General features: G+C 39.7%; 4 protein-coding genes, 1 long non-coding RNA gene and 1 pseudogene across 33 annotated transcripts; 2 read left to right on the plus strand and 4 right to left on the minus strand.

The window, feature by feature from the left end:
- Positions 1-161,955: 161,955 nt before the first annotated feature.
- On the minus strand, positions 161,956-165,657 carry LOC148114175 (uncharacterized; annotated as a pseudogene).
- A 261,777-nt stretch (positions 165,658-427,434) lies between these two features.
- On the minus strand, positions 427,435-956,989 carry SUGCT (succinyl-CoA:glutarate-CoA transferase). Of its 28 annotated transcripts, none has more exons than XR_015733898.1 (17): positions 956,013-956,989; positions 951,373-951,424; positions 949,707-949,780; positions 945,807-945,892; positions 945,507-945,557; positions 927,728-927,848; positions 917,596-917,687; positions 892,940-893,083; positions 871,246-871,341; positions 735,082-735,153; positions 731,985-732,082; positions 728,009-728,111; positions 519,192-519,255; positions 514,221-514,257; positions 502,891-502,984; positions 441,012-441,152; positions 427,435-428,482 (listed from the first exon to the last, which is right to left on the minus strand). XR_015733898.1 is itself a non-coding variant. In XM_034415366.2 (16 exons), the coding sequence occupies exons 1-16, from the start codon at positions 956,209-956,211 to the stop codon at positions 428,471-428,473; spliced, it is 1,395 nt and encodes a 464-aa protein (XP_034271257.1). In that variant the 5' UTR covers positions 956,212-956,989; the 3' UTR covers positions 427,435-428,470. The 28 variants fall into 28 exon arrangements, 21 of the variants coding, with proteins under 21 accessions (XP_034271257.1, XP_060542122.1, XP_060542118.1 ...); XR_015733900.1 differs by having other exon boundaries at positions 514,221-514,262; XR_015733901.1 differs by lacking the exons at positions 441,012-441,152; positions 502,891-502,984 and adding an exon at positions 640,217-640,287 and having other exon boundaries at positions 514,221-514,262.
- On the minus strand, positions 532,791-538,562 carry LOC148114176 (uncharacterized). Its single transcript, XM_087892425.1, has one exon. It carries the CDS (start codon positions 534,192-534,194, stop codon positions 532,791-532,793), a length of 1,404 nt encoding a protein of 467 aa, XP_087748551.1. The 5' UTR covers positions 534,195-538,562.
- On the plus strand, positions 630,863-651,061 carry LOC148114177 (uncharacterized). Its single transcript, XR_015733905.1, has 3 exons — positions 630,863-639,113; positions 646,527-647,571; positions 650,050-651,061. It is a non-coding gene; the product is annotated as an uncharacterized LOC148114177 (long non-coding RNA).
- Positions 956,990-957,245: 256 nt separating the features above from the next.
- On the plus strand, positions 957,246-971,865 carry MPLKIP (M-phase specific PLK1 interacting protein). The gene is made up of 2 exons (XM_034416026.3): positions 957,246-957,602; positions 971,320-971,865. The coding sequence occupies exons 1-2, from the start codon at positions 957,246-957,248 to the stop codon at positions 971,524-971,526; spliced, it is 564 nt and encodes a 187-aa protein (XP_034271917.3). The 3' UTR covers positions 971,527-971,865.
- A 26,969-nt stretch (positions 971,866-998,834) lies between these two features.
- CDK13 (cyclin dependent kinase 13) lies at positions 998,835-1,069,462 on the minus strand. Of its 2 annotated transcripts, none has more exons than XM_034415092.3 (14): positions 1,066,261-1,069,462; positions 1,053,862-1,054,470; positions 1,053,317-1,053,487; positions 1,049,123-1,049,262; positions 1,047,181-1,047,351; positions 1,027,390-1,027,579; positions 1,025,155-1,025,211; positions 1,014,616-1,014,717; positions 1,010,593-1,010,670; positions 1,009,982-1,010,098; positions 1,007,892-1,008,023; positions 1,006,492-1,006,691; positions 1,002,489-1,003,082; positions 998,835-1,001,504 (listed from the first exon to the last, which is right to left on the minus strand). In XM_034415092.3, the coding sequence occupies exons 1-14, from the start codon at positions 1,067,481-1,067,483 to the stop codon at positions 1,000,645-1,000,647; spliced, it is 4,644 nt and encodes a 1,547-aa protein (XP_034270983.2). In that variant the 5' UTR covers positions 1,067,484-1,069,462; the 3' UTR covers positions 998,835-1,000,644. The 2 variants fall into 2 exon arrangements, with proteins under 2 accessions (XP_034270983.2, XP_034270912.2); XM_034415021.3 differs by having other exon boundaries at positions 1,053,862-1,054,473.
- Positions 1,069,463-1,074,857: the final 5,395 nt, after the last annotated feature.

The following is a 1,074,857-nucleotide window of genomic DNA, read 5'->3' on the forward strand; positions in this document are numbered from 1 at the left end:
AAGTTCGTGCCAGCTGCTTCTCAGCAGCCGGACCTTTCTTGGCAAGAGAACAAAGGGAAGAGTGTGTGAAGGAATGTGGGTGGAGTACATGCGCAGTTTAGCTTACTGATAAGGATTCTTGGCAAGCTACGCAAAGTCTGATAGTCCAGAAATAATGAGCTCAGCTGGTAAATACAAAAACATAGTGACAATCCCCTTCTTTTGCCAGTTGAGCGAATATCAGGTACATCATCAAATAAGGCACATCTTCTTACGCAGATACTCGTGTTGAGCTGCTGGAAGTGGTTTGTTAAGCATATCAGCAATCTGATCATGTGTAGATACATACTGCATTTTAACAAAACCTTTTTTCACTAAATGTTTTATGTTTTGATAACAGATGTCAATGTGTCTGGACCTAGAACCTGTGAAATGTGATTCAGAAATATAAACCATCGATTCATTGTCTTCCATCACGGAGATCGGTCGGATCGGGTGTGTCCAGATATCTGTGACTAAAGCATCAAACCAAGTTAGAGAATTACATGCATCTGAAACACAAGCATATTCAGCTTCAGTAGATGAACAAGAAACAAAATTCTGTTTACACACTTGCCAATAAACAGGACATCCATTTAAGAACATCATATAACCTGAAGTACTTTTACGTGATTTCTTATCACTTGCCCAATCAGAATCTGCATAACAACATAATTCTGCATAATCAGTATGTGTTGGTTCTAACAATAATTTCATGTGTTTAGTGTATTTTAGGTATCTCAATAATTTCTTAACGCATGTCCAATGAAACTGTTTTGCCTTACCTACATGTCGAGATAAGAGATTAACACTAAATTCAATGTCGGGTCTGGTCCAACTACTAATGTACAACAGTGACCCAATAACTGAACGATAAAGTGTTTGATCCTCAAACTCAGGACTTGCTTCTTGTGTCAAGTTGTGAAAATCTGTTTGCATGGGGGTCTTTGTTGTGTTAGCATCCTTCATGTTGCAATGATGCAAAATTTGTTCAATTTTATCCTCTTGTGAAAGACTAAACCCCTTCTGTGTTTTTTCAATCTGAACACCTAAATAAGTGCTAATATGACCCAATGATTTCAATGTGAAGTATCTCTGCAAAGCTTTGGCAAAAATTTCACTCATTTGCTTATTTGGACCAATATAAACAATATCATCAACATAAACAAAACTATCTCATATGCATTGTTAGATCTTTTTGTGAACACGCACTCATCAGTTTCGGACTTAATGAAGCTCATTGAATTTAGTTTGTCAGTAAGACATACAGTAAGTACCACATTAAACCAGACTGTTTCAGACCATAAAGACTTTTGTTTAGAAACCAGGTATCCCCTTCTTGCTGTCGGAATCCTGGAGGACTTCTCACATAGATCTCTTCATCTAGGTCTGCATGTAGATAAGCTGTGTCAACATCGAACTGGAAAACTTCTAAACCAAGAATAGTTGCAGTTGCTAAAGCAATTTTTACACTCTCAGTTCTGACTGTCGGTGAATAAGTATTTGTGTAGTCCTCAGGATAACGTTGAGCGAAACCCTGAGCTACACTGGCCTTGTACAGTGACTCACCATTTGGCTTCTTTTTGATTCTGTAGACCCATCGAGTGTCAATGACCTTTTTGTTTCTGGAGGTTTTGCAGGTGTAAACACTCTAAGTTTCTGTAGACTGTCCATTTCAACCTGCATTGCATCATACCATTTGTCTTGCTCTGAATCAGGAAGCTGCTTGATTTATTGAAATTATCAGGTGGAAGTGTAACATTGCAAATCAAAGGCAAGGGTGCTTTTGTCAGTTGCCAAGAATATCATTGTGGAGGGATCCCTTTTGTGGCCCTCTTGGAACATCTTGGCACAACAGTCCAGTCTTCTTCTGCTTCGTCCTCGTCCTCACATTCGTCGCTAGCGTCAGCATCCGTGGCTTGCGAAGATGGAACATCGGGTTGAGAAGAACCAGTGGAATCTTTTTTTTTTTTTTTATTGAAAAGGTTTTCAAATACAAATTTTTCCCCCTTTTCCCCCCCCTCCCCCCCTCCCTAACCCCCCCTCCCCACCCTTCCCCCCCTGTGACTTCTTCGTAACAAAAAAAAACCCTAATTCATAACAGATTACTTACTCCCTCCTCAAAATACTGACCTTTACTTACTAAAAGTATTATAAATCCCCCTTTATCCATACATTTCAGAAAAGAAGAAGAGAAAAAAAACAAAAAACAAACAAACACATTATACTATAACTATTATAAAATAACTTCTAATTTAGCATAATAGTGTTTTATATCTATACATTATTGCAACAATTCAAAACCACCTTCCACTTTAAAACTATACGATAAGTCCTACTTTAATAACATTTCAAAGCGGGCTCCCCATAAAATCTAATTTAACATTTATTCCACTCTATCCATTTCCTCCACTCCCCTAAATGTATCACTTAAAAATCCCTTTTCTTAAACTAATCAGTCTGTAGCTAGCTTATTCACCCACTGTCTTACAAATTTACCATACACAACAATTCTTGATATCTTTAATTCACTGCCCACACTACTTAAAAATATATATATATATATATTCCATTATATCTAAATAAAAAAAGAAAAGACAATAACTTTAAATTTATAGTCCATATAATATCTTCTTGAAGTCTTTCCACTGGATTGTTAAAACCAACATCCATAATAGGGTAACATAGCTTGCTGATGCAACAGTTTATTCAAGATCTCCAATCATATCTGCCCCCATCAGTAGTAAACATCTTCTTATATATATAAAAGTAAAAACAACCACCCGAGTGACATTATAATTATATTCCATATAATAATAATTGTGGGTTTCATCAGGATTATTAATTTCCATCATCGTATTGGGTAACAACCCGATCTTCTGCATGTCCCAATGTGATTCTCTTGCCTTATAATTCAAGATAATTATAATATATTTATCAACACAAAAAGAAGTTTCAAAGTAGATAATTCAAAACCATCAATTTGAGGCTCTTTCCATGTCCCAAAATTACGGCAATGCAGAGATCTGCCACTATCCTCAGGATGATATTGACCAATATGTCGCCTCCTCTATGTTTTCACATAATCATTCATATTTTAAAATCACTGGCTTCACTGTTGCTTGGGTTAGAAATTTCTATTTTTGTACAACCTATTTCTTTTTTTGTTTTCTTTTTGTGGGTTTGACTTCCATCCTAATTTTTTGTGTCTCGCATTTCTTTTTTATCCCTTGTATATCCTCTAATTGGTTTCCATGCTTGTCCTTGCCTTGATAAGTCATCACATTAAAATCAAGAACCAGTGGAATCTTGATCATCAATCTGCGTAGCATCAGCAGTATCATCTCTAGGAAAATAAACTCCAGGATCATTGGAATGAATCCTGGACCAGTCAACATCTTCCTCAAAATTAGCAGATTGGGAAATCACAATTACATGTTTAGAGTCAATAAATTTGCTCCATTTTGAATTATCATCAATACCCATAAATCTCAGTCTTTTTGCTGCTGGACCTCCTTTTCTTCTTTGAGCTAAGGGAATGTTCACCATAGGATATGAACCAAAAATATGGATGTTTTTAAGATCAGGCTTGTAGCCATACAACATGAAGAAAGGAGTCTGATTCATTACACTGCTCCAAGTACGGTTGACAATGTAATTTGCATATTTTATAGCTTCACCCCAGTATATCATATCAAGGTTGGCGTCTTCTAGGAGACAACACATCATGGTTTGCAGTACCCCTCTGTTGTGTGCCGGTGTGTAAGGCGCTGACATCTGATGAAGAATTCCATTCTTACGCATCCATCCTGGAAATGCTGAGACATGAACTCGGCACCACGATCACTCTGGATTCTGGCGATGCGAACTTGGTGTTGGGTAGAAACAAGGGCTGCAAAGTCTTTAAAGATCTGAAAAGTCTCAGAATTTTCTTTCATAGAATATACATATCCATACCTAGAGTAATTATCAACAATTGTTAGAAAATATTTTCTACCACCAAATGATGGCGGAAAAGGACCAACTATGTCAGTGTGAACCAAATCAAAAATGCATGTTGACAGGCATGTAGCGCGTTTGGGAATGGCTGCTGCTTTGGATTTGGCCTTTTTGCAGACAGCACAATCCAAAAACACCTTACACCCCTTTAGATCCAAACCTTTTGCAAACTCCGGCATCTTCCTAAGAACACAGAAACTGGCATGCCCCAATCTTCTATGCCATTCATGGATACACCTGGAATGCAAAGGTTTACCAGTTAGTGAATTCTCAACATTAACAGTTTTATGAGGAACCTCAGGCTTGCTCTGAGCAACCTGTTTCCCAATTTTCTTTTTGTTGGCTTTAGGAGCCTTTGGAGCAGCAACAGGATCTCTCACTGGAGCATCTCTCTCTGGGCCTGTGCTCTCTCTTTTTGGAGTTTGTATACTTGCCTGTGTTTGAGGTTTAGGCTTTGGCTTTAAGTAATAAACACCGCCAATTAATATGGTTTCAGCAACAATATCTCCATCTTTAACTATGTAACTTGCTTTTTCAAGGTGGTGAACCTGGAATTTTAATGCTCTAGACAAGTGACACTGATTAAGCAAATTACTGGTTGCTGTTGGTATGTAATAAACATCAGGAATAAATTCATCGAGCTCTTCAACATAAATAGTTCCTTTTCCTTTGACCTGACAAGGATGATTGGAAAAAGAATAAAGTTCACGTAGTTCAGGTTCAGGTTCGTGCATCTTTGTGAAAAGTTTTTTTCTGTAGGTAACATGCAATGCTGCACCACTGTCCAAAGTCCACAGGAGTCATCTGTCGTACTCTGGTTGAGGTTGTGGATCATTGGTTAAAGCCAATGTGGTGAGTGAAACTTGTGGATCACGCCGGGGACCGCGATGACCTTGTCTACCGCCTCTGCCTCTGCCTCTGGAGTCTGTTCCTCTGGGCTGGTACATGATGGGAGCTGTAACTCGTTGGGGACAATCCCGGGTGGCATGTCCCACACGATCACAGATGTAGCATCTTGGCATCCTTGGAGCATAGGTCCTTCCTCGGAAGGGGCACCTAGCTGGAGCTCTTGATGTGGGTGGTCCTCTCAAATGTGGCATGGCTAACATAAGTGCTTCTTCTTCAATTAAAAATCTGCATACATTGTCCACTGTGCATTGAGCAATAGGGACTTGGTTAATCTTTGCAATGGCATTTTTCCATTCATAGTTCAAAGAATTAATAATAATGCTGATCATTTGAATATCTTCAATATTATAGCCTCTTTCTCTTAATTCTTTTCTCAGTCCTTTCAGTTTGGTCAAATGTCCTCCAATTTGTTCACCAGGTTTCAATCTCAAACCATGGAATTGAAACATAAGCAAACATGAAGATTCAATTGAAACAGGCCTGTAGCAATTTTCCAATTGGGCCCAAATTTGTTGGGCTGTTGCATCAGGTGAAAATGTAACCTGCAGTTCAGTATCCATGGACATCAATAATGTTGTGCAAGCTTTATTTTCTAAATCCCTTATTGCAGGAGACCATGGCTGAGCAGGGGGGTTAAAAATCATACAGTGAGTACCTTCTCTACGAAGTAACAATCCAATCTCCCTGACCCAGGCCTTGTAATTCTGTCCTGACATCTTTAATTTTGACTCACCAGCCAGTGGAGCAAGAGAAAGTGTCTGTTGAGGAATGTGCATTTGAGGTGCTGGCTGTGGAAGTGAAGGCACTTGTTGCACTGGAGGTGGACCAGGAGCTGGCCCTGGTTGTACAGCTGGAGGCACGTGTGCATGCATTTGTGGCTGCTGTGGCATTTGAGCTGCAATATTGACATGGCCTGCGGGAGACTCAGTCATTTGCCTTTGCTGCATTAAGCTTTGTTGTGTTCCATCTAAAAGGACACCAGCACCACCAGGGGGTGCTTGAGTTTGGGCCTGTGGAGACACTTGTTGCATTGCAGCTTTCTCTAGTAAATTACTTTCGCCAGCAGATGGTGCTGCACCTTTAGTTTCGGGCAGCTCAGCTCTTTCTGCTCTCATGGCATTTGTAATTTGATAATAGGAGTGATCATCATGTGACAAATGTGACATGTGCACAGCTGTCTGTTCTGATTGGCCTGACACAAAATCCACCAGGGGGAGTGTCTTTGGCTCCAAAGAGGAAGGAGCCAAAATGGCGCTTTTATAGATTTTGAAGTCACGAGATTCTCCCTTATCTTGCTCAAGCATAGATAAAGCCATTTTTGCCTGGGATAGCTCATGTTCATAAAACTTTATATGGTTATGATAGGCTTTTATAGTTTGCTCATCCAGGGCGAGCTGAGAACTTCGAGGAGAATAATGAATTATTTCTCTCTCTGCGTGGGGGTGAAAATGCTCGGCCGTTTGTGAGTGCTTTGGCCTTGCACCAAGCATTACAAAATCAGAAGGCTCTGGGAGGACTGTTTGAGAGCATGCATATTCAGAAGGAGATGCTACTGACCTCAATTGTAGCACGTTATCTTCAAAAGTAGTTTCTCTCTTATCTCTCTCCTGATGCCTTTTTAAGAGCATTTGGTCTGTTTCTTCTCCCACGGCTTCCATGGCTTCTAGTTCCAGGCATGTGGCTGTAGCAAGGGGCTGGAAATTTGAAATCCTCCTTTCTGCCTCTTCTTCGTAGGAGAGGTTGAAATCATTAATAGGGAATGGTCTGAGTTTCAGTTTTCCCTTTTTCTTCTGTTTCAGCATCTTAGCAGATAATTAGTTAGCGTTCCTCGGTCGCAAAATAAATATCTGTCTAATTAGCCTAGAGGTCTTATCAAAGTAACGAGCGAGGAAAAAAGCCATAATTTCAACCATCCTCTGGCTACCAGATGTCAGGGCGCTGATTAATCCTATTCTGCCTTTGGGATAATCGCACCTTGATTACGAGAGGTGGATCGAGACTTTTCCTTGCAAGTATACTTTAAGAAAACAAAACCCGAAGATATTTCTTCTAAGAAAACTCATTTATTTGTTATAAAGAAAATAAAACATCTAACTGATCTAATTGGTTACATTTTGAAATAAAGTTCGTGCCAGCTGCTTCTCAGCAGCCGGACCTTTCTTGGCAAGAGAACAAAGGGAAGAGCGTGTGAAGGAATGTGGGTGGAGTACATGCGTAGTTTAGCTTACTGATAAGGATTCTTGGCAAGCTACGGAAAGTCTGATAGTCCAGAAATAATGAGCTCAGCTGGTAAATACAAAAACGCAGTGACAATCCCCAATCCCAGGGACACTGGCTGAAACTGCGGTTTCACCCTCCTACTGATTGCAGTAAGAAAACATGTATGGAATGTAGCTTCAGTTAGGGAAATCAATCAGCTCTATCAGTTCTCCCTCCCTCCTGCTCATGGCAACTTGAAAGCTTTGCAAGTTGACACTTAGTTCTAGTCATCATCCGCAGACAAACGGGGTGATGGAATGAATGATCTCAGTTCTGGAACAGTACCTCTGCTGTTTTATTAATTACCAGCATGACAACTGGATCAAACTACTGCGTTTTGCAGAAGTAGCCTATAATAATGCAGTTCATGCTAGCACAGGTTTTACCCCTTTCAGAGTAGCCACAGGGCAAGAATTTAATGCTATGCCTGAGTTACTCTCACATGAACCAGATATACCCTCCTTGAAACAGTGGATCAATCATTTGCAAACCATTTGGCCAGTGGTCCACAAAGCCTTGAATGAAACCAAGGCTGCCTATAAAGCACAAGCAGACAAGAAATGAACTGAACCTAAGCTTATAAAGTAGGGGACAAAGTTTAATTTTCCACCAAGTTTCTAAAATCTTTGCAGCAGTCTAAAAAGTTGGGTCCTAAATATATTGGGCCTTTTCCCATAGTTTGTATCATTAACCCTGTCATAATAGAATTACCACTCCCTAAGTAATTACAGCAAGTCCACCCCGTTTTCCATTGAAGCCTGAAATAACCTCTGATCTTCCTCTGGCTATTATCCCTGTTCCGCCACCTATTATGGTAGAGGGTGAACAACATTTTGAGGTTCAGGAATTTCTTGACTCTAGGAAATCCCATGGCTTGGAAACACGTCCTCTTCCCACACAATGAATGGGTTCACAAAAAACATGTGCATGCCCCTAAATTAGTATGTATATTTCATCAATTGTATCCTGACAAACCTCATTGATTTTATGTTTCCTTTGTCACCCCTTCCTTCTTTTGTTTTCTTTCAAGTGGACTTCCATTTTTCTAATGGGAGGGCATGTCAGGTCCCAGATATTTTTACAGGGATGCTGACATTTTGGTGGGAGGAAGTGGGGGAGGAATGGAGTGGTCTGTATATGAAGTTTCTGTTTCCAGTTTCTGTTTCTTTTTCTTGTGCTAATTTCTATATGAAGTTTCTGTTTCTGTTTTTTGCATTACTGTGTTAATTTCTATATGAAGTCTCTGTTTCTGTTTCCCTGCAATGGTGTAGTGTGGGAGGAGTTTGGTTAGCATTGCTTTAAATAGCTGGTTGTAAGTGAGAAGCTTCCATTCTTGCCTAGATCTCTTGTTATCACAAACTTTCCAATAAGAGCTCCTTTTGGAACAACTGCAGTTTCAAGAGTCCTGCTTTCTTGGGAAGATTGGAGAGATAAGACCTTATAGCGAGCCTATTGTTAGGAAATGGCCGTTGCCTAACTAGTTGGCCAGGCAATATATATATATATATATATATATATATATATATATATATATATATATATATATATATATATACACATTGTATGTTTGTAATATGAAATTGTATTATGTAGCTTTAAGAATATTGCTGAGTCATTCTGCATGCTGATTGGATAAGCTCTGTAGCCAATCTATTTAAGGAGAGCTTTATTGTGGTTAGTTGTGAACACTACACCATATTTTTACCTGCTACTATGTTGTAACTATTTTTGATATCTCTAAATGGTCATTGTTTGATCATGGGTTATTTATTAATGCTTCCTGATATTTATTGAACTGTTTTTATATTGTTCCTGAATGTTCCTTGTATTTTTCTACAAACTGGTAAGAAGATTTTCTATCCCTGGATTGATCTTGTATTGCACTTTATATGGCTAAGACTGGGATTGTTAAATGACTATGATTTCGCTTTACCCTCTAAGTAAAGTAATATAAAACCAGTTTGTCTGCATGTTATTCACAATTACTCTCAAAACCATTTCCGTGCGTAAAAACCTCTGATGGTACTCTGGTTTATGAACCATGACTCTGGTGGTGACACAACAATATCCTTAATATTGGTTATGGGCCCAGAGCCAACAGAGTTACCCAGAGCCAACACAGAGTTACCCAGTATTATATAGAGCACTGAGAGTTGATGTGAATGATATTGTGGTTTATACGGACAGCTGTGTTTGGTATTTGTAATCCAAGTGAAGATGGCACAAGAACAGTCACCCAGTATATTCATGATAACCCGGTTGGATGGAACAAACTATGTTTCCTGGTCTATGAAATGCAACCTGCTTTTGTGTAGGGAAGGACATGGGATATAGTTAATAATCCACCGGACGTATTTTATTTATTTATTTATTTTATTATATTTCTATACCGCCCTTCTCCTGCGGGACTCAGGGCGGTGTACAGCCAGGATAAAACATACCATATAAAATTTAAAAACATTTTAAAAAACAATTAAATAATTTTGGCCCGAATTTAAAACAACCCAATTAAAACCGAAATTCGATTAAAAAACTGAGAGGATGGGATCAAGCCAGTCCAGTTAGATGGAACAAGTGTGTCTTCAGGGCCTGACGAAAAGTCTGGATATCGTGCGTATCTCAGGGGGCAGGTCATTCCAGAGGGCAGGTGCTGCCACAGAGAAGGGTCTCCCCCTGGGGGTCACCAGCTGGCACTGCCTGGCTGATGGCACCCTGAGGAGGCCCTCTCTGTATGAGCGAACCGGTCGGTGGGAGGCTATTGGCGGCAGAAGGCGGTCTCGCAAATACCCGGGCCCTAAGCCATGGAGCGCTTTAAAGGTGGCTACCAACACCTTGAAGCGCACCCGGAAGACCACAGGAAGCCAGTGCAGCTCGTGCAGGAGAGGTATTATATGTGAGTGCCCCGTCGCTCCCATAATCCCCCGCGTGGCCGCATTCTGGACCAACTGCAGCCTCCAGGTGCACCCCAAGGGGAGCCCCATGTAGTAGTCCAGGCGGGAAGTGACAAGTGCTTGAGTGACCGTGCATAGGGAGTCCCAATCCAGAAAGAGACGCAACTGGCATATCAGGCGAACCTGATAAAAAGCCCCCCTGGCCACGGCCGTCATATGTTCTTCTAAAGACAGCTGTGCATCCAGGAGGACGCCTAAGTTGCAAGCCCTCTCCGTGGGGGCCAGTGATTCGCCCCCAATAGCCAGCGATGGCACCAGCTGGGTATATCGGGACACTGGACTCCACAGCCACTCGGTCTTGGAAGGGTTGAGTCAGAGCCTGTTTCTCCCCATCCAGGCCCGCACGGCCTCCAGGCACTGGGACATCATTTCAAGGGCATCGTTGGGGTGGCCTGGGTGGAGATGTACAGCTGAGTGTCGTCAACGTACTGATGGAACTCCACCCCAAAGCCATGGATGATCTCGCCCAGTGGCTTCACATAAATGTTGAACAGAAGGGGCGAGAGGACCGACCCTTGTGGCACTCCACAAACCAGGCGCCTCGGGGTCGACCGCTGCCCCCCTGTCAACACAGATTGCGACCGGTCAGAGAGGTAGGAGGAGAACCACCGCAGAATGGTGCCCCCCACCACCAGCACCTTCAACTGGTGCAACATGATACCATGGTTGATGGTATCAAAAGCCGCTGAGAGATTTAACAGGACCAGGATAGAGGAGCAACCCCTATCCCGAGCCCTCCAGAGATCATCCACCAACGTGACCAATGCCGTTTCCGTGCTGTGCCCAGGCCGGAAACCGGACTGGACCGGGTCCAGATAGACAGCTTCATCCAGGTACGGGGGAAGCTGCCGCACCACCACACTCTCAACAACCTTCGCAACGAAGCGAAGGTTGGAGACTGGATGATAGTTAGCCAAAATAGCCAGATCCAGGGAGGGCTTCTTGAGGAGGGGCCTCACCACCGCTTCTTTCAAAGCGGCCGGCAGGACCCCCTCACTCAGAGAAGCGTTAACAATCCCCTGGAGCCAGCCTTGTGTAACCTCCCAGGAAGCCAGTACCAACCAGGAGGGGCACGGGTCCAATAAACATGTGGTCGTGTTCAGCTGTCCCAGGATCCTGTCCACATCCTCAGGAGCAACAGGATCAAACTCCTCCCAGATAACACTCTCAAGACCTGCCTCAGTCATCCTGTCCGGACTTACCCAGTCAGAGGCCAGACCTTCCCGAATCTGAGCGATCTTGTCATACAGATACTGCACAAAGTCCTCAGCTCGACCCTGCAAGGGATCATCCCACGCTTCCAGATGGAGGAGGGAGCAGGTCACCCTAAACAGGGCAGCTGTGCGGTTATCTGATGATGCAATAAGGGTGGCAAAATAGCTAGATTTCGCCGCTTTTATCGCCACTAGGTAGGTCTTAATATGAGACCTCACCAGTGTTCGGTCGGATTCGGAGCGGCTGGTCCTCCAACTACTCTACAGGCATCTTTTCCGGCGCTTCATCTCCCTCAGCTCCTCAGAGAACCAAGGAGCTAGGTGAGTTTGGTGCCGGGTCAGAGGCCGCAAAGGCATGACGCGGTACAAAGCCCCGGCGGCCGCACTATCCCAGGCGGCCACCAGGTTTTCAGCCAAGTCATGAGCCAGAGTCTCAGGAAATGGCCCAAGCTCCATCTGGAACCTATCAGGATCCATCAGGCGCCTGGGGCAGAACCACCTGGTCAGTCCCACCTCCCTGCAGCGAGGTGCAGCGGTTAGAAAGTCCAGTCGAAGAAGCGAGTGGTCAGATCATGACAAGGGTTCGATGACTATATCCCCTATATCGAGGCCACTCAACCACTGACCAGAGACAAAAATCAAGTCCAGAGTGTGTCCGCCTATGTGAGTAGGGTCATGAATTAACTGAGTAAGGTCCATGGCCGTCATGGAAGCCATGAACTCTCGAGCCACCTCAGACGTTTCACCGATAGATGACAGGTTGAAATCCCCCATGACTAAAAGTCTGGGGGTACTAACCGCCACCTCGGCTATGACGTTGAGCAGCTCGGGCAGGGCCGTTGCCACATGGCAGGGAGCCAGGTACACGATCAACAAGCCCATCTGTATTCCACGGCCCCACTTCACAAAAAGGGACTCACATCCGGCTAACTGTGGAACAGTGGTCTCCCTCGGATCAAGACCTTCCTTTATAATAACCGCCACGCCCACTGCCCTGCCCTGGGCTCTTGGCTGATGGAATGTACGGAAGCCTGATGGCCACATATCTACGAGGGGGACTCCCCCCTCCTGGCCCAACCAGGTCTCCGTAATACCTGCCAGGTCCGCTCGCCCCTCTTGAATAAGATCACAAATGAGGGGGGCTTTATATACCATGGACCTGGCATTGCACAACAGCAGCCGAAAGCTCGGGCCCTGAGAGACTGAACAGCCTGGGGTGCGAGAAGGGCTATGGGGTCTGGGGCGCACCACCAAAGATAGCGAGTGCATGTAACTCGCTATGTATGTAACTGCATGGAATCCAGATGATGATGAAGATGAGAAGAAATTAGCCAAATTTCACTGGGAAAATGAACGAGCTCTTTGTATAATTGGACTGACACTGAGTGACTAGCAGCTAGTTCATATTTGTGGTGAAGATTCTGCTGCTAGGTGTTGGAGCAATTTGAAGAGAATTTATATTTGTGATAGTGTGAGTGCTCACATACATCTTACACATAAACTGTTTAAACACCGTCTTCTTAAAGGAGGAGATATGTTAGCTCATTTGGAGTTTATGTCAAGAACTTTTCTTTTTCTTTTTTTTTTAAGATTTTATTAACGATAAACAAACATACATATGCAAACATACACACATAAAAACAAACTATACATAAACAAACTAAAATCAAGTCATGCAACTTGAGCTTTGTGAATGGAGCTACATCAGTAATTTGTATATCCATATATCTATATATCTATTTATATATATATATCCTTCATTAAATAATGATATTTATGTAGTGATATTAATTTTGGTTCCTCATTTTTGTGTCCTTGAGTGGTATTCCCTTATTTCATCTTCTTTTTCTCTAACCAATCGTACCATTTTTGCCAAATCAAATAGTAATCTGAGTCTTCTTTTTCTTGAATTTCTTTGGTAAGTCTGTCCATCTCCGCACGTTCCAATGTTTTTTGTATTGTTCGCTCTTCTGATGGCGTGTCTTCCAATTTCCACATTTTTGTGAAAGTAATTCTGGCTGCTGTAAGAATGTGTATTATCAGATATTGTATTTCTTTTTTGTAATCTTTTGTCAATATTCCTAATAAGTAAGTTTCTGGTCTAAGAGGCACTTTCTGTGTAGTAATTTCTTCCAGTTGTTTTTGGATCATTTTCCAGAATGTTTTAACCTTTGGGCATGACCACCACATGTGGTAATAGGTCCCTTTGTGTGTTTTACATTTCCAACAGTTCTGTGTGGTGTTTGGGAACATCTTTGCCAGACGTGCAGGGGGGAGGTGCCACCTGTAGAACATCTTGTATGTGTTTTCTTTGTAAGGTACGGACATTGTCAATTTGGTGTTTACTTTCCATATTCTCTCCCAATTTTCTAATTTGATATTGTATCCAAAATTCTTGGCCCACGTAATCATATTTTCCTTCACTACTTCTTCCTCTAATTTGTATTTTAATAAATAATTATATATTTTGGTTATTAATTTATCATCAGATTGCAGTATAATTTTGTCTAATTCATTCCATTCTTTTTGGATTCCAAATTTTTCCCTATCCATTTTATATCTTGATTTTATCTGTAGGTACACCACCAATCAATGTCTGTACCTTGCTGTCTGAGCTCTTCTCTTGATTTCATTTCTCCTTTTGTATTCAATAATTCATCATATGTTTTCATTTTATCTATATCCATTGTATTCGGGTAAATTTGGACTTCCATGGTTGATATCCATCTTGGGATTTTATCGTAATGTTTTCTCCTTATTTCCGTCCAGATTTTTGCCAATGCATCTCTAATATAATGTCTCCTAAAATGTTCATGTTGCCTGGGTTTTTCCTCCCATAAGAATGCATGCCATCCTTTTAAGAGATTGAATTCTTCTAATGCTAACATGCGTTTATTTTTGAGTGTTATCCAGTCCTTTATCCAAGTTAATGCTGTTGCATTATAGTAAGTTAGCCAGTCAGGTAATCCTAGACCACCCCTCTCTCTGGTATCTTGCAGATGTTTCAATTTAATCCTAGCTCTCTTTCCTTGCCATATGTATTTTAAGATCATTTTGTCAAGGTCTTTGAAATATGATTTTCCTGGATTTATTGGTATTGTTCTAAATAAATATAATATTTTTGGTAGGACTGTCATTTTAATTGATGCGATTTTACCTAAAAATGATAGTCTCAGTTTAGTCCATACCTCTAAGTCCTTTTGAATTTGTTTGGCCAGTTTGTTGTAATTATCTTCTTTAAGAGTTGAAACTTTATTGGTGAGCCAAATTCCAAGGTATTTTATTTTGGTTGTTGTTTGTATTTCTAAAGTCTCTTCTAATTCTTTCTCCTGTGTTTTCGTCAAATTTTTAGTTAATAATTTTGTTTTCTGTCTATTAATTTTCAGTCCTGCCACTTCACTATATTATTCTATTTTCCTTAATAGTTTTATTCCTGATTGTTTTGGGCGTTCTAAAATGAATACTACATCGTTGGCAAACGCTTGTAATTTGTACTCTTGGTTTTTTATTCTTAATCCTCTTATATCCTTATCATTCCTAATTTCGTTCAACAATGTTTCCAATGCTAATATAAATAATATAGGGATAGAGGACATCCTTGTCTCACCCCCTTAGATATTTTGAATTGGTCTGTTGTCTCTCCGTTTATCCATATTTTCGCAAATTGATTGGAGTATATTGTTTTAATCATATTTAAAAATTTGTCGCCTGTTCCCATTTTTTCTAATTGTAATATTAAGAATGTCCAATTAAGGTTATCAAACACCTTTTGTGCATCGAGGAAGAGTAAGGCCATTTGTTCATCTGATTTTTGCTCGTAATATTCCAGAACTTCAATTATTGTTCTTGTATTGTTTTTTATCTGTCTGTTTGGAATGAATCCATTTTGATCTGGGTGGATATAATCAACAATAAGATTCTTCATTCTCTGTGCCATAATTGATGTAAATAGTTTATAGTCGATGTTCAGAAGCGATATGGGTCTGTAATTTTTAATTTGGATGAAGTCTGAATCTTCCTTGGGTATCAGTGTGATAATCGTCTCTATCCATGATTTCGGGATTTTGGCTTCTAGAATTGCTTCATTCAGGACCAGTAGTAAGATGTTATCTATTGACTGATTTTCTATTTTGTAAAATTCCGCCGGAATGCCGTCTGGGACCTGGTGTTTTATTGTTATTCTGTTTCTTCCTTGCTTCAATTAACTCTAACATTGATATTGGTCTGTTCAGTAGATCTCTTTGGATTTCATTTATTTCTTGAATATTAGGTTTATTTATATATTCCTTAACTTTCTCTATGTGGATTCCTTTCTGTGTGTATAATTCCTGATAAAAAGTCTTAGCAATTCGTTTCTTTTCCTCATTCGTATGTGCATTTGCCCTTGTTCATCTTGTAATTGATATATTAGTCTTTTTTCCTTTTCTTTCTTTAATTTATAGGCCAACCACCTATGATTATTGGTATATTCAAATTGGTTTTGTTTTGTCATTTTAATTTTCCTTGCTATTTCTGTTGTTGTTATTAAATTTATTTCATGTTTAATGAAGTTTATTTTTTTGTTTAACCTCTTTTCTATTAGGATTTTTCTGTAATTCTGATTCATGTTTCTCAAGATCTATCAATAAATTATTTCTTCTTTGCTGCTTCTCTCTATTTTTCTTTGCTTTGTAGGAGACTGTTAATCCTCTTATATATGCTTTTGTGGTGTCCCATAAAACTTGCAGTGATGTTTGTTCATTCTTGTTTATTTGAAAAAATATGTCCATCTCTTTCTTTATCATTTCAATGTATTTCTTATCATTGATGATCTCTCTGTCCATCATCCATCTTCCTCTTTTTTGTGGCCTTTCCAAACTATCATTATAGGACTATGGTCTGCCCATACATTTGGTGTAATTTCAATCTCTTTGATGTTCTCTCTTAACTCTGTGGTCATCCAGGCCATGTCTAGCCTGGACCAGGATTGGTGGGGATTCGAATAGTAGGTATATTGTTTTTTAGTTTTATTCAATTCCCTCCAAGCGTCTTTCAATTGAAATCCTTGGGTCATGTCTTTAAAAGTATTGGGGAGTGTCTTCTTCCTGGATTTATTTTTTTTATTACTTTGATAGTCATAATCTATATCTACAATTGCGTTGTAATCCCCTACCATACATATGTGTTCGTAATCCAATTCTTTGATTTTTTTGTGTATTTTTTTGAAGTATTCTTTTTGGTTCCTGTTTGGTGCGTAGATTGATATTAGCAGTATATTTTGGGCTTCCTTCTTGATGTCTATCATTAATATCCTGCCATCTCCATCTGCATAAATTTGTTTTGCTTGGATACGGTTTTTGATGTATACTGCGATACCTCTTTTTTTTTATCTGATAATGAGGTGAATAATGTACCTAATCTTCTGTTTTCTAATAACTGTTGATGGTGTTTTTTAATGTGTACTTCTTGTAAGTTAATAATGTCTATGTCTAATTTTTGTAGTTTTTTAAAAATATGTGTTCTTTTAGTTGGTAGATTGAGTCCGTTTATGTTGATTGAAATCAATTTCATTTCTTGTCCCATTTTTCCTTACTTATCTGTATGTCAATCTAAGTTTGCCTTTGTTCCTTGTTATCATTTGGGTTTTCCCCCTGGCCCCTTCTCTCTCCATCTTCTCCCTCTCGGTACGTTTCTTCTCTTCCTGTTCTTTTTTCGTTTCCTCTGTCGGGTGTTCTTGGTTCGTATTTTCCGAATCATGCCTAGTTTCCTGTTCTTCCTCTAATGTAAAGTGAGTGTCGAAGAATTCTTGTGCCTTTTTTATCGTATCAATTTTGTATTTCTTGTCTTCCCAGGATACTAGAATCCCTTCCGGCACCAACCAACGAAACATTATTTTATGTTGATTCAATAGAGCTGTTAAGAATTTATAATTTTTTCTGTGCTCTCTTATTTGTCTTGGGATCTGTTTTAGGGTGATTATTTCCTTTCCTTTATAACAAATCTTTTCCTCTCTCATTAGTGTGTAGATCTCTTCCTTTACTGTTTTACGTGCGAATCTGACATGGATCTCTTTAGGTAATTTGTTCCTATGGGTGTAATTCGTATGGACCCTGTATATTTCATCGATTTCCCTACTGATCTCATTTTTCTCTTTTTGGGTGGCCTCCGCTAATATACTCATCATCAGATCTCTTAAGACTTCTCCCTTAGTTTCCACAATATTTTGAAATCGTAAAAAGAATGATGCCTTTTCTAATTCCAGATGGGTAATTGACTCTTTTAATTCCCTGTTTAATTCCATTTGATTTTGTTCCATATTATCAATCTTTTTGTCCGCTAGGTCCATTTTTGTTTCTATATTTTGGATCCGTTCTTCATTTTTGCAATGGTTTGTTGGATTCTCTCGATCTTGTCGTCCATTTTTTTTAATGTTATCGTTTATTTGTCCTATGTTCAATTTTAATTCCTAGTGGTTCTTCTTCATCTCTTCATGATTGTTCGCTATTGTTTCCTGTGTCTTATTCATCCCCTCCTGGATCATAGCTAGTATTGATTGTATTTTTTGTATATTAAGTGCCGTGGAAACTTTTTCTTTGTCTGAGGTTAACATCGTGTCTATAGTTTTTTGTTATGCTGGGGAAGTTAGTGTAGATGTCTGATTTGGTCTTAATTTTCCCCCTGTTTTAGTTATTGTTATTGAGGGTGTTGTCATCTTCATTTTTTGTTTTACTATTTCCCAGATTTTCATACACTATCTTGAATGAGAGAGTAAATTACTATGTTGTTGTGCAGTATTTAGTTTATATAATTCTGACGTTGATAATTTCACTTAAAATATCGTTATATCAGGATCGGGTTAGTCAATTGAGAGAGGGCAGGGAGAAAATACAGTATTCAGCAATTCATTCCTCTGTTATTATTCCTATACAGTATAATATCTATATATCAATTATAAAGCAATAAATCATGTTTTATATTCTTTATGTTAATTAATTACTATTAAGATTATTACAATTTTCTATAGGCAGTCTAAAGTCTTCTACTAAGTTATTCTACGATTCCTAACTTTAAATTCCTAATCAATAATTAAAGTTTACTGTAAGCAGTCTAAAATATTCTACTAACTTATTACACAATTACCTGGATTTACTATAACAATAAATCAATTCATTAATTCATTAATATATATTGTATCAACTTCAAATATTTTAGTTATCTTTAAACAAAATTAAACAAAATTAAATAAATGTTAAATATATTCTAAATTTAACTTATAAGGTAGATAAAATAGCTAATTACATATATTAATGGCTAATTACATATATTTTTAAGGATTTAATATCCTTAAGATATCTTGAAAATTCTTTAATATGTCACCTTCAGACCAATCAAAAATACTTCCTTCTCTTTCTTTCTTCATTTCTCAGTCCATCAATTTTCACTCCAATTTTAATAGTTTTAATGCAGTAAACTCAAGTAAGTCCGTGTATCAATTTCCTCTGGTTTCTAAATAGTAAGTTCTGTCTTTTTTGCCAGAGAGTCAATGTGTCGTTTTAATATCTTGTTACAGAGTCTCATGTCTGTGGTTAAGCTTGTTGCTGTTGCTGCTTGCGAAGTGAAAGTTTTTCTGCTGTAAAACCTCAGTCCGCCATTCGCTGTTGTTCCTCTATTCCTTTCCCACTGCAACAATCTTTAACACTTTAAGTTCTTTGGTTTTCACTTTCTGCAAATATTCTGTAGATAATCCTTTTCTCTACCAAGTCAAAAAATATTGTTTTAAAATTTGTAATCCACCGCTTACTTGAAATCCTTTTTCGCTGTCACTCGCTGCTTCCGCCTGTCAAATCTGCGTTGTCACTATGGATTTTGAGTTCCGCTCCACTCACTATCTCTCGCCGCTTGCCTGATCTTGCCGCCGCTTTTGGGAGTTTTATTGTTGCCTGTTTCTTTTATTTCTTATAATTATACTTTTGTTATTCTGCTATTTTAGTCCTTACCGATGTTTCTTTTTTTAAATCTTCGCTTCCACACTTATCGGTTGATAGCGCTCCGGCTAGCCAAAATGGCTGGTTTTTTCCCAGCTGGATTTAGGGAGCTTACTCTGAACCTTCGGGGTGATTGCTGTCACTCCAAGGTCCTTGAGAATCCCCCTTTTTCTATCGACCTCTCCATAGTCAATAGTGCTGCAAGAACAGCTTCCAATCAGGAATTTTGGAACTCCAGGGATGGAGCATCATTCCCCTCATTCCTTCCATGCTGACGTCACCGCCGGAAGTCCATGACAAGAACTTTTCAAGAGCTACATGAGAAGGAACTTATTTTTTTTCAGAGTTGCAACAGGTTTACATTATTTTTTCTTCTTTGGATGAAAGTTACAATGACTATGGTTCTTCACTGGAGGTTTTGACCAGAGATGAACTAACATTGACTGGCATAACCGGAAGATTGTTGGAAGAGTCAAGAAGAAGGAAAGACAGAGAACAACTGAGAGTGAAACAACCACAGGAAGAAAAATTGTCTTCAACTGCCTATATTCTAAAAAAATGTTTTTCTTGTGGGGCTAAGGGGCATATAGTTAAATATTGTACTAAAGGAAATAAAATGACTGTTGGTGATCCAAAGAGAACCAAAAAGAATGCTAATTTAGCTATATTGAGTTCAACAAATGTTAACCATGATTTGTGGGTAGTTGATAGTGGTGTATCACAATCCATCACTAGAAATAGAGAAAGGTTTCTTAAACTGAATGATAGCAAACAACATGTTACATTAGCCAATGGTTGGAGATTGAAAGTAGCTGGGGTAGGTATTGCACATTGTTCATTTATTGACGAACAATTATCAATGTTGTACATACCTAGACTGAAATTTAACTTATTATCAGTTAAATCACTATTACAGGTTGGATTTGTAGTAACATTTAGAGAAGATAGATGATTAATTGAAAAAAATGGAAAATGTGTTACTGCAATGTTAGAAAATGATTTATTTGTATTAAGAGATAACCCAGCATTAGTGGCTAAACTAACTCTGTTTATGACAATAAGAAACCACACGATGAATGTATCCATTTACTTCATCGAAGATTAGGACATATGAATTTCAAGGTATTGAAAAAGACAGTAGAGTTATCTGAAGGGATAAAATTAAAACCATGTACTAAATATCTGAACTGTAATGCCTGTAATCAGGAGAAAAGCAAAATAGCCCCAGCAAACCGAATCAATGGGTTTAAGACCAAAAGACCATTAGAAGTGGTGTTTGCAGCTCTAATTGGACTTAAACGGGGGAGCCTGCTGTATACTACGCATTGTTGATCATTTCTCTAGATATGGTTTCTGTTATTTGATGAAAACAAAATCTGAAACATTTTAGCGTATTAACAACTGGCTAAGATTTGTTGAGAAGAAGCAGAGACACAAAGTAGTTTGCTTGGTAACAGACAACAGTACCGAGTTTACTAATCTAAGGTTAGAGAATATGTTGCAGGAGGCAGATATTGAGCATAAACGTTCTGCCCCGTATGGACCACAGCACAACGCTTATGTAGAACGTAGAGATCAAACACTGCAAGCTATGGCTAGAGCTATGTTAGCAGATTCTAGTTTGCCAGAAACCTTATGGGGTGAAGCCATCATGTGTGCCAACCATGTTTTAAACAACGTTGTTAATTCATCTACTGGAGAATTACCATTTAAACTATGGCATGGTAGAAAACCTAATCTTAGTTATTTGCATACTTTGGTGCTCTTGCTTGGATTCACATTCCCTCTCCAATAAGACGGAAGGGACAACAGAGAGCTAGAAAAATGTTTTTTGTTGGATATGAATCAAACCACTGATTGTTTAGATTCTGGTTGCCAGGAACCATTAGCATTTATTGTAGTGCTAGTGCAAAATTCCTGGAGCATGTCGGTTGGGATAAGCTAGAGCAAGCTGATTACAGAAATGATGATAATGTTATTATTGGAAATCAAATATTCAGTGATACCCCTGATGAGGATATAGGTAATGTAGAGTCTACTGTATAAAAGAAGAAGATGAAGGAGGTTTAGGGGACGAGACTGATGAAATACCAGATATGAGTCCTGTATTGCCTAGGAGATCTACTCAGGTAAGACATCCACCCAATAGATATCAAGCAAGCGTGGTTTGTCCTGTAAATGTAGAACCTTCCAATTTTGATAATATCAAGATGTATCCTGAAAAGGATCAAATGGCATGGAAGGAGGCTATGAATAGAGAACTCAAGTCTTTAAAAGAGTTAGATGTATACGAAAATGTTCAGTTACCACCAGGAGAAAGGTTGATTGGTTGTAAATGGATCTATAAGTTAAAGACAGGTATTGATGGAAATGTAACCCATAAAGCTTGTTTAGTCGTTCAAGGTTTCGCACAGTCTGAAAGAGACTATGATGAGGTTTTTGCTCCCAGTTTAAGAGCAACCACATTAAGAGCAATGCTCGTGTGGGTAGCAAGGAATGATTATAAAATTACTCATATAGATGTTGAGACAGCATATTTGCATGCACCTTTACATCACAACAGTTGTATGAAGAAGCCATTAGGTGTAAGAACGGATGAGCGAACCGATTGCTGGAAATTAAAAAAGAGCCTTTATGGTTTGAAGCAATCAGGGTTTGAATGGAATAGGTGTATTGTGAAAGAGCTGAATGTTATGGGGTTTATAGATGGTGTAGCAGATAAATATCTCTTTAAACAGGAGAAAGATGGTTTAATATCATTTTTGCTCTTGTTTACAGATGATATCGCTATAGTAACAAAGACTGAAAAGGAAGCAATAGAAGTTATTGAGTTGTTACAGGATAAGTTTAGAATATGAAATCTAGGTAATATAAAGTATTATTTAAGTCTTGTTGTTATAAGAACTGCTAGAGGATATAAACTGTCTCAATCTAGCAAGATTAGCCAAATGTTAAAGCGCTATAATATGGAGTCATGTAAGCCAGCAAAAACTCCTATGGATCAGGATTTCAAACATGGAGATATACAAAGTCCTGTATTCAGCAAAGAGATTTATCAATCTTTGATAGGAAGTCTATCATATATCAGTAATTGGTTGAGGCCAGATATTTCCTATCGTGTTAATCAATTAGCAAGATATAATGCAGAACCAACAGAGAGGCATTGGCAAGCTGCAAAGCAGATATTAAAATACTTGAAGTTAACAATGCATTATGCATTATATTTGGAACCTAACTGTGATCTTATACTGTCTGCATATGCTGATGCTAGTTTCACTACTGATTTATCTACCAGAAAATCTACATCAGGTATTGCGATAATGTTAGGGAATTCATTAATTGGATGGAAATCGATTGGGCAGAAGCATATTAGTCTATCCACCATGGAGGCGGAATTTTCTTGTTTGTCATTAATGTGCACAATCCTAATATATTATAAACAGCTAATGATAGATATTGGCTTAACTATAGATTATCCAATTGTAGTTTTTGAGGACAACCAAGCCGCTATAAAAATGGCAACTAATTTGGCGATGAAGACGAGGTCTAAATATACTGACATTCGATATTTGAATGTACGGCAGAGTATACAGAGCAATATGATAAAATTGGAATATTGTATGTCAGAGAACAATATTGCTGACAATTTTACTAAAGCGCAGGGTGTGATCAAACATAGGACATGTTGTGAGAGTTATGGGTTGAGATATATATTGTCCTATCCAAGGGGGAGTATGTTAGGAAATGGTCAATGCCTAACTAGTTGGCCAGGCAATATATAAGCCAACATTGTATGTTTGTAATATGAAATTGTATTATGTAGCTTTAAGAATATTGCTGAGTCATTCTGCATGCTGATTGGATAAGCTCTGTAGCCAATCTATTTAAGGAGAGCTTTATTGTGGTTAGTTGTGAACACTACACCATATTTTTACCTGCTACTATGTTATAACTATTTTTGATATCTCTAAATGGTCATTGTTTGATCATGGGTTATTTATTAATGCTTCCTGATATTTATTGAACTGTTTTTATATTGTTCCTGAATGTTCCTTGTATTTTTCTACAAACTGGTAAGAAGATTTTCTATCCCTGGATTGATCTTGTATTGCACTTTATATGGCTAAGACTGGGATTGGTAAATGACTATGATTTCGCTTTACCCTCTAAGTAAAGTAATATAAAATCAGTTTGTCTGCATATTATTCACAATTACTCTCAATTACTGTTTCCGTGCGTAAAAACTTCTGATGGTACTCTGGTTTATGAACCATGACTCTGGTGGTGACACAACAATATCCTTAACATCTATTGAAAGTATTTAAAGCAGATAGGCCAAAATTGGAGCAAGATTTTGCCATTTTTAATATGAAAAATTGCTGGCTCACCCGCCCCTCGCCTACCACTATTTATTGGCAATAAATAGTAGTGTGGAGGGGCGGGGCAAGGCGAGCCAGCAATTTAACAAACGGTTCGGCCGAACCCCCTAGAACCAGCAGAATCCCACCACTGGCTATAGGGCGGCCCTTTGAAGCCCCGCAGCAAGAATTTAAACAGTTTTTTTTCCTCTAGCCATCAGCTGGGACTCAGGAGGCAGCAATAGATTGGGAGTGGGCGGGGTAAGCGAACGGCCAGTGATCCAACAGAGCAGAGAGTGAGGGTGAGTGAAGGTGTGTGGGGGGGGGAAGAGAGGGCTTTGGCGACCCCTGTGAAATGGCCGTTCAACCCCCAAAGGGGTCATGACCCCCAGGTTGAGAATTGCTGCTATGTAACATATTGATCTTGAATGGTATGATAGAAATCTCACTTCAAAAAATAACAAAAACAATACAGTAGATGTGACAAAACAAAAATTAAAATTTAATCTTCTATAAATGTTAATTAAACATTATAATAGTGTTAATAGCTTACTCCTCATGAAATCAGTAATTATTTTTTAAAAAATCACTGACAATTTTTAAGTCTACGGTGAATCACATCTAACTAGATAAGGGTGGGGGGATTATAACACCTTGGATCTTTTGATTTTTCATTCCTGCTTTTAATATTCTATTCATAAATAGTGTAGGTCAGAAAGAGTGCCAGTGAGGGCTAGAGGATGCATAAAAGGTGCTGCACAAGTCACAGAAGGTACATGTGTGGCAGCACAGGTCAGGGAAGATATGCATGATGGCCGCACAAATCAGGGGAACATGACGGGGATTTGATATGCTAGGAAAGATGTCCTGGAATTCCTTCTTCCCTTCCCTTCCCTTCCCTTCCCTTCCCTTCCCTTCCCTTCCATTCCATTCCATTCCATTCCATTCCATTCCATTCCCTGCTGGCAGATAAATGGTTTCTGCTAGCTGTGTGGGTGGGAAGGGGAGAACAAACTATCATGGAACTTTGAAAAAGATTGAAAAAGAAGATGCAGCAGCAGTCCAACAGCCCAGCAACAGCTAGTTGGCTTTTTTTTTTATTTATTGAAAAGTTTTACAAAGAAAACTCCCCCCAGTTCCCTCCCCACTACCCCCACACCCCTTCCCCCCTCCCATCCCCCTCCCCCCAGACTTCCCAGAGCAAAATACATTATTGTGTTAATAATCATATGCTAAATTAACCTAACTATTCTTAAACTGCCAAATCCCCCCCGAAACCTTAACTCCACTATTGATAACATAATACTTCTAAAGATTAACATTCATTCATAAACTATTTGATATTTTCTTGTCTGATACTTATTTTGAATATAATCAATCCATCTTCTCCATTCCAATATGTATCTTTCTTGTGTATAGTCCTTCAAATATGCTGAAATTTTCGCCATTTCTGCTAAATTCGCTACTTTCAGTGTCCATTCTTCAATAGTAGGCGAAGAGTCCTTCTTCCAATATTGCGCTACCAACAGTCTAGCTGCTGATATTAAGTTCAAAATCAGTTTAGTCTCTAATACTGTACAATCCGTCGTTATACCCAATAAAAACAATTGAGGAGTAAATTTCAACCTTTTTTTCAAAATGTTCTGCATCACCCACCAAATTTTTATCTAAAATGCCTTGATTTTCTTACAAGTCCACCATATATGATAATAGGTTGCATCCTCAGATTCACATCTCCAACATTTAGCTTGTAAGTTTGGATACATACATGATAATTTTTTAGGATCTAAGTGCCATCTATAAAACATTTTATAAAAATTCTCTCTCAAATTTTGTGCTTGTGTAAATTTAACATTTCTGACCCAAATCTTTTCCTATGTTTCCATCATCACTGGTTCCTGAAAGTTTTGTGCCCATTTTATCATGCAATCCTTAACCAATTCCTTTTCTGAATCTATTTCCAATAAAGCATTATACAACCTTTTAATATGCATCGGACTTTGATCTCTAATCTGTTTCACCAGATTTTCCTCATTTTGCATAACACCAATTTTTTGATCTTCCCTCCATCTAGCTTGAAGCTGACCGTACTGAAACCAAGTATAAATTATCCCTTCTTCTTTTAATACATCTAAAGATTTCAATTGCAGTTTGCCCCTTTCCAAAAGAAGAAGCTCTTTATAAGTAATCACCTCTGTTTTTTGCTCTATCTTTATATTTTCTATTGCATGTCTGGGATTTGCCCATATGGGTATCTTATAATTTAACTTATATTGATACTTTTTCCAAACCCAACAACGCATTTCTAAGTATATGACCCTTAAACACTTTATCCACTTTTTTTTCATATAACAGATAAGCATGCCATCCATATAACAAATCATAGCCTTCTATGTTTAACATTCTTTCTTCAGTTAAATTAAACCAATCGCTAATTTGTGATAAAACAGCTGCTTCATAGTACAATCTTAAGTTAGGCATTTTAAGACCTCCTCTCTCACGTACATCCTGTATAATTTTGAGTTTCACTCTTGGTTTCTTCCCACCCAGATAAAAATATTAACCCCTTTCTGCCATTCCATTAAATTTCCGTCTTTCTTAAGCACTGGTATCATTTGAAACAAAAATAAAAACCTAGGTAATACATTCATTTTAATTGCTGCTATCCTTCCTAGTAATGATAGTTGTAGCTTTTTCCAATTTTCCATTTTTTTCTGTACTTTTTGCCAAAGAACTTCATAATTATTTTTAAACAATTTCGTGTTTGAAGCTGCAATATATACTCCTAAATACTTAACCTTTTTAACTATTTCAAACCCCGTTATTCTCCCTAAATCTTCTCTTTGAGATATGGACATATTTTTAATTATCATCTTTGTCTTGTGTTGATTTACTTTAAATCCAGATACTTTACCATATTGACCTATTATGTCCAACATATATGGAGCCATTTCTATAGGTTGAGATAAAGTAACAACCAGGTCATCTGCAAACGCGCTTAATCTATAATCCTGCTGTCTAATTACAATTCCTTTTATTTTATCAGAGTCACGTATCTTATTCAACAAAACTTCTAAAGTTAAAATAAACAACAATGGCGACAAAGGACAATCCTGCCTTGTACCTTTCTCAATTTTAAAAACATTTGTTAAGCCTCCATTAACTATTATTTGTGCTGTTTGTTCCTGATATATTGCTCTAATTGAATGTAGTAAAATACTAAAATGCATTTTTTCTATTATCTTAAACAGAAATTGCCAGTTCAATCGATCAAATGCTTTCTCTGCATCCAAAAATATGAACGCTGCAGGGACCTGGTTGTTTTTTTCCAAATATTCCAATAAGTTTATAATTTGTCTGACATTATATTTCATTTGCCTCCCTTTTATAAAACCTGATTGATCATTGTGAATTGTTTGTTGCATAACTGGCATTAGTCTATTCGCTAATATCTTAGCAAAAACTTTATAATCAGTGTTCAAAAGTGAAATTGGCCTAAAATTTTCAGGTTTGGTACAATTTTGATCTTCCTTCGGGATCAGTGAAATAAAAGCTGTTCTCCAAGAGGGTAGAACTCCTCCCCCTAATTGAATTTTACAAAATAGAGCTCTAAGCGGTTCTACCATTTCAAACTGTAAATTCTTATAATAAACAACTGTTAATCCATCTGTTCCCGGAGCTTTCCCTGTTTTTAACTGCTTAATTGCAGCAATAATCTCCTCAGAAGTTATTGGTTGATTCAATCCTTCCCTCTGTTCCAACATTAATTCAGGAATATTCCCTTCTTTTAAGTATCTATCTATATCTATACCTTGTATTGAATCATTAGCATATAACTTTGTATAAAATTCTAAGAAAGCCTTTTTGATCATATTCTGTTGGTAAACCTCCTTACCTCTAAATTCTATCTTACTAATGACTCGTGATTTCTGTTTTTTCCTCAACATATAGGCCAACCACCTACCTGGTTTATTGGCATTACAAAATGTATTGTGTTTAGCATATTGTAAGCTAGTTGCCACCTGATCAGCCATTAACATATTAAATTGCCCTCGTAGTATATTTATTGTTTCTTTTACTTTCTTATCTCCTGGATTAAGTATAAGTAATTGTTCTTTCTTTTTTATTTCTTCCTCTATCTCTTTCCGCTTCTTTTGTTGTTTTAGTCTATGTTTATTATTCATATGTATTAACGTACCCCTCATATAAGCCTTACTAGTATCCCAAACCATTTCCATAGAAGTACCCTTATACATATTAATAGCAAAAAATTCTTTCATTTGTTTTTTAAGCTCTTTCACATTTTCTTCATATCTAAATAAATTTTCATTTAGCCTCCAAGACCTCCTTTCCCCCATCTCCTGTTCAAATTCCACCCAAACCGGACTATGATCAGTTAGAGTTCTTGGACATATCTTCATCTTCTTCACCCTAGAAATAAAATCATTTGTGGTTGGTATAAAATCAATCCTGGAGAAGGATTGATGTCTATCAGAAAAAAAGGTAAAGTCTCTTTCCTCCACGTTACGTTCTCTCCAAATATCTCTCAGTTCTATATCTTCCATCATATCAAAAAAGGATTTAGGTAATTTTGCATGAGTTGAGATCTTTGATAAACTTTTTTTTATCTTTCTGTGTATCTATTACTCCATTCCAGTCACCCATTAATATAAAAGATTTATAATCCCATTGTATTATTTTAGTATGTAAAAATTTATAAAACTTGTCTTGTTGCTGATTAGGGGCATTTATTCCAATTAAAAGCATTTTTCCAGTCTGTGTTAATAATTCAATTGCAATATATCTTCCTTGATCATCTGCCTCAATTAAATTAGCTGATAGTCCTTTCTTTACATATATGACTAACCCATTTTTCTTCTCTGGCACTGATGCCACAAAGTGTGTACCTAATCTTGAATTTATCAAATATTTTTGATCTAATAATCTAATATGAGTTTCTTGCAGACAAATAACATCATTGTTAAATTGTTTCAAGTAATGAAATACTTTCTTTCTTTTTTGTGGTGAGTTTAGGCCATTAACATTCCAAGATAGGAATTTAGTTGCCATCTTTAGCCTTTCAAAGCAGCATGAGCATCTTACTCTTCGGCCTACCCCCCCCCCCACTGCTTCTGTTTTTTGAACTTCTTGAGATAGATCTTGAGATAGTTGCATTTTTAATTGTTGTTCTTGAAGTTTATAAGTTGATGGGTCAGTCGTTGTTCTTTTGGCTCTCCCTTCTTAGATGGTTCCAGAGTTGGTGGTAAGCCCCCAAGATCCAGGTCTTCTTCCATGGTGATTCCTCCAGCTGCAACTTCAGCATAAGTTTGTATCTGCTTTCCATCTTTTTCTTGTTGTATCATCTCCATTTTCTTTCTACCCCCCCTCCCCGGTAAGGATGGGTATCTAGCCTTTAAAACATTGACATAAAAATCTTTTGCCTTCCAAACTGTGTTTAACCGGTATCTTTCTCCATTATAAGTCCCATCTGTATGCCACTTGTTGGTTTCTCAGCTCATTTACCAAAAAACCAAAGTCCTTTCTACTTCTCAACATTTTTGGAGGGATCTCTTTCAGAACCACCACTTTTTGCCCAGCCACCTGAACCTTATTCTTGTAAGAAGCTTGTAAAAGCTGGTTGTAAAATAAATCACCACATCTCTTGGCAGCTGTCTTTGTCTTGCCAGCCAGGAATTAACCCTATAGATTTTATCAATTGGGCTTGCCACATCTTCTGGTCTTTCTTTAATTATCTCTGCAATAGCTTCAGCACAAATATCCTTTAGATTTTCTTTGCTGTTTTCTTTCAGGCCTCTCAATCTCAAGGCAAATTCCATAGATCTGTATTGTAGCATTACCAATTCATCATCCACTCTCTCTGTTTTAGTCATGATATCTCCCATTTTGCTTTCCAAATTTAAATTGGCTTCGTTAATTTCTTCCACTCTCTCCTCCACCTGAATAACAAGTTTTGACAATCCTGATACTGCAAAACAATATCATCTCTTATTTCATCATGCTTTTTTGCAACAACTTCTTTAATTGACTTTATATCCTCCTCAACTTTCTTTAATTTCCCTTCCACCATTACTGTTAGGTTATTCATTGCTGTAGCTTGATTATTCATGGCTTCTTTCATAAATTCTTTAAGAGCATTAAGAGCAGCCTCCTGACTCTGTGAATCAGCCGGAAGTTGTGCTTTCTGTGTCACCACTGACACAACTGGAGAACCTTCCCCTCCTTTAACAACTCCTGGCTTAACTTGTTTAGAAGCCATCTTTTTTTTTCTTTTAAAAAGATCTCTTTTTTTCCTTTCAAAGCCACAAAGTCCCTTGAACAACTTTAAAAAGCTTGTAATTTATAGTCTCTAATTTATCAGGCAAAATAGTCTTTTCTCCACAAGCTCTCAATTCCCAGCAGCTTAAATCTATTCTCACAGAAAGTTCTCAATAAGCACTTTCGTTTCTGACTTTCACTTTCAAAACCATAACTAAGATGCCATCTTCAGCCTCCAGCTCAAAGAAATTCAATTTGAAACAAAGTAAGTCTGGAGTTAAGCTCTGTTACTTTTAAGGCTTGTTCTCCTGTTTCCGCTCTGCCTGCACTTGTAATCAATCAAACTCACTTTTGACAGCAGGATTGGTTGTGGCTTCTAGCTCTGTTTACACAGAGTTGTTCTGGATTTGGAGCTTCTTGGCAGGCTGACTGGGGAGCTCTCACCCTCCAAGCCTCTGGAATTATTCCAGAGGACTTTCGGGGAGCTCTACTCTCACCCGCTGGCTCTCCTCTCCTTCTTTTCCTGAAGGGGAGGTTTTTCAGCTGCCAGACAGCCGATTTGCGCTGTCAAAGCGGCTATTATGAAGTCACGGGGCTGGCAGTCTAAGGAGACCGTCCACGAAGCCTGCGGTACCAACCGGAAGTCAACAGCTAGTTGGCTTTGATGCACTATTTAACCTAGATAAAGGTCATTATGACAAGAGTTTTAGTAGTATGTAGATTTGTTACTGGAGCCCAATTTATGCAAGTAAGGAATGAAAAAGTATGCTCTATCACAGGGGTGTCAAACTCATGGTCCGCAGGCAGGATGCATCACATGATGACGCCAAGACGATACGAGTTTAACACCCCTGCTCTACCACCTTCAAATCCCAGATAATATAAATAAGAAAGATACTACCGGTTTACCTACCTGATAAAGGAAATGGGAAAATAAAAAAGTGAGTTCATATAAGGAGGAATGAGATCTATTATTTCTTTTATGAAATGAAGAAGAAACCAAAATATTTTTATTTCTTTTTAAATAAATGAAGTGACCATCTTATGCACTGAGGAATAGACAGTGGAAGTTTAAAACATCCCATAAAAGGATATTGGCCACAAGTCCTCAACTTCTACTTTTATATCTGCTAATATCCAATGAAACTGTTTACAGTCGGCTCTGTTTGCATTTTAGAAAGTAAAAACCTGAATTACAGCCCGAGCATGTGCCTTTTGCTTGAGTGAATTTCTGCTATGTCCTGTCTTGGTTACACTTACCCTGGCAATTGTTTTCCACAAAGCTTCATATACTTTTCCAATAGAGCAGAAGAGAAAAGGCTTTAAAGTCATGACATCTCATTTGAAGAAAGAGGATGGTGTGACACTTTATATTTCTTTCCTAAAAGTTTACCTGTGATTTACTTGATTAAACATCCTGACAGCAAAAAGAAATCCAACTCTTTCAAAGCAGTGAGTTGAATAGAATGGCACACATTGTTCTGTTATCTCTTATTTGAAAACAAGGAAGGGAAGGGAAAGGAAGGGAAGGGAAGGGAAGGGAAGGAAAGGGAAGGGAAGGGAAGGGAAGGGAAGGGAAGGGAAGGGAAGGGAAGGGAAGGAGGGCTGGGGAGGAATCTGCCATTCAATCTTTCCTTGTTCTTTATCTTCCAACCTCTATTTCCAGAACAAAAGCTAAGAAATTACACTAAAACAAAAGATAACAAATAGACAGAGGTTCTGTGATGAAAACCTAGAGACATTAATTATCAACTGCAAACCATACTATTCGCCTCATGAATTTTCCTCATTTCTTCTAATTGCTTTTTATGTCCCACCACAAGCCTGTGTAAACAAGGCATTATGAACTCTAGCTGATCAAATTATGGAGGCTGAAGCCAAATACCCTGATTCACTGGCCATTATTTTGGGAGATCTAAACAAGGCAAACTTAAGGAAAGAGCTACCAAAATACTTTCAGCATGTCAATTATCCCGCTAGAGGGAAGAATACTTTAGACCAGGGGTGGGCAAATGTGGCTCTTTTAGAACCTGTGGACTTCAACTCCCAGAATTCCTGAGACAGCCAAGCTGGAAAAAGAGCCACATTTGACCCCTGCTTTAGACTATTGCTACACAACACTAAAAGATGCTTATTGGTCCTTACCATGAGCAGCTGTGAGACACTCTGACCATTGCATGATTCATCTTGTACCTGCTTACAGGCAAAGACTTAAAATCACAAAACCAACAATTAAATCAGTGAAGACCTGGATGGAGGAGGCAAAGTTAAAGCTACAGGCCTGTCTTGACTGCACTGATTGAAATGTTTTTGAAAGTACCTCTGCAGACTTTGATGAACTCACAGAGACTGTAACATCATACGTCAGCATCTGTGAAGACCTAGGTGTACCCACCAGGAAATTGCAAATATACAGTAACTGTTGTTACTGGCTCACAGCTACCTGTGCATGCTCTAGGGGCTCGCTGGTGAGGCCGATGAGGGAACGGAGGACTTTGGGAACGCTGGAGGCCGATTTAACGATCTTGGGCCCCATGTTCAGCATGCCGGCGGTTCGGATGAGCCATCCCCCGGCGGGATCGGCTCATGGATGGCAGAGCTGTGATGAGGATTGCGATCGGAGCGCCGTGAGGAGGGCGGCGGTGGCCTCCAGGATGACTCAGCAGCTGAGATGTCCCGGAGATCAGGCGATTACTCTGCGGCCCGGAGGCTCTCAGGCCGCATCAAATGGACACTTAGCCCAGACCTGAGGATTGGGGGGTGTATGGTCCAGCTGCTGCTGAGGTTTAAAATCCCCCCCAAATGGATCTGGACCTGGGAAGAGCGTGGCAGAGTCTGCCTGAGAAGACGGGTAGGACTTTGGGGTAGAATTGGCCCAGAAAAGCTAAAGGAGGTGATAGAAGGGGATTGATGAATAGCCAGCTGGTCTCCCCATTGGATTCACTCCCCCCCCATGTGAAACAGCCTTCCCCTGTGACTGCCTGGACTCTGTGTGGTCGGGTAATTTTTTCCATCACCTCTGACTCTGGGACTTTACTATCACCCTCTTTGAACTTAGTGTCGTTTGATCTCTATCTCCTTGTTGCTGCTGTTTGTTTCAGCCCTGCCTTCCGATTACCGCCTTCTAGCCTGGGCGTGGGGGAAGGGAGATTGCAGGTTTGGAAGGACAAACTGAGAGTCCTGGACAATGACTGCTGCTCCATCTGCAGGAAAAGAGTTGAATTCTGCTGGCCTTATGTCTTCCAGCCGCTGTCAGAGAATGGCTGTGGCCATTTGCTTGCACTGCAGCTATCTGACCTGGACGCCCCATTACTGTGAGAGAGTGAGAGACTCCAGTTTTGCCCAGATCCAACCGTATTGCTATCTCGCACCTCTAGGACCATCGCTGACACCCAGAGTTACTCTGCCTTACTTCGTCATACTTATATGGCTTACACCTCGGTGGATCTGCTCACACCGTGAGATGCCCCCCTCTCGCAGTGATGACCTTCCACTTTATCAAAGGCCTACCTTAAGGACGGGCTTTGGAGCCCCGAGAGGTGGCATGTTTTAAAGCGGGGATTGAGGGGTTTTTTAATTAGGGCTTTTAATAATGTTTTAAGGGGAACTGGGAGGGCGACCAAGGGGAATGGGTGGGTAATCCACCAAGGTCGGGGCTGAGCCCGGCACGGGGTAATGTTTGGAGGCTATCTTAATGAGGGATGTACCATCAGCACGGTGGATGGGAGGGGCAGATATGGCGGGAGCAGGGGACCATATCATGTGTCAGGGGTGCACACTTGCTACTTGAGAGCAATTGCGCGCCCCGGTCCCCAAGGCTCCTGTCGGATACTAGGTGGCACAGTTACTCAGGACCTGGGCCTCCGGCTGATGCTGTGCAATGCCAGGTCCATGGTAAATAAGGCCCCCCTTATTTACAATCTTATTCAAGAGGGGGGAGCGGACCTGGCGGGTATTACAGAGACCTGGTTGGGCCCGGAGGGAGGGGTCCCTCTGGTTGAGATGTGCCCACCAGGCTTCAGAGCATTCCATCAGCCGAGGGCCCAGGGGAGGGGTGGGGGGTGGCGGTTATTATTAAAGAAGGTTTTGGTCCAAGGAAGACCACTGTGTCACAGATTGCCGGATGTGAGTCCCTCTTTGTAAGATGGGGTCATGGGGTTCAGATGGGCTTGCTGCTTATGTACCTGGCTCCCTGCTGCATAGCAATGGCCCTGCCCGAGCTACTCGACATGATAGCCACGGTGGCAGTTGATACACCCAGGCTTATGGTCATGGGTGATTTCAACTTGCCGTCTGCTGGTGAAACGTCGGAGATGGCTCAGGAGTTCATGGCTTCCATGACGGCCATGGACCTGACCCAGTTGTTCATGGCCCCATTCACGGGGAGGGGGAGGCACACTCTGGACTTGATTTTTGTCTCTGGCCAGTGGTTGAGTGGTCTTATTATAGGGGATATAGACATGAAACCCTTGTCATGGTCAGATCACTCACTCCTTCGTCTGGACCTTCGAACCGCTACACCCAACCGCAGGGAGGCAGAGCCAATTAGGTGGGTCTGCCCCAGGCGCCTGATGAATCCTGATAGGTTCCAGATGGAGCTTGGGCCATTTCCTGAAGATCTGGCACACGACTCGGCCGAGGACCTGGTGGCTGCCTGGAATCCGGCGGCTGGTGGGGCCTTGGATAGAGTTGTGCCTTTGCAGTCTCTGACCCAGTGTCAATCCCTCACGGCTCCTTGGTTCACCGAGGAGCTGAGGGAGATGAAACGCTGGAAAAGATGCCTAGAGAGCAGTTGGAGGGCCAGTCTCGCTGAATCTGACCGAACACTGGTAAGGTCGCATATTAAGACCTACTTAGTGGCGATAAAAGCGGCAAAGTTTAATTACTTTTCCGCTCTTATTGCATCATCAGAGAATCGTCCAGCCGCCCTGTTCAGGGTGACGTGCTCCCTGCTCCACCCGGGAGCACGGGAGGACCCCTTGGAAGGCAGTGCCGAGGATTTCAGACAATATCTGTATGATAAAATCACTCAGATCTGGGAGGATTTGGACTCTGACTGGGTAGATTCGGGCAGGGTGGCGAGGAATAGTCTTGAGAACATTATCTGGGAAGAGTTTGACTCTGTGTCCCCTGATGACGTGGACAGGATTCTGGGGAGACTTCGTGCGGCCACATGTTTACTGGATCCGTGTCCCTCCTGGTTAGTACTGGCTTCCCAGGAGGCTACACGAGGCTGGCTCCAGGGAATTATTAACGCTTCGTTGAGTGAGGGTTACTTCCCCACGGCCTTGAAAAAGGCAGTGGTGAGGCCTCTCCTCAAGAAGCCTTCCCTGGACCCGGCAGTATTAGCCAACTATTGTCCTGTCTCCAACCTTTGCTTTGTGGCGAAGGTTGTCGAGAGTGTGGTCGCACGACAGTTTCTGCAGTACCTGGAGGAAACGTCTTATCTAGATCCATTCCAGTTGGGTTTCAGGCCCGGGCATAGCACAGAAACGGCATTGGTCGCGTTGGTAGATTATCTCTGGAGGGCTCGGGACAGGGGTTGCTCCTCTGTTCTGGCCCTGTTAGACCTCTCAGCGGCTTTTGATACCATCGACCATGGTATCATGCTGCACCGGTTGGAAGAGTTGGGGATGGGGGGCACCGTTTTATGGTGGTTCTCCTCCTTTCTCTCAGACCGGTCGCAGTTCGCGTTGGCAGGGGGGCAGAGTTCGACCTCGAGGCCTCTTATATGTGGAGTGCCTCAGGGGCCGGTCCTCTCGCCCCTTCTGTTCAACATTTATGTGAAGCCGCTGGGCGAGATCATCCGTGGCTTTGGGGTGAAGTACCATCAGTACGCTGATGACACCCAGCTGTACATCTCCACCCCAGGCCACCCCAACAATGACCTTGAAGTGATGTCCCAGTGCCTGGAGGCTGTGCAGATCTGGATGGGGAGGAACAGGCTCAAGCTCAACCCTTCCAAGACTGAGTGGCTGTGGTTCCCGGCATCCCGATATAGTCAGATGACTTCATCTCTGACTATTGGGGGCAAGTCTGCCGCAGAGAGGGTGTGCAATCTGGGAGTCCTCCTGGATACGCAGCTGTCCTTGGAGGAACATCTGACGGCTGTAGCCAGGGGGACCTTCTGTCAGGTTCACCTGATTCACCAGTTGCGGCCCTTTCTTGATCGGGATTCCCTGTGCACAGTCACTCATGCCCTTGTCACCTCTCGCCTGGACTACTGCAACACTGTCTACATGGGGCTCCCCTTGAAGAGCACCCGGAGGCTCCAACTGGTCCAGAATGCGGCCGCGCGGGTAGTCACGGGAGGCGCATCGTGCTCCCATACAACACCTCTCCTGCGTGAGCTGCACTGGCTCCCAGTGGTCTTCCAGGTGTGCTTCAAGGTGTTGGTGATTACCTTTAAAGCGCTCCATGGCATAGGACCTAGTTATCTTCGAGACTGCCTGCTGCTACCGACGGCCTCCCATCGACCTGTGCGCTCCCACAGAGAGGGCCTCCTCGGGGTGCCATCAGCCAAACAATGTAGGCTGGTGACCCCCAGGGGGAGGGCCTTCTCTGTGGGGGCACCTTCCCTCTGTAATCAGCTGCCCCCAGAGATAAGGAGAATCCAAGACCTCGGTGCCTTCCGCTGTGCCCTTAAAACCTTCTTTTTCCAGCAAGCCGGGCTGGCCTAACACTTTTAAAAATGTTTTTAATTGTTTGTTATTGTTTTTAATCATGGGGCTAAATTTATATATATCTTTTTAATTGTAGTTTAATGTTTGTAGTTTATGCTTTTACTTGGCTTTTCACCGCCCTGAGTCCTCAGGGAGAAGGGCGGTATACAAATTTATAAATAAATAAATAAATAAATAAATAAATAAATAAATAAATAAATAAATAAATAAATAAATAAAGTAACTGTTGTTACCTTGGTTCACAGCTAAACTTGAGCAGCTAAATTGTTCCAAAGAGGAAGCCTACAAAAAAGGTGATAAAATGCAGTACAATCAGGCCAGAAATGTATTAACAAGGGAGATCAGAGCAGCAAAAAGAAGCTACTTTGAAAATTATTATTATTATTAAATCCCACTCTCCACCATCCCATAGAGAAGCCATGTTCATTAGTAAACTTAAAAAACAACCTGCATTTAAACGTTATTATCTATTACTTTACTTTCATTGGAGTAAAAAAAAAAATCCAACCACAAGTCGCTATTCTTGTTTTCTTGGCTCCCTGAGCATATTAGTTAACTGTTGCGTCCTCTCAGTGTTTGGGTATGAAGCCTGGGATGGGCAAGTATTATTATTTTTATTATTAGTTATTCATCCTGCCTTATATATATTTTGGTTAATTATGGCCACAAACATACTTATACTCCAAAGTTCATATGTATATGCTTTATTTTAAGCTCTGCATCTTACATCAAACCCAATCTACATTCTTTTGTATGATAGAAGTTGTGCTTTTGCTTTAAAAAGCAGTTAGCTTTTATTTTAATTTAATATCCTAAAATAAAACAGTGTCATATATTGGTTCAGTACAACTGACAGATGACCTGAACATGTTTTACTGCAGGTTTGAAAGGAAACTACAGCCACCTATCTCCACAACCCCCATCTTAGACACACCAACAACAGCCAAAACTCCTACAACTGACCCCATCCCATTGGGTTCACAACCCCTAGTGATCACAGAAAAGGAAGTGCAAGACCTATTTCACAGACAAAAGCCAGGAAAAGCTCCAGGCCCAGACAAGATAACTCCTTCTTGCTTAAAAGTCTGTGCTGACCAATTGGCCCCCATCTTCACCCATATCTTCAATAAATCACTAGAGATGTGCTATGTTCTTTCTTGCGTCTACTATCATCCCAGTGCCGAAGAAGCCCACCGTCAAGGATCTGAATGACTAGAGACCAGTTGCTGTAACATCTGTAGTCATGAAAACCTTTGAAAAGCTAGTGCTGTCCCACTTGAAAACCATCACGGATCCGCTGTTAGACCCCTTGCAATTTGCATACCGAGCAAATAGATTGACAGATGATGCTGTTAATATGGCTCTGCACTACATCCTACAACATCTTGAATCTTCAAAGACTCAAAGAGACTTAAGGGTCCTCTTTGTAGACTTTAGTTCAGCATTCAATACCATCATTCCAGACACACTTCTAACTAAGCTAAACCAGCTACAGGTACCCAAACACACTTGCAAGTGGATCATAAGCTTCCTAAGAAACAGGAAGCAGCAGGTAAAGCTAAGCAGAATCGAATCAGATACCTGTACAATTAGCACAGGGCCTGCCCCCAAGGCTGTGTACTCTCCCCACTTCTCTCTGTATATCAATTACTGCATCTCTAATAATCCATCTGTTAAACTACTGAAGTTCACAGATGACACAACAGTGATCGGTCTCATTCGAGACAATGATGAATCCACATACAGATGGTAGATTGAACAACTAGCCTCGTGGTGTGACCGGAACAATCTGGAACTGAACACACTCAAAACTGTAGAAATGATGGTAGACTTTAGGAGAAACCCTTCCATACTTCCATCTCTCACAATACTAGACAACACAGTATCAACAGTAGAGATCTTCAAATTTCTAGGTTCTACCATATCGCAAGATCTAAAATGGACAGCTAACATCAAAAACGTCATCAAAAAAGCACAACAAAGAATGTTCTTTCTGTGCCAATTCAGAAAGCTCAAACTGCCCAAGGAGCTGCTGATCCAGTTCTACAAAGGAATTATTGAGTCTGTCATCTGCACATCTATAACTATCTGGTTTGGCTCTGCAATCCAATAAGACAGACACAGACTTCAGAGGATAATTAGAACTGCAGAAAAAACAATTGCTACCAACCTGCCTTCCATTGAGGACCTGTATACAGCACGAGTCAAAAAGAGGGCTGTGAAAATATTTACAGATCCCTCACATCCTGGACATAAACTGTTTCAACTCCTAACCTCAAAACGACGCTATAGAGCACTGCACACCAGAACTAGACACAAGAACATTTTTTTCCCGAATGCCATCACTCTTCTAAACAAATAATTCCCTCAACACTGTCAAACTATTTACTAAGTCTGCACTACTATTAATCTTCTCATTGTTCCCACCACCCATCTCCTTCCACTTATGATTGTATGACTGTAATTTTGTTGCTTGTATCCTTACGATTTATATTGATATTGTTTCCTGATTGCTTATTTGTATCCTATGACTATCATTAAGTGTTGTACCTTATGATTCTTGATGAACGTATCTTTTATGTACATTGAGAGCATATGCATCAAGACAAATTCCTTGTGTGCCCAATCACACTTGGCCAATAAAAAATTCTGTTCTGTTCTGTTCTGTTCTGTTCTATTCTATTCTCTATTTCCAGAACAAAAGCTAAGAAATTACATTAAAACAAAAGATAACAAATAGACAGAGGTTGAAATTGGCCAATGTGGTAGCCCATTCTTTTCATAATAAATACAAGATCCCTTCTTCTGTGTGCCTAAGGAGGCCAGTTAAATAAATGGAAAACCCCCAGAAGTTCAGAATAATGCCTTACTATAAAGCACCCCCTTTTGGCCAGCCAGCTAATTACAGTTTCCAATAATTCCTAGTGGGTGGGTTTGGTTTCCGAGGGGAACAAATATATAAAGATAATCATTTGGTAAATGTAACTCTGTTGCAACCTTTAATTGTTGTACTTCAAATAAACTCTCTCAAATAAATTTGCCTCTGCTCCAAATGACTTGCCTTATATATTTCTTGGATGATCTGGATTCAAACCCAGGAAAGGGAAAGAAAGAAAGAAAGAAAGAAAGAAAGAAAGAAAGAAAGAAAGAAAGAAAGAAAGAAAGAAAGAAAAAGGAAGGAAGGAAGGAAGGAAGGAAGGAAGGAAGGAAGGAAGAAAGAAAGAAAGAAAGAAAAAGAAAGGAAGGAAGGAAGGAAGGAAGGAAGGAAGGAAGGAAGGAGAGAGGGACGGAGGGAGGGAGGGAAGGAAGGAAGAGAAAGAAAGAAAGAAAGAAAGAAAGAAAGAAAGAAAGAAAGAAAGAAAGAGGGAGGGAGGGAGGGAGGGAGGGAGGGAGGGACTCTGCCTCAAGCTAATGCCATGCAGAGGTCCTAGGAGTATAAGTTGTAGAATTTTCCACCCATGGTGGCTAGTCATGCTGCCTGATCATTCTAATTAATTATAATCCTAACACTGATTTATAAAAAAAACCCTAGCTCTTGCTTCTTCTGCTCCAAACTGTATATAGTAAATTCAACAACATCTGATCTCTCACTCTTTGTGGACATCTGCCTACTATTACAAAAATGTCAAGCTAAAACTGCTGATCTTCTACATCTCACTTGTGGCTCTGAAAAGGATTTATAATTGAATTTATTTGCTATTATTAATGAGAGAATGGCAAAGCTTCAAAGGAACCTGCTTCAAAGCAAGAAATCAAAACAAGTGGTTTTTGAAGTGCTATAGATCAATGCCAATCTGCTTGTCATGCCAGGAATCACAACTAATAAATATATCAAGGGTAAGTCAATATTATTCATCAATTTCTTCCCATACCTAACATATCTGAAAAACAAGGCTCTTTTAAATATTTTATTAATATGTAACCTTTAAGTTGAGATAGAACATCTTCCATAATGCTTAAATCAATGGGATGTGTGCTGTAACTTATACTTACAAATATAGTAACTAAAGGGTTACTGTATTGATTTTTCTGCATTCCAGCTATTTTTGCCACAAAAGAGAGACAGGGAAAAATTTCAAAAATATTTTGTGGTAAATTATCTGAATATATCTAGCCAAAACTAACAACATTTTTATTCTTTATGATTTATTGTTTTTAATGAAAAAGTAAAATGAATAAGTTTCAATAAATACTTTGATGATAGATATTCTATGGTACACATAATAATGTCAGCTAACAAATATTATTTAATTTCAAATAAATGACAATGTAGTTCTTACATTGTTAACTATTAAGTTCAGTGGATTTAGTCTGAAATTTTATGTTAGTATCTATACCCATGCAACACTAATATCACCAAACTTTCAGCCTTTCACAATCAGGTTTGTATGATAGAGACTATTTGGGAGGAGGCAATCAAATCTTTAATTCTTGCACTTGCAGTTGGATTTCTGAAGACAACAATGGTAGACTAATGATGGCTCTGCTTTTGCATAGCTAACAACTGTGGTGGAAGAAGAAGCTGGTGAATGAATCATCTTCTTGGAACTTCTCCCTAGATAAAGGAGAGAACAAGGATCAGCCACAGGGTTGCTCCATGTAAAATCTCAAATCTAGAAAGAGTACAGAGCAAAAAAGATGATTAGGGGACTAGAGACTAAAATATATAAAGAACAGTTGCTGGAATTAGGTATGTTTAATCTAATGAAAAGAAGGATGAGGGGTGACATGATAGCAGTGTTCCAATATCTCAGAGGTTGCCACAAAGAAGTGGGAGTCAAACTAACTTCCAAAGCACCTGAATCCCAATTTCTATAGGCTGTTAAGGACTAGACCAGGCAAAATGGACTCCAACTCAACCCTAGCATGATGGACTGGCGGTGGGTATTTGAAACCCCTGGAGGTTCTTCCATCTTTAGTTATAGATGGGGTTGCATTACCCTACACAGACTCAGTGCACAATCATGAAGGATCATCTTTTTCCAAGAGTCTCTACCTGTCAAATTAGCTCAAGTAGAATGGGAAGGCTGCAGATCCTATCAGCCAAAAAGGGTTGGCTGGTGAGGACTAGAATATGGACTTTTTTCTACAGTGGCCCCTGCTCTATGGAATAAGATGAAAAAAAAATCTATGTTCCTCAGTGGGTCACTGAATGTGTTAAAGGTTCCATTTCCTGGTATAAGATGAGAAAAAAATCTATGTTCCTCAGTGGGTCACTGAATGTGTTAAGGGTCCCATTTCCTGGCTGTATTGCTAACTGGCCAGGAATCTCAGCTGCTATGTATAATTATTTTGGATGTTTTGTTCTTTATTGTTTTAAAATGTTTTTAGTGTTTAAATTGTAATATATTTTTTTAATTGAAAGCCACTCAGAGTCATTGACTCAGATGGGAAGCTATAGAAATTAAGTGAATAAATAAATAAACAAACAAACAAACAAACAAAAAATAAACAAACAGCCCATCTTTCCCCAACCTTCTGTTTTCTTTAAGAAAATAGTTGTTGCCAATGCTGCCAACTTCTTCTGAGGAAAATCTGTTAGTGTTCTAATTATATTTAGCAAGTTTCTTCCTAAGTATAAATTAAATATCACCCCAATTCAAAAATGATGAGAAAGAGAAACAAGAAAAGCTATTTCGTTTTTAATGTTGATTTTAATAACTGATTTAGTCAGACAGACATCACCATGAAGACTAAATCTTACAATGATTAGATGTTTAGAGATCAGCACTACTCAGATTACAGGGAGGGAGGGAGGGGTGGAGGGAGAGAGGGAGGGAGGTTTTGTAAATTCATACCCTGGATTTTAGAATATTTGTTTTATAATAACCTTAATTTATTGAATCAATCGTGACTTACTGGTGATTTATTCCTGTTCTTTCAACCACTTTCCACTGCTAAACATACCAATGCCCTTATCGCTATTTCACTTAAAGTGAAATCCAAGCCAAAAATAATAATGGTGAGGTATACTCGGACTTCCGGTCTGGAGTCGCGGCACCCCAGTCGGGGAAAGAGCGGACTCTAATGAGCCTGCGAAAACCCCGACTGATAAACCACTGTCCGATTGGTCTTCGGACCAACCCTCATCTTGCAGGGATGGAGGGTGAAGAGGAGTGCCTCGGTGTGCCAAGAGGAAGAGGCAAGTTCCTCAGAGGCCAGAGGGAATCCTTGAAGGCAGTGGTGGTGGTAGGCAGCCATGGCGGCTGCCACAAAGCCGCGGCAGACTGGGACACAAGATCGTGCAGGAGGGAAGAAGAAGAAAGAGTGAGTATCTCGAAGCCGGGTGAGTGACACCAACCCAGGCAAAACAACATTTATTTGGATTTAAAAAAAAATAATAAGACCCCAAACTTTAAACAGCGGCTACAGATCTGTGGGGCTTGAAGATTAAAAGGGAACAAAAAAATGGAAATAAAGATCCAAAACAGACTTTGCTTTAGTAAATTTGGCTTGGAAGAATTGGCTTTTAATAACTTAGAAAATTGACTTTTCTTTTATTTGGAATGGATTGGAGAAATATCTCTTTGGGAGTTTACACCTTTGAAAGCTAACGAACCTAATGAAGAAAGACAGGCAGATGGCTACATAATTGCCATGGAGTCTGCGGTGACTAAGCAGGAGAGTGGATTGAAGAGATTTCCCTTTCTGTTCAGAAAAGAAACATCTTAAATGGCTTTTTACCTTGGATTACTTTGAAATTAACATTAAATCTATGGATTTTGGAGATCCTTATTCTGTCCTGGATGGTTTCAAGAAGAAAGAAGGAATATTTTGGACATTTGACAATGGAAATTAACAAGCTTAGCAAAAAAAAAAATTAGGTGTGGCATAGGAACAAAAGACAGGAAGTTGATGCATCACACATGGAACAGTCATTATAAAAGCATTAAAGGGACATACAGAATTTTTCAATTTGAACAGATGAACTTTGAAATGGAACATTTATGGACAGATAGAAAAAAGAAGAAAAGGAGGAAATACAGTAGATAAATTTAAATGTAACTAAACTGAAATGTAAAGTTTAAAAGTCTAAAGGTATATATGATTTTTGGATAAAAACAGGAGGGTTTTTTGAGTAATAAAAATAGAAAATAAGAGATGGCAACAAAAATAGAGGATGATATATAGGTGGTTAAAAACAATAAAGAAGAATATATATTAATGTGAGACAACTTTAAGAAAATTTACTGTCTGATATAATATGTTTTAATTTTAATTTGCAAACAAATGCTAGATTGGTGATTACGCTTGACTAAGCTTTTATTGAACAAACTATAAGATACACAGATTTTAGCAACAAATTGTGATTTAATTTAATATATGCTGAAAATGATTATTATTATGAAATATATTGAGAATTAATTTGAAAGAGCATGCTGGAAAACTGGCATAAAATAGATAATTATATTGTAAGGGAAAGTTAAAATAAGAGGGATGGATACCAACTAGATAAGAGTTTGAGACTCGAAGGAAATACGTTGGAAACTAGTTAAAATGCTGGAAATCAGCCAAACAATTACAGGAGCCCTGGAGGAGACTATGTTGGAAATCAGCCAAACATAACCTGGAAATCAGCCAATAAAATGCTGGAAATCAACCAAGCAAATAGAAGGAGAGTTGGAGAAGACTATGTTGGAAATCAGCCAAACAATGGAGGGAGTTTAGGAGTAGACTATGCTGGAAATCAGCCAAACACAATATGCTGCAAATCAGCCAATAATGGTGGTAGGCTCGGAGGAGACTATGCTGAAATTAGCCAAAAATAGTTGGTGCTCTGGAGGGGACTATGCTGGGAATCAGCCAAACAATAGAGGGAGGTATGGAAGAAAATATGCTGGAAATTAGTTTTAAAAAAATATGTTTTTGTGATAAATCTGTGTAACATGAAAAGTATAATAGATGATAAGTGGGATAAAACCAAAGATAAATTGATAAAGTTTAAGATATTAAGATTCGAGGAAAAGGGTCAAGAGATTAAGAATTAGATACAACTTAGTTTTATAAAGTGTAATAAAAATGGAGTTGTATTAAATTTGAAATTAAGATTTATGGTGATAAAATTGTAAGGTAAATAATTAGAATAAGAGGTAAGAATATTATTAAAAATTATTTTGACACTGATGGCAAAAGATACAAGGTGAAGAAGAACAAGATATAATCAGGATTGATATATAGATATAAAAATGAGCGAAAGTTAATTTGAAATTAAAATGGTATTGATATAATGGATTTGTTTAGATGAAGATGCTAGAATTTATGTTAAAATTTGTTCTTTTATGTTTTGAATTTTTATTTGTAAAAGATGTAAATTGTGAATGGAGCTTGTTAAAGGAATGTAAGCGTGGTAACCATCTATGACCGGATCGAGACTCTGTTCTTGAAAGTTATATTTTATGTTTAAGTTTGAAAAAAAAATAAAAAAAATATTTACAAAATAATAATAATAATGGTGAGGTATACTCATAAGTATTTGAAGGCAAGTCAGTGAGTTTTCACAAAATAGCATAGATATATTTGTATTATAGAACATATTAGGTATCTTCTATTATTCTAGTATTCCTGACACTAATTGTTAGTAAAAGACTGTTTTACTCTTAATGATCAAGGAGGACATGAAATACTTGGGCATCACCCGTGAAGATGCCCTGGATTGACCCAAATGGAGATAGCTTTGCCAACAAGCAAATAGCTTGGGAATTACTCTAGGAAGAAGTAGAATGAAGAATGGCAGTTTGTGTACTTCATCTCATAACTTTCATAAAATAAAGACTGCAAACTTACAACTGTTTTAATAAAGGGTAATATAGTTAGCAGCTGTGCAGAGAATGCCTTAACAAAAATGCACTCTCTCTCTATAGCTAACAGTAACATCAGACACACTTATGTGGGTCAAATCCATTAAATTTTTGTTGGCTGGCATGAAGACATCACAACAAATTATGCACAATGAGAACAGCTATTCAAATTCTATGCATTCTATGCATTCATAAAATAAAAAATGAGAACCAAAATGTTCAGGCTCTGAATTCTGCAGAAATAATACTATTTATGATAACAACAATGAATCAATTGTCATCCTGATTAACAAGGAGTATGCCTAGTGCTATGGCTTCTGGAGATTAATCAATCAATGGATTACAGAGGGAGGAGGAAGAGGAGGAGGAGGAGAATTAAATTCTTATATACAAGCAAGCAAAGTAAAAGTATTTGTAAAAATATACATCGGGAAACTGGAATCTAAACATTGTTGTAAAGATGAATTGTTAGAAAATTTTGAAAATTTGTTATTCTGATAGCTGATGCTTTCAAGAAGAAATAATTTTGCATTAAATTAAATTAAATGCATTAAATGAATCCCCATAAACCAGTTAATAAATCCTTTGGAATGTTTAATTTATTGTAAATTATAAAAATCATTGAAGAAAGGAATAGAAAAAAACTATTGAATAAATAAATGGACAAAATATACTTTTTCTCTCTAATATGGACAAATGTTTTTTAATTAAGAGATTTCACCCAAATAACTGATAATATTTTCCACTGATTGCTTTAAACAGATTAAAATAAATATCTAATTATCAAGCGATTAAATTGCTGGTATAAATATTTGGATAGCTATCCTTTAAACTACTTTAAAACTAAAGACTTGCGGAGCGGTGAAAAATATTGATTTTGTGAGTAGGGTGTAACAAGTTATTATATTTAGTAAAGTTTCAGATTTGAATTTTCAGATAACTGTAACAATGTTTTGATTCTTTAACATCTCATAAAATGATGTCTTTTCTATGTTAATATATACTGCTCAAAAAAATAAAGGGAACACAAGCAGAAGATATCCGAGATCTGAATGAATGAAATAGTCTTATTAAATACTTTGTTCTTTACATACAGTAGTTTATACACTGCTCAAACAACTAAAGGGAACACAAAACTACTATATGTAACGAACAAAGTATTTAATAAGGCTATTTCATTCATTCATTCATCTCGGATGTCTTCTGCTTGTGTTCCCTTTATTTTTTTTGAGCAGTGTATAAACAAAATATAAACAATTTTCTTCAATTTATTCACCTCCCAGAGTGGTTTGAGATGGACAGCTATACAAACCAAATAAACATACAAAATAAATTACAAACAAGCATTATAGACAAAAACAAGTATTATGAAGATGATGAAATCAAAGATTCAGCTGGCATGAAACAGTTCTAAATATAGAAGTTGTAGAAGGAATTGACTATCAAACAAGATGGAAGCCCCACCCCTTTTAAGCAATGTCAATCTCATTCTCACAAATGTCTTCTTGACTTTTTGATACTTCTCCCACAAAGGTGACCTATTACAAAATAATGCTGCAATGATAATAGCAAAATAACAAATGATTTAAAATCAGGGAACAAAATTTCTGTGATCAAAATTATGTGACATCATGAGGAACAAAAACATTCGCTATCGCTAAGAGAGGCATGGACAGTGTCATGGCGAGACAACGTGTTCTTCGGGGGCTCCTGGAGAACCATTGACATCACAGCTGTTCAGGGGTCTTAATTGACCAAAGCCATCTCGTAGGGACGATGAACAAGAGAAGCACAGACTGATTAACACAGGGAGATCGCAAACTCCCTGGTTAGTCAGAAGAAGCTTCTTGAACCGGATGTCTAAGAAAACAGCCATATGAGCTGCTAAGAAGCTGGGGCGGTCACAACAGAATGGAGAAAGCAAAGACAGAGTGCATCATCTGGGTGAGAACCTGGCTTTAGTGATAAAAGTTTCTTTTCATACCCACTTGAAACTATTATAGAGTGGAAAAGTGGCAAAAAGTGAGGAGGGAGAGTCGGTGTGTATCAACTCTCCACTTCCAGTATTAGGGCGGCAAGGAAAGTGAAAGTCCAAAGGGGAAAAATTTTTTTTTCAATGAATTAAAAAAAAGTGATTGGCAATTGACTTAAAAGAGCAGATTTAAAATCAAAGAGGAGATAGAAAATCGATTGAGTATTTTTTAAAAAAAGATGGAATGATTATAAATGAATCTGAAGTGAATAGAAATGGTTTAAAAGAATTGAAGTTTGAAACTGTTTAGGCTTGTTGATTGAAATATACTGCAGTGCCATCTAGTGACAGAAGAGAAAAGACTTTAAAGTGACTATAAGACTTAAAGTTGACCTTGACAGTGCTGGCTTGACTGATAAGAAAACAGATGTTTAAGAGAGAAGGAGACATACCAGAAAGAAGAGATTGGAGTGCTGACTTTGTTTTTACTTTTTGAACTTTTTTTTTAAAAAAACTTTTTATTTGCTTTCTTGAGCTCTTTGAAGTATTTTGTTTTGGAACTGTTGTTTTGGATCCCCCCCTCTTTTTTGTTTACTAGTGGTTAGTGGGAACAATGTGTGGATAAGATTTTTGGACCTAGTTTGTTTGTTTGTTTGTTTTTCTCTCTCTCTGCTTGAGTGAAAAAAGAAATATTGGTGGTTTGTTTAGAACTTGGATTAGGGCAAGAAGAGCCTGAAGAAGGATAACTGTTCATTAATTTTTATTGTTTCATTATTTTATTATTATTTTATTTTTCATTTATTTTTTCATTACTTTTTGTTTGCTTTTGTTTGTTTTTCTTTTCATCCTCAGAGTTTGTTCTACTTTTTTCTGTTTTCTATCTGATTGGTAGTATTTTTGGCATTTCTTTTTTGGGGGATGATTGGATTTTTTTTTCTTTCTCTTATTTTTTTTTATTTTTTTCTAATCCACCCAACCATAGTGGATTATAAATTGGGTGCATACAACTTGAAGAGATGAAGAAATTTACAGTACATTTGCATTCAGCAGCGAGTCCCTCCATGACAGAAACACAACAAGCATCAGTGATGATAGATTTAAAAAATCTCATACAGACACTTCATGATGATTTGAAAGAGGATTTAAAAGAAATGAAGGAGATGATTGGGAAAAATGAAGAAAGAATTCAAAAAGTAGAGGAAAAAGTGAATTTAACAGGAAAAAAAGTGGAAGAACTAGAGGAAAAATTGACATCGGTGGACAAAAATCAAGAGAGAACAATTATTTCCTTAGAGATAGATCATTCAGATTATTATCTAAGATTTTAAAATATAGAGGAAGAGAAAGGGGAAAATTTGCCAGATGTGATGGCAGAGATGTTGGCAGAAGGGATGGAAGAACCCAAGGAGAAGATATTAAATGAGATTGATGACGTATTTAGAGTACATACAAGGTATGCAATGAGAAATAAGTTACCGAGAAAAGTTCATGTAAGATTTACAAAGAAAGCGATAAAAACAGAGATACTACAAATAACAAGAAACACCACAATGAAATATAAAGATAAAGAGATAGTAGTATTGAGACAAATATCCAGAAGAGTTAGAGATTTGAGGAAAGAATATCATTTCCTAACAAAACTTCTAATTACAAAAGGAGTGAGTTTCAGGTGACTATTACCAGAAGGAATATTGGTGACATGGCAAGAACAAAGACATAGATTAGATTCTATTGAAAATGCAAAATTATTTTATGAGCAATTTTGGGGACCTTTAGATGATGGAAAATTGGGAGAAGCAAGAGAGACTGGATACCAAGAGGAAACTGTAGAAGAGAAAGAAGAAAGGACAAAAGAATGGGAAGAAGGAGCAATAAGAGAAGGAGCAAGAGCAAAACATGCAAAAGAATAAAAAGAGACAAGAGCGACAAGATTGAAAATTAGTAATAACTAAAATATGGAAGAAGAACTAAAAGCAATATCAATAAATGTAAATGGATTTAATTCGGCAACAAAAGGGAATAGAATCTTAAGCAAATTAAATAAATTAAAGATGGACATTATATGCTTACAAGAAGTACATATTACAAAACAACACACAAAATTATTAGAATACTCAAAATTAGAGGTTTTATTTACCTCATTGATACAACAAAGCAAAATAGGAGTAGTTTTATACATTAAAGAAAAATTAGAACCTAAGCCAATATTTGTGGATGAAGAAGGATTTTGATGGTGAAAGTAAGGATAAACTTAAAACAAATATTTTTGGTAGCGTTATATGCACAAACAATAAACAAGAAGAACTCTCTGGGAAGTTACACAGAAAAGTACTAGAACTGGATTATGAAAATATATGTATAATGAGTGACTTCAATGTTGTAATAGATGCTGCCTTAAACTATAAAATGACAAAAATAAATAAGAAATCCAGAAAAACACTTTCGAAGACTTTCTTTACAGTGATAGAGGAATTAAGTATACAAGATGTATGGAGAAATAGTCACTTGAAGGAAAAACAATATACCTTTTATTCAAACAGACACATGTCATGGTCGAGGATAGATGTGATATGGATGTCAATAGATTTAATAAATAATGTACAAGAAGTAAACATTGAAACAAATATTTGGGTGGATCATAACCCAATTATAATAACATGGAAAGGACAAAAGAAAAAGCCTAGATGGACTTTGAACCAAACAATTTTAAATGAAAAAGAATTTCAACAATTTATGGAAAAGGAACTAAAGTTTTTTTTAAATAAACAAAAAAGAGGATACATGACTCCAGAATGTATGGGATACAATGAAAGCATATATTAGAGTCCTGGCAATAACATATTTCGGAAAAAAAGAATAAAAAGAGAAGACAAACACAGAAGAAATTGGAAGAGGGGTATGAGAGGTTAGGGAAGGAATTACAAAAGGATACACAAAATAATAAAGTTAAAAAACAAATGGAACTGAAAAAACATGAAATAAACCTAAGTGAACAAGAATTTTTGGGATGTAAATTAAGATCAGTTAAACAGAACTTTTTTGAAAATGCAAATAAGCCAGGTAGATGGTTGGCATATAAAATGAAAAAAGAAAAGGAGAGAAAATTAATCAACCAGCTACAAGATGAAAAAGGAAATGTATGTTATAGAAATGAAGAAAAGAACAAAATAATTCAAAATTACTATGAGAGACTATATAATCAAGAGATGATACCTGACGGGAAGATAAAACAATTTTTAGAAAAATCTGATCTACCTAAAATACCTGAACAATATAAGGAAGCATTAGAAGAAAGAATAACGATGATGGAATTAACAGAAGCGATCAAAAAACAAAAAAAAATGGGAAAACACCAGGCCCAGATGGATTACCAGCAGATAGAAGGAATTGAAAGGGAAATAAGAAATAGAAGAACAAGGGATTGAGCTGGACTGGTATACTCATATGCAAATGCAAACAAGATATTAAAAGATGCTAAATTATACATTTTATCTAAAAATGACAGAACTGGATAAGATACTCACAGGAACAGATGAAAAAATAATTTAAAAATATATATAATCACTTACTTAGTATTGAATTAGAAGAAGAGCAGGTAAAAGAAACAATGATAGCTTGGACAAAAAAATTTGGATATTCAATTGAGTTAGATAAATGGCAGCAGCTATGGGAAAGGAATTATAAATTAACAATGTCCACAGCATATAAGGAGAATCAATATAAAATGTTTTATAGATGGCACATGCCACCTGAAAAATGGCAAAAATGTTTAAAAATAAATCAGCTAAATGTTAGAAATGCCATCAGATAGCAAGATCATATTATCATATGTGATGGACGTGTTCAGAAGCGAGAAATTATTGGATTAAAATTAAAACATGGTTAAAAGAAATAATACAACAACAGATAGATTTAAAATCTGAACTATTCCTATTGCGTATCTTACCAGAGAAATTTAGTAAAGAAAATATATATTTGATTATACATGTAATAACTGCAGCGAGGATAGTATTTGTGCAAAGATGAAAAGCAGAAAGAATCCCTACAGAGGGGGAAGTAATTAAAAAAATATTGGCTTGTGCAGAAATGAATAGATTGACTTTGATATAGGGGCAATTTTACCATTGGTTAGAGAAGAGATATATATAGGGCAATGTTGTAATGAAATAAGTGAAGAAGAAAGAGGAGAATAAATGTATTAAGAGAAAAGCAAGAAATGTGGGAGAAATGTTACAATAAATGAAATGATAAATATTAAGAAATGATAAATATTGGAGGAGTAAGAAAAAGACACAAAAGATATACTCAGATGATACACTGAATGATTGATTATGTATTGTATGTTTGCTTGTCTATAAATTTAAAAAAACTTTAAAAAAACATTCGCTGTCCAAAGAAATAAATGAAGATGAAGCTAATCAGAAAATAATTTGCATCATGTAGTTTCCAACCTTTTAGGTGCCCTCATGCAACACATATTGCAATAACCTCTAAGTGAGGTAATTACAAAAGACATTCTTGAAACAACTTCTTCTGTCTACAATAGTGTTGCTCATATTTGGTAATTTTAAGATGTGTGAATTTCAAGATGGTTAACTGGGAGATTCTGGAAGATGAAGTCCAGATATTTTAAAGTTGCCAAGTTTGAGAAATGCTAGTCTATAGGAAATATGCAACTACACACCAGCCAAAGCAGGCTGGCAACAATAGCTGATCTTCCAAAAAAAATATTAACTTTTTTTAGGTAAGAAAAATTTACCTAATAATGTCAATGTAGAATTTCCCTTTTTACAGTTATGTACAGTATACTGGATTGTTGATTTCATAAAGTTGCTTACCATAACTATATGGTCTCTTTGTAGACTTCTTTTTTTGGCCCAGTGGTGGATTATATCTTTTGGTTTGATGTTCATCACTTCCTGTGCATAATATTTCTTTTTCAGTTGGTTAGAAAGTCCTTTTTTCAACATAGTCATTTTTCTCTTCAGCAGAATTTCTGGGAATGGAACTTTGGAGTATTTATTCATTAAAACTGAAGCCTATAAATAGACTCCCACCCACAGGGACAGCAATCTGGTGGTCTGGATGACAACATTTTAATGGCTGGCTAAATGATAAGTATAGCACCACAGACTGACATGAGGAATGTTATCTTGCAACAGTCCAGCCATTTCCTGTAGTATCTAAAGTAACCAGTTAGACTTTAAATCATTGCACAGGCATGCTTCTTTTAATTAAAAGCATGGTATGATTTCAATATGTTGCTTTCATTTTTTTAATGCAAAGACCCAAAACCAGAACATCCTTCATAAAGACAGAAGAGTCTTGCTTGTGACTAATATTTTTGGATCTTTCTAGTTATTTGTTACTTCACTTTGGGTCATGGGCATATATCAAGCATAATGTTTCACTGCCACAGTAGAGTGATCAAGATGATTTTATTTTGCTGAACATATCTAAATATTGTTTAATTGAGAACATTTTGTGAGCTAGCTAATCTAGATGTGTTAATGTATTTAATCTGTTTTTTGGATTTATTATACTTGTGGCTTTTTTGCTGCAAAATTTAATGAGGGTGAAGGTTCATTCTCCAACTTTGTGGATTGGTTTCCAAATGTTTCATTACCAGGCTAGGAAACATCTTCAGAAGTGTCAGTGTTCATCTGTCCAGGGACAGCACTGACCCTCAACCAACCCATGAAAGCACCCCCATCAGCACTTCACCTCCCAATGACCCTCACCTGATGTAATTTACCCATCACAAGACTTCCACTGATGACTCATACCTGACCCATCACAAGACCCATTACAAAACCCTCACTTTATACATCCACACCTGACTTATTACAAGACCTGCTGATCACACAAAGTCCTTATAAACAGAAGAACACTGATGTCACCTAAACTCTGCTGAAGATATTAGCTAGCTTGGTAAGGAAATGTTCAGAAACTAACTCACAAGCTTGGAGAATGAACCTTCAACCTCATCCTATACCGAAGCTACAGATATTCACCACTAGTGCAAATCTACATTGGCATGTAACACTTAAAATTGCCTACCACTGGGATACTTTTGCTGTGAGATGATCGTTAATCTGTGAACATCTACACTTCCCCCATGAATATAAATTTTTAATTACAAATATCAAACTGATGAAAATCCATTGTAATTCCAATTGACTTAAGTTTAAGTCACTCGTTCTAGCTTGTCTTCATGGAATAATATCTTTTTCTTCTTTGGAATGTTTGTCAAGTAGTTATAAACTTTTCTTTTTCTCAAGGACTTTTCAACTTTGTAAATATCCTTGAGAAAAAAATCCCAAACTTGTCCTTTTAAAAGTTACGAATTTACTTGGAGCTCTTCTTTTAATTGTGTTTGGAGGCTTCTATTTAATCCATCATATTGGTGTCAGGTTTATATTCCAAAATTACAGTTGATTCCTCTGCATTGTCAGCTACTTGTGAAATTGCCTCCGTGAATTGGGAACTTTCTATACATATTTGCATCTCTGAAGTAGTTTGAGTAGTCTTTTTAACACCCTAGGAGCATAGCTGTTCTATGAACTAATGGGTTTTATTTCAAGATTTTTCAAATGTCTTTAATAATTTGCTCCTCCATCTTCTTAACTTCCTCTTTAGTCAAAGAGTAGCTTTTTTTTTGTAAGTCACTTAAGAATTGCTGACCAATCAAAATCATAAAAATCAGAAACTTTTAGTTTTAGCAGATCAAGCTACAAATTACTAAAAATAATAAACTAGAACCACAACTTTCTGCCCTTATAATTCTCCATCAATTTTTTAAAGATAGTCCACACGTCTTTATTTTAGCTTGCCTTATCAGCCTTCTTCCATGTTATTTAACAAGAAGAAACTCCCAAAATGGCACAGATCTTTAAAAATGAATAACAGGCAGTAGCTAAAGACAGCCTGTTTTAGCCTAATAAAGATAAATAGTCCTTAAAAATGATTAAGAAATTAAAGGCACAACTTACTGTCTATTTGAAAAATACATTCCCAAATACCTGCTTCTTCAACCATGAACTGATTGTAGCCCCTCCCCTGCTTTTGGCATATAAATTGCTTTGAAGCACAACTCCTGAAGCTACTTGCAGATCTTTTGCTATATTGGAAGATCTTGACAGTTAATTCTGGGACTTTCCCTAACCTAAGAAAGTCATGAACTAAAGGAATACTGGTTCCTTCTGTTTATAGTTGAAGAAGCTACATTCCAGGGAAAAACCCCTCAGGGATCCTTCCCTGGGCATGTAGTCAATTGGCCATCTTTTCACCAGATGTCACTGAACATCATTATTGAAAAATATTACAATATATAAATAAACTGAATGATAATATATCAACTAGATGCTGTATTATAATGCCCACGAGGGGCTAGTCAAAATTTTCAAAACTATAGAGAATTCTTTAAATGCCTTATTTCATATCATATTTTGTGTTGACTATCTCTCTATCTCTCTCCAGCCATTAAAACTAAGAGAATCAGAGACATTAAAAAAAATCTAGCCATCATAGATAGCATTTCCCTACAGAAGATGCTTCATTATTCTTACCACCTTGGTTTTATAACAATGCCACAGATCTTGTATCAGTGGATGATTTGAAAAGTACCAGCGAAAGCAGAATGAAGGCAAACCATACATTCTCCCCTTACCATCTACAGTGCTCAGTACAAGTATTGAAAACCATAAGAAGAATGTCATATATATTATGATTACAGTTCATATTCCAACCATGTCAGAAATGCTTTTCAACAGTGACATTGCACAGATAGAGATATGTGACATGGCCTTCAATAAGAAATATAGGTGAGAGAAAACCCACTTTATATTATAATACAGTAGAAAGTAAAGACTCATGCAACACAAATTTGATTTCTAGAACCACATGTCCATGTAAACCCTCCTGCTAGGGACTACTTGGACAAGTTCAATTGTTTTCAAATTGTCAGTCTAAATTATAACGTAAGATGTTGAATGATTTTCTGTCTAAATATTAATCCAGTCTGGCCCTATACTTTGGATTTTGGGGATCATCCAGTCAGCTTTACGCTGCCCTGTTAGGGAATGTCAAATTTTTCAACTTTCAATTTCCAAACATTAGGGTGCTCAAAGGTTGTGACATACCTTGGGGTCTGTAAAGATATTTTGGTTACTTTAATATAATTTAGATGTGCTTGGTAAGTAACTACATAAATATCATAATTTTTTAACATGTTGTTTGTTTCATTTCACAGGTTCAGCTGTCTTTCTTTTTTTCTTAAATGTTATTTTGTCTGAGAGTGTTAATACTGCTGGCCTCATTTCCCGTGAGTGTGATAACTGATCTGTAATGGCTTCTAAAAAAAGAACAAAACTGGAAACATTCATAAAATGAGCAACCTAATTGGAACTGGCAGATACTTGTTGCTGTCTGAATTCCCAACACTATGAGACATGTTCATATGGCCTACTGTTAAGAGAACAAAGTAGTGATGATGCTAGAAACTATCCAGCAGCCAGTCTTGCAAGAGACATATAGCCAAAAGTGCTTGAACAATGGGAATGAGCAAACAGTTGTTTTTGTGACCCCTGTTGTAAATTCACGAGTGACAATCTTGAACAAAATCCAAGAGATCTGGGATCAAGCAAAAAATATATCTCTTGGCAGAGAAAAGTAAATGTCAAAGAGACTTTCACTGTGAAACTTGACAATTGTTTGACATCCTCAACTGCAAGTGTCAAGTTGTTCTGTGTGCCAAATTTGGCTGCCCTGCTGGCCGAAAAAAAGAAGCTCACATTAACTGTACCTGCCCTAAGGAGACAAAGATATCAGTGAAGGAATTTGCTTTCATTAAAGGTCAGAGAGACAAGATTTGTTCTTTTCGATCACACTAGATTGATTTGCCAGATGTGCCTGAGCAGAAACAGTGTCAATAAGCAAAAGTGGCAAGACAAGGAGAGACAAAGACTCACTAAATATAAGCAGAGAAGTATTCCAGACATTTCAATACTGACAAATGAAGTAATTATCTCTTATGATGAAAATGAAGGACAGACAGCTGATGATGAAGAAGAATGTGATGGAAGTTATGAAGAGGCCTTAGACCAAACACACATGCCCTTTATTTCAAAAGAAAAGCCAGATTACAATAAATTAGAAATAACAAATGTCGCTATGCAGAGCATAAGATATGATGTTGGTCTATGTGCCATTTACACAGCCACCTTCATAGATGTTGGCTTGATCACCAAAGAAGACAAGAGACTTGAGGTTGATCGCAATAAAATCAAGAGAGCCCAGGAAAAAATTATGAAGTCCCTAGATCAAGAATTTGATGAGTTCGGTAAAAAGAGCAAACTAGAATACATCTTCTTTGATGGCTGTATAGATGCAACTAAAGTCATGCTGAAAACAAACAATTCAGGCCGGCAATTTCCCAGTACCATATAAAGAACATTATTCTGTGTGCAGTGAGCCAGGTGGAAAATATATTTATTATTTCGCTCCAGAGAAAGACTCAAAAACAGGAAAACCTGCTCAAGTGTTTGCAAATAATCTGGTGTATGTCTGGTCTGAAGGTGTATATGAGCCATCTTTGACGTGCAAACTGACTACAGCGGAAATAAAGAAGTTCATTGACAAACCAATGCAAGAACCACAGGTGCTCTGCCATGCCCAATCAATAGAGAGATGCATGAAACAGAAGCAGCAAGTAGAGTATATACATATGAAAAATGTGAGGGTTATATCAGAGGCCATGAAACAAATCAGCAGCTGATATCAAAGAACAAATCAAAACAAGTCTTAAAGTAACTCACTTAAACATTTTTGTAACTTAGAGAATTGCTTTCTGATGTTAGTTTATATTTGTGTGGATTTTTTTACTAAGCTAGATAAGATTCATGCAGAAAAAAACCTTCAATTTTTGTAACAGAAGGTGTAATTTTGAGAAGATAAAGTTAACAGTATTTGGGTTACAAGAGACTTTGGTGGGGTATATGATCAGATATGGATTTACCATACCAAGCTAAACATTGTGTAATGGCAAAAATAACAGCAGATTTGAATTCTTTGTGTAAAAACATATATTTTTAGAACCCCTAGCTGAAAAAAATTGCAAAAATTAATTCTTTGTCCCATTAAATGACACACTCTATGCCCTGTGATTTGAATCTACATTCTACTAAAACGCTCATGTTTATATTTTTATTTGCTTATACCCTCAAATTAAACCCAAAAAAAATCTACGTTATATCACAACAATTTTTGAAGGAAGGTACCTAAAATCCATTAATTTAAAGAATGCATTAAAAATAAAATAAAATCCAGGACTCATTACTCCTCTGGGATTAAAATTCCACAATGTTCAGTCTAGTTTTATTTGCAAAGTTGTGACTGTGAAACATCCACACAATCATGCAAAATCAATGGGAAGCTGGCAGAAAGTTGTAAGTTGCTCCTGCTCCAACTACTTTCTTACCTGCTTTGGATTATTCTATCTGTTTACCACTACATTTTTTTTTTGATATATAGTGTTCTTTGATTATCAGAGACTTGAGATAGAGGTTAAAAAATGTCAGCCTAAAATTTAAGGTTGATGCTGGTGACATCAGGCTGCAGTACGTTTCTCTCAAAAGATGATCTGATGGATTATAAATTGTCTAGTTCATTCTATGCCTATAATGTCACTGTTTTTGTAAATTTGTGTTAAATTAGTACTTTATACCAAGGTATGAAAACAATCTATGTTACAGAATTTTGGCAAGATCAAAGAAGCACAACTACCTAGCAAAATAATGGAATGGAAAGAACTAACTGGCAAAAATACAGAGACTTGGAATAGGAAGGAAGGTGAAAGTACTTAAATGTTTGAGATGTTTAGGATATTTTTACAGATGTGATCATCAAAATCCTTGTCATTAAAACCCATTACTGAAAAATTCTGAACTGAATATGATGCTAGAATTATGCTAAATTCAATATCCTATAGCAAGCTTGAAAGAAATCTTTAGTTGAAAACTGTTCAATAGTTTCAGATTTCTCTGCATTCTGTTCATACTTTCATCCCAAAAAACCTGAAAATAATTGAAGTAAGTTTGAAACAAAGTATATCAGCTTTGAGAATAAGCTTGAAAATCACTGAGAACAAGAAGAAAAAGCTCTATTGATGTTTCTGTCCTCCTGGCTTTTCATTTCTACACTGCTTGCTAATTTTTTCCTTGTTGATTGAAGGACAAGATTTATATCTTACACTTTCTTCTGGAAATTAATGCAGGATGCAGAATGCTTCCTCCTTTTATTTCCCCAGACAATTAACCCTTTTAATTGTAGTTAGACCAAAGACACCTAATGAATGTTAACTTCTGATTTACTTCATTTCTGGTTCCTAAAACTATTAGTAAAGTTGATGAAGAAAGCAGATACAATAATGCATTTTGATATTCCTACAGTACTGTGTTTCAAGTTTGGTTGTGTTAGGAAACTTAGCCCCATCTTTCTGAAGTTTAATATCTTTCAGGAGTCTCCAGAGCCTGGGAGACATTTGCACTTCGGATAGCCTTCTGTTCATTCCTTGACATTTATTTGGGGATAATATTTACACTCAGATGCACAGTATGGAGCAAGCTGTTAGAAGCTTTTCCATTCACAAATCCTTTTCAGGTACTATAAAAATGGGAATATTCTATTGATAAGCAATATTTCTCTACCCATGTTATCCTCCATATATTGAAATTAGCTCAAGAAACAGCCTAATCAAGCCAGGACCATTCTTAATCCAACTTAATATCTGCATGAGGAATAGGATTTGGAGAAAAAAATTGGTTGACTTTAATATAATCTAGCATAGGGAAAAACAGAATGGGAATAATTTGTAAAAAAGAAAATTGAGGCAATTATGTGGGAATAAGCATTTCAAAGTTCTTAGAAATCAACTAGGGGGCTTGAATTTCACTCTTTAAAATGTTTTTTATTTAGTTGCCTAGATTTAATTGACCAGAATGTGATTCAATTTGGAATGAAAGTAAATCTATAAGAAGAGAACAGACATATCAGAATCAACTTTCAGGGAGTAAAAAAGGGATTGGGCAAACATGCATTTTTAAGGAATTATAGCACTCCAACTTCACCTGGCTTTCTACCATCAACCAAAATCCTATAAAAGCTCTTACTGGCTGTGTATTTTTAAGAGCAACTCAATCATGATGGAATGAAAATTTACCTATTTCCAGTTGAACACTTTGTTAAAAAGAAATAAGTGTTGACTTTTTAATATAATTTAAATTAGAACACTTCAATATTTTACAAATATAAGACCACTGCCCCCCCCCAATCAGCAAAATAGCTGATAATATCAATCCAGCTCTAATTATAAGATGCCTTGAAAGAAAGAAAAATACAACCTTGCCATTAGACATAGCAGTTATTAAAATGGCAGGACTTATCTAATTTATTTATTTTATTTTTATTAAATTTTTATGCTACCCATCTTCCTTATAAGATGACTCTTACCTCCATCTGCAAGGTTTATCAGTAAGAAGTAAGTAAAAAGAAATGGTATGGAATGTGGAGGAGGATAGAGAAGAGATAGATAAAAATATATTCATGTTATAAAAAGTGCAGTAGAAGCAACAATACTTTTAAGCATATGCTTGTTTATAAAATGCATTTTCAGTAATAAATCTGAGGAGTCCCTGAATCTGTTCCCAGGATTCAACCTCAATTTCTTCCATTTGAGAAGTTTAATTTAAAATTGGGAAAAAAAACAGGGATGTCTGTAGAATATGGGGCTCTGTTAGAATGATAAAGCTGTATTACACCATCATGAAGCAAGCTCCACTTCTTTGGAATACATATATGATATCCTTATGTATAGATCTAAGGGCTGAGTTTGTGCCATGACAGCATGATGCTGCTTATATCTCTAACCCCTGCTCCCTGACTATCCCCATGAATACCTCTGGGAGAAAGCCATTGACAATGGTACCATAGAGCTGAATTCTGGAAACAGATTGAGGGGCCCTTCATACTTCTGATATCATACATTTTTAAAAATGAGCAGAATGCTGCTATGTGACAAGAGGCAGGCAAAAAGGAGAGGGATGCATAGGCAAAGAAAATGATACGTCGCAATTAAGAAACTGGATCATTGGACTTGATCCCTGTCATGTCTAAAAGGACCCATCAACTGCTGGAGTTAATAATAGAAATCAGAAACATTTAATTGTGTACTATATTTAATATTTATCTTATCTAATATTACAAATAAATCCCAATATAATTCCTGCTCCCTTTCAATATGGTACTATGAAGCCTAAAAATGGCCTCTCGTCTACAAATTTGTAAGTTCTGCTTCAATTACTATAGTCATTGTTAGAGACATCACAGGTTGGTGATTCAATCACTTACATATTATTCATTTTCTATGACTATCATTAAGTGTTATACCTTATGATCCTTGACGAATGTATCTTTTCTTTTATGTACTCCGAGAGCATATGCAACAAGACAAATTCCTTGTGTGTCCAATCACACTTGGCCAATAAAGAATTCTATTCTATTCTATTCTATTCTATTCTATTCTATTCTATTCTATTCTATTCTATTCTATTCTATTCTATTCTATTCTATTCAGTCCCTTTCAAGTCAACATGTTATTCACATCTTTCTCATACTCAATTCTGAGCAGATATCATCCTTACCAATTTGTGCTGCTTCTAAAATCCTGTCTCTGGCTATTTCCAGTCTGAGATTCTATATTCCTGATTTTATAGGCTAATATAGCTGGTGAGAATTTTTGATTTTAAAAAAACCAGTTCCAGTCTTTATTTTGGCAGAAAGTAATATTCTGCAAACACATTGATGGGAATCCTAGGACACAGTTTGAATTTGTCTCATTAGTTATCCTACATGCATTGCACATTTTCATGTTAAAGTTTAGATACTTTTTTATGTAAGCAAAAGTTAATATACTGAGGCATGGGAAAAATGTGGTCAGAAATATTTTATGTTGTTTCTTTTTTCAGATATAACATGTTGACTTTAACTCCCAACGATACTAACGTAGCCAAAAGGTACAAATAAATCCAAAAGCAACAATGAATAAGAAGAAATAAAAAAGTGGATTTTATACAAGCATTTTTATACTGAATTATATTGACATCTTGTTTACTACATTTACATCATTCCTTCCTCAAAGGAGCCTCAACTCTCTTGCAGAGCCTTTCTTTTGCTTTACAACAATTCTACAGAACTGTAGATTCAGAGATTATGAGGAAAGAGGGAGAAAGGTTTTGAATCTGGATGTGCCTAATCACATCATGCTGATCAGTGGTAGGATTCAATTTTTCTTCCTACCGGTTCTGTGGGCATGGCTAGTTAGGGGGGTGTCATGTGACTGAATGGGCATGGCCAACTTGATGTCACTCACACCCATGGTCACTCAGTCACATGACCCCACCAAGCCACACCTACAGAAAAAGGTAGGAAAAACATTTGAATTTCTACCTATCTACCTATTTTCTGCCCAGGCCTGGCCTAATCTGTCAAAGGCCTCCTCCTGCATGCCACCCCACCCTCCCTTCACCAGTTGCATATGTTGCTCCATTTTCCCTCCTTTAGCGACCCTGGCCCTAGCCCTGCTTCCTCCCCCACCACTGCCTCTTTCTTCAGGCTGCTTACCTTCCTCCCATGGTGGCTGTTCTGGACTCCGGAAGGCAAGCTGACCTCCAGTAGCTTTCGGTGGCCTCCAGCCAGCCGCTGCTGCCAGGAAGCGGCTGGCAAAGAGGCGGGGGCTGGGAGGCTTCTCGTAGTCACATCGAAAAAGAGAGCTTGCGAGAAGCCTCCCAGGAGGTTCCTCCACTTGGACTTGCCCAGGAAATCCCTCCAATGCAGCAGGCAATGGGATGTGTGTGCACGGCCAGCATGAAGAACAAGGCAGTAACAGCAGCGGCTTTTTCAGCAACTTCCAGTAGTTTTCGGCGGCATGTGGCCAGCCTCCACCACAGGTGCAAAGCAGCTCTCGCTTTGTCCTCTTGTTGCCAAGTACTCAAATTAGGTCTGAAGAGGAAAGGTAATTTATGATAGCCAGAAGTGCTTTACATGCCTTAAAGCACTCATTCCAGGACCATCACAATTTTGAACAATTGTTTGACTGGTTGTAAGACAAGAATTCTCTGTATTTCTTTCACTGTTATATGATTATTTGAACTTAAAATATAATATGTAATACAGTCAGGTCCAGAAATAGCGACACAGCGACACAATTCTAACATCTTTGGCTCTATACACCACCACAATGGAGTTGGAATGAAACAAACACAATGTGCGTTAACTGCAGACTGTCAGCTTTAATTTGAGGGTATGTACATCCAACTCAGGTGAACGGTGTAGGACTTACAGCAGTTTGCATATGTGCCTCCCACTTGTTAAGGGACCAAAGGTAATGGGACAATTGACTTCTCAGCTGTTCCATGGCCAGGTGTGTGATATTCCCTCATTACCCCAATTACAATGTGCAGATAAAAGGCCCAGAGTTCATTTCAAGTGTGCTATTTGCATTGGGAATCTGTTACTGTCAACTCTCAAGATGAGATCCAAAGAGCTGTCACTATCAGTGAAGCAAGCCATCATTAGGCTGAAGAAACAAAACAAACCCATCAGAGAGATAGCAAGAACATTAGATGTGGCCAAAACAACTGTTTGGAACATTCTCAAAAAGAAGGAATGCACCGGTGAGCTCAGCAACACCAAAAGACCTGGGAGACCACGGAAAACAACTGTGGTGGATGACCGAAGAATTCTTTCCCTGGTGAAGAAAACACCCTTCACAACAGTTGGCCAGATCAAGAGCACTCTCCAGAAGGTAGGTGTATGTTAAGGTGACCAGATTTTAACATTGGTAAAGAGGGACATTGTGGGCGTGGCTTATTTTGTGGGCGTGGCCAGCTGGTCATGTGACTGGGTGGGCGTGGCTAGCTGGTCATGTGACTGGGTGGGCGTGGCTAGCTGGTCATGTGACCGGGTGGCCATGGCTATGTGTATAGGGTAAGGTGAACAGATTTTAACATTGGTAAGAAGGACACCATTGTGGGCGTGACTTATTGTGTGGGCGTGGCTTGGAGGCCATGTGACTGGGTGGGCGTGGCTAGCTGGTCATGTGACCGGGTGGCCATGGCTATGTGTATAGGGACTACTCAGAGGGCTGAAAAGTCATTTCTGACAGGTCCTCACACTTTTGACTGGTCCTCACACTTATGACCATCCTCACATTTATGCCCGTGCAGTATTCTTAACAACCATGTCACTCATTTCACAACTGCTTCTCTTCACCATGGTGACAAGATAGGGCAAAAACGTAAAATGTGAGGACAGTTGTAAGTTCGAGGACTGGTCAAAAGTGTGAGGACCAATCAAAAATAACTTTTTCAGCCCTCTGAGTAGTCCATATGCACAAAAGGACTAACCAGAGGGCTGAAAAAAGTCATTTCTGACAGGTCCTCGCACTTTTGACTGGTCCTCACACTTATGACCATCCTCATATTTATGTCCATGCAGCATTCTTAACAACCATGTCACTCATTTCACAACTGCTTCTCTTCACCATGGTGACAAGATAGGGCAAAAACGTAAAATGTGAGGACAGTCGTAAGTTCGAGGACTGGTCAAAAGTGTGAACTCCAGTCAAAAATAACTTTTTCAGCCGTCTGAGTAGTCCATATGCACAAAAGGACTAACCAGAGGGCTGAAAAAAGTCATTTCTGACAGGTCCTCGCACTTTTGACTGGTCCTCACACTTATGACCATCCTCACATTTATGCCCGTGCAGCATTCTTAACAACCATGTCACTCATTTCACAACTGCTTCTCTTCACCATGATGACAAGATAGGGCAAAAATGTAAAATGTGAGGACAGTCATAAATTCGAGGACTGGTCAAAAGTGTGAGGACCAGTCAAAAATAACTTTTTCAGCCCTCTGAGTAGTCCATATGCCCAAAAGGACTAACCAGAGGGCTGAAAAAAGTCATTTCTGACAGGTCCTCGCACTTTTGACTGGTCCTCACACTTATGACCATCCTCACATTTATGCCCGTGCAGCATTCTTAACAACCATGTCACTCATTTCACAACTGCTTCTCTTCACCATGATGACAAGATAGGGCAAAAATGTAAAATGTGAGGACAGTCATAAATTCAAGGACTGGTCAAAAGTGTGAGGACCAGTCAAAAATAACTTTTTCAGCCATCTAAGTAGTCCATATGCATTAAAGGATACAGCAATAGAGAGGGATGAAGGAATGGAAATTAGAGTAGGAGTGAGGGTAAGAGAGGGAGGAAGAGAGGAGGAGAAGGAGAAAGGAAGAGGAAGTAGGGAGGAGAAAAAGAGGGTGGGGGGAAGAGAAAGTAAGAAGGAAAGAAAAGAGAGTGGTGGTAGGTTTGAGGAGAAAGATTGCTGTACAATAAAAAAGATGAAAGGGAAGAAAGCCAACCCCAAGCAAATATAAAGATATTAAGATTAAGAATGAATTGTTAAACTTTAAAGAATAAAAGAGAACAAATATGAATAAATAGCAATAATTAGAAACACACATACAAACATACAATGTATTTTCTTTGAACAGAATATTTGGCCGGTTCACAAATTTAAACAGCGTTTAATCATTTCAATTAAATTTACAATTTCTATATTTCCTTTTTGCCATATTTATTCCTCATCTATTTTTTTAAAAAAACAATATTACCCTTCATCCTCATCTCTAATCTTAATCAAATTCAATTTTTCCCTTCTATTCTATATTATACCCCTTCCCATTGTCATCTATTTTTATATCCATCCTCACATTGGTTAATTATGTAATTATGTAATACAGTTGTTTAATACAAATTCAACATTTTAATATAAATCAATTAGTTATATAACTATCTTCTTTGTATATTAATCAATATGAACATGAATATTCCAATTATTTCCATGCAATCCAATTTCTTACAAATCAATTAATTATATTTACCAATAATAATAAACCAAATAATTTCCCCCATATATTCCTCCAAACCACAACTTAACCATTTCTGCTTTCAACACAATATACAATTATTAATAGTATCTCAATTATTACAATTCCCTAGTTAAATAGAGCTTTTTTTCTTTTGTGTTTTAAAATCTTGAACTCTCCTCTTTTGCCCAAAATTTCCCATTGTTTGCAGTTTTGTACCTACCTTTTTTGGTGAGGAAAAAGAAAAAGAAATCTCTCTCTGCCTCATTTTGTCACGTTGCAGCTTTACTTTCGCTTTCGCCTTTGTTTTCAGCATAGCTAGGGGGAAAAAAATCTGCTCCAGGAACTTTTTGCAGCTTTTTGCAGCTTTTTGCAGCTAATTAACCTAGCGGAAGCTGTTAACAGGGGCTGTTTTTTCTACTTTTGCAGGCATGGGTCTATTCATTTTTTTTTAACACTGATCAGCTGTAGGTCGGCCCTTTGAAGCCCTGCAGCAAGAGTTTAAAGAGTTTTTTTTCCCTCTAGCCATCAGCAGGGATTCAGGAGGCAGCCGGGACTCAGGAGGCAGAATGAAAAATCGGGACTTTTTTAAAACGCCGCGGGACGCGGGACAAATTGCTCAAAAGCGGGACTGTCCCGCCAAAAGCGGGACGTCTGGTCACCTTAGTGTATGTGCGTCAAAGTCAACAATCAAGAGAAGACTTCACCAGAGTGAATATAGAGGGTTCACCACAAGATGTAAACCATTGGTGAGCCTCAAAAACAGGAAGGCCAGATTAGAGTTTGCCAAACAACATCTAACAAAGCCTTCACAGTTCTGGAACAAGATCCTATGGACAGATGAGACCAAGATCAACTTGTACCAGAGTGATGGGAAGAGAAGAGGATAGAGAAGGAAAGGAACTGCTCATGATCCTAAGCATACCACCTCATCAGTGAAGCATGGTGGTGGCAGTGTCATGGCGTGGACATTTATGGCTGCCAATGGAACTGGTTCTCTTGTATTTATTGATGATGTGACTGCTGACAAAAGCAGCAGGATGAATTCTGAAGTGTTTCAGGCAATATTATCTGCTCACATTCAGCCAAATGCTGCAGAACTCATTGGACGGCGCTTCACAGTGCAGATGGACACTGACCCAAAGCATACTGCAAAAGCAACCAAAGAGTTTTTGAAGGGACAGAAGTGGAATGTTATGCAATGGCCAAGTCAATCACCTGACCTGAATCCCATTGAGCATGCATTTCACTTGCTGAAGACAAAAATGAAGGGAAAATGTCCCAAGAACAAGCAGGAACTGAAGACAGTTGCAGTAGAAGCCTGGCAGAATATCACCAGGGATGAAACCCAGCGTCTGGTGATATCTATGCGTTCCAGACTTCAGACTGTGATTGACTGCAAAGAATTTGCAACCAAGTATTAAGAAGGGAAAGTTTGATTTATGATTATTATTCTGTCCCATTACCTTTGGTCCCTTAACAAGTGGGAGGCACATATGCAAACTGCTGTAAATCCTACACCGTTCACCTGAGTTGGATGTACATACCCTCAAATTAAAGCTGACAGTCTGCAGTTAAAGCACATTGTATTTGTTTCATTCCAACTCCATTGTGGTGGCGTATAGAGCCAAAGATGTTAGAATTGTGTCGATGTCCCAATATTTCTGGACCTGACTGTAAGAGATACATTTGTTAATTTAAAAATAATCTAGTTTGATAAAATAATTTTCTTTTATGATCACTCCAAATACCATGCTTAAGTATTTTTAGTCAGTGGAGGTTGATGATGGTTGGTTGGTGGGTTGGTTGGTTGGTTCGTTGTTTGGTTGGATGGATGGATGGATGGATGGATGGATGGATGGATGGACAGACAGAAAGGCAGATAGACAGCAGTTGATTTTTCACTCATTGGGAAATTGAAAGTTACTGTATATCCTGTTTCATTCAGGAGTTCAAGAAACTGAACCAGCACAACCTCTATATGGAGTGGAATAATGTTTAGGTTACAGGATAGCTCTGTTTCCATCCAGATTTTTAAGAAAGAGTTCTAAATGACATGTTATTCCAAAGGCAGTAGAGTAGACTGCTTAGAATCAGGCCTATTGTTATTGAAACTAAGAATCCAGTTCCTAGTGGATTGAAACTGATGCGGCCTCACCTTTTAATACTGGAAACTGAAGGTAGAAAGGAAAATGCTACAGAATGCACATTTCCCCCATCAATTAAGTAGGAGAAATGCTACCCTAAATCAAAAGAGACAAATAGGAACAAGATCAGGTAAGAATCTGCAAATGTAATATCCAGAATCTAGATAGTTAGGACTTCCCAGTGAGGGAAGTCACTGGGAAGTGACCAATATTTTGAGAAATATTTAAAAAGGCAGAATATTATATTTCCCTAAAGGAGAAACATGTTTCTAAAGACAGAAACTCAGAACTTCAGCTCCCGGCCCACCCCCCCAGCAGATATTTGGTGCCCATTAAGAAGGACTGGGCCAGCCTATCTACAAAACAAAAGACGTTCAGCTCCAGGTTGATGGGATTATCCTTCAGGGCAAAGTCATTCAGCCACAATAAGAATTGCCAACAAGTCCCTTCATTGCATCAGCAAGCTTCAACCAAGTTTGACTCAAACAGCCTACAAAGTTGTGCGCGAAGCAGACTCACAGAACCGGTAGCAGACTTCAGAGGATTTCACTGCTGCCTGAATAGGACTTTTAGGCTTCTACCCTTGGCCGTGTCTGCTTCTCCACCAGGTCCTGCGTCCACACATTAACCTCTAACTTTTCTCCTCGGCTGGCCCGCCTCCAGCTGTTCACCCTGGCCAATGGGCCATGGCCCCTCCATCCCATGCGCTTTGGCATGGTCCATTCGCCAAGCATGGTCCAAGCTTTTGTCTTGGGCGTTTGGTGCCTGGGACAGTTAGCCTCCAGCCAATTGCTGGCAGCCAGAAGCCAAGGTGTGATTGATTGTGGGATCTGGGGGGGTTTGGGGGAAGTGCTGCAGCCAAATGGCCTCAGGTGCTTGTTAGGAGAAGGAAGGGGAGGGGTGGAAGCTCCCCTGTACCTGATTGTGCCTCCCTGACACCGAATAGGCAGTGTTTGTTGCTGCAACTGCTGCCCAGGTTTGGTTGGAAGGGAAGAGTGGGGTGGTGGTGGTAAGTAAGCCAGCTTCATCCAAAGGAGTGTTTGTTTCGGGTGGGTATCCTAGCCCTAATAAGATAGAGGGAAGGAGGAAGGAAAGGGAGAGAGAGAGAGAGAAAGAGAGAAGAGAAAGAAAGAAAGAAAGAGAGAGAGAGAGAGAGAGGGAGAAAGAAAGAAAGAAAGAAAGAAAGAAAGAAAGAAAGAAAGAAAGAAAAGAAATAAAGATGGAATGGAAAGTGAATGAGATATGGAGGGAGGGAGGGATGAAGGGAGGGAGGGAGGGACTGAGGGAGAGAAAAAGGAGAGGAAGGAAGGACCACAAATCCTGGCATTAGATGCTGCTTCAGAAGATGCTTTGAAACAGCACAGCAATTCAGGGCTGGAAGGGACATCAGAGGTCATGTAGTCCAACCCCCTGCTCCAGCGAGAGGCCTTATATCTGTGATGGCGAACCTATGGCACTCGTGCCAGAAGTGGCACTCAGAGCCCTCTCTGCTGGCATGCACGCCATCACCCCAGGTCAGATCTCTGTGGCGTTTTTTTGTGAGCTTCTGTTTCCCTGCAAACGACAAAACAGTAGCTCATGAAAGAAAAAGATCTTACCTCTTGCAATGCTGCCAGTGTTGGGATGCCCCACCTCCCACCAGCCAGCTGGTCTTTGGGTCTCTGCTGCGCATGTGAGCATGTCTGCGCATGCATGCCTGCATATCCATGCCTGCGCACGTTTGTGCATGCCTTGCGCATTTGCATTCCATGCATGTCCGTACATGCACACATTCACGCATGTCAGCAAATGTGCATGTTCACATGCGCACCTTTCAGTTGGGCATGCACGAACGCATAGTTTGGGCATTTGGTGTCTAAAAGGTTCGCCATCACTGCCTTATATCATCTGAGTTATTTTGGTGCCTCTATCAGAGAGGAAAATTCCCAGAAAAGGAGTTTACTAGGACAAGGCAGAAGAAGGCAGAGATAGTCCTCGATTTACGACCATAATTTAGCCCAAAATGTTGGTTGCTAAGTAAGAGTGTTGTTAAAATGAGTTTTGACACATTTTACTCAATCCATCCTCCATGAGTGGATGTCAATCACTATGGACCAGATTCAGAATTTGAGAGCAAAGGCCTGCCGGATTACCCATGATTGACACACTCATAAAGGAAGGGTAAGAGTATCCCTTGATTTACTGTATGTCCACCATTGAGCCTCGAATCTCCATTGCTAAGCAAGACAGCTGTTCAGTGAGCTTTCACCCACTTTACAACCTTTCTTGCCACTGTTGTTAAGCGAATAGTTGCAGCTCTTAAGTAAGTCACATGGTCGTTAAGTGAATTTGGCTTCCCCGTGGACTTCGTTGGTCAGGTCACAAAAGGAATCGTGTGACTACGGGACACTGAGACCATCATAAGTAAGAGTCAGTTGCCAAGCATCCGAATTTGGATCATCTGACAATGGGGATGCTGCAATGGTCGTTAAGTGTGAAAAACAGTCACAAATCCCTTTTTCCAGTGCTGTTGTAACTTGAATGATCACTAAGTGAGTCACATAGTTGCTAAGTAAATCTGGCTTCCCCAAATCTCCGTTCAGCTGTTCAGTGAGCTTGGACCCATTTTACGAGCTTTCTTGCCACCACAGTTAAGTGGCATTGTTTAAGTCAGTCAGATGATGGTTAAGCGAAGCTGGCTCCTCCAGTGACTTTACTTGTCAGACTCTCGCAAAAGGGAGATCACGTGACCACAGGATGCTGCGACCATCATAAATGTGTGTCAGTTGCTACACATCCAACTGTAAACCATGTGACCCTTGGGAAACTGAAATGGTCATAAGTGTGAAAAATGGCCATCAGTGGCATTGCAACTTTGAATAGTCACTATATGATACGGTCATAAGTTGAGGATTATCTGTACTGTTTTCCAATTTGACAGCAATCCTTGACTTACGACCGTCATGACCAGCCTTCACTGATGTCAATGTCGTATAATACCTAAGATGGCTGGGTGGGGTGGAGCGGAGCAACAGCCCAACTGCAGGATCAGGTGTGGGGTGGGGAGGGAGCAGAATATTAGTTTATTTGATTATTTTCTTCGTCTGAAAAGGGGACTGTTTTATCTCCCCACCCTCAAAGTTTCCATTTTGTCTGTATATCTTGATATCAAGATATGCAAATTGAGGTTCCTATGGAAGACTTTGAGCTATATGCAATGAGGGAGGTTTGAAGACCGAAAGGAAATTCCTTTGTAGCACCTTTTTTTTTTTTTTTTTTTGCCTGGGGCATTTACGTTGCTCTGGCTTTCATTTGTTCCCCTTTGCTGTTTCAAAGCATCTTCTGAAGCTGGGTCTAGTGCCAGGGTTTGTGGTTCTTCCTTCCTCTCCTTTTTCTCTCTCTCCATATCTCATTCACTTTTCCTTCCTTCCTTCCTTCCTTCCTTCCTTCCTTCCTTCCTTCCTTCCTTCCTTCCTTCCTTCCTTTCTTTCTTTCTTTCTTTCTTTCTTTCTTTCTTTCTTTCTGAAGTGTGTGGGACGGAGGGGCCATGGCCTATTGGCCAGGGCCAACAGTTAGGGGCAGGCCAGCTGAGGAGAAAGGGTAGGAGCCTAAAAGTCCTAGATCCAATAAGACTAGTTCATTGAAATGAAAGACTATGAAAATGATGTGATAGGGGAAATGACCATACTTTTATTTTCCGCTATTCCATACATACTATGATAGACCTCCTAATAAAAATGTTTGCAAGAACTATGAAAAACTTTTATAAATGCTACTTATCCCATGCCAACTACTGCCAGCAGCCACTGATTTGTACATACAACAAGTGGTGGGATTCAATTTTTTTAACAACCGGTTCTGTGGGTGTGGCTTATTGGGGGTGTGGCTTGGTGGTCATGTGACCGGGTGAGCGTGGCTAGCTGATCATGTGACCAGGTGGGCATGGCTAGCTGGTCATGTGACCGGTGGGCGTGGCTATCTGCATAGAGACTACAGAGGGCTGAAAAAAGTCATTTCTGACTGGTCCTCTCACTTTTGACCGGTCCTCGCACTTATGACCATCCTCACATTTATGCCCGTTGCTGCATTCTTAACAACCATGTCACTCATTTCACAACTGCTTCTCTTCATCATGGTGACAAGATAGGGCAAAAACGTAAAATGTGAGAACAGTCGTAAGTTCGAGGACTGGTCAAAAGTGTGAGGACCAGTCAAAAATAACTTTTTCAGCCCTCTGAGTAGTCCATATGCACAAAAGGACTACCCAGAGGGCTGAAAAAAGTGATTTCTGACAGGTCCTCGCACTTTTGACGGGTCTTCGCACTTATGACTGGTCATCATTTATGCCCATTGTAGCATTCTTAACAACTGTGTCACTCATTTCACAACTGCTTCTCTTCACCATGGTGACATGATAGGGCAAAAACATAAAATGTGAGGACACTCGTAAGTTCAAGGACTGGTCAAAAGTGTGAGGACCAGTCAGAAATAATTTTTTCAACTCTCTGAGTAGTCCATATGCATAAAAGGATACAGCAATAGAGAGGGATGAAGGAAGGGAAGGGAAATTAGAGTAGGAGTGAGGGTAAGAGAGGGAGGAAGAGAGGAGGAGAAGGAGAAAGGAAGAGGAAGTAGGGAGGAGAAGAAGAAGGGGAGGAAGAGAAAGTAAGAAGGAAAGAAAAGAGAGAGGTGGTAGGTTTGAGGAGAAAGATTGCTGTACAATAAAAAAGATAAAAGGGAAGAAAGCCAACCCCAAACAAATATAAAGATATTAAGATAAAGAATGAATTGTTAAACTTTAAAGAATAAAAGAGAACAAATATGAATAAATAACAATAATTAGAAACACACATACAAACATACAATGTATTTTTTTTGAACAGAGTATTAGGCCGGTTCACAAATTTAAACAGTGTTTAGTCATTTCAATTAAATTTACAATTTCTATATTTCCTTTTTGCCATATTTATTCCTCATCTATTTTTGTAAAAAACCAATATTATCCTTCATCTTCATCTCTAATCTTAATCAAATTCATTTTTTCCCTTCTATTCTATATTATACCCCTTCCCATTGTCATCTATTTTTATATCCATCCTCACATTGGTTAATTATATAATATTACAGTTGTTTAATATAAATTCAACATTTTAATATAAATCAATTAGTTATATAACTACCTTTTTTGTATATTAATCAATATGAACATGAATATTCCAATTATTTCCATGCAATCAATTTCTTACAAATCAATTAATTATATTTACCAATAATAATAAACCAAATAATTTCCCCCATATATTCCTCCAAACCACAACTTAACCATTTCTGCTTTCAACACAATATACAATTAATAGTATCTCAATTATTACAATTCCCTAGTTAAATAGAGCTTTTTTTCTTTTGTGTTTTAAAATCTTGAACTCTCCTCTTTTCCCCTAAATTTCCCATTGTTTGCACCTACCTTTTTTGGTGAGGAAAAAGAAAAGAAATCTGCCTGCCTAATTTTCCAACGTTGCAACAACAGCAAAGCCAACAGCCTGCTTTACTTTCTGTTTCGTTTTTTTTTAAATTTTTGATTTATATGCCGCCCTTCTCCGAAGACTCAGGGCGGCTTACAATGTGCTCAGCAATAGCCTTCATCCTTTTGTATATTTATACAAAGTCAGCTTATTGCCCCCACAAACTGAGTCCTCATTTCACCTACCTTAGAAAGGATGGAAGGCTGAGTCAACCTTGAGCCTTGGCGAGATTCGAACCCTGCAGTAATTGCAGGCAGCTGGTCTTAATAACCAGCTTAATAACAGGGTGCCTTAAACCCCTGTACTACCAAGGTTTTTCACCATAGATAGGGGAAAAAAAATCAGCACTCTTTGCAAGCAAGCAGCAGAGCCCTGAGCAAAACAGCTGAGAGCAAATCAGCTGAGAGTCGGGAGCCGATCTAAGCAAGGGCTAATTAGCCTATGCTGAAGCTCCGCGGGCCAATAAAATTACAAAAAAACACCAAACCCTTTGTTAAATTACTGGCTCGCCCACCCCTCGCCCACCACTATTTATTGGCAATAAATAGTGGTGCGGAGGGGCGGGGCAAGGGACGGGGCAAGCCAGCAATTTAACAAAGGGTTCGGCCAAACCCCCTAGAACTGGCAGAATCCCACCACTGCATACAACCCAGCTTCCTCAGTTGTTACACTATTTAGCAAGAACATCATTTCTACATTATTGCTCTATAGTAAAAACTTTAATTTCCAGCAAATCATCTCACAGGCAACCATCACACTGAAGTCTGTGCTGAATAGTTGTGTTAAAAGTTCTTTGAGATTTTTTGGGGGGGGGGTCATTTAATCATTAAAAGAAAGCACAGAAGAAGCTAATCATATTTGGATATTAGGAACTGTTAGTTTCCCTCTTAAAACCCACACCACATCTTCCACAATTCACATGCCATAGTTTCTACAATTTACATCTTAGATTATTTTTTTTAATTTTATTGAACTTCTATACCACCCTTCTTCCAAAGGACTCAGGGCGGTGTACAGCCATATTAAAACACATATAAACCACAAAATTTAAGAACAATTTAAAAACAAATATATAAAATTTGGCCCACGAAATTAAAAACTAACAAACACCCAATTTAAAAATTCCTATTAGGCCAGCCCAGCTTGTTGGAATAAAAGAGTCTTCAGGGCGCGGCGAAAGGTACGCAGGTCAGGGATCATATGAACCTCTAGGGGCAGCTCATTCCAGAGGGCTGGTGCCCCCACAGAGAAGGCTCTCCCCCTGGGTGTCGCCAGTCAACATTGTTCGGCTGACAGCACCCTGAGGAGCCCTTCTCTGTGGGAGTGTATTGGCCGGTGGGAGGCTATTAGCGGCAGAAGGCGATCTCGTATATACCCCGGTCCTAAGCCATGGAATGCTTTAAAGGTGGTAATCAACACCTTGAATCGCACCTGGAAGACCACCAGGAGCCAGTGCAGCTTGCGCAGGAGAGGTCTTACATGGCTGTGCCATGTCGCCCCCATAATGCGCGGCCGCATTCTGGACCAGTTGGAGCCTCCAAGTGCTCTTCAAGGGGAGCCCCATGTAGAGAGTGTTACAGTAGTCCAGACAGGACGTGACGAGGGCATGAGTGACTGTGCGCAGGGCATCCCGGTCCAGAAAGGGACGCAATTGGCGTATCAGGCGAACCTGATAAAATGCTCCCCTGGCCACGTCTGTCATATGATCTTCCAAAGACAGTCGTGCATCCAGGAGAACACCCAAGTTGCGAGCCCTCTCTGAGGGGGCCAAGATCTCGCCCCCAATAGTCAGCGATGGAACCAGTTGACTATATCGGGACACCGAGAGCCATAGCCATTGGTCTTGGAATGGTTGAGTCTGAGCTTATTTCTCCCCATCCAGATCTGCACGGCCTCCAGGCACCAGGACATCACATCACGGGGTGAAGATGTACAGCTGGGTGTCGTCAGCGTACTGGTGGAACTTCAGCCCGAAACCATGGATGATCTCACCCAGCGGCTTCACATAAATGTTGAACAGAAGGGGCGAGAGGACTGACTCTTGCTGCACCCCACAAACAAGGCGCCTCGAGGTCGACCTCTGTCCCCCTGCCAACACAAACTGCATACGGTCAGAGAGGAAGGAGGAGAACCACTGCAAAATGGTGCCCCCCACTCCCAACCCTTCCAATCGTCGCAGCATGATACCATGGTCGATGGTATCAAAAGCCGCTGAGCGGTCTAATAGTACCAGGACAGAGGAACAGCCCCTGTCCCGAGCCCTCCAGAGATCATCAACCAATAGAGAATTAATTTGACCATATTTGGTTCTAAATACCAAAAAATTCTCCTGCTTCACAACTTTTGGAAAAGATCATGGCTTATCCTAGTATCTAGAATGTTTCATACCAAGCTTTAAAAAAAGATTTTCACTAGGATTTGAAGTACAATTTCTATTTCCAATGTCATTTTTCCCATGTGTGTTGTGCTGGGCTGGTGATATTGGATTTAAAGTATCTCTGTTCTACTGATTATGACTAAGAAACCATAATGTATTCAAAACTTCAAGAATGAAATCATTCTTTCTCAGAGCTATTTTAAGCAAGGTGCTTTTCCAATGTCAGATGCATGCCAAAAAAAGAAGGTAGCTTTTCTAAAAAAAGGAAAAAAAAACAGTTCTAGCGATCTCAGTAGCCACTTTTCTGATGCAAAGAATTCTTTGATTTATTTCAGAACCTATCAAATCCCAGGATAAAGAAGAGAACTGAATTTTATGCAAACATTGTTCCTTTTGTAGAAAGAGAAATGGCTGTAATAGAGCAACATTCTCTTCCAGGCATATCCCTTTGAAAATAAAACAGTTGACAAATTTGTTAGAACTAGCAATTAACAACTGACTATTAATGTCCCGAGGCAAGATTAACCTAGTATTTCACACAGTATTTTAAACAAAAACATGACTCAGTCAAATATTTTAACAGCTTTACATATTTCTGTAATTAGAACATATTTCTAATTTCTAATGTGGGGTAGTGGTTAAGGTTTTGTGCAAGAAATGGAGAGATTATTGTCATTCGTGGAAATCTCTGGGTGAATTTGAACCAGTCACTCATTCTGAATCAATTTATATCACAGGGGTGGAGAAAATTAGAGGAGGGAATATAAGCATGAGTTCCTAAAGGAAAAGTAGGATATAGGTCTAATAAATAAATAAATAAATAAAAGGACCATGAAATGAATATATTTTTGGGAAGTTTATTAAAAGAGAAAACAATAAAGAAGGAAATGTTTGTGTGTTTACATACATGCATGCATGTGTATATACTTTAAAATCCAAAACATGACCAAAGATCCCCTGAGCATTCAGAATTCAGCATTTAAGAACAGAAAATCATTTTAATGAAAACATTAAGAGTCCATGCTTCTTTCACACTTCAATAATTAACACAACATTTGTGCTACCAAATGAAGAAAAAGCAACTCCTCTTCATACCCATGGAAGACATACTTTTACTTTCTAAGTAGCACTTTTCAAAACCTTTTCAGGTTTTACAAGTTTAGGCAAATAAAAAGTTAGGATCTGGATTCACATGCAATACTAAAATATGACTTTCTGCAGAGGTAGCTAATTACAAGGGATTAATGCTGTTATTTATTCCTTCTCTGGCAATTTAATATGTGCAAAAAAAAGTTTTTAAATTTTTTTTAAAGTTTTTAAAAGTTAAAAAATATTAAGAAAAAATGATCTTGGGCAGCCTATATTCTACATTCATTTTAGACCTGTCTTTAGATATATTTACCTATCATAGGCAATCTCAAATAACTCCAATTTAGTGGTATGTCTGAATGTAACCTATGTTTAATTTGAGTTATGGTTTGCTGAAACAAACCAGTTTCTTAAACTACAACATGAAGTTGATTAAGCTTAACCATCATATACAGATGTTATGTAACTGGAAAAAGATTTTATATATATAGGGATTACACAATATATGGACAAAATGAATCTTTTGCATTGAAACTGCTATATAGAAATGAGCCAGACTGATCCTAGATTAGTATAAAACGGGGCTGGGCAGTTTGTGGTATAATGTGTTTTGGAAACAAGATCTCTAGGAACTTTTGTGAGTCCATAACATTAAGCAATAACATGGTTCATTTGCTGTGGATTGCATGAAATGTGAATATAACAGTCATATTTTGCTAATCCAGGTTTAGCATTTACCGTGTTGAATGAATCTAATAAGATTTAGAAGAGAGAAAGGTTGAGATATATCATTTTGTGGCCTGATGGTATTAGATCATCTATAAGGACTTTTCCACAATAATTTGCACAGGTTTATTTCGTTATTTTTATACTGAATTGAACTGTCATGAAAGTGCACATAGAGTACAGGTCATATATCTGTCTTTATGAAATTCCATTTAAATATATCAATCCTGGAAATAATATTAAGAATCATGAAGTTATGGGACAAGCCGATGGGTGCTATGGATGTCTCAATTTACATACAAAAAGGGCACATAACACATACCTACTAGTCTACAGAGGTGGACTCAGCAAGTCAGCAACTTTTAAAAACTCTGTTCAGATATCTAACTCTCAAACAAGAGTTAGTGAGAGGCCAAAATAAAAATGATACTAAACATGACATTAAGGATGACTCTATGCATGCCTTCTTCTTGTGCTGAAGCCTGAATTAGGAAGTTTTGTTATGAGTTTTTCTGCTAAAGAAAAAAAAGATACTTTAAAGAACAAACAAGATGTGTTTAACATGATGTCAAGTTGGCCTGGTATGCAGAAAAGCAGCAAATAAAAATATGACCACACAAAGGATGATTACAGGGCTTAGAGTGCAAGTTTTCAGGGTAAGGCAGTCATTTGCAGAGGTTAGATAAAACCTGGTAAACTTCAAATTAAATCAACAGGTGATTTATGACTGCTTCTATTTTGATCTTCTAAACTTTAGGTTCCCTAAGATACAAAGAAAAGAGAAGGAGTTGAATGTACTACTTCCAAAACTTCTCAGGTGAAGTAATATCAGAAAATGCTACCTTAATATCCTCCTAAATGTACATCTGATCACTATCAAATAACACAATCTAATTCTGAAATAAACAATTTGGTCTACTGCTTTAAAAAATTAAGTTGGTCTTGTATCTTTTCTTATCTCCCTAGTGATAGCAACTCAAGTATCATGAGCAAGAACTTGAGAGGCAAATGACTTTTCAGCCATTATCTCTGCTTTGAGGTGACTGCTAATTTTCTTATTTTTTTTTTCAGTGGTTAAGTCAAATGACATTGCTCCTAATTAAGCTAGGTTACTTCAACACCATTGGATAGTCATTTTTAGAAAACTACTGTGATGTGTATATGTCAGGAAATTTTATACAACTGTCTCATCCTAAGATAGATCATATCTGTTCTGTTTCCCTAACAATAAAACAATATGATGTGAAGCTAATATAGAAAAGACATATGGATTTAAGAGTGAAGATCTAGGTTTCTACCTCCTTAGCTAAACAGCCCCATGACAACATTAGAAAGTAAATATAAAAAGAACACTAGGTTGGAAATCTAAAACCGATACAATGCACTTATATTTTTTTAGCATTTTCCCCCCCGGAGATAAAATGTTTCTGGAGCTATAATAAAAACAAAAACCAACTTTCATGTTTGTCATATTGGGGTCCAGTCCTCCCAATATGTGGAAATTATATGTGTGAAGTGTCCTTGCATAGAAAATATACTTCATTCTATTTGAGTGCTATTTCAGATGTAAAATAAATCTATGTATTAGCTATCTGTCATGTATTAGCCACCAACACAGTGCTGACATATAGATAACAATGACTGTATACTCCTCAAGGATGTTGGCTTTTCCCATGAAATCCTGGTTGTGGTAGGGTACATCTGAACATGATGGTGTCAAATCTTCACTGAAAGCTTATCTATTTGGTAGGTTCTGGAAGCATACAGGCAGAGGAAATCATCTAGTGAGGGTGACTACTATAAGACAGTTCACAGAGAGATTCTGTTGGGGAGGAGAAAATGAGACAGAAGGTTGAACTTTCATGCTACAACAGCTCATATTATGACTATGTTGGAAGAGGTGGGCTATAATTGGCAGCTGTTGAATTTAAGAGATCGTGAGGAGAAAACCTTTTTCTTCATTTACCACATGATGAACTTTGAAAATAAGGACATCGCTTAAATAATAACATTTCATAAATCATTATTTCCACTCCCCACCTAACCATTAGCAACAATATTAAGAGTAAAACATGATATAATTAAACTGTCTTCATGTAAAAGTTTAAGATAAAATTAAGCACACATTTTCATAGCCCTCTTTATACCATCATTTGGAGCCACATGTTGAGAAACAGCTGCTCAGAAACTCTACAGTGGCTTTGTGACCCTTTCAATATCATTGATGCTTACTTCTAAAGATAATTTTGTCAGAACAACCCCTTACATCAGGGCTGTCAAACTCCTGGCCCATGGGCCAGATGCATCACATGCTGGCCATGCCCACGTCCGGTTTAGCAAAGGGGGAAAAAAGTCCTGATATGTCATGTGACGCCGCCGTAATGATGTGAGCTTAATACCCCTGCCTTACATCTTTAAAAAATTGTGGTTATTTCATGTCTCTAACAGGCAGATCCAACGGATCACTTTGTTTCTCAAAAGAGGTATGAAGTTCCTTTGTTCAGGCCTTTTCTCAAACTGTATGTTTACTTTTTTTATTTAACTGTATTTATTTATTAATTTGTTGGTTTAGGTACTTTACATTAAACTGGTTTAACCATCTTAATTTTTACTGATCTTCTCTTTTTTATAGTATTCATAGTAATGGGTTTAAATTCCTTTGATTTTTGATCAATTCTTTCACCCGGTCAAAGACTCTGCACAGGGCTATTTTTGATTTTTTTTAAAAAACCTTCACAAAGATGAACAATTTTATTGCTATCAGAAGTTCGTTATATTTGGTAGATGCTACTACACAAATATTTGGCACTGCAGCCAGATGGACTCTATAGGGTTGAGTACGATCAGCAGGGCAATACTTCAAAAAAATAGTATCTTGAAAATAGTTTGGTAGCCATTTCTAATCCATCAGTGCAAGCATATATGTAACAAGAACTAGAGAATATAGTACAAATGAAAAGGAATGGAAAAATGAAAAACCAGGACTAGTAAATTTGGTTCTACAACAACATGAAGTTTTTTTTAATTCTAATCTGATAAAATATAATGCTTCATACAGTATAACTAAGTGGATCCATTCAGTATTCCTTTTATTACTAAAACAGGGCCTTATTGTGAGGGAACAACCTCCAGAACTGATGCTAATATACATTGTAAAATAGAATGTTTGGAATTGGAATATTACATATTACATGACCAATAAAGGCCAGAGTTGCTAATGGATGAAGCTTTTGTGGAGAAACTAAGAAAAATTAGCTATCTGACATAGACCATCTATAAACTTTCTGGACTTTCAATGGACCATATGGCCTCCAAATGGCCTTTCAAATTAGCTTTTCATGACTAGACAAAGTAATAAATTATAGTTTATTTTTATTTAACACATTCCCTCTACTGTGCTTTACAAACTGATTAATCTGGCCAACATTGGAAATAAAAAATGTGAATATTTTTTTTCCTTTGGCAACAGCTAGAACAATTTGCAAGGTTTTTTATTTTAAAGCATGTTCAAAAGCATTTTCATATCTCAATCTATTTCTGAAATGCAGCTCCAAACATTGGCCTCTTTAGCAGATGCAAATATTTGTCAGTAGCTTTCCAGTTTTGCAAATAGATAATCAGTTCTTGAAAAGAACACACCCAAATCAAAGGATTGGCTATTCCTCCTTCAGGTGACCCGGCCCGCCTTAGTCCTTCTCTCCTTTCTTGATGGCTCTTTAATAGTAGGCATGGATGATGTGATGCCACCGTGACGACGTGAGTTTGACACCCCTGAGATAGATGAAACCAGATGGTTCTCCCTTCCTGTTTCATAGCAACTGCTATGGAAGATCCAAAGTGGCATAGAATAAAATATGTCCTTCATCCTGGGAGTTATTGCTATTGGAAGTTCACTATTGGAAGGACAGAATTTGGATGGGGGAATTTCAGATGGAATTTGCAGAGCGAGTTATATGAACATCTTTTGTTTCTACCCAATTCTCCAGTCCAGGATAGCATTTCCAGTGAACATTCCTTTCTGCATCTAGAAACCACAATATATTCCAATTCATATTCGTCTTCCCCATTCACTCTTGAATTGATGAACAATAAAATACTCTTCACTGAAGTGGGTGATTCAGATTGAAGACCACTGGGGTTTGAGGGCCAATAAACTTTAAGTACAGACCAGCAGGAAGAAAACAAAAACTAAGTGGAAAAGCAATCAGTTCCTCACCACTGTCTTGGTAGTGTTTTGCCTATGCAAGAGGAATTTAGCAGCAATCATAGAGGAAAGATAAGAATTAGCTTGTTGGAAACCATCCATATGACCTCTGATGTACACATCTACCATCAGCTAGGGTTGTGTCACCTACTGGAAGGTGTTCTGCTTCAAAATTGTGGTAAGAGGAAATAATCAAGGAATACCACTGTGGGAGAAAGTATTCAGTAATTTCTTCTGTGAGCCGGTGAATTCTTTGTTTAAAAAAACAAGTAAAAAAGGGGAAAGGGGGAAAAAATGAGTCCACTTCTTCTGATGTGGGGCCTATGCCTTCTGCAGGTGCTCCAAATTCACAAAATTTTCTCATGCATCTACAGTATTGGTTACTTCCTCCAAGAAATGCCCCCTTGTTGGAATGTCTTTTTAAAGCCAGAGATTTTTATTTAAAATATAGTTACTTTCAGCCAAGAGAAGATATTAAACGGAAAGAAGGAAGATTTACTCTATACTGACAAATCCATTTCTTACACAAACAAATGCTTACAGAAACAAATGACAACCTGGAATCAAAATGTAGATACACAACATGACATTACTCATAGCCTAACATTCAGAAAGCAAATACAGTTGCTATTTTAAAAAATCATTGGAAGTGATCCAATGTAGTTCCAAATTTTGAAAAAGTAAATGAAAAAATCTGAAATGTTTCTAATTGTGATTTACAACCAGCAAACATGATAGGTTTCCAAGCACCATGATATGTAGTGAATATGTGTTATAGGTTGATGACATGAAGTCCTGCAGAACATACAAATCCTGTATGTTAGACAGTCCCACCAAGATATTTGGGTGGGAAAAAGTTCCCTGAATATTTCACCCACTAACTTTTATTCTGGTGATAATTGCCACTGTATAATTAATAAAAAATTATTCAGACATTCCAGCTTTCCAGGATTTTTGAAAAATATGGTACAATGGTTCTGAGATAACCTCTGCCAGCTCCTTCAAATCTCTGGAATGAAATCTATCAGGTCCTGGTGATTTATATTCATCAAGATCAGATAGGTGTATGCTAACTATTTTCTTGCTTATTTTAATTTGAATTTCTAGTCTGTCTTTTACAGTTATGTTTTTGGTAAGTTGGGCTAGAGTTTCTTTTTGTGTAAAGACTGATGCAAAGAATGAATTAAGCAGCTCTGCTTTATCTCTACTGCCTATTACTTCTGTGCCATCTTCTCTCTTAAGTGGACCAACTGTTTCCTTGAGTTTTTCTTGTTATTTATATGTTGAAAGAAACTTTTTAAAAATTATCTTTGACTTTTGTTGCAAGTCTTTGTTCATTATGAGTCTTTGCTTTCCTGATTTCATCTTTGCAGATTTGGGCTATTTGCTGATACCCTGCCTTAGTTATGCCTTTCCATTTTTTTATACTTGTCCTTTTTGGCTTTCAGTTTATCAGAGAGTTCTTTGTGTAACCAGGCTGGTTTTTTTCTTTTTCAGTGGTATTGTGCTAGTCTGGGCTTTTATGATCATATTTTTCAGAATTTCCCTTACTTCTTGAATTGTTTTCCACTTTAGAAATTTCATCCAGGGAATTTTTCTTAAAATCTCTCTGAGTTTGTTAAAATCAGCTCTTTTGATGATTAAGATACTGGCTGGATTATATTCTATTGCTTGTATTTGCATTATACTGAATTCCAATATGATGTGGTCACTCTCACCCAAAGTTCCAGCAACTTTAACTCCCTCTATCACTTCTCTATTTAGTAAGAATTAGGTCCAGTATAGGTTTTCCTCTAGTTCCCTCCTCTACCTTTTGGATGACAAAGTTGACAGCTAGGATGGTTAGGAATCTGCTTAATCTTCCACATGGTGTAGAGTTTGTCTCCCAGTTGATACCAAGGCAGTTAAAGTCTCCCATTACTACTGTGGCATATTTCCTACATACATTTGTTAATTGTTTAGCAAAAAGCTCATCTATTTCTTCTGCTTGGTTGGGTGGCCTATAGTACTGTATATGCCTATAGCAAAGTCATTCTTTTTTCCTTTTATATTGATCTATATGGATTCTACAAGGCTTTCATCCTTGGTTTTGAGGACCAAGGATGTGTGGTTATCCCAGAAGTAGTGGATACATTGGGATTAAGACTCAGGTAGTTGAGGGTGCCCGTAGCTTTCTGCCAACTGCATGGAACTGTGGGGAGACTCTGGCACATTTCATAACAGAGCCAGGGAATTACAGATGGGGAATCACCGGAAAACCTTGAGTTTCATCCTGGCTCCAGGGATGGAAAGATCCCCTTCGGCTAGGGCTGGCATGACTCCAGACATGGAAACCTTATGTAAATTGGAAACAAAGACTTTTAAAAATCCAACGGGTGAACAAGGTGGAGAGAGCCCCCCCAAAAAATTGGATGCCCAGGACCCAGAGACAGGAGGGAACTGGCCATGGAACCCACCATAGGGAGAACCCTAAGATCCCTAGTGAATATTGGATCTGAGAAAAGCCTTTAGCAAGAAGGGATCCGACATGCTACTGTCCCACCAAACCACAGACTGCTCCATTGAGATCCTCCCTGGAACCAAACTACTAAAACTCAAATTGTATTCCATGATGTCCCACAAGCTGGAAGAACTCTGCACATGGGCAAAAACAGTGCAAATTTATCCAGCCAGCCAGACCCCAAGTAGCCACTCCGGTCTTATTTTGGAAGAAAAAGGATGGATCTCTTCATTTATGCATTGTGTCAGGCCTGGAAGCCATTTTTTTTTTGCATTGGATCTTCAGGCCTGCCACATTTACTACTGTGGGAAACTGGGAGGGGGTATTGTATGGAGCAATGGTGATATATAGTCATAATACATTCCTTTCTCAGAGAGTCAAGGACATCCTGCCCTGCACCTGGAGGGCTGGAACCGGGAGGCACCTCCAGTTGGGATGGTTGTTGAGGAATTTGCAGAGCAACCCTTGAGTAGCAAGGGTGTGTACATGAAAGCGATTGAGAGTAGTTAGGAAATAACACAGCCAACATATATATATATATTGAATTGTGTTTACTTTCAGGAAATAGTAATAAGGCACAGTCCAATAAACAGTCCAGGTCATTCACATATAAAGTAATAGATGGTTAAACAATAGTCCAGGGATAATCCAATAACAAAGTCTTCTTACCAGTCGTTGTTGTCATACACGATAAAAAGTTCTTCGATATTTGCAAATAGTAGCAAACACCGAAAGCAGCAAAGATATTAGCAAAGAGAAGCAAAGAGAAACAAAGCATGTTTCTAGCTACCTCTTAAAGACATTGGCTACAGAGCTAACCAATCAGGACACAGTATGATGCAATACAGCAATACAGCAGTCTTAAAGCTATATTGATGGTTTATATATTGCCAACCCAACAAGTTAGGTAAAATCATTTCCTAACATTCTCCCCTTGGGTAAGATGATGTATAATACCTTACATTCTTAAACCATAGTTCTCACAACATGCTTTGTGCTTAATTGCACCCTGAGCCTTTGTGAAATGATCTGCAATATTGTGTTCAGTCATGCAGTACTCTACCTGAATCAATTTACTTTTTACAGTCTAAATATCACAAATCAGTATGCTTAGACCGTGTTCTTACAGCTAAATTAGTAGCCATATTGATTGCAGATTGATTATCTTCGTACACTATAAACATATCATTCACATTTAATCCTATATCAATTAACAATTGTTTATAATATATTAATCCAGTACACATCAAGGATAAACATGAAAATTCGGTTTCCATAGTTGACAAACTAATATGCTTTTGCCTAATAGATTTCCATCCTATCAAAACATTAGCCAACATTACCATTATACCTGATGTTGATTTATGAGTAAGTAGATCAGTTGCAAAACTTGCATCAGCATATGCCGTTAAAACTAAGTCACTACTAGGCTCCAAATATAACAAATAATAAATCGTTTGCTTCAGATATCTAAGTATTTCTTAGCAGCTTGCCAGTGCTGTTCAATAGGTTCAGCATTATATCTAGCCAGTTGGTTCACACTATAAGATATATCTGGCCTAGACCAATTACTCAAATATGATAGACTGCCTATTAAGGATTGATATATTTCCTTATTGAATACAGGGCTTTGAATATTAATATGTTTAAAATCCTGACTCATTGGTGTTTTAGTAGACTTACAGAGTTCCATATTGTAATGTTTCAGTAATTGGCTTATTTTCTTGGCTTGCGAAAGTTTGTAACCTTTACTAGTTTTAACTATATCAAGTCCTAGATAATGCTTAATTTCTCCCAAATTTCTAATTCTGAACTTATTTTGTAACATAGAAACAATTTTGGTTGCTTCTTGTTCAGATTTTGTTATAAGTGCTATGTCATCAGTAAATAGCAATAATAAAGAAATTAAACCATCTTTCTCTTTCTTTCTTTTTTTTTAAAAAAAGTTTTACAAAAAAGAATTTTTTTTTTACAAATATTTCCCCCTCCCCCTCCCTTCCTTACTCCCCCCAGCCCCCCCTGAACTTCCCAGAACAAAATACAGGGTATAACAATTAACAATCATATGCTAAACTAGGCTAACTAACTATGGATTCCTATCCCCCCCTTAATACTTTAACTCCCCTTTTACTTAACTAAATATAAATACTCTTAATTTTTCTATTCATTCATAAGCTATTTGACACCTTTTAGTCCGATATTTGTTTTGAATATAATCAATCCATCTTCTCCATTCTGATATATATCTTTCTTGTGAATGATCTTTCAAATATGCTGAAATTTTCGCCATTTCTGCCAAATTCGCTACTTTTAATGTCCATTCTTCAATAGTAGGCAAATCTTCCTTCTTCCAATATTGCGCCAACAAAAGTCTAGCTGCAGTTATTAAATTTAAAATCAATTTAGTCTCTATAACTGTACAATCTGTGATTATGCCTAGCAAAAACAATTGTGGAGTAAACTTTATCTTCTTTTTAAGAATATTTTGGATAATCCACCATATTTTAATCCAAAATGCTTTAACTTTTTTACAAGTCCACCATATATGATAATAAGTGGCATCATCACAATCACATCTCCAACACTTAGATTGCAAATTCGGATACATACAAGCCAACTTTTTAGGATCTAAATGCCATCTATAGAACATTTTATAAAAATTTTCTCTTAAATTTTGTGCTTGCGTAAATTTTACATTTCTAACCCATATTTTTTCCCAAGTTTCCATCATTATTGGTTCCTGAATGTTTTGTGCCCATTTTATCATACAATCCTTAACTAATTCCGTTTCTGAATCTGTTTCTATCAATATATTATATAATCTTTTTATATGCATTTGACCTTGATCTCTAATTTGTTTTACCAAGTTTTCCTCGTTCTGCATGATACCAATTCTCTGATCTTCTTTCCATCTAGCTAGCAACTGTCCATACTGAAACCAAGTTTGAATTATTCTTTCTTCTTTTAATGTGTTTAAAGATTTTAACTGCAATATACCCCCTTCCATTTTAAGAAGCTCTTTATAGGTAATCACCTCTTGCTTTTGTTCTACACTTATATTGTCTATCGCATGTCTGGGTATTGCCCATATAGGTATCTTATAATTTAAGTTATATTGATACTTTTTCCAAACTCGTAATAAGGCATTCCTTAGTATATGGCTTTTAAAGGTCTTATCCACCTTTTTATCATATAATAAATAAACATGCCAGCCATATAACAAATCATATCCTTCAATATTCAATATTCTTTTTTCTGTTGAATTAATCCAGTCATTAATTATTGTTAGGACAGCTGCTTCATAGTATAATCTTAGATTAGGCATTTTAAAACCTCCTCTTTCACATATATCTTGCATTATTTTTAACTTTATTCTCAGTCTTTTCCCTGCCCAAACAACATTATTAATACCCTTCTGCCATTCCCTCAAATTTTCATCTTTCTTGAGTATTGGTATCATTTGAAACAAAAATAAAAACCTAGGTAACACATTCATTTTTTATTGCTACTATTCTTCCCAACAGAGATAATTGTAGTTTTCCCCAATTCTCCATCTCTTTCTGTATTTTATGCCATAACAATTCATAATTATTTTTATATAATTTTACATTTGAAGCTATAATATATACCCCTAAATATTTAACCTTTTTTACTATTTCAAATCCTGTTAATCTTTCAAGTTCTTCTTTTTGCTTTACGGTCATATTTTTAGTTATTATCTTTGTTTTTTGTTTATTTATTTTAAATCCAGACATTTGTCCATATTGGGTAATTAAATCCATTAAACCTGTAACTGATTGTACTGGTTGAGTTAAAGTAACAACCAAGTCATCCACGAATGCTCTTAATCTATAATCATGATGTCTAATTTTAATTCCCTTTATTTTGGTGTGGCCACAGAGAGTCATCTGGCTGCGGTCTTTATCTTCCATCAAAGAAGAGGGGTTGGAGGGGGATGACGGCTCCGGCGGTAGTGTGAACGGCCATGGGGCGATGCCCCCTCCTCCCCTCCCCCCCACACTCAAAGCAACAGAGCCAAGGCGGTGCTGGCGATGGAGGCCAGTTGGCGGCGCTGGTTGCCCCCCCCCAGATGCATCTGTTATGGTGCTGGGGGGGTGACACTGGCACCGGTGATGGCGTCTGCCGCAGAATGCTGCAATGGTAGTCTGCTGAGAGTGAAGAGGAGAAGCTGAGGTGAGGAGGCCTGGACTTATAGATCGGCAGAGGAAGAGATGTTACCCTCCTCTGGGGATACTGTTCCCCCTCCCTCTCCCTGCCCCCCCACCCCCCTTTTTTATGGGGGGAGGGGTTTACGAACCGCTACACTCTGGACACTTTGGACCCCCCCACACCATGTTCCACTCACGCCCTCGCTGGCAGGAGAGACTGAGCACCATTTGAAAGAACTGAGGGATTTTCTGTATCCCAACGGGGAGGATAGAACACTGTTCCTGTTAACTTCTTGTAACGGGACCGGCCGTCGTGAGAGGATGGTTGGCTATTAGCCTCCGTTGGAGAAAAAGAACATTGGACCTTCTCCCTGTCGTGAGAGGACAGTGGAGTCCAGCTCTATAAATGGACATTTTGTGACCTTTATGCTCAGTTATCCCTTTGGACTATGATAGACTCCCGGACTGGCCTTTCTTTCCCATCTTTGGTTCAGTTGATGCTCCAAAAAGCCGACCTTCTCGCGCTGCGAGACTCCCCCCTCTCGCAAACCTGGCCCTCCACATTATCGAGGGCCTATCTTGATGACGGGCTTTGGAACCCCGAGAGATGGCATGTAGCGAAGAGGGGGTTGAGGGGTTTTTTAGCTAAATTTTAAAAGAAAATTTTAAGGGGACCTGGGAGGGAGGGAGGGGGTTGTAAAAGCGGACCTGGGGGGTCCAGATAGCGACTGAGCGAGATGATGGGTTGATTAGTTGCGGCAGGAGGGTTGTGAAAGGAAATTTAACCGGGGAGCAGGGGGACGACAGGAAGGGCTGTGAAATTGAAATAATGAGTGGGAGGGGCAGGTATGACAGACGCAGGGGGTCATATCAAGTGTCGGGGGTGCGCATATGCTGTTTACGAGCGATTGCGCACTCCGGCCCCCAATGCGTGACTCATGTCCTGGGTTGTGTAGAGTCTCAGGCCCAGGGTCTGCGGCTGATGTTGTGTAATGCCAGGTCGGTGGTTAATAAAGCCCCCCTCATTTGTGATCTTATTTTGGAGGGGGGTGCGGACCTGGCAGGTATTACGGAGACCTGGTTGGGCCAGGAGAGGGGGGCCCTCATTGAGATGTGCCCATCAGGTTTCCATGCATTTCATCAGCCAAGGGCCCAGGGGAGGGGTGGGGGAGTGGCGGTGATTATTAGGGAAAGTCTTTGTCTGAGGGAGACCACTGTTCCTCAGATAGCCGGATGTGAGTCCCTTTGTGTGAAGTGGGGCCGTGGGGTGCAGATGGATTTGCTGACTATGTACCTGGCTCCCTGCCACGTGGCAGTGACCCTGCCCGAGCTACTCGACGTCATTGCTGGGGTGGCGGTTGATACCCCCAGACTTATCGTCATGGGGGATTTCAACCTTCCATCCGCGGGTGAGGCGTCAGAGGCGGCTCGGGAGTTCATGGCTTCCATGACGGCCATGGACCTGACCCAGTTAGTTCAAGGCCCAACTCACATAGGGGACACACTCTGCACTTGATTTTTGTCTCTGGTCAGTGGTTGAATGATCTTGGTAGAGGGGACCTAGATATTAAACCCTTGTCATGGACAGATCATTCGCTCCTCCAACTAGACTTTCCTACCGCCTTCCCCCACCGCAGGGAGATGGAACCAACTAGATGGTTCCGTCCCAGGCGCCTGATGGACCCTGAAAGGTTCCTGACGGAGCTTGGGCCGTTCCCTGAGACCCTAACACATGACTCAACTGAAGAGGTGGTGGCCGCCTGGGAAAGGGCGGCTGCTGGAGCTTTGGACCGTGTCGTGCCTTTGCGGCCTCTGACCCGATGCCAATCTCAATTGGCTCCTTGGTTCTCTGAGGAGCTGAGAGAGATGAAGCGTTGGAAAAGACACCTAGAGAGCATTTGGAGGACTAGTCAATCCGATTCCGACCGGACACAGGTGAGGTCTTATATCAAGACCTACCTAGTGGCGATAAAAGCGGCAAAATCTAACCATTTTTCCGCTCTTATCGCATCTGCAGAGAGCCGCCCAGCCGCCTTGTTTAGGGTGACCCACTCCCTTCAGGGGGGAGTGCGGGAAGATCCCTTGCAGGGTCGTGCTGAGGATTTTGTGCAATTCCTGCACCATAAAGTCGCTCGGATTCAGGATGGCTTGGACTCCGACTGGATGAGTCCACGGGAGGAGACGAGGGCAGGTCTTGAGAATGTTATCTGGGAGGAGTTTGATCCTGTGACTCCCGAGGATGTGGACAGGGTTCTGGGTAAGATTAGTGCCGCCATGTGTTTATTGGACCCGTGTCCCTCCTGGTTGGTGCTGGCCTCCTGGGAGGTTACACGAGGCTGGCTCCAGGGGTTTATAAGTGCTTCTCTGAGTGAGGGTGCCTTTCCTGCTGCCTTGAAAGAGGCGGTAGTGAGGCCCCTCCTCAAGAAGCCTTCCCTGGACCCGGCTGAATTAGCCAACTATCGTCCAGTCTCCAACCTCCGTTTTGTGGCGAAGGTTGTTGAGAGCGTGGTGGCACGACAACTTCCCCGGCACCTGGATGAAGCTATCTATCTGGACCCGTACCAGTCGGGCTTCAGGCAGGGGTACAGCACAGAAACGGCATTGGTCGCATTGGTGGATGATCTCTGGAGGGCTCGGGACAGGGGTTGCTCCTCTGTCCTAGTCCTATTAGATCTCTCAGCAGCTTTTGATACCATCGACCATGGTATCATGCTGCAGCGGTTGAGGGGGTTAGGAATAGGGGGCACTGTTTTGCGGTGGTTCTCCTCCTTCCTCTCCGACCGCTCACAGTTTGTGTTGGCAGTGGGACAGAAGTCGACCTCGAGGCGTCTCGCATGGGGAGTGCCGCAAGGGTCGGTCCTCTCGCCCCTCCTGTTCAACATTTATGTGAAGCCGCTGGGTGAGATCATCCGTGGTTTTGGGGTGAAGTGTCATCTGTATGCTGATGATACTCAGCTGTACATCTCCACCCCAGACCACCCCAACGATGCCCTTGATGTGATGTCCCACTGCCTGGAGGCCGTGCGGGCCTGGATGGGGAGGAACAGGCTCAGACTCAACCCTTCCAAGACCGAGTGGCTGTGGCTTCTGGCGCCCCGATATAATCAGCAGGTGCCATCGCTGACTATTGGGGGTGAATCTTTGCCCCCCACAGAGAGGGCTCGCAATCTGGGTGTCCTCCTGGATGCACGGCTGTCTTTAGAAGAGCATATGGCCAGGGGGGCCTTTTATCAGGTTCGCCTGATTCGCCAGTTGCAGCCCTTTCTGGATCGGGATGCCCTGCGCACGGTCACTCACGCCCTTGTCACCTCCCGGCTGGACTATTGTAATGCTCTCTACATGGGGCTCCCCTTGAAGAGCACTCGGAGGCTCCAACTGGTCCAGAATGCGGCTGCGCAGGTGGTTATGGATGCAACTCGTTGCGCCCACGTGACACCCCTCCTGCGCGAGCTGCACTGGCTCCCAGTGGTCTTCCGGGTGCGATTCAAGGTGTTGGTCATCACCTTTAAAGCGCTCCATGGCATAGGACCCGGGTACCTTCGAGACCGACTTCTGCCACCAATAGCCTCCCACCGACCAGTCCGCTCCCACAGAGAGGGTCTCCTCAGGGTGCCATCGGCCAAGTTATGTCGGCTGGCGACACCCAGGGGTAGGGCCTTCTCTGTGGGAGCCCCAGCCCTGTGGAATGAACTGCCCCCGGAAATACGTAAGATCTCCGACCTCCAGGTGTTTCGCTGCGCACTAAAGACCCTGTTGTTCCACCAGGCTGGGCTATTAACATAATGATTTTAAATTGGGGTATTTTAAATTTCTGGGATTTTAATTGGAGCCTAATTATTTAATGATTTTAAATTTTAATTGTTGTTTTGTTCTGTGTTTTTAATAGGCTGTACACTGCCCTGAGTCCTTCGGGAGAAGGGCGGTATAGAAATAAAATTATTATCATTATTATTATTATTATTATTATTATTATTATTATTATTATTATTATTATTATTATTATTATTATATTTGACCCTCGTATTTTATTCAATAAAGGTTCCAAAGTTAAAATAAACAATAATGGTGATAAAGGGCATCCTTGTCTTGTTCCTTTTTCAATTTTAAAGGTTTCTGTTAAACCACCATTAATTATTATTTGTGCTGTTTGTCTCTGATATATTGCCCTAATAGATTGTGTAAAGTATTCTCCAAACTGCATCTTTTCTATTATTTTCAATAAAAATTGCCAATTCAATCGATCAAATGCCTTCTCTGCATCCAAAAAGATAAGCGCTGCAGGGACTTGGTTGTTCCTTTCCAAATATTCCAATAAGTTTACAATTTGTCTTACATTACATTTCATTTGTCTCCCATTTATAAATCCAGATTCGTCATTATGAATCATTTGTTGCATAATTACCATTAACCTATTTGCTAATATTTTAGCAAAATCTCATAATCAGTATTTAAAAGCGATATTGGCCTATAATTCTTAGGTTGACTATGATCTTGGTCCTCGTTTGGAATCAGTGAAATAAAAGCTGTTCTCCAGGAAGGGGGTACATCTCCTCCGGCTTGAATCTTACAAAATAGTTCCTTAAGCGGTTCTACCATTTCTAACTGCAAATTTTTATAATAAACAGCTATCAGTCCATCTGTGCCTGGAGCTTTACCCCCCCTTTAACTATTTAATTGCTAAAATAATTTCCTCCGAAGTTATTGGTTGGTTCAGTCCTTCACTTTGCTCTGGTGTAATTACGGGAATATTCTCCTCCTGTAAATATCTGTCTATGTCTTTGCCTTGAATTGTATCACTAGCATATAACTTTATATAGAATTCTAAAAAAGCTTTTTTAATCATATTTTGTTGATATACCTCTTTATCTTTGTATTCTATTTTTTCTATAGTACATAGCTTTTGTTTTTTCCTTAACAAGTAAGCTAACCATCTACCTGGTTTATTTGCATTACAAAAAGTATTATGTTTAGCATATTGTAAATTAGTTGCCACTTGATCTGCCATCAACATATTAAACTGCCCTCACAACAAAGTTATTGTTTCCTTTATTTTCTTATCTGTTGGATTCAATATAAATGCCTGCTCTTTCTTTTTTATTTCCTCTTCTAAATCCCTCCGTTTCTTTTCTTGTCTACATCTATATTTATTATTCAAATGTATTAAGGTTCCTCTCATATATGCTTTACTTGCATCCCAAACCATTTCCATAGGTGTACCCTTGTGCATATTCATAACAAAAAATTCTTTCATTTGTTTTTTACATTCTTTCACATTTCCCTTATGTCTAAAAAAAATTTCATTTAGCCTCCAAGACCTTCTAGCTCCCTTTTCCTGCTCTAATTCCATCCACACCGGGCTATGATCAGATAAAATTCTTGAACATATCTTCGTCTTCTTTACCCTAGAAAAGAAATCATTAGTGATTAATATAAAATCATTCCTAGAAAAGGATTGATGTCTATCAGAAAAAAAAGTAAATTCCTTTTCTTCCACGTTTCTTTCCCACCAGATATCTCTCAACTCCATATCATCCATCATATGAAAAAAAGATTTGGGCAATCTTGCACGATTTTGGGTATTTTTTTTTATTGAAAAGTTTTATAAGAAATACAAACAATTTTCTCCCCCCACCCTTTCCCCCTCCCCACATAATAGAAAATGTACATTTTCTTATACATGATAAATCCTACATATACATGTTTCCCTTAAAGAAAGCATTAAAATAAGACATTTTAATTACATTTGGAGTTGCTCTTCTTCTCTTTCTTCCCTCATTCCACAACAAACCTTCTCCTCCTCCTTTCTTTCCCTTCCCTCCCTCCTCTTCTCTCCTACTTTCTCCTTCCTCCTCTCCTGCCTCATCCTACTTCCTTTTCCTTTCCCCCACTTCTCTCTTCTTCCCCCCTTCTCACCTTCACTCCTACTCCTGTCCCCTTCCCTTCCTCCTCTCCTTTCTTCCATTCCTCTCCCTCCATCTCCTCTTCCTACCCACTCCTCCTCTCTCCTTTCTAACTTCTTAGCTGTGAAATATTCTCCTCCTTTAGTATCTGAGCAACTCCTGTATTCTAATCGTAAATACTTTCTTCTGTTAAAACATTTCTCTATTCACCACTTTTTTCCCACCCCAACCCTTATCCCACCCTGCCCAACCCCACCCCCGACTTCCCAGAGCAAAAACAGGGTATAGCATCTACAAACATATGCTAAAATAAACTAACTAATTATAAAGTTCAAAACTCCCACACGTTCTTTAACTCCCCTTGCTCCAATTCATCAACCTCCCTTTTATAAATTCTCAAGACCAATTAAATTAAATTCATTCTTCCTAGTTATAAAAAAAACTTTTTCTTGATGTATAATCCAATACTTTAGCAGTATTACAAGCAGTAAAAATCATGAATAAATTTCATTTCCTTACCCTCAAACATCATTCTTTTTGAACATTACTCCCTAATAAAATTCTGAATTTAATATTTTATCTCTTATAAAGCTTTTAAAATAATATAATCTTATGTTAAACATTTTAAAAATCTCTTAATACCATTAAAACACTTATTTACCAAATATAAATTTCAAAATCTGCAGGAGGATATCTTTCAAATTTTCAATTAATCATTTTAATACCTCTAACTTTTTAGAAAGCAGCCCTTTTACTATCCAAAACTAATTATCATTTTGTAATAGAATTCTAAATTTAACATTAATCCTCTTTGCTTCAAAAAGTTGGGCATCTTGAAAACTTACACAATTTTTCTTATATATCTTTTAAAATAATATAATCTTATGTTAAACATTTTAAAAATCTCTTAATACTATTAAAACACATATTTGCCAAATGCAAGTTTCAAAATCTACAGGATGATATCTTTCTTAATCTTCTGTTCTTCTCTTCTTTCTATATTTTTTCCAATCCTTTTTTTTAATAAATTCTTTCAAGATTCCCCCCAATTTTATTTTTGAAAATTTTAAAATGTTGATTTGAGGTTGATGTTTCTGAAATACTCGCTCTCTTCTTGAGGTCATGTTTTCTAATTTGAAATCCCCATTTCGACTCTTCTTGCTTGTATAATCATTCAATCCATTCCTTTGTCCATATAGCCAAAATTTGTTGCCATAAAGATTGTCAGCTTGCAATAAAGAGTCTATTTGTTGCTTTTCTATCAATTGAATGGAAACGTCCGCCAAAACCTTTATTTCAACTGTGCCAGCCTGCCTTTCAATCCTGACATCCTTTTGATCTTCCAAAAGCAAACTCCTCTGAGTAATTTCCTGCTGCCCTTCCAACAACTGCTTATGTTTTTCTGAGCTGTTTTTTGAAAAAGCTCTTTCAATTGTATCCAAAAGAGCAGAATTAAAAGAGTCTAAAAGTTCTTGAAAAACCTGAACAGTCACCGCTTGAGAATTTGCTGATTCACCCTGCTGCCCCTCCAACAACTGCTTATGATTTTCCAAGCTGTTTTTTGAAAAAGTTCTTTCAATTGTATCCAAAAGAGCAGAATTAAGAGTCTAAAAGTTCTTGAAAAACCTGAACAGTCACCGCTTGAGAATTTGCTGATTCACCAGCCCTGATGTCAGCCATATTTCAGCCACTTTGTATTCATCCAGCTATCAGGATGACAATTCCAACTATTTTCCACACAGTATAGAAGCAAAATTTTAATTAAAATCAGTACCAAATTCTTTTCCTGGACGCTTCCACTTTAAAACTTTCTCTTAAGGTGTAATCCAGTAGCTGTATCACTGTTGCAAACGTTAACAAGCGTTAACAAGCACTTTCCCTTGTAGCTTCCTCCTCCCACTCTCAGGCACCCTTTTCTGCATTTTAAAACGGAGTTAAAGTGTTACTTGCAATTTTTCCTTTTTTTCCTCCTGATTTGCTCTGTCTGCAATCAAAGTAAAGATGTTAAAAGTCCCCCCAGTTGTTTTCAGCAGATTTTGGTCGCGGTTTCTAGCTCCGCCTTAGTGGAGTCGTCCCTGGTCCGAAGCAGCTTGACAGGCTTCAATAGGGAGCCCACACCCTTCACGCTCCAGGATTTCTCCTGGCGCACTTGGGGGGCACTACCCCTGCCCGTCGGCACTTCTCTCTCCCCTTTGCCCGGGGAGAGGGTTTTTTGCTGCAAGACAGCTGTTTTTCGGCTGTTCTGGCAGCATTTACGGTGCTGGGGATCGGGCGCTCATGAAAGGGCGTCAGCGAAGCTCGCGGAGCCAAACCGAAAGTCAAAATTTTGGGTATTTTGAAGTAATCCTTTTTTGTCCTTTTGGGTATCCAATACTCCATTCCAATCACCCATTAATATGCACGATTTATAATCCCATTGTATTATTTTGGTATGGAAAAGCTTATAAAATTTTTCTTGCTGTTGATTGGGAGCGTATACTCCAATTAAAAGTGTTTTCTTCCATTCTATTAGAAATTCAATTGCAATATATCTTTCTTGAGCATCTGCCTCAATTAATTTGGCTGTTAAATCTATCTTTAGGTATAACTATATACCTTTAGGTATAACTATACCATTTTTCTTCTCTGGAGCAGATGCAACAAAATGTGTCCCCAATCTTGAATTTATCAAATATTTTTGATCTGTCACTCTAATATGTGTTTCTTGTAGACAAATTACATCGTTTTTAAACTATTTCGAATAATGAAATATCTTCTTTCTCTTTTGTGGTTAATTTAAACCATTGAGATTCTTTTGTGGTTAATTTAAACCATTGAGATTCCAAGTCAAAAATTTAGTTACCATTCTTGGCACCTTGAAGCTTTAAGAGTGCCAGCTGAAGATCTTCCTGCACCTTTCTCTTCAGCCTTGCTCCTCCCACTGCTTGTGGCTGTTTACTTTCCTTCTGTCCCTATATTGCCAGCTCTTCTTTTCTTCTTCTCATTTCCTGAGATGGTGGGCATCCAGCCTTTAATACATTAGTATAAAAATCTCTTGCCTTCCAAATTGTGTTAAGACGATGCCTTTCTCCTATATAATTCACCACCAGTCCAGCTGGAACATCCCATCTAAACTGAATCTGTCAATTTCTAAGTTCATCCACCAAAAAAGCAAACTCCTTTCTGCTTCTCAACATTTTTGGGGGATTTCTTTCAGCACTAAAACCTCTTGTCCTTGCCATTATTTTTATAGAAGGTTTGTAAAATTTCATTTCGGGTCCTCCTTGTTGTAAAGTAAATCACAATGTCTCTTGGCAATTGATTCTGTCTAGCAAACCAGGAATTAACACGATATATTTTGTCAATTTGCAATGAGAGATCTGTTTGTTGCTCCCCAGTTATCTTTGCAAAAGCCTCTGCAAAGATCTCTCTCAAGTTCTCTCGATTGTGCTCTCTCAGACTCTCAGGGAAAACTCCATTGCTCTATATTGTAACATCACCACTTCATCATCTGCCCTATCCACCTTGGTCTGAACTTCATCCATTTTATTTTCCAAATTCAAATTAGACTGATTAATTTCTTCTACTCCAACAATTCAATGTGTTTTGCCAGACCCTGAAATGCCATTACTATATCTTCTCTTATTTCCTTATTCCAAGTTTGAATGACCTTTTTAATTTCAGCCATCTCTTCAGACACTCCCTTAATTTTCCCCTCTAAAAAAGAAGTTTGTTGCTTCAAAGTCTCTTGCAGAGATTCCTGTAAAACTTCCAAAGTTAATATTTGTGGGTTTGAAGTAGACAGAGATTGTAATTTTGATGGTTGTGCTGGTGATTCTCCAGCACTTTTAAAGCCAGATTTTATTTGCTTAGAAGCCATTTTTGGCTTTCAATTTATACTTCTTACAGCAACCAAATCAGTAAGTCTAAATATTTTTAAATCTTTTGTAAGTATTATAGTTTATTTAAAGTCCAAACTGTAATCTTTCCACTTTAAAGCTTTCTTTCTTTGGTGTAGAATCCAATAATCTTAAACAGCCTTAGAAGCACTAATGATGTTAACAATTACTTTCACTATAACTTTCACTTTCATGCCCTGTTACAGTTCAGGTGCCATTTTTCCTTTCATTTTTAGAAGTCTTAAAAGGAAGAAATATAGATACAGAGTTAAAGTTCAGTACTTGCAGTTGCTAGGACTCCTGTTTTTGTTCTGCCTGCTTTGAGATTATTTTGAATCTGAATGTTCATTGCAGGGTGGTCATGGCGTCTTGTTCTTCTTAAAGCAGAGAAGTCCTGGATTCAGAGCTCAGTCGGGCTATCAGGGAGCTCTCATCTTCCAAGCCCCAGAATTACTCCTAGGGCTTTTGGGGAGCTCTACCTTTGTCCGGCTGCTCACCTTCCTCTCTTCTCCCGAGGGGAAGGTTTCCAAACCGCCAGACAGCTGATTTGCGCTGTTTTAGCGGTTTTAACAAAATCGCGGGGCTGACGATCCAAAAGGAGCGTCTGTCAGTGCCTGCGGTGCCACCGGAAGTCCCTTTCTCTTTCTTGAACAAACATGGATCAGCTATATTAGCTACAGAACCCATATCAACCAACCTATTAACAATACATTTGTTCCACTCATAACCAGACTGCTTTAAGCCATAAAGACTTTTCTTCAGTCTCCAACAATCAGTCTTCCCATCAGTATTCAAACCTAGTGGTTTCTTCATATAGATTGTATGTTGTAATGGTGCATGCAGATATGCAGTTTCAACATCTATATGGTTTATCCTATAACTATTCTTAGTTGCCCACACTAATGCTGCTTGCAAAGTAGTCGCCCTCAGACTCGGTGCAAACATTTCATCATAGTCCTTATCTGACTGAGCAAATCCTTGAGCAACTAATCTTGCCTTACGGGTAACAGTCCCATCTACACCAGTTTTTAGTTTATAAACCCACTTGCAACCAATTGCATGCTCAGCTGGTGGTAGCTTAACGTTCTCATACACATTTAACTCCTTTAATGATGTCAGCTCTTTGTCCATCGCTTTCTTCCAAGTGACTTGATCTTTTTCAGGATACAGTTGAATTTCATTAAAGTTAGATGGCTCTATGTTCATCTGACATACCATACTGGCTTGATACCTATCAGGTGGACATTTCTCTCTAGTTGAACGTCTAGATAACACAGGACTTCGTATAGGTATTTCCTCTTCTACCTCCCCTATAACCTCTTCCTCTTTTATAATCACTTCCTCCTTTACAGTAATAGAAGGTTCAATTATCTCATTATCAGGGTTATCATTAAACAATTGAGTATCCACAATAACACTATCATTAACCTTGTCGGATTCCTGCTCAAGCTTACTCCAACTAACATGTTCCAGGAACTTAGCACTAGCACTGCAGTACACACTAGTGGTACCTGGCGCCCAAAATCTATATGACCTGTGGCTGGATTCATAACCAACAAAAAACAGCTTCTTTGCTCTATGTTGCCCCTTTCACCTCAATTGTGAAGGAATATGAGCCCATGCTGGGGCTCCAAATGTATGCCAATAACTCAATTCTGGTCTTCTACCATGCCAACGTGTGAATTTATTATTATTTATTTATTAATCAAATTTCTATACCGCCCTACTCCCGAAGGACTCAGGGCGGTGAACAGCCAAGATAAAATACAGATAATACAAATATTAAAAAAAAACCTTAAAATTATTAAATATTCGGCCGAAACACAGATTAAAACACCCAATTTATAAAATCACGAATTAAAAAAATTTAAAAATTTAAAAGATGGGAGTTAGGCCAGGCCAGGTAATGGTAATTCACCAGTTGTTGAATTAACTACGTTGTTCAATATATGGTTAGCACATATTATTGCCTCACCCCAAAGTGTCTCAGGCAAACCAGAATCAGATAACATGGTTCGAGCCATAGCCTGCAACGTTTGCTCTCTGTGTTCAATATATGCATTATGTTGCGGTCTATAAGGGGCAGAATGCTTGTGTTCAATGCCAGCTTTCTGTAACATAGTTACAAATCTGTTATTAGTAAACTCGGTACCATTGTCAGTTACCAGGCAAAGAACCTTGTGTTTCTCTTTCCTCTCAGCAAACCTCAGCCAGTTTGAAAAATGCTGAAATGTCTCTGCTTTAGTTTTCATAAGGTAATAGAAACCATAATGGGAAAAATGGTCTATTATGCTCAATATATAACAGGCTCCTCCTAAACTAGGTTTTTTAGGACCAATGATATCTGCAAACACTACCTCTAAAGGTTCATTGGTTGTAAACCCATTAACTCTGTTTGCAGGAGTTACCTTACTCTTTTCTTGGCTATAAGCATTGCAGTTTAAATAATTTTTACAAGGTTTTAGTTTTATCCCTTCAGATAATTCTACAGTTTTCTTTAATGTTTTAAAGTTTACATGTCCCAAACGCCTATGAAGCAAATGAATACATTCATCATGTGGCTTCGTGTTATCATAAACTGAGTTAGCATTAGCCATGATTAATGGATCATCATTCAGAACAAACAAGTAATTCTCTAACTTTGCAGTAACACTTGTACCATCTTTTTCTATCAAACATTTATCTCCCCTAAATGTTACTACAAACCCAGCTTTTAACAATGCTTTCACAGATAGCAGGTTAAATTTTAGTTTAGGTACATACAACATAAGTAAATGCTCATTTATACATGAACAATATGCAGTACCTTCTCCAGATACTTTCATTTTCCATCCATTTGTTAATGATACATGTTGTTTACTCTTGGTCATTTTAACAAATCTCTCTTTACTATTAGTTATAGACTGCGATGCTCCACTGTCAACTACACACAAATCATGGTTTACAGTTGTAGTTGAGCTGGATATTGCTAAACTAACATCCTTTTTAGCTCTCTGTTGACTACCAGTATCCAGTTTCTTGCCCTTTTTACAGAATCTAGCTATATGACCCTTAGCCCCACAAGAAAAACATTTTCTAACAGTATAGGCAGTTGAAGACAGTTTTTCTTCCTGTGGTTGTCTCTTTTTCAGTTGGTCTTTATCTTGCCTTCTTCTGGACTCTTCTAACAATCTTCCAGTTATGCCGGACAATGTCAGTTCATCTCTGGTCAAGACTTCCAGTGAAGATAAATAGTCATCATAACTTTCATCCAAAGAGGAAAGAATGATATAAACCTGATGAAGTTCTGAGAAAATCAGCTTCTTTTCATGTGGCTCTTGTAAAGTTCCTTTCATAAACTCCAGATGAGCTAACATATCTCCACCTTTCAGAAGACGAGCTCTAAACAGTTTAAGTGTAAGATGTATGTGTGCACCCACACTATCACTAACATAAATCCTCTTCAAAGTGTCCCAACACTTGGCAGCAGACACAAATATGGACTAGTTGCTGGTCACTCAGTATCAGTCCGATTATACAAAGAGCCATTTCATTATCCCGGTTAAATTTGGCTATTTTCTTTGCATCTTCCTCGTCTGCTGGATTCCAAGCAGTTACATCTGGTGGATCATGAACTACAGCCCATAGTCCTTCTTTACGCAGAAGTAGACTGCACTTCATAGACCAGGAAACATAGTTTGTTTCATCCGACCGGGTTATTAGATATATGCTGGTTGACTGTTCTTGTGCCATCTTCACTTGGACAATAAACCACAAAAACAGCTGTCTGGATATGGTACTGTGTATTCACACTAACTCTCAGTATCCTGGGCCTATAACCAATGTTGAGGAATTTGCAGAGCAACCCTTGAGTAGCAAGGGTATGCACACGAAAGCGATTGAGTGTAGTTAGGAAATAACACAGCCAACACAGAGATACACTGAGTTGTGTTTACTTTCAGGAAATAGTAATAAGGCACAGTCCAATAAATAGTCCAGGTCATTCACATATAAAGCAGTAGATGGTTAAACAATAGTCCAGGAATAATCCAATAACAAAATCAGCAATACAGCAGTCTTAAAGCTATATTGATGGTTTATATATTGCCAACCCAACAAGTTAGGTAAAATCATTTCCTAACAATGGTGCTTTGATTAGACCATGTGATGGACATATGGGTGCTGGGTAGGGATTTGGACTTTCCTTTGGGTGGGGAAAACCTGGAAGCTTTCAGGTTCGGGTTTTTCCAGATATGCCGATATGACATCTCTAATAAAGTGGAACTTTGAGGAATTTCAAGCCTCAGAGTCTTTTTTCGTTGGGGGTGTTACTTGGAACACTGATATTAACTCAAATCTCCTTTAAAATTCAACCAGCTCCCCAGATTTCAGGGTGCTGTCCGAGGTGTTGAGCCCCGAACATTGACCTGAAACCAGGTGGCATGAAGACTCAGGGAAGATGGAGAAAAACAAAGTGGCCATGGAGGGAGCTACAGGGCTGGTTCAGCAAGTTATGTCGAGACCACCCCTTCCCAAGGTGGGTGGAAGCAGAGGAGGCCGCAGAAAGGAAATGCCTGCTGGTGCCTGGCTGAAGAGCTGGTACCTGAGCAAGCCACGCAACCAGATCTAACCCTGTGGGGCAAAGCTGCGGGAGCTGCGCCACTCCAGGAGATGATGACCGGGATATGCTGTCAGAACTGCGGATATGTGGAAGCAGAGTGGACCAGATCCTAACCCTCAAGTGGAGGTTACTGGGACAAGTGTGCTGCAAGCACTTCCGAGAATGGGGATTCCCACCCCCATCATGCAGCCAGTCACTAGCCAGCCAACCAGAGCAGTTCGGCCAACTCAGCATGGGCAGCACCGCTCAACCCCTTGGGACCAAACCACCCAGATGGACCCTGGCTCAGCCTACGTTCACCTTCCCAAGCTAGGAAACCGCAGTACCACTGAGTGGAGCGTTTACCTCCTTTCACTCAGTGTGGAGCAGGTCGTTCCATAGCCTCATGCATCAGACCCGATCTACTGGAGTGACAGCCACCATGGGGATGGGAGTGGTGCAGCAACAAGGCTCACTGAACCAGCCCAGCATGGTGCTGCAGGGGGCTGCAACTGGGGTTACTGGGACCAAGCACTCCACCCCTCCAGCAGACCAGATCCCTACCGGATGGCATTTTACCCCAGCCAGGGGTGGGTACAATATCAGTGGATGCCTGCCCTGATCCTGAAGCTTGCACCCATCCATAAACCAGTGCAGTTCCAGCCACTGGTCCTGGGGCTCCAGCCAGTACCAGCCCAACCACAACTGCAGCTCCAGCAATCAGTCATGGCCCCACATCAGATTCCAGTCCAGCAGCCAGTGCCAGCCCAGCAGCCTGCGCCAGCTCAGCAACTGGCCCCACCAGCTGCTCCCTCTCTGCAGTTCAGGGTGACATTTGACAAACCCTAGGAAGGCTAGCCTACATCATTTATTTATTTATTTATTTATTTATTTATTTGTTTGTTTGTTTGTTTGTTTGTTTGTTTGTTTATTAAATTTATATACCGCCCTATTCCTGAGGGACTCAGGGCGGTGAACAACGAATGATAAAAATACATGTAATACAAATGTTAAAAAACCAATTAAAATATACTAAACACTCTGGTCCTAGATAATTCAAGACATCCCAGTTTAAAATAAAATCAAAAGCAATATAAAGGGAAAGTTAGGCCAGGCCGGCCTGCTGAAACAGGAATGTTTTGAGGGCACGGCGGAAAGTGCGCAGATCCGGAATCCTCTGTATCTCTGTGGGGAGCTCGTTCCAGATGGTGGGTGCCCTCACAGAAAAGGCTCTCCCCCTGGGGGCCGCCAGTCGACACTGTTTGGCTGACGGCACCCTGAGAAGCCCCTCTCTATGGGAGCGAATTGAATCTGGGCTTACACCAACCAATATGGGAATCAATACCCATTGGACAGGGAATTGATTTCAGTTATTGCAGATGGCATGAACAAGAGAGAAGTGGCAGAGTGGATAGCAGAATTTTATGATGAGGAAGGATGATGCTGATGAATTTGTCCAACTACTCCGAGGCCGGTTAGAGGACATGGCCCATAGAGTAGAAGCTGAGGCCCACGGAAGCAAGCCGGCTGGCCTCCCAAGGAACTAATTTGGGAGTTTCGAAGACTGGGCAGGAAACTGAGGGACTGGCCGGAATGCCTCCTCATCCACCATTTCAAGGAGGCCCTCGACCCAGACCTTAGACAAGCTAGAGGGGCACCAGAATGCATACAGGCATGGTACAGCACAGCACAGCCGGATGGATCTGGAAAGCTACCTCCCCATAGAAAGCCAATTGCAGAGAAACCAATGAGAAGACCCTTGGTTCACCAAACCCCGGTGAAACCTCCCTAAATGCCACCGCCCACACCATCCCGAACTATCAAATGCTACCAGTGTGGTCAACATGGCCACTGGGCTTTCGAACACTTGGCTCCAGCTCCGGTCTCTCAAGCCCGGACTCCAGCCACACCCTGGGTAAGGAGGATCCCACAGAAACTGCTTGATAAAGGAAAAATTGCCAAGCAGGCTGTGGAGGTTCCACTCCTTCCCAATGAAGTTGAGGGAACTGCAGCCAAGGAAACCCCTCCAGTCTCAGCTGAAGAAAGCAGCGGTGATGACAACTCAATGGTAAGTGAAGCAATCCACCCCTTTACTATCAAAATCCAGATAGTAGTGCCAGAAATGGGGGCCCAAGGGGAAGTAAAAGCTGTCATAGACACTGGCTGCACCAGATTCCTAATCAGCCTCCCCAAGTCAAATAGCTAGACATACACACGAGGCCCCTAGTGCCCCCCATCCACTTTGGACAGGTCAATGGGACACTAATCAGCGGAGGCCCTGCCACACTAGTCATGAAACCTGTCAGACTAGAAATGGGCCGTCACGAGAACTCATCCAATTCGTCATAGCTCCAAAAATGACTGAATCAATTATACTACAGCTCACATGGCTAGACCACTATTGCCCATAAAACCTGACTGGTGCCAAAATGCCACAAATCCCAACAGCACCAGCAAACCCGAAACCGCAGTCCCCGCCACAGATGGACTGCCCAGCAGCCCACAGGTGCCAAGAGAATACCGAGACCTATCAGGAGTCTTTATCAAAGAAGATTGCAACTTCCTTCCCCCTCACTGCTCTACAGATTGTGCAATCAAATTTGTGCTGGGAGCCAAGCTGCCAAAGCCAAAGATGTACTCCATGACTCCCAAAGAAATGGAGGATTTGAGAAAGTACATCAATGCCAACTTAGCACAGGGCTTCATCCAGCCTGCAAAATCCAGATTGGCTGCCCCAGTACTATTTAAAGAAAAAAAAAGATGGGGATGAGACTTTGTGTTGATTTTCGTAAAATTAATGCCATGTGAATGGAGAACACCTACCCCCTCCCCCTTATGAAGGACACTTAGCTAAGGACAAGGTGCTCACCAAACTGGACTTGAGAGAAGCCTACTACCGCATCAGAATCAGAAAAAGAGATGAATGGAAGACAGCCTTTAACTGTTCGCTTGGCAGTTTTCAATTCAAAGTCATGCCGTTCAATCTGCAAGGGGCCCCAGCAGTTTTCATGCAATTAATCAATGAAATGCTACATGAGCACTTATAGTTTAACGGGGTGACATTCTCATATTCAGAAAAACCCTCGAGGAGCATGTAAAGCTAGTGTGGCAAGTGCTGAAAAACTCCTTGCCGCAAAGCTCTACGCCGAGCTGTCAAAATATGAATTCCATCAAACCTCCATTGATTACCTAGGCTACCGAATACTCAGTAGTGGAGGGGTGGAAATGGACCCAGGAGAAGTGAAAGCGGTGCTAGACTGGCAGCCTTCACATACCCGCAAAAAGCTTCAAAGCTTCCTGGGATTTGCAAATTTTTACAGGCAATTGATACCAGTGTTCGCAGAAGTTGCCCTACCCCTAACAGAACTGTTAAAAATGGAGTCTCCTCCTGCGACACCACAGCCAAGCCAAGCTCTTGCCTGGTCAATGGACTGTCAAAAAGCCTTTGAGAAATTAAAATGGCTCTTTGCTGAGGAATGATCCTCCAGCATCCGGACCCAGAACGACAGTTCATCATCCGAGCAGAAGCCAGCGATGTGACCATGGCAGCCGTGCTCCTACAGAAGGGCCCACATGGACAACTCCTACCCTGTGTCTATGTGTCCAAGAAGTTCACCAAAAGGAGGTGGGCCATTTGGGAGAAAGAAGCCTACACCATCCGCTGGGCCATCCTTTCCTGGAGACATTTCTTTTTTTTATTTTGAGGTAAGGTTTTTTATTTTTAAACATACATCAATATCATCAATATCATTGCAACGACAGTGTGGAGTCTGAGTGTCATTCATTTTGATACAAAACCAATATTAATACAAATAAAAGTTGCTACATTAGTCAAACTTACAAACATGGTCTAATGTTATATTTATATCAGCACATATTTCTTCATTTTTCAATTATTCAATATTTGCTACATCCTTCTAACATTATAACATTATTCTTGGGCATATCTAATAACATCCTTTTTCAAAAATCTAATCTTAACCTCTAACATTCACTTTAAATGTGTTATGTAAAAATATGTATAACAATATTCCCCCTGTTTCTAATTTCTTACTCTATTCTAATTCTCAGTACAACCAAACTTTTTTTTAAAGATCCTTTCTATCCATCATCTCTCACCCTGTTGGAAGTTTCACTTCTTCTCTTTTTAACTTGCCTCCCATACTCCTCCCTTGGGTCCTCATCTACATCTTTCATTTTCAACCTGACCATTATTTCCATCTGCACTATTTTTTGCAGTCTACCCACAGGTCTGCCAAATCCTCTGTCTTTTTTCTAAAAATATTTTTTGATTTATTGAATTCCTTTTTTCTAACACCTAATATATATTCTCCCAATTTTATTTCACCCAACTTTATTATCTCCTCTTTCTTTTTTCCTTGTTCTATTTGTTGTGTGGTCTGTTCTATCTCATCCTCTAAGCTTCCAGTTATCTCCCGTTTCCTGGATTTTATTATCTTGATTCATTATTCCTTGTTGCACATTTTCACTCTTTCCAGTTATGTCACGTAGTAAATCCTTTATCTCCCTGAAGTTCCCCATCATAGCGTCATAAATGTTTTGGAGTAACAACATAGTTTCTTTTTAAAGTGCCTCCGATTCTTCCTGAAGAGGAACAATCGGAGCCTTGTCTTAAAAAGTCCATATAATATTCAGTGTTCTGTCATAATCTGTCACCACTCTAGAGTCTATTCTTTTTGACTTCCCAAAGCCAGCAGATTACTAAATCTTAACATTGTTCATCAGGAGATACAATAGTTATGGTTCTTTATATCCCACAGTTAGTCAATAGGTTCCATTTATACAGTCCAGGGGCTTTTCCAAATAACTCTTTAATCCACTCTTTAAATTGCTAATTAGTTCCAGTATTCAAAGTCATTCTATTAGATATTCTCTAGGTTTTCAAGGTTGATCCTCTAATAACCATAAAGTAGATAAATAGATAATATAGCAGACCTCCAAGTGTTCTTCCTCTCTTATCAAAATTTTCCTTCCGTCTTCCGGTTGTCTTTGAGGCTCCATCCCCTGTGCTAAATTCTTTCTGCTTGTGGGCTCCAGAGAGAGCCAAAGCCGCCCTGTAGGGATGGTGAAGCAAAGAGGGGCACCCTGTGAGGTCAAGGAGATTCACAGCTCTCCTGTGACCCCAGGTTTTTTTTCTATTTCCCTCTCAGTCATGGTGAGAAGAGGCAGTCTAAAGATGGCTGCCACAAAGCTGGGATAACCGATGACCAACTAAGACGAGTGCTGGAGTAAAGTAGGTGAGCTGTTCTAGAACTGAGGGAGATGATTTTTTTTTTTTGCTTTAAATTTAACCCCAAGAAACAATTCAGAACTATTTTCCCAGAACGATGTGTTAAAGTGGTGCCCAAGCATTTTGAAGCATTCTGAGGAAATATCTAACTGGAAATGAAGGCACTGGAGAGTAAAATAATAGACTTTGGAATAAAGTCTACTGGACTTTATTGGACTCTTAAATTGGACTCTTAAAGTGGAATGATGTGCTACTGGGAAGGTATTTAAAATGCTGGAATTATTTACTTACAAAACTTATTCTGCTTTTCTAAGCATTTTAAAACTAAAATAATGATCGATTAGTAAACTGAAATCTAAGTGGAGAGTGCCACCTGCTGATGAAAGGAAAAATTGCAAGGAATTTGGGAATACCTATAAGAAGGGTATTCCCAAATAATGGCTCAGTGGCTAAGACACTGAGCTTGTTGATCAAAAGGTCAGCAGTTCAGTGGTTCAAATCCCTAGTACCATGTAATGGGGTGAGCTCCCGTTACTTGTCCCAGTTTCTGCCAACCTAGCAGTTCGAAAGCATGTAAAAAATGCAAGTAGAAAAATAGGGAAGGTAATAGTGTGCCTTTGGTGTTTAGTCATGCCAGCCACATGACTACAGAGATGTCTTCAGACAGCGCTGTCTCTTTGGCTTTGAAATGGAGATTAGCACCACCCCCTAGAGTTGGGAATGACTAACACATATGTCAAGGGGAACCTTTACCTTTACCTTATATGAAGGACAGTAACGATAACCATTGAATTATTTTTCCTACCCCATGACTTCTGGAGATTCAAACAAGGAATTGAGTAAGTCATATAATTAAAGAGACACCTGAGTGCTATACTAGAAGATTAAATAGTCCTAGAGGAGATAACCTCTGGGACTATTTAAATGGAACTGATTGTTTTCCTAAGGGACATAAAGAATTGGGACTAGTGTGCTCCTTGAAGGGTAACTTAAGGACTGAATAAATAGATCTTGAACTTCTGGATAAAAGTTGAATTTTTTAAAAAAACTAAAAACCAAATAAGGCACTTAATAAGGATGAAATGAGTGGAATCCTGATGGAGATGGAGTTATTCTTTCAAAATACAAAAGACATCATGGAGAAAGGATTTAAGGAGACTATGGAACAAATGGAAAATATCATATGAGAGATAATGAGTAAAGACCAAGACACCCAGGAAAAGGAGGAGTCAACAGAACAAATGAAGAAGGATGAAGGAGACAAAGAAGAGACAACAATGAAAATAATGGTGATTGATGAATTAAACCAGGGGGAAAATATACAAAGAGAGTTGGAAGTTATGTTTGAAAGGGAGATAGAAATAATAGAAACTAGATATTGGAAGAGGGCAGAGGGGGGAGGAATATCTAGACTGAACATCCAAGAAACAGGATTACTCTTTAACAGAGTTAAAGATTTAAGAGAGGAATTTGGCTCTCAAGGCAAGTCAAAAAAAAGCATAGCAATTAAAGAATTGAAGCAGGCAAGAGATGATGGATAGATGGGTATTTTCTTCTTTTTACTGTTGGTTTGATTTGTTTTACACTTCCCCTCTCTTTTCTTGAAGCATAGCAATTAAAATATTGAAGCAGGCAAGAGACAATGGATGGATGATTTCTTTTTTGTTGTTCTGATTTGCCTTCCCTTCTCTCTCTCTCTCTTCTCTTTCTTTTTGGTAGGTGACATGATTAGTAGTTAGATAGGAAAGAAAGATAAAGTTGTTTAACAAAGGGTGACATGATTAAGAGCTAGAATAAGTGATAGAAATAAGAGAAGGGGGAATATTAGTGTGTTAAGGATATTGTTGTGTTAACCAACCAGCAGAGCGTAGAGCACAGGGAAATGGTGCTGAGAGCGATGAATAAAATACATACAAACTGGTTTATCAAACTTTTTACTTTATAGTGAAAAACAATCTCATAATCTTTAATTAATCCAAGTCTTTGCCAGTCAAATCAGTCCAGTGATACAAAAGTCTTCTTACCATACAAAAGAGCAGTAGGTAATAAATAGCAGCTCGTACGCACTGGTAATAGATCACGATGGTAGCATATCCACCCATGATGATAGCATCTCCACACACAATGGTAGCATATCCACACACAATGGTAGCATATCATCAATGACTACATTTCAGCTCACTTCTTAAATACAGTTACAAAAGAGCTTATCCAATCAGGATACAATGATTCAGCATTACAATGACTCAGCATTACAATGACTTAACAGTACTTTTTAAAGTCATAGAATACATATTCATGTTACAGTCATAGAACACATATATTGTCCATATATTGCCTGGACAACCTGTTAGGCTTACACCATATCCTAACGTTCTCCCCTTTGGACAGGCCAATATATATCAGTTCATATTCTCAAGCCATAGCTTTCTCAACACATCTTATGTTTGATTGCACCCCGCACTTTGATGAAATTATCGGCAATATTATTTTCGGACATACAATATTCCAGCTGGACCATATCGCTTTGAATACTCTGGCGAACATTTAAATAACGAATATCAGTATACTTAGACTTTGTCTTAACCGCTAAATTGGTCACCATTTTTATAGCAGCTTGGTTATCTTCATAAATTATGATTGGATAATCTACCTTCAAGCCGACGTCCATCATTAGTTGTTTATAATAAGTCAGATCAGTACATACTAGTGACAAACATGAGAATTCTGCTTCCATAGTAGATAGACTAATATGTTTCTGTTGTATTGATTTCCATCCGATTAGACAGTTATCTAACATTATCACAATACCTGATGTAGACTTTCTGGTGGTCAAATCAGTAGTGAAACTGGCATCAGCATATGCGCTCAGTATTAGATCACAGTTAGGTTCTAAATATAATGCATAATGCATTGTCATATTTAAATATCTCAATATCCGCTTTGCAGCCTGCCAATGCCTATCTGTTGGCTCTGCATTATATCTAGCTAATTGGTTTACGCTATATGAAATATTAGGTCTCGACCAATTGCTGATATATGATAGACTTCCTATTAGGGATTGATAGATCTCCTTGCTAAATCCAGGACTTTGGATTTCTCCATGTTGAAAATCCTGTGCCATAGGCATTTTAGCTGACTTACATAGCTCCATACTATAGCATTTCAACATCTGACTTATCTTGCTAGACTGAGACAGTTTATATCCTCTAGCTGTTTGAACAATATCAAGGCCCAAATAATGTCTAATATGACCTAGATTCCCGATCTTGAATTTATCTTGCAACTTTCTAATAATCTCCATTGCTTCTTGATCAGTCTTAGTTACTATTGCTATATCATCAGTAAATAATAGCAAAAATGATATTAAACCATTATTCTCTCTTTTAAAGAGATATTTGTCTGCTACACCTTCCTGAACTCCAATATTATTAAGCTCTTTAACTATACACTGGTTCCATTCAAACCCTGATTGTCTTAAACCATAAAGGCTTCTTTTTAATTTCCAACAATCAGTTTGATTATTTGTTTTAACTCCTAACGGCTTTCTCATATAAATGGTATGTCATAACAGAGCATGCAAGTATGCTGTCTCCACATCTATATGGTTAATTATATACTTATTCTTTGCCGCCCACACTAACATTCTTCTTAACGTGCTTGCTCTCAAACTCAGAGCAAATACCTCATCAAAATCTTTTTCAGTTTGAGCAAAACCGTGAGCTACAAGGCAAGCTTTATGGGTTACAGTCCCGTCTATACCTTTCTTTAATTTATACACCCATCTACAACCAATCAATTTCTCCCCAGGTGGTAATTTAACATTTTCATAAACTCCTAATTCAGTTAATGAGTTGATTTCTTTACTCATTGCCTCCTTCCATGCATTTTGCTCCTTTTCAGGATACATCCTGATGTCCTCATAATTTGAAGATTCTATGTTAACCTGACAAACTACGGTTGCTTTATACCTATCAGGTGGGTGTCTTTCCCTATTAGATATCCTAGGCAATACAGGACTCATTGCAGGTATTTTCTCCCCTAAACCTACTTCCTGTTCTTCATCCTTAATAGAGACCTCTACATTTTCTATATCCTCATCAGGGGTATCGTTGAACATTTGATGCTCAATACTAACATTATTGTTATCCTGTCTGTAATCTGCATGCTCAAGTTTCTCCCATCCTTTGTGCTCCAGAAATTTTGCATTTGCACTACAGTAAACACTAGTAGTTCCTGGTGCCCAAAATCTAAAGGACCGATGATTTGAGTCATAGCCAACAAAAAACATTTTTCTGGCTCTCTGTTGCTCCTTCCTCCTCACATTAGATGGAATATGTACCCAAGCGGGGGCTCCAAATGTGTGCAAGTAACTAAGATTTGGTTTCCTCCCATTCCATAATGTAAATAGTATTTCACCCGTAGATGAATGTACAATGTTATTTAACACATGGTTAGCACACATAACAGCCTCACCCCATAAGGTTTCAGGCAAACCAGAATCTGCCAACATTGTTCTAGTCATGGCTTGTAATGTTTGACCCCTTCTTTCAACATAAGCGTTGTGTTGTGGTCTATACGGTGCAGATAGTTTATGCTGTATTCCTGCCTCTTGCAAAAATTCTCTAACCTTTGGTTAGTGAATTCTGTGCCATTATCAGTTACTAAGCACATTACTTTAAACTTCTGTTTCCTTTCTACAAATCGCAGCCAGTTATTTATATGCTGGAATGTTTCACATTTCGTTTTCATTAGATAACAGAATCCGTATCTAGAGTAATGGTCTACTATGCTTAAGATATAGCAGGCTCCTCCTATACTGGGTTTTTTGGGTCCAAATCTACAAACACTACCTCTAATGGCTTTTTGGGTTTAAAACCATTGATACGATTTTCTGGGGTTACCCTGCTTTTTTGCTGACTACAGGCATTACAATTCAAATACTTACTACATGATTGTAGTTTTATCCCTTCAGATAACTGAACTGTTTTCTTTAACATCCTGCAATTTATATGCCCTAGTCTCCGATGCAACAGATGAATACATTCATCATGTGTTTATCATTCCTATAAACTGATTTAGAATTAGCCACTAATGCTGGGTTTTCACATAAAATGAATAAATCATTTTCTAATGTTGTAGTAACAACATTTCCATCTTTCTCAATTAAACACTTATCATTTTTAAATGTTACTGTAAACCCAACTTGCACTAAAGATTTAACAGATAGCAAATTAAATTTTAACCCAGGAATGTATAACATTGGCAACAGTTCATTACTAAATGACCAAGGTGCAACACCCTCTCCAGCTACCTTAACCTTCCAACCATTGGCTAATTTAACATGTTGGTTACTCTTCTTCAATTCCACAAAAAATTTTCTATTCCTAGTAATAGATTGAGAAGCACCACTATCAACAACCCATCAATCCTGGTTAACTTTAGTAGTTGAACTGGATATAGCTAAATTACAACCCTTTTTGGTTCTATTATTGTCCCCAACAGACAATTTCTTCTTCGTACAATACTTAGCTATATTCCCTTTAGCCCCACAAGCAAAACATCGTTTCACAAAATAAGCAGTTGAATACATTTTTAAAAAAATTAAATTTAAATTTCAAATTTAAATTAAAGCAAAAAGAAAGAAAGAAAGAAAGGAAGGAAGGAAGGAAGGAAGGAAGGAAGGAAGGATGGATGGATTATATAAACTTGTTGTAGTTCCGAGAAAACAAGTTCCTTTTCATGCAGCTCCTGGAAAATTCTGGTCATGGATTCCAAATGAGCCATCATATCTCCTCCTTTAAGAAGATGAGGTCTAAACAATTTCCGTGTGAGATATATATGAGCACCCACACTGTCACGAACATATAGTCTCTTCAACTTGGTCCAACACCTAGCAGCAGATTCCTCGCCATGAATATGGACAAGCTGCTGGTCATTCAGTGTCAGTCCAATTATGCAAAGAGCTCATTCATTGTCTCTGTTAAACTTGGCTAATTTCTTTGCATCTTCATCATCATCAGGATTCCATGCTGTTACATCCAGTGGATTATTAACTAGGTCCCATAGTCCTTCTCTACGCAAAAGTAGATTACATTTGGTAGACCAGGGTACATAGTTTGTTCCATCCAACCAGGTTATCATGGAAATATTCGATGCCTGCTCTTGTGCCATCTTCACTTGGATTATATATCACAAACACAGTTTTCTGTTTTATTCACTTTAACTCTCAGTTCACTATATATGGTAGCTCTGTTTAGCTCTGAGCAATCCTAGTTAGTTATGGTTGGCTCTGGGCCCATAACCAAAGGGTGACATGATTAAGAGCTAGAATAAGTGATAGAAATAAGAGAAGGGAGAATATTAGTGTGTTAAGGATATTGTTGTGTTAACCAACCAGCAGAGCATAGAGCACAGGGAAATGGTGCTGAGAGCGATGAATAAAATACATACAAACTGGTTTATCAAACTTTTTACTTTATAGTGAAAAACAATCTCATAATCTTTAATCAATCCAAGTCTTTGCCAGTCAAATCAGTCCAGTGATACAAAAGTCTTCTTACCAAACAAAAGAGCAGTAGGTAATAAATTGCAGCACATACACGCTGTTAACAGATCACGATGGTAGCATATCCACCCACGATGATAGCATCTCCACACATGATGGTAGCATATCCACACACGATGGTAGCATATCATCAATGACTACATTTCAGCTCACTTCTTAAATACAGTTACAAAAGAGCTTATCCAATCAGGATACAATGACTCAGCATTACAATGACTCAGCATTACAATGACTTAACAGTACTTCTTAAAGTCATAGAATACATATTCATGTTACAGTCATAGAACACATATATTGTCCATATATTGCCTGGACAATCTGTTAGGCTTACACCATATCCTAACATAGTGTATACATTTTTATACAACAAAATGAAAGTAATAACAAGAGAAAATGTGGAATGATTGAATAATGATAGATTGTAACATAATATAAATGTGTATTATTATTAGAAATACATAGTTAATAGAATGTAATAATTATGATTAACTTTATTAATTTTATTTGCATTAGAATGTATGACAATCGGGGGCCACACTGTTCATGCATTAATTTGAGATATTTATAAAAAATATCTCAAAAAAACTTAAAATTTTCCAAGGTTGCTTTATTGTTTTAGGAGTATGGCATAGTATATATCCATTCACCAATAGATGGCACCTTCAGTTTAAAAATCAACATTAAAAATCCACTTTAAAACTATTCTGCAAGTTATTTATTTCAAATTGATTCAAGCAAAATATCCAATAAACAGTCAGATGTCCAGCAATTTAAAATGTCTATTCAAAGTCATGCCAATAAAGATTTATACATCCAGTCTTTTCATATTTTATAACTTTTACTTATTTCCTGTTAGGGTGCAGTTTCTCTCTGCCTCTCTTTAATCGCTGCTTACAAACATTCCAGAGAGCCTCTTTTCCTGGATTAATTTTCTCTTTGGGTCAAATCCTAAACAAAAATTAAAATTCACCTCAACCAACTTCAATCAATGTCCACTTATACTGCTCCAGCTGTCTTAGTTTCTTCGGCTGTCCCTGCTTCACGGTTGCCATAATCACCACTTCATCTTCATCTTCGGCAGAGAGTGAAGAAACCCTGGGTCTAGCAGGAGAGCCACTACTCTCCACGACCTGCAGGATGCCCCCCCTTGTGAGTCACCCCTACGGGTGACTTTAGGCCCTTGGGGGGGGTCCTCCAATGAAAAGGATTCGGTGTAGGGATGCGGAGCCACGCTTCACTGTGTCGATCTCACAGCGATGTCACCAGAATTGTCCCCTGGAGACATTTCCTGGAAGGAGGAAAAGTGCCCTTCGAGGTCTGGACTGATCACAAAAACCTCGACGCTCTAAAAAAAAAACAACCCAGAAAACTATCTCCCAAATAAATCCACTGGGCACAATATTTCAGACAATTCAAATTTGAACTGAAGTACATCCCGGTGGGAAAATGTCTGCTAGCTGATGCCCTATCGAGAAAACTCCAATTTGATAGCCACAGGGAAGAAGTCATCCATGCCATCATTCCCCTCTTGCAGTCAGCCGCCCAAGTCACCACCAGGGGCCAAGCCAGGCAACAACCCAACCCTGGGTGGGACAAACTGATAGCGGCACTGAAAACGGCACTTCTTACTGACCCATAGCTCATAGATAATAGAGACATCTTGACCATGAGAGATGGACTGGCTTGGAAAGGATCAAAACTGTTTGTACCTACCAATTTAAGACTGGAAGTGCTACGGCGCAGCCACAATTCTCGATTAGCCAGCCATTTCAGGTTCTTGAAAACCCTACATCTAGCCAGGAGGCAATTTTGGTTGCCAAAAATGAATGGTGATGTAGAAGACTATGTGAAAATCTATGCCACTTGTGCTGCCATGAACATGAGACCAGGGAAACCCCCTGGGCTCCTCTAGAAAAGTAGCTAGCCCCAGGAGACCTTGGGAGATTGCAATGGAGCTCCCAGAGAGTGGGGGAAATACAGTCATTTGGAAGTAATCGACTTGTTTTCAAAACAAGCCCACTTCACAGTCTGTTCGGGATTGCAATCAGCAAAAAAACTGGTGAAGATATTCATCAAACAGATTTACTGATTGCACGAAATATCCCACCGGATCATCTCAGATCAAGGAGTCCAATTTACAGCTAAATTTTGGAGAGAGTTCCTGAGATTGGTCAGATCCACACAAGGACTTAGTTCAACTAAGAGTATGAACGGAGCTGCAGAATGAGCAAACGCAATGGTGGAACAATATATAAGATGCTATGTGGATTACCAACAGGAGAACTGGGCAGACCTGCTGCCATTTGAAAAAGTGGCTTACAACAACACTGTGCACAGTAGCACCAGATTAACCCCCTTCCAGGTCACCAGCAGCATGGATTTTTGTACCCATGCTCAACTGCCAGAGAACTGCCCACTCTTCCATGACCGAATGGATGGTGTTGCAGAAGAAGGGCTGGGAGAATACTAAAAAAGTGCTAGTGGAAGTTGCTGAGGCATACAAAAAGCAAGCAGACAAACACTGATCTCTTTAAACTCCTTTCCATGTGGGAGATCGGGTTTATCTAATAACTAAATACATATGACTAAAGCTGCCTAGTAAAAAGCTGGTACCTACGTTTTTAGGTCCATTCCCAATAGTGAAAGTAATTAATCCAGTGACAGTTCATCTTAACCTCCCCCTATTCTAGGGAAAGTGCATCCTGTTTTCCTCTATAGTTTGCTGAAGCCAGTCATAGGGTCCAGATTAAGACCGCAGGCTCAACCACCTCCCAATCTATGGTCATGCAAGGAGAAACCCATTATGAAGTTAAAAAGATTTTAGACTCTAGGTTATATAGAGGTAGATTGCAGTATTTAGTGCATTGGAAAGGGTACCCTTTGTCTGAGGCTACTTGGGTTAAAAGCTGGGATGTGGAAGCAGACAGACTAGTAAAACAATTCCATGATAAATACCCTGATAAGCCAAAGGGTCCCCCTGGGGGGGAGAGGTGATTAATATGTTGAATTAACCCCCTGTGTTACTCTCACTGCAGGACATGATCCTGCAATCAGGGAGGGGGCGCTCTGTCAGGCCTGGAAGCCATCTTTTGCATTGGATCTTCAGGCCTACCACATTTACTACTGTGGGAAACTGGGAGGGGGGATTGTATGAAGCATGGGTGATATATAGACATAGTAACATTCATTTCTCAGAATGTCAAGGACATCTTGCCCTGCACCTGGAGGGCTAGAACTGGGAGGCATCTCCAGTTGGGATGGTGCCTTGATTGGACCATGTGATGGACATGTGGGTGCTGGGCAGAGACTTGGACTTTCCTTTGGGTAGGGAAAACCTGGAAGCTTTCAGATTTGGGTTTTCCCAGATGTGCCAATATGACATTTCTAATAAAATGGAACTTTGAGGAATTTCAAGCCTAGGAGTCTTTTTTTGTTGGTGGTGTTACTTGGAACCTTGACATATTGACTACCATGGGCTAAATGGTCTGTGCATGGAAAACATGTTCCCACTACCACTAATGAAGGACATGCTGGCCCATCTATCTAAGGGCAAGATCTTCACCAAACTGGACTTACAAGAAGCCTATTATCATGTCAGGATTAAGGAGGGGGACAAATGGAAAAGTATGAGCACATGAAGCTCGTACAGGCAGTGTTGAAAAGGCTGCAAGCCGCAGAATTATAAACTAAACTTGCAAAATGCGAGTTTCATCAAGATAAAATTGACTATTTCAGCTTGCATTAATCTTGCATGGCAGAGTGGAATTGGATCTGGAGAAAGTGGAAGTAGTATTGTGGTGCCTCCCCTCACACTAGGAAGCAATTCCAAAGCTTCCTAGGGTTTGCAAACTTGTACCAATTCATCCCTCTTCACCCAGATCACCCTACCCATTATTAACTTGCTAAAGACTAAGAGAGAGGGTAAACCCTAGCTAATCACTAAGATGGACTGTGGACCAAGTGGCATTTGAAAAATTCAAACAGCTGTTTGCAGTGGAACCAATGTTAAAGCACCCTGATCCAAATGCCTGTTTTGGGATTCAGACAGATGATGTGATGTGGCAGTAGAGGCAGTGAGGATGCAAGAAAAATCCCAGGGAATCCTTCAACCCTGTGCCTATACTTCTAAAAAAATTGATTGAAATGGAGGTGGGAAAAGGAGGGGAAAATGAGGCTTATGCAGTCCAATGGGCACTACTAACTTGACGGCATTTCTTAGAGGAGTCAAAAAAAACCTTTTGAAGTCTAGACGGACCATAAGAATTTAGAAGCCCTAAAAATATAACGTACCGTATTTTCCGGCGTATAAGACGACTGGGCGTATAAGACGACCCCCAAATTTTTCTGTTAAAATATAGGGTTTGGGCTATACTCGCCGTATAAGACTACCCCTCTTCCAACGCGCACCAAATAAAAATTAAAAAAACATCAGCTGGCTCACCCACAATGTAAAAGCAGCTGTGCTAGACCCAAAATGGCCCCTGAAACAAGCAGGAACCTCACACAGCCACAAAAAGCCACAAAAAACAACTTTCACACTTTACACACACACAACACAACACAACACAACTGGCTCATCCACAATGTAAAAGCAGCTGTGCTAGACCCAAAATGGCCCCTGCAACAAGCAGGAACCTCACACAGCCACAAAAAGCCCAAAAACCCAACTTTCACACTTTACACACACAAAATTCCACATACAGCTCTGTGAGATTTTGTGTGTTTGTGTAGTTAGAGTGAAACACTACAGAAACACACTAAATCTCAGAAAGCTGCACAAATTTTATTTTATTTTATTTTATTTTTATTTTTATATGAAAGCTAAATTTAAAACTTCCTAAACTTTAAATGGCTAGGTCTAAAAAAGAACAACTAAAAAAAAACCCAATTAACTATTTTTTTTTTAAAGATCCCAAAGGGGAAAAAAACTTACCCAATAGAACAGGGGTCTCCAACCTTGGCAACTTTAAGACTTGTAGACTTCAACTCCCAGAATTCCTCAGCCAGCTTTGTTTTGCTGGCTGAGGAATTCTGGGAGTTGAAGTCCACAACTCCCTGCCTGCTTGATTGCAGGCAGGGAGTTGCTTGCTGATGGAATGGATTCAGGCAAGCGAAGCAAGGCAAGCAGCTAAGGCAGTGGTTCTCAACCTTCCTAATGCCGCGACCCTTTAATACAGTTCCTCATGTTGTGGTGACCCCCAACGATAAAGTTATTCCTAAAACCATCAAAAATATGTGTTTTCCGATGGTCTTAGGCCAGGGGTCCCCAACCTTTTGGACCTCAGGGACCACCAACTTCATAATTTTAAATTTTGCGGACCACTAATACGAATCCAGTGCACCGCTTGTTGAAGCACCTGGACTCCCAGTACGGGATGGGGTCCTTCAGGCACTCTCCCTCCTGTCTGTCTCTCTCTCTCTGTCTCCCACTCTTTCTCTCTCATTCTCTCTTTCTCTCTCTCTCATTTTCGCTCTCTCTCTCTCCCTCTCTTTCTTTCTCTCCCACTCTTTCTCATTCTCTCTTTCTCTCTCCCCCTCTCTCATTCTCTTTCTCTCTCCCCCTCTCTCATTCTTTCTTTTCCCCACTCTTTCTCTCTCTCCCCCCTCATTCTCTTTCTCCCCCCTCTTTCTCATTTTCTCTCTCTCTCATTCTCTCTCTGATTCTTTGATTCTCTTTGATTCTCTGTCTCTTTCTCTGTCTCTCATTCTCTCTTTCTCTCTCTCTCTCTGATTCTCTGTCTCTGTCTCTCTCTCTGATTCTCTCTGTCTCTGTCTCTTTCTTTCATTCTCTTTCATTCTGTCTTTCTCTCTCTTTCTCTCTCTCTCTCTGATTCTCTGTCTCTTTCTCTGTCTCTCATTCTCTCTTTCTCACTCTGATTCTCTCTGTCTCTGTCTCTTTCTCTCATTCTCTTTCATTCTGTCTTTCTCTCTCTCTCTCTGATTCTCTGTCTCTTTCTCTGTCTCTCATTCTCTCTTTCTCACTCTGATTCTCTCTGTCTCTGTCTCTTTCTCTCATTCTCTTTCATTCTGTCTTTCTCTCTCTTTCTCTCTCTCTCTGATTCTCTGTCTCTTTCTCTGTCTCTCATTCTCTCTTTCTCACTCTGATTCTCTCTGTCTCTGTCTCTTTCTCTCATTCTCTTTCATTCTGTCTTTCTCTCTCTTTCTCTCTCTGTCTCACTCTGATTCTCTCTCTCTCATTCTCTCTCTGATTCTTTGATTCTCTTTGATTCTGTCTCTTTCTCTGTCTCTCATTCTCTCTCTCTCACTCTTTCTCTCTGATTCTCTCTGTCTCTTTCTCTCATTCTCTTTCATTCTGTCTTTCTCTCTCTTTCTCTCTCTGTCTCACTCTGATTCTCTCTCTCTCATTCTCTCTTTCATTCTTTGTCTCTTTCTCTCTGTGTCTCATTCTGATTCTCTCTCTTTCTCTCTCATTCTCTCTCTCTCTCATCTCATGGGCCAGCCAGTGTCTTGGGGCTGAGAGGAAGTCAAGCATCTCCCTGAGAGACTGAGGGCCGAAAGAAGTGTGGGAGCGAAGCACTACTTGAACTTGTGCGGCATGAGCATTCGCCTTGGTATATTTGCGCCAGCCGATGGCCAAGGCAGCCCTCATCTGTCTGCTGAAAGTGCAGCATCAGGATTCTGCCTTGCTATATTTGCGGCGCAAGGCAGCCTTTGTTTCCTGTTGCTTGGGACTCAGAGCGGTAAATAGCGTCTGATCTGGAGAGCAGCTGGATTTTGCTCTCTAATCCGGATGCCAGATCGGCCCCCTGCAAACTCTCGTCTCTCGAGGAGCGCTCCCTGAAGTGGGGCTGGAAACTTTGGTTGGACTGCTCGAGAGAGGAGAGCTTGCAGGGGGGCGATCTGATGTCTGCAATGGAGAGCGGCATCCGGCTTTTTCTCTCCGCTGTAAGAGCGCTGTAAGAGCGCCAGCCCTCATCTCCTAATGCTTGGGACTCAGAGCGGTAAATGGTGACTGGTCCGGGGAGCAGCTGGATTTTGCAGTCCCAAGCATTAGGAGATGAGGGCTGCCACTCTTACAGCGCTCTTACAGCAGAGAGAAAAAGCCGGGTGCCGCTCTCCATTGCAGACATCAGATCGCCCCCCCTGCAAGCTCTCCTCTCTCAAGCAGTCCAACCAAAGTTTCCAGCCCCGCTTCAGGGAGCGCTCCTCGAGTTTGCAGGGGGCTGATTTGGCATCTGGATTAGAGAGCAAAATCCAGCTGCTCTCCGGACCAGTCACCATTTACCACTCCGAGTCCCAAGCATTAGGAGATGAGGGCTGCCGCTCTTACAGCGCTCTTACAGCGGAGAGAAAAAGCCGGATGCCGCTCTCCATTGCAGACATCAGATCGCCCCCCTGCAAGCTCTCCTCTCTCAAGCAGTCCAACCAAAGTTTCCAGCCCTGCTTCAGGGAGCGCTCCTCGAGAGACGAGAGTTTGCAGAGGGCCGATTTGGCATCCGGATTAGAGAGCAAAATCCAGCTGCTCTCCGGATCAGACACCATTTACCACTCTGAGTCCCAGGCAACAGAAGAGGAGGGCTGCCTTGCGCCACTCCTGACACAAATATACCAAGGCGGAATGCTGTTGCCGTACAAATGAAAGTAGTGCTTCACTCCCACAGCTTCCAGCCATCGCAAACGCCGCTTCTTCCCGCTTCTGCCGCCCCCTCCCCCACCGCCACAACAGCACCATTCATTCCGGATGGCGAGGGCTGCGCTCGTTTTTCTGTATTGCACCACCTGCAAAACCCCTGTGAAAGGGTTGTTTGACCCCCAACCACTGAGCTAAGGTAAGCAAGCCGGAGGGGGGAAAGTTTTTCCCTTCTCCGTGGCTCTAGCGGTCCCAGCTGAATTGCCTGATTAGCAGGCAAAGCTGGGATCGTCAGAGCTTAGATCGCCAGAGCCATTTAAGGCTCGTCAGAGTCTTTCGGGCTGGTCTGCCTGGTTACAGGAGAACGACATCCGGCGTATAAGACGACCCCCGACTTTTGAGAAGATTTTCATGTGTTAAAAAGTCGTCTTATACGCTGGAAAATACGGTAAGTTATCTCCCAAACAGGTTCACTAGGCACAATATTTCAATCATTTTAATTTCACTCTGCATTATGGGGGGAGGAGAAACTTTCTGGTAGACACCTTGTCCAGAGTGCCACAATACAATAGTGCCAAATCCAAAATAATCTGACCAGTCATTCCCCCAAAGCAGCTGGTCACTATGGTAACAACGAGAGCCCAGGGGAAAACAGCATCAAGTGTCCCCAATAAAATACTCAATAAATGTTGTGGCCCGCCAGCGGCCTGCGCGGATCGTGGCTGATCCGGATGACGAGGAGGCTGGTGTGGTATCGCACCAGAAGCCTGCGCAGCCGGCGCTCGCATCGGACAGCGAGGAGGCTGAAGAGGATGTGGTGCCAGAGGCAGAGACTCAGCCAGGGCCTTCAGAACCTCCAGAGGCTCCTTCAAGTGGAAATAGCGAAGTGGAGGAGCTTCTCCTCAATGCTTGAGCACGCAGGGCTGCCAAAAGGCAGGGGTGGCTACTCAGGAGGAGGAGGTCTCCTAGAGAGTAAGGCTTTAGGATAATTGGCCACTCCCTTAGCCTATTTAAGTCACACGTCATTAATAAGTTTCTTGCTAGAAACAACTTGTAGTTATCATCAGAGCATTTTTGGAAAAGTCTTATCTTGTTTTCTGGGCTGGTTGCCAACCTTTGCCGGACTTTGGTTTATTCTTGCTACTTAATAAATTTGATAAGGACCGTTGGTGTGTGTCAATATCCTCGGGATTCTGGAGCTGGGGCAGAACAATAAATTAAAAGCTGCCATGAAAGATGATAAATGGCTAGAAACCCACCAAGAAGAATGCACCATGAGGGATGGACTAGCCTGGGTAGGAGTAAAACTATATGCCCCAGCCAGTTTGCACAGCACCATCCTACAAAACTGCCATGATTCATGGGCAGCAGGACATTTTGGCTTTGTCAAAATGCTGCATTTGGTCAAGCAGCAGTTCTGGTGACCCAGTCTTAAAAAAGACATTGAAAGCTAAGTGGCTAGCTGCCCATCTGTGCCTCAGCAAAACAGGGACCAGGGAACCCATGGGGTTACTGCAGCCAGTAGCAAATCCTAAAATACCATGGAAGGAGATTTTCATGGACTTTAGTGGAGCTAGCAGGGAACACTGTAATTTGAATAGTTACAAACTTATTTTCCAAATAGGTGTATTTCATCCCCTTCCCAAAAATTCCATTGCACACACCCTAGCCAAACTCTTTGTTCAGCATGTTTATCAACTCCATGGAGTTTCTTTTTTAAAAAAAAATATTTTATTTTGATTAAAAGACAAAACAAAAACAGTAAACACAAATATGACAATACAATATATGCAACAAATAAACATATATCAAGTCTTACGACTTGTATTTTAGATATTCACATCAGTAAACTATATTCCTCTATATATACCTCTATACCTTTACATATATAACGATATCTTAAATTCCCTTTTTGATTTATTGTTTTCTTTTTTGGTACTTAGATCCTATCTAGCTTTTCCCTTTCTTTTTTCATGTACCTAGTTCTATTTTGTTTTCCTTTTCTCCAGCCAATCCTACCATCTTTGCCATACTAGATAATATTCAGTATCTTCTTTTTCCTTCATTTCTTTCGTAAGTTTATCCATCTCTGCGCATTCCATCACTTTTAAAATAATTTTATCTTCTGGTGGTGTATCTCCCGATTTCCAGCTCTGAGCAAAAATGATTCTTGCTGCTGTTAAAATATGGGTAATTAAGTACTGTATTTCTTTTTCATATTGGGTTGTAAATATTCCTAATTAATAGGTTTTTGGTTTCAGTGGGACTCCCTGACTTATGATTTCTTCTATTTGGTTTTTAACCATTTTCCAGAAATGTTTTGCTTTGTGGCAGGACCACCACATGTGGTAATATGTTCCTTTTTGTATTTTACATTCCCAGCAGTCTGGCAAAGTGTTGGGGAACATTCTCGCTAGGCACGCTGGAGGGAGGTGCCACCTGTAAAACATTTTATAGATTTTTTTTTATAGAATACAGACATTGTTGGTTTACTATTTACTTTTTTCCATTTATCCAATTCCATATTATAACCAAAAAAATTTGCCCATATAATCATGTTTTCCTTGACCACCTCCTCTTCTAATTTATAATTTAATAAATAGTTATAAATTTTGGTTATTAATTTGTCATTTGTTCCCAATAGAATTTTATCTAAATCATTTGGTTCTTTTTGAAATCCAAATTGTGTCAAGTCCATTTTATATCTAGATTTTATTTGTAAATACAGCCATCAATCAATGTCTGTACCCTGTTCTCTCAATTCTTCTCATGATCTTAGCTCTCCTTTACTGTTCAATAATTCTTTGTAAGTTCTCATTTTATTTATATCCATTGCATTGGGGTATATTTGTGCTTCCATCATTGAGAGCCATTCTGGAATTTTATCATAATGGTTTTTTCTAATCTTTGACCAGGTCTTTAAGAGTGCTTCTCTAATAATGTGTCTTCAGAAATATTCATGCTGTTTGTCTCTATCCTCCCATAAGAATGTGTGCCACCCTTTCAATAAGTCAAACCCTTCTATTGTCAGTATCTGTACGTTTTTAAGTTCTATCCAATCTTTTATCCAGATGAGTGATGTTGCTTTATGGTATAATTGCCAGTCTGGTAGTCCCAGTCCACCTTTTTCTCGTGTGTCCTGAAGATGTTTTAATTTAATGCCCTTTTCCAGTGGTGGGATTCTGCCGGTTCTAGGGGGTTCGGCCGAACCCTTTGTTAAATTGCTGGCTTGCCCTGCCCCTTGCCCCGCCCCTCTGCACCACTATTTATTGCCAATAAATAGTGGTGGGCGAGGGGCAGGCGAGCCAGCAATTTAACAAATGGTTTGGTGTTTTTTTGTAATTTTATTGGCCCGCGGAGCTTCAGCATAGGCTAATTAGCCCTTGCTTAGATCGGCTCCCGACTCTCAGCTGATTTGCTCTCAGCTGTTTTGCTCAGTGCTCTGCTGCTTGCTTGCAAAGAGTGCTGATTTTCTTCCCCCTAGCTATGCTGAAAAACAAAACAGAAAGTAAAGTAGGCTGTTGGCTTTGCTGTTGTTGCAACGGTGGAAAATTAGGCAAGCAGATTTCTTTTCTTTTTCCTCACCAAAAAAGGTAAAAAAGCTCTATTTAGGGAATTGTAATAATTGAGATACTATTAATTGTATACTGTGTTGCAAGCAGAAATGGTTAAGTTGTGGTTTGGAGCAATATATGGGGGAAATTATTTGGTTTATTATTATTGGTAAATATAATTAATTGATTTGTAAGAATTTGGATTGCATGGAAATAATTGGAATATTCATGTTCATATTGATTAATATACAAAAAAGGTAGTTATATAACTAATTGATTTATATTAAAATGTTGAATTTATATTAAACAACTGTAATATTATATAATTAACCAATGCGAGGATGGATATAAAAATAGATGACAATGGGAAGGGGTATAATATAGAATAGAAGGGAAAAATTGAATTTGATTAAGATTAGAGAGGAAGATGAAGGGTAATATTGGTTTTTTACAAAAATAGATGAGGAATAAATATGGCAAAAAGGAAATATAGAAATTATAAATTTAATTGAAATGACTAAACACTGTTTAAATTTGTGAACCGGCCAAATACTCTGTTCAAAAAAAATACATTGTATGTTTGTATGTGTGTTTCTAATTATTGTTATTTATTCATATTTGTTCTCTTTTATTCTTTAAAGTTTAACAATTCATTCTTTATCTTAATATCTTTATATATGTTTGGGGTTGGTTTTCTTCCCTTTCATCTTTTTTATTGTACAGCAATCTTTCTCCTCAAACCTACCACCTCTCTCTTTTCTTTCCTTCTTACTTTCTCTTCCTCCCCTTCTTCTCCTCCCTACTTCCTCTTCCTTTCTCCTTCTCCTCCTCTCTTCCTCCCTCTCTTACCCTCACTCCTACTCTAATTTCCCTTCCCTCCCTTCATCCCTCTCTATTGCTGTATCCTTTTATGCATATGGACTACTCAGAGGGCTGAAAAAATTATTTCTGACTGGTCCTCACACTTTTGACCAGTCCTCAAACTTACGACTGTCCTCACATTTTACGTTTTTGCCCTATCTTATCACCATGGTGAAGAGAAGCAGTTGTGAAATGAGTGACACAGTTGTTAAGAATGCTACAATGGGCATAAATGATGACCAGTCATAAGTGCGAAGACTGGTCAAAATTGTGAGGACCTGTCAGAAATCACTTTTTTCAGCCCTCTGGGTAGTCCTTTTGTGCATATGGACTACTCAGAGGGCTGAAAAAGTTATTTTTGACTGGTCCTCACACTTTTGACCAGTCCTCGAACTTACGACTGTCCTCACATTTTACGTTTTTGCCCTATCTTGTCACCATGGTGAAGAGAAGCAGTTGTGAAATGAGTGACATGGTTGTTAAGAATGCCGCAATGGGCATAAATGTGAGAATGGTGATAAGTGTGAGGACCAGTCAAAAGTGCGGGGACCAGTCAGAAATGACTTTTTTCAGCCCTCTGTAGTCCCTATGCAGATAGCCACGCCCATTGGTCACATGACGAGCTAGCCACGCCCACCTGGTCACATGACCACCAAGCCACACCCCCAACTAAGCCACACCCACAGAACTGGTTGTTAAAAAAATTGAATCCCACCACTGCCCTTTTCCCTTGTCAAATATAGTCTGCGATCATTTTATTGAAATCTTTGAAAAAGGCTCTTCCTGGGTTTATCAGAATTACTTGAAATAAATATATCCTTGGTAGTATATTCATCTTGATGGATGCGATCTTTCCTAAAAGTGATAAATGCAGTTTACTCCATATTTCTAGGTCTTTTTTTATCTGTGTCAGGGCATTGATTAATCCCATGTTTGGCTCTGGGACAAATCACCCTGATTTAATTAGAGGATGGATCGAGGCCTCTCCAAGTTGCAATATTCTGAAAAGAAACGCGAAGAAAAGTTCTCTAATAAAACTCATTTATTTGTTATAAAGAAAAAACACCTCACTAACTAAGAAAGATAAATTGTTTCATTTTGGCAAGCGAGGTCTCCTGCCGGTCCAGCTGGACCTCTCTGGCAGGAGAACAAAGGAAAAGTGTGTGAAGGAATGTGAAAGAATGTGGGTGGATGAACATGTGTAGAAGCTTTTGATAACAATTCTTGGCAAGGTACGGAAAGTCTGACAGTCCAGAAATAATTAGCTCAGCTGGTAAATAAAATAACGCAGTGACATTTCCCTTCTTTTGCCAGTTGAGCGAATATCAGTACATCATCAAATAAGGCACATCTTCTTACGCAGATACTCGTGTTGAGCTGCTGGGAGTGGTTTGTTGAGCATATCAGCAATTTGATCATGTGTAGATACATATTGCATTTTAACAAAACCTTTTTTCACTAAATGTTTTATGTTTTGATAATGGATGTCAATGTGTCTGGACCTAGAATCTGTAAAATGAGATTCAGAAATATAAACCACAGATTCATTGTCTTCCATCATGGTGATCGGTCGGATCAGGTGTGTCCAGATATCTGTGACTAAAGCATCAAACCAAGTTAGGGAATTACATGCATCTAAAACACAAGCATATTCAGCTTCAGTAGATGAACAAGAAACAAAATTCTGTTTACGTACTTGCCAATAAACAGGACATCGGTTTAAGAACATCATATAACCTGAAGTACTTTTGCGTGATTTCTTATCACTTGCCCAATCAGAATCTACATAACAACATAATTCTGCATAATCAGTATGTGTTGGTTCTAACAATAATTTCAAATGTTTAGTGTATTTTAGGTATCTCAATAATTTCTTAATACATGTCCAATGAAACTGTTTTGCCTTACCTACGTGTCGAGATAAAAGATTAACACTAAGTGCAATGTCGGGTCTGGTCCAACTACTAATGTATAACAGTGACCCAATGACTGAACGATAAAGTGTTTGATCCTCGAACTCAGGACTTGCTTCTTGTGTCAAGTTATGAAAATCTGTTTGCATGGGTGTCTTTGTTGTGTTAGCATCTTTCATGTTGCAATGATGCAAAATTTGTTCAATTTTATTTTCTTGTGAAAGACTAAACCCCTTCTGTGTCTTTTCAATCTGAACACCTAAATAAGTGCTAATATGACCCAATGATTGAATGTGAAGTATCTCTGCAAAGCTTTGGCAAAAATTTCACTCATTTGCTTATTTGGACCAATATAAACAATATCATCAACATAAACAAGAACTATCTCATATGCATTGTTAGATCTTTTTGTGAACACGCACTCATCAGTTTCGGACTTAATAAAGCCCATTGAATTTAGTTTGTCAATAAGACATAAATACCACATTAAACCAGATTGTTTCAGACCATAAAGACTTTTGTTTAGGAACCAGGTATCCCCTTCTTGCTGTCGGAATCCTGGAGGACTTCTCACGTAGATCTCTTCATCTAGGTCTGCATATAGATAAGCCGTGTCAACATCAAACTGGAAAACTTCTAAACCAAGGATAGTTGCAGTTGCTAAAGCAATTTTTACACTCTCAGTTCTGACCATCGGTGAGTAAGTATTTGTGTAGTCCTCAGGATAACATTGAGCGAAACCCTGAGCTACAAGTCTGGCTTTGTACAGTGACTCACCATTTGGTTTCTTTTTGATTCTATAGATCCATCGAATGCCAATGATCCTTTTGTTTGCTGGAGGTTTTGCAGGTGTAAATACTTTAAGTTTCTTTAGACTGTCCATTTCAACCTGCATTGCTTCATACCATTTGTCTTGCTCTGAATCAGGGAGCTGCTTGATTTGTGTTAAATTATCAGGTGGAAGTATAACATTGCAAATCAAAAGTAAGGGTGCTTTTGTCAGTTGCCAAGAATATTGTTGTGGAGGGATTCCTTTTGTGACCCTCTTGGAACGTCTCGGGACAACAGTCCAGTCTTCTTCTGCTTCGTACTCATCCTCACTTTCGTCGCTAGCATCAGCATCCATGGTTTGCGAAGACGGAACATCGGGTTGAGAAGAACCAGTGCAATCTTGATCATCAATCTGCGTAGCATCAGCAATATCATCTCTAGGAAAATAAACTCCAGGATCATTGGAATGAATCCTGGACCAGTCAATATCTTCCTCAAAATTAGCAGATTGGGAAATCACAATTACATGTTTAGAGTCAATAAATCTGCTCCATTTTGAGTTATCATCAATACCCATAAATCTCAGTCTCTTTGCTGCTGGACTTCCTTTTTTTCTTTGAGCTAAGGGAATGTTCACCATAGCGTATGAACCAAAAATATGGATGTTTTTAAGATCGGGCTTGTAGCCATACAACATGAAGAAAGGAGTCTGATTTGTTACACTGCTCCAAGTACGGTTGACAATGTAATTTGCATACTTTATAGCTTCACCCCAGTATATCATATCAAAGTTGGTGTCTTGTAGGAGACAATGCATCATGGTTTGCAGGACCTCTCCATTGTGAGCCGGTGTATCAGGGGGCGAAGTCTGATAAATAATTCCATTCTTACGCATCCAGTCCTGGAAACGCTGAGACATGAATTCAGCACCACGATCACTCTGGATTCTGGCGATGCGAACTTGGTGTTGGGTAGAAACAAGGGCTGCAAAGTCTTTAAAGATCTGAAAGGTCTCTGATTTTTCTTTCATAGGATATACATATCCATATCTAGAGTAATTATCAACAATTGTTAGAAAATATTTTCTACCACCAAATGATGGCGGGAAAGGACCAACTATGTCAGTGTGAACCAAATCAAAAATGCCTGTTGACAGGCGTGTAGCGTGTTTGGGAATGGCTGCTGCTTTTGATTTGGCCTTTTTGCATACAGCACAATCCAAAAACACCTTACACCCCTTTAGATCCAAACCTTTTGCAAACTCTGGCATCTTCCTAAGAACACGGAAACTGGCATGCCCCAATCTTCTATGCCATTTATGGATACACCTGGAATGCAAAGGTTTACCAATTAGTGAATTCTCAACATTAACAGTTTTATGAGGAACCTCAGGCTTGCTCTGAGCAACCTGTTTACCAATTATATTTTTGTTGGCTTTAGGAGCCTTAGGAATAGCAACAGGATCTCTCTCTGGAGCATCTCTCTCTGGGCCTGTGCTCTCCTTTTTTGGAGTTTGTATACTTGCCTGTGTTTGCGGTTTAGGCTTTGGCTTTAAATAATAAATACCACCAATTAATATGGTTCCAGCAACAATATCTCCATCTTTAACTATGTAACTTGCATTTTCAAGGTGGTGAACCTGGAATTTTAACATTCTAGACAGGTGACTCTGACTAAGCAAGTTACTGGTTGTTGTTGGTATTTAATAAACATCAGGAATGAATGCATCGAGCTCTTCAACATAAACAGTTCCTTTTCCTTTGACCTGACAAGGATGATTGGAAAAAGAATAAAGTTCACGTAGTTCAGGTTTAGGCTCGTGCATCTCTGTGAAAAGTTCCTTTCTGTAGGTAACATGCAATGCTGCACCACTGTCCAAAGTCCACAGGAGTCGTCTGTCATACTCAGGTTGAGGTTGTGGATCATTGGTTAAAGCTAATGTGGCGAGTGGAGTTTGTGGATCACGCCGGGGACCACGACTACCTTGTCTTCCGCCTCTGCCTCTGCCTCTGGAATCTGTTCCTCTGGGCTGGTACATGACGGGAGCTGGAACTTGTTGGGGACAATCCTGGGTGGCATGTCCCACACGATCACAGGTGTAGCATCTTGGCATCCTTGGAGCGTAGGTCCTTCCTCGGAAGGGGCACCTAGCTGGAGCTCTTGATGCGGGTGGTCCTCTCAAATGTGGTGTGGCCAACATGAATGCCTCTTCTTCAATTAAAAGTCTACAGACATTGTCCACTGTGCGTTGAGCAATTGGGACTTGGTTAATTTTTGCAACAGTATCTTTCCATTCATAATTCAAAGAGTTAATAATGATGCTGATCATTTGAATGTCTTCAATGTTATGGCCTCTTTCTCTCAATTCTGTTCTCAGACCTTTCAGTTTGGTCAAATGTCCTCCAATTTGTTCACTGGGTTTCAATCTCGAACCGTGGAGTTCAGACATGAATAAACATGAAGATTCAATTGAGATAGGCCTGTAGCAATTTTCCAATTCAGCCCAAATTTGTTGGGCTGTTGTATTTGGTGGAAAAGTGACCTGCAGTTCAGTATCCATGGACATCAATAATGTTGTGCGAGCCCTTATCTCTAAATCTCTTATTGCATAAGTCCAAGGTTGAGCAGGAGGATTAAAAACCATGCAGTGAGTGCCTTCTCTAAGAAGCAATAGTGTGATCTCGCTGACCCAGGCTTTGTAATTGTGTCCTGACATTTTTAGTTTTGACTCACCAGTTAGTGGAGAGACAGAAAATGCCTGGTAAGGAGCCTGCATTTGATATCCTGGCTGTGCTGGCAGAAATGCCTGTGGTATTTGCTGTGCCTGTTGTGGACCTAAAAATGGTCTTGGTTGTGCCATTGGAGGTGGGCACTTGTGGCTGGGGCACATATGCAAGCATTTGTAGCTGCTGGGGCACATATGGAATGTGCTGTATTCCAGTTGCTATTTGTGCTTGAGCTGCAATATTGGCGTGACCTGCTGGAGATGCAGTCATTTGCCTTTGCTGCCCTAAGCGTGGCTGTGTTCCATCTAAAAAGACACCATCACCACCAGGGGGTGTTGGAGTTTGAGCCCATGGAGACACTTGTGGCATTTCAGCTTGAATCTCTGAGTGAGTTAGAGACAGGTTTGCCAGGGTCTGCTGTAGTAATTTAAAGTGTTCATCTAAGCTCCTTTCTCTTTCAGCTTCCTGTAGTAAATTACTTTCGCCAGCAGATGGTGCTGCACCTTTAGCTTCAGGCAGCTTTGCAGTTACAAGAAATGACTGTGTGGCAGGTTTATATGTAACTTGATCAGGGAGACTTTCATGTGACGTATGCAGTGCTCTTTGCCTTAATTGGCCTGACACAGAATCCACCAGCGAGAGTGTCTTTGGCTCTGAGGAAGAAGACAATATGGCGCTTTTTGAAAATCTTAAGTCACGAGATTCTCCCTTATCTTGCTCAAGCATAGATATAGCCATTTTTGCCTGGGATAGCTCCTGTTCATAGAATTTTATACGGTTACGATAGGCTTTCATAGCCAGCTCATCCAGGGTGAGCTTAGAGCTTCGAGGAGAATAATGAATTGTTTCTCTCTCTGCATGGGAGTAATTTTGCTCGGCAGTTTGCTTTGGCCTTGCACCGAGCATTACAAATTCAGAATGTTCTGGGAGGACTTTTTGAGAGCATGCATATTCAGAAGAAGACGTCACTGACCTCAGTTCCAGTACGTTATCTTCAAAAGCAATTTCTCTGTTATCTCCCTTCGTTCCTTCTCCCACGGCTTCTTCTTGTTCCAGGCGTGTGGCTGTAGTAAGGGGCTGGAAATCTGAAAACCTCCTTTCTGCCACCTTCTCAGCAAAATACATTTTGTATTTGTTTTTCTTCTGTTTCGGCATCTTAGCAAAATAATTAGCGTACCTCAGTAGCTAAAAACTAATTGCCTATGCACTCTTATCAGAAATAACAAACAAGGAAAAAAGCCATAAATCAACCGTCCGAGGCTACCAGATGTCAGGGCATTGATTAATCCCATGTTTGGCTCTGGGACAAATCACCCTGATTTAATTAGAGGATGGATCGAGGCCTCTCCAAGTTGCAATATTCTGAAAAGAAACGCGAAGAAAAGTTCTCTAATAAAACTCATTTATTTGTTATAAAGAAAATAAAACACCTCACTAACTAAGAAAGATAAATTGTTACATTTTGGCAAGCGAGGTCTCCTGCCGGTCCAGCCGGACCTCTCTGGCAGGAGAACAAAGAAAAGTGTGTGAAGGAATGTGAAAGAATGTGGGTGGATGAACATGCGTAGTAGCTTTTGATAACAATTCTTGGCAAGGTACGGAAAGTCTGACAGTCCAGAAATAATTAGCTCAGCTGGTAAATAAAATAACGCAGTGACAATCTGTTTTGCCAATTTGTTGTAATTGTCTTCCTTAAGTGTTGATCCTTTGTTAGTGAGCCAGATTCCTAAATATTTTACTTTTTTAACTATTTGTATTCCTTTTTTTTCTTTTTCTTTTCCTTTATTTTATCTTATACACCCAACAAACATTAAATCTATAGCGGTCTACATCACAATGCGAGATATAACTATTTGTATTCCTAATTTGTCCTCTAATTCTTTTCCTTGTGCATTTGTGAGATTCTTCGTTATTATTTTTGTTTTTTGTTTAGTGATTTTAAGTCCAGCTACTTTCCCATATTGTTCTATTTTTGCCAACAATTTCGTTCCTGTTTGTGCTGGTTGTTCTATAATAAATACGATATCGTCGGCAAATGCTTGTAGTTTGTATTCCTCATTCTTGATTTTTAATCCTTTTATTTCTTTGTCCTTCCTAATTTCATTTAATAATATTTCTAATGACAATATAAACAGTAGAGGGGATTAGGGGGCATCCCTGTCTCACTCCTTTGGATATTTCAAATTGGTCCGTCATCTCTCCATTCATCCATACTTTTGCCGTCTGGGTGGAATAAATCCTCTTAATCATGTTTAGAAATTTGTCACCGAATCCCGTTGCTTCTAATTGTAATATAAAAAATTGCCAATTTAGATTGTCAAACGCTTTTTGCATGTCTAGAAAGAGTAGTGCCAATTGTTTGTCTGATTTTTGTTCATAGTATTTGAGGACATCAATTATTAATCTCGTGTTGTTTTTGATTTGTCTTCTTGGAATAAACGCATTCTGATCTGGGTGAATGTATTCTTTGATAATTTTTTTTAAATCTCTGTGTGATAATTAATGTGAATATTTATAATCTACATTTAGGAGTGATATTGGTCTGTAGTTTTTGATTTGTGAGGGGTCTGATTCTTCCTTGGGTATAAGTGTGATGGTTGCTTCAGTCCATGATTGGGGAATTTTGGCTTCTAAAAGTGCATCATTAAACATCTGTAATAAAATTTTATCCATTGGCTGTTGGCATGTTTTGTAAAATTCTGATGGTATACTCAAGCACTCGTCACTTCTCGTCTGGACTATTGTAACGCTCTCTACATGGGGCTCCCCTTGGGGTACACCCGGAGGCTCCAACTGGTGCAGAATGCGGCTGCGCGGGGGATTATGGGAGCGACGGGGCGCTCCCATGTGACTCCTCTCCTGCGCGAGCTGCATTGGCTTCCAGTGGACTTCCGGGTGCGCTTCAAGGTGTTGGTGATCACCTTTAAAGCGCTCCATGGCTTAGGACCAGGGTACTGACGGGACCGCCTTCTGCCACCAATAGCCTCCCACCGGCTGGTTCGCTCCCACAGAGAGGGCCTCCTCAGGGTGCCGTCGGCCAGACAATGCCGGCTGATGACCCCCAGGAGGAGAGCCTTCTCTGTGGTGGCACCTACCCTATGGAACAATCTACCCCCAGAGATACGAGTGATCTCCGACCTTCGGATTTTTCGTCGGGGCCTAAAAACTCATTTTTTCCAGTTAGCCGGTCTGTCTTGATTTTAGGGTTAGTTTTAAAATTTTAATATTGATTTTAATTGATAAGTTTTAAATTATGGGCCAAATTTATAAATTATTTTAACTTTATTTTTAACTGTGATGTTTTGTATAGATGTTTTTATCTTGGCTGTTCACCGCCCTGAGTCCGAAAGGAGAAGGGCGGTATAGAAATTTGAATAAAGTAAAGTAAAGTAAAGTATACCATCTGGTCCCAGGTTTTTATTGTTTTTCTGTTTTTTTCTTGCTTCTGTCAATTCGAACAGAGTAATCGGACTATTCAATAATTCTCTCTGGCTCTCTTTTAATTCTTGTATATTAATTTTACTTAAATATCTTTTGATATCTTCTTCTTGTAATTCTTCTTGTTTTTATAGACTCTGAAAAAAGTTCTTTGCTATTTGCTTTTTGTCTCCCTGTTTTGTTTGCATGTCCGAACTGATTTTGTTTTACCAGTTTGATTTTCCTTGCTATTTCTGTTGTTGTAATTAGATTTATTGTATCTTTTGTAAGGTTTATTCCTTCTTTAATTGTTTTACTGTGGGGCTCTTTTTGTAGGTCTGATTCATATATTTTTTTTTTGCAAAATATTTTTTTATTTTTTCCAACATAACACATAAAATACATCTCTTTCGAGAGTGAAGTCTCGATCCAGACATGAATAGTTACAATCACTTACATTTTGAAAAAGTTCCATTCACAATTTTCCATTATATCTATCAACATAGAAAAAAAATTAGTCATAAAACTCTAATATCTTAATCAGAACCATTCTACTATATCATCACCAATTTAATTTCCAGATACCTATTTAATTCATTATTATACTCATTTATAAATTCAATTATCTCTGGTTCTTTTCCAAGCTCTCCTCATTACACCTTTTAACATCAATATTAAAACATTAAAAAAAAAAAGAAAAAAAATCTAATCTTTTAGTCTAATTATTTACCTTACAATTTTTAACCACACATCTTAATTTCAACTTAGATACAGTTCTATTTTTTTATTCCAATTAATAAATCGAAATTCAGTCCATATTTCTTGATCTCTTGATCCCTTCATCAGATCTTTAAACTTTAAAGTTTTACCAATTTACCTTTAGTTTTACATATTTCATATTCTCAGATTTATCTCAAAATCCATATCCTCCTCCTTATCTCCTCCTATTATTGGCTGGTTTCCAGCATATTATTGTTTGGCTGATTAACAGCATATCCTCCTCCATACCTCCAGCTTTTGTTTGGCTGATTTCCAGCATACTTTATTTTGGCTGATTTCCAGCATACTTTATTTTGGCTGATTTCCAGCATAGTCACCTCCATACCTCCACCCTTTGTTGGCTAGTTTCCAACATATTGTATTTTGGCTGATTTCCAGCATAGTCACCTCCAAGCCTCCCACTATTATTTGGCTGATTTCCAGCATGTTTTGTCTTGGCTGATTTCCAGCATATTCTCCTCTGAGTCTCCTTCTCTTATTTGGCTGGTGTTACCAGCATATTTTCCTCCACGCCTACATCTGTTGTTTTAGCTATTTCATTTTATCTAATTCACATATTACATAAATTGCTTTTTCAATACCACAATTTGACTCAGTATAAATTTTAACAGATATCTTCTCATATATTTTCTCCTGGGTTATAAATTCCCTTTAAGATCATCTACTTCATATTTATTTTACATCTCAAAATTCATTTAAGCATTTAGAGCATTTAGAAAAATCATATTCTCATTCAATCATTTATAGTCTTATTTCATAACCAAATATATATGTTAATATAATCCAATTTAAAAGGAATGGAAGTAAGAGGTGGAAAAGAAAAGGAAAGGAAAACAAAAACAAAGAAGGAGAAAAGAGGGGAAGCAGAAATAGAGAAGTAAAAAAGAAAGCATCAAAAGGAGAAAGAAAATTAGAAATATAGCAAAGGGAAACAAACAAAAAAGATATAATACCTCATATCAATATTCCGATTTCAAATATACATTAAGCTTTACATTACCATTTTAGTCAAGCTATATTATTTTTCTTATCTTGCAACCTACTATAAGTCTTTTTCCAATCTGTCCAAAATTATTCTTTTTCAATTTCAATATTGTCAATGTTGAAAATTTTATAGAGTTTAATTCTTTTATATCATTCCATATATAATATCATCATCTCTTCTTTTAGTGCCACGCTTTTTTCCCCCTTTCCTTGCTGCGCTTGTTAATTCAGTTATAATTATTTCATTTTGTTTCTTTTTTCTTTCCATCAATAAAGCTTCCAATAGACAGATTGAATATCCCCCAAAATCAAAGCTCCTTATTTGTTGCCAGAGTAATCTAGTTAAAATAACAAGACACTTAGTTTCTCTTCTGAGCTGCTAGCAAGCAGTTACACTTTCACTTCTTCACAGTCTCCATCTTGTGTATTGCAAAGCTATCCGCTTGTCTTTTCCCTTTGTTTTAAAAAGTCCTGTTTATCGCCTCTTTCCTTTTTCTCTCTTTCAAGAATAATCCATTCTCGTTTAAAAAAGAAAAGTTTTCAAAGCTTATAAGAGCCTTGGTAGTACAGGGGTTTAAGGCACCCTGTTATTAAGCTGGTTATTAAGACCAGCTGCCTGCAATTACTGCAGGGTTCGAATCTCACCAAGGCTCAAGGTTGACTCAGCCTTCCATCCTTTCTAAGGTAGGTAAATTGAGGACCCAGTTGTGGGGGGAATAAGCTGACTTTGTATAAATATACAAAAGGATGAAGGCTATTGCTGAGCACATTGTAAGCCGCCCTGAGTCTTCGGAGAAGGGCGGCATATAAATCAAATTAAAAAATAAAATAAAATAACTTTCCAAAAAAGCAATCATTCCAAATTAGCAATAGAGTCCAAAATCCTTTGGTGGGTCTTTCCCTTTTAAAAAAGTATTTTGCAAATCTCTTGCCCCAATACATCGTAGCCGCTGATTAAGGCTGGGGCATACTTATCAATATCCACAGTTTAAGCGCTGTTCCCACCTGGGTTTGATCTTGCTTACCCGGCTTCCGAACACCTCACTCTCACTTTCCAATCTTCCTCCAGCACAGTGCTTTCTCCAGTTGGCCCGGCTTCAAGGCAGTCACCATGACTGCCGCTCCCCCGCCGTCAGCTCAGAGGGCTTCCTCCGGCCCCGAGGAACTTGCCCATTCCTCTCGGCCATCCAAGGGGTCCCTCTCTCTTCCCCTGTCTCAACAGGGCAGGGTAGGTCCGCAGACCTGCCGGCAGCAGTTCACCAGTTGGGGTTTCCGCGGGGCTCATAAGAGCTCCGCCATTTCCCTGACTGAATCGCCCAGCGCCAACCGGAAGTCCCCCTGATTCATATTTTTTAAGTTGTGTTAATAGATTGTCTCTTCTTTGTTGGATATCTTTATTTTTCTTTGCTTTATAGGCAATTGTTATGCCTCTTATATATGCTTTAGTTGTATCCCATAAATTTTGGAGTGAAGTTTGTTCTTTCATGTTAATTTGGAAGAATATATTCATTTCTTTCTCAATCATTTCTACATATTCTTTATCTTTTATAATTTCCTTATTCATCATCCATCTCTTTTGTCTCCTGTGTCCTTTCCATGTTACTATTATTGGGTTGTGATCTGCCCATGTATTTGCTGCTATTTCAATTTCTTTTATATCTTTCCTGAGTTCTGTGGTCATCCAGGTCATATCTATTCTGAACCATGACTGATGCGGGTTAGAGTAGAATGTATATTGTTTTTTGCTTTTATTCATTTTCCGCCATATATCCTGTAATTGCAGTTCCTGGGCCATATCTTTGAATGTGTCTGGGAGTGTTTTTTCCCTAGTTTTATTCTTCTTACTGCTCTGGTAGTCCTTTTCCATGTCTGTGATTGCATTGTAGTCTCCTATAATACATATATTTTCGTATTCTAGATCTTTGATTGTATTGTGTATTCTTTTGAAGTATTCATTTTGATATCCGTTTGGTGCGTATATCAATATTAGTAGTATATTTTTTGTTTCCATCTTAATTTCTACCATCAGGATCCTTCCATCATCGTCCATATATATTTGTTTTGCTTGTAGGTGTTTTTTAATGTATATTGCGATCCCCCTCTTTTTTTGTTCTGCTAGTGAAGTAAATAATGTTCCTAATCGTTTGTTTTTCTAATAATTTTTGATGTTGCTTTTTGATGTGGATTTCTTGCAGGTTTATGATATCTATATCTAATTTTTGTAAATTTTTGAATGTATGTGTTCTTTTAGTTGGTATGCTCAATCCACTTATATTAATTGAAATCAATCTTAACTCTTGTTCCATTCTTCTTTCTTATCTGTTCGTTGTCCTAAGCCTTCTTGTATTTCTTGTTATGATTTGTGTTTTTTCCCTCGCTCTCTCTCTTTCGATCTTCTCTCTTTCCAATCTTTTCTTTTCTTCTTGCTCTCTTTCCAATTCTTCTGTGATATGTTCCTGTGTTTTGTTGTCTGGTTCTGGTCTGGTTTCCTGTTCTGCTTCTAGTACAAAGTGCTGGTCAAAAAATTCTTGTGCTTTCTCTAAAGTGTCAATTTTGTATTTCTTATCAATCTCTCATTGTTTTGTAGATCTCTTCTTTTACGGTTTTTCTTGCGAATCTGATATGGACCCCCTTGGATAACTTATGCCTGTGGGCGTAGTTTCTGTGTACTCGATAAATCTCGTCCATCTCTCTTCTAATCTCTTCTTTCTCTTTCTGGGTGGCTTCCACTAGAATTCCCACCATCAATTCTCCTAAATCTTCCTCTTTATTTTCAGCTATATTTTGGAACCTGAGATAAAAAGATGCTTTTTCCATCTCAAGGTATGTAATTGAGTCTTCCAGTTCTTTATTTAATATTGCTTGATTTTACTCCATGTTGTCCATTTTCTTATCTGTTTGTTCCATTTTTGCCTCCATGTTCTGAATCCGTTGTTCATTTCTCAAGATATTCTGTTGTATTTTTTCAATCTTATCATCCATTTTTTTAATATTATCTTTTATTTCGCCCACATCTGTTTTCAATTCTTCGTGGTTCCTTCTGGTTTCTTCATGATTGTTTGCTATAGACTCTTGAGTTTTGTTCATACCTTCTTGAATCATAGCTAGAACTGATTGAATATTTTGTATGTTGAATGTGGAGGAGGTCTTTTCTTTCTCTGTAGTTAGCATTGTGTCAATTGTTTTTTGTTGCGCAGGTGAGGCTGTAAGTGTTATCTAATTGGAGGTTAACTTTTTGCTTGTCTTAGTTATGGATGTTGGAGCTGTTGTTGTCATTCTTATTTTTTGTTTCACACTTTCCCAAATTCTCATACGCTTATCTGTCCTATGAGGTCTTTGTATTTCTATTTCTATATTGCTATTTAACTTCTTTGATATATGTAGGTTGGGATAAAAGTCAATATGTGAAGTGTTCTAATTAATCTGTAATTAAATTAGTACTTTCCTATCACAGAATCACTATTTCTAAATGGTTTCTAGTATCGTTGTTCAGGGTTCTGTACAATTATTTCAATTTCCATTTTTCGATATTGTTATATAAGGGGTAGGAGAATCAGTTAGGGGGGTGAGGGAAAAATCTATTGTTTCAACAATTCATTAATTTGTTCTTATTATTCTTAACTGTATTACTAAATCAATATTTGGGGGAAATGAAGCGCCGGAAAAGATGCCTGGAGAGCGGTTGGAGGGCCAGTCTCGCTGAATCTGATCGAACACTGGTAAGATCGCATATTAAGGCCTACCTAGTGGCAATAAAGACGGCAAAGTTTAATTACTTTTCCGCCTCTATTGCGCCATCAGGGAATTGTCCGGCCGCCCTGTTTAGGGTGACCCGCTCCCTGCTCCATCCGGGAGTGCGGGAGGATCCCTTGGAAGGCAGGGCAGAGGATTTCAGACAATACCTGTATGACAAAATCGCTCAGATCCAGGGGGATTTGGACTCTGACTGGGTAGATCAGGGCAGGGTGAAGAGGAATAGTCTTGAGAATGTTACCTGGGAGGAGTTTGATGCTGTGACTCCTGATGATGTGGACAGGATTTTGGGGAGACTTAGTGTGGCCACATGTTTACTGGACCCGTGTCCCTCCTGGTTGGTACTGGCTTCCTGGGAGGTTACACGAGGCTGGCTTCAGGGTGTTATCAACACTTCGGTGAGGGAGGGTCACTTCCCCACTGCCTTGAAAGAGGCAGTGGTGAGGCCTCTGCTCAAGAAGCCGTCCCTGGATCTGGCAATATTGGCCAACTACCATCCTGTCTCCAACCTTCGCTTCATGGCAAAGGTTGTTGAGAGTGTGGTCGTGCGACAGTTTCCACAATTCCTGGAGGAAACATCTTATCTAGATCCATTCCAGTCGGGTTTCAGGTCTGGGCACAGCACGGAAACAGCATTGGTCGCGTTGGTTGATGATCTCTGGAGGGCTCGGGACAGGGGTTGCTCCTCTGTTCTGGTCCTGTTAGATCTCTCAGCGGCTTTTGATACCATCGACCATGGTATCATGCTGCACCGGCTGGAAGAGTTGGGGGTGGGAGGCACCGTGTTGCGGTGGTTCTCCTCCTTTCTCTCCGACCGGTCGCAGTTTGTGTTGGCAGGGGGGCAGAGGTCAACCTTGAGGCCTCTCATCTGTGGAGTGCCACAGGGATCGGTCCTCTTGCCCCTTCTGTTCAACATTTATGTGAAACCACTGGGCGAGATCATCCATGAATTCGGGGTGAGATACCACCAGTATGCTGATGACAGCCAACTGTACATCTCCACCCCAGGCCACCCCAATGATGCCCTTGAAGTGATGTCCCAGTGCCTGGAGGCTGTGCGGATCTGGATGGGGAGGAACAGGCTCAAGCTCAACCTTTCCAAGACTGAGTGGCTGTGGCTCCTGGCATCCCGATATAGTCAGTTGACTCCATCACTGACTATTGGGGGCGAGTCTTTGGCCCCCACAGAAAGGGCTCGCAATCTGGGAGTCCTTCTGGATATGCAGCTGTCCTTGGAGGAACATCTGACGGCTGTAACCAGAGGGACCTTTTGTCAGGTTCACCTGATTCACCAGTTGCGGCCCTTTCTTGATCGGGATTCCCTGTGCACAGTCACTCACGCCCTCGTCACCTCTCGCCTCGACTACTGCAATGCTCTCTACATGGGGCTCCCCTTGAAGAGCACCCTGAGGCTCCAACTGGAACCAGAACGCAGCAGAACTGCCAGAACGCAGCAGCGCGGGTAATGACGGGAACAGCATGACGCTCCCAAGTAACACCGCTCTTGTGTGAGCAGCACTGGCTCCTGGTGGTCTTCCGGGTGTGCTTCAAGGTGTTGGTCATCACCTTTAAAGCGCTCCATGGCATAGGGCCTAGCTATCTTCGAGACCGCCTGCTGCTACCGACGACCTCCCATCGACCTGTGCGCTCCCACAGGCACCTCAGGGTGCCATCAGCCAAACAATGTAGGCTGGTGACCCCAGGGGGAGGGCCTTCTCTGTGGGGGCATCTACCCTCTGGAATCAGTTGCCCCCAGAGATAAGGAGAATCCAAGACCTCAGTGCCTTCCGCCGTGCCCTTAAAACCCACTTTTTCCAGCAAGCCGGGCTGGCTTAAGAAGAAATTTTTAAATGTTTTAATTGGTTTGTGATTTTTAATTTTGGGGCCAAATTTATATATATTTTAATTGTTTTTTAATATTTGTATTTCATGTTCTTAATTCTGGCTGTACACCGCCCTGAGTCCTCAGGGAGAAGGGCGGTATATAAATTGGAAATAAACTAAAACTAAACTAATATTTAATATATGGATACTAAGACACACAGATATCAATATTTGCTCTAGGTTGTAAAATATGTATGATTACTCTAGATATATTAGAATAGTAAATATAAATAATCTAAGATTGTAACTTCTAAGCAGTATTAATATGCAATATCATTAATCAAGCATATGAATAGGTATGTTAAATATAGTCAGTATTCTATCAATCTATCAATATATCACTATATAAATCTTTATGGTCACTCTAAAAAGAAACAGGCTAAGATAATGTATCTTCAAATTGTGGGAAGGCGAGGGAAAAAACTTAAATTTCTAGCAATTCATTAGTTGATTCTTAAAGTACTTAATATAATTAATATAATTACCGTATTTTCCGGCGTGTAAGATGACTGGGCATATAAAACAACCACCGACTTTTCCTGTTAAAATATAGGGTTTGGGCTATACTCGCCATATAAGACTACCCCTCTTCCAACGCACACCAAATAAAAATTAAAAAACATCAACTGGCTCACCCACAATGTAAAAGCAGCTGTGCTAGACCCAAAATGACCCCTGCAACAAGCAGGAACCTCACACAGCCACAAAAAGCCCCAAAAAAACAACTTTCACACTTTACACACACAAAATTCCACATACAGCTTTGTGAGATTTTGTATGTTTGTGTAGTTTATTTATTTATTTATTATTTATTATTGTGATTTATATGCCGCCTTTCTCTCTAGGGACTCAAGGCGGCTTACAATATGACAAATTCCAATACAAATCATAATGAAATAAAATTAAAATCAGCAACCCTATTAAAAACAGTTTAAAATTATGACAATGTATCCCCAAACAGATCAGTTGAGTTGACGAAAGAGCCACGTCTTCAGCTCGTGACGGAAGGAAAGAAGGTTGGGGGCTATCCTGAGCTCGGTGGGCAATCCATTCCAGAGGGTCGGGGCTCCCACAGAGAATGCCCTCCTCCTGGGGGCCGTCAGCCGACATTGTTTGGCCAACGGCACCCTGAGGAGGCCGACTCTGTGAGAGTACACAGGACGGTGGGAGAGTGGCTGGAGATGGTCCTGCAAGTATCCCGGGCCTAAGCCATGAAGGGCTTTATAGGTAAGCACCAGCACCTTGAAATGTATCTGGAGCGCCACCAGCAGCCAGTGCAGCTCACGCAGGAGAGGTGTTACACGGGAATATCTAGACGCCGCTGTAACTACCCGCGCGGCTGCGTTCTGGACTAGCTGGAGCCTCTGGACGCATCCCAAGGGCAGCCCCATGTAGAGAGTGTTACAATAGTCCAACCTAGAGGTAACGAGGGCATGAGTGACCATGCCGAGGGCATCCTGGTCTAGAAAAGGGCCCAACTGGCGCACAAGATGTACCTGTGCGAAGGCCCCCTGGTTACGGCCATCAGATGATCCTCTAAGGATAGCCGAGAATCCAGGAGGACACCCAAGTTGCGGACCCTATCAGAGGGTGCAAGAGTTTCTCCCCCAATCATTAGAGATGGAACCTCCAGATCCCGGAATGCCGGCATCCACAGCCACTCAGTCTTGGAAGGGTTGAGTCTAAGTCTGTTCCTCCCCATCCAAACCTGCACCGCCTCCAGGCAGTGGGACATCACGGAAAGGGCATCCCTAGGGTGGTCCGGGGTGGAGATGTAAAGCTGGGTATCATCAGCATATTGATGATACCTCACCCCAAAACCACGAATGATCTCACCCAGCAGTTTCATGTAGATGTTAAAGAGCAGAGGGGAGAGAACCGATCCCTGAGGTACCCCACAAGTGAGAGGCCTCTGGGAGGATCCCTGACCCCCTGCCCAGACAAACTGCAGGCAACCAGAAAGATAGGAGGAGAACCACTGTAAAATAGTGCCTCCTAACCCCATCTCCCTGAGCCGCTGCAGCAGGATACCATGGTCGATGGTATCGAAAGCCGCTGAGAGGTCAAGAAGGACCAGGATGGAGGAACAACCCCCATCCCTGGCCCGCCAGAGATCATTTACTAGGGCAACCAATGCCATTTCCGTGCTGTGACCATGTCTGAAACCAGATTGGTAAGGATCGAGGTAGTCAGTTTCCTCCAGGAATTGAGGGAATTGCTGCGCCACCACGGACTCAACAACCTTTGCTAAAAAGCGAAGGTTGGAGACTGGACGGTAGTTGTTAAGAATGTCAGGGTCCAGGTTAGGCTTCTTAAGGAGGGGTCGAACCACCGCCTCTTTGAGTGCAGCGGGGAAGACCCCCTCCTTTAATGAAGCATTGACAACAGCCTGGATCCAGTCTCCAGTGTCTCTGGCTGCCGAAACTAGCCAGGAAGGACAAAGGTCCAATAAACACGTGGAGGACCCCAGCCTACCCATAATCCTGTCCATGTCATCCAGTGAAACAGGCTCAAACTCAACCCAGATGTTTCCACCAAGACTAGCCCCTGTCACCTCAACGGACTCTGTCCAGTCGGAGTCCTACCCTGTCCGAATCTGAGTGATTTTATCTTGCAGAAACTGTGCAAAATCCTCAGCACAGCCCTGCAAGGGGTCCTCCCTCGCTCCCTGATTAAGGAGGGAGCGGGTCACTCTAAACAGGGCTGCTGGGCAGTTTTCTGCAGATGCAATAAGAGTGGCAAAATAGTTACATTTCGCCACTTCCATCGCCACAAGATAAGACCTAATATGGATTCTTAGTTGTGTTCGGTCAGACTCGGATCGGGAGGATCTCCAACCACCCTCCAGGCATCTTTTCTGATGCCTGAGCTCTGCGGTGAACCAAGGAGCCGCCCGGGATCTGCGGTGGATCAGAGGCCGCAAAGGTGCTATTCGATCCAGGGCCCCCACCGCAGCCTGTTCCCAGGCTGCGACAAGGGCCTTGGATGAATCATGAGCTAAGGAGACGGGAAATGACCCAAGCTCCATCAAGAACCTTTCGGGTTCCATCAGGCGCCTGGGGCGGAACCATCTTACCGGTTCTGCACCCCTGCAACAGGGGATGGCAGTGGGAAAGTCAAGCCTAAGGAGGGAATGATCGGTCCATGACAGAGGGTCGATAAAGTCCCCTCCCCACAATCATTTATCCACCATCCAGAGAGAAAAATCAGGTCAAGTGTGTGTCCTCCAATGCGAGTTGGGCCCTGTACAATCTGAGTTAGGTCCATGGCCGTCAGAGAGGTCATGAACTCCCGCACCAACTCAGATGTCTCACCAGCCGACGGCAGGTTGAAATCTCTCACAACCACAAGGTTGGGTAGTTAGAGTGAAACACTACAGAAACACACTAAATCTCAGAAAGCTGCACAAATATTATTTTATTTTATTTTATTTTTATTTTTATATGAAAACTAAATTTAAAACTTCCTAAACTTTAAATGGCTAGGTCTAAAAAAGAACAACTAAAAAAAACCCCAATTAACTATTTTTTTTAAAGCTCCCAAAGGGGAAAAAAACTTACCCGATAGAGCAGGGGTCTCCAACCTTGGCAACTTTAAGACTTGTAGACTTCAACTCCCAGAATTCCTCAGCCAACTTTATTTTGCTGGCTGAGGAATTCTGGGAGTTGAAGTCCACAACTCCCTGCCTGTTGATTGCAGGCAGGGAGTTGCTTGCTGATGGAATGGATTCAGGCAAGCGAAGCAAGGCAAGCGTTGCGACTAGCAGCTAAGGTAAGCAAGCTCGAGGGGGAAAACTTTTTCCCTTTTACATGGCTCTGGCGATCCCAGCTGTGTTGCCTGATTAGCAGGCAACTCAGCTGGGATCGTCAGAGCTTGGATCGCCAGAGCCATGTAAAAGGAAAAACATTTTTTCCTTTTACATGGCTCTGGCGATCCCAGCTGCGTTGCCTGATTAGCAGGCAACTCAGCTGGGATCGTCAGAGCTTGGATCACAAGAGCCATGTAAAAGGAAAAAAGTTCCTTTTACATGGCTCTGGCGATCCTAGCTGAGTTGCCTGATTAGCAGGCAAAGCTGGGATTGTCAGAGCTTGGATCGCCAGAGCCATTTAAGGCTCGTCAGAGCCTTTCGGGCTGGTCTGCCTGGTTACAGGAGAACGACACCCGGCATATAAGACAACCCCCGACTTTTGAGAAGATATTCTTTTTTTCTTTTTTTTTGGAAAAAACAGTGAGAAGATTTTCATGTGTTAAAAAGTCGTCTTATACCCCAGAAAATACGATAATGCAATATAAGTAATCAATTTATCAGAATAACTACTAAGTAAATAAAGTAGTTAAATAACTATGACTAGATATTATTAAAATTGATATTTACCAATACTGATTATCAATCAATTATCCCATAGCAGTCTCTCAATATCTAAGTATCTAAGTAAATAAAGATAGTACTCAATTAATTATTTATATTTGCCACAGTAAAAAGTTATATCTCAAAGTTATATCTCAGATTTTAAATAAAGAGTAACAATCCAAACTTTCTCACTTGGTGATTTTTAGTAATCAATCAATGTCTCTATTTGAGTTAAGCAATTATATTTTATGCTGCGTTGCTTGGTGCTCGTTCTCTTTCCGCTTTGCAATCTTTCTTCACTCCTCCCAACAATCCAAAAAATTGGGCCCTAAATATGTGAGCCCTTTCCATATTACCAGAATCATAAATCCAGTCACAGTGCAGTTGGAACTTCCAAAAAGTTTGCGAAAGATCCACCCTGTGTTTCACTATAGTTGTTAAAACCAGAAATCACACCTCCCCTCCATCTGGTGCCCACAGCACCACCTGGGCCTATGATCATAAAGGGGGAGTAGCATTTTGAAATAAAAGAGATTAGACTCTAGAAAGCACAAGGGGAAAGTGCAATATCTGATTATGTGGAAACATTTCCCATCATCACAGTCTGAATGGGTAGATGGGTGTTCAGGCTGCTAAATTACTGTGAACCTTCCACCACAAATACCCACAAAAAGCCTGAATGTCTAAACTTCCCTGACCAATAATTACATTTCCTAATCCATTTTCTTTCTCCCCATTTTAGATAGATAGATAGATAGATAGATAGATAGATAGATAGATAGATAGATAGATAGATAGATAGGCAGGCAGGCAGGCAGGCAGGCAGGCAGGCAGAATTAGTAACGTACATGAGATTTAAATCTATTGCACAGTGTTCATCAATTTGGAATTTCTGTACCCTTATGGAACAAATGAACCTAGAGGATGAAAAGTAGGACAATAGCATTGATTTCCGTTGTTGTTTTTCTTCCATAAATTTGGAAAAGGTAAACTGAAAAGCTCATTTTTAATCTCTGTGGCAAGTGAAGAAATTTGTCTTCTAAAATTCTAATGTTCTGGTGCATTTGTTTCCAATTCACATTTGGAATGGAGAAAGGTTGGCTGTCACTTGACATAGCTACCTTTCATTTAAAGTCTGTGGATAAAAATAAAGAGAAAGCTATGGATGCAACATAGAAACACACAATATCTTTTGAAGGCTTAGTTTCTGCTTATATACAAAGGTTTCATATACCAGAACTCTTCTTTTTCTTACTGATAACTGGAAAATATCATAATTCATTTCAGAATTTTGGCTTTTATTTACTGTTGTAAAAATGACTATAATGAAAAATAAATTTCACTGTGTAAGTGCTGAGATGCATCCATCACTGGGTTTTACATATTATAAAATTCTTTTATAATTAAAAGTAAGAGCTATAGATGACAGACATCCATAACATCATACTGTAATTTTATAACCACTGCATGAATAAAAGTAGACCCTGTTTAACTAATACAGTGTTTTGTTCAGGGTGAACAAAACTCTTTGATTTTTGCTAAGTGAAAAAAAGTTTGCCTTCAATTTTACACTTAAGTATCCTATTTATTTGTGTTCTCATATTAACATAGATTAATTTTTATTTTCAGATTTAAAAGATAAAAGAATTGAAAATAACTTCTTGAATGCCTAAGATTGCATTTATGGGGTTCATCTTATAAGAATGTGCATTGATTTATGTGAAGATAGTTGTCTACTGTGATTGAGAGGTTATTTGAGTCATGTGGTAGCTTGGTGTCTGGATAATAATTCCCTGTCAGTCTGCACAAAACCAATCTACTCTTAGGATGAGGAAGGAAAACCACATTCTCCTAGAAAGATATGCTGAAATTGCACTTAAATCTATCAGATACTTGCCTCCACCTGTTCGCACCCACAGCTGACTAATATTCATTCTCAGGTAAAGAGAAATATTAGTTGGGGTAGAGCCATAGGAAAAATAAAATTCATCGTAACATCCTTTTCAGTGGGCACATATTGTGTTAATATTATTTAAAGGCATTTCTGCCTTTGTTCTTTTATTTCATTTTAAAAGATTAATTGCTTGGCTTCCCAATGGATAACTGTCTACTCAAGCCCACCCGGTCCTCTATTACACCAGAAAACAAACAAAATTTTAAACATGTATCTTAAATATTATTTATTTATGAACATCATTCTCCTTGCATATCTTTAGTCAGAAAAATGTGTACAAACAAAGTCAATTAAGAACTTTTTGAATTTGAATGATTGGCCAGGGCTACCAAAGCACTAAATAAGTGAATGCTATGCAAATACCTTCATTATTATTCCCACACAGTTTGTGCTTTAATCTTACCTATGAAGGAGTATTTCACAGTTCACCCACTTTTCTTGATATAAGCCACCATTTTTATGCCATTAAAAATCCTAAAATTTTCTGAACTGGATTCTTACTTTATCTACTAGCTAGGATTAATTCTTGTTTCAGCTAAATTACATCATATCTAGCAAATAATTACATTAATTTAATGTAATTAATTTGCTAGATATAATGTAACTAGCTGAAACAGGCATTAGTTAATTAATTAACTAGTTATTAGTTAATTAGTTCCTGTCAGGGCATTTATTAATCCCATGTTTGGCTCTGGGACTAATTACCCTGGTTTAGAGGAGGAGATGAATCGAGGCTTATTCCAAGTTTTCAATAATCTGAAAAGAAACGCGAAGGAAGGTTTCTAATTAAAACTCATTTATTTGTTATAAAGAAAATAAAACACCTCACTAACTAAGAAAAGTTAATTGCTACATTTTTGAAAATAATTCTTGCCGGCTATGTGAGCCGGACCTCTGGCAAGAGAACAAAGGAAAGAGTGTGTGAAGAGCAAGTGAAGGAATGTGGGTGGATGCGGAAACATGTAGCTTACTGATAAGAAGTTGGCAAAGCTACGGAGAGTCTGACAGTCCAGAAATAATGAGCTCAGCTGGTAAATAAAATAACGCAGTGACATTCCCCTTCTTTGCCAGTTGAGCGAATATCAGTACATCATCAAATAAGGCACATCTTCTTGCGCAGATACTCATGTTGAGCTGCTGGAAGTGGTTTGTTGAGCATATCAGCAATTTGATCATGTGTGGATACATATTGCATTTTGACAAAACCTTTTTTCACTAAATGTTTTATGTTTTGGTAACGAATGTCAATGTGTCTGGACCTAGAACCTGTGAAATGAGATTCAGAAATATAAACCATCGATTCATTGTCTTCCATCACGGTGATCGGTCGGATCGGGTGTGTACAGATATCTGTGACTAAAGCATCAAACCAAGTTAGAGAATTACATGCATCTGAAACACAAGCATATTCAGCTTCAGTAGATGAACAAGAAACAAAATTCTGTTTACGTACTTGCCAATAAACAGGACATCCATTTAAGAACATCATATAACCTGAAGTACTTTTGCGTGATTTCTTATCACTTGCCCAATCAGAATCTGCATAACAACATAATTCTGCATAATCAGTATGTGTTGGTTCTAACAATAACTTCATGTGTTTAGTGTATTTTAGGTATCTCAATAATTTCTTAATACATGTCCAGTGAAACTGTTTTGCCTTACCTACGTGTCGTGATAAGAGGTTAACACTAAGTGCAATGTCGGGTCTGGTCCAACTACTAATGTATAACAGTGACCCAATGACTGAACGATAAAGTGTTTGATCCTCGAACTCAGGACTTTCTTCTTGTGTCAAGTTGTGAAAATCTGTTTGCATGGGTGTCTTTGTTGTGTTAGCATCTTTCATGTTGCAATGATGCAAAACTTGTTCAATTTTATCTTCTTGTGAAAGACTAAACCCCTTCTGTGTTTTTTCGATCTGAACACCTAAATAAGTGCTAATATGACCTAATGATTTCAATGTGAAGTATCTCTGCAAAGCTTTGGCAAAAATTTCACTCATTTGCTTATTTGGACCAATATAAACAATATCATCAACATAAACAAGAACTATCTCATATGCATTGTTAGATCTTTTTGTGAACACGCACTCATCAGTTTCAGACTTAATAAAGCCCATTGAATTTAGTTTGTCAGTAAGACATAAGTACCACATTAAACCAGATTGTTTCAGACCATAGAGACTTTTGTTTAGGAACCAGGTATCCCCTTCTTGCTGTCGGAATCCTGGAGGACTTCTCACGTAGATCTCTTCATCTAGGTCTGCATGTAGATAAGCCGTGTCAACATCAAACTGGAAAACTTCTAAACCAAGGATAGTTGCAGTTGCTAAAGCAATTTTTACACTCTCAGTTCTGACTGTCGGTGAGTAAGTATTTGTGTAGTCCTCAGGATAACGTTGAGCGAAACCCTGAGCTACAAGTCTGGCCTTGTACAGTGACTCACCATTTGGTTTCTTTTTGATTCTGTAGACCCATCGAGTGCCAATGACCTTTTTGTTTGCTGGAGGTTTTGCAGGTGTAAATACTTTAAGTTTCTTTAGACTGTCCATTTCAACCTGCATTGCATCATACCATTTGTTTTGCTCTGAATCAGGGAGCTGCTTGATTTGTGTGAAATTATCAGGTGGAAGTGTAACATTGCAAATCAAAGGCAAGGGTGCTTTTGTCAGTTGCCAAGAATATCGTTGTGGAGGGATCCCTTTTGTGGCCCTCTTGGAACGTCTCGGGACAACTGTCCAGTCTTCTTCTTCTTCGTCCTCGTCCTCACTTTTGTCGCTAGCGTCAGCATCCGCGGCTTGCAAAGATGGAACATCGGGTTGAGAAGAATCAGTGGAATCTTGATCATCAATCTGCGTGGCATCAGCGGTATCATCTCTGGGAAAATAAACTCCAGGATCATTGGAATGAATCCTGGACCAGTCAATATCTTCTTCAAAATTAGCAGATTGGGAAATCACAATTGCATGTTTAGAGTCAATAAATTTGCTCCACTTTGAGTTATCATCAATACCCATAAATCTCAGTCTCTTTGCTGCTGGACCTCCTTTTCTTCTTTGAGCTAAGGGAATGTTCACCATAGCGTATGAACCAAAAATATGGATGTTTTTAAGATCGGGCTTGTAGCCATACAACATGAAGAAAGGAGTCTGATTTGTTACACTGCTCCAAGTACGATTTACAATGTAATTTGCATACTTGATAGCTTCATCCCAGTATATCTTATCAAGGTTGGCGTCTTCTAGGAGACAACGCATCATGGTTTGCAGTACCCCTTGTCTTCGTTCTGCGACTCCATTATGAGCCGGTGTGTAAGGCGCCAACGTCTGATGAATAATTCCATTCTTACGCATCCAGTCCTGGAAACGCTGAAACATGAATTCGGCACCACGATCACTCTGGATTTTGGCGATGTGAACTTGGTGTTGGGTAGAAACAAGGGTTGCAAAGTCTTTAAAGATCTGAAAAGTCTCTGATTTTTCTTTCATAGGATATACATATCCATATCTAGAGTAATTATCAACAATTGTTAGAAAATATTTTCTACCACCAAATGATGGCGGGAATGGACCAACTATGTCAATGTGAACCAAATCAAAAATGCGTGTTGACAGGCATGTGAACCAAATCAAAAATGCGTGTTGACAGGCGTGTAGCGTGTTTGGGAATGGCTGCTGCTTTGGATTTGGCCTTCTTGCATACAGCACAATCCAAAAACACCTTACACCCCTTTAGATCCAAACCTTTTGGCGAACTCCGGCATCTTCCTAAGAACACGGAAACTGGCATGCCCCAATCTTCTATGCCATTTGTGGATACACCTGGAATGCAAAGGTTTACCTGTTAGTGAATTCTCAACATTAACATTTCTATGCGGAACCTCAGGCTTGCTCTGAGCAACCTGTTTACCAATTCTATTTTTGTTGGCTTTAGGAGCCTTAGGAATAGCAACAGGATCTCTCTCTGGAGCATCTCTCTCTGGGCCTGTGCTCTGCCTTTTTGGAGTTTGCATACTTGCCTGTGTTTGTGGTTTAGGCTTTGGCTTTAAGTAATAAACACCACCAATTAATATGGTTTCAGCAACAATATCTCCATCTTTAACTATGTAACTTGCTTTTTCAAGGTGGTGAACTTGGAACTTTAACATTCTAGACAAGTGAAACTGACTAAGCAAATTACTGGTTGCTGTTGGTATGTAATAAACATCAGGAATGAATGCATCGAGCTCTTCAACATAAACAGTTCCTTTTCCTTTGACCTGACAAGGATGATTTGAAAAAGAATAAAGTTCACGTAGTTCTGGTTCAGGCTTGTGCATTTCTGTGAAAAGTTCCTTTCTGTAGGTAACATGCAATGCTGCACCACTGTCCAAAGTCCACAGGAGTCGTCTGTCATACTCTGGTTGAGGTTGTGGATCATTGGTTAAAGCCAACGTGGCGAGTGGAGTTTGTGGATCACGCCCGGGACCACGACGACCTTGTCTTCCGCCTCTGCCTCTGCCTCTGGAATCTGTTCCTCTGGGCTGGTACGTGACGGGAGCTGGAACTCGTTGGGGACAATCCCGGGTGGCATGTCCCACACGATTGCAGGTGTTGCATCTTGGCATCCTTGGAGCGTAGGTCCTTCCTCGGAAGGGGCACCTAGCTGGAGCTCTTGATGCGGGTGGTCCTCTCAAGTGTGGAATAGCTAGCATGAATGCCTCTTCTTCAATTAAAAGTCTACAGACATTGTCCACTGTGCGTTGAGCAATTGGGACTTGGTTAATTTTTGTAACAGCATCTTTCCATTCATAATTCAAAGAGTTAATAATGATGCTGATCATTTGAATATCTTCAATGTTATGGCCTCTTTCTCTCAATTCTGTTCTCAGACCTTTCAGTTTGGTCAAATGTCCTCCAATTTGTTCACCGGGTTTCAATCTCGAACCGTGGAGTTCAGACATGAGTAAACATGAAGATTCAATTGAGATAGGCCTGTAGCAATTTTCCAATTCAGCCCAAATTTGTCGGGCTGTTGTGTTTGGTGGAAACGTGACCTGCAGTTCAGTATCCATGGACATCAATAATGTTGTGCGAGCCCTTATCTCTAAATCTCTTATTGCAAAGTCCCATGGTTGAGCAGGTGGGTTAAATACCATAAAATGAGTGCCTTCTCTAAGAAGCAATAGTGTAATCTCACTGACCCAGGCTTTGTAATTATGTCCTGACATTTTTAGTTTTGACTCACCAGTTAGTGGAGAGACAGAAAATGCCTGGTAAGGAGCCTGCACTTGGTACGCTGGCTGTGCTGGCAGAAATGCCTGTGGTATTTGCTGTGCCTGTTGTGGACCTAAAAATGGTCTTGGTTGTGCCATTGGAAGTGGGCCAGGAGGTGGCCCTCTTTGCACTTGTGGCTGGGGCACATATGCAGGCATTTGTAGCTGCTGTGGCTGATGCACTGGAATCTGCTTTATTCCAGTTGGCATTTGTGCTTGACCTGCGATATTGGCATGACCTGCTGGAGATGCAATCATTTCCCTTTGCTGTGTTCCATCTAAAAGGACACCAACACCGCCAGGGGGTGTTTGAGTTTGGGCCTGTGGAAAGACTTGTGGCATTTCAGCTTCTTGTAGTAAATTACTTTTGCCAGCAGATGGCGCTGCACCTTTAGCTTCGGGCAGCTTTGCAGTTACAAGGAATGATTGCGTGGCAGGTTTATATGTAACTTGATCAGGGAGACTTTCATGTGACGTATGCAGTGCTCTTTGCCTTAATTGGCCTGACACAGGATCCACCAGGGGGAGTGTCTTTGGCTCTGAGCAAGAAGACAATATGGCGCTTTTTGAAAAATTTAAGTTATCTCCCATATAATGCTCAAGCATAGATATAGCCATTTTTGCTTGGGATAGCTGCTGTTCATAGAGTTTTATACGGTAGGCTTTCATGGCCATCTCACGCTGGGTGAGCTTAGAGCTTCGAGGAGAATAATGAATTGTTTCTCTCTCTGCGTGGGAGGAATTTTGCTCAGCAGTGCTTGCACCGAGCTTTACAAATTCAGAAGATTCTGGGGAGACTTTTTCAGAGCTTGGAAGATCAGAAGAAAATGTTACTGACCTCAGTCGTAAATCATCATCTTCAAAAACAGCTTCTGTCTTATCTGTCTCCATTTCTGTTCCCACGGCTTTTTCTTGTTCCAGGCGTGTGGCTGTAGTAAGGGGCTGGAAATCTGGAAACCTCCTTTCTGCCACCTTCTCAGCAAAATACATTTTGTATTTGTTTTTCTTCTGTTTCGGCATCTCAGCAATATAATTAGCGTACCTCAGTAGCTAAAAACTAATTGCCTATGCGCTCTTATCAGAAGTAACAAAACAAGGAAAAAGCCATAAATCAGACCATCCTCGTGCTACCAGAATGTCAGGGCATTTATTAATCCCATGTTTGGCTCTGGGACTAATTACCCTGGTTTAGAGGAGGAGATGAATCGAGGCTTATTCCAAGTTTGCAATAATCTGAAAAGAAACGCGAAGGAAGGTTTCTAATTAAAACTCATTTATTTGTTATAAAGAAAATAAAACACCTCACTAACTAAGAAAAGTTAATTGCTACATTTTTGAAAATAATTCTTGCCGGCTATGTGAGCCAGACCTCTGGCAAGAGAACAAAGGAAAGAGTGTGTGAAGAGCAAGTGAAGGAATGTGGGTGGATGCGGAAACACGTAGCTTACTGATAAGAAGTTGGCAAAGCTACGGAGAGTCTGACAGTCCAGAAATAATGAGCTCAGCTGGTAAATAAAATAACGCAGTGACAGTTCCACTACTGCCTATTTAATTAATTATGTTAGTTAATTAAGCAGCCACTAGTTAATTAAGCAGGCATCAGTTAAAAAGTTAATTAATGTAATTAATTTGAATATATTAATACATTAATTTAAACAACCATGTAAACTGGGGATGTCAAACTTGATTTCATTGAGGGCCGCATCAGGGTTATGTTTGATCTCAGGGGGCCAGGGTGGGCGTGGCCAGGGTGGGCATGGCCATCTTGATGTCACTCATGTCGGGGGTGCCTGTGGTGGCCCTAGCGCTCTGCCAATGAGAACAGGCTCCCGAGCTCCATTTTTGGCTGCAACGGCCTCCTGCAACCCTCTGCCAGCGAAAACAGAGCTCAGGAGGGCTGTACGCAGCTCTTCTGAGCTCCGTTTTCGCTGGCAGAACACAGCAAGTGGTCCTTTGCTATTTCCAGGGCGGCCCTGCGGGCCATATCGACTGTGGGTCGAATCTGGCCTGCGAACCTTGAGTTTGACACCCCTGATGTATGTTAACCATGTGAAGGATACATCTCTCACAGGCAGGACAACAAATCAAATCTTTATTATGGTTGTAGATCAGCATGAGGATGAGAAACAAACAATTAGTATGCCAGAAGAAAGCACTTGAATTTCCCATCTGGCAGAAGCAGATGAGTCCAAAATAAGAAAGAAGCCAGCAGCTCGATGGAGCTGCTAAATGCAAATGGACTGCTGAATCTAGTCCTGATGGGTTTGTTCTCCTTTGTTGTGCCATGCTATGTTGTGCCATGCTATGACCAGCTGTCTGCAAGGAGTATAAATCCTTCCATTCCCCTCCATCCAGTCAGAGCCAAAGAAGCTTGAGAAGATAAGAAGCGAAATGTCTTGTTGAGTGTTTCACTATTTCAACTGTGGCTGCCACCACCCACAAGCAGACAACTGTTCCACTAGCTACAGGGTCCAGTTGGATAAAATATAGACAACTGGTTGCAGTGTAGAGCCAAATTTTGGTGCCAGTACTCCTGATCCCACTCCCTGGATGATGGATTTTTGGTAATTGGGTAAGTCCAGGGCTGGAACTGAGGCTAGTGTACATATGATTTTTTCAAAGGTTTGGTCTACGGCTTTGGTCCATATGACTGTTTCATCCTTGGCTGTTAGTTGGATAAGAGGCTTTGCTAGTTCTCCAAAAGGGGATATCCATGGACAGCAAAACCCAAGGATCCCTAAGAGTACTCTATCTTGTCATTTTGTCCTGGGAGGTTTCAAACTCAGTATGGTCTTTATTCTTTCTGGGGCTAATTTGTGGATCCCTGGGCAAATGACATATCCCAAATAGGTCATCACTTGTTGGAGATACTGGAGTTTGGGATGCTTTATATCATCTCTCTGCCAAGAAATGGAGCATATGGAGGGTGTCAGTGTGGTAGTTTGCCTCAGACTCTGATGCTAGTAAGAGATCATCCACATATTGGATGAGAGCTGCCCACTTATGGGGCAAAACAATGGAGGATAGGTCAGCCTTCAGAATTTGTGGGAAAGGGTAGGGGATTCTGTATATCCCTGAGGAAGACGAATCCAAGTGTACTCTCAGTCCTCCCAGGTAAATGTGAATAGATATTGGGAGGCCAGGTCTACTGGGATGCTGAAAAAAAGCCACACATAGGTCAATCACTGTAAAATACTCGGCTGTTGCTGGGATTTCTGTGATAATGGTGGCAGGGTTGGGCACCACTGGAGCTCTCCGTATTACATAAGTGTTAATGAACCTCAAATTGTAAACAAAGCAATAAATGGGGTTTTCCTCTGCATCAGTCCATGGCTTCTTTATTGGGAAGATTAGAGTGTTACAAGGGGAGGTACATTTCCAGAGAACCCCCTGTGCCAGATACGCTTTTATTAATTTCCTAATTGGTTCAATTGCTTCTGCCTGAATTTTATATTGCAGTATGCATGGGGGTGGTTCTGCTTTAACTTGTATTTTAACTGGGGTAGCATTCTTAAAGAAGCCCACCTCTGTTGAGTCCCATCCCCATAATGATGGAGGCAGCTCTCACAGATCTGGATGCAATGGGTTTTCCTTGGCCATTTCATGGTAGAGAGACAGTGTATTTTCCTGCCTGAGATATCATAATGTGCTGTAATTACCTTGAACTTGCACATATCAAGGCTGCCTGGGAGCCTCCTAATACCAGTGGGAGTTGGGGTGTACTCTAGGGAACAGGGCTTTTGATGGGGATTGGGGCTTCAGGGGACCAATGGGGTTCCCTTTGCATCCTCTCCGAAAGCATCCTTCCTGTCCACAATTAAAGCAATGCCTATACCATGCCCCAGATTTCTCCTCCTCCTCTCACCATAGGCATCTTGATAGCTCACCTCTTGGCTGAAAGTTTGAATGTCTTTGATCATTTTGCATTATTGTAAACATTTCTAGGTATTCCCTTCTCTCAGCTCTCCTTTTCCTTTCCTTTCCCTGTCCTTTTATTATTCTTTTGTCTCTCTGTCTTTTTCCTTTAATTTTTCCCTTTGGTCATATACAAACTTGGCATTCCTGTGCAATTCTGATATTTTAAATTATAAACACCTTGTATCTTCCAGTTCCTAGAAATCATTAGCCTTGCTGCGGTCAACAAATTTATTATCAATTCTTTAGTCTCTTTTTTACATTTTATATCTTCCAATAGTGAGAGTAATGCTACCTTTGGTGCCTCTTCTACCTTTATTCGTACAATTTCTTCTATCTCCTTAAACACCATCTTCCACAATTTTTGCACAAATTTACAATCCCACCACATATGTAAATACGTTCCTTTTTCCCCACAACCTCTCCAACAGTTATCTGAATAGTGCTGATTCATATTGCTTAATCTAACCGGAGTTAAGTACCACCTCCATACCATTTTGTAGTAATTCTCTTTTATTCTTACTGACATATTTCTCAACACTCTTTGTTGCCAAATTCTGTCCCAACTCTGTTGCCCTATTTGTATCTTCAAATCAGTTTCCCATACCATCTTTCCTAAATTTCCCCTCTCCTCTTCCTCCAACAATATTTTATAGATTCCGCTCATTAAGCCTTTTATCCCTTTATTTTCTTCCTTTACAGTTTGATTTTTTTCAATTAATTCCTCAAACCTCGTTAACTCTCTACACTCTCCATTTTCTCTTATCCAATTTTTAGTCCATTGTTCCACTTGGCTATAATTTAACCAAGACAACGGTTTTCCTCCTAGAACCTCTTCCAATTCCCCACGTGTCCTCATTCCTCCTAACCATTCCCTTAATTTCATTTTATTTTTCTCTTTTAAAATTTCATTCACTTTATTCTTCAAATTCCCTGGGAACTTTTCCAAAATTACTACCGGTGATAATGGAGAGTTCTTCGGAAGCAATCTCCCTTTATATTTACTCCAAATTTCCCAATGAAACTTCAGGAGAGGATTGCTTATGCTCTCAGCCCATTTCTTTCCACCTTCCATAAAAAATATATTTTCCAACTTCCATTCTAATTTGGTTTTAATTTTAGATTTATCTTCCAACCATTCCAATTCCCCTATTCCTAAAATTGCCTCTATAACATGTCTAAGCCTGTTAGCGACATAATATAATTTAATATTTGGGAGTCCTAAACCCCCTTTTTTTGGCTTAGATACCACTTAATTTTATTTATTCTCGCTTTCTTATTCCCGTTACAATAATTGTTCAGTATATTCTGCCAATTCTTTAACTCTAATTCTGATATTTTTATTGGTAGTATCCTAAAAGCAAAATTGATCTTTGCTAAAATCTTCATTTTTACTAAGGCAATTCTTCCAAACCATGATAAATTCAACCTGTTATATTTATTCAAACTTTCCAAAATCTCCTTCTCTAAGCTGCCTAGATTTTCCTTTTCTAACTTCTCCAAATTTTTTGTAATTCTAACTCCCAGGTATTTAATATGATCTTTAATTCTCATTTCACTTTGCTTTCCTGCCCAATCCTTCTCTTCCCTATTAGTTTAATTAAACAGCATCAACTCAGATTTTGACCAATTTATTCTTAATTCAGTTATTTCTTCAAATTCTTTTAGATGCCATCCAATTCTTTCCATCTTATCCACTATATTCTTAACTGTTAACAATGTATCATCAGCAAACATATTTAGTTTTATTTTACCTATCCCTTCTATCTCCCCGTCATCTCTTAATGCATTGGCCAAAAGTTCCATAACCAATACAAATAGGACAGGTGAGAGTGGGCACCCTTGCCTTGTTCCTCTGGCGAGTTGTATCTTCTCTGTAACTCCATCATTCACTACCACTAAGACAGAGTTCCGAGAATATAATTGATCTATTACACCTTTAAATTTATTTCCAAACCCCATTCTGTCTATTATCATCTTTAATGCTTGCCAGCTCACACAATCGAAGGCCTTAAAGATATCTAACACTAATATCCCCACTTTAAGCTTTAGATTTTTGATCTCATGAATTACATTTAGCACTCTTCCAACCAAATTATGCATTTGACGGCCCATTACAAATCCACATTGATCTTCCCTTATATAATTACCTATAAAATTATTCATTCTTCTTGCTAAAATAGTTGAAAAAATTTTTGCATCTTGATTTATTAATGATATTGGTCTGTACAAGTCAGGGAGCGTCGGATCCTTATCTGGTTTAAGTATTAATATTATTAAGGACTGCTCCCATGATTCTGGAATCTTTTCCCCTTCTTATATTGCATTATACAGCTTTAATAATTTCGGTACTAATAATGTTTTAAATGTTTTATAGAATTCTGTTCCTAATCCGTCTACCCCAGGTGATTTACCCACCTTTAAACTTTCAATTAATTCTGCAATTTCCCTTTGCGATATCCTCCTTTTCATTAATTCTTGATGCTCCGTTTCCACACCCCTTTTTATATATTTCCCAATATAAGCTTCCATTCTATCCTTCTTAACCTCCTTACCCTTGTACAACTCTTGATAAAATTCCTGGAATATTTTTAACTTTCCTTTCATTGTACTACAATAATTCCCCAATTTATCTTTCACTATACCTATTGAATTTTTAGCTTTCTCCTTTTGTGTGAGCCTGGCAAGCATCGTAGAATTTTTATTGCTATTTTCAAAAAATTCTCTTTTCATGTATATTAAATTATTCAGAACTTCCTCTAAATTTTTATTCTCTAATTCTTTTTTTTTTAGCTTGTAATTCTATTAATTTCTGTTTATTTCTTGAATGCCAGTACTCTTTTTTCAATTTCTTAAGCTGTTCCTCTAAATTTTCCCGTAATGCAGTTTCTTGCCTTTTAACACTACAGGCTTCCCTAATACATATTCCCCGTGTCACCGCCTTCATGGTGTCCCACACCATTCTCGTTGCTATTTCTCCTTTTTCATTAATTTCCCATAATTCTGATATCTCCTTTTGCATTTTCTCAACCACTTTCTCATTTTTAAGAATCCTTGTAGTCACCTTCCATCTAACTGCTTCTCTATAGTCTTTTTTTACCATAAAGTCTAAACTAACCACCGCATGATCTGTTACTTTAATTACTCCCACTTCCATTCTACACAATTTAGTTGCCATATCCCTAGAAACGAAAACATAATCAATTCTAGAATAGGATTTATAGGTTGGGGAATAATATGTGAAACCGGGCTCCCCACCTTTAAGAAAATGCCACCCATCCACATAATCTTTTTCCTTTATTAATTTATTTAAAATGGTGATATTATTCCTCCTTTCAGCACTTGTGTGATTGGTCCTGTCCAATCTATTATTCATAACCATATTAAAATTTCCACCTAAAATGACATGTCCTTCTTTAAATTCTTCTATTACTTTAAACAATTCTAAAAAAAATTCTCTATGTCCCGCATTTGGGGCATAAACATTAACCAACGTATATTTTGTACTTTCAATTTGACCTTTAATCATAATAAATCTACCATGCCCATCTTTTTTTATACTTTCCATAATAAATCCAGTTCTTTTAGAAATCAGTATGGCCACCCCATTTTTTTTTTGAAGTCCCCAGTGACTTTTCATAATGGAGTGACCACTTCAAACGCACTTCATTTACTCCCTCCTTATCCTTATCCTGCAAGAAAATGATGTCAGATCTTTCCTTGTTTAACAATTGTTCAATTCTCCTCCTTTTCACTACTGCCCCCAAACCTTTGACATTGAGTGTTGTAATTCTTATAGTTTTATCCATATTCAGCACATACAAATTCTTTACGATCCCTTGTGCACTTTAACTTAAACCAACACATAAGAAAACACAAAACGACCTCAACTAAATAACTCTCATAATCTACCCCCCTTCCCCACCCCCCACCCCAAATCTCCCCAAACTCTTTCCCCCCCACTAAATCCCCAGTAGCCTAATGCTCCAGCCATTCCCTTAAAGGGGGGGGGAGATGAAGCCCACAGTCCAGAACCAGCAAGCCTTCTAGTATTAATATTTTACAGATTTATCATCTCAGTCTTGTCGATTTCACTTCCCACTTGCCGTGGCTCCTCTTCCTCCACCATTGGCACTTTTAGGAACAGCATCATCCTGCAATTCCAGCCCCAGACTTTTAAGTAGCTCAATGCCTTGCTCCAAAGAGGTAATCCTATATTGTTTCCCATCATACATAAACCTCATAAATACTGGGTATCCCCATGCGTACTTTATCTCCCTTCTCTTGAGCTCTTCGGTGATTGATTTAACGCTACACCTCCACTTAATTGTTTGATAACAAAGATCGTTATAAACTTGAACTGTAGATCCTTGAAACTTCAGCACAGCTAACGACCTCAGTTTCATCATCAGCTGCTCTTTTTTATAATAATTAGAAAATTTTACCAAAATGTCTCTGGGGCGAAATCCAGCTCTGAAAGCGCCCACTCTGTGGACGCATTCAATGTCCTCTTCTCCCGTGGCCAAATTAGGGATTATTTCTTTAAACCATCATGGGATCAATTTCCTCAAGTCCTCTCCTGTCATCTCTGGTAAATTTTGAATTCGTATTGATGATCTTCTGCTTTGATCTTCCAGAGAAATCAGCCTTTTCTCATGGTCATCAAACTCCAGAGAGTGCTTTTCTTCCAACTGCCTCATTTGTTTCTCCAATTGGTCAGTTTCCACTCTAAGAAGCTTAATCTGTTTATCATTATGACTAATATTTATAGCTAATTAGTCCATGCGCTTGTCAACTTTTTCTGCATAATCATCCATTCTTTTGAATATCGCTTCTTTAGTGCTAGTCAGCATTTCTCTGAGTTCATCGGCTGTTGCTGGCTGTGAGCCAGTTTTTGCCGCCATTATTGTTTCACTTTCTGAGCTCTCTTGCTCCGATTCACCCAGAGATTGTCTTTTTAATCGTGCCGCGGTGTGATTTGAAGGATGGATACGTTGCCACTTATATTTGCTAACACCTTTTTGTTTTTTCGGTGGCATAAATCTTCAAAGCCTGGGCAACAATCAAATAAACCTTCTGCTTCCAGCAGGTGTTTTTTTTTTCCCCCTGTTTTTCTTTTTTGTCCGTAATAAAACGGGCTGCTTAACCATGTGAGGTTGTAAAGTTATTAATCACTCCTTGAAGCTAGCTGCTGTCTAAAAACAATTCCAAACATTCTTCTGTGGCATTCCAACAACAGCAATTAAGCCCCACACTTTAAACACTCTTTATCGGTTTTTCACTGTCCCAAACAACTCTCTTTTTTCCTCTGCTGTTGGCCCAGATAATCATAAACAGACCTTCACAACTTTCTGTCCATTTAAGTTAGATGATAAATTTTATCGGCCCACTATTCTGGAGCCAGGAAAAACTCTTACCGGCTCATCAGGCTGTCAGGCTCCGCCCCCCAGCTTCTGATCTCATTGGCTGACTGGTCAACAAAGGCAGAAGTTAGGATCTGTTGATCTTTGGGATTCTGCACGTCTAGGTGGCATAGACTACCCCAGATTCTAGGAGACAAAGCCAAAAAGTATCAAGCATCTCTCTCCTGCTGCACCTTTGCTGAAATTCTGACCAGTTCAGTAGCTTTTGCCCTATTTCCTGTAAAGCCTCTAATAAGTTTTGTTTTGCCTGGTCATACTCATCCCAATGACTGGCCATATTGTAATTCCAGTTGAGTTGGTTTAGTGGCCAGGCAACTCTCACTAAGGCTACTTGCCCTGGTGTTATAATAATGGTTTGCCTGGCAATCTCCTCAGTCTTTTCAAACAGCTAAGAATTTCATCCTTTGTGAGGAAGATATGAAGCAGCTGCATCATATCACTCCACAAGGGATTATGGCTGTTTATGATCAATTGGAGGGTTCTAATTATGGTTTGGAGTCTGACTGAAAAGAAGGAGCATCCTTTTTCCATATTACAAGACAGAAGGGGGGAAGGGGATATGGGTAAGAACATATTCTGTGCTTGTCCCCACTCTGGAACAGACTTCTGTAGCAAGGAGGGCATAATCCAGGCTCCTGCATTGTCATCAATGCGGGATGGTATCTGTTTTTGATTGGGATCCATGATTATCATATGACTGGGGTTGTGCTGGATATGAAAGTTCAGCCCAACAATACCAGTATGGTATCTGGGAAGGTTTTAACCTGGGTCTTAGTGTCTTCAAAACCCTATATTCAAAAGTACCATGTCCTGGCCAGATTAGTCTTCCTTCCTCATCTTTGAGTGAAGTCCACTCCTTACATAATTGATATGCACACTTCTTCTTCATCCCCAACTGGATGGGTAGTTTTTCTCTGTCCCAGGCTTCCAGCATTCTCCCTAACAGAGACATCAGCAGGACCTTTGAATCAGACTTCCATATTTTCAGATGAAATCCTAAATTTACTCCTGCTATGGCACAATAGGACACCCTCCTTGAATTCCTGGTACCTCTCATCAAGGCAGATCTTTTGACCCTAGCCCTGGCAATGCAGTATTTCAGCCCTAGTTCCACCTGTAGATTTGAGACCAAAAGGATCTGGGAGGACTCTGGCTTCTTTTCACAGAGTACCGGCTGCTCCTGCCTTGGATAGACTTTGCACAGAGATGTTTCTTAGATCAATTGTCACCTTTTGAATCTCTCGTTTACCCCATTCCTTCTCACTCACATGAGCTTTTCTCCTCCTTACAGAAGGTCCCACACTCCAGTCAAACTGCTTTGCTTTCCAGAATCTGTAAGTCACTGTCTGGTGGGACTAGCAATGGATCTGGGTACAACTAGGAAAAGCATAGAGAAGGTGGGATCCAGCTATGACAGAAGGATCTTTCCTCTCTCTCTAAATCAATGCACTCCACACATTCCCCTTGACACTTCAGTAAAATTTGGCAGTACTCACCTTCTTTTTGAGTGGCTGTCAAGAGCCAACCCTCAAAAATCCCTTTATCACATTCTGTTCCAATTAGCAGGGTCTGGAGAATTCACCCACAGACAAGGAGTCTGCTGGAGTCCCTTTGTGGTTGCCAAATTATCAGGAAAAAATCTTGAATTTCAAGGCTGGGAGAAGCAGATGACACCAAAATGAAGAAGCCAGCACCTTGAAAAAAAGGTTTAATTGGCAAATACAAGTGACAGCAGCATTCAGTTCTGGGACAGCTGACTAACTTTTGCTGAGTACAAAGATTTTTATACTGTTTAGAGTGTTTCATAATTTTGAGGTTTGCATTTGTGTACATTTTATTATTTAATTTGTGTTGCATGATCTTTATTTGCTATGAAAAGATTTGTGATTTGTCTCAGGGTTGGGGGAGTGAAAATGTTAAGTGTCAGCTTCCTTGGTTTTAATTCCATCAAGTAGTTAGTTTCAGCCTGCTATCGTTTGTCTGTCTATTCAGCTATTGCTGTTAATACACCTTCTTCAAAGAATGGGAAGCCTTGAGTCATTGTTTCCACTTTTCTCAATGACTGAGGGAAGACTGAGTTCATGAATGAAACGTTTCCATTCATAAACTCAGTCTTACTCCAACTGTTTGCTTGCAACTATTTCCTAAAGAGTCCCGCTTTCCCAAGATGGGGCTCACCAGTGCTTACCTCCTCCTCAAGGTGGCGGCTGCTGTGCTCACTCTCCTTGGCCAAGTTGCTCATGGTGTGTACAGGAGGGCAAAGTGTGTGGATCAGAGGAAACCCATTCCCTCTCTATCCAAAGGGACCTGGCTTTGTAACCAAAGCATCATCAGTGATAGGATGGGAGACAACCAGTAGAGGTCAGGAGAAGGGGACAAGGCGATGGCGAAAGGGCAGCAGGGCTGCTGATGGCCATGTGCAAAGGCAGGACTTCCCTCAGACCCTCCCTCTCTCTCGTTATAATCTCCTTCCTTCCATCCTTCCTTCCTTCCTTCTCCCTTTTCTTCTTTTTCCTTCCCTCTTCATTTTCTTTTCTTTCTTCTTCCTTCCCCTCTTCTCTTCTTTTTCCTTCCTTGCTCTCTTCTCCCCTTTCCTTCTTTTTTCTTTGTCTTTCCTCTTTCCCTTTCTCCTTTCTTGTCCCTTCTTGGATGCTCAAATGCAAAAAGGAAAATATTTCTCAATGCCTCCTTGCCTTTTGATCAAATGCCAGTTTTGCTAGTAGTTTGTGGCCACTTAAAAGACTGACAACAAACCAGGCATAGTTTATCCCACACTTGCATTTCATATGGGGCGTCCACACAGTACAGCAAAACTGTCAAAATGGTGGCTGTGATAGTTGATCAGAGCTCCTCTATTTTTTTATGTGCAACACCTTTAGTGTTTAAGAACAGAGCTAAGTTAGTTGCTTTTCTATTAATACATAATACTTAAAAGCAATGGTGAAATTCAAAAATTTTCCCTACCAGTTCTGTGGGCATGGCTTGGTGGGCGTGGCTTGGTGTTCATGTGACCGGGAAAACCAACTATGACACTTTACACAAAAATAACATAAAAGCTACACAACTGACTCACACACAATGCAAAAGCAGCTGGACTTCGCACAAAATGGCCCCTGCAACAAGTAGGAACCTCACAGAGAGCTCAAGAACAAACTATCACACTTTACACAAAAATACCGGTTCAGGCAATAGGTAGTAAAAAATTGCTTTAGAAAGTAAAAAAAAAAAAAAGTTCCAAGGATCGCATGGCACAGCTGATTGTCACAGCTGATTGTCAGAACCTTTTTTTTATTTTTTTAAAGCATTTTTTTACTACCTATTGCCCATACTGGTAGTAAAAAATGCTTTAAAAAAGTTTTTAAAAAGTTCAGATGATCATCGTTGGAACTTTTTTTTTTACTTTTTAAAGCATTTTTTTACTACCGATTCAGTCAAACCAGTAGCATTTTCACTATTGGTTCAGGTGAACCTCCCAAAACTGGTAGCATTTCACCCCTGCTTAAAAGGGCTCTCCTGTAGGGACCCTGCAATGGTTTAATTCAGACTGGAAATATAGTAAAGGAAAATATTTTCCCCTCTCTGCTTTCTCCTGTTTTCCCTATGGAAATGTCTATTTGCAATATTCAAGGAGGAGATACTTTCCTAAGAGCTCACAATTCAAGAATACCAATGTTAACTTGGATTGCCAACAAAGTTCTGTGTGTGACAAAACAGAACACAACATTGCTTTTTTCTTTGAACTGGGGCATCTCCAACCAATTGCCTCTCTTTCCTTCCTTGCTCTTTCCCTCCCTCCCTCCTTCCCTGCCTCCTTCCTTCTCATTTCCTTCCTCCCTCCCTCCCTCCCTCCCTCCCCTGCTTTTTTTTAGTTCCGGGAGAGGCTCTGGGCAGAGCTGGCAACAGGCAGGCAGCAATGGGCAGAGGCTTCCCATTTTGACCCCTCCCCGTGTTGTTGCCTCTGTGCCTAAAGGGGTCTCTGCATCGCTCTCAGCTCTCCTCTCCCAGACCTGCACATATGTTTGTTTGTGCATGTGTGCATGCGTGCATGCATGAGTGTGTGGGGGGGGGGAAAGGGGGGATGTCTCACCCCTTGCAGCCCCAGGCCCTCAACAAACCTTCTGCAATGGCAGGCTGCAAACTAGTGAAAGCTGGTTTTTTGGAATGCTTGTTTCTTTTTCTCACCTATTATCACTTCAGTAGTGTGCTCAAGATACTGCGGACTGTACATCTCCCTCAACCTGTCACCAATCGCATTGCACCTTGTCACCCCAGGTCCCGCCCCCATCCCCTTGGAAAGCTGCAAGAAGCTCCCATCCAAGCTTCTCTTATCTTTCCTATTCTTTGCATCCCCAATGTCACAGCGCAGGGCTGCAAGGGAGAGACCCCCACATGCACGTGTGCACATGCACACGCATGCACACAAACACACACACACACACACAAACACCTGCGTAGATCTGGGAGATGTGAGCTGAGAGCCACACAGAGGCCCATCAGTCACAGAGGCAACTACAGGGGAAAAGAGTCAAAATGGGAAGCCTTTGCCCAGACCCTCTGTCAGTTTAAAAAAAAAACCCTGTGGAGCAGTGGCTTCCCTTTTTGTTCACCTTTCCCTCCATTGCCTCCATGCCTGGACTGACTCTACACTTGATGCCAAAAGAGCAATTCTTCTTCCACCCCACCTGCAATGCCAGAAGCCGCACACCACTGATCACCTGTTGCATTCCCCCACCACCCCCACAATTGCCTATCGTCCATCACACACTAGCAGGCAGCAGCACCATGATCCTAAAGGTTGCATTCTATCTCATTCCCAACTCCTTCCTTCCTTCCTCCGCACTCAGGGACAAGGAGAGTAGGAGAGATTGGCAGCACTGCTGTTATGTATGTATCTATTTTGTGCGGGAGATTTGAATGGTAGAATGTTTCTGATTGGTTAACGGTTATTTCAGAACTGTATATAAGGAGGGCTGTTGCCTGTTTGCTTTTGCTGAAGTGTCATCCTGAATTAAAGAGCTGTTGTCACTAGCTTGCTTGTGTCTCTCGTTATTCCCGCGCTACAACATTGGCAACGAAGGTGGGATTGAGGCAACAAGAAGCAAAACAAAAAGAGCTTTGAGTTTCAGCCAGGGTGACGAGCGGACTGCGGAGACATACTGCGATGTCTGCCTACATTCCGCCAAAACCTTTCGACCCGACCTGAGAAAAATGGGAGTCATATCTAACCAGGTTCTAGTGTTCCCTGGAAGCAAGTGAGATGCAGAGTCTCTCGGCAAATCGGAAAAGAGCTAGCTTCCTGAGCCACTGCGGGCCAGAAGTTTTTGAGATGGCCGAATCTCTCTGCGAACCTACACCGGTTCAGAGCCCACTACGCTCCTGTTCCTTCGAAGTTTGTACAATGCCACGAGTTATGGCAACGAGTACAAAAAGAAGGAGAACCAGTCAGCGCAAACACATGTGTTGCGAAAAGCCGCAACACATTGCGACTACCGGAATCTTGAAGACGCACTCCTAGAACAACTGATTTATGGCATTAAAGACACACGTTTACAGAGGCGTCTACTCGCAAAGCCAGATTTGACATTAGCCGGCCCACTTGATGAAGCAAGAGCACACGAAGTGTCCACTAAGGCTGCCGAAGCACTACAACGTCCACTGTTGGGTAAAGACGCCCCAAAGTCAACACCTGTTCACCAAGAGGAAGTGCGGACCAGCGCAGAAGAAGAGTCAGATGAGGACGTTTTCCACACTGACAAAAAGAAAAGCGAGCAAAATCGTCGCCGAGAAAACTGCTCAAGTTGTGGTGAAGCTCACGAGAGATAGTCCTGTAAATATCGAGACGCCGTTTGCAGGCGATGTGAAAAAAAGAGCCATTTGGCTAGAGTCTGTACAGCTCAATTCCCTAGAAATAACAAGTCATGTGACCACAACAACCAATCAGAACCGACACGTTCAACTCAGCCAACCAAAGATGGCGGTGTAAGAAAACGGCTCGAGAATCAAAGGCAAAACACCTACAGCATGAGAATCGGCCAAGCCAGCACGTCTGTAGAGGAAAAAGTCTACACCAGAGTAGAGATTGAAGGGAGACCATGCGACATGGAGATCGATACCGGGTCTGCCCTGTCAATCATGTCCTGGGCAACGCTTAAGTCACTTCTACCGAAGTTCCAGAGAAACCAGCTATCATGGCAATGAGTTCGCCTCCTCGACTACCAAGGAAACCGAGTTCCTGTGGAAGGCGTGGGCACGTTCCGGGTCACCTACGGTGAGTTCCGAAAGGAGCTTCCCCTGACGATCGTCAGCAAGTCGTTACCAAGCCTCCTGAGCCTAGTTTGGTTCCGAGCCCTCGGCATGGGCTTCACGGGTGTCCACAGTCTCGGCAGACCATCTCTAAAGGACAGCCTCCTGCACGAGTTACAGGACGTTTTTGGAGAGACGTAGGCAAATACGTGGGGACCCCTATTTTTTTCAACCTAGACCCTAACGTAGCCCAGATTAGGCTAAAGGCAAGACGAGTACTGTTTCGGATAAGCTTTTATTAACAAAGTTAAACTAACAAACAACGCTTATAAAGCGTCTTCAAAGGGAACACCCAGGAACCAGAAACACGTTATAGAGGCAAATAGAGATAAAGATTAAAAGCAACACAACCCCATAACATCTCCCCTTTTCTAATAACAGCAACACTTTCTACAAATTGAGTCTATCAGGGGGGCGTGAGCATCTACCACTCCGAGTAATGACCGGCTCTCTCATACCTGACTCTCTCACGCAGGCCGGATCTCTTCGCTCGCCATTTTCTGAAGCCTCGGATGTTTGGCTATCACCAGACGCACCAACTTGCTCAGGACTGTCATCAATGTCAGACGAGCATTCATTATTATTCTTAAGTAGGTTTAGTTTGGCAACTGGCTCTGACCCACCCACAGAATATGAGAAGTCTGGTTGCTCAGCCACACGCAAGTCTGGTTGCTCAGCCACATGCAAGTCCACATGGTTCTGCCGATATCGGGTTCCTCCAACCTCCACCAAATAGGAGCGAGGTGCCACTTGTTGTAAACAGGTACCCCTTTCCCAACGGCCAGTCCGATCTCCAGGCAGTGGTCTCATCCGAATTCATTCTCCCACCTTTAACTCTGGCAAGTCTCTTGCAGATCTATCATATTTGGCCTTTGCCACTTGTCTCTTCTGCCGTAGCCTTTCCGGGACCCCTTGTATCACCACGGGCTCAAGCAACTTATTTGCCACAGGTAAGGACGTCTTTAATCTCCGTAACATTAATCTTTGTGCTGGGCTACTGTCCATACCTTCAGTTGGAGTATTCCTCCAATGTAAAATAGCCTTCCATGGATCGCTACATTCGCCATGTGCTTTCCTACATAAGTTCTTAGCAATCTTTACAGCTGATTCAGCTTTTCCATTCACTTGCGGATGACGTGGCGATGAAGTAATATGATCAAACTCCCACTCAGCAGCAAATTTCTTGAATTGCAGACTTACAAATTGAGGACCATTATCAGTAATCACTACATTTGGTTGCCCGTAACGTGCAAACTGAGACTTACATCTCTTGGTGGTGGTCTCAGCTGACAGGTCTGGAAGGAGGTCAATTTCCCAATAATCCGAATAATGGTCCACTATTATCAAGTGCTCTTTCCCTGCATAATTAAACAAGTCCATACTAATGATCTGCCAGGGTCGGGATGGTATCTCGTGTGACATCATAGTTTCTTTCTGTTGCCGATATGCATATTCATTACACATGGTACAATTACTGACAAAATCCTTAATTTCGCCTCGCATATTCGGCCAGTACAATGTGTCACGGGCTTGTCTATAGCATGCCTCCCCACCAATATGGCTTGAATGGATGCGCAATAACATCTCCGGTCTCAATAACTTTGGCACTATAACTCTTGGACCCTTATACAGAATGCCATCTTGTATAGCGATCTCATCTCTGAAGGACCAGTATTCCCTTACAATCATGGGAACTGCCTCTTTCACATCTGGCCACCCACTCAGCACAATACTCTTTAGTGTCTGTAGGGCCACGTCAGCATCCGTATGTTGCCTCAACTGCTGTAACCGCTGATTCGTAACATTAAGATAATCTGCTTGGTTAATTTCAACAAAACATATTTGTTCCTGTCGCAGCCAACAAACCGTCTGATATTCATGTTCTCCTCCCGTAGCTGTCTGATCTACTGTGGCTCTACTCAGGGTATCGCTGATATACATTTCACGTCCTGGCTTAAAAACCACATCAAGATTATAATGCTGTAAACTGAGCATCATGCTTTGCAAACGCTTCGGGGCACACAGAAGAGGCTTTTTGAATATAGTTATTAACGGTTTGTGATCAGTTTCAACTGTAATTATATCTCTACCATAAAGGTAATAATGGAAACGCTGGCAAGCAAATACGATACTTAAATATTCTTTCTCGATCTGAGCATAGTTCTCGATCTGTGCTCTTCTGTAAGAGTTAAACTATGCTTATAAACATGAAGACATTCTGCGCCCATCAATCTTCTTAATGTGGCAGCTTGTACTGCTGCCGGCTTATCATTTAAGCCTGTCACCAAAGAGTAATCTTCAAACTCTACCCTAAAGTTTTCCCAATTAGTGCTAGAGTCCTCACTTACTCGCATGGGTTGCGGCAGTGGTATATTACCTGCCATGGTGCTATATTTCTTACTTCAAACGCTCAACTTTCAAGGCCGAACCACGTCTGACACCATGTTTCGGATAAGCTTTTATTAACAAAGTTAAACTAACAAACAACGCTTATAAAGCATCTTCAAAGGGAACACCCAGGAACCGGAAACACCTCATAGAGGCAAATAGAGATAAAGATTAAAAGCAACACAACCCCATAACAAGTACCATTTGCCTTAAAGCCAAAAATAGACGCAGAGCTTGACAAACTGATTAAACAAGGGGTGCTGGTCCTAGTAGACCATGCTAAGTGGGAGACCCCAATAGTCACACCAGTCAAGGCAGATGGGTCAATCAGAATCTGCACTGATTATAAATGCACGATCAATAAGGCGCTCCAACAGAGCACGTACCCAGTCCCGATCGTCCACCATTTGCTTCATTCCCTGGGCCCTGGCATGATATTTGCTAAATTAGACCTTGCACAGGCGTACCAGCAGCTGCCGGTAGATGACGCTACGGCAGAATCTCAGACTATAGTAATGCACAGAGGTGCGTTCAAATGCACTAGACTACAGTTTGGGGTTAGCATTGCACCAGGGCTTTTCCAAAGCACCATGGAGTGCCTATTACAAGGACTTCCCGGGGTTTTACCCTACTTTGACAACGTCCTCATTAGTGCCCAGAATGAGGCGCAGCTTGGAGAAAGAGTTAGGCGAGTGCTCACCAGATTTAGAGAAGCGGGACTAAAAGTCAAAAAGACTAAATGTAAAATTGCAGTACCGTCTGTAGAATTTCTGGGCTACCAAATTGACAGCATGGGTATACACCCCACAGAGAGCAAAGTAAGGGCAATCCAAAATGCACCCACACCAAAGTTGAAGGCCGAACTACAGGCATTTCTGGGACTTCTGAACTTTTATGCAATGTTCCTTAAGGACAAGGCTACCATTGCTGAGCCGTTACACAGATTGTTAGGAAAAAACGTTCCTTGGGTTTGGGGCAAGGCTGAAGTGGACGCATTTAAAGCTGTCAAAAACTTTTGTCGGAGGAGACTTCCGGTTTGCTGTTTGTCGCTGCCAGACATTCCTTTGGGATCGTCAGCTTCCATCGCCTGTCAGAGCCGCCTTCACAACGGAATGGCGGCTCGAAAAAACTCCGTTTCCATGAGGAAATGGAGATAGAGCCGGCAGGGGTGGGTAGAACTCTCTGCGGAGTCCCAAAAGTTTTTCCTTTACTTTTGGGACGGAGCGGATGAGATGCCCCGTATCCCCAGCCGCTGCTCCGGGCTTTGGGAGACCTCTGCTGATGCAGAGCCAGGCGTCAAAAGCAAGCCTGCAAATTTAACAGACTACTCAAAGAAAATGTGAGCTGGACCTGTAATACTGAATCGCAAGTATTTTACTGATTTTTTAAAAATTACTTAAGAGAGAGGAGGAAAAGAAGAGGAAAAAAAGCCTTTTAAAATGGCGTCGGCTGGAGGAGAGGCTGAAAGGGAAAGTCCTTCCATTTTCTATTACTACAATGTAGCGGAATAAATACCACTGGCTACATTTGTAGACAAAACTTCGCTCCTGTGTCTTTTTCTCTTTTTTTTCCCTTGGAGACTTGATATTGTTGTTGATTGGAAAGAAGTCTTTTTTTTTTCTTGCTTTTTTTTTAACAAAGCCTGCCTGGGCGGAAACATGGCACTGAGACTCATAAAGTCAGATAAACAAGAAGGGGGGGGGATTCCCCCACCAACAACTTAAAGGAACAAGTCTTAACTCTTCAGTCTCAGAAACCTGATTTTAATATAATAGAATTTTTTATAGAGGAGATTGAAAGAAGGGAGGAGATTGTGAATCAGCAACTTGAAAAATTTAAGCAGGAAATTAAAGAATTGGTGAAATCTAAGTTTGATTTTTTGGAGAAAAAATTCTCAAAAGTGGCTAATGGTTTTACAGAATTTATGATACAGTTGGACACAAACACTAATGTACTAGAGTCTAAAATGGAAGAAATTCAAGATAAATTGGACAATAGAATTCAAAAAATTGAAAATGATTTGACAAACACTCAGGATAATAGCTTAGAAGAAAAACCTTAAATGGATGCTGATCAAAAGTATGGTAATGCAGAAAATCTGCAACAGAAGATTGAAAAAGAGATTTTAATGGTACAATATAATTTCACAGAATATGCGATAAGATTAAGAGGTTTGCAGGAAAATAATAGAGATGATTTAAGGAAAATATCTTCTGAATTTCTAGCTGGGATTCTAAAGGTTCAACCTGACGAAGTGTTTTGTAGGATTGACAGAGTTTATCGAATCAACTCCTGGATTGCCAAGCAAAGGCAATTGCCTAGAGATGTGGTGATTTATTTTACAGATAAAGAAATTAGGAATAATATCGTGCAAAATTCCTTCAATTCTAATTTGCAATTGTATGGAAGAAAGATTTGGATTTACAAGGAACTCCCACCTAAGATATTGATGGAAAGGAAGAAATTTGGTTTTCTGGTGAATGAGTTAAAAAAGAGAAATATCCCATTCAGATGGGACGCCCCAGTTGGTATTATATTTAGATACCAAGGAGAAAGATATCAGCTAAATACTGTTGAAAGAGCGGAAGAATTTTATCAAAATAGGTTGAAAATGAACTTAACATCTTCAGGTATAATACAGGATAAGCAGAAGGAGCTGGAAATAAAGGTAAAATATCGAATTACAGAGACTGTACCAGATGAATTGCCTTTGGATTTATTGGATACCCCAGCTGGACTATCTACAAATTTGAGAGAAGTGTCATCTAATCTTAATGTGATGACTTATCAAGGCAAGGATAAGCATGGAAACCAATTAGGGGATATACAAGGGATAAAAAAGAAACATGAGATACAAAAACAAAACCAACAAGACCAATCTACAAAGCAGAATAAAAACCGACCAGATGCTACACAATTTGTAGAAAGGAAACCAGGATGGAAACCAAACCCACAAAAAGAAAAGAAAAAAAGAAATAGGTGGCATAAAAATAGAAATTTCTAAATCAGGCAACAGTGAAGCCAGTGACTTTAAAATATGAATGATTATGTGTAAACACAGAAGAGGCGACGTATTGGTTAATATCATCCTGAGGATTGTGGCAGATCTCTGCATGGCCGTAATCTGGGGACGTGAAACAAGCCTTAAACTGATGGATTTGAATTATCCATTTTGGAATTTCTTTTTGTGTTGATAAACATATTATATTATCTTGAATCACAAGGCAAGAGAATTATGCTGGGGCATGCAGAAGATCGGGTTGTTACCCACTACGATGATGGGAATTAATAATCCTGATGAAACCCACAATTATTACTATATGGAATATAATTATAATGTCACTCGGGTGGTTGTTTTTACTTTTATACATATAAGAAGATATTTACTACTGATGGGGGCAGATATGATTGAAGATCCTGAATAAACTGTTGCACCAGCAAGCTATGTTACCCGATTATGGATGTTGGTTCTACCAATCCAGTGGAAAGACCTCAAAGAAGATACTATATGGATTATAAATTTAAAGTCATTGTCTTTTCTTTTTTTTTATTTAGATATAATGGAAAATATAGACATATATTTTTAAGTAGTGTGGGCAGTGAATCAAAGATATTAAGAAATGTTGTGTATGGTAATTTTGCATGATAGTGGGTGAATAAGCCAGTTAGTAGATTGATTAGTCTAAGAAAAGGGATTTTTAAGTGATATATTTAGGGGAGTGGAGGAAATGGATAGAGTGGAATAAATGTTAAACTAGATTTTATGGGGAAGGCCGCTTTGAAATGTTATAGTAATATATATAGAAGATTAAATGTTAAAGTAGGACTTATCGTATAGTTTTAAAGTGGAGAAGTTATTCTATAATGTCATAGTATAATGTCTTTTTTTTTTCCCCTTTCTTTTCTCTTTTCTGAAATGTATGGATAAAGGGGGATGTTATAATATTAATAATATTTTTAGTAAGTAAGGGTCAATATCTAGAGGAGGGAGTAAGTAATCTGTTATGAATTAGGTTTTTTTTTTTGTTATGAAGAAGTCACAGGGGGGGATGGGTGGGGAGGGGGGGTTAGGGAGGGGGAGGGAGAGGGGGAAAAAGGGGGGGGAATTTGTATTTGAAAACTTTTTCAATAAAAAAAAAAACTTTTGTCGGAAGACAGTTTTCTAATTCAATACAATTCTGAATTGCAGCTTGTTCTTGTCTGCGATGCGTCCCCTTTTGGAGTGGGTGCTGCTTTGAGCCATAGACTACCGAATGGGTTAGAGGCACCCATTGCTTATTACTCTCACACCCTGTCCAGTGCAGAACAAAATTACAGCCAGCTGGACAGGGAAGCCTTAGCAGCTGTAGCGGGGGTCAAAAAATTTCATGAATATTTGTTTGGCCGGACTTTTGAACTAGTAACGGACCATCAGCCATTGTTGGGACTTTTGGCTGGCAACAAACCAACCCTGACCGCTCTTTCCCCCTGGATGACCAGGTGGTCTATTTTCCTGGCCGCTTATTCGTATCGACTAATCCACCGACCTGGCCGGACTCTGGGCCATGCTAACGCCCTCAGCCAATGCCTCTTGCCTGACTTGTTGGAAAACCCGATGCCGGAAGCCCCTGTCTTGTTGCTCAATGTCATATCCCTGGGGCCTCTCTCGTCTGGTGAGGTGGCAAGGGCATCTACCAAGGACAATGTTATTTGAACTGTTATGGGCTGGGTCATGAGAGGGTGGCCAACTAAGGTGGACTGTGGGGAGTTTCAAGTATTTTTTGCCAAAAAAGACGAATTGTCTATGCTTGGTGGTTGTTTATTGTGGGGCGATAGGGTGGTCATTCCCTCACGGTTGAGGCATCAGGTTTTAGAACTGCTACATGAGGGGCACCCTGGTATAGTCAGGATGAAGGGACTGGCACGAAATTATGTGTGGTGGCCTCAACTTGACCAGGACATCACGGAATGGGTTGGAAAATGCAGACCTTGCCAGGAATCCCAACCGGATCCCCCTGTAGCTCTCGTTAGAGAGTGGGAGAAGTCTAAGGGACCATGAGGGAGGATTCATATAGACTTCGCAGGGCCATTCCAGGGGCAGAATTTCCTAATAATTGTTGATGCTTTTTCCAAATGGTTGGAAATAGCCCTAATGCCGTCAACCACTTCCGAGACGGTAATCAAGGTTCTTAGGAAGCTATTCGCAACCCACGGGTTACCAGACACCCTGGTATCAGACAACAGGCCCCAATTCACGGTGACACAGTTTGAAAGCTACCTGGCCGAGTTAGGAATAAGGCACGCACTGTCAGCTCTGTTTCAACTGGCTTCTAATGGCCTTGCGGAGAGATTTGTAAGAACAACTAAAGAAGCTCTCTCCCGACTCGATGCGGGTGACTGGCAAGCCAGAATCGATCAATTTTTAACAATACAACATGCCACCCCGTGCACTGCCATGGGGCGCAGTCCAGCAGAAGGAGGGCTGTTGCCTGTGTGCTTTCGCTGAAGTCTCACCCTGAATTAAAGAGCTATTGTCACTAGCTTGCTTGTGCCTCTCGTTATTCCCGCGCTACAACAACTGCCAATGGCTGTGACTTTTCCATGTGGGGACGGGGTGGTCCCAGTGAAAGGGAGCTGCTAGGCCAGGCCGGCAAGCTGGGCATAGAGGTGCTGGTGTGGGTGTGGCACTGATCTACAACTTGGTGCAGCCATTTGGACTGGAACATCCTAAGAGCTTTGATAGTACAGTGGTTTAGTGCACCCTGTTATTAACACAGCTGCCTGCAATTTCTGCTGGTTCGTATCTCTCCAAGGCTCAAGGTTGACTCAGCCTTCCATCCTTTCTAAGGTAGGTGAAATGAGGACCCAGTTTGTGGAGGCAATAAGCTGACTGTATAAAATATACAAAAGAATGAAGGCTATTGCTTAATGCATTGTAAGCCGCCCTGAGTCTCCGGAGAAGGGCGGCATATAAATCAAATTAAAAAAAAAAAAACATGGTCAGCCTTAGATCTAACCCACACAGCCCCCTGGAGCCAGCAAGAGACAATCACAGCACCTCAGCCTCACCTTCTGGACATGCACACAGGAGGCAGCAAGCACTGGCATCCCAGATGAAAGGAAAGCACTCAGAACACAGTCAGCCTGCAAGGCAAGATGGTCCCCAGGGATGCCAGGCCCTGCACGCATTCACCATTTCCTCTGCATGCACCCAGGGGGCAAAGCAGGGGCAGCCCCTCACTGGCTCTAGGGCAGCTCCATGGATCTAAGGCTGACTGAGTTCCAGCCGGATGGCTGCCAACAAGATCAGTGCCCAACTGGGCCAGGGCTGAGGCACTGAGTGCTGGTCCTTCACTGTCTCCAAGGTAGCCCTACCTATATCACGGATCTGGTCTATGGGCGCTTGAGTTTAACATCCCTGCCTTAGCAGAATTACATCCACATAGAAGGATGCAGTGGGATACCCAAGTTTCCATTTTAGGCCTAATACTCTTCAATATCTTCATAAATAATCTAGATGAGGGAATGGGAACTCATCAAATTTGCAGATGACACCAAGCTGGCAGGAATAGCAAACACCCTAGATGATAGGCTCAAAATCCAAAAGGATCCTGACAATCTTGAACATTGGACCTTATCTAACAAAATGAAATACAATGTAGATAAAAAGTAAGGTTCTACACTTAGACAAGAAAAACCAGTTGTACAGGTATAGACTAGATCAAATTTAGCTCAATGTCAGGAACTGTGAGATGGATCGTGGAGTCCAAATGAACAATCACTTAAATGTGAGCCAACAGTATGCAGCAGCAACCAAAAAAGCCAATGCAATCCTAGGCTGCAATAATAGAGGGATAGAATCAAGATTACATGAAGAATTAGTACTGCTTAACAAAGCTTTAATACAGCCACACTTGGAATACTACATCCAATTTTGATCACCACAATATAGAAAAGATGCTGAGACTCTGAAAAGAGTACAAAGAGCAACAAAGATTATTAGGGGTCTAGAGATAAAACATATAAAGAACAGTTGCAGGATATGTCTACTCTGAAAAGAAGGATTGGGGGAGATATGATAGTCATGTTCTAATATCTGAGGAGCTTTCACAAAGAGGGGCAAAACTATTTTCCAAAGCATCAGAAGGCAAGAAAAGAACCAATGAATGGAAACTGATCAAGGAGAGGAGCAACCTAAAACTAAGGTGAAATTTCCAATGTAAAAAATTGTGGGTACCTCATCACTGGAGGCTTTCAAAAAAAGACTGAACAGCCATTTGTCTGAAATGGTATAGACCAGGGGTCTGCAACCCACAGCTCTGAAGCCACATGTGGCTCTTTCATCCCTCTGCTGTGACTCCCTGTTGCTCAAAATATGAGTCACAACCATCAATGTGCGACACCTGCCAGCATGTGATTTATTGAGCTTTTCAACCCATCGGGGTTTTTTTTCGGAGTTCAAAATTTTTTTGTTGCACAGAGAAACAAAAATTTGTTTTCTTTGTAGCAATTCATTGATTTCATAAATGCAACACACTATAGTTTTTTTATAGTGTAAAGGTAAAAAAATGATTTATGCAGTGTTATCTTCATTTTAGATGTCAAAAGGGTTTTGTGGCTCCCAGTTTTTTCTTTTCTTTTTCTTTTTTTTTTCAAAAAAGTTTTTATTTTTGTTTCTCATAACCATATTTACATATACAGTCATTAATCCACTATTTTTCATTCATCTTTTCTTTTAACTTTCATTTTTCATTTTTCATTATTCGGGGCTGCTCTTTTACTATTTACCCTTCTTTATTTTGCAACAACCTTTCTTTCTCTCCTCCCCTTCTCTTCCTTCCTCTATCTCTTCCTACCTTCTTCCTCTCCTTCTCTTTCCTACTTCCCCTTCCCTTCTCCCACTCCTCTCTTCTTCCCCCCATTCTAACCTTCTCTCCTCTTTCCCCTCCCTTTTCTTCCTTTCCTTTTCTCTTTCTTCTCTCTCTCCCTCTCCTCTCTTCTCCCTTCCTCTCTCTCTACTCCTTCCCCTCTCTCTTGTTGTTTCCCTTTTCAGTTCAATCTAGAATGGTATTCGAGCAGCCCCAATTTTCTATTTATCTCTATTCTCATTTCAATTTCTTATTTAATTAATAATTATATCTATTTCATCATTTGTGTACATTTTTACAATAATCTCACTTTTCCCTTTTTACTCCCCCTCCCCTTTATCTCTTTACCTATGCATCATCTGGGATTCTATTCTTCTGATTATTTTCTCCCATCTTTTCTCTATCTATTTTATCTCCATACCCTTATTTATATTTCCTTTCTAACCAATCATAAAAATTATCCCATGTCCTGAAATACATTGACTCCTCTTTATCTTTTATTCTCAATGTTAATCTATTCATTTCTGCACCGTCTAAAATTTTCTTTATAATTTCTCCTTCCAACGGAATTTTGTCTGCTTTCCAATTTTGTGCAAATACAATTCTAGCCACTGTTATTAAATGAATAATCAAATACCATATTTTTCGGAGTATAAAACAGACTTCCCCCCCCATAAAAGGGGGTGAAAATTTAGGTGTGTCTTATACACCAAATGTAGCCCTGCCCATCCACTGGCCCCCACCCTTTAGCCTCTGCCTCACAGCAGTTACCTCCTTGCAAGCAAACAGCAAGAAAAAACAGCTCCTTTCAGCTTCAGCACAGCCTAATTAGCACAAGTTGATTGGATTGGCCTCCCGACTCTCAGCTGATTTGCTCTTAGCTGTTTTGTGCAGGGCTCTGCTACTTGCTGCAAAGAGGTAAATTGCTGGAGCAGATTTTTTTTTTCCTTGTGCTAATCAAACTCTGCTGAAAACAAAAATGAAAGTAAAGCAGGGTGTTTGCTGCAACAAGGTAAAATTGCTCAGAGGCAGAGGGAGATTTCTTTTTGTTCTTTTCCTCACCCAAAAAAGTAGGTGCGTTTTATACTCTGGTGCATCTTATACTCCAAAAAATACGGTATGTATCTTCTTTATTATAATTCTCCAGTAAAATTCCCAATAAGAATATCTCTGGTTTTAACTTTATATGTTGCTGCAACATTCCCTCTAACCATGTCTGTATTTTCACCCAGTAATGTTTTGCTTCTTTACACAACCACCACATATGATAATATGATCACGGCAATTGATGACATTTTCAACACTTAGCTGATTTATCATTAAACATCTTAGCTAATCTTTCTGATGCATATGCCATCTATAAACATCTTATACAAATTTTCTTTATAAGCTGTTGCCATTGTTAGTTTATAGTTTCTTTCCCATAGTTGTTGCCATTTCTCCAGTTCTATAGTATATCCAAAATTTTTGCCCATGTTATTATTGTTTCTTTTACTTCTTCATCTTCTAGTCTAATCTGTAATAGATAATTATATAGTTTTTTAATCATTTTTTCATCTGTTCCTGTCAGTATTTCGTCCAGTTTGATTTCCCCAAGTTAAAACCATATTGTCTACGATCTGCTTCATATCTTGATTGTATTTGCAGTCTTGTATACCAATCTATCTCAATCCCTTGACTCTCTAGTTCTTGTTTTTATTTCAGTTCTCCCCGATCTGTCAAAATGGTATTTTGGGGGGGTGGCAGTTATCATTAAAGAGGGTCTTAGTCCGAGGGAGGCCACTGTTCCTCAGACGGCCGGATGTGAATCCCTCCTTGTGAAGTGGGGTCATGGGGTGCAGATGGGCCTGCTGGTTACGTACCTGGCTCCCTGCCACGTGGCAGCGGCCTTGCCTGAACTACTCAACGTTATAGCCGCGGTGACGATTGATACCCCTAGACTTATGGTCATGGGGGACTTCAACCTGCCATCCGTCGGTGAGGCATCTGAGGTGGCTCAGGAGTTCATGGCTTCCATGACGGCCATGGACCTGACCCAGTTAGTTCATGGCCCTACTCACACGGGGGGAAACACGCTGGACCTGGTTTTTGTCTCTGGTCAGTGGCTGAGTGGTCTCGAGATAGGGGATATAGCGATCGAGCCCTTGTCATGGTCAGATCACTCCCTCCTTCGCTTTGACCTTCGAACCGCCACACCCCGCTGCAGGGAGGCGGAACCGATGAGGTGGTTCCGCCCCAGGCGCCTGATGGACCCGGATAGGTTCCAGACGGAGCTTGGGCCATTTCCTGAGGCTCTGGCACACGGCTCGACTGAAGACCTAGTGGCTGTCTGGGATAGGGCAGCCGCTGGAGCTTTGGACTAGGTCGTGCCTTTGCGGCCTCTGACCCGGCGTCGATCTCACCTGGCTCCCTGGTTCACCGAGGAGCTGAGGGAGATGAAACGCCGGAAAAGACGCCTGGAGAGCAGTTGGAGGGCCAGCCGTTCTGAATCTGACCGAACACTGGTAAGGTCTCATATTAAGACCTACCTGGTGGCAATAAAAGCGGCAAAATGTAACTATTTTTCCGCTCTTATTGCGTCATCAGATAATCGCCCGGCCGCCCTGTTTAGGGTGACCCGCTCCCTGCTCCACCAGGAAGCGCGGAAGGACCCCTTGGAGGGTAGAGCCGAGGACTTTGTACAATATTTGTATGACAAAATCGCTCAGATTCGGGAAAATTTGGACTCTGACTGGGTAGATTCGGGAGGGAGGATGGAGGCAAGTCTTGAGAATATTATCTGGGAAGAGTTTGATTCTGTGACTCTGGAAAATGTGGACAAGATACTGGGCAGACTAAGCGCGGCCACATGTTTATTGGACCCTTGTCCCTCCTGGCTGGTGCTGGCCTCTCGGGAGGTTACACGAGGCTGGCTCCAGGGGTTTATAAATGCTTCCTTGAGAGAGGTGTCTTCCCTGCTGCCTTGAAGGAGGCGGTGGTGAGGCCTCTCCTCAAGAAGCCTTCTCTGGACCCAGCAGTGTTGGCTAATTACCGTCCAGTCTCCAACTTTCGCTTCATTGCGAAGGTTGTTGAGAGTGTGGTAGCGCGACAGCTTCCTCAGTACTTGGATGAATCGGCTTATCTAGATCCGTTCCAGTCGGGCTTCAGGCCTGGATACAGCACGGAAACGGCATTGGTCGCATTGGTAGATGATCTCTGGAGGGCCTGGGACAGGGGTTGCTCCTCTATCCTGGTCCTATTACACCTCTCAGCAGCTTTTGATACCATCGACCATGGTATCATGCTGCACCGGTTGGAAGAGTTAGGGGTGGGAGGCACCGTGTTGCGGTGGTTCTCCTCCTTTCTATCTGATCGGTCGCAGTCTGTGTTGACAGGGGGGCAGAGGTCGACCCCGAGGCCCCTTGTATGTGGGGTGCCACAGGGGTCGGTTCTCTCACCCCTTCTGTTCAACATTTATGTGAAGCCGCTGGGTGAGATCATCCGTGGTTTTGGGGTGAAGTATCATCAGTATGCTGATGATACTCAGCTATACATCTCCACCCCGGACCACCCCAATGATGCCCTTAAAGTGATGTCCCAGTGCCTGGAGGCTGTACGGATCTGGATGGGGAGGAACAGACTCAGGCTCAACCCATCCAAGACCGAGTGGCTGTGGTTTCCGACGTCCCGATATAGTCAATTGGTGCCATCACTGACTATTGGGGATGAGTCATTGCCCCCCACGGAGAGGGTTCGCAACTTAGGCGTCCTCTTGGACTCACGGCTGTCTTTAGAAGAACACTTGACGGCTGTGGCCGGGAGGTCTTTTTATCAGGTTTGCCTGATTCGCCAGTTGCGTCCCTTTCTGGATCGGGACTCATTAAAAACGGTCACTCATGCCCTCGTCACTTCACGCCTGGACTACTGTAATGCTCTCTACATGGGGCTCCCCTTGAAGAGCACCCGGAGGCTCCAGCTGGTCCAGAATGCGGCCGCGCGGGTAGTTATGGGAGCAGCATGGCGCTCCCATGTGGCTCCCCTCCTGCGCGAGCTGCACTGGCTCCCTGTGGTCTTCCGGGTGCGCTTCAAGGTCTTAGTTACCACCTTTAGAGCGCTCCATGGCTTAGGACCGGGGTACTTACGAGACCGCCTTCTGCCACCAATAGCCTCTCACCGCCCAGTACGCTCCCATAGAGAGGGGCTTCTCAGGGTGCTGTCAGCCAAACAATGTCGACTGGCGGCCCCCAGGGGGAGAGCATTTTCTGTGAGGGCACCCACCATCTGGAACGAGCTCCCCCCAGAGATACAGAAGATTCCGGATCTGCGCACTTTCCGCCGTGCCCTCAAAACATTCCTGTTTCAGCAGGCCGGCCTGGCCTAACTTTCCCTTTATATTGCTTTTTGATTTTATTTTAAACTGGGATGTCTTGAATTATCTAGGACCAGAATGTTTAGTATATTTTAATTGGTTTTTTATTATTAACGTTTGTATTACATGTATTTTTATCGTTCGCTGTTCACCGCCCTGAGTCCCTTAGGAATAGGGCGGTATATAAATTTAATAAATAATAATAATAATAATAATAATAATAATAATAATAATAATAATAATAAAATGTCCTCATACCTAACAATATTCCTCATATTTACAATGTTTGGATATGTCACCGCTTCTATTGTAGAAAGCCACATTGGTATGTTCAAATAATGTTTTTCTTTCACTCTCTCCCACACTGATAACAAGCCATTTCTTACATAATGTCTCTGGAAATATCCATGTATCCTTTGTTTCCCGCATCATAGAAAGGCATGCCAACCCAGTTGTAAATCATGATCCTCCAATGTCAATAGTCTTGCATTCCTCAATAAAATCCATTCTTTAATCCATGTTAACGCTGCCACTTGATAATACAGTTCCCAATTCGGTAGGCCAAATCCACCTCTAGTTCTTGCATCTTGCAGCATTTTTATGTTAATTCTTGCTCTTTTTCCTTGCTTTTTCCTTGCATATTTCCATGTTATTTTCTTCTGCTCTTCAAAGTATTTTTTCTCCAATTTTATTGGTATAGTTTGAAATAGAAATAATAGTTTTGGTAATACATTCATTTTTATTAATGCTATTCTTCCCATTAATGATAGTTGCAAGTTTCTCCATTTCTCCAGGTCTTTTCAATTTGTTTTTTCAGTTTATAATAATTATCTTCCTTGAATATTGTACATTTTGATGTCAAATGAAAACTCAAACATTTCACTTTCTTCACAATTTGGATGTCCAGTTTCTCCATTATCTCTCTTTTTTTATTTTCTCTCATATTTTTAACTAATATGTATAAACTCATTTAATAATTTCTTCAATCTTTCAGCCATAATTGATGCAAAAATCTTATAGTTCGCATTTAATAAGGATATTGATCTATAATTCTTTATTTGTTGCAGATCTGCCTCTTTTGGTATTAAAGTTATGTATGCCTCCATCCATGAGTCCAGAATTTTAGCTTTAGGTAATAGTTCATTGAATACTTGCATCATCACATTGCTTAATACATCTTGTAAGATGTATTTATATATCTCTGCTGGTAATCCATCTGGACCTGGTATCTTCCCATTTTTTTGTCTTTTAATTCCCTCCATTAATTCCATCACTGATATTCTTTCTTCTAACAGTTTTTTGAACTTTTGTGGAATTCTAGGCATTCCATTTTTTAAAAATACTGTTCTATCTCGTCTTCTGCCACTGTTTCTTGTTGGTACAGTCCATTATAATATTTCTCAATTATTCTCTTCTTTTCCTCAGTTTTATAACATACCTTTCCATCTTGATCTATTAATTGACTTATTAATTTCTTTTCTTTCTCTTTTTTCATTTTATATGCTAACCATCGTCCTGGTTTATTTGCATTTTCAAAGAAATTTTGCTTTGTAGCTTTCATTTTCCATTAAATTCATTTTATGCTTTTTCAGATCCATCAAATTTGTAATCTTTTTTGTCATGAGGGTTTTTTTTGCAACACCATCTCTAACCTCTTATATTCCTTCTCTAAGTTCTTTTGCATTTGCCTATTCTGTTTATTTCGTTTTCCTAAATATGTCATTGTCAATCCTCTAATATATGCTTTGCTGGTATCCCACACATTTTGTAAATATGTTTTCTTTTCTGTGGGTAATGGTCCAAATGGCTCTTTGAGTGTTTAAGGTTGCCAACCCCTGGTATAGACATTCCTGCCTTGAGCAGGGGGTTGGTCTAGATGACCTCCAAGGTCTCTTCCTACTCTGTTATTCTAGCTTCTTCTGAATATCATTATTGAAATGAAAGAGAGATGGAGTAGGCTCTTTGCAATATTTATGTAAGTCTGTAACACTTGTATAGCATTAATACCTAGGAGAAACTTGCTGAGATATTTCAGTCAGAATTTGATTATAGCCAGCATGCTTGAAATCCAGAAACCTGCTGCTGCTGTTCTTTTGTCACTACACTGGAATAAACTGAAATAGGATGTGGTGTTGGTGAGTCAGGAAGCCCCATGAATATCTGCACTAAAACCACACAAAATACATGGATGTTTTCATCTACTATATAACTTAATCTGTATTTTCATCTACTACATAACTTAATCTGAGAATGAAATGTTCACACTTCAACAGTATGAATATTAGCTATTTCTTTGAACTACTCATCACAGAATTTCTAACTAGGTGGACTCATGGCAAAGCCATTAGATGTCTCACTCCAAAAATGAAATATTTCATTTTCAACCTAATCTATAGGATTAGCTGAAAGAACCTTGCCCAAGACCAGAACTAGGCTTTATATGCAGGAGACTTAGGTTCAAGGCTCCATTATGTTCATGTCCAGACATATCAAAAGAACTCAAGGATGACTGAGAATCTAAAAATGTGGCTTTTCTAAAAATATTTGCTGCATTTCCCTACCATAGAATAGTAGGTATCACAAAGTCTCTTTGTGTGGTTTCTGTGCAGATATTAATGGGATTTCCTGTCTCATCAACACCATCTCCCATTTCAGTGTATTCCAGGATAACCTTGAACCCCGACCTTATGTTTCTTTTCTAGAGTGAGTCCTACCACTCTCTAAGTTTCTGGACAATGCTACCACTTAGAATACGTGTCAATACTTGACTATGTGTCAGATTGGTCTAACAAGTAACAACTTCAAATCTCAACCAACAAATGCTCTGTCTTGCACATTGGCAAAAAAAATTAAAACATAAAATACAAATTAGATGGACATGACCTTGTAGATGACCCTCACTCTGTCAAGGACCTTGGAATAGTCATTTATAAAGATCTAAGTGCCAGAGCCCACTGTAACAACATTGCCAAAAAGGCATTAAGAATTGTTAATCTAATCTTGCGTAGCTTCTTCTCTGGTAATATTGTACTACTAATTAGAGCATACAAAACATTTGCTAGACTAATTCTCGAATACAGGTCATCTATCTGGAACCCACACTGCATATCAGACATTAATACAATTGAAAGAGTCCAGAGATATTTCACAAGAAAAGTCCTCCATTCCTCTACCCGTAATAAAATACCTTATGCCACCAGACTTGAAATCTTGGCCTTAGACAACTTAGAACTACGCTGACTTTTGTCTGACATAAGCATATTACATAAAATTATCTGCCACAATGTCCTACCTGTAAATGACTAGTTCAGCTTCAACCACAACAATACACAAGCAAATAAGAGATAAAAAATTTATTTATTTATTTATTTGTTTGTTTATTTATGTAATTTATATGCCTCCCTTCTCCCGAAGGACTCAGGGTGGCTTACAAAGAACGGAACAAAAATTACATAAACATTAAAAATCCAATTAAAAATTGATTAAAATTATTTAAAATCACCCCTGCGGATCAGCCCATTTGATGAAAGAGCCACGTCTTCAATTCACGGCGAAAGGAGAGGAGGTCAGGGGCTGTCCTAAAGCTGATGGTTAGCCCGTTCCAGAGGGTCGGCGCTTCCACAGAGAATGCTCTCCCCCTAGGGGCCGCCAGCCGACATTGTCTGGCTGACGACACCTTGAGGAGACCCGTTCTATGGGAGCACACAGGACGATGGGAGGATGGCAGGAGATGATCCTGCAAGTACCCCCGGCTTAAGCCATGTAGGGCTTTATAGGTGAGCACCAGCACCTTGAAACGGACCCGAAGGACCACCGGTAGCCAGTGCAGCTCGCGCAGGAGAGGTGTCACACGGGAGTAACGAGAAGCCCTGTAACAACCCGTGCGGACGCCTTCTGGACTAGCTGTAGCCTCCGGGTGCATCCCAAGGGCAGCCCCATGTAGAGGGCATTACAGTAGTCCAACCGAGACGTAACAAGGGCGTGGCAAGGGCATCCCGGTCTAGGAAAGGGCGCAACTGGTGCACCAGGCGTACTTGTACGAAGGCCCCCCTAGTCACGGCCATCAAATGATCTTCTAAAGATATCCATGAATCCAGGAGGACACCCAGATTGCGAACCCTTTCTGAGGGAGTAAGAACCTCCCCTCCTATCACAAGTGATGGGACCTCTAGATCACGAGATGCCGATATCCACAGCCACTCAGTCTTGGATGGGTTGAGTCTGGGTCTGTTTCTTTCCATCTAGGCCCGTACCGCTTCCAGGCAGCGGGACATCACAGAAAGGGCATCCCCAGGGTGGTCTGGGGTGAAGATATAAAGCTGAGTATCATCAGCATATTGATGGTACTTCACCCCGAAACCACGATTGATCTCACCCAGTGGCTTCATATAGATGTTAAAGAGCAGGGGGGAGAGAACCAACCCCTGAGGCACCCCACGTGTGAGGGGCCTCGGGGTGGATCTCTCTCCCCCCGTCCATACAAACTACGAGCAGCCCGAGAGGTAGGAGGAGAACCACCGTAAAATGGTGCCTCCTATCCCCAACCCCCCGAGTCGCTGCAGTAGGATACCATGGTCGATGGTATCAAAAGCCGCTGAGAGGTCAAGAAGGACCAGGATGGGGGAGCGTCCCGGGCCCGCCAGAGATCATTCACTAGGGCGACCAATGCCGTTTCGGTGCTGTAGCCGCTCCTGAAACCCAATTGGTACGGGTCCAGGTAGTCAGTTTCCTCCAGGAACTGTGGGAGCTGCTGTGCCACAACGGACTCAACAACCTTCGCTATGAAGCGAAGGTTGGAGACTGGACAGTAGTTGTTAAGGGAGTCTGGATCAAGGGTAATCCGCTCCAAACTCGATTGCAGAAAATATGACTTCAGTAACAGAGTGGTCAATGCTTGGAATGCACTACCTGACTCTGTGGTTTCTTCCCCAAACCCCCAAAACTTTAACCTTAGACTGCCTTCTGTAGACCTCACCCCATTTCTAAGAGGTCTGTAAGGGGTATGCATAAGTGCACCAGCGTGCTTACAGTCCCTGTCCTAATGTTCCTTTTTACTCTTACTCTTTTCATCTACAGACAGACAGACACACAAACACATCTTCTTTCTTTTGTATTTTATTCTAATTAATTCTTCTGTATTCTACATGCTGGTCTATGACCGAATAAAGATTTGATAATGGCAGAGATCTCTATTTTCTTCTGATTTCCAGGCTATACAACCTCCTTTTGTTTTTTAGTGAAGGGGCAATACTTCTCCCTTTGCTTCAATATTCAGAAATTGTTCCTAATAAATAAGTGGGCTTTCAGCAGTTTAGTTTTCTGAGTTAACAGGCATCCAAGGGTTCCCTTCTCCATCCTCACATATACAGATACACATGTTAAGTGAAAACAGAAGGACCATTTAACACTTCAGAGAAACACTCAACACTTCAGTTAAAAGTCTGCTGTTCGTGCCAGGGGCATCTAATAACGATTAACTTCAGAAGTAGATTTTCTTCTTTTCCTCATCTGAACTTGAAACAAATTTTGCAATGTGTATTCAGAATATTTTATTACAGATTCTAAGTGAAATTAATTCCTTTACACTTATCAAAATATATTGCCTGTAACATTGCACCCTATAATTCCCTTATTCAAGTTTCCTAACAGAATACAAAACTCCCCACCCTGCACAAACACATATATACTATCTAAAATAGCCTTAATATACTGTATGTTTTAGGATTAATTTATATTTATTTTTTTCATATACCCAACAAGGTCAAGAAAAGAATACCTCAGTCATGGTAATCTTTTCTGCAGTAGGATAACTTCCACTCTGATTATGCAATATTTTCTCTCTTCCTTGGGAAACGTTTAGTCTTACTAATTTTTTTTTTTTTAAGTTTTGCTTGATAAAAAAAGTTTCAAATTCATTCTGAAACAAGAAGTAGCAATAACCAGGGATTTAAATAAAAATTAACTCCGTTGTTAACATCACTAAGTATTGAAAGTACTATGGTAAATTAAATAGCAGTAATTTGCAACCTAGGAAATAAAAGAAGCACTATATACTTCGATAGAAACTATGTTGAGAAAGAAATTTTTGCCAAGGAATAGAAACTATGCTATAACTTCTCTTACAAATATTTCTAACTGAATATTCAGAAAGAGTTGTACTTTTCATAGGAAGACATAAAATTCACATAATCTAATTGTAACATATTATACTATAGGGAGAAAATTCTTCCTGACCCACCTGGTAATCAGCTTGTATTCCGAAGCATAAAGATTAATAGAACTCCAGCAAAGTAAATGTAAATGCAGTTATCTTATATCAATTCTATAAATCAGAGGACCTCCTTTTTATTAACCTATGTCACATTGTAATAAAGTAAGTTAAAAGACTTCACCTTTCATATTCATTTTGCTCAGACACTCATCCTCACAGAATTAAAAACCATGTATTAGAAAAATAATAAATAGAACTGTGTATTTATTTTAATTATATAATCCAATTTTGAAACAAAGTAACAGGGCAAAAAACATCATATGGTGAATGGGCTAATTACTTGCAAGTAAACACCAAACCCACAAAATATGTATCAAACTTTCAATGGAACCAGTCTCTTTTACCAAATGCATATTTCATCATTAGAGGGTAACAATATAAACACATCTGATCCACAGACCCTATGCACTAGCCCATATTTACTTTAATTTTGCCACCCAAAACTGAAATATTTGGATTCAAATTGGTTTTAATTCCTGTTAACTCAAAATGTTAAGCAGTTGACAGCAAGTTCTGAGAAGCCCCTGAGAACATGCAATATGTCTGATCTATCAAGCAGGTCTCCCAATTTGATACTTAAAAAAAATCTGTAGTACATTGTGCTCTGTTAAGCTCCATCTGTAACTACAGATGTTCATTTTATTCCAGCTATTTAGCAGCCACCACTACCATCATAGCATTCGGTGGCAATACACTGCAGCTTCAACATAGGATGTACTGTATTTCAAATTCCAACTAGGAGAAATAATGCACATCTCTTGGAGCATCTGTGTCTGAATTTAAATGGGGGAGTGAAGCAAGTTCAGGATTTTTTTTCTGACAAGTCATTGGCAAATCATGGGTTGTCATCAAACCAATTCCACTTTTTTGCTCTCTGCCAGAAATACCACCTACATGCCTGATGGCAATTAGTCCTTTGGAGGTGCTAATGAATAAAAACAGCAGACAGTCTTCATAGGCCTCAAAAGAATATCCTGGTTCAGACACACCACATAAATATAAAACATCTCCCCTCCATCCCATGAGAACCATATAAATATAAAACATCTCCCCTCCATCCCATGCGCTCTCTCTCTCTCTCTCTCTCTCTCTCTCTCACACACACACACACACACACACACACACACACACACACCACATGAATTATGGATCTATCCAAACACTCAGCCTCCTACTGCTTTTTTCCACATGACAGGAACACCCACTTGCCTGGTGATGTTGAGGTGAGGGATGTTATCAGTCAAATAATAAAGTTTTTTTTTTTTTAAATGAATCATTAACTATTTTTCAATAACACTCTATGTGAACATTAATTTAGATCTACTGTCAACAGCATACATATTACCTATCATTGTTTTCACACCAGAACTATGAAAGTTCTGAAAGTGATTTCTTAAATCACCAAGGTAACCTCAGTGCAGCATGAGCTGCACTGGCTCCCGGTGGTCCTCCGGGTGCAATTCAAGGTGTTGGTGACCGCCTTTAGAGCGCTGCATGGCTTAGGGCCAGGATATTTACGGGACCGCCTTCTGTCACCAAGAGCCTCCCACCAGGCAGTACTACCAGGTGCTCCCACAGAGAGGGGCTCCTCCGGGTGCCGTCGGCCAAACAATGCGGACTGGTGGCCTCCAGGGGGAGACCTTTCTCTGTGGGAGCACCTGCTCTCTGGAACAAGCTCCTCCCGGAGATATGGACGATTCCAGACTTACGTACTTTCCATCGGGCCCTCAAAATCTTTTTATTTCATCAAGTCAGGCTGGCCTAATCTCTTCAATTGTGTATTTTCATTTGGATTTCTAATGGTGGATTTTAACTGTCAGGCCAAATTGTTTAATTCATTTTTAAATTGTTTTTATATTTTGTTTTTGATGTTTTTTACTTCTGGCTGTTCACTGCCCTGAGTCCTTCAGGAAAAGGGCAGTATATAAATTTAAATATTAAATTAAATTAAATTAAATTAAATTAAATTAAATTAAATTAAATTAAATTAAATTAAATTAAATTAAATTAAATTAAATTAAATTAAATTAAATTAAATTAAATTAAATTAAGGCTTTTCTTGAAGAGTTGCCTTCTTATTTAAATGTTTGGTATTGGTTGGTTTAAAATTGGAAGAATGCTAAATTAAGAATGACATACAAGTAGTCCTCAACTTATTATCACAATTTAGCCCAAAATTTTTGTTGCTAAGTGAGAAATTTGTTAATTGAGTTTTGCCCCATTTTATGACTTTCCTTGCCACGTTTGTTAAGTGAATCACAGTAATTGTTAAATTAGTAACACGGTTGTTAAGTGAATCTGGTTTCCCCATTGACTTTGCTTGTCAGAATGTCGCAAAAGGTGATTGCATGACCCTGAGACACTGCGACCATCATAAAACTGAGTTAGTTGTCAAGTATCTGAATGTAAATCACATGACCATGGGGATGCTGCAATGGTCATAAGTGTGAAAATGGTCATAAAACACTTTTTTCAGTACTATTGTAACTTCGAACTGCCACTAAAAGAATTTTGTAAGTCGAGGACAACCTGTAACAGGTGCATTTTTAATGTGATTTTTATATTTATGCTTGGTCAAGAACTAGAACATCTAAAGAGAAAATCCTTTCTCATGACATTTCTAGCCCAATTGCTATATATTTCAATATAACTGGCCTAAGAAACAGATGAAGGTTGCATCAAATATTTCTATTTTCCCTTTAACTAAATGGCATGGTATTACAATTTTTTATGGAGAAGTTAAGTAATCTTTTCCTCTTCTAAAAAAATCTGTTTAATTCTTTTATGTGAAACAATTGAATAACACCTTAAGACAAAATATCCATTTTTACTGTATAATAGTCTGATAAAAGAGAAGGACTAAAGTCATCAGTTTTATTCCTTCAAGCTACGTAGAATCAAGAAACAGACACACCTGGGATTTCAAGAATGCTCTTTATTATAATAGGATAGAGTAACTGATTAGTGAAAACAAGTCCAAAATCTTCCCTGTACTTTTCAAATACATACAACAAAAGTCCAAGATGGGCTCTGAGTCCCTTTCTCACATTTTTTTTATTTTCCATGGTTGAATTACCATTTCCCCTTTTCTCCTGTTTCTCAAAATCAGTCCTACAGCACTCTATACTGAGTTTTTAAGATGTATCATGTAGGTGCCATTGTTAATTACTTGTCACAAGTTTAAAAATCTCAATATTGATAAGAAAATTTCTTTATTCTCCTGCAATGTCTTTTTAAACCCTGGAATAATTAAGAATCTCTATGTCACGATCAAATATTATTTCAAGTCCATTGTTACATAACCCTCATCGTGTGAGGAAGAATGGACTTGAAATTCCACTGCTTCCAATAGAAATGCAAGGTGAACCTGAAGTGAAGAGATTCCTTGGCCAAAGCCAAACCATTTTACCCAAGATTCTGCATTCCTCCAGAAGTTCCATTAAAGGTGTCCCCCAGCTTCAGAATATTGTCCTCCAAATGCAAATGAAGAGAAGAAGGAAAGTGAGAGAATGTCAACTCCCCCTTAAATGTCAACTCAGACTAAAATTAAAACTGAGGCATATAGTAGCAAGAATAAAATAATAAATCAGCTACAGGATTATCTTTTAATGTATTTTTAACTTTGACACAATTCAAAATAACTTCACATACAATAATCACTGACTGACTCATCTTATTGTCCACATGGCTTCATTAAAAAAAAAAGCCCTCATTTTTAAATGATCAAAACATAACATTTTGTTGGAACATATGCCTTGTTTGCTTGAAGTGCCACATTTATTATTTCAAAGGCTTTAATTTTAAACAAACATGAGTAATAACCAATGGGCAGGAGAATGTGCTGAAGGTAAAGTCTGATGCATCGCTCAGTACAATGATATTATTCTGAGGCCATCTTCCCAACTTAATACTGATGCTTTTCCTGAAATTGATTAAAACTGGATGTTTGGTGAAATTGCCAACTGCCCAAATCAATGGTAAAAAGAAGTTCAAAATACTATTGTAATAGGGACTTATAAAATGTGCATTTCATTATTTTTTATGCTATGAATGGCAGCCTATGAACTTCCAAGAAAGATCCTTAAAGCTCTTCTCAGCACTTTTTATTTTCAGGTTTTCCCTCAAGGAAGTTCTAAGTAACTGGTTAAAAGATTTTCTGTATTCTACAAAAAAGTAGATACTTTGCCATAAGATTTGTTTTTAAAAAAATCCTTTTTTTCTCCCTCCTTCTTCCAAAAGTGTCACAAGTTACAGTGGTGCCCCAGTAATTAGCAGCTATTTAAATATAGTCTACTTATATATACTATACATATTAAAAATTGCCAGTTTAATAAGATTAGGTTCAATCAGCCAATTTATTATGCATTGTACCTTGCTTTGAGATAGCTGACTCACTTCAGACATAACTGTAAATGACCACTATATTCAATACACACTAATTTTGGCTTCCCAAAATTCCCCTTCTTTTACAATCTGCTCAACTTGAGCTGCCCTCTGGCAGGCACTAGTCTGTTCGACTCCGACATAATGAGATCAAACTTTTTATTCACCATGTTGATCAATTGACCAGATAGCTTTTCTGTTGATAATCTAAGAAATTAATTTTGCCACTTCAGAATAAAAATATGATTTCCTCCACCTCATTTGTTCTAAATCATTTTTTTCTCAAGAGATATTCTCATTTTATCAGTCATTTTGTTTGTATGTATTGCCTAAATGTTTTAATATAAACAAAAATACCTGCTGAGAGGATCTAGAAAACAAAATGATACAGTCAGTTTGAAGAAAGGTAAGGAACTTAGATTATTAATGTAATAAATTCCCCTATAACTGAACATATGTAAATATACAATACTGACTGCATACAATGATTTATTCTTACATCACAAACAGGAAGTAAAAATCATTGCAGTTAAGTAATAAGAAATGCTTTCATAAGCAGCTTCCAGTTTATTTCAAATAGAAGCAAGAGACATATACAATAACTCATGCCAATTGAACCTTCCACTGTTATAAAATTATATCAAGACTTCACTCCATTTTGTGTTATAGCCGCATTTTTGCAAATAGAGTAGTGCTTACTATTAATACAAAGATGTCTAAGAATACATCTTTATGGTTCTTATAAGCGAGACATCAACTTCTGTGCATGCACATACATGTGCTACAGACATTCCTGCTAGTAACTCCAATGATATCCAACTAAGTTCTGAATCTCTCCTAATAACTTTGCCAAAGTTGTGGAGGGGAAGCTTTCTGAATCACTGTGATTGGAACTCTTTTGATAAAGGATCTCCACAATTAAAAGGTCAACCAGTCAAAGATTTGACAATCTTCTTCTTCCTTTCCCCAATAGTGAAATGGAAGCAAGGCTACAATTTCTGCAGCGATAGGGCCTGTCTCTACAATTCTGTGAACTACTGAAATGTTCACAAAGTTTCCTGTTTCAACAAAAGACATTTCACAGAGATCATATTTTGCTTTGAACAAACCCAAATTTAGCAAGAACTAAACAACTCAGGGTTTGCCTGACTTTGATATAGATCTTTAGTTTGTATTATTCAATGTTTACATATTATCCAGCTGGAATACGAGATAGATATGTAGCTATATTTAACAACATAACACAACACAAACAAAATAAGCTATAACTTGCTCTTGCTTTCCATAATGTATATGTTGCATATATATTTGACATAAAGTATGTAACTATAATCATACATTTTATATCATATTTTTAAAAGAATCAAGGGTTCATTGGGTTGTGTGCATATCAAATAATCAAGATGTCTATACATGTGTGATCAAGCCCTATCCCTTTCTTATATATGTTTAATGTTTTTATCCCCTGCAGAGAGCCCAAAACAAAATGCTTGCAAATAATGGAAAAAACATAGATGCAATTTGAAAGATTGTTACAAGAAAATTCCAGAAATAAAGTCTTTATGATATGCAGGGACATGAAACATTGCATATTCTTAATAAACAAATACAATTATCTGCAAAACAAAGTTTATATGTTAAAAAAAAGTTTAACATATTTATATTTCATATTTTAATAATATTATTTTACCCCACCCATTCATATGGTTTTTTTAGCATATTACATGAAAACGTTATGTAATTAAAATTGAAAAACTAAATTGAACTAAAACTAAAATTGAAAACTATAATTGAATTGTAAAAAAATACAACTACTGTAATTATAATATCATTGCAATTACATAATTATAACAATTATATTTAATATTCAGCCTTGATTTATTAAATGATTATCAGCTGATATAAATTAAAAGAGAACCAGGTCATACACTTAGGCATGAATGCTATATTTTGACAGGTAAGTATCTTAACTATCAGCTTATTTTGAAGAGTTGTGCTAGTTTGAACAAATAAACAATTTTAAATAATCAAAAGATTCCCCTTATCTTTTATTAATCTAATGTTGACAGCATTTATTATTTATTATTATAATATGCTGTGAAAATTTGTTTTCTCACTTCTGCAATGTCTTTTTAAACCCTGGAATTATTAAGAATCTCTATGTCATGATCAAATATTATTTCAAGTCCATTCTTATATAACCCTCATCGTGTGAGAAAGAATGGACTTGAAATTCCATTGCTTCCAATAGAAATGCAAGGTGAATCTCTATAAAATGTTTTATAGGTGGCACTTGCCACTAGCCAGATTGGCAAGAATGTTCCCCGGCATGCCATCAACATGTTGGAAATGCAACCACCACAAAGGCACCTATTACCATATGTGGTGGACCTGCCCAATGGCGAAACAATATTGGCAAAGGATCAAAATACAAATAGAGGAAATAACACACCAAAAGATAGAACTAAGACCAGAAAGCTTCCTATTAGGCATAGTGAATGGATACTATGAAAAAGAAACAACCTATTTAATTATACATATGATAACAGCAGCACGAATACTATACGCGCAACACTGGAAGAGTACCGTATTTTCCGGCGTATAAGACGACTGGGCGTATAAGACGACCCCCAACTTTTCCTGTTAAAATATAGGGTTTGGGCTATACTCGCCATATAAGACTGCCCCTCTTCCAATGCACACCAAATAAAAATTAAAAAACATCAACTGGCTCACCTACAATGTAAAAGCAGCTGTGCTAGACCCAAAATGGCCCCTGTAACAAGCAGGAACCTCACACAGCCACAAAAAGCCCCCCCAAAAAACTTTCACACTCTAAACACACACAACACAACACAACTGGCTCAACCACAATGTAAAAGCAGCTGTGCTAGACCCAAAATGGCCCCTGCAACAAGCAGGAACCTCACACAGCCACAAAAAGTCCAAAAAACCAACTTTCACACTTTACACACACAAAATTCCACATACAGCTTTGTGAGATTTTGTGTGTTTGTGTAGTTGGAGTGAAACACTACAGAAACACACTAAATCTCAGAAAGGTGCACAAATATTATTTTATTTTATTTTATTTTTATTTTTATATGAAAGCTAAATTTAAAACTTCCTAAACTTTAAATGGCTAGGTCTAAAAAAGAACAACTAAAAAAACCCCAATTGACTATTTTTTTTAAAGCTCCCAAAGGGGAAAAAAACTTACCCAATAGAACAGGGGTCTCCAACCTTGGCAACTTTAAGACTTGTAGACTTCAACTCCCAGAATTCCTCAGCCAGCTTTGCTTTGCTGGCTGAGGAATTCTGGGAGTTGAAGTCCACAACTCCCTCCTTGCTTGATTGCAGGCAGGGAGTTGCTTGCTTGCCTGAATAGATTCAGGCAAGCAAAGCAAGGCAAGCGTTGCAACTAGCAGCTGAGGTAAGCAAGCTGGAGGAGGAAAACTTTTTCCCTTTTACATGGCTCTGGCCATCCCAGCTGAGTTGCAGGGAACTCAGCTGGGATCGTCAGAGCTGGGATCCTCAGAGTAAAAGGGAAAAAACTTTTTTCCTCTTACATGGTTTCTGGCGATCCTAGCTGAGTTGCAGGGAACTCAGCTGGGATCGTCAGAGCTGGGATCGTCAGAGCTGGGATCGTCAGAGTAAAAGGGAAAAAACTTTTTTCCTTTTACATGGTTTCTGGCGATCCCAGCTGAGTTGCAGGGAACTCAGCTGGGATCGTCAGAGTAAAAGGGAAAAAACTTTTTTCCTTTTACATGGTTTCTGGCGATCCCAGCTGAGTTGCAGGGAACTCAGCTGGGATTGTCAGAGCTGGGATCATCAGAGCTGGGATCGCCAGAGCCTTTCGGGCTGGTCTGCCTGGTTACAGGAAAACGACACCCGGCGTATAAGACGACCCCCGACTTTTGAGAAGATTTTCATGTGTTAAAAAGTCGTCTTATACGCCGGAAAATACGGTACTGATATACCAACACCAGATAAAGTAATCAATAAAATTATGGAATGTGCGGAATTAGATAGACTCACAAAGGAATTATAAAATAGGGAAGAACATGACTTTTACTTAGTATGGGAAAAGTGGTATAGTTGGTTGAAAGATAGGAAAGAGATGAAGCAATAGGAAGTATATAAAATGACCAAATATAATATGATGGAAACAAAGAACAGACATAGGTTAACAAAGATCAATATTAGATAGATAAAAGGGAATGACCAAATAAGGAAGAGTCAAAATACAAAGAGAAATGTATATTATAGTTGCGACAAACTGGACATGTATTGAAATGGATGTTTATATGTTTTTATGTTTTGTACGTTTCATTGTTCTGTTTAGTTTATACTTATAAATAAAAATTGGAGAAAAAAAAAAAGAAATGCAAGGTGAACTTGAAGTGAAGAGACTCCTTGGCCAAAGCCAAACCATTTTACCCAAGATTCAGCATTCCTCCAGAAGTTCCATTAAAGATGTCTCCCAGCTTCAGAATACTGTCCTCCAAATGCAAATGAAGAGAAGAAGGAAGGTGAGAGAAGGTGATTCTTGTCAGGGCATTCCCACCCTCTTACGTTTAACTTTAGTGGTGTAACAGATGGAATGCTTATGCTGCTTAAGGCAGGTGATCATGTTAGAAGACTCAATCACATGAAAACAGCCTCAGAATTTAAAAATTGAAATCACATGTTTTCCTATATTGTTATTCTAATAGTTGATACACTGGTTGATACCCATTTTCTCTTATGAAATGACTATGCAGGGTTGTTGCTTCACCAAAGCCATGAGACTGAGTTGATTTGTGACTAAATATGAGAAATGCCACCTTCTCAGAAAGCACCTTCTCTTCCTCAGATGTTTGCATACTTTGCAAAGAAGGCAATAGTGAAACTTTTTCTGTATTTTAAATATTCATGTTTTGGTTTAGGTAAAAGTTAAAAGAGCTGCAACTCACAACTGGGTAATTGTAATGCATTCCTTATGGGACTGCCATTAAACACCCTTCAGAAGCTACAGTTGGTCTAAAATGCACTTGCGTAGGCATTGTTAGGAGCATTAATTATGTTTGTGTGACCTCACAGCTTCACTCTAGCTTTTCTGTTAAAGTTTTGGTGACACATTGTTAAGATACATTCTTATGTAGTGAATAAACAGAATGGAGAACTTTATCTAAATTTCATTGGAGTGATTGCTCATGTAACATACATTGATATTGGAGTAAATTATAATAGCTATTTCTTAATACTTTGAAAACATTTAAGTTTAAAGTTTAAAATATCATTCATTTACATTTTACAGAGATTTTTTTTTTCACATACAATCTGTAAAGAAACGTAGTCCCCGTTGAATGACCATTTGTTCAGTGATTGTTCAAAATTATGATGACATTGAATGTAGTGACCAACTGTGCTCAAACTTTATGGTCTTGTGTTACCTGCTTGGTAACATGATTGCAATCAAAGAAACTGAATGAAAAAGTCCCTTCAAACTCTCTGTGCCAAAATCCTGCCTGGGGAGGGAAACTCTAATGCTGGGCTGGAGAAAAGAAGTTCAGATCAGGAAGTTGATTTGCACAGCACTAGAATTCCTTTCTGCTTCTACTTCTGTACATGGAGGTGTTGCAGAAAATCAAAGGACTCGGAATTCAAAATCAAGAGAAGCTTTATTTTAGCCAAAAGGTTGAGACAGAAAAGATATACATCTAACATCTGAACAACGTTCTGTTTAAGACACACATTCTTATAGTCTTCAAAAGCAGCAAAAACATGAAAATATGTGAAATCATTCCTATTGGCTAAGCCCCTTATTGCTGGCAGAAAAGCTGATTCATGCTGACCCAGGTGGTTTTTAGTTCTGCATTTTGACATGGAAGGAGAAAGTTAACTAACTCTGCGGTTTGACTTTTTGAACTCAGAAACTATCTCTTACAATAACAAGGTCGAGGGACCTTTAGAGATCATCCAAGCCAACCCCATATCATTTCATTCTTATATCCAAATCTCACTTTACATCCTACTTTACTTTCCCCTTTAAGACTCTATTTTATTTGGTTACAATTGAGTCTTACCTATTACAGAGCTTAAATCAGCAATGCAAGCATATAATATTTGGCATAACATAATCAATTCAGGATAAGGATATATAGTACTGAGAAGGAAAAAGACAAGTAATACATATGGAATGACTTTCAAATCTCATTCTCTGAAGGCACTTTCTCTAGTCACCCGGTTGAAAGTTGTACATATGTTCCTGCATCAGAAACTTCATCTTCATCAAAGAGATCGGAGCCAATCTTACGGTCAATAAGGCTTTCCATCAAAACCAACTCTTTCTCAAGCCTTATCTCCTTCACTGCTCTCATAGCTAGCTTTCTGAGCAGAGGTATTGGGCAAGGAATAAAGGCCAGGCCTGCCACGGTACATAACAACAGGAATAACATCTGTTTAATCCAGCCGGATCCAGGCAACCAAGAAAACCACATTTCTGTTGCTTGTAGCTTCTGACCCAAATTTGGATGCCCGGTCCTGCAAATCATTGGCAATCTCTCTGACCACACCTGACTTATTCATGTAGAAACAACAGTCTTCTCCCAGGAATACATACAAACCACCTTTCTCAGCTGTTAAAAGGTCTATGGCACACCGGTTTTGTAAGACCACTGCTGCCAAAGAATCTATTTGGTCTTGGACCTTAACCAAGGTCCCTGCAATTTGGTTCAGGCTTTCTTGGAACTCCTCTGACAATTGCCTAAACTGTATTATGGAGTGTGTCATTCCTCCTACACCTGTTCCAACTGCTATCCCTATCCCCAGGATTACTAATAGTGGGACTAAGAGCGGCACCCTTTTTTGAACATACCCCATGAGGGGGAGAGGGATAGTGTGCTCTCCACTGACAACACCTGTTTTGGGGAAAAAATGTACCAGAGTGCATGTTCCAGTCCAGTTTGTAGGTAAACACAAATACGCATTTTTCCCACATAAGAAGAAAACTCAATTTTTCTCTAACACATACCTAACACATTTTTCTCATTAGTCCAGACCCCCAAAGTCCCTGCCACTAGCATGCCAATCAGCGACTGCAATGGGACTTCTAGTGTAGGTTCCTTTTGCTTATCTCTGAGGATTGGACCTTCAAAAAGATAATGGGAGCTTGCATTTCCAGGGGAAAATAGGACACATAAGCCTGTGCTAGACCTAAGGGAGAGCCAGACTAGAAATTGGGGTGGCTGAAATGGCCTCGGGCACTTTTCCTGGGACATATTCCATCCTCCCCATTTTTTACTGGAGACATGTGGTGGTAGTGAGAAAGTGACCTTCTGTTGAAATAAGTGGTGGGCAGAAGGAGAAATACCACTAGTTAGTTTTACATCCATAAGCGTCACTCTAGGGTCAAGGTGTATTTCTGATGGACACTGTTCTCCCATCAGGGACCCTACAGGAATACCTGGTTCCTGATGTCATTTTACACACAAGGAGGGTGACCCTAGGATTTCCACACCAACTGCTATAGGGCCAGCAATTGGGAGGCAGCTCATCCCAGCCTTTTGAATGTGTTATAAAAGTCTCCTTGCAACTTGGCTACTGCCGCTTTGGTTCTCCACCTAACATCTTTCTCAAGGACTATTGTGGCCCTGGTCCTGACCCAAAGATCTGGCTCAACTGGAACAGCATTGTAAGATGAAGGACCAGCAGACAAACACAACCAGCATTTTTGACCTAGGACAGGGTCAGATTGATTAACTAGGCTTTGTCCCAATTCCAGTATTCTTATCATGTAGTTCCCTTTTTCAATTGTTGCAGGGGCCCGTTCTCCCTTTGTTCTTCCCCACTCTTTACCACGATTGTCAGACGCTTGTCATTAGGTCTTGGGGATGGCTTAGGTCCAGGGTACTGACCCCACCTATTGATGATATGTCATTGGCGAGAGTGGACCTGTTCCAAAGTGTCCACACCTTGTGACTTGGTCTTGCCCTGTTCTTTGGGGTTCTCAACTTCTCCGGATCCTTCCTCAAGGGCAAGGGAGGTCGCTCGGGTATTCTCACAACTTTGGGAACCACTGTTCAGGATGTTATCACTCATTAGGCCCTTTGCCAATAATAGCCAAAGCCACAAAAAACTCATAATTGTCCCCTACACAGAACCTATCCAATCACAATTCCCTTAATCTACAAAATCACCACATCAGGAAGAAGGTTAGGGTTATATGTGGCTTGGGAAAAGGCAATATCAGTCTTAGGTATCCCACAGAACCACCCCTTATTTGTTAAATATGATATCCACAGTCCTAGAGCTAGTGCAGCACCACAGAGAGCCCACTCCCAGGCTTTCTCAAACAGAAGTATCTCCAGGAGTTTCGTATTACTCTCTGTCACAGTCAATGATTCTAGGCTCAGCACCTGTCTTTCTGGGGAGAAAGCGATTCCAGCAGAATGAATATTCAATACAGCAAATCACAATAAGGGCAAGCACGCTCACTAAAGCAAGAGATAGTGTAGCTATGGCTATATATGTTCGACTTCCCATCCCCTGACAGGTGGTCAGGTTTCCTTATATATTTTACTTCTAACAAATGGAACGTTGTCCTCCAAATCTTCGGCCGTACGTGGAGGGTCAGCTTCTGGTGTGACGCCAGTAAGGCCTCTTCTGTCTCATATGTAGCCTGTCCATTGCCAGTAGGACAGTTATAGGGGGCACTTCCTCAAACATACCACTAGGGGTCGGGCCTGGTCCTGGTCTGCCTCCCAATACTCCTCAGCAGCTGGCTTAACTCGTGTCCAGTGAATCCAAGACTTGGATTCCAACACTTTTACTGCAAGTGGAGAACACATGACCACAGTATATGGGCCCTTCCATCTAGGCTTTAAATTTTCTCCTTTCCAGTGTTTTACCCATACTCTGTCTCCCACCTGAATATATGACTAGAGATGGTCAAAAACGGTGGGCTAAGGGACACACAGTATTGTTGGATTTCTTGTATTTGCTTATTTAATTCTCCCACCATCTGATTCACCCACATGATTCCTATCTGGCTTAGGTCTCCTATATGATTTTTCAAGTTAGCACTGATAACTGGGGGTCTCCCAAACATCATTTCAAAAGGAGATAATCTAATTCCCTTACATGGAGTGCACCTCACAGACCAAAGTGCTAGTGGTAATGCATCCACCCACTTAAGGTGAGTTTCAAGACACACCTTTGTCATCTTTTCCTTTATAGTCCTGTTCATCTTTTCAACGTGGCCTGCACTTTCTGGCCGTAGAGAACAATGAAGTCTCCAGTGGGTTCCTAAGGATTTTGCTAGTTTTTGGATTACTTGATGTACAAACTCAGGACCATTGTCTGATGATATGAATGAGGGAACTCCATATTGGGGCACAATTTCCTTGAGTAGGATTCTAGCCACTTCACGTGCCTGTTTTGTCTTGGTGGGAAAACATTCAGGCCATCCAGTATAATTGCATACCATGACTAACATTGCCTTATAGAGTCCACACTCGGGAATGACTGTGAAATCAACAACTAGTGAATCCATAGGATAATATCCCTTGGGCTGACTTCCAGGTGGGAGTCTAGGTCCCTGTTTTGAATTAACTTGAGCACATGTGTTACATCTCTCACTTGCATGGGCACATAGTGAGTGGAGGCGATTGATGTAAGTTATGCTTTGAAGAGCTTCTGCTAATGCAGTCTTGCCCATATGTGTTGTTGAATGAGAGTCTTTTACTACTGGCCAGGCTAAATTGGCGGGCACAAAAATTCTTCCGTTTGGGAGAACATACCACTCTCCCTGCTTATGTCCCTTCAAATCTACAGTTGCCTGGAGTTCCTCTGCTTTAGAATATCTGGAGCTAAGTCCCCTTGGCATTTCCAATGCTTCACAAGCTATCGTGTCAGGGTGGGCCTGATCCTCGGGTTGCCGACAGTTTTGCTTCTCTATCGGCGGCTCTGTTCCCTCTGGCTATTTCACTTTGCCCCTTCTGATGTCCCTTGCAATGCATCACCGCTACTGTCTTTGGCATCTTGACGGCGGCTATGAGTCTCTCGATTAGAAAGGGATGTTTAATTTCTTTTCCTGACGCTGTTAAGAGCCCTCTCTCCTTATAAACAGTGGAATGGACATGTAAAGTGAGGAAAGCATATTTAGAATCAGTCCAAATGTTTACACTTTCATTCTTTGTCCTTTCCTCCACTTTGTCTCTATTCACATAGACTTTACGTGCAATTTCCATTAATTGGCTCATGCTCATCCCTAAGGCGTCCTCTTGCTTCTGGAGTTTCCGCTTTATGTCCGGGGCACTCTGGGATATGAAGGCCATGGCTAACATGCGGGCATTGTCGGGATCTAGGGGATTGATTGGTGTGTATGTCTTATTAAGTCTCAACAAGCCTTTGAAAGAAAGCCTCGGAGCTTTCCTCAGTCTCTTGTATTACCAGGGAAGGCTTGGACATGTTTACTGGAGGTTTAGCAGCCTGTTCTAAACCTTGAAGATCAGTGCCTGATAATCTCGGAGGTAGACCATGTCATTATAGGGGTCCCACTGTGGGTCCCATCTTGGAAACCGTTGGTCTAATATAGCCTGGAGTTTCCCCCGTCCGTGGGTTTTAAAATTTTACCAATGGCATTACTTAATTTCTCTCTCTCTTCACCATTAAGGAGAGTGGTCATCAACTGTTCCAAGTCCTGCCAGGTAGGATTGTGAGTCTTTATAATGACTTTAAACAGGTCCACAGGTTGGAGGTTTAGCTGACAGTGGTCCATAATGTTGTTTCTAATTTAATAGGTCTGTTGTAGTAAACTGGACATACTGGAACAGAGGCTGAATCTCTGCCTGGCCCTGACCATCTATGATTCTTTGATCTATTTGATGAAGTGGGGCCAAGAACTGGCTTCTGGTTCAGGCAGCAATGGGAGAAGTCCACTGGGGGCGACAAAGGAGGGAATTTACAAGAAGCTCTTTCCAACTTAGGTGTCTCCCTCTGTTCCTCATGCCTTACTGCCTTTTGGACTTGGCTATTAGGTGTCTCCCACTGTTCCTCATGCCTTACTGCCCTTTGGACTTGGCTATTAGGTGTCTCCCTCTGTTCCTCATACCTTACTGCCTCTTGGACTTGGCTATTATCATTGTCAACATTTGGCTGTTGTCCTGGTTGATAAAGGGGGGCATATGGAGGGGGACTCTCCTTTTCATAAGGTGCAGTCTTTAAAATAGGTTTCTTTTCAGGATGACTCTTTCTGACCTGACATTTGGGATTTCCTCTCATTCAAGCCACGCAGACTCACATGACTTCTACTCTGCATTTGCGAAGCCAGTCAGGGTTCTGTTTTACTACCATTTGCCACTGGTCAATATATTGGTACTGGTCTGGGTGGCCACTTTTTGGGTCTGTTACGATCTGATGTACTTTTGAAATGATGTCAGGGTAAAAACTACCCTCAGGCTGCCATCCCACATTAAATGCTGGCCACTCATTTTCACAGAATTTCTTTAAGTCACCTGGATTGGCCTTGGAGTCTTCATAATCCCCATTGAAACCTTTCTTAAAATTATTCAACATAAATTGAAGAGGTGTTCGGGGAACACTTCCTCTGCCATCCATTTTTTAAGACACTGCTACTGACCTGCGGTGCCGGATGTTCCAACGGTCACCAACAGGAACTGCAATGGCTTAACCACTCACACAGTTTTAGAACCTCATTAGGACACACCGGTTCTGTTAGGAAGGGACGTTCCCAGACCCAGGGAGGTGATCAGGCCCCCTCTTCTACTCTCAAGGAGTGGGCCTACAATTCTCACAATACTTGCCTGCAGGCGTCTTCTTTTCTCAGCCGGCATTATTTATTGGCTTGTCTTGATCTCATCTAGTTCTTGGATCGGTCGGAGCCACTGAGTACCCAGTGGGGCCATCTGCCTCCTTCCAGAGAAAACTCTCAGTGGTGCCTGAAGGTTGGGCAAGACGGCCCCGCCTGGGCATCAGCTGGTCTGTGCCATCCTCAGCAAAATATCGCTCCAAGTCCTGCCGCAGGTTGCCAGAAATGTTGCAGAAAATCAAAGGACTTGGACTTCAAAATCAAGAGAAGCTTTATTTTAGCCAAAAGGTTGAGACAGAAAAGATATACATCTAACATCTGAACAACATTCTGTTTAAGACACGCATTCTTATAGTCTTCAAAAGCAGCAAAAACATGGAAATATGTGAAATCATTCCTATTGGCTAAGCCCCTTATTGCTGGCAGAAAAGCTGATTCATGCTGACCCAGGTGGTTTTTAGTTCTGCATTTTGACATGGAAAGAGAAAGTTAGCTAACTCTGCGGTTTGACTTTTTGAACTCAGAAACTGTCTCTTACAATAACTAGATTGAGGGACCTTTAGAGATCATCCAAGCCAACCCTGTATCATTTCACTCTTATATCCAAATCTCACTTTACGTCCTACTTTAGAGGGGAGTTGCCCGCTCCCCTTTGGCAGGCAACTCCTTTGCTCCATCTGCTTAATTCCATGTCTGCTTAATAACTTCAATGGAAAAAGCCAGGATTGCTGTTGTTGAGCAAATTGGCCACATAAGCATCTCGCTAAATGACCACAGTGACTTACAATCTAAATTCTATGCTCAACTGTAGTCATAACTTAAGAACTACCTGTACCTGCCTCGCACATATGAATACATTCTAAATTCTGAATTAAATACTAAACAGGTGTTCCATTTTTTTCTGAAAAGTTTATTATTTTATATTTAATGGAGCAAAGAAGTAAAACAAAAGAGTAAAATAGGAGAAAGGGCTATATTAGATATTCTGGAACTCAGAAACAATGTTCAGGTCCTCACAGAAGAAAAAGGCTATGAAAAAGGAAGAGTAAGTATCTGTTTGGAATAGAAGATAGGATGGTGGAGGCTTGAGAGAGCAAAGCTAGTGTGGTAGAATATGTGGAGTCACAGGAGGGGGGGCAGGGGTGGGTTCTAAAATATTTTACTACTGGTTCTGTGGATGTGGCTTATTTTGTGGGCGTGGCTTGGAGGTCATGTGACTGGGTGGGCGTGGCTAGCTGGTCATGTGTCCGGGTGGCCATGGCTATCTGTATAGGGACTACTCAGAGGGCTGAAAAAAGTCATTTCTGACAGGTCCTCGCACTTATGACCATCCTCATACTTATGCCCGTGCAGCATTCTTAACAACCATGTCACTCATTTCACAACTGCTTCTCTTCACCATGGTGACAAGATAGGGCAAAAAACGTAAAATGTGAGGACAGTCGTAAGTTTGAGGACTGGTCAAAAGTGCGAGGACCAGTCAAAAATAATTTTTTCAGCCCTCTGAGTAGTCCATATGCACAAAAGGACTACCCAGAGGGCTGAAAAAAGTGATTTCTGACAGGTCTTCGCACTTTTGACCAGTCCTCGCATTTATGACTGGTCATCATTTATGCCCATTGTAGCATTCTTAACAACCGTGTCACCCATTTCACAACTGCTTCTCTTTGTCAGGGTTTTGATCGATCCCATTTTTGGCTCTGGGATAATCTCACCATTAATTAGAGGATGGACCGTGGCTTTCTCCAAGTTGCAATATTCTAAAATAAAACCCGAAGAAGTATTCTCTAATAAAACTCTTTTATTTGTAAAAAGTAACAAAACACCTATCTATCTAATTAGCTACATTTTGGCAGTGTTCCTCTGCTGGACCATTCCTGGCAGAGAGAACAAAGGAAAGAGTAGTAATGAAGGAATTGGAATGTAGGACATGCGCAGTAAGAATACTGATAAGGAACTTGGCAAACTACAGTAGTCCAAAAATATGAAGCTCAGCTGGGAAATACAAGAACGCAGTGACAATCCCCTTCTTTGCCAATTGAGCGAAACATCAGCTACATCATCAAATAAGGCACATCTTCTTACGCAGATACTCGTGTTGAGCTGCTGGGAGTGGTTTGTTGAGCATATCAGCAATTTGATCATGTGTAGATACATACTGCATTTTAACAAAACCTTTTTTCACTAAATGTTTTATGTTTTGATAACGGATGTCAATGTGTCTGGACCTAGAACCTGTGAAATGAGATTCAGAAATATAAACCATCGATTCATTGTCTTCCATCATGGTGATCGGTCGGATCGGGTGTGTCCAGATATCTGTGACTAAAGCATCAAACCAAGTTAGGGAATTACATGCATCTGAAACACAAGCATATTCAGCTTCGGTAGATGAACAAGAAACAAAATTCTGTTTACGCACTTGCCAATAAACAGGACATCCATTTAAGAACATCATATAACCTGAAGTACTTTTATGTGATTTCTTATCACTTGCCCAATCAGAATCTGCATAACAACATAATTCTGCATAATCAGTATGTGTTGGTTCTAACAATAATTTCAAGTGTTTAGTGTATTTTAGGTATCTCAATAATTTCTTAATACATGTCCAATGAAACTGTTTTGCCTTACCTACGTGTCGAGATAAGAGATTAACACTAAGTGCAATGTCGGGTCTGGTCCAACTACTAATGTACAATAGTGACCCAATGATTGAACGATAAAGTGTTTGATCCTCAAACTCAGGACTTGCTTCTTGTGTCAAGTTATGAAAATCTGTTTGCATGGGTGTCTTTGTTGTGTTAGCATCCTTCATGTTGCAATGATGCAAAATTTGTTCAATTTTATCTTCTTGTGAAAGACTAAACCCCTTCTGTGTTTTTTCAATCTGAACACCTATATAAGTGCTAATATGACCTAATGATTTCAATGTGAAATATCTCTGCAAAGCTTTGGCAAAAATTTCACTCATTTGCTTATTTGGACCAATATAAACAATATCATCAACATAAACAAGAACTATCTCATATGCATTGTTAGATCTTTTTGTGAACACGCACTCATCAGTTTCGGACTTAATAAAGCCCATTGAATTTAATTTGTCAGTAAGACATAAATACCACATTAAAACAGATTGTTTCAGACCATAAAGACTTTTGTTTAGGAACCAGGTGTCCCCTTCTTGCTGTCGGAATCCTGGAGGACTTCTCACGTAGATCTCTTCATCTAGGTCTGCATGTAGATAAGCCGTGTCAACATCAAACTGGAAAACTTCTAAACCAAGGATAGTTGCAGTTGCTAAAGCAATTTTTACACTCTCAGTTCTGACTGTTGGTGCATAGGTATTTGTGTAGTCCTCAGGATAACGTTGAGCGAAACCCTGAGCTACAAGTCTGGCCTTGTACAGTGACTCACCATTTGGTTTCTTTTTGATTCTGTAGACCCATTGAGTGCCAATGACCTTTTTGTTTGCTGGAGGTTTTGCAGGTGTAAACACTTTAAGTTTCTTTAGACTGTCCATTTCAACCTGCATTGCATCATACCATTTGTCTTGCTCTGAATCAGGAAGCTGCTTGATTTGTGTGAAATTATCAGGTGGAAGTGTAACATTGCAAATCAAAGGCAAGGGTGTTTTTGTCAGTTGCCAAGAATATCGTTGTGGAGGGATTCCTTTTGTGGCCCTCTTTGAACGTCTCGGGACAACTGTCCAGTCTTCTTCTGCTTCATCCTCGTCCTCACATTCGTCGCTAGCATCAGCATCCACAGCTTGCGAAGATGGAACATCGGGTTGAGAAGAACCAGTGGAATCTTGATCATCAATCTGCGTGGCATGAGCAGTGTCATCTCTAGGAAAATAAACTCCAGGATCATTGGAATGAATCCTGGACCAGTCAATATCTTCCTCAAAATTAGCAGATTGGGAAATCACAATTACATGTTTAGAGTCAATAAATTTGCTCCATTTTGAATTATCATCAATGCCCATAAATCTCAGTCTTTTTGCTGCTGGACTTCCTTTTCTTCTTTGAGCTAAGGGAATGTTCACCATAGCATATGAACCAAAAATATGGATGTTTTTAAGATCGGGCTTGTAGTCATACAACATGAAGAAAGGAGTCTGATTTGTTACACTGCTCCAAGTACGGTTGACAATGTAATTTGCATATTTTATAGCTTCACCCCAGTATATCTTACCAAGGTTGGCGTCTTCTAGGAGACAACACATCATGGTTTGCAGTACCTCTCCGTTGTGAGCCAGTGTGTCAGGCGCTGACGTCTGATGAAGAATTCCATTCTTATGCATCCAGTCCTGGAAACGCTGAGACATGAACTCGGCACCACGATCACTCTGGATTCTGGCGATGCGAACTTGGTGTTGGGTAGAAACAAGGGCTGCAAAGTCTTTAAAGATCTGAAAGGTCTCAGATTTTTCTTTCATAGGATATACATATCCATATCTAGAGTAATTATCAACAATTGTTAGAAAATATTTTCTACCACCAAATGATGGCGGAAAAGGACCAACTATGTCAGTGTGAACCAAATCAAAAATGTGTGTTCACAGGCGTGTAGCGTGTTTGGGAATGGCTGCTGCTTTCGATTTGGCCTTTTTGCAGACAGCACAATCCAAAAACACCTTACACCCCTTTAGATCCAAACCTTTTGCGAACTCCGGCATCTTCCTAAGAACACGGAAACTGGCATGCCCCAATCTTCTATGCCATTTATGGATACACCTAGAATGCAAAGGTTTACCAGTTAGTGAATTCTCAACATTAACAGTTTTATGAGGAACCTCAGGCTTGCTCTGAGCAACCTGTTTACCAATTCTATTTTTGTTGGTTTTAGGACCCTTTGTAATAGCAACAGGATCTCTCTCTGGAGCATCTCTCTCTGGGCCTGTGCTCTGCCTTTTTAGAGTTTGTATACTTGCCTGTGTTTGTGGTTTAGGTTTTGGCTTTAAGTAATAAACACCACCAATTAATATGGTTTCAACAACAATATCTCCATCTTTAACTATGTAACTTGCTTTTTCAAGGTGGTGAATTTGGAATTTTAACATTCTAGACAAGTGACACTGACTAAGCAAATTACTGGTTGCTGTTGGTATGTAATAAACATCAGGAATGAATGCATCGAGCTCTTCAACATAAACAGTTCCTTTTTCTTTGACCTGACAAGGATGATTGGAAAAAGAGTAAGTTCAGGTTCAGGCTCGTGCATCTCTGTAAAAAGTTCCTTTCTGTAGGTAACATGCAATGCTGCACCACTGTCCAAAGTCCACAGGAGTTGTCTGTCGTACTCTGGTTGAAGTTGTGGATCATTGGTTAAAGCCAATGTGGCGAGTGGAGCTTGTGGATCACGCCAGGGACCATGACGACCTTGTCTTCTGCCTCTGCCTCTGCCTCTGTAGTCTGTTCCTCTGGGCTGGTACAAGACAGGAGCTGGAACTTGTTGGGGACAATCCCGGGTGGCATGTCCCACATGATTGCAGGTGTTGTACCTTGGCATCCTTGGAGCGTAGGCTCTTCCTCGGAAGGGGCGCCTAGCTGGAGCTCTTGATGCGGGTGATCCTCTCAAATGTGGCGTGGCCAACATGAATACCTCTTCTTCAATTAAAAGTCTACAGACATTGTCCACTGTGCGTTGAGCAATAGGGACTTGGTTAATTTTGGTAACAGCATCTTTCCATTCATAATTCAATGAGTTAATGATGATGCTGATCATTTGAATATCATCAATATTATGGCCTCTTTCTCTCAATTCTGTTCTGATTCCTTTCAGTTTGGTCAAATGCCCTCCAATTTGTTCACTGGATTTCAATCTCGAACTGTGGAGTTCAGACATGAGTAAACATGAAGATTCAATTGAGACAGGCCTGTAGCAATTTTCCAATTGAGCCCAAATTTGTCAGGCTGTTGTATTTGGTGGAAAAGTGACCTGCAGTTCAGTATCCATGGACATCAATAATGTTGTGCGAGCTCTAATCTCAAAGTCTCTTATTGCAAAAGTCCATGGCTGTCCAGGAGGATTAAAAATCATGCAGTGAGTGCCTTCTCTAAGAAGCAAGAGTGTAATCTCACTGACCCAGGCTTTATAATTATGTCCTGACATTTTTTTTTTTTAATTTGATTTATATGCCGCTTTTCTCCGGAGACTCAGGGCGTCTTACAATGCGTTAAGCAATAGCCTTCATTCTTTTGTATATTTTATACAAAGTCAGCTTATTGCCCCCACAAACTGGGTCCTCATTTCACCTACCTTAGAAAGGATGGAAGGCTGAGTCAACCTTGAGCCTTGGAGAGATTCGAACCAGCAGAAATTGCAGGCAGCTGTGTTAATAACAGGGTGCATTAAACCACTGTACTATCAAGGCTCTTTTTAGTTTTGACTCACCAGTTAGTGGAGAGACAGAAAATGCCTGGTAAGGAGCATGCATTTGGTATGCTGGCTGTGCTGGCAGAAATGCCTGTGGTATTTGCTGTGCCTGTTGTGGACCTAAAAATGGTCCTGGTTGTGCCATTGGAGGTGGACCAGGAGCTGGCCCTGTTTGCACTTGTGGCTGTGGCACATATGCAGGCATTTGTGGCTGCTGTTGCATTGGAATCTGCTGTATTCCAGCTGCCATTTGTGCTTGAGCTTGCCTTTGCTGCATTGAGGGTGGTTGTGTTCCATCTAAAAAGACACCAGCACCACTAGGTGGTGCTTGAGTTTGGGCCTGTGGAGACACTTGTGGGATTGCAGCCTGAATCTCTGAGTGAGTTAGAGACAGGTTTGCCAGGGTCTGCTGTAATAATTCAAAGTGCTCATCTTAGCTCCGTTCTCTTTCAGATTCCTGTAGTAAATTACTTTCGCCAGCAGATGGTACTGCACCTTTAGCTTCGGGCAGCCCAGTTACAAGAAATGACTGCGTGGCAGGTTTACATGTAACTTGATCAGGGAGACTTTTATGTGACGTGTGCACTGCTCTCTGTTCTGATTGGCCTGACACAAAATCCACCAGGGGGAGTGTCTTTGGCTCTGAGGAAGAAGGCAAGATGGCGCTTATAGAGGTTCTTAAGTCACGAGGCACTGTCCTATCTTGCTCAAGCATAAACAAATCCCTCTTAAACCGAGACAGTTGATTTTCATAATATTTTACATGCTCACGATAGGATTTGATGGCCATCTCACGCCGAGTGAGTTCAGGGCTTTGAGGAGGATAGTAAATTACTTCTCTTTCTATGTGGGAGGAAGAATGCTCGGCAGTTTGTGGAAACTTTCTTGGTCTAGCACCAAGCACATCATAATCTGAGGGCTCCGGGAGGATAGATTTATAGCATGCAAATTGAAAAGAAAAAGCTACCGACCTCAGTCGCAATTCATTATCTTCAAAAGCAGCTGTTCTGTTATCTCTCCCTTGACGTGTTTCTGAAAGCATTTTTTTGATCTTCCTCACCCATGGCCCCTTCTTGTTCAAGTTGCATGACTGTAGCAAGGGGCTGGAAATCTGAAAATCTCCTTTCTGCCTCCTCGTCAGCAAAATACATCTTGTATTTGTTTTTCTTCTTCTTCTTTGGCATTTTAGAGGATAGATTAATTAACGTTCCTCACTCGTAAAATCAATCATCTAGCTAATTAGCCTAGGCAGTCTTATCAGAAATAACAAGCAAGGAAAAAAACCATAATTTCAGCCGTCCGACTGCTACCAGGTGTCAGGGTTTTGATCGATCCCATTTTTGGCTCTGGGATAATCTCACCATTAATTAGAGGATGGACCATGGCTTTCTCCAAGTTGCAATATTCTGAAATAAAACCCGAAGAAGTATTCTCTAATAAAACTCTTTTATTTGTAAAAAATAACAAAACACCTATCTATCTAATTAGCTACATTTTGGCAGTGTTCCTCTGCCGGACCATTCCTGGCAGAGAGGAAAGGAAAGAGTAGTAATGAAGGAATTGGAATGTAGGACATTCGCAGTAAGAATACTGATAAGGAACTTGGCAAACTACAGTAAGTCTATTAGTCCAAAAATTATGAAGCTCAGCTGGGAAATACAAGAACGCAGTGACATTCTTCACTATGGTGACAAGATAGGGCGAAAAACGTAAAATGTGAGGACAATCGTAAGTTCGAAGACTGGTCAAAAGTGCAAGGACCAGTCAAAAATAACTTTTTCAGCCCTCTGAGTAATCCATATGCACAAAAGGATACAGCAATAGAGAGGGATGAAGGAAGGAGAAGAGAGGGAAGGAAGAGAAGGGAGGAAGGAAGGGAAGGGAAGGGAAATTAGAGTAGGAGTGAGGGTAAGAGAGGGAGGAAGAGAGGAGGAGAAGGAGAAAGGAAGAGGAAGTAGGGAGGAGAAGAAGAGGGGAGGAAGAGAAAGTAAGAAGGAAAGAAAAGAGAGAGGTGGTAGGTTTGAGGAGAAAGATTGCTGTACAATAAAAAAGATGAAAGGGAAGAAAGCCAACCCCAAACAAATATAAAGATATTAAGTTAAAGAATGAATTGTTAAACTTTAAAGAATAAAAGAGAACAAATATGAATAAATAGCAATAATTAGAAACACACATACAAACATACAATATTATTTTCTTTGAACAGAATATTTGGCCGGTTCACAAATTTAAACAGTGTTTAGTCATTTCAGTTAAATTTACAATTTCTATATTTCCTTTTTGCCATATTTATTCCTCATCTACTTTTTTAAAAAACCAATATTACACTTCATCCTCATCTCTAATCTTAATCAAATTCAATTTTTCCCTTCTATTCTATATTATACCCCTTCCCTATTGTCATCTATTTTTATATCCATCCTCACATTGGTTAATTATGTAATATTACAGTTGTTTAATACAAATTCAACATTCTAATATAAATCAATTAGTTATATAACTATCTTTTTTGTATATTAATCAATATGAACATGAATATTCCAATTATTTCCATGCAATCCAATTTCTTACAAATCCATTAATTATATTTACCAATAATAATAAACCAAATAATTTCCCCCATATATTCCTCCAAACCACAACTTAACCATTTCTGCTTTCAACACAGTATACAATTAATAGTATCTCAATTATTACAATTCCCTAAATAGAGCTTTTTTTCTTTTGTGTTTTAAAATCTTGAACTCTCCTCTTTTGCCATAAATATGCCATTGTTTGCACCTACCTTTTTTGGTGAGCAAAAAGAAAAAGAAATCTCTCCCTGCCTCATTTTGTTACTTGCAGCAGAGTCTGCTTTACTTTCAGTTTTGTTTTTTCCCTAGCATAGTTACTCATTTGTTTTCTTTTAACACTGATCAGCTGTAGAGCGGCCCTTTGAAGCCCTGTGGCAAGAGTTTAAACAGTTTTTTTCCCTCTAGCCATCAGCTGGGACTCAGGAGGCAGCAATAGATTGGGAGTGGGGCCAAATAAAGGGTAAGAATAATGTGGGGTGGGGGGGAGGGGCGGGGGGGAGAACCGGTTCAGTGACATCATATCGTCACCGCTACCGGCTCGCGGAACCGGTGCAAACCGGGAGCAACCCACCACTGGGAGCGGGGAAATCTTTCCCAAGAAGTGAGAAAACAAATCAGCCTGGAATTCTTGATGTGTGGGAAGAGGCCCAGAGTGAACTCTCCCTAACCTTTCACAGAATATATCTAATAGTTATACAGATTGTTTAGTAGGATTCCTGTTTATGTGCAAACAATAATTTTTAAAAAAACCTTCTCTGAATAAATTACTATGTTATTCTGGTAACTACTTGTCAAACTGGGTGTCAGATCTACTATCTTCAGCTTGGTGACTTCCTGGGATCCTGCCATCAAATACTAGGTGGAAGGAGACCAAATGAGTAATGAACATGTATGGGATAGAGTTGGGAAATATGGAGAGGGGATGAAAGTTTGACAGAGATCAGAGGTGCAAGAAACCAGCCTGTGCCAGTCTTCAAGGCCATGAAGCCTGAGAATGGAATGTGGATTGCTCCAAACATCCAAGTGATTCTCAAGACATCTATGCAGCTCACCATTGGCTGAAAACAAACTAGTCAAGGGGAGAGGGCCAGGATGAAGGGGAAAGGTTTGTAGCCTTTTGTGTGGGAACTTTACTGCTAGCCTGAGTTTACTACAACCAACAACCTTTAGTAAAGGAATCTATCACTTCAACCAAATGGAGTCAAGGGTCTTTCTTTCCTAAGGATTTGTTTGGGGCAGGCCTGACACTGAGTGTCTTTCTGGACTCCTAGCTTTGGCTTAGCAGATGGAGGCCATGGCTAGGAGGACCTTTATACAAGTAATGGTCCTTCCTGAACCAGGGGGCTTTACTCACAGACATACTTGTTCTTGACTTTCCTGGGTGGGAAACTGTGCTTTGTCAGTTCATTGAGCACAGGAGTCTCTTGTCTATGGAGATTTTCAATCATCCAGGTCATGGTTGTCACAAAGGTGCTTTTTTCAAGAGACAATTTGACTTTCTTGGTTCCCAGAAAGTCCAGTTGCCTCTTGAAAAAGCACCTTTGGGACAGGAGTCTCTTGCATTGCTTTGGAGTGGGCAAGGCACATGATTGCTCATTGATAATAAGTGGATCCTCCTTCCAATTTGTTTTAGTTTTCTCTCATGATAAAAGGAAGAATATATTTCCCTGGATGAGAAATGGAGAAACATGTTTTCTTAGAGGGAGACAGCAGCTCCCACCTTCCTTAATAGCCCACAGAAGATGTCAGCACTTAAGAGATAAAGAGATAGATAGCTATATTCATAGGCAAAAATTCCCTGCAGCAAGGTCTGAACAAAGACAGAATGGGATTAGCCCTCACTCAAACTGTTAATTTGTTAATTTGTCTCTTTAGCTCGGTATTTTGTAGTCCAAATATGCCTACCATTTTCTGGAGAGTTTAAATGATCTCTCTACTAAAGGGTTTCACATTATGAGAAAGAGTAACTTGGCTCCTGATAGTTATCCTTGTATTTTAACTATTTTAATTCCTCAATGTGGAATCTGGCAACCTGCCTGATTTGTAACTCTGGGTTGCAGGTATTGCTGAAGAAAAGAAAGGTATTCAGACAGAATGGTTTAGGTTTCCATGACGGCTGTGACTCATTGATCTTCAGTGTGTATTCCCCCATTTCTAATCCCCCATTTCTAATCTAATGACTGGTATTTAGGGCAGCTTTTTGCAAGCAAAGAAGCTTTTTGTATTTTTGTACAGATAATTCTTGATTTACAACAGTTCATTTAGTGACCATTCAAGGGCACTGAAAAAAGTGACTTATGACCATATTTCACACGACTGTTGCAGCATCCCACAGTCATGAGAAGTTGGGGGAGGCGAAGCACCCCTCAACATAAGTAACCAAGTTGACAGCCCACCCAGCCACGCCCAGCCATGCCCAGCCAGTCATTAGGGCAGAGAACCAGTTCTTAAAAATTTTGCAGCCCATCACTGCATGGAACTGCACTTGAAGTCTATTTGAAAACTTCAGCTGATACAGCATGCAATGGTCCAGCTCATTATGGGTACCTGGATGGTTCTAGTTAGTGAAAGGAATGATGATTCCAGTTGGCATGTGTATGTGTGTGTATTTCTTATTTTTTATTGGTAAGCAGCCTCAAAACTAGGACTAATCTATCAGTGTGATATATTATATCTATACTATTATGTTTACACTGTGAGCCACTGATATGTTATTTTTTTAAAAAAAAATGTGACAGGAACACTAAATAAACATTTGAATATTATTTAAAGAAATAATATCTTTATTCCTGAGTTGGAGAAAACATGTATTCAATTTGCAAATAACATAAAAATTTGTGAGATAAATAATACCAGAGTTTTGCAAGATTAAAAAAAATGCTTGAAAGTAATAGAATGGTATTGAACAGAAACACAAGTTTTTCAATGACAAAACAAAAAACAAATGTACAAGTACAGGATAGGAATTTTTTGCTTCATGCTAGTACCTATTAAGACAAATCGAAATATGTTGATTGCAAATTGAATGAATCAGCAATGTGATATGTTGCAAAAAAAATAAATTTGATTTCAGGATGCGTCAAAAAGAGTATTGTTTCCAAATATCAGGAAATTCAATATTGGGTCCCTGGTCCTCTCTGAGCTTGGTTGCTTTCTGGTAGATTTTTCATTACCAAAGTAGGTAACAGCATCACTGCTAGAAGGGAATCAGGTTTGCTCTTTGTTTATATATAAGTGGCTTAGCCTGTCAGTGTTAGTGGAAGTGTTCTTAGTTATACTTGGGCTTTGTTTATTGTCAACTTGTTTTCTCTGAGTTGGTTGTTCCTTGATTGGGGCATTATTTATTACTTGAATGTTGGTCTAGCATTAATCTTGGTGTGGATGTCTGCTTATTTGGGTGTTTATTGCTGCTGAGGAAGTGTTTTGATCTGTTGGGTTGGTCTAGGATGCTCACAGTTTGCCAGTTGAAACTATGACTAATACTCTCCATACTAATAAATCTAATACTAATAAATCTTAAGGATTTTCCATCATGTCTTATGACTGCTAGTTGGTGTTTATGGATGCGCTCTGCTAATCTTTGGCCTGTTTGCCCTACATAGTGGCTGTATGCTGTGGATAACTCCTGTTTCTCCTGGCCCCCAGGCTGCTGGGTATCTAAGTTTACTTAAGATGTTTTGGAAGGCTTTAGCTGGTTTGTGTACTATAGCATGATGATGCATGTTTTTAAGAGTATGTTGGTTGTTTCTGAGATGTTTTTGATGTATGGCAATGTTATTCTTTTCCCATATTGTGTTGATTGTGCTGTAGTGGTTTAAGCAGTCAAGCAGTTTTTGATAAAGTTAAGTGGGTATCCATTTTGTCTGAAGATGTTGCATAGATGATTTGTTTCCTTTTTCTGATGTTCAGGGTTTCTGCAGAGTGTTTATCCAAATGGTGTTCTTACCCAGCTTCTCTTGTAGGAGGTTGGGTTGTTACTTTAGTACTGGTTAGCATGGGTAGTTTAATGAAAAACTTGTGTTTCTAATTTGCCATCATTGCCTCTGCTGGTGAGAATATCCAGGAAGGATAGTGTGTTATGGTTTCTTCTTTCCTTGCAAATTTTATTCCTTTGAAGATGTTGATAGTTTTGTGTGCCTTTTCTAATTGTTCTTTTTTATGACAAAAGTGTTGTCTACATACATGCATGGGAGTGCTAAAATTTCCTGGCATTGCATTATGGTTTCTGCTGTGAGTCCTGAAAATAGTGATCCCATGGTGTTCCTCTGATTTGTTGGCATATTTGTCTGTCAAACTGAAAGTATTTAGTCAAGCAATTCAATTTTATTCTGCATTAATAAAACCCCTACCTTGAATAATTTGACCAATTTGAGCATCCTGTTTCAAAACAAATTGGAAGAATCTTAGGTTCAGTAAATGGCAATTCATATGTAGGGAAGGAGGAGGATATATTTGGATATAAAATGATTAAGAAAGAAATTGATAGCATTCTTCAAACACTTGGAAGTCAAAACCATGGTTCCAGAATACAGTTATGGAATAATATATTTAAAGACAGAAGGCAGATTCTTGTAATTATGCATAAAATGGCTAGAAATAACAGCAGTTCTATAGTGGAACTAATTAGCCAAAGAGGTAGTGGACTCTACTTATAAGTAAGCAGATGTTAAATTTAATTTTGATTTCCAGATTAAGCAGGACTAAGGACTAAAAACTAAGAAACTAAAGACTGAAAATTAAAAACTAAGGTTAGAGCAAGACTGAGAACTAAAAACTATCTAGGTCATTCTCTCTGAGCCCAACTCACCTCATAGGGTTGTTCTTGTGAGGGAGAAAGAGTATTAGATATATCGGTCATCTTTAACTATTAATAAAAATAGTAAAGGTGCAATCTAAAAAAAAAATCTAAAATGTAAGTGGTTTAAATGCCATTTTCCAATTCTATGAATAATTTCAGCCTTAAAAGAGCCCCAGGCAATTTTAATAGTGCCGTTCCCACCTTCTACATTCCAGCAGCAATGAGCAGAAGAAAATAATAGGAAAAACCCATGGAGCTGGATCTCATTACATTTTTAAGGCTCATGGACAATGCTATATCCAGGAAATTAATATTGTAGATAGGGCAATCTACTTATCAGCTAGTCGGACACTGCTGAAAGTGCATGAAGTACTGAAGCCTCCCCTGAATAACATTTTTCTTTCTCTTTCCAGGTATCCAGATCATGCATCCAATGGCTAGATGTAATTAAGAAGTAAATTCATATTACTTTCTTCCCCAATCCTGATTATTTAGAAACAATCAATTAAATTTAAATCTTAAAATTAAGCTCTTTCTTCCTGTTAAATAAATCATTATCTGATGAATGGTAAGATAAATATACAGGGTGTGATAAATATTGCTTTTAAGCCTTAGGAATGGAAATAGGAAGAGGAGGACAAGATGAACTGAAAGATTACTGTTGTTCAGTTGCTAAGTCATATCCAACTTTTCTTGACTCCCCTGTCCTCTATTCCCTCCCAGAGTTTGCCCAAATTCATGCTCATTGCATCAATGACACTATCTAAGTATCTCATCTTCTGCCATCTCCTTCTCCTTTTGCTTTCAATTTTCCCAACATCAAGGTCTTTTCCAATGAGCCCACTCTTCATTAAGTGGCCAAAATATTTGACTTCAGTTTCAGTATCTGTTCTATAAAAGAACAATCAGGGTTAATTTCCTTTAGTGTTGATTGAAGAGTCTTCTCTAGCATCAGAATTTGAAAGCATCAATTCTTTAGTGTTCAGCCTTCCTTATGGTCCATCTTTCATGCCATAGATTATTACTGGAAAAATCATAGCTTTGCCTATACAGACTGTTGTCAGTAAGGTGATGTCTCTACTTTTTAGTCTGCTGTCTAGGTTTCCTCCAAAGGAACAAGAGATGCTTGTTCCTTTGGAACAAGCATTTAATTTCATGGCTTCAGTAACTGTCTGCCGTGATCTTGGAGCCCAAGAAAATACAATTTGTCACTGCTTATATTTCTTCTCCTTCTCTTTGCCTTATATTTGCCAGGAAGTGATGGGACCAGAAGCCATGAGCTTAGTTTTTTGAAGTACTAGCCAATAGAGCCAGGCACTGGCCAATCAACCAGGCACTCTGGTAATAGACAACAAGAAGAAGACAGTGGTATTGATAAATGGCATAGTGCCAAGTGACAGCAACATCAGGAAGAAGGTATATGAGAAGCTGTAGAAGTATTAGAAACTGAAGGAGGAACTGAAGAGGATGTAACTGTGACTCCTAAACTGGGAGAATGGCTCCAACAGATTCTAAGAACATCAAAGCTTTCTGTCCAAAACAGGGCAGTGTTAGGAACAACTGAAAAGTTTATTTATTCAGTTTCTAAGCTGCATAACTCAACCAACTCTGGGTACCTTAGAATTCTGAAATTATAAAACAAAATCATTTAAAAAGCATTAAAACAATAATAACATCCACAAAATAAATATGTACAAATAGCTACTATGATGATTAATCAATTAATAGTAATGCTAAATAACAGGGCCCTTAACATATTCGAGCCCCCAGCTTAGTATATAGCCAAGTTTTTTTTTTTATTATTTATTTAAAAAGTTTTACAAATACATTTTCTCCCTAGTTTCCCCCCCCCAAGCCCCCCATACCCTCCCTAACCCTCCCCCTTTCCCCCCCTGGACTTCCACAATATAAAATCCTAATCAAAAAATACATTTTATAAAACTTAAACCCCTCCACCCCCTATATACTATTTATACCTTCATAAAGCTCTATTAATTTGTCCCTACATAATACATTCATTCAGCTAAAAGCTATCTGATATTTCTTAATTTGATATTTATTCTGCACATAATCTATCCACTTTTTCCACTCCCATACATAAGTCTCTTGAGTTCGGTCTTTTAAATATGCTGAAATCTTCGCCATCTCCGCAAAACTAGCCATCTTCAAAGTCCATTCTTCAATAGTGGGCATAGCTTCATTTTTCCAATATTGACCTATCAGTAATCTCGCTGCTGTCACCATATACAATATCAACTTTGTTTCGCCCAATGTAAAACCCTTAACTATACCCAATAAAAACAATTGTGGAGAAAACTGAAGTTTTTTCTTCAAAACATTTTGCATAACCCACCAAATTTTTATCCAAAAAGCCTTCACTTTCTTATCAGTCCACCACATATGGTAATATGTGGCATCTAAGCAATCACATCTCCAGCATTTTGGTTGAACATTAGGATACATACACGATAACTTCTTAGGATCTAGGTGCCACCTATAAAACATTTTATAAAAGTTTTCCCTCAAATTCTGCGACTGTGTGAATTTAACATTCTGGACCCATATTTTTTCCCATGTTTCCAACATCACTGGTTCTGCAAAATTTTGTGCCCACTTTATCATACAATCTTTAACCAATTCATTTTCCAAGTCCCTTTCTAACAAAACATTATAAACCCTCTTAATATGCATTGGACCTTTCTCTTTTATATGTCTAACAAATTCTTCTTCATGCATCATTATATCAGTTTTTTGATCTTCTTTCCATCTCAGTTGAAGTTGATTATACTGTAACTATATAGCCAAGTTTTTAAAGCTTTGAGAAAAGCCAAAAGGGTTGTGGGCATTCTAATCTCTGAGGGTAACATTCCAGAAAGCAGGGGCCACAGCAGAAAAAAATGGGATCTGCAACATGCCTGGTTGGATGGGTAGAGATCAGATGTGGTATTCAGCCAGGTACAGCCAGGGTTAGGGACTACTAAGCCAGCCAAGGCAACAAGGTCACTGTGGAGGATGACGGAAAAGGGAAGCCTCAGCCTGAAGGCTGTTGAGGTCTCCCCTACCCCAACTAGGGAAGAGGGAAGTCTGGCCCAAGAATCCCAGATATCGGTGGCCTAGGACACCGATGACGAAGGTGAAAATGACCCAATGATAAGTAAAGCTGTTCGCCCATTCACCATCTGGTCAAGAATAGTAACACCCAAGACAGGGGTACAGGGGGAAGTGGAAGCAATCATAGACACGCTGCACCTGCTGTCTGATCAATTACCCATAGTCCTAAAGTTGGGGATCAGGATGAAGACAATGACCCAACCCATATGATTTCAACAAATCAATGGATCACTGATAGTGGGAGCTCTGTCATGCTCACTGATCCTGTAAGGCTGGAAATGGGCTGACACTGGGAACTCATCCGCTTTGTGGTGGTGCCAAAAATGATGGAAGCAGTGATCCTAGGCCTGACAAGTGGGAGCTCACCATTTCCTGGGGAGACGGTTACAGGAAGCTAAAGCTGGGAATAGGCCCCAACCCCCTCGAAAGGTTGCTGAAAGAAGGGAGATCCAACGATAAAACAGCACCAAGCAAAGTCAGAGAGCACTGCCATCCAAGTTCTGCCTTCCCATGAACCTCAGATCCCTAGAGAATACCTATACCTGGCAGAAGTGTTCAGCGAGGAGGAATGTAACATGCTACCTCCCCACCACCCCACAGACTGAGATCATACCGGGGTGAAACTACCCAATCCAAAGATATACTCCATGACTCCAAAGGAGATGGGGGAGCTAAGAGAGTACATCAACACCAACCTGGCCTGCAGATTTATCCAATGTGCTAAATCTACAGTAGCTGCCCAAGCCCTCTTTAAAAAGAAAAAAGATGGGTCGATGAGGCTATGCGTAGACTTCAGAGAAATTAACACCATATGCATGGAGAACACCTACCCACTTCCCCTCATGAAGGACGTGTTGGCTTACCTGGTAAAGGGTAAGGTGTTCACACCAAATTGGATCTGTGAGAGGCGTACTACTGGGTGTGAATCAAAGAAGGGGATGAGTGGAAAACTGCATTCAACTGCCCTTTGGGGAGTTTCCAGTTCCTGCTTTTTGGCCTGCAAGGAGATCCGGGTGTGTTCGTGCAGCTAATAAATGAAGTGCTGCATGAGCATCTATATAAAGGAGTTATCATGTACTTAGATTACATTCTTATCTTCACGGAGACACTAGAGGAACATGTGAAGCTAGTTTGTCAGCTGCTGGAAAAACTCCTTGCAGCCAAGCTGTAAGTGAAGCTGTCGAAGTGCGAGTTCCATAAGATCTGCCTAGACTATCTGGGCTACCGAGTGTCAAGCAATAGCATGGAGATGGATCCGTCTAAAGTCAAAGCTGTTCTGGACTGGCAATCCCCACGGACATGGAAGCAGCTGCAGAGCTTCCTGGGATTCGCTAACTTCTACTGGCAATTCATCCCCTCCTTCGCTGAGATCACTCTACCCATCATCAAACTGCTAAAGACTGGGGGGGCACAACTATGGTGAGTCAACCCCTAAAGTGGACCTTAGAATGCCAGCAGGCATTTGAAGAATTGAAGCAGCTGTTTGCTAAGGAGCCAATCCTAAGACACCCTGATCTGGAATGGCCCTTCGTAATCCAAGCTGACACCAGCAATGCAGCCATTGCAGCAGTCCTCCTTCAGAGAAATACAGTGGGTAATTTACAATCCTGCATTCAAAAAACTGAGTGAGACTGAATGGAAGTGGGCAGTGTGGGAGAAAGAGACCTATGTGGTCTATTGGGCCCTGCTGACCTGGAGGCACTTCCTTGAGGGTAGTAGCATGCCTTTTGAGGTATAGACTGACCAAAAAAACCTAGATGCACTGAAAAAACCCCAAAAGCTCTCCCCAAAGCAGGTCCGCTGGGCACAATACTTCAAACGATTCAAGTTTGAGCTGAAGTACATCCCTGGGAGGGGGGGAACCTCCTAGCGGATACTTTATTGCACAAACCACAGTACCACTACCAGTAAATGTGAAATCTGCCATCCAATCTGCCTCACAAGCTATAACCAGGGGACAGGCTAAGCAAAGGAGAACCGCTGATGGAAGGGGGAGGATGAAAGTTGAAAGATGAGCTGCCAGCTGACCCATGGTATAATGATAAATACTAACCTTCAAAGATGGACTAGCCTGGAAGGGCTCTAAACTGTATGTGCTCAGCAGCTTGCGACTTCAAGTCCTCCAAAAGAGCCCTGATTTCAAGCAGGCAGGGCACTTTGGCTACTTGAAAACCTATATTTGGCCAGAAGGCAGTTTTAGTGGCTGAAGATGAAGGAGGACATTGAGGAGTATGTCAAGAGTTGTGCCATGTGTATGGCCATGAAGAAGAGTCTGGGGGAACTCCCCGGGCTGCTCCAGCAGGTGTCTGATCTGTCCCGACCTTGGGAAGAAATAGCCATGGATTTTATTGTTGAGCTTCCTGAGAGGGGGGCAGAGTATGGTTATTTGGACCATAATAGATTTGTTTTCTAAACAAGCCCATTTTATAGCTTGCCCAGGGCTCCTGCCAGCACAAAAGCTGGCTAATCTGTTTATAAAACATATCTATAGGTTGCATGGGTTTCTCCACAGGATCATCTCCAAAAGAGGGGTCCAATTCACCACTAAATTGGAGGGAGTTCATGAGTTCCATTGGGTCCTCACAGGGACTTAGTTCAGCATTTCATCTGAGCACTAATGGGGCCGCCCAACATGTGAACGCCATGGTGGTACAATATTTGAGGTGCTATGTCAACTATCAGCAAACAGATTGGGTGGAGCTACTGCCTTTCGCTGAGATAGCATACAACGTGGTGCACAGTAGTACTGGCCTGACTCCTTTCCAAGTCACCAGTGGCATGGAGTTTGTCCCCATGCCTGAGCTCTCCAGGGAGCCAGCCTCCTCCATGTCACTGGCAGAATGGATGGAGTCATTGAAAAAAGCGTGGGAAAATACAAAGCAAACTCTAAGGAAGGTGGCGGAAACCCATAAAGAGCAGGCCGACAAGCATTGGTCTCTCCAACCACAATATAAGGTGGGGGATAAGGTTTACTTATGACAAAGTACTTAAAGTTGAAACTAACTTTGAAGAAACTTGGTTCAAAGTTTTTGGACCATTCCCTATAGTGAAAGTAATCAACCCGATCACCATACAACTCAAACTCCCCAGGTTGCTAGGGAAAATGCATCCAGTTTTCCAAGTGAGTTCCCAAGTCCAACCAGCAGATAGGGCACCCCCCAAGCCTCTTGTAATCACGGTTCAAACACATTATGAGATAAAGAAGATTTAGACTCGAGGGGTCTATATAGGGGTAAGTTGCAGTATTGGTGCATTGGGATACCCCATTTCAGTGGCCACCTGGGTGAAGAGTTGGAAAGTGAATGCTTTCCATGACAAGTGAAGCAATTCCATGACAAGTACCCCCAAAAACTGAAGGGTCCTCCTGAGGGAGGGAGAGGGGGTTAGGGATAATGCTCAGCTAACTCCCTTATTCTCTGTCTCCCTTTGCAGGAACCCTCCTGGACAAGGTGATTTATTATTTTGGGAGAAAGTGAGACTTGATTTTATTGAGGTGGAAAGGCTGGGAAAACTCAGAGTTGGCTTTGCACCAGTTGATGCCACAATAATGTCTCCAAAATAAAAACTGTTCTTTGAGAATTTGCCTTGGAGTTCTGTTTTGAAATGGGGTCATTTCTTGGAACCCTGACAGTATCCTTCTGTAAATTGGTCATCAAGAGGGTGTGTTGGAGGAGCACCAGCGGACCATTGGTGGGGGAGGAGCTCTGGCAGAGGGCCAGTCGAGAATAAGTGCCCACAATGGGTCAGCTATGGTGAACAGGCCATGGTGGAGTAGGTACACCTGTGGTTAATTGTGGTTCCTGTGATTAATTGTCCCATTCCAGAGGAAGACCTACATCCCATTCAGAGGTGGGTTTCAGCAGGTTCTGAGCAGTTCTGGAGAACTGGTAATGGAAATTTTAGTAGTAAAAATTCTGACTGGCCCTGCCCCCATCTATTCTCTGCCTCCCGTCCCAGCTGATTGGAAGGAAATGGGGATTTTGCAGTAACCTTCCCCTGGAGTGGGGTGGGAATGGAGATTTTACAGTATCCTTCCCCTGCCATGCCCACCAACCCACATCCACCAAGCCACACCACGCCCACCAAGCCACGCCCACAGAACTGGTAGTAAAAAAAAATTGAAACTCACCACTGATCCCATTGGAATGAGAAGAGATACACTTCTCTGCACATAATCTTACTGGAAACATCTTTCAGTCTATCTCTCACTCAACATATATTCACCCTTATGTTACAAACTGAAAAGAGCCTTTGCAGCCAAGCTTTTGTAATTATACAGGATAATAAAATAGCTTCTGGTTTTCTTTAATCAAGCTTTATGAGCTATATTTTAATACCATTCAGTAATACCGCTGTACAAAATGTGTCTTATTGTTCCTATTACAAATAAGTCTTTATGTTGTAAATTCATATTATTGTATACCACAATTTGGCATATTAAGCCCAAACCATAACTTTATATCGTTTATTTCTTCTTGGACCAATAGATTACGTAGAAAAGAATAGTTGGCAGACTTTGAGTCATAAAACAACAGGATTATCTAGATTTTTCCACTGGGGCTATTCTCAGATAATTATTGTATCTAGCAGTCTTTATGATACAACATGTCAAAGGGAATACTGAGAATATGCCTGGAAGCCAAAGCTGAAAATAATGCTTTTCATAAACAGCATGAAAATCTAAAATCAACCTTATATTTACTGGAAGTATTGAAGTAGCTGATATTATTTGTTACAGAGATGTTTTTTTTAAAAAAAGAAAAAAGCTTAAAACTTGGCTATTTGGGCTAGAATAAGTGGGAGATCCTTTGTGGTCTGATTGGTCTGGTAACACTATTTTTTTTTCCAGAGAAGAGAATTAGCATATACAGGAACACTTTATTCTTCTTCATGTTCCAAAGCATCTTTTGCAGACTGAATCCAAAGCACTCTCAGTCCTGCTAAAGGATTATAGAAGTGAAAATTATTGCTTTTCAAGTTTTAGCACCTGAGATCTCCTGATCACTATCTTCCTCACTAGGGTGGGATATACTTATATTTAATCTACAGTAATTACATGTTTCTCATATACAATTTATATTATTTGTTATCTTCTAGATTTGTTTGGAAACACACTTTGGTTAAACTACAAGATAAATACTTTTTAAACAGCTTTCAGTGGAGAGGACACAAAATACATTAATTGATATCTCAGACAAAACTACTTTTTTGTTATGCAATTTTCAAAACAAAATTTTAAGTCTGACTTTGATATGTTTACCCTGTGAAGAACAGAACGTGCTTGTATGAAATATGACTCACTAAAACTCCCAGCTACTTTTGTATTCAAATTAGTAGGGCTCTAGTTTGGTTAAGATTTTTTCCTGTTTTTTTAAATAATATAACATTTTGTAACATTGTCTTGAGCAAAAATCAAGGAGTCTGGTGCAACATTTTACAATGCATTCATTCAATGCTCTAATTACTATTAATTTTATTTTATTAAATAATAGTAAAGACACAAGCTTTCATAAGCTACAGCTCACTTCATCAAATGTGAACTGCAACTTAGTGAGTGGATAAATTAACAAGATTGAAATTGGTTCCCATCTTCAAAAAAGGAAAAAAAAAATGGCTTCAGGAAACTACAGAATAACAGAGTTGGAAGGGACCTTGGATGTCTTCTAATTCAATCTAATTAAACCAGGGTGATTTTTCCCAGAGCCAAACATGGGATTAATCAATGCCCTGACATCTGGTAGCTCGGACGGTTGATTTATGGCTTTTTTCCTTGTTTTGTTATTTCTGATAAGAGCGCATAGGCAATTAGTTTTTAGCTACTGAGGTACGCTAATTATCTTTGCTAAGATGCCGAAACAGAAGAAAAAGGGAAAAATGAAGCACAGAGCTTTATCCTCTTTGGAAGAAGAACAGGAGATAGTAACGCCCTCAAGATTCCAGCCTCTTGCTACGGCTAAACAATTGGAACAAGAAGGTGCCATGGGTGAAGAAGATCTGAAAATGCTTTCCAAAACACATCAAAGGACAGATATCAGAACAGCTACTTTTGAAGATAATGAACTGCGACTGAGGTCGGTAGCTTTTTCTCAATTTGCATGCTATGAATCTATCCTACCAGAGCCCACAGATTACGATGTGCTTGGTGCTAGGCCAAGAAAGTTTCCACAAACGGCAAAGCTTTTTCACCCCCACGAAGAGAGAGAAGTAATTCATTATTCTCCTCAAAGCCTTGAGCTCACCCAGCGTGAGATGGCCATTAAATCCTACCGTGAACATGTAAAATATTATGAAAATGAACTTTTTCGATTTAAGAGAGATTTGTTTATGCTTGAGCAAGATAAGGAAGAATCCCGTGACTTAAATTTTTCAAAAAGCGCCATCTTGTCTTCTTCCTCAGAGCCAAAGACACTCCCCCTGGTGGATTCTGTGTCAGGCCAATTAAGGCAAAGAGCACTGCATACGTCACATGAAAGTCTCCCTGATCAAGTTACATGTAAACCTGCCATGCAGTCATTCCTTGTAACTGGGCTGCCCGAAGCTAAAGGTGCAGCACCATCTGCTGGCAAAAATAATTTACTACAGGAAGCTGAAAGAGAAAGGAGCTTAGATGAACATTTTAAATTACTACAGCAGACCCTGGCAAAACTGTCTCTAACTCACTCAGAGATTCAAGCTGAAATGCCACAAGTGTCTCCACGGGCTCAAACTCCAACACCCCCTGGTGGTGATGGTGTCTTTTTAGATGGAACACAGGCACGCTTTATGAAGCAAAGGCAAATCACTGCATCTCCAGCAGGTCATGCCAATATTGCAGCTCAAGCACAAATGCCTGCATATGTGCCCCAGCCACAAGTGCAAATAGGGCCACCTCCTGGCCCACCTCCAATGGCACAACCAAGACCATTTTTAGGTCCACAACAGGCACAGCAAATACCACAGGCATTTCTGCCTGCACAGCCAGCATATCAAGTGCAGGCTCCTTACCAGGCATTTTCTGTCTCTCCAGTAACTGGTGAGTCAAACCTAAAAATGTCAGGACACAATTACAAAGCTTGGGTCAGTGAGATTACACTATTGCTTCTTAGAGAAGGCACTCACTGTATGGTTTTTAACCCTCCTGGACATCCATGGGATTTTGCAATAAGAGATTTAGAGATTAGAGCCCGCACAACATTATTGATGTCCATGGATACTGAACTGCAGGTCATTTTTCCACCAAATGCAACAGCCCGACAAATTTGGGCTGAATTGGAAAATTGCTACAGACCTGTCTCAATTGAATCTTCATGTTTACTCATGACTGAACTCCACGGTTCGAGATTGAAACCCGGTGAACAAATTGGAAGACATTTGACCAAACTGAAAGGTCTGAGAACAGAATTGAGAGAAAGAGGCCATAACATTGAAGATATTCAAATGATCAGCATCATTATTAACTCTTTGAATTATGAATGGAAAGATGCTGTTACAAAAATTAACCAAGTCCCAATTGCTCAACGCACAGTGGACAATGTCTGTAGACTTTTAATTGAAGAAGAGGCATTCATGTTGGCCACGCCACACTTGAGAGGACCATCCGCATCAAGAGCTCCAGCTAGGGGACTTCCGCTTTGCTCTCTGTCGCTGCCAGACGGTCCCTCGGGACCGCCAGCCCCGTCACCTGTAAAGAGCCGCCTTTACATCTGAAAGGCGGCTCGAAAAACTCCATTTTCATAATGAAATGTGAGACAGAGCAGGTGAGGGCAGGTAGAGCTCTCTGCGAAGCCCCCAGAGTTTTTTTTTTACTCTTGGGGACGAAGCAGATGAGGCTCCCTATTTCCCTCGCCACCGCTCCAGGCTTTGGGAGACCTCTGCCTTTTTGCAGAGCCAGGCAACGAGAACAAGCCTTTTACAGAAAATTAACAGATTGTTTAATCGAAGAGGATGAGATCTGGACTTGGGACCCTAAATCGCAAGTATTTTCATTGACTTTATAAATGATATTGAAGAAAGGAAAAAAGAAATTTAAAATGGTGACTGCTGAGGCTTGAGAAGGGAAAGCTGAAAGAGAAAGTCCTTCTGTTTCAATAGTTTAACAAGCCACAAAGTAGCGGAATAAATACTGCTGGCTACAATTGAGAAGAAAAAGTTCTACTTTTATGTTTTTTTCTTCCTGGAGATCTGATATTGATCTTGTTTGGAAAGAAGCTTTCTTTTCTTAAAAAAGAATTCGTCTGTGTGGAAGGATGGCGTTTAAACTAACAAAGCCAGACAAACAAGCAGCGGGGGGGGGGATTCCCCCATTTACAAACTACGTGAACAAGTTTCAAACCTACAGACTCAGAAAAATGATTTTAACTTAATTGAATTTCTCTTGGAGGAGATGGTAAGAAGGGATGAGATTGTGAACCAGAATCTTGAAAAATTCAAGCAGGAAATTAAAGAATTGATACAATTAAAGTATGACAATTTGAAACAAAAGATTATAACAGTGGCTGATGCCTTTACAGAACTATTTATAAAGATGGATAATAATATTAAGTCATTAGAGTCTAAAATGGAGGAAGTTGATGACAAGATTTATAATTTGGATAATAAAATACAAAAAATTGAAAATGATTTGATAAATATTCAAGACAATAGCTCAGAAGAAAAATTTAAAATGGAAATTGATCATAAGACTTGCAATGTAGAAAATATAAAACAACGGATTGAAAAAGAAGTTTTAATGATGCAACACAGGTTCACAGAATTTGCGATCAGAATGAGAGGAGTACAGGAAAATAATAGGGATGATTTAAGGAAAATATCTGCTGAAATTCTGGCTGGGATTTTAAAGGTTCATCCTGAGGAAGTATTTTGCAGGATTGATAGAGTCTACAGAATAAATTCTTGGATTGCAAAGCAAAGGCAACTGCCTAGAGATGTGGTGATTTATTTTACAGACAAAGAAATAATAAATAATATTGTGCAAAAATCTTTTAATTCTACTTTACAACTGTATGGAAGAAAGATTTGGATATATAAAGAGCTACCGCCTAAGATGTTAGTAGATAGAAAGAAATTTGGTTTCCTGGTGACTGAGCTTAAAAAACAAAATATTTTATTTAGGTGGGATGTTCCAGTTGGTATAATATTGAGATATCAAGGAGAAAGATATCAATTAAATACTGTTGAAAAGGCGGAAGAATTTTATCATAAGATTTTGAAAATGAGTTCAACATCTTTATGCACAACACAAGATAAGCAGAAGGAGTTGGAAATAATGGAAAAATATCGAGCTACAGAGGTCTTTGTAGATGAATCGCCTTTGGTCCAGCAGCAAAGAGACTGAGATTTATGGGTATTGATGATAACTCAAAATGGAGCAGATTTATTGACTCTAAACATGCAATTGTGATTTCCCAATCTGCTAATTTTGAGGAAGATATTGACTGATCCAGGATTCATTCCAATGATCCTGGAGTTTATTTTCCCAGAGATAATACTGCTGATGCCACGCAGATTGATGATCAAGATTCCATTGATTCTTCTCAACCCGATGTTCCGTCTTTGCAAGCCGCGGATGCTGACGCTAGCGACGAAAGTGAGGACGAGGACGAAGAAGAAGAAGACTGGACAGTTGTCCCGAGACGTTCCAAGAGGGTCACAAAAGGGATCCCTCCGCAACGATATTCTTGGCAACTGACAAAAGCACCTTTCCCTTTGATTTGCAATGTTACACTTCCACCTGATAATTTCACACAAATCAAGCAGCTCCCTGATTCAGAGCAAGACAAATGGTATGATGCAATGCAGGCTGAAATGGACAGTCTAAAGAAACTTAAAGTGTTTACACCTGCAAAACCTCCAGCAAACAAAAAGGTCATTGGCACTCGATGGGTCTACAGAATCAAAAAGAAACCAAATGGTGAGTCATTGTACAAAGCCAGACTTGTAGCTCAGGGTTTCGCTCAACGTTATCCTGAGGACTACACAAATACTTACTCACCGACAGTCAGAACTGAGAGTGTAAAAATTGCTTTAGCAACTGCAACTATCCTTGGTTTAGAAGTTTTCCAGTTTGATGTTGACACGGCTTATCTACATGCAGACCTAGATGAAGAGATCTATGTGAGAAGTCCTCCAGGATTCCGACAGCAAGAAGGGGATACCTGGTTCCTAAACAAAACTCTTTATGGTCTGAAACAATCTGGTTTAATGTGGTATTTATGTCTTATTGACAAACTAAATTCAATGGGCTTTATTAAGTCCGAAACTGATGAGTGCATGTTCACAAAAAGATCTAACGATGCATATGAGATAGTTCTTGTTTATGTTGATGATATTGTTTATATTGGTCCAAATAAGCAAATGAGTGAAATTTTTGCCAAAGCTTTGCAGAGATACTTCACATTGAAATCATTAGGTCATATTAGCACTTATTTAGGTGTTCAGATTGAAAAAACACAGAAGGGGTTTAGTCTTTCACAAGAAGATAAAATTGAACAAATTTTGCATCATTGCAACATGAAAGATGCTAACACAACAAAGACACCCATGCAAACAGATTTTCATAACTTGACACAAGAAGCAAGTCCTGAGTTCGAGGATCAAACACTTTATCGTTCAGTCATTTGATCACTATTGTACATTAGTAGTTGGACCAGACCCGACATTGCACTTAGTGTTAATCTCTTATCACGACACGTAGGTAAGGCAAAACATTTTCATTGGACATGTATTAAGAAATTATTGAGATACCTAAAATACACTAAACACATGAAGTTATTGTTAGAACCAACACATACTGATTATGCAGAATTATGTTGTTATGCAGATTCTGATTGGGCAAGTGATAAGAAATCACGTAAAAGTACTTCAGGTTATATGATGTTCTTAAATGGATGTCCTGTTTATTGGCAAGTACGTAAACAGAATTTTGTTTCTTGTTCATCTACTGAAGCTGAATATGCTTGTGTTTCAGATGCAAGTAATTCTCTAACTTGGTTTGATGCTTTAGTCACAGATATCTGGACACACCCGATCAGACCGATCACCGTGATGGAAGACAATGAATCGGTGGTTTATATTTCTGAATCACATTTCACAGGTCCAGACACATTGACATCCGTTATCAAAATATAAAACATTTAGTGAAAAAAGGTTTTGTTAAAATGCAATATGTATCTACACATGATCAAATTGCTGATATGCTCAACAAACCACTCCCAGCAGCTCAACATGAGTATCTGCGTAAGAAGATGTGCCTTATTTGATGATGTACTGATATTCGCTCAACTGGCAAAAAAGGGGGAATGTCACTGCGTTGTTTTATTTGCCAGCTGAACTCATCATTTCTGGACTATCTGATTTCCGTACCTTGCCAAGAATTGTTATCAAAAGTTACTACGCATGTCCGCATTCTTTCACTTGCTTCACACACTCTCTTTCCTTTGTTCTCTTTCCAGAAAGGTCCGGCTGAGAAATAGCCGGCAAGAATTACTTTCAAAATGTAGCAATTAACTTTTCTTAGTTAGTGAGGTGTTTTATTTTCTTTATAACAAATAAATGAGTTTTATTAGGAAACTTTTCTTCGCGTTTCTTTTCAGAATATTGCAACAAGGAGGAGCCACGATCCATCCTCTAATTAAACCAGGGTGATTTTTCCCAGAGCCAAACATGGGATTAATCAATGCCCTGACACTGCTCAAGCAGGAAACCTATACCATTCCAGACAAATGGCTGTCCAGTCTCTTTTTAAAAGCTTCCAGTGATGGAGCACCCACAACTTGTAAAGGCAAGATGTTCATTTTTCTCATTGTCAGGAAATTTCTCCTTAGTTCTAAAGTTGCTTCTGTCCTTGATTAATTTTTATCCATTGCTTCTTGTCTTCTGTTGCTTTGGAAAATAGGCTGAACCACTCTTCTTTGTGGCAGCCCTTCAAATATTGGAACACTGCTATCATATCGCCCTTAGTCCTTTTTTCACTAGAATAGACAAACTCAATTCCTACAACCATTCTTCATATGTTTTAGCCTCCAGCTCCCTAATCATCTTTGTTGCTCTTCTCTGCACTCTTCACAGAATCTCATCTTTTTTTATATTGTGGTGATCCACAATGCAGTGGATGCAGTGATCCAAACGTGGTCTTACCAAGATCTTATAAAGCAGTACGGTTGAGTCCCGCTCCGGGGCTTGCCATACCTGGGAAGGGTGGTGGTGGTGGGAGGGCAGAAAGCCATTTCTTTCATCAGCTGGCAAGCGGAGAGCAAGAGAAGCTGCAGAGACACCCACTGGGACAGCGCCAACCAGCCACTCGTCAGCTGAGCCTTCTTTGGCGGAGGGACCATCGAGGCAGCACTGGAAAACTGTCCGACAGTGGCAGTGGGGAGCTCAAAGACCTGAAGAGTACCTAAAACAGAACCTTGGGGTACTCCACTGCTTACTTCCCTCCATATGGATGAAGTTCCATTAGGACTATACCTGTAGTGTGGATTATTTACGAATCCATCTGGTGATGATGCTATATATCCCACATTTTTCTAGCTTACCAAGAAGCAGGTTGTGATCAACTTTATCAAATACCTTACTAAAATCCATGTATACTATGTCAATAGCATTTCACTGGTCCACTAATTTAGTCACTTGTTAAAGAGTGAAGTAAGATTTGTTTGGCAGGATCTGTTTTTGACGAATCCATGTTGGCTTCTGCTTATAACTTTGCATGCTTCTTTATATTTCATATCTGTTGTTTTATTATCTTTTCCAAAATCTTCCAAGGTATTGATGTCAGGCTGATTGATCTATAGCTTCCTGGATCTGTTCCCCTCCCCCCTTTTTTAAGATGGGAACCACATCAACTCTTTTCCAGTCCTCTTAGTTCCCCAGTGCTCCAGGATCTTTGAAAGACAAGGTTCAACAGTGCTGAGATCATGTCTGCTAGCTCCTTCAGAACTGGAATCAGGGCCGGATTTAGATGAAAAGAGGCCCTAGGCTATTCCACTTATGAGGCCCTTTCACCTATAGTGAAAGTGTAATTTTAATTTTGCTAACAATTTGAATGTAGGCCCCTCTTGAACTTGAGGCCCTAGGCTGAAGCCTAGTTAGCCTATAGGAAAATCTGGCCCTGACTGGAATGTAATCCATTAGGTCAGTGGTGGGTTGCATTTGAATGTTTTCAAACTGCTAAGTTGTCAGGAGCTGGAATAAGGACAGGAACTCATCCCGTTGCATGGCACTCAAACCTGGCCTGTAGTCTTTCAAGCCAACAAGTCCAGTGTCTTACCCAGACCGCTCCATATTCTAGAGTATAATTCTCTAGAGAAATATATAAAGCTAGGAAATACATAAGGAAATAGGGCTGAGAATGACCAGAAGCAAGGGGAATAGATGTAACCAGTAATAATGGGAACACCATAGGAAGACTTAAGGCCCAGTCTGGGACCTATAATTTTCTAGAGAAATTCTTTCATTTTAAAGAAAATTATAACCTAATTGATATTATCAGAGTGGAACTGGTATGTATTTTGCATAAATATAAATTATCAGCTCATTTCCATTTTTTTCCATTATTAGTATTTGTTTCATGCCCAGTCATTCCAAGATTCCAAAAAATTGGTATACTCACTAGAAATAAATTATAAGGAAGTTCTAAGACAGGACAGAGATGTGCTGAAAAAGATGATCAGGAATAATGAAAGAAAACCACTATGGGATTCTGTACTTCTGAATCATCACTTAATGAACTAGAATTGCCTTTGCTGAAGCTAGAGCAATAGAATAAATAGATTGTTTGGAGTGCTATAGATTATGCCCAAAATTAGATACATTATAAATCATTAAAAATCAGATAATACTAGAATAATTTCATCTTACCTAGTGCCAGACTAATGCTATTTAAAAAGAGTATGGAAATTTTAAAATCATTCTTATAGCTTTCCAGTTCTATACTGCACATGAAGAAGCAATCCATCTTTTTAGACTCCCATTTAGCTGGGGAGTTTATACTGGACCAATTGATGATCATTTAGAGTTAAACAGTATAGCACATCAATTGCATACCAAAGATGTCAAGTTCAATTCCTCAAATATCCAAAGAAAGTTATGAGAGTCACTACACTCCTGCTCTCTGGAGCCAACTCAGGGCTAAGTTGACTAATGAAGCGAGTTGGGTAAAGCAGATTTTACTAAAGCAACATTAATATTCCTAATTTTGTCACTCTGTTTAATTCACACTTGTCTGCCCAGAATAATCTAGAAATTGTTTTTCTAAAAGGTGTTTGCCTTGTTGGCAAGTGTGTGCATCTTTGAAATAAGAGATTTGGGTTTTGATGAGTTGAAAGTGGAACTGGATTTCCTGTAAAAGTTAGGGCAGCCAAAAAAAAAAGAAGTCTTACAGTTGCTGTTTATCTCATGGCTGACCTCATCTGGGCTTGGAAGCTAAGCAAGATCAATCTGGATAATACTTCAGTGGAGAAACTTCAGGATATACCATGACTCTTGTTGCCCAAAAAATTACATGGCTATAACCATTAAATCACCAGAAGTTGAGCTCTGCTAAAAAAAGACTTTTAACTATTCAACTGTAACAATAGCTTCATATATTTAACTGTACATAGGCATGTACATCATTCCAAGAGATGTCATGGACAAAATTTAGATTTCTCTACTTGGTCTAGTTCTGCAAATGAAACACATATTCCATTTCCTATATGAAATGTAAAAACATTGGTATATTGTATTCTGAGAAGTTTATTCCAACTGCTAGAGAATGAATTCACTGTGTAGAGTTGCTTCCTCGGGAATAAATGTTCTATTTTCATACAATTTGTTTGTTTGTTTTCTTAAGAGAAATCAGACATCTGGTTTCAATATTCTAGTGTAATTTTTTGAAATGCTTTTATTACGTTACCCAATGTGAGTCTTCTACCACAATGAATTTGTAAAATTTGTGAAATGTACACAGATGTGCACATATGCATACACACACATAAAGTAATATTTCAGGTTTGACTACTATTAAAATAATCATTATTTGTATCTGAGAATTGTCATATTTACAACATTTTATGGAACAAGACTATCTTGGGATCTGTAACAATGATGTAAAGTGTGAACAGCATTCTAGATATTAGCCATGGTTTTTCCCAAGATACTCAGTCTTATGAACTCAAATGCATTTGTTGCTTTGGGAGAGGATCCTGATGCTAGTATGGGTCCCAATAAGTATACTTTCTATGCAAAGACCAAATGCTCCCTCCCAATACTGAAAATATAAATTCCTTCTTAACCATTGCTCAAAGGATCAAAAATAAAACTTTGAAGGTCTTTACCAAGTACAAACAGCGTAAACAGACTAAACCTTGAAAGTGACTATCCAGCCAAATTCACTGACCTATCTGGCTTCAGGATGAGTGTAGTTGATTATCTAATTTATCTAGGGACATTCTTCCTCGTGGTAGTGGAAGCCCTAGCCTATGTGAACACCAGTGACAGAGGTCAAGAATCTTATTGCCCAACTGAAAAGAGGGAAGACTCCAGAAGAAAACTTAATCCCTCTAGAGCAGTGATGGCTAACCTTTTTGCCATCGCGTGACAGGAGAGGGGCGGGCGGGGGAGGTTCGTGCGCATGCCCACACCCATAATTCTATGTGCCCTGCCCTGCGCATTCACGCACAGCCCCCCCCCTTCCTCCCCTTCTCCTGGCATGCAATGGCCCGGTAGCCCATTTTTCTTTCTCACCTGGCTCCAGAGACTCTCTATGCATCTGGGAAGGGCGAAAACAGCCTTTCCCACTCCCTCAGAGGCCCTCCAGAGGCCTGAAATGGCTCATTTCCCAACTCCCAGTTGGACAGGAAGTGATGTTTTTTGCTGTCCCCAGCCTCCAGAGCCTCTCCCTCGGAGAGGGAGCCTCTCCCTCGGAGCCTCTCCCTCCAAGGGAGTGGGAAAGGCTGTTTTCGCCCTTCACAGATGCATAGAGAGGATCTGGAGCCAGGTGAGAAAGAAAAACGGGCCTTCCCCACCTCCCCAGGCCCTCCTATTTCTCTACTTCTGGTGGGCCCAGAAAGCCCGAAAATCAGCTGGCCAGCACACGCATGCATGCCAGAGCTGAGCTGGTGTGCCCACTGATATGGCTACACGTGCCATCTGTGGCACATGTGCCATAGGATCGCCATCACAGTTCTAGAGCCATTAAAAGCAACTTGGACTACTCTTTTTACCTGAATTAATACCTATAGCTGAGAAAGGATTGGATGCTCACATTCACTGTCCCTATATGTAAAAAAGGGGGAAAGGATGATCCTGCCAATTATAGACCAATTAGCCTCAACAGAATTAGTAAATTACAAAGGAAGAAACAAAAAAAAAGTATTTACAGAGCAGCAAGCTGGATTTAAGGAAGGAGGATCCATTATTGACCAATGTTTAGTGCTTCACCATCTCATTAAAAAAAATACTCCCCCCACCACAGCACTACTTCCTTTTATGCTGCTTTTATAGGCTTTCAAGCAGTCTTTTTACTTTTCAATTGTTGTATTCAATTCCATAGTGGTCCATCTCCTCAACAAGAATTTTCATCCCAAATGAAACAAGAACTAGTAGAACAAGGGATTGTTATGGAGTGGTATATACAACTGCAAATACAATTGAGATATGAAAAAGATGCAAAGATATATGGTTTTTATTTGGAGATGACAGAATTGGATGAGATACTTACAGGAACAGATGAGAAAATGATTAAAAAATTCTATAGTTATTTACTTGGAGTTAAATTAGAAGAAGAACAAGTAAAAGAAACTATAGCATGGGCCAAAATTTTTGGATATACAATAGAATTAGATAAATGGCAGCAATTATGGAAAAGAAAATACAAATTAACAATGGCTACAGCATATAAAGACATTTATAAAAATGTTTTAAACATGTATAAAATGTTTTATAGATGGCACATGTCACTGGAAAGATTGACAAAAATGTTCAAAGATAAATCAACTAAATGTTGGAAATGCCACCAGACATTGGGATCATACTATCACATATGGTGGACATGTCCAGAAGTGAGAAATTATTGGGCAATAATTCAAATTTGGTTAGAGAAAATGATACAGCAACACACTGATCTTAAACCAGAGTTGTTACTATTGAGTACCTTACCAGAGAAATTTAGAAAAGAAAATACATATTTGATTATACATGTAATAACAGCAGCAAGAATGATATTTGCACAAAATTGGAAAGCAGAAAAAGTTCCTACAAAGGGAGAGCTAATTAAGAAAATATTAGAATGTGCAGAAATGAGTAGATTAACATTAGCAATTAGAGGGAAGGAAGCAATTAGAGGGAAGTATTACAACATACGGGGGCAATTTTATCAATGGATAGAGATTGAATATAGACAATAGACAATGTAAAAATAAAAAACATGGGGAAAATATGTTGTAATGCATTAAATTTAAATATAAGAAGAAAGATAAATATGTATTAAGAAAATGATGGTAAATGTTGAATATGATGACACAAAAAAATTTATACCCAGATGTTACATTGATTGATTAATGATGAATTGTTTGTTTAAAAATAAAAATAAAAAACTTATTTAAAGATTTTTCATCCCCCAAAATTATCTGGAAGTTAATCAAAAATTCTATTTTACTCTATGTAGATGATACAGCAATACTCTTAAGAATAGAGAAGAAAAGAACACTGGGCTGAAAAGAACACTGAGAACAGTAGTATAAGGAAGACCAGCTAAAGATCAACTACCAGAAAAATTATGGCATTTGCCAAAAAACCCAAGAACCACTCTTAGAGGATATGTGGCCACAGTACTAAATAGGTCTCCTGTTTCAAATTATCTGAGAGTAGTCCTACATTCTTCTAACAGTAGGGATCCTCATGCAACTACATTGCTGAAAATACTCAAAGGAGTTCATCTGCCATTCTTAAATTCCTCAAGATAAGATGTGGTACTACAGTTCTGCAACCCTCAAATTATATGAAGCCAAGCCAATAGCACAACTTCTTTATGATGCCCAGCTGGGCACCTTCTTTAACTTTGATCCTCTAGAACTTGTCTAGTTCAAATTTATAAATTCAGCCCTTCAAGCCCCAAAAGGTGTCTCAAATGCCATCTTGAGGCTACAAACAGATCTCATGAAAATAGAGTGTAGGTAACTATATTCCATTATTGGCTTAGGCTATCCTTTTTTCCTCTTGGCCTTGCCCTACTAATTATAAGGAATGATTTTCAGTCCAGATGGAATAAGGCAGTGACTACTAAAATCTCATCCTTGCAACTCTCTCCAAGTTTACTACTCAGCATTGGGTGTGATCAGGCCAATGAACTCATTAAACAGGATGTAGTGAACACAAACTGCCAATTGGAGCTAGCCAGATCCCCAGCCTTTACCACCAATGAAATCAACAGGTACTCTGCCTTCCCTAAGGCATTTAACAAAGTACTTAATTATTAAAGAGTCTTTACTTTGCCAGTGTCACATCCTCCCTTCAACTGTCCTTGAAGATAAAGGAAGATCCCTTACCCAGACATATAACGCCTTGTGATTCTGAACATGTAGGAACATGTATTTCTCCCATGCCTATAGTATAGAGACATTTGTATTAGCCTCATTTTATTAGTATTGTAAAAATACTCAGGTATACAGGACAATTTATACCTCTCTGCTGTTCTCAGATACCCTGCTACAACATGTGTTGAAAGATTTTGTGTTTAAAATGAATCCAAAGATAACCTGTGTCACAAATTAGTTATAATGAAAATTTAGACCATCACTATAGAGCAGTGGCCCCCAACCTTTTGGGCACCAGGGATCAGATCTGTGGAGAGAGATTTTCTGTGGATAGGAGGCGGCATGGTTTCACATGCTGCCTGCATCCCATGAATAGGGCTTTGCTTGTTTGCGCAGCCCAGTTTCTGGCATGCCATGGACCGGTGTCAATCTGCAGACCAGCGATTGGGGATCCCTACTATAGAATGTTATTTATTATGATACATTTAGTGTATGGATTTTAGACTCTTTTATTGTTATAATTTTATTTTTTAGATACTTTTTAGATTTTCTAGATATTTTTTAGCTTTTTATGTAATTTTTATTTTTGTAGTTTTTATTTTGCAGTTTTTAAATTCTTTTGTGCCCCATCCCCCTTATGCTGGTCTTTAATGATAATAAATTTGGTTGATTGATTGATCATATGTAAGATTGCAGTTGCAAGATTGCTAAAATACTTTTAAGTCAAGACTTTTCTGTTATTTTCAAAGAAATAATTGTACATATTCCAACAAGTATACATTATTGTCTCTGATAATTTTCTAGGATATGAGTCACACATAGCAAATATATTCTAAATGATGCAATAGTTATAAAAACCCTCAGGGCACCGCTTTGGGGCAACAGTAGCCACAAACCAGAGCTGTGATGCAATAGAAGATTTTGTTATGTTTCCTTTGCTTCATCCTGTTTTATATCAACTACTTTTCTGGAAAGATAGTGTATGGTGATTATTGGGGTCAGCAGGAGAGCACACATGAACCAAGAATATTAAATATATATGGAACCCAAATTACAAGGTTGTATCTGATTCTTTTTTGTCCATTTGTTATCTGACTGAGTGTCTGCCTGCCTGTCATGTCTATTCAATGTCGATTGAAATATATTATTGCCAGTGCATATGTTTATTTCTTTGGGTTGTTTGTCCCAAACACATGATTGCATGGTTCATTAACAGTTCTTTATTTTCCAAGAGAAAATATATCAGCAATTGTGAAATCTCTGAACAGTAATTCAGACTAGAAAGATATTTATGTTGAAAAATTAATTTGCCAACAGGTGAGACACATTACATTTTATTGTTCAGCCATTATGTATGTAAAATATATATCATTATTGTATCACTTCTTAGAAGGGTTATAGTAATTCAAAGTATTGCATTACTAAGACATAATGATTGAGATCCTGGATATTGTTGATTTGATACACATGTACAGAACCTGGAATAAAGGGAATCATGCAATAATATCATCATCATCATCAATTCAGAAAAGTTGATTGGGGAAACACTGATGCTACATTCACACCCACAGACACAGAGACACAGACACACACAGACATATAACCTTATAATAATACTGGCTAATACTGTATCAGAGTCAGTTTGGTCTAATAATTAGAGCATCAGGCTAGAAGCCAGGAGACTGTGACTTCCAGTCCTGCCTTAGGCATAAAAGCCAGTTGAGTGATCTTGGACCTGTCATTCTCTCTCAACCCAACTCATCTCACAGAGTTATTGTTGTGTAGAATGTACACAACATTATGTACATTCACTCTCCTGAATCATTTATTTAAAAAAAAAGTTGGGGTTAAAAAATCTATAATCTATCCCTGCAGTTATCTGGTATCTGGACGCAAAGTATATCTACAACCATGGCATAGTGCATGGCAATCTGAGGGAACATTTATCTCAATTGTTTCTCCCTGCATTATATATTTGGGAAGAGTGGGTATACTCCAGATCCCCTCAATTAAATTTTGCAACCTTCTGAATTGAGGAATATGTCACTTTGCTGCAGCCTTCACTCTCTGGAACAGCATCCCTACAGAGATTCAGATGACACTATCTCTATATTTATGGCTAGCTAAACTAATGAAGATGAAATTATGAAATTTATTTATACCAATTGGTTAATAATTATTATTTGCATTATTTGAGGGAAGATAGAAGAGGTAGTGTATAAATCTTACTGTAATTTGGACTATAAAAACTAGAGAGTATCTTCCAATATTATTCATGCTCAGGGATGTTGTTGATGGACTGGAAGAGTCAGGCATAAGATGAGCCACATGGTTCTCATGCAGTTACATATGATCCAGAATGACTTGTTTCAGTGAGTGAGTGACTGACTCAGAGTATGATTAGATGTGTAAATGGAGGAGATTAGGATCAGAATCAGCACACATCCCTCATTATTGTCCATATATGGGCAGTGATCCTGTCAGAGTTCTGAAGGGTAAAGCAACAGGATAACTCTTAGTTCTCCCTCCAGTGACAGGTTGGGGAGAGTACAGCAAAGGAAGATTGAACCACCTGGTTTGGTAATTGAAGGGGAGTATGCACTAGGCAAGGTGGGATATAGACTGTGGCTGTTATCAGTGAAGAACTAGAATTTGCTTTTGTGAGAAATATTCTTAGTGCATACTTTCCTCTAACAAGTTTCCACAATTTCAGGCTATGAAATTGCACGTGAGTTTCAGTAGAAAAAGCTGAGAATGTTGATTGATTTAAAAACACTTCCCAAAACAGTGGAAGATGCAAGTAAGTCAGGCCCTTAGAGCAGTGGTCCCCAACCTTTGCAGCTTGCTGACCTGATGGGGGGTGGAGAGAGGAATTGGGCAGCATGAACAATGGACTGGTCTGTATGTGTATGAATGCAAGATCGACTTGCACAAGTTGAGCTGTGTGCATATGGGCACGCGCACACTGACCCACTGCTCATGTAAGTCGAGCTGTGCATACATGTATGTATGCCCGCCTGCCACTCACACAACATGGTTCAAAATAGGCCATGGCCTGCTAGTGGGCCATGTCCCAGGGGTTGGGGAACCCTGCCTTAAAGTCATTAACACTTCAATGAGAAAATTTCATTTAAAGAACAAAGAGATATCATTGTTCCTACCTATTCTGCTTTGTTCAGACTACACCCAGAATATTGCTTCCAGTTCTGGACATTGCATATTCAGAAGGCATCTTAGAGTGCATCTAGGATAGAGAACCTGAATGGAAAAACATCCAAGAAACATCTGGTTTGCCTGGAAAAGAGACTGCAGGAGACATAATTATTGATTCCAAGTATCTGAAGAACAATCCTGTAAAAAGTATGGAAAAATTGTTCAAAGTCATTTTAGAAAAAAGGATCAAATTGAATGTAAATGGCAAGAAAATAGAATGCAGTTGAATATAAAGAAAAATTGTCTGGAAACAAAACAGTTTGACAGTGCCTCTAGAAAAATGGTGGACTATTTTTTACTGGATAGTTATGTCTCAGGGATGCTGTAGGACTAAGTATGTACACCATGCAGAGGAGTGAGAAATCTTGGAGCTCCAATATTTTTTTCCAAGCCTTATTTTCCATGACAATGTCCCGAATCCAAATTTTATGCAGAAATCATTTTGATTAGCTTAAAAACATTGATTTCTATATTTGGATATTATGTTTAAGTTTGATAAATTATTATCTGTAGCCAAGAACAAGTATTGACTCTGCAAGTCCTTCCTTGCCTCCCTCTTCATGTTTCACTTTCAGCATGTAATTCCAAGCTTGTTTTTAATAACAGTTCCATATTATAGCCTTGAGAATTCTGGTTTAAATAACCAGAGTAATAAGTAAACTTTTCTGGGTTCTTTAGAAGAATGTTCCTTTGCATATGCTACATATGTTCCAAATAAATATATTCCATTTGAACACTCCCAGATCCATCCTAGATCTTTCCCTCCAAAGCCACACCTGGGTGTATCCCTGTCAGTTATCCTAACATCTGTCCATAGGGTTTTTATTTTGTTTTGATTTAAGTTGAGCATGAACTTCTGACTGCCATCTGTGAACAATTTAAGGGAGCAATTACAGTATTATCTTACTGTTGCTGAAAGAAGAATAGTGTTTGTAAAGGACAAAATACTTGGTCACATGAATTTATTGAGAATGTAGCTGTATAGTTTAAAAAACTACACAAACACATTGAAATCATTCTAGTACTTTCAGCATTGCTGTTGAAACAATATATTAACATTTTTCAATACAAGTACATGTAAGATGAGTTTCCTAATACTAAATTGTCAGTGTTACTTAGTCACAAAACACAATATACTTAACAGATAGAGCAAATGAAGATCCACCATCTGCCTTGATGTGAAATCAGGCTTTGCCCTTTTCCAACTATCCTTCAACAGCCTTTCCATTGGGCCACCCATGGGCTCCACGAAAAACCCTGGCAATTCTTTGAGAAGCTTCAGTTCCAGCTGGTCTTGGTAAGTTCATTAATGCTTGACTGCATTAATCTTTAAAGAACTACAGTGCATCTGCACTGCAGCTGAGCATTTTTTTAACATTAAGAACTGATGCTTGAGTTTTTTCAATTTCCTATCCTTTAAATGTTGCATATTTTCAAATAATTAATCAACTAACTAAAAATAAAAATAAAAGTTAACTAACTGGCATTTCTTACCTATAGGATGATCTTCTTTTCAGGAACTCCCAGCCTATGAAATATCGTTTCATCAGGCATAAGATGTGCCCCTTCCTAATATTTAGAAAATGTGTAAGCATCTAGCTCTTTCAAATAATATTTGGGGACTGAGATGTGAGCAATGGCAAGTATTTGAAATAGTTAATGAGATGCTGATAAGATATAGTACTAAGTGAATTACAGATTGGCTGGAATATTTACATTTCACATTAATGACTATGACTTTTAAATTTTATTTTCATATTTCATATTTTTGCAGCTGAGTTAATGATTGCAGCACTTGAAATAAACTTAATTTATATTGTATTCAGCTTTGCTCGATTATAATAATAAAGCAACCACATGTCTAGTAAATCATGCAGGAAAAAGTTACTACATTGAACTAAACTTCATTTTGCTGACATGAAAGTTATGAAAAAAAACTTTAAAGTAACCTGACATTTATAAAATGTTTGTAATCATATTTTACTACAATTAAGCTACAATGAGTTTTCCTGGATATTCAATGGAGACAGAAGTTTTCCTTACACAGAGGGAGATGTGCCTCTGATTTTTGCATGTTCTTGTACATAATTCTGTAAGATCAATATTAGTATCTAGCTGCCAGGTGTGGTCATCAGGGATTTGGAAACTGGGGATCAGCTCTTTGCAGGTAATATCAAGATTTATTTTTCTTTTCCATCCTCAAGTGTGCTGGATTCCATAGGTTGTTCATGATGAGATCATGTTATGATCTGGATGAGGATTAATGAACTGAATCCAGAGAAATATGAGGGTTTGATGGCCACATGTATTTCCAATCAATTTGAGGGATCAATAGAACAGGGTGGGTGATTTTAGATCCTGCACTAACCTTGCATACTCGTGTTAGTGCAATGTTCTACCATATATGAATGATTTACAACCATTTAGTAAATGAGGACCAATTGATTGCCTACCACTTAGATTGCTGCAGCAGGGTCAGTGTAGAAATGCCAGTGAAAGAAATACAGAAACTAATAATGATGTTGTCTAGTCAGATAATAAAACATTTGCAAGCAAACAACGAAGCTCAGGGTACCAAGGACTTCACAATAAAAAAAATCCTGTGAGAATATTCTGGTGGGACCATATAACATTTATTTTGACTAAGATGTATGGTAACTGCTCCCAGTAGTTGCCTTTGTCAAATTCAGCATACCCATCATTCCAAATAAATCATAATATGGCTAATCTCTTCTCCCATATGTAGGAGCTACATTCTGCAAATAAGGAATTTTTATAGTTTCTGCTTGGAAATGTCCATTTCAAATTAACCAGAGAATAAGCTATTGAGTAGTGGCACCAATGTTTTGAAATTCCTTCCATCAGGCAGTTCAGTCAATCTCTTCTTTGTTACCTTTTAGGAGGATTCTTCTATTTTCATTTCTAAGCTTTCCCCTTACAGTAGTCATGCCTATTTTTCCATCTAATTTTAACCATTGACGACTTGTAGTTTTTGGTATATTAATTAGAAGTATATTTTATTGTTTATAATTTAGTGCCCTCATGTTATAATTACAGTTGTTTGTGATTTTAGATAGTGTTAGCATGGGAGTTATTTTTAAAAAATATGATTCTATGTTTGGTTTTGTTGTTATGTTTTATCATAAAATGCCATGGGGTAGTTCTGTGGCTGGGAATGTATGAAAAGAACTGTACCTTCAGTTAATCATAAATCCCAGAGTCTGATAAAAATACTTGGAAGAGCTGTAAAGCAGCCTTACAAATCTTTCTGTCATTAAGCATTGTTCTTAAAAAAAGGAACATCCAGGCCAGGGAATCTGTGTAAGAGCAAGTTTCTTATATCATAATGTGACAGTCCTAATGAACACAGTCAGTGGTTCTTCCATTACACAAACTGATGCTCGCCCAGTCTACCCCATTACCAGAGCTTTCATAACAATAGTATCTCCAACTTATGAATAAATTGGAAAATACTTAATATTTATGGGATCCAAGGCACAGTTGAATCCCAGATAACCCCCAACACAACACTGGAAAAAAAGCAACTGAGAGCAGTGAACCAGCACACAAGAAGAGAGGCTGTTGGAGGCAGCAACCAGGGGGTCACAATATATTCAGTAATTGCCTAGACCCATAATGGTGAACCTATGGCACATGTGCTGGAAATGGCATGCAGAGCCATCTCTCCAGGCATGCCAGCCATCACCCATTGCTCTTCTGTGTTCCCCTGCACATATGCGTGCAGGCCAGCTAGTCTTCACATGCGCGGGAGCACCGGAAACTGGAAGAGCAACTCCCTGGTGCACATACAAGCGCCAGAAAGCTGAGCTTCCGGTTTCATGATGGCCAGCTGGCCTTTGTGCGCGCATGTGCACCAGAAACTGGAAGACCAGATGACTGGCGCACATGCGCATGCTGGAAACCAGAAGCTCAGCTTCCTGGCACGCGCATGCATGTGAGGGAGCTGCTCTTCCGGTTTCCATAACTCCTGCACACATGAAGACCAGCTGGCTGGCAAGCATGTGTGCACCGGAACCCAGAAGAGCAATGGGCAACAGCTGGCATGCCTGGAAAGATGGCTCTGCATGCCACTTCTGGTATGCATGGCATAGTTTCACCATCATGGGTCTAGGCAATTACTAAATATATTGTGACCTGGAAGACAAACTCTGTAGTGAGTGGGAGATCAAACAGATTCCTAACCAACCTAGCCAACAATTTTGTCATCCAAAAGATAGAGGAGAGAACTAGAAGTAAAGCTATATTGGATCTAATTCTTACTAATAGAGAAGAAGTGATAGAGGGAGTTGAAGTTGCTGGAACCTTAAGTGAAAGTGACCACATCATATTGGAATTCAATATAATGCAAACACAAGCAACAGAAAATAATCCAACAAGCATCTTAAACTTTAAAGAGCTGATTTTAACAAGCTCAGAGAGAGCCTAGGAAAGAGTCCGTGGATGAAAATCCTAAAATGAAAAACAACTCAAGAAGCATGGGAAATTCTGAAAAATGTGATCATAAAAGCCCACTCCAGCACAATACAACTGAACAAGAAAAACAAGAAATTGAAGAAGAAACCAGAATGGCTACACAAAGATTTCTCTGACAAACTGAAATACAAATGGAAAGAGGGACACTTAATGAAGGCCGTTTATCAGCAGATAGCCAGAATATGTAAAGATGCAGTCAGGAAAGAAAGGCTCAGAATGAAAAAAGACTTGCAACAAAAATCAAAGATAATCTAAAAAGTTTATTTCAACATATTAATAACAAGAAAAAAGTTAAGGAAACAGTAATTCCACCAAAGAGGGAAGATGACAAGGAAGTAACAGGCAGTAGGGAGAAAGCAGAGCTGCTTAACTCATTCTTTGCATCAGTCTTCACGCAAAAAGAAATTATGTATCAAATGTACCAAAAAAACCTACTGTAAAATATAAACTAGAAATAAAATTAAAATAAGCAAGAAAATGGTAAGAGAACACGTATCTGACCTTGACTAATATAAATCACTGGGACCTGACAGATTATATCCCAGAATTCCGAAGGAGCTGGCAGATGTTATCTCAGAACCATTAAACCATATCTTTCAAAAATCCTGGAGCACCGGGGAAGTATCTCAGGATTGGGAAAGGGCTGATGTGGTTCCAATCTTCAAGAATGGGGAGAGAAACAGATCCAGAAAACTACAGACCAATCAGTCTAACCTCAATACCTGGGAAGATCCTGGAAAAGATAATCAAAAAATAAATCTGCTAACAACTAGAAGCAAATAAAGTTATAACTAGTAGCCAGCATAGGTTTGTTAAATCATGCCAAACCAATCGTACTAAACCAATCACTAAATTAGTAGATGAGCTATGCTGTGGACATATACTTAGATTTCAGTAAGGCATTTGACAAAGTAGACCACAACTTACTGCTTGGTCAACTAGAAAAATGTGGAATAAATAACATCACCACCAGATGGATTTGTAGCTGGCTGACAAACCATATTCAACAAGTAATCCTTAATGATAGTATATCCAGATGGAGAGAAGTAAATAGTGGGTACCACAAGGCTCCATCTTAGGCCCAATACTCTTCAATATCTTCATAAATGACTTAGATGAGGGAATAGAAGGGGACCTCATCAAATTTGCAGATGACACTAAACTGGCAGGAATAGGCAATACCCCAGAAGACAAGCTCAGGATCCAAAAAGATATTGACAAATTTGAACAATGGGCCCTATGCAACAAAATGAATTTTAATGTGAAGAAAAGCAAAGTTCTACATTTAGGCAGGAAAAATCAAAGGTATAAGAATAGGTTAGGTGAGATCTGGCTCAAAAAGAGTAAATGTGAGAGGGACCTTGAAGTCCTAGTGGATGATCACTTGAATATGAGCCAGCAGTGTGCAGCAACCACCAAAAAAGCTAATACAATCCTATGTTCTATAAACAGGAGCATCAAGAATCAAGATCATGTGAAGTATTAATACTGGTTTATAAAACCCTAGTAAGACCACACTTGGAATACAGGAACCGATTTTGGTCCCCATACTACAAAAAAGATGTTGAGACTTCAGAAAAAGTTCAGAAAAGAGCAATTAAGATGACCAAAGTTCCGGAGACTAAAACATATGAAGAACGGCTACAGGATTTGGGTTTACTAGTCTAAAGAAAAGAAGAATTAGGGGTAATATGATAGTAGTATTCCAGTATTTGAGGGGCTGCCACAAAGAAAAGGGGGTCAAATTGTTCTCCAAAGCACCAGAAGGCAGGATAAGAAATAATGGAAACTAATTGAAGAGAGAAGCAACCTGGAATTAAGGAGAAACTTCTTAACAGTGAGGACAATTAATCAGTGGAACAGCTTCCCTTCAGAAATCATGGGTGCTCCATTACTGGATGTTTTTAAGAACAGACTATTATTATCTGAAATGGTATGGGTTCTCCTGCTTGAGCACAGGGCTGGACTAGAAGACCTCCAAGGTCCCTTCCAGCTCATTCTATTCATACAAAAAAGAGGTTATTTTATCATTTCATCTATCCCCTAAACCTAAATAGAGCATGAAGAAGACAAAAAAGAAAAGATTAAGGAAAAGATTAAGGCACTATCTTCTATTCTACTGGTGTACACTATAGTGACTGTCATTCTTTTCTTAACACAAATACAGGTAGTGTTTGAGTTACGAATGTAATAGAGCCTGCCCATCCCATTCATAATCTGGGGATTTGTGGGAGTGAATCTCATACTTTGAACAGGATCATTCCCTCCTTTCACCCATGCATTCGCTAATCGAATGTGTGGTTCATTAAGTGCACATGGCGTATTTCAGGATAAGGAAGGCCATGGGGGCTTGTGATGAAACAGGCCATCTGCTTAAGACAATCCAAGATCTCCCCGACCCACTGAAATACCTCATGCTGTCCACAATTCCCCACCCAACCTGCCGTGCTGGGTCACTTACTGTGCAAAGATCTAGCAAGCTGTCTCCTCTCCAGCCTCTGAGTTGCGCACACCCCTCTGCAGTTTTTTAGTGTGTGCAGACCTTGCCTGGCACTTTGTCGGCCAAAATGCAGCTCCATTTAGGTGTCATGCCCCTGTCGGAGTCTGAATCTGCGGCAGATGAGCTGGAACAAGAACTGACAGCAAGTGAGAGGGCAGCTCCATTGGCCTTGGGGGAAACTGGGGAAGGGCAGAATCAGTCTAGGCAAGGCTGTTCAGAATTAGCAAGGCCTGCAGGCAGGAAGGAGAGACAGAGCTCAGATGAGGAGCAATAACTACCCTCTCCTAATGTAAGGGCTAGGAGAGTGCAGAGAAGGCGGGATCAATGCAGGCAGAGAAGGCCACATGCAAGGAAAGTGCCCGACCCAGCTTCACCAGGAACACCTGAGGAATGAGACTTAAGGAGATGCCATGGGGAGGTGCATTTGTTGGGAACAAACGCTGAGTTTCTAAAGTGTTGTGTGCCGACATTTGAATTTGCCAAGAGTCCTTGCATTCCTTGATGGCATTCTGGACTAATTATCTGGATCTTCTGCTCCCTGAACTCCTTGCTTGGCTCCTGTTTTGTCAAATACATTTGGGATTTATTGCCGCGCAGCCTGGGTGCAGACAGCGCTGGGCTGGACTAATTGCAGCCAGAAGCTACTTGAGATTTGAGTGGGGGTTTGTTCTCACTCTGCTTTAGGACTTGTCAGTAACATGGGAGCGTTTGGGGAGATTTGGAACAATAAGGGGCTGTTTGAACTGCCAGTTGTTTGTGTTATCTCTATGCCATGCTCTGTGCCATCACATTAGGCCTGTGCAGGCTTCACCCGGCCCTGTGCAGGCCTAAATGGAGCATCGGAGGGGCGCGCCCACCCTTACAAAACTGGCAAAGTGCAAGATGAATGCTGCAGAGCCTCTGGGACTGTTCATAAGGGTGAAGAACTACCATGATGCTGCAAGATTCATAGTTTTAGGAATTGTTTGTAAATACTAGGGAGAGCTGATCACGTAACTTCGAACATTTGCTAAGGGAATCTCATAACCTGTATGTATTTTTGTGGAATAATGTCTACCAGGAAAAAGTATGGTTTCTTAAAAGAGTCACCAAGGATATCTCCATTGAATCCAAAGCACTTTTCCCACTTCAGAATAACTAGATACTGAGTTTGAACGGTGATAGGTTTAGCTCTTATGATAACTATTCTTGGTAAGTAAAGATTAACCATTTGAACCTTCGCAATAGTTTAATAGCATGCTATTTTTTAGACAAAGTGTGGATTTGAGACACAGCTTTCCAGAGGCTTAAGAAACAAACTCATAAAACAATAAAGGAACAAGTGCCAAAAGCAGGAATTAAAAGGCTTCTATGAAGCTGATTATAATCTTTTTTTTTTCCATATAAAAAAGTGTTCTAAGCAAAGTGGCAAGCCCAAGCTGTAGAGACAACCTTTCCTTTATTCCCAGAAAAATTCCTTCATCCTTTTGCATTTCCCTTCTTTCATTCACCACCGCAGTCTAACCAAACCCTGTCTGGTACCTAGACTTTTTATTTGTTTTTGTTGAGAGGGGGTTGTTAAATTTACAGACATAATTTTAACTTTTGGGCACAATGACTTATCTGACAATTATAGTGAATCCTTCAAGATACTCAACCACAGGCTGTTGTTGCTCCTGTTTTAATGGAAATTCCTCAGAATTTTATTTGTTTAACTAATGCCAATTTCACAAGATGGGAACTTGCCAGCTCTGATTAAAACTGAAAATTAGTACTATATTTATTTAGTCTCTTTCCAAGTCATATGTTACGGTAGTAAATTAGTAGGTTCTTTCCCTCTGCCTTTGCCAATATCCACAGAAAGAAACAAAGCCAAAGTCTTCCTAGACATTTCCAGTGCTGATAAACTACTGCCTCATCACAAGATTTTTCAGTCCAGACTTATGAAGAAATGGGCACAGTTCCAGCTTCCTGCTAAGATGAACTAGTGCATGACCTTAAATGCACCACAGAGGTAGTATTTAAAGAAACAATGTGCTTTATTTATTCTCTAATTTCTTTTAAATTACTAGCACAGAAACAATAGTATCAGTATTCATTTGGGATATCTTGGGCTAGATCCAGACTTAGTCATGCTTAGGGTAGATTCCAGTGAAATTAATAGGATTTAAGGAATCATTAAAATCAATGGGTCTACTCTAAGTCCACATTTAGCCCATTGTTTCTTCCAAAAGTTATTTGTTTTATTTTACTAAATACACTGGTGGCCAAAGCAACAATTGTTGAGTTTGTGGTTAACAGCAGTATATTTTCAGCTGATCCCTGAGACTGTGATGAAATAATTGAGAGAAAAAAATGGAAGAGAAAATAAATTGATATATTTGACTGAGTTCTAACTTCATGCTAAAGTGACTGGGCTAATTTGCTTTTAGCTTAAAGAATTGAGTATAATTAGTCATTTAATTTGTTACCTATAGTTCATGGTTTAGCCTTATGGATAGCACTATATCTTGTAATCTGATTGTGGTTATAAAAGCCATGATTTTGTGTAGTATATAAATCTAATCACTAATTTCAATTAGAAAAAGAGTGCAACTATCTTAGTGATATGGTCAACACATGAACCCAGCAAAGACTGAAGGATATGGACAAGTACAGAATCTTATTTTTTTGCAGGAAAAAAATCCCAGTCTTAGATTTTGAAATATTCAATATTTTTTTAAAAAAAATAGAATCAGACAGGAAGTAAGGGGAAATAATTATGTCTCCAGAGTCCCTGGTTAGATTGCTAGTGGCAGATGGACAAAAATTTGACATGATAAGACACAAGTTCTTATTTTCACCTATCTTGTCTGTCCTGGAAAGCTTTCACTTTTCTATTCAGTTTTCAACTTTGAAGTAAGCAGCATTAGAATGCTGACAAAAAATAGATATTCAACACTATCTACTCCAAGGGACCCAACTTTAGAAAATATGCTTCTTAAAAGGAGTGAACTAGCATATACAGTAGTGTCCAAAATTGTGGAAACCTTTTGGGAAAAGTGTATTTTCTAAAACTAGCTAATAACACCACTTTTTTGGGGGGAAGTAGTAGCATAAAATTATATATCAATGGAAAGATAATTTAATCAAGAATGTAATGCAATAACTTTTATGAAGGATTTGTTATTAGAATAGCAGTTACAGAATAAAGAAGAAAAGTGAAACACGTAGAAAAAACAAGATATATAAAAATTATCACACCAGTTAATACTTAGTTGGGTAACCTTTAGCATGAATTACAGCCTTACAACGTCTTCCCATGGAATGAACCAAGTCTTTTACTTCTGCAACTGTTACAATGTGAAACCAAGATTGAATGATTGCTTCTATTACCTGGGTTTTATTGCTGGGTCGCTTCTGACTAACAAGTTTCTTTAGTCGGCTCCATAGATTTTCAATTGGGTTAGGGTCTGGGCTATTCCCAGGCCATTCCAGCAGTGGAATATGATTATCTTGAAACTCCAAAAAATTGGTGTTATTAGCCATCAAACCTCAAAAATACACTTTTCCCAAAAGGTTTCCACAATTTTGGCCACTACTGTAAGCATATGATGCAGTGGTTTTAAAAATGTTACTTTGGGAAAGAGAAATAACATTTACTTGTTGAAATCCAAAATACCATCATATGACTTCATCCATTACATTTAAAGAAATATATTTGTAACTACAGCACTAATAATTTGAAAGAAAAAAATGTTTGGAAGAACAAAGAAATGAGAATGACATCCTAGAAACTAGCTATGTGTAAGATTTTTCATTCTCATGATCTTTTCAATTTTTATCACTTTATCAAGAGCTCCTCCATTACAGACAAAGAAGAGAACAACAAATATAGCAGAGTTGTCATTCCACACATTGCAGAAATATTTGAAAAGCTCAGGAGGATTTTCAACTAACACAACAACTTCACAAGTGTATGGCACAACATAGGAGATCAAATCCATCAGGACAAGATTCAACGGTCCATATGCATTTGTAAGACAAAGGTCACTCTTTTGAAAACAGCAAAGTCCACATTTTGGGTAGAGAGAATCAGTGGTTTGAAAGAAAGGTAAAAGAATCCATCTATATTAGAACTGAACAGCCCTCTCTCAACAAGGAGGAGGGGGATAAGACACCACTTATCTCCTGTCTACAACACAGCCCTTTCAGAAGTTCCAAGAAGATTCCACAACCAATTGCATCTTGATTCAGGTGACTCGGAGGGCACAGATAAATCCCAAGTGGCCTCAACAGCTCTCAGGGATAGTGCTAACAACCAGATGACTGCAAAGAAATACAATCCTTCCAGCCCACCACCACCATCCTATCAGAACTTATCCTTCCATCATCAAAACTGATGAAACTTCTTGGACTAGAAGTGAAATGTTTTCTTCTTTTTCCTCAAAGAAAAAACATCCAGTTTGTTTTTTGAAAAAGTATCTTTGCGACAACTATGACCTGGATGACTGAGAATCTCCAAAGACATTTAAACACAAGGATACTTTTCTCCTTCATGCCATCACTCTGCTGAACAATTCTAGGCTGCATGAACAGAGGGAAAGAATCATGTGAAGTGTTAATACCACTTTATAATGCCCTGCTAAGACCACACTTGGAATATTGCATCCAGTTTTTTACAATGTAAAAAATATGTTGAGACTCTACAAAGAATGCAGAGAAGAGCAATAAATATGATTAGGGAACTGAAGGGTAAAACATATAAAAAACTGGAATTAGATATGTCTAGTTTAATGAAAAGACTAGGGGTGACACAATGGCAGTGTTCCAATATCTCAGGAGTTGCCACAAGGAAGAGGGAGTCAAGCTATTTTCCAAAACACCTGAAGGCAGGAAAAGAAGCAATGGATGGAAATTAATCAAGGAGAGAAGCCACCTAGAACTAAGGAGAAATTTCCTGACAGAATAATTAACTAGTGGAACAACTTGCTTCCAGAAGTTGTGAATGCTCCATTACTGGAAGTTTTAAAGAAGAGATTGGACAATCATTTATCTGAAATGGTATAGGGTTTCCTGCCTGAGCAGGGGATTGGATTAGAAGACTGCCAAGGTCCCTTCCAACTTTGTCATTCTGTTCTGTTCTGTTCTGTTCTGTTTTACTCTTATCTGTAAAGAAAAAATATTTTTTTTTTTAAGTATATGTGTGAGGGAATGAAACAAGGTTATGTACTTCTAAAGGAGATCTATGTATTTCCTACCTACAGGGATGTGAAATAGTGGAGCCAATCTGGCCACATACAGTAATAAAAGGTCCTGAGCCCTTACTCATATTTATTCAACCATACTGAGATAAATAGGAGTTGATTAAATTCTCAGGGTAAGATCTTTTATGACTAAGTGTATCACACCATGGCGAGTCACTGAAGAGACCAGATAGATAGTTCCACTCCATTCAAGGTAACCTTCCTCACATCATTCTGAATGAAAACATCCCTGTGGTCTTTTTTTAATAGCAGCTTTTCATTGATTTGGATTTAAAATATTCCTTATTGAATCATGCTTAGACTTTATCTTTCCTGGCATTTTTACATTACAGTAGTTTTAATACAGTTTTGGGGCATTTGTTTTTAAAAGCTTTATACAAAAAATATATCCAGTACTGTTATAAATATATAATGCATGTATATATTTACTATTAATAAAAGCCAAAGTGTTCATCACACTATTGTTCAGAGCTGGTCTAAATAAGAACATGAAGATATCAATTTTTGGTATTTAGCACATGCACAGTGTATAATAAATAGTGCTAAATAGTCACAATTGAAAAAGCATTGCCTATTAAACTCTCCATATCATACTATTATTATAGTAAAAATCTTAATTTTTTATTTGTTTATTTTTTAAATTGTTCCCTTAAATCGATTAACAAGCATTTTATTAGTAACAAAAAGCATATTCAGGTACCTGGAACTATAAAACTATACAGTATTGTACTTTTTGGCCTGTTTAAAACATTGTTTTATCAATTTTAGATATTATTACATGTAATGTATTTAGTAAATTTATTTATTGAATATTCAGATATTACTACATTTATTTGTAATTTATTGAAATGCTAATTGTTCCATTTTGTGCCTGAAAATCCAGACAATGACTGTCCAGTTTTGTTTTGTTTCCATCCAAGTGCATTTCAAATCCATCATGTTTGGTATTCTAAGTATGCCTCTGTGGTTTATTCATATGCTGTTTTAATTATTTTAGGTATCTCTTTCCTACTTCATGATGAAAAGTTTTACTGTCACTCAGATAAATTTATTTTATTTATGGATGATATATAATTAATGCTAAGGCATATATAAATGGTTAGTTATTGAGCTGAGACTTTGCTATCTAGTATGTTATCATCATTCATTTCATAAACTTTGCTTTGAATTATTGTGAAGCCTTGGTATATAAGGTTGTCTTTGCAGGTGATTCATTAGATTATTCAAGAGTATAACCAATGAAGGGCTATTATCACTGTGAAGAGCCTTTGTTTATCCTTTGTGATATCCTTTGTGATACTCTTACTCACCTTACTAGCCATGCAGTATTATGTCATTATGTTTTGTATAGTAAAAAAGGCACTTTTAGGACATAGACATAGATCAGATAAAATTCCCACACTCCATAAAGCTCTTTGAAAGCTACCAGGTAAGAGCATTATTCTTTCAAAAAGCCTTCCCTTTAATAAATGTGATTGGTATTTTTTAATCTATGTTTGTAGTTCTATCAGATAATTAATTGATTGATTAAAAAGGTTTAATTACCACATTTCATTACCTAAAATACTTTGAAGGACAAAGGCAATGTACAAACATTAACTTTAATCTTTTGCTTTTGAGGATGAAATCAAATATAGATGACTGCATTATCCAACTACATAATGAATCAATTTAGCTATAAATTTCTTCTTCTAGTCATTTCCATGAACCATTAAAGAAGCAGTTGGGGAAGCAGTTGAGGCATGTCGCTTCTAGACAAGTGGAAAATAGAGCAATAGCTGCTAAATTATCTGAGAATGCACAAGGTACTTTAACATGGTTTTCTGTTAAAGAAACCTGACTATCACACAATTAGATAGAGATACATGGACACAAAAATGCTTCTTAATATAACCTGTCACCTGTGAACATTCTAAGTAAACCTGCTGCAGACTAAATACCTGCAGAAATATTTCCACAGCATTACCACAGCTTGTTTAGAAGCCAGCAATTTTTTGTTATGTCTAGTAACGCTTGTTGGAGGACTTTTTGGCATTCATTTATTTTCTATATCTTTGGCATTGATCACACTTGATAGTTTGGATCTGAATGGATCCTGGAAACTCATAAGGTTGTGGAGCAAAATAAATCATGGAAGAGCCAGCTTGATCTTTCATTTGAGGTCATTGGTGGGTCAATGGACAACCATTGGCAGAATATGAGAATTAATAACAGTAAGTGACTGAGTGAGAGAGCGACTGAAACAGTGAAGATGCAATATACAAGGTAGGCTCCCCAACACTGAGAGTTTTATTTGCATCACTATACAATATCCCTCTCTGAAAAATACATATTTTAAAAATTAGAAGTATTAAGAATAAACATTTGCTTTGTTAAGTTTTCATATATAATAGTACCCATGGTGCAGGTTGGTTATTGTTGTCATTCTTGTTTTATTCATTGACCTGCTTTCCTTTCATAGAAATTATAACACAAATTTTGTTTCAGGAACATTTGGACAGGCAGTACTATAAATTACAAATGATTTTTTTCATGTCAATAAACATGCTGAGATCAAGTCCATAAACATCTCATCCAGAATGAGTTCAAATGATATAGAATGCTAGCACTAAAGCAAAAGGCATAAAGGAAGTCCAGCCAAGCTAGGAACATGTTATTTACTTGTTTTGTGGCTTATTCAAGACAAAGCTTCAGTTTCCTTATACTGAAGTAGCAACATACAGAGCCAAAAATGAATTCAGAATAACAGAATAATAGAGTTGGAAGGAACCTCAGTGGTCTTCTAGTCCAACCCCCTGTTCAAGCAGGAACCCTATACCAATAGCCCCCTATCTTTTGGGCACCAGGGACTGGTCCCATGGAGAAAGGTTTTCCCTGGAGGGGGCGTGATTTTGTGCGTTACCTGCATCACGCAAATGGGGCTTTCCTTGTTTGCGTGGCCCTGTCGCTGGCATGCCACAGACCAGTGCTGGTCCACAGACTGGGAATCTGCCCTATATCATTCCAGACAACTGGCTGTCCAGCACCCTCAACCTCTGGAGGTTAATCATTCCACTGGTTAATTGTTCTCACTGTTAAGCAATATTTCCTTAGTTCTAGGAGGCTTAGTTCATAATTCTTTTATGATGTAGTTACTTGATGTAGTTACCAAATAAAGCAAAGCAAAATAAATTGCATATTACTTACTGGATCTTCATGCAAAAAACATGCATTTCATGCATTTTCTACCAGGGGAGGGGATTACCCAGAAGAGGTTGAAAAAAAAGTCAAGGTGGCAGCTGTAGGGTGGGGATTTGATCAAGCAGATGATATTTTGATTCCTAAGAAACCTGCCACCCCCTGATTTATACAGTCAGAAAACCATTTGCCAGACAGAAAGGCTGTAAGATATAGTTATTCGTTACAGTTACATATTGTTACAATTTACAGAAATGTGTCAATGTAGAAATGCAAAAATGACACCAGACAGATATCAATAATCACAACATATTTGATCACTCAACTGTCTTATTGTATTAAAAGTCATACATGTTTTTAAAGTCTTTCTCTTATAAATTGTGGTCACCATAGAACTGTCTTCATTTAGATGCTTTATCTTATTAGACAAAACATCTAATAAGAATTGTATGAAGCCTGGGGAATATTTGCTTAGGAAAGAATGTCATTCTAAGAGTACTGTTTAAAATTTTCAATATTCAGCCATTTCAGCACATTAGTTAAAATTTCTACTAAGAGTTACACAAGGTTCCTAGAATATTTGTTGAAGTAACCTACATATATTTCTGTGGGAATTTTCCTGGACCCTTATCCAATGGTAATATTAATTTGTATCCATAGTATGAGTGGTAACTTTCACTTGATATTAAATTATTGGATCAAGGAACGGTACTGTGTTGTTGTTACTGTTATTAATGGTACAATGGCTATGAAGTGTGTGTCTGGATGAGTGTGGTGTGTAAATACATCTTCATATTTTGATCAACATAAATTTAAAAATGGTAAAATCTTAAAATCCCATTAAAATTGATAATATGCTATCCTTTTAGTATACTTTATGCCCACACATTACTTTTTATCAACATTTTGACTTTTTTTTTTTTTTATTTGATTTATATGCCGCCCTTCTCCGGAGACTCAGGGCGGCTTACAATGCGTTAAGCAATAGCCTTCATACTTTTGTATATTTATACAAAGTCAGCTTATTGCCCCCACAAACTGGGTCCTCATTTAACCTGCCTTAGAAAGGATGGAAGGCTGAGTCGACCTTGAGCCTGGTAAGATTCGAACCTGCAGAAATTGCAGGCAGCTGTGTTAATAACAGGGTGCATTAAACCACTGTACTACCAAGGCTCTTAAGAGTTAAGACCTAAACAGAAAACATCCAAATATAGAAATTAGGATTCAAAAGCATGAACCTTGTTCAGATTTATTTAGGATTTTGAGTGATGCACTTATATTGTAATTATTGATGTATATTTAATTTTTTTGCTTCTGTTGCTTTCTTGAGATGCAGTTGTAGTCTTTGCAAGTTGTAACAACGCATACTCATAATCCTCATGTTCAATAGTATCCACTGAGGGGATCCATAGTATCCACTGAGGGAATTTGCAAGATGGCAAGTGAACACTGTAATTTGAGTTCCCTCCTTTTAAACATGTGTCAACAGTGCACAAATGTAGAAAGGGGAAGTCCTTGGATTATAGCTACATACCTTTCCTGAGGGGGGTTTAGGCTTAAGAAAGTGGGAAATGCAATGAAAGTCAGTAAGATTATATAAGATTTTCTCCTCCCAGTTTCCCTACAATAGTCCTGAAATGTAGATTGGGATGAAGGAATGGCCAGTACTAAGCCACCCCTGAAACTGTCCAGCTAAAAATAAGACCTGAACCCAAATCTCTCAGTTCCCAGTTTCAACACTCTAATCTCTATACTACAGAAACCATGTCTTTGGACGAAACAATGCCTTTGGACGAAACAATTGAAATTTCTGATGGCAACTACTTATAAAGAAAACTTGTATAAAATGGTGTATAGATGGCATCTCCCTCCCGCTCAATTAGCCAAAATGTTTCCAGGACTCTCCCCAAATTGTTGGAAGTGTGGGGAGATAGGTACTTATTATCATGTATGGTGGACCTGTCCTAAGGCAATCGAATTTTGGAGATCTATACAGAGGTGGATATTAGAAATCACGGGATATAAATTACAATTGAAACGTGAATACTATCTATTAAATATTAGGCCAGATAAGATAGGCACGAATATATGGTGTTTGACTACATATATCACAACCGCAGCAAGAATATGTTTTGCTCAACATTAGAAGGGGAAAGACCTACCGGCTGAAGACCTGATTCTGGGGGAAATTATCGAATATGTGGAAGCTGACAGGTTAACAAAAATTTTGAGAGATCAAAAGGACTCCGTATATTTTCAGTGCTGGGACCAATGGTATACTTGGTTGAATAATAGAATAAAAAAAGGATAAGGTTAGTGTAGATTTTTTTTATTTATTTATTTGTATATCTTGACTGAAGTTAATATATTCTGTAAAGCTCCCATCGCGATCTGTGTGCGAATAAATATTTTGTTGTAAAGAAATAAATAAAAATTAAAAAAAATTAAAAAAAGAAAAGAAAAGAAACCATGCCCAGTTGGGTATTAATAAAAAAATCCTATATAATCTTATATGTTATAAAAGAATTCTATGATTTCAGAAAGACATACATATACACATAGAAAGGCACTCCTTCTAAAAGTTTCTAAAATGTAGAATGATGCTTTAGTAGCAGAACTAAGCAATCATTCTGTTTCTAGATCCTGCTTGTTACTTTCAAATGTACTGTACTTAACAACAGAATCATTCGGTCAAATTTTCACATTAATTTGGTCACCATCATAGTGATCACGAAGCCATATTTAAATATGTAAATAGCATTTTCAATATATGATTCTTTAAAAGGGTGGGAGTTTATTTCTATTTTATATATTATATTTTTAATTTGTATACCAGCTTCAAAGCTAAATTTGTTTTTGTTTATTCAAAATCAAATATGGAATAGAAGAAATTCTGTGGATAAATAAGTTTTGACATGCATATTCTTTTAGAAAGGTCAAGTCAGGTTTGATCTATAAAAATTGAGTCAGCTTTAATCAAACCAGAATCATAATTATCCAATTTCATGCCTTCTACAATTTTTTGTTGTTGTTATCCCTGGTAGAAAATATATCTTTTTTTCTCCTAGGACAGCAGTTCTCAACCTGGGGGTCGAACGGCCATTTCACAGGGGTCGCCAAAGCCCTCTCTCGCCCCCCCCCCACGCCTTCACTCACCCTTACTCTCTGCTCTGTTGGATCGCCGGCCGTTCCTTTACCCCGCCCACTCCTAATCTATTGCTGCCTCCTGAGTCCCAGCTGATGGCTAGAGGAAAAAAAACTGTTTAAATTCTTGCCGCGGGGCTTCAAAGGGCCGCCCTATAGCCAGGGGTGGGATTCTGCCGGTTCCGCCCCGCCCCTTGCCCCGCCCCTCCGCACCACTATTTATTGCCAATAAATAGTGGTAGGCGAGGGGCGGGCAAGCCAGCAATTTAACAAATAGTTCGGTGTTTTTTTGTAATTTTATTGGCCCGCGGAGCTTCAGCATAGGCTAATTAGCCCTTGATTAGATCGGTTCCCGATTCTCAGCTGTTTTGCTCAGGGCTTTGCTGCTTGCTGGAGCAGATTTTTTTTCCCCTAGCTATGCTGAAAAACGAAACTGAAAGTAAAGCAGGCTGTTGGCTTTGCTGTTGCTGCAACGTGGCAAAATGAGGCAGAGAGAGATTTCTTTTTCTTTTTCCTCACCAAAAAAGGTAGGTGCAAAACTGCAAACAATGGGAAATTTAGGGCAAAAGACGAGAGTTCAAGATTTTAAAACACAAAAGAAAAAAAGCTCTATTTAACTAGGGAATTGTAATAATTGAGATACTATTAATTGTATATTGTGTTGAAAGCAGAAATGGTTAAATTATGGTTTGGAGGAATATATGGGAGAAATTATTTGGTTTATTATTATTGGTAAATATAATTAATTGATTTGTAAGAAATTGGATTGCATGGAAATAATTGGAATATTCATGTTCATATTGATTAATATACAAAAAAGGTAATTATATAACTAATTGATTTATATTAAAATGTTGAATTTATATTAAACAACTATAATATTACATAATTAACCAATGTGAGGATGGATATAAAAATAGATGACAATGGGAAGGGGTATAATATAGAATAGAAGGGGAAAATTGAATTTGATTAAGATTAGAGATGAGGATTAAGGGTAATATTGGCTTTTTACAAAAATAGATGAGGAATAAATATGGCAAAAAGGAAATATAGAGATTGTAAATTTAATTGAAATGACTAAACACTGTTTAAATTTGTGAACCGGCCAAAAATTCTGTTCAAAGAAAATACATTGTATGTTTGTATGTGTGTTTCTAATTATTGTTATTTATTCATATTTGTTCTCTTTTATTCTTTAAAGTTTAACAATTCATTCTTTATCTTAATATCTTTATATTTGTTTGGGGTTGGCTTTCTTCCCTTTCATCTTTTTTATTGTACAGCAATCTTTCTCCTCAAACCTATAACCTCTCTCTTTTCTTTCCTTCTTACTTCCTCTTCCTCCCCCTCTTCTTCTCCTCCCTACTTCCTCTTCCTTTCTCCTTCTCCTCCTCTCTTCCTCCCTCTCTTACCCTCACTCCTACTCTAATTTCCCTTCCCTTCCTTCATCCTTCTCTATTGCTGTATCCTTTTATGCATATAGATTACTCAGAGGGCTGAAAAAGTTATTTTTGACTGGTCCTCGCACTTTTGACCAGTCCTCGAATTTACGACTATCCTCACATTTTACGTTTTTGCCCTATCTTGTCACCATGGTGAAGAGAAGCAGTTGTGAAATGAGTGACACGGTTGTTAAGAATGCTACAATGGGCATAAATGATGACCAGTCATAAGTTCAAAGACCAGTCAAAAGTGCGAGGACCTGTCAGAAATCACTTTTTTCAGCTCTCTGGGTAGTCCTTTTGTGCACATGGACTACTCAGAGGGCTGAAAAAGTTATTTTTGACTGGTCCTCGCACTTTTGACCAGATCTCGAATTTACAACTATCCTCACATTTTACGTTTTTTGCCCTATCTTATCACCATGGTGAAAAGAAGCAGTTGTGAAATGAGTGACATGGTTGTTAAGAATGCTGCACGGGCATAAATGTGAGGATGGTCATAAGTGTGAGGACCAGTCAAAAGTGCGAGGACCTGTCAGAAATGACTTTTTTCAGCCCTCTGAGTAGTCCCTAGACACATAGCCATGGCCACCCGGTCACATGACCAGCTAGCCACGCCCACCCAGTCACATGACCTCCAAGCCACACCCACAAAATAAGCCACGCCCACAGAACCGGTAGTAAAAAAATTTAGAACCCACCCCTGATTGGGGGTCACCACAACATGAGGAACTCTATTAAAGGGTCGCGGCATTAGGAAGGTTGAGAACCACTGTCCTAGGACATCTAGTTGATTTGATTTAATTATACCGGCCACACAAATTCAGAGGGCTCAGGTTTCAATAGTACCAATAATATAATGTTCTAAAGTCTTACAATTATATTATCATTAAACTTTACAAACTGCTTGCAATGTAATATTCTCCATGTTAAAGATGAAGGAGCACAGGCTGAGAGAAAACTACTTTTCTCAGAAGAACAAACTAGTTGTCATATTAAATATATTATAATGCTGAAGATTTATTTTAGAAAGCAGTAATAAACCAGATCAGGAGCATAGTGAATAGAGAAAGAAAAATATATTTTGTATTGTCACTTCTGATGTACTGTAGAATAATTACACCAAGTTCTATATCAGTTGAACAGGTTAAATGATCTGGCAGCTGTGTCCTGGACTACTTAAAGCATGCAAGGGCATCTTATGACGTACATGATGCAAATAGCTTCAACAGAAACCAAGTGATTCCACCAAAATCTGATGGCAATATAGCTGCATTTAAACTAGCCTAAAACTGGAAAAAAGAAACTTGGAAATAAGAGTGCAAGTCTATTCCACACAGAAGCACACCCTCTCCCAATAGCAAACTTGCCCCATCTGCAGATATTACCAAAAGATCTTGTGGAGCCAGTAAGACAGATGGGATGCTGAGTTTCCCCTGATTCTGGAAACATTGTCCATCACTCCAAATGATTTTCAAGAACATCCCATCTACATAAATCATATTGCAGTAGTCTAAGCAGGAAATTGTAATGGCAGTGATCTATCATGTGCACTTTTGGCCCAGAGGCAAATATATACTGATGAGCAACTGTTGCACTTCTATGATATAGACAATCATAGTACAGGTCAAGGATTCAGCGGGTGCAGAGATATATAAATGAAACTATTCCCTTTCCTCCTTTGACTAAATTTTAAGAGATCTGTAATTCAGTGTCTTGTAATCTAGTGAGTTCAGCGTAGAGTTTATTGGTGACTTCATAATTTATAGTTCAGTTTGGTAATCATTATGCAATGCCGGAAAGTACTAGGGTCATGACATACATAAATAGACTTTGCAAAATTTGTTATTGGGGGAGGGGTAATTCCAGGTGTCAATTATTCCATAGAATATTTCTATGTACTTCTCCTTCTAAATTCCACAGTCTTGTTGAATTTTTGATAATCAGGTTCTAATCCTAATTGATTATATTAAGCATGATTACCATTTTAGAAAGAAAATTCTTCTGAATAGCAGATCTAAGGAGCCCTGGAGGTGGCACCAACGGATGAAAAATATCTAGAAGATAAATAGTACTATTTGCCATGTGAATTTTAAATATACAAATATGTGTCAGAAAGCCTATTTAGAACCAATGAAACTCTACTTTCCATCAGAATTATGGTAAAATACTCATAAAAATACCTCCCTTTAGCCAATGATTATTTTACTCAGAATTTATTCATCAGAGCCAAATTTGAACTATGGCAGTAACCATTCTGGTATATTCGAAGCGCGGAAAAGAAGAGACGGGACTCCAGAACTTTTTTCCCTCTGTTTATTCAGGTCCTTGCAGAATACGAACTGCTGGCTCGGCAGCCACGTCTTGACTTTTAAAGCCGTTCAGTTTGCCAGCTGGCCACTAACAGCAGTCTTTTTCCCACCACGAATTTCATCCAATCTGCGGCAGTCATGCAAATTCCTATGTAGAGTACATCCGTACGTAACACCCCTCCCCTCTTAGTTGAATGATTGTCCAATCCGTGACCTATGTATGTCATAGGTAGGTGGATCGTCCTACTGGGCCTGCGCAGCTCATTTGTTCCTGGGACTTCAGCCGGCTTGATCGGCCCTGCTGCTGCTCCAGCTGGCTGAGATGGAACCTCCTGGAACTCTTCAATGTGCATGGTGGTTTCTGGCCTCCCTTCCCTGCTTCCTGGTCCTGGACTCCTCGGCGGACTTTTGCCTGACCCCGGTAAGTCCCCGATACTGACTCTCGGGCTTGAGTTTAGTGCATCAGGTGTGTTACTAGGAAGGGCTGGTGTGTTGTTATTGGTGTCTCCCAATTCTGGTGTGTATGTTCCCCGGGGCAGAGCCCCCAGCCTTGTGATTTGTGTCCTTTCCTTGTCATTTTCCCCCTCCCCAGATCTCAACCGTGATTCTCCCCACCTTGTCCGGAGTTGGTCAATGTGCCTCCTCCATATTTTACCATCCTCCAGCTCCAATTTATATGATTTGGACCCCGTAACTGCAACTACCCTAGCCTTTACCCACGTTGGGTGCCCTGCATAGTTATGGGCAAACACCAAGTCATCCACATTGAAGTCCCTTTCAGGTTTGGCCGAATATAGGGGGCGTCCAGGTGGTATTCTGGGTGTAATCGATCCAACCAGGACCGTAGTCTCCTGGCCATTAACATCTCTGCTGGGCTCCGGTGGGTGGCTGAACTGGGAGTTATATGTTGGGCGAGGAGGAACTTGTCAATTTTTTCTTGCCAATTCTTGGGGCAAGAGTCTCCTTGGTGAGTCTCACCATTTGTTCTGCTTGCCCGTTTCCCGCCGGACAAAAAGGTGCCACTAATGTATGCCTTATCTCCAGTTCAGCCAGGAATATTTCCATGGCCTTAGTTGTCAGCTGTGGCCCATTATCCAATACTAACACATCGGGTAATCTGTGTGTCACAAACATTCTCCTCAATGTTCGGATGGTAGCCTCCATTGTCATTGATGGCATTAAAGTCACTTCTAACCACTTGGAATATGCATCTATGATGATTAAAAATGTCTGTTCCCCCATGGGTCCCGCAAAGTCTATGTCTATCCATGACCACGGACCTTTGGGTGCTTCCCACTCCCTCGGGGTTGTGCGAGGGGGCGCTGGTCTTGTTTCCTGGCAGAGCATGCCTGTCACCACCATTCAGTAAGGTCTTTAGAAATCTGAGGCCACCAGAGGTAGCTCCAGGTGAGTGCCTTCATGCGTATGATCCCTGGATGCCCTGCATGCAATGTCTCTAGTACTTGTTGTCTCAAACTCTTTGGCACAATCACTCTCTCCCCACACAATAGACACCTTCTCATTGTGACAACTCCATCTTCTTATTTTCAAATGTTTTAAATTCCTCTCCCACCATTCCTTGTGGCCACCCCCTCAATACCCAGTTTAGAACTCTGGCTAGTGTGGCGTCCCTTCTGGTTTGATCTGCAATCTTGTTTGCACTGGTTGGGCTGGCTGGGTCAATGTCGATCAGGAGTACCTGTGTGGCTGGTGCCGGGTCTTCCACTAATTCCAGTGTTGGGCATCTGCTGAGGCCATCCACGTTGCTGATGCTGGTGCCTGGCCGATGAATTAGTTTGTAGTTGTAGCCGGTGAGAAAGATGGACCATCTCGTCATTTGGGATGCCATGAAGTTCGGGGTTTGCTTGTCTCCAGTGAGTAGTCCCAGTAGAGGTTTGTGGTCTGTGATTAGTTCGAAATGTCAGCCGTACAAGTATTCGTGGAAACGTTTGACCCCAGCCCCTATTGCTAGCGCTTCTTTGTCCAGCTGGCTGTAGTTCCTCTTGGCCAAGGACAACATTTTGGAGTAGAATGTTATGGGGGTTTCGGATCCATTAGATAATCGATGACTGAGAATGACTCCAACTCCAAAGGGGGAAGCAGTGCACGTTAGTAGCAGTGGAAGGGTTTCTGTGTATTGTATGAGGATGCTGTTTGAGGATAGGAGCTGTTTAATGGTGGTGAAAGTGTTGTCCTCACGTTGACCCCACTTCCAGGCGGTTGTCTTCCCGAGGAGTTTGTGAAGTGGTTCAGCAACGGTTGCCTTTTGCTTCAAGAAAATGCCATAAAAGTTCAATAACCCAAGGAAAGCTTGTAGTTCTGCTTTATTTGTGGGCATGGGGGCTTCTCTGATTGCCTTCACTTTGCTATTTGTGGGGTGTATGCCATTCTCATCAATGAGGTAGCCTAGGAATTCAATTTGCCTGACCCCAAACTTGCATTTTTCTTTCTTAATCATGAGGCCCCTCTCTTGGAATCTCTTTAGGATTTCTCTTACTCGGCTCATGAGTTGCTCCATTGTTTCCCCTGAAATTAACACATCATCAAAGTATGGAACAACTCCCGGAATGCCTTGCAGGAGCCACTCCATGAGGCTTTGAAAAAGCCCTGGGGCCACATTGACCCCAAAAGGCAGCCGGTTGCATTTGAAAGCCCCCCTGTGCGTCACAATAGTCTGTGCTTCCGCTGTTGCTGCATCCACTGTCAATTGTTGATATGCCTGTGCTAGGTCCAATTTTGCAAAAACCTTGCCATTTCCCAATGAATGCAGGAGGTGCTGCATCACGGGTACTGGATATGCACTCTGCTGCAATGCTTTGTTAAGCATGCACTTATAATCAGCGCATATCCTGATAGACCCATCCAGCTTAATTGGGGTCACAATTGGAGTCTGCCATATGGCATGGTCTATTGGCTAGAGTATTCCCTGAGCAATTAGATTATCTAATTGCTCATCTACTTTGAGTCTGAGAGCAAATGGCACCCATCAATGTTTAAGCCTTATTCAGTTTACCCTGGGGTCTAGGCTAAAGGTTATGGGTTTCCCGGTATATTTATCTAGGCTCCCATCGAACACGTCCCAAAATTCATCCAGCAGTTGATCCAGTTCATCTCCTTTGATTCTGTGCAGACCGGTGATGCCTAACCCCAGGGGTTTGAACCACTCTACCCCCAGCAGTGTGGGCCAATCACTTTCAACCACCATTAGTGTAAGATGGCCACTGAAGTCCCTGAAGGCGACTCTGACCTCTGCTCTTCCCAGGATGAGGATTGAATTTCCCTGGTAGTTGTTAAGGAATTCGCAGAGCAACCCTTGAGTAGCAAGGATGCATAAAAGCAATTGAGAGTAGTTACGAATAAGCCAACACACAGATACACTGAGTTGTGTTTACTTTCAGGAAATAGTAAGGCACAGTCCAATAAACAGTCCAGGTCATACACATATAAAGCAGTAGATAGTAAAACAATAGTCCAGAGATAATCCAATAACAAAGTCTTTTTACCAGTCGTTGTAGTCATTCACATTAACAGTTCTTCTGTATTTGTAAACAGTAGCATACAGAGATATCAGAGAGCAAAAACAGCAAAGAGCAGTAAAGAGCAGTAAAGAGAAACAACCCATGTTTCTAGCTCCCTCTTAAGGACATTGGCTAGACAGCTAACCAGTCAGGACACAGTATGATGCAATACAACAGTCTTAAAGCTATATTGATGGTTTATATATTGCCAACCCAACAAGTTAGGTAATAATCATTTCCTAACATTCTCCCCTTTGGGTAGGATGATATATAATATCTTACATCCTTAAACCATAGTTCTCACAACATGCTTTGTGCTTAATTGCACCCTGAGCCTTTGTGAAATGATCTGCAATATTGTGTTCAGTCATGTGATATTCCAACTGAATCAAGTTACTTTTTATACACTGTCTAACGTTAAATATCACAAATCAGTATTCTTAGACCATGTTCTTACAGCTAAATTAGTAGCCATATTGATTGCAGATTGATTGTTTTTGTAAACTATAAACGGATCATTCACATTTAATCCTATAACAATTAACAATTGTTTATAATATACTAATTCAAAGTTTATCAAGGATAAACATGAAAACTCGGCTTCCATAGTTGATAAACTAAGATGCTTTTGCCTAATAGATTTCCATCCTATCAAAGCATTACCCAACATTACCGCAATACCTGATGTTGATTTACGAGTAAATAGATCAGTTGCAAAACTTCATCAGCATATGCCGTTAATACTAGGTCACTACTAGGCTCTAAATATAATGAATAATAGATCGTTCGCTTCAGATACCTAAGTATTCACTTAGCAGCTTGCCAGTGCCATTCAGTAGGTTCAGCATTATATCTAGCCAGTTGGTTCACACTATAAGATTGGCCTAGACCAATTACTCAAATATGATAGACTGCCTATTACGGATTGATATATTTCCTTATCAAATACAGGACTTTGAATATTACTATGTTTAAAATCCTGACTCATTGGTGTTTTAGCAGGCTTATAGAGTTCCATGTTGTAACGTTTCAGCAATTGGCTAACTTTCTTGGCTTGCAAAATTTTGTAACCTTTACTAGTTTTAACTACAGGTGAAACTCGAAAAATTAGAATATCGTGCAAAAGTTCATTTATTTCAGTAATGCAACTTAAAAGGTGAAACTAATATATGAGATAGACTCATTACATGCAAAGCGAGATAATTCAAGCCTTGATTTGTCATAATTTTGATGATTATGACTTACAGCTCATGAAAACCCCAAATTCACAATCTCAGAAAATTAGAATATTACATGAAATCAATAAAACAAGGATTGTACATAGAACAATATTGGACCTCTGAAAAGTATAAGCATGCATATGTACTCAGTACATGGTTTGGGCCCCTTTTGCATCAATTACTGCCTCAATGTGGCGTGGCATGGATGGCTATCAGCCTGTGGCACTGCTGAGGTGTTATGGAAAACCAGGATGCTTCAATAGCGGCCTTCAGTTCTTCTGCACTGTTCGGTCTCATGTCTCTCATCTTTCTCTTGGCAATGCCCTATAGATTCTGTATGGGATTCAGGTCAGGCGAGTTTGCTGGCCAATCAAGCACAGTAATCCCATGGTCATTGAACCAGGTTTTGGTACTTTTGGCAGTGTGGGCAGGTGCCAAGTCCTGCTGGAAAATGAAGTCAGGATCCCCATAAAGCTCGTCTGCGGAAGGAAGCATGAAGTGTTCCAAAATCTCCTGGTAGGTGGCTGCGTTGACCCTGGACTTAATGAAGCACAGTGGACCAACACCAGCTGATGACATGGCTCTCCAAATCAACACAGACTGTGGAAACTTCACACTGGACTTCAAGCATCTTGCAGTGTGTGCCTCTCCATTCTTCCTCCAGACTCTGGGTCCTTGGTTTCCAAATGAGATGCAAAAGTTGCTCTCATCAGAAAAGAGGACTTTGGACCACCGAACAACAGACCAGTTCTTTTTGTCTTTAGCACAGGTAAGATGCTTCTGACATTGTTTGTTGTTCAGGAGCGGCTTGACAAGAGGAATACGACATTTGAAGCCCATGTCCTGGATCCGTCTGGTGGCTCTTGATGCACTGAGTCCAGCCTCAGTCCACTCCTTGTGAAAGTCTCCAACACTTTTGAATGGCCTTTTCCTGACAATCCTCTCCAGGCTGCGGTCATCCCTGCTGCTTGTGCACCTTTTTCTTCCACACTTTTCCCTTCCACATAACTTTCTATTAATGTGCTTTTATACAGCACTTTGGGAACATCCAACTTCTTTTGCAATTACCTATTCAGGCTTTCCCTCCTTATGAAGGGTGTCAATGATGGTTTTCTGCACATCTGTCAGGTCAGCAGTCTTTCCCATGATTGTGATTCCTACTGAACCAGACTGAGAGACCATTTAAAGCCTTTGCAGGTGTTATGGCTTAATTAGCTGATTAGAGTGGGATACTTTGAGCCTAGAATATTGAACCTTTTCACAATATTCTAATTTTCTGAGATTGTGAATTTGGAGTTTTCATGAGCTGTAAGCCATAATCATCAAAAGTATGACAAATCAAGGCTTGAACTATCTCACTTTGCATGTAATGAGTCTATCTCATATATTAGTTTCACCTTTTAAGTTGCATTACTGAAATAAATGAACTTTTGCACGATATTCTAATTTTTTGAGTTTCACCTGTATGTCAAGACCCAGATAATGCTTAATTTCTCCCAAATTTCTAATTCTGAACTTCTTTTGCAATACAGAAACAATTTCGGTTGCTTCATTCTCAGATTTAGTAATAAGTGCTATATCATCAGTGAATAGCAATAATAGAGAAACTAAACCATCTTTCTCTTTCTTAAACAAACATGGATCAGCTATACTAGCTACAAAATCCATAGCAACTAACTCATTAACAATACATTTATTCCACTCGTAATCTGACTGCTTTAAGCCATAAAGACTTTTCTTCAGTCTCCAGCAATCTGTCTTCCCATCAGTATTCAAACCTACTGGCTTCTTCATATAAATTGTATGTTGTAATGGCGCATGCAGATATGCAGTTTCAATATCTATATGATTTATCCTGTATTTATTCTTAGCTTCCCATACTAATGCTGCTCACAAAGTAGTCGCCCTCAGACTTGGTGCAAACGCTTCATCATAGTCCTTATCTGACTGAGCAAATCCTTGAGCAACTAACCTTGCCTTATGGGTAATAGTCTCATCTACACCAGTTTTTAGTTTATAAACCCACTTGCAACCAATTACATGCTCACCTGGTGGTAGCCTAACATTCTCATAAACATCTAACTCCTTCAATGATGTCAGCTCTTTGTCCATCGCTTTCTTCCAAGCTACCTGATCCTTTTCAGGATACAGTTTAATTTCATTAAAGTTAGAAGGCTCTATGTTCACCTGACATACTGGCTTGATACCTATCAGGTGGACGTTTATCTCGAGTTGAACATCTAGGTAACTCAGGACTCGCTATTGGTATTTCCTCTTCTACCTCCCCTATAACTTCCTTTTCCTTTACAGTAATAGAAGGTTCTTCCTCAAGAAGGAAGAACCTTCCTTCCTAACAGTAGTCATTCAGTCGTATTCATTGTGGCTTCAGCTATTTCCAGGGAAATCTTGGGTTTAGTTGCTTCAGGGTGGCCCAAGGCATTATGGTGAAGAATGATCCCGTGTCTAGTTCCATGTCACACGATCTTCCTTCTATGGTGAGCCTTATGTGGAATTTGTCTCCATTGCATGCGTCTGAGTGACCTGGTTGATGCCTCTGCACTCAGGGTACCTTTCTTTGCGGCAAAGGTCCCTGGGTTTCCCTGGCTTCCAGGAGTCCAGTGTGGCTTCGACTGGACTGGGACCAGTTGGGTCACTCTGCAGGCCTTTGCTATGTGCTCCTTCTTTTGGCAATGGCAGCAGATGACCTCTTTGAATCTGCATGCCGCTCGGATGTGAAATCCCATACATCCAGTGCAGCAAGGTGCCTCATGGTCATTTTCCCAGGGGCTTACCCGTTGGTCTGGGTAGACCCGATGGATGGCCTCGTTGGGGTCTTCCTCATCCTCACCTTCGGTGAACTCCGTCGGGACCTCGCTTTCTTGATGTGCATGGTGGACTCTGCTATTCCAGCGGATGTCAGCGGGGGAGTTGTCAGAGGATTCTGCGGGTTGGGCTTCTTCCATGGCAATCTTGAAATCCACTCCCCACCTCACCAGCAACTTCTTTTGGAGGTTGATGTCCCTCATGCCCAGTATGATGCGGTCCTTCATCATCTCTTCGGGATTTATGAATTCACACTTGGCCACTAGCTCTCTCATGCTGGCCACTAAATCATTGATGGTTTCTCCCTCTCTCTGGTGTCGGTGGTAGAATTTGTTCCTGCTGACCATGGGGATCGCCATCAGCACATAATGGTTGCAGAGTGTGCTCTGTAGGGTTGTCCAGAGATGGATTCTATGTCAGCCAGCGATACGAGCGTCTGGGCCATTTTGAATACCTTGGTTCTGCAGTAGGTCAGGAACAGAGCTCGCTTTGGGTTGTCAGGAAGGTCCTGATAGTTGTTCGTCTCCATGTACATTCTAAATCGGCACATGTATGTGTGCCATTCTTCCGATCGCGGGTCGAAGACTGCAGGGGCTTGCGATGGGTTGGCAGCCATTGTCCGGTTGGCCAATGCAGTGTCCTGCTGTGCAATGGCCGCGGTGCCATGCACAGTGGGGGTCAGTTCTTTGTCCTCCTTCTTCCTACAATCCCATCTTCATTGCCAGTGTTATGTTCAAAGCATGGGAAAGAAGACACGGGACTCCAGAACTTTTTCCCTTCGTTTATTCAGGTCCTTGCAGAATACCAACTGCTGGCTCGGCAGCTGTGGCTTGATTTTTAAAGCTGTTCAGCTTGCCAGCCGGCCACTAACAGCAGTTTATTTTTCCCGCCGCAAATTTCATCCAATCCGTGGTGGTCATGCAAATTCCTACGTACGTACATACGTAACACATTCATTATTTAATTCTGGAATTAGTAGGTTCACCTCTATCAATGTTACGTTTAACTAGATCTTCTTTACCTCCCCTATATTATATAATACCATTTTCCCTTATTGTGTACATATTATAATCCTGTCAGGTCATTATCCCATTTGGCTGGGCTAGTTTAGGATGATTGAGCACATATGAAGGGTAGAGGTTGAAGAAGTCTAGTTTAATGATGAAAGAACAGAAAAATCAAAGTGAATAAAATTTTTCTATAGCCCTATAATATACAATTTTGAAATTAAAGGTTAACCTCTGTTCATAGTGATGTTATTTTACAAATACTGAGTGGGAAGGAGAGAAATCAGTATAGTCTGAACCAATTACCAGAGAATGTAATATTTTTTTACAACAGTAGCAAATTCATCTAATAAGCACCCAAGGGGGTACTAAAATATTATTACTCTTCTTGCAAATTCCTTGCCAAAAATGACACAATTTTGAAACAGAAATGGGAAAAGAATGGGAATCAGGTTGAGGTTCAGTTAAACATTTCTGATAACTATAACTCCCTCTTTTCCCATATATGGTCTGGACATCTGTTTGTTGGACTAAGTTTAGCCACTACAACTGCAGTTCAGCCACCATCTTAGAAAATATATTCTATTACCAGACCCTGAAGAAATAACATGCATAATGTATATATGAGCTATAAATTCCAAATATGTTTCATAAAAAATTGTCAATACCTGTTAAATTATTGGGATTCAACTCAGGGAAGTAAAAAGGATGGATTCTTTTCCAAGGGAACATTAGAAAATTCACCACAAGAATATGAGCAAAGTTTAATGCTCAGCTGAAAAAACAGCTGTTTTTTCAAAAAACAAAGACAAAAGCAAATCAGCCAAAGATTCTGAGTTGGGAAGAAGTTAAAATGAAGAATATTTAGTTCCTTAATGCCCCTGTGTGAGGATAAAGGACAAGACATAGGGAATCTTATTTTGTAAAGATCTTTCAAATATTCTTGCCTTCTGCACATTTCTGGTTTACAAAATTAGATCTTCTCAAATGCCAGATTGTACAAGAAAGTAGTCCAGGTTTATGTAATATAATATAGTTACCTACTCAGATACCTGAAATTTCATTAAACCTCTCCAGAAGCTATTTGGTGACTTTGTGTTCATCTGTTAATGAAAACAGTAGTTACTGGTCGGTTTACACTGAATAAACAACAGAGAATTCAATGGCACCTTATCATATAGTACTTTTCCTTGGACAACATCTTTTACCCATCAGACTAAGTGTCTGCTCCCTTAGCTGTATGATGATACATGCAGATGCTTCTCCTTGTAAATGTTAAAACATACATTGACTCACTATTCTTTGGCCTGTTCTTTTTCTGGTTTTTGATACTCTTCTTAGTAATGCTGTTCTTCTGCAGGCAATAGTACTTGAAAATGCAATGACAAGTCTATTCTGCTATTACATTTTTGAGCCTCAGGTCATTAGTTCCTGTTTAGTAAAGAAAGCAATAACACAGAGTTAGATGATAGGAGGAGAAGGAGAAGAAATTATATCCTGCTTAAATAAATCCTGTCACAGAAAAGACAGAATTTGTCAAGTTATAACTCAGAAAAAAGCAATTAGCAGCTAGTATATCCTCTATACTAGCCAATATAAGTGATTATATTTGGCTAGAAGGAGGATAAAAAAACTTACAAAATAGCTAATATGCTCTGTACTGGTTAGTTTTGAAAATAAATGAAGGGGAAAGGTTTGAGATGTTTCCGAATGTGTATTAGTGTATTAGTGTCCACAGCAATTATGGTTCATGTCATGTCATGCATTTATTTCAAGAAAAGTGCTACTCTGTAAATATTTGATGCATTATCTCTCCCCCACCCCCACCCCCATCTTAGTTTACAAGCAACAACTGAGATTACTTCCCAGTTATGGCATGGCTATTTCTGTTGCCATAACATTATATCACAACACAACATCAGAATTGGAAGAAACCTTGGAGGTCTTCTAGTCTAACTCCCTGATCAAGCAGGAAATTGTACACCATTTCAGACAAATGTTTGTCCAATCTGTTCTTAAAAACCTCCAGAGATGGAGCATCCACAACTTCTGAAGGCAAGCTGTTCCACTGATTAATTGTTCTAACACTCAGGAGATTTCTCCTTGTTTCTAGGTTGGTTCTCTCCTTAATTAGTTTCTATCAATTGCTTCTTGACCTGTCTTCAGGTGCTTTGGAGAATAGATTGAGCCTCTCTTCTTTGTGGCAGCCCCTCAAATATCGGAACACTGCTATCATGTTACCACAGTCCTTCTTTTCATTAAATTAGACATACCCAATTCCTGCAATGTTCTTCATATGTTTTAGCCTTAATCATCTTAGTTGCTCTTTGCAGCACTATTTCTGCAGTCTCATCAACTTTTTTTGTATCATGGTGACCAAACCAGATGCAGTATTCCAAGCGCGATCTTACCAAGGCATTATAAAGTGGTATTAATACTTCACAAGATCTTAATTCTATCCCTCTGTCAATGCCACCTAAGATTATGTTGACTTTTTAGCAGCTGCAGCAACTGCGGATTCATATTTAAGTGATTGTCCACTAGGGTTCCATGATCCTCTCACAGTTACTAATTTTGAGCCGTGTACCACCTATTTTATACCTGTGTATTTGTTTTCCTTGCCTACAATATCCATGTAGAATATTACTTTTCTCACTATTTTCTTACTTTTCTCACTATTAAATTTCTTTTTTTTTAATAGTTTTTATTAATAATAAAAAGAAAAAAAACAAAACCAACATAGATACATTGAAACAACATACAAAACGAACACACATCAATTCAGTCCAATGACTGACTCTTAGAAGATATTACAACGGTGGGTTATTTTTCATATTTCTATTTGTATCAATATTTACAGTCACCTATTTACTTAATTATATATGTACATATATAATTGACTCCTTATTTACTTCTATGTATTTCTATTGAGTACTCGAAAATCATCTTTATATTCCTATTTTTGCCTCCAGCCAGTTGTACCATCTTTGCCATATTAAATAGTAATCAGTATCATCTTTCTCTTGTATTTCTTTTGTGAGCTTATCCAATTCTGCACATTCTGTAATTTTAGCTATTATTTTGTCTTCTGTGGGTAACTGTTCAGATTTCTAATGTTGGGCAAAGAGTATACGTGCTGCTGTGAGGATATGGATGATCAAATATTTTATTTCTTTGGTATATTGTGTTGTGATTATTCCCAATAAAAAGGTTTCTGGCCTCATTTCCAGTTTTTGTTTCGTGATTTCTTCAATCATTGTTTTAATTTGTTACCAGTATTGTTTTGCCCTTCGGCATAGCCACCAGAGATGATAATATGTCCCTTTCTGTGATTTACATTTCCAGCACATCGGAGATGTATTTGGGAACATCTTGGCTAGGCGCGCCGGTGGGAGGTGCCATCGGTAGAACATTTTGTAAAGGTTTTCCTTATAGGGTATAGACAATGTCATCTTGTAATTTATCTTCCACAGATTCTCCCACTTATCCAATTCAATAGTATGTCCTATATTTTTGGCCCATATTATCATATTCTCTTTGACAACCTCCTCTTCTAATTTGTATTTTAATAGGTACCTATAAATTTTGGTAATCATTTTCTCATCTGTACTTTGTAATATTTTATCCAATTCATTTGGTTCATTTTGAAATCCGAATTGTGCCCGATCAGTTTTATATCTTGATTCTATTTGCATGTATGGCCACCAATCAATGTCTATACCCTGATTTTGTAATTCTTGTCTTGTTTGTAATTCTCCTTCACTGTTCAGTATTTCTTTGTAAGTCCTCATTTTCTCTATATCCATGGCGTTGGGATATATTAGTGCTTCCATTGTCGATAGCCATCGTGGGATCTTAGTATAATGTTTCCTAATCTCTTGCCATGATTTATACGATGATTCTCTGATAATGTGTTGCTGAAAGTATCTGTGATGCTTGTCCTTTCCCTCCCACAGAAAGGCGTGCCATCCGCGTTGTAATTCAAAGCCCTCTAGTGATAGCATTCTTTTATTCTTAAGGTCTATCCAGTCCCTTATCCAGTTCAACGACGCTGCTTTATAGTATAACTCCCAGTCTGGTAGGCCTAAACCTCCTTTTTCCCGAATATCTTGCATACATTTTATTTTGATTCTAGCCCTTTTCCCATTCCAAATAAATTTTGTTATTATTTTATTAAGGTCCTTAAAAAAGTTCTTTCCTGGCCAGATTGGGGTTACTTGAAAGAGGTAGAGTAATCTAGGCAGTATATTCATTTTTATGGATGCAATTTTCCCTAGGAATGACAGTTGTAATTTGTTCCACATTTCCAGGTCTTTTCTAATTTGTTTCATTAATTTATTATAATTGTCTTCTCTAATTGTTATTGCTTTAGCAGTAAGCCAGATTCCTAGATATTTTATTCTCTTTACAATTTGTATTCCTAATTTGTCTTCTAGTATTGTCTCTTGTACCTTTGTCAAATTCTTTGTTAATATTTTAGTTTTTTGTTTGTTAATTTTAAGCCCTGCGACTCTTCCATATTCCTCTATCTTCGCTAGAAGTTTGGTTCCTATTATTTCCGGTTGCTCCATTATAAATACCACGTCGTCAGCGAAGGCTTGCAATTTGTACTCTTCTTTCCGTGTTCTCAAACCTTTTATTTCAGCATCTTTCCTGACTTCATTTAGTAATATTTCCAATGAAATTATGAACAATAGTGGGGATAAAGGGCAGCCCTGTCTCACACCCTTTTGTATATCCAGATTTTCAGTCATATCTCCATTAATCATAATTTTGGCCGTTTGGAGGGAATATACTCTTCTAATCATATGTAAAAATTTAGCACCAAAGTCCATAGTTTCTAGTTGCAATATGAGGAAGTTCCAATTTAGATTATCAAAGGCCTTTTGTGCGTCTAAGAAGATTAAGGCTACTTGTTTGTCAATTCTTTTCTCGTAATATTCCAAGACGTTGATAATTGTTCTTATGTTGTTTTTGATCTGTCTTCTTGGAACAAAACCGTTCTGATCTGTATGTATGTATTTATGAATAATTGTTTTCAGTCTTTGCGTTATAACCAACATGAAGAGTTTATAATCTACATTGAGCAGTGAGATCGGCCTATAATTTTTAACTTGTGTAGGGTCTGTGTCTTCTTTAGGGATGAGTGTAATAATGGTTTCAGTCCAGGATTTGGGAATTTCTGCTTCTAACAGTGCATCATTGAGGACTTGGAGTAACAGTTCATCGATTGCGTTTTGACAGTTTTTATAAAACTCCGTTGGTATTCCATCCGGGCCTGGGACCTTGTTGTTTTTTTGCTTTTTCCTTGCTTCCACCAGCTCAGACATCGTAATTGGTCTATTTAATGCTTCTCTGTGGGACTCCTCTAATTTTGTAATGTTTGTTTTACATAAGTATTCCTTAATGTCTTCATCCCGAATCTCTTCTTTCTTGTAAATGTTTTGAAAAAAATCTTTGACTATACGTTTTTTGTCTAGGTTGTTATGGTATATTTGTCCTGTTTCGTCCTGCAATTGAAATATTGTTCTCCTTTCTTTTTCTTTTTTCAATTTATACACTAACCAGCGCCCCGTTTTGTTTGCATGCTCAAAATGTTTCTGCTTTGCTAATTTGATTTTCTGTGCGATTTCTGTCTGGGTAATCAGATTGATTTTATGTTTGGTAAGGTTTAATTTTTCTTTTATTGTTTTGTCATGGGGCTCTAAATTTCATTTTGTGTTCAAGTCTGTCAAGATCTTTCTGTATCTTGAGCCTATCTTCTGGAGTGTTGGCTATTCCTGCTACCTTGGTGTTGTCTGCAATTTGATTAGTTCCCTTGTCTAAATCTATTGAACTATTGAAGAGTACTGGGCCTGAGACAGAGCTTGGGATACTCCAGTGCATACTTCCCTCTATGTAGATGCAGTTCCATTAAGAACTACATGTTGAGTGCAGTTGGTCAGCCACACTGGTGGTGATGCTGTGTACACCACATTTGTCTTATCTTATCAAGTAGTAGGTTGTAATATATTTTATCAAATGCCTTTGTTGTTGTTAGTGGCAAAGTTGTGTCTGACCCATCACGACCCCATGGACAACATTCCTCCAGGCCTTCCTATCCTTTACCATCCCCTGGAGTCCATTTAAGCTCACACTGACTGCTTCAGTGACTCCATCCAGCCACCTCATTCTCTGTTGTCCCCTTCTTCTTTTGCCCTCGATCGTTCCCAGCATTAGGTTCTTCTCCAGTGAGTCCTTCCTTCTCATTAGGTAACTAAAGCATCTGAGTTTCATCTTCAGGATCTGGCCTTATAAAGAGGAGTCAGGGTTGATCTCCTCTATGACTGACCAATTTGATCACCTTGCAGTCCAAGGGACTCACAGGAGTCTTCTCCAGCACCATAGTTCAAAGTCCTCAATTTTTTGGCACTCAGCCTTCCTTATGATCCAATTTTCACAGCCATACATTGCAACTGGGAAAACCATAGCCTTGACTATACACACTTTTGTTGGCAGGGTGATGTCTCTGCTTTTTAATTTGCTGTCTAAATTTGCCATAGCTTTCCTCTACAGGAGCAAGCGTCTTTTATTGGCTGCAGTCCTCATCTGTTGTGATCTTGGAACCCATGAAAATAAAATCTGTCACTACTTCCATTTCTTTCCCATCTATTTGCCAGGAATTGAGAGTGCCGGATGCCATGATCTTACTTTCCTTACTGTTGAGTTTCAAGCTAACTTTTGCACTCTCCTCCTTTACCCGCATCAAGAGGCTCTTTAGTTCCTCTTCACTTTCTGCTATTAGAGTAGTATCATCTGCATATCTGAGGTTGTTGATATTTCTCCCGACAATCTTAATTCCAACTTGTGATTCATCTAGCCCTGCAGATGATACCACCGTACTAGGTCTTATTACAGGAGGAGATGAATTAGCATACAGGGAAGAAGTCCAGAAGTTATCCACGTGGTGCTCAGTAAACATCTTGCATCTAAACAAAGCAAGACAAAGGAGATGGTGCTAGACTTCCAGAAGTAGAGAGAGAAACCTGCCCCACTCTACATCAAGGGAGGGGGCTGTGTGAGAGGGTCTCCTCTTTCAAATTCTTGGGAGTCCACCTTAGCCAAGATCTCACCTGGTAAAATAACACATTCCAGGTGGTCAGGAAGGCTCAACAGAGATTTCCTTAGGGTCATGCGGAAAAATCAAACGGAACAATGACTGATAGAAAGTATCCTCACATATTGTGTTACGGTATGGTATGCTGGTTTGACAGCCACATACAGAAAGGCATTACAGAGGGTGATGGGCACAACACAAAAAATCATGGGCTACCACCTGACCTCACTGGATGAAATCACCAGGACCCGCTGTCTTAGCAGAGTGAGGAAAATCCTCAGGGATGATTCACATCCTGGTCAGCACATCTTTACTTTCCTAACAACAAGTTTTAGTTTTTAGTTTTTAATTGTTATTAATTGTTTAGTTTTGATCTGTTAATGGGTTTTAATTCGCATTGTTTTAATTTGGGCCAAAGTATATAATTCTTTTAATTAATTTTAAATTTTGTATTGTTATGTATTTTAGTTCTGGCTGTGCACCGCCCTGAGTCCACTAGGAGAAGGGCGGTATATAAATTGAATAAATAAAAATAAAATAAATAACATTGGGTAGGAGATATAGAAGCATAGCCAGCTGAATAAATAGGCTGAAAAATAGCTTTTATCCATTTAGACTTCTGAATGCAACATAACATCACAATTAGGTTTAATATGATAGACTTGCAGGGCCAGCACTACCTGTCACATATTCATACCTGTATAACATAATATAATGATATATACATATATGTATATGGGAATGTGTGCTAGTTATTACTTATTTGGGTTTAGGGGTTTCTTTTTCTTTATTTATTGAGTTATTGAGATGTATTCGGTGTTTGGCAGGGCTACACCAAGGGAGGCTCATTCAATCTTATTGTACACATGTTGTGCATTGATAACAAAGGTTTGATTTAATTTGATTCTCATGATGTGCTCTACATATAAGTTAAATAGGCAGGGCAACAGTATACAGCCTTGCCAAACTTCTTTCCCAATTTTGAACCACTCAGTGTTCCATGTCCAGTTCTCACTGTTGCTTCTTGAGCTGCATATAGGTTTCTCAAAAGACAAATAAGATGGTCTAGTACTCCCACTTCTTTAAGAACATGCCACAATTTGTTGTCATCAATACAATCAAAGGCTTTAGCATAGTCAATGAAGCAAAAGTAGATGTTTTTCTGGAACTCCCTAACTTTCTCCATGATCCAGTGTATGCTGGCAATTTGATCACTAGTTTCTCTGCCTCTTCGAAATCCTGCCTATACTTCTGGTAGTTCTAGTGCTGGAGCCTAGCTTGTAGCATTTTGAGCATAACTTTGCTAGCATGTGAAATGGTGCAGTAGTTTGAACATTCTTTGGGATTGCCCTTCTTTGGAATTGGAATATAAACTGACCTTTTCCAATCCTGTGGCCACTGTTGATTTTTCCAGATTTGCTGGCAAATTGAGTATAGCACTTTTACTGCAACGTCTTTTAAGATTTTATCCCAGTCTCCCATAAGTCTCAGAAGAAACAACATAAAATGTCTGACAGGCCTGAAAGCGATGAATAGAGATTTCATCCCACCATGGCCATTTAACATCTTTCAACATAGGAAAAAACCCTGATTGCAAAAATATCACACATTTATACCACCATGAATTAAAAGAAATAAATATTTGACCTCTACAGGGAGGAGTCATAAAATATGGGTGTGTCTGGCTGAAGAGGTCCAAGAAGGCCGAAATAGTGCTATCCCAGTCTCCCATAAGTCTCAGAAGAAACAACATAAAATGTCTGACAGGCCTGAAAGCGATGAATAGAGATTTCATCCCACCATGGCCATTTAACATCTTTCAACATAGGAAAAAACCCTGATTGCAAAAATATCACACATTTATACCTATGAATTAAAAGATATATACATATACATACATACATACATACATACATACATACATACATACATACATACATACATATATATATATATATATATATATATATATATATATATATACACACACACACATACATACACACACACACACACACAACCCCACCTCCTCTTTTATTAGGCCTATTTATAAAAACCAACTATTTAAATCTCTCTAGTTCTATATTCTGTTAATGGCTTTCATCCCACCAAGTTTCCATAATGGCAACAATATCATATCTTCCTTCATGTACTTAGATTTCTAGTTCACCTTGTTTATTCCTTATGCTTTGTGCATTTGTATATAGATATTTGAGTCTTTTCTGACTCACCCTGTGTTCGTTTTCTACATTATCTGTTCTATGTCTGATCTTTATCACATGTTTGATTAGTGAACACAGTATGGCACACACTATCAAAAGCTTGATTTTTCTTAGCAGCAACCTTAATATTCTTAATCATACTAATATCTATGTTATAAACACTGACAACTCTATTTGTTTTGGATTGCTGGAGATAAAAATGTTCTCTGTCCCCATTATTCAGTTTAAACATTTTTCCAGATAACCCCCCAAATTTAATACTGAATAACTTAGTCCCTTTCTGTGATGGACGTAAACCACTTCTTTAGTACAACTTTTCATCAGACCAATTGCAAACATCAAGGCTAAAATCAAAACCTTCTGCTTTATACCACTCATTTAGCCACACATTGAATTCCACTATATGCTGGAGTTCAATATTTATATATAGGTAAAACTCTAAAAAAATAAGACTACAGCCTATTCTGCTAAATTCCTGTCCCAAGCTCTGGGAATCCTTCTGCACAGAAAGTGCATCTTTTTCAGGCAGATCATTAGTACCAAGATGTACAACAACATGAACATCACAATCCTTACTAGCATTCTTGTCTATCTTAACAATGCACTTTTTTTTTCTGCTGACAATATTACCAGGCAGATACCTGGTGATTCTTACTAATTCATCTATCCTGAGAATCACCACAAAAAAACAAAAAAAAAAACAAACCCTGCTTGTATCTGATGGTGTCCTATGTAAAGGGGGAGGGGATATCCTTTTAATAGTCTTAAAGCTTCACTATTTTGCTCAGCAAAGCTGATACCAATCAGAGCATAGAAAACACAAAGAAGCAGTGCAAGATGTGTGGAGAGACTCCGCCCACAGAATCACCAAGAATCAGACACGACTGAATGAATAATAGGGTTGCCAGGTGTCCACTATTTGAGCGGACAGTCCACTTTTTTCACATTATGTTCACTATTTTTTTTCACAAAATAGTGGACACTTTTTTTATTCAAAAGCTTTATGATAAAATGGTATGTAATCTAAAGCTGTACAGTCTAAGAGAATAAGGATAGGAGAATCGCGTTTTGTCTTTTTTTTCATAAGTTAAAATGAGACAAAGATCAAATGCTCATTGCAATAATCACATTTTACACAACAGCGCAAAAAATGCATTAAAGCAGTTATCTTTTGATATCAAAAATGTAGTGCTGAAGGTTTTTGCCAAATTTTTGAATTCTGCGAAGAAACGAGAAGAGTTGAAAGAGTTTTGCGAGTCAGAATTCTATGAAGTTTTGCGCCATATTCCAACACGTTGGTTAAGTTTGTTTAAAGCGGTCGAAAGACTTCTTTTAAACTGGATACCTCTAAAATCGTATTTTATTTCTTTTGGATCTGATGAGTGCCATAAGGTTATCTGGAAAATGAACTCGCAAAGGACGATGAACCAACAATTTCAGAATTGTATTTATATTTCACGCACTTCTTCATGTCAATAATGCAAGACACCCTACTGAAGCTGGAAAGCAAGAAAATTCTTGCATGTGATCTTCACGTTATCATGTGTAAGCTGCGTGATTCTTTGCAAAAAAAAATACGATGAGTAGTTTTTTGGAATGAAAGTTTTATTTGCCTTAAATAAAAAACATTTGCCTGAGAATGCCGTGCAAAAGTTCAAGAAAGAAGCCATCAACGTGTATCAAAGAGCCATTGCGTACCTAGAAAAGTGGTATAATTTCACCGATTCAGTATATGAGATGCTAAGTTGTTTCAATCTAATTGATCGCAATAATCCTCCAACTTTAGAAGAAATGACGAACATCTGGTTATTATCACCATGGCAAGAAGAACTTCCACCCAACACGCCCTTCGATGAAATTTCTGCCTTAGAAGAAGTTTATGTTCATCTGCAGGGCAATTCATCCCTTGATAAGTGGATATACTTTTTCAAGAAAGAGCCAGCTCCGAGTTTACTGAAACTGTTCCAGTATTGTGCACCAATTCCGGTATCAAATGCAAACATTGAACGAATTTTCAGCGTCATGGGAAATTTGTGGACTGACAAACGTAACCGACTGCTTGTATCAGTTCGAAGTGAACTTTGTATATTTTTTAATATTTCTCAATGTTGTACTGAAATTAAAGAATTATTCCTTAAATACAAAGAATTGATCAAAGCTGCGCAGTCAAATAAAAAATACACACGACAGCAAAGTAAAATGTAATGTAATATTTTACATATTATTATAATATATTTGATGTTTTGAATTTTAAGTAAAGTTTTGAAGTGATTATTTTAATACGTGTTAAAATGTTTGTAAGAAAATATATAATTTAATTGTAATTTTTTTTTATTTTTTTATTACTTAAACCCCCCCCCCCGCTTGTCCATTATTTTTTGGAAGCAGACCTGGCAACCCTAATGAATAAAAACATAATTTTGTTCCCAATTTACCTAGAAAGTAGTCACATTCCACGTTAAAACTAGCAGAATTTCACATGATGTGCAGATTGAACCTGCAACTTTCAAGTCCAAATATGACATTTAAACAAAAGCAATTAGTTTCGTAAATGTAAATGATAAAAACTGAAGGTCAGTTTGAACTGAAAATCAGATATGAATTTGAACAATGGCTTAAAATGTCATAGAAGGTCTTCTGCCTGCCTTTCTTTTAAGTGGAATCTTTATATTCCTAATATGATTCCCCCCAAAAAAATATTCAATAGCACTGTCAGTGCTACATCAGGACTTTCTAAGAGATTAATCAATCTTTCATTATTACAGCTGCTGACTGTTAAGAGCAACCTCAAATGCACCTCATCAAAGTGCATTTTCTTAATTATTGATCTTTGGTCTGCTAAGATTTGGATTCTCAGAGCTTTCAACAAAGGCCATCTCACACAGAGATTGCCACAGCAATTTCCTCTCACATAATCAACCTGTTTTACCTTGTGATGGGTTTGAGCAGCTCTCTACAAGACCTCTGCTGTTTGAGGAAGTGAGACTTGATGAATTCAGATATAAAGTTGTTTATATCTGTAGTCTGAGACACCCCAACTGCAAATCCCTGCATTCACCCATTGTTCTGCTCAAATACTTGCTGGATGAGAGAATATTGAAATTAATTTAGCCTTAATTTCCTCAGCAAATGATATCTAATTCAGGTTTAGCATGAGGGATTTCATTATTCAGCAAAAGGGAGAAAGTCTTTTTTTTTTTAATCCTGATAATCAGAACATATTATTTCTGTAACTATGCTAATTAATTATTACAAAATAGGAGCTTTTAAAGATCTGGATAGTCCCTATGTCACAATATGTCATTTTACCTATCGTCCTGTCATGGGAGGGAAGGAGAGAGAGACAGAGTGAGGGGAGGAAGGGAGGGAGGGAGGGACAGAGGGACAGAGGCAGACTGACTGACTGACTGACTATCTTTCTGGCTTGTACCATAAACAAGATTGTGCATCATGCTACCTAGCATGACTGATTAATTAAAGTACATCATCCTGATGACATAAAAATAGTTTGTGCAAAGGGAAACCTAGAGTCTGGAAAGACTGCAGGCAGCTCAGCTCAAAGACAGTTCACTGGCATTTCACATTTGTGACAACACCAGCAAGGAATCATAAGTAGATACTAATCAAGACTTGCTATTTGTGTGTTAATGAGTCACACTATGCCAAGATCATAACAACCAGATGTTCCAACTGACCCAGACAAGACTCTCAGACAGATCCCACGCGTTTCATGTGTCAGTTGTACCCATTCATAAAAACAACAACCTTTTCAAATATAATGCCTTGGGAACTCATAAGAGCATTGTGCAATTTGCAACCTTTTTTTCCAATGATTTTCTAGTCAATTTTTTTCTCTTTTTCTCTTTATTTAATATCCATAAAAATTACTGTTTTGTTAATGAAAACAGTCGGGCAGGAAATAATGTCTGTCAGTTAAAGGAAACAAAAAAATCCAAGTTGATTGTCTCAGAAAAAATAATATTATTCTGTGCTCTTCAAAGTATTACAGCTATAGAAACAACTGCTGGACCAAGTCAGACAGATGTTTTTCCCCTTTTTCCCCTACTCCCCCTCTCTTTGAAAGCAGTTTCTCAACAGCACAGCTGAAAAACCTTTATAAAAAAACATAGGCGTTGGAGGTGTCTGGGGCTGAAGACTACAGAAGTTTAAGCTGGCTCCCCCGTCAAAATTACAGCTGCATAAAAGATGGTACAGTGTATCAGCCCAGGGCTCAAAGGGACTTTTCCAGTTCTCATGAATGATGCAGGCAGATCCTGGGGGGAAAAAAACAGCTGTTCTCTGATTAGGTTCAACATTTTGGCTAAAGTCAACTGTCTTCCTGCTCTCTACTGCAATATTCAGAGCTATGGTTAGCAATTATTTTCCAGGGTACTGTGTCATTAAAACAGGATGATGCCTTGTTGATTGGCTGATTAGGTGAATAGATTGTAAAATATAAATTCTAACAAAGGGAAGAATACAAAGAGGAGGAGGAGGAGGAGGAGGAGGAGGAGGAGGAGGAGGAGGAGGAGGAGGAGGAGGAGGAGGAGGAGGTCAGAAAGGGAACACCTGGGCTACAAAGTAATAGTGATTTCCTCTGGAAGATCAAGGCACTTTGGAAATTGCTGTAAAGTAAACAGATTTTGTAGGAATTGGTACTCTACCAAAATCCTACAAAAACTGTTTCAGAAGAAATTATGTAGCCTTAAAGACTAGAATGGATGAATATAGATGGACCATGTTGAAAAATCCAATTGTGTTGGTCACTGCTTTCCACAGCCAATAGACCAGTGGTGAAATCCTAAAATTTTCCCTACTGCTTCTGTGGACATGCTTGGTGGGTGTAGCTTGGTGGTCATGTGAGTGGCTGATCATGGCCAACTCAATGTCACTCCCACCCAGTCACATGACCCCCCCCCAGCCACACACCCCCAGGTTTTGTGGCTCCCGGTGTTTTCTGTGGGAAATAGGTCATGTGACTGAGTGGGCATGGCCAACTTGATTGGTCTCACTCTTAGGAAATTTTTCCTTAGTCCAACTCATAATAAAATAGCACTGTTCCAATATTTTGAATAGAATAGAATATCAGAGTTGGAAAGGACCTTGGAGGTCTTCTAGTCCAACCCCCTGCTTAGGCAGGAAACCCTACACCACTTCAGACAAATGATTATCCAATCTCATCTTAAAACTTCTAGTGTTGGAGCATTTACTGGAGGCAAGTTGTTCCACTGATTAATTGTTCTATCAGGAAATTTGAGAGGCTTCTACAAAAATGAGGGAGTTAATCTATTTTCCAAAGCACCAAAAAGCACAAGAAATAATGAATGAAAACTAACCAAAGAGAGAAGCAACCTAGGACTAAGGAGAAATTTCCTAAGGGTGAGACCAATTAACCAATGGAATAGCTTGCCTTCAGAAGTTGTGGGTGCTCCATCACTAGAGGCTTTTAAAATAGTGAGGGAAGTACACCCCCAAAGAACAGTGCCAGGAACTAAAACAATGCAGAAAACTTAAAACAGCCATTCCCCCTTTTTAAAAAAATCAACCCCAAAGCAAATGCAGCAGCTGAGAGGGAAACTAAGAGCAGCTGCTCAGACTAATTGAAAGCCTGGGTGTGCTGCCAAAAGTCATTAACCCTTCCAACTCTATTATTCTATGTTCTCTATGTTTTAAATTGGGTGCTTCACAGCAGAAGCAATACAGCTGGCTGGACCACACATGCATTAAATTCACAACCTGTATGATCAAGCTGCATCATTGTCCCCTCCTGTATCTTTTCCCCCCAGGAAGAAACAAAAAGTAGCCAACACTGCAGCAGCTATAAAAGGTCTTGGGAAACTCCAGGGAGTATCAGCTGATCACAGAAGTGTTACTTAATACCCTTTATAATGAAAATGTTTCTAATCTTGTCCTTCTTCCTGAAGGGAAGAGGTTAATCCCATCCCTAGATGGGTGATTGATGATTTCCCTGCCCTAATCCTGTCAGTTTCTGTTGTTTATCAACTTGATTCAGCGTGTATGGCTGCATTCCAGGTGCAACTGTTAAGTGGAGCTATTAACTGAAGCGAGAGAGAGAGGGAAAAAAAACCTATTTTGCATTTTATTTTTAACAGGTTCCCCAAACTGCCTAAGCAATTTACCAACAGTTCAGGAGAACCAGTGAGAACCAGCTGAATTTCATCTGTGCAATAGATATGAGAACTCACTTCCAAATTATATATAGCATGTATATTAAGTTCCTCATGCCATCAAGACATTTGTAGTTTGAACTGCAATGTTCTCTTACTAAAAGAAATTGTTGTAGGAGAAAAGACAGAAACTAGGCCAAGCTCTTCGATACAGGAAAAAGTTTATTGTGCACGGTTCAAACAGTCCAAAGACAAGAAAAGGGTCTGAACAATGATGGCTGCTTTCAGCCAGATATTTATACAGTATAAAGGCAAAGTTATTACGAAGAATGAGACATTTCACACGTAGAGGTTACCCTTTAATCTATCTCTAGGAAAGACATAACAGCCCTTTTCCCACAGGCTCAGGTTCTCAGCTCCGGAGCTCAAGACATAATAAAAGAGGAGATAAGGGGCTCAAAGGCGCCTCAAGAGCAGTAAAGAGGACAGTAAGGGAAGCAATATTTCTTCTCTAGGATATACATGACATTTGGGGTGTAATAAACATTAAACAACAGGATGTATCTGTTTAGGGTCAGTTTGCCCTTTTGCAATTCTGTACCTATGTCAAATAACGTTTGCCATCTCAGCACCTTGGCACGGAAGAGGCACTTCTGTCTTGATCAAAGATTTGGATTTCTAATATTTGAGTTTTATCCCAATATCGAATCTTAACCTGGCTCATACCCCCCCCCCTTTTTGACTCATCTGTTTTATCCAGACGAGTCACACCATAGGTCCTCTTCCTGCTGGAGCCGTTTGTAATCCCACATAGCCATCACCTGAGCAGTTGTCTTACGTTCCACCAGCAAGGATAGACTTTTAGAAATAGTCTTAACAAACAGAGGTAAAATACATGGGAGAAAAATACATCCTGCAGCTATTAATCCCACCAGGCCAAAAATGGCCTGCAGGCCAGGTAACTTTGGCCACCATCCTGAAAACATATCCTGTAAATTAAGGCCTTTCCAAGTCTGGACTGGCACATGAGCTATTTTAACCATTTTGTCTGTTATTTCCTTAATAACTTTTCCGCTTTCATCAATTTCTATGCAGCAGTTACTCAAATTAAACTTTCCACATACCCCTCCTTCTTTGGCTAACAAGTAGTCTAAGGCTAATCTATTCTGCATAATATATGTCCTTGATTTGACACTTTCCCTAGCTAATTGAGTAAGACCTTTTACAGTTTCGTTGGTGATGATTTCGACCACAGCTTGCAGATGAATTAAACGGTTCAGAATATATATAGGGTCCGATAGCCATACATGCCATCTTCCGCCCATGTAGCTGGTCCATAAACCTCAATAATTCGCTCTGCAGGCCTGTTAGGCTAGGCATACCTCCTATCCTAACCCTTCTTATTGCAGATGTGTCTACATGTCTCCTTTGTCTTAAGTTCCCCACCTCATCATACACCGGGACACCTAAAACCTGTCGAGTTTTAAGGGGAAGCAAAAAGAGTCCTGGCCCAATTATTCCCAGGACACAAGCTCCACACCAATCCTTCGGTAGATACCCATATGCCTTCTTACCACAAATCCAGTACAATCCATCAGGAGCAAGCCATCCAAGGGTTTGATTATCCGGATCCCTTAAGAAGGCTAATCCGTTTACCTCAAACAGAGCCGTCTCATCAATACCCTCTGTGACATTACCTCCTGACCACCATGTGTTGCTTTCCCATTTTCCTGTGCATATGAGGTTTCCTACCTGTTTACAGCCAGTCTGAGTCCTCCTTTGGAAGCATACATTCCCTACCAAACTGGTGGTAAGTGTCCAGTCCCCATCTTTCCCCTGATTTATATGAAAGGTTACCCTTCTGTTCCATTTCTAATGCTTTGGAATAGTTCAATTCCTGGGCTTCCCATGGCCATTTTTCTCCCATGTTAGTTCCTCCACATACAAAACAATTTGATACATTCAGAGTGTGGGCTATGTCTTCTGCCAATTTGACAAAGGTATTTGTTACATAGCTAGGGATTTCGGGTATATTTAGCTTTTCCATTTTCAGATAATATAACTAGAACAATCCTTTCGTATCCTGTGTTGTCCTAGTAATCTTGGTAACATACCAGCTAAGGATTACAAGGGGATCTCTTCAATATCTATTACCAAATAATGTACTAACACCTCCTCTATAATTTTCACATCACACTCTACCTTACAGCTTATACATAAAACACAATCAATACAGTGAGTGCAACAACAACACTCACACCCACAATTACAAAACCAACACATTTAAAGAAAATCTCTTTTCTGTTCCTTTGCATCAAAAGGCAGCTTCCAGGGTGTCCTAAGCAGGGACTTCTTTCATCTGTAAGAGGTTCACACTCCGCAGCCGGTTGGGGAAATATAGGGACCATTAGGGATCGGAATGACTGAGAAATCAAATGGGCCCTGGTTGTCCACAAAACCATTGCTTATATCTGTAAAACACAATGATCAATAAAGCTACTACCCCAATTACTCTAAGTGCCCACACCCAATTTTCCTCCCACATGGATCCGCAATAATCTTCAATCTCTCGTCAGGATCCGAGTTCCGGACTAATTCAAGAGAACAGGTGCCCCATCCTCTTTTTAGCTTACAGCGGGTTACATCGGCAGATATACATCAAGGTAACCTATATATAAAATACAAAAGCTTTCTTTAAGCACATTCAAATGTCAGTTTTGTTGGATGTTGTTTGTCCACGGACACTTTCCGGCCGGTGTCAGCTGCTGCCTTGACTCGTGTCCGATGGATCCATGATTTTGATTCTGCAATCTTAATAGCAAGTGGAGAAGTCATAATAACAATAAAAGATTCCTTCCATCTTCCACTTGGTCCCCAGGTTTAAATAAGTGACATTAGTAAATCTAGGGGGTACTTGTTCCATCACATATCGTTGGAGTCTCTCAATTTGCTTATTAAGTTCTTGTACCATCTCCATATTCCACCCCCCCCTTTATGACCTAAATCAGGCCACCTATCATACATATTTACCTTATTTTACCATATTTACATATTTACACATCCAATATCTCACCCTTGTTTCTCCCTTGGCCCTTTCGAAAGCCCGTATCAATACCCATAATTCAGCCACCCGTGCACTATGTTCACCCCCCAGAGGACCGCTTTCCACCACTTTTTCATCATCCACAATAGCATATCCGGATATTCGCCTCTCATCTATATCATAACTTAACCCATCCGTATACCAATTAAGATGCACATTTGGCAACGGAATATCCGTTAAATCTGGTCGGGTGGAATAAACCTCCAATACCTGTAAACAATCATGCTCAGAAACAGACTCCGTAGGCAACAAAGTTGCTGGATTTAATCGGTTAGACACCACCAGACGCACCTGTGGATTCTCACTCATAATTGCCTGATATTCTGTCAACCTTTGCCCACTAATCCACAAATGTCCCTTAGTATCCAACACAGACTGCACCTCATGAGGGGAGTGCATGAGTATAGGACAAGAAAAAGTAAGTTTATTACAATTCTGAATCAATTGATTCAGAGAACTTGCAGCCAGCACCTTCAAACAGTGGGGCCAGCTTTTTGCCCCCCCCCCCACATCCAATTGTTTTGACAAATAAGCTCCAGATTTAGCCAACTTCCCAAAGGCTGGGTAAGTACCCAGCAATATTTCTATTAGTGTTTACGTACAAATTAAAAGGCAAGTTCGGTAAAGCCAGAGCTTTTTCTGTTTCCCCCCCCCCTTCCACTCAAGGAGTTCCACATTGGCTCCTTTGGTGGCTGCATACAAAGGTGCTGCCATCAAAGCAAAGTTAGGGATCCAATTATGGCAAAAGCTAGCTAATCCTAAAAAGCTTCTCAGTTGTCTTTTTGTTCAGGGTTCGGCCAGCATTAGGACCGCCCTTCTCCGCTCTGGTCCTAAAGCTCGACAACCCTTATATCGTATCCCAAATATTTAACTTTCCTTTTCACCAATTGAGCTTTCTTTCTTGATACCCAATAACCACACTCTAATAACAAATCTAGCATTATCGTGCATTCATCTTAGTATTATTCCAACATAAATCCTCTGTTAGTCCTGTTGATCCAAACATCATCAACATATTACAGTATTGTGTCTCCTGGTTGTTGAGGCACATAATACTGTAAGTCTCTAGCTACCGCTATTCCAAACAATGTGGGGGAGGTCTTAAATCCCTGAGGCAGCCAAGTCCCAGTATATTGCATTTTCGTTCCTGTATAAGGAGTCTCCCACTCAAAATGCAAACAGTGGCTGACTTACGGGGTGAATGGGAATTGTAAAGAATGCATCCCTAAATTAATAACAGAAAACCACTCAGCCCGGGGTGGAATTAAACTTAACAGGGTATATGGATTCAACATGGCCGGGTGTAAAGTTACCGTGCACCGGGCGATAAGACCCATCTGACTGTTTAATTGGGATAATTGGAGTATTCCAGGGGGACTAAATAGGCACCAAACCCCCCGCTTCTGAATCTCTGAATGTTTCATAAATAGCACAAATAGCTTCCCAGAAAATGGGACGCTGCCTTATACTCACAGACACCACTCCAGGTTTTAGTTCCACCACCACTGGAGGGTGGTGAGCTGCAAAACCCAGCAGGTTATCCTCAGGCACATCAAACAACCTCCACTTCTCCTCTTCTCTCTCTCTTCAACCTGTCTCCCTATCATCAACCTCCAAATCTCCTCCGGGGAATGCCTTATAGTCATTCTCTGACTATCTTCATCAAAAGAAATTGTTGCCCCTAATTTACTCAGCAGATCCCTGCCTAACAACGGAATAGGGCATTCAGGGATATACAAGAATTCATGCTGGATTTCAGCTCCCTTAAAATCACACATCTCTGGTTTCAAGACCTGCCACCCCCTGGACCTGAATTTTATGGGATCCGGGGGGGCTGCAATCTGCTTATTTACAACTAATCTTCCTGCTCCCATATCTACCAGAAACGTTCTGTACTGACCCCCTATTTTCATTGTAACCAATGGCTCAGGTGGGGGTTTTTCCAAGCCTGGTCCCCCTCAATCTGACCAAGTCATGTCTGCCAATCCAATACTTTCCGCTTTCTGCTGCCCTGCACCCTCTCCAAATCTTCTACCAATACCCCAACCTGAACTTGTCTATCCAACCTTCTACTCAAACCTCTCCTCTGTCCTCATTCTCCCCTTCTCCCAGAGAGCTGCCCACATATCCCTGACCCAAAATCCGCTCTTCTCATCCCTCTACTTCTCACTATCTGTCTTGGGCATTCCCTTTCCCCTTACACATTAATTAGGACCCAGGGGTAAATTCTGAGAAAAAACCCCTTGCATCCTACTTTGCAGTGCCCCTGCCAACAAACCAGCCTTTTTATTCATCCGTGCCTCCTGCTCTTTCTTCTCCACCTACAGCCCCCACAGCCTCCAAATCATCATCATCATCATCCCCCTCTCCCTCATTCTGACTGCTACCTCTAGGCGAATGACTCTCCTTGACTTTCGACTTTGCGCCAGGACCACTCATACGCCTCTGATTTCCTCCTCTGCTCCCTCCAGCAGCCCCCTTACTTTTCCTGCCTGCTCAGATACACATAACCCAACCGTTTCAGCCTGACATTGCAATAAATCCTCAGCCTTTTTCTGTTAGGGCTCTCACCCATTGATCAATATATTAAAATTGATCAGGATATTTATCCTGATTCACTACAATCACTCCCACAACCTATCCACTGTTTCTTCCCTTAACGATCCCTGAGGGGGGGGGTCAGCCCATCTCCCTTTATGGCCACACATGTCTACATAAAAATTTTAATCGATCCTTTGATCCTTTTGGATAGGAGGGGTTGCTAAAATAATTGTCAAAACCTTTTAACACTCATGCCAACGGAGTTTCTGGCATGCTCTGAACTCCTCCCCATCCTATCACACTGTCGCCAACTCGTAGCCCCGGAGCTCACGGTCACTAGCGAGAAATGCAACGGCTTAACCACCCACACAACCTGACATGGACTTCGTTAGGGTAGCCACCCCGAGTCCAAGGGAGTGATCAAATCCCTTCTTCTGCCTTCAAATGAGGCAGGTACAATTCCTTTACAATATACTCACTCAAAAACGCTCCCACTCTATAGATTCCTGGCCAGGAATTTGTTCAAACCACCTTTCCTGCACCGCAGGGTTCTTGGACTCGATCAGAGCACCGTCGGTCCCATAGGGGTATCGCTGCTGTTTCCCAGAGATGTATCCCCGTGGCGCCTGGAGAATGTTCAGGAGCGACTTCCCGATGGTCCCGAGGGGTCGAAATGGCCCTCAGCGAAATATCACCTCGCACCTAGTCCCGGCGGAGTCGCCAGCTGTTGTAGAAGAAAAGACAGAAACTAGGCCAAGCTCTTCGATGCAGGAAAAAGTTTATTGTGCACGGTTCAAACAGTCCAAAGACAAGAAAAGGGTCTGAACAATGATGGCTGCTTTCGGCCAGATATTTATACAGTATAAAGGCAAAGTTATTACGAAGAGTGAGACATTTCACACGCAGAGGTTACCCTTTAATCTATCTCTAGGAAAGACATAACAGCCCTTTTCCCACAGGCTCAGGTTCTCAGCTCCGGAGCTCAAGACATAATAAAAGAGGAGATAAGGGGCTCAAAGGCGCCTCAAGAGCAGTAAAGAGGACAGTAAGGGAAGCAATATTTCTTCTCTAGGATATACATGACATTTGGGGTGTAATAAACATTAAAGAACAGGATGTATCTGTTTAGGGTTAGTTTGCCCTTTTACAATTCTGTACCTACATCAAATACCATTTGCCATCTCAGCACCTTGGCACGGAAGAGGCACTTCTGTCTTGACCAAAGATTTGGATTTCTAATATTTGAGTTTTATCCCAATATCGAATCTTAGCCTGGCTCAAAATTATAATTATAGGAATAGTTATACTGTATTATGCTCCAATTTCCAGCCATTATCTTAGATAGCTTTATTTCCTTTCTCCACCAATTTTAATTGCCTAAACAAAACTAACATCCCCATGGGAAATGCTATATTTCTCAATCTATTTCAAATAATAGTTTGTCTTATACCAGTTTCTCAGAGAAAAGCATGTGTGTGCTTTATTTCCAAGGATAAATACTTTTCTTTAAAAAATCTTATTTTTATTTGAAAATATCAAATAATATTTTCAAGGCTATAAAGTAGGTTCTTTTCCTATTTTCTTTATTTAAAACGTATATGTGTAAATGGAAAATATGCCTGCCTCTTTTTTTTTTTTGAAAAATTTCTCACAAAAATTTGAAATGAAATCCCACATAGCAAATGTACATGCGGTTATCTTTCATGCAACTGAAGAATGTGACTTGGAAGACACCAGCTCTTCCAGTCATCCTGGAACCTCAAAATATATTGCTGGTCAGGTAACAACAGCTGAGGGAGTCCCTTAAAAGATGCATCACAAACCATTTGGATGACTGCTTTTTCCATTCCATTTGGACTGAATCTATAGTGTGTCCTGGTTCCTTATGTAGGAGCCACATGTTGAAGGTGAATAGCCTTCCAGTTCACAAATCATAACAGCTGAGCTGAGGTAATATGAAGATTGTAGAGTGAACTAGGAAATCTTGAGTTTGCATCTGTATCTCAGCTTTGATTTTACTTCTTAATCTCAGCCATAGCCTTTTCTGAATCTTGGCAAGAAAGAAAATGTACAGAGGCTGTAGATAATGTAGAGATGTCCCTCTTTCTTTCTTTTTCTCTTTCTTTTTCTCTTTCCTTCTTTCTCTCTCTCTCTCTTTCTCTCTTTCTTTTTCTTTCTTTCTAGCCCACCCCAGAGAATATTTATTTATTTATTTATTTATTTATTTATTTATTTATTTATTTATTTATTTATTTATTTATTGGTTCGATTTATATGCTGCCTTTTTCCGGAGACTCAGGGCGGCTTACAATGCATTAAGTAATTTATAAATTTAACTGACAGATTAAAAATATTCTTGGCATTTGATTTGACATTTGAATGCTGGTTTATCAGCTTCTCCACTGATTCTAGTATAAGAGTGTATAACCTCAGTCATAAAAGTGTCTCCAAGGCCTAGGTGCTTAGAATATTTAACTAAAAGTATGTAGATTTAATTTTTTATTTATTGGCTATTAAAATACAAACACTCAAGACAAGTTTGGAATTTGATAAAGTGATCTCTCAAGGAAATGGAAGAAGTAGTCTCTTTACTGCTATTAAGTATTTCTTTAGTCACAGAAACATTTTACATAGCTCTTAATGTATAAAAATATTCTTATCTAATTCTAGTATATTTTAGGCATATTAAAACATTGATCCACATAAAATATGAATGGAATTTTGCCAAGTTATTTTTCTTTTAATTCCAAACTACTATTTGTTCCTCCATTCACCCACTGTAGGCATCATCTAGATCCTATTCTCTTGTAGTCTATGTATGTAGTCAGGTATGAAAATGTACTTACCAGAAACACATTCTTTTATTTTCCTTAAGCTTGTATTATAATAATGGCAGAGTTTCTTAGATTCCAGGGCAAGCCCCACGGGATTTCTCTCCAGCCATTTTCTCCTGTCTCTGTTTAGCTTATATAAACTACATCCAGGCATTGCTAGAAGGTGGTGACGGTAGAAGTGATAGCAGAAGGTATACAGATGAACACTATCTTGACAATATCGTACTGCCAGAACAGCTCAAGAAACCGTTTTGATACAGGATTTGTGACAGAGCTCAGCTCTTTGATTTTGGGATTTATTGGGTGGTCCACTGCAAGCTAGAGGTTAAGGATCAAGAAAGAATTGCTGTTTTTCTTTGACTGTTATTGTGACAGACTGGCAGGTCCCCTGGAATGGATAATCTCATGGGATTGTGGCTCACTGGGCAAAACTTTGCTGCATATCAGCACAGGAAAGGTGGATAGAGGTTGAGATATAATGAAAAGTCATGAAAAAAGGCTAATGATGTTATCCTTTCATTTAATCTAAATAGAAATGAAGTCAAGCATTGTTTAGAATGAATGAAGATGAAATGAATTTGAATTGACCAATTATGGATTAAGGTATTATACTTTCATACCTCTGCCTTCATTTTCATTTGAAATTCCTTTATTTGTTGTTTTTCATAGCATTCTTTGTTCTAAGATTTGAACCAGTCTAAACTCTGCATTATAAATGCTTGTGGCAGATGGTGGTGGTGGAATGATGAGATTGAAGCAGTTCTGAGAAGGAGTAACAGGTTTATCTAATTTGTAGTAGAAAATCTCCCACTTATCTGTTCTTTCCCTGTTGCTACCTGCAGAGAGGGGCAGTCCAAGAAGACTGGCCACCTGAGACAAGAGAAGGTATTATCTGAATTGGTAACAGAACTGAATTAGCAGGTGGACTTTAATTTATCCTGAAAATACCATATTAATTTAGAGAGAGGTGGTAAAACTGTATGATGCATATATAGCATACAGTAGAATCTCTGCTCACAAATGCTTCTGACCAGGACCAAATTGGGTTCTGATCAAAAAATTCACAATTTTTTTTCCCACAGCCAATTTCTCCTTCTGCACCATTTTTTTTGTAAGCACCAAATTTCCAAAATTAGGTTCACGTCACAACCAAATTGGGTTGCAACCAAAGTTATGGAACGAATTATGGTCATGACCAAAGGTTCTACTGTATCACATTTCTAAGAGAGGAAGAATTGGTTTCTTCTTTGCTTTTCTTCCTTTGCATAGTTTTAATCGTACCTTTCATGGATTATTGCCTTGTCGTGGCAAAGGGGCTTGTGTAGCTCAATGAAGCTATGAGCTATGTCGTGCAGGGCCATCCAAGATGGACAGTTCATAGCAGAGACCTCTGACAAAACATGATCCACTGGAGAAGAATATGGCAACCCATTCCAGTATCTTTGCCATGAAAACCCCATGGACAGTACCAAAAGGCAAAAAGATATGATACAGGAAGATGAGTCCCTCAGGTTGGAAGGTGTACAATATGCTACTGGAGAAGAGCAGAGGCCTAGTACTAGTAGTGCCAGAAAGAATGAAGCGACTGGGCCAAAGCCAAGCTGTGGATGTATCTGGTGGGAAAAGAAAGTCCGATGCTGTAAAGATCTATTCTCCATAGGAACCTGGAATGTAAGATCCATGAATCAAGACAAGCTGCACGTGGTCAAACACAAGATAACAAGACTGAACATCGATATCTTAGGAATCAGCGAACTAAAATGGACAGGAATGAGTGAATTTAATTCAGATGACTGGGATACAATCCCCAAAATGACAAAATGATTTTAGTTCGAATCCAAGCCAAACCATTCAATATCACAGTAGTCCAAGTCTATGCCCCAACCACTGGTACTGAAGAGGATGAAATTGACTGGTTCTATGAAGCCCTATAGCACCTTATAGAATTAACACCAAAAAATGATATCCTTATCATCATGGGGGATTGGAATGCTAAAGTAGGAAGCCAAAAGATAACTGGAATAACAGGCAAGTTTGGCCTTGGAGTACAAAATGAAGCAGGGCATAGGCTGGTAGAATTTTGTCAAGAGAATATGATGTTCATAGCAAACACTCTTTTCCAACAACCCAAGAAACAACTCTACACATGGACATCACCAGACGGTCAACACAGAAATCAGATTGACTATGTGCTCTGCAGCCAAAGATGAAGAAGCTCTATACAGTCAGTAAAAACAAGACCAGGAGCTGACTGTGGCTCAGATCATGAGATCCTCGTGGCAAAATTTAGGGTTAATTGAAGTAGGGAAAAGCACTAGGCCACTCAGGTATGAACTAAATCATATCCCTGATGAATATACAGTAGAGGTGACAAATAGATTTAAGGAATTAGATTTGATAGACAGAGTGCCTGAAGAACTATGGACGGAGGTCTGCAATATTGTACAAGAGGTAGCAACTAAAACCATCCAAAAGAAAAAGAAATGCAAGAAAGTAAATTGGTTGTCTGAGGAAACTTTGCAAATAGCTGAAGAAAGAATGGAAGCAAAAGACAAGGGAGAAAGAGAAAAATACACCCAATTGAATGCAAAATTCCAGAGAACGGCTAAAAGAGATAAGAATGCCTTCTTGTCTTTTTTTTTTTTGGATGCCCAAAAAGCATTCGATAACCTTAATTGGAAGTTTATGATAGAACAAATTAAAACAATGAAATTCGGAATGAACTTCGAGAGAATGATAAAAACAATTTATAATCAGCAAAGGGCAAGAATAATAATAAACGGGGATATGACCAAAACATTCCAAATTAAGAAAGAGTAAGACAAGGGTGCCCACTATCACCACTACTATTCATCATAGCCTTGGAAATTTTGTTAAACAGGATCAGAAATAATAGTGAAATAAAAGGTCTAAAGATCAAGAGAGAGGAATATAAAATGCAGGCCTTTGCTGATGATGTAGCGCTGATCATGGAGGAACCATTAGAAATGGGCCAAAAAATTCTGGAGGAATTAGGAAGATATGGTGAGGTGTCTGGGTTTAAATTAAATAAAGCAAAAACTAAAATGTTGGTCAAAAAATTGACAGAAAGGCAAAAGGAAGAACTAGAAAAGACATCGGATTTACAAATTGTTAAAAAAATTAAATATTTAGAAATTTGGATAACATCAAGATTTTCAGCCCTGAAAGAGGATAATTACATACCTTTGATCAAAAAAATCAAACAGGATCTGGAAAGATGGGGGAATTTGCAGCTATCACTTTTGGGCAGGATAGCATCAATAAAGATGAATATCCTGCCCAAGCTATTATATTTATTCCAAACTGCACTGGTCACTCTAGATAATTTTTTTTTTTTGTAGAATTGAATAAAATCACCAGGAAATTTATATGGGGAGGGAAAAAACCTAGAATCTCACTTTGATCATTACAGGAGAATAGAAGTAGGGGAGGCTTTGGACTCCCAGCTTGGGAAATTTATTATAAAGTGGCCAATTTAGTTTGAATAAGGGAATGGGTTACCCTAGAGAATAAAAGAATTTTAACCCTGAAAGGGCATGACCTACAAAGAGGTTGGCATGCCTACTTATGGGACAAGAAAAAGAAGAAAAAAACATATTTCCACAGACACAAGATAAGGGCTACATTAATACAAACCTGGAGGGAATTAGACAAAAACAATATATGAAGATTCCGAATTGGCTTTCAACAATGGAAGCCATGATATACCCCAACATGCTAAAAAACAACAAAATGTTTAGGTACAAAGAGCTCTTAGATAGCTGTGGAAATCTTAAAACCAATTAATTATTAGAACAGGGCATCCACATCGACTGGTGGCCATATTTGCAGATTAAATCTAGCATCAAAAAGACAAGGAGGAATTTGGAATAGAGATGGGAATAAATGGATTTGATAAAGTATTGATAGGCCTGGAAAAAAGAATATTAGCCAGACTATATAGCTACCAATTAGAATATGATAGGGCAGAAGCGGTGGTAAAAGAGCAAATGATCATGTGGGCAAAAAATATAGGACACAATATAAATTTGGATGAGTGGGAAACAATTTGGAATAGAAATTATAAATTGACAAAAGCAGCATTATTCAAAGAAAACCAATACAAAATGCTATATAGGTGGCACCTAGCCCCTGCAAGATTAGCTAAAATTTACCCAAACATAAGCCCCAAATGCTGGAAGTGCGATCACTACCAGGGTACCTTCTTTCATATGTGGTGGTCATGCCCCAAAGCGATGAGGTATTGGAAAAAGATCCAAAATTGGATACAAGAAATAATTGAAGAAAAAATAGACTTGGCGCCCGAAATCTTTCTCCTGGGAGTACTAAAAAGGAAGTACAAGAAAAAAAAGAGATACTTAATTATACATATCACCACGGCAGATTAGCATACGTAAACAGTGGAAAGGAAAGGGAACACTACTGGAAGAACACACAATACAGAAAATCTTACAACGTGCAAAGATGAGCAAACTAACATATGAGATAAATGAGAAAGAGGATTTGGAATACTATATGGTGTGGGGACTTTGGTATAATTGTATGGAAGATCGCATAAAAGAGGGATAAGAGATAGTGTAAATATTAGCATAAATGGGTAAATTAGGAGACACTATAATAAAAGAATGTATCTAATCTGTATATAAACTACCACTGTCAAACCGATTTCACTTGTATTGTACTACAATGTAACTCAATAAAAATTTATAATAAAAAAAAAAGAATGCCTTCTTAAATGAACAATGCAAAGAAATAGAAGAAAACAATAGAATAGGAAGGACCAGAGATCTCTTCAAGAAAATTGGAGATATGAAGGGAACGTTTCATGCAAAGATGGGCATGATAAAGGACCAAAATGGCAGGGACTTAACAGAGGCAGAAGAGATTAAGAAGAAGTGGCAAAATTACACAGAAGAACTATACAAGAACGAGTTTAACGTCCTTGTTAACCATGATGGGGTGGTCACTGACCTCGAGCCAGACATCATAGAATGTGAAGTCAAATGGGCCTTAGGAAATCTGAGCAACAACAAAGCTAGTGGAGGTGACAGTATTCCAGTTGAGCTATTCAAAATCTTAAAAGACGATGCAGTAAAAGTGCTATACTCAATGTGCCAACAAATTTGGAAAGCTCAACAGTGGCCACAGGATTGGAAAAGATCAGTTTACATTCCAATTCCAAAGAAAGGCAATGCCAAAGAATATTCAAATTATCGCACCATTGCACTCATTTCACATGTTAGTAAAGTTATGCTTAAAATCCTACAAGCTAGGCTCCAGCAGTATGTGGATCAAGAACTACCAGAAGTATAGGCAGGATTTCGAAGAGGCAGAGTGATCAAATTGCCAGCATATGCTGGATCATGGAGAAAGCTAGAGAATTCCAGAAAAACATTTACTTCTGCAAAGCGATCAAATTGGTCAGTCCTAGAGGAGATCAACCCTGACTCCTCTTTAGAAGGCCAGATCCTGAAGCTCAAATACTTTGGCCACATAATGAGAAGGAAGGACTCACTGGAGAAGAGCCTAATGCTAGGAAAGATTGAGGGCAAAAGAAGAATGGGATGACAGAGAATGAGGTGGCTGGATGGAGTCACTGAAGCAGTAGGCATGAGCTTAAATGTACTCCAGAGGATGGTAGAGGACAGGAAGGCCTGGAGGAACGTTGTCTATGAGGTCACGATGGGTCAGACACGACTTCGCAACTAACAACAAAAAATTGTATTTTAATAATCTCTGCGTGGAGCTCATCATACAGCCAGACAAATTCCTGCACAAATATATATGGAAAGTGCATTTCTTGGAAAAAGAAAAGCTTATAACACATTCCTCAAGTCTGCTAAAAGCTCATCCACAATTTAAATTGGTAAAATGGGCAATTAAGACATTAGAATCAGTATTATTCCACAATAGAGGAAAAAAATGGCAAAAAGATCTATAGAACATATTTGTTAATAGTTATTCCGCTTTGAGGGAGATAAGTGGTTTTAGAAATATGAAATATAAACAAAAAAAACAATGTGAAGAAGCCAAATAAAAAATGCACTGTCAAGTAGGTAAATGTATGTAGCTTTATTGGATAAACCTCCACTGAAAAAGAATCTGTCATTTCCCCCAAAAAATTATGTGTGATAAAGCTGTCACTTTGGAAAGAGAATGTCCTAAATCATGATGCCTTGTAAATATATAATAATAATCAAATGCTTTGAATATGAGTAAATACTAATATATTTGTTCCTAATGGAGGCACAAAATTGTCTTCTTCCTATCCATTTTAGCTCATGCACATTGAGTAAACCACAGTTTTCTATTAAATTCAAGTTAGCTGTATGCATTTTCATATTTAATCACCACTTGAGGCAACTGAGCAATAAAAATCTTAAAAAATAATAAGTTACAGGAAAGTTACAAAGTAGAAAAATAGTCATATAAAACTAGAAAGATGCTGCCTTATAACTAAAGGCACCCCAAAATAACCACCCATTGAAGCATTAAATGAAAAATCTGAGAGCAATATCTACTGTTATTCTTTTAATAATTTTCTTTCAGCTAAAGAGAATACAGGCAAACTCTTTATAATGTATCTTAACACACATACATAAAATAAAATAAAGGGCCTGTATAAGGAAGAGATTGTTATGTCAACATTCATAAAGAATACACTACTTACTTTTGATTCTTGCCAATTTTAGGCAGGAAATTTGCTTCTGTTGGTTGATAGTTTGTCACTGAATTTCAGCACTGCAATCTTGGATGCTTGGGGAACCAAGACAGGGATGCATGCATAAAATCACTGGATTTCAATTCTACTTGTATTATGAATCTAAAAGAAAGGAAAATCCCTATTCATACTTGGTTCTTGAGAAACCAAGAAATGGCTCTAAATTTTTAACTTTGCAGGTTCCAAGTACTTCTTCCAAGTAGGAAGCCGGTTTATGTTGTTGCAATAGTGAAATAAATTTGGGAGTTCAGAACTAAAATCTTTTCCCATAAATGTTGTTATTTAACAAAAAAAGAAAAGTATTCCTCCTTTGTATCTAACAAATATAAGGATTTATATTTAGGCAATAAAAACCAATTGTACAGGTACAAACTAAGTGAAACTTGGCTTAATGTAAGTAATTGTGACAGGGATCTAGGAGTACAAGGGGACAATCACTTAAATATGAGCCAACAGTGTGTGGCAGCAGCCAAGAAACCAAAGCAATCCTGGGCTGCATTAATAAAGAGATAGAATCAAGTTCACATGAAATATCAGCACTATTTTACTAACACCACATTTGGAATACTGCATCCAGTTTTGGTCACCACAATATAAAAAAGATGTTGAGACTCTGGAAAAAGTACAGAGAAGAGCAACAAGGATGATTAGGGGGCTGGAGGCTAAAACATATGAAGAATGTTTTCAAGAATTGGGTATGTCTAGTCTAGTGTGATAGCAGTGTTCCAATATTTGAGGGGCTCCCACAGAGATGAAGGGATCAAACAATTTTCCAAAGCTCCAGAAGGCAAGACAAGAAACAATGATTGGAAACTATTCAAGGAAAGAAACAACATAGAACTAAGGAGAAATTTCCTAATAGTGGGAACAATCAACCAGAGGAATGTCTTGCCTTCAAAAGTTGTGAGTGTTCCATCACTGGAGGTTTTCAAGAAGAGACTGGACAGTCATTTGTCTGAAATAGCAATAGTACTTAGACTTATATACTACTTCACAGTGCTTTACAGCCCACTCTAAGCAGTTTGTTGTTGTTAGTTGCGAAGTCGGACAACTGATCATTGTCCCCCATGGACAACGTTCCTCCAGGCCTTCCTGTCCTCTACCATACCCTGGAGTCCATTTAATCTCATGCTGATTGCTTTAATGACTCCATCCAGCCACCTCATTCTCTGTCATCCCCTTTTTCTTTTGCCCTCAATCATTCCCAACATTAGGCTCTTCTCCAGTGAGTCCTTCTTCTCATTAGATGGCCAAAGTATTTGACTATGCGGCTTACAGAGACAGAATATTGCCTCCAACAATCTTGGTCCTCATTTTACTGACCTCGGAAGGATGGAAGGCTGTGAATTGGTGAAATTCAAACTGCCAACTTGCTGGCAGTCAGCAGAAGTAGCCTGGAGTACTGCATTCTAACCACTGCACCACCATAGCTCTTTAATGGTATAAGGTCTCTTGCTCAAGCAGGCGATTGAATTAGATGACCTCCAAATTCCCTTCCAACTCTATTATTCTACAATATCTATGTTATATATATACATGCATACATACATATATATGTAGATAGGTAGGTAGGTAGGTATAATTGCTCTTTCTTTGTAGATAAGTCTTGCCCATTTTGAGACTGATAGGCACAGGATGTATCTGCAGAAGCACTACATCTATGTTAATAGAGATATTTTGACAATTTGTCTCTTATTTTCAGTGTGCAATATTATGGAATAAAGTATGCCAAAGTCAGAGTGGGTAGATTCCACTACAGGTAGTCCTTGAGTAATGAATGTAACAGAGCCTACCCATTCCATTTCTAACCCGCGGATTTGTGGGAGTGAATCTCATATCTTGAATGGGATAACTCCCTCCTTTCGCAATGCATTTGCTAATCGAATGCACAATTTGTTAAGTCCACATGAGGTATTTCAGGGTGGGGAAGGCCATGGGGGGGCCTAGTAATGGAACCAAAGACCTGCTTAAGACCACCCAAGGCCTCACCAACCCACTGAAATACCTCATGCTCCCCAAATTGCTTTCCCTACCACCCAACCTGCCATGCCGGGTCACTTACCGTGCGGAGAGGTAGTAAACTGTCTCCTCTCCAGCCTCTTAGCTGCGCACACCCCTCTGCAGCTCCATTTTGGTGTGCACAGGCCTCATCAGGCTCTTTGCCAGCCAAAAACAGAGCTCCATTTAGGCCTATGCATGCCTCGCCCCTCCATTTTGGCCTTCGAAGTGTCGGGCAAGGCCTGCACAGGCGTAAATGGAGCTCTGTTTTGGCCGGCAAAGTGCAGGACGAATGTTGCAGAGCCTCTGTGGTTGTTTGTAAGGGCAAACAACTGCTGTGCTGCTGCAGGATTCGTACTTTCAGGACTTGTTCATAAACACTAGGTGGTGCTGATCATGTAACTTTAAATGTTGGTTAAGGGAACACTTGTAACCCTGGAATTACCTGTACATTGCCTACAACATTATTGGAAAATAAAAGAGAAGAATGGGTATTCCTATTGATCTCTATATACAGTTTTGACAAATCCAGATCCAATCATATTAGGACGTTATAGGGCAAATGAAAGAAAAGGCATAAAATCTTTACATTGACTAAGATAATAAGATAATGTAATTTCAAAAATGGTATCACCCAACTGCACAGGCGTTACAAGCACAAAAGCTGATTTCCTTTTCTGAAATATTGTCACTTCTACAATCACTGAGGATACTTCAGAAACAAAGGCTTTATTTCAGCTAGATAAAATTTAGAATACATGAATTTCCATAAAAGAATGAAAAGAATAACAAGAAAGCATAATGTAACAATGGAAAGACAAGCATGGAACATCTGTAAAACATATGTAAACAAAGAGCACAGGCTCTGGAATAAACATGTAATGTGGAAGCATCCAAAACTCCTTGCTTATTTCAACTAATCATAACATTGGCAGTTTAAAAATGTAAAATAATCTAGGAAATCATTTTTCTATTAAAACGCTTTCTATTAGAATTTGTTTTGCATTTTTTCCTGAGATTCAGAACAATCAACCAGTTATGTAGCCATCATAGACACATGGGAGCCACATATGTGAAGAACTGCAGAATTGTGTGATGAACTATATTTAGCTTGTTCATTTCAGTATCTTATTTTATTTATGCCCATTCCATTACATCTCCAAGCATTCTTTCTAGAATTCCAGTCTTTGGGTGGTTTGAAACAGCAACCTTTAAAAAATTCACATACTGTATATCAAGTATCAGGAAAAAAAATTTTCAGCTGATCTTAGTTAAAAACAAAGGCATTTTGGAATAATTTTCTCTTGTCTACTGTGGAAATGGAAATTGCCTAGATAATTTACATCATCATCATCATCATCATCATCATCATCATCATCATTATTATTATTATCATCATCTCTTTTATTCATTAAACATGAAACTTAGTCAACTGAACATTTAAAAATGCATCACAAATATCATTAACTGACGCTGATGGTTGATACAGGTTGCTGCCAGCATGACTCGATTTTTATCAAGTGACCGGCAGAAGAGGTGTTGGTTTCTTCTGAACTGGACATTTTCACAATATTGTTTTATTCGTCCTTCATATCTTTCAATTTTCTTTGCTGTTGCTAGTTCTTCCATAATTTCCATTATTGTTTTTTGCTCCAGGTTGTATTTTTTGCATAAACTATATTTCAGCTTTTCATTCTTTAGTTTTTCTTCTCTCAAGTATTTCAAATTGCTGAAATCTCCTCATAGTTTTTTTTTATTATTTTATTTTCAAGTTGAATTTTCCACTTTGGTGTTTCAATGAGTTTCTTTTTTGGCATTTTATAACCCAATTTTGCAGTTATAATGGCAGCTATGCTGTACATTAGTTGATTTGATTCACGCAGTATGCTGCATGGGATGGAAATTAAAATGTTGTTCATGGCACTTAGTAGATCTTTCAGGGGTGAAATTCAGCAGGTTCTGACAGGTTCTGGAGAACCAGTAGTGAAAATTTTGAGAAAACCAGCAAATACCACCTTTGGCTGGCACCAGAGTGAGGTGGGAATGGAGATTTTGCAGTATCCTTCCCCTGCCATGCCCACCAAACCATGCCAATCAAGCCACACCATGCCCACCAAGCCACGCCCACAGAACCAGTAGTAAACAAATTTGAATTCCACCACTGAGATCTTTCACTCGTTTGCTATGGCAAATGAATGGCAGGCAGTCTTTTTTTTGTGTTTTCTTTGATGTGGTTTTCAATCTTTTCTTTCTGCATTTTTGCTGGATCACTTAGCCCTACACTTTCAAGTTGTTGCACAGCAGGATCTTCATTCTGTATGTTGGTTTCTTCCACTGGTTGGTCAGTTTGTTCACATGTTGGAACAATTTCTTCAGCCTGTTCATCATTACTTCTTGTTTTCTTTATAGCCAATGTTTCTAGATGTTGCATTTCCACTGTCGGACCTGGAAGCCATCTTTTCACCTTTGACCCTTCAGGCCTGTCACAAATTTTACTGTGAGAAAATGGGAGGGGGGATTGTATGGGATGAAGATGATATGTAGTCAAAATAACATTCTTTCTAGAAAATCAAGGTAGTGGGGCCTGCAGCTGTGCTGAGAAGGGGTTAGTGTTGGTAGGGAGGAGGGCGATTCCATCAGTAAGTGGGTGGGAGGGGCAGATATAGTGGGAGCAGGGGGCCATATCGTGTTGTGGGGGCACGAATCTGCTGTCTTCAAGCGGTGGCGTGCTCCAGCCCCCAATGCTCTCCTCATTCCCTGGGTTGTCCAGAGCCTCAGAGCCCGAGCCTTAGGCTGATGCTGTGCAACGCCAGGTCTGTGGTCAACAAAGCCCCCCTCATTTGTGAGCTGATTCAGGAGGGGGGAGCGGACCTGGCAGGTATTACAGAGACCTGGTTGGGCCAGGAGGGGGTGGTCCCCCTTGATGTGCCCACCAGATTTCCATGCATTTCATCAGCTGAGGGCCCAGGGTAGGGGTGGGGGGGTGGCAGTCTTGATCCTAGGGAGGCCACTGTACCTCAGATAGCCAGATGTGAGTCTCTCCTTGTGAAGTGGGGTCATGGGATGCGGTGGGCTTGCTGATTACATACCTGGCTCCCTGCCACATGGCAGCGGCCCTGCCCGAGCTCATCAACGTAATAGCCGGGATGGCAGTTGATACCCCCAGGCTTTTGGTCATGGGGGATTTCAACCTGCCGTCCATCGGTGAAACATCTGAGGTGGCTCGGGAGTTCATGGCTTCCATGACAGCCATGGACCTGACCCAGTTAATTCATGGCCCTACCCACATGGGAGGACATACTCTGGACTTGATTTTTGTCTCTGGTCAGTGGTTGAATGGCCTAGATACAGGGGATATAGTCATCGAACCCTTGTCATGGTCAGACCATTCTCTCCTTAGGCTTGACTTTCTGACCACTACACCCCACCATAGGGAGACGGAACCGATTAGATGGTTCCGCCCCAGGGGCCTGATGGATCCTGATAGGTTCCAGATGGAGCTTGGGCCATTCCCTGAGACTCTGGCTCATGACTCGATTGAAGACCTGGTGGCTGCCTGGGATAGGACAGCCACTGGTGCTTTGGATCGGGTCGTGCCTTTGCGGCCTCTGACCCGGCGCCAAACCTGCCCAGCTCCTTGGTTCTCCGAGAAACTGAGGGAGATGAAGCGCCAGAAAAGACGCCTAGAGAGTGGTTGGAGGGCTAGTCATTCCAAATCCGACTGAACACTGGTGAGGTCTCATATTAAGACCTACTTAGTGGCGATAAAAGCGGCAAAGTGTAATTACTTTTCCGCTCTTATTGCGTCGGCAGATAACCGCCCAGCTGCCCTGTTTAGGGTGACCCGCTCCCTTCTCCACGGGAAGCTTCGGGAAGACCTCTTGCAAGGGCAAGCTGAGGATTTTGCGCAATATCTGCACAATAAAATCACTCAAATTCGGGAAGGCTTGGACTCTGACTGGGTAGGTTCAGGTGGGATGTCTGAGGCGGGTCTTGGGAATGTTATCTGGGATGAGTTTGACCCTGTGACTCCTGAGGACATGGACAGAATGCTGGGGAGGTTGAATGCAACCCCATGTTTATTGGACCCGTGTCCCTCCTGGCTGGTGCTGGCTATCCAGGAGGTTACACGAGGCTGGCTCCAGAGGATTATAAACGCTTCTTTGAGTGAAGGTTTCCTGCCTCCTGCCTTGAAAGAGGTGGTGGTGAGGCCCCTCCTCAAGAAGCCCTCTCTGGACCCAGCTGTTTTGGCAAACTACTGTCCAGTCTCTAACCTTCGCTTTGTGGCGAAGGTTGTTAAGAGTGTGGTGGCGCAACAGCTCCCGCAGTACCTGGATGAAACTGTCTATCTAGATCCATTCCAGTCTGGCTTCAGGCCTGGGTACAGCATGGAAACGGCATTGGTCGCATTGGTTGATGATCTCTGGAGGGCTCGGCACAGGGGCTGCTCCTCTGTTCTGGTCCTATTAGACCTCTCAGCGGCTTTTGATACCATCGACCATGGTATCATGCTGCGTTGGCTGGAGGGGTTGGGAGTGGGAGGCACCATTTTACGGTGGTTCTCCTCCTATCTCTCCGAGCGGTCGCAGCCTGTATTGGCAGGAGGGCAGAGGTCGACCTCAAGGCACCTTGTTTGTGGGGTGCCACAAGGGTCAGTCCTCTCGCCTCTCCTGTTCAACATTTATGTGAAGCCGCTGGGTGAGATCATCCATGGTTTTGGGGTGTGGTGCCATCTGTATGCTGATGACACTCAGCTGTCCATCTCCACCCCAGATCACCCCAATAATGCCCTTGAAGTGATGTCCCAGTGCCTGGAGGCTGTGCGGGTCTGGATGAGGAGGAACAGACTCTGACTCAACCCCTCCACGACCGAGTGGCTGTGGTTGCCGGCATCCCGATATAGCCAGCTGGTGCCATCGCTGGCTATTGGGGGTGAGTCATTGGCCCCCACGGAGAGGGCTCGTAACTTGGGTGTCCTCCTGGATGCACGGCTGTCTTTAGAAGAGCATTTGACAGCTGTGGCCAGGGGGCCTTTTATCAGGTTCGCCTGATACACCAGTTGCGCCCCTTTCTGGATCGGGACTCCTTATGCACGGTCACTCATGCCCTCATCACTTCCCGCCTAGACTACTGTAATGCTCTCTACATGGGGCTCCCCTTGAGGAGCACCCAGAGACTCCAACTGGTCCAGAATGCGGCTGCGCTGGTGATTGTGGGCGACATGGCGCTTCCATGTAACACCTCTCCTGCGTGAGCTGCACTGGCTTCCGGTGGTCTTCTGGGTGCGCTTCAGGGTATTGGTTCTCATCTTTAAAGCGCTCCATGGCTTAGGGCCTGGGTATCTACGAGACCACCTTCTGCCACCAATAACCTCCCACCGGCCAATACGCTCCCACAGAGAGGGTCTCCTCAGGGTGCCGTCAGTCAAACAATGTTGACTGGTGGCCCCTAGGGGGAGAGCCTTCTCTGTGGGGGCACCCGCCCTCTGAAACGAGCTACCCCCAGGGATACGACTGATCCCGGACCTCTGTACTTTCCGCCAGGCCCTGAAGACTTTTCTATTTCAGCAAGCCGGGCTGGCTTAAAATTTTTAACTGGTTAATTTTATGGGTAAGGGGTTTTAAATTGGGGAAGCCAAATTGATTTAATTATGTTTTAAATTATTTTAATTTTCATATTGTATGTATTTTAATCTTGGCTGTTCATCGCCCTGAGTCCTTCGGGAGAAGGGCGGTATAAAAATTTAATTAATAATAATAATAATAATAATAATAATAATAATAATAATAATAATAATAATAGAATGAGAGAATCTTCTATTCTAGAATATTCTAGAATATTGTTCTAGAATATTCTGAGAGAATATTCTATAATAATAGAATAATAGAATCTTCTGTTCCAGAGGGTACCTGATTGGTTCATGTAATGGACATGTGGGTGAAGGGCAAGGACTTGAACTTTCTTTTGGGTGAGGAAAATCGGGAAGCTCCCAGATGAGCCAATATGACATCTCTAATAAAAATTAGCTTGGAGGAAACTCAAGCCTCGGAGTTTGATTTCGTTGGGGGTGTTACTTGGAACCCTGACATCTGCATCTGTAAAAACTTTTATTATGGATGATGAAATGTCTGTGATCCATTAATCATTGTTCAGTTACATCACATACTTTCCTGGTATTTTTCCTTCCACGGTTGCATCATTTTTTTAAAAAATCCCCTGGCTGTTGGTTCTGCCTAGTAGTAACATTTTATGATTTCTCAATTTTCTTCAGTTGTCCAGGTTTTGCACTTTTATTCCAGTTGCTTTGCAGTTGCACACCATGGTTCCCCAATAGTAACAATTGAGCCCTGTAGCCCATTTTTCAACAGATGTCCAGGAGCCATATCATCTGACACAGCCCTTATTGACCCAGGCAATGACCAATCCGGTGTGGAATTTTGTTGATTTCTTCTACCATTGGTGATGGTAGGTGCCTGGGTTGGTTCATGGTGGCTAAACCACTACTGATCCATAGACCAGTAATCCTATAACCATAGCCATCCAGGCCCATCCATGGCAGCCCAACTGCCAGTTTGGTGTCAGGATCAGGTATGGGCTGACAGGATCAGGTATGGGCTGGCGGGAGGAGAGCAGCCCAACCACCCGTTTGGTGTCCAGAAGGCAGGATTATTATTAATATTATAAACTTTTATTCACCAAACATGAAACATAGTCAACTGAACATTTAAAAATGTATCACAAATGACTTCCGGTTGGCGCTGCGGGGACACAGACGGGGAAATGGTGAGCTCCGCTGAGCCCTGCCAAATCCCCTCTGCTAAGCTGCCGCCGATAGGTCTGCGGATCTCCCCTGTCTTGTAGGGACAGGGGGACAAGAAGGAATGCCTTGGGCGGCCGAGAGGAACAGGCGGGTTCCTCGGGGCCGGAGGCTTCTCCTTCACGCCGGCGGCAGTGGGATGGCAGCCATGGTGACCTGCCCTGAAACTGTGGCAACCGGGAACAAGGATTGTGCTGGAGGAAGAAGATGAAGAAAGAGCAAAAATCAAGAAGCCGGGTGAGTGACACCAACCCAGGCAAATGTACCTATTTGGAATTATTGGAAAATAAGACCCCAAAATTAAAAGCGGCTGTTGGACTGCGGGGCTTAAAGATTGAAAAGGAAAAAAAAATGGGTAAAAGACCCAAATTGAATTTTGTTGCAGTAAACTTAAACTGGATGATTTGGTATTAATAAATTTCTGAAATTTGACTGTGCCTTTAACTGGAGTGGAGAGGAGAAATGAATATTCCTGAGAATTAATGCCTCTAAAAGAAAATGAAGCTAATGAAGATAGAGATGGATGGCTACAAAATAGCAATGGACTCTGCAGTGATTAAACAGAGAAGTGGATTAAAGAAATTTCCCTTTCTGGGTGGAAAAGAAACATGTTAATTGGCTTTTTACCTTGGATTCCTTGAAATTAATATTGGATATAAGGATTTTGGAGATTCCTACTCTGTCCCAGATGATTTTAAGAAAGAAGAAAGAAAGAACATTTTGGATTTTAACAATGGAGACTGACAAAACTAGGTGTGGCGTAGTTAACAAAGACAGGAAGCTGATGCACTACGCTTGGATCAGACACTTTAAAAGTTTTAAAGGGACATACAGAAATTCTTTACTTTGAACTGATGAACCTTGAAATAGAGCACTTTGGACAGAGAAGAAAAGGAAGAAAAGGAAGAATTAAAGTGGATAAATTTAAATGTGACTAACTGAAATGTAAAGTTTAAAAGCCTATGTATATATGATAAAGTTTAAAAGCCTAGGTATATATGATTTTTGGATAAAAACAGGAAGGGTTGTGAAATAATAAAAATAGAAAATAAGAGGTGGCTATTAAAATAGTGAATGATATCAAGGGGATAAAAATAATAAAGAAGAATATATTTTGAGGCAGGGAAATTTTAAGAAAATGTACTGTTTGATGTAATACGTTTTAATTTTAATTTGCAAACTAATGTTAAACTGATGAATAAGGATTGATTGAACAAAATACAAGATACACAGATGCTAGTGATTAGTCTTGAATTAAGGTAATACAAGTTGGAAATGATGACTATTATGAAATATACTGAGATTTAAATTGAAAGAGCAGGATGGAAAAATGATATAAAACAGATAATTATATTACAGTTAAAATGTGTGGGATGGATACCAACTAGATAAGAGTTTGAGACTCGGTGGAAATACGTTGGAAATTAATTCAAAATGCTGGAAACAGCCAAACAAATAGGAGGAGAGTTGGAGGAGACTATGCTGGAAATCAGCCAAACAGTGGAGGGAGTTAAGGAGGAGACTATGCTGGAAATCAGCCCACAAAATGCTGGAAACAGTCAAACAAACAGGAGGAGAGTTGGAGGAGATTGAGGAACTATTCTAAAATCAACTAAATAGTTGGTGTTTTGGAGGGGATCAAGCTGAGAATTAATCAAATAGAACAAGCTGGAAGATAGTTAAATATTAGAGGGAGATATAGTGGAAAATATATTAGAAATTGGAGTAAATAAAATATGCCTTTGAGAGAAATCTGTGTAATATGTAAACTGGGAGAAAAAAAATCTAAGGTAAACTGATTTGAGGATAAGGGTCAAAGGATTAAAATTAGATAAAATGTTGTTTTATAAAATATAATAAAAATGGAGTGGTATTGAATTGAAACTAAGAATAAATGGTGATAAAATTGTAAGGTAAACACTTAACAAGAGGTTAGAATATTGTAAAAATTATTTTGATATGATTTGTATAAGATATAAGGTAAAGAAGAATAAAGATATGTTTAGAATTGTTAAGCAGATGTAAAAATGAGTGAAACTGAATTTGAAACTAATTTTGATAGATATAATGAATTTATATAGATGAAAATGTGAAATTTGAGGTAAAATTGGTTTTTTCTTAAGTTTTGAATTTCTTTTTTATCTTCTTTTTTTTTTCTTTTTTTGTTTATTTATAAAAGATGTAATGGAAATTGTGAATTGAGCTTGTGAAAGGAATGTAAGCGTGGTAACCATCTATGACCGGATCGAAATTTTTGCTCTTGAAAGTTATGTTTTTATGTTTAAATTTGAAAAAATAAATAATAAATATTTTTTTAAAAAATGTATCACAAATATTATTGACTGGCGCTGATGGTTGATACGGGTTGCTGCCAGCATCCTAGGTATCTACCAAGTACCTTCTTAAGATGTACGTTGTTCTGAGTAGTGCAGTTTTTTGCAGTTCCACTGGTGTTTTTGCAGGAAGTTGCAATTTCTTGATGTGTTTTTGTCAGAGTTTGTTGCAGAAATAATCAAATCCAGAAAGCACACACAGGTAAACTGATTCAGCAGGATTCATTAACTTACTTATATACATAACAACACATGAAGTAAATTTACAATACCAACAGCAGATTCTTCTAACATGATAGAGAGGAGAGATTGCTTTCAGTTCCAGCAGTTCAGAGCAGACAAGCCCAGACTTGTTTAGTTCTCAGCACAGATCCAGATCTGCAGAGCCATGCCCAGGCTCCTTCCAGTTTCAGTTTCCAGTTCAGCTCCCATTGGCTGATCTGTTGCCATGCCTATTCATTGGCTGACCTTGTTACTAGGTCTTCCCATTCATGAATATTCTGAGAGTTTTGTAAAATTCTTGGGCATGGTACCAAGTGCCCTGGTGAAAATGGGTATCACAGTTCCATGTTTCATCCATAACTGTGTAGTTTCGATGGCCAGGTTGCGATATTTCATGATTTTTTCCAGTTCTTTTTCTTCAACTCTGGCATCTCCTAGTACAGTGATATCAATAAACTGTATGCTTCGGCCCTCGACAACCGTGATGTCTGGCATGTTGTGTTCCAAATGATGATCCATCTGTTGGATGATGATGATGATGATGATGATGATGATGATGATGATGATGATAGTGCTACTTCTTTCTGTTTTAGCCCACCATAGTTCCATTTCCTTTTTTCCAATTAATCTACTGTAACTCTCATTTTGTTCTATCATTCCACTTTTATATTGACAAGGGAGGCCCAAGATTATTAACAATACATATTCTGTTTCTTTTATAATTCAAGATGCAAGATGTCAGGAATACAGTACATAGATTAATTTGCACATTTTCAATGGATTCCTAATTCCAGTAAAGATTTAGAATTTCATGAGAAAGAAAGCATAGAAGGAGTGGGCTGATCCCTTGTCTACACAATGTGGGTCTGGTTGCATTCATGCATTTAGGTATACTTTATCTAAACTTTAAATCATTAGAGAAAATATGGATTGCCACATTTAAAAAGAATGATGAAAAACAAAACCTACAGGACAGTGAGAATATCAGACATCATACTGATATGGCTGCTGAGTGCAACTGGGAATATTTCTGAGAAAAATTCAAGTGTGTAAAAACCTTGTCAGTACATTTTTTTACATGTTGCTCTCTGTGGTTTTGGAAGAATTACAAATGCTTGCAGTGATGACATTTTCATTAATGAGCTTCCACTTTGTTCATACAGGAAGATAAACCAGTTGTCTCCAGTAGAAGCATAAGAACATACACACATACAGCAGAGACCACTAGAAGTTTTCACCAGCTGCATATTGCGCTCAAGTTTATTTTTATAAGTATCTACTTTTGTTCAATAAAAATTACTGCTCATTAAATATCTATCTATTAAATATTAAATATCTATTAATATCCCACAGAGAGGGCCCACAACTTGGGTGTCCTCCTGGATTCACGGCTATCTTTAGAAGATCATTTGACAGCCGTGGCTAGGGTTCCTTTTATCAGGTTCGCCTGATCCGCCAGTTGCGTCCCTTTCTGGATCTGGACGCCTTGCACACGGTCACTCATGCCCTAGTTACCTCCCGTATGGACTACTGTAATGCTCTCTATATAGGGGTCCCCTTGAAAAGCACCTGGAGGCTCCAACTGGTCCAGAATGTAGCCGCACAGGTGATTATGGGCACAGCTCGTTATGCCCATGTAACACCTCTCGTTCGCGAGCTGCACTGGCTCCCAGAGGTCTTCCGGGTGCGATTCAAGGTGTTAGTTATCACCTTTAAAATGCTCCATGGCTTAGGACCTGGGTACCTACGAGACCATCTTTTGCCACCAATAGCCTCCCACCGACTAGTTCGTTCTCACAGGGAGGGACTACTCAGGGTACCGTCAGTCAAATTATGCCGACTGGCGACTCCCAGGGGGAGGGCCTTCTCTGTGAGGGCTCCAACCCTTTGGAATGAACTGCCCCCTGAGATACAAAATATCCCTGATCTCCGTGCTTTCCGCCGTGCCCTCAAAACCCTGATGTTCCAACAGGCGGGGCTAAACATATGAACATGTGAATGATTTTTTAAAATGTTATCTAATTCTGGGTTTTATTTAATTGACCAAACTAAGTAATAATTTTAATTAGCAATTTTATGATGTTTGTGTATCTATATTTTTCTTGAGTGTACACCACCTACGGGAGAAAGGCGGTATAGAAATATAATAATTAAATAAATAAATAAATCTATAGAACTACAACTTAAGTAGTATTCCAAATGCTCCATAATAGGTGAAGTGAAAATCCATTTTTTTCAAAGGGCACTACCTAGATCAACTGTTCAATACAATATAGAATAACAGACTTGGAAGGGACCTTGGAGATCTTCTAGTCCAACCCTCTGTACAAGCAAGAGACCCTATATCCATAATGGTGAACCTATGGCACATGTGCCTGAAGTAGTATGTGGAACCATGTTGCACAGCATCGTCCGTTCCTCCTCCGGGTTTCTGGCATGTACAGGTGAAACTCGAAAAATTAGAATATCGTGCAAAAGTTCATTTATTTCAGTAATGCAACTTAAAAGGTGAAACTAATATATGAGATAGACTCATTACATGCAAAGCGAGATACTTCAAGCCTTGATTTGTCATACTTTTGATGATTATGGCTTACAGCTCATGAAAACCCCAAATTCACAATCTCAGAAAATTAGAATATTACATGAAATCAATAAAACAAGGATTGTATATAGAACAACATTGGACTTCTGAAAAGTATAAGCATGCATATGTACCCAGTACTTGGTTTGGGCCCTTTTTGCATCAGTTACTGCCTCAATGCGGCATGGCATGGATGCTATCAGCCTGTGGCACTGCTGAGGTGTTATGGAAGACCAGGATGCTTCAATAGCGGCCTTCAGCTCTTCTGCATTGTTCGGTCTCATGTCTCTCATCTTTCTCTTGGCAATGCCCATAGATTCTCTATGGGGTTCAAGTCAGGCGAGTTTGCTGGCCAATCAAGCACAGTAATCCCATGGTCATTGAACCAGGTTTTGGTACTTTTGGCAATGTGGGCAGGTGCCAAGTCCTGCTGGAAAATGAAGTCAGCATCTCCATAAAGCTTGTCTGCAGAAGGAAGCATGAAGTGCTCCAAAATCTCCTGGTAGACGGCTGTGTTGACCCTGGACTTAATGAAGCACAGTGGACCAACACCAGCAGATGACATGGCTCCCCAAATCAACACAGATTGTGGAAACTTCACACTGGACTTCAAGCATCTTGCAGTGTGTGCCTCTTCATTCTTCCTCCAGACTCTGGGTCCTTGGTTTCCAAATGAGATGCAAAAGTTGCTCTCATCAGAAAAGAGGACTTTGGACCACTGAGCAACAGACAAGTTCTTTTTTTCTTTAGGTAAGATAAAGTAAGATGCTTCTGACATTGTTTGTTGTTCAGGAGCAGCTTGACAAGAGGAATACGACATTTGAAGCCCATGTCTAGAATCCGTCTGTGTGTGGTGGCTCTTGATGCACTGACTCCAGCCTCAGTCCACTCCTTGTGAAAGTCCCCAACACTTTTGAATGGCCTTTTCCTGACAATTCTCTCCAGGCTGCGGTCATCCCTGCTGCTTGTGCACCTTTTTCTTCCACACTTTTCCCTTCCACATAACTTTCTATTAATGTGCTTTGATACAGCACTTTGGGAACATCCAACTTCTTTTGCAATTACCTTTTGAGGCTTTCCCTCCTTATGGAGGGTGTCAATGATGGTTTTCTGCACAACTGTCAGGTCAGCAGTCTTTCCCATGATTGTGATTCCTGCTGAACCAGACTGAGAGGCTATTTAAAGGCTCAGGAACCCTTTGCAGGTGTTATGGCTTAATTAGCTGTTCAGGGTGGGATACTGTGAGCCTAGAATATTGAACCTTTTCACAATATTCTAATTTTCTGAGATTGTGAACTTGGGGTTTTCATGAACTGTAAGCCATAATCATCAAAAGTATGACAAATCAAGGCTTGAACTATCTTGCTTTGCATGTAATGAGTCTATCTTATATATTAATTTCACCTTTTAAGTTGCATTACTGAAATAAATGAACTTTTGCACGGTATTCTAATTTTTCAAGTTTCACCTGTATGTGCACATGATGTTCAGACTTTGTGTGTGTGGCAGTGCCAGAAACCAGAAGAGCTGGTCTTCTGTTTTCCGGTGTGAGTATGTGCGCCAGCCAGCTGATTCTCACCTGCGCATGTGTGGGAGTAACTGGAAGACTTGCTGGCCGGTGCGCATCTGCGCATCGTAAACCGAAGGTACATTTTCTGCATGCCCCCAGGGCAGCCCCTCTTCCTGGTCACAGGCCAGACAAGTGCGTACTGGCACTTAGTGCTGCACACTTGGTGCCGAAAAGGTTCACCATCACTGCCCTATACCATGATGGTGCAATGGTTAGAATGCAATACTGTAGGCTAAGTCACTGCTCACTACAGGAGTTTGATTTTGACCAGCTCAAAGGTTGACTCAGCCTTCCATCCTTCCAAAGTCAGTAAAATGATGACCCAGATTTTTGGGGGCAATATGCTAACATTGTAAACCGTTTAGAGCTGTAAAGCTGTAAAGCACTATGAAGCAGTATACAAGTCTAAGTACTATTGCTATTGCTTTGCCATTCCAGACAAATGGTTGTGCAATATTTTCTTAAAAGCCTCCAGTAATGGAGCAATTTTTGGAAGCAAGCCATTCCACTGGTAAATAAAAAAACTCACATTGTCTACAAATGAATGTCACTGAAACATATTTTACTATGAAGTATCGTGTGCATTTCCTTGTGTTGTGAAACATTTAAATTGGGAATTCACAAGGCAATACATGTGAGAACCAAGGCACATGTATAGAACCTGTAGATATTTTCATTCTTCTCATTAGCAAGCAAATAAATAGAAAACAAGGACATCTGATTTATTGTGAAAAAAGCTAAGGAGCTATTCCTACAAGAGGGAGTTCTATTTATAGTGCAATCAGTGACTCTGGACCACTCACAATTTCAAATTCCTTTGTTGCTTTCTCCTGGTCACTTGAAATGACTAGAAATGATTCTCTCTTAGGCAGGAGGGAGTTGCCTTATTCCTTGTTTTGGTAATGGCCAGATCTAATATCAGACTGTTTTGTTTTGATCATGTCAATACTAGTTCTATACATGAGAAGGGACACAGCTCCACCTCCCAGTCATTTGCTACATGTAAGATTTATGGATGCTGGGCTTTCTCCCAAAAAGTTTAGAAATCTGGAAAATTATCATTCTAAAGTATTAAGGAGCTTCTACCAAATATAAAGGATATTTAGAATAGTAAAGTGATGGCATTATTATATCTATCTTCTCTCTCATATGGAGGACTTATATTGAAAAGGAGGAGTAAACAATGTCACACATAATCTCTCAAAGTCAATGAAATTTCACAATTAAGCCTAACAAATACTTGAGTTTGAGGACTCTAGGAAATCCCAGGGCTTTAAACTAGATCAAGAAGTTTTTAAAAATTCTTTGAAACAGATGATGGCAAATCATTTCCATAATCCTGTGAAGAAAATTATATTGGTAGTTCCATAAAGCTGTCAAAAGTTGAATTGAACTTAGTTCAGAGAATCTTGAAATATTGGTGTGTGTGTGTGTGTGTGTGTATGTATGTTTGTGTGAGTATATATATAGCAAACAAAAACACACATAATGTCTTTTTCTATACAACACAATATAAATGTGTAGCTGGTCAAAATAACTAATATGGTCATTACTAACAACATTATGGGATATGGATATTGCAGATCTTTCCACTGCATCTGTATGGGAAATGGGGAGCACATATATGTTCTGAGAAATACATGATTTTTCATTTTTTATAATGAAAAAAAGTTCCAAGAATACAACAGAACAGTTGTAAAATTTTCAAGATGAGAAAAGGGTAGGAGGATAGGACTTTAATTTTCTATTGTGTTACCAAGAAATGATTGCTATTATACAATAAAAATGTCTTCCCATCAATTAAATTTCAGTGAACTTATCCTCCCTTCTTTTCCTTATTTATAAAATTCTTTATGTAGATCTAGCCTCCCAGAAAATATCTTGAAGTAATTCTTTATTCAACAGATCCCCAAAGAAGCAAAATTTTCTAACTCCGTTGACTGTATCATCTGATGAAAATTAAAGATTTTGTTTCCAAGTCCAGCAATTCAGGACATCTTCAAAAGCTGTGCCTTAAAACAAATACTTTTATTACATTATGTGTTTCAAGCAAGGTCACTGGCTAGTTATGTATTGTAACCCAGCTGCAGGAAATCTCTATGGCTAGATTGACCTAACAAGCACTTTTTTCCTTTCTTTCATTTCATGTTCTGCCAAGAACATATGGGGAAGTATTCTTGGATATCATATTTTACTTACACAGATAGAGGTAGCATTGGCAGTGACACAAGTTTCTTTCATTGCTTATTTTAAGTGTCTTCTGTAAGATGCTTCCAGAGCAGGGTTTGCTTCATTTTATATTGGATCAACTGTCCATCACTTTGTTGCTGCTCCCTCAAAGATATCATCTGGAAAGCTGCTGAAGCTATTTCCAAATTATGTCAGTTTCACCAGAAAGCTGAACATGAGGAAATGACTGAGACTTGGAATGCATTATAGTCTTATTTTGCATCTGAATTTATTTGCAAGGCAATATAGACCACGTCTTCAGGAACGAAAAAAGACATTTAAAATCAGAAAAGCATAATTTTAAAATGGAGATAAATACACTCTTACAAATGTGGATAGGATTTCATCCAGTTACATTATATACATTATCCAATCATTTACTTATCTCTAAGGGGTGCAAACAGACAGAATTCCATGAAGAAATCTTCATGGGAATTCCCACTTCTGTGTCCTCCAAATGCAGGCTGGACATTCCACCATTTCCCATGTTAACAAATAGTTCTTTAAAAGACATGAGGAATTTTTCAAAATCTTTATTTTTTCATGTTGTTAATTTTTTGAAGGTGGTTCTTTCCCTGAACATTTTTTAGCATTGTCACTTTGCTGTGGACAGGTAACCTCTCAATAGATAGTTCAAAAACAAAGAAACAAAGTTCCACTCAAAAAATGCAAGAAGTGAGGTCATATTTAGCCATGTGGAACAGTCAAAATTTATAGATATGGCTCATATTTAGAATTCAGTTCTTGAAAGCAGAAATGTGATGCCATATTATAAAAAGCAACATTTAGGGAATGTTTTTGAAATAAGCAGTTGACCTTTTCTGAATCTCAAAAGCCAAAAAAGGTGTCTGATTATTGCTGACCAGGGATGGAATTTCAGAACCCATATAATTCATTGTCCATCACTGTAAAAAAAAAAGTTGTGCCAAATACAGAAAAATAAGAATAAATTAAATGTATATGTGTTTTATTAAAATAATGTAACATAGCTCAGAAAATAGACACAGTACTTCATAAATTATTGATGATTCAAAGAGGTAGGTACCCTCTAGAGCAGTGATAGTGAATCTTTTCAGCAGTGACCAGACCAGAAAGTATGTTTGCACACGGATCAGCTCACGCATGCCTGAGCACCGGAAACTGAAGACCAGCTGACTGGTGCACATGAGCGTGCTGGAAACCAGAAGACCAGCTGGTGACGGCGTGCATGCCCACAGAGAGGGCTCTGCATGCCACCTCTGGCACACGTGCCATCGGTTCACCATCATGGCCCTAGAGACTGTTGGTTGCAGCTGATGGAAGAGGATATTCCATGATAATCAAGAGGCAGGAGTGGAACTCATGGTTTCCCAGTTTCTAGCCTTAACCATAACACCAAACTGGGTCTTTTCTACATATGGGTATGTGTATATATGATATATGCTTACAGGGGGTGGTGACATTTAGCCAGATTCGGCTAATATTTAAAAGTTTAGCAGGTTCGGACCTGGTTTATCTATGACCAAAAATAACATCCTAGGGCTGAAGATAGGAAGTTTTTAAAAAGCTATCTGTGAAGAAAAGAATGACAAACTACTTTGATACTGCTGCCACGAAATGTACTGTACATATGAGTGAGACAAGCCACCCTTTAAGAATTATTGCTTCTGGGTATTTAACAGTAAACAGATGAATAAAAATAGCACAAAGTTATAAAGGACAAAACAGCAGCAGGTGTATGTTGCCGACACATACAAATTGCGTATGAGAGAGCATATTTGGATTGCTGATTTCCTCCTTCAACAGTGAACACTGGCCATATCCTTGCATTTCTTAACTAAACTTTTCTGGAAAAAAGAATAGATCATATGAATAGCAAAATTCCCTTTTTGTGTCATTTGAGAAGTGATCAACAATACAAACTGTTGACGATTTGTCAAATTCTAGAAAATGCAAAGAAAATGGAATTGAAGGTGATAACAGTTCTATGAAAAATAACTCAAATGCCTTATGTGCTTTGAAAATTTCATAAACAATTTTACCCAATATAGCATAATAATAAATTATGAATTGTACAGTAGTGATTTGAATAAAGCTGGAATAACTACATTCTGGTAGTATCTTTTCTTGCAGAAATATCACATTTGAACCTATTTTCAAGGACTGCTTTTGTAACATGTCCAAACATAGTAACAGAGTAACATATTTTCTTCTAAGGTTTGCATTCTTTCTTGCATTATAATTATAATCCAACAGTGCCATCCACTGCATCTCTAAATCAGTTTTCTTTTTTAAAAAAAACTTTAATGGGATTTTATAACAACATATCTCTATAAATTCTATGTGGTATAGGGAAAATACTTTTCTAAGCAGCAAAAATAAACAAATTGTTATAAATAATTGAACAATACTCTCCAACCAACAACATTTTTTAAACTGAAGTCCATTGTTCAGTCTTCTGAATTTTCTATGCTTCAGAATTATATCCATTTACTATTAATTAAAGGAAGTAAACGTTAATATTCTGTTTTTATACTGAAAAGTACTTTTCCTGAACTGGTGTGTCGAAGTATTACAGAAATTTCTCTGGCTAATATGAGATTTTGGGAGGGGCCAGGGGAAAATCTTATTATCTTTTATCTTAAATCTTATTATTACATACATGCTCATTATGGTACTCAGGATAGAAGAAACTTATATAAAGTACAGAAAAAGAATAACAAATAGTACGCAAATGACAATAAAGGCATGACATGAGGAAGAAAAAGGAAAAACAGGCAATTCTAGTTTACATCGTATTGTTTACTGTATCTTTCCATAAATTTCTGTTTTAAAATAGAAACTCTCCTCACTTTTGTCACATCCTCATATTATTTCATACACCTGTTCTATTGTTTACATTTCTCACCTTTCTCTTTTTAAAAGTGATTCTATCTAACTATAATTTCTTAATGTTTCCTTCCTCTTGATCTTATTCAATCTTTTTCTTCTATTAGTTTTGCAGTGGGATCTTCATTCATTCGGTCTATATGATCAAACCATGTCTTCCTTTATAATGATTACTTGCTTTGGTATTTAATCTACATTCATTCATCCATTAATTGTTGATGCTTTATCCTTGTGTTGGTATCTGGACTTTTTTGGCACCTCTGTCCCATTGCTTTTTATTTGCTTTTATATTTCTCCTTACATACTCAACTCTCATTTCAATATTACAAAGTGGACAGAGGTTTAATTTTATCATTACAATAGATCACATGCAATCCATTATTTTCTCTAACTATTTACATTTTCTAATTTATGTTAACTTGCTTATAGTGCCAGCCATAAGAGGTGACAGAAAAGCAAGATGACAGCCACCATCACATAACTAAAGTTCCTCCCCTTTTTTTACATTAATGTGAAATATGCAAAAAAAGGGGCAGGAATTTAATCACATGAATTTATTGACTTCTTTGTAGCTTCCTTATGTATGCCTACTTGCAATTATTCATTTCATCTTTGAAATGAGCATCTGCTGCTCCTGTTATAAACAGACCTTATATATTTCAATCTTATCTTACTCATTGTGCAATGCATACCATCTATTCTTACACATGCTTTATTTCCCTTATATAACACTTTTTTCCTTTCAACTACTTACCTTTGATTTACACAATACACACACACATACACACACACACACAAAATATTCTATACTTCAAGTCTAATCATTTTGTAATATATTTTTCTTTAAATTGACAAACATACAATTATCCAAATTTCTTCTCACATTTATACATTTCTCAATTGCCTACTTAAGAACAAATATCTGTTCTGCATCTCCTGATCTCTGCTGAGGAAAAGACAAGCTAAATGGGTGTAATAGAATACATGGTGAGCATTAATCCCATCAATTTATTTCTGATATATTAGCATTATATGACAAGTATTATCCACCAAAGTTTTAATGATGGAACAATTACATACTTGCAACCATTTAGTAAATGCAATAACAAATTGTAAAATTCCAATATATTTACTGGAAAATATCAGTTAAAGATCTCTAGCTACATAACAGAAAAATCTCTGAAAAATCACTTCTGGTTGGCTCCGCAGGACTTCGCTGACGCTCCTCCGTGGGTGCCCGATCTCCGGTTCCGTAAAAGCCCCAGAACAGCCAAAAAACAGCTGACTGGGGCTTGAAAACCCTCTCCCCGGGCAAAGGGGAGAGAGAAGAGCCGGCAGGTGGAGGTAGAGCCCCCCAAGTGCCCTAGGAGAAATCTTGGGGCGCAAAGGGCGAGGGCTCCCTAGAAGTCTGCCAATCTGCTCCGGATCTGGGAAGACTCCGCTATTTAGCGGAGCTAGAAGCCGCAACCATCTCTGCTGACAACAAATGAGGGATTTTTAACATCTTTAATTGCTGCAGGCAGAACAAGCCAGGAGAAGTCAGACTGCAAGTATTTACACTTAACTCCAAAGTTTATAGCCTCCTTCGGAAGTAACAAGTTAGCAATTTGCAACAAAATGGCGATTGAAACTTGAAAGGGAGGGGCAGAGAAAGGGAAAGTTACAGAAAGTTTTGTTTCCCTGGTAGCCTCTTGCCTAGAAAGAACTGTGGTGTTGAGAGAAGGAGGATTTTAAACGTTAATTTACGATTGGGAAAATTCTTTGACTTCGATGAACTTTTCTTTTTGGCTTTTGAATAAAATACAATGATCAATTTAAACTGAAAATGGCCTCAAAATCTGTAAAGACCATTCCTATTAAAGGAACTGGGAGCGCTGGAAGCTCCCCAGCTCATACTCCTAGATTGCAAGCCTCTGCCCCTCTAACAGACCCACAGACTTTAACGTTTGAGATGATACAAGAAGCCCTACAAGCCACACAAAATAAAATTGCTACTGTGATTAATGAAAAAATTAATGAAACTAATGAAAAAATTAATGAAACTAATGAAAAAATACAGGCTGTTTCAGATGAGATTTTAATTCGGAATCAGCAAATCAGAGATGATATATTGTTGGCATTTAATTGTTTGGCAGGTGATATTGAAATGGTGGATGATAAAGTTGAAGAAATTAAGAAATCTACGGAAATTTTGGACAATAAATTGGAAGAGATTCACAGTAGACTTGAGAGAGCTGAAGTTGATGTAACCATGTTACAATATAGAAATATGGAATTTGCTTTAAGATTCAGAGGGGTGAAGGAGAATAAACAAGAGAACTTGAAAGAAATGATGTCAGAGGCATTGGCACAGTTGCTGGGGGAGACAAAAACTGAGCTGGGCTGGCAGATTATCATGTTAATTCTTGGGTAGCCAGACAGAAACACTTACCAAGAGATATTGTAATTATTTTACTACAAGGAGAGTATGCAATGAAATTTTACAGGCTACCTTTAAAAACAAGCTTCAGGTTGAAGGCCAGGAAGTGATGACAATGAAAGAAATCCCCCCCAAGATGCTCAGAGCTAGAAGGGAGTATGCTTTTCTGATGGATGAGCTGAAAAAACGTCAATTACAGTACAGATGGGAGGTCCCAGCCGGTTTAGTGGTGACATATTCTGGAGAGAGATATCGGCTTAATACAATATGGAAAGCAAGAGATTTTTACATCAATGTATTAAAGGCTGGGACACCCAAATCACCCAAATCACCAGAAGGAAAAAGAAAGAAGGAAGTAATGCAAGGAGAGAGAGAAGAGCTACTGACAGTAGTTCAGGGGGGAGTTTTGACTGGTCAAGAAGAACCACTACAAATTCAGATGGCTGTTCAAGATGTGGATTTAATTGATATATTTGCAGAACCGAAGGATCAAAGACAAACCAGAGCAGCAATACCTAAGTGTAAGGAGGAACTAAGACAGCAACAACAACAACAACAACAACAACAACAACAACAACAACTGCAGATAGCAACCCAAGAAACTACCAAAATAGAAGCTGTGGGAGGAGCAAGACCTAAAGGTCAAATGAGGCAAGATCATCAGAAATTGCTCCAGACGCTTCAGAGGCCCAGAGATGGGAACTAGATTTTTGATCTGGAATGTTAATGGTTTGAATTCTCCGCAGAAGAGAAGGAAAATATTTCACTATCTTAAACAATTTAAGAATGAAGTAATTTGTTTACAAGAGACTCATATTAGGATACAAGACCAAAAATATTTGATAAATGCAAAATTAGGTACACACTATGTTGCAGCAGCATCAGAGAAGAAAAATGGTATAGTTATATATGTGAAAAGAGACTTAATTGCAAAATTAGTTGAAGCGGACGAGCAAGGAAGATTTTTAGCGATTGAACTTTTAATAAAAGGAGAAAAAACACTTGTAATTGGAGTATATGCCCCGAACCAACAACAAGAAAAATTTTATAATTTACTACACTCAAAGTTGACACAATGGAGATATAAAACTTGTATCCTACTGGGGGATTGGAATGGTGTTTTGGATGTAAAAAAAGACAAGAAGGGACCTAAACAAAATGTTTTAACAAGAGCAAAATTGCCCAAACCGTTCTGGGAGATGATGGATGACTGGAGTTGAGGGATATTTGGCGTGAAAAAAACCCAGAAGAAAATGACTTTACTTTTTTCTCGGATAGACATCAATCTTTTTCAAAGATTGATTTTATATTAATTACTGATGATTTATTATTCAGGGTGAAGAACACGAAGATCTGCTCAGGAACATTGACAGACCATAGTCCATTCTGGATGGAATTGGAGTATGGGAAAGGGCCTAGGAGGTCCTGGAGGTTAAATGATAATTTGTTTAGATACGAAGAAAATATAAAAGAGTATAAAACGTTTATGAAAGAGTTTTTTGCTATGAATATGCAAAAGGGTACATCTATGGAAATGGTATGGGATGCAAGTAAAGTCTACATGCGAGGAATTTTGATATATTTGAATAATAAATATAGAAAGAAACAGGGGGCAAAAAGAAAAGAATTAGCAGAGGAGATTAATAAACAGGAACGGGCTTTAATAGCCACCCCAACAGATAAGAAAATTAAAGAGGCAATCAATTTATTGAAGGGTCAGTTTAATATGTTAATAGCAGATCAAGTGGCAACCAATTTACAATATACAAAACATAATACTTTTTGTAATGCCAATAAACCAGGCAGGTGGTTGGCATATTTGTTAAGGAAAAAGCAGAAAGCAAGGACAATAGAGAAAATAAAATACAAGGGAAAGGAGGTTTATGAGCAAGAATTGATTAAAAAAGCTTTTTTAGAGTTTTATTCAAGGCTGTATACTGGTGATAAAATTCAAGATATAGATATAGATAGATATCTGCAGAAAGAGAATATTTCTATAACTTCAAAAAAGCAGAGGGATAGCTTAAATCAATTGATAACTTCCGAGGAAATTATGTTTGCAATTAAGCAGTTGAAAGTGGGTAAGGCTCCTGGAACGGATGGTTTGACAGCTATTTATTATAAAAGTTTACAGGAGGAAATGGTGGAACCACTGAAGGAATTATTCAATAATATACAATAGGGAGGAGACGTACCTCCAACTTGGAAGACAGCATTTATTTCGCTGATCCCAAAAGAAGGGCAAGACTATACAGATCCTAAAAATTACAGAACGATTTCACTTTTAAATACAGACTATAAGATTTTTGCTAAAATTTTAGCAAACAGATTAATGACAGTTATGCAGCAAGTGATTCATCATGATCAAACTGGTTTTATAAATGGAAGACAAATGAAAAGTAATGTAAGGCAAATTGTTAATTTATTAGAGTATTTGAGAAGGAACAACCAGGTCCCCGCAGTGCTAGTTTTTTTGGATGCTGAAAAAGCTTTTGATAGATTGAATTGGCAATTTTTATTAAAATTAATAGAAAGGATGCAACTTGGAGAACATTTTATACAATCTATTAAGGCAATATATCAAAAACAAACAGTGCAAATAATAATTAATGGTGGTTTAACAGATAATTTTAATATAGAAAAAGGAACAAGGCAAGGCTGTCCTTTGTCTCCGTTATTGTTTATTTTGATGCTGGAAATTTTATTAAATAAAATACATGAGATTGATATAATAAAGGGAATTAGAATTAGACAGTTTGAATATAAGCTACGAGCATTTGCAGATGTTACCTTAGCCCAACCAGTGCAATCGATTACAGCCTTGATGGATGTAATCCGTTCATATGGACAAGTATCTGGTTTTAAAATAAATACAGCTAAAACAAAGATAATAGTTAAAAACATGGACAAAAGCCAGAAAGAAGAGATAGAAAGGTTAACAGGATTTGAAATAGTTAAGAAGGTTAAATATTTAGGGGTTTATATTATGACTGCAAATACGAAATTATATAAATATAATTATGAACCGTTATGGCAAAAAATACAGAAAGAGAGGGAAAATTGGAAGAAATTGCAACTGTCTTTGCTGGGTAGGATAGCCGCTGTAAAAATGAATATCTTACCAAGATTTTTATTTCTTTTTCAAATGATACCTATACTTAAAAAAGATGAAAATTTGAAGGAATGGCAGAAGGGTATAAACAAGTTTGTGTGGGCAGGGAAGAAACCACGAGTTAATCAAAAGATAATGCAAGACACCCGAGAAAGAGGTTGTCTTAAAATGCCCAATTTAAGACTGTATTATGAAGCTGCTACCCTCTCAGCAATTACAGTTTGGATAAATTTAACGGAGGAAAAGATATTGAATATTGAAGGATATGGTCTGGTCTACGGCTGGCATGCTTACTTATTGTATGACAAGAAAGTAGATAAGACTTTTAAAAGTCATATATTAAGAAATGCTCTACTGCGTGTCTGGAAAAAGTATAAATATAAACTAAAAGATAAGTTACCAATATGGACAGTACCCAGACACGCAATAGAGAATATAAATTTGGAGCAAAAGCAAGATAAGTTTACATATAATGAACTCCTTTATAAGGAAGGAGTTAGATTACAATTAAAATCTATGGAGCAATTAAGGGAAGAAGGACTTATTAAGACTTGGTTTCAATATGGTCAGCTGCAGACCAGATGGAGAGAGGATCAAAAATTGGTATTTTGCAGCAGGATAAAAATTTGATAAAGCAAATAAGAGATAAAGGTCAAATGCATATTAAAAGGTTGTATAATGTATTAGTGGAAATAGATTCGGAAACAGAGTTAGTCAAGGATTGTATGATAAAATGGGCACAAAATATAGGTGAACCAATAATGTTGGATACATGGGAAAAGATATGGGTCAGAAATGTAAGATTCACACAAGCTCAAAATTTAAGAGAGAACTTTTACAAAATGTTTTATAGATGGCATCTAGACCCAAAAAAATTAACCTGCATGTATCCAAATTTACAACCCAAGTGTTGGCAATGTGAATGTGAAGATGCTACATATTTTCATATATGGTGGACATGTAAAAAAATTAAGACTTTTTGGATAAAAATATGGTGGATTATTCAAAAATTTTTAAGGAAAAAAATTAAATTTACGCCACAGTTTTTTTTGTTGGAATAGTCACGGACTGTACTGTAATAGAGACCAAGTTGGTTTTGAATTTAATAACAGCTACCAGATTACTGGTGGCACAGTACTGGAAGAAGGAAGATCCACCTACTATTGAGGAATGGACTTTGACATCTGACAGAGATGGCAAAAATTTCATCATATCTTAAAGATCATTCGAATGAAAGATACATATCAGAATGGAGAAGATGGATTGATTATATACAAAAGAAGTATCCGAACAATAAGATTCATATAGCTTATGGATGAAATATTTTTAAGTAGTTTAAGTAGTTTTTGAGTTATAAGGAGTTAAAGATTTAGGGAGAATATGAATGCAATAATTTGTTAGCATATTTTAGCTTTATGTTTGTGAATGCTATACCCTGTGCCTGTTCTGGGAAGTCTAGGGAGAGGGGGGAAGGAAGGGAGGGGGAAAGGGTGGGGGGGAGAAAATGCTTGTATTTCTTATAAAACTTTTCAATAAAAAAAAAGAAAGAAAAATCTCTGAAAAAGTTTCCTTCTGCTTTAGAACTTATGATTTGCACCTTTCTATGGTTCCAAATATAATATGGCTATGTGATGTTTGAGCTTCTTATGAATCTCATAAGAGTGAATAGCTTCTATATTTGCATCCAAAAGCATATAAAACAAATTGGAATTGGTTTTTTTTTCAATTCAAAAACAATGTTAGTTATAGGACTGATCTTTCCCAAATACTGATTAGATTTATCTAATCATTGAATCGCTACCAACCTTGCATCAAATAAACATCTCTATGTGGGCCTTTCAGAATTATGGAATGAAGCAAATGGACAATCCACTAAAATAAATAAGCATTTCATCTAATCTATATATATATAAAAAAGAAATACCACTCACACATCATCACAAAATCTCTAGAACCATAAAGCCTACAAATTTGAAATTTGTCACATATGTTCCTCTTGACTTCTAGGTGCTCACTAAGAAAGGATTTTTTGAAATGACCGTCAGAGCATTAGTATTTCCTATATTATTATTAACACGCTCTGATGCTAAGGAGTTCTACTCCCCCTTCCCACCTGAAAAGAAATCTGTTCCAAATGCAAAACACAAGCAGAGGAGAGGAGTTTCCGTTTCAGTTTTACTTTCACAGCAGCAAGCAGGGGATAGGATGGGGAGGCTTCTGTGGGGCAAGGCTGAGGGAGAGAAGGGGATAGAATAGGGGAGACTTCTGTGGGGCAAGGCTGTGGGAGAGAAAGGGAGAGGAGAGGTCGATCGTAACTATTCATTAATTTTCAAGATGTAAGTGTTGATTTATCAAGCCCAATCACACAGTTTCGTAGCGGAGCATGGTTATTCAGTTAATAGTCTTATAAGTGTAATAAGTGATGGAAATTATCTTCCTATTTCAGTAACACAAGAAATATTGGACACATCTAATTTAATACTATGACACATCTATTAAAATTATTAAATGTCTGATGATCATAACTGTAATGTTTTATTTCACTCCAGGGAAGAGTGAAGGACATTACACCCTGTACTTTAAAACACAGGGGAGGGGGGGTTTCTTCCTTTGATCTGTTGAGGAGATTATTATTTCAACATCAAAGGAAGCAGTTGAAATTTGTATAATAATCTATTGGACCTTTGGGAACCAATCATTCCATGAGATCTAGGAAATTATTAGAGTTACTCAAGAAAGTGCAAGGCCACACAAATAAGGATGCATGCAACATAAAATGAAAGAGGGAATTTTTATATTGATGCTTTATGCAAATGACATGATCTGCTTCATGTTAGAAAAAAAATACAGAAACATATTTTACAGAAACCTGGTGAAATGTAAATTACCAGTGGGAAATGCAGATATATGTTTGGATCTAAGATCAGATAAATTGAGACAAAAGTAAGAGGAGATGAAGTTATCAAAATTGACAAACTAAAAACAATTAAAATCCTGTGTCCAGAGGGAATCCATGTAAGAGTCCTTGAAGAACTTAAAATATGATCCTTTCACAAAAATTTATTTATTTATTTTATTAAATTTCTATAACACCCTTCTCCCGAAGGACTCAGGGCGGTGAACAGCCAGAAGATAAAACGCAGAAATACAAAATTAAAAATAGATTAAAAACGAATTAAATAATTTGGCTGAATTTAAAATACCCCATAATTTAAACAGATTACAATTTGGGGATTAAAAAGGGGAGAAGATTTAGGCCAGGCCAGCTAGATGAAATAAAAAAGTTTTAAGCGCACGACGGAAGGTGCGCAGATCCGGGATCCTCCGTATCTCCGGGGGGAGCTCGTTCCAGATTGTAGGTGCCCCCACAGAGAAGGCTCTCCCCCTAGGGGCCACCAGTTGACATTGTTTGGCCGACAGCACCCGGAGGAGCCCCTCTCTATGGGAGCGTACTGACAACTACATATCTGCATCTGCCACCAAGGACAGGAAAATAACCAGCCCTAATTTTGAAAAGGGATCAAGGATTGATAAAGAGAATGATAGGCCAATTAAGCTAACATCTGTTCTGGGGAAAAGGTTGACTGTTTTATTAAAGCAACAATATTTAGAAGGAGGAAAGAAAGAAAGAAAGAAAGAAAGAAAGAAAGAAAGAAAGAAAGAAAGAAGGAAGGAAGGAAGGAAGGAAGGAAGGAAGGAAGGAAGGAAGGAAGGAAGGAAGGAAGGAAGGAAAGAAAGAAAGAAAGATGGAAAGAAAGAAAGAAAGAAAAGAAAGAGAAAGAAAGAAAGAAGGAAGGAAGGAAGGAAGGAAAGAAAGAAAGAAAGAAAGAAAGAAAGAAAGAAAGAAAGAAAGAAAGAAAGAAGGAAAGAGAGGGACAGAGGGACAGAGGGAGGGAGGGAGGGAGACACATTAGAAAGGTATTTAAAGTGAGATGGATAGGTCAGTATCAGGATTAGAAATTGCAGAGAAAGAACAACGGAGAATATTAAGAAAAATAATAAAATTTGAAACACTTATACAACACCGATGCCCTCTACAAAGGATATACTGTACAAACTCCAATTTAGATTTGCCACAGGAACAGGAAAAAAAACTGGATGATAAACTGAATGCAATTAAAAAAAGAACAGTGGGAAAGATTATGCATCAAATCCATAAAATTTACTTTAAACCAATAGTGCCCAACTTTTCCGTCTTTACGGACTGGCAGAGGGGGAGAGGCAGGGGTGAAATGCTCCCGGTTCGGACCGCATCGCCCGATCCAGTAGTGATGGAGGCGGGTGGTTCGGAGAAACGGTAGCAAAAATCCCTGCCCCTCCCATTGCCCAGCTGAGCTGCACAATCATCAAAGGCTTTTTTTTAATTTTTAAAAGCATTTTTTCTACAACCTCTTTGGCCGAAAAAATCTTTTAAAAGTTAAAAAAAAAGCCTCTGATGACCATGCGGCTCAGCTGGAATCATCAGAGGCTTTTAAAAGCATTTTTTCTACAATCTCTTCGGCCGAAGAGGTTATAGAAAAAATGTTTTTAAAGGGAAAAAAAGCCTCTGCTGATCAGGCAAGTCAGCTGGGATCGTCAGAGGCTTTAAAAAAAAAAGAAAGCCTCTGCCGATCAGGCAAGTCAGCTGGGATCGTCAGAGGCTTTAAAAGCATTTTTTTAAAGCTTTAAAAGCTTTAAAAACCTCAGCCAAAGAGGTTGTAGAAAAAATGATTTTAAAAGTAAAAAAAAAAGAAAAAAAGTTGGCCACGCCCTCTCAGTCATATTACACCCCCTCCAAGCCACGCCTACAGAACCAGTAGTAACAAATTTTACATTTCACCACTGGGAGAGGGGATGGTTCCGCATGAGCAAAAGGCGAGGGCACATGCGCAGCTCCATTTGCATGAGTGGCCCATCGCTCATGCAAGTGGAACTGCACATGTACACTCACCTGTCACTTCCATGGCCTGGTTCCCAACAGACTGCGGCCTGGTAGTGGACTGCGACCCAAGGGTTAGGGTCCCCTTGTTTTAAGCTATAGTCTAAAAGAAAATTAGTAAAAATATTTTACAGATAGTACACAACTCTCTCAATAATCTCCAAGAGATTATTGTAGTAATGTATTAGAAATGCCATGAAACAGAAATATGTAAAAAAAAAAAAAACCTCAAAAATATTTGAAAGATATTGATAGTATGATGCAAAACATTTTGGAAAAGAAGTTTGAAATGAAATCAAAACTTTTGTTAGGCATAATCTCAATAAAATTTTTTGTCCAATCTGTATTGTAAACAGTTAAACTATTTTGCATTGGTTTATCAATGCCACATCCAGCTTTTGATATAAAATTTAAGCAATCTTATATTTATCAATATTAGCATTTTAAAAATCATAGTCAATGATGGTATAGTTTTTTTTTCTTCAAAGGTTTATCTAAACATGATCATGTTATTGACAGTACTAATACTGACGGTAATTTATTACTTCCTGAATAATAGGCACTATGCCTTAAATATTAAGATTGCTGGGAAAAAACAAACTAAGGAGACTTTCATTCTCCACTACAGGCCTATGAATTTCCTAACTATACCTTATTGATCACTGCATTGTAACATAAAAGACTAATATAACAGCTTCATTCATTCCTGAATAGTAATGGTTTGCCCACGGTGATTTAGGAATAAGCCAATCCGAGAATTATCTCAGCCCTTCCCTCCCAGCCACTCTTTGTCGTGCCTGCTGCTCACCTTACCGGAGCAAGTAGTTTTCAAATAAAAAGAATGCTCACCTTGTGCAAATAAATAACAAACATCTTGACTTCAAGTTTGATGCATCTTGCAAAGAATTACTGCTCATTCTAGTTTCCTTTCCTATTAACAAGTGCATCTCAGATTGTAATTTGCTACAACCTCTCTTGTCTTTTGCATCATTCTATGGGAGATTATTCTGAAATGTTATCTGTGATGTTTGCAGCTTTACAAGTTTGTTTCCTCCAACCCTGTTTTCGCATGCAATTCTTACAAGTTATTTTGACACTCCTTCCTCCTTTTTAAACAAAGTAGTGGATAAGCTTCTCGCCTAGAAACCAAGAGATTCTGAGTTCTAGTCCCATTTTAGTCTGGAAAAAATGGCTGAGTGACCAGTGAGTCTCTCCCAGCCTAAGATACTTCTTAGATTGTGGTTGTTGGGAAATTAAGAGGAGGAAGGAATATTAGATATGTTTTCCACCTTGAGTTCCTTATAAAGTAATAAAGACAGGCTAAACATCTAACAAAATAAATTATTTGTGAGAATGATGTCCTTCCAAAGGAGAACGGGCGCTGACCGCCTTGTCATATGTTTTTACACTATGCATTTATTTCATTTTTATCCACTTCATTTTTCTCTACCTTTTGGTTTCTTCTTCAATGATGGCATAGCCTGTGAAATTCTTACCTGTCTCACATGCCAGGGTTATGTGGGAAAATAGCAGGTAAACAAATCCATGTGACCAACAGGCAATGGCAGCAGAAATAACTAAGCATCTACATTAAGGCAGAAAGATGGAGGCACCAGGGTGCAAAAAGCAGAGGATCTCAGGGAGAAGGAAGCTGAGACATCCACCCTTCATCAAACTGGCACAACCTAGTCAATTACACAAAGGTAGGATCCATGCCTCTTTTATATGTTCTTTCCATTGGAAATTTTGAGATTGATTCAAACGTACAGACCAGTACGCTCCCACAGAGAGGGACTCCTCAGGGCGCCATCAGCCAGGCAATGTTGGCTGGCAACCCCCAGGGGGAGGGCCTTCTCTGTGGCAGCACCTGCCCTCTGGAATGATTTGCCCCCAGAGATACAAAGAATACCAGATCTCCGGGCCTTTTGCTGTGCCCTAAAAACTTTTCTTTTCCATCAAGCAGGGCTGGCGTGAACCCACCCCCCCCCTTTTAGCTCTTTTTAGCTTTTTAAGTGTAAATTGGGTTTTAATTGGATTGTTTTAAATTGTGGGCCAAAGCTGTATAATTCTTTTAATTGATTTTAAATTTTGCATTGGTATGTTTTTTATCCTTGGCTGTGCACCGCCCTGAGTCCAATAGGAGAAGGGCGGTATATAAATTGAATAAATAATAATAAATAAACTGACAGTGCAAAAATTGCCCCAGCTCTACAATACTGGTGATCTTTTTAATGATTTTTCACTTTTTATTTAGAGAAGTGCTGACAGGACTTCTCTAAAAGTCCCTTTTTTCCATTTAATCAATTTTGCCAAACATCTCCCCACCTCCCAATAAAATACTGCTCACAACTCACAATAAAATAGCACAATAAAATAGCACTGTTCCAATATTTAAGGGGCTCCTACAAAAATGAGGGGGTCCATCTATTTTCCAAAGTTCCAAAAGGCACAACAAGAAACAATGGATGGAAACTAACCAAAGAGTGAAGCAGTGTACCTAGGACTAAGGAGAAATTTCCTAAGGGTAAGACCAGTGGTGGGATTCAATTTTTTTAACAACCGGTTCTGTGGGCGTGGCTTAGTTGGGGGTGTAGTTAGCTGGTCATATGACTGGGTGGGCGTGGCTAGCTGGTCATGTGACTGGGTGGGCGTGGCTAGCTGGTCATGTGGCCGGTGGGCGTGGCTATCTGTATAGGGACTACAGAGGGCTGAAAAAAGTCATTTCTGACTGGTCCTCGCACTTTTGACCAGTCCTCGCACTTATGACCATCCTCACATTTATGCCCGTTGCGGCATTCTTAACAACCGTGTCACTCATTTCACAACTGCTTCTCTTCATCATGGTGACAAGATAGGGCAAAAACGTAAAATGTGAGGACAGTCATAAGTTCGAGGACTGGTCAAAAGTGCGAGGACCAGTCAAAAATAACTTTTTCAGCCCTCTGAGTAGTCCATATGCATAAAAGGATACAGCAATAAAGAGGGATGAAGGAAGGGAAGGGAAATTAGAGTAGGAGTGAGGGTAAGAGAGGGAGGAAGAGAGGAGGAGAAGGAGAAAGGAAGAGGAAATAGGGAGGAGAAAAAGAGGGGGAGGAAGAGAAAGTAAGAAGGAAAAAAAAGAGAGAGGTGGTAGGTTTGAGGAGAAAGATTGCTGTACAATAAAAAAGATGAAAGGGAAGAAAGCCAACCCCAAACAAATATAAAGATATTAAGCTAAAGAATGAATTGTTAAACTTTAAAGAATAAAAGAGAACAAATATGAATAAATAACAATAATTAGAAACACACATACAAACATACAATGTATTTTCTTTGAACAGAGTATTTGGCCGGTTCACAAATTTAAACAGTGTTTAGTCATTTCAATTAAATTTACAATTTCTATATTTCCTTTTTGCCATATTTATTCCTCATCTATTTTTGTAAAAAAACAATATTACCCTTCATCCTCATCTCTAATATTAATCAAATTCAATTTTTCCCTTCTATTCTATATTATACCCCTTCCCATTGTCATCTATTTTTATATCCATCCTCACATTGGTTAATTATGTAATATTACAGTTGTTTAATATAAATTCAACATTTTAATATAAATCAATTAGTTATATAATTACCTTTTTTGTATATTAATCAATATGAACATGAATATTCCAATTATTTCCATGCAATCCAATTTCTTACAAATCAATTAATTATATTTACCAATAATAATAAACCAAATAATTTCCCCCATATATTCCTCCAAACCACAACTTAACCATTTCTGCTTTCAACACAATATACAATTAATAGTATCTCAATTATTACAATTCCCTAGTTAAATAGAGCTTTTTTTCTTTTGTGTTTTAAAATCTTGAACTCTCCTCTTTTTCCCTAAATTTCCCATTGTTTGCACCTACCTTTTTTGGTGAGGAAAAAGAAAAGAAATCTGCCTGCCTAATTTTCCAATGTTGCAGGAACAGCAAAGCTAACAGCCTGCTTTACTTTCAGTTTCGTTTTTCAGCATAGCTAGGGGAAAAAATCTGCTCCAGCAAGCAGCATCCCTGAGCAAAACAGCTGAGAGCAAATCAGCTGAGAGTTGGGAGCCGATCTAATCAAGGGCTAATTAGCCTATGCTGAAGCTCCGCGGGCCAATAAAATTACAAAAAAACACCGAACCGTTTGTTAAATTGCTGGCTCGCCCGCCCCTCGCCCACCACTATTTATTGGCAATAAATAGTGGTGTGGAGGGGCGGGGCAAGGGGCGGGGCAAGCCAGCAATTTAACAAAGGGTTCGGCCGAACCCCCTAGAACCAGCAGAATCCCACCACTGGGTAAGACCGATCAACCAAAGTAATAGTTGCTTTTAGACGTTGTGGGTGCTCCATCACTAGAGGCTTTCAAAAAGAGTGAGGGAAGTACACCCCAAAAGGACAGTGCCAGGAACCACTAAAACAATGCAGAAAACTTAAAACAGCTATTCCCCTTAAAAAAAAAAGTCAAAACCCCAAAGCAAAAGCACCAGCTGAGAGGGAAACTAAGAGGAGGGGCTCAGGCTAATTGAAAACCTGGGCATGCTGCCAAAAGCCATTAACCCTCCCAACTCTATTATTCTATGTCCTCTATGTTCTAAGTTAGGTGCTTCACAGGAGAAGCAATACAGCTAGCTGGACCATACATGCATTAAATTCAGGACCTGAATTGATAATGTATGATCAAACTGCGTCATTGTCCCTTCCTGTATCTTTTTTCCCCAGGAAGAAACAAAAAGTAGCCAACACTGCAGCAGCTATAAAAGGACTTGGGGAACTCCAGGGAGCATCAGCTGATCACAGAAGTGTTACTTAATACCCTTTATAATGAAAATGTTTCTAATCTTGTCCTTCTTCCTGAAGGGAAAAGGTTAATCCCATCCCTAGATGGGTGATTGATGGATTTCTGGGGTGTTTCCCTGCCCTAATCCTGTCAGTATCTGTTGTTCATTGACTTTATTCAAGGCGTGTGTCAGCTAAATTCCAGCTGCAACTAAGTAGCTTGTTAAGTGGTTCTTGGCTATCTGCCCAGAGCTATTAATTGAAGGGAGAGAGAAGGGGAAAAAACCTTCTTTGCACTTTATTTTCAGCTGGTTCCCTGAAAGGTACAAGCAGTTAGCAACAGTTCGGGTGAACTAGTGCAAAGCGGCTGAATCCCACCATTGGACAAGACCCAGGATCCAGATGTGTGATATGCATCTATTTCTTGATGCAAAAGTCTTTCAAGAATCTAAAAGGATAATAAAGTTTACTTGGCTTCAGAATGAAAAAATGCAACTGATTGTAAACAATTAACAAATTATAAAATTGTTACCATCATCATAAATGCCCACGATATTTTTGGTTGCTTCAAATTTTGGACCATACTTTTTATTTTCCTCAACTAAAATAATTTTACTATTTGACTCTGCAGCAACTTTCCTTTTCATCCATTACCATGTCTACCTTTCAAGTGCAAAGCCCATAGCTACTTAAATTGGATTTATAGCAGAGGAGTCAAACTCAAAGCCTGTGGGCCAGATCTAACCACAAGGTAGTTAGATCTGGCCCGTGGAGCTGCCCTAGAAACAGTAAAGACCACCCCATGGCACCTTGACCCAGCCCAGCCAACCAGGCACTGATCTGCAACCTAGTGGTAGAAATCTGGGCTGGACCATGGCCAGCCTTAGATCTGTGGCACTGTATCGGCCCCACCTCCTGGGCATGTGCAAAGGAGGTGGCAAGCGCACAGGGCCTGGCGTCCCTAGGGACTACATTCTGAATGCTTCCCTTTCACCCAGGATGCCAGCCCTCACTCATTCACCATCTCCTGTGTGCATGCACAGGGGGAGGGTCCAAGGTGCTGCTATGAATCTAAGGCTGGCCATAGTCCAGCCTGGATGACCACCCCCAGGTTGCAGATCAGTGCTGCACCCCCACCAGTGTCTTCATGCCCCACACTCCAGCCTTCTTCTTGTTCCACCCCACCCCCACATGGGAAAGCCACACTGCCAATCTCTCCCCCACCCTTTGTCCCTTCCTGAATGCAGAGGAAGGAAGGAGATGGGAAGGAGACGGAAAAGCACTGGCAGCAGGCACAGTCAGTGGTGGGGAGGCACATGATGCAAACCACCGATGTGCCTGCTCTATCCCAAGTGGCTGGAATGGGAAAGGCGGCTGCCTGGCAGATCCAGCAGGCTGAACCCCATGCCTCTCCTCTGCACCTCTGTTTCTGGCTACTGCTGCTTGGACGGCCAGTCCAATGGAGTGGGCTCTGGAGTTGTAGGTGTCATAGCTGGCTCTATAGGCAAAGTACAAGTCCTAGGTGTTTGTCTGAGCTATGTTTGGTTGAAGTTTGGACTGTTGAGATGATGCAATGAAGATGCTTGTGTTCTGAATGCATTCAAAAGAGAAAATGAAACTAGAACTCAGTTACTTACATTCAGAAGTTTTGGTGTCTGACATCAGTCTACAATGAAGGAACAGCTCTGTGTAATTATCAGGTTTCGTTAAAAATGATCTTGAATTATGCAACATGCAGAAGAGTGGTATAAAGAACAGTTTTTTGAATGCTTTCTCTCTTCCTTCCATTTTTAAAGCATCCAAATTCCCCTAGGAAAGAAAAGCCCATACCTATCTGCACAAAAGCTACAAAACCTAGTTTTGGAGAAATAGTTCCTTGTTCCCCCAAAATGTTGTAAAGAAAGGAACAAGGAAACACAAAAATAAAAATATTTTTGGCATTACCAGTATAGAATAGACTTTCTAGTCAATACTCTGCATTTCCACACATGCTTTTAATTATCCAATGTCAAATCATTTGACAGAAATAATCCAAAGAATTAAGCTTTGTTTGACTGCCTTGAAAACTCATTAAAAGCCCTCATACAAATGCAACAACATCATCACCTTTTCCAATTAATGCAAATGATGCTATAAATCTTTTGGAATGATCAAACAACTGAAAAATTATCAGGTTTCCATGAAGGATTTCCTAAGCATTCTCAAGTGCTTTAGGAAATCTGATTTTTCTCTAGAATGATCCGTATATGAAGGAAATACGGAAAGACTCTTGTTACTTGTGAAAAACAATCACTCAAGAAGATCAAGAACTAAAATTAAAGTAAAAGCCCAAAATATGGCAGAAGCAGGAAATATGCAAGGGAAATCATGTTAACAGTCATTAATTTAATTAAAATCAGACTTAAATAAATGTTAGTGTATTTATTTATTACTTAGGTCCATCTACTTTGTAGAAAACTGTTGTGAACTGTTGATCCAGTAGGTAAACTAGGATAGATAAGATCCAGATCCATTCCCTCTTTTGAAAATGGGGCATTCCAAGTGATTTTAAACCAATCTTTAGGTTTCACTAATTATTGGCTTTCTGGAAATTGACAAATACTGAAATTAAAAAATGAGAAGAGTAAAAGAAGATTAAAGACAATCATAAGAATAAAAAATTAAAAGTATGATACCGGCATCTCATATCTCATAGTAAGTCTATTAAGTCTTCCTGATTTCCAAGGGATTTAAGTCTACTGAATTTTCTCTGGATTCAACCCAATGTCTGTAGAGTTCAGACAGAATGGAAAGCAGTGGCCCAAGCATTTCTTAGACACATAGAAAACAGTTGGAAAATGTTTACAATAACTGAGATATTTTTATGTTTATAAAATCCTTTCTAGTTTCAAACATGCCATGGATTTCAACTGACAAAAAAGAGGGTAATTATTTCTGATGTGCTTCTCAGAGGAAGAGGGTATTATGCAGTGGTGGGATTCAAATTTTTTAACAACCAGTTCTGTGGGCATGGCTTTGTGGTCATGTGACTGGGTGGACGTGGCTTGATGGTCATGTGATTGGTATCAGCCTTGGAAGCCATATTAGGCCAGAAGCTTCAATGCTGCCACCTCCTCATGTGTGGGAAAGTAGGAGGGGGGATTTAGGAGAGGGGAATTAGTAGACATAATAGCATTCTTCCTATCGGTCAAGGTCAGGGCGATCCAGCATCTGGAGGAGGAGTGGTCAGGGGCTGGGTCAAGGTGGAACGGATATTGATTGGAGCATGTGATAGACTGGGGATAAAGGGGATGGTTTTGGGAGCTCTGAATTACTGAAGGAAAGCCTGGGCTTTTCAGATTCGGGATTTCCCAGATGTGCCAGTTTACCTATTCTAGAACTTTGGAAAATGCCTGCTTCCGCGTCTTTACTGGGAGTTGGGGGTTTTCTGGAATGCTGACATTTGGGTGGCCATGGCCAACTCAACATCACTCACGTCAAGGAGCTCCTTGCCTTGTCTCACCCTGCTTGCCTGGCCTCCTGAGCTCTTCTGGTCTTTGTCTATTAATTTGTTAACAGATTTTTAGCTCTATTATTCTCCACAATCTTCTGCGGAAACTCCTTGATGGCTGGCTGGAGAATTCTGGGAGTTAAAGTCCATACATCTTTCAGCTGAGAGACACTGATCTACCCGTTGGGTTCTATCTAGTGTGGTAAATCCCTGCTTCTATGGATCTAGTGCTTAGTGCCTGTTCTTGTGCTGTTATGATCAGTGCTGCCTTTTACACACACACCACTTCAGGAATAATTATAAAAATGATGATTTCTCACTCATTTCTTTACTAGTAGTGGAAACAAAATGAGCAGCCATAAATGTCACCTAAAATTGGAACCCTATATTTGGATTCTGATGCATTTTTATTGTTGTGAGTGCTTTTGCAAAACAGTGGCTGGGAAGACTTGCCACAGATAAGTTTACAAAGCACCTATTTCAAATAACATTTCTTAATTGTGTATTTTTGCTTGCCCTCTTATACTGTACCACAGTACAAGATTTGCATTTGGATTCAAATGCAAAAAATATATTTTGGAGAGCACAGAGAAAGGAATGCTGCATCTGTTTGCAATTCTTTAAGGCACCTGCATTTTTTTCCCCTGGGATTATGCAGTTTCCTGGGATTATGCAGCTGCCTTTCTTCCCCAGAAAAGGCCATATTTTGTTTAAAGAATTGCAAACTGTTAGATCAGGCGCAGGAAAAGAAGACACGACCAGCGTGGTCCATTCAGCACTTTTATTAAGTGCGAACAAGACTGGCAGCTGCGCTGCCGGAGCTCTCCTTTTAAGCGCTCCCGGCAAGTCGCACCGCCCCGAGACAGCATTTTGAATTTCCCGCCGGAGGATTAGCCAATCTCCGGCAGATGTCCTTATAAGGACATAATACCCCTCCCCTCCTAGTTAGTAAACTGTCCATCAATGTTAATTAGAGTCACGTAGTTGCGCAGGTACGCTGGACGTCTGGTAGTCCTGGTTGACCTGCGCAGTCCCAGTTGAGCTTTGCTGCCATCCAGGATAGGCGGAGCTCCTGTGTCTCCCGGTTCCCTCCCTGGAACCGGACCGGACTCAGCCGTTGAGTGTGCTGGCTTTGCCTCAGCACCTCCAGCCGGGCCTTGGACCTCCGTCCGCTGGCGATATTGGTCTTCTTCCTGACCTGGATGTTGAGTGTCTCGCTGATCAGTGGGGAGCTGCTGAACCGGGTAAGTCTCTGGTGTTTCCTTTCAGCTTGACAGCCTTCGAGATAGTTGGGTCCGGTTGGGTTCCCGATTCCCATTGCCGTTGTCGTGGATATTCTGGGTCTCATTGGTTCTTGGTTGTTTGCGGTCATTGTTATTGTTGGCCGACCTCGCCGGGGTGGTGCAGGACTCCCTCGCTTGGGTGGTGGAGGCCCTTCTCGCCGGGGTGGTGTCGGCCTACTTTGCCGGGATGGTGGTGACTGCCCTTGCCGGGGCATCGCGGGCCTGCCTCAACGGGGTGGTTGAGGTCTCTCTCACTGGGGTGGCGCAGGCCGACCTTGCCGGAGTGTTGCAGGACTCCCTCATCTGGGTATCCCCGGTCAACTGCCTTGTTGTGATGACGGTCTTCCTCACTGGGGGCTCGCCAGCCGGTCTCGTTGGGGTGTTGTGGTTCACCCCCTTCAGGATGTCACCGGTCTACTCCCAGGGAACACCGCTGGTTCTTCTCACTGGATCGTTGTCGGCCTACCTCGATGGGGTGTTGCAGGCCTGCCTCGTCGGGGTGTTGCAGGCCTACCTCATTGGGGGGGCCGCTGTCCTACCTCGCCAGGGTGTTGCAGGTCTACCTCGTCGGGTTGGTTTCGTCCCACTTCCCTCCACCTTTTCCGGAGCTGGTTGATGTGACATCTACAGACCTGTCCGTCTTCCAGCTCTACTCTGTAGGACTTTGGGCCGGTTATGCTTTCTATCTTCCCCTTCAGCCATTTTGGAGAGCCGTGAAAATTGAGAGCAAATACCGGATCTCCTATGGCGAAGGCGCGAAGTGGGCGGCTGGCGGTTGTTGGCACCTCTGAGTTGTACTGGGGTTGCAGTCGGTCCAGGGGCGACCTTAATCTTCTGCCCATCAATAGTTCTGCTGGGCTCTTTCGGGTGGTGGCATGCGGCGTGATGTGCTGGGTGAGGAGAAAGTTCTCGATTCTTTCTTGCCAGTCGCCCGTGCCCATCTTGGTGAGTGCCTCCTTGGTGAGCCTCACCATACTCTCCGCCTGTCCATTCCCAGCTGGTCTGTAGGGCGCTGAGAGAGCATGACAGATGCCCAGTCCAGCCAGGAACTCTCCCATGGGTTTGGACGTAAGTTGGGGTCCGTTGTCAGAAACTAAGACATCCGGCAGCCCGTGAGTTGTGAACAGCCACCGGAGTGCCCTTATCGTTGCTTCAGATGTGGTGGATGCCATGGAAACTACCTCTAGCCACTTTGAAAAAGCGTCCACAACTATCAAGAGATATTTCCCTTGCCTCGGGCCCGTGAAGTCAATATGGATCCTTGCCCAGGGGCTGCTTGGTGTCTCCCACTCCGACGGTTGGGCATGGGGAGGCACAGGACGTACCTCTTGGCACGGGTCACATCTGGAGACCCATTCTTCGACGTCCTTGTCCAGGGATGGCCACCAGACGTAACTCCGTGCCAGTCCCTTCATCTGCACGATGTTCGGGTGCCTGTTGTGGAAGGTTTCCAGCATCTTCTGTTGCAGGATGCTGGGAATCAGCACTCAGTCTCCCCATAGAAGGCAGCCTTTCAGAGTGGACAGCTCCTGCTGCTTCCTGATGAATGGGTTGAATTTCTCTGCCGTCTTCTCCATTGGCCAGCCCCGCAGGACTCATGATTTAACTTGTTTGAGGGTCGGTTCCTTTTGGGTTGAGCTGCCATGTCTGCAGAGGTTACTGAGCAATTTTTGTCATTGTCAATGTGGAAGAGCCTGAGTCTGGGGCCTGGGTCGTCCACTGGCTCTTTGGACAGGCATCTGCTTAAGGCATCTGCATTTCCTATGGACTTGCCGGGTTTGTGGACCAGTCTGTAGGAATACCCGGCTAGGAAGATCGCCCATCTCGTCATTCTGGGTGACATGAACATCGGAGTTGGTCTATTGCCTGCGAGTAGTCCCAGCAGAGGCTTGTGGTCCGTGATGATGGTGAAGCTTCTGCCTTAGAGGTACTCGTGGAAGTGCTTGGTGCCTGCGACGATGGCCAAGGCTTCCTTGTCCAGCTGGCTGTAGTTTCTTTCTGCGCTGGACATAGTCTTTGAGAAATAGGCGATAGGTGCCTCAGAGCCGTTCAGAAGTTCATGGCTGAGCACTGCTCCAACCCCGTAGGGTGATGCATCACAGATCAGCCTCAGGGGAAGTGTCTCATGGTACTGCATGAGTACGCTGTCCGAAGAGAGCAGTCTTTTTATGGCTCTGAATGCTGCTTCCTCTTCTTCCTCCCATTTCCAGGGAGTCACTTTCCCCAGCAGGCGATGGAGTTGTTCAGCAGTCATGGCTTTCTGTTTTAGGAAAACACTATAAAAGTTGAGTAATCCTAAGAAAGCCTGAAGCTCTGCTTTGTTTTTGGGGCTGGGAGCTTCATGAATGGCCTTAACTTTATTTTTGGTGGGGTGGATGCCTGTGCCATCAATGAGATAGCCCAGGAACTCGACCTCCTGGACTCCAATGATACACTTGTCTCTCCGGACTCTCAAACCTTTCTCCTTGAACTGCTGCAGGACAATCCTGAGCCGCTCAATTAGTTGGACTTTTGAGTCTCCGGAGATCAAGACATCATCGAAATACGGCACCACCCCTGGAATGCCTTGGAGAAGGTGTTCCATCATTGATTGGAAAATGCCTGGGGCTGCACTGACTCCAAATTGGAGGCGGTTACATTTAAATGCACCCCTATGGGTGACAATTGTTTGAGCCTCAGCCATTTTTTTGTCCACTGGCAGTTGCTGGTAAGCCTGGGCCAGGTCCAGTTTTGCTAATATTGACCCGCTCCAAAGTGAATGCAACAGATGTTGCACCACTGGAACTGGGTATGTGCTCTGCTGCAACATCTTATATATTGAACATTTATAGTCAGCGCAGATGCGCACAGATCCATCATGCTTCATTGGGGTCACAATGGGGGTCTCCCATGTCGCATGATCAATCAGTTCCAATATGCCCTGGGCAATTAGTTTGTCCAGCTGGGCATCTACCTTGGGCCACAAGGCGAATGGAACCCAGTGAGGCTTAAGTCTAATTGGTGTGATTGTTTTATCTAAATTGAACGAGATGGGTTTCCCCACAAATTTCCTCAGCTTACCATCAAAGACTTCCTTGAACTCTTCGATGATGTTGTCGAGCTCATCCTGGCGAATTTGATGGATCCCTCCAATTGAGAGCCCTATGGCTTGAACCACTCCACTCCTAGCAGGTTCGGGCGGCTGTGCTCTACGATGGTGATGGGCAGGTTGCCATGGAACTTGTGATAGGAAATTTGAAGAGAGGTTCTTCCTAGGACTCCTATGGGATTCCCTCCAAAATCCACGAGCCTCGATCGCAGGGGTTTCAGATCCTTCTTGCTGAAGCCGGGTTTCAATCGCTTCAGCTGATGCCAGTCCATTATGGAGTAGATCGATCCCGAATCTACCTCCATTGAGCATGGCATCCCTTCCACGTGCACGGTCACATGGAATTTGGTGGTGCTGTCATCGTTTGTGTGAGTGATGGTCATCTGATGGACTGCCCCGCTCCTGGAGAAATCGTCTTCACCGCATCTGGATTGGAAAGAGGACCATTTGGATGATCTTTGGTGATCTTTCCGAAATTCACGGTTCCAGTGCTTGGGCGGTTCTGGGACCGGCTCTGCAGCTCTGCAGGCCTCTGCGATGTGCCCCCTCTTCAGGCAGCGTCTGCAGGTGGCGTCTCTCCATCAGCAAGTGGCCCTTGCATGCAGCTGCCACAGCACTCTCCCTGGTCGCCTTTTGTGCGGTTCCCCGCCTTGGGGGTCTGGAGACGGCCATTTCCTCCTCAGACTCGGATGCAGCAGTGGAGTCATCAGTGGAGCTTTGGGGAGCCTTCTGGATCTTGTGGACCACTTTAGCCTTCATCATTGCGGCCGCCGCTTTTTCCAAAGTCTCCGCAGCCGTGGCTTCCTCGATGACTTCTTTTAGCGGTATCCTCTTTTGGCTCAGGAACTTCTTTTGTAGGGACACGTCCGTCATGCCAAATACGATTTGGCCTCTGATGGCATTGTCCACATTATCAAATTCGCAATTTGCTGCGATTTGGCATAGGGCTGCCAAAATCTTTGATGGGCTCTCCATCCTGCTGGTTCCCTTGGTGGAATGTGAAGCAGTTTGTGATTGGAGTCCCCATTGGGGCATAGTGCTCTTGTAGCACTTCTTGGAGATTGGCCCAAGACATTTCCTCAATGTCCCTTGGTGCCACGAGATCGATGGCCATCTCCAGCACTTTGGATTTGCAGTGAGCCAGAAACAGGGCTCTTTTGTGGTCATTGTTCAGGTCCTGGTAGTTGTTCCCCCTCAGGAACTGGCGAAATCGGACCATGTAGGACCTCCATTTCTCCTTCCCGGGGTTGAATGCAGCTAGCGAGACGAGCGCAGCTTGTGATGTTGCCATGGCTTCGGTGGCTTTGTCTTCATGACTTCAGCTCCTGCTTAGCTCTTTTTCTGGTGGCGGTGTGCCACAAGGTTGTCGCTGCGGTTCTTTGAATCCTTCATCGCCAGTGTTAGATCAGGCGCAGGAAAAGAAGACAAGACCAGCGTGGTCCATTCAGCACTTTTATTAAGTGCGAACAAGATTGGCGGCTGCGCTGCCGGAGCTTTCCTTTTAAGCACTCCCGGCAAGTCGCATTGCCCCGAGACAGCATTTTGAATTTCCCGCTGGAGGATTAGCCAATCCCCGGCGGATGTCCTTATAAGGACATAACACAAACAAATGCATCCCTGTCCACCATAGCAATGCACAGTCCTACACTTATAATTTTTCTGCTTTTTCAAGTGGACACACTTCTAAACAAAACACTGGCTGAAGATAGCTCTCTTTTTCACATTGCACGAAAGTTCAGAAATGGCTCAGTGAGTTAAGAATGACTGGCTTTGGGCCAGTCATTCCTTCTCTCAGCCCAGCCTACCTCACAGGACTGTGGTGGGGAAAATAGGAGGAGGAGGGATATTTGTAATGTTTGCTGCTTTGAATTACTTAAAAAAATAATGATGGAATATAAATAAAGAAATAAATGATTTTTCTGGAGGATGGTGTTTTGCTTTGTGGCAAGTCAGCTTCCCATTTTTTAAAAAGTTTAAACATATTTTGAAGAATATATAAATACAGGTGGAGTAGATAAATTGTCAAGCAACTAGCGAGGTATGTACAGGCATACATTGGCTCTCTAGATGGTACAAATGGGGACCCCAGGCCTCAGATAATTGGTAGAGCATATAGATCAGTCATTAAATCACCATTCTCTGTCTTCTGTTTTAATACCCGTTCTGCAAATTCAGAAAGCCTATCAAAATAGTCAACATGAACAGTTCGTAGGAAAAGTTATCACATGAGTTTATTTAAATAATTGGAAAATACAATACAAAGTAATTGTGTGGAAACAGGGTCCAATATTTTTATTTTCATTCTAAATTCTAAGGTAGCGCTAGGGATAATGCAAGAAGTGAACAGTAATTTCAGGTCCTCCAAATTTCCCATGCCCTACTTATTCCTTTCTTAATAGAATTTGTTTCTACTAAATAATAAAAGAAGTCTACTTATGTACTTATGCTATAAGTATGCAATTTAAAATTTTCTAGTTGTGGGAAATATGGGACATAACATTTGGATACCTTATGATCAAATTGGTTTTTGTATGCTTTTCCTTCTAGACAAAACTTCTGTCCCACAGGGTATCCTCTCCTCTAACACTGGCCAGGGAGGTGAACAGCTTCCTAACCAGGGGGGCAAGTGTCCTCCTAGCCAATGTGGCCATGCAGTTTCCCAGCCAGGCAGGTGAGCTTCTTCCTGGCTAATGTGGCCATGGAGCCTGCTGGCCAGGGGGGGAAACATTCTCCCAGCCAGCACAGCCATGCAGCTTCCCGGCCAGGCAGGCAAGCATCTTCCTGGCCAATGTGGCCATGTGGCTTCTTGGCCAGGGGGCAAGCTTCCTCCCAGCCAATGTGGCCAGGCAGCTTCCTGGCCAGGTGGGCAAGCAGCCTCCCAGCCAGGATGCTGGGAGCAGAGTGGTGGTGGGGGGGGGCAATGAAGTGCAATGGCAATGAAGTGATGGAGCGCAGTAGCTGAGGCAGTGTTGTGCCTGGAGATGCTGTCTTAGGTGGCTGGAGAGGCTCCTGAGGACATGCAATGTCACTGCATTTTTGTATTTACCAGATGAGCTCTTATTTTTGAACTTTCAGACTTATCGTAGCTTGCCAAGTTCTTATCAGTAAGCTAACTGCGCATGTCTACATTCTTTCACCTTCTTCTAACTTTTCTTTGTTCTCTGGCCAAGAGGTCCAGCCAGGAGAGGTGGCCGGGAAAGCTTTGCCAAGATGTAACTAATTAGACTAGTGAGATGTTTTATTTTCTTTATAACAAATTTTCATTTCATTTTCATTTTATTTAATTTGTATACCGCCCTACTCCCGAAGGACTCAGGGCGGTGAACAGGCATAGGATAAAACACATAGAATACAAAAATTTGTATTCTTGTATTCTATGTGTTTTATCCTATGCCTGTTCACCGCCCTGAGTCCTTCGGGGTTATTGGAAAAATATTGGAGTGCGCCGAAATGAACAAATTGACTTCAGAAATTAATGACAGAGAAGATTCAGAATTTTATAGCGTGTGGGACATGTGGTACGAATGGATGGGGGAAAGAAATAAAGAAGGTAATAGAGATTAAATATTAACTAATTAACAAAATCTATATGAATAGTATTATATTTAGTCTTAGAGAGTTGAGCACTATTATCTTTAAGTGTTTTGAAATTAAATCTAACTTCAAGAAACAATATCAATAAAAGACAAGTAATAATGCATGTAGATGTATATATGTATATAATTGCATCAATGAACCGAAAATGTACCGATTGTATCACTATATGTTATAATAAAAATCAAATTTAAAAAAAACACAAAAAAAAACACATAGAATACAAAAATTTAAGAGCAGAAGTAAAATCGAATAACAAATAAATGAGTTTTTCTTAGAAAACATATCTTCGTGTTTATTTTCTTAACGTATACTTCAAGGAAAGGTCACGATCCATTTCTCTAAATCAAGGTGCAATTACCCAAAAGCAGAATGGGATTAATTGCCACCCTGACACCTGATAGCAGAACGATGGTTGATTTATGGCTTTTTCCTTGCTTGTTACTTTTGATGATAAACACATAGGCAATTAGTTTTTAGCTACTGAGGTAAGCTAATTATTTTTTGCAAATATGCCGAAAAACGAAGAGGAGATAGAAAGGCAACTTTCAAGTTTCCAGCCCCTGGTCTCAGCCCCCCCGGCTAGAGGGAGTCATGGGAGTAGAAGAAACAGACAAAATGCTCTTACAAAGTCTTCAGGAGGAAGATAACGGAAGAGCTGTTTTTGAAGGTAATGTGCTACGACCGAGGTGGGTGACGCCCCCTTCCAATTATGCATGCTCTCAAACTATCGTCCTAGAACCTTCTGAATTTGAAACGCTTGGTGCAAGGCCAGAGTTTCTACAAGCTGCCGAACATTTTTACTCCCACGCAGAGAGAGAAATAATTTATTATTCTCCTTGCAGCTCTGAGCTCACCCTGAATGACCTAGCTGTAAAAAGCTATCATGATCAAATAAAAATTTTTGAATGTGAGCTATCCCAGGCAAAAATGGCTTTATCTGTGCTTGAGCAAGATAAGAGAGAGTCTCGTGCTTTTGAAATCTCTGAAAATGCCATTTTGTCTTCTTCTTCGGATCCAAAGACACACCCCCTGGTGGATTTTGTATCAGGCAAATCAGAACAGAGAGCTGTGCACACATCACATTTGTCACATGATCATCTCTAGTCTCAAATTACAAGTGCCACGAATGCAGAAAAATTATCTGAGCTGCCCGAAACTACAGGTGCAGCACCATCTGCTGGCAAAAGTATTTTACTAGAGAAAGCTGAAATGCATTGCAATTTGAGAGAGCAATTACAATTGTTGCAGCAGACTTTATCAGAGATGTCCTTAACTCACTCAGATATTCAGACTGCAATGCCACAAGTGTCTCCACAGGCTCAATCTTCAGCACCCCCTGGTGGTGCTGGTGTCCTTTTAGATGGAACACAACAACACTTAATGCAGCAAAGGCAAATGACTGCATCTCCAGCAGGCCATGTTAACATTGCAGCTCAAATGCAACAGCTCCAAGCTCAAGCACAAATAGCAGCTGGAGCACAGCAGATCCCAATGCAACAGCCTCAGCCACAGGTGCACGCACAAGTGCTGCCAGCCATGCAACCAGGACCATTTGTTGGTCCACAACAAGCACAGCAAATATCACAGGTATTTTTACCGGCACAGCCAGCATACCAAATGCATGTTCCTCACCAGGCATTTTCTGTTGCTCCACTAGCTAGTGAGTCGAAATTAAAGATGTCAGGACAAAATTATAAGGCCTGGGTCAGTGAGATTGGATTGTTACTTCGCAGAGAAGGTACTCACTGTATGGTTTTTAATCCTCCTGCTCAGCCATGGACTCCTGCAATAAGAGACTTAGACACTAAAGCTTGCACAACATTATTGATGTCCATGGATACTGAACTGCAGGTTACCTTTCCGCCTGATGCAACAGCCCAACAAATTTGGGTCCAATTGAAAAATTGCTACAGGCCTGTTTCAATTGAATCTTCATGTTTGCTCATGTCTGAGTTCCATGGTTCGAGATTGAAACCTGGTGAACAAATTGGAGGACATTTAACCAAACTGAAAGGAATCAGAAGAGAATTGAGAGAAAGAGGCTATCTTATTGATGATATTCAAATGATCAGCATTATTATTAACTCATTGAATTATGAATAGAAAGATGCCATTACAAAGATTAATCATGTACCTATTGCTCAACGCACAATGGACAATGTATGCAGACTTTTAATTGAAGAAGAAGCACTCATGTTAGCTACTCCACATTTGAGAGGACCACCCACATCAAGAGCTCCAGCGAGGCATCCTTTCCGAGGAAGGACCTATGTTCCAAGGATGCCAAGATGCTGCATCTGTAATCGTGTGGGACATGCCACCCGGGATTGTCCCCAATGAGTTCCAGCTCCCGTCTCATACCAGCCCAGAGGACTCCAGAGGCAGAGGCAGAGGCGGAAGACAAGGTTGTCGTGGTCCCAGGCATGATCCACAAACTCCACTCGCCAGATTGGCTTTAACCAACAATCCACAACCTCAACCAGAGTATGACAGACGACTCCTGTGGACTTTGGACAGTGTCACAGCGTTGCATGTTACTTACAGAAAAGAACCTTTCACAGAGATGCACAAGCCTGAACCTGAACTAGGTGAACTTTATTCTTTTTCAAATCATCCTTGTCAGGTCAAAGGAAAAGGAACTATTTATGTTGAAGAGCTCGATGCATTCATTCCTGATGTTTATTATATACCAACAGCAACTACTAATTTGCTTAGTCAGAGTCACTTGTCTAGAGCATTAAAGTTCTAGGTTCACCACCTTGAAAAAACAAGTTACATAGTTAAAAATGGAGATATTGTTGTTGAAACCATGTTAATTGGTGGTGTTTATTACTTAAAGCCAAAACCTAAATTGCAAACACAGGCAAGTATACAAACTCCAAAAGAGGAGAGCACAGGCCCAGAGAGAGATGTTCCAGAAAGAGATCCTGTTGCTACTCCAAAGGCTCCTAAAGCCAACAAAAAGAAAATTAGGAAACAGGTTGCTCAGAGCAAGCCTGGGGTTCCTCATAAAACTGTTAATGTTGAGAATTCACTAACTGGTAAACTTTTGCATTCCAGGTGTATCCATAAATGGCATAGAAGATTGGGGCATGCCAGTTTCCGTGTTCTTAGGAAGATGCTGGAGTTCACAAAAGGTTTGGATCTAAAGGGGTGTAAGGTGTTTTTGGATTGTGCTGTATGCAAAAAGGCCAAATCCAAAGCAGCAGCCATTCCCAAACGTGCTACACGCCTGTCAACACACATTTTTGATTTGGTTCACACTGACATAGTTGGTCCTTTTCTGCCAACACTTGGTGGTAGAAAATATTTTCTAACAATTGTTGATAATTATTCTAGATATAGATATGTATATCCTATGAAAGAAAAATCTGAGACCTTTCAGATCTTTAAAGATTTTGCAGCTCTTGTCTCTACCCAACACCAAGTTCGCATCACCAGAATCCAAAGTGATCGTGGTGCTGAATTCATGTCTCAGTGTTTCCAGGACTGGATGCATAAGAATGGAATTCTTCATCAGACGTTGACTCCTTACACACCGGCTCACAACAGAGTCGTAGAGAGATGACAAGGGGTACTGCAAACCATGATGTGTTGTCTCCTAGAAGACGCCAACCTTAGTATGCCATACTGGGGTGAAGCTATCAAATATGCAAATTACATTGTCAAGCGTACTTGGAGCAGTGTAATAAATCAGACTCCTTTCTTCATGTTGTATGGGTACAAGCCCGATCTCAAAAACCTCTGAACCTTTGGTTCATATGCTATGGTGAACATTCCCTTAGCTCAAAGAAGAAAAGGAGGTCCAGCAGCAAAGAGACTGAGATTCATGGACATTGATGATAATTCAAAATGGAGCAAATTCATTGACTCCAAACATGTAATTGTGATTTTCCAATCTGCTAATTTTGAGGAAGATGTTGACTGGTCCGGGATTCATTCCAATGATCCTGGAGTTTATTTTCCTAGAGATGATACTGCTGATGCTGCGCAGATTGATGATCAAAATTCCACTAGTTCTTCTCAACCCGATGTTCCATCTTCGCAAGCCGCAGATGCTGACTCTAGCAACGAATGTGAGGACGAGGACGAAGCAGAAGAAGACTGGACTGTTGTTCTGAGATGTTCCAAGAGGGCCACAAAAGGAATCCCTCCACAACGATATTCTTGGCAACTGACAAAAGCACCCTTGCCTTTGATTTGCAATGTTACATTTCCACCTGATACGTTCACGCAAATTAAACATCTTCCTGATTCAGAGCAAGACAAATGGTATGAGGCAATGCAGGTTGAAATGGACAGTCTAAAGAAACTTAAGGTGTTGACGCCTGCAAAATCTCCAGCAAACAAAAAGGTCATTGGCACTCGATGGGCCTACAGAATCAAAAAGAAGCCAAATGATGAGTCACTGTACAAGGCCAGACTTGTAGCTCAGGGTTTCACTCAACGTTATCCTGAGGACTACACAAATACCTACTCACTGACAGTCCGAACTGAGAGTGTAAAAATTGCTTTAGCAACTGCAACTATTCTTGGTTTAGAAGTTTTCCAGTTCGATGTTGACACGGCTTATCTACATGCTGACCTAGATGAAGAGATCTACGTGAGAGGTCCTCCAGGATTCCGACAGCAAGAAGGGGATACCTGGTTTCTAAACAAAAGTCTTTATGGTCTGAAACAGTCTGGTTTAATGTGGTACTTATGTCTTACTGACAAACTAAATTCAATGGACTTTATTAAGTCCGAAACTGATGAGTGCGTGTTCACAAAAAGATCTAACAATGCATATGAGATAGTTCTTGTTTATGTTGATGATATTGTTTATATTGGTCCAAATAAGAAAATGAGTGAAATTTTTGCCAAAGCTTTGCAGAGATATTTCACATTGAAATCATTGGGTCATATTAGCACTTATTTAGGTGTTCAGATTGAAAAAACACAGAAGGGGTTTAGTCTTTCACAAGAGGATAAAATTGAACAAATTTTGCATCATTGCAACATGAAGGATGTTAACACAACAAAGACACCCATGCAAACAGATTTTCACAACTTGACACATGAAGCAAGTCCTGAGTTCGAGGATCAAACACTTTATCGTTCAGTTATTGGGTCACTGTTGTACATTAGTAGTTGGACCAGACCCGACATTGCACTTAGTGTTAATCTCTTGTCTCGACACGTAGGTAAGGCAAAACAGTTTCATTGGACATGTGTTAAGAAATTATTGAAATACCTAAAACACACTAAACATATGAAGTTATTGTTAGAACCAACACATACTGATTATGCAGAATTATGTTGTTATGCAGATTCTGACTGGGCAAGTGATAAGAAATCACGTAAAAGTACTTCAGGTTATATGATGTTCTTAAATGGATGTCCTGTTTATTGGCAAGTGCGTAAACAGAATTTTGTTTCTTGTTCATCTACCGAAGCTGAATATGCTTGTGTTTCAGATGCATGTAATTCTCTAACATGGTTTGATGCTTTGGTCACAGATATATGGACACGTCCGATTCGACCGATCACAGTGATGGAAGACAATGAATTGGTGGTTTGTATTTCTGAATCACATTTCACAGGTTCTAGGTCCAGACACATTGACATCTGTTATCAAAACATAAAACAATTAGTGAAACAAGGTTTTGTTAAATTGCAGTATGTATCTACACATGATCAAATTGTGGATATGCTCAACATACCGTTCCAGCAGCTCAACACAAGTATCTGTGTAAGAAGATGTGCCTTATTTGATGATGTACTTGATATTCGCTTAACTGGCAAAAGAAGGGGTTGTCATTGCGTTTTTGTATTTACTAGATGAGCTCTTATTTTTGAACTTTCAGACTTACCGTAGCTTGCCAAGTTCTTATCAGTAAGCTAACTGTGCATGTCTACATTCTTTCACCTTCTTCTAACTTTTCTTTGTTCTCTGGCCAAGAGGTCCAGCCAGGAGAAGTGGCTGGGAAAGCTTTGTCAAGATGTAACTAATTAGACTAGTGAGATGTTTTATTTTCTTTATAACAAATAAATGAATTTTTCTTAGAAAACATATCTTCGCGTTTATTTTCTTAAAGGAAAGGTCACGATCCATTTCTCTAAATCAAGGTGCAATTACCCAAAATTGCCACCCTGACATGTAAAACCCTGCTTGAGCTACTTGAGAGTCCCAAAACTGCTGCAGCTGCCTCCAATTCCCAAGTGAGTCCCATTATCCAGGGCCAACGGGGCACAACCCCCTCAACCTCGACCAGCACCAGGAGCCCAGTCAAAGCCATTGTCGGACATATCAGCCTCATCCGAGGCAAGTGGCTGGGAGGAGCAGTCTGCCAAACTGCTCAAAAAGTTAGCTACTGGTTCAGTCAAACTGGTGCGAACTGGCTGAATCCCACCACTGGTATTATGAATCAGGGGTGATTGTCCCACAAGACTAAAAGGAAACAAGCATTGGTGAGAAATACAGTCAATTATGTCGCAATCCTGAAAGTCCAAATAAGCCATGCATGAGCTGGTGTGCAAACATCCTCCTAAGAAGCAACTTCTGGACCAAGAATGAAGAAGTTTGGCTTATTCCTAAGGCATTTCTCACTTCATAAACGCTATCCTATTAAAACACATTGGCCAGTGTAACATTAAAACCTATTTGATAGTAAGCTGACAAAACTTTATGGGAGAAATCTATTGATTATATTGCAGTAATAAAAGAGTCGCAAATCAGTGGGCCACCAAGAAAGAAACCATTTGATCATCACTAAAGCAAGACATCCCATAACTCTTCTGGAATGAGATCTGAAATAACAATGCCAAAATCTAATGGCCAACTGTGTTCAGTCTTCTGTAAAGAAGATATTTTTATTTCTATAACAAATGGCAAGTCTCATACTTATGACAACAATCCTTTCTCTCAGGGAAAGTATGTAAGTCAAATATTGTGGGTTTTGTCCTTTTGTACAAATATTGCGGGTTTTGTCCTTTTGTGCTTTGACAAATTCTTAAAGCAAGGCTTTGCAAACATTAGGCCATTTGGTGTACTTTTCCATAGCAGTTCATTTACCAAGAAATCTTATCATATCTGCCATGTATCCTTTGTTTTCAAATGGTTTCTGGATTGAATAATTTTGTGGATAAATATATAAACCACAATCAAGTAGGTTTTGTTAAAGGACGGTATATGTGTGATTTAGTTAGAAGAGTATTAAATGTTATTGATATTGCTGAGAATAATGGTGACAAGATAGGTATTCTTGCCTTGGATATTTTTAAAGCCTTTGATTCTATACAATGGGATACTATAAAAGAAATGATTTCTGCATTAGGATTTGGTAATAAATTTATTCATATTATTTCTAAATTGTATCAGAGGGGTACGGCAAGAGTGAAGGTAAATGGTACATTTACACAAGACATAAATTTGGAAGCAGGGACAAGACAGGGTTGTCCCCTGTCTCCGACCCTATTCTTATTAGCAATGGAATTTTTAACAACTTTGATTGAAGAGAATTCAGAATTAATAGGTTATAAAGGCATCAAAGTTAATTTATATGCAGATGACACTCTTGTCATTTTAAATAATATCACAAATGATATAAAAAGAGTTCAAATACATTTGGAAGAATTTGAAGATATGACTGGTTTGAAAGTAAATTGGGCAAAATCAGAATTATTAATGGAAATTGATAGGGAAAACAAAGAAAAATTACAAAATCAATTTGGAATTAGGATAAAGGATAATTTAAGATATTTAGGTATTATACTTTCACTTAAAATTAAAAATTTAAAGAAACTAAACTATGACATAGTAATAAAAGAAATTGAAGAGAAAATTGGGAAATATAAAAACTAAAGTTATCTTGGTTTGGTAGAGTAGCCTTATGTAAAATGATGTTACTTCCTAAATTTAACTTTTTATTCGAGATGCTTCCGATTTTTTTAACTGAGAAGGACATTGAAGTATATCAAAAAAAAATAGATAAATTTTGTAATGGAGATAAAAAACCAAGATTGATTAAGAAAATGTGGTATCAGAACCAAAAACAAGGTGGTTTAGGAATTCCAAAATTATTAAACTATTAGAGAGCATTTAATATAAGAACAGTAGTAAAAATTTTAAAAGGAGATGTTGAACTTTGGGGTTGTTTGGAAATGAAGGAAATAAAGAAGTTTGGTTACAAATGGTTTTTGGAAAATTTTAAAGGTAAGGTTAAAATTTGTAATTATTGGTTAAATAGTCTGACTAAAAATTGGGATAGAGTAGCAAAAAAATTAATATCAGACGTATTGTATTTAGGTAAATTGAAAGAGAATTGCCTAATGAAATTAAATAGTAACAGAGAGAGGATTATAATAGAAGAGAAAGTGGAAACAATTAGTGAATGGTTGAAATTTATAGAAAATGAAATGAGGAAAGAGGAAATTTATGGAAAATTAAACATTAATTGGTTTGAAAGAATTCAAATGAATAAATGGAATAGGAAATGTAAAGAAAGGAATGATGAGAGTAGAAAGGAAACGGAATTTGAAAATTTGACATCTCGAATAATAAAAGATGAAATTGGGCCAAAGGGATTAGTTAGCAAAATTTATAAAATTATTAACTTTTTTTTTTAATTTATTTATTTATTTGATTTATATGCCGCCCTTCTCCGGAGACTCAGGGTGGCTTACAATGCATTAAGCAATAGCCTTCATACTTTTGTATATTTATACAAAGTCAGCTTATTGCCCCCACAACTGGGTCCTCATTTCACCTACCTTAGAAAGGATGGAAGGCTGAGTCAACCTTGAGCCTTGGAGAGATTCGAACCAGCCGTAAATTGCAGGCAGCTGTGTTAATAACAGGGTGCTTAAACCACTGTACTATCAAGGCTCTTTGATAATAATTTGATAATAATAAATATAAATCAAAATAACTTTGATAATAATTCACAAATGGTAATGAAAGAGAATTGGGTAAAAGAACTGGGTATTGAAATTTCTAATCAAAATTGGAATATGAACTGGGTTAGCAGAATAATGAGGACATTATCAATAAGGATTAAAGAACATAATTATAAAGTTATTTGGAAGTGGTATTTGACCCCAATAAGACTTTTTCAAATGGATAATAAAGTGGATAAAATGTGTTGGAGATGTAAAGTGGAACTTGGGACATATGTTCATATGTGGTGTAAATGTAATGGGGTTGAACTTTTTTGGTCTAGGATAGAAAATGAAATATTTGAAGTGATTAAGAAGAGGGTCAAATTGAAATCGAAGCCATATTATTATTAATATTGAATGAAACAACATTAACAATTGGAGAAAGAGAATTGGTGAGGATTTTGGTTATAATGGGGAGAATTATAATTGCTAGATATTGGAAATTAAATGTTGACTTAAAATTAGAAGAATGGTATAATGAAACATGGAAATTTGCATTAAATGATAAATTGACTTGTGATATTAAAATTAGAAGTGGTATATACAAAGAGAATGTTTTTTGGAACACTTGGCAACCATTTGTGGACTTTGCACTTGGGAGATTGGATGAATCGGCGCCAGTACCTTATCAAAGAGATTTCTGGAAGAATTGAAGACTTTAATTTCCTAAAACTTCCTTTCCATTTGTATAGCACGTTGGGGGGAAATTTCTTTTTTTTTTCCCTTTACTATTGATTTTTGTATTGTTTTTCTTTTTTCTTTTTTCTGTTATTCTTTAACAATAAAAATACAATAAAAATATAAAAAAAAATAAATGGTTTCTGGAGAATATTGTGTGGCAGATGTGATTCAAAGATAACGTATTTTAGGATCATGGGCTGCACCATCAATTTACATGCTAGAAATGGATCTGTCATGTAGTAAACAAAAATCTGCTATCCAAGGAAGTTTATTCACCTTCATTTATTTCTTTAATGAATATTCCTGAGAAACATCTAAGAAACCAAATTCAGATGCCTTAGCATGGCTTTCTATATAAAAGCAACTAATCAAATCCTTTTCCTTCATCGTATAAAGAAGAAAACAAATTTAAAAATTAGTAATGAATAAAATGAAACAAACTGAAAGGCTAAGAAATGCAAATGCACTTTTCATCAGCTGAACCTTTATAAAATTTATATTACAGGCTGGTTTCATCCTTAATTTGGATTTTTTCCTCCATATCAACCTAAAATTTTTATCCCCCAACTCCAAAAATGACTATGGATGGCTTCAGGAAAAATAAAATCATAAATTCAAACAGCACAGTCATTCCAAGGAACCAAACAAAAAAGCAGGTATTTACAAAACACCCAATTTAAGGGAAGAGACATATTTTAGAGCTCATTTGGAGGTTAGTAGGGGAGTGACCAAATGCACCTCCTCTATTTTCATCTTATCTAGAGATAATCTTCAAATTCATGTTTCATAAATATCCTGAACCTGTCAAAGCTAGGAGCTACCTACCTTAAATCAAGCTCAACTCCTGGTGATCTCATGAAGATTTCACTGGAATTTTATTACCAACAATTTAGAAGTGGTTTGCCATTATAATGTTTTTAAACATATCCCTCTAGCCTACAACTATGGGAGTGTTTTGACAGATTCCTGTCCAAGTTCTAACGTGAGCCACCAGTACCACCTTTTTTTAATGTCTTTGCATCAATGTTGACTTCTGGCAACAAATCCCTTGCAGTTTTCTTTGGAAGTAGTTTGCTATTCCATCCTTTCTGGGGCTGAAGAAGAGTGACTGGCCCAAGATGACCCAGCAGGATTTGCGCCTAAGATGGGACTAGAACTCTCAGTTTAGAGCCTGATACCTTAATCACTACAACTAATTGATCCAACCTTACATAGCATTTTTCAAGCTAAAGTCTTTGTACCTGTAATTAGAAAACATAGTTATGTCCAGTGGTTTTTTTTTTAATAAAATGCTTTAAAGAAGCATCTGTATATGCAGGTTAAAAACTGTGTTACCAATGCAGTAAATGTCCAATGAAGGCAAGCAAATCCAATGATCTGGACTTGGAAGTTGTTGGGGTTTTTTATACAAAAAGCAGAAGCTAGTGATTAAATAATATTTTTCAGAAATATGTGCTTGTACTGCTTCCTTGAAGGAATGATATATTTATACATAAAATGTTATGAAGTTGAAGTATATAGCAGGAACTGTTCCTAAGCATGCTTTCTGCTTTATTTACTTTCCTTGATTGGGGTTTTGTGGTTTCAGGATGGAAAAGAAGACAAAAAGAAGAAAAAGAAGATTTAATGAGTTTATTCAATCTTTGGGTAAAAAATTGGACATAAACTACCAGTTCCCTCCAATCTGATTCTTCTATTTCCTTTATTGATCTAACTGACCACAGGAAAACTGTAAACTAAAGTTGGATTGAATAGTCGAAGTATGCTTTAGCATTGAAAAACTAAATGAGCTTAAATTAGTGCTGAAGTAAAAGCTGTCATCTTTTCATTTAAAAACTTTCATTTAAAATGTGGCTATCCAGCTGATGAATGCCCTTTTTTTAAACCCCAAGCCCTTAGTATAATTATACCTTATTATTATTCTGAACTGAGCTTTTTATTTTTTATGAGAACTCATGCTCTTGATTGGATTGTATAAAAAACTGTGAAGTCAATTGCAATCCAATGCCATGGATGCTTCTTTACTTTTCATGTTTCCAATAATATGATGAAAGAAAGAAAGAAAGAAAGAAAGAAAGAAAGAAAGAAAGAAAGGAAGGAAGGAAGGAAGGAAGGAAGGAAGGAAGGAAGGAAGGAAGGAAGGGCAGAATTCCTTGAATTATTTTATACATTTTGGAGAACCTTCCCCAAACAACTTGCTTAAAAGGACATTTTAAAAATACTTTACATTTATCTTTAAGTGTAGCATCTAAGATCCTCTTTGAAGCATTAGAACGAAGCAATAGACTGAGGGCTAAACTTCTACCCTTTCTGCATGAAAAAGATAGCACATAATGATGGAAAGGTTTAGCACATTTTCCCCTACATTTTAATGTAGTTTATGATTTATGTTCAAAATCCCAACCTAATAGTATAGTCAGATGAAACTTAGAGAAATAGATAATTCAGAAGCCATCTATATCACATTCAGGTTACTAAATATTTTTTGGAATTAATATAAGATCCTGCTTTAGGATAATTCCAAAGTTAATGTCACACATTTGTTTAAGCTAATTGACCCAGAGATAGATTCCATATGGTGACAACTTGAGATGTTATAAAAAATTATGAACAAAGTATATGTTTCATTCCTGCATTGAAAATGCCAGAGATGATCCTTTATATGAAGACAGTTATTCATTATATTAGAAAGGTGAATGAGATGTGCCACTGCTGAAACTTTAAAACAAAGAAAACATTAAAAAATTAAAAAGGTATTGGGGAAAGAGAAGAGGGTGAGGGGAAAACCAGAAAAAGATGTAAAAAAGAATTTAAATTGTTTTATTTATGCATACTTTCTTTTGTCAATTTTATTTCTGTACAAAGCATTCCATCTTCAATGGACAGCTTGGGCATTCACTCAGTGCATTAGGCAAATATTCAAACAATGTGTTAACTTCCTGCTTTGGAATTAAACATATTTTTGTGACCTTGCACAAGTAGGATTGCCTAAACTAAATGTGTGCCAACATTCCTCAAACCCGAATATCTGGAAATGGCAAGCACAAATAGAGCCACCCTATAAGAAACTAAGAAGAGGAAAAGGCTGCAATGTCTCATTCTTGTTGACAGTAAGCTTCAGTATTTTAAAAATATTTTTTTATTTAGTAGCTTGCCCTCCCCAGAATGAAAGAACCGAGTAGCAACAGGAGAAAGCACATCATTTTAAAGATGTGCTTTAAAAATAATTTCATATTTTATATGAAATAATTTCATGTTTTAAAAATGTAACATGTTTATGCATATATTGTTAGTCAACTTCTTCATGATAAAGTGCTATCTATAATCATTTTCTGAGCTGAAATAAAGAGAATATTGTAACTGGCACAGCAATTTTTCTATAAACCTATAAAAACTTTCTGAAAAATGGGAAATGGTAATTTAGAGACTTGTCTTTAGACTATGATTGAGAGCCATGTAGTGTCTAAAGAATACAGAATTGTAATCCTTGTAATCCCTTTAAAAAAAAAAGGTCCTTTCTGTTGGTCACTTTCTCTTAGCCTTAGATAATATCATCTCTCATCTATGCTGATGATTTGGCACTTAACGCTTAGGGAACTAACTTCAAGGAGGTGAAAGAAAAACTTTTTCTGGCTCTTAAGAGTATATCAGAATACTATAATATAAATGGACTAAAACCTAACCCATCCAAAACTGATGCCTGTGTAGACCAGACTTAGGCTCAATATCTAGGATACAGTGAGTCTGACACATTGTGAGATGACACATTGCCAGAGGTGGGTTTCAGCAGGTTCTGAACCAGTTCTGGAGAACCGGTAGCAGAAATTTTGAGTAGTTCGGAGAACCGGTAAATACCACCTCTGACTGGCCCCACCCCCATCTATTCTCTGCCTCCCGAGTCCCAGCTGATTGGGAGGAAATGGGGATTTTGCAATAACCTTCCCCTGGAGTGGGATGGGAATAGAGATTTTATAGTATCCTTCCCCTGCCACACCCACCAAGCCATGCCACGCCCACCAGACCATGCCACGCCCACTAAGCCACACCCACAGAACTGGTAGTAAAAAAATTTAAAACCCACCACTGCACGTTACCTTGGCATTACGCTGGACCAAACATTAACTTTTAAAATAAATTGTTGCAGTTTGAAGTAAAAGATCTCCACCTGAAATAATCTGCCCCGAAAGCTGATTGGAACTTTTTGGGGTGCCCACCCCATTTCTCTACTAATGGCTGCCCTTGCATTGTATTATTTGGTGGGAAAGTATGCCTGCCTTGTTTGGGGCCAGGCTGCACACTCTACACTGGTGGATAGGATACTTAGTACTTAATGATATGCGCCACATCATTACTGGATATCTTTGTCCCACCCCACTTCACAAACTACATATATATGGTGGGAATAGTTCCACCAAGTGTTATAAGGAGTGTGGCATAGGACATGGAATATAATAACATGTCATCCAGCACACCCATTACTTGACCAAGTATCATCTGCAAAAAGATTGAAATCAAGAAGTAGCTTTTCAGATTGCACCAAGGAGATTGTTAGTACACCTCAAACAGAATGATTTAAAAAATGGAAACTTCAAGTTAAACATCTTCATAATTGGATAAATCTTGCCTGGAGGTTTAGAGGAAGAGAGGACGGTTCAGAGATATTTAAATAAATTGCACTGTGGTTTGGCTAGAACTAAAAATGACATGGAAAAATGGGGGTTTCTCCCAGAGTACAAGAATATTTACTGTGAATGTGGCACTATTCAAACAACTGCCCATGTTTTACAGTGCCCCTTGAGACCAACATACACACAGAATGACTTGCTGCTCGGAAATACCCCTATTATCAATGTGGCCCGGCATTGAGCTAGAATTAAATACATTTATGATTTTATTAAAGTTTTTAATCTTTTTCAATTTAAATTAATAATGTTTCCTCTTTCTAATTCCTGAATTTTTGACATGAGATGAGAGCCTTAGATAATGCTAAGCCTTTTCCGCTTCTGAGCAACTGTGCTAAAAGATAAAGACTTTTCTTTTCTTTTCTTTTCCTTTCTTTTCTTCTCTTTTCCTTTCTTTTCTATTTTAGGCAATAGCTATCTTACATGCTATACATTGTTTTCCCCTCAACATTGATTCTTATTTACCAGAAGGATGTGAACTAAACACAGAAGGTTAGGGTGGATGTCAGAAAGCTTGATGAAGTTTTCAGGAGGAACCAAAATATTTGCACATAGAGAGAAAAATTCCGATTTGGGAGGAAAGTAGCTCAGTGAATAATGAACATGACTGATGAACAGAGAATGCTGATTGACTTTGGAGGTAATAAATTATTCCCAAAGCAGAATGAAATCTCTTTGGAAAGATCCATTTTTTCTCAAATCCTAAATAGGTATATTTCACATAGGATTTTTTATATATACAGTATATAAATCCCACTTATATACTTAAGTTTGACAGGTATTTAAAAATATGAGTTTCACCAGCTGCAGTATTTTAAATGCAAGCAGCCCACAGAAGCATAGTAAACATATGGTGGACCTTTGCATACAGTAATGCAACATAAAAAGAATGTGATAGTAGCATTATGTCCTTATTATTAGTTATGTGCTGACACCAAAGTATTTGATTTATGGACTTCTCTTGTTTAGTCATAACTGGCAGGAAGTCTAATTCTCAACAAAAGTGTGTTGAAAATTTATTATGGTTCAATTATTGTTCCATGACCTTGATTTATTATTTTTAATTTGTATAATTCTGTATAGTTTTCAATTTTTTAAAATGTGCATTATTTTAACTTTGGAAATGTGTATTTACTGTTATGCTGTACTTGGAGATTAGTATATTATATATAAATAAATTGAGAAAGATAGACAAAAAAGACAGAGATGATAGATGCAGCAAGATAACATATGTTTAAAAATGTATATTGCTGTTGAGGATGAGAGCCGAACGTTGTAGGGGCATTTGAAGGCAGCAGGAATTGGCAGGAAAAGAGCAGCAAGAGAGAATAAACTGAGACATTTAATAAAATAGACCAACTCCATGCAAATAACTATCCATCAGCAGACACATTATCTTTATCATCCAGTTTAGTATTGCATGTTCCCTAACATAGCCATAAATATTTTTAACATGCTGACTAGTATAAGACCATCTCAATAAACACAATTGAAACCAATAAATCTGTAACTGAAATTTTGGGATTAATATAAATTTAATTTAATAAATCTGCCACTTCCAAATAGTGCCTGCTTCTGTAGTACACCTCCTGTAGTATAGTACCACACAACCTCCACAACCTGTAGTCCATGTTGGATCAGCTGCTTCCCAAAGATAATCTACGGTAAGGTAAATGGTCTGAGCCATGATAGGGAAGGGTGTGATTTAGATAAAGTGAACTATAGAATATTTTAAACAAATATTGATTTGAGGTTGGTTACTGAATATGATGAGAGTAGTATACTTGGGAAGTAAAAGCATGAGTGAAAATAAATGAAATGATTAGATAGTAACTAAGATAAGAGCATGCAGTGTCTCACTGGCATAATATCCTTATGAATAGATGTGTAAGGAATGCTGGTGGTAATGGTAGGAGTGAACTGATTGGAGATGTGAGTGCATATTTACATTTATATCAAGTAATACCAAGTTGTTTTCTGAGTTTAAAATTACACTGTCTGTTTCATGTTGTATTTGACAGAACATGCAAAGTTTCCAAATCAGCATATGCAAAACAAGCAAACAAACAAAACAACATTTGCAGCATAGTAAGTTATATAGACTTACATGAGAAACTATATAATTTATTTTAGGAAGATTAAAGCATATCAGAAGAGGAAGAATATTCTTTATATCTGTTTTATTCTCCAGAATCAATTCATATTGTCCAAATTAATTGTGTACAGTGACAAAACAGCAATATTATATTATGCTGGTTATTAGTTATTTATATCCAACATTTTCTCTGAGAATTCAAAATAGTATATGAGGGTGTCCCCTAATTCTGTGTCCACAAAAAAACCTATGAGATTGGCTGATCCAAAATCATTTAGTGCTTTTGATGGTCTAGTAGGAATATGAATCTTGATTCTAGTATAAAAACAATTAGACTATGTTACATACATGAACTAAGGAACATATTATCTACTTCCTGTGTAATTATATAGAGTACTAATACACTGAACATTTGTAGCAATTCAAGTTTATTATTTTAACAATTGGGGAGAAAAAGGCAGGATTCCTCCATAAATGCTGCTCCAATTTAGCAGCATGGTTTGAGAAAGAGTTTCAAAAGCAAACACCAGTGGAGACATTTCCCTACAGAAAACACTCAGATGACGCATATTAAACCCCTTGAGAATGACTATCATCAGTTGATTTGATTTTACCTTGCAAGCCTTCTAGGGATCTGTACCAAGGCTATAATGGGATGAAAGATTCCCTATAATGCTGCATTGCAACTTAAAAGATTTCTGCCTAATTTTTTCACTGTGTCTACCTATTGAGGATACCCAAATAATATCAATTAAATGAAATAAATGGGTAAAACACTTTCTTGTTCTAATCAGCTGTAACAATCTCTATGGGGTCAGAGCAAGCAGAAATAGCAACACTCATACATACAAGGCATTCAGAATTACCTGAGTACTACAACCTTTGCTCAGATATTGTGCTATTGCCAGGATGTATAGATTTATATTGAAAATGAATATGCAAGATGAATGTGTTGGACTGTATGACTAAGTGGCAAAAAATGGAGGAGAACGACTCAATGGAGTAAAGGATTGAAATTCTCTTTGAGTTATAATTTGAAAGAAAAATTTTATAAGATGATGGGTGAGATCATCCAACACTATGAGATATCATCAGTATAAATCTCCATCTCTAATGATCCAAGCAATGCTATTCTCTTTCAGTGCCTGGAGGCTATAAGGTTCTGGATGGGGGACAACAGGCTTCAACTGAACCCAGGCAAGATGGAGAGAGTTGTGCATGCAAGGGACCTCTGATCCAGTTGTTTATCATGATTAACTCTGGATAGGGTTACACTAAATGGATCCAATGTGCAATTTGGGAATCCTCCTGGACTCATAACTCCTGCTCAAATAACAGGTGGAAATCATGGTTAGGAGGGCCTTTGTGTGACTGTTGTGCACCAATTGTACCCACCTGAATACTGAGGCCTTGTCCATGGTCACTCATGCTTTACTCATCTCTTGGCTAGATTACTGCAATACACTCTACATTAGGCTACCCTTGAAGAGTATTTGGAAGCTGTAGGTGTTACAGAATGCAGTGGCATGTATAATCCTCGGAGCTCCTTGAGTTGCACACATAACATTACTACTACACAAGCTGCAGTAAGGTATCTGAGTAACTGTTTCTCCCCAGTGGGACAAGCCTGCCCTACTTGCACCAGTAGAAGAGCCCTGCCAAGGAATTGAAGCAGGCAAGGTCAAGAAGAGCACTGCCAAGGAATTGAAGCAGGCAAGGTCAAAAAGAGCACTTTCTGCTAGGGCCTAATCTCTGTGGAACATTCTACCACTGGAGGTTAGAAGTGTCATTCCCTTTGGATCCTCTGGAAGAATATTAAAATGTGACTTTGCCAATTGGCCCTGAAGGGGAGCTCACAGGGAGATGATTGATGGGGTAAGATGACCTCATCCTTGTTGCATAATCTCTTAGTTCTCTTAGTTTTGGCTTTAATACAATTTTTAATAATATTTTAATCTGTATAAAATGTTGATGTTTTAATATTTTAGTTATATTTTACTTCTTTTATAATATGTATAACCACAAAACAAATTTGTAAGTTGTTCAATAAATAATGCAATTTGCCCTAAAATCATTCAGATCTGTGCAGTATCAATGTAAGAAGAAAATATCTAATGTCTTACTGTCCATGTACAAGTAACTGATATTTACTACAAATTCTTGGCAGTTCAGAAACAAATAAAAGCCATCCTTAAACATAGGATCAGTTATTGGGTCCAACTGTTCCTAGACCTTGCAATAGGACAAAGGGTGACTTTCTGGTTTAAAGACTTGTGATATTCCCACAGCTATGTACAAAATCTATTTTTCTTCATTTGTTCATCTCTAAAATCAATGTTTCTGACCTTCCAGGTCATGTTCCCATTATATTAGCTGAAATGAACTCATTGATCTCATGATGGAATGCTGACAAGTCTCAGGACCTAAGTCAAATTTTGGATGTTGATATTTCATTATTCCCCTCACCCTAACTCCTGAAAGCTTAAATTAATAAACAGTCCAAGATTCATATCATTATCAGTATAAATAACATATGATAATATTTCTCCTTTTGACATTAAAGTTAGGACGGGGAGGGAAGGGAGAGAGAAACAACTACTTTCAGTACTGTTTTAAACATCTGAAGATCATTTTGATTCATTTACTTTTATTTATTTATTTATTTATTTTATTTTATTTATTTTGCCAAGCATGTATTAGATAACAGATATAAGTATAAACATGATTTTGAATACATGAAATGGATACGAATAAAAGGGGACATTAGGACAGGGACAGTAGGCACATTGGTGCACTTATGCACAGTCTCAAGTGATAAATTTTAAACCTAATTTAAATTTCCTCTATTAATAAGGCTTTATAACCTCTAACACTATTCAATCAACTGTGAGATTTTTTTGGAGCTGCAGTATTATCTTAAATTTGCTTTTTCTATATTTTGATTGAAATTTTTATTCCTGTCTTTAATTAAGATGAATGTGCATTTTTTGCACTGCTATGGTGGATCTCAAGGAGGTGGTGCAAAACAGAGGGGCATGGAGAGTGCTGAGCCATAGAGTGGCTGAGGGTTAGACCAGACTGAATGGCTGACAACGATGATACATTTATTGATTACTATTCAGATACATTCCTTGTGGCCAACCTTAAGAGATACAAAATAATGTTTTTTTCGCCCAAAAGCTAATGTTTTCCCAAGATCAAATGCAACTTGAAAGATTAAATATTTAGCTATTTTTATTGTATGTATATATATATATATATATATATATATATATATATATATATATATATATATATATATATAATATAATTTTATTAAGGATTTTAATAGTAGGACTAGTACCATAGTAAAATCTAATACAAATTAAAAGGAAGAAATAAGGATTCAGAGAAGTAAAGGTGCAAAGGAAAAAAGCAGAAAATAAAAAGAAAAGAACTAAAGAAATAGAAAAATAAAAAAGTGACTTTCAATCTTCATCACAAATATGTAGAATTTTCATAACTCTTTTTCCCATTTTAGTTTACAACTTATGGTTTCTATATCCCATATCCCTTCTCTTATTTATAGATAAATCCATAAAGCATCATCTTTTCAGTGCCAATATCAACAGAAAGTGCACAAGGATTACCAGAAATGACATATCTTATCTTAACCTTAATCAAACAAACCAATGTTATATTTCTTCTATTCTACTTCTAACAGTCTTAACCTGTAGTTTATTCAAATAATGTTGTAGCATTTGATTCTTTTTAATTTTTTTCTTTGTCTCTTCATACAAGATTAATAAGCCTCTCTGGCAAATCCAATATAAAAACATTTCCTAGTTCACTCCCTCGGGTTATTATTTGCATTTCCCTTTTGGTTTTTAAAATATATCTGACTTATTTTGTATATCTAGTGAGAAATTCTTTTCCATATCATTCTCATAGGTTGTCATTTGTAAATCTAATTTCTACCATCTGCCATCTCTCTCGTCTTAAAATTTCAGTATTCAGTCTTCAGTATTTTCTATGTTACAATCTTTTGCATCATTTTACAAATTCCAGTTAATTAACTGTTAGTCAGGCTTGTGCATTTTTCTCCTTTAGCTATAATCATTAGTTTCCTCTAATGTCCGATTTTTAAAATTACTTATCCTTATTTTGTCTTCAAAAAGTCTAACCAAATCTATTTCCCACAAGAAAGTGTCTTAATAATTGACTTCCAGTTGATGTCGCAGCAGGAACAGCTAGAAAATAGCAGAGCTCTGATGGGTTCTGTGAAATGCAGCTGGCAACTGCTTGCTGGGAGATCCTATGGGGTCAAGCCACCCTGGAGGGGTGATGAAGGGGTGCTTCATCAATCATGAGGAAACCACAATTTTCTCATTGATCTGAAGAAAGCTCTCCCAAATGACAGTAGGGACAACAGCCATTTTGGTCAGTCACAAGCTTGTGCTGGAGTAGTGCATGGACAGAGCAATGAAATTGGGTGAGATAACTTCCACATTTTAGCCTAAAGATTTAACCCAAGTTAAAAATTGTAAAAAACAATCTCCAAATAGTAAGAAAGTAAGATGCAGCAGCCCTCAATGAAATTGAGTTTGACACCCCTTATCGAAAGGATTCTAACAGATTAAAAGTAGTTAACAAGCAATTTCAAATATGATTAGAAAAGAAAGTTTGCACAGTTAGTATCCTTTAAAAAGTCCAACCTTGATTGCGAGCAAAGTGATTATTCCTGTTGTTCTACAGTGCTTAAAAACCTATTTGGAACCACTGTCTTGATGTCTCCTCACACAGAGCAACTGCTCAGAATGCATATGGGTGTACTCCCATCCTCTCCTTGTCTGGAGAATATTCAGCCAGTCTACTTACTGAATCTTTATTCTTTGCCACAGTCATCAGCTGTGCTTTTCATGAAGCCATCTTCAATATATCATGTATTCCTCCAGAAGTCCAATTCTTAGCTATTATTTCAATTGTTAGCTTAAGTGTTTGTATACCTTATACCTCAATCTGCCATCACTTGACCCAAGTTTTCCTTTTGTTGAGCCTTCAAATATTGACTGAAAGTTAGCAATGGCAATACCTCTTCTGAATTTCTTTATTTCCCCACAGTTTAGCTATGTTAGGTTACTCACGTCACAAAAGCTTTGGGATATCTTATATGAGCCTCCAGATACCTCTAGCATCATGACAGTTTTATTACCTTTTCTCCTGTTGCCTACCTTTTAAACTTATTTCATTTTGGGGAGATCCAGTTTCTCTTTTAATATTTACTAATCTTTTTAAATTCTATTATAGTAAGACCTGCTGATAAAGGAATTCCTATGAATATGCATATACTTTTAACAGATCTATGCCTATGTAATAAAACTTGTCAGGGTGTTGCTGGAACCATGTGAAATATTGTAAAGAAGGATGCAAGATAGTTATCCCAAGGCACTGAAATGGCAATGAGAAAAGAAAGTAGTATAAGGACATTTCCTGTTTTAAGTATGATCTATCTAAACAAAAGTGTTCCTAAACTTTGGTTTATCTTTGACCCTGACTTCTGGCTTACCCAATAGCAACTAGTTCTTGGCTCCAGCTTAGATCAAGACACAGCATGGGGTGAATTCATGAAAGTACACAAATTGCAGATCATGGAGACCTTTAATGCCCTTTCAGTTTTGTCCTAGATTGTATCAGCAACCAAAACAGGAATGAAATATTCCCTGTGAGCCTTCCTGTCTACATCTGCAATTTCTGGAACACTGTCTTCAAGATAAGCAAATATCCAGCAGAATCTATCCTTGATTGCACCAAATCAATATAAAACCAGAATTGTTTTATACTGTTTTATACTATCTACAAATAGTGACATTTGAACAATTGTTGCAGTAATTAATAAATATATAAAATAATTGAGATAGTATAGACTTGGAAATTTTGGCATTATTCATAGATTCATTCATTTAAATTTACTCTTACTGCATCCACCATCCCAAATTACCAAATAATCAAAGCTCAATGTGAAAAATATTTATGGAGATTCTCAGTCATCCAGGTCATTCAGGTTGTCCCAAAGGTGCTTTTTTCAAGAGACAACTGTACTTTCTAGTTTTTCTTTGAAGACGTTTTGCTTCTCATCCAAGAAACTTCTTCAGCTCTGACTGGATGGTGGGGAATGGAAGGATTTATACTCTTTGCAGACAGCTGATCATAGCATGGCACAACATAGCATGGCACAACATAGGAGAACAAACCCATCAGGACTAGATTCAGCAGTCCATCTGCATTTAAAAGATAAAGGCCACTCTTTTAAAGACAACAAATCCACATTTTGAACAGAGAGGATCACTGGTTTGAAAGAGGGGTCAAAGAGGCCAGTTATGTCAAAATTGAACAGGCCCTCTCTCAACAGAGGGGGAGGATATGACATCATCTAACTCCAGTCTACAACACAGTCCTTTTAACAGTTCCAAGAAGGCTCCACACCCATTTGCACTACTCAGGTGACCCTGAGGACACAGATAAACCTCTAAGTGGCCTCAATGACTCTCTAAAAGGATGAAAATGAACAATTGTCTGCAAGGAGTATAAATTCTTCCATTCCCCACCATCCAGTCAGAGCTGAAGAAGTTTCTTGGATGAGAAGTGAAATGTCTTCAAAGAAAAACCAGAAAATCTAGTTGCCTCTTGAAAAAATTGCATCTTTGGGACTCAGTGTGAAAACAATGTCAAATAATATTGGTTTTACTACAGAATATAAAGTTTAGAAATGTCTATAAAATATATCATCCCAATTTATGGTTGCAGGAAAAGTGCAACTATTCCAGATTTTTCAGATAGATCTGTCATCTTTACCTGCTTTGAGATGCTCTTAAGTGCCAATGGTTGGCACTGAATGTGAAAAAAATGTGTATCCCACCACTTAATTATTCCTTTCTATAGTTTGGTTGCTTTCAGTCTGCTCACCTGAGAATTGTACAACAGCAAGGTATTATGGCTTGCCAGATATTGACATGAAAAATATACCAAAACTTTCAGTTTTTGTCATTCCAAACAAACAGCATGTTTTGAAAAGATCACTGCTGTTTTGCAGTCCATTTCTGGGACACTCTGCTGATGGACTGATTTTTTTTGCAAGAAAAGTAAAACAATCCAATAAAGATTAAGCAAATTGTTACAAACTATATAAGAATTTCAAGGTAATTAAAACATTTGAAAGATAATTTATATAATCAGTAATATTGATTGATCAATTATTTGCCATCAGAGCAGTGTTGGCTCTTAGCAACTTTAGAGATACATTTCATCCATGATGATCTATCTATAACCTGCTCTTAAAATCTTCTTATGGTGTAACCATTACCACTGTAACTGAGTCCATCCAACTTATTGATGGTCAACCTCTTATTCTTTTTCCTTTTCACCTTTTCTATCAATAGAACTTTCTCCAAGTAAAGATTTTAGACAATATTTCCAATATTGTTTGTGTATGGTCATTTGTGCTTCAAGGATTGATTTGCTTGATGATTCATTTTTTAAATTCTTTTTCTTTTCTTTTTTTGGTATTTTCAGGAATCTTCCCCAATATCAAAATTCAAAACCATCAATATTCATTCTATATTTCTTCTTTGAAGTCCAATTTTTCCTTTATAGAATGATATAGGGGATGTCATTGCTTGCACTACTAAGACCTTAATAATTAATATAAGCATTTACTCCGGATGGAAAATCCCTATATGAACAGAATGATATCAGTATAGCAGTGAACAAAGGAAAACACTGATCTTTCAATAATTGGATTTCCCCCCAACAATAATATAAAGCTAATAATAAGAAATTTTTGAAGCCAGATATTTTAAAAAATGAACTTCTCTTCATGGAATTTTTTTATTTATTTTAACTAGAAAACTATAATAATCCATCTGAAGTGGAGACCTCTTTAGATGTGCTTTTAATCTCTCCTCAAATATATATGTAAAAATAATCTGTCTATGGTAAACTATAGTTAGATACAGTTTGTCATATAGATTCTAGGAGGTTTTGTAGTGAAATAAAAACAATTAAAGAGATGCAAATCAAACCTTTATTAAGATAATAGATTAGCATTAAAAAAAATCCAATCAGACTATAATAGTGGAATCAGTTTGCAGGGATTTGACAAGATATTTTGCATGCTTTTCGACACACACAAAAGACCAAAATGTAACATAACTGAACCAATGTTTTGATTTTGCTCTTCTAAATTCATTAAAACTTCAATTTCAGCAGCAGAAGCAGTAGCAAAAAAAATTGTGCACAGTTTTAGTTTTTATTCTAAAACATCCAAACTCTCTTTATCCTGATTTACTATGGCAGAAGATAGTAAAATTAAAGTGCAATATAATAAAATACACAAACAAACATACAATGCATCTTTTCTGAACAGAATATTGGCCCGGTCTTAAATTTATACAGATTTTTGTTCATCTTTAACACAATTTTATATATTCAATTTTTCTCATATCATTTTTTCTAATTTTTTTTAAAGAAACAATATTACCCTTCATTTTAACTTCTCATCATATTGTAGTTCAATTTTCCCTTCCCCTCCTTAAAATTTGAACCCCTAAATTTAAATTCACATAACCTAGTATGATCCTCAATTATTTTCCTAAATTCTCTTATGCTAATCACCAATTTTTATAAACTATTCCAAATATTACAATTCAACATATTAGTAAGAACCATTTATATATATACCTTAACCCAAATGTTCTGACTACAATTTCATGTATTAAACTTCTTATTTCTGGATCGTATTTTCAGTTCTTAAACATCCCTACATTTTGTCATTTCTTCATATTGACTTAAATAGTTCATTGTTACCATTCTGTTACTTCATCAATTATTTATATTCTTATCTCTTATTTTAAAAGTAATCCATTTATCATAATTTAACTAATCAGTTAAACATATTTAATAAAAAATCAATTCAGTATCAATCTTACTCTAGTACCCCTAAATTTTAATTCATACAACATAATACAATTCCTAATTATTTTCTTAGTCTCTTGTTCCAATCTCAAATAATTTTTTCTTTATCAACTGTTCCAGATAATACACTTCAACATTTTTATAAAAACCAGTTAATTATATCTAATTAATTCATAATCCAGTATATTTCAGCTTTCTTTTCTTATTTAATTAAATTTCAAATATGTAACTGAGAATATTCCAGTTATTACAGACCCCTTCAGTGATTAAAAATATTCCAATTATTACATTCATCATACATCCATATAGTTTAAAATCACTTCATTAAAAATACAATTTCATCTTTCCTCTAGTATTCATTTCATTTATCCCATATTCCAGTTCCATTTCTTTCTCCCTTTCTATCTTTATATTTTATTTTATTTTTCTTTCTCCTTCTTTTCTTTTGTATTTTAAAATCCTGAACTATCTTTTCCCTTTTTCTTATCTTTCCACTGTTATTCCAATATAATCATTTTGTTTTTTAAGATCATAAACTCTTCTATTTGCTGTATCTTTCCCATCCTTTCCCCCCCTTTTTCCTTTTTCTTATGTTCTCACTGATAATCCCAGTGTAATCATTTAAGTTTCTTATATTCTTTCTGGTCCACCCTCTTTTCTTTCTTTGTTTCTTTCCTCTTTTTCTGTTTCTTCCATTGTTAATCCCAATCTAATTTTTAAAGTTCTCCTTTTTATTATTACTACCCACACAATCATTTAATTTTCCATAATCAATCTCCTTGTCTTTGTCTTCTTCTTTATTGTCAGTCTCTTTTTCTTGCTTCTCATTAGTTATTTCTTTGTCAGCTTGAATGTATCCTAAGTCAATTTTTTGGTCATCAGGTTTCAATTTTCCATGCAATATTGTAGTCATTTCCCTTATTTCCATTTTCAATGGTAAGTACGTCATTTTCATCATTTCCTTAAATTCCTGCACCATTTTGTTTTTTCTAGGTTAATATTATTCCAATTGAAGTTACATTGTAATCCTCTTTTGTTTTTTCTTCAAAGCCAAAACACTTGTGAACAAACAAAGTCTCCTTAAAAATTCTCACATGTTGTTCTTACTTTCAAAGTCCAAGTTTTTTTTCCAAAACAAAGATTCAGTGTTGTAATAATTTTCTTTCTCCTGAAGATGGCTCTCTACAATCCACTATTACAATCAACAAGCTTGAAAAGTATTCATTTTGTTTACAGTCTGCTTTAAACAGATTTTACTTCTTTATATGCACCAAATGAATTTAACATTCAGTCCAGATTTGCATAGTCCAAATTCCACGTTACCTTCCAGTTTAGTTTCAATTTAGAGTCATTAACCAGTCCTTTCTATTGCAGGTTTTTTTTTCATTCTTTAATCCTCGTCCCTTTAAAGTTCCCAGATTTAAAGAAGGATCTTTTCAGGTTATTAATTCTTCTAATTTATACTTTTAAAGTTCTCCAAATATTTAGATCCAAAAAAACAATTTTCTGATCAGGTTTTGTCATTTTGTAACTTCTGCCTTAATATTCTTCTTCTGTCCTTTCCCATGCCTATTAGCCACTGTTATAGCTCTAGGACTTTTACAATTATTTTGAAAATCCTCTTTTTTTTCTTTCTCCCTATAAGTTAGATGTCACTCACCCGGCATCAATATTCCACTCAATTCTCCTCTCCTGCACAGTGCTTGGTCCGGTTGCCCCAGCTTACTGGTGATCGTAATGCCCCCCCCCCCGCTGTAGAGTCAGAGAGAATTTCCTCTGACCTCCAAGGAACTTGCCTGTTCCTCTTGATCTTCCAAGGTGCCTCTCTTTATTCTCTGTCCCTACAGGACAGATCCAGTCCAAAGACCCCTCTGCAGTGGTTCGTCAGCCCGGATTTCGCAGAGCTCATTAGAGCCCACTAATCCCTGACTGTCTCGCCACGACGCTTCCGGTCGAAACCACCACAAACGGCAAACATGAACTATGAACTGGGTGCAGAAACAGAAACATGTAATTCATATAATTATTTAAGAATCTCTTTGGTTCCACCTAGTTTTGCATTTAGACTTTTATGGGATAACTGAAACTCCAGATTATATTCAACATTTAATTACTCACAGTTTGATTAATGAAATCAGGAATATAAGTAATCAAGTAATCCCAATGACAAAGAATAGCAGTTTGGGGTGAAAAATGAAGATACACAAAATATTTCATAGGTAATAATAATAATAATAATAATAATAATAATAATAATAATAATAACAACAACAACAACAATAATAATAATAATTCCTGATTCTGCCACTGAACAGGCAGTTAGGCCTCTTTCCTACCCCCCCATTCCTGATTCTGCCATTCAACAGGCAGTTAGGCCTCTTTCCTACCCCCCCCCCCATATTCCTGATTCTGCCACCCAACAGGCAGTTAGGCCTCTTTCCTACCCCCCCCCCCATTCCTGATTCTGCCATTTAACAGGCAGTTAGGCCTCTTTCCTACTCCCCCCCCAATTCCTGATTCTGCCACCCAACAGGCAGTTAGGCTTCTTTCCTAAACTCCCCCCCTCCATTCCTGATTCTGCCACTGAACAGGCAGTTAGGCCTTTTTCCTCCCCCCCCCCATTCCAACCCCAAGGGTGCCGCCTTGACATGGCGGGGGGCTTAACTGCTCCAATGAAGCTGAGAGCTGTGCTGACGGTAATGTAAACTACCAGCAGATCCAACCATGTCAGAGAGGTCTAAGCCGAGGAGCAGAACTGAGTGCACCCAACAACCCATGCAATGAATCATGGTGAAACACAACTGAACAAAGCCTATACCAGCTCAGTCATTGCCCGGGTTAACAAGGACCACGTCGGGTGTTGGGGAACCTGGGCATCCATCGACAAGTGGGCCACAGGCCACAGGTCCCATAGCTGAGCAACCAGGGCATGGGCCTGCAGAGCTACTGGAAGCTGAACAATCTCAGAAGCGGCAGAAATACACCATGTCAGAGAACCGCACAGTAATGAAATGCTACTACAAGGCAGAACCAGAAAAATGAGGCTATCAAAAAAGGATGTACAAATTATGGAAACAAGAATACCCAGACTCAAGGATAACTGAATTACGATTAGCCGATCAGCAACAATTCATCATTCAGAACAAAGTGCTCAGTTAAGTCAAACTTGAAGAAATATGGAAAAATTGTGAAACGGAAACACAGACTGCTGAACAGCAGTATGCAGAAGTGGCAGCAGAAAATACTCCAATAACATCTGGAGCAACTGAACAGTCTGAATTCGAAGAAAATGCAGATATTTTGCAAGATCAGAATCAGCAAGGGTCTGAAGTCATCATTGACACACCAGGAGTACTCAATGCGAGGCAGCAAGAACTGAAAGCTAAAATCTTGGCACATGCTGCAACAAATGCGGAAAGAAGAAGGCTTCCAACATTGAAGACTGTGCCTAGAAAACATTTGATGCCATTGATGATAGATGTGAGCTATGCACTTGCAGTAGTCCAGATAACATCAATTGAACAAACAAATCAGCTTGTCTACAGTACAGCAGTCATAGTAACAGAAGAACTGGGGATTCAACAGCCGCAGCCCCCTAGAAAATTGACTGGAAAACCACAGTGGAAAATCAGGTTGGAGCTGAAAATCAGGAGTCTGTGAGCAGATGCAAGCAACTTGAAGAATTTGCAGGAGAAAAAACTGAAGAACAGCAAGATCAGGAAACATCTGTTAAAAAAATACGGACTCAGCACAAAAAAAATTGTTGCAGCATTGGAAATTGTGAAGCAGCAGATAACAGTGACAGCAAGAAAAATTGAAAGATACGAAGCCAGAGTCATCCAGTACAAACAAAATCAATTGTTCCAATCAGACCAAAGACGGTTCTATCAGAGTCTGAATCAGACTGGGGATACGAAAATTGAAAAACCTGAGAAAATGGCAACTACTCAGTTTTGGAAAGACCTGTGGGAGACTGAGAAATGTTACAACAAAAATGCTGGGTGCATCAGAGATTTTGAGATGAAATTTTCCAAGAACAAAATGGACCAACTGAAAATAACTACTGAAATGATCAGCAACAGAGTGAAAAAAGTCAAGAACTGGATATCGCCTGGCAATGATCAACTGCATGGCTTTTGGCTCAAATACCTGACCAGCCTGCATGAAAAAATGGCCGAACAATTCAATGAGATGCTGCAGACAGGAAACATCAGTGAATGGTTAACAGCTGGAAAAACCTATTTGATACAGAAGGATCCAGCAAAAGGGGCAACACCTGCAAACTACAGGCCAATAATGGTATCTGGTATCAATACATGGTGTCTGCCAACCATGTTCAAGCTGCTGACTGGCATTATAGCTGACAGGATCCAGGACTACCTAGAAGCGGATAACATCTTGCCAGTAGAGCAGAAAGGAAACAAACAAGGAAGCAGAGGCACAAAGGATCAGCTCCTGATTGACAAACTGATTCTAGAGAACTGCAAAAGCCAAAAAACAAATCTGCATATAACTTGGATTGATTACAAGAAAGCATTTGATTCATTACCGCACAGCTGGATCATCAAGTGCCTGGATGTCATCGGAATATGCAAGTGCATTGATACTTTCATTGCAAATTTATTTATTTATTATTTATTAGTTTGATTTATATGCCGCCCTTCTCTGGAGACTCAGGGCGGCTTACAATGCTTTTTAAGCAATAGCCTTCATACTTTTGTATATACCTGCTTAGTAGGGCTTTTTGGCCTCCCCTAAGCGGTGTTTTACCTTAGAAAGGATGGAAGGCTAAGTCAACCTTGATCCTGCATTTTCAGCATTTAAGAGTTAGCTTACAGTATTAGACTGTAAAGATCTCAAATTATCTTGTAACTGTGTTGCTTGTGTGTGATGGAGCACCCACCAACTTCTGAAGGCAAGTTACTCCATTGGTTGATTGATCTCACTCTTAGGAAATTTCTCCTTAGTCCTAGGTTGCTTCTCTCTTTGGTTAGTTTCCATCCATTGTTTCTTGTCGTGCCTTTTGGTGCTTTGGAAAATAGTTTGACCTCCCTCATTTTTGTAGGAGTCCCTCAAATTTCCTGACAGAACAATTAAATCAGTGGAACAACTTGTCTCCAACACTGGAAGCTTTAAAGAAGAGATTGGATAATCATTTGTCTGAAAGGGTGTAGGGTTTCCTGACTAAGGAGGGGGTTGGACTAGAAGACCTCCAAGGTCCCTTCCAGCTCTGCTATTCTATTCTATTCTATTCTATTCTATTCTATTCTATTCTATTCTATTCTATTCTATTCTATTCTATTCTATTCTATCTCATTCCATTCCATTCCATTCCATTCCATTCCATTCCAATAGTACAGTGTTATTTTATTGTGCTATTTTATTGTGAGTTGGACTAAAGAGAAATTTCCTAAGGGTGAGACCAATCAAGTTGGCCACGGCCACCCAGTCACATGACCACTCAGCCACACCCACCCAGCCAGTCATTAGGGCAGAGAACCAGTTGTTAAATTATTTGAATCCTATCACTGCTTATTAAGGATTATTTTGTTAGCAATATGAATGATGAAATTTTATTTTTCTGCCATTATTTTATCCACAGATATCTGGCTAACAGCTCTGTTCAGAGCAGGAGGATAAAAGCTAAGAGTAAAGACAAAAGTCGATGCAGAAAGTTGTAAAATTGTATATATCTGTTGTTAGCACTGTATTTTAACATTTGGTGTGCGTGTGTTTTTGGTTTTTGGTTTTGTTTCTTGACTTCTTTTGCTATTGTGTGTTTGGTTTTAAAATGTAAAATACTCAATAAAAATTATCTTTAAAAAAACAAAAAACAGCTCTGTTCAGATGACTAGTGGGGACAATTAGGATGGGAGTGATATGGTTGAGTATCATCAATCGTGATATTCTTTTGGGTTGGCTTTAGAGATTTGGAGTGACAATATGATGTTGTGATTGTATTGCTTCTTTCTCTGAAACTGATTCTATCAGTGTTATGAGAGATAAGAGGACTAGCCTCATATCTTTGTTTTATGGGGTTCCTTGAGGCTTTACTCATTCTCTCTTTGCTCTTCTTTAATAATTACATGAAGCTACATACTTGTTGGCACAAGATTAAGTGGTGGTATCATTAGAAGACATGCAGCTTTACTTCTCTAACCTGTGCCAGATGTTGCACTACTTTCTAGTGTCTAGTTCAGTGATGGCTAACCTTTTCTGGACCAAGTGCCCAAAGCGCCCAAACCCCCGAAATGCATTGCGCACATGGCCCCGCACATCCGTGGCTTTGCACATCAGTGCAAAGAAATAAAGCTGAAAGGGAATATCATCTATGCAGTGATTACTTCAGATTCTCAGTTGATCCTGTTCAGTAACTTCATATAATTATAAAAATGAAGTCATACTGATAGAAATCTTCTGTTATTCTAGCAACTGGTGTCCCTCACCATCAAGTCCATTTCACATTAACAACACATGAATCTACCAGCTGATGAATGACCTTATAACATCACCCAGCATACACTCAGCAGAGATTTTCAGCCAGAACCACTTACCAGGAGCAATCTGATATATTATAACAATAAAAGTTCTAGGTTAAAAATCTAAGAACAATCTAGGAGAAAAGCTTCATTATAGAAACAATCCCTCCATACAGACCCTTCCAATTATATTTCTCAAAACATGTTTTTATCCTTTTCAGGGAAAAGAATACAGGCCAACACACAGGAAATGGCAGAAGCTACAAATAAACAAACAGCAATAAAAGAATGTCATGAGTTGCAAGTAGCTTAATTGAGAAAAGCAAATATGCAAGTCTTTCCAGGAATTCTAGTCAGACTCTGTATGTATTCTGGAAGCAAAGATGTTTTTAAAGATCAAAATGGGAATGAACAGGATAGAATAATTATTTTATTATTATTTACCTTGAATTACTAAAATAGGGGGGCTATGAATCCCCAAATTTAATAATAGAGTGAATGCCAAATGCTATAAAGGAAATCCAGAATGTTATGTAAATTAAAATGGTGGATTAGAATGATAGAATCCTGACTTGATAATATTGTGCCACTCAAGCACACATATAGATAATCTGACTAGATTTTTTATTATACTGTATAGTCTATTAATATAAATTTAAACATTCTGTTTGCAATACATGGCAGCAAAGGTAAGAATAAGAGCAAAACAAAAACAAAAACTCTCTCTCTCTCTCTGAAAATCCACAAAATAAGGTCTGAAACAAGACCATATATGATAGAGATAGAAACTTAAGAAAAAAAATGACATCAGAAAAAAGTACATTAAAGAACCTTGGATTGGGGCTACAGATGGATAAAAAAGAGAACCAGTTTATCTGATCTGCTTATGCTAAAACTTCATAAATTAGAGAAAGATATCTACAAAGTCTACATTTCTTAGTACATGATGGTTATATGTGTCTTTCTAGCCTCTCTCATCCCAATCCATTGGGTTAAAATTGCTTGCTTGTTTCCTTGCTTGATTGATCAAATTTATATATCACCCATCTCCTTATTAAAGTGAACTGATCTATTAAAAGGAACACTTTGACCATGTGACTCCTGAGGACGTGGACAGGATTTTGGGGAGATTTAACACTACCACATGTTTACTGGACCCGTGTCCCTCCTGGTTGGTACTGGCCTCCCGGGAGGTTACACGAGGCTAGTTTCAGGAGATTACCAATGCCTCATTGAGTGAGGGTGTCTTCCCAGCCGCCCTGAAAGAGGCGGTGGTGAGGCCCCTCCTCAAGAAGCCTTCCCTGGACCCGGCTGTATTAGCTAACTATCGTCCTGTCTCCAACCTCTGCTTCATGGCGAAGGTTGTTGAGAGTGTGGTGGCGGGACAACTTCCTCAATTCCTGGATGAAGCTGTCGATCTAGATCCGTGCCAGTCGGGCTTCAGGGCGGGTTACAGCATGGAAACGGCATTGATCGCATTGCTTGATGATCTCTGGAGGGCCCGGGACAGGGGTTGTTCCTCTGTCCTGGTCCTCTTAGATCTCTCAGCGGCTTTTGATACCATTGAACATGGTATCATGCTGCGTCGGCTGGAGGGCGTGGGAGTGAGGGGCACCGTGCTGTGGTGGTTCTCCTCCTTCCTCTCTGACCGCACGCAGTCTGTGTTGACAGGGGGGCAGAGGTCAACCTCGAGGTTCCTCACTTGTGGGGTGCCTCAGTCCTCTTGCCCCTTCTGTTTAACATTTATGTGAAGCCACTGGGTGAGATCATCCGTGTCTTTGGGGTGAAGTGTCAACTGTATGCCGATGACACGCAGTTGTACATTTCAACCCCAGGCCACCTCAATGATGCCCTTGATGTGATGTCCCACTGCCTGGAGGCCGTGCGGATCTGGATGGGGAAGAACAGGCTCAGGCTCAAGCCCTCCAAGACTGAGTGACTGTGGCTCCTGACGGCCCGATATAGCCAGCTAACACCATCGCTGGCTATTGGAGATGAGATCTTACGCCCCTCAGAGAGGGCTCGCAACTTGGGCATCCTCCTGGACTCACGGCTGTCTTTGGAAGATCATATGACGGCCATGGCCAGAGGGGCTTTCTATCAGGTTCGCCTGATCTCCCAGTTGTGTCCCTTTCTGGATTGGGACGCACTGCGCACAGTCGTTCACGCCCTCGTCACTTCCCAGCTGGACTATTGTAATGCTGTCTACATAGGGCTCCCCTTAAGGAGCACTTGGAGGCTCCAGCTGGTCCAGAATGCAGCCATGCAAGTAATAATGGGGGCAACTTGTCGCTCCCATGTAACACCCTTCTTGCGCGAGCTGCACTGGCTCCCGGTTGTCTTCTGGTTGCGTTTCAAGGTGTTGGTTACCACCTTTAAAGCGCTCCATGGCTTAGGACCTGGTTATCTACAGGACCGCATTCTGCCACCGATTGCCTCCCTCCGACCAATACGCTCCCACAGATAGGACCTCCTCAGGGTGCCATCAGCCAAACAATGTAGGCTGGCGACCCCCAGGGGGAGAGCCTTCTCTGTGGGGGCCCCAGCCCTATGGAATGAACTGCCCCTGGACATACGAAGGATCCCTGACAGTCGTGCCTTCCGTCATGCTCTGAAGACCCTATTATTCCAGCAAGCTGGTCTGACGGGATAAAGGATTTTAAATTGGGTTTTGGTAGGGGTTTTAAAATGATTTTAGTTGGGTGTTTTAAATTCGGCCAATGATTGAATTATTTTAATTAAGTTTTTAAATTTTTGTTGTATATTGTTTTTACCATGGCTGTTCACTGCCCTGAGTCCTTAGGGAGAAGGGCAGTATATAAATATAATAAACTAAACTAAACTAACTTTTAGTTATATGCACTTTTCTACTTCATAGAGTTGCTTTGAGGGTAAAATGGGATATGAAAACCATGAGATTCATCTAAGCTCCTTGAAAAAAATGTGTGAGTGGATAGAAAAGCAGCATTTGAATGTTGATTATAGCAACATTCAAAGATTTCCAAAATGAAAGCAGAATATTGCATTATGTCATTGCTACATAAAAAATAGCTTGACCTTTTGAGACAGATATATGAATTTATTAGATTTATTAAATAACTGTTATAAACAATATAGTTAATTTCTAATTCTAAGGAGATAGAATCATGAAACAATGTCCATTTTTCTAGGGTAAATGAAAGTTTGAAATAACATTAGTTATAACATCTGACAGAATTAAACCTTTGCACCATTTTATGGATTATAAAGCCAACTGTTTTCCTAATAAAGCCAACTGTGTTTCTAATTACAATACAAGAGTGGTGCCCCTCAGTCCTTCCATTGCTTAACAGACAAGACATAAAGGCACAATAATTACTGAAAAATTTGAGTGTGGCAGTGAAAGTGTTAAAAACATAACTAGTGGGAAGAAATCCCTGTGTAGCCCTTCTTCCCTTGGTCTCATAAGCACATGCTCATTTTGCTTAAAGGTTAATTTAGGAATGCTATATTTCAGGGGGTGGGGGGAGGAGCTGACGTCACGATAGAACGGATGGAGGATTCCTGGGCTCCAGGATCACCGCTGAAAGCCCCGTTGCCGGACAGTCCTCTTTGGACCTCACAGTCTTGTTTTGACTGTGATAGTGGAGGGCACATCTTGACAATCCCAGGGACACTGCAAAGTCCCTGGTTGATCCAGGAGAAGCCCTTTTTCTAGCAGCGGGGTGGCAGCCATAGTAGCTGCTGAAGTTGGGCCAGCTCCGGAAGAAGAATAGAAGAACAGTGAGTCGATGCGGTGAGAGACTTTTAATTTAAACTAATGCAAAGAACACCCTGAGATTGAAGTGGGAATTAAATTGGATTTAAAAGAAATCAAGGGGCGAAATTAAGCAGGAGTCATTTTCTATTTTTAATCCATTTACATCGGTGGAGCCTTAAATTTCTGTTTTGTTTTTGACCAGGACCGGATGGAAAAGGATTGATAGAACTGAGAGTTTAACATCTGTAAGCCTTCGTGCCTTATACTTGAAATATTTTTCTTTTTGGAGTTAATTTTTCTTTTGTCTTTTCTGAAGATCGTTCTAATTTTTCAATTTCCTTTTCACTGACAAAGAATTTTTGGAATATAATAGTGAAGGAGATAGGAGAGTGTGTAATACTGCCATCTACTAGATGGAAACTTTGTTATTTTTTCTTCTATTAAAGCAACAAGTTGAAACAATTGTATTATATTGTTGCTATAATCCAAGGACTCTGAACTTTCTTTGCTGGTAAGATTGTTGGAAGGACATCTGAGAGAGTTGGAACTATCTGTTTTGTTTATTCAGATGCTCTTCGGGAAACTATCAGAAGTAGAAGTCTGAGGTAAATGACAGAGACTTGTTAATGCTCAGGTAGAAGTACTGCAGAAGAAATTGAAATTCTCTTTTATTTTTTATTATTTTGTTTTTCTTATTGTTCCTGTTAAATGATAACTCTCTGTATACTTCCCCAATTTAAATATTCTTGATGGACTTTCCTTTCTTTGTTCTTATATAATCAAGTTGGATTAAGGTGTACAAGAGTGTGAAGATTGATTTTTGATTTGATTTTTTTTTCTCTAGTTGGCTATTTGGTCCTCTTCTTTTCCATTTTTATTTTTATTTTTATTTCTCCTTTTTTAATTTGACTTTTCTTCAGTGAATTTTTGTTACCAGTGGGATTAATTAAAAATTTTTCCTTTTTTTTTTTCCTTCCTCTCTCAAAGTGGATTAGGGTATTGAAGAACCTGAAGAATTGTTTATTTTCTCTTTTTCCCTTTTTTTTCTATATTTTTTACTTTCTCAGGCTTTTTCTTTCTTCTTGTTGGCCTTTGGTGACTTTTGGATAGAATGAGTAGAAAAGTAGTGACAGTTGGATCTGTTTCAACTACACCTGCCTCGTCACCACCTGGAGGACAGTGATCAATTCAGACAATGCTTCAGCAGGAGAAGGAGAAAGAAAAAGAGAAGGAGAAAGATGTAACACTACAGATGATTTTTCAAACAATTCAGAGGATGGAACAACAACTACTCAAGACAGATGAAAAAGTGGCGAGTACAAAACAAATGATGTTGAAACATAAAGAGAGAGTGCAAAAGCTCTAGAAAAATGAGGAGCAAAAAGGAAAAAATTAAAGACATAGATAGCAGATTGGGAGAAGTTGAACATGACAGAAGTGGATAAATTGGATGGGAGATGGACAAATCAGAATTTTATCTCAGATTTCAAAATGTAGAAGAAGAGAAAGGAGAGAATTTGGCAGAAATAATGATAGGAATGTTGGCTGAAGCACTAGAAATTACTAAGGAGAAGATGATGGATGATGTGGATGAGATATATCAAGTCTATACTAGGTATGCAATGAATAATAAGTTACCACAAGAAGTGGTAGCGCAGCAGACTAAAGCAGACTAAAGCACTGTTATTAACATCAGTTGCCTGCAATTACTGCAAGTTCAAATCTCACCAGGCTCAAGGTTGACTCAGCCTTCCATCCTTTCTAAGGTAGGTAAAATGAGGACCCAGATTGTGGGGGCAATAAGCTTTGTATAAAATATACAAAAAGTATGAAGGCTATTGCTTAATGCATTGTAAGCCGCCCTGAGTCTCCAGAGAAGGGTGGCATATAAATCAAATTTAAAAAAAAGATGACTGAGGAAATAAACTTAAAAGATGCATGGAGAGATAGAAATGGAAAAAACAGACAATATATTTTTATTCTGACAGACATTCATCTTGGTCTAGATTAGATATGATATGGACAACAATGGAATTGACTTTAAACATAGAACAAATTGAGATAGAAGCAAATACCTGGGCAGATCATAATCCAGTGACAGTGAAATGGAAAGGACAAAGGAGAAGATTTAGATGGACTTCAAATAATATTATATTAAAAGAAAAGGACTTTGTACAGAAAATGGAGAGAGAATTGGCTTTCTTTTTCAAGGAGAATAGGAAAGAAGATACTTCGACGCAAAATTTTGGGATACGATGAAAGCCTATGCTAGAGGTTTGATAATGGATTATACAAGGAAGAGAAATGCAAAGAAAAGACAAACATACAAAATATTGGAAGAGGATTATAAGAGATTTGAAAAAGAGCTTCAGAAATGTCCATATAAAAAGATGTTAAAGTGAAAATGGATACAATAAAACATAAAATGGATTTACTGGAGAAAGAAGAATTAGCTCAATAAATTAGAAGCACTAAACAGAATTATTTTGAGAATGCCAATAAACCAGGAAGATGGTTAGCATATAAATTGAAAAAAGAGAGAGAATCAAGAAAAATAATACAATTAATCGATAACCAAGGACAAAGTAAATTTGAAAATAAAGAGAAGAAAAAAATTATACAGGATTACTATAGACAACTCTGTGAGAAAGAAAAGATAGAGGAGGAAAATGTGACACGATATCTTCAAAATGCAAATTTACCTAGGATTCCTAAAGATATTGAGGAAATGTTAGAGGGAAACATAACGATGATGGAATTAACTGAAGCAATTAAGAAACAAAAGAATGGAAAGGCACCAGGGCCAGATGGTTTGCCAGCGGAATATTATAGGACATTGCAGGAATCTTTGAGTCTCCCACTACTAGAAGTTATGACTGAAGTTATGACAAAGAAGGAAATACCCAAGTCATGGTCTGAGGTATATATTACATTGATTCCGAAGGAGGATACAGACCCACAACAAATCAAAAATTACAGACCTATATCCCTGCTAAATTCAGATTATAAAATTTTTGCTTCAATATTGGCAGAAAGACTTAAAAGATATTTAAATAACTTTATACATTCAGATCAAAATGGGTTTCTGCCAAAAAGACAAATTAGAGACAATATGAGAATAATTCTGGACACTTTGGAATACTATGAAGCCCATCCAGAAAAGCAAATGGCTTTGATATTTTTAGATGCACAGAAAGCTTTTGATAAAGTAAATTGGCGTTTTATGTTGCTTCAAATGGAACAGATGGGCTTTGGCAGAAAATTCATTCAAGCAATAGAAGCTATATATTATAAACAAACGGCAAAAGTACTGATAAATGGAGAATTGACAGACTCTATTGAGATAAAAAAAGGTACTAGACAAGGTTGTCCATTGTCCCTTCTGTTGTTTATGTTAACTTTAGAAGTGCTAAATAGAAGTATAAGAGAAGAAAAAGACACAAAGGAATGAAAATTTGTAAAGAAGAATATAAATTGCAAGCATTTGCTGATGACCTGGTCTTCATTCTTGAAGATCCATTAACATCAATAACTACAATGATATATAAAATTGGAGAGTTTGGGAAAGTAGCTGGTTTGAAAATCAACAAAGAGAAAACAAAAATTTTGACCAAAAATATGTTGGTAAAGCAAAAAGAAGAATTGGCAGATATATCAAAAATGCAGGTTACAAATAAAGTTAAATATTTGGGGATATTCTTTACAGCAAGATGTAGCACACTTTAAGAACATAATTATAATAAACTTAAACAACAGATAGGGACAGATTTGGCGAAATGGGAAAACTTACAGCTTTCTTTGATTGGAAGGATATCAACTATTAAGATGAATATTTTGCCTAGAATTTTATATTTGTTCCAGACAATTCCAATTATACTGGGGAAAGACTTATTTGAAGAATTGAATAAAATGGTGTTAAAATATATTTGGCAAGGAAAGAAGGCGAGGATAAAATTAAAGTTGCTACAAGATGTTAGAATGAAAGGGGGTTTTGGCCTACCTAATTGGGAACTTTATTATCAAGCGACAAGTTTGATGTGGATTAAAGAATGGATAACATTAAGAAATACTAGATTATTGAATTTAGAAGGTCATGATTTGCTGATGGGGTGGCATGCTTTTTTATGGTATAAGGGAACAAAAATACAGGGATATTTTAGAAAACACCATATATGTGAGGCTTTGTTATTAAATTGGGAGAAGATTAAAAAAACAACACTATTTGGGCTTCCGGTTGGCACCGCCGGCATCGCGGACGGTCTTTTTGGACCACCAGCCCCGCGATTCCGTTGGAGCCGTTCTGACAGCGCTAATCAGCTGTCAGACGGCTTGAAAACCTCTCCTTCGGGAGAAGAAGGAGAGGAGAGCCAGTGGGCGAGGGTAGAGCTCCCCGGAAGCCCCTGGAGTAATTCCAGGGGCTTGGAGGGTGAGAGCTCCCCGGTCAGCCCACTGAAGCTCTGTTTAAACGGAGCCAGATGCCGGCGACCAACTCTGCTGTCAAAAAGAAGATTAATTGATTTCAAAAGCAGACAGAACAGAAGCAGGAGAACAAGCTTTTGCAAGTATGATGCTTAACTCCTGGGATACATTGTTTCTACTTGATTTTGCTGAGCTGGAGGTGGAAATGGCGTCTTCGTTGTGGGTGTAAAAGTGAAAGTTAGAAATGAAAGTGCTTGTTAACAGATTTGTGCTTAGAGACTGGATTTAAACTGCTAGGATTTGAGAGATGGGTGTAGAAAAGACTATCTTGCTTGATAAATTACAAATAAATCTGAGAAAGTTGTTCAAGAGTTTTTATGGCTGAGAAAAGAAAATTTCTTTTAAAATAATATGGCTTCCAAGCAAGGAGTTCCTGAAAGTGGTGGAGGCTCTCTAATGGTGTCAGAAATGACACAGAGAACTGAGTCACAGAGCCAGGAGGATTTTTTTAGAGACCTTACATAATTTATAAAGGAAGCCATGAATAACCAAATTGTAATTATTAATAACCTAACAGCAATCATAGAACAAAAATTTATAGAACCGGTGGAGGATATAAAAGCAACTGAGTATGTTTTTGAAGGAAAGCACAATGACAATGTAGGAGACATTTTGACCAAAACAGAGAAGCTGGAACTGGCTGGCTCTCAAGAATCTTCAAACTTTCTTCCTGCCCTTTTGGAATTAACTGACAGAACTTTTCAAAAATATAATTTGGAGCAGAAAGAAGAAGAAACTGACCAGCCCTACGAGGTTTCAGAGGAAGATTTGGCAGAGGCTTTCACACAATTAATTGAAATGCAATAACTGGACTTTCCTTTTCAAACTGATCAAGTTAATTCTTCGTTCTATGAACTGACTGATTATATAAGCAAGAAGAGTCGATATGGGGGCTCTAAATCAGAGGAAATGGTTCCAAGAAAGGGACAAGTTTTAAAGATACATCAACCCCCAGTTAAAATTCAAAACCTCCTCAAAATAAAAGTAGGAGGGAGGAAGAAAGACTGGAAAAAATATAGAAAGAAAGGAAGAATGGAAAATTAACTTTCTCTGGTCTAACTATTGATGTATTAATGATTAATTATAATGATTAAGTAAATGAATTAAGAGTTCAATTAATGATTAATTAAGGTTTAATTATTGTTGTATTAAGATTTTTAAAAATATTTGAATTTTGAGAACAAAAGTAGGAGTAAGAGTAACATGATTAAGTAAATGAACTAAGAATATGTTACAGATGTATTACGAGATTTTTAGGCTTTGAATGATCTATTAGTATTTGTTAATGGTTTTTAAAACTCTTAGGGCTAAAGGATTATATGTTATTTTGAGTTTAAAGGGAGGTTGATGAATAATCTGCAGAAGGGGAGTTAAGGGGTCTAGGGAGTTTTAAGTCTTGCATTAACTTAGCATATTTTAGCGTATGTTTGGTAAAATTTATACCCTGTTTTTCTTCTGGGAAGTTGGGGGAGGGGGTGGGAAGGGGGGGTTGAAGGTTGGGTTTACAAATGTTTAAATAGATAAGTGAAAATGTTATTTGTTTGAATTTAAAAAAATAATAAAAACTTTTTGTTCAAAAAAAAGAACACTATTTGAAAATTCCAGTCTGTGTATCAACGATTGAAGCATTTTCATATTCAGTAATATTTAGAAGAGAACAAACTGTTAGATATAGTGAATTAATGGATGGAAAGGGTGAACTTAAATCGAAGCAAGAACTGGAAGAACAAGGTTTTAAGATGGATTGGTTTTCTTATTTGCAAATACATTCTAGATATGAAGATTCTAAACAAGAAGGTTTTTATAATGTCTTGACTAATTTAGATAAGATTTTAATGGGGTTTGATGATTACGTAATTAAAAAATTGTATGGTTATTTATTAGAGGTAAAATTGGAAGAGGAACAAGTTAAAGAAACAATGATAGCATGGGAGAAAAATTTTGGTCATGGGATTGATCTAGAGAAATGGCAAAAATTGTGGTTGCAAAATTATAAAATGACAATGTCTACAGCATATAAGGAGAATTTGTATAAGATGTTTTACAGGTGGCATCTACCCCCGACGAGAATAGCCAGAATGTTCAAGAACAAATCAGAGAAATGTTGGAAATGTCATCAGACTCCAGGATCATATTATCATATGTGGTGGACATGTACAGAAGCTAAAAGATATTGGACTAAAATCCACACATGGTTCGAAAAAATGACAAAGAAACACATTGACTTTAAACCAGAGATATTTTTATTAGGGATTTTACCAGAAATGTATAACAAAGAACTGAGATATTTAATTGGGAATGTTTTAACAGCGACTAGAATTGTTTTTGCTAAAAATTGGAAAGGCAAGAAAATACCTAATGATGATAAAGTTATTAAGAAAATTATGGACTGTGCTGAAATGAGTAAACTGACATTTGAAATTAGGGAACATAAACAATATTAATTGATTTGGGATCTGTTTTATCAATGGCTAGACAATAAAGCATGGAGATGAAATATGAAATATGAAATTAATGTAATGATAAAATATATGAAGTGTTTTCTTATGTTAAATAAGAGTTAAATGAGTATAATAATATAAAGGGATATATAAAACTGTTAAATAAGAGAAATTAAATAATTGGTAATTTTGGATATGGAATTGTGCACAAAAGAATTTTAACCGATCGACACACTGTCTGTGATTGTATTTGAATGATGGTGGTTTTATGTTTTGTTTTTGTTTTAAATCTCAAAAAAATTTCAAAAAAAAAGGAATGCTGTATTTCCATATTTATTTGATATATCAAATATATAGCAGTGATTCTCATGTAAGGCTCAAGAAATCTTGGTTATTTACATATTGCAGAAAAACATAAGCATTTGGATGCTTTGCAGAGTAACATGACAGTAGAAACTTGCTCTACAAAGGATGTGTTGTACAGTCATTAACAACATAATGATTCTCACTTCTTTTTTCAGTAAACAATTTCTCAGCTTTACTTCACTTGTACTAAATGGTTCTAGGGCCTTTCTATCTTTAATTTAAAAACTTAAAACTAAATTGGATACCCTGACAAATGTGGGGGAGCTAATTTATTCAAAACTTGTTTGGTTTATTTGCACTTAATTCTAATTCATAATTCAGATTGTAAAATTATTTATTTCTCACATCCACATCCAGTCAAAACAAATATGAAAGTTTAGATGCCTTGTCTTTGTTTTTTTAAAAATCACTATTAATCACAACTAATACTCTGCAAATAGAATTTAATCTATTAAATTAGATTAATTTAAATAATATGAGAAATGAAAGGTATCATTGAATGGACATTATGAATATAAAACTTTAGTCTACCTTTATCTGATAGAACTGAAAGTGAGCAGCTGGGGAAGGCATAGGGCTATGTTATGTTTATCTCCTTCTAACTTTGAGAAATGTGCATTCATTTCTCTAGGTTGATTGAAAATTTTCTGAACCATGAAGGGCTAGACCTCTGCCTACTTTTACAGATTCTTCCAAAACATGTTTTCAAAAGTTCAAATGTCACAGATTAATAATAATGGACTATAAGGACATAATGTTGAGAATAAATCATGCTATCCAGTCATCTGATAAAAAACAGCAAATGAAATATTTGGAATGTTTATTCAAGGAGCACATGAAAAGCTGTGAGAGTTCAACCACTGAGTCACTTTCTGAGCTGGCGTTCTCCATTGGCACTACCATAATTCTACATCATTAGCAATAATCTTCCTTTTTTAAACTTTCTGCATGGTAAAAGTATGACATCTCTTCAGGATTGCAGCAATATCCTGAGTCATAGATCCCATATAAATTGGCTTCTTTCATATACTGTAGTCATTTAACAAGTGTCAATGAACAATCAGGATTGTGTTTGAGGCCTAATTTCTCATGCAGAGGAGCTGTATTTCTGGTTAAATTCCCAGTTGCTTGCACTTGGATTTGGTTGTGACATTGCTACAGAAAACAAATGCCTTCTTTTTGGATGAAAAATTAATTCCTAGGATGACTGCTGCCAGAGGAACGCCTGGAAACAAAGGAGGAGAGGTTAAGGGTAACCATGCATGGTCAAGCTGGCATACACCCCAGTCATTGCTCAGCATTCTTCAGTGATCACCATAGGGAAGCAAACAGCGGGGATGTAATATCATCAGTGTGAGGCAGCACTAACCATCCCAGCAAAGATTGCCTGGGCAAGAAGAGAACAAATCAACCTGGAAGGTTCTGCCAAATGGAACTGGATTAACACTTCATTGAAATCAGCTACCTTATATCTTTTTGCATCACATTAAGATGTGGGTCATGATCCAAGCCTGTCCACATTTGAGAGGTTTTCTCTTAATTGTTCTATTCTGCTGCTTGCTTCAATGAAACACACAATTTCTCCCACATTGTAAAGAAGAGATTTATAATGTCTATGGGTGCCCAGCTTTCTGTTTATTTCATCCCTGATCTAGGGACAGATCAGTGACAGAAGTAAGAAAATAGAAGTTAATATGAAAAGACAGAAAGAGCTAGGGATTCTTCAACAGCTCTAAAAAGGCAACACAATTGAATGTAGATTGCAGTAGAGCTGCCAGATCTGGACCTAGACCATTAGATGGCAGAGTTGAGTTTTAGAGTCTCTGCTGCCATCTAGTGGTTATCTGGATATTTGCACTCCAGAATTGATACGCTAATCACATTTGCTCTGTGACATTTTTAAATAGGTTTATATGCACCCCAATTTTTGTAATAAGTAAAATAAATTAATACACAATATTTTTAAAGACAAGGTTACATAATTTTAAAATATAACAGAATAACACAGTTGGAAGGGGCCCTGGAGCTCTCCAGTTCAAGCAGGAGACCCTATATCATTTCAAACAAATGGTTGTCAAATCTCTTCTTAAAAACTTCCAGTGTTGGAGCATCCATAATTTCTGGAGGTAAATCATTCCACTAATTGATTGTTCTAGCTGTTAGGAAATTATTTCTAGGTTCTTTCTTTAGTTAGTTTCCATCCATTGCTTCTTGTCCTGCCTTCAGGTGCTTTGGAGAATAGCTTGACTCCCTCTTCTTTGTGGCAGCCCCTGAGATATTGGAACACTGCTCTCATGTCACCCCCTGGTCCTTCTTTTCATTCAACTGTTCTTCATATGTTTTCGCCTCCAGTCCCCTAACCATCTTTGTTGTTCTTTTCTGCAAACTTTCTAGAGACTCAACATCTTTTTATATATTCCCAGTGTGGTTTTCCCAAGGCCACTTAAGATCCTACCTTGCTTTATTTGCTAACCCTTTTTCTCAATAAATGTTTCCTTTTGAAATAATGCTTTGATTGCTACAGCCCACTGCTGGTTCATATTAAAGAGATTGTCCCCTAGGACTCCAAGATCCCTATCGCAGTTACTACTAACTGGCTATATTATTACGATTTTTTTTATTATTGAATTATTATGATAAAATTGCATTATTATTATTTTTTGATACAATTTGATACAATTTAAGATAAATTGTAAGTGTACATAATAAAGAATGAAACCTGGAAAAAATTAATGTCAATTTTGTTGCTTACTTTTTGAATAATGAATCATCATCATCATGAATAATCAAAAATGGTGGTTTTTAAGCAACTTCAGACCCACTCCTTGGTTTAGGATTACTTTCAATAATTTTCTTCCCTGTTTATAAGTCGAAGCTACTATTTTGAGTGGTTTTTTTATGGTTACAGTAATGAGGCCAGTAGTAAAGCTAAGTAATTTAAGATTCTCAAATTCAGGGGGAAAAAAAACCATTTTAAATGGCCAAGTATATTACTTCTGTGATTAACCCCAAAACCAATATTTTTTTTCGCACATCTGCAGAGATATTCTGACAAGGTGCCATTTTGAATTTTAAATTCACTTTTTACTTATGCTTCTAATGGAAAAAAGGTAAAGCAGAAGCAGTCTCAGTTTATTCTGGCCTGCTGGCACTGGCCCACTTGTTCTTTGTCCCTGATCTCCCCATCATCTGCTGATCATCAGGTGTTCATTTGAGAGGAGCATAGTTTGAAGGATCTTAGAGTTTAACTCCCCCTTCCCAAGTGCATCTTGTCTGCACCAGAAAAAATTCCCACAGTCAGGATCTGGTTGGGATCTTTTCCTTTGTAAAGGGAATGTTAACTCTATTGATGGAATAGGTTACTATCTATTACTCAACTAACTCACAGGATGGTTGCACTGATAAATAAGTACCATAAGTGGACCTATGTACATTCCAAAGTGTTTCTAAAAAGAGGGAAAGAAAAAATGTAATAAATACAACACAGACTAAGTTAAACAACATTCCTCACAGATAATCCAGTTCAGCCAGTCGGAAAGCATCTATTCTGCAAAAGTGAATTTAAGCTGCAGAAAACAGCTTGTTTGAAGTGGTTTATATTGGACACATCTCAAGAACAATAACCATAAATATGCTCTACTGTAAATTTAAACTTACTCCACTAACAAAATTTTGAAGCGAAGAATTATAATAAAGAAATGTGGGGCAACAAAACTGACTATAAGTTTATGTATTTGAATAGCTACATGAAATAGAAAAGATATATAAAATGACAGCTTCCTTTGAATCTTTTTTATTGCTGAACTATCAGGCCAAAATGTCAATTTTAACATTCTTTTTTCCATCTCTCCTTTTGCAACTTTCCCATGAATCTAATTATGTGATCTCCATTCTACACTGTGTCTTATCTGGTTTTTCAAAATTGGTGTCGGCCAAGAGAAATATGATTGAAAAATAAAAAGATACTAATATTCCCATAACTACTGATCTAATAATAATAGAACTCCTTCATGTCAAGACACTCTTCTGATTTACACTTTTAAAAACCTAAATTCAAATATATCCAAAATAAGGCAACCTTTTCTCAGATGTTCCTTTCAGGAGCGAAAGGACAAGTTCAAAGACAAATGCAAGGATTTTTCAAGGGCTTCTTGAATTAGAAAAAGTGTTTAAAAGTTACAAAAATGAGCACTTTAATTAAACTCTTTGTATCTGGAAAAAAGAAAGAGGGAGAGAGGGAGAGAGAAGTTCTGCTTTTCCTAATAACATGCCTATTATTCATGATATTGGGTTTTTTTTATTGAAAAGTTTTACAAAAAACAAAAATTTTCTTCCCCCCCATATTCCCCCCACCCTTTCCCTCCCCTCATCCCACCCTCCCCCCCAGACTTCCCAGAGCAAAATACAAGGTGTTTCATTTAACAATCATAAGCTAGATTAACCTACTTACCCTTAGACTACTAACTCCCCCCCTGAAACCTTAACTCCACTATAGATAACAAAATACTTCTAATACTTAACGTTCATTCATAAGCTATTTGATATTTTCTTGTCTGATACTTATTTTGAATATAGTCAATCCATCTTCTCCATTCCGATACATATCTTTCTTGTGTATAGTCCTTCAAGTACGCTGAGATTTTCGCCATTTCTGCTAAGTTCGTTACTTTCAGTATCCACTCTTCAATAGTAGGCAAAGAGTCCTTCTTCCAATATTGTGCTACCAACAGCCTAGTTGCTGATATTAGATTCAAAATCAATTTAGTCTCTGATACTGTACAGTCCATAGTTATACCCAATGGGAACAATTGAGGAGTAAATTTCAACCTTCTTTTCAGAATATTCTGCATCACCCACCAAATTTTTATTCAAAATGCCTTGATTTTCTTACAGGTCCACCATATATGATAATAAGTTGCATCATTACATTCACATCTCCAACATTTAGCTTGCAAATTAGAGTACATACATGATAATTTTTTAGGATCTAAGTGCCATCTATAAAACATTTTATAAAAGTTCTCTCTCAAATTTTGTGCTTGCGTAAATTTAACATTTCTGACCCAAATCTTTTCCCAAATTTCCATCATCACTGGTTCCTGAAAGTTCTGTGCCCATTTTATCATGCAATATTTTAGTATGTAAAAATTTATAAAATTTGTCTTGTTGCTGATTAGGGGTATATATTCCAATAAAAAGCATTTTTCCAGTCTGTGTTAATAATTCAATTGCAATATATCTTCCTTGATCATCTGCCTCAATTAAATTAGCTGATAGTCCTTTCCTTACATATATGACTAGTCCATTTTTCTTCTCTGGCGCTGATGCCACAAAATGTGTACCTAATCTTGAATTTATCAAATATTTTGGTTCTGATAATCTGATATGTGTTTCTTGCAAGCAAATAATGTCATTGTTAAATTGTTTCAAGTAGTGAAATACTTTCTTTCTTTTTTGTGGTGAATTTAGGCCATTGACATTCCAAGATAGGAATTTAGTTGCCATCTTTAGCCTTTCGAAGCCTTGTGAGCATCAGCTGAAGCTCCTCCTCCACCTTACTCTTCGGCCTAGCCCCCCTCCCCCCACTGCTTCTGTTTTTTGAACTTCTTGAGATAAATCTTGAAATTGTTGCCTTTTTGATTGTTGTTCTTGAAGTTTATAAGTTGATCGAGTCAGTCGTTGTACTTTCTGCTCTCCCTTCTTAGGTGGTTCCAAAGTTGGGGGTAAGCCCCCAAGATCCAAATCTTCTTCCATAATAATTCCTCCAGCTGCAACTTCAGCATAGGTTTGTATCTGTTTTCCATCTTTTTCTTGTTGTAACATCTCCGTTTTCTCCCTTCCCCTCCCTGGTGAGGGTGGGTATCCAGCCTTTAAAACATTTACATAGAAATCTTTTGCCTTCCAGACTGTGTTTAACCGGTATCTTTCTCCATTATAAGTCACTATTAGACCAGTTGGAACGTCCCATCTGTATGCCACTTGTTGATTTCTTAGCTCATTTACCAGGAAGCCAAAGTCTTTTCTATTCTCAACATCTTTGGAGGAATCTCTTTCAAAACCACCACCTCTTGCCCAGCCACCTGAACTTTATTCTTGTAAGAAGCTTGTAAAATATCATTTCTGATCCTCCTAGTTGTGAAATAGACCACCACATCTCTTGGCAGCTGTCTTTGTTTTGCCAACCAGGAATTAACCCTGTAAATTTTATCAATTTGGCTTGCCACATCTTCTGGTCTTTCTTTAATTATCTCTGCCATAGCATCAGCACAAATATCTTTTAAGTTTTCTTTGCTATTTTCTTTCAGACCTCTCAATCTCAAAGCAAACTCCATGGATCTGTATTGTAACATTACCAATTCATCATCCACTTTCTCTGTTCGGGTCATGACGTCACCCATTTTGCTTTCCAAATTTAAATTGGCTTCATTAATTTCTTCAACTTTCCCATCAAGCTGGATAACAAGGTTTGACAATCCTGATACAGCATAAACAATATCATCTCTTATTTCATCGTGTTTTTCTGCAACCAGCTCCTTGATTGAACTGATATCCTCCTCAACTTTCTTTAATTTCCCTTCCACAAGTAGTGTTAGATTATTCATTGCTGTGGCTTGATTATTCATAGCTTCTTTCATTGCTATTGCTTGATTATCCATAACTTCTCTCATTGATGTTGCTTGATAATTCATGGCTTCTTTCATAAATTCTTTAAAATCATTAAGTGCAGCCTCCTGACTCTGAGTCTGAGTCTGTGGGTCAACCGGAAGTTGTGCTTTCTGTGTCACCACTGATACAACTGGAGAACCTCCCCCTCCTTTAACAACTCCTGGTTTCACTTGTCTAGAAGCCATTTTTCCCCCTCTTTTAAGGAGATCTTTGAAAGCCACAAAGTCTTTTAAACAACTTTAAAATGTTTGTAATTTATAGTCTCCAATTTATCAGGCAGGATAGTTTTTTCTTTGGTTTTCCACAAACTCTCACTTCCCAGCAGTTAATAAGCAGCTAGTCACTCTCCCAGCGCAAAGTTCTCAAGCACTTTCGTTTCTGGTTTTCACTTTCAAAACCATAACAAAGACGCCATCTTCAGCCTCCAGCTCAATGAAATTCAATTTGAAACAAAGTAACTTCGGAGTTAAGCTCTGTACTTTTAAAGCTTGTTCTCCTGTTTTCTGCTCTGCCTGCGTTTGTAATCAGTCAAACTCACTTTTGAAAGCAGAACCAGATCGCGGTTTCTTGCTCTGCTTTCGCAGAGTCGTCCTGGCTCCGGAGCTTCTTGGCGGGCTGGCTGGGGAGCTCTCACCCTCCAAGCCTCTGGAAATGTTCCAGAGGGCTTTCGAGGAGCTCTACTCTCGCCCACCGGCTCTCCTCTCCTTCTTTTCCCGAAGGAGAGTTTTTCAGCCGCCAGACAGCCGGTTTGTGCTGTCAAGCGGCTTTTACGAAGACGCAGGGCTGGCGGTCTTAAAAGACCATCCACGGAGCCTGCGGTGCCGACCAGAAGTCGATAATGTTATGTGTCTCAGAGTCACCTCAACCCATGAGATAGGTACCAAATAAATTTAATAATAAGAACTTGATAGGTTGATAAAATGCCAAATCCAGTCTAAGTATATGATTGTGTGACCAACCATTAGGGTTGCCAGGTCTGCTTCCAAAAAATAGCAGACAAGGTGGTGGGGGGGGTTAAGTAGTAAAAAAAAATTACAATTAAATTATATATTTTCTTAGAAACATTTTAACACATATTAAAATAATCACTTCAAAACTTTACTTAAAATTTAAAACATCAAATATATTATAATAATATGTAAAATATTAAATTACATTTTACTTTGCTGTCATGTGTATTTTTTATTTGACTGCGCAGCTTTGATCAATTCTTTGTGTTTAAGGAATAATTCTTTAATTTCAGTACAACATTGAGAAATATTAAAAAATATACAAAGTTCACTTCGAACTGATACAAGCAGTCGGTTACGTTTGTCAGTCCACAAATTTCCCATGACGCTGAAAATTCATTCAACGTTTGCATTTGATACCGGAATTGATGCACAATACTGGAACAGTTTCAGTAAACTCGGAGCTGGCTCTTTCTTGAAAAAGTACGTCCACTTATCAAGGGATGAATCGCCCTGCAGATGAACATAAACTTCTTCTAAGGCAGAAATTTCATCGAAGAGAGTGTTGGGTGGAAGTTCTTCTCGCCATGGTGATAATAACCAGATGTTCGTCATTTCTTCTAAAGTTGGAGGATTATTGTGATCAATTAGATTGAAACAACTTAGTGTCTCATATACTGAATCGGTGAAATTATACCACTTTTCTAGGTACGCAATGGCTCTTTGATACACGTTGATGGCTTCTTTCTTGAACTTTTGCACGGCATTCTCAGGCAAATGTTTTTTACGTAAAGCAAATAAAACTTTCATTCCAAAAAACTGCTCATCGTATTTTTTTTGCAAAGAATCACGCAGCTTACACATGATAATGTGAAGATCACATGCAAGAATTTTCTTGCTTTCCAGCTTCAGTAGGGTGTCTTGCATTATTGACATGAAGAAGTGCATGAAATATAAATACAATTCTGAAATTGTGGTTCATCGTCCTTTGCGAGTTCATTTTCCTGATCCGAAATAAGGTTCCAATAACCTTATGGCACTTATCAGATCCAAGAGAAATAAAATACGATTTTAGAGGTATCCAGTTTAAAAGAAGCCTTTCAACCACTTTAAACAAACTTAACCAACGTGTTGGAACATGGCGCAAAACTTCATGGAATTCTGACTCGCAAAACTCAAAAAATGATTTCAACTCTTCTCGTTTCTTCGCAGAATTCGAAAATTTGGCAAAAACCTTCAGCACTACATTTTTGATATCAAAAGATAACTGCTTTAATGCATTTTTGCACTGTTGTGTAAAATGTGATTATTGTAATGAGCATTCAATCTTTGTCTCATTCTAACTTATGAAAAAAAAGACAAAACGCAATTCTCCTATCCTTATTCTCTTAAACTGAACAGCTTTAGATTACTACCATTTCATCATAAAGTTTTTGAATAAAAAAAATGTCCACTATTTTGTGAAAAATAATAGTGAACATAATGTGAAAAAAGTGGACTGTCCGCTCAAATAGTGGACACCTGGCAACCCCATAATAAAGCCCCCCTCATCTATGATCTTATTTTGGAGGGGGGTGCAGACCTGGCAGGTATTACGGAGACCTGGTTGGGCCAAGAGGGGGGGGTCCCCCTCGTCGAGATGTGCCCACCAGGTTTCCATGCATTTCATCAGCCAAGGGCCCAGGGGAGGGGTGGGGAAGTGGCGGTGATCATTAGGGAGAGTCTCTGTCCGAGGGAGACCACTGTTCCTCAGATAGCCGGATGTGAGTCCCTTTGTGTGAAGTGGGGCCGTGGGGTGCAGATGGGTTTGCTGACTACGTACCTGGCTCCCTGCCACGTGGCAGCAACCCTGCCCAAGCTACTCGACGTCATTGCCGGGGTGGCGGTCGATATCCCCAGACTTATTGTCATGGGGGATTTCAACCTCCCATCCACGGGGGAGGCGTCAGAGGTGGCTCGGGAGTTCATGGCTTCCATGACGGCCTTGGACCTAACCCAGTTAGTTCAAGGCCCCACTCACATAGGGGGACACACTCTGGACTTGATTTTTATCTCTGGTCAGTGGTTGAATGATCTTGGTAGAGGGGACCTAGATATTAAACCCTTGTCATGGACAGATCATTCACTCCTTGAACTAGACTTTCCTACCGCCTGCCCCTGCCGCAGGGAGACGGAACCGGCCAGATGGTTCTGTCCCAGGCACCTGATGGATCCCGAAAGGTTCCTGACGGAGCTTGGGCCATTTCCTGAGACTCTAACACATGACTTGACTGAAGAGCTGGTGGCCGCCTGGGAAAGGGCGGCCGCTGGAGCTTTGGACCGCGTTGTGCCTTTGTGGCCTCTGACCTGATGCCGATCTCAATTAGCTCCTTGGTTCTCTGAGGAGCTGAGAGAGATGAAGCATCGGAAAAGACGCCTAGAGAGCATTTGGAGGACTAGTCAATCCGATTCCGATTGGACACAGGTGAGGTCTTATATCAAGACCTACCTAGTGGCGATAAAAGTGGCAAAATCTAACAATTTTTCCGCTGTTATCGCATCTGCAGAGAACCGCCCAGCCGCCCTGTTTAGGGTGACCCACTCCCTTCTTCGGAGGGGGAGTGCGGGAAGATCCCTTGCAGGGTCATGCTGAGGATTTTGTGCAATTCCTGCACGATAAAGTCGCTCGGATTCAGGATGGCTTGGACTCCGATTGGATGAGTCCATGGGAGGAGACCAGGGCAGGTCTTGAGAATGTTATCTGGGAGGAGTTTGATCCTGTGACTCCCGAGGATGTGGACAGGGTTCTGGGTAAGATTAGTGCCGCCACGTGCTTATTGGACCCGTGTCCCTCCTGGTTGGTACTGGCCTCCAGGGAGGTTACACGAGGCTGGCTCCAGGGGATTATAGGTGCTTCTCTGAGCGAGGGTGCCTTTCCTGCCACCTTGAAAGAGGCAGTAGTGAGGCCCCTCCTCAAGAAGCCTTCCCTGGACCCGGCTGAATTAGCCAACTATTGTCCAGTCTCCAACCTTCGTTTTGTGGCGAAGGTTGTTGAGAGTGTGGTGGCACGACAACTTCCCCAGCACCTGGATGAAGCTATCTATCTAGACCCGTACAGTCGGGCTTCAGGCAGGGGTACAGCACAGAAACGGCATTGGTCGCGTTGGTGGATGATCTCTGGAGGGTTCGGGACAGGGGTTGCTCCTCTGTCCTAGTCCTATTAGATCTCTCAGCGGCTTTTGATACCATCGACCATGGTATCATGCTGCAGTGGTTGAGAGGGTTAGGAATAGGGGGCACTGTTTTGCGGTGGTTCTCCTCCTTCCTCTCCGACCGCTCACAGTTTGTGTTGGCAGTGGGACAGAAGTCGACCTCGAGGCGTCTCGCATGGGGAGTGCCGCAAGGGTCGGTCCTCTCGCCCCTCCTGTTCAACATTTATGTGAAGCCGCTGGGTGACATCATCCGTGGTTTTGGGGTGAAGTGTCATCTGTATGCTGATGATACTCAGCTGTACATCTCCACCCCAGACCACCCCAACGATGCCCTTGATGTGATGTCTCTCTGCCTGGAGGCCATGCGGGTCTGGATGGGGAGGAACAGGCTCAGACTCAACCCCTCCAAGACCGAGTGGCTGTGGCTTCCGGTGCCCCGATATAGTCAGCAGGTGCCATCGCTGACTATTGGGGGTGAATCTTTGCCCCCCACGGAGAGGGCTCGCAATCTGGGTGTCCTCCTGGACGCACGGCTGTCTTTAGAAGAGCATATGACGGCCGTGGGCAGGGGGGCCTTTTATCAGGTTCGCCTGATCCGCCAGTTGCAGCCCTTTCTGGACCGGGACGCCCTGCGCACGGTCACTCATGCTCTTGTTACTTCCCGGTTGGACTATTGTAATGCTCTCTACATGGGGCTCCCCTTGAAGAGCCCTTGGAGGCTCCAACTGGTCCAGCATGTGGCCGCGCGGGCGGTTATGGGCGCAACTCGTTGTGCCCATGTGACACCCCTCCTGCGCGAGCTGCACTGGCTCCCAGTGGTCTTCCGGGTGCGATTCAAGGTGTTGGTTACCACCATTAAAGCGCTCCATGGCATAGGACCCGGGTACCTCCGAGACCGTCTCCTGCCACCAATAGCCTCCCACCGACCAGTTCACTCCCACAGAGAGGGTCTCCTCAGGGTGCCATCGGCCAAGTTATGTCAGCTGGCGACACCCAGGGGGAGGGCCTTCTCTGTGGGAGCCCCAGCCCTGTGGCACGAACTGCCCCCAGAAATACGTAAGATCTCCGACCTCTGGGTGTTTCGCTGCGCACTGAAGACCCTGTTGTTCCGCCAGGCCAGACTATCAACATAATAGTTTTAAATTGGGGTATTTAAATTTTTTGGGGTTTTAAATCTGAGCCAATTTATTTAATTATTTTAAATTTTAAATTGCTGTTTGTCTGTGTTTTTAAATAGGCTGTACACCACCCTGAGTCCTTCGGGAGAAGGGCGGTATAGAAATAAAATTATGATGATGATGATGATGATGATGATGATGATGATGATGATGATGATGTACTGTAATTACAAGTCTGTGGGATACTTACTTCCTCATGATACTATTCTTGCTTTCAAATTTTTCCAAAAGGTTTGAAAGACAGTTTTGTAATCAATTTTCATGAAGTACTGAGAAAAGAGAAAAAATATAGCATGAACCAATCACAAGCAGACTAATAGGACTGTGAATACAAAATATGGGTATCAAACTATTAAGCTATGGATTTGGTCATATTGTTTACTATATGTTACTGGAGAAGCCAAGCTTTTTTCTTCAGGAATTGAGAAATTGGCTGGCAAGATGTAAGATCTGGTGCCAGATAAACCTATGTGTAAAATTTATTCAAAAGGCTGAAAGCAGGGCAAATTAAAAACTCCCATGAATAAAAAAAACTGGATTATCTGCTTATGTAATAGCTGAATCAAACATTGGCCCAGCTGCCCAATACAAGCCATGCTGAGACTACCACAATCTAGAGTTGCTCTCAAATTGGCATAGAATCATTATGAATGAATAAAGCAGGTTACCAGGATCATGAAAGATAATTAATACCAACTTTTAGTGGCAGAAATATTTTTTCTTTAGCATAACTATGAACAGGTTATCTAGGCCTCATTTTGAAATGGAACAGTTTGCCTTCCATTAGAAGGAGAGGTGTCTTCCATTAGAAGATGTGTCTTTACTTTGAACAATTCAATAAAGGTATTTAAAAAAACAGCAGAAGTAGACCTTAAAGGGGTACAAAGCAAGAATCACACTGTTGCAACATCCCTTTCCAGTTTGCCTATTAAAAAACAGCAAGTCAGTGGTGGTATTCAAATTTTTTACTACCGGTTCTGTGGGCATGGCTTGGTGGGCGTGGCTTGGTGGTCATGTGACTGGGTGGGTGTGGCTTTGTGGTTGTGTGACTGGGTGGTGATGGCTTGATAGTCGTGTGACTGGGTGGTTGTGGTCAAATCGACATCACTTCTTTGCCCTAATGACCTACAAAAAGAAGATATACCAAAAGATAATTTATTATTTCATGCATTTAATACTTAAATAAGAATAAAGAAGTACACAAAACAATAAAAGAGGCACAAAAATACTTACATAAAAGTGTTATTTTTCGTTAACTTTAAGATGTTTCCACATTGATCTTTCATTGGCACTCTCCTCACTGGCACTTTTCTTTATCTTTACTTGAGCATCATTGGCTGTGTGATGATGTGCTCTCAGCTATTTTTTGACTGTAGGAATAGGGTCCCATTCTTTTAGAGGTAGGCCAATTACACTAATGGTCATCAGATTGGTTATGTTGGAAACAGGCGAGTTTGTTCTGAACATATATATGAATTTGGTTCAGTATTTAGCTCAGCTTGTACTCAAGTGAAGTAGCTATTCAAGAGTTAGTGGTATCATGGTTACAAAGCAACATATGGATTTATAACCAGAAATATTTTGTTGGGTATTTTAAAGGGAATACATATTTAACTTTACATGTGTTAACAGCTGCTAGAATTGTGTTTCCACAACAGTGGAAAAACAAAGATATGAAAATGAATAAAAAAAATACTAGAATGTGCAAAAATGAATAAATTAAGACTTAAAATTAAGGAGAAGGCTTCAAATACTTTTTAACGTGGGATTTGTTTTATCAATGACTAACTAACAGAAACAGAAGTTAGAAATCTAAAAGTGTAAAAGAAAACACCAATTATATAAGGAAAGTTCACTAAAATGGATAACAAAAATATTATTAGTATGTGATCATTATTAATGTGTAGAGAATCTCGAGAGCATACACCCCTGCCCCTGCCCAAAACTAGGACAGTGCCCAGAAAACACCAAAGAATAAAAAGAGTTTCCCCCCAAAAGACTGCAGATAAAACCAGTTTTTTCCCTAACCCTAAGGACAGGAAAGATAAAGCCACTGGAATAAAAACCATTAAGGCATCAATCACACTCATGCAGACACACAAAATCTCATGAAGCTGCACAAATTTCAAAATACAAAAGCAGCTATAGTATAGTATAGTAAAAAATGTATTTTTTATATTTCCTTAAAAAAAATTCCTAAAATCAATAAAATTTTCTTTAAAAAAACAATTATCACACTCACTATTTTTTTTAAGCATAAAAAATAGCAATGCACCCAAAATTAGGTGAAGGCACAAAACAGGCAGATAGATTCAATTACTCGCAGCAGGCCGGTGAGATGGATGCAGCCGTGGGATGCAGGCAAAGCAAGGCAGGCAGCTGCTCGGGATTCAGAAGGTAAGCTGGAGGCTGGGGGGACGGTGGGTTAGTTAGCCAGGACCACCTGGATGGAACTGAGGCAGCTTTGTCAGCCAGGTGAGCCCAGGGATGGTGGGGGGCCATGGCACACTTCAGCCGGGGGGGATAGCATGACTCACAGGCTTACCTGTAGGCAGGAGAAGGCAGCTCAGTTGGAGCACAAGCACTGCATGGGAAGGCAGCTTGGGCAGGCAACAACCGCAGAGCAGAGATTGTGCGCATGCGCGAGTGCCACACAACACTCTGCGGCAGGTCAGGTCACATGAGGAGTGGTGAGACAATTAGCTGGCCATGTGGCGAAGGCAACATATATAGGGCAGGGGTGGGCAGGGTGGATGGGGCAAGCGTCCGGCTGGGTGAGCGAGCGGGCGGGCAGGAGGGAGAGGGACCAGCCAAAGGTTTTATTTGCCGGTTCAGCAAACCAGTTAAAAGTTCTGCTACCGGTTCGCTCAAACTGGTCCGAACTGGCTGAATACCACCTCTGCAGCAAGTCTTACATTGCAATTAGTTGGGTTAGGCATGGCATGATGCTCAAGTTGTCACTTTAATGAATCCAGTGAATCCTGCAAAAGATTTTGATCAAAAGATTATTGGCCTTTGATAAAAACATGTACAATAGATCTGCATTCAAAATAATAAATAGCATTTTTATGTTTTTCATCATTGTCTTTGCAAGTGGAAGTGGGAAAAGACCCCTATTGAAAATAAATGTGTTCTGAGAAAAGATTAGCTCATATACATTTCCAAGTTCTTTTGAGAAACATGGATTTGAAGGTAATGTGTTTCTTATTTCCAGTCTCCCAAATGAAAAATTAGACTTCTCTTGAAGAAACAGCTACTCCTGTTTCATAAATGCCATGTAGAAATTGCAAGTAACTGTTGAGCAATTAGCTTTTTAAAAACAACAACAACAACAACAACCCTGTAGCACTGGATGATGCCCAAAGTAAAGTGAACATCAGTCGTAGTGAATATTTACCTCTCATCTTTAAATTTCTTGAAACTGGTTTCCCATAAACTCAGGCCATTTCCCCACTAGCAACTTCATAGCATTACCCAACCATTGTTGCAATGATGAAAAGCCTATCTTCATCACTATTGGCCTCCTGGGAAGCCCACGAGGCTGGCTCCAGGGAATTATAAGTGCTTCTTTGACTGGGGGTGCCTTTCCTGCCACCTTGAAAGAGGCGGTAGTGAGGCCCTTCCTCAAGAAGCCTTCCCTGGACCCGGCTGAATTAGCCAACTACCGTCCAGTCTCCAACCTTCGTTTTGTGGCAAAGGTTGTTGAGAGCGTGGTGGCACGACAGCTTCCCCGACACCTGGATGAAGCTATCTAGCTGGACCCGTGCCAGTCAGGCTTCAGGCAGGGGTACAGCACAGAAACGGCATTGGTCGTGTTGGTGGATGATCTCTGGAGGGCTCGGGACAGGGGTTGCTCCTCTGTCCTAGTCCTATTAGATCTCTCAGCGGCTTTTGATACCATCGACCATGGTATCATGCTGCAGCGGTTGAGGGGGTTAGGAATAGTGTAGAGACCACACACACAAAGGTTGAGGATGTATGTAGGGTAACTTTATTGTCTTACATAGTGACATTATATAGTTTGTTACTTTCAAGTTACAGTGTACTTGGCAGCATCTCATTGGCTACAGAATCTTCCAGGTAACTAGAGTCTTTGGTTAACAATTACTGCTTTGCTTAAGCACTTATAATGTTAGACTTTAATTAAAGTCTAATACACATATATCCCATTTCCTCTCCTCCTGTTCCTCTTGTTTACAGAATTAGGATCTTATCTTCTAATGTAATTTCCTGGTGCTTACGTGCAAGTAACCTTCCTTATCTGAGGTTTGCCATCCAAGATAGGAAAATCCCTGCACATATGCAGATTGCAGATTCCTACATGTCCTCTCTTTTTATTTAATTTTGAGGGAACAAAGATTTTTGAATATAACGCATTTGAGGAGGAGACAGAGAAAGAGGAGCAGGGAATACACTGAATGAAACAACAGCAAGCAACTAACATGACAATAAGCATAAAAAAACAACTGCTTAAGCCAGGTCAACCAGTCAAAAGAAAAGGAAATAGCATGAACATTATTCTAAAAATATGATTGAAGTTTAGCAAGTTCATCTTCAATGGTTTTGTTCAAAGAGTGAAAATGAACAGCACATCCATGACGCCAACAACTTTACAAAAATCTTCTTGTTGTGCTAACAAATAGTCAATAGCAAAACGTTATTGGAGCACATCCTGATTCAGGTCCTCAGTTTCATGTTGGAGATCACGAACAATAGCAGCAGTGGCATTAATTGATTTCTCCAGGCGACATGTTAAACCCAGGATAGAATGTCTATTTTCTTCAGCTATTATTCCAGGTAAGCCCCTAAGGTGATCATCCCAGTAATAGCTCCAGCCACAGCACAGCCAAAGGTATTGAGAGAGGACAGTTGTGTATCAATGATAACATCATCATTACATGTAGGACCTAATAGAGAACGTCATTGTCATGAAGAAGAAGAGAGAGCACCAATCTGCACAGGTAGGGAAAAGTAGCCAATAGCAGCACACTGATAGTTTTGAGGGTGTACATTGGTTGAATATTTGTCAAAAAAGAACCACATAGAAGCGTTAAAAATAGGAAAATTATCAGGATACATTTCAGGCACAATATTAGGTCCATACAAAGAAGAATTAAAGGTTCCCCAAAGCCAATAATAGTCAGTACAATAACTATAATTCCCTACTTTCAATAAAATATGTCAAGCCTTAGCATAATCATTCCAATTGTTAAGCCAAGTATGGCGAGCATAACAGCAAAAACGTAAGCCTCTAGTATATTGATTAATACAAAGATAACGCCAACGAACAGAATTAAGTTTACGATTAAGTTGTATGGATTGAGTATTATTCAAAGCAGTAACAACTAAGAGAAGACAAGAGAATACAAAAAAGAATTGTGACAGAATTAGCTGTAATAATAGCAAAAACAGCAGCAACTAGATTTTCAGGAGTTTGAGGTAGATCAGCTTGACTCAATTGTTGTTGAGCTTGGTATGTTGTGGCCTTCACTTGCTCCCATGTGATTGGCGAAGGTTGTTACTCAGGATTAGGAGCAAGACAATACTTTACTAGCGGTCTTGTCAGTGGTTCTATTGCATGAAAATGAACATTAACAGGAACATCTGAAAAAGAATCTACAAGAGTTAAATAATTCCAAGTAAATTGGCAGAGGTACCCCTAGGGTTGACCCCACTGGGGAACGGAATAGCTGACTGTTGGCAGGAGGGATATGCTCATACAATATTCTGAGCCTGTGCCAAAGGAATATGAAACTGTTTTGCCAAAGATTTTGCATTTTGATGAAAATATGAATGACTTTCCCATGGAGTAACAGATAACACATGCTGCTCCGTTGTCTGCAACAGCATTTCCTTCTGATAACATACCTGGGAAAGACTGATGACTCCTAATATGTACAATATAAATTTGATTCTTTCTAATTTGCAAAACTTGCTGTAATGTCAAAAAGAGAGACAGAAGATCATCATCCAAAGATAGTGTAACATATGCACTAGGGAAATTAAAAATCAGTTGACACACATACTGAAAATCAGAGATCAAATTAAAATCTGTTGAGAAAAAATGTGGAAAGCTAAAATAACAATAGACAATTCTGAACATTGAGAGAAAACTTTCCAGACGTCCTCATGAGGATCTTTGTAAGCAATCACTCTTCTCGTTCCTCCCCCATCAGAAAAACAAAGAGCTTGCGATAGCGGAGAAGGAAAACAATAGATGAATCATTAAGCAAATAAACCTAGGATCTGTAGACAGATGATATGAAATACAGCCTACATAGTCAATTAAAGCACACTAAAGAAATAAATTATTCTGAAAATAAAAGTTAAAGTCAGATTTTAAGATAGAAAGAAAGATACTTATTAAGTCAGTTCCATTTCTTCAACAGGCTTAAGTACGCCCCAAGGTTATAATTTCAGCAATAGCTTAAATAAAACTGTTGGAAAGAAAAAGAAGCCTTTCCCTTTAAGGAATGAAAAAGAAGCCTTTCCCTTTAAGGAATGAAAAAGAAGCCTTTCCCTTTAAGGATTGCTAGGAGGCAAAGCTTTCCCTTCTTGAATTCAAAACTCCCGGCTGGGAGATTGCTTCAAAATGATTGGAGGTCAGCTGCTTGAGACTGCAACATCAAATCTTTCCCCCACAGATTTACATGAATGGGGAGAATAACAGGCTTTAATTGAGCTGTGTATTTGCCATTTGGTGCTGCGTCGAGCTGTTTGAGATTAGAATCAATTTATTGTTTATAGGAAGACAGACAAGAAATAAATCAAGCACAGTGTTTCGAGGCTAGCCTGTTTAAACTGTAAGAATAACTCTTTTTTATATCCTAAAACATCTTTTGATTTTCTATGTGACCCTTTAAAGTCTGTTGAAATTCTTAATAAATAATTGTTTTATAGTCTACTCCGTTTTTCCTAGCCCTTTGTAGTTGTTCATTCCCTATAATTATTCAGCTTGCTATTTCTGTGTTTTTCTCCTTTCCTCATGTGTTAAAAATTCTGGTTACTTTAACTTGATTTCTTTTCCTTCTTTGGTGTTTGCTTTTCTTTCCTGTGTACCATATCTGTTTTAAATGTTGCTGGCCCCTGTAAATTTTTTCCTTCCTTTGTTGTGGAAAATAAGGTGGCTTCAGCCTCTTAATGGCCCATTGATAAAGGTGTGGCTGAAACTCTGCCTAAGTTTCTGCTTACTATTGAATTTCAACAAGGGTAAAACATATTTTTTAATGGTAATGAGGCAAATAAAGCCATTCAATACAATATACTTTTTGTTGTTCTAAAACTCCCAATATTTTTATGTAGTTTACTAGGAGGAAATATTAAGAAATAACTGACAATCTCTATGAGAGATTCAATCCACAAATTAGATACTCAAGATGTTATTAATTTTCTCAACTGTAGCACATACTACAGATGAAACTATAATTAAATCTCCTGGCTCTTTCTTTTTAGTCAATAATTCAAATAATGGATTAAGTAAATGCATAGGTAACAAAAAATATGAGCCAATCCAATTAATAGTACCCAGCAATTGTTTCAAATTTACTAAAGAAATAACTTTTGCTAACTTTAAATGAGGAAAAGCCGGAGCAGAAAGAAGATTGCAACGGTTTATGTCCTAAGTACAAATAAGAAACGTGCAGCTGTATTTATTCTGATGCAATTTACAATCCATAGACACATAAACCATTTTATATTTCAGAAAGCCAATTAAGTTATATTTTTTAACTCCAATTAAAATATCATCCATACGATGATATATCAAATAAGATGGAAATTTCTCACGAAATGGCTGAAGTGCATTGTCCACAAAATACTGGCACAAAGTAGAAGAATTAAGCATACCCTGTGGTAAAACACGCCAATGATATCATTTAGTTGGCATGCTATTATTAAAAACACCATACGGGGACAGTAGATAGTCACTTAAGGAGAAGAGCCATCATCCAAAATCAATTTTGTATTTAAAAAAGAAAGGAGGTCCCAACCCCAAATATTAGTATGAATAACAAAGGGCGAAAGGAAGTAATAGAGAGGATTAAGCAATAGAGGATCGATCAGGAAGAATTTGAAGAAGTTTTATTCACCCAAGCCTGAATAAAAAGAGTTCCAATATAATCAGAATCAATAACACCAGGGACACAAAGCACCCATTTTTATGAGAAGGTAGCAGGAGGAAGCACAGTCTGGGCAGGAATTGAAGCAAATTTTTCTTTATCCTGTGGTTGAAATGGAATAGTAAAGAAACAATCTTTTAAATCAACTGCCAACAATTGATAAAAATTAGGAATTAAATTAGGATTAGGAAGACCACATTGCAAAGGACCAACTAAACCAGAGGGAAGAGGGCCCTTAAATTGAGAAAGAATCAATTTAACTTCCAAAGGAAATTTAAATTCCACAGATTCCTGAGTTATTAAATCAAGCCCAGCATTACCTGCTGTGGCTGGAACTGCAGAAGAGAGACTAGGGGAGGAGACATGGCTATGGGGAAGGCACTCTTTTGTCCCCTCTACCAAGCCTCTCACAAAATTACCACTAATACCATAATCAGTGACAGCCTTTTCTCTTAAAATTTGATAAGGCAGTCCTTCCCATTCTGCAATCTGCTGTCCTGCCAATTGACCCTGGCCCTGATGATATTGTACAGGACATACAGACAACAATTCTGCGATTTCTTCCCCAGGCATGGAGGAATCCTGTTTACAGGATTTCACCATCTTCTGAAAAGAAGATTGAACAGCAGAGTCAGAAGGTTTAGTAATCTGACCTATGTCAGTAAGAGCTGAAAGAGGCAAATCACATATTCTGGAGAGGAAGGAGGACAGACAACAGCATTGGAATAACTTGGAGGTGAAGGAGTTAAAAGAGACAGTTCAGCAATTCCAAATTTTTCCACTGCATATCTACATAAATGCCATACCTGCAAAATCTCTACCTTAGCTCTTGGTTCAGCATGTAAAACTTTCCCAATTTTTTCCCAATCAGATAATCTTAAAGATCCCTTTTCTGGGTACCATAAATATTTATTTGCAATCTCCTGGACCAGCCTTAAGAGACTGCATTGTGGCACATCAATGTGATTTTTCTTAAGTAAATAGCTTAATTCTTCCGCATGCTTTCTTTGTTCCTCAGAAAGCGAGGAGCCCATACTTACAGAAACCTTTAGAAGGTTGAAGAAGCCACGAGGGCTGACGGTGCACCAGTCCTCGCCGGACGAAGTAGGGGTCCCTGTTCGGGCGCCACTTCTAGAGACCACACACACAAAGGTTGAGGATGTATGTGGGGGTAACTTTATTGTCTTACATAGTGACATTATATAGTTTGTTACTTTCAAGTTACAGTGGCAGCATCTCATTGGCTACAAAATCTTCCAGGTAACTAGAGTCTTTGGTTAACCATTACTGCTTTGCTTAAGCACTTATAACGTTAGACTTTAATTAAAGTCTAATACACATATATCCCATTTCCTCTCCTCCTGTTCCTCTTGTTTACAGAATTAGGGTCTTATCTTCTAATGTAATTTCCTGGTGCTTACGTGCAAGTAACCTTCCTTATCTGAGGTTTGCCATCCAAGATAGGAAAATCCCTGCACATATGCAGATTGCAGATTCCTACAGAATAGGGGACAAGGTTTGCGGTGGTTCTCCTCCTTCCTCTCCGACCGCTCGCAGTTTGTGTTGGCAGGGGGGCAGTGGTCGACCTCAAGGCACCTCACATGGGGAGTGCCGCAAGGGTCGGTCCTCTCGCCTCTTCTGTTGAACATTTATGTGAAGCCGCTGGGTGAGATCATCTGTGGTTTTGGGGTGAAGTGTCATCTGTACGCTGATGATACTCAGCTGTACATCTCCACCCCAGACCACCCCAACGATGCCCTTGATGTGATATCTTGCTGCCTGGAGGCCATGCAGATCTGGATGGGGAGGAACAGACTCAGACTCAACCCTTCCAAGACCGAGTGGCTGTGGCTTCCGGCGTCCCGATATAGTCAGCAGGTGCCATCGCTGACTATTGGGGGTGAATCTTTCCCCCCCACAGAGAGGGCTCACAATCTGGGCGTCCTCCTGGATGCACGGCTGTCTTAGAAGAGCATATGACGGCCGTGGCCAGGGGGGCCTTTTACCAGGTTCGCCTGATTCGCCAGTTGCAGCCCTTTCTGGACCGGGACGCCTTGTACATGGTTACTCATGCCCTTGTCACCTCCCAGCTGGACTATTGTAATGCTCTCTACATGGGGCTCCCCTTGAAGAGCACTCAGAGGCTCCAACTGGTCCAGAATGCGGCCACGCAGGTGGTTATGGGCGCAATTCGTTGTGCCCACATGACCTGCGCGAGCTGCACTGGCTCCCAGTGGTCTTCCGGGTGCAATTCAAGGTGTTGGTCACCTTAAAGCGCTCCATGGCATAGGACCTGGGTACCTTCGAGACTGACTTCTGCCACCAATAGTCTCCCACCGGCCAGTTCGCTCCCACAGAGAGGGTCTCCTCAGGGTGTCATTGGCCAAGTTATGTCAGCTGGCGACACTCAGGGGGAGGGCCTTCTCTGTGGGAGCCCCAGCCCTGTGGAATGAACTGCCCCCGGAAATATGTAAGATCTCTGACCTCCAGGTATTTCGCTGTGCTCTGAAGACCCTGTTGTTCCGCCAGGCCGGGCTATCAATGTAATAATTTTAAATTGGGGTAATTTAAATTTCTGGGGTTTTAAATTGAGCTGAATTTATTTAATAATTTTAAATTTTTAATTGATGTTTGTCTTGTGTTTTTAAATAGGCTGTACACCGGCCTGAGTCCTTCGGGAGAAGGGCGGTATAGAAATAAAATTATACTTATACTTATTTATACTATTATTTTGGCATGACAATGCTTGGATGACTCTAGAAAACACTGTAAATTGCTAAAGGGGAAATAACCTAAACCTCTCAGTTGCCTCTGAAACCCTTGTTACTGCTAGCTGCAAATCAGAATCTTATGTAGTTATAATTACAGATACAGAAGAGGGGGGAGTCAGAAAGTTTCAAAATGATCTTCCAGTTGATAAGGAAAATTGCATTCTGATCCTGTTTGCTTAGTAATTCAATTGCTCATAAAAAACTGTCCATATTGCTAAGGACAACTTGTTGAAATAGAATTCTTATAATCAGTAGCCCACCCTGCTAGTGAAAAGAAAATCATTAAAAACTATTCTTGCAACAGTTAGCAGTAGAAGGATGAGGAGTGACTGAAAAAAGGGTTTTTTTAATTATTAGTACACTCATTATTGGAGATTTCGTAGCAGCATCTGGATGACTTCAGATGAAAAAGCTACAGAAGCTAGGCTGAATAGTACTTGACTGTACAACATCATTCCTCCAGAAAAATCCCTCTAAAGACTGTGGGAGTTTTCTTCATCATTTTTTAAAATTCATAGTCACATTCATCAAACTCTGTTAGAAGACTGGCTAGTGCAGGGGTGTCAAACTCAATTGCATTGAAGGCCACATCAGAGTTGTCTTTGACCTTCGGGGGGGGGCTGGTGTGGGTGTGGTCTGGTGGGTGTGGCCAGATTGACATCACTCATGTCGGGGGCACCTGTGATGGTCAAGTGCTAAGGCAGGACTTCCCTCAGACCCTCCTCACTTTCATTATAATCTCCTTCCTTCTTCCCTTCCTTCCTTCCTTCCCCTCCCTCCCCTTCTTTATCCTTCCCTCTTCATTCTCCTTTCTTCTTCCTTTCTCTTTCCTTATTCTTCCTTCCTTGCTCTCTTCCCATGTTTCCTTCTTTTTCTTTTCTCTTTCCCTTTCTCCTTTCCTGTCCCTTCTTGCATGCTCAAATGCAAAATGGGAAACATTTCTCCTTTTGTTTTGCTAGCCCTCTGCCAGTGAAAACGGAGTTTGGGAGGGCTGTGCATGACCCCCCCCGGGCCCCATTTTTGGCCATGATGGCCTGTTGCAGCACTCTGCCAGTGAAAATGCGCAACCCCCCCCAGCTCCATTTTTGCTGGCAAAGGCACTGCAGGCTGATCCTTTGCTGTTTCCAGGATGGCCCCGTGGGCCAGATTTAAGCACCCCGCAGGCCAGATCCAGCCCATGGGTTTGAATTTGACACTCCTGGGCTAAAGAGTCATCTTCCCTGATCCATGATTATTTCACAATAGCAAAGGTAGTAGCAGCTGCTTAGCCCTATACTTAATATCCTATAAATATTGGACTTTTGTTCCATAATGATACAAACTTTGAGAGAATGTCACAATGGTGCTTTTCCAGGAGGCAACTGACTTCGTTTATCTTTGAAGATGTTTAGCTTCTTGTCCAAGAAACTTTCTCATAGTCACCTGAATAATGCTCCTGGGTAACCCAAGGACACAGATAAACCTCCAAGTGCTTCAACGACCCTCTAAAAGGATGCAAATGACCAGCTGTCTGCAAGGATATAAATCCTTCCATATCCTGTCAGACAGTGATGGGCTTCACATTTTTTAACAACCAGTTCTCTGTCCTAATGACTGGCTGGGTGGATGTAAGTGGGTAGTCATGTGACTGGGTGGGTGTGGCCAACTCAATGTTGCTTCTTTGCCTAAGAGATAGCCTATTCTTTTGCGCCCTCTGGACTAGAAAGCTGCTTCTAGACATTCATTTTAATAAGATTTTTAGAAACCCGCAGTTGAAAATTCTTCATGTCTCCATACCATGAAGATCCAATTTCATTTGGAATTTAATCCCAAAATGATTGTCCTTTTAATATTTCCCTTGATAGTTCTCCAAAATGCACCCACAAGAAGCCACATCTCTCTCTCTCTCTCTCTCTCTCTCTCTCTCACACACACACACACACACACACACACACACACACACACACACATAATTTAAGCAAATTCCCTTGTTTTGGAGACTTTAGAATCACAGGCTAGAAGGTACCTTGGAGGTCTTATAGTTCAAACTTCTGCTCAAGCCAGAAGACCTCATACATACACAAGTTCCCAGACATCCCGACTTTGGCTGCAAGAACTGCAGGCAACCTTCCCACCACACACTTCCTCCTCCCGCCTCTGCAGGCGGGAGGCCCAAGAGAAAGCGCCTGGTCTGGGCACACAGCCTTCCATGTAAAGCAAGAACTTATTGATCCGTCCTGAGGGTGAGCTCCACAGTGGCAGCGGCGGTGCTCTAGGTGGGCGGCCTTTGGGGGAGGAATTTTCTGTCAGGCCTCCCACCCATCAAGAAGTTGCTTGATCTCGCAACTTCTTATTGCAGCCCTTGTTGGAGCTGGGCATGCCTTGGGTGCTTGGGGTGATGCTCCATGTGCTCTCCGGGTTGGCAGTTGTTTCTCTCCACTGCTACTCTGGCTGGGAGAGCATCTTGTGCAGCACAGCGAAATTTAGCAGCCGTGAGCCACCGCTTTCCTGTAAGTCTCATCTGGAAAGTGCTGCAGCAGAGAGAAGCAGCCAGGTTGAATGCTGTTTCTCTCTGCCACAGGTCTGCAGCGCTTTCCAGAAGGGACTTACAGGACCCAAAGCTGCAGCTGCTGACATGGAGAGCACATGAAGCATCTCTGTGAGCAACTGAGGCATGCCCAGCACCAAGGGCCAGAAGAAGTGGCTGCAAGATCTGAGAGGTGCCTGAGATTCAACCCAGTTACTTCTCTCTGCTGCAGCGCTTTCTGGATGGGACTTCTTACAGGTAAGAACCTTATCCAAATCGCTTCGCTCCCCCTGTGCTCACACCATCCCCTACCCCTGCTGGGGTCCCCCTGTGTCTCTTTGACCCTTCAGGCCACAAGCTGAATAAATTGCTTCGGTCCAGAGGGGGTCATAGTTTGAGGCCAGAGAGGAGTATGCGGGGGGGGGATACAGGAGGAGGCCCATGGAAGGCCAGGTCTAGGGACTGGTGGGTCCCCTGACCTGAGGTGAAGGGCGAGTGTGCATCATGCAGGCAGAAGGATGGCAAGAGCCAGGCCCGAAAGGCAGCCGAGCCTTGCCATGTCCACCCGAGGCAGCCCTTCGGCCAACGTCTTACCTTCGTGGGCAGCTGAGGTGAGCAGAGGGGGCGAGGCACGGAGATCAGCTGGGCTGCATGACCAGCATGGTAGGCTGCAGCGAAGGCAGGCAAGCAGGCGAGGCATGGAGATCAGCTGGGCCACGTGGTCTGGGCAAGCAAGCCAGAGAGTAGCTGGGCACAGGCGTGACTCTAGCCACCAGCTAAAGCAGGCAAGGTGAGATAGGGTGGGGTGGGGCAGAGCGGGGCAGGGCCAGGCAGTGAAATGTCTTCAAAGAAAAAACAAGAAAGTTCTCCTGAAAAAGTACCTTTAGGACAACCATGACCTGGATGACTGAGAATCTCTACAGATTTTGAGAGAATGTCATATTGCTATATGACAAACATGTTCACCTTCATACAAGAAGCTTGTTAGTCACCTATTTTTGCATCACAAATGCCACAATAAAAACTCATAAGTTCTTTATAATGTAAAGCAGCCATATGTGAATTAACATAATCACCACCCTCTTGTTCTACTTTTTTACAGGTGAATTCTGTAAAGGTAAAAGTACAGGTGAATTTTTAATCCCATTGTGATGATCATAAAAAACTGAAGAGGGTCAGCAGCCATCATATCTAGTTGCATGAAACACATTTAAGGCTTTTGCTAAACACTTCTATGATTGATATAATGTTTTGTAAGACATTAGAAGATTTCAAAACGGGTTCTGGGCACAGGCCATTCAAAAAAGTATAAAACAGATAAACAACAAATTTCCTTCTTAAACACTAAAAAGGAATACACGAATAGTCTGAATATGAATGAGGATAAGAACACGAACTCTTAGATGGATGTGGAATATTACAAAATCATCTAAATAACAAAACATTTAAGTTTTAGCAAATTTATTATCCTCACTTTGGACTTGTAACCCTAGAAAAATGCTTGGTCATTGTAGATCTAGTTATATTATCTAATCTGAATGAGATCAAAAAACAGTTTCTAATGTTTATTTCATAGAGTAGTACAAATCAAGTTAACTCAGTCTCACAGAACCCAGTGATTTCTGGATTACTTGTTTTTTCAAGTATGTAATTCTTAAGCAATTCATATTAGTCTTCCTAACATTCTGCCTTTTTCCTTCTTCTTATTGCCAGGAATGGAATGAAATAACACTCAGATGAAATACATTAGCATTTTCCACATTTTCTTTAATGTTCTATCATGTTATTCAGCTAGTAATATGCCATTTTTGTAATATGTAAAACAATCAAATTGATCACTATAACAGCTGGTTGAGAAGTAATAGTGAATTCATCTTGTTTATGAAGTTTTGAATTTATCACAAGTAATAACTAACTTAATCAGTGTTCCCACTGTTCTTTGAGTAGATGATAGTGTTGCAAACATTTTGAAATACGTTTATTGTAAATTGTTGGGGGGTGGGGAAGAGATGGAAAATATTTTAAATGCTTTTAGTAATGTTTTGGCCAATTTCTGGAAGTCTTTCACAATATGGCAACTGAGAAAGTAATGCTCAGTTTCAGTAAATGGAAGGTTTGGAAAGTGTGGTTTTTGACATTTGGGACTGAGATAATTAGATTGGGCACATGTTACATAATCATCTGCAATCTGAGAATATATCACTTTTGTATGTCAATACCAATTTTTAAAATAATGTAATGCTTTCTTTGAGGTTAATTTTGCAGTGTTATTCTATACCATCTAAGGATTACAGCAGCGCTTGCAACTTTTTTTTCAAAAGCCAAGTCTTTGGTTTTTCTTTGTTGACTGTAAAATAGAAGTAAACATTTGATATTACAGTATATTTAAAAAGAAAAAAACCTACCATATATAAGGAGATGGCATGCTGCTTATTCAATACTATTTAATTAAGACAGATGCCCATGGCATATTCTTTTTCCAATTACATTTAAGTACATTCCATGTGGAGTCTTTGACAAGAATCTCATAATACTCCCTTCTATTAAAATATATCCCACATTATCTAGTGGGTTTTATGAATCATGAACTGATTTCTCAAGTTTTGAGTTACATTTATATATTTTTTTATTTCTCCTCTTCATTCTTACCTCATTTGCTTCTGCATATGCCAAGCCTTCATTACTAAGAAACTTCAACATAGCACATGTGATCTTCAGGTACCTTGAAGTAACCAAGTACTCAGGACCAACCTCAATTATCCGAGAAGGGAATTAAACTTTAGAAAGTTTAATCAGATATTCACCAGGGGTCAGATAAGTGACCTTTTACCTTACAGTTAAATTCTTGGCTTTTTTCAAAGGATGCTGATTTGGCTTGTTTGCAAGTTATGAAAAAAAAAAAGAAGTATAACCTCTTAGCTTGGAAATGGCAGCTACTATGGCTGCTAGGTTTGAATAGGAAAAATTAACAATTTGTAAACCATTCAAATTGTTCAAATAATGTTCAGAAAATAAATTCCAAGTCATTCTTACAGCTTTAATCAAGCTATGTTTTGCTTCTGGTGAAACTAGATAGAAAGTTCTTGCAATTCAAGCAACCTATGTGTATATATTACACATCTTTATTTTCAGCACAAATTGTGGATATCATGTTCGCAAGTGTGTTTTTAATAAATGTACTGAGCCAAATAAAAAAATTAAATCAGTAGGCCTGGGAAACTACTGAAAAGATACTTTCAGAAACCTTGACCTAAGCCAAAGATGGTTTATTTTCAGAGACTTTGAACAAAGCTGACTGTAATTTAAATATTTTTATTCTTGGAAATGAGGAAGAGGTGGCCTTCACTGAGTGAAATCATTATATCTATTTGTAAATATTATTTTGATAGAATAAGTTACTATAACTGCCAGTTAGGGAACAGATGATGTTATCTAAAAGTGACTTCCTAACATTCTTTCTTTCATTAATCTTGGCTGCTCTTCTTGAATTAAAGGTGAATTATATAATTGTACTTCCAACCCTGAAACCTATTTTTGCCCTGCTTATTCTTTCTGGCACTTGCTCCAAATGTTTGATAGCTCTAAATATTTCTCCATCAGAATTTCATAATGGATTTAGCATATGGACAAATGATTTACTCTGATACTAAGACTGCAACCGCACAAGTAAGTTATGTGTATATCCAAGCGCGTACACACACACACACAAACGAGAAGGGAAAAAACATTAGTAGGAAATCTAAAAATACAAGAGGATAACGATACACAATTTAAGCTAACAAAGAAAGCCCCTGCCACATAACTTCAAAGACAAGAGCAGTTCCATTTAACTTTAATTATATAATAATATTCTTGCTTTAATTTTTTTTCAGTAAAGCAACATATAATTGCGAAGTTCAAATCTAGCACAGAGGATGTTACTTGTTAAACTAGAAACAAAGTGACAGGCCACTTATGAGCAAGCCTGTTTCTGATCCTTTGAATGAAATATGGTCATTATTTGTTGAATGTCAGTTTGGGTTAGTTTTATTTAGTTTTGGGGAAAGAGAGCAATGGCTCATTTTAGTACATGCACACACAAAAAAAACCCCATGGAATCTTCTTATTCAGGATTTACGTTTGATCTAAATTATATGCCTGCAAGATTGAACAGTAATGCCCTCCTCCCACCCTCTGCTTTTGAAGAAATGCCATATTGCTTTGTATACAAAAAGTGGTTTTCCTTTCATGTATCGCGTGCTGTTAATTATGGTCTAGATTTTACTAGCTTTATTCATGCAATTAGTTGATCTTGGCATAGAAGCTAGATATTCTAAAATTCATCAATGTATTTCCAGGGAAGAACACTACCGAAAACATGGTGATGGGAAGACTGGGGTTTTTATTTTGCAATATCAGTATCCATGGTGTGCTTAAGAGTTATAACTTCTTGCTTTTTGTGATAGTCAGTTGATAGTCAGTTCCTTGGATGAAGAAAAGAAAATGAACTTCTTTATGTCTATCTTCAAGCCAGGCATAGAGTCCTGTCCTGCTGCTTTAACACTCTTGGATTTGTAGTTCCTGACTCCTCATTCTGTTGAGTTTGGAAGCTATGGAAATGTGTTTTCTCAGGCATCCTGAATAAGAAATTCAGTTCTTACTCTGATTACATTGTGACATTTAAATATATTAATTTGAAGCAAAATGAGTCAAACTTGATTTAGCTCAATAATTATAAAACTCACTAATAGTTATTACCCAGAATTTCAGCACATATCTTGTTTTGAGTAAATTTCAATATTTAACTTTTCTAATCCATAATGGGATGGTTCATCCTTTCTCCTTCCCTAATCTTCAGACTAGAGAAGTCTCAGATTTACTAAAATGTAAAAAAATATTAAATGAAGTTCATAAATTTAAAGAATGGTCATCCTTTCAGGAAGCACTAGACAAGGAACCTAGCATTGCTATAACTATGCAAAACCTTCTTCTAAATGTTAATATAAGACGATTGAGATATTTTGGCTGTTTTTTATATTCAGGAAGAAAAAACAAAGTTTCTTTTTCCCATTATTTTTATTCTTGTAACAGGAAAATCATAATTGTAACAAAAATTAGCTTTTAATTTTCATTTATTTGTTAAAAGAATTCCAAAAAGTATCTCAAATCAAGTAACTCCCAATGCCTGCAGATAGAATTATGTTTCTGGGAAAATGCTGCTGTGTATATTTTGAAAATTCACATACAATAAATTTAACAAAATATAAGAACTCTCCAGAATAAAATCACTAGCATTATTCATTCACTGTTTAATACATAGCTGATTAAATATGTTCTTGCAAACATAAAGATACTTAGCATTTTAACTTTTAAGTGCAATGCAGCTGCCATTTGATAGTAATGTGATAGAAACCAAATACTTAAAAGAGCAAATCTAGTAATCTGAATTTAAATACAATTTAACTTTATAAAAGCCTCTTTCACTGGGGCTCATGTAAGAAATTAGCAAGTTAATAAGGTTCCTATTTAAGATGAATAATGAAACTACCTATTTGCTGAATATTATAATTTTATGTTAAAATATTTTCAAAAGAAACTCTCCTTCAGCTATAACATTCAATTGTTAATTTCTTTAAATGTATTTTGAAAATCATCTGGCATTATTACAATTACAATAAATGTGAGATTACCTACAATTAAAACCTTTGGGGAGTGATGAGCCATACGGCGATAGTATCTGAATTTTACAAAAATATTTATTTCCTGATAGTAAATCAGATTTCTTAAAAAGTATGAAAGTTGATGCTTTTGTGACATATAAATTTCAGATGATTATAAAAATAATTTAATCATATTTCAATTAATAACACTGTGCAAAGTGAAGATATCCAATTTGATCCATGAAACCTTCACTCATATCAGCCATCGAAATCTAATCAATTCACTTGAATTCATGCTGAGCTATCACCTCAGCATCAAACAGATCCTGTATAACATCATCTTTATACCCCAATTTACTCTTCAATACATCCAGAGTATGCTGTCCAACCAGAGGTGGTGGTTTAGGATCTGACACTTCAAACTGGTTATACCTTACAGCTGGTCCTGTTGAAGAAAAAAAGAAAGAAATCTATTATTAATTTTGTGCATAATATCCTCTAGAACTGCTACAAAAAGTGCTTCTACTATAAACACTATTATTCAATATACGAAATAGATAATTAAAATGCAACATCCACCTAAAGGTATTTTTCTATTTCCTGGTTACTTTCAAGTCTGGCTTTTCTGCCTTTTCCAAAATATATGAGAAATGCTGCTGGAGTGGAGAAGGGTGAGAAAAAAGAGAAAAGAGAGCAGAGCAGCGCAGAGAGCGGAGATATGGTGGCTTATCATCGGCGGCGGCAGGCTCAGTCAGTGGAGCTCGGGGCGAGGGTTTTTTGAGACCTCCCTCACCCCTGGATAAGCCCAGAGGCATTGGCAGAGAAGATGAAGGTGAAGGAGGAAGAATGGCTTTGGGGCAACGAGTGGTGGCAGCCCGTTGAATTTCCACTAACCCACTCAGAAACTGAGAAGAGTATAAACGGGTCTTGGGATTGGAGAAGAGAGACCCCCCCTCGGAATATCCTGGCGGCTGCAGAGGACCTGGAGGCCTCCTGTGACATTTAATGGAGGCTGGGTCCGGAAGAACTGAGGAAAATAGAGCTGGTGGGCGACAGAGGTTTTTCCCTCGTATGGATACCAGCCCTTTTTCCCCTCCCCCTCCCGGGTACTGTGTCCGCCTAAATGGGCTCATTATTTGCCCTAACTGAGGGAGTTCTCTCTCTCCCCCCCACCTTTTCTTCCTCTTTTCCCTTCTTCCCCCTTCCTTCTTCCCCCCACCTTTTTTTTCATTGGGATTTACTCGGATGTGATCTTGAGTATAAGACTATGCCAAGGATTTTCCATCTTTGCCCCTGATGTGACTCACTGACTGACTGATAGACTGATAAACTCCTCCTCTGAGTCAGCCAATTGATGCAACTGTTGAGGGGTCCTCTATTACATCATGAGTCTCGTCTGTCGGAGAAGTTTTTTTTGATCTACGGCCCCCGGGGGCCCTGCCGTGAGAGGGCGGGCCGGAGGCCGTTCCCATTGGATGAGATAATCAGGACCCTCCTACCATCGTGGGAGGACAGTAGAGATACCAATAGTACACCAATGAACAAATGGCCGTGTTACATCTTTTGTGAAGTCCCCTGTTTCAGCTCCGTGCCTCCATCGCTGCATCTTGGGAGATGTACACGACAGCGGATCTTCTTGTGCTGCGAGATTCCCCCCTCTCGCAGATGTGGCCCTCCTCACTATCGAGGGCCCACCTCAAGGACGGGTTTTGGGACCCAGAGAAGTGGCATGTGAAAACTAGGGGATTGAGGGGTTTTCTATTGAAATTTTTAGTCAAACTTTTAAGGGGTCCCAGGGAGGGGGAGGGTCAGATTGGAATTTGGGCTGTGGGTATGGGGGATAACCCACAAGGGGGAGGGTCAGGTCTGGCAGTGAAACGCGGCATGGGGGGTGGGGGACCTGGGGTCGAGGGGGGGTTAGAGCTTGTCCTATCTGAACATCAGTACTGTAGGTGGGAGGGGTAGATATGGCGGGAGCAGGGGGCCATATCATGTTAGGGGAGTGTGCACTCGCTGTTTACGAGTGGTGGTGTGCTCCGGCCCCCAAGCTCTACTCACTCCTCAGGTTACATAGACCCTCAGGACCCAGGCCTCCGGCTGATGCTGTGCAATGCCAGGTCCATAGTAAACAAAGCCCCCCTCATTTGTGATCTTGTTCAGGAGGGGTGTGTGGACCTGGCAGGTGTTACGGAGACCTGGTTGGGCCAGGAGGTCGGGATTCCCCTCGTTGAAATGTGCCCGCCAGGTTTCCAAGCATTCCATCAGCCGAGGTCACAGGGGAGGGGCGGGGGGGTAGCGGTTATTATTAAAGAAGGTCTGAGACCGAGGGAGGCCACTGTTCCTCAGACGGCTGGCTGTGAATCCCTTTTTGTGAAATGGGGTCATGGGGTTCAGATGGGTTTGCTGATCATGTACCTGGCTCCCTGCCACATAGCAACAGCCCTGCCCGAGCTACTCAACGTCATCGCCGCGGTGGCGATTGATACCCCTAGGCTTATGGTCATGGGGGATTTCAACCTGCCGTCCATGGGTGAGACATCTGAGGTGGCTCGGGAGTTCATGGCTTCCATGACAGCTATGGACCTGACCCAGTTAATTCATGGCCCTACCCACATGGGGGGAAACACGCTGGATCTGGTTTTTGTCTCTGGACAGTGGTTGAGGGATCTTGAGATAGGGGATATAGTTACCGAACCCTTGTCATGGTCAGATCACTCTCTCCTTCATCTCGACCTTCGAACTGCTGCACCCCACCGCAGGGAGGCGGAGTCGGTAAGATGGTTCCACCCCAGGCGCCTGATGGAACCTGACAGATTCCAGGTGGAGCTTGGGCCATTTCCTGAGGCTCTGGCACATGCCTCGACTGGAGACCTAGTGGCCGCCTGGGATAGGGCGGCCGCTGGAGCTCTGGATCGGGTCCTGCCTTTGCAGCCTCTGACCCGGCGCCGATCTCAATTGGCTCCTTGGTTTACCGAGGAGCTGAGGGAGTTGAAGCACCGGAAAAGATGCCTAGAGAGTAGTTGGAGGGCCAGTCTTTCTGAATCTGACCGGACACTAGTAAAATCCCATATTAGGAATTACCTAGTGGCGATAAAAGCAGCGAAATGTAGTTATTTTGCTGCTCTTATTGCATCATCAGATAACCGCCTGGCCGCCCTCTTTAGGGTGATCCGCTCCCTGCTCCACCAGGAAGCGAGGGAGGACCCCTTGGAGGGTAGAGCCGAGGATTTTGTTCAGTATCCGTATGACAAAATCACTCAGATTCGGGAAGATTTGGACTCCAACTGGGTAGTCTCAGGGGGAGAGACTGGGGCAGGTCTTGAGAATGTTATCTGGGATGAGTTTGATCCTGTGACCCCCGAAGACGTGGACAGGATTCTGGGCAGACTGAATGTGACCACTTGTTTATTGGACCCATGTCCTTCCTGGTTAGTGCTGGCTTCCCAGGAACTGACACGAGGCTGGCTCCAGAGGATTATAAATGCTTCCTTGGGTGAGGGTGACTTTCCCACTGCCTTGAAAGAGGCAGTGGTGAGGCCTCTCCTCAAGAAGCCTTCCCTGGACCCGGCAATGTTGGTAAACTATCGTCCGGTCTCCAACCTTCGCTTTGTGGCGAAGGTTGTTGAGAGTGTGGTTGCGCAACAGCTCCCCCAGCACCTGGATGAAACGACGTGTATGGATTCATTCCAGTCGGGCTTCAGGCCCGGGTATAGCACGGAAACGGCATTGGTCGCATTGGTAGATGATCTCTGGAGGGCTCGGGACAGGGGGTGCTCCTCTGTCCTAGTCCTGTTAGATCTCTCAGCGGCTTTTGATACCATCGACCATGGTATCATGCTGCACCGGTTGGAAGTTAGGGGTGGGAGGCATTGTGTTGCACTGGTTCTCATCCTTTCTCTCTGACCGGTCACAGTCTGTGTTGACAGGGGGGCAGAGGTCAACCCCGAGGCCCCTCATATGCAGGGTGCCGCAAGGGTCGACCTTCTCGCCCCTCCTGTTCAACATTTATGTGAAGCCCCTGGGCGAGATCATCCGTGGTTTCGGGATGAAGTACCACCAGTATGCTGACGACACCCAGCTGTACATCTCCACCCCAGATCACCCCAACGATGCCCTTGAAGTTATGTCCCGGTGCCTGGAGGCCATGCAGATCTGGATGGGGAGTAATAGGCTCAGGCTCAACCTATCCAAGACCGAGTGGCTGTGGTTTCCGATGTCCCGATATAGTCAGTTGGTGCCATTACTGACTATTGGGGGTGAATCATTGGCCCCCACGGAGAGGGCGCGCAAATTGGGCGTCCTCCTGGATTCACGGCTGTCTTTAGAAGAGCACTTGACGGCCGTGACCAGGAGGATTTTTCATCAGGTTCGCCTGATTCGCCAGTTGCGTCCCTTTCTGGATCAGGACTCTTTATGCACGGTCACTCATGCCCTCGTCACCTCCTGCCTGGACTATTGTAACACTTTCTACATGGGGCTCCCCTTGAGGAGCACCCGGAGGCTCCAACTGGCGCAGAGTGCAGCCGCGCGGGTGGTAATGGGAGCGACATGGCGTTCCCATGTAACACCCCTCCTGTGCGAGCTGCACTGGCTCCCGGTGGTCTTCCAGGTGCACTTCAAGGTTTTAGTTACCACCTTTAAAGCGCTCCATGGCTCAGGACCTGGGTACTTGTGGCTATCACCAATAGCCTCCCACCGACCAGTACGCTCCCATAGAGAGGGGCTCCTCCGGGTGCCGTCAGCCAAACAATGCCGACTGGCGGCCCCCAGGGGGACAGCCTTCTCTGTGGGGGCACCTACAATCTGGAACGAGCTCCCCCCGGAGATACGGAGGATCCCGGATCTGTGCACCTTCCGCCGCACTCTAAAGACCTTTTTATTTCACCAGGCGGGCCTGGCTAATTTTCTCCCTCTTTTATAAAAGATTTTTAATTTTTAATATTTTTTAGTATTTTATATATTCAAATTTTAAAATTGGTTTTAAATTGATTGGGGTTTTAATTTGTCTGGGCCAAAACTATTTAATTTGATTTTAATTCCACTTTTTAAATTTTGTATGTATGTATTTTATTGTTTGGCTGTGCACCGCCCTGAGTCCTTCGGGAGTAGGGCGGTATAGAAATCAAATAAAATAAATAAATAAATAAATAAATAAAATGTAAACAAACTATGAGATACAAATGAGATACTTAGACTTACAGTATATACCACATCACAGTGCTCTACAGCCCCCTCTAAGTGGTTTACAGAGTCAGAATATTGTCCCCAACAATCTGGGTCCTCATTTTACTGACCTTGGAAGGATGGAAGGCTGAAATACATTTATTACCAGAATGTCTAATTTTATTCTTTATATTAGAAGATATCTTGTATAGAGTTTCCTACTTTCAACTGATTAAAAAGCCCTGAAATATATATAAAGATACAGCTAAAAATGAGACAACTTTCCAACAATGTCTATCCCATTGTTGAAAAATTTGCATTGTCAGGATGTGATTCTTAAAATTCTTATTTTTTTCCCCTTGTAACTCAAATTCATTGAGTCAGCTCTTGTCCTTAAAGCAATCAATTTTCCATGATAGTTGTTCTGTTGCACGTTCAACCTGCTCAGTTCTTTCAGCTTTATTTATATGCATTAGTATGGCTATTAAGCATAGATGTACTAAATCTCCATTGTTATACCATGCACCATGATTATTATACATTATAGCAAGAGGCATCATGAATAGGCGAATTTTACAGTATAGGAAAGGCCAGACTTTGTATTAGTTCTATCTTCATTTGCGATTGAAGAAACGTACATTAGGTCAGACGAGATGTTTCTCATGCACAGCATCTGCCTGCATGCTTGCTTTACATTATCTCTTCAGTTAAAACTGTTCTGAAATTAAACATTTATCTCATCAGAACATAAGCTGAATTCTTTGGTTTCACTAAATTTCCATTTTCTTGCTTGCAGAATAGAGGACTTGAATCCTGAGAGTATAGTGGAGGCTGATCTTTTCCAACTGCTCAGGATACTTTCCATAGTATGATGTCTCTCAAAAATATGGCATGATAAACTCACCCCGCATCCTCTTCAGAACAATGGAATCTGAACCTCTATTAATAAGAAGGTAAAACAGGCTATCACTTAATCTATTGACCAGACAATATCTTGGAAATTAGTTTTGTATTTACTATTTGAAACATGTATTTCCCCAGAAGATGAAATTGACTTTCAAATATTATTTCTCATGTTATTTTTACACCAGCTTTCCTCAGAGAAGAGCCCAGAGTTTTAAACAAAGTCAGCATAAGATGACCAACAATTTTTTAAACAATACATTCAATAATTCAAAATATATTATCCCACTTTGATAATGACTTAAAAATAGGACTGAGTTCTGCACAACTGCAACAACTTGATCATTTTCAGGATCCCATTGAAAGTCACGTTACAAAATCCAGTTTATTCCCAGTTCCGGCAATGAAACTGTTTTGATTGCATAGTAAGATTATCTGTTTTAGCACAAAAGTTGGGGGATTCAATCCTCTAGAGTCTTCTGGATCTCTTAGCAACTTCTGACATCATCAAATGTAATCCTTCTGTAAAGATTGTCTGAGATGGATGTGGATGGAAATTTTCTGCAATGGTTCTGTATTAATTTTTTTAAAAAAAAGATGCTGAAAGAATAAAACTAAAGAATTATTCCCCAATGTATATATGTATTATGACTTATCATGCAAGTTGTTAAGATATATACTCCGGATATTACTTCCTCAACAAGGTCTCAAAAGGGGATAAAATAAACAATTACACTTAGAATACCAGAATTGCCCCTGTAGCAGTTAACTCCATATCACTAACATTTTTTTAATTTTGTGCCATTTTGCTGCAATATTTCAGGCACAAATATATAAAAGTTGCAGGACACACTAAAACTTAAAATATTAAAAACAAAACAGTGGAAGCAACATTTTGTTATATAAGGTCATCAAAGGATGAAATGTCTATTTTGTTTTAAAACGACATAGTCTAGAAATTTTTATGCAGGATTTTTAAGATGAAAATGATGACAGACAAAAATGGAAATGTTCTCAGGTAGTCTTCTCTTGACTACCCAAAGGAAGTTCACATGAGTATTCATGTGAGCAGATGCATGCATACTCACTAAGTCTACTGTAGGGAGGAGGAGCAGGTAAATCTAATGATAATAGTAGAATTAGAACTGTGATTTATTACAGTTATTCTTGCCATCAAGTTTTTATTTAAAAAAAAAATATACATATCATTATATGGATGGTGTGGTGTTTGAGTATCATACATTTCAATACAGATAAACATATGCATAATTATTACATTCCATTTTCCTTATTCCATATTATTTACCTCTATCTTTTACACAAAATTTTTATTTTCATATAAATATTAACAAGTATGCAATAACATCTAAACCGATATGTTTTAACGTCCACCGCATTATCTTTCGTTATAATTTCAGTATTATACCCCTCAAGTAGAAAAAATATGAAATTGCCCTGTCTGTTTCCTTTTTCCTGTATACCATATTTCACCCAATTTTAGAACAATCCATCTCCTTTCCTCTTCTTTCTTCTCCTTCTCTTCCCTTCTCCCTTCTCTTTCTCTCTACTTCCCTCCTTCCTTCTCTTTTCCCTCCCCTTCCCTCTTTCCTTCTCCTCCCCTCCACTTCCCGATCTCCTTTCCCCTCTCTACCCTTACTCTTTCTCCCCTCCTCTCCTACTCCCTTCCACTCCCCTCCATTTCCCTCTTTCTTTTCGTTGTTGTATATAATATTCCCAATACCTACAGGATATGGTGTATTTTCCAATTAACATCTCTTTCAACTATAACTATACAACTTCTTAAAGTTACATTCAAAAATAAAAGAAACAGACTTAATCACTTAAATATGTGTTATTGATATTAATAATAATTATTATTATATCATCATAATATTGATTAATCATGTTAATAATTTTACACACATCATCATTCTAAGCATGTGTGTGTGTGTGTGTGTTTGTGTGTCTGTGTGCAACTACAATATTATTCTTTTAATACTAACATCCCTTCATTGATCAAACAGCATGCTGTCTGAATACCAGTGTCAGCGTTCCAGAAAACCCCCCAACTCCAAGTAAAGACTCTGAAGCAAGCATTTTTCAAAGTTCTATTTACTAGAACAAGTAAAGCACATCTGGGAAAACCCGAATCTGAGAGGTCTGGGTTTTCCCTCAGTAAATCAAACCCCCAAAACCATCCCCTCACTCCTCAGTCGATCACATGCACCAATCAACCACCGTCCCATCTCGAGACATCACTCCGACCACTCCTTCTCCAGATGCAGGATCACCCTGACCTTGACCGACAGGAAGAATGCTATTATGTCTACAGACAACCCCTCTACTAAATCTCCCTCCTACTTTCCCACACATGAGAAGGTGGCAGCATGGAAGCTTCCGGCCTAATATGACTTCCAAAGCTGACAACTGGTTTCTTACATCCTAACAATTCAAGCTTACCACCATTTTCATTTTTTGTGTCTATTTTTCATGTTTCTTTTCCTACCTTATTTGACTTTGTGCTACATTTCTTTACACCCTTCCATTCTAAACTTCCACTAATATTTTTCCCCCTTCACATTATTATATTCAAGAACATGATATTCTGTTTTGTTATTCATATTCCCATTATTTAACTTTTCCTCTCTGTATATTTTAAAGTTTGTTAATACACATAAATATATCTACTTTCACATTACCTACACAATAGTCATATTTTATACACTTTTAATAATACCATCATTCAACCTCTCATTTCCAATTAATAATGAATTCTAATTCATAATTTTCCAGTTTCATATCTATTTGTGGTAATGTTTATCCTAATATTTATTTATATTAAATACCAATTAATTGTCCAGCCTATATCATTCTAATATTAATACAATTATTAACATATATGTATATAATCATGACATATCTATAATTCTTTTTCTCCCCTTAACCATTATCTCTTATCCACATCCCATCCTTTATTCATACCTTTTTTTACTTGTCTCCCCTGTTTTCCTCTTAAGTCTTTTATTCCATCTACTTCGAAGTTTATATTCTGAATCCATAATTTATTTTTTTCTCCTTGCCCTATCTTTTCCCACTGTTTATTTTGAAAGCTTTCAGCCCTAAATCCTATTGTTTCCCTCCAGACCTCTTCCTATTCCTTCCATTTCTTTTAAAAATCTTTTAAAATGTTTTCGCCCTGTTTTTATTGATTTTAATAGTGTCTCCTCCTTGTTATCTTCCTTTTGCTGGTTTCTCAATTCTAATTCCTCTTCTGTTCCAGCTAATGATTTCATTCTTTCCTTCTTGTCCTGGTCTTTGCTCCTTATCTCTTGTATGCAATTTTCCTGTCTTCTATCTATACGATCAAATATTTCCACCATGTCCTTGTGTAATTCCAGGATAAAGTCCTTAATGTCCTTAATGTTTTGAATCATTAACTCCATTCTGTTTGAGTCTCCACAATCGTCAGTTCAGAAACCAAAGCTCCAAGTCAAATTTAAATGTCTCCTCAATGTTCAATCAAATCAGTTAGTTACTTCAGGGATACTCCACTCCTCAAGTCATTTTTGTATATCCAATAGTATTTAGGGGTCCCCAGACACAAATTCTTTTTTAATATTCTGGTCACCAATGGTTAGAAGGTAAATATGTATAGTTCAACATTTATTTCCCTTCATTTCGATATTTATTCCCAAGTTGCAAAAATTCGCTGTCATCAGCAGAAGGCGCTCTTTACTTCACTCTGCTACCTCTCTGCTTTTATTTTGACAAATCTAATTTATTTCTCTTGCTTAGTTTAATTTATAACTCCGTTACTTATGGCAAATTATTTGAAGAAAAGGTAGGTTTATAGTTCCAGCATCTTAATATGCCTTCTTAATATCAGGCCTTTTGTTTTGGGGATTCCATTTCCAACTTAATTTTCTTTTTAAACAAATATTTACTTCTTTAAATTTCCAATATGCTTTTTCATAATAGTAACAAATTGTTCTAAAAGGTATTCCCTTTAAATTTTTTGGGGTCCGGCTTCAGCTGTCAATCTTTTCTTACCCAGACGACATGACATTCATCATTTCTCTGCTCCTGCACCAATTTATGGTTTCTGGATGTTCCCCAGCTTCATGGCAGCCTTTTAACTGCTGCTGCTCCTAGTCTTTGGATGAGGGGGTTTTCCGAGTCAGGGAGGGGAGATGTGGCTCCCCTCAACCTGCAAGGAGGTCCCCCTTTGCTTCTCCCCCCCACAGGGTGGCTATGGCTTCAGATGAAGCCCTGACAGGGAGAACTTGGAATGGATCTGCAGAGGTCACGGATCCGCTTCTGAAGGCGCCAGAATTGTTATTGTTATTCTGAACTGATTTTATTCATTCATTCTTTAATGAGTCTGGCAACTAGAGAATGGGAAATTTGGAAGACACCACCAAAAAGAATTTTAAATATTAAATAAAAAAGCCTATTGCATTGGTCTCTGTAGATAGCAACAGTCTTCCTGTTTGGTTTCTTTCTTTCTTTCTTTCTTTCTTTCTTTCTTTCTTTCTTTCTTTCTTTCTTTCTTTCTTTCTTTCTTTCCTTCCTTCCTCCCTCCCTCCCTCCCTCCCTCCCCTCCCCCCCTTCCTCTTTTTTAGATGTGTTGTATTGCATTTTGATCAGTATGAAGCTATGGACAATACTGATGGAATGTATAAAAACTACTGTTTTACTTTTCTCAATGTTTCAAGTGAGAGCTAGCCAGGATGTGGGGGAAAAAAAAGAAAACATGGCTTCTGTCTACAGTATTCACTAAGCAATGGAAGCAATGAGCCACGGTGGCACACTGGTTAGAGTGCAGTACTTCAAGCTACTTCTGCTGCCTGCCGCCTGCCTGCAATTTGGCAATTCAAATCTCACCAGGCTCAAGGTTGATTCATCCTTCCATCCTTCCGAGGTGAGTAAAATTATTGGGGGCAATATGCTGACTCTGTAAACTGCTTAGAGAGGGCTGTAAAGCACTGTATAGTGATATATAAGTCTAAGTGCTATTGCTATTGCTCTAAAAGGCCCCTGTGCTAATTCCTGACAATATCCCACTCAAAAATAGATAAGGAACTATAACAATTTCTGGATACTTTCTTTACTGGCATTCAGGCCTATCACTTTGATGGGGAAAATCTTTCAGGTATATCTCTCAACAGTACTGCTTGTTTATATTCTTCCTCTGATGAAAATGATTTCCTACAAATAGTTTTGACTATTTAGAATTCTGTTGTTGTCATCTTTTTGTTCTACATGTAGAGAGTAAATGTACATACTAATAATATTCCTCTGCCCTAAGATCCAGTCTGCTAGGTTTTCTGGCTGAAATTATTGTTATAAGGAGATCTATCTAGTTCTCAGTAGCTGCAAATGAAAGGGTATCAATGGTTTAAAAGATTTTCCTATAAGTATGGAGAAAACCTGGATATGGAAATATAAAAAATTTGCTAGAAGAAAGCATTGTTCCGGAGTTCATCAAAGCACTACATATTCATACTAAAATATAAGATTAATATGGTTATCAGCACATTTACCTAAAAGTTGCACTGAACTAAGTAAGAGTTTCTTACTTCTAAGAAAACACATTTAAAATTCTACTACATGTTACCTAAAAAATTTCAAGAGTTTTTCAGAGCTTATAAATAAAGAAGGGATAACTGCTAAGTAAACATGGACAAATTGTTAGTTTTTAAGGTTAATGATAACAGTAAGATTATTAGATTGTAAGGCTAAAATAGTAGCAGCGGTAGTTTTAAAAAAAGCTCTTAAGCTGAGTTCAACTCCTGGTAATTGTATCCATGAAGTTTTCTTGGCAGAGTTAAGAAGAGGGGTGGGCGTCACTGGCTTCCTCTGATACATTTAGCTTTCCAGTCTAGCCAGCAACTCTGGAATTCCTAAGCAGTTTTATATCCAAATATTAATCAGAGCTGATCTAGCTTGGCTTCAAGTTCAGTCAAGTTTGGATAAGTGCTGCCACCTGCTGAGACAATTATAATGCTGCAAACTTAATTAATGTTAAATACCAGCACCTCTCTGATCTTGCCTGATCTCAAAAAGATTACATAGAATCAACCCATCACATCTGGCAATAGTGGTTCAGCTGGAAGTTGGAGGAATATATACATTTAAGAAGCCAAACATTGAAAATGAGTTGTAAAAGCTTTTCAGCACAACACTACTTGTGAAAGATTGACAAAATACAACTCAGTCCTCTACTGTGACAGACTGTGGGAAAATATGGGACAACGTATTTGAATGTTTATTTCAAAAGACAACTGCTGAGAGACATGAGAAAAGGTGATTCCTAAAGACACCCCCTCCCAATTAAGTCACTATAACCAAGACTGAGAAATTCCTCTTACAGTTAGTTTTCAAGATTCTGTATTTACATAAGCCAGAGGTGGGTTTCAGCAGGTTCTGACCAGTTCTTGAGAACTGGTAGCAAAAATTTTGAGTAGTTCAGAGAACCAGTAGTAAAAATTCTGACCGGCCCCGCCCCCGTCTATTCTCTACCTCCCAAGTCCCAGCTGATCGGGAGGAAATGGGGATTTTGCAGTATCCTTCCCCTGGAGTGGGGAGGGAATGGAGATTTTACAGTATCCTTCCCCTGGAGTGGTGGGAATGGAGATTTTACAGTATCCTTCCTCTGCCACGCCCACCAAGCCGCGCCCACCAAGCCATGCCCACAGAACCGGTAGTAAAAAAAATTGAAAACCAACACTGACATAAGCATATCAATATCAGTAATGGTTAAAGCTACCTTCTGTATTGTTCTCACCTTCTTGGTTTTGTCAACTATATATAGCTTGGCATCTCCTAGGTTCTGCTTCTCTGGCCTATAGATCTCCACTAAAAATATTCTCTTTTATATGTCCCAGACAGTGGTGGGTTTCACTTACCTTTGCTACCGGTTCACTTGCGGGTGCAACCTCGCTTCACTCGTGCATGCGCCACTTCTGAACCGGGGCGTACCCGTAGCAACCCACCACTGGTCCCAGTCATAAAGCTGGATGCCTCCTTCCTTTTTTTTATGTACCCATCTGAGAAAGGAAGCTTAGTTTTGAAGTGCTTGATTTATGAAATGAACTCATCAAGGATATAAACATAAAACAACAGATTAAAAATGAATATGTGGGGAAGAGGAAAAACATGGAATCAACTCAAAATTCTAGTGAGGAATTGCAAGAAGCCCCAATAATGTTATGCTTTACTCAGTTGGTAGAGCATATAATCTATCAACTTCACTTCTCCATATTTTTTTCAAAGATGATTATAAAACTTCAGTAGATGGATATAAGAAGTTACTTTTTTTTAAGAAAGGAAATTCTTAATGCAGCTAGTATTATTTTGCTGAAATGCTTTGTCTAGTTGAAATAAACAAATATATAAAAGCTCTGTAAATATGCCTTCACAGACATGCTCTTTACACAAAATATTACCCTGGACAATAGATTTTGCAAATGTCATAGGTCCAGCTTTGCAGACCATAGTTGATTCTATGACATGCAAGCATACTGTACAGATTATAGTGAATTTCCAGCTCAAGGAAATAACTGAAGAATGTCTTCTATTTATCTAATTGATCTTAAGACATAGTAATTGTTTTGCATTATTATGAAATCATATGTAGGAGGTTTCTATGGGAATTTAGCAGAAATTCCATGTTGAGCTGGGCTGAGTGTGCATGGCTAAGTATGGATGGCTGTGCCTTAACTTTGTACCCAATGCTACTTTAGCTGCTCTAGTGGAAACTCCTATTTGCACATGGGACAACTGAAATGCCATCACAAGATTGGGCTACCATTTGTCAAACCGCACTTTCTGCTGCTGCCTCCCATTTCAAGCAAGTATCTGTTTTATTTTAATTTTAAATTCTTTGAAGAATACTCAGCATTAGTATTTGAGCAGGAGTTAAGGGAGAGCAAATTCCACATTCCATATTCCTATTTACACAAATTTACAAACTGACAATTTGATCAATACAAATGCAGTATGAAGGCCAAGCAACTGTGTTGGCTTTCCATTGTCTGTTGCCAATGCTAATCATGTGATATTCAGCTCAGCAGAGCTGGGAAATATCAAAGCAATATGGAGTATCTCAGTTTCTTAAAACAGACAAGCAGCCTTTAGTTTATGTTGCATGGGTGTGTCTGTGTGAGTAAAGTAGAGCAGCCTGTATCTTAAACTATCATGGTTGTACTTTTCAATAGCCTGTATTAAAGATTTCTATTCTGTTTCAGGAAGGCCAATTTCTGTCCCACCCTCCAAACATCAGATCAGGAACCACTGATCTAATTCACAAGTGAAATAGAAGACTTGGTACACCCACGAAGAGGAATGAGACATAAGGCTAGGAAGTTTTCCAATCCCCCCACCTCACTTTTCTTACTTTTCCTGCCCCTCTATGAATTGTATGAAAGAGATGGGACTCCTCCAAGAAGACAACTAAAAAGTCTGAGGACATAAATTAGAATCAGATTGGAACCAGCCATGCATAAGCAATATTCCATTGCAAATGTGCACAGATCAATTTCATTAAAGCAATTCCACACTCTCCCTGGCTTTTTCCACCTTCTGATGTTTTGGACTAGTTCCTTTTTTGATTCCTTTTAACCGCTGGAGAAGAATGCTTTAACTTCCTTGGGTTAGCAGTTTTGAAATTCTAATAGTAAGCAGTAGGTGCCTTTTTTTTTAAAAAAAAAATACAATATTTCCATCATGAGTCTCTGGGAGATGAACAGTGTCTTCCTCTCAAATACTCCATAACCTTTTATCCTTTGCCATTGCACTTGTGGTTTTTGAATTTGACTATTCTTCCCCCTGCTTTCCATTATGTCTTTTTCCCTGCACTGCTTTCTACCTGTTGGCTAATGCATCTTCCTTTTGCTAGGATGGCTAGATTTAAGCTTTTATTTCTATAATGCTATAGTAAAAATGGTTAAATCCATTATCTTCAAGGATAGTACAAATATTTTTTTGCTTAAATAACAGACCTTCATGTTCTGTGAATGTAAACGATCCAAACAGCATTCTGGTTTTAGATTTTCCCCCTGCCATTCTCATAAAGGGCCATACTGCTTACCTTGTAATTGACTTACTTCAGGCCATTACTGTAGCCAATAATATGGACTGAGAATTGAGAAGGTCTAAATGCAATCTATTGATAACACAGGCTAAGTCATATATACAAAATGGAATCATTTAACAGAGCAATACTATTGCTGAAAGTTCTGCTATGTCTACTGCATTGTGCCTCTACACATCTGAAATGTTCCTATATATTTCAAAGACAACACAAAAATAAAAATAATAAGTCCAACATTTAAGAGAAATATCAACCTTAAGCCAAGTGCTTATAAAATAATTTAATTGGAAAATAATATATGAAAGAAGTGCTTGATCACAGATCAATATAGCTGCTACTTCAATGGCTTTAGATCCAAATTTAGATAAAAATTATTGATGGTACACTGAAAGATAACAGCATTGATTCATCAGAGCAATCATAATAACAAAAACTATATATACAAACACATGTACACACACACATTACTGAAATTACATTAGTAATCTGTTAAATCAAGAAGCTTGGAGTAATACATGGTCACTAATGTATGAAAGAATTATTAGCCTTCAGAATAAGCATTTTGTTCATTATTCTTCATCTAAAAATACATTGTGCAAAGGCTTCAGCTGCTGTATTATAATACAAAAGTCTGCAAACATTAAGTCTTTCCATCTCTATTTCAGAAATAATATTTTCTTATTATTTTCTAATTCCTAATTATTTTCTAATGACTCAAAATTTTTTAACTAAAAACCAGTTTGTATTTCAAAATCTAATACTTCTTTTTTAAAAAATATTTTTTAATTTTTTTTTCAAACATAAACAAAAAATATATCTTTTAAGAACAAAGTCTTGATCCGATCATAAATAGATACAATCGCTTACATTTTTTAACAAACTCCATTCAAAATTTCCTCATTGCATCTTTTAAAATTACAAATCAAAATGAAAATTTTTAACATAAATTCTAACATCTTAATTTAGGCCATACTATTATATCACCACAAATCTTAATTCCCAAATAAACTCCACTCATTTTTATATCCAAATATAAATAAAAGTTCATTCTAACTCTTTCCTAAATTTTCTCCATTACTTCTTTTAACATCAGTATCAAAACACAAATTTAAGAAATATTATAACCTCTTGATCTAAGTATTTACCTTACTATTTTATCACCACAAATCTTAATTTCCAATATATACAACTCTATTTTTATTTCAATTTATAAATCAAAATTCTATCTATATTTCTTAATGTCTGGAGCCATTTCATCCAGTCTTTAGATCTTAAACTTTGTCAATTTACACTTAATTTTCTTGAGCTTATCATCTATTACACATTTCATTTTACACAGAATAATCTCAAAATCGTTTCACTTCATTTTAATTGTCTTCCAACATATTCTTTTTCATCCCATATTAATTTGACTATTTTCCAATATATTCTCCTCTATATCTCCAGCTATTGTTTGGCTGATTTCCAGCAATTTTTATTTTAGCTGAATTTCAGCATACTCAGGTTGTTATTAGGGAAAGTCTCAGTCCTAGGGAGGTCACTGTTCCTCAGATAGGCGGGTGTGAGTCCCTCCTTCTGAAATGGGATCCTGGAGTCCAGTCGGGTCTGTTGGTTACGTACCTATCTCCCAGCTGCGTAGCCTCAGCCCTGCCCGCACTGCTAAATGTCCTGGCCGAATTGGTGGTTGAACTCCCCAACCTTCTGGTTGTGGGAGATTTCAATTTGCCATTGGCCGGGGAGACATTTGAGTCAGTCTGGGAGTTCATGGCCTCCATGACAGCCATGGACCTAACTCAGGTTGTACAGGGCCCAACTCATAAGGGAGGACACACACTTGACCTGGTTTTTCTCTCTGGACAGTGGATAAATGATTGTGGTAGGGGAAACTTGTCAACCTATCCCGTCATGGTCCGATCATTCCCTCCTCAGGCTGGACTTTCTCTCCATCATCCCCCGCCGCTGGGAGGCGGAACCAGTGAGATTGTTGCACCCCAGGCGCCTGATGGACCCGGAAGGGTTCCTGACGGAGCTTGGGCCTTTTCCCGCCTCCTTATCCCACGATTCGTCTGAGGCCCTGGTTGCGGCCTGGGAACAGGCCGCGGTGGGGGCCTTGGATCGAATTGTGCCTTTGCAGCCTCTGACCCGACGCAGATCCCGGGTGGCTCCCTGGTTTACCGCAGAGCTCAGGGAAATGAAGCGTCGGAGAAGACACCTGGAGAGCAGTTGGAGATCCTCCCGATCCGAATGTGACAGAACATAGTTAAGAACCCTGGTAGTACAGGGGTTTAAGGCACCCTGTTATTAAGCTGGTTATTAAGACCAGCTGCCTGCAATTACTGCAGGGTTCGAATCTCGCCAAGGCTCAAGGTTGACTCAGCCTTCCATCCTTTCTAAGGTAGGTGAAATGAGGACCCAGTTTGTGGGGGCAATAAGCTGACTTTGTATAAATATACAAAAGGATGAAGGCTATTGCTGAGCACATTGTAAGCCGCCCTGAGTCTTCGGAGAAGGGCGGCATATAAATCAAATTAAAAAAAAAAAAAGAACCCATATTAGGTCTTATCTTGTGGCAATGGAAGCGGCAAAGCGCCAATCATTGCATCTGCAAAAAATCACCCAGCCGCTCTGTTTAGAGTGACCCGCTCTCTCCTCAGTCATGGAGCGAGGGAGGACCCCTTGCAGAGCAGAGCTGAGGATTTTGTACAGTTTCTGCAAGATAAAATCACTCAGATTTGGACTGGGTTGGACTCTGACTGGGCAGAGTCTGACAAGTCGAAAGGGGCCTGTCCTGATGGTAACATCTGGGTTGAGTTTGAGCCTGTTTCAATGGATGGATGAAGTGAACAGGATCATGGGTCGACTGGGTGCCTCCACATGTTTATTGGACCCTTGTCCCTCCTGGCTCGTTTCTGCAGCCAGGGAGGTGACTGGAAGCTGGATTCAAGCGGTTGTCAATGCTTCCTTGAGGGAAGGGGTCTTCCCTGCCACACTCAAAGTGGTTCGTCCCCTCCTCAAGAAGCCCACTCTGGATCCAGACTCTCTTAAAAACTATCGTCCAGTCTCCAACCTTCGCTTTATAGCGAAGGTTGTTGAGTCTGTGGTGGCACAGCAGCTCCCACAATTCCTGGAGGAAACTGACTACCTAGACCCAAGTACCAATCAGGTTTCAGGCATGGTTACAGCATGGAAACGGCATTGGTTGCCCTAGTAAATGATCTCTGGCGGGCCAGGGATGGGGGTTGCTCCTCCATCCTGGTCCTTCTTGACCTCTCAGTGGCTTTCAATACCACTGACCATGGTATCTTACTGCAGCGACTCGGGGGGTTAGGGATGGGAGGCACCGTTTTACGGTGGTTCTCCTCCTACCTCTCGGGCCGCTTGCAGTTTGTGTGGATGCGGGGAGAGAGATTCACCCCAAGGCCCCTCACTTGTGCGGTGCCTCAGGGGTCAGTTCTCTCCCCTCTGTTTTTTTTTTTAATTTGATTTATATGCCGCCCTTCTCCAGAGACTCAGGGCTGCTTACAATGTGTTAAGCAATAGCTTTCATACTTTTGTATATTTATACAAAGTCAGCTTATTGCCCCCACAAACTGAGTCCTCAATTTACCTATCTTAGAAAGGATGGAAGGCTGAGTCAACCTTGAGCCTGGTGAGATTCGAACTTACAGTAATTGCAGACAGCTGGTGTTAATCACAATGCTATCAGTCTGCTGAGCCACCAGGCCTGTTATGTAGATGCTCTTTAACATCTACATGAAGCCGCTGGGTGAGATCATTCGTGGTTTTGGGGTGAGGTACCATCAATATGCTGATGACACTCAGCTTTACATCTCCACCCCGGTTCACCCTAGGGATGCCCTTTCTGTGATGTCCCACTGCCTGGAAGCGGTGCAGACCTGGATGGGAAGAAACAGACTCAGACTCAACCCATCCAAGACTGAGTGGCTGTGGATACCGGCATCTCCTGATCTAGTGGCCCTGTCACTAGTGATGGGAGGGGAGATCCTTACTCCCTCAGAAAGGGTCCGCAATCTGAAAGGACTTCCGGGTTGGCTCCGCAGCGCCATGGACGGTCTTTTTAGACCGCCGCCCCCGTGATCCCGTTGAGCCGTTCTGACAGCGCTAATCAGCTGTCAAACGGCTTGAAAATCTCCCCTTCGGGAAAAGAAGGGGAGGAGAGCAGGTGGGTGAGGGTAGAGCTCCCCGAAAACCCCTGGATTAATTCCAGGGGTTAGGAGGGCGAGAGCTCCCCGTTCAGCCCACTGAAGCTCCGGATCCGGGGGGACTCTGTTTTTTTTACAGAGCTAGGCGTTGCATCCAATTTCTGCTGTCAAACAGAAGATTAAATGATTTCAAAAAAGCAGGCGGAACAGAAGCAGGAGGACAAGCTTTTTGCAAGTATAATACTTAACTCAGGGGATTCAATGTTTCTAATTGGATTTTCTGAGCTGGAAGTAAAGATGGCGTTTCTTTGTTGCAATTTTAAAAGTGAAAGTTAGAAAGGAAAGTCTTTGCTAATAGACTTGTGCTCAGAGACTGGCTTTAAGTTGCTGGAATAGATTTTGAAGAGCTGTTTGGGAAAAGATTATTTTGTTTGGTGATTTATAAAGAAATTGCTGAAAGCTGCTCAAAAGGATGGCTCTGACTTTATGATTTTATGGTTGTGGGAAGAAAGAAAATCTTTTTAAAATAAAATGGCTTCCAAGAAAGGAGATCTTGAAAGTGCTGGAAGCTATTTGGAGGTGTCAGAAATGAAACAGTTGTCTGATTTACAGAGCTATAAGGATTTTGATGCAGAATTTACAGAATTTATAAAAGAAGCCATGAATAATCATACTGCAGCTATAAGTAATCAAATAGCAATTCTTAAAGGGATAACAACAGAAATGACTGAGGAGACAAAAACAAGTACGGAGCATGATGACAATTCAGGAGATATTCTGATTGCAGCAGAGAAGGTGGAAGAATCTTCTCAAGAATTTTCGAGCTTATTCTCTGCTCTTTTTGAAAAAATTGATAGAATCTTTCAAAATTACGACTTGGTTTGGAAAAAAATAGTAAATGACCAGACTTTCGAAGTTTCAGAAGATGAAGGAGATTTGCCAGTGGTATTTATACATTTAATAGAAAAGAAACAACTGAACTTTTTTTCACAAACTCTTGACAATCTTTGGTCCTACAGACGAAGGAATGAACTGATTTATATAAGTAAGAAGAGGCAATTTGGGGGCTCTAAATCAGAGGAAATTTTCTCAAAAAGGGGACAATCTTTGCAGTTACATCAACCTCAAATTAAAATGAAAAACCTCCTCAAAATAGAAGTAGGAGGGATGCAGAAAGACTGGAAAAAATATAAAAAGAAAGCAAGAATGGAAGATTAACCTTTCCTTTTGGCTTTGCAGTTGTTCTACTCATGGTTAAAAATGATTATGTTTTAGGTGTTATAACTACTGAGGGGGAAAAAGTATAAAGTTAAATATTGATTTTTAAATACGATGCATTAATGGTTGAATGTAAGATTAATCCTTTTTGGTTTTCTAGTTTATGTATTAATGGTTAATTATGTTGATGATTATCTTTTAAAATTTTGAAAGTTGGAGGGAGGAATAATGAAGGGGAAAAATTTAGAAACTTAAAAAATGTAGAAATTTAACTATTGAATATCTAAGGTTTATTTTTTGTTATGAGATTTCAAAATATCTGAACTTTGAGAAAAGTAGGAGGGGGAAAATGTTTTTGCAAATGAATTGAATACTTTATTGATATATTAAGAGAATTTTTAAGGTTTGAATGTTTAATATTTGTTAATGGTTTTAAAACTCTTAGAGTTATTGGATTATACGCTACTTTGAGTTTATAAAAAGGGAGGTTGATGAAATTGTAAAAGGGGAGTTAAGGGGTCTTGGGAGTTATTAAATCTTGCAGTTAGCTAGTTTATTTTAGCGAATGTTGGTGAAACCTATGCCCTGTTTTTGTTCTGGGAAGTCGGGGGTGGGGGGTGGTGAGGAGAGGTTGAAGATTGAGTTTACCAAGGATTGAATTTTTTTTTCTTGATGATAGTTTGAATGATTGTTTATATTGTATACTTGTTTGATCAGAAAATAAAAACTTTTTTATTTTAAAAAAAGAAAGGGTCCGCAATCTGGGGGTCCTCCTGAATTCACGGCTATCCCTAGAAGTTCATTTGACGGGGGGCGTTCGCACAGGTATGCCTTGTGCGCCAGTTGCGCCCTTTCCAAATTGGGATGCCCTTGCCACGGTCACTCATGCCCTTATTACGTCTCGGTTGGACTACTGTAACGCCCTCTACATGGGGCTGCCCTTGGGATGCACCCGGAGACTACAGTTAATTCAGAATGTGGCCGTGCGGGTTGTTATGGGGGCTTCTCGATACTCTCATGTGACACTTCTCCTGCGCAAGCTGCACTGGCTGCCGGTGGTTCTCCGGGTTTGTTTCAAGGTGCTGGTGCTCACCTATAAAGCCCTACATGGCTTAGGCCCAGGATATCTGCAGGATCATCTCCTGCCTTCCTCCCACCGTCCGGTGCGCTCACACAGAGTGGGCCTCCTCAGGGTGCCGTCAGCCAGACAATGTCGGCTGGCAGCCCCCAGGGGGAGGGCGTTCTCTGTGGGAGCGCCGACCCTCTGGAATGGGCTGCCCACCGGTCTCAGGATAGCCCCGGACCTCCTCTCCTTCTGCCGCGAATTGAAGACGTGGCTTTTCCACCAAATGGGTTGAATCCGTAGGGGTGACTTCAAACAATTTTAAATAAATTTTAATTGATTTTAATTTTAATTTTAAATTGATTTTAATCTGTTTATGTAATTCTTTGTTTTGTTTTGTAAGCCGCCCTGAGTCCTATGGGAGAAGGGCGGCATATAAATTGCATAAATTGCATAAATTGCATAAATAAATAAATAAATAAATAAATAAATAATCTACTCCATAACTCCAACTGTTGTTTGGCTGGTTTCCAGCATTTTTTGGGGGGCTGATTTTCAGCATATTTTATTTTGGCTGATTTCCAGCATATTCTCCTCCACATCTCCACCTCTTATTTGGCTGATACCCAGCATATCTTATTTTAAGTGTTTTCTTTTCAGTATATTTATCTATTATTTAATTATTTCCACATATACTCTTCCAGGGTGTTTCCCAACCTATTTCTTAATGTTGATCATTTCCAACATACATTAAATTCAATCACAATTTGTTACTTAAGTCTGTGTTTCTTATTTTATCATCCAATACTTCATTAAATTAAATTAAATTAAAACATGTTACATCAAACATATTCTCCACTTGTTCTCCCATAGTCTAATAAATTTTACGATTTAAAATTACAACATATTGCATCAGACATATTCTCCACTTATTCTCCCTTAGTCTAATAAATTTTCTTAAGTTTGTCTCATATTAATATATACTCTTATGCTTTTGTAAAATTATCGTTTTTAACCACCTTAACATCAAATTTCTATTTTAGTTACCTTCTTTTATTTTCCATCTTTATTTCTCCATAGACACCTCCTGCTTATATTTATTTTATTAAATTTCTATACCGCCCTTCTCCCGAAGGACTCACGGCGGTGAACAGCCAGAGGATAAAACACAGAGATACAAAATTTAAAATAGATTAAAACAAATTAAATAATTTAGGCTGAATTTTAAAATACCCCATAATTAAACAGATTAAAATTTGTGTTTAAAATTTAAATTTAAAAAAGGAGAAGATTTAGGCCAGGCCAGCTTGATGAAATAAAAATGTTTTAAGTGCGCGACGGAAGGTGCGAACATCCGGGATCCTCCGTATCTCCGGGGGGGAGCTCGTTCCATATCGTAGGTGCCCCCACAGAGAAGGCTCTCCCTCTAGGGGCCGCCAGTTGACATTGTTTGGCCGATGGCACCTGGAGGAGCCCCTCTCTATGGGAGCGTACTGACCAGTGGGAGGCTATTGGTGGTAGCAGGCGGTCCCGTAGATAACCAGGTCCTAAGCTATGGAGCGCTTTAAAGGTGGTAACCAAAACCTTGAAGCGCACCCGGAAGACGACCGGGAGCCAGTGCAGCTCGCGCAGGAGAGGTGTTACATGGGAGCTCCACGTTGCTCCCATCACCACCCGCGCGGCCACACTCTGCACCAGTTGGACCCTCCGAGTGCACCTCAAGGGGAGCCCCATGTAGAGAGTGTTACAATAGTCCAGACGAGAGGTGACAAGGGCATGAGTGACTGTGTGTAGGGAGTCCCGATCTAGAAAGGGATGCAACTGGCGGATCAGGCGAACCTGATGAAAAATCCTCCCGGTCACGGCGGTCAAGTGCTCTTCTAAAGACAGCCGTGAATGCAGGAGGACGCCCAAGTTGCGAGCCCTTTCCGTGGGGGCCAATGATTCGCCCCCAATAGTCAGCGATGGCACCAGCTGACTATATTGGGATGTCAGAAACCACAGCCACTCAGTCTTGGATGGGTTGAGCCTGAGCCTGTTCCTCCCCATCCAGATCTGCATGGCCTCCAGGCACCGGGACATCACTTCAAGGGCATCGTTGGGGTGGTCCGGGGTGGAGATGTACAGCTGGGTGTCGTCAGCGTACTGATGGTACTTCACCCCGAAACCACGGATGATCTCGCCCAGCAGCTTTACATAAATGTTGAACAAAAGGGGCGAGAGGATCGATTCCTGCGGCACCCCACATATGAGGGGCCTCGGGGTCGACCTCTGCCCCCCTATCAACACAGACTGCGACCGGTCGGAGAGAAAGGAGGAGAACCACCGTAGTACGGTGCCTCCCACCCCCAATTCTACCAACCGGTGCAGCATGATACCATGGTCGATGGTATCAAAAGCCGCTGAGAGATCTAACAGGACCAAGACAGAGGAGCAACCCCTATCCCGAGCCCTCCAGAGATCATCAACCAACGCGACCAATGCCGTTTCTGTGCTGTACCCAGGCCTGAAGCCTGACTGGAACGGATCTAGATACAACGTTTCATCCAGGTACTGGGGAAGCTGTCGCGCAACCACACTCTCAACAACCTTAGCAACGAAGTGAAGGTTGGAGACTGGACGATAATTAGCCAATACTGCCAGGTCCAGGGAAGGCTTCTTGAGGAGAGGCCTCACCACCTCCTCCTTCAAGGCGGCAGGGAAGGTACCCTCACCCAATGAAGCATTTATAATCCCCTGGAGCCAGCCTCGCATCACCTCCCGGGAAGCCAGTACACCTCCCGGGAAAGCCAGGAGGGACATGGGTCCAACAAACATGTGGTCGCATTCAGTCTACCCAGAATCCTGTCCACATCATCTGGGGTCACAGGATCAAAGTCATCCCAGATAACATTCTCAAGACCTGCCTCCGTCACCTTCGCTGGACCTACCCAGTCGGAGTCCAGACCTTCCCAAATCTGAGTGATTTTGTCATGCAGATATTGAACAAAGTCCTCGGCTCTTCCCTCCAAGGGGTCCTCCCACGCTTCCTGGTGGAGCAGGGAGCGGGTCACCCTAAACAGGGCAGCCGGGCAATTATCTGATGACACAATAAGAGCAGCAAAATGGGTACATTTTGCTGCTTTTATCGCCACTAGGTAATTCTTAATATGAGATCTTACCAGTGTCCGGTCTGATTCAGAAAGACTAGCCCTCCAACTACTCTCTAGGCGTCTTTTCTGGTGCTTCATCTCCCTCAGCTCCTCGGTAAACCAAGGAGCCAATTGAGATCGGCGCCGGGTCAGAGGCCGCAAAGGCACGACCCGATCCAGAGCTCCAGCGGCCACCCTATCCCAGGCAGCCACTAGGTTTCCAGTCATTTAAACATTTAAACATTACATTTTAAGTTTGTCTATTTTATTTCTTCATTTCCCTATCTGTCCATAAGTATTCCATTTCAAAATCAGTATATCCATGTTTGAAACTCTATATATCATTTTAATTCTATTGTAAATTCTGTTCCATGTAGAATCCATCAGTTTCCTTATTTTGTTCCTGCGCCACTTCTTTTGTCCCTGCGCCAGTTAGTTTCGATTTTATTAGTTCCATTATATTTCTTCTTTCTTTATAAAACCACCCATAGGCAGAATAGGAATCTCCAAAATCCAAAAAACCATAGTTATTTTCTAAGTAACAGAAAATAGCCAGGATAAATAGCCAGTCAAAATAGTTCTTTTTCAAGCAGAAGACACTTTCGCTTAGTCACAGCAATCTCCATTTTGTAGCAATTATGTAACCATCCGTTTGCCTTGCTTCATCTAACTTTTAAAGATGTTAAGTCCTTATTTGTCGCTTTTCTCTTTTTCCATAGATTGAATCTGTTCCAATTTGAAGGAAAACTCAGTTTTCTGATTTGTTAATAGCCAATTCGTCCAAAACAATCAGTACTAAAGTAAATTACTTAATGGGTCATTATCCCCTATTGTTACTTTACAAAATCTTCAAGCCCCGCAAATCTACAGCCGCTGTTTAAGGCTGGGGGTTTTATTAGTAAAAGTCCATAGTCTAACATTGTTTCTCGCCTGGGTTGGTGTCACTCACCTGGCTTCAAAGCACATCATTCTTTCTTTCTTCTTTCCTCCTGCACAATTCTTTCCTGGTTTGTCCCAGCTTCGTGGCAGCTGCCATGGCTGTTTCCCCCCGCCGCCAACTCAGAGGGTTCCCTCCAGCCTCCAAGGAACTTGCCTGTTCCTCTCGGCTGTCCGAGGTGCCCCTCTCCTTCCCCTGTCCCTACAAGATAGGTTCGGTCCAAAGACCCATCGGCGGCGGCTCGTCAGTCAGGGTTTTCGTGGGGCTCATCAGAGCCCACTATTTTCCTGACTGCATCGCTGGGACACCAAACCGGAAGTCCCAAAATCTAATACTTCTTGATATTGTTTCTAATGGAGGACAGTAATGCATGACCCAGAATTAACTATATCCATCTGAAAATTATTCTCAAGTCAAACAAGGGTATTTTTCAGCTTCAGCAATCACATCTGGTACAGGCAGCTGTGTCTATGGATGTGGCAAATCACATGCCACTATTTTCTGTATTGATTTGTTCCTGGATTCAATTGACTACAAATGGCCACAAATGAACACATGTTGTGGCATTGATACTAGTTGGAAGAGGTACAAGAAGTTCCTTCATTTTAAAAAACAAATGCTATATCAGAAAGAGTTTTAGCACTAACAAATCTATGACTAGTATGTTCCAAAGTCATAATGGTTAGGTTAGTCTCGCTCATCACTATCAACACATGTTTTTCATTATAGAAATCTTCTTTTGTGTTGTCAACGCCTCAGCTGTGCTTCTGTTTATTAATCCAGTGATGTCCTGACTGACATCAAAGAATAAATGGCACATTTTTATTACAGTCCAAAGTGATGTTTTTCCCATTTGACTTGATAAATCTAAGCAGTAGATGATTTGCAATTTCATTCTGAGTCTACATACTGTGTTCCCCCGAAAATAAGACAGGGTCTTATTTTCTTTTGACCCCCAAAATATGGCCTTATTATCAGGGGTCTTATTCCTGAAGCGGAATGGGGTGGCCAGTTCTTGCCTGCAGCATTGCCAGCGAGGATAAGGTCACAAAAAAATCCCCGAAGTTCTTGTGGGCAAATTGTGTGCAAAGGAGAACGCTCCACAGGGAGTGAAAAAGGCCAAGTGACGGCTTTCCTAATGAAGCCCTGCAAGAAAGGCGGCCACAACTGGAGGACTTGAAACTAGGTGCGACCGGAGTTACCTTTGCCCTCCTCCACTTCAGGATGCTTAGGGTGTTGGGGCAGCTTCCCTCCCCCACCCCTGGGATGCTGCTGGGGCTCCTTTCAATTTGGCTGCTGAGCTGTTCGATCAGCTTGTACCACAGCTATTTCGATGGTCTACTTTATCTGGAGATGTCCAATGGGACATTGTATCACTATTTCATGCCAGCCAACTCAGGGAAGTTGCTGGGGGATCTGGAAAACAAGTTTCGGCAGGGCCAGGAGCAAGAGAGCCACGAGGAGAGCCACCTCAATGACAACTTCCTGGGACTGCTGGTGCATGCGTGGGCCCTCCTCAAGGAGATGCTGACTATCTCGGCTGGCCTGTGGGACAAGTACAAACTGCTTGCGCTCACTATCCGGAGCCAAGGCACCCAACTCAGCCAGAGTATCTCAAGGGCTGAGTGGGAGCAGGTGCCTTGCTGGGCTTCAAGTGACCCTCTCTGCCATACACATACACACCCCAGTGGCCGGCCATGCTGCGGGACTCTTGCTGGCTGCGCTTCCCCATGGATGTACGGAAAGACATTCCCCCTCCTTCTCCCCACCCCCGGGTATGCATCTAAGTATTTGTGGGGGCTTATTTTCAGGGGGGCTTATTTTAGCACAAGTGCTTGAAACCCCAATTGGCCTTATTATCGGGACATGTGTTAGTTTCAGGAAAACATGGTATTGCTGTTCACAAAGTCAAAACCTCCATGCTTCTTTAAGATTCTTGACCATTTTAGAAAGACAACACAACAGAAGAAGATCAGACTCTAGGCCCAAAAATGACTTCTTGAAGATTGGTAGAATTGAAAACTTGCTCATATCTGGGAACTGTAATAAGGCCTAGGGAGAATTAAAAAAATTAATGAATACTAAACCCTCATCTGAAAAAGAAGTATGGTCTCTAGGGTTCTGACTACTCTACTTTCCAATTTTACCAATTTCACATTTTAATGGATAAATTTACTATTAATCTGCTTTGATAATCTACACAATCTCTGCTAGAACCAGTTCTACAATCAAAATCAACTTTTCCAGCATGGAACACATAACCCTTTCAATCTAGCCAAATGTGGAAGTTGGAGTAGTAATACTTCTAGAATACAAATTTATTCTTTCTCTTAATTGTTTCAATTAGTATCTTTCAATATGAACAATTACTTCTAGAAAATTCTCTCTGTGTGTTCATGTACATGCATGTATGTGTTTCTGTAAAAAATAATAACTTTAACTATATGAAAACACCTTTCTGCCCACAAGCGTATACAAATATTTAATATGTTTGAATATCTTCCTCTGATTGTGTTGATTCTCATGATGATTTCTGCACTTTATCACAAGATTTAATAATCACTTTTTACTTTTTAAAAATATATATATATTATTTATACCTTTTCCTTTGGTATACATAAAAACTCAATATTCACATTAACAGTGTGTTGTCTGGGTACAATTGATTTTGAGTAACAATAACCAAAATTTTAACGATGGTATTTATAACAATTATCATCAAAATATATTAATAATAATATTTGCGTATCCTTAATGATTCACCTTACCTTATTTAATTAAACATTCTTTTCAATTTTAAGTTTCTAACTTCTGCTTCTATTTTCTAGCCATTGATAAAATGTCTCCCATATTAAAAAATATTCTGTTTTGACTTCGTTTCCTCGTCTTCGGCAGCGGCGGTGCCTTTTGAAGCTCCGCCAGCCCCGCCGCTTGTAGAGCCGCTTCGTGACTAAGAAGCGGCTCGAAAACTTCAAAATCCCTAGGATTTTTGAAGAGAGATCGCAGGGCACAGGTTGAGCCCCTGCAACCCCCCCAGGGAATAGTTTCTGGGGAGGGAACAGGAGCGGCTCCCGTTTAACCTGCTGGAACTCTGGGCAGCGTGGGACAAGTCTGCTTTTGCAGCTGGCGAGTGTGGATTGCTGAACTCATCTTGCTTTGTCACAAAGTTTCTAAACTGTTACGAAGTTGCTTCGCTTGTAACAAGAGAAATAAGAGAGAAATTTCTCCTTTTTCAATATTGGACTTTGCTTTACTTTAGTTCTTATTTGATTAAATCTGGGGGACTTTTTCAGAAGTCTTTGTGGAGGTGGGAGAGGAAGAAGAACTTCCCTTTTTAGTAAAACCAGCCTACGTGGCAGGATGGCCTCAAAGAAGCAGGAAGCGAAGGCAACAGGAGGTGGATCTCCCACACATAAAACACAGCCTCCCCCTGCACAACAGACACAGACTCAGAAAAAAGATTTTGATGTGGGAGATTTAAAAGAATTTATTTCTAAAATTTTGGATGATAAATTTCAAAAATCTCAACAGGAGATAGATGACAAACTTCAAAAGTCACATCAGGAATTTATGCAGGAAATTAATGAAGTTAAAGATATGGTGAAACAGAATCAAAACAAGGTGACCAAAAAAATATCAGAAGTGGCGTCTGGCCTGGCAGAATTTATTATTAAAGTTGATTCTAAAGTTGAAGAATTTAAATCAGAAGTTAATGTTAAGATGAAAGATAATGATTATAAAATTGCTGATGTTGACAATAAAATGCAGAGAGTTGAACGAAATCGTGATGGTACAATTCAGGGCAATGGAGTTTGCAATACGGCTTTGAGGAATTCGAGAAGAGGATAGACAGGATTTGAGACAGGTTTGTTCTGAGGCTCTGGCTAAGATTTTAAAACTTAATCCTGATGTGGTTTTTCACAAAATAGATAAAATTTACAGAGTGAATTCTTGGGTGGCCAGACAAAGACAATTGCCCAGAGATGTGGTCATATATTTTACAGACAGAGAAATAAGAAATGACATCCTGCAAAAATCCTTTTATACCTCTGTGCAAGTGGGGGGCTCACAAATTGGAGTTTATAAAGAATTACCTCCTAAAATGTTGAAAACCAGAAAAGACTTTGGCTTTCTTGTTAAAGAATTGCAAAATCAATAGATACCATTTCGGTGGGACGCCCCAGTTGGTATAATTTTGAGATACAAGGGAGAAAGATATCATTTGAATACCGTGGAGAAGGCAGAGCACTTCTACACTACTACTCTTAAGGAAAGAACACCATCCCCACATACATCTACAGCTTTGGAGATTAAGGAGAGTGATGAGAAGCAACCTCAACGAGAATTGCAAGAACAGTCTAAGCAGGAACCAGAGGAAATGCAAGGCGCAGAAGGAGGTTTTCTGGATGAGCCTTTGCTGGAATCTTCTCCAATCTTGGACCCGGTTCGGATGATCGAAGTTAAGGATCAATGTATAACTCGAGCTCAATCTAAGTTACTTAAACAAAAGCAACAACAACAACAGGAAAGACAAGACAAGAAGGGAGCTAAGACTACTATACAAGAGACTGGAGCCATGGGGGGAGCGACTCCGAAGATTTTGGATGATATTCGGTTATTCTGCTCTTTGCTCCAGAAAGATGAAGATGACGCTTAAGTGTTTATCTTGGAATGTGAATGGGTTGAATTCAGCACAGAAAAGGAAGAAATTATTTACATATTTGAAACAATTTAATAATGATATAATTTGTCTACAAGAAACGCATATTACAGTTCAAGATCAAAAATACTTGATAAACTCCAAACTAGGAATACATTTTATATCTTCAACGTTGCAAAAAAAGAATGGTGTGGTTATCTATGTAAATAAGAAATTTACGGCTAAAGTTATAGAAACAGATGAAGATGGTAGGTTTGTAGCAATTGAATTACTTACAACATATGGCCAAATTCTTTTGATAGGAATTTATGCTCCCAACCAACAACAGGATTATTTCTATAAAATGTTACATACTAAAATACTACAATGGGATTATAGATCTATTTTAATCATGGGAGACTGGAATGGAGTAATAGACTCTAAATTAGACAAAAGGAGTTCAGCGAAATCTAGGATTAGGTTACCTCAGACCTTTTTTGATATGAAAGAAGATTTGGAACTAAAAGATATTTGGAGAATACATAACCCAAAAGAACTGGACTATACTTTTTTTTCAGATAGACATAGATCCTTCTCTAGGATTGATTTCATTTTGTTGTCAGATGATTTACTTGTCAAGACAAAAAGAACAAAGATTTTTCCAAGAACTTTGACTGACCATAGCCCAGTATGGATAGAAATTGAGATGGATAAGATTGAGAGACGTTCTTGGAGATTAAATGAGAACTTGTTCAGATATGAAAAAAACACAACAAAACTTAAAAAGCACTTGAAAGAATTTTTTGAAATAAATTTGAATAAAGGTACCCCAATAGAAATTGTGTGGGATGCAAGTAAAGCTTATATGAGAGGGGTGCTTATCTACATGAACTCTAAACATAGACTGATTGGACAAAAGAAAAGATCTGAATTGGAAATAGAAATAAAGAATAAAGAACAATTACTTATTAAAAATCCAACAGATGAAAGAATATGCGGTGCTATAAAACTTTTGAAAGATCAATTTCAAATGCTTATGGCGGAACAAGTTGCAACAAACATACAATATGCGAAGCACAATACATTTTGTAATGCTAATAAACCGGGCAGATGGTTGGCTTACACATTGAGGAAAAAACAGAGTATACGGACTATTGATAGTATTGATATTGGAGGGAAAGAAATTTTTCAACAAAAATTAATTAAAGAAGCTTTTGTGGACTATTATACCAAACTATACGCCAAAGAGGAGGTGCAGAATGGACTTATAGAAAAATATTTAAACGATAAAAGAGTTACAAAAATTACTGATCAACAAAAGGAAAGAATGAATTATCCTATAACAGAGGAGGAGATAATAGTAGCAATTAAACAGTTAAAAACAGCCAAAGCTCCTGGCACGGATGGTTTGACCGCAGTGTATTACAAAACTTTGCAAGCTGAAATGGTGGAACAACTTAGAGATTTATTTTGCAATATTCAACAAGGGGGTAAAATACCCCCATCATGGACAACAGCTTATATATCTTTGATACCAAAAGAACAAGTCGGTCCTAAAAAACCAGAGAATTACAGACCAATATCTCTTTTGAATACAGACTATAAAATCTATGCGAAAGTATTAGCCAACAGGTTGATGCCAGTAATCCAAAAGGTGATTCATGATGATCAAGCGGGATTTATCGAGGGCAGATACATGAAGGATAATGCAAGGCAAGTAATAGATTTATTGGAATATCTTGAGAAGAATAAACAGATTCCTGCAGTGCTGGTCTTTTTGGATGCAGAGAAGGCCTTTGATAGAGTGGATTGGAATTTTCTACTAAAGACTTTAAAAAAGATGGACTTTGGGGATCAATTTATACAGGCGATTTCAGCAATTTACCAAGAGCAAAAGGCACAGATCATTATTAATGGAAGTTTGACAACAGAGTTCAAAATTGAAAAAGGAACAAGACAGGGATGTCCGCTGTCCCCACTTTTATTTATTTTAACACTAGAAGTCTTGCTAAATACAATACGGGACTCTAATATCCTGAAAGGTATAATGATTAGGCAAGAGGATTACAGAATAAAGGCATTTGCAGATGATCTGGTTGTTACCCTATCACAGCCAATGGAATCAATAATCCTGATGAAGGACATTATACAAGACTATGGTAAAGTTTCAGGTTTTAGACTGAATTCAAAAAAGACTAAAATGATAGCTAAAAACATGACACAAGATCGTAAACATGAGCTTGAAAGGAGGGCAGGTTTTGAGACTGTACCTAAGGTAAAATATCTAGGAGTTCAGGTTGCAGAATCAAACATGAAATTGTTTCAAAATAACTATGAGGTGTTGTGGCGAGAGGTGCAGAAAGACATGGAGACTTGGAAAAAACTGCAGCTGTCTCTACTTGGAAGAATAGCAGCAGTTAAGATGAACATTTTGCCAAGATTTCTTTTTTTGTTTCAAATGATTCCGGTGCTTAAAGGTGATAAACAATTGAAAGTCTGGCAAACTGGACTCAATAAGTTTGTCTGGAACGAGAAAAAGCCGAGAGTGAAATTGAAAATTATGCAAGATGTTCCAGAAAGAGGAGGTCTTAAACTTCCAAACCTACAGTTATATTATGATGCAGCAGCTTTAACTTTAACAAGTGATTGGTTTGGAAGGAAAAAGACTGGAATATTGAATGCAGAAAGTTTTGATCTTGAATTTGGATGGTATGCTTACTTATTTTATGATGACAAAGTTGATAAAGTATTTAAAAGTCATATACTTAGAGACTCTTTGATGAAAGTTTGGAAGAAGCACCGACTCAAATGGGATTATAAAATACCGCTATGGCTGGATCTTGGTCATACTTTGTGGAATACAAATATAATGTCACTCGGGGGTTTTTTATACAAAGAGGTTCTTATTACAGATGCAGGCAGATGGCAGCTGAAGACATTGCAGACACTGTTGGACGAAGGGATTAATTTAACTTGGTTACAATATAATCAATTACAATTGAGATGGAAAGAGGACCAAAAAACTGGTATTACGTTGCACGAGGAAGAATTGGTTAGACATATAAAAGAGAAAGGTCCAATGCATATCAAAAGGCTTTATAATGTTTTGCTAGAAAGGGATTCAGAAACTGAATTAGTTAAAGATTGTATGATTAAGTGGGCACAAAATTTTGAAGAACCAGTGATGTTGGAAACATGGGAAAAAATTTGGGTTCAGAATGTTAAATTTACACAGTCGCAGAACCTGAGGGAAAAAAAGTCATCTGAATCAGACAAAAGATGTTGGGCAGGAGCACCCAATGTCTCATTAATAGCTACCAGACTTGTACATTAATAAAGTAAGAATATGTGCCAATACTGTGAATCAATAAAGCAAGGATTTTGAGGATAAAAGGAGTCCTGGATCAAGACTTGGAAGCTTCCATCTCTCTGGATAGTGCCTGGAAGCCTAGTTAAGAAGGTTTAGGTAAATATGGATGAGTATGTGTCAGCATATGGGAAACAGCAAATATGCATTGCAGTGGTAGGTTGTTCCCGGTTCGGACCGGTTCTATAGAAACGGTAGTAAAACTGGCGGGAGGCACCCATCATCATGGGTGATTTGCACATGCACAGAAGTTCTCGCTGTGAACCAGTAGTAAAGGTAAGTGGAACCTTGGTGCATTGTAACCAGTAAAGTTTTGCTGTCATTGGGTCTCCACAATTGTGATGCCTCAATTTTTAGTTGAAAGTGATTTGAATGTTTTCTGAATTATTTTCAAGCTGTTGATCAGAGTTGTCAAATCATGAGTCAAACCTGAGAGGTCATGTAGCACCCTCCAACCCTCTAATTTAGAAGAAAGACTTCAAAGAGGATTTGAGCTTCAGGTTCCTCACAGCCAACAAGCATGCAACCTGGGTTTGTTAGCAGAGCAAATATAGCCTTCCATTTCCTTTGTTCTCCTACTGTGTTTCCCCAAAAATAAGATGGGGTCTTATATTATTTTTGCTCCAAAAGACACATTATGGCTTATTCTTCAGTTAGGTCTTATTTTGGGGGAATAAAAATAGGGGAAAAAGGAATTTAAAAAGGAATTTTCTCTCAGATTTTAAGTATTTCTAAATTTGAATGAAAGCTCTAGTCACTGGCTGAAATTCCTCACTGATTTCTTCTGTAAAAAAAATCTAACAATGTTGTATGTAAATGTGAACATTTTAACATTACAAATAGGGACTTCTGTTTATGGATCTGTTTTCCTTATGCTCAGAATCAGGGCCAGAAAATTTCGAGAAAAAGAATGAAATCATAGAGCATAAGGCTAATATTTGAAATCTATTAAAAAATAATCCATAAAAAATAGAAATTGCTCTCTAATAAAGTACTGGAAAGATCTAGCTAAAGCAATCAATTCCACTATATTAATGGGAGAATTACAATGGAACTCCTATAATTGGAACAATAATAATTTAAAAAACTGGCACAAGAATAAAAGAAGGATCTAGCGCAGGCTCAAGAGAAGGGAACTTGATGCATTATTTCCGGAATAAAAATAAGAAAAAGATTTAATACGACATATGGAGGACAAAATTTGAAGACTTTGAAAATGGAAGGAAATATATGCTAGCAGGCGAGAAAATGAAGAAATAAGGAATACACGGCTAGAAGATTAAAACAATGTGTTTAAAAATGAAACAATGTATAGGTGGATAGTAATAATAAAAAGGAGGTTTTTATAGACAAATATGGATGAATAAAAATATGAGAAGAATATGACATAGATGTATAAAATTGAAATATTGATGGAAATTAAAATATAAGAGAAATTAAGCATGTTAAAAGAGATTTATAAATATATACAAAGATATATTTTAAGTAAAAACCATGTCTCAATGTTAAACTGTAAAAAAAAAGGATAATGATAAATATGATTAACTGAAATAAACAATGTATAGATGGATGGAAACAATCAAAAGAGGACCATTAATAGTAAAACTAACTATAATTATGCTGTGTTTAACAGCATAAAAAATAAAAATGATTATGCTGTGTTTAACAGCCAAAAAACAAAAAATGATTATGCTGTGTTTAACAGCCAAAAAATAAAAATGAGTATGCTGTGTTTAACAGCCAAAAAACAAAAATGGCTATGCTGTGTTTAACAGCCAAAAAAACAAAAATGATTATGCTGGGTAGGACAGCAAAACAAAGAGGATTTTGCTGGGAGTAACAGTAAAAATGAAATGATTATGATGGGTTTAACAACAAAGATAAAGATAATGATGCTAGGTTTAACAGTAAAAATAAAATGACTATGCTGGGATTAACAGCCAAAAAATAAAAATTATTATGCTGGGTAGGACAGCCAAAATAAGGTGGAGTATGTTCAGATTAACAGTAAAAATGAAATGAATAAGTTGGGTTTAATAACAGAAACTAAGATGATAATGTTGGATTCAACAGTAAAAATAAAATGATTATGCTGGAAATTATGTTTATGTTGGGAATAGTAAAAATGAAATGATTGTGTTAGGATTAATAGTAAAGTAATGAGGATGATTATATTGGGAGCAATAGTTAAAATATTGTTTAAATGCTTACAATAACTGTAATGATTTATATTGTTAAAACATATCCATTTAAGCAAAAAGAAAGAGAAAAATGGAATGATATTTGGTTAGGATTTAAGATTTAAGTAACGGGTTTTTGGGACAATGGCATAGTTAAATTGATAGAATTTAGGGAAATAACTGAGTAAAATATTAAGTTGTGTTAATTGAAAAATAAGATTTGTTAATGATTTGTATTAATTTGTGACCGGATCAATGCTTCGTTTTGGAAAAGATGTGTTTTATGTTTATGTTTTTTTTAAAAAAAAAAAGTTTTTCAAAAAAAAAAAGAGATTATTACATCATTATGTAAATAAATACTTTTAAAAAAATTAATTTTCTATAAATATTTAAAAAATATGAGTGCATAGAATTCTCTGGATTACCATCTCTTGCTATTAGGCTTTGAAAATATAAGATTTAACTCACCTGAGGAAGTGATTACAATTAGCAAAAAGCCTTTGCTCCCACATTTCACATACACCCTGAATTACATTTGTCCAGCTATCAATTGAACAAAGTAAGCTACATTATGTGCTGGTGCCATAGAAATATTTGAGAGGAAGTTTTATCCGCATTCTACAGGCTGAGAATCCCTCCTGAGCCAAAAAAACATCAAGGAAGCAAAATTCATGACTTTTCTTACATGATTTTGAGGAATCATTCTGAGGGGATGACTTCCTAATGTGGCTATGCTGCCTTCATTTACTACCAAATATTTATTTATTCATTTCATTTTAAATGAAAACCAGAGAGGGATGTTTCATCCAGGGTTATCCTGGTTTCATTTTTAAGGAAAGCTTTTTAAAGCCACTGAAGAGAGGAAAACGCAAATGTTTACAAGATATTCCTATACTAAGGTGACCAGATTTTAACATTGGAAAGAGGGACACCATTGTGGGCGTGGCTTATTTTGTGGGTATGGCTTGGAGGTCATGTGACTGGGTGGGCGTGGCTAGCTGGTCATGTGACCGGGTGACCATGGCTATGTGTATAGGGACTACTCAGAGGGCTGAAAAAAGTCATTTCTGACAGGTCCTTGCACTTTTGACTGGTCCTCACATTTATGACCATCCTCACATTTATGCCCGTGCAGCATTCTTAACAACCATGTCACTCATTTCACAACTGCTTCTCTTCACCTGGTGATAAGATAGGGCAAAAAACGTAAAATGTGAGGACAGTCGTAAGTTTGAGGACTGGTCAAAAGTGTGAGGACCAGTTAAAAATAACTTTTTCAGCCCTCTGAATAGTCCATATGCATAAAAGGATACAGCAATAGAGAGGATGAAGGGAAGAGAAATTAGAGTAGGAGTGAAGGTAAGAGAGGGAGGAAGAGAGGAGGAGAAGGAGAAAGGAAGAGGAAGTAGGGAGGAGAAGAAGAGGGTGGGGGGAAGAGAAACTAAAAAGGAAAGAAAAGAGAGAGGTGGTTTGAGGAGAAAGATTGCTGTACAATAAAAAAGATGAAAGGGAAGAAAGCCAACCCCAAAAATTTATATAAAGATATTAAGATAAATAATGAATTGTTAAACTTTAAAGAATAAAAGAGAACAAATATGAATAAATAGCAATAATTAGAAACACACATACGAACATACAATGTATTTTCTTTGAACAGAATATTTGGCTGGTTCACAAATTTAAACAGTGTTTAGTCATTTCAATTAAATTTACAATTTCTATATTTCCTTTTTGCCATATTTATTCCTCATCTATTTTTTTAAAAAAACCAATATTACCCTTCATCCTCATCTCTAATCTTAATCAAATTCAATTTTTCCCTTCTATTCTATATTATACCCCTTTCCATTGTCATCTATTTTTATATCCATCCTCACATTGATTAATTATGTAATTATGTAATACAGTTGTTTAATACAAATTCAACATTTTAATATAAATCAATTAGTTATATAACTATCTTTTTTGTATATGAATATGAACATGAATATTCCAATTATTTCCATGCAATCCAATTTCTTACAAATCAATTAATTATATTTACCAATAATAATAAACCAAATAATTTCCCCCATATATTCCTCCAAACCACAACTTAACCATTTCTGCTTTCAACACAATATACAATTAATAGTATCTCAATTATTACAATTCCCTAGTTAAATAGAGCTTTTTTTCTTTTGTGTTTTAAAATCTTGAACTCTCCTAAATTTCCCATTGCTTGCAGTTTTGCACCTACCTTTTTTGATGAGGAAAAAGAAAAAGAAATCTCTCTCTGCCTCATTTTGTCATGTTGCAGCAAAGACCCTGCTTTCGCTTTCGCTTTTTCAGCATAGCTAGGGAAAAAAAAATCTGCTCCAGGAACTCTTTACACCAGTGGTTCTTAACCTTCCTAATGCCGCGACCCTTTAATACAGTTCCTCATGTTGTGGTGACCCCCAACCAAGGGTGGGTTCTAAATTTTTTTACTACCGGTTCTGTGGGCGTGGCTTATTTTGTGGGTGTGGCTTGGAGGTCATGTGACTGGGTGAGCATGGCTAGCTGGTCATGTGACCAGGTAGCCATGGCTATATGTATAGGCTGAAAAAAGTCATTTCTGACAGGTCCTCGCACTTTTGACTGGTCCTCACACTTATGACCATCCTCACATTTATGCCTGTGCAGCATTCTTAACAACCATGTCACTCATTTCACAACTGCTTCTCTTCAACATGGTATAAGATAGGGCAAAAAACGTAAAATGTGAGGACAATCGTAAATTCGAGGACTGGTCAAAAGTGCGAGGACCAGTCAAAAATAACTTTTTCAGCCTCTGAGTAGTCCCTGTGCACAAAAGGACTACCCAGAGGGCTGAAAAATGTGATTTCTGACAAGTCCTCGCACTTTTGACCGGTCTTCGCAGTTATGACTGGTCATCATTTATGCCCATTGTACCATTCTTAACAACCGTGTCACTCATTTCACAACTGCTTCTTTTCACCATGGTGACAAGATAGCGCAAATACGTAAATTGTAAGGACAGTCGTAAGTTCGGGACTGGTCAAAAGTGCGAGGACCAGTCAAAAATAACTTTTTCAGCCCTCTGAGTAGTCCATATGCATAAAAGGATACAGCAATAGAGAGGGATGAAGGAAGGGAAGGGAAATTAGAGTAAGAGTGAAGGTAAGAGAGGGAGGAAGAGAGGAGGAGAAAGAGAAAGAAAGAGGAAGTAGGGAGAAGAAGAAGAGGGGGGAAGAGAAAGTAAGTAAGAAAGAAAAGACAGAGGTGGTAGGTTTGAGGAGAAAGATTGCTGTACAATAAAAAAGATGAAAGGGAAGAAAGCCAACCCCAAACAAATATTAAGATATTAAGATAAAGAATGAATTGTTAAACTTTAAAGAATAAAAGAGAATAAATAGCAATAAATAGCAATAATTAGAAACACATATACAAACATACAACGTATTTTCTTTGAACAGAGTATTTGGCCGGTTCACAAATTTAAACAGTTGTAGGAGGTTAGCACCCACCCCTTTCCTAGAAGAATGAAATATTTTGGGAAATATTAAAAAGGCAGAATATTATATTTCCCTACCTGGATGAGAAATGGAGAAGCATATTTTACAGACAAAGCAGCTCCCACCCTCCTGCCCCCCACCCTTTGTTAATGGGCCAGAGGCAAAAAGTCAATCCTTTGTCAAAGGACATTTGCAACACAATAGCAACAGAAACTAACACAATGGGCCCCATCAAGCCATGTGATCCTGTCCACCATTAAACCATCTTTCCAAGCAGTCTCCATGTTTCCAGTGTCTTTTTCCCCACTTGGAGCAGAACCCAGAAGGGTATTTCTTCCAACACAGTATTAAGTCATTTCAATTAAAGTTACAATTTCTATATTTCCTTTTTACTATATTTATTCCTCATCTATTTTTTTAAAAAAACAATATTACCCTTCATCCTAATCTCTAATCTTAATCAAATTCAATTTTTCCCTTCTATTCTATATTATACCCCTTCGCATTGTCATCTATTTTTATATCCATCCTCACATTGGTTAATTATGTAATACAGTGGTTTAATACAAATTCAACATTTTAATATAAATCAATTAGTTATATAACTATCTTTTTTGTATATTAATCAATATGAACATGAATATTCCAATTTCTTACAAATCAATTATATTTACCAATAATAATAAACCAAATAATTTCCCCCATATATTCCTCCAAACCACAACTTAACCAATTAATAGTATCTCAATTATTACAATTCCCTAGTTAAATAGAGCTTTTTTTCTTTTGTGTTTTAAAATCTTGGAACTCTCCTCTTTTGCCCTAAATTTCCCATTGTTTGCAGTTTGCACCTACCTTTTTTGGTGAGGAAAAAAAAAAAGAAATCTCTCTGCCTCATTTTGTCATGTTGCAGCCTGCTTACTTTCAATTTCGCTTTTTCAGGATAGCTAGAGGGAAAAAAATCTGCTCCAGGAATTTACCTCTTTGCAGCTAGCTCTTTGAAGCCCCATGGCAAGAATTTAAAGTTTTTTTTTCCCTCTAGCCATCAGCTGGGACTCTGGAGGCATTAATAGATTGGGAGTGGGCAGGGTAAGCGAACGGTGACCGGGCAATCCAACAGAGGCAGAGGGTGAGGGTGAGTGAAGGCGTGGGGGGGGGCAAGAGAGGGCTTTGGTGACCCCTGTGAAATGGCCATTCGACCCCCAAAGGGGTCGCGACCCCCAGGTTGAGAACCGCTGTTTTACACTGATCACCTGTAGGGAGGCCCTTTGAAGCCCCGCGGCAAGAGTTTAAACAGTTTTTTTCCCTCTAGCCATCAGCTGGGACTCAGGAGGCAGCCGGGACTCAGGAGGCAGAATGAAAAATTGGGACTTTTTTAAAACCCCGCGGGATGCGGGACAAATTGCTAAAAATTGGGACTGTCCCGCCAAAAGCGGGACGTCTGGTCACCTTATCCTATACTGACTTGAAGTTAGAACCAGGGAAATACTGAGTAGGAAAAGATCTGTTTCTTATTTCCACTTTTGCTGCAGATTTCTTTGTCACCTTAAGCAAATCATGTCTGCTCTGATTTAAGTAGTAGGAATCTTCAATTTTGCCACGAGATCATAAAATATTTTCCTCACTATGGATGCCAACTACAGTCTGTAACAAAATAGTATTGATTGGGATACTTTGGGATCTTTCTTCCTGCTTTCTCCAATCAAATACTGATACTATCTTCATTAAGGGTGATGATGTTTTAGCCACATATACAGTGCATGCATTCTGCAAAAATAAAGGGGAATTTCAGATTTGCTGCCTAGCAGGGTGGATTTGATTTAAATCAAACTGATTTAAATCACGATTTAAATCACTAGTCAGTAAGGCTTGATTTAAATCATAGTTTTCTACATAAAGACTAATTCTTGCTGGTATAACTTTAATATGCAAGCAGATGAAGATTTTTAGAATAACAACTTTTCATATTAGTTTTTTTATCCCCAGTTTAATAGGTTAATGATTCATATTTGGACAACTTTTCTGTTGTACTTAGGAAGGAGAAAAATAATCATTACCTTAATAATAACAATTTAAATAGATTTATTCAACTGAAACAATAACATTACAGCATATGTTATTTGCTTAAACAAACATCCATGTTTGTTAACTAATTTGGCTAAACAATATATATATATATTAAGAAACTTAGACTGTCAGCCTAGCCTACACATGAAAAACTTAAATACTGTCCTCTGTAGCTCACTTGTCATCTTCATCTTCTTCTTTGTTCATAATCTGGAAAAGAAAAACAAGCTTTCCTGCTTTATCGGGTCCCAAACGATTTCTCAATTTAGAATGAATGAGTCCAAAGGAAGAGAATATTCTTTCAACGCCTGCAGAAGAAGCTACTGCTGTTAAAAGTGAAATCATTACTTGAACAATCTCTAAATCTAAATGCTTAAGTGACTTCCACCAATTCATTGGTGTGACTTTCTTTAAAATATCTTCAGCAAACATATATTTCTTGAATGATTCCCCCTTAGCTTTGAAGTTTATTATAGTTGGCATTACAGATGGATGATTGCTGGATACCCATGTCATAGCTAACTCCTCTTCCTCAGCACTTAAGTTTTAACCCTGATACTGGATATTGACAATATTTGCCAAAAAATGAGCTGGAGACAGTACTTGTCCCATTTGTTTTTTTAATGCTTGTAATTTAATTCTGTCCATGTGTAGTTCTGTTTTTAAGTGTTCACTCAGTTCCTTCCAAATTTCAACAGCATCAGCGGCTTTTGATACCATCGACCATGGTATCATGCTACACCGGTTGGAAGAGTTGGGGGTGGGAGGCACCGTACTAAGGTGGTTCTCCTCCTTTCTCTCCGACCGGTCGCAGTCTGTGTTGACAGGGGGGCAGAGGTCGACCCCGAGGCCCCTCATATGTGGGGTGCCGCAGGGATCGGTCCTCTCGCCCCTTTTGTTCAACATTTATGTAAAGCCGCTGGGCGAGATCATCCGTGGTTTTGGGGTGAAGTACCATCAGTACGCGGATGACACCCAGCTGTACATCTCCACCCCGGACCACCCCAATGATGCCCTTGAAGTGATGTCCCAGTGCCTGGAGGCCGTACGGATCTGGATGGGGAGGAACAGGCTCAGGCTCAACCCATCCAAGACCGAGTGGCTGTGGTTTCCGATGTCCCGATATAGTCAGCTAGTGCCATCGCTGACTATTGGGGGCGAATCATTGGCCCCCACGGACAGGGCTCACAACCTGGGTGTCCTCCTGGATTCACGGCTGTCGTTAGAAGAGCATGTGACGGCCGTGTCCGGGAGGATTTTTCATCAGGTTCGCCTGATCCGCCAGTTGCGTCCCTATCTAGATCGGGACTCCCTACACACAGTCACTCATGCCCTCGTTACTTCTCGTCTGGACTACTGCAACGCTCTCTACATGGGGCTCCCCTTGAGGTGCACTCGGAGGCTCCAACTGGCGCAGAGTGCGGCCGCGCGGGTGGTGATGGGAGCGACATGGAGTTCCCATGTGACACCTCTCCTGCGCGAGCTGCACTGGCTCCCGGTGGTCTTCCGAGTGCGCTTCAAGGTTCTGGTTATCACCTTTAAAGCGCTCCATGGCTTAGGACCTGGTTATTTATGGGACCGCCTGCTACCACCAATAGCCTCCCACCGGCCAGTACGCTCCCATAGAGAGGGGCTCCTCCGGGTGCCGTCGGCCAAACAATGTCGGCTGTCGGCCCCTAGCGGGAGAGCCTTCTCTGTGGGGGCACCTACGATTTGGAACGAGCTCCCCCCGGAGATACGTAGGATCCCGGATCTGCGCACCTTCCGCCGCGCGCTTAAGACTTTTCTATTTTATCAAGCTGGCCTGGCCTAAATCTTCCCCCTTTTTAAATGTGGAAATTTTAAATTTTTAAATTTTAAATTCGTCTTATTTATAGGGGTATGGGTAAGGCGTTTTAAATTGGGGAGCCATTTTAGATTTAATTCTGTTTTAAACGTATTTTAATTGTTTATATTGTATGTTTTTTAATTTTGGCTGTTCACCGCCCCGAGTCCTTCGGGAGAGGGGGCGGTATAAAAATCTAATAAATAAATAAATAAAATAAATAAATCAGCAATAAAACAGCTATTTTTCTGTATTTTGTTTAAAGCTTCAGAGATGGGTTTCAGGATGCTCAGCATATGTTCAACATTTCTCTTAAGCCCAATGTTGAGGATTTTGGCCGTGACAGTGCCATTTATTTTATCTCGATTTTCTTCACAAACCGTCATCAGAATAGGCCAGTTCTTGATATACTGCTCAAAACAGTCTACCACAGAGTTCCATCTAACATCTTGAGGGAGCGTTAGCTTGGTTCCACCCATCCTTTTCAGAGCTGCTGCAGCAAAATGATTGTTACGGAAGTATTTAGCAATTTCAACAACATTAGTCTTTATTTCTGGAACACTTAAGTCTTTGGCTAAGAGGTGCAGCAAATGAGCACTGCAACCATATGTTATTAGCTTTGTATTCCCTTCCTGCTTTTCTAAATTTCTTCTCATCTTGGATACGTTTGCAGCATTGTCTGTGACCAAACTGCATACTAGACATTTGAATTTTTATTCACATGTTATTATAGCTTTTACTGCCATTTCTTGTAAGTATTCTGCTGTGTGTGCATTTCCTGACGGATCAATTGTTTGTGCAAGGAAGACTTTCCCTTCTTTTGTTGTTATACAAGCACATACAATAGGATCATTGTGGACATTACTCCACCCATCAATACTTAGGTTAACAATTCTACCCTCCAGAGCTGTTGCACATTGCTCCATTTCTCTGTCATACACTTTATCCAGCAGTTTCCCTGCAACATCTGCTCTGCTGGGTGGACTGTGTCCTGGTCTCTGTGACTGAACCATATTAATGAAATGTGGGTTCTCAGTCAGACGGAAAGAAGAGTTGGTTGCATAAACAAACTGGGCAATTTTTTCATCAATTAACTCTTTTTCTAATTTGCTAGTTTTTATCACAAACTTATCTATGGTGGTTCCAGGAGGGAAGGGTTTTTTTCTTTCTTTTAGGTCATAGTGATATGTGGCTGTGGGTGTCTGATGATGATGATGCTAATGAAGCACTATTCTGGATGGATAACTCTGAAACTGTAGAACAGGAGGATGGTGATCTTGAAGGTGAATTCCCCTAAACAAAAAAGTCAATGCTGTTATTTTATTGTTTATACAATTTCTGCTTATTGTACACAGCACTGCCCCAAAAGGAATATTTGCTTTTCTTCATAACTGTACCAAATGACAGTAACATGCAGTAATAATAAGAAAAATAATTTTGCTCAAACATGACAGTTCAAGGCAGTCTTTAGAAATATGATTTAATAAAAATGTTTACCAATCTGAAGATCCTGCCTGTTCAAATGTGTTTCTTTGGTCATCTTCATCACAGCACTTCTCATGATGTTGCCTCATTTGGGCCACCAGGCCTTGCATTTCTTTGTTGCAGTGTTTGCAGTTTGCATGCATGCCTGCCTTACCGATAGGTAAAGGAACTTCATTAAAATATTGCCAAACTGGGTCTCTTTTACGGCCTGCTGCCATTATAGGTTTTTTCCTCCAAGGAAAGAATGTGATAAACCTCAGGGCATACACACAAAAAGATCCAAAGACTTGTCTGTCTGTGGCTGTGCAGTATTGTGCTCAGAAAGTTTCACTTTCATATTGTACTGCTTGTCTGCTTGCTCCTTCCTCCTCACACTTAGTTTTACTTTCTTCTTGTGCAGATCTATTCCACTCCAAACACTCAGAAAAATATTGTTTCTATTCTATTCACTGAACTTCTTGAAACTTAGCACTGAAGGGGTTGATTCTGTATTCATAGGTTTGTAGAAGAATAGGATTAAGGTCTTTTTCTCAACTCTGTTCATTTATAACATTTTTGCTGTGAAGAAGAGGCATGTGATCTCTGCTGAGTCAAATTCAGTTTTGAGAACTGCAAAAGTAAACCAAGCATCTGTGATAATATCTTGTAGGCAGAGAAACTGCCCAATAATCTTACAAAAACCTCTGGAAGAGCATGACATTGTGAATGGATTAATGGAATTTATTTACCAAAAAAATTAAACATGTATAGCCTTATTCTACATAATTAAAAAAAACTAATCTTTATTTCATGATGGAATAACCTTTGGATGGTAATATATTTTCCTCAAAAAGCATTTTATTTAAAAAAATCCGATTTAAATCAAAAAAATCAGATTTTTTTGATTTTTTTTAAAAAAATCATTGATTTTTATCCACCCTGCTGCCTAGGCAAGGGAAGCTGCTATATATAAACAAGCAGCAAACCCCATGCTCACTGCACTGATGTTACCTAATTGAGTAATTTATTCATTTTTATTTATTTGTCTCCCATCTTATTTTTTACAAATAAGGTAGCAAACATATCTAATACAGGTAATTTTTGATTTACAACAGTGATTGTTCAAAGTTATAACAGCACTGAAAAAAAGTGACTTATGACCATTTTTCACACTTATGACCGTTGCAGTATTCTCATAGTCACATGATCAAAATTTGGATGTTTGGCAACTGACTCATATTTATGACAGTTGCACTTTTCCGGGGTCACATGATCACCTTTTGTAAATTCTTACAAGCAAAGTCAATGGGGAAGCCAGATTCACTTAACAACCATGTTGCTAGCATCTGCAGTGATTCATTTATCAAATTTGGCAAGAAAGGTCGTAAAATGGAGCAAAAGTCATTTAACAAATGTTCCACTTAGCAATAAAATTGTTGGGCTCAATTGTGGTCATAAATCAAGGACTACTTGTATACCTTCCTCTTATTTTTTCCACAACATCACTGTGAGGTAGTTGGGGTGTGAGACTGATCAAAGTTAACCATTTTGCTTTCATGGCAAAGGTAGGATTTGAACTAATAGTCTCCAGCTGCCTAGTCTGATGCTTTAACTAAACATTTTCAAGCAAACAACCAAGGTCAGAGATCACTAAGGACTTTATAACTGGATGATCCTTGGAAACACAATACTAGAACACGATTCACTGGCATTCCTATTCATTTTTCTTAGTGCTAATGACCACAATCACCTGTATTTTACCATTGTGTCTACAGCACTGTCTGTTCAAGCCACTGGACAAAATTTAATTGGCCACCATAATTACTATCAAGTGATTATCAACCTTCACTAAGAAACAAAATTAGAAAGGCTGTCTACATTATTTGAAGGGCAACTTCTAGAAATCACTCTGTTAAATATTTAGGAATCCTTGCATGAAGGAACAATTGCTTTGCTGATCAAACAAGATTGAAAATCCATCTAAAGGTATTTGTACTCATCTCTCAACCCAAATATTTGTAGTTTTGTAATTGAATCACAAATACAAACAATTATATTGCAGATTGAATGATGAAACATGAGAAGATAATAATCATAGTTGTTTATGACCACAATATCCCATCCATGCATACACACGCACACAGACAGCTTCAGAAACCCAACTCAAGCCATCTAACTTGAACTGATCTCTTGTATCAGGACTGAAACTTTATCTCCAGACTTCAAGTCCTCTTTCTGCCATGCTCAGGGCCAGTGGTGGAATTCAATTTTTTTACTACTGGTTCTGTGGGCGTGGCAGGGGAAGGACAATGCAAAATCTCCATTCTCACCCCACTCGGGGTCAGCCAGAGGTGGTATTTCCCGGGTTCTCCGAACTACTCAAAATTTCCGCTACCAGTTCTCCAGAACCTGTCAGAACCTGGTGAATTTCATCCCTGCTCAGGGCCCTTCTAACTAAAATATGCTCATATATGTACCTTTTGGCCACCAAAAAGTTGATCATCTTAGATTAAGTCCAGATTCTTTCCTAAAATGAATATTCAATGTGAAGCATAACCTCTGACTCCAGGCTATATTTCTTTCAAAAATATTTACAAAGAACTTATGCTATGCCTTTTGAATGAGTATTCTCTATCTCATTTGTGAACTGGCAACTTTCAGCTGGAACCCATGAGAATGAATTCTCTCTCTCCCCTAAATAAGAGAGGTAGGGGTGTGTGTGTGTGTGTGTGTGTGTGTGTGTGTGTGTGTACAAACACACATACACAAATGTGGTTGCATATACACTGTGTGCACAATTATTACGCAAGTGACTATTTTGACCTTATCATCATTTTTAATGCATATTTTCCATCTCCAAGCTGTATAAACTTGATTGCTAAAATATTCGGGCGTGATCACAGAATGATCAAACGTTTTGTTGCAAATAGTCAACAGGGTCACAAGAAACAAGAAGGCCATAATTTTTATGCAGGACAATGCTCCATTGCATGCATTGAAGTACTCCATTGCATGGCTAGCCAGTAAAGGCCTTAAAAATGAAAGAATAATGACATGGCCCAAGTGGTGGGATTCAGCCAGTTCGTACTGGTTCGGTAGAACTGATAGTTAATTTTTTGCTGAGTTCAATGAATCAGTTAGACATGTTCCGGAAAATGTTTCTTGTTTTCATTCAACTTCCTTCCAGGCAGGAAGAAAAAAATCTTCAAAAGTGCAAGAGAGGAGTGACAGAAACTTTCGATCATGTCACTCAGGTGAAAACTCTCGTAGTTTACAGCAGGTGATGGGGTGGGGCAAGGCCTGTGCATCAGGTGCAGCCCAGGGCCAAATGCTGGCAGAGCACCAGAAGATCGGGGAGGATGCTGAAGCGAGTGTGCCTCCTGTCTGCAGCATCCATACCAGCTACCCCTTCCCGGCCAGAGCTGGAATGCCACCGTGTTTAAGTGCCAGCCTTCCCTCCGGTGGGCCTGGGCAACTGCTGGAGAGAGATGGGCCTGTTTCAATGCCTGCAGATGCTCTCACTTCCTCCAAGCATTTCTTTGCCTACTTGATTTCATACCTATTTGCATATAGGGGTAATAGAACAACTGACAATGCTATGTCTCTTGTTGTCCATACTGTATTGAATCACTTGGAACAACAGGGGACATATGCAAGACTGTTATTTGTGGATTATAGCCCTACCTTTAACACCATTTTACCCAACAGGTTGTTTTTTAAAATGCCCAATTTGGGTATAAATCAGAGGATTTGTTTGTGGATAAGGGATTTTCTGACAGGTAGGCCACAGTCAGTAAGGATGGGATCTCACCATTCCTCTACTCTGATACTAAGCACAGGAGCCCCCCAGGGTTGTGTACTAAGCCTTTCCTTTATTCCTTGTACACACATGACTGCACCCCATTGTATAACACCAACGCAATTATTAAATTTGCGGATGACACAACAGTGGTGGGGCTCATTAATAAGAACAATGAGTCTGCTTACAGGAAGGAAGTACAAGGGCTGACATTGTGGTGTAATGAAAATAATCTCACACTTAACACCACAAAAACTAAATAATTTATAATTGACTTCAGGAAGAAGAGAGATGTACATCTACCATTGTATATAAATGGTGAGGAGGTGGAGAGGGTCGATAGTTTTAAATTTCTGGGCATTTATATCTCGGAGGACCTCTCATGGACTATGAATGCTAACATGCTTGTAAAGAAGGCACAGAAGAGGCTGTACTTCCTGAGAATGCTCAGGAAGATAAATCTATCTCAGCATCTACTTCTGTCCTACTATCGCAGCACCATTGAGAGTGTCCTGACATACGGCATTCTTGCATGGTATGGGAGTAGGTCTGTAGTGGACAAAAAAGCTCTACAGAGAATCATTAAAACTGCCCAGAATATCATCGGACTCCAGCTACCAGCCCTGGATGACATCTTCGAATCTCGCTGTTTGAGAAAGTTGCATAACATTCTCAGAGACTCTTTCCATCCTGCTTACAATCTTTCTGGACTGTTGCCTTCTGGCAGAAGATACAGAACAATTAAAACTTGGATCACATGTTTTCTGAATAGTTTTTATCCCAGAGTATAATTGCACTCAACAATGAACTAAAGGGCCACCATCAGTGAGCTGTTGGACAGTATTACTTGGTCTGTTGTGTGGATGTTTGGGTGGTTTAGGAGTGTAGAACTGTGGTGGGTGGGAGTGTGTTTGGGGATTGTTATGTGTGTTGGACCTGGTCTTTGGGTGTTAAGTGAATTTCATTGTATGGGTATACTGTGTATACCCATACAATGAAAATAAAGTTTTTCTTTCTTTCTTTCTTTCTTTCTTTCTTTCTTTCTTTCTTTCTTTCTTTCTTTCTTTCTTTCTTCCTTCCTTCTTTCTTTCTTTCTTTTCTTTCTCTCCCCCCCCTCTCTCTTTCTTTTCTTCCTTCCTTCCAGGTCTGTGGTGTTTCTCAGTCGCGTTTCTCGCTGTCATGTGGAGGGAAAGCAAAATTTGTAGGATTAAAAAAAAAAAAAGTTCAAGCAATCAATTCCAACACCTCATGAAAAAAAAAAAGATCTTGCAAAATTGGAATTGATTGATTGAACTTTCTTTTTTAGTCCCACAAACTTGTTTCCCTGAACATGATGGCGAGAAACGTGAAGGAGAAATGTGATGGACCTGGAAATCAGGTAGGCAAAGAAATGCTTGGGGGAAGTGAGGACATCTGAGTAGTGGTGGGTGGGTGGGGCAAGCTGTGCAGCACTGCACCATACTGCAAAGGAGAAACAGGCAACAGAACGGCCAGCGCAAGGGGAGGAGGCCGTTTTCCTCTTTCTTCTCCCTGCTCCTCCTTCTTTCCTCATGCCAGCCAATCCATTTCCCTTTTCTCCATTGCAGAGCAGCACCCAGGATCCATTCAATAGTGGTGTAGTGGTGATAATTTAACAGCCAGTTAACCCAGGGTCAGGTTGGCCTTTGCAGGAGGCTCATCCCCCATATGTGGCGGAGCTGGAGGACGGGGATGGAACCTCCCACGACAGCCAACCTGACCCTGGGTGAACCAGTTGTTAAATTATATGAATCCTACCACTGCATGACTCCCTTCCTCACCTGACCTAAACCATATTGAGAACTTGTGGGCCCTTCTTAAATGGGAGATTTACAGTGAAGAAAAACAGCACACCTCTCTGAACAGGTCTGGGAGGCTGTCATTGCTGCTGCACAAACAGTTAATCGTCAACATATCAAGAAACGGATAGTCTCCATGAATGGAAGGCTTATGACTATTATTGAAAAGAAGGGTGGCTATTTTGGTCACTGATTTTTTTGGAGGGAAATGTCAGAAATGTTTATTTGTAAATTTTGATGTGTTTGTTTATTATTCTCACTTTAACAGAAAATAAATGAGTGAAAATGGAAAATTTTCATTTTTCATTCTGTGGCATAATAACTGTGCACACTAGTAATTGCAATTGTGCGCACATAGATATTCTCCTAAGAAAGCCCAAACCTCACTTTTTCTTTCTTAAATATTCAGGTGTGCAGTTTCTTAACATTTTGGATTGACCAAGAGCACTGCAGTTGTTCAATAATAAAAATCAATCCTCAAAAGTACAACTAATAATTGTGCGCACAGTATATGTGTTTTACTCATATTGGTCACAGTTGAGAAAAAATGAAAAATAGTAATTTTCTAATGTCATGGTCATTCAAAATATTGCTTGGATGAAGAAAGAAATTTAAAAAATCAACACCACTGCACAAAATCATAAGCAGAACAGGATTTTTAAAATAACCGGAGTAAGAAATAGGAGAAAACAATTATTTTATTGTTGTATCAGAATGCCTCTGAAGGAGCTCTGCACAGATACTGCCATACTCTATGATAGCCACTTTTTCACAAGGACAAAGTCAGGGGTGAAATGCTACCTGTTCGGGCCGGTTCACCCAAACCGGTAGTAAAAATGCTACTAGTTTGCCCGAACCAGTAGTAAAAAAGATGCTTTAAAAAGTAAAAAAAAAGTTCAGATGATCAGTTGTGACAATCAGCTGTGCCACATGATAATGGGAACTTTTTTTTTTACTTTTTAAAGCATTTTTTTACTACCTATTGCTTGAATTTTTGTGTAAAGTGTGATCGTTTGTTTTTGAGCTCTCTGTGACTCTGTGAGGTTCCTGTTTGTTGCAGGGGCCATTTTGTGTGAAGTCCAGCTGCTTTTGCATTTTGTGTGAGTCAGTTGTGTAGCTTTTGTGTTATTTTTGTGTAAAGAGTGATAGTTGATTTTCCCGGTCACATGACTACTAAGCCATGCCCACCCAGGCACATGACCACCAAGCCACGCCCACAGAACAGGTATGGAAAATTTTTGAATTTCACCACTGGACAAAGTGTTTTTGAATCTGTGCTGTCTATATTTATAACAGTAAATAATTAGTCTATGTATACACTTCCCAGTCCAATACGGAAAGTTTATACTGCTTTAAATATTACATGGCTCATGCTTGGTCAATGATATTCAGGGGAGCAGCTATTTCTAAATACAGCTGCTAGAAATTGTTACCTGCCATAAACATTTTCCTTTGCATTCAACTTTGGATGGCATAAAATATGAAGACGGAAGAAAATGCCCTCCCTTTTCTTAGGAAATTCCTCCCTTTGGAAGCCAGGCTGGCATTTATGTTTCAAGTTTCAATATTGACATGAACTACAGCTAGATACATGCATGCATGCATGCATGCATACATACTTACATACATACATAGTATGTATGTATAGTTGTCAGCTGACTGAAACACAAGTCCTTGCATAATAAAACACATTTTCCTTACCTTTTTAAAAAGCTACTGTGCATATAGTAAATAGCTTATTCAATTATATTTATTAAATGGAATACAACTTTATTTTATGAACAGTGAGCTAGATCCAGAAAGCTGCATGAGAAATTCTCTCAACTTGAAGGTAATACTGGTTGTTATGTAATAGAAAACCAGTAGCTTTATGAAACTGAGAAATATATACATAGTGTCAGAGAAAAACTTCATCCCAGTGTCAGTGTCGGAAATTACAGACAAATCATCATGGAGAACACAAAACCGCCTTGATCCTTAAATAAGGACAGAATATGACCTTTGGGACAGACTTCTTCACATTAGGAGTAACTGCATAAATGTGAGTTAATCTTTTAAAGAAGTGGTGTGTTCTCTCTTCCTGGACAGTCTTCAGACAAAGGCTGAATAGCAATTTTCTGAGAATGGTCTCGCTGAATTATTTCACAGAGTAGCTTACTTAGCTCCAGTTCAATATTTTCTTAGTCCATGTTACAAATAAATATGCCAAGAATCCCACTACATTAATTTTTAAGAGTATAGGCACAAATTAAGTTTTTTAATCCAAATTTTAACAGAAATATGTATCCAGTTAAAACACCGTATTTAGAATAGAATAGAATAGAATAGAATAGAATAGAATAGAATAGAATAGAATAGAATAGAATAGAAAATAGAACAGAACAGAACAGAACAGCAGAGTTGGAAGGGACCTTGGAGGTCTTCTAGTCCAACCCCCTGTTTAGACAGGAAACCCTATACCATTTCAGACAGATGGTTATCCAATTTCTTCTTAAAAGCTTCCAGTGTTGGAGATTTACAGCTTCTGGAGGAAAGTTGTTCCACTGATTAATTGTTCTAACTGTAAATTTCTAAGGAGAAGAAATTTCTCCTTAGATTCTAGATTGATTATTTTCCACCCATTGCTTCTTGTCCTGCCCTCAGGTGCTTTGGAGAATAGCTTGACTCCCTCTTCTTTGTGGCAGCCCCTGAGATATTGGAGTTTTAATTGGCTTCATCCAGTTTTATATATAGTTAATTGTTTAATACTGGATAGCTATAATACCATTACAATTTCCCAAATTATAAAATGGGCTCTAAGTTATTTTCTTAGTTTAAAACAAGAAAAATATTTTTTTCACTTTTTAATTGCCAGAAAGCAGTATAATTCATGAAACTCCTGTGTTACGCACTGGGGTTAAAGAGAATGTGAAAAGTGTCATATCAATCTGGAAACTAGGGAATGGCAGCTCTAGGACCTCTACTGAAAGGAAGTTCAGACTACTAGCATCCTGTTCTATAGGCTTTTTTGTTATATATTTATAGATCTGGTTTCATGTCCCAATATATTGCCCATACTTTTGATATTTATGGAGTTTCTGAAAGCGAGCAGCATGACTGGTTGGGAAAATACCAGGCTCTGATGAGCCTGGCGAAACCCAGCCAGATAAACTGTCGCCGGGGGGTCTTCGGATCAGATCTGTCCTGTAGGGACAGTGAAGAAGGAGAGGCAGCTTGGTAGCTACAGAGGAGCAGGCAAGTTCCTCGGAAAGCCCAAGAAAACTCTGCGATCCGGCGATGGGGGGCGGCAATCAGTGTGAATCGCCATGAAACCAAAACATCCGGAATAAGTGTTGTGCAGGAGTGAAGATTTGGACAGAGTACTGGTACCGGGTGAGGATTGGCCAACTCACAGATAATAAAAGAAAAATTGAAAAATTAGGACTTCCAGTTGGCGCTACAGGGATACAGACGGGAAAAGCGTCTGCCAAGCTGCCGCTGACAGGTCTTTGGATCTCCCCTGTCTTGAAGGGAAAGGGGGATAAGAAGGGACCCCTTGGGCGGCCGAGAGGAACGGGCAGGTTCCTCGGAGCCGGATGCTTTCCCTTCACGCTGGTGGCAGTGGAACGACAGCCATAGCGACTGTCCCGAAACCGCAGCAACCGGGAACAAAGATCGTGCTGGAGGAGAGGAGGAGAAGCAGAGAAGAACAGGGAGCTTGTATGCCAGGTGAGTTTAACAATTGCCCAGGCGGGAGCTGCCCTCAGATGTGGATTGCAACAAGTGAGCCCCTGTTTTAATAATGGCTAACAACTACAGGGGTTAAAAGACAAAGGAGCTGTTTGATAGAAAGCACTTATTATGACTGTGTGGAAATGGCTTAGTTACAATTTTTAAACTATTTTTATTTTTATTTTTCCTGTGGATACATGAGGCTAGACTGATTTTGTAGAGTGAGACAGGATTATATCTGGGAGGGAGGAAGGAGAAGAGGAAACAACTATGTTTTAAAAGTAAAGACAAAAGACAAATGGTGATGGATAAAATGGCTCCTAGCTCTGAAGTGAAAGTATGAATCCCAGACTATTTGTTAATTGAAAAGAGAAACTATGTTGCTTGTTACTTGTACTGAATTGACACTGAGAAAAGACTTAGAGACCTTGGCTTCTGATACATAATCTGTTCACTGGAGAACTTATGGAAGATTTGAAAGAAGAAATTAAATGGAATAATGGAAACTGAACTAAATAAAAGTGATTATAAGAGAAAGGTGTGGCAACAAAAGGAAGACATGATGATACCATATATGGAATAGTTCCAGAATTAATTCTGCAGAACTTATAACTTTGATGACGTTGAAAGGAAAAAGGAATACATTTGGACAGATTGGAGAAAAAAAAACAATGGAATAAATCAAGTAACAAGATAACAAAATATCACATTTTGATTCAAATGGATGTAATGGTTATTGGGTGAATGATTAATGTTAGGAGATATTTTTCTTCTCCATGCTTTCTTTTTATTTCTTATCTTTCTTTTTTCTCTTTGTTTTACTCTTTTCTCATCTGCTTTCCCCCCCCTTTATTTTTTTCTCTCTTTTCTCTCTAATATAACTGTGTAATTTTTTTTGTTATTTTTAAACTCCCCTTTCCCTTTTTACTGATGTCTCTATTACTTCCCTATTTTTTTTATTGTAATTACTATTGTTATTTTCCTTGTTATTACTATCACCACCTTGTTTTAATATATATATAAATACACAAATAATTTGATTAAGAAATAAGAGCACAAATGATCTAAGAAAAATACGATCTCTGGAGGCTTTAACTTGTTCTTAAACTTTGAATTTTCCGTAGATTCAACAATATAGAAGAAACGGTTTTTTAAGACATTGGAAGATATCTGTTAAAATATATTTTTATTTTAAATTAGAAATATGGAGGAGAATAAAAGGAAAAACAATATGGGTAATACATTGTGAAATAATTTGAAGCTAACAGATTGAATAAGAGAAGTTGGAGGGGAGGAAAATGCAAGCAAGATAATAATTAAAACAAAATGTTATTAATCAATTAAATATGTGAAACTAGGAGTAATGTGAAATATGATTTTGGAAATTAGCTAAAGTAGGGTTTTCCTCTAGGTTAATAAATATGGTAGGAGTTGAGGAAGGTATTATATTAGAAAACAGTTGAAACAAGCTTGGAATTAGTTAAAAATTAAAATAAGAGTTAGGAGTGGAGGTAAGCATGAGCTGGAAAACAGTGAAAGCAACATTGTGGACCAGCCAATAAGAGTTAGGAGTGGAGGAAAGCATACGCTGGGTAACAGTTTATATGAACTGTGAACCAGTTAAAAATAAAAAGGTAGGAGTGGAGGAGATTATACCTGGGGATTAATTGAAATATAATTGTGAACTAGTTAAAAATAAGGGTAGGAGAGGAGGAAAATATGCACTAGAAGACAGTTAAAGTAAAGCTGCGAACCAATTAATATATAGATTAGGAGTGGAGGAAAGCATATATTGGGTAACAGCTAAAGCTAAACTGTGAACTAGCCAAAAAATATAAAGTTAGGAGTGGAGGAGACTATATCTGGGGAACAATTGAAATATAGTTGTGAACCAGTTAAAAATAAAGGTGGGAGCAGAGGAAAGCACTGCTGGAAAGCAACTATTTAAGTTGCAAACCAGTTATAAATATAGGAGGAGTAAAGGAGATAAGGTTGGTGTGTAGTTAAAATCATACTGTGAACCAGCCAAAATAATTTAAGGTCAGGAGTGGAGGTAAGCCTTGCTGGAAAGCAGCAGATCAAGATGTGAACCAGCTAAAAAATAAAATTAGGATGAGGTGGAAGAAACTTTACAGGAGAATAATAATATAACTGTGAACCAGTTAAATAATCAGATTGGAGTTATATAAACTATGAATTAGCCAAAATAATTTTAATAGTATAACTATGGAGTAACTAAATCAAAATAAAATACTTTGGAAGTAATAAACTACAGAGCGAAATGTTGATTGATTTTGTAAAAATTCTAAGAGAAAAGGGAAATAAATTTTTGATAAGATTTGGATATTAGTTGTGATCAAGAAGAGGTGAAATATAGATTTGGCGTAATGGTTCTTAAATTGAGAAATGTATATGAAATATTGATTGTTTAAAATGATAGAGATTTAGAATGGTGTTTATAGTCTAGAATGTTGGGCGAAATAATTGAATGATAAATGTTTAGAATAAGATTTTTTTTCTTTCTTTTTTTTTTTTTAAAAAAGATGTAATTGGATAAAAATGGGAAGAAAATTGATTGTGGGAATCTTAATAATTGTACTTATTATATGATGGAACAAGCAGCTGCTCTAAAAAGATGTATTTTATGTTTTGAAAAATAAAAAAAAATGGAAAAAAAAATGGAAAAATTTTAGAATTACCCCGGCGTGGAAATAGCGGCTAAATAGCGAGGGTGGGGGGGGGGGAGGCAACTGATAGAGAAAAAATACAGAAGTGACAAGCAATCTATAGGAGAGCCCGAGGCCCTGGGCTGAGAGTACACTTTGCAAAACCCTCCTCCCAAAGGACGCCTCAGCAGAAGCATAAATGTCCCGTTTGTAATGTCTTATAAAAGGTGACAATGATGAACAGGTTGGTCAGTAAGGTCCTCAACAACGCCAATGTTGGTGGCCACCTTGGCTTTATGGAGTAAGGCCAAGGTGGACATTATGGACTTAATGACTGAGGGACGAAAAAGCCCCGTGAATGCTGGTCTATCTGGCGTCATCCCTTCGTCCTCAGAGAATTCCAAATCCTCTGGATAATCATCCTCCAATGAAGAAATCTCACTACAGGAGGAGTCTTGTTGGGAGGGGGAAGCATGTCTGTCAGACTGATGTGGAGGAATCTGTGGCCTTGGAATTGGTGCCATTAAAGGTACCTGACCGCCCTGTTGGAATCCAACCGCCAGCATCCTGGCCAGTGTATCTGAGATCAAGATTTTAATGTCGACTTCCGGTTTGTCTGCTTCCGACGAAAGACGGTCCCTTTCTTAGGACCGCCAGCCCCGCTGCCTGTAGAGCCGCTTCGATCCTAAGAAGCGGCTTGAAAACTCCCAAATCTGAAGGATTGGAGGAGGAGAGTGAGCAAGGTGCAGGTTGAGCCCCTGTGAGCCCCAGAAAATCGCTACTGGGGAGGAAACAGGCGCGGCTCCCTTTCAACGTGCTGAGACTCCGGATGGCGTGGGACGACTCTGCTTTCCGCAGAGCAAGTCGGCTGCAGCAACCATCCAAATTGAATGAAATTAATTTTAATAATTAGTGGAAATAACAACTTGAACCCTCAAATCTGGAAATTGCAAGTATTATTGTTTTTGTGACTTTTTGATTTAAGCAAAAGTACAAGCGAGTGAAAGTGGTTTGGAAAAAATGGCGCCCGGCTTCAGCGTTAACAAGCTGAGAGTGAGAGTGGATTTGTAAAGTTATTTTAATCAGCTACAAAGTTGCGCTGCCTGTAACAAGGAGGAACAGGAGAAGAGGAAAAATACTTGTTTTAATAAGCTTGCATTTGCTTCAGCTTAATTCTATCCCCAATTTGATTAAACTTGGGGGATTTTTTTAGAGGACTTTGTGGTGGTGGAAAGGGAAAAAGGATCTCCTTTTTCAGAAAAGCTAATCTACGTGGCAGAATGGCTTCTAAGAAACAGGAAGGAAAGGCAGAAGGGGGGGGGGATCCCCCACACATAAACCTGAACAGCCGCTTCCTCCTGGTCAGCAGAGTCAGAAAAAAGATTTTGATGTTGAAAGTTTAAAACAATTTATTACTCAGGCTCTGGATGATAAATTTCAAAAATCTCAACAGGAAATTAAGCAGGAAATTAATGAAATTAAAAATGTTGTGAAAGAGAATTATGGCAAGGTGACTAATAAAATACCGAATGTGGTGTCTGGCCTGTCAGAAATTATTATTAAAGTGGATTCCAAACTGGAAGAATTTAAATCAGAAGTCAATGTTAAAATTAAGGATACTGACTATAAAATTTCTGACGTTGATAATAAAATGCAGAGAGTTGAAAACGAAATTACGATGATGCAATTCAGGGCCATGGAATTCGCTATAAGGCTTAGAGGTATCAAAGAGAATGACAGACAAGATTTGAGACAGATTTGTGCTGATGCTCTGGCTGTGTTATTAAAAATAAATCCTGAAGTGATTTTTTATAAAATAGACAAAATTTACAGAGTGAATTCCTGGGTGGCCAGGCAAAGACAACTGCCTAGAGATGTGGTGATATATTTTACAGATAGAACAATAAGAAATGATATTTTGCAAAAATCTTTTCTTTCCTCTGTGCAAGTGGAGGGAGCTCAAATTGGAATTTATAAAGAACTACCACCTAAGATGTTAAAAGATAGAAAAGATTTTGCTTTCTTGGTGAATGAACTGAAAAAACAACAAATACCATTCCGGTAGAATGCCCCAACTGGCATAATTTTGAAGTACAATGGAGAAAGACACCGATTGAATACTGTTGAGTAGGCCGAACACTTCTATTTTACTATTTTTAAAGAGAGATCACCATCTCCATGTACATCTACAGTGTTGGAGATAAAGGAGAGTGACAAGGAGAAGCAATCTCAGTAAGAGAAGGAAAAACAGCTTCTGCAGGTGGAACCAGTGGAAGTGCAGGGTGCTACAGGAGGTTTTCTGGAGGAGCCCCTGTTAGAACCTTCCCCAATTTTGTCCACAAGAGATGTGGCTTTGGACCTAGCTCGGATGGGTGAAGCCAAAGATCAGCGTATAACTCGTGCAGTTTCTAAGCAACTGAAAGAAAAGCAACAACAGGAAAGACAATACAAAAAGGGAGTTAAGAGTATACAAGAAAGTGAAGCCATGGGGGGAGCAAAGCCGAAGATTTCGGAAGATATTCGGCAATTCTGCTCGTCGCTTCAAAAAGATGCAGATGACAATTAAGCTCTTATCTTGGAATGTGAATGGACTGAATTCACCACAGAAAAGGAAGAAGTTATTTACATACTTGAGACAATTTAATAATGATATAATTTGTTTACAAGAAACTCATGTCAGAACACAAGATCAAAAATACTTGATAAATTCAAAATTAGGAACACATTTTATAGCTTCAACTTCGGAAAAAGAATGGTGTGGTCATTTATGTAAATAAAAGACTGTCAGCTAAAATTATAGAAGCAGATGAAGGCGGCAGGTTTATAGCAATTGAACTGTATACGGTAAATGGCCAAATTCTTCTGATTGGAATTTATGCTCCTAACCAACAACAGGATCATTTTTATAAAACTTTGCATACTAAAATATTGCAATGGGATTATAGATCTATTTTAATCATGGGAGATTGGAATGGAGTAATTGACTCCAAATTAGATAAAAAGAGCCTGGCGAAGACAAGGATTAGACTACCACAGACTTTTTTCGACATGAAAGAAGATTTGGAATTAAAAGATATCTGGAGAATATATAATCCAAAAGAATTGGACTATACTTTTTTTTCTGATAGACATAGATCTTTCTCTAGGATTGATTTTATTTTATTATCAGATGATTTACTTGTTAAGACAAAAAGAACAAAGATTTTTCCAAGAACTCTAACCGACCATAGCCCAGTATGGATAGAAATTGAGACTGAAAAGACTGAGAGAAGATCATGGAGATTAAATGAAAATTTGTTCAGATATGAAAAAAATATAATAGAACTTAAAAAGCAGATGAAAGGATTTTTTGAAATAAACTTGAATAAGGGTACCCCAATTGAAATTGTGTGGGATGCGGGTAAAGCGTATATGAGAGGGATACTCATTTATATGAATTCTAAACATAAACTGAATCGACAAAAGAAAAGATCTGAACTGGAAGTAGAAATAAAGAACAAAGAACAGTTACTTATTAAAAATCCAACAGATGAAAGAATACGTGGTGCTATAAAACTTTTGAAAGATCAATTCCAAATGCTTATGGCGGAACAAGCTGCAACAAATTTACAATATGCAAAGCATAACACATTTTGTAATGCCAATAAACTGGGCAGATGGTTGGCCTACACATTAAGGAAGAAGCAGAGTATGCGGACTATTGACAGTATTGATATTGGAGGGAAAGAAATTTCTCAACAAAAATCAATTAAAGAAGTCTTTGTAGATTATTATACCAAATTATACGCTAAGGATGACATACAGAATGGACTTATAGAAAAATATTTAGAAAATAAAAGAGTTACAAAAATTACCAACCAACAAAAGGAAAGAATGAATCATCCTATAACAGTTGAGGAGATAATTGCAGCAATTAAACAATTGAAAACAGCTAAAGCTCCTGGAACGGATGGCTTGACTGCAGTGTATTATAAAACTTTGCAAGCAGAAATGGTGGAACAACTCAGAGACTTATTTTGTAATATACAACAAGGGGGTAAAATACCCCCATCATGGAAAACAGCTTACATTTCTTTGATACCAAAAGAGCAAGTAGGTCCTAAAAAATCGGAGAACTATAGACCAATATCTCTTCTGAATAATGACTATAAAATTTATGCAAAAGTACTAGCCAACAGGTTGATGCCAGTAATTCAAGAGGTGATTCATGATGATCAAGCGGGATTTATAGAGGGCAGATATATGAAGGACAATGTTAGGCAAGTTATAGATTTATTGGAATATCATGAGAAGAATAAACAGATCCCTGCAGTGCTGGTTTTCTTGGATGCGGAGAAGGCCTTTGATAGAGTGGACTGGAATTTTCTATTAAAGACTTTTTAAAAGATGGGTTTTGGGGATCAATTTATACAGGCGCTTTCAGCAATCTACCAAGAGCAAAAGGCACAGATTATTATTAATGGAAGTTTGACAACAGACTTTAAAATTGAAAAAGGAACAAGACAAGGTTGTCCGTTATCCCCATTGTTATTTATTTTAACACTAGAAGTCTTGTTGAATACAATACGGGATTCGAATATCTTGAAAAGTATAGTGATAAGGCAAGAGGACTACAGAATAAGGGCATTTGCAGATGATCTGGTTGTTACCCTAACACAGCCGATGGAATCAATAATCCAGATGAAAGACATTATAAAAGACTATGGCACAGTATCAGGATTTAGACTGAACCAGAAAAAAACTAAGATGATAGTTAAAAATATGACACAAGATCGAAAACACGAACTCGAAAGGAGGGCAGGTTTTGAGATTGTACCAAAGGTTAAATATCTAGGAGTTCAGGTTGCAGAATCAAATATGAAACTGTTTCAAAATAATTATGAGGTATTGTGGCGAGATGTACAGAAAGATATGGAGACTTGGAAAAAACTGCAGCTGTCTTTACTTGGAAGAATAGCAGCAGTTAAGATGAACATTTTGCCAAGATTTCTTTTTTTGTTTCAAATGATTCCGGTGCTTAAAAGTGATAAACAACTGAAAGAATGGCAAAGTGGAGTGAATAAGTTTGTCTGGAATGAGAAAAAACCGAGAGTGAAATTGAAAATTATGCAAGATGTTCCAGAAAGGGGAGGTCTTAAACTTCCAAACCTACAGTTATATTATGAAGCAGCAGCTTTGACTCAAGCAAGCGATTGGTTTGGAAGGAAAAAGACTGGAATATTGAATATAGAAAGTTTTGATCTTGAATTTGGATGGCATGCTTACTTATTTTATGAAAACAAAGTGGATAAAGTATTTAAAAGCCATATACTTAGAGACTCTTTGATGAGAGTTTGGAAGAAGCACCGACTCAAATGGGATTACAAAATACCGCTATGGCTGGATCTTGGTCATATCATGTGGAATATAAATATAATGTCACTCGGGGGGGGGGTTTATATAAAGAGGTTCTTTTTACAGAAGCGGGCAGATGGCAACTGAAGACATTAGAGACACTGTTGGACGAAGGGATTAATTTAACTTGGTTACAGTATAATCAACTTCAACTGAGATGGAAAGAGGACCAAAAAATTGGTATTATGTTGCATGAGGAAGAATTGCTTAGACATATAAAAGAGAAAGGTCCAATGCATATTAAAAGGCTTTACAATGTTTTGTTAGAAAGGGATTCAGAAACTGAATTGGTTAAAGATTGTATGATTAAGTGGGCACAAAATTTTGCAGAACCAGTGATGTTGGAAACATGGGAAAAAAATTGGGTTCAGAATGTTAAATTTACACAGTCGCAGAATCTGAGGGAAAATTTTTATAAAATGTTTTATAGATGGCATTTAGATCCTAAAAAATTGTCGTGTATGTACCCTAATGTTCAGCCAAAATGTTGGAGATGTGATTGTTTAGATGCTACATATTATCATGTTTGGTGGACTTGTAAGAAAGTTAAGGCTTTTTGGATAAAAAATTGGTGGGTCATGCAGAATGTTTTGACGAAAAAAATCCAATTTTCTCCACAATTGTTTTTACTGGGTATAGTTAAGGGTTTTACATTGGATGAAACAAAGTTGATATTGTATATGACAACAGCAGCGAGATTATTGATAGGTAAATAGTGGAAAAATGAAGCTTTGCCCACTATCGAGGAATGGACTTTGAAGATGGCCAGTTTTGCAGAGATGGCGAAGATTTCAGCATACCTAAAAGATCGCTCACAAGAGACTTATGAATGGGAATGGAAAAAGTGGATAGATTATGTGCAGAACAAATATCAAACTGGGAAGTATCAAATAGCTTTTCACTGATAGTATTATATTAAGATAGAATTATTTGAATTTTGTGAAGATGAAAAATTATATGGGGGGTGGAGGGGTTCAAGTTTTATATAAAGGGGATTTTGATGGGAGTATATTCTGTGGAAGTCCGGGGGGAGGGGAGGGTTAGGGGGGGTTAGGGAGGGTTAGGTTGGGGAGTCTGGGGTGGGTTGGGGGGGGAATGGGGTGAAAATGTAATTGTAAAACTTTTGCAATAAAAAAAAAGATTTTAATGTCCAATGACTGGTCAGGACCCTTCCCTTAGGTGAAGCCCCGCTGAGGTCAGGGTGAACGGAGCCTTTGGCATCTGGCATCCAGCTACTAGTTGTCTCTCTAATCCCACTGGTACTGCACTCTGTGTTGTGACTCTGGCCCCGGAGGTTGATTTATCTTCGCAGGCTGAGTCGGAAGATGAGATGGAGGAAGCTGGCACGAGCTATGTGCTGGAGGGACCGTCTTCACTAGTGAATAAGCAAGAACTGACAGTTGCTGATGTGCCTCTGGACCCCAGCCAAATTGAGGAGGAAACAGAGGCCAGTAACAAGGAGAGGGAGCTCCTATTGGATGCAAGAGAGAGACGTAGGAGACACTGTAGAGAACAGCTATTGCCACGTCCCAAGAGGTGTGGTCAGGAGATGTAGGGCCACACCCTACAAAGTATAAAAGGGGTATGGCTGGGCCGGAAAGGCGTGGTGAACAATTTGTTGGCATTTTGGAGTTTAGCATGGTCAGTTTTGAGTTAGTTTTGAAAAAGAGTCTGCATTAGCCTGCTGGCCATCTGCCAAGGCCTCTGGAACATTGCCCGGTAATTACTGCACTGCTATACCTTTGGAACATTGCCAATAACTTCTGAACTGTTTATTAAAGGGCCAGCTTTAATTCTTTCTAGCCTGCGTGTGTTACTGCCGAGCTATTTGAGTTTCTGCAAAGCCACTCATGGGAGGGGACAGAACACTCTGGCCCACAATTGGAACTGCATGTGTAATTGCATCCAACGGCTGAGCAGAAGTACTGGCCTCAGACAAAACCCAACCTTGGGTGTCAGCCGCTGCAACAGGTTGTAAAGGTACCACAACAGTCCAGCCGGGTGATATGATCCCAGTGGTAGCAGCCCCCTGGTGTTCTGCCACTTGAGCAGAGCGTTGTGCCTTATCAAATTGCTTCTCCAAGGCTTTATAATGCCTGGAAGCATTCTTATCCACCCTGATAGTCGCTTAGAAGACCGCGATGAGGAAGACCTAGCCTTGACTGAGTTACTCCTGGTAGACCTTATAGCTCCTTTTGAACTAGCGTGTTTTGATTTACTGGCTTTGGTAGAGCTGGCAGCCTGCTCCATATCAGAAGATAACTCAGAATCAGACATAATAAGTACAATTTAGCCAAATTGCTGAGAAGAATCAGTAAGGCAAGGTAGTCCAAATGCCTGGAAGGCTATTCTTCCCAGAAATCACCTGCACAGAAACAGGTGGTAAAGTCAGTTGGCAATAGCACCATGCTTAGAATGCCAGCTCTATAGAGACTGGTCTTAGAAATATTAGAAGAAAGGCCCCAGCACAGCAAAGGCAAACCTGTCCATCTGTTTATGCTGTAATCATTGTAATGGCGATGGAAGCCTTCCCTCACAGCAACAAGGCACTGGCCACAGGAATTTACGCGCTGGAGTTAAACCTAATCCCTTAAGCGCTGCTTCGCAAGAAGAAGGTAGCCAGCCAATACTATTCCCTAAGGCAAAGGATCAGCCACAGTTCAAAAAGGAGAGGCGTGAGACAGCTGTGCTTGTCCAAGCCCCGTTGTGGCTAAAATGCTGTCCAAAATGGCGGGCGCGATCAGCTACCACACTGTGGTACCATGGTCATTGTAACTCCAACTCGTTTTGGCGCAGAAAGGAAAAAAGGGCACGAAACCACCAGGTCTCTACAAGCACCGTCGTGGCCAAAACAGTTCAAAAATGGTGAACGCGAGCTTCCCACAGCTCTCTCTCACGCTGCCGTGGCTGTAAATAAGCAAATTAATGGCGCGAAGGCCAAACAAGCCCTCCAAGTGCCGCGAAACACACCTGATCATCGGAGTTTGCACTGGCACCCCGGGCAGTGACTCCGGAGCTGCCAAGGAAGAAAAGAGCTGTAATAGTGGTGGCGGTTGTGCCGGCTGACCAGGAAACCAGCACACACACCGGCGGCCAAGCAATCATCAGAGGTGCCCTTGACAGGAGGGAGGTGGAGCTGACATTGTGATGATACGACGGACGATCTCAGTGCTCTGAGATCGCTGTCGATATCTCCGCTGCTGGATGGTCCAGTTTGGACCTCACCGTCCCGTAGAGACAGTGATAGTGAAGGGCACATCCTGTCGATCCCAGGGACACCGCAAAGTCCCTGGTTGATCGAGGAGAAGCCCTTTTTGCCGGCAGTGAAGAGGCAGCCATTAAGCTGCTGAAGTTGGGACAGCTCCAGAACGGAAGAGATTGAGAGAAGTATGTCGGCTTGGTGACAGACTTTTAAAGACAGATTAATTAAGAACAACCTGGGGTGAAAAGATAATTAAAATTGAAGACAGAAGTTAAGAGGTGGAATTGAGCCTGAGTATAAATTAGTTTTTCCTATTTTGCAATCTATTTTTAATGGTGGATGTCTATGGAGGATTTTATTTTTTTTAATTGGACTGGATTGGATTGGACTGGAGATTGCTTTTTTATCTGCTTAATTGCTAAATTTTTAGTACCTTTTTTATTTTACACTACTTTGGTTTAGCCTTGCTAATTTTCTTTTTTCTTCATTTTTATTTTGTTTTATTCTTTATTGGGCATAGAGGGAAAGTGGAGGAAATAAGAAACATTGCCATCTAGTGGATTGAAACATTGTATTTTTCTTCTTTTTTGTACTGACAAAAGAAAGTAGCAACTGTGTTATATTTCAAGGACTCTGAGCCTACTTATAGATAAGATAGTAAGAAGAGCATCAAAGACTGTTTGCAGGATTATTTATTCAGGTGCTCTTCTGGGAAACTATTGCTGGCAGTAGGCTGAGATTGGAAAGAAGAAGGTTGCAGTGACTCTGGAAAGAGAGCTGTAAATATTAGGTGAGACCTACAAAAGAAACTTTTGGATATTACACAGTTGTGGATTTTCCCTTTAAACAGAAAGTTTATTTTTTTTCTTTTTTGTTTTGTTTTTCCTTTTCCTGGCATTACATGTCTATTTCTCCACTCTTCCCCCCCTTAACTATTTTGAACTGGATTGTGTTTTTTTGTTTTGTTTTTTCTTTTGGAAGATTTTTAAATTTTTGATATACATATAGATTTTAGTTGTTTGTCTTTTCTCCCTTTATCTTTTGATTTTTTTTTATTTTGGATTTGGAACAAGGCACACAAGAGTCTGAAGAAATTTTCTCCCCCTTTTTTCTTTTTCTCTTTTTTCCTTTCCTCTTTTCTTTTCTTTTCTTTTCTTTCCTTTTTTTTTTTTTTTGACTGGAGTCTGCTAATTTGGTCAACATTTTTCTACTCAATTGGATTAAGGCATACAAGAGCCTGAAGATTTTTTCATTTTTTTCTTCATTCTTTTTTTTCTTCTTTTTCTTGGCTTTTCCTTCTTCTTATTGTCATTTGGGATAATATCTGTTCTCCATAAAAATGGATTAAGGTATAGAAGAACCTGAAGATTGATTTATTGAACATTTTAACCATGAGTAAAAAGGCAACAGCTATTAGTTCCTCTACATCGACTCCTTCTTCTTCACCATCAGGGGGACAACGATCAATATAGGCGATGTTACAACAGGAAAAGGAGAAGGAAAAAGAGAAGAAAAAGAATGCGACAATGCAGATGATTTTGCAAGGAATACAACATATACAATCAAGAATAGAGATTATTGAACAGAGAACAGAAAAAAATTGAACAAAGAACAGAAAAAATTGAACAAAGAACAGGAAAAAGAGATGAAAAAGTGGAGAATATACAACAAATGATGAAAAAATATGAGGACAGACTCCAAAAAAATGAAAAGGAGGAACAAAGAGACAAAAAAATTAGAGATATGAATAGTAGACTGGATGAGGTTGAATGAGACAAGAATGGAATAGGATGGGAGATGGATAAATCAGAATTTTACTTAAGATTTCAAAATGTAGAAGAAGAAAAGGGAGAAAACGTGGCAGAAAAAATTATTGAAATTTTAGCAGAAGCATTAAAAATTACTAAAGAAAAGATGATGGATGGCATAGATGAGATATTTTGAGTATACACAAGATACGCAATGAGAAATAAGCTACCAAGAGAAGTTCATATAAGATTCACCAATTGTAGATGACCATAGTAGGTTTGGATTTGTTTATCCTATTAAATCTAAGGATCAGGCCTTATCTAAATTTAAGGAATTCTGCAGCTTGATTGAAAATCAACATAAGGTCAATATTCAAAGGATTTTGACCGACAGAGGAACTGAGTTTAATTCAGCGCAGTTCTCTGATTGGCTAAAACGGAAAGGCATAATACATTTGCGTACGGCCCCTTACTCAATCTTTCAGAATGGGATTTCAGAACGACGGAACGGAACGCTGCAGACAATGGTAAGATGTGCACTTGAGGATGCTGACCTACGTTTTTCATATTGGGCAGAAGTGGTTTCGTATGCAAACTATACACTCAACCGGGTATGGTCCAGTGTGGTGCAAAAGACCCCATATGAGATAGTGTATGGCCACAAGCCGAAATTGGCGCATCTTCATGTATTTGGGGTGATGGCCGATGACCACATCCCAAAAGAGCTTAGAAAGAAGGGGGATAGAGTCTCAGCCAAACTGAGGTTCGCTGGCTACGAGACAGGTTCTAAGGCCTTTAAGTTCGTGGACTCAAATGGGAGAATAGTAATATCTAGGTCAGCCACTTTTTATGAAGGCACTAACTGGAGCAGGATCCACGCAAATGAGATTCTGACTCAGGGCCCTCCTCATAGTTTGGATAAAGAAGAAGAAGAAGTGTCTGAAGGCCTATCTACTGATAGCGGCACTTCTGGCTTTGGAGACGAGGAAGATAGTATGCCCCCCAGACCTTTGAAGGGAATTTTGAAACGGAACACAGTAATAGCTTGGAAAGAAGGGCATCCCATTTTAACGGTACAGAATGGTGATAGTGAAGAGGATAACTCATCAGATAGTACTGGAGTGGACAAAGAATCAGTTAGAAGGTCAATTTGATCTACAAGGGGCAAGAAGCCAAAAAGGTATGAAGGTTTTGTCACTTCTGTTGACCAGGTTCCAGTCATACCCCAAAGGTACGAAGATGTGCTAATGCTATCTGACAAAGAACAACAAAATTGGCGTGCTGCAATGGATATCAAATTGCAAAGTTTGAAAAAGCTAGAGGTATTCACACCAACAGAGTTACCAAGGAACAAGAAGGTAATTGGCATGAGATGGGTCTTTAAGAAGAAGCCTGTTGAAAATGGGCAGTTCATTTACAAGGTGAGGTTGGTTGCACAGGTTGTGAGGTTTCTCACAAAGGTTCCCTGATGACTATGTTGATACCTTTTCACCTACAGTGCAGCCCGAAAGTGTGAAGACCGCACTTACCATAGCTGCCATACAAGGGGAGAGTGTGTATCAGTTTGACGTGCAGACCGCTTATTTACACGCCAAGTTAGATAAGAAAATATGTTAAGGCTCCTCAAGGTGTAGACTGCCAAGGAAGTGATATTTGGCTTTTAAACAAAAGTCTCTATGGTCTTAAACAATCTGGCAGGAGGTGGTACGAATGACTTACCAGTAGTTTGAAACAAATGGGTTTTACAACTTCATCGGCTGATGAATGTGTGTTCATTAAAAACCACCAGGATATTAAGGAAACAGTCTTGGTTTACGTGGATGATATTTTATATGTCTGCAAATCTGAGGATAGATGTAAAATGTTCTCTAAGGAGTTAAGCAAGAATTTTGCCGTAAAGCCTCTGGGTCGGATTGACAAATTCTTAGAGGTCCAATTTGCAAAAACAGAAAAAGGGTATGAACTCTCCCAACAGGACAAGATCATGGAATTGATTGAGAGATGTAATATGACAGAGGCCAAACCTTGTAACACACCCATGCAGACAGATTTCCTCAAAAATATGTATGCTGAAAGTGAAGCCTTTGAACAAAAGACACTTTATAAGTCAGTGATAGGATCGTTGTTGTATATAGTAGGCTGGACAAGACCAGACATTTGCCTGACTGTGAATGTTTTGTCCAGACATTCTGAGAATCCCACACAATACCACTGGACTGGAGTAAAAAGGGTTCTAAGGTACCGAAAGAACACTGTAAATCACCCACTTTTGTTGGAGCCAGATATATCAGACAAACCAAGTTTAAGTTACTACTCAGATGCTGATTGGGCAGGGGACATTAAGTCCAGGAAGAGTACTTCAGGTTATGTTATATTCTTAAATGGGAGTCCCATCCACTGGTACTCAGGTAAGCAAAAATTAATTGCCACTTCCACTGCCGAGACGGAGTATGTGTGTCTGTCTAAAGCATCAAATAATTTGATATGGTTTGATGATCTCCTAACAAATTTGTGGGAAGAACCAGTATATCCCATTGACATTTATGAGGACAACATGGCTGCTATTAATATATCGCAGGCTGATGTAGTGGGGCAGAGGTCACGCCACATTGACATAAAGTATAAACATGTCAGGCAGTTGACAAAAACAGGTTTCATTAGGACAGTTTTCTGCGAAACGAATGAACAAATAGCAGACTTACTCACGAAGCCACTACCTAGGGATCAACATCAGTATCTCCTATATAAGATATCTATGACTGTGTAAAAGTGTTATATTTGCCACTGTGACGTATGTATCCAAGATTTTGTATGCACATGCGTTTGTAATTTGTGACTGCAGAGAAGGGGATTGTGAGAAGAAAATTCCTCTTAAAGTATTGCTGCAGCCACATTGGCTTCCACGGAATGTGCTGAAATGAGTAAATTGACATTTGAAATTAGAGAACAAGAAGATAAACAATATTATTTGATAAGGGATTTATTTTATCAATGGCTAGATAAGAAATGAAATATGAAATGAATGTTATAAATATAATATTGAAAATATTTTTTTTGAAGCGGTAAAGCCATAGTTAAATAAATGATAAATGAGGATGTTTATTAGTTTGACAATATGAGAAATTAGATAACTAGTAAATTCTGAATGTAGAGATGAAGCACAAAAGATTTGTAACCAACCGACACACTGTTTGCAATTGTAATGGATGATGGATTTATTTTATGTTTTGTTTTAAAAAAAAAATTCAAAAAAAAGAGAGGTGCCCTTGACAGGGACACAACTCTGGAACACTGCCAGATAGGAAGTTCTGGGCGGTGGAAGATGTCCTGGAACCCCAGGAACGCCTAACACACTGCTGGCAGCCTAACGGAGCTAAAAACCACTCCTACCAAAGGGATGCGCAGCTGCCTTTGGAAAACTCAATAAAATCTTTCTCTGTCCAATTTTTATAATCCAGCATGGAAATCTGACAAACTATTTGCCAGAGAGAAACACTCAGGTCTCATCAGATAGACTGAGTGAAAAAGACTGAAGACAACGGAGCACAGGAGGCGTGGTCAAGGATTTGAAAAAAATTACACTCAGTCTCAAGCAAATAGATGAGAGATTAACCCATGCATGGATTATCGGAGCAGCGCTTCTGGAAAAATGTGGAGGCACCTGAATAGAATCAAGACAGGCTATGCCAGAACTAGGGTAAAGCTCTTTAAATGGGAAATGTGATGGTGATGCACTGGAACAAATGATAGCTTGAGAATGTCTCCTCAGGAAATTTTAAGGCACCTGGAATTACCTCATCACAGTCACAACAGAAACAGTTAGATAGTTAGCTTTCCTAATTACTGAACTATAACAGCTATCCTCTATGGCCCCATATTATGGTGATTTTACTATGGGTTTACCCTAATATTTTATCTCATCTGTTATATTTTCCACACACTTTTCACAATATGCTGATGCTTTATTCAAACTTAAATTTGTATTTGTAAGAATGATGTATTTTATTTGTAGTGTATATCAGTGATTGCATGAGCTCTGTAGATGCCATATGCTAAATAAAATAAATAACTCACATGTATTAAAATTGTCCTTTCTGTCTCTCCTTCCTCCCAGTTTTAGGCTGAACAAGTTGCTCTAAAAGTGTCACTATATCACTTCTAATGAGTTCCTAAAAAGGTAATGAATTCCTTAAAATTTAAATCAGCTTTGTTAAAAGCAGACAGCATTGATGACTAAAAAAGACAAATGAAGTAATAGTAATAATGATAAGAATCCAAGGTGCAATAAGCAGTAAAGTTGAAACAAATTTCAGCATAACATCTGAAAAAGCAGGCACAGGTTGCTTACCTGTTATATTAGCTTGATCTATGGAAACAACACCTTCCTGAATTTGTTCATATGAACATAGTAGCCATTGACATTCTATCACTAACCATTTCCTTGACCTAATGAAGCTCCTCAACCAGGCTATGTACTGTCATCTATGTGATAAACATCAACATCTGATTATACATCTTTGGGCCTACATATCCAATGTAGATTTTTGTATGGTGTTTTGTTTGATCACATCGTTTGACAGTTCTTAAATTCTCATTTATGAACTAGAAATTCTTATCCATAATAGTGACAGTTAAAGTGAAATGAAGCTAGTAGATTCCAGGAATCAATGCCTCACTACATAAGAGTACATATTGCCAATTACATTATTGCCATCTTAGAAACTTCACTAGATTCTTCCCAGGAGGCATGCTGAACTATACATCTGAATAGTCAGGAGCCTGTTTCCATCATTAAGGAATATATGGGGACTGTATAACAATAAGAAGTTTCATGTCTTTATTTTTCCATTCTTTTTTCTTTTTTTTAATTATTATTATTATTACAAGCTTAAAGGCAGAGGTCGATGATGCATAAAGTTTCAACACTGTTGCCCTATATGTTTTTAAACATGTGGATCCATTTCAATTAACAAATAGAAGGAGTTAATAAAAAGAATAAAATAAAAACCATGCTGGTAATTTTATTTAATATTTGTAGATTTCATGTTAGTATTTCAGCAAGGATTTCTTCCTATTTTGTCAAGCATTCTGTATAATACAGGGTTGGTTCTAACATCAATTACTATGAATTGATTCTGCAGAGAGAATGTACTAGCTGAAGAGTATGTGCTGACATTTTATGTAAATACTAGTTTTTTAGACAATGGAACATATTCGCCTGGAGGAACACAAAAATCATTGTGAACACTACGACCCGCCACGCTCATGACTTGCAGTCCACAAGCAATTCTATCTGTTGATTGATGTACAACCAGCCTACGAACCCCTCAGAATCCAAATCAACCGCATAGCCAACCAGAGACAGTACTGACCCATACAACACCCACGAGCAGTTCAATGACTCTGACCTGATGTAACCTCCTTATCATCACAAGATTCACTGATGACTCACACCTGACCCATCACAAGACCCTCACTTGACACACCCACATCTGAAGCCCTTATAAACAGAAGAACACTGACATCCCCTAAACTTCCCTGAAGATGTTACCTAGCCTGGTAACGAAACTTTCGGAAACAAACAGACAAGCTCAGAGGTTGAACCTTCACCCTCAATTGAACATATCCTAGAAAATGAACACTGAGCCAACACTAAATAAAAGTGGCATTAACTAAGAAAACTGGAAGACAATCTAATGAAATAACTGGGAATACATCAGCAGAATATGTAGGGGAAAAAATGCATAGGCAAAAAGAACCAATCCTAAAGGAAGACTAAAGATGAAAGCATGGTTAATAGTAGTACAAAAGGGGGAAGCAATGTGATTTAGGAGCTATAGTGAGCTGGCTCAGAATTCTGATGAGTCATTACAGAGGGGTGTCCGTGATGCAAGGGAATATCTGACATATATCTGAGAGAAGGAATCACTGTATCTAGAAATCTGCATGCATAATTCTTAGGATGAATGTAAATGGGGAATAAACAATGGTTTTGGATTTTTTAAAAAAATGTTTTTGAAGAGACCAAGTATTATATATATTTCTTGTATTTCAAGAGGGCAATGGCACATCTCAAATTATTCTTCTCTACCTCAACTGCAACATGTTTAGCAATAACTAAGCAGTTCTTTATCTCTGTTTCTTTCATTCGTTTGTTCAATTTATACAGTTACACATCTCACACTTTAGCAATAATGTTATTTATTTATATTTCATATTTTTTAATCACTCATCTCTATCAGAGAGGGGCTCTTTATTTACCCAAGTTATTAAGGACTGTCTATGTGTCATAATTAATTCCAACATATATATTTCTTATTTGAGAAAAAAGGAATCATGAATATTGTGCTTCAAGAATGATAAGGATAGTTCACATCACAAAATGACAGCAGTAGTAGTGGATTCCCCTTGTCTCTGCTTTTCCCCCTCACAAATATTTTTATTATTATTCAAACTGGCATGAAAGTTTATTCCTTTCTGAGCACTAGAAAAGTTGTAGGAAATTGCTTCCTTTCATCCTTGTCTTTCAGAATTCCTTTTGGATCTCATCAATCATAATCAGAAGACTTTGATGAGAAGTCCCAATTACAAACAGAAGTTACTACTCTTAAGTAACGTGTACTGTTAGGATATGGTTTGAGCCTAACAGTTGTCCAGGCAATATATGTGTACTGTAACTTTAATCTGTAAATGTATTATGTTACTTTAAAGGTATTCATTATAATGCTGAGTCATGCTGTAATTAGGTAATGACTGGTTGTGAGAGTATTTAAGCAAGGTATTGTAACATGTTCAGTTGCTGCTATGATATGCTGCCATTGATGATGAAGCTGCTATGATATGCTGCCACTGATGATGAAGCTGCTATGATAAGCTACCATTGAGAGGGGTTGTTATCTGCTAATCATCGTTTGATGGAATCTGCTACCATCGTTTGTGAACCAGAGTGAGTTTGTTATTCTAACCAACTAATGTTTGTTTGGTAAGAAGATTCTGTAACTACTGGACTGATTTAACTGGCAAAGACTTGGAATTTGTTTAAAGACTATGAGACTGTTTTTCTACTATAAAGTAAGCTTTTGATAAACCAGTTTGCATATCTATTATTCATCGCTCTCACCAACGTTTCCTTGTATATTTACTCTGCTGGTTGGTAACACAACACCAATATCCTTAACATGTACCAAGGATATTTCTGAAGTTGTTTAGTTTGTATGATTTCTAATTCCTTGAAGATTTCTACTCTTTTATTTATTCATTATTTATTTAGTTTAAGTACATATGCTGTACCTTTTAAGGAAATAATGCTCCCAAAGCAATTTGTAAGCAATAGAGAACATTATAAAAAACAGTTCATGACTCAAAGCAATAATACATAACTATATACATCCAGACCAAAACAGTTTCATACCTAAAAGACAAATAAAGAATAATTTGAGAATGATTATAGATATTCTGGAATATTATGATCAGAAGATAGACAGAGAAATGGCCATAATCTCCCTTGATGCCCAGAACGCCTTCGACAATTTGAATCGGTCCTTTTTCATAAAACAACTTGAACTAATGAACTGTGGAGAGAAATTTCATAACCTGATTAAAAAAATTTATTCCCAACAAACAGCAAAAATCTCAATAAACGGTGACATGACACAAATTTTTGATATTCAGAAAGGAGTACGACAAGGATGTCCCATGTCACCGCTAATATTTATAATAGCATTGGAGGTATTATTAAACGAAATAAGGAACGAGGAAGAAATCAAAGGACTCAAGATCCGGGGAGGGGAGTACAAATTGCTCACCTTTGCAGACGACGTAATTTTCAACTTGGAAAACCCAAGACGATCTGGACCCAGACTGATGTCGATGATAGAACAATACGGGGAAGTCGCGAGCCTCAAAATAAACAAACAAAAAACAAAAATAATGACGAAAAATATGACCCAGACTCAGAGATTGGAATTAGAAGAAGAATTAGGAATCCAATTAGTAAAGAAGATAAAATATTTAGGTATTTGGCTGACGGCGAAAGCAACCACGATCAAAGAAGACAATTACACGAAATTACTAAAAGAAATTAAAAAAGACCTGGAAATCTGGAATAGGCTACAATTGTCATTGATGGGCAGAATCAGTTCAATTAAAATGAATATATTACCGAGGGTACTATATCTATACCAGGTAGTACCATTACATCCAGGAAGGGACTTCTTCAAAAATCTCAACAAAATTACAATGATCTACATATGGCAGGGAAAGAAGGCTAGAATTAAGATTAAAGCGCTACAAGACACACGAGACAGAGGAGGCCTCGCAGTACCAGACTGGGAGCTATATTATAAAGTAGCCGGATTGACCTGGATCAAAGAATGGATGAGATTAGATGACAAAAGAATGTTATATCTAGAAGGCTTTGATCTCATTCGAGGATGGCACGTGTTCCTATGGGATGGACCGGACAAACAACACATGTACTTCCAAAGACACATAATTCGGGCCTCACTCTTCAAGATTTGGCAGGGAATTAAGAAAACCTATTATACTAAAATACCAAAATGGTGGTCCCCGATGGAGGCATTGATATTTCCAAATACCCTTGAAATCGGAAAGATTATGAGATACCAAGATTTACTGAATCATGAAGGAGAACTTACTCCAAGACATCAACTCCAAAATGGCGATATAAATATTGATTGGTGGCACTATACTCAAATATACTCAAGATACAAGGCGGATAAAATCAAATATGGAATTGCAAAAGATCTGAACGGACTGGACAGAATTTTATTAGGAGCAGACCAGAAAATGATTACTAAAACATATAACTACCTTTTGAGAGACAAATTAATAGAAGAAACAGTTAAACATAATATGACAATGTGGGCCAGGGACATAGGACATAATATTCAATTGGCTGACTGGGAGAAATTATGGAAGCAGAACATTAAAATGACAAGAGCCACATCTTACAAGGAGAACCTCATTAAAATGTTTTATAGATGGCACTTACCACCAGCCCGACTTGCCAAAATATACCCAAACACTTCGGCGTTGTGTTGGAAATGTAAATTAAAAAAGGGGACATATTATCACACTTGGTGGAAATGTAGGAAAGCCCAACACTATTGGCAAGATATAAAAAATATTATTGAAGAAATAACGAACATTCAAATAGAAAACAGTCCAGAATTTTTCCTATTTGGCATGATAACGGCAGAACATCTTAAGGAAACGAAGTATCTCATCACACATATCTTGACAGCAGCAAGACTACTGTTCGCCCAAAACTGGAAATCAGACCAACTCCCATCCAAAGACAAAATCATTGCAAAGATAACAGAGTGTGCTGAAATGGACAGATTGACGCTGGAACTCCAGGAAAAGGAAGAAAGCGAATACTATCTTGTATGGCACCAATGGTATCAATGGCTGGAAAGGAAAATCAGCAAAAATGTAGAGGACAGAAATTAGCGTAAAGACTTTCACAAGGAGATGAACCCATAAGAAATGTAAATTTGTAGTGAAAAGTTATAACATTGGAATTAGACATTTAATAACTACTCTTTATTAAACTATATAAGCTCAATAACATATATTCTGTTGATGACAAAAGCGTAAATGTAAAATGTTAGGTGGGTTTGTAGGTGGTGGGTTTTTTGTTTGTCTTTGTATTGTATTGTATTGAATAAAAAAAATATAAAAAACAGTTCATTAAATATATATCAATAAACTTCTAGAGTTCCTCCTACATGTTGGTAATAATCCATGATAGCAAAAATGAGTCGAAGAAAACAACATCTGAGGTTATTGTTGTCTATTTTCTTGCTTTTTTCTTCAGGGATCCTTCCTATAAAACAAATTGCAATAGGCAACATTTCTATTGTAGCCATGCTTCACCTTGTTATAGCTCTGAACACCAATCGATATTTCAAAAGGATTGTTAGGCAGAAAATGTGAGCAAATGAGGCTTATTGAAAACACAGGAATTTGGCACTTTAGTTTGGCTTGATTCCAAACATACCTTGTTACTCTGGTAAGTTTCTCTTTTTAAAAATATAAACTGGTCACTGGAGTCGTTCTCCTATTTATTTTATTTTATTTATTTATTTTGTCGCATTTCTATGCCGCCCAACTCCCGAGGGACTCTGGGCAGCTTACAACAGAGAATAAAACAATACAACAATATCCCATACAAAAGTTAAAAGAAGACATTAAAACGTTAAAACGTTAAAACACATACACTCCAATTTGTGGCCGGGTCTCGAAAGATCACTATAACGAGATCAACGGCTCCAGGCCTGCCAGAAGAGCCAGGTCTTCACCACTTTCCAGAAGGCCAATAGGGTGGGGGCAGTCCGGACTTCAGGAGGTAATTGGTTCCAGAGAGCCAGGGCAGCCACAGAGAAGGCCCTCCCTTGTGGCCCCGCCAGCCGACATTGTTTAACTGACAGGACCTGGAGGAGATCGACTCTGTGGAATCTTACTGGTTGCTGGGAGCTATGTGGTAGAAGGCAGTCTCGAAGATAGCCTTGTCCTGAGCCATGTAGGGCTTTAAAGGTAATAACCAACCTTGAACTGTGCCCGGAGTCCGATAGGGAGCCAGTGCAGCTCACGGAGAATTGGTGTAATGTGGGTGTATCTAGGTGCACCCAGTATAACTCGCGTGGCTGCATTCTGGACCAACTGTAGTCTCTGAACACTTTTCAAGGGTAACCCCATGTAGAGCGTGTTGCAATAGTCCAACCGTGAGGTGACAAGGGCATGAGTGACTGTGAGGAGAGCTTCCTGATCCAAGTAGGGTCGCAATTGGTGCACCAGACAAACCTGTGCAAAGGTCCCGCTAGCTACAGCTGTCAGAAGTTGTTCCAATCTCAGCCGTGAGTCTGGAAGGACACCCAAATTGCGACCCGTTCTGAGGGGGACACTTTTTCTCCCCCCAGAACCAAGGATGGACAATTGATATAGTCTTTAGGGGGCAATACCCAGAGCCATTCGGTCTTGTCTGGGTTAAGTCTGAGCCTGTTGACCCCCATCCAGATCCTCACAACCTCCAGGCACCGGCACATCACATCTACCACCTCACTGAACTGACAAGGGGTGGAGATATACAGCTGGGTATCATCAGCATATTGCTGATATCTCACCCCGTGTCGTCGGATGATTTCACCCAGTGGTTTCATGTAGATGTTAAATAGGAGGGGAGAGAGGACCGAGCCCTGAGGCACTCTGCAGATGAGGGCCCTAGGGGACGACCTCTGTCCTCCTACCAGCACCGACTGTGATCGACCAGAGAGATAGGAGGTGAACCACTGCAACACGGTGCCTCCCACTCCCAGCTCTCTTAGTCACCCCAGAAGGATACCATGGTCAATGGTATCAAAAGCCTACTTGAGAGGTCAAGTAGCACCAAGATAGAGGAATGATTCAGGCTCACCAGAAATCATCCATCAGCGTGACCAAGGCAGTTTCCGTGCTGTAGCCAGGTCTGAAGCCGGACTGAAAAGGGTCCAGATAATCTGTTTCATCCAATGCTATCTATTCATATTACAAAAAAATAGTAAATCTTCAGTTTTCCTAATGGTAGAACAATGAATTGGTTTCAGACAGACAAAATAATCCCTTGCCTGAAAAAGAAAAATCCCATCATATACCTTCTTTTGGCTAATAGAACACTTTCTTTAATGAAGTGAGTCTTGATCCAACTGATATTAATAATACTTTTCATTAATAATGTAAAGTATTTCCAGATTTAATAGAGTTATGGTCAGGAGTTTCACATAAGAATTATGGATAGCATAACATAAAATATAGCAACCATTTGTGACACACACATATACCTCACATGGCTTTGCTTACTGTATATAGTATCTATGCTTATCCATCCATTCTTGGCCAGAAAAGAAAATGTTTCTACTTTCCTTGTCCCATTCTCCAACTAAAACCTTTGGTTTTCTGCTTCAATATAGGAAGGCTTTTGTAAAAGCACATATCATATGTAAATTTTCAGAGAATAAAATGGTTTATTTTAATTATATTGTACTCTCATAGATTATACATTTTAATAAAATGTAATAAAACTTAAACTTGCTAAAGTTTGTATACAAATGGACATTACCTGTGTCAAAAATTCCTTTGGTTGTCAGATCTCTCCACCTCTGTTGACAGCAATAGATAAAAGGGAATATTTTTATCCTTTTCTTTTCTTTGCTGTTAACCTTGTCTCTTAAGGAATATCTTCTTTCACAAAGATAGACTGTGAGTAGTATAAAACCTGGAAACTTCATGTACTTTTTCTTTTGCTATCTGCAAGTTATTTCTGTCCAATGTTTTTGTCAAAAAGAATTGAACTTTATGTTTTAGTCTGTTTCTCATTTTTATGTAATTAAAATGGCAATTTTAAAAAGTGGCAATAAAAGATTGCACAGAAATGACCCTATGCTCATTTTATCAAAAACAATTTTCTAATAATGTACTGAGATTATTTTCCTAGAGGACTGTGGATAGAACTGCAGTTTCCAGCTTACACACTGTTTTTCATGTGACTCCATTGGGAAAAAATTAAAATAGCATTAAAACCTACATATAAAATACTTTTTATTTCTTCTAGAGTAGAAATAGGATTAATGTCACTAAGAAAAGTCTGCCATACTTGGATTCCACCACTATTTCCAGTAGTGATTTATAAATCAAGGTTGATTGGGACCTCCGTTGGTGACGTCAGCGTGATAGGAACCAAGGGGACAGCGCTCCATTCCGTAGGTCCCAATTTTCGGTCTGAAAGCTGAAGTTTTTAGCTCTATTGACCACGAAGAGGTCAATAGATTAAAGAGAAAATCCTGAGGACCTTGGAGGTATCAAAAATTGCCCCGAAGGTTCAAGGAAAGTCCCTTAATTCAGCCCGGAAAAAACCCAACCTTTTGTCGGTTGGCCAGAACGCTGACGGTTGCTTAAGAAAAAGGGAAGCGAGGATCGAGCAAACGGCATCAATAAGAATAACTAATTACTCTTATTCTGAAAACCTTTTAAAGACACAATATTTAAAACAACGGATACATAACTAAAAGAGAAACTTCAAACTGATCGGCAAAGCAGAATTGTTAAGAAGAAATGGAGTGAAAGTATAATGGAGTGAGTTAACGAGGCTAATTGAAGTGTGAGGGGGCGAAACTGACAGGCAACAGAACTGAGGCGATTTTGAGGAAGCGCAAAGGAGAGGTGTGGATTGGAAATAAAACACATAGTTATAGATTTACCAGACAGAAATTGGGAAATAGACAAAAGATTATTCATTTGGGGAAAGGAATACAGATCCAAGTGTTGGACTTATTTTAAAAAAAGAAACGGAGGTGGTGCGGAGACAATAAAGAAGAGATGAAGAAGAAACAGTATCTAGTTTCGGGAGTGACTGTGAGGGATTTAAAAACTTTGTAACGGTGGCAGAGCTTCAGTGAACAGATACTGTAACTATATTAGAGTATTAACTTGCAAATAAATAAAAAACATTGAGGCTCTGGAACAGGTGTTTAAAATATTTTTAGAAGGCAAATTGAAGGACTTTGGAAACAATTACAAACTAGACGACTGAAAAGACACAAAACCAAGTGAGGATTGCAACAACTTCAATTCTGGAACCTAATACAATGAAAGAAAGTTATTTTATTGTTTGAGAGTCTTAATTTATTTGAATTATTTTAATATTTTAAGTACTTTTATCTATTTATTTGTTTATTTATGTAATACTTAATGTTTTAATATAGAAAATAGTATATAATGTTATAGCCCAAATAGCATAAGGTTTAGGATTACTTAAGTTTAAATGTAAAATATATACTTTCTAATATAAGTAAGAAAAGTTGGAATATATAAGTTTTGAATAGATATAATAATATAACACATAGCATATCTGTTTTTTCTTATTTCCTATTCTAATAGTTTTTTATGACACAATTTAATATTAATTTAAAAATTGATATGGTGTTAAAAGAATGAATTGAAAATTGATTATTAATATTGACATATATTGATTTAAATAAGAATAAATATATTAAAATTGATAAAATTTAATAAAGATATAACTAAAGATTTAATAGAACTTAATAGAATTAATAATATATTTAAATAGAATATTTAATTTAGAAACTGAAATATGACTTGCTGAGATATCATATTTTATCCCTGCTTCTCATTTAAATTTAATTAATCTCTCATATAATGATATTATAGTTTGATTTACAGAAATTAGACTGTATTTGAAAACTAAACAAGTGATATTGGCTCTGATAATTATCAGAAGGAAAATCTTACTATATACTACAGACAGTGCGTGAAAATTTGGGAACTATTAAATTAGAAAATTAAGATGACAACTACTGGCTCATCAATAATGACAAAATCAGGTAAAAAGGCAATAGCCAATCAAGCAATGTCTTTACGTCATCAGCACAACAGAAAACAATAGACACAATGTTACTTCCAGAAAAAGAGAAATCTCCTCAATCAATTAACATCAAAAACATTCACTCAGTATTAGCAATGATACAAGAGAGTATGAACAAAACACAGGAATCAATTGCTGATAATCATCAAGAAAGTAGGAAAAACCATGAGGATTTGAAAATGGACATAGGTGAAATTAAGGATAATCTAAAAAAAATGGATAATAAGATGGAGAAAATTCAACAAAATATTGCTAAAAATGAACAACGGATCCAAAATATTGAAGATAAGATGGGCAAAGTAGAAAAAAAGATAGAAGAGTCAGAATGTGATCAAACAACAATAAACAAAGAACTGGAAGATTCAATTTCATTTTTAGAAATGGAAAAGGCATTATTTTACCTAAGATTTCAAAATATAGTGGAAAACAGAGAGGAATATTTGAGAGATGTAATGGCGGGAATTCTGGCTGAAGCGACATTAAAGAATAAAGAAGAAATTAATAAGGAAATTGATGAAATCTATAGAGTATTGACAAATTACACCCGAAGAAACAAGTTACCAAAAGAGGTTCACATTAGATTTGCAAGGAAGTTGGTGAAAGAGGAAATATACAAAAAAATGAGAGAAAAACCAGTTATATATAAGGGAAAAGAAATAATTACATAAAAACAAATACCAAGAAGAATAAGAGAAACAAGGAAAAATTATAACTTTCTGACAACAGAATTACACAAACATAAAATAATGTTCCGGTGGTTAACACCAGAGGGACTGCTTGTTTCATGGCAAGATAAAAAATATAAACTTGATACACTAGAGAAAGCACAGCAATTTTTTGATAGCAATTTTTTTCCTGAGGAAGAACAAGAATCTGAAACACAGCAAGAAATTGCAAATCAGGAGGACAAACCGAGAAAAATACAGCAAGAAGGAAGAAAAAGAGGGGAGAAAGAAAGATTGGAAAGAGAGGGAGCAAGGGATAAAATACAAATTACAGAAAAAAACACTAGGAAAATAAGAACATCAAGAAAATAGAAATTTGAAATGGAGAAAGATTTAAAATTGATATCGATTAACATTAAATGGACTAAACATTCCATCAAACAGATCACGTATTTTCAGAAATTTACAAAAATTGAAGATAGATGTTATAACATCACAAGAAGTTCATATTAAAAAACAACAGCGCAGTTTATTAGAGAACAAACAATTAGGAAAAATTTATACGGCACTAACAGAACAAAAAAAGAGAGGTATAGCAATGTACATCCAGAATCATATACAATCAAAGCAATTATTTGCAGATAAGGAGGGTAGGACGTTGATGGTTGAAATTGAAACAGAAAAGAAGAAGATATTACTAGTATCACTTTATGCACCAAATGGAACCCAAATTGATTATTTAAAAAAAATGCACAACAAAATTAAGGAACTGGAATACCAAAACATATGCATAATTGGAGATTTTAATGCAATTGTAAACATAGAGAAGGACTATAGCAGTTGTAAACATAATAAATCCAGGAAAAAAAACACTTCCAGAAACATTTTATGATATAGTAGAATAATTTCAATTACAAGATGCCTGGAGGGAACTCAATTATAATAAACAACAATACACATTCTATTCAAATCCACATCAATCGTGGTCCAGAATTGACATGGCTTGGATGACGGCAGAGCTTATAGCAGACATTAAACAAATAGAAATTACAACGAACACATGGGCTGATCATAGCCCCATTGAAATAACATGGAAGGGACACCAAAAGCATAAAAGATGGATGATGGATAGAGATATTATAAATGACAAACAATATGGATATGATCCAAAAAGAATTGAAAATATTTCTACAAATTAATGTTAAAGAGCACACCAGCCTACAAAATCTATGGGACACAACCAAGGCATATATCAGAGGCTTAACAATTGCCTATACTGCACAAAAAAATAAAATCAAACAACAAATAAAACAAAATTTACAGACAATATTACATCAATATGAATTAGATCTACAGAAACAGCCATATAACCAAGAAATTAAGGAGAAAATAAATTTAACAAGGCATAAATTAAATTTGATCACAACAACAGAAATAGCAAGAAAAATAAAAATCGCTAAACAAAACCAATTTGAACATGCAAACAAAACCGGACGGTGGTTAGCATATAAATTGAAAATAGAAAAACAGAGGAATATTATAATACAGTTAAAAGATGTAGATGGTTGTTTATACCAGAAGATTGAAGACAAAAAACAAATTGCAAAGGAATTTTTCAAAAACTTATACGCAAAGGAAGAGATTAGAGAAGAAAATATCATAGAATATTTAAATAAAATAAAGATTCAAGAATTAGAAGAAGAACATATAGAATTATTGAACAGACCAATCTCAATGTTAGAATTAATAGAAGCGAGGAAAAAACAAAAAAATAACAAGACACCGGGAACAGACGGTATACCGGCAGAGTTTTATAAGACATTCCAACAACCATTAGATGATATATTAATACAAGTTTTCAATGATGCATTAATGGAAGCTGAAATTCCGAAGTCATGGAATGAAACAATAATCACATTAATACCAAAACAAGATTCGGATCCCACAGAAATTAAAAATTATAGACCAATTTCTCTCTCAACGTAGATTATAAACTATTCACATCAATTATAACGCAGAGATTGAAAAACCTAATCAAATACTATATACATCCTGATCAAAATGGTTTTATTCCTGGAAGACAAATTCATAACAATACAAGAACAATTATTGACACTCTGGAATTCTATGAGCAAAGATTGGAAAACCAGTTAGCTCTAATTTTCCTAGATGCACAAAAAGCGTTTGATAATCTCAACTGGACATTTCTATTAGCACAATTAGAAAAAATGAAATTTGGAGAAAGATTTATAAAAATGATTAAAAAGATATACAACACCCAAACAGCAAAAATACAAATTAATGGAGATACAACTGAACAATTTGATATAAAGAAAGGAGTGAGATAAGGATGCCCATTATCTCCTATATTGTTTATATTAACATTGGAAATATTATTAGAAGAAATCAGGAAAGATACAGAAATAACTGGACTAAAAATAAAAAATCAAGAATATAAACTGCAAGCCTTTGCGGATGATATAGTATTCATTTTAGATTAACCCATACGATCTGGACCAAAATTAATGATAAAAGTACAACAATATGGAGAAGTAGCGGGATTGAAAATTAATAAACAAAAAACTAAAATTTTAACAAAGAATCTTAACAAGTATCAAGAAGAAGAATTGGAAAATATATTAGGGATACAAACAGCAAAGAAAGTTAAATACTTAGGAGTATGGATTACAAACAAAATATCAACATTGAAGGAAGACAATTATATTAAATTGGCTAAACAAATAGAAAAGGATTTGGAAAGATGGGCAAAACTCCAATTGTCTCTTTTAGGCAAAATTGCTACCATTAAAATGAATATTCTGCCAAGAGTGTTATACTTATTTAGGGTAATACCAGTAAACCCAGGAAGAACATATTTTAAAGATTTAGACAGAATGATATTAAAATTTATTTGGCAGGGAAAAAAAGCAAGAATCAAATTAAAACATCTACAAGACAAAAGAGAGAGGGGGGAAATGGGACTCCCTGATTGGCAGAGTTATTACAAAGCCTCAGCGTTAATATGGATAAATGATTGGATCGAACTCAAAAACATAAGAACATTAATATTGGAAGGTTTTGACTTAACAAGGGGATGGCATGCATATCTTTGGGGAGAGAAAATTACAAAACAAGAACAATTTCGCAGACATATTGTAAGAGACAATTTGCTTAAAATATGGAATGAAATCAGAAAATATCACTATGATAGGATTCCTAGGTGGACTTCCATAATGGAAGCACATATTTATCCAAATACAATAGATACAAATAAATTAAAAACATATAAGGACATCTTAAATGAAGAAGGAAAACTAAAAACAAGAGAAGAATTGAGAATGCAAAATGTGGAAATAGAGTGGTGGTCATATTTGCAATTAAAATCCAGATATAAATCTGATATGGAAAAAACTGGAATTCAAATGGAACCAAATCAGTTGGATAAAATTTTATTAGCCCCCAATGAAAAATTAATAACCAAAATTTATAATTTTCTATTGGAATATAAACTAGCAGAGGAAGTAGTTAAAGAGAATATGATCACCTGGGCGACGAATTTTGTGTATGCAAAAGAATTAAATAAGTGGGAAAAATTGTGGAAAAGTATTAATAAATTAACATTATCTGTACCATACAAAGAAAATGCTTATAAATTGTTCTATAGGTGGCATCTACCACCGGCGCAAGTTTCTAAAATGTTTCCCGGCACATCTCCACTCTGTTGGAAATGTAAAGCGCATAAAGGGACATACTATCATATATGGTGGTCATGTCCCAAAGCTAAAAAATTCTGGAACAATATAAAAATGCAACTGGAACAAATAATAACTCAAAAGGTGCCATTAAAACCAGAAACTTACTTATTAGGAATACCTACAAGCAAATATGAAAAAGAAATAATATATTTAATAACACACATTTTGACTGCAGCAAGAATTATATACGCACAAAATTGGAAACAAGAAGAGGTCCTGACTCAAGAGAAATTAGTATCCAAAATTATGGAATGCACTGAGATGGATAGACTTACCAAGGAGATCCAAGGAAAGGAAGAATCTGAATATTATCTGTTCTGGCAAAAATGGTATAAATGGTTAGAGGGAAGTGAAAAAAAAAGAGAAGAAAGAAAGAAAAATTAAATAAAAGAAAAGATATCAATAGAGTAAAATAAACTTTTACATCAAATGAAATTTAAGAAAGAGACACGAGATATCAATAAAATAATATCATTATATAAGGTGAGAGAAATATTGTATATTGAAGAATATAGGATATTGATATTGTAACAATTCAGATATTATAGGTAGATGTCATTAAAATGATGCTTGTTGTAAATTGTTTTATTTGCATTTATAAATGTATTATGTGGTTTCTTAAATTAATAAAAGTTTAAAAATTAAAAATAAAATAAAATAAAATAAATCAAGGTTGATTGGAAAAAGACTTTACACAGCTATAGGAAGCAACTTGTCCTTCAAAATCCCCAGTATAAAATGTTTAAGGCTTTACAAGTCACCATCAATATTTTTATCTGTAAACACAATAGAAGCCAGCAAAGAAATATTAGCATTAGTGAGATATGTTTTGAACAGGCCATATTGTTTCAAACAATAAATAAATTGCATTCCCTAATTTTGCATGAATGCTGTATTTCTGTATGCCTGACTTCAAAAGAGCAAATCCCCCCCCCTCCATGAAGACTGATGAAAAGAAGATCAAAATAGAACAACTAGTGATAAATGCTTTATGTTTATGAAATTAAGATACAGGTAGTTCTTATGACCACAACTGAACACAGAATATTGGCTGTATGTTGTGATGGTCGTAAGTCAAGCCACCATGTCACTGAACATAATCTTACAACCATTTTTAAGGATTTGCTTAAGTGTTACACGAATCATGAGATCATAAGTATGAAACCATTTTCTCAGTGTTTTCGCCTGCAAACTGATAAAAATGCTGGAAACTGGCAAAGCTGGTATGATCACAGCATGTTGCAAACAGTCATAAATGTGAGCTGGTTGCCAGAGGCCTAAAATTAGTCATATGATTGGAGGCTGGGCAGCACAATATTTTACAACTCTTTTCAAGGCTGTCAGAACTCCAAATGGTTGTTAAACAAATAGTTGTAAGTTGAGAATTACTTGTAATAAAAGCTTAGATGGAATGTATAGCTCAGAAAAGGTACTACCAAGAGGACCCTTGAATAGTTAATAAGCCAGGTCAGAGAAGCTACTCCAATCAAGAAGTCTTTCTTTAAAAACTTTTTAAAAAAGTTTAAAAACTTTAAAATCTTTTCCAAACAAAGAAAGCAAAAAGAAACTTTGGCATAAAAAAATATAGGGACTCAATAAAAGATAAATTTAAAAAAAGACTTCAAGGTTGACAAAAATAAATAGGCCCTGAGATTGCAAATATAGTTCAATATAAGGAAATGCAAAGTGACACATGTTGTTCTAAGAACCCAAATGTTGCTTAGATATTAATAGGATCAAAGCTAAAAGCTCTGGGGTATAGTTAAACAAAAATGTCAACATAATATGCTATAAAAAAGGGGAAATCTGTGCTTGGAATCATCTGGAATTAAAAATAAAACTGCCAATCTTAATGATTTTATATATAATTCTTGGAATATTGCATACATTTCTGATGACCACACATAAAAAAACTGAAAAACTGAAAGGAGACAAAAGGAGAAATAAAATGATGACAGGATTTGAAGTGTTCCTCTACAAAGAGCAATTATAAAGTCTGGGCTTTTTTGCTTAAAGTGAGGATGAGTAAGAAAAGACATGAGAAGAATGTAAAATTCCACAGTCTGTTCAATTTTCTCCCATTCCTACAATGTGAAAATCTGAGATTTTCTATTGTAGAGATGTTCAGAATCAATTAAAAAAAACCCTTCCTTACACATACTGTTCTCATCAGATCTGATGACAACCACCAATTTAGATTGATTTTAAAAGAGAAATGGGCAAATTCAAGCAGGACTAGATGTCAGGACCTACTTGTCCTGATGGCTATATATCCACTTCCTAAATTATAGCCAGAATGCCTTAAATATTTGCTGCTATAGAAAGGGGTTAGGGGGAGAGGAAGAAATTTATGACAGCCATAGAACAAAAGAAAAAAAAAACTACAGTAAGATAACCATTATCAATTACAGCTCATAGACAGCTGAGTTTACACATAGTGTAACAAAATCAAGCAACATTTATGGATACTGAATTGTGCTTGTGGTCTAACAAGTAATCGAAGTAAAATAAGTCAGAATATCCCAGGAATATAGAAAGGAAATGGGAAATCAACTGCACTAAGAGTCTCTCTAAAATTGGCAGAATAATAAAACTGTAATTTCTACTATATCTGCCACTCAGTGACATTGTTTACTAATTTTCCTATATTTCCTCTCCAATATTGCTGTGGGGAGAATGCTAAAGCCAGTTGTTGTATTTCAACAGAAGGTGGTAAATTCCTAAAATTGTTTATATTTGTTGTGATAAATGGTGAAGTTATTTCTTTAAATACTTTTCTTTACTACATTCTTTTCTATCTTTCTATTTTTTCCCCTTTTCTTCACTTTCTATTTTTTTTATTTCTTTTCATTTGTATTACATTTTTTTAAATCTAATTTCTAATAATATTACTAAAAAAATAAAATAAAAATTGGAAACTGCTGTTAATAAATACACCATGGGAAAAAGTTACAAAATCCAATTATTAGCCTTCTATAGACAGAACTCTTTGTTTTAAAGTTGGTCCACTCTAACCCCAGTGGCAAGAGATCATCTGATTGGCACCATGAAATACAGAATGCATTGTTCAATTGGCTTGTGGGGTTGATCCAGCAGGGCTCTTTTTTTGCTCCACAGAATTAATGGGGTTTTCTTCTGAAGTAATTAAAGCTATCATTGTCTTCAAATGCAGCCAGTTATAACATGTTGCATCCATCTAACTTGGATATTAGAAAATTACGAACATATTTCTGATTAATCAGATTCTATTTAAAGAACAAGAATAATACATCACCTCCCTTAAAATATTTAAAGCAGAACTTCTGACTGTCAATATATCTTTCTGGGACGAACCTATTCCTCTTAGCAGTAGTTAACCTAGCACTGTCTTCTTTTCTTTCTTTTTCCTTCCTGCTTTCCTCTCCTTTCTTGCTTAAACTAGTAATGTAACTTGATTATCGAACTAAAGCTAGTAGAAGGTAAGACACTATAAGAGTTTATTGTTTCCTCACTTCTGCTCTGCATTACACATTATTTTTCTGTATCTCTTTAAGTCATCTTACACAGATACAATATATAAACAAAATTACTATTTTCAAGAGATTTCCCTTCTTCCTATGGAAGGGGGAAATAGTGTCCTTCTCATTCAGCCATATTTTAACATTTCATACAAACACACAAGGCCACAATTTATGTAAGCCTCAAGGTAAACCTAAAACAAACACAGATGTCCAAATATATATAGCTTCCCCCCTCCCGATTAGTTCAACTGACTCCAGGGTAAGCAATTAACTTCAAAGGAACTACTGTAGGATACGTGATCTGAGGACTGCCATTCATAGATGGTATAACAGAAACATTTTTAAAAAAAGAAAAAAGAAAAATAAATGTTTCATCAAACCTATGCTTATGAATGTTTTTTTCAAGCAAAGAGTATTTTTTCCTTATTTATTGGAACTTTCCATAAACCAAGAGGTAGGGTTTGAAGATCTCTTGCCTCATATTCCCAAAAATCAGAGACAGGAAATAGAGAATGTCATACATTCACATGAAAAAAAGGCTATAGAAATCATATAACTACTTTGAATATTTTCCTTCTGATAAAGCATTCTCCTCCTTCAAACTGCCCAAATTGTCCATGTTACCTTCATGTGTCATTCAGAATAACCAAAGCATACAGAAGGCCCCTTTACCTGAAGTCTTTCTCATTTAGAAGATCTGGGCTCTGAATAGTAGGAACAATCTAGATAGGAACTCTCATCGACCCTACTGTCTGCATTTCTTAATTTATATTCTTTTTAAAGTAATCTTTGGATGAGGTAAATGATAACTGATCTTAACACAATTTGATGACTATTATAAGCAAGATTTAAATGAGCCCTGAGGGATATGTACTCCTTTTGGAGTTGTGGCACCTAGGTTTCAAATGTAGTACCAGCTGTCATCCCAGATGGATGGCTTCTGTCATTCAGAAGATCTTACAGCTTGCAGAGGTACTGAGAAGTTATTTGTGAGATTGGGCTATAGGAAGCAGATGCTTCCTATAGCCCAATCTCCATTGCCTCTGCACCAGAATACAACACACCATCATATATAGGGACGGGAGTGAAATTTCCCAGATATATGATACTGGGAGACTTCAACCTGTCTATAACTTGAGTATAGTATCAATCATGCTTCTTGGTGGTCTATAGTGGAACTGGAATTGGGGAGCATACATCCTAGTCTATCATGGTATTTTTCTAGCTAGGTCAAGCAATTGGGACTAGGAGACACAGTGTTGTAGTTGTTCTTCTTTTTCCTTCAGGGCTGTTTTATGGGCTGTCATCGGATTCAACACTTTCCCCTATGTTAGTCAGCAAAAATACATTGGCATGATTAACTGCTTTTAAAGTAAACTACGTTGAAGATGGGGAACTGATTTTTTGTAGAATATGAGATTAATCCAGTTTTAAGTGCCACTCAGTATTGTGTGCACTGTGTCCACGGGTGTCTCTGAAATCTGAATGCTTGATAGATCTTTAGCTTTGAAAATTACATATATAAATTGGACTCATGGAATATGCTTAATCATATATGATAAAGACCTAGCAGCTTCATTCACTCATTATGCTAATTTAATCTTGATGAATCTAGAGTATCACCAATTAGTTTATTGATTCATGGTTTAATATATTGTACAAACACAGCCACAGAATCTCATTGAAGCCCATGCAAAATGTTTTATTTTGATGAGTGTAATATCAATCTTAAGAAAATATGCCAACCTGGAACAGTAATCTTCCCTGCTGTTGGATGCTCCATCTCCATCATAAGTTTATTGTGCAGAACCTAAAACATAATAATAAATAAAAACAGTGCAATGAGGATGATTTTAAAAACATTTTAAAGTCAATAATATAGAAAATCATTATTACATATATTGCTAATGACTGTGTAGGCACTGCAATACTTGGAACTTTGGGAAAGGGTCATAAGTTCATTTGTTCAATATCATAACAACTGCTGAACAAATGGTCATAAATTAAGGACTCCCCATAGAGGATTCTGGAAGGAAATTTCACAATTAGTTATTTCAATAATTTTTACTGGTAACATAAAACTGAATTAGCAAGTTTAAAGAAAGTGGGTAACTAACAGGGCAGATCATACATTTTCCCCACACTCACATATTTAATGTGATTAAAATTAAATAGCCACATGCATATCTGGGTTTTCTCAGTTCATGGCATCCCTGAACAGCTGATTTGCATTCTTGTATTGAATGCCAAACAGGGCTGGAACTGAGTTTTAATAAAATAATAAACTCAGCTATTTTTTGTGCAATGCAGAAATACTTTCTTGTTTGGACCATGTCCACATTGTAAATGATTTTATAAATAATTCAACTAACTAGTTCCAGATATACATGGGCAGATGTACATTTTGTATACATAAAAGCAAAAGATGAGCCTCTTCAATAATATTACTGCCACAGACCAAGAAGTATTCAGGCTGGGAAATGATCCAGATTTGAAGCAGAAAAGGCAATTCCAAGCTTGCTTGGATATATACATTGCATGTGCTTCCATTTCTTTAAAGATCTGATTCCATGAACACATTAGGCTCATCTGTTCTTCAGATTTGGATCACTACATAGCCCTATAAAATTAAATAATGATACAATGGACGCTGAATATGCACTCCTTTTTCATATCAAATACTGTATCAGCAGTCTCTCTTATTTGGATAGATGATAATATTTGTAAATATTCTCCACAGAATTGAATTGTGGAACCTTTGGTGCTTTCTGAACTTGGTTGCTTTCTGGCAGATGTTTCATTACCAAATTAGGCAACTATCAGTGCAAGAAGGGAGTGGGGTTTGCTCTCATTTTATATTTTAGTGGCTTCAAATGTTGGTGTTGGTGGGATTGGTCTTGGTGGTTCCCTATTTAGGATGTTGTGTACCATTTAGCTCATTTATCTGTATTGGTAGTTCCTTGTTTGAGATATTATTTCATCTTTGATTGTTGGCATAGTATTAATCTTGATGTTAATGTCTGCTCATACGGGTGTTGAGTGCTGGTGAGATGTTTTGGTCTTTTTGTTTCCTTTTTGGTTCTTCAGTTAGGATTGGTTGTGCTATAGTAGGTTGAGTGGTCAGATACTTTTTGTAAAAGTTGCATAGATATTATTTAGTTGAAAAATGTCATATAGATGATTTGTTTTCTTTTTTTGATATTCAAAGTTATTGAAGTTTTGTGCTCACCTAAATAGTATTCTTACATAGTTTCTCTTGTGGGAGGTTGGGTTGTTTCTTTGGTAGTAGAACACTTGGTTGATGTGGGTAATTTTATGATTGACATGTTCTAATTTGCCATCATTGCCTCTGATGGAGAGGATATCCAGGAATGGTAATGTGTTCTTGTTTTCTTTTTCCATAGGGAATTTTATTCCAATGGATATATTGATGTTTTTGTGTGTGTTCTCTAGTTGATCCCTTTTTTTTTATTATTATGATAAAGGTTTTATCTATGTGCCAGAATGGGTTGCATGCATGGGAACGATATAGGTGTTACATTATGGTTACATATTAGTTCCGAAAGCAGTAATCCCATGGGTGTTCCTTTGATTTGTTGATATATTTCTCTATCAAACTGAAAAAAGGGTGGTTAAGCAATGGTTATTAAGATCCATGATACTTGGTATTTCAATCCTGGTATATTTGGCTAGGTCAGGTTTTCTGTGTAGTAGTACTGTCATAGATTTTTTTGGCTAATTCTGTTCTGTATATAAGTGCTGTGTCATCAAATGAGACCATGATTTCATCTTCTATTTTCACATCTTTTATTCCTTAGAGATACTGCAGTGGTCAATGGATGGAATATTTGCTGCCCTGAATGTCCAAACTTTATTGTCAATTTTTTTAGTGATGTTATAGGTTGAGGTTTCTGGTAATGATACAATTGAATAGAGAGGTATGTCTGGCTAATGTGTTTTGGGGCATCCATAGAAGTATGGAAGGATGGATCCACTACTTTAATCTGCCACTGGTCTTCTTTGATGATTTTACTTTTTTTTTGATAAAGTAACTGAGATTTGTTGAGTTTCTGTATTAGATTGGTGTTCACTGGGATGAAGGTTTCTTTGTCTTCTGATACTTCTTTCACTTTTTGTTTAATTGTGATCTGTTCATGAAATCAGTGGTTAGAACTTTGTCTGCTGATAGGCTGGTGATAGTTTGGTACTTCTTTGAGTTTTTAACAGCTACTCTGTCCTCTGCTTTGAGTTGGTTTTGTTCTAGACCTGGTTTGTGGTATGATAGTTCATTTTATGCTTTCTTTGGTCTCTATGGGAAGGTCTGTGGTTTTAAATGCTCATTCTAAGGCTGCAAAGAATTCTAGTTGATTAGCATCATCTGTGTTATACTTCAGGCCTTGTGTTCTGTGGTAGATAGTGGGCGGCTGGACATGTTGACCACCCAGTTGATGCTCATCTACAAACAATAATCCCACACTCTCTAGTTTCATACTAAAATATGAAACAGCTGTCAGGCAGATGTTCCACTGCATCAAATGTACACATATTCTAGTAACATTTTCCTTAGTTATTATTATGAGTAACTGAGATAAAATTGTGCTCTTCATCAAATCAACTTCTGAACTAAAAAAAATCTAATGTACAGTCAGCTCCCCATAATTTTGTACTCAGATGGACTATTTTCTCACTTTATTGTGAAAAGTTTATTGCTGCAAATTTTCTTACTTCTGAAATATTTCATTAATATTTTCTTTTTTATATCTTATATGTAGAATCCATTTTTATTCAACTTCATTAAACAAAACTTTGGCATCTATTTAATTCAGTTTGTTTTTATTGATATACAATATAATGTTATTTTGTTTATTATTGCATATTTTACTTTTATTTGCCGAGTATGGCATTTCAATAATCAATAGTTCATTAACTGCAATAATATAGAAATACAAATAATTAATTGTTATTTTAAACATTACAACCATGAAATCATTCTCTTTCCTCATAGGATTTTAAACTATTTAAAAATAAATTCATCTCACTAAATGCCTGATTTTTCTGTCAAACTATTGGGTGATATTTGTCTTATTTATTCTCATACAAAAAGAAACTATAGCCCAACCTACCAAAAATATAACTGTAAAAGACAGACTAGAAATAAAAATTAAAATAAGGAAGAAAATGGTAAGAGAACACCTGTCTGACTTTGATGAATATAAATCATCTGGACCTGATGGATTACATCCCAGAGTTCTGAAGGAGCTGGCTGATTTATCTCAGAAGGGGCATTGGTCCTACCTGATACGCACCTTCTTGTTGAGTGGAGACAGCAGCCAGGATGAGTAGCAGCAGCCCAATCAGCATGAAGGACTGAGTCTGTCAATAATGCTAAGTCCTGCCCTTGTTGCCGGGTAGACCCGCTTTTGGCGAAGACCTGAGGAGACAGACTCGGCGTGTGGGAGACGAGGAACAAAGTCCAGAAGAAGCAAAGAGAGAATCCACCAGACTGGCAAAACAGCAAAGGGAGGGTCTGGCTGCTGTCTCCACTCAACGAGAAGGTGCGTATCAGGTAGGACCAACGCCCCTTCTCCATTGAGAGTGGAGACAGCAGCCAGGATGGGACATACCCAAGTTCACTGTCCTGAAACCTGGGTGGGACTAGGCTGCTGCGAAACATCCTCCCCATAAACAACCTGTTGCAACACCTGTCTACCAAAAGCAGCTTCTGCTGACGCAAATGTATCAAGTTTATAGTGCCGAATAAAGGGAGCAGGTGAAGTCCATGTAGCCGCCCGGCAGATTTCAAGTAATGAAGCCTGAGTAGACCAGGCTGCCATCGTAGATGCACTGCGGGTGGAATGCGCTGTCGCATGTGCCAGTCGCGGAAGAGAACGGAAGTCATAAGCTGAAGCAATGGTCTGCCGGATCCAACGACCGATCGTAGATGAAGTCACTCGGAGACCCAGGGAAACGGGCAAGAAGGACACAAAAACGACTCCGAACGACGGACCGCAGCAGTCCTTTTTAGGTAAATTCACAGAGCCTGCCTGACGTCCAAAGTGTGCCAGTAGTGCTCACGAGGGTGAGACGGTCTGGGACAGAAATTAGGTAGTATGAGTTCTTGGGAACAATGAAACACAGAGTTGACCTTCAGAAGAAAGGTAGGAGAATCACATGGTCCGTGTGGAACACTCAAAGATCAGTGTGAGTTGACAAGGCGGCAATCTCTGAAATACGGTGGGCCGAGGTTATGGCCACCAAGAAGGTGACCTTGCAGGATAGCAACCGGAGACTCGCCATCTGCAAAAGTTCATAAGGAGGACCCATAAGCGAGTTCAGCACCAATGGCAAGTCCCAAGTAGGACAGCGGTGCAACACAGGAGGAAACATGTTAGAAGCACCTCGGAGAAAGCGGCGGATCAGAGGATGTTGTGCCAAGGATGAGAGAGAACTGCAATTAAGTACTGAGGAGATAGCCGCCACCTGGCGCCGCAAGGTATTAGGCGAAAGGCCCTCTGAGAAGCTGTCCTGCAGGAAGACCAACACATCCACAATAGAAGCCTGAAGAGGTAGCACTTTGTGTCGAGCACACCACGAGCAGAAGGCCCGCCAGGTAGCTGAGTAAACCCGGTCCATTGAAGGGCGGTGGGAGGCTTGAATAGTCAGAATCACGTCTCCTGGAATGTTTGCGTCACTCAGACAGCGCCGCTCAACTGCCAAGCGGTCAGACTGAGCCAAGGCAGGGCTGGATGATTCAAGCTGCCCTGAGTGAGGACGTCTGGCTCAAGAGGAAGGCGCCAAGGAGGGGCGACTGAAAGTGACACAAGGTCCGCAAACCAGGGCTTCCGAGGCCAGTGGGGGGCCAACAGGACCACCTCCGCCCGTTCTGATAGGATCTTGCGGATGACCTTGGGAAAAAGAGGTTGGGGGAAAGGCCAAGGGGTTCGAAGAGCATCCGTGGCGACCGCCTGAGGCTCCGGATATCTGGCAAAGAAGCGGGGTAGCTGGGTATTCAGGTGCGTAGCAAAAAGGCCGATCACAGGAACCCCAAAACGGTGAATCAGGTCCTGAAAGACGCGAGGATGAAGTCGCCACTCCGCATTGTTCACCTGTTGACGACTCAGCCAATCCGCCTGAGTATTGTTGGCTCCGGAAATGTGCTCTGCGCGAAGGGAGCTGAGATGGCGTTCCACCCAGAGACCCAACTTCAGAGCCATGGAAAACAGAGACTTTGACCTGGTGCCTCCCAGCTTGTTGAGATGTGCCTTGGCCGTGACGTTGTCCGTGAGCACCAGAATGTGTGCCCTGGACACAAGGTGACGAAACGCCTGGAGAGAAAGGAACACAGCCTGCAGTTCTAGCCAGTTGATTGGTCGATGAGCTTCCCGATCGGTCCACGTCCCCTGAGCCAGCTGACCCTGCAGTGAGCACCCCAGCCCTGAAGACTGGCATCCGAGGTGACGACCACCCATTGAGGTTCGAGAAAGAGGCAACCCACCGATAGAGCCAGTGACTTCAACCACCTGAGAGACCTGCAAACTGTGGAGGGAATGGGAACTGGCCTGGTTGACGTACCTCTGCCCGCCTTCTGCAAAGGTAAGAGAAACCATTGAAGCTCCCGGGCGTGGAGCTGTGCCCAGGGAACAATGGCTATGGCTGATATCATCTTTCCCAGAAGTTGAGAAAGAACATATGGGGAAACAGCCCGACACCTCTCAATCCTAGATACCAACTCCCACAGACTATCCTGCATCTCTGAAGATAGAAAGACCCTCCCCTGCACTGAATCAATGAGAGCCCCTAAATGGATCAGGGAGGTAGAGGGAACCAAATGGCTCTTTTCCAGATTAATAGAAAATCCATGAGAAGCCAACGTCTCTAGAGTGAGCTGGACATCCAGGACAGCCTGTTGGGGAGAAGAGGATAAAACGAGGATATCGTCCAGGTAGCAGAGAAGTCTAACCGAACGAACCCTGAGGGAAGCAGCCAAAGTTGCTAATACCTTTGTAAAGGTACAGGAAGCAGAAGAAAGACCAAAGAGTAAGGCCCTGTATTGGTAATGAACCCCCCCCCCGTAAAAAAATCTCAAATAACATGTATGAGAATGCCGAATTGGAATATGTAAATAGGCCTCTGTAAGGTCTATAGAAGAGAGGAGATCGCCCCTCCTAACACCGTCGAAGATGGATTTCAAAGATTGCATCTTAAATTTCCAGTATACGACATACCGATTTAAACGTTTTAGGTCCAGAATGGGTCTCCACCCCACCGAGGACTTAGGCACCAGAAAAATCCGGGAATAGAATCCTGTCCCCCGTTGATCAGGAGGAACGAATTGGACAGCCCTGATCAAAAGGAGATGCTGAACCGCAGAGTCCATAAGCGCTCTTCTTTCAGGATCACGAGAAAGCGGACAGCAAACAAAGGTGTTCGGGGGTGGGGAAAGAAATTCAGTGGCCAACCCAGATCATAAGGTGGCCAGGACCCATCTATCAGAAGTGGACTTCTCCCAAACAGCAGCAAAGAGAGCCAATCTGTTGCCTATGGGAGGGCCTGAGATATAATTAGTGACAGCGCTGGTAGTAACGACCTCCTCCCCCTCGAAAGGGCCATTTAGAAACAAAGGGCCTGCCCCGCACTGATCTATCCTTAGACCATCGGTGTCTACTAAAGTTATTGAAAGGCCGAGGTGAAACAAACGAGGAGGACCCTCCCCCATCAGTACCTCAAAATTGAGAACAAAGGGCATAAGGGGAGAAGCGGGATTCCCCCCTATGGAACACTGCCGCCAACACTTTCTTCTTGTCCCTAGTTTCAGTGAAAAATGGTTCTAAGGCATCTCCAAACAATCGGGACCCCCCAAAAGGAACAGAGGCGAGATGCCACTTGTGTCTGGCGTCAGCCTGCCAGTGGCGCAGCCAGACTAAGCGGCGGGCAGCAACAGAAGAGGCAAGCACCTTAGAAGCGAAGTGGGCGGCATTTAGAGAAGAGTCCGCTGAAAATTGCAGGGCTGCAACAATTTTGTTTAGGTCCTGCTTGACCCGTATATCGTCCGGTGACAATTTTTCCTGCAGTTGCCATAACCAGAGCAGGGTGGTGCGGTTAAAGAAGGAAGCCGTGGTCGCTGCTCGGATGGCCCAAGCAGATCCCTGATGCGTCCTCTGCAAGACCAAGTCCGATCGATGCTCGTCAGGACAAAGAGCTTTGTCGGGATCACCTGGAATGTTGACGTTCGGCAGCAAGGCAACGATAGGGGCGTCCACTGAAGGAATTTGTAGAAGTGAGTCCAATTCCGTAGCAACTTGAAAATTCTTATGGTCGTTGGCAGACGGAAGGACAGCCACCGCTGGTGAAGACCACTGCCGCTTCACTACATCTAAGAAGACCGGTGGAGTAGGTATAGCTGTGACAGGCCTGACAGGTTCGGCAAACATGGGATCCAAAGACCCAGCTGAAGAGGAAGGCACTGGATCCACGACAGGAGAAGACAAACGAGCCATATTGACTGCTCTGAAAAGTAAAGATTTAAATAACTACTGCGGGAACAGACCAGAGAAGGCAGGTTGGTCCGGAGGAAGATTCTCATTATCCGACAGGCGTAAGTCACTGCCCTCAGCATCCGCAAAACTCGACAGCTGACTAGAATGAGAGTACATAGGAGAGTCTGGGCCCCTGGCTTGAACACCCTCCAGGACTGTCCGCTCCGGAGAAACCAAAAAGGCGGACCTCACAGATCCCGCTCAGCTGAGGAGACAGGAATAGGTGGCCAGAGACTTCTGTATCGCAGCCTCAATCATAAGTTGAAGTTGTTCCGGAGACAACTAACCAGGAACCTGCGCAGGAACTACGGATGCAGGAGGAGGTAAGGCAGAGTTTTGTAACGGTTCCGGATTCGAGGAAATCGGTTGGGGAGCGGCATCAGAGCCCCATAGGTTAGCTGTGGAGATGGTAACGGGACAATCCTGAAGAGACAGCTGATCCGGTGTGACAGACCTTGGAACAGTCGCAGGGACCGGAACCTCCACCACAGAAGAAGGCTTAACAACTGTATAGGTAAGAGTAGCACAGGCCTTATTGCAAAGTTTGGTCAAGACTTTGTCCCGCCTTTTCTCAGCTTTCGAAGTTAGGCCATGATTGTGATGGGTTCGAGCCAAATGTGTAACCGGGGATGGCTCCTGAGAGGCCTGCCGGGCTAAAGGCTGTACTACAGACTCAGAGTCTGATTGACCGTTGCCAGTGTTACCGGCCTTACGGCCATTTTTGGACTTTGCCAGGACTTTTGGCATAGCACCAGATAGAGGGCTCACAACTGCAGCAAAGAGCCAGCAAGGCCCAATGAGGCAACAGTAGCGGGAGCGCAGAGAAGCTCCACAAATGGCAGAAGAGAGTGTGAGCTCGCCAAGTCAAGATGGGAGTGCAAACACTCCACTAATTAGCCTTTGAAATAATCACAGCCCCAATAGAAACAGGGAGCGCGAAAGCTCCACAAAATGGCGGTTGCGTCTAATTGTTAATGACCCAAAATGGCGATCAGCGACAGTCCACAGTCAGGGTGTGCTCCAAAGGGCTGGAGAGCAAAATTGGCACTGTTTGAAGGGGCCCCAGGCACCAGGGAAATGTCCGCCCCAATCACTCTTGTAAGCAGCGTTGCTTGGCAACAATATGGGAGTGCGAAAGCTCCGCTGAAAATGCGGCTCAATAGGTGATGCCTGGTGGTCCGTAAGAAGGAATTGCAATAAGCGGCAGCCGCAGCAATAAGCAAGCCGAAAGTCTCTATAGTAAGAAAAAAACAAAGCGACTCGTAAATTCAGCTGAGGATCGTCACGGTGAAAAAAAGGGCATTCAAAATGGCTGCCACCCTTACTTTGAAGCCAGGTCAGTATTGGAGACACTCAAAATGGCCGCTGCAGCTATAACGAAGCCATTCAGTGAGGCGAAGTGGAAATAGAACCAAAATGGCTGCCGCTGCTTCAACGAAGCAATTTCGCTGACTAAAATTGTAAAAGGAAGGTTAAAAAAATGGGAGGCGATAAAAGTCAGGCATACTGAGGCAGGCAGCTCAGCGCCCCCACCTTCACACTAGGCAAAATGAGCCACCCCGAGGGCTGCAAAGCTAAACCGAAGACCCCCAGCCGTTCAACCAAGTAATAAAGTCCAACACTACCATACATGATGTCGTTAAACCGTCCAAGAGTCAGCCAACTGATAAAGGGGAAAACCAGGAAACCGTAGTCGAGAAGTCCGAAGTCAAAAAACCAGAAAAATCCTAATTATAGCTAAAATAGCCAGAAACACAGGAAGAGCTAAGACCTACATGCTCGTCCAAACTGAAGGACTGAGTCAAAAGCGGGTCTACCCAGCAACAAGGGCGGGACTTAGCATTATTGACAGACTCAGTCCTTCATGATGATTGGGCTACTGCTACCCATCCTGGCTTCTGTCTCCACTCTCAATGGAGAATCATTGTACCGTATCTTTCAAAAAAAAAAAACCTGGAGCACCGAGGAACTACCAGAAGATTGGAAAAGAGCTGATGTGGTTCCCATCTTCAAAAAGGAAAAAAAAAACAGGCACAGGAAACTACAGACCAATCCTCTTAATATCAATACTGGGAAGATACTGGAAAAAACAGTACTGTGAACATTTTGAAACGAAGTTATAAGTACTGGCCAGCACGGGTTAGTTAAAAACAGATCATGTCAAACCAAACTTATTTCATTCTTTGACAAAGTTACTAAATTGATAGACCAGCAAAATGCTGTGGACATGTTATACTTAGCCTTCAGCAAGACATTCAACAAAGTAGATCACAACCTACTACTTGGAAAGCTAGAAAAATGTGGAATAGACAATATCACCACCAGATGGATTTGTAGCTGACTGACAACCCATACTTAATGAGTAGTCCTTAATGGTACTACATCCACATAGAGAGAAGTAAGCAGTGGGGTATCTTAGGCCCAGTATCAACAGTAGAGACCTTCAAATTTCTAGGTTCTACCATATCTCACGACCTAAAATAGACACCCAACATCAAAAACATCATCAAAAAAGCACAACGAAGAATGGGCGTTGTACTTACCTGATACGCCCCTTCTCTGTGCTGCTGTCACGGTAGCCAGTCATGGATGGTGCCTCGGTGCTGATTGGTAGGACCGAGTCTACTGGAAGCTTTAGGCCCGCCTCTTCCTGCCTGGCTCCAGTTTTGAGGCGAGGTATTCAGTAGACTGTCGTGTCTATAGAGATAAAAAAAGAGAAGTGAAAATGCCTCCCGCCCCCAGAATTCCCCGGTACCGACCAGGGTGGGGCTGACTACCATGACAGCAGCACAGAGAAAGGGCATATCAGGTAAGTACAACGCCCATTCTCCTATTGGCTGTCACAGTAGTCAGTCATGGGACATACCAAAGCTCTTGTCCTATAGGGTGGGATCCGGTCGGACACGTTGTAGCACTCTCCTTCCGAAGGATGCTTCAGCGGAAGCGTAAGTGTCGAGGCGATAATGCCGGATAAAAGGAGTCACCGACGTCCACGTAGCTGCCCGACAGACTTCGTCCAGGGGAGCCTGGGGAGCCCATGCCGCGGATGTAGCGGCACTTCTGGTGGAGTGCGCAGTTATACGCCGTGGAACAGGTAAGGACTGAGACTCGTAAGCAGTGGCAATAGTAGCCTGCAGCCAACGGCCAACGGTGGAGGATGAAACACGAGCACCCATGGTGGACGGCTGAAATGAGATGAAGAGTGCCTCGGTCCTGCGGAAGGATGAAGTCCAGGACAGGTATATCTTGAGAGCTCTGCGCACATCCAGGGTGTGCCACACTTTTTCCAGGTGGTGACGTGGTCGTGGGCAAAAATTTGGAAGGATGAGTTCCTGGGATCTATGAAAAGTAGAATTAACTTTTGGGATGAATGCTGGGTCCAAACGGAGTACGACCCTGTCAGTGTGAAAGATACAGAGGTCAGAACGAACGGAAAGTGATGCCAATTCCGATATCCGGCGTGCAGAGGTGATTGCCACCAGGAAGGAGACCTTGAATGACAAAAATTTTAAGTTGACTTCCTTGAGAGGTTTGAAGGGAGGCTTTGTGAGGGAAGTAAGTACCTTGTTCAAGTCCCAGGTAGGGAATCTGTGGATCACAGGAGGACGTAGATTAGTGGCGCCTCGTAAAAAGGCCTTGATGAGGGGCTCCTTGGACAGAGGAACTTCAGGATCGAAGGACAAAACTGATGACAACGCCGCCACGTGGCGGCGCAAGGTATTGGGGGAGAGACCTGAGGCGAAGCCTTCCTGTAAAAAATCCACTAGTTGGACCACGGAAATAGATGACGGGTCCAGGTGATGTCTGGTGGCCCAACGGAGGAAAGACTTCCAGGTGGAGTCGTAAATACGAGCGGTAGAAGGTCTGCGAGCTGCCAAGATGATAGGAATAGCTGCAGGAGAGACATTTGCGTCGATTAAACGTTGCCGCTCAACCTCCAGGCGGTCAGTTGATAGACCTGGGGTTCCGGGTGGGCGAGGTCGCCCTGAAATAGCGCGATTTGATTGTCTGGAATCTGCCATGGAGGAGCCACTGAGAGCGCAACGAGGTCCGCAAACCAAGGTCTGCGGGGCCAGCGAGGTGCCAGTAGGATGAGCTCCGCCCGTTCTTGCAACAGTTTGCAAATTACTTTGGCCACCAGAGAAAAGGGAGGGAACGCATACAGGAGCAGACCCTGAGGCCAAGGGCTGCAAAGAGCATTCATTGCCTCCGCTCCCGCCGAGGGAAAACGAGAGTAAAAGCGAGGCAGAAGATGGTTGCTGCTGGAGGCAAAAAGGTCTACCTGCGGCCTGCCGAACCGAAGGGACAGCAGATCGAAGAGATGAAGAGGAATGCTCCACTCCGTGTGGTCCACCCGTAGGCGGCTGAGGAAGTCTGCCTGGGAGTTGTCTTTCCCGGCGATGTAGTCTGCTCGAAGGGACGTCAAGTGTGCTTCGGCCCACAGGCCCAAACGAAGGGCCTCCTTCATTAGAATCTTTGAGTAAGTCCCGCCCAGTCTGTTGATATGAGCTTTGGCCGAGATGTTGTCTGTGAGGACCAAAACATCCCAGCCGCGTATTTGAGGTAGGAACCGTCGAAGGGCCAGGTAAACAGCTCGAAGCTCGAGAACGTTGATGGAGAGCAGACATTCGCTTGTTGACCACAGACCCTGTGTGGAAAGAGACTCGAGGTGGGCGCCCCAGCCGATGAGACTCGCGTCAGTCGTTAGAACCAATCTCTGGGGCTCCTGGAAGCTGCAGCCCTTGGTTATTGCTGGCGAAGTCCACCAACGGAGGGATGTGACAACAGGCGGAGGAAGTTGAATCATCCGTGAAGGAAGCATGGGAGAATTCCGTTGGAAGGGGAGCAGGAGCCACTGGAGCTCCCTGCTGTGGAGACGAGACCAGGGAACGATCCCGTAAGCCGACACCATTTTTCCCAGGAGGGAGGAAAGGTCAGCCAAAGAAGCTGATCTACGGTGATGGATCTGGTAAGCCAGAGAAGACAAACTGACCTGCCTGTCCTGGGACAAGGTTACTTGGACTAAATCTGAGTCAATAACCGCCCCCAAATGTTGAATGCAGGTAGCTGGTACTAAATGGCTTTTAGCCCAATTTATAGAAAAGCCATGAGATTGCAAAATGTGGACTGTACGGTTGAGATCGAATATGGCCTGATCAGAAGAACGGGAAAGGATGATTATGTCATCCAGATAAAAAATGGCTCTGATAGGGATGGAGGAGATATGTGCCATAAGGGCAGCCATCACCTTAGTGAACACTCTAGGGGCGGAAGACAACCCAAAGGGCAGGGCAGTGTATTGATAATGGTGACCATTATGGTAAAACCTGAGGAATTTGCGGTGGGCCGGCCTAATTGGAATGTGGAGGTATGCCTCAGTTAGGTCTATCGAAGTCATGTAATCTCCCTGTCTAATCCCCAGCAATATCGTCTGAAGAGACTGCATCTTAAACCGGTGATAAACAATGTGCCGGTTTAAGGATTTCAAGTCAAGAATGGCTCTCCAACCTCCTGATGATTTGGGAACAAAAAACAGTCGGGAATAGAACCCCTGAGATCGCTCTGCGGAAGGGACAGACTCAATAGCCTTAATGTCTAACAGCCTTAATGTCTAGCCGAATTAATGCGAGCAACCTTGATGTGATCCCGGGAGGGAGGACATCATAAGAAGAACTTTGGGGGAGTGGAACCGAACTCCAAGGAGAGTCCAAAGCGCACGGTAGACCTGACCCATACGTCTGTGACAGTGTTGTCCCACATGTCAGCAAATTGAGAGAGCCGGCCCCCTATAGAAGAGTCTAGGGAGGGCCTACCGGGTTCTGCGGAAGGGCCGTCCCCTACCCCCCCGGAAAGATCTCTTAAACCCAAATCTGGACCCCTGTCTGGCCTGGTTGTCTTGGTGGGAGGGGCCTCTGGAGGAGTAGGGACGTTGAGATCTCTGGTTGGCGAAGGAAGACTCAGAGCTGCGAAAGGAAGGGGAGGAACGAAAAAGGGGTTGCGACCTGTTGTCAGGTCGCCGATTGAGAGAAGGAAGTACCTTGCGGTGATCCTTTGTTTCCACGAGGAGTGGATCCAGTTGAGAGCCAAAGAGCTTGTCGCCAGAGAAAGGGGAAGAAGCCAATCTCCATTTACTTCTGATGTCAGCTTGCCAGGTGCGGAGCAATAAGAGGCGACGTGAGGTGATCGAAGAACCTATGGCCTTGGCAGAGAAGCGAGCCGCGCTGAGGGTGGCATCAGCTGAAAATTCAACAGCTGCTAATATCTTATTCAGATCTTGATGGGAACGATGATCTGAAGCAGGCAAGCGAGCCTGTAGTTGCCTCAGCCAGAGAATAGTTGCCCTATTGAAAAACGATGCTGCAGAAGAGGCCTGCACTGACCAAGCCGAGGCTTGATGCCCCTTAATCAGGGTTCGCTCCGCTTTCTTCTCTTCCGGCCGCAAGCACTCCTCAGGAGGACCTGTGAGAGGGGAGGGAGAAGACAGTGCCAACACAGGAGGATCAATGGAGGGAATCTGCAATAGGTTTGAAAATTCCGGAGCCATGATGAAAAAGCGTTTGTCCAGATTGTTTGGAACAGGTCCAGAACCTGGAAGGGACCATTGCCTGGTAACCACATCCAAAAATAATTTTGGAGCAGGAATCACTTCCTCCTGAACTGAAGGTTCTTGGAACAGAGAATTAGTTGGATCCTTAGAAGAAGAAGCAGAGGTTTCAGTACAAGAAGAAGGGCCAAGACCTGTGACCATCTGGGCCTTGTGAAGTAATGAGCGAAACATCTGTGGCCTAAAAAGGCCAATGAAGGCAGGTTGGTCAGGTTCTAGGCCTTCATCATCTGACAAGTCCTGGTCAGCCACAATTTCTCCCTCTGAAAGGGAATCTTGGTTAATTGATTCATCAGGGTTACCAGCCTCAGACACAATTTCCACATCCCCCTGACAGGAAATCCCTCTGGAGGGAAGAGGTTGGCTGGAATGAGCAGAAGCCTCAGAAGGAGGGGAAGATCTTTGTTGAAGGCCTTGGGAAATACCTTGACGAATGGCCTCAGAAATTAATGTAGCCAATGCAGGAGTGATCTCCGGAATAGGTTGAGAGACCTGGATAGGCTGAGGAAGTTGAGCAGGCTGGATGGCCTGGATAGGTAGAGAGGCCTGGTTAGGTTGAAAAGCCTGGTTTAGGCCTAGATTTGAGGAGTCATGAGAGCCCTGAGCCATGAGTCCAGGGGAAGGAGAAGTAACCTCCTGGGAGACTGGAAAAACTGAAGCTGCCTCACAATCACAATTAGTGACTTCCACCACAGATCTGTCTGGTGAGAGGGCCGGGGTGGGCCTCTGGGGTGGATTTGAATGAGGCTTATCTGAAGCTGGATTGTTAATGAGGGCCTCAGGTTGAGCAGAAGAGCCCTGCAGGCCAGCAGTTGTCTGGGCCTTATGGAAGGCTCTTTCTATGGCCTTATGTCACCTCTCCTCCTCCCTCGATGGTTTAACTGATGAAGACCGGGAGGAGGTTCCTGCATTGGTGGCTCTGGACTTGCTAGGGCGACTTTTGGAGATCCCCTCTTCAGGATCCTCCACCCTGGGCCTCTTTCCCCTATTGCGGGCCTGGCGGGAAGGTTTTGAATTAGAGGCGTCCGCCATCTTTAAACGCTCGCCACGTGGTTCAAGGGGCCTAATATGGAGATCCAGGGATTCCCCAGTACTTGCGGTTGAGGAGGCAGCAAGGACAGCTTCCTGAAGTAGTCGCTAGCCTAAAGGCTTAAAAACGTGACTCGCGGCTGCAGGAGGGCGGGCGCCAAAGGCTGTGTGGAAGGCGAATCCAGGAGAGTCGCAGGGCTGCAGAGACGAGCTCCGATGCAGCACGCACCGCCGTTAAAGGGGAAATGTGCCCGGGACAGACCCCGATGGAGGGGGCTCTGTCAGAAGCGTCCGCAGCGCTTGGGGCTTGCGGGAAAGCCGGGTAGCGCGGCAGAGCGAACTCGCACACGCGCCAATGGCCGCCGGAGTTTAAACGAAAGGCAAACAAGCCAGGGAGCAAGTGAAAAGAATAAAGAAGTCCATTCCGAGTCAGAAAACCAATTTAAATCTATCAGATTGAGAGAAGGCTATAGACACGACTTGATCCTGACAGACCAAGTCGAAAAACTGGAGCCAGGCAGGAAGAGGCGGGCCTAAAGCTTCCAGTAGACTCGGTCCTACCAATCAGCACCGAGGCACCACCCATGACTGACTGCCGTGACAGCCAATAGGACAATGTTCTCTCTGCGCCAACTCAGAAAGCTCAAACTGCCCAAGGAGCTGCTGATCCAGTTCTACAGAGGAATTATTGAGTCTGTCATCTGCATCTCAATAACTGTCTGTTTGGTTCTGCAACCCAACAAGACAGACACAGACTTCAGAGGATAATTAGAACTGCAGAAAAAATCATTACTACCAACCTGCCTTCCATTGAAGACCTGTATACCGCACAAGTCAAAAAGAGGGCTGTGAAAATATTTACAGACCCCTCACATCCTGGACATAAACTGTTTCAACTCCTACCCTCAAAACGACGCTATAGAGCACTGCACACCAGAACAACTAGACGCAAGACCAGTTTTTCCCCGAACACAATTGGAATGTGTGGGAGTAGGAATACAGATGAGAAAACAAACTTCTAGCAGCAATGTTTATTGCAGATAATGACTCAGTAAAACCAACATGCAACTTCCGGCCTTTTAAAGAAAAACTATGAGCCTTAACCAATAACATTAAAATATGTCCTGCACCTGCGTGGCAGAAGAAAAGTCTCTGCTCACGCCTGCGCAGACATAATACCCCTTCCCCCTTCCTCGGGGAAACTTTGTATACCACAAACATAATCATCCAGATACATTGGTCTACAGTGGCTTCGCATTGACTGGCGGCTCGCCTGTATTTCTGTCGGGCCCTCACACGTTGACTGCATTCTCTACGATTTTTCAACTACATCAGATGTCTTACACATATTCTCTGGGGGGCCCTGCTGAACATATCCCTCAGTTAGAGATGGGGAAAAGCGAGACAAACTCCGTGGCAATGGACCCTTAATAACAGATGTTTCATTCTGCACTGGCCTCAGCCCTTCAGATACCTTTTCATTGCATTGTTGTCCCTCTCGCTCTTCTAGATTCCCACCCCAGTTTATTTCTTCCAGCTCCCTAATGACTGTCCCCTTCACTCAGCTCTGAAGCTGATCAACATGTCGGCGCCACGGGACCCATCCTTGAGCTCCACCCGGTATGAATGGGGACCCGTAACATCTGTAATCTATGGGTTGACCAGTATAATTCCGGGCATATACTAATCACCTTGCTCAAAGATTCTGACCGTACTTTCCCAGTCTGTGAGGGTTTTTGTTGAATAATCGAGGTGTATTCTATCTAAATTTGTTCTTAGCCGGCGACCCATAAGTAATTCGGCTGGAATCTTTCCGGTGGCTACACAGGGAGTGATATGTTGGTTGAACAAATACTTATCAAGTTTCTCCTGATAGTCCCCTGGACCAATTCGAGTCAAGGCCTCTTTCGTCAATTGCACCATTCGCTCCACCTGCCCGTTACTCGCAGGGTAAAATGGCGCGACCAGGGCATGACGTAATCCTCAGTTTACTAGGAATACCTCGAATGCTATTGCCGTAAATTGCGGCCCATTGTCTGATACCAACACATCCGGCAACCCATGTGTCACAAACATTTTGTTTAATACTCTCACAACAGCATCCGTCGTGGTTGACCTCATTATGGTCACCTCCAGCCATTTGGAATAGGCATCACAACAATTAGGAAGGACATCACCTTTATCGGCACTGCAAAATCGAGATGTATTCTAGACCGGGGCCTTTTGGTGTTTCCCAGTCCTGTGGTGGTGCTGCAGGAGGTGCCGGACTCAATTCCTGGCATGCTTGACACAACGCCACCCACTCTGCAATATCTCTGTATATATTTGGCCACCACAGATAACTATGGGCCAATGCCTTCATCCTTACAATTCCGGGATGGCCTTCGTATAGAGTCTCTAATAATGATTTCCTTAGCCTTGAGGGTATCACTACCCGATTCCCCCACAATAGGCAACCCTTCTGCACTGAAAGTTCGTATTGCCTTGCCTGGAATGGCTTAAACTCTACACTCCCTGTCTCTTTAGGCCATCCCATCCATACCCAGTTTAACACTTGCATGATTGCTCGGTCTCTTCTCGACTGGGTTGCCACTTCCGCGGCCATAACAAGAATGAATGGCATGGTCTCAAACAGCAGTACTGATGCTGCTGGAGCTGGATCCTCCACTAGATTAGGTAGCGGACATCAGTTTAGGCCGTCAGCATGGCCCAGTTCTATGCTGGGTTGATGTATAAGTCAATAACTATATGCTGCTAAGAACTCTGTCCAACGCGTCATTCTTGGGGACAGGACCTGCGGTGTTTGCTGGTCCCCTGCGATTAGTCCCAAAAGTGGCTTATGATCTGTCACTAAATTAAATCTCCTTCCATAAACATATTCATGAAATCTCTTAATTCCCGTCACCGCAGCCAAAACCTCTTTATCAAGTTGGCTGTAGTTTCTCTCGGCAGATGATAATGTCCTAGAAAAGAACGCTATTGGAGCCTCACGATTGTCTGGAAGGCGATGACTCAAAACTCCCCTGACTCCAAACAGGGATGCATCACACGTCAGGACTAACAGCAGATGTTCATTAAACTGAACTAAGACCCTATCCAAGGAAATTAATTTTTTTACCCCCACAAATGCAGCTGCTTCTCTGTGCCCCCATACCCACAGCACCTTTTTTCCCAATAGTCGATGTAGTGGTTCAGCAACAGATGCCTTTTGTCGCAAAATCATACTATAGAAATTGAGGAGCCCTAAAAAGGCCTGGAGTTCCATCTTATTCCTTGGTGTTGGCGCAGCCTGTATTGCTTGTACTTTCTCCTTGGTGGGGTGCAATCCGGATGCATCGACCAGGTATCCCAGGAACTCGACTTGATTTACTGCTACTTTACACTTTTCTTCCTTTACCTTTAGTCCAGCCTCTTGAAACCTTTGTAGCACTAGTCATACTCATTCAAATAATTCTGTTTTATTGGTAGCGGAGATGAGCACATCATCAAAATAGGGCACAACCCCGGGATGCCATATAACAAACGTTCCATCAGGCTTTGAAACAACCCTGGGGCCATGCTCACCCCAAACTGTAGGTGGTGACAACGGAACGCCCCCCAATGCGTTATGATTGTTTGGGCTTCTGCAGTGGCGTCATCTACAGGGAGCTGCTGATACGCTTGGGCAAGATCTAACTTTGCGAAGATCTTATCCCCCCGCCCCCAACGAATGTAACAAGTGCTGCATCACTGGTAACGGATAAGCATTATGTTGAAGAGCCCTATTCAACGTACATTTATAATCCGCACAAATTCAGACCGACCCATCTGGTTTCACTGGCGTCACGATAGGCCTCTCCCACTTGGCATGGTCCACCGGTTCCAGTATGCCTTGCTGAATCAATTTATCTAGTTGCTCGTCAACTTTGGGCTCTAGTGCAAATAGCACCCTCCTCGGTTTCATTTTTATTTTATTTTTTTTATTGAAAGAGTTTTACAAATACAGATTTTACCCCCTTTCCCCCCCCCTTTCCCTCCCTAACCCTCCCTTACCCTCCCCTACCCTCAAGACTTCCCCAGGATGAAATCCAAATCCAAATCATATTATATAATACTTTACCGCCCATCTACTCTACCCCCTGTGTACTATACATTTCTTCCTAACATACAACTATTCTACCCCATATATACTATGCATTTCTACACAACATTCAGCTAAAAGTTATCTGGTACTTCCATTTCTCCACTCCCGTACATAAATCTCTTGGATCCGGTCTTTTAGATATGCTGACATCTTCGCCAAAAAACTGGCCGTCTTCAGAGTCCATTCTTCGATAGTAAACATAACATCCCTTTCCCAATATTAACTAATCAATAACCTGGCTATTATATACTATCACCTTATACAATATCAATTTTATTTCACCCAATAAAAAAACCTTAACTATACCCAATAAAAACAATTGAGGAGAAAATTGGAGTTTTTTCCTCAAAACATTTTATATAACCCACCAAATTTTTATCCAAAAAACCTTCACTTTCTTGCAGGTATATATGATAATAGTAACATCCAAACAATCACTTCAGATTAATCCCTTCTTCCAACGGTATATTTAATGTCTTTAATTACCATCTGCCCCCATCATTGAAGAATACTTCCATATATAAAACCCCCCCGAGTGACTTTATATTTATATTCCATATGATATGACCAAAATCCAACCACAACGGTCGTCTTTGATTTTTCTTCTGTAATGTCTTTCATCTAAATTGTTAATTCCATCAACCGTGTTAGGGTAACAACCAGATCGTCTGCAAGTGCCCTTATTCTGTATTCCTCTTGCCTTATAGCTATTCCCTTCAACGCACTCATAGTCCATCTTTCACAAAGTTTGTAATAGAAAGTTTCAATTCACTCGATCACAGGCCTTCTCCTCATCCAAAAACACCAGCACTGCAGTGATCTGTTTATTCCTCTCAAAATAGTCCAATAAATCTATAATTTGCCTCACATTATCTTTCATATATCTACCTTCTATAAGTCCTGCTTAGTCATAATGAATCACTTCTTAAATAACTGGCAAATCTGTTGGCTAATACTTTTGCAAAAAAAAATTTGATCCATATTCAAGAGAAATATTAGTCTAAAATTTTTCTGATTTTGTAGAACCTGCTTCCTCTTAAGGGGGTATATTACCCCCTTGTTATGTTCAGCTTGGCTCCTCCCATGGCTTCTAATTTTTGTGTTTTACCCTTGATTCCCTTCTTGTATGGTGGCTTGGGTCTCTGCTGTTGTTTTTCTAGAATATGTTTGTAGGCTGAAAGAGTTATACGCTGATCTTTAGCTTTATAGTCCCCTGTGACTATATTGCCTCCATCTCCATCTGCTTCCACTGGATTTCAATCTCTTGTTCAGCTTGCTTTTCTTTATCACCCTTCTGCGTTTCTAACATTGAAGATGTACATGGAAATGTTGGGCCAGTTTTTAAAACATTGAGGTAAAATTCTTCCGCTTTTTCAACAGTATTTAGTCGATATCTCTCTCCTTGATACCTCAATATTATGCCAACTGGAGCATCCCATCTAAATAGAATTTGCTGTTTCTTTAATTCCATCACCAAAAATCCAAAATCCTTTCTGGCTCTTAACATCTTGGGTGGAAGCTCTTTATAAATCCCAATCTGCCTTCCGTCCACTTGTAAGGTAGAAACAAAAGACTTCTGCAGGATATCATTTCTTATTTTTTTATCTGTAAAGTAGATCACCACATCTCTAGGCAATTGCCTTTCCCTTGCCACCCACGAATTTACTCTGTAAACCTTGTCAATCTTGCAGAAAATCACATCAGGGCTAACCTTTAACATCACGGCCAAGGCATCAGCACAATCCCTTCTCAAATCCTCTCTGTTATTTTCCTTTATGCCTCTCAATCTTATAGCAAACTCCATAAGTCTAAATTGCATCATTGTCACTTCATTTTCAATCCTTTGCGTTTTATTGTCCACATTAGAAATTTTATAATCAGCTTCCTTGATTTTGGATTCTACTTCTGAACTAAGTTCTTGCACTCTTTTATCAATTTGGACCATTATTTCTGAGAAGCCAGTTAAAACTGTCAGTATATCTTGCTTCACCTTGTCATACTTTTCTTGAACCACCTCCTTAATTTCCTGTTGAGATTTTTAAAATTTCTGATTCATAATTTCATCTTGTTTCATCAGAGCTGCAACAATAAATTCTTTCAATTCTTCAAAACCAGTCTCCTGTATCTGGCTGAAAGGCTGCTCTTGTGACTTATGAGTGGGGGAGCCCCCCCCTACAGCTTTAATGCCTAGCTTTGTTTGCTGTAAAGCCATTCTGCCACGTAGTCTATCTTTTTCTGAAAAAGAAAAAAGGAAGTCTTCCCTCCCTTTTCACCACCACAAAGTCCTCTTAAAAATTTTCCCCAACTTTAATCAGTTAAGGGAAAAGGAATAGATCAAGATCTCTTTAAAAAAGATTTTTCAGTTTTCTTCTAGCCAGCGCTGTTACTTTAAGTACTTTGTAGCGTATTGAAACAATCATGCAAATCCACTTTTGCTTTCAGCTTTTCCTAGCGCTGAAGCCAGACGCCATTTTAACAAACTTTCATTCTTTCTCCATTCTTTAAATTCAATCACAGGGCTAGTAGAAATACTTGCAGTTTTAAGTTTCAGGTCCAGATTCCACCCTGTTTATTTTGATGATTCTCTTTACTTTCGCTGATAAAGTTGGTCGCGTCGTCTGGCTCTGCTGGGTGCAGAGTTGTCCCTGGAGCCTGGAGCCTCGGCGAGCTGGATAGGGAGCCTCATCCTGCTTCCTCCCCAGAAGCAAAAAAAGCAATCTGGGGACTCCACAGGGGGCTCAACCTGATCTCGCCGGCTCTCCTCACGGTTCCTGTGGAACTCAGAGTTTTTTGAGCCGCCTCTCAGCTGTAGAGGCGGCTCTTTACAGACGGCGGGGCTGGCGGTCTTGAGAAGACCATCTAGCGATGACAACGGCGCCAACCGGAAGCCTCAGTTTCATTTTTATTGATGCCACCTTGGGGTCCAAACTGAAGGATATCGGGGTACCCCTATATTCTCCCAACTTTCCGTCAAACACATTGGCGAACTCTTTACTCAACTCTCTGATGGTTTCTCCCTGTATTTTATGAACCCGGTAATCTCTAGCCCCAATGCTGCAAACCAATCCAGTCCCAGGAAGTTAAGCAGTGCACCTTCAACAACAACCAATTCGGAGAAGTCTTTATATTCTATGTGGAACGTTCTGCTACCCTTAATGGGGATGTTATTTCCTTGATAATCTCTCAAACAAATATGACTACGCATAAGCTTCCGCTCAGCTTTGTGTGGCACCAATTTCTGTAGAGTCTGCCAGGATACAATTGTTGTTGCCAACCCGTATTCACTTCCATCCGGCAGAGAGATCCCGCAATAAGGACAGTAATGTAAATTGTACTACTTTCTGGAATCCCCATTTGATTGCGCACCCTTTCTGAACAACACACATCCGTGTTAATAGTAAAACACTCGTCCTCTGGGGTTGTTAGCCTCGGTGGGCCATGCTTCCCCCCCATTTCAAATTGAAGTCTGTCCAGTTGGGGGGGCAAGCAACACAGCATGGCAAACTTGTGCTAAGTCACCCTTCTTCCCACACCGTCTACAAATCGTGTTTTTATGGCGACACATAGTTCTTGGGTGGTTTCCACCACACCCTATAAATGAGGAGAACAACTTTCGATCCTCTGCCCATCTACGCTCCTTGCTAGCTGCTCTCAACTGATGGACATCATCATGATTATTTCCCTCATCTTCAATGTCCTCCCATAATTCCATCTCTCCCTGATGGATGGTTTCCCCCCTTCTAGCCACCAGGGGGCTGCCCAGCTTCTGTATCTCTTCCATTGATCTATTCGATGATTCGGCGGCTTGCGCCTTCTCTACTGCTGTCTGTAGCGTTAATGTTGGTTTTGCCAATAATCGTCTCTGTAACCGAACATCCCGAACCTCACAGACCAATCTGTCTCAAAGGGCTTCATCTAAATTGCTAAATTCACAATAGATAGCTGCTTTCCTGAGGGCTGCCATATAACAACTGATAGACTCACCCTCTGCCTGGTCCCTATGGTAAAAAGCATGTCTTCTAGCAATGCAAGATGGTCGAGGAGCATAATGTTCCCTCAATTTGCTTAATAATATGTCCCAAGGAACTGTCTGCAGGAGTTGGGCTGCAATGAGGGCCCTTGCCATCTCAAACACTTTTTTTCCACAAATGCTCAAAAAAAGTGCTCGTTTACGATTGTCTGTGATAGTGGTATAGTCATTAGCTTCCAATATACAGTCAAAAAGAATTAGATAAGAATCCCACATCTGTGTTTCAGGATCAAACGAAACAAATTGTGGTGAGTTAGCCATTCTCTTTCCAAAACAAACAGTCTCCACTCATGTGTGCCTCTTTTATCTCTACGTTGGCTCAGGGCCCAGCAATTCATCCCTCATCGCCAATGGAATGTGTGGGAGTAGGAATACAGATGAGAAGCCAAACTTCTAGCAGCAATGTTTATTGCAGATAATGACTCAGTAAAACCAACATGCAACTTCCAGCTAATAGCCCCTTTTAAAGGAAAACTATCAGCCTTAACCAATAACATTAAAATATGTCCCGCACCTGCATGGCAGAAGAAAAGTCTCTGCTCACACCTGCGCGAACATAACAGCAATCTCTCTGCTAAACAAATAATTCCCTCCACACTGTTGAACTAGTTACTAAGTCTGCATTACTATTAATCTTCTCATCATTCCAATCACCCATCTCCTCCCACTTATGACTGTATGACTGTACCCTTGTTGCTGGTATCTTTAAGATTTATATTGACTGTTTCCCTATGACTATCATTAAGTATTGTACCTTATGATTCTTGATGAATGTATCTTTTCTTTTATGTACACCGAGAAAGTATGCACCAAGACAAATTCCTTGTTTGTCCAATCATGCTTGGCCAATAAAGAATTCTGTTCTGTTCTGTTCAATATCTTTATAAATGACTTAGATGAGAGAATAGAAGGGGAACATCAAATTTGCAGATGATACTATACTGGCAGGAATAGCCAACACCCCAGAAGACAAACTCAGTATCCAAAAAGATCTTGACAAACTTGAACAATGGGCCCTATCCAACAAAATGAATTTTAATGTGAAGAAAAGCAAAGCTTTACATTTAGGCAGGAAAAATAAAAAATCGGGCAACCTGTAGTGGTGACTGTGGGAGGCTCTGCCCACCTGCCCAGATGTAATGCACGAGCACTGCACATGCGCAAGAGGCCATGTGCATGCGCAGAGGAGGCACATGGGAGTGAAGCTCCCATTTGCGAACCAGTAGGGAAGGTAAGTGAATCCCACCTCTGACTACTTCCATGTTTCTAGATGAGTTGGCAAGACTTTTTCACTAACAGTTATAGCTATCAATCTATGTCAATTAATTCCAGAGAAATAACTTCCTAATCAAGTTAATTTCATTTAGTTTCTGAGTACTTTTTTCATAGCAGTTTTGGAATATCTTTTTTATGTGGTGTATTAGCAAAAAGTATGTCTGAAAATAAAACAACAGTGTAATAAAGCATGTACATTTTTAAAAAACTAACACATTAACCCTTCATTCCAGCTACAAGGATCTAGTAATAGAAATGATACTGTAAATATCCTTATATTGAATTATGTCTTTTGTGTCAGTCATATTATAACGTGAATGCCATTTGGGCAATAACATAATATATAGCTGAATAGATATGTAAATTTGCTTAAATAAAAAATAAGACTGATGCATGGCATAATTTCCCCTCCTGTTTGTGACAATGCTTTCAGTAACATGGAAATTTACTTATTATTAATTAATTCATTAATAATTCATTAATAATTTATTCATTCATATTCTTTCTTTATTATTTTTGCAAATAACTCTAGGCATATCCAACATATCTTCCTCCTCCCCCTATTTCCTCACAACAACAACCCTGAGATAGTGGGTTGGGGTGAAAGAAAGTGACTGGCCCAAAGTCACCCAGCCAGCTTTCATAACTAAGATGTGACTTGAGCTCAGTCTCCTGCTTTTTAGGTTGGTACCTTAACCACTACTCAAAAACCAAGAAACTACACCTGTTTACATTTCAAGAACAAAGCTATTTTTTAAATGATTATTGTTATTGATATTATTCAGCCCATTTATATGCATCATCCCAATGACTTTGTTATTTATTTATTTATTGATTGATTGATTGATTGATTGAGACTTATATGCCGCTCTTTCTCCGAGAGGACTCAGGGCAGCCCACAACAATAAAACAGAAAAATAAAACAAAAACTCCAGGTCAAAAGTTACACATAAAATCCCTAAAATCGATTAAAATCCATTTTAAAAACCCACATCAGTCCAGGCCGGTCAGGCGAAATAGCCACATTTTTAGTTCGCGGCGGAAAGAGCGAAGGTCAGGGTCCATCCAGAGCTCCAGGGGGAGCTGTTTCCAGAGGATAGGTGCGCCCACAGAGAAGGCCCGCTCCCTAGGGATTGCCAGCCTACACTGTCTGGCTGACAGCACGCCGAGTAGGCCCTCTCTGTGGGAACGCACCGGGCGATGGGGAACTGTTGCTGGCTGCAGAAGGTCCGCCAAATACCCCAGTCCTAAGCCATGTAGGGCTTTATAGATAATCACCAGCACCTTGAATCTCACACGGAGGGCAACCGGTAACCAATGCAGGTCGCTCAGGAGGGTGTAACATGAAAGCTTCGGGACACTCCCATCACTACCTGTGTGGCCACATTCTGCACCAGCTGAAGCCTCCGAGTAGTCTTCAGGGGCAGCCCCATGTAGAGAGCGTTGCAGTAATCAATCCGGGAGGTGACCAGTGCATGAGTGACTGTGCGTAGGGCATCTCAGTCCAGGTAGGGCGCAACTGGCGCACCAGACGAATCTGGGCAAATGCCCCCCTGGTCACGGTCGTAACATGATATTCCAGAGTCAACCGTGAATCCAGGAGGACACCTAAGTTGCGCGCCCTGTCAACAGGGGGCAACACTTCACCCCCTATAACCAGTGGTGGAGCATCCCCATGGAACCGAGATGCTGGTACCCACTGCCACTTCATCTTGGCAGGGTTGAGCTGAAGCCTGTTCCTCCCCATCCAGAGCTGCACCGCTTCCAGGCACTGGGACATCACGTCGAGGGCATCACTGGGCTGATTCGGGGTGGATAGAAAAAGTTGGATATCATCAGCATACTGATGATACCCCACCCCAAAACCATGGATGATTTCCCCCAGCGGCTTTATATAGATGTTGAACAAAAGGGGAGAGAGGACAGGCCCCTGGGGCGCCCCACACATAAGCTTGCAAACATAACAAAATGTTATGCAAACATTTTTAAAAATTTGTGTACTGATTCTTTAAATTAACTTTCTTCCAAAGTGCTCTTGTGGTATACATACTGTATGTGAGTGCCCTGTTTGTACTCATATTTTTCTTACAAGCAGTCTAGAAGGTAAGTTAAACCATGAGAAAATTTAACTGGAATTAAATTAATTTATGAATGAGAGGGAATCTGAGTCTTCTTTATCCATGGTCAAGACTACAAGTGTATGGCACACTAACGTGAACAAAAGGAAGTGTTCATTCACCAAAATACTATGACAAAACAGACATAGTATCCACAAGAACAGAGGCCATGAGATGAATGAAAGTCATTTTCTCTTTCTTTTACTCAAAAGGAGGACAGCTAACATGTAAGGTCTTTCAGAGGAAAATAGTATCACACTTGATACATGGGCCCCCAAGTTGGGATCTAGATCTAGAATCTAGATCGAGAAGTGATCCAGAATTATTAAGATCAACCTTAGCTTTACCCCCATGAATACCAATGGCAATGTTAAGATTAAAGTGGGCTTTACATCAATAAACATAATGGTAAGAAAGCAATAGTCTTATATGATAGGAAACTACCTCCTGTACCTGATGTTTATTCAGCCTTCATGAACACCCAAATGGGAACACATGTCTAAAATTACTCTCACAACTTTTTTCTAGATCTGTTTGTGGCCCATCAGCTGCCAGCAAGGATAGCTGCAGAGTCAGACGAGGAGGAGGTGGAGGGAGAGCCTGGACCAGTTTCAGAGCCTTTGGAAGACTCTGATAAGGAAACAGCATCAGAGATAGCGGCAGAGGCTGGGCTTCCATCCTCCCCCAGGTGGAGAGGCAGCTGAATGGCCTGAGCTGAGTGAGGGGGAAGAAGAGATGGGATCCATCCCAGATGTGCATATGCACAAAGAAGAAAAGAGAGAACAGCAAAGGAAAACAATAAGCCGGCTCTCAGGTTTGTTGGGACTAATTACATTTGCTTTTTTTTGTTTATCCCTGTAAATAAAAGACTGTGACTCAGTGGTGGGATTCAAATAATTAAACAACTGGTTCTCTGCCCTAATGACCAGCTGGGTAGGCAGCCATGGATGGTCATGTGATCTGAGCGGGTGTGGCCAACTCAACATCAGTCACGTCGAGGGGCGCTTCACTTTGCCCAGCCTCTCATGACCGTGGGGATGCTGCAATGGTCATAAGTGTGAAAAATGGTCATAAATCACTTTTTTCAGTGCTACTGTACCTTTGAATGATCAGTAAATGAACTGTTGTAAGTCAAGGATTACCTGTACAAAAATATAAAAAGCTTCTTTGCTTGCAAAAAGCTGCCCTAAATACCAATCATTAGATTAGAAATGGAGGAATACACACTGAAGATCAATGATAGCCACAGCCATCATGGAAACCTAAACTATTCTGGACTTCCGGCGGTGACGTCATTGTGCCAGGAACAAGAGAACGGTGCTCCGTTCTCAAAGTTCCAATATTTTCGATCAGGAAGCCGATTTAGGCGCTATTGACCTCGAAGGGGTCAATAGAAAAAAGAGGAAACCCCAAGGACCTCGGTGAGGATAGCAATCCCGCTGAAGGTTCAGGGGAAACCTCTTAATTCCGATCAGAAAAAAGCCAGTCATTTTGGCTGGCTGAAATGTTGACAGCTGATTAGTGGGAAGCGAAGATCAAACTAAAGAATACATTGGTAGGAAACAGAAGGAAGAAAAATGAGAATAGAAGAAGGTACTGCTATAAAGTGCGAACAGAAATGGGTGAAAGTGAAACTCCAAGCAAGTGGTGATAAGCGGCGACAGAAAAGTGAGTGGAGCGGAAATCATAAATTGACAGTGACAGTGCAGAAAGTGACAGGCGGTGGAACTGGAGTAACTCCAAGAGAAATACCATTAAGGAGTTGTGGATCATAAAATAAAATATAAAACAAATTGATTTTGGAGAGGAAAGTGTTTGGAATTAGAACTCTAAGTGAGGTGAGAGAGACCAGACAAGATCAGAAGAAACAACGTGGGGCGAGAGATTTTGACAGCGGAAAGCTAAATGAATGGCAGTTATTGGAAATGATAACACGAGCAAGTAGAAGAGTATTAAAGACGAAATTGGAGTATTAAAATAAATTACTCTGTGGTAAAGGACGTTATCCAGAGGAGAGACAAAGAGGAGACAGACAGACTTTGTTATAAGCAGAGATTTGCGATGAGGCGAGCGACTGGCAGTGGATATCGGAGAGGAGGAGAGAACAGCTGACTGTTACACAAAACCTTCCTGGCTGGAAATTAACGAGCGGTGGAGCTAAATTAACTCTATTAAGGTCTTTTTACTGAACACTTGGATTATAATTGGACACTTGGAATTGGGTATCTTGAGTGTTGGATATTTCGATACTTAACTTAAAGGACACTGGACACAATTAACAGAGAGAAGAAAGTGGAATGATGCAAGACTGAAAGAAGAAGATATTATAAAAGGAGGAAAGATAACATTTAATAAGTAAAATCCAGCTATTTAAACTTGATTATTAAATATATAATTAATTATTAACTACTAAATACTAAGTAAAAAGTGATATATATATATATTATCAATCCAGTTTCTAGGTTTATAAAGTGTTTTATTTTACTATTTAGCCTTTTATTATATTGCACATTTAGAATTATATTATAGTTAAATTAGATTGATCATATATACCAAAGAAATACATTGTGTATAGTAATTAAGGGTAATTGACATTAGCTAATAGTTACCTAATAGTACAGCATTTAATTATAAAAGGGAAAATTGTTGTTATTAATGAATTGCTGAAAATTTATTCTTGAACTAATGAACTGCTGAAATCTTAAACTTTTCTCTTGCCTCCCCCCCCCTACTTTTTCCTTCCCTCATCTAAGAATATTGTAAAGTAGGATATTTTAAACTGTGAATAAGTATACGGAAATATACATAGAGATTTTGATTGTGCGATAGAGAAACAGCAATATACTGAATAGCAAATATTATCATACTTGGGCAATACTTTCGGATTGTTAATTTGAACATTAATATAGACAGAAATACAAAGATTTAAATAACAAATCAGTATATGAAATTTTGGAGACAGATAATACAAAAAGTACAAATGGCAACTACAGGTTAATTAACGATCACTAAGCAAGAAGATACCCTCAAACCAGATGACACTTTCAGCTTCTCCGGCGCAGCAAAAGCCAGTTGACACTATGTCAGAGGCGGGGAAAAAAAGGCAACCTCCATTCTCAACATGCAAAACATTCAGTCAGTACTAGCAATGGAAAGGATGGAGCAAAATCAAGTGGCAACCAATAAGGATTTGGAAGACTCATTAACATATTTAGAAATGGAAAAGGCATCCTTTTTCCTTAGATTCCAGAATGTGGAGGGACAAAAAGACGAAACCTAGGAGAACTGATGACAGAGATACTAGCAGAGGCAATCCAGAGGGATAAGGAAGACGTTCGAAGGGATATAGATGAAATCTATAGAGTCCACACCAACTATGCCCGAAGACACAAGCTGCCAAAGGAAATACATATTAGGTTCACAAAAAAATCCATTAAAGAAGATATTTACAAGAAAATGAGAGAAGCAACAATTACATACAAAGGAAGGGAAATTATGACTCTCAAACAAATTCCAAGAAGAATTAGAGACCAAAGGAAAAATTATAATTTCTTAATGACACAATTGAATAAATATAAAATATTGTTCCGATGGCTAATACCGGAAGGGTTACTGATTTCCTGGCAAGAAAGAAAATACAAGATTCACAGTCTAGAAAAAGAACAAGATTTTTTTCGATCAGCACTTTGTATTGGAAGAGGAACAGGAAAGCAGAGAAGAACCAGAGACTAAGAGTCAAGAGGAACACCGGACAGAAAAAGAAGAAAGAGATCAAGAAGAAAAAAGAAGATTGGAGAGAGAAAGAACTGAAAGAGAGGGAGCGAGGGAAAAGACACAAGTAGTTACAAGAAACACAAGGAGACTAAGAACAACAAACAGATAGAATATAATAATGGAACAAGAACTAAAGATGACCTCAATAAACATCAACGGTCTAAATTCACCAACCAAAAGAACACACACATTCACAAAATTACATAAATTGGAGACGGATGTCATAATTTTACAAGAAGTCTCTATTAAGAAACAACGCCAAAAATTATTAGAAAATCAAAGATTAGGAATACTTACACATCATTAGTGGATCAAAAAAAGAGAGGAGTTGCAGTATATGTTAAGAAACATTTAAAAACAAAACAAGTATATACTGACACAGAAGGATGGATTTTGATGACAGAAATACAAACAGAATTAAAAAATATATTATTAATATCGATATACGCACCCAATGGAAATCAAAGTGAGTTTTTTAAACAAATACATAACATAATCAAGGATTTGGAATATGAGAATATTTGCATCATAGGAGATTTTAACACAATCATGGACACTGAAAAAGACTATCAGAGCAATAAAAAGAATAAAACCAGGAAAAAATATTACCGGATACATTTAAAGACATGGTGGATGAACTACAATTACATGATGTTTGGAGAGAGGCAAATAAACAAGCAAAACAATATACATTCTATTCTGTCCCACACCAATCGTGGTCCAGAATAGATATGGCCTGGACAACCTCAGAACTTAGGAAAGAAATTAAAGTCACAGAAATATCACCAAACACCTGGGCAGATCACAGTCCAATAACAATAATATGGAAAGGATATCGGAAACAAAAAAGGAAGATGATGGACACTGGAATGATTAAGGACAAGGAAAACGCACAGATGATCAAGAAAGAAATGAATATGTTTTTTCAGATAAATACCAAAGAACAGACAACACTCCAAAACCTCTGGGATACAGCCAAAGCCTATATAAGAGGCCTTACCATTTCATACACAGCAAAGAAAAACAAGGATAAACAACAGACAAGAAACAATCTATTAACAGAACTCAGAACATATGAATTAGAACTGCAGAAACAACCCCACAATAAAATAATTAAAGGAAAGTTAAAACTTGTTAAACATAATATTAATTTAATTACACAAACAGAAATAGCACAGAAAATCAAATTGACAAAACAAAAACATTTTGAGCATGCTAATAAAACAGGTTGCTGGTTAGCGTATAAATTGAAAAAGGAAAAAGAGAAGAAGAACATATATCAACTACAAGATGAGGTAGGGGAATTATGTCACATGAAATCAAGATAAAAAACGTATAGCAAAAAATTTCTTTCAGAACCTTTACAAGTAAGAAGAAATTAGGGAAGAGGAGATCAAGGAATATTTATGTAAAACAAATATCCAAAAACTGGAGGAGACACACAAAGAATTATTAAATAGACCAATCACTATGATTGAACTGTTGGAGGCAAGGAAAAAACAAAAAAACAATAAAACTACTGGATCAGATGGCATACCAACAGAATTCTACAAAAAGTGTCAGACCCCAATGGACGAGTTTCTACTCCAAGTTTTTAATGATGCACTCTTAGAAGCAAAAACTCCTAATTCCTGGGCTGAAACCATAATTACACTTATCCCAAAAGAAGATACTGATCCCACACAAATCCAAAACTACAGGCCAATATCATTGTTAAACATGGATTACAAACTGTTTATGCTTGTCATTACGCAGAGATTGAAAACAATTATTCACAAATACATCCATTCAGACCAAAATGGTTTTGTGCTGAGAAGACAGATCAAAAATAACATGAGAACAATCATTAACGTCCTTGAATACTATGAGAAAAAATTGCACAAACAAGCAGCCCTAATTTTCTTGGATGCACAGAAGGCTTTCGATAACTTACATTGGAATTTTCTTTTTTTTTTTATTAAAGAGTTTTACAAAAAAATTTTTTTTACAAATATTTCCCCATCCCCCCTCCCTTCCTTACCCCCCCAAGCCCTCCCCCTCAACTTCCCAGAACAAAATACAGGGTATAACAATTAACAATCATATACTAAACTAAGCTAACAATCTATGGATTCCTATCCCCCCCTTCACACTTTAACTCCCCTTTTACTTAACTAAATATGAATACTCTTAATTTTTCTATTCATTCATAAGCTATTTGATACTTTTTAGTCCGATATTTGCTTTGAATATAATCAAACCATCTTCTCCATTCTGATATATATCTTTCTTGTGAATGATCTTTCAAATAAGCTGAAATTTTCGCCATTTCTGCTAAATTTGCTACTTTTAATGTCCATTCTTCAATAGTAGGCAGATCTTCCTTCTTCCAATATTGCGCCACCAAAAGTCTAGCTGCAGTTATTAAATTTAAGATCAATTTAGTCTCTATAACCATATAATCTGTGATTATACCCAACAAAAACAACTGTGGAGTAAACTTTATCTTCTTTTTAAGAATATTTTGGATAATCTGCCATATTTTAATCCAAAATGCTTTAACTTTTTTACAAGTCCACCATATATGATAATAAGTGGCATCATCACAATCACATCTCCAACACTCAGATTGCAAATTCGGATACATACAAGCTAACTTTTTTGGATCTAAATGCCATCTATAAAACATTTTATAAAAAATTTCTCTTAAATTTTGTGCTTGCGTAAATTTCACATTTCTAACCCATATTTTTTCCCAAGTCTCCATCATTATTGGTTCCTGAATATTTTGTGCCCATTTTATCATACAATCCTTAACTAATTCCGTTTCTGAATCTATTTCTATCAATATATTATATAAACTTTTTATATGCATTTGGCCTTGATCTCTAATTTGTTTTACCAAATTTTCCTCGTTCTGCATGATACCAATTCTCTGATCTTCTTTCCATCTAGCTAGCAACTGTCCATACTGAAACCAAGTTTGAATTATCCTTTCTTCTTTTAATGCATTTAAAGATTTTAACTGCAATATACCCCCTTCCATTTTAAGAAGCTCTTTATAGGTAATCACCTCTTGCTTTTGTTCTACACTTATATTCTCTATCGTATGTCTGGGTATTGCTCATATAGGTATCTTATAATTTAACTTATATTGATACTTTTTCCAAACTCGTAACAATGAATTCCTTAATATATGGCTTTTAAAGGTCTTATCCACCTTCTTATCATATAATAAATAAGCATGCCAACCATATAACAAATCATATCCTTCAATTCTTTCTTCTGTTGAATTAATCCAGTCACTAATTATTGATAGGACAGCTGCTTCATAATATAATCTTAAATTAGGCATTTTAAGACCTCCTCTTTCACATATATCTTGCATTATTTTTAACTTTATTCTCGGTCTTCTCCCTGCCCAAACAAAATTATTAATACCCTTCTGCCATTCCCTCAAATTTTCATCTTTCTTGAGTATTGATATCATTTGGAACAAAAATAAAAACCTGGGTAAAACATTCATTTTTATTGCTGCTATTCTTCCCAACAAAGATAATTGTAATTTTCCCCAATTCTCCATCTCTTTCTGTATTTTTTGCCATAACAATTCATAATTATTTTTATATAATTTTACATTTGAAGCTGTAATATATACCCCAAAATATTTAACCTTTTTTACTATTTCAAATCCTGTTAATCTTTCTAGTTCTTCTTTTTGCTTTACCGTCATATTTTTAGTTATTATCTTTGTTTTTTGTTTATTTATTTTAAATCCAGACATTTGTCCATATTGGCTAATTATATCCATTAAACCTGTAACTGATTGTACTGCTTGAGTTAAAGTAACAACCAAGTCATCTGTGAAAGCTCTTAGTCTATAATCATGATGTCTAATTTTAATTCCTTTTATTTTATTTGACCCTCGTATTTTATTCAATAAAAGTTCCAAAGTTAAAATAAACAATAATGGTGATAAAGGGCATCCCTGTCTTGTTCCTTTTTCACTTTTAAAAGTTTCTGTTAAACCACCACTAATTATTATTTGTGCTGTTTGTCTCTGGTATATTGCCCTAATATATTGTGTAAAGTACTCTCCAAACTGCATCTTTTCTATTATTTTCAATAAAAATTGTCAATTCAATCGATCAAATGCCTTCTCCACATCCAAAAAGATAAGCGCTGCAGGGACTTGGTTGTTGCTTTCCAAATATTCCAATAAATTTACAATTTGTCTTACATTACATTTCATTTGTTTCCCACTTATAAATCCAGATTGATAATTATGAATCATTTGTTGCATAACTATCATTAACCTATTTGCTAATATTTTGGCAAAAATCTTATAATCAGTATTTAAAAGCGATATTGGCCTATAATTTTTGGGTTGACTATGATCTTGGTCCTCCTTTGGGATCAATGAAATAAAAGCTGTTCTCCAGGATGGGGGTACATCTCCTCCAGCTTGAATCTTGCTAAACAATTCCTTAAGCGGTTCCACCATTTCTAACTGCAAATTTTTATAATAAACAGCTGTCAGTCCCTCTGTGCCTGGAGCTTTACCCCCTTTTAACTGTTTAATTGCTAAAATAATTTCCTCTGAAGTTATTGGTTGGTTCAGTTCTTCCCTTTGCTCTGGTGTAACTACAGGAATTTTATTTATTTATTTGTTTTATTTCCAATTTATATACCACCCTTCTCCCTGAGGACTCAGGGCAGTGTACAGCCAGAATTAAGAACATGAAATACAAATATTAAAAAACAATTAAAATATATATAAATTTGGCCCAAAAATTAAAAATCACAAACCAATTAAAACATTTAAAAATTTCTTAAGCCACCCCGGCTTGCTGGAATATTCTCCTCCTGTAAATATCTGTCTATGTCTTTGCCTTGAATTGTATCACTAGCATATAACTTCGTATAAAATTCTAAAAAAGCTTTTTTAATCATATTTTGTTGATATACCCCTTTACCGTTGTATTCTGTTTTTTTCTATGGTACGTAGCTTTTGTTTTTTCCTTAACAAATAAGCTAACCATCTACCTGGTTTATTCGCATTACAGAAAGTATTATGTTTAGCATATTGTAAGTTAGTTGCCACTTGATCTGCCATCAACATATTGAACTGCCCTCGCAACAAATTTATTGTTTCCTTTATTTTCTTATCTGTTGGATTCAATATAAGTGCCTGCTCTTTCTTTTTTATTTCCTCTTCTACGTCCCTCCGTTTCTTTTCTTGTCTACGTCTATATTTATTATTCAAATGTATTAAAATTCCTCTCATATATGCTTTACTTGCATCCCAAACCATTTCCATAGGTGTACCCTTGTGCATATTCATAACAAAAAATTCTTTCATTTGTTTTTTACATTCTTTCACATTTTCCTCATATCTAAACAAATTTTCATTTATCTTCCAAGACCTTCTAGCTCCCTTTTCCTGCTCTAATTCCATCCACACCTGGCTATGATCAGTTAAAGTTCTTGAACATATCTTCATCTTCTTCACCCTAGAAAAAAAATCATTAGTGATTAGTATAAAATCAATCCTAGAAAAAGATTGGTGTCTATCAGAAAAAAAAGTAAAATCCTTTTCTTCAACATTTCGTTCTCGCCAGATATCTCTCAGCTCCATATCATCCATCATGTCAAAAAAAGATTTAGGCAATCTAGCACGATTTTGAGTATTTTGAAGTAATCCTTTTTTGTCCTTTTGAGTATCCAGTACTCCATTCCAATCACCCATTAATATACACGATTTATAATCCCACTGTATTATTTTGGTGTGCAAAAGCTTATAAAATTTTTCTTGCTGTTGGTTGGGAGCATATACGCCAATTAAGAGTGTTTTCTTCCTTTCTATTAAAAATTCAATTGCAATGAATCTTCCTTGAACATCTGCCTCAATTAGTTTAGCTGTTAAATCTATCCTTAGGTATATAACTATACCATTTTTCTTCTCTGGAACAGATGCAACAAAATGTGTTCCCAATCTTAAATTTATCAAATATTTTTGGTCTGTCACTCTAATATGTGTTTCTTGTAGACAAATTACATCGTTTTTAAACTGTTTCAAATAGTGAAATATTTTCTTCCTCTTTTGTGGTGAATTTAAACCATTGACATTCCAGGTCAAAAATTTAGTTACCATTCTTGGCACTTGAAGCTTCTGGAGCGCCAGCTGGAGATCCTCCTGCACCTTTCTTTTTGCCCTTGTTCCTCCCACTGCTTCTGTTTTTAGAACTTCTAGAGCTTTCCTTTTGGGTTTGCTGTATCTTTAAGTCTTGTTCTCTTTGTTTAGCTGCAGCTCAGGTCTGTCTTTGATCTTTAGGTTCTTCTCTTTTTTCTGCTACTTCCAAAGGTTGAACAGTACCAAAAAGTTGCAGTAAATCTTCTTCAATAAGCGAAGTCTTTCCCTCAGCTTGTGGCTGTTTACTTTCCTTCTGTCCCTGTATTGCCAGCTCTTCATTTCTTCTCCTCATTTCCAGAGATGATGGGCATCCAGCCTTTAATACATTTGTATGAAAATCTTTTGCCTTCCAAATTGTGTTAAGGTGATGCCTTTCTCCTAAGTAATTCATCACTAGTCCAGCTAGAACATCCCATCTAAACTGAATCTGTCGATTTCTAAGTTCATCCACCAAAAAAGCAAACTCCTTTCTGCTTCTCAACATTTTGGGGGGGATTTCTTTCAGTACTAAAACCTCTTGTCCTGCCAATTGAAGTTTATTTTTATAGAAGGCTTGTAAAATTTCATTTCGGATCCTCCTCATTGTAAAATAAATCACAATATCTCTTGGCAATTGGTTCTGTCTGGCAAACCAGGAATTAACACAATATATTTTGTCAATTTGCAATGAAAGATCTGTTTGTTGCTCTCCAGTTATCTTTGCAAAAGCCTCTGCAAAGATCTCTCTCAAATTCTCTCGATTGTGCTCTCTCAGACCTCTTACTCTCAGGGCAAACTCCATCACTTTATATTGTAACATCACCACTTCATCGTCTGTCCTATCCATCTTGGTCTGAACTTCATCCATTTTATTTTCCAAATTCACATTAGACTGATTAATTTCTTCTACTCTTTCATCCAACAATTCAATGTGCTTTGCCAGACCCTGAAATGCCATTACTATATCTTCTCTTATTTCCTTATTCCGTGTTTGGATAACCTCCTTAATTTCAGCCATCTCATCAGAAACTCCCTTAATTTTCCCCTCTAAAACAGAGGTTTGCTGCTTAAAAGCCTCCTGTAAAGACTCTTGTAGAGCTTCCAAAATCAATATTTTGGGTTTGAAATAGAAAAAGGTTGTAGTTTTGATGGTTGTGCTGGCGATCCTCCAACACTTTTAAAGCCAGGTTTTATTTGCTTAGAAGCCATTTTTAACTTTCAATTTATACTTCTTGCAGCAACCAAATCAATAAGTCCAATTGTTTTTAAATCTTTTGTAAGTATTGTAGTTTATTTAAAGTCCAAACTGTAATCTTTCCACTTTAAATCTTTCTTTCTTTAATATAGAATCTAATAATCTTGAACAGCCTTAAAAGCGCGAATGATGTTAACAATCACTTTCACCATAACTTTCATTTTTTCCATGCCCTGTTACAATTCAGGCACCATTTTTCCTTTCCTTTTTGATGATCTTAGAAGGAAGAAATATAGATACAGAGTTAAAGTTCAGTACTTGCAGTTACTAGGACTCCTGTTTTTGTTCTGCCTGCTTTGAGATTAATTTGAAGCTGAATGTTGATTGCAGGGGTGGTCGCAGTGTCTTGTTCTGCTTAAAGCAGAAAAGTCCCGGATCCGGAGCTCTGTCAGACTACCAGGGAGCTCTCACCTTTCAAGCCCCAGAACTGTTCCTAGGGCTTTTGGGGAGCTCTACCTTCGTCCGGCTGCTTGCCTTCCTCTCTTCTCCCGAGGGGAAGGTTTCCAAACCACCAGACAGCTGATTTGCGCTGTCTTAGCAGTTTTAACGAGATCGCGAGGCTGACGATCCAAAAGGAACATCTGCCAGTGCCTGCGGTGCCACCGGAAGTCTTCATTGGAATTTTCTTATATTACAATTGGAGGCGATGGAATTTGGCGATAAATTTTTAAACATGATTAGGAAAATATACTCCCCCCCCCAAACAGCCAAAATCATGATCAATGGGGATATGACTGAAAAAATTGAGATATCAAAGGGAGTGAGGCAAGGATGTCCTCTATCCCCACTACTTTTTATAATATCACTGGAAATCCTATTAAACGAAATTAGGAAAGACAAAGATAAAAGGTCTGAGAATAAAAAAAGAGGAGTATAAACTGCAAGCCTTCGCTGACGATGTAGTGTTTATCGTGGAACAACCAGAAACAACAGGAATTACATTGTTAGGGAAAATAGAGGAATATGGAAGAGTGGCCTGCTTCAAAATCAATAAACAAAAAACCAAAGTATTAATGAAGAACTTGACAAAGGCACAGGAGAAAGAATTAGAGGATAATTTAGGAATACAAATAGTAAACAAAGTAAACTATTTGGGAATTTGGCTAACCAATAAAGCAACATCAATTAGAGAGGACAATTATACCAAATTAACAAAACAGATTAAGAAAGATTTGGAAACATGGAGTAAATTACAATTGTCATTCTTAGGGAAAATTGCATCTATTAAAATGAATATCCTACCCAGACTGCTATACCTTTTCCAAGTAACTCCGATTTGGCCAGGAAAGGATTTTTTCAAAGACTTCGATAAAATGATAGCAAAATATATTTGGCAGGGGAAGAAGGCCAGAATTAAAATAAAATGCTTGCAAGATACCCGGGAGAACGGAGGATTAGGCCTACCGGACTGGACACTGTACTATAAAGCGGCATCATTAAATTGGATTAGACACTGGATAGACCTTAAAAATAAGAGAACACTACTACTAGAGGGATTCGACCTACGACGAGGTTGGCACACATTTTTGTGGGAAGGAAAAGATAACCAACATCAATATTTTCAACAACACATTATTAGAGGATCATTACATAGAATATGGCAAGAGATTAGAAAAACACATTACAATAAAATTCTGAGATGGTTATCGACTATGGAGGCATTGATCTATCCTAACGCTATGGACACGGAGAAAATGAGAAATTATAAAGAATTATTGAATAATACAGGAGAACTACAATCGAGACAAGAATTGAAAGAGCAGGGTATAGACATTGACTGGTGGCCATATTTACAAATAGAATCAAGGTACAAAACAGATAGGGTAAAATTCGGATTCCTAAATGAACCAAACGAATTGGATAAAATCTTACAAGGAACGGACGAGAAAATGATACCAAAATATACAATTACTTATTGAGATATTATTATTATTATTATTATTATTATTATTATTATTATTATTAATATTATTATTATTAATCAAATTTTTATACCGCCCTACTCCCGAAGGACTCAGGGCAGTGAACAGCCAAGATAAAATACAGACAATACAAATATTAAAAATCCCTTAAAATTATTAAATATTTTGGCCGAAACACAGTTTAAAACACCCAATTTATAAAATCACGAATTAAAAAATTTAAAAGAGGAGAGTTAGGCCAGGCCAGGCTGCTGAAATAGAAAAGTTTTGAGAGCACAGCGAAGCGTGTGCAGGTCCGGGATCCTCTGTATCTCTGGGGGGAGCTCGTTCCAGATGGTAGGTGCCCCCACAGAGAAGGCTCTGCCCCTGGGGGCCGCCAGTCGACACTGTTTGGCCGACGGCACCCTGAGGAACCCCTCTCTATGGGAGCGTACTGGTCGGTGAGATATAAATATAATATAATGCTCTAATATAAATTAGAGCAAGAAGTGATTAAAGAAAACATGATAATTTGGGCAAAAAAATTTGGGTATAGTATTGAATTGGACAAATGGGAGAAATTATGGACTGTAAATTACAAATTGACAATGTCTATACCCTACAAGGAGAATTTGCTCAAAATGTTCTACCGATGGCACCTCCCACCGGCGCACTTAGCAAAAATGTTCCCAAACACTTTGCCAATTTGTTGGACATGTAATATACATAAAGGAACATACTATCACTTATGGTGGTCATGTCAAAAGATGAAACAATATTGGTATGAAATAAGGAAAATAATAGAAGAAATCAGAAACCAGAAGTTGAAAATGAAGGCGGAAACCTTCCTACTTGGAATAATCACAACACAGTATGAAAAAGAGATAAAATGGACATTGACTTACCTGAATGTCCCTTTTCAGAACGCTGCGGATACACTCCAGCACTGGAAAATCCTCATTTCTGACAGCAACTGAGAGGACTAATATTTAAATTAATCACCCACTCTGTGCTCCTACCACGCCCCCTTTTGCACTCAGATCCCCAGTCTTGAACGAAGGACCAGCAAACAAAATGCAAAAAAACTTTATTAACAACATCGAAAACAACAACAAAATTAGGGAGGGAAATGGAATGTATCCGCAGCGTTCTGAAAAGGGACATTTAGGTAAGTCAATGTCCATTTTCCAGAACGCTGCTCCTACACTCCAGCACTGGGACATACCCAAGGCTAACCATCAGGGTTGGGCAATTGAACTCCACCCACGGAAGCCCCTGAAACAACACCCTGCAGAACTCTGCGTCCAAAAGACGCCTCAGCTGACACATAAGCGTCAATACGATAATGTCTAATAAAAGGCGACAAGGAAGTCCAAGTGGCCGCCCTACAAATGTCCAGAACAGAGGCCTGAGTCGCCCAGGCCGCCGAGGTAGCCGCACTCCGAGTCGAATGAGGCTGGATCCCCGCAGGAACAGTTCTAGACTGCTTCTCATAGGCAGACGAAATACAGGCCTTAATCCAACGACCAATCGTGGTCGATGACACCTTCTGACCCATTGTGGCAGGATGAAACGACACGAAAAGCGCCTCCGACCTTCGAAACGAAGCAGTTCTGCGGATATAATGCCTCAAAGCCTGGCGAACGTCCAAAGTGTGCCAAAGAACCTCCCGCTGATGACTGGGCGAAGGACAGAAATCTGGCAGAACCAGCTCTTGTGAGCGATGAAACCAAGAGTTCACTTTGGGCGTAAACGCCGGATCCAGACGAAGCACCACGGTGTTAGGACGAAAAATGCACAAGTCCTCCCTGACAGACAAAGCAGCCAACTCGGAAATCCGTCTGCAGAAGTTATTGCCACAAGAAATGCAACTTTGAACGACAGAAACTTGAGGGGAATCGAACCAAGGGGCTCAACGGAGCCACAGTAAGAGCTTGAAGAACCAGAGACAAATCCGAAGAAGGATAACGATGAACAGTGGGGGGTCTCAGATTCGTGGCGCCATGCAGGAAATCCTTCACCCAAGGGTGATGAGACAACGAAGTATAAGGAGGAAAGGAGAGGACCGTGGCCAACGCTACCACCTGACGCCTCAGGGTGGCCGACGCCAGCCCTTTGTCCAATCCGGATTGGAGAAAGCCTAAGACATCCTGGATAGTTGCAGACGTCGGGTCAACATGAGCCCCCGCACACCAGCAACAAAAGGCTCTCCATGAGGCTTCATAGATCCTGGTCGTGGATGGCCTGCGGGCCGCCTGCATCGTACCAATCACTGGATCCGGAAGGCGGCCTTTCTTCAAGATGACACGTTCAAATGCCAAACGGCCAACTGGAGCCACTGGGGCTCTGGGTGACGAATGGCCCCTTGGCACAGAACAATTCGATGAGGGGGGATCACCCACGGGTCGGTTACGGAAAACTCCACCAGGTCCGCGAACCATGGTCTGCGTGGCCAATGGGGTGCCACTAGCAACACTTCCGCCCTCTCCACAATCATTTTCCTGATCACCTGCTGGATCAACGTGATCGGTGGGAAGGCGTACAGCAGCCCGGCCGGCCACCGACACCTCAGCGCGTCCACGTCTTCTGCCAACGGAGTCGGGTAGCGAGCGAAGAACTGGGGCAGTTGGGCGTTGGCGGGACTGGCGAAAAGATCCACCACCGGCTCTCCGAAACGAAGAGAGGCCTCCTGGAACAGCCTCGGAAGCAACTGCCACTCGGCTTGATCGATCACCTCTCTGCTGAGCCAGTCCGCCCGTGTGTTGGCCGTGCCCGAAATGTGGTCTGCTCAAATCGACAACAGGTGACGCTCTACCCAGTTGAACAGTCTCTCCAACTCGAGCATCAACACCCGTGACTTCGTCCCCCCTTCTCGGTTCACGTGTGCCTTGGCGGACGTGTTGTCTGTGAGGACCAGGACGTGGCGACCCTGGATCAGCTGTCCGAAGTGGAGAAGGGCAAGCCGGATTGCACGAAGCTCGAGAAGATTGATGCTGAGCATCCATTCCTCTGGGGTCCACTGCCCCTGGGTCACCTGAGCACCCAGATGGGCCCCCCACCCGTGGAGACTGGCATCGGTGGTCACTATGATCCAGTTCGGCTCTAGAAAACTGCAGCCCTTCAGGAGCGCAGATGTCTTCCACCAACGGAGTGACAGTCGGACTTGGGGGGTCACGAGCACCCTCCTCGTAGAGTTGGAACAGCCCTTCCGCTGGAAAGGAAGGAGAAGCCACTGCAACTGGCGAGAGTGTCTGCGGGCCCACGGCACTACCCGAAAACAGGAAACCAGCTTCCCCAGCAACTGTGACAGAGTTAGCAGAGACACCGACCTCCGGCTCAGGACCTGGTCCAGCAACCTCCGGATGCTGCTCACCCTCTCTGAAGACAGGAACACCTGCCCTTTCACAGAGTCTATCACGGTGCCGAGGTGCAGAATCGAAGTCGATGGAACGAGTTGACTCTTTTCCAAATTTACAGTGAAGCCGTGCTCTCGGAAGGTGGAAAGGACGTGCTCCATGTCGTGCACTGCACGGGCCTGGGACGACGAGAGGACTAGAACATCGTCCAGGTAACATAAAACTCTCACCGGAACCGCACTGAGCGTTGCAGCCACCACTGCCACCAGCTTGGTGAAAGTTCTGGGAGCCGAAGAAAGTCCGAACGGCATTGCACAGTACTGGTAATGCTTGCCCGCATATTCGAAGCGTAGAAATTGTCGATGAGAGGGAAGAACCGGAACATGGAGGTAGGCTTCTCATAAGTCCCCTTTGCGGACTGAAGCCAGAATCGAACGAAGGGAGTGCATCTTGAAACGACGATAGCGCACCGCCAGATTCAAGTGCTTGAGATTGAGAATCCCCCTGACGCCTCCCGAACTTTTTGGCACCAGAAACAGGATCGAGTAGAAGCCGGTCCCTTGTTGATTTAGCGGAACCAGTTCTATCGCCCTGATCTCGAGCAAGTGTGAAATCTCTGCCGCCATGAGACAGTGACGGTCGGCTGCCAACGGAACTGGACACCTGACGAACCGGCGAGGAGGGGATTCGGTAAATTCGATCGGGAGGCCCTCCGAGATTGTGCGCCGCACCCAAACGTCCTGCGTGGACATCTCCCACCGGCGATGAAATGCTTGAAGACGACCGCCCACAGGACCCGGCATCGGTGAGTCATTTGCCTCTACGGAAAGGCCTGGAGCTGGCCCCATGAAATGGCCGCTTCGACGTGGTCTGAGGTCTGCTGTGGTCTCGGAAACGTTGACGGTCCGTAAAACGGTCAGCCGGCTGAAAGGATTGTCTGTAAGAAGAGGATCCTCCCGATCCTGAATAAGGCCGAAAGGGCTGGCGCTGAGCGTACGGCACGTAACGTCTGTCCTGCTTGCGAAGGGAAGAAGGCAACACTTTCCTCTTATATTTATCCTCCACCAACACCGGATCTAGGGCCTCACCAAACAAGTTAGACGCTTTATACGGTGCTGCTGCCAGCTTCCATTTTGCCTTAACATCGGCTTTCCACGGACGCAGCCAGAAAAGACGCCTCGACGTGATGGTAGCTGCCATCGCTCTCGATGCAAATTTGACAGAATTCAGCGACGCATCAGCTGAATATTCGGTGGCTGCAATGATCTTGTTGACATTGTGGCGCAACCTAGTTTCTTCTGGAGGCAGGCGTTCCCGAAGCTGACACAACCAGATTAACGAAGCGCGATTGAAGAAAGAAATGGCTGTGGCAGTTTTGATAGTCCAGGCCCCTGCCTGGTGGGACCTCCGGAAGGCCAGCTCTGTACGCCTGTCCTCTGACTTGAGACCCTCAAGTGGATCAGACGAAACCATCGATTGAGAAGTAAGGCTTGCCACTGGAGCATCCACTGTGGGTAAGTCCAACAGCTTCTCCAATTCAGGAGCCGGACAGAACAGCTTTTTATCCAAATTACTGGGCGTGGTGGACGACCCAGGTTGGGCCCAAGGAGCCTGCAACACTTCAGTGAACAGTTGAGGGCACGGGATAAAGTCTTTTTCCTGCTTGACTTGCTTGAACAAGGCATCATGCGGACCTGTTTCCGACTGTACATCTGGAAGCTGGGCCCCCACCGACCCCAGGTTCGTGGTCAATCTAGCCTTGTGTAGAAGAGATTTAAACAAGGCCGGACGAAACAAGCCCGTGAAAGCCGGTGAGTTGGGCAGTAAGCCCTCGTCCTCAGAAAATTCCGGCTCATCAGCACGATCCTCATCCGGGTCGGAGCTCTCAGACGTATCGGACTCTCGGTGAGAGGTAGGCCTGATCCGACGCGAAGACGAGGAAGGCAGCACACCTGAAGAAGTTCCTGCCGCAGAAGATTGGGCCGTTGTCTGTGCACTCGCTGCCATGATCGAAGCCAGGGCCGTAGAGAGCATTGACTGAAAGGCCATCTGCGACAGAGGAGGAGAGGGCTCCACTGCCCGTAGTCCTGCAGCCGTGAGTTTGAATGTGGCTGATGGTTGTCGCCCAGGAGGTGCTGCAGCGTCCAGCCCCACTAACAATACATCCGGCATCGATTGTGAAACACCCCTACGTAAGGTTGATGAAGCGGGTTGTGCCATTCGTGTCTCAGGCCCTACTGTGATAGAGGGTGACTGACGACTTGATCCTGCCTCCCGGCTGGGAGACAAAACTGCTGCTTGTTTGGCCTTCTCCCATTGTCGCTCCAAAGCGTTGTGACGCCGAAGTGCGTCTTTATCCGCTGCCGCTGAGCTCTTGGATGAGTGGGCCCCATGACCACTCGAGCGAGACTTTTTGCCCGACTTTTTCTTGTGGGACTTAGAAGGCCGTACTGGACTGGCCTCCAGTTCAAAATCGGAAGAAAACGAAGAATCGGCCATGTCTGTTTTTTTTTTTTTTTACAGTGCAAGGCCCACCCTTGCTGAGGTCTGTAACCCTGTCCAAAGGGACTCACAGATTAATGATATAGCGCTCTGCCCTGGGATAGGCAGAAAGCGTTAAGGCCCACCAAGGGCTACACCTGAACTGGGGGAGTATCAATGGGGCCAGTGAGGTCTCTGGAAGCCCCCCCCCTCTCTTTTTATATTGTCCAGCAACAACGCCCCGCTAGGATAAAGCCTCGCCTGATCCTGCTTCCAGATGGGCGGGATAAAGGCAGCGGCCCAGATGTATGCCTGACAAAATGGCGGCCGTCCAAACTGTCCAAAATGGTGGCCCCGTTGTGATGGCGCAGCAAACTATCGCACCTACCCAGGGGAACACATTTGCCGCCTTGGCCTCTCCCGACCGCCCCACTCTTGAGCGCCTCGCGTGGGATCGGCTCTGCGCACCCCAGCTGCTTAGCGGGGAGGCGGCGAGCCACAACGAGCCGCACCGCACCCCTCCGATGGCCCCTCAATCGTCTAGCTCCAGGCCGCGGGAAGGCCTCTAAATGCGGCGCCGCCCGTAGAACCTCACGGGACGGACGCCGGAACGGAGATGCTCTTCGCCGTCGGCTCTTGATCCGCCGCTGCTCCTCTCTATGTGAAGCCACGCTGGGGGAGCGACGGCTAACCACCCTACCCCCCACTCTCCAGCGGCAAAAGTACAGCCGGCTCCGCCCCGCAGGGACAGAAGCCGGCGGCAGCAAGCGCTCCACGCACTAGGGTCGGAACGGCCCAGCTCCCCGGGCACAAAGCCGACCAACAGCTGTTTGGGGCGGAATTGAGCAGCCAACAGTACAAAAAGACAAAAAAACCTTAAAGGAACAGTAAGCCTCCGAAGGGAAAAGGGGGTAATCAAAAATAAAGAAAAAACCTCACGCAATCCTAGAGCACATCCTCCCAGTCTGTCAGCAACTGAGAGAAAGACTGGTCCTTCGTTCAAGACTGGGGATCTGAGTGCAAAAGGGGGCGTGGTAGGAGCACAGAGTGGGTGATTAATTTAAATATTAGTCCTCTCAGTTGCTGTCAGAAATGAGATTTTCCAGTGCTGGAGTGTAGGAGCAGCGTTCTGGAAAATACTTAATTATCCATATCCTAACTGCAGCTCGTATACTCTTTGCCCAACATTGGAAACAGGAATACATACCAACAGAAAACAAAATAATCACTAAAATTACAGAATGTGCAAAAATGGATAAATTTACAAAACAACTACAGGAGAAAGATGATACAGAGTACTACTTAGCATGGCAAAAATGGTATAACTGGTTGGAGAAAAAGTTAGAAATACATTCATAGGGACACTAAAGAATAAGGTCAATCTTAAGACTAAATTTTGGGTACCAATTAAGGAATGTAACAATTTTAAAGATGGAATGCATATCAATGCTTTACATGTAAATATGTAAATATATAGATATATAGATAAACATGCAAAAATAGTCTACCGATGTGACAACATTAAGAGTAAGTCGAAAGACTTGACTTCCAGTTGGCGCCGCGGGGATACAGATGGAGAAATGGCGAGCTCCGCGGAGCTCTGCCAAAACCCCGTCTGCCAAGCTGCCACCGACAGGTCTTCAGACCTCCCCTGTCTTGAAGGGACAGGGGGATAAGAAGGGACCCCTTGGGCGGCCGAGAGGAATGGGTAGGTTCCTCGGGGCCGGAGTCTTTCCCTTCACGCCGGTGGCAGTGGAACGACAGCCATGGCGGCTGTCCCGAAACCGCAGCAACCAGGAACAAAGATCGTGCTGGAGGAGAGGAGGAGAAGCAGAGAAGAACAGGGAGTTTGTATGCTGGGTGAGTTTAACAATTGCCCAGGCAGGAGCTGCCCTTAGATGTGGATTGCGACAAGTGAGCCTCTGTTTTTAACAGTGGCTAACAACTACAGGGGCTAAAAGACAAAGGACCTGTTTGATGGAAAGCACTTATTATGACTGTGTGGAAATGGCTTAGTTACAATTTTTTAAACTACTTTTTTTCCCTTTTCCTGTGGATAAATGAGGATAGACTGATTTTGTAGAGTGAGACAGGATTATATCTGGGAGAGAGGAAGGAGAAGAAGAAACAACTATGTTTTAAAAGTAAAGACAAAAGACAAATGGTGATGGATAAAATGGCTCCTAGCTTTGAAGTGAAAGTATGAATCCCAGACTATTTGTTAATTGAAAAGAGAAACTATATCACTTGTTACTTGTACTGAATTGACACTGAGAAAAGACTTAGAGACCTTGGCTTCTGATACATAATCTGTTCACTGGAGGACTTATAGAAGATTTGAAAGAAGAAATTAAATGGAATAATGGAAACTGAACTAAATAAAAGTGATTATAAGAGAAAGGCGTGGCAACAAAAGGAAGACATGATGATACCATATATGGAATAGTTCCAGAATTAACTTTGCAGAACTTATAACTTTGATGACATTGAAAGGGAAAAGAAATACATTTGGACAGATTGGAGAAAAAACAACAACAATGGAATAAATCAAGTAACAAGATAACAAAATATCACATTTTGATTCAAATGGATGTAAAGGTTATTGGGTGAATAATTAATGTTAGGAGATACTTTTCTTTCTTCTCCATGCTTTCTTTTTATTTCTTATCTTTCTTTTTTCTCTTTGTTTTACTCTTTTCTCATCTGCTTTCTCCCCCCTCTTTATTTTTTCTCTCTTTTCTCTTTAATATAATTGTTTACTTTTTTTTGTTATTTCTAAACTTCCCTTTCCCTTTTTACTGATGTCTCTATTACTTACTTATTTTTTATTGTAATTACTATTGCTATTATTTTTCTTGTTATTACTATCACCACCTTGTTTTAATATATATGTAAATACACAAATAATTTGATTAAGAAATAAGAGCACAAATGATCTAAGAAAAATACGATCTCTGGAGGCTTTAACTTGTTCTTAAACTTTGAATTTTCCGTAGATTCAACAATTTAGAAGAAAAGGTTTTTTAAGACATTGGAAGATATTTGTTAAAATATATTTTTATTTTAAATTAGAAATACGGAGGAGAATAAATGGAAAAACAATATGGGTAATACATTGTGAAATAATTTGAAGCTAACAGATTGAATAAGAGAAGTGGGAAGGGAGAAAAATGCAAGCAAGATAATAATTAAAACAAAATGTTATTAATCAATTAAATATGTGAAATTAGGAGTAATGTGAAATATGATTTTGGAAATTAGCTAAAGTAGAGTTTTGCTCCAGGTTAATAAATATGGTAGGAGTGGAGGAAGGTATTATATTAGAAAACAATTGAAACAAAGCTTGGAATTAGTTAAAAATTAAAATAAGAGTTAGGAATGGAGGTAAGCATGAGCTGGATAACAGTGAAAGCAACGCTGTGGACCAGCCAATAAACAAGAGTTAGGAATGGAAGAAAGCATACGCTGGATAACAGTTTATATGAATTGTGAACCAGTTAAAAATAAAAAGGTAGACGTGGAGGAGATTATACCTGGGGATCAATTGAAATATAATTGTGAACCAGTTAAAAATAAGGGTAGGAGAGGAGGAAAATATGCACTAGAAGACAGTTAAAGTAAAGCTGGGAACCAATTAATATATAGATTAGGAGTGGAGGAAAGCATATATTGGGTAACAGCTAAAGCTAAACTGTAAACTAGCCAAAAAATATAAAGTTAGGAGTGGAGGAGACAATATCTGGGGAACAATTGAAATATAGTTGTGAACCAGTTAAAAATAAAGGTGGGAGTGTAGGAAAGCACTGCTGGAAAGCAACTATTTAAGTTGCAAACCAGTTATAAAATAAATATAGGAGGAGTAAAGGAAATAAGGTTGGTGTGTAGTTAAAATCATACTGTGAATGAACCAAAATAATTTAAGGTCAGGAGTGGAGATAAGCCTTGCTGGAAAGCAGCAGATCAAGATGTGAACCAGCTAAAAAATAAAATTAGGAGGAGGTGGAAGAAACTTTACAGGAGAATAATAATATAACTGTGAACCAGTTAAATAATCAGATTGGAGTTATATAAATTATGAATTAGCCAAAATAATTTTAATAGTATAAGAGAATAACTATGGAGTAACTAAATCAAAATAAAATACTTTGGAAGTAATAAACTACAGAGCGAAATGTTGATTGATTTTGTAAAAATTCTAAGAGAAAGGGGAAATAAATTTTTGATAAGATTTGGATATTAGTTGTGATCAAGAAGAGGTGAAATATAGATTTGGTGTAATGGGTCTTAAATTGAGAAATATATATGAAATATTGATTGTTTAAAATGATAGAGATTTAGAATGGTGTTTATAGTCTAGAATGTTGGGCGAAATAATTGAATGATAAATGTTTAGAATAAGATTTTTTTTCTTTCTTTTTTCTTTCTTTTTTTTAAAGATGTAATTAGATAAAAATGGGAACAAAATTGATTATGGGAATCTTAATAATTGTACTTATTATATGATGGAACAAACGCCTGCTCTAAAAAGATGTATTTTATGTTTTGTGTTTTGAAAAATAAAAATAAAATTGGAAAAAAAAGAGTAAGTTGAAAGACTTGATTGATGTTCGTTTGTTTTGTATGTTTTATCATTGTATTTATGTTTGTTTGTATTTTTGTTTGTATTTTTTAACTAATAATTTTTTTTTAAAAAAAAGAAACCTAAACCATTCTGCTGAATACCTTCCTTTTCATCAGCAATACCTGCAACCCAGAGTTATAGATCAGGCAGGGTGCCACAGCACATTGAGGAATTAAAATAGTTAAAATGCAACAATAACTATCAGCAGCCAACTCTTGCTCATAAAGTTAAACCCTTTAGCAGATAAGTCATTTAAGCTCTACAGAAAGTGGGTGGGCATATTTGGGCTACAAAATGCTGAGCTAAAGAGACAAATTAACAAAGTATACAGGGGACCCAGGTTCAAGTCTCCCAAGCTTGTCAGGATCACAATAAAATTAGTACATTCCACAGATATCTAAATAAACTTCAAGCCTGGTGCCATGTTACTAAGCCTTATTATCATGAGAGAAAATGAAAACGAATTGAAGGATCTACACCTCTACCTCCTTTTTTTTAAAAAAAAAAATCTTACTATCGGTGAGCAGTCATGTGCCTTGTTCACTCCAAAGCAATGAAAGAGCTTCCTGTCCCAAAGATGCTTTTTCAAGCGGCAACTGAACTTTCTGGAAACCAAGAAAGTCCAGTTACCTCTGGTAGAAAATTAGCACTCCCCCCCAGAAGAATGAAATATTTTGAAAAATATTAAAAAGGTAGAAAATTATATTTCCCTAAATGAGAAATAGAGAAACAAGCTCTTAAAGGCAGGAAACCGACTCAGTCTTTCTTAATAGACCCAAAGAAACTGAGGAGGTCACCTTTTAAAAATGCAGATTTGGTAATTCATTCAAAACCCCAAGGAAGCCAGCATCTAGGTTTAATTACATTTGTTAAACAAGATTAAAATTCCCAACTCATTGCCGGCCTTCGCTAGACTAATTAAAATCAAATAACAAAATACACAAAACAAGCCTCTAAATTACAAAATGCTGTAGAACAAACTGTATAAAAATCCATGTACTCATCAAACCAATTGGTCAGCTGCCCAGGACCTCAAACCTATGTGGTCCTGTTCATCAATAAACCATCTTTCCAATCAGCCTCCCTGTTTCCAGTGACTTTCTCTGAACCAGAAATTGATATTTCTTCCAACACTCTTGAAAAAAGTACCTTTGGGACAACCATGACCTGGATGATTGGAGAATCCCTATAGACACAAGACTAATCAAGGAGAGAAGCAACCTAGAACTAAGGAGAAATTTCCTGACAGTTAGAACAATTAATCAGTGGAACAACTTGCCTCCAGAAGTTGCGAATATTCCAACACTGGAAATTTTTAAGAAGATGTTGGATAACCATTTGTCTGAAGTGGTGTAGGGTTTCCTGACTAGGCAGGGGTTGGACTAGAAGACCTCCAAGTTAGACTAGAAGACCTTCCAATTCTGTTATTCTATTTCTACTCCTGTGTTCAGTGAACTGACTGAAGGGAGACCCCTTCCTCAGATAGAGGAAGAAGACATGAGACAGCAACTAATCCAAATGCAATACAAATAATTAAATCACAAACCATCTAAATCCTTTTTAACTAAAACACAAGGGAAGGGGGAAAAAACCCTGTCTAGCTCATTGTTAGAGCTTACAGCAACTACCCTTATTAAATCAATTACCAGAACAAATAGACACAGGAACTAGCCAGATTTCTCAACTTTGCTTCTTTTCAGGAAGAGAGATTAACCTTTTTCCTTCCAAACAAAACTGAATACGGAAAATTATCCCATCAATAAACACAGGAAAAATGTCACCAAGCACAGAATTAAACATCACCAAAAACCAGTTTTAGACTAAAAACTCAGAAAGGGTATATAAACTCACGTTTGAATGTCAATCTTTCTAGCTAGCCAAGAAGCCTTGCTGAATGTCACTCATCTTGGTTCCTTGTCATTAAAAGCTTCTTTCTAGCAGTTATGCTATGTTATTCTTTTTTTTCTATATGTTTTATTGATACATTTTTTTATAAACATAAAAAGTCCCATATCTATCTGAACAGAGTATTGTCTGGGCAGTTAATTTTAAGTAGAAATACAACAATAATAATCATAATAATAATCATGATAAACATGTGATATTAATCACAAAGTTATAATACAATTAGTTTATCCATCTTGCAAAATTTTCAATACAATTTTTTAATTATTATTATCTTTTTAATTTTTTTAGTTTCTAACCTCTGTTCTGTTAGTTAGCCATTGGTAAAACAAGTCCCATGTTAAAAAGTATTCTGTTTCTTCCTTCTCTTTTATTTTAATTGTTAATCTATCCATCTCAGCACATTCTAATATTTTTTTTATAACACTTTCCTCTGTAGGGATCTTTTCATTTTTCCACTGTTGTGCAAACACAATTCTTGCTGCCATTAATACATGTAAAATTAAGTATGTATTCCCTTTATCATACTGTTCTGGTAATATACCCAAGAAAAATATTTCTGGTTTCAAATCTATGTGTTGCTTTATCATTTTTTGATTTCACCGAACAGCTCAGAAAATTAATGAATGGTTTTCCCAAACTGATGCGAACCAGCTGAATCCCACCACTGATTGCCCTGTTATAAAAAGGAGGTTGTTTTACTCATGAGTAAAAATATTATCACTACTTGCGAAGGCTGGGTCAAAACAATCAAGAACTTCTGAATAACACAAACCATACATTATTGAGGGACTACTTATTTTTTAAGGATTTCAAACAAGATAGAGACCAGGTATGTAAGCTTAAGTTAGCTAAGTGGTAATTTTTTTTTTAAAGAAGACCATATTATTTACACTAGTTTATATTCCATTGTTTGGGATTAGCTTTTACAGACATTTACTTTCAAATGATGCCAATAGCTTATTTGGATGAAAAATATAAAAGTTTACCAATTGCATTATGTTTATTCATCTGTAATAATTTACAGTTGTAAAATCTGACCCATTACTTACTATATTGCAAACTCTACAGAAATTACTCTTGTTAATCTGAGTGAATCAATCTAGTCCAGAAGGAAAAAAAATCTTGGTTTTTTTTGTCTGAAGACAACAAACAAGTATTGAAACAAGTTGCATTGTTTGCAAAGGCAGCAAGGAAGATACAAAAATACATCCTGATAAATAGTACTGTTAATATTAGAGAGGATGTATTGAATTGATAGGATTGCTGTACTTTAATGGTTATATTTTGCTCAAGGCTATGGTTGCAGATAAATATTTTACTACTACTACTACTAAAAAAGAAAAACTAATAGCCAAATATCACTTTTGTCTGGGATTAATCAAGACTATTTAGACAAATTTGTGCTCCCATCACCAAAATCTTGCTACCCTAAGAAAGTCAGAATTTGGTTATGGTCATCTTCATTAAAAAATTACAAGAAATAGTTCCTCCTGAAGATAGCTGCTGAACAGTAGGGACTTTTCTTTTTCCTGCTGATAAGCTTCTGATTTTGCTCCCTGGATTTGAATGGGAGCACTTAAGAATGACACAAGGGGTTTTTTGGACAGCTATGACCCACCTGGAAAGTGGAGTGTTGAAGATTCAGTTCCCTCCGGGAGCAGTCAAAAAGTCTTGAGCATACTTCTTTTTTCTTGGCAGTTGTTTTCTTAAGCATGTCTGGGTTTTAACTTCACTTTTCAAAGCTTTTGTTTTGTCTTGCTTCTTACTTTTAAAAGCTGACTGTTGATTTATTTTAACCCCCTGCTAGACTTTATTTCCCCCCCCCTTTCCCTTTTATTTATGTTTTGTTCTGGATAATATTTGCCTTTTTGTAAGGAAAGCATTCTTTTAATTTTGGATCAAAATATCCAGAAAAAATCTTCCCTGCTTTTTAAGCTATGTTTTCATTTTGAGGATTCTTGTGTTCTTTTATCTATCTTTGTCAAGTTACACATAGCAATAATGTATCAGATTACAGACAAGCAAATGTGGCTGACATTTGAAAAAAGACTGTTTAGTAATATGTAATACTTATTTGAAAGCTTTTTTAAAAAGTCTGATATAGTGATAATGGTGGTGGAAAATATTCAGATGCATCTAGTTGTAGGTACATTAGACTCATAAAAGAAATGTGATGTGAAAGCAGTAGATTCACTGGAAAGAAATATGACTTCTACAGACTCAGAATTCACAAACTTAGAACTGAGTTGATCCTACATATCTCTCTGAAGTCCAAGTCTACACTTTTTTACAACAACAGAATCTTAACTGAGCAGACATGTGATACATTAGCTTTCCCTAAGAAGATTGAAGAAGATTGGGGAATGGATTTATCACATATAACTGCAAAACAGTGGTGAAATCTAAATTTCTTTTCTACCGGTTGTGTGGGCGTGGCTTGGTGGGGTCATGTGACTGGGTGGGCATGGCTATGTAACCATGTGACTGGGGGATCAAAAGACAGAAACTCACTAACAATGTCCTGCTGGAGCAGGGTTTGACTAGATGACCTTCAGATCCCTTCCAGCCCTGGATTATCCTCTGAAGCTAGTGCCAGGTTTGTAGTCCTTCCTTCCTATCCTTTTCTTTCTTTCTTTTTCTTTCTCTTTCTTTCTTTCTTTCTTTCTTTCTTTCTTTCTTTCTTTCTTTCTCTTTCCTTCCTTCCTTCTTTCTTTCTTTCTTACTCTCTCTCTCTCTCTCTCTCTCTCTTTCTTTCAAAAACGGACCCCCCCACCCGCCGTTTTTTGCCTACACCCCCCGTTTTTGGCCTAGCAGGCTTTAGGGAAGCCTGTTGGAAGCAAAAATGGACCACCCACCCCCTGTTTTTGGCCTACACCCCCCGTTTTTGGCCTAGCAGGCTTCAGGGAAGCCTGCTGGGAGCAAAAACAGATCCCAACCCACCCCCGTAAAAAAAAGGTTCCAATGATTGTGTGCCACAGCTGTAATCATCAGAGCCTTTTTTTTACCTTTTAAAAGCATTTTTTTTACTACTGGCTCTGATGAATAGGTAGTAAAAAAATGCTTTAAAAAAAGTAAAAAAAAGGCTTGGACGATCGCGCGGCACAGCTGTGATTGTCAGAGCCTCTTTTTAAAAAACTTTTTAAAAGCATTTTTTACTACCTGTTCGCCCAAGCCGGTAGTAAAAAAAATGCCTTAAAAGTAAAAAAAAAACACAATGTTTTGACAATCAGCTGAGCTACTTGCGATTGTCTGAACTTTTTTTTTTTTTACTTTTTAAAGCATTTTTAACTACCGGTTCTGGAGAACTGGTGGTAAAAAATGCTAAAAAAGTTTTTTTAAAAAAAAGTTCCGATGGTTGCGGGTCGCTCAGCTGATTGTCGGAACTTTTTAAAAAACATTTTTACTACCAGTTCAGCAAACCAGTAGCATTTTTTACTACCAGTTCGGGAGAACCGGACCAAACCAAGAACATTTCACCCCTGCTGCAAAACTATTCTACCTGGACTTTTTGGGAGAAGATATACCAATTTTGGAGATTGGATTTATTATATCTAACCAGAGAAAAATTGAAATGAGATGATACTATGGGAAGCTCCCATTCCCACCCCAGAAGAATGAAATATTTTGGGGAATATTAAAAAGGCAAGACAGAATATTTCCCTTAAAGGAGAAATGGGAAAAAAATCTTAAGGGAGGCAGAAACCAGCACCAGTCTCCCTGCCCCAAGCAGAAACTGAGGAGGCCAGCTTTTAGAAATGCAGATTTGGTAATTCATTCAAGACAGGATATTTCAAAACTCCTTGGCAGAATGGTAGGATTAGAAAGCCGCCCCTCACCCAAAATCCAACACAGCATGAAAGCCATTAGCCACAATAGGAATTGCCCAACACGCTTTCAGAACACAAGCCCCTTCATTGCACCACCCCCAGAACAGTCCAAACTTCAAAGTCACAGAAACCTATAAAGATCCATCCACTCATTCAACCATTTTGTCAGCTGTCCAGAATCACATGTGGTTGGTGTTCTGCTTCATCAATAAAAAGAACCTTTCTTTCTGATCAGCTTCCAGCCTCCATTTTATCTCCAGTGATTTCTGTTGGCTTGGACCTGGACCTGTATATTTCTTCCAACAGTATTAAGAAACAAACATGGATATTTGATCCATATAATGAATCACTGTTATCTCTTGGAACAAGATGGGATAGATAAGATGGTGTGGTAATTTTTCTATGAGTTGATTACAATAACAGTTTGTTAGCAGAGGATTTTTAAATTTCATTATTGCCGTTTTTAATAATATTGTTCTTATTATCTATTTGGTCATTAATATAGTATATATTAAATCAGGCTAATAAATTGCAAATAGATTTAGTAGTTTAAATTTGGGGGGGCTGTTTTGCAAGGGGTGGTAAACTAATATTGTTATAATATATTATTCAGTATTAGGCTAGAGGGGATAATATGCCTGTATGGGTTAGTTTTTTTAATACACTTCTTTTTTAATGTCTTGTTTATTTGTGGGGGTTTTTTGGACTGTTTCCTTTTTGAAACAAAATTTTTTGAAGTTTAGTATTTGTATTTTAACATTTTTGAATAAAATAAAAAAAGAAATAAGAAATAAATATCATTCATTTGTACTAGTTAAGTTTTTGTAAAAATATATGCCTCCTCTAATGAATCATATAACCATATAGAAATATGCAATTAAGTTTACAACTTTTAATGTCAAACATTTGGAAAGCATGTGATTTTGAATAACTGAGATTTAATCTATTTCATCATCTTCCATATATGATCACTCTATAGGAACATTATCATTACATCTTTATTCATGTCTCACAGTATGTTGCATTTTATATCTGAAAACTCATATATTTTATTCAGCTATTTTAAACAATTCTCACTACTCTTCCAATCCAATTTTTCCTTAGTAGAAATACAAAAAACCCCAATATAGGTCCTATAGCCTAAGTGTTATATTCTATAGTATCTGTGTTCCTTTGTGATGACCTGGGGCTAGGCATAAAAACAACACAGCCAGAATGAAGACTTAATTCCCCTTTATTGTTCTAACTTTCCCCTAAAAGTCCCACCATTCACTGCAAGTCCAGGAGCAAAGATCTAAACATGCACCTTCAATAATTTCTGGCTGCTATTAGTTCGGAGGAGCAGCACAGTTCTGAGAGTTTGGTTTCAGAGACTCCTTGACACAGAAAGAGTTCCCTGGGACAGCAGGACCACTCGGAGTGTAACTGTGTCACTGCGACCTTGCATGTAACCAAGTCAGCATGGCAAACAAGGCAAACAAGACAAAACACAGCAAAGTAACCAGACATCGGTCACAGCATGTGAGGCTGGAAAAAGCAATGCTTGTTCCTGATAAACACCCCTCCCAACAGCATCTCTTTAAATCTCATTCCCCAGGTGAGCTTTGAAGAGGGGCAGGGTGCTCTCCTCCCGAGTCTTTGGGTTGCCCTGTACTGATCCCTTCTTCTGTCCGTTCTTCATGCTCTGGGAGTGGGGAAGGTACCATATTTTTCGCACTATAAGACGCACCAGACCATAAGATGTACATTAGCTTTAGTGGAGGGAAAAAAAAATCTGCCTCTGCCTCCCAGCATCCATTTGGTATTTATCTGGCTAGCATCCTTGCAGCAAACAGCAAACAGCCGGGTCAGCTTCAGCACATTATCGCAGCCCCAGCACGTGGCTCATCAGAGCTCCGCTCCGTTGCACCTACTCCAGTTAACTGAGTTGAGCTGCCACCGCTGCCAAAGAACACTAGAGCCTTTGCTGCCAAGCAGCTGATCGGCAGTTGGATCGGCCTCCTGGAATACAGCCGAAGAGGTTATAGGGGGAAAAAAATGCCTTTAAAAGCCTCTGGCGATTCCAGCTGAGTTGTCTGATCGTCAGAGGCTCCTAAAAGCATTTTTTTCTGCAACCTCTTCAGCCAAAGAGGTTGTAAAAAAAATGCTTTTAAAAGAAAAAGAAAAAAAAGGTTGGCCACGCCCACCCAGTCACATTACCCCCCCATACACCAAGCCACACCCACAGAACCAGTAGTAACAAATTTTAGATTTCACCCTTGGCCAATGACATCCTTCTTTTCCTAACATATTAGCGCTTAGTGTATCTATCTATGGTATAAAACCAAATGTATCAGCAATGGAAGTTACTTTCATAGTTGTATTCCTTTAAATCATGAAATTTATGCTGACATTTCCTATGGAGACTCACTTTGCGAAGATGTCCTCTCTGTCACAGTTTCTTTGCTTGCTTCATTGTTTCAGGCTTTCAATGCATTCACAGAGAACAGAGGCCTAATGTACTGCAAGATCTCATGCTACTGATCTCGTGTTATCTCACCCTTTAGGCCTCTCTTCTCTGTGAATTGAGGCATGGGTGTTTGCAAAGGGAGGGAAGGCTACAGGCCTTCCCTCCATTTGCAGTTTCCTTGCCGAAGCCTGCAGGGAGATTGCATTCCTGTAGGCTTTGGCAGCCCTTTTCAAAAAGTCTTTGTTGGCACCAGTGGAGCTTGGGAGGAGCTGGTGCATCCCTCCGAAGCTCTGTTCCTACCGGCAAAGGCTTTTTGAAAAGGAATGCCAAAGCCAAAAAGCACACAATCCTCAAGCACTTTGGCGATGAGAAAGGAGGCACGGAGGGCTGCATGTGGCCTTCCGGGCCTCCTTTCTTGCTGACCATCCTCTTGATAAGGCCTCCAATGTTGAAAAACGCTGCACGCAACCTTCCCAGCCTCCTTTTTCGTCACCAGAGGTCTCGTCAAGCCCTTTGCTGATGAGAAAGGAGGAAGCAGACAAAGAAATAGGCTGGAAAGGAGACAGATCTTCCTAAAGTAAGCCACCCAGTACAGCAGGATGGGGGGGAAGCAATTGTGGGGACCCCGGGGGAGAGAGAATGAGGTATTTGTGGGTCAGGGGAGGTCTTGGGTGGTCTGAAGCACATGGCCTGTTTCATCACTAGGCCCCTCATGGCCTTCCTCACCCCGAGATACCTCATGTGCACTTAATGAGCTGCGCATTTGATTACCGAATATGTGGGTAAAAAAAGGAAGTTCAAGGCATGAGATTGACTCCCACAAATCCTCGGGTTACAAATGGAATCCATTACATTCATAACTTGAGGACTACCTGTACCCAGTATATATCTAGTATACTTCCGGTGCTTCTGAAGACTCTCTTACCGTGATTCTAGATTCAGATCTCCTTATCTGTCTCTTTAAGGAAAAGCTTCAGCTATTGCCAAATTTTATTTTAATTCTTAAACTCAGTTCTACTATAAAAATAATATCCCTTTATACACATGTCTGTCAAATGTTTGTACAAAATAAACTTTCTTCTCTTAACTTGTGATACATTTTCTGGATTTTTAACTAGCTTTTAAACAAAGCTTCATTGACACATCTAATATAATACTGGAAAGATACTGTTCTCATGAAGCAATTTTTAAAGACATTGGAGTAAAGTAAACTGGACCTAATCTGGCAAGAGTGTAAATAATTTGATGTAAAATGTAGTTGATATTTTGTTTCCTTTTTTATCCCAATACAGTCAGAATTTATGTTCATGACCTTGACTGAAAAGACAAAATTCCAGGCACTCATGTAAAATTACACTCAAAGATTTATTGAAAAAGAAAGAAAAGAATGTATATAGATTTCTGGTTAAGTGGCAGGAATAAGAGAAAGTGAAATTTAAAAACATTTAACAGGTTTCAGCAACCAGGTAGCATGTAAATATTTAGTTTGATGCATGAGAATATATATGTTGGAGTGGGAAAAAAATGAAATATCAGTAAATACTTCCCTTTTCCATGATATATTAAGTTTCATACATTAGTCTCTTGTGGGCACATTTCTGAAAACCATTTTTTTTGCATTTAGTGTTTAGATGTAAATGAGTGAGTCAGATAAATATGTGTTGGATTGATTCCACAGATTTCTTCTGTACTCAAGTTTATTTGAACAGTTGGCTGCACCATATTTGAAAGAAATTTTGATATATTTGGAGAAACGCCTGTTATAAGAAATGATCGGGTGTGATCAGAGGTTTATGATACATTAAGATCTTGAGATGGTAGAACATGATCTTAACATTACAGTTTTTGAACTTGCTATCATCATTAATAAGAAAGAACAGGATTCTTGTATTACAGGATAACACAAAATGCAATAATAGGCATACCTATTTCATTGTCCCTTATACTTGATAGCATCTCTATCTTTGGTCTATAAAATTGACTAACAAGAAGGATACAGGAATCACTTTCCTTCACACAGCTAATTTAGGATTCAGCAATGAAATAAACTCATTTTAAAAACTGTATAAGTCATTGAAATGCATCAAGCTAGCTGATCCTTAGTATATTATGGTCTTGAGGCGATATTTATGCCTTATAGTATACTTATTAAAATACTATTTTATTAGTTTGTATAAGTGTAATATTTTACAAAGTAACTCAATGTACTAAATAATATGTTTATATGAAGTCTTAGTATGGCATAAATATTCTTAACCTGCTGAGCTGGCTAACATGTATAACATAAAAGGAAATCTCAATGCAATCTGTGAGAAACAGCATTAAACCTATTTCAAAATAAAGCTGGTCTTTATAATCCATTCTTTCAAAGATGGCTACCTTTGAGATAAATGACAGAGAATCATAGGAAGCTGAAATATCCTACATTGGCTACATTGCTGGTGGCCAACTGTTCAGTATCTGGAGTATAATTATGACATATCACATTTGGAAGAATGAAGTACATTGTGAGTGATGATTTTAATAGCTAAAATATAGTACTCAGAATAATTATGGCCAGAATTGATATTTGATTTTTAGGTTTCATTTTTACTATGCTTGGAGTGTTATTGTTAGCAGTTATTTTATGCTGGACAGTTGAAGATTCCTACTACTATTTCAGGTACATGAAAGTAAAATGTAGTTAACTTTCTGGCACACACACACACACACATACACACACACACACACACACACACACACACACACACACACACAACTGAAATAAAAAAAATGTAAATGTGAAAAATATGGTGAATCCAGCCAATCACAGTAACACACTCCAGCAAGGAGCTCTACGCATCCTGCCCTGAAGCTTGGAAGAAAAGCCAGATCTTTAAAACCCTCTGGAACCCTATCAGAATGAGAATCAGAGAGATTTCAGGAGCAACTTGATTCCAAAGAGTGTAACAGAAAGGCACATTCCCAGATTCCTAATAGAGGCTGTTGCTTGGTGAAAGGAAATCAGAATATACAAAATATAATTTTTAAGGATGAGCTATAACTTTAAGTTACAAAGTTTAATAAATATAGTTTTTACTTCACAATCATCCTATTCTAATAACATCTTCCATTTATAACTATCTGGTACTTTTAATTGACCATTTCTTCTGTTAAAAAACAAACAGACCATTGCACAATGACTTGTGAATTGCAGTACTAGAAGGCATCTGTCCAGAAGTATGCATGGTCTTCCAATCAAATCTATTCTATATTTCAAATTGATGCTAATGATTTACACTGATATTACAATTTCATATATAAGTTTGGGATCTTAGGAAGTCTGGCACAGGAAGAATAGTGAAGTGTAATTTTTTCAATGAAACGAAGTACAGCCTATCTGCTGCTGATTTAGCATAACACAGATCTATCAACCACTTCTCTTCAAGCAGGAGCTGTGAATCCAAAAGGACTTCCAAGTTACACACCAGATTTGTCTGGGGTAGTGCAACCCCATCCAGGACCAGAGATGATAAATTCCTAGATACAGAGTGGCCCACGCATAGCCACTCAATCTTTCCAGGGTTCAGTTCTAGTTTATTATTCCCCCTCCAGACCCCCACAGCCTCCAGCCAACATGAAAGGATGTCTATTGCATCATTCACTTCACCTTGTACAAAAATATATAGCTGCGTATCATCAGTATATTGGTGGCACTTTGTCTCATGGTAAGTGGAAGTGGAAAGTGCACTTTGGTACCCCACACAGGAGGGCCATCAACAGGATCTATTGCTCCAATTGGGACTGGTCCCAGAGAAACGAAGTGAACTGGCACAAAACTCCCTAAGTCAGCACATGGTCCATGCTATGGAAACCTGCTGACAGGTCAAGAAGAGCAAGTATGGTTATATAGCATCTGCAATGTAATCATAAGAATACATTGTTTATGATCATACGATATAACTTTCCAAATAGCACCTAGCACATGTTCATTCTTGCCATTTTCTATAAATAGCAAAAGCACTTTGAGATTAAGAAGAATAAGAAAGATTTTGATACAAATGTCAAATGAGTTTACTTCCAAGGCTCAGATAATATATATAGGAGCATTGCGACAATTTCTTAAGTGACTACAGCCCAAATGTAGCTAGATAACTTGAAGATAACTCTTCCCTTATTTCAGTTTCAGGAAACAAGCCAGAAATGTTAATAGTTCGTTTCTCAGAAGAGAGAATAAAACATATATTTTTTTATTGATTGTAATTTGGAGAAATGCTATAACTATATATTGAAAATGTACATATTTATATAAGGAAACAAAACGAACACAAATACATCAGTATCAAATTACTCTTCTGTGCTTGCAATGACTTTCAACACATGCTTCTCCCCTTCATGTTAATTAATGCCAAGATGAATTGAAAAGAAGACATAAAACCATATGTTATTACTAGAAAATTACAGTGTGTACCTGTACCACAAACCTTAGAAGAAAATTACAACAAAATTTCTAAAGTATGTTTTATGCCATTATCAGAGTAAAATAAAACAAAACCCACTGTTAGTTATGAAGGTACTTGAAGACTTAACATCTCTTCTTAAATTTAAAATAAAACCAAAAGCAAATTTAAAGAAGTTTCAGAAAAATGTCAAATTGTAATGGGTTTACTAGCTAAAATGTAAAAAATGCAAGATATGAGACTTTGTATAAAATTACAGATTTATTTTGTAATGTTACAAACAGTATGGTGTAAAACTTGAACTCACAAACTTTGAAAAGAATTTCTAATATTTCGCCTGAATTGATTAAGCAGCAGGTCAGTGTGGACAATGCAATCTAATAAATTACAATGAAAGAAAAAAAAAGTTGAACTATTTTATGCCAACAAAAATATTATATTCCTTTTATACAATTTTGAATATTGTCACAAGAAAATCTAGGTTTTAGTGCTTTTGAATTTTTTAAAAGGAAATAATTGCTCAGTAAACAAAATATTACAACCTTTTCTAACTTCCATTTTCTGAGCATCCAACAATATGGTTCCATCACTCTTAATACCCCAATGACATATTCCCAACATATAATAATCAAAAGGAATTTCAATGTCACTTGTCATAGGAAGACATCTTCAAAGTTCTTTGGATATAGTTAAAACATGGTATACAGAATTCTACCTGTGTATATGTAATTCTACCTGTGTATATATGACAACATATTCAATTCATATTTTGAAATATCATAATATAACAGGTATTACTTAGACTCTTTTTAAATCTTCACTAAGGCAAAGACATCTTAAGAATTGAGCTAGGATCTAGATGGGTGTACAAACATATCAATGTTTTCTTTGGCAACAGTTCATAACTTATGCAATTCAATGACATTATTCTAGATTCTCTGAGTAAGAATTAATTAATTTAATGATAACTAAATTAACAAAATCAAATTCTGTCAGCAATGAAAATATGTTTTACAATATTAGCAATAATGTATGCTTCATGATATGCCTTGCTTTTATACATCCATTGATCATATTATTTCATTTAACTTTTATTAACTATGGTAAAAGGACTGACTAATAATCAAACCATTTCTTTTTTCTTATACTTCCAGCCATGGAAATGAATAATAGAAGTATTAGTTTTCCTATTTTCTCTCCCTCCCTCCCTCCTCTGATGTAATCAATCAAGCTTTGACAATTGAATACAACAAATGGACAAATTAAAAATCTGTGCAAAATACTAATAGTAAATAAAACAGAATAAATAAAAAATGTGTATTAAATTGAGTCAACAAAATAATAAAATACTCTTCAGAATTGGTTGTTAATGGCTTTCTAAAGCCTAGTAGGAAGGAGACATGTCTGAAGTCAATCAACTGAGGCCATTCAAAAGCAATGGTGACATAATATAGAAGCATTTCCATCTTGCCTCAGCAACTTTTACCTCCCTGAACTAGCAAATATTCCCTACAAAGTTTCATAAATTAGAGTGATATTGTTGGTCTTGGAGATACTCAGTGCAAAGCTATAAATGGTTTAACAGACCAATTACAACAGCTTAAATTGAAATCAACTGACTATAAGTTAGTCAGTGCAGAGCCTGCAAAATTTATTAGATGGTCCCAATGATGGGAATCAGTAACAAATTAAACCATGATATGCTTATGACATCATAAGCTGCAGTGCCGCAGTGTTTAGAATGCAGAACTTTAGGCTACTTCTGCTGACTGCCGGCTGCCTGCAATTTTGCAGTTCAAATCTCACCAGACTCAAGGTTGACTCAGCCTTCCATCCTTCCAAAGTGGGTAGAATGAGGACCCAGATTGTTGGAGGCAATATTCTGACTCTGTAAACTGCTTAGAGAGGGCTGTAAAGCACTGTAAAGCAGTATATAACTCTAAGTGCTATTGCTAGTGCTATCATAAGCTCATGGACGCCTAAGATTTTAAAGGCAGTATATCCTTTAGAATCATCCATATTATAAATAATTAGCCATATATTCTGTGGCATGTTAAAATATTGCTATGGATTTAGGAGTGACATTTGCTTCTTCTTAAAAACATTTCATATAGTATGCATTTCATACCTAAATGAATAAGTAGCCCCTATGTAAATGAAGCTCTTTGCTGGATATTAAAATTAGCTGTGTGTTTTACTGAAACCAGTATTGGGGATACTAAAATAATGGTGGGCATTTGTAGCTCAATGGTTCTCTATGTGTGGCCTTTTTTCTGTCCCTGCAATCTTACTGATAATGATATTGTTCCACTTGTAGACCTATTTAGGAGTTCCACTGGAATGGCTCAAGAATCAAGGAATATCTTGGTTTTGATCTGAGCTGGTGATGGTTTTATTCCCACAAAATGACTAAATATAGCAACCACCAGTTGTTAGTTAAAGCTTGGGGGACACTTAATTTTCATAATATTGAAATACTTAATAAATCCATTAGTTAATTTGCAAGTAGGAAGGGGTACGCTACAGAAAGACTGTAAGTAGGAAGGGGTGAGCTTTTCATTTCCCTGAAAAGAAGGGTGAATATATGCTGAAGTGACACTGAGACTAACTTTCATCAAATTCTTATCTCTAGCTCTGAAAACTAGCCTGCATCATAGCCAAGATTTATATAAAAATAACAAAAAATGTAGTTGATGTTACTATTACCACATCATCTTAAAATTCTTTTCTTAAATCATAAAATTCTTACACCGCCTGACTAGGTGGCTCAGATGGCTAAGACACTCAGCTTGTTGATCAGAAAGGTTGGCAGTTCGAATCCCTAGTACAGGTCTCCTGCGTGAACAGGGGGTTAGACTAGATGACCTCCAAGGTCCCTTCTAACTCTGTTACTGTTTCTTTCTTGCAAATAATTGATTTTTTTTGTATGACTGTAAATATTTTACTATATGTTTTCTAATTTTGTTTGTGAACAATTCAAATATAGATTACAAAGAAACCTCAGCGTAATGATGACCAAGTAGCCTCAAAAAATCTGCATTCCATGCAATCAGTTATATGCATTTTCTTTTTCTTATATGCTGAAGCTTGGAGACTGAGAGCAAATTTACTTTGATTAGAACAAAAGACTATGCTGGCTGTAGTGTTATTACCTAGAGAGACAAAAATATTACATTTTGATTAAAATTTGGACTGAATTCTTTATAAAATCTATTAACAAATTCATTGAGTTAGGTGGTAATTACTAAAAAAAGGGCTATAAATCAGTTGAATCAAGGTTTGAAGGGGAAGTTCCAAATTTAGAATTTTAAATAATTAGCCTGATTTTGAAGTACGCTAAATCTTTAGCAACTCTGAATAAAGTTCTCTCTGAACCCTTTATTCTATCATTCTTAAGTGTTAAATTTTTCACAAGAGTTGCATTCCAGCCATCCTGGAAATATTTATTTTTCTTCTATTGTAGTATTAGAGATTTCAAGAGTTCTTCCATATTACTAGTTAAGATAAATTCATTGCGATGTAATTAAAAGGTAAATTAGACTAATCCAAGAAAAGGCTCGATATTAGGTCTCATTATTAAAAGAGATCCCTTACTGTACAAAATGCTCACTATAATGATCTCTTATCATAATTTTTTTCCAGAAACACAAAGGTGCTTTTTCAAAAGGTAACTGGACTTTGTTTTTCCTTGAAGACATTTTGCTTCTCATCCAAGTTCTGACTGAATGGTGGAGGATGGAAGGATTTATATTCCTTGCAGTCATCTGGTCATTAGCACTTTTTCTGAGAGTTGAGACCACTTTGAAGTTTATCCGTGTACTCAGGGTCATCTGAATAGTGCAAATGGGTGTGGAACTTTCTTGGAATTGCTGAAAGGACTGTGTTGTAAACAAGAGATAGATGATGTCGTATCCTTCCCCCTCTGTTGAGAGACTGCTGAATATGAATGTAGGCTATGGAATTCCACATTCCCTTGCCAATTCAAACAGACATTCATAATCTGGTATGTTTACTATCTATCTATCTATCTATCTATCTATCTATCTATCTATCTATCTATCTATCTATCTATCTATCAGCCAAATACCACTCATTCATCACGAAATCTCCAGAACTGTAAAACCTAAAAACTTGAAATTTGGCATGTATGTTCCTCTTGGCTTCTAGGTGCTCGCTAAAAAAGGACTTTTTGAAATGACCATCAGATCATTAGTATTTCATATACAGTATTATATTAACACGCTCTGATGCTAAGGAGCTAGACATTCTACTCCCCCTCCCCACCTGAAAAGAACTCTGTTCCAACTGCCCGTTGCCTCACATTCCATTACCTCAATTCAAACTGGCAGACGTTCTACTCCTTCACTCAGGTCTGGGGCTCTTTACAGTACTAAACGTCGCTACCTTACCAAAATGTCTACGCCTTCCACCTATGGAATTGCTTCCAAACTCCAAACCCAAAGGTGGTGGGAGAGATATTCCCTTATGAGTTTCAATCACCAACCACCACTGAGACAGCGGATTGTGAACCAAATTTCTCCTGCATAGTGTCCCAGCCCTAAATTACTTCTTACACTGACCTCCTCAGTTCAGACAAATCTGTTCCTTCTGTTGTAATACCAGTTAAAGGGAAAAGAGAGAAAAAAACTCAGGAAAATATTTACAGATGTGATTAGGAAAACACAAGTAAGGGAAGCTGGAAAAAAAAGTATCATCAAAGTCATCCCGAAGTCAATAGAGAGGCTGTAAAAAAGTATGCATCTAATAACCCTATGTTAATCAGGCAGCTACAGCTAAATGCAATGAAAACATATCACAAATCAGATCAATGCCTTGGACTAATAAATATTTGTCTGGTTTTAAATATGAACCTCAGATTGATTACTCCAGGGAAAAGGTTGTTGATCTCAGACTTCGGTTACCCAGTGACTTCCGGTTTGACGTCAGGGTGATACAGACACAGAGGAACGGGTCTCCATGTTACCTGTGCTGAATTCTTCCTGTTTGTGGGCTCCGGAGGGAGCCTAAGCCACCTGAAGTGGCGGTGAAGCAAAGAGGAACACCCTGTGAGGTCGGGGAGAGTCGCAGCTCTCCTGTCTGACTCGGGTTTTCTTCTTTCCTCTCAGCCATGGCAAAAAGAAGAAGCAGCCAAAAGGTGGCCACTACAAAGCTGGAACAAACCGAAGAATAACAGCTAAGACTAGTGCTAGAGAGAAGAAGATGAGCAGTAGTGGAACTGGGGGAGAGGAACATTGGAGATATATATATATATATATATCTTAACACAAAATATAAAACATAAATCAAGGGTTCATCAAAAGGCCTGTATTGCCACAAGTTCCAGCCAAATCACATTCCAGCCAGCCACAAAGATGAAGCCCTGCCACCCGGTGGAGAAAAACCGACCATACACCCGAAGCCAAGCTAATAAACACAGACTGGGACTCCCAACCAATCAGAATGAAAAGGTGGAGCCATCCCAGACTACCAGCACCAGATTTGAAATAGTAATGGCAGTTACTGCAAAAGACTCCTCACATAAGCCTGATGATGGCAGATGAGATTCTGTCGAAATGTCGCTTCTACCCTTTTAGGGATATGTTCACAATTACACAGGAAGAAACCCGAAATATTAACTGTACACACACACACACACACACACACACACACATACATACATAGAAAGAAACCTCCAATTTTACGCGGGAGAAAACCCGAATAACCAAAGACCTACATACACACACACACACACACACACACACACACACACACACACACTGTTTTCCCCAAAATAAGACATCCCCTGATAATTACATCAATATACCTCAGTGCAACACAAAGACTAAGGGTCCTCTCAAGAAGACTGTGTCTGCTGCTGACTTTTACAGCTATAGGATAATGGAGCGTGATGGCGAAGAATGCTACCTACTGCTGTTCCACAACTTTCTCAATCAATTTCTGATTGATATGTATGCGAAAATTGAGAGTGAAAGACTCAATTGGATTCATAATAACCAAAAGAAGCTGAGAAGTGAGTAATATGTGCACCTGAAGGATGCCATGACAAGAACTGACAGGCAGTTATCACAGCTTGGCAAGATGGTTGTGTTGCCATCTTCTTTCACTGGAGGACCTTGCTACGTTATCCAGCCCAATCGCATAGTTTTGTAACAAAGCACAGGCATCCAGCTAGGAATTTGACTTTCCTTTGGTTGGGGAAAACCCAGGGGCCTTTCATATTCGGGTTTTTCCAGATGTGCCAATATGACATTTCTAATAAAATGGAACTTTGAGGAAGTGACTGCCTTGGAGTTTCATTTCTGTTGGGGGTTTTACTTGGAACCTTGACATTAGTTCTATAGATCTGAAAAGGGAATGATTATTTTTAATAAACATTCAAATATTCAAGAATATCCTCATCAAAAGTCACAGATCCATTATACAGAAAAGATGTGATGTTGATTGCTCTGTTAATATATAGATATTTTAAAAACAAATTCATCAATAAAAATAAAATAATGAAATAAACAAAAGGCCAGGGCAGATCATGATCTAGTAAGGAAGATAATAACTTATAACAAACAATAAAAGTATGCAAAAGCAAACTCCTATGATTATAAATTATTTCTGTACTTCTATAATAAACAATCAGAACTTTATCTTTTTCTCATAGTTAGTTAGTTTACTTTATTGATTAGCCCTTGGGCCATTTCAAGTGCAGAGTTCAAAATATAAATTATTACTAAAATCTGATAAAAACAATTTAAAATGGAATTGAATAAAATACAATTTAAAATGAAATTGGAATAAAATACAATAATTTAATATATAGATAAATAAAATATGATAACATTATATTTCGGTATCACTCCAATCACTCCCAATATGCCAATCTCAACCGAACCATTTTGCTAAAGTATTGTGCTGTGTTAAATATTATTTTCAGATTCTGACCACACATAAAGTAAGTTGTTTTGATATGGGATCCCAATGGGTCATTCGTTTGGTATATAGACCAAGGTACCTTTCTCTCACCCTCTTATACAGGCAACAATCAAATAGGATGTGAGCCAGGTCTTCTAACTCTGCTGCTTCACAAATGCATAGATGTCCATTGTAGGGTATAGAATGGAATCTCCCATATCTGACCCTTGTGTCAAGCTGTTCAAATCTTGCTCGTGTAATTATCTCCCTAAGATGTTTTGGCAGTTGTAACTTCAAATAGCTGTCTATTTCAAAAGTACGTTTGTATTTGCTCAGCCATTTCAAGTTACCCACCTTACTAAGGATAGCAATGTCATAGCTATGTCTATATCCTTAATTCTTTGGGCTGCTCTTTTTTAAAATTGTTCTCCTGTTACGCAAGAGACAGGAAGGCCACAGCTTCTTACAAAATTTGGAGATTTGTGATTGTGATTTTATTTGCTTTAGTAGACATAACTTGGGTCTATCAGTCTCCATTTCATTGACTTTGTGCCAGTAGTTATAGGCTCTAATTTTGGATAGTGCATGAATTGTATGAATTCCCAATTCAGCTCCAACTGCTGCAGCAGATGTTCTTAGATCTACACAGTGGTGGGATTCAGCCAGTTCGCACAATTCAACTGAACTGGTAGCTAATGTTTTGTGCAGTTTGGCAAATCAGCAGATCCCATCACTGGCTGCCCCTGCCCCTGGCCCATTGGTCATCCTGGAGCAAAGAATTATATTCTAGAAACCTGCTGCTGGTTTGACCAAATCTTTAGCCTTCCTTCCTTCTATTTAATATTGATTATAACTTGATTATAATCCACCAGAGGAAGTGTTCAGTTCCCTCCTTCATAGTGTCACACCTGTTCCCATTCCTTCCTTTCAACAGGCTCTTTGCTGGACACTTCATGGCTTTGAAACTGAGCAGTTGTGGATTGTTTATACATGTTTATATCTTTGCCCTGGGAACCTTTGCCTGTCAACTTAACTCTATCAGAAAGGGAGAATGCTTATCACATTTGCAAAGAACATAAAATTGGTGAAATACCTACTATCCAAAAAGACAGGAATAAATTCCAAGAATCCTAATAGATTTTTAAAAAGCATTTATATATTAAAATGATCTGTCAGTGGTGAAATGTAAAATTTGATACTACCAGTTCTGTGGGCGTGGCTCGGTGGGGGGTAATTCGGCCCAAGAGGTTGTAAAAAAATACATTTAAAAGCCTCTGACGATCCCAGCTAATTTGCCTGATCAACAGAGGCTTTTTTTCCTTTTAAAAGCCTCTAACGATTCCAGCTGAGTTGCCTGATCAGAAGAGGCTTTTTTTCCATTTAAAAACATTTTTTCTACAACCTCTTCGGCTGAAAAGGTTGTAAAAAAATGCTTTGAAAAATAATTTAAAAAAGCCTCTGATGATTGCGTGGCTCAGCTGGGCATGTGGGGGTGGGCAGGGATGTTTGCTACCGGTTCTCTGAACCACCCACCGCCATCTCTACTGGATCGGGCGATCCGGTCCGAACTGGGAGCATTTCACCCCTGATCTGTGTGCTGTTTACTCAAATTACTCTAAGTGGAGAGTTATATTAAAATATCTACAAAATCCTTTAATATTAATATCTTCCAATTTTTTTAAAAAAAAAATCCCATCTTTTATTAAAACTGTGTGTGTGTATATGAGAGAGAGAGGTGGCTTTTTGGGGATACATTTTGGAGAAGCGTCAAGAGAAATACTAAAAGGGCAATCAGATTGAGATTAAATTCCAAATGAAATTGGATCTTCAGGGTAAAGAGACATGAAGAACTTTGAACTTCAGGTTTCTAAAAAATCTATCAAAATGAATGTCTAAAGGAAGTTTTTTAACTCACTAGTCCAGGGGGAGCAAAAGAGATAGTGTCCCACTGAGGGTCTTAGTGTACTTAGCTCAGGAATAATAGAATAACAGAGTTGAAAGGGACTTTGGAGGTCTTCTAGTCCAATCCCCTGCTCCGGCAGGAAAATTGAGGATGCCAAAATCTGAGTGGAGGGTCTGGGAAAAATGTCACAATAACAGAATAACACTTAGAGGGGATCTTTTCTTAAAAACCTCCAGTGATTGAGCACCCAGACCTTCTGGAGACAAGTAGTTCCACTGGTTAATTGTTCTCACTGTCAGGAAGTTTCTCTTTAGTTTTAGGTTGCTTCTCTCTTTGTTCAGTTTCCATCCATTACTTCTTGTTTCGCATTCTGCTGCTTTGGAAAATACATTTCTCCCCCCCCCCTCTTTGTGGCAGCCCCTCACAATCCTGTTTTGTGACCTGCCTATCACACTCTTGGGCAAAGCATATGAGCCATTTCCTCCTTTCAGTGGTCCAGTGGTCCATGAAAGTACATCTATAGTATGTAGATGCAGATAATAAAATCGGAAAAAGATGAACAACATTTTTACTATAGAACTATAGATACGTTGAGGCTTTTGAGGTGAGCGGCCGTGAGGTGAGGCTAGGCCGGGCATGACAAGGAGTGGCAGGGAGGGGAGGAGCAAGGCATGGCGTGGTGAGGAGAGCCCCCCCTCAATATGAGTGATGTTGAGTTGGCCACGCCCATTAGGGCAGAGAAATGGTTGTTAAATTATTTGAATCCCACCACTGGATCAACACCCAAAATACATCTCAAATGCTGAGACTATGTTTGTTCTAGTACAGTGGTTGAGTATAGACCCTAACCTCTGCTCCATACAAGAGCATAGGGGTAACCTTAGCTTTATATACTTCAATTAATGGGGTTGGGGACCCTTGGTTTACTATGATTCTTTAATTTAACCAGTGAATTCAAACGAGCTTTTGCTCTAAGTGTACTCCATTGATGAGGGAAAGCCTAAGATCCAGCCTTAGAAAAAGTTACGCCTAAATATACAAAGGTGTTAACCTATTCAAGTGGTTCACCGTTTAATTGCCATCTATGTCTCTGATGATGTTTTCCAAACACCATGACTTTATATTTAGATTTACTAATGGTTAGGCAGTTATCCTGGCAATAGGAGCTGAATCTCCTTAATAGCCTCGTAATCCTACTTGTGAATACGATAATAGAATCATATCATCAGCATAGAGCTAGCTGTTACAGTATATATTTAGGATCATAGGCATGTGTACCATGGGATCCTTCATTAACTCTGGCAAATCATTGATAAATAAATTAAATAATAAGAGGGCCAGGATACACCCTTGCCCTACCCCTTTATCCCTTTAATTGGAGCCCCATTAATCCCATACCGCACCCTCCATAGGTACATGTGTGAAGGGCTTTAATAAAAGCCAGCAATCTAGGTTCTATTTTAAGAGATGTCAGCAGGGCCGGATTTAGATTGAAAGAGGCCCTAGGCTATTCCACTTATGAGGCCCTTTCACCAGTGGTGGGATTCAATTTTTTAACAACAGGTTCTGTGGGCGTGGCTTAGTTGGAGGTGTGGCTTGGCAATCATGTGACTGGGTGGGCGTGGCTAGCTGGTCACGTGACTGTGTGGGCGTGGGTAGCTCGTCATGTGACCGGGTGGGCGTGGCTATGTGCATAGACTTTTTTCAGAGGGCTGAAAAAAGTCATTTCTGACTGGGCCTCGCACTTTTGACCGGTCCTCACACTTATGACCATCCTCACATTTATGCCCGTGCAGCTTTCTTAACAACCATGTCACTCATTTCACAACTACTTCTCTTCACCATGGTGACAAGATAGGGCAAAAATGTAAAATGTGAGGACAGTCGTAAGTTCGAGGACTGATCAGAAGTGTGAGGACCAGTCAGAAATAACTTTTTCAGCCCTCTGAGTAGTCCATATGCATAAAAGGATACAGCAATAGAGAGGGATGAAGGAAGGGAAGGGAAATTAGAGTAAGAGTGAAGGTAAGAGAGGGAGGAAGAGAGGAGGAGAAAGAGAAAGAAAGAGGAAGTAGGGAGAAGAAGAAGAGGGGGGAAGAGAAAGTAAGTAAGAAAGAAAAGACAGAGGTGGTAGGTTTGAGGAGAAAGATTGCTGTACAATAAAAAAGATGAAAGGGAAGAAAGCCAACCCCAAACAAATATAAAGATATTAAGATAAAGAATGAATTGTTAAACTTTAAAGAATAAAAGAGAACAAATATGAATAAATAACAATAATTAGAAACACACATACAAACATACAATGTATTTTCTTTGAACAGAGTATTTGGCCGGTTCACAAATTTAAACAGTGTTTAGTCATTTCAATTAAATTTACAATTTCGATATTTCCTTTTTGCCATATTTATTCCTCATCTATTTTTGTAAAAAACCAATATTACCCTCATCCTCATCTCTAATCTTAATCAAATTCAATTTTTCCCTTCTATTCTATATTATACCCCTTCCCATTGTCATCTATTTTTATATCCATCCTCACATTGGTTAATTATGTAATATTACAGTTGTTTAATATGAATTCAACCTTTTAATATAAATCAATTAGTTATATAACTACCTTTTTTGTATATTAATCAATATGAACATGAATATTCCAATTATTTCCATGCAATCCAATTTCTTACAAATCAATTAATTATATTTACCAATAATAATAAACCAAATAGTTTCCCCCATATATTCCTCCAAACCACAACTTAACCATTTCTGCTTTCAACACAATATACAATTAATAGTATCTCAATTATTACAATTCCCTAGTTAAATAGAGCTTTTTTTCTTTTGTGTTTTAAAATCTCCTCTTTTTCCCTAAATTTCCTGTTGTTTGCACCTACCTTTTTTGGTGAGGAAAAAGAAATCTGCCTGCCTAATTTTCCAATGTGCAAAGCCAACAGCCTGCTTTACTTTCTCTTTCGTTTTTCAGTATAGCTAGGGGGGAAAAATCAGCACTCTTTGCAAGCAAGGAGCAGATCCATGAGCAAAACAGCTGAGAGCAAATCAGCTGGGGGTCGGGAGCCGATCTAAGCAAGGGCTAATTAGCCTCTGCTGAAGCTCCGGGGGACAATAAAATTACAAAAAAAACACCGAACCCTTTGTTAAATTGCTGGCTCCCCCGCCCCTCGCCCACCACTATTTATTGGCAATAAATAGTGGTGCGGAGGGGCGGGGCAAGCCAGCAATTTAACAAAGGGTTTGGCTGCAGCAATGGCTCTAGGGCAGCCCTTTGAAGCCCCGTGGCACTAGCCATCGGAGGCAGCAATAGATTGGGAGTGGGCGGGGTAAGCGAACGGCCGGCGATCCAACAGAGCAGAGAGCGAGGGTGAGTGAAGGCGTGGAAGCTGCTTTCTCCATCCTGCTCTCTTGCGTCTGGAGCCAGTGGGGAACCACGTGGCAGCCCACGTGGATCCCAGGCAGCGGAACTCAGGCTAGGGAAGGGGTGGGAAATTGTGGCTCTTTTACAACCTGTGGCCTTCAACTCCCAGAATTCCTCAGACAGCCAAGCTGTCTCAGGAATTCTGGAAGTTGAAGTCCACAGGTTGTAAAAGAGCCACAATTGCCTACCCCTGGCTATGGTAGGCTGGCGCCGCACGGGTGGGAGGCGAGGGGCGGGCGAGCCAGCAATTTAACAAAGGGCTCGGCCGAACCCCCTAGGACCCCCAGAATCCCACCACTGTGTAGGCCCCTCTTGATCTTGAGGCCCTAGGCTGAAGCCTAGTTAGCCTATAGGAAAATCCAGCCCTGGATGTCAGTTTATTCCATAGTACTTCTCTGTTTACCATATCAAATGCTGCTGTGAGTTCTATAAAAGCAGCAAACAGGGGTCTCCTCTTATAGGCATATTTGGCAATTAGATGCTTCAAGACAAAACAGTTATTGATGGTAGAATGGTTTTGTTTAAAGCCTGCTTGTTCTTCTGCGAGGATATAGTTTTCCTCTACCCAGATTTCAATTCTATTCAAAAGGAACTTAGCATATATTGTTGCTACAATGTCAATCAGACTGATAGGCCTATAATTACTAGGATCCTTTTTATTCCTTTTTTTAAATATACGGAGCCAACTATTGCCATCTCCCACCCATATGGTATATGGCAGGTGTTATTTATATGTATAAAAAGACCTGCCAATACTGGACCCCACCAATTGGGAAATTTCTTAAATAATTCTGCTGATAAAAAATCCTCACCTGGGGCTTTATTGCTCTTTAAGCTTTTAATGATGGATTGTATCTCTTTTACCAAGACTGGTGACCAAGGGGGAGGAGTTCTTGGGTTTATTAAATCTCTGCTTAAGGACAGTTTCCCTACAGGTTCTGTGGAAGCAAGTGGTGGGTTGTTCCCGGTCCTGTCTGGTTCTTTAGAACCTGTAGTAAAAGCGGTGGGAAGCTCTGCCCACCAGCCCATATGTCATAATTGATGATCTGCGCATGTGCAAAAGCTTCTGCACATATGCAGAAGGGTGCGCGCACACTCCCGTTGTGAACCGGTAGTAAAGTTAAGTAGAACCTGAAGCAAACATTGATAATAATTCTCCCATTCCTCAGCAGAGATTGGTATATCAAATGCAAATCTCCATTCCTTTAGGACACTTGCTACAGAGTGCCAAAATATTATTGAATTATGACTTTTGGCAGCCAGCCCAAGTTATGATCAGATTGAAATGGCAAAACTTTTTTTTCTTTAATTTTAAGAAGTTTTTGTATTCTCTTCTTATATGCAGCATCTCAGTTTGTATATGAGCGGTAAGACTCCTCTGAACGAGTCTCATGGCTGCCTTCAATTTCTTTTTCAATAACCGGTAGTCAAAATCAAACCAACAAGATTTACCCACTCGAAAACCTTTGACAGAAGTTTAGTTATTAAATATTTCTTCAGCATATTGCAGAGATTAAAGAAGCTTTAGAGACTGATAGTCAGTCAGTTGTAGATGACTGGATTGTTCTAGCACAATTAACAACATTTTCTGTTTTAAGACTGTCTAATATTGCATTTGTATCAACTTTAGCCCAAATTAACTTCTTATTTTGGGTCACCTTAAGTTTTTAGTGAGTCACCTGTCGGCCGTGTTATATGATCTTAAATCTGAATGACCTCGTAATGTCATGCTCACAAGCTGATCATCTAAATGTACAGTAACCTCTGAAAAGAGATCAACTTCATCTCTTGAAACACAGAAGAGATCTAATATGCTACTTGAGTGGGCTGAGTGGTAAGTGTAAGGGTATATGTAATTATTATCCTTACCTCCCAGGATTTGAAAATTACCTTTAAAAATTAAAGTGACTAGGAACAGACTTTTGTTGTCTCTAGAAAACCACTGAGGATGATTATCAAGAAATTCCTTTGGGAATCCTTTCTTTTGAGCAAAGATGGACCTAATTTAGATGGACCTAATTTGTTCTAATTCATCCTTTTCAGTTAACCAGGTTTCCTGGATGGTTATTACATCAAATTTAGATAGGAAACTCATCAGTTCACTGTCAACCACTTCTTTCCAGCCAGCTATGTTCCAAGTCACAATTTGTATAAATAAACTTTGGCTGGTTATTCATGTGAATTACAGTGGGGAAAAACTGATAATTTATTTCTAATTTTGGTTTTTCACGAATTCATTATGAGGCCAGGTAAAATGAATTTCCATCATTTTTGCCTACAAAATTGCAAGTGATTTTTCTCAAGACTGTTTCCACAATTATGTGTTTAAGAAAAAAGCTTGGTCATATAAAAAGTGGCTATAATTTCTCTCCACTGTCACTTAGAAAGGAGGGTGGTTTAGTTCATGACTCCATTGCTATTTTGAGAAACGCCAGTAGTTTGAGGAGAGCACCCTGGACAAACAACCAGCACTAGCCCAGCTCATGCAAAAACAAGGAACAAATGGGAATTGCCCAAAAGAAACAGACTTTTAGGTCCTTATTCTTACATGTTTACCTCTGTGAGGTAAGTGGGGAGCCCAGTGTAGCAAATCTGTATCCAATATTTTATAGCAACACACACTTTCCCTAATAACAGGTTATTGCTCTGTATCAATTCCACCTTTCTAGGCTTTGGCATATAAATTTCTGCATCTGTAGTTTTTGACTGTGAGGGATGCAATATCCAGTTCAGTCACCAATCCAGTCGCCAAAACCAATTTAGAATAACATACGGCAGCCTTACAATTTACCTGAAGAACAGCAATTAAGATGAGTGATTTTTAATAACCACAACCAAACAGATCACACAAATCCAACAAAACCATTTCCAGGAATGCAGTTGCCCTCCCCCCCCCAAAAAAATATGGACCCACCTAAATAGAATCAATACAGAACTAAGGCGAAGCTCTTTAAATGAGGAATGGCCAATAGCCCACAATGTGATTGTAATGCACCAGAAATATTATAACACAAATAGCTCAAGAATGTCTCCTCAGGAAATTTCAAGGCACCTGGGATGATCTCACTGCAGCCACACCAGGAGCAGTTAAATGGTTAGGTTTCTTAGATATTGAATTATAACATCTATTGCATTGCAATTCTATAGCTCCCTATTATGATGATTTTATTATGGTTTTATCTCTTTTACATACTATTTCCTATATTGTATTGTACTATATTGTGCATGTGTGTATCTATGTATATATATGAATCTCTGTTCAGGAAGTGGTGGAACTCACTTATAAATGGTCTTTTTCCAAACAATAGAAAAATGCCGCTATGCCTTCATCCCCACTTTATTTATATATTTTTGTATGATCTATATCCCTAACTCGGGGATCTAAACCCCTTCAATCCTAGCAGTAGAGTTCACAGGTTGTCTCTGTGTCCTCATCTGTACCGCTTGAAAAATGTTTCTGTCTTCATTTTAACTTATTTTTAAGTTCTTGTATCCCTAATCCAGGGTCCTACATAACTCCTATATAAGGAATGGAGCCCAGATATTGCATCCATTTCCTCATCTGTGTCTCTTGCAATTTCTTTTCTTCTCCTCCTCCTGCTCCTTCTCCTGCTCCTTTTCTTCTCCTCAGAAGGTATATACACACTCTTCCCATTTTCATTGAAGTATTTTCTTCATACTACTGGACCATGATTCAACTGGATGAAACTTGCTTTTACTTTCAATTTATCCTTAGCATCCCAGGAATCATGGGATCAGTTTATCTTCTCTGGTACCATTTGAGCCTGAGGATGTGACTATGATGTCAGAGTAGTAGTAAGTAGAAAGCAAACATTGGTTCTTGCTTAGCCTGCTTAACAATACAGCTCCCAACATACTTCAGTTCACCTTCGGCAATTTTGAATCCCTCTACAGTCGTGGATTGCACTGCAGTCTATTAGTTACACAGATGGGACAAACAAGAATTTGAGCTCAGATTTCATTATAAATAGAACTTGCACTTCATTCACAGCATTTCTAGAATTCTTTTGCAGTCTCTTTGTTGGCTTTTCTACAATATATCTAGAACTTTAATGTCCTTGGTAACCTATTCTTGTAGTTTCTTACTCAGCTCATTCTCCCTCTCCCAACAAGAGAACAAAATTTTTCTTTTTCACTTTTTATTTTGTTGCTGATCTTTGAAAATTTTGAAATCCTATGCAAATTTATATAAAAGTAAGTCCAGTGGACATAATAGAACCTACTTGGGGTAGAAATATTAAGGACAATATTGTACAAAGCAGATAAATTATATAATCCCAAGAAAACTTGTTTCTACAGCAAATTTTAAACATTTAAGATTTAATTATTTAACTTAATTTAATATAAGATTTAAAAAGCACACTGGTCTTCCTTCCAACTCCTCCTTAACCAAAACCAAGGATAATTGGTAGGGGTAAATTATAGAAGGTGATCTCCTGCTTATAGTGTCAAGAAAATCATTCTTTTCCAGGAACCAAAATGAATATTTCCTTTTTCAGGAAATAAAATGAATATTTTAACATAATTAACAGAATAATGGCGTTAGAAGGGACTTTGGAGATATTTTCCAACCCCCTGCTCAAGCAGGAGACTATACCATTTCAGACAGATGGCTGTCCAATCTCTTCTTGAAAACCTCCAGTGCTGAAGCATCCACAACTTTTGAAGGCAAGCCATTCCACTGATTAATTGTTCTAACTATTAGGAAATTTCTTCTTATTTATAGGTTAAATCTCTTCTACTTTAGTTTCTATCAACTGTTTCTTATCCTGCCTTCAGGTACTTTAGACAATAGGTTGACTGCTTCTTCCTTGTGGCAGCCCCTCAAATATTGAAACTCTGCTATCATGTCACCCATAGTCTTCTTTTCATTAGAGTAGAATACCCAATTCTTGTAACTGTTCTTCAAATGTTTTAGTCTCCAGTCTCCTAAACATCTTTTTGCTTTTTTCTGCACTCTTTTTAGAGTTTCAATATCTTTTTTTTATATCATGGCAACCAAAATTAGATGCAATATTCCAAGGGTCTTACCAAGGCATTATAAGTGTTTCTACCAGGTCATGTAATCTTGATGCTATCCCTCTGTTAATGCAATCTAGATTTCATTGGTTCTTTTGGTGGCTGCAACACACTTCTGGCTCATATTTAAGTGGTCCCACATCCTTCTCACAGTCAATACTTATTGTCTGTGCCAGGTATCATCTATTCTATATCTGTGCATCTGGTTTTTCTTGCCTAAGGGTAAAACCTTACTTTTCTCACCACTGAATTTAATTTTGTTAGATAGGGCCCAGTGTTCAAGTCTGTTAAGATCCTTCTGGATCTTAAGACTATCTTCTGGAATTTGGCTATCCCCACCAGCTTGATGTCATCTGCAAATTTGATGAGTTCTCCTTTGTTTATGAAGATTTTGAAGAGTATTGAGTCTAAGATAGAAACATGAGATATCATACTGCGTACTTCCTTCATGGACTACATTTTAAGTGCAATTGGCCTGCCAGTTACTAATCGATGTGGTAGTGATGCTGTCTAATCCATTGGTCTATTTTATCAAATGCCTTACTGAAGTCCAAGTATACTATGTGCATTTTGCTGATCCACTAATTCGGTGACTTTGTCAAAGAATGTAATAAGTCTGGCATAATCTGTTGTTGCAAAACCCATGTTGGCTTCTGGTTATAACCCTGTTTGCCTCTAGATGTTCACAGATTCAATGCTTATTTTCCCAGATATTGATATTGGTATATTTCCTAGGCTGATATGTCTCTTGTTTTTCAGATCCATTTTTTTCCTTTTTTGAAGATAGAAACATGTTAGCTCTTTTCCAGTCTTTTGATAGTACCCTGCTGTTTCAGGATCTTGAAAGATATGGTTCAATGGTTCTGAGATCAAGTCTGCCAGTATCTTCAGATCTCAGGGATGTAATTCATTTGATCTGTTGAGCTGAACTCATTTAGACTATATATATGTTTTCTTTCCATTTTCTTGCTTATTTTAACTTTCATTCATAATCTGTCTTCTATGGCACCATTTTTATAGGTTAGACTGTTTATTCCCTTGTGTACAAAGACAGATGCACAGAATAAGTTAAGCAGTTCCACTTTCTTCATACACATTACAAGACGTATGAGTCTACTGCTAGAAATGGCAAATGCTTTATGGGATTTACCTTCTGTGGTTTAAAGTGTGATGTTCCTATTTCTTAATATCATAATATTTTTTTAAACACAGCTAACCAAATAATGCCATGAAGATTCATCTACTTCTAGTCAATCCAAATACTCTCTATCTATTCCACTCATTTTTCAACTAGGAAGCCCATAAATCAGACATAGAAAGAATACACACACACCCCTCAGCATCACTCTTTAGGAATTGGTAAAGTAGCATAATGCTTCTGAACCTAAGGTCAGTATGGAGCATGTATGATTATCAGATATTGATATCTTATTTGCCATTAATAATCATTTTGGGGTTTTTTTAAAAAAACATTTTTATTAAGTTATAGAATATTATAAAATACAAAATATAAAAGTAAATAGAAGAGCAGTGAGAGGGGAGGGAGAAGTGGGGAAGGGAAGTGAGGAAAGATAGGGGGCGAGAAAAAGAAGCATTGACTTCTGATTCTCTCTGTTACAGTAAAATAGGGCATTAACATCAAATCACAGCTTTTTGCTTTTCCATAATAGTATGAACAAGTCATTTCTATAAAGATCTGTCAGTCTAATTTGTAAAACCCAAAGTCAGAGTTTCATTCTTTTCCATATCAAGCACAAAGTTCAGAAGCAGTTTCCATGTGGAAACAAAAATACCGTATTTTTCAGAGTTTAAGACGTACCTTTTCCCCCCAAAAAAGAGAGTGAAAATCTGGGTGCATTTTATACTCCGAATGTAGCCCCGCCCAGCTTCTCAAACAGAGGTTTCAGAGGCTGAAAAAAGCATCAGAAACAAAGCTTCAAAAAAAAAAGCCCCCAAACAGAGGCTTTTTTTCTGAAGCTCTGTTTTTTCTGAGGCTTTCAGAGGCAGGAAAAAAAAGTTTTTTCTGAAAGGGAGTTTCAGAAGTTTCAGAGGCAGAAAAAATAAAGCAAAAAAAAAAGCAAGGCACAGAGCTCACAACCAAGGAACCTGTTGGTAAAATTCACCTCTGGGAACAGCTGATTGGGAGTATTCTGGAGGCTGATCCACCTGCCAATCAGCTTTTTTCTTATTTTCCTCCCCAAAAACTAAGGTGTGTCTTATACTCAGTGAAATCATTGAGAGATATCTTCCATCATGTTCACAAATGTAGATATTCTCAATCCTTGTAGAAAAGCTTTAGCTGTTTTAAAACTTTGAGGTGCAATTCATACAGCAAGAGACAGAAAAAAGCAGTTAACTTTATTCCCCAGAGTTTAAAATTAAAGTTTAGAATTTCCAGGGGAGAAAGAAAGGAAACCCAACTGAAAAAAGCAAGAGGGTTTGTGGTTAAAAATACGTTTCTGTAGAAATAGATCGTTTATGTTGCAGGTAAGATTCATACTATTTTTTCCCTTTCTTTTTTCTATATTTGTATTAAAATCTTCCTACAAATTAGGACATTTTGTAATTTCAGCTTCACTCGTTCATTACTATCAAGCCAGCAAGCAATTTGTAATTTGCTTGGAGCATTATTCTTTTTTATATATAATTTTCAGAGGTTTTGTATTTTATCTTTGAATTTTTTTTCCGTCTCTGAACAAAATTGGGGACAAAGGTAAAAAATTTAGTCACATGCTAAAGAAATATTATTTCTATTATTTACTTTTGACCTCTTAATCATCCTAAAGGCAGGGCAGATTGTGAGAGCCTTTTCTTGTCACCATCAGATGATGAACATCTGGAGAAGACAGGTGGTAGCAGCAAGAATTATCAATCTGTTCTTTCTCCTGTGTTGACAACACAGGAGAAAGAATGAGGATTTTAGGTTTTTTAAAAGGAGGTTTGGTATATGGCAGGTTCTTGAATTGGGTAAGATAGATAGGAGATATATATATATATATATATATTCCCACCCATTTTTATTCATTTTTAGCAGAAAAGGGAAGGGGATTAGCACACTCAAAATTTATTTTTACTTTTGACTCCTGGGTTTGCTAGGTTAAGTTGTTTAGTGTTGGCAGCAGAGTTGTCCAGCACACCATTGAGAAGAAAGACGCCATCTGGTAGAAAACAGATCAAGGAAAAAATGTTGGGTTCCAAGTACTGGTATGCTAGTTAAACTGAGCTCAGGAAAGTAGAAATACACACCGAGGTAGTAGGACAAAAGAATGGAACGAAGAAAGGAAAAATACTTTTATACAAAATGGAGTTGGTGAAGAAGGAGAAAGCTCTGTGAAAGATAAAAATTATACTCCGGTGTGTCTTATACTCTGAAAAATACGGTACTTATGTTTTTTTTCTTTAATCAAAGTAGTCAGTTTTGCCATTTCAGCCAACTCCATGAACTTCTGCAACCATTCTTCCATGGTAGGAATCAAAGTGTCCTTCCATTTTTGCTCATACAATAGTCTTGCTGCTGTCAATATATATAGTAACAAAGTTCCAAATTTTTTCTCCATTTCTCTTTCCACTAGACCCAAAAGGAAAAGTTCTGGTTTCATTTTTATCTCTGTTTTCGGAATTTACTGTATTAAAATATGAATCATACTCCAAATTTTTTTTGCTTTATTATATGTCCACCATAGATGATAAAAAGTCCCTTCTTTATTTTTACATTTCCGATATTAATTTGACATGCTTTTATACATCTTAGATAACTTATCTGATGTTAAATACCAATGATACATCATCTTATAGAAATTTTCTTTTAGATTATAATTTAATGTAAATTTTAAATCCTTCATCTGCATACTTTCCCATTACTCAAGCATCACATTAGATCCAAAATTCCTTGACACTGAATCATACAATGTTGTACAATGCTTGACATGTTCATTTTCCAAATTCAATTCCAATAACATATTATAAATCTTACCAATAATACGTTTATCGTTGCCACATAATGAAAGTTCCAATTCATTTTTAACAAAGTCAAATCCATAGCACTTTTTATCCAATTTGAACTTTTCTTTCAGTTGCTGATAAGTAAACCAATGGCAAGCATAACCTTCTGATTCAAGTTCTTCCCTCGGCTTTAATATTGGGTCACCAGAATTAAAAGATAAAATTTTACCATACGTCAGCCAATCTGGCTTTGCCACCATTTCTTTTCTGAAAAAAAAAAAAGCTTCCTGTGGTGACACCCAAAGGGGCAGCTTCGTAAAGAGCCTTGTTTTTTTATTCTAAACTCTTAATGTGGCACATCTAACAAAATGGTTAACTAATCACTTTGTAAGTTACCTTACCTACTGTTTCTCTTATAATTAATGTGGAATCAGGTAGGTGAAAAAGACTGTCCCTAGAGCTTCCTTCCACCTAACCTATTCTTTTTATGTGTTAAAAGGATAGTAGAAAAAAAATACTATGAAATTTATGTTTCTGTGCTGAATTGGACATATAAAACAGTTTTAAGAAATTATTAATTCATCTAATTATTCTAGTCTGCACAGTCTACCAGCAGAGTTGGATGTTTTGAAAAGATTATTTGCTATTCAAATATACATCTGAACTTCCAATCTTAAATTCATTATTGGGGCTGGCGTAACCCCCCCCCTTTTTTTAAAGATGTTAGATTTTTAATCATTTATGGATTTTTAATCATTTATTTTAGTTGGGATATTTTGGGCCAAAGTTGTGTAATTCTTTTAACAAATTTTAACTTTTGTATTGGGGTGTTTTTTATTTTGGCTGTGCACTGCCCTGAGTCCAGCAGGAGAAGGGTGGTATACAAATTTAATAAAATAAATAAATAAATAAATAAATAAACAAACAAACAAACAAACAAACAAATAAATAAATATTACTGGAACAGATTTTCAATCATTTGGCATGTTGAAAATGAATATAATCAAAGAGAAAAAAATGCATTACAACTAGATGGAATCTGTATTAAAACAGTTCATGGCCTTTATAAAATCTTGCAATGAATTTTTTTTAAAAAAATCTGAATTTGTGTGTCAGCATATAAAATAAAGAGGAAATTTTCCACTTTTGAAATTGCCAAACATATATAAAACAGATTTCATGCAAAAATATATTTGCCTTTCAGACTAACTTTGTAATGAATTCATTTTCCAAAAGTAATTATTATTATTTCACACCATTTTGATTAGTTTCTACTTTTATTCCAAAATATACATTGCAGGATTTTAAAAATGCAATTGTAATATTAAATCCTTCACAAATAATCCAATTTAGTGCTTAATTTTACTAGAGCACATCTTTGTTCAATAAGATATAAACATGGATTGAATTTCATTTGGAAAAAGGAAGAATTATAATTATTTGTTTTGTTCAGAAATTAGTCAGTCTCTGGGATATTGGAGAACCAGTACAGTCTAGTAATAGGTGGTCTGCTGGAACAAACCATGCATACATGGAGAGGAGTGGAGTTAGAATTGATGCAATGATATTATGACAGTCAGAGGTAGGTGGCACATGAATTAACAACCGGTTCACCCAGCACCAAAAATGTGAGTGCGCGCCAGGAAAAGCACCAGGCCCAGACAAGATAACTCCTTCTTGCTTAAAAGCCTGTGCTGACCAACTGGCCCCCTTTTTCACACTCATCTTTAATAAATCACTAGAGATGTGCTATGTTTTTTCTTGCTTCAAATGCTCTACTATCATTCCAGTGGCGAAGAAACCCTCCATCAAGAACTGAACGACTTCAGACCGGTTGCTCTAACATCTGTAGTTATGAAAACCTTTGAAAGGCTAGTGCTGGCCCACCTGAAAACCATTATGGATCCGTTGTTAGACCCTTGCAATTTGCCTACCGAGCAAATAGATGAAAAGCACTACATCCTACAACATCTTGAATCTCCTTATGTAACCATGTTGCTTACATTTTTACAATTTATATTGTTCTGTTTGTTTCCTAGTATGATTTGATTGCTTATTAGTTACCTAAGACTATCACTAAGTGTTGTATCTTATGATTCTTGATGAATGTATTTTTTTCCTTTTTTTCTTTTTATGTATACTGAGAGTATATGCATCAAAGACAAATTCCTTGTGTGTCCAATCATACTTGGCCAATGAAGAATTCTCTTCTATTCATACTAAGGTAGGGTGCTCCTGTTTTCTAGCCTGTTGCCTTACCCATTAGATCAATGTTGCTCTAGCTGACTTAACCACTAGACCAAATTGATATCCTCTATTCAATATCGTTTCAGATTTAAATGAGTTTTTTTAATTTGAAATGTTATATCTGTGTTTTATTTGTTTGGTCCTCTAAATAAAGAAGAAAGAATCCTTTTTTCATTTGACTAGATAATTTACTGAGTCCTATAAAGGCATGCAAACATTTGTGTGTATGTGTTACATTTTTATTATAGAGACCCTATTTTATGCTAACATTAGTCCCATTTGGTCATCCTTTGAGAGAAAGGTAGCAAAGTCTGATGTAACTAGAATGAACATTAAATTTTAGGCTGACCATATTTCTGTTACCCCAGTACTGGACAATCCCATGAACACCTAAAAAGAATATATGTCATAAATAGGAAAATAATTGTATTGCCATCAAACTTCAATAACAACTCAACATTTACTTAAACAGATAAAGAAAAAGACTACAGGCAGGCAACAAAGCAGCACAAGCAGAAACTATTTCTGACTTCCTGCCAGTTTCCACATTGACTTTGCATATGGGAAGCTAGCAGGAAGTGTTGGAAATCATGATCGTGTGAATAAAACTTATTTGATCATCATGGAAATTTTAATTCCCCAAGAGTAAATAGTCCCAGATTTATTCTTTAAGTTAGCAAATTTTAGGGACCTTGATTCCTAAAATCAATAAGATCTGGTATGCAGCACTGTTTGGGCTAAATTGAGGGTACAAACATAAAAACAATGAGAGTTTTAGTAGCACAGTAGACAAACTGTGACTCATTCAGTCTTTGCTTCAGAGAAATTTCCTTACCTAAACAGAGAAAGAGAATGACTGTCCTGTGCTAGTCCACACACACACACACACACACACACTGATAAGTTCTAATACTTTTTTAAACCCTTCAAGCCCCTTTGTCATTCCCTAGATCCTGCTTCCAAGAAGCTTGCTACACAGCCCCAATAAATCAGAGCCCAAAGTCCAGGCACAAGCCCAAAATCCAGGCATGGAATCCAAAGTCCAAGCATGAGATCAAGAATCAAGGCCTAGGCCCAGGATTAGGAGTCCCAGGAGTCAGAGCAACATCCATAGCAGAAAAGTGAATGGTTGTCTCCAACAATGCTCTCTTCCATGCACTGAATTTAGTAGGCAGCTGCTGATGCAGCTCTTAGGAGAGCTGAGGCTGCCTCATCACCAGTAGCCTCTCCAGCTTCCATTCTGCTTCTTTCTGATCTACCCTATGTGGTCTGGGATCTGGTGGAGGTGGCAATGTCTGAATCCTTGTAGCACTCCATGATTCAGTCAGTGTGCAAGGAAATGGCCATTTTACAAAAAGAAAATAGAAGAAGGGAGTTGTGGTAATGGCATCCCTCAACCATAATTGACTGAAAAGAAAAAGCTCTTCCTGCTGCAAAGGTGGACACAACATCTAGAGAAGCTCACACAGCCACTGCTTTAGTTCTCAGGCCAGAATCAGAGAGTACCTGGATAGAATTGCCCATGACAGGAAGGGTTCAATCTTATTTCTTCCAGTCAACTGATTCACCTCTGCAAAATTTACCAGATACCTTACCTTGGGAGAGGTGCTACATTTATCTTGTCTAACTACCAATGAGGGTGGCTATTATGCCAGTGGTGATTTTTTAAACTGTCTTTTATCATGTTTCCCTGAAAATAAGACCAGTCTTATTTTCTTTTGGGCCCCCAAATAAGCACTCGGGATTATTTTCGGGGATATCTTTTTTTTTTTTTAATCACAAGCCCACCCCGTCTGCATACACAGGAGGCAGCAACCGCACGGAGGCCGACTGCAACAGGAGGTACAGGGAGGCAGATGCCCAAAGGGCATCAGCCTGCGTGCCTTGGATCATCTGCAGGCCACCCGGGAAAGCATGGCTAGTGCCACTGCTATGAGATGAGGGAGTGAGAGAACGATCTGATCAAACCTCTCTCTGTGTATGTGTGTGTGTGTGTGTGTGAGAGAGAGAGAGAGAGAGAGACAGACAGACAGACAGTCAGTCAGTCAGACAGACAGACACACACACACACACACACACACACACACACAAACAAACACACAGGTTGGATCGGATCACACTCTCTCGCAGCAGTAGCGGTGGCTGTGCCTGGCCCGCTGGGATGACCCTGCTTTTCCTCTTTCTTCTCCCTGCTCCTCCTCCTCCTTCCTTTGTTCCCCTTTTCATCTGTCCACTGCAGTGCAGCGCCCGGAATCTATTTTGACAGTGACGGGGCTTACGGGATGGTCAATCCCCATTTGTGGCGTGGTCGCCGACCATAGCAGTGGGGAAGGTGTCCACCAGACCAGCCTGGTGGGGATGGGTGAAAGCTGCTGTGGTTGGCGGCCACATCACAAATGAGGATTGACCATCCCCCAAGCCCCCAAGCCCCACCGTCAAAATAGATCCCAGGCGCTGCGTTACAATGGACAGATGAAAAGGGGAACAAAGGGAGGAGGAGGAGGAAGAGGGAAAGTGGGGACATCCCGGCAGGCCAGGCACCGAAGCACTGCCACCGTTGCCGCAGTAAGAATGAGAGAGCAAGAGAGCAATCTGATCCAATCTCTCTGTGTGTTTATGTGTGTGAAAGAGAGAGGGGGAGGGAGAGAGAGATCTGATCCAACCTTGGAGAGCTATACCAGGGCTGGTGGCAGTGTGTACTCTCTTTCTCTCTCTCTCTCTCACACACACACACACACAAACACACACACACACACACACACAAACACACACACACAGAGGGAGGGAAGGAGGGAGGGAGAGAGGGGGGTTTGATCAGATCATTCTCCTTCTCTCTGCTTTCCTTCCTTCCCTCCTTCCTTCTTTGCACCGTGCAGCGATCACTGGTCCCCACTTTCACACTGACCTGCATCACTCCACATCTCCCTTCTCCATTCTGGAAATGACAGCCACGTTTTTTGCCACTTCTCCTCCCAACATTGTGTTCCTCCTTCGAAGGGAGAATGGAGATGAGAGGCAATGTAGGCCAGTAAAATGGGGCTGCTATTTCCACTATGTGCAGGGCAACAAAAGAAGTTTGTGGAAATAAAAAAAAAGTTCAATCAGACATTCCAACTTTGAGAGATTTTTTTTCGTGAGAAGTTGGAAGGTCTGACTGAACTTTTTTTAAGTCCCACAAACTTATTTTGTTGCCTTCATGCAGCAGCAGAGAAAGGAGCTGGAAAGCAGGTTAGTAAAAGAATGTGGTTGCCCTGGGGTGTGGTGTGGGGGTTAGCGTTTGGCATGGGTGACCTGGCTGAAGGGCCCTTAGGTAAGCCAGTGTGGGGCACGTGGGGCAGCTCTACACCCCCTATATCGCTTCGTCCTCCTCCACCACCCTGTACCTTGCTTTGCGGTTGCTGTCTCCATGTGGCTGCCAGCCCACTTCTTCGCCTTGCTTGCCGCCATGGAGCAGGAGGCTGAGTGACACACTGGTGTGGCAACCACAAAGTGAGGCAGAGGAGGGGTGGAAGACTAAGCAAGGCGGGGGATGTAGAGCTGTCCCCCATACCCACACTAGCTTACCTGAGCACCCTGCAGGCAGGCCATTAAAAACATCCTGACAACTGCCTCATTTTGCATGGCTCCAGCAGCCCTATCCAGGACCTTGTGTGGTCAGTGCGTCGCCTAGCCTCCTGTTCCATTGTGGCAGCAAGCAAGGAGAGGAAGTGGGCCAACGGCCATATGGGGTCCTAGACGGGGTTTTAGAGCCTCCGCCAGGAGGCCAGGCAGTTGTCAGGACATTGAGGACCTGGCTGTGGGGCTCTCAGGTAAGCTGGTGGACAGTGTGTAAGGCAGCTCCCCACACCCCACTTTGTTTCGTCCTCCACCCAATGCCTTGTGACCGCAGCCATGCCTCCTACACTCCAACATCTATCATGCCACTGCCTGTAGCCACTAGGCTTGTAGCACCGGTGATGCCGCTCACAGCAGGAGGCTGTGTGGTGCATTCTGCCATTGCACGCATGAGCAGCCACATTGGCGCAACAAGCCTCATGGTGTCTGGCCGCAGAAGAAGTCAGGCAGCAGAGCGACAGGTGTCAGGGCGTGCAAGGCCTGGATGCAGCGATCCTAAGGTAAATGTATGTGGGGCATGTGGGGTAGCTCAACCCCCCCACCCCCAGCCTACCTTGATTTTTATGCCTCACTCCACCTCGTACAACCAGATGGTGGGTGGGGCTTTATTAGGGCTTATTTTGGGGTAGGGCTTATTTTAGGTGCAGGCATGAAAATCGGGCTAGGGCTTATTTTTGGGGTAGGTTGTATTTTCAGGGAAACACGGTACTACCGTAAGGGGCTCAAAAAACTAACTTTGAGAAACAGGAGAAGAAGGGAGGCTATCCTTGCCACCCGTCTAAATAAAAATGAATTATGTATTTACCTCCGTGAACAAAACTTTTTGAAAGCATTCTGACAAGGCTTCTGCTATCAGACAAGATTTGTACTCTGCTTGGACTTGCTGGCAGCTGGCTTAACAGGACAGAGCAGGTGCACAATCTGACTCTAGCAGGAGTTCAATCTTGACAGGGCTCTATCTCAACCAGAGCTGAAACCTCTCTTGTTCACATTTTATGACAAGAATCCTGCTTCTTCTTCTTTCTTTTCTTTTTTTTTTTCATGTTCAAGGTCACAGTTGTTTTCCAGGAATTCTGGCAGAGTAGTTTTATTAATGGAGAAGGGTTCTGAGTGCAGCTAGGTAACAACCAAAAGAAAAACAAGAATATAGCTTGGCTCTATGAGATGGATAAGAATGAAAAGGAAGTTGAAATAATAGCAGAATTATTAATAGCAGAAATGGTGGAGAAACTGGCAAGTAAGATCAAGAATTGTCAATACCAGATGAAGATTAACTGCATGGTTTTTGGTTGAAACATTTTGACTGGTATACATCACTTGTTATTAAGCAGTTTAACAACATCCTGAAAAATCTAGCTGATATGAAAGATCCAATAAAAAGGACAACACCAGGCAAATACAGACCAATTACCTGTTTACTGATAACTTTCAAATTGCCAATTGGTGTGGTATCTAATGCAGAGCAAAAACATTTAATCAAAAACCAGCTCTTTTCACCTGAGCAGAACAGAACACACCAAACAGCAGACAAACCAAAGATCAGCTCCTAATTGACAATTCTGGAAAACTGCAAGAGAAGGAAGACCAACTTGAATGTAACTTGTATTGATTTAAAGAAGTCTTTCAAGTCCCTGTCATACGATTGAATAATTACATGCCTAGAAATAACAGGAGTCCATAGAAATATCAGAAGCTTTGTGTAACAATCAATGGCACAATGGAAGACAGAGTTGCTTGTCAATGGTAGACATGGCAGCACCTGGAGACAGCAGATAGAAGAGAAAGAATTGGAGCAAACCACAATTTTCAAAGATCTACAAATTGAAGAACAACAACTGAGGCAAAAGAAAGCAAAGAAAGTACAATATTAACAGCCACCTTAAGTGCAATCTCAAAATAAGAGCATCATCAGCATTGTCAAACTCACCATCAGCCACTTGCAAAAAGGCAGCTTTTCATGGAACAGCTTACATCCTATGGCAATACCTTTAACATCATCAAAAAATACCATCTATCTATCCCAGATCCTTGGGAAAGACTTGACAGATGGATAAAAATGTCAAATCCAAACTCAACATCTGATTAACAGTGCAATCAACCATAATAATCTGGGTGAGAATTTAAACTGCATTTTCCTTCTGCGCATAGAACCATAAAAATGGGTATATTATCACTGCACTAAAAGTCCTGGTTGAATAAACCTATGATTAGGTTAAGCCAGGGGTGTCAAACTCAATTTCATTGAGGGCCACATCAGGGTTGTGTTTGACCTTGGGGAGGCGGAGAGGCAGGTTGGGCGTGACCAGCTTGATGTCGTGACGAGAGCGCCTTTGGTGTGCCAGCAAAAATAGAGCTTGGTAGGGCCACACGTGGCCCTCCCTAGCTCCATTTTCGCTGTCAAAAGGTTGCAGGAGGCCATTGCAGGTGAAAACAGAGCTTGAGGGGGCAATGTGCCGCCCTCCCAAGCTCCGTTTTCACTGGCAGAGACACCACAGGCTTTACTGTTTTTTTACTGTTTTTTACTGTTTCCAGGGTAGTCCCGTGGGCCAGATCTAAGCACCTCATGGACCAAGTCCAGCCCATGGGTCTTGAGTTTGACACCCCTGGGTTAAGCCATTTAGAATATAGGGTTCCATCAGAAAAGGAATCTATTTCAAATACAAGAACAAGATTGCTGACACCCATGTTTCCTAAATGGTTTGTGCACTTCTTCTGACCTCAAAATTTCCCTCAAAGGCAAAGCAAGTATTACTGACTTGATAATCTGACTTGGATAAATTTTCACATTCTGCCTTTTTTTCTTCCAGGCATGGAAGTGGATAGAAGCTGAAGTGGCTCTTTTCCTCCTTCACTGTGAATGAGGCAAACTGCTATAGCTGCAATTAATGATCAAGTAATATAAAGAGAAATTGTCAACACATCATTTCTTCCAAAAGTGAAAGTAATAAGAATTTACTTCCTAAAACTAAATTCCTAATAATTTCCAAACAGGACTTTCAATAGGTGACATGACTGAAAAATAACAATAAAATAAAAAGAAAAGACAATATGAACCATTGCATATCAAAATAATTTGGAATTAGGTGGCCATACAAATAAAGCAGATCTTTATTTGATTAGTTTATTTTTATGGATTTCGTTTATTTAATTCGTTCGTGTTTAACTAAAAGTGCTTTTTGTGATTTATACATTTTTAGCTGGGGATCTGATATGGATGAAGTTCATACTCAGGACATTGAGCAATAGATTTTCTAAAGAGCTTTAGTAGTATACTTGCACTTCTTCATAGATATCAACTCCTTCTTTTATTAAATCATAGAATCCTTCATTCTGGGTTTTGGATATGTTTCTTCTGCACATAACATTTTTCAAGCATCACCAAAAAAAAAGTGTACTCAAAAGGATGAACAATGAAAAGAAAGGAAAGATGACATTTTAAAATGCTTTTTGGGACACCAGATGTTGCAGGACCATTCGAGCGAAACAATACAGTTCAATTATCAAAAGGAAAGGGTTGTTTGTCCACATTTTTAAAAACTCTTGGGATATTTTTAGGCACTTAGTTGTGGTCTTTCTCTGTGTGAAGAACATAGCAAACGCCCTTATAGAATTGATAGTTAAATGACACGCACGACATGGGAACTGCTTGATGTGGTTCAGAATTTGCCCTTGTTACAGTCTGTTCTGACTACAAACATTCCAGCTGTCTGAATAATAATAATAATAATAAAAAGAATCCTATGCACAAGCTTTTGCTATGCTTAATGTGTCCTTGTTCTCAATTTCCAACTTTGGTAAGCTTATCATGAGTAAATCTTTATGAAAAAATGAAAAATATACTTCTGTATTGCACAGTTCCAAAGGCAGATGAGAACAGATGTTGATGTCACACTGGAAAAATGCTAGGGAATTCATCAACTGACTAAATTTTAAAAATGTCCTTACAATAGTGAGTATCAGATTTTCATTTTTAAAAGAAAATACAACTTTATTATTATAAAAAAACTAACAAGATGAATAGTCAAGAGAAAGAATAGAAGCCAGAATATAGTGGAAATAGCAGACTGAGATACATAAAATAAAAAATATAGAAACAAACAAAAATATCCAACTTCTTTTGCAACAGATGTAAATAAATGTTTTACTCTACAATTACATGTAACCTCATTTTTAATAATCTATAAATAATAGTGATACCCAGATTGTGGGGAGGACCCAGATTGTGGGGGCAATAAGCTGTCTTTGTATAAAATATACAAAAGTATGAAGGCTATTGCTTAACACATTGTAAGCCGCCCTGAGTCTTCGGAGAAGGGCGGCATATAAATCAAATTATAAAAAAAATAATAAAAAAAATACTCAAATCTATGTTATGACTTCATTTTTTTCTGTTTCATGCAAAACATCCAAAAAGGGCTTCCAACTGATATTAAATTCAGAACTGTTAGTTTTGCTATCCCAGCCACTGATTGTTAAAGCCTTCCAACGTTGGTCATATAGAACTCTTGCTGTCATTATCATATATAATTGGTCCATTAATAGGAAAAAGTGGCAAGAAAGTGACAAGCAACAAGGAGGAAGCAGAACTGCTTAATCGTTTTTTGCATCCGTTTTACACAAAAGGAAAAAAACAGTCCAACCTATCAAAAACAGTACCGTAAAAACAGATTAGGAATACAAGTTAAAATAGACAAGAAAATGGTAAGTGACTACTTGTCCACCCTAGACAAATTCAAATCACCAGGACCAGATGGATTACACCCCAAGGTTCTGAAGGAACTGGCAGACATGATCTCAGAACAGCTGAACTATCTTTCAAAGATCCTAGAGCACTGGAACATTACTACAGGACTGGAAAAGAGCTGATGTAGTTCCCATCTTCAAAAAAGGGGGACAAAATAGATCCAGGAAACTACAGACCTATCAGCCTGACCTCAATACCAGGGAAGAATCTGGAAAAGATAATCAAGCAATGAATCAGCGAACACCAAGAGGAAAACAAAGTCCCAAATGAGGGAGAGGATAAAAAAGAAATAGAAACCCAGATGACACCAGAGTAAATGAAAAAGGGGGATGGGAGGGGGGGAAAGAAAGATGATAATAAGAATAAATGTACAATTATGATGATAACGCTGATAGAATAAATCTGAAAAAAAATTGAAAGGAAGTATATACTATTAGAATACAGGAGTTGCTCAGATACCAAACAAGGAGAATATTCCACAGCAAAGAAGATAGAAAGGAGAGAGGAGTAGAGGGTAGGAAGAGGAGAGGGAGGGAGAGGAATGGAAGAAAGGGAAAAGAAGAGGAAGGAAGGATAGGGGACAGGAGTAGGAAAGAAGGTGAGAAGGGGGAAAGAAGAGAGGAGTGGGGTAAAGGAAGGGGAAGTAGGATGAGGTAGGAGATGAGGAAGGAGAAAGTAGGAGAGGAGTGGAGAGGAGGGAGAAAGGGAAGGGAAAGAGAAGAAGAAGATTGTTGCGAAATGAGGGAAGAAAGGATAGAAGAGCAATTCTGAATGTAAATTAAAATGCCTTATTTTAATGCTTTAAGGAAAACATGTATATGTATGATTAATTATGTATCAGAAAATGTACATTTTATGTTATGTGTAATAGAAATAAAACTGAAAAACTTTTTTTTTAAAAAAAAAAGGAAAACAAAGTCCCAACTAAAAGTCAACATGGGTTTGTCAAAAAAGATCATGCCAAACAAATTTGATTGCATTCTTTGACAAAGTGACAAAATTACTGGAACAAAGGAATGCTGTGGGTATAATGTACTTGAACTTCAGTAAGGCATCTGATAAAGTAGACTACAACCTACTACTTGATAAAATAGAAAAATGTGGGTTAACAGCATCACCACCAGATGGATTTGTAACTGGCTGACCAACCGCACTCAATGTGTAGTCTTCAATGGAACTGCATCTCCATTGAGGGAAGTATACTGTTTTAGGCCCAGTACTCTTCAACATCTTCATCAATGATTTGGATGAGAGGATAGATGGGGAACTCATTAAATTAGCAAATGACACCAAGCTGTCAGGAATAGCCAGCACTCCAGAAGACAGGCTTAAGATACAGAAGGATCTTGACAGACTTGAACATTGGGCACTATCTAACAAAATGAAAGTCAATGGTGAAAAAAGTAAGGTTCTACATTTAGGCAAGAAAAATCAAATATACAGATATGGTATAGGTCAGTGATGGTGAACCTATGGCACACATAGCAATATCCGTCGGCATGTGAGCTCAGCTCTGGCATGCGCCAGTGGATTTTTGGGTCTACTGGGCCCACCAGAAGTAGGGAAACAGGCTGTTTCCTGCCTCTGGAGGGCCTGGGGGGTGGGGAAGGCCCATTTTTCTCTCTCACCTGGCTCCGGGGCCTCTCTAGGAGTCTGGGGAGGGCAAAAACAGCCTTCTCCACCACCCCGGAGGTCCTCTGGAGGCCAAAAATGTCCAACCGGAAGTTGTCAAACGGACCATTTTCGGCCTCTGGAGAACCTCCGGAGGACCTCCGGTGGGGGAGAAGGCCATTTCCGCCCTCCCCAAACTCCTAGAGAGGCCCTGGAGACCGGGGAGAGCAAAAAATGGGCCTTCCGGTTCCACAGGAAGTTGTCAAACAGGCCGTTTTCGGCTTCTGGACAGCCTCCGGGGAGTGGGGAAGGCCGTTTTTGCCCTCCCCAGACTCCTAGAGAGGCCCTGGAGCTAGGTGAGAAAAAAAAACCGAGCCTACTGGGCCATCGCATGCCAGGAGCAGGGTGGTCACATGCGGATGCATGGGGCACATAGAATTATGGGTGTGGGCACGCGTGTGCATGCCCAACCCCCCACCTCCCTCTGGTATACCACCTATACCAGTGATACAGTGATGGTTAGCCATCACTGGTATAGGTCGTATCTGGTTCAATAGTAGTAACTGAGAGTGGGATCTTGGAGTTCTAGTGGAAAATCACTTAAATACGAGCCAGCAGAGTGCTGCAACTGCCAAAAAAAGCCAATACAGTTCTATGCAGCATTAACAGAGGGATAGAATCAAGATCAAATGAAGTGTTAATACCACTTTATAATGCCTTGGGGAGATTACACTAGGATTATTGCATCCAGTTTTGGTCACCACAATATAAAAAAAGATATTAAGACTCTAGAAAGAGTGCAGAGATGAGCAACAAAGATGATTAGGGGATTGGAGGCTAAAACATTTAAAGAACAGTTATGGAATTGGATATGTCTAGTTTAATGAAAAGAAGGACTAATTGTGACATGATAGCAGTGTTCCAATATCTCAGGGTTTGCCATAAAGAAAAGGGAGTCAAGCTATTCCCCAAAGCAGGACAAGAAGTAATGAATGGAAAGTAATGAAGGAGAGAAGCAACCTAGAACTAAGGAGAAATTTCCTAACAGTGACGACAATTAATCAGTGGAACAACTTGCCCCCAGAAGTTGTAAATGATTCAACACTGGAACTTTTAAAGAAGAGATTGGATAACCATTTGTCTAGTCCAAACCATTTGATTTGGACTAGAAGACCTCCAAGGTCCCTTCCAACTCTGTTATTCTGTTCTGTTCTGTTCTGTTCTGTTCTGTTCTGTTCTGTTCTAAATACTGTGTTTTAACTGGATACATATTTCTGTTAAAATTTGGATTAAAAAACTTATTTTGTGCCTATACTCTTAAAAATTAATGTAGTGGGATTCTTGGCATATTTATTTGTAACATGGACTAAGAAAATATTGAACTGGGGCTAGGTAAGTTATTCTGTGAAATAATTCAGCCAGACCATTCCCAGAAAATTGCTATTCAGCCTTTGTCTGAAGACTGCCCAGGAAGAGAGAACACACCACTTCTTTAAAAGATTAACTCACATTTATGCAGTTACTCCTAATGTGAAGAAGTCTGTCTCAAAGGTCATATTCTGTCCTTATTTAAGGATCAAGGCGGTTTTGTGTTCTCCATGATGATTTGTCTGTAATTTCCAACACTGACACTGGGATGAAGTTTTTCTCTGACACTATGTATATATTTCTCAGTTTCATAAAGCTACTGGTTTTCTATTATGTAACAACCAGTATTACCTTCAAGTTGAGAGAATTTCTCATGCAGCTTTCTGGATCTAGCTCACTGTTCATAAAATAAACCATTGTTCATAAAATAAAGTTGTATTCCATTTAATAAATATAATTGAATAAGCTATTTACTATATGCACAGTAGCTTTTTAAGAAGGTAAGGAAAATGTGTTTTATTATGCAAGGACTTGTGTTTCAATCAGCTGACAACTATACATACATACTATGTATGTATGTATGTATGTATGTATGTATGCATGCATGCATGCATGCATACATGCATGCATGCATCTAGCTGTAGTTTATGTCAGTATTGAAACTTGAAACATAAATGCCAGCCTGGCTTCCAAAGGGAGGAATTTTCTAAGAAAAGGGAGGGCATTTTCTTCCATCTTCATATTTTATGCCATCCAAAGTTGAATGCAAAGGAAAATGTTTATGGCAGGTAACAATTTCTAGCAGCTGTATTTAGAAATAGCTGCTCCCTATATATCATTGACCAAGCATGAGCCATGTAATATTTAAAGTAGTATAAATTTTCTATATTGGGAATTGTATACATAGACTAATTATTTACTGTTATAAATATAGACAGCACAGATTTAAAAACGCTTTGTCCCTCCGAAAAAGTGGTTATCATAGAGTATGGCAGTATCTGTGCAAAGCCCCATCAGAGGCATTCTGATACAACAATTAAAAAATTATTTTCTCCTATTTCTTACTCGTTATTTTAAAAATCCTGTTTCACTTATGATTTTGTGAAGTGGCAATGCTTTTTTAGATTTCTTTCTTCATCCAAGAAATATTTTGAATGACCATGACATCTACCCTGTTTTCCTCAAAATAAGTCATTCCCTGATAATAAGCCCAATTGGGCTTTTAAGCGCATGGCAGTAAGGCCAAGCGCTTATTTCAGGGTTCAAAAAAAATAAGACAAGATCTTAGTTTCAGGAAAACGCGGTAGAAAATTACTGTTTTTCATTTTTTCCCAACTGTGAACAATATGAGTAAAACACATAAACTACGTGCACAATTATTAGGCAAATTGTACTTTTGAGGATTAATTTTTATCATTGAACAATTGCAGTGCTCTTGGTCAATCCAAAATGTTATGAAACTGCAAATCTGAATATTTAAGAAAGGAAAAGTGAGGTTTGGGCTTTCTGAGGAGAATATCCATGCGTGCACAATTATTGGACAATTATTAATGTGCAGAATTATTATGCAACTAAATGAAATATGAAAATTTTCCATCTTTATACATTTATTTTCATCTGTCAAAGTGAGAATAAACAAACATCTCAAAATTTACAAATAAACATTTCTGACATTTCCCCCCAAAATTAAGTGACCAATATAGTCACCCTTCTTTTCAATAACAATCATAAGCATTCCATTCATGGAGTCTGTCCGTTTCTTGATCTGTTGATGATCAACTGTTTGTGCAGCAGCAACCACAGCTTCCTAGACCTGTTCAGAAAGGTGTGCTGTTTTCCTTCACTATAAAAAGACTGGACAACTATTTGTTTGAAATAGTATAGGACAGTGGTGGTGAACCTATGGCACATGTGCCAGAGGTGGCACGCAGAGCCCTCTCTGTGGGGACACGTGCCATCGCCCCAGCTCTGTTTCGGATCTCTGCTGCACATGCACACACGCCTCCTGCTGGCCAGCTGATCTTCGGGTCTCTGCCATGCATGCATGGGGCGCGCATGCCCATGCGTCCATGCCTTCCAGTCTGGGTGCACACACGCACTTTGGGCACTCAGTGCCTAAAAGGTTCACCATCACTGGTATAGAGTGTCAGGGCGCTGATTAATCCCATTCTGCCTTTGGGATAATCGCACCTTGATTAAGAGGGGCAGATCGAGACCTTTCCTTGCCAGCAGACCTTTCCTTGCCAGTGCCTAAAAGGTTCATCATCACTGGTATAGAGTTCCCTGCCTGAGCAGAGGGTTAAATTAGAAGACCTCGAAGGTCCCTTCCAATTCTATTATTCTGTTTTGTAAAATAAGAACAAATACCATGCAATTTTCCCAAACTCTTGTCCTTTAGCCCTAGCAAAAATGTTTTTGCCTGAATGGTATATTGACCTTCAAAATTTTTTGAATTAATATATGTATTTCAGTCCAATAATTTTTAGCCTTTCTTCAAATCCACCAGATATAAAAAGTCCTTATTGGAGTTTACATTTCCAACATAAGTTAGAAATTCGATTATATATTTTTTGACAAATTCTCTGGTGATACCTATGCATCATTTTATAGCAAATCTTTTTCAGATGATAAATTACTGCAAATTTCAAACTTCTTTGTCCAAATATTTTTCCATTATTCATTTCTATATTATACTCAAAAAAAAAATTGTCCTCTTATCATGCAGTCTATAATTTGTTCATTCTGTATCCAAACTCAACATTTCAGCAATGTTTGTTAGTATATGACTCAATTTCCAATGTAGTCTTATTATGTCAAAACCTTAAATTATTTTATCAAGTTTTTCTGAGAGTTGCATACACATAAAATCGTTGACATTTATATCAGAAGGATATATAAATGTAGTACTGATATATAAACTGATACGATTTTCTTTGATTTTATTTTAAACATACCTTGGGAATATTCTAGCAATTCACTAAATCTTAATCTGATTAGTTGCCATTTCTTTTCTATAATATGCTTCCTGTGGGGATAGTCAAAGAGGTATTTTTGGACATATTCTAGATTTATATTTATTCCAAATATTTAAGATGATATTTCTATTAAAATTATTTCTAAAATCTACATTAACTTTAACCTTGTCATAACATAAATAGGCACCCCACCCAAATCTCAAGTCATTGGAGGGAGGAGAAGAGGAGGGAAGGGGAGGGGAAAAGGAGAGGAGCTTCCAATTTTTTTTGAGAAAGAATGTTATCCTTTCTTTGTAAAATTAAATTATAAATTCATTCTTTCCAATAATCTACCCTTTCTAATTTTCAAACCATAAATCACAGGTTTATTTTTTTCTTTTTTTAATCAAAAAGTCCATAAAGTCACTAAAGTCTCCAGTCATTAATAAATGTAATTGTTGATCTTTCACTAATCAAGAAAATTAATTTTACCATGTTTGCTTGTTCTTCATTGCATTTTAGAATCTTTTGATTTTTGCACATATACTAGTTTTACAGCAGTACTCATACTACATAAACATAATCTTCCATGATTCTTTTCTAATTGACTGTTCATTAATCCCAGAAAGAAAAATGCTAGTTTCAACTGAATGTTAATCTTTAAAATTCTTTGTATTATTATAGGTATTTGAATCCAGAAATTTTTGGCTTTTTTTACTAGCTCACCAAGCATGTTAATACAAATCATCATGTTCTCTACATTTCCAACATAAAGTTGAAGTACCTTTATACATGCAAGCAGTGGTGGGATTCAGCTGGTTCACACAAACCAGTAGTTAATTTGCTGGCTGGCCCCTTTCCTTCCCATCCCTTCCAGGAGTTCCCACCCACCCCATTCTGGCTCCAAGATAAGTGCAGTGAGGCCTACAAGGCCCAAAACGGGGCATGAGGGGATGCTGCGTGCACCCAGCACAGCCTGTTTTTGCTCCCAGGAGGGTTCAGAGAGTCCTCCTAGAGCCAAAACAGGCGCGGGGGTGCAGCACACACCCCTGCAGCCCGTTTTAGCTCCCAGGAGCTGCAGGGAGGTCTACTAGGCCCAAAATGGGATGGAGGGTGGCCCCTGTGGCCGATTTCTGCTCCCAGGAGACTACAGGGAGGCCTACTAGGCCTAAAACGACAGGGGTGCGGTGTGTACCCCCCGTGGCCCATTTTCACTCCCAGGAGGCTTCAGGGAGTTCTCCTAGGCCCAAAATGGGGCATGAGGGGGTGTGGCACCCTCTCCCCCATGGCCCGTTTTTGCTCCCAGGAGGCTGCAGGGAGGTCTACTAGACCCAAAATGGGGCATGGGAGGTGTGGTGTGTATCCCCCTGCAGCCTGGTTTCACTCCCAGGAGGCTTCAGGGAGTCCTCCGAGGCCCAAAACAGGCATGGGGGTGCGGTGCACACACCCCCGCGGCCCATTTTCACATTTTTGCTTCCAGGAGAGTGCAGGAGACCAAGTGCTGCCTGTCATATCTCCTGGCCATGCCCACCCAGCCGGTCATTAGGGCAGAGAACCGGTTGTTAAATTATTTGAATCCCAAGACATTTTTTCTGGAATAATATTCAAACAGTACATCATTCTATAAAAATTCTCTTTTATGTAAATTTCCATCCTTTTAACCACATATTTCCCTCTGTTCCATTAGCATATTGTGTCGAAACTTCTTGGCGAAATCAATTTATTAAACTTCAATAAAACATTTATATATTTTAGCAATTACATTCATCATTTGTACATAGTTCAATTTCAAATTTTGTCTTTTTTTGCTCAATTTCATATATCTTATCTACCTAAATCTTTTTCTTAACTGTGCACACAAAAACTGTTGAAATTTAAATCTCCCTGCAGTCAATTCTAATAATTCTTGATAAGTTAAGCATTTTTCTTTATCTACTATTTCTTTTCTATAAAATACTTCTTGTGCTGACACCCATGAAAATAATTTAGGCACAGCATGGATTTACATCTGTCTATATCTCAGTATTGCACTACTATTTTAATGATTCTTAAGATCTATATTAGCCTTAACTTTAAGACAGAAAACTATGCCATTCTTCTAATTCTAAGATCCTCTTATTTCTCAGCAGATCATACTTTTTCACCTAGATTAAGAAGCAGGTTCACAGAATAATCTGTTAATAACTGAAATGTAAGGCAATTCAATATAGTATAAAGCAGTATGCATAAGTGTTTATATATTTCATCTCTAAAAATGATATCTATTAGAAAGCAAACTACTATTAAAGAATTACTTTTCAAAGCTTTTGTAGATTTAATGTATTAAAATTTGTAATTTGTAATGTAATACAAATTTGTAATTTGTAAAGTATTATTGTAATTGTTAGGTGTATTAGTTCATTTACATGAAAACATTCTTGTTTTGTTGGCAATTTTGTGACAATTGTGCCAACTGTGTTTGTGTTTGTGAGAATATTTCCACAGCAACTAATTATGAACAATAAAAGGATTAGAAATTCAGACAAAGGAGTAAAAGAAGAAGCAGATGAATCTTAACAACTAAAAGTTAAAACCAGATGACTCTATATTAATGATAGAGAGAAAAGAAAATATTTACATAGTGCAAGAATAAAGAACCTGACTTTGATTTGGAGCCAAATAACTGTACATGATATATTTACCTTCATTATGAGTAAATTATATATTCAACACTCCCTCCTTCCCAATACAGTTGTAATTTGAGATATGAATGACATTGACAGAAGAATACTGTCAATATTGAATACAGGTATCCATATGATATTAGGCTCAATTTTCTCCAACATTTAAAAGAAAAAAATAGAATCAATCAATTTTATTCCACTTTGACCACCATGAAGTATAAAATAAAGAATACAAAATTAATCACATTATAAAATATTTCTATAAAATAATGATGTCCAATGAGATTATTATTTTAAAACCTATTACTGCAAGTACAGAAATAAAATATACTTTATAAAATGCCTATACGATTAGAATCTATAAACTAAAACATGTAAATCAATAAACAATTAAGTTAAAATAAGCTGCTGGGTCTTTTGGTTTACTTAGGATGTTTTAGAGGGTTTTAATTAGTTTGTTAATTAGTTTGTTATGATGATTCCATGTGTAATAGTAATGTTGTTATAGTCTGGTGGTTTCTGAGACATTTTTTATATATAGCAGTGTTATGCTTATGTTAACAGTTTGAGCTCCAAGTTTGGCGATTTGGTTGCAAACGTTTCATCCCCATTCAAGGAGACATCTTCAGTGTGCTTTGGACTGTACTTGTCTGGGGGAGCACTGGCCTTTAAATACCCTTCTGAGTTCTGGTCTGATTTTGGGTTATGTGACTTGACTGTAATTGCTGAGTTATAGTCCTTGGTTTTAAATACCATCTGTGTGATATAAATTGGTGCTAGTGTTATTGTTTGGATGTCTTCTGATGATGTCATGGTCTGGTTTCAGGTTGATTTGATCGGCTGCATGTGATGGGGTCTGATTTCTTATGATCTGTCGAGGTGTAACTTTGTTTGCAGCATGGCTGTTTGTTGGTCTTTAAATGCTGCCTTTGGGATCATGGTTGATGTTGTTCTTTTATTCTAAGTGATTGGTAGATTGAGTTGATGTCAATGTGTCTGTTTATTGATTTATTGGTGGAAAACCAGGCTTCCAGGAATTCCCTTTTTCTCCTTGACTTTGCTTGGGTTACAACTGTGATCCCAGTTAGATTGAATTTGTGCTCTTTTGAGTCTTTGTGAACGGGCATGAGGGATAGAGGGTCATGTCTCTTGATGGTTAGGATGTGTTCATGCAGTCTGATTGATAGTTTTCTTCCTGTTTGACTGACAGTTCTTCTCGCAGTTGCTATATTGATCCAATATACGATGCCTGATCTTTGGTTCGCTTTGGTCTGCCCTTTTGGTTTTGACAGGATCCATCTGAGGGTTGAGGTTGGTTTGTGGGCTACTGTGAAGTTGTGTTGGTGCAGCAATCTTGTCATCATTTCTGAAACAGTTTGCATGTAGGAGATTATGATACATCTGGTCATTGTTATTTTTATGGTAGTTGTGTTGCTTTGCGTGTTTGTGTGTTATCCTTTTAAAGGCTTGTGTTGGTTGTTTTATTGGAGTGAGTGGTCAGGCACTTTCTGATAAAGTTACTCGAGCACAAATACATTGCAGCAACTGTGAACAGCAAAAAAGTGAAACAGATCATCTATACATCTAAAATGGATAGCCATGCAACTTCATCAGTGCTGGCCACACAACCCAATGTAGCACAAGCAACATTAGCCGATCATATTATAGATAGAAAGTTAAAAGGAAATTATTTTTTTCTGATACAACAAAAATTAATTAAAAAGAAAACAATATGCTGGTTGTAACCTTATTTGGCGAGAAATTTACTTGCCCTTCTACTATGATAGGCTCAGAGTATGTCAGAAAGAGATTTATATTGAAATGTTTGAAAATTAAGTACCTTGAAACAACTAATAGGCATGAAATATTTCACATGTATGTTTTTCAAATTGTGGTTGATGCACTTATATGATTTATATGGTTGGTCATCTTAAATTTATGGTAGGCCTGTCATATTGTTGGATCTCACCTACAGCTGCACTTTATCAGCCTTCTCCGTCTACTAAGCAAAGGCAGAAAATATTCTATTGGTATTTAATTTCAAAGATAAAAAGCAGAGTGGAACAAAACTTTACAGGAGTTAGCCCCTACAGTTGCTTTTAGGAATAAATGACTACTGATTTTGATTGGTTTTTGTTAATAGCTATAACACATTCTCCTATGTTAGTTGATCTCAAAAGCCAAGCAAAGTTTGCCTGTTGAGTTGCTGGATGGGAGATGACCAGGAAATCACAAGGCTATATATTGTGAAGTCAAGAATAATCTCAAGAAAGGCTCTATTAAACTACTTTCATATTGTAGCTCAAGAACTATACAGAAATGGTCACTTTAAGAATTAAGCTCACCATGACAGAGACTTTACCTTAAACGTAACTGCAGTAGGAAATAGGAATGAAAAAGGACATAAATGGGTAATAAGAGAAAGAAGAATAGGAAAAGGAGAAATGAGAAGAATTAAAAAGAGAAGAAAATGGAACATGTGAAATAGTTTTTCTAAATAAATACATAAATAAATTTGGAAGGGGGGAAAATTTCTTAAACCCTGTTCTGAGAGACTTCACATTTTATAAAGGACACGGTGTTTTAAACTCAGTGAAATTATTGGCTCATGGGAGTTCCTCAAATTTAACTTGCTGAAATAATTGATGAAAAGTAAAGACAATTTTACTATTCGTCTATTAGCTTTACTGTATCATCATTTCCGTTCTTTAACAAATATACTACAAACGTATTACTCCAAAGCAGAGTTTGATTATAATCAGAGGTGGCATTCAGCCGGTTCAGACTGGTTCGGGAAACCGGTAGTGGAAATTCTAACTGGTTCACCGAACTGGCAAATACCACCTGACTGGCCCCTCCCCTGCCTGCCACTCACCCATCCGCTTGCCTTGCCCACCCCTACCACCACCACCCCATCCTGCCCGGCTGCCCTATATGTTGCCTTCGCAACACGGCACAGCTAATCGCCTTGCCTCTGCACCTCGCTCGCTCTGCTCACCAAAGGTTAGCATGCCACCCACTCGCCCTTCACCTCGGGTCGGGGCCCAGGGACCATTCCCCAAGGCCCCAGAGTTTCTGCCCGCTCGCCATTCACCTTGGCCAGGTCAGGGAACTCACCGTTCCCCAGCTTTGGCCTTGCCCCAGAGGCCCCACCCACTCACCGTCCGCCCTGGCCGGGTCAGGGAATACACCACTCCCTGGCTCTGGCCTTCTCTGGGGCCTCTGCCTGCATGCCACCTGCCCCGCCCACCCTCCACCTCACTCACCTTTGACTGCACCTTGGTACTGGTGAGGCTCGGCCGGCGAGCCTCCAGCTGCCAGTAGTTTTCGGCTGCCTTCCAAACAGCTCCACTACAATGCCATCTCTCCGGTGCAGCAGGCCATTCTCCTTGCCAGATCTGGCCGCTAGCAGCACCGGCAGGCAATGGGGTGCACGACCAGCAGGAAGAACAGGGCAGAGGCAAGAGGACTTCAGGCCTCTTTTGTGGCCTGTAGTTTCCAGCGCAAGAAGTCTGCAGTTGCTGCCTCTTTTTTGGTGTGAGAAGCCTCCAGTCACCATTGCTGGCTCCGTTCCAGCTGGCAAAGAACTGAGCCAGCAGTGGCAGCTGGAGGCTTTTTGCGCCAAAAAAGAGGTGGCAGCTGCAGGCTTCTTGCACTGCAAACTACAGACCAAAAAAAAAGAGACCTGAAGTCCCATCGCTGCTGTCTTGTTCTTCTCGCTGGCCGTGCACCCCATTGCCTGCTGGTGCACATGTATGTGCCATGCACCCCATTGCCAGACCCCGCCAGAACAGTCTGCTTCACCAGAGGGACTGGAACTGGAAAATAAACCGTAACATCACTTTCACCTCATCAAATCCCTGGCATATATAAGTCCTAGAAGTCATTTGGTGTATGAATTCCCAATCTCTAAAGCACCTTTGGAGTGAATACTGTCACACTGACATGACTATGTTATGTGATAGAACACTTCATACAAAAGAGGCCACAGTGGTAAGTACTCATTAATCTTCTGAAAGGGACTCTCATACATTACAATGGACAGCACCTGGAAATCTGAATATACACCTAAGACAAATTCCTTGTGCGTCCAATCACACTTGGCCAATAAAGAATTCCATTCCATTCCATTCCATTCTATTCTATTGGTTATTTATCTCTGAAGGCTAGTTTGATGTGAACAAGAATGAGAGAAAAGCCATTACCCCCATGTCCTGGTTAAGGAAATCTTACAGGCAAATGGTTATGAACATGTTTTTCAGATGAGATACTAAATGAGCTTTTATTATGACCTAGAACAACTTACATTCTTAATACCTGTCACCTGTATTCATTGAAGACTATGTAAAACAAAATAAGGACTTCTTAAATTTATGAATCTCTGAATATACTTTTTGAAAAAAAAACATATTCAGAAATAGTAAACAGGATCATAATTATTTGAATTAATAAATTAGTCATCTATATCTCTGAGAGCAATACAGAAACCTTTTTAAAATACACTTTTTTAAAAAAAACAGCCAGACAATAAACTAAAAATTGAAAGAAAGAAAGCTACAAAATAAAACAGCAAAACATAGTAAAATACAAGCATTCCTTATAATGTTTAAGCAAACCACAATTACCGGTTCTCTGTTAAAAGAAAGATGGGTGGGAGTTGGGGTGAAATGAGTAATCTATTCTTTGATGCTTCTTTCATTCATCATAGTTTGTGTTGCTTTGGCAAAGGTTCACACCTAACCACATCAGTCAAGAGAAAAGAATATACTGTACAATAAAATAAACAAAAAGTGGGAAATATATACAACCAACAAAAACATACCCAGTATGTCTTGATGAGAGACTTCGATTTTATTCTCATTCTTCTTTTCCTCTTATCCCCACCCATTGCTATGTTCTAGAAATGTAAAACCATCTTTAAAATAGAAAATCATTTTTTAACTTCAAGAAACATGACAAGATGCCAAGAGTTGAACTATATAATAACAACTATTTGTTAAAACTGAACACCTGCAATTTTGTTGAGGCCTCTTAAGACAGCTGCAACTAAACATCATAGTACACCAATAATGCAGCCAATCAAAAACTTTTATTTAATAAAATAATACATTTGGCTGGTATTGGCCTGCATGCCAAAAGAGTAAATTCAAAACTTTCCTTTCATGAGATAATATCAAATCCCAGGAGTATAAATCCACTTTGACAATGTCATTCTCCACCATGACCATAACATTCTTGAAAGTACCTCAGATTATGGAATTTTGTACTGGGTTGAGAACAGTTGCCTCTACTGCTAAACAAGACAACCGTTACTTTTAATAGTTCAGATGAAACGCATTTGCTTCTCATCAGGATACATAGTTTCTACATAGTCACATCACTTAACTGCTCGGGTGAAATTTCAGCCATTAAATCAAAACTAGATCAAATCCAATAACATAAAACTACATTTATGGGAACTAAGAGCCTCTTCTCCATTTTCTAATAAACCCCAAAAGTTAAAGATTGCAGAGATATGCTTGATATAATGAAGCAAATCCCTGCAAAATATTCATGTTTTGGGTCTGATGGATATGTTCTACAAATGTTCATTGAAAGCTTCAATAATCTGTTCTTTCCTGTTTATTGATCTTCCTTACTTATGTTCTTTTACTATTATTCAGATATAGTCACTCATGATATATGATTAACCCATTCATTAGATGATAACGTAACATATATAACTGGCCTACTTCAGGCAAATTTTACAATTAAGTATTTTACTCATAAAGGAAAAAATAATTATTCTGTTTACTTGGTATAAAGCATCAGGCTATGACTATTGGATAATCACAGAGCTAGATGAACAATTTAGTACTGAAGCTGGCCCAAAGGGATAACACTTTGACAGTACTGAAGGCCACTGACAGATCAAAAAGAGTGAGAATGAAACCAGAAACTTTTTTTTACAAAAATTGTAAAAGGTGGTAGTATAGGAAGGTTTCTCCCAAAATCTACCATCATTTCTATGGTTTTGAGTGTGTTTAGTACAAGATTGTTCCGGTCGCATCACAAGGCTAGTTGTTCAACCTCCAGTCTGTATGCAGATTCGTCGTCATCTTCAATGAGACCAATCACTGTTGTATCATCTGCAAACTTCAGTATTTTAACAGAGGGATCTTTTGAGATGCAGTCATTGGTATATAGAGAGAAGAGAAATATAGACAGCACGCAGCCCTGTGGGGCCCCTGTACTAATTGTACAGGTATCTGATGTGATTTTGCTTTCATCTGTTGCTTCCTGTCTGTTAGAAAGATTATGATCCACTTAAAAGTGTGGTCAGGCACGGCTAGCTGATTTAGTTTAGTTAGCTAAATTAAATAATGATTTAGTTTAGTTTAGTTAGGAGAATATCTAGAATGATGGTATATAGTAGTCAAGAATATTAAGCTAAAATTCTGGTGGATGAAAAAAAGGAAAATACATTATGTGAATTATAAATCTGGCCATTAAGATGTTCCTGGAACATCACCAAATGTAAGGTAACAGAAATGTAACTGGACACAAATCATAGGAGGAATCATTCAAGCTTTCTTTTCCCCCAGCTCCTTTTTAATTAAACCAACTATTAAAATGGAAGTGAAATGAAATTAAATTATTGTGCATTATTCCACATTTCTACTGGTAGGAAATATTGATGCCTTGCTGTTATATACTCGTATTATTCACTAAATATAGTTAGAATACAGTATTGCAGGCTAATTCTGCTGACTGCTGATTGCCAGCAGTTCGGCAGTTCAATTCTCACCAGATTGTTGGGGACAATATGCTGACTCTGTACACCACTTAGAGGACTGTAAAGCACTGTGAAAGGGTATATAAATCTAAGTGCTATTTCTATTTCTTTCACGTTCCATTTTCATTTTTATTAGTATTCAAATCTTTACCATATTCACTAATAGAAGAATTCATAATAAAAATTAATTTTTAATTAATTCAATGGGATTTATTCCTCATTAAGCATGCAGAGATTTGCTTGCTATCCAATATTTTTCTTTTTCCTTGTTGCTAAAACAAGAAAAAAACAATCTCCCCAAGATCTGTTCCCTAATTTTTATTCCAACTTGCATGGAGTAAACAAATCTCAATAGCACAGCAACAACTTATGCACACTTACATGGGAGTACAAAATAATAAACTCAATGCAACTTACTACAGAGCAGAGGTCTTCAAACTTGGCAGTTTTAAGACTTGTGGACTTCAACTCCCAGAATTCTCCAGCCAGCTATGCTATGCTATGCAAACTATGCTGGTTGGAGAATTCTGGGAGTTGAAGTCCACAAGTCTTAAAGCTGACAAGTTTGAAGACCTCTGCTATAGAGTATGGCTGTGCAAAAGTTTTGCAAAGTGCCTTAACATGAGCATAGTGTCTTTCCTTGAAATTTGAGGCAGCTGGTTTCCTCAGAGGTTTTTGCATGGCTGTTTGGCAGGCTATCTCATATTGAATCCATATGTACGCACAGGCACTTCTGTTTATAAAGAACTACTGATTGCATATATGCACTCACAAGCAACATAATTTGTAAAAAATATAGATGCCTTGGTGATATGATGAGGTCTAATGTTCTGCATATCTCGAGATCCCAATGGATTATCCCAGCCTTTCCAAGTGTACTGGAAGTGGTCTAACAGCCATGACAAAGCATGCCTACTGCCTTCTGTATGGCAACCACTTGTAAAACAAAAAATAGCATCACAAAAAACTATCAAATTCCGAACTCTTAATGTAATGGGGGGAGGGAGAGACAGATAGAAAGACAAAGAGACACAAACATAATGTTGAATCATTCTCATTGAATCATTGAGTTGGAATGCATTTCTTGATAAAATTTGTTTCTGATTGCTTTATTCAGAGAAGATATAAGGAGAAATAAATTATTGAAGATGTTTAAAAATGAGTGCTTAGCTTTTAATTATTTTGCATTTTAATATTGCAGATAATCAAAACATTTATAATGTGTTTACTATTTCAGAGGTATTAGCTATATCCTAAAATCAATGGCTAAATTTCTGCTTCAAACTGAATTGATTAAATGCAATTATGTGTTTGGATTTTTTTTTTTTTTTTTAGCAATAAAGAATTTTTGTTGCAATAAAGCATAATTGGCTTTATTTAGTTAGTGGTTTTAGCTCTTTGGAACATCTTGCCCTCTGAGGTATGATTGGCTCTCACCCTCATGACATTCCACAAGAGACTGAAGACTTGGTTCTGCCAGTTGGCTTGGAGCTGAATAGGGGAACACCACACTGGAGCTGATTGACTAATATTAGTTTCCATCTCCCAACCCTGTATATTCTGCTCCCTCACCATCTTTCATTGTAACTTGTATAGCAATTTTAATGTGATTTTATACATTTATTAATATATTTATGGTTTTAGTTAAATATTGTAAACTGCCCAGAGTTGCCTTGGAGTGAGATGGGTGGCAAATTAAATAAACAAACAAATATGCATATTCTTTTTGTTAATTTGGAATAATCAGAAGATCAATATTTTATTAGGTACTTAAGTCTTAGTATTTTCAATATAATTAGAACAAGTTGAGCCAAAACCTTCTGTTCTGTCTTCTTTGTCCAAATGAGATGGCTGGAACACAACCTTGTCAGGGTTGTGAGTTTGCCTATGTTTGCATATCCCAATTTTTGTCAGATGTGCTTCTTCCTACTCTGCCTGGTCAAGCAGGAAAAATACAGTATAAGACAATGGTTTTTCAGAACCACACTGAACTAATTAGAAAATAGAACTGGGATAGAGCACACAAATCTTTGTAATAAATAATTTAAAATATAAATATTTTAAAAACCAATATTTTAAAAGGGCAATTCTATTTACTACCTATGGATTTCTCTGCATCCCTTATTTCCAGGGATAATATTATATTCAAATATTATGCAATAACTATGAATGCAGTGATGGGATTTTTCTAGATCAGAGCAACTAATTTTTAAAAATACTTTTGTTTAAAAAAAATGGCTATATTTGTACCTTATAATAAATCAGAAAATACTTCACAGTCTGAAACTTTTTCCTTTCTTCTCAGGGTCAAAGATATAAGATAGCAGCATTCTTCCAATACTGTTCCCATATATAACACAACTTATCATTATAGTACAGTACACGCATATAAATAATTGCTTCAAAGAAAATAGAATTGGCTGAAAAATAACATTAAGTCTTTATTACTTTGAATAAAAGTCTTAAAAGTTCATCTTCTGTGTTCATTAAAATAATCTTATTTGCATAACCCTGAAGAAAAAAAGTTTTGTTTCGAGAGCATTCCTAATTATAGACTGCTCATAAAGCTTTATTTGCAATGGAAGGAATTCCTAAAAAGACAGAGATCTGCAATAATATTCAAATAAATAAAGCTTAAAAGTAGTTATAATTCATGGTACATTTTTTAAATCTGGGAAAGTAGTTATTCTTAAACAGATACAAATTTTAAGTCAACTATTTTAACTTGACAGTTATTGGAGCAATGTTAAATGATAAAAAGTCTCCCGGAGTTATTGGGAACTGCTTCATTAATGCAATTTTAACAGACTGCTTCATAGGATTTACTTTATAACATTTGGCATGAGAAACTTATGGAATTATTAAATCTATTGGAATCCGTTTAGCCATCAATACCTGCATTATATTCCAAAATAATGAAAGATATTTCCAAGTAAAAATAAAAAGCTATAAGTATCTTGCAGGAAATAGTACTGAAACCAACAAAGCTTGGTATTATTTTAGGATCAATTTATGTTGTATCTTGGTCATGTTTTACTGCAATACACCAGAGGTTAGTTCTCCAAATCTGAAGGGCTTAATGTGTCTCTTGGAATAACAATGAAACAATCCCTTTATTTCTTCTCTCATTTGATATGGTCATTTTACTAATCAATAAAGCAATAAACTGAAATCTTATTTATTAGCAGCAAATGGTTTGTTGAAAGAATTTGTGTAATAGAACATTTACCATTGGCTAGGCTGCTGTAACTACAAACAACGTCACTTAAAATTAAGAAGTTATATAGCAATGCAGTCCTTGCAGGGAAATATATTATTTTACATATGTCTGAAGATAGCTGCTTCTTGTTCTACTATACTGCATCATATTTTCCATCTATATCAAGAGAATCTCTTCTAAGTTTGCCTTTTAAACATGAGAGCAGTTATATCACTAAATACAGGTCCACATGAAAGTTTGGAAAGAGATTACTATGCTACTGAAAACCTGAAATCCTCATGTAATAATTGAAGAATTCTCGTTCATCTACCTATAATTTTTATCATCTGACTTTAGGAGAAGAAGAGTATTTCTTGCCAAATTCAAATACTTACAGGAAAATTTTCCCCAAATTGTGACTGTTATCTAACCTTTCCACTGTAGAACTTTGTTTTACAATTAAATTCATAGACGGTAAAATATAAGAAGCAAAGACTGAACAGCATCAGAACCAAGCATAATCTAGTAGATCAGTTATTGTATGATAAAAGATAAGATCATTGGTTACTAGCAGAAAAGCTTACATACTGTTCTTTTCAGTAGAAGTGTCTCTACAGTACATGGTTTTCCAGAGTAAAAAAAAAAATTAGCTGGACCTACTGTACTTGTTCTACCAAATAATCTGGGTCACTGCACTATACTTCCGTATCTTCTATTTCCCAATTTACGTTTCCTCTATTGTGGGATCCCAGCATTCAATAAGGGTTTAACTGGCTCCCAAGTGTTTGTCATACCAATTTTAGAAGATTATTTTCCTCCAGTTTATCAAGACAGGTAAAGGCAGGGGCTTAATTCACTTGTTTTGAGATGAATACATCAGTTTTTAGCGTATCTAACCAAACCTTTTAAATGACCACAGTAGCCAAAAATCACAGGAGATACTTAGCGAGATACATTTGTTTTTGCAGGCTTGTGTTGCTTGAAAATTAAAAAGGTAAAAGTAACATAGTATTACTAGATTACTAAGCAAAAAACTGTAAGTATGTCACATTTTTATCCAAGGATTCACCTTTTCTTAGAAACTCTATCACTTCTCAGAATTAATGGTACAACTATCAACAATAAGGTTATGGTATAGAAATTATTTTTATTATAGAGTAGACAGTAAAAAACCTACTTACAAAGCTTAGCTACTGAAACTCTAGCAATCCAGCTCTCTATATGAAAAATAGGATTTTTTTAAAAAAATTATTCTGCCTTAAACAGTAAAGGACTTCTTGCAGTTCATTTCTCTTTTGGGTATGGAATGCACCTGGAATGCACTTGATAATGGTCTTAATTTTTATGTCACTTGTTTCAAGATTTAGAAGTTTCAGCTTTATTCACTGTGTACAAATTTTTTTTTAAATTTATTTAAATTAAGGAGGGTAATTAAGAACAGAATATATCCATGTCCAACCTCGTATTAGAAATACTAAACAGTATATCTGCACTTGGAATATTTTTTTTGAGCCATGGTAAAAGTAGAGGAGGGATGCGGTGGCTAGGTGGCTAAGACACTGAACTTGTCAATTGAAAGGTCGGCAGTTCAGCAGTTGAAATCCCTAGTGCCGCGTAATAGGGTGAGCCCCCCCCCCACTAAAAGTAGATGAAAATTGCAGTGCATCTTATACACTGAATGTTGCCGAAGCCCCACCCACCCGCCGGCCCCTACCCTTTGGTCATTTTTGCCTCCGTGCGTTGCATTTTCGGCCTCTGCATGCTCTGTTTTAGACCCATTCAAGCTGCAGGGATCATCACAGCACATCGCCACTGATGCCTCGTGTTTTCAGCCTCCATGCATCACTTTTTCAGCCTCTACACACACCATTTTTGGCCTCCATGCATCGCATTTTCGGACGGTTCCAGGCGGCGATGAGCTCTGGTGATCCCCACAGCCTGGAACAGCTGATTGATGGTATTCTGGGAGGCCGATTTAACCACCAATCAGCTGTTTGTGCTAAATCAGGTTGTAATAACATGCTGAAGCTAACCAGGCTGTTTGCTATTTGTTGCAAGGACGCTAGCCAGATGAATACTGATGGATACTGGTAGGCAGAGGCAGATTTTTTTTTCTTGTTTTCCTCCCCAAAAACTAATGTGCATCTTATACTCTGGAGCGTCTTATACTCCAAAAAATATGGTAAAAGAATAGAATACTTTATTTGGCCAAGTGTAATTAGACACACAAGGAGTTTATCAGTGGTTCATAAACTCTCAGTGTACATACAAAACAACAACAACAACAACAACAACAACACTGCTATCATGTCTCCCCTGGTCCTTCTCTTCACTAGACTACCATGCCCAGTTCCTGAATGTTCTGTCCCCGTACCACGCACATACCCAGCCAGCCGAGGGTTAAATAAACTCTTCAAACACTCAACGTCAGTGATAAGGAACTTGGCAGCAACTCCGTGGCTGCCTGCCAAGAACTTTTACTCCGATAACAGACAAAAATACACACAGTTTGAATAGTCCAGTTTGTAATTAAATCCACAGCAAATAGGTGTTGTGTCCGAAGGTGCAAAGTCCCTCGCCAGAGATTAGCTTTCTCCGTCACAGAGTCCGAATGGCCACCACACTCCCTTTTATAGCCTGTGGGGTGTGGTCCAGCGACTCAGCTTAATCTCTGGCACGCCTCCTTTTCTGCTGCGCCTGCTTGTCTCTCCGACGCTGGCATGGGTCCAACCACAATGTTTCTTCGTCACTATCCAACGGCTCGGAAACACCTGGCCTCTGGCCAATCTCTTCTCCTTCGGGAGACACCTGAGGCATTGCCAGAGAGGAGGGTCCTGGAGAGGGAGGCCTGGCCATCTCCTCTCCTTCATGTTCGGAGCCTTCTTCCTCCGATAAGATAGGCTCGGAGGACGGAGCCACAACACTGAATTTCATTTTGTTAGATAGGACCCAATGTTCAAGTCTGTCAAGATCCATCTCAATCTTGAGCCTATCTTCTAGGGCAGTGATGGCGAACCTTTTTGGCACCGAGTGCCAAAAAGGGATCACATGAGCACGCAGCACCAAGTGCCAAAAAGGGAGCACTTTGTGCACGCACTTGTCGGGGCTGCAATCAGGAAGCGGAGTGGCCCAAGGGGTATGCGTGCACCGGAAAATGTATTTCTGGTTTCCGGCAGGCACATGCATGCCGACCAGCATGTCTTCTGGTTACTGCCATGCATGCGCATGCATCAATCAGCTGGCCATTGCTCTTGCTCATGTCAGAAAACAGAAGACCAGCTCTTCCGGCTTCCAGCACTGCTGCATGCACAAAGGCCAGTTGATCGTCATATGCGCATAAGAGCCAGAAATCTGGAAAAGGAACGGGTGATGTCACGCATGCCAGACAACATGGCTCTAAGTGCCATTTTGGGCACGCATTCCATAGGTTCGCCATCATGGTTCTAGGGTGTTAGCTATTTCTGCAAGCTTAATATCATTTGCAAATTTGGTAAGTTTCCCTTCTAAGTCATTTATGAAGATATTGAAGAGTACTGGGCCTAAAAAGAAACCTTGTGTACCCCACTGCTTACTTCCCTCCATGTAGAAGTAGACCCATTAAGGACTACTTGTTGAGTACAGTTTGTCAGTCAGTTACGAATCCATTTGGTGGTGATGCTATCTATCCCACTTTTTTCTAGCTTACCAAGAAGTAGGTTGTGGTCTACTTTGTCAAATACCTTGCTGAAGTCTAAGTATATTATGTCCACAGTATTTCACTGGTGTACTAGTTTAGTCACTATGTTGAAGAATGAAATAAGATTGGCATGATCTGTTTTTAACAAATCTATGCTGGCTACTAGTTATTACTTTACTCATTTCTAGATGTCGGGAAAACTGTTTTTTAGTTATCTTTTCCAGTATCTTGGTCTGTAGTTTCCTGGGTCTGGTTTGTTGTTGTTGTTGTTGTTGTTGTTTTTTGTTTTTTTCATTTTTTGAAGATGGGAACTACATTAGCTCTTTTCCAGTCCTCTGGTAGTTCCCTGGTGCTCCAGGATTTTTGAAAGATGTGATACAGTGGTTCTGAGATGACACCGGCCGCTCTTTTAAAACTCTGGGATGTAATACGTCAGGCCCTGGTGATTTGTATTCATCAAGATCAGACAGGTATTCTCTTATTATTTTTTTGCTTATTTTAACTTTTGTTTCTAGTCTATGTTTTACAGTTATGTTTTTGGTAGGTTGGGCTATAGTTTCTTTTTGCGTGAGGATCGATGCAAAGAACAAGTTAGCAGCTCTGCTTTCTCTCTGTTGCCTGTTACTTCCTTTCCATCTTTTCTCTTTGGTGGACTGGCTGTTTCCTTGATTTTTTTCTTGTTATTTATATGTTGAAAGAAACTGTTTTTATTATCTTTGACTTTTGTTGCAAGTCTTTGTTCATTTTGAGCCTTTGCTTTCCTGACTTGGTATGACATGGTCACTTTTAAGGTTCCTGCAGTTTCAACTCCACCTATCACTTCTTCTCTGTTTGTAAGAATTAAGTCCAGTATGGATGTCCCTCTAGTTTCCTCCTCTACCTTTTGTCAGCTAGGTTGGTTAGGAACTTATTTGATTTCTCACTTGGTGCAGAATTAATCTTCCAATTGATGTCAGGGTAATTGAAGTTCCCCATTACTATTGTAGTGTGTTTCCTACATATATTTGTTAGTTGGTTAGCAAAAAAGACATCTATTTTTTCTGCTTGATTGGGTGGCCTATACACCTATGGCCATGTCATTCTTTTTTTCTTTTATATTGACCCATATGAATTCTAGGAGGTTTTCATCTTTGTTTTCATGCATTTCTGTAGCAATATAGTGGTCCTTTACATACAATGCAACTCTACTTCCTCTTTTATGGGGTCTGGTTTTTTTGAAGAGTTTGTATCCTTCTATCAGTATGTTCCAGTCATGGTTACATCCCACCAAGTTTCTGTTATTCCAACTATATCAAAAATACCTTCATGTACTAATAGTTCAAGTTTACCCTGTTTGTTCCCCAGACTTTGTGCATTTGTATATAGGCACTTGAGATCTTTATGTCTGTCTCTGAATATGCTTCCTTTGTCTCCTATTTGGTGCTTGAGTTTGTCTTCCTTCCCATCCCTCCTTACTTCATTATTTAACTTGCTTTCTAGGGGTTTTTGCTTGGAATTAGGTCTTGGAGATCCTAAAGATCCGTCCCCCCTCAAATTTAGTTTAAAGCCCTCCTGATAAGTTGAGCAAGTCGTTTCCTGAAAACATTCTTCCCAGTCTTTGTGAGGTCCAGCCCAACCCTTGCCAAAAGCCCATCATGGAAATAGTACAGACCATGGTCCAGGAATCCGAAGGTTTTTCGGCAACACCAACCCTTTAGCCAATACTTCTAGAATTCTTTGTTCTCTTACCGAATGTTGTCCTTTCGTTGGCAGTACAGATGAAAAAACTACTTGTGCACCTAAGTCCTTGACTTTCTGGCCTAGCTGCTCATAATCACTCAATATTGTTTTCAAGTTATTTTTTTGCTGCTCTGATCTCATTTATTAATATATTCCTGGCCTGACTGTACAGCATTCCATCTCCATTTTTGTGTTGTGGCCCGCCAGCAGCCTGCATGAATTGTTGCTGATCCCAACGACGAGGAGGCTGGTTTGGTGTCACGCCAGCAGCCTGTGCAGCCGGTGCTCGAGTCGGACAGCGAGGAGGCTGAAGAAGATGTGATGTCAGAGGCAGAGATTCAGCCAGGGCCTTCAGAACCTCCAGAGGCTCCTTCAAGTGAAGAGGATGAAGTGGAGGAGCCTCTTCTCAATGCATGAGCACACCATGAGCTACCAAAAAGCAGGAGTGGTTACTCAGGAGGAGTATAAGAATAAGGCTTGGGGCTAATTGGCCACTCCCTTAGCCTATTTAAGTTTGCACATAGTTTGTAAACGTTGCAGGAAACAACGCATGTTCGCTCGCTGGTCATTGAATATGGATTTTTTTTGCAAACCTTGCTTCTGGGCTAATTGCCAACTCTTTATCTAAGACTTTATCTAATCTGTGGAATTTCTGGCAGGTTATTAAAGACATTTTATTAACAGCCTGCATTTGCAAAAGACTATGTTTGTAGTAAACCGAGTTGTTCGGAGTTTTGTGTGTGCTACCTTCCTTGGGATCCGTAGCTGGGGCAGAACATATTGTAAGTTTCAAACAGACACAACTGTTTGAGCATAAATGTTAATCAAGATTTGTTATTACTGTAAATGTGTATGCTTTGGGTCATTATACACATGTCCTCACAAAAACTAATGTATGATGTCACAGTATCAGTGAGTTCATCCAAGTCCTGTGATGCAGCTTCAAAAACACTCCAGTCTATGAAATCAAAGCAAACAGGTAATTTTAACTTTGCCTCCTAGGTCCAAGACTTCACTGTTTTAACCACAGGTTTTATAGTTTTAAGTTTCTGTCTATAAACGGGTATAAGATGAATTATACAGTGATCAGAGAGCCTACAGCTGCTCTTTCTAGAAGCGATAAGCATCCTTTAATATGCAGTAGCGGTGGTTTAAAATATTTTTTTCCTCTAATGAGACAGTTGACATGCTTAGTATATCTTGGCAGTTCCTGACTTAGATTAGCATTATTAAAATTCCCTAAAACAACGAGTAGGGAGTGTTCTCTATTCTGTACTGTTCTGTTTAACTGAAGAATATAATTTCTCTTAAATTTTAAACAGCAGAATACTTTCATCCAATGAGGTTTTTATACATGTAAAGGTATTCTACAAAATTTAAAAATATTAAGGAAAATATATATTATTACATATGATTTTATATTCTCTTTATATGGCACTATTGGTTTAAATGACAAGTTTGTTGCTAGCTGACACAATATTTTTCTCCTCACATGGATACTAAGTAAATCATAATTCTACATACATCAGACTGTAGAATTTTCAGAATCTGTCATTTTTATATAAAATATTTTTTAGGTATCAGGGGAAAAAACAAAATAATATTCTATCAAAACAAATTGGTGCTTCATTCAGATCATTCCTCCTAGACACAGGTATGGCAGCCAAACATTTTAATTGTCTTCATCAAATCAGTCAGTGTTAACAAATATAATCTAAAGTGAATTAAACTCAGTATAATCAACATAATATATTATTTTAAAAAATCTTCTAAAAATATTGTAAAACAGAGAATGTTTAGCCTGCCAAACTGGCGTCTAGCCCTGGAAGTTGTCAAAGAGGTCACACAGAAACTTTGACCATTTCTTTCTTTAGTTTGTACAATAATAGAAGTGATGATGATCAGATATGTATCACACTCTTAGAAAGGAACACAGCTGAAACTTCTCCGCTGGGATTCTGGATTTTCCAGTGTTAAAAAAAAAGTATTTGTAATGCTAGTGTACTGTGTTTCCTCTCATGAGAATTATCATAGTTATATAGTTCAAAGGAGAAAGGAAAAGGAAAATGGACGTTGCCTTACCTGAACATCCCTTTTCGGGGCGCTACGGCTCCACTCCATATACAGGATTTTCTCCTCTTCTCTGACAGCAACTGAGAGAAATGTAACAATTTTTTTTAAAACACCGCCCTGTGCTCTAGCCATGCCCCGCTCTAACACCCAGTCTTGAACGAAGGTGCAGCACAGAAAAGAAAACAAACTTTATTCAAAACAACCAAAACCAACAGTAAACAAGCCCAAAACGAACTTCCCCCAGAGCAGGCAGCCCAACTACAAGAATAAGGGGGGGGGAATGGAGTGGAGCCGTAGCACCCCAAAAAGGGACATTCAGGTAAGGCAATGTCCATTTTCCAGAGCGCTACGGCTCCACTCCATATACGGAATATACCCAAGGTCAAACAACAGGGCCAGGCGGCTGACTGCTCCCCCCTGCCCAGAAATAACACTTTGCAACACCCTCCTCCCGAACGCTGCATCGGCAGACGCATAGGAGTCAATTTTATAATGTGTAATAAAGGGTGACAATGAAGTCCAGGTGGCAGCCCGGCAAATGTCCAACACAGAGGCTTGCGTCGCCCAGGCTGCCGAAGTGGCTGCACTCCTCGTCGAATGAGGCAATATTCTAGATGGAACAGGTCGCACCTGGTGCTCATAAGCTGTTGCGATACAGGCCTTGATCCACCAGCCAATGGTAGCCAACGAGATCCTCTGCCTCATAGATGCTGAGTGAAATGACACCAGCAAGGCTTCAGTCTTCCGGAACGACTCTGTTCGTCGAACATAGCGTCGCAGAGCCCTGCGAATGTCCAGGGTATGCCAGAGGACCTCACGTTCGTGACGCGGAGAAGGGCAGAAGTCTGGGAGAATAATCTCCTGCGAACAGTGAAACAACGAATTAACTTTGGGCGTGAATGCCGGGTCCAGACGGAGAACCATAGTGTTAGGATGAAAGATGCACAGGTCCTTCCTAACTGACAACGCCCCGAGTTCGAAAATTCTCTGGGCCGACGTGATCGCCAACAAAAATGCCACCTTAAACGACAAAAACTTAAGAGAAATAGAACCCAAAGGCTCAAACGGAGCAACAGTGAGCGCCTGTAACACCAAGGGCAAATCCCACGTTGGGTAACGATGAACGACGGCCGGACGTAAGTTCGTGGCCCCATGGAGGAACCCCCAGACCCAAGGGTGGTGAGCCAAAGACTGATAAGGTGGAAAGGAAAGGACCATGGAAAGGGCCACCACCTGACGTCGAAGAGTGGCAGGGGCCAACACTCTGTCCAAGCCAGACTGCAGGAACCCAAGAATCCTGAATCCTGAAGAGTCCTGAATCGACGCCGTCGTCAGGTCCACATGGTGGGTGGCTGACCATTGACAAAAAGCCCTCCAAGAGGCCTCATAAATCCTTGTCATTGAGGGACGACGAGCCGCCTGAATGGTCCCAATTACCGAGTCAGGCAACTGTCCCTTCTGCAGTATGACCCGTTCAAGGACCATACGGCCAAGTGGAGCCACTGCGGGTCTGGATGGCAGATGGCTCCTTGGCAGAGGGCGATCCGATGGGGCAGAATCACCCACAAGCTGGATATAGAAAGTTCCACGAGATCTGGAAACCAAGGCCGGCGTGGCCAGTGAGGTGCCACCAGTAAAACCCTCGCTTTCTCCGTGATGATCTTCCTGATTACTTGTGGAAGCAATGTGATCGGAGGGAAGGCATACAACAGTTCGGCCGGCCAGCAACACCTCAAGGCGTCCGAGGCCTCCGCCAATGGAGTCGGATACCAGGAGATGAAACGTGGAAGATGAGCGTTGGCGGGCGTGGCGAAGAGATCGACGACAGGATCCCCGAAGCGGAGGCAAAGCTCCCGAAATAGACAAGGATGAAGTTGCCACTCGGCCTGGTCAATGACCTCCCTGCTGAGCCAGTCCGCCCGTGTGTTGTCCTCCCCGGAGATATGGTCCGCCCGGATCGACAGGAGATGCCTCTCCGCGCACTGGAAAAGTCTCTCAGACTCGAGCATTAGAGCACGTGATTTGGTCCCCCCTTCCCAATTCACATGAGCTTTTGCTGACGTATTGTCCGTGAGGACCAAAACATGACGCCCCTGAATCGACGATTGGAAGTGAAGAAGGGCCAACCGGATTGCCCGCAGTTCGAGCAGATTGATGCTCAGGGCGCGCTCGTCTGGAGTCTAGATGCCCTGAGCGATCTGAGACGAAAGATGGGCCCCCCAGCTGTGAAGGCTTGCGTCAGTGGTAATCATTATCCAGTCCAGAACAAGAAAGTGGCAGCCCCAACAGACAGCCGACGACATCCACCAGCGCAGGGACAGACGGACCTGCGGTGGCACTGGGATCTTCCTGGACGAGCTGGCACACCCCTCCCATTGGTAGGGAAGAAGAAGCCACTGAAAGGGGCGAGAATGTCGGCAGGCCCACGGTATGATCTGGTAACAGGAAACAAACTTCCTGAGCAGTTGGGAAAGAGTCAACAACGGAACAGCTCTCTGCTTCAGGACCCAATTGAGTAGGGTAGAAAGTCCCTCACCCTTTCCGGGGACAGAAACACCTGTCCTTTCACCGAGTCTATTCGAGCTCCCAGGTGCAAAATGGACGTGACGGTGTGATATGGCTCTTTTCCAAGTTTATGGTGAACCCGTGGACCCGGAAGACCTGTAAAACAGATCCATGTCCTGAACTGCCCGGTGTTGAGAGGAAGACAGAACCAGGACATCGTCCAAATAGCACAGTGTCCTCACCGGCACCAGCGTGAGGGACGCCGCCACCACTGCGACCAGTTTGGTAAAAGTTCTGGGCGCCGAGGAGAGCCCAAAGGGCATGGCACAATATTGGAAGTGCAGCCCCCAAACTCGAAGCGCAGAAATTGACGATGCGAAAGGTGAACGGGCACATGAAGATAAGCCTCGCGCAAGTCCACCGACTGCAAAAGGTCCCCCTGGCGTATCAATGCAAGAATTGAACAGAGCGAGTGTATTTTGAGGTGACGGTAGCGTACCGACGGTAGCCCGATTCAACTACTTCAAATTGAGAATCCCTCTGACACCTCCGGAGCTCTTTGGAACCAAGAACAGGACAGAGTAAAACCCCTTCCCCAACTGGTCCTGAGGGACCGGCTCTATCGCCCTGATCTCCAGCAGATGATCGATCTCCACTAACATCAACTGATGACGCTCGGAGGAAATCGGTACGGGGCACTGATGAAACGGGTCGGAGGCTGTCCACAAACTCTATAGACAGACCCTCGGCCACTGTCCGCTGCACCCAACGGACCTGAGCCGACAGTTCCCACTGACGGTAAAAGCTCCCGAGACAACCGCTGATGGGGCCTGGAGCCAGCGAGTCATTTGCCCCATCGGAAGGACTTGGAGCCTGAGCTGCGAAAGGGACGCTTTGAAGAGGCTTGAGGGCGGCCTCTGTCTCGGAAGCTCTGCCTGTCTGAGAATCGGTCGGCCGAGTGGAACGACTGGCGAAAGTTCGAAGAAGCACCTGACCCGGAATGGGGCGAAAGGACTGGCGTTGTGAATAAGGTATGAAACGCCTGTCCTGTCTTCGGGAGGTCGATGGAAGGACCTTCTGCTTATCTTTGTCCTCTATAAGTACAGGATCTAGAGCTGCTCCAAACAAGGTCGGGACCTTATACGGCGCCGCCACCAACTTCCATTTAGTCTTGAAGTCGACCTTCCAGGGGCGCAACCAGAAGAGTCGGTGGGAAGTGACGGTCGCAGCGAGGGCCCGCGAAGCAAACTTCACAGAACTCAGAGACGCGTCCGCCAAGTACTCTGTAGCAGCAATAATTTTGTTCATGTCATGGTGTAAATGTGTTTCCTCCGGTGGCAGACGCTCCTGCAACTGCCGGAGCCAAATCAAGAAGGCCCGATTTAAAAAGGATGTGACAGTTCCAGTCTTAATGGCCCAAGACACGGCTTGATGAGCTTTGCGAAAGGCCAATTCTGTGCGCCTATCTTCCAATTTCAGACAGTCCAGAGGCTCGGCATAAAGCATCGACTGGGAAGAGAGCCCGGCCACGGGAGCGTCCACTGAAGGCAACTCCAGCAAAGCCTCCAACTCTGGAGCCGCGCAAAACAGCTTTTTGTCCAAATTGGTGGGCACAGTAGAGGACCCTGGCTGGCTCCACAGAGCCTGCAACACGTCCGTGAACAGCTGGGGACACGGTATAGAGTCCTTTTCATGTTTGGCCTGCTTAAATAGGGCATCATGCGGACCCACCTGAGGCTGAAATGTTGGAGGTTGAGCACACACAGAGCCCAAATTAGTCGTTAGGCGCACCTTGTGGAGTAGGGACTTGAATAAGGCTGGCCGAAACAGTCCCTTGAAGGCAGGTAAAAGCCCCTCGTCTTCCGAGAATTCTAGGTCCTCGGGATAGTCCTCCTCACCCCCAGACTCCTCAGAAGAAACAGGTTCGTGGCGTAGAGGCGAACGCGAACAGCGTGGGGCCGAAGTAGTGGGGGCCTCACGAGTGGCCTCCGGGGGTTGGTATTGGGCCACAGAATGAGCACCCGCCGCCATGATGGAGGCCAACGCAGTGGAAATGATGGTCTGGAAATCAAATTGAGAGCCCATGGCCTGCTGTGGCGCAGCTCGCAAGGCCGCCGCAGTGGGAGTGAAGGTGGCGGTAGGCTGTTGGTGACGGGACCGCTGAAAGGTGCCTACTCCAACTGCTGAAACATCTGGGAGAGATTGCGAAAACCCTCTGGATAATGCCAGCAGAGCGGAGGAACATGGCACAGTCATGCCCTGCTCCGAAGGGTGAGACGCCTGTGAACAGGCCGCCACAGACTGGTTGGCAGGTGCTGTTGCTGCTATCTTTGCTTTTTCAAATTGATGCTCCAAGGCCTTGTGCCTGCAGAGCGCATCTTTGTCGGCTGAAGCTGACGCCCTGGAATGGTGGGCCTTACGGCTGCCGGAGGCCAACTTTCTGCTGGATTGTTTCTTGTGCGAAGAAACGGATCTGGCAGGACTGGCCTCCTGCTCCATGTCCGATGAAAACGAGGAGTCTGCCATGGCACAAGGGGCGGCTGAGCGTATATTATTATTAATTATGTATTATGTATTATGTATTATGTATTATGTATTATTATTATTATTATTATTATTATTATTATTATTATTATTATTATTATTATTATTATTAGGAGGCAGGTAGAGCACCCCACACAAGGCCAGCCTATAGAGGAGAGCGTGGAAACTAGGCTTCTTCAAACAGCCACCATGAGATGCCAGGCAATACCGTCCCTGTGGCGCAGCAACTTGCCAATACGGGGGGAGGGGCAGGGCAAAAGGCCCGCGCAACCTCTGAAACCCCCACAATCCTCTCAGGGGCCCAGAAAAGGGACCACCCACAAGCGGAGAAAGGGACAAAGGTGGCTCCACGCCTCGCAGAGAGCCAACGGAAAAAAACAAGCTCACCCGGGCCATACAAAATGGCAGGCACCAAAGGAGGTGACACAAAATGGCGCCCACAGTACTCACACACCAGTCCTCGAGGCCCAGGGTGACGGAAACAGGTCTGCGAGCCAAGCCAGCCACACAGCCTGACCGCGAGCAGGCAAGCCACAGTTAATCGAAAGGTCTTGAAATCGCTGCTCCAAGTGTCTAAGTGACGGCGCCACCTGCAGAGCCCTGACGGGACAGCCGCCGCACGCCTGCCTATACCAAAACGGACCTGCACGAGCCCGTGCGAGGCTCCAATGCCGCCTTCCTTTGCAGAGCGCGCCGTGGAGAAACCAGGAAGGGCGAGGCGAGCACGGGAGACAAAGCCGGCGCCCGATTCCCCCGGCGGCACGAATCCACCGGATCCACCCCGAGGGGTTGGAATCCGGGCCTGGGAGCGCAGAAGCGCAGAAGCACGGCACGACCACAGCAGGCACGTTGCCGGCGACCCAGCTGGTGAACGGCAGAACGCCACAGCGCAGGTATCAATCCGACAAAAAGTCACTAATCAAAAATAAAGAAAACTCCTACACACAGAAAATTAAGCTAAAGAGCACAGGGCACCAAAAAAACACCTCAGTCTGTCAGCAACTGAGAGAAAGACTGGGGTGTTAGAGCGGGGCGTGGCTAGAGCACAGGGGCGGTGTTTTAAAAAAAATTATTACATTTCTCTCAGTTGCTATCAGAGAAGAGGAGAAAATCCTGTATATGGAGTGGAGCCGCAGCGCTCTGGAAAATATTGAATTCTGCTGTGGAAGGGGAAAGGGAAAATGTTGCAGACCAATTGTTGAAAATATATTAACAAAAAAACACAGAGGTGGAAATAATACAGAGAATGTTCTCTAAATCTCCTATCCAGAGACAAGACATTCTATACCAGAGATGGCTAATCTTTTCCAGACCGAATGCTGAAAGCGTGGGCGTGCATGCCCGAATGTGTCCAGGTGCGCCCAAACCCCCAAAATGCAATGTGCATACAGCCCCTGTGCATGTGCCCCATACATGCATTCATGCCCACCACATGTCCCCCGTGCATGTGTGCATGGCCCTCCCACACATACCCCACCCCCTGCGCATGCATGTGTGGCCCCCTGCATATGCCCCCCAGTACGGACCCTGCCCCCACGCATACACGGCGTTCCAGACTGGATTGCCACCATCCAGTTATAGATCAGCATCCTGCCCACCACCAGTGCCTCCATGGCCTGCCCGATGGCCTGGCCTTGCAGCCTGTACAGCTTCCCTTTCACTGGGACCACCCCTGCCCTGCCCCATATGGGAAAGCCATAGTCACGGTAAGCACAGCCACTGGCAGCTCTGCCAAACTCTCCGGAACAAGATGGGAATGAGAAGGAGGCAGGCAGGGTAAGAAGGAAGGAAGGAAGGAAGGAAGGAAGGAAGGAAGGAAGGAAGGAAGGAAGGAAGGAAGGAAGGAAAAAGAAAGAGACGGATTTTTTTGTGAGGAGGCAGCAAAAGAAGCAGCATTCCTTGGCTGGGAAGTGGGTAAAGGCAGAAAAGGAAAGTAAACCTCAGAGCCTGTAAATCAAGTGCAGTTTCTGCCGTTCGTTGAAAAAGAAGGGAAAAAAAGGGGGAGCCGAAAGCTAAATCCCCGAGCCTGACATCGCTCCAGCTGGCAGTTGATCTCTCCAGCTCTGGTTTCGATTAATCACCTCCTTTAGCTCCAAACCTCGCCTCCTTTAGTTCAGAAGCAGCCACATGGGAGAGGAGGAGGCTGGGGGTGGGAGTTTTCTCCCTGGGTTTTTAAAGTCGTGAGGTTTTTCTTCCTCTTTTTCCTTGCTTCGCGGCACCGCTGTCCAGCTCTGGGAGTGTCATTTCTGAACTGCGGGGATTTTTTCCTTCAGAAGAAAAGGCGGTGGGAGTGGAGGAGGCAGTGACTTCAGCTTGTAAGAGTCCTGTCTCTGACTTTGTATTCATCTCCTCTCTCTCTCTCTCTCTCTCTCTCTCTCTCTCTCTCTCTCTCTCTCTCTCTCTCTCTCTGTGGCTTCTTTTTCTCCCCCACTTCTCCCTTCCTCCAATTTCTTTTTTTCTTGGACGCAAAGGAGAGGTGGGGAGGAGGGGTGAGGTTGTCCCAAAAAGCGAGACCCCAAAATTAAAAGAATGGCTTTTGAAAAGCTTAAAAAGTTACGATGCTGACCCTGGGCCAGGGATTTCTCTTTTTATTTTGAGAAAAAACAAACAGCAGGTATCCGAGCAGGCATTCTTGGCTCTTAATAAAGGCCACATTTAAAAGCTGGGGGGAGGGGAAGTTGCCTTCTCCTCCAGGAAAGGGAAGGGAGGGGGAAGAAGGAAGGAGATGGGAATGAGGAGGAGGGAGGGAGGGAGGGAGGAAGGAAGGAAAGAGAAGGGAATGAGAGAAGGAGGGAGGGGGGAAAAGGGAGGGAGGATGAATGAAATCCAGTTTGACATTCCCAGTTTAGGGGAATGTAGGTTCTGGTTTCAGTTTAGTTCAGTTTACTTTTTAAAATCTTAATCTATGTACCGTATTTTTTGGAGTATAAAATGCACTGGAGTATAGAGACACAGCTTAGTTTTTGGGGAGGAAAAAAGGGAAAAATAATCTGCCTACCAGGTATTCATCTGGCTAGCGTCCTTAGTCTGGTCAGCTTCAGCACATTAGTTTGCTGGTTTTGAGCGTGCGCACACACTTTTTATCCTCTACTTGGGGATAAAAACCAGCTTTTAAAGCACAGCTGATCTTTGGAGAGAGAAGCAATGAAAAAAGCAGGCAAAGCTTGGAAGATCGCTTCACTCACTAGCACCTTGTTAGGGCTGAAAAACAGCTTCTAAAGCACAGCTAAGAGGGAGCAGCAATGAGAAAAGCAGTGTGTCGTTAGGGCTGAACAAAGCTTCTAAAGCACAGCTGAGCATCGGAGGGAGCAGGCAAAGCACAGAAGATTGCTTCACTCGCTAGCACCTCAGGGCTGGAAAAAAGCTTCAAAAAAGCTACATTCGGAGTATAAGATGCACCCAAATTTTCAGCCTCATTTGGGGGGGGGGAAGGGAAGTGCATCTTATACTCCGAAAAATACAGTAATTTTAATGTTTTAATATTTCAATTATTTTTAGGCCTTTTAAACTAATTTTTAACAGGGTTTAATCACACTTGCTTCTTTTTTAAATTTTTAATTTTTATATGTTGTTTTAGAGATTAATATAGAAGAGCAGCAACAGCAGCAGAAATGTTTTCTATCTGTGCTTTTATCAATGAACCAGGACTGATAAGATTGTTTGGACCTTTTACTTTTTCAGTATAAGTATTTTTAAATAGACTTGTGATAGTCAGGCAACAAATTGTAACAGGCAAACCTCTCTCGGAGATAACATGGCTGAGACGCCAAGACAACCCAAGATAAAAGACTTTTTCCAGAACAGACACTCACCCACCCACCCCCAAACAAACCTAGCCCCTTACTGGATTGGGAAGAGGACGATTGCTTCTCTGTGGAGGAGGGAGTTCCAGGTACAGTAGGAGCTGGGGGGGGAGGAGGAAAGCAAGAATAATATTAGGAACAATTTTAAAGGAGACTTGGATTTGGTTAGTAGGCAAGAATTGCCTACTAACAGCACAGTCTCTGCCATATTTGACCAGCTCCTGAAAGCAAATGGAAGGATTAAAGAACTAAAGTTTCTAATGGGAAAAAATATTAATAATTTAGATGAAGATGTAAACAGCAAAGCTCACTCATGATGTTTGGCCAGCCTGTGTGGACTGAGAGGGCTCAGGACAGAGAGGATACGGTAGAGAGGCTGATATTGCAGAGACATAGGATCTTACTCCAAGTTGCTAACACCCCTCTGAACACGGGCAGGTGACATAACAGGAGAATGGTTTTGATCTCTCTATCCCAACTTTTACACTGTAGAGTATATTCCAATGAGCTAACAGAGATTTCTTGGCTCCCCGACAGACAAGGCTGCAAAAGAATACTGCTAACCTTTGGGAAGATTGTTCTGCCATCAATGTTATTCAGGCTTGAGACCCCACTAAAGAAACTCTGTATTTGGCCAAGACAGGTATTTCACACCACCCAAATTCAGTCCCTGTTAAAGTCTGGGCAGAGAGCCAAGAAAGTGAGGGAGGTTGACATCAACCTTGGGAACTCCAAAATACTAACAGCCAAACAAACAAGCACTCAACTAACAATGTTAGAAAAAGATAAGGACAATAAAAAAGAATATTTAAACCTACACAATGGAAAGCTTCTGTTCATGGATGACGAGGAAGAGCTAGTCCGCCACTTTGCCACCCTTTGCCCAGGAGACCAAGAGATGACACTAACGAAGATTGAAATAATTGGTCAAATGTTGAGGTTGGCAAGTAGTGCAACAGAAAGCTTGAATGTTTTGCTTCCTTCTGGCAGCTCCTCCGTGGGATTGCTATCAAATCCGGCTTCTGAAAGCACTCAATCTCCAATAAATAAAAAGAGAAGGCATACCAGTCCAAAACAAAAAGAAAAGGAAAAGGACATCCAACAGGATTTAACAGTACAAGTCCAAATTAACCATCCAGTAGGACAACTAGACAAGGAGAAGGAAAGCAAAGTACCCGCCCACCTGAAGAAATGTCAATCTTAAAGCAAAAGCAGAAGAACACTGGCAAGCAAGATAAAAAGGAGCAACAAAAACAAGATTTGCAACTCACGAGGAGAAATACCGAACCTCACAATAACTAATAATCTATACGGGAAGCATAGTTAATATCAAACCAGCTCCAACATCAAATTGACATCCGGCATTCTTACCACCCAGCAGGGGTGAAATCCACTTATCTTCACTACCTGTTCACAAATGTGAGCATGTGCCTCCTCCATGCATGCGCAGAGCCTTCTGTGCATGCGCAGATGGGTCAAAAATGGGATGTGATGACGTCCGAGCGGGTGGGCGGAGCTTACGTCGCCGTCACTACCGGTTTGCCCAAGTTGAATAGAACTGGCTGAATTTCACCACTGTCACCTAGCCAGCCAACCAAGCCAGACAACTTTGCCTCCAGGAATCCCATACAGATGGTGACCTGGAACATGACTGGCGGGAAAGGGATAGTTGATAGTGGACTAATGAACTTTCTCTCTAGATGTAATAGCCATTCAAGAAACCTGGTTCAACGAAGTGAACAAAACAGTACAACTGGCAGGCTTTCAGGGATGGGCCTCCCCAATCTAAAAAACAAAAACCAAAGGGAGACCATCTGGTGGGTTATGCATTCTTATAAAGCAAGAATTGAAAGATAGTTCAGTGGTTCTGAGATCTCGTCTGCCAGTTCCTTCAGAACCTTATTCCTCATACTCTGTACATTGGTGTATAGACATTTGAGTCCATTTTGATTGACCCTATGTTTACTGTCTACATAAACTGTGTTGTGCCTGACTGCCCCTACTTTCTTGTCACCTGTTTGATTAGTACACATGGTATGGCACTCACTATTAAATGCTTGGTTTTCCTTGACAGCAAGGCTGATAGTCTTACCCACCCAAATATCTATGTTACATGCACTGATAACTCTATTAATTTTAGATTGCTGGGTACAGAAATGTTCTGTATCAATTAATTCTCTGTCACCACTGTACAGTTTCAATGTTTATCCAGAAAATCTGTGAAATTAATGCCAAGTAACTCAGTCCCTTTCTTTGATGGATGCAAACCATCTTTTTTTACAGTTTTTCATTGGACCAGCTGCAGACATCATGACTAATAAAACCAAAGCCTTTCCTTTTACACCACTCCTTTAGCCACATGTTAAACTCCGCTACATGCTGGCCTTTCCTTTTTTATTCCTTATATACTGGTAAAACCTCTGAAAAGATAAGCCTACAACCTATACTACAAAGTTCTTACCCCAAGCTCCGGAAATCATTCTGCACAGAAAGTACATCTTTTGGAGACAGATCATTTGTGCCAAGATGTATATGCCATATTGATATTGATACCTGCCATATTCCTGTCGGCTGAAAAATGGCAATAGTGGTCCCCATATACAAAAAAGGAAATAAAAAGGATCCTAGTAATTATAGTCCTATCAGCCTGATCAATATCGTAGCAAAAATATATGCGAGGTTCCTTCTGAACAAAATGGAAATCTGGGCAGACGAAAATCATATTCTTGTAGAAGAACAAGCAGGCTTTAGACAAAGCCAATCTACCATTGACAACTGCTTTGTTCTGAACCATCTAGCTGCCAAATATGCCTATAAGAAGAGATCCCTATACACAGCCTTTATAGATCTTACATCTGTATTTGATATGGTATGTAGAGATGTACATAAACTGACAGCTCTTAAAATTGAACATAGACTACTAATCCTAACTAAAGCCCTATATACAAATACTCGTTTGAAACTGCAGTATGGGGTTAATGGAGCCCTGACTAACAGGATTCACACAAGCAAAGGGGTAAGGCAAGGGTGCATTTTAGCCCCATTACTATTTAATTTATGTATCAATGACTTGCCAGAATTAATGAAAGACCCTATGATGCACATGCCAATGATCCTAAATAGAAATTGTAACACCTTGCTCTATGCTGATGATATGATCCTACCATGTTTCCCCAAAATAAGACCCTGTCTTATTTTAATAAGGGCTTGGCCTTATTTTAATAAGTGCTTGGTCTTATTATCAGGAGGGTCTTATTATTTTGGGAGTGCAGGAGGTGGTGAGTGTAGCCATCTCATGGCTGCTGCTGTGTTGCGCTGCTGTGGCCCCACCCCTCCTCACCTCCTACCAACACGAGACAGATGTCTTATCTGCTTTGCAGCTCTGTTGCATGTGTTGCCGTTGCCTGCAGGCAAACACATTGTAGGGTAAAACCAAACTTCTCGCAAGTTCGAGAAGTTTGATTGAACTCGCGAGGTTTTTTTTTTAACACTACGTGTTTGCCTGCAGACAACGGCAAGACAGACGATGGAGCTACAAGGCAGGTAAGACACATCTCGCGTCTACCCAGTCCCACCCCTCCCCACTTGGCACCCCTGGTGAGAGGGGGAGAAGAGACGGCAAGAGGAGCGAGTCCTGGCTCGCTCCATACATCTCACTTCTCCTCCACCCCACCTGCCACCACCCTCAATAAGAGCCGGGCACTGTGGAAAAGGGAGTCAGGTGGGCACGGGCTTTGGGCATCTGGGGCTGCTGCGAGTCACCCGGCTGAGAGGTGGGAGTGGGTGTTTGCAAGTGATCGCTTCCCCTTTGCCTTTTCTCCCAAAAGCGCTCCTCAGGCACAGCCACTTCTGCAGCAGGAGACTCGTGCCTCACACCAGCCTTCCGAAGGATAGCAACAGCTATCCACAATTTTTTAAGCCTTATTTCGTCCTGACCCACATGGTCCAGTACGATCGGGATGAAATAAGAGTAAAAAAAATTGTGCATAGCTGCTGCTACTGTACCCTTCAGAAGGCCGGCGCTAGGCACATGGGGCACACTGCTTGGCCTCCTGTTGCAGAAGTGGCCGCAATTGATGGCAAAAGCGGCTGCGCTTGCTGGAGGCACCGGCCAGAGTGGCACCCGCGAAGCAGCTGTAAATGGCGGCCAGAGCGGCTCAGATGATCGGATTAAGTAAATTTTATCCTATAACTATGTATTTTATCCTACTCTCATTTTAAATTGTTTGTTTAGAATTTTATTGGTAATATGTGTTTGAACCTATACATTGATATGGCCTATAGGCTAACACACACACAAAAAAACACACACACACAAAGGCAGAAGCTTCTCCACACCAAGGATAAAACACCCAGACACAAACTGAGCAATGTGGTATGTGCAGTACAATGCAATGAGCCATGTGCAGATCTGTACATTGGGGAAACAAAACAACCACTTCATAAATGCATTGCACAACATAAGACAACAAACCCATCAAGACTAGATTCAGCAGTCTATCTGCATTTGAAAAACAAAGGCCACTCTTTTACAGACAGTAAAGTCCATATTTCGGACAGAGAGGACCATGTTTGAAAGAGGGGTCAAAGAGACCATCTCTGTCAAAATTGAACAGCCCTCTCTCAACAAAGGGGGAGGATACAACATCAACTATCTCCAGTCTACAACACAGTCCTTTCAATAGTTCCAAGAAAGCTCCAGTCCCATTTGCACCACTCAGGTGACCCTGACAATGCAGATAAACTTCCAGGTGGCCTTAATGACTTGCTAAAAGAATGCAAATTCTTTTAGCATTGCAGAATGCTGTCTGCAAGGAATATAAACCCTTCCATTACCAACCATTCAGTCAGAGCTGAAGAAGCTTCTTGGATGAGAAGTGAAACATCTTCAAAGAAAAAACAGAAAGTTTAGTTGCCTCTTAAAAAAGCACCTTTGGGACAACCATGACCTGAGTGACTGAGAATCTCCATAGACAAAAGGATAACACAAATAACTATTGTTATTGAACTGCTCTTTCAGCCTTTCTTCTGATCACTTATTCAAATAATGTAAAAACTATATTTCTGATATATTACAAACTAACTATGCAACTGATCAACCATGACTATCAACAAGATTCTCATGGGACAAAATATATAACTAGTTTAAATGGGTTTGCAGGCTTGGGATGCAAATACATGAGGTAAAAAAAAATCTCTTTCCTGTTGAACAAGTTCAGAGCATAACAACTATTTGTTTTTATTTATATATTTTGGTATACAATAAAGATATTGTAATCTAAAGAAAATATCCATAAACTACTAAGTTTTTAGAAAATTCAATCTACAATCAGCACTTAGAAAAGTAATTTTTTAAAAATCTAAAAATATATAATATAAGACAGCCTATCTGCAATTTGCTGGTTATTCAGAGACATATCAATTATTTCCTTGATTACAGAAATTTGGAAAAAAAATCTTATTTGATATATATATCAAACATATATGTTTGTTAAGCTAGAATTATATTAATTTATAATTATTTTAGCAGAAAAAAACAATAACTTATACAATAAATTTTTGATTTTGAATTAAATGAAAGGGGTGTTGGTCTTACCTGATACGCCCAACGAGATATCAGATAAGACCAATGCCCCTTCTCCATAGTGGTGGAGATAGCATCCAGGAATGGGACATACCAAAGCTGGCTGTACTACGGGTGGGCTGCAGTCTGGTCTGAAATCCCCTCCTCCATATGGACACGCTGAAGCACTCGACAACCAAATGCTGCCTCCACCAAGGCGAAGATGTCCAATTTATAGTGCTTGATGAAAGAGGAAGGAGAGGACCAAGTTACTGCTCGGCAGACCTCCTCTATAGAGGCCTGCGTTGCCCATGCCGCAGTCGTAGCCGCACTCTGGGTGGAGTATGCAGTTATCTGGGAAGGTCTCAGAAGGGCCTGCAGTTCATAGGCCTTGGCAATGGTCAACCTAAGCCATCGTCCCACCATGGAAGGGGTGACCCTGTTGCCTAACATGGCTAGCTGGAATGAGACAAACAGGGACTCTGTTTTCCTCAGGTCAGCAGTCCATTTGACATAGATGTGGAGGGCCCTCCTCATGTCCAAGGTGTGCCACCTTTTCTTCAAGAGGTGGACTGGTGAGGGCAGAAGTTAGGCAATATCAGTTCCTATACCCTGTGGAACCAGGTATACCTTGGGTATGAAGGAGGGATCCAGCCATAAAGTCACTCTATCTCTGTGAAAGACACACAGGTCCTGTTTCACTGACAGAGCCACCAGCTCAGACACCCTCCTGGTAGATGTAATAGCCATGAGAAATGCTACTTTACAAGTCAGGCAGCACAGGCTGGCCAATCTTAATGGCTCATATGGGGCCCCAGTGAGGGAGTTCAAGACCTTAGACAGGTCCCATGTAGGGTATCTGTGCATCACAGGGGGACATAGATTGGTCGCGTCCCTGAGGAATCTGCAGACCGTGGGATGCTGTGTGAAAGACTCCAGCAATCGCACGTCAATACCAAGGACATTGCCGCCACCTGCCTCCTGATGGTATTAGGCAACAGCCCTTTATCTAGTCCATCCTGCAGAAACTCCAGGATTTGGGCTATCATCACCTCCATGGGAGAAATACTTGTCTTGGCACACCAGGTATAAAATGTATATACTTTCAATGGAGGGTCTCCTGGAAGCTTGAATTGTTTTGATGACCCTGGAGGAAAAATTGTCCTCCCTCAGAGTGCTCCACTCAAGCACCAGGTGGTCAGATGGAGCCATTGTGGGTCCAGGTGGAGCAAGGCCCCCGGCTGAAGGAAACCTCACTCTGAGGGATCCTCCAAGGTCAAGCCACCAAGGGATTTACGAGGTCAACAAAACAAGGTCTTCTGGGCCAGTGTGGTGCCAGAAGTAAAATCTCTGCCTTCTCCTCCAGGATCTTCCATATCAGGAAGAGGAGGGAAGGCATACAATAATCCTGGAGGCCATGGACTGTGGAGAGCATCGACTCCCTCCGCCCCCGGTGCCGGAAACCTGGCATAAAACCTTGGTAGCTGAGAATCGTCTGAGGTGGCAAACATATCCGCCTCCGGGAGGCCGAAACGGTCTGTCAGTTCCTGGAAGAGGGATGGGTGCAGGCGCCACTCCGCGTGGTTGATGGATGCTCTGCTGAGCCAGTCCACCTGCACGTTTGACACTCCAGAGATATGCTCCGCTGTGATGGATAACAGGTGCTTCTCTACTCAAAGGCCCAGCTGCATTAGGGACCTGGAGAGGGTACCCCCCTGATGATTGATGTGCTCATTCACGGCCACGTTGTCCATCAGCACTAATATATATTTTTTTTATAAAAAGGTTTTTTTTTTTTTTTACACATACACACACACAAACGTACAATATATTTTTGCTGATCAGAGTATTTGGCTGGTTAACAAATTTAAACAATTTTTAATTTTTACAACTAAGATTACCATTTCTATACTTCCTTTTTGCCATAGTGTTCATTTTCATCTATGTTTTACCAATTTTACCCTTCATTTTCATCTCTAATTTTAACCAGATTCCAATTTCCCTTCTATTCTATATTAGACCCCAATCCATCATCAAAATAATTAATTTTATGATGTTACAATTGTTCAATTCTTACAGGAATAGTGAGCCTACTTATTTTAAAACTTACATTTTCTTAAGTAATACAGTCCAAGATTTTGATATAATCAGTTACTTCTATAAGTATCTTTTCTATTTATATATTCAAACACTTAATGAAAAAGAAAAAAAGAAAAACAAATATAAGCATAGCTGTTCCAATTAGTTCCATTTTTGTACATCAAATAATTTCCCCATATGTTCCTCCAAACTACATCTTAATCATTTCTACTTTCATCACAATATATCATTAAAACTATTTCATCTCGGATTCAACCTGAGGAAGTGTTTTGTAGGATTGACAGAGCTTATCGAATAAACTCTTGGACTGCCAAGCAAAGGCAATTGCCTAGAGATGTGGTAATCTATTTTTCAGATAAAGAAATTAGGAATAAAATTGTGCAAAATTCCTTCAATTCTAATTTGCAATTGTATGGAAGAAAGATTTGGATTTACAAGGAACTCCCACCTAAGATATTAATGGAAAGGAAGAAATTTGGCTTTCTGGTGTCTGAGTTAAAAAGGAGAAATATTCAATTCCGGTGGGATGTCCCAGTTGGTATTATATTGAGATATCAAGGAGAAAGATACCAGTTAAATACTGTTGAAAGGGCGGAAGAATTTTATCAAAATAGGTTGAAAATGAATTTAACGTCTTCAGATATAATACAGGATAAGCAGAAGGAGCTGGAACTAAAGACAGAGACTGTACCAGATAAATTGCCTTTGGATTTATCGGATACCCCAGCTGGATTATCTACAAATTTGAGAGAAGTGCCATCTGATTTTAATGTGATGATTTATCAAGGCAAGGACAAGCATGGAAACCAATTAGAGGATATACAAGGGATAAAAAAGAAATGCGAGACACAAAAAATTAGGATGGAGGTCAAACCCACAAAAAGAAAACAAAAAAAGAAATAGGTTGTACAAAAATAGAAATTTCTAACCCAAGCAACAGTGAAGCCAGTGATTTTAAAATATGAATGATTATGTGAAAACATAGAGGAGGCGACATATTGGTCAATATCATCCTGAGGATAGTGGCAGATCTCTGCATTGCCGTAATTTTGGGACATGGAAAGAGCCTCAAATTGATGGTTTTGAATTATCTATTTTGAAACTTCTTTTTGTGTTGATAAATATATTATAATTATCTTGAATTATAAGGCAAGAGAATCACATTGGGACATGCAGAAGATCGGGTTGTTACCCAATACGATGATGGAAATTAATAATCCTGATGAAACCCACAATTATTATTATATGGAATACAATTATAATGTCACTCGGGTGGTTGTTTTTACTTTTATATATATAAGAAGATGTTTACTACTGATGGGGGCAGATATGATTGGAGATCTTGAATAAACTGTTGCATCCGCAAGCTATGTCACCCTATTATGGATGTTGGTTTTAACAATCCAGTGGAAAGACTTCAAGAAGATATTATATGGACTATAAATTTAAAGTTATTGTCTTTTCTTTTTTTTATTTAGATATAATGGAATATATATATATATATATTTTTAAGTAGTGTGGGCAGTGAACTAAAGATATCAAGAATTGTTGTGTATGGTAAATTTGTAAGACAGTGGGTGAATAAGCTAGCTACAGACTGATTAGTTTAAGAAAAGGGATTTTTAAGTGATACATTTAGGGGAGTGGAGGAAATGGATAGAGTGGAATAAATGTTAAATTAGATTTTATGGGGAGCCCGCTTTGAAATGTTATTAAAGTAGGACTTATTGTATAGTTTTAAAGTGGAAGGTGGTTTTGAATTGTTGCAATAATGCATAGATATAAAACACTATTATGCTAAATTAGAGTTATTTTATAATAGTTATAGTATAATGTGTTTGTTTTTTTTTGTTTTGTTTTTTTTTCTCTTCTTCTTTTCTGAAATGTATGGATAAAGGGGGATTTATAATACTTTTAGTAAGTAAAGGTCAGTATTTTGAGGAGGGAGTAAGTAATCTGTTATGAATTAGGGTTTTTTTTTTTGTTACGAAGAAGTCACAGGGGGGGAAGGGTGGGGAGGGGGGGTTAGGGAGGGGGGAGGGGGGGGAAAAAGGGGGAAAAATTTGTATTTGAAAACCTTTTCAATAAAAAAAAAAAAAAAAAAAAACTATTTCATCTATTACAATTTCCTCAATTAAATTTAAAAAGTCTTCTGACTATTATTATCTACTTGCTTCTCCTATGTATTATTTCAAATCCTCGCTTAATCATTTTAATATACACCACCATAAACCATTGACAATATTTCAATTATTACATTTTAGACTTATTCATATTTCTCAAAAAAGAAAAAACAAAACAAAACTCATCATTATCTAGATTTCAAAAGTATAAATGATAATATTTCAATTATTGTATATTTCATTTTCACCATCATATACTTTATCATTATTACTTGCTACAATTCACATTTCAGTTCTAAATATATATCTTAAATTCCTCTTTCATTTCCTTCTCCTTTTCTCCCTTTTCAGTTTTATTTTTACTTTTTTCTTTCCCCTTCTTTCCTGCACTCTAAAATCCTATTCTCTCCTATTTTGCCCTATGTTGCCCGTTGTTCCCTCTCTCTTTTCTCTTTTTTTTATTTCACCACTATTTAGCCCGCTGTTTAACCCAATATTGTCATTCTGTATATAAAAGTTCTGGATTCTTCTCTTCTTTCTCTCTTTTGTGTTTTTTCACTGTAAATCCCAGTGTAATCATTTAAATTCTTTTGTTTCTAGTCCATTCTTCTTTCCATGTTTGTCTCTTTATAGCCTCCCTATTACTTTCATTGCTAATCCCAATGTAATCTTTAAAACCTCTTTTTTATTATTACTATCCACATATTCAAATACATTTTCACATTTGGTCTCATTATCTTCTTTATCTTCAGCCTCTGTGTCGCTTCTCCCTCTTTGTTTCCTTATCAGCTTGTACGTATTCTTTCCCGTTTTTTATGTCTTCAGATTTTGATTCCCCATGTATCATTGTGTTATTTCTCTTATTTCCATTTTCCATAACAAATATATCGCTTTAATCATTTCTCTAATTTCCTGTGCCATTTTATTCTTTTTAAGTTGATATTGTTCCAATTTCAAAAGTTCAGTAGTATTCCTCCCCCCCCAAAGTCAAGCCGCTTGCAAACAAAGGGATCCTCCCCAAAAGTTCTCACAGCTATTATCTGTAAAGTTCATGATTTTCCAAAACACAGACCAAGTTACAATGTTTCTTTTTGCTCCTGATCGTGTCTCTCTTGCAACCCACAATTTCCAGTTATTTAACAAGTATCCATTTTGTTTCAGTATGTTAACAATCTTAACTAGTTTCTCTTTTTCTTTTTGGCTTTGAGAATACCAAGTCAATTTTGTAGTTCAGTCCAGATTTAAACAACTCTTTTCCTTTCTTTTTCCCTTTTCCCCTTTGTTTATACAACATTTCTGTTACAAAGCTTATTATCCCTTCTCTTTTTATTTTTCTTAAAGTTCACGAGAAAGAGGAGAGAAAAAGGATCTAATTATTCCTTTCCAATCCTTTTATCAATATTGGGGTAATTCCTTCCATTTTAAAAATGTCCACATTATTTTCCAAATCGTTTTGTTCAAAAAGCAATTCTCTATTCGGGTTCCTTTTTTTTTTTTTTTTTTTGATCTCTTTAAAAATACGCTCCAATGTCCTCTTTTCTCTCCCCCCCCCGCCCCAATGCTTATTAGCCGACGTTTTCTCGCTGGGAGTTTCAGGTTAAAAAAATTGTTTTTCCTTATTATAAGTTGGCTAACACTCACCCGGCTCCAAAACCTCTGATCAAATCACTGCTCCTGCTCCATGCTTAGTCCGGTTGCCCCAGCTTTGTGACAGCCTTGTCATCACTAATACGTGTTTGCCGGAGACTGACTGCTTGAAGTGGTGGAGGGCAAGGTAAACCACCCTGAGCTCCAGGCAGTTGATGTTTAGGGTCCAGTCCTTCTGGGTCCACTGCCCCTGAGCCATCTGAGATTGGAGATGAGCCCCCCAGTCAAAGAGGCTGGCTTCCGTCGTGACAGTGAGGCACTCCGGCTCCTTGAACTGGCAGCCCTTAGAGATGGCTGAGGACATCCACCAGTTGAGGGACCAGATTACCTCCTTCGGGACGCAGATCTTGGCTGGTGAGCTGCTCCTGCCTGACCTCTGGAAAGGTAAAAGAAACCATTGAAGATCTCTAACATGCAGGTGTGCCCAGGAAATGATGGAAATGGTAGACACCATTTTTCCTAGCAGCTGGGAGAGCAAGGCCAAGGGTACTGTTCTCTCTCTCAGCCTGCTAAGTCCCTGAGGCTGGTCTGCCATTCCTGTGACACATACACCATGCACTCACTAGTATCTATAATTGCTCCCAGATGGAGCAGTTGGCAGGTAGACTGCAAATGACTTTTCTCCATATTAATGGAGAACCTGTGGTGTTGTACTACCAGGATAATGACCCGTAGGTCATCCCGTGCCTGGAGGCCAGAGGAGGACTGGATCAGGATATCATCCAGGTAGCACTGGACATGCACGGGCAGGGGCTGAAGATGAGATGCCAAGGCAGCCAATAATTTGGTAAACACCCTTGGTGCTGATCACAGGCCGAATGGCAGGGCCCTATACTGGTAATGGCGGCCTGTGTAATGAAACCGGAGATATTGCCGGTGTAGTGGCAAAATGGACATATGTAGATAGGCCTTGGTTAAGTCAATGGATGTGAGGAAGTTGCCCTCCCAAACACCCCCAGGATTGATTGAAGTGACTGCATCTTGAATCGCCAGTATACAAGATGGCAGTTCAAATTCTTGAAGTCCAGAATAGCTCTCCACCCCACCACCCCCGAGGGCTTGGGGATCACAAAAAGGATCGAATAAAATCCCTGCCCTTGCTGGCCCTCTGGGACCTGCTGGATTGCTTGAATATCCAGCAGATGTTGTATGGCCAATTCCATGAGGCCTTTCTTGAAGGATCTTTTGACACTGGGCAGCGGATAAAGAACCTCGGGGGTATGGAGAGAAATACTGGGGAGAGACCCGACCTTACCGTCTCCCTAACCCAAGCATCTGATGTAATCTCCTCCCATTGGTCGGCAAAAATGGTCAGGTGACCCCCCCAATGGGAGGGTTGGGCGTGCAGTTACTTGGGGTGGAAAAAGGGCCACCTCGATTGAAATTGTCTTCCCCTGGCCGGTCTATCTTGGAGTTGCCACTGCTGCTTCGGGATATAGTTCCCCTGGGGATGGGGGAATCTGGCAGCTGAGTCGCCAGTCCGAAAGGAAGGCCAGCCAAGGTATGGGGAGGGGCAAAAATCACCCTGTCTCTGCATAGTGGGCAAGATCTTTCTCTTATCTCTGGACTCCACTAATATTTGGTCCAAAGACTCCAAAACAGTTTCTCCCCTGTCAAGGGGGCTCAGGCCAATCTCCATTTGTGGTGGGCATCCACCTGCCAATGTCACAGCCAGAGTAGGTGGCAAGCCACTACAGAGGAGGCTATGGTCTTTGAGGCAAATTGGGCCATGTTCAGCATGGCATCCGCCGAGAACTGGGCCGCTGCCATGAGCTTGTTGATTTCTTGATGTGTTCTGACATCTGCAGCCACGATCCTCTCTTGCAACTGGCGGAGCCAGAGCAAGGCGGCCCTGTTGAAAAAGGAGGTTATTGTTGAAGCCCGGACAGCCCCTGCTGCTGCTTGATGTGTCCTCTGTAGCGACTGCTCCACCCTCCTATCCTCTGGCTTCAGGCTCTCTTCAGGCTCACCCGGCATGGTGGAAAATGCCTGTAAGGCAGCGACCAGAGCATCTACAGTTGGCATCTGGAGCACCCATGCAAGATCAGGGCCCACATTATAGAATCTCCTGTTGGGCCAAGATACATTTGGGCCCATCCCAGGAGAGGTCTACTGTCACTTGACCACATCGATAAAGAGCCCTGGTGATGGAATAAACTCCGAGAAAAGTAGATCCGATGGATTGGGCATGCTCTCAGTTTCTGGTAGTGCCAAAGGAGCCCCAAACCAGGCAGAATTTTTTGCTTTGAAGAGAAGCGACTTGAAGCCCATGAGGAAAAAGCCCAGTAAATGTAGGCTGCTCAGGAATTAGGCCCTCATCTAAGAGATTCAAATCCCTTGTCTCCCCCTCCTCAGAGAGTAGAGACTGGCTCTCGTGGGAGGGCGCCGGAGAGTATGGCTCAGGGATGGTCGTAAATTCCTCAGGGAATTGGGAAGTTCCGCATTGGCTGGGATTCACAGAAAAAACAGAAGCCCTTGATGATGCCTATCTAGAGTGCTACATCCCTGCAGAGATATCCTGCCTGATGGCTTCTGCGATAATTGCCTGCATATTCTCTGGGATTACCGAATCTGTCCCTTGCACTGGACTAAGACTAGCTGCCATTGGTGTGAAGCTAGCCTCAGGAAGAGCTCTGGCTGGCTTATGGGATTGGCCACAGGTTCCTGCAGCCTTTGGCAATTCTGACACAGACAGTAGAGCTCTGTATTAGCAGCAGGCAGTAAGGAGCATTGTGGAGAGAATTGATCTTCAGCTCCACCTGGTGACAGAGATTGCAGCCTATTGGGCTGACTTCATTTGTCACTGAGGTCTGACAATAGGTTGTTTTCCCTGTCAGCCTTGGCACACAGTTTTTCCAGGGCTTTATCCCTGTGCTGCTCATCCTTTTGGGCTGCCTTAGAACTTTTAGCAGCTCCTGAAGCCTTATCTGGAGCTTTAGACCTGCTGCCAGATCTGGCTCCCTTCAATGCTGTCATTTTGGTGGCTGTTGTTTTTGCAGCTCCAGCCCCAGTGCTGCTGTCAACTGCCGCCTTATCCACCATTTTGAAGGCTCCCTGTTTCGTGCCCTTTTCTTCCTTCTGGATAAGGGCAGGAGAGCCCCTGGTCAGGGAGATGCAGCAATGTGTGGCTAAATGGGACCGCTAAGCTCCAAGCGGCTCGGCAGCGCAGCTCTTGAAGTCAGAGCGCTGTGGCTCTTTTAAAACAGCAATCTGCGGCTTAACTCAGCTGGGAGTGCAAAGCTCCATTCAGCATGCTGTTAGTGTGGGCCAAGGGAGTGCGAAGCTCCACAGCTGCTCCTGGCGCCATTTGGCAAGGTGCCTGTCACTTTAAATGGTCGGTCGCCGCAGCACCGCTCTTCTCTGAGCATGAAAGTCCTACAATGGTCACCCAATTCCAACAATGTTGGGAGCACGAAAGCTCCACAATCCGCCTGCCACCAGCCAACTTGGGAGTGCGAAAGCTCTGCTGTCAAAGTTTAGGTTGGCAGCACGAAAGCTCCACTATCCAGCCTCGCTATCGCCAATTTGGGAGCGCGATGCTCCTCTGTCGGCCATAAGATCAGGAGTGCAAAAGCTCCTCAGCTTGGCTTCTCTATCTGTCAAATTGGGAGTGCGAAAGTTCCTCTGCCTGATTGTGAAGGTAGAGTTCAGGCAATCCTGGGGTGAGCTGTGTGGAAGAGAACCTAACAGCTAACCTGACAGCCAAGTTGAGAGACTGAGTGAAAACCTGGGGAGCCCTAGCAACAGAGGCGTGTCCAATCAGCTAAGCAGATGAGATCAACCCATTCCTGGATGCTATCACTATGGAGAATTTAGGATTTAGGATGCATGGGGTTCAAAGAATATTGGACATACTGAATAATTGAAGTTTGGCCAATGCAAGCTTATTTTTTTCCCCTAAAGTCTTTAGTGGAACTATTATTCCATTAGAATGCTATTTTAGTTGCATAAGAATATTGACATTAAACAGGTTGCATCCTATCTCTGCTGTTGAACTGTTCTATAGTAAAATTATCCAGTGTAAACATTAATGACTACAAGTTGTGTATGTATGTGTGTATGTTTTCCATCCCCAAAACTTACAAAGACAATATTATGAATTTAGCAATATAAGTAAATAATTAAGCCCACAATTTCACTCATAAGTTGTGATGGTCATAAAACAGGTCACCATATGATCACATCCAAATGTATGCCCTGTTTTTGTGCTGGTTGTTAAGTGAACACCATGATCATTATACTGACTCATTGTTTGCTATATGATGGGCTTTGGAGGAAACCATAAGTAAATGCCAGTTTCCAGCAAAAATATCCTAAATCACAGTCATGTAACATGAGATCTTTGAATCCAAGTCATAAATTCCATTTCCATGGTCTGTCTTAATAGTCGTAAGTTGAAGACTGCCTGTACATAGTATAATTAAATTTATCTATTAAATATTTTACTATTTAATTTTTTAATTAAAATTAGAAAGCACAGTATGATTTATACATATTATATATTACTACCTTCAAATATTTGTGAGTTACCAGAAAGCTAGAGATTGATAAAATCTGTATGCTGAGGAAACATAATTTAATTATTGCAATCTAGTATTATCAACTGAGAGTGGAGTTCCATGCATGCATTGGAAGCTATAAAATCAATCAAAAACTCATAAACTTCATCTAATATATGTTTAGCCATCTCATTTTCAAATACATTGAGAACCATATGGAATAAAAAGCTAGGTTACAAATTTTCTCCTCTTTCCTAGACAATTAACACAATCTAGATGGTTAAACTAAATTTTATGTATCAAATTTATATAGTCACTCATTTCATCAAAACAACTCTGGGAGGCACACAACAATTGAATAAAACAACAAATAATTTCAACACATCAAAGAAGTTACACAGATAAGACTGCAGGTTGCGTAGTAAATTTTTAAATTGCAGTTAGCATTATTACTGAGTTAGCTTTTGGGTATTAATGCAAAATCAACTATATAAATGAATGATCACATGGAATGCTTGTATGCAGATGTAATGAGATCATCACAAGACACAACTTTTATTTTCAGAATTGTTTCAAAAGCAAGTAGTAGGAATTTTAACATAAACTATCATTGTTGAACTAGTTATCAAGTAAGAGAAGTTCCTATGAAAATTGCTTTTTACCACTTATTTTTACTAACAACAACCAATGAGATTACTTTAATATATTTCATATACTTCTTACCATTTATTGTTACTAATAAATAACCAATGAGATTACTTCCATAAATTTTGGTTAACCTGATCTACTTATATGTATTTATATCTTTTTTTTAAAAAAAAAAATTAGGAATGAGAATTTCTCAGGAGAAAAAAGCAGAAGGTGAATAGATGGCCTTTTAATTATTATAGTATAGGCTAAATTTTAGAAAACATTTTCAGCCAGAAAAGACTCTGAGCAAGTCCAGTGTAATCCAAGGGAAGACTTCAAGACAGCTCAATTTTTAAGCAGTTTGTAGACTGCAGCTTAGCAGTTCCAATTTTTTTTCTATTAACCTGGATGTTTAGTTCCTTTCATAAATTAAACTCTTTATGTTATTAGCTAAATTTTGATCGTGCCTAAGGACTCATTCCTTTGGCACTGCATTTTTATATCCTGTTTGCTTTAATTTTTCACATTTTTGTAAAGTATTACAAGATGTTTGCAGACGGGCACTCAGTAAGTGCAAGTGCATCTAAAATATACTTCTTACAATATCTGCAAGCAGACTTTATAAAACAAAAATGAATCCATATTGATGACCTCAAATTTACTGAATTAGAATTCTCATCATGCTTGCTAGGATGTTAATGGATGAATGTGGTCTAACTCATCCAAAGGGCACCAGGTCAGAGAAAGCTCCCACAAGTATAAAATTCAAGTTCCTTGAAAAATGGAGGAGATAAAAGTATTGAAGTTAAACAGAAAGTTAATAATTTCAAGTGAAACAAAAATATCTTGACAAAAAAGAAGTCTATCCCATTTCAAAGCATCCCAAGAGAATAGCAAACAGATCCTTGAACTGCTTTACAAAGAACATTTTTTTCTCATTGTTAGCAGTTGTTCATTGTTCAGTATTGTACAACTAGCCAGTTGTGTAGGAAAGGGAGTGAATCAGGAGAGAAGAGTTTCCTCTTAAAAATCAGCTGTAGCAATGAGATGTGCTATGTCAGTCACCTTTTCGGCTAATATTTCAATCTTGCTCTGTGTGATGACCCGGGGCATGACACAAAAACAAAACAGTCAGAGAACCGATAGGAGTCCCTTTATTATCACCAACTATGCCCCCAATGTCCTTTTCAACTCTCTGGCCTGGAGAGAGCTCTTCCACCAACCTGTCTTTGGCTGACAATATTTCAGTCCCAAAATATTTCTGTAAGCAGAAAACTTCCAACTATAAATCCAACAAGGCAAGATAAGGTAATTAGTCCGGCAGGGCAACAAGATAAGGAATTCTAGAAGTGAAGTAGCACGGCAGTAATCAAACCAGTTGGGAGGATCCCAGGAACTCAGATAAACAGTGAACATGATGAACTCAGCGTTTGTTCCTGACAACCGCCCCTCCCATTTGCCTCTCCTCTGAAGTCCATCAGCAGGTATGCCTTGTGAAGGGAATTGGGGCCCTTGTAAACCATGCAACCCACATTGCTCTCTTCTCTGTTCTTCCCTGCACTGCCCAGGATGAGGAGGGGGTGGGCCTTGATCTTCATCCGAACTTCCTCTCCCTTGTTCTACCTCTCTCCTGCTCTGCCCAGCCTGACTTTGCCCTTCCCTAGTTTCTTCCACTGCCAACGAAGCCACTCTCTCGCTTTCTGTCAGCTGTTCGTTTTCTCCTTCATATTCAGACTCCGACAGGGGCATGACATTCTGCAAATCTCTGGACTTTTCATAGCTTGAATTTTGCATCAGGAATCCTCCTCCATTTTGCCATCATAAAAAGTTTTAGAAGAATTTTTTTGTTGTTGTGAGCAAGTATATGAAATATACATGCAGCAATTCAGGATCAGTTTCTAAATCCCATATGCCTGAGAGAAGGAATGTTATGGAGTAATCTGTTCTTTTTGTTTTGGTCTGGGAATAGATCCAGAACATCAATATTTGGTCCAGATTAAGCCCCAGAGAATGCATATTGCAGGCAAAGATGGGAAGCAAAGGGGAAAAAAGAACTATTCTGGGGCGGGAGGAGGGAATGGAATATCTGGGATGACTAAAGGAAACTAATTAAAGGTCAGGGAGAAGAGTTGGTGGTGCCATTTTTGAAATCAAGTGTAACAATGATTAATAGAAAGAGTTGAATTGGGAAGACTTATAGATACTAAGCATACAGTGCTTCCCTCCCGCATTTGTAAATCTCCTCTGAATTTTGGAACAACCAAAATGTACAGGATTTTAGGTTGTACTCAAGCTGGTTGGCTTGAGTAAATCTCTGAGCTACAAAGTGTTGCTTGGTTTTTTTTCTTCCCATTCATAAAGCAAAACATGTTTTGGAGTTGTTGACACTTCTACTTGAGAGAATTACTTTTTCAAGAACAGTTGATTTTTAATGTCTTTCATGAAACTATAAATGCAAGTGCTGACATTTAGTTATTTGTACTTCAGTAAGATAAAACAAGGTAATTCTGACATTATTAAAAGGGGTGGTAGTGAATTTGTTCCCTTTCACTGTCAATAAATTAAACTCATTTAAAATAGACTAGTAAAATAAACCTCTAACTCCACAGATAACTATATCAACTTTTCAAAATTTTACCTTTTTAAATTTGGTCCAGCCAGTCATAAAATATTTAAAAAATTAATGTCACATCAATGAAAAGAATTTATTTTTGTAAGATAAGACTGAGGAGCTGGTGGGAATCATAACTGCACTTGAGTAACAACATCTGAATTTGAGGGTCTTCCAATTGGCGTTGTGGGGTTACAGACACGGGTGAGCAGGGCTCCATGAAACTCAGCTGATTCCTGTCCATCAGGAGGTCCTACGGGGCCAAAGTCACCCTGGAGGGGTGACAAAGATAGAAGGGACCCTTTGTTGATCGCGAGATGATGGCAGTCTCCTCGCTAGATCCGAAGGAACCTTTCTGACCGGCAGCAGAGAAGATGGCAGCCAGACCGAAGCTGTGACAATCGGGACAAGGAGAAGCGTGAATTGACAATTTGAGAGCAGTGTACCAGATCTGGGTGAGAATCTTCTGATCTCTACTATCTCTACTATCTCTACTATCCCCTAAAAAGTTTTTGAAAATCGGGACACCATAGAGGAGGGAAGAAGGGATTGTTTTCCCCCCTCAAAAAAAAAAAAAAAAAAAGCAGCGAGCTAGATCCAAAGCTAATGACAGATCTAAAAAAGAGAGAGACAGAGAGAGCCAATTTTAATGGGAAGAAATTAAACTAAAAAAAGGGGGAAAGACCTAATAGGACATTACAACATTGTGAAAATAACTTAAGAAATGGACAATATTTTCTTCTTTTTTTCTATTTGGAATAGTATAGCAAACTAGTGAGAAAAGAAAGAGTAAGGGCAACACCTACTGACTGGAAAAGATATTACACAAGTTAGTAAATGGTGGATAAATACAAAGACTGTAAAAGTAAGAAGATGTAATAATAACAACAGACTTGGAACTGATAAGAGGACAGCTGAAAAGTTGTTTTGCTTGTTGCTGGGTGACAGCTAGTGAGTCTATGGAAACTCTAACTTCTTGTACTTTTGTGGATTACAAATAATCTTGACAGAGTGGTACAGTCTGGAATTGTTTTGAGACTAAGTGAAGTGGCTTTTTGGTTTGCTGGATATTTTGATATTGAGGCACTGTGGAATTTGGTGGGCCTTTCCTGGATTACAAATAGTAACTGACAGATGAAAAGGATATAACTGCTGATTTTAAATAAGTTTTCCTTCTACCTTTCTAATAGACTGACTTTGTGGATTATAAATATAATTGGCTGTGAGGAAATACTTTGTGACTGAGTGAACTGGACCTCTATGTTTTCTTTTTGGTTCCTTAACTTCTTGGACTACTAGGGCATTGTGGATCTGGTGGCTTTGGTGGGCTATCTGGGATTATCGTCTTTTCCTCTTTTAATAGATTTGATACTAGAGGCTAAGGGGAATGGATACAATTACAGGATAAGACCATAGGAAAAAGAGAGAAATGACGAGTGTTCCTAACCTAACTAGAATTGGAAAGAAAGCATCTTCTACACCAACATTGGCTGCTTCTAATCCATCAAGTCAAAGATCAATAGATGCTATGATACAACAAGAAAAAACCAATACATTTCAAAAAGAAATAAAAATGGCACTCCAGTCTATCTAGGAGGCCATGGCAAAGAACCATAATGAGATGAAAACTGATACGGGAGAGCTGAAGGAACAGATTCATAATATGGATGAGAGACTAGGGAACTTTCAGCAAATGGTAACAAAAATGAACAAAGGATCCAGAAAATAGAGGAGAAATCAGAAGAAACTGAGAAAAAAGTAGATGAGATAAATCAAAAATTAACACAAGCAAATAAGGACCTGGAAGAAACAGTGATAATGTTGGAGATGGAAAAGGCAGCCTACTTTCTAAGATTTCAGAATACAGAAGAGGATAAAGAGGAGAACCTCCCTGAAGTGATAATAGAGTTGTTGACAAACGCCTTAGAGATTGGAAAACAAGAGATGGATGCAGAGATAAATGAAATATTTAGAATAAATATGAGTTATGTGAGGCGACATAAACTACCAAGGGAGGTACATGTGAGATTTGTTAAAAAATCAACCAGAGATGAAATACTTAAAAAGGCAAGAAATGAACCACTGCAATACAAAGGGAAAGAAATTGTGATCCTGAAACAGATCCCTAGAAGGGTAAGAGATTTACGGAAGCAATATCAATTCTTGACTGCAAAACTGATTAAAAGAGATGTAAACTTTAGACGGCTGGTACCAGAGGGAATACTAGTTGACTGGGGTGGTAAAAGATACAGATTGGATTCGTTAGCTAAAGCGATAGTATTCTATGATAGCTACTTCAGTACAAATGAGGGACAAGAAGCACAAGGAGAAATGGTATGTGAGAGGCAAGAGAAACCATTAAGAGTGGAGAGGAGTATACAGCAAGAAGAAAGTGAAATGGAAAAAGCAGAACAAGAAGGAGCAAGAGCAAAAGACCAGAGACAAATAAGAACAACTAGGAGAATAAGATCTATATATAAGTAAAGAAGATGGAAGAGGAAATTGAGATGTTTACAATCAATATAAATGGATTGAACTCCCCCATGAAAAGGAAAAAAATCTATACACAACTACAAAAATTAAAACTAGATATAATTTGCCTCCAAGAAACCCATATAAAAAACAGCACAGTAAATTATTGGAATGTCCAAAAATTGGGAAATTATATTTTTCATCAGCACAACAAAAGAAAAGAGAAGTAATGTTTTGTTAGAAAGGGATTCAGAAATTGAACTGGTTAAAGATTGTATGATTAAATGGGCACAGAATTTTGCAGAACCAGTAATGTTGGAAACATGGGAGAAAATATGGGTTCAGAATGTTAAATTTACGCAATCGCAGAATTTGAGGGAAAATTTTTATAAAATATTTTACAGATGGCATTTAGATCCCAAGAAATTATCCTTTATGTATCCTAATGTTCAGCCAAAATGTTGGAGATGTGATAGTCTAGATGCTACATATTATCATGTTTGGTGGAATTGCAAGAAAGTCAAGGCTTTTTGGATAAAAATATGGTGGGTTATGCAGAATGTTTTGATGAAAAAAATTCAATTTTCTCCACAACTGTTTTTATTGGTATAGTAAAGGGTTTTACATTGGATGAAACTAAGTTGATATTGTACATGATAACAGCAGCGAGATTATTGATAGGTAAAAATTGGAAAAATGAAGCCTTACCCACTATTGAAGAATGGACTTTCAAGATGGCCAGTTTTGCGGAGATGGCAAAGATTTCAGCATATTTAAAAGATCGCTCACAAGAGACTTATGAATGGGAATGGAAAAAATGGATAGATTATGTGCAAAAAAAAAACCAAGTTAGGAAGTATCAAATTGTTTTTCATTGAAAGTTATATAGAAATAGAAATGTATGAATTGTGAAGAGAGAAAAAATTATAGGGGGCTTGAGGGGTTCAAGTTTTTTATAAAAAAAAGGGGGGATTTTGATGGGATTATATTCTGTGGAAGTCAGAGGGGGAGGGTTAGGGGGGGCTTGGGGGGGTTAGGGTGGGGAGGGAGGGGTGGGTTGGGGGGAAAAAGTGGGGTGAAAATGTAAAAAAAAAGAAAGAAAAGAGAAGTAGCCTTATACATTAAGGAAACAATAAATTCTAAACAGATCTACACAGATGAAGAAGGAAGAATTTTGATGGTGGAGGTAATGATAAACCAAAAACTGATACTTTTTTTAAATTTTATTTTATTTTTTTATTTATTAAATTTATATCCCGCCCTTCTCCCCGAAGGGACTCAGGGCGGTGAACAGCCGAGAATTAAAATAACATACAATATAAAAGTTAAAATAATTAAAAATAAATAAAATTAAACAGCCGCCCCAATTTAAAACCCCTAGCAATACAATTTAAAAAACCCCTAAAACCTATTCAGGCCAGGCCGGCTTGATGAAATAAAAAAGTCTTCAGGGCCTTACGGAAAGTGCGGAGATCCGGAATCAGCCGTATTCCGGGACGTAGCTCGTTCCAGAGGGCGGGTGCTCCCACAGAGAAGGCTCTCCCCCTGGGGGCCGCCAGCCGACATTGCTTGACCGACGGCACCCTGAGGAGGCCCTCTCTGTGAGAGCGTATTGGCCAGTGGGAAGTTATCGGTAGCAGCAGGTGGTCTTGTAAATACCCTGGCCCTAAGCCATGGAACGCTTTAAAGGTGAGAACCAACACCTTGAAGCGCACCCGGAAGACCACCGGGAGCCAGTGCAGCTCGCGCAGGAGAGGTGTTATATGGGAGCGCCATGTTGCTCCCGTGATCACCCGCGCAGCCGCATTCTGGACCAGTTGGAGCCTCCGGGTGCTCCTCAAGGGGAGCCCCATGTAGAGAGCGTTAGCATAGTCCAGGCGAGAAGTGACGAGAGCATGAGTGACTGTGCACAGGGAATCCCGACTCAGAAAGGTGCGTAACTGGCATATCAGGTGAACCTGATAAAAAGCCCCCCTGGCCACGGCTGTCATATGCTCTTCTAAAGACAGCCGTGTGTCCAGGAGGATGCCCAAGTTGCGAACCCCCTCTGTGGGGGTCAATGACTCACCCCCAATAGCCAGCAATGGTGCCAGCTGGCTATATCGGGATGCCGGCATCCACAGCCACTCGGTCTTGGAAGGGTTGAGTCGAAGCCTGTCCCTCCCCATCCAAACCTGCACGGGCTCCAGACACTGGGACATCACTTCAAGGGCATCATTGGGGTGGTTTGGGGTGGAGATGTACAGCTGAGCATCATCAGCGTACAGATGGCATCGCACCCCAAATCCACGGATGATCTCACCCAGCGGCTTCACATAAATGTTGAACAGGAGTGGCGAGAGGACCGACCCTTGTGGCACCCCACAAACAAGGCACCTTGAGGTCGACCTCTGCCCCCCTGCCAACACAGACTGCGACCGGTCGGAGAGATAGAAGGAGAACCACTGCAACACGGTGCCTCCCACCCCCAATCCCTCCAGCCGGTGCAGCATGATACCATGGTCGATGGTATCAAAAGCCGCTGAGAGATCTAATAGGACCAGAACAGAGGAGCAACCCCTATCCCGAGCCCTCCAGAGATCATCAACCAACGTGACCAATGCCGTTTCCGTGCTGTACCCAGGCCTGAAGCCAGACTGGCACGGGTCTAGATAGATGGTTTCATCCAGGTACTGCGGGAGCTGTTGCGCAACCACACTCTCAACAATCTTCGCAATAAAGCGAAGGTTGGAGACAGGATGGTAGTTAACCATAACAGCCGGATCCAGAGAAGGCTTCTTAAGGAGGGGCCTCACCACCGCCTCTTTCAAAGCAGGCGGCAGGAAACCCTCCCCCAAAGAAGCATTTATAATCCTCTGGAGCCAGCCTCGCGTAACCTCCTGGGTAGCCAGTACCAGCCAGAAGGGACACGGGTCCAGTAAACATGTGATTGCATTTAACCTCCCCAGAATCCTGTCCACGTCCTCAGGAGTCACAGGATCGAACTCATCCCACATAACATTCTCAAGACCCGCCTCAGCCACCCCGCCGGAATCTACCTTGTCAGAGTCCAAGCCTTCCCGAATCTGAGTGATTTTATCGTGCAGATACTGTGCAAAATCCTCAGCCTGCCCTTGCAAGGGGTCCTCCCACGCTCCCTGATGTAGGAGACAGCGGGTCACTCTAAACAAGGCGGCTGGGCAGTTATCTGCTGATGCAATAAGAGCGGAAAAGTAATCACACTTTGCCGCTTTTATCGCCACTTAATAGATCTTAATATGAGACCTAATTAGTATTCGATTGGATTCGGAGCGACTGGCCCTCCAACCACTCTCTAGGTGTCTTTTCCGGCGTTTCATCCCCCTCAGCTCCTCGGTGAACCAAGGAGCTCGGCAGGTGCGACGCCGGGTCAGAGGCCACAAAGGCACGACACGATCCAAAGCCCCAGCAGCTGTCCTATCCCAGGCGGCCACCAGATCTTCAGTCGAGTCGTGAGGCAAACTGGAAATGGCCCAAGCTTCCTCTGGAATCTCTCTGGATCCATCAGGCGCCTGGGGCGGAACCACCTAATCGGTTCCACCTCTCTGCGGTGGGGTGCAGCTGTCAGAAAGTCCAGCCTCAGGAGAGAATGGTCAGACCATGACAGGGGCTCAATAGCTATATCCCCTATAAACTGGCCATTCAACCACTGACCAGAGACAAAAACTAAGTCCAGAGTGTGTCCTCCCGTGTGAGTAGGGCCATGAATTAGTTGTGTCAGGTCCAAGGCCGTCATGGAAGCCATGAACTCCCGGGCCACCTCAGATGCCTCACTGGCTGACGGCAGGTTGAAATCCCCCATGACCACCAGTCTGGGGGTATCAACCGCCACTCTGGCAATAACGTTGAGAAGCTCGGGCAGGACCGCTGTCACGCGGCAGGGAGCCAGGTATGTGATCAGCAGGCCCATCTTCATCCCATGGCCCCACTTCACCAGGAGAGACTCACATCCGGCTATCTGTGGTACAGTGGTCTCCCTCGGATCAAGACTTTCCTTAATGACAACCGCCACCCCCCCAACCCTGCCCTGGGCCCTCGGCTGATGAAATGCTCGGAAACCTGGTGGGCACATTTCTATGAGGGGGACCCCCCCTCTTGGCCCAGCCAGGCCTCTGTAATACCCGCCAGGTCCGCTCCCCCCTCCTGAATTAACTCACAAATGAGGGGGGCCTTATAAACCACAGACCTGGCATTGCACAGCATCAGCCTAAGGCCTGGGCTCTGAAGCTCTGGACAACCCGGGAAACGAGACGAGCCTTGGAGGCCGAGGCATGCCACCGCTTGAAGACAGCGTGCCCCCCTAACACGATATGGTCCCCTGATCTTGGTTCCCCTTGAGTATTCGGTTACCTTTTTCACTATAGGAAAACTCACATGACCTAAGCTGCGATGCATCAAGTGAGCACATTCATTATGCAGCGGCTCACCTATAGCAATTGCATTAGCATTTTCAGGTTCCCTACTATCTGACTCTAAATTAAAATTTAAAAACTTTTTATTAACTTTACATTTGTCTTTACAAGGCTTCCTCTGGTAAAAGTCTTGATCCTCATCACCTAGTTCTAACTGTGATTCATTGTTACTACCAAATGAGATAGTATAATTGCTATCACTGCAGGTCTCAGTATTCGTATTGGGGGAATAATAAGGTAAACCACCTATCTTCAAAACCTCCCCAATCACACATTTGTTGTTTTTGATCACAGCTGTTCCTCCTGAGAACAGAATCTCCATTCTAGGGTTTTCACATATCCTCATTAGGCTTAGCAAATTATGATCTATCTCTGGTACATACAATGCTCCATGAATCTCTCCTATCCCAGGAATATAAACCTCTCCAATGCCAACAACATTCACCTTTTTACCGTTTGCAACTTTGACCATGGATTGATGCCTTCTCATATTAACAAACAACCCTCGGTCACTGACAACATGGTTACTGGCCCCACTGTCCATTAACCATAGTTGCTCTCGCTGTTCCCTTGTAAGCTCTGACTCAGTAGTTTCCACTATACCTACAGAGCTATCATTAAACCTGGGATTGTTCCCTTTGTTGCCTTCATTCGGCTTTTTACCCCTTCTGTGGTTAGGAACATCTACACTTGGCTTTCTACCAGGAGGTAATGGCCTCCTTTTACATTTATTATCAGAAGGTACCTTTGAGCATGCCCTAGCATTCACATTATGTGGGCAATCCCTTCTATAATGTTCTCTTGAACCACAATTGAAGCATTCTCCGAGAGTATATGCTCTATCTGAATTATCGGGCCTTCTTAAAGGTTTTTCCTTTTTGTGAAAAGCTGCCCTGCATTTTCGCAGGTTATCTTCTGCAATCAATCTGCCAGATAACACTTCTAAAGATAAGTTATTACAACTAACATTATCCAGTTGCGATATAAAATTATCCCAGCTAGGGTCAAGGGAATTGAGTATAACAGTAATGAGGGTTTGTTCAGACACTGTTTCCCCCCTCAACATCAATTCCTGCCTTAACCTGTTTAACTCACATAAGTGTTCATTAATATCTACTCCCGCCTTCAACCTTGCGGAATAGAACTCCCTATAAACTCTGTTTGTAACATGGGAGCTTTTTGAACAAAATAGCTTATGCAGTTTCACCCAAACTTCTGTTACGGTCAGGTTACAAGGTATACTGGGATATAGTGCAGGGTTAATAGACATCAATAAAATACAAAAGGCCTTATGATGTAAAAGATCAACTTCTAAGGACCATGGTCTAGGTGGAGGTTTTAACAACGATAAAACATTCTCTTTCATTAAGATTACTTGAATACTCTTAACCCATTCCTTAAAATTTCCTCCACCCACACTTAAACTTTTAAAATTAGGAGGAAGGACCTGTACATTATTAAACATTGAAACAGACATTAATTGATGTTCAAAATGTGGTCCGTCCTGGAACAGGCAATAAGGCATTTAAATGGAAGCACACAGCACAGTGTCTTCCATCTGGCATTCTGACGATCGTTCCTCCCCAATGGGAGGGATTAAAACTTCAGGTTGTGCGGATGCAAAGCTCATCCTGGTTTGATCACAAAAGCTCAAGCTCTCTGGTGCACATCTCTAGGAATTTTTGGACGCGCTCCCAAATTCCTATCTTCAGTTGAGGCAGCTTCCGGAACCGTCCTGGATGTCGATGTCATCACGGATGGATATATCCCACTTGTGGCGTGCGCTGAATTAGTCGCAGACATCAGGGGTACTTTGGTATGTGCAGCTACTATTTGTTGAGCTGATGGCGCCTGCAAACCATCGCCTAAAATGGTTGCCAAAGTTTCTATCACACTTGCAACCTTACGCTCAACATGAGAGTCTCTTAAATTTTTAGCAGAAGTCATTGATGTCATCAAGGGAGCTAAAGTCTTTATGGCCTGATTTATGATGGCTTCAACAGCAGGTGGCGCAATATCAACTTGGCCATGCTGGTTTAACAAAGAAGCAGGAACATTCGAATCAGGCAGTCTGTTATCCCCCATTCTCCACATATGGTCTGAGGTAGGGGTTTTAGGAAAAGATTGAAAGTCTCTTACCGATCCGGTGTTTTCTAGGACTTCGATCTTATTTCCTTTCATGGCTGGATTCTTTAATAATCCGCTAGAATCAGCAGTCGGGTTCTGACTTACTGTGGGCAAACCTAAAAACTGAAGGATTGCCTTCCTAAACTCATCATCCACCTCTGTATTTGTTTTCAAGACCTGAAGTGGCGTTCTTCCAGTCTCTACTTCTTTAGGTGATGATGGTTTATTCACTATCTTAGGCCCTTCAAAAGTTGAGGCCTCTGCTCCAAAACTTACAGCTCCACTATTCTCTAAATCAATTAGAGTTTGGGGTTTTTCAGCCAAAACATTTTTGGCCTGAGTCCCAGACAGTCCAGTTTGTGACTTCATACTTTTTGCTGCTGCCCCAGTCAAAATCTGTTCAACTGCAGACATTCCAGTCTAGCGCATTACCCCATGAGCGTAGGTTCGTTAAACCATCCTCTGCTACCAGTGCTTTGTTTCTTTAAGAGAGTGATGGTATGGTACTCTGCAAAACTGCTAGGACAGTGGGAAAGATTAAAGAGTTTATATCAAATAATATAGATACTTCTGAACTGGACAATTAGTTGTCCAACATTATAAAATAGCTTTCTAAACCTTTATTCTCCCAGAACCAATATGATCCACAAGTCACAAGTGTTCCAACCTTTTATAGCCTATTTTATCCAGTATGGCACTTTATTTATTTATCAAATTTTTATAACTTTCTATCTCACATTCTTCAGCTGATTTTCCAGAGGAATTCAGGAACATTTTTGAAGATTACAAGAATGGCTAAAAGAGAATTCTGAAGATTGTCTCATGGATCACTGGATTTGTGAACCACATAGAGAACTTTGGGAGCTTCTGTGCATGAGCGGGTGGGCGGAGCCTCCCGCTGCCACTGCTACTGGTTTGCCTGATCCGGTGCGAACCGGTAGCAACCCACCACTGATTTACATGTTTCTCATACATTCTAAAGTATTTTTTCTGCCTTCTTACTCTCTTTTTCTTAACCTTATACCCTAATTGACTGAATCCCAGACATAGAGTTATCCTGTATGCTCTCTAACTCTGCATCTTTCCTTAATCCTTCTAGCACTGAGTTATATTGTAACTTAATATGATGCCATGGTATGTACAACACATTAAGAAAATGGTACTGCCTTTTTAGAAATGCACTATTGTTAGTTTGGGAGAAAATTAAAGAAAGATACTATATAAAAATACCGGTCTGGTTCTCCATGATGGAGGCACTGATACATCCATATGTGATTAATATGGAAAAAATTGTAAAGTATAAGGACATTTTGAATGATAAAGGGGAACTTAAATCCAAACAAGAATTGATTAATCAAGGGATCGATCTAGAAAATACAGTCAAGATATGAGAAAAATGCAAGAATGTTTCTAGAAAGAACCAACAGAACTAGACCAGATATTACTAGGGACAGATGAAGAATTAATTTTAAAAATTTATAGCTACTTATTGAGTATTAAAATGGAAGAAGAGCAAGTGAAAGAAACAATGATAAGATGGGCTAAAAACTTTGGTTACTCAATAGAATTAGACAAATGGTAGAAACTGTGGGAGAGAAATTGTAAATTAACAATGTCAATGGCCTATAAGGAAAATCTATACAAAATGTTTTATAGGTGGCATTTACCACCAGCGAGGTTAACAAAGATATTTGAAAACTTATTAATGTTGGAAGTGTAATCAGATACTAGGTTCATATTACTATATGTGGTGGACATGCCCAAAGGCAAAAAAATAAATAAAAACTGAACTAAAATACATAATTGGTTAGAAAAAATGATAAAACATCATATAGATTTGAAACCAGGAATACTTTTGTTGGGGATACTACCAGAACAGTATAATAAAAGGAATACATATTTAATTCTGAATGTAGTAATGGCAGCAAGAATAGTGTTTACATAACAATAGAAAAATGATGAGGTCCTGACAGATGAAAGTGTAATAAAAAAAATTAGAATGTGCTGAGATGGATAGATTGACACTTAAGATAAAAGAAAAGGAAGAAACAGAATACTTTTTAACATGGATAAATTTTACCAATAGTTAACTAACAGAAACAGAAGTTAGAATTTAAAAAGAATTTAAAGAGGTAATAAAAATTTGTACTGAAAATATTGCAAGATGGATAAAATAATTGTATTATTATTTGTGATTAATATTGATATGTTTATTAAGATTACTAGTATGATTATGGTCATTGTTGTACCTTTACTCAAAATTAATAATGCCCAGACAACACGCTGTTCAGATATACATGGAATTTTTTATGTTTTTAACGGGAAAATGTACCAATAAAACATATTTTTTAAAAAAAGAAAAGAAACATAATTGTGATATTTATATGCTGTGCTATGTCCAAACAAATAGAGTTATATTGTAACTTAATATGATTCCATGGTATGTACAACACATTAAGAAAATTGTACTGCATTTTGGCCTAATCCAGACTATTGTGCAGACTTATTCTTTAACTAAATACCCCAAGAACAACAAGTTTCACCTCACAACATTTACTGAAGTTTGGTTCCTTATGTAAGTATGAACTACTCTAAATATTCTGGAGATAATACTACTTACAGTTACTTGTCATATAATTATGTTTTATTTTCAACATTAGTTGATATCAGCAGTGGGAAAAAAAGAGGAAGGGAAATTATCCCCTGTAATGAAGCCTCCCAATTATCTGGGAGGACACTATCAAAAAATGAATTCAGAATTAGATAGGAGCAACCATAAATCAAGTGATTGGCACTTATAAAAATTTGACTTAAATCATTTGCAGAATAAACTGGGAAGAACTATGGCAGATGTAGGCAGTAAAATATGAAGCTACAAAGGGAACATAACACCCTCTTGATGTCTTGGGACAGAGATGTGGGAGATATGCTAAGCAACATAAATTAAACAAGTGAGACAATGCCTGAAAGCAAGGCAGAAACTTTTAATTTTTATTTCTTTACACGAATATTCTGCAGAAGAGTATACTGCAATGACAAAGTGACTGAAACTCTACCCAAGAAATGTTTTTTGGCATTCTGAAGCTTTGGCAGAGCAGGAATTCACTGGGCAAGTAAGTAAAGGTTAAGTTCTAGGTCATTCTTTGTGCATATTATCACTGTTTGAATCATTCAAGAACTGACAACCAGTGGTGGGATTCAGCCAGTTCACACCACTTCAGGAGAACCGGTTGTTAACTTTATGAGCAGTTTGGCAAACTGGTTGTTGAAAGAAATCATTAAGGCAGAGAACCGGTTGTTAAAATACTTGAATCCCACCACTGCTGACAACTTATAAATTGTGAGATAAATTATGCAAGCATAAAAGCCTATATGAAAATTCTAATTATGATGAATTACCAACAAACTGAATACTTCCATCTGGGTAACAGTAAAACTTCCATCTGTAATTACTCTGTAGTGGGACGTGCCATCAAAAGACCAAGTACTGACTTTTCCAGCATTACTTTTCCCTTTCATTTTTCACTGCTCAAAGAAAAGATATAAAAGAATTTCATTTATAAACTGGTTTGCAATTCATCAGGGCCAAAAAAATTCCCCAGACAAAATGTTGCAGCTTATTGTATTTCAACTCATGTGGCTTTCTAAAACATGTTCCTACAATTGTAGTCAGTGCTGTCTTACTTCCAGTCTTAATTTAAATAGGTTTTTTTGACATGCATAACTCTACAAAGGCAAGGATGACAGAGTCTAAGAGTCACCTCTCCTTCTGATGGCTGAGATTTTCAAACTAGTCTCAGTTTAAATATGCCCGCAGGCTTTCCACCTTTATTTCATTTTATTTTTATTTTTTTATTGAAAAAGTTTTTCAAATACAAATTTTCCCCCTTTTCCGCCCCCTCCCTAACCCCCCCTCCCCCTCCCCTCCCCCCATGGCTTCTGCAAGATGAAATCCAAATTAATATTACATTATATAATACTTTACTATCCTTTTACACCACCCCCTATGTGCTAAACATTTCTTTCTAACATTATTATTATGTCCCCCGTATACTATACAATTCAAAACAGCATTCGACTATAAAACTATATCATAGATCCTAATTTGGCTTCTACTCATAATCTACCCATTTCCTCCACCCCCATACATATATCTCTTAATTCAAATCTTTTAAGTATATTAATATCTAAACATAACATCCCTTTTCCTAAACTAAGCAATCAGTAACGTTACCTATCACCTTGTACCATATCAATTTTGTTTCACCCACTTTCCTACAGGTTTACTATACATAATATATTTAATATCTTTATTCTTCTGCCCGTATCACTAAAAGATATTTCCATATATAAATAAAACCCTCAAATGACTTTAAATTTGTATTCCATATAGTATCTTCTGTAATGTCTTTCAACTAGATTGTTAATTCCATCGACCATGTTAGGGTAACATCAAGTCCTGCTTCCAACAGTATATTCAGTATCTTCAATTACCATCTGCCCCCATCATTAATAAGTATTTCGGTATATATAAAAAAAACCCTGAGTGACTTTATATTTATATTCCCTATGGTATCTTCTGTAATGTCTTTTGTCTAGATTATTAATTCCAACAACCACGTTAGGGTAACAGCCAGATCATCTGCATGCCCCAATTCCATAGTTCTCTTGCCTTATAGCTCAACATATACGTAATCCATTTTTCAGAGAGTCCAAAATAGAAAGTTCCAATCCGCTCAATCACAGGCCATCTTCCATATCCCAAAAACACCAGCACTGCAGAGATCTGTTATTCTTCTCAAAATAGTATAAGTCTGTGATTTGCCTCAGCTATATTTTCATGTATCAGCCTTCTATAAATCCCACTTATTATATTTAATCGTCTCTTAAATAACTGGCATTAATCTGTTGGCTAAAAAAGAATTGTAGTTTAAAATTTTTGAGTTTTGTAGAACCTGCTTCTTCTTTTCTTAACTTGTTGTGGTTTAGATCTCCACCCTGGTTGTCTTTCTAGGACTTGTATATCAGCTGATTGAATTACATGCTGGTTTTTAACTTGATAAGACATCAAATCGAGATCCAAAGCCGTCTCTCTTGTATTTATAGGTGATCCAGCTATAGCCTCTGAAGGAGAATCCAAAAGCGGCTCATCCAAAAAGCCCTCTATAACTTGTCGTTTTTCCATTACCTCCATCTCCATCTGCTTGGCCTGAGTTTCAATCTCTTGTTCATTTTGCTTTTCTTTATCCCCTTCCTGTATTCCTGACACTGATGACATACGTGGAGATGTTGGGCCCATTTTAAAAACCTTGTAGTAAAATTCTTCCGCTTTTTCAACAGTGTTTAATTGATATCTTTCCCCTTGATATCTCAATATTATACCAACTGGAGCATCCCACCTAAATGGGATGTTTTGTTTCTTTAGCTCAGTCACCAAAAATCCAAAGTCCTTTCTATCTTTTAACATATTGGACGGCAGCTCTTTATATATCCAGATCTTCATTCCATTCATTTCAAGAGTGGAGTTAAAAGACTTTTGCACAATATCATTTCTTATTCCTTTATCAGTAAAATAAATCACCACATCTCTAGGCAATTGTCTTTGCTTTGCCACCCAAGAATTTACTCTGTAGACCTCATCAATCTTACAGAATACTTCTTCAGAGCTGACCTTTAAAATCACAGCCAGAACTTCAGCAGACATCTTTCTCAAGTCCTCTCTGTTATTTTCCTGTATTCCCCTCGTTCTGATCGCAAATTCCATTGATCTGAATTGCATCATTGTAACTTCATTTTCAAACCTTTGCTTTATATTATCTACATTGTAAATCTTGTGATCAGCTTCCTTTATTTTATACTCTACTTTTGAGCTATTTTCTTGAATCATTGTCAAATCATTTTCAATTCTTTGTATTTTATTATCCAGATTATGAATCTTATAATCAACTTCCTTCATTTTAGACTCTATTTCTAAATTGATATCTTTATCCATCTCTACAATTACTTCTGAAGAGCTTTTCAAAGCTGTTACAATATAGCGCTTCAGGTTATCATACTTTTGTTAAACCAACTCTTTAATTTCCTGTCTAAATTTTTCAAGATTCTGGTTCATAATCTCATCATGTCTTGCCAACTCCTCCACAACAAATTCCTTTAAATCTTTAAAACCATTCTTCTGCATCTGCAAGCTCAAAAATTGCTCTTGTGATTTATAAATGGGGGAGCCGCCCCCCCCCCCAGAGCTTGATTGTCTGGCTTTGTCAGTTTTAACGCCATCCTGCCACACAAACAGACTCTTTTTAAAGAAAAAGTCTTCTCTCCACACAATATCAATATCAAGTCTCTAAGAAGGAAGAAGCATGAAACAGAAATTTTTCTCTTCTCTTGTAGCCAGCACTATTGCTTCAAATACTTTTCCGCCATCGCTAGATGGTCTTTTGGGACCGCCACCCCCACCGCCCATAAAGAGCCGCCTTTACAGCTGAGAGGCAGCTTGAAAAACTCCGTTTCTTTAAGGAAATGTGAGGAGAGCCGGCGAGAGCAGGTAGAGCCCTCTGCGAAGTCCCCAGAGTTTTTTTTTTTTTTACTCTTGGGGATGAAGCAGGATGAGGCTCCCTATCCAGCTCGCCGCTGCTCTGGGCTTCGGGAGAACTCTGCGCTTTGCAGAGCTAGACGATGTGACCAACCTAATCAGCGAAAACTAACAGATTGCTTGAATAAGCAGGATGAAATCCGGATTTGGGACTCTAAATCGCAAATATTTGTAACAACTCTATGATTGATTTTACTAATGAAGAAAGAGTGAAAAGGGAGAAAAAAAAGTTTTAAATGGCAGCTGGCTGAGGCTTGAGAAGAAAGCTGAAAGCGAAAGTCTTTCCGTTTGAATGGCTTAATATGTTATTTTATTTTTTAATTTGATTTATATGCCGCCCTTCTCTGGAGACTCAGGGCGGCTTACAATGCGTTAAGCAATAGCCTTCATACTTTTGTCTATTTTGAGACCCCATTTCCAAAATTCACTCTCTGTCCAGGGATGGATTCTAAATTTTTTTACTACCAGTTCTGTGGGCGTGGCTTATTTTGTGGGCATGGCTTGGTGGGGGCTAATGTGACTGGATGGGCGTGGCCAACTTTTTTTTTTTACTTTTAAAAGCATTTTTTCCTACAACCTTAAGAGGTTTAAAAGCCTCTGACGATCAGGCAACTCAGCTGGGATTGCCAGAGGCTTTTAAAGGCATCTTTTTTTCTACAACCTCTTCAGCCGAAGAGGTTGCAGAAAAAAATGCTTTTAGACGCCTCTGACGATCAGGCAACTCAGCTAGGATCACCAGAGGCTTTTAAAGGCATTTTTTTTCCTACAACTTCTTCGGCCAATTTTGCAGAAAAAAATGCTTTTAGAAGCCTCTGGATGATCAGGCAAGTCAGCCAGAGGCTTTTAAAGGCATTTTTTTTCCCTACAACCTCTTTGGCTTCCTGTCTGCTGGCTTGCCCTCCCCCCCATAACATCACCCTGTTGAGATGTTAAGGACCTTTACTGGCTGTGCTGGATTGGGTGTGATGGGGGACTTGGGCGGCTGAGGGCTTTGCCTGGACCTGGACCTGTAATCTCTAATGTCTTTATGTCCCTGGATATTTTTGCTACATCTGCAGACTGGAATTTGCCATCTACACCCCCCGGACTTTCCTGTCTGGCAGCCCTGGAATGGTCAGTCCCTGAAGGTAATGGCCCCGTCGTGAGAGGGTGGCTGTGGACTTTGTTTTTCTATTGGGACCGGGTCGTGCTGCGATGAGAGGGCAACAATGACCGATGGCTCCCACCTCGGGTGACCCCCCAATGGACTCAGGAACCCGCTGCGGTGAGAGGGCAGCGAGGATTAACATCTCCTATCATTCCCAAGTGTTGTGGGAGGACGCCCGGGAATAGAGGTTCCTGTCTCCAGGGAAGATATACCCCACTCAGCATCGACGATCCCCTGTGTTTCTATGTTTAAGGATGGTTTTACGAGCGTATGCAAGAAAGGATTTGGATGCTCTGAGGGATGCCCCCCTATCCTGGGAGTGGCCTGTTGGCCTGGCGAAGATCTACCTTAATGATGGGTCCTGGGATCCCGAGAGGTGGCATGAGGGTTTTAAGGGTTTTAATAAGGGGACATTACATTGTTTTTTAGCTAGATTTTTAAGGGGATTGGGGAGGGGGTGGGTTCTGATATCCGGCGGATGGCTGGGGGGGCCCGCTGGGCGGATGGCAGTCCAGGTTATGGGGGGGCAGTGGTCTTGGTGCGGTGTGGGGACCTCCGGGTGCTCCAGAGGTGAGGGTGGGATCTTTGATTCTGGTTGCAATTGGGAATGGTTGCAGGTGGATGAACGGAGGGCCGTATCAGACTTCGGGAGCCCGTCCCCGCTATATTCGAGCAGTGGCATGCTCCGACCCTCCTGGTTCTATCTGACCCCTGGGGTTTGAGAGATAAGTTTACTGGGCTCAGGCAGGTTTACTTTAATGCCAGGTCTGTGGTCAACAAAGCTCCCCTCATTCGTGATTTGATTGAGGAGGAAAACACAGACCTGGCTTGCATTACGGAAACCTGGTTGGGTTCAGAGGGGGGTGTCCCTCTGACTGAACTTTGCCCACCAGCCTTCCGGGTGCTGCACCAGCCAAGGGCCCAGGGTAGAGGAGAGGGGGTGGCGGTTGTTATTAGGGAGATCCTTAGTCCACAGGAGGTCACTGCTCCTAAGTTAGACGGGTGTGAGACCCTCCTCATGAGGTGGGCCCCGCATGGGCACTTGGGCTTGTTGACTGTGTTGACTGCGTACCTGTCTCCCTGCGTACCTGTGTATCAACAGCCCTTCCCAGGCTACTCGACGCCCTATAGGGGCTGGTGGTGGAGTTTCCCAGACTCATTGTTCTGGGGGACTTCAATCTGCCATCCCTGGGCGGGGCGTCAGGGGTGGCTTGGGAGTTCATGGCTTCCATGACAGCTATGGACCTGACTCAGATTATTCTGGGCCCGACATATGAGGGGGGTCACATGCCCGATCTTGTTTTTGCCTCAGAGCAGTGGCGGGTGGAGTTCGATGGGGGATTATCTTACATTTATCCCGTCATGGACCGATCACTATCTCCTCCAGCTGGGTTTCCAGTACACCACCCCTCCTCTCTGGGAGGCAGAGCCAACCACCTGGTTCCGCCCCAGGTGCCTGATGGACCATCAGAAGATCCAGATGAAGTTTGGGATGATGCCTCTCTCTCTCTCCCATGCCCCAGTCATGACCCTGGTGGATGCCTGGGATGAGGCTGCTGCCGGGGCTCTTGACCGGATCATTCCTTTGTGGCCTCTGACATGACGCAGATTCCGGTTGGCGCCTTGGTTTACCGAGGAGCTCCGGGGCATGAAGCAACGTAGGCGAGGCCTAGAGAGCTGTTGGAGAGCCAGTCGTTCCGAATCTGACCGGTCCCAGCTAAAGTCGGCCACACAGGCCTACCTGGTGGAGTTGGCGATGGCAAAGGGTCGCTACTTCGCCAATGTCATTGAGTCAGCAGAGAATCACCTGGCTGCCCTGTTCAGGGTGTCCCGCTCCCTCTTGAATCAGAGGGTGAGGGAAGACCCTCTGCGAGGGCAAACTGAGGAGTTTAGCCAGCACCTGTTGAACAAGGTCGCTCAGATTCGGGACGGCTTGGACTCTGACTGGACAGAGTCAGACGGTGAGGAGGCAGCGGGTCCTGTGCTTTGGGAAGAGTTCGATCCTGTTACCCCAGAGGAAGTGGATAGGATCGTGGGGAAGCTGAGTGCGGCCACTTGTGTGCTGAACTCGTGCCCCTCCTGGTTGGTTTACTCAGTTCAGGAGGTGACACACGGCTGGATCCAGGCGGTGATAACGGCTTCCTTGGGGGAGGGAAGCTTTCCGGCCGCCTTGAAGGAGGCGGTGGTGAGGCCCCTCCTCAAGAAGCCAACCTTGGATCCAGCTGTCTTGAGTCATTTTCATCCAGTCTCCAACCTCCGCTTTCTAGCAAAGGTTGTCAAGAGTGTGGTGGCACGTCAACTCCCGTTGGCCGTGGATGAAGCGGATTCCCTCGACCCATACCAATCGGGTTTCAGGCCCGGGTACAGCACGGAGATGGCATTGGTCACACTGGTGGATGATCTCTGGAGGGCTCGGGACAGAGGTTATTCCTCTGTTCTGGTCCTATTAGATCTTTCGGCAGCTTTCGATACCGTCGACCACGGTATATTGCTGCGGCGCCTCAAGGGGCTTGGAGTGGGGGGCACCGTTTTACGGTGGTTCTCCTCTTACCTCTCAGGTTGAACGCAAGCGGTGTTGGCAGGGGGGCAGAGATCGACCTTGAGGCCCCTCACTTGTGGGGTGCCCTAGGGGTCGGTTCTCTCGCCCCTTCTGTTCAACATCTATATGAAACCGCTGGGGGAGATCATCCGTGGTTTCGGGGTGAGGTACCACCAGTACGCTGACGATACTCAGCTCTTTATATCCACCCCGAACCAACCCAGTGATGCCCTTGATGTAATGACCCGATGCCTGGAAGCGGTACGGGTCTGGATGGGAAGGAAGAGGCTTCAGCTCGGCTCAACCCTGCCAAGACCGAGGGCATCTCGGTCCGAAGGAGAGGTTCCATTGTTGGCTATAAGGGGTGAAGTTTTACCCTCTGTAGACAGGCCATGCAACTTGGGTGTTCTCCTGGACTCACAGTTGAGTTTAGAAGACCATATAATGACCGTGACCGGGGGGCATACGCCCAGATCCGTCTGGTGTGCCAGTTGCGCCCCTACTTGGACCGAGATGCCCTACGCACAGTTACTCATGCGCTAGTCACTTCCCGTATTGACTACTATAATGCTCTCTACATGGGGCTGCCCTTGAGGACCACTCAGAGGCTTCAGCTGGTACAAAATGCAGCCGCGCGGGTTGTGATGAGAGAATCCTGATACTCCCATGTAACACCTCTCTTGCGCGACTTGCATTGGTTGCCTATTGCCCTCCGGATGAGATTCAAGGTGCTGGTGATGACCTATAAAGCCCTACATGGCTTAGGTCCAGGATATTTGGCAGACCACCTGCAGTCAGCAACAACTTCCCATCACCCGGTTCACGCCCATAGGGAGGGCCTGCTCAGGGTGCTGTTGGCTAGACAGTGTCGGCTGGCAGCCCCCAGGGGTAGAGTCTTCTCTGTGGGCACGCCCACCCTCTGGAATCAACTCCCCTTATGGCTCTGGCTGGCCCCTGACCTTCGCACTTTCTGCCGCAAATTAAAAACTTGCGTATTCAAGTCCCCTGGCCTGGACTGATGGGGTTTTATATGGGTTTTTAACTTTTATCTGATTTAATTAGGTATTTTAACTTTGTACTGTCGTTATTGTGGATTTTATTGTTGTGAGTCGCCCTGAGTCCGTTGGAGATAGGGCGGCATATAAGTTAAATAAAATAAAATAAATAAATAAAATAAAATGGCTTCCACTGTTGTTATTGGATATGTTGTACAGTGCAACCTAGTTATGTAGCAAAAATGGAGGGAAAGGGAATAATTGGTGCTGTGAGAGATAGAAATTATCATTTTCTCAACTCCTTTCTCAATATTGCAACCCTAAAGAATCGTTTCCTACTGTTAAATTCCTACTGTTAAATTATAAAATTGCATCAGTACTGTTAAAGGAACTGTTTTAAGGCCTACTTGCCTTAACAGCTGATAAAAAATGAGTATGAGTTAGCAATATGAGCTAAATAGTGTCATTTGATAGTGAGATGGGTGTCATATAAATTTAATTAATAAATAATTTCTAATTATTAGAAGCCATGGTGGCGCAGTGTTTAGAATGCAGTACTGCAGGCTACTTCTGCTGACTGCCAGTTGACTGCAATTTGGCAGTTCAAATCTCACTAGGCTCAAGTTTGATTCAGCCTTCCATCCTTCCAAGGTGGGTAAAATGAGGACCCAGATTGTTGGAGGCAATATGCTGACTCTGTAAAGAGCTTAGAGATGGCTGTAAAGCATTGTGAAGCAGTATATAAGTGTTGGATACCAACAGTGAAGAAATAGGCTTCACCCAGGTCTGCTGAACAAGCGGGAAAAATACTAAACCTGATTGGATAAGATGCCTGACAGCTCCCTATATAAGGGCAAACTGTCAAACAGGGTTTGCTGGATGATACAGAGCTACAATAAAGAACAGTAGTCTGAGCCTACCCTTCGTCTCTTCATTCACCATATCTAACACTGGCGACGAGGATGGGATAGAAGTTGACGGAGGAACAACAACAAAAAAACAGCTGTCAACTTCATGCAGCCAGGCAGGAACAGAATTGGAGTGGTGGCCATTTTGCGCGCCAAATTCAAAACACAGGAAATCAGCAACGATGTCAGCGTTCGCCCCACCAATGCCATTCGATCCAACCTGGCAGCACAGGGGCTCCTATATGACCCAGTTCAAATGCTTCATGGAGGCAAACGACCTCCTCGGGCTGTCCAATAACCGAAAAAGAGCTCTATTTCTCAGCCATTGTGGTCACAACATGTTCGACACGGCCGAGTCCCTATTGGAGCCAACCCCGGTACAGTCAGTACTCTGGCAAGTGCTGCAGAATACACTAAAAACGCACTATGCCCCAGTACCTTCAAAGGTGGTGCAGCGCCATGATTTCTGCCAGTGGAATTAGAGGGACAGGGAATCAATCTACCAGTACATGGCGCTACAAAAGGTGGCCACACACTGTGAGTTCAGGAATCTAGTTGACATTCTCCTAGATCAACTCATCTATGGCGTACGAGATATTCAGCTGCAACGCTGGTTGCTGGCAAAGACAAACCTCACCCTACACATTGCCCTAGATGAAGCAAGAGCGACAGAGGCGCCTAATAAGCGACTGAGTCACTGCAAAGACAAGCCACCCCTCCAGCAGCTCAGAAAACAGCCACTATCCATAAGGAAGCTGTCCTAGAGGAAGGGGATGAGGACAGTGACAAGAAGGTCTTCCGTACGGAGCGAAAGAAACCCCGAGACCGAAGACAAACAACCAGGGTGTACTAGCTATGGGGGGCAACACCAAAGAGTTGTTTGTCAGTTTAGAGATGCCATCTGTAGACGCTGCAAGCGAAAAGGGCATCTAGCACGGGTCTGCAGGGCTAGCCAACCCATGTTTCAATGGTCTAAACAGCCTAGTAATCAGATGGGAACCCTGAAAGCACCCAGACGAGACCCAGAGAGACCTAAGCGCAGAAGTTACCATCCTGGGGCACCAGAAACATATCAAATGCGGGTTGGCCAGGCCAGCACCCCCTACAACAAGAAATTACAGATAACAATCTGCCTTGAAGTGTCGCCATGCGAGATGGCGATCAACACGGAGTCATCGGTGACCATCATCTCCTGGGCAGCACTCAAGAAGGCCATTCCACATTTCCTGAGACGACAGCTAAGACACCAACAGCCGCAGTTAAGAGGCTGCTCTTGGCTGACAGCCTTTTGATCCAGTACAACGAGGTCATGCCGTTGGTGCTCATCTGTGACACTTCCCCTTTCAGGATGGGGGCTGTCCTCAGCCACCACCTCCTTAATGGCATGGAAGCCCCAGTCGCCTATTACTCCAGGACTCTGTCTAGCATGGAATGGAACTACAGCCAGCTGGACAGGGAAGCGCTGGTGGCGGTGGCCAGGGTGAAACACTTCCATGAGTACTTGTACAGGCAGGGGTTTGAACTTATCACCAAGCATAAGTTGTTATTGGGACTTCTGGCTGGGGACCACCCCATTCTGGCAGCCCTTTTGCCTCATTTTAACAGATGGGCGATTTTCCTCACAGCCTACTCCTACAAGTTGTCCCACCAGCCGGAAAAGACTCTGGGGCATGCTGACATCCTCAGCCGGTGCCCGTTACCAGACTTGCTAGAAGACCCGACCCCTGGCATCCCGGTTCTCCTGATTGACTGCCTGGTCTCAGGCCCAGTTACTTCTGCCAAGGTTGCCAGGCATTTAACTAAGGACAATGTTTTCCACATTGTTTTGAACTGGGTGTGGAGGAGCTGGCCTAAGGCATCAGTAGGTGTGGAATTCAAACCGTTTATTGCAAAACAGCACAAATTATCTGCGCAAGGGGATTGCTTGTTATGGGGGAACCAAGTTGTGGTTCTACCTAAACTAAGAATGAATGTGTTAAATGCATTGCATGTGGGACACCCGGGGATTGATAGGATGAAGGCTCTGGCCAGGAGCTATGTATCGTGGCCCAATATGGACAAAGACATAGCTGAATGGGTTGCCAGCTGCTCTCCCTGCCAGGAATCCCGACCAGCTCTCCCAGTAGCCCCTGTACATGAGTGGGAAAAGCTCCAAGCACCCTGATCCAGAATACACTTAGATTTTGCATGGCCACACTATTCAAGGGATTCTTAGCTGAACAGGGAGTCCACCATGCCTTAACTACACCATTCCAGCCAGCCAGTAATGGACAGGCAGAGAGAATGGTGAGGTCAGCCAAGGAAGCCCTCTAAGAATGGGGCCAGGAGATGAGCAGGCCAGGATAGATAAATTCCTCCTGGTACAGCATATCACACCTAGTGCTACAACAGGCTGCAGTCCCACAGAATTACTAATGGCCTGCCGGCTAAGATCCATCTTAGACCGACTACACCCCAACTATTCAACAGAGCAATTCTCCAACACAGCAAACCGAACCAGGTCTTTCAACAAAGGAGACCTGGTGTACGCACATAACTATGCTGAAAGAGTTCTGTGGGAACCCGGTAAAATAATTAGTGTAACAGGCTCCCAATCATACCGGGTAGAGCTAGGTGATGGCTGAATATGGCGGAAACACATAGATCAGCTCAGAAGCCGCCTCAAACCAGCCTCATCAAAAGAGCTGGAGTACTCAAACAGTCCAGAAATAATAAAACCTGATTCACAAAACACTCCTTCCACAGCTAACTCAACCCTGAAGGAACCGGAGGACTCACCTGAGGAACCAAGCATCCAGCGACGATCCAACTCCAAACCGGTTCCAAGAGAGGCTGACGTGCCCCATAGAAGTTTCCAAGAAGTTCCATTAGTAGAACAGGGAGAAACAATAGCCCCTACTGAACGAACCGCCAACGCAACTCCAACTGAGCTGCGCAGGTCCAATAGAGCCCAAAAAAGCCCCGCCTACTTACGGAACTACGTATGTTAATACAAGGGAATAAACCATTCTAAGAGGGGAGGAATGTTAGATACTAACAGTGAAGCAATAGGCTTCACCCAGGTCCACTGAACAAGTGGGAAAAATACTTGAACCTGATTGGATAAGACGCCTGACAGCTCCCTATATAAGGACAAGCTGTCAAACAGGGTTTGCTGGATATTACAGAGCTACAATAAAGAACAGTAGTCTGAGCCTAGCCTTCATCTCTTCATTCACCCTATCTAACAATAAGTCTAAGTGCTATTGCTATTACTAATTAAGGAAATGGCATTTCTAGTTTATTCTGTGTTGGTTAGAATAATCAAGTGTGTACTGGGTTATTGAGTATAATATTTTCAATCAATCAATCTTTATTACAGTCATAGACCAACAAATAAAGCATTAAAACAATACTAAAAAAATAAAAATGAAAAAATGAAAAAATAATATATTACGAGTGGCAGAATATGTTTAAATAGAGATTAGAAAGCCATCTGTTTAAAACATCTGCCAAAGACTTTCTAGTCTTCATTTAAACATATTCAGTGAAAGGATGTAACTGAAAATTGACTGGGAATTAAATATGCAAATTGTAGAAGAGAAGTTTTCTCTGAAATGCTATAACAACAGAAAGTCCTTTCCTACAGATCTGCCTGGCATTCAGTTCAATTTAATTATGGCACTGAACAAAAAGCTCATGGATTTTAGGCTTATGGATTCTATCCCAATTCTATTAATCTAATTTATTTGGTGGTATATCATCATTTTGTAGTTTTTTAATATTAGTTTATTGTTTATATCCTACCCTGAGATCTATGGATGGAAAACTGACTAAAGTTGCTTGAGTGAATCAGAGGCTTGCAGGGTGCACATGATTAAGACAAGCAAATACTATCTAGAAAAAAGCTTCTATTTAAGAATAATCAGCACAACTACAGAAAAATTCTATTGTGTTATTCATTTTAACAACGTTACTGTTTTATATTTATGAGTGCTGGCAATTGAAAGATAAGAAAAAGAACAATTAAACATCACTTAAAAGGGTTTCCTGAGCCATGTAATTCTTCCTGTACATTCTCAATTTAGCCAAATTACCATATTTTTCGGACTATAAGACGCTCTGGAGTATAAGACGCACCTTAGTTTTTGGGGAAGAAAATAAGAAAAAAAAATCTGCCTCTGTTTACCAGCATCCATCAGTATTCATCTGGCTAGCGTCCTGTCAGTGTGTGAGAGAGTTGAGGATTGTTTGGAAACTGAAATAGTATTTGCTGTGTGACCAACAAGAAAGGAGACAGCAAGGAGCCTGGGCATGGCTTAGGTCAACTGTTCTAAAGCTGCATGCTGTGCTGATCTCTGAAACTAAAACTGAAACTCCTCTCCTCTGCTTGTGTTTTGCTTGTGTTGGAAAACCTGATTTTGGTATTGTATATTTACTTTCTATTATATATAAAGAGAAGTTATTGAATCCTGTTGAATCAGTTACTTGTGATTGCTGCTATAAACTCTGACATTTCTTGCAGCAAATAACGAACAGCCAGATCAGCTTCAGCACATTATTGCAGCCTGATTCAGCATGAGCAGCTGATTGGTGGGTGGATCGACCTCCCAGAATACCCCCAATCAGCTGTTCCAGGCTGCAGGGATTGCCCAGACCATCGCCACCTCGCATCGGTGCCTTGCGTTTTTGGCTACATTCGGTGTATAAGATGCACCCAAATTTTCACCCACTTTTAAGGGTGGGGGAGTGTGTCTTATACTCCAAAAAGTATAGTAGATTGCAGACTTGTTTACTGTTAGTGTTAGCACAATCAACATTTTACACCTCAAGGGACTATAGCTATATGCATTTGTCTATACTCTGTTATGTATTGAATACATATAGTTGTGTTAAGCCCTGCTAAAGTGAAACTAACCTTTAGACGACCCTAACTATTAACTTCAACTGTTTTGGAGGGAAACATTCATATTTGGGCGGGCTTTTCAAGTATTATGATTGGTTGAGGCCCTGTGGGCCCAGCGTATAAATTACAGGAATTTGCCTCTTGGTCCAGAGTTCCAGTTGAGTCAATATATGCTGTTGTATCTATGCTGTCTGTTCTTGCCTACCGTAACCCACAACATAATACTCTTCGCATACATACAGAGCCAGAAAGCATGGTATAGTTAGGATAAGATTTTAGTTTTGATTCTTTGTGTGCGTGTTGTAAGCACCATTCCTAAGAGAAAACAAGCCATATCTCCTGCTTATACAGGTAATGAGGTCCCTTTGTTTGCCCATCTTATGCATCTGATATTTCATTTATGTTCTTCTCTCACACACACAACATGAGCACCATGCACCTTTCTCTTCCCCCTCCCCCAATATTTCTAGCACAACACTGGATTTATTTCCTTGGTGAAAATGGTTGCTAGGAATTTAGCAAATATGAGTGCACTTGTCTCTAAATCATGACAGAAGCATATGACTGAGAGTAGTTTGAAATGGACAGAGGGAAGATCATCTCCAGACAAATGCACCATGCATTTAAACTGTTTGTTTACCAAAGTAACACAGAATTATATCACTTTTCTTTCAGAGAGAATAAAACATAACAGCTTTGAAGAAATAGTCACTTAAATATGAAGCTTGTCACCACTTGTATCTTTGCCATAATGAAAAACATGGAAAATTCCTTTAAGCCAACAGTGTGCAAAGCAGATTCCTCTCTAGTCTGGGTCACAGTGTGTATTTGTGTCTCTGTGTGTTTCTTGAAAGGAAATATTAAAACAAAACTTTCACAAACCTTTTTGCTGCTGACAATGCAGTCCATAAAAATCTCAGTAATTTGGCAGTAGTTTGCACATTTTCAACTACAAAAAAAGATCATTCAAAACTAATTGGTAACCATATGTAAGATGATAATATTGTAAACGTAGGGTCCAGGTTGCCAATACAGGTAGTCCTCGACTTACGACTGTCCGAATTGAACCCAAAATTCCTGTTGTTAAGTGAGACATTTGTTAAGTGAGTTTTGCCCCATTTTACAACTTCTTTTGCCACAGTTGTTAAGTGAATCACAGCAGTTGATAAATTAGAAATGTGGTTGTTAAGTGAATCTGGCTTCCCCATTGACTTTGCTTGTCAAAAGGTTGCAAAAGGTGATCACATGATCTTAGGATACAGCAATGGTCATAAATATGAACCAATTGCTAAGCATCTGAATTTTGATCACATGATCATGGTGATGCTGCAAAAGTTGTAACTGTGAAAAATGGCCATAAGTCACTTTTTACAGTGCCGTTGTAATTTTGAATGGTCACTTAATGAACTGTTGTACATTAAGGATTATCTGTAACTATACTTCCACCAAATTCTTCTTCAGAATCTCATAATTTATTTAATATTGCTGAATTTTAAACATCAATTGTGCATTTATATAGTGATATATTAGTTATCCAATTATTTTATCATGTAATCAAAGATTAGTTTTGTTTAGCAGTATCAGCTGCCATGAAACAATGTACAATGGAATTCCTATAAAGGAATGATTAAGCTAGAAATTGCATTTCAGCATCCAAGTTTATTTACTGTTGTACAAATAAATAGAGAGATAGAGGAGAGACTATTATAATCTTCAACACAGGCTCTTAGAGAATTTCAGAAGCATTATAATTGATACCCAGATGGCTTTTCTTTTTTGTTTGTATGACATTTTCACTGTTTTTTTAACAATCTCAAAGTTTTAACCAGAAAAGCAATCAATTTTATCTAGCTTAAGTAAAAAGAATTACTTACTTAAAAAGTACTCAAAATCTACAAATGGATACTACCGTTTTTAGTAAGACAACAAAGAATATTGATGATATGTATTTATTTTGCTAAGTTTGGAAACTACAGACTTTGTGAATTTTAAAAACTCTGAACCAGTTCTTTTGATTATATGCAATTTTTAAAAATTGTGTATAATTTTTTATACACAATTTTTCATACATTTTTTTATAAAGGGAGAAATTCTTTCTCCCTTTAAATGTAAAAATTATCCTTGGAACCTAATGTTTATCATTTATAATTGAGAAATCTAAGAAAGAACAATATTTTGAACAATAATTCAACTACCATTAATTTAAAAATATATATAAAGGAAATATGTTAAAAAATAAAATTGGAGTAAAACTAAATGAAATCAGCTTTAGCTGGAGAAACGATTTTGCCTTGTTTGTAAAAACAACAAACAATTGATTGCAGTTTTGGTATTAAATAGCAAAGAAGAATAAAACCTTTAATTATCTATTAACATGTTGATGTTAGTATTTCAATTTCAAGACAGAAAACATATCCAGACACTGGGTAGATATGAACAAAATGAGCAGAAAACTGACAGAAACAAATGAAAGATCAACTGGAAATGGAGCTGCTGCCACTTTCTATTATCTGCCAATCACCCTAAATGTACATGAAATACTCTCTGAATAATTCTTAATTCCTGAAATCTAAATTCTGAAACAAATCTGAAATTTCCTTTTATTAAAAAAGAAAAAGAAATTAGAAGAGTTGTGCAATGAGCATTGTTGAAAAATATAATAAAGTTGGTAGAATGAAAACTGATAAAGAAAATCAAGGTAGATTTAATTTTGGAGATTATATTCAAACTAATTATTGTTGCTTTTTTAACTAAACTAAAATATTGCAACAAATACTATACTTAATCTTATTCCATGTATCCTTGTAGCAATTAGATCTGTAATCATCATCTCATGGTAACATTATTGATAAATGAACAGACCAATCAATAATACATACACAGAAGCATGGAAAACTTATTCTCGAAATGGATATCTCCATGTAACAAAATTGGGAGAGAGGGAGGGAGGGAGGAAGGGAAGGAGGGAGGGAGGGAGGGCTCAGTTTTAGGAAAGCGAATAGAAATCTGCCAAAATCCTTCCACAATGCAAATTTCATGTAGGTTCTCATTTGCTTCTAACATTTTTCTGTCTGAATCTTAATCAAATCTGCAATACCAGAGAACTCACCTTTTCCCCTTGTGTTACAATCCCACATGAATTTGAAAAATCCAATACGTACTGAAGTCATGCTTATGTTTTGCCCTAAATTGCCAGGAGATGGAAACTTGCTTTTAAACTTTGTAGACTTTAATTTAAGGCCTCTCATTTTAATAGCAGTCAACAAAATATTTGCATTTTTGAAATGCCACACTAGAGCAATTTTAGAGGATACTGTTGTAAAAAAGAAATAACTAAGAATCTATTAATTTCATATTGTAGGATGGATTCCTTCCTTTTTTGTTCTCTTATCTTGGTTGTTTTATCTTCTTTTGGTTCCTCTGAGAACTGTTCTCTAACCCCTCAATAGATTGTTCTTTTATTCGTAATGCATTGTTCCATTCAATTTATAGTCAGATTCTCTAAAATATTTGAGAAGATTCCAGAGGGTTTTTTTTTCTAGAGGGAAGTAACAACTCAGCATCTTGAATAAATTGACATTAATTATGCTTTCCTATGGTTAAACATAGAACAATAAGAATGTTCAGGAGAAATATTTCATGAACAGCCTATAAAATTACAGCTGTATTTTAGACTAGGGCAGTTCAAAGCACTATTTTTGCCACAGATTCTGGAATATGTAGTGGAACATGGGAATAATGAAAAGATGCAATTAGGGCTGCAAAAAATGGAATGTTCAACCAGGTTCTTATGAGAAAGGAAACAGAACTTTCTTTTCTCTTGCCCAATCAAATTTGTGAATTGCAGCCTCCAATGGAAAAGGACTTGTGAGTGCAAGCCCTCTCTATGAAGAAAAGACTGAGTTTATTTATTCCTGTTTAGTATTTGTTTGCTCAAGTGTCATGTGCTAGGAAGTTTTCATCATCCAACAAAATTCATCCACTTGGCACCAAGTAGGTTTTCAAAACACTTTTAGATTATTTTAATTACTTACAGAAAGAAATTAAAATTTGGCCTTCCAAATTCTTTCTTCTAAAATGAAATAAACTGAACTTTGCCATGTTGCATTGAAACAAAGCTAATGTGACATAGGGATGATAAACATGATAAATACCAAGAGCATATTATGGCACTTTTGCTTCAGAGGGGAAAGCACCTGTCATGGCCTCTTTTTGTGTGTTTCTTTCCCTTTAACTATGGCCAAGATGAATTACATAACCCACTGCTAGTAGAAAATATTACCAACAGCCTTGTGAGGAAGAACAGCAGAATCTATAATACCAGCAACTTTCGGCAACATTACAGCCAGTTTTAGAAAGGTTCAGTTGTTAGGCAACTTCAAGAGCTGTTTAACTTAGAAAATTGTTTCTACCCCAACTAACCATTACAAAATTTATAACATTAGAAATTAGCGCTTGATTATTTCCTCTTAGTCCTTAAATATTTCCTCTTCCATCTTTAAGTTTGTTTCTTTTGTGTGCTTCTTAAGCATATAAAACCTGTCTGTTTTTATTATTATTATTATTATTATTATTATTATTATTTTATTATTATTTATTTGATTTGTATACCGCCCTACTCCCGAAGGACGCAGGGCGGTGAACAGCCAAACAATAAAATACATAAATACAAAATTTTTTAAAAACCAGATAAAATCGAATTAAATAGTTTTGGCCCTGACAAATTAAAACACCCCAATAATTTAAAACAGATTAAAATTTACATATTAAAAAAGAGGGAAAGGATTCCCTCCCGCCAGGTGGAATAAAAAGGTCTTCACAGCGCGGCGGAAGATGCGCAGGTCCGGGATCCTTCGTATCTCCAGGGTGAGCTCATTCCAGACAGTAGGTGCCCCCACAGAGAAGGTCCTCCCCCTAGGGGCCGCCAGTCAACATTGTTTGGCTGACGGCACCCGGAGGAGTCCCTCTCTATGAGAGCGTACTGGCCGGTGGGAGGCTGTTTGTGGTAGTAGGCAGTCCCGTAAATAATCAGGTCCTAAGCCATGGAGCGCTCTAAAGGTGGTGACCAAAACCTTGAAGCGCACCCGGAAGATCACCGGGAGCCAGTGCAGCTCGCGCAGGAGAGGTGTCACATGGGAGCGACATGTTGCTCCCATAACCACCCGCGCGGCCGCACTCTGCGCCAGTTGGAGCCTCCTGGTGCTCCTCAAGGGGAGCCCCATGTAGAGAGCATTACAATAGTCCAGGCGGGAAGTGACGAGGGCATGAGTGACTGTGTGTAGGGAGTCCCAATCCAGAAAGGGACACAACTGGCGAATCAGGCGAACCTGATGAAAAATCTTCCCGGTCACTGCCATCAAATGCTCTTCTAATGACAGCCGTGAATCCAGGAGGACGCCAAGTTGCGAGCCGTCTCCGTGGGGGCCAGCGATTCGCCCCCAATAGTCAGCGATGGCGTCAACTGACTATATCGGGACATCGGAAACCACAGCCACTCGGTCTTGGATGGGTTGAGTCTGAGCCTGTTCCTCCCCATCCAGATCCGCACGGCCTCCAGACACCGGGACATCACTTCAAGGGCATCGTTGGGATGGTCTGGGGTGGAGATGTACAGCTGGGTGTCATCAGCGTACTGTGGTACTTCGCCCCGAAACCACGGATGATCTCACCCAGCGGCTTTACATAAATGTTGAACAAAAGGGGCGAGAGGACCGATCCCTGTGGCTCCCCACATATAAGGGGCCTTGGGGTCGACCTCTGCCCCCCTGCCAACACAGACTGCAACTGGTCGGAGAGAAAGGAGGAGAATCACCGCAGTACAGTGTCCCCCACCCCTAACTCTTCCAACCGTGCAGCATGATACCATGGTCGATGGTATCAAAAGCCACTAAGAGGTCTAACAGGACCAGGACGGAGGAGCACCCCCTGTCCCGAGCCCTCCAGAGATCATCTACCAACACGACCAATGCCGTTTCCGTGCTGTACCCGGGCCTGAAGCCCGACTGGAACAGATCCAGATACGTCGTTTCATCCAGGTGCTGGGGGAGCTGTTGTGCAACCACACTCTTGACAACCTTCGTCACAAAACGAAGGTTGGAGACCGGACGATAATTAACCAACATTGCCGGGTCCAGGGAAGGCTTCTTGAGGAGAGGCCTCACCACCGCCTCTTTCAAGGCGGCGGGGAAGTCACCCTCACCCAACAAAGCATTTATAATCCCCTGGAGCCAGCCTCGCGTCACCTCCCGGGAAGCCAGCACTAACCAGGAGGGACATGGGTCCAATAAACAAGTGGTCACGTTCAGTCTGCCCAGAATCCTGTCCACGTCCTCAGGGGTTACAGGATCAAACTCATCCCAGATAACATTCTCAAGATCTGCCCCAGTCTCTCCCCCTGAGACTACCCAGTCGGAGTCCAGATCTTCCCGGATCTGAGTGATTTTGTCATGCAGATATTGAACAAAATCCTCGGCTCTACCCTCCAAGGGGTCCTCCTGCGCTTCCTGGTGGAGCAGGGAGCGGGTCACCCTAAACAGGGCAGCCGGGCGGTTATCTGATGACGCAATAAGAGCAGCAAAATAGATTGATTGTTTGATAGATTGATTGTTTGATAGAATAATAATAATAATAAACTATAATAAAACAGTACTTGCAACAGAATATATTAATAATATGCATAACAATTATGGATAGCAATTGTTAGATAACAATACAAAAAACACTATGCAATGGTTAATAAATGGTTAATAAATGGTTAATAAATAAGGACTGTCTATCAGAGGAACCTTTTGTCTGTAAATTATAATGTAACCTTTTATCATTCTATCAGAAAGTTTTCAATTCTGGAACATACATCAGAACGTACTGAATACTTGAAATCAAAGGAAATTGTACAAATGCATCCCTATCTCATCCATTTTTACTATGTATATTGTACCCACAACCTTTGAAAAAATATGCACTCCCTCTTTGAATTATTTTATATGCTTGCTTGCCGCCCAGAGTCCCTTGGGAGTTGGGCGGCATAGAAATGCGATAAATTAAATTAAATTAAATTAAATTAAATTAAATTAAATTGCTTTTTAAAATGTCTTTATTCAAGATACTAAAAATTCATCAACACAATATATTGCACAAAACATTAAAAATGAATTTCAAGGACAATGTCTGCAATATGTCACTGCTTTCATTAGAATGACAAAAGCAGCATCATGTTACTCTGCCATAAGCACTGCCCTTTTGGAGCATGTGATATTATAATGCAAATAGAAAATTGATTATTGCAGCTTTCGGGGTTCACAGATTCCAGCAATCTTCCCCTTCTTTATGTTGTCAGTAGTTCTAACTTCTGTGCGTAGCTCTTCAGGCAAGATCTTACCAATAAAGCAAGAAATAAACACTAAAAGCAGATTTACATTACATTTCAGAATCAACATATGCTGATAGTTAAGACAGAGCTATGATAATTAAGACCTATATCGGAATGAACCAATATCTGCTTTATTTGCTTCCTGGGATACCACAGAATTAAGATACCAGATCCAAGAGATCCTTCTCATTCACCATATAATATGTTTTTTTCAGGATTAGAATAAAGACAGCAAGTATGTAGAGACAAAGAGATGCTCACTCAAATCTCAGGATTTAAATTATTACAAAATCATGAGCACGTGGTTTTAGTAGGCAATGCAGCTTAAAATTACAAGAACTAATGCAGCTACAATCTAAGAATACCTGAATGGAAGATCCTTCAATGAAACTACAATAAGATCCAAGGTTCCCATACCTTTTTGATACTGAAAAAAATAATTAGTATTTCTTTCTCTTTCTAAATTATATCTGTATTTTTTAATCTATCATTTGTAAAACCAAATGTGTACTTAATCTAATATGTAAATCTGGTTAAGTATTTTTTTTTTTTAAAATAAATTCATTATAAATTGTTTTCCTAAAGTTTTCAGCTGGATTTTTCCTTGGGGGTAAACACCATGGTTTTGAACCTACAATGGCTGGATTCTCACAATATGCTAAATGAAATCCAAACAAAAGACATTTATTGATATGGTGTACTTCTTTTAGCCCTTTTAAGAAGCAAATTTAAGTTTGCTATATTATAAAAACTGCTAGAATAAGTAATTATTGGAAATTCTCAGTATTTGCAGAGTACTCTGGCAAAAACACACTTACTTATAAATCTCTCTCCCATGAATATGACAATGTGCACCCTCCCAAAAAATGTTATTATGTCATTTGGAATTCCTGTATTGATCTACCCTTCCTTTCTTCGTTCCGTCCTCCTTCCCTCCTTCTTAATGTATTAAAAGGAAATTAAAACCAGGTAAAAATGAAAGATAGTTATAAAGCTGGCAAAAAAGATATATATTTTATCATCCATCTACTCATTGGGAAAATACTGTTCTGGAAAAGCAACCTGCTGTCCATGAGATTTTGTTACCTGAAATGGAATAGGGGTGTAAGGCACTTTATAACACTGTCTTTTATTTATTTATTTATTTATTTATTTTTCATATTTGTATACCGCCCTACTCCCGAAGGACTCAGGGCGGTGAACAGCCATAATAAATACAAATACATATAGAAGTTAAAAACTATTAAGAAACAGATTAAGTAATTTAGGCTCAAAGATTAAAAAACATCCAAATTTATCTAAAGAGGTTTAAAACCCAATTTAAAAGCCAGTTTAAAAGCCAATTAAAAAGGGAGAGTTAGGCCAGACCAGCTTGTTGGAATAGAAATGTTTTCAGGGCACGGCGGAATATGCGTAAGTCTTGGATGTTTCGTAACTCCGGGGGAAGCCCGTTCCAGATGGTAGGTGCCCCCACAGAAAAGGCTCTCCCCCTGGGGGCCGTCAGTCGACATTGTTTGGCCGACAGCACCCTGAGGAGTCCCTCTCTATGGGAGCGAACTGGTCGGTGAGAGGCTATTGGTGGCAGGAGGCGGTCTCGTAAGTACCCTGGTCCTGAGCCATGGAGCGCTCTAAAGATAGTAACCAAAACCTTGAAGCGCACCCGGAAGACCACTGGGAGCCAGTGCAGCTCGCGCAGGAGGGGGGTTACATGAGAGCGCCACATTGCTCCCATTACCACCCGCGCGGCCGCATTCTGGACCAGTTGGAGCCTTTGGGTGCTTCTCAAGGGGAGCCCCATGTAGAGAGCATTACAATAATCCAGGCGTGAGGTGACAAGGGCGTGAGTGACCATGCGTAACGAGTCCCGATCCAGAAAGGGATGCAACTGGCGAATCAGGCGAACCTGATAAAAAGTCCTCCTGGCTACGGCCGTCATATGCTCTTCAAAAGACAGCCGTGAGTCCACGAGGATGCCCAAGTTGCGAACCCCATCTATGGGGGCCAACGACTCGCCCCCAATAGTCAGAGATGGTGCCAACTGACTATATCGGGACGACGGAAACCACAGCCACTCGGTCTTGGATGGGTTGAGTCTGAGTTTGTTCCTCCCCATCCAGATCCGTATGGCCTCCAGGCACCGGGACATCACCTCGAGGGCATCATTGGGGTGGTCTGGGGTGGAGATGTACAGCTGGGTGTCATCAGCGTACTGATGGTACTTCACCTCAAAACCACGGATGATCTCACCCAGCGGCTTCACATAAATGTTGAATAGAAGGGGCGAGAGGACCGATCCTTGTGGCACCCCACATATAAGGGGCCTCGGGGTCGACCTCTGCCCCCCTGTCAACACAGACTGCGACCGGTCAGAGAGAAAGGAGGAGAACCACTGTAGAACAGTGCCCCCCACCCCCAACCCTTCCAACCGGTGCAGCATGATATCATGATCGATGGTATCAAAAGCCGCTGAGAGGTCTAATAGGACAAGGACTGAGGAGCAACCCCTGTCTCGAGTCCTCCAGAGATCATCAACCAATGCGACCAATGCTGTCTTTGTGCTGTACCCGGGCCTGAATCCCGACTGGAACGGATCTAGATAATTCGATTCATCCAGGTACTGAGGCAGTTGTCGTGCAACCACACTCTCAACAACCTTTGCAACAAAGCGAAGGTTGGAGACAGGACGATAATTTGCTAATACAGCTGGATCCAGGGAGGGCTTCTTGAGGAGGGGCCTCACCACCGCCTCTTTCAAGACGGTGGGAAAGACATCCTCACTCAAAGAAGCATTTATAATCTCCTGGAGCCAGCCTCGTGTCACCTCCCGGGAGGCCAGTACCAACCAGGATGGACACGGGTCCAATAAACATGTGGTCGCATTTAGTCTGTTCAGTATCCTGTCCACGCTTTCGGGAGTCACAGGATCAAACTCTTCCCAAATAATATTCTCAGGACCTGCCCCTGTCATCTCCTCTGGATCAATCCAGTCAGAGTCTAGCTGTTCACGAATCTGAGCAATTTTGTCATACCAGATATTGTACAAAATCCTCAGCTCTACCCTCCAAGGGGTCTTCCCGCGTCTCTTGATGGAGCAGAGAGCGGGTCACCCTAAACAGGGCGGCTGGGCGATTATCTGATGACGCAATAAGAGTAGAAAAGTAGTTACTCTTCTCTACTCTTATCGCCACTAGGTAATTCTTAATATGAGATCTTACCAGTGTTCGGTCGGATTCAGAACGACTAGCCCTCCAACTGCTCTCTAGGCGTCTTTTCCGGCGCTTCATCTCCTTCAGCTCCTTAGTATACCAAGGAGCCAGGTGAGACCGGCGCCGGGTCAGAGGCCGTAAAGGCACGACTCGGTCTAAAGCATCAGCCGCTGCCCTATCCCAGGCGGCCACTAAGTCCTCAGCCGAGTCGTGTGCTAGAACCTCAGGAAATGGCCCAAGCTCCATCTGGAATCTCTCAGGATCCATCAGGCGCCTGGGGCGGAACCACCTAGTCGGTTCTGCCTCCCGGCGGGGTGTGGCGGTTCGAAGGTCCAGGCGAAGGAGGGAGTGATCTGACCATGACAAGGGTTCAATCACTATATCCCCTATCTCGAGATCACTCAACCACTGTCCAGAGACAAAAAGAAGGTCCAGTGTTTGTCCCCCCATGTGAGTAGAGCCATAAATTAACTGGGTCAGGTCCATAGCCGTCATGGAAGCCATGAACTCCCGAGCCACCTCAGATGTCTCTCCAACTGATGACAGGTTAAAATCCCCCATGACCATAAACCTGGGGGTGTCAACAGCCACCGCGGCTATAACATCAAGCAGCTCAGGCAGGGCTGCTGCCGCATGGCAGGGAGCCAGGTACGTGACTAGCAAGCCCAACTGCACCCTATGACCCCACTTCACAAGAAGGGACTCACATCCAGCCGTCTGAGGAACAGTGGCCTCCCTTGGTCCAAGACCCTCGTTAATAACAACCGCCACTCCTCCGCCCCTCCCCTGAGACCTTGGCTGATGGAAAGCATGGAAACCTGGTGGGCACATATCAACAAGGGGGGCTCCTCCTTCCTGGCCCAACCAGGTCTCCGTAATACCCGCCAGGTCCGCACCCCCCTCCTGAATAAGATCACAAATGAGGGGGGCTTTATTTACCACGGACCTGGCGTTGCACAGCATCAGCCGAAGGCCTGGGGTCCGAGGTTCCGTACAACCTGGGGAACGAGAAGAGCTTTGAGGGTCGGAGCGCGCCACCGCTTGTTAAACAGCGAGGACGCACTCCCGTTGGATGATGTGGCCCCCTGCTCCCGCCATATATGCCCCTCCCACCTACAGTATCGATGTTATGGGCATCTGTATCGTAAGATCTAATCATCTCCTTGACCCCAGAGTTCACACCTCCCATGCCATGCCCTATGGCTGGCCCAGATACCCTCCCCCGTGGGTCTTCCCCCGAACCCACGTAATCTACCCCCCTCCCAGAATCCCTTAAAATCTTATTAAGAAATTTCCCTAAAAAACCCCATAACCCTCTTTTTGCTGTATGCCATCTCTCCGGACTCCAAAGTCCGTCATCGAGATAGGCCCTCGATAAAGAAGAGGGCCAGACCTGCGAGAGGGGGGCATCTCGCAGTTTGAGGAGTTCTCCCAATGAGTACATTTTGTAGCTAGATAGTCTATAGCTGGTAGGCATGTCCTAGTTATCCAGGGTCCTGTGGAGAGAGTATCAATTAGAGGTACAAGTCATTTTAGTCCTGCTGAACTCTCATATCAGCGGTAGAAAGAGCCATTTTGAACTCAGATGTGAACATCGATCACCCTCTCACGGCAACCAGATTATTATTATTATTATTATTATTATTATTATTATTATTATTATTATTATTATTATTATTATTATTATTATTATTATTATTGCCTGGCAAACTCCAAAGCCAGAGAAGAAATCAGGCTAGATACTTATGTGTTCACAAATACTAAGTATGCTAAAATATACAGCTGGAATATAATAAAAATAATTTATATATCTGCACAGATTGGCAAAAAATTTACAACAAAATAGAGCATATGCTGTTCACACAGTTCCAAAGTGTTCAATGAAGTTCAATGAATTTTAGCTACAATGAGCTCCCCATTTTGTGAGAAGGTTTTACCCACAATTGCCATTATAAGAACTAAATGTTATTTCAAACAGCTGCTATGCTTTTTCCAAATTTCCTGTATTGTGAAATGACGGCAGTACCTGGTTTGGTGAAATACACCCAACATTGTCTCCTAGTTAACTTGTAAAGAAATAAACCATCCCCATATGCTTTAGTGAGTGTTTGTTTTTCTATCAGCTGCCTATAATGAGAGGTAAGCAATCTTTGCACAATGAAAGTAAGAGTGTCTGTATTTAGCTGCAGTGCAACAGCATAACTGGTTCTATTGTAAGATGAAGAGGATCGAGGGCAAACTCTCAAGGGAAAACAATTTGCCCCTTTTTTAAAAAAAATGCCTAAGTGACACATGGCACACAGCAACATATTTTCTTCAATATAAGTTGCTTGTTAATGGTATGCTTTTGATTCATACTTAAGAAGATTTCAATTTATTTGATCACACAGTTAATTTTTCCTTTTTATATCTTGAAGAGAGTTTATGAATCAAAGGAATGAGTGATTATTATACAATGAAACAAGTATTTTAAGCTTGCCCAGCATGGCAGCTGGGTGCTATGACTCTTTAATTCATTTTAGGTATTTTATAAGTGACACCATTTTAGCCTAGATTAATTACTAGGTATCTGAAAGACTGCATGAAGAACAAGTAGTTGAAGGAGCCAATAGGCTTAAGTGTACCATCTGTTATGTATATCAAAGCAGAAGACACACTACAATTATCACAATAAAGAGAATATTTCCTAAACCGAGTCCAAATTTCAAGCTATGCCACAATGGGTTGTTGTTTTGTTTGTTTATTTGCTATTTAACTGTTGATCTAAAATTGCCACTTGAAAGTAGAACCAAACATATTTTGTCTCTTAGGTTGGGTTTTTTGTTGTTGCCGCTGCTGCTGTTACAATCAGTAGAGCAGACTCTTCAACTTAATGGTTCCAAGTATTTAATTTCAGTTCCAAAAGTCCTTGTCAACATTGCCAACCTTTATTTTTTTCCTCATAATTTAATAAACTGCATCTTCAGTCTAGTTGCATGCTAAATTGCTTAAGGAATTGTTAATTTTGACCTGACTGTATCTTTAAAGGAGCATTTGAATCAGAAAAATCTTCTCTAAATTCTTTGATGCAGTTTTCAGCAACTGTCTTCTTTTTGACAGCACAGCTCACCCTGGTACATCCCCAATTCTCAAGCATTATGGAAAACAGAACTCAGACTTCCCAGTTTCTGACATGGGAAAATATTAATTTATAAATGGACCTGTATGTGTTCTGTTATCAAAAACTACAAAAATGCAATAAATCATTATTAGGGACTGAATCTGCCAACTTTTTAAAAAACTGATTTTCAAACTATTCCTTTTTAGTTTTTATTATCAAGGTGTTTATTGAACTTTTAACAGTTATAAATTCAAATAAACTAAACTAAAACTAACAGAACAGAATGATGCAAATACAAAACACAAAAGAAACATGTATATTAAATTTTGTATAAAAGCATGCAGAGTTTTCAAATTATTTAATCTGATTTTAGTAATTGTTTGATCATTTTTGCAGTATTTGGAATTATTTTTTTCCAGATCACACTATAAGACACTCAGACAACCTTTTTTTCCAGTGACTCTATTTAATAGACTAACAGACATCTGCCCATATTCATGAGTACAGTCAATATGGGATTGGGAAAATAAAGTTTGCAAAGGCATTAAATGGGAAGACATGTATACAAAATGATATTGCTTGCAATTATTCACTATTATTCATTATTAATGAAAAGAACAGAAGCTAATAATAATAAATGGTTTGTAGAGAAATAAATTAATCCACCAAAGAGTATAAGTGAAAAATATTGTCTAGAATCAAAATAGAAGATCAAAATACATTGTGAGCGAAAGAAAGAGAGAGGATAGATGAGATTGAAAAGGGTAGGAAAGAATGCTAAAAAGGAATTATCTCTTCTAGGGCTATTTTCCCCATCAACTTCATCTACAAAAACCATCCTGCATTGCTGAATTGTTCCAAAAAATTCAATCTATAGCAATGGTGTCAAACTCATGTCATCACAGCGGCATCATGTGACATAGCAGGACTTTTTTTCCCCTTCACTAAACCGGGCATGGGTGTGGCCAGAATGTGACACATCCGGCCCGCAGACCACAAGTTTGACAGCCCTGATCTATAGCATATGCAGGTGACCATCTGACTTTGTCAAGAAAATAGTGTCTGATTAAAGTCTACACTCATAGACGATTGGTACACATTCCTTATATTCCTTGGCTTCACACACTATTTTCTTTTCAGTCAATTGAGCAAAGTTATACCAGACTTTTATCTTTAATTAACTGCAAATTTTGAAGCAATGCTAGAATGTGGCTAAATGAAAAATTGCTAACCTGATAATTTTGTAATTATAAACCTGTAGTGCTGTTCTCTAGCTTAGTCTTAAGAATGGTGTTTTCCATGTGTGTCAAACCTAAAACAAGTAGAAAGGAATTCTGAGAATTGCAAAACAAAGGTAACAGAAAAATGACAAGCTGGATATGATTATTTTATTTTCCCTTTAGTGATTGCAGTGGCTATTTCATATTTCTTTGAAGTAGGTTTCATTGTGGTTTATGGTTTTTTTCTTGTGCGATTACTACATGTAATGCAAAGGTATAGAAAACCACAACATCTAGCCAAAGTCCTTCTCCTTTTCCATCTCCTGTGTCATCTCTAAATATGTGAAATTAATCTGAGCTATCTCAAAAATCTCATTAATCACTGATCAAGAATTCTTAAATTTAAGGATCAAATCTCTTTTCAATTTTCAAAGACTAAAAGGTACTTCAAAGTACTACTTTAACATATTAAGAAAAACAATGGAAAGGAGAAGGAAGAGCAAGAACAAGAGCTAAGTTAACTCTTGGTTATGAAAAACAAGTTGTCCGCCAGATCTCCACCATGGGCTTTCCCTTTGATGCATGCTTGCTGTCATAGTAACGGGCTGCCATAGTAATGGGGAGAGGGGCATGGCATTGGGGTTAGAGAAGTGAGCTGGTGTGATGAAAACCCATGTGAACTAAAAGGAAGGTCTGCTCCAGGGTTGAAATGCTACTAGTTTGCTTTGGTTCAGGCGAACCGGTAGTGATAAAAACTACCGGTTCAGGCAAACCAGTAGTAAAAAAATCCTTTAAAAAGGTTTAAAGAAAGGTTCCAATGATCACAGCTGTGCAGCGTGATCATCAGAACCTCTTTTTTTAACTTTTTAAAAGCATTTTTTTACTATCTATTCACCGGATCCGGTAGTAAAAAAAATGCTTTAAAAAAAGGGAGAAAAGGTTCCGACAATCACCGCTGTGCCACACAATCGTCGGAATCTTTTTTTTCTTTTTAAAGCATTTTTTTACTACTGGTTCCAGCAAATAGATAGTAAAAAAATGCTTTTAAAAAGTAAAAAAGAAAGGTTCCAACAACCACGCAACACAGCAGTGATAGTCAGAACCTCTTTTTTTTTACTTTTTAAAAGCATTTTTTTACTATCTATTTGCCCGAACCGATAGTAAAAAAATGCTTTTAAAAAGAAAAAGTTGGCCACGCCCACCCAGTCACATGACACACCCCCTCCCACCAAGCCACACCTGCAGAACCGGTAACTGTGCTGCTGAATGGAGTTGTTTACACCCAGTCAAGGCCAACTGTCCTAGAATTCCAGATGGATGAAAGCACTTGAAGATGTGCTCCACATGACACTATGCGGGATGTGGATTGGATATTCCGCCTAGGTCCCTGGGGGGAGGGATTTGGGGAAACTTTCAATATGTAACTTTTGCGCCTTTTGGATCAGATCTTAATTCCTTTCACCAGTATCATTTCAAACTCAATAAAAGTACTTCTTCTCTACTTCAATAGAGTCGGGTTTCTTTCTTGGGTTTTGAACGGACGCAGGCCTGACATTAAGCAAGATCCACTTTATCGGCCAACCAGGAGACCTAGTTTACCGAGGGGGCTGAGCACACAATGTCAATCCACGGGAGCGACCAGGAAGACTGGGGAGCCCTGGGGACAACTCATCCCAGCTGTACCGCTGCTAGGAGGAGACAGATTGGTTGGAGCTGCAGCTTGAGTATTACATATGTAATATGAGGAACAGTTGGGGAAATTGTTGAAGGTAGCTACATGAAATGTACATGGCTTGGGGGGGAGGGAAATATAAACGAGCAAGAATTGAAAAATCAATTAACAAAGAGAAAATAGATATTGTACTCTTACAAGAAACACATCAAAAGAAAGAAGGGTAAATGAACTTAAGTTATACTGGGCTGATATATATGAAAAGCCATTTGGTACATCAAAAGCAAGAGGAGTAGCAATTATTGTACCTAAAAGATGTGAATTATGGAAGAATTCTTATAATTCAAGGTTTGATTTATGGACAAGAGGTTATCTTACAAACTTGTATGCAGCTAATATAAATCAAAGAGAATTTTATAATAGGGTATGTAAAGAAATAGAAGAAGTAAAAAAAGTTATGTGATAATGGCAGGTGAGTATAATATGATTATGGATAGCGGAATTGACAAATCTAATCCATCAAAAGCGGAAATAAAGCATAATAATACAGATTTAAGAAAATTTATTAATAGAAATAGACTGAAAGATGTCTGGAGACAATTACATGGTAATCAAAAGAGTTATACATATTTTTCATTAAGATATAAAAGTTTTACAAGAATGGGATTATATATTTGTAACACTGAAAACATTATCTAAAATAATGTGAGCAGAGATAAAAATAATTTATTTATTTATTTATTTATTTTTAAATTTATATACCCCCCTTCTCCCTGAGGACTCAGGCGGTGTACAGCCAGAATTAAAAAAACATGGAATACAAATATTAAAAAGCAATTAAAATATATATAAATTTGGCCCAAAATTAAAAATACAAACCAATTAAAACATTTAAAAAATTTTCTTAAGCCAGCCCGGCTTGCTGGAAAAAGTGGGTTTTAAGGGCACGGCGGAAGGCACTAAGGTCTTGGATTCTCCTTATCTCTGGGGGCAACTGATTCCAGAGGGTAGATGCCCCCACAGAGAAGGCCCTCCCCCTGGGGGTCACCAGCCTACATTGATTGGCTGATGGCACCCTGAGGAGGCCCTCTCTGTGGGAGCGCACGGGACAATGGGAGGTCGTCGGTAGCAGCAGGCGGTCTCAAAGATAGCTAGGCCCGATGCCATGGAGCGCTTTAAAGATTAAAAGATTAAAAAGATCAGATTAAAATATCTGATCATGCAATGGTAACTATGGATATGGAAATAGATTGTGATTATAAACAGGCAAGTAGATGGAGAATGTATTTGAGGATTTTTAAAAATAAAGAGTTTTTAGAAAAAATGGAAAGGGAATTAAAAGAAATATGGACTATAAATGAAGAGGGAGTAATACAGATGTAATATGGGATGCAATGAAAGCAGTAGTGCAAGATTTAGGGATAAAATACTCTTATAATATAAAAAAAATAAAAAGAGAAATATATAAAATGTTTGGAGGAGAAAATTAGGGAACTAGGGAGTAAATATATAGAAGGAGAGAATAGGATTATGCTAGAACTATTCGCTAAAAGAAAAGAGCTGCAAAATATTGAGATAAAACAGGTTCAAAAAAATCTAATATACTTACCGTATTTTCCGGTGTATAAGACGACTGGGCGTATAAGACGATCCCCTACTTTTCCTGTTAAAATATAGGGTTTGGGCTATACTCGCCGTATAAGACTACCCCTCTTCCAGCGCACACCAAATAAAAATTTAAAAATATCAGATTTGATTTCAATATGGTATTTCATACCAGGTTTTTTTCCTGTCACCCTGTCCTGTTACCTATGCAGCCTTGATGAGATCGGCACAGCTTCCCCTCAATGTTGTTGGCACTCCCGTAGCGTCATCGGTCAGCGCCGGCAACTCAGATTTGGGAAGCTGTGCCGATCTCGTCAAGGCTGCATGCTGCTGAATGCTGGACCCATCTGGTTGCTGAGTGGAGCTTCCCCCAAGCATCCAGGTGGATATTACCGACGTTCTGACTTCCCCTGCTGACTCCCAGTGATGGCGAGCCCCAGCTGTCTGGGGAAATGCCCACCTTTGAGTGATTTTTTAAAAAACTTGTTTCCCCCTAGCTTTAAATTAGGATACTAGATGGACAGGCTTTGGGTTGGAAATTATGTCCATGTTTTGGTAGTATGTTTACATATTGTTAGTCTTTTATCTTGTGAAGAGACCCAACATTCTGGTCTAGGGTACATATAATAGATTTTTGCAATTGAGTTCCCTATAAATGAGAGGATCAGTGGAAATAAGGTTAGTTTTATTTAATAGGTAACAAAGGCTAATAAAGAGCATTCTAAATATAGTTTATTATTACCTAAACTAGGTTGTTTTATTTCACTGCAATGAAGAAGGTGAAACTAGTTTGCTGGGTTGAACATGTACTGTTTAATGTTGTGCTGGCTGGGGATTGTATGAATTGAAATCAAAACACACCTGGAGGATTCAAGTTTGGAACATGCAATTGTAGAAAGTTACTCTCAGTGAAGGTCATCCCTAACTCTAGAAATGTGCATTTGAACGGCTTCTTTTGGAGCTACAATGCCTTTTTTCTCTTGCGGGATGGGCAAAGTTTTACGGAGTGCCTTATTTGGCGATGTGCTATATGAGCAATTGGATAACATTCTCCATACGGTCCTTCTTTTAAAGTACAGCGAGGTAGGCTGGAAGAGCCGAGGAGGACTTGCATGCACGATCGCCTCCCCAAAGTGCCCCACAGCAAGAAGGTCGAAACTGAAGCGAGGCATTTATCTGCTTTTGGTGAAGGCGCTTAGAACCGCTTCTAACGTGGAAGTTTGGAAGCTGGTTCCTTCAACGGATTTTGTTCCCCAATGTATTTCCCCAAGAAATTCTCAGCCTCCAGCCGAAGGGGGGAGTTTGACTTTGAAACTGGATCCCCTCCTGCGTCTTCGCTTTTGCACTGGCCGATGCCGTGGCAAACTTAAAAGAGGCTTAATGAACTACGGCCAAGTCACGGCCTTCCCTTTTGACAGGGGATTTTTTTTCCGGGGGGGGCGGGGAGAGTGGGAAGAAGCAGCTCCCCGAATAAAACAGATCTGCAGCATCGACAAGCCTGCAGAGAAGTTTGCACCAGAGTGGCAGAGCACTGGGTTAGTTGCCCTTTGCCGAAAGGGAATTGCGCCGGAATGTGACCAAAGAAGAGGCCCTGCAACTGATGAAAAACCCAGGCAAGCCCCCGCGGGAGAATAACTTTTCTTCCCTCGCCGCTGGGCCAGTTGGCGGGCAGAGGCCGGTCCGGCTCCTTTGCATATCCGACCCTGCAGGTTTCAGTAGAGGCTGCAAATAGGCGCGTAAGCTCGTCCTCCCTTCCCCCTCCCTCCCGCGGCCCTGCTCCTTTCTTCCTGCGGCTCCGGGTCTGCTGCCTGCTGTCACGAAGAACCAGACTAGCTGCAGCTGGGCAGCAGCCGGGGAGGAACGGGAGGGGGCGGAGGAGCCGGGAGCAGCAGACGCAGCCTCCGCGCGGAGTCAGACTGAAGGGTGGAGGAGGCGGAGGCAGCTGCTCTGAGAAAGGCAGTCCTCTGCCCTGGGGTGGGTGAGATGGAGGGCTTTCGGAGGGAAGGTGGCGGGCAGAGGCCGGTCCGGCTCCTTTGCATATCCGACCCTGCAGGTTTCAGTAGAGGCTGCGAATAGGCGCGTGAGCTCATCCTCCCTTCCCCCTCCCTCCCGCGGCCCCGCTCCTTTCTTCCTGCGGCTCCGGGTCTGCTGCCTGCTGTCATGAAGAACCAGACTAGCTGCAGCTGCGGCTGTCGCTCCCCACCAAGACAGACAGGAGTTGCTACTCCAGGACGACGACCTAGACAGCTAGCAACTAAGTGTCGGGCAAACCGATGACGCTATGGGAGTGCCGACAACATTAAGGGGAAGCTGTGCCAATCTCATCAAGGCTGCATGCAGCTGAATGCTTGACCCAGCTGGTTGCTGCGCGGAGCTTCCCCCACCGTCCCAGGCATCCAGGTGGATATTACCGATGCTCTGACTTCCCCAGCTGACCCCCAGTGATGGCGAGCCCCAGCTGTCTGGGGAAGTCGGAGCGTTGGTAATATCCACCTGGATGCCTGGGACGGTGGGGGAAGCTCCGCTCAGCAACCAGCTGGGTCAAGCATTCAGCGGCATGCAGCCTTGACGAGATCGGCCCCTCAAAGTTGTCGGCACTCCCGTAGCGTCATTGGTCAGCTCAGATTCGGGTTAGAAATCTCTAGCAATGACTAGAGATGGTAGTAGCCGCTCTTACCGCTTCCATCAGTCTGTCAAGGTAGATATTGTAGGCTTATACCCGGCGTATAAGACGACCCCCGACTTTTGAGAAGATTTTCCTGTGTTAAAAAGTCATCTTATACGCCGGAAAATACGGTAAATAGGGAATTTTATGAAAACAGTAATAAAAATTCTAGAATGCTGGCTAGAGCCACACAAGCTAAAAAGGCAAAAAGCCTGATTGAAGTAATAAAGAATGACAAGGGGGAAAGAAGTAATATGATGAGAGAAAAATTGTTGATATTTAAGAAGTTTTTTGAAAAGCTATATAAGGGAAATGATATAAATATGAATGAAAGTCGGGCATATGTAGAAAAGAATTTAAATTATATAATTCAAGAATACAATAAAAAATAATGGAATCACAAAGGAAATAGTGGAAGTTATTAATAAATTGAAAACAGGTAAGGCACCAGGGTTAGATGGACTAGCGTAGAATATTATAAAAATTTTAAAGGGCTATTGGTGCCAAAGATAAAGATAATGTTTAATAAAATAATGGAAGAGGAAAATATTCCATGTTCCTGGAAGCAATCCTTGATAATTCTGATAGCGAAACCAGGTAAAAATCATACAAACCTAGGATCATATAGATCAATATCACTTATTAATCAGGACACTAAGATTTTTACAGCAATATTGGCAAATAGATTGAATATATTTATAGAGAATTATATTAAAAACGACCAGTGTGGATTTATAAGAGGCCGACAAATGTCAGACATAGTAAGAAGGGTATTAAACATAGGTTATTATATAAAGAATCAAAAATTAAAGGCAGGGGTATTAGCATAACATATATTTAAGGCCTTTGATTGTGTGGAATGGCGTACATTGAAGATGTAGAGAAGTTATGTTTTGGTAAAAAATTTAGACAAATGATAAATCAACTATATTCAAAGAATAAAGCGAGTGTAGCCATAAATGATGGTGTTACAGAGACAATAAACTTAAGACGGAGAACAAGACAGGATTTATTTATTTATCCCTTTATCCCCATTTTTATTTGCATTATTGATGGAGGTTTTGGCAAATGCAATTACGGGAAGATTTATTGATTGAAGGAATTGGTGTACAGAAGAAAACTAAAATAAATTTATTTGCAGATGATACATTATTAACATTTCAAAATCCCATAGTAATTATAGAGAGGATAAATTTACACCTGAATGAATTTGGGAAATATAGTAGATTACAAATAAACTGGGAAAAATCAGAAATGATGTTATATAACCATAGTAAAGAAGAAGTGGAAGTATTGAAAAGAAAAATATAAATTAAAAATAGTAGATAGTATTAAATATTTAGGTACTGACATCCCAAAAAATATTCAAGAATTAAAGAAAATAAATTATGAAAAGTTTAAGAAAGATATAAAAGATAAAATAGATAAATATGAGAAAGTAAAATTATCATGGTTTTGAAGATAATGATAATGCAATGATAAAAATGAAAGTTTTACCAAAAATTAATTTTTTGTTTTGAATGATCCCAAATAAATTTTCGGATCAAGAATTAAAACAAATACAGAGGTTGCTGGAGGTGTATTGTAATGGAGGTAAGAGAGCAAGAATAAGTAAAGCATTATGGTATGAACCATTTAAAAAGGGTAGGCTGGGTCTTCCAAATGTTAGAAATTATTGGATAGCTAATCAATTAAAGGTGGTCCCAGATATTATAGTAGTAACTAGAGATTTAATATGGAGGGATATAGAGTTGAAAGAATTAAGGAAATATTAACTTGGAGGCACTTCCATGAAGGGGCAAAACACCCTTTTGAGGTGTGGACTGATCATAAAAACCTGGAAGCCCCAAAAACTGTCACCCAAGCAAATTCATTGGGTGCAACACTTTAACCATTTTAATTTTTCCTTGCACTACCTTCCTGGGGTAGAAGAACTTTATGGCAGATGCTTTATCTAGATTGCCCCAATACAATAATGCTCGGCCAGAAGTAATCCACCCAGTTATCCCTTCCAAGTAATTGGCTGCCTGGTAGTCACCGGAGTCCAGGAGAAAGTGGACCTTAACCTTCCCAGTGACTTAAGCGAGGAGCTGAAAGGAGTGCTGAAAAGTGATGACTGGTTCCTGTCCCACTCAAATGAGTGCACCATGCAAGGTGGCCTAGCATGGATTGGCGCTAAACTATACGTTCCCACCAGTCTTAGGGGAACCGTGCTGGAACAGACCCATGATTCAAAAGCTGCTGGACACTTTGACTTCGTGAAAAATTTACACCTAGTTAAATGGCATTTCTGGTGGCCCTCATTGAAAAAGGACATAGAAACCTACGTGCCCAGTTGTCCTGTGTCTGCTTCTGCTAAGGCCTCCAGGTAAGCCTGTTGGATTCCTCCAGAGTGTTGCCAGTCCTAGCACCCCATGGAAGGAAATATCTTTGGACTTCATTGTTGAACTACCTGAGAGTGGGGGGGAACACAGTCATTTGGGTGATCATGGACTTATTTTCCAAGCAGGTGCACTTTGTATCCTGCTCCAAAATCCCCTCTGCAAAAACGCTCACTAAACTATTTAGCCAGTATGTGTATAGATTACACAGGGTTCATGACTGCATTATTTTGGATAAGAGGGTACAATTCACCTCCCACTTCTGGAGGGAATTCCTGAAGTTATTAGGCTCCGCCCAAGGTCTAAGCTCCACCCACCACCCTCAAACTAATTGGGCCTCTGAACATGTGAACTTGGTTCTGGAACAGTACATTAGGTGCTATATAAACTACCAGTAGGACAATTCGGCTGACTTGCTGTCATTTGCAGAGTTTGCTTACAATAATTCAGTCCATAGTACCACTGAATTCATCCCATTTAAAGTTGCTTCTGGTCAGGATTTCATACCGATTCCAGAACTTCCCCAGGGGAAACCCCATATCCCTTCCTTAGTGGAATGGATTGAACAGCTTCAATTTATTTGGCCCATCACCCGTAAGGCACTAGATATCAAGCCCATAAAAGACAGGCTGACAAGAAAAGAGCTAAACTGAAAGAGTTTCAATGTAGGGGACACGATCTTCTTATCTACAAAGTACTTACAGACCACCCAGAAATCAAAGAAACTGGGGCCCAAGTATGTAGGCCCTTTCCCCATTGTTAGAATCGTCAATCTGGTCACCATACAGTTAGAGCTACCCAAAACCCTTAGGCGGATCCACCCTGTGGATCATGTTAGCTTGTTAAAGCCTGAGCATGTATCAACTCTTTGACCAGCCCAACCTGCCCTTCCAATTCCCCTCTTCATCGAAGGTGAACAACACTTTAAAGTCAAAGAAATCCTGGATTCCAGGAAATATAGGAGACAAGTACAGCATTTGGTTGCCTGGAAACATTTCCCTACATCACAGTCTGAATGGGTGAATGCTCGGGATGTCCGGGCCCTAAACTCCTTCAACTGTTTCACAAATACCCTTACAACCCTTAATGTTATTTTATTCCCCTGTATGGTGTATTGCTTCTATCCTGTCTATTTCATCTTATGTTTTTTCCTTAGGGCTAACGCGTCTACTGCAGGAGAGCCGAATGTCAGCCGAATCTCCAGCATGGGCTTTCCCTTTGATGCATGCTTGCTGCCATAGTAATGGGGCTGCCATAGTAACGGGGAGGGGGGCATGGCATTGAAGTTAGGGAAGTGAGCTGGTGTGATGAAGGCCCATGTGAACTAAAAGGGAGGTTTGCTCTCAAGAATTATTGTGCTGCTGAATGGAGTTGTTTACACCCAGTCAACACTAACCATCCTAGAATTCCAGATGGACGAAAGTACCTGAAGATGTGCTCCACATGACACTATGCGGGACGTGGATTGGACATTCAGCCTGGGTCCTTGGGGGGAGGGATTTAGAGAAACTTTCAACATGTAACTTTCACACCTCTTGCTTTCCTTTACCGCTATCATTTCAAACTCAGTAAAATTATCTCTTCTCGATTTGAAGTCGGGGGTTTTCTTTCTTGGGTTTTGAACAGAGGCAGGCCTGACACAGATGGAGAAATCCCTATCTCTATTTCTTAGCAATGGTGGCTTGGGGTTTTGGGATGTGCTGTACATTTTTTTTCTCTGGAAACTTTCTTAAAGTTATTATATCACCGTAATACAAGACATGAATTTTCAAATCAAGCTTGGACTTGAACACAAGTCCAGTAGTTTCTTCATTATATTCTAGGCCTAAATTAAAATTATTATTTCTCAACAATAGAAAACTAATAAAATGTATGGATATTTTTCCAAAGCATGAGACTACCAGTTCTGAAAAACTGTTCAAATTTCTACCTATATGATCCAAGTGAAAATTTGAGATTTTTCAAAAAAATAATTTAAAATAAGATCCTTATTCAATTCCATGGCCACTGCCCCTTTGATGAGTAATGAAACCAAAGAAAAAACCTTTGAACTAAGGAGACAAGACCACCTCCTCATACACATTCAATCAATAACATTTACAGTACAGTAGTCATCTTTTCTAAACCTATAATAAAATGTTTCAGGATTTAAACATTATATTTTAACATTCTCAAGCATTTATGACTGCATTGTTTTCTTTGATACCAATATTTGTAGCATTTGGGACAATATTCTTCAATGTTATTATCATTCATATTTTTAAAATACAAAATATCTTTCAGACCCTTCTCACTTAAGTTTCATCCCAAATCTTTCCATCATTTTCATTAATTTTATCATTGTTGTATTGTTGTATATATGTAGTCCTCAACTTACAACAGTTCATTTAGTGACTGTTCTAAGTTACAACAACATTTTTTCACACTTATGACTGTTTCTCCATTCACTAATGTATGAACTGCTACTGCAACAGGGGAAATATGATCATGTTGATACTCCACCCTCGATGACTTTGACAGTACCAATCATTAAAGATTTTGAGTGAGCTAAGAGTCCAAAATCTGTAATGGTTTTCTTGTTATCTGGATGCTATCAGTGGGAGTACCAAGAGAATTGTGTACCTTAGGCCAAAGTTATTGGGTTATAAGGTTAGGTCTCAACTCACTGTGGCAATTATATTATTTCTCTCTGCAATAGCTAGGAACAGTACAAGGCAAGGCAGTCAGAATTATCAAAAGATTTGGACAACTTGTATATGAGACAAGGTTTAATTTTCTAACTTGGAAAAAAAGATTACTGAAATATAACAAATAATGAAAGGCAAAGAGAAAATTGATAAAGAGAAGATTTTCTTCCTTACTCAAAACACTAAGTTAGAAGTCCTAGAATAAAACTGACTGAAGGAATATTAAAATAGAGAAAAGTACTTTACATAGGGCAAAATCAGTGGAATTCATTGTCATGGTAGTGTTATTAACCTGGTTATTAATGTGCCTTCAAACTGCCAATTGCAAGGAAGAAAAGTTGGAAGAGGTGTATGTCTCCAACTGGTCTGGTCATTGTGAGAAAGAGACTGGACTGAGATGAGCATTGACTTCATCCAAAAAATATTTTTATGTTCTTATCTCTCATTTTTTATTATTTTTCCCTAATTTTATATCCAAATTAGATAATTGGTTTGGAAATTTTCCTACCTGTCTCATTCCATTTGTGAAAACAGTATATGCTTGGCACGATTTAAGAGTATATGATAATTTCAATAGACCTGGTCTAGTGGTTAAGGGACCAGGCTAGAAACCAGGAGACTGTAAATTCCAATTCTACTTTAGGCATGAAAGCCAGCTGGATGACTTTAGGCCAGTCACTTTCTCTCAGCCATGATACCAGGCTGGTGAGTCAATTCCTGTAACAACTAATGGATCCACAAACAGCTGATCTACAAAAAAGATCCTGCAGTTGCAGAAAAACACTAGGATTTTTTTGGGGGGGGGGAAGGTTTACTAATCATATGATGCATAGTTTGCAAAAACTATGAGAATGATTATTATTTTGTCTGTTTCCAACACAAGTTAAAATATAATGCCAAGACTTGTTAACTTGAGCTTGTTCAAAGTAAATGATACTGACCACATCTACATAATACAGAAGAAACACATTTAGAAACATAACAACACATATACATGCATGCAGAATCTAGTCCAGGGCTATAGAAAGTGCAGCCCTAGGGCCATTTGTTCTTGCCAAAATTCCAATTGCAAGACTAAAAATATTTCCCCTTTTCCTTTTTTTGCAAATATTGATATTTTGGAAGGGCCTTAAAGTGCAAAATGGGAATCCTGAGTGCTAAAATGCTTTAAAACTCCCATTTCATATCTTTGAACTGAAGAACCATCCTCAAAAGCAGATCTTGGCCCTGCTACTTTTACAAGGTAGTGCTCAACATGTTATGAAAAACTTTGTGGCCTTCCAGCTGCACTCCTGACCTAGCTAAGACTGGTAAAGATCTTGCATCTCAAGTTCATTTTGGTTGGAAACATCCATAGTTACATTCTAGACTTTGAACAACATGCAAAGCAGCTGCTGCAGAAATTTCAGCCTTTTTATGTTGGGGTGGGGGTAGAACTAGTACTGGGCAATATACATGGGTGCAAGTGAAAAAGATTCTTATTTTAGTCTGCAGGGAATAACATCTGTCCTTGTAACAGAGGATGGCATGTGTACTGCATATGAGCCAGTCTGTTCACACGGCCAGTGAAACCAATTGTGGAATCGGTAAAGGTTGTAAAAGATGTCCCATGACAGGATGGGAATAATCAGAGGGAGAGAAACAGCATTCTTTTTTCCATAGCTACATCCCACGTTTCCCATCTGTATGGGTAGCTGCCATATAGATGTGCCCTGACAATGAAACAGGTGGTTTAGAATTAGCAAAGCCAGCTAATTTGATAATATCTCAAAAATAATCCAAACTAAAACAAGGAGATTTTTTTTTCAACCGAACATTTCACTATTTCAACTTTGTACTTTCTGGAGTGTAGTGTAGTTGTCCTCTTTGGAAAAAAAGAGAGAAGGAACTGAACTGGACTTCTGGGAGTGGAAGAAAAGATTCCTGTGTTACAAAAAAATGTTAAAATTAATTTTTAATGGCAAAGTAAAGTTGGAGAAGTGTTACTAAACCTGGCTGCCTGCCACAGGGTGGAGTTTTGTTTTGGTATCCTTTTAGAGTCTGCAGGTGTTTGGCACATAGAGGGAAACAAGGACAGCTGTGATAGCTCAGAGTTGCTATTCCCCTCTCAATATTTCTCAGAAGTGATGCAGTGTGATGATGTCTTATACCTGGTATCTTCTACTTGTGTGGCATGGCTAACTACAGAAAATCTTTGCATTTTAAAATATATAAAGGGAAATAAAAAGCTCTTGCAATAGTCAGTTGGCAATGGCTATCTAAAAATATTGTACATAATGCATATTGTTGTTATAGCTGCATCAGGAACTACATCCTGTGAATGTAGCATGGGCCGCTTTTCAATTAGTTTTCCATGGGCTCTTCCAAAATACTTGTATTTGTTGAGTATAAATTGGTATGTAAGAAAACATGTTTTGAAGTTTAAGATATCCTGCACTGCTTGCTTGTTGTCTTCTTACAAAAAGAGGAAAGAAAGAAGAATAGGGCCTATTTAAACCACATTAAAAAAGAAAATACATCACAATTTGCTTATGCTCCCAAATTCTGAATTCCATAACAAATTCCTTTGAATAGATAGACCCTGTAGAGGAGAAGGGCAGCATTAAAGTTTAATAAATAAATAAACAAACCATACTGGCATCAGCAGATGTTGGAAAACTGCAAACCAGGATGGAAGAAGGAATCAAGTGTGGACTTAACTGGAGTCATTGTGCAGCTGCAAGTGGCATAAGCTTGACCTTCCTCAAGTTCCAGGAAGCCCTATCTGGTCATTCTTGAAGGAAGGCAAACAATCCGCTGAGAATCTTATAATTAGGTAGCAGACAAGCAACTGATTTTAACTATACATGAATGGCTCTGGTTGCTTCAGTCTGACAGCAAGTGAATGTTTAAACTAGCCTTTTCCAACCCCATACCTTCCAGATGTGTTTGGATTACAATAACCTCTAGGTATGCTGGCAGGGATTCTGGAAGTTATAGTACCTACACATCTGCAAAACAGCAGGTTGAGCAAGGCTGATTTAAAGATTGTTGGGAATTCTTTTAATGCTGTACATAAATCTTGGACTGATTAAAGGCCTGTTTAAAAAACAAAGTTTGGAAATGCCTACTTATTAAAAAAAAAAAATGCATGAAATGGCCAGCATCATTGTAATTTACTTAATTGAAAAATGTTCTACATAATATGTGCCTTATATGTTAACCAAACATGTAAAATTGTTAAATTGCCCTGATTTAATATCTTCTTTCTTTTCTTTCTTTTTTCTTTTCTTTTCTTCTTCTTCTTCTTTTTTTTTTTTTGCAATTGAGGACTACATTCATTCATTAAAACATTCAAATCTATCATTCCTTTTTTCTGTTTTACTTCAGTTTGGTACAACTTTGGAAAAACTGTTTCAAAAAGTTTCCTAAAATTACGGAATAGATCTTGAAAATGCTTATCCTTTAAAAGAAAGAAAAAAATCCAATCCACCAACGATGTCTATGCTATGATAATCCAATACAATCTGATAAAAGCCAGAATAGACATGCTTCAAGTAAATATTTGTATGGATGGATGTAGTATATATGCATGTATCCTGGGTGTATGTGTATGTATAGTACTACATTAGTTTAGGATGGAGGTTGAATACTGAATGGAAAATATGCCCTACACTATATATTCCCACACCCATTAATGGAATTCCAGGAGGGAATTCATCTTCTTCAAGGAGAAAAACATAAATCTACTTTCTTTTTGTTCAGCTTTCCATCTGTAAGGATGAACTGATATCTGGATACATTTTCTATTCTTTTTTGCTTTCATGTGCAAGTATAATTAGAACCAATTCTCTGGTTCTTCGGGTTTTTTTATTTTTTAAATATCCCTTTCATATATGGTACACAAACACAATTTAAAGCTGACATATTTACTACTATAAAGTCCTTTTTCCCCGTAAAATTTTAACAGGTAAGAAATAATGTTATAAAGATGTAAGTAACATTATGTCCTTTGTTATTCTCTCACTAGATTTTTGTCTATCTCATATTCACAAGATCATACTGTAGAAAATATTGCTTTTTAAAAAAAATAAACAGTGAGACTTTTGCTTCTCGTCAAGCTTCAAAAGAAAAAACATCTAAAACAAAATAGTGTTCTTAGATTTAAGCATCCTATTTCTGATAATAAACTCAGTTTCAAAAACAAGACAGAAATGAAACAAGGAGACAAACATTTCAGAAGTCTCAGGGAAGAGTTCTAGTAACTTAGAACTGAACTAAAAATCAGTAAATGTCTTTATTCTACTCTGAGTCTTGTAACCACTTCCTAAATCTCTTCCAAAATTAAACCCAATGACAACATGACTATCAGGAAGTAAGTGCAATTCAAAGGAGACCTCTCTTTTAAACAGTGAAATATCAAATGAGTTAGGAAATGCCATATACTTAAAATCAAATATATGCAGATACATTGTCAGTGAATTGTATGCAATTGAATGAAAAAATACATTTTGCATAAGTTCCTAATCCATTCATTTTTCATTGTTTTGTTATTGCCAATCAAAGAAAATTGAACATCTGTCAGAAAACCAAATACTTTAAATATGTAAATGTTATTATTGTATTTTTCGCCCCATAAGACGCTCCTGACCATAAGATGCACCTAGGTTTAGAGGAGGAAAACAAGAAAAAAAATCTGCCTCTGCCTTCCAGCGTCCATCCGGTATTCATCTGGCTAGCATCCTTGCAGCAAACAGCAAACAGCCTGGTCAGCTCCCTCCTCTGTGTCTGCTGCCTCCGCTAGGGAACGCTGGAGCCTTCACCTGTGAGCAGCTGATCAGCAGTTGAATCAGCCTCCCAGAATACCACTGATCAGCTCTTCCAGGCGGCGGGAATTGCTGCCGCTATTCGCCGCTGCTGCCTGTCACCCATATTTGCTCCACAAGACGCACAGACATTTCTACCCACTTTTGGGAGGGAAAAAAAGTGTCTTATGGGGCGAAAAATATGGTACTTTCTACTTAATCAAATTTGTCTTAAAATATGGTAAATTCAATTTGAATCCTAAACTCATTTAAAAGTCAGTCATTTTTTTTAGCAATCTATACCAATTTCTATATGTCAGTTTTAAAAAAGATATTGGAAGAAAGCATGTTGTACTAAATTTTACTTCTTTTTCACTATATCATGGGTAATTTAATCCAAATGCAACTCACAGAATACATATTCATGTAAATACTGTGACTAAAGCATTCTGTCTCTCTCCTGCAACCCAGTGTGATTATTGTATATAGCTACTTCCACCAGTTGGTAACCAATATTACCATTCTCTGACATGTTAGAAAAATGTGTTCCTGTTTTTTCCAGCTTCTAAAAACTGTTGCATCTCGGAAGGTCTCCACTGTTAGTAACTTGAATTCTTTGACTGCTTAAACAGTTTACTGTGCTGATTTGTGGATTTTAAATTTCATTTTTATTGTATTTCATGTTATAAATTGCCATAGGACAGTTTTCCCACTGGAAAGACATAAGTATATATATTATTATCTGATATAAAGAGACAATTTCATTTCAAATTATAATGCATACAAATGTGGCTATTTTATTTGGACAATCTGGGAAGCAAATGTTTTCCTTTCTCAGAACAGATGTGTCCTTATCATATGACAAATAATAGAAAATGTTAGCATCTGTAAAAAGCCTAATGAGGAAGAGCATCAAGTGGTGGAATGGAGATGAGAGAACAGATTGAAAATACTAAAGTATTCAGGGTCCTTAACATAAATTTGGAAGTTGAGTAATAATTAAGTAAAGCCAGTATAGAAATTATGTATCATTTACAACAGAAGAATTTTTGAAAGAAGCTATCTTACTCTCAGTTTAATTTTTAAATTTCATCTCTCACAAAGTTACAAATATTTAGCTTTTCAGTCTGTTGCATACATAATTAATCACCACCTTAGCATAACTGTAGATATGAACACTTGTAAAATTATCTGCATATCTCAATATTCAAAATCTGAGGTTTAAATATCTGGAAATTTCTAATGTGTAAAAATTGGCTTTCTTACTAATAAGGCAATATTCTTACTGCTCTTTCTCTTCCCATAAATGACGATGTAGTATCTACCGATACATTTCTATTTTTATAGAAATCAATTGTAACCAATAAAAGCCCTTCACCATTATCTCCAGACAAGCAAGTTAAACACAGGAAAACAACTGCTGCAAATTCATACACATAGCCAGGAGCTTCAAAATTCAGTAGAATAATAAGTCAGCATTTTTATAACAATTCACCTTCTTAATGATTATTTGGGGAGTATATGTGTTGCAAGAAGGTAATACTTTGCCATGTAAAGTAACAACATACATGTAGCCAATAAAGGAAAAATGGCATGTTATTCTTGTCTTTGAAGTTAAAAACACTGTAACTTTTAATCGCTGCCATCTGTCTTGTGGAGCAGATTCTACAATATGATAGGTAATAATCTTTTTTTCTCTTTAATGATTAACATCTTCTTTTTATTGGCTGTGGGATTCTTATTCCAAAACAATTCTAATGTATCTCTGACTACCTTTTTCCATTACGCTTTTTTTTTTTTTGGTATTCTGAATATAGAGAAAGGCATTTTTATTTAGTTAAAAGGTGCTTCTGTTTTTTGTTTTAGTTCTTGCTGTTTACTGTAGTTGGTAAATTGTTATAAAATATTCTTATTAAGAAGCAATGTGCTGCTAAGTATAGATCTGAGTAATATGAGCAGTTAACAAAATTTCTGGTTTTAGAACAACACATCCAACAAGTTTTCTGGGATGTTCTTTGTAGTAATGGTTACTTCTCATATAAGATATAAAATAGAAAATATTGAATTAGTGCCTTATTAATGTATCCATGTTAACAATGAGGGATGGAATAATAATAGAGTAAAAAATCTTTTTACTCATTTAATCTCAAAAAGTGCAGCCTACTGTCATTATAATTTAAAAATTAGTATCAACATCAAATGAGACTCCTCTAGAAAAAATAGGATGAGTTTTTAAAGTATGAAAGTACATTTATTAATAGAATTTTAGGTAAAATGGAAGTATTAAAGAGAATCTGTTTCATTATTCCTATTTGTGAGATCTCCATAGATAAAATCTTCCTTTTGTCCATTATAAATACATTAATAAATTTAAACTTGAGCTTTTCAAATAAGAGTTAACTGTAAAAGTAATTACATTTTACATGTTTAGCATTATGAATCATAGCAGCTGGCAACTAGCAAATTTGAACACTTTGGATTGGATCTGAAGGAGAAGGTGTCAGACATAGGGGAATGGAGAATGCTGATCCATAGAGTGGCTGACAACGACAATCATGGATTGTATTATTGGATTTAAAATGACAAGTCCACACTTGAACAAGACCCACCCAACAGTCTAGTGTTTATAATGCAAAGACCTTAATGTCAAGTCATTAGAATGTGGTTTAGGACCCTACAAACTATCCTATGAGACAAAAAACATTTTTCATTTTTTTAAAATGACTTTCACAATGTCTATAAAAAGTTATTTTAAAAGTGATGTTAGTTTTAAACTGGGGGAGGGTCAGCTACAAAGATTATTTGGCGAATTTAGAGTAGTTTATTTGCTCTCAGCCCAACTTATCTTGATGAGGGAATAAAGGTAAGCTGCTTTGAATTCTCAGAGAAAAGATAAAATATATATCAAACATTACTTAATTAATAGTACCAGTGATAGTAATTGGATATTTTAAAGAACATACAGCATGTAAGTGTTTCCAAGATAACTGACCTGAGGATCTGAGAACACCTGCTTCATGCTGTTGATTGGACCGTATGGAACTCCACTGCCCTCAAAATGGTCTAGCCATTTGGAGGTTTCTTCTTCCAAGAACCTAAAAATAAACAGGAAAAAAGAGTAAAAATGCATTTTAAAAAATAGAGATTAGTAGCAGTCAATAATGCAATAAAAATGTTCTGCACATGTTCCTCAGAAATGGAGAAAACCAAGCCCGGAGGCAAAAATCATAGTTAGACTGACTTCCAATTCTATCTGATTTTCTGATGCAAGCCAGCAGTGATACAAACCAAAATTATCAGAAGTTTCAAATAGAAATCAGTATATTTCCTCCCATTCTTAATTACGGTAATGAGCTTCACATTTTTATTTTATATTTTTAGTTTTTCACAACAACAAGAGATAGATGTGATGTGGTTAAGGGCCACATACATGAAAAAGCTGTTCTATTTTTAAATACAATGTTCCAATTCAAAGTCTCACAAAGTGTTTTCCTCTGCTACATCTGAAACACATGTCCCAATTAAGAACCACAATTGTTGGTCAGATGGCAATATTGATTATGTGTTTAAATGTTGTATCACTGTAATATTTGTCCCAAGGTCATCCGGTTGCAAATCAGATACATTATCCTTATCCTGCCTGAACCAAAATTCCACTCTTTTACTGGATTGCCTTCTCAGGACCACTTATATAATTATACTTTATTATCATACTTTATTGTTAGATACACATATCCTGTTTTTGTTAGTACAATGCGACTTTATCCTTGTAAGATAAGAGTTACTGGTAGCAGGAATTCATGCACTGTTCTGAACAAATACAAAGATGAAATAATATTATGACTGAAATCCTACATGTTACTGAATTTAACTAAATATATTTTAAAGTATGTCTGTAATATTAATATTTTACAATCAGGGAGCCCAGTTTGCACATCATGAAAAGCCAGAATTGTTGCTTTTTGCAGTGAATGAATGAAACTTGAGAAGTTCAAACTTTACTAATTTCCATATTCACCTCTTTATCTTTAAACAATAGTGTTCTCTCTTTATAATTCTTTATCGCTTTCTCCAAAAATATATTTCAACATCCATTACATTTCTTCATACAGTGTTTGTTGACCCCTATCACCAATTAATATTTTAAATATTACTCAAATTCCACCATATTTCCAATATCTCAGTTTTCTATAAACACCAATAAAACTATTTATTAGTAAAATTTAATTGGTCCCAGGATTATAACTCTGAGTCCCCAGAATTTGTAGTCTTTAAAAGCTATAAATGCCAATATATTTTTTGCACACTGTTAATTATAATAATACATTTAAATATTCCTAATCACAATCTTCCACCTCCTAACATTAGTATATTTATGGTTATAATAAATTGTATTATATATCTATTTTTGTATTACTGTATCCAAAAATCTGTATCGCTTTCTCCAAAAATATATTTCAACATCCATTACATTTCTTCATACAGTGTGCTTGTTGACCCCTATCACCAATTAATATTTTAAATATTACTCAAATTCCACCATATTTCCAATATCTCAGTTTTCTATAAACACCAATAAAACCATTTATTAGTAAAATTTAATTGGTCCCAGGATTATAACTCTGAGTCCCCAGAATTTGTAGTCTTTAAAAGCTATAAATGCCAATATATTTTTTGCACACTGTTAATTATAATAATACATTTAAATATTCCTAATCACAATCTTCCACCTCCTAACATTAGTATATTTATGGTTATAATAAATTGTATTATATATCTATTTTTGTATTACTGTATCCCCAATTTATACTTTCTATTTGTTTCTACAAATACAATAGTAGTATTACAAGATATTATGTCTCTATCTATCAGCCTTTTTAGAATTTCATCATTTATTGACTTTTTGGTGATTTTTTTATATTTCTCTCTTGGGATCCTATATTTCTAACATTTTTACACAGACTGAATGTTCTCTCTGCCTTACTCCTTATCTCCTTCTGCTGCATCATTTGGATGCCCATCTATAACCCTTTCATTATTTTTGGAAAGTCTTCTTTTTTTCTCTCTTTTCTATTGTAAGCTCTTAAGGAATTATCTGTTTGATTCTTAGTATTTATTATTATCTTTTCAGTATTTTTGTTTTCTTGTAACTTATTTTGATTTGTCTCCTCCACCACTACTTCTAATTTGTCACCTGTCTTCTGAATATTATTTCATCTTTTTCCACCATTTGTTGAGGATCTTCTACACTCACTTCTTTATCTTTGGACAATCCCATCTCCTTATGATTCTTTGTCACACTTTCATAAATTTTTTTAGCCATCATTAATATTTCTTCATAGAACTTTATTCTCTCCAGCTGAGTAATTTTGTACCAAATTAATATATTAAAAATTACTCTATATCCCAATATCTTAAAAAACTCCCAAAAAGTCAATTATTAATAAAATTTATCAATCTCAAAATTATTCCTCCAATCCCCTAGCTTTCCAGTCCTTAAACGCTATATATATTTTACAGTCTTTATAATTTCTAACTTACACCTTCCCAAATGTCCAAATTTTAGTCTTATTTGTCTTTTCTTTTTTTTTCTCTTCCCCCCCTTTTTTCCCCACCCCCTTTCTATCGCTTTTCTTCTTTTGCCTTGATGATCTATCAAATGATGTTAGTGATTCAAATTCAGCTTGGCCCACCAAATCTTTCCTCAAGATTTCTCAAATCTTTCAAATCCTCTTTTCAATGAACGATTCAATAAAGTTTTGGTATTTCTATTTTAGTTGCTTTACAAATCAGTACAAACAGCTCAGTAGATATTTCCAAGCCTCCAAATCTATGATAAAGTCAAGGTCAAATAGCCTTTCAGGTATTGTTTGCTTTCTCTCCTTTCATCACTTTCACTGAAATTTCCCAGGTTGCAGTAATCTTCTTCCTCCAGTAATGGCTCCTCTGCTCCCAATTCCAGCATTCAACAGAGTGTAAAAGTCAAAACACCTGACTATCAACCATTCAGGGGGGTTAAAGATAGAATTTAGAAAAGCAATTTCTCCCAATAATCACTCTTCACAATGTTATTTGACTTTTTCCAGGCTTTCTGTGTTTCAAAACATCCTTTAAATATTTCTTTTGCATCTGAGTCTTTAATCTTTAGTCTTTCTCTATAATATTTAGTCTTTAATTCTTCTCCAGAAATCCAATCGCCGCTTCCTTCCTATTTGGAGATTCTTTTTAAAATTTTTACTTTGGGTTAAATCTTTGGGGCAAAAGTTGGAAGTTATTGCACCCAGTTTCATTGCTCTGTTCATGCACTGCTCCAGCACAAGATCTTAAGTGTCCTGGTTGTCCTGGCTTGTGAGATAGCAAGATGGCCGTCGTCCCTGCTGCCATTCGTGGGAGCTTTCTTCAGATCAACGAGGAAATTGGGGTTTCCTCATGATCAATGAAGTGTCTCTCTTTTCTTCACCATCCCTCCAGGGCAGCTTGACCATAGGGTCTCCCGGCAAGCAGTTGCCAGCTGCATTTCATGGAGCCTGGAGGAGCTCCACTATTTTCCAGCAGTTCCCAACGGGACGTCAACCGGAAGTCAGATAAAATTATGTATTATCTACATTGTCTGTGTGTCTCCGTGCACGTGTGCACACACATGCATGCACACTCCAATATTTGTTTGTTTCTTGTTGGTATTGTTTCTTTTCTTCCTTTTACTATTTTTAATCATTTTTCCTGTTATGCCTACATCCAAACTTTCTCAAGAAAAGATTAATTTAGCAACATTGCTTGAAGAAACTTTTGTTATCTGACAGTTTTATTAGTACACATTGCCCTGCCATTAATACTAGCCGTATCAAAAAAGCTTAAATATTATTTAAATGATAGTAATCATTTACACAACACATACATGCAGAATGTTCAATATGATTAATTCTATGAAATAAATTTGCAAATAAACATATGAAATGTTGAGGGCATACCTGGCTGACAATTTTCCAATAAGTTCTTTCCTATTTACCACTCGCTGCTGGTTATTTTTGTACTTGAGGTCATGAATGATTTCAGGCAAACTGAGAAGCTAAATCAAATACATTAAAATACATTCAGGAACATAATGATAGCTAAAGTTCTAAGCTTTAATATAAGTGTGTGATTTATTGAACATTTTAATAAATAAGACCACACTCTTTAAAATATATTTATATGTATAGTTATTACCGTGTTTCCCCGAAAATAAGACCTCCCTGGATAATAAGTCCAATCAGGTTTTCAAGCGCATGCACTAAAATAAGCCCCTCTCCCCCCCGAAAATAAGACCTAGTGAAGGGGTGGGCGTGGCCAACACAGGAGGCAGCCCTTCCCGTCCTTGGTCACCTCATGGCTGCTCAGCCCCTTAATCACGGCCCACGGATCAGCTGAGCCGGCGAGGGCTGGGAGCTGCTCTCGTTCTGTCTCTCTGGGCGCTGGAGGTGTTGCCAGCCCCAGTCCTGCCACAGAGTATTGGGATTGCCTGCTCCTCCCCCTGACCCTTCTGCCCAGCTGCACCTACTGCTGCTGGCCTTGCAAGAACTCTTGATCAGAGCGCTGCCTTTGCCTGCTGCTGGTGCCGTCCCGGCATGTTTTGGAAGGGAGAAGGCACAGCTTCTGTTGTCCATGCTGGGGTTTGCACGGCAGCAGCAAGAGACTGCAGGGTTTTTTTTTTTTAATTTCCCTTCCAAAACATGCTGGAACGGTGCTCTTCGGCCCTTGGCCCTGGTGGGTGCTAGCTCTCGTGCTGGCTGTGTGCTTGTGCAGGCTGCTGCTACAAGGTAGAAAGCCATGAGGCGTGTTGGGATTGCCTGCTCCGTCCCCCATTTCTGCCCGGCTGTACCTGCTGCTGTTGGCCTTGCGAGGGCTCTACTGGCTGCGCTGCTTTTGGCTATCCTGTTGCTTTGGCAGGCAGGAGCTCTGTGGTAGCCCTGCAGCAGGATGAAGGAGGGAGGGAGAGATCACCCCTTCCTCCATCTGTCTGCTCCTGCCTTGTGCAGGGCAAGTTTTGGAGCACAATGTTGCAATCCTGGAATATGCTGAAGGCTTGTTTTTGTGATCGGCTTGAAAATGGGGGGGGGGATTTTCCTGCCTCTCATGCTGTTCTGAAGCTCAGCACAGACTGAGACCAAGATAAGAGGCAAAATCCCCCCCTCACCTTTTCCTGGCAATTGTTCTTTACTTGGGATCGCAGCACAGATGCACATCCCCCAAATGCTCTATCCGAAGCCTTCAGTTTTGCAATCCTGGGATGTGTGTCTGTACAGAGCTCCCAAAGACACGACAGTGTGTGTATGTATATGTGTGTGTGTGTGAGAGAGAGAGACACAGAGAGAGAGAGAGGGAGAGGGAGAGGGAGAGGGAGAGGGAGGGAGAGAGAGAGAGAGAGAGAGAGAGAGAGAGAGAGAGAGAGAGATCCCTAACCCCCCCACCCCTCCCAAGGCAGCCACATTCCTCCACTAACCTGCTTTCCAGCTCCATAGTCGCACACACTTTTCTTGTCCTGCATGTGCAGCGGAGAATGGAGCTGGAAAGCAGGTAAGACCCACGTCTCACTTCTCCCCTCCCTGCCACCCCCAAATTGCATCCATAAAAGGGGCAGGTGGTTAAGTGAGGGGCAGGAAGCCCTGCCATGCCCAGTGAGGGGGGGAGAAGAAATGGCAAGAGAAACCCCATCTCACTCCATGCGTCTCACTTCTCCCCCACTCCACCCCTCCCCACCTGCCACCCCTCTCAATAAAGAGACATCAGGGAAGGGAAGCAGCCAGGCTGCTGTTGCCATTGGGGTGCGTGGAGCAAGATGGGCTTCCTATTGCTGTCTTTCCTGATTTCTAGGTCTGTTACATTTCTCGCTGTTGTGTGCAGGGAAACAAGTTGTACCATTAAAAAAACTTGCAAGTTTGAGAAGTTGATTGAACTCGTGAGAATTTTTTTTTTTACGGTACAACTTGTTTCCCTGCACACGATGACGAGAAACACGATGGAGCTAGAAATCAGGTAAGATGGCAAGAGGAGCACCGACTTGCTCCACGTGCCCCAAAATAATAAGACACACACCCGAAAATTAGGGCAAAGTGCTTATTTTGGGGTTCAAAAAAATATAAGACAGGGTCTTATTTTCAGGGAAACACAGTATAAACATCATCTCTATATTTCATCCATTTAGTTATTTCAAATATTTCTACCATGATATTTCACTACATTTACAAAACTATTTCTACAAGTCAAAGATGTTTAGAAATCTGTATATAATAGTATTAATTATATTTGCCACTGTGTTGATAATTTTGATTTACTATGTTTTTATTCTGGTAAGGGTTTTAAGCAATACCAACTTCTTTAGTGTACAGTAGAAGTGGAACAAAAGCCCATATTTCTGAAGAAATGAAAAATGGTATTGGTACATGTATCTGCCACCAATGGTATTGGTACATGTATCTGCCAATCTGCCACTTATTTAGGTCAATTGCTAAATAATTAGCCCTTTCTGCTTTCTTGCTTTCATAATTTGTAACAAGAAAAAAAATGCAAACCATAGGTTAAAATAATGAATTAAAGAGTTTCACTTAGGATGACAGAATAACCCTATTAACCTGAAATCAGACATTTTCTCCTTCAAGTGTTGGGATTTAGGGAGATTTGCAAGTGAACTTTTAATCCTAAATGATACAATTACAACCACTACTAGATTTTCATGTGAAAATAATTTCTTCACACTGTAGTACCTTTTAAAACTACACATGACCTATTGTCATTTTTTGAACAAGTAATAGCACTTAGACTTATATACCGCCCTATAGTGCTTTATAGCTCTGTCTGGGTGGTTTACAATGTCACCAAAATGCCCTCAAGAGTCTGGGTCCTCATTTTACAGAAGGGTCAAAGACTGAGTCAACCTTGAGCTCTATCAGGATTGAACTTTAGGCTTTGCTTGCAATACTGTATTCTAACCACTGCATCACCAGAGTTCCTAGTAGTTACTCACTAATTGCTAGTAAATCAGAGAAACAGCTTATTTAAGTCAGTTATTTTGTTTTCTGAACATCATACCTTGCAAACAGTAGCAAATTGTTGATTATTTCCTGCTCCTACTACAATATATCCATCTTTTGTTCTGAAGGCCTAGAAAACAGACAGATCAAATCGTAATCAACACACACATTACATTAATATTTTTTTATCTTTCCTGAACCATCAATTACTTACATGTGCACTTTCATGTTTTTGCAGGTAAATCAATATTTACAAAATCTAATAATCTGAATATAAAGTGTGAATGAAATTTTATGTCCTGATCTACTCTTTTCTGAAATCATTACAAACAATTCCTCCAACTATATATCAATTATTTAAATAGCTTTTTTTGGTTTAGCTCTTATAAACAAAAAAAAATTAAACAACTTTATTATTTTATGTCAATAAGATTATGCTACTTCAGTTTTAGATATTTTCATCATTGCTACAAATTATGCAGATATATAAATACACTGAAATTTAGAATCACTAAAAGATGATCCACATATGCATATTCATCACTTGATAACTAGACCACAGTGATGAGACTTTGTGATAATTTGTCTATGAATTTATAATCAGTAAGAGGTTTCACATGATTGAATAATTAAATATAAAAAATTTAAGTGGTTCTGTTCATATACTAGTATATATCAAGCAATATGATGTCATCATTTGATTTGTGTGATGCAAGAATTATTGATTCAATGGGATTTTCTTTTTTCATTCTTGCTGTGATCCATTCCAGTGATTATTCATTGATAAACAAATGAGAATGGGACTTGTCTCTCCTTTTCCCATCCCACTGAACTTAAGACTCATCAGTCATATTTTAAATGACATCTTTAAATTCAAAAAGTCTTTGAACTTAAGATATATAGGGTGAAAAGCTGTCACATTTCCAACATTGATTTGTCTGGTTGCACTATCATTAGTAATTAAATAGGCATTTTGAGAGATTTAAAACAAAAATACAAATACCTGCTTAATAAAATAAATAGTAAGCACTGAAACCTTTTTCCGGAATAAGACATACAAAAACATGTATGGATAATATTCTTTACGGACAATCTCCACAACTCATTAAAGCAAATGTTCAATGTTTACTTATGGCAAGAATTCAGCTTATGTTTAGAATTTATGCTGCCAATATTGATCTCATTAAGCATTTAAGGTTTTCCTCCTTTGGTAATTTTGGGACAAGAATATATTTAAATGGCTAAATTCTAAACTGTGATAAATTCATCATGGATTCTGGTGTTGAACATCTGTTAGTTGTCAAACAACAGTCCTTGATCACCAGTTACACTGACAACAAACAACACTGGTTTGAATAGGGTGAAGCCAAAGTCGTCTGCCATGCCAAAACTCATCAGCATGCAAGTTTATTGAAGCGGAGCATTCTACCAACAGGTCCATCAACAAACACATTGAAATAGAAGTAGCATATGAACCAATAAGGATGTAGGCCATCTGAACACCAACAGTCGACAAAATGGACCAACCTCTTACCAGTTGAATTCTGTATGTCACAACCATTCACAAGTCACAAAGAAGTCACAAAGTCACAAGACCAGAATCAGTCTTGTGATTCAATGAGTCTTGTGATTCAACCAGTCTTGTACTGCAACCAGTCACAAGACTAATCGATTAGCCAATCGATTATAACCAATATAAATGAACAAAAAACCTTGCTGAAAATGTTACAGTTTGGTAATGAAATATTCGGAAGCTAAACAGCAAGCTCGGAGAAAGACCAGAAGGTTCTGACCAGTTCTGAACAACCGGTAGCGGAAATTTTGAGTAGTTCGGGGAACCGGTAAATACCACCTCTGACTGGCCCTGTCCCCATCTATTCTCTGCCTCCTGAGTCCCAGCTGATCAAAATGAGGATTTTGCAGTAACCTTCCCCTGGAGTGGAGAGGGAATGAAGATTTTACAGTATCCTTCCTACAATTATCACTTCAAAAAGACCACATAGTAGATTACTTGTTTGGAGACTCCCAATAGTCTCCCTTTCAGACATAATTAAATAACATAGATCATTAAGATCTTTACCTGTCTATTCCAGCCCTATCTTGAATTTCAACGGACAGACTTTTGCATCTGAAAATTAGCCATAACAACCAAGAAATCCTGTTTTCCTTGAGAGGAAAATTCACTGCAAATTTTAAGTCTAGACCTCAATATTCCTATCTTGAGTATGAATATACACAAAATGTAGAAGTCCTCTGGAAAAAAATAATATCTATGTGACTTATATTATGAAGGAAATGTTTAAGGAGCAGGTGCTGAGTTCAAATGTTCTTTATTTAATGTGAGTGACAACAAAATTCTATAAATAGAATAGAATAGAATAGAATAGAATAGAATAGAATAGAATAGAATAGAATAGAATAGAATAGAATAGAATAGAATAGAATAGAATTCTTTATTGGCCAAGTGTGATTGGACACACAAGGAATTTGTCTTTGGTGCATATGCTCTCACTGTACATAAAAAGAAAAAAATACATTCATCAAGAATCATAAGATCCTCTGACCCGATGCCGATCTCGTCTAGCTCCTTGGTTTTCCGAGGAGCTGAGAGAGATGAAGCGTCGGAAAAGATGCCTGGAGAGCGATTGGAGGACAAGCCGATCTGAATCTGACCGAACACAGGTGAGATCTTATATTAAGACCTACCTAGTGGCGATAAGAGCGGCGAAGTCTAGCTACTTCTCCGCTCTTATTGCATCTGCAAAGAACCGCCCAGCTGCGCTGTTTAGGGTGACCCACTCCCTACTTCAGGTGGGGGTACGGGAAGATCCCTTAAAGGGTCGAGCTGAGGATTTTGTACAATTCCTGCATGATAAAGTCGCTCAGATTCGGGAAGGCCTGGACTCTGATTGGGTAGATCCAGGGGAGGAGACGGGGGCAGGTCTTGAGAGCGTTATCTGGGAAGAGTTTGACTCTGTGGCTCCTGAGGACGTGGACAGGATTCTGGGCAAGCTTAACGCTACCACGTTTATTGGACCCGTGTCCCTCCTGGTTGGTACTGGCCTCCCGGGAGGTTACACGAGGCTGGCTGCAGGGGATTATAAATGCTTCTCTGAGTGAGGGTGTCTTTCCCGCCGCCTTGAAAGAGGCAGTTGTGAAGCCCCTCCTCAAGAAGCCTTCCCTGGACCCGGCTATATTATCAAATTATTGTCCAGTCTCCAATCTTCGCTTTGTTGCGAAGGTTGTTGAGAGTGTGGTGGCGCGACAACTACCCCGATACCTGGATGAAGTTGTCTATCTGGATCCGTTCCAGTCGGGTTTCAGGTCACGATACAGCACGGAAACGGCATTGGTCGCATTGGTGGATGATCTCTGGAGGGCTCGGGACAGAGGTTGCTCCTCTATCCTGGTCCTATTAGATCTCTCAGCGGCTTTTGATACCATCGACCATGGTATCTTACTGCACCGGCTGGAGGGGTTAGGAATAGGGGGCACCGTGCTTCGGTGGTTCTCCTCCTTCCTCTCTGACCGTTCACAGTTTGTGTTGGCAGGGGGGCAGAGGTCGACCTCGAGGCACCTTATTTGTGGGGTGCCGCAAGGGTCAGTCCTCTCACCCCTTCTGTTCAACATTTATGTAAAACCGCTAGGCGAGATCATCCGTGGTTTTGGGGTGAGTGTTCATCAGTATGCTGATGACACACAGCTATACATCTCCACCCCAGACCTCCCCAATGATGCCCTTGCTGTGATGTCCCGTTGCCTGGAGGCCGTGCGGATCTGGATGGGGAGAAACAAGCTCAGACTCAATCCCTCCAAGACCGAGTGGCTGTGGCTTCCAGCGTCCCGGTATAGTCAGCTGGTACCATCACTGACAATAGGGGATGAGATCTTGCTCCCCACAGAGAGGGCCCGCAACTTGGGTGTCCTCCTGGATTCACGGTTATCTTTAGAAGATCATTTGACGGCCGTGGCCAGGGGTGCCCTTTATCAGGTTCGCCTGATCCGCCAGTTGCGTCCCTTTCTGGATCGGGACGCCTTGCGCACGGTCACTCATGCCCTAGTTACCTCCCGTATGGACTACTGTAATGCTCTCTACATGGGGCTCCCCTTGAAAAGCACCCGGAGGCTCCAACTGGTCCAGAACATAGCCGCGCGGGTGATTATGGACGCAGCTCGTTACGCCCATGTAACACCTCTCCTACGCGAGCTGCACTGGCTCCCGGTGGTCTTCCGGGTGCGATTCAAGGTGTTAGTTATCACCTTTAAAGCGCTCCATGGCTTAGGACCTGGGTACCTACGAGACCGTCTTTTGCCACCAATAGCCTCCCACCGACCAGTTCGTTCTCACAGGGAGGGACTACTCAAGGTACTGTCAAATTATGTCGACTGGCGACTCCCAGGGGGAGGGCCTTCTCTGTGGGGGCTCCAACCCTTTGGAATGAACTGCCCCTGGAGATACGGAATATCCCTGATCTCCGTGCTTTCCGCCGTGCCCTCAAGACCCTGATGTTCCAACAGGCGGGGCTAAACATACGAACATGTGAATGATTTTTTAAATGTTATCTAATTCTGGGTTTTATTTAATTGACCAAACTAAGTAATAATTTTAATTAGCAATTTTATGATGTTTGTGTGTCTATATTTTTCTTGACTGTACACCGCCTTGAGTCCTACGGGAGAAAGGCGGTATAGAAATATAATAAATAAATAAATAAATAAATAAATAAATAAATAAGATACAACACTTAAGTGATAGTCATAGGTTACTAAATAAGCAATCAAATCATACTAGGAAACAAATAAAACAATACAAATCATAGAGATACAAGCAAGGTTATAGTAATAAGTAGGAGGAGATAGGTACTAGGAAGGATGAGAAGAATAATAGTAACACAGTATTACTAAACAGTTTGACAGTGTTATTGTTTAGCAGAGTGATGGCATTCGGTAAAAAACTGTCCTTGTGTCTAGGTGTTCTGGTGCATGTTTTGAGGGTAGAAGTTGAAACAATTTATGTCCAGGATGTGAGGGGTCTGTAGATATTTTCACAGCCCTCTTTTTGACTAGTGCAGTATATAGGTCCTCAATGGAAGGCAGGTTGGTAGCAATTGTTTTTTCTGCAGTTCTAATTATCTGTTGAAGTCTGTGTCTGTCTTGTTTGGTTGCAGAGCATAGAAGTGAAATGAAGTGCATAGAAGTGAAGATGACAGATTCAATAATTCCTCGGTAGAGCTGAATCCTCCTTGCCCAAGCAGCTCCTTGGGCAGTTTGAGCTTTCTGAGTTGGCGCAGAAAGAACATTCTTTGTTGTGCTTTTTTGATGACATTTTTGATGTTAGGTGACCATTTTAAGTCTTGAGATATGATAGAACCTAGAAACTTGAAGGTCTCTACTGTTGATACTGTGCTGTCTAGTATTGAAAGAGGTGGTAGTATGAGGGTTTCTCCTAAAATCTACCACCATTTCTATGGTTTTGAAAGTGTTTAGTTCAAGATTGGTTGCACCACAAGGCTAGTTGTTCATCCTCCTGTCTGTATGCAGATTCATCGTTGTCTCGAATGAGTCTCGAATAAGTCCTGAAACCATGAATGGTTTATTTGGAACCAGTAATTCAAAGAATTATTGCACTATATTTTTAAAGACTTCCCAACTGCATTTCCTGTAATAGAATAGAATAGAATAGAATAGAATAGAATAGAATAGAATAGAATATATTCTATATATTCTATATATGGAAAGAAGCGTATATCTCCCTAATACCAAAAGAAGGGGCAGATGCCACATTGATAAAAAATTACAGGCCAATTTCTTTGTTGAACACCGATTATAAGATTCTAATGAATATAATTGCCAATAGAATGAAAAAAATATTACAAAACAAAATACATCAAGACCAAAACGGTTTTCTGCCCACAAGACAAATAAAAAATAATTTAAGGATGGTAATGGATGTCTTAGAGTATTATGAACTGCATTCAGAGAGACAGATAGCCCTGATCTTTCTGGATGCACAAAAAGCGTTTGACCAAGTAAACTGGCAATTCATGAAACATCAAATTAAAAGTATGAATTTCGGCGACAAATTTATAAAAATGATATCATCAATATACCAGGATCAGAAAGCATGTATATTAGTAAACGGGGATCCAACGGGATTTTTTGGAATAAATAAAGGAGTAAGGCAAGGATGTCCGCTAGCCCCTTTGCTTTTTATTTTAACGTTAGAAAATCTATTAATTAGAATTAGGGCAAACAAAGAGATACAAGGGCTAAAGATTAAGAAAGAGGAGTACAAGGTCCAAGCCTTTGCGGACGACCTTGTCTTTTTTGCAGAAGACCCAATAGAAACGACCCCCAAGTTAATAAAAGAAATTGAAAAATTTGGAAGAGTAGCAGGCCTAAAATTCAATAAAGAAAAAACAAATATGATAACAAAAAACATGACAGCAAAGCAAGTAGAGCAATTAGTAAAGGTTTCACAATTACAGGCAACTAAGAAGGTGAAATACTTGGGGATCCATTTGACAGCTAGAACTGTAACAATAAAACAAGATAATTACGAACCCTTGGTCCAGAAAATTAAAGAAGATTTAGATAAATGGGGGAAACTAAAGTTGTCCCTTCTGGGGAGGATAGCAGTAGTAAAATCTAACATACTTCCAAGACTCCTTTATTTATTCCAAACGATCCCAATAAAATTGGATAAGAAATTTTTTGATAATTTGGATAAAATAACCTCAAAATTTGTATGGGAGGGGAAAAAATCGAGAATAAAATTAAACATATTACAAGACGATAAAATTAGGGGTGGTTTCGGTTTTCCAGCGTGGCAAAAATATTATAGGGCTGCCAGTTTACTATGGATCAAGGAATGGATAACTTTGGAGAATCAAAGATTGTTAAAGCTCGAAGGACATGACCTAATGAAGGGATGGCATGCCTTTATTTGGAACTCTGGAAACAAATCATATAAACATTTCAACAATCATACCATTAGGAAATCTTTAATTAGTACATGGCAACAAATTCAAAGTAAGCATTATATGAAAATCCCCGGTTGGTTGTCAACAATAGAAGCAATTACCCACCCAAATACACTATCAGAACAAAAAATATTACGATATAGAGAAATATTAGATACACAGGGCAAATTAAAAACTAGGGAAGAATTAAAAGAACAAGGAATAGCAATAGACTGGTGGCCCTATTCACAAATAAAGATAAGATATAGGAAGGATCAGGAGGAGGGGGGAATAGATTTGAAACAAAACAGGTTGGATAAATTATTAGAATCTAAAGAAGGGAAATTAATTTCAAAAATCTACAAATATTTACTCGAATATGATTTGGCAGAAGAATTAGTGAAAGGGCAGATGATAGCATGGGCGAGAAACATCGGGCACAGCCTACAGCTAGAAGACTGGGAAAGAGTTTGGGAAACTAATTACAGCATGACAAAATCGGTGGCCTACAAAGAAAATCATTATAAGATGTGGTATCGATGGCACCTGGCCCCCGCAAGACTTGCGAAAATGTACCCAAATGTAGATCCGACCTGTTGGAAATGCAGAAAAACACAGGGAACCTTCTACCATGCTTGGTGGCTTTGCCCCATCATTAAGAAATACTGGAACAAGGTAAGGATATGGATAAGAGAAATTACAGATTGTGAAATTGAATTAGAACCTGAGATTTTCCTATTGGGCATGATCAAAAAGAACATCCGAAATGACATAAAATACCTAATACTTCATATAATCACAGCGGCAAGATTAGTATTAGCACAATTCTGGAAAAGCGATCGATTGCCAACAGATCAGGAATTAATACAAAAAATATATACATGCGCAGAGATGGATAGACTAACCTTAGAGTTACAGGATAAGGAAGACTCTAAATATTATGAAACATGGAATAGATGGTACCAATGGATAAACCAGAAGAAAGGAAATGGCTAGAGATGAAATTTAGAAGAAATCAATATAACAAAAAACAGCACTGTCAGAGGTATAGAATATGGAATACTTTATTGTACGTTTATATATATGTACATATAATATATATATTTATATAGAATAATGGAAATTAGTTAATAGGTGACGTGTATGTACTGTATATGTAAATTTGTCTCTCAATTGTGAGAAACTTGTACGTGTTTTTTTTTAAATGTTCTTTTAAACAATAAAGTTTATATTAAAAAAAAATAAAAAAATAAAAGTTGCTCTGCTTTTCCGGAAAAAAAAAAAATAGAATAGAATAGAATAGAATAGAATAGAATAGAATAGAATAGAATAGAATAGAATAGAATAGAATAGAATAGAATAGAATAGAATAGAATAGAATAGAATTTTTTATTGCCAAGTGGGATTAGATACACAAGGAATTTGTTTCTGGTGTGTAAGCTCTCAATGTACATACAACAATAGTGATAAGCAACAAAGTTATAGTCATAAGAAGATTAGGAGATAGGTAATAGGGAAGATGAGAATAATGATGGTAATACTGCCTTTTTAGATAGTTTGACAGTCTTCTGGAAATTAGTTGTTTAGCAGAATGATGGCATGGGGGGGGAATTGTCCTTGTGTCTAGTTTGTTTTCATGTGCAGTGCCCTATTGTGTCATTTTGAGGGTAGAAGTTGAAACAATTTATGTCTAGGATGTGAGTGGTCTGTAGATACTTTCACAGCCCTCTTTGTGACTCATGCAGTATACAGGTCTTCAATGGAAGGCAGGTTGGTAGCAATTGGGCAGCTCCTTGGGCAGTTTGAGCTTTCTGAGTTGGCACAGGAAGAACATTCTTTGTTGTGCTTTTTCGATGACATATTTGATGTTAGATATCCATTTTAAGGCTTGAGATATTATAGAACCTAAAAGGTCTCTAGGGTTGATACTGTGTTGTCTAGTACTGTGAATGGTGTTAGAGAAGTTAGGGCTTCTCCTAAAATCTACTATCATTTCTACAGTTTTAAGTGTTTTCGGTTCAAGGCTGTTCTGGCCTCACCACAAAGCTAGTTGTTCAACCTCCTATCTGTATGCAGTTTTATTGTTGTCTCGAATGAGACCAATCACTGTTATATCATCTGCAAACTTCAGTACTTTAACAGAGGGATCCTTTCAGATTCAGTCATTGGTACATAAAGTGAAGTGGAGAGAGGACACAGCCTTGGAGGGGCCCTGTGCTAATTGAACAAGTATCTGATGTGATTCTGCCTAGCTTCACTTCCTGCTTCCTGTCTGTTAGAAAGCTTATGATCTATTTATAAGTGTGGTCAGGCACGACTAACTTAGTTAATTTAGTTTAGCTGGAAGAATATCTAGAATGATGGTATTGAATGCAGAGCTGAAGTCTACAAAAAGGACTCTTGCATACATCTTTGGAGATTCAAGATGTTGTAGGCTGTAGTGCAGAGCCATATTGACAGAATCATCTGCCGATCTATTTGTTCAGTAGGCAAATTGCAAGGAGTCTAACAGCAGATTCGTGATGGTTTTCAGATGGGCTGGCATTAGCCTTTCAAAGGTTTTCATAACTACAGGTGTCAGAGCAACTAGTCTGTAGTCAGTTTCTTGATGGAAGGTTTCTTTGGCACTGGGATAACAGTAAAGCGTTTGAAGCAAGAAGGAACATAGCACATCTCTAGTGATTTATTAAAGATGAGGGTAAAGATGGGCCAATTGGTCAGCACAAGCTTTCAAGCAAGGAGTTATCTTGTCTGGGCCTCGTGCTTTTACAGATTTTGTTTGTTAAATAGTCTGGGCATTGGTCTTACCTTAAATGCCAGATTTCTTGATGGGGGTGACATTGTCCAGATGAGGGTTGCATCAGTCGGATATGATGCTGGCTGAGTCATAGTTTTTGACGATGCCTCTTGCTCCTCCCTTTCAGGCTCAGTTTCAGCGAAGAAAGGCCACAAGAAGGATCTCCAACAGGAACCACCATCGTCAGGTATAGAAACCGTCAGGGTGGCTTTGATTTAAATCAAACTGATTTAAATCACGATTTAAATCACGATTTAAATCACTAGTCAGTAAGGCTTGATTTAAATCATAGTTTTCTACATAAAGACTAATTCTTGCTGGTATAACTTTAATATGCAAGTAGATGAAGATTTTTAGAATAACAACTTTTCATATTAGCTTTTTTATCCCGAGTTTAATAGGTTAATCATTCATATTTGGACAACTTTTCTGTTCTACTTAGGAAGGAGAAAAATAATCATTACCTTAATAATAACAATTTAAATAGATTTATTCAACTGAAACAATAACATTACAGCATATGTTATTTGCTTAAACAAACATCCATGTTTGTTAACTACTTTGGCTAAACAAAATATATATATTTTAAGAAACTTAGGCTGTCAGCCCAGCCTACACATGAAAAACTTAAATACTGTCCTCACTCATCATCTTCATCTTCTTCTTTGTTCATAATCTGGAAAAGAAAAACAAGCTTTCCTGCTTTATCGGGTCCCAAATGATTTCTCAATTTAGAATGAATGAGTCCAAAGGAAGAGAATATTCTTTTAACGCCTGCAGAAGAAGCTACTGCTGTTAAAAGTGAAATCATTACTTGAACAGTTTCTAAATCCAAGTGCTTAAGTGACTTCCACCAGTTCACTGGTGTGACTTTCTTTAAAATATCTTCAGCAAACATATCTTTCTTGAATGGTTCCCCCTTAGCTTTGAAGCTTATTATAGTTGGCATTACAGATGGATACCCATGTCATAGCTAACTCCTCTTCCTCAGCACTTAAGTTTTAACCCTGATACTGGATATTGACAATATTTGCCAAAAAATGAGCTGGAGACAGTACTTGTCCCATTTGTTTTTTTAATGCTTGTAATTTAATTCTGTCCATGTGTAGTTCTGTTTTTAAGTGTTCACTCAGTTCCTTCCAAATTTCAACAGCATCAGCAATAAAACAGCTATTTTTCTGTATTTTGTTTAAAGCTTCAGAGATAGGTTTTAGGATGCTCAGCATATGTTCAATATTTCTCTTAAGCCCAATGTTGAGGATTTTGGCCGAGACAGTGCCATCTATTTTATCTCGATTTTCCTCACAAACTGTCATCAGAATAGGCCAGTTCTTGATATACTGCTCAAAACAGTCCACCACAGAGTTCCATCTAATATCTTGTGGGACCGTTAGCTTGGTTCCACCCATCCTTTTCAGAGCTGCTGCAGCAAAATGATTGTTACGGAAGTATTTAGCAATTTCAACAACATTAGTCTTTATTTCTGGAACGCTTAAGTCTTTGGCTAAGAGGTGCAGCAAATGAGCACTGCAACCATATGTTATTAGCTTTGTATTCCCTTCCTGCTCTTCTAAATTTCTTCTCATCTTGGATACATTTGCAGCATTGTCTGTGACCAAACTGCGTACTAGACATTTGAATTTTTGTTCACATGTTATTATAGCTTTTACTGCCACTTCTTGTAAGTATTCTGCTGTGTGTGCATTTCCTGACGGATCAATTGTTTGTGCAAGGAAGACTTTCCCTTCTTCTGTTGTTATACAAGCACATACAATAGGATCATTGTGGACATTACTCCACCCATCAATACTTAGGTTAACAATTCTACCCTCCAGAGCTGTTGCACATTGCTCCATTTCTCTGTCATACACTCTATCCAGCAGTTTCCCTGCAACATCTGCTCTGCTGGGTGGACTGTATCCTGGTCTCAGTGACTGAACCATACTAATGAAATGTGGGTTCTCAGTCAGACGGAAAGAAGAGTTGGTTGCATAAACAAACTGGGCAATTTTTTCATCAATTAATTCTTTTTCTAATCTACTAGTTTTTATCACAAACTTATCTATGGTGGTTCCAGGAGGGAAGAGTTTTTTCTTTCTTTTAGGTGATAGTGGTATGTGGCTGTGGGTGTCTGATGATGATGATGCTAATGAAGCACTATCCTGGATGGATAACTCTGAAACTGTAGAACATGAGGATGGTGATCTTGAAGGTGGATAGTTTCCAGAATCCATGAATTCCCCTAAACAAAAAAGTCAATGCTGTTATTTTATTGTTTATACAATTTCTGCTTATTGTACACAGCACTGCCGCAAAAGGAATATTTGCTTTTCTTCATAACTGTACCAAATGACAGTAACATGCAGTAATAATAAGAAAAATAATTTTGCTCAAACATGACAGTTCAAGACAGTCTTTAGAAATATGATTCAATAAAAATGTTTACCAATCTGAAGATCCTGCCTGTTCAAATGTGTTTCTTTGGTCATCTTCATCACAGCACTTCCAAAGACTTGTCTGTCTGTGGCTGTGCAGTATTGTGCTCAGAAAGTTTCACTTTCATATTGTACTGCTTGTCTGCTTCCTCCTTCCTCCTCACACTTAGTTTCACTTTCTTCTTGTGCAGATCTATTCCACGCCAAACACTCAGAAAAATATTGTTTCTATTCTATTCACTGAACTCCTTGAAACTTAGCACTGAAGGGGTTGATTCTGTATTCATAGGTTTGTAGAACAATAGGATTAAGGTCTTTTTCTCAACTTTGTTCATGTTATAACATTTTTGCTGTGAAGAAGAGGCATGTGATCTCTGCTGAGTCAAATTCAGTTTTGAGAACTGCAAAAATAAACCAAGCATCTGTGATAATATCTTGTAGGCAGAGAAACTGCCCAATAATCTTACAAAACCCTCTGGAAGAGCATGACATTGTGAATGAATTAATGGAATTTATTTACCAAAAAAACATATACAGCCTTATTCTACATAATTAAAAAACTAATCTTTATTTCATGATGGAATAACCTTTGGATGGTAATATATTTTCCTCAAAAAGCATTTTATTTAAAAAAATCCTATTTAAATCAAAAAAATCCAATTTAAATCAAAAAAATCCAATTTAAATAAAAAAAATCTGATTTTTAAAATTTTTTTTAAAAAATCATTGATTTTTATCCACCCTGGAAACTGGTCCAACGGGACAACTGGAAATTAACTACTTCAACAAGAACAATTAACTGTATGGGCACTGAGACAGAGGGAGGGGCGGGACAATGTCACCCCCATCAAGAAATCTGGCATTGAAGGTAAGACCAATGCCCAATTTCCTTGATCAGGGTGTGACATTGTCCAGATGTGGGACATACCAAAGTTTTGGCAGTCTCAAAGGCGGGATGTCGAAGGGCCTGGAGAGACCCCTGCATGGTGCACCTGCTGTAAAACCTCCTGCCAAATGACGCTTCAGCAGAAGCAAAAACATCTATCTTGTAGTGGCGTATGAACGGTGAGGGGGTAGACCAGGTGGCTGCCCTGCAGACCTCCTCAAGGGAGGCCTGGGTCGCCCAAGCTGCTGAAGCAGCAGCACTCTGAATGGAGTGAGCAGTAATGCGACTGGGAACAGGGATCACCTGGGCCTGATATGCCGATGCAATGCAAGCCCTGATCCAGCGACTAATTGTTGCAGAGGAGACCTTGTACCCTAGGGAACTTGGTAAGAAAGAAACGAATAAGGCCTCAGATTTTCTGAAAGGGGCAGTTCTTTTGATGTAAATTTTTAGAGCCCTCCGTATATCTAAAGTATGCCACCTTCGCTCCAAGGTATGAGAGGGCCGTGGACAGAAATTGGGTAGAATAACCTCCTGAGCCCTGTGAAAGAGGGAATTAACTTTAGGTAGAAATGAGGGATCCAATCTCAAAATAACTGTGTCCAGCCGGAAAACACAGAGATCCTCCCTAACAGAGAGGGCTGCCAACTCCGATTTCCGACGGGCTGATATTATGGCTACGAGGAAGGTTACTTTAAGTGTGAGGAAACGAAGGTGGACTGTGCAGAGGGGTTCGAAGGGAGCCTCAGTTAATTTATATATTTATTTTTATTTATTTCGAATTTATATACCGCCCTTTTCCCGGAGGACTAAGGGCGGTGTACAGCCACAAATAAGAAACATAAAATACAAACATTAAAAACAATTAAAAGAATATATATCTATTTGGCCCCATAATTTAAAAAGTGACAAACCAATTAAAAACATTTTAAAAAATTTTTAAGCCAGCCCGGCTTGCTGGAAAAGGAAAGTTTTAAGGACACGGCGGAAAGCACCGAGGTCTTGGATTCTTCTTATCTCTGGGGGCAGCTGATTCCAGAGGGTAGGAGCCCCCACAGAGAAGGCCCTCCCCCTGGGGGTCACCAGCCTACAGTGCAGGAGAGGTGTTATGTGGGAGCACCATGTAGCTCCCGTAACTACCCGCGCGGCCGCATTCTGGACCAGTTGGAGGCTCCGGGTGCTTTTCAAGGGGAGCCCCATGTAGAGAGCGTTACAGTAGTCGAGGCGAGAGGTGACGAGGGCGTGAGTGACTGTGCACAGGGAATCCCGATCAAGAAAGGGTTGCAACTGGCAGATCAGGCGAACCTGACAAAAGATCCCCCTGGCTACAGCCGTCAGATGTTCCTCCAAGGACAGCTGTGTATCCAGGAATACTCCCAGATTGCGAGCCCTCTCCGCGGGGGCCAAAGACTCGCCCCCAATAGTCAGCGATGGAGTCAACTGACTATATCAGGATGCCGGGAACCACAGCCACTCAGTCTTGGAAGGGTTGAGCTTGAGCCTGTTCCTCCCCATCCAGACCCGCACAGCCTCCAGGCACTGGGACATCACTTCAAGGGCATCGTTAGGGTGGTCTGGGGTGGAGATGTACAGCTAGGTGTCATCAGTGTACTGGTGGTACTTCACCCCAAAGCCACGGATGATCTCACCCAGCGGCTTCACATAAATGTTGAACAAAAGGGGCGAGAGGATCGACCCCTGAGGCACTCCACAAATGAGAGGCCTCAAGGTTGAACCTCTGCCCCCCTGCCAACACGAACTGTGACCGGTCGGAGAGAAAGGAGGAGAACCACTGTAACACGGTGCCCCTGATCCCCAACTCTTCCAACTGCTGCAGCATGATACCATGGTCGATGGTATCAAAAGCCGCTGAGTTTTCCTTGGTTTCGGTGACGGCGGTGCCTTTTGAAGCTCCGCCAGCCCCGCCGCCTGTAGAGCCGCTTCGCGACCCAGAAGCGGCTCGAAAACTTCAAAATCCTCAGGATTGCCGAAGAAGAGATCGCAGGGCACAGGTCGAGCCCCTGTAACCCCCCAGGGAATTGTTTCTGGGGAGGGAACAGGCGCGGCTCCCTCCCAACCTGCTGAAACTCCGGGCAGCGTGGGACGATTCTGCCTTTGCAGAACAAACCGGCTGCAGGAAACATTAAAGCGAAAGGAACCAGCCTTAATAAGCAGCGAAAATTTACTTGAACCCTGAAACTCGGAAACGCAAGTTTTAGCGCTTTGTTGACTCTTTAACCTGAGAAAAATGCGAATGAGTGAAAGTGCTTTGAAAAAACATGGCGCTCAGCCTTAGAGTTAACGAGCCAGCGAGTGTGGATTGGTGAAGTCATCTTGCTTTGTTACAAAGTTTCCAAGTTGCTACAAAGTTGCCTCGTTTGTAATAAGAGAAATAAGTGAAAAATTTCTCCCTTTTTAACACTTGACTTTGCTTTACTTCAGTTCTTATTTGACTAAATCTGGGGGACTTTTTTAGAAGTCTCTGTGGAGGAGGGAAAGGAAAAGGAACTTCCCTCTTCAGAAAATCTAGTCTACATGGCAGGATGGCTTCAAAGAAGCAGGAAGGGAAGGCAACGGGGGGGGGGGGGATCCCCCACACATAAACATGAAACGCAGCTTCCCCCTGCCCAGCAGCTACAGACTCAGAAAAAAGAGTTTGATGTGGGAGATTTAAAAGAATTTATTTCTAAAATTTTGGATGATAAATAAAATGTTACATACTAAAATACTGCAATGGGATTATAGATCTATTTTAATCATGGGAGACTGGAATGGAGTAATTGACTCCAAATTAGATAAAAAGAGTTTGGCGAAGTCTAGGATCAGGCTACCACAGACCTTTTTTGATATGAAAGAAGATTTGGAATTAAAAGATATTTGGAGAATACACAATCCAAAAGAATTGGACTATACTTTTTTTTCAGACAGACATAGATCCTTCTCTAGGATCGATTTCATTTTGTTGTCAGATGATTTACTCGTTAAGACAAAAAGAACAAAGATTTTTCCAAGAACTTTGACTGACCATAGCCCAGTATGGATAGAAATTGAGATAGGCAAGACTGAGAGACGCTCTTGGAGATTAAATGAGAACTTGTTCAGATATGAAAAAAAATAACAGAACTTAAAAAGCACTTGAAAGAATTTTTTGAAATAAATTTGAATAAAGGCACCCCAATAGAAATTGTGTAGGATGCAAGCAAAGCTTATATGAGAGGGGTGCTTATCTATATGAACTCTAAACATAGACTGATTCGACAAAAGAAAAGATCTGAATTGGAAGCAGAAATAAAGAATAAAGAACAGTTACTTATTAAAAATCCAACAGATGAAAGAATGTGTGGTGCTATAAAACTTCTGAAAGACCAATTTCAAATGCTTATGGCGGAACAAGTTGCAACAAACTTACAATATGCGAAGCATAATACATTTTGTAACGCTAATAAACCGGGCAGATGGTTGGCCTATACATTGAGGAAAAAACAGAGTATACGGACTATTGATAGTATTGATATTGGAGGGAAAGAAATTTTCCAACAAAAATTAATTAAAGAAGCTTTTGTGGATTATTATACTAAATTATATGCTAAAGAGGATGTGAAGAATGGACTTATAGAAAAATACCTAGATGATAAAAAAGTTATAAAAATTACTGACCAACAAAAGGAAAGAATGAATTATCCTATAATAGAGGAGGAGATAATAGTAGCAATTAAACAATTAAAAACAGCTAAAGCTCCTGGTACGGATGGCTTGACTGCAGTCTATTATAAAACTTTGCAAGTCAAAATGGTAGAACAACTTAGAGATCTATTTTGCAATATTCAACAAGGGGGTAAAATACCCCCATCATGGACAACAGCTTACATATCTTTGATACCAAAAGAGCAAGCCGGTCCTAAAAAACCGGAGAATTATAGACCAATATCTCTTCTGAATTCTGACTATAAAATTTATGCGAAAGTATTAGCCAACAGGTTGATGCCAGTAATTCAAAAGGTGATTCATGACGATCAAGCGGGATTTATCGAGGGTAGACACATGAAGGACAATGTAAGGCAAGTAATAGATCTATTGGAATATCTTGAGAAGAATAAACAGATCCCTGCAGTGCTGGTCTTTTTGGATGCAGAGAAGGCCTTTGATAGAGTGGATTGGAATTTTCTATCAAAGACTTTAAAAAAGATGGACTTTGGGGATCAATTTGTACAGGCGATTTCAGCAATTTATCAAGAGCAAAAGGCACAGATTATTATTAACGGAAGCTTGACAACAGAGTTTAAAATTGAAAAAGGAACAAGACAGGGATGTCCGCTGTCCCCACTTTTATTTATCTTAACACTAGAAGTCTTGTTAAATACAATACGGGACTCTAATATCTTGAAAGGTATAATGATAAGGCAAGACGATTACAGAATAAAGGCATTTGCAGACGATCTAGTTGTTACCCTAACACAGCCAATGGAATCAATAATCTTGATGAAGGACATTATACAAGACTATGGTAAAGTTTCAGGTTTTAGACTAAATCACAAAAAGACTAAGATGATAGTTAAAAATATGACACAAGATCGTAAACACGAGCTTGAAAGGAGGGCAGGTTTTGAGGTTGTACCAAGGGTAAAATATCTAGGAGTCCAGGTTGCAGAATCAAATACGAAATTGTTTCAAAATAATTATGAGGTGTTGTGGCGAGAGGTGCAGAAAGATTTGGAGACTTGGAAAAAACTGCAACTGTCTCTACTTGGAAGAATAGCAGCAGTTAAGATGAACATTTTGCCAAGATTTCTTTTTTTGTTTCAAATGATTCCGGTGCTTAAAAGTGATAAACAATTGAAAGTGTGGCAAGCTGGAGTAAATAAGTTTGTCTGGAACGAGAAAAAGCCGAGAGTAAAATTGAAAATTATGCAAGATGTTCCAGAAAGGGGAGGTCTTAAACTACCAAACCTACAGCTATATTATGATGCAGCAGCTTTGACTCTAACAAGTGATTGGTTTGGAAGGAAAAAGACTGGAATATTGAACGTAGAAAGTTTTGATGGCATGCCTACCTATTTTATGATAACAAAGTCGACAAAGTATTTAAAAGCCATATACTTAGAGACTCTTTGATGAGAGTTTGGAAGAAGCACCGATTCAAATGGGATTATAAAATACCGCTATGGCTGGATCTTGGTCATACTTTGTGGAATACAAATATAATGTCACTCGGGGGGTTTTTATATAAAGAGGTTCTTTTTACAGATGCGGGCAGATGGCAGCTGAAGATACTACAGACACTGTTGGCTGAAGGGATTAATTTAACTTGGCTACAATATAATCAATTGCAATTGAGATGGAAAGAGGACCAAAAAACTGGTATTATGTTGCATGAGGAAGAATTGGTTAGACACATAAAAGAGAAAGGTCCAATGCATATTAAAAGGCTTTATAATGTTTTGTTAGAAAGGGATTCAGAAACCAAATTAGTTAAAGATTGTATGATTAAGTGGGCTCAAAATTTTGAAGAACCAGTGATGTTGGAAACATGGGAAAAAATTTGGGTTCAGAACGTTAAATTTACACAGTCGCAGAATTTGAGGGAAAATTTCTACAAAATGTTTTATAGATGGCACTTAGACCCCAAAAAGTTATCATGTATGTACCCTAATGTTCAGCCAAAATGTTGGAGATGTGAATGCTTGGATGCTACGTATTATCATGTTTGGTGGACCTGTAGGAAAGTTAAGGCTTTTTGGATAAAAATTTGGTGGGTCATGCAGAATGTTTTGAAGAAAAAAATTCAATTCTCTCCACAATTGTTTTTATTGGGTATAGTTAAGGGTTTTACATTGGGTGAAACAAAATTGATATTGTATATGATAACAGCAGCAAGATTGTTGATAGGTAAATACTGGAAAAACAAAGCTTTGCCCACTATTGAGGAATGGACTTTGAAGATGGCCAGTTTTGCAGAGATGGCGAAGATTTCAGCATACTTAAAAGATTGTTCACAAGAGACTTATGAATGGGAATGGAAAAAGTGGATAGAATATGTTCAGAACAAATATCAAACTAGGAAGTATCAAATAGCTTTTATTTGAAAATAATGTATTAGAAATATTTTAATGTAATGAAGATAAAAAGAAAAATTATAAGGGGGAGGGAGGGGTTCAAGTTTTATACAAGTTTTATACTAAGGGGGGTTTTGTATCTGATATGAGTATATTGCGTGGAAGTCTGGGGGGAGGGGAGGGTTAGGGAGGGTTAGGGAGGTTGGGAAGTTTGGGGTGGGTGGTGGGGGGGGAAAAGGGGTGAAAATGTAATTGTAAAACTTTTGAAATAAAAAAAAAAGCCGCTGAGTGGTCTAACAGGGCCAGAACAGAGGAACAACCCCTGTTCCGAGCCCTCCAGAGATCATCTACCAACACGACCAATGCCGTTTCCATGCTGTGCCCAGACCTGAAACCCGACTGGAATGGATCTAGATAAGATGTTTCCTCCAGGAATTGTGGAAACTGTCGCGCGACCTCACTCTCAACAACCTTCACCACAAAGCAAAGGTTGGAGACAGGACGATAGTTGGCTAATACTGCCAGGTCCAGGGAGGGCTTCTTGAGGAGAGGCCTCACCACCGCCTCTTTCAAGGCAGCGGGGAACTGACCCTCATTCAACAAAGCGTTGATAATTCCCTGGAGCCAGCCTCGTGTAACCTCCTGGGAAGCCAGCACTAACCAGGAGGGACACGGGTCCAATAAACATGTGGCTGCACTAAGTCTCCCCAAAATCCTGTCCACATCATCAGGAATCACAGAGTCAAACTCTTCCCAGATAACGTTCTCAAGACTATTCCTCGTCACCCTGCCCGAATCTACCCAGTCAGAGTCCAAATCCCCCTGGATCTGAGTGATTTTGTCATACAGATATTGTCCGAAATCCTCGGCCCTGCCTTCCAGGGGGTCCTCCCGCACTCCCGGGTGGATCAGGGAGCGGGTCACCCTAAACAGGGCGGCCGGACAATTCTCTAATGACGCAATAAGAGTGGAAAAGTAGTTACACTTTGCCGCTTTTATCGCCACTAGGTAGGTCTTAATATGCGACCTTACCAATGTTCGGTCAGATTCAGCGAGACTGGCCCTCCAACCGCTCTCCAGGCATCTTTTCTGGCGCTTCATCTCCCTCAGTTCCTCTGTAAATCAAGGAGCCACGAGGGATCGGCACCGGGTCAGAGGCCGCAAAGGCACGACTCGATCCAAGGCCCCACCAGCTGCCCGATCGCAGGCAGCCACCAGGTCCTCGGCTGAGTCATGTGCCAGATCCTCACGAAGGGCCCAAGCTCCATCTGGAAACTATCAGGATCCATCAGGTGCCTGGGGCGGACCCATCTTGTTGGCTCCACCTCCCTGCGGCGAGGTGTAGTGGTTCGAAGGTCCAGGCGAAGGAGCGAGTGGTCTGACCATGACAAGGGTTCCATGTCTATATGCCCTATAACAAGACCACTCAACCACTGGCCAGAGACAAAAATCAAGTCCAGAGTGTAACCCCCCCTGTGGGTGGGGCCATGAACTAACTGGGTCAGGTCCATGACTGTCATGGAAGCCATGAACTCCCAAGCCATCTCAGTCATTTCACCAACGGATGGCAAGTTGAAATCACCCATGACTATAAGCCTGGGTGTATCAGCTGCCACCGTGGCTATCACATCGAGTAGCTCGGGCAGGGCCGTTGCCACGTGGCAGGAAATGCGTTAAGGACCTTGGGCAAATCCCAAGTAGAATATCTATGAATTGAGGAGGGCCGTAAGAACCTGGCTCCTCGCAGGAACTTTTTTATCACAGGGTGCTGAGTCAGTCGCTGTCCAGATGGACTGGACAAGGCCGTAGACAGAGCCGCCACATGTCTCCAAAGGGTGCTATGGGCCAGGCCATGATTAAAGCCATCCCAGAGGAACTCTAGGATCTGGGAAGGTGAGGCTGAAACAGGGTCTATCCGTCGGGATCGGCACCACCAATAAAAGGCTAGCCAGGTGATATTGTAGAGTCTGACTGTGGATCTACGTCTACAGGCTTGAACAATGTGGATCACCCTATCCGAATAATTGTCCCGCCTTAGACGGGCCCCTTCAAGTGCCATGCAGTCAGTTGGAGCCATTGAGGGTCCGGATGAAGCAGGGTTCCCTGACGCAGCACAATCTGGTCTGGTGGAATCCTCCAAGGGTGAGATGTGGAGAGACTGACTAGGTCTGCGAACCACGGACAGTGTGGCCAGTGTGGAGCCATGAGGATAATTTCTGCCCTGTTGCTGATGACCTTCTGAATCAGAGCTGGAATCAGAGGCAACCGTGGGAAGGCATAGTGAAGACCGGGTGGCCAGGTGAGATGAAGAGCGTTGACCCCTTCTGCCCCAGGTGTCGAGAACCTTGAGAAGAAGCGAGGAAGCTGGGTTCAGATTTGTTGCGAAGAGATCTATGGCTGGAATGCTGAACCTGTTGCACATCTGCTGAAATATGTCGGGATGGATCTGCCATTCAACGTTGTCCACCTCGCTCCTGCTGAGCTCCTGCTTGTGTGTTCTCCATCCCCGCTATGTGGTCCGCTCTGATGGAGAGGAGATGTTGCTCTGCCCGCTTGCCTAGGCAAAATGATTCCTCCATGAGATGCTTCGAGTGGGTACCCCCCTGACGGTTGACATGTGCCTTTGCCACCATGTTGTCCGTCAACAAAAGAACATGGTGGTTTTGCACAAACCGTTGAAATTGTGTGAGAGCGAGACGAATGGCCTTCAGCTCTAGCCAATTGATAGGGTTGGTGAGGTCAGAGGCAGACCAATGGCCTTGAGCTATGTGTGATGCGAGATGAGCTCCCCTTCCATGTAGGCTGGTGTCTGTAGTGAGTATAAGCCGTTCGTGATTCATGAAGGGGCACCTCTTGTCTATAGAAGGCGATGTCCACCAATATAGCAATCACCTGACTGAGAGTGGAACTCTGACAGTCGACATGGTGTGAGCCTGGCATTTCTGTTGGAAGGGAAGCAGGAACCACTGCAAGTGGCGGGCATGAAGGTGCGCCCATGGAATGATCTCAACACAGGAAACCATCTTGCCTAGGAGCTTGGATAAAGTGGCCAATGGAACTGACGGGCTTTTGCGAATATGAGTTACTAGGTCCCTGATGTTCCAAGGACAGGTAGACGGTCCCTTGACCTGCATCGATGATGCGCCAAAATGGATGATCCTGTTGACTGGCACTAACTGACTCTTTTTATAGTTGACCAGGAACCCATGATCATTCAAGGTTTGGATCGTGAGGTTCAAGTCGTGTAAGGCTTGGTCTCGAAAGTGAGCCTGAATCAGAATATCGTCCAGGTAAGCCTGGAGCCTTACCGGTTTTTGTCACAGGTGAGCTGCCACAACTGCCAGGACCTTTGTGAATACCCTTGGTGCAGATACCAAAGGGAAGAACCCGGTATTGGAAATGCTTGCCTGTATAGCTGAATCGGAGATACTGTCGATGCTTTGGCAGGATGGGGATGTGAAGGTAAGCCTCCATGAGGTCTATGGAAACTAGAAAATCGTTGGGACAAATCCCTTGAAGAATAGAGGTTAGTGAACATATTTTGAATCTGCGATATACTTTGTGGGAATTGAGATTTTTAAAATCCAGAATGGCTATCCACCCCCCCCCCGACTGCTTCAGAACTACGAACAGGATGGAGTAATAACCCTGTTTCCACTGTTTGTGGGGGACCTCCTCTATGGCGTGTATCTGCAGGAGGTGCTGAACCACCTGGTTCATCAATTGACGTCTGGATTCACTTTTGGAAGGTGGACATTGAAGGAAGTGGGTCAGAGGTTTGGAGAGGAATTCCAGAGGGAGGCCGAATTTCACTATTGAAAGGACCCAGGGGTCTGGTGTTGACCTTTCCCACCTGTCCGCAAAGAGGGACAGGCGACCCCCTATTGGAGGATTTGGCGGTGAGTCACTTACGACTGCAGGACTGGCAATAGCCAGAGCCGCAAAAGGGCTGCTTGGACTGGAATTGCCTGTTCCTATCCCAAAAGGATTGACGGTCCGAAGACCTATAAGATCCCTGAAGGTATCCCTGCCTGGAGGGACTTCCTTGGGAGTAGGAACAAAAGTAAGCTCTCCTGTAATATGGAGAGGACCTTCTGCCAGACCGTTTAAGACATTTAAGGCAAAATCTTTCACTTGTCCCGGGTCTCTACAAGAAGAGGATCAAGCGATTCACCAAATAATTTTTCTGCAGAATATGGAGCTGCAGCTAAGCGCCATTTGGCCTTAAGATCAGCAGGCCACTGGCGAAGCCAGAGCATTCTGCGGGCTGAAACTGTAGAGGCTAAGGCTCTGGATGCAATTGGGCCGAATTCAAGGTTGCATCAATTGAAAATTGAGTGGCAGCAATGATTTTATTAATATCCTGATGGAGGCGAACCTCACTGGGGGGTACCCTTGCCTGTAGCTGTTGAAGCCAAAGGATGGTAGTTCTTTAAAAAATGAGGCTGATGAAGCTGATTGAATTGCCCATGCTGCAGCCTGATGGTTCTTTTTAAAAAGAAATTCCAATTTTTTGTCCTCTGGCCGTAGACTTTCAGAGGTATCCCCTGCCACATATGAAGATGAAGAGGAAAGGGCTGCTACAGGGCTGTCCACTGGGGGAACTTGTAAGAGTTGAGCAAACTTTGGAGCAACCACATATTTCTTATCTGAACTATGTGTAGAGGCCATGGTTGCAGGCCCAGCCCACTGTTTCTTTACCATGTCTATGAACAGCTGTGGAGTTGGAACATAACACTGCTCGGGGGAGGGGGCTCAGAAAAAAGTCTGTGTAATCCGCCCTGCTGGGCCTCCTGCATCTCTTTAAGATATTCATCTTCCTTTAAGGCGGCCGTTAAGTGAGCCTTATGCAATAAAGACTTGAATTTATTAGGGGGAAATAAACCTGTAAAGGCAGGTTGATCTTGAATTACCCCTTCATCATCTGATAGATCAGAATGACGCTCTTCCTCAAACACAAAGGCTTCACTAGCTCTGGAGGCTGCAGGAGAATGAGAACCAGTAAGGCTGACTGCAGGGGAACCTCTAATTTGAGGAGAGCACTCTGAAATAATAGAACCAGAGTGGTGACCATGAATGGTAGCTGCCATTCGAGAAGCAATGGCTTGACCAATCAGAATCCTCAATTCTTCTGGCATATTTTTAAAAGGATCTTCAGGAGTTTGCACAGTCATGGGGGATTCCCTTGTAGAGGCAACTGCTGCCACATGCCCACCAAATTCAGGAGTTGCAGGAGTTATTAATTGGCTTGCAAAAGGGTTTTGTAAGTTGCTTTGTTTTTGCTGAAGAACAGTTCCCTCTCTCTCTGATGACCAAGCCTGGCTAACCGCCGAAATGGGAAGAGGAGGGGTAGATGGGGGAGGAGAAGCCTCCTTACCGGGCACAGTTGCAGGAACCTCGCTAATTTGCTTCTCTAAGGATTTATGCCTCCTTTCTAAATCCTTTTCCTCTGCTTTGGAAAGGTGCTTGCGTTTGGAAGTTGATTTCTTTCCTGTGGACATAGTATTTCCCTTCCCTTGGGAAGAACGATCCGCCATCTTTAGTATACTCACTGCGACCAAGATGTCAACTGGAGAAGATTTAGTTTCACTTTCACCACGTGGATTGATAACAAGATGGCGACGACTTTGGCGTTAAGCACGATGGCTGCCAGGTCACACATAAGCAGGATCAACTCTGCTCCAGAGGTGACTGTCTAGGAAATCCTAGAAACGGACCTCTTCAGCGCCTCTACAGCCACGATCCAAAAAACCGCTAGCTGGAAATGCCACAGGGAGAGGCAAGGAAGAAAAACTGCCACTCTCCTTAAATCTCATTGGTGGTAAAAGGGGAAGGAAATTGCGATTCCAAACCTCTGCTGCAGACTTGTTGGTGGCAAAGCGGCAAATCTGTGTTCAAAATTGCCGCAGCGCTTCAAATAGCTGCCCTACAGCTGATCGGCGGTGCTGAGAGCTGCGACGGCAGCAGCGGCCGTATTTAGCGATCCTGGGTCTAAAACCAGGAAATTGCTTTAAATTGTTGTGGTATTGTGGTCTGAGCCCCTTTGACAATCGTTGGTGGAATAGTGCAAAAAAACCCCCACCAAAACAAAAAAGGGAAGAAAAAGAAAAAGTTCCCTTTAAAATGAGGTTTCCAAAATGGCCACCGCCAGGAGCGAAGCAAAGCCTGGGAGCCCAGGTCGCTCCAGTAAAGTAAAGACCGGCCGGCTACAAGAAATAAATAGCCTGGTAGACCGGTACCTTAGAAAAAATTAAAGGAAAAAAGACAAATTTAAAGATAGAGAAAAATAATTGGCCAAAAAATGCTTACAAATACTGTGATATCGAACAGACCTGGGCTGTAGAGCCAGATCTGCAGGAGATGTTTCTCTCAGGCTGACTGAGTTGAAACTGAGCCTGAAAGGGAGGAGCAAGGGGCGTGGTCAAAAACTATGATTCAGCCAGTATCAGATCCGACTGATACAACCCTCATCTGGACAACATCACATCCTGATCAAGGAAATTATGCACATCATTTTCTGTAATCATCAGAGGTGATGGACCCAAAGGGACAGGGTCAGTTCTAGGAGGCTTGGCTTTGTTAGTATATCTGATATGGAGGTGGTGGAGATAGGTGACAGTGCTTTCCTCTCAAATGTACAATAAAACACATTCAGGTCATCTGCCAGATGTGAATTTCCTTCTGCATGGGAAAGAGGTTTGCTGTAATCACTGATATTCCACATATTTGCTAGAAAACTGGTTTGTTGAGCACTGATTCTTTAGTTTTTTAGAATAGCTTCTTTTTTCTGCTCGGATCTCTCTTGTTAATATATTTCTGGCTTGATTATACAGCTTTCTAACTCCTTTCCTGTAGGCTTCCTCTTTGGCACGGCATAGCTGCTTGAGTTTAACTGTAAACCAAGGCTGTTACTGTATATTTGTATATTATGTTGTAGTATACATCATCATGGGTGCTTATACAATATTAAATGCAGGGGTTTTGAAAATTAAAAAATTAAGACTGAATCAAACTATTTTTTAAACTGATATTATATAAAACCTTGGCTGTTTTCCAAAGAGAAGTCTAATCTGAGACTTCACTGCTTTTAACAATGTAAAACAGGCAATCCCAAACCCAGAACAATAACTATATAATATTTTGGCAAGTCTACAATCAGCAGATTCTCCTAACTACAGTAATCCCAGTAGAAATAAATTTCGCAAAAGCAACTAATGCAAACACAAGATATTAGAGATGTAATTCAGCCACTGTATTAAAACTACAATACTATTACTGTTTGTTCTGCATGTTAATTTCACAGCTGGACCTGAATCACATCTGGACAATCATAAAGGTTGAAGGTTTTTTGTCTTGAGATTCTGAACTGAAATGTATCTTCAGCAGTGAGAGAGATGAAATGTAGTGCCATCGAGACAAACTGCTGCCAAGAAAAGGCAAAGGTGGGAAATGAAACAATCCCATTGAGTTTGGTTAACATATGCTCCAATGACAGCTTGTGTTTTACAGTCTGATTTATAGCACACATATAGAGATTCTTGCTGTAAGACTTACTAAATTATTTTTAAAGTTGTAACTGGTGTATTAAATCTATTTTTCTATTATTCTTTCAGCTTGGGAAAAACTCTTTTTCTATAGCTTAGTTCATTTGCCATATTTCCACTTCTTAGGGACTATTGGGAAGACTGGAACGGATGACCAGACAGATGACAGGACACAATCATCTTCCTTCCACTCATTTCTGCAGGGTTTTTTTTTTTTCTGGATTAAGTTCTCTGACTTCCTCTTTCAGTTTGTAGATAATTGCAGAACAGTAATGTGCACTATACTGAAGGGGGAAAAAATCTTTATCACTGTCTACCATAAAAACTCTTTTAAAAAGCTCTGGAAAGTTATTCTTTTGAACAATCACAGTGCTAAACATTCAATTTCTTTAATAAAAATGAATGCTCTCCTTGTAATTGAACAAATAATAACTTTTTATAGATTTATATTACATTGCAGGAAGAGAAACAAAAGAGAGCCAGTTTCATCAAATGGTTAAAATATTAAGCTAGAATTCAGGAAACTCTGAGTTCTAATCTGACTTTAGGCATGAAAGCTGGCTGGTGACTTTGGGCCAGCCTCTCTCTGGCAGCCCAACTCACCTCACAGGAAAATTGGAGGAGGATGTATGTTCTCTGCCTTAAGTAATTTAGGAAAATAATAAAAGCAAGATAAAAATACATTTTAAAAAATAGTGCCAGAAATAATTATATACATACTCTACATAAATAAAGTGTGTGTGTGTGTGTGTGTGTGTGTGTGTGTGTGTGTGTAAGAGGGAGGGAATGAGAAAGAGAGAGAGGGATGGAGGGAAAGAAAAAGACGCTGTTAGGAAAAGGAATCATAATATTTTTGTACAGAATAGCAATAGTACTTAGACTTATATACTGCTTCACAGTGCTTTTACAGCCCTCTCCAAGTAGTTTACAGCATATTGCCCCAAGAATCGGGGTCTCATTTTACCCACTGCAGAAGGATGGAATGCTGAGTCAACCTTGAGATTGGTGAATTCGATCTGCCAAATTGCAGTCAGCCGGCATTCAGCAGAAGTAGCCTGCACAATACAGTACTCAGGGTGCTAGACAAGAAAACATAATCTTATAGGGTTATGCCTATTGTTAGATTGCTACAGTGATTATTAATAGAATATGGGTTGAGGTCAAAATGATTTTCATTATTTCTAAAGTCCACTATAGAGTGGTGCCAGTACGTATCAGGTTCTACTTTACCAAATTTGATTTTTCCCATCCAACTAAGAAATCCATAAAGTTGAGGCAAAATTAAAACCTTTTCAATAATAGCTTTCACAATCAGTAATATTTCACCCCCATAGATAGCTGGTATTTTCCTTTGATTTAGAGAAGAAAACTTCTTTAATTTTATGTTTACTTCTCTTCTGTCATGTTCTTATAAATATTATTATTTATACACTAAATAATATTTTTTTTTCAATTTTCAAGCATTTTGTGACCTGTTTAGCATTTCTGTGAAGACTGCTTCTGTACCTGACATGAAGACCATTATTTTCCTCTAGACATAGTAATGGGTAACAAGTATAAATGCTGGAAAAATAGGGAGGTGTTTGGTTTGTTCACTGTGCTTGGGAAGATGGTTGGCAGAATTATGATTAAAAGGATATGACAGTAAAAATAAACAAAATTTGGGAAGCACAATATATCTCTATACCGGGCATCAGTCAGATTTTTGCTCTACATGTTTTTATTTTAAAAAATATCTGAATATGAAAAACAAAATGTATTAATTTAGAAAAAATATAGCATAACATGAATTATAGTTTTATATTGGCCTACTGTGGATCCTGTAAGTCAAAGAACTAACTATCAGGATCCAGAAGAAGACCCTTCTCTACTACACCACTTGCCCTTTGGAACATCCTGCCCTCCAGGATAAGAACTGCCCCTAACCTCCTATACTTCTGCAAGAGTCTGAAGACCTAATTCTGCAAACTGGCCTGGAAATCCAATGGATGGGTTCAGTTCTGGAAGTGGCTACTAGATTGGTTGCAGACTCCATCTCCCTTTCCCCTGCTCTTTGCTCCCCATATGCCCATTTTGTTTACTAGTCATGTTGTTTTATTTTTCTTTCTTTTGTTTTATTGTTCTATTTTATTTTTGCTTTGTTTAAACCTCCTTTTTATTTATTCTTTTTTTATGGTTGTGAACTGTCTAGAGTAGCTCATGGCAAGGAGGTTAACAATAACAACAACAACAACAATAATATCAAGAAATTGAAGCTTCCTGCAATAATACCAGCAGAACAGCAAATCTGTGCTACTTGGAAGATCGTACATTTTAAGAAGATACTTAGTTGATACCTAGGTTACTGGCAGCAATCCATATCAACCCCCAGTGCCAGTCAATGATATTTGGTATAAAATTTTAAATGTTCAGTTGACTGAGTTTCATGTTTAATGAATAAAAGAGATAATAATAATAACAACAATAGCAGTAGTAATAGTAGTAATAATACCGTATTTCTCCTAAAACACGACCCACCCCAAAAAGAAGGCCCAGCACTGTTTTATGCGCATGCGTTAAAATTAAGCGCTACCCCCAAAATTTGATCCTATTTAAGCGCATGTGCGGCCAGGCTTGCTGGAGTGGATGATGGCAGGCTTTTTTGGGTGAACAGCTAATGGTAGCTGGAGTGACCGTTACAGGTAGGCAAGGGTGCGCGAAGCATGTGTGTTGCTCACTCTTTTCGGCCGCAAAAGAAGCAGCCCGGTGGTCAGGCCAGGCCCTTGGGGGGAAAATTAAGAGACCCCTCAAAAAGAAGGCCTAGCCATTTTTGGGGGTCCAAAAGAAAATAAGACCCGGTTGTATTTTCGAAGAAACATGGTAGTAATAGTAATAATAATAACAACATTCTTGAGCAAGTATTTAGTTGAAGGCTGGTTGTTCAGTGTGATAAGGAAATACATGATGGAAATAAAACATGCATGAAAATAAACAGACTGCTTAGCAAATGGTATAACATTGAACAAATAGTTCAACAATGAACAGGAAACAAGAAAAAAGACTAAAATAAACAATGCACTGATTGTTCAATGTATTTATAGAAAAATGTATAAATAATGCTTGCTGTGATATGAAAAGTATCTTGATTGGGTATATGAATGTGCATGTAGTTTTCTATGCAAATGATGTTAGTCTGTTAGTTGATAATCTAAAAGATGTTACACAGATTGTATGAGGGAAGCAGATTCTAAAAAATGTATCAAAGACTAAGATAATTGTGTTTACAGGAAAAATGAAAGTTATACATAGATTTCACGTTATATATATACACACTTACAAGCTATACATAAATAGCAAAAAAAAAAAATCTAATCCTAGAATAAGTAGATATCTAAAGTTGTGTATCTAAAGATAGGAAAATAGAATGAAAAATGCTGGAAGAAAAGAAGTAAATAATAGGTGGTCCTTTGGAAAGAATTAATGTAAGTAGAAATAAATGAAAATGAATGTATACAACTTACGATCACAATTTCCATTACAAATTGATGCAATTGTAAAGTGAGTCACTACATGACTAGACCTGAAACTGGCTAAGAAGATCACAAATTATAATCATGTGAACACAGGACACTACAATAAGTCATAAATGGGAGCCAGTGACCAAGGAGGTGCAATGGTCATACTTTGAGGACAAATCATAAATATTTTTTTCTAAAGCCACTGTAACTACGAAATGTTGTTAAACAAATAGTACATAAGTCGAAGACTACCTTCATAACAGGGTGCTTCTGACTATGTAATAAGGCAACTTAGTGGTTAGAATGCAATATTGCAGGCTAACTCACTGTTCACTGCCAGCAGTTCGATCCTCCACGGGATTCAAGGCTGATTTAGCCTTCCATCCTTCTGAGGTCAGTAAAATGAGGACCCAGATTATTGGAGACAATATGCTGACACCATAACCCACTGAGATAGGGCTGTAGAGCACTATGAACTGGTATATACTGTGTTTCCTCAAAAATACGACCTACCACGAAAATAAGTCCTAGCCTGATTTTTTGGGGGTGGGTCTAATATATGCCCTACCCCAAAAATAAGCCCTAGTGAAGGGGGTAGGCGTGGCCAGCAAAGGATACAGCCCTTCCCTTCCCCAGTCACCTCATGACTACTGGGCTCCTTAACCACAGCCCGTGGATCAGCTGATCCAGTGAGGGCAAGGAGTTCTGTCTCTCCAGCTGCCAGGACCAGGAGATATTTCCAGCACACTCTTGCTAGCCCCAACCCTGCCCACAATGCCAGGCAACCTTGCAGCCGAGGCCCCTCTGTTCCACAGCTCACCTTGTAGCTATGGATAGGCAGTGAGCACAGTTTGCGCTCTGCCAGACCTGGAGCATCTGTGTTGCTTAGGCTGCTGCTACAATGAGGCAGAAAGCCATGCGGCCCATCAGAATTGGCTCCCCACTAGCCTCTATCCTACTGCTGCCTGAGAAAAGGAAAGGCAATTGTGGAAGATTGTGGGAAGCACATTCTTATGATAGAAGCAAAGCCCAGCCTGTCCGTTTCAAACGATCAAATGTCTGTATTTGTGAGAGAGAGTGCGGTGGGTGGGCAGGTGGGTGGAGCAGAGAAGAAAAATGGTGGAGAGGAAACCCTTTCAAACAGCATTGCCTGCAATTCTTGTTACTCCCCTCCATTGTTTCTCTCTCTCTCTCTTATTCTCTCTCTCACATACACACAGACATTTAATCATTTGAAAGGGACGAGCAGGGTAGAGGCAGGAGGGAGCCAATTCTGATGGGCCGTATCATGGCTTTCTGCCTCATCGTAGCAGCAGCCTAAGCAACAACCAAGCTCCGGACCTGGTGGAGTGCAAACAATGCTCTCTGCCTGCTCCAGAAAATTTTATTATTCTTTTTACTAAGTAATACAGTTCCTATCTAGAACTTTGGTATAGGCTATCACCAGAAGTGACCGGGGCTATGTTAATGTCCATAACACATAAGAATTCTACCTTATTGATTGAATTCTCTTCACAGAATATAGTTTTTATTCACTTTTATGTGAAATTCAGGGAAATGGTTTATATGACTTTTGTTATTAGTCTTCTTTGAATCCATAGCTTATTATTTCTTTGATTGTGGAGGTAACATATCTTTATTGGATGTGCGATTCAATAGTGAGATCAAAGGGTTTTGTTTATCATTCTTATTTTTCTTCTTGCCTTTTTTTAAAGGCTTGGGTGGAAGAACTTAGCAATTATTGCTTTTTATTTATTCCTCATTTCTTGTAAGGATTCTGGAGAAATCACACTACAGATCTCACTAAGATGGGGCACTGGTCTTACCTGATAAGCTCCTTCTCGGTGTTCTGAGAGAGAATCCAGGAATGGGTTAACTCCGTCTCGTAGCTCATTAGACTGAGTCTGTCAAAGTTGTGTGGACACACCTCCATTGCCTGCAGACGTTTTTGATGAAGGCGTAGTGACAGACTTGATGTGTTTCTTTTCTAATGGTGCCCACTCCTGGGTTCAGCACCCAACGATCTCCAGGGTGGGGCTGGATTCTCTCTCAGCACACTGAGAAGGAACGTATCAGGTAAGACCAACGCACCTTCTCCAGTGTGCTGATGAGAGAATCCAGGAATGGGACATACGAAAGCTGGCTTGTCCTATGAGTGGGCAGTGGTCTGATCCGGAGTCCCCGGTTCCTTGTGCACCCTCTGGAGGACTCCCCTGCCAAAGGCCACTTCAGCTGAAGTGAAGTGGTCCAGTTTCTAATGCCTTACGAACGGGAATGGAAAGGACCATGTTGCTGCTCGACAGATCTCCTCGATAGAGACCTGTCTTGCCCACGCTGCTGTCATGGCCGCGCTTCTGGTGGAATAGGCTGTTACCCGCTGAGGCAATGGAAGGGCCTGGAGTTTGTAAGCCTTGGCAATGCACATCCTTATCCACCAGTCCACAGTCGATGGTGTGACCTTATTGGCCAGTGTAGAGGGCTGGAAGGACACAAACATGGACTATCTTCCTGAAAGAGGAAGTCCTCTTGATGTATAGGGCCCTCCTAACGTCCAAGGTGTGCCACTTCTTCTCCAGGACATGAGTTGGGCCCAGGCAGAAGTCTGGCAATATTATTTCCTGAGCTCTATGGAACCAGGAATTCACCTTGGGAACAAAGGAAGGGTCCAATTGCAGGACCATCTTATTGGAGTGAAATATACATGATGGCTACAAGGAAGGCTACCTTGCAGGTGAGTAAGCGCAGGCTGGCCAAACTTAGTGGCTCAAAGGGGGCCTCGGTAAAAGATTGTAAGACCTTGGGTAGGTCCCAAGTAGGGTACCTGTGCACCACCAGATTAAATGCACCCCAATAAACCTGCGCACAGTAGGGTGGTGAGCAAGGGACTCCAGATCTCCACACGGTAAAATTGAGGACAGTGCTGCCACCTGTCTACATATGGTATTAGGGGACAGGCCCTAATACCTAATGGACAATTCATGGAACATTTTGTGAACAGTCTTGATTTCATGCAAGAAGAGGACTTAATGATGGCATACTTGACTGGTCGGTTGTTGGAGGAGGAGCAGATACATCTGGAGACGAGACCAAGAAAGGGAGGAGAGAGCATTCAACACAAACCAGCATCTGCAACAGTCCAGGATGCCAGAAGAGCAGCTGAAAGAGTTAACTTTGCAAAGAGATGCTACACATATGGTTCTACTGAAGATCTCCAGAGATGCTGTCTTGAGAGGAGAAACAAAGGGGCAGCAAGACAAGGGAGCAGAATTAATCAGCAAACATGGAGCGGTTCTCCAGTGTCATTTTCCATGGCAGCGTCAACAACTGAACACAACAGGAATATATGGTTGTTGGACAGAGGGGCAAGCCAACATATTGTTAATGATCCACATGTGTTTTCTGGTTTGAAACCAGCAAGGAAAATGTGGGTTAGTCTTGCTGATGGACAGAAAGCTGCTGTAAAGGGGGAAGGTAATGTGTATCCTACATTGTACAATGTGTTATATGTACCTGCTGTAGAGCATACTTTATTAAGTATAATCTATGTTAGACAGGCAGGGGTATGAAATAATATTTGCTGGGGGACTATATACAATTAAGAAGAATGGACAGGTATGTGCACAAGGTGTTAAAAAGGATGGTCTGTATGTTCTGGGAATGCAAGAACATAATTGTGCATGTGTACTTAAAAAGGTTTACTGTATATACCTGTTACATAGAAAATTAGGGCATGCAGGTTGTAACATGTTGAGGAAAATGCCAGAAATAGCTGAAGGGCTGAAATGTAATGCATGTAAAGTTTATTCTGTACGTAAAGAATCAAAAGCTAACATGTATCCTGCAAGTAAGAAATACTCAAGGAAAACAAACAGAGGTATACCTAGGAAACCTGAAGGGTATAATAAAGGTTTACATCCTGAGAGGTTCAAAGCTGGTGGGTTAGAGCAGGTGGTATTCATAATGAACCCTGTAAATAAGGTTAAGGATAAGGATAAGGATAAGGATAAGGATAAGGATAAGGATAAGGATAAGGATAAGGATAAGGATAAGGATAAGGATAAGGATAATTTTATTTCTATACTGCCCCTCTCCCGAGGAACTCGGAGCGGTGTACAGCCAGGTAAAACACAATACAAATATCACAATTTAAATTTAAAAAATTCTTAAAAGTATTACATTTAAGGCCAAAATTAGTTAAAAATCTCCAAAAAATTAAGAACTCTGAATTTAAAACTCAATTATGAAGCTAGCCCTGCCTGTCGGAAGAGCAGGGTCTTAAGAGAACAGCGGAAAACTCGGAGGTCAGAGATCTTGCGTATGTCCGGGGGCAGTTCATTCCAAAGGGCAGGGGCTCCCACAGAGAAGGCTCTCCCACTGGGTGTCGCCAGCTGACATACCAGGAAATAGGATCATGGTTAGTGCCTAAGGAACAATTTGATAAATGGAGGAAGCCGAAAATAAAGGGATTGATAGGCAGGCAGATAAACCAAAGTGAGGGAACTTTGATAGGCAGGCAGATAAACCAAAGTGAGCTAAGGCTAAAGAGAAAGCAATGGTATCCAGCCAAGGGATGGTAAACAGAATGTAATGATGATTAATGAGACAGAGTGTACAGAGTCACCAGATAATAACCGTAGGAGTAAGTCCAGCTATAGTAGTAATGATGTGTGTAGCAATGAGAGTAGGACCTGAAGCAGGAGGCATCTCCATAATGGAAACAGAGAGCAGCGTGCATATGTTAAAGCATACAATGTTAATTATGAATCAAAGCTATTATGGAATGTTGTTATCGGAAAATGTTATTGAATGTAAATGTAACTGAAGACATTGCTACATGTATAATAATGGCGACAGAAGATCACATTAGGAATAGAAGGTAACATGTAGGCATTGTAACCATGTAGAAATATTGAACAGTAGACAGATTGATTTGTTAAATGTTCTGGAGTATCAGCTGTATAGCTTTAACTGGGAGGAGTGTCAGGTGTAAAGAGTTAATAACTGTTGGCTGATGGGAAGCTGTAACCAGAGGCATCCGGAAGCTGATGCAATAGAATGAGGCAGCAGAGTTACTGCCACTTTAAGAAACTGGGTCAGAAGCTGCCTATATAAGGGAAGCCATTAGAGGGCGTTTCCCTTCTCCTCAAGCCTTCTCCTCATGCATTCTCCTCATGCATTCTACTTCATGTTCTCCCGTTGTATATCTCAATTGCTCTCCATGTGTCAGTAGCTGTAAAGGTATTTAACCACATATAAGTCTGTAAATATTTAGCTGTAGATAAAACCACTGTTATTTATCTAAAGGCTCTGTGTGCTGTGTTTTGCTCCTGGGTTTATCTCAGAAACTAGTGCTCTGTGGTATCCCCTGGCAGAGCAGGGGTAAATGTGGCTTCTGTGACAGGCCTCATCCTTCCCAAAGGCTGTTCCCAATTTCCTGCTGTTGGAAGCAGGTTTGACAGGGAATTCAAAGAGGCCTCATTGCTGTCAGGCAATGCTGAGAAGCTTGCTCTCCAGTGCCATCCGGTGACCAGGCCTGGGAGCATAGCTTGCTTATTTGGCATGCCTTGCTTTGAAACTCCAACAGTTGTGGATAAAATTGGCGGGAAATGGCAGGTTCTCCCCTGGGAGATACTATCTGACTCTACCATTCAGCCTCTTTTTGCCCTTTAGCGATCTGCCAATCTAGTGCCTTCTGACGCCTCCTGGTGTCCTTTTCTTCAGCCTTAGAGGTCTTCTGTGAGGCAACAGCCCTTGCCTTAAGCTTGGCAGCTGCTTCTTTAAACACAACTCTGGGTGCTGAGGAATTGCTTTTAGGGCCTTGAGAGTCGGCTGGTAAGGTCTGCTCCTCACCACCTGTCCTTTTCTCCCAGCAGCTTGCATCTGTGCTCTCAGCCATTTTAATGGCAGCCCGTCAAAGCAGATTCATTCCACAGGAACACTGCTGTTAGTGCGGTGAAATCTCTTGACGCTGCAGAGTTTGCCTGGGAAATTGGGCAGGGACTCAGATTGCCTCCACCAGCGGTGGGAATCAAGAGGGCTTTTGGTCGCTACTTCGTTCCCACCTTCCACGAATGCTAAAACGCCAGGATCGCCGCCTGTCAGCTGTGTGATTCTTTGGCTGACAATAGTATTGAGCAAGCTCTTTCACGCTACCACGGAATGCAAGAGTGCTCCTGCCAAAGTCCCCAAGCCCTGGCCGTCAGAGGTATCAAGCAAGCTCTTTCACGCCGGCCAGTTCGAAAGAAGGAGTACCTTCTCGGCCTTTCGCAGAATTGAGCCACGGCTCTTCATGCTGGAAATAATCCTCAGAAGTGTCTCCTGTCAGCTAGGAGAATCCAGGAGTAGTATTTTGCTTGAGAAAGGTTGAAAAAGGTGAAGTTCAATTCTGACACATCTTGTGGCTAAAGACTGAGTAAAAAGACTGGGGATTGCAGGCAATGGAGGCCACACAACTTTGACAGTCTAATGAGCTACGAGACGGAGTTAACACATTCCTGGATTCTCTCGTCAGCACACTGGAGAACTATAATATTCAATCACTACTTCTGAATTATATATTTTCTAAATTATAATCTTTGACATTAAAAAAAACTTTAACTCTGGCTTTCCTTGCCATCATCCATTTCAGTGAATCTCTTGCATTTTCCCTGCCCTTTCACTATGAAGTTCTCCTTATCTCCTTCAAAATGTTCAAACTATATATTTTCCATTATAAATGTCTCTACAGAAATTTGAAGGATGTACAAATATTGATGCCCATGAACCTGAATACAATTAAAAGTAATTCTTTCTATAAAGCTGATCTGTCCTTTTTTGTTTTTAATGAATCCAAAAACAGGTTTAAATTTATGTAAAAGTGAATGTGGTATTCTTTCAGTTGACATATCAGAGTCCCAAGCTATTTACCTTATACTATATTTGAATCATGGACAATAAAGTGTTCTATAACGAACTCTGTTTGATTACATTTCTAGTGTCCAGCTGATTTGGTGAGAGAATAACAACACTGTTTTGATTTTCTATGCTGCATATAATGAATGTCGGAGGGCAGGATCCCATGAATTATATGGATTATTTCCAGGATGGTCCACATGAAAGGAGAAATCATAATTGTCAAGCTAAATAATATCCCAGCATTTGTGAAGCAGCTGAGTCATTATAACAAAAAGTAGTGGAATCTCATATGATATTTTTTTCGGTGTTGCTGATTTAGTGATTTTGTTCAAATTTACTGATGTTTAAGTTGTCTAAAAGGTTGCCACCTTTCAGGGTATTTATTTGCTTGGTTTAAATTAATTAGGACAGAATATAATAGACTTAATAATTTTATTTAAAAAATAATCCAAGGTTTTGGCACTGAAACAGTGCTCTTCTGAAACTATGATATATCAGGGCCTTTTATTCTATATATTTGGACTTAGATCATGCATTAATAAATTTGGGTTACTTGGTCATTGCAATTAATTTTCTGTGTTGACATACACAATGGCCACAATCCTCAAGGTCCATATGTGGATGGAAGCACCTGGATTTTCCCCTTATTTCATTTTCTGGGATGTATGTGTACAAGTGTTTTTCCTTCAGCAACTGTCCTTGCCAAATTTCTTTCTATGCTTGAGGAAGTTTAAGAAGTGGTTTGTTTGTGGTTTGGCTAATGAAAATAGATGAAAAAACCTGGACAAAAATGCATAATTTCTCTCAAGGGCAAACATTGTTTTTCTGCCCTGAGAAACTGTATAAATGTAAATCACCTGATTCCAATGGTTTTTACCATATATTTATGTAGCTTTGTGCAAATTAGGGTGATTATTTTATAGCTGGAGACAGGACTGGATTACATACCACAGCCACATCTGTGCTGCATGCTGCATTTTACTTCCCCTTCCCCAGATGATGTAGGATAAGGACATTGATTATATCAAGGTATCAGTGTAGTAGCTAGTCATTTCTAATAAGTAACAAATACAGCTTTTAAAATCTTCCATTACCTTATATGCAATAGACAATATAAATCTACAATTATGGGACTGAAACTGACATATTCATTTTTTCTCTAAAAGTCCTTGCCCTTACCAATATCGCTACAGTACTTGTTAAAAATAAATCAAATGTACTTTCTGACAATATACAAGATCTTATTAGCCAGAAAAATGTACTCCTTGGTATAACCCATCTCATTCTGTTTCACATCAGAACTGACATTGTGGGCTATGATATAGTACAATCATGATATTGGCCAACTGAATTATGCTTCATTGAATAGATTGCTCCAAATAACAGTATTTGAAACAACAGTAACAAAAGTTAGTGAATGATCTAATATTATTATGTATCAATCTAGTAAAAAGCAAACTTGCTGGAAAATGTATTTTTGACCTACAACAACCTTATTTCAATTTTCGTGTACCAATAGGTATACAAAAAAAATCCTGACATTAAAAAATGTAAAAGTAAAGGTTTTTCCCTTTACATCATGTCTGACTCTAGGGAGGCGCTGCTCATCCCCATTGCCTATCTGTCTGGAGACATTTCCATTGTCATTTGGCCACATAACTATACACTGAAGTACATGGAATGCTGCTACCTTCCCACTGAAATGGTACTATTTATCTCCTCGCATTTGCATGCTTTCAAATTGCTAAGTGGGCAAGAGATGGGGAAAGTAATGGGAACTCACCCCATCATATGGCACTTGGGTCTCAAACCTAGGCTATCAGCTTTCCAGCTGACAAGTTCAGCATCTTTAACTGCTATGTATACATATTTTATTGTCACCTTCAGTCAGGCTGGTCTTTAAAAGATTTACCATTGAAAATATGGTAAATATGTTTTCTTCATGTCTCTGGCTTACTTTTAGAGTATTAGGTTAGAAATTTTTTTTACAGCAATACAGCAAATTTATGTTTCTCATATCTTTAGCAAACTATTGGCTGATTATGGGCCATCGAGATGATGTCGACTTTTAATGACCACATAGATCTATCCTGTTGGTCTATCCTGCTGCTGATCATTCTCTTCTTTTCAACCTTCTGTTATTCATGCCTTTAGAGCTTTTTCAGGGAGCTTAGTAAACCATACTGGACAGATAATATACCCCTGCTCTTAGAAGTTTCACTTTATGAACAGTCAAGACGTCTCATCTCAATCTACGACAAAGACCAAATGAGACTATAAACAATGAAATATACAATTTCTCTGATCATCTATTCTCCTGGTACCGAGTGAACCCTTCACTTCAGAATGATGTTCAGATTTGGTCTGCAACACTATTTTACCTGAGATAATGAACTAATTGTTATGCAGCCCACTTCCACAAATTATTTTCTGGCAAAAACGAGACAAGTAGCCAACTTAAAAGAATATTATTGTATATAATGCGCTGAAACATTAAGGTAAAGTTATTGTGAACTGAATCTCTGGTTCTTCTAATTTTGTGAAGAAGAAAAATTTACCCCTATGCAAAAGTATAGCATATGAGAGAAAGAATAAAATTATACATCTTCAGAAAATTATACATGGAAAGTGGACAAAGGATGAATGAATGCATGAAGTTGGGCCTTATCACTGCTTATTCAGCCCAACACCTACCACTTAACATTGCTTTCCCAGAGATTTCCTAGAAGGGACGCAATGGCTCAGTGGCTAAGATGCTGAGCTTGTCAATCAAAAGGTCGGCAGTTCAGCAGTTCGACTCCCTAGTGCTGCATAATGGGGTGAGCTCCCGTTACTTGTCCCAGCTTCTGCCAACCTAGCCGTTCGAAAGCACGTAAAAAATGCAAGTAGAAAAATAGGGACCACCTTTGGTGGGAAGGTAACAGCAGTCCATGCACCTTTGGCATTTAATCATGCCAGTCACATGACCACGGAGACGTATTCTGACAGCGCTGGCTCTTCGGCTTTGAAACGGAGATGAGCACCACCCCCTAGAGTCAGGAACGACTAGCACATATGTGCAAGGGGAACCTTTACCTTTACATAGAGATTACGTTTCTTAACAGATGCTATTCTGAAATAAATCTAGAAGACTGAAAATCACCAAGCATATAGCTGACTTTCCTGCCAGATGAGATTTGTGATTGTCCTTGTCTAAAGGACAGCGTGCCTATAGAAATGTTTTTTGAAGTTGTTAATGTTTATTTTTATTTTTGATTTTTGAATTAAAACTAAATGAAAAGAAACAAATGAAAGATAGATGTTTATAAAAGGCAAAATGAAAAAAAGCTTCTTATGCTATGTGCAAATAATATAGCAATAGCACTTATGTACCGCTTCAGTGTTTTACAGCCCTCTCTAAGCAGTTTACAGAGTCAGCATATTGCCCCCCACAATCTGGGTTCTCATTTTACCGACCTTGGAAGGTTAAAAGGCTGAGTCAAGCTTGAGCTAGTGAGAATTGAACTGAAGTCAGCTGGCAATCAGGTATAGGACACTGTTGTACTATCCCATATTTCTGCAAATAGGACATACACATCAGCATCAAGGAGCAAAAGACCTTGCCTAATTTTTTTATGGCACTTGACTGCAGTGAAATTGCTACGAACTCTTTGTTCGGGAATATTTGTTTCCAATGACCTTAGGATACATTCACCAATGTATGTTACTGTACTTATCCAAGTTAGCACAATGATAGATGTATTTATTGCTTGTCACTTCGTTTTTCCATCTCAACAGTTTAAGTAAAAATTGGGTAGGATGTCAATGGAGTTAAATGATTTTTTTCTAAAATTTTTGCGAAGTTTCCATTAACTTACCTTGGAAAGAATACAAATGTCTCCATTTGCCAACCATTAATCTTTTAATGGTTGGCAAATGGAGCACTAAATTTGTGTGAATATTTTTTCAAAAAGTTAAGCAATTTTTATCATCTTCACAAATTTTCAACTAGTAATATGGCAAAATAATTTTGTGTCCTTTAATAAGAATATATTTCATTTTGACAAGTAAAAAGAATTAAAATAATTATAAAAGCACTTATTAATCAAGCAAAAGGATCAGTAAATAAAGTTACTGTATTGTTGTGGCCCAAGCCTAAAAGCAGTAAAATTCCAAATTTCAGAATTAAAGCTCCAATATCAACATACAAGAGAGTGCAGTTCAGCCAAAATGTTGGAGATGTGAATGTTTGGATGCTACGTATTATCATGTTTGGTGGACCTGTAGGAAAGTTAAGGCTTTTTGGATAAAAATATGGTGGGTCATGCAGAATGTTTTGAAGAAAAAAATTCAATTTTCTCCACAATTGTTTTTATTGGGCATAGTTAAGGGTTTTACACGGGATGAAACAAAATTAATATTGTATATGATAACAGCAGCAAGATTGTTGATAGGTAAATATTGGAAGAATGAAGCTTTGCCTACTATCGAGGAATGGACTTCGAAGATGGCCAGTTTTGCAGAGATGGCGAAGATTTCAGCATATTTAAAAGATTGTTCACAAGAGACTTATGAATGGGAATGGAAAAGGTGGATAGAATATGTTCAGAAGAAAATACCAAATTAGAAAGTATCAAATAGCTTTTATTTGAAAACAATGTATTAGAAATATTTTAATATAAAGAGACAAAGAGGGAAAATTATGTAGGGGGAGGGATGGGTTCAGGTATATATATCAGTGTTATTAGTTATGAGTACATAATAGGGAAGTCTGGGGGGGGGAGGGTTAGGGAGGGTTAGGGAGGACGGGAAGTTTGGGGAGGGAGGTGAGGGGGTGAAAAAAGGGGTGAAAATGTAATTGTAAAACTTTTGCAATAAAAAAAAAAAAAGAGAGTGCAGTTATATAAACGCAAGGCTGGCATAACAAAGTATTTAAATATTTGAGATTTGGATTTAGTTAGTTAGTTAGTTAGTTAGTTAGTTAGTTAGTTAGTTAGTTAGTTAGTTATGCTTTGAATTGTTTTTCATTTATGATCTTAAGCCAAAGAGCAATTTTTTGATTTTAATCTTGCCTTCAGTTATTTTCTTTGGGCTTTTTAAAAATTGTTTACAAAGAATTATACAGCACCAAGTGACGGGACTAAATAACAAATCATCAACTAATTTCATCTGCTTAGCACATGTTCCATGATATCATTCTAAGCTGAATAATCAAATTTTAAATGAAATTGCAACACAAAACTCCACAATAAGAAAAGGGAATTCTTTCTACCTCTTACTCTAAAAATATTTTAGACTGTGTAGCAGTTTTGTGTCTATTGTTCGGTTATTCTTACATTGCCCATTTTAAAAAAAGAACCTCTCTTAAGTCTTTTGTATAGCACATTGACTTTGGTCAATATTAGGAAGGAATACTAAACAGAACTATGAAATTTCCGAAAGAAATCTCATATAGAAGTACAATTTTCCTGCACTGCAAGATTAGAAGAAAGAAATGAATAGAAATCACACAAAAACAAATGTTAGTTAAATGGTAGGAAAAACCTTCTAATGGTAAGTACTTGTTTCAACAGATAAACTCTCATAGAACATTTAAGCACAAGTGTGATATTCCTGGACATTGTTGAAATACCACTCACAGCATCCCTTAGGCAATATCAATTACAATAAACCACAATAATGATAAATGACAAAATAACAAACGTTCATATGGTGACACCATCTAACAAATGTAACCATAGCATACACAAGTCTTACACAGATACATAAGTGACTGCATTTGCAGGATATTGCCTTCGCATATTTTTGCTTCTTGCATCCTTCTATCTCCTTCATGCAGATACCCAGGCTGAGGTTTGTAGCCAGTAATATCTGGGTGCCACAAAGGGGCTTTTAAATTTCTGTGACTAAGGAAACACTTCTGCTTTTTACTTTCTTTATTTACAGTTCATGACTGAACAGATATCACAAAACTACTCACACCATATCAATGGTTATTTTTATTTCCAGTCACTGTCTCAAGTAAATGACTTTTCCTTTTGTCCTCATTTTGGGCATCTATTATTAAAATGTCAATGTGAATGGATTCAATCATTGTTCTGGGCCAGTAGTTGATTGAATATCAGAGCCAAAGAAGAGTTACAGTATGGTGTAATGATCCTAATACAGGACTGTTTCAGACTTAACTAAACTAACATCACTATTAACTAAGTTATTCAAATTGATTATAGAATAGAGGGCTACCTCTCCTTTCTCATTTTCAAAACACAGATGAAGAGCTAGAGCAACCATGTGAAAATGTAGTCTATCCATCTCCTTGTTATCTTTCATGAGTGAGATGAATAGGAATGGGAAAAACTTCAGTAATGCCACTCTGAGATTAATGATTCTAATGAAAGGCGGGGGGGGGAGGTAACAATCTCTCTGCCTCCTTCATAGTGTCTGGATCGATTCAGTCTATGTGATTGAATAAATTATGTTCTTCTGGTGAATGCTAATACATCACTTGCTCAGCAATATGTATCCAAGAAAAATGTAAAATAATGTAAAGCAAGATAGTTTTGCATGTTCACAACCATATGGAGATATGCCCGTAAACAGGTTATGAAGCAACATGATAGCTTGAAAAGAAATACAACTGCTTTATTGATTCAAAGAGAACTGCTCCATATATATATTTCTGCATATTACAATACATCTTTTGAACCAGTTGCACTTTGATATGTTTGATAAATTTGATAAATTCACAACTAATTTGCCATGGCCACCTACCAAAGGCTGTGCACCAGAGGTAGTATTCAGCCAGTTCGCACCAGTTCAGGAAAACCAGTAGGAAAAATTTGACCTGGTTCACCAAACCGGTAGTGATGTCTGGCTGGTCATGTCCCCATCCTGGTCACCCTGTCGCCGCTCGCTTGCTGTGCCTGCCCAACACTCGCTCGCCCCACCTGCCCGCCGCTCGCTCGCTCGCCTCGCCCATCCCAGCTCTATATGTTGCCTTCGCCACACAGCCCAGCTAATTGCCTCACCAGTTGCCTCTGCGCCTCACCCGCTCTCTCTGCTCTGCTCGCTCACCAAAGGTAAGCATGCTGCCAGCTCGCCCTACACCTTGAGTCGGGGCACCAGGGCCATTCCCTGAGGCCCCAGAGCCGCCACCCACCTTGGCCAGTTTGGGGAATACGCCATTCCCCAGCTCCAGCCTTGCCCCAGAGCCACCGCCTGATTGCCGCCTGTTGTCCCTTTGCCAGTCGCATATGTCGCCCCATTTCCCCTTCTTCAGAGGCCCTGGCCCCAGCCCTGCTTCCTCCCCCACGACTACTTCTTTATTTGGGCTTACCTTCCTCCCGTGGCTGGTGGCAGAGGGGAAGGCAAGCCAGGGCTGATCCGTCACTGCTGGGCTCTCTACCAGGCCACATCTCGCCCCCTTTGTCACGAGATGCCTGCACAGCCACCTCTTTTTCGGTACAAGAAGCCTCCCAACTGCCGCCTCTTTGCCAGACGGAATCGAGCTGGCAGCGGTGGCTGGCTGGAGGCTTCTTGCGCCGAACACTACCGGAAGTCTCGAACGCACCAAAAAAGCCACTGCTGTCACCGCCCTGTTCTTCGCACTGGCCACACACACACACACCATTACCCGATGTGCTGGAGCAGAAGGACTTGCCCTGGCAGGATTTTGGAAATTTAATTTTGTCATTATTATTGTTGTTCTTCCTGCTATTTTGTTATTAATATAGTACATAGATGACAGTTTAATAGCTTAGTAGTTTAAAATTCTTTGGACCTCTTTCACAAGGAGGTGGGAAACTAATATTATTGTAATATATTAATTGCATTCAACTAGGAAGGACAGTATGCTATATACGTCTTTTTAATGTATTTTGTTTGTTTCTTTAAAAAATGATGTTTTGTATCTTAACTTTTTCTGAGTAAAATAAAAATAGATTTTAAAAAAGGAATTTCCATTTCTAAGCTAGATGATTGCAAAGTGAGTCATGTTTTATTTTATAGTATTTTTTTGCCATGGTGATTAAGTGAATCACCATGCTAATTAAGTGAAGCATATGGTTGTTAATCAAATTCGGCTACTCCCATTGACTTTACTGAACACACAAAACAAGCTTATTTATTGTTTATTTAACAATATTCTAATCTATAGATGATTGATTCAAATTCTTGGAACTATATTCTAGCATTTAAATTCTTCCATGATTATGAATAAGGAGGTAGTTTCCATAATTATCATACACAAGTGTCACACATTCCTACGTGTAAACATATAGGAATGTACAAATATTTAAATGAATAGAAAGTAGAATGAAAATAAAATTATTCCCATCTATTACTTAACTTCTCCAATGAGTAAGAGGGACATTCTTCTTCAATAATCATTCCATGTTCAGAAGCAATTTGTAGTCCCTGGGACACTTTGTGATTTTTATTAGTATATTCAAAATATATCAAGTATTCTTCTTCATAAACACAAAGGTTGACATATGATAAAAGAAAAAATCATGGAACATGAACCAAAGAATCTTACATACAATCACAGATCTAAACACAGTATCATACTGTTTCAAAATTTCCATCATGTATATTTCTGATAGCATTTTAATATTTTCATGTAAATGGCACAAAGACATAATCTGAAGTATACCTACAAATTAATAGTTTTGGAGTATCTTCAAACTTTAAGGGCATACATTTCAGTAAGAAGATTTATAGAAATGGAACATTCTTAAGGATTTCAAATTTCATCAGAAAATAAATAAATAACAATGCTTACTTTTCCATACCTCTTAACCAACTAATTCCCTTTAAAGATAGCAACCAGTACACATTATCCATTCTGGATCATTCTCCATCAGCTGTTAAGCAGATTTCACAGAAACTATAGCACCCTGGCAGATGACCTGAATGTGTTTTACTTTAGGTTTGAGAGAAAACTACTGCGAACTATCTCCACAATCCCCATCTCAGACACACCAACAGCTAAGCCCAGGGGTGGGATCCTACTGTTTTAACAACCGGTTTGCTAAGTGCGTGCTTCGAGTGCACAATTTGGAGAAAACTCATCTTCCGCATTGCTGCCAGTAAGGAAAACAGCTGAGGCGCGGCAATCCACTCTGCCGGGCCGATCAACTGGGCTTCAGAAATGGAAATATAGGTGAATATAACGCAGGGGTGGGCGCGCCCACTTCAAAATCGAAGTGAACAGGTTTGTTCACAGCTGATGGTCGAAGCTAATAGTTTGCCCAAACCAGTCTGAACTGGTAGAATCCCATCGCTGGCTAAGCCTCCTACAACCTACCCCATTCCATTGGGCCCACCACCACTGGTGATTACAGAGAATGAGGTGCAAGGTCGATTTCACAGACAAAAGCTAGAAAAAGCACCAGGCCCAGACAAGATAACTCCTTCTTGCTTAAAAGCTTGTGCTGACCAACTGGAACCCATCTTCATCCACATCTTTAATAAATCACTAGAGATGTGATATGTTCCTTCTTGTTTCAAATGCTCTACTATCATCCCAGTACCGAAGAAACCCTCCATCAAGGAACTGAATGACAGTTCACTTCAGACCGTGTTGCTCTAACATCTGTAGTTATGAAGACCTTTGAAAGACTAGTGCTGGCCCACTTGAAAATCATCATGGAACCGCTGTTAGAGCCTTGCAATTTGCCTACCGAGCAAATAAATCGACAGACTTAATAGTGAGTGCCATACCATGTGCATTAATCAAACAGGTGCAAGAAAGCAGGGGCAGTCAGGCACAACACAGATTATGTAGACAGTAAACATAGGGTCAATCAAAATGGACTCAAATGTCTATACACCAATGCACAGAGTATGAGGAATAAACAGGGTGAATTAGAAATTTAAGTAAATGAAGGCAGATATGATATTGTTGCCATTACAGAAACTTGGTGGGATGAAACCCACAAATGGAACATACAGCTAGAGGGAAATAAATTATTTAAAACTGACCAAATAAAAGAGGAGGTGGAATTGTACTATATATATAAGAAATAATTATATCTCTACAGAAATAGAGCACAACAATGATGATAATTATCTTGAATGCATTTGGGTCAATATTAAAGGGGGGGGAATGACATTGCCATAGGTCTATACTATAGGCCACCCAACCAAACAGAGGAAGTAGATGAATTTTTTGCTAGTCAGATAACTAAGGTATGTAGGAAGCACATCACAATAGTAATGAGGGATTTAAACTACCTTGACATCAAACTGGAGAAAGCGAGTACTGCAGGCTACTTCTGCTGCCGGAGACGCTCCCGGTAGGCCTGCTTTTAATGAAACTCTATCAGCTTTTTAGTTTCTTTCTCCCACATATTTCTTTCTCCCACATATTTCCCCTGTGAAATAATTTAAACAATTTAAACAATTCTGAAAATAGAAGATAGCAAAGAAGTGGGAGTGGAAGATAAGCCGCTGTTTTTACCTCCATGGTGCCTCGGCTGAGACCATCATCAAGGCCTACTTTAACTACGATTGCCGAGGGAGGATAAATTGTTGCGATATTTAATTTCTCTGAGAGATACTGGATCAATTATCTACCAAAATGGTAAAGAAAAGTAAGAGGCAGAGATCTTACTCTCTCTCCCCAAAATCTATGACAGAGTTTAACTACTCCAAGCCTCTTAAACAGCTTAAATTGGACGACTTTATGGAGAGGTGTAATCCAGAACCCCAAGCCAAACTTCGAACTTTGTCTCCGTCGACTGTATCATTGGGAGAGGGAGATACAGAAAGGGAGCTTTTTTCCCAGATTTCAGATTTAAACTCACCTGCTAGAATGGATGATTTTTCAAGCGTTATCCCCTCTCCTACTTCTAGCTATTTAAGAGAAGTTCCGACATATTCAGACCCCAGAGAGGTGGTCTGTACTCAGAGCATGTTAACTGCGCATACAGTAGATTCAATATATGACCTACTGACATCGATCAAAAGAGACATCGAGAGGATCTTTCAATATTTAAATAACCCTCACCCTGCAGCTAAGGAAGGTGAGACTGCACACCTTCCCGATGCGCGGAGAGAGTGGAAGGGTTTAAGATCTCAATCCAAACAACAAAGCATTCCAAGTACTGATGTCAACCCTCATCAAGGAAGAAGGTTGTTAAAGAAACAAATTGCTTTAAGGATAAGGAAAATCCCATGCAATAGAGGACGATGGACTTCAAAGGAAAGGATAATTCTCTCACTTGCACAGCTATTGAAATCTGATCCTTTATTAATAAATCTACTCAGATATGAAAAACTTCCCCAGCATAGCAATTGTGTTCGATTAATACTGCATTTTGACAGCAATACTATTCCGAATGCTGTAATGAAAAGAAAAGGATCCCTGCTCAGATTTGAAGTCATTCCTACAAAAGTCTTCTCGAGTGGGTCTATTAAACCGCTTTTACAAGGACTCAACCAAACTTCAAAAATGGTATCTAGGAACCACTTTGCTACCTCCAGGGTCTTTCCTCTAGAATCCGGAAAAACTATGGAGACAGACCAGACCAGGGAGGTCCCATATATGAAGGCAAGTACCGATAAGCGTGAGGATGTTATAATCAGCAAATTTGTCTTCTTGTCTCCAAAGGAGAAAAGGTCGATGTTAATTGAATTTGACTTGTTAAGATCTTCACTAGCAGAAGCCTTAACGAGAAAGCTGTCCAAGTTGGAAAAACGGGGAAAGCATGATCAGACAAGGCCTAGAGTTGTTAAGTCCGTTCAGCGGGATAGAAGGGAAGGCAAAAGTCTTTTCAAAGAAACAAAGACCATGAACATAGCAGCAGAAGTTCACCCTCCCCCAAGTGTGCAACTGCCCTCACCTGTCTTGTCTTCCTTAAGAACGGGTGAGACACTTCCGCAACAACCAGAAGCCACTTTTGACTCCTTTGGCACTCCAGAGAAGGTGGTAGTAGTAATTCTGGGCCCCTCCTCCAGAAGGGTAGAGGGAGAGACACAAGGAGTAGTGCCTCAGGGTGACTGACTAGACAACAAATGGCCAATAACTAGGGCATCTTATATCCCTAGCCTTTCCCTCCTGTCCTGCAATATAGCTGGCTGGAAAGGCACTGCAAACCGGATGGATCTTATAAAACTGATTTCAACACATGATCTCATCCTCCTTCGAGAAACCTGGCTGACTACTAATGATCTACAGATCAGCTTACCGGGCTTTGCCTTATGGCATAAACCAGTAGGCAAAGTCAATTTAAGAAGGAGGGCAATTGGGGGCCTAACCACAATGGTTAAAAGGGATACGGGATGGAAAGGTGAAGAAATTTCTTTAGACTCTCAATTCCAATATATTCTGCCTATTAGATTTTCGTTCAGGGGGACAGACTTAATCTTAATTAATGTATATATTGCTCCTTTTTCACTCCACCTTCTAGGAAGGGATTTGTGGGATGAATTAGATTCAGTATTAGCTACTTTAAAGGGAAGCTTTCCCCAAGCAAAAATTATATTAGCTGGAGATATAAACACAAGACGAGGCCCCTCAATGAAGAGCTATGCTAAGCGAGGCCTGGTACCAACTGGATACTTTTATAATGAGTTCACCTGGTCCTCAATGGACAAGAGGGCCAATAAATATGCCCAGAGGTTTATGCATATAATAAATATGCTCTGCTATTTATGAATGATATGCAAGTACTTAGTGGCCTAAGTGAGGGGTATATATATCCCTATACTTTCTCGTCCAACAAAACATCAACCTCTATTGATTATATTTGCACTTCCTCTAATTTAGTACACCATTTTTCAGATGTAAGAGCTATATTTAGAGAGGAAAGTGACCACTTTCCCATCACGGCTCTGGTTTCACTCTCTTCAGAAGTTAGGCCTCATTTAAGAGAGGAAATTGACACCTTAGTAAACGCCCAGGTTTATAACTACAAAAGGTTATATTGGCACAGACTTGATGTTGAATCTGTGACCACTTATCTGGGCTCAGACGAAGCCAGGCAGCTAGCAAAGGAAATTTCCCAATCTAAGCCCGGAGACAACACCCCAATACCAGTTTATATAGAGCTAACTTCTACTCTTAAGAACTTAATGATCCAGAATGATAGCAAAGTAGATGAGATCTCTAGAAAGTGGTTTGATGACGATTGCCATAGATTGAAGGCAAATCTAAGAGCCGCAGTTAGGAAAATTAACTGGTCCAGACAGGATGGTGATTATTCAAATATGGTTCAACTCAGGAGAGCATACAAATCCCTCCTGAAAAACAAGAAAAGTAGCTATAACACCAGGATATGGAAAGAGGTAGAAATGGCAGCGAAATCCCAATTCCTTACGATCTTTTGGCACAAGATAGCCGGTATATTGAAACAATGTTCCCCATTCATGGACACTGATATATCAGCAGTAAAAATGGGAGAAGCACTATCTTGCTTTATTTGATGGTAACAATACAACAAATGTCTTGCAACTGGATATTCTCCAGCAGGAATTAAGGAAATGTCCGGAATGGACACCAGTTACCTCTACTGAAGTAAAACATATAATACAATCCTTAAAGGCCGGAAAGGCCCCCGGAGAGGACTTGCTGCCTCCCGAACTCTTTAGGTCCAGCATTGATTTCTGGGTACCGGTGCTGGTAGCACTGTTTACTTATATCAATAAAGTAGGGATAATCCCTGAAGGGTGGAGGTTAGCTATAGTTTTTCCAATTTTCAAGAAAGGTGACAGAGCCGCCCCATCTAACTATCAACCCATCAGCCTTCTCAATATAATTTCAAAAATGTATACGAAGCATCTGCTAAATAAAATAGACGACTGGTGCTTGGATAAGGAAATTCTGGCAAATGAGCAGGCAGGTTTTAGATCAGGTAGGTCTACCATTGACAATTGTTTTGTCCTTTCCCACTTAATTAATAAATACAAGACCCAGGGGAAAAAGCTGTATACCGCCTTTATTGACCTTACCGCTGCTTTTGATTCTATAGATAGGAACCATCTGTGGAGGAAACTACAAGCCATGGGGATGGACCCCAGACTTATTTTGTTGATCAGACTCTCTATACTAAAACGGCAATTAGAGTCAGATATGCGGCAAATGGGGCCTCAACAAACAGCATACCGACAACTAGAGGAGTGAGGCAGGGCTGCCTGCTGGGCCCTACTCTTTTTAACCTTTATATAAATGATATCCCAACGCAGATGGAAGATCTTCTGACGCATAGCCCCCAAATAGGCTCAAGATTTATTAATGTATTAATGTACGCCGATGACTTAGTGCTGTTTTCTAGAACCCAAATAGGGATGAGGAGACTTCGCGCCAAGCTCCCGCGTTATTGTACTACAAACCATTTGACTATAAATGTAGCTAAATCAAAAGTTTTAGACTTTGGTAATAAGAATAAAAAGCATAATTGGCATATTAATGACACAAAGATTGAGCAAGTTACCCAATATACCTATCTTGGAATTGTTTTTTTCCAGTGCAGGTGGTTGGACTCCGCACCATCAATACCTTTCTCAAAAGGTCAGAGCTGGGGCAAACTTTGTATCCAAATTAAGTAAACGTATCCAAATTAAGTAAACCAACCTCGATTTTACCAATCCGTAAAGTCTTTCAGGCTAAACTTGTTCCGATTATGCTCTACGGTGCCGAAATCTGGGGTCTTACAGAGGCCCCCATATTGAAGAGAACTCAAAATAATTTGTTAAGGAGGATGCTGGGGGTAAACAATTCCACTTTGGCGGCAGCCGTCAGAGCTGAATTGGGACATTTTTCACTGCACACCTAAACAATTACTAGGGCGGTAGCCTACTGGCTAAAAATGACTCAGATGGAAGCCAGCAGACTTCCCAAAATCTGCCTAGAGGAACAGCAGATTTCAAATCCTCAAAGGTATTCCTGGCTAACTCGGCTGTCAGAAATATTGAATCAATATGGCGTAGGGTTCCCGTAGTGTGACACACTGAAGCAAGTTAACAACAGATTAAAGATATACATGGGCAAATGGACATGGCAACTCTTTCAACTAATCACTCCCTTAAGCTTCTGACAGCAGTTAAAACAACCTTTACCCTGGAAAAATATTTACATCTAGAAATGCCATCAGTGCAGAGAGAGCTATTTGTCAAGTTTAGATTTGAATTTTTAGATACCAATGTCAAATTCGGCTGTTACCGGAAAATCACGTATGACGAAAGAACATGTATATGTGGGGCAAACGTCGTGGAGGATACGGCGCATATAATATTTGAATGTAGGTTGTTTGAGGAAGTAAGAAAACAATATCTGTCCCCAATTATAAATAAATTTCCCCACTGGAATGTAAGGCATAAATTATCATTTCTATTGAAGGCAGACTCTCCTCCCCTGGTAAGGGCTATCACTCACTATCTTAAAAGGATGATAGCAATACGAGCCAGTTATATTGAAAAGAATTTCATTGATTGTAAGAAAGATGAGCTGAGTTAGAGAGGAGCTATCTTATTTGGGTTATTTAGTTTTGGAAATCTAGTTATTAAACTTCGATATTGTTAAATTTTAAATGTCATATATCATATATTTTTAGACTGTTATTTTTGTAACTGTTTGTTTTATCTTTTTCTTCTTTTTTTTTTTGAAAAGGCCTTCGGGCTATTCAATAAAAGAACTACATCAAACTCTGCACCAAGTGGAAGATCCAACAGGTTCCTAACAAACCTAGCAGACAACTTTGTTTCCCAAAAAGTAGAGAACGGATCAAGGGCATCAGCCATATTGGACTTAATTCTCACTAACAGAGACGAAATAATAGAAAGTGTTGAAGCTACAGGAACCTTGGGGGCAAGTGATCAGGCAATATTGGAATTCAACATTATGCAAACACAAGTAGTAGAACAAAGTCAAACTAGAGTCTTGGACTTTAAGAGAGCTAATTTCAATAAACTTAGAGAGAGCTTGAGAAGGATTCCATAGTTGAGAATCTTCAAGGGGAAAACAACTCAAGAAGCTTGGGAAATTTTGAAAAGTGAGATTATAAAAGCCCAGTCTAGAACAATACCAATGAAGAAGGAAAATAATAGATCTCAAAAGAAACCAGCATGGCTGCATAAAGAACTCTCTGACAGACTTCCGGGTTTGTCTGCCACCGGCGAAGACGGTCGCTTCTGAAGGACCGCCAGCCCAGCCGCCTGTAGAGCCGCTCCGAGTGAGGGGAGCGGCTTGAAAACTCCTAAATCCTGAGGATTCGAGGAGAAGAGTGAAGCAAGAGGCAGGTCGAGCCCCTGTGAACCCCCAGAAGTTTGCTACTGGGGAGGAAACGGGCGCGGCTCCCTTTCAACTTGCGGAGACTCCGGACGGCGTGGGACGACTCTGCTTGTCAGAGCAAGCCGGCTGCAGCAAACATTTAAATTGATGAAAAATAATTTTATTACAAAACAACCTCAACCCCCAAACCAAGAAACTGCAAGTAACTCTTTGTTTTTGAACTTTTGATTTGGGAAAAGGCTAGAGTGAGCGGAACGGCTTGAAAAAAAATGGCGCCGTTCCAGCGTTAACGAGCTGAAAGGGAGAGTGATCTTGCAAAGCTATTTGAACAAGTTACATTGTAGCACTGCTTGTAGCAAGTGAACAGAGAAGAGTGGAAGAAAAAATTCCTTTTAACATAAACCTGAGCTTGCTTCAGCTTACTTAATTTCTAATTTGGTTAAATCTGGGGGACTTTTTCAAAGGACTTTGTGGAGGTGCAAAGGAAAAAAGACTTCCTTTTTTTAGAAAAGTTAATTTACGTGGCAGAATGGCTTCAAAGAAACAGGAAGGAAAGGCTGCAGGGGAGGGATCTCCCACTCATAAACCGGAACAGCAGCCCCCTCCCAGCCAGCAGGGTGAGGGAAAGGACTTTGATGTTCAAAATTTGAAGGACTTTATTACCCAGGCTCTGGATGATAAATTTCAAAAATCACAACAGGAAATGAAGAAAGAAATTAATGAATTTAAAGAGGCAATGAAAGAGAATTATGACAAGGTGTCTGACAAATTGACAAATGTGGTTTCTGATCTGGCAGAAACCATTAGCAAAGTGGATTCCAAACTGGAAGAATTTAAATCAGAAGTTAATGTTAAAATGAAGGATACTGATTCTAAAATTGTTGATGTGGACAATAAAGTGCAGAGAGTTGAAAATGAGATTACAATGTTACAGTTTCGATCCATGGAATTTGCTATTAGGCTTCGAGGAATAAAAGAAAATGATAGGCAAGATTTGAGACAGATTTGTTCAGATGCCTTGGCTGTATTGTTAAAAATTGATCCAGCAGACGTGGTCTATAAAATAGATAAAATTTATAGAGTAAATTCATGGGTGGCTAGACAAAGAAAATTACCCAGAGATGTGGTGATATATTTTACAGACAGAAGAATAAGAAATGATATTTTGCAAAGATCCTTTCTTTCCTCTGTGCAAGTGGAGGGAGCTCAAATTGGAGTTTATAAGGAATTACCACCTAAGATGTTAAAAGATCGAAAAGAATATAGGTTTCTAGTGAATGAATTGCAAAAGCAAGAAATACCATTCCGGTGGGATGCCCCAACTGGTATAATTTTGAAGTATAATGGAGAAGGACACCGATTGAATACTTTTCAGAAGGCGGAATATTTTTACTATAATATTCTTAAAGAAAGATCATCATCCCCACGTACATCTACAATGCTGGAGATAAAAAGTGATAAGGAAAAGCAATTTCAGCATGAGAGGGAACAACAGTCCAAGCAGACGGAATTAGTGGAAATGCAGGGAGCTGTAGGAGGAGGAGGCCTTATGGAGGAATCCCTGCTAGAATCTTCACCAATTTTGTCAACAAGAGATGCTGCTTTGGATCCAGCTCGGATACCTGAAGTTAAGGACCAACGTATAACTCGCGCAGTCTCCAAGCAAATAAAAGAAAAACAACAACAAGTAAGTCAACATAAAGGGGGAGCCAAAAGCACCACACAAAGTGAAGCTATGGGGGGAGCAAAGCCGAAGACCTCAGAAGAAGCGAGGCAAGGCAGCTCATCGCTTCAGAAAGGTCAAGATGACAATTAGGCTTTTATCTTGGAATGTTAACGGATTAAACTCACCACAAAAAAGGAACAAGTTATTTACATATCTGAGACAATTTAATAATGACATAATTTGTCTACAAGAAACTCATATTCGAACTCAAGATCACAAATATCTGATAAACTCCAAATTAGGAACACATTTTATAGCTTCAAACTCGGAAAAAAAGAATGGTGTGGTTATTTATGTAAATAAAAGATTGTCTGCTAAAATTATAGAAGCAGATGAAGGTGGTAGGTTTATTGCAATTGAATTGTATACAGCAAATGGCCAAATTCTTCTGATTGGAATTTATGCTCCGAACCAACAACAGGATCATTTTTATAAGACTTTACATAATAAAATATTGCAATGGGATTATAGATCTATTTTAATAATGGGAGATTGGAATGGAGTAATTGATTCTAAACTAGATAAAAAGAGTTTGGCGAAAGTAAGGATCAGACTACCACAGACCTTTTTTGATATGAAAGAAGATTTGTAATTAAAAGATATATGGAGAATTTACAACCCAAAAGAATTGGACTATACTTTTTTCTCTGACAGACATAGATCTTTTTCCAGGATTGACTTTATCTTGTTATCAGATGATTTACTTGTTAAAACAAAAAGAACAAAGATATTTCCAAGAACTTTAACTGATCATAGTTCTGTATGGATAGAAATTGAGATGGGAAAAACTGAGAGAAGGTCATGGAGATTAAATGAAAATTTGTTTAGATATGAAAAAAATATAACAGAACTTAAAAAACAGATGAAAGAATTTTTTGAGATGAACTTGAATAAAGGTACCCCAATTGAAATTGTATGGGATGCGAGTAAAGCGTATATGAGAGGGGTACTCATTTATATGAACTCTAAACATAAACAGAATCGACAAAAGAAAAGACTCGAATTGGAAGTAGAAATAAAGAATAAGGAACAGCTACTCATTAAAAACCCAACAGATGAAAGAATATCTGGTGCTATAAAACTTTTGAAAGATCAATTTCAAATGCTCTTGGCGGAGCAAGCTGCAACAAATTTACAATATGCGAAGCATAATACGTTTTGTAATGCTAATAAACCGGGAAGATGGTTGGCCTACACCGTAAGGAAGAAGCAGAGTATACGGACTATTGAGAGTATTGATATTGGAGGGAAAGAAATTTCTCAACAAAAATTGATTAAAGAAGTCTTTGTAGAATACTATACTAAATTATATGCCAAAGATGATATACAGAATGGACTTATAGAAAAATATCTAGAAGAGAAAAGAGTCTCAAAAATTACTAGTCAACAAAAAGAAAGAATGAACTACCCTATAACAGTTGAGGAAATAATTGCAGCAATTAAACAATTGAAAACAGCTAAAGCTCCTGGAACAGATGGATTGACTGCAGTGTATTATAAAACTTTACAAGCAGAAATGGTGGAACAACTTAGAGACTTATTTTGCAATATACAACAAGGGGGTAAAATACCCCCATCATGGAAATCAGCATATATTACTTTGATACCAAAAGAACATGTAGGTCCTAAAAAACCGGAAAATTATAGACCAATATCTCTTTTAAATAATGACTATAAAATTTATGCAAAAGTATTAGCCAACAGATTGATGCCAGTAATTCAAGAGGTGATTCATGATGATCAAGCGGGATTTATCGAGGGCAGATATATGAAGGATAATGTAAGGCAAGTAATAAATTTACTGGAATATCTTGAGAAGAATAAACAGATCCCTGCAGTGCTGGTCTTTTTGGATGCAGAGAAGGCCTTTGATAGAGTGGATTGGAATTTTCTAGTAAAGACTTTGAAAAAGATGGACTTTGGGGACCAATTTATACAGGCGATTTCGGCAATTTATCAAGAGCAAAAGGCACAGATTATTATTAATGGAAGTTTGACAACAGAGTTTAAAATTGAAAAAGGAACAAGACAGGGATGTCCGTTGTCCCCACTTTTATTTATTTTAACACTAGAAGTCTTGTTAAATACAATACGGGACTCTAATATCTTGAAAGGTATAAAGATTAGGCAAGAGGATTACAGAATAAAGGCATTTGCAGATGATCTGGTTGTTACCCTATCACAACCAATGGAATCAATAATCTTGATGAAGGACATTATACAAGATTATGGTAAAGTTTCAGGTTTCAGATTGAATCCAAAAAAGACTAAAATGATAGTTAAAAACATGACACAAGATCGCAAACATGAGCTTGAAAGGAGGGCAGGTTTTGAGATTGTACCTAAGGTAAAATATCTAGGAGTTCAGGTTGCAGAATCAAACATGAAATTGTTTCAAAATAATTATGAGGTGTTGTGGCGAGAGGTGCAGAAAGATATGGAGACTTGGAAAAAACTGCAGCTGTCTCTACTTGGAAGAATAGCAGCAGTTAAGATGAATATTTTGCCAAGATTTCTTTTTTTGTTTCAAATGATTCCGGTGCTTAAAAGTGATAAACAATTGAAAGTTTGGCAATTTGGAGTGAATAAGTTCGTCTGGAACGAGAAGAAGCCGAGAGTGAAATTGAAAATTATGCAAGATGTTCCAGAAAGAGGAGGTCTTAAACTTCCAAACCTACAGCTATATTATGATGCAGCAGCTTTAACTTTAACAAGTGATTGGTTTGGAAGTAAAAAGGCTGGAATATTGAATGCAGAAAGTTTTGATCTAGAATTTGGATGGCACGCTTACTTATTTTATGATGACAAAGTTGATAAAATATTTAAAAGTCACATACTTAGAGACTCTTTGATGAGAGTTTGGAAGAAGCACCGACTCAAATGGGATTATAAAATACCGCTATGGTTGGATCTTGGTCATACTTTGTGGAATACAAATATAATGTCACTCGGGGGGTTTTTATACAAAGAGGTTCTTTTTACAGATGCGGGCAGATGGCAGCTGAAGAATTTGCAGACACTGTTGGACGAAGGGATTAATTTAACTTGGTTACAATATAATCAATTACAATTGAGATGGAAAGAGGACCAAAAAATTGGTATTATGTTGCATGAGGAAGAATTGGTTAGACATATAAGAGAGAAAGGTCCAATGCATATTAAAAGGCTTTATAATGTTTTGCTAGAAAGGGATTCAGAAACTGAATTAGTTAAAGACTGTATGATTAAGTGGGCACAAAATTTTGAAGAACCAGTGAAGCTGGAAACATGGGAAAAAATTTGGGTCCAGAATGTTAAATTTACACAGTCGCAGAATTTGAGGGAAAATTTTTACAAAATGTTTTATAGATGGCATCTAGACCCTAAGAAACTGTCGTGTATGTATCCTAATGTTCAGCCAAAATGTTGGAGGTGTGATTGTACAGATGCTACATATTTTCATATTTGGTGGACCTGTAAGAAAGTTAAGGCTTTTTGGATAAAAATTTGGTGGGTTATGCAGAATGTTTTGAAGAAAAAAATTCAATTTTCTCCACAATTGTTTTTATTGGGTATAGCTAAGGGTTTTACAGTGGATGAAACAAAGTTGATTTTGTATATGATTACAGCAGCGAGATTGTTGATAGGTAAATATTGGAAAAATGTAGCTTTGCCCACCGTTCAAGAATGGACTTTGAAGATGGCCAGTTTCGCTGAGATGGCGAAGATTTCAGCATATTTAAAAGACCGCTCACAAGAGACTTATGAATGTGAATGGAAAAAATGGATAGATTATGTGCAGAACAAATATCAAACTAGGAAGTATCAAATAGCTTTTTATTGATAGTATTATATTACATTAAGATAGAAATATTTGAACTATGTGAAGATGAAAAATGATATGGGGGTTGGGGGGGGTTTAAAGTTCAAGGTTTTTTTTTTATATAAAGGGGATAATGATGGGGTACACTCTATGGAAGTCCGGGGGGGAGGGGAGGGTTAGGGGGGGTTAGGGAGGATGGGTTGGGGAGCTTGGGGTGGGTTAGGGGGGTGAAAACGGGGTGAAAATGTAATTGTAAAACTTTTACAATAAAAAAAAAAAAAAAAAAAAGAACTCTCTGACAAATTGAAAGACAAAAAGGACAAGTATAAAAAGTAGAAAGAGGGGCAAATAACTAAGGCAGAATATCAGCAAATAGCCCAAGCCGGTAAAGATGAAGTGAGGAAAGCTAAGGCTCACAATGAACAAAGGCTTGCGACTAAAGTAAAAAATAACGAAAAAAGTAGTTTCCATCTTCAAAAAAGGAAAAAAAAATAGATCCAGGAAACTACAGACCTATCAGCCTGACCTCAATACCAGGCAAGATTCTGGAAAAGATAATCAAACAACGAATCACCGAACACCTAGAAGCAAACCAAGTAATAACCAAAAGCCAACATGGGTTTGTCAAAAACAGATCATGCCAGACTAATCTTATTGCATTCTTTGACAAAGTGACAGAATTAGTGGACCAGAGGAATGCTATCGATATAATTTACTTGGGCTTCAGTAAAGCATAAAGTAGACCATAACCTACTACTAGATAAAGTAGAAAAATGTGGGTTAGACAGCATCACCACCAGATGGATTCGCAACTGGCTGACCAATCGCACTCAACGTGTAGTCCTCAATGGAACTGCATCTACATGGAGGGAAGCATGCAGTGGAGTACCCCAGGGCTCTGTTTCAGGCCTAGTGCTCTTCAATATCTTCATCAATGACTTGGACTAGGGGATAGATGGGGAACTCATCAACTTTGCAGATGAACCAAGCTGGCAGGAATAGCTAACACTCCAGAAGATAGGCTCAAAATACAGAAAGATCTTGACAGACCTGAACATTGGGCGCTATCTAACAAAATGAAATTCAACAGTGAAAAAAATAAGGTTCTACATTTAGGAAAGAACAACAAAATGCACAGGGTACCGTATATGTAGTACCTTGCTCAATATTAGTAACTGTGAGAGGGATCTTGGAGTCCTAGTGGACAACCATTTAGATATGAACCAGTGTGCAGCAGCTGCCAAAAAAGCCAATACAGTTCTGGGCTGCATAAACAGAGGGATAGAATCAAGATCAGGTGAAGTGTTAATACCACTTTATAATGCCTTGGTAAGGCCACACTTGGAATATTGCATTCAGTTTTGGTCGCCACAATGTAAAAAAAATGTAGAGGCTCTAGAAAGAGTGCAGAGAAGAGCAACAAAGATGGTTAGGGGACTGGAGGCTAAAACATATGAAGAACGGTTGCAGGAATTGGGTATGTCTAGTTTAATGAAGAGAAAGACTAGGGGAGACATGATAGCAGTGTTCCAATATCTCAGGGGTTGTCACAAAGAAGAGGGAGTCAAACTATTCTTCAAAGCACCTGAGGATAGAAAAAGAAGTAATGGGTAGAAACTAATCAAGGAGAGAAGCAATTTAGAACTAAGGAGAAATTTCCTGACAGTTAGAACAATTAATAAGTGGAACAACTTGCCTGCAGAAGTTGTGAATGCCCCAACACTGTAAATTTTTAAGATGATGTTGGATAATCATTTGTCTGAAGTGGTGTAGGGTTTCCTGCCTGGGCAGGGGGTTGGACTAGAAGACCTCCAAGGTCCCTTCCAACTCTGTTATTCTATTCTATTCTATTCTATTCTATTCTATTCTATTCTATTCTATTCTATTCTATTCTATTCTATTCAGATGATGCTGTTAATATGACTCTGCATTACATACTACAACATCTTGTATCTCCAAAGACCTATGCGAGGGTCCTCTTTGTAGACTTCAGCTTGGCATTCAATACTATCATTCCAGATATTCTTCTAACTAAACTAAATCAGCTAGGTGTACCTGATCACACTTGTAAAAGGATCATAAGGTTCCTAACAGTCAGGAAGCAGCATTTGAAGCTAGGCAAAATGACATCAGATACCTGTACAATTAGCACAGGAGCTGTGTGCTCTCTTCACTTTTCTCCTCTCTATACACACCAATGACTGCATCTCAAAAGATCCCTCTGTTAAAGTACTGAAGTTTGCAGATGATACAACAGTGATTGTCTCATTCGAGACAATGATGAATCTGCATACAGATGGGAGATTGAACAACTAGCCTTGTGGTGCAACCAGAACAATCTTGAACTAAATTTACTCAAAACTGTAGAAATGGTGGTAGATTTTAGGAGAAACCCTCCTATACTACCACCTCTTACAATACTAGACAACACAGTATCAACAGTTGAGACCTTCAAGTTTCTAGGTTCTATAATATCTCAAACCTTAAAATGGACACCTAACATCAAAAACGTCATCAAAAAGCACAACAAAGAATGTTCTTTCTGCGCCAATTCAGAAAGCTCAAACTGCCCAAAGAGCTGCTGATTCAGTTCTACAGAGGAATTATTGAGTCTGTCATCTGCACCTCTATAACTGTCTGGTTTGGCTCTGCAACTAAACAAGACAGACACAGACTTCAATGAATAATTAGAACTGCAGAAAAAACAATTGCTACCAACCTGTCTCCCATTGAGGACCTGTATACTGCATGAGTCAAAAAGAGGGCTGTGAAAATATCTACAGACCCCTCACATCCTGGACATAAATGATTTCAACTTCTACCCTCAAAATGATGCTATAGGGCACTGCACACTAGAACAACTAGATACAAGAACAGTTTTTTATTGAATGCCATCACTCTGCTAAACAAATAATTCCCACAACACTGTCAAATTATTTACTAAGACTGTATTACTATTATTCTTCTCATCCTTCCTAGTACCTATCTCTTCCCACTTATGACTATAACTATGTTGCTTGTATCTTTACAATTTATATTGTGTTATTTGTTTCTTAGTATGATTTGACTGCTTATTAGTAACAAATGACTATCACTAAGTGTTGTATCTTATGATTCTTGATGAATGCATTTTACTTTTCTTTATGTACACTGAGAGCATATGCACCAAAGACAAACTCCTTGTGTGTCCAACCACACTTGGCCAATAAAGAATTCTATTCTATTCTATAATATGCCCTGGATTCAGTTCTGAAGCCCTCAAATATTTCAACACACTCTCTTGGTTTTGTATCAAGCCCAATCAAATTTTATATAAATATTTATATCAAATCCTATTAATGCCATGCCTCAAAATGCTGTAATTTGATATGGCTGTTTTCCCACAGCTGCTTTTAAACCAAATTAAACAACAAAAAGATTTCTGTAAAAGCGTGATCAACATCTTACCAATCATTTCTAATCTAACACAGCTTCTCTTCCTAAAAGCCACTTCAGGAAAAGGCTTTGTACAGACATTATTCCTAACAGGCATGACCAATGTTACATGTAGTAATTAAGTAAAAAGAATTGGCAGGGATGTCTGAAATTCATTCTATTTTACTGAGATAAAGGGCTGACTAAATGAATGCTCAATGGTCAGACTGAAGAGAAAATACTTAAGGAAAGAAGATATTTCCATTTTGTTTTATGTACAATTTTTTTTTAAAAAAATGACATATGCTTTACACACAGAGATTCAAACTGTTCTTTTAGGAAAAACCTATATCTTTAGCATGTCCAATATTCATAAATATTGGACGCACCTAAATTAGGGAAGCCAATTTCCCTAATATCTGGCAAAAGGACAAAATCTCAGTTGCATGAAAAACAGGTATTATTATTTCATTGGTCTTAGAGGTACTATTCTAATTTGCATCTGCTGAAATCGCAAAATCCCTAAGTATTGAAGTCAGAATCCATTTTTGTTCTTTTAATTTTTAAGTCTCATAGAAACTCATGTTAGTTCTTTCATGAAATACAATAAATGCTGGGAATTAGTAACATCCAGGCATATCTCCTAGGAATTCAGGATAAAAGCAAGAAAAGATTGCCCTGCTACTCAAGATCCTTGTAGTTTGGCATTTTTGTATTCAACTTGGGGAGTTACCGGTAAATATTTATGGGAACCTCCTGATCATATATTTAAGTAACCAGCAGTGACAAACACATTACTTTCAATGGTGGAAAAATATGAAGCCATCATCAACAACTAACTACTAACTTTATCTTCCATGAAGATATTATACTTTGGGAATAGGTTGCTGGGGAGGGGGGGGGAGCCCTAGTTGTAAGAACTTGGCAATAATGCAAACCACACTGGACCTCTAGAACAAAATACATAATCAGTATTTTACATATCCTGCCTGAGATTCATGGAATCCAACTTTATGCTGTGCAGCATTTTTTCAAGTTATACAGCCATAGTGAGGAAAGTCCAGCAGAGATCCATTCCATCATGAGAACATTTTTTATGCTGCCTAAAGGACAAGAACCAAATCAAACAGATTTGTGCCTTTAGTTTCATTAATTACGAAAAACACTGAGTCAGTTGTTCCTGGCGGCAACAGTTGCTAATCTCTCGATTCAAAAACACAGTATGTGTTTCACATGGAGGAAGTTCTAATCTAATCTAATTAAGAAATGGAATCTGTGTTTCATTCAGTTATATGTCAATTGTTCCTATGTACCGGTAATAACTGCTTTAGTCATTTTTTTGTCCCCACTCTCCTCAATTTTAAAATGTTTTCACAGGGTGTGGTAAGGCCAGCTGAGCATTTGGTACACTTTGTTCACTAAAGCAAGTGTATAGAATTTGAGACCTTCCCTGATTTACATATTTGAATGTCTGAAAAAATGGGCAAGCTCTTGCTTCCTTTTTTTAACTCTCTTTTAATATGTGCTGGTAGTTTAGTATTAAAATGAATAGTAATTGTTCCACCTAAAAATAAAATAAACTATTTCCAGCTGCTCCAAACCAATTTATAGTACATTCAAACTTGATCTCTCTGTATATATCTTTACTGCAATTATTCCCATTGGTTTCCTGTACAGTTTTTACTATTATTTCCAATAATGTGGTATTATATTATATTGTGGCTGGGAAAAAGGTTATTTTTTAATAATAATTTATTTTGGAAAATTAAACTTCAATAGAAGAATAATTACATTTTTAAATAGTTAAAGAGGTTAAATATCATTAAATGCAAGGTCTTATTCAGATATGTTTTATATAACCTCTCTTTCTCTCTATTCATTAGCTACTGCATTAAAAAAAAGTCATGATTTGGTTTGAACATGTTCAGTACTCTTTGAAAGATATTGAATATTCAAGGCAAACATCAGTTGGGAAAAAATAATAAAATGAAAAACATCCTAAACAATAAACAGTTGCTAATCCATCTCTAAATTACAGTATGTTTTCCACTTCTTAGTCCATGATGCTGTAGGCTTTTATCCCACAGGCTTTTATCTTATACAGAATCCTAAAAGTGAGGTTTTATCCTAAGGGAATACTAAAATCTTAAGAGCAATGTGTTTTCTCTTTTGCTCTGTTCCTAAAATGGTTGTTGCTTACCTGAACGACCCTTTTGTCCTCGCTGTGAAGACACTCCTCATTCTGGGTAACGATCACTCCTATTTGCATGGCTGAGTGTCAATCAAATCCCTCTGAAGCTGGATCCTCCTCACTTCCTGCTCCTTCCTCAGACTTTTCACGAAGACAACTTGGTCCAAGAGCATTAGGACTGCCCTGAAGAAACACCGCCAGATTGCCGAACAGGAAGCAGACAGCTACAGAGGGAAAGAAAACAGACCCCCACCAAGGCCACTCCCGGCGAAGATCAGGGAGGGACGGAGTGTCTTCACAGCGAGGACAAAAAGGTCGTTCAGGTAAGCAACGACCATTTTCCTCCTCGCTGTTCAGACACTCCTCATTCTGGGACATACCCAAGTTGAAGGAGAAAAGGGAGGGAACTAAGCCGAAGACTGGCCTTGTGGAGAGATTACAGACTGTAACACTCTTCTGCCAAAGGCAGCATCTGCAGAAGCAAACTTATCTAGCCGATAGTGACTTACAAAGGAAGAAAGGGAAGACCATGTGGCCGCCCGGCAAATATCATCTACTGATGCCTGGGTAGCCCAAGCCGATGAAGTTGCGGCGCTACGAGTAGAATGGGGCATTATACCACCTGGGACAGGAGCCTCCCGCAATTCATATGCCTTAGAGATACAGGCTTTGAGCCACCTGCCGACTGTAGTTGAGGATACCTTCTGACCCAAAGAAGAGGGGAGGAAAGACACCAACAGCGCCTCAGTCCTGCGGAATGAGGCAGTCCTTTTAAGATATCGTCTCAATGCCCTTCGCACATCCAAAGTATGCCAGCGCCTCTCAGCAGGATGACGAGGGTTCGGGTAGAAATTAGGCAATATGAGTTCTTGGGCCCGATGAAATCGAGTGTTTACTTTGGGAACAAAAGCTGGGTCTAAGCGTAAAACAACCCGGTCAGGATAGAAGACGCAGAGATCACTCCTCATGGACAAAGCTGCAATTTCGGATACTCTGCGAGCCGAAGTAATTGCCAACAAAAAGGCCATCTTTAAAGTCAAGTAGCGTAGGCTGGACGAAGCAATGGGTTCGAACGGTGGAACCGTCAAAGCCTGCAACACTAAGGTAAGGTCCCAAGTGGGGTAGCGGTGAATCGGCGGCGGCCGCAAGTTGGAGACCCCTTGGAGAAAGGAACGAATCCTGGGATCCTGAGACAAAGGAACTCGAGCATCCCCTGACAGGACAGTGGCCAGAGCCGCCACCTGTCGGCATAGGGTCGCAGGAGCCAAACCTTTTGAGAACCCCGCATGCAGGAATCGCAGAATGTCCGGAACAGACGCAGTTGTGGGGTCAACATGGTGATCTCCACACCATCTCGTGAAGTCAGCCCATGAGGCGTCATAAATACGAATTGTTGATGGTCTTCGAGCTACCTGAATAATGGAGATGACGTCTTCAGACAAATTGTCTTTGAAGAGCTTTATGCGCTCAAATGCCACACGGCTAATCGAAGCCATTCTGGTTCCGGATGACGGACGGCCCCTTGAGTTAACACAACCTTGTCGGGTGGAATCCTCCACGGTGGTTCGACAGATAGGTTCTTGAGGTCGGCGAACCACTCCCGACGAGGCCAATATGGCGCTACCAGCAGAAGATTCGCCCGCTCTTGAATAACCTTCCGAATGACTTTGGAGATGAAAGGAAGTGGGGGGAAAGCGTAAAGAAGCCCCCGGGGCCACTGACTCCGAAGAGCGTCCAGACCCTCCGCTGCTGGGGACGGGTAGCGGGAAAAAAATCTCGGCAATTGGGTGTTCTGAGCCGTCGCAAACAGGTCCACTATGGGCAGACCGAACCTCCTGGATAGGTCCTGGAACAAACCGGGGTCCAATCTCCACTCGGCATGATCTATCTGGTCTCTGCTGAGCCAATCTGCTTCCCGATTTAGAGTCCCCGAAATGTGTTCGGCTTTTATCGACAAGAGGTGGAGTTCCGCCCACGACAGAAGACGCTCCGCCTCCTGCATTAGTGTCCAGGAGCAGGTCCCCCCTTGTTTGTTGATATGGGCCTTGGTGGCCATATTGTCCGTTAGAATCAGAAGGTCCTGGCGATATACAAGGTGTTTGAAGTGCATCAGGGCGAGTCGGACCGCTCTGAGCTCTAGCCAATTTATATTGTGTAGCTGTTCCGTCGACGACGAAACCTTGGGCTAACTGAAGGTTGAGGTGAGCCCCCCAGCCCCGCAGACTTGCGTCCGTGGTCAACACCATCCGAGCTGGTTCCAGGAAGGGGGAGCCCTTGTTGAGAGCCGGAGACAGCCACCACCTCAGGGAGAGGCGAACTGGAGCTGGAACTGTTACTTTGAGAAGAGACTCTGCTCGACCTTGTCTCTGGTAAGGGAGCAGGAACCATTGGAGGCAACGAAGATGGAAACGTGCCCATGGGACAATGTCTATGCACGATATTAATTTTCCCAGAAGCTGGGAGAGAGACAGTAAGGTTACAGTCCTGTGTAGTAAGACTTGAGACACCAGTTTCCGTATGCTGACTTGTCTGTCGGGAGATAGGAAGACCGCACACAGACTCGAATCTATCGTTGCTCCGAGATGTAGAATACGAGTCGTGGGAGACAGATGACTTTTGGCAAAATTCAAAGTGGACCCGTGGTCTTGAAGGGTATGAACTACTAGCTCCCGGTCTTGGATCGCCTGCTCGGGAGAAGACGACAGGATCAAAATGTCGTCGAGGTAGCATGCCAGATGAACAGGAACCTCTCTGAGCGATGCCGCCACTGCCGCTAGCAACTTTGTAAAGGTTCTCGTAGCGGACGAAAGGCCGAATGGCATAGCCCGATATTGAAAATGGTGGTTTCCAAACACAAACCTGAGGTACTTTCTGTGCAACTGGTGAATGGGGACGTGCAGGTACGCTTCCTTTAGATCTACAGATTGCATCAGATCTCCCCGCCGGATGCAGCCGAGCAATGACTTGAGGGAATGCATTTTGAACCGACGGTATAAGATGTGTTGATTGAGACGTCGTAGATTCAAAATGCCTCTCCAATCGCCCGAGCTCTTCGGTACCAGGAATAGTGTCGAATAAAAGCCGGTTTTGAGTTGGTCCGATGGAACATGTTCTATGGCCTGAATCTGCAACAGATGGTGAATTTCGAGCGACAGAAGAGATCGCTTTTCCGGCTGAATCGGCCAAGGGCAGTGAACATAAAAATCCTGTGGCATGGTGGTGAACTCCAAACGTAATCCTTCGGTGACAGTTTGGACAATCCAGGCATCCGAGGTGGTAGCTGGCCACAGGTGAGAGAAGCCCTGGAGCTTGCCACCGATCGGGACCAGAGGCGGTGAGTCACTTACCACTGGAGTAGCGGCCAGCCGACGGCTTGAAAGGTCGCCTGAAGTTGGATTGTTGGTGACCACGGTCACGAAAGGGCGCCCTATCTGAAGCTGGCTGGTACTGGAACTGTGAGGATCTGTAATAAGAGGCGCCACCGGCGCCTTGCTCCTGTCGAAAGGGCTGTCGATTATAAGGTACATAGCGCCTATCCTGGTGGCGGAAAGACGTGGGTAACACTTTTTTCTTATCCCTATTCTCGACCAGCACGGAATCCAGGGATGATCCAAATAAGGCAGGGCCCTTGTAAGGAGCAGCAGTCAGGCGCCACTTGGACTTGGCGTCAGCTCTCCAGTTACGGAGCCACAAGAGATGTCTTGAAGACACCATCGAAGCCGAGGCACGGGAAGTGAATTTAGCCACGTCCAAGGATGCGTCAGCCGAATATTCAGCAGCTGCGACCAGTTTGGCCAGGTCTTGTTGTAAGCGCGCGTCTTCAGGAGGAAACCTGTCTTCAATTGACGCAACCACACCAGCGATGCCCGATTAAAAATGATGAGGAGGTCACGGCACGAATGGCCCAAGCCGCAGCTTGGTGCATCTTACGAAAGCCCATCTCGGCCCGTTTGTCCTCAAACTTGAGGCCATCTCCTGCCTCACCTACCAGGATAGAAGAAGATGTAAGGCTAGCCACCGGATCATCAATCGTGGGTAACTGCAGAAGGGCATCCAGTGCAGGAGCCAAGGCATAAAGCTTTCGATCAAACGAATTCGGACCAGATAAGGAGGCGGGGCGGTCCCAAGGCTTTTGAACGACCTGGCAGAAAAGGTCAGAGCACGGAACAAAGTCCTCATTGGGTTGAGGCAGATTAAACAAATTATTATTAGGGCCAGGTGGAACAGAAGAAGAACCCTGAAGAGGAGTGGTATCCATATTAGTGGCAGCTTTCGCTTTGCATAGCAGAGAGCGAAACAAAGAAGGCTTAAATAGTCCTGGGAAGGCCGGCTTGTCCTGAATCTCGTCTTCATCCTCGGACATCTCAAATTCATCCAGGAAATCGTCCTCCCGGGCTGATTCAGTCACAAGACCATAGGGAACAGATTGTTGTTGTTGTTGTGCACAAGGAGGATGCATATGAAAAGCAGAAGTAGGAGGACATACTGGAGCAGGGAAAGCACCAGTGGACTGTTGTAACCCCATTTGAAACATATGGGACATGGCCTGAGTAAAAAAGGACTGAAAATCAACAGGTTGACCAAACACAGGAGCCGCCTCAGGGCGGAGACCAGCTGCAGTGGATGTAAAAGTAGCTTCAGGAGCTGACCTAGAAGCCTGAGAAAAATGGCTAGCAAAACTAGATGAACGTGACCTAGCGCTAACACAGGGCTGATTAGTAGTAGACAGTGAGACCCCTTGAGAAGGAGATGGGCAATCCTCTCTCAGCCCACTAGCCAAAGTACCTATATTATGGGAGGCCGAGGGGTCACAAGCCACCTCATGGCCTAACCCTTCATCAATTGGCCCTTGACAAGGGTCTTGAGCCTGTTGCCTTGCCTTAGCAAACTGCTTCTCTAATGTCTTGTGCCTACGTTGGGCATCCTTATCTAGTTTGGCAGATTTGGAGGACTTCACCTGTTTGGAGTTCTTGGACTTCTTCCCCCTGAGCTGTTTAGGGGAAGGCACTGGGGAGGGAGAGGGACTCCTGTCCAGGTCAGAAGAAAGAGCAACTGCCTCCCTGTCCTCCATTAAACCTACTGTCAGTAGACCCAATAATAATTAGTAATAAATTGTAAATATACACTTATCAATTTCTGTATATAATTGATTATTATTAATATATATATATATATTATTATATAATATATATATATTCCTGCCCATCAACATACATTGGACAGACCAACAGAAGAATGAGTGTGCGCATCGAGGAACACAAAAACTCAATACAAAAGCAAGAACACACATCATCATTAGTTCAACATATAAATACAACAGGACACAACATTAATTTTAATAAAACAAAAACAGTTGCAAAAATAGAACATCTCAATGGCAGGATAATCAGAGAAGCAATAGAAATGGAAAAAAGACCATATTGCATGAATAAACGGGATGACACTTCACGTCTGCCTACTATTTGGAAACCTGCTCTCATAGATAGACGAATCTTGACACCATATGTGGAACATGGACCAAACATTGCACAAAAAAAATCCCAACCAAATCATATTCAAACCAGCCACAAAGATAAAGCCCTGCCACCTAGTGGAGAAAAACCGACCATACACCCGAAGCCAAGCCAATAAACACATACTGGGACTCCCAACCAATCAGAATGAAAAGGTGGAGCCATCCCAGAATACCAGCACCAGATTTGAAATTCCAACATCAGTTAGTACATATATATATATATATATATATGAAGTGATTCAAAACAACTATTTACAAGAAAAAGGGGCTTCCAAATATAACCAGGCAACAGCTAAATTGTCTATTCTTTTCTTCTTCTTCTTCTTTTTTTAAACAAAATTAAACAGTATGTACTTCCCTGAGACCTTCAGGCACACCTCTGCAGACAGTAGAAAATCGCAGGTATGATCAGGACAGCGTCCACATCTGCCGGCAACCTAGCGACCCTGGAAACCAAAGCCCAGGTCGCTGTGCCCACGGAGCAGCCAAAGAAGCAGCAATGGTCAGGTCACAAAATGGCGGCCCGCGAGGTGAGTTCCGACAAGTCCTAAGCCAGGCGAAACAAAGCGCCTACGGCCGGACTGAAGCTGCAGTGAAAAAGGCAGTCACAATCGTCCGAAACGGCTAAAGAGTATGCCAGCCGGCAGGGACTCAAGCCGATAGGTTCTATGGCCGCTAAGACGATCTACAGCCTCGCGCAGTGACTGGCGGCAAATGGCGGCAAAAACGATAGACAAATAAACCGCCAGTCAAGCCAAGCCGCTAACGGCGGCCGGAGCCCCAAACCGCCGATATGCGCTTGTAACTTCACCAAGTGAAGGCAGTCGAAGCGCAGCACTTCCAAAGCAAGAAACTAATTATATTAAGCCAAATCACAAAAAAGGAAAGGTAGAATTAAGAGCCAATTTTAAAATGAAAAACAGACACTCAATGCTCTTGCAATGGCTGAGTGAAAAAGTCTGAGGAAGGAGCAGGAAGTGAGGAGGATCCAGCTCCAGAGGGATTTGATTGACACTCAGCCATGCAAATAGGAGTGATCGTTACCTAGAATGAGGAGTGTCTGAACAGCGAGGAGGAAAACTATTTTTTATAATAAATATAAATGCATACCAAATAAGGCTTTTGTAATATTCGGGATTGAGAAAAAACATGAAGGTTAAAGGATGCATCCCATTTACTAATCTTTTAAGGGGACTAAAGAAGAAAAGTATGTTTTTACCTATTCCTCAAATCTCTTCTGCTAATAGTTTAATGGTAATAATTTCTGCTTTACTTTCCATATGATTCATTGTTTTCATAGATTTGTGACACTGAACCCAATCAAAATATGACCAATTTGTATTCTTTCTTAAAGCACAGAATTATAAGTAAGCGAAGAATATTCTTTGCAACGTAAGTACCAGTGTTCATTTATTTGTACTACTTTGTGTCATATTCTTGGGGAAAGATGTTGAAAAGGAACCGTAGTCAAGGAAATAGAGGCAAAAGGGTAATCTGGGTAAAGGATTTTATATGCTGCTTGTGGCTAGTCAATGTTGGAAACAAAACATTCAATTCTGGAGACATTTGGTCTAATTTAGGAATTTTTGTGCCTTCTTTTTTTTTCTTGAAAAAATTTTTTGGCCTTACTAAACAAGCAGCTCCACAGTGGAGAGTATAACCAGAATAATGTATATAGATAATACACTACCCAAATGTAGTGATGTTTGACAGAATTCCATAAAGCAAGGCAGGTCAAGGGAAGGAACACAGTTCAATCAAGGATTTTTTTTTAATATTCAGAAATATGAAGAATTTACACTCTCCTCTTATGTGGCAGTAAAAATAATAAGAAAAAAATGATTTCTATGTATTTTCTTTTCATTATTAATCAGCTCTAAACCATGGGAACCTTCACAATTCTTCCTGGTATGTTAGAAATGCTTAGCTAAGAATGGGTTGATGATTAGCAATATACAACTTCAGCAGAAAACCTCAGAATTGAAATGCAAGCCATAAAATAAACCAAGAATATCATACTATCTGAAAGATTCTAGAAATATTTTTTAAAATCATATCTTGATAAATTATCAACTGTATTATCCCAGTTTGGGATAATACAGCTGATACTGGAGTCACTTTCCACTAAAATCCACTTTTTCATTATTTTCTCTAGATAAAATGAAAGGTTAGATTACAGCAGTGATGGTTAACCTTTTTGGGGCAGAGTGCCCAAAGTACATGTGCGCACGACAGCAAGTGTGCATCCTCGAACCCCAAAATGCAATGCGAGTGCCCCCCCGTGCATATGCCCTACCCCTGCACATGCACGCTCATCCCTGTGCATGCACCCCACCCCCGTGCCCCATTCTGGCTTCCAGGTTGGTGCAGGAGGCTTTCAAGGCCAAAAACAATGCAAAAGCCCCCCACGCCTGTTTTGGGGCTAGAAAGCCTCCTGTACCAACCTGGAAGCCAAAACGGAGCGCAGCACGAGGCCCACCATGCCCTGTTTTGGGCCTGGAAAGCCTCCTGCAGCAACCTTCACCCCCTGCACATGCGCCCTGCCGTGCATGCGTGCGCGCATCTTCCGTATGTGCCCCACCCCCACATATAAGTAACAGACGAGCTGGCCGGTGGGAGGCACACGCGCATGCACAGTGCAGCTGGCTGGGGTGACGGCCGGCATACCCGCAGACAGGGCTCTGCGTGCCACCTGTGGCATGCATGCCATAGGTTCGCCATCATGGGATTACAGCATACTTTATAAAAAAAACAAAGAGAAACTCTTTATAAAAGAATTGTTTCGACTTTTACAGTTAATTCCATCCCGACTGTCCCTTTTGTTCCTCTTTTTTTTCTAGACAGCACATAAATAAATATATGTATAGATAATTCTACAGTACAAAATCAATGGAATAATAATTCAGTATTTAAAACACTTTTGCAGTTGATCAAAAAAATCAGGCAGCGGTGGGTTCCTCCGGTTCGGCCCGGTTCCATCGAGCCGGTAGCGGTGACAATATGATGTCACCAAACCGGTTCTGCCCCACCCACCCACCCCCACGTTATTCTTACCTTTTATTTGGCCCCACCCCCAATCTATTGCTGCCTCCTGAGTCCCAGCTGATCAGCTGGAAGGAAAAGAACTGTTTAAACTCTTGCCGCGGGGCTTCAAAGGGCCGCCCTACAGCTGATCAGTGTTAAAAGGCAGTGTGGTGGTAGACCAGTGCCTCCAAAAACAAATGAGTAAACCGGTGCCTGCAAAAATAAATGGATAGATCAGTGCCTCCAAAAACAAATGAATAGACCGGTGCCTGCAAAAATAAATGAGTAGAACAATGCCTGAAAAAATAAATGGGTAGACCGGTGCCTCCAAAAACAAAGGCAAGCAGTTAAAAGCCTGGTAGACCAGTACCTCTGCTAAATCCTAAAGAATTGTCACATGACCATCAAGCCACGCCCACAAAATAAGCCATGCCCACAGAACCGGTAGTAAAAAAATTTAGAACCCACCCCTGAAATCAGGGTATAGTTTATTTCTCCTTTCATATTCCTTTTACAGATTGATTCTCAAGAAAAAGATCTGGGAAATCAGATTGGGGAATCTTTGTTAAAAGATTAACAAACAACAATGCTTGTTTCCAGATATCTTTGTAGAATACTTATCTTTAAATCTAAATCCCAAGACCTTAATAAAAATGCCCTCTTCAGTTTTAGAAGCAAACTTTTAATTGTGTTTAGAGTTCAGTTAGAGTAATTTACCAGCCATTTTAAATGTTAGTTTGATAATTCAGATTAATCTAGTCTCTCTCCTTTGTATTTTTACCTCCTCAATGGTACAAAAATAAGTGGGCATCACTCCTAAATTTTTAACAACAAACCCATGACAGATTAAAAAGTTTTACACATAGCCTTCATTTGAACTAACTGTGACACGATTTAATTTATTACTGAATAAAACTGCCAGGACATCCTTTAGTTTTGGACAAGGAAAATTTAATATTGTTGTCTTATCTTCATCTTTATATTTTCTGCCAGGTTAGTGGCTACAGAAGCTTAGATTTTTTTTCAAAATATAATACAGATTGGAAAATGATAGCAAAGAGAAAATTAATAAAAACATAATTTATAAATGTAGCAAAGCCCAAAGGGAAATGAAAATCTGGATATAAAAATGAAGTCATTTAAAGAATAGAGAAGCACATTGGAAAAAATAATAATTCTGAATTATATAGATACATGGAAAAAATGAGTTTTGTGAACTCATTTATTGGTGTGTGACAGCTTTTGCAATATAGCTTCCGCTGAGTTATGGGGTAGTGGCTGAAGTTAATCTGAGGTCTGATACAAACACTGATGTTTGCACCTCAGTCATTAAAAGACAGTAGACATCATCACTATAACTAGACATAGTTTACAAAGTTGGAAGTTGTTGGTCAAAAGAGACAGAATTTAAGCTATATCGAAATTGAACTTTCTTTCACTCTGAAAGCAGTGTATCCTGTTTGAATGAGCTGACTCAATGTGAAGAATTTTACAGGCATTTTTAATAGAGGTTTATTTCCAACTCTGCTACTCTCATTTCCACATCCATTTAATCAGTAATCAATAAGCCACATATGTTTTTCCTACTTAGATATGTATGTGTATGTATGAGAGAGAGAAAGAGAGATCTGCCTATATAGTTCAAGAATCTGAAACATGAAAATACAATTCCTAGTGGAAGAAAAACAAGAATAATGTTACAATACATAAACCTATACTTTTTCCACATGTCATTACTCTAGTCTACATAAACAAGTACAACCCTATTTACATAACAGACTTCAGGGTGCTACCAAACTGTAATTCTCAGTGAGATACAAAGGGCAATGCCCAGTGGTGGGATTCAATTTTTTTAACCAAAAAAAAATTGCGGTTCTGTGGGCGTGGCTTAGTTGGGGTGTGTGGCTTGGTGGTCATGTGACTGGGTGGGCGTGGCTAGCTGGTCATGTGACTGGGTGGGTGTGGCTAGCTGGTCATGTGACCGGTGGGCGTGGCTATCTGCATAGGGACTACAGAGGGCTGAAAAAAGTCATTTCTGACTGGTCCTCGCACTTTTGACCAGTCCTCGCACTTATGACCATCCTCACATTTATGCCCGTTGCGGCATTCTTAACAACCATGTCACTCATTTCACAACTGCTTCTCTTCATCATGGTGATAAGATGGGGCAAAAACGTAAAATGTGAGGACAGTTGTAAGTTCGAGGACTGGTCAAAAGTGTGAGGACCAGTCAAAAATAACTTTTTCAGCCCTCTGAGTAGTCCATATGCACAAAAGGACTAACCAGAGGGCTGAAAAAAGTCATTTCTGACAGGTCCTCGCACTTTTGACCAGTCTTCGCACTTATGACTGGTCATCATTTATGCCCATTGTAGCATTCTTAACAACCATGTCACTCATTTCACAACTGCTTCTCTTCACCATGGTGACAAGATAGGGCAAAAATGTAAAATGTGAGGACACTCGTAAGTTCGAGGACTGGTCAAAAGTGCGAGGACCAGTCAGAAATAATTTTTTCAGCCCTCTGAGTAGTCCATATGCATAAAAGGATACAGCAATAGAGAGGGATTAAGGAAGGGAAGGGAAATTAGAGTAGGAGTGAGGGTAAGAGAGGGAGGAAGAGAGGAGGAGAAGGAGAAAGGAAGAGGAAGTAGGGAGGAGAAGAAGAAGGGGAGGAAGAGAAAGTAAGAAGGAAAGAAAAGAGAGAGGTGGTAGGTTTGAGGAGAAAGATTGCTGTACAATAAAAAAGATGAAAGGGAAGAAAGCCAACCCCCAAACAAATATAAAGATATTAAGATAAAGAATGAATTGTTAAACTTTAAAGAATAAAAGAGAACAAATATGAATAAATAACAATAATTAGAAACACACATACAAACATACAATGTATTTTCTTTGAACAGAGTATTTGGCCGGTTCACAAATTTAAACAGTGTTTAGTCATTTCAATTAAATTTACAATTTCTATATTTCCTTTTTGCCATATTTATTCCTCATCTATTTTTGTAAAAAACCAATATTACCCTTCATCTTCATCTCTAATCTTAATCAAATTCAATATTTCCCTTCTATTCTATATTATACCCCTTCCCATTGTCATCTATTTTTATATCCATCCTCACATTGGTTAATTATGTAATATTACAGTTGTTTAATATAAATTCAACATTTTTAATATAAATCAATTAGTTATATAACTACCTTTTTTGTATATTAATCAATATGAACATGAATATTCCAATTATTTCCATGCAATCCAATTTCTTACAAATCAATTAATTATATTTACCAATAATAATAAACCAAATAATTTCCCCCATATATTCCTCCAAACCACAACTTAACCATTTCTGCTTTCAACACAATATACAATTAATAGTATCTCAATTATTACAATTCCCTAGTTAAATAGAGCTTTTTTTCTTTTGTGTTTTAAAATCTTGAACTCTCCTCTTTTCCCCTAAATTTCCCATTGTTTGCACCTACCTTTTTTGGTGAGGAAAAAGAAAAGAAATCTGCCTGCCTAGTTTTCCAACGTTGCAACAACAGCAAAGCCAACAGCCTGCTTTACTTTCTGTTTCGTTTTTCAGCATAGATAGGGGGGGGGAAATCAGCACTCTTTGCAAGCAAGCAGCAGAGCCCTGAGCAAAACAGCTGAGAGCAAATCAGCTGAGAGTCAGGAGCCGATCTAAGCAAGGGCTAATTAGCCTATGCTGAAGCTCTGCGGGCCAATAAAATTACAAAAAAACACTGAACCCTTTGTTAAATTGCTGGCTCGCCCACTCCTCGCCCACCACTATTTATTGGCAATAAAAAGTGGTGCGGAGGGGCGGGGCAAGGGACAGGGCGAGCCAGCAATTTAACAAAGGGTTCGGCCGAACCCCCTGGAACCGGCAGAATCCCACCACTGGCAATGCCTAAAGATTAAGAATATTAGCTAGATTTACTTTCAATTATATACCATATAAATAACATTTTATTTTTATTTTGGTCCAGTTACTACTATTTGGAATTAAGCCCTTGGGATACCACTCAACAGCCAAGTGTGACTCTTGGACTTGGAAAAGTTGCTTATTCCTACTTTAGAAGAAGGGGCTTTGAATATAAGGAGAGGAGCTTTGTGTGAACAATAACATCCTTATTCTGCTGCCAAAGTCAGTAAACTAATGCTTCTACCACAAAATCAAACCAGATCACTGACTGACTTAGAAGAAGAAAAATTATGTTTTCTATTCAGTTTGTTTGGGACAGAAGGAATTCTTCTAATACTTCTATGGATCAGATGACGCAATGGAAGAATACTCAACACCCTCATCTCTCTTTTAAATAAAATGGTCTCTTAATGAAGCTGCCAGGAGAACCTTTTGCCAACTGATTCACAATCTAGGATTCCATGGGGAGAGGGAGGAGGGCAGACCTTTCATGTTAATGTGCTGTACTTCCTGCTGTGCTCCATTCCTGCAAAAGTTGACAGCAAGGTTGCTAGTGGGAATTGGGTAAATGGAACAGGTTATACTAACTGTATGAACTGCATATTTGTACTGATTTAAGTAATACTAAAATCCAAGAACAGCAACCAATAACATATTTTTAAAATATTCAGAAAAAGCCTTGCGCATCATGGATTTAGAGGACTGGGAAAACAAAGTATATAAACATATAACCTCTACTAAGTCTAACTAAAGAGCCTTTAATGGTGGATCTGATAGCAGGCTTATAAAAATGCAGGCAGAACTTTAGGTAATCAAAACAAACAGCTTTTATGCGGGAAGGACTAGAGCAGGGGTCTTCAAACTTGGCAGCTTTAAGACTTGTGGACTTCAACTCCCAGAATTCTCCAACCATAGCTAGCTGGAGAATTCTGGGAGTTGAAGTCCACAAGTCTTAAAGCTGCCAAGTTTGAAGACCTCTGGACTAGAGCCTAGATCTGTCATCACTGTAACAGCAGCCTCTGGAATATATTCTTTTCTATTCCTAATTACTTACATATCATCTTCTCTGCTCATCACAGAAGGCCACTACTCACTAGCCCTAATGTTCTACCATTGGTGGTTCTGGAAGAGAAGTGTAACAACATTCCCTTTCAGATTTTTTCTGACTTTCCACATGGAATCTAGGTTTAGGTTTAGGTTTATTTGGATTTATATACCGCCCTTCTCCCGAAGGACTAAGGGCGGTGAACAGCCAAAGATAAAACACATACAATATAAAATTTAAAAACAATTTAAAACATATTAAACAAATTTGGCCCATACTAATTAAAACACCCCCTTTTTTAAAAGCAAATTAAAATTAAGCAATTTAAAAAGAGTTAGGCCAGCCCAGCTTGTTGGAATAAAAAAAGTCTTGAGGGCACGGTGGAAAGTGCGTAAATCTGGGATCCTCCATATCTCCGGGGGGGAGCTTGTTCCAAAGGGCAGGTGCCTCCACAGAGAATGCTCTCCCCCTGGGGGCTGCCAGTCGACACTGTTTGTCGGATGGCACCCTGAGGAGCCCCTCTCTGTGGGAGCGTACTGGCCGATGAGAGGCTACCGGTGGCAGAAGGCGGTCTCATAGGTACCCAGGTCCTAAGCCATGGAGCGCTCTAAAGGTGGTAACCAATACCTTGAATCGCACCCAGAAGACCACCGGGAGCCAGTGCAGCTCACACAGGAGAGGTGTTACATGGGAGCGCCATAACCACCCACGCGGACGCATTCTGGACCACTTGGAGCCTCCAGGTGCTCCTCAAGGGGAGCCCCATGTAGAGAGCATTACAGTAGTCCAAGCGGGAAGTGACGAGGGCATGACCGTGCATTAAGGAATCCCGATCCAGAAAGGGACGCAACTGGCGAATCAGGCGAACCTGATAGAAAGTCCTCCTGGCCACAGCCATTAGATGTTCTTCTAAAGACAGCCGTGCATCCAGGAGGACACCCAAGTTGTGAGCTCTCTCCGTGGGGGCCAAAGACTCGTCCCCAATAATCAGTGATGGCACCAACTGGCTATATCAGTCGCCAGAAACCACAGCCACTCGGTCTTGGACAGGTTGAGCCTGAGTCTGTTTCTCCCCATCCAAATCCACATGGCCTCCAGGCATCGGGACATCACTTCAAGGGCATCATTGGGGTACCCAGAGGTGGACAGCTGAATGTCATCAACGTACTGATGGTACTTCACCCCGAAACCATGGATGATCTCATCCAGCGGCTTCACATAAATGTTGAACAGAAGGGGCGAGAGAACCGACCCTTGTGGCATCCCGCACACAAGGCGCCTCGGGGTCAACCCCTGCCCCCCTGCCAACACAGACTGAGACCAGTCAGAGAGAAAGGAGGAGAACCACCGCAATACAGTGCCCCCCACCCCCAACTCTTCCAAACGGCGCAGCATGATACCATGTTCGATGGTATCAAAAGCCGCTGAGAGGTCTAATAGGACCAGGACAGAGGAACAGCCCTTGTCCCGAGCCCTCCAGAGATCATCAACCAACACGACCAATGCCGTTTCCGTGCTGTACCCAGGTCTGAAGCCCGACTGGAATGGATCTAGATAAACCTTTTCATCCAGGTACTGGGGAAGCTATCGCGCCACCACACTCTCAACAACCTTCGCCACAAAACGAAGGTTGGAGACTGGACGATAATTTACTAACACTGCCGGGTCCAGGCGGTGCATATGCATATGGGTGTAACAGACTCTACATTACATATTTTTTAAGTATTATTATTATTATTATTTTAATTTGATTTATATGCCGCCCTTCTCCGGAGACTCAGGGCGGCTTACAATGCATTAAGCAATAGCCTTCATACTTTTGTATATTTATACAAAGTCAGCTTATTGCCCCCACAAACTGGGTCCTCAATTTACTTACCTCAATTCTCAATTTACCTACCTTAGAAAGGATGGAAGGCTGAGTCAACCTTGAGCCTGGTGAGATTCGAACTTACAGTAATTGCAGACAGCTGGTGTTAATCACAATGCTATCAGTCTGCTGAGCCACCAGGCCCAATTTTTTATTATACATTTTTCTTTGTTATATATAAAATTTCCATATCCACAATGGCAGTGTACTGACTGGGTATAATCTCTTAAATACAAATAATAAATTTTATTTATTTATTTATTTATAATTAAATTTATATACCGCCCTACTCCCGAAGGACTCAGGGCGGTAAACAGCCAAAAAATAAAATATACATAATACAAACGTTTAAAACCATTTAAAATACATTAAATACTTTGGCCAATTTTAAAACACCCCAATTATAAAAACAATTTAAAAACAATTTAAAAAGAGGAGGTTAGGCCAGACCAGCCTGCTGGAATAAGAATGTTTTGAGGACGCGGTGGAAAGTGCGCAGATCCGGGATCCTCCGTATCTCTGGGGGGAGCTCGTTCCAGATGGCAGGTGCCCCCACAGAGAAGGCTCTCCCCCTGGGGGCCGCCAGTCGACATTGTTTGACCGACGGCACTCTGAGAAGACCCTCTCTATGGGAGCGTACTGGTCGGTGAGAGGCTATTTGTGGCAGAAGGCGGTCTCATAGGTACCCCGGTCCTAAGCCATGGAGCGCTCTAAAGGTGGTAGCAGAACCTTGAAGCGCACCCGGAAGACCACAGGGAGCCAGTGCAGCTCGCGCAGGAGGGGAGTCACATGGGAGCGCCACATCGCTCCCGTAACCACCCATGCGGCCGCATTCTGGACCAGCTGGAGCCTCCAGGTGCTCCTCAAGGGGAGCCCCAAATCTTATATATACAATAGCTATCACTAGTATTCTCAAAATCTTATATATACAGTAGCTATCACTATTATCCTCAAAATCTATTCATAATATTCTTCACATATCCTTATTAAACATTTTCCATTATTTAATTAAACGCTCTATTCGGTTTTATCTATAATTAGTTAATAATATAAAGCATTATAAATATCATATAACCATCACATTTGTAATCATTATCATCCAAGTCTATTAATCATGCTTACTTATCATTATTCAATATTCATTATTTAATTGCAGATTTACTTCATTTTTACTTACATATCCATTTCTAACTTCTGCTTCTATTTTCTAACCATTGATGAAATAATTCCCAAGTTAAAAAATATTCTGTTTCCTCCTTATCCTTAATTTTCAATGTTAATCTATCCATTTCAGCATATTCTAGTATTTTCTTTATTACATTTTCCTCTCTAGGTATATTTTCATTTTTCCAGTTTTGTGCATACACAACGAACTATATCTAATGACAAGTGAGTCTCCAAGGAGAAAAAAGTGGCAATTTAGCTGTGGGAATGAAGGCTTGGGAAGATGGATACTAATACTGACAGATTGAGAGGAAAGAGTGATTGAAGGTCTGAGTTGGTACCTTTTGGAAATTTTAAGGACAGACTAAGCATTCAGACTGGGATTGTGACGAATCTTTGCTGTTTGGAAAGAGAATTCCTGTAAGAAGTTTTGGATAGAGACGGTGATGTGGAGAAGTGACAGTGACTGCTAAATAGGAGGAAGGTGACATTTTAGAAATAAAGAGACGAAGAACAGCTGATGCAATAGCAACTAATGGACAAAGAATTTGTTATTTCCAAATATCAGTGGACTCTATTGACTATAAGTAGTGATCCTAAAGGAGATTACTCCACAACATTTGGACAATGGACCATATCTATTAACAGTAAAAAATATAAACCAGATATAATTTTATAGCTACTCTGTATATATTCTATCTACTCTCACATCTATATATGTGTATATAAAAATTAGATTTAGAATCATATATATATATATATATGATTCTAAATCATAAGAAGCTAAGGCTCCATAGCTTCTAAATTAAACAAGAGCCTGAAGATGACAGGGTTGTGAGCCTGTCGAAACGTTGCTAGAAAGAAAAACTTTTAAGGTACTGGTAGGATTTTAGCTAAGGTTTTAAAGGACCTTGCAGAGTGATCTGTAAGGATTTTTGGAAGATTTTAAGATAGGATTTTAACCAGAATTTTAAACATTTTAACTAACTTATTTAACATGACGCGGGAAAACACCCAAGATTTTAATTTTTTGCATATATATATATATATATATATATATATATATATATATATATATACACACACATACACACACACACACACACACACACACACCTTATAAAGAATTAACTTAAAAGAGAATATTACATAGTACTATATAAATACCTACAAATAGACTGTACAGCAGTGTATAGATTTATAAAATATTAAAAATTTACATTTAATTTTATAATTTTATACATATCTAAATCATAACTCTTATAACTTGTATAATATTTATAACTTTATGGCTGTAAGGTGTAACTACATTTAGATTGTTATCTATATTAATATTCAGAATCTCTAGACTATATTATTAATCTTAGATTATAATATATTACAGACTATATTATATTATGGATAACATGGTCATTGTTGTGGGTATAACAATATAATATACAATATATAATCTAATTCCAAATAACAATTGGTGTATGACGAGTGTCTAGATTAGGGAAATTACATATTAGAGAAGTGGGAACCTGATAGGTAAATAGTAGTTGATTTATGGTATTGTGGAAGAACTTCTTTAGGATTTTGAAAATTACAAATATGACGATTGCAAAAACAGCGGAAAAATCACCAATGATAGCTTCCCATCAGGACAACGCTCGATAGAAAATATGTTGGGTGGCAAGAAATCAGGCTATATATTGAGTCTGCAGAACATGTAGTCAACCCTTATTATGATCTAAGAAACGATGATGAAAACACAGGAGTCAATAATGAAAAATCATGAAGAAATAAAGAGCGAGATGGGGGAGGTGAAAGGATACATCCATAAACTGGATGATAGAATAGGAACGATATGGGAGGTGATAGCCAGAAATGAACAGAAAATAAAGACAGTGGAAGCCAGGACAGAACAAATAAAAAGGAATTAGAAACAATGAAACAAAAATTGATGTCAGTGAATAGAGACCTGGAAGAGGCAATAGTCCACCTGGAAATGGAGAAATCAGCTTTTTTTCTGAGATTCCAAAATGTAGTAGAAAACAAGGAGGAAGACCTAGTAAACCTCATGTTAGAAATGCTAGCTGACGTTCTGCAGAAAAGTAAACAAAAGATTCAAAATGACATAGATGAGATCTATAGAATCCATACTAATTATGTACGTCGACATAAATTGCCAAGAGACGTCCATGTGACGTTTGCAAGGAAAACAATTAGGAATGAAGTCTATAGGAGGACAAGAGATGAGCCACTGATTTACAAAGGAAAAGAAATCTTAACCCTGAAACAAGTCCCAAGAAGGGTTAGGGAACAAAAAAGAAACTACCATTTCCTATCTTCACAACTGGTTAAATATAAGGTAATGTTCAGATGGCTCATTCCTGAAGGCATGCTGGTCTCATGGCAAGAAAAGGAATTTAAAATCGATACTTTGGACAAGGCGCAAGAATTCTATGAACACTACCTAGCTGTAAATGAAAAACAAAATAGTAGAGAAGATATAGAAAGCAAAAGACAAGACCTGTTGCGTTCAACAGGTTTTGCGTATTGATCTGTTTGCGCATGCTCAAGATGATGGCGTCCTTGTGAAGCCAGAGTGAGGATGGGCGGTTTCTGGCCGTTTCGGGGGTCTTAGAGGGCATTTTTGCCATCCACAGCCCCAACTCCGACGAGGGGAACCCCTTCGCCCAGCCAGCTGAGGACTGTTTCGTCCTCCGGGGCACCATGGCTGGGCTGAAATAGACAGTCTGAGGCTCCGCAGGAGGATGACGATGATGGCGGCTTGGCTGCAGCAGCGGCTGTGACTGCAGCGGTTGCGGTGACGTTTTTGCCGATTTGCCAGCAGCGGCTGGCTTTTGCTTTGGCTGACGCTGATGCTGAGGGAGACAGAGCCTAAAGCAGCTGCGGTGTCGGTCGTTGGGGGGCGACGGCTTGGAATGCCCCCCGTCTTCCCCTCCTTGGCTGCCTCTAGGTTGGTTGGACTACGGAGGTTCTGGGGAGGGGGGGTTCGGGGGTTGTTGGAGGCCAGGATGCCGGCGGCACCGACTGCAGACGCTGCGGCGGCAGATGGCAGCTGCCCCTGATAGCGAAAGTGCTGGCAGCAATGGCGGGCACAGTAGGACGGAAGGGGTGATTTGGATGGTTCTGGACTTTCATCGGGACTTGCATTACGCTTTGCACACCTTGAGAACCCACTGAAATCTGGGAATAGGAAGTTGAAGGTGTGACTGGTTGACTTTGGCGATTTGGGGGGTTGGAGAGGTGGGAGGCTAGGTGAGAACTAGCTATCCGGCCGCCTTGGGTGACTCTCCTCCCCACTTCTTCCCAGTCCATGGCTTGATTTGATCTGGCTTGTCCATCCACTTCCGATCTTATGCCTCCAATATTTTCCCCCTTCCTGACTTTAAACATCTGTTGGAACATCCGTCTTTGAACATCTCTCCTTCCGTGATTATTAATATCTGTCCTCATGGACTGCCTGATTTGTTGTTATCTTATCCCAGCCGGATGACGATGAAGACTGGACTAGGCAAATGGATGCTGAAGGAACTGTTGCTGCTTGCCACCGGGAGGGACAGATCAACTATTACCATCTAGGCCAGCCACCGTGAGAGGGTGGCTGGGATACTGACCTTCCGATTGTGATGTGTGGACACAGGCTCCCTTCCACTGCTGTGAGAGAACAGTGGATTTCAGTTCTACTGGTTTTTGGAGATCTACTGTTCCAGTCTTTTGGACTATCTGATTAGGCCCCCGGCCAGTTCTCACCTACATCCTGTTTTTTGCTTGATGTATACGGCAGCCGAGCTTCTGGTATTGCGAGACTCCCCCCTCTCACAGGCCTGGCCCTCGACACTATTGAGGGCCTACCTTGATGACGGATTTTGGAATCCCGAGAGGTGACATGTTGCAAAGAGGGGTTTGAGGGGTTTTTAACTTCGCTTTTAACTAGAGTTTTAAGGGGTTCTGGGGAGGGGGGTAAGGTTGTGGGTTTGGGGGACAACCCACTGAGGGGGAGGCCTGGTTGGATAGGGGGCTACGTTATGGGGGTGTGGAGCTCGGAGTCAATGAGGGGGTTAGAGTCCATACTGATGAGGGCGATATCATCAGTACTGTAAGTGGGAGGGGCAGATATGGCGGGAGCAGGGGGCCATATCCAGTTATGGGGTGCGCGCCCGCTGTCTCCAAGCGGTAGCGCGCTCCAGCCCCCAATGCTCCTCTCGTTCTCCGGGTTGCGCAGATCCTCAGGGCCTGGGCCTTCAGCTGATGTTGTGCAATGCCAGGTCCATAGTATATAAAGCCCCCCTCATTTGTGATCTTGTTCAAGAGGGGGGAGCAGACCTGGCGGGTATTACAGAGACCTAGTTGGCCAAGAAGGGGGGTTCCCCTTGTTGAAATGTGCCCACCAGGTTTCCGAGCATTCCATCAGCCGAGGTCTCAGGGGAGGGGAGGGGGGTAGCGGTTGTTATAAAGGATGGTCTTGGTCCGAAGGAGGCCACTGTGCCTCAGATAGCCGGATGTGAGTCCCTCTTTGTGAAGTGGGGTCATGGGGTGCAGATGGGCTTGCTGATCACATACCTGGCTCCCTGCCACGTGGTGGCAGTCCTGCCTGAACTGCTCAACGTGATAGCCGGGGTGGCGGTTGATACCCCCAGACTTATGGTTATGGGGGATTTCAAACTGCCATCCATTGGTGAAACGTCTGAGGTGGCTCGGGAGTTCATGGCTTCCATGACGGCCATGGACCTGACCCAGTTAGTTCATGGCCCTACTTTCATGGGGGGGTTTCTTCTCTGGCCAGTGGCTGAATGGTTTAGATATAGGGGATATAGTGATTAAACCCTTGTCATGGTCAGACCATTCGCTCCTTCAACTTGACTTTCACCCTGCCGCAGGGAGGCGGAACCGATCAGGTGGTTCCGCCCCAGGTGCCTGATGGATCCTGATAGGTTCCAGACGGAGCTTGGGCCATTCCCTGAGGTTCTGACTCACGACCCGGCTGAAGACCTGGTGGCTGCCTGGGATAGGGCGGCCGCTGGAGCTTTGGACCGTGTCGTGCCTTTGCGGCCTCTGACCCGGCACCGATCTCACTTAGCCCCCTGGTTCTCCGAGGAGCTGAGGGAGATGAAGCACCGGAAAAGACGCCTGGAGAGCAGTTGGAGGGCTAGCCTTTCCGAATTGGACCAAACACTGGTAAGGTCTCATATTAAGACCTACCTAGTGGCGATAAAAACGGCAAAGTTTAATTATTTTTCCATTCTTATCGCGTCTGCAGATAACCGCCCAGCCGCCCTGTTTAGGGTGACCCAGTCCTGCTCCATCCGGGAGTGCGGGAGGACCCCTTGGATGGCAGGGCTGAGGATTTTGTGCAGTATCTGCATGACAAAGTCGCTCAAATTCGGGAAGGCCTGGACTCTGACTGGGTAGATGCAGGCGGGGTGATGGAGACAGGTCTTGAGAGTGTTATCTGGGAGGATTTTGACCCAGTGACCCCTGAAGACGTGGACAGTATTCTGGGTAGACTTAGCACGGCCACGTGTTTATTGGACCCGTGTCCCTCCTGGTTGGTGCTGGCTTCCCAGGAGGTTACACGAGGCTGGCTCCAAAGAATTGTCAACGCTTCTTTGAGAGAGGGTTACTTTCCCGCCGCCTTGAAAGAGGCGGTGGTGAGGCCCTCCTCAAGAAGCCCTCCTTGGACCCAGCTGTTTTAGCAAATTATCGTCCAGTCTCCAACCTTCGCTTTGTGGCGAAGGTTGTTGAGAGTGCGGTGGCACGACAGTTCCCCCAGTACCTGGATGAAGCAGTCTATCTCGATCCGTTCCAGTCGGGCTTCAGACCTTATTAACTCCTTTCGTTGGTTCACTTATACAACTACTAACAAAACTCAGAGCCTAATAGCGTAGCTTAATTACAGGTAATCCTCAAATTACGAATGTAATATAGCATACCAATCACATTCATTACCTGAAGATTTATTAATTGGATCACGTTAAATGAATGTGATCTCTCACTTTACCCCATGCCTTCATTAATCAAATGCAAATGTCATCAAGTGCACATGAAATATCTTAGGGAATACCATGGGAAGGGCCTAGTGCTTCTGACCACCCAAGGCTTCCCCAACCCACTGAGATATCTCATGCTTCCCCCGCCCCCCACATCCTACCCTGCAGGGTCTCCACAGGCACTGGGCCTATGGAGACACACCTTTCAAAGATCTTGATGATCAAGCCAACTGCCTCCTCTCTGCCACAGCTTCTTTGTCTGCTCCCAGTGTTCCAAAAGCAGAGCAGTGAGAGCAGAGGCAGAGCAGGACTAGCCTGCCCTGCTCAGCTTGGCTGACTAACCGTGACCACCTGCGTAGGACACCTGATGTGCCAGGCTGCCTTGATGAATCTGAAGGAGCACTATCTTGCACTCCTTCAGGCCTTTGTTCTCCACGCCACAAACTTTTTGCAAAGTAGATGGACCCTGAAGGAGCATGAGATCACACCCCTGAAGGCTTTCATCCTTTTTGCAAAAGGCTTTTGGTGCAGAGAACAAAGGTCTATAGGGGCATGACATTACCCCCCTGCAAGCCTCAAATCACCATGCCAAAAGCCTTTTCCCTCCATCCTCTGTGTCAAAAGCTTTTGCAAAGAGGACAGAAGCCTTCAGGAATGCAATCTTGCGCCCCTACAGGCCTCCTGCTTTTTTAAAAAAGCTTTTGGTGCGGAGAATAGAAATCTTCAAGGGTGTGATCTCGCACCCCTGCAGGTCTCCATTCTCCATGCCAAAAGCCCTTTGCCTCTGTCCTCCATGCCAAAAGCTTTTGCAAAGAAGACAGAAGCCTTCAGGGGCATTATTTTACAGCCCTGTCTTATATTTTTTTGAACCCTGAAATAAGTGCTTGGCTTTATTGCCATGCGCTCAGAAGCCCGATTGGGCTTATTATCAGGGAATGTCTTATTTTGGGGAAAACAGGGTATTTCTCACTTTTGGAACTATGTCTTGTAGATTTTTTAAAAAATATTTAAAACCTAATTATTTATATTTTAATTATTTTAATTCACAAAAATTATTCTTTAAAGAAAAAAGAACTTTTACATATATAACTTTCAATAAACTAAGGAAAATAAAATTATGATTACCCTAAAAAAGTATCCTTATTAAGGTTTCTTGCTTGAGATTTGGCTATTAAATGCCAAAAATCCTCAAATTTAAAAAAGACATAGAAATTATTCCTAAAATGATGTGTTCTATTATTCCAAATTTTAACCAAAAACTTAGCATCAAAGAAAGTTAATTCCTGTTGGCAAGTAAAATGTGCAGAATGTCCTTAAACTAAGTAATAAAAACCATAATGTGAAATTGTTTGTTATTAAATGGATAACAAATACAAAGCTCAAATCGCAAATCAAAATGATAGGTTAACCAAACCCTTTTTAAATGTTGCAAACAGATGTAATTGATTAAAAACATCATGTTTCTCAATGTGCTTTGTATAGAGAGTATATTAATACTCTGGAAAAAATCCAAAGTGTTAAAACATAAAAGTTAAAAAGTATTCTTCATACACTGAACTTCATTGTGGATCATGATCATAGCATAATAAATTTAAAATCTTATCTGATGTTATCTTTACCTACATGTATCTGGTCAGTTTTCTTGTAACATGAAAAAATTGTAAATTTACAGGTAGTCCTCGACTTGCAACCAAAATTGAGCTCACAATTTCTGTTGCTAAGCAAGATAGGTTTTTTGTTTCAATTTTATTTTATTTAGAAGATTAAAATACAAATACAAAAGAAAAAAATTAACAGAGACAAAACAAAACTACACAAGAACTTTAAAAATGTGAATTAAAAAGAATAAAAGACAAATACCTGTGTTTCCCCGAAAATAAGACTGGGTCTTATTTTCTTTTGGGCCCCAAAATATGCAGTAGGGCTTATTTTGGAGGGGGTGTCTTATTTTTTTCCCCATGTACAGGAGGCCCACTTCTGCTTGCTTGTGACAGGGCAGGAGGCCATGCGATGTGCTAATGCCATTGCCGCGAGACAGAAGGTGGAGCTGCCCACATGCCCAACACCAGCCTCGGGCCCCCACAGCCAGGTCACCCACACCCCGACACTTGTCTCGCCTTGGGGCAGTGGCAGCTCCAGCAGCCCCCTCCAGCAGTACCCTGTTTGGCCACAGCTGTGGTCACATGAGGTGGGAGTGGGGTTGCACCCCGCACCCCACACTGGCACCCCACACTGGCTTACCTCAGGGCCTTCACAGCCAGGCCATCCATGCTCCAACACCTGCCTCACCTTATAGCCGCAGCACCAGCACACTTTTTGGCCTCCTGCTCCATTGCAGCAGAAGAAGTGGGCTGGCAGCCACGTGGGCTTCTGCTGCAAATGACTGTTGGTGCTGCCGCCACGAGGCAAGTGTTGAGACATGGATGGCCTGGCTGCGGTGGCCCTGAGGAAAGCCACTGTGGGGCACATGGGGCAGCTGCACTCCCTGCCCCCAGCCTTGCCTTGGGTTCACAGTACTGCAAGCAACCAGACGAAATGGGTGTGCGGCCAGTTTATTTATTTATTTATTTATTTATTTATTTATTTATTTATTTATTATATTTCTATACCGCCTTTCTCCCATAGGACTCAAGGCGGTGTACAGTCAAGAAAAATATAGATACACAAACATCATAAAATTGCTAATTAAAATTATTATTATAACATAGTTTGGCCCAATTAAACAGAACCTAAAATTAGATAACATTTTAAAAACATTCACATGTTCATATGTTTAGCCCCGCCTGTTGGAACATCAGGGTCTTGAGGGCACGGCGGAAAGCACGGAGATCAGGGATATTTCGAATCTCAGGGGGCAGTTCATTCCAAAGGGTTGGAGCCCTCACAGAGAAGGCCCTCCCCCTGGGAGTTGCCAGTCGGCATAATTTGACTGACAATACCCTGAGTAGTCCCTCCCTGTGAGAACGAACTGGTCGGTGGGAGGCTATTGGTGGCAAAAGACGGTCTCGTAGGTACCCAGGTCCTAAGCCATGGAGCGCTTTAAAGGTGATAACTAACACCTTGAATTGCACCTGGAAGACCACCGGGAGCCAGTGCAGCTCGCGTAGGAGAGGTGTTACATGAGCGCAACGAGCTGCGCCCAGAATGCGCGCGGCTACATTCTGGACCAGTTGGAGCCTCCGGGTGCTTTTCAAGGGGAGCCCCATGTAGAGAGCATTACAGTAGTCCATACGGGAGGTGACTAGGGCATGAGTGACTGTGCGCAAGGCGTCCCGATCCAGAAAGGGACGCAACTGGCGGATCAGGCGAACCTGATAAAAGGCACCCCTGGCCACGGCCGTCAAATGATCTTCTAAAGATAACCGTGAATCCAGGAGGACACCCAAGTTGCGGGCCCTCTCTGTGGGGAGCAAGATCTCATTCCCTATTGTCAGTGATGGTACCAGCTGACTATACCGGGACGCCGGAAGCCACAGCCACTCGGTCTTGGAGGGGTTGAGTCTGAGCTTGTTTCTCCCCATCCAGATCCGCACGGCCTCCAGGCAACGGGACATCACAGCAAGGGCATCATTGGGGTGGTCTGGGGTGGAGATGTATAGCTGTGTGTCATCAGCATACTGATGAACACTCACCCCGAAACCACGGATGATCTCGCCTAGCAGTTTTACATAAATGTTGAACAGAAGGGGTGAGAGGACTGACCCTTGCAGCACCCCACAAATAAGGTGCCCACCTGCCAACACAAACTGTGAACGGTCAGAGAGGAAGGAGGAGAACCACCGAAGCACAGTGCCCCCTATTCCTAACCCTTCCAGCCACACAGGGTATTAAGTAGGGCTTATTTGGGGGGGTAGGTCTTATATTAGGTGCACACGTACAAAGTATGCTACGGCTTATTTTCAGGATAGGTCTTATTTTCAGGGTATTATTTCTCCTAGGTGAACACTGACAAATCTATTGCAACAAAAATAGTTTCCCCTTACAAAGCAGGTATAAAATTTCTAAACTTCTACACCTATTTGCAACCCAACTGATCTGTCATATTGTACATATATCAAATAAAAAATAGTTAACAAGTTAAACAACAGCAAAGTTAAAGTTCAAGGCACTCTGTTAATAGTCTGTCATTGTAATTTACCTGCAGAAAGTCTACAGGCTTCTTATTTACCACAAGAGACAAGGCCTTGACCGCCCAGCCCCAGAATCAAATTTGCTCGTTTGGTTCTTAATAATGAAACTTTTCTTTAATTTTAATTTGGGAACTTTCCAAACAATTGCAATTTATTTCCAAAGTTTATAAGGTCATGTTGTAAATTTCTATGCAACATCCATTGTCGAAAAATTCCCCTTAACAAACAATATAGCATTCCTTTTGCCAAGAAAGTCCAGTTTTGTTCCATTTTACAATCTTTACTGCCACAGTTGGTAAGTGAATCACTGCAAATTAGTAAATTAGTAAAACGATGTTAAGTGAATCTGGCTTCCCTATTGACTTTGCTTGTCAGAAGGTTGCCAAATGTGGGAAATCCAATTTTATTCTTTTCAAATCATCAAATAATTTATTTTAGCAATGTCACAAGAAACTCTCTTTCTCAATAGCTTTATTATTTGCTTGCTTCCACCTCCCAAGAAAATACGGGGAGCATATTAAGGACAATTTAATACCATTCTGTATCTAAAATATATCATTTGATTTAATAAAGGATTGCCTGAATATGATTATTTTCTTTCTCCATCATATTCAATGTTTTGCTTTTCATTTCATTATATCCAATTATAGGCCAATAGAATTTCCCAGTTTTTCTTGAATAGAACTGAAGTTTAGATCAAGCATTTATGAAAGAGGAAGGAAGGGTCTAGTCTATCATCTGTTTCCGTTGTACTTGAGCTTCTCAAACTACTTGAGCTTCATTTTAGTGATCACTATCTCAAAGAAGTTGCCAATTTTTATTTGTTCCAAATCCAATTCATTATTTTTGTAACCTATAAAATTTTTAATAAATAACTCCAAATTCAAAGTTTGAAGACATCTACCTTTTTTAATCTTCCTCTTTCTTCAGTTTACACAGATATTGAATTACCTCTGGAAAAATAGAACTTTCCTAATCTTTGTTGTCACAGAAATCTTGAACTTTAAAAAACATGTAATTTTTTTTCAGCTTACAAAGTGATACCATCTGCAGCTCCAGACTGAGGCACTCACACCCAAACAGGAGTAGAGCAGCTCCAGGTATTGGTAAATTACCTCTTGTTTGACAAATAAGATGGCAATTCAGAGAAATATGCAACCTGCATTATTCAAGACTAATGCACAGTACAGCTGGGCATGGAAGATATCACTATTCATTTTCATTTTCTCTTTACCCCTTCCACCAGAAATTTTACAAGATGATCTCATGAAGTTAGCAGAACACCACTATTTGAAAAAAAGGCAACAGTATAAATTAGATGCATGTTTGTATTTAGATAACCTGACCACTCTGCATATGAATGTCCTATTAAGACACGTTTTTCACAGCATGCATAAAGTAATTTAATTGTGGAAAAGAATTGGGTATTTTATAAGCATATATCCTAATACTCTAAATCTATTAATAACCATAAATCTAATAATATGTTTGACAAATTGTTAACTGCCATTTTTCTGATAATTATTATTACCACTACTACTCCATTCCTTGCTATTTGTAATAGTGGCCATCACAGAGAGAAATTATATTATAAATGGTTAATTAGATACATAATTTTGGCATACTTTTTAAGATTCTATCACAACCACTTTATAGAAAAACAATAATTTATCCCTGGTGATATTTTTCAGAAATCCACAGGTAAGTCAGTAAAATCATTTATCATGTGGCTTTAGTTACATTTTTTTAAAGTCATAACATGGAAAATAAAAATAAAAAATCTGGGGGTGGGAATGGGGGGGGGATAGAGGTTATTTTAAACAAAAATTGGAATGATTCCTTAAAACTACTGTAAGAACAATGAACATATTATGTGGACATTTTTGAGCCACATTTAAAGTTAATACAATCTTTCCTCTACATTTGCCCTTATTACTTCTGGGAAGGTTATCACTATTTGCCACTATTTTATAACTAACGTGCAATCATATTTACTATATAAGATTATTGGTAGTAGAAATATAATGCTGCATTACTAGAGTTTTTAAGCATTCTACTTTCCTATAATATCACATCTCTTCTGTTAAAATAATACACAGTGGTCTATGATTGGAGATATCCTCACTTGTATTTCCAGTGCATAGTAACATACAAAGAGTATTTAACAGTAGCTTCAAAGAAAATTGGGACAGCAATTTTGGGACAGCATGAATTGGGACAGCAGCTTTGGAAAAATTGATCTGTTCTCTTTAACACATCTCATTAAAGAACTTTGAAATCCAAATTCTTTTGACTAACTGGCCAAACAAAATAAATCATAATTCATACCTTGGGTTGTTATGAATTTTTTCTCTTTGAATTGCAATTTTAAAAAATTAGTAACCAGCAAAATGCTATGCGTATAGTTTATTTGGATTTCAGTAAGGCATTTGATAAAATTGACCTACTACTTGATAAGATAGAAAAATGTGAGTTAGGCAGCATCACTACCAGATGGATTTGTAACTGGCTGACAAACCACAAGCAGAATGTAGTCCTTAATGGAACAGCATCTATATGGAGGAAACTGAGCAGTGGGATATCTCAACTCAGTCATAGGTCCAGTACTTTTCAATATCTTCATCAATGACTTAGATAAAGGGAATAGAAGAGGAACTCATCAAATTTGCAGATAACACCAAGCTGGCAGAAGTAGTCAATACTCCAGAAGATAGGCTCAAAATATAGAAGGATCTTGACATATTTGAACAGTGGGCCCTATCTATCAAAATGAAATTTAAATGGTGAAAAAAGTAAGGTTCTACATTTAGGCAAGAATAACCAAATGCACAAGTATAGAATATGTGGCACCTGGCTCAACAATAGTAACTGCAAGAGGATCTTGGAGTCATAGTGGATGATCACTTGAATATGAGCCAGCAGTGTGCTGCTTCTTCCAAAAAAGCGAACCCAGTCCTAGGCTGCATTAATAGAAGGATAGAATCAAGAACATGTGAAGTGTTAGAATCACTTTATAATGCCTTGGTAATATCACACTTGGAATATTGCATCCAGTTTTGATCACGATATAAAAGAGATGTTGAGACTCTAGAAAAAGTGCAGAGAAGAGCAACAAAGATGATTAGGGGACTGAAAGCTAAATTATATGAAGAACAATTGCATGAATTGGGTATGTCTAGTTTAATGAAAAGAAGGACTGGAGTGATAGGGTAGCAATGTTCCAATATATGAGGGCTGCCACAAGAACATAAGAATAACCTATTCTCAAAAGGACTTGAAAGCAGGACAAGAAGCAATAAATGGAAACTGTGCTCCTCCGCTCCCCTCCACCCACACATATACAGAAAGAGTTCTACTGGTGTTTATTCAAACCCCTGAAACAGGCCCTGTTGGGCAGATCCAGATTCCAAGCTCAGAACAGCAAGAGTCACTGGATAACTGAGTCCAATGGGCACACACAAAGTCGAGGAAGACAGTCCACAAATGGGTCAGGATACATGGCATAAGCACACAAAGCATGGAACTGGGCACATTGCTCCAGCAACACTCAAGTCCTCAGGGCAGGATTAAGTAGGCAGCATCAGTGTAGCCCTTCATGTGAGTACATGTTTGTAAAGTAGCACCCTTCTCAAGCATTCTGCATCCATGTGCAAGAGCAGATTGCTGCAAGAATACGTGTTTGGGTAGAAAAGGCAGCTCTTCCCCATTGAATCTCCTCCCCACTTATCTCTCTCCCTCCCTCCCTCCCTCTGTGTGTGTGTGTGTGTGTGTGTGTGTGTGTGTTTCCACAAGAACAGACAGACTAATGTAACTTGCCCATGCAGGTGCAAAGCCACTTATCTGGGACAAATCAGGCACATGAACAATTCTTGTGTGCCTGGCAAAGTCCAGTGGGCCAGGCACAAATAGAGACAGATTGTTACATTCATCCAGTATTCAGTCTCCAAGATGAGCAAATGCATGAATGGAGTGATAGGAGCCATAGCATCTCCAAAGCAGATCAGGTACAGGGCAACCAAGGAGTACGCTGGCAACTGCAGAGTTTCCCCCTTCCATCCAAGGTGCAATCCCGCACCAGGCAGCCACAGGCCTGTTACATCCCCTGCCACAGGAGGAGGCCGTGAGAAACATGCATGTCTTGAACCCATGCACGCCAGTCGCTCTGGCACTGCTGCTTCCGCTGCTGCTTCAGAACCCACCAAGAATAGCAAACTAGCAGCATGCTGAAGATCAATTGGTAGGCGGGGCATCACAAGAATTGATATCTGGGATGTGAGAGCGAGCCCCAGAAGAAGCACCCATGAGACCCAGCAAGTACAGGAGTACTTTGATCCCTCTCTGGAATATGGAGCAAGTCTCTATCCCCCGCCGTTGCCCTTACCTTCTCAGGCCAGCCGAGCAGTGACTGGGAGGGGAGGGTGAGGGGCGGAACCAGCTAGTAGTGGGATCACCCAACAGGGAGCCAGAGCAGAGGGGCAAAAGAGCCGCATGTGGTTCTGGAGCCGTGGGTTGTCGACACCAATCTATGCAGTCTAATGATCCTCTTTATATGAACTTGCTTCTTCACATTCTCCTCTGGGCACTGTTCTAATTATATGTTTATAATGCTTGCATATCATTTATATTTCAGTAATGAAAGTCAAGCTCTTATTGAGTTCGTATCAGACAAATAACATAAAAAGAACATAGATTTACCTTCATACAATCAAAACCGCTGGTAAACCAATCCAAAATCAGAAGGCAATTAAAAAAGTGGAACATCAGTATATTCATTCAAAAACTAATATGAAATTCTGAAAAATTGGTACAAGCTGCTCCCAGTTTAAACTAATGAGTATTCTACTTGTTGCATCTTTATCTCCTAGAATTCTTCCCTTTCCACTTAACTTGTCTTTTTTATCAATTTCTGGAAATATTCTCAACAAAACTCTGGGATTTTTTAATTTTAATTTTTTAAAATACTAGTAGACCACCAGACCCAGAAGTACTGTTGTATGAAAGATGCTTGAGAATGGTACTTTGCCTTATAGATGCTGTCCTTGTTCAATATTTTACAGATAATTAAGGTGACAGAAATGTTAATTCAAGTAAAGAATTCAAAAAGTGGTGTCCATGACCAACAAATTGCCTACTTGTGATTTATTAGATCCAGTACTGCAGAATATATTTGCCACATTTTATAAAGACAAATAATTAAATCCATGACAACGGACAACCTGGAACACATTTATCCTATTTGCCGAAAAATTACAATAAAAAGCATAGAATCTACTCATTCATCTATCTATTGATGATTTCAATATCATTTACTTCTTTTAGCCAATAGAACTTGCATTAGCAACTATTTCCAAAGTCAGCCTAATTTTTAAAATGACATATATTATAATAACCGGTTCATATTGCATTAATCATTTTGAGTTCCAAATTCTGTAATCTCATGTTCCTTGCTTAAATAATATTTTGTTCTCTTCTCAGATATATTTCTGCAGCCAAGGGGGCTACCACATACAAAATAATTTGGCATTAGAAGATTATGATATAGCCAAATATTATTTTTAAAGCTTTCTATGAAAATTAGTCAGCATGTTTTGCTCTTTAACTGACATTGCTAATCAATAGGGAAAGATAAATAGACGTTAAACACAGATGTTCAGCTGCTCACAATAAAATAGTTGTAATGCCACTTGTATTCTCTGTGAGCACTTCTTTTATAACTAATTTGTAAATATTTTGCTGTATGAATATAATTTTTGTCTATCAATTTGCATAAATGAATATACCACAAGGAAAGAAGTTATTTTCATTTCTCTCAAACCATTTGGTATGTTCCATATTTGTTATGTTCTTTTTTTCTAAGAATAATATATTGTAAGCATTTTGGAATATAAAGTTTGCAGTCATTAATTAAGAAAAAGTTTAAAATGATTAAATTATTTACCGTATTTTTCGGACTATAAAACACACCAGACTATAAGACGCACATTAGCTTTAGAGGAGGAAAACAAGAAAAAACATCTGCCTCTGCTCCCAGCATCCATCTGGTATTCATCTGGCAAGCATCCTTGCAGCAAACAACAAACAGCCTGATCAGCTTCAGCATGTTATTTTTTTTTTTAATTTGATTTATATGCCGCCCTTCTCCGAAGACTCAGGGCGGCTTACAATGCGTTAAGCAATAGCCTTCATACTTTTGTATATTTATACAAAGTCAGCTTATTGCTCCCACAATCTGGGTCCTCATTTTACCTACCTTAGAAAGGATGGAAGGCTGAGTCAACCTTGAGCCTGGTGAGATTTGAACTTGCAGTAATTGCAGGCAGCTGATGTTAATAACAGTGCTTTAGTCTGCTGCGCTACCAGAGCTCCTCTGGTTATTGCAGCCCCAGCAAGTGGCTCATCAGAGCTCCGCTCTGTTGTGCTCACCACCGGTCAATTGAGGTGAACTGCTGCCGCCGCCGGGAAACACTGGAGCATTCGCTGCCAAGCAGTTGATTGGTGATTGGATTTTCCTGAATACCACCAATCAGCTGTTCTAGGCGGCAGGGATTGCCGTGGCCCATTCACCGCCACCGCTGCCTTTCACCATGGCCTGTTTGCAGTGGTCTGTTCACCATAACCACGGCCCATTAGCCATGGCCCATTCAGTGAACAGGGCGTGGAGGCGGCAATAAGCAGCAATACCGGTGGCAGCAACACCGGAAGCGGCAATGAGCAGCCTAGAACAGCTGATTGGCATCGCACCAACTCCCCTGACTGACTCTGCAAAATTGCCAGCTTCTGTTGAAAACTAAAACTAAAAGGAACCTGTATTAAGCACAGGCCCAGGAAAAATGAATTTCAATCTGAAAGCTACAAAGCTACATCTTCACACTGCACAATATATCAATCAAATGTTTATATATTTTTGTTTCAGTATTTTGCTTCCTTTGCATTGAGGCAGCTATATTAAATGAGAAAAATATTAGCAATGTTTCAAGGCTAATTATATTCAGTTTCCAAAGGAGAAAAATGTTTCCATATTTTAACAGGTATCTAATGTGTTTATAATAAATAGGAAAGTGTATCAACATTTGCTACTCTATTTCTGCCAACAAAACTAGGAGAAGGCGGGAGGGGAGGGGAGGACAGGACAACTTGTGCTCTTACACAATTCTTTCTTTAGATTCTAATTTAGAAGATTTAATTCTTTAGACTTGAAGACAGCAGATGGCAATTAGAATCTGCACAGGGATGGAATTTCCTTTAGACAGCCAATTTTTTTCTCTTGGATTTAATAAAGAACTACCTGCCCAGAAAATATCTGTCCCTATAATAGATTTGAGAAAAGAAAAGATAATAGTGCTGTCAAAGTTGTCAAAGGCAAGACTTTTATTAGAAACTTCTTTCAATAAACCTCATGCTTGCAGACATTAGCAGGGAGACAAGGGGATACTAATGACAAAAAGTAGTGTCATAATGTTGTGACATAACCCCATAACTTTATACCTGCACCATGAGATGCACTCTGTGATTTTGAAACAGATGCTCTATCATTTCACCAAACTTCTGCTCATGCTAGAATGTTGCACTAGGGCTTACCTTATGCGAAAAAAATGGGAATTATTATTGTAAAACACAAAGAAATTACAGCAGGCTGACCAAAAACAGACATCTCACTGTAGAGTTGCTATATCTTTGGTTGTTACTACATGACTGTATGCTTGAAGAGCATTTCAATTAAAATCAAAAAATATACTGGAAAATATTTATTAATCCAAGAGTATTTCATCTGTTCTACAGCACAAAAGTGTATTTACAATTAGCAACAAGGAACAAGGCATGAAAAACTAGCATGATAAATTTTTAAAGAATAGCAGCTTGGAAAGAAAAATGTTTAATGGGTCACTCCAAAAAATAAAGACTTGGATACTGAAACAGGAAACAAAAAAATTTATTATGTCTAAATGCTATCAAATATATAAACAATTTTAAATGTTTTCAAAGAAAAATGGCACTATAATTAGTGAGTCTGTATTTCTTTTACATTTCACTATTTTGTAGCCAGGTGGGTATTAGTAGTAAAAGCATTAGGCTAGAAAACAGGAAATTGTGAGTTCTAATCACACCTTAGGCATAAAGCCAGCTGGGTAACTCTGGGTCAGTCACCTTCTCTCAGCCCCAGAAAGGAAGCAACGATAAACCACTTCTGAAAAAATTTGGCAGAGACTTGTCCAGGAAGTCTCCAAAAATTGGACATTATTGAACAGGGTTGGAAATCTGTTTTAATCAAGCTTGAAAGATAACTATGCAAGTATGTACCTCAATGTGGTATTTGGAAACAAGTGTTAGATAAGGGTTATGTGAACTCTCTAGTTAGTGCATGACAGAAAGAAATATCAGAAGACTGGAACACAAACTTGAAGATAGTTGATACCAAGAAACAAGTTGTGGAAAAAGTATTTGCGTCCTCCATTGACCAACATCTGTATTTTTCTAAAATTATATAAACTCTTTATATAATTTTGGATAGCTGATTCAAGCTATTTTTAGCACAGGAAAATATGGAAAGAAATACGTGTTCCTATCAATACATTTTCTTATATAAATGAGCAATGAATAAAAAAAAATGGGAAAAGTCTGCAGAGTAGCTTTTTGAAGGACGTTACTTTTTTGACATTATTTTTGACAACTGCCATTTCCTAGTTTTGTTCTCATGATCAATAGTCCCTAAGACTAGTTCTTATTCTTCACCATCACTATGGAGATTGATATGTCCATTTAAAATACATGGGGAAAAAATCCAAAAAGATTTCTAAAAGTGTTTAAATTTAAATTACAATAACACCCTGAACTAGTGAGACCATCATATACAGCCACAGACATTTTTATTCAAACCATATTTTTCATAATTGCAGGATCCCCTTTTATGAACACACATCTATTCCCTTATCCTGTACCACTATAAACATGCACCCCCAAGCAAATAACCACTTTCCTGTTTACTTAAAATAATTATGACTGTGTCTCTTAAAATCTAATTTTCAAAGAAAGAACAAAGTGATCTGAAGATTCTCCATTTCTTAAGCACAGGAAATATGGTAAATGATTGTTAAATCATTTTATATAATGATAAATTATAATTCAGAGTTGACAATTAAGAAACTAAGAGGAGGAATAAAGAGAAGGAGATGGAGGAGACGTAAATAGTTAAAATATATATTTAGAACATTTGCACTTAATGACCAAGGCCTTGTCTGGTCTCTGAAATTTCGTCAAGCAATGTGCAATATTGTGGCACTATCTCCATAGTGTTAATTAAAATAGTGATATAAAGTAATATAAGCTATTATTACTAGTTTTATCAAATTTTGAATATATAGACATTTTGTTTTTATTAACATTATTTTAAATGTTACATGATTTTGAGTTCTTCTACATACATCTCTCTCTAGATTAAGGTGACCAGACGTCCCGCTTTTGGCGGGACAGTCCCGCTTTTTAGCAATTTCTCCCGCGTCCCGCGGCGTTTCAAAAAAGTCCCGATTTTTCATTCTGCCTCCTCAGTCCCGCTGCCTCTTGAGCCCCAGCTGATGGCTAGAAGAAAAAAAAACTGTTTAAACTCTTGCCCGGGGCTTCAAAGGGCCGCCCTACAGGCAATCAGTGTAAAGAGTTTTTTTTCCCCCTAGCTAAACTGCAGAAACGAAACCGAAACCAGGATCTTTGGTGGAACGTGACAAAATGAGGCAGAGAGAGATTTATTTTTATTTTTATTTTTCCTCCCCAAAAAAGGTAGGTGAAAAACTGCAAACAATGGGAAATTTAGGAGGAGAGTTCAAGATTTTAAAACACAAAAGAAAAAAAAGCTGTATTTAACTAGGGAATTGTAATAATTGAATTGAGATACTATTAATTGTATATTGTGTTGAAAGCAGAAATGTTTAAGTTGTGGTTCAGAGGAATATATGGGGGAAATTATTTGGTTTATTATTATTGGTAAATATAATTAATTGATTTGTAAGAAATTGGATTGCATGGAAATAATTGGAATATTCATGTTCATATTGATTAATATACAAAAAAGATAGTTTTATAACTAATTGATTTATATTAAAATGTTGAATTTGTATTAAACAACTGTATTACATAATTACATAATTAAACAATGTGAGGATGGATATAAAAATAGATGACAATGGAAAGGGGTATAATATAGAATAGAAGGGAAAAATTGAATTTGATTAAGATTAGAGATGAGGATGAAGGGTAATATTGGTTTTTTAAAAAAAAATAGATGAGGCATAAATATGGCAAAAAGGAAATATAGAAATTGTAAATTTAATTGAAGTGACTAAACACTGTTTAAATTTGTGAACCGGCCAAATACTCTGTTCAAAGAAAATAAATTGTATGTTTGTATGTGTGTTTCTAATTACTGCTATTTATTCATATTTGTTCTCTTTTATTCTTTAAAGTTTAACCATTCATTCTTTATCTTAATATCTTTATATTTGTTTGGGGTTGGCTTTCTTCCCTTTCATCTTTTTTATTGTACAGCAATCTTTCTCCTCAAACCTACCACCTCTCTCTTTTCTTTCCTTCTTACTTTCTCTTCCCCCCCTCTTCTTCTCCTCCCTACTTCCTCTTCCTTTCTCGTTCTCCTCTCTTCCTCCCCCTCTTACCCTCACTCCTACTCTAATTTCCCTTCCCTTCCTTCATCCCTCTCTATTGCTGTATCCTTTTATGCATATGGACTACTCAGAGGGCTGAAAAAGTTATTTTTGACTGGTCCTCGCACTTTTGACCAGTCATCGAACTTACGACTGTCTTCACATTTTATGTTTTTTGCCCTATCTTATCACCATGGTGAAGAGAAGCAGTTGTGAAATGAGTGACATGGTTGTTAAGGATGCTGCATGGGCATAAATGTGAGGATGGTCATAAGTGTGAGGACCAGTCAAAAGTGCGAGGACCTGTCAGAAATGACTTTTTTCAGCCCTCTGGTTAGTCCTTTTGTGCATATGGACTACTCAGAGGGCTGAAAAAGTTATTTTTGATTGATCCTCGCACTTTTGTCCAGTCCTCAAACTTACGACTGTCCTCACATTTTACATTTTTGCCCTATCTTGTCATCATGGTGAAGAGAAGCAGTTGTGAAATGAGTGACATGGTTGTTAAGAATACTGCACGGGCATAAATGTGAGGATGGTCATAAGTGTGAGGACCAGTCAAAAGTGCGAGGACCTGTCAGAAATGACTTTTTTCAGCCCTCTGGTTAGTCCTTTTGTGCATATGGACTACTCAGAGGGCTGAAAAAGTTATTTTTGATTGATCCTCGCACTTTTGTCCAGTCCTCGAACTTACGACTGTCCTCACATTTTACGTTTTTGCCCTATCTTGTCACCATGGTGAAGAGAAGCAGTTGTGAAATGAGTGACATGGTTGTTAAGAATACTGCACGGGCATAAATGTGAGGATGGTCATAAGTGTGAGGACCAGTCAAAAGTGTGAGGACCTGTCAGAAATGACTTTTCAGCCCTCTGAGTAGTCCCTATACACATAGCCATGGCCACCCGGTCACATGACCAGCTAGCCACGCCCACCCAGTCACATGGCCTCCAAGCCACGCCCACACAATAAGTCACGCCCACAATGGTGTCCTTCTTACCAATGTTAAAATCTGTTCACCTTACCCTATACACATAGCCATGGCCACCCGGTCACATGACCAGCTAGCCACGCCCACCCAGTCACATGACCAGCTAGCCACGCCCACAAAATAAGCCACGCCCACAATGTCCCTCTTTACCAATGTTAAAATCTGGTCACCTTACTCTAGATGCCTTTACCTGATCTAACCAATAACCTATGTTTTGATCAGTGTATGAAATGAAAAGGAAAAGAAAAAATAGATAAGAAAAGGAAGAGGAAAACAATTTAGTTCTAGAGTCTGAAAGGATAATATTTAATGCACCCACTTTGCCTATTTCTTTACATACTATAAGGTGCCCAGGAGAGAGAGTTGAATTACACTACAGCTTATATTAAAATATCAAGTTACATATTATACACATACAGTATTTAAGGACCCTTGGACAGCTCAAGGAAGCCTCTATTTAAAACTACATTCCAGTTTGACATTCAATCTTGTTTTTAGTTTTCCTTGTGCTGCTTCTTTAGATATCAGGCTGGTAATCAGGAAGAGGGAGTGGAGTCCTAAATTGTAAACTGATGTTCTCAGTTTTACAGATTAAAAGGCTAATATACCTTTTTAAAAAATATTATTTTTATTATATATTTTCTTTTGTTATATATCACATTTCCATTTCTGCAATGACAGTGTACTATCCATATCAAATCTCTTTTGAATACATGTAATATTATACACCTTAATTATAGCCATTATTCTCATAATATATACAATCTAATCTTCACTTCTGGTCATTCTATACAATTTAATCTGCAATTAAATGTAATCATAATAATAATAATAATAATAATAATAATAATAATAATAATAATAATAATACTTACAATGTTATCTTTATCTATATATACATTTACCTCTATTTTACTAATCATTCTTAATTATAAATTTACTAACTTCTGCTTCTGTTTTCTAATCATTTATAAAATAAGTCCCATGTTAAATAATATTCTGTTTCCTCTTTGTCCTTAATTCTCACTGTTAACCTGTCCATTTCGGCGCAGTCTAGTATTTTCTTTAGACATAATATAATTATGTCTTGAAAGCACACGCTCTACAGCTATATAGTATCATTCATTCATTCATTCGTTTGTTTGTTTATTTATTTATTTATTTGAAAATTTATATTGCCGCCTATTCGCACATGGCAACTCAAGGCAGTTTAGTTTACAAGAATATAAAACAATATAAACAATTGTTTCATATAAAAACAATAAAACTAATAAAAGAATCATATAATGAATTAATAATAAAATAATATAATTAAACAACGCCCTGCCCCAATGATAGTACATCACACAAACCATTTAATGGGCTCCATCCCACTGTGTGTTCCCCAGGCCCGCTGGCAGAACCAGATCTTCAGCACCTTCCGAAGAGTATTAGAGTGGGGGCCATTCTAATATCTGGAGAAATGATGTTCCAGAGACAGAGAGCCACCACGGAGAAGGCCTTTCTTCTGGTTGCCACCAGGTATATCTCCCTAGGGGATGGGACCCACAACATTGCTTGCCTCCCTGCTCTGGTGAGTTGGGTAGATGTGACCGGCAAGAGACGGTCCCTCAGATAACCTGGTCCCAAGCCATAAGCGAATGACACCCAGCACCTTGAATTGCACCCAGAAGGAAATTGGCAACCAATGTAGTTCCCACGGGAGAGGTGATACATGTGCACACTGAGGTCTGCACAAAATCATGTGGGCTACTGCGCTTTGCACCAACTGGAGCTTCTGGATGCTCTTCAAGGGCAGCATGTAGAGCATGTTGCAATAGTCAAGAAAGGAAGTGACTAAGGCATGAGTGACCATGAGTAGGGATTGTTGGCCCAGGAAAGGGTGTAACTAGCGCACAACCCGCAGTTGCACAAAGGCCCTCCTGGCCACAACCACCACCTGCTCTCTGAGCAGGAGTCATGAGTCCAGGAGAAACCCCCGATTATGCACAGGGTCCGTTTGGGATAGTGCCACCCCATCCGAGACCAAAGGTGACAATTCTCCCTGGGCCAAAAAAACCCAAACCCAGAACCACTCGGTCTTGCTAGGGTTTAGTTTCAACCCATTGCTCCAGCCCCTAATAGCCTCCAGGCACTGCGAGAGGGAGGACACAGCATCGCTTAACTCATCACAGGCTGAGACATACAGCTGAGTATCATTTACTGCATTACTGAATTTCTGGCTACTTTACATTAGGTAGAGAAATATAACTAAAAACTATATACGTATCCCTCACCTCTCAGATGCATTTGCCAACTTCAAATCTAGTATTTTGCAGCCAATAATAAGTAACGGGAGAGGATACACCATTCTCTCTCTCTCTCTCTCTCTCTTTTTTTTTTTTTGAATCAAGTTTTATTGATTTTTCCCCTCCATTTTCCTCCGTCTATTTTATGAACAGAATATTGGCCATATCATAACATATAAAATTTAACATATTCAAGTACATTTTACTCAGTTACAATTTTTGCCAAAATTTCCTTTTTCCATTTTTTAATCATGTCTTAAAATTTCTATGCTTATTTATATAAACAATATCTTAATTCGCCCTCAAATTCTAATTTTTCTGTTTAACTCATATTTATTCTCTTTTATTTTTTAATAACTCATTCTTTATCCTTGTACATTTATGCATGTTCGGGGTTGCCTTTCTTCCATTTTATCTTTTTTATTGTACAGCAATCTTTCTTCTCAATCTCTCCCTCCCTTCTTTCCTTTCTACTTTCTCCTTCCCTCTTCTCCTACTCCTTCTCTATTTTCCTTTCCTTTCTCCCTCTCCTCCTCTCTTTCTCCCTTTCTAACCCTCTCTCCTACTCTTATTTCCCCTCCCTTCCTTCCTCCCCCCTTTCCTTTCTTCCCAATCCTCTCTCTCCTTCTTCCTCCCTTCCATCCATCTATTCCTCTTTCATCTCTCTCTATTGCTGTATCTGTTTTCTATTTTCAGCTATGGTATCCAGGCAACCCTGGACATGGGGCTCCCCTTGAGGAGCACCCGGAGGCTCCAACTGGCGCAGAGTGCGGCCGCGCGGGTGGTTATGGGAGCGAGATGGCGTTCCCATGTAACACCTCTCCTGCGCAAGCTGCACTGGCTCCCGGTGGGCTTCCGGGTGGGCTTCAAGGTTTTGGTTCCCACCTTTAGAGCGCTCCATGGCTTAGGACCTGGTTATCTACGGGACCACCTGCTGCCACCAATAGCCTCCTACCGGCTGGAACGCTCTCATAGAGAGGGGCTCCTCCGGGGGCCTCGGCCAAACAATGTCGACTGGCAGCCCCCAGGGGGAGAGCCTTCTCTGTGGGGGCACCTACTATCTGGAATGAGCTCCCCCCGGAGATACGGAGGATCCCGAATCTGCGCACCTTCCGCCGCGCTCTTAAGACCTTTTTATTTCATCAGGCTGGCCTGGCCTAATCTTTTCCCTTTTTTCAATGTAAATTTTAATCTGTTTTAAATTATTGGGGTGTTTTAAATCTGTCTTGGGCAAAATTGTTTAATTCGGTTTTACTTTGCTTTTAAATTTTGTATTTATGTGTTTTATCTTGTGGTTGTTCACCACCCTGAGTCCTTCGGGAGTAGGGCGGTATATAAATCAAATAAAATGAAATGAAAAATGAAATGAAATGAAATGAATTGAAACCCTGACTTTTCTTTCATTTATTTTCTCAAAATTCCCCTTATCTTTTAATTATTAACAATGTATTTCAACTTATTCCATTTTTATCTTAAATCCTTTACTAGTATAACCTTCCAACTCTTAACAATATCTTTCTTCTATTTTATTTCTTACATGTATTATTTTATTCTTACTTATATCATTTATTTACATTTCCATTTTATTCAATTTTACAGTTCAATTTTCCCCTTAATTTCAATTAATTCTTTTACTATTATTTCTCTCGAATTTGTACATCTTCCAACAACAAAATATATAGTGCATTCTGTCTTTCACATTGCATCTACTGATCTATTTTACATCAAATAGTGTACTTTTTCTTTTTTACTTACTCACATTTCATTTTATCTTTATTTATATCCTTTACAATAATCTGTATCTTCCTTCTAAATTGCTTTTTACATATGATTTCTAAAGTTAATCCTTCTCTTCAATTAGCATATTCATCTTTTAAATTCCTTTTTACTATCTCCTATTTTCTTTTAATTTCTCCACAATTCCATTTCTTGACACTTTCCTCCCTTTCTCCATTCCCTTCCTTCTCCTCCTCCTTCTTCTTCCCCATTTCTTTCTCTTCTCTTCCTTTTTGAAATGTATTCCCCCTTATCCATTTTTATTCTATCACTATTAATCCCAGTGTAATCACCTTTTTTATTCTGTCACTGTTAATCCCAGTGTGATCATCTTTTTTATTCTATCACTGTTAATCCCACTGTAATCATCTTTTTTATTCTATCACTGTTAATCCCAGTGTAATCATTTTATTCTGTCACTGTTAACCCCAGTGTAATCAACTTTTTTATTCTGTCACTGTAAATCCGTGTAATCATCTTTTTTATTCTGTCACTGTTAATCCCAGTGTAATCATTTTATTCTGTCACTGTTAATCCCAGTGTAATCAACTTTTTTATTCTGTCACTGTTAATCCCAGTGTAATCATCTGTATCTTTATTTTCATTTATTTCCTTTCCAATTCTCCATGTTATCAATTTAAAAGGCACGGATTTTTAAGTTTATTATTCCTTTACATATAATATAATTCATATTCAAAGTCCATGTAGTGTCTCTTTTTTCTTTTTTATCTTTCCAGATAGTGTCCAATTCAAACGTTCTTTTGAGTCATTCCAATTTCAGTCTTTGTTCTCCCCGCTCCTCTTGCAATCATGTTCTAGTTATATAAACAAAACACTCGTACAGTACTTCCCGAAATTTCTGACCCTTCTGAGGGCCATAACAGAAAAATCACAAGTCCAAGACACACTCAATGAAATTGCAGGGTTTTTTTACAGATAAAAGCTCTGGCTTGGATCCCATTGGACAAAGTCCACCATGGTGAGCAGGGCAATGTTTGTAGAATTATCTGGGATACTTCTTAGCTTGAAGAGACTGAGAAAGTGGACAGGATATTCTGTGATTTGAATGCTACCATCTGTAGATCTAACTCATGTATTTTCTGGCTCTTCTGGACATCTAGGCAGGGTATGTGCAGTTGAATCTGCATGGCTGTTAATACTTTATGAGCATATTTTATAATACTTTATAAACCTAGATGTTTTAACTATTTTCACTCACTCTCCAACATATCCACATCTTCTTTCTGGGGAAGAAATGTGGTGACAGTGGCTTAACTTTTCTTGATCTTTTGCAGGAAGTTATCAGGTGCACTCACGGGGAAGAAAGAGCATTGATTGCTCTTTTAGATAACTTTCATCAGGATCTGAATGGGGAGAGTATATCCATCTTTGTACTGGACAGCCTCAGTTGAGGAGCCAGACTCCCACATAAACAATACAGTGAGACGTAATTTACATAAACCTATACCGGATCATCGTCATCTGGGTCAAGAAGGACTACATTACATCTAATCCAACATCTGGTGGATAAGTGGTCTAAAGACTCAGGACTGTTGGCTGGACGGCCAAGACCAGCAGCTACAGAATTAAAAGAGGATATCTGAAAAGAGGAATAGCAAAGGTCTACCCAGGGCAAAGAAACTGAAAGTCTTGCCAGACAATGGAGACAATCAAGGGGGAGCCTATAATAGAGAGAGCCAGCACTGCTATTGAAACATTCTCATTCCCAAACCAGGTACTCTCTCCTCTGCCTGCTCCTCAAACAGAACAAAGTCCCCAGCTGTAAAAAGAAGAATTGATACACGGAATAACTAAGCATCTAGTACAACAAAACAGAATATGAATAAGGTTTCCTGCATTGAAGATCATTACACAAAATAGCAGGCATCACAATAGTATATATTAATTAATATTCTGCCAGTAATTAATTTATTGTGCCAATATTATAATATCGAAGATGCTAATACTGTAAAAATGAAAATAATCGCTAGCTCACTATAAAAAAAATATACCAGCTGATGTACAATATAGTAACAGTTAAAAATTTGGGATGCAAAATTATTAAACAAGTAAAAATCCAAACAGAACATCACCAAAATAAAAGCTCAGATTGGAAAGTAAGATCAGCAAGCTAAGATCAATTGCAAGCAAGCTAAGATTTTAAAAAAGAAGAGGAAGAAGAAACCGAAGAACAGGAAGACCAAAGAAGACCTGATCAATGAATACCGTGTAGAAATAAGGAAGATGAAGGAAGTATTGGAAATAATAAAGCAGAAAATAAGAGCCATAGCCAAGAAAACGGGCAGTTACAAAGGTGAAATTGCGCACTAGAGTCTAGACAAAATCTGCAATTTCTGTCAAATCAGAAACGTTTCTACTCCTACTCCTACTCCTACTCTCACTACTACTACTACTACTAATCCTAAACCTAACCAAATGAAGAACATAAAACAGACATGGGACAAAGTACTGCATGGCCAGTACATAAAAAATATAGCCGGCAAAGCAGATAACACCAAGTTGTGGCAATGGTTAAGAACAGGAAAATTGAAGAAAGAGACAAAGGGGCTAATTCTGGCTGTACAAGACTGAGCCTTAAAAACAAATGCATACAAAACCAGAACTGAGAAGAGAGCAACATACAGCAAATGAACCCTTTGCAAAGAAGCTGAAGAAACACTGGACCACCTAGGTAGCTGTTGCAAGAAGATTGCACAGAGTACAAACAACAGCATGACAAAGTAGTAAAAATTGTGTAAATAGTATGCAAAACAAAAACGTTTTTAAAAATGTTTTAAAATGAAGAAACTAAAAGGTTTTAAAAGGTTTTAGAATGAATGAAAAAAGTAAAGTTCTACATTTAGGCAAGAAAAACAAAATGCACAGATACAGTATATGTGGTACATTACTCAATAGTACTAACTGTGAGAGGGATCTTGGAGTCCTAGTGGACAACAGGGTGGATAAAAATCAATGATTTTTAAAAAAAATTAAAAAATCAGATTTTTTTTATTTAAATTGGATTTTTTTTATTTAAATCGGATTTTTTTAAATAAAACTGAATTTGACTCAGCAGAGATCACATGCCTCTTCTTCACAGCAAAAATGTTATAACATGAACAGAGTTGAGAAAAAGACCTTAATCCTATTCTTCTACAAACCTATGAATACAGAATCAACCCCTTCAGTGCTAAGTTTCAAGAAGTTCAGTGAATAGAATAGAAACAATATTTTTCTGAGTGTTTGGAGTGGAATAGATCTGCACAAGAAGAAAGTGAAACTAAGTGTGAGGAGGAAGGGGCAAGCAGACAAGCAGTACACTATGAAAGTGAAACTTTCTGAGCACAATACTGCACAGCCACAGACAGACAAGTCTTTGGATCTTTTTGTGTGTATGCCCTGAGGTTTATCACATTCTTTCCTTGGAGGAAAAAACCTATAATGGCAGCAGGCCGTAAAAGAGACCCAGTTTGGCAATATTTTAATGAAGTTCCTTTACCTATCGGTAAGGCAGGCATGCGTGCAAACTGCAAACACTGCAACAAAGAAATGCAAGGCCTGGTGGCCCGAATGAGGCAACATCATGAGAAGTGCTGTGATGAAGATGACCAAAGAAACACATTTGAACAGGCAGGATTTTCAGATTGGTAAACATTTTTATTGAACCATATTTCTAAAGACTGCCTTGAACTGTCATGTTTGAGCAAAATTATTTTTCTTATTATTACTGCATGTTACTGTCATTTGGTACAGTTATGAAGAAAAGCAAATATTCCTTTTGCGGCAGTGCTGTGTACAATAAGCAGAAATTGTATGAACAATAAAATAACAGCATTGACTTTTTTGTTTAGGGGAATTCATGGATTCTGGAAACTATCCACCTTCAAGATCACCATCCTCCTGTTCTACAGTTTCAGAGTTATCCATCCAGGATAGTGCTTCATTAGCAGCAGCAGCATCAGACACCCACAGCCACATACCACTATCACCTAAAAGAAAGAAAAAACTCTTCCCTCCTGGAACCACCATAGATAAGTTTGTGATAAAAACTAGTAGATTAGAAAAAGAGTTAATTGATGAAAAAATTGCCCAGTTTGTTTATGCAACCAACTCTTCTTTCCGTCTGACTGAGAACCCACATTTCATTAGTATGGTTCAGTCACTGAGACCAGGATACAGTCCACCCAGCAGAGCAGATGTTGAAGGGAAACTGCTGGATAGAGTGTATGACAGAGAAATGGAGCAATGTGCAACAGCTCTGGAGGGTAGAATTGTTAACCTAAGTATTGATGGGTGGAGTAATGTCCACAATGATCCTATTGTATGTGCTTGTATAACAACAGAAGAAGGGAAAGTCTTCCTTGCACAAACAATTGATCCGTCAGGAAATGCACACACAGCAGAATACTTACAAGAAGTGGCAGTAAAAGCTATAATAACATGTGAACAAAAATTCAAATGTCTAGTACGCAGTTTGGTCACAGACAATGCTGCAAATGTATCCAAGATGAGAAGAAACTTAGAAGAGCAGGAAGGGAATACAAAGCTAGTAACATATGGTTGCAGTGCTCATTTGCTGCACCTCTTAGCCAAAGACTCAAGTGTTCCAGAAATAAAAACTAATGTTGTTGAAATTGCTAAATACTTCCGTAACAATCATTTTGCTGCAGCAGCTCTGAAAAGGATGGGTGGAACCAAGCTAACGGTCCCACAAGATATTAGATGGAACTCTGTGGTGGACTGTTTTGAGCAGTATATCAAGAACTGGCCTATTCTGATGACAGTTTGTGAGGAAAATCGAGATAAAATAGATGGCACTGTCCCGGCCAAAATCCTCAACATTGGGCTTAAGAGAAATGTTGAACATATGCTGAGCATCCTGAAACCCATCTCTGAAGCTTTAAACAAAATACAGAAAAATAGCTGTTTTATTGCTGATGCTGTTGAAATTTGGAAGGAACTGAGTGAACACTTAAAAACAGAACTACACATGGACAGAATTAAATTACAAGCATTAAAAAAACAAATGGGACAAGTACTGTCTCCAGCTCATTTTTTGGCAAATATTGTCAATATCCAGTATCAGGGTTAAAACTTAAGTGCTGAGGAAGAGGAGTTAGCTATGACATGGGTATCCAGCAATCATCCATCTGTAATGCCAACTATAATAAACTTCAAAGCTAAGGGGGAACCATTCAAGAAAGATATGTTTGCTGAAGATATTTTAAAGAAAGTCACACCAGTGAACTGGTGGAAGTCACTTAAGCACTTGGATTTAGAAACTGTTCAAGTAATGATTTCACTTTTAACCGCAGTAGCTTCTTCTGCAGGCGTTGAAAGAATATTCTCTTCCTTTGGACTAATTCATTCTAAATTGAGAAATCATTTGGGACCCGATAAAGCAGGAAAGCTTGTTTTTCTTTTCCAGATTATGAACTGTTAGGGAATGGAGTTGAGGGGTACACCGGACCGTGAACCAGCTCATGAGCAAACACACTGAGACTGAAATAAATCTGACAGAGGCGTCTTGTGTAAAAATATAATTTACTTTAAAACATTTAAAAAGCACTATGTCTTTAAAAAAGCACATTAAAAACAAAGTCTTATCTCGGTTATGTGAAGCAAAGCTATCTCCCTAGATTCCTCTCCACAATACCGAAACAGTTCACAAGAGAATAAAGCTAACATGAAGATAAGCAGCTTCGGCGTCGATACATCATCGAGGTAATAGAAGGGTCACAGCACAAACTTCACAGGTAAAAGTCACCTCAAGTACAAACAGTTCAAACAGCAAACATTGCTTGAAGCTTGTGGGAGGAAGAAGGTCCAGCAACAGCAGTCCCAATGATAACTTGCGTGCTATAAAACAGCAAAAGGCAAGCATCCGTGGGAGTTTCTCTGCAACAGCGTCTGGAGTCCTTATCTGCATTCTTCTCCCATCTGCGGCATTTGCACATAGCTTCCTGCAGGAGCTGTGCATTTAGGCCCAAACCGGAGTCTAGGCCCAAGTAGCAAGCGAAAAGGTCCTTGCTTATATGGGGAGTTAACCTGCAATTAACTAGGGCGGGGAAGGCTTGCAGGTAATTACAAACAGGAGATGGCTTGATTGAAACCATACTGTTTGTGAGTAGGCAAGTAGCCACAGCAATCCTGGAAACACTTGTGACATGAACAAAGAAGAAGATGAAGATGACGAGTGAGCTACAGAGGACAGTATTTAAGTTTTTCATGTGTAGGCTGGGCTGACAGTCTAAGTTTCTTAAAATATATATATTTTGTTTAGCCAAATTAGTTAACAAACATGGATGTTTGTTTAAGCAAATAACATATGCTGTAATGTTATTGTTTCAGTTGAATAAATCTATTTAAATTGTTATTATTAAGATAATGATTATTTTTCTCTTTCCTAAGTACAACAGAAAAGTTGTCCAAATATGAATGATTAACCTATTAAACTGGGGATAAAAAAACTAATATGAAAAGTTGTTATTCTAAAAATCTTCATCTACTTGCATATTAAAGTTATACCAGCAAGAATTAGTCTTTATGTAGAAAACTATGATTTAAATCAAGCCTTACTGACTAGTGATTTAAATCGTGATTTAAATCAGTTTGATTTAAATCAAATCTACCCTCGTGGACAATCATTTAAATATGAGCCAGCAGTTTGCAACAGCTGCCAAAAAAGCCAACACAGCTCTGGGCTGCATAGACAGAGGGATAGAATCAAGATCAGGTGAAGTGTTAATACTACTTTATAATGCCTTGGTAAGGCCACATTTGGAATATTGCATTCAGTTTTGGTCGCCACAATGTAAAAAAAATGTAGAGGCTCTAGAAAGAGTGCAGAGAAGAGCAACAAAGATGATTTGGGGACTGGAGGCTAAAACATATGAAGAACGGTTGCAGGAACTGGGTATGTCTAGTTTAATGAACAGAAGGACTAGGAAAGACATGGTAGCAGTGTTTCAATATCTCAGGGGCTGCCACAAAGAAGAGGGAGTCAAGCTATTCTCCAAAGCACCTGAGGGTAGGACAAGAAGCAATGGGTGGAAACTAATCAAGGAGAGAAGCAACTTACAACTAAGGAAAAATTTCCTGACAGTTAAAACAATTGATCAGGGGAACAACTTGCCTCCAGAAGGTGTGAATGCTCCAACACTGAAAGTTTTTAAGAAGATGTTAGATAACCATTTGTCTGAAGTGGTATAGGGTTTCCTGCCTAAACAGGGGGCTGGACTAGAAAACCTCCAAGGTCCCTTCCAACTCTGTAATTCTAAGAATGGGTGAAATGAAAGCAAAGATAGTAACATCTGGCTGAATACGTGATCAACTATAATAATTCATTAGAGTTAAAACTAGCAGAAAAAGTGGCAGAGTATTTAAAACTGCTCACATAAATATATCAGTCGTTAATCTCTTGCTGAAACTACGGTTACAGAAAAGTAAAATTCTTTTTTCTTAATTCCTTTATCAAATATTATTCATAACACGACTCATTAAAAGAAAATAAATGATAGTTCAACTATACATTTTCCAATGTTCTGTATACACATACAAATATAAAATCTGCTTCTAAACTTTGATGTGTAACAGAATTGATAGGACTTCATAACTAAGCAAATAAACAAAAAATAAGCAACCTAAAATGATTTTAAGAACTCTTATGAAACTCAAACTAATAAACACACCTGAGCTTATCATTTTTTATCAGTGATCAACATAGCTTACTCATCAAAGTATATTAAAAAGTCATATTTAATTCATGATCCTATAATTTCTGCTCTAATGATTCCTAGCAAAAGAAGGATCTGCAGCTATCTACAATATGTGATCCAATTTCAAAATATTTTTGAAATAGCGATAAGTTTCTGAAAACTAACCTGAAACAGTAATACGTTGATCCACTTGTGGAAAACACAATAGATCATCAAAATATTTTGTAGATTGCATCAACTTTTTAATTTATCACAAAATAATACTTTAAACATGTTCAAATTATATTTTCAAGTCTAAACAATAAAATGATGATCATTGCATACCTTTCTTCCAGGAGCTCAAAGCAATAACTATCCATAATACATGCTCCTCTAGTCTTCCATTTCTCCTCAAAACAAAAAGCCCTGGATGACTGATGATGAGTTTGGCTGATGGTCAGTTTGAACTTGGATCTCCCCAGTCCTAGTCCAACACTTAAACCATTGCACTGGCTCATTCTATATTGGACAAAATACCACATTGGACATTTAAACTATCTCACATAGTTTCAGTTTACAAAGATAAAAATCCCTTGGCAGAATATACAGAATTAAGAATTTTAAATTCAACTTGAAGCACTTCAGCAAGATCTTGAATGAGCTCAGAAGCAAAACGGGGTCAGACCACGTTGTACTTGGACAGGAGATGGCCACCAAATGCCAGGACCAGCAGGGAATTCAAAGATATTTTGGAAAAGGACATTGGCTAACTCTTCACAAGAAAAATACATGAGTGGCTCATTATTTTATCAACAATCAAACTTGACTCAAAGTAGAATGTGTTTGTTTGTTTATGATTAATTGAGCCATCATTCATCCATCCATTCAACTTATATGGCTGTTTATCTAAGTAAATGGACTTTGGGCAGTGAACAGAACTAAAATAAACACAATGACAAACATAAAAAATACCCACAGCGAAGAAACAATAACCTAAATCACTGATACAACTAAGCAGCAGGTTCTTGTATCTTTTCAGAATCAGCTCTTTAAGGTCTTAAAGATACAGTAGAGTTGAGGCCATCCTGATCTCTGAAGGGAAAATGTTGTATAAGGTGGATACTACAGTAGAAAAGGTATGTTTTCTAGATTTTGCCAACAGGCATTCTTTGGCTAATGAAACCCAAATCATGCATATCCTGACTGCCTGAATTAAACAGGTAGAAACAACTGGGGAGAGGCAGTTCCACAAGTAACCCAATCCATGAAGGGCTTTAAGTATCACAATTAGTACTTTGAACTGTACTCAGAAGCTCACTAGCAACCAATGATGTTCAAAGAATGTTGATGTTATTTTTTAAAATACTATCTGCTTAGTTTAGAATGTCAATTGAAAGAGCCTAATCAGAAATGATCTTTTCAGTAAAACTTAGTCCTTCCTACTTTTTTTCCTATAGATGCCATTTATTACAATGTGAGCAGAAAATTGATATTGTAATGCATTCTATTTTGAGAGCCATTCTAGGTAAGACCTCACAACTGTTGCCTACTAAAGCATTAAAAAAAAACCTGTGAACATAATAGGGTATATAGATCTTTTAAGAATCTATATTGTTAATCCCAAATCATCTGTCTCTTCACATCCTCCTCCTACAATAAAACTCCCTTTTCCAACCTGTAATCTCTTAATTTGTGAATTGTAGAATCGAGGCAACTGAACGAAATGTAGCATTTTCTGGCCAGGTACCCGTACTGACACTGTGCGGAGTTTACAGCAGATATTTTTCTTTGCACCCTAGGAAAGAAATATCTACAGTATTAGAAGTAAACTCCCTCATAATTTTGACAAGTAATTTTTTAAAAATCCAGTTATTTTGTGATAAAACCTACAGTTATTAGGTTCAGTGGGCTTGCATTTATTTCTTTACATTGGATTTCCAGACTCCAATCTACAGAATCAACATAAGAAGTGGTAGTTGTTATCACCAACATTTCTAAATTACAGCTTTACTTAAGACTAAAAACCCAATAAAGTTTCCAATTTCCAGAATTTATCTATTTGTGGGTGTTTTTACCATAGTCAAGTACAACGTTGGGATCAAAATACAGTGCCTTATGCTTAAGAAAATTTCATTCCATTTGGTTATTAATGAGGTTTTGATTCAACAAGCAGTACATCTGCCTTTTAGTTAATAAAGCTTCTTTTTAATAAATTACTGAAGTAGTCATTTTAAATTCATTCTACATCAGTCTTCCACTGATTTCTTGTAAGCACCAAAAATGAAATCTTCAAAATCAAATGCTTAACAGTCATCCTATAAAATTTCTCACTACTAAAACTGCTATTGTTTACTTTCAGAAGAAGTATAGTTATTCAACATCCTAGTAATGATAATAATAAAATAGGGAAAAGGTGTATTTGGTGAAAATGTATAATTTCAAATTCTAAATATATATTTGTGTATTGTTTAGAAAATCAAGCTGTATTTGCGTTCTTTTTTTAGGATAAATCAATTTTGAATAGAATAAATCAATTTTATTAAATGGTGTTAACATTACTAGATTACAAGAGTGACATCCAGTGGGCACATTACTTCATGACATGCCAATCTTTCAGAAATGTTTCTATTCGCAATTGCATACTGTTGATAAATTACATTGAAAATTAAATAATGCGAAGTTTCTTCTATTCACTCCCCTCTGAACAGGTAAGGTGCTTCCTTAATCCATAATTAGTGATGACAATAGATTTTATGGATCTACAATCTTTCTTCACTATTACTGTTTCCTTCTTACACAGGCCAATCAGGTCAAACTGTTCCCTGAGGGGAGAGAAGGCCAAAAAAAAAAGGGAGTGGAAGCAGCGGGGGAGGGGAAATTGGGGGAGGTTTTCTGACATTATGACCTCTCTGAACATTTCATAACTAGCCAATACAGATATGATTGATAGTGTACCATCAAATAGATGTACACTACTGGCAACTACAGAGATGTTTGCCTTATCTTTTTTCCTTTTCCTTCTCATCCCAGTTTCTTCTTCTTCTGTGCTTTTTAGGCAGCAAATCTAAATGCAGGAATTGTCTGAAATTATTATTATTATTATTATTTATCTCTTTTATTCATTAAACATGAAACTCGGTCAATGGTATCTTTGAGACCGCCTTCTACCGCATAACTCCCAACGACCAGTAAGATCCCACAGAGTTGGTCTCCTCCAGGTCCCGTCAGCTAAAAAATGCCAGCTGGGGGGCCCGCGGGGGAGGACCTTCCCTGTGGCAGCCCCAGCTCTCTAGAACCAGTTACCTCCTGAGGTCCGGACCATCCCCACCCTATTGGCCTTCCGAAAAGCGGTGAAGACCTGGCTTTTCCGGCAGGCCTGGGGGCGTTGATCTCACTCTTGCAATCCGGCGAGATCCAGTCATGAATGGTGTGAATGAGTTTTATTGTTTTTAATGTTTTTAATTCTTAAATGTTTTTTATAATGATTTTAAATGCATTGTGAGCCGCCCTTAGTCTTCGGAGAGGGCAGCAAATTGAATTAATAAATTAATAATAAATAATAAATAAATAAATCTGGACATTTAAAAATGTGTCCCAAATACCATTGACTGATGCTAATGGTTCATACGGGTTCCTGCCAGCATCCTAGGTATCAACCAAGTATCTTCTTAAAATATCCGATGTTCCGAGTAGAGCAGTTTTTTGCAATTCTGCTGGTATTATTGCAGGAAGCTGCAATTTCTTGATGTGTTTTATAAAATTCTTGAACATGGTGCCAAGTGCCCCGATGACAATGGGTATCGAAAGTCCCACAAGATCTTCACCGTCTTATTTTCAGCAACTTTTTCCACTTTATGTTCCCATGACTTTTCGGATACAGATATTATTATTATTATTATTATTATTATTATTATTATTATTATTATTATTATTATTATTATCATCATCTCTTTTATTCATTAAACATGAAACTCAGTCAACTGAACATTTAAAAATGTGTCACAAATTGACTGATGCTAATGGTTTTGATGGCCTGAAACTGTTACATGTTTCATCCATGTTTACACGACTTTTCGGATACAAGTAGGGCGTATTTTTTACATAATGACCAGTGGATTAATTTAGCAACTCGATCATGCCTAGCTCTGTAATCAGTTTGCGTGATTTTGCTGCACTCACATATTAAGTGTGAAGCAGTTTCAACTTTGTCATTGCAAAGTCAGTAGTTTGGACTGTCAGTGGATTTTTGTATCTTCACTTTCATGCCATTAGTTTGTAATGCTTGTTCTTGAGCAGCAAGTATTAAACCTTCCGTTTCTTTCTTGATGGTTCTTAAGCCATGCCCATGTCTTGTTATCACATTTTCCTACAATGTTTTTCAAGTGCAGTCGATGCAAGCTTTGGTTTTCCATTCATTTAATCTGTCATCCAGCTGTTTTTCCTTCTGCCTTTGTTTCTGTTGTTTTTATAATGTTCACCATTTTCACAGCCTGCAGCAATCTTTCTGGGCTTTGGTTCACATAATCATTCAAACTTCATTTTTCTTTTCTACAGTTTGATGGATTTGCAATATTTATTTATTTTATTTCTTTATTTGTTTCAATTTGTATACCGCCCTTCTCCAACAGGACTCAGGGCGGTGAACAGCCAAAATAAAAACAAAACATACAAAATTTAAAAACAGTTTAAAATAATTAAATATTTTTGGCCGCAATTTAAAACAAACCCAATTTAAAATCAATTAAAATTTAACCCAAAACTGTGGGATCAAGCCAGCCCGGCTAGTTGAAATAAATAGGTTTTCAGGATCCGACGAAAAATCCGGAGGTCTGATATTGTACGTATCTCTGGGGGGAGGTTGTTCCAGAGGGCGGGCGCCACCACAGAGAAGGCTCTCCCCCTGGGGGTCGCCAGCCGACACTGTCTGGCGGATGGCACCCTGAGGAGGCCCACTCTGTGCGAGCGTACTGGCCGGTGGGAGGCTATTGGTGGCAGAAGGCGGTCTCGTAGATACCCCGGCCCTAAGCCATGGAGCGCTTTAAAGGTGGTCACCAATACCTTGAAGCGCACCCGGAAGACCACCGGGAGCCAGTGCAGCTCGCGCAGGAGAGGTGTCACATGGGAGCGCCCTGTCGCTCCCATAATCCCCCGTGCGGCCGCATTCTGGACCAGCTGGAGCCTCCGGGTGCACCCCAGGGGGAGCCCCATGTAGAGAGTGTTGCAGTAGTCCAGGCGGGAGGTGACGAGTGCCTGAGTGACCGTGCGTAGGGAGTCCCGATCTAGAAAGGGGCGCAACTGGCATATCAGGCGAACCTGATAAAAAGCCCCCCTGGCCACAGCCGTCAAATGGTCTTCTAAAGACAGCCGTGCATCCAGGAGGATGCCCAAGTTGTGAGCCCTTTCTGTGGGGGCAAGTGATTCGCCCCCAATAGCCAGCGATGGCACCAGCTGGCTGTATCGGGACGCCAGAAGCCACAGCCACTCGGTCTTGGAAGGGTTGAGTCGGAGCCTGTTTCTCCCCATCCAGGCCCGCACGGCCTCCAAGCACTGGGACATCACATCAAGGGCATCGTTGGGGTGGCCTGGGGTGGAGATGTACAGCTGGGTGTCGTCAGCGTACTGATGGAACTCCACCCCGAAGCCACGGATGATCTCACCCAGCGGCTTTACATAAATGTTGAACAGAAGGGGTGAGAGGACCGACCCTTGTGGCACCCCACAAGCAAGGTGCCTCGGGGTCGACCGCTGCCCCCCTGTCAACACAGATTGCGACCGGTCAGAGAGGTAGGAGGAGAACCACCGCAGAACGGTGCCCCCCACCCCCAGCCCTCCAACCGATGCAACATGATACCATGGTCAATGGTATCAAAAGCCGCTGAGAGATCTAACAGGACCAGGATAGAGGAGCAACCCCTATCCCGAGCCCTCCAGAGATCATCCACCAACGCGACTAATGCCGTTTCCGTGCTGTGCCCAGGCCAGAAGCCGGACTGGAGCAGGTCTAGATAGACAGCTTCATCCAGGTACCGGGGAAGCTGCTGCGCCACCACACTCTCAACAACCTTCGCAATGAAGCAAAGGTTGGAGACTGGACGATAGTTAGCCAAAACAGCCGGATCCAGAGAGGGCTTCTTGAGGAGGGGCCTCACCACCGCTTCTTTCAAAGCGGCCGGCAGGACCCCCTCACTCAGATATAGCCCTCTACCCCCTATTCTTCTTGGCAGGTACAACCTGTTAGTGTCACTTCATGGATGTAAAGCATGGTACATATTCAAAAATTTTCCGGTCCAGGTTTTCCAGTTCAGCCAAAGTCCAGTTGATGATTACAGCTGGGTAGAGTATCACTGGAGCTGCCCATGTATTAATGGCTTTAATTATATTTCCACCATTCAGTTTTGATTTTAATACTTTGCGGACCCTCCTGATGTATTCCTTTTGTGTTGACTTTTTGACTTTTCCATTCAAGATGTTATCTGCTTCCAATATGCCTAGGTATTTGTAACCGTCATCCTTTGCTAATGCTTTCACAATGCTTCCATTTCCCAGTTCTCTTCTTTCTATTTTTTCCATTTTTCCTTGCTACATGGATAGCATAGCACATTTTTCAAGTCCAAAGTTCATTCTGATGTCACTGCTGAACAGTTAAACTGTGTTGAGTATTGATTCAAGTTCAGTGGGGCTTTTCGCATACAGTTTTAAGTCATCCATGTATAGTAGATGGTTTATCTTGCCATATTGACTGAGAGATTTCGTAGCTCAGTTTTGTGTTTCGTAGGATTATTGTCAGTGTAATTAATGTTATGTTAAACAGTAGTGGCAAAATTGAGTCCGCTTGGAAGTTTCCTCGTCTGATGTTGACTTTGCCAATGTTCTCCCCATTTGCTGTTAGAAGTGTTTTCCATTTTTCCATATTTTCTTTAAAAAATGTACAAATATTTTTGCTGATACTAAAATTTTTCAGACAGGCATTAATCCAGCTGTGGGGTAGTGTGTCAAATGCCTTCTTGTAATCTATCCATGCCATATTTAAATTTGTTTTTCGTGTTGCATTTTTTAGTACCATTTTGTCAATGAGCAGCTGATCCTCCTGATTTTTTGTAATTTCCTTTTTGTTCTACTGGGTACAAACTGTTTTCCATCAGATGATTGAATACTGAATTTGCCAATATTCTTGTAAAAAGTTTGAATGTTGTGGCAGACAAGTAATTGGGCGATAGTTGCTTGGTTGCTTACTTGGTTCTGTGCCCTTTTCTGGATCTTTCATTATCAAGTATGTTCGGCCAGCTGTTAACCATTCTTCGCTTGTTGCATTTTGAATCATTTCATCAAACTGAGTGGCCATGCGGTGATGCTGGTTAGGTGTTTTAACCAGTATCCATGCAGTTCTTTTTTGGCATTTTATAACCCAATTGTGCAGTTATAATGGCGGCTGTGGTGTACATTAGTTGATTTGTTTCACATAGTGTGCTGGATGGGATGGAAGTTAAAATGTTGTTCACGGTATTTAGTAGATCTTTCACTCATTTTATATGTACTTCGCGAATGGCAGGCAATCTTTTTCTTTCTGTGTTTTCTTTGATGTGGTTTTCAATCTTTTCTTTCAACATTTTCACGAGATCACTTAGCTCTACACTTTCGAGTTGTTGCACAGGAAGATCTTCATCCTGTATGTTGGTTTCTTCCACTGATTAGTCAGTTTGTTCAGATGTTGGAACAGTTTCTTCAGCCTGTTCATCATTACTTGTTGTTTTCTTTCTAGTCAATGTTTCTAGATGTTGCATTTCCACATCTGTGAAAACTTTATTACGGATTATGAAACGTCTTTGATCCATTAATCTTTGTTCAGTTATATCACTTTCTGGGTGTTTTTCCTTCCACAGTTGCATCATTCATTTTTGAAATCCCCTGGCTGTTGGTTCTGCCTGATAGTAACATTTGATGATTTCTCGATTGTCTAAGTTTGGGGCTTTTGTCCCAGTCGCTTTACAGTTGCACGCTCTGGTTCCCCAGCAGTAGCAACTGAGCTACTTTATTTTTTTATTATTATTATTATTTAAATATTCTAAATTAGGGTAGGACAGCTATGTTTTAAATAAATACAAGTATAGACTCGTTCTCAGCCATTATTTACTATCCAAGTTTAAATTTTTCATTTCAACAACTATTCATAAATTTGCTTGCCTTCTAAAGTATCAGAACTTGCATGAAACCTTTTTCTGCTACTCATTTTCTAAAATAGAATATTTTAATGTTATTCATTTATCACATTTCTGAACCATCTCCATCATGGAGGGTCTCTGAGATGTATACAATAAAACATCAAAATATAAAAACTGTATATAAAATTAAAATGTTTGAATTAAAATTTGAAATTAAAATGTTTCAAAGGAAGCAAGAATAATCAAACCCCACTAAAAATTAATTAAAAAGGCAAATGGAGGGCTATCCCAACAGCCCCACAGCTGCATGATCCTTTGGATTTGCAAAACTTCTTTTCAGCAGGCCAGGAGAATGGGGGCCTACCTCACCTCTACAGGAGAATATTACACCGGGTGGGGACAACAGCACAAAAGATTCTTTTGCTAGGTACCACCAGTCAGAGTGTATCCAGTATCTGAAAGTAAGATTGCCACAACCAGAAGTGAGAGAATAGACTGAGAAAACAATTCAATGAAAAGGAAAATATGAACCCAGAAATGGCAATCTCTTTGAGAAAACTGCCTTCTTTACTGCACTTGGTAAATTCTCTTTTGCCTTCAACGATGCTCTTCCTTTCAAAGGCTACCACAAAGAGACTACGTAGATCGGATTGGAATTAAATGAAAGGTGGTGGTTTATTATGAAATTGTGTTTTCTTTGTATCTGTTTGCATTTTTGTATCAGTTTTATATACAGTGCATTCAGAAAGTATTCAGACCCCCTTCACTTTTGTCAATTTTGTTATGTTGCAGCCTGATTCTGTAATTGTTGAAATTCATTTTTTTCTCCTTAATCTACATTCAGTACCCGATAATGATAAAGTGAAAAGAGAATTTTAGAAATGTCTATAAATTTATTAAAAAGAAAAATTCAAACATTACACTGACATATATATATTCAGACCCTTCACTCCATACTTTGTTGAAGCCTCTTTGGCAGCAATTAGAGCCTTGAGTCTTTTTGGGTATGACACAACAAGCTTTGCACACTTGGATTGGAGGATTTTCAGCCATTCTTCCTTGCAAATCCTCTCAAGCTCAATCAGGTTGAACTGTCAGTGGATAGCCATTTTCAGGTCTCCAGAGATGTTCAATAGATGTGCAAGTCAGGGCTTTGGCTGGGCCACTGTAGGACATTCACAGAATTGTCCCTAAACCACTTCTCTGTTATCTTGGCTGTGTGCTTAGGATCATTGTCATGTTGGAAAGTGAATCTTTAGCCCAGTCTAAGATCCTGAGCACCATGGAACAGGTTTTCATTGAGGATATTCCTATACTTTGCTCAATTCAGCATGATGCTACCACTACACTTCACTGTTGGGATGGTATTGGGCAGAAGATGAACAGTGCCTGGTTTCCTCCAGACATAACGTTTAGAATTGAGGCCAAACAGTTCAATCTTGGTTTCATCAGACCAGGGAATCTTATTCTTCACAGTCTGTGAGTCCTTCAGGTGCTTTTTTGCAAACTCCAAGCAGATTTTCATGTGTTTTGCATTGAGGAGAATCTTCCGCCTAGCCATTCTGCCATAAAGTCCATATAAGTGGAGGGCTGCAGTGATAGTTGTCCTTCTGGAACTCTGTTCCATCTCCACACAGAATCTCTGGTGCTCAGTCAGAGTAACCATTGGATTCTTGGTCACCTCTCTTACTAAGGCCATTCTCTCTCAATTACTCTGTTTGACCAGGCAACCAGCTCTTGGAAGAGTCCTGGTTGTGCCAAATTTCTTCCATTTGAGAATTATGGAGGCCACTGTGAAGGGGTCTGAATACAATCTGAATGCACTGTATTTGATACTTCAATTGACATATTCAATAACATTTTCTTCTTTTGCATTCAAAATATAACATAAAAATCCAATTCTAGTCAAGATATTTGCAAAAAGAAATATAATTAAGAGGAGACAATAGTAGTTTAGGCATAAACTGTAATCTTTAAACTGTAAAATTACTGGTATCTTGGGTAGAAGATTTCACTTATGCATCTAGACTTTATGTCACAATCCCATGGCTACCCAATCTCTTAATTTATACCATCATGAAAAAATGCATGGGGAAAAAAGTCATATTTGCACATGTAACAAAGAGGGTACTGCAACTATTATTATGCATCAGATGAGATATAGGTGTATTAACCCTTTTGGTGACCCCCACCCACCCATCCCAAACAACCCCAAGATAATGAACAAATTCTCATAACCAATAATAGGACATAATGGATAAGATTTATCTTTTTGGAGAAAAGTAACATGTAGGAATAAAGAGTTACTCTGTTATTTTCTGCTCTTTGCTGAATTTACCTTGGAGAAAAATAAACAGCATCATCAATTTTTGTTATAATACCCATAAATGCAAACAAACAAACTAATCTCTCATATAATTCTATTGAGTTTTAGTGTTCTAAAGCTCTCAATAAATAAATGGAAACAAACTAATTTATTGACATGAAACTGTCTCAGAACCCATGATTTTGAATTGGAAATCCCAAAATTTATTAGAAGTTAGGATCCAGTTACTTCTTTTCAAAATATACTAGTCAGTTAAAATATAAACATACTATATTGTTATCATTCCATAGATAACAGATAAAGTTGGCAATATATTTGACTGCAAATAGGGGAAGACATTCTACTGTGATTCAGTACTCATGGTTTTACATAATTCCAATAAAGACAACAATGCTACCTTAAAATACTTTTGAACATCTTTCAATAAGCTCTCTTTGCAGTGGCTAAAATAAGAGTCTCTTTAAACCTGAGTATAATTCAAACAATGTTATCTATTATATTATTTATAATCTGTTTCAGTTTCAATTAATAACTGAAACAATTCTGTTTCAATTTACATTGTTTTTACTAGATTAACTGCTTCCAGACAGAATGGAGATACTGCTATATTTTAGAAAAAAATGCTTTAAGAAGATGTTCAGATATTAATAATAAGCAGTGGATTTTTATTTGAAAATAGTTTCTTTCACTTTATTCTGCATCAGTTTTACCACCCTTCATAACAAATTTGTATTTTTTTTTCTCAGACCAAAACATTTATTCTTTACTATTCAAGCATAACTATTATGAACTTGATCTTCTCAGTGATGTTATAGTACCAAAATAACACATTACACATAAATTAAATATGCAAAGTGGATCGGACAAGGAATGTACACTTCTACAGGAGATATAAGGAAATATTAGCATAATTAAAGAGATGGATGAACGAATAAAGATATTTTGCAATGCATTAAAATCAAGACTAAAAAACACCCCATTATATGCAACTATTTAACACAAACACTCACTTAAAAAATCCATGCAAAAATATGACAGCCAGTCAGAAAATTTACTGGAAAAAATCAGAAGCCAGTGTGAGAACAGCCAGGTATCCTCTTTATCACAAAAAAGACAAAAACCAATTTGGACACAAAGGATTTCCACAAAATGGCAACAGCTTGTGAAGGTATAGATACAAGTCTGCTGCAGACGGGCAATTTCTAGCGTTCTTACTCTTAGATCAGGATGGTTAATGGGAATTTAGTAGTTTTATGGATATTTTGGTCATAAATTATTTGTGGCTTTAACGACGTTTGGACTATTGATAGCTTCTATGTAGAGGTAAAACATTAATCCAGATTCTAATCTACTCTCAATTTGGAAACTCAGAAGACAGTATATATAGTGGTCCAGTGGTGGGATTCAAATTTTTAAACAACTGGTTATATGCCCTAATGACTGGCTGGGTGGCTGGAGCTAGGTGGTCATGTGACTGGGTGGGTGTGGCCAACTCACCATCAATTCGCCCAGCCCTGCACCTCCCCGCCCCTCCTCGCCGCTGGAAAGCGCCCTGTTGGGGACAGACAGCTAGCCCTGGCTGGGTTCCTAACCACAGCCAGGCAGATGCAGCTGGTCTAGCTTTGCGCCTCTATTTCCGCGTTAGGCTAAACTCAAAAAAAGTTGGCAAACTAGCCATTTTGGCTTAGAGGGCTGCACAACCCCACAATGTGGCCTTTTGAGGATCGCACATTAGCAGGTCTTCATCCTGGATACTCTTCCCCACCCCCCTTCATGTAAAGAAATGAAAATCAATTTTACACTCCGGGACATTGCCAATCTCTCTCGGGCACAGCTCTCCCAGATGTTGTAATGCAGAAAGAATGCAGACATGGAGGAGAGGAAGCAGACTTCAGCTGTCAACTTCTGTCTCCCCAATGAACCGGGGATAGCGAGAGAGACAGAGAGACACCCCCCCTCCCGGGTTATCACTCTTCCATCGCCAACTCGCCTCCCCGGCCTCTGCAGTTTTGCGCACGGCTTTTCCCCACTCCCTCCTTCAGCTGCTACCCCTTGGCTAAAGCCCAGCAAGGGAGAACTTACTCTATCATGAACAGCCAGAGACAGGCAGCAAGGGGAGTGCCTGAGCGATAATCCTGTGCCGAAAAACCTTCCCTTACTCTCCTCCTGTCTAAAGATCAGGGCCTTTTTACTCTGTCCGGTGTGAGCCCAGTTTTTAAATTACCCCCCTCCCACTATCGAAGAGGATCCTGGGAGCTGTGCTCAATAGAGAAAGGGGGCAGCTGGCTTGAGAGAAAGATGAGTAGCATGGAAAGAAGAAAAGTGGCTTCCTTCCCTTACACTGGCTGCTCTGTTGCCCTTTTCTCCATTGCAGCACCATGCCATTGAGCTTGCCCCACCCACCACTGCCCAGGTCCTTACTTCCCCCAAGAATTTCTTTGCCTACCTGATTTTCTCTCCATTGTGTTTTTCAATCGCATTTCTTACCATTTTGTGCAGGAAAACAATTTTCTGGGACTTAAAAAATCCCCTTCAATCAACCAATTCCAACTTCATGAGATCTTTTTCTTTTGCAAGAAGTTGGAATTCATTGATTGAAGGTTTTTTTAAGTCCACAAACTTTTATTTCTCTGCACAGGGCAGTGAGAAATGCGATGGAGAAATATGATGGAGCTAGAAATCAGGTAGGGCAAAGAAAAATGAGAGCCTGGGCAATGGTGGGTGGGGCAAGCTCTTCTGCCCACAAACACCTCATCTTTGACAGCTTACATCAAAAGGCAGAGCAAGAGCTGCCTGGAAGAAGCCAGTTGGCCAGGGAGTCAGGAATACCCTTCCTCTCCCACCACACTCCCAAATTGCATCCAAAAAGGTAGCAGGTGGCTAAGTGAGGGGCAGTGACCCAGCCCCAAGTAGGTAATAATTGAATTAATTCATTCTCAGCGTAGTCCAAACTAAATCAAACAAAGTCTTCATAAAGTCTTATCACCAACCTTGGTATAATTAGGCAAACTGCCAAAGCTTCTCTTGGCAAAAGTTCGGAAGCAGAGGACACCAAGCAAGATAAGAACCAAGTTTATCAACATTGTTTTCTGACAAAAAACCCAAGAGCCTTTGCTGGTCTTTTAAGCCTTATGGGAGGGCCAATAATCTCTTGGCCCTACTCCCGAGTCCACTTTGCTTTAGCTGCTCTTGCCTTCTAGCAGCTCTTCTCATACGTGCACTAGGAACAGGCTCCTCCTGTTCCTCTGCCTCTCTACTGTCAGCCTCTGGAGGCTCCAGACTCCGCACATCACTTCCCAATGGCCCTGGCCCCATCTCTGCCTCCGACACAGAGCCCTCATCCGGGCCTTCCCCAACCACCAGGATTGGCCCATGTTCTTCCTCAGCCTCATCGCTGTGCAACTTCGCTGCCAGCTCTGCAGGCTGCTGGCGGACCACAACAGGCAGAAAGCCCTGCCATGCCCGCCAACACGGGGGGGAGAGACACCAAGAAGAGCTCTGTCTTGCTCCATGCGCCCCAATGAAAGGCAGTGGTACCCAGCCGCTTCCCTTCCCCGCCCTCTCCAGCGCTGGAAGCCAAGTATCATCCACATACCCAGTTGCCCATGCAGAGATAAGCTGGGCTGTAGGGAAGGCAGGTAAGCAGGTTGGGCTGTGGGTGCCACATAGTATGCTGTGAGGAAGACAGGCAAGCAGGCTGGGCTGCATAGGCCATATGAAAGGCCACATGGAAGGCAGGCAAGGAGGCTGGGCCACGTGGTAGGCTGCATGGAAGTCAAGAAAGCTGGAGGCACTCGGGATTTGGTAGTTGCTCACAAGCCGATTAGGGCCACTCAGTTGGGCTGTGGCTGCGAGGTGAGTGTTGTGTGGGATGCAACCGCTGCGGCAAAAACAAGCAAACTGGCGGCACCACATGGTGTAGAACGCTGGGAGGCAGCTAGCTAGGCTGCAACTCGCAGGCTTGTCCAGGCCAATCAGGGCTGCTCAGTTGGGCCACAGGGCAAGTGCTGCGTGGGATGCAGCCGCGAAGACAGGCAAACTGGAGACGCTCAAGATTGCTCGCAGGGAGTTGCTCGCAGGCTCCCAGGCAGATCAGGGCCACTCATTTGGGCCACGGGCACCACATGGGAAGGCAGGCAAGCTGGCTGGCCCGCAGAGACTCTATGGTCAACACAAGTGAGGAGCCCAACAGAAGCAACAGCTCTGCTGGGGAGGTGAGATAAGAAGTGACTGGGCAGGGTGGGGCAGGCAGGGGTGAGCGGGGTGGGGCAAGTGGGCAGCAAACTTTTAACTACCAGTTCACCCGAACCAGTACAAACTGGCTGAATCCCATCTCTGTAGTGGTTGGGCTGACAGAGGGCCACCCAACCTACCTCAGAGCATTGTTGTGGGGAAAGGGATCACTATATCTACTGTCTTCTGCTCCTGAATAAAGGGTAGGATATGAATCAATGCAGTGGTGAAATTCAAAAATTTTCCCTACCGGTTCTATGGGCATGGTTTGGTGAGCGTGGCTTGGCTTGGTGGACATGTGACTGAGTGAGCGTGGACCTGGAAAACCAACTATCACACTTTACACAAAAATAACACAAAAGCTACACAACTTGCACACACACAATGCAAAAGCAGCTGGACTTCACACAAAATGGCCCCTGCAACAAGCACAGAGAGCTCAAAAACAAACTATCACACTTTACACAAAAATACCAGTTCGGGCAATAGGTAGCAAAAACAATGCTTTAAAAAGTAAAAAAAGAGTTCCGAGGATCAGCTGTGCCACGCGATCCTCAGAACTTTTTTTTACTTTTTAAAGTATTTTTTTTACTACCAGTTCGGGGCGAACTGGCCCAAACCAGTAGCATTTCACCCTATTTCAATGCTATCAATATACCCAGAATGTGAAAAAAACCAGAAGCATCGCGATGAGACTGGCTGGAAATTAGTGGGCTCTGATGAGCCCACCAAAAATCCAGCCAGGCAAACTGCTGTTGGGGAGTCTTTAAACAGGAACCATCTTGTAGGGATGGTGAAGAAGGAGAGGAGCCTCGGACGACCAAGAGGAACAGGCAAGTTCCTCGGAAGGTCTAAGGCAGCTCTTCGACCCAGCAGCAGGGACGATGGCCATTAAAAATGATCGCTTTGAAGCTGGGACAACCGGAATAAGATTTTGTGCAGGAGTGGTATTTGAACAGAGTACTGGTACCGAGTGAGTGATTGGCCAACTCACAGGTAAAAAAGGAAATTTATTTTTTTAAAAAAACTTTAAAAGATCCCAGCAAGGAAACAAACGGCTAATTGGTATTTGGGAACTTTAATGGGGGGGGGGGGGAAGAATAAAGAGGAAGTCAAAGTATTAAAGCCCAGAAAAAAAAACTTTATACTTGGGTTTAAAATTGGACTTGGAGAAATTAAAATCAATATAAGAAAAGGAAACTCGAGGGAAAGTATTTTTTAATGAAGATTTGAAAGAATTTTGAGAGTTTTGAAGCTTGAAGGAAGAACAAAGAGGAGGTTAACATATTAAAGCCCAAGAAAGGAAATTTACAACTGGATTTAAAACTGAATTTGGAGACTTTAAAAACAAAAAAAAGGAAAAGCAATTTGAGAGAAAATATTTTCTATGTGGATTTGAAATACTTTTATAAACTTGATACTTTGTTATTCTGAGAAGTGTGGATTGGAGAGAGACATCTGCTGGTGGGAAAAAACGACTGACTTGAAAATTCAAGGAAATTACTACAGTGACCTTGATCACTACAAGAGCTGTGAGAAATTTTAAGGAGTATTTGTTTTGTTCTAAGCTGCTTGGTCTCGACTTCTAAAGGAGGTGGACAATAGTAAATCTTTAAGTTGGAGTGGATTGGACAAACATTTGTACTGGATATTATCTAGAAATAAAAAAGAGACTATATGGACTAAAATTTTAATTACATATAAGTGGAAATACTAATTAAAAGATTATTAGTATTTCCACTTTAATTAAAATTTTAGTCCATATAGTCTCTTTTTATTAATAATATGGAGGCTTGGATGTTTGAGGAATTAATTGAGATGCTTAAAAACATGGTTGAATCAATAAAGGGCAATAAGAAATCAGAAACTTTGTTAGAGCACACAAAACAGGAAAAAGAGAATATAAATGAGAAACAAGAAAATGATACTGAAGGAAAAAGAATTGAAGGCAAAATTTTAGATGATTACACTGGGATTTACAGTGGCAAAAAAAGAATGGATGGGGGAATATTTTTCTTTAAAAAAAGCAATCTAAGGGAAGAGAAGGAAATGGGGAATGATTGGGTAACAGCAGAGGGCAAATTATGCTAGTGATGGACTCAAAAGTTAGAGAAAGGATTCAGAAGAAAAGATATAATAAATATAAAAATAAAAAAAGAAGAAGAAGATAAGAAAATGGGATGAAAGGAGAGAATCATTAAGAAGTGGAATTTTGGTGAGACCAGGAGAAAATGGCTAAAAGGGGAAGAATAATGGAAAGGAGGAAGGGAATTAAGATATATATTAGTAGATCTAAGGAAACTATATTAATAATAGTAATTGTTAATGTAAAAAGTAAATATGATGTTTATTGTATATTGTAAAATGGAACTGCAGATGAAATATGGTAATTAGGTTTAATTATGAAAATAATTGAAATTAAGATACATAATTGAAATGTTAAAAAAAAGTGTGATGGGGATTTTGAAATAGTATGTTATTCAATGTAAGAATTGAATAAGATGAAGTTTATTGTTTATAAGCAAAAAATATGATGGGCATTATAAGAAATATATTTTATAAATGGAGAAATAAGATAATTGAAGCAATGCTAAGAAATTAGGATTTGAAGGGCGGATGGTGATACTGTTTATATATTAAGTATTAAGAAGAGATTAAGATAAGATAAAAAAATAGAAAAAGAAAGAAGAATATTATGGCAGAAAATGAAATATGTAAATTGTATCTGGAAAAAACAAAAAAGAAGGTTGGAATAGATTATAAAAATCAATATATAATTATGTTACAAGTTGTAAAAGATGTGACCCAGTCAATACTCTGTTCATAAAATATGTATGTAAAAGAAAAAATTAATAAAACGTGTGTGTGTGTGTGTGTGTGTGTGTGTGTGTGTACACACACACACACACTCAGAATACAAGTATTGTTTTATGTTTTATGATCTTTTAAATCCAATCAAAATCTAGCTAACCTATTCTGGACCTATTATGTCTGACAGGCTTCCAAAGCATCATAATGTAGACGGTGTCTCATAATCTTAAAAAGACAAAACAAGGACTTAGGCTAGTCATTGGCACCACTGTTGCAATTGAAAAAAATGTTCCAGATGTGTTTGCAGTCATAGTAAGAAAGAAAGCTGAGTGGAAGAACATCGAGAGGAAGAACAATTCCATCTGATGCTAGAGAATAGCCAAATATGGGACAATCTTATCTATTACCAAGAGACTTTTGCTTAGATGTACCCTGTTTTCCCCAAAATAAGACATCCCCTGATAATAAGTCCAATCGGACTTTTGAGCGCATGACAATAAGGCCAAGCACTTATTTCAGAGTTCCAAAAAATATAAGACAGGGTCTTATTTTCGGGGAAACACGGTAATTAATTTCAGCTTCCTATTCCTCTAAAGAATAGTTCACAAAAGCTATAATTGCATCAAATAAGAAAAGCTGTAGTACTGCACAAATTACATTACAGAAGAAATACTACTAAAATGACATACATCATATAAAATAGCACTGTAAATCCTAAGCAACAAAGCATATAGTTTCTCTTAGTTTTCCAATAAATCTTTTCATTTCAGTGAAATTGTATTAAGAGAACATTTTCTAGATAAAACAAATGTATCCATTAAAATTAAGAATAATTAGGAAAAATAAATTTGCTAATTGCAAACATTTTAAAAAGTAAACAAAGGGTGATGATGTTGGTCAGTTTTTTATACAACACTTTTGAGTACTGTCATGTACAGATGTTGTAAATATTGATTTTCTTATAACTCCCAATATCTGTTTTAAAAAATTCCCAAATGTTTCTCAGTCCTCTGTGATTAAATGATATTTAGACATACTTGAAGTATCATTATAAAATCCTTATCTTTCATAATGGATATTTAAAACTTCTCTGAATGCATATCTTGCCAATTTTTCTTATAATTCCAGGCAAAAACACTTTAATTTTCTTTTACAACGAATTTTGATGAGAAGTGATTTAAATAATTTTATTTTATAGATTTATTTTAAGCAATGCTGAACCACTGCAAAATGTTGCAAATAAATAACTAAGAGAATAGAATGTTTTCTCATTAAATCATATTTCAGGAAGTAAAAAGGTAATCAATCATATCTTTGGGAATTATAGCTCAAGTATATTGGGACTGTACTCCAAAGACATCAGACTTTCTTGCACTTTGTTTGGTCACTAATTCATTCAACCTTGAATAAACCTGTTGAAATAATGATGTTTCCTTTTAAAAATTCTAGTGCATACTGACTCAATCTATACCTCCTGAATTAAAGTACAAATCAGAACATAGTCATTCGTTATACTTCAATTATGGCTCTCCTATGTCAAAAAATATATTTCAGTGCCTGTATTTTACACCAGAATTTCCTGATGGAGAATTAATGTTTTTGGCAGTATTTAATCAGGTTAAAGAGACAAAGAAAAATAGGTCCTTATTTCTATTTCCACAGTTCTGAAAATGAAGAGGCCATAGATATTTACAAATGAAATATTTGTATTTTGCCTGATTTTTAAAACTTTGCCTCCCCTTTCCATATCCTTCATTTTTAATAATTACATCTGATGACGAAGGCAGAGAAACTCAAAACTTTTCAAACTATTATGTTCTGTTTCAATTTTATATCAACAGATTTTGTATTTAGAATTAATTACAGTAGAAGACTGAAGCAAAATGTTTAAAAATAAATAAGGATTTTTATAGAGGGTTGCCTATCAATTCTAGCAAGTGATCTTAAAATGTAGCATTATCATTCTAAAGCTATGAGTTCCACTTCTGGTGACTATATGGACACATTCATGGTGTGTTTTTTCCCCCACAATGATACTAAAATTATTTACTACTGTCTCCTTCAGAAATGGTTTTTAATTTTCCAGTCTAGTTTACATCCTTGGGATTTCCTAATATTCCCCATTTAAATATTAATCAGATACAATCCTGTTTAACTTCTTAAAATAAGCCAAAATGCTAAATGCTGTCACCTTCACAGGAATATAAATCTGCTAACTCAATAAACTTCAGGTAAGTCTTTCTTTTAAGCATTTACATCATGAATCTCATAGCACTTCTAATTGTTTGTATGTCACAATCAAAGGTCAAATTGTTTCAGGGGTAGGCCAAGTTGATGTCTTCCAAACTTTTGGGAGACTTCAGTTCAACTAATTCCAGACAGCTGGTTGATGTCAAGGGGCTTAGTTAGTTTCTGGATGACACCCAATTGTCTATTCCCTGGTATGTTTACAATTAAATTGAAATTACAATTAAAAGCAATTTAATTAAATGCAGACTTTTTATCTGTATATCATCAGGAGGCAATTTAGATTTTTTTTTTCATGCACTTTCCTCACAAGAGTGGGAAGGACACTGGAGTAAAAAACAATGACTGTGGAAGTTATAGAGACAAAAATATAATTTTGTTAAAAATAAAAGTAAGATTTATTAATTAAAATAAAATTTTGAATACTAATATTTTTAGACATAAAGGTTTTGCTCCTTTAAAAGTGTGTTTTTAAGAGATGCTATTCTTTTGGTAACCCTGCCACAAAAAAATCTTACAATATATAGTCAGCACCCTTAAATAATTCAGTGAAAACTCGATGAGTCTTTTAAAATATTTATAGAATACAGCTACCTTTTCAGTGGGCAAAGAACTTTGAATACAATGTAAAGCTTGAACAATGGGAGAATATATGAGTGAAAAGTTTAAAATTTACATTAAATTACAATTTAAAAGAAAATTTTCATAAAATGCTATATCGCTGGTATTTAACACCAGATAAGTTATCAAAAATGTATAAAGGTATTTCAAATGAATGTTGGAAATGCAAATGTAAAGAAGGGACCTTTTATCATTTGAGCCGCAGTGGCTTAGTGGTTAGAGTGCAGTACTGCAGGATATTTCTGTTGACTGCTGGCTGCCGCAATTTGACAGTTTAAATCTCACCAGGCTCAAAGTTGGCTCAACTTTCCATCCTTCTGAGGTGGGTAAAAGAGGACCCAAATTGTTGGGGGCAATATGCTGACTCTATAAACTGCATAGAGAGGGCTGTAAAGGACTGTAAAGCAGTATGTAAGTCTAAGTACTATTGCTATTAATGGTGAACATGTGATAAAGCACAGAAATATTGGAGTAGGATTCATATTCTAATACAGAAGATTCTCAAAGCGAATATAAAAATAAAACCATAAATTTTTCCTTGGGTTTAATGGAAAAAGACTTACAAAAAAATTGGGACTTTGATGTTATACATGTTGACAGCAGCAAGATTACTTTATGCACAAAAACGGAAGGATGCTTCGATTCCCACAATGGAAAAATGGCTGCAGAAGCTGACTGGAGTTAGCAGAGATGGCTAAAGTGACTGCTTTGATAAAAGAAAAAAAACTTTGTAGACTTTGTGCTGAAGGTAGAAAAATATGAAACTTTGATTTTGGATTTTACTGATTAGATAGACTTCTTGTTATAGAAATGGCCAGTTTATATAAAAGTAAAAAGTTGAGATTCATTGTTATTTCTTATTCTACTGCACCAAAGGGAGTCAGGTGTCAATGATCTTTCTTTCTTTCTTTCTTTCTTTCTTTCTTTCTTTCTTTCTTTTTCCTTTCTTCTCTATACTTTTCTCTTTCCTTTTCCCTCCCCTACTTTTCCTATTATTTCTTTTTGTATTTTATATTATAAACTAATAAAAAGAAATACACCTACCTTTTCTATTTGTTAAATCTATAGAATGAAAATGACTACTTAAGTAAGATATAAAACATGATGGTTTTATACAGGCATAAAAATATCAAAGATCATAAACTTCATCTCGCTACAGCTAACCATTTCAGTCATTCAAATTCAAATTCTTCTTAATAATCTATTACAATGTGTGCATATATGCACAATCTGCAATATGTAGATGGGGAACAATTTTAGATGAGAAATTGATTCCAAAATGTAACATAAAGACAAAATGAAGAAAACAGACTTAGCTTTAAACAATTCATTAACTCACCTGATAGGGTACAATACTTGCATGTGCAGTACCCCATCGTATGGCTTCTGTTTTGCAGTTTAGAAAATTGCTTGCTATATAAGTAAGGCAGGCAACCTGCAAAGATTTGAAATAGAACAGATGTCAAATTCTGATATTATAGACATAACGTAAGTTTGTGTTTTGTGTGTGTGTATTCAGCCAACATAGTATTATCATACTAATTTATTACCCCACAAATCTCAGCCTTCAAGAGTCTTCTTAGAATATTGGCCGATTACCGAAAAATACAACAGTTGGCAATTAATTACCAAAAGAACTAAAGTAGTGGTCTTTGCTAAAAAGCATAAAAAATATAAGTGAAATATTTCAGGAAACAAAATTGAACAAGATAAAGCAACAAATATATAAGGATGGTCCTCAAGACTACTGGCTTTTGGAAAAAAAATATATGGATTCATGAAATAATTAGCACTGAGGAACTCATAGAAATATTGAGGTTTTTTCATGCCCAATGCAATGAATGAAAAAAAGAATTGAAATTGTTTGAGGCAAAGGTTATGACTCAGATACTGGTAGTTTTCATTTAGCAACCACAATTGGGATCAGCAGCACTACTTGAGCAAACTAGTCCCTAAGTGAGAAATCACATGACCACAATTGTGCTTTCTTATTCCATACTCCCATATCTTTTAATATCCATACTCTGGCACTGGGATAATTAGCAAAAAGAAAAATCTTTGTATTTACATCCACTGGAGAGAAAGGGATTACAAGATAGTGAGCAGGTACACAATGGGAAAGACATTTCAAAAACAACATGCTGATGCCAGCAGCTCCGATAGTCCTATGTAAACAGGACTAGTGAATTCCCTATTGTGCGCTTACTCTCTTGTAAACCCTTTCTCTCCAATCTCTCTGATATGGGGGGGGGGAATTCAAGCAATTTCTATAGGCAGTCTCTTCTGTGCCTGATCCTTACCCAAATGGCTCTCAACTAGATATTTAACCATGCTGATATTTCCTACACAGCAGCAAGCATTTTTAGAACCTAACATATTTTTATCTGTTGCAAGTTAGCCAACATTCCTTTATCCAGACGCTCTTTCCCTGAGATTCATATTCAGAAGTACCCAAAATGTTTTGTTGTACTGTTCATACAGTGTTATCAAGGTAGCCATCAATCTTTCATCTTTCTTTTATTAGAACATATGCCAAAATAATCAGATGTTTTATCTTATTTTTCTCTTTTCAGCAATTAGCCTAACATTATGCATAATGTAGTTAAACTTTGTGTCGTAGCTATTAAACAAACTATTACAGAATTGGATTTGCTATAACAAAGAATAAATATTAGGCCTAGGGTGAATTACGCTATATATTAATTGAATTTTACAGAGGGTTTTAAATAAGTTTTTATTATGCTATATTACTTAATGTAATTTTGCTGCTCAGTTCTTTTATTGTTCTGACAATTTATTGAATAAATTTGTTTATTCAATAAACAAATTGTTGTTTAAAATAAAAAAAAGCTTTGCATCAAAACATTGTTCTTTGTCTTATAGAGTAAAAGGAAATATATGTAGACAAGTTCATACGCACATCCTTGCTCCCTCCCTCAAGCATTTAGCCATTTCCTCAGAACTATACTCACTGGCATCCAAGCCAGTATTTCAGCTGCTGGCTAATTGAGCCACACTCCAGCATTTTAAAGGACTTGCTGATGTTCAGAGGCAGCCTCATCTAAACCGATCTTTGGAGCTTACAAAAGCCAAATGCTAAAACAGAGTAGAAAAAAGGGTGTACAGAAAAGATAAAGGGAAATGGCCTACAGAGAAAGAAATGGCTACAGATTGGCAACTATTACAAGCAGGAAAGGGAACTTTCATTCAACTGACAGGACCACAAGCTATGGTAAGCAGCATATCCTGGTTGGAGTCCTGCCTGGAGCTTGGAGGTTTGCCTGGAGCTAGGCAGCAACCATTCAACACTGAACAACCACATTGAAACTGCAATTAGTGTAAGAACATTTGGAAAATCTGTTTTGCGTTCTGAGTTTTTCTGCAGCAATTTAACTATCTATATTGTAAATCAGAATGTTTATATTTGGCAGGTATTTAAGAAGGCACAAAATAATGCAAACAAAATCTACTCTCATCTAGCAACAATCATCAAGACTTATTTAATTCATTACCAGATAAGTTTGTGCTAAAAACAAAAAATATATATCCATGAGAAATATAACTAAAATAATTTCCAAACATTATTTATTTGTTTATAATTAAATTAAATTAAATTAAATTGCCACCCATATCATATATATAACTCTGGCTGGCTACAATTAAAAGAATAAAAATTGAGAACAAGATTTCAAAACAATAAAAATGATATAAATATAATAGCCAAGAAGATTAGTAAACACTCAAGAAAGTCATGGCATAGGTTCACCCATATTATCAGAGTCCAGGCTTGATGACAAAGCTAGGTTTTTATGACTTGTGAAACACCAGCAAGGGGAGATGTTTCAGAGAGTGGGCTCCATGGCAGAAAGGTTTTCCTTCTGGTCCTACCAGGTGACACAATCTTGCTGACAGGAGCATAAAAACCAATTGTATTGTCCAAGCCCTTGAAATCATCTATCATAAATAGCTTATCCCTTAACTCGAGTGGAAAGTGGAACAATGGAAGACATAGTTAATAATGTTCTCCACCTGACTAACACTACAAGGACAGAGATGCTATTCAACATAAATTTTCCTTCAAAGTATGTGGAAGGCATAGACTGCAAGCAAAAAGATGTAAACCCCTTCTTCAATGGGACACTGGAATATTAATTAGATACTGGAGATGATTCTCTGTTTTTTATGATTAAGCTAAGATAAAAACTGGATGATTACTGCACTGGCAAATTTATTGGTATCGTTTTCAAAAAGTCATGTTTTGTCTGTTTCAAGAGGCACGTTCCCCCAGGGGGGTTACTGAATACATTTGTAGGATGGGTGATAAGAGTTTAGTTCATTGCTTTCCAAGTATATAATAAAGAAAATAATTTGGCAAGGTAGGATTCCTGAAAGTTTTTCCAGTTTCTTGTAGTGCTTCAACAATGCAAGATGTATTCGAATAGTGATGGAAGGTAAGGTTATTTCCATCCTTGGATAAATAGGAGAGATACCGTTCCTAATAAAGTTATAAGTTTATTGTTTAATTTTACAATAAGCTTGTCATTCCATTCCCAGATCTCTTGTCCACATAGCATCTGCACTATCAACTTGTCTTTAAATATTTTAAATACAGGCTACTACCTTGAAAAACTTCAGAATAGCAGGCACTAAATATTGGGCAGTTTGGCAAAATGGCAGTTAAGAGTGTTTTCCATACAAGGGATTTATGAAAGGTGATACTTTAGTATTCTATTGTGATCAACCCCAGTAAGAGAAGAAACCTTTTTGCCCTTATCTTTTGTGGCCCAAAGTCTAAGAATTATCAAAACAATTATAGATACTTTGTCATACAACTAAAGTGATACGACTATATCAAGTCAAATCAGTGTTGCTACACTATTTTCTAAGGTCTATTATGTAAACATTTAAAAGATATAAATTATTTTTAGCATCAAGACATGATTAATTGATGTTCTACCATATTTGGATTTTCATGTTTGAAATCATACTTAGGCTGTCTCTGAACTTGGTTGTTTTCTTCCAGATGTTTTATTATCCAAACAGATATCATCATCATCATCATGTTGCCTAGTTTGGATAAGGAAATGTCTTTAAGAAAACAACCAAACTCACAGTGCACCCCTTATTTCAACTCTGAACTACAAATATTCCCCTCTATCATGATCACACACTACAGTAAGCCATATCAAATATTCATATTTGATTTAGCATGATACATAAGCCAATCAGTCTGGTTTGAAAATAATTATGTCAATAATAATACAAAACCAGCTAATTGTACTGTACTCATTGAACTATGGCTAAGTAAGCATGACTTTTTATAATGCATGTAATCAAGACCATTTTTTTAAATAAGGGGAAAGGTACTGTATCATTGGTCTAAATATAATAGCAATTTTCTTAAGCTACAAAATGAGAGAATTTATCAGTATATCAAGACCTACCTAGTGGCGATAAAAGCGGCAAAATTTAATTATTTTTCCGCTCTTATCGCATCTGCAGAGAACCACCCAGCTGCTCTGTTTAGGGTGACCCACTCCCTTCTTCGGAGGGGGGGAATGCGGGAAAATCCCTTGCAGGGTTGAGCTGAGGATTTTGTGCAATTCCTGCATGATAAAGTCGCTCAGATTCGGGAAGGCTTGGACTCCGACTAGGTGAATCCAGGGGAGGAAATGGGGGTAGGTCTTGAGAATATTATCTGGGAAGAGTTTGATCCTGTGGCTCCCGAGGACGTGGACAGGATTCTGGGTAGGATTAGTACTGCCACATGTTTACTGGACCCGTGTCCCTCCTGGTTGGTACTGGCCTCCCAGGAGGTTACACGAGGCTGGCTCCAGGGGATTATAAATGCTTCTTTGAGTGAGGGTGAAGGTTGTTGAGTGTGGTGGCACGACAGCTTCCCTGGTACCTGGATGAAGCTATCTATCTAGACCCGTACCAGTCGGGCTTCAGGCAGGGGTACAGCACGGAAACGGCATTGGTCGCATTGGTGGATGATCTCTGGAGGGCTCGGGACAGGGGTTGCTCCTCTGTCCTAGTCCTATTAGATCTCTCAACGGCTTTTGATACCATCGACCATAGTATCATGCTGCAGCGGTTGAGGGGGTTAGGAATAGGAGGCACCATGCTACGGTGGTTCTCCTCCTTCCTCTTCGACCGTCCGCAGTTTGTGTTGGCAGTGGGGCAGAGGTCAACCTTGAGGCGCCTCGCGTGGGGGGTGCCACAAGGGTCGGTCCTCTCGCCCCTTCTGTTCAATATTTATGTGAAGCCGCTGGGTGAGATCATCCGTGGTTTTGGGGTGAGAGTCCATCAGTATGCTGATGACACTCAGCTGTACATCTCCACCCCAGACCACCCCAATGATGCCCTTGATGTGATGTCCCACTGCCTGGAGGCCGTGAGGGTCTGGATGGGGAGAAATAGGCTCAGACTCAATCCTTCCAAGACCAAGTGGCTGTGGCTTCCGGCGTCCCGATATAGTCAGCTGGTGCCATCGCTGACCATTGGGGGTGAATCTTTACCCCCCCACACATTCTGGGTGTCTTCCTGGATGCACGGCTGTCTTTAGAAGAACATATGACGACCGTGGCCAAGGGGGCTTTTTATCAGGTTCGCCTGATCAGCCAGTTGCGGCCCTTTTTGGACCGGGATGCCTTACGCATGGTCACTCACGCCCTTGTCACTCCCGTCTGTAATGCTCTCTACATGGGGCTCCCCTTGAAGAGCACTCGGAAGCTCCAACTGGTCCAGAATGCGGCCGCGCAGGTGGTTATGGGCACGACTCGTTGCGCCCACGTGACACTTCTCCTGCACGAGCTGCACTGGCTCCCAGTGGTCTTCCACGTGCGATTCAAGGTGTTGGTTACCACCTTTAAAGCGCTCCATGGCTTAGGACCTGGATACCTTCAAGACCGACTTCTGCCACGAATAGCCTCCCACCGGCCAAATCGCTCCCACAGAGAGGGACTCCTCAGGGTGCCATCAGCCAAGTTATGTCGGCTGGCGATACCCAGTGGAAGGGCCTTCTCTGTGGGAGCTCCTGCCCTGTGGAACGAACTGCCCCCGGAAATACGCAAGATCTCCAACCTCTGTGTGTTTCGCTGTGCCCTTAAGACCCTGCTGTTCCGCCAGGCAGGGCTATCTATGTAAATGATTTTAAATTGGGTGTTTTAAATTTTCGGTTTTAAATTGGGCCGAAATTGTTTAATACTTTTAACTATTTTTAAACTGTTGTTTGTACCTTGTGTTTTTAATTGGCTGTACACCGCCGCGAGTCCTTCGGGAAAAGGGCGGTATATAAATTAAATTATAAATAAATAAATAAAGTGACCCATGGCTGCAAAATCAAATGTTGGTTTGTCAACTAAGCGAAGCAAAATCTTTCTATTGGTTTGTATGAAATATAATTACATGTGTAATCATTGTTACTTTTAATTACTGGTTTTACACGCTTCATTAAGGGTTTCCAGTATTTTTCCAAGAACAGAATTGCAATGATAGCTAAACTGTAAAAAGATAGGTTGTCTGTGATTAGTAAAATTATTTCTGCAGTATAGACACAAAGGAGAGCTGGAAAAATGCTTGAATATGCTCCCATCTGTCATGACATTTAGGTTCTGAGAATAGAAATTGCATCTCACCTTTTGAAATACCATTAATGCCCCAAGACTTCTAAATATTTTACCACCTTTCAAGCAGGAAGACAAAATAATACTCATTATCAAACACTATTCAAATTTGAAAATATATTGGGTATATTTTCTTTCCATTCTGAGAAAGAAATCCATACAAATGATCCGAAGGCATTAAAGCAGATGTTCTAAAAATATAATTTCAGAATTCATTCACTTGTACAGAAAAATGTGCCTATGTGTGTGTGTGTCTCTGTGTGTGTGTGTGTGTGTGTTTATGTCTGTTATTATGTCTGCCTACATTCCCTTAACACTTTTTCTCAAATAACTGAAGAGAACATAGAATTTGAATTTTTCTGTTTTTAAACCATGAAGTATGTTCACATACTTCACATATTCAGCTTTACCTACCAAATAAATTAAATTCCATACTGTGTTGTTAAACTGCCTGGCAGTTTAACACTATACTGAGTGCCAGAAGGTAAAAACCAGACAACAAAGTCAGAACAGTGTTTTAATGGGCTTTTTAAATGCTTTCAGTATTATTACTGTAACTCAACTAACTTTTGTCAATTTGATGTGTAAGCTTCCATATAGGCATACGTTGTAAAAGATCCATGGTTAGATGGGGAAATGATTTCATTCACATCATTTCCTTTTTTTGTAATTACTTGTGCACAGGAATGCAAATGGTATATTCAAATATCTTTTAAAAATTTGATTCATTCCAAATAGTCTTTTTCTTCAAAACTAACAATCACCAGGCTTCAGAGCATTCCATCAGCCAAGGGCCCAGGGGAGGGGCGGGGGGGGGTGGCAGTTATTATTAACGAAGATCTGGGTCCGAGGGAGACCACTGTGCCTCAGATAGCCGGATGTGAGTCCCTCCTTGTGAGGTGGGGTCGTGGGATTCAGATGGGCTTGTTGCTTACGTACCTGGCTCCCTGCCACGTGGCAACAGCCCTACCTGAGCTACTCGACGTGATAGCCACGGTGGCAGTAGATACACCCAGGCTTTTAGTCATGGGTGATTTCAACTTGCCATCCGTCGGTGAAACGTCTGAGGTGGCTCGGGAGTTCATGGCTTCCATGACGGCCATGGACCTGACCCAGTTAGTTCATGGCCCTACTCACAGGAGAGGTCACACTCTGGACTTGATTTTTGTCTCTGGCCAGTGGTTGAGAGGTCTTGTTATAGGGGATATAGACATGAAACCCTTGTCATGGACTGGCCACTTGCTCCTTCGCCTGGATCTTTGAACCACTACCCCTCGCCGCAGGGAGGCGGACCCAATTAGATGGATCTGCCCCAGGCGCCGGATGGATCCTGATAGGTTCCAGATGGAGCTTGGGCCATTTCCTGATGATCTAGCACATGACTCAGCCGAGGACCTGGTAGCCGCCTGGGATCGGGCGGCTGGTGGGGCTTGGACCGAGTCGTGCCTTTGCGGCCTCTGACCCAGTGCTGATCCTGGGCGGCTCCTTGGTTCACTGAGGAGCTGAGGGAAATGAAGCGCCGGAAAAGACGCCTGGAGAGCGGTTGGAGGGCCAGTCTCACTGAATCTGATCGAACACTGGTAAGGTCGCATATTAAGGCCTACCTAGTGGCGATAAAGACAGCAAAGTTTAACTACTTTTCCGCCTCTATTGCGTCATCAGGGAATCGTCCGGCCGCCCTGTTCAGGGTGACCCACTCCCTGCTCCATCCGGGAGTGTGTGAGGATCCCTTGGAAGGCAGGGCGGAGGATTTCGGACAATACCTGTATGACAAAATCGCTCAGATTCGGGGGGATTTGGACTCTGACTGGGTAGATCAGGGCAGGGTGACGAGGAATAGTCTTGAGGGAGGAGTTTGATGCTGTGACTTCTGATGATGTAGACAGGATTTTGGGGAGACTTAGTGCGGCCACATGTTTACTGGACCCGTGTCCCTCCTGGTTGGTACTGGCTTCCCGGGAGATTACACGAGGCTGGCTCCAGGGTGTTATCAACGCTTCGTTGAGTGAGGGTCACTTCCCCACTGCCTTGAAAGAGGCGATAGTGAGGCCTCTGCTCAAGAAGCCGTCCCTGGATCCGGCAATATTGGCCAACTATCATCCTGTCTCCAACCTTCGCTTCATGGCGAAGGTTATTGAGAGTGTGGTCGCGCGACAGTTTCCACAATTCCTGGAGGAAACATCTTATCTAGATCCATTCCAGTCGGGTTTCAGGTCTGGGCACAGCACGGAAACGGCATTGGTCACGTTGGTTGATGATCTCTGGAGGGCTCGGGACAGGGGTTGCTCCTCTGTTCTGGTCCTGTTAGACCTCTCAGCGGCTTTTGATACCATCGACCATGGTATCATGCTGCACCAGCTGGAAGAGTTGGGGGTGGGAGGCACCGTGTTGCGGTGGTTCTCCTCCTTTCTCTCCGACCGGTCGCAGTTTGTGTTGGCAGGGGGGCAGAGGTCGACCTCGAGGCCTCTCATCTGTGGAGTGCCGCAGGGATCGGTCCTCTCGCCCCTTCTGTTCAACATTTATGTGAAGCCGCTGGGCGAGATCATCTGTGGCTTCGGGGTGAGATACCACCAGTACGCTGATGACACCCAGCTGTACATCTCCACCCCAGGCCACCCCAACAATGCCCTTGAAGTGATGTCCCAGTGCCTGGAGGCTGTGCGGATCTGGATGGGGAGGAACAGGCTCAAGCTCAACCCTTCCAAGACTGAGTGGCTGTGGCTCCCGGCATCCCGATATAGTCAGTTGACTCCATCACTGACTATTGGGGGTGATTCTTTGGCTCCCACAGAGAAGGCTCGCAATCTGGGAGTCCTCCTGGATATGCAGTTGTCCTTGGAGGAACATCTGACAGCTGTAACCAGGGGGACCTTTTGTCAGGTTCGCCTGATTCGCCAGTTGCGGCCCTTTCTTGATCGGGATTCCCTGTGCACAGTCACTCATGCCCTCGTCACCTCTCGCCTTGACTACTGCAACGCTCTCTACATGGGGCTCCCCTTGAAGAGCACCCGGAGGCTCCAACTGGTCCAGAACGCAGCAGCGCAGATAGTGACGGGAGCAGCATGGCGCTCCCATGTAACATCGCTCCTGCGTGAGCTGCACTGGCTCCCGGTGGTCTTCCGGGTGCGCTTCAAGGTGTTGGTCATCACCTTTAAAGCGCTCCATGGCATAGGGCCTAGCTATCTTCGAGACCGCCTGCTGCTACCGACGACCTCCCAGCGACCCGTGCGCTCCCACAGAGTGGGCCTCCTCAGGGTGCCATCAGCCAAACAATGTAGGCTGGTGACCCCCAGGGGGAGGGCTTTCTCTGTGGGGGCACCTACCCTCTGGAATCAGTTGTCCCCAGAGATAAGGAGAATCCAAGACATCAGTGCCTTCCACCGTGCCCTTAAAACCCATTTTCTCCAGCAAGCCGGGCTGGCTTAAGAAGAAATTTTTAAATGTTTTAATTGATAGTGATTTTTTAATTTTTGGGCCAAATTTATAGATATTTTAATTGTTTTTTAATATTTGTATTGCATGTTTTTAATTCTGGCTCAGGGAGTCCTCAGGGAGAAGGGCGGTATAGAAATTGGAAAAATAAATAAATAAATAAATAAATCATAACTACTGACAAAAAAGATATGAAAAAGAAATAGCAATGCTAATTGTACACTGTTGCACTAGATGAACTGTACATTTTCCTTCATGTTCAGTAAATCATTGAACACAGACATTTCAACATATATTAGTGTTTAAACAAGAGTTGTGTCTACAGTGTGAAACAAAGTAGCAAGACAACATATCAAATGTATCACCTTTTTACTTGATTTTTGCATGCAAAATTTAGTATATCTGGACAAGGTCCAGTATTCTGTATCCAGGACCATTGTGCAAGTCAGCGGCCTCCTCAGTGACCATGTTGTTTCAAGGAATATTATTATGTATTCAGAATTTGTTCATTATCTTTTTAAATGGAAATAAGGATCAGAATGCTTCCTATTTATTATTTTATTTTATTATTAAACTTTTATTTTTTTTATTTATTATTAAAGTTTTATGCATTCCATCCCCTGCACAAGATGACGCATATCAATCTTACCCAAGTCAGAATTATTAACAAACTTTAAAAATTATCAAGCAGAAATAAAAAATATTTACTGTTGTTATAGTAACTGCTAGTAACTGTAAAGGAAGATGAACAAATGTTAAATTTAGTCTTGTATTCAGATTTATTTAAGATTGGAGTTTAAAATTTGGAGAAACATATTCTCTTTTTCCCTCTTACTAATGGAATGGAATTAATAGCAATAAGAATGAACTAACAGAGTAAAGAGTACTTTAAAGAGTAAAGAAGCCCACCAAGGAACTGAACGACTACAGTTGCTCTAACATCTGTAGTCATGAAAACCTTTGAAAGGCTAGTGCTGTCCCACTTGAAAACCATCATGGTTCCACTGTTAGACCCCTTGCAATTTGCATACCGAACAAATAAATCGACAGATGATGCTGTTAATACGGCTCTGCACTACATCCTACAGCATCTTGAATCTCCAAAGACCTATGCAAGGGTCCTTTTTGTAGACTTTAGTTCAACATTCAATACCATCTTCTAGACACACTTCTAACTAAGCTAAACCAGTACCTGAACACACTTGCAAGTGGATCATAAACTTTCTAACAAACAGAAAGCAGCAGGTGAAGCTAAGCAGAATCGCATCAGATACCTGTACAATTAACACAGGGCTCCCCGAAGGCTGTGTGCTCTCCCCACCTCTCTTCTTTCTCTATACCAATGACTGCATCTCTAACGATCCATCTGTTAAACTACTGAAGTTCGCAGATGACACAACAGTGATCGGTCGCATTCGAGACAATGATGAATCCACATACAGACAGGAGGTTGAACAACTAACCTCGTGGTGTGACCGGAACAATCTGGAATTGAACACACTCAAAACCGTAGAAATGGTGGTAGACTTTAGGAGAAACCCTCCCATACTTCCACCTTTCACGATACTAGATAGCACGGTATCAACAGTAGAGACCTTCAAATTTCTAGGTTCTACCATATCGCAAGATCTAAAATGGACAGCTAACATCAAAAATGTCATAAAAAAAGCACAATAAACAATGTTCTTTCTGTGCCAACTCAGAAAGCTCAAACTGCCCAAGGAGCTGCTGATACAGTTCTAAAGAGGAATTATTGAGTCTGTCATCTGCACCTCTATAATTGTCTGGTTTGGCTCTGCAACCCAACAAGACAGACACAAATTTCAGAGGATAATTAGAACTGCAGAAAAAACAATTGCTACCAACCTGCCTTCCATTGAGGACCTGTATACTGCACATGTCAAAAAGAGGGCTGTGAAAATATTTACAGACCCCTCACATCCTGGACATAAATTGTTTCAACTCCTACCCTCAAAATGACACTATAGAGCACTGCACACCAGAACCATTAGACACAAGAACAGTTTTCTCCCAAATGCCATCATTCTGCTAAACAAATAATTCTCTCAACATTGTCAAATGTACTATTAACCTTCTCATCGTTCCCACAACCTATCTCCTTCCACTTATGACTGTATGACTGTAATTTTGTTACTTGTATCCAGGGGTGAAATGCCTCGGTTTGGACCGGATCACCCGATCCGGTAGCGATGGCGGTGAGTGGATTGAAGAACCAGTAGCAAAAATCCCTGCCCGCCCCCCCTGCCCAACTGAGCCATGCGATCATCAGAGACTTTTTTTTTACCTCTTCAGCCAAAGAGGTTGTAGAAAAAAATGCTTTTAAAAGGCTCTGACGATCCCAGCTGAGTTGCCTGATCGTTAGAGGCTTTTAAAAGCGTTTTTTACAACCTCTTTGGACAAAGAGGTTGTACAAAAAATGGTTTTAAAAGTTAAAAAAAAAAAGTTGGCCACGCCCACTCAGTCACATTATCCTCCCACCAAGCCACGCTCACAGAACCAATAGTAACAAATTTTATATTTCCCCACTGCTTGTATCCTTACAATTTATATTGATATTGTTTCCTGATTGCTTATTTGTACCCTATGACTATCATTAAGTGTTGTACCTTATGATTCTTGATGAACGTATCTTTTCTTTTCGGTACACTAAGACCATATGCACCAAGACAAATTCCTTGTATGTCCAGTCACACTTGGCCAATAAAACATTCTATTCTATTCTATTTTAAAAAGAAATGTTTGTAAAATTGTTTTTCTTTTCACCCTATCTTAACTCCTTTAATGGTAATTTCATGGCTTGTTTTCGTTTTCACATTAACTGCAAAACTGCAAAATTGCTGATGAAAACTTGAATTCACTTAGCAACTGTTTCAAAGAGGATATTTCAGCAATTTTTCCTTTTTTTTTTATCCCACATGATTATCTTTCTTTTATAAAAATCCACTTTTATATTCAGATAAAAATCTGGTCATTTTAAATATACTCAGCCAAATATAAAAGTGACAAAGTTGTGCTTGTGTACAAATGAATACAGGATATGTGGTACATAGATTTGTGTACCATTCTACAGACACTGATTTATAAGGGATTGCATGGAAATGAGCCAATTAACACCAAAAGGTGTAGCATTTTGAATTAGGGGTAGACTTTACACTTTTGGGCCACAGAAAACTGGAGAATGGAACTTAGAGGTTAATGCTTTATCAATTACTGGGTGAGATTGAACGTTTTTCCTTTTTTACTAATCCGAGAGGTATTTGGATATATTTCTTTCTCTTCAAAACTTATTTTCCAATCAAATGTGGTTCTTATTCACTTCATTACTTGTCTATACAGTTCTTTTGAAAATACCACAGAACTGCTTTCCCATTGCTTTCTTCTGAGAGGTTTTTTTCCAACTTCTCAGACTTGCCTAGAACCACTTGCTAAGACTTTTGAAACATACTAAACCTAATCTAGAGTTTAGTGTTTTTTCCTGTTTTCTACTTCAAAATGACCATTTTCAACAAATGCAATCAGAGGCAACACATAAAAAATAATGCTGCTTACCAAATGTCAGAAAATCTAAATAGTGCATGCAATTATGGATGTAAACCCCATCCTTTTCTATGGGATAACTTGCCATGGCCAATTTGCCGTGGCCAACCTACCACTGCCAACTTGCCGCAGGACAACTCACTGTGGCCAAGTCACCATGGGACAATTTGCCATAGGACAATTCAACAATTTAATTATTTAAAATAATTTTAAAATATTTTAATTTTTGTTATTGACATATCATTTTGTCCCTCCTTTTGCATTCTTTTAAAAATTATTCTGTTCCACCATTTCTTCAATATTAGCATAAATCTTATCTCCGTGGCAGCGAGTTGGCCATGAAGTCTGCAGCCCTGCAGTGTCTTGGCTGCAGCAAGTTGGCTGTAAAAAGTTGGCCATGGCAAGATGGCTGTGGCAAGTTGTCCTAGACACTTTCTATATGAATCCATGTTTTATATGCACACAAAGAATCCATGTTTTATATGCATGTTTTATATGCACAGAAGTTTCAATTCAGTTGTAGAAAAAAGTTTGCTAATACCCTTTTTCTTCAACATATAGGGCTACAAATTGGCAACTATGATGCTCCAAGATGGAACCCCAAATTCCATCAGTTAAAGAACATTTCTTACATTTTAGGGAGCAGATCTGCAAACACAACTCTCCCTCTGGAAGTAATGGAAGCAAGAATAACAGGATTTGCATAACACTAGACTTCCAGGACTAGTTGGCAAAGTACAGACAACAAGGCATTTTTCTGTAACTCTGCTGCCATATAGTCAGGACGCTGAGGTTTGCTATGCTTATCAACCGCCTGTCTTTGCTGGCTGTTCCAAACTCATTATTATGTTGTCTTAGGCAATTGTCTTTGCTTCTTTATAGGTATGTATTAGCCCTGCAGCAAGATATAATCAGAGGTTTAAAAGCTTGGCTGGGGTCGCCTGGGTCTTCAGATTCCTAGGTGGCTACCACTCCACCTTGACTGTATTTATACCACTAGCTTCAAGATTGCAGCCATGATGTTTGCAAATAAAAGAGTGGTATAAATTTTTTATCAGAGTTGCCATTTTGTTTGAAATGTTGGATACTATAAACTGTAAATTGGATAATCAAAAGCAGAAAAGGAACTTACAGCAAACATGGAATATAAAGAATTCTGACCACAGTACGCAGTCCAAGACTTTCTTTAGACACACAAAATGCAGATATATATTCAGAAAGGTATGTGTATGCCTGTATGTATTTACATCAGTGTCCCATATTACAAAGCAAAACTGAAATTCTTAGTTTCATAAGCAGATTCCCAGCAGAGCAGCTGTAGAATAAGAAACCAAGATTACTCATGTAAATCTCTTGATCAAAGCAAAAATCTTTTTTTCTTTTGCAGAAAAAGAAAAAATGTGTAATAAAAATTGCTGAAGAGTAAAGTTTCTTGCTTAATGTCAGTTTGCAGAATTTGGAATGGCCTGAATCCCTTGTTTGTTTGGTCTCAACTGGCTACAATTAGAGGCAGGGATGATATTAAAAACTTTCAAGAAATAGTTTCTAGCCACAACAGAAAATGCAGATCAGTTTCATAATTGGAAACAAATTCAGAAACCACTTCCTTTTATTTACTGTCATCTAAAACTATTGTTTAGATGTTGAAGCTAAAAAGACTGGAATTGACAATTATAAATCATGTAAGCAAGGAAAAAGTTCAAAGACATTTTGTATCAAGGGTAAAAAGTTCATAGACAAGGAACAACTGTATGCAAGTTCATGCTGGATAACAACATCCATTAATTTAGGATCCATGTTCAAGATAGATTTTGATTTCATTTTTTTGCAAATAAGACATTACTTCTAGGTAGTGACTACCAGTACTAAGTAAGACTACCATTCCTTAAAGCCCTAGTAAGACCACACCTAGAATACTGCATCCGGTTTTGGTCACCACACTATAAAAAAGATGTTGAGATTTTAGAAAGAATGCAGAGAAGAGCAATCAAGATGATTAGGGGACTGGAGGCTAAAACATATGATGAACAATTACAGGGACTGGGCATGGCAAGTCTAGTGAAGAGAAGGACCAAGGGAGATATGATAGCAGTCTTCCAATATTTGAGGGGACACAGTCTGCCACAGAGAGGAAGGGGTCAAGCTATTTTCCAAAGCATCTGAAGGCCAGACAAGGAATAATGGATGGAAACTGAACAAGGAGAGTTTCAACCTAGAAATAAGGAGAACTTTTCTAACACTGAGAGCAATCAACCAATGGAACAGAAGTTACCTTCAGAAGTTGTGGGAGCTTCATCACTGGAAGCTTTCAAGAAGAGACTGGACTGCCATTTGTCAGAAATGGTGTAGGGTCTCCTGCTTGGGGGTGTGTGGACTAAATGACTTACAAGGTCCCTTCCAACTCTGTTAATCTGTAATTTAACTATTCTTTTGCTGACTATTTTCTATTCTCTTTACCAAAGCCAGAGAGTTCAGGTCCCATGGACTGATATTTTTAAATAAACTACCAAAATTGAAATTATATTAGTGCATATTTTAGCTCTCTAAAAATGGCAGTGTTAAGAAAATAACAAGGGAGTCAAACAATCCAAGGATGTATGAGCTTAGTTGATTCATGAAAAGTTGACTAATGTCTGGAATAGAGATTTTAAACTTTAAATAGCAGGAGTCTAGATTGTCTGCAATATTTTGGATTCTGCTTCTAGAATACTTTATTTTGTTTATATTTTAATATTAAGAAATACAGGTAATACTTGTATTACTTAAACTGCTTTGTGCAGTTATAGATTGTTTTAATGGCCTAAGTGAGCCTGTTTCATACATAATGTTTAAGCATAGACTACAGAATTTAGATTCATACTTTATGCTAAGCCAAAATGAAACAATGCCGTTTGTGAACCTGCTATGAATGTCATACAATGTATCTTTTCTTTTTAAAAGCATCCAACAGGATGTGAAAATTAAAATGCTGGAAATGTTATATGTCAATCAAATGCACATTGACTTCTAAAATATAAAACGTTAAATTCATATTTTATGCAGCTTCATATGCATAGCCCAGAACATATGAGAGTGCAAGGCATTGTTTTTACTTGTTTTACTTCAATTTTTTTAAAATTATAATTTACAGATTAACATCATTTTTAATCCAAAATGCTCCCTATAGATCAGGGGTAAAATACTCCCGGTTCAGACCGGATCACCCGATCTGGTAGCAAGGGCAGCGGGTGGTTCGGAGAACCGGTAGCAAAAATCCCTGCCCTCCCCCCATGCCCAGCTGAGCCGCGCAATCATCAGAGGCTTTTTTTTTATTTTTAAAAGCATTTTTTCTACAACCTCTTCGACTGAAAAAATGCTTTTAAAAGTTTTTTTAAAAAGCCTCTGATGATCATGCGGCTCAGCTGGGATCGTCAGAGGCTTTTAAAAGCATTTTTTTCTACAACCTCTTCGGCCAAAGAGGTCGTAGAAAAAATGTTTTTAAAAACCTCTGCGATCCTAGCTGAGTTGCCTGATCAGCTGAGGCTTTTAAAAGCATTTTTTTACAACCTCTTTGGCCGAAGAGATTGTAGAAAAAATGGTTTTAAAAGTATAAACTTGCAATATGCTAAACATAATACTTTTTGTAATGCAAATAAACCAGGCAGGTGGTTAGCATATACGTTAAGGAAAAAACAAAAATCTCGTACAATAGAAAAAATAGAGTATAAAGGTAAAGAGGTATATCAATAGAATATGATTAAAAAAGCATTTTTAGATTTTTATACGAGGTTATATGCTGGTGATAATATACAAGGTAATGATATAGAGAGATATTTGCAGAAGGAGAATATTCCTGCAATTACTGATGAACAAAGGGAAAGATTGAATGTATTAATAACCACTGAGGAAATTCTTTTGGCAATTAAACAATTAAAAAGTGGAAAGGCTCCTGGCACAGATGGTTTGACAGCAGTGTATTATAAAAATTTTCAATTAGAAATGGTAGAACCTCTTAAGGAGTTATTTGCTAAAATACAATGGAGAGGAGAGGTGCCACCATCCTGGAGAACAGCTTTTATTTCCCTGATTCTGAAAGAAGATCAAAATCATAGTCAACCCAAAAATTACAGACTCATATCATTGCTTAATACAGATTATAAGATCTTTGCAAAAATTTTGGCAAATAGACTAATGTCAGTTATGCAACAAGTGATTCATAAAGATCAAACTGGATTTATACAAGGGAGACAAATGAAAAGTAATGTAAGACAAATTGTTAATATACTGGAGTATTTGGGAAAGAACAACCAAGTCCCTGCAGTGCTTATGTTTTTAGATGCAGAAAAAGCGTTTGATCGATTGAATTGGCAGTTTTTAGTGGAAGTAGCACAAAAGATGCAGTTGGGAGAGCATTTCATACAATCCATTAAGGCAATATACTGTACCAGAAACAAACAGCACAAATAATAGTTAATGGTAGTCTCACAGAAACTTTTAAAATTGAGAAAGGAACAAGACAGGGGTGTCCCTTGTCTCCACTATTGTTTATTTTAACTTTGGAAGTATTGCTGAATAAAATATGGGACTCGGATAACATACAGGGTATTAAGATCAGGCAACATGATTATAAATTACGAGCATTTGCAGATGATTTGGTTGTAACTTTAACCCAACCAGTAAATTCAGTTACAGGTTTGATGGAGATAATTAGGCAATATGGTCAAGTGTCAGGATTTAAAATAAATATAGGGAAAACAAAGATGATAGCTAAGAATATGAATACAAATCAAAAAGAAGAAATGGAAAGAGTAACAGGATGCAAGATAGTGAAAAAGGTTAAGTACTTAGGAATTTTTATTACAACGTCAAATGGGAAATTATACAAGTATAATTATGAATTGTTATGGCATAAAATACAGACAGAGATGGATAAATGGAAAAAATTACAACTGTCTTTGTTGGGAAGAATAGCAGTAGTTAAAATGAATGTTCTGCCCAAGTTTCTATTTCTCTTTCAAATATTACCAATACTTAAAAAGGATGCAAATCTGGAGGAATGGCAGAGAGGCATTAATAACTTTGTTTGGGTAGGGAAGAGACCGATTGTTAAATTAAAAATAATGCAGGATACACGTGAAAGAGGAGGTTTGAAATTGCCCAATTTAAAATTGTACTATGAAACAGCTGTTTTGTCAGCAATTAGTGACTGGATTAATTTAACAGATGAAAGAATACTGAATATTGAAGGGTATGATTTGCTATATGGTTGGCATGCTTACTTAGTTTATGAGAAGAAGGTGGATAGGACTTTTAAAAGTCACATATTAAGGAATGCCCTCCTGCATGTTTGGAAAAAATACCAATATAAATTGAATGGCAAGATACCCATGTGGGTAGTACCCAGACATGCGATAGAAAATATAAGTATAGAACAAAGACAGGATGTAATTACTTATAAAGAACTTCTGATTACAGAAAGAAATGTACTACAGTTAAAGCCTCTGAATGTACTAAGAGAGGAAAGGGCAATTCAAACCTGGTTTCAATATGTACAGCTGCAGAATAGATGGGAAAAAAATCAGAAAATTGGTATTACACAAAGTGAAGAAAATTTGATAAAACAAATTAGGGACCAGAGTAAAATTGTTATGTATTTTAGTTCTGGCTGTGCACCGCCCTGAGTCCAGTAGGAGAAGGGCGGTATATAAATTGAATAAATAAATAAATAAATAAAATGCACATAAAAAGGTTGTATAATATATTGATAGAAATAGACTTGGAGACAGAGTTAGTTAAAGATAGTATGATAAAATGGGCACAAAATTTTGAGGAACCAATAATAATGGAAACATGGGAAAGGATCTGGGTAAGAAATGTAAAATTTACACAAGCTCAAAATTTGAGAGAAAATTTTTATAAAATGTTTTATAGATGGCATTTGGACCTAAAAAGTTAGCTTGTATGTATCCAAACCTACAACCCAAATGTTGGAGATGTGATTGTGTTGGTGCTACCTATTTTCATGTTTGGTGGACTTGTAAAAAAGTTAAAGCATTTTGGATAAAAATATGGTGGATTATTCAAAATATTTTTAAAAAAAGGATAAAGTTTATTCCACAGTTGTTTTTGTTAGGTATAATTACAGATTGTACGGTTATAGAGACTAATTTGATTCTGAACTTAATAACTGCAGCAAGACTCTTGGTGGCGCAGTACTGAAGAAGGAAGATTTACCTACTATTCAAGAATGGACATTAAAAGTAGTAAATTTAGCAGAAATGGCGAAAATTTCAGCATATCTAAAGGACCATTCAAATGAGAAATATATGTTAGAATGGAGAAGATGGATTGATTATATTCAAGGCAAATATCGGACTAAAAAATTTCAAATAGCTTATGAATGATCAAAGAGATTTTATAAAGTACTTAAATTTAGTTTAGTAAAAGGGGAGTTAAAGGTTCAAGAGGGGGATAGGAGGCCAAAGATAATTAGCTTACATTAGCTTATGATTGTCAAATGTTATACCCTGTATTTTGCTCTGGGAAGTGGGTGGGGGAGGGAGGGGAAGGGAAGGGCTGGAAGGGGAGGAGGGAGGGGGAAGAGGAAATGTCTGTAAAACTTTTTAAAACTTTTCAATAAAAAAAAAGTATAAAAAAAAGTTGGCCACGCTCACCCAGTCACATCCCCCCCCCCAAGCCACCCCCACAGAGCCGGTAGTAACAAATTTTACATTTCACCATTGCTATAGATTATCTTTAACTTCACAAAATCAAATTCTGGCAAGATTTTGGTGATCACACCACTTTTCTACTTAGATCCCAAATCATGAGATTTTTTAAAAGTTACTTTCATTTTCATTTTGGAAGATAAATTTATAGTTCTATGGCCCCAATGTTGTCTACTCTTATATAAATTTAGAAAAAATATCAAAGTGGATATAACATGTTTAAAATACAGGAATTTGTAAAAAGAAAAGGGACAGTTACACAATTGTATATAACATTCATAAATGAAAAGAACTTGCTACCAGTGGAGGAAAAGCTCCACTGGACTCAAAAAAATCAAAACTCAAAAAAACTTAAAACCCAGGATTAAGCCAGCTCTTTTTATATTTTTATCATGAATCATAAAAATAATATATATATATATATATATATATATATATATATATATATATATATATATATATATATATATATATGTAGCTGGATGGAGGGGAATATACACCAAACTTTTATACAAAGATTTCCCAAGGCCCAGGTCACTGTCCTCCTATTTTCAACCTTTCTGAATCTAAACGGCTCTTTTTGAATTCAATTCACACTTCTTACCACAACTGAAGATATCTAAATACTGTTATGTCAGAATATTCATGAACTGGGATAGGCACGGCAACAGATCAGCCATTGGGGACTGGATGGAATAGGACATGGTAACAAGGTTAGCCAATGTACTGTATAGGCATAGCAACTAAGTCAGCCAATGAGGGCTGTTTGGGAGCTGAGACAGCTAGGAGCCTAAGCGTGGTTTAGGCTAAGCTTAACTGCCTTGTATAGAGGAGGTTCTCTTTGTCTATATTAAGCTTTAAGATCTGTGCTGAGAACTAAACAAGTCTGAGCTTGTCTGCTCTGCTGAATTGAAACTAAGAACTGTTCTCTCCTCTGCCTGTAACTTCTACCACGTTGGAATTGGGTATTGGTATTAGCTATTGGTATTGTACATTTCTCTTCATGTGTTATATGTATATAAAGAAGTTAATGAATCCAGTTGAATCAGTTTACCTCTGTGTGCTTTCTGGATTTGATTTTGCAACAAACTCTGACATGTTGTTATGAAGAGCAGATTTACAATCATTAGGACACAAATTCTCATTTATGATTATTTGGGTAATTTTAGAAACATGTTAATCCCATAAAGTCTTCATTGCTATGGTGGCACCATTCTTCTTCTTTGGATTGAAGAAATCAGGTAGTCCTCAATGTATGATAACCACTAGAACCAAAGCTTCTACTGCTAAGCGATATAGGCATCAAATGAGTTGCTCAATCTTACAACTTTTTTTGCCATGGTCATAAGGTGTATCACTAATTAAATGAATCACATGGTCATTAAGCTCCCCCCATCAATCTTGCTTAATCAGAAGTCCCCTGGAAAGGTCACAAATGGTGAGCCCAGAATGTTGCAACTATCATAAATACATGCCAGTTGCCAAGCTGGATATTTTGTTCATGTGCAGATGGAGTGACAGTCATAAGTATGAGGATGCATCATAAACCACTTTTTTCAGCACTGTGGTAACTTTGAACATTCATTCAACAAAAGGTCTTAAAAACTACCTATACATACAATAACCTTTAAGCTGGTAAAAATTAATTAAGTGACAAAAACTATTCAAAGTATGTTTATTATTATTCAATCATTGAGTAAATCTTTACCTGAGATGAAAGCAGATTGCAATCCAAGTGCATTCCTTTCCCTGTTTTATGTCGTTGAAGAAGTGCAGCCATAATTGCTCCATATGCATACAATCCTGTAGCAAGGTCAGTCATAGCTACTCCTGGCCTAACTGGCTCACCACCCTAGAAAAAAAGTATCAGGATGACAAAACTGATGCTACCTCTGTCACTCTCAAAATGTTTTCTTCTTTAAACTGCAAATCAGACAACACTACTTACACCATCCAACTATGAAACTTCTTTAGAAGCGAGCTTCACATTCAATGATATGAGCAATTATATACATATGCTAAATTAATTAATTAATTAATTAAGCTAGCTGTTTAATCATTTCAGTAACTTAAAATAGTTGAAAAAATCTGAAGTGATCTGAATGAATCACTATATTATGAAGGGTAATTCTCAGTATGCATGCACCAGCTGTTGAGATGGTATCTTTGTTTAGATAAACAATAATATCTGCTTAGGGAAAGAAATGCATGCATTATCTGATTATCTGATTCACATTTCAAGATTCCAGAAGCAACCATCAAAGTTACATAATATTCCTTCTCTGGCTGGATATTTGCAGAGAAAAAAAATTGTCTATATTTTTAGTCATTTTAGAATACTCATTCATAAGTTCAGGAAATATTAAGCATGTATTCTCTTCTCTGCCTCTGTTGCATTTAAAAAAGAATATCTATTGCTGCACTCCAGAATTGTTTATCTTCTAGGAACGGGGGAAGAAACCTATGCAAAGAACAATATATTTAAGATTAAGAAGTGCTATGGTGGTGCAGTGGTTTGAATGCAGTATTGCAGGCTACTTTTTTTTTTTTTAATTTGATTTATATGCCACCCTTCTCCGGAGACTCAGGGCGGCTTACAGTGCGTTAAGCAATAGCATTCATACTTTTGTATATTTTTATACAAAGTCAGCTTATTGCCCCCATAAACTGGGTCCTCAATTTACCTACCTTAGAAAGGATGGAAGGCTGAGTCAACCTTGAGCCTGGTGAGATTTGATCTTACTTTAATTGCAGACAGCTGGTGTTAAATTACAGTGCTTAGTCTGCTGAGCTATCCAGGCTTGTACTTCTGCTGACTGCTGATTGCCAGCAATTCGGTTGTTCAATTCTTACTGGTTCAAGGTTGACTTAGCCTTCCTCCATCCTTTCAAGGTTGGTAAAATGGGGATCCAGATTGTTGGATGCAATATGCTGACTCTGTAAACTGTTTAGGGAGGGCTGTAAAGCACTATGAAGTGGTACATAAATCTAAGTGCTACTGCTATTACTATTTATTTGGATTTTTCATTTATTTCATATTCTTTGGATTATCAAATCTGTTACACTATGGATTTATAATAGCTGTTTTTTTTTAATGTTAGCCAACCCAGAATATCTCAATTCATTGCAGAGGATGCAACTAGACTAGAGATGAGATCACATATTTGGCTCCTTGCTACTTGGGTCTCTATGATATTTGTTTCACTGGAAGGTATTGCAAAGTATAGATATCAGCACAGAAAACCATATTGTCTGGCTTCACCATCCTTCATCAATCACTTTGAGCATTCAACATGATGCTAAATCAGTTCACATGAAAAAATAAGAACCTATTGTATGTGCCACTTGACATGCTGGATCAGAAATAAAAGATAAGGGCTCCAAGACTGATAGAATCTGTCCAAAGATGCCAGGTGTTAACATCAGTCTCCAAGCACAAGTATTATATAAGCTTCAGCACAATTGCAAAAGGTTAGGCTTTCTTGTCATATTCTCAAACTTCGTTAAATTTTATAGTAATGTGCTTGTGAACATATTGATCTGAATAATAATTCAGAAATCATCTGCAATAATGATTTCAGTAGGCTAGAAATAACATTCAAATCACATAGAATACTTTCTTCAATGGGATATTTGCAGGAAAAATCTCTTAAATCATAATTATTTGCTCATATTGGACAGCACATAACAACAAATACAGTTTATAAACCCTATGTCTATAATGAGAAGACGTAAGATAGCAGAATGATGCAAAAAAATAAATAATAAAAAGGCACTGAATATATCTGCATGGTTTCAATCCTGAGAGTCAGTCCCACTGAAAATATGGATTACTTCTATGCAAGCGTATATAAAATTGCAGAGTAAATGAAGCATATTGTTTCAAGGTTCATTAGACATAGAACTATGAGATTAAACTAAATAGAGTGCAGAAAAGGCTGCTTGTACTTAATGCCATCATCTGACACCCAACTCATTATCTAGCATGTCAGTTCAGAAGCCAATTTCTTATTAATTTCAGCCCTCTCTGCTAATTTAGGATTATTGAAAATTGCTTCCAGCATTCAGGCACATTTGGGATGCATTCCTGATTTATTCTAAAGGACCAAGTGTCAGACAAAAGAATGTGCTTCAGTTATAGTGGCTATAATAATTAAGCAAAATTAATAATCCATTAAAATGATGCTATATAAATATTTGAAACCAGATAAATTAATACTGAATTAACCACTTAATGATAATAATCTTATGTAATAGAATTATACTTCTGTAACTTTAAGAAATTTAAAAACTGGGGTGGGGGAGTGAAACAGATTTGGATACTGTTAGTAATTTTGTCTTGGATTTATTCTCTAAATGTGCCACCATTTCTCTTACTCAGGCAATATGGGACCTACTGCTTTGGCTTTAATCTTTATCCAAATGTGTTGGCTAGAGATCAAAGCTTTGCAGGCAAATATATAACTAAATGAAATGCCATGTGCAACATATACACATACACATCCATCATATTATTCCTTTCAGGATAAGCAATGTTATGCAAAGAGCAAAAATAGAGTAATAGTAAACCAAATAAATTAAAGGCATCTGATAATAAAAGGAAACATAGCTAAAGTTACTTTTCACCTATACCATTAACTGAATCTTTCTGCCATTGCAAATAGCTTTGCCCACCACATCCATACACTGTTTCACTTTTTCTTTTCTTTTATAAACTTCTCACTTTTCTTTTCAAAGATCCTTTAATGCCATCCAACCATAACATTCTTCATTTCATCTTCCTTCCAACACATTAACTGTTACTTGATATATTTGTATATCACTGTATATTTACAATGGTCCCGAAAATGTAGATTGACAATTAGTTTTCAAACTTCTGGCCAGTACAATGGGGACCTTGCCCTGGTAGTCACATGATCACAATTTGGGCTCTTGACAATCGGTATGCATTTACAATCACAACATCCCATGTTACATGATCATTATTTATCACCTTCACAGTTGGCTTCCAACAAAGGAAGTCAATGGAAAACTGACACTAACCCTCAAATTGTGGTTATATGATGTCATGCTTAAGAACTGAAGGTAATTCATAGTAAGTCAGGCATGTTTCATCTAATGACAACATCACTTAACAAAAGTTGCCAGTGTAAATTTCAATAATTACATGAGCAGTAACTATATTTTTTCCCTCTGAATCGTATTTGTTCAAACTTTGCATATTTTTTCTCAAAGTCATATCCGGTTCTTCTATTATTTCAATGAAACTGTCACCAATGTATGAATTCATACTTTCATGCATGCCCAAGATAACCTAGTTGCCACCAGTTCATACTTTATGGCATGAGTTTTAGTCTTTTCATATGTGAATGTCAACTTCACTTCTCTCCATGAATTCATTGTCCAATTCTATAATTTGAAGACATCTTCATTCAGATCTATTACTTCCCTTTTCCTTTTCTTACTTTCATATATGCACAGCATTATATATTTTTCTTTCATTCCATTCATTAATTCATATTTTTTGTAATGTACTCCTCTTACCCTGAAAGTTGCAACCTTTCATACGCTGACTTGCAGATCATAATCTTCATCTCCTATCAAGATTTAGCCAGTATGACTTTACTATGTTAGAGTAAAGCTTTAGTCATAGCTCTGCTACAAACAAAATTCCCAAAAAATGGTAAGGAATATTCCAGTCCACTTTTAAACATTTAGGCTAGCATGCCACAAATGCAATCAGTTTTAATCCATGTGTGCTTGTTATTCTACTGTATGTAAACTAGCTTCTCTATTTGAGAGATTAAACTATAGGTCAACAGATTGTTTCTCATATTTTCACCTTAGAGAATTATATAGCTATATAAAGATTTAAACTTTTTGAAATTCAGCAGGACGGATATGAGATAGTGGAGCTCCGCGGAGCTTCACAAAACCCAGCCGATATCTGCTTGCCCGGAGACTTTACGGGACCAAAGCCACCCTGAAGGGGTGGTGAAGAAAGGAGGGACATTTTGTAGATCACGAGGAAACAGTAATTTCCTTGCTTGATCCAAAGAAACTCTTCTGATTGGCAGCAGAGACAACAGCCATTTTGGCAAGACCAAAGCTGTGACAATCGGGACAAGAACATTATGAGCTGGAGCAGTGTGTGAACAGAGGACTGAAACTGGGTGAGACAACTTTCAACCTGTATATTAGAGATTTAAACCCAAATAAAAGAATTCTTTTTTTAAAAAAGACTCCAAAACGCTAAGAAAGCAGTGATTTAACACACGGAGAAAGATTACAGACCCAAATGTGAAACAAACTTTTAATGGAAGACGATGAAGCTTTAAAATATAGAAACCCTGGAACTTGTCATAGTCGGAAAAGTTCTTGGGGGGGGAGAAACTATCCCCCTCAGAACGGGCTTGCAATTTGGGTGTCCTCCTAGACTCACAGCTAAGATTAGAGCAACATCTGTCAATTGTGGCTAGGGGGACCTTTGCACAGGTTCGCCTGGTGCACCAATTGCAACCCTACTTGGATCAGGAGGCTCTCCTCACAGTCACTCATGCCCTTGTCACCTCACGGTTAGATTATTGCAATGCGCTTTACATGGGGCTACCCTTGAAAAGTGTTTGGAGACCACAGTTGGTCCAGAACGCAGCCGCGCGAGCTGTCGTGGGTGCACCTAGGTAGACCCACATTACACCAATTCTCCACGAGCTGCACTGGCTCCCTATTGGTCTCTGGTCACAATTCAAGGTGTTGGTTATTACCTTTAAAGCCCTACATGGCTCAGGGCCAGGTTATCTTCGAGACCGCCTTCTACCGCATAGCTCCCAGCGACCAGAAAGATCCCACAGAGTTGGTCTCCTCCAGGTCCCGTCAGCTAAACAGTGCCAGCTGGCGGGCCCGCGGGGGAGGCCCTTCTCTGTGGCTGCCCCAGCTCTCTGGAACCAGTTACCTCCTGAGATCCGGACCATCCCCAACCTATTGGCTTTCCGAAAAGCGGTGAAGACCTGGCTTTTCCGGCAAGCCTGGGGCCGTTGATCTCGCTCTTGCGTTCTGGAGAAATCCGGCCATAAATGGTGTGAATGCGTTTTAATTGTTTTTAATGTTTTTATATATGGTTTTTAAATGCATTGTAAGCCACCTCGAGTCTTCGGAGAAAGGCGGCATACAAGCTGAACAAATAAATAAATAAAATAAATAAGTGACATAATTTGCGGATAATATTGTCTGATTACTAGAAGAAATCATGTAAAGAAAAAGGATTTTGGGTTTTTTTTTTTCTCCTCGAGTTTTCTGACAGTCAGCTGTTCTATCTTTGCTTTGCTTCATGTTGGAACCTAGAGCAGGGGTGCCACCTACTTGCAAAAGAAGATATTTTACTAGTACACGGTGGGAAATGACCTTGGCAAGTAAGGACTGATACCATGTTTCCCCAAAATTAAGACCAGGTCTTATTTTCTTTTGACCCCTGAAAAACCAGCTAGGGCTTCTTTTTGAGAGGGTCATATTCCCCCCCCCCCGATGTACCGGTATGAGGTGGCGGGTGAGCGTCCCCTTGCGCCAGCTTCCCGAAGGGTCCCTGCAGGCCACCCCTATCATCCACAAAACAGCTGCTTCATTGGTGCCACTCAGGCCGTTGTCTTCAGCAAACGTGGTAATCTACCCCCCCCCACCTGCAGTCGTCCTTTCAAAGAGGAGTTTCACCATGACGAAGAGGAGGCAGGAGGCAGCATTTGCACGGGTTGGGCTTTTTCCTGCCTGTCCTCTTTTCTCAGTCTATGCTGCCCCACACAGAGCCAATAACAGAGTAGCAGCACCCGCCAGGACCCAAAGAGTGCTGGGCTCAACATAGCTGTAAACCCAATGCCCGCAGCACTGAATAGGCATGCAGGCCAGTGCTCAGCAGCCCAAAGGCGGCAGCAGGCAAAGTGGCACAGGCAGAAAGGCTCCACCCACAATGCCAGCAGCATGGGGCCTGCCTCAGCCGAGAAGTGTCCCAGCAGCAGTTGGGCCAGCAGGAAGGGTGGGTGAGAAGCTCCCTGCCTGCCAGGCACTGAAGCTCCACCACTGCCACTGGGGGAGAAAGAGAGATCCGATCCAACCTCGGAAAGCTGGTGGCAATGTGCTCTCTCTCTCTCTCTCTCTCGCTCTCTCCCTCTCTCTCTCTCTCTCTCACACACATACACACACACACACCCCTCCAAGGCAGCCACATCCCTTCACTAATCTGTTTTCCAGCTGTGTTCTTCACTGCACGTGCAGGGCAAGAAATCTGTGGGACTATGGTAAAAAAAAAATACCATAGTTCAGACCTTCCAACTTCTCATGAAAAAAAATCTCACGAAGTTGGAAGGTCTCAACTATTTTTTTTTACCGTAGTCCCACAGACTTCTTGCGCTGAATGCACAGCAGAGAACAAAGCTGGAAAGCAGGTTAGTGAAGGGATGTGGCTGCCTTAGATGGGGTGGGGGTGTGTGAGGGATGTGTGTGTGTGTGTGTGTGTGTGTGTGTGTGTGTGTGAGTGAGTGAGAGAGAGAGAGAGAGAGAGAGCACATCACCCCCAGCACTCCAAGGTTGGATCGAATCTCTCTCCCCACCCCAGCAGCAGTGGAGGTTTAGTGCCTGGCTAGCGGGGAACATCTCACCCTGCCTCCTGGCCCAGCTGCTGCTGGGACACTTTTCAGCTGCGGTAGGCCCCATGCTGCTTGTGCTGCCTCGTTTACTGCCACCTTTGGGCTGCTGAGCACCAGCCTGCATGCCTACTCGGTGCTGCAGGCACTGGGCTACAGCTACACTGAGCCTGGTGTTCTTCGGGTCTTGGCAGGTGCTACAATTCTCATTCCGGCTGTGTGTGGGATGGCGGCGGGCAAGGTGGCATGGCTCCACCAGCGGCTGGTCGCAAAGGACCCAGGCAGGCTGGCGGTGCTCAGGTTTTTGATCGGGTCTTGGTAATGGACTGGGCCAGGAGGAAGACAAGGTGGCTGCAGAGCCACCGCAAATGAGGCAGGCAGCAAAGGCGACTAGGTATGATGCTTGCGGTGGTGCTGCCATTCACACGCGCAACGCCACAACAAGCCTTGCAGGATTCTGCTCCAGGAGGCTGCCCTGGTTATGACAAACCTCATGGTGGTACCACTGCTCCCAACTTTGAGGGAGAGAAACAAGCCAGATTCTCTGCTGCTTCTGCTTTCCAGCCAAAAGCAGAAGCAGCAGAGACCTTGGTCTTTCTTTCTTTTTTTTCTTTTTTTCTTTCTTTTGCAAAGGAACACAAGCCTTGCAGCACGAGGTTTGACATACTGGTGCAGCCACGAGTGGCAGGATGCTCAGGTTGCGAACAACCCGGGGATTTGGGCGGCATTTAAGTGGCCAGGATGCCTGCAGGATCCCTGGCTTCCGAGGCAGGCAAGGCCCAGGGAAGAGGTGCTGTGAGGGAGCCCATTTCTCATATTGGCCGTGCGGGGGTCGCCCACACAGAGTCTGTGCCTCAAGGTGCCACCCTGAGCAGGTGCCAAGCTGGAGGCTGGGGTGCGTCAGTCCCCTTACCCAGTTGCCCTCTGCCGTTTCTCATCAAATGTCTTTGTGGATGTGTGGGTGGGTGTGTGGGTGTGAGGGAGGGAGGGAGGGAGGGAGGGAGGGAGGGAGGGAGAAGGGGAGCAGAGAGGAAACACTTTCAAACAGCGTTGCCTGCTATTCTTGTTATTCCCCTCCATCGTTTCTCTTTCTCTCTCTCTCTCTCTCATTCTCTCTCTCACACAGAGAGACATTTGATCGCTTGAAAGAGACAGGCTGAGCTTTGCTTCTATCATAAGCATGCGCTTCCCACAATCTTCCACAGTTGCCTGCCCTTTTCTAAAGCAGCAGCAGCTGGGGATGCGGGGGGAGCCAATTCTGATGGACGGCATGGCTTTCTGCCTCATCATAGCATCAGTCTAAGCAACACCCAAGTTCCAGGCCTGGTGGAGTGCCAACCGTGATCGCCGCCTGCTCCATAGCCACAAGGTGAGCTGTGGAACAGAGGAGCCCTCTGTTGCCTGGCGCCGTGAGCAGAGCTGAAGCTAGCAAGAGTGTGCGGGAAACATCTCCAGGCACCCGGAGAGACAAAACTCCCGGCCTTCACTGGATCAGCTGATCTGTGGGCCGTGGTTAAGAGGCCAGGCAGCCACGTAGTAACCGGGGAAGAAAAGGGCTGACTCCTTGCTGGCCACGCCCACCCCTTCACTAAGGCTTATTTTTGCGATAGGTCATATATTAGGCCCACCCAAAAAAAGCAGACTAGGGCTTATTTTTGGGGTAGGTCATTGGGGGGGGACAAGGTAACAGAAGAAAAACAAAGAGGAGAAGAAAGGAGATAGTGAAAGGCAAACAACACCTGGAAGGCCTCTTTATTTTGTTTCTGTAGCTACTGGCGTAATGGCTGCTTGTAAGTATTTAGTGATCCTTTTGAAGATTTTTAAGGCAAGGTGGGCTATAATTACCAAGAAACATCCTTGAACTGAACACTTGATTCTGTGGATTAAAGAGATTTGGGGAAATTTGGTGGGCCAATCTGGATTATTAATACTATTTGATAGAACATTTTGCAAGGCAAAAGAAGAAAGAAGAAAAATTAAACGAGACTTAAAAATTTGGATAATTTAGAGGGTGAGCTATAAATTTAGGGAACTTTGAGGAACAGTACTGAGACTGAGTAAACTTTACTAATACTGGTGTTTTTGGTGTTTCTGGACAAATGGGATATTGGAAGTTTGGGGGAATATTGAGTAACTTTCAGCCTATTAAATTACTACAAAATGTTTCAACAGGGAAAAACAAATAGTTTATAAAGAAATATTATTGTTGTTTCAATGTATTCAGGAAGATATGAAAAGCAATTATAGGGAGATCATGGAACTGATGCAGAATACAGATGTGAGACTAGAAAATCCCCAGCAAATGGTGAACAAAAAATGAACAGAAAATTCAGAAAACAGAGGAGGAACCAGAAGGAGCTGAGGAAAGAATAGAGGTGATAAATCAAATATGAGGCAAGTAGATAAAGATATGGAAGAGATAGCAATAATTCTTAAAACGGAACAGATAGATTACTCTTTAAGAGTTTAAAATTTAGAAGAAAAGAAAGAGAAAGATCTCCCAAAAGTGATGAAAGAATTAGATGGATGCTCTAGAGAGCCATCAGCAAAAGATAGGTATTGAAGCAGATGAAATACTTAAGACTAGGGGACTTCCGGTTGGTGACCCGCAGCGACATGGCGTTGAGTGAGTGACTGCTGCTCCTCAATACCATCAGTCACCGTGTTTTGGGGAACCCCTCGGGGGCGCGGAGCCTGGAGAGCCCCATGGATGAGAGAGCGAGCCGGGTGAGCGTGAAAGCGGAGTGAAAACGCTGATCGCAAGACCGGGCAGCTCTGTCAACCCAGCACACGTGAGTCGGCCAAATTAATGGCCAACGCGAAGCTGCGGTAACCAGCAACTAGATTGGAAGCAAGGGGGATCGGATGCTGCAGTGTTGACAGATACACACCCTTCCTGCGTAGGTGAAAGAGGACATCAGGAAGAGGGGTCAGTGAAGTCGGGTGGAAGAGTCTCACAGAGGGGAAAAGCGGCGATTGAAAGTTCGTGAGCAGTTTGACAGAGAGAGAGCCCGACAAGCCGGCACTGAAAAGAGAAAGATCAGTATCGAAAGCATGCGCGCAAAGAGAGGATTGGTGAGAAGATATAAGAACAGTATTCCTTTCTTTTCTGCTGTGTATAAAAGTAGATTCATCGGAGGTTGAAACTGGGTGGATCGAGCTTGACTTTTCTAACGAACAGGAAGTTCAGCCATTAGAGTGACTGGTCTGAGGAATAAACTGAATAGCTGGAACGTCAGTCTTGTGGACAGTCTAGCAGCAAGAAATACGATAGAGTGCTGAACTTTGATGAATGGACTTAAGCCCGTAGAAGAACAGAGACTGAGCAAAAAAGAACAGTGTATATCCCAAAAAGGAGGGAAAAAACAACAACATTGGAACTTCCAGATACTTCTTTCCTCAATATCCTGATTGTCTAAATTATAATTATCAGTAAGAATTGTTAATCTCCCTATAAATCAATTTCTCTGGTTTAGATATATACAATATATATTTTTAAGCTATAGTATTTTAAATTTTTCTAGACTCATTTAGCTGTTTATAACTGTATTTATAGTCAAGTATTTAAAATTGCATGACTTCCTATTTACAGTATTTATAGTATTTAAAAGTATTTACAGCATTCAGTTAAATTAATTGATATATTGATTGTTGATTGTTGATTAATTGATATATTGACTGTTTAGAATTGAACTATCTAACTAATAATCGTTAAGCCAATCTAATACATATTAACTATACATTGAGTATAAGGTATTGCTGGGAAGAGATTTAGATCTCTAAACTGATATTGATATTGATTGTCTATTAGAAATTATTTTCACCTAAAGATCTAGAAGAAATAATTAGGCATAGAAATATATATTTAAAAAAAATTAAGGAAAGACAACAGAAGCGCCAACTGGCGAATGAGAATTTGGAGTAATATTGAAAGAATAATTAGAGAGCAAAAAATAATTTTGAAATAAATGACAAGCATGTCATCAACAGTGGTGAAAACTGGAAAAAAGACTCCCTCTAATCCCACTATAACAATGACCTCTCCGGCTACACAGAAATCAACAGAAGGTTTGGCAAAAACGGAAAAATTTACGGCCACATCGACAATGCAAACCCTGCAAGCATCATTAACTTCGATTCAAGAAACGATGATGGCAATGCAGGAAAAAATGTCCAACAACCATGTCGAATTAAAATCAGATATACACGCATTGGACCAGAAAATGAATGAAATCCAAACCTCAATATTTAATAATGAACAATGAATTCAAAAAGCCGAAATAAGAATCGACCAAACCAAAAAGAAATTAGATACTGTGGATCAAACATTGACAAGTCAAAATAAAGAGTTAGAGGATTCGATAACCCAATTAGAGATGGACCGGGCATCCTTCTATTTGCGTTTTCAAAATGTTGTTGAGAATAAAGAGGAAGACCTAGGTGAGAAGATGGCGGAGCTGATAGCAGGAGATAATTAGAGAGTTGGACGACGTATATAGGGTCCAGACAAATTATGCAAGAAGAAACAAGCTCCCTAGGGAAGTGCATGTCCGCTTTGCAAGGAAGAAAGTAAAAGACATTCTATACAACATGACAAGAGAGGAACAGATAACATATAGAGGAAAAGAAATAATAATCCTAAAACAGATACCAAGAAGAGTTCGGGAGATGAGAAAGGAATATAGATTTTTAGCCGTACAGTTGAATAAAAGAAATATACTATTTAGGTGGCTCCTCCCAGAAGGGATGCTAATAATCTGGCAAGGAAGAAAAATAAAAATAGAAAGCCTGAGTATAGCACAAGACTTCCTGGACCAGTTGAGAGGTGTGGAAGAAGAGCAGGGTAGCAAAGAAGAACTAGAGACAGCAGCAGTGGAGGAGGAAGCCTTACACCAACAAAACACGAAGGAAGCAATTGCAGAGGAGAAGAAGACAAAAGAAGAAGAAAAAGGGAAAAAAGTAAGACCAGTAAGAGCCGTACGAACAAATAAAAACTAATAACCAGACAAGGACATAGAGATGAATGATTTGAAATTAATATCTGTAAATGTCAATGGCTTAAATGACTACAAAAAGAGAAAACGAATATATATATATATATTTTAATTTGATTTATATGCCGCCCTTCTCCAAAGACTCAGGCGGCTTACAATGTGCTCAGCAATAGCCTTCATCCTTTTGTATATTTATACAAAGTCAGCTTATTGCCCCACAAACTGGGTCCTCATTTCACCTACCTTAGAAAGGATGGAAGGCTGAGTCAACCTTGAGCCTTGGCGAGATTCGAACCCTGCAGTAATTGCAGACAGCTGGTCTTAATAACCAGCTTAATAACAGGGTGCCTTAAACCCCTGTACTACCAAGGCTCTGTTATTAACAAAACTAGGTAAACAAAATGTTGATATAATGCGTCTACAAGAGGTGCACATAAAAAAAGAAGAGGGTAAATGTTTAGAATATAAAAAAATTGGTCAAACATTTGTTTCGTTGGCAGAGAAAAAGAAGAGGGGGTGGTAATTTATGTAAAGAAAGGAATTGAAGCAGAGCAAAAGTTTAAAGATACAAAGGGCAGAATTCTTATGATTGAAATTAAGAGAGGGAACTCCAAGGTATTATTAGTGGGCATATATGCTCCAAACAAAAAACAGGGAGAATTTTTTAAGAAACTTCATGAACAAATAGTAAAAATGGCGTATAATGAAATCTGTATAATAGGGGATTTTAATGGCATTGTCGATTTGGAGAAGGATCACAAGAGTAATAAAGCAAAAAAAAAAATAAAAGGACAAATTTACCGAGAGCTTTTTTTGATTTAGTCGATGAATTAGACCTAATTGATATTTGACGTACCCTGCACCCAAATGATAGGCAATACACTTTCTTTTCAAATGCACAAAAGTCGTGGTCTAGAATAGACATGGTATGGGTCAGCAGGAATCTGGGGTTAGAAATTGGAACGGCTGTAATTAACCTGAATGATTGGGCAGACCACAACCCCATAGAAATTAGATGGAAGTCTGTACAGAGGAAGTACCAACGGAGGTGGAGGTTTAATGCTAAATTACTGGGCGACAGAGAATATATACAAAAACTCAAAGAAGAAGTGAACTTCTTTTTCAAGGAAAACGAAAACAAGGGCACGCCCCGCGCAATAGTATGGGACACAATGAAGGCCTACTTGAGAGGAGTTGTGATCTCATATAGCATACATAAAAATAAGGAAAAAAGGAAGACCCTGGAAGACTATCTAAATCATTTAGGAGAATCAGAAAGAAAACTTCAAGACAATCCGGAAGATGAAACAGCCAAAGAAAGTTGGATGATGTGGAAGCACAAAGTAAATATCATTGAGCAAGAGGAGCTAGCGCAAAAAATGAAAAGAACGAAACAATATCTCTTTGAGAATACTAACAAATTGGGCAGGTGGTTGGCCTATAAATTAAAAAAGGAAAATGAAAAGGGGACAATTCACATTTTAGAAGACTCTAAGGGCAAGCTATTGACTAAAGAAGAAGAAAAATTGGAAAGAGCTAGAGAATATTATGAAACTCTATACAAAGAAGAGGAGGTACCAGAAGGCAAAATAGAGCAATATTTGACAAATGCAGAGCTCCCACAAATAACAGAAGAAGAGAGAGAAATGCTTAATAGGAAGATTACAATTGAAGAACTAAAAACAGCCCTCTCCAAATTGAAAAACAATAAAGCGCCAGGTCCCGATGGATTCCCAAGGGAAATATATAAAAAATTAGAAGAAATATTGCAACCAAAATTGGTAGAAATTTTTAATGATGCATTGATAGGCTATAAAATCCCAGAGTCGTGGAAGGAAACGCATGTCACACTTGTGCCGAAAGAAGGTGCCAACCTAAAACAAATTCAGAATTATAGACCAATTTCGCTCCTAAATACTGATTATAATCTATTCATGGGCATAATGGCAGAAAGAATGAAAAAGATACTAAATAATTGGATATATAAGGATCAGAACGGATTCCTCCCGGAGAGGCAAATTAGAGACAATTTGAGAATTGTGCTAGACACCCTAGAGTACTATGAAGAACACCCCAAAAAACAGATGGCCTTAATCTTTGTTGATGCCCAAAAGGCATTCGACAATTTAAATTGGAAATTTATGACCAAACAAATTGAGATAATGAAATTCGGAACAAATTTTGAAATGATGATCAAATCTATCTATGACAATCAAAAGGCGAGTATTTTGGTGAATGGAGATAGGACCAAAACATTTCAAATTAGCAAGGGGGTAAGGCAAGGCTGCCTCCTATCTCCACTATTGTTTATTTTGGCCCTAGAAGTTCTTTTACGGAAAATTAGAACAAATTAGGAAATAAAAGGTCTGAAGATTAGGAAAATCTACAAGACGCAAGCATTTGCAGACGATGTAGCCTTAATTGTTGAGGACCCCATAGAATCAGGACCAAAAGTGTTAGAGGAATTGGGCAAATACGGAGAAGTGGCAGGCTTTATACTGAACAAAACTAAAACCAAAGTACTGATTAAGAACACAACTGAGAGTCAGAAAAATGAGATAGAAGAAATATTAGGACTACAGGTTGCCAAAAAAATTAAATACCTAGGAATTTGGATTATATCAAGATGTTCGACCTTAAAAGAGGACAACTATACCCCCTTAATTAGAAAAATGAAACAAGACCTTGACAGATGGAAGAAAATAAGATTGTCACTTTTGGGCAAGATAGCCGCAATTAAGATGAATATTCTCCCCAATATATTATTTTTATTCCAAAACATACCGGTGAATTTAGATAAAAAGTTTTTTTCAGAATTAGATAAAATTATCAGAGAATTTATATGGGAGGGGAAGAAACCGAGGTTTTCTATTAAAATTTTAAGGGGCAAAAGAGATATAGGTGGATTTGGGCTCCCCGATTGGGAAATATATTACAGGGCAGCTAAGCTAGTCTGGATAAGAAATTGGATCACCCTGGAAAACGAGAGGATTTGTAGAAGGCCACGATCTACAAAAAGGGTGGCATGCTCACATTTGGGAGGTAAAGAAGAAAAGGAAGACATATTTTCATAGACATAAAATTAAGAGACTCATTGATACAAACATGGACCCCGATTAGGCAAAGATATTACAAAAAAGTCCCAAGTTGGCTCTCAACGATGGAGGCCCTGATCTATCCCAATAGATGGGGAATGGAGAAAATGGGCAGGTACAAAGATATTTTAGATGAAGGAGGGAATCTTAAATCAAATGATACTTTAAGAGAGCAAGGCATAACTTTAGATTGGTGGACCTATTTACAAATAAAATCTAGATACCAGAAAGACAAAGAACAATTCGGCTTAGAATTTGGACCAAATGGATTGGATAAAGTCCTGATGGGAACAGGTAAAAAGATTTTGGCTAAACTATATAATTATTTATTAGATGATGATAAATCCGAGGATATAACAAAGAATCAAATAAATGCATGGGAGAAAAATATTGGACGAGATGTAAATTTTAGGGAATGGGAGGAGGCATGGAATAGGAACCTTAAATTGACTAGAGCGGCGACATACAAGGAAAACCATTACAAAATGCTCCATAGATGGTATTTAGCCCCGGCCAGACTAGCAAAGATATACCCTAATATACACCCCAATTGTTGGAAATGTGGCCACGGTCAAGGCACCTTCTTTCACATGTGGTGGACATGCCCGGAAGCAAAAGGATATTGGAGTAAGATTAGGAGATGGTTATACGAAATAATTGGCGAAGATATTGAATTAACACCAGAGATATTTCTCCTGGGAATAGTAAAGAAGCCATACGGAAAGGAAAAGATTCATTTAATGATTCATATAATTACAGGCTCCAGACTGGCATACGCACAGTATTGGAAAGAGAAAACCCAACCACCAGAAGAGCTTATAATTAGGAAAATACTGGAGTGCGCAGAGATGATTAAATTAACTTATGAATTAAACGATGATGAGAAGTCAGATTATTATATTGAGTGGGAAAGTTGGTATAAAGGATGCATGATAAAATGAAAGAAAGACCAAAAGGTGTGTTAAATAATGGTAAAAAGTAATTCGAAATTATCACCAGAATATTATTTCTGTATATAGTTAAAACACTGCACATCTGATGTTAATTGAAAATGTTAATATATTTATGTTTTTTTTAAAACTCAATAAAGTTTTCCAAAAAAAAAAAAGAAATACTTAAGACTAAATAAGCATGATGTAAGGAGATGCAAGATTCCAAGGGAGAAACATGAAAGATTTATCAAAAAGTCAGTAAGAGTGGAAATTTTAAAAAGGATAAGAGATGATAGATAGATATAGAATACTTCTTAATATGGTGGCTATTCTATTAAGAGTTAGGGAAAAAAAGAGGTAGAAAGTAGAAATTGAGTAAATAGTATTATGTATACTGATATATAATAGAATGTATACACAAATGTTAGAAGTTGAAAGATTATGATTATGTATATCTAAATAGTATCATTATTAATAGTATTGTGTATAAACTATATCGACCCAGACAATACACTGTTCACTAGGCACTTATGATGTTAAAGAAAAAACTATAAATAAAATTATATTTTAAAAAAACCTTTTAAACTTTTTCATAGTAGCCAAAGAATATTAATCATTTGAGGAAAAAATCCCCATACTGGAAAATTTACAATTATAATGCATGATATACTTAGAAATTAAAAGAAATGTAAGCTAAAGGTTTTCCCTGTCCAGTTCTATCTGATTCTAGGGGGTGGTGCTCATCTCCGCTCTGAGGGAGCTAGTATTGTCCGAAGACACTTCCATGGTCATGTGACCAGCATGACTACAGATTAAGGTGCACAGAACGCTATTATCTTCCCACCAAAATGGTATATATTTAACTACTCACATTTACATGCTTTCAAACTGCTAGATTGGCAGGAGCTGAGGCAAATAATGGGACCCTCCCCATCGTGCAGTGTTCAGGTCTCAAACTGGAGCTATCAGCTAGCATCTTTAACTGTTGAGCCATCATTTCCCCAAAATAAATATTTGTCTTATATGTTATTTCCAAATATAGATTTTAATGATATTTTTGTTAGTCCAGATATAATTAATATGTGATCCTTTAGTTATTTTTGAAATACATGTTCTGGAAGTTCCAATTGATACAGCCAACAATGAAAAAGTTTAAAAATATCTGAGAATTGTAGGTCTCCATTTGATACTAGACAATATTTTACTATGCTTTTCTTTGCTTTCTAAATATTTTTTAATTTATAGAACACTGATCGGGTTTTTATACATTTCCTAAAAATAACATTTTTCTATTTTTTGGCATTCCATATCATATTGATAACCCTAAATAATTACCAGGAATCCCCTTTACAGAAAATAAATAGCTTTACAAATATTTACCAAGCTATTTGCAATCAAAGCAGAGAGAGAAAAATATATAAAATTAGAATGATCACAATGTCTGATCATGACAAATAAATTCAATTTCTTAGATATATCTTTCTTTTTAAAAGCAACCTGATGAGATTTTTATATATAAAACAAACTCTCATTGTCTTTGTTCTGTAAATGGAATACTGAGATGTATGGGATACTTAAGAATGAATTTTGGGGTATCTCAATTGTATTTGCATAAATGGCCACCATGATAGGTCCACATCTTGATTTTTGTAACTGTTGTTTAGTTTTAAGTTTCCCTTCTGCCTTCAAAATGTCTTTATATGTTAAGATTTTTTCCAAATTCACTACATTTGGATGTGTAAATGCTTCCATAGTTGAGTGCCAAACAGGTAATTTTATATACATTTTTGTTTTCACCTTTTCCCATACTAAATGTAGAGCATTTCTTATATGTCATCTTTGAAAGTATTCATGAGCCTTATTTTTGTCATACTATAAGAAAGCATGCCATCCTAATTATGTCCTTTCAGCAACAGTAGTCTTCTGTGTTTGAGAGTTATCCATTCTCTCAGCCATGTTAAAACAAAAGCTTGGTAGTAGAGCTCCCAATCTGGTAATCCAAAATCCTCATTGTTTTTTAATTCTTGCAACATTTTCAGTCTTATTTTTGCTTTATTCCCTTGCCAAACAAATTTCTTTTTCCAGCAAGCCGGATTTACATTCGGATACATTTTTGCTAACCTTGCGGGTGCCAGATACCATCGGTACCACATCTTATAGTGATTTTCTTTATAAACTACTGATTTTGTCATGCTATAGTTGTTTTCCCATGCTGTTTCCCAATCTTCCAGCTGTATGCTGTGCCCAATGTTCCTCGTCCACACTATCATCTGCCCTTTACCAATTCTTCTGCCAAATCGTATTCAAGTAAATATTTATAGATTTTCAAAATTAATTTCCCTTCTTTAGATTCTAATAGTTTGTCCAATCGATTTTGTTTTAAGTCTATTCTTCCCTCCTCTTGGTCCTTTCTGTATCTTACCTTACTGGTCCTTACTGTATCTGAATAGAGTATACACTCTATTCAAATAGGCACAAATCATGGTCAAAAACTGATATGATATGGATGTCATTGGAATTGAGAAAACACGTGCAAGAAATAGAGATTAGAACTAATGTTTGGGCCAACCATAATCCAATAAAATAAGTTAGAAGGGCCAAAAAAAAAAAAAAAGGTTGAGGTAGGCATTGAATCAGTCTATACTTAAAGATAAAGAATTTATACAAACAACAGTCAAAGAAATGGAATTCTTCTTTAAGGAAAACAAAAAAAGAGACTTCGCTGCAAAACCTATGGGACACAGCCAAAGCATATATTAGGGGACTAGCCATAACATACCTAGCAAGAAAAAATAGGGGAGGGGGGGAAGACAACAACATAAGACATTAAAACATAAACATAAAAACATAAAAAACTGGAATTAGAATTACAAAGAGAACCGCAGAAGGGAAACTTAAAGATCCAAATGGAAATAATAAAACATAAACTAAATCTAATAGAAAAATAAGAATTGGCACAACTAATCTTCTGAACCAGCTTTATTTCAACTATTGCCCCTGACTAGTGGACAAATGGACAGCTTGGTATGGGCCCTGAGGGAGTCCGGGTCACCACTGCCATTCCGACCTGAGGGGACAGTTTCCTGACTTTTCTTTAGAACTTACTATATCTGCCCAAGCATCGTGAGAGGATGCCTGGAAGGAACACCCCCTGGATATGCAGAAATGACATAAGACTCTCTCCACTGTTGTGGGAGGACAGTGGAGTCCAGCTTCCCACATCTTTAAGTTTGCTGCCTTCTGTCCTCAGGACTTTTAGATGCTATGAACCCTGCCAGAGGTCATCCTCACCTCTTCCGTTTGTGAATGTACTCCACCGCTGAACTTCTTGCGCTGCGAGACTCCCCCCTCTCGCAGGCCTGGCCCTCCACGTTATCGAGAGCCTACCTCGATGATGGGTTTTGGAACCCAGAGAGGTGGCATGCCGCAAAGAGGGAGTTGAGGGGTTTTTTATCTAAATTTTTAGTTAATCTTTTAAGAGGTTCCGGGAGGGGGGAGGGTTGGATTAGAAATCAGGTTGTGGGTATAGGGGAAAACCCACTAAAGGGAGGGTCGGGTGTGGCTATGAAGCGCGGTGGGGGAGGTGGGGGGCCCGGGGTTGAGGGGGGGGTCAGAGCTTATCCAGATAGTATTTTTAACATCAATTCTGTGAGTGGAAGGGGCAGATACGGCGGAAACAGTGGGCCATATCGTGTTAGGGCAGCGCGCGTTCGCTGTTTACGAGCGGTAGCACACTCCGGCTCCCAAGGGCTCCACCCGTTCCCCAGGTTGCCCAGTTCCTCAGGGCCCAGGCCTTCGGCTGATGCTGTGCAATGCCAGGTCTGTAGTAAATAAGGCCCCCCTGATCTTGTGTAGGAGGGGGGAGCAGACCTGGCAGGTATTACGGAGACCTGGTTGGGCCCAGAGGGGGGTCCCCCTCGTAGAAATGTGCCCACCAGGTTTCCATGCATTTCATCAGCCGAGGCCACAGGGGAGGGGCAAGGGGGTAGCGGTTATTATTAAAGAAGGTCTTAGGCCGAGGGAGGCCACTGTCCCTCAGACGGCCGGCTGTGAGTCCCTCCTTGTGAAGTGGGATCATGGGGTTCAGATGGGTGTGCTGATCACGTACCTGGCTCTCTGCCACGTGGCAGCAACCCTGCCTGAGCTACTTAACGTCATCGCCGCGGTGGCGGTTGATACCCCTAGACTTATGGTCATGGGGGATTTCAACCTGCCATCCGTGGGTGAGACGTCTGAGGTGACTCAGGAGTTCATGGCTTCCATGACAGCTATGGACCTGACCCAGCTAATTCATGGCCCTACCCACACGGGGGGAAACACGCTGGACTTAGTTTTTGTCTCTGGACAGTGGTTGAATGATCTTGAAACAGGGGATATAGTCACCGAGCCCTTGTCATGGTCAGATCACTCACTCCTTCACTTTGACCTTCAAACCGCTGCACCCTGCCACAGGGAGGCAGAGCCGGTAAGATGGTTCCGCCCCAGGCGCCTGATGGAACCTGACAGGTTCCAGATGGAGCTTGGGCCATTTCCTGAGGCTCTGGCACACGCCTCGACTGGAGAACTAGTGGCCGCCTGGGATAGGTCAGCCACTGGAGCTCTGGATCGGGTCGTGCCTTTGCGGCCTCTGACCCGGTGCCGATCTCACCTGGCTCCCTGGTTCAATGAGGAGCTGAGGGAGATGAAGTGCGGGAAAAGACGCCTAGAGAGCAGTTGGAGGGCCAGCCTTTCCGAATCCAACTGGACACTAGTAAGATCTCATATTAGGAATTACCTAGTGGCGATAAAAGCAGCGAAATGTAATTATTTTGCTGCTCTTATTGCGTCATCAGATAATCGCCCGGCCACCCTGTTTAGGGTGACCCGCTCCTTACTCCACCAGGGAGCACGGGAGGACCCCTTGGAGGGTAGAGCCGAGGATTTTGTACAGTATCTGCATGACAAAATCACTCAGATTCGGGAAGATCTGGACTCTGACTGGGTAGGTTCAGGGGGGACAACTGGGGCAGGTCTTGAGAATGTTATCTGGGATGAGTTTGATCCTGTGACTCCTGATGATGTGGACAGGATTCTGGGGAGACTGAATGCGACCACATGTTTGTTGGACCCATGTCCCTCCTGGTTAGTGCTGGCTTCCCGGGAGGTGATGCGAGGCTGGCTCCAGGGGATTATAAATGCTTCATTGGGTGAGGGTGACTTCCCCACCGCCTTGAAAGAGGCGGTGGTGAGGCCTCTCCTCAAGAAGCCTTCCCTGGATCCGGTAGTGTTGTCGAATTATCATCCGGTCTACAATCTTCCCTTTATTGTGAAGGTTGTTGAGAGTATGGTTGCACGACAGTTCCCCCAGCACCTGGATGAAACGGCGTATCTGGATCCATTCCAGTCGGGCTTCAGGCCTGGGTACAGCACGGAAACGGCATTGGTCACGTTCGTGGATGATCTCTGGAGGGCTCGGGACAGAGGTTGCTCCTCTGTCCTGGTCCTATTAGATCTCTCAGCGGCTTTTGATACCATCGACCATGGTATCATGCTGCACCGGTTGGAAGAGTTGGGGGTAGGAGGCACCGTGTTGCGATGGTTCTCCTCCTTTCTCTCTGACCGGTCGCAGTCTATGTTGGCAGGGGGGCAAAGGTCAACCTTGAGGCGCCTTATATGTGGGGTGCCACAAGGGTCGGTCCTCTCGCCCCTTCTGTTCAACATTTATGTAAAGCCGCTGGGTGAGATCATCCGTGATTTCGGGGTGAAGTACCATCAGTACACTGATGATACTCAGCTGTACATCTCCACCCCGGACCACCCCAGTGATGCTCTTGAAGTGATGTCCCGGTGCCTGGAGGCAGTGCGGATCTGGTTGGGAAGGAACAGGCTCAGGCTCAACCCATCCAAGACCGAGTGGCTGTGGTTTCTGACGTCCCGATATAGTCAGTTGACGCCATCGCTGACTATCGGGGGCGAATCGCTGGCCCCCACGGAGAGGGCGCGCAACTTGGGCGTCCTCCTGGATTCACGGTTGTCTTTAGAAGAGCACCTGACGGCTGTGACCGGAAGGATTTTCCATCAGGTTCGCCTGATTCGCCAGTTGCGTCCCTTTCTGGACCCTTAAACACGGTCACTCATGCCCTCGTCACTTCCCGCCTGGACTACTGCAATGCTCTCTATGGGGCTTCCCTTGAGGAGCACCCGGAGGCTCCAACTGGCGCAGAGTGCGGCTGCACGGGTGGTTATGGGAGCGACATGGTGCTCCCATGTAACATCTCTCCTGCGCAAGCTGCCCTGGCTCCTGGTGGTCTTCCGGGTGCGCTTCAAGGTTTTGGTTACCACCTTTAGAGCGCTCCATGGCTTAGGGCCTGGTTATTTACGGGACCGCCTGATGCCACAAACAGCCTCCCACCGGCCAGTACGCTCTCACAGAGAGGGACTCCTCCGGGTGCCATCGGCCAATGTCGGCTGGCGGCCCCCAGGGGCAGAGCCTTCTCTGTGGGGGCACCTACTATCTGGAACGAGCTCCCCCCGGAGATATGGAGGATCCCGGATCTACGCACCTTCCGCCGCGCTCTTAAAACCTTTTTATTTCATCAGGCTGGTCTGGCCTAACCTTTCCCATTCTTTTTTAATGTAAATTTTAATTCGTTCTTAACCTGGGGTTTTAAATTTGTCTTGGGCTAAATTGATTTAATTTGATTTTACTTTTGTTCTTAATTTTTGTATTTTACGTGTTTTATTCTGTGCCTGTTCACCGCCCTGAGTCCTTCGGGAGTAGGACGGTATACAAATTAAATTAAATGAAAATGAAATGAAATAATCAAAAGAGCAAAACAATTTTTTTTTGAAAGTGCCAATAAACCAGGAAGACGGTTAGCATATAAATTGAAAAAGGAGAAGAAACTGATGAGCAAACTACAAGATGAGCAACAAACTTTACAGTACCAAAATAAGTCTATAAAGAAAATAATTTAGGAGTTCTCTGGGAAATTATATGATCAAGAAAAAATCTGTGGAAAAGATAAAGCAATACTTAGAGAAGGCTAAACTACCAAAAATGGCTGAAAATGTGAGAGCAATGATAAATGAAAGAATAACGATGATGGATTTAACAGATGAAATAAATAGACAAAAAAATAATAAAACACCAGGACCAGATGGATTACCTGCAGAAGTGTATAAATATTTTCAGGATATATTGAATATGTCAATGCTTGGGGTTTATAATGTATTGGAAACTAAGATGCCAAACTCGTGGATAGAAGCCACTATTATTTTAATACCGAAAGACTCAGATTTAACACAGATAAAGAATTATAGGCCTATATCTCTATTAAATTATGATTTTAAGATTATAAAATATTTGCATCAATAATAGCAGAAAGATTAAAAAGATTTTTGAAAGAATTTAGCCACCCTGACCAAAATGGATTTTTATCTAAGACAAATTAAGAACAATGTAAGAGTTATCTTAGATATGCTGGAATATTATGATATATACTCTGACAAATAAAATAGTGTTAGATGTGCAGAAAGCATTTAACAATGTAAATTGGCAATTCATGGTTCAACAGCTAGAGTGTATGGAATATGGTGAGAAGTTTATGAATATGATTAAGACTATATATTTCAAAAAATGGCAAAAGTAATAGTGAATGGGGACTCGAGAGCAAACTTTAACATAAAAAAAAGGCACAATCACATACTAGGTTCGTACTACCATATTTGGTGGACATGACCAAAGGCAAAAAAAACTGGATGAAAATACATACATGGTTAGAGAAAATGATAAAGCAACATATAGATTTAAAGCCAGAAATATTTTTGTTAGGTATATTACCAGAAAAATATAACAGAGGGGTTGTACATTTAATACTACATGTGTTGTATTTGCACAATATTTGAAAAATGAGGAAATTCCTACAGATGAAAACATAATTAGAAAAATATTAGACTGTGCGGAAATGGATAGGTTAATATTAAAGATAAAGGATAAAAAAGATACAGAATATTTTTAATATGGGATTTGTTTTACCAATGCTTAGACAATAGAGGTAGAAATTAGAACACCACTATATACAAGTAAATATTGTTACTATTAATGATATTATGTATAAGTAAATTGACCCAGACAATAAACTGCCTATTAAGCACTAATCTATGTTAAAGAAAAATGCACAAATATTTTTTTAAAAATGTCATAAAAATGAGTCCAATTCATGTTACAACAATTTTGACTTACAACCCTAATGGGCTGTACCTAAAGTACTATACCTTTATTTAGAAGTGTATTGTTTTTACTGTCTCATGTTCTTATTCACTGATAATTTTATTTTTTTTCTGTTAGAAATAGGTAGTGAATATACTGTATGCTGTCATAAATTAATTTCAAACTGGCTAACAAATATAGTTTGCTCTGTATATGGAGAAAATTCAGGAATCAAATGATTCTAGGAACAAGTTGGCAATAATTCTTATGGCTAAGAAAACATTCTTTCTTAGTATCAAAATTTTACAAATTGCTGATAATCTGAAAGCAATTCAATAATTACAACTTCTCATGTAATTGAAAGAATCTGAGGTCATTTGTACTTATATATTTACTATGTTCTTTCTGCTGATTTTTATTTTCTAACTTTATTAATTCTGCTCATTAGTACATGCTTTATGATATGTACGAGTGAAGTTTTCAATTTTAACAGGCTATTTTATTTTACTTACAGAAACATACCTCAGGCCCTGTGATATGCAAGAGTCCGGAAACAGCAGCTGCAACTGAGTCATAACCTGCTTGTTGAAATTTTGGACCAGTCTGACCATAGCCTTAAAAAATGGGGGGAGGGGGGGAGGAAATGAGAGAATGTAAACATACTAGCAGTGAACTCTTGCCTCAACTAAATAGAAGCATAATGCTACTCAATTACAAATATTCAGAACTGCAGGTAATTTATATGACTCTTCTGGGCTAGGAAGAGTCCTAGAATCATCCCACAAGATCCTCCATACAGCAATGGTCTGCAAGTAGCTTCAGGAGCTATGCTTTGAAACAGCTGGTGAGCCAACAGCTTGGTGGCAGGGCTGCAATCACTTCATCATTAGAAAAATAGCCGCTTTGGAATTTATTTCTCAAACACACAATTTGTGCCTTTCATTTCTTAATCGATTTATGAGACTATTATCTTTACTAGCTAAAAGTTTGAAGTCCTTCTTTCATCAAAGCCTGTTACTTTTTTTGAACCTCTATGCCATTTTTTAGATTTATTTATTGTTAAAGGAAAAGGAAAAAGATTACTAGAAGTGTGGAGTATTTTTTTTCTTAATTTTGATGGAGAAGTGTAAGGATAGAAAGTAATGATTTGATTTCATTATCTCTACAATGTGTAGCTCTGTGGATAGTTGAAATGCTCTGATTTTTATGAACTCTGGCAAGAAAAACAATAAATAAATAATTACATTAAATACATATATTGACCACTAGAGGGAGCTATGAAGCTGCTTAAACCTAGCTTGAGTTTATTATTAGGGAAGCCTTTGAAGTCTCTATAAAATAAAATAACTGATTTTGTAAACCAAATTGGTACTAAAGATATAGATGGTAGAGATGGTATAAAAGGCAAAAGGTGCAATTAGAGAAAAGACAAAAAGGACAACTATAAAAAGTGGAAAGAGGAGCACATAACTAAGGCAGAATATCAGCAAATAGCCCGAGCCTGCAAAGATGAAGTAAGGAAAGTTAAAGCTCAAAATGAATGAAGGCTTGCGACAAAAGTAAAATATAACAAAACAAAACAAAACGCTTTTTTCAACATGTTAAAAACAATAAAAAAGTCAGGGAAACAACTGGTCCATTAGTGGGATAAAGTGACAAAAAGGGAATAACCAGAACTGCTTTACTCGGTTTTTGCATCCATCTGTACACAAAAGGAAAAAACAGTCCAACCTATCAAAAACAGTACAATAAAAAATAGATTAGGAATACAAGTTAAAATAGGGAAGAGAATGGTAAGTGAGCACCTGCCCATCTTAGACAAGTACTAATCATCAGGACCAGATGGATTACACCTCAAGGTTCTGCCACAACTGGCAGACGTAATCTCAGAACCACTGAACCAGTGAGATTCAACTGGTTCGCACCACTTCAGCCGAACCAGTTGTTAATTTGCTGGCTGGCCCCGCCCCTCACTCCTTACCTCGCCCCGCCCACCTTGACCGATGCCTACAGTCATGCCTGTGGCATAGCTGCTGCTGCTCTCTGGTTCCCTTACTTGCCTTGATCACGGCCCCCACAGCCCAGCTGATCTCTGCCTAGTGAGTCTTCCTCCCTTAGCTGCCTCCCACACAGCACAGCCCACTTGCCTGCCTTGCCGCAGCCTACCTGATCTCTGCATGGGCACCTGGGAGTGTGGCTGACACTTGGCTTCCAACGCCAGAGAGGACAGGCAAGGGAAGTGGCCGGGCTGCTGCTGCCTTTCATTGGGGCGCGTGGAGCAAGATGGAGCTCCTGTTGCCACCTCTTCTCCTCCCCCCCGCACCAGGCATGGCAGGGCTTCCTGCCCCTCACTTTCATTGTAATTTGGGAGTGTGGCAGTTGGAGAAAGGTGGAGTGGGGGAGGAAGGGTATTCCAGACTCCCAGGCCTACTGGCTTCTTCTCGGCAGCTCTTGCTCTGCCTTTTGGTATCAGCTGTCAAAGACGAGGTTTTTGTGGGCAGAAGAGTTTACCTTCCCCCGAACATTTTTTTGCCTACCTGATTTCCAGCTTCATTGTATTTCTCGCATTTCTCACCATCGTGTGCAGGGAAACAAAACTTTGTGGGACTAAAAATAAAGTGGAATCAATCAATTTCAACTTCTCACGAAACAAAAAAATCTCACGAAGTTGGAATCGATTGAATTTTTTTTTTAGCCCCACAAACCAATGTTTTCCTGCACACAATAGAAAAAAATACAACAGACCTGGAAATCAGGTAAGCAAAGCAATGCTTGGCTAAAGCAAGGGCATCTGGCTGGTAGTGGGTGGAACAAGCAGTGGAATCGCAGTGAAAAAAAACCGAAGCCATGCTTTATAGCCAGGACCACCCCCACCCCCCACTAAACAAACAGCAGCTGTGATGGCTCTGTTGCGCCACACCTCCTCCTGCCGGGAAGATCCTGGAGCACTGGGACATTACCAGAGGACTGGAAAAGAGCTGATGTAGTTCTCATCTTCAAAAAAAATGGAAGAGAATAGATCCAGGAAACTACAGACCTATCAGCCTGACCTGAATACCTGGGAAAATTTTGGAAAAGATAATAAAATAATGAATTTAGTGAACACGTAGAGGTCATAATCAAAAAGCCAACATGAGTTTGTCAAAAAAGATCATGCCAGACAAATCTTATTGCATTCTTTGACAAAGTGACAAAATTAGTGAACCAGAGAAATGCTGTTAATATAATTTACTTGGACTTCAGTAAGGCATTTGATAAAGTAGACTACAACCTACTACTAGATAAAGTAGAAAAATGTGGGTTAGACAGCATCACCACCAGATGGATACATAAATGGCTGACCAACCACAATGATCAACGTGTGGTCCTCAATGGAACTGCATCTACATGGAGGGATGTATGCAGTGGGGCACCCCAAGGCTCTGTTTTAAGCCCAGTACTCTTCAATATCTTCATCAATGATTTGGACGAGCAGATAGATGGCTAAGTCATCAAATCTGCAGGCAACACCAAACTGGCAGGAATAGCCAACACTCCAGAAGATGGGTTTAAGATCTTGACAGACTTGAACATTGGGCACTATCTAGCAAAATGAAATTAAATGGTGAAAAAAGTAAGGTTCTACATTTAGGCAAGAAAAACAAAATGCACAGGTACAGTAGGTGGTACCTCGCTCAATAGTAGTAACTGCAAGAGGGATCTTGGAGTCTCAGTGGACAATCATTTAAATATGAGCCAGCAGTAGGCTGCAGCTGCCAAAAAAGCCAATACAGTTCTAGGCTGCATTAACAGAGGGACAGAATCAAGATCATGTGAAATATTAAATACCACTTCATAATGACTTGGCAAGGCCACACTTGGAATACTGCATCCAGTTTTGGTTGCCACGATGTAAAGATGTTGAGACTCTAGAAAGAGTGCAAAGAAGAGCAACAAAGATGATTAGGGGACTGGAGGCTAAAACATATAAAGAATGGTTGCTTGAATTGAGTATGTCTAGTTTAATGAAAAGAAGGACTAGTTGTAACATGATAGCAGTGTTCCAATATCTCAGGGAATGCCACAAAGAAGAAGGAGTCAAGCTATTCTCCAAAGCACCTGAGGGCAAAGCAAGAAGCAACGGATGAAAACTAATCAAGGAGAGAAGCAACCTAAAACTAAAAAGAAATTTCCTGACAATTAGAATGGTTAATCAGTGGAACAACTTGCCTGCAGAAGTTGTAAATGCTCCAACACTGGAAGTTTTTAAGAAGAGATTGGACAACCATTTGTTTGAAATGGTTTAGGGTTTCCTGTCTAAACAGGGAGGTGGACTAGAAGATCTCCAAGGTCCCCAACTCTGTTATTCTAATTATTTATTCTAATTATTTATTCTAATTATGTGTAGAAAATTATCAACCCACTCAGACAACTTTACAAATATCTGGCAAACAACTCAATGGCAAATTTGCAATAAAAACTGACACCAACTTCTATTATGAAGGTAGTTTGAATATAACCCTCTTAGTACAACTGAAACAAGAGTTTCAAGTAAATTCACAACTCTTAAGATGTCAAGTTTGGGACTTTTTCTTCATGACACTAACAAGGCTGAAAATTCTTTGAGAAAAAGAGATCTGATTGGTATCTCAGAAAAGGTTTTATTCTACATGGAAGAACTCCAAGTTAATCTATAATTTTTAATAAAACAACTTTAGGACATTTTTTCATGGATATTGACAAGCTTGAGAATTTCTTAAGGAAAAGGGAAAGACATTCCTGAGAACAAAAAGATTTTATGTCGATAAGATAGACGGGGTGCCTTAATTTTAATGAACTAATCAGAGTTACAAGTTTGATCTATGTATTCAAAGAAAGCCTTAATATAGTTTTATGTTTATAAAATGGGTTTGTAAACGTTTGTTTCCAGTTTTTTTATCTAATGATACATTAATTCCCAAAGTTTGTAAAATATTATTGAAATCCAATTTGAAAATATGGTTATGACTTTTAAAGGGAAGAAAAAGATTTTATTCCATAAGTATAAATTGGAGAGAGAGATTTAGATTTAATAAGCTAATTGTAGTTAGTTGGATTTTTAATTGTGTGATATATATAACTAAAAGAAAGTTTTAATATAGTTTTGGGTTTTAGGTTTTGGATTTGTAAAGTGGGTTGGAAAATGAAAGGGTTTTTTTTTTTCTTTATACATAATACTTGACTAATTTTTAAAGTTTGTAAAGTATTATTGAAAGTAAATTTTAGAGTATATATGTTAAGAGGAAGTTAAAAAAATATGTATTAGGACTTATTTATTTTAGAAATGTTTTTAAAGAAAATGTTAACATTTTAAAATTTTAAAAAAGTGTTTTTCCTCTTTGGGGTTAAAAAAATTGAAAATTTTTTTTAATACAAATTATGATAATCTATAAAGATCAATGAGTAAACAGAAATACATATTATTTCCCACAGAAAGGAAAAGTAGAGATTGTTAAATCAATTCCTTTATCCAAAGAGAATATATTTAATTTTTTACTATTTGGAAATTGCTTCTGGACTTTGTGCTTGTGATAGAAAAAAATGAAACTTTTGTTTTTGATATCTTAATAAGATCATGGGGAAATTTATATGGCAAAGGAAAAAAGTAAGAATAAGTTTAAGAATGTTGCAAGAAACGAGACTACGAGGGGGATTTGGTTTACCAAATTGGGAATTATATTATCAAGCAGCAGCATTGACACGGTTGAAAGAATGGATTGAATTAAGAAATACAAGGTTGTTAACACTGGAAGGGCATGATTTATAACTGGGATGGCATGCCTTTTTATGGCATGGTAGAAGCAAGACACATACATACTTTCATAGATATTATATAAGAAATGCATCGTTACTGGTATGGGAGAAGGTTAGAGATAATTTTTATGTGAAAATATCAACATGGTTATCAATAACAGAAGCTTTAATACACCCAAATGTCTTTAATTTTGGAAATATTGTTAGATATAATGAGTTATTAATGGATAAGGGGGAACTGAAAGAGTAATGAGAATTGGAACAACAGGGAATTGAGAAAGATTGGTTCATGTATATGCAAATAAGATCAAGATATGAAAAAGATACTAAATTATATGGTTTTTATATGGAAAAGACTGAACTAAATAAGATACTCATGGGAACAGAGGAAAACGTAATAAAAAAAATTATAACTTTTTGCTATATATTGAATGAGAGGAAGAGCAACTAAAAGAAACAATGATAGCCTGGGGTAGAAATTTTGGTTATCCAATTGAGTTTAAAAAATGGCAACAACTATGGGAAAGGAACTATAAATTAACAATGTCCACAGCATATAAGGAAAATCAATATAAAATGTTTTATAGATGGCATATGCCACCAGAGAAGTTAGCAAAAATGTTTAAAGATAAATCGGCTACCTGCTGGAAATGTCATCAAACACCAGGATCTTATTACCATATGTGGTGGACTTGTCCTGAAGCAAAAAAATACTGGTACAAGATTAAAATCTGGCTGGAAGAAATGATACAGCAATGTATTGAATTTAAATCAGAGTTGTTCCTACTGGGTATCTTTCCAGAGAAAATTAGTAAGGAAAATGTATATTTGATCATATATGTAATAACAGTTGCAAGAATTGTGTATGTTCAAAATTGGAAATCAGAGAAAATACCTATGGAAGAAGAAGTAATAAAAAAAATTTAGATTGTACAGAAATGAATAAATTAACTCTGATGATTAAAGATAAGGAAGAATCAGAATATTTTAAAACATGGAATTATTTTTATAGTTGGTTGGAAAAGAGGTATAAATGACTAATACCATAATTATGTATAAATGATGATTACAATATTGTTTTAGCAATGAAATTTTAGAATGGTTTGGATGAAGATGAAGATAGAAGAAACTTATGGAAGATGGAGAAGAAGCCTAGAAAATAACACCAAGATATCACAGGGAAGGAAGGATTGAGGTATTAAATGTTTGTTTGTCTTAAAAAAAAATACTAAAAAACAAACAAACCTGGAAGCACTTTGATGTTCCTGACATGACTGTAATAGTAGTAATACATCTGGCAGAAGGTCAACTATCTGAAATTGTGGCCAAGTCACTGATAAAAAGTGCTACCAAGCCATCTACAATTGTTATTGTTTATATTTTACGACCCTTACGGAAAAATAGTATAAAGCTGAAGGGATGTGGTCTGCATAACATTTTAGTATTTATTCAATAAAATCTTTTTTTGGCATTTTACTCTGATCTGAGCCTCTTCCCTCTGAATCCTATTGATTCCCAATTGGCCACTGATATTCACACAGAAGGCTGAAAAAATAGGATGGGGACCGTTACATAGCATCAGGTTGTCCACTTCTCTTCTGGTGAAATGAAGTATCTTTCATTTTCATCTCCATTCTTTCCTTTACCAATTAAGTGCCCAAATCACAAATACCTTTTCAGCTCAAATATTCGACCCTGACTTTTTAAACTATCCCTGTAAACTTATGTTTTTCTTACTTCATAGTCTCATTTTGGTACAGAATCCACTTTCCTCTTCTTTCTTTCCCATTCCATTTGCTTTTCATCATTTAGTTTGAAAATCTCTTTTCATCACAATAAACTATTATTAGCTCTCTTGGGCATTCAATTAATATAGATACTTAACAAAGAACTCCTTGTTTCAGCTTCCTTTACATTCAGGTATCGATTGTGCTGTAAAAAAAATTCCTAACTTCATAAATACAGCATCAGAACAGCTCCCTCTTCTGACAGTTGGACACTGCTGAAAAGCTCTTTGGGAAGCTTTGCACACCAAAGAGAAAAATTTTAGTATAAAAATCTAGGCAAGCTCAGTATAAATTCATAATAAGCACAATCTGTTACCTCCTTCACTTTCCACAATGATCCTTTAATCATCCATGGTTAGCTGTTGCTCCCTGAACCTTGGGCATTGGCATTCTCACACAATGCAGTAGCTAGTGCAATGTCACCAAAAGTAAATTGTAAAATAAACTTTTTGAAAAAAGACAAATGTATTTGCTATTCCATATACAGATAGTCCTTGACTTACAACAGTTCATTGAATGACCATTCAAAGTTACAAAGGCAAAAGAGACATGACCAGTTTTCACATATGCAGCATCCTCATGGTCATGTGATTTACATTCGGATACTTGACAACTGGTTCATATTTATGACGGTTGGAATGTCCTAGGGTCATGTGATCATCTTTTGTGACCTTCTGGCAAGCAAAGTCAATGGGAAAGCCAGATTCATTTAACAACAGTGTTACTAATTTAACAACTGCAGTGATTTACTTAACAAATGTGGCAAGAAAAGCCATAAAATGGAGCAAAACTCACTTAACAAATTTCTCATTTAGTAACAAATTTTGGGCTCAACTGTGGTCAAATGTCACCTGTATTATAGAAATAAGATAAGCCATCTGAGAGAAGGCTATACTTTGTTAGAATCAAAGTATTTCAGGTCTATAAAGAAAAGAATTGAAAATATACAGAATCAATAAATATAACTGAATGATATGGAAAATTTTCATGAACTTCAAAAGCAGCTCAAAATTGCCAAGCAGGCCCTATAGAGCTTCTTGCACTTATGCAATGAATCCAGTCACTGAAATAAAAAAAATCCTTCAGGCTGGCATAAGGTCCTGGAATAAACAATCTTTGAGACATCTAAACAGCAGCTAGGTTAGATTTTTTTGTATCCAACATGTATATCACAGAATTGCACAAATTGTGCAATTAGTAATTGTAGCTGAAATTATTAATACATATTTTGTATATATGGAGAGGAAAGCAGACAGACTACATTACATAATTTCATACTGATGATGATACATGATGATGATACATTTGTTTTAAGACAAAAAAAAAGTATTTTCATATATAAACTAGCTGAATACCCATACTCCGCTACGAAACTCTATGATCCGGCTTGATAAATCGACACTTACAGCTTGAAAATTAATGAGTAGTTACGATGAGCCTCTCCTCTTCCCTTCTCTCCCTTGGCCTTGCCCCACAGAAGCCTATCCTATCCTATCATCCTTCTCTCCCTCAGGCTTGCCCCACAGAAGCCTCCCCTATCCTATCCTCTTCTCTCCTCCAGGCTTGCCGCACAGAGGCCTCTCCTCTCCTCTCCTCTCCTCTCCTCTCCTCTCCTATCCCTTCTCTCCCTCAGCCTTGCCCCACAGAAGCCTCCCCTATCCTATCCCCCTTCTCTCCCTCAGGCTTGCCTCATAGAAGCCTCCCCATCCTATCCCCTGCCTCCCCTTCTCTCCCTCAGACTTGCTTCATAGAAGCCTCCCCTATCCTATCCCCTGCTTGCTGCTGTGAAAGTAAAACTGAAACTCCTTTCCTCTGCTTGGTGTTTTGCATTTGGAACAGATTTCTTTTCAGATGGGGAGGGAAAGTAAAACTCCTTAGCATCAGAGGGCTGTTTTGAAAGTGAAACAGTATTTGCTGTATGAGCAAGGAGACAGGAAGGAGCCTGGCCCTGGCTTAGCTCAACCATTCTGTAGTAAAGCTGCTTGTTGCTGTGAAAGTAAAACTGAAACTTGAACTCCTCTCTTCTGCTTGTGTTTTGCATTTGGAACAGATTTCTTTTCAGGTGGGAAGGGGGAGTAGAACTCCATAGCATCAGAGCATGTTAATAATAATATAGGAAATACTAATGCTCTGATGGTCATTTTGAAAAATCCTTTCTTAGTGAGCACCTAGGAACCTAACACATAAGAATCAAAGTTAGTGGTGGCAAGTAAAAGCAGTGAACAATATCCCAGCTTTGTTCAGTCATTGCAAGGTTTTGATGTCATAATGTTATCTGGTGATCAACAAAGTTGAGATTTCTAATAGGCCACCAAGCCCAAAAAGTATAGAATCACCACACAGTAAAACTTACAGATGAATTTAATTAAGCTCCTTGTGGATTGCCCAGGATCAGCAGAAATATATTGATTTACAAACTAAGTATATACAAATACTTAAGCATTTGGGCCAAAGGAGAAAAAGTGCCAATCAAAATTGTTCATGAATTGGTATTCAAACAATTTAAAATTATTTTTCTTTCTTCATAAATAAATAAATTTCTTTGCAATATGTGCATTATTTCTTTGGAATTTTAAAAATAACAAGAGAATATTCATTTAAATGAAAAATGTTAAGGAGACAATGGTTCAAGTTACACAACGTGAAATATCACATGGAGGCCATTAGTCACCCATATAATGGCTTAGGATGAATGCTGTCAAGTTACAAGCCAAACTGAGGCTGTGAGCTCTCTTGAGACACTTATATGAGCAATCTAATTTGTATGAACAAGGGTTCTCCCATTATAATATCAGTCCTACAGAAAGTCTTTAATATTCCCATGAAGCAAGATGCTAAAGATCTAAAAATATCATATTATAACAATATGAACAATTTGTTATAATACGAATTTGGTCTAAAATCACACTTTAAAAATAGTTTATAGTTTAAAACTTATTTATATTTCCCTGTTCTTTCCTGCATTTGACATTCTGCGAATAAGAAATGGAATATCATCTCACTTTTCATAACAAGAATGAAAAATAAAAACAGGATATAAAATACCAAAGAAAATAAAGCTAAGACAGAATACTGTACCACTGAAGTCAAAATACCTGTTATTGAGCAGTAAATAATATGAGGAGCAACTTTGTTGATCTCATCATAACCCAGACCCATTCCAGCCAGTTTTCCAGGGATATAGTTTTCCACAAGAACATCACAGACAGCTGCTAGCTAAAATTTAAAGTGGAAATGAATCAGCATTCAGCAACAACAAAAAACCATAAATATAATTTAAAATCACTGTAAACATGACAATTTTCGCATATCTGTGTTCTATAGGGTCCAGTTATATAGCAGATATGGCAAGTGCTTTAGAGATGAATTTTCTAATAAAGTCTTCAAATTGGTCATTGGTTATTCATTATTCAGACTGAAATGATAGCATAACTGTTTTTCAGCAATAGAAAATGGACCTGAATTAACCACAGAATGATTTAGATAGATCAGAAAGAACCTTGATTTCAACATTAGCAAAAGTTAAAAATCTCTCTTTGAGAATTGATTTATTTATGATTTATTAAATTATTTAATTATTATTATTAATATTTGTTATTCTAAAACATTTTCCCATGTCTTTGTCAAAAGTATTCCCAAAGGATCTTTCATGCAATTGATTTTAAAACATAATTTCCTGTCCACAAATTAAGTAACAAAAGGAAAAAAGTGACAAAGATAACATGAGCCTGAAAGGGGAGGGGAGGAGAAGGGAGGGGAGGGGAGTGGAGAAGAAATAAAATACAGCAACCAATTCTTAAAGTAAAAGTTCTGAAACTGAAACTCAAGAATAAGAAGAACGTAACAAAGCTGCCTGTTTTGCTCATTCAAAATATTTCCTTACTTCTAATAATCACATTTAATCTATGATTATGGAACCAAGGCATACACATTTTCTAATCCATAGATCAAGTACGCAGCAGCTTAGAGAACATTCTCTAAGCTGAACATTTCATGATGCCTGAAAAAAGTCTCCACTGATATCACTGAAGCTGCAAGGCATTTTCAAGAACAATTGCTATTACGAAAGGGAGGAGAGGTATAATCCTTTATTCCACAATGTTGCAGAAAAATATTACACTTCTGTGAGTAAAGACACATACCAACTAAAACCAGTCAATTAACATAAACTTAATCTGCTTCACAGTATTATTTTGGTCTGCATATGGAAGAATAGGGGAGAGGGGAAAAATGAATAACGTGTGTTATGAGTAATGGGGAAATGTGTTGGAGATTGCTTCTCAAAATGAATACATTTTACTCCCTATTGGTTGTGGCCAGATTCACCAAGGAGTTAATATCTTTCCATCAAGCCAATCTATTATTGGGCCAAAAAAAGTAACTGCTCTTCTTTTCAATTTCAACTTTAGTTGTGGTTTCTGTTCAGCCAGTAATAAAAAATAATTTTAGTTTCATGACAAAAATATTTCCCTAAAATGACAATGTTGAAGGAGATGTTTATGCACCATAGACAAATTTCTTGTGTATCCAATCATACTTGGCCAATAAAGAATTCTAATTCTAAAGAATGTAATGGAAAGAAATGTTCAATGATTTCAAAAAGTACCCTTTATTATCATCACATCATTTTTTAAAGAACCTACACCTACAATTATAATATTCTTTTTTTATTGGTAGACTTAACCAACCGTATTTTTCACACTATAAGATGCACTTTCCCCCCCCCCCAAAAAGTAGTGGAAATGCCTGTGCGTCTTATAGAGGGAATATTGTGGCGACAGGAGGGGGGTTGGTGTCACTGCGGCTGCCTGTCATCACTGCTGTCATTTGCCACCACCACCGAATGCTGTTGACCGGTGGTGGGCACAACAGAGCAGAGCCCTAATGAGCCACATGCTGGGGCTGCGATAACGTGCTGAAGCTGACCAGCCTGTTTGCTGTTTGCTGCAAGGACGTTAGCCAGATAAATACCAGATGGATTCTGGGAAGCAAAGGCAGATTTTTTCCCCCCTTGTTTTCCTTCTCTAAAGCTAATGTGCATCTTATAGTGCGAAAAATATGGCATATAGACATTATTGTGAATTTTGGAGTTAGTTGGGTAGCCACTCAGGATGTACTAAAGGCATATTTTTTATTTTTCCTTTAATGTCTGAACAGCAGCATTAATGATTGACAAAGTTTTGGATGGGCACAATCTATTTAATGCTAAACTGCTTTCCATAACTACTTCCCACCCAGACCTTTATACAACAATCAGTTAAAAAGTACTGTATTTTCTCACTGTTATAGCCAGACAAAAATCCATGAAGTTTTAATTTCCTCATTATACATAAACCTTTTTTTTTACAAATAGTTTCTTCATTTTTACATTACTTTATTGCACTCATTTACACTAATATGGAGAAGACTCCTGTGAGTCCCTTGGACTGCAAGGCGATCAAACCGGTCAGTCCTAGAGGAGATCAACCCTGACTGCTACTTTGGCCACCTAATAAGACGGACGGATTTACTGGAGAAGAGCATAATGCTGGGAAAGATTGTGTAAGGATCAGCTTCTCCCCCCCTTCCAAGAAAGTATGAACTCTTGAGAACTTTGTATTTCAAAAGGAGCCTTTTATTGAAAGGGATGAAAGCAAGTCAAAACTCAAAGCAGGCTCTGGGGTCCCTCAGGGCATGCAGTTCAAGATAAAGAAAATTAGGAACCCCTTCCCCACCGTCCAATGTGGATTCTGACCAATCCGCCAGTGTGAAGATGAATTGTAGCAGCCTCTCTGAGAAACAGATAGGAAGAGCTTCTCAGGGTCGGCTTGCAAACCACTCATTCCCCCCTCCCCTTTCATTTCCCAAGGTGTGAGAATTCTCCAGGCATTCCTGGCACAAGGCAACAGTTATAAATCAGGTTAAAGTTTATAGAAAGAGGACCAGGCAGGAAATAGGATACTTAGGACACATAGGAAAAAGAACTAAATGTGACAACTAAAAATCCCCCCCCCCCCAATTCCACAAAGAATGGCAGATACACAGATCTGACAGACTGAGGGCAAAAGAAGAATGGGACAACAGAGAATGACTGGATGGAGTCACTGAAGCAGTCGGCACGAGCTTAAATGGACTCCAGAAGATGGAAAAGGACAGGAAGGCCTGGAGGAACATTGTCCATGGGGTCGCGATGGGTCGGACATGACTTCGCAACTAAAAACAAGCAGCATTTATTCAAATAACATACACAGACATGCATAAGATTATCTGCAATTTAAAAGACAATAACCATATTCCCTCAATTAGTCTATTAAATTGAGATTTCCCAGTTAATTTCAAAATCTTCCCACCAGCATCACTTCAGCAAAGCATCCACTTGTTAATTGTAAGTTTCCTGAGGCTGACCATACTTTAAAAAGATTCTGAAAAATGTATCAGATTCAGGCAAGTACAGGGTCTCTGTCCTGTTCATTAAAGCAGCCCACTTCTTTTCTAGATTCTACAGCTCATTAAAGCAAATGTCATCTTTATATAACAGAATAAAAACAACATTCATAGATTCTGAAAGAAAAACCTATACACAATTCATTAGAATTAATTCCAGCATCAATAGAGGAAAGTACAGGTAATTTCCCCCGGTACAAACCTTTATTTCGCGAATTTTATTCAGAAAGGGTACTTATGTTAGAAATTCAAAACTGAGATCAAAACAGACCTCTGTAGCCTTGTGATTTGGATTTAGTCACTGCTGCAACGGCTTTTCTGTGCCATTTGGGGTTACGAATCCGTTTTTTGTTTGTTTTTTGTCCCTGGCCAAACAAGATCAGGTGATTTTTGCAGTTGGCCCAGCGCCGAGTTTGTTTTTGGAGTTTTCTCGTGCTGTGTGGGCTTCAGGATAGTGCTATAATTGAGTGCTAGAATTGCTTCTGTATTTTAAAATATTGTTTTTTGTTATTCTGTAATACAGTACTGTTTGTAAGCACTTTCAGAACTGCTCTCCTTTTTAAGTACTATACTTTGCAAACTATTGTGTTTGTAAGTACAGTACTTTGCAAAGAAAAAGTTTGTTTGCATTTGCCTTGAAACTGCTTGTAGAAATGCTAGCCAGCATCTACACAAAGCATTCTATAATGCTGTGTTTCCTTGCTTTTATTCTGGAGATTAGTGTATATTACTGCAGTTTGTAGTCTTTAAATTTAAATTGCCTCCAGAAGTTAGGGGTACCCCATCACTGGAAGCTTTTAAGAAGAGACTGGATAGGCATTTATCAGAAATACTCTCTTGTGAAAGCAGTGGGTTAGACTAGATGACCTCAATGTTCCTTCCATCTCTCTTACTGTTGCAAGCTGAGAGTTCTGTAAATCCCACCCCCATCTCCCTTTGGGTGCCTGTCTGGAGATTCTTAAGTTAATTAGTGGCAAGTGTTTTTTTTTAAAGCAACGGCAGTCGGAAAGTTCTGTAAATTATCACCCCATCCCCCTCAGCTGTCTGAAGAGGCTTGATCTGACTAGCAGCAAACTGTTATGTTTTTTTTTAAGCAACTGAAAACAGAGAGCACTGCAAGTCTGCTTGGATGCAATTTGGTTCCTCAGCCAGAAACAGCTGATGGGCAGCTGGCAGGAAAGCCTCTCAGTTCAGTTACTGATGGCAGCGATCAATTAATGAATCAGAGGAAATAGTAAGTCAGAGCTTTCTTCATTTAACAAGTCATTTGATTCAATTAATGAATTTGATTTTAAAAATTCATGAAATTGAGTCCGATTCATTTAATGACTTTTTTGACTTACGAACCTAATAGCCAGACTTGAGTACAACCTGTAATCCTGCGTAAATTTCAGTTATTGTGCTTGGATACAAAATTAAAGCAGCAGCTTCAGTTGTACTTCCTCCAAAAGCAGCCCTAGTGATAGGCTAATGAATCCAAGGCAAGTATACTAGAAATGAGTGCCATATTTCCAAGAAAACATATGTAGAATTCATGGAATTCTGGAAATAAATATGTACAGTCCTAAAATAAATACAGTACATTTCAGTATCAATAATTCAGAGTCTGGGGTGACTTCCGCTCTTTTCTTGAGCGCCAGCCCCGCAATCTCGTAAAGCCGTTAGAACAGCGCAAATCAGCTGTCTAGCGGCTTGAAAACTTTCTCCCCGGGAAAAGGGGAGGAAGAGAGCAGACGGGTGTAGGTGGAGCTCCCCAAGGAGCCCCAGGAACAATTTTGGGGCTCGAAGGGTGAGAGCTCCCTGGAAGCCTGACAGAGCTCTGGATCCGGGACGTTTCTGCTTCAAGCAGAAGAAGATGCCGCAACGCCGCAACCATCCCTGCAAACAACGCTTGAATAAACATCATTCGGAAGCAGGCTGAGCAAACTCAGGAGAGATTAGATCTGCAAGTACTGAACTTTAACTCCAAATGAGTATTACTTCCTTCTGACTTATTAAGGGGAGAAAGTGAAACCAAGATGGCGATTGAGCTTTAATAGGGCATGAAAGCAAAAGATAAGAAGGAAAGTTTCTTTTAGAGTTGGCAGCCCCTGTTCAAAATCAGAGGTTTGTGTTTAAAAAAAAAAAGGAGAAGATCAAAGATTACAGCAGTGATTTTTTTTTAAAAAAAGGATTGATATTATTTAAAGACTGATTTCTGGATTTGGTGGATTTATTGTTCTGGCAGCTGATTAAATTTAAATTGGAAACTAAAAATGGCTTCAAAACAAATTAAGGCTATTGTCCCCAAAAGTGCTGGGACTTTGCCAGCTCAAACGTCCAGATTGCAATATCTCTCTGTTCCAACGGAACCAACAATATTAACATTTGAAATGTTGCAGGAAGCCCTCAAAACACAAGCCTCTGTTACAGAAAAAAAATTGCTTCAATGTTTCAGGAGCAAACTCGAGAAGTTGCTGAAGAGATAGCTCAGGTCAAAGAGACTATACAAAAATGAAACCAAGAAATTAGAGAAGATATTATTATGGCAGTACAAGGATTGGCAGGACACATTGAAGCAATAGATGAAAAAGTGGAAGAAATTAAGCAGTCTAATGAGAACTTGGAAAATAAAATGGGGGAGGTCCAGGACAAGATGGAAAGAGCAGAGGCGGATGTGATAATGATACAATATAGAGACATGGAATTTGCGCTGAGAATAAGAGGCCTCAAGGAAAATAAACAAGAGAATTTGAGAGAGATCTTTTCAGAAGCATTTGCACAGATAATGGAAGATCAAAAAGCAAATTTTGAATGGCAAATTGACAAAATTTATCGTGTTAATTCATGGGTGGCCAGACAGAAACATCTACCAAGAGACATTGTAGTTTATTTTACAACAAGGAGACTACGCAATGAAATCCTACAAGTTACTTTTAAAAATAAACTTCAAGTGCAGAGGCAGGAGGTTTTAACACTGAAAGAAATTCCCCCCAAAATGTTGAGAGCCAGAAAGGATTATGCCTTTCTGGTGGAAGAACTGAGATACCATTAGATACAGTATAGATGGGAAGTTCCAGCTGGTCTAGTGGTGAATTATTCAGGAGAAAGATACCATCTCAATTCAGTGTGGAAGGCAAGAGATTTCTATACCAATGTATTAAAGGCTGGATGCCCTCGGCCCCAGGAAGCTAGAAGGAAGATGAAAATAGAGGGGGCAAGAAAAGGGGGAGAAAGAAGAATTGTTGGCACAGGCCCAAAAGGGTGATTTGATTATTCAAGAAGAATTAATACAATTTTCGACTACTGTTCAAGCTTTGGAGATAGAAGAACCTAAGGATCAAAGACCCGAACAGCAGCCAAGCGTCAAGAAGAATTAAGAGTGCAGCACCTTCAAATGATTCAAGGTACTACAAAAACAGAAGCAGTGGGAGGAGCAAGACCAAAAAGTAAAATGCATGGAGATTTCCAGCAGATGCTCCAAGTGCTTCAGGGGGCCAAGAATAGCAACTAGATTTTTGACCTGGAATGTCAATGGCCTAAATTCACCACAAAAGAGGAGAAAAATATTTCATTATTTGAAACAGTTTAAAAATGATGTAATTTGTTTACAAGAGACTCACATTAGAAGTAAAGATCAAAAATACTTAATAAATGCAAGGTTAGGTATACATTTTGTTGCATCTGCTCCTGAGAAGAAGAATGGTATAGTTATAAACCATTATAACTATACCAAAAGATATAATTGCCAAATTAATTGAAGCAGATGATCAAGGAAGATTTATAACAATTGAACTTTTAATAAAAGGAGAAAAAATACTTTTAATTGGAGTCTACGCATCGAACCAACAACAGGAAAAATTTTATAAGCTTTTACATTCCAAGTTATTACAATGGGACTATAAATCATGTATTTTATTGGGTGATTGGAATGGAGTTTTGGACACTAAAAAAGATAACAAGGGGCTCTTGCAGAACATTTCAACACGTGCCAGATTGCCAAAATCGTTTTTTGTAATGATGGAGGATATGGAACTGAGAGATATCTGGCGAAAGAGAAATCCCGAAGAAAAAGACTTTACCTTTTTTTCTGATAGACATCAATCTTTCTCAAGGATTGATTTTATATTAATTAGAAATGATTTCTTTTCCAGAGTGAAGAAGACGAAGATTTGTCCAAGAGTTTTAACGGACAAAGGTCCAGTTTGGATGGAATTAGAGTATGGAAGGGGATCTAAGAGGTCTTGGAGGTTAAATGAAAATTTGTTTAGATATGAGGAAAATGTAAAAGAATGTAAAATATTTATGAAAGAATTTTTTATTATAAATATGCATCAGGGTACATCTATGGAAATGGTTTGGGATGCAAGTAAAGCATATATGAGAGGCATTTTGATATACTTGAATAATAAATATAGACGCAAACAGGAAAAAAAAGGAAGGATTTAGAAGTGTCAGCCTCCTCTGGAACCACCTGTGCTCCGCCGAACAAACACCACATGCACACACTCAAAGGTGAAGCTATCCGGTTTAATCGTAGCTTACACGGTGGTCATACAGTAAGCGCTGAAGTTTTCTGATAAAAAACAAAGTCGGAGACGCCCGATTCCTCCGCTTATCTGGCTTTATAGAATGCCCCCAAGCGCCCCACCCTTGCTCAATTGTACATTTAAAGTGACCGCGCTATTTACTCCTTCAGGTTCGTTGTGGATTGCCAGTTACTTCCGGATCTCGCTGTCCCTCGTATTGAAGGGCATTTGTTTCCTTTGACATCATTTTATTGACCCTGTCCCCAGATTCCCTATACCGTCCACCACCTGATATCACCGTGCCCTGCTAAACGTTACAACATCCCCCTTCACCATGTCTCTGTTCTTCTGGCTTGTCACAGTCCCCAGGATCATGTGTCAAAGGAATGGCTGACACTCGACATGCAGCCCCCCCCTACCAGGTCTTTTCCTGTAGGGACATAAAAACATTCGGTTATTCTCATTAAGTGGGAAAGTGTCCACCTGGTTTGTTTGGATATGTTTCATGGAATTGTTTTAGTAATGTGGAGCATCTATATCCTTCGTTTTCACCCATGTTGCTTCTGATATAGATTATCCCTTCCAATGCACTAAATACCTAAGCTTCCCATGATATATCTTAGAATCGAGGATCTTTTTAATTTCGTATGAGCTTCCTGTCACAGGCCCTGGACGTGTTCCTGTCTCTCTTATTTTGGCTGCTGGTTTTAGGAGACTACTGTGGAATACTGGGTGTATTCTTTTCAGTAAGGGGGGTAGTCGTAAGGATACCGTTATGGGATTTATTATTTTGGTGATGGGAAAGGGACCTATATTCTTTGGACCTAATTTTTTATTGGGCATACGCAGATTGATATATTTTGTGGACAAATACACTTTTTCTCCTATTTTGAAGGGTAGGTTATCTCGTCTCTATTTGTTTACTTGGGTTTTATACGCTTCAGAAGCTTTTTCTAATGCATTTTTGATGTGTGGCCAACTCTGTTTAACCTTTTCTGTCCATTCTTTTGGACTATAGGAACTAGTCATTTGTACATCTAGATCGGGGATGGCCGGGAACTCTTTTCCTGAAACTACTAGGAAGGGTGTATAACCTGTACTGCTGTGCACGGTGTTATTATATGCTGATTCTGCGAAAGGTAAGAGTTCGTACCAGCCTGTTTGTTGGTATGACACATAAGAACATAGATACCTTTCTACCATGGCATTGGTTCTTTCAGCGGCTCCGTTGGTATTTGGGTGGAACGCAGAGCTCAGTCCCTGTTCTGTTCCTAATTGTCCTAGGAAACGTCTCCAGAACCGGGCGGTAAATTGGGGACCTCTGTCTGAGATTATACATTTGGGTGTGCCATGAAGTCGATATACGTGTTGGACAAATAGTTTCGCTAGACACCCTGCGGACGGTAGTCCTTTACAGGGGACAAAATGCGCCTGTTTGGAAAACAGGTCAATAATAGTCCATATTACATTGTGTCCTTTGCTGGAAGGCAATTCAATTATGAAATCCATGGCTATATCTTCCCAAGGCCTCTGTGGTTCAGCCACGGACTGTAATAAACCAGACGGTTTCCCTGACAAGGGTTTAGCTCTTATACAGACAGGACAGCCTTGTCTCTACCTGTTTTCGCATACGTGGCCACCAGAACTGTCTCCTCACTAGATGCAACGTTTTCACGAAACCGAAATGCCCTGCTGTTTTTACATCGTGGCATTGTTGTAACACCTTATCTCTCAATCCTTCAGGGATATATAATTTATCTCCTTTCCACATTAGTCCTCTTTTCTGTGTCACTATCTGGGGATTGGTCTTCAACCAACTGTCTGTCGCTAATTTTTTCCTCAACTCCACTACCCAGATTGTGGGGAGTGGGAATACGTCCCTTCCTTGCTTTCCTATCTGTTTATAAGGTATTAAGGCTTGTGTTATCTCCTCTTTTTGGCTCTCAAATTGCGGCATGCGCAATAGGGCATCAGCTAAATAGTTCTTTCCCCCTGGTATCACTTTCAGCTTGATGGTAAATCTGCGGAAATATTGTGCCCAACGTGCCTGTTTCGGGGACAGTTTACGAGGCGATTGAAGTGCCTTTAGATTTTTGTGATCCATCCATACCTCAGATTCTACCTTAGTCCCTTCTAGCAAATGCCTCCACATTTGCAAGGCCCATTTTATGGCATACGCCTCTTTTTCCCAAACCGTCCAATTTCGTTATGTATCGGTTAGTTTTCGGGAGGTGTAGGCGCATGGTTGAAGAACCCCATGTTCATTTCTTTGTAGGAGAACACCCCCTACCGCCACATCACTTGCATCCGCCTGTATTACAAAGGGTTTCGATGTGTTAGGATGTCTTAGTATGGGTTCATTAGCGAAGAGGGTTTTCAACGTGTCAAATGCACGTTGACATGATATCGTCCAATTGATTTTTTGTTGTGGGTTGCCTTTCCCGACTGCAATTTTTCTCATCTTTAAGAGATCAGTCAACGGTAAAGCCACCTTAGCAAATGAGGGGATAAATCTCCTATAAAAATTTGCAAAGCCCAGAAAACTTTGTAACTGTTTTCGGGTCTTTGGAGCCTGCCATTCCAACACTGTTTTAACCTTATTTGGGTCCATTTCAATCCCTTTTTCTGAAATCCTAAACCCCAAGTAATCTATCTCTGTCTTGTGAAATTCGCATTTCGATAGCTTTACATACAACTGAGCCTTCAACAACTTCAGTAATATTTGCCGTACCAGACGAACATGTTCTTCTAGGGTATTGGAGTATATCAGAATATCATCTAGATATACGAGAACTCCACGATACAGGTGGTCATAGAGTATACTATTGATAAATTGCATAAAAACTGCAGGGGCCCCCTGTAGACCAAATGGCATGACCCGGAACTTATAGCTGCCCAAAGGGCAGTTAAATGCAGTCTTCCATTCATCACCCGCTTTTACCCGGACCCTGTAATACGCTTCTCGGAGGTCCAATTTAGTAAAGATCTTCCCTGTCGTGAGAGTGGAAAGCAAATCTGTCATAAGGGGTAAGGGATAAAGGGGTTCCATACAGACAGATTCCATAATCCCCGAAAATCAACACACAATCTTAGCCCTCCATCTTTCTTCTCCTTAAACAGAACTGGCGCTGCCATATGCACACGACTGGGCGAGATAAAACCCCTGGCTAGGTTCTGATCTATATAATGCCGTAATTCCTCTAATTCAAGGGGAGTCATGGAATACATGCGGGGTTTAGGTAGACTAACACCTGGTTTCAACTCTATCACACAGTCTGTAGGACGGTGGGGTGGAAGGGCTTCACATTCCTTCTCGCTAAACACACGCCATAGAGCTCTGTATACGTGTGGGACTTTTTCTAGACAGGGCATCTCCCTTCCAGTCGCTCCTACATCTCTACTGTCTTCAGGTGGATCAGGGCCTACTGCCAAGCGTAATTTGCAAAAAAACCCTTCCCACCAAATGGTAGGTTTCCACTTATCTAACCATGATAGGCCTAGAATGATGGGTTCAATCATTTTTTCTACAACCACAAATCGTACTACTTCCGATGATTCCCGATCTCAAGTGTCACAGGCTCTGTAACATGGGTAGCCGGTTGTCCTCCTAGCGTTGAACCATCCATTTGCTCAAAGTAAATAGGTTTCTGCAATCTCACTACACGGAGTCCAAGACTGTCTGCTATCGCCCTTCGTAAAAGACAACGGGTGCAACCGGTATCTACTAAGGCTCCTTGCTGTTCCAGTCTACCCGACCCAGGGTGTTTTAGTGTCACCTGGATAACGAAAGATCGGACAGGATCACATACCATAGGATCCGTGTGCTCCGTTTCCTCCTCAATGTTCCCCTCCTCCGTCGGCGTTCGGATGAGGTCAGGAGAGCCACCATTGCCATCACGACCATTGGCCTCGCCACCTCTTGTTTGAGCCACGATACGAGAGTGCTCCGATAGTCTGGAACGGAAACCCGCCCGCCTACCGGAACCTGATGCCTGGATGTCTGGGGCCCGGAGAGGCGGGAGTGGGCAATCAAGCACTCTGTGGCCCTCCTGGTCACACCAGTAACATTGGAATGGTCTTTGTGAGGCAATACCACCTCTTACTCCTATAGGCATATATGTTCAAATGCCTCCCCACTCTGTTGGCGGCTTCTCCAACACCTTCTGTGATGGGGTCATGGTGTCGCTTCGCATCCGGAACTCCTTCAGGCCTACATCCAATTCAACAGCCGCTTTATACCAGGCTGTTATGTAAGGACCAAGGCCCCTATAAACGCAGGCCTGACGTAGGTCTCTATCCAGCCCCTTATGGAAATGGTGAACTAATAAACGTTCGGGCCAGCCCCTCAACCGATTAGCCAAGGTACGAAATTCCTTTACATAGTCTTTAGCTCCTCGTCCATTTTGTTTTAGTGAAACCAGATCGCTTTCGACAATGGCCTGGGTGCTGGCATTGTCCTCAAATCGACTCCGTAACGCTTCCAGGAACAGTCCCAAATCTGCCAATTCTCGAGCGTGCATGGTGTGTAAACTGGCCACCCAGTCAGCTGCCTCATCCGTCAAAACCGTTGTAACCGCTACTACTCTGGCCCACTGAGAGGAATAATAGTGCCCATAAGCATCCATATAGCTGATCACCTGGCTTAGAAAGAGGGCTACACGGTCTGGATTCCCATCGAACGTGGCTTGTAAGGGAGGGAGACCCCATGGTATTTGCTGTACCCAAGGCCCTGGGATCCATGCAGGTGCTGGATCCCGTTCACGCCTGGCCCGCTCTCTACCCCGAGGGGCTCTTCGTTCCCGAGAGCGGGACCGTCTAGCAGCAGACTCACCTTCCTGGTCCTCACGATGCCCCTGACTATGTGGCTGTCGTCGTGTACCATGTATCCCTCGCTTGACGAGGAAACACCCCCCCCCGGGGAACAGGGTCTTCATCCCTTCCGCCCCTGTATCGACTACGGTCTACTCGCAGCTTTGGACTGGCCAAACGCACCCTGGATTCGGACATTCCACCTGTTGACGCTCCCACCCCACTCTGCCACGTATTTGACTGGTCTGCCCCGGGCGCCCAGGGCTGCCAAGAGGGGGCATCCCGGAAGCTAGCTTCCCCAAACCTCTCCAACATATCCATGGTGGTTACACCGAGGCCGGAAGAATAACTCCAGTCCCCCTCTTCCTCCTCCTCTGTCCATCGCCTTTCCCGCCACCCTTGGAATTGAGGGGCTAGAGGGGGGGTAGCTGACGTCTGAAACCCCAACTTCCCCAGTATAGCGGTACTTTGTCACCAATTTCCAGATGGTTTTCGAGCAGCTTCAGTCCCCAATGAATCCTGTCTTTCCTGCTTGTCTTCTGGGGGCGGGGGCGACACCACTCTCTGTTTGGCGCGTATCACTGGCTGTTCGCAACGCTCCTCCGTCTCCACGTTCTCCCCCTCCTCTGCCTCCAGCTCCGTCCCCAAATCCAATACCGTGACATCATCCGTCACACCCTCTGCCATCACAGCTGCTTGCAGTCCTCAGACAGAAGAATAAAGCATCTCCGACTTTCTGTCAGCCTCCTCTGGAACCACCTGTGCTCCGCCGAACAAACACCACACGCACACACTCAAAGGTGAAGCTATCTGGTTTAATCGTAGCTTACATGGTGGTCATACAGTAAGCGCTGAAGTTTTCTGATGAAAAACAAAGTCGGAGACGCCCGATTTCTCCGCTTATCTGGCTTTATAGAACGCCCCCAAGCGCCCCGCCCTTGCTCAATTGTGCATTTAAAGTGACCGCGCTATTTACTCCTTCAGGGTCGTTGTGGATTGCCAGTTATTTCCGGATCTTGCTGTCCCTCGTATTGAAGGGCGTTTGTTTCCTTTGACATTGTTTTATTGACCCTGTCCCCAGATTCCCTATACCGTCCACCACCTGATATCACTGTGCCCTGCTAAACGCTACAACACCCCCCTTCACCATGTCTCTGTTCTTCTGGCTTGTCACAGTCCCTGGGATCATGTGTCAAGGGAATGGCTGACACTCGACAAGAAGAGGAAATCAGAAAAAAAGAACAAGCTTTGATATTGAATCCAGCAGATAAGAAAATAAAAGAGGCAATTAATTTATTGTGAGGGCAATTTAATATGTTAATGGCAGATCAGGTCGCAACTAATTTGCAATATGCTAAACATAATACTTTTTGTAATGCTAATAAACCAGGGAGGTGGTTAGCATATTTGTTAAGGAAAAAACAAAAGTCACGGACCATAGAGAAAATAGAATATAAAGGTAAAGAGGTTTATCAGCAAAATATGATTTAAAAAGCATTTTTAGAATTTTATATGAGGTTGTATGCTAGTGATAATATTCAAGGTACAGATATAGATATCTACAGAAAGAGAATATTCTTACAATTACAAAAGAGCAAAGGGAGGGTTTAAATCAACCAATAACCACTGAGGAGATTATGTTTGCAATTAAGCAGTTGAAAGTGGGTAAAGCTCCTGGGACAGATGGCTTGACGGCTGCTTATTATAAACATTTGCAGTTAGAAATGGTGGGACCACTTACTAATATACAATCTGGAGGAGATGTACCCCCATCTTGGAGGACAACTTATATTTCTTTGATTCCAAAGAAGGAGCAAGACCACACCCAGCCAAAAAATTATAGGCTCATATCACTCTTAAATACAGATTACAAATTTGCTAAAATATTAGCAAATAGGTTAATGACAGTTATGCAACAAATGATTCATAATGATCAAACTGGTTTTATAAATGGTAGGCCAATGAAGAGTAATGTAAGGCAAGTTGTTAATCTATTGGAGTATTTGGGGAAGAACAACCAAATCCCTGCGGTGCTGATATTTCTTGATGCAGAGAAAGCATTTGATCGATTGAATTGGCAATTTTTATTGAAAATAATAGAAAAGATGCAGTTTGGGGAACATTTCACAAAATCTATTAAGGCAATATATCAGAAACAAACAGCGCAAATAATAATTAATGGTAGTTTAACAGATACTTTTAATATAGAAAAAGGAACAAGACAAGGATGCCCTTTGTCTCCATTACTGTTTATTTTGACTTTGGAATTTTTGTTGAGTAAGATACGTGGGTCGGACAAAATAAGTGGAATTAAGTTTAGGCAGTATGACTATAGATTACAAGCATTCGCAGATGACTTGTTTGTTACTTTAACCCAACCATTACAGTCAGTTGTAGGTCTAATGGATATAATTAATCAATATGGACAAGTATCTGGATTTAAAATAAATGCAGGGAAAATGAAGATAATAACTAAAAATATGACTATAAATCAAAAAGAAGAATTAGAAAGACTAACAGGATTTGAAATTGTAAAAAAAGTTAAGTATTTAGGGGGTCTATATTACGACATCAAATGCAAAATTATTAAGTATAATTATGATCCGTTGTGGCAAAAAATACAGAGAGAGATGGAAAACTGGAAAAAATTACAATTATTCTTGCTAGGAAGCATAGCAGCAGTAAAAATGAATGTTTTGCCTAAGTTTTTGTTTCTTTTTCAAATGATACCAATACTTAAAAAAGATGAGAATGTGAAGATATGGCAGAAGGGTATTAATAATTTTGTTTGGGCAGGGAAGAGACCGAGAATAAAACAAAAAATAACGCAGGATATACGTGAAAGAGGAGGTTTCAAAATGCCTAACTTAAGACTATATTATGAAGCAGCTGTTCTATCAGCAATGAGTGATTGGATGAATTTAACAGAAGAAAGAATATTGAATACTGAGGGATATGATCTGGTTTACGGGTGGCATGCTTATTTATTATACGATAAGAAAGTGGACAAGACTTTTAAAAGTCATATATTAAGGAATGCTCTATTGCGTGTCTGGAAAAAGTACAAGTATAAGCTAAACGAGAAGTTACCATTGTGGGCAATACCCAGACACGAGCAAAGGCAGGATGTGATTACATATAAAGAGCTTCTTAACAAGGAAAGAGGTATACTACAATTAAAATCTTTGAATCAACTAAGAGAAGAAAGGACAATTCGAACATGGTTTCAATATGTACAGTTGCAAGCTAGATGGAGAGAAGATCAGAAAATTGGTTTTCTGCAAAATGAGGAGAACTTGGCAAAACAGATTAGAGATCAAAGTCAAATGCATATAAAAAGGTTGTATAATGCGTTGGTAGAAATAGATTCAGAAACGGAGTTAGTTAAGGACTGTATGATAAAGTGGGCACAAAATATTGAAGAACCAATAATGATGGAAACGTGGGAAAAAATATGGGTTAGAAATGTTCACACAACTTAAATTTAAGAGAGAATTTTTATAAAATGTTTTATAGATGGCATCTGGATCCTAAAAAGCTAGCCTGTATGTATCCAAGTGTGCAACCTAAGTGTTGGAGATGAGAATGTGATGATGCCACGTATTATTATATATGGTGGACATGTAAAAAAATTAAGGCATTTTGGATAAAAATATGGTGGATTATTCAAAATATTCTCAAAAAGAAGATAAAATTTACTCCACAGTTCTTTTTGTTAGGCTTAATTACAGATTGTACTGTTATAGAGACTAAGTTGATTTTAAATTTAATAACAGCAGCCAGACTCTTGGTGGCACAGTATTGGAAGAAGGAAGACTTGCCTACTATTGAAGAATGGACACTAAAAGTAGTGAATTTAGCAGAGATGGCTAAAATTTCAGCGTATTTGAAGGACCATTCAAATGAAAGATATATATTGGAATGGAGAAGATGGATTGACTATATTCAAAACAAATATCAGACTAAAAAGTTTCAAATAGCTTATGAATGAAATCTATATTTCCTTTTTGAATATGTTTAGTTAGTTGAAAGGGGAGTTAAAGAGCAAGGGGGAGTTTGGATACCACAGAAAGTTAGCTTATTTTAGCTTATGTTTGTTATGCTATACCCTGTTTTTGCTCTGGGAAATCCGGGGGATGGGGGGGAGGGAGGTTGGAGGGAGTGGGGGGAGGGGGGGAGGGGGGAAAATTGTTATAATGATTGTTAAAAAAATTTAAATAAAAGAAAAAGAAAAAAGTATTAAAAAAAAATCAGTCTGTAAATTTCCAAAACATTTTTCTGGATTGTACCTGAGGTTCTAAACTTCTACTATCAAAATTTTATACATATCTTATATGGTAGACTTCCCTATTTCAGGTTCCTTTCACAGATATTATAGAATGTCAATTCCTATAATCAATGGTGTGCTGGAAGTGGCTCTTAGCAGCTTGCAAGAGATAGTTGTTAAATTTTCAGCAATTTTGCATGCTGGTAGTTAAATCCAATTAAAATCCAAAATGGCATCTGGGAAAGTGGTCCATTATTATGGAGGAGCTGGTGTGTTGTTTTTTGTGTTTCAGTATGCTTGTCTTTCTTGGATGCCCCGCTAGCATGGTAATTTTTATAATTCTTATTGTTCAACATGTACTAAATGTTTAATAGCTTGCAGATATCAGTGGTTAGAAGTTGTTAGAACAACAAAAAGAAATTTATGGACTATTTAATCATGATTGTCTATTACTATAATTGACTGATACAACAGCAGTCACTGTTGTATCTTGAAAGATGGGGAGAAAAAAATCTTCCTAATAATAAACAATAATGCTATTACAATTCTTACTTGGGAATAAACCCAATTCAACTCAGTGGAACTTATTTCTGAATGCCAGAAAGTATGTATTATCCATCCCTGATAGAAATACAGGGAAATGGCTTAAATTTAGAAAACCATTAATCTATCTAGTTTAGGAAATCTAGAGTGATTGGTAGAAACACTTCAATACTTTAGACCTTGGAAATGACACAGATTGAATGATTACTTATTAGCAAAACCTGTCATTAAATGACAACCTCTCCCTCAAATATCTATTGCATATTTTACAACATGAGCACTTTCCCTTGATAAACAAATATTTATTTTTCAGTTTAAACTCACCTCTTTAATTATCTTTGCTCCCTTGGCCTTCTTCATATTAACAGCTATACTCTAGTAAAAAGAAAATATGTAATTCTCTTAGTAATATAAAAACAACTTTCTATTTAGTTATTGACTCAGTACATTATTGAAAAAAAATCCACTTAGAACATTAATGAAAGAAAGAGTCAATCACATATAATAGCTGTTTCACCTTTAAACAATGCTGTGTATATGCATATGCAGCAGGAACTGCCTAAGTAAAAACAGTGAATTGAATGCTTTAAAAAGTTTAGCATTATAAGGAAGACTTTTTATTACCTTTTTATTTCTATTTACACTGAGAAAATAGACACTTTCAGTTCCAACAAATGGTGGCCCCCAGGATCGAGTATCATCCCCCGATCCTAAAAGTAAGAATGGCTAAAATTAGCACATTTCTAGCAACATCCTATATACTTATGTGATTAGAAATCACATTGCTATCCCAAATTCCAGTTTAAATTATGGCCTTCAAATCCTTTAATAGCGTATAAAAGTATTATTTTCAAAAGTTTTAGTACTAAAAACTATGGCTGCATAAAATTCAATCCAATTAAATTGACGCAATATAGATCAAGATATTACTACTATAATACAAAAGTATTATAACTCTTTAGAAAAGCATGTAACTATGTAAGAAAATATTTCTGCATTCACTCCATTTTATGATTCAAGTCCTCAAGATTATACTTCAAAATGACCCAAACAAAGTTCTACTGTGCAAAACAAGATCAGACTTGATTAAAGCCTTCTTTGATATGCTGTTTTCTAGTAAAAATGAAGTTCTAAAAATAAGAAATCATTTCTGTTTCTAAAGTGGTAAATTCTAATAGGTACATATTGAATCTTTAGATTTGTACCTGGAAAATGATGTATTGCACAGAAACACATTTATATACAGAAAAGCAAACATACAGACAACATGATGATAGATAGATAGATAGATAGATAGATAGATAGATAGATAGATAGATAGATCGATAAATCGATCAGGGGTGTCAAACTCAAGGCGATGTGGTCAGATCTGGCCTGTGCGGCCGTACTGGAAACAGTAAGGGGCAGGCCTGCATCGCTTCATCCCAGCTTCCTGGCAGGCGCATGCTCGCATGCTGTGATGGAGTAGCCGGGCCTGTGCGCGTATGCGCCCATCTCCTCCTGTGTGCCTGCTGGCATGGTATGGGCCGGGACTGTGCGCGCATCCACTGCAGGCCGAGACAAGGTACAGCAGGGGGTGGGGCGGCGGCTGCCAGACACCATTGGCCTGCCTACTCCATCCCATCTGTTTTTGCTTATGGTTGGAGAGCAGGTTGCTGTTGGTCATCTCCTCAGCCTCCTTGTGAGTCTTGCCCTTGGCCGCCCGTGGAGCGCGTTCCCATTGCGCAACCGACACACCTCGACACGACTGTGGGCCACTGCCACTACTGAGGCTGCCAGCAGCTTGTGCAGGTCCATTAGGCCGCTGCCATCACTGCCAAGAACACCAGGCCCACCAAGCACAATGGAGGCGAAGAGGTCAGCTAGAAAGCTTGAGTATAGGTGGTACAGCATGCTCAGGCCCAACAGGGAAACGGCAGCCACCGCAAACAGGGAGACTGGGTCCCCATCAGCATTATGGCTGCCCAGGCCCAGCAAGGATCAGGTGCCTCCATCTCTGCTAGGCCTGGACTGCCATAGCACTGATGAGGACTCAGCTTTCCCCGCTCACGGTGTCTGCCTTTTCCCCGCTCACAGCCTTTCTACCTGGCCACTTCATCTCCTTCAGGCTGGGCAGATCTGCTGAGAGGCGACAGCAGCGGGTCTACCAAACGGCAGCAGTGGCAGACCACGGTGAAGCTGAGATGCATTGGCTGTGCGAGGGGAAGATGCTCCATGCGCAGGCCAAGGGCAAGACCCATGAGGGGCTGATGAGAAGATGACCAGCAGCGACCTGCTCTCCACTCACAAGCAAAAACAGACAGTGGGACGGAGTAAGACGGAGTAAGTGCATCCAGCGATCCACATCATGTGTCTCCACCCAGCCTCCATCTGCTGCTGATGCCCCTGTCACGCATGCTGCTGGGACAGTGAGCTTGGTGGAGCAGGCTCCAGAGTTGCAGAGTGTACCATGCACAAAGGGCGCTGAGCAAGTGATGGCTGATGTTTTCCGGCTCCAGCCACTCCACCCCTTGTTCACTTGTGGCAGCAGCACCCCACCCCCACCCCCACCTCCTATGGGACAAGCCTCTCAGCAACCACCACCCCACTCATCGGAGAATCCTGGATTTCCTCCCCAACACCGCCCAGCCCACATGACTGATGTCAAGCTATCCATGCCCCTCAGGCCACACCCACTTGGCCATGATTACCCAAGCCATACACCTCACCCCCACCCCGAGGACAGCCACAATGCTGATGCAGCCCACAATAAAATCAAGTTTGACACCCTTGAGATAGAGACAGACACACAGACGTATGCAAAGAATCTTCTGCAATAACAGATATGTGTGATATAAATGCTTATAGCAATTACTTCAACATCTAGAATTCTGATAAACAACACGTGCACATTTATCATTTTTTGCTCTAGAAGATGCACTTTTTTGTCCTCCAAAAGTCGGTGGAAATGTCTGTGGGTCTTATGGAGCAAATATTGCATCACAGACCGGGCCTATTACCGCCACCGCCTATCGCCGCCACCTGTTGCCACCCTATCACCGCCATCTTTTTCTGCCATTCGGTGCTGCTCACACAGCGGACGGCAGCAGTGGCAATAGGTGGCGGCGATCCCCGCTGCCTGGAACAGCTGATCAGCAGCATTTCGGGAGGCTGATCCAATAGGTGATAGGCAGCAGTAGCAGCAGTAGTAAGCAGCAGTGGTGAGTGGCAGTGGCAGCAGCAACCGGCAGCAGTGACTGGTGGCAGCGATCGGCGGCGGTGATCGGCGGCAATAGCCAGGGAACGTTAGCAAAGGCTCCAGCGTTCCCCAGCAGAGGCAGCAGATACAGAGAAGGCAGCAATAGCCCTGTTTCTGGTTGGCCAGCCCACTGATTGGCAGGGCTGCAGGAGGCCAGGATCCAGCTGTCGCTCAGCTGACTGGTGGTGGGCGCAATGGAGCAGAGCTCTGATGAGCCACATGCTGGGGCTGGGAGGCAGAGGCAGATTTTTTGTTTTCTTGTTTTCCTCCGCAAAAACTAGGTGCGTTTTATGGTCTGGAGCACCTTATGGAGCAAAAAAACTAGTAACATATTGAGAGTACATATATTTCTAATCTATTTTAGAGAAAAATAAAGTAGATGTTACTATTATTCAGCCATTTTTTGAAATGCAGGACAACGCATGCAGAATTTAGCAGTTAGAATCAAGGGGAAGTTTATAATCATTTCCACAAACAGCAGTCACCTATCAGATTTGTAAATAAGGATATATTTCATTTCATCTTCACCATGATGAGCAATATATGGCTTTCCAGTTGTTACTAGATGCCAATTACTGTCAACTCTTTTGAACATCCTAATTTAAAAGATGTTAATTCATGATAATCAATAACAAGAGAATGAGCACATATTGTCCACAACCTTCTCATTGCTTTTCATAACCTCACAATAACTGACATCATGTTGAGAAACAATTGGGTCATTTGTAGCACTTTACCAGGGATTCCAATCAATAGATCATATTTATTTTCACTGGTCACTCCAGATGAAAAACATGATAGAGAAGTTAATAATGATAGTTCAATTTTTAAAATATTATTGATATTTAAAATTCTATTTAAAGCAGATATTTTAAGATGTCTTGAATTAACAAAGCAAAATAAAAATGCTTTAGTATTCTATTAAAATGTTACATGTTTCAAGAATTTAAAGAAAGAGAAGTTTCATTTCTCTATTTGGTTTTATTTTATATATTAATGTTTTGTATATTTAAAGCCTTGAGATAAAATGTCTTAGATGTATTTAAGTTTTTGTGGAACTGTGACCACTGTATAATCCCATGTTTTCCAATTTTGAGACAGGATGAAAAATCTCTATTCATATTTTCATACCATATTACTATCATAATTTTCTTTTCACTATTCCCTGCTACTCCTACATTAGTTATATTTAATATGCTTCTCATGAAAAATTAAAGTAGTCTAGAACTTGTAAAAAAATGTCATTCCATAAGTATCTTTCATATTTTTAAAAAAATAATTTTTACCTGGTTTTTCCACTTTGATTACTTCAGCTCCAAGATCCCCGAGGTTCATAGTGGCAAAAGGTCCTGCAAGTACTCTGCAACATTTCATAATGAAATTGATGTATGTATGCATACATTTATTTATTTTATAGGATTCATAGCCTAGGGCCGTGATGGCAAACCTATGGCACGCATGCCACAGGTGGCATGTGAAGCCATATTGGTGGGCACCTGAGCGTTGCCCTAGCTCAGCTCCAGAACACATGCGTGCGCTGGCCAGCTCATTTTTGGGCTTTCTGGGCCCAACGGAAGTCGGCAAACGGGCTGTTTCTGGCCTCCAGGGAGGTGGGGAAGGCTGTTTTTGCCCTCCCCAGGCTCCTAGAAAGCCTCTGGAGCCTGGGGAGGGCATAAAACGGGCCTACCGGGCCCACCAGGCCATCACATGCCAAAAGCAGGGGGAGCATGGGGGGGTCATGCATGCATGCGTGGGGCAGCAGGACACATAGAATTATGGGTGTGGGCATGCATGTGCGCGACTATCCCGCACTCCCCCAGCTTTTGGCACGTGATGGCAAAAAGGTTAGCCATCACTGGCCTAGGGCCATCTGTCTCATATAATTATTCTAGGCAGCTCACAACAATCCATAAAACATGGCTAAAAAGAAGAGAGCTCTTCCCCCAGGCACTAGACCAAGCATCCTCTCACATTCTAGCTCAATATTTGGGAAAGTGCCAGGTCCCCAGGGCCCTCCACATTAGAGATCCCTGGGAGCACAGGTGGAAGGCTGTTCCAAAGGCCTGCAGCAGCCACCAAGGTACATCTCTGAGGTCTCATCAAATGGCAACATTTAAGAGAATGGAACACATCCATTCAAACTAACCTAGGCAATCCAGCAAATAACAAAAATATTAACATTTTTAAAAATTTATTAAGAATTTTCTCATAAATAAAAGACAAATCAAAAAATAAAGGACGGAGGGAGGGAGGGAGGGAGGGAAAGTAAGAAAAAGAGCAAGAAAAAAAATACAAAGAAAGGAAGGGGGAGAAACTATCGAAATACATTATTTCCTAACTTCTTTCACCAAATACCGTACTTTTCAGAGTATAAAACACACAGGAGTATAAGACGCACCTACCTTTTTTGGTGAGAAAAAGAAGAAAAAGTAATCTCCCTCTGCCTCTGCTTCCCAGCAATTTTGCCTCATTCCAGCAAACGGCAAACAACCTGCTTTACTTTCATTTTCGTTTTCAGCACAGCTTGATTAGCACAAAGAAAAAAAAATCTGCTCTAGCAATTTACCTCTTTGCAGCAAGCAGCAGAGCCCTGCGCAAAACAGCTAAGAGCAAATCAGCTGAAAGTCGGGAGGCCGATCCAATCAACTTGTGCTAATTAGCCTGTGCTGAAGCTGAAAGCTGTTTTTTCTTGTTGTTTGCTTGCAAGGAGGTAACTGCTGCGAGGCAGAGACCAAAGGATGGGGACCAGTGGGTGGGCGGGGCTACATTCGGTGTATAAAACGCACCTAAATTTTCACCCCTTTTTAGGGGGGGAAAGGTGCGTCTTATACTCCGAAAAATACAGTAATTACAATCTTATTGTCCCTCCCCTTAAAATTTTAACATTTTTGTTAAAGACTTTGCATGAGGCGATTTAATAATTCTCTGAACTACATCCAAAGCAGTACAAACCTTGTTAGATCAAGAATTCTCACACCATCAAGTGGCTTCACTGTATCAGCACCTGGTAATGAACAGAAAAATGCTATTATAATCAGTTAATTATCAGGCTGATGTCATTTTTCAGGGGAGGGAAAGTTCACTTTAATTAGCATAATTTGCAACTTCTAAACATACATCATGAAGAGCAAATTTCTGCAAAGACCAGAAGCAGGGAAAACCTCTAGCAATTTTTTTTTAAGTTTGATTGGATTTTTATTATTAAATATATATCAATATCCATACATGAACAGTGTGGCCTCTGGGTATAATTCATTTTGATACAACTAGCGATAATAATATTAATGTTTGTTACATTAATCAAATTTATGTAATCCTAGTATTAATATACATGTTTGTTTTAAAGTCGTCATTCAATATTTCAATGTTCCATTTTAATGCCAATGATATGATTTAAGCATACAAATACCATCTTTCAGCCTCTAATCTTTCCATCTAGTTATTGCTTATGTTCTATTATATAAACATTAAATATGCTAATATTCTCCTTTTCTTATTTCTACCTCTATTCTGGCTTCTAGTCAGGCCACCATTACTAATCCTAGTGTTAATACACATGTTTATATTAAGACATAGTTCTTCATTATTTGGTTGTTCAGTGTTTCAATATACCATTCTAATACCATTCGTCATATTATTTAAGCATATATAATAATATCATCTTTCAACCTCCAATCTTTCATTTAACTATTGCTTTATCTAAAAGTGTACATTCTTATTTCTATCTCTATTCTAGTTTTTAATCAGGCCATAATTATATTAGGGAAAAAATATTTCCTTTCTATCCATCATCTCTTGCCTGTTTTAATACTTCAATTATTAGTTTTTTAGCTTGACTCCCAACCTCGTCTCTTGGAGCTTTGTCTCTATCAACATCTGCCAAGATCTGCCTTCTTCACCATTCAGTCTGAATATTTCTCCCATCTCTATCCTGGTAAGCTGCTAGGTCTCCACAGTATCCACCTAAACCCCTATCTCCCTTTCAAAGTATCTTCCAGTTTATCCGATTCCATTTTTAAATCTCTTAAAATACTTTTCCCTTGGTTTATTTCGTCATTATTATCTTTATCATCTTCTCCTTCTCATCTTCTTGCTTTATTTGCTGATTTCTCTGTTCTATCTTTTCCTCTATTATTTCTGTTGTCTCCTCTCTTTCCTGGACTCTTTGACCTTCATTCATTATCAGTTGTAGGATATTTTCTATTTTCCCATTTATGCCTTGCACTAGGTTCTTCATCACTCTGTGATTCTTTGTCATAATATCCTTAATGCTTTGAAACAGCAATGCCATTTCTTTTGAAATCTCACTCATTTCCCCCTGAAGGAGCATCTTGTCTTATTTTGTTAAGTCCCACTCTTAGTCAACAGTCCAAAAACAATATATTCACGTCCAATGTTGCTCCTCAGAAAGTTCAATGATAATAGTTCTTTACATCTCAGGATTATTAATCTGTTTATTTCTCTTACCTAAAATTTGCAGGCTTGTAGAGGTATGATATATTTTCCATTCACCAGTAGATGGTTTCAGCGTTGTTTTGAGTCTAACAAACTGATTAGTCCAAATTTAATTCAATTTATGGGAGCAAAGTCAGCTATTCAAGTAGATAGTTCCAGCGTTTTATAATGCATTTCCAGAACAACGCCTACCCAGTTAAAAGTCCAATTTTCTATGTTTTAAAAGATCTTTAGCTTTTCTCCCCTTACTTACTTTCTTTCGGGTCTAGGATTTTTCTCTCTATTGTTATTCACTGCTTTAAGAAATAGTTCTAAGAGTCCTCTGGAGTCCATTTAAGATCATGCCTATTGCTTCAGTGACTCAATTCTTTGGCGCTCAGCCTTTCTTATGGTCCAACTTTCACAGCCATATATTGCAACTGGGAAAACCATAGCCTTGACTATACGCACTATTGTTGGCAGGGTGATGTCTCTGCTTTTTACTATGCTGTCTAGATTTGCCATAGCTTTGCTCCCCAGGAGCAACCAGTTTCTTGGCTGCAGTCCCCATCTGCGGTGATCTTGGAGCCCAGGAAAATAAAATCTGTCACTACCTCCATTTCTTCCCCATCTATTTGCCAGGAATTGAGAGGGCCGGATGCCATGAGCTTAGTTTTCTTAATATTGAGTTTCAAGCCAACTTTTGCACTCTCCTTCTTTACCAGCATCAAGAGGCTCTTTAGTTCCTCTTCACTTTCTGCCATTAAAGTGGTATCATCTGCATATCTGAGACTGTTGATATTTCTCCCAGCAATCTTAATTCCAACTTTTGATTCATCTAGCCCCACCTTTCTCATGATGTGCTCTGCACATTAAGTTAAATAGGCAGGGCGACAGTATACAGAAGTGATGGCTAACCTTTTTGCCACTGCGTGCCAGGAAGGGGGGGGTCATGTGTGTACGTGCCCACACTCATAATTCTATGCACTCCGCCTCCACGCATGTGACCCCCCTGCTCCTGGCACATGATGGCACAGTAGGCCCATTTTTCTCTCTCACCTGGCTCTAGGGCCTCTCTAGGAGTCTGGGAAGGACGAAAACGGCCTGCGCACCCACCCACCCCCGGAGATCCTCTGGAGACTGAAAACGACCTGTTTGACAATTTCCAGTGGGACCTGAAGGCCTGTTTTTTGCTGTCCCCAGCCTCCAGGGCCTCTCTAGGAGTGTGGGGAAGGCGAAAATAGCCTTCCCCACCACCACCCCGGATGTCCTCCGGAGGCCGAAAACGCCCATTAGACAACTTCCAGTCCCACCTTCATGCCCTTTTTGACCTCTGGACGACCTCTGGGGGTGGGGGAAGCCATTTTCGCTCTCCCCAGACTCCTATAGCATAGTCAATGAAGCAGAAGTAGATGTTTTTCTGGAACTCCCTAGCTTTCTCCATGATCCAGCATATGTTGGCAATTTGATCTCTAGTTCCTTTGCCTCTTCAAATCCTGCCTGTACTTCTGGTAGTTCTTGATCCACATACTGCTGGAGCCTAGCTTGTAGGATTTTAAGCATAACATTACTAGCATGTGAAATGAGTGCGATGGTGCGATAGTTTGAACATTCTTTGCCTTTGGAATTGGAATGTAAACTGACCTTTTCCAATCCTGTGGTCACTGTTGAGTTTTCCAAAATTGCTGGCAAATTGAGTGTAGCACTTTTACTGTATCGTCTTTTAAGATTTTGAATAGTTCAGCTGGAATACTGTCACCTCCACTAGCTTTGTTGTTGCTCAGATTTCCAAATGCCCGTTTGACTTCACATTCTAGGACAGTGATGGCTAACCTTTTTGCCATCGCGTGCCAGGAGAGGGGGGGCGGAGCGGGTCACGCGCGCACGTGCCCACGCACATGCGCACGCAACCCCACTCACCCCCGCTACTGGCACATGAAGGCCTGGTAGCCCATTTTTCTTTCTTACCTGGTTCCAGGTTTCTGATTCTGCTGGAATACTGGTTTAGGTAAACCAGTTTTCTGACTCAATAAGGCAAATTTCTGATTAATGAAAAATGGATCGGTTTAATTGCAGCATTGGTAATCACTTAAATCCATTATCAAGCATTCTCTGCCTGTCTCCAAGAGAAGCCCCAGCCTCAGTTGTTCAGGAGAGAGATAAAATAGAGACCTATAGGTAATCTGCTTAAATTCCTAGAGGAAAAGTGGGAATAAAAATTAATAAAATAATAAAATTAATAAACAAGTTATGTTGAAAATGTCAATCTCTATTACAAAGTGCAGTGCTATAAAGATTCCCACAAGCCAAAATCAGCTCCTGATGACTTCAAAATCACGTAAATTCATGGACACATCTTACAAAAGTGGTTTGTGGCCTTCTTTTCAGATTTTTTTTTTCAACTTCTCAGATTACTATACCAACATTAGGATCTCATTAACCGTCTTCCAGCCAAATACTGTGTAGCCAATTATTTCCTTCACTTTTTTAGATCAATAAAGATTAGCTATCTGCTGTGACTTAACTAGGTATAAACCTATGTTAATAATGTAATTATTTAATTATTTTCTTGCAATGAATATTTAAGCCATTCTATACACTATTTAATGTAATTTGTAAAAACACTGTAATTTAATTGGAAATAATTCTCCAGTTAAAGCAGGTTATTTTTAGATAGCAACTGTAAGCATTACTTTCTATTCAATATATCCAGTTATACTCAACACACATTTCAGAGGTGATAACCTACAAAATAAGCAAAGAGAACCCTGACTTTTTTTTCTAGAAATCCTATCTTTCGCTGACAGAGGACTAGCCCTGACACACACTTTGGAAATTTTGGTTTCCAAAGATTTGCATTTCCAAGATAAGATTTACTAAACTTCCCCCAAATTTGCAAGTGTTATGATCTCGTTTGATTTTGATTAATTATGGGCCATCAAGTCGTTTCCGACCCTAGCGACCACACAGCTATGCTTTATTTTTACGAATTGCTCCAACTTATTATATTCTGTTGCAAATGAAAGGTTCCGAAATGGGGTTTCTCCTGAACGCTTTCTCTAAAGCTCTTCTCTGCTGCGGTATACAGCTTCTTATGATAACGTATCACAATCTTCGGCAATGCCTTGACTGAACGGAGAATGTTAAAAATCGGCTACCTGGATGGGGGCAGTTTCCCTGCTGCAGTCCCCGGAAACTGCCAGAACAGGAGGGAAGTCGCAAGAGTTGAGGGAAGGCCCGGGGACCGAGAAAGGAGCCGACGCCGATATCCAGCGGCGAACATAGGCCTTTCCACAGATGATATATAGTGCGGCTGTTTCTTCCCATTTTAGCCCCCAACATGCCGGAAGCTGACATTGGCCGCCGCTGAAGCTGACTCGCAAAGCAGCGGGAGGGCTGACATCAGCACTACAAAAAACTTTGGACTCTTGTACCAAGTCTTCGAAGGCGTCCACTGCGCAGGCGCGATGGATACCTTGTTTCTGAAACCAAGCGAGGCAGTCCGGGGGACGGGGAGTGAAAGGACACAAGCACGAGCTTTGAAATTATATTTTAGAAGCTGTGTGCTAAGAAATGATTCCCGCCTCTCCTTTTTTTTTTTTTTAACGCCGTTGAAGATCTATCCGTTTTAGGTACCATTAGGATGGAATAATCTGCAAGCCTGAGCAAAAATGCTGCTTTTTTTTCTTGAGGCAAATGCAAGCATAAAAGGGAGCTTAGAAGGAAACAAGAAATATAGAAAAATAACGTTGCAGTTTTGCCGCCCCCTTTTAGTCCCCTTTCAGATTGATCGATCAGCAAAACATGAAAGAGGGATCTTACTACAGTTTAGCCTCGCAGCCCAAGCACGTACAACTCGGAAGCTACTCCCTCCAAAATCAGCCAGCTTCGTTCCAAAGTCGGGTACGTAGATTGGGAACGCGTCCAAACATTGCGCGATTTAAAGAGAAATTCCGTACCAAGAAAATACTCTAGAAATTGAGATACTACTTGAAAACGTAGCAAGAGGCCAACATACAATTCCAAATAGGCTAAAGGAATACCCACTATATTGGAATAACTAAATGAATAAATTATCAATTGTATTCAATTATATTGAAACTTTAGATTTGTACCGCACGCCCGTACGAAAAATTGTAATTGGATAACTAGATTCGACTAATGTAGCCTACATATTGCAAAAACGTTAAGAACACGCAAGTAAAACGTCTCAATTTCTAATTCACACGGAAGAAGACGTCAAGCCGGCAGCGCGAAACGGAAGACGCTCGACGGAGCAGTTTCGAAGGAGGGCTGCAATCGAATCGACCCGGAACTCCTCCTCCTCCTCCTCCGGAGTTTACAAGGCGAAGGAAATCGGCGGTTGCTGTAGGGGCATTCACGAGATCGCCATGTATCGGCAGGGCTTCCGGCCTCCCACTCCGCCGTCTTCGAGTGGCTCCGGGTTTTTGAGCCCTGCCTCTGGAGGAGCCTCTCCACAAGGCTATCGAAGCCCTCGCCACATGTCGCCTTACGGATCCCGCTCGCGGCCGTACGACATTTCTCCTCGCTCTCCCCGCTTCCAAACGTGCGGGGACGGTGGAGGCTGGTTTGGAGGCTCGGCAGGGGCGCACACACCATGTAGGCCCCACAGCGCCAGTCCCAGCCACTTGGCTCCCTACAGTGGTGGCAAGTCCCCCGGAGGAGCATTTTACCAGCAGCAGCCCTTCAAGCAGCCGCCTTCGGGGGGCTACCAGAGATACAACCAGGTATTTACTGGGGGAGGAGGGGGGTAGACATAACCGGGGTCGTTCAACGGTTCAGCCATTCAGCCCCTGCTGATTTCTGAATTTGCGTAGAATGAAGCCTGCCCTTTTTGCACGCCTGTTTAGTATCCAGTCAGCAGACATGTAACATTCAATTATGCCTTTTAACATGAAATCGCAATTATGCCGAATATTGATAGTCTAAATACGTGTAAATCGGAAATTTAGTACAAATAAACGGGTTTCTGTTAAGTTGGGGCTCTGAGAAAAACGTCTGCAAAAAAACTGAGGAGGATCGTGGTACTTTCAAGGCCTGGAGGATCCAACCACTAGATATGTATAACAAACCTAGGCAATCTATTCCATAAAATAAATAACAGCCAGGTTTATATACCATACAGTATCTTTGACAGTTTCTGGATTGACTACTCTCTGAGAAAATCAAGAAACACCCCCTTTTTGAAAATGAAGGATGTTTCTGCCCCCCTATTTTTCAACAAAAACAAAGGATTTTCCTCTTCATTTGTTTCTGAACCCCATTCGGACCCCAGTTGAGCAGTTCCAAAATTCAGGCTGAGGATGAATGTAAACAACCAGATATGCACAATATTGATTGATTTCACTCATATGAGAATAAGCCCTATTAGACACAGGAGCCTCTAACTTCTAAGTAAACTTGCATGCACTGAAGATTTCAGCTCTAAATTTGCACTCCACTGAATTCCTAACAGAAAAAAATAGGATGTTCAACCAGTTTCACAAACTGGTAGTAAATACTTGTGATAATATGTGGGAACTTGGAAGATGGGAGAAAAGACCCATAGCCTAAGCCAGGGGTCTGCAACCTTAAACACCCAAAGAGCCATTTGTACCCATTTCCCACAGGAAAGAAATCACTGTGAGCCACAAAACCTTGATGGGCGTGGCCAACTCAATGTTACTCACTCCCACCCAGTCACATGACACACACACACACACAGAGCGATGCCGACCCAGATTTTGTGGCTCCCGGTGTTTTCTGTGGGAAACAGGTATCTGTCTCTGTTTCTCTCTTTCCCTCTATCTCTCCCTCTCTCTTGTCTCTTCCTCTGTCTCTCTCTTTCTCTCTGTCTCTTTCTTTTTCCCCTCCCTCCCTCTCTCTCTTTTTCTCCCTCATCATATCTCTCTGTCTGTCTGTCTCTCTCATGAGCGTGTGTGTGTGTGTGTGTGTATGTGTGTTCCCTCTTGAACCATTTCCAAAAACATGTTATTCTTCTTTGGGTGCTTTTTACCATATAATCAAGAGTCATTTCAGGTTTCCAGATAAAATGAAGCTCTTTTGTCCCCTGCTGTGACTCCCTGTTGGCTGAACCCACCACTGGTTGGCCCCTCCCCTTCCCAGTCATTTCTCGCCTGGCCTGAGAGGGAAAGGGCAACGGCGGGGGATGGAGACTCACTCCATATTCCAGAATAGAAGCAAAGCGCCCCTGTACTTGTCTTATCACTTGGGTACTTCTTCCACCCCTTGTTGCTGTGCTCACCTCAGTCGCTCAGGGAGATGCGCAACTTGCTCTTCACCCCAAGACACTGGCCCGGCCCAGTTGCAGCTGATGCTCTGTGTCGTAATGGGCTCCAGGAGGAGGAGGGGATGTAGTCTCCCCCATTGTGAAGCGCTAAATTTAACTGCTGCACAAGACACTGAAAGAGCAGTGGGCAAGCCATGGAGGCGGCGAGAGCAGCGGCATTGGCCGCAGCCAGGCCGGGCCAGTGTCTCAGGGCAGACAGCAAGTTGCGCATCTCTCCAAGCAACCAAGGTGCGTGCAGCACTAACAGCCTGAAGAAGCACCCACAAGACCCAGCAAATACAGGGGTGCTTCACTTCCGCTCTAGAATATGGAGGGAGTCTCCATCCCCTGCCGTCACCCTTGCCTTCTCAGGCTAGGTGAGGAGTGACTGGGAGGGCGAGGAGCGGGGCCAGCCAGTGGTGGGTTCAGCCGACAGAGAGCGACAGCAGGGGGACGAAAGAGCTGCATGCGGCTCTGGAGCCACGGGTTGCCGACAACCGGCCTAGGCAACCGACTGAGAAGAGGCAGCTTAGTCCACAGGAGAAGCTGGAGCTTTGGACCGCGTCGTGCCTTTGCGGCCTCTGACCCGATGCCGATCTCAACTGGCTCCTTGGTTTTCTGAGGAGCTGAGAGAGATGAAGCGTCGGAAAAGACGCCTAGAGAGCATTTGGAGGACTAGCCAATCCGACTCCGACCGGACACAGGTGAGGTCTTATATCAAGACCTACCTAGTGGCGATAAAAGCGGCAAAGTCTAACCACTTTTCCGCTCTTATCGCATCTGCAGAGAACCGCCCAGCCGCCTTGTTTAGGGTGACCCACTCCCTCCTCCGGGGGGGAGTGCGGGAAGATCCCTTGCAGGGTCGCGCTGAGGATTTTGTGCAATTCCTGCACGATAAAGTCGCTCGGATTCGGGATGGCTTGGACTCCGACTGGATGAGTCCACGGGAGGAGACGAGGGCAGGTCTTGAGAATGTTACCTGGGAGGAGTTTGATCCTGTGACTCCCGAGGATGTGGACAGGGTTCTGGGTAAGATTAGTGCCGCCACGTGTTTATTGGACCCGTGTCCCTCCTGGTTGGTGCTGGCCTCCCGGGAGGTTACACGAGGCTGGCTCCAGGGGATTATAAGTGCTTCTCTGAGTGAGGGTGCCTTTCCTGCCGCCTTGAAAGAGGCGGTAGTGAGGCCCCTCCTCAAGAAGCCTTCCCTGGACCCGGCTGAATTAGCCAACTATCGTCCAGTCTCCAACCTTCGTTTTGTGGCGAAGGTTGTTGAGAGCGTGGTGGCACGACAACTTCCCCGGCACCTGGATGAAGCTATCTATCTAGACCCGTACCAGTCGGGCTTCAGGCAGGGGTACAGCACTGAAACGGCATTGGTCGCGTTGGTGGATGATCTCTGGAGGGCTCGGGACAGGGGTTGCTCCTCTGTCCTAGTCCTATTAGACCTCTCGGCGGCTTTTGATACCATCGACCATGGTATCATGCTGCAGCGGTTGAGGGGGTTAGGAATAGGGGGCACCGTTTTGCGGTGGTTCTCCTCCTTCCTCTCCGACCGCTCGCAGTTTGTGTTGGCAGGGGGACAGAGGTCGACCTCGAGGCATCTCGCATGGGGAGTGCCGCAAGGGTCGGTCCTCTCGCCTCTCCTGTTCAACATTTATGTGAAGCCGCTGGGTGAGATCATCCGTGGTTTTGGGGTGAAGTGTCATCTGTACGCTGATGATACTCAGCTGTACATCTCCACCCCAGACCACCCCAACGATGCCCTTGATGTGATGTCCCGCTGCCTGGAGGCCGTGCGGGCCTGGATGGGGAGGAACAGGCTCAGACTCAACCCCTCCAAGACCGAGTGGCTGTGGCTTCCGGCGCCCCGATATAGTCAGCAGGTGCCATCGCTGACTATTGGGGGTGAATCTTTGCCCCCCACAGAGAGGGCTCGCAATCTGGGTGTCCTCCTGGACGCACGGCTGTCTTTAGAAGAGCACATGACGGCCGTGGCCAGGGGGGCCTTTTATCAGGTTCGCCTGATTCTCCAGTTGCAGCCCTTTCTGGATCGGGACGCCTTGCGCACGGTCACTCACGCCCTTGTCACCTCCCGGTTGGACTATTGTAATGCTCTCTACATGGGGCTCCCCTTGAAGAGCACTCGGAGGCTCCAACTGGTCCAGAATGCGGCCGCGCGGGTGGTTATGGGTGCAACCCGTTGCGCCCACGTGACACCCCTCCTGCGCGAGCTGCACTGGCTCCCAGTGGTCTTCCGGGTGCGATTCAAGGTGTTGGTTACCACCTTTAAAGCGCTCCATGGCATAGGACCCGGGTACCTTCGAGACCGTCTTCTGCCACCAATAGCCTCCCACCGACCAGTCCGCTCCCACAGAGAGGGTCTCCTCCGGGTGCCATCAGCCAAGTTATGTCGGCTGGCGACACCCAGGGGGAGGGCCTTCTCTGTGGGAGCTCCAGCCCTGTGGAATGAACTGCCCCCCGAAATACGAAAGATTTCCGACCTCCGGGTGTTTCGCTGCGCTCTGAAGACCCTGTTGTTCCGCCAGGCAGGGTTACTAACATAACGTTTTAAATTGGGGTATTTTAAATTTCTGGGATTTTAATTGGAGCCTAATTATTTAATGATTTTAAATTTTAAATTGTTGTCGTGTTTTTTGTGTTTTTAAATAGGCTGTACACCGCCCTGAGTCCTTCGGGAGAAGGGCGGTATAGAAATAAAATTATTATTATTATTATTATTATTAGGAGAAAGGCTAGAAAGCAATGCAGAAAGGATCTCCTTAGTTTTTGAAGACTAAAAAAGAGAGGTTTGAACTAATCATTTATGAAGATTCTCAGTTATCCAAGTAATGTTTGTCCCAAAGGTGCTTTTCAAAAGGCAACTGGATTTTCTTGGTTTTTTTCCTTGAAAACTTTTCACTTCTCATTTAAGAAGCTTCTTCAGTTCTAACTGAATATTGGGGAATAGATCATTCTTTGTATTCATCTGATTGTTAGCATTCTGAAGGTCAGTCGGTTAGTTCTCAGAGAGTTTGAGTCCACTTGGGGATTTATCTGTTCCAGTGGTGGGTTGCCCCCGGTTCGCACTGGTTCTATAGAACCGGTAATAAAACCGGCAGGAGGCTCCACCCACTGACCCTGATGTCATCAAAATGCTTCTGCGCTTGCGCAGAAGAACGCACAAGCACGCACGCACGGCCCTGTTGCGAACCAGTAGTAAAGGTAAGTAGAACCCACCCCTGATCTGTTCCCTCAGGGTCACCTAAATCAGAGTGCAAATGAATGTGGAACCTTCTTGGGATTGCTGAAAGGATTGTGCTGTAGACAGGAGATATACCATGTTTCCCTGAATACAACCTATTCAAAAAGTAAGGCCTAGCCTGATTTTTTGGGGGTAAGCCTAATATACACCCTACCCCAAAATAAGTCCTAGTGGTGGGTGTGGCCAGCACAGGAAGCAGCCTTTCCCTTCCCCGGTTAGCTAATGGCAGCTGGGCCCCTTAATGGCGGCCTGCGGATCAGCTGAGCTGATTGGGAGCTCCTTCTCATTCTATCTCTCTGGATGCCTGGAGGTGTTTCTTGTACAATCTTACCAGCCCCAGCCCTGCTGCGGCACCAGGCAGCCTCCCAGCTGAGGTCTCCTTGAGTCCTGATCCAGGCCTTGCCATACCGGGGGGGGGGGGGCACCGTCAGCTGACGAGTCCAACGATGAGCAAGGCTGTGGCAGCGGGATACATCAGGACAGCGCTGGCCAGCCACTCATCAGCAGATTGCTCTCCTGGCTGGGTATGGCCACGAGCAGCACCGGCAGGCAACGAGGTGCGTGGGTGGCGCGAAGAACAGGAAGGCGATGGCGGCGATGGGACTTCCGGTGGCAGTGCAACACAGCCGCTCATCAGCTGTTCGCCCATGCAGCCATGCACATGCTTCCAGCCATGCTTCTTAGGACTCTGCACCATGCTGTCAGCCCAGCCACACCGGTGGGACCGGAAGTCCTGTCGCCACCGTTACCTCCCTTCTTTGTGCCAGCCGCGCACCTCGTTGCCTGCCAGTGCTGCTCGCAGCCAGACCCAGCCAGAAGAACGGCCCGCTGGCCGGTGCTGTCCTGATATGTCCCGCCACACACACACCCCTGCCTCCTAATCAGCTCAGCTGATCTGTGGGCCACGGTTAAGGAGCCCAGCAGCCATAAGGTGACCATGCTCGCCGCCTCCTACACCTCAAAAAAAATAAGGCCAACTGCTTATTTCGGGGGTCAAAAGAAAATGACCCAGTGTCAGGTGTGCTTCCTTCAAAGTCCAGGAAAGAATGACCCAAACTCCATGTTTTATAGAGGAAGGTACTTTTACTAGAAATGAAGTGAACGCAACCACAGCTAAGCTGAAATTAAAGCAATAGGCACGAAAAATGCATATAGAAAGCATCCCCTCCCACTGTCCATCGTAAATCATCCAATCCAAGGGTCAGGTGGAAGCACATCTGGCAGCGTCATCAATCAGGAATGCCACAACGGTTACCCGATAGCCACTCCAAGGATTCAGTTTCGTTTCTTCCGAAGCCACGCCCCTCCTCCAGCACGCTTCCCCCCCAAGCTCCCTAGCTGTCCCCCCTCCCGGTTCCTATGGCAGTCAAAGCAGCAAAAGTGGAGGCTGACATTCGGCCTCTCTGCAGAAGAGATGTTAGTCCTAAACAGGGAAGAGAAAAATGCAACACAGAAATTACAGTTTATCAGGGTATTTGGTATGAAACAATTGTACTTTCCTGGGCGCCCGGACATCACGTTTATTCACCCATTCATCTTGAGATAAAGGAAAATGTTTCCAGGCCACCAGATATTGCACTTTACCATGGTGTTTCCTATAATCTAGAATTTCCTTAACTTCAAAATGTTGTTCCCCCTCTATCAGTATAGGGACCGGGGGAGAACTTTGGTCCGGATGCAAAGGGGATGAGTGTTCTGGTTTTAACAAGCTAACATGAAATACAGGGTGTATTCGTCTCAGAATTTTTGGCAATTCCAATTCAACTGTTAACTGGGTTTATGAGTCTAGTGATTTGGAAAGGACCCACATACTTGGGTCCAAGCTTTTTGATTTCTGGGAAGTCTGTAAATATTTGGTGGAAAGATAAACCCTGTCACCCACTTGGTACACTTGTGCCGGGGACCTTTTTTTGTCAGCCTGGGTTTTATGTGCTCAATGTGCGTCATCTAAAGCTTTTCGAGTTACTGCCCAAGTACCCCGTAGCTGTTCTATCCACTCAATCAAAGAGGGGTTCTGTGGGTCATCCTGTGGTAGCTCAGGGATCGGCACAAACTCCTAACCAGACGCTTTCTTAAATCCGGTGCTGCTATGTATGGAGTTATTGTACGCCACCTCTGCAAATGGCAATAGGTCCACCCAATTATCTTGCTGGTAATTTACGTAACATCTCAAGTACTGTTCTAAGACGGCATTGGTTCTCTCACAAGCCCCATTAGTTTGGGGGTGGTGGGCGGAGCTTAACCCCTGGGCAGAGCCTATCAACTTTAAAAACTCCTTCCAAAAGTGGGAAGTAAATTGTACACCCCTGTCTGAAATTATATATTTTGGAGCCCCATGTAATCGGTAAACATGACGAATAAACAATTTTGCAAGGGTTTTAGCTGAAGGGATTTTAGAACAGGGGATGAAATGCACTTGTTTGGAAAACAGGTCCGTTACCGCCCAAATGACGGTGCAGCCTTCACTTTCTGGTAGGTCCACAATAAAATCCATGGATATTTCTTTCCAAGGGGCATTCGGCCTTGCCACACTCTGAAGCAAACCGGGCGGTTTCCCCGAAGATCTCTTAGCCGAGGCACACACCCGACAACTAGCTACATATGCCTCTATGTCCTTTTTGAGTGCAGGCCACCAAAATTGTTTTTTAATGAGATGCAGAGTTTTAACAAATCCAAAGTGGCCTGCCGCCTTGGCATCATGAGCGTACTGCAACATTGTTACTCTTAAACTGGCAGGAACATACAATTTCGCCCCAATCCAGGCTAGACCATCACGGAGTGTACATTCATTTGAGTGGGTTTTAAACCATTCGTCGGTTCTCAAAGCATCTTTCAGTTTCTGAAGTAACTCTCCCGAGAGGGCTGGATCAGTCTTCGCCTGTGCCCTGGTAGTCATTGGCGCTGCTAGTTGTGTCAAAGGGATGATAGGACAAACCACTTTCTCCTTGGTGCTGTTGTATTGAGGCAATCTGGAAAGTGCATCTGCCATGAAGTTCTTTCCACCAGGAAGGTATCGTAGAGTGAAATTAAAACGGTTGAAGTGCTGGGCCCAACGGGCTTGCTTGGGTGACAGTTTACACGGTGTTTTCAACAGCTCCAGGTTTTTATGGTCAGTCCAAACTTCAAAAGGGTGCTTTGCTCCTTCTAGAAACTGTCTCCACGTTAACAACGCCCATCGCACTGCAAAAGCTTCCTTTTCCCATATGGCGCATCTTCTCTCGGTTTCTGATAATTTACGGGGCGTGTAAGCACAGGGTTGCAATTCCCCTTTTCCGTTTTTCTGCAGAAGTACTGCTCCCATGGCCACGTCGCTCGCATCAGCCTGTACTACAAAAGGTTCTTCCATGTCCCGATGTTTGAGGACTGGTTCAGCAGCAAACAATCGTTTCAATTTTTCGAAGGCCGCTTGACAGTCCATAGTCCATTCAAGGAGTCGTGAGGGCCTTGGTTTTGCCTCAGCTCTAGTTTTCAGAAGATTTGTTATTGGCAGCGCAATTTTTGCAAACGAGGGGATAAACTGTCTATAGAAGTTCGCAAATCCCAGGAAACTCTGTAGTTGTTTGTGGGTGCGTGGGGCAGCCCATTCCAATATGGCCTGAACCTTTCCAGGGTCCATCTGGATATCCGATATGCGATATCCAAGATAGTCAGTTTTGCTTTGGTGGAACTCGCACTTAGAAAGTTTGGCATATAGTTCAGCAGCCCTGAGTTTTTTCAGGACCATTCGCACCAATTTCACATGGTCGTCCATGTTCTCTGAGTAGATAAGAATGTCGTCCAAGTAGACCAGGACCCCATTATACAGGTGCTCATGCAGTACTTTGTTAATCAATTGCATGAACACAGCAGGGGCTCCCTGTAGTCCAAACGGGAGCACTCTAAACTGGAAACATCCAAGTGGGCAACTAAATGCTGTCTTCCATTCATCCCCCTCTTTAATTCTCACTCGGTAGTATGCCTCCCGTAAGTCAAGTTTGGTGAAGATTTTCCCCTTTCCGAGGTGAGATAGCATGTCCTTAATGAGTGGTAGGGGGTAAACGTTTTCCACGCAAATCGCGTTCAAATTTCTATAATCAATTACCAAGCAAAAGGAGCCATCTTTCTTTTCTCGGAACAATACCGGTGCCGCCACCTTTGGTCTGGCTGGTTGGATAAACCCCCATTCTAGATTTTTATCAATGAAGTTTCGCAACTCCCCTAGTTCACGAGGGGTCTTTTGGCTTAGGGAGCTTCACCCAGGGAGTATTTCAATGGTACAGTCCGTAGCTCTGTGGGATTTTTGGCTTAGGGAGATTCACCCAGGGAGTATTTCAATGGTACAGTCCGTAGCTCTGTGGGGAGGTAGCACATCCGAGGCCCTTTCACTAAAAACTTCACGGAGATCCCAATACTTTTTTGGAATCTTCTCTCCTTCAATGCGGCCTACTGCCACTTCTGCTCTTTCGGGTTCTATACCTTCCTCAATGGGGGCTTCTTTCCTTTCTAGCCTCGGTTTTCCAGTACGAATATGCAGGACCCCAGTTCTCCAGTTAATCCGTGGGTTCCATCTACGGAGCCAGGGCAGTCCAAGTATTAGGGGTCGTTCCATGCCAGGGGCCACAATAAATCTGAGGCTTTCTACGTGATCCCCCAATTGCATTTCAATAGGTTCGGTCACAAAGCTGGCCGGGCCCCCTCCTGCAATCGATCCGTCCAACTGACAGAACGCAATGGGCCTTTTTAACATTTTAAGCCTCAGGCCCAATTTCTCCACCACTTTCGAGCTGACTATGCATCTGGTGCACCCAGAGTCTAATAAGGCTAACATCTGCGCATTTTTCCCTGTGGATGGCACCCTTATTTCTATGGGGACGAGCATGGGGTCCTCTGTTTGACTCACCAGATCGTCGGAGTTCGTCCCGCTGTCGTCTGCGGTGGTCGGAGTTCCCAACTAACCCTGGTTTCGGGGAGCGAACTCAACGACTTCTCCTTTCAGGGCGGTATCGCGGCCTTTTGCTGGCGCTTTGTCGGCCTTCTTGGGGCCCGAGCCAGTAGATTTTGGCACTGGCTTGGAGAAACATTCTTCCGCCCGATGGCCTTCCTTTCCACATTTGTAGCAGGTGAAAAGCTTCGATTTGGGTTTGAATTCCGCTCTCCCCGCGGCCGCCTTTGGCACTCCTTTGCGGTAGAAGGAGGATGACGGGTCTCCTGTGCGGCCTGCTCGGAGTCGGCTTCGGCCCAGTTCGATCTCCACATCCTCAGCTACTATGTACCAACTCTGCAAGTCTTCGGGGACCCCCCCCCCCGCCCTCTACAGTCCTTGTATATTTCTTCATTCAGCCCATCTTTGAAACTCTCCAGTAGGGCCGCTTCTGACTACCCTGTCATGTAAGGTGCCAGCTCGCGAAATTCTTGTGTGCATTCTGCCATTGATCTTCGGCCCTGCTGGATGCCCTTCATTCTGAGTCTCACCTTCCGTTCAGCTAGGTGGTCTTCAAACCGCCTCCTAAGAGCCCCCATGAACTGGTGGTAGTTCCTCAGCAAGGGGGAGTTATTATTGTGGAGGACCACCATCCATTCAGCGGCTACTCCCTCTAGGACGTTCGTCACGCATCTCATTCGAGCCGCATCTGATAAGTAGTCCTCCCCCCAGGCCTGCATGTGGTTCCACACTTGGGTCAAGAAAAGCCCCAATGTCTTTGGATTCCCATCATATTTTCCGGTTAGGGGGGAATTTTTGGGTTTTTACGCCTGCGGGGTGGGGCCTGCAAGGCTGGGGGTCCCTGGGCTGCTGCATCCCCCACTTGAGCTCCCGAAGCCTGAGATGTTCCTTCCCCAGCTTCCTCTTCTTCTCCCCCACAGGCTGTCTCTTCTGGATCCCCCCTGGGGCAGTCTCCTCCCTTCTCCATAGGGAACCCATAAGACTCGGCTTTTTCGGCTTTCTTCAACATCACGGAAAAGTTGTAACGCCTGCGCCATCATGAGGCTTTCGTTTTGCTCTTGCAGCCACACTGCCTCTCTCTTGCGGGGTCTGGAGCTGGTTACTCCCTGGGGGGTCCTCCCCAGGTCCGGCAATCTTCCTACTCCTCTCGACCATCTAGCTTCCTCAGGCTCCTCTCTCAGTCGGAGTTTTTCCATCTGCAGCCTTTTTTCTCTGCTTGAAGTGTAGTTATTGTAGAACCAGATGCTCCCATCTGGTCTTCTTCACTCTCCTGGTCCGACATAATTTGTTGTCAGCCCCCTCGGTGGTTATCCGGGATGGCTGGAGATGAATTTCAGTTTATTGTCAGGTGTGCTTCCTTCAAAGTCCAGGAAAGAATGACCCAAACTCCATGTTTTATAGAGGAAGGTACTTTTACTAGAAATGAAGTGAACACAACCACGGCTAAGCTGAAATTAAAGCAATAGGCGCGAAAAGTGCATATAGAATGCATCCCCTCCCACTGTCCATCGTAAATCATCCAATCCAAAGGTCTCCCAGGGTCAGGTGGAAGCACATCTGGCAGCGTCATCAATCAGGAATGCCACGACGGTTACCCGATAGCCACTCCAAGGATTCAGTTTCGTTTCTTCTGAAGCCACGCCCCTCCTCCAGCACGCTTCCCCCCCAAGCTCCCTAGCTCTCCCCCTTCCCAGTTCCTATGGCAGCCAAAGCAGCAAAAGCGGAGGCTGATACCCAGTCTTATTTTGGGGGAAACACGGTAGTTGGTGTCATATCCCTCTCCCTCTGTGGACAGAGGGCTGTTCAATTTTAACATAGATAGCCTCTTTGATCCCTCTTTCAAATCAGTGATCTTATCTGTCCAGAATGTGGACTTTGCTTCAAAACTCTTCCAAATGAGTGACATTTGTCTTTGAAATGCAGATGGACTGCTGAATCTTGCCCTGGTGGGTTTGTTCTCCTTTGTTGTGCCATGTGTTTGTGAAGTGGTTGTTTTGTTTCTCCAATGTATAGATCTGGAAATGTCTCACTGCATTGTACTGCATATACCACATTGCTCAGTTTGTGTCTGGATGTTTTATCCTGGGGTGGATCTGTTCAGCCTTTATTTCCTACTCCAGGACGCAGACCCCAATATAACTTCAAAGGTGGCAAAATTCTTTGCTGCAGTCGTGGCTGGAAAAAAACTGGGGAAGAGACAGGTAACCCCTATGGCAGAGGATCACTAGTATTGACAGTATAGATTGTACCTGAGGCAGTAGATGGTGTACTGTCGCAAGATCTATTCATATTTGTAAAATATACTCCCCTCCTATGTGTATTTTAATTTGGTCTCTGACCGCAATAAAAGCAATAAAAAACCTTCAGTCCAGTGGTATAGAATTCTGATCATTCCCATTTTGTAATCAAAAGACTTCCTAATTCTTTCTCTCCCCCCACCTGCAGACTGTGCTGCCTCTTACAGACTAATACCTTAGGCTGCAGAACTTCCTCCTGTCTCCCAAAGTCATTTCCACATTCCATTACAGTATTTGACTGCTGTAGAAGACATTAAGTAATCCCTTTTATTCAATCTGTCATTTTATTTCAGTAATTGGCCAGTAGCACAGATCTTCTGAAAAGTCACATTTATCTAGCCAAGTATCAATTTAGCCTAGACACCATAGAAATTGACTAGAATAAAACAAAGTTTTATAAAATATATAGCAATTTTTCTAAAATTATAAGAATTTTGGGAGTAAAAGTGTAAGTCATTATGCAATGTGAATAAGGCAATTAAATTTATTTATTTAGGAAATTTATATGGCCACATACTCACAACTAAGTGACTTACAAGCAATAAAAACACAGCATAGAAAATTTTAAAAAAATAGTAACACACACACACCAGCGACAATGATTATTTAGAATAAAAGAATAGTCAAATTACTGACCTAAACTATATAGTACTTTTAATATTAAAAATCCATAGAAAAATTGTATTTAATATTATAACTAGACAGATATGAGGATATATTGCATAAAGAAGAAGAATACATAAGGCGGAATTAAAATTTAACCTCGAAGTTCAAATCCTATTATAATGACTGTCTATGGATTACTTGGTGTTCCCTAATTTCATTTTGATAGCAAGCAAACAACAAAATTCTGAGGACCAAGATTTCCACAGTTCAACCTGGAGCTACAGATAATCTCTTTTATTTGTTTTATCTTTATTGATACAATGACTTAATAAAACAAAAATCAGAATCAATTGACTGTAAGGCTATAATATATTGTTATAGAACATTGTCATTAATGGATGGCTCCTTTTGTCCTATAAAGCAGGAGTCCCCAACCCCTGCGCCATGGCCCAAAACTGGCCCTGCCTCTCACATGGAACATCCCCATTCCCCCGCCTCCTTATATAGGCTGCCAAGACAGAAAGGTTGGGACTGCTGCTATAAAGCACACATTTACTTGAATAAAATATTAATGATATAATTATTACAAGAAATCCTTAATTTAGAACCATTCATTTAAAATATGTTCGAAGTTATAACACTGAAAAAAATTGACTTACAAACAGTCCTTGCACTTAGGACTTATGCAGCATCTTAGTCACGTGATCAAAAGTCAAGCACATATGAACAAAGCATTTATTTATGACAGTTGCAGCATCCTGGGATCATGTGATCACCATTTGAGACCTTTGCAGCCAGTTTCTACAAGTCAATGGGAGAAGCTAGATTTGCTATAAATAGAGCTATTTATAACTTTCTATACTTGTTTTAATATATTCTTTAGGCATTAACCATCTCAGCATTTTTCTTTGATTATAATTTTCAAGTGAGAATGTAAAATAACAGCTAGTTACTAATGTGTACAAATTACTATTTTTTAGGGTGGATAGAGGTATTGAAGAACTTATGTAAAGCTGATACTGAATGCAAAAATATACATATATAAATTTTAATTACATTCTTTTCTTTTGCTTCATGACTTTTCTCGAAGGGATCACCCCGAATATCGACTCCATTTGGTACACCACATGGGAAAGAGAAAACACTGTCAAATGATGATATGGAGAATTATTATAAACCTTCAATGCTTGAAGACCCATGGGCAGGCCTAGAACCAGTGTCTGTTACTGATGTTAACCAACTATTCAGCCTTGAACAAGCAACACACTGTGGTAGAAAAGGGAGATATTTCAGCTAAAGAACTTGCAAGTTAAATATGTTTGTGAGATACTGATATGTTTGTGAGAAACTGAAATAGAATTGCCTTTCTTAAGATGATCGTTAAGCAATGATCATACATTTTAATTTCCATACTTTTGTTCTGCTATTTTGACAAGACTTTATACTGAAAGAAAGAAGATACTTTTACACTTCTGGATATACAGAACAGAAATACTAAGAATACATTCTTAGCCATTCTTTAATTAGTTTGACATTTTCAAGGGTCTTCCTGAGCAAATTGTTTAAGATTGTAAGCTTCTTGAGAAAATGTCAAAAGAAGAATTTTAAAATAAAATATATTAATTTGTATTACAAATATTTTACTATTTTTGTTAATCATACTTCAACCTACATTATTAAAATCCTTTGGGTTAGGTTGGGTTTTTTTTTATAGTTGTGGGTAATGAAATACTGAACATGCTCCCAACAAAGCTAACTCACACTGAAATCTATAATCTATACCCTAATAATAGGTATGAAAATATGCTGTAACAAATGTCATAAAATAGGAATATCATGGAATCAGAAGGGAAAAAAGCATAGAAACATGGCATTAATATTAAAAATTCAAGATAGCTGATTAAAACAAATAGCATAAAATATATACAGGTAGATTTTTAATGTTTTCCCAAGAATAGTCTAATCAAATTGTTAATGGAAAGCATTTCCCAGCATTGGAACCACCATCAAAAAAAGGTGATTCCAGTAGACTGCACTTAAACCTCTCCTGGTTGACATATATAAAAGATTTTCTAGTGAGTACAGTAAAAACTGTTCCTTCAAATAGAAATACCCAAAAAGAGATGCATCTGATAATTCTCATGCACTTGCCAGTGCACTTACGTAAGCAATCAAGGACAATACAGGATCAAAATGCACCTCCAAACTAGGTGCAATCCTTTTGGGAAAAATAACCCTATTGAGAACAAGAAAATGTCTATTCTGTTTTGAGACATCCCTACTTATTAGTCCCTTTGACCTGTTAATTTCAACATACTGGTTGAGTCCAATATGCAATCTGGTCCAAATGGGAGTAAAGTCAAGGAGTTTGAAATTGATGAAGAAGAATAGTAATCATGAGTGTCATCATTATAAATGTAGCACTCAACCCTACAATCGCTGGTAACCTTCCAGTGGTTACATATAGTTGCGGAGTTTCATGGCAATACAGGTATTGCTTGACTTAACCACCATTCATTTAGTAACTGTTCAAAGTTATGATCAATTCAGATGCTTGGTAATTGGTTCATATTTATGACAATGGTAGTGTCCCTGGTCATGTAAATGCCCTTTGTAACCTGACAAGCAAAGTCAATGGGGAAGCCGGATTAATTTAACAATTGCAACGATTCACTTAACAACTATGTTTTTTTTTTTTAAGTTTTTTATTTTTTTTTAAAAAAACACATCCAAACAAACAATTTTCTCTGAACAGAGTATTGACCGAGTCAAAAATTGTACAGCTTATAATATCTCCAAACACAACTTGTATATTTCCATTTCTGCCATAATATTCATTTTATTTCCTTTTTTTGTTTTATTTTCCTCCTGCTTCTTATACAATGTATAAACAATATTACCATTTGCCCTAACCCCTACTGTTACATTATTATCCACTTATTTACTCTTTTTCCTTTTTTGCAGCCTTTTAATTTAAAGACCATCCTTTTCATCCTTAATTCCTAATTTCCTCTTATAGTTTTATATTTTATTCTATGGACCATCATATATCTCCTTCCATATTCAGAATCAATTATAATAATATCAAATCTACACTTTGTCATCTTTTCCATTTGTCTTCCCCTCTTAATGAATACATTCAATTATTCTTATAAACAAAAAACATATTTCTTTAAATTCCTCATTTTTTCATTTTTCCCCCAATACAAAACACTATCTTAATATCTCAGTTATAAATTATTTCAAAAACAGTATATTTCTTTAAATTTGTTTTTTCGCATCTCCTTTTTAAAATACCAAAACATCATCTTAATTTCTTCATAATAAAAAATCCAAACCTCTATATATTTCTTTAAATTTGTTTTTCACAGCTCCTTTTTCAAATACCAAAACCTCTTATAATCAATAATCAAATATTGCATTCACAAATATTAGTCCTAATAGTAATATTGATATTCATACAATTTTAAGTATATAGCATATTTCCTTTCCATTTCTTCCATATATCATCTTATTCAAATAATACAATTACACATGTTAAACGTAATAAAATTCACATATAAGTATCATATTTCCCATGCTCCTTCCCATTAATTCTTCCTTTTAAACATTTTCTCTTGGTTCCCCCTGCAATCCAGCAATTTTCCTCCATCCCATTTTCTTATTTACTTTTTTTATTTTTGTACTTGTTATATTTTTTCTCCTGTTTCTTTTCTCTAATTTTTGAATCTCTTACTCGCCTAGTTTGCCCTGAATTCCCATCTGATTTCTTCCCTTTTTATCTTTTTTATTTCAGCACTGTTAATCCCAGTGTAATCATTTAATTTTTTTGTGCCTAAACTCTTCCCCTTTTTTTCTCCCATTTCTTTCCATCCTCTCTATTTTTGCCACTGTTAATCCCAGTATAATCATTTTCAAAAAATTTTCCAAGCGTTGCCCTTTTCCTTTTCTTCCCTTTGTTTGCTTTCTTTTTCTAACTAATTTTCTCCTAACTCTTTTCTCCATTGTTACTCCCAATGTAATCATTTAATTTTTCATAATCAATATCTTTATCTTCAGTGCTAATTTCTTGCTTCGTCTTCATAGTTTCTTTATTCACTTGGGTATGTTCTAACACAGTTTCTGGTTCATCAGGCTTGAATGGTCCACTCATCATTTTAATAATTCCCTTTAATTCAAGATTAAATGATGCATCTATCATTTTAATCATTTCAATTATCTCCTGCGACATTTTTTTGTTTCCACGTTGTTTTTGCTTCAGTTTAAAGTTCTGTTATGTTCCACCTTCTTTGGTTGTCAAGTTCAAACAGCTTAAAAAGAAAACAAATCCTCCCTGAAACTTCTCACGGCTTTTTGTAAATCACAATCTCTTTGAAACAAACTTTCCCAGCTTGCAAATTATTTGCTGTAGTTCTTTTTTTCCACCAGTAGGTGTCTCTCTACAACAAAGTAACAAAACATCCAATTTGTGTGTTAAATCCACATTACAAATATTCCCCAATTTCCATCTTCTTCTTAATTATACATTTCCCAAATTCAAAGAGTCCAAATCCAAATCCTATTGAAAAAATTCCTTTACAGGGCTTTTTATTTTAAATTTTCCTTTGTTCTTCCTTCACAATTCACCATTTTTAAAGTTATTTCCAATCTTCTTACGCAACTCTTTTCTTTTGGGTTTTTTCTTACAATCCTTTAATTATCTCACTCTACTTTCAAATTCAAATAACAAGCTCCATTCTGGGATTTGATTTTTTTAGGTTCCACTTCATTCGTCTCCCTCCATTAACAGTCCCCAATGCCAATTAGCTGCTATTTCTTCACTGGGTCTCTTTTTATAGTTTTTAAAAAGTTTATTACCTGTGAGTTGGCAATCACTCACCCAGTATCAGTACTCCGTCCAAATCACCGCTCCTGCACAAAACCTATTCCGGTTGCCCCAGCTTTGTGACAGCAGCCTTGGCCGCTGCCCCCCCCCCCAGCAGATCAAAGAGTTTCCTCCAACCTCCAAGGAATGTGCCTGTTCCTCTTGGTCTTGGTCTTCCTGCCTCTCCTTCCATATCCCTACAGGACAGATCTGGTCCGAAGACACACACCCCCCCCCCAGACCGGTTTGTCAGCCTAGATTTTCACAAGGCTCATCGGAGCCTGCTATTTCCAGACCATCTCGCCGCGACGCGACGCGAATCCCACTTAACAACTATGTTAAGTAAGGTTATAAAGTGGGACAGAACTCAACAACTGTCTTGCTTAGCAACCAAAATTTTCGGCTCACTTGTCGTAAATTAAGGACTAGCTGTACAACAGAATTATGTGGCATACATGCACAAGATGTAAGATGAAAAAGGAATCTCTTCAAGATAGAACTAAACTACAATAGACCTGTGATCTTGCCCCCCAGCTATCTCTTTAGAATGATCTGAGGATGTTATAGCTGACAGTATCAAAAGCGGGTATCAAGGATTATAAGCAAAGACTCTATCCTGTTCCCTCAGTAATGGCAACCAAAGCCTTCTCCATAGGATGACATGGTCTAAAATTGAATAGAACTGTTCTAGAAAATCAGTTTTCCAGAAAATCAATGTAGGAACTGATTATGTCTAATTTAATGAAAAGGACTAGGGGAGACATGATAGCAGTGTTCCAATATGTCAGGGGCTGCCACAAAGAAGAGGGAGTCAAGTTATTCTCCAAAATACCTGAGAGTAGGACAAGAACCAATGGTGGAAACCAATCAAGGAGAGAAGCAACTTAGAACAAAGGAGAAATTTCCTGACAGTTAGAACAATCAATCAGTGGAACAACTTGCCTCCAGAAGTTGTGAATGCTGCAACACTGGAAGTTTTTAAGAAGATGTTGGATAACCATTTGTCTGAAGAAGTGTACAGTTTCCTGCCTAAGCAGGGGGTTGGACTAGAAGACTTCCAAGGTCCCTTCCAACTCTGTTATTCTATTCTATTTTAAAGTTTCATTTGGGAACATTTAGAATCCATCTGCTGCCATTTTTTTAACCATATTGATGAGGAATGATAAATTTATAATTCACTGCAAGGCTAAAGTTGTTTTAACGTGGAGGCAGGGGATAATATATTGATAATTTATAGATTGTTTTTCAACCTTTAACATACTGTATTTTTTGGACTATAAGACGCACTTTTTTGTCTCCCAAAAGGAGATGAAAATGTCTGTACGTCTTACAGACCGAATATTGCCAAAGCCCCATCCATCTGCCGGCCATTTTTATGGCCTCCTCACACCCCATTTCTGGGGCCTTTTTGGGGCCTTTTTTTGGCCTGTTTTCGGAGGTTTCTTCAGCTCGTTTTCAAGGCTTTTTTGGCCCATTTTTTCAAAAAAAAAACCAGCCAAAAAAAGCCTTGGAAATGGGCCAAAAAAGCCTCAAAAATGGGCCAAAAAAAGTATTGAAAATGGGCCAAAGAAACCACAAAAATGGGCTGAAAAAAGGCCCCAAAACAGCCCCAAAAATGGGCAAAAAAGCTTCAAAAATGGGCCAAAAAAGGCTGGAAAAGAGCTGAAAAAACAGCCAAAAAAAGCCTCGAAAATGGACCAAAAAAGCCACAAAAATGGGCCAAAAAAACCCTCTCAAAAATTTAGATGCCTCTTATAGTCAGGTGCGTCTTGCAGTCCGAAAGTATGGTAAATAGTGTTTTCCAACTACTGCGGGAGGTATTATCAAACATAACATCCTTCAACCAATCCTTTATGGTCACTACTAGTCAAGAAGGAGCTAGGCCCAAATTCATCCAAGCATCTTGTCCATTTACTGATAGGATACAGATCGAAATTGATCCAATACTACACAATAAGCCATTGTCCCACTACCATTTTTAGCATTACTAATGAAAATGATGTTAGTTTAATAATGGATATAAGCAAGATTACCTGAAAAGAATCCATAAAGCTTTCAGAGTTCACTTGCCGAAAGCACTAGATGATCTTCCAGAGCCTAATCAGTTCCTCCATTCCATCCAGAATGAGTTCTTTAAGCAGTGATTACATAAAGGAGAAAATGAAGAAAAACAAAAATAGGCTTTTTAATGAATTCTTAACTATACTGTTAGAAGAAATATTCTTCTGGGTTCAGCTCCAAGTGGAGAAAAAGACACTGGAAACATGGAGACTGCTTAAAAAGATGGTTTAATGGTGGACAGGATCACATGGTTTGAGTTCCTGAACAGAAAAAGGGGGTGAGATGCTGAGCGTGCCTTGGTTTTATGCCCTCTCTGGCTTTGAACTTCCTGGGGCCTAGGAAGAGTATCCTGATTGGTTGCTGCCAGAGGTCATAGCTAGCCTTTTAGGTTGTCTGTGTGCCAAGTTTGGTTGAAACTTGGTGAGTGGTAAAGGGCAATTAAATGGCTCTGCCTGAAGGAGGTAGATCTTTGTTATGTAGAATAGACTGGCTCAGGCCTTAATGGCCCATTAACAAAAATGGGGGGGCTGAGTTTCTGCTTCTCTGAGTTTCTACTTCTCTTTTAGGGAAATTATTCTGCCTTTTTAGTATTTCCTAAAATATTTCATTTTTCTAGGAGAGGGGTGGGTGCTAACTTCCTACAATACTTAAGCATATTTTGTTTTTCCTACATGCTTCATCATCTGCAGATCTCTGATAAAAAAGGAAATTTAACAAGGTCTAGCTAACAATCAGTAATCGATGATGTAACCAGTTACCAAGACATGGCCTGAAGGATTAGAGCAGTGGTTCCCAACCTTTTTTTGGCCATGCCCCACCTAAACATCTCTAAAATCCTGATGCCCTCCCTGTGACATATAATTCTTACTATTCAAAAAGTGAACTCCTACTCACACGGACCCCTTCATGGATTACTGCATTGTTATGCCGAAGGAGCTTGCGTAGCTCAATGAAGCTCTGAGCTATGCTGTGCAAGGACACCCAAGACGGACAGGACATAGCAGAGAGTTCTAGGAAAAGCAATAGTGGAATACAATCCCCAAAATGACAGAATGATCTCAAGTCGAATCCAAGGCAAACCATTCAATATCACAGTAATCCAAGTCTATGCCCCAACCACTGGTGCTGAAGAGGATGAAATTGACCAGTTCTATGAAGCCCTACAGCACCTTATAGAATTAACACCAAAAAATGATGTCCTTATCTTATGGGGATTGAATGCTAAAGTAGTAAGCCAAAAGATAACCCAGAATAACAGGCAAGTTTGGCCTTGGAGTACAAAATGAAGCAGGGCACAGGCTGATAGAATTCTGTCAAGATAATATGATGGTCATAACAAACACTCTTTTCCAACAACCCAAGAGATGTCTCTACACATGGACATCACCAGATGTCAACACAGAAATCAAATTGACTATGTGCTCTGCAGCCAAAGATGGAGAAGTTCTATACAGTAAGTAAAATGTAGGCTTAAATTGAAGAAAGTAGGGAAACTAGGCCACTCAGGTATGAACTAAATCATATCCCTGATGAATATACAGTAGAGGTGACAAATAGATTTAAGGAATTAGATCTGATAGAAAGAGTGCCTGAAGAACTATGGACGGAGGTTTGCAACATTGTACAAAAGATAGCAACTAAAACCATCCCAAAGAAAAAGAAATGCAAAAAAGCAAAATGGCTGTTTGAGGAAGCTTTGCAAATAGTTGAGGAAAGAAGGGAAGTGAAAGATGATATGATATGCGCATGTCCAAGATGGCGGCGCCCGCTGGGACCGCGATTTGAGGATGGGGCGCCGACCTACCTTTTGGGTCCTTTGGGGTCGTTTGGAGGAGGTATGACCCCCAGGACTGGCCGGAGGAGCTCTCTGCCAGCACGGAGAGGGTTTTTTCTCCTCCGTGGCTGAGCAGAGCAGAGAGGACGGCGCGATGTCGGGAGCCGATGCCGGGCCGATCAGCTGGGCGTCGGCGGCGTTTTCCGAGGCCGGAGGCCGTCCAGGCGCCGGGGCCCCGCTGCGCAGTGGGTTTTTAAGCCCGGGGGGGTTGCCCGAAGAGTTACAAGACGTGCCGGGCACCCCCGAAGATCTCTGGGACGCCGCCAGACTTTTTAGTCTGGCGACGATGACGCAGCGGCGATGGCGGTGGAGGCAGCCGGCGGTCGGAGGGCGTTGGCGACCCCCCCCTTGGAGCTGGAGTCGGAGTTTAGGAGTTGGGGGGGCAACGAACCAACGAGAATTAAATAAGACCAGGAGACCTGCAACCATGGCTGGGGCGAAAAGGACCTGGTCTGACTTTTTTTTCCCAGGCCTTAGGCGGCCTCAAACTGTGGTTGTGCGAGGGGTTGGGGACTTGAAACAACTGCCCCACTTCCGCCTCATTTGTTTCTCCCCAGCGCTCCCTTTTAAGACCAGGCCCACTGGGACCAACTTTAGCCTGTGGGACTCACTTCCGCTATGTTCTCACTACCAGCTGAACCCCCTGACTGTGGAGAGGGTTATGGAAAATTGGAGGTCGGTTCATAGCTGCATCCCTTCGGCTAAGGGGGCTGGGCACCAGCTGGCCACCGTGAGAGGGTGGCCTGGTGTTGGGGCCTCCTGAGGGCTGAATCGGGATGTATTCACACATAAGCACTTTACCAGCGGTGGGGACCCGACCATCGGACCAACTGCCGTGAGAGGGCAGTTTTTTGGACCTGATCCCTGGACACTGGATATACTGACTCTATTGCTGCCACTTCACCACAAATGGGGGCGGACCAGCTGACCTAATCACCGTGAGAGGGTGGTTGGATCGATTTTCCCCCTTGGATTGTGGTCGTTGTGGATTGTGACTGTGTCCTCTGTTGTGAGGGGACAGTGGACTTGGTCCTGTGAATTATGTGTGAGATTCCCCACTTCCCTACCTTCTTCCCTGTCCTTTTAGGACCCTTAGGATATGGTCATGGCGAGCCACTATGACCAAACTGTACTCAGCAGCGGAGCTTCTTGGTCTGCGAGACTCCCACCTCTCGCAGGCTTGGCCCTCCACTCTATCGAGGGCCTACCTCGATGACGGGCTTTGGAACCCCGAGAGGTGGCATGTCGCAAAGAGGGGGTTGCGGGGTTTTTTAAAATTGTCTATGTCTAACCTTTTAAGGGGTTTGGGGAGGGGGGAGGGGGGTGGTATTGGAATTAGGGGTGTGGGTTTGGGGGATAACCCACCAAGGGGAGGGTCGGGTCCGGCCACGACGCGCGGCGGGGCGGGTGGGGGACCCGGGGGCAATGGAGGGGGTCGAGCTTGTTTGGACTGTGTTTTTACCATCAGTACTGTGAGTGGGAGGGGTAGATATGGCGGGAGCAGGGGGCCATATCATGTTAAGGGAGCACGCACCCGCTGTCTCCAAGCGGTAGGGTGCTCCGGCCCCCAAGGCTCTACCCGTCTGCCAGGTTGCACAGATCCTCACGGCCCGGGCCTTCGTCTGATGTTGTGCAATGCCAGGTCCGTAGTAAATAAAGCCCCCCTCATCTGTGATCTTGTTCAGGAGGGGGGAGCGGACCTGGCGGGTATTACGGAGACCTGGTTGGGCCCGGAGGGAGGGGTCCCTCTGGTAGAAATGTGCCCACCAGGCTTCCATGCATTCCATCAGCCGAGGTCACAAGGGAGGGGCGGGGGAGTAGCGGTTATTATTAGAGAAGGCCTTAGGCCCAGGGAGACCACTGTACCTCAGACAGCTGGTTGTGAGTCCCTCCTTGTGAAATGGGGCCATGGGGTTCAGATGGGTTTGCTGATCACGTACCTGGCTCCCTGCCGCGTGGCAGCAACCCTGCCTGAGCTACTCAACGTTATTGCTGCGGTGGCGGTTGATACCCCCAGACTTATGGTCATGGGGGATTTCAACCTGCCGTCCGTGGGTGAGACGTCTGAGGTGGCTCGGGAGTTCATGGCTTCCATGACGGCCATGGATCTGACCCAACTAATTCATGGCCCTACGCACACTGGGGGAAACACACTGGACTTGCTTTTTGTCTCTGGACAGTGGTTGAGTGATCTTGAGATAGGGGATGTAGTCATCGAGCCCTTGTCATGGTCGGATCACTCTCTCCTTCGCCTTGACCTTCGTACCGCGACACCCCGCTGCAGGGAGGCGGAACCGATAAGATGGTACCGCCCCAGGCGCCTGATGGAACCCGATAGGTTCCAGACGGAGCTTGGGCCAATTCCTGAGGTTCTGGCTCACGCCTCGACTGGAGACCTAGTGGCCGCCTGGGATAGGGCGGCCGCTGGGGCCCTGGATCGAGTCGTGCCTTTGCGGCCTCTGACCCGGCGCGGATCTCGCCTGGCTCCTTGGTTTACCGAGGAGCTGAGGGAGATGAAGCGCCGGAAAAGACGCCTAGAGAGTAGTTGGAGAGCTAGTCTTTCTGAATCGGACCGGACACTGGTTAGATCCCATATTAGGACTTACCTAGTGGCGATAAAAGCAGCAAAATGTATGCATTTTGCTGCTCTTATTGCGTCATCAGATAATCGCCCGGCCGCCCTGTTTAGGGTGACCCGCTCCCTGCTCCACCAGGAAGCGCGGGAGGACCCCTTGGAGGGAAGAGCCGAGGACTTTGTTCAGTATCTGTATGACAAAATCACTCAGATTCGGGAAGGTCTGGACTCTGACTGGGTAGATCCAGCGAGAGTGATGGAGGCAGGTCTTGAGACTGTTATCTGGGATGAGTTTGATCCTGTGACCCCAGATGACGTGGACAGGATTCTGGGTAGATTGAACGCGACCACATGTTTGTTGGACCCGTGTCCCTCCTGGTTAGTGCTGGCTTCCCGGGAGGTGACGCGAGGCTGGTTCCAGGGGATTATAAATGCTTCATTGGGTGAGGGTGTCTTCCCCGCCGCCCTTAAGGAGGCGGTGGTGAGGCCCCTCCTCAAGAAGCCTTCCCTGGACCCGGCAATATTGGCTAATTATCGTCCAGTCTCCAACCTTCATTTTGTGGCGAAGGTTGTTGAGAGTGTGGTTGCGGGACAGCTTCCCCAGTACCTGGATGAAGCGTCGTATCTGGATCCGTTCCAGTCGGGTTTCAGGCCTGGATACAGCACGGAAACGGCATTGGTCGCGTTGGTTGATGATCTCTGGAGGGCTCGGGACAGGGGCTGCTCCTCTGTCCTGGTCCTGTTAGATCTCTCAGCGGCTTTTGATACCATCGACCATGGTATCATGCTGCACCGGTTGGAAGAGTTGGGGGTGGGAGGCACCGTACTAAGGTGGTTCTCCTCCTTTCTCTCCGACCGGTCGCAGTCTGTGTTGACAGGGGGGCAGAGGTCGACCCCGAGGCCCCTCATATGTGGGGTGCCGCAGGGATCGATCCTCTCGCCCCTTTTGTTCAACATTTATGTAAAGCCGCTGGGCGAGATCATCCGTGGTTTTGGGGTGAAGTACCATCAGTACGCGGATGACACCCAGCTGTACATCTCCACCCCGGACCACCCCAACGATGCCCTTGAAGTGATGTCCCAGTGCCTGGAGGCCGTACGGATCTGGATGGGGAGGAACAGGCTCAGGCTCAACCCATCCAAGACCGAGTGGCTGTGGTTTCCGACGTCCCGATATAGTCAGCTAATGCCATCGCTGACTATTGGGGGCGAATCATTGGCCCCCACGGATAGGGCTCGCAACTTGGGTGTCCTCCTGGATTCACGGCTGTCGTTAGAAGAGCATGTGACGGCCGTGTCCGGGAGGATTTTTCATCAGGTTCGCCTGATCCGCCAGTTGCGTCCCTATCTAGATCGGGACTCCCTACACACAGTCACTCATGCCCTCGTTACTTCTCGTCTGGATTACTGCAACGCTCTCTACATGGGGCTCCCCTTGAGGTGCACTCGGAGGCTCCAACTGGCGCAGAGTGCGGCCGCGCGGGTGGTGATGGGAGCGACATGGAGTTCCCATGTGACACCTCTCCTGCGCGAGCTGCACTGGCTCCCGGTGGTCTTCCGAGTGCGCTTCAAGGTTTTGGTTATCACCTTCAAAGCGCTCCATGGCTTAGGACCTGGTTATTTACGGGACCGCCTGCTACCACCAATAGCCTCCCACCGGCCAGTACGCTCCCATAGAGAGGGGCTCCTCCGGGTGCCGTCGGCCAAACAATGTCGGCTGTCGGCCCCTAGGGGGAGAGCCTTCTCTGTGGGGGCACCTACGATTTGGAACAAGCTCCCCCCGGAGATACGTAGGATCCCGGATCTGTGCACCTTCCGCCGCGCGCTTAAGACCTTTCTATTTTATCAAGCTGGCCTGGCCTAAATCTTCCCCCTTTTTAAATGTGGAAATTTTAAATTTTTAAATTTTAAATTCGTCTTTTTTATAGGGGTATGGGTAAGGCATTTTAAATTGGGGAGCCATTTTAGATTTAATTCTGTTTTAAACGTATTTTAATTGTTTATATTGTATGTTTTTAACTTTGGCTGTTCACCGCCCCGAGTCCTTCGGGAGAGGGGGCGGTATAAAAATCTAATAAATAAATAAAAAAAAAAAAGATACACCCAGTTGAATGCAGAATTCCAGAGAATAGCTAGAAGAGATAAGAATGCCTTCCTAAATGAACAGTGCAATAGAAGAAAACAATAGAATAGGAAGGACCAGAGATGTCTTCAAGAAAATTGGAGATATGAAGGGAACGTTTCATGCAAAAGTGGGCATGATAAAGGACCAAAATGGCAGGGACCTAACAGAGGCAGAAGAGATTAAGAAGAGGTGGCAAAATTACACAGAAGAACTATACAAGAACGAGTTTAACATCCCTGATAAGCACGATGGGGTAGTCACTGACCTCAAGCCAGACATTCTAGAATGTGAAGTCAAACGGGCCTTAGGAAATCTGAACAATAACAAAGCTAGTGGAGGAGACAGTATTCTAGCTGAGCTATTCAAAATCTTAAAAGACAATGCAGTAAAAGTGCTACACTCAATTTGCCAGCAACTTTGGAAAACTCAACAGTGACCACAGGATTGGAAAAGGTCAGTTTACATTCCAATTCCAAAGAAAGGCAAAGAATGTTCAAACTATCACACCATTGCACTCATTTCACATGCTAGTAATGTTATGCTTAAAATCCTACAAGCTAGGCTCCAGCAGTATGTGGATCAAGAACTACCAGAAGTACAGGCAGGATTTGAAGAGGCAGAGGAACTAGAGATCAAATTGCCGACATAAGCTGTATTATGGAGAAAGCTAGGGAGTTCCAGAAAAACATCTACTTCTGCTTCATTGACTATGCTAAAGCCTTTGATTGTGTGGATCACAACAAATTGTGGCAAGTTCTTAAAGAGATGGGAGTACCAGACCATCTTATTTGTCTCTTGAGAAACCTATATGCGGGTCAAGAAGCAACAGTGAGAACTGGACACGGAATCACTGATTGGTTCAAAATTGGGAAAGGAGTCCAGCAAGGCTGTATACTGTCACCCTGCCTATTTAACTTATATGCAGAGCACATCATGAGAAAGACGAATCAAATGATGAATCAAAAGTTGGAATTCAGATTACTGGGAGAAATATCAACAACCTCAGATATGCAGATGATACCACTGCAAGGCGATCAAACTGGTCAGTCCTAGAGGAGATCAACTCTGACTTCTCTTTAGAAGGCCAGGTCCTGAAGATGAAACTCAAATGCTTCTTTCTCTAATGAGAAGGAAAGACTCATTGGAGAAGTGCCTAATGCTGGGAAAGATTGAGGGCAAAAGAAGAAGGAGACAACAGAGAACGAGGTGGCTGGATAGAGTCACTGAAGCAGTAGGCATGAACTTAAATGGACTCCAGAGGATGGTTGAGGACAGGAAGGCCTGGAGGAACGTTGTCCATGGGGTCGCGATGGGTTAGACACGACTTCGCAACTAGCAACAATTGACACTGAGGAAGCCTAAAAGGCCATTAACTTGGTTTAAACAAGGTTCCAAAGAACATGGCATCCATGAAAGAGAAAAATAAAAGAATGAAGGACAGTAGAAGTACTGAGGAACTTAAAAAATAATAGTATGGACTTCCGCTGGCACCGCCAGCACCGCTGCAGCTCCTTTGTGAGCTCCTAACCCCGGGATCTGTAAAACCGCCAAAACAGCGTAAATCAGCCGTTTTGGTGGCTGGAACTTCCCCCTCGGGCAAAGAGAGGGAGGTGAGTGCTCAGGTGTATAGGGTAGAGCCCCCCCAAAACCTCCAGGATTAATCCTGGAGGTGCAGAGGGATAAATCTATAGATAGATAGTTTGTGGGGTTTTTTATTAAGGTTTGTTAAATGTTTTTACCCTGTATTTGTTCTGGGAAGTCCGGGGAGGGGGATGGGGGTTGGGATAGGAGGGGGGAAGGGAGGGGGGGAATAAAAAAATATATATGATTGATTTTTTGTTTAAGTATATATGATGTATGTTGACTATGAAATAAAATTTGTTTTTTAAAAAAAAATAATAGTATGAAAGGATATGAAAAAATGTCAACTAAAGTTTCAAAACATATAATAGAGAATTGAAATGCATAAATATATAATAATTTTAATGAAAGCTTTTTCTGTAATACTTTGATCATATTAATTACTATATATATTAAAATAAAGGTACCTAACAAATTCAAAATACAATCTGAGCTCACCTCAAGTTCATATTTACAATACAATCCTATGCATGTCTACTCAGAAGTAAGTACAATTGTCTTCAATGGGGCTTACTCCTGGGAAAATTTTGTAGAATTGCAGCTTTAAGTTAGTGAGATCCTTGTGCTCGATGCCTTCTGAAGAGAGATTTTATATTAATCTCCAATTTAGTCAGTTTCATTCTCAAGTCTCCTTGTTCAGTGATATCCAGTCAATTTCTTTTCTTCACTAGTAAATCATATACAGCACTAAAGCCACATTCAGCTAAATATGAAGATGGGAATGGTAACAGCAGTTCTCTTGCAAAGTAGGTTAAATTTGAGTATTTAGTTTCTATCTCATCACAAAGCCATGCCATTGCTCCTTTTATATTGAATAAAGTTTTAAGTAACTCATTTTCTATTTCCGAGAGTTCTTCTTGGTACTGCATTGAAACATCAGATAGATCCACCAACAGTGTCTACACTACCCATGTTGGAAAATCAATTTGCTTTAAATCAGAAAATCTTTCTTTCAAATCAGAGGCCAATATTTTCAGATGAACCAAAATGACAATTAAGCAGCATCAGTCACCTCACATTTTTTTAGCCAATGCAACATGTCAAAATTTTTGTAAGAAATATGTTTTTGACATAACTCTATAAATGTAATGAAGCCAAATATTCTTGTGAATACTGACAAACTTTTTTTCTTTCTTGCGCTACTACTCATTTTATGCATAGGGTTTGTGACTAAAAGAAATAAATGTGAGAATTTATGAAATGAGGCAAATTACTAAAAGAAATAACTATTTAAAAAGATGGCGCAGAAAGAGGGAAATTTAAAAAACATTATTAGCTTAATTTATGAATAATAAGATTCTCATGAATGAAAGGGGAGTAGTAACCTATGACCCCCCCTACTCACCTACTCGGTTTGAACCTGCAGCTTAGTGGAGAAATGATTTGGTAGTTCAGTAGGTGGAGATGAATCACACAGGCCTGGCAAGGTGTACGCATGCGTGGCCCAGCCCCAGGTTGCTTTGGGAGAAAAAGTCTTGTAAAACACAGACTAAAAATAACTGTAAAACTAACAATTTCTTACTTAAACTTGGGCCCTGGTTCTGTATCCTCACTACTGGCTTCCCCCAGCATCCATACTCTCTGTCTCCCCACAGAGCAGCTCTCCCTGCAACCAGCAGCAAAGCCCACAGGAAAGAGAGAGACTCTGCCAGTCCCATGATCCTTAATGGGAACACATCTGATTGGCTGGCAGTTGCTCCCTCCTCCCCCCACCTGGAATATTGTTTTCAGACAAGGACCTAGGAAATGCACTTTTTTATTTATTTATTTATTTATATGCCGCCCTTCTCCGGAGACTCAGGGCGGCTCATAATTATTATTGTCTTTAACAAAGACAATAATAGGTAAATAAATCACAGCTGTTTCATAATAAATATATAAGAACAATTAGCGGACTTTCAAAAATTGAGTTAATAGCTCATTTTCAAATTGCCCCCATTAAAAATCAAATTGCCCCCGTGGGCATGGGCCCTACGTTGGGAACCACTGGAGTAGGGTCATCTGTAAATCTTGCTCCAAGTGAGTTTAGAATTCTATCAGATACAGAGAATGCCAAGCTATCTCTTTAGAATCTTAACCCAGCTCATCCTCTTTGCAGGCATGGGCAGGTCAACTATTGTAACTTGTCCAAGCAGTCGTATATTGGCAAAACATTAAATTCTAGCTCCTTTAATAACTGAACATTTTTACTACAAAAACCAGATCTACAATATATCTTAGTAAAGATAGATTTTGTGAGGCAGACCCATAATCAGAGGTGGGCTCCTGCTGGTTCACACCAGTTCAGGTGTACCTTGTTGTTAAGATACTGTGCAGTTCAGCAAATTGGCCAATGCCACCACTGGCTGGCCCCACCCCTCCTGCCTGCCCCATCCTGCCTGCCCCTTACCATCCTGCCCAGCCCACCTCTTACAGCCACTTCTCACTTCATCTGCTTTGGCTTTTCGCTTGCCTTGCTTGCAGCTCACCCTAGGCCTTCGACCATGCAGCACCCACGGCCCGGCTGCTTTCTTATTCCCTTGCCCTCTTTCCTGGCTCCCCAGCTGTTGCAGCTTGCCTAGGCCTTAGCCTAGACTACGTGGCACCCACGGCCCAGCTACTCTCCAGCTTCCTTGCTCCCAACTTAAGCCTTTGCTTCACCGCTCCCTAGTTTTAGGTAAGTTGCTGTTTAATTTGACACCTCACCCCCAAAGCTGTGGCATGCATTCCCCCGGGAAATCTATGCTCGCTGCTTACGCTAGCCAGGCTGAAGCAATTTATCTGGCCTGCAGCCTGCCATGCTCAGCCAAAGGGCCTTGGGGGGGAGGGCCATGGGGGGCAGAGTGGGCATGGGGGGAAGTGTATGTACAGGTGGGCCAAAACAGTTTGGGTAAGGTTCTTACCTGTAAGAAGTCCCATCCAGAAAGTGGAGAGAAGCAGCTAGGCAGCTTGATTGAATCTCTGGCATCCCAGATCTTGCAGCCGCTTCTTCTGGCCCTTGGTGCTGGGTGAGCATCAGTCACTAACGGAGATGCTCCACATGCTCGACCCAGCTGCTTCTCTCCACTTTCTGCTCTTGCTGATGGCCTGCCTGGAGAGCGTCTTGTGCAGCACAATGAAATTTAGCAGCCATGAGCTGCTGCTTTGGGTTCAGAATGAGCCTCGGGCGCTCAGGGAAATGCTCCATGTGCTCTCCAGGTCTGTGCTTCTTTCCACCGCTGATCTTCCTGGGAGAGCATCTTGCACAGCACAATGAAATTTATCACGTGTGAGCCGCCACTTTGGATTCAGAGTCAGACCTGTAAATTCCATCTGGAAAGTGCTGCGGCAGAGAGAAGCAGTCAGATTGAATGCTGCTTCTCCCTGCTGCAGCGCTTTCCAGATGGGACTCACAGGACCCAAAGTGGCAACTCATGCCTACTAAAAGTTGCTGTGCTGCACAAGACACTCCCAGCAAGACCAGCTGCGGAGAGAAGCAGCCGACCCAGAGAGCATGTGGAGCGTCTCCCCAAGCGCCCAAGGCTCGCTATGCTACGCAAGATGCTCTCCCAGCAAAAGCAGCACTGCTCTTGCTGGGAAAGCATATTGCACAGCACAGCAAAATTTAGCAGGCATGAGCCGCCACTTTGGGTGCTGTAAGTCCCCATCCGGAAAGTGCTGTGGCAGAGAGAAGCAGTATTCAACCTGGCTGTTTCTCTCCGCCACAGTGCTTTCCGGATGGGACTTACAGGTCCAACACTGAACCCAAAGTGGCAACTCAGAGCGCAAGACGCTCTCCCAGCAAGATCAGCAGTGGAGAGAAGCAGCAGACCTGGAGAGCACGTGGAGCATCTCCCTGAGCGCGCAAGGCTCACTGTGCTGCACAAGATGCTTTCCCAGCAAGAGCTGCTCTTTCTGCTCCTGTGGCAAGGGCAGCCAAAGTATCCTAATGGCTGTCAGACTCCCAGGGGGAAGGGGTCCAGGCCAGCTATCCTTGTAGGGTGTCTGTGTCCCAGGCTTGGTTGAATCTTGCTCGGTGATGATGATGTGTGACACTTGTGTTCTGAAAGGGTGTTGCTGGGCAATTCCTATTGTGGCTTAATGGCTTTGAAGTTTGATCTGATTTGGATCCTGAGTGATGGCTAATCCTATCACCCTGGAGGCTTGAGCTGAAGGGCTTTTGTTTGTAGATAGGAATAGGATGGCCTAATATTTCTGGGGCTGTTTCTGCTTTCCAAGAGCATGTTTCTCCTTTTCTCATCCAGGGAGGTATAATATTCTGCCTTTTTAATACTTCCTAGAATATTTAATTCTTCTAGGAGATGGGTGGGTGCTAACTTTCTACAGAATAAAATGGTAACGAGAATGTTTGAATACTAGATTTGGTTACATTTGATTGTTTTTTGTGTAAAATATTTTGGAATAGTAGAAAACATTGTGATATAATTGCCTGTTGGAAGAAATTTCCCTGGTTTATTCCCAGCTGGGACAATTAAGGTGATTGCTCTGAATTCTGTCTTCCTGCATTAATGGCTTAATCCTGTTCCTGGGGCTTTGTCTTTCCTATCCTCGGGGTTAGTTCTGCCAGGAAAGAGGAATAGGGAAGTTCCAGGTGTGTATAATGGCTGTACTTAAGTGTTTCCATTGTCAGTTGTTACTTGGGCTTCTCTGAGTTTTCCCAAAGGGGGAAGGGCTGGCTTGAGTCTCTTGGCACTGTTTCCTGGGGTTTCTGGTGCCCACTCAGTCACATGCCCACCCAATCATTCCCACCCAGCTAATCATTAGGGCAGAGAACCAGTTGTTAAAAAATTTGAAACCCACCACTCCCCATAATAGTCAGAAAAGAACAGTTTCAGCATAAATGACAAGATTTGGAATTCTTCACACCATTTTCAAAACCAATTTTACCAGCTCAGGCAGAGATATTTTATATATGAGACTTCCGGTATAACAGCAAATATACCAACCTGTCTGATCCTCTAAATCCTAATAAGCACACTTCAAATCTTAATACAGTTTTTCTCCACAGAAAGGTAAAACAATCTAACTCAGATGACTTCTCAATTCCTTCATTCAGGTCTCAGTCACAACAGTTCAATTCATCGCTGGATTAAGTAATTTACGTGGTAGAATTTAGTTAGCAGCAGAAAAAATTGACCAGGGAAAAAATAAGAAATTAAAATGTTTGTTAATTGGCCTCTCCATCTCCCCTTGGCTGATGACTGAGCATCAGACTTATTGAACTTTCCCATATTGTACTATAGGAGCTGTCAATCAGCTGACCAATTTTTATAAATTGAAAAATCCACCAGATAAACTTTTCAACCTTTACCATCATCTCAAAAATCAAACACCACCCTCATCTACAATCAGACAGTTTTAATCAATTATAGCTTTGTGATAACTTCTACCAAACAATGATAATTGCAACACAAGAATCCATATTCACATTTATCTTCTTCAGTTGTTACAATGTTAAGTGTTGTGGATCAGTGTTTTTTAAACATTTTGGCATCAAGACCACTTTTCATTCTTAAAAATATTTTGATACTTACTCTATAAGAAATTAAAACTAGAAACGTTAAAGTATTTATTTGGCGTCATGGACTCCTTGAAAGGTTATTGGGGATCTCCAGGGATCCCAAAGCACACTTCGAAAACTGTTCTAGTTCTTAACCACAGTGTCCTACACAATTTCTAACATCAATAGTCTTCCTTCCAGTTTTAAAAGTATTTTATATTACTGTTTATGCTAAAACCTACTAGGAAATTGATATAAAATGCCATGGGGACTTTGGGGAAGTACTTTTAGCACAGTGACACTGTACTGTTGAACAATTTTAATAGTGCTAGCTGGCAAGTGTGTTTTCAAAATATGATCCATAATAATATTAAAAATATTGCTAATTTTATAGCAAAATACATTTATATATAGTACTTAGGTTGAAATTGTGTAGAAAAAATAATAAGTTTAAAAGTTAAATAAATTGTATAAATCTTGTACCTGTTCAATAATTTGGTGTATGCAGATTCTATTGCATAGAAATCTAACTTAGTATTATTAAAATGGTTAATGAACTATCAGTCTGACTTTGTTAATTTTAAAATGTGAATTAAGTTCTTAATGAGAAACGCAAATTGTAAGTCTCAGTCTTTTTAGTTTAAAAATATTTACATTAAGTATTGGTTAGGTATATAGAATGACATTTACTATTTTCTGTTCAAGTTTACTAAAAGATATATCATGATGAATTTGTCAACAATTTGGGTTATTCATTTATTATTTTATTTTAGATGCTTGATATATCTGTGATAGTAATTTAAAGAAGGCTTGTGTTCTGCTGATTTAATCTTAATGAAGGAATCAAATATATTGACTGAAAATCTAGAGACTAAGGGTTATTATCCATCTATAGACAGATAACACCTAAAAGGCTTTTCCTCTGGTTCAGATACAAATTTTCAAATGATTTTCAGAATATGTTTTTGAAAATACCATACAACCCATATTTCTCTCCTGAAATCAAATTTATGAATTTCAAAGTTATTGACTGTCTGAAATCAATACTTTGGTTTCTCTTCAGATCAAATAAATATTTTCTATAAAAGCCATGTGTAAGATATGTGTAAAAGATAAAATAAGAGAACATAGAAGGCTAAGGTCTTCAAAAAACTTTCCTATTTACAAGACCTTTTAATTCTTCTAAAGGTGTGCATTGCATGTTATATGAACTTAGTAGACTAAATATAAGATTTAGTCCATAATCTCCTGTCCTATTAAACAAAATTCAGTAACTTTATTCAGTAAAATAGAATGAGTGCCAAGGCTGGGACTTTATTTCTTCTGAATTTAAGATGCTATTAAAAGATATTTCTTTATAAATATTGAAAAAAGCTAATTTGTTATGTATTTTTCCTCAAAAAAAATGAATATTGCAAACAGCAGTTTTCTCCCATTAAGTTAAAATAATGAATCCCAAATCATAAAAGAGATTTAGCATTTTACCTATTAGTAGATAGAAGGAAGGAGGATGGAGTTAATTTATCAATTCTTCCTTGTGTTAATAGTTTCTAACACTAGGCCCCTTGGTTTTCCAAAGTGTCTTAAATATTTTTCAGAGGGCCTCGTGCTTGCAGAAGGGGGGGGGGAATTATCCTATAAATAGGATATTTTTATCTGTAGAGGATGTTCTTAAATTCGAACTTGCATGTTTAATTTTTACATTGCTGTTTAGAATGGGGTCCATTCTTAAAATAATGGAAATGAGCCTTGAAATTTAATTGACCAACTATGTGAAACAGGGATTTTAGTCAGAGAAATGGCTAAAATACAACACTGTAAAATCACAAGTTTTGGCAGGCTGTTTCCTAATGGTTCTAATTATCTATGTGGTTCTAATTATCTATGTGAACTTCCCAAAATATTAATTGAGCTATCACATTTTTCTCTTTCCCTTCTTCATTCCTTTAATTTATTTCCTTATTTTTCAGCTATTCATACCAATTATTCCACACTTTATAATATTTGGTTTCCTCTTTCCCCTGAATTTCTTTAGTTAGTTTATTCAGTTCTGCGCATTCCAAAATCTTTTTAATTATATCCTTATCTGGTGATAATTCTTCTTTCTTCCAGTATTGCGCATATATAATACGTGCTGCTGTCAGTATATGTAGTATGAGATACTGTGTTTCTTTAGTATAATTTTCTATTGACATCCCTAATAGAAACTGCTCAGGTTTTCCCTCTATTGAATTCTGGATTATTTCTTCGATCCAATTTTTAATTTTCTTCCAAAAATTTTTCGCCACCAGGCATGTCCACCATTGATGATAGAATGTTCCATAACTAATCTTACACTTCCAGCATTTCGGAGAATTGCTGGGGAACATTTTCGCTATTCTTGCTGGTGGAAGATGCCATCTGTGAAACATTTTCATCTGGTTTTCCTTGTATGCAGTTGAGATTGTTAATTTCATATTTGTTTTCCACATCTTCTCCCACTTCTCCAACTCTATCGAATAATTAAAATTTTGGGCCCATTTGACCTTTTTCTTCTTACTTACCTCTTCAAAATCTTGGTGCGTCTTGTACACTGGTGCATTTTATAATCTGAAAAATATGGTATGTCATCTAGGATAACTTCCAAGCCCATCCAATATTCAGAATTATAATACCGGGATGTGTTGGAGGGATATACACATTTACCAGTATTAACTCAAATTCTTCATATCCAAATTTAACAGCTAGGAAGTACGGATACTTATATTCATTATATACCTTTCAGTATTTTTCAGAGTATAAAATGCTCCAGATTATGAGATGCACCTACCTTTTTTGATGAGGAAAAAAAGAAAAAGAAATTGCCTCTGCCTCCCAGCAATTTTGCCTCGTTGCAGCAAACAGCAAATAGCCTAATTTACTTTCATTTTCATTTTCAGCATAGCTTGATTAGCACAAGAAAAAAAAATGGTTCCAGCAATTTACCTCCTTGCAGCAAGCAGCAGAGGCCTGCGCAAAACAGCTGAGAGCAAAACAGCTGAGAGTCAGGAGGCCGATCCAAGGGACAATCAATTTGTGCTAATTAGGTTGTGCTGAAGCTGAAACAAGCTGTTTCTTCTTGCTGCTTGCTGCAAGGAGGTAAACTGCTGGGAGGCAGAGGCCAAAGGGTGGGGGCCAGTGGGTGGGTGGGGCTATATTCAGTGTATAAGATGCACCTAAATTTTCACCCCCTTTTAGGGGGGGAAGGTGCATTTTATACTCTTGCTTTACAAGGATGCATAGCCCATCAGAGTGTCTCCCTTTGTTTTTTGGGGGGGGCTGGGGAGGCCCATCCCTGAAAGCCTGGCAGTTGTACTGGTTAGTCCGCTTAGGTTAACCAGGTTTCTTGAAAGGCTATTACATCAAATCTAGGGAGAAAGCTCATTAGTCCACTATCAACCATCCCTTTCCAGCCAGCTAGGTTCCAGGTCAGCATCTGTATGGGGTTCCTGGAGGCAAGGTGGTCTGGCTTGGTTGGTTGGCTAGATGGTAAAAATGCCAGATGTCAACTTGACATTGGAGCTAGGTCGATATCATCTATGCTTCCCATATAAACACAGTTTTTGTGAGGCTCAATATTTCTCCTCGTGGGTTGCAGAATTTATTGTTGCTCCTCTATATCTTGATTGCCAGTGTGCCTCTGCCTTTGCTCCAAGAATGATTTTTTTTCAGATGAGCAGGCACTCCGGCTTAAATCTATGACTGTAGGTTTATGTCCATTTTTGGAGGGACATAGCTAAGGATTCATCTTGTGAGATGTTGCGGGAACTTCTAAGTCAAATGAGGATGGAAGATGGATTATATTCTTACTGTTTGTCGGTTTAGGGGGAACTGTGATGAAGTCCTTTGTCTTTCAGCTGTTTCTCAGAGTCTGGGTCAGTCAGTGCAGTTACCTCACTGTCAGCCTGTGACACTACCTTCTTTTAATATTGAGGTAAAGGCAGATTGTTGGTTAAATATATTGTCACAAGGTTGAGCAATTAGTGGCACCAGGTTAAATAGAGGCTTTGCTGTAGATTGAGTTGTTATCAGAGCCTCTTTTAGATCATCCAATCTTTGAATAACATTAACTTGCTCAGGTTCCAGCAATGCACTGAATAGGTCAATCAGCATTTCTTCTGGCACATCCTCAGCAGTTTCTGCAGCTGTGGGTAACAGTTTGTATATCACTCCTTTGCCTTCTTAGGATCAATTCAGCTGCAGCAGCCTCAGGCTTAGCTGCGTGAGGGCTGTTGCAGCCTGGATTTAAAGCAACAGTTCCCTCTTGGTGACACTATTTCAGGAGTGGGCACACTTTGTCTGATCAAAAGACCCGTATTGGAAATATTGAAAAGGTGCTCAGAAAGGGCTTCATTCTAAAGAACATAGAGGGAATTATGGGCTGCATGAATGATAGAATTCTCATACATTGTCTTTTTGCTGGCAGCCACTCTGTGTGTAGTAGATCTATCTGAGTGAATTCACAGCGGAGCAGCTGGCTCAGGGACAGCCTAACAGCTTCTCTATCACTCCAACACCCTCTATTCACTCAGTTGCCGTAAATTTGCAAGGTAACCTTGTTAGTCTGCAGACTGTAGTTATATTGGTCATCTCTTAGGCCTTTACCTGATTGTTTTCTTTATGAGTGTTTACATTTTTGGAAGGAAGACAAGGGCCTTCTCTAGTTTCATTTTCTGAATTAGCCATCCCGTATCTATCCATGGTTGTCCTCCCAAGTCCTTCTGCAGTATTTGGGTGGCTCCTAACAAACTTTGCAAAAGATTACTTCAGGCAGTCAACCTTATTTATGACAGTTGATAAAAGCTCATAGATTGAGTTTACAGGTTGAGCTGTAAGCAAACATTGTCTAGAGAGGAAATCTGTCACATTTTCCCCCTTAAATTTATTACATCTCCCTCCTGTGCAAGGAAGGCTGCTGCGGAGTTCCAAGGAGGGGAACCATTCTCTGAGAGAAGGAAAGTTCTACATGCTGTTTGCTTTCAAGTTCGGGTTGTAAATCTTACTCCAATGAATCATATAAATTAATCTGATAAGGTGACTGCAGATAAGTTACTTACTGGAACAGACTATCTGTTTACGGTACAATCTTCCATTTTCTGTTGCTTCAATGGCTTGGATGAACTCTGTTACAGAATGCTGTCTCTTTCTCCTTTTCCATTCTTAAAAATCCTGGCTTGTAGTATTGTTAAAATGTATCTAAAACAAATGGTAGCCACACTACATGTGCTTTTGTAAAAGTCTGGTATAGATTAAAAATATAAAATATTTACAGTATATATATATATATATTACAAAAAGAAAAACCTAATTTACTTTTGGAAGAGTTCTTTACAGCCATTGCTGCCTGTCCTCTTATCATAGCTCCATCCCCCTGAAGAGGACGGAAATTTGCATTTGACATACCAATCTCTGCTGAGGACCAGAAGAATTATTAAAAGTGTTTGTTTGCCTTCACAGAACCTGCAGGGAAACTGTCTCTAAGCAGGGATCTAGTAAATCCTAGAATTCCCCCCTCCCCCACTCGGAAAAGCAATAAAGCCCCAGGTGAGGATCTTTACCAGCAGAATTATTCAAAAAAATTTCCAATTGGTGGAGCCCAGCATTGGCAGGTCTTTCCACCATCAATAACTGCTTTGTCTTGAACCATCTAATTGCCAAATATGCCTATAAGAGGAGACCCCCGTTTGCTGCTTTTATAGACCTTACAGCAGCATTTGATATGGTACGGAGAAGTACTATGGAGTAAACTGACATCTCTTAGATCCTAGACTGCTGGCTTTGATTAAAACCCTTTACACAGGTACCTGTTTGAAGGTGCGGTATGGGGTTAATGGGGCTCTGACTAATAGGATTTACACAAATAAAGGGGTAAGGCAAGGGTGTATCCTGGCCCCATTACTATTTAGTTTATATATCAGTGACTTGCCAGGGTTAATGAAGGATCCTATGGTACACCTGCCAAGGATCCTAAATACTTACTGTAACAGCTTGCTTTATGTGGATGATATGATTTGATTATCATATTCACTAGTAGGACTAAATTGGCTATTAAGAAGATTCAGCTCTTATTGCCAGGATAACTCCCTAGCCATTAGTAAATCTAAATTGAAAATAATATTTAGAAATCATCATCAGAGACATAGGTGGCAATTAGACAGTGAACCAATTGAACAGGTTAATAACACCTTTATATATTTAGGCGTAACCTTTTCCAAGACTGGGTCTTGAGCTTGCCATCATCAAATGCCCATTTGAATTTACTGGTTAAAGAACCATAGTTACCCAGGGTCCCTAGACCCATTAATTAAAGTATACAAAGCTAAGATTACCCCTATGCTCTTGTATGGAGCAGAGGTTTGAGGTCTATATTCTACTACAGCCCCAGAACAAACAGTCCCAGCATTTGAGACTTATTCTGGATGTAGAATAAGAACATCTGCTGCATCAGTTAGAGCTGAATTGGGAATTCATACAATTCATGCACTATCCAAAATTAGAGCATATAACTACTGGTGCAAAGTCAATGAAATGGAGATTGATAAGACTCCCCAAGTTATGTCTACTAGAACAAATAAAATTACAATCACAAATCTCCTGGATCACCAAACTAACAAATTTTGTAAGAAGCTGTGGCCTTCCTGTCTCTTGCGTAACAGGAGAACAATTTAAAAAAAGAGCTGCCCAAAGAATTAAGGATATAGAAGCACAAAATGATATAGCTATCCTTAGTAAGGTGGGCAACTAGAAATGGCCGAGCAATTACATACTTTTCAAGTAGACAGCTATTTGAAGTTACAACTGCCAAAACATCTTAGGGAGATATTTACGGGAACGAGATTCAAACAGCTTGACACAATGGTCAGATATGGGAGATTCCATTCTATACCCTACAATGAACATCTCTGCATTTGTGGAGCGGCAGAGGTAGACCTGGCTCACATCCTATTTGACTGTTGCTTGTATAAGGGGGTGAGAGATACCTTGGTCCATATACCAAACCCATTGGAATCCCCATATCAAAACAACTTAATTTGTGTGGCCAGAACCTGAAAATAACATTTAACACTGTACAGTACTTAAACAAAATGGTTCGATTGAGATCTGCATACATGGGACTGATTCCAATTTAGCTGTAAGCATGACACCGAAATATAATTTTATGTCATTTTATTCTATTGTATATATTTATGTATTAAATTATATTGTATCTTATCCTATAATTATTGTATTTTACCCTACTCTTATTTTAAATTGTTTGTATAAGATTGTATTGGTGATATGTGTTTGTACCTTGTGCTTTGATATGCCTATAGGCTAATCAAAGCTATCATTTTAAATTATTCCATTTTCATTTTAAATCATATTCTATTCCAATTTCATTTTAAATTGTTTTTTATCCAATTCCATTTTAAATTGTCTTTATCAGATTTTAGTAATAATTTGTGTCTGGAACTTTGCACTTTGATATGGCCCAAGGGCTAATCAATAAAGTATATGAACATGGATATTTTAAAACATTTTGTCTTGAACACTGAAAATAACTTTATTAGATAAAGACCTTTAGGACCATTCATTGTACCTTTTACTTTACATTCAGATTTTGAAATACTAAACTAGGAAGCCAAGTGATCTTATCAGTAAAAGTAAAAACCATGGCTTTCCCTGAATAAAAATAGTGTATTTGTTGATTCAACCTATTTATTTCATAAGTAGACAGATAGGGATCTGACATTGTTTCCAACAGAGCTATAATAGGGCACTAAAGAATGGAAGTAGTCTATGTAATGCTTTGTCAGAGAAACTGGCCTTAATTAAGTTTGATATATTTTAAGAAATGTACATGAAATATATGTTAGAACTTGTGAATTTCCTGTTAGCACTGCAATATCATATATGACCAATAGTGTATAAATAAAAACAAAGAAAAACTTTTTGTCTGGTCGGGAACGTATGACATGTTTTCTTAACACAGTCCTTGTAATATATAAGACTCATGTGAGAATTAATAAACAATCAAAAGGATCACTAGGAATTTAATCCAAAATCTGAATATCAAACAAATTTTTATCAAAAAGATATTGAAGTTGATGTTTACTTTTACTAAACAAGGTTATTCAGAAACACCCATTCCAGACCACTGTTCTTTTATCTGAAATATCAACATTAACAGCTAAAATTACAAAATATTTTATTCCAGTTTAGCTGTTTTTATTTTCAATCAGGAGTTCTCTATTGAGGATGACCATAGTTGTATTTACAGGAAAGTTCACATGTATTTGACACTCTACAAATGCAGTACTCACTCATTTAAAAAAAAAAAAAGAAGCAGTGATTTGTTGAATTGCTTCTAATAAACTCAGCTGAGAGTACATGTAAATTATATGTAATTATATTTTTAGAAAATAGCCACTGGTACATGTATGCATTAGCTTGCCAATTGCCAATATTTTTTTCAATATTGTCATTTAAAAACATTTCAGTACAGAGAAATCATAGCCAGTGGCTTGTCTACAGGGAGGGGCTTCTCTTCTTCTCAAGAAACAAATATATAATCCCAGAAAGCCTCTCCAGAAGCCAGAATTGATTTTTGGGGACCTTGTTTTCCCTCCTTTGCAATTGAAGATACAATGAATTAAAAACCTATTCAAATTAAATGAATAGACTAGTAGAATAATATAATACAGAACTGATTGGCACCATCCTAATTTCTATAAATTTAAATTGTTTAAATTTCAGTTGCATTAATTGTTTATGTAACGAAAGTTACATTCTACAGCAGCTACATTTAAAATGAGCAAAGTACTTATTAGAAGATAGTGACAAAATGCTATCTGTTTTTAATAAAGACTGTTTTGAATAAAACAGGACACTAATGTTTATTTGGTAGTTAAAGGGTACAGAAAATTGAAGGAAACCTATCTTTTTCATTATTATGCATACATTCTCATGTAATTTCATTTAATTAAATATGGGAATGGTTATAATTTTGGAAAAAAAGAAGATAAATATTTCACCTAATAGGATATGAAAACTCCTAAGACACTATTCTGTCCCATTTGTCCTTAAATTAGCATCGGTATCATGTAAATATTAATACTTTGTACCAAAATACAAATTACCTTCAAACAGCCTTATGAATTTAATGAAATGTTCTTCAGACCTTAAGATTACATCATTAAGGCACTTACCATTCAAGTAAAACAGATACTTATACAAATGTTGGGAAGATGGATTGGATATTTTACTAGACAAACAATTGTGAAAGTAAATCAAATTAATGTCAAAGTATGTATAAATAGTATCAAGGGTGACTGTATTTTATTGTCTGAAATGAGCACAAACACTTTCCATAGATAACACTGAAAGCAGTGCGAAGACTGATAGTGACTTATTGACTAAAGGTAGTTTTGTAAAAAGAAATACCAAATAAATCAGTGCCCTGTTTTGGTTTTGTAAAATTTTTTACATAAAAGTTGGTCCAAACTTACAAAAAAAGCACAAAGTGTGTGCATAGTTCAGATCTTAGTAGTGTGCCTTAAAAAGCTGATGTTTCTAAATTTAGCATTGACTTAGAACTGCCAAAATATAAAATTTATAGCTAGAATTTGAAAGATGTACAATTATCTGGATTTTCAGAACAGCATGAATTGCGAGCAATTTTCTATTGTATGCAAGACCCTTTTCTGAATAAAAATAAAGCTGCTGAATTAACATTATTCAAGTCTGTTGGATTGCTGTTTGAAATCACAGTTAAAAAGTTTTTCCAGGATACAAATGACGTGCCTGAAGGCCAAGGGGAAGGGGGAAAGAACAGAAGCTTAGTATGGCAATCCTCTGCCTCGACCTCTGATAGTGGATGTACTAATTTGTCCCCTGTATCCTTGTGAATATCCAGGTCCTTGAGCAGGAGAAGTCCAAGTTTCTCCATGAATGTGGCTGGCACTGGCAGGAGGTTCTTGTAAATTACTTCCATAGCTATAGTTCTGCATCTTTGAAGACAAAGAATGAGAATGAGTACTTTCAGACCCAGACCTTCCAACTGAATCGCCACTGTTTTCCAGTACTGTGATGGGACCATGGCTATATTCAAATCTATGATCCTTATCACCACTAAATAGCATGGAACCACTGTTGAGATAAATGTCTCCATAATGAGTTACTGAGCTATGAAATGGTTCTGAAAAGGCAGGAGTTGGAAGGGCACTATTTGAATGAGATGAAGCAATATTATAGTTCTCCAAGTATTGAACATCTGAATTTCCAACAAAATTTGCCCTTTCTAGTGTTCCAGATGATATATTTCCTATTCCATCACTACCACTATAGTGGGCACAAGAGAATGTAGTAGATACAAAACTATCTTTATAGTCTGGACCTGTTACAAAGGAGTCTCTTGACTGGAACTTCACATTAGATGTTGCTGGTTTCTCAGATGTTTGAGCTTGGTGATGAGCCAGCAGCTCTAAAAGAGCTGCTTTTACTCCAGCATGAGGATCCATCCCTGAAGAGCTACTAATTGAAGGTAAGTATTGATTTGCTGTCCGATAATCAAGGTCTTCGTCAGTAACTGGTGGTGGTTCAGGGGGCTCGGGGGGTCGTTGATCTGGTGGCAAGATACGAGGACGTTCTTCTGGGGTTTGAGGTTTCATTTCAGGGGGTCTCACCAAGTCATCTTGTCCTAAATTAATTTTGAAATAGTTTAGGATTAAATATGGAACTAGAAATATATTTTAGGTTTAAATACACAGTTAATGATATAGAATATTTATTAAGTATTAAAGGTTGGATCGAGCAAAGTCTTGTTTGAACGAAATTACTTCCAGAAATATGCTTCTCTGTCCAAATGTGCATCTGCTGTCCAAAATAATATTCTAACAAAAATTCATTTGGCCCCATCCTGACCTTTGTTTTAAAAAGTCTTTCCTCTGGTCTTAAGACAAAGTGAATATTGTATGACTGTGTTTAGAGTTGGGAGAGGGGAAGGGGACTAGGATTATTTTCCAGATCCCTGTTGTTCTTTGGTTGCATTTTTTAATTGTTTTAATATTGCACTCTGCCCAGTCTCAATGGAATCTGGTAGCCTTATAAATTTAAAAATAAATAATACATAGGAAATACTTTGCCAAATTTCTCCAAATTCCTTTATTTGAAGTCCTTTTTGCCCTATCTCACATTCTTCTTGAGACTCTAGATTTCCCATGAAAAGACACATGGGATTTGAGGGGAGGAATCAGCAAAACTGATGTGTATGGATACTGTCCTGCTCAATTTCCTCTAGAGCCAATTCAGAATATCAACACAGAAATCCACTGATTCTGTATTCATAGTATCTGGAAAATATATTTGTATGCTGCTACAAATAACTACAACTAAAAGGAAAATATAAATGTTAATAAAGGAATTCTATAAATTCCTAATGTATTCTTTATTTGGTATCACAGGAGTTTTTGAAAAATAACTTAATCTTTATTACAGAATATAATACTTTAACATGCCATTTAAGAGTCATCAGCAACTGAAGCAGCCTATAAACCTAAGAAAATCACCCAAGAAATAATTTCTAATCCAAGTGTTTGAGAGAAACAATAGTAAGCCTGACATTCTCAAGCATATAAATTATCCATCTGTCTAAATATAATTTTCCCAACATTAAAATTCATACCTGCACATGTGTATAATGATTTAATAAGATGGGGATAAACAGATGCCGGAGATTCTGTATTTTCCCAATTGCCAGATGCTGGTGTACTTGGTTCTGGAGGCTGTCTTGACTGTAATGACATGTCATTTCCTGATCCATTTTCCTTTTCTTCTAGGAAATTTTCTTTTTGCTTCAATTGTTGAGCCTTTAATAACTGAGATAACAAAACTGTAAATGCACTCTGCACAGCTGCTCGGGTAACTTCTGGGTCAACTTTAGATTGGATCAATGGAGTGGCTTGCACAGAAAACTGTGGTGTTGCTGTTTGTTTTAAAGGCTCTTGGTCTGGTGAGGGAGGCAGTGGTGGCTTCGGTGGTGGTGGTGGCGGCGGCGGCGGTTGCTGCTGCTGCTGTTGTTGTTCAGACTGTTTTTCAGCCATATCCAAAATGCCAGCTGGAAGATTTATTTTATTCAGTTGTTGCTCAGTCTCAGGATTCATTTTAATGTTCAGCACTTGAGCAAATTGTGCCATATTAATACTAGTTTTAGACTGGAGCAGGTTTAGGAGAATTGCCACTTCATTTTGATTTAGTGGCTGACCACTGCCTGCTTTCACTGAAAGTAGCAAGAAAAACAGAAAGGAGGCACTTAGTATGCTCATATTTGAAGTCTCAAGCAAAATTCAATTGACTATGACCCACTTCAATGACTACTTAAACAGTGGTTAGACATGAAGAACATTCTTGACTTTTCCTCAGTATGGCAGAATGAACATTTTGCTTTTATTTTAGAGGCAGAATTTCACATACAGATAATCTTTTGTTTTTCAAGTTAAGATTGGAAAATAAAGTTTATTTTAAAATGACAACCACTTCTACTGTCTTCCGCTTCACTTGAAAGTTCTATATATAGATATATATTTTTTGCAATCAATTAAAATACAAATAAAGGGATTTTGTATATCTATCAGGTAGACTATATTTATATTTTCCAGCATTCATAGGAAATAAGGTAAACTATTTGTTTTTTTAATTTTATCCATTTATTAAATTTATATAAGTTTTCCCTTTAAGGTTAAATAATTTGAAGAAGTATAGTGAATTTTGTTACCATAAATCCGTAATGGCGAACCTGTGGCACGTATGCCAGATGTGGCACACAGAGCCCTCTCTGTGGGCATGCGCACCACCGCCAGCTGCTCTTTTGGTTTCTGGTGCAAGCGCTGGAGTGCCAGAAAATAGCCTGAAAACGGTCCTCCCCCCAAAAAAAGCCCAAAAAGCAGGCCTTTTTTGGGGCCATTTTCAGGCCATTTTTGACCCGAAAAATGGTCTGAAAAACAGCCTGAAACAGCCTGAAAAATGGCCTGAGAACAGCCCAAAAAACAGACATACGTGCACTGGCCAGCTGGTCTTCCGAGTTTCTGGTGCTCTAGCGCACGCGAAGACCAGCTGGCTGGCGCACATGCGCATGCCAGAAACCCAAAGACCAGCTGGCCAGTGCATGCATGTGCACCGGACAACTGGTCTTTGAGTTTCCAGCACTCTAGCACACGCACATGCACACATGTTCCAGTTTGGGCACTCGGTGCCAAAAAGGTTCGCCATCACTGCTATAAATTGATAGTCTACAAAGATTCCCAAAGATTCTATTTACAAAGTGTAAATAGAACTATTTATTACTTCCCATAACAGGAAAAAAGCAGAGATGGCTAAATTGACTGTTGTAATTAAAGAAAAGAACAATCTAACTTTGTTTCCGTTTAGAAACCGCTTCTGGATTGTGTGCTTGAGATAAAAAAAATTAAACTTTAATTTAGGATTTTATTGATTAGATGGGTTTGTTGTTCTAGAAATAGCTAATATATATTACTGTCTAAAAGTAACAAGTCGAGGCTGTAATGTTACTATTTTCTATTGTGCTAAAAAACATTGGAAGTCAATGCTTTTCTTGCTTTTTTTCTTTTACCCTACACTTTTCTCCTCTTCTCTTTTAAATCTCCTAGTTTCTCATTATTTTCATTTTCCTTTATATTTTATATTATGATAAACTAATAAAAAATTGAAATAAAAATTGAAATAGCTACCCTGTTTCCCTGAAAATAAGACACCCCCTGATAATAAGCCCAATTGGGCTTTTGAGCGCATGGCAATAAGGCCAAGGTTTCAGGGTTCAAAAAAATGTAAGACAGAGTCTTATTTTCAGGGAAACATGGTATTCCAAGACAGAATTATTTCTGGGCTATTTTTTTAATTATTAAATGGTTATTTTGAGCATATTTTGAATCTGAAATCTTATGTGCAACCCTAAGAAATAGATGTTACTATTCTTTATTATTGGGATTCCTCTCTAAGAATGGAAAATACAGCAACATGCCTAAAATAATCTATTTTGATAATATCTCAGGAACAGCAATTAACGAATTCTTTTCCAGCATCACAACTATTGAGGAAAAAAAAATAAAACAATTTCTCTAATTTCAAAAGTCAAGGTATACTATTTGCAGGGAAACTTATGCAAAGAAAAGCCAGATTTTGATTTTACTTGGCATATGTATTCCAGGCACAAATATTCTAGGATGGGAGATAATGGGGGAAATGCAAAATCAACAGTATCCACTAAAAAAATATAAAGGGAAGGAAAGCAGTAGAAAGGTCCAGGAAAGAAGGGAGTACTGATAGCGTTATACCAACAAAGAAGCATAAATAAATGTAAATTAATTGAATTGCCATATTTTTCAGAGTATAAGATGCACCAGAATATAAGACACATCTATCTTTTTTGGTGAAGAAAACGAGAAAAAGAAATCTCCCTCTGCCTCTGAGCAATTTTGCCTCATTACACAAACAGCCTGCTTTACTTTCATTTTCGTTTTCAGCATAGCTCGATTAGCACAAGAAAAAAAAATCTGCTCCAGCAATTTATGTCTTTGCAGCAAGCAGCAGAGCCCTGCGCAAAACAGCTGACAGCAAATCAGCTGAGAGTTGGGAGGCCGATCTAATCAACTTGTGCTAATTAGCCTGTGCTGAAGCTGAAAGGAGCTGTTTTTTCTTGCTATTTGCTTGTAAGGAAGTAACTGCTGCGAGGCAGAGGCCAAAGTGGGTGGGCGGGGCTACATTCGGTGTATAAGACTAAATTTTCACCCCCTTTTGGGGGGGGGGAAGATGTGTCTTATACTCCAAAAAATATGGTAATAACTAGTGTTTAATATTACTTGCCTCTAAAATAAAGTTAGCCTCTTAAACATTAATTTCCATTTATCAAGCAATCAAACACACTGTCACACACTCTCCTTCCTTTTACTATAAAGTAGCAAGAGTAGTTAATTGCAATGGTAAAGGAAATCTAACGTAAAACCCAACTGGAGAAATAAAATAAAATGGATACGTAATTGACAGGAAAAAAAGAAGAAAAAAAGTCCAGTTAGGATTCTTATATAAAAAATATCACATTAATCAGACAAAACTTTTATAGTATATACTAATTAGTCTTCTACTTCCAAGTTTTGAAAGCCTGATCTTTGGATTCTTTTGTATTTTATCTAATTTATTTCTTTTCCAGTGTTTCTTTTGATCTAAATGACCTCTCCTAAAAAAAATAATGTCCATCCTAAGTTACAGGTTCAATTTATGACCATAAGGGAGCCTGGAATTTACATCACAAAACATAATGGTCATAAGTTGAGGCACTCATGTGATCGACCATTTTAAAAACTTTTTTTGCAACTGTTGTTAAGTGAGTCAATGAATTCTTATGAGTATTTTTCCCAGAAACTGACTGAAAAGGCCAGTTTCTTCCAAAACTGGCAAAAATTGCATCATACGACCACAAAACATTGCAACTGGCCATAAAGGCTAAACCAGTTACCAAGCACCCAAAATGTGAGCATGTAACTGTAGTGGAATGCTGCCATCAGAATGTCATAAACATCTTTTGGAGGATCCATTGTAACTTCAAATGGTCACTAAGTGAGCAGTTATTAAATGAGGACTATCTTATATTTGATAAAGAAAAATAAAAACATTACCAAGTGCTATATTAGAGTTGCTCTGCATCTTCAGTTGTGAAGAGGTCTGTAAACCCTGGGGCGTGTTGGCTCTGCTATCATCCATCCCCAAAGATAAATCCTTTCTTGGAACTTTAGCTGCATCATCAGTCATGCCCATTTGCTTTTGCCTTCTACGTTTCTTACTCCACAGTTCATGGCAATCTTGCCATAAAGGAAGACTATCAAGAAAGAAATTACAGTTATTCAGTACACAATAATCACCACAAGGAACTTGAGTGACAAAATTTAAATAGGAGGCCATAAAAAAGTTAAAAGCCAGTAGTTAACTATTATGAAAGAGAGGCATATCAACATATCAGCCAGCTGACAGACCAAGCCAGAATTTGATAAAAATTGTAAGGTTGTTATTGTTTGTTGGAGCTTTTGCACAGAACCTAGCACTAGATACTATGGAAACTGACATCCTTGGGGTACGTCTGCTATTGTTATTAAGGAGCTCTTGATAGACTATAAAAACTTGGTATGTAGGCTTTTTAGGTTATGCTTTTAATTCTGTATGCTTTTAGTTAATAATAAAGCTTAAAAAATCTCGTACTTTCTGGAGTGTTTATTGTCTCTGGATCATAAAGAACTAACTACCTGGGCACCTGATCACTGTTCTGAGACTTTTCTACTAACTACCTGTTACTTTCAGGAAATCAGGAAAAGGAATTCCACTAAATGATTTGTACATATTATCTCATCTTTTTTTTTTAACCATGCAAAATAGGCACTCAATCACTGTCACTAAGTTGCTCAAAGCAAATGGGAGAAACTTGAGCACATCCTTGAAGATCAGAGAAAAAGAAGAGTGCTTGAGTATAAGTGAGACTCATAAAACTAGACTAGTTGTATAAGATGAAGGAAACTAATTCCACTCCCCTAAAACCAAATTTGGAGACAAGTGGAGCCGATCTTGAGTCCATCATTTTCAGTTAAATAAAAATATGTGGGCAAAAACAAAAAGATTGCTACTTGTCAGTTAATAAGTAAACTTATTGCTGTTTTTAAATCCTTTGTTACCGAGATGTTAAAGTTCAGAATTGCTGTTTCTATATATTTCTGTGTGAATTGTGTTTTATTTTTCAAGAAAGTAAACAAATACAAAGGTGTGCCTTGGGTAGGGAATGCATATTACAGACCACCAGTGGATTGTAGACTTTTCCAGATAAAGTTTGAAATATTTTCCAGATAGGTTTTTGCTGTTAAGTTAATGTGATATGTGCAATTTCAACAATATGTTTACACAATGCAGTCATAATATGTAGTAAACCTTGATGCAATGTGCAACAAAAATGAATATATATGTAGTATCTGGCTTCTACTGGTAGAAATGAATTTTATTTTGCAGAAAATAAACTCAACTAAGAAACACTTACTCTGGTGGAGGCATCTTTGAAGGGTCCACATCTCTCAGAAATTCACACTGAAGTGCCTGTTCTGCTGTGCAGCGTTTGCTGGGATCAAGAGCAAGCATGTAATCAAAGAGATCTAGTGCAGCTGCAGGAATACTGTACAAAATAAATAAAATGAAGTGAAGAAAACAAAATAATGTTCATTCAAAGATTTCAAAAATTTTCTTCCCTTTTAGACTTAGCATTTAAAGAAAGTTATCCTTGTTTTCATTAACACTTAAAAATACATGATGATGCCTCAGATAACTGACATCTTTTTCACATAAATTGATATGCTTAATTTTAATGCTAAGCTAGAAGAATCCATACAAGTTGTCTATACAATGTAATGTTAAATATGTGCATACATTAAATGTTAAATATAACAATGTGAGTCTGAATGAAAAATAATGCCTCAAAAGTTGTCAGATGACACTAGAAATTCTGACAAATTCTTTAGTATCTGTTCTTTCCTTTCAGTTGGTGGAAACTGCTATGAGAAATAGTTATATTGTTATTGTTTATGAAACAGAAGGCTCAAATGACCATTTGTCACAGCATTTTAAGCAACATGCTTTAATTGAATGTTTGACTGCTAAAGGAGTTCTCCAACTGAAATTCAATTCCAAATGCTTATGGCAGTGATATCAAGTGACATGAAAACTGCATGCTGGACCAAAAAAATGTGAAAATGGTAAACTGGGCAAAAGTGATTTGCTTGAACAACAGCACAACTTGAACTAAACAATTAATAAACTTCATGAGAAATATAGATGAATTGACAAATAATCAGCAGACACTCAAAGAGGAATTGCTATCAAACATGACATTTCACAGGAACACATTGGTCATGTTATTGATTTCTTCAATATCAGAAGACTGTGCAAGATAGCTTCTTTTCATGCTTGATGGCAAAGATGAATGCCATAAGAACTGAAATTTGCCAGCAACTTTTACCATTCTATAAGAATAAAGCTGAGGAATTTCAAAAAAATTACTACATTGTAATAGCTGATTAAATATGGGTTCATAATTATGGCCCAAAAACACATTGTCGATCAAAGCAGTATCATACAGAATTTCACTTGTGAAGAAAAAAAATTCAAGACCCAAGTTTGGATCAGAAAATTCATGGTCATCCATTGTGGGCGATGTAAATGATATTTACATGATCATATAAATTTCTTAGGGCCTGTGACTAACATCCAAAACATCAATTAAAGAGTTCAGAAGTACAAGAAGGAAATTTTGTTGCAATATTTTGCTTCCAATGTTATGAACCATCCAAGAAGCAATTGCAAATGCCATATTTTCTTGATATTGAAGGAATATTTTTATTAGCATCTTTTTTTACTCAAAGAGGTAGAAAGGTCTATCAGGACCAAGTTGGAAGGATAGGATATGAAGATCTTTTGCGGTGGCTTTAAGATGCTCATCCATCATTGACAAAAGTGTGTAACAAATAGTAGGATTATATAGATAAGTAAATACAGATAACTAAACAGCTGATTTCAAGGATTACTTTTCTGTTGAATTCATTAAAATATCCTTATTCATTTATAAAATTGATATGGTTGCCCATCTCACAAGTTACTCTAATAAATAAAATAGTATTTGTCTCACATGCAATATTTCTCTCTGTGTAGAAAATATCAACTTAATTAAATAAAGACTACTTTTCAAAATTGTTTTTGAATCATACAAAAATGTATAGAGACCTATGAAAATAGTTTGAAGTAAATAGTCACAGCCTGCATAAAATAAGGGCAAAAGCATTCCTTAAACTCTGGGAAGGCTTTGGAAAAGACTTAGATTGGATGAAAGGGAATGTAAAACATAAGTAGACATGCAAGATTTGTATTACTATAGTCTATCTCAATAAAATTTAGTTCCACTATCTGTTGTTTCCTGATCTGGGTCTACCTAGGCTGGAGTATCTTTTGTTGTCTATAAATTCTGCTTCTTTTCAAAGGTGATATTACATACAGTAGATACAGGCTATGAAGATCATAAACAATAAAATAAATTCATGAATGGGGGAGAAACATATTATATTTAAATAATTAAATTCTTACAAAGCAAACTCTTCCCTCAGTCTTCGACGATATTGCTTCTTTGGTTTCATGGTATTGAAATATGCCAATTTTATAACATCAGGCCATACTGCAGGACACGGACTCCCACATATGCGGCTAGTAAAAATAATACATGTCATAAAATTAACAAGTACCACAAAGGTTACTGCATCAAACATGGATTTAATTAAAACAATGCCATTCAAATTTACACGATTAGAGATACTTAAAAAGACCAAATTTAATTTGTAAGACCAATTCTTTTGTAAGAATTGTAAGAATATCCCATCAGTAGAGAATTTTTGTTTGCCAATAAAACTATATAGCTCGTTGGCTACAATATTTTATCTTCATTAAAAAGTACTGCAACAGAAAGAACACAAAAATTGTAAGACGTGCTTAAAAAGCACCATTAAATTTTCTGAGTTGAAATCTATAATCACAATGTATTACAACTCTAGTTCCTCACTTTTTAAACAATCATTTGTTTGCATAAAGTTCTTTTTATTTTTGTAAAATACGGCAAGTAATATATTTTAATTGTATGAAGAGAAATAATTGCAGACTATTTGCTGAAAAGTAGATTTTTCAGAGTCCTAGGATATACTGACCTTATCAGTTCCAGTTGAGCAAGTTCTTGATTTGCTTGAAAAATTGGCTTTTTAGTAAAAAGTTCACCCAGGATACATCTACAAAAAGAGAGCAAATAATTCTAGGAGACTATGGGTCCAAACTGCTACCAAATTATGCAATTAATCCTTAATAACATTTTCTCAGAAAAAATACTTTCAGCTTAAAGTCTGTAGAGATTCTCAGTCATCCAGGTCATGGTTATCCCAAAGGTGCTTTTTCAGGAGGCAACTGGACTTTCTTGTTTTTTCTTTTGAAGATGTTTCTCTTCTCATCCAAGAAGCTTCTTCAGCTCTGATAGAATAGTCGGGAATGGAAGGATTTATATTCCTTGCAGACATCTGGTAATCTGCATCCTTTTAGAGCAGTGGTTCTCAACTTGTGGGTCGGGACCCCTTTGGGGGTCGAACGACCCTTTCACAGGGGTCGCCTAAGACCATCGGAAAACACATATTTTCAATGGTTTTAGGAATAATTTTATGGTTGGGGGTCACCACAACATGAGGAACTGTATTAAAGGGTCATGGTATTAGGAAGGTTGAGAACCACTGTTTTAGAGGGTCCTTAAAGCACTTGGATGTTTATCTGTGTCTTCAGGATCAGTTGAGTAGTACTCCTGATTCTTGTAGACTGCAATCCCACCCACCCCCCTCTGGAAAATCATTCCTACTCCCACACCATTCAAAGGGTGAGCTTTTAGCTATACAATTTGGGATGAACACCCTTTAAATGGTGTGGAATTGGAATGGATTTCCGGGGGGGGGGGGTTTGCAGACTACAGGAACTCAGGTGACCCTGAAGACACAGATAAACATCCAAATGCTTCAAGGACCCTCTAAAATAGGGGTATCAAATTCGATTTCATTGAGGGCCACATCAGGGTTGTGTTTGACCTCAGAGGAGTGGGCATGGCCAGGGTGGGTGTATGACATAGACTCAAACGCATTTTTTCCCCTTTACATTCAAAACAGCTATTCCAGACAAAGGGAGATTTACTTTCTGGCACAAATAGTCTCAATTCCATAAGGTAGAGATTAAAGACATTTAGAGTCCCCAACTGCTATGGGGCTTGACACTTTTGTATAGGAGCAGAGCATAAATGAACTGACAATTTCTCCAGATGTCTCTAAAAACTATCTGTCCAATCAATCTTTGTTACAACGTGACACAGCCCTAGAGGAGGACTTAATATTAGTAATAATTTATAAAACTGATATACCACCAAATTCTCTGGGTGGCTCACAACAATAAAAAAAATTCATAATTGAATCAATCACAGGTAAAAGATTAAGATAAAAGATGACAAACTCAGTGATATGAGGCGGTTCACATGTATATGATATGTATGTATCGGGGTGAAATCTACTTACCTTCCTTACCGGTTCGGATGTGCATGCGCTGCACGCGCAGACCTTCTATGCATGTGCAGAAGGTAAAAAACACATTACTTCCTGGTTAAAACCAGGAAGTAATGACATCCAGGCGGATGGGCGGAGCTTTGCTCTGCCGTCGCTACCATTGCCGAACCATCGGCCAAGATTGCTACTGGATCGGGTGATCCGGTCTGATCCGAGAGCATTTCACCCCTGGTATACATGTGTATATGTATGTATATGTTGTGTGTGTGTGTGTGTGTGTGGTGTGTGTGTGTGTGTGTGTGTGTGTGTGTGTGTGTGTGTGAAATTATTGCTATCTCTTCCATCTCTTTGTTATTTTTGGATTTATCTCCTCTATTCTTTCCTCGGCTCTTTCTGGTTTCTCCTCTATTTTCTGAATTTTTTGTTCATTTTTTACTGTCATTTGCTGGGGGATTTCTAGTCTCATACCTGTATCCTGCATCAATTCCATCATCTCCCCATGATTCCTTGTCATATCTTCCTTAATACATTAAAACATCAATAATATTTCTTTATCAACTGCATTTGTTTTCCCCTGTTGAAACATTTTGTGCTGATATACTAAACTAATCACTGCTCAATATTCCACCAAAATTTCAATATCCCAATTATCCAGAAGCACCAAAAATGCCAATATTAGTAAAATTTACACAGTCCCAGAACTGTTCCTCAAAATTCCCTAAATTTATAGTCCTTAAAATTTTCCAGTTTGCACCCTCTAAGTTTTCCAAATTTTTAAATCTTGTTTAATTTTTCTTCTTTCGCCTCATAGAATGTTCTGTCAGATGATCTTAATAATCCAAATTGGCCCACCAAATTTCCCCAAATGCCTTTAGTCCACAAAGTCAGATATTCAGTTTCAAGGATGTTTCTTGTTAATTGTAATCTATCTGCTTTAAAAATCTTCAAATGACTCACTAATACTTCCAAGTAGCCAAAACTGCAATAGATATGAAACCAAAATAAAAAGGCCTTCCAGGTGTTTGCCTTTCACTATTCTCTTTTTTCTCCTCTTTGTTGTTCTTGTATTATCAAATAATATCAAATAAATCTTACTTTCCAAGGTTATTCCCACGATGTACTAATAAAATATCTTCTTTGACCAATAGGTGGCACCCCCGCTCTAAAATCCAGCATTAAACACAGCAAAGATTGGGGGGGGGGGATAATAAAATAAAAAGCAAAGTTCCTCTATACAAATTCTTTCAATAATCAAACAGTATTATCCACAGATTAAATCACTTTTCAAGCTATTACCAGTTCCAGTCCAGTTTTTCTCTATTTTTAAAGCTTCAGTCTTCCATTAACAGTTTGTTTCACTTTTAGGTTTATAAACTTTCTCTGTGTGATAAATTGCTGCTTTCTAAACGTTTTGGAGCGTCTTTTTTTAAAGAATTCTTTTATTTGGGTTTAAGTCTCTAATACAGAAGTTGAAAGTTGTCTCACCCAGTTTCAATCCACTGCCCACAAATCATTCCAGCACATATTCTTCTTGTCCTGGTTGTCACAGTTTCGGCCTTGCCAAAATGGCTGTCATCTCTGCTGTCGATCAAGAGGGTTTTCTTTGGATCAAACGAGGAAATTGCTGCTTCCTCATGATCTACAAAGCATCCCTCCTTTCTTCACCAGCCTCCAGGGTGGCTTTGGCCCCATAGGGTCTCCTGGCAAGCAGGTATCAGCTGAGTTTCGCGATGCTCCATTGAGCTCCGCTATCCCATACCATCCCGCTGCAACGCCAACCGGTCAATTGTTTTTGGCTCTCCTGAACAATAGCCATCCAGAAGGTACCTAGTTCTAATTGGCAGATGCTGCTAACGAGAAGGTGAAGAAGGTGCTGCCTCCTGCAGCACCCTCCCAGCCAAAACAGGATGTGCGGTCCCATGTGCCCCATGGAGTGCCTCTGCCTCTTGCAGCACTGTACCTCCTGCCTGCGGGGCTGGCCTGGAAATATCAAAGGACCAGCCTGAAGTGCTTCTGCCACGCGATCCGGATCCGGCCCACGGGCCTTGAGTTTGACACCTGTGCTCTAAAACTATGCAGATTACCAGCTGTCTGCAAGGAATATAAATCCTTCCATCCTTTCAGAGCTGAAGAAGCTTCTTGGATGAGAAGTGAAATGTCTTCAAAAAAAAAAAAGCAAGAAAGTCCAGTTGCAGCACCTTTGGGACTTCTGTCAGTTTAAAATATTTAGAAAGCCAAGGAATGCTGAAAATCTCCAAAACAAAAACAAAAACAAAAACAAAAAGCAAGTCCTAAAAAAAACTATATTCAGAAAATATTTTGAAATCGTTGGAAACCCCATTTTATTTGTAGTCCTGTTTCACTGCATTGTAGGTACACTCTAATGGCCTCATTAATTCTATTAGCACATACCTGCTGTTGTATCCAGTCAGCCACATTTTATGTGAATAAGTATAAACAGGGACTGTAACTGCACCCCTTTTTAACACACACTAGAGATAATCTCCAATTCTGTCAATAAAACAATTGCTGCTACAGTGTAATGTATCCTGATCTCTGATTCAAATGTACCCATTATATCACGTAATCTGTACCTTTTTCCAAATTACTTTGCTGCATAAAGTTTGTTAGCAAAAAATGCCTCACCCACAGCTCCAGACATCAATGGCAGGTGTGTATCGTTCCTCTCCTAGCAGAAGTTCAGGGGGACGATACCATAAAGTGATAACTTTGTTGGTATATGGACGACTGGGGAAAAAAAGAGAATATTTTTGCATTTTTATTCAAACATAATTTCCCATTAAACATTTTTACAAATCATGTTATCAAAATGAATTAAGTCATCCTATAGGTCTTCTGAGCTCACTTTTCAACAGAATTACAGATTTCTTTCTGAAAATTTATTTCCTAAATTGATACTGGGCTGTTTATACATTTCGTTTATACAAGTCGTTTATTTTAATAAATAATTATTTTCTACATAACAGCATGAAATAAAAGCGACCAGTTTTTTAGCTTGTGTTGATTTTTATATGCATCAAATTCTTCACAAGAATTTAAGATGTTGTTATGTATTGGCAAGATATATGTGCAAATCCGAACAGTATTATGTTTTGTAATTGACAGATTGGATGCTTAAATGTCAATACGTAATTTCTCTAAGTATCACCCAAGATTTCTTGGTATGCCACCCAGCATGCCCAATAACCAATAGGACTACCACAGCCAATTTATGCCATAAGCTTTCAATTTTAATTTTTAGATTGTGATACTTTTGTGATCTTTTCCAATTCTTTGTCCTTTTGTCCTATTATTCCCTGGTATTGCTACATCAATTATCCATACTTTCTTCTTTTCAACCATAGTTATATCTTGTATGTTATGAGTCAGATAACATACCAGTCTGTATTCTGAAATCCCACAATATTTTAATCTGCTATTTTCAACTACTTTTTCAATTTTTTGTTAATGGCTCATTATAATTTTTACAGATGTTCCAGTAAATAATTTTGGCAACTATCATTTGTCATTTATTATAACTATGATCACAGATCCTGTGAGCTGGATATATGTTCTACTGCATCTATTGCCTACTGCACAATTTGTATCTTGCGTCATTTGACAATTTTTCAATTCTGGCCTTAACAGCATTAATTTGAAAAGCTTGTTTTTGAGCAACCATATTCAAAGCCCTGTTTATTTTTAAATCTTCCAGTTCTAAGTCATTGCCAGGATTTATCTTTATCTACTTTCCCCATGATCTTTTGTAGATATAATGTAATCTACATTACAGGTTAAATTATTTTGATATTCATATTTGTTTTCTGTACATGACAAAATCTCCAATTTTTAACTTATCAATGCTTCATGACTGACTTTACATATTCAGGTAATGCACGCTTTTCTTCAACAGTTTGACATGAAGTAAATGTATTATGGCTCATTGCCCAGGTGTTAATCACCTTGATACTATTTCCTCCTATGGGTTTGAACGCTAAGATCTTCCTCATTCTCATTATTGTATTCACTTCTGACCTTCATAACTTCAGTGTGCTTAATACTGTCATCTTGAAGAATGTCGAGGTATTTGCAATGATTGTCTTCAGCCAGACTCTTGAAGTTATTACCACAGGGCATTGATTACTTCAGTATTCACCATGTCTCCTTTTATTTATTTGACTGATTTAAGAAAATTTATATGGCCAACTCATTCTCAGTGACTCTGGGTGACTTATAAGGTTAAAAGCTCAATTAAAAAAAAAGAACTAAAAAAAAAGAGAAGTGCCGTTTTTCAAATGCAATTACATTTTTACACAAAATATTTGGGTGGTCTGTGACTGCTAATTTTGGCATTATTTTCTTAATCAGTTTCCATTGAACAGTAATTCTGATTATTTTCTGATTTAGAATGTCACTGGACGTCACTGATGTTGTCAGATTTCTTTTTGAACTACCATAAGATTGGGTCTGAATCAATTTTTGCTGCCCAAAGCAAAAGCCAATATGGCATCCTATGCTATGTACAAAATCAGTTACTGTTACTGATTTTGCAGTTACTGACTAACAGTCATGTCTTACTTCAACAATGACTGTAGAATTGCCTGACACCACTGAGATCAACAGCATAGTTTAAGAAACACAAAGGAAGCTACCAGTATATTATAATCAGCCCCTGTTCTCCACCACCACCCCTTTTATAGAATTTTTATTTTTAAATCTACATCATATTAATTCATGAAGAATGTGGCCTCTGGGTATAATTCATTTTGTTACAAATAACAATAATAGCATTAATATTTGTTACATTATTCAAATTTGTGTAATCCCATTATTAATATACATATTTGTTTTATAATAATTATTCAGTATGTCAATGTTCCATTTTAATACCAATAGTAATATTATTTAAGCATACATAGTAATACCATACTTTGACCGCTTATCTTTCCATCTGGTTATTATTCACATTCTATCATATAAAATTATATAAATATTCCCCCTATTTCTTATTTCTGCCTATATTCCAGGACATCATTACTTATCCTATTGTTAATACACATGTTTATATTAAGACATAGTCCTTCATTATTGGTTGTTCAATATTTCAATACACCATTCTAATGCCAATCATCATATTATTTGGACATATGTTCAAGTATGTAATATGTAGATGAACCTCACTCTATCAAAGACCTTGGAATACTCATATATAATGATCTAAGTGCCAAAGCCCACTGTAACAACATTGCCAAAAAAAGGCATTAATAGTTGTAAACCTAATCTTGTGTAGCTTCTTTTTCGGTAATATCCCACTACTAACCAGAGCATATAAAACATTTGATAGACCAATTCTTGAATACAGCTCATCTATCTGGAACCCGCACTGCATATCGGACATTAATACAATTGAACATGTCCAGAAATATTTCACACGAAGAGTCCTCCAGTCATCTGCTCGCAAAAAAAGACCTTATGCCACCAGACTTTAAATTCTGGGCTTAGAAAATTTAGAACTACGCCGTCTTTGGTATGACCTAAGCATAGCTCATAAAATTATCTGATAAAATGTCCTACCTGTCAATGACTACTTCAGCTTCAACCACAACAATACACGAGCACATAATAAATACAAACCTAAGGTAAACCGCACCAAACTCGATTGCAGAAAATATGACTTTAGCAACAGAGTGGTCAATGCCTGGAATGTACTACCTGACTCTGTGGTTTCATCCCAAAATCCCCAAAATTTTAACCTAAAACAGTCTACTGTTGACCTCACCACATTCCCAAGAGGTCTGTAAGGGGCGTGCATAAGAGCACCAGCGTGCCTATTGTCCCTGTCCTAATGTTTCTATTTGTATCTATGCTTATACTTATTACCAAATATGTTCTTGACAAATAAAAAAATAAATAAAATAAAATATTATTATTATCTTTCCATCTAACTGTTACTTTATGTAAAAGGGTGTATTCTTATTTCTTTATTCTAGTTTTTCAATAGGCCATCATTATATTAGAAAAGAAGAAGAAAATATTTCCTTTCTATCCATCATCTCTTACCCGTTTTAATACTTCGATTCTTATTCTCCCATATTCCTCTCTTGGATCTTTCTCTCTATCAACACCTATGTCTTCACCATTCAATCTAGGTATTTCTCCCATCTCTATCCTCCTAAGCTGCCAGGTCGCCAAAATATCCACCCATGCCCCGATCTCCCTTTCAAAAGTATCTTCTAGATTATCAGATTCCATTTTTAAATCTCTTAAAGTACTTTTTTCCTTGGTTTATTTCATCAGTCATTATTATTTTTGTCGTATTCTCCTTTTCATCTTCTTGTTTTATTTGCTGATTTGTCTGTTCTGATTTTCCCTCTGTTCTTTCTGTTATCTCCTCTCTTTCCTGGACTCTTTAATCTTCATCTATTATCAGTTGTAAGATATTTTCTATTTTCCCATTCATGCCTTGCAATAAGTTCTGTGTTTCTCTGTAATTCTTTGTCATAGCATTCCTAATGTCTTGAAACATCAACACCATTTCTCCTGCAGTCCCACTCATCTCCCCTTGGTAAAGCCTCTTCTCCTGTTTTAATAAGTCCCACTCTTATCAGCGGTCCAGAAATCAAGTCTGATGTTGCTCCTCAGAATATTCAACAATAATTTTTTACATCTCAGGGTTATTAATCCATTCCATAGATAGTCCAGGCAACTTTCCAAAAGTCAAAAGTCACTTTACTTTTTTAAAGAGTCTTCCTTGTTCTCACAATAGAATCTCCAGTAATCATGAAATAGATATTTATAGAACAGTAAATCACCACAATCCTCCAAATAGGCCTTGTTTGGTTCTCTTATCAAAATTTTTTTGATTGTTTTGTTTTGTTGGGGTATGATATATTTTCCATTCACTAATAGATGGCACCCTCAGCTTAGGTTTCAGCGTTGTTTCAAATCTAACAAATTAATTAATCCAAGTTTTAATTCAGTTTATGAAAGCAAAGTCAGCTATTCAGGTAAATAGTTCCAGCATTTTATAATGCCTTTCCAATACAAGCCTAGCCAGTTTAAACAATCCAATTTTTGGTATTTTTTTTAAGAAAGTCTTTAGCTTTTCTCCCCTTAATTTCTTTCTTTTGGGTCTAAGATTTTTCTCTCTATCGTTATTTGCCGCTAAGAGTCTCTTCCTGGATTTTCTCTTTTTTTTCTCCTTTTTAAGTTAGGGTCTAAATAAAAAAGGAATAAAAAAGGAAGCTCCAGTCACTGTTCATCTACATCGCTCCTTCCCATTTTTTTTGTTGCCTCGGCTGTCCCAGCTTCATGGCAGCCATGATGGCTGCCTCTTCTCATCGCAGATAAGAGAGATAAAGCCCTGTATTGAGCGGAAGAGTTGTGGCTCTCTGCAACCTGCAGGACTCCCCTTTTCTTCACCACCCGTACAGGAAGGCTTTAGCTTCTTTCAGAGCCGTCCTATGGGGAGATGTCGGCACGGGAGCACAGAGACCCGCTCCTCGCATCCAATCCCACCACAATGTCAGCCTGACATTCCAAATCAGCCCCTGTTCTTCAAGGGCTTGTCACTGTTTCTGTCTTAGCACATGGTATCTTATGTACAAGCCTGCAGCCTAAATAGCTTTATATTATGATATATAGAAAAATATTCCATCACACAATAGAATGTATTATACATTTAGTACAGTGGTGCAGTATAGAAAGATTTTTACTATAGGCAGTCCTCATTTAGAAACTGCAATTGGATTTTCTTAATCTACGTATTAAATTTACTGTCTTCCTTAATTGGTACTTAATTTTTATCTGTGGGTTTTATTCTCTCTTTTGTGTCCCTATTCTTATTTTCCTTTCTTTTTCTCCAACCAGTTATACCATTTCTGCCATACTAAATAATAATCTGTTTCTTCCTTTTCTTGTATTTCTTTTGTAAGTTTGTCCATTTCTGCACATTCCATAATTTTACTGATTATTTTGTCTTCTGTTGGTATATCTTCGTGTTTACAATTCTGGAAAAAAACTATCCGTGCTGCAATTAGTATATGAATAATTAAATATTTTATTTCTTTTTCGTAATGTCCTGTAATTATTCCTAATAAGGTTTCTGGCTTCGTTTCTATTTTCTGATGTGTGATTTCCTCTATTTGTATCTTGAGTGCCTGCCAAAACTGTTTTGCTTTCTGGCAAGACCACCACATGTGGTAGTAGGTTCCTTTTTGCAGTTTACAATTCCAGCAGGTTGGAAAGGTGTTCGGAAACATTTGTGCTAAACGGGCGAGGGGAAGGTGCCACCTATAGAACATTTTGTACATGTTCTCTTTATACATTGTTAGTTTATAATTTACTTTCCATAGTTTTTCCCATTTTTCCAATTCAATGTTATATCCGAAATTTTTCGCCCAAATTATCATATTTTTGTTGACCACTTCTTCTAATTTAATTCTTAGTAGATAATTATAGGTTTTGGTTATCAATTTATCATCTGCCCCTTGTAAAATTTTGTCCAATACATATGGCTCTTTTTGGAATCTGAATTGTACTGAATCTGTCTTATACCTGGATTTTTTCTGTAAATATGGCCACCAGTCAATGTCTGTACCCTGTTCTTTTAGTTCTTGTCTTGATTTTAATTCCCCTTTGCTATTTAACAAATCTTTGTAAGTTTTCATTTTGTCCATATCCATAGCATTGGGGTAGATCTATGCCTCCATGATCAATAGCCATTCTGGAATTTTGTCATAGTGTACTTTTTTTACTTCTTGCCAAGTTTTTAACAATGATTCTCTAATAATATGCCGTTGAAAGTATCCATATTGTTTGTCTCTTCCCTCTCACAGAAATGTGTGCCAGCCTCTTTGTAAATCAAAACCCTTTAGTGTTAATATTCTTTTATTTTTGAGTTCTATCCAGTCTTTTATCCAAATCAATGATGCAGCTTTGTAATACATTTCCCAATCTGGTAGTCCTAATCCTCCATTCTCTCGTTTATCTTGTAGGTGTTTTGTTTTGATCCTTGCTTTCCTCCCCTGCCAAATGTAATTTGCGATCATTTTATTAAAATCTTTGAAGAAATCCTTCCCAGGCCTTATCGGGATTACTTGGAACAAATATAGAATTCTGGGTAATATTCATTTCAATCGATGCAATCTTTCCCACAAATGATAATTGTAACTTACTCCACGTTTCTAAATTCTTTTTTATCCGTCTTGTCAATTTATCATAATTATCTTTTCTAATTGATGATCCTTTGTTGGTAAGCCAGATTCCTAAATATTTTACCTTTTTTACTGTTTGTACTCCCAATTTATCTTCTAATTCTTTCTCTTGTTGGTTGGTAAGATTCTTCGTTAATGCCTTTGTTTTTTGTTTATTTATTTTAAGTCCGGCCACTCTTCCATACTCTATTTTTGCTAATAATTTAGTTCCTATTGATGCTGGTTGTTCTAAAATAAAGACCACATCGTCCGCGAAGGCTTGGAGTTTATACTCCTCTTTTCTGATTCTCAATCCTTTTATTTATTTATCCTTTCTGATTTCATTTAATAACGTTTCTAGAGATAATATAAACAGTAAAGGGGATAGGGGACATCCCTGTCTCACTCCTTTTGATACTTTGAATTGTTCTGTCATATCTCCATTTATCATTATCCTTGCAGTTTGAGAGAAATAAATCTTCTTAATCATATTTAAAAATTTGTCGCCGAATTTCATATTTTCCAATTGTAATATGAGAAATTTCCAATTTAGATTGTCGAAAGCTTTCTGTGCGTCTAAAAAAATTAATGCCAATTGTTTATCTGAGTTTTTTTCATAGTATTCTAAAACATCAATTATTAGTCTCATATTGTTTTGGCCTGGGTGGATGTGGTCGTTAATTATTCTTTTCAGTCTCTCTGTAATAATCAGTGTAAATAGTTTATAATCTACGTTTAGAAGTGATATTGGCCTGTAGTTTTTGATTTGTGTTTGGTCTGTTTCTTCTTTTGGAATAAGTGTGATGATAGCTTCAGTCCAAGATTTGGGAATTGTAGCTTTTAAAAGTGTGTCGTTAAAAATATCAAGTAAGATTTCATCCATTGGGTATTGACATGTTTTGTAGAATTCTGTTGGTATCCCATCTGGTCCTGGAGTTTTATTGTTTTTTTGTTTTTTCCTTGCCTCTATTAATTCTGTCATGGTGATTGGTCTACTCAGTAGCTCTCGCTGTGTCTCTTCTAATCCTTGGATGCTTGTTTTGTCTATTCTTTAATATCTTCTTCCAAGATCTCTTCTTGTTCATATAAATTCTGAATTTTTTTTGCTATTCGCTTTTTATCTATTTCTATGGTACACTTCTCCTGCCTCATCTTGCAGTTGGTGTATTGTTCTCTTCTCTTTTTTCAATTTGTACGCTATTCAATTTGTCTTATTTGCGTGTTCGAAATGGTTCTGTTTTAATTTTCCTTGCTATTTCTGTTTGTGTAATTAAATTAATCTTATGTTTTGTCAGGTTTACTTTTCCTTTAATTGATTTGTTTTGAGGTTCTTTCTGCAACTCTGATTCATATTTTTCAAGTTCTGTTAACAAATTGTCTCTTACTTGTTGTTTATCTTTAATTTTCTTCACCGTGTATGCGATTGTCAAACCTCTTATATAGGCTTTTGCCGTATCCCATAAGTTTTGGAGTGAGGTTTGTTCTTTTGTATTTATCTTAAAGAATATAGTCATTTCTTTCTCAATCATTTGTGAATAATCTTTGTCTTTTAATATTTCCTTGTTCATCATCCATCTTCTCTTTCTTCGATATCCTTTCAATATCCTTACAGGACTATGGTCCGCCCAAGTATTTGTCAATATTTCAACTTCCTCCACGTCTTTTCTAAGTTCTGTGGTCATCCAGGCCATATCTATTCTAGATCACGATTGATGTGGGCTAGAATAGAATGTGTATTTTTTTTTCTTTATTCACCTCCCTCCATGCATCTTATAGCTGTAATTCCTGTGCCATATCTTTAAATGTGTCTGTAAGTGTCTTTTTCCTAGTTTTGTTCTTCTTATTACTCTGATAGTCTTTTTCCATGTCCGTGATCGTGTTAAAGTCCCCAATAATACAAATTGGGATTCACAACTTGATTGTTAAGCAAGCTTAATGATAAAGTGAAAAATAACATAATCACTATTATGCTTACAATTTTGAGCTTTTCTTTTCTTTAGAGAATCAGAAGAATATGACCTCCAAATGAACTCAAACAGCAAGGAAGGTTTCCAGAACAGGACTTACAAGGAAGCAGAGTAAAAGAGCAAATCTTTCAGCACTCCCCCGCCCTTTGGAATACTCACACTGACACTGGCATAATTAGCAAGAAGAGATTTAATGTTTCTTATTTACATTTATTAGCGATGAAGGGATTGCAAGTGAGTAAATAAGCAAACTATGATGAATATACAAAAAAATGAAGGTTTTGGTGCAGACTGTTTGCCTTAGGAGCAAAAAAAAAAAAAATCCTTGGTATGAAATTGGTTAGTTCTAACCAGCTAAATAAGATTGCTGAGCTTGTTAACCTGCTATTAGCATCTTTTAGAGACAAAGCTGCACTGTTGAGAAAAGCAGCTCAGGAAGAGATAGCTTCTTTAGGTAATCTCGCACTCTACGAGAGTTGAGTAATGGAAAAACAAAAGCGGTTAGGCACAGGACAACAGGTACTAACTGGTTGCAATAGAAAACTCATAATTAAGAAAGATACTGCATTGGTCATTAATGGAGGCATTGGTTGCAAAGTTACTTTTTCATCACTGTCACAACTGTGAAAGCTCACAGTCCAAGACAGTCACTAAACAAGGACTACCTGCATCTTCATGACAACCAGGCCAATGAGTTAATGTACTAGTGTTACCAACTAATTATGTCTATTTATATGCTATAAGAATTAAAGATTTTACAATAATTTATGCTTCTGGGTATATTTAGATTTTAACACTGCATCTGAAGTATTATTACCAAAAAGATATCTTTTTAAATTATTGTGCAAACCATTACAAATAACAAACAAAATTGTGCAATATACTTTAGATATTGTTGAATAAATAAAGGTATCACTGTGATGGAACACAGTCCAGTCGCAGGAAGGAAAGACTCATTTCCAGCTAAAAAGCATGAAAACTTTGGTATTTATTTTTTATTTATGAAGGAAATATGTGAAAGCGAACCCAAGCTAATAGTTTACAGGGTACATTTAATGAGTTAGGAGGTAAGTGCTTTAGTCTGACAAAATTTATGTCTATAGGCAAGCAGCAATAAAGAAACTACTTTGAAATAATTCCTCATGTTGTTCCTTCCTTTTCATATTATGAAAAAAATATTACTATAAAACAACCCTGAAAATGAATGTTAGTTAATTTAAACCCATTGATTTAAATCAGCTACCTTAAATATAAGTTTGATGCTAACCTGGTATAAACCAACTTGGAATAAAAAATAAGTATTACCGCATCCTTAAAGGTCATGGAAGATTTTTTTAAATTCAGCATCTTTTATTAAGTTTTGTTTATGATATATTTTCACAATAGGATAGGATAGGATAGGATAGGATAGGATAGGATAGGATAGAATAGGATAGAATAGGATAGAATTCTTTATTGGCCTAGTGTGATTGGACACACAAAGAATTTGTCTTGGTGCATATGCTCTCAGTGTACATAGAAGAAAAGATACATTCGTCAAAAATCATAAGGTACAACACTTAATGATAGTCAAAGGGAACAAATAAGCAATCAAGCCCTGGTGGTGCAGCAGACTAAAGCACTGTTATTAACACCAGCTGCCTACAATTACTGCAAGTTCAAATCTCACCAGGCCTCAGCCTTCCATCCTTTCTAAGGTAGGTAAAATGAGGACCCGAATTGTGGGGGCAATAAGCTGACTTTGTATAAATATACCAAAGTATGAAGGCTATTGCTTAACGCATTGTAAGCCGCCCTGAGTCTCCGGAGAAGGGCGGCATATAAATCAAATAAAAAAAAAATCAAATCTTATTAGGAAACACTCAATAAATCGTAAGGATACCAGCAACAAGGTTACAGTCATACAGTCATAAGTGGGAGGAGATGTGTGATAGGAACGATGAGAAGATTAATAGTAATGCAGATTTAGTAACTAGTTTAACTTCCAAAAAGAACACATAGTTTTAAATTAATATTAAACTTACCTCTCTTCAGAGCTGTACAGGCGAGCAAGACCAAAATCTGCAAGCTTGATCTGCCCTCTAGTGGAAACAGTAAATTTTGTTTGAATTGAATATTATCCATAGTATTTATATTTAATTCAATTTTAAGGAGTTTTTTTGCTTTGGACCCACCAAAACTCTTTGCAGTACAATCCTCATGCATAAAATTCAAAACTAAGTTTTACTCTTCCACCATAAAAAGTTATGTTCTTATGATTTAATGTTGCAAACATGAAGTCAAAAATGAGAAAAATAAAGCATTAAAAAGTAGTAACAAATCATTTCAATACTTAAAAACATGTTACTGTAATGTTGTAAGATTAATTATCCATTTATTTTTATAACTTAATGTTTCAATTCTCAAAAATTTTGACACCTACTGCATGCCACTTTTTAATTAGTTTCTCTAACTGTTATATAGTTAAAACAATATTTTAAAAGCACATAAAATACAAATATAATAAATAATCATAGTAGAGCAGGAAAAAAGTTCCTAAAAATTACTGTAGAATTTACATGGAATGTAAACTAATTAAACCCAACTCTCAACAGTCCCAACCATGATAGGTATTACTGAACAACACCAGAAATGGTACTTTAGCATCCCAGTGTGAGCACTGGAGGACTATAAGTTGTTCTCAATAAATACATGCATACAATATGTCATTAATCTAGCTGTGTGTATGTATCACTATGTACAGGTGAAAAAAAAGGTTCCTTGGGAAATGAAAAACACAATCCTACTACTCAAATGCAGAGTTCAGTACACACAGGACAAGTCCTATTTTTTGTCATAATTTATTGATCCTATGGAAGTTACATAACATCTCTAATCTTAAAATTAGAGTAGAGAGCTTCTGCAGAATCCTTATGGGTTGTATTTAGCCTAAAAATATTCTGATTAAATCAATTGGAAATTTAATCATGACTTAGAAAAACTCACTGCTTTTATACATCTATTCCAAACAGAAGCCTAAAATGAACTCTAGATTCATATTAGTTATGCATTCAAATAAATGAAATGCTAAAGTCTAGAATAGAGTAGGAGTAGGAATAGGAGTCGGAGTCGGAGTAGTAGACTAGAGTACTTTAGACAGAGTAGAGTAGAGCAGAATAGAATAGAATAGGAATAGAATAGAAGAACAGAACAGAACAGAAAGGGACTTTAGAGGTCTTCTAGTCCAGCCTCCCGCTCAAGCAGGAGAACCTATATCATTTCAGATAAGTGACTGTCTAGTCTCTTCTTAAAAACATCCAGTGATGGAGCGCCCACGATTTCTGCAGGCAAGCTGTTCCACTAGTTAATTGTCCTCATTGTTAGGAAGTTTCTCCTTAATTCCAGGTTGCTTCTCTCTTTAATTAGTTCCAATCATTATTTCTTGTCCTGCCCTCTGGTGCTTTAGAGAATAATTTGACCCCCTCTTCTATGTTGCAGATCCTCAAATACTGGAATATTGCTATCATGTCACCCCTAATTATTCTTTTCTTTAGACTAGCCAAACCCAAATCCTGCAGCTACTATTTTTTAGTGTCCAGGCCTTTGATCATCTTAGTTGCTCTTCTCTGAATTTTTTCCAAAGTCTCAACATCTTTCTTGTAGTATGGTGACCAAAATTGGTTGCAGTATTCCAGATGTGGTCTTACTAGGGTTTTATAAAGCAGTACTAATACTTCACGTGATTTTGATTCTATGCCTCTGTTTATACAATCCAGGATTGTATTAGCTTTTTTGGCTGCTGCTGCACACTGCTGGCTCATATTCAAGTGATCATCCACTAGGACTCGAAGATCTCTCTCATAGTTACTGTTTTTGGGACAAGTCTCACCTAATCTGTACTTACACCTTTGATTTTTTCCTGCCTAAATGTAAAACTTTGCTTTTCTCCATATTAAAATTCATTTTGTTGGATAGAGCCCATTGTTCAAGTTTGTCAAGAACTTTTTGGATCCTGAGCTTGTCTTCTGGAGTGTTGGCTATTCCTGTCAGTTTACTGTCATCTGCAAATTTGATGAGTTCCCATTCTATTCCTTCATCTTACTCATTTATGAAGATTTTGAAGAGTATTGGACCCAATTTTTTAGTATCTCCAGCAGTTTGAACAAAAAATGCACTATGTGTATCAATAAAATGTTATTATTTGAAAATAAATTTACAAACTATATTTTATTTCATTTCTAAATTTTGGAAATATATTTTTTATAAAATTGGATGATTACCTGTTGTTTAGTAAGATGTTAGAACATTTAATATCTCGATGTAAGAAATTCTTCTTATGGCAATAATCCAAGCCTTCCATCAACTGTCTCATGAAAGATTTAATATGACTTTCATCAAAATGAACCAAGCCAGATTCCAGAAGCCCCATGAGATCATGATCCATATATTCAAATACAAGGTAGAAAGCACCTGGAAGAAATTACAATAATTTATATATCTAGTTTAATTTTAAAGATTATCACCGTTTATTCAAACTATAGCTGTGGCTTCACTATCAGAATTCATATACATATTAACACTTACTTAATATATATTCCCTGGAATACTTTGTAGAAAGAGAGGAGACATTTAATTTTTAAATATCCTTATCTCATCAATCATCTTAAATACTATAGTGAAACAATACAAAATATATTCTGATTTAAGAGTTTGTTTATAAAATCACAACAAAAGTATAAAATTAAAAAGAAAAGGAAAATAAGTATTTCTAAGATGGATTAAAGGATGAAAATTGAGCTAAAGTAACAGGGAAAATACAGGTGGTCCTCGAGTTACAATCACTTGTTCAGTGACTCGTCAAAGTTAACAACAAGGCTGAGCAAGTAGTACTTATGACTCATCCTCAAAGTTCTGCCTATCACAACTCTCCTTGTGTTTATGGTATCACAATTTGTGAACTTGGCAACTAGTTCAGATTGCATTGCCCCACAATCACATGATCAACATTTGCAATCTTCCCTGCTAGCTTCCCACAAGCAGTCAAAAGGGAAGCTGACAGAGAAGGCCACAAGTTGCTCCTATACGTTGCTTTTGCCATTTTTATTCCCAAATTGTCCTATTACAGCGTATGAGATCCGAGTCACATATTCAACTTGCCTGTGACCTCCCAACCCACCCATATATCATAGCGACTATGTGTGGCATCCCCCCCACACTCCATAATGTTTGCCTGGTTGCGCCTAGGACTCTTGCCTTCTCATACTTAATGACCCATACAGTCCTGGGATTATGATGATAACTGGGACTTCCATCACTAAGCAATGCAGTCACATCACATTACATTCTGGTCCCAACTGCCATCAAAACCCAAGGTCTACCTATAAATGAATATCAAATTGAACAACATTTATGTGTATAGGTAGTCCTTGACTTATAACATTTCATTTCGTAACTGTTTAGGTGACTTAGGACCATTTTAGGACAATCATTGCAGCATCCCCACGTGATCAAAATTCAACTGCTTGGCAACTGACTCATATTTATGATAGTTTTAGTGTCCTGAGGTCATGTGATCACCTTTTCCACCTTGCTTTCTGATAAGCAAAGTCAATGGGATGCCAGATTCACTTAACAACCATGTTATTAACTTAACAACTGAAGTAATTCACTTAACTGTGGCAAGAAAGATCATAAAATGAGGCAAAAGTCACTTAATAACTGTCTTGCTTAGCAACAGAAATGTTGGATTCAATTGTGGTCATAAATTGAGGACTATCTATATTTATAGACATATAGATACATACAGAGCAATAGCAAGATAGTAAACTCAATAGCCTTTCCTTTACCGTCTGTGAAAAGTGAACTGCGCAACTACTAAATTTAAAGTTACTGACATTAACTAGCAACAAATACAATAATATTTAACACCTTTGTTAAAGATTTTAGTGGAGATGTCTCCAAATGAAATGTGTCGTTTCATTCAAGCAATCTTTTATGGCCATCAGGAAAAGAGTGTATCCGAACTGACTACAAATTCTAGTATAATATGCAATGCAGCAGATTATGAGATATTGACTCAATGGTTACCTTAGAACATAGGCCATAGGGTCTAAAGATAAAATATTAATAATTGGCTTTCACAAGTTTCAACAGTATGGTATTATATCCTTAAGAAAGAGAGTAACTTACATAGTGGGGAATAGCTAATGGACTGAGATAAACATTCTCTAATGTATAGCTTTCAATTTTGGATCTATCAGTTTGTAAATTAAAATACTAAATACATTATTTTACCTTAAAAATAGTACTCCAGTTTCTCTTCAGACAGTATCAATCTTTTGTCCCCATGTGAGGATAAAGGCAATCATTCACTGAACTGAAAAAACCTTGACTTTTAAACAACAGAATACTTTTCTCCTCATTTCAGAGCAGCTATTGCAGCATCACCATTTATAGTATGTTCAAGTTCCAGAAAATAATTCTGAACTTTTACCATTATCCCTTGGTTAAACAAAAATAAATTCTACCTTCCCTCTCCAGCCCACTTTCCATCTTGGAATTTATCAAGATCTGGAGAACAGTCTTTATTGCAATATAAAAATAAAAAGATATACGACATTAAGGATTCTTTTCAAGTTTAAATCTAGTCTATTTTTTAGGTTTCTGTCATTTTAAATTCTAGACGTTTTAGTCAAAAATAGTTCAACCAAAAACATAGTACCCAGAAATCCAAACAACATTAGGAACTAGAATTAATTACTTTCTTCATAAGAATGTATCAAGAACGATCCAAGATTCCTCCCACTGCTGTCTGTACCATCACCACATTATTTTAAAGAGAAATGTTTGGGGGACAAATATTGGGCCATCTGGAAACATCACCTTCTTCTCCTATTTTATGAAAGATAAGTCTATGAAGCAACTGGACTTCCTGGTTTTTTTTTGTGAAGATGTTTTGTTTCTTATCCAAGCAGCTTCTTCAACTCTATCTGAAAGAATATCTTCAAAGAAAAACCAAAAAGTCCAGTTGCCTCTTGAAAAAGCAGTTTTGGGACCACCATGACCTGGATGATTGAAAATCTCCACAGATTTAAGTCTATGAATTTACCTTTTATCTTAATTTAATATTTTGTATTAAACATTGTATTATCCACATATCATGTATATGTACAGGTAGTCCTCAACTTACAACAGTTCATTTAGTGACCTTCAAAGTTACAACAGCACTGAAAAAAGTGACTTATGACCGTTTTTCACAGTTACAACCTTTGCAGCATCCACATGATTTACATTCAGGTGCTTGACAACTGGTTCATATTTATAACTGTTGCTGTCCCAAGATCATGTGATCCCCTTTTGAACCTTCTACAAGCAAAGTCAATGGAGAAGCCAGATTCACTTAACAACCGAGTTACTAACTTATCAACTGCAGTGATTCACTTAACAATTGAGCAAGAAAGGTCATAAAATGGGGCAAAACTCACTTAACAAATTTCTCACTTAACAACAGAAATTTTGGGCTCAATTGTGGTCATATTCCTGTATAGGCAGAGTTATAGGCATGCTGATGTTTTACTTAAATTTGTATATCAGTGATTGCATGACCTCTATAGATGCTCACTCCAGGAGTTTGATCCTGACCTGCTCAAGATTGACTCAGCCTTCTATCCTTCCAAGATTGGTAAAATGAGGACCCAGACTGTTGGGGGCAATATGCTGACTCTGTAAACCGCTTAGGCTGTAAAGCACCATGAAGCAGTATATAAATCTAAGTGCTATTGCTATAATGAATAATAAGTAAATATGCATTTACCCCAATTCCTTTCTCCTTGTCAATCTTTCATTTATTCAAAAACAGGTGCATAAGCCCAAGCTAACAAAATATGCTTTCAATGTACCCTACTGTATTTTGACAAACCCCAGAATTTCATCAAAATGGTAAAAAAAAAAAAAGTCAGAATAAGTTCTTCCAGACAGTAAATCGCAAATACATACTTAAGAAACTCACTTAAGATAGTCCACTACATGTATTTTGCACCTTTTATTTTCTTTTCTATTTCCATTAAACAGATCTGGGAGGCACAATCAAGATTGTATTCCAACTTCAGGGAACTTTGTTGTAAACACGTGTATGAAAAAGAAACAAGCCATAGCAAACTTCAGGTTTGCACTGTCCTATCCTCCTCCTTCCAGATGGCCAAGAGGAGGCAACTGGAAGCTTTCACTTCCATTCTTAATTAACAACAGTTCTGGGTCTGGAAAATAAAATACAATTAATTTTAACCAAAGTTATTTAAACAGGCACAGATTTCCTATGATAGAATACTTGAAACACCCTGAGTTTTTTTTGTATTTGAAACATACAACACACAAGGTACTCAGTTCCACTGATTGTATTTTGGCTGGTATGAAACAATTGTTAACCAAGTATATTAGCACAGATAGCATAACAAATTACAGTTAATAAAAAGTGTGTGTGTGTGTGTGTGTGTGTGTGTGTGTGTGTGTGTGTATGTATGTAAAAACTTTTGAACTCTAACCATAGTTTTTTGGAACAAACACTGTTGTTCAAAAAGATTTGAACTCCTCCAGATAAGTAGAGGTTGAAAAATTGCTTCCTCTCATGAGGAAATCACAAGGCAGGAGTCAACTTGTGGGTTTGACTTCTAGGTGATAAGGAATGACAAAAAGCCCTCAATTGCATCAGAGCCTTTATTACTATTGTTAAAAATTCTAATAAATAGATTTTTTTAAAAAGCCTTTGATTTCCAATTCCTTTCCCATTTTTTAACGAACCTTTTAATATCATAGATCAATGAATCCTTTTAATCGGGAGAAGTGGGGAAAATAGTCAATTCCAAGATATTGGAAATGCAATCAGAAGTAATAGAGAGGTAAAGGAAGTCATATATTTATGACTGTTTTCTCATGCCCAAAACTATCAAGATCCAATTTAAGAGTTTGAAATGACTAAGAAATTAATTGTGACTTATTAAAATGCAGTATTAAAATGTCACAGGCAAAAGCCTCTCATAATTTTACAATATGTATGTAATCTCTAATTCACAATTTCTTTAACAAGAGCTAGGAAAAAATCTAAATAAAAGCAGTTTCATGGTGACTGTATTTTCTCTAAATACATCCACTTAGGTATACAGAGAACTACTGAAACAAAACCAGCTAAGTATCTTTGTTAATGAATAACCAAACATCAGTTTCTCCATGTTTACCCATTCTTGAACTATTAATTCCAAGAGGATTGCATATAGGATTTCATATAGGATGAAAACAGAAAAAAATAACAATAACACTTTCTCTGATATTAATAACTGTCAGTGAAATTTTCCAAATTGCAGGATTGTAGCAACGCCCCAGAATATCTGCAAGTTAATATAACAATTTCTTCACAATGATAAAAGGTCTACAAATTATCAAAACAGAAAAATAGATGCAGACTGCCCTGTCTTTTCAAAAAGACAAACTTCCCATCTCTTACACTGAAAAAGATCAAAGAATTAGACAAGAATTTTGCCACCTTACACTGCCAGTATATAAATATTTTGAAGTTAGTGTGTGTATTCAGTTTTTCTGAATACACACTCTAACTTCAAATGAAATATTTATATACTTTAATCCCTATTGTAATAGATACTATTAATCACACCATTTAATCCTCATTTTCCTGATTCACTGTTTCCACTTAAGACTTCTGTGATAGAGGTCTGACCTACTACTTAAAACAATAAGAATTACAGAATGACATTTCAGTTTAATTCATATAGAAAATGTTCAAACTCTTCCATAAGCAAAATCAGTAATATTTCAGTCTTCTGGTTTGGGTTCAAAAGGCTAAAGATATATTACTCCAATCTTAATCTATAATTTATAAAATCTCTAAAATCATAGTATTAGGATGTTCAAGTAAATAAATACTGCTGTGTTTATGTTTCCATCATGGAAAAGGTGAGAGCTTTTTTAATAGTGAGATTAAAAAGTTGATTATATTTTTGCTTCACTTCAGTAAAATAATTCTTTTACTTAAATACAAGAAAACCATAGCAGAGAATGTTAAAAAATTAGACACAGGGATATATTAGATATAGATAAAACAATGTGTATGCCTTGAATACAGTACTGTTCCGATATATATTCCTTTCTTAGGTACATAATTGCTGTTTGTATATTATCTCTTGTGCGCTCAACATCCTTGAAACTGTTCAGGAACTCTGAAATTCATCTACTATGTTTGGAATATACTTTTAATAGCATATAAATTTATTAATGGATTCATTTATCACAGAGATGGAAAACATTATTATTGGCCATGGACGGCATTTTTTGAAAATATTTTTAGCCCACTTTTATGATTTTTATAAATAAGTCAAGATGGCAAACATACCGTGTCAGCCGGGTTATTGCCCCTTTAAGACTGAGGATGAGTCAGCAGGGTTATTGCCCCTTTAAGAAGCTGTCTATATAAGGGAGGCCATTAGAGGGCATCTCTCTCTCTCTCTCACTTTCCTCGTGTATCACTCTCCTCCTTGTGTTCTATCTGCATTGTAGTTCTGTGTAGAGTTGAAGATTGATTGATTGCCTGGTATGTGCCTACCACATGTATGTATGTATATAGAAGTCTTGTATATAAACCACTGTTTGTAAGACAAACCTGTGTCCTGTATTTTGCTCCTGGGTTGTCTCAAAGTAGTAGTCATACTATAAACACTCTGACAGGTTATAGGCCCAGTCCAGAGAGAAGGCCAGTGACTAGAGAGACCAGAGAAACCCAGTAAGAACTTGCACCAGAGCCAGAGGGATTGTGCAATGTGGTTTGATAGTGGTTAGTGGCTTGTGAAAGAAAGCAGGCAACATGGCCTCTGTCGGCGTAATGGGAGGTGGTTTCTTAGTGTGTCGACTAAATGAGACAAACTACCTCTCCTGGAGTGTAAAAGATGGAGATATACGTGCGAAAGAAGGAGTTGTGGCTGATTGTTACTAATCCACCAGCAAGAAATGAAAGGCATTAGCCAGCATAATTCTGGCTTTAGAGGACAGTTAGCTGATACATATGAGAGGTTTCCAATCTGAGAAAGAGTGCTGGGAGGCTTTGCGTAGTGTGTATGTTAGCGAGATTGCGGGCAGTAAAGTGTTGCTGACAAGCAGACTGTATAAAGCACAACTGAAGCTGGGGGAGAGCATGTCCACACATCTGCAGGCTATGAGAAAGACATTCATTGAGTTAGAAGACAGAGGAATGACGTTTACTGAGGCACACAAGGTGTATGTGGTGTTCAGTTCATTAGACAGTTCATGGGACGTTCTCATGACTAGTCTAGAGTCCATGCAAGAGAGGGACTTAACTATGACATATTTGACTGGTCGATTGTTGGAGGAACAGAAATGGCTGGAGAGGCGACCAGGAAAGGGAGGAGAGAACACTCAGCACAGACCAGCATCTGCAACAGTCCAGGATGCCGGCAGAGCAGCTGAGACAGTTTACACAGTGAAGAGATGGTACACGTGTGGTTCGACAGCGCATCTCCAGAGACGCTGCCCTGAGAGGAGAAATAGAGGAGCAGCGAGATACATGAAGAGTGGTTTTCCAGCATTGTTTTCCCTGGCAGCAACAGCGTCTGAACACACCAGGAACACTTGGTTGTTGGACAGCGGGTCAAGCCAGCATATTACTAATAATCCACAAGCGTTTTCTGGTTTGAAACCAGCTATGCAAACATGGGTTAATCTGGCCAATGGTCAAAGAGCTGCTGTAAAAGGGGAAAGTAATGTTTATGTACCTGAGATAGGAGAAATATTGTACAATGTCCTATATGTGCCTGCATTAGATCATAATCTGTTAAGTGTATCCAAGTTGGACAGGCAGGATTATGAAATGCTATTTGCAGGAGGGCAGTACTCCATCAGGAAAGGTGGAAGGATACGTGCACGAGGGGTTAAGAAGGATGGCATGTACATTCTAGGAAGGCAGAATAGTTGTGCATGTGCACTTATGAATGCTCCTACACATGACACCCGTGTACATTTGTTGCGTAGGGGAGTAGCGCATGCAAGTTCCAAAGGGCCACAGAAGATGCCAGACCTAGTTAGGTGGCATAAGCCACAGCAAAAGCCAAAGCAGTGCAAGATGTATGTAGAGTGTGCTGTTTGTAAGGAGGAAAAATACAGGGTGTATCCTATGAGGAAGAAAAACCCAAGGCAAACAAACAGGGGTATACCTAGGAGATCTGAAGGGTATAATAAAGGTTTATGTCCTGAGAGGCTCAAAACTGGTGAGGTTAGGGTAGGTGGTATTCATAATGAACCCCGTACATATCAAGAGATATGGTCATGGTCATTGCCTAAGGAACAACAAGATAAATGGAGGAAGCCGGAGTTAAAGAAAATGTCAGGCAGGCAGAGAAACAAAACTGAGGAAACTGAACTAGTGGAAGGAGAAAGTAAAGTATCCAACCAAGAGAGGGTAAACAGGATGTAATGGAGATTAATAAGATAGAGTGTATAGAGTCAGTAGATAATGACTGTATGAGTAGTTCCAGCAGCTATAATAGTAATGGTATTAGTAGTGTGTGTCGCAATAAGAGTAGGAACCGAAGCAGGAGGCAAGGACATAATGGAAATAGAGAGCATTGTGAATATGTTAAAGCATTCAGCTGTTCAGCTTTAAATGGGAGGAGTGTCAGGATATTGATGAGTTAAAGTTGACCAGCCGCTGTAAGGCTGTGGACCAGGATGAGTCAGCAGGGTTATTGCCCCTTTAAGAAGCTGTCTATATAAGGGAGGCCATTAGAGGCTCTCTCTCTCTCTCTCTCTCTCTCTCTCTCTCTCTCTCTCTCTCTCTCGTGTATCACTCTCCTCGTTGTGTTCTATCTGCATTGTAGTTCTCTGTGTAGAGGTGAAGATTGCTTGCTTGCCTGGTATGTGCCTACCACGTGTATGTATGTATATAGAAGTCTTGTATATAAAACACTGTTTGTAAGACAAACCTTTGTGTCCTGTATTTTGCTCCTGGGTTGTCTCAAAATAATAGTCACGCTTTAAACACTCTGATATACCTAATATTCCTTCCTCCTACTATTTTCCCCACAACCACCCTGTGAATTGAGTTGGGCTGAAAGAGAGTGTGTAGCCTAAAGTCTCTCAGTTATTTTTCTTACCTAAGATGAGACCCACAACCTCCTGATTTCTAAACTGGTACAGAACTAGCTCTCAGTTTTGTTTTTATATCTTCAGTTGAGAGTTAGTTAGATCTCCAACAGAAGTATCACTAAAAGAGCATAGCTGAAATTTTCTCTCATGTTTTTCATTTCTGAAGCATCTTCAGGTATAAATTATTTGTTTTATCTAAAATGGATAAATTGAACTTATTGAATGCTTAATTCCACTACTTTGAACAAAAACGAATAGTAACTGAACTACCAAAGTTTGGTTGCTGACCTCTGAGTATCTCCACCTAATTTCAGAAACTATAACAAGGGGCATTTTATACATGGGTTTCTTATCACATTTTTTTTAAAAAAAAGCATTTATTATTTTTTTAAATTGTTTAAAAACACCTTTATGAGGTAAAGGAGAATATGAAAAAAATCAACAGTCATGGTTGCAGCAGTCACTGGGAAAACACTGACATAATGATATCGCACAAATGTACATGCTAATATTTTTCAGGGGAAATTTTATTTTGTTTATTGCAAATGTTAACTACTTCATGCTTAAATATTCATATTTCAATAACTCACTACAACAGACAAGCAGGAATCTCATGAGAGATTAAGGAATGGCGGGGGGGGGGTAAATTGATCCATTTTTCCATACAACTTGAATTATGTACTAAACATGATTGGACAAGAGCATGCATTACATATCCAACAGAGGATACTCTACATATTCAAGATAAATAGAGAGCACCCTATCTATAACTGTTTATAAAATCAGAACAAATGGCCATTAAGAACTGGAAGCTTGTATTTAAATATTAGCCATAATAATGAGGCTATTCCATGTTAACAGAGCCTTTAATAGGGAAATGACAATGGTTTTTCAAGGCATAACTTTTGAGTAATCAACAGAAAAAGAGTAATAGTTGGAAAGGACCTTAGAAATCTTCTAATTCAACCCCCTACCAAAGCAGGAGACCGTATAATATTTCAGACAAATATCTATCCCATCTCTTCTTAAAAGCATCCAGTGACAGAGCACCCACAACTTCTAAAGGCAAGTCTTTTCACTAATTAATTGTTCTAACTGTCAGGAAATTATTACTTAGTTCTAGGTTGGTCCTCTCCTTAATTAGTTCCTATCCATTGCTTCTTGTTCTGCTCTGATAAAATAGGTTGCCCCTTCTTCTTTGTGGCAGCCCCTAAAATATTGAAACACCACTATTATGTTACCCGGTCCTTCTTTTCACTAGACATATTCAATTCCCGCAACCGTTTTTCCTCCAACCCAATTCCCGTAACCTCCAGCCCTCAATCATCTTGCTGCTCTTTTTTGCACTCTTTCTAGAGTCTCAATGTCTTTTTTTATATCGTGGTGACCAAAACTGGATGCAATATTCCAGGTGAAGTCTTACCAAAGCATTATAAAGTGGTATTAAATTTCACATGATCTGGATTTTATCCCTCTGTTAATGCAGCCTAGGGGTATATTGGCTTTTTTGGCAACTGTAGGCACACCGCCGGCTGAGATTTAAGTGGTTGTCTACTAGAACTTCTAGATCCTTCTCACAGTTACTACTATTGAGTTAGGTACCACCTATTCTATATCTGTATTCTTGACTAATTGCAGAATCTTAACTTTTCTCATCACTAAATTTCATTTTGTTAGATAGAACAAGTATTCAAATCTGTCAAGATCCTTCTGTACATTGAGGTTTGCCTGTGGAGTGTTGGCTATTCCTGCCAGCCTGGTGTCATCTGCAAAAATGTGATGAGTTCCCCTTTTATCACCTCACAAAATTTTACGAAGATATTGAAGAATACTGCTTAAGACAAAACCTTAATGAGGTATCTCTTAAGAAAAGATACCTCATTGCATGCAGATACATTAAGGACTATATGTTGAGTGCAGTTGGTCAGCCAGGTATTATTCCATCTGGCGATGATTATTTTATTATTTTATTTCCTAAAATCCTTAAGATTATTTATTTACACTGAACAAATAAGTTAAATTGAACTACTTAAAAATTTATGCACTTTTCAATTTATTTTTTCTTGCACTGCCCACAGAACTTGTTTAATAATCATAAGGTGAGGGGTTTTTTTCTTCCAAAATCAGTAAGATTGCAAATTTGCTGATAAGTACTATACAGAAAATCTGTTTGATTATCTGTATTGATTGTCTTCTGTATCTACTTTTTCTCTGCGGAAAACTTAAAGTCAAACTTATCTTCCTTTTGGAAATCTATTGTGTGAGATAAAGGAAAATTGTCAATTAAATACTATTAAGAGGGACATTCTACATAGTTTTCTTACAACAGTACAAAAGTGGTTTGCCATTCCGTTCTTCTGGAATATATTTTTAAATTAGTTCTGCTAAAGTTTATCCCAAGCTAGTTTATAAACCTCAGATAAAAAAATCTGTTTAACCTATTTCTTGATTTCATCAGAAGGGCAAATCTATACAGTAAAAAGTAACAATGTAAAAAATGAGATCCATTAAGCATGCCATTATATGTTCAGTTATATGGTTAATTTTAACATGGGCATTTATTAATCTTGCAATCTAAACTAGCCACTTTGCAAGCTAGAGTTAAAAATCCTAGCACTGTGATAACAGAACAAATAGCACAATCACTCACGAGTCAGAATTTGTTTCCATATCATTGTTACTGCATTTCTATACTTCTAAGGTGAACCAAGTTAAGCAGAATAATGATAAGAACACCAAACAAGGGCAGAATCATGACATTTGTTTACTTCCACAGTTTTTTGCATGTTGTGAAGCAGTCCAGAAATATTTTAATATCAATTTAAGTCTATAACCATTTGTCTGGCTTCCCTATTATCCTTTGGCAGCTGTGCACAAGATAAAAGAACAAAAAGTGTACCACTGTACACATCGCTAAACTTCCCCTTTGCATTTACTGAATTATAGTATAAGAGTGCAAGATCTTGCCATTCATAATTTTATATAGAAAGAAAAAAAATGAACAAATAGAAAGGATTGCTCCTAATCCTGTATTGATATGAATATGTTAATAATTATATCCCTATTTAAAATATTAAAGCAAGCACATTTTATGCAGCAAAAATACCTTAAGAATTATGAATTAAATATTTTTCTTCATATATCAACTTTTACTATAATGTATTAACCTGATATTTTTCTGTCATTTTCTTGTACTATGAATTATTATTATAAATTGTATTTTTGGGAACTTTGTGGTATCTGTGATTCTTTTTATTTTCTTAAAATTCTTTACCAGTTGGCATATATGATAAAAATATTTCAATACAGCTAGTCTTCCACTCATGATCGTAATGGAACTTGCTTATTACAGTTGCAAGTCATGATGCTCAGTAAGCGAAGTGACCATGTGATTGCCTTGCTTAATGGCCTCCACATCTGTTCTCCCTGATTAGTCATTAAACAACTGCACAGGTCATTAAGCAGAACATGAAGTGCCTCAAGGATAAGGAAGCCCCTGGAAGTCCTGGCACAAGCCCAGACCTACCTGTTCCAGGCCTCCCAAGGCCTCCCGCTAACCCAAGGACCTTGTGCTCCACTTCCTGCAACTCAGGGACCCTGCAAGCCTTAGGCCTGATTTTTGCGCACACACACACACACACACACACACACACACACTCCCCCCAATCCTTGGTATTCCTTCCCATCCCACCAGACCCCATCCCTTCCACTCCACCTCTTCCACCAATTTCAGTATGCTCTGCTTTCCTAACACAATCTCCACAGTGCTCTGAAAAGCTCTGAAGCTAACATTACACTGCTCCGTTGCTGTCTGCTCTGCATGTGTCACCAGAGTGTTCTGGAGAGTTCCAGAGTTCACATTAGGAAAGTGAAGAAGACCACTCTGTTCACAATGTACTCTGATTTTCTAATGTGAATACTTCTCTGGAATGCTTCAAAAATATCCAGAGATGTTTTCAGGAAATAGAGCATATTCCTAGGCTGGATGGTTTCATTCTAGAAGCGGTTGTAATTTTTAGAGCAGCCACAATTCCTTGCAACCACTCCAAAAATGGTAGCTGTTTCTAGAATATAGCTGTAGAGTCCAGGGAAGCTGAGGGGTCCCTAACACAGGGTCTGGAGATCTTTGAAAGGTAAATCAATGATCAGTGACAGAAGGTGGGGAACCCAGTGGGGTGGAAAGCAGACCCAAGGTTTGTGGAAACCCAGCAGGAGAGAAGAAACATTGGTCTTACCTGATACGATCCTTCTCGTTGAGTGGAGGCAGCATCCAGAAATGAAATGGGTTGTCTTCGTCTGTTAGCCAATAGGACTGAAACTGTCAAAGTTGCGAGGACACGCCTACACCAATGGTCCCCAACTTTTGGTGAAGGAATAGTGACAGCCTCGACGTGTGATGACCAGAAAAACAAAACAAGTGGTCAAACAAGCAAAAAAACCACCCCTTAATGGACCAAGGCCAGCTCCAGGTGGGACTGGATGCTGCCTCCACTCAATGAGAAGGATCGTATCAGGTAAGACCAACGTTTCTTCTCCACTGTAATGGAGGCAGCATCCAGAAATGGGACATACCAAAGCGGTGCTCTCCTTACGGGTGGGTAACAGCCTGGCTCTAGGTCCCCTCATCAGAATGCACCCGTTGGAGGACCCGCCTCCCAAAGGCCGCCTCAGCAGAGGCATAGACATCTAGTTTATAATGCGTGATAAATGGGGACGGTGATGACCAGGTAGCCGCACGGCATACCTCCTCCAGGGAGGCTTGAGTAGCCCACGCTGCACTTGTGGCCGCACTCCGTGTGGAGTGTGCCATAATACTCTTGGGCAGTGGAAGGGCCTGCATCTCATAAGATTTGCCGATACACGCCCGAATCCAATGGCCCAGGGTCGAAGGAATGACCTTGGCCCCCAAGGAGGCTGGCTGAAATGAGACAAAGAGAGACTCCATCTTCCTGAAGGAAAAAGTCCGTTTTAAATAAATTTGGAGTGCTCTTCACACGTCTAATGTGTGCCACTTCTGTTCCAGCGCTTGCACTGGGGAGGGACAGAAATTTGGGAGTACCAGCTCCTGGGCCCTGTGAAACCATGAATTAATTTTTGGCAGGAAAGAAGGATCCAAACACAACACGCCCCGGTTGGCATGAAAAACACAAAGGCCCGGATGGACAGAGAGAGCCGCCAATTCCGAAAACCTCCTGGCCGAAGTTATAGCGACCAGGAACGTCACCTTGAATGACAGGAATTGCAAGGAGGTCTCTCGCAGCGGCTCAAAGGGCTCCCACATAAGAACCTGTAGGAACTTGTAAGGTCCCAAGTTGGAAAATGGTGAACCACCGGAGGCCTGAGATTCGCTGAGCCCCTGAGGAACCTGCGAATGTTTGGGTGGAGAGCCAGACAGTCCAAACCCCCACAGGAGAAAACTGAAGAGAGCCCCGCCAACTGGTGACCGAGTGTGCTGGGCGATAGCCCCTTGTTCAGACCCACTTGCAGAAATTGAAGAATATGGGGCACTGTCACTAAGATTGGGTCAAGACCCGACTTACAACACCAGGAGCAAAATGCCCGCCATGTGGCATCATAAATTCTGTTGGTCGATGCTCTCCTGGAGGCCTGGATGGTGTCAATGACCTCGGAGGAATAGTTATCCTGACTCAGAGCCCTCCGCTCAAACGCCAGGCGGTCAACTGGAACCACTGAGGGTCTGGGTGGACCAGTGCCCCCTGGCTGAGGGAGACTCTGTCCAGCGGTATTCTCCAAGGCCTGGCCACCAAAAGGGCCACTAAGTTGGCAAACCAAGGCCGTCATGGCCAGTGTGGAGCCACCAGGATCACCTCCGCCCGTTCTGCAAGAATTTTCCTTACCACCCCTGGGATGAGGGGAAGAGGTGGAAAGGTGTAGAGCAGTCCTGCCAGCCAAGGGCTGTGAAGCGCATCAACGTTCTCCGCTCCTGGAACCGCAAACCTTGCAAAGAACCTGTTCAGGTGAGTGTTGTCCGGGGTGGCGAAGAGGTCCACAGCCGGTCATCCGAAGCACTCCGTCAGCTCCTGAAACAAATCCGGATGCAGGTGCCACTCTGCGTGGTCAATTGTAGCCCTGCTGAGCCAATTTGCCTGAACGTTGGCAGTCCCTGCAATGTGCTTTGCTCTCAATGACATTTGGAGTTGCTCCGCCCAACTACAAAGACTTTCAGCCTTTTCCATAAGGGCCCTGGATTGGTTCCCCCCGTCTGTTAATATGTGCCTTAGCGGTCACCTTGTCAGTTAAAATCAGTAGGTGCCTGCCAGACACCAGGTCCTGGAACTTCCTAAGGAGTTCGCTAAGTTCCCTAAGGGACCACCCTGAGTTCTAGCCAATTAATGTTGTGGGCTAAGTCTGCCTGAGACCACCTGCCCTAGGCCACCCTGTCCTGTAGATGAGCCCCCCAGCCATAAGAGACTGGCATCAGTCGTTACCGTCAGGCGCTCAGGTTCTTTAAATGAACAACTGTCAGCAAGCGCTGGGGAAACCCACCACTCCAGGGAATGCAATGCCACTGGAGGTAGCCTAACCTTGTGCAGGGAAGTGCTGGTACCTGCCCTCTGATAAGGGAGAAGAAACCACTGGACTGACCTGGCGTGCAAGCGTGCCCATGGCATGACTGAAATGCAGGACACCATCTTGCCCAGGAGGCGCGAAAGCATCACTAGGGGCACCGAGCGAACCCCTTTGATGTGATTCACGAGCTCAACAAGGCTCGCCTGGAGGTCCTGGGAAAAGAATACCCTGCATGCAATGGTGCCAATCTCCACTCCCAAATGCAGCAACCGTGTTGTTGGAGTCAAATGACTCTTCTGCCGATTGACAGAAAACCTGTGCTCCTGAAGCACCTGCATGGTGACATTGATGTCCACACACGCCTGGTCCTTAGAGGCGGATTGGATCAGGATGTCATCCAGATAACACTAGACCCGCACAGGACAAGCCCGAAGGTAGGCCGCTAAGACCGCCAACACCTTCGTGAAAATCCTAGGCACTGATGAAAGGCCAAAGGGCAAGTCCCAGTAATGTTAATGCTGGCCCGCATAACAGAAGAGGAGATACTGCCTATGATCTGGAAGAATGGGGATATGCAAATAAGCCTCAGTTAAATCTATAGAGGTGAGGAAGGTGCCCTCCCTGACGCTGTCCAAAATGGACTTAAGAGAATGCATCTTGAACCGCTTGTAAATCACACAGCGGTTTAGTCTTTTGAGGTCTAGAATTGCCCTATACCCGCCCGAGGCTTTCGGAATTACAAAGAGGATGGAGTAAAATCCCAGCCCCCATTTGGCTTCTGGAACTGGTTGAACAGCATGGATATCCAAAAGAGCCTTGATGGTACAGTGGTCTAAGCACCCTGTTATTAACACAGCTGCCTGCAATTACTGCTGGTTCGAATCTCTCCAAGGCTCAAGGTTGACTCAGCCTTCCATCCTTTCTAAGGTAGGTGAAATGAGGACCCAGTTTGTGGGGGCAATAAGCTGACTTTGTATAAAATATACAAAGGTATGAAGGCTATTGCTTAAAGCATTGTAAGCCGCCCTGAGTCTCCGGAAAAGGGCGGCATATAAATCAAAATTAAAAAAAAAAAAAAAAAGATGTTGGATAGCAGTTTCCATGAGGTCCCGTTTACTCTGATTACCCGAAATGGGGCAAGAAATGAAAAACTTTGGGGGAGTAGAAAGGAACTCTAGAGAGAGGCCCGAACGGACGGTATTCAAAACCCATGCATCCGTAGTAATGCCCTCCCATTGCCTGGCAAATTTGACCAGGCGTTCCCCAATGGGAGGGCCTGTGAGGCAATTATCGCTGGCACCAGAAAAGACGGCTCCCTCCCCCTCAAAAGGGCCATCTGGGTGGGAAGTACTTGAATTTCCCTGCCCCATCCTGCTGTTGATCCTGCCTAGATTGGAATGGCCACTGAGCCCTAACTGGGCCAACCCACCCGTCATGTCCCCAGAAGGACTGGCATTTGTAATATGGGGAAGGGTGTGGATCTGTCCAGGGGGAAAGAGAGGGAAGGACCTTACATTTCTCCTTCGTCTCCACGAGCAGCGGCTCCAGTGGCTCTCCAAATAATTGCTTCCCCGAGAATGGGGCAGAAGCCAGTCGCCACTTCTGCTTGGCATCCGCCTGCCACTGGCGAAGCCATAAAAGGCGCCTGGATGCCACCGATGAAGCGATGGCTTTCGAGGCGAATCTTGCTGCTCCAAGCGTCGCGTCCACTGAGAACTCAAGAGCAGCCGACAACCTATTCAGGTCCTGATGGATTCTCACTTCCGCCACAAGATCCACACAAGGGATTTTGTCCTGCAATTGTCTGAGCCACATTAAGGAGGCACGGTTAAAGAAAGACGCAGCCATTGAGGCCGTTACGGCCCATGCCACCGACAGGTGAACCTTCTTCAGAGATTGCTCAGCTCGTCTGTCCTCCAGTCGAAGGGCCTCTTCTGGAGCATCCGTCATAACGGATGAAGTAACTAATGAGACCATTGGACCATCCACAGCTGGCACCTGAAGTGTCTGTGATAACTCTGGAGCCATGTTGAAAAATCTTTTATCCAGGGAGCTAGGATTTGCTCCTGCCCCTGGAGTGCCCACGGTCTGCCAACAACATCTACAAACAACTGCGGAGAGGGAACCACCTCGGCCTCAGCTTTGGGTTCAGAGAAGAAAGATTCCCTGGCTTGGGCTGACTCAGCAGATGGGTCTGGCGCAGGCAGATGTCCAGCCAATCATGCTGTGGTTGTGGCCTTATATAATAGAGATTTAAATAGTTGAGGACGAAAAAGGCCAACAAAGGTTGGCTGGTCAGGGGATAAGCCCTTGTCCTCTGAGAGCTCCATCTCTCTATCCACATCCTCCTGGGAATCAGAATCAGAGTGAGTGGATGACACTGGGGAGTAAGACCGCTGAGAGTGCAACAACCCCTTTGAAGCCTATCCCCTTATGGGTACACATCTACAGATCCTGAGTAGTCCGACCTGAGGGAAGCTTCCCTGTGGCTGTGGCTGCACTGCAACCCAGCTGCTATACCTTTTTCAATGGCATCAGAAATAATGGCCTCCATGTTAAATGGAAATTGGCCTTGTTGTCTCTCCCCTGATCGGATATCCGATGCACTTGGGGTATATGTGGCCTCTGGGATTAAAACCCTGGGTCTAACAGGCTGTTGCCAAGCTGTAGAGGCAGGAAAGGGATCTGGGAGGGAGGTACTTTCCCTATTGCTGGGCAGATTGCCTGCTAAAGGCAACTCAGCAGTACCATCTGGTGACAGAGAATGGCTAGGCCGACTGTCAGAAGCCTGAGGTAAAATTAACTGCCGTTCTGCATAATGGTGGGAAAATTGTGCCCCAGAAGGTTGGGGCATGGACTCACTGCTGGCCAGAGCCCTGGCCACCTCCTTATCAAGTGCCTTCTGGCGCCTCACCTCGTCCCTCTGCGCTGCCTTAGATGGCTTTGGAATCTTCTTTGATCTCTTTGAGATCTTCGCAGCCGCTTTCCTGCTGCAGACCTCGCTCCCGAGGTGTCTGCACGCTTGTCGCCCAGGATGCCCACCTGTGTGGTGGCCAAAGTGGCAGGCAGAGTCCCATTGACGCTGGGCGCCACGTCCATTTTTTCTAAGCCGCTGAACAGCTGAGCCGATCAAAGGCTGCAGCCGCAATGAAGGAAAGCCCTGGGCTGCTTCCGAGAGTGCTCAGACCAGCAGAAGCTTGGGAATCGTGCCCACTTCTAGGGCAGTGGCCGGCTACTCACGAGAATGCCCGTATTGGGTAGGGTCTTCTTGAGCGTAGCGTCGGTGTCTGTCAGTGACAGCCCAGGCTTCTATCAGCCTGGCTGTCCTTTGGCCAGAAGCAGAGCGCTAAGCTTACCGTCAAGCCGGAATACTTCAGAGCCTTGTCCCTAGGCTGTCGGGTCAGCGCGGTGAGCTACGCTCAACTGGCTGCCCAACAGTCACCGGCCGGTGGCCTGCTTGCCATGGGGCGGCCTTCAACAGGCTTGAGCTAAAAGCTCTTCACGCTGGTATATTGGTGGCACAGCAGTACGTTGGTAATATAGCTGCCACAGAGAACAAATAAAAATAAAAAACAATTTATACAATCCAATTTTAGCAATCCAGAAATAAGTTGCCCTTGCAAAACACACGTCTGTCCACAGCAAAGACTGAGACAAAAGCTGGGGACCGTTGGTGTAAGCATGTCCTTGCAACTTTGACAGTTTCAGTCCTATTAGCTAACAGATGAAGACAACCCATTTCATTTCTGGATGCTGCCTCCACTACAATGGAGAATAGGGTGGAGACAGCTGGAGGGGCTGCTACAGCATCCCTGCGGTTGATGGTAAGGACAAATGAACCTAAGAGCACTGCAGCAACTTTAACTTTGAAGCTTGGTCATAAGTAGCTTTCAGAGGTAGGGGGTATGTATCATAACTTCAAAAGATGGCTAAGCAACTCCTCATAAATCAAGGACTTCCTAAAAAACATATAATAAATAAAGCCAACAAAATGGAAGAAACTAGGGAGCTTTATTTATCTATTTTATCCCCCTTCTTTTTTATAAATAACTCAAAGCAGTGAACATATCTAATATTCCTTTATCTTCCTATTTTCCCCTCAACAACCTTGTAAGTTGGGTTGGGACTGACCAAAATCACCTAGGCAGCCTGCATGCCTAAGTGGAACAGAACTCATGGACTTCCAGGTTCTAGCATGGTGCAAGACAGAATTAATGCAGGCAAAAGTTAAAAGCATTTAACATACTACTTTTATATACAAGAATGGAAACAGTACAATTCAGTACATGCTTGTTTTTAAAATCAGCAGTCTTTTTCCCAGAAACAATTATAAATTACCTTATAATTATGTACTGACAAAATAATGCTTATAAACATACCTTTATCTTTCTTGAAATCTAAAGCATCTTCTTTATCTGTCACTATTTCTTTCATGTTGATTATACTTGGATGATTTAGTTGTCGAAGAATCTTTATTTCCCTAATAGCTGTAATAGGAAAACCTTCTTTTTCATTATCCAACCGTACTTTCTTTAATGCCACCATTTCCCCTAGGAAAATATTAGTCAAACTGTTATTAGCAAGAACTAAACATATTGGATGACATAACCAGAAAACAATTTCATATTATAAATATATAGAATAGATTATATGAATAGAAAAAAACTATTGTGACTAACTAATAAATTATAGTATTTTGAATTAAAAATCTCTACAAGCTCTATATTTATCAAAACGTGAAGTTCACCAAGGCCTTTTCTTTGATTCAGCAAATCAAGTATTCTGTCAATTAGTTAATTAATTATGCTAGCTGCAGTTCAGCAGTTCACCGGCTCAAGGTTGACTCAGCCTGGGTCAAATGAGGACCCAGATTGTTGGGGGCAATATGGTGACTCTGTAAAATGCTTAGAGAGGGCTGTAAAAGCACTATGAAACGGTATAGAAGTCTAAGTGCTATTGCTATAATCAAGATTGACTTAACTTTAAAAGACTAGACAGCCAACCTAGTATAATAATTAAGTCACATAGCTAGGAATCAAAAGGCTATGGGTTCTAATTTTACCTTAAACATGTCATCTTAGGCCAGTCATTCTTTCTCAGCCTGAGGAAACACAATGCCAAACCCCTTCCAAAATTTTGTCAAGTAAACTGCCAAAACTACAGATAGTTCTTAATTTATGACCACGATTGAACTCCAAATTTCCATTGCTAAGCATGGCAGTTATTAAGTGAGTTATGCCTCATGTACATTTTTTGCCACAGTTGTTAAGCAAATCCCTGCAGATATTAAGTGAATCACGCCATCATTAAGAGAATCTGGCTTCCTCCCAATGATTTTGCTTGTTGGAAACCAGCTGAGGTTACAAGTGGTGATCACATGACCCCAGGACAGAGCAACTGTCATACATACATGCCAGTTACCAAGCACCAAAATTTTGATCACATGACTAGGGGATGCTGCAATCGTTGTACGAAAAATCACTTTTTTTCCATGTTGTTGTAACTTTGAACAGTCACTAAACAAATGGCTTTAAGTTGAGAACTAACTACCTGTAGTTCAGAAAAATGCCAGGAGTCAGCACTGAATAGAGTTAATTGAGTGGAATTAACACATCTTAAGTCAGTTTTCATGTCTTCTCTCATGTCTCCATATATACCTAAGCCATAATTCCATAATGTATTCATTTTTATGGGGTATGTACATTGCCAAACCAATTCTTAGCTTTTTGATAGCATAAATGCTTATCTTAATACCTACTATACATATATACATACGTGTGTGTGTGTGTGTGTGTGTAGGAATTTCTCCTCCCAACAGAAAACGGAACACATGAAGAAACCATAAAATCACTAATAAAGAGTTTTCCAAATACTATGTTAAAGAATAAGTACAGATAGTCTTCAACTTACAACAGTTCATTTAGTGACCATTCAAAGTTACAGCAGCAATGAATAAAATGACTTATGACTGTTTTATACATTTATAAGTGTTGTAGCATTCCCATAGTCACATGATCAGAATTCAGACGCTTGACAATTAACTCATATTTATGATTGCTTTGCAGTTTCTGACAAGCAAAGTCATTGGGAATGTTAGATTCAATTCATAACCATGTTATTAATTTAACAACTGCAGTGATTCATTTAACAACTGCAGTAAGAGGTAAAATTCACTTAACAACTCTCTCATTTAGCAACAGAAATTTGGGGCTCAATTATGGTCGTAAGTCAAGGACTATCTGTATGCATTCTGATCTTGTACTAATAGAAACTGCAACAATTACTTATTATATTTGTTGTGAATTATAATTTTAAACTTACCTGTATCTTTATCCCTTGCTTTGTAAACTTGCCCATATGTGCCTTCTCCAATAATGCCAATGATATCAAACTTATCTACACAACGTTTCCCCCAGTCAATTTCTTTCTGCTTTGTTTCACCATGACGCGGTCCACATATCCTAACCAAACAATTAGTAAGATTTTGTTCCACAAGAATATATTTACTTTTTTGTCTAAAAATATACTTCTCTGTACATTTCTCTCTGTAAATATGCCATTACATATTAAATTATTTTTAAAAAAATCAGTCACTCATTAGCATTTTTCTACATTTTATATCCTCCTTCTTGTAGTGCTCTACTACAAATCTTATGCAACCATCTTCATCCAAACTGGCTGCTTTGCTTTCATATTTCCCATTAAGCCTTTTTTGTTTTTTTTTCATTGGATGGATTTCTCAAAAGTAGATTACAGTATATTGTGAAGATTGCCTATTTCTATAGTTCAAACAAAATAAAGCAGGTTTTTTTTTTTACTGGTAAAATAGGGAAATTGAATGATCTGGAATACCAACCAGAAACATTTAAAAACAAGTAGTTTCTTTTTTTCCTCTCCTTCATGGATTACTGCCTTGTTGTGGCGAAGGGGCTTGCGTAGCTCAATGAAGCTATGAGCTATGCCGTGCAGGGCCACCCAAGACGGACAGGTCATAGCCGAGAGCTCTGACAAAACGTGATCCACTGGAGAAGGAAATGGCAACCCACTCCAGTATATTTGCCATGAAAACCCCATGGACAGTACCAAAAGGAAAAAAGATATGACGCTGGAAGATGAGCCCCTCAGGTCGGAAGGTGTCCAATATGCTACTGGGGAAGAGTGGAGGGCTACTACTAGCAGCGTCAGAAAGAGTGAAGCGACTGGGCCAAAGCCGAAAGGATGCTCAGTTGTGGATGCATCTGGTGGTGAAAGGAAAGTCCGATGCTGTAAAGATTTTTTTCTCCATACGAACCTGGAATGTAAGATCCATGAATCAAGTGAAGCTGGACATGGTCAAACAAGAGATGACAAAGACTGAACATCGACATCTTAGGAATCAGCGAACTAAAATGGACAGGAATGGGTGAATTTAATTCAGATGACCATCAGGTATACTACTGTGGGCAAGAATCCCTCAGAAGAAATGGAGTAGCCTTCATAGCCAATAAAAGAGTAGGAAAAGCAATACTGGGATACAATCCCCAAAATGACAGAATGATCTCAGTTCAGATACAAGGCAAACCATTTAAAATCATAGCAATCCAAATCTATGCCCCAACCACTGGTGCTGAAGAGGATGAAATTGACCAGTTCTATGAAGCCCTACAGCACCTTATAGAATTAACACCAAAAAATCATCATGGGGGATTGGAATGCTAAAGTAGGAAGCCAAAAGATAATCGGGATAACAAGCAAGTTTGGTCTTGGAGTACAAAATGAAGCAGGGCACAGGCTGATAGAATTTTATCAAGACAATACGATGGTCATAGCAAACACTCTTTTCCAACAACCCATGAGATGATCTACACATGGACATCACCAGACAGTCAACACAGAAATCAGATTGACTATGTGCTCCGCAGCCAAAGATGAGAAGCTCTATACAGTCAGTAAAAACAAGACCAGAAGCTAACTGTGATTCAGATCATGAGCTTCTCGTTGCAAAATTTAGACTTATATTGAAGAAAGTAGGGAAAAGCACTAGGCCACTCAGGTATGAATTAAATCATATCCCTGATGAATATACAGTAGAGGTGACAAATATATTTAAGGAATTAGATCTTATAGACAGAGTGCCTGAAGAACTATGGATGGAGGTTCACAACATTGTACATACAAGAGGTAGCAACTAAAGCCATCCCAAAGAAAAAGAAAGGCAAGAAAGCAAAATGGCTGTCTGAGGAAGCTTTGCAAATAGCTGAGGAAAGAAGGGAAGCGAAAGGCAAGGGAGAAAGGGAAAGATACACCCAATTGAATGCAGAATTCCAGAGAATAGCTACAAGAGATAAGAATACCTTCTTAAATGAACAGTGCAAAGAAATAGAAGAAAACAATAGAATAGGAAGGACCAGAGATCACTTCAAGAAAATTGGAGATATAAAGGGAACGTTTCATGCAAACATGGGCATGATAAAGGACCAAAATGGCAGGGACCTAACAGAGGCAGAAGAGATTAAGAAGAGATGGCAAAATTACACAGAAGAACTATACAAGAACGAGTTTAACATCCCTGATAACCATGATGGGGTGGTCACTGACCTCGAGCCAGACATCCTAGAATGTGAAGTCAAACGGGCCTTAGGAAATCTGAGCAACAACAAAGCTAGTGGAGGAGACAGTATTTTAGCTGAGCTATTCACAATCTTAAAAGATGATGCAGTAAAAGTGCTACACTCAATTTGCCAGCAACTTTGGAAAACTCAACAGTGGCCACAGGATTGGAAACGGTCAGTTTATATTACAATTCCAAAGAAAGGCAATGCCAAAGAATGTTCAAACTATCGCACCATCGCACTCATTTCACATGCTAGTAAGGTTATGCTTAAAATCTTACAAGCTAGGCTCCAGCAGTATATGGATCAAGAACTACCAGAAGTATAGGCAGGATTTCGAAGAGGCAGAGGAACTAGAGATCAAATTGCTAACATCCATACCCTGGATCATGGAGAAAGCTAGGGAGTTCCAGAAAAACATCTACTTCTGCTTCATTGACTATGCTAAAGCCTTTGATTGTGTGGATCACAACAAACTGTAGCAAGTTCTTAAGAGATGGTAGTACTGGACCATCTTGTCTCTTGAGAAATCTATATGTGAGTCAAGAAGCAACAGTGAGAATTGGACACGGAACCACTGATTGGTTCAAAATTGGGAAAGGAGTCCAGCAAGGCTGTATACTGACGCCCTGCCTATTTAACTTATATGCAGAGCACATCATGAGAAAGGCAGGGCTAGATGAATCAAAAATTGGAATTAAGATTGCAATATCAAAAACGTTAAGAGAAATATCAAAAACCTGAGATATGCAGATGATACCACTTTAATGGCAGAAAGTAAAGAGGAACTAAAGAGCCTCTTGATGCGGGTGAAGAAGGAGAGTGCAAAAATTGGCTTGAAACTCAATATTAAGAAAACTAAGATCATGGCATCCGGCCCTCTCAATTCCTGGCAAATAGATGGGGAAGAAATAGAGGTAGTGACAGGTTTTATTTTCCTGGGCTCCAAGATCACCACAGATGGGGACTGCAGCCAAGAAATTAAAAGACGCTTGCTCCTGGGGAGCAAAGCTATGGCAAATCTAGACAGCATACTAAAAAGCAGAGACATCACCCTGCCAACAATAGTGCGTATAGTCAAGTTTTCCCAGTTACAATATATGGTTGTGAAAATTGGACCGTAAGAAAGGCTGAGCACCAAAGAATTGAGGCCTTTGAACTATGGTGCTGGAGAAGATTCCTGTAAGTCCCTTGGACAGCAAAGCGATCAAACCAGTCAGTCCTAGAGGAGATCAACCCTGACTGCTCTTTAGAAGGCCAGATCCTGAAGATGAAACACAAATAGTTTGGCTACCTAACGAGAAGGAAGGATTCACTGGAGAAGAACCTAATGCTGGGAAAGATTGAGGGCAAAAGAAGAAAGGGACGACAGAGGACAAGGTGGCTGAATGGAGTCACTGAAGCAGTAGGCGTGAGCTTAAATGGACTCCAGAGGATGGTAGAGGACAGGAAAGGTTGGAGGAACATTGTCCATGGGGTTGCGATGGGTCGGACACGACTTCGCAACTAACAACAACAGTTTTTTTTTTATTCTGTTCTTAAATTGTTCTCGAATTAGTCTATTTCACAACCTGCACTTAACATATAAGACAAATAACAATGAAATAATCTTATTTTACCACAGCATTCAACACACTACATTATGATCTATGGATTGGTATATTTCTGCCCAAATACTATAGTTCTGAATGCAAAACAAAAATGAGGAGACTACAGAGAATTTATCTACTGAAGAACATACAAATCCATTAATAATTTAAAATATAACTCTTCTACTTCATGCACAAAATACTAAAAGCAATCTTACAATAGAATTCTATAGTGAATCAGTTATCAATTCCCCAATGATTGAAACAAGGATTTAAAATGATTTTAATATTTTATATTTATTATGATCTATATATAAAAAAATAAATGCACATACTTTGGTCTCTTTTTATGATGTGATTGCACTAGAATCTTTTTCTCTTCAGGGCTTTGAGATATATCATCTCCTCCGGGAAACTCAGGTGGCAATGGCAAGTCTGCAAGCAAATGGCGTAATTTCTTCTCCACTTCTTTTTTCACTGCTTTTACTGAAATGTTACCTTGCAAACTATAGCAAAATAAAAAGATTTTTTATATCAGCGTAAATGACAAATTTAAAATTAAAACAAAGCATCATTTAAAATTAAAACAAAGCATAATACATTGTTCCAATATCATATTTATGTAAACATAAGAGAAAAAGTTAAAATCTAGACATTTGGTAAAATACAAGGAACAGTGAACATTAGTACTAATCCATGTACTTTATATACATTATTAAGTAGCCAACAAAATGGACTGGTTTTAGCTACAAACACTTTTTAAAGCGTATGTAAGATTAGAAGTTAATGTTAAAATAACAAAAAGTATTTACACTTCATTAAACCCGTCTAGGATTTGCAGGTTGACACTGCATCTTTAAAATTATATTTCACAACTCACCAATCTGTATCTTTATCTTCAGGCAGCATAGGAGGAAAAGGCAGGGGTGGCAGAGTGGAAGTGATTGGTGCAACACTACAGTCTTTCTCCTTAGATGCTGCAGTTAGGATATGAGGCTTATTCTTCTCTTTTACTACAACAGGTTGTGTTGTTGATTTAACAATGGTTGATTTATTTTCTTTTGCTGCTAAAACGTTTTGTTTAGCCACTTTCTCTATAACCACATTGTTTTCCACTTTAGTTTCCTGAACAGAAACTTTTGTTTTTGTCTTATCATTTTTCAAGGTTGAACTATTTGAAGGGGAAGATATATTTTCTATTTTTATCTTTTTTACTTCCTTTACATTATTCACTTGTTGTACAGCAATTCCTATATCAGTTCCCTTAGTAGGTGTAGAGGTGTTTGAAACTTTAGCATTGGCTTTAGCTGCCTCTGCTGCCCTGGCTTTTTTGTTCTTGTTCAGTTCAGCTCCCAGGCTGCTTTTTAGAGTCAGAGTACTGGGAGAAATACTGGACTGCCGACTTCTGGATCTTGACAATCTGTGTCTACTACGAGATCTTGAATGTCTGGATGAGTAAGGACTTCTGCTTCTGGATTTTGCTGATTTTCTGCTTATAAAAATAAAGTTTTAGTGAGTAAATATTGTTATACTTGTAAATTACAATGAACACTTTTATAGCCACCCCATTAACATGTTTACTGGTTAGCTGGCTTTTTTTTAATCAAAAAACTTTAATAACAGCAAAAGGTCATTATGTCACCTAACAAATTTTAAATGTGTGTTTATATTTAAGAATACTTCCAGCAAATTTTAAGCGTGTAAATCTGAATTATTAATTCAGAATATCACAAAAGCTAAGATTTCATCCAAAAAATTGAAAGCTTTGAAATGGTTTATTGAAAGTTTTAATTTCTAATTTAGAAAGCAAATAAATAAATTTGAAAATTTAACCCTAATCATTAAAATATAAAAAGCCTTCTACAATAACAGCTGTAAATTTTTTGATATATCTATACAAATATTCTGTAACAGATTTTTAAAATATTCAGTCCTCAATTTACATTGCAAAAATATAGTATGCTTATTTTAAAATAACCAGGTTTAAAATTAAATCTACATTTTCATATCCAATTAGAACACTAGGCAGAAGAGAGTTTGGGGGAGGGGGTTTGAAAAGTTAAACAGAACCAAGTTTGATTTAGATGGGATAAATTAGAATTTTTACTTTTAAACAACATAGATTAGGTTTGATCTCTGTGTAGAAAGCAAGGAATCTTTTAGAACTGGAAGAAATACAAATGAAAGTGACAGCTGCAAAAATGACCAAGGAAATCTGACATTAGATACAAGACATAAAAATTATTTCAAGTTAGATTGATAGGTATTGACTTTTTTAAAATCTTGGCATGAATTATAAATTGTTCAATGTAGAAAATCTCTTCAAAATAGAAAAAAAAATAAAAAACTTAAAACAATATGTGATTTGTTTAACAAGAAACACGTACTAGGAAAATATGTAAAATATTTAAGTCAAAAAAATCTGGAAGAATTTATTTCAGCAGAACTGAAACAAAATGCTTTGTATATAAATCCTTAGCTATATCCAAAACTTATACTGACTGTTGATTGTGGCACATATGTCAGGGTAAAACAGGCAGATTAAATTTTTGATATTGGAAAGTTATATCGCAAATGAAAATAAAATAGCATTTTATGCAGTATGTGGCTAAATTATTGGATTTTACATGAAAATGTATGGTTCCTGGAGAATTGGAATCAAGTGGTTTCTCCACAAAAGGAACTTCTCAGAAAAATATTAGAAATACAGAGGGTAAATTAACCATTTTCAATTTAATGTATAATTTGGAGCATTTTGATTGCCAGAGATATAAAAGGGTTATTGAAAATAATATATTTATTTTTATGAAAGACAATAGATTTTTCAAGAATGGATATCATTTGGATTTCTATGATTTGGCTAATAATATTTATAAAGTGGAAGCATTATGAAAGATCTTTTCAAATCACTTTTAAAAGGAAAAATGGATCGTCACGGAAAATGTCAGAATGCCAAAATACTGGACCAAAAAATAAAATATGAACTTTTGATAATTACCGTATTTTTCGGAGTATAAGACGCACCTATCTTTTTTGGTTTTGTTTTTTTTTTAAGTTTTTTTTTTATTTTTTTTGACAAACACACATACAAACATACAATGTATTTTCTTTGAACAGAGTATTTGGCTGGTTCACAAATTTAAACAGTGTTTAGTCATTTCAATTAATTTTACAATTTCTATATTTCCTTTTTGCCATATTTATTCTTCATCTATTTTTTTAAAAAACTAATATTACCCTTCATCCTTATCTCTAATCTTAATCAAATTCAATTTTCCCTTCTATTCTATATGATACTCCTTCCCATTGTCTTCCTCACATTGATTAATTATGTAATATTACAATTGTTTAATACAAATTCAACATTTTAATATAAATTAGTTATATAACAGTGATGGCTAACCTTTTTGCCGCCGCGTGCCAAAAGTGGGGGGAGCACGGGGGCGGGTGTCACACATGCGTGTGCCCACACCCATAATTCAATTCCCCCATGCCCCGCCCCCTGCACATGTGTGTGCGCCCCCCCTTCGCGCCCTCACTGCTTTTGGCACAGTAAGGCAAAAAGGTTACCGGTGGGCCTGGTAGGCCTGTTTTTCAAACTCCCCAGGCTCCAGAGGATTTCTTGGAGCCTGGAGAGGGCGAAAACAGCCTTCCCTACCCCCCAGAGGCTCTCCGGAGACCGGAAACGGCCCCTTTCCCGACTTCCAGTGGGCCAGGAAGGCCCGAAAATCAGCTGGCTGGCACGCACATGCGTGCTGGAACTGAGCTAGAGCAATGCTTGCGTGCCCACAGATATGGCTCTGCGTGCCACCTGTGGCACACATGCCATAGGTTCGCCATCACGTATATAACTATATTTTTGTATATTAATCAATATGAACATGAATATTCCAATTATTTCCATGCAATCCAACTTCTTACAAATCAATTAATTATATTTACCAATAATAATAAACCAAATAATTTCCCCTCTTATGTTACTTATTTTCACATCTTAAACTCTCCCAATAACCCACATAGCTTTGCCCATATAATCCTCCAAATCACAACTTAATCACTTTTCCTTAATCACAATATATAATTAAAAATATTTCAATCATTACAACTTCCCTAATTAAATTTAAAAATGTTCTAGCTGTTATCCAAGCTACAATTTAATCCTTTTTTACTTTCACCACCATATACCATTAAAGGTATTTCAATTGTTAGTTTATACTTATTCATATTTCTAAAAAAAATAAAAAAATAAAAACTTATCATTGTCTAGATTTCAAAAATACAAAGACAAATATTCCAATTATTATTCATTTCATTTTTACAATCATGATTTCCCATTTATTTCTTACTACTATTCATATTTCAATTCTAAATATGTATAACATTTTTCTCTTTCATTTCTTTTTCTCCCTTCCCATTTTTATTTTTGCCTTTTTCGTTCTCTTTTTCTTTTGTGTTTAAAATCTTGAACTCTCCTCTTTTGCTCTAAATTTCACATTGTTTGTACCTACCTTTTTTGGTGAGGAAAAAGAAGAAAAAAGAAATGTCGCTTTGTCTCTGCCTAATTTTGCCTCGCTGTCGTTTTCAGCATAGCTTGATTAGCACAAGGAGAAAAAAAATCTGCTCCAGGCATTTAGCTCTTTGCAGCAAGCAGCAGAGCCCTGCACAAAACAGCTGAGAGCAAATCAGCTGAGAGTTGGGAGGCCAATCTAATCAACTTGTGCTAATTAGTCTATGCTGAAGCTGAAAGGAGCTGTTTTTTTCTTGCTGTTTGCTTGCAAGGAGGTAACTGCTGCAAGAGTGGGGGCCAGTGGGAGGGCAGGGCTACATTCAGTGTATAACACACACCTAAATTTTCACCCCCTTTTTGGGGATAAAAAGGTGCCTCTTATACTCCGAAAAATACGGTATTCCATCTTTTCTATGGCTTTCAAAAAAGTTCAAAGAAGTAACTATTTTTTCTGGTTCTGCTGAAGTTTGGGAGAAGCTAAATTTAAAATTGAAGAGATATAAACAATGATAATTCAACTACTGTATAAAAATGCATAGCAACTGAACCAGTTTATTTCCTTGTCAACATTCAGCATCAGGGTTACCATTGGATTATTAAGGAGGGCTTACAATGTATGGACATCATTAAAAAATATATTTGCTAATGATACATCAACTGTATCGTATTTGTAAAAGACACTAAGTTCAACTGAAAATCTTTTGAGTACTAATCCAACTATTAACTGCAATGGTTTCTTCTATTGATTGAGAAGAACTTTTTATTTCTTTGGAATAATTGATTCAAAACTGAAAAGCAATTTAAGAATTAAAAAAGCAGAAAAGTTGCCCCCACTCACAGGACAATAAAAAAAAGATAACAGATAAAGTATTCACTAATTACAACGTTATTTAACTTACTAGCACTAACTTGACTGAAATTGCCTGTTTTTAAGAAACAAAAATCAAATGCATATTTTCTATTAATAAACAATTTTATTATTTGTTTGGGATAATTTCTTTAAAGAAGTTATCAGTTCAATGTGAAAGCTGGTGATGGACATAGAAAAATGTTTCCAAATATCCACTCAGTTAATTGAACTGGTGATGGTTACTAATACTTATATAATTGTAATATGATATAATATATCAATATAATTATATATTTTAAAAATTAATCTGGAACAAGAGAGAGACAAGGTACTCCTCAACTTATAAATATTCATGTAGTGACCATTCGAGGTTACAACAGTTCTGAAAAGTTATTTATGACTGTTTTTCACACTTGCAGCATGTACATGGTCTGTGATCAAAATTTGGATGCTTGGCAACTGGCATGTATTTATGATGGTTGCAGTGTATAAGGGTAATGTGATCAACTTTTGCAACTTCTTGAAAGCAAAGTCAATGGGGAAGTCACTTAACAACCACATTACTAACAACTAACAGTGATTTACTTAACTGTGCAAGAAAGGTAGTAAATTGGGTAAAACTCACTTAACTGTCTTAGCAACATAAATTTTGGGTTGAATTGTGGTCATAACTTTCTATACGCAATTCAGATTTTAAACATCAAAAGTATTATATGTCAAAAGAAGAAATTCTAAAATCTTTCTGAGTAGAAATTTAAATCAAATCCACTTTATTTAAGAAATCCTTTTTATTAACAAAAATAATCCTATTTGAATTTTCAGAATCATTAACAAATTCAAGTGAATTAGAGACAATCATAATACTTCATCGAAAACAAGTACTTTGTATTCAGATTTATCATTGGACCCCCACATAACATCTGCAGAATATCCTTCATCAAATTCAGAAACTGAGACTCTTTTGAACATTTAGTCATAATTATCATTCCTGTCGAGTCAGCTTGGGGTAGTGGTTAAGGTTTCTGAAATAGGTATCTTTATGTCCTATCTTACTCACAAAGCCAAGTGACTTTAGGCTAGTCAGTTTCTCTGAATCCTATGATGACAGCAAATCACTTCTAAAAACCTTGCCAAGAAAACAGCAGGGATTTGTAGTAGTCTCTAAGAATCAAATACAATTGAACAGATGAAAAAAAAACCCATATCATGTAATAAAATTAGGATTTAACGATCCCAATATGACTCTTAAAAACCAATTGATCATCTAATAGTTTCCCTGGTTCCTGGTTTATCTAAATGTAATTCAAAGTGCTGATAATGTAAAACTACCAACAGTATAAAGCAAAAACGCATGAAGAAACATCTCCAAATGAAAATAATATATACTAACCTCATTTTCTAAGGCCCATCTCTGTGCAGCTGGATCTCAACAAGGTAAACTATCAACAAATGAAAATCACTTTTCAACTAAAAATTGCATTTAAAATATTTAACTGTTGCTACTTCTTTTTATTTTATTCAAATAAGCCACTTCCTTTATTTTCTTAGATTACTTTACTAATTGAATATGATTTTACAAAGCTTCTGTGGGGTTTTTTGTTTGTTGTATTTTTAATTACTATTTAATTTTATATTATTTTATAATAATTTATTTCATTTTATATTATTTACATTATAGTCCTAGTGGACAATTACTTAAATATGAGCCAGCAGCGCTGCAGCTATTCTGACCCAGCCTTAGCAAGTAATGATAAGCCGCTTATTCACAAGTAAAAACAAACCCCTTTTCAAACAGGGTAGAAGCAGTCTTTCATTCACATGGATAAACAAAAATCAAACATAATTAGTCCCAACAGATCTAATAAAGAAATCCAAATTGCTTGCTGTATCCTAAAAGTGAATGGTTGCCTGTGACAACTGGCCACTCCCACATTTATTTTTACTACCTATTTATTTCCCATCCAGGGAGGGTGGCTGGCTAACGTCCATGTCTGCATTTCCTTGAAAACTGGCTTATTGTTTTCCTTTGCTCTCCTCTCTTTTCCTCTCTCCACCTACTAGCATTTGGGATGGGCCTCATCTATTCCTCCCCCTCACTCAGCTGTCTCTGATGCTGTTTCCTTATCAGGGCTTTCCAAAGGCTCTGAAGCTGGCCCAGGCTTTCCATCCACCTCCTCCTCATCCAACTCTGCAGCTATCTCTACTGGCAGCCGATGGGCCACAACAGCAGCTGCGAAAAAAAGCCAAAGCAATGCAAGGTTGCATGAACAAAAGAATAGAATCAAGATCATGGAAGGTATTAGTACCGCTTTATAAAGTCTTCGTAATACAACACTTAGAATACTGCATCACGTTTTGATCACGTTATAAAAAAGATGTGTAGGCGCTTGAAAGAGTGCAGAAAAAAGCAACAAAGATGATTAGAGGGCTGGAGCTAAAACAGCTGCAGGAATTGGATTGGTCTAGTCTAGTGAAAAGAAGGTGCTATCTAATCACTAAGGTGATATGATAGCAGTGTTCCAATATTTGAGGGGCTGTCACAAAGAAGGGAGGGTCAATCTATTTTTCAAAGCATCAGAAGACAAGGCAAGAAACAATGGATGGAAACTAATCAAGGAGAGAAGCAACCTACAACTAAGGAGAAATTTCCTAACAGTGAGAATAATTAACCAGTGGAATGGCTTCCTTTCAGAAGTTGTGGATGCCCCATCACTGGAGGCTTTTGAAAGGGACTAGACAGCCACTTGTCTCGAATGGTATAGGGTCATTCGCTTGAGTAGGGGGTTGGACTAGTAAACTTCCAAGGACTCTTCCAACTCTGACTCTATCAGGTCAGTCTTCTTTGGATGAGTTTCAGGTTTTAAGACTTGATGATGCAGACATGTGTATGGGTCAATACAGTGAATTGCATTAAGTCTTTAAATCTTTACCCTTAAGGCATATTATATCTATCAGGATGCTCAAACAAGCATTATTCAAGATGGTGCTGCACCCCTTATCAAAAGTTATAGTTTAGGGTTCTTTTGCATCCAGCTTTTCATTAGAGCACAAAAGGCTTCTGTCATACAAGACACAGCTTTCACCAGTTTACGCCTCCTGTTTAACAGCAATAATCTTGCAGTAGTAATCCATGACTTGCCAACGTCCTGCTTAAATTATTGCAGCATTTTATGTGAGGGGCTTTGTTAATTCAGAAGGCTCAGTTAGTTTAAAAAAAATGCTATAGCGAGAGCATTATCTGGAATTTGGCCTATGTTCTTCAGTGAATGGTATTTAATTTCTGGTTTCAAATTTCTGGTTTTAACATTTAAACCTTCACAATTTGGGCCATTTGCCCTTTTTTGTTATCTGAATCCCTGAATCTAGCCATCATAAGATTTCCACCAGATGCCCTCTGTTGTAGAGGTATGACAAGTTGCTACAGTGGATATAAACAGATCTTACACACACAGCCTGTTAAAATGTCAGACTTCCAAGATATAAAAAAATCAGATCAAAATATTTTTTTCTACCTTTAATCTAATGCATGAGCTGTACAATTCAATTGAAAAACAAACTGAAATCTTTTAGGAGGGAAAAATGAGATGCACCCGGAGACACCAGCTGATCCAGAATGCAGCCGCACGGGTTGTTACAGGAGCCCCTTGTTACTCCCATGTAACACCCCTCCTGCGTGAGCTGCACTGGTTACCAGTGGTTCTCCGGGTCCGCTTCAAGGTGCTGGTTCTCACCTATAAGGCCCTACATGATTTAGGTCCAGGATATTTGCAGGACCTTCTCCTGCCTGCCTCTCACCGTCCTGTTCGCTCACATAGGGCCACTCTCCTCAGGGTTCCGACGGCGAGCCAATGTTGTCTAGCGGTGCCCAGGGATAGGGCATTCTCTGTGGGTGCTCCCACCCTCTGGAATGAGTTACCTACCGAGCTCCGGACGGCTCCTGATCTCCGCTCCTTCCGTCGGGACCTGAAGACTTGGCTGTTCAAGCAAATAGGCTGACTCTGATTCCGGGTTTTATTATTTATTATTAATTAGTTATTTGGTTTAAAATGGGATTTTATTGTACATGTTTCTTAACTTGTGTTTGCCGCCCTGAGTCCTTCAGGAGAAGGGCGGCATATAAATACATGTAATAAATAAATAAATAAATAAATAATAAAAATGTACAATAACATGGTTGCTAAGTGTGCACAACCTTAAACTAATATTTTGCTGAAGCACCTCTTGATTTTATGATAGCATTCCATCTTTTGGGGTAGGAATTTATCAGCATGGCACATCTTGCCTTAGGAATTGTCGCCCACGCTTCCTTGCAAAAACATTCCAAATCCATTAGATTGTAAGGGCATCTCCTGTGCACAGCCCTCTTCAGGTCATCTCACAGATTTTCATTTGGATTCAGTCTAGGCCATTTTTACCTTTTAGTGAAGCCATTCTTTTGTTGATTTGGAGGTATGCTTTGTTGTGTTCAACATTTTAACAGAAGCCTGAAAGTTTTGTGCCAAAATTTACTGATATTTGGAATTGTATATAATTTCCTCCAACTTGACTAAAGCCCCAATTCCAGCTGAAGAAAAGCAAACCCAAAGCATAATGCTGCCACCCCCATGCTTCATTGTGGGTATAATGTATTTTTGGTGATGCACAGTGTTGTTTTTGCCCCAAACATACAATACTTTTTGTAATTATGGACCAAAAGTTCAACCTTGATCTCATCAGATCAAGATCAACAATTTCCCACATGCTTTGGTCAGATTTAATGTGGCTTTTTGCAAAATGTGGCTAGGTTTCATCTTGTCATTTACTCCATAGGCCAGACACATGTAGCATATGGGAGATAGTTGCCACAGGTAGTATACAAGCAGTATTTGCCAGTAAGTCCTACAGCTCCTTTAATGTTGCTATAGGCCTCTTGGCAGCTTCTTGGACCTATTTTTCTTCTTGTTTTGGAGGGTCATCCACTTCTTGTGCCATATTCTCTCCAGTTTTTGATCACTGTCTTCACTGTGTTCCACGGTATATCTAATGCCCTGACAATTTCTTTATATCCTTCACCTGTATACTTTCCAACAATGAGATCCCTCTCATACTTTGCAAGCTCTGTGCAGACCATGGTGTTTGCTATAAAAGGCAACGATAAATGTCAGAAAAATCCTACAACCACAGCTGAATTTAATATGGGCTTGATCAGGGTCACTTTGATTGCAGGTGTACTACTACTATAATCAGTTTGAATGTATTGGTTCCTTCTGAACACAGCCACCTACCTACTTATAAGAGGGCATGTATATTTATGTGCAACCACATTATTGTAAGCTATTCATATGACTACTGGAAGTAGCTAGAATCCAAATTTTAGAAGAAATGGTAATTGGGCACACCAAAACTGAAGAGGCTAAAATAGTTTAAAATAAAGCTTCAAACTTTAATTATGTCTTTCAACTCTCAGTGCTGCAAAAAGCTAAACTGATAAACCAGGAATATCTTGTATTTTCTTGACTGTTAGAAAAACATGTTTAACATATCTGTTAAAACACAAACTAGTATAACACTGTTCAATTCTTTAATAATAATCAATATAGTATGCTATATTATAAAACTATGCATAAGTCCAGCAGCTTCTGGTAATTAATATACAATTTTGAATTCCTTGGAAGATTCTTATCCAAGTACTAAGAAAGCCTGACTTGTTGAATTTCCAAATCTCTGAAAAGATTTAACTAGATATAGCAAACACATGTTTCAGGAATAGTTAAGAGCATTCACCAGAAAGGAAACGTAGCTAATCAAACTCAAATCATCAACACAAAACAATACAATCCTAATTTTGTATCAGTATATGTCCATTTATACCAAAGTCACTGTTGCCTTGAGGCTACATTCTTCACAGAAAATAATCTGAAAGCAGTTCCTATACAGCAAAATAAAACATAAATCCCAAAACATTCAACAGCAACAGAAAATCACTTGAATTTCTCAGCAAAGAATTGTCAAATGTGATATATCATTCCCAAGACATTTTAAGGATAATCAGCTCAATAACAGGGAAAATAACATAAATATTGGTCTGTTTTCATTAGTATCTTACATAGATACTTAAACAAGATTATGCAATTACAGATTAAGTATTTTGGATAGTTATTTTTACCTATCCAGTTTTAGCCTATTTCAGCTTCCCACACATTCCTGTAAAAATAAGTGAACTATTTATAGATTTCAAAAGTAGAACAAAGACAGAATGCAAATTACATAGTACTGCCCATTATTAGCTAGGAATTGGATCTCCACTACCAAATGTTTCCTAATAGTAAGCTCTTCGGAGTTGTGTTGAATTGTGAGATGGACAGCAAATAAATTTGATAAGAAATAAATAATAAATTTAATAAAGTCTGTAAAATCAACTTCATTTTTTAGAAATAAAACAATCATTGTAGCTAGGTACCACACTCCGGGAAATTAAACAAATAACTGGATCATAAGTGTATTTGTAAATGAAGGTAAGATTTAAAGTTCTTCATTCCCTGACAGAATTATTAAATCCATAAGTGTAAGAGAAATAGTGATTCAAAATAATTGGTTTTATAAAATCTTTTAATCACTAACTTCTCTGACATAATTAGTACAGAAGAGGCATATGATTAAAGAAAGAAGCAACAAAATATGAACATTACCAACCATGAAGTTACTTTCTAATAAGACCTGTTTTATCAGTATGGATCAGATATCATGTCACAAATAGCACTGGAAAAGGTTGTGACTAGTTTGTAATACTTTCCTTGTATCCATAATGCAAAAAGATCATCAACATGTATGAAAATTTTCATCTAGTCAGTAGTTGAGCAGATGAAGTTATATGTGTGAAATTCAATGGATCAGGTGCATGTAATTTAAAAAGTATATGATGTTTCAAAAGTATCTCACTCACTCACACAAACATTTCCTTTATATAATTTTCAAATATGTTAGTTGTGAAAATAAATTATAGCAGAGGCCAACACTTTTAATAACATAAAAAAACTACTGAATTTAGCATAAAAGAAATAACCTCCACCCACCACCATGCAAAATGAAAACTATTTTGTAAGCTATTTATGGAAAAACCTATAATACCATTGAGAAACAGAGACCGAATTCCCCTTGCAATCAATTATTTCTTATTTTATTTTGTAGTTCTTTTTAGAACTAAATTGCTGGATATCATCTTATTTATACTCAATATTTCTGTTTATCTAGTGATAGAGTGTTGCATCATTTGTTCATTTGATGAAAGCTAATGAGCAGTTTCATATAGTTAGGAAATACATACTTTTTTCTAGAAATCCCATTAAGCCCAAGGAAGTTTACTTCTGAGTATTTGTCTGTGTATTTGTCTGTGTAAAACACACACACCAACTGAAACATACAGCAGTTAAGAAACAATTCTCAAAGCTATATTTTCAAATAAAATCAACTGATTAAGTGTAAATATTCATCAAATATTGATTTTGCTCTAGAGCTTGATTATTCAGAATTCACAATTTAACCTGAAAATTATACTCCAATATGCAAATTTATAGTATTAGCCAATAACTGGGAAGAGATTTAATTGCAAAAAGATTTTTAACATCACTTCAACAGCTGAATTTCCTCAAAAACTGTCTAATTCCAAGGAGGACTGCTTATTTCTAGCTGCAATAGGTAATGCAAGAATATTATATTTTAAAAATGCCCATTTCTAATACCATTGTAATTGATGGTCCAAATGCATAAAACATTTGTTGCCCAAGTTTCAAAAATACCTTATTTTATGTTCAGTCCATCTCACCCCATTTCACCCTCTTATATTTGATTAACCAGCTGGAAGACACACACTTTATTATCGGATTATTCTATTTTGAGAGAATAGCCTAAAATAATGCATTAAGAAACTTCAACCTTATGATTACCTGATGGCTGGACTATAAGGGCTGCGTGAGCGACGTCTGTAAGGATTCGGTGATACATCCCCACCACACTCGAAAGAACTGTGCCGGCTGTAGCTGGGTGACCGACGCCAATAAGGGCTAAGAGAAGAACGGGGACTGGGAGACTTGCGATTCCGTTGGCTTTGTGAAGCTCTGTGGCTAATTGGGCTGTCATCTCGATAAGGGCTGAGTGATGATCGTTGCCGCCTGTACGCCCTGGGTTCTGTTTTATCCTCCCGGTAGGCTTTAGGCGGTTCCTTGTAAGCTGAGGGAGGCTCTTTGCCTGTTTTCGTCCGGTTCCGGTGGCTTTTATTTTCCCGGTCTTTCCGACTGCTACTAGGCGACGCAGCTGAGCCCTTCCTGCGGCCGTCGCTGCCGCCGCCGCCCCGGGAGCCATCTCGGTCCTGGCCACCGCTGTGATTGTGGCGGCTGCGAGACTTAGAGGAAGAAGAGGAGGCCTCGGCTCCCCCCCTGGCAGCCGCGGCCACCCCCTCCTGCTGTAACGACGCCTTGTCCTTGTCCACCCCCCGCCTGCGGTGTTCCCGGTGCCGCTCCCGAGAGCGACGCCCACTGTTGCTGCGGTGTTCCCTGCGCGGTCGCCGGATGCTCCGATCCGCCTCACCGCGGCTTGAGCGTTGCTGGTTGCCCCCGCCGCCACCGGAGGACGCTGGACTCCCTCCGCCGCTCACTACCCCGGCCGTCCCGCCTCCCACCGGTCCCTCCGACTGGGAGCTTACGTCGTCGTATTCTTCGGCCGCCGCCTCTACCAGTGGCCCCAAGCCCGCCCCAGTCCCGCGCCGCTCCAAGGCTGCGAGAGCCGCCCCTGAGCTACCGCCACCTGCACCCCCTGATCTGCCGCGCCGCCGTTTGGACCCCGATCGCCGCTTGCCTCGCGGTCGCTTCCGCTCCCCCCCTTCCCCACAGCAGGAGGAGGCGGCGCCGCCAGTGGCCGCCAGGAACAGCAGAGACTGCGGCGGCAGCGGCGGCTGCAGGAGCGAGGGCTGCAGCAGCGGGAACAGCAGCGAAGGTGCCGGCGGGCCCGCCACAGGTGACGGAGGCAACGGGGGCGGCTGCGCCGAAGCGTAGCGCTTCCGCCGCCGGTGATGCAAACGCTTTTTTTCTGCCGCTGGCGATTCGGAGCCGCCGGCCCAGGCCCGGACACCGCTCCCGCCTCCGGACGTCGCCGCCTCTGAGGTACTCGGCATCGGTATCTCTCTCCGGCAAACAAGAATCCGTCAAGGCGCCCAAGAGGTGGAGGAGAAAGAAGCAGTCGCCATTGGGGCCCCTTGCCAGGTTCGGTTCGGTAGGACTAGACTCTCTTGCCGGCCTTTGCCTCTTCACATAAGACAGTTCCTTCGGCTGGGACTGTCAGCTGTTGCTTCCACGAGTTCCTAAAACCAGGGATGGCGGCTTCCTCTTCGCCTGACACAAACCGGTCCCATTTCCCGGCTGGGCCCCGAGTTAGGCCTCACTCTCGGTCCTTATGCCTAAACGCTTCCTCAAGGCCCTGTCCGAACGCTTCGTGTCCTACCGCTTCTTCTGCTGCCCCCAGCTCGTCGGTTCGCTCCGTATGTGGGAAAACGAGTAAGGGATGAGAAGGAGCAATTGCCGAATAGTCTCCGTCGTCCTCTACGTTCGCTTCTCTCTTACTCGCGCGCACACTGAAAGAGACAGAAGGGAGACGGCCGGCGCAGCCAGTACAACTGCGCGTGCGCCACTGCGCTTGAAGTAAGCAACGAGCCTATCTCTAAACTGGAGAGTTCGGTTTGTTCCTTTTCCAAACGCAATCAACAAAAACTCGCGAGATTTTTTTCTTTCCCCCCCCCGTCCCCCCCTCTCGCGAATAGTAATCTCGCGAGTCTTCCGGTTTTGCATTGATAGGTGTTGAATATTTCATGTCCGTGGAAGTGTGGTGGTGTTATATAGAACTGAACAGACATTCACATAAAAGGAAGCCATTCCTTGTTACAAAGTTCGAACCTGTAGAATTTGGGAGGAAGAGCCAATTTGGTTAAGACATCGGGCTACAAACCAGTTCATTGTGAGTTACTGGAATCGGTGGGCGCTAGTCCCGCTTTAGCCATAAAAAAACCAGTCCTCTCAGTCCAGGAGATCAGACGGGGACAAGCCTTCCATTTTCTTCCTTCCCTAGCGTTTTTCCTGCAGTTACAGGGCTTGCTTTTTCCCTCCCTTACCGCAACCAAAGGTTCAACATTCGGTTGAACGGGAGGGAAAAAGCAAACCCTGTAACTGCAGGTAAAACGCTAGGGAAGGAAGAAATGTAATTGGGACTTATAATTTGCTTTAAATCAGCTGCTCTCTTCAACCCAAAAATGGAAAATGGCAGTTAAAAATATTGTTAACAGAAAGCTACCAATATCCCACTTATACTATTTCTTTGGCAAACTTAAATTCTGAAAGGTGCTGAGGTATATTTGCAATATCAAATACATTTTATCCTAGCTCCTACTGCACCTTTGTAGGCTATAAAATCTTGAGTTGTGACAGGATGCTATCCAATCTTTTATCTTTTAAAGTGGCCTCTTAAGTAGCAAAATAAGCAAATTCTTCTGTTATAAGCTTGATGATAATAGAGCAACCTACTTGGAAGGGTATTTATTTATTTATTTATTTATTTATTTATTTATTAGATTTATATGCCGCCCTTCTCCGGAGACTCAGGGCAGCTTACAATGCATTAAGCAATAGCCTTCATACTTTTATGTATACCTGCTTAGTAGGGCTTTCGGGCCCCCCTAAGCGGTGTTCTTTTTTATACAAAGTCAGTTTATTGCCCCCACAATCCAGGTCCTCATTTTACCTACCTCGAAAGGATGGAAGGCTGAGTCAACCTTGAGCCTGGTGAGATTTTAACTTGCAGTAATTACTTTTATTTTCTTATAGAATTTTACATTTACTCTCCTCTCTTTTGACTTATCCAATCGTACCATCTATTCCATACAGTATAATATTTTGAGTCTACCTTGTCTTTTAACTCAAATGTTAATTTATCCATTTCTGCACAATTGTAAATTTTTTGGATTACTAGATGATCTGTTGACAATTGATCCGTTTTCCAATGTTGCACTAATGCCAATCTGGCTGCCATAATTATATGTAATATTAAATATTTTGTTTCTTTGCTATGGTTTCCTTTGATCATGCCTAATAAAAAAATTTCTGGTTTCAACTCTATTTCCTCTGCTGTTATTTCTGTTAGCCAAGTTTTTATTTTTTCCCAGTATTTCCTAATTTTGGGGCAAAGCCACCAGACATGAAAGAATGTGCCCTGTGCTTGTTTACATTTCCAACAAGTTGGGTTTAAGTTCGGATACATCTTCGCTAACCTCGAAGGGGCCAGATACCATCTATACCACATTTTATACTGATTCTCTCTATAAACTGCTGATTTCGTCATGATATAATTAGTTTCCCATGCGTTTTCCCAGTCTTCCAATTGTATGTTATGTCCAATGTTTCTTGCCCATGCTATCATTTGTCCTTTTACTAATTCTTCTGTTAGGTCGAATTCCAATAGGTATTTGTAAATTTTTGAAATTAATTTTCCTTGGCTTCTAACAGTTTATCTAATCGGTTCGGTTTTAGTTCAATTCCTCCTTCCTCTTGATCCTTTTTGTATCTTATTTTTATCTGTAAATAGGGCCACCAGTCTATTAATATTCTTTGTTCTCTAAATTCTTCTTGTGTTTTTAATAGTCCCTGGGAATCCAATATTTCCTTATATCTTATCATTTTTTGTATTGCTAGTGTGTTGGGGTGTATTAGCGCCTCCATTGTGGATAACACAATGTGTTCTTTTCCATTGTGAAGAACATGTGATGGCCGTGGCCAGGGGGGCTTTCTATCAGGTTCGCCTGATTCGCCAGTTGCGTCCCTTTCTGGATCGGGACTCCTTGCGCACGGTCACTCATGCCCTCATCACTTCCCGCCTGGACTACTGTAATGCCCTCTATATGGGGCTCCCCTTGCAGAGCACCCGGAAGCTCCAACTGGTCCAGAATGCAGCCACGCGGGTGATTATGGGAGCGTCATGGGGCTCCCATGTAACACCTCTCCTGCATGAGCTGCACTGGCTCCCGATGGTCCTCCAGGTGCGATTCAAGGTGTTGGCGACCACCTTTAGAGCGCTGCATGGCTTAGGACCTGGATATCTACGAGACCGCCTTTTACCACTGAGAGCCTCCCACCGGCCAGTACGTTCCCACAGAGCGGGGCTCCTCAGGGTGCCGTCTGTCAAACAATATTGACTGGCGGCCCCCAGGAGGAGAGCTTTCTCTGTGGAAGCACCTGCCCTCTGGAACGAGCTCCCCCCAGAGATACGGATGATTCCGGATTTACGTACCTTCTGCCGGGCTCTCAAGACTTTTTTATTTCAACAAGCCGGGCTGGCCTAACTTCTCCAATTGTTTAATTTTAATTTTAATTTTAAATGGGGTATTTTAATTGTTGGGCCAAATTGTTTAATATATTTTAAACTGCTTTTAAATTTCTGTATTCTATGTTTTTTACCTTTGGCTGTTCACCGCTCTGAGTCATTATATTTGAGAATATAAATTTAAATATAAATAAAATAAAATAACCATCCAGGAACTTTTATATAATGTTTGTTTTTAATTTCTTGCCATGTACAGATTAATGAGTCTCTTAATATATGATTACTGAAATTTTTGTATGTTTTGTTCCCAGTGTTCCATAAGAAGGCGTGCCACCCCATCATCAAATCATGTTCTTTTAATTTTAATAGTCTTTGATTTTCCAAATTCACCCATTCTCTAATCCATGTCAGACTTGTTGCTTTGTAGTATGTTTCCCATGCTGGCAAACCAAATCCACCTCTAGTTCTATCATTCTGCAATATACTTAATTTGATTTTTGGTTTTTTCCCCTTCCCACACAAATTTTGTAGTTATTCTGTTCAAATTATTGAAAAAAAAATTATCTAATTTTACCGGAATTGTTTGAAATAAATAAAGGACTCTCTACAATATGTTCATTTTTATCGCTGCAATCCTCCCTAATAGAGATAATTTCAATTTCCCCCATTTTTCTAAATCTTCATTTATTTTTTGAACTAAAATTCCATAATTGTTCTCCTTTATTGTTGCACATCTGGCTGTCAAATTTATACCTAAATATTTCACATTTTTTACCATCTGTAATCCTAATTGATTAACTAATTCTTCTATTTGTTTTGCTGTTGTATTTTTCGTTAACAGTTTAGTCTTATCTTTGTTAATTTTTAAACCCGCTACTTTTCCAAATTCTTCTATCTCTTTTATTAAAATTGGTCCTGTTTTTAATGGTTCTTCTATGAAGAATACAAGGGCGTCAGCAAATGCTTGGATCTTGTATTCTTCTCCTTTTACATTTAGTCCTTTTATTTCTTTATTTGACCTAATTCTTATAAGTAAATTTTTCAGTGTCAAGATAAAAAGTAAAGGTGAAAGCGGGCATCCTTGCCATACTCCTTTATTTATTCCAAAAAATTTGGTACTGTCTCCATTCACTAATATGCTTGCCTTTTGTTTGGTATAAATAGCAATTATCATTTTTTCAAATCTCTCCCCGAATTTCATATTTTTTATTTGGTGAATCATAAATTGCCAATTAACCTGATCAAAGGCTTTTTGTGCATCCAGAAATATCAGTGCTACCTGTCTTTCTGGATACATCTCATAATATTCTAATACATTGATTACCGTTCTTATATTATTTTTTATTTGTCTTGTAGGTAAGAACGTATTCTGATCTGGATGTATTCTATGTTTCAATATTTTTTTCATCCTGTTTGCCATTATGTTCATAAAGATTTTGTAATCAGTATTTAATAAGGAGATCAGTCTGTAATTCTTTATTTGTGTGGTATCTACTCCTTCCTTCGGTATCAGCGAGATATATGCTTCCCTCCATGAGTCTGGTAGCTTTGCCTTTATCAATGCTTCATTATATATCTCTAATAGTATCCAATTCAGTGTTTCTCCTAAACCTTTACAGAATTTAGTTGGTAAGCCATCAGTCCCTGGAGTTTTATTGTTTTTTTGGTTCTTCACTGCTTCCTTTAGCTCCTCTATGGTGATGTCCCTATCTTTTGCATCCTATCTGCCAAATCATCATGATTCTGAACCATGGCTTCTTGTAGCTTCTTGTAGTTGTAGCAGTAGTTTTCATTTCTGACTGAAAAGTATTTAATCTTTCGTTCTGCAGCATGGTGTCTATAGAGCATTGACTCACTGGGCTTGATGCTACTTCGGTTGCTGATGGTGCAGAGGATGTATTTTTTCTCCCTGATTTGCTTAAATTTGTATTGCTTGTTATTTTGCTAATTTTAAGTAAAATATTTTAAGTAATAATTATTTAACAGAGACTGTCAGCCTCCTCTGGAATCACCTGTGCTCCACCGAACAAACACCACACGCACACACTCAAAGGTGAAGCTATCCGGTTTAATCGTAGCTTACACGGTGGTCATACAGTAAGCGCTGAAGTTTTCTGATGAAAAACAAAGTCGGAGACGCCCGATTCCTCCGCTTATCTGGCTTTATAGAACGCCCCCAAGTGCCCCGCCCTTGCTCAATTGTGCATTTAAAGTGACCGCGCTATTTACTCCTTCAGGTTCGTTGTGGATTGCCAGTTACTTCTGGATCTTGCTGTCCCTCGTATTGAAGGGCGTTTGTTTCCTTTGACATCGTTTTATTGACCCTGTCCCCAGATTCCCTATACCGTCCACCACCTGATATCACTGTGCCCTGCTAAACGCTACAACACCCCCCTTCACCGTGTCTCTGTTTTTCTGGCTTGTCTTAGTCCCCGGGATCATGTGTCGAGGGAATGTCTGACACTCGACATGCGCCCCCCCCCCCACCAGGTCTCTTCCTGTAGGGACATAAAAACATTCGGTTATTCTCATTAAGTGGGAAAGTGTCCACCTGGTTTGTTTGGATATGTTTCATGGAATTGTTTTAGTAATCGTGGAGCATCTATATCCTTCGTTTTCACCCATGTTGCTTCTGATATAGGGTATCCCTTCCAATGTACTAAATACCTAAGCTTCCCATGATATATCTTAGAATCGAGGATCTTTTTAATTTCGTATGAGCTTCCTATCACAGGCCCTGGACGTGTTCCTGTCTCTCTTATTTTGGCTGCTGGTTTTAGGAGACTACTGTGGAATATTGGGTGTATTCTTTTCAGTAAGGGGGGTAGTCGTAAGGATACCATTACAGAATTTATTATTTTGGTGATGGGAAAGGGACCTATATACTTTGGACCTAATTTTTTACTGGGCATACGCAGATTGATATATTTTGTGGACAAATACACTTTTTCTCCTATTTTGAAGGGTAGGTTATCTCGTCTCCATTTGTTTACTTGGGTTTTGTATGCTTCAGAAGCTTTTTCTAATGCATTTTTGATGTGTGGCCAACTCTGTTTAACCTTTTCTGTCCATTCTTTTGGATTATGGGAACTAGTCATTTGTACATCTAGATCGGGGATGGCCGAGAACTCTTTTCCAAAAACTACTAGGAAGGGTGTATAACCTGTACTGCTGTGCACGGTGTTATTGTATGCTGATTCTGCGAAAGGTAAGAGTTCGTACTAGTCTGTTTGTTGGTATGACACATAAGAACATAGATACCTTTCTACCATGGCATTGGCTCTTTCAGCGGCTCCATTGGTATTTGGGTGGAATGCAGAGCTCAGTCCCTGTTCTGTTCCTAATTGTCCTAAGAAACGTCTCCAGAACCGGGCGGTAAATTGGGGACCTCTGTCTGAGATTATATGTTTGGGTGTGCCATGAAGTCGATATACGTGTTGGACAAATAGTTTCGCTAGACGCCCTGCGGACGGTAGTCCTTTACAGGGGACAGAAGGCGCCTGTTTGGAAAACAGGTCAACAATAGTCCATATTACATTGTGTCCTTTGCTGGGAGGCAATTCAACTATGAAATCCATGGCTATATCTTCCCAAGGCCTCTGTGGTTCAGCCACGGACTGTAATAAACCAGACGGTTTCCCTGACAAGGGTTTAGCTCTTATACAGACGGGACAGCCTTGTACATATGTCTCTACCTGTTTTCGCATACGTGACCACCAGAACTGTCTCCTCAGTAGATGCAACGTTTTCACGAAACTGAAATGCCCTGCTGTTTTTACATCGTGGCATTGTCGTAACACCTTATCTCTCAATCCTTTGGGGATATATAATTTATCTCCTTTCCACATTAGTCCTCTTTTCTGTGTCACTATCTGGGGATTGGTCTTCAACCAACTGTCTGTCGCTAATTTTTTCCTCAACTCCACTACCCAGGTTGTGGGGAGCGGGAATACGTCCCTTCCTTGCTTTCCTGTCTGTTTATAAGGTATTAAGGCTTGTGTTATCTCCTCTTTTTGGCTCTCAAATTGCGGCATGCGCGACAGGGCATCAGCTAAATAGTTCTTTCCCCCTGGTATCGCTTTCAGCTTGATGGTAAATCTGCGGAAATATTGCGCCCAACGTGCCTGTTTCGGGGACAGTTTATGAGGCGATTGAAGTGCCTCTAGATTTTTATGATCCGTCC

This window comes from Pantherophis guttatus, chromosome 4 (genome assembly GCF_059756535.1).
Source record: "Pantherophis guttatus breed Tessera chromosome 4, ASM5975653v1, whole genome shotgun sequence".
Taxonomy (NCBI): Eukaryota; Metazoa; Chordata; class Lepidosauria; order Squamata; family Colubridae; genus Pantherophis; species Pantherophis guttatus.

Excerpts from the sequence above, each read along its gene's own strand:
- LOC148114176 (XM_087892425.1), bottom strand. The coding sequence starts at position 534,194 with ATGGCTCAGGGCTCTCATGACTCCTCAAATCTAGGCCTAAACCAGGCT.
- SUGCT (XM_060686133.2), bottom strand. The coding sequence starts at position 956,211 with ATGTCAGCTTCCGGCATGTTGGGGGCTAAAATGGGAAGAAACAGCCGC. Across the intron at positions 951,425-956,012 it reads GGGAAACTGCCCCCATCCAG|GTGCTGATACAGTGAAGCCA; the intron begins GTAGCCGATTTT and ends GTTCATTACCAG. Across the intron at positions 893,084-917,595 it reads TGCATATCACAGGGCCTGAG|GGTGGTGAGCCAGTTAGGCC; the intron begins GTATGTTTCTGT and ends CTTTTTTTCTAG.
- MPLKIP (XM_034416026.3), top strand. The coding sequence starts at position 957,246 with ATGTATCGGCAGGGCTTCCGGCCTCCCACTCCGCCGTCTTCGAGTGGC. Across the intron at positions 957,603-971,319 it reads GCTACCAGAGATACAACCAG|GGATCACCCCGAATATCGAC; the intron begins GTATTTACTGGG and ends CTTTTCTCGAAG.
- CDK13 (XM_034415021.3), bottom strand. The coding sequence starts at position 1,067,483 with ATGCCGAGTACCTCAGAGGCGGCGACGTCCGGAGGCGGGAGCGGTGTC. Across the intron at positions 1,047,352-1,049,122 it reads AGCAAGGGATAAAGATACAG|GGGAAATGGTGGCATTAAAG; the intron begins GTAAGTTTAAAA and ends ATATTTTCCTAG. Across the intron at positions 1,003,083-1,006,491 it reads CAACTCTAATATAGCACTTG|TGAAAGCAGGCAGTGGTCAG; the intron begins GTAATGTTTTTA and ends TGCTACTTTCAG.